The sequence below is a fragment of the Lissotriton helveticus genome, chromosome 11, assembly GCF_964261635.1.
Source record: "Lissotriton helveticus chromosome 11, aLisHel1.1, whole genome shotgun sequence".
Lineage (NCBI taxonomy): Eukaryota > Metazoa > Chordata > Amphibia > Caudata > Salamandridae > Lissotriton > Lissotriton helveticus.
In genome coordinates this window covers 215,576,804-216,730,236 of record NC_136072.1, presented here as the reverse complement: position 1 = coordinate 216,730,236, position 1,153,433 = coordinate 215,576,804, and the positions used below count along the sequence as shown (strand labels likewise).

At 44.9% G+C, this 1,153,433-nt stretch overlaps 2 protein-coding genes across 2 annotated transcripts; one reads left to right on the top strand and one right to left on the bottom strand.

The window, feature by feature from the left end:
- The first annotated feature begins 364,902 nt into the window (after positions 1-364,902).
- On the top strand, positions 364,903-1,000,180 carry LEKR1 (leucine, glutamate and lysine rich 1). Its single transcript, XM_078665467.1, has 14 exons — positions 364,903-365,296; positions 403,396-403,506; positions 498,116-498,330; positions 683,419-683,538; positions 692,276-692,451; positions 712,953-713,138; positions 843,556-843,637; positions 867,339-867,416; positions 877,401-877,604; positions 892,112-892,205; positions 907,266-907,430; positions 971,861-972,160; positions 972,911-973,210; positions 996,361-1,000,180. The coding sequence occupies exons 2-14, from the start codon at positions 403,459-403,461 to the stop codon at positions 996,760-996,762; spliced, it is 2,370 nt and encodes a 789-aa protein (XP_078521593.1). The 5' UTR covers positions 364,903-365,296; positions 403,396-403,458; the 3' UTR covers positions 996,763-1,000,180.
- Positions 1,000,181-1,073,201: 73,021 nt separating this feature from the next.
- On the bottom strand, positions 1,073,202-1,152,870 carry LOC144792503 (arylacetamide deacetylase-like). The gene is made up of 5 exons (XM_078667553.1): positions 1,152,620-1,152,870; positions 1,109,874-1,110,096; positions 1,099,611-1,099,680; positions 1,098,832-1,099,003; positions 1,073,202-1,075,096 (listed from the first exon to the last, which is right to left on the bottom strand). The coding sequence occupies exons 1-5, from the start codon at positions 1,152,758-1,152,760 to the stop codon at positions 1,074,488-1,074,490; spliced, it is 1,215 nt and encodes a 404-aa protein (XP_078523679.1). The 5' UTR covers positions 1,152,761-1,152,870; the 3' UTR covers positions 1,073,202-1,074,487.
- Between the last annotated feature and the right edge of the window lie 563 nt (positions 1,152,871-1,153,433).

Sequence of the window (1,153,433 nt, the reverse complement as noted above, 5' to 3'; positions counted from 1 at the left end):
AGGAATGAATCGGTCCGCGACGTGGGCACAAATTTTACTGATATTGGTCTATGGTCCTTCTTCTGCACATGCCCTGTGTCTCCAGTCTACTTATGTACATCGAATAAACCAAACCCTATCATAGCAGTATGACATGTTTCCAGATGTCACACATGCATGTCCCAGATGTAAGGCTGATGAGCTCACTTTTTTCCTACAGTTTTGGCATATTCACTAACTCAAGCCCTCTATGGCAAGACCACTGACCAAGTATGGGATCTTAACAAACTGGCATAATGCCTGCTGGGACGCATGCCAACACCAAAAATCATGAAAATCAAATTGCAAATTCATAGATTTGGCCATGGCGCTAACAAAAAGAGTGATAGCTATTAGTTAGTAGTCCGCAAGTGCTTCACACATAAAAGCATGGAAATTGGAGACATACATATGAGTGTGAGGTGAAGAACAAACAAGCTGACTCTTCGGCTGCAGGGGAGGGACGGACACTGGCAGGGTGGATTGGGACTCAGTACTACTAGCTCTTGCCCAAAGTCTGATGACAAACTACCATAGAGATAAAGCTTTACTATATATGCAGGCGCAGAAGGGAACAACAATCAAAGACAACCTAAGCGCAAACAGAAGAAATTTTGGCGCAAGTAAGCACTGAGGTTACAGAACGTCTGCAAAAACTGTCATTAATTTAACAGACTTTGTCCTGAACAAAGCTGAGGAACTATTGTTATCATTGGGACTTTCATATTGTCCCAAAAGTTCGTTCAACTATGCGGCGACCAGGGTAGATATTTACAAGAGTGTGCGCAAATTAAAACTCCAGAAATACTTTTCTCAATCAAAGGCAGGAGAAACATCTAAGACGCCAAGCCTGATGGTCAACACTAACACACAACTGAGTGCTAGTGGCACATTATTCAACCGCGAGACTACCAATGATAATGAAAATGAAAATGTATTGGAAACTGTGCTGGAGGCACTCCTGGATGAAGGGGATATCTCTTCGGTAGTTCATAATACACCCTTGTCGCCTGAAAACATCCAAACCAGGGCTTACACTTCGTTCAAATCGCCATCTACTTTCTATCCGATCATGCTAAAGGACACTATGGATAGCTTTCAAGATCAAGTAACGAAGGATTTGAAAGCATTGAATAGAAAAACTCAAAGCGCAAATGCCTGTGAGACGAAGAAAAACAGAAAGAAAAAACTAAGGAGCTCCAATACCATCTACTAATGACCAAACTGAGTAAGGAGCACTGACAAAGGCGGCAATGTCGTTCTATGGAAACGAGAAGATTATGTCCGCGAGACGATGCACCATCTGAATGATTTGGAATGCTATAACCGTAGTTGTAAGCAGAATTTAGCGACAACATATGGATGTTATAACTTGAAATTATCGGCCTGGAGGAGTACTGGATTGCTTTACATGGAGGAATATAAATATTTGAAAAACAATCATCCGAAGACTCCAATTTTATATTTCATTCCCAAAATACATAAGGATGTGACCAACCCTCCAGGTAGGTCAATAATATCCTCACGGAATAGCATTTTCGAACAAACTTCAATTTATATAGACTTCTTTCTTCAATCTTATGTACAATCTTTGAAATCTTATATTCGTGACACAGGTGATTTTTTAGACAAAATGTTGGATTTTGAATGGTGTGAGGATTATTTGTTGATTACCTTAGACGTGACATCTCTTTATACGACTATTAGGCACAAAGATGGCCTTAGAGCAATAAAATATTCCTTGTCACGTTGAGGCCCTGAACACAATGAGCATACAAACATGTTTTTGACTATGATAGAGAGTTGTCTGACCAACAACATCTTTATGTTTCAGAACAACTACTATCAGCAGGCAAGAGGTGTTGCCACGGCAGCCAGCTTCTCCCCCAGCTATGCATCTTTGCATATGGGCTGGTGAGAGGAGCTGGTTCTCATGGTTAAACACATAGTCACTATGACCAATCATGTCAGGGCCTGGTGGAGGTTTATTGACGATTTATTCGTAGTCTGGAGAGGCACTACAAGTGAGGCTAAAACATTTATTGATGAGATTAACGTGAATGACCTCAATTAAAATTTTAGTGCCGACATCAGTAACCAACAGGTCAATTTTCTAGACATGGAAATTTTCATTGAACAGGGCAAGCTTGAAACGCGCCTGCATCGAAAACCTACAGCAGGCAATTCTGTTCTACATGCTACCAGCGCCCACCCGGGTCATCTAATCCATAGTATCCCCTATGGGGAACTTTTACATTTGAAGCGCATTTGTAGCAATGAACAAGACTTAGTGACAGCTCAAGGACAGAGTATAAAAAGATTCAAGGAAAGTGGCTATAGTAAAAAGTGTCTAGATGAGGCCCTAAGAAAAAATAATTTAGTAACCAGGGATGCACTAGTAAAAACTAAACACAATGTCCCCACCAAAGTACAGTCTAATGATAAATTCAGATTTATTCCAAGATTCAACCAGCATGAAGGTGCAGTCAGGAAGATTAACAAGAAAAATTGGCACCTCATCAAACAGGACCCGATTATCGGCAAAACAGTCTCCAAACAACTGGCAACAACATATCGCCGGGGGAAGTCTATGAAGGATACTTTGTTAAAAAATGATCCGTTTGGGCCAGTGACAAAGGGCATATGGTTATCCCAACAAAAAGGCTTCCTTAAATGCAAGACATGCAAGGCCTGTCAACACGGGGTGTCCATGACCAAATACAATACCCCTTTCAGTGAAAAGAAGTGGGTCTTAGAAAAGGCCTTGAATTGCAAATCCGATTATGTAATGTATATACTGGAATGTCCTTGCAAACTAAAATATGTCGGGAGTACTGTTTTACAAGGCCACAAAAGAGTGTTACAGCATATTAGAGCCATTAAAAATGATGATTCCTCATACCCAGTGGCACATCATTTTAATGAAAAACACAATGGGGATCCGAAGGAACTTAAACATTATCTGGTAGATTCGGTCCCGATCTCGAAAAGAAGAGGTGACCGGACCAAGGCCCTTCGGTAAATTAGAGATGCTGTACATTCTTAATTTTGATACCAAATACCCGGGAGGCCTCAATGCAACCGAGGAACTTTGGTCAAGCCTTCTCTGATAACAATTGTAAATAAAAGGGAGACCAGCAGTTGAAAGAATAAAATACCTATCAATCCACATTTGGGGCAAGATTAAATGGGTGCAATATGTGCATAGGTGGTAGGTTTTAGACATTTATTTGGTTGTAATCTATAAAATGTATATATATATGTATATATTTATATTTTTGTATGTTTATAGTGATTAAGTAGATTTTAGCTAATTTATATGTATACTAACGCACAGTTTACACAGGCTCTCATTTTTTCCTTTATGTCCCCATGTAAAATCGCCCATTTTAGAAGTTGATCAATCCCATAGTTAAGGATATTAGATAGCCAGTAATGAAGTTAAATACAACTCTTCATAATATTGACATATGAGTTATATAATCTCAACATTTATAAGGCTATTTTTGTTCTCCATCCATTTCTCTCCCTCCAGAATTATCAACAGTTATTGAACTCAAAGATCGCCAGGACAGCTGCTACCTGCTTCTCATTTTTTTATTGGGTTTTGCACAGTTGACACATCAACTTAAACACTTGCACTACTTGTGAATATTATCAATTCCCGAACTATGAACTGCAAAATGTAATTATACTGAGAGTATTCAAAGTATTATAGGAGTAAGATTATTTTGGAATGTACTATGAGCTGATTGAGGATAAAATCAGACCGTTTGTATGTATAGAACTTCGAAAGGGGCTCAGTAACTATGGCATTCAGTATGGTTCATAAAATTGGAAAACATGCTGTTATGAAATGTTAATAATGACAACCATTCATTGTAAGAGACATCACTATACATAGTTACTGTTTTAACTTTACTGCCTCTCGATAATGTTTGCACATATTTATCTATTTATATATTTATGTATTTACATTTTTATGTACAGAGCACTATACTGTATGATTAATTGGGTCTGCATATTTAAGCATTTAAGCATCAATTTTTGTCATGATCTCTCAATACGGCAGAATATTGTTCAGAGATATATGTATATACGGCATTTTGCACTTTTTATTTTCATGCACTGACACTTTAATACCTCAGTCACATGGTTTGTGTAGAAAAAAAGTTTTAAAGTATTTAAACCAATTGTACTACCATGAGCGCGTTATCTGATCAAGTCCCCTTGGAGGGACGAAACGTGTCATGGCTGCTGTTGCACCTCCGATGGAAATAAATTAACTTGAAGATAACCAGCTAACGTTGTCCGCGCTCTATTCTTTCTCGTGCTATGAGGAAATGGCAAAGGAGTTACCTGTAAAAAAAAATATATATATATATATATATATATATATATATATATATATATATATATATATATATATATATATATATATATATTCACTGAAAAAACCATAGGTTTCACACCAGTTATAGTTAGCTGGAAATTTTACTCGCATAAAACCATTGAAACGTTATAGTTAGTTGGACTCACTATAACTTGCGCGTGCAATGCACTGCTGATGACGTCACATATTACATCACTCATGACATGGTCAGTGACATCACTCATGACATCACTGATGACACCATCCAGTGAATGTGTGTCTTTCTGAAAAATAATTATGTTTTATATATGTATATGTAAAAGTTGATGGAAGAATAAATGTTTAAAAAAGTGTCTAAGTGGATGTTTAAAAAAAAAAAAATTTGATTGGTTAACTGGCTTATTAAGTGTACCTTAGTGAATACATATATTAGTGAGTAATGTATAAATATTTAAATAAATATATGTATTAGTGTTTCACTTTGTGTATAAGTGGCTGCATGGGTTGGTGAGTAGCTACATGTGTATGTATATGGGTTATTAGATGTTTTTCTTAGTATCAGTATGGTTTGGTGGGGGTATTACTTAGCACATAGATGCATGAATGACTGACTCTCTCTTTGTATGTGTTTTGAAGACAGCATAGTCTAGTATATTGTGAATATTGATGTATATAAGTGAGTATATGTGAGAGTGAGGGATTGTAAGAGTTCCTGTTTAAATAAGTATGTGTTTCTATAAGTGATTGTTTAAAAGAGTTTCCTTACAAGTAAGGTGGTAGTGTGTGTATAGCTGTATATGGAAATAAATGGATGTTCAATAGTTTATTTGCATGTGTGAGTATGTGTGAGAGTATCTTTTGGATGACTGTCGGTGTGTAACAGGATGTATAGGTGTATCAGTACATATGATGAGTGAGTATATGTATATGTGACTATATAGAACTGTTGGTGAATGAGTGGCTGTGTATATAGATGGTGGAATTATTGAATTGGTTGTTGTAACTGGTATGGGTATCTCCATTTTTTTTGAAAATGTTAGTTTCTATTATTGAATATGTGTTTCAAGGGTTACATTACAGTGAAAGGAGGTCTGTCACTCTGTCACAAGGATGGTGTCATCAGTGATGTCATGAGTGATGTCACTGACCATGTCATGAGTGATGTAATATGTGACGTCATCAGCAGTGCATTGCACGCGCCAGTTATAGTGAGTCCAACTAACTATAACGTGGGAATTTCAATGGTTTTATGCGAGTAAAATTTCCACCTAACTATAACTGGTGTGAAACCTATGGTTTTTTCAGTGAATGTAATAGGTTTTTTAAATGCTAATTCCTAACTATAACTGGTGTGAAACCTATGGTTTTTTGCAGTGAATTTCATAGGTTTTTTAAATGCTAATTCCTAACTATAACTGGTGTAAAACCTATGGTTTTTTCAGTGAATTTCACAGGTTTTGTAAATGCTAATTCCTAACTATATATAGGGCCTCAAGCCTATGTTTATTTCAGTGAATTTCATAGGTTTTTTAATAGCTAATTTCTATAGCTATGAAATATAATATTTTTTATAATAAGTCCTATATTGTATATTTATGTAATACTATTTTTTATGTATATTTTTCCCTTTTTTTTTTCTTTTTTTGCCTTGGTGCGCTCCCGGTGCGCGTACCGGTGAACGCACGGGTAAGCGCAGTGTTATTGCGCGCCCCGGTGCGCGTACCGGTGAGCGTCCCGTTAGCGCCATTGCCGCGAACGAAAACATCATCGTGACGTATCGCGTAGCCGCGTGATGCGTCTTATGACGCACGGCGTAAGCGCACCCGGAAGCACCCGAGCGCATATGATCGCGCAACGTAAGCGCCACCGGGCGCGCACCGGGGTGCGCACCGGGGCGCGTAGCGTAAGCGTGTCGGGTCATGTGACCTGAAAATAACACTTTTCATTGGTTCAGAACACTTTTGGTTTCCAAATGATGAAAGCCCGGGTCATGTGACCTGAAAATAACACGTTTCATTGGTGCAGAACAGTTTTGTTTTCCAAATGATGAAAGCCCCCACCTTTTTTCCTCATTCTCACTTTGTTCTTTGAGTGAGGAAGACCTGCTTTTTTCATAAAGATATGGCTACAGTACTGTCAGCAGCTGGAGCATCTGTACCACCACCACCACCACCACAAGCACCACCACAACACCACATTGGTGGTGAAGAAGAAGAGGAGGAGGAGGAGGAAGAGGAGGAAGAGAGAAGGCAGTTCCTGCCTGAAGACAATCCCTCATACAAACCTAGGGAGCACTTCATATGGGAGTTTTATAAAATCCCAAGGGGTTCCAAAAAAGTACACAGTTAATCAACAGGGAGGGATGAGGATTGCGAAGTGTCCGTTTCTATCCCCGAAAATAGTCAATTGTAAATCAACAAAAAAGGACACTAGTTACACTGCTTGACTTTTGGTTCTGTGCAAATTAGGAGACCCTCAGAGAAGTCAATGTATGCTTGAAGGTTGCGGTATATTGGTTTCATCCGCCCCACATTGACATTCATGCAGTTATCATCGGGTTATTCCTGTTAGTGGGTACTGCTAGCCTCATCCAGAGGCACCTCCAGTCTCGAGTGCAGTGTCCAGAGACAAAAGGACTTCCCAAAAAAGGTTAAAAATGAAAAATTGATGCCCTGAAAAACTTTATTATTGGGCAAGCTTTCATTTAGATAAAATAGTGAAATACTCGATTGTTGGCCGAGTTACTAGGCCATTTAGTATTATTTAATTGAGGTTGTCGACATGTTTCAGCTCTATTGGGCCAGGCGGTCTGTAGAGCTTTCGTCAGGACTTACAAAAAAAAAGAAATTTAAACAAACAATATAAACATATACACAATAATACTACTCACACGAGTTGTGCGGTAATTCCAGAAACTCATGGCATTTGCATGGGTATTGTACTCTTTACGATCTGACGTGAGTGTAAACTCTGCTTCCTCGGGGGATGCCTTTTAGTCGCTGCAGAGCCGCATGTGGACCGCACTCCGGCCTTGTGCTGACTCTGCCCCCGGAGATTGTTGATTTACAATTGTTCCAAAAAAGTAAACGCTGCAAAGGTGACCTGTCTCATCTGTGGCGCTGTACTATCCAGGGGGAACTCTGCCAAAAAATATTCATTTGGCAATCACACAATGATTCGCCACATGCAATGATTGCACCCCAATAACTATTCTGCAGCAGAGGTGAGAGAACTGTGCAGAAACCTTCCCCAATCGTCTTCCAGAACCTCAACAAGCAAAGAACCCACTCCATCGGGTCCATAGGCAAGGGAGATGGTCCCAAACATACAAACCAAGTTTGCTGGATACAAAATCGTTTGTATATTTTGTGGAAAACCAATTGCATATGGTGAGCAAAGTATTAATCTCATCAACCTTGCTGGTGACAACCACAAGTGCCCAAAGAAGCCTTAATTTTTTCTTGGTTTTTTTGCTCCAGTTGAGCCGTTTACAATTCCCTGTTTTTTGTTTGTCCCCATAAAAAATACAAAAAAAATATAAAATTCTTCATAAAAGCCAAAAAAGTAAAAAATGTTCAAAAAAACAATAAAAAATATAAAACAACAAAAAGAATAAAAAAACAGTTCTTTTTAGAATTACCTCTAATTTCTAAAAAAATGCTACATTTAAAAAAAACTCTGTCATTCTTTTTTCTCCAGGGTACGCGTACCGGTACACGCACCGGTACGCATACCAAAAAAAAAAAAAAAAAGGAGTAAGCATGAGGGAAGGACACAGAGAGAGTGATGTTAAGAGAAAGAGAGGTAGAGGGAGCAACACAGAGGGACTGTTTATTACATAGTAAAACAGAGAGAAGGTGTAATAGGGTGTAACTAAGAAAAGAAAAATGAATAAGGTAGCGAAGGAAGGGAAGAGAGAGGAAGAAAACTAAAGCAGAGGTACTGGGAGAATGTGAGTGGGTGTTGAAAGTAAAAGGAAGGACAGTAAAGGATGGGGAATGAGGGGTAGTGACGGAACCGGAGTAAAGGAACAACGGTGAGGGAGGGTGAGAAAAGAGCAGTGAGTATAAATAAAGAGGGGTGAAAGAGGGTGGATAAAATTGAATAAGGCTAAGACATAGGGAGTGACAGAGAGAAAGGACAGAGAGAGTAAAGGAAAGAGAGACTGAAAGGGTCAGAGTGAAGCAGCAAAGAAAGGTAAGTGAGGGAGTGTGGGTGAGTTGTAGGGAGTGAGCATGACGAAAGAGTAGTGACAGAGTGAGGGGACAGAGACAGCGACGGTAAGAGAGACAGAGTGAGGGAACGGAAGTGAGGAACTGTGAGGACAGATGGACTGAGAGAAGGAGTGAGAGGAGTGAAGTAAATGAGTAAGGGAATGAGTGAGGGAGCGAAGGAAGGGAACAGAACATAAGGGAAGTAAAGCAAGGGGGACTAAAAGAAGTTGAATGTGGTAGGAGAGTAAGGGAAAGAGGAGTAAACATAGAGGATAAGAATAAGTGAGGGAAGCAGAGTAAGGAAACAGGAGTGAGGTAGGGTGAGAAAATAGTAGTGAGGTTAAAGCAAAGGGTGATGACAAACTACATTTTTTTAGTCATGCAGACACTATTTATTCCTTCTCAAAAATGTAAAAGCCATTCATTTGCCCCAAAATCGTTTTTTAAATAACATTTTGGAAACAGAGCGCAAGTCCTATGTACAAGCATTCAATTTCACTACTGAAACCTCACTATTTCACAAAATACAAATCCTCTATCTTGCAAATGTTGATACCAAGCATTATCAAAAAGCATGACACAAACCAACAAGAAAGAAGCTCAATGTGCTTCCTAATCTGAGATAACACAGGTGACATCATTGTGAAAGGTTCAAATATATTTCTTTAATCATGTAGACACTATTTATTCCTTCTCAAAAATGTAAACGCCATTCATTTTTCCCAAAATCTTTTTTCACATCACATTTAAGAAACACAGCACATGTCCTATGTACAAGCGTCCAATGTCACTACCGAAACTTCACAATTTTACAAAATCCAATTCCTCTATGCAGCAACAACTTTTTACCAAGCATTATCAAAAAACATGACACAAAGCAACATTTAAAAAACACAATTTGCTTCCAAATCTTCTCCATAGAGTATACAAGTCTCTATCTATATTAAATGAATCATTACTCACCTTTACAAATGCTTTGGGAGATTGAGAACAGTGTCAGACACACACACCAATATTTCTTTAGCAGAGCAAAAGGTATGTACTCCAGGCACTGCAACCATGAATGGCACAGAAAACCTCTAATTCTACACACATATCCCTCATGTTAACCAATTAAAACTCTTCCCTCTCTATTTTCAAACCAACACCCTTCCCCCCCTCAGCCCTTTCTACCTGTTACCATAGCAACTCCCTCCTCACTGACCTCTCAGGTTTAAAAGTTTATTCTACAATGTTGCAAATGAACTAAGCAAGGATGTTTGACCTCTCAATAAGCCAGCTTATCCTGTGCAATGTTTCTTTAAATGACTTTTTCTTAACCATTCAAATTACTTCTTTCACAGAACAGAACCATGCACCCTAACTTTCAGTTATCAACTATCTGAATCCACCAATCATTGCTTGTGATTCAAGAGCACTGAAACTCCACAGTTTTATTTTTGCAAACTCCTACTGTTCCAACTGCCATTTCATTCCCACACTTCATCTGACTGCACCAGAACCTCCTCTCACCATGTATTCTGTCTGGATTATTGGACATAGCTTCATCCACTGGGCTCAAAGGTATGCAGCTATCAGAAATTTTCACAACCTTGATTCACCAAATGTGCACATCAAGTGGATTGGCCAAAGAGGATTGAGATGTCATCAATTGATACCATTGGTGAAAACCTTTTACCATCTGCCACACCCTGACCTCATAATTTTGCACTGTGGTGGAAATGACCTAGGCACTTTGACTGGGGTAGGTCTGGAAATGCTTTTAAAGGACACCTTTGGGCAACTGATGACACTTTTTCCACAAACTGCCTTGGTATATTCCAATATATGCCGAAGACAGAAATGGAAGTGGTCCAACCAATTTTGTCCACAATTTGAGAAAGCACGGAAACATGTGAATAAGTCTGTTTCTGCTTACATGAGAGACTATGGAATGGGTTCAATATACAACAATAACTTGCGTTATAACATGCAAGATATCTACAGAGGAGATGGTGTGCACTTCTCAGATGAGGGGAATAGAATATTCCTCCTGAATTTAAGACTGTGCATTGGAACCTACTTGTAGGTACCTAAATCAGCCACAGAACCCAAAAGCTCTTTTCAGGACTACCCTACCTCTCATCACTCAAAATGATTACTTTACTCTAACTTTTTTCACTGTTTTTCACTAAAGTATGCTCCCAGGTACGCTCCCCGGGTGCTCCCCTGGCCTATATGAGCCTCCTAAGCCCCCCTCAGAAAACCTAGGGGGTCAGGAGGTGTCTACCGTGCCCCCTTTTACCCATTCCCAACGTTGTTTGTCCTCCATCTTGTGTCTCAAATCTACCAAAACACAAGATGGAGGACTCCCGTAGCGCTGCCGGTACGCGTACCGGGGCGCGCACCGGTAAGCGCTCCCAAAAACTTTTAAAAGTTAATTTACATAAAAACCACCGGAGAGACTTTCACCAAATATAGAATAGGCCCTACTACATACCAGTCCCTACCATTTTCCCAAATTTGGTGGAATACCATTGAGCCATTTGGGCTGTAGCCCTGTCTAAATATCCTGAGGTAAATTACATGACAAAAACACATATGAAGTGTTAGAATTTACAACCAATTAAAATGTTACTTTCATTTTCTACTTTTATTTCCTGACATTCGATTGGTTATGTATATGAATATAAATGAAAAATGAGAGGGAAACACGGCCATTTTGACTACAACTACCTGAGGTACATCTTTAAAGGATTTTCTCATTTATCTTCATCACCTTTCTATAAGGTAAGTTGTTAATTTGTAAGGGGCACTTTAAGTTAATTTGTAAAAACGTTTTCTGACAGTTATTTACTGTCCCTCTGTTATAGTTATAGATTAAAAAGGCTTCTCTGTTATTGTTATAGATTGAGTTAGGCTTCTCTTGTATAATTATGAATTTACTTAGGCTTCTTCACATATACTTTTTTATATTTCTAATTCCTGCCTGATACCATACACTGCCGAAAGATAACTTCACTGTTAAAAACTCAGAAGTACCTCTCTGAACTTAAACCCAACAGTGCCCTAACTCTACTGATATAGTTATTTTTTATGCAATTTACAGCAAGAAAATGGAAGGAGAACAAGAAAACATCAATATTTCTTTCGAAATTACCGATGAGGAGATTCTTCTGACGAGGATTTTATGGATGAGTCTCTGGACCAACAATTTATTGACTGTTTACAAAATATTAAATCATGCAATTTTGAGGAGATTCCAGATCATCTGATGCTGGAAGTTTTATTAAACTATGAAAATTCTAACCAATACATTTTTATTTAATAATTAAAAATTGTTTGAGACATTATTGTTTTTTATATGTAATTCATGAAGTAGTACCAAAATGATTATAATATAAAGTGAGACTTACAGTATACTGTGCAATTTTAAAACATCATAAGGGAGCAGGGTAGACTACCCATGATCCCCTAGGCCTTCTCAGGGAGTGCTTAAAGGATCTGTTTCTGCTTTCCTGACAGACTATGGTATGGATTCCATATACCACAATAACTTCTCTAACAACATGCAAGATATCTACAGAAAAGAAGGTGTGCATTGAATTTAAGACTCTGCATTGATACCTACATGTTGGTACTTAAATCACCCACACAACACAACAACTCATTTTACTGTTTCACTTGGTTTTCCCCATGGTACTCTCCCCGGTACGCTCCCCGGTGCGCCTACCGGGCGCTCCCCCCGCGAAAATCAAACCTACCCCCTTTTAGTCATTTCCCCCTTTGTTTTTGCCACCTCTTGTGTCTCGATCCTACCGAGACACAAGATGGCGGCCGCTCCGGACTGTTTGGAATGTTGACAGACACCCGAGAGCCAATCAGCTTTCCGCTCGCGAACTCGCGTAGCGCGCTGGTGCGCGCCCCGGTGCGCATACTGGGGCGCGCTTATAGATATATATATTTATTTTAACCTAAATTACTCAAAATCCACTGGAGCACATATCTTGAGACATAGCAAAGGCACATCAGGCTACCAGTCCCTACAATTTTGCCAAGTTTTGTGGAAATCCATTCAGCCGTTCGGGCTAAAAGTGAGTCCAACCGCCCTATCGAAATTAACATGGGGAAAACACGTTTTGGGACCTCCCAAATATCTCGGCCCCCGCTTGACGAATCCCCCCCAAACTTTCAGGGAAGGAGCAGACCAGAGCGGGCCATCTTCTTTGAGAAATTCGCGAATAATTCGTCTACCGGCGCCAAAGTTATTCCCAAAAGAATGTTGCGGATTTCCTATGGAAAACAATCCTAACTATAACTACCTACTGGCGACCGCCAGTATGTAATATATATATATATATATATATATATCCTGTACACCGTTTGTCTCCAAACTCGCGCGTTCGTGCAACACAGCAAGCAGACTCCGGACACGGACCTCGAGGTGTATAAAAAGGTTTTATTCAGCAGAAAGAGTCACCGACGTTTCGGCTCAGCGGAGCCTTGATCACATGACAGCGTTTACTTGGTTAGGTACACCTTTTAAAGTGAAAGCGAGTGGTTAACTAAAATCACCTGTGCAAACTCCGTGATAAACATAGAAAACATACTTTGCATCGCATTCAACATTGTATTGCATTTATATGTTTCTTAATAAATGTAAAATACATTCATAACCATATCATATTTACAAGGTTAACAATAGATTAAATAAATTGAATGACTAGAAAAAAAGGGGGGGGGGGTATTATTGTAAAATACACATATCAATTGTTCAAACCCGTTTTAAAAGCCCTATTTACAAATAAATATATATATATTGAACCCCTAATCATTGTATATACATATTTGTAAACATAGTTTTCGATTTTGCCTCCTACTTCAGGAGCCTCGGTACAATAGTTCAATCCCTATAAAGTGCTACGTGCTTTCTTTTTAAAGTGCAAATAGTGCTTCAAAAAGTGCATCAATATGTGCAAAATTAGCATAGTGCAAATACGCATAATACAGAATACCAAGTTCCTGATCCAGTTCACTTATATGCAGTATATGTTTACCAATAAAACAATTGCTCAAGAGGGGAGAAGTAATTACATTTTTTCTTACAATATTCATTGCATACTGTCTTATTAGGGCTTCTAATACTTTGCGGGTAAGTTTTCATTTACAAAAGTCAAACAATTCCATGTTAAAAACTTCCTGAGTGAATGCAACTTGTTACTATGTTTTAAAAAATAATTTTTCTCAAGTGCTGGAACGAGTTAAAATAAATAAGTCAGACCCACAAAGGGCCTGAAACCCAAAACCCAAACTAATCCAAAAGTACAAATAAACAAACAACCTAATGGAAGAGAACCTATACATTTCATTATAATTCAATGGTTCTTAACCTGGCTGCAAAAAAACGTGCACAGTGAGAAATAATATTAAATGGACAAGCATTGTATTCACATAGCAGCATTAATTCTTTCAGTGATGGTTCATAAGGGCTGTGACTGCTCGCAGCCCCCACGGGATCCGTCCCGGCCATCTCCCAGCCGGGTGAGTGCCGTGGACATTATCCACGTGGGGGAGAGCACACAGTCCTAATACCTTGAGTCTACTAGAGCAAGCATGTGTGGAGATCCTCAGTCACATTCAACCCATTAGGCACCTTAGTATTGAGCAGGAGGATGTATTTTGTCTCAAGCTTTCTAAGCCTGGTCTCCCTGTCTCCGCCTCTTTTTGTGTTGATGACAGAATCAATAACCCAGTACTTTAGATCACTGTTATTGCTTTGGTGGTGGTCCTTGAAATGGCGCGCAACAGGATACGTGCTGTCCATATTCGTAATCGCTCGCAAATGTTGCAAAATGCGTTTATGGACAGCATTCCTGGTGCTGCCCACATACTGCAGGCCACAGGGACAGCGCAAAACATATATAGCGTATTCTGTCTTGCACGTTAGTACTTGGGTTATTACATGTTCCTTCCCTGTGAATCCATCCCTATAGGTTTTGGTGTTTTCACCATGAGTACACGCTTTACAGATTTTACAGTTATAGAACCCCTTATTCCTTTGCCACCACTCGGTTCTTGTAAAGGGATCCGGGTCGGTTTGGACTATATGGTCCCTTAAAGAGGGGGCTTTGCTGTAGGTCAAAGAGATTGTCTTTGGTAGGCTCTCGCCTATAACATTGTCCCTCAGCACAATGGGCCAATGTTTATTCACTATTTTCTTTATTTGCTGGTGTTGTCTAGTGAATCCTGTTATTAATCTGAAGCATTCAGGCTCAACTGTATCTGATTTGGTTTTGGCCTGACTGGACAGCTCTCTATCCGCTTTTCTGATTAGGAGCTCCTCTCTACTCATTGATAAGGATTTCTGCACAGCTCTGTCTATCACTTTTGCGGAGTATCCTCTTTCAAGGAATCTCTCCCTGCTTTCCTTTTGTGCCTGTTCTAGTTCCACGGGGTTGCTGCATATGCGTCTTAACCGCAGCATTTCCCCGTATGGGATACTGGAAATGAGGTGAGCCGGGTGCGCGCTAGCAGCATGTAAAATGCTGTTGCCCGCTGTCTTCTTCCTATAAACCCTAGATTCCAAACGGCACCCATTGACGTAGAGCTCAGCATCTAAAAAAGTGATTGCTTCCTGACTGAGTGTTGCAGTGAATCTGAGGTTCAGGGGGTTATCATTGATATCCTCAATGAATTTGAGGGCCTCTTCCTGGCTCCCTCTCCAAATGACGAACAAGTCGTCAATGAAGCGGAACCATGCTACCAGGTTGTTCCTAATGATGTGTTGGAAACCAAGCCCCAGGACCAGTTCCTCCCAAGCCCCCATGTGCAAACATGCGTAACTTGGAGAGAAACTGGCCCCCATTGCCACCCCCTGTTTTTGGCGGTACAACTGAAAGTTGAACAGAAACACATTGTTCGACAAACAGAAATCCAACATGTCTAACAACATTTTGCTGTGTTTTTCATTGCCTGGTTCTCTTCTTGCTAGGTAATACCGTATTGCCTCAAGACCATCACTATGCGTTATACTAGTATATAAGGCTGTCACATCTAGGGCTATCAGCCAATCCCCTTCCTGAATCTGTACATCCTTGATTTTAACTAGGAAGTCCCCTGTGTCACGTATGTAGGACCCCAATTTTTGAACATAACCTTGTATAAAATGATCTATATAAATTGAGGTATGTTCAAGAAGGCTCCCCCTTGCTGATATTATTGGCCTTCCTGGTGGATGGATGGGGTCTTTATGTATTTTAGGTAAAAAATACAATATCGGTGTTACAGGGTGCTCAACCTTCAGATAATCAAATTCATTGTCAGTAATGAGTTTGGCTGACCGCCACTTACATAGTCTTCGATGATATTCTTCCTTGATGGTCAGGAGCTCACGGTTGTTGATTTTCTCATAACAATCACAATCATTAAGTTGGCTGTAGGCCTCTTTATCATAGTTAGCTTTAGTCATGAGGACCACGTTACCCCCTTTGTCACTGCTCCTGATTACCACATTTTTTTCCTTGTTGAGTTTCTCAGTCAATGCTTTATATTGTTGTTGCTGGGCTGAATATCTGCATTTTTTGCTCCCAATTTTTGCCTGCAACTTTTTCAGATCCATAACCACATTTTCTTGGAAAATATCTATGTTGTCTCGTAGAAGGATGGGATAGAAGGTAGATGGTGCTCTAAAATCTGTAATTGTCGATATTCTATTTCCGCTCTCATCCATCCCTTTGTTAGCTCCATTGGAACTGTGGGTTGCTTCATAACCCATTCCTTCTGTTTCCCAAAGTTCACTTATAATGCGTGTTCCTTGTGATGCCTCAGGTTGCTGAGTTTCCACATCTAATGTCGTTCCGTCTTTGTTTTTTAAGGCATAGAATTTGCGCAATTTCAATTTTCTAACTGCCTTGTAGACGTTACATCTGGTATTGGTGTAATCAAAGTCGCAGGGGGGTGCATATGACAAGCCAAGTTTAAGTATGTTCTCCTCCTTTTCTGTAAGTTTTAATTCAGTAAGGTTAACAATAGTGCGATTGGAGGCTGGTTTTACTCCAGTTGTGGGGCATTGTTCCTTCCGGATCCCCCACCTCTTTTCTTTTGTGTTCCTCTTTTTTGCCATCCGCGACCTCTGGCGGCGCCTGTAATTTGCCCTGCATTTTCTTGACTGTTTTTTGTGTAGGATCTCAGGGTATTCCGCCTGTCCTGGCCTAAAAAAATCATCTCCTGGCCAGGCGTAAGCTTCGGTAGTGTTGCTGCTTCCGCCTGTCTACGGCGGTCTGCTTCCAAATCAGAGTCTGGATCTGAACTAACTGTGGCATTGGATGAATCGCTTGCTTCACCTACTCCTTTCCTTGCGGGGTTGAGGTGGCTCGGGGGGTTCCTTTTATTAGATTGTTGTTGCTGTTTGGCACCACCCCTGCGAAGAGTGTCGAATTTCCGCGCAAAAGTAAAAATCTGGCCCAACTCGTAGTCATTCCTGTCCCTTTGGAATTTGTACGATTTCCTTGCCACGATTTTTGCCTCCTCTTTCTTCAGACGTTCTTGCATGATTTTTAAAAGTCTGTTCTTTTCCTCCTCTTCCCCCAGGCCATCAATTTCTTCATACAAAGTGGCTATTTCTGTGAGGAGTTTGGCTCTGTCAATATCTGCATATTTGATAAGCACCTGTACTTGGCGTCGCAATGCTTCTAGATTTATTTCTGCCCACTCCTTCATCAACTCGGCGTTTGGGTTTTCATAAGTGGGGGCTGTTAATATTCTCAAGCCCCGTGGGATGCGGTTTACCTCAATATAACGTTGTAGTGACTTAGACTCCCACCATTTAGCTTGTTCCTGAAATGACTTTTTTTCTAATGATTTAAATAATTCCTTAATTTTGGTTGTGTTGCTGCTGCCACTGGCTTCTGCATTCTTCCTCCCTTGTATATTATCAGGGATAGGGGTGTCATCGGAAAACGTCGTTGCAGCTAATGTTTCCCGCGCCCTTACGCTGTCACCCGACATCTTTCTGCAATGTTCTTTGATATTATACCGGTACCGTTTAGGCTGGCCGTTTTCCAAATTACCGGCAAACAAACCGAGGTTCCGGGCTTGCCCTCTTCCCTCTCCCAGCTGTAGCACTTGCAGGTGAGCTTACTTGATTGAGCGTCCTCGCCTTGCCAGACTGTATTCTTCCGTCAGACTCGAGCCCGAGCCGCATACAGTCCAGGACGCCCAAATCCTTCGCTCAGTATTCCGGTCAATTACCGGAAGCCCGGGGTCAGACGCCGTACTCCTACCGGAGCTTGTAACTTCCCTGAACGCCGTTCAGAGAAAGAATTCGATTCCTGAGCGTCGACCAATTTTCAAGGGGGGTCCTGTGTAAAGCCAGGACGAATCCCACTGGCTATATCTCCTGTACACCGTTTGTCTCCAAACTCGCGCGTTCGTGCAACACAGCAAGCAGACTCCGGACATGGACCTCGAGGTGTATAAAAAGGTTTTATTCAGCAGAAAGAGTCACCGACGTTTCGGCTCAGCGGAGCCTTGATCACATGACAGCGTTTACTTGGTTAGGTACACCTTTTAAAGTGAAAGCGAGTGGTTAACTAAAATCACCTGTGCAAACTCCGTGATAAACATAGAAAACATACTTTGCATTGCATTCAACATTGTATTGCATTTATATGTTTCTTAATAAATGTAAAATACATTCATAACCATATCATATTTACAAGGTTAACAATAGATTAAATAAATTGAATGACTAGAAAAAAAGGGGGGGTATTATTGTAAAATACACATATCAATTGTTCAAACCCGTTTTAAAAGCCCTATTTACAAATAAATATATATATATTGAACCCCTAATCATTGTATATACATATTTGTAAACATAGTTTTCGATTTTGCCTCCTACTTCAGGAGCCTCGGTACGGTATATATATATACTGTTTATATACCGTGAACCCTGGTTGTAGGTACAAGTGATCCATTCCCCATTGATATTGACTATTTACTAGGAAGCTGAATGGATCACAGCTCCTTCTGCCTCCCCATCCTTGATTTCAAGACAAACTACTATAGACATAAAGCTTTTCTTATATATATACTGTTTTAAAAATATATATTTTACGCTGTCTCATGAACCAGAAAAGAAATGTTGTACACAAGCAATTGAGACTTCTGGTTAACATCATCATGGCTGTAAACATACTAACTATGATATATGTGTCTTGCACTGTCAAATCCAAATTAAGTTGTTCCTCTTTTTAAAAACTGCTCATTAGCTTTATGACCAGCAATATCTTAATAAAACATTTTGTAAATTTTGTTTAATCTATAACTATGCTTTTGAATGTTTTTTAGATTCGAACTTGGTGACCTAAGCTAAAAAAAATAGCATACCATCCATACAGACGCTTCAGAATTGTCAAACAGGACTCAACGTGTCTTATGCTTCACTGATAATGTGAACACTTCAGTCTTGTATCAAAAGGAGGGCCGTAAAGCTGAGGGCTTTCAGGAGAACAGAAATAGCTAGGTATGTGACTCTTTGCACTTTACCAGTGCTAACAAGTGCTAAACTGCTTGGCCTCTCTTCCTAAAATATAATAATATGATTGGCATACACCCGTTTGGCATATTTAATCTATATTTATGTCTCTTGTAGAGTGGAATATCATATATCCAGCACGTGTTAATTAAAAGCTACCAGTGGTCTATAGCACTCATTGTGCCACCCACTTAAGTAGCACCCTGAAACATGCCTCAGGCCTGCCACTGCAGCCTGAATGCAGTGTTACACTGCCAAGTCAACTTGGCATTTAAAACCCCTTGCCAAGCCTTAAACTCCCCTTTTATTACATAGGCGTCACTCCTAAGAAGGCCCTAGTTAGCCCATGGGGCAGGGTGCTGTGTAAATAAAAGGTAGGACATGTTCTTTTAAGGTTTAAATGTCCTAGTAGCCAAAAACTACCAAATTAATTTTTCACTACTGTGAGGCCTAGCCCTCCCATAAGTTCATATTGGGCGGTTGCTTATTACATGTAATAAGCTTTATTTCCCAATTGGAATGAGGAAGCTCTGTCATGTTTAATACTTACGGAATTGTAATGATAGCTCCATTTTAATGGTAGAATCCAATTTATCATTACCATTTTGTAAATGCCCCTTTTAGAAAGTTGGCATTTTTCTGCTTTTAGCTTTGTGTGCTTACAGCCTGGTTCTGATCAGCCTGGGGTGGGTGACAGCTAGACGTTATGTATTCCCTCTAAACAGGCACACAGAGAGGGAACTTAGGTGTGACTTGGTGGTCTTTCTTCCTGGCAAGATGTAAGGGATGACCTGGGCACAGCCTCACACTTACATCTGAACAGATTGTGTCCTGTCCACACACAAAGGGCTACATACCTCCTGTAGTGAGTCTGGGACCAGGGCAGGAAAAGTGGACCTCTGTGAATTTCAAAGCCCTTCTTTGAAGACTCCCCCACTTTGAAGATACCACTGGGTATAGGATCTGGACTTCTGACCCTCCCACTTCATTAAACTTCTGGACCTGTGAAGGATCTGCCAGGAGGATGGACTGTTGTGCTGCAAAAGGTCTGCCACTCTGCTGGACTGCTGCTCTAGAAATACTGCTTTTCTGCTGTTCTCCCCTGCTTCCTGCTACCCTCTGGCCTGACTGAGAAGGACTGGACATTCATCACTTGAACGTAGATTGACTACAAGGGCTTGCTGACTTACCCCCTGTTGAAAGTCTCAAAGACATCAAAGACTTCAACTCACCCTGCTACAGCACCTGGACTTTGCTTGCTGGAAGTCTTGCCCTGCCAAGTGGTGCCAACCCAGTCCTGGACCCTTGGAAGTGGGTATAAAGTCCTGCTTCAGCAAAAATCAACTCATTAAGACCGTTGTGTCTCTCTGAACGAGCCATCCCCATCGACGAGGCATCCCTGTGGCTGCGAGGATCGAGTGGATCGCTTTGATGACTGCACGGTGCATCGCCTCCATTTTCAATGCATCTGCGACTTTGAGCTGCTCAATACCAACACATTGCCTCCATTGTAAGGAATGACAATGACGCATCGACTCCTCTGTTTTCTGCATTGTCCTTGATGTTGACGCATTGAAGGTACTTTTTCAGCAGGCAAAGGCTGGTCTCTGTAGCCAACTCAAGCTGCATCGTGGTCAGCCTGAACTTTCGGATTTGACCCAGTTTAGTGCATTGCAGGTAAGCCCAGTGGGCGCTTTGTGCTTTTAAGTACGATATTTTTGTGTATTCTCTAAAAATTCATAACTCCAGTTCTGCATATTGGATTTTTGTTGTTTTAGTCGTTTATTCATGAAAATATAACTTATTTTTCTAAACAGGTGTAGTCTTTTGTGGTGTTTTCCCTGTGTGACTGCTTGAAGTGGTGCACAAATACTTCACACATTGCCTCCTAAGTTAAACCCGACTGCTTTATGCAAAGCTGCCACATGGTGATGACAGGCTAATTTAGGGTGAGAATTTGTCTTACACTGACTAGGATTGTGGCTCCTGGTTGGACAGGGGGCATATCTCTGCTAGCCAGAAAGCCAAGTTCAAACACCAGCCAGTCCCAGTTTTCTTGAAAGAGGTGAACATGATGGGGGGGGGGGCAGCTTTGGACACTTTACATTGGCTCCCAATCCACACGCGCATACTTTTTAAAATCTTGACCATCACTTACAGAGCCTTTTACCATCATGGCCCACTGTACCTGCGCAAATATTTTAATCAATACCACCCGTCAAGATCACTTAGGTCCTCTACTGCTAACCTACTCCACGTCCCCAGGTTCAAAAGGTCAACTAGGGGAGGAAATTCTATTTCAGTCATCGGCGCAAAAGCCTGGAATAAACTTCCCTCTTTCCTGCGCCAAGCTACCACTGAACCAATTTTCAGAAAGCTTTTAAAAACATGGATCTACGCCCTGCCAAATGCCGAATGTATGGGACTTATATGATGTGCCCTATAGTCAGGTAGTCTCCTTTCATCTACTACATGCGGTTTTGTTTTCTGGAATCCAAGCGCCAAGATACTCCTTGGAGTGGTAGCGCGCTATATAAGTACCTCCTCACATCACATCACATAACATCACACAACACATTTAACAAGAGATTTAGAGTCAGAAATAAATGGGTTAGCATGAGTAAATCCGAGACTTTTTTCATGATGGAAGTGAGTAGGAGAGATATTTGTGCACACCCACATTGTGCGTTTCAGGGCACTAACTTTCAGGGCGCTATAGCCTTGAATTATCCATTCCCAGTCTATTCAGTAGGAGTAGGTTTATTCACATGAAAATTAGTGTGAGCATAAATCCTCCTATAAGCGCAAACGTAGTGTTTGTGAATTCAAAGTGGTTTTAAACTCGTAAATAAAGCAAAGCTAAAGTTACAAGGGCAAATTAATGAATGAATTACAGATTTCCAAAGCACACAGTTAGTCCGACGAGTGTCTCAGCGCTAGCAGAAGAGCCCAGGTGCACAGACCATAGCGGAAGAACTATTTCCCCCAAATAGCTTTGTCAATATTATCAACAAAATCTATAAATTCCAAAATGGCAAAGCTAAAGGCAAAGCCATGTAGATAAATGGTAATCGTCCCATTTGCATCTCCAACAGGGAGAAGATTTGCTTTTTTCTAAACCAATTGCAAAACATATTGCTGAAGTGTTTTTATAACAAGCCAGTACAAGCACTCCCTACAAATCCCTCTCGATTTCTGATCACCTGGAGGTGCATGAGGGGCATGGACATTTCTTTGATGCATCATACTGGTTTGTAAAGTAGATTATTTCCTATTTACTGACGCCAGAGACAAACCATTGGAATTTCTGTGTCTAATTTCTGTTGTCACTCTAAGACAGAGAAAGTCAGTGGCCCCAAGGATTTACTACAATCTGGAAATTGGATTGATAGAATGGATCTCAAGGATACCCAATGGTCCTTCCCTATACACTGTGACCACAGAAACGTCCTTGAGTTACTGTGAAAAGAAACACTATCCACTTTTCATACCTATCCTTCGGCATCTCTTGTTTCCTAGTGGTTTGCAAAACTATCCATCTATTACCACAATTTGCGAGGTCAAGAGACTATGCATGTTAATCTATCTGGACAACTTATTCAGGAATCAAGATCCAGTGGTGCTGACCAATCAGGTTCAATCAGACACAGTCCTTCTTAACAATTTATGATTTGTTCTTCGACAGGGATTGCACTGGAAGAACAGTGGGTAATAGACCTAAGAAACTGGGTCATTGTGGCAAGAATTATATGGCAGGAGAACAAAGCAGTGTGCTTTCCCTACCAGGTGTGTGGTATGAATAGCTGGGAACCCTGAATGAAGAGTCAGACTTCACCCACACTAATTTATTGCCTGTAGATTTTGAATAAAGCTCGTCCCTTGTAATAAACTACGAATCTGTGCCTCAACATACTCAGTATTATGACTCATTCTGCTGTTCTGCTAAGTGGGTGTACAACATGCCATTTGGTTTCACATACATTATCATGCAACTCGTATCCTACAGTACATTCTGTTCATTTATACAACATTGCACATTGTTTTCCTCAAGTTGCTCTATGTATTTAAAATGTAATATGGGTAGTAGTGGTGTATAAACATATTTCGAAATAATCTAGAAATCTCAACAAAAGCGGCTCTGAAATCATCAAGGAAAACGAAGTTTTTGAGTTTCTATGTGGATTATTTTAAATATATTTTCTTACTATTTTGTTTATAAAACAAATATGCAGTGAGCAGCTGTTGATTAATTCAGATTAGCATATACGCGCCTCGATTGGCTCAACAAAGTGAAACCAAGGGAAGTTGTAAACAGTTCACTGCAGTACAAAGTAGCTATCAGTGATAAAACAAAAATACTATAAACATTTACAATTGCATGTGAATAACACATATTTGGTACCACAGCACACAAAAGTCTGTAAATCTATCAGCTTCTGTATACACAGTTTGATTGAGTACTACTTCAATTGCTTACAGAGGTCTGAGGTTGGATTCATGATCTTTGGCCTAATTATATTCATCTAGAACATCCAAACCTTGCATTGCCACATCCAGGGTTCCTAGGTAGATGTTAAGAAGTCCATCTTCCACTTCTAGAATCCATAATTATTCTAATAAATAATTGAAGAATCGAGGTTTTTTCAACATCATAACTTATTATGGAACTATGTTTGATCAGTTGGCATCATCAATGTACTCTGTCTCTCTAGGTTATTGGCAACTGAAGATACCCCACCTCATCTTAGAAAAAGTCTTTCCTATTTAGACATGGTTTCTGTAGCATCGAAATCAAGGACACAGAAGGTCTAGTGTCAGAGACAACAGCACACATGAAACAGAAATGGTTCTTTAGGCTTTTGCTGTATCTCCTCTTAGAGGTTATTTTCACAAACATGTTTGTTGCAATATAGGTAACCTGACCAGGGCCGGACTGGAAACGAAAACTGGCCCTGGCAAAGTACTCGGCCGGCCCCCCAGGGAGGGGGGTTGGGGTGCGACCAAGTTTTTTGCCAGGGCCGATTTTGTTAGAGGGGCGATTTTGAAGCTATGCTGCAAAAATCGCCCTGGAACAAAAACGGCCCCCAGTGGCCCAAAACCGGCCCCACCCTTGCGGCCCACCGGGGGATTTCCCGGTGCCCGCAATGGCCCGTCCGGCCCTGAACCTGACTCTTTGAATATAGTTAATATATGGCTTACCTCATGGCCAAGAGGTGATTCTGTAATTTATAGTTATGGCTGGTGCAATGGACTTCTAGAAACTGTGCGGCAGTCCCCAAGAAGTGTGTTTATCGATTGGCTAGCACATGTGTGTTTGGATTGTTTCCGTGCATGTACAGTACAGATTGGAGACGTAGGGGCTCATAGAGATTTAAAATGAGCAGCATTTGTATCAGCAGTTACTTTGTTGCTGATAAAGACGCACTCATTTACCTTGGCGAGTGTAAACAGCATGGTAAAGTATGCCTAAAGGAGGCTTTTTGGAGAGGAGGATTCCTCTTTTGGCTCCTTTTGTCCTCCCAATAGGACTTTCAAAAGGAAGGAGGATAAAGAAAGAATTAGATAGTTCTGGAAACTATGACTAATTTCCACGCACCTTTAAAACTTTTTAATCAGCAGGATTCTTCTTCCTGTGACACTGGATGTGCGGAGGAAGTAATTAAACCTGCAATGGAACAAAAGGGGAAATATATGGATAAGTAAGGTTTGCCTAAAATCCTGGCTAGGATCAGGCATAGCTTGGGGCGTTCAGTGAAAGAGGTTTCTTACGTATCTTTGGACACCCTTTAGCAACAATTGGTAAAAAAACAAACTTCTCTGGACTTTCCATTCAGCAACATGTAATGGACGACTTATTGAGAGAATGGAAACATCCAGATACAATCTTTGATCTGAGATCCATGTGTCAACTCTATGTGGTTGAAAAAATGGAGATGAAGTTTCCTGAGTTGATCAAAATTGATTCTATGGTGGCCAGCTTGGTGGGACACACATCCATAACTGAAGAAAGTATATTCAAAAACATTTAGCCATGAGAGCAAAGATATACGAAGTTACACAAGTCAGGACCTCATTACAGACATCATAGAATTATTCATGGCAATCCTGGAGGGCTCTGAATGTTTCAATCTGCTTGAAGCTGTAGAAAACCATGCAAAACGTCTCTTGGATATCACTTTTGATGTTGTTCGTGCATTGTCCAAAAGAGCTCTCACCGCAAGAAGGAATGTTTAACTTAAAGAATGGTGTATAGATTCATCTCTGAAATCAGCTGCTATACACTTATCCTTCGAGGCAATGCGACTATTTGGGGGTAAACTTGAAGATAAACTACATCAGTTATTCACAAAACAGAAGTCTTCTTCTTCTTGTTGAAGCAATTCTCAACTGCACCCTCATCTTCTTTGCAAGCTTCATGGAAGACCTCTTTTCAAAAGTGCTACAGAAAATCTCAACAATACCACAGACTCTCTAGAAGACATTAGAATAACGGCTTCAAGAATCTGTCTGACTAGAAGTCTTAACTGGCTGGACCCAATAAACATCAGTGCTCCGAACTAGGCTGCCAGTTGTTGGTCATTTAAAGCTGTTCAGGACAGCGTGGGAAAAATCTACTTCTGACCCCTGGGTGTTGGAGGTAATCAAGAACAGAAACCAGATAGACTTTAACTCTTCCTTCAAAAACTGGGACCATACCTAATCCATGGCCTTCTAAACTTATCTAGAAGAAAGTCATGTTGCAAGTAGTAAAGTTGTTACTGCTAAATAGAGCATTAATTCCTGGTGCCAGGGAGTTGGCAACAAGGGTGTTATTCCATTTTGTTCCTGGTTCTAAAACCCTTAGGGACATACCAAAATTATCAGTAATCTCAGTTTAGTCTAAAAATGAATAAGAAAAATTCCATTCAAGTTGGAGACTCTCCTGAACACAATTCCTCTTTGATCAAAGAAGGGTTTCTAGATTTCTTTTTTTTAATAATAACTTTTTATTGAAAAATTTGGCATGTTAAACAGCAGGAATCCAACGTTTCACAGGCATATAATAGTATAAGATGCAATAAAACATTAGAGTCTCCTTTATCACACTGCAGCATAAAAGCATTAGGGAATGGCACATTACCCAACATAATCTACCCCCTTCTCCCGACCCCCCGGTGGCTCACATATCCCCCCCGGAACGTATTCCAAGGCCCCCAAATTTGAGACCACTTCCTTGGGCATCCCCTGGAAACATAAATAGGTATTTTCATCACCATACACCAGTCCATGTATTTGGCCCATTCCACAATGCTTGATGATGTCGGAGCCTTCCACAGTCTTGTAATATTTCGCTTTGCCACCATGAAACCCAAAGTGACTCATATCCTCTCTTTAGCCGTAAGATCAGTGGGGTCCCATACATTTAACAAAATCAATTTAATATTGCATGGTATTTGTTGCCCCAATACTTCCCCCATCATTGTCACTACTCCTTCGCAGAATTTCTGAATCGTCTCACATTCTCAGAGTGTATGGATAAAGATACCCTCCTGCCCGCAGCATCGAGTACAGCCACTATCTTGGGTATATCCCATATGAACCAATGTGGGACCTGACAGGTACGTCCTAAGGAGGATTTTTAGCTGAACCAGTCGGAGTCTGGAGGAGATGGCAACATCCCGGGGTGAAGCCACTGCTGCTCGCTGCCACTCATCATCAAAGCCTGCAACATCATGGCCACATTTACCTCTCAGCCTTAATAGGGGATCGGACATATTATTGATAAGTTTCTTATAGATGAGAGATATGGCCTTTTCAGGCAGGTCGCCATCTATAATCCTGTCCTCGAGAGGGGAGGATTCTGGGAGGTCTGTTCCTTTAGGGAGAGCCGAGAGTAATGCATGCCTGATTTGAAGATACCGGAACTGTTCAGAGTTGGCCATTTCAAACTCGTGATGTAATTGGGAGAATGGTACAACATTCCCGGACTTCCAAAGGTCCCCAATTCTGGATACCAATAGTGTCCCATTTGTCGAACCCCAGGGAGCGCGATAGCCGACATAACCAATCACAGTGCCAGAGTGGCGTTGCTTGGGTGAGTTTGCCCTCCCAGCCCAGGCTTCTGGTAGCAACCTTCCATATTTGCATGGTGTGCTTAGTCGAGCCGGACCAGACATTTTGAAGAGATTTAGTGTAGTCCCTCAAACCCACCCCCGTGGAGGAGCCAACGATCAATCAGAAATGCTGGGTCTTCGTACTGCCTATAGGTGCATTGGTTAATGGCAGCGAGGCCCAATAATATCTTTTCATGTCGGAGAGTCCTATGCCCCCGTCAAACCATCCCAATGTGTGTGTGTGTGGCGATGCGGGGTGGCCTACCCTCCCATAGTAGATCTCGCACTGTGCCCTCCAGTTCTTTAAAGAATGACGCCGCGATCGGAAGGGGAGCATTTTGCAAAACATACAGAAGACGGGGGAGGGAAATCATTTTAAATAGGGCAGCACGTCCCAGGAGGGTCAAGGAGAACGATTTCCAGTGTTGGACATCAGATTCAAGGCGCGTTAGTGGTGGCCGGAGATTGGTGTCATAAAATCGCGCCAGATCCCTGGATACCCAAATTCCCAGATACTTGAAGCTGTCGCCGGTCTCCTTCAGCAGGCAATTTCGGGGAAGTCGGGGTCGTTGCCCATTAAGAATGTAAAGCACCCACTTGGACCAATTGATCAGACAACTTGCAAACCTCCCAAAGACATGGAATATACCCATCACCACGTTAAGAGACGCTGCCGGGGAAGCGAGATAAAGCAGAATATCGTCCGCATACAACGGTATGCAGTCCTCCCATCCATATGTCCATTTGAGGCTCTGAATAACAGGGTCCTGCAGGATCCACGCTGCGAGAGGATCCAGGGCCAAGGCAAAGAGGAGCGGCGATAGGGGCAACCCTGCCTTGTACCCCTACTGAGAGAGGAGACAGGAGAATTTTGATTATTTAAGTCCACTCGCGCCAACGGTTGACAATATAGGAGACACACCCTTTTGATAAATTTCGGACCGAAGCCTGGCTTGCGAAGCACCACGAACATGTAGGGCCACTCAATAGTATCAAATGCCGAAGCAGCGTCAGGAGATACCACCACAGCCTCTTCCCTGATCGTATACGCCCTACAGAGCACTGTGTGCAATCGACGGAGGTTAAGAGACGTGTTCCTTGCTGGCATAAACCCGGACTGGTCCGGGTGTACCAAATTAGGGAGAACTTGTAATAGATGGGTGGCAAGGACTTTTGCAAGGATTTTGACCTCGCAGTTGAGAAGCGATATGGGCCTGTATGAGGAACACTGGACGGCGGGCTTACCTGCTTTGTGGATAACAATAATGTTGGCCAGTCTGTGATCCTCAGGAGGAATTCCTAGTTCTTTGCTTTCTCTAGTTTCTAGTTGCTTTTTCTGGCAGTGATAAAAGGCGCGGTAATGCCGGCTGTCAACTTATATAATTCTATAGCGATCCCGTTTGGGCCCACCGCTTCCCCCCCAACCCCGCAGATCATGGATGGCCTTCTCTACTTCGGTCACCGTGATGTAACGATCTAGCTCGAGCCCCGCCTCCACCGTAATAACCGGCATCCGTATATCTCGGAGAAAGGAAGAGGCCTCTTCCTCAGTATAAGAGTACAGGGATTGGTAATATTCACCAAATGCATCTGCAATATCCCGCAGAGCTGTGATACGGGTGTTAGAATCAGTAACAAGTTCGACCACAACACGCCGCACCCCATCCCTATGATCCAGCCAGGCAAACAATTTGCCCGCCTTATCACCTACGTCATAGACCCTACTAAGGGTAGCCCGATAGTGCGCCTTTGCCGCGTCTGTGGCCAGGTCCAGGAGCTACTTAGTTTTTATGCAGAGTTGTTGGCACGCTACTTCCGAGTCCTGCGATCGAGCTGCGCATTCCAGTTCTAGGATCTCATCCTCTATACGCATGGGTTTCTAGATTTAAGTGGATCAAGAAGATGCTTATCTCCATATACCTACACATGTCAACCATCAAACATTCCTGAGATTCTGTCTTAGGGGCCAGCGCTTCTAGTTCCAGGTTTTACCATTCACAGTAAATTCAGCCCAAAGAGTGTTCACCAGTATGATGACTCCGTTGGTGGCTCTTTTACATCTGAAAAGCCTCAGAGTTAACCCTACCTTGATGACTAGTTACTAAAAACAACATAGGAGGAAGTGCTTCTTGGATGGGAAGCAATTCAGAAGTGTCTACAAATCCACTGACTTTTGATGAATCTGAAAAAATGTCAGGTAAGTCCGGCACAGGACACAATATTCATCGTAGCCTATTTCCGAACTGATTTGGGAAAGTTTTTTCTACCAACACAGAGGGTGGAGAGACAAACAGCTAGATGCATCAAACAAAAATCTGCTCGCAAAGGGGCAGATTCTCAGAATCTGCCCCTTTGCGACCGGTATTTTTGCATTTGGGATGCATCATCCCAAATGCAAAAATCTCAAATTGAGAAATCGCTAAATTGCGATTATTTGCATTTAAGGTATCTCAAATTGAGATTCCTTAAGTGCAATGCATTAAAGTTTTAAAAATAGTGAATTCGCTAATAGGGCACGCAAATTACCATGAAGTACAACTTCATGGTAATTTGCAAAAACTTTGAAAAATGCACTAAAGTGCATTTTTCAAAGTTTCATGTTGTGCACACACATGCCCTAAGGGCATGTGTGTGCGCAACATATGTGCACAGATCAATTTCAGGGGTGCAACAGGGTGTCCTTTGGACACCCCTGCAACCTTGAAATCGCAATCTCAATTTGCGATTCGCTAATTGCGATTCGCAAAATGAGATTGTCTTCCCATTCATTCTTATGGGCCTATAGGCCCATTGGAATGAATGGGGAGGTATTCCTTAATTGCGACTCGCAATTTGCGAGTCGCAATTAAGGAATTTTAAGAAATCGCTATTTTTTTAGTGATTTCCTGATGCATTCCATTTTGCTATTCCTTAATAGCGAATCGGTATTTTTTGCTATTAAGGAATCACAAAATGGGTTGTTGATGCATCTGGGGGTAAGACTCATAGTGGCACATGCAAGATTATGGGCCAAGGACACATTGCATCTTGTGCATTCCTCATCCTAAGACTACCACTGAAGCCTATAGTCATGCATCTCTTGAAGTACTGGAGACCAGCTGCTATGTGTCTAGATAAATTAATTCTTGTGACTTCCTAGATCAAGACAGGCCCGCTGTGGCTGTTGATTCAAGACTTGTTGGGAAAAGGATTCCCATTACAACAGGATTACAACAGGATCCAGTCATAGCAATCAGAAAGGATGTGGTCTAAAATGGTATGATTGTATAAATCATAGCATTAACATGATAAAAGAAAATGAACATGTACCTGAAATAAAGACCTGTTGAGGGAACTGTGCTAATACTAACATTAGCGAATGTATGCGTTGATTTCAAAATGGTTGGTGCTGTCTGCAACTATTCTGTGAGCATGTAATTATTTTTGTCTCTCACTCAGCACACAGAGTATTCATGCACAAGCAACTTTGTCAACACTGCTTCGAGATGTAATGTCACTTTCCCAGGTACATAATGAGTTTTCTTTACAGTTCTCTAAACTACTCTTTTATTGAGAGTGAATGTTCCCAAAACCTCACCTATAGGGACCACGGTGGTTTCTCAGGAGAACTTATCCTTGCATATTAAATAATGACATTGGTATTAATAATTTGGGTGTCTGAAGAGCACCAGGGATGGGAACTGCATTATGTGAACCTGTATCAGGTTAAAGCATAATATGAGTTCAGAAACTGAAATCACATTTGTCTTTAATTTGATTGCTTCAAACTGTCTCTTGCACAAATTTACTGTATATAATACTCTAATTGTATTTGCATTATAAAAGATGCCCTTGCCCGGGGTGCTGTGCTTACTCTACCTTTATCTTTAGGTGGCAACAGCATGTCAGGCTGACCTCTGATTATTGCCTTATTTTATTTGAGATGAACTATACTTTGTTCTGCTATATTATTATTTGCACTTTATCCTGAGCTACATGCTATCTCTTGATCTGAAAATAATGAATTTATTCTAAACATTTATTCGCCTTCTGTAAATATTGTAAACGTTTAGTAAGCCTTCATGATTTTATGTTTATATTTTCTCATTTTCATTGTAAATAATAGTGAGCTTTACTATTTAAATCGTAACTTAAATTGAAAGTTTTTGATCAGGTCCAGTAAGGGACAAGTATAATCCTTAGGGGATTAACACCACTCCTGGTCAATCAGAAGAGCTTTAAATTTGACCTTAGTAGAAAAAGCACGATCAAATACCAGGCAGGAGGGCCAGAGAGCAGAATGTGCTCATCAATTGATCTGGAACAGGTGGTCATTTTTGCAAATAGACAAATCTTCAAACTGAAGAGAATTGGTGGCAATCTATCAGGCTAGTCTTGGGTTACAGGACAGAATACAACAACAACATGGGCCTATAAGGACAGACAATATAATGGCCAGGTCATAAGTGAACAGGCAGGGTGGAACGAAATCTGCAGCCCTGTTGTTAAAGATGAATCATCTTTAACAACAAGATGATTGGTTGTTGTGCAGAGAGCCATCTTCTGTCCTTCAAGGCTGTACATCTAAAGGATAAGGACAATGCAGAGGCGGATTGCTTCAAAATGATGTTTCTGTCCTTTCAGGAACTATCTTTCACTCCAAGAGCTTTTGCTTTGATTTGTCAAAAGGTCAGAACTATAGTTTTGGACTTGTTTGCATCCCCAGAGAACAAACAAGTACACAAAGTTTACTTGTACGTCCCAACTCCAGGATCTTTGAGACTGAATGACTTGTGTCATGGCCTCAACAACTTCTTTTTGCCTTTTTTCTGATTTCTCTAATACCACCTTGCTTCAGAAGCTGAAAAGAGAGAAAGTAGAAGTAATAATGGTGACACCATTTTGGCATTACAGATCTTGTTTTCCTTGGGTGAAAACGATGGAGTGGACCTTACTAGAAAATTCCACTAACAACTGACACTGTCAGAGCACTGGTTTTCCTTCCTCTATGTTACCTGAGCCTGTGTTATATGGTTACTTGGGCCCCAGGCAAGAACACCACCATTACACATGCTCACTTTTAATGCTGAAATCATTATTGAACGCTGACACTTGCCAAACATTTGCTTTCATGCCTGTATGGGATAATATTCAATAAAATTGCTTTGCTGACATTTCATTTCTTCGTAGGCATCTAGTTGGAGCCTTGGACATTCTGCGCGAAATGTTGATGTTTCATATTGTCCACTTGATGACAGTTCTGCAAAGACAGAATCAATAATGGTGGCCTGACTTGGTGTATTATACAAATGACATCACTCCTTTGTTTTTTAGCTCTTAGCTGTTTTTTAGCTGCCAGTTGGAGTCGCCCCATGCTAGAATTCCAGCCCAGCTCAATTCTGTTTATCTCCTGATAGAGACGGTGCCCAACACTACACCAAGACAGGCTCCCTGATTAAACCTAACCACACATAAAAGGGAGTTAGATCACCCTGAGGGTTTCTGGCAGAATCATCCACCACCTTTGGTTTTTCTTTGTTCGCCCTAAGTTGGCAGGGTATGCTCAGACATGAGTCCCTTGCTCACTTTGCCACTGGAGTCAAGCAAGCCCGGCTACAGACGGCTGTAATGCCAGAAACCGGTCCTGGGAAGCTTGATTCCGGTCCAGGGAAAACATGGCTTGGCAGTTCGGGCTGGACTGTTCCCATGAGCCACAGGCTCAGACTGATTTGCATATGGCCCTGTCTGAACTGGGGTGGCGGAGTGAGCTAAAGAACGGGGATGGATTAAACCCAGATCAGTTGACTGGGGGTGAGTGTTTGTATTATCAACGCTCCGTCCATCACCACCTTTGGTTTTTCTTTGTTCGCCCTAAGTTGGCAGGGTATGCTCAGACGTGGGTCCCTTGCTCACTTTGCCACTGGAGTCAAGCAAGCCCGGCTGAAGACGGCTGTAATGCCAGAAACCGGTCCTGGGAAGCTTGATTCCGGTCCAGGGAAGACATGGCTTGGCAGTTCGGGCTGGACTGTTCCCATGAGGCACAGGGTCAGACTGATTTGCATATGGCCATGTCTGAACTGGGGTGGCGGAGTGAGCTAAAGAACGGTGATGGATTAAACCCAGATCAGTTGACTGGGGGTGAGTGTTTGTATTGTCAACGCTCCGTCCATCACCACCTTTGTTTTTTTTTTGTTCTCCCTAAATTGGCAGGGTATGCTCAGACGTGAGTCCCTTGCTCACTTTGCAACTGGAGTCAAGCAAGCCTGGCTGAAGACGGCTGTAATGCCAGAAACCGGTCCTGGGAAGCTTGACTCCGGTCAAGGGAAGACATGGCTTGGCAGTTCGGGCTGGACTGTTCCCATGAGGCACAGGGTCAGACTGATTTGCATATGGCCATGTCTGAACTGGGGTGGCGGAGTGAGCTAAAGAACGGTGATGGATTAAACCCAGATCAGTTGACTGGGGGTGAGTGTTTGTATTGTCAACGCTCCGTCCATCACCACCTTTGGTTTTTCTTTGTTCGCCCTAAGTTGGCAGTGTATGCTCAGACGTGAGTCCCTTGCTCACTTTGCCACTGGAGTCAAGCAAGCCTGGCTGAAGACGGCTGTAATGCCAGAAACCGATCCTGTGAAGCTTGATTCCGGTCAAGGGAAGACATGGCTTGGCAGTTCGGGCTGGACTGTTCCCATGAGGCACAGGGTCAGACTGATTTGCAGATGGCCATGTCTGAACTGGGATGGCGGAGTGAGCTAAAGAACGGTGATGGATTAAAGCCAGATCAGTTGACTGGGGGTGAGTGTTTGTATTGTCAACGCTCCGTCCATCACCACCTTTGGTTTTTCTTTGTTCGCCCTAAGTTGGCAGGGTATGCTCAGACGTGAGTCCCTTGCTCACTTTGCCACTGGAGTCAAGCAAGCTCGGCTGAAGACGGCTGTAATGCCAGAAACCGGTCCTGGGAAGCTTGATTCCGGTCCAGGGAAGACATGGCTTGGCAGTTCGGTCTGGACTGTTCCCATGAGGCACAGGGTCAGACTGATTTGCATATGGCCATGTCTGAACTGGGGTGGCGGAGTGAGCTAAAGAACGGTGATGGATTAAACCCAGATCAGTTGACTGGGGGTGAGTGTTTGTATTGTCAACGCTCCGTCCATCACCACCTTTGTTTTTTTTTTGTTCTCCCTAAATTGGCAGGGTATGCTCAGACGTGAGTCCCTTGCTCACTTTGCAACTGGAGACAAGCAAGCCTGGCTGAAGACGGCTGTAATGCCAGAAACCGGTCCTGGGAAGCTTGACTCCGGTCAAGGGAAGACATGGCTTGGCAGTTCGGGCTGGACTGTTCCCATGAGGCACAGGGTCAGACTGATTTGCATATGGCCATGTCTGAACTGGGGTGGCGGAGTGAGCTAAAGAACGGTGATGGATTAAACCCAGATCAGTTGACTGGGGGTGAGTGTTTGTATTGTCAACGCTCCGTCCATCACCACCTTTGGTTTTTCTTTGTTCGCCCTAAGTTGGCAGTGTATGCTCAGACGTGAGTCCCTTGCTCACTTTGCCAATGGAGTCAAGCAAGCCTGGCTGAAGACGGCTGTAATGCCAGAAACCGATCCTGGGAAGCTTGATTCCGGTCAAGGAAAGACATGGCTTGGCAGTTCGGGCTGGACTGTTCCCATGAGGCACAGGGTCAGACTGATTTGCATATGGCCATGTCTGAACTGGGATGGCGGAGTGAGCTAAAGAACGGTGATGGATTAAACCCAGATCAGTTGACTGGGGGTGAGTGTTTGTATTGTCAACGCTCCGTCCATCACCACCTTTGGTTTTTCTTTGTTCGCCCTAAGTTGGCAGGGTATGCTCAGACGTGAGTCCCTTGCTCACTTTGCCACTGGAGTCAAGCAAGCCCGGCTGAAGACGGCTGTAATGCCAGAAACCGGTCCTGGAAAGCTTGATTCCAGTCCAGGGAAGACATGGCTTGGCAGTTCGGGCTGGACTGATCCCATGAGGCACAGGGTCAGACTGATTTGCATATGGCCATGTCTGAACTGGGGTGGCGGAGTGAGCTAAAGAACGGTGATGGATTAAACCCAGATCAGTTGACTGGGGGTGAGTGTTTGTATTGTCAACGCTCCGTCCATCACCACCTTTGGTTTTTTTTTTGTTCTCCCTAAATTGGCAGGGTATGCTCAGACGTGAGTCCCTTGCTCACTTTGCCACTGGAGTCAAGCAAGCCTGGCTGAAGACGGCTGTAATGCCAGAAACCGATCCTGGGAAACTTGATTCCGGTCAAGGGAAGACATGGCTTGGCAGTTCGGGCTGGACTGTTCCCATGAGGCACAGGGTCAGACTGATTTGCATATGGCCATGTCTGAACTGGGATGGCGGAGTGAGCTAAAGAACGGTGATGGATTAAACACAGATCAGTTGACTGGGGGTGAGTGTTTGTATTGTCAACGCTCCGTCCATCACCACCTTTGGTTTTTCTTTGTTCGCCATAAGTTGGCAGGGTATGCTCAGACGTGAGTCCCTTGCTCACTTTGCCACTGGAGTCAAGCAAGCCCGGCTGAAGACGGCTGTAATGCCAGAAACCGGTCCTGGGAAGCTTGATTTCGGTCCAGGGAAGACATGGCTTGGCAGTTCGGGCTGGACTGTTCCCATGAGGCACAGGGTCAGACTGATTTGCATATGGCCATGTCTGAACTGGGGTGGCGGAGTGAGCTAAAGAACGGTGATGGATTAAACCCAGATCAGTTGACTGGGGGTGAGTGTTTGTATTGTCAACGCTCCGTCCATCACCACCTTTGTTTTTTTTTTTGTTCTCCCTAAATTGGCAGGGTATGCTCAGACGTGAGTCCCTTGCTCACTTTGCAACTGGAGTCAAGCAAGCCTGGCTGAAGACGGCTGTAATGCCAGAAACCGGTCCTGGGAAGCTTGATTCCGGTCAAGGGAAGACATGGCTTGGCAGTTCGGGCTGGACTGTTCCCATGAGGCACAGGGTCAGACTGATTTGCATATGGCCATGTCTGAATTGGTGTGGCGGAGTGAGCTAAAGAACGGTGATGGATTAAACCCAGATCAGTTGACTGGGGGTGAGTGTTTGTATTGTCAACGCTCCGTCCATCACCACCTTTGGTTTTTCTTTGTTCGCCCTAAGTTGGCAGTGTATGCTCAGACGTGAGTCCCTTGCTCACTTTGCCACTGGAGTCAAGCAAGCCTGGCTGAAGACGGCTGTAATGCCAGAAACCGATCCTAGGAAGCTTGATTCCGGTCAAGGGAAGACATGGCTTGGCAGTTCGGGCTGGACTGTTCCCATGAGGCACAGGGTCAGACTGATTTGCAGATGGCCATGTCTGAACTGGGATGGCGGAGTGAGCTAAAGAACGGTGATGGATTAAACCCAGATCAGTTGACTGGGGGTGAGTGTTTGTATTGTCAACGCTCCGTCCATCACCACCTTTGGTTTTTCTTTGTTCGCCCTAAGTTGGCAGGGTATGCTCAGACGTGAGTCCCTTGCTCACTTTGCCACTGGAGTCAAGCAAGCTCGGCTGAAGACGGCTGTAATGCCAGAAACCGGTCCTGGGAAGCTTGATTCCGGTCCAGGGAAGACATGGCTTGGCAGTTCGGTCTGGACTGTTCCCATGAGGCACAGGGTCAGACTGATTTGCATATGGCCATGTCTGAACTGGGATGGCGGAGTGAGCTAAAGAACGGTGATGGATTAAACCCAGATCAGTTGACTGGGGGTGAGTGTTTGTATTGTCAACGCTCCGTCCATCACCACCTTTGGTTTTTCTTTGTTCGCCCTAAGTTGGCAGGGTATGCTCAGACGTGAGTCCCTTGCTCACTTTGCAACTGGAGTCAAGCAAGCCTGGCTGAAGACGGCTGTAATGCCAGAAACCGGTCCTGGGAAGCTTGATTCCGGTCAAGGGAAGACATGGCTTGGCAGTTCGGGCTGGACTGTTCCCATGAGGCACAGGGTCAGACTGATTTGCATATGGCCATGTCTGAATTGGTGTGGCGGAGTGAGCTAAAGAACGGTGATGGATTAAACCCAGATCAGTTGACTGGGGGTGAGTGTTTGTATTGTCAACGCTCCGTCCATCACCACCTTTGGTTTTTCTTTGTTCGCCCTAAGTTGGCAGTGTATGCTCAGACGTGAGTCCCTTGCTCACTTTGCCACTGGAGTCAAGCAAGCCTGGCTGAAGACGGCTGTAATGCCAGAAACCGATCCTAGGAAGCTTGATTCCGGTCAAGGGAAGACATGGCTTGGCAGTTCGGGCTGGACTGTTCCCATGAGGCACAGGGTCAGACTGATTTGCAGATGGCCATGTCTGAACTGGGATGGCGGAGTGAGCTAAAGAACGGTGATGGATTAAACCCAGATCAGTTGACTGGGGGTGAGTGTTTGTATTGTCAACGCTCCGTCCATCACCACCTTTGGTTTTTCTTTGTTCGCCCTAAGTTGGCAGGGTATGCTCAGACGTGAGTCCCTTGCTCACTTTGCCACTGGAGTCAAGCAAGCTCGGCTGAAGACGGCTGTAATGCCAGAAACCGGTCCTGGGAAGCTTGATTCCGGTCCAGGGAAGACATGGCTTGGCAGTTCGGTCTGGACTGTTCCCATGAGGCACAGGGTCAGACTGATTTGCATATGGCCATGTCTGAACTGGGATGGCGGAGTGAGCTAAAGAACGGTGATGGATTAAACCCAGATCAGTTGACTGGGGGTGAGTGTTTGTATTGTCAACGCTCCGTCCATCACCACCTTTGGTTTTTCTTTGTTCGCCCTAAGTTGGCAGGGTATGCTCAGACGTGAGTCCCTTGCTCACTTTGCCACTGGAGTCAAGCAAGCCCGGCTGAAGACGGCTGTAATGCCAGAAACCGGTCCTGGGAAGCTTGATTCCGGTCCAGGGAAGACATGGCTTGGCAGTTCGGGCTGGACTGTTCCCATGAGGCACAGGGTCAGACTGATTTGCATATGGCCATGTCTGAATTGGGGTGGCGGAGTGAGCTAAAGAACGGTGATGGATTAAACCCAGATCAGTTGACTGGGGGTGAGTGTTTGTATTGTCAACGCTCCGTCCATCACCACCTTTGGTTTTTCTTTGTTCGCCCTAAGTTGGCAGTGTATGCTCAGACGTGAGTCCCTTGCTCACTTTGCCACTGGAGTCAAGCAAGCCTGGCTGAAGACGGCTGTAATGCCAGAAACCGATCCTAGGAAGCTTGATTCCGGTCAAGGGAAGACATGGCTTGGCAGTTCGGGCTGGACTGTTCCCATGAGGCACAGGGTCAGACTGATTTGCATATGGCCATGTCTGAACTGGGATGGCGGAGTGAGCTAAAGAACGGTGATGGATTAAACCAAGATCAGTTGACTGGGGGTGAGTGTTTGTATTGTCAACGCTCCTTCCATCACCACCTTTGGTTTTTCTTTGTTCGCCCTAAGTTGGCAGGGTATGCTCAGACGTGAGTCCCTTGCTCACTTTGCCACTGGAGTCAAGCAAGCTCGGCTGAAGACGGCTGTAATGCCAGAAACCGGTCCTGGGAAGCTTGATTCCGGTCCAGGGAAGACATGGCTTTGCAGTTCGGTCTGGACTGTTCCCATGAGGCACAGGGTCAGACTGATTTGCATATGCCGATGTCTGAACTGGGGTGGCAGAGTGAGCTAAAGAACGGTGATGGATTAAACCCAGATCAGTTGACTGGGGGGTGAGTGTTTGTATTGTCAACGCTCCGTCCATCACCACCTTTGGTTTTTTTTTTGTTCTCCCTAAATTGGCAGGGTATGCTCAGACGTGAGTCCCTTGCTCACTTTGCCACTGGAGTCAAGCAAGCCTGGCTGAAGACGGCTGTAATGCCAGAAACCAATCCTGGGAAGCTTGATTCCGGTCAAGGGAAGACATGGCTTGGCAGTTCGGGCTGGACTGTTCCCATGAGGCACAGGGTCAGACTGATTTGCATATGGCCATGTCTGAACTGGGATGGCGGAGTGAGCTAAAGAACGGTGATGGATTAAACACAGATCAGTTGACTGGGGGTGAGTGTTTGTATTGTCAACGCTCCGTCCATCACCACCTTTGGTTTTTCTTTGTTCGCCATAAGTTGGCAGGGTATGCTCAGACGTGAGTCCCTTGCTCACTTTGCCACTGGAGTCAAGCAAGCCCAGCTGAAGACGGCTGTAATGCCAGAAACCGGTCCTGGGAAGCTTGATTTCGGTCCAGGGAAGACATGGCTTGGCAGTTTGGGCTGGACTGTTCCCATGAGGCACAGGGTCAGACTGATTTGCATATGGCCATGTCTGAACTGGGGTGGCGGAGTGAGCTAAAGAACGGTGCTGGATTAAACCCAGATCAGTTGACTGGGGGTGAGTGGTTGTATTGTCAACGCTCCGTCCATCACCACCTTTGTTTTTTCTTTGTTCGCCCTAAGTTGGCAGGGTATGCTCAGACGTGAGTCCCTTGCTCACTTTGCCACTGGAGTCAAGCAAGCCCGGCTGAAGACGGCTGTAATGCCAGAAACCGGTCCTGGGAAGCTTGATTCCGGTCCAGGGAAGACATGGCTTGGCAGTTCGGGCTGGACTGTTCCCATGAGGCACAGGGTCAGACTGATTTGCATATGGCCATGTCTGAATTGGGGTGGCGGAGTGAGCTAAAGAACGGTGATGGATTAAACCCAGATCAGTTGACTGGGGGTGAGTGTTTGTATTGTCAACGCTCCGTCCATCACCACCTTTAGTTTTTCTTTGTTCGCCCTAAGTTGGCAGTGTATGCTCAGACGTGAGTCCCTTGCTCACTTTGCCACTGGAGTCAAGCAAGCCTGGCTGAAGACGGCTGTAATGCCAGAAACCGATCCTAGGAAGCTTGATTCCGGTCAAGGGAAGACATGGCTTGGCAGTTCGGGCTGGACTGTTCCCATGAGGCACAGGGTCAGACTGATTTGCATATGGCCATGTCTGAACTGGGATGCCGGAGTGAGCTAAAGAACGGTGATGGATTAAACCCAGATCAGTTGACTGGGGGTGAGTGTTTGTATTGTCAACGCTCCGTCCATCACCACCTTTGGTTTTTCTTTGTTCGCCCTAAGTTGGCAGGGTATGCTCAGACGTGAGTCCCTTGCTCACTTTGCCACTGGAGTCAAGCAAGCTTGGCTGAAGACGGCTGTAATGCCAGAAACCGGTCCTGGGAAGCTTGATTCCGGTCCAGGGAAGACATGGCTTGGCAGTTCGGTCTGGACTGTTCCCATGAGGCACAGGGTCAGACTGATTTGCATATGGCCATGTCTGAACTGGGGTGGCAGAGTGAGCTAAAGAACGGTGATGGATTAAACCCAGATCAGTTGACTGGGGGTGAGTGTTTGTATTGTCAACGCTCCGTCCATCACCACCTTTGTTTTTTTTTTTGTTCTCCCTAAATTGGCAGGGTATGCTCAGACGTGAGTCCCTTGCTCACTTTGCCACTGGAGTCAAGCAAGCCTGGCTGAAGACGGCTGTAATGCCAGAAATCAATCCTGGGAAGCTTGATTCCGGTCAAGGGAAGACATGGCTTGGCAGTTCGGGCTGGACTGTTCCCATGAGGCACAGGGTCAGACTGATTTGCATATGGCCATGTCTGAACTGGGATGGCGGAGTGAGCTAAAGAACGGTGATGGATTAAACACAGATCAGTTGACTGGGGGTGAGTGTTTGTATTGTCAACGCTCCGTCCATCACCACCTTTGGTTTTTCTTTGTTCGCCATAAGTTGGCAGGGTATGCTCAGACGTGAGTCCCTTGCTCACTTTGCCACTGGAGTCAAGCAAGCCCAGCTGAAGACGGCTGTAATGCCAGAAACCGGTCCTGGGAAGCTTGATTTCGGTCCAGGGAAGACATGGCTTGGCAGTTCGGGCTGGACTGTTCCCAAGAGGCACAGGGTCAGACTGATTTGCATATGGCCATGTCTGAACTGGGGTGGCGGAGTGAGCTAAAGAACGGTGATGGATTAAACCCAGATCAGTTGACTGGGGGTGAGTGTTTGTATTGTCAACGCTCCGTCCATCACCACCTTTGGTTTTTCTTTGTTCGCCCTAAGTTGGCAGGGTATGCTCAGACGTGAGTCCCTTGCTCACTTTGCCACTGGAGTCAAGCAAGCCCGGCTGAAGACGGCTGTAATGCCAGAAACCAGTCCTGGGAAGCTTGATTCCGGTCCAGGGAAGACATGGCTTGGCAGTTCGGGCTGGACTGTTCCCACGAGGCACAGGGTCAGACTGATTTGCATATGGCCATGTCTGAACTGGGGTGGCGAAGTGAGCTAAAGAACGGTCATGGATTAAACCCAGATCAGTTGACTGGGGGTGAGTGTTTGTATTGTCAATGCTCCGTCCATCACCACCTTTGGTTTTTCCTCGATTATTTGCTGGTCCTCTTCATTACTTTTAGTCCTACTCATCCTTGTCACAGTCACTACATTTTGAGGAGACTCCACCTTAGAGACAGGAAAAGAATGCAGGAGAATTCTAAAATGAAGCCCCACACACCGTTATGGGTGCTATATCTAGGCAAGGATTCCCATAATCTTCCTGTTATTTCTAAGCTTATGTCCAAGACTAACGAAGGAGGTTAGGAAGGATTTTAATGACTGTGACAAGGATGAGTAGGACTAAGAATAATGAAGATTACTGGTAAGTAATCAGGGCACTACCCCTATATCCTCGTCCCAGGCATTACATTTTGAGATATACCAAAGAAACAGGACCTTGGACTATAGAAAAATAACACTTCCCATATATTCTCATAATGCACACCAATATATATATAAATTTATATATATACATAAATCCAAAAAGAGCAGGTTAGCGCGCTCTCAGGCAAGTAGACACAGTACATATCAAACACTGTTTGATGTGTACCGTGTCTACTTGCCTGAGAGCGTGCTAACCTGCTCTTTTTGGATTTATTGAAATTGCCGGTTTTCTCCGCTGGCGTGCGCGCCACTTTCCACGGGTCCATAGGGGTCCAGAAGGAGACACTGGGCGTTTCGATATATCTTTCGGTGAAGGAGGGTTCTGCACATTCATTCGCGCAGTTCCAGTACTGCGCTCAAGAGGCCCCTGCAGCATCAAGTCGGCCCTGGTTTTGCTGGACACTGCTTCGGCGGATTTCTGTTTGTATCCAGGTTGCTGGAATCGCTATGGCCCACCTCCAGGCACGGGAGGAAATGGGGCGGTGATGTGGTCAGCGACTGCACGCTGGGCGAGGTGTTATTACACACTTGCCCCCGCCGAAAGGATCCCTGTTTTCTGGGGGTTGCTGCAGTTTTGGGGACTGGAGGAGAAAGCAGAGTTCGGGGACACACTGACTTTGGAGTTTCGTGGTTAAATACGAGCTGATCCACCCCTGCAATACCAACTCATAAAGTATCAAGCATTCTGGGACTTGTAGGCGCCATCCACCGGGCTGCCTACGTAAGGTATAGGCACATGGTACTTACCTTAGGGGAGGAGCAGCTTAACACCAACCAGGATGGGGCAGGGAAAATTTAAACCTGTGAGATGCACCTACATCCTGACTACACTCCTGGCGCTGAAGAAGGCTATGATGCCGAAATGCATCCGCCATTCTGTGTGATCGCCAAATAAAGCTGACTTCAACTTGTCCCCTGTGTGGCCTCTTCTCTTTCGGTGAAGGAGGGTTCTGCACATTCATTCGCGCAGTTCCAGTACTGCGCTCAAGAGGCCCCTGCAGCATCAAGTCGGCCCTGGTTTTGCTGGACACTGCTTCGGCGGATTTCTGTTTGTATCCAGGTTGCTGGAATCGCCATGGCCCACCTCCAGGCACGGGAGGAAATGGGGCGGTGATGTGGTCAGCGACTGCACGCTGGGCGAGGTGTTATTACACACTTGCCCCCGCCGAAAGGATCCCTGTGCTCTGGGGGTTGCTGCAGTTTTGGGGACTGGAGGAGAAAGCAGAGTTCGGGGACACACTGACTTTGGAGTTTCGTGGTTAAATACGAGCTGATCCACCCCTGCAATACCAACTCATAAAGAATCAAGCATTCTGGGACTTGTAGGCGCCATGCACTGGGCTGCCTACGTAAGGTATAGGCACATGGTACTTACCTTAGGGGAGGAGCAGCTTAACACCAACCAGGATGGGGCAGGGAAAATTTAAACCCGTGAGATGCGCCTACATCCTGACTACACTCCTGGCGCTGAAGAAGGCTATGAGGCTGAAATGCATCCGCCATTCTGTGTGATCGCCAAATAAAGCTGACTTCAACTCGTCCCCTGTGTGGCCTCTTTTCTTTCGGTGAAGGAGGGTTCTGCACATATATATATATATATATATCCACAAAGTTAATAACTCCTTCTGGATCTCCGCGACCCGGGAAAGGCGGCGTGCACGCCGGCGGAGTAATGCCGACAAAATGATGCTCTCTTGTGTCCAAACTCCATAAAACACGCTCTCGGGACAAAACGAGGTAGTCACCAACTCCAAACAGTGCTGTTTATTTCACAACGCGTTTCGCCGAAAAACGGCTTGATCACGTGAAAAAATGCTGAGAAAACATTGGCTTATAACATAGTGTATACATGGACATAAACAGAGGACTGACGTATTGTGGTAAGTTACTCCACAAAAATCTGACTGTAGATGCAAAGTTGCATGTTGTCCCAAATTTTCATGAACACTCCTAATGTAAACAATAAATTGTAAATCATAAACTTTGTCTCTGTTACAAAAATAACATAGAACAAACTCATATCCAAAACATTCTTGTAAATATATGTCTCAAAATGAACGAAATCAGTTCCACATTGCGGAACCGGGATCGATTTCTCAACTACGTAATACTAATAATCGATATGTTGTGATTAGCATGGTGTCACTAAACACTTTTAGATAATGCACACGCACTAACATTGCAATATTTCCTTTAGTTAACCACACATGATGTTACGCTATTAGCACGCCATATTATGGCCCTGCTGGAAGCCTCGCCTTTACAGGCCCGTTTATTCCCTGCACCCAAAATCTTCCCCGGTGAAACGAGCCAACTGTTGCTAAAACTGCTGTTTCAGCTCGTTAGAGCCGCCAAGGTCGTAGGTAGCAGAAGAGGGGCCGATAAGCACATTCCGGGAGGGGTGCGGGGTGGACTGTCTCCGAGACGGCAGAAGGGAGGCACCCGTTCGACCTTGCTAAATCTAGGATGAGCGAAACCAGGAGCCCATTGTGTGCCATATATGGGCTTTCCCTTTTGACTGTGCCAGTCTGTACCAATTTGTACTTTTCCATGTTGGGTTATGCTGATGCCAATGTAACAGTATATATGTGATGCACTGACAGGGTGCCAGCAGTCTTCTTTGGCAGACCTCGTTGGGTGAGGCTGCAGGAAGCTCCTCTGGCAGAGTTTGTTTGTCGTAATAAACGCTTGAACCTTCTACACTGCCAACCGCCTGATTATTGGTAATGGGAATGGGATTGTGTATGTTGTAACTATAATTGGGAGGTGGTAGAATAATTTTTCGGTACTTCAGTTGGCGACTCCGCCGGGACTCCGCGTTGGGGCCGTCCCTGTGTAAACACAGACGACGTACAAAGGGGTGCTTTCGATCGGGGGGGTTGCAGACTAGACCAGCGAAAATTCGGGGTTTGCTCCGCCCTCCCGATTCAGAGGACCTCAGCTGCTAGTAGCCCCACGCCGGAGTCCTTCGGGTGTGACCCGAGAACCAGCAACGTTGATTCTAGCAAGAGTTGGCAGTGGAGAACGTTCCAGCAGACCTGCGTGCACCAGGTGAGTGTTGTGTCTCGTTGTGTGTTGGACTACGTATGCAGATCCGGATATTGGTACTTAGCATTTGGTGGCCTGTGGTCACGGAAAAACTCTGAAATTGGCATCTGGTGGTTTGTGGTCACAAAGAGACTCTGGATAGGGGGTCCGATGGGGCAGTATTGAGACTGCTCGTGCGGACGCTCCTGGTGTCTTTTGTGTAAGGAATACTGGAGATAAGGATTGCACGCCTCAGGGGAACTGCGGTTCTCGCTCGGCCGGACTGTTCTCGGTAAAGCCGATGGTTGAGATTGGGTAGCACCCGGACAAATCTGGAGCGACGCTTAAAGGCGGACTCAGCCAGAATAGTTCGGGAGGTGAACCATGAATACTGTCGGATGGCCTGTAGGCCGGTCTGTGGTTTAAAACCTGTGTAACTATCTCCAGGCAGTCTGAGGACGAGACTGTTGTTGGAAATGTTCTTTGCAGTTTTTGAATAAGTAGCAGAAAGAGTTCTCCGCAGGTGGGAGTTGACGGGCTCCACCTTTTGATTGCATCTTGGTTGTTGTACGTTTCGTATTCGTGTGTTATGTCATCTTAAAACTGTACAAGTACAAGACGTGAGCGGGTTCTGAATGTAAACATGGCCATGTGAATGAGAGCGCTGTGATTGAGTGACATTTGGTTCTGTTATTTTTGCATTTACGCTTAATTCCTTTTCAGCTGAAATAAAACAAAGGAAAGGGACATGCCGTGCCTTAGCAAGTTGTGTTTCGGTTGTGTTCGCAGCGATGATGTAAGGCTATACGAGAGTCAGCCAGCTCCCCCGGAAGGGACGCCCAGCCACGATATGTATTGCAAGCACGGTATTGGCCCACTGATTTTTAATTCCTTATGGAACAAATACACTAAGGATAACGTAGAATTGCAGTGGCCGAAAACTGGGTCTTTTGATGAAAAGAAACTTCAGTATTTACAAGAGCGCCTCTTTGTTAAGCGTAGTCGACAGTCCATGTTTGACACTCTTAACAAATGGCAGAAAGAGGCAAAGAGAAGGCGCATTCGTTCAGAAAAACTCCTCAAGGTTGAGCAAGGACAGACTATAACCCAGAAAGCTATCGCGCATGATAAAAATAAAATAGAAAAGAATATCGAAATTGCAGATAGACAATTTAGACTACAAGTGGACCAATGCTACGTAACTCGAGGGGGAACAGAGGACGAGATAGAGGAACTGCTCGATGCTAGACCTCCCCCGCCATATGCCCCACAGCGCGTATATCCCGCGATACCTGTCCAGCCCGAAGCTAGGTCACGGGCATCCGCCCCGGAGGAACGGGGCCCTGTTACCTCCATGCGAGAAATCGGTGTACCTTCTCCTCTGGGAGGGGGCCTGGCTACGCTTGTCCCCGATACCACGCCGGCACTAGCACTCCCTCCTGTACAACTATGTTCCCCAACTCCCGAGAGGATTTCTCCCTCGGTCTGTGTCGCCCCCGGTGAGCCGGAACGGACTCCGAGGGGGGCCACTGGGGGAATGGACGCCAAGCAACTTTTCACTAGATCGTCCATAGGATATGGTGAGAAAGAGGTGTTAGAAGATCAGGCTGTTAGATGGATAAGGAGCGATGCGTATACGGTGACTGATATATGGAGTACTGTCAAGGATTTAGAACCGGTCATGCAGCAACACGTGATATTCCAAATGTCGAATTCACTCATTTGGTCTTGGGAAGTCAGCTTCAGGGACGGGACTGCCCCTCAGATATTGTATAATATTCGGGATTGGTCCCATAAATTTAGTCTAACCCCGAATGAGGTATTCAAGAATATCGACACCCTGGTTCAATACCGAGGGAGATTATTCTTGAAGAGTCCGCAGTGGACCACCCAGCATCCTATGCGAGAAGTCCATCCCATTTACCATCCCGAGGTCCCCGAACAACGAGACGATAATCAGGCAATCACCCGGGCAGGGATAGCGGCTAGGTTCCAGGAACAATGGGTTTACACCCCTTGGAAAAGAAGTGAGGTCCTAGCCCTGAAATCCCAACTACCCGACCCCCGAAAGAATCCTACCGCCTACTACAAAGAATTGACTGAGGCGGCTGCCTCTGTTGTAATGACATTAGCTGATATCGATTTGTTCTTTGGGTTACTTGTACCCGTTGACATATGGCGACAGGTGCACGACTCTAATCATGCTGAACTGGGGGGGACATGGGAGGAGTTGAAGGGTTGGGATCAGGATCGAAAACCAGGGGACAAACCTAGGGCTGAAATAACGTCTCTACCAGCAAAAATAATAGCCTTTATGCACACTCTGATTCCGCCCAGAAAGGTTGATTGGGATAAATTGTCCGCTTGTAGGCAGAAGAAGGATGAAAGTGTGTCCGATTTCTTCACAAAGTTCGAGGAGGTTTTCATTGACTTTAGTGGGCAAGATTTGGCAACTGAAGGTGGAACTAGGTTGTTTGTTAACAGATTTGTTACAAATATGGCCCCAGAGATTTCCGCGCGATTAGAGATACAGCGGAAAGTACATGGACTACCTCTACCCCGTCTGTGATACTAAGCATGGCCCAGTACTATGAGCATAGAGAGAACGAAAATAAAGATAAAGTGGAAAAGAAAAATAAGGACCTGAAGACTCGAATATTGTTGCAGCAAGTAGTGCGAGGACAAGGAGGGGGGAGAGGAGGTCGAGGAATTATGTCTAGATGGGCGGTACCAGGCAGGGGTACGGGAGGAGCCCAGCCAATAGGTTTGAACCAGTGTTCTTATTGTAGGGAGGAGGGACACTGGAAAGCACAGTGTCTGTTCTTGCTTGCCCAGAGCGGAGCGGTCCGAGGGCGAGGGCGAGGACGAGGCGGCCCCGACCGAAGTGACATGACCAAAGAAGAAAGACCAGGCAAGTCGGAAAAGAACCATTTTGATTGTCCCCAAGGCAGACAGTACTACCATGAAGCTTATGAGTATGAGGATCAAGACACATACACGACAGCATAGGACAGCCAGGGACAGAGTGGGGGCCAAGTGTCTATTCCGGTCAATCAAATGGGACCTTATGTGAAGGGGGAAGTGTTGGGGACCTCTGAGAATTTCCTAATTGACACAGGAGCAATGAATAGTTCCGTTGCTCGATCATTGGTTCCAGGGGCGACTCTGTCCGGGCAAAATAATGTTTCAGTGGGATTCTCGGGAGTCCCAGTTGTAAGTCCCATCTCTAAACCTCTCCCTTTCACGATCGGTCCTGCCACCATTGACACTCCTCTACTACTGACTTCGCATTGTGGGGAAAATCTGTTGGGATTGGATATGCTGAAGAAATTGAATGCAACAATTCATTGTTCTGCAGATGGGGTCTATTTGACGATTAGACCCTCTGTTGGTCCCGTGAAACAATGTTTCGCGAAAAATGAACGCCTTCCGTCTGAATTTGATGGCATCCCTGCCTCACTTTGGGCAATGGGGGATGCGGATGTGGGTAAACTGGATATCCCTCCAGTCCACATTACCTTAAAACAAGGCACGAAACTGCCGCGCATCCCGCAGTACAAGATAGCGCCGGCAGGAGAGCAGGCTTTGCTACGCATTATTCAGGACCTGGTTGATAAAGGAGTAGTGGAAAAGACAAATGCTAATATTTGCAATAGCCCGATTCTCCCGATTTTGAAAAGAAATTCTGATGTTGGTGAGCAGGGTGATGCTTACCGTTTTGTGATTGATTTACGAGCTGTTAATAAGATAGTGGCGCCACAATACCCTGTGGTGACGGACATCACCACTATCCTCACAATGATCCCGCCAACTGCCAAGTATTTTTTGGTCATTGACCTGAAAAATGCTTTCTTCAGCATTCCCATTCATCCTGATAGCAGGCAGATTTTCGGATTCTCGTTATCTGGACGAAGCTTCCGCTTCTGTCGCGCACCTCAAGGCTATACTGAGAGCCCGAGCATATATAGCCAAGCCCTTAAAGCTTTACTGGATGATCTGGAACTACCGAGGGGCAATGTACTGTTGCAATATGTGGATGATTTGCTCATTGCCTCTGACACGGAAGAAGGCTGTAAGGAGGCCACGGTTAAATTATTGCATCACTTGGCCGCTAAAGGAAACAAGGTCTCCCTATCGAAATTCCAATACTGTCGACAGGAGGTGACCTACCTCGGTCATCTACTATCGAAGGAGGGTAGACGACTAACACCTGAACGCATTACTACCATTTCTAACATGTCTGTTCCTTGCACGCAGCGTGAAGTTCGCGCTTTTCTTGGCATCACCTCTTACTGTCGCCAATGGATACCTAATGTTTCCCTCCTTGCTAAACCTTTGTTGCACTTGACTACGAAAGATGTGCATGAACCCCTACCCTGGACGGATGAATGTCAGCATTCCTTTGACTCTCTAAAAACAGCTTTGTGTTCTGCTCCTGTCTTGGGCACTCCTGACTATCGTAAACCTTTTGTACTATATGTACACGAGGTCGACGGTTGTTCATTGTCAGTGTTAACGCAGGACTTTGGTGGTAAGCAAAGACCGTGCGCTTATTTGTCAGCCACATTGGATAATGTTGCAAGAGCACTTCCTAGCTGTCTGAGGGCCACAGCGGCTGTTGCAGTGGCAATCCGGCAGTCGGAAGGACTCGTTCTGAATTCTAATTTGACCGTGATGGTACCGCATGCTGTAGACACATTGCTAAACAAAACCAAAACGCAACACCTTACAAGTGCACGTCTCACTGGATATGAATTGACATTGTTTGCACCACATATTACGATTACTCGATGTGCAACATTGAACCCTGCCACGTTGTTACCACTCCCTACGAGTGAGCATAATACTGACCCCCATGACTGTATTTATCGTACCGAAGAAGAAACTAAAGGCAGAATTGACCTTACTGACACCCCTCTAGATGACCCTCAAGGGGAGTTATTTGTGGATGGGTCTTGTTTTAAACTAGCAGATGGCACAACAACAGCTGCGTATGCAATCACAACTTTGAAAACAATAGTTGAAACGTTGCGAGTACCCCACCGGTCAGCTCAGGCTGCTGAACTAATGGCCTTGTTGCGAGCCTGTGAGTTGAGTGAGGGATTGGAAGTCAACATTTACACGGACAACCAATACGCTTTTGGCGTGGCCCATAGCTTTGGGCGGCTGTGGAGGGAGCGGGGTTTCCTTACTTCCCATGGCCAGAAAATTCAGAATGGTCCCTTGGTGGTGCGACTGTTGCATGCCCTCACCTTGCCAAAAAGAGTAGCCATCATTAAGTGTAGTGCACACAAAGCAATAGTGGATGAAGTGGGAGAGGGAAATGCTTTCGCAGACCAAGTGGCCAAACAAACAGCACAGAACCATATGTCCGCCATGTTCGTAAATACTTCTGCAAGATTGGTAGAGGACTCTGAACTGTTTGATAATACTATGGAAAGTGTGAGAGTGTTGCAGAAGGAAGCTACTCCTGCAGAATTAGAGAGATGGGAAAAAGAGGTAGGAAGGTTAGATGAAAAAAACTGCTGGATTGATTTAACAGAAAGACGGCGATGGCTATTGCCTAATGCACTAGTACAGGCTGTCGTGACCATGGCTCACGGACCGGCACACACAGGAGCGAAAGGTATCTGTGGGCTCTTGGACCCAGTTTGGAACAACCCTAATATTCAAAGGACGGCTGTCCGGTTGGTCCAATACTGTATGGTCTGTTTGCAACATAATCCAGGAAAAGGGGAGAGCGTCTTGAGCGGGAATTTTGCACCTCCCACATTGCCTTTTGAAGTGCTCCAAATGGATTATATCCATATGGAGCGCGTCAATAATTTGAAATACATTCTGGTGGTGGTGTGTGCTTTTAGCAAATGGGTTGAAGCCTACCCCACCAAGGAAAATACCGCAATGGCCACAGCTAAAGCCCTCCTGAAAGAGTTTTTGCCCCGCTTCGGATTGCCCCGTTTGATCTGGTCGGACAACGGGGGGCATTTCCATGGGGCCCTTGTCAAACATATTTGCGAGGGTCTACACATCAAGCAGAAGTTCCACGCTGCCCGACATCCACAATCAGCAGGGCTGGTGGAAAAATATAATGGCATCCTTAAGCTAAAGATGGCCAAAATACAGGAAAGCACTGGGTTAAAATGGCCTGACACCCTGCCTTTAGCTCTTATGTCACTGCGTGTTACCCCACATTCTCGTTCTGGTCTCTCCCCGTATGAGATAATATTTGGTAGGCCTGCTAATGTATGGTGGGTACCCAGACCACGTTCCTTTGCGGATATTGAATACCCTATGTTGATTGACTACCTTTATGCTTTAACTAAAGACCTTCGTCCTGTTCATCAGCAGGTAACTTCTGTACTGCAGCCGCTGCCAGAGGGCCCCGGTCATCGACTGCAACCCGGCCAATGGGTATTGGTGAAGAAATTTGAACGCGATACCAGTCTGGCTCCAAGGTGGTCCGAGCCACGACAAATACTCTTGGCCACAAGGACGGCGGTTAAAGTAGATGGGAGGAAGCATTGGATCCATGTCTCCCATCTAAAGAAGCTGCCTCTTCCGCTTCCCTTTGATCAGCAACACACAGGGGGAATTCTGACGCAGGAAACAGAGAGAGCTGCTGCACTTGTACCCTTTTCAGATGCCTGCGAGATTGAACCGAGGCTAGAGGAGGAAAAGGCGAGACCAGATGACTTGGTCCCTACTAAATTTGCAAAAGCTTTGAATCCTGCTATCAGTACCCCGGCAAGTGAAAGTTCTCATGTGCATAAAGTACCTGGCATCCTTTTTCCAGATCAGGAAGTGCCGGGTAATGTGCGATACAACCGTCCTGTTCCCAACAGAAGCGGTCGCTCCCCTCAGCTCCTCACCTCCGGTATCGTGCTCATTGCGCCTGCCTGCCTCATTATTGATTATTGAGATTGTCTGCCTCTTTTCTGTATTTCAGCTATCTGCTTTTGATTTTGTGTAGCGCTTTGAAGCACTCGCCACTGCTGGGCATTACTCTGCATTTTGATTAGTTTAATTGTATGTGTAACTGTGCTTGCCTGCTGCCGAGCGCCTAGCGCTTTTCCACTGCTGCCTTGTGAATCATTTTCCACATAGCGCTCCATTGCCAAAATAATTCCTTCACCCTCGCAGTATTTGTTGTTGTTACTGCCATTTTGTTTTGCTTGTTGGCCCGTCCCAGTCCCTTCTCCACCTCGCTCCCGCCTCCCAGCTGCCCCTCCCACGCTCCGCCCCACTCCACTCCATTTATGACTGATGGACTTACGCGCAGCGTCCACGCGCAGCGGTCGTGCCGAAGGTGCGCCAAAGGTAAGCCCGTCTACGCCCGTCCGCGCCTGGACCGCGCCCAGCGCCAGACCCCCTGGCCCTAGCAAAACCCACTACACCCGCATTACGTATGACGCCGCCACCCTCCTAGCCCTTAACCCCGGACGCACACCACAATGCTACGAAGCTGCCCCAGGACGTACCCACGGTCCCTTCGCCTGCCACTCCTGCACGTTCGCCTGCATCAAGACCCGCACCAAATCCACGACCTCCAAACACAGCTCCGACTCTAACCACCTAAAATGCATCCTGCTAAACACCCGCTCGATCCACAAACACGCCACAGAACTCTGGGACCTACTCGACACTACTTCACCGGACATCGCCTTCCTTACAGAAACCTGGATGAACGCATCATCAGCACCCGACATCGCCTTAGCCATCCCGGACGCGTACAAGATCATCCGAAAAGACCGCACCAACCAAAGAGGAGGTGGCATCGCCATCGTTCATAAGAACACCATCAAAATCACGACCAGCTTCGACGACTACCTTGCAACCGCCGAACACCTCCACTTCCAGATCCACACCGACCCCAGGACCACACTTAGAGGCACCCTCATCTACAGACCTCCAGGAACCCGTAAACAATTCTGCGAAGACATCACTGACTTCATCAGCCCACATTCCCTCCCCTCCGAGAACTACATTCTACTGGGAGACTTCAACTTCCACCTGGAAAAGAAAAACGACTGCAACACCACCACCCTTCTGGACAACCTGGCCAATCTCGGACTCAAACAACTTGTTGACACCCCCACCCACTTAGCCGGACACACGCTCGACCCTATCTTCACCTCCAGCAAACACATCTCCTTCAATCATACCACTGCTCTCCATTGTACGGACCACAGCTGTGTTCACTTCAGCTACACAACTACCACAACTCACAACCCCCCACAACCTATTCCTCGAAGAAACTGGAACAAAATCACCACCGACCAACTCCTCACATCGCTCAACCAAAACCCTCCCGCCCTCTCATCAGACCCAAACGAAGCTGCCACCAAACTCAAACAATGGATCACTCACAGCGCTGACGAACTAGCATCTCTGAAAAACCACCAGATCAAACAAGGTAGCAAAAAGGCCCCCTGGTTCAACGATGACCTTAAGATTTCCAAGAAACTATGCCGTACTCTCGAAAAAACATGGAGAAAAAACCCAACAACTGACAACCTGACCACCTTCAAGGTAGCCACCCGCAAACACCACCAATTGATCCGCGCCACCAAGAAATCAGCATTCAAGGATCGACTAAACAACAACGCCCATAACAGCAAGGAACTATTCAACATCGTCAAAGAATTTACCAACCCCACCGCAGCCTCAAACGACATCACCAAACCGCTCTCTAACAACCTTAACGCCTGGAACCCAATCACCACCGAAGACACCATCCGCCTAATGAACTCCATCCATTCAGGTTCGCCAACCGACCCCTGTCCCCACCACATCTTCAACAAAGCAGACTCCATCATCGCACCCCATCTCCGTGATGTCATCAACTGCTCCTTCAACTCCGCTACCTTCCCAGAAAGCTGGAAACACGCCGAACTCACTGCCCTCCTGAAGAAGCCCACAGCTGACCCCTCTGAACTTAAGAACTACCGCCCCATTTCCCTCCTCCCTTTCCCGGCCAAAGTCATTGAGAAAGCCGTCAATAGCCAGCTCGCCGCCTTCCTTGAATCCAACAACTCCCTCGACCCCTCACAGTCCGGCTTTTGAGCCAAACACAGCACCGAAACCGCCCTCATTACAGCGACAGATGACATCCGAATGCTACTAGACAACGGAGAAACAGCTGCCCTCATCCTACTCGACCTCTCCGCCGCCTTCGACACAGTCTGTCATAGCACCCTCATACAACGCCTCAGCAACATCGGAATACAAGGAAAAGCATTAGATTGGATCATCTCGTTCCTCGCCGGGAGAACCCAGAGAGTCCGACTCCCCCCTTTCAAATCAGAGGCCACCGAAGTCATCTGCGGAGTCCCACAAGGATCATCACTCAGTCCCACCCTCTTCAACGTGTTCATGAGCCCCCTAGCATCCATCGCACGACAACACAACCTCAACATCATCTCCTACGCTGACGACACCCAGCTGATCCTCTCCCTCACTAAAGACCCTAACACCGCCAAAACCAATCTTCATGAAGGCATGAAAGAAGTAGCCGAATGGATGAAAAACAGCCGCCTAAAACTCAACTCAGACAAAACGGAAGTCCTCATCTTAGGATCATCCCCCTCTGCCTGGGACGACTCTTGGTGGCCATCGGCCCTGGGCACAGCACCCATACCCACAGACCACGCACGCAACCTGGGCTTCATCCTAGACTCCTCCCTCTCGATGACCAGACAAGTTAACGCCGTCTCATCCTCTTGCTTCAACGTACTCCGTATGCTCAAAAAAATCTTCCGTTGGATCCCCACCGAAACAAAAAAGACGGTCACCCACGCACTGGTCACTAGCCGACTGGACTATGGAAACACCCTTTACGCCGGAACCACAGCCAAATTACAGAAAAAACTCCAACGCATCCAAAATGCATCGGCCAGACTCATATTGGACATCCCTCGCCAAGCTCACATTACCGGCCACCTAAAAGACCTCCACTGGCTTCCCGTCAACAAGAGAATAATGTTCCGTCTCCTCACCCACGCTCACAAGGCCTTCTACAAACTAGGACCCGAATGCCTCAACACACGACTGTCCTTCTACACACCCACCCGCCAACTAAGATCCTCCAACCAAGCGCTTGCTGCAGTTCCGCGCATCCACAGATCCACCATGGGAGGCAGATCCTTCTCCTACCTGGCAGCCAAGACCTGGAACTCTCTCCCCACTCAACTCCGCCTCACACAGAACCACATTTCCTTCAGAAAGGAACTGAAAACCTGGCTTTTCGATAAATAATGCTGCCCCTCCCACAAGCGCCTTGAGACCCTACGGGTGAGTAGTGCGCTATACAAATTTCTGAACTTGAACTTGAACAACCTACGGCCAAGGAAGCCTAAACACGGCACCTCAGACCCCATCTTCAGGAGATAGGGAAGGACTTCATTGCATAAGACAGGGCTTGCAAGGTCTTTTGGTCTGAGGGGCTGAGCGAGACACTGGACTGAACTCGTCGAGAGCTGGAACTTTGATCTTTGTACTCTGTTCAGAAAGAAGATTTGAATCCACATAAACGGCCTAGGTTGTGCAACGGAGGTGGACTGGAGCACTACTGGTTGATTTTATTTGGGATATACGATAGGAGCCTGCCTGTGAGGCTCTGACGGACGCAGGGAGAAGAACCCTCTGGCAGGACGGACTGCTAGGCCTACTTTGGACTTTTAGCTAGGAATGTACCCTTTTGGTCGTATTGTTTTAGAAGAAGAATTCCCGATTGCCCCACAATACATACCCTTTTATGAGCCAATGTTTTCCACCTGGACCACGAAGGTCAAGGTAGCATTTCTAGTGGTTATAGCCGTTATTGTGGCAGTGTTTATGGGTTTGTTTGTATATTTAGAACATGTCTATCCGTTACAGAAGCTTTTGCCATCCACTGCTGCGCCCTCTGAACATTTTCTGTTTACGTTGGCACCCCACAAAGAAAGGCATCGCCAGAAATATGCTAAAAATTTATTTGTTGAAATGCTTCATCAAACACACAGTGTCACCAACACTACTGACTGCTGGGTTTGTGGGCTCCTGCCATCTGTGGTGCATAACCATGATCTGTTTCTTTCACGTCCTTTATCCTACTTGGGTAGCTGTGAGGCTTGGTACAAACTGTTTTTAGCAATATACCGACACTGGGGCGAACAACGCAGGGATTTCGATGTTAATGAACACAGTATCATTCTAGACTATGTTCGTGCGCACTATGGTTTCAATCAAACTGGAAATGGGGGACGGGGAGCTATAGACCCACAAGCATGTATACAACTGTATTTGGTATCAATGAATAAGACATGGTTGCAGGATGAACTTTCTGATTTTAGAGATTTTAATGCTTCACAATATTTCCAGCTGTTCCTTGAACGTAATGTTACTAGAGATCGTACTGTACCCATTCCTATTTTAAATGTATCAGCTGCATTCTGTGTGCAAGGGGTGGGTCGGATACAGATGGGAGATAGTATCTGCAATTATACCTTTCGTCTGAAGAAACGCATTAGCCCTCCCTTGATAACGCCCCCAAACGTGTACTTTGTTTGTGGGGAACATGCATACACCTGGTTGCCACGCAATTGGGCAGGTCGGTGTTACTTGTCTTTCCTTTTCCCGCCAGTATACATAGCACCATCCGATTATCATAAGACGCATCAACTACATCCAGCACGCTCATTCCCTGTAGGTACCACTCCAACTGCATTCCTCGACAGGCGGCGCAGGCAACTCGATATGACTGAAGTTGATCAAACGGACACTTCTTTGCAGCAATTCACGGATTTCAGCAAGGGTTTAACACCCTTTTGGGGTCCCATATTCAATAGCAGGGAAATAAGGAGATTGTCCAGGATAGTGGAAAATGTCATTAACATAACAACTGACATCCTCACGAACCTCACTGCAGAGCTTCAGGCGACGAGACTCGTTGCGCTCCAGAACCGTATGGTTCTAGACGTTATCTTAGCTGATCGAGGTGGAGCATGCCGTGTGATTGGCAGCTATTGCTGTGTTTACATTCCTGACTCCGCCCCCTCAGTCCATTTGGCCATCCAGAAATTGCACCGCATCGCCTCAAAGATGCACACTGAAACTGGGTCCTGGTCACTGTCGAGTTGGTTTTGGGGACTCTTGTCGACCTGGGGATGGAAACTGCTGTTGATCCTGGACGGGGCTGCTGGCATCATCTTTACCTGCTGTGTCTTGATACAGTGTGGTCCAGCTTGCTGCTCTTACTGTGCTTCCCGTATCACTGCGTTGTGTGTACCCAATCCTGCCCCTACTAAACACCAAATGTTGCAGAAAGAGATACATGAAATGATGGCCATAGATGAAGAAGTATTCGAGGACTAGATGCTTGTCTTTTTATTTAGCTACACCATGCTAAAAGGAGGGTTTGAGGAACCGGGATCGATTTCTCAACTACGTAATACTAATAATCGATATGTTGTGATTAGCATGGTGTCACTAAAGACTTTTAGATAATGCACACGCACTAACATTGCAATATTTCCTTTAGTTAACCACACATCACGTTACGCTATTAGCACGCCATATTATGGCCCTGCTGGAAGCCTCGCCTTTACAGGCCCGTTTGTTCCCGGCACCCAAAATCTTCCCCGGTGAAACGAACCAACTGTTGCTAAAACTGCTGTTTCAGCTCGTTAGAGCCGCCAAGGTCGTAGGTAGCAGAAGAGGGGCCGATAAGCAAATTCCGGGAGGGGTGCGGGGTGGACTGTCTCCGAGACGGCAGAAGGGAGGCACCCGTTCGACCTTGCTAAATCTAGGATGAGCGAAACCAGGAGCCCATTGTGTGCCATATATGGGCTTTCCCTTTTGACTGTGCCAGTCTGTACCAATTTGTACTTTTCCATGTTGGGTTATGCTGATGCCAATGTAACAGTATATATGTGATGCACTGACAGGGTGCCAGCAGTCTTCTTTGGCAGACCTCGTTGGGTGAGGCTGCAGGAAGCTCCTCTGGCAGAGTTTGTTTGTCGTAATAAATGCTTGAACCTTCTACACTGCCAACCGCCTGATTATTGGTAATGGGAATGGGATTGTGTATGTTGTAACTATAATTGGGAGGTGGTAGAATAATTTTTCGGTACTTCAACATGGCATTATGTGAGACTCGTTACATATAATCCAAATACATTTTCATGGTGCATGTCGTTCAATCCGAACCTACTTGCCAAACATGCCGTAGCTCCTCCCCTTCTCACACTAAATGCGTGTGGACCGGCTTGTAAGCTCACAATGTCAATAAAATAAAATCACGGTAAACAACCCAGATTGCGGGTAGAGAGTTCTTGTTGGCAAGTGCCCAAGAGTTCCAAACTAGTCCATAGCCACAGAGACACCCACACTCCTTTCTTTATGTGTCTCTGTGGCTATGGACTAGTTTGGAACTATTGGGCACTTGCCAACAAGAATTCTCTACCCGCAATCTGGGTTGTTTACCGTGATTTGATTTTATTGACATTGTGAGCTTACAAGCCGGTCCACACGCATTTAGTGTGAGAAGGGGAGGAGCTACGGCATGTTTGGCAAGTAGGTTCGGATTGAACGACATGCACCATGAAAATGTATTTGGATTATATGTAACGAGTCTCACATAATGCCATGTGGAATTGATTTTGTTCATTTCGAGACATTTATTTACAAGAATGTTTTGGATATGAGTTTGTTCTATGTTATTTTTGTAACAGAGACAAAGTTTATGATATACAATTTATTGTTTACATTAGGAGTGTTCATGAAAATATGGGACAACATGCAACTTTGCATCTACAGTCAGATTTTTGTGGAGTAACTTACCACAATACGTCAGTCCTCTGTTTATGTCCATGTATACACTATGTTATAAGCCAATGTTTTCTCAGCATTTTTTCACGTGATCAAGCCGTTGTTCGGCGAAACGCGTTGTGAAATAAACAGCACTGTTTGGAGTTGGTGACTACCTCGTTTTGTCCTGAGAGCGTGTTTTATGGAGTTTGGACACAAGATAGCATATATATATATATATATATATATATATATATATATACACACACACACACACAAACACAATGCATATTTAATGTGAAAAAGAAATCAATACAAACTCTGTGTTACATGTGAAAAGCATGTTAACGCAGAACTGATTTCATAACCCCCCCACTAAAATCTGATTGTACAACAGCTTATTCAATCTATAATGCTTAACAAAGCATTGTCAGATCAGCAAGTTGCTGCACTACATATCTCTTGAGCAAAGACTCCTTGTAACTCTTCCCTGGATACCCCTCGGGGTGATTAGCTCGCTCTACAAATATTGATTGATTGATTCCCAAGACTCTGCCATACCACTTGTAGATCTGTCCAGTGCCACATTGGGGTCACAAGTAGCCAGATTCGCCTGGATGATTGTGGATTTGATCCACCTGCCTAAAGTATTTTTTGTAGCTTTCCTTCCTCTTCCTGCTTGACTGAAAGCAACAAGATGATCAGACTTTCTGAACTCTCAAGATCTGTTAAGATAAACAGATAGAGCTCTCTTAGCATCCAAAGTATGCAAAAACATGTCTTCCTTTGTAGAAGGACAGAGAAAGAAAGCTGCCAGAATCACCTCTTGTGCAGTGTGAAAGGAAGAGTGAACGTTTGGAATAAAAGAAGGATCCAGTTTCAGCTTTAGCCCATCCTCAAAAAAATCCTTAGAAAAGGAGGACAACAGAGCAAAGCTGAAAGATCCCCACTTCTACAAGCTGGTGTAATAGCCACCAGAAAGCAGACTTTGAGCGAAAGAAACTTCAGGTCTTAAGATCTTACAGATTTAAATGGGGAAAACTGAAATGCGCTAACAACAGCACTAAAATCCCATGAAGGTGAACAGAGCTGAAGGACAGGTTTAGAAATAGAGAAACTCCTAACGGTTCTGTAAACTAAGGCATCTATTTCTTTCTGGGATTCTTGAAACTTTCTAAATACCTTAATTGCAATCCACTGAAATTTCAAGGTTGAAATAGAGATATTAATTTGAAAGCCTTCCACTAGAAATTCCAAAGCAGAAGAAATAGGAGAAGATGATGGTGAAAGGTTATGCAATGAACCCCATTCATAAAATGTAGCCCAGTGCTTTGAGTAAGTCTTAATGGTAGAGGGTCTCCTGTAGCTCTGAATAATGTTTACCAGATTTTCCGACAGACACTTCTTTAAGAGATTTGACCTCTCAACATCTAAATGTATATTTAGGGGAAGATGGGGGTCCTAAGAGGAGAAGGAAATAGAGGAGGCATCCTGGAGATGATCACAACATTGGGAACCATGACCGGCAAGGCCAGAAAGGAACCACTAGAATCACATCTGCTTCTTCCCGTTGCATCTTGGTCAAAAATATTGAGATTAGAGGAAATGGTTGAAAAGCATAAAGTAACTTCTTGGGGCACTTCATCAGCAAAGTGCAATTCCTCAAGCTTCCTTGAACTGAGAAAACAGAGCAATATCTGTGAAACATGGCATTGTTGTTTGATGCAAAGAGGTTAAACAAAGGGGTTCCAAACTGCTTGAATATCCTACTGATTACAGTCCAGGATAATGAGAAGTTCTTGGAAGAAGCAAAGTCTTTGCTCAACCAACCCCCAACCGCTGTCTACTCCTATGATATGAGCCGCTGACTGACTTAGAGGTTTTCTCCCTGCCCATGAACTCAAAGCACTTGACACCTGATTGATAGACTTGAAGTGAGTGCCTCTCCCTATTCTAGTTCCTGGCTCGCTTCCAGCTCTAGGAAATTATGCAGTCTGGATAATCTCTGCTCTTGAGTTTCTAATGAGCTCCTCTGATTGAAGCTTGAAGTCATTGATATCACTACTGTTTCTCTGAATCCGTAAGAATTGACCATATGGTAGATTCTGAACATAGTGGTCGAGGGTGGAAACGGATGCATCGGTGTTTTAATCCTTGAAATACAGATTCCGGATAGAAGCCACAGGAGCACCATTTGCTAAGCCGTAGATCTTAAAACATCAAAAGATACATCTGAGAGCATCTCCAATTGGCATTTCATTACCTCCAATAACTCCAAACGCTCAGTGCTGTTCTGCATACCTTTAAATAAAGTCTTGAAGTCTAAGATTAAGGATTACGTTGTGTAGGATCCATAAACACCAGCTCTCATGGCCACATCTGAACCGACAAAAACCTTCTTAAAAGAGAAATTCACTTTCTTATGGGAAGAATCCTTCAAAATACTTTCCTCCGCCAGCCATAGATGATCTGCCAACCAGACCAGCAACTACAGAATCAACATGAATGTTATCTGGTAACAAGGAGTCCATGTTCTTTATAGGATAAAGTGTAGACATAAATCTTGGCAGGGCCATACTTTCTGGATCTTTCCATTCTTGCTTTAATACTTTCACAACAAACTGATGAATAGGAAGATCAGCAATAATGGGCTTCTGGAACTGGCGTAGGACTGACTCTTGAGACGTAGAAGGTCTATAAACAGGATCAAAACCCATATTCTCTCTGATGGGGGCCAAAAGTTCAGGCATCGGCTCCTTAGAAATATACTTCTGCTCTGGAACGGGGCAAGAATTCTCTGAGTTAGAAGAGACATCACACGCCGACATTTCATCAGATAACGACTTTACAGTAGCATTAGAATTGTCCTTCCGGAATTCCTTTTTTATGTTATGTTATGTTATGTTAAGCTGTTTTATAGCGCGCACAATTACTGCCGGAGTATCCTGGCGCGAAAGAAGGAAAAAAAAAAAAAAGGAAGAATAGCAGCCAAGCACTGAAGTAACATAACAATTTACACAGCTAATCTGAACAAATGGGTTTTTAGTGCTTTCTTAAAAACCGTGAAGTCCACCGTGCTGCGCAGAGAGACTGGGAGCGCATTCCATGCTCGCGCAGCTCTCACTGTCACAGAGTGCCCACCCAACCGGATGCGCCGGAAACGCGGTACTTGCAAGAGGTGTTGAGATGCTGAGCGCAGATCTCGATTGGGAGTGTACCGCAGGAATCGTTTCATCAGATAGACGGGGCCGCGTCCATTGATGGCTTTGTGGGCCAAAGTCAGGATTTTGAAGGTAATTCGATGCTGCACCGGGAGCCAATGCAAGCTCTCCAGGTAAGTCCTAACGCTGATCCGCTTGGAGATATTCCCCAACAATCTAGCAGTGGCGTTCTGAATAACCTGGAGCCGCCCTATCAAATAAGCCGGAGAGCCACTAAACAGAGCGTTCGCGTAGTCCAGGCGCGAGAGAATTAAAGCTCTCGCGACTGACTCGCGGGCAGAGGCCGGCAGCAGCGGAAAAAACCTTCTAAGAGACTTCAGGGTCCCAAAGCAACTTCCAGTGAGCCTCTTAATGTGCCCCTCAAAGCGGAGGTCCTCCCCAAACCAGACCCCGAGGTTCTTAGCCAAGGTGTTTGAGGTACCCGGAATGGGGAAGCCAACTGGCCACAATAGTGACCTAAAGTCAGGGGGAAACTGGCCATAGAGCAAGATTTCCGTCTTGTCCTCATTGCACTTCAATTGAGATGACGCTAGCCAATTGAAGACTGAGGACAGACAATTTTGGATCTGCTTTGTATCCAGTGCCTCCCCTGGCCAGGTGAACAACAACTGCGTGTCGTCCGCGTATGCAATAATTTTGGCTCCCCAATATTCGGCTACATCAATCAGGGGGGTCAGATATATATTAAAGAGCAAACGGCTCAATGTCGAGCCCTGCGGGACCCCTGTACGGAGTGGTCTAGCCGAAGATGAAAACGGAGGGAGCCAAACCTGTTGAGATCTAGCCAACAGAAATGAGCTCAGCCAGTCTAAGGCAAGATCACAAATACCGATGTCGGCAAGCCTGGACAGGAGGCGTTGGTGGGGAACCGTGTCAAACGCGGCAGAGAGGTCCAATAAAATTAGAGCCGCTCTGCCGCCCCCATCCAAACATTCCCTGACCGCCTCAGAGATTTCCACCAGGGCCGACTCCGTACTGTGGGCAGTGCGGAACCCGGATTGAGCCTCGTGCAGAGCTCCAGATCCTTCCACAAACTCATTAAGCTGTTGGAAGGCCAACCTCTCACCGATTTTAGCCAAGGCAGGAAGCAGCGATATAGGCCGATAGTTGGTCAGTACCGCCGGATCAGCGCCGGCCTTTTTCAGCAGAGGTAGGAGCTTAGCTTGTTTCCACTCTGCAGGCAGACTGGCAGTTTTGAAGGAGAGGCAACTAAGTGCGTCACCTCCTCAATCACCACATCAGCAGCAGCGGCCAGCACTCTAGCAGGACAGGGGTCAGAAGGAGACCCCGATTTTAAAGACTTGATCACGGCAAGAGTGTCAGTGATAGAAGGTGGAACAAACTCCGACAGCTTGGTCGAGGGAACCTTCCGAGGAAGAGGAAAGTCCTGCGGGTTAACAAACGGGCTAGAAGCAGCAAAGTTTGACTGGATAGCCGCTATTTTGTCAACAAAAAACCGAGACAGGCTCTCACACCACTCCTTAGAGTATCCTCCTCCATTTCATCTATACCCTTGTGCCATATCTTGGTTGAAGGAGAGGTGCTTGAGTAGTACGAAGACACTGGAGAACCAGATGGTGGGGAAATGTGCCTCTTCTTTGTAGAATGCTTCCCCATTACACCATATTCCAGAAGTAATCCAGAAGCACAACTGACAGATCCCTCAAAATACTGCAAATAATCAGCAAATTTACACTTTATAACACTTACCTGCACTTTCTCTTGTTTAAATAATAGCCGCAAATGAGAGGCATACAGTCATACTCTGAACACGAAATATTAGGTAAGCGTGGACCCCCTATGCAAGAGAATAGGCCACTTCTTTCAGCATCCTGAAACTGAAAAGGAAGGATTCCTAGTAAGCCAATGTTGCCACTGCTTCTACACACTGTAAATGTATGCCTCCCATGAAGCAGGAGAAATCCCCCGTAAGTTCAGCAGACACGGGATTCCCTCCCGAATGCAACGCAACCAAAGAATCCGCGCCTCCATACTCCTGCGTTTTCATTCCTATCAGGAGACATGGAAGGAAAAAACAGGAGGACTCCGGGAATGGTAGCCTAGATATAGCAGCCATGAGGGTGGGTGAGGCTTCATTTCAGAATTCTGCATTCTTTTCCTGTCTCGGAGATGGATCCACCTCAAAATGTAATGACTGGGATGAGAACAAGAGAGGTAAAGGTAATCACTGTCATGAAGACGTAAAAGAGTAAGGATAATGTTAGACTTGACTGTGATCTCATTTGTCAAGCTATGCTATGCTTGTGGATGTCATTCATTCATTTCATTTCAAAAACTTTATTTCGATTTCGCATAGAAACCATAAAAGTAAACATAGCAAAAAAAATGTTAAAAGACAAATAAAATTAATCAAACATTTTACATATTTTACATACTTTTCTGAAAAACCAATTGCCATCAGTATCTGTTCCTAATCACCAGAGCTGATCTGATAAAACTTAGGACAGAATTACAAATATGTACAGTTGATAGGCCCCGGGGGAAGTAAGGTTGAAGACCAATCTTCTCCCGGGTTTTTCGTGTAAGGCAGGAAGGACATGGTATTCTGGGCTCAGGAGGTTGGGCTGCCATTTTACATATTTTACATACTTTTCTGAAAAACCAATTGCCATCAGTATCTGTTCCTAATCACCAGAGCTGATCTGATAAAACTTAGGACAGAATTACAAATATGTACAGTTGATAGGGACAACAAACAATCATACGCTTCTTTATAATAACGTGTATGAAATGATGCCAATAAAGGTTTAAGAAAAACATTTCTTGGGACTTTATACAGAGTACAAAAAAACAGAAGATGGAGAGTATTTTGCGACACCTTATTGTTACAAGGGCAGTTGGGTAGCTTTTCCCACCATCCCCCCTGGAAATTTGTGGATGTCATGTGATGACATTTCCTGTGATTACATAATTAGGGTAAAGTTCATATAATGCCGTTTTCAGGCAGACCCATCATTCCTGTAACGCAGATCTCCACGTTGCAATAAAAAATGCTGTCACAAAATAATCCGGAACACGGAATGAATTGCTTGGCTGATCACGTTGTCTGGTACAAGGAAACACGCAAAGGAAGCTATTAAAAGGCACGAATGAAGTAGCGTAGGCGGGAAGGGAGAATGGCCTTTTCTTTTATTACTGACGGCGATATTTTGCGCGTACGCGTGTTAAAGTTTCTGAAGTGTTTTTTGTTTTTTTATTCCTCATTCTATATGACCGGAATATTCTTCACATAAGGAGATGCGCCGTTGCCTCCCACAGATGGATGCCAGTTTGGGAAATCACGTTTTCCTCTGCAATGTGAAAAGGAAAGTGCGGGCGGGGGCATGAATCAACCTTCCCGGAGAACCACTGTGTCACCGCCAGAGCGTTACGTTTGCGGGGAGGGGCGCTGCGAGCGGCAGTTGTGTGAATGGCACGTTGTCACGAGAGGCGGAGAGCGCGCTGGAGGCAGAGAAAGGTCGTGACGCCGCACGTTCGCCGACCAGATCGAAAAAGAACCCGGCGTCAAGCGGCGGTTATTATTCAAAGGATCTCCTCCGCTGGCGTCACGACACAGCACCACCCCCATCCACCTGGCGCTGGCGTTCTGTTGCTCAGCTGTGTAGCGTGAGACGCTCGCATGCGAGGAAGGAGCTCACGCAGCCCCCGGCTCTCACGAAACATATGTTCAAAGGGAGAGATTCCCTTTTTCAGCGCACTAACGAGTCAGTTCCCTCTCTATTTTTAGCTGCATACATTGCCATTTTCACACTTGAACAGATGCAAGGAGGTGGTGATCGTTGGTGGCGGTTCTTGAAAGGCGAAGGCGAGTTTCTAAATTAACTGCTAGAGTAAATATGGGTTTATTTTTGTGATTGGGTATTTTCCTTTAATTTATAGCGCCGAATGAGGCCCCGGGGGAAGTAAGGTTGAAGACCAATCTTCTCCCGGGTTTTTCGTGTAAGGCAGGAAGGACATGGTATTCTGGGCTCAGGAGGTTGGGCTGGGGGGTGGGGATATGGGCCAGGGAAGGAGACTCGTCCTCTTCCTGCGCCACCACTGGGGAGGGGAGTTAATATTGGACGGTGTACGAAAGACGATCTTGGGGAGTAGGGATAGCTGCCGGTCGGCCGATTGGCAAGGGAATTTTTTCTCAGGTGGTAGTGGGGTTCTATAATTACAGGAGGTAACTGCAGGATCCAGCGATGGCGGTTCGGAACGCAGAGGCCGGCCGCGCTGCACTTCGTGTGCTGGGCCAGGCAGGCCGGGAGGATCTGCTGAAGCCCGGCATGCTCCAACAGGCGTGGGTCGGAATGGCCGCTGACGTCGCTGCGGCGGTGGCGACTGGTATGGAGAAGCCAGCACTGGGGAAAAAGACAACGGCAGATAGGGGTGGGGATCCCCAAGTGGGAGGCTGGGAAGCATGGGGGCAGGCGCAGAGCCTGCCTGCGCGTCTGTGTGAGTACGTAAGCCTCTGTGAATTGATGCCGGGGGAGGGGTCAGAGGAGCTGTACGCGCGGCAGCGCAGTAAGCAGAGTGAAGGCCCTGGCCTTGTTTGCGGCGGGGTAGGGGGGCAAGGAATGCCAGAGACGGCCCGGCTGGAGGCCGGGGACGGCAGGGGGATTGATGAGGCTGCGGGAGGGCCTGGGAGGGTTTCACAAGAATGGGAGGAGCAGGTTTTGAACCTATCAGTGCGTGGAGAGGGGCAGGCAGACAGTGATTGGCAATGGGAGGATTCCCCCCTGGGCCTGTCAGAGTGGTCAAGGCATCCCCAGTCTAATGTTGGGGTGGGGGCTTACAGAGGTGGGGTGGTGCACCCCCAGTGGGATGGAGGCCTGGGGGCCTCTGGGGACAGTGGGGGCAGACTAGGGGGACCGAGGGCAGGGTGTGGTAGAAAGAAGAACCCTCCTCCCCTGCTACCCAGGTGGGAAAGGATGTCCCTAGAAGAAAAGATAGAGAATCAGTGCAGGCTGATCCAAGAAACAGAGCAGAGGTGGGGGGAGCTCTGTGCCGGTAGGGGGATCAGAGATATAGACCTTTGGGAGTGGCGACCACCCATCCCCACGTCAGAGGAGGAGGCAGCGGCAGCGCTGAAAGAAAGTTTTCACTGACCCAAGGGGGGGGTCTGTGGCGGCCCACCCGCCACTGAGGGAGCGGGCGAAGGTGGTGGAGGTGTTTAGTGATGTGCCTGAAAAGAGTGGGAAAGGACAGAAGAGAGCGGTTCGTGAAGTGATGTGGACACCTGAAGAGAGTGAGGCTGAGTTGCAGTTAGACTATAGGGATGAGAGTGAGGAGTTGGAGGAAGGCGAAGTGAGAGACGATGAGGGTGAAGATGTGGCAAATGTGGTGGGGGACGGACTGGGAGCGCCATCGAAGAAAGTTGGTGTTTTACAGGAGGCAAGTGCGGCTAAAATCAAGACAAAGGCGGCAAGCCAGAAAAAGATGTACCCCAAAGGATTGGTCTGGGAGACACAGATGACTTTGTCAGGTGAGGGTGACTGGTGGGCGGCTTGGGACGGGGGTACTAAGGGGGGGCAGACAAAAGCCTGCCGGTTGGTGGGTGAGGGGGTCTGTGAGGGACATGGGAGCGGCAGCAAGCGCAGCGGTGGCTCCTGCGGCAAAGGAAGCAGGTACTGGGTCCAAGCTTGTGACGGTGGCCAGTGTCCAGACGGCTAAATTGGAGGGTGTAGCTGGGAAAGACGAGACAAAAGAGGACAAAGACCAGAAGAAGCTCCCATATATGGGCTTGGCTATGTCGTTAAGGTCCCACTCTTCAGATAAAACAAGAAACAGAATTTGGAGACATGAATACGTGGATGTTTTCAAACTGTTACTTAGGGAAATGCAGGCAAAAGAGGGGTCGAACGAGGAAGAATGGGAACTGACCAAGAGGCCCAGGGTTCCCGTAAACATGGAGAACTGGACTTCCGCTTTTCTGATATATGCAAGTATTTACTGCGAAAAACACCATGAGAGGGCTATAGCTTTATTAAAGTACATGCATATTATTAGGAAGGCACATGGTTGAGTTATGATGAGGGGTTTAGGGCCCGTACTAGTGTTAATCCCGACAAAGCCTGGGGGGAGGTGGACCAGGAATTGTGGATGTCATCCAAGCAGGCGTCAGCCTCCACATACACAGCAAGTGGCGTGCTGGTGACGTATTGGGCTTTTCCGATGCGTCCCGCCCAGGCCGGGCGGGGGGTAGTGCAGTTCCAACGGGAGCCACAGGAAATGCACCCAAGCTGGGAGGGGACACAGAAGCATGTTTGAACCATAACAAGATATACTGTGTTAGATACCCCTGCAAATTCAAGCACGAGTGTTCCAGGTGTGGGGGACGGCATGTACTCACGCAGTGCTTTACATTGGTCACGCCGTCTGAGCAATGAAGGGCCACTAAGGGCAGAGGACAGGCTGGGCCAAAGGGCGCCTACCCCAGTTAGGTTCGAGGCCATGGGCCGGTGTCTCGCAGTATCCGGACAGAGAAGCTGTGTTGAGGATTTCAATGGGGGTTTGCTGAGGGTTTCCGGGTGGGTTACCAGGGTCCTAGAGCAAGAAGGTGGGCGGAGAATTTAAAGTTGACCTAGGAATTACCTGATGTAGTGGCAACGAAACTGAGAAAAGAGGTTGATGAGGGCAGGATAGCAGGTCTGTTTGTCGACTGGCCTGTAGTTGGCTTGATTATTTCACCTCTAGGGGTGGTCCCTAAGAAGGAACCAGGCGAGTACAGAATGATTCATCACTTATCCTGGCCAGAAGGGGGGTCAGTTAACGACTTCATCGCAGAGGAGGATTCAAGGTTGCTGCATGCCTCGGTGGACGACGCAATCTGCCTAGTACGGATGTGTGGGCAGGGAGCGGAGCTGGCTAAATGTGATGTGAAATCGGCTTTCCGGCTCCTGCTCATACACCTGGCAGATTCTTCGTTGCTGGGGATGCAGATGGATGGGGCCATCTATGTGGATAAGGTCCTGCCAATGGGATGTGAAATCTCTTGGGTTTTGTTTGAAATGTTCAGCACTTTTCTGCAGTGGGCTTTCACAAAGATGAGCGGGCATAGGGCTGTGTCACACTACTTGGATGATTTCTTGTTTGTTGGCAGAGGACGATCAGGAGAGTGTGGAAGGGCCTTGTGACAGTTTCAGGCGATGGTGGCTCTTTTTGGGGTTCCTTTGGCACCGGAAAAACACCTGGGCCCAGCTGTAGATTGGTTTTTCTGGGCATCGAACTGGACTCAGTCCTGTGGTTGGCCAGGTTGCTCGACGGAATTGTGCTGGAAATGCAGACTTTCTTGTTGAGGGTGATTGGGGAAAAGAAGAGCGACTTGAGGACGGTGCAACAGCTCCTGGGTTTCTTGAATTTTGCTTGTCAGGTGGTGAGAGCTGGGAGGACTTAATGCCGGCGCCATGTTCGGGGCGGTGTTACCGCATCACAGAGTCAGGGTCTCAATGGCGTCAGAGCGGACTTGAGCGTGTGGCAGACATTTTTGACGGACTTCAACGGTGTGTCGGAAGACAGGATGATCTGGCAGGTTCAAATCTTTTCTGACGCGGCAGGGGCTTCTGGATTTGGTGTTATTTGGGATGGCCGGTGGTGTGCTGAGGAATGGCCAAGTCATTGGTTGAAACAGGGAAGGAGTATATATTTCTTGGAGTTTTTACTGTTGCTGGTGGCTCTGGCTTTGTGGGGCACGGATTTCCGGAATAGGTCAGTGTTGTTCCATGTAGAGAACATGACGGTAGTGGAGCTCGTGAACAAGTAGAAAGCAAGGGACTTGAGGGTCTTGTGGCTGCTGCGTCGTTTCATGCTGCGAAGCCTGCAGTTGAATGTGGTTTTTCGGGCAAAGCATGTCCCAGGGGCAAGTAATGATATAGTGGATGTTTTGTCTAGTTCGCCGTGGCGGCAATTTCGACGATTGGCTCCTGGAGCGGATGCATGTAAAACAGAGCTGCCGGACACCATTTGGGCCTGGGGGGAGTGAGAGTGATGTGCCTGGTTGAGAAGTCGATTGCAGAATCCACGAGGCGTAGCTACAGACTGGCGTGGACCAAATTTGGATCTTTTCTGGGCTGGTCCGAGGAGACATGGAACACGTCCAGAAGGGACACTGAGCAGGGGGTTAACAGTTTTGTTCTCAGTTGTATTGAAAAAGGTTTGTCACCCACAACGATAGCTGGGAAACTGCCTGGGATTTCTTTCTACTGTAAGTTGTTTGCAGGTTTTGACCCAGCCAAATATGAGATACTGAGTAAGATGTTAAAATGTTAGGGTAGGGAGGGGGGGGGTGTGTGCCCAGGGAGGCTATCACGTTTGTCCTGTTACAGCAGTTGTTGGGGTTTTTTGCCCATTTGTTATGATGCATTAGAGGTTTCCGTGTTTTGGCTGTGTATGCTGTGGATATTTTTGGGGCGTGTCGGGTGTCAGATTTGTTAGCCGCAAGAGGTCTGATGGGCAGAACATACGGATGAGGGACGACTGGGGATCTGGCTGGGACAGTCGAAAACTGACCAGGCAGGATGAGGTGAATGGGTCTGGTTGAATGAGTCGGGCTGCGTGGGGGCGTGTCCAGTGCAAGAATGGAAGACATTTTTGAAGGGAGCAAGGGCGGCGTGGGGTGAGATTTTTTGTTATGCATCAGGGGTGAGAGTGACAGTGTTTCAGTTGTTGGCGGTACTGCACATGGCGTTACGGAGAGTGGGCAAGGATCCTGCAGGGTATGGTACAGTCTCCTTTCGCATTGCAGCGGCTACGGCGGCAGCACGGCTGGACTGGTCATGGGACAGGATCTGTCATATTGAGAGGTGGAGGTCCTGGTGCTGCAAGAAGTATGTGCGCAAATAATGGGGGAAATGTTTCCAGAAAGGGAGGGCGCGACATCTGGGGGACAACTGATGCAATGGTGAGGTCTAACATATTTTTCGTACCACAGAAAGTGTGGAGAGGGGCAGTGTAACCGGCGGCTGTTGAGAAAGCTTGCAGGAATCTCAACAGAGCTATGAGGGTTTTGTTGTGCATCTAAAGACATCAATGTTATTGGTCATGCTGGATTGGGATTGGAGGAAACTTTACTTTTCAGGGACGATGGTATGCACCTTTCGTATTTGGGGAATGCATATTATATGATGGAGATGCGGGATGCGATCAGCAAATTGTGGAATGAATCTATCTGGTGTCGGAGGGACGGTCACAAGTGAGGGCGAAAGGTGCACGGAAGAGTGTTGGGGCAGGTAACCGCCTTATGGGGATTACCTAGTTGGCACTATTTTGGAGAAGTGTGGAGTCATGGATGGGCGCACCCACCCTTCTGGGGGGGGGAAGAAACAGGTGAATGATGGGGGGACATGATGCCAGAGTGCGGTGGCAGGAGATACAACAGATTAAGTTGAAAGACAAGCGAGGGAGTAAATGGAGATTTTGGAAGAGGTTGCAGTAGGGAATGGGAAGTGTGCAGAAGAAGTGAGGGGAATGGAGGAAGAATGAAGCATCTGGGGAGGGGATTATTTAAGGTTTAAAGTTGAGGTTTTGTTTGAAGTATTTACAACATGTCCTAATAAATGGCCTTTTATGCTTCAAAAACAGTGTGAAGTGTAATTATTGCGCGATGCCTTCGGATGCATGAAGCTCCGTGTTGTATTAGTGCATGTTAACAGGCCAGGCTTTATGTGGAATGAATATACTGGGGGGTGTCTCTCAGAATGTTGTGGCCTATGTATCAAGGGCGTGGCTTAAACACATAAGCAGATCCGCCAACTCCCAACAAAAATCTCACCGTGTGAGGCGGGGCGGGGCTTCGTGCTGAGAAGTACCTAAAAGGCACTTTTACCCCCACCCTTCCCCCCAAGCCCCCTCCTCCAAAAACACTTGCTGAGGTTGCTGTCGATTGTAATGGGGTGTTTTTACACCCCTTACTCAGTGATTGAAATGCAAAAACAGAAGTGCACGTACTCTCACTCAAAATAAGAAAGTGCTGGTACCCAGTACCGGACAGTGCCAGCCCATTTAAAACACTGCCCTTACTGGGCGTTCTATTACAAAAATAGGGCAACCCAATAATCCCTGAGGAACTGGGTATAATCAATAACCGCATACAAACGTCCCTAGAGGAATCATTTATCTATAACTTCATAATTCACTCATGCCCTGCAAAACTTGTTCATACAGTGTCCATTTACACAACTAATAGAAAACATAACCATAACTTAAATATGTTACATCCTCTGAGTAGAATTCAATGCAGAAGATCTATAAAGATTTCAATACTACAGCTGATTTGTAAGTATCACGCTTTGAGGTTAATACCAGATACGTTATTTGTGGTTTAACGAGCAGTGATTTGATTGCTTTTCAGAATTGGAGACTATTGATTATAAAGGTAAGAGGAATTTCCTGTCATGAGTTTAATGGAGTGGGTGCACTTTGATTATTTTGATGATTGGATCAGTGTTTTTATTGATTTCTTGGTAATTGTAGGTTGCAGAACCTCTAAAAAGAGTTCCAACAAGTAAGATTATGTGTCACTTGATGGTGTGGTGTAGGTCACCTTGATTCACTATTGGGCTGGGAATGACTGTTGGTTAAATAGGATTGTTAGTGGTTAGTTTGGCACCTTTATGCACTTTAACAATGAACATGGTTTATAGTTGGCACTTTGAGTTTGTCCATATAAGCACGTAATGGGGACTAGATTTCCATTTGTTTTTTGAGTTATGAGCAAACAATACTGTTGAACTTAGAGTTTTCCATATATGTTGATTATGAATGTTTCTATTGTACTAGATTCATGGTGCAACATTACCGTCCTGAAGATGGTCTTGTGGATCTTATAGACCGTTAGAGAGACCGAAACGTCGACGCTATCACACCTTTTTGTTTTCATTTAAGTTTTCTGATGCATAATGAAAGTAATGTGAAATACCTGATTGATTCCAATATATGGTTGATTCTATATTACCCATATGGTGTTTGCTACTACTGTCAACTGTATGTAGTAAGACAGTAGTATATCGGTAGCCGTACATGATAAATTGAATGTTTTTCTGATAAAATTAGATCAAATTAAATATTTATAAAATACTACTTTATGAGAAATTCCCTGTTTGTTTAATATTTTGTTCACATATGTGACGGTTTGAAATATGAAGTTATAGATCTGTGATTTCTCTAGGGACGTTTGCATTCTTTAACTGGACGTTGGCAGTTCAAAGCCACAGAAAGCAAGCTGAAAGTCCAATATTAACAGTAGTTTTCTGTTAGTTTTTTCTGCCGCCGTGTGATGTCGGCTTCTCACTGGGAGACCATGTGATGGTAGCCGATATCATGTGTCACACGATGGCACCGTGTGAGTTAGCAGGTCTGCATAAGCTAAAAACCTGTGCTTACCATAGTGTGCCACCGACTGACATTTTGCTGCCTCTTTCCATTATTGCATTCAGATACAACAACTGACATTACACCTGAAACAAGCTAAGACTATTGTCTTTGTCAGTGGTTGTTAGCTACGTAAGATAAATGAGTAACAACAATGCCTGTTGTAAATAATATTGAAAATGCTTCAAGACTGAAATAATGAAACTGTGAAATAACTATAACGCTCAACCAAGAATGTTGAATCAAACTCTGTAAAATATTTACTTTTATTTATTGTGTGCTTGAAAAATGCTTAGAAACTAAGCATGGGCGAAATCTGCGAAAGCGAATTCGCGATCCGCAGAATTCGTGCGAAATTGCGAATTTTTTGTTTTTTGCGTGTTCGTGGGGCTTTTTGCGTGTTTTTATGGGCCGCTTGCGGTCGTGTATGGGCACAGCACCCTCTGGTTCATCACTGCCACCCTCTGGTTCATCACTGCCACCCTCTGGTTCATCACAGCACCCTCTGGTTCACCACTGACACCCTCTGGTTCACCACTGACACCCTCTGGTTCATCACTGCCACCCTCTGGTTCATCACTGCCACCCTCTGGTTCACCCCTGCCACCCTCAGGTTCAGCACTCACTACTGCCACCCTCTGGTTCATCACAGCACCCTCTGGGTCACCCCTGCTGCCACCCTCTGGTTCATCACAGCACCCTCTGGTTCACCACTGTCACCCTCTGGTTCACCACTACCACCCTCTTGTTCACCACTGCCACCCTCTCATTCATCACTGCCACCCTCTGTTTCATTACTGCCACCCTCTGGTTCGCCACTGCCACCCTCAGGATCATCACTGCCACCCTCTGGTTCATCACTGCTACCCTCTGGTTCACCACTGCCACCCTCTGGTTCACCACTGCCACCCTCTGGTTCATCACAGCACCCTCTGGTTCACCACTGTCACCCTCTGGTTCACCACTACCACCCTCTTGTTTACCACTGCCACCCTCTGGTTCACCACTGCCACCCTCTGGTTCATCACAGCACCCTCTGGTTCACCACTGTCACCTTCTGGTTCACCACTACCACCCTCTTGTTCACCACTGCCACCCTCTGGTTCATCACTGCCACCCTCTGGTTCATTACTGCCACCCTCTGGTTCGCCACTGCCACCCTCAGGATCATCACTACCACCCTCTGGTTCATCACTGCCACCCTGCAGTTCACCACTGCCACCCTGCAGTTCACCACTGCCACCCTCTGGTTCACCACTGCCACCCTCTGGTTCATCACAGCACCCTCTGGTTCCCCACTGACACCCTCTGGTTCACCCCTGCCACCCTCAGGTTCAGCACTCACCACTGCCACCGTCTGATTCATCACAGCACCCTCTGGTTCACCCCTGCTGCCACCCTCTGGTTCATCACAGCACCCTCTGGATCACCACTGCCACCCTCTGGATCATCACTGTCCCCCTCTGGTTCATCACTGCCACTCTCTGGTTCATCACATCACCCTCTGGTTCACCAGTGCCACCCTCTGGTTCACCACTACCACCCTCTTGTTCACCACTGTAGATTATGGGGGGGTGGAAAACACCCTATGCCCAGCCTCAACTGAGATTAATTAATTTGGGGCTGGTTAATGTGTCACTGAATTTGTGCTTCAAGTCTGGCACCTGCTTCCCTAGCTGTAAGTGCTTCCTGTTGCAGTTATTTTTTTTACAGGAGCATTGTGCCATACTTGTAACTATTCTCTGACCCTGCTTTGAGGGTCAGAGCAGGGTCAGAGAATAGTTGCAAGTAGGCAACTGAACTCGGGAGGGGCCCCTCAGGAAGCACTACAGGGAATGGTTACAAATTAGCTTGAACTTTTGCACCTGCTAAGTGCTTTCAGTTTTTCAAAATTCGTTTTTCTGCCATTTTGCGAGATTCGCGGGGCGCGAATTCGTGCGAAATTGAACTTGCAATCCGCAAATTCGTGCGAATTTGCTGATTTCTTTTTTTTGCATGTTCGCGCGTTTTTTTGCTTATTCGCGGACCGCTTGCAGCGCACCGGCCCCGAGGTTGCCCATGCGGTCGTGTATGGGCGCGGCCATCTTGTTTGCGTGACGTGGACAAGATAAATAGGACATTGTTGATGATAGGTGCAGTTCGACTTTCGACATACCTCAGTCCGAACAGAAGTTGAACCCCCAATCCCCTGACCGACTATCTAGAATGTCTGACCAATGATTTTATGACCCAGAAGAAGACTACCTCCGAGTCCCGGCCTATCTGAGTCACTGAAACATGACTGCCAAGTGCAGTAGTTCAAACCTTTCCGCTCACTCACTCGTAAACAAAAACCACACAGTGTTTGTTAGTTTTAAAGTTTTATTTTCAATTAAGGAATGAAAACATTATTTCTTTATTTTTAATAGCTTAGTATTCTGATGGATGAAGATGACGTTAAAGTTTAAACATTCCCATGAATGAAATTAGTATGACTCAAACTTAATAATAGTTAACAGACACATGAAATTATTAGAATAACTGTGCGGGAGCCCCCACCTTCTTTAAAGTACTTAAAGTACTGCTGGTGATGACTTAGTAGTAGTTGGTGAATCGTCTGGCAGAAGGGCAATGGAATCTTCTTTCTGTAATGAGAAAAATGGTGCACGTTAAGCAAGCATTCATCAGTTGTCATAAGAAGAAGTGTAGCATTTAATGGAATAAGCATATAAAAGGTTAACACCCTCCCCAAAACCGTTACTTTTTTTCAATCCCAGTAATAAAAAATGTGTTATGTAACATTTTCTTCCATTACGAGACAAAATAGGGGGTTGTGTATGGCATCTGAAAATATGACATGTTTTTCCTAGACGTCACAACATCTGATGCGGCACAGATGACGACCAGTGCCGGGGCCAGCAGTGCGGAGGGGTCCACTCTGGATGCGGCGGCGCCAACAGGAGGAGCTGGGGGGAAAACTCAGCGGCGGCGGACGGTGGTAAGTTATTATACTCCTTACTTATTGAATTTTTTTTTGAGTAGGCTCGCAAAGGAGTGTATGATGTACTGTACAGTAGTACACAGTACACTAGTATAAGTACACTGTACTGTCAAGAACATTTACTAATTAAGAACTACTTTTTGGGCTATTACGGAGAAGAGAGTCAACCTTGACTTTTAATAGCATTAGCGGCGGTACTTCTCTGGTAATCAATGGCCCCCTCTATTTCACTTCAACTCAGCGGGCAAATTTTTATTGTGAAGCCAAGTCATATCAGATGTAGTTTAGGGATGTGAAGAACGAAAAGTTAAAGAAGGGTGAAACGAAGGACGAGCGAGTCTTAATATTTATGACTGTAAAGAATGGTTTTGTTGAATGCAATTGAACATAAGAAGACGGTGGTTTCCAAAATATAATGAAAAGGATGTTAGTTGGTTGTTGACAAAAAGAAATGTTGGTACATTTGAGACATTAAGAAGAATCATAGACCTGGGAGCCATTCATGCAGTGGTAGCGAGAGCGTGCAGATTCCCCCGCCTCTGGGCACTCGCCTGCAGGAGAGGTCTCTGATGATATGGGTTGAACATCTCTGGTACTGTACTTCGGACCTCGTGTTGGGGTGCGACCTGCGTATGACTGTACTCCATGGGTGTAAGTTGAGACTGACGTTGCCCTGATTGAGCCTTTATGCCGATGTATCTCCATATTTTGCAGTATCCCTCCCCTAGCCAGGTGATCCCTTGTGTGTGTCTGCTCCCCCCCTCCTCCCTCAAACAGTTGTGTACTGCCTGTCTGATGTGTTCCCTGCTGCTGTCTGCACATCCGCAATATGGCGTCTTGCCCGGATGCACAGATCCTTCCACACTAGTACCGATATGCCCGTTTGATACTCTGCCTCTGCACCTGAGTTGGGTTTGTTGTTGTTGTTAGGGGGGGGAGAGAAAAGGGTCTGTAGATCTCGACTGATCCGCACTGATGGATTTCTAAACCACAATGCCTGTATACATGCACTGTTGCCTTGCTACTACTTCTCTTTCGATGGCACGCTATATGTCTATTGACCCCAAAAATGTAAGACAAGTTGCTTTGCTACTGTTACATATGTTTGCGACAAGCTGAGCACCGCCATACATGAGGATGCTGCATTGTACATAGAGCGGTTTGCCACTTTGCTCATGATACAACTCATTCTAATAGCGGCCAGCCCCCGGGTTGTTGGCGTGACGCTGTGTAACTTTACCAATCTCTAATAAACGTCTTACACAAAAAAAAAAAAAAGAAGAATCATAGACGTACTTTGGAAGCCTGGATGTTATCTTCTTTATCCTCCTCGTCGATAGCAGAGTTGTATGATGTAGTAGAGCGGACGCTGAGTGGATGAAGTATGGCCAGTGGCAGTGCCACCCCTATAGAAAAGTAAGACATTCCTATCCCCACCTGCATGTACTGCTTAAAGTACTGCGAGTCTGCATCATCATGGCCTGTGTCTATATTTCTTGGGTGAAAGCTGAGTGAGCTGCCATTATGGCGGCTACCACAAGTTCACGTACCAGTAATTTCTTTTGTAAAACAAGAGAAAAAAAGTAAAAAAGGCCTTTTTTTAGTACTCTCTGACTATGTATGTAGTAGTGAGTCCACCTATAGTGCTGCTAGTGGAATTCCTGAAACTCACAGTGTCACAGGCTTACAAAGACGGCGGAAAGATACATGCCAAAATGTTATACTGTGTTTGCTACTTGCTGGTGTTACTGAGTGTCAACCTTCCGTTGAATTATTTTGACTTTATGTTAAAGACTATTGGCTACAGTATTTTTCTTTCTTTCTTCATAGATGCTATTCCCAAAAAGCTCACCCGTAAGGAGATGGCTGTCCGGGCCAGGGCCCGTAAGCTGGAGGCTATTTGTGCCGAGTATCGGCGGTTGTGGGCTCGGGAGCATGAGGAGACATCAACATCTACATCCTCCTCCACTGCCCCCGGGTCCACCAGCCAGAAGCCTCCAGCCAAACGGAGCCGTGGCCCGACAGCCTCCCGCCGCCGCCGCACAGCAGCAACAACATCAGCGCCCCCCCCACCCCCCAGATCCTGGATGGTTCGTGTGCGCCGACTACGCAAAAGAGTGGACTACCTAGAGCGGTTGGCCGAAAAACATCAGCGCCAGCTCCGGGACCTCCGCAAAGAGCAGCGGGACATGAAGCAACAGCTTGCCAAACTACGCCACCGGAGGAAGTGACTGTCCCTTGCCCCTTTTTTAAAGACTGTTGGGGGGGTGGGAATTGGGTGTTTGGGAAAGGGGACTTTTGGACTTTTGGACATTGGTTGGGGTTAGGCAGGGGGGTGAGTTGGGTTAATTTTTTTTTTTTTTGACTACCTCAATATATTTCTTAATAATTATTTTTCATACCAAAACATAGTATACGCGTTCATATTATTTTGTGTGGGGGTGGGCGGTGGTTACTGGACGTTTGGTTTCTTCCAACTTACCAGCATGAATGAAACATCTAGTCCTGAAATGTACCAAAGTGCCAGTAACCGAGTTAGTGAATTCAGTAGCCCTACTCGTACTTTACTAGTAGTACTGGCAATCTCTGCTCTCCTCCCAGTTCTAGCCCATTATTCTACCTCTCCAAAATGTTTATCTTACCTGTGATTCGTGTTTGAGAATCGGGGTAGCCCCAGGGCTGGCTGCATTGCAAATGGTGATTAAGGTTGGTTGTTGACTTGAATCCTCGACGGATGCAATATCATTGTTGTGCTGGTAGCAGTAGTGGTACACACTTGCAGTATCACCATATGAAAAAAAGAGGAAATTAAACATTGAGTGGCCTGAGCGTAGCATTAGAAACAGTACAATAGATAGTACGGTACAGAACAGTGCCCTAAATTGTGGCCTAAGCAGTGCCAACGTAAGGTAAGCATTAAGCATTACATTGTTCACATCGTGTAGGAGGAGGATGTTCTTATCAATCCACAATGGCGCACATGAACTTCTGGTTGCTTTGACCTTATCCTCCCCAGCAAGTGTGTGGAATTTATTGTTATCAGTCACACCTCAATGAAATACCACACAGCCCGGGGGAAGAGGGTTAGGGTTTGAAAATTGGATGGAAATGGGGGGTTTTGGGAAAGTTTGGTAGAGAGGAAAAAAACAGCATGGACAGTCAAACAACAAATGAAGAGAAACAAATCTTTGGATTTGAAGATATTGATAAATCTTTAAAGGGACATAAAGGAAGTGTACTACTGAATGCCAGAAGTTGTTTACTAAATGGATGGTTAGCTTACTGAAAAGTAGTACTACTACTTACTGCAACTTACTAGTAACTACGAAGAAACAAGTTGACGGTACAGGGCTGCAGTCATTACCTAATTTCACTTGCCTCTCTGCCCTCATCGAGAATAAATACTTAGAACATTAAATTAGTGTTAAACATAGCAAAGACGTATCAAATAGCTGGAGGCATGAATTTGAAGCAGAGATCAAACAAACGCACAGTCACACTCGTAGAAGTAAGTTCAAGTTCACAAGAATATCATTTAAAAGATAAGGAGAATTTTGGATACTGTTACTGTTTTTTGTAGTTGTCCCGTTGAATTTGTGAAGTTGATGCATCCAGCCATTCCTCTTATTCGCGGTACTCCTTCATTCCATCGGATGCTCCGTCGATCAATCTTGGTGACCAGACACACTGTCCACTGCCTGCCTGATGCGGATTTGCGGATCGCTAATTGTAAGCCTGAGTAGTACATCGATGGCACAGGGTAAAAGCCTGCCTGGAATTGATGATGGAAAAACACAACAGTAAGTGTTAAAGACACCTCGGAGAAAAAAATATATAAGGCACGCTGTGTAGTGCAAAAATTATACTGTCACTTTCAGAGATGACAATCCCCAAAATCTAGAACACCCCACATTACCCTCCTAAAAACGTGCAGAATACTGCTGCTACCTCGCAGAGGCCTAATTTCAAATCGCGCCAAAACGCACTCAGAAAGGGTGCCCAAAACCCCCCTTTCCCACCATGGATTTTCTTTAAACCACTTGCAATCAAAATTAGACATTCCAACAAGTGTTCCAAGACCCCACCCAGTCGTAAAAATCTAGAACCCCGCCCAAACACATGCAATACAATACTGCTAACCCTAACGAGCCCTAAGTTAAGAATAGTGGCAAACGCTTTCTTTAACTAGGCCAAATCCCCCCTTTCCTACCATGGATTTTCTTCAAACCACTTGCAACCACAATTACATATTCCCACGAGTGCTCTAAGACCCCAGAACCCACTTGCAAAAATCTAGAACACCCCCAAACACATGCAATACTTCTGCTAACCCTAACGAGCCCCAAGTTAAAATAGTGCCAAAACGCTTTTCAGCATGGATTTTCTCCAAACCACTTTTATCCGGTATTAGACCTTCCCAGCAATGCCCCAAGACCCGCCAACCCACCCGCAAAAAAGCAGAACACCCCCAAACAGGCAAAAAGCAAAAATGGAAAATCTCATACTTAGAATATTTTCGGCCTTCGTTCAATTCTGTCCAAACGTGCTGTGCAGCTAGGCCATAACTCCCGTTTTCCACCATGGATTTCCTGAAAAACAAATGCAATCAAAATTAGACTGTGCCAGCAGTGCTCCCAGACCCCAAAACCCACCCCCAAACACCAGGAACCCCCCCCCAAACAGCACACCAAAGACTAGCAAGTGAGCAAAAACGCAAATACTTTTTCACCTCCGATTTTCTCCAAAACACTTATCCGGTATTAGACATTCCCAGCAAAGCCCTCAGACCCGTCAACCCAGGCCGAAACAAGTAGAAGACCCCCAAACAGCCAAAAAGCAAAAATACAAAAATGGGAACTTAGAAATTTTTAGGCAAATTTCCAAAATCACTCCACGCGCGCTCTGCAGCTAGGCCCTAACTCCCCTTTGCCACCATGGATTTGCTTCAAACCTCTTGCAATCAAAAGTATCCATACCCAGCAGTGCTCCAAGACCCCCCAAACCCCACCCAAACACCAGGAACCCCCCAAACAGGCCCCCCAAAACACAAAAGTGAGCAAAAACTCTGCAAAGTAAAAAACATTTTCACCACGTATTTTATCCAAACCACTTTTATCCGGTATTAGACCTTCCCAGCAATGACCCCAGACCCGTCAACCCAGGCGGAAAAAAGTAGAAGACCCCCAAACAGGCAAAAAACAAAACCGGAAAAACTCACAGTTAGAAATATTTAGGCCTCATTCCAAATTCACTCCACGCGCGCTGTGCAGCTAGGCCATAACTCCCGTTTTCCACCATGGATTTCCTGAAAAACAAATGCAATCTAAATCAGACTGTGCCAGCAGTGCTCCTAGACCCCAAAACCCACCCACAGAAACCTAGAAGCCCCCCAAACAGCCCCCCAAAAACATGCAATACTGGTATATTCAAAACATGGCAAATTGCGCTGTTCACAAAACAGTGCTGTTTTCAGCACTTCCACTACTTAGATCCTCTTGAAACTCACCTGGACAGTCACTTGTTCCAGCAATTCACAAGAATCTCAGCAAGGCAGAACAAAATTGAACCACTGCGCTCTTTGAAGAAGAAGAAGAAGAAGAAGAAGGTCTACGACTAGTTTTCACTTAGTTTTCACCCAAACACACACGCCCGCAAAACACCCAAAGAGGCCACAATTCTGCCAATTCTGGACCAAAGAACACCAAAACCCCCTAAAACATTGCCAAAATCATTACGAAAGAGCCTGCATCGGCCCCGAGCCCTAGAATCAGCATGAACCATACCAACTTAATCCCAAAAACCCTAGTAAATCGCACTGACTGAACCCTTAACCGTAGATATGCTTTGTCTGTCTGTGTCAAAGAGCCTAGGTATGCTACATCAGGAGGATGCTTCACTCAGTGGTGCCTGCCTTGACCGTCTGCATGGCCCTGCCGCAAGCATGTCCCAAACATCCGTTCCGCTCAAGAATATGCGATTTTTCGATACTTTCACGAGATTTGCGAAATACCAAAAAACAGCAAAATTTGCAAACATAACGGATGTTTGGCCCAAGCTTGAGGTAGTGCCATGCAGAGGGTCAAGGCAGGCACCACTGAGTGAAGCAACCTGATGTAGCATACCTAGGCTCCTTGTCAGACAGACAAAGCATATCTAATTGTATGCAGCAAGCCACATAGCCCCAATTTTACATGAACTGCTGTCTGGAGTGGACTCTGCCTGGCATAACAACAACAGTACACTGCCTCGCCATCGACCAATACATACCACGAATAGACAGACATGTAGTCTTGCTGTAGTAGTTGTTGTACACTGGTTTACCTGTTTGCCACTCAAGAATTGGCCATTGTTCTTCCGTAAATCGACGCTGATGATCCATCCATCCCAGTGAGTGATTGTAAAGAAAAAAGATATATTATTTATTCAATCATCATGGTATATTGGCAAGTGAGTCCGCTCCAAGGTCATTTTACATATGTTGTGAAATGCAATATAGTGGCCCCTGAATTTGAAGTACAATTTTAATCAAACAAGGTAAAAAAAACAGAGTTGTTGCCATGAGGTACAATTACTGTGTGAAAGTTTAAATAATAACTAAGACAAGACATATGAATCATCATTTCATGCACAAAAAACAAACAGCAATTGGTTTCATCAGAGCCAGACAGCCATTGCTGTCCACTGCATGCCATCTTCTCAATTATTCATTACCTGTTCTACTTTTTGTCCGCATCTTCTTCGGAAAGTGAGGGCCCACAGGGAAGCCTCTCCTGTCAATATCAGAAGTAACTCTGTCAGCAATCAGCAAGCATGATAGTCAGTAATTTCAGTCCCACTTGAGGGGACTTGTCGTAATCCATCCATCTGCCTTGAGGGAAATGGATGGGTGGAGTCTGGAGGAGGAGTATAAAGGAGCATGATTGAGTTGTGAACTTGTGAACCTCAGGAATGCAGACTGAGGCACCTTCAAATCAATAAGGAATATAAGATGAAGACAGTGCTGCTGATGGACTTGTTGTGATTAGGTGATTAGAGTTTTGTTGTGGTAAAAGTTGCAAAACAAAGAAAGACACAGGAATAAAAGTGAATAAGGACGAAAAAAAGGAAGTAATTTTCAGGGCTCGGTGTCAGGGAAGTAGAGCTTGTCCTCAAACTCCATGAATTGAGACAGGAGTAGGTCAAGTAACCGAGAAGAACCTCCGTCACCTAAGTCGGTGTCCTCTTGTTCCTGCGTGCATTCACGTACTTTGTAATCTGGTGGTATCAAGTGCTGATTCATCTTGATCAGTGTTAACCTCTCCACATTTTTGGCCGAGAGGCGGGTCCTTTTTGAAGTTACAATGGCACCAGCAGCACTGAAAACACGTTCAGAAGACACGCTTGCGAGTGGGCAAGACAAATAATTTATAGCCAGGTTGGCGATCAGTGGCCATAGATCCATTTTCCTGTACCAATACAGCAATGGGTTTGTATTAGCAAAGACCTGTGTTGGCTCATCCAGATAGGCCTGCACCATCAACTCAAGGTTCTCCACGGTTGCTCCACTTTGCGTACCATCTGTGGCCTTCTCAGCACTGGAACAAAGAAACCCTTTACGAGTTAGCCAATACGCTTCCGACAATATTATGGCTGGGCCTGGTGCAGGTGAGGATGATGATACGGTTGCTGCTGGTGTCGTTAACGGCTGTGAGGGAAAGTAACTCCCTTCGCCCACAGTTTCAGAAGTGGAACTTGACGCTGGATGGCCTGCTGATTCAGTTGGACTTCTGACGGCTCCTTGAGTTTTCTGCCGATCTTTTTCGAACCGACTGGCTGACACAGCTAGCCAATGTTTGTACTTTGAAACATCTGCTTCATCAAAAGGAATGAATCCTTTGCTGGCCACTGCCTTTTTGTACCGTGGATCCAGAATAGTGGCACAAATGTAATGTTGTTCTGTATGTATGTTTTGAAGCCTTTCATTGGCAACTAGGCAGCTTAATAGGTTCTCGACAACCGATATGCATCTTGCTTTCCAACATCATCTCTGAACGTTGAAGACACGTCCTTCAGTTGGTGCTCTAGCATGACCAACAATGGGATAGCTTTGCTCAAAGAACAGTCCTCCCTGCTGACTTCACGCGTGAAGACATCAAAAGGACGAAGCATGTCTGTCAGGCTTTTAACTAGCTTCCATTCCTCCAACTCTAGCCTCTTGTCTTTATGATCAGAACCTAGTTTAAAGACATAGTCATTGATTACCATGCACTGCTCAGACAGACGCTCAAGCATATAAAAGGTTGAGTCCCAACGTGTTGCCACCTCCTGGATGAGTCCTTTGAATGGCACTTTACGTTCATGTTGAATGCTCCTCAGCTCCTTCCTGGCCTTAAAAGAATGGCTGAAATGTGTGCAGATTTTTCGGCAGGTGGTCAGTAACTTTTTGACTGTGTTTTCAGTTTTCAAGAAATCTTGCACAACCAGGTTTATACAGTGCGCCAAACACGGCACTCTGAAATATTACCCTCCATGGCCTTAACTATATTACTGCCATTATCCGTGGAAACATAACCAACTATGCGATTTCTTGGTTGCAGCCATTCAGAGACCTTACTGTTAAACACCTCCAAAATGTTTTTTGCAGTATGAGTTTTCTCCATGGCAAACATGGCTAATGTTGCATGTTTCCGAGTAGCTTGAAAAACTGTGTCCAGGTCAACAACTTCACTTGACTTGTCTCTAACCCCTGCCAAAGACCCTGCAAAAGAGACCCAGTGTGCAGTGATGCACATGTAATCAAGGGCTTGGCAACTGGTCCACTTGTCTGTTGTCAAGTGGATAGTGTGAACAGCACTCTTCTGCAAAGCTGCCCCAATCACCTCCAGCACATCTTGATGTAGTGCTGGAACCGCAACTCTGGCAAAATAGGACCGGCCAGGAACCTTCCATTTAGGGCAGACTGTTGCCACTAATTCTAGAAACCCCACCCCTTCCACGAAAGAAAAAGGGAGAAGGTCCAGCGCTAGCATTTTAGCCAGCTTTGCGTTATACAGACGTACCGTTGGGTGGTTGCGTTCAAATGGCGCCTCCGACCACAACATTTGGCGAATGGTGGGCTGGATCATTTTACGTGATGATGATGATGATGACGTCTTCAAACCAGTTAGGCCCATTGATGTAGTTTTTCGCATAGGTGTCTCACCCACACTCTTAGTGTGCCTCATAGATGTTGCAGGGGTAGAGGGTGTGGGCGATACCACTGCAGTGCTGCTGCCAGGATAACTGGGTGTACCAGAAAAAATGTCTGTCGCTTCTTGACTTACCCCCTGCACAATCAGCCCCTCGTCAGCATCAGATACAATGTGAATGGACACATTTGGAGCAGTTCTTCTTTGGTCTTCCCGGATTTTCCTTAGGTGCGCATCCCACTGGATAGTGTGGTGTTTTTGGAGATGACCTCTCTGGCCTCTGGTACCATAGTTGGTACCAAGCTTACCCCGACTAAGTAATACTTTACAAATCGAACAAACAACCATGTTTTCCGCCCTATGGCTAACAGTAAAGAAGTCCCAAACTGGGGACTGGTGATGTCTGCTGAAGGTGGAGGTGCTACTTTGACTTTCAATGCCAGATGAAGTGGACGATGGGCGTGGCTGAATTCGTTTCTGTTGTTCACTTACAGCACCACTACTTGAGGTCGAGCTGGATGGAGGTCCCTGCCGGCCAAAAAATATGGCAGCTGTAGGTCGTTTTGGTGTTGTAGTTAACTGCGTTGGTGGTGGTACCAGTGCCACGCAGCCCACATCACGCTCAGCAGCCATTCGGGATAGGGTGAAAATGTCAGTCTGCTGCATGCCCGCTGGGGCTGGAGTGACGTCTGTGATGACTTGGTTGTCGTCAGACTGTTCATCAGCAGCAGAAGACACCACTTCTTGTTCGTCGTCATCACCCATAACTCGAAGCCTTGCGGGAACCTTCCTTTTAGGTTTAGCTACCTTTGTCGGCTCATGGCGTGACTCACTCTCAGACTGCATGGCTGGGTTCCAATCACGATCAAGGTCATCAGAATGAAGGGGGCTTGAAGAAGAACTTGTAGTAGTAGTAGTATCCCTCCTTGACCTTTTTCTTGCTGGGGATCTGGAAGACAATGGATAATCATCATCAGGAGCAGTGGCTTCCTCGGATGATACCTCCTCTTGAATATCAATTTCCTGATGTGCCCCTACTTCTGGAGGAACAAGCGTTGTAGGCAGTTGTGCCGCTCCATGAACCTCTAGTTGCACCTCTCCATGCACCTGTCCATGCGCCTCTCCTTGCGGCTCTACTTCCACCTCTCCTTGCGGCTCTACTTGCGCCTCTCCTTGCGCCTCTCCTTGCCCATGTACTTGCGCTTGTACTAGTTGCACGTGTGGTTGTCGTTGCGGCTGTGGTTGTTGAACACTCATCAGCTGAGTTACACCCGCCGTTGATTGGATGGTACTTTCTTGTTATGAGCCAACATCACTGGTAGATGGTGATTGAACAACCAAAGTGGCTGCCGCAGCAGCACTCATGGTCTTGGACCTAAGTTTGCGTGGTGGCACTGAGCCCAATGGAGGGGCGGTGCTGCTTCCAGCTTGGTCCCCGGCGGACACCGCTGCTACTGCAGGCTTATTTTTTTTCCCAAAAAAGGTGTCGGTGGGCCCACCAGTCTCCTTGGTAGGTGGTGCCACTTGCTTCTTCTGCTCCTTTTTACTGGCAGTGGCACTGGAAACTTTTTTCGCTGATGCGCTACGGCCAACTTTCTTTGGGGCCATCTTCTTGAGATGTCAGAACAGCAGGCCGCAGTTGCACGAGTTGCAGAGTTGCATAGTTGTCTTGTCAGTGGCCACACGTGGCGTCACGTGACGTTGTGCTGCACACACCGCTGCAGGACTTCTTCCTGGCACTGGTGGTTCTCTTGTGCACCTAAAAGCAATGGAAGCCAGAGGAACATCAGTTATACACCCCAAAAAATCGAAAAACACATAAAAATCACCCCAATCCAATGCCATCCATGCCCTCAATGATGTTTACATTCAAGACACCCCACAGAAAGACTTGGCCCATGCACCACTGAGTAACCCTGGGCATAATGGATGAAAGCAAGACAAAATGGGTGCAGGCCTGAGCACACTGCCTGCCTTCAAAATGGCCCCTTGACCCCCACCACATGGCCAGGCCCTGCCTGTACCAGCCCTCAAAATGGCCCCCACCCACATGGCCATGCCCCATCAACACCCCAAAAAATCGAAAAACACATAAAAATCACCCCAATCCAATGCCATCCATGCCCTCAATGATGTTTACATTCAAGACACCCCACAGAAAGACTTGGTCCATGCACCACTCACTACCCCTGGGCCTACTGGCTAGTGAGGCTTTACAGACACTCCAAAATTAAAAAAACAACAACATATAACAGTGAGCCAAAATTCCATGACATAAATGAGAATTAAGTTAAAAAAAATCACAGAAACAGTTGTATCATGCACCCATGACTAACCCTGGGCCTGCTGGATACTGTGGCTACCCACCACAATATATATTTTGTTAAAGTTGTGAAAAAAGTTTGAGAACTGGAGTTGCCTCAACTGCAATGCCCCAAACAAACAACACCAACTTACTTGTAAAATCTCAAGTCCAAAAGTGATCCAAACTCCAAAGTCCAAAAAGTCCTCAAATACAAATATCCAGCAGCAGCAGCCACAAAAAGTAATCCTTCCAGCTCCACAGCCAAATGAAAAGTGAACAGGACATGGACAAAGCACTGGGAGGAGCCTGCTGGACAGGAACAGGAAGTTGGAGACTCTGGGGCACTTTCTTCCTCCCACCCCACCCCATAAAATTGACTCCTGCACCAAAAAGTGCAGCCAAATGTCAATCTGAGGAGTTATTCTGATCAAAACATCATTTCCACAAGGTTTATGCTTCCTGCGGTGGATTTCTTGTGCAGAATTGCAATTTGTGCAATTTCGGGAACGCAAGCTGTTCAAACCTCCCACCAGAAGTCAGCTGCGTGCCGTCGCAGGCCTTTATGACATACTCGCGTTGTCAAACTCTCGCCGTGCAAGATGGCAAGCCGCGATAACCTAATTGCGTTCGAAAAACTCTCGCGCGATCACGCAGCAAGATCGAAAATGGCGCAGCACACGCAAAACCGGGAGAAAAACAACTCGGCAGGCTCAGAGGCAACGCCGCGCACGCAATATTGTATTTTTCAAGCGCGACCAAGCAAAATAATTCGTAGCTTGCTAATTTGCGGATTATTGGGTAAATTCGCGCAATTTGCGGATCGCGAAATCGTCAAAAATCAGCAAATTTGCCCACGAAACGGATTTTACGCCCACGCTTATTAGAAACTGCTAAGACTAGGCAGCAAGAACCCATGCAACGGCTTTAACGCTTGAGACCTGCTCCATTGAAAGCCTAAGCGCTGCTATTCACACTTTCTGCCCCACTGCGGATTCCATGGCTTGCGCTTTCTGATCACTATCAGGTGATCATACCTTCCAAATAGCTGTGGATTCTAGCAGCATGCTTAACAAAGGAGTCTCTTCACAGTTACATGTAAGGCCAGTGATGAGTACTATTGCCGCTGAGTTAAGATTTTTTTTCCCAAGGTGCAGGTAAGGGTAAAAATTGAGAGCCTCAATAGGGACCCGCCTCAGCACCTGATTTTTAAAACTGCCGGTGCTGAACGCTAGCTGGACCCGGTCCACTTAAAGCCCTAGTAACAGTGCATTTATGGCTTGCCACAGCAACAATAATTTGCATCTCCACCACGAAAACCATAATTAATGACCTATTGGACTGCTCATGGATACATAATATTTGTCATAATATATAAAGAACCTGATTGTACAAGAACACCAACCCTTTTAAAGATACCCGGGCCAGCTTAACGTCTCTGTCCAAAGGCTGGCTTCATACACAATGCCAGACATATCCAGATTTGAGTGTTCAATTTTAACTGTTTGTCAATCCACCAAATGGCAATTCCTCTTGTGAGTGCGATCAAGATGGAAAAATGTGTGAAAGGTGAGAAAGTATTTCACGTAAGCATCACCAGGGGAGCTGCTGGTTGGTACTCACCAGTTTGCTCATGCTTTCGTCTTTGGTGACTTTCATGACCGTGAAGAAAGAAAAATAGTGTCCTCATTTTTAGAGGTTAAGAAAAAGAAGTAACGTACGACAATGCACAGTAAGTGCTTGTGTCATTCTATGCCAACTGGATCCCGTAGTGAGGAAAGAAAAAAAGAAAAAATGCTTCTCCAAGCTAAAATGAGTTGTGACTCACTCGCAAATATACATAAGTATAGCCAGGTGGTTGCTATCAGTGTTCATACCAGCAACACACCACTGGGGGAGTGCTCACAACTTTTTTAGCCATGCATCCCCTGTAGGTAAACACAGTAGCCTCCCGTCAACCGAGTTAAGGGACGTCTCTGGCTTGCATTAATTCCCATGATGCAAGCCAGAGACGTCCCTTCACACGCTTAAAAAAGTGTGAGCATTTTACCGAGTCTCATTAATACGTTTCACTCTTCACTGTTAACAGCAAAAAGACAGCATGTTTTTATTGTTGCTAATTATTATTAAAAACCTGTATTTTTGCTCATGAAAGGGCCAGGTAAATTCTATATGCCTATATTTCTTATACTAAATCATATTTTGCAGGTAATAGGCATTTAGAAGAGTAATGTGGTTAAAACATGTTAACGCCTGGATGCGGGTACTTTTTCACATGGAAATTGGCAATTTACTGAAGCAGGCAAGGTTTATAAAGTTGATGGTAGTTACCCTCCATCACCCATCCCACTGATAAATCTTCAGATTAGCTGATTTGCAACCTTGTTGTTCTTATGAGTGAGGCCCCTTAGGAGGGGCTCCACATTATTTTACCCATTATAAAGTTTGTATATATTTGTAATTTTGTGCATAGTGTTTAGCTGTGTGTACTTTAAAGTACTTCTCATTTTTAAGGCAAAACAGTAGCTGGACACTGATTCATTAATTGTTATTGGTGTCGGTTGTTGAGTTCTGAGGTTCTAGACCACAGGAGCTGCATGAGTCAGCCTAACAGCTCTTCCTCATTTTTCTGAGTCAAGTGATAAAAGGGGAACTTGGTCATCATTTTGTGAATATGCGGTATGAAGGATTCTAGACACGTGAGGTAAATGTCCCCCACTGATTGAATTGATGCCCTGCAACTTATGATTGTCATCCGACTTCCCAAACTTGCCTTCTCTCACATATCATAGGCGTATCTGTCTTGTATTGTTTTTAGATGCTCATACCACAGATCATCTTGTTGGACTGGACATGCCACAGCCCTACTGAAACAAAGTTCAATACGTGGTAAGTTCAACACGTATTTATTAGTTTTACATATCACCAGGAGGGAGCTGCCAGCCAGCTCCGCAACTGTCCTCTCTACCGCCCCAACTCCCTTCGCATTCCAACCCTCACATTCCGTGGACCCATAGATAATAATAATCCACATTTGTAAAGCGCACAATCACCCGTAAGGGTCTCTAGGCGCTAGGGGCCGTCGGGAAGATTAATCAAGGTATTGCCCCCAAACACCTTTCTCTGAAAACTGTGGAAAACCACTGACAAAACAACACAACAATCCCTTGCACATGCTATGGAGTAAACACAACAAGTTAATAATGCTGTAAGAACAATCTTGGTCCATTGCTTAATCATGTAACACAATTTGTATCCTTCTTGTGATCAAACGTAAACAAAGCCTTAGCCAACACTTAGCTGACAGAAAATTAATTGTGATTCCGCCTCAAATGGGATAGTGCGGGATGTGATGAAAGCCTTCATCAGAGCGAGAATTACTAATGTACTTACCTATAGGAATAGGTAAGTGAGTAAGTAAGTAAGTAAGTAAGTTTATTGTGCAGTTAATTAATTAAAACCATTACAAAAATAGGAATAGGCAATATAGAGAAGAGCTCAGTAATTTGAAAGCGGAAATAGGAAAGATAGAGTCAGATAAGTTTATGACCCCTGGCAGTAACACCCAGAGGGAAGAGAGACTGACATCACTTAAAAATCAAGTGGAAGAAACTCTACAAAATGGGATCAAGAAAAGATGGGATGCAAGCAAGTTAGACCACTTGGAGTATGGGGAGGGAGCAGGGAAGCTAATAGCCTGGAAAATTAAGTCTGACCAAAATAAAAACAATATCAAGGGAATTAAGCTGGGGCTGTCTAGCACAATGTTAACAAAGGTCCCCGAAGTGGAAGAGGCTTTCTTTGAGTACTTCCGGGACTTGTACTCCGAAGAGGATGAGGTCTCGGAGGAGAGGGTAGTAGCCTGGTTAGCAGAGACTGTGAAGCCTTTGGAACAGGTCTAAAAAGAGAGCCTTAATCAAGATGTAACAGAGGAAGAAGTGAAGAAGGCCATACAAACATCCAAGGGTGGTAGAGCCGCCGGTCCCAATGGGATACCAGTGGAATTGTACAAGACCCTGGGGAAGTCCTAATTCCCTTTTTGACAGAGGTAATTAAAGAGATCTTGGACAATGGAATACAACCTCCAAGATCTTGGAATGAAGCGACGATCTCTCTTATCCTAAAACCCGCACAAGGACCCCACCAACCGCAAATCATATAGGCCTATATCCCTATTGAATGCGGACTATAACATCTTTACTTCTATACTGGCGGGGAGATTAAGCAAGGTTGCTGGAGGGATAATTCATAACGATCAGAAGGGATTTATCAGAGGAAGGCACATCCATGAACTAACATATGGGCTTATTGGAGCAGTTGATGTGGCTACAGCCCATTCTATCCCCCTTGTGGTTATTATGTTAGACGCCGCAAGGCCTTCGATAGGGTTAGGTGGTCCTATCTGTTTGTGGTTTTGAAGAGACTAAAATTAGGGGAGAAATTCTGTAGGACTGTACAGTTAATATATCAAAACCCCACGGCGAGAGTTCTAGTTGATTGCAATCTAACCACCCCCTTCAAAGTCACAATAGGCACAAGACAGGGATGCCTTTTATCTCCCCTGTTATTTAATTTTTATATAGTCTTTTGCCCAGAAATTGAGGATGACAACAAACATCCCCGCCTTCCGTTGGGGGTCTTGGGAGAAAAAAGTTGCTCTATATGCAGATGATTTAGTTATCTTTACTCCTGACCTTGAGGCCACATTGTCACCTGCCCTTCAGTTAGCTGTAAGTTTTGGTAAAATTTCAGGGTACCAGATAAACGAGTCCAAACTGAGATCATGGTCTGAAATCAGAGGGTAGATAACCCTTTGATTAAAAAAGATGTGAAATACTTTGGGATTAAAATAGTGGAGGATATCAATAAAATCCCGAATAATTACCTATCAAAAATCTTTAAAGGAATAGTGCAATTATTGAAGAACTGGGTATACCTTCCCCTTACGATCTTTGGACGAGTTAACCTGGTTAAGATGGTGATCCTGTCAAAAATCACATACTATTTAACACCATTCCCCTACATTTTGAGAAATCAACGATAGATAAAATTCAGCAGGCTATACGTTCTTTCATCTGGGCATACAAAGGGGTTCAGATAACCTGGAAAAAGTTGTGGAGACGAATAGAGAAAGGGTGGCTGTCACTACCTGATATCTAGGCTATCTGATATCTTGGGCTTTTCAAATCTCTAACTCTAGAATGCTTTTTAGAACCCCTGACAACACGGATATAGGATCTATGTTTTCTGCAATGATAAAGGAGAGAGGGACACAGTGGTTTCCTCTTTAAGTTCGGGGATCCAAACGTATTCAAGAAAGTTAAGCTAAAAGTGCTACAAGCTCTTACTAGAATGTGGTACTTGATATGTAGGCAGCTTAGAGTAGATTACTACTCCTTCTACACACCAATTTGGGAATCTCCAGGAACTCCTGAATGCCTTAAGGATAAACTGGCTCGGTCAATGAGGGAGACAGGTGTACTGGTGTGGGGTGAGATTACGCAGGATGGACAGTTATTATCATGAGTGAGATGAAGGATCTTATGGAGGACAAAATATCCTTTTTCAAATATATACCTTAAGAGCTGGGCGCAGGCACGAAAAATACCATTGGGTGAAGCCAATGAACTTTAGGAGCAGCTGGCCAGTAAATCTCCAGGCGTGAAAGAAGTTTCCCTATGGTATTGGGGTCTGCAGGATAACATCGACTGAGCATTCACCTTGATACAATCCCCTGATTGATTGAATGATACGGTAGGGAGACAAAATTTCGAAATTAAAATATCGATATACAATAATATCGATGTTTTACTTTCGATGGTATAGAATATCGATGTGCAATAATATCGATGGACAGAATATCGATTTTAAGGTATGTATGTTACTAATATCGAAATTTTGTTTATTGTTATGTATTTTATTATGTATTTTATATGTTTGTTAAACATGTTTTTAATGTATGTTTAGAAATTAGTAATTTTGTTTAAATTTTGCGTTTTAGTATCAGAGCGGGTTCTGGGTTTATAGGGGAATAGGGTGGGAAGTAATTTAATTATAATGAATTAATTATTTTGTTTTTTAATATTTTTGATTAATTATTAATTGTTAATTAATAATTTATTGGTAATTAATTATTATTAGTTAATTAAATATTTAGAGTTAATGTAGTCATATTTTTTTATTTTTTGGTATTGTTAATTAATAATTAATTGGTAATCAATTATTATTAAGTGATTAAATGATAATTACATTTTTATGTGATTTATTTATGTGTAGTGGGCTGTGTGTTTATAGGGGAATAGGGTGTGAAATAATTAAATTAAATTAATTAAAAAGATTTTTATTTATTGGTATTTATTATTAATTAATTGTTAATTAATTAATTGGTAATTCGTTTTTTAAAATTATTATATAATATTAATTACAAATAAGTTATTAATACATTTTGTTTATTTTTGTAAATATCTTGTTAATTAATTATTAATTGTTAATTAATTATTAATTGGTAATTAATATTTGTCAATTAGTTAGTTTATAATTACATCAATGTAATAATATTAATTGTTATTAATTGATTAATTGGTATTTATATTAATTGTGGGTTTTTTGTATCTGGAGTGTGTTGTGTGTTAAAGGGGGAGTAGCGTGGGAAGTAATTTTTTGGTATTTAAGTAAATATTAATTATAAATATTTGGTATTTAGTAATATATTTTTGTAAATAAAATATTATCTTTTTTTGTTAAAAAAAATATTTAATTGATAAGTATGTTAATATAACGCTTACGCTATTCTGCGCTTTTGCTACTGTTTCACCCTCTGGAGTGGGAATAGTAATTTTTACCCCTACGCTATCCAACGCTTTCCCTACTGTTGCACCATCTGGAGTGGGATTAGTAATTTTTACACTTACGCTATCCAAAGCTTTCCCTACTGTTGCACCCTTTGGAGTGGGAATAGTAATTTTTTCCCCTATGCTATCCAACACTTTCCCTACTGTTGCTCCCTATGGAGTGGGAATAGTAATTTTTACCCCTATGCTATCCAGCGCTTTCCCTACTGTTGCACCCTTTGGAGTTGGAATAGTATTTTTTTCCCCTACGCTATCCAATGCTTTCCCTATTGTTGCACCCTCTGGAGTGGGAATAGTAATTTTTACCCCTACGCTATCCAGCGCTTTCACTACTGGTGCAATACGTAGAGTAAGTATTTATATTAATTTATATGTAGAGTTTTTAATTTATTTTAAATGTATATTTATTCGTTATTATTTTTAAATATGTTTTAATGTTTATATCTATAATTTGTTAAATTATATGTATTTTTAAATTATTTTTACATTATTAATACATTTAAAAAAGCAATATTTTTTACTTCTATATTTTTGTACTACGATATATTTTTTTTGATTTTTTTGTACTTACCTTTATGTAGATAGAACTTTGATATTTTTGATGTCGATATTTTTGCTTCGAAATTTTTGTATGTCTATATTCTGTCTGTCGATATTATGTCATAGATTCGAATGATACACCTTGGAATTCCTTCACACCCTCAAGATAGACCAACAACTCTATGAGCTTGTTACCATAAGCTATCAGTTTAATATCTGAAAAATTAAAAAGAGGAGAGTCAAGGCTAAAGGTTCCGCACCAGTCAGCAATACCCTATCTAGGCCTGGTCTATTGTTGCATTTTAAGGTGCACAGGGGCCTGGAATACAACCTCCATATGTTGAAAAAAAAGTGACCCAAATGCCACTTGAACAGTTTAAACAAGGGATGGCACAGCACTCAGCTAATAAATCATGTAAATGGAACTTGTTAATACTCCACAGGTGTTGAGACTCAACAATCAAATAATATATTAAGATCTTCCCGAAAAGTAAAGAAACACTGATGGATTTTTATTGCAGTTATGAAAATCTTTACTCTTTCTTCAATTCCTTAAAATTCATAATCGCCAACGCGTTTCGTCCTCATACGGAATTCTTCAGGGCTAAAATGTATACAAAAATTAACATTATTTCCTAGTTGTGATTATAAATCACGTGTGCACATACATGAACCAGACAGAAGTGTGGGTGGGCTGATTTGTTGGCGGGACAGTTTATTTTGGAGGCCGGGGAACTTCCGCCTGAATCAGCAGGGCACAATGGCCAAAGTATTGACTCCATGCAGCAGACGAATGGAACTTTGCACCACTGTCCATTCTTCAACAGGATCAAAACATATCACGGATACTTTGGCCATTGTGCCCTGCTGATTCAGGCTGAGGTTCCCCGGCCTCCAAAATAAACTGTCCCGCCAACAAATCAGCCCACCCACACTTCTGTCTTGAGAAAGATCCGCCGTGTCCACCCATTGGGGCACCTAAGGGTCGAAACATCGACGCTTGTCATAGGTCCAGTACCACCAGGATTCCAATAGGAATCTTTGGCTTCAAATCAGTATCTGGCCATTCGAAACACCTGTATATATTTGTATATAGGAAATTGTTCGCACTGTATATATTTTTCACCTGTTGAGCACCTTGCACAAATGTCACTCAATTGCACTTCAACATTGATTCCGACAGTCTACACATGCAATGTATGTTAACACTGAATGAGGTAATTCTATTATAAATACATAGTACAACCATTTGATTTCATGACTTATTTGTTAAGTACTAATCTCTAGAGCTGTGAATATTGGAGAGCGTTAGTCTTGGATTGCATTAATAGCATCGCCAAATCACTTTTGTCTTACCCAACAGAACCACTCTTTTGTTTAACCGGTATACTATTTGGGGCTTGGGGGTGTGGAGTAACCAAAAGAAAGGAGCAATCGCTTGCTGTCTATTTTCTTAAGCTCCCTTATTTTATAGATTCAGATTGTCCCCCCCCCCCCTTCAGACCCTGTACCCATTCCCATCCCCTGCACGTTCTTTCAGTCCCCTCCCCCTTTCCAATAGCCTCGCAGACACCCACGCACCTGGGAAAGCCACATCCCTCCGGGGCTGTGGCAGGGTGTCTCCGCGTTCTTCTGTGCTGCTTGGTCTCTCGTCCTTGTGGTCTTGTCTCCACCATCCGGTTCAGGACCGCTGCACGTCAAAGACTGCAGGGAAGCTGTACAAAAACACTTCTGGTCTCTCCATGATGCTGGCTCTCTCAGACATATGGCATTGCACTTGTTGCCCTGCACACTTATTAAAAGCACTTCAATTTTCTGGCCAAAAAGCCCTTGAGATAGTCCATTGATGACTTTTACACTAGCCTGAGGGAATTTGTGAGCACCTGCATGCTCTATAGTGAAGTAGACCAACGTTCAGGTTCAGGGTGCTATTCCACCAAGCTGGGGCACCTCATCATAAGCACAAAAGATATCTTCATCCAGAACATCTTGACCCTTGGTAACTTTTCACAGGCTATCTAATGTCCATGTCCTTATGGAAGCTGCACTCACCAATGTGAACATCAAATCTGAATACATAGATCAAGTTTGGAAGCCAACGCCTGCTGCTGTAACCCCTGCAAGAACACTTCAAGAACTTTCTGTGGTCTCTTGGGTAGTAGTTTCACATACCCAAATGACTCTCCAATGAAATATAAAAAGTGTGCAGCATGTCGCAAGATCAACCATTTTGCCAGAGTTTGGATGCTCAGTAGCACCTATCAGCCTTGCCTGATGGCCATCAACACTACACGCCATGGCTGGCTAGTCGGTCTGTATGAAACCACCATTTTAACTGATGACATGGACAAGCACGTCGGAGAGTGCATCCATGTGATCTATGCCACTGATGCTTGCCCTTCACGCAGCAGGACACAAAGGGCAAAGGTCTTAAGGTAGATGCCACCTAAAGTCAGTTTCTGAATTAATACGTTTCCTGGGCATGGTAACCCAATTGTAGGAAGTTCATCTGGAACCTGATGTCATTCACTGGTGTACACGTCGTAACCTCCTCAAGTCTTCTAGATGAGGAAGGGATGTGTGAAACATATGCATGATCCACATCCATTAAAGAGGCATTTTATGCCAGTAATACCGTACAGTAATATGAAAAAAGCTAAGGAAAATGAGTTAGTTGGCAGTGGACACAAGCTCTACAACACTTACAACCACAGGGCTGTATTGAATTTCCACCCATGGCTTTTAACAGCTGCTATGTCACTGTGACTGAGCAGCTGTATTCTTACTTCAAGAAGGAAGTAATCACCATCTTGTGGGGTGTCACCACTTCTGCTTATACCAAAACAAATATGAATTCAAAGTGGCTTTGGAGTGAGCACAAGTCTCAAATTCCATTCCTGGGATCTTTATTGAAACCACACAGATGATCACAAAATGTTACTGCTGCAGCAAGGGTCTTCTTTCCACTTGGTGTACAAGCCTGGCTAATAGTGAAGCTGTTGTATGTGTACACCTAAAAAGACCATTCACATAGCCTATGGCAATAGAGTGATTGTTTCAAGGGCCATCAAATAATTTCTGAGGGAGTACCAGACACTCCGCATGTGGAAACGTTTTGTTTTGGGTGCTTGCTTAAATGAACATATGGTATCACTTAATAGTCAATTTCAACAGTAGCACAATAAATTACGGGGAGTTAAGAAAATAGACCAAGGAGATAAAACTCAATTCAACAAACAGTCATATATTTGTTATTGTTACCATCATATAGTTAGAAACGTATAAGAGCTGCACTGTTTTGCATTAATCTGCACGTAACCTGTGGGATACTGTGCACAAGTGCTTGTGAAATGGTGATGGCGCAAGTGACACGTGAGAAAGTATTTACTGCGACAGTGGAAGGTCTAGTCACTTGAATAATCTTTATTTCCTTTTGTCATCCTAGGCAAACACCCTCAAATATGTGAGTTCAGTATTCCTGCTGCATAAAAAACAATTTGGCTTGATTTAATAGATTAAACTTTGCTCCATGCATAATAAGAATCTAGCACACATAGGAGTACACATGACCCCTGATTTGCCTCTTAGTTCACCAATAGCATTGTAGAATTGCCATCCGGGCAGGGGCAGGAATGTTTCTCAGTTCATCTTTAAAATCTCACTTTTAATAGATATATTACTAAAGCATGAGCTGAAAGTGCACTGTCATTTACAGATAGCAAATTTTCCATTGAATTGGCAAAAACTATTCCCACTAACATACAGTTTTATTTATAAAATATACATCTGTCTGTGGATTCCTTACCTTTTAGATTTCCTCAATGCGCAGCATTCCACAGACATTTTTCTCCTCAGCTCTCCCACGTCAATGAGGACGACACAATGAAACGGCTCTGCATGTGACTCAGCGTGACGTCCTCGGAGCCATACAAGACCTAGTCGGCGTGCTGACGTCAGTTCCCTTTTTTCCCATGCCGTCGACGCCTATTGTTTTTTCCCCAGGCTCTCCTTTTCTGGGAATTTTCATTGTTACTGTTGCTGCAACTTTGTAGCCGTTGAAGAAGTCAATCACTGACCCGCATGAAGATTGTTTGTGGTGTTTGTCCTCGTATCACGACGTCGGGACATGCACTTCGTGTAAGCGGATGAATCCAAAGGCCCTGAAGTAGAGGGAGGCCAAGTTATTCATGGCCAAAGCCAAAAGACAGATGAGGGGTCACAGGAGATCTCAGACTAGATCGAATTCACAGATGCCTCATACTTCGATATCCTCCAAGAAGCATAAGAAGAAGCGGTGCCATGGTTCTCAGTGTCATTCATCGAAAGATGTGAATCCAAAGTCGGTGTGTCTGAGTCCTAGGAGTCATCGCAAGGATGAGATTTCTCATGCTCCTTCACCAGGGGTATCTCCGTATCTGACACCAAAGGCTGTTACCCCTTCGACTCCGAGGAATCTTACTCCTCCGGCGCCGAGGTCTCTTACTCCAACTCCGGCGCCAAGAACATTGCCGGAGCTGAATTTGGTGCCTCCGTGTACGGCTCCAGAGCCCTTTGTTCCAGATCCAGCATATCTGGCATCCCCGACTCCGGGACTGGATCCGTCACATTTTTTAAATGCCATGATTAGCATTTTCACAAGGACTGCAAATCCTACTGGTGCACCAGCAGGCCCCAGGTCCGTTAGCTTACTCTCTGGGAGGGTTTCCCCCTCTTTTTCCCTGGGCGCCATTCATGCCTGTGGCACCAGGAAGGTGGCCTCGACGCACTGCGAGGTTTCTGACGGCCTTACATTTTCCAAAGGGTTGTGTTCCTTTTGATGGTTTGACGAATCATAAAATAACATAAAGACTATACTTACCAATAGCCCAATACCAATTACCAAATAGCCAGTCAGTTGGCAGTGTAGAAAGTTCAATCGTTTATTATACAAAATACTCTATAGAGGAGCCTCTCCCATCCTCACCCCTCACGGTGCGTGGAGAAGACTGCTGACTTACACTCAAAACGATACATATATACTTTAGGCTGGTACATGGACTCACCGTACATGGAAAAACACTACTTGGCTCTTGGCCCTCGGAAAGGACCATATATGGCACACATGATTAGTACAAAGCTCTGCTTTAGTTATTATTGGGAAGGTTAGGAGGAGTGACTCCCTTTCGTCTCGGTGCCTAGGAGTGCAGGCACGGGGCCTTCAGGAATGCGCTTATCGCACCCAAAGCCAGATGCGACCTTGAGTCCAAGCACAGGGGGAGAATAGCGTGTATTCAGCTGTCTCCAGCAAATCAACTAAGCTAAGGCCTGACAACCATTGGAAGGTAACACGTGATCACTGTTCGTGTCTAACGCAGAGAAGAAAAGATGGCGTCTGTACAGTTTTCGGCCTACTTGATGCAAGCAGAACACATGAACAGCATGTACCCTTACTAACTAGCAAAATAAGTTATAGATTAAGCACTATGCATACCTCTATACTAGGAATATATAGATACATCCTGCTAACACGATATATATGTACCACCTATACCACTATCATAAGGGAAATCAGCTTTTTATCCCTCAGGTTCTCTCTGGTGCCGGTTCGACCTCAGCCGATGTCAAACCCTGTTCCTTTGTGTTCTCCTACAACGCTAGTTCCATAGTCACCGGCGCCCCATCTTGCACAGCCGACGCCGGCACCGAAAATTAGATTTCAAAGAGAGGCTAAAAGGCTGTTGGATGAAGAGGATTATCAAGAGGAGCATGAAGGGGCTGAAGAAGAGGAGATAGTGGACCTCTAGTTTGAGGTATTACAAGGGGCTAGTGGTCTCGATACCTCCCCTGAGTGGGAATTGGCATTACCTAAGGGCTTGCCACCTCCTGAGGTGACTTCATGTTATGCTGTAATTCGAAAAGCTGTGGACCTTTTAGAGTTGCCGATTCCCATAGCTGAATTGAAATCTAAGATTATTACAAAGGTTCTCCATTCATCGACTTCTGTTGCATCAGAACCATTACTGCCCTTCAATAAGGCTTTAACAGAACCTATTTTGGATGTTTTTGGAGAATTCAATGTCCTCCCCTGCAGTTTCCAGGACAGTGGCTAGAAGGTACAAGGTAGCTCCTGGGGATCCAGCTTTTCTGTCCTCCCATCCTTCACTGAAAAGCCTAGTGGTCCAGGCTTCTTGTCCTTCTAAGTGATCAGCAGGGTTTTTCCATCCACGCCAGCTGGTAGGGCATCAAAATGAATGGAGCGGTCACACAAAAAGGTTTTTTCGTGCGGTAGTATGGCCTTAAAATCTACGAATGCCATATGTCTCCTGGGGCTTTACATTCATGCCCTCATGGATACAGCTAAGGAGGTCATTCCAAATTTGCCTGCCTGGGAGAAACTGTTCCTGTACTTTGTGTAACATATCTGCTTCAAATGCAGCCAATATCTAGCCCAGCTAGCCAACGATCTGCCCACTGCAGATTGTAAGGCTCAGAATTTGGCACCCCAGTCCACCGCACTTGGCGGGTAATGGTAGTTTCAAAAGAGTGACTCAGGGTCTACCAATATAGATCTATAATGGGCAGTCTTGTGAAACAGTAAAGTAGCGTCAAGAGCATCACCATTTTGCACAGCACAACCCGACCTTGTACGGTAAGGGTAAGCACCTTCCAGAAAGCAACTCAGGGCCAAGTGCGGCGATTGCTCTCATTAAGTTGCCCTCAAGTAGGTCGGGACAGAGTGATATATATTATGCAAAGTTCCAGGGGCATTTTTCTCAATTGCTGATAGATGCTCAGGCTGCTGCACATCAAGCAATACGTTTTGGGATGGACACTGTGTACTCTGTAGCCAGAGCAATAGGGACGTCTGAGGCAACGAGAAGGCATGCCTGGTTACGGGGTTCAGGTTATTCGCCTGTTGTTTAAGCTACGTTGTTGGACTTACCTTTTGATGGGACTCGCATATTGGGAGCTAAGGCGGATTGTGCGCTGCAGCACTTTAAGGATAGCAAGGACAACAGAAGGTCCTTTGGGCTTCAGACCCAGCCCAGGGACTATAGACAGTTCTGCAGGTTTCGGGGCTTTGCAAAGAACTTGTCCTTTCGTGGCAGACAACAACCACAGCAGCAGCAGCAGACTAATCCTCTGTACAGGTCATACAGGAGAAAGGGCAAAGATCGTCTGCAGGTTCTGCCCAACAAGTCTCCTCCTCCTCCACTTCCTCCAGTTCTGCCTCTCCAACCATTGTGGTAGGGTAGCAGCTCTAGCTCCACCATCTTAGAGCATGCTTTTCCCGTGGGAGAATGGATGGCCTATTTTCTTCTTCATTGGAGGTCTGTCACTACAGACATCTGGGCTTTAAACATCATAGAAAATGGGTATGTCCTACCCTTCCGGGAGTTTCTCCCTCATTTCCCTCCCCGCCAGGGCCTTTGCTTGGAAGAGCATCTTTGGCTTCTCCAGCAGGAGGTACGGCCATTGCTGCAAAAGGGTGTAATAGAAAATAATCCAGAGCAGGAAAAGTTTCAGGTGTGCTACTCCCATGACATCCTGATTCCCAAAAAGGATGATTGTTTACGACCCATTCTTGACCTCAGGATTTTGAATTTTTTACGTCAAGGAGGAGACGGTCAAAATGTTGACCCTGGCACAATTTCTTCTCGTGCTGGAGAAGGAAGACTGGTGTCGATCTATTTACAGGATGCGTATTTTCACATTCCCATTCTGAAGTCACATCGGAAGTATCTCTTATTTACGGTGGGGTCTCAACATAACCAATTTGCAGTCCTTCTGTTCGCCCTTACTTCCACACCTCAGGTCTTCACAAAGGTGATAGTAGTGGTGGCAGCACATTTCAGAAGGTCCGGGTTTCCTGTTTTTCCCTATTTGGATGGCTGGCTGCTAAATAAATGTGCCCAAATCTCCATGGCCAGACTGAGAAGCCAAACCAGCCCTGGCAAATTTGTCAGACCATCCCCGGGGAGGAGGTAGGTGCAAGTGTGAAGCACTGCTGGCTTTGTTACTGGGGCCAATATTGCAGTAGTGCTGCAAATCTGGCCCCCAGAAACAAAACCGGCCCCCACCTTTCCAGCCTCCCAGGGAAACGTTCATTGCCCACTATGGCAAGTCTGGCTTTACAAATCTTACCTGGTGCCCTCTAAGCGCAACCTGTTCATAGGGGCAGTACTGACCACCACTGTGAGTCGTGCCTTCAGGCCTCCACAAAGGATTCAAGACATCCAGGCTATGAATTCACAGAATGAAGCATCTGTTCCAGTCCTGAAGGTCTTGCACCTGCTCAGTCTGTTTGCTTCCTGCATTCTGTTGGTCAACCATGCACGCTGGCATATGAGGGCCCCCCTCAGTGGTGCCTCAGCAGGCAATGGTTTCAACACAAAAGAGATCTTGAGGCGTTGGTCAGAATCCCGAGAGACACTGCAGCAATTCTGCAATGTTGGAGTGTTCTAGGCAACAACAACACAATGATCAGATTGGGGACCCAAGGGAATATTTAAAGACCTAGGCTCTGGGAACATTCCCTAACAGTATACAACAACACGAGAGTATCAGAGGGTCTATAGGTAGAGTGAGTTAATGGTGCAAGTCACCACAAGGCACAAAAGCTTCCTAATTAACTAAGAATGGTGGTAAACTATGACACCTTGGTAGATGGTCAAAGATACCCATCAGTCACCACTCGGAACCGCCCATCATCATTTGGGATTCCTTTGAGACCATATACCCAGATGTACTATTCTCAGGGAAAAGGTAACCAAGATGGTGAATGGTCCTTTTAGCTGAAATAGAAGGTAGTATGGTCTTCCCACTCCCCTGCAAAGGTAAGTGGTAGAAGCGTGAGGTGACCAAGGAAGTGCAGTGCAAAAGAGAAAATGAATACAAAAAAATGGAAAAGTGCATTTAAAATTGGATAAGTGAGTAATGAACAATTTTATTCAGGTGATACTCGCTCTGCCAATATTACAAATTTGTCAAGACAGTTTGAAAATTAGCTGTCTAGATATGGTACCAGGTCGACATGTTTCAGCAATGACGGACGTAGTTGTCCTTGCTTTCTTCAGGACCCAACAACAAGAACCTCTTTTGCACTGCACTTCCTTGGTCACCTCACGCTTCTACGACTTACTTTTGTAGGGGAGTGAGAAGACCATACTACCATCTATTACAGCTAAAAGGACCATTCACCATCTTGGTTACCTTTTTCCTTGAGAATAGTACATCTGGGTATATGGTCTCAAAGGAATCCCAAATGATGAAGGGCGGTTCCGAGTGGTGACTGATGGGTATCTTTGACCATCTGCCAAGGTGTCATAGTTTACCACCATTCTTAGTTTGTTAGGAAGCTTTTGTGCCTTGTGGTGACTTGCACCATTAACTCACTCTACCTATAGACCCTCTGGTACTCTCATGTTGTTGTATACTGTTAGGGAATGTTCCCAGAGCCTAGGTCTTTAAATATTCCCTTGGGTCCCCAATCTGATCGTTGTGTTGTTGTTGTTTCCTGAGCAGTTTTTTGACTGCGGACCCTCTATATGTGCGACGCATATTGTAACACTGTGTATGTGTGCCACCACTAGGGGTGGTGAGCCTTCTGCTCTTCCCCTTTGTAGATAGATCCCTCACTAGACGCTTCCCCACCCTTTCCTTTCTTCCTTCCCCTCTTATGATGGCCGAGAATCATGGCCTCTCCTCCAATGATGATGACTTACATTTAGCATTAGCAGAACATCCTGATTTGCTTGACACCACACCAGCTATTATATCTGTCAATGAGGATGAATGGGGCAAATTACTTGGCCTTAAGAAATCCTAGACACGAACAGCACTACATGGCGCAATAATGGCGCAATACTTACGTAACAATTGTGCACCGACGGGTCTGATTGTGACCAATGCCCCAAGGCTATTCCTCAAAGATAAGGAATCACATCCATCGCAACCTTCAAAAAGGAAGCAAAATCATTCTATATGAGCAAATTTCTCCCATAGGACTGATTGGACGACAGCTTGTCTATAATTTGATCACTTATATATTAATTGCTCACTTGCATTCAGTGCTCCGCTATCCAATGTTGGTACAAAGATGATCCTGTTATTTGGATGTGCCTTGGTCACTCAAACATTGACTGTATATATGTTGATATGCTATACTGAAGTGTGATTCTGTAATTGACTGGTTTTGTCCTCGTATGTTCTGGTTTTTCCACTAATGTACTCTTTTGATGATACGCTACTGTAAAGCGCTCTGATACCCTACACTGGGTCATGTTCGCGCTATAGAAAACATTAAATAAATAAATAAATAAATAAATAAATAAGGAGTTCTTGAGGAGCTGGTCACTTATAGCGTGGCGGTGTAGCAGGGACTGGTTAATTTTAATTATCCAGACCTCTAAACGTATAGCAGATACAATACTCATTGAAATTCAGGTCATGGAATCCAAGATCAGAGCCACCCTTTCTGCCAAAGCTTTTCAGAAAAACCAGGACGAAACTAATAAAAACAATAGGGAATACAAAGAATACACACTATCTGTCAAAATGGAGAAGTTCAGGAAAGATCTTGACAAATTCAAATTTGACAAAGGATATCCCTATACTAGTGAGTCTTATGTCCCTCCCGACTTTAACTCAAATGGTCGCAAAATGGGTTCGGCTTATGGCACTTCTAGCTCTGATGACAGCACATCTGGTAGTGACACTGGTAACAGTAATCAGAATGCACGCGGCAGAGGTTGCGGCAAAAAGAACTTACACAATAGCTGGAGAGGGAATCATCAGAATCAGCAACAACAGTGGTGGTCACCGAATCCTTGGCAATTCGGTGGTGCTCCATTTTTTCCTCCACAACAACCAGGTCCTTATCACCAACCTATGGGCCCTTGTCCGCCAAATTTCCCGCCTAATTTCCCGCCAAACTTTCAAGGCAACTTTGCATGCCAGCCTTTTTAGGGTATGGCCGCGGCAGGTCCCGAGGCAGGAGGAGAGGGCCGTCCCAACCCCAGGTGCACTACAGTCCACCGTCAACCTCAACTGTAACGAGGAATCTGAGGAGCACGACTGCCAAGAACAAAGAGCAAGCGCAGAGCAGTGTGGATCCGGACTAGTGATCAACCTTAGCAAACATGTTTTGACTCCAGCGGAAGAAAAGGCGCTCAATAAGGGACTTGGATTCGTCCCCACACACCAGAATGACCATTTGGAGACTCACCTTGAGCTGGCTAAGTTTCTTAGAACGGTCAGATTGCATTTCTTTTTTGCTGACAAGGAAGAACCTTCACGAGATGGGAGGGACACTAACACTGGGCTTAAATGTAAGTCCACCTTTAATCCGCCTACCCATTTGATGCCACCTCAGGTTCTTGCCTTTGAACAAGCCATTGAGAAGTAGGTCGAGAGCTTTTTTGGAGAAAACAGCAGAGTGTTCTGCAATCTGCCAAAAGTTGAACATCTGGCACTGAAATCATTATCAGCCGATAAAGAATTGACTATCAAACCTGCTGACAAAGGCGGAGCCATTGTCCTTCTCGACACTAGCACATACCGGGCCGAATGCCTACGGCAACTAAGTGACAGGAGATCTTATCACCCCCTTGAACACGACCCCACAGAAAATCTAAAGAGGACTATCCAGATGATGATTGAAGAAGCCTCTTCGGAGGGCTGGATTACTCAAACTGAGACCGCCTTCTTATATATCGAACACCCAGTAATGCCCTATTTCTATGCCTTGCCTAAGGTACATAAAAAACAAAGGCCGCCGCCTGGCCGCCCAATAATCTCAGGCATAGGGTCTGTTCTGGAGCCTCTATCAACCTTTGTTGATCATTTTTTACGTCCTATGGTACAGGAAATGCCCACCTACCTGAAAGATACCACCGACGTATTACGCCTACTACCAGACATCGAATTTGATACCACCACAGATCTCCTTGTCTCATTTGATGTTGAGGCATTATACACCTCCATACCACAAGATGAAACATTGGAAGTCATTCATTCATTGCTAGACGCCAGAAACTTGGACAGTATCACACCAGTCCATTTTATTATGGCATGTGCCACACTAGCGATGAAATAGAATTTTTTTAAGATTCGTGGAAACTATATATTTGCAGGTATCTGGTACCAGCATGGGGAGCGTTTATGCCCCCAGCCTAGCGAATCTATACGTTCATTCTTTTGAGCAAGAACACATCCTCACTGACAGTAACCCCTACATTGGGAATCTTAAGACCTGGAAGAGATACATCGATGATGTGTTGGTTGTGTGGCGAGGCTCAATTGAGAGATGTCTGGAGTTTCTCCATTGCCTGAACAGCAGGAACGCCTTTCCACGGTTTACTATTGAAATAGGGGGCGATAGTCTGGCCTTTCTTGACTTGAAAATTGTGGCCACTTCTGATGGCTTACAGTCTGAACTGTACAGAAAATCTATGTCAAGGAACTCATTACTGATGTTTGACAGCCACCACCCTAGATCTCTAAGGGAAAACCTGCCCTTTGGACAGTTTCTTCGGGTGCAAAGGAATTGCTCCACTGCTCAAACTTTCAAAAAGCATTTTACCACACTATGCAACTAATTGATCTCACGGAAATATCCACCAAAACTGGTACGACGTTCAATGAAACGAGCCAGTAATAACAACCAACTGGCATTACTCGAACCATCAACACCAAAACATCGACTAGAAAGGCTCACATTTGTGCACACTTTTGGGACTTTGTCCAATAAGATCCAGAAATTGGTCAAAAGACATTGGCCCATCCTCAACTCTGGGCATACATCTATCCAGACCCCTGTCTTTTCTTTTAAGAGAGGTCCTAATTTGAGAGACCGGATGGTCCATACAAGACCCCGAGAGGAGCAACCCAGGATCCTGGGCTCCCTCTGGGACCTTCCCCCAGTTACCGGACACCACCCATGTGGTTCGTGCCAGGCGTGCCCGCAGACTAAGAAGACAGTAGAGATCGATATAGGCACGTCTAGACCCTGGAGGTAGACTAAATTCACAAACTGCAATAGCGAAAGACTGGTGTACTTAATAACATGTCCCTGCGGGCTGAAATACGTGGAGATGACCACCCGCAAAATAAGAGTGAGGATATCTGAACACAAGAGCACAATTAGGTGTAAGAGACAGGCCACTAAGCTAACTACACATTTTTTAGAGGCTAGAGGCACGCCATCCCTCCACTGCGTTCCAGTGGAGTGTTCTGGAACAACCATTCATCCCTGCACACATAACAGATGTGACAAAATTTCTCTTACTGAAAGAGCAAAAATGGATCCTGAAGCTTGATACTCACCACAGGGGGCTAAATGATGAGATTCCCTGGTCTTCTCTTTAAACCTACACTCCTCTTTCTCCCCAGACCTCTGTAGTTCATTTAAGGCACTCTACAGATGTGTGTTATGAGGAAGATGATTCACTTCATCTGCACTGTTTTTCACCTCTTGCTATGTTGTGTCTTACAACACGCAGGTTTTGTGACAAAGTAATTGTTAGACCTGGCTGCCCTTTGAGTAGCCCTTCTGTTAATTATTTATTTTGTCCCCTTTTTGCCCCTCAAAACCTTTTCAATCTTTTTGAGTCCACTGGATTTTTGTGGTGTTGGCAGGGGTTAGATGCTCTTTTGCCCTCATAGTTTTTACCTGAGGCCTAGGTGCCTTTTCTGACTAGAGAGTATGGGACCCACAAAATGGTCGCCCTTAACTGCCATAACGGTCATTTCTAGACAGGACCCATAGACTAGAATAGGGACCTTTCAGAACATTCTGGTTCCTTCTGGACCTTCTGAGGCCAGCCTATAAAAGGTCAGCTGCGGAGCAGCCATTTTGTCTTACCAGAGAGAGTCAGCTGGAGTACAGGCTGTAGCACAAGGTGGGGGTAGGATATCCAGAGGGTTGATCTCCCAGTGTAGGGACGCTTCCTTACTGCTTCACCACCCCTCTCCCCTTGTAGTTACTGACTTGACCCTGCCACGAGGTATTCCTGGAGACCCTGGGCGCCTGACCGATCCATAGCCTAGACGAAAGGGTTAGGAGTGGTTGAAGGTGACTGGACTACTGAGGAGCTCAGTCCATTGCCCAGTAGGAAAGCCCTCGCTAAGATTCTGGAAGTGTGATACCAGGAAGAAGGAAAGTTTGAGACTGAGGAGTTAATTCCTGAGACCTTCCCTTTTCGGACCTCCACGTGGTAATTGATTGCCCCCCCCCCCCTTTTCCAACTTTCCAACCGGACCCCCCCTGTACCTGTGATAACGGACTGCCGTAGTAAGAGTAGCAGCACACCAGGAGGGAAGGTAGGGTCCGAGTGTCTGGGACAGGGCTCACAGGTGAAGTGGCCGTGTGGAGAAGGCAGCCTTATTCTTCCTTGGGCCGGCGAGGACGATCGTGGGCTTGTGAGGGAAAGCCTCTCTCCAATCTGCGCAGGCCCGGTAGAGTGAACACTGGCCTAGGAGCGAGGGCGGAGCAAAGGAAGAAGTATTGCCGTAGCTGAGCGGGCTCGGTCTTGGAGCCGCTAATCCCTCGCGCCTGCTCAGTCGGGCCTTTTCCCTCAGGAAAGGCGGAGTCAGCGTCCAACGAGGAAGCGGGCGTGAGGCGAGCATCGGCTCCCTTCAGCCCGTGTGGCCCTCTTCACCCCGCGCCAGCTCTGTCCTCGAGCGGCTGGTTTGGCAGGTGAGGCGGGTGAGGTGAGAATCGGCTCCCGTCAGCCCGTGTGGCCCACTTCATCCAGCACAAGCTCTGTCCTCAAGCGGCTGGTCTGGCTGGTGAGGCGAGAGGAACAGCGGGCAGATACTGACAGAGACCACTGGTGTGGTCTTTCCCTCCCCCGGCGTTCCGAGACTATGGCCCCGAGGGCCCATCTCTAAAAGGTAAGGAGTGTGTGTTGGGGGAAATCTAAAGATCGGAGTACTACCGACCAAGGGGCTGAAGAGCGGTTTCTTTCTATGGGTCTAAGTAAGAGTGGCTAATTCAAGCCAGAAGCCTTCAAGACTTCCACTAGTGACCTGATCACCCTAATGCAGATATTGGAAGCTGATTATTGATGTGTTGGTAAATAATCCTCTTTGTTCAGGATTAGAGGAGAGCTTTCATGGAACAGTGAGGTGGGGGTTAGTAGCCATTGTCCCTTGGTGCTGCAGGGGAATAGTCAGTAGTCCCCACTCGTGGAAACCAAAGGTTACCTGAATTCACAAAGTGAACCGCACTGATACTCACTTAGAGACCTTGTATTGAACTCTTTTGCTTGTAAAATGGAGTTGTGAGAACTCATCTCCAACATTTAGTAAATTATAGAAACAATGTTGAAATGTGTATTTCTGTACTGACAAAGGTTATATAGTGAAAAGAGAGCAAAATATTATTTTTATAAAGCAGCACGTATTTTTCCACAAATTTTGGTGTAGTGTCGGTTTTGTGTGGAAGTACATTGAGTTACTGCTGGGTGGAGCGCAACCTTTACACTTGTGCTTCTAGGAACTGACTGTCTTACCTTAGGCCGGGCTACCCTATGTGACTTGGTAACACTAGGTCCAACATGATTGGTGTCTAGCGGTGGGATGAGAACTGTGGTTGCGACTACTCTGCGGTAACTAAGTGTAATCCACTGACCTACACCAGGAGTTTTCTCCTGGCGGACTTCCTAATTTCTACTTTTGTTTTTTCTAAATTCATTCCTGGTGGTGGGTGGAGGTAGCTTCAAATTGTCCCATGTGAATCTATTCTTTTGGTGTGCTTGTCCCTACCTTGCTTTTCAGCAAAATGGAATTTGCTTTGGAAGAACTGGACACTTATTCTGCAGCCCAGCTTAGGGACTTTTGTCAAAAGATGGGAGTGTTTTTTAAGCGTGGTGCCAAGAAGGGGGAACTCCAGACCAGTTTAAGGGCTTGGGTGGCAGCACATGGAGAAGGGAAAGAAGAAGAAGAGGGGACGGACCGGGACACAGTCATAGGGGTAGAGGGATTGTTCCATCCAGAGATGGGAAATCTACTTCCAGGACCAATGACCTACTCAAGGAGGGGCAGTAGTGTCTCCGGAGGAAGCTTGACCGAAGCTGAGCTAACAGACAGGAGGGAAAAAAGGAAGCTGAAGTGGGAGTTAGCCAGGTTAGAACAGGAGAGGGAGGAACAGAGGATGACTCATGAGCTTAAACTAAGAGAGCTAGAACTCAAGGCCCTACAGTTAGGACCCTCCAATTCTCCGAATGGTGGCAGCGAAACCAGAGAACCAACCAGGGAATCCAGACCCTACCTACCCAAAGACATAGTTGCCAGCTATAGCCAAGGGGATGACATAGCCAAATGGCTGGCTGCCTATGAGGTCTCCTTAAGAGCCCATGGGATCCAGGAGCAACACTGGGGGGGTGGTTTATATAAGTATATGCCTCCCACGGGTCGGGACACCTTATTGGCCCTAGAACAAGAGGAGCAGACCCACTACCCCACCATGAAGGTAGCGCTAATCAAAAAGTTTGGGCTAACCCCGGAAAAGTATCGCCAAAAGTTCAGGGGGAGCCACAAGTTAAGCACCCAAAACTGGGTGGATTTCCTGGACTATGAGAGGAAGGCATTGGAGGGCTGGGTACAGGGCAGCGAGGTGAAGGACTATGAGGGGTTATATGACCTTTTTCTTAAAGAGCATTTACTCGAGAAATGTTTTCCCGAGCCGCGCCAACATCTGGTGGACAGCAAGCTGACCAACCCCCGGAAGCTTACAGAGGAGGAGGACATCTGGGCAAGTACCCGGGTGTCCACAAAGGGGACTGGAGGGGATTCCCAAAGGGCCGGACAGGGCGCCCCTCAGAAGAAGGAGGGGGGAGATAAAAAGCGGGAGTTCTCCAATGGTCCCCAAAACAGTTTCCAGGGAAAGGGAACAGGTTTCACCCCTAAGGCTAACCTGCCCAGAAACCCTCATCCTGGCCAAAGCCAGCAGCCAAGGGTTGTCCACTGCTTCGAGTGTGGTGGTGTTGGACATTATAAGGGAGATGTCAAATGCCCAAAGAGACCACCCCCTCCCACTGGAGGAAAAGCCCCAGGAGTAGCTAGTGTAGCGCTCGGGAGGAGTTGCCCTTAGATAAGGGGGGTGAGTGGGCGGGTGTCACCTTAGTGTCCCTGGGAGATCTGGAGATGGTTCCTAAGATCCAGGTGCCCCCAAATACTACTAAGTATGGGCAATGGATCACCATCAATGGCTAGAGAGGGGAGGCTCTGAGGGATACAGGAGCCAGTATGACTATGGTAAGGAGTCAACTGGTGTCTCCAGAGCAGGTGATTCCCAATGTACTCCACCCTGCCGCGATGGCTGATGGCAGAATGGGCCACTACCCTGTGGCCGAGGTTCCCTTTGAGTGGGAAGGGGTTGCAGGTTCACTTCGAGTTGCCGTAAGCCCTGCCGTACCAGTCGATTGCCTGCTGGGGAATGACATGGAGCACAATGCTTGGAGAGAGGTGGAATACCGGACGCATTCAGAGATGCTGGGTACACCTGACTGGGCCTGTGTAAGCACAAGGTCTGCGACTGCCCGGAGAGGGAGTTCGCCCGGGTTGGAGCCTGGAACAATGGCCCGGCCCGCTGCCAAAAAGGGACAGACCCAAAGACAGGAGAAGCCTGCTTCGGTTTCCACGCCCCATGGGACAGATCGACCACCTGTGGTGGTGAACCAGGAGTCCGTGGAGGGGGAAGTAGTCTTCCTGGAGGACCTACCCATCCCTGCTGAGTGGCATGTGGAGGGAGGGCCTACCAGGGAGGAGTTCTGTAAGGGCCAGAAGGAGTGACCTACCTTTGAGGGACTGAGGCGACAGGCCAAAGCCCAGGCAGCAGGGAACGTTGCGGGACACTACCACATTTACTGGGAGGACGGACTCCTCTACAGTGAACCCAAGGTACCCTTACCTGGTTCATCAAGGGCCTTGGTAGTCCCACAACGATACCGAGCCTTTCTGTTAGAATTGGCTCATGAAATACCCTTGGCAGGACACTTAGGTCAGGACAAGACCTTTGCTCGGCTTGTCCCCCACTTTTACTGGCCTCAGATGAAAGTGGCGTCTGATACCTACTCGTCGGACATGTGTATCCTGTCAAGCCAGTGGGAAAACAGCGGTGAAGCTGAAAGCTCCCCTGGAACCCCTACCTGTCGTTAGCACCCCCTATGAAAGGGTGGGCATCGACATTGTGGGGCCATTGGATCCACCCACTACAGCTGGTCACAGGTTTATCCTGGTTCTGGTGGATCACGCCACACGGTACCCAGAGGCAATTCCTCTGAGGACTGTCACTGCACCTGTAGTGGCTAGGGCCCTGATGGGGATCTTCACCCGAGTGGGTTTCCCCAAGGAAGTTGTGTCTGACAGGGGGACCAACTTCATGTCAGCATATATGCGGGCAACGTGGAAGTAGTGTGGAGTGACCTACCGGTTCACCACACCCTATCACCCCCAGTCAAATGGACTGGTAAAAAGGTTTAACAAAACCTTGAAGGGCATGATCAGAAGTCTGCCTGAAAGGCTGCGGAGGAAATGGGACGTCCTCCTACCCTGTTTGCTATTTTCCTACAGGGAAGTGCCACAGAAGGGAGTGGGCTTCAGCCCCTTTGAGCTTCTGTATGGGCACCCTGTACGCGGACCTCTCAGCCTGGTGAAGGATGGATGGGAAAAGTCTCCCAGGAAGCCTCCCCAGGATGTGGTGAGCTACATGCTGGCCTTCAGGAGCCAAATGGCGAAGTTGTGGAAGCAAGCTTCTGACAACTTGGAGGCCAGTCAAGCTCTAATGAAGGAGTGGTATGAACACAACGCTCACCCGGTGGAGTTGGAGCCTGGCCAGAAAGTGTGGGTGATGGAGCCTGGAGAGCTAAGTGCCCTCCAGGATCGCTGGACAGGCCCCTTTGAGGTGTTAGAGAAGAAGGGTAAGGCCACATACCTGGTGGACCTTAAGTCCCCTCGACAGCCCTTACGGGTGCTACATGCTAATCGCCTCAAACCCCACCATGAGAGGCCAGAGGTCATCTTAATGATGGTGACTGATGGAGGAGAGGAAGCGGAAAGCGAGCCTCTCCCGGACTTGTTTTCGTCTCAGGAAAAGGATGGGTCGGTGGAGGGTGTGATTCTCTCCCCATTCCTAACTCCTGAACAGCGGGAGGACTGCCGCCATATACTGGAGCAGTACTCTACGTTGTTCTCCCTTGTCCCGGGACCCACCTGTGTACCCATGATGTGGACACAGGAGACAGCCCACCAGTGAAGTCAAAGACCTACCGGCTGTCAGACAAGGTGAAGGCCAGCATCCACGGTGAGGTTACCAAGATGCTGGAGCTGGGAGTTATAGAACCTTCCAGTAGCCCCTGGTCCAGTCCGGTGGTTCTAGTGCCAAAAGCAGCTCCACCAGGCACCACTCCAGAACTGAGGTTCTGTGTGGATTACCGGGGACTGAACTCAGTTACCAATACTGATGCTCATCCGATCCCTAGGGCGGATGAATTAATTGACCGGCTAGGAGCTGCCCAATACTTGAGTACCTTTGGCCTCACTTCAGGGTACTGGCAGATCTCCCTGACTGATGGAGCAAAGGAAAGGTCAGCCTTCTCCACGCCTGAGGGACACTTCCAATTCTGTGTGATGCCCTTTGGGCTCAAGAACGCCCCTGCCACTTTTCAGCGGCTGGTGAATCAGGTCCTCTCCGGAATGGAGGGTTTTTCCGCTGCTTACCTGGATGACATTGCTGTCTTCAGCAGCAGTTGGGAGGACCATTTGCAACATTTGCAAGCAGTTCTCCAGGCCCTGAAGCAAGCTGGCTTGACAATCAAGGCCAGCAAATGTCAGATTGGGCAGGGGTCGGTTGTGTACCTAGGCCATTTGGTGGGTAGGGGAACAGTGCAGCCCCTCCAGGCAAAGATAGAGGCAATCATGGCCTGGGAACCCCCCAAGACCCAGACTGAGGTCCGAGCTTTCCTGGGCCTCACAGGTTACTACCGACGCTTTGTGAAGGGGTATGGCACTATTGTAGCACCCCTCACAGAGCTTACTTCAAAGAAACAACCTCGACGGGTAGTCTGGACAGAGGCTTGTCAGCAAGCCTTTGAGAAATTGAAGCAGGCAATGTGTGCAGCACCGGTCCTGAGGGCCCCAGACTTCTCTAAGGAGTTCATTGTCCAGACAGACGCATCCGAACATGGCATTGGGGCAGTGTTATCGCAACTCAATGAAGAGGGTCTGGATCAGCCTGTGGTTTTCCTATCCAGGAGACTGCTTCCCCGGGAACAGAAGTGGAGTGCAATTGAGCGGGAAGCTTTTGCGGTGGTGTGGGCTCTGAAGAAGTTGCGGCCATGCCTGTTTGGCTCGCACTTCCTGGTTCAGAGTGACCACCGACCCTTCGTTGGCTGATGCAAATGAAGGGGGAAAATCCCAAGTTGTTGAGATGGTCCATCTCCCTACAGGGAATGGACTTCCAGGTGGAACATCGGCCTGGAGTGGACCATGCCAATGCAGACGGTCTCTCTAGGTATTTCCGCCTTAGTGATGAGGACTCCCAAGAGGTTGGGTAGCTCTCCCCACTTTCAGCTGGGGGCGACGCGTGTTAGACCTGTCTGCCCTTTGAGTAGCCCTTCTGTTGATTATTTATTTTGTCCCCTTTTTGCCCCTCAAAACCTTTTCAATCTTTTTGTGTCCACTGGATTTTTGTGGTGTTGGCAGGGGTTAGATGCTCTTTTGCCCTCATAGTTTTTACCTGAGGCCTAGGTGCCTTTTCTGACTAGAGAGTATGGGACCCACAAAATGGTCGCCCTTAACTGCCATAACGGTCATCCCTAGACAGGACCCATAGACTAGAATAGGGACCTTCCAGAACCTTCTGGTTCCTTCTGGACCTTCTGAGGCCAGCCTATAAAAGGTCAGCTGCGGAGCAGCCATTTTGTCTTACCAGAGAGAGTCAGCTGGAGTACAGGCTGTAGCACAAGGTGGGGGTAGGATATCCAGAGGGTTGATCTCCCAGTGTAGGGACGCTTCCTTGCTGCTTCACCACCCCTCTCCCCTTGTAGTTACTGACTTGACCCTGCCACGAGGTATTCCTGGAGACCCTGGGCGCCTGACCGAGCCATAGCCTAGACGAAAGGGTTAGGAGTGGTTGAGGGTGACTGGACTACTGAGGAGCTCAGTCCATTGCCCAGTAGGAAAGCCCTCGCTAAGATTCTGGAAGTGTGATACCAGGAAGAAGGAAAGTTTGAGACTGAGGAGTTAATTCCTGAGACCTTCCCTTTTCGGACCTCCACGTGAGCTGGGTAATTGATTGCCCCCCCCCTTTTCCAACTTTCCAACCGGACCCCCCCTGTACCTGTGATAACGGACTGCCGTAGTAAGAGTAGCAGCACACCAGGAGGGAAGGTAGGGTCCGAGAGTCTGGGACAGGACTCACAGGTGAAGTGGCCGTGTGGAGAAGGCAGCCTTATTATTCTTCCTTGGGCCGGCGAGGACGATCGGAGGCTTGTGAGGGAAAGCCTCTCTCCAATCTGCGCAGGCCCGGTAGAGTGAACACTGGCCTAGGAGCGAGGGCGGAGCAAAGGAAGAAGTATTGCCATAGCTGAGCGGGCTCGGTCTTGGAGCCGCTAATCCCTCGCGCCTGCTCAGTCGGGCCGTTTCCCTCAGGAAAGGCGGAGTCAGCGTCCAACGAGGAAGCGGGCGTGAGGCAAGCATCGGCTCCCTTCAGCCCGTGTGGCCCTCTTCACCCCACGCCAGCTCTGTCCTCGAGCGGCTGGTTTGGCGGGTGAGGCGGGTGAGGTGAGAATCGGCTCCCGTCAGCCCGTGTGGCCCTCTTCACCCCGCTCCAGCTCTGTCCTCAAGCGGCTGGTCTGGCGGGTGAGGCGAGACGAACAGCGGGCAGATACTGACAGAGACCACTGGTGTGGTCTTTCCCTCCCCCGGCGTTCCGAGACTATGGCCCGAGGGCCCATCTCTAAAAAGTAAGGAGTGTGTGTTGAGGGAAATCTAAAGATCGGAGTACTACCGACCAAGGGGCTGAAGAGCGGTTTCTTTCTATGGGTCTAAGTAAGATTGGCTAATTCAAGCCAGAAGCCTTCAAGACTTCCACTAGTGACCTGATCACCCTAATGCAGATATTGGAAGCTGATTATTGATGTGTTGGTAAATAATCCTCTTTGTTCAGGATTAGAGGAGAACTTTCATGGAACAGTGAGGTGGGGGTTAGTAGCCATTGTCCCTTGGTGCTGCAGGGGAATAGTCAGTAGTCCCCACTCGTGGAAACCAAAGGTTACCTGAATTCACAAAGTGAACCACTGATACTCACTTAGAGACCTTGTATTGAACTCTTTTGCTTGTAAAATGGAGTTGTGAGAACTCATCTCCAACATTTAGTAAATTATAGAAACAATGTTGAAATGTGTATTTCTGTACTGACAAAGGTTATATAGTGAAAAGAGAGCAAAGTATTATTTTTATAAAGCAGCACATATTTTTCCACAAATTTTGGTGTAGTGTAGGTTTTGTGTGGAAGTACATTGAGTTACTGCTGGGTGGAGCGCAACCTTTACACTTGTGCTTCTAGGAACTGACTGTCTTACCTTAGGCCGGGCTACCCTATGTGACTTGGTAACACTAGGTCCAACAGTAATCATATAAAAAAAATGTATAAAAATGTTTTCATTTAATTTTTCATTAAAGATCTTTTTTCTAGATCAATGCATGTAGACTTTTACTATCTAGTCTTGCGTTTATGTCTTTTCGAGTTCATATAGTTACCACCTCAGTGGCAAACATGAGCTCGATCGTGTCCCTTTTTTACAACCAGGCTGCTCCGGTGTTTAGAAACGAGCAACCACCAATGGCCGCTGCCAATACACTCTACAGCTCGGGCGACCAATCAGGAACTAGACAGGCGGGTCACATGGCCCGGTCATCCAGTCAGGGGAAGCTTCTTAAACAACTGCGGCTTGAGACGCCGGTACCTCCCCAGTCGGTTCAGATGCCGGCTTAGAAGTACCGACGGAGAGGTAAGCCCGCTATGGTTTTGTTTGTACTTTATCCATATAGTAACAAACTGGTCCTCTTTGGTGTATTTGCTAATCTGCTCTTCATTTTAGAGTAGTTCTAACGTCCACATTAGAAACCTGCCCTGTTCGATCTCTCTAATCAACAGCACATCGTGTGCTTCTTGAAACAGAGCCAACAAAATGTGCCCCCTCACTCAATCACTTCAAAACTATTTCAAGACCAAATAAACATATCCATTAGATCTGGTCTGGTATCTTTATTTATACCTTGTCTGACTGATTTTTTTCAAAAATTATTATTTCATATGGCAACAGTAGAATACAACATAAACAAATATTTACAAAATAACACAATACTTAATTGACATGATACTACTACCCCACTTATGTGAACGTTATTTACAAGTGACATTCCAATAACAATACAATACTCGAATCATAACCATTATCACAAAAAAAGTTTCAAAACACCAAAAGAAATTCAAATTAAGTGACACATATATAGAGAGCCAATTCAAAAACAAGAGAAGAGCGTGAAGCACGTATAATTCGTAATGCTCAATGAATGTATATCATTAACCCTTGCTGGACCAGCAAGGGTTAATGATATACATTCATTGAGCATTACGAATTATAAGTGCTTCACGCTCTTCTCTTGTTTTTGAATTGGCTCTCTATATATGTGTCACTTAATTTGAATTTCTTTTGGTGTTTTGAAACTTTTTTTGTGATAATGGTTATGATTCGAGTATTGTATTGTTATTGGAATGTCACTTGTAAATAACGTTCACATAAGTGGGGTAGTAGTATCATGTCAATTAAGTATTGTGTTATTTTGTAAATATTTGTTTATGTTGTATTCTACTGTTGCCATATGAAATAATAATTTTTGAAAAAAATCAGTCAGACAAGGTATAAATAAAGATACCAGACCAGATCTAATGGATATGTTTATTTGGTCTTGAAATAGTTTTGAAGTGATTGAGTGAGGGGGCACATTTTGTTGGCTCACAATATATAGGGTCCAGCCCTCCCTCAGCCCCGCTACGGACCTAACTCCTCTTTGTTTGCTCTTGAAACAGAGCGGCAAACTTACTTGATATTCCGAGCTTAGATCCTTGCTCGTACGCTGCTGAGATGAATGCAAACCAGACACTATCCTTAAACAGTGGTTGAGCACCCATGAGGCATCACCCTGTATAGGAGTTTGTAGCAATCAAACAATGCATTTTTCCGTTTTTTCAAAACAGAGATGTGAGCAGATGATTGATTAACACATGCCAATTTACGTAACACCTGGCGTGTTTTGTTCAACTTTCTATGAAGGGAAGGAGAGTCATTTTTTATTGGTTCTGGTTGGGAATGTGTCACACTGTGAATGTGGGTTTGCTACAAAGAGGGGTATGTTTTCATTCTTGTCTACTTGCCCCAATATAGAGCGGTGCTTCACTCTACTCCTGAGCCACTGCCAGGTGGGGTGAGGTCTTCACTTCTTACAAGTTCGGTAAGATTTATATATATTTTTCTTCATGTGGAATATAATAATATATCCCTGAATGTCAAAACGGGACACTACTTCAATGAGTGACAATGTCAGCATGATGGCTTGGCTACACTAAGGTTTATGTGCAACAACCTAGTGATGTTTGTGTGTTGATGTGTGTTTTAGAAACCTTTTGGCACTTAACTTCTTTTTTCTGACTCTTTTCAGTGAAATACATGACCTGTAAGAATAGACAAGACTCAACACCTAGAACCCTCAGGTGATCTCTGTGCTTGTCTTTATATCTGGTCTCTTACTTTCACTTTTCACTTATATCTTACTTTGTTTTGCAGTAGCAATATTTGATGTTGGGTCCTGAAGAAAGCAAGGACAACTACGCCCGTCATTGCTGAAACATGTCGACCTGGTACCATATCTAGACAGCTAAATTCAAACTGTCTTGACAAATTTTTAATATTGGCAGAGCGAGTATCACCTGAATAAAATTGTTCATTACTCCCTCATCCAATTTTAAATGCACTTTTCCATTTTTTTGTATTCATTTTGCACTGCACTTCCTTGGTCACCTCACACTTCTACCACTTACCTTTGCAGGGGAGTGGGAAGACCATACTACCTTCTATTTCAGCTAAAAAGACCATTCACCATCTTGGTTACCTTTTTCCCTGAGAATAGTACATCTGGGTATATGGTCTCAAAGGAATCCCAAATGATGAAGGGCGGTTCCGAGTGGTGACTGATGGGTATCTTTGACCATCTGCCAAGGTGTCATAGTTTACCACCATTCTTAGTTAGTTAGGAAGCTTTTGTGCCTTGTGGTGACTTGCACCATTAACTCACTCTACCTATAGACCCTCTGGTACGCTCATGTTGTTGTATACAGTGGAGTGTTCCAGGCAACCTGTCACCAGGGAAGCAGTTTCACCCCCCTCTAGGTGGTCACAGTGATGCCTCCTCTCTAGGATAGGGAGCTCATCTGGGGGACCTGGAGGACAAAGATCTTTGGTCTCCAGAGGAAAGATTGTTTCACATCAATCTTTTGGAATTGCAGGTGATGTGTTTGGCTCTCAGGGCCTTCCTTCCTTCCCTTTGGGTCAGTCGGTTGAGGTCTTAACAGACAATACTACTGCGATGTCGTACATCAATAAACAGGAAGGAGTAGGGTTGTATCTTCTCTGCGGAGAGGCTTTGCGACTCTGGTCTTGGGCTCAGGATCATCAGATCTGGTTGGTCGCAAATCACTTGGCAAGAGTGTTGAATGTGCGTGCAGACAGTCTAAGTCGGCAATATTCGGCCGATCAAGAGTGGTGTCTCTATCTGAAGGTGCTTCTTCACATTTTCAGGATGTGAGGGTTTCCTCAGTTGGACCTGTTTGCCACTCTAGAGAATGCGCACTGCCCATCATTCTGCAGTCTTCAGTATCCGATGCAGGGAGCATTGGGGGACGCGTTTCAGTTTGATTGGGGCTCACAGCTTCTTAATGTGTTTCGCCCATACCCTGGATTCCTCGAGTTCTGAGGATGATTCACCAAGACCAGGCCCAAGTCATATTGATCGCCCCGGATTGGCTGTGAAAGGTCTGGTACCTTTACCTCTTAGTACACCCACCACTATGTCTCCCTCTCAGGGCAGACCTCCTTTCGCAGTAGCAGGGGCAGGCTCTACACCCCCACCCCTAGAGCCTGCACCTTCATGTCTGGAGATTGACTGTGGCAACCTGAGTTCTTTCTTTCTCCCACCGGATGTGGTGGGTGTTATTTTATCGGCCAGAAGACACTTCACCAAATCAGTCAATGCTGGTAGGTGGGCTAAAGTTGTAAAATGGTGTGGAGAGAAGTAACTGGATCCCTTAAACGCTTATTCATCTGATGTTATGAGTTTTTTTCTTGCACTGGCGCAACAGGGTTGTGCAGTGGCAACTGTTTAAGATTGTTTATCTGCCTTGTCAGCTTTTCTTTGTTTGCCGGATCAACCCTCGTTGTTTAAATCTCCTATTGTTATGAGATTCATTAAGGGTCTCACTAATAGGTTTCCTCCCACTCATTTTAATATGCCTCAGTGGGATTTGAATGTATTCTCACATTTTTGATGGGTTCGCCCTTTGAACCGTTGCATAGCATTTAAAACTATATTTTAGTGGCAATCACATTGGCTAGGAGGGTTAGTGAATAGCAGGATCTTAGTTCCATACTTCCTTTTACTTCTTTACATGTGGATATGATGTTTTTTAAGACTAGAGCTGCTTTCCTACCTAAGGTGGTCACTCCATTCCACTTGGGGCAGCCCATCACTTTACCGATTTTCTACCCTCCCCCTCACCCTTCTATGGAGGAGAGACTTCATCGCCTGGACCCCAAGAGGGCAGTGAGCTTCTACTTCTACAGAACCAAGGACTTCAGGCTGGATGATCAACTCTTCATAGGATATGTGGGCAAGATGAAAGGCTAGGCTGTCCACAAAAGAACGCTGTCTAGAATAATCCTGTGCATCAAGATCTGCTACGCTTTGGCCAAGAAGGAGCCTCCTGAAGGTATTCCTTCTCATTGTACCAGAGCTAAGTCTTCTTCTTCGGCTTTGGCTAGAGCTGTCCCTGTGGTTAACATATGCAAAGCGGCAACTTGGGCCTCCCTCCACACTTTTGCAAAGAACTATTGCTTGGATTCGGAGGTGAGGAAGGACAGCCATTTTGCTTGTTCCGTGTTGCAGGATTTTTTGGTGTAGGCAGGCAGGCACCCTCCTCCAAGAGCAGGACTGCTTGCGGATTCAATTCAAAATGTGAGAAATCCACAGGCAGATGTATCCATCAGAAGAACAAGTTACTTGCCTTCGGAAATGCTTTTTCTTTTTTTTTTTTTTTTGAAATGTTTTTATTGTTGCATTGTAGTAATCACATTTATAGTTATCAACTGTTGTCATTGTAGCTTCAACATTCGGCCACAATCAACCAGTGTCACAACTTACATTTTCTGTTTTTATAACTATTAACTAACAACGTCACTGATTGGATATTTGGCATTGATTATAACAATCCTCATTACATTGTTCATGAGCTAAGCAGTAGTATAGGCTGAACATTCTATGTATTGTATAGTCCGTAGCCCCGCCCGGTGATCTTATAGTGTTGTAACTTTCCCATTTTCTGCACCATTCCCTCTCCCCTTCAACCCGTATTCCTCGTCGTCATCCTCCCTCAAACTATCCATGTCTTCTTCCTCCGGCAGAGGTTCGCATAGATCCCCCCTATATGTATTCCAGGGTAGCCATATTTTATTCCATTTACGTGGATTAGCCCTTTGTTTATACACCGCCCTCTCCGTTACCATTGTTATGTCCATGTTCTTGCACCATTGGGCCAGGGTAGGCGTGTCTGCTGCACCCCATTTTTGCGCTATGTCACACTTTGCCAACATCATGCCGATCACCGCCCATCGCCTCCCATAGGTCGTCAGATCATTCGGGCCCCATATATTTAATAAGCAAACCTTGGGGTCAGGTGTAATGGGTAGTTGTAAAGTTTGAGCCATAGTGCGTGTTATTCTCCGCCAGTAAACCATGATGTTAGGGCATTCCCAAAGAGTATGGAACAGTGTCCCCTGTGCTCCGCATTGTCGCAGGCAGTGCGGGTTGTCAGCTCTATGTATTTTGTGAAGCAAGGTACGTGTGTAGTAGACTCGGTGCAGTATTTTAACCTGCACCAGTCTAAATCTCGCCGATATGCCGGCCTCCCTGGGCGATGCCAGTGCGGCATTCCAACCCTCCTCATCGAACTCCCCAAGCTCCTCCTCCCAAATGTTTTTTAGTTTCTGTAATGGGTCAGGCAGGTTATTTATTAGTTTACGGTAAGTGAGAGACGTTGCCTTGTCCTCCATGTAGTCTGTCAATAAGCGGTCCTCCAGGGGAGCCGACTCCGGGACCGTAGCATCAGGTTCTAATGCGGTCATTAACGCGTGTCGAATCTGTATATATCGATATGTTTCAGTCACCCTCAGCTCGTATTGTTCCTTGAGTGTTTCAAATGGCACTACTCTGCCCCCCATCCATAGATCCCCCACCGTAGAGATCCCTATGGTGTCCCAGTGATCAAAGCCCTTGCTGTGTCTTAGATTACCCAGGATCTTGGAGTCCCATAACGGCGTCATACGTGTGATCACACCCTCCCATTTCAGTCGTGTCTGGGCTTTATGCCACAGCACTACAGTGTGTCTAGTGGGCCCTGTCAGCTTCCCAATTATGCCTTTGTTATAGAGCGGGGCCAAAAGGGTGGCAGTGCCTAGTTGCTGTCTATCTGCCATCAACGCTGGGTCATCCTGCGGCCCATGTAACCATCGGTTGATCACCTTGAGGTGTGCTGCCCAATAGTACAGTTCCAGGTTAGGGAGTGCTATCCCTCCACTATACCAGTCCCTGACCAATTTCAAATGCGCCACTCTCGCTGGTTTGTTCCCCCATAACAAGCCCGAAAGTTGAGTAGAAACTTGTCTGAAGAATCGCGCTGGGACGATCGCTGGTGTATTTTCCAGGACATAGAGGAAACGGGGCAGCGCCATCATCTTGAATAGCACTGCCCTGCCTAGTAATGTCAAGGGGAGGGTCTTCCAGTGTCGCACGTCTGATTTCAGTCTCTCGAGCAGCGGTCGCAGATTCAGGTCCTGGAAGGTATCATGTTCTCGTGTAATATGGATCCCCAAATATCTGAAGGAGACGTCCTCCATTATCAATGGACAGTCTGTGCTCAGAACCGGCGGAGTGCCGTGTAGCATGTAGAGCACCGATTTGGTCCAGTTTATTTTATAACCCGACGCCGTCCCATGCCTCTCACACAGTGCCAGTAGTGTTGGTATACCCACCTGTAAATCCATCAGGTAGATTAACATGTCATCCGCATACAATGACACCCTGTCTTCCCATCCGGCACTCCACTGCACTCCTCGTAGTAGTCGGGTAGTCCTAATAACAGTAGCCAAGGGTTCCAGGACCAAGGCGAATAGCAGCGGCGAGAGCGGGCAGCCTTGTCTCGTGCCTCTCTTCAATGATATTTCTCTGGAGAGACGGCCATTGGTCGTCACTCGCGCCACCGGGTTTTGGTACAGTAGTTTGACCCATGCTATAAATTTCGGGCCGAAGCCCATGTGTTCCAGTACTGCAAATAAATAGCGCCATTCTACCAGGTCAAACGCCATCCTAGCGTCCAGTGAGAGGACCGCCGCCGGTTCCGTTAACAGTGGCGCCCGTGCCATCACCCCATGCAGCCGCCTGAGGTTCATCGCCGTGCTTCTACGCGGCATAAACCCTGACTGGTCAGGGTGTATTAGAAGCCCCAGATGTGGCAGTAGTCTATTGGCCAGTAATTTTGCCAGGATTTTGTTCTCAACGTTTAGTAGGGAAATTGGGCGGTATGAGCCGCAATCCTCAGGCGGTTTGCCTGGCTTCGGTATCGTCACTATAGTTGCCGCTCGTTGGTCAGGCGGTAGTTGTCCCCGTTCCCGACTATCCTGAAACATATCGAGTAGGGGTGTGGAGAGCGTTTCGGACATTATCTTATACCATTCTATCGGTATACCATTGGGACCTAAAGCTTTCCCTGAGTGCAAGGCTGCTATAGCCACCTGATTCTCCTCGGTGGTCAAATCTACTTCTAGTTCATCTACTTTGGCCTGTGATAGGGTGCCGGTGGGTATCCCTACGAGAGACGTCTCCGCCATCTCCCGAGTAACCTCGGTTTCAGGGGTGTAAACTGCCTGAAAGTGGTCCGCCAGAAGTTCGACTATCAGAGAAGGGTGGGTCTGTAATGTACCCGTGCGATCCTTCAATTGTAGTATGGCCCTTTGTCCGTCTCTCTTCTTTTCTAACCAGGCGAGGAGTCTGCCTGCCTTGTCGCCCACATCGTATACCCTCTGTTTTGTGGTCGTTAAGTTATCCATCACCCTGCTGCGCAGATGGTCAGTGTGACGCCGCTGGCACAAATGGAGTGTGTGTCGTGTGTCTGCTGTCGGGTCGGCCTCATGGTCGGTATTGGCCTTGTCCAGTTCGTTCTCTAGATCTAAAAGTTCTTGTTGTTGTGTACGTTTGTGTTTCGTGATCACAGAGATGGCCTGCCCCCGAAGAACCATTTTATAGGCCTCCCATAAAGTGGTGGGAGACTCCACTGACCCCTCGTTTTCGGTAAAGTAGGACCTCGTACCCTCCCTTAGTGTTTTGGCTATCAGTGGGACTTTAAGATACCCTGAGTATATTGGGAAAACTCGTGTTCTGGTCTGTTCGGGGTTTGAGATAGTCAGTGTTAACGGTGAATGGTCTGACACTCCCCTAGGTCTAATTTGCACATCATTAATAGTGAGGAGGCCGTGTCCTAGTGTTAGAAAACAGTCAATTTGTGACAGGCTGTCATGGACCGCCGAGTGATATGTATACTGTTGCACCTCCGGATGAAAGTGCCTCCAAAGGTCCACCAGACCTTGTGCCTCCAGGAAGCCATGCAGGCGGGAAGGCCCAGGGTTGTGCGTTCGTATCGGGAACCTATCATGTGTGTTGTAAGCCACAGCGTTAAAGTCCCCTCCCAAGACCAGATCTCCCTCAGGCAGCTCTAACAGAAATTTCTGATAGATACATCTGCCGTGTGGATTCCTCACCTTGTGAATACCCCCTTGCGTCAGCAACATTCGGAAATTCTTTTTTCGTAGCCTCGCGCCGACGTGGACTCCTGACGTCATAGAGACACGACCTCGCTCGCGACTCCGCTGACGTCACCGACGCCTATAATAGGCCCACGCCGGCGTGATGACATCAGTTCCGCCCTTTTTTCCGTGCCATCGAGGCACACGGACGGACCAATGACAGTAGAAATATACAAGTATACACAGTACACAGTACTCAAGGCAAAACACACAGTGTTAAGCAAAAGCAGGAAAGCAACTGAAACATTTCCTTGACAATAAAATATATATATATATTACACTACAGTAACTCTGGCATAGAAGAGTGGACAACGGGGAGGCGGGTGGGTCGGTGAGGAATCCACAGGCAGATATAGTATCTACCAGAAAAAGCGTTACCGAAGGTAAGTAACTTGTTCTTCTGATAGATACATCTGCCGTGTGGATTCCTCACCTTGTGAATAGAGTCCCACAGCAGTCCCCACTCCCGGAGGAGGGTGTCCACTCTTCTAAACCAGGAAATCCTGAAGGACAGAGCGCGCAAAATGGCCGTCCCTCCTCACTTCGGAATCCAAGCAGTAATGCTTCGCGAAAGTGTGGAGGGAAGACCAAGTCGCCGCCCTACAAATATCCTCCACAGGCACACCTCTAGCCAATGCTGAGGTTGAAGACTTAGCTCTAGTTGAATGAGCCCTTATACCCTCTGGTGGTTCCTTACCGGCCAAAGAGTAGCAGATCTTTATGCAGAGGACGATCCATCTCGATAAAGTCCTTTTATGGACCGCCCTTCCTTTCTTGCAGCCAGCAAATCCAACGAAGAGCTGGTCCTCCAAGCGAAAGTCCTTGGATCTGTCCAAGTAAAAGGACACCGCCCTCTTAGGGTCCAGACGGTGCAGTCTCTCCTCCTCCTTGGAAGGGTGAGGGGGAGGATAGAAGGTAGGTAGGGTAATGGACTGTCCTAGATGGAAGGGAGTTACCACCTTAGGCAGAAAAGCAGCCCTGGTCCTAAGAACCATTCTATCAACATGAATGGTCAGGAATGGGGGCTTGGAGCTAAGAGCTTGAAGCTCACTAACCCTCCTTGCCGAGGTTATTGCAACCAAGAAGACTGTCTTAAGGGTAAGAAGCCTCATGGGACATTTGTGGAGAGGCTCAAAGGGAGCCCCCATCAAAAAGGTCAATACAAGATTTAAATCCCACTGAGGCACAATGAAAGGTGAAGGAGGGAACATATTAGTAAGACCCTTCAAAAACCTTAAGACCACAGGAGACTTAAAAAGAGAGGGCTGGTCAGGCAAGCAGAGAAAAGCCGACAGCGCCGACAGGTAACCCTTTACCGTGGCAACCGCCAGACCCTGCCGCGCCAAAGAAAGAGCAAATTGTAGAACATTAGACAAATGGGCCCTCAAAGGATCAACAGACCTTTCCCCACACCACGTGACAAATTTCGCCCATCTATAAGAATAGATGGACTTAGTGGAGTCACGCCTGGCTGACAAGATGACATCCACAACGTCAGGCGGGAGGGAAAAGGAATTCAGGTTGCCCCGCTCAATCTCCAGGCATGAAGGTGCAATGTCTGGAGGTGGGGGTGTAAAACCTGCCCCTCCATCAGAGAGAGGAGGTCTGCCCTGAGAGGGAGACGGAGCGGCGGGTGAGAGGAGAGGTGGAGTAGATCTGTATACCACACCCTTCTTGGCCAATCCGGAGCGACCAATATGACTTGGGCCCGGTCTTGGCGAATCTTCCTCAGAACCCGAGGAATCAAGGGTATGGGGGGAAACGCGTAAAGGAGTTGATCTTTCCAACTCAACTGAAACGCGTCCCCCAAGGCTCCTTGCATCGGATACTGGAGACTGCAGAACGACAGGCAGTGCGCATTCTCGCGAGTGGCAAACAGGTCCACCCGAGGAGTCCCCCACATCTGAAAGATGTCGTGAACCACCTCCGGGTGCAGCCTCCACTCGTGGTCGGCAGAGAACTGCCGACTGAGACTGTCTGCACGAACGTTCAGAACACCGGCCAGATGATTTGCCATCAGACAAATCTGATGGTCCTGAACCCAGGACCAGAGACGCAGAGCCTCTCTGCAGAGACACTGCGACCCTACTCCTCCCTGCTTGTTGATGTACCACATCGCAGTCGTGTTGTCCGTCAGGACTTGAACAGACTGACTGCGAAGGGAAGGGAGGAAGGCCTTGAGCGCCAAACGTATCGCCCGCAATTCTAGAAGGTTGATGTGAAGCAACCTTTCCTCTGGAGACCAAAGGCCTTTGACCTCCAGATCCCCCAGATGAGCACCCCACCCGAGAGTGGATGCATCCGTTATCACCGTGGCCACCGGTGGGGGAAGTTGAAAAGGCTTTCCTTGGGACAGATTGCCTTCCACGCCCCACCAAGACAGATCCGCTGCAGCTTCTCTGGAGATCCTCACTGACTCCCTGAGGTCTCCGCTGTGCTGATACCACTGCCTGCGGAGACACCACTGGAGCGCCCTCATGTGCCAGCGTGCATGGTTGACCAACAGAATGCATGAAGCCATCAGACCGAGCAGGCGAAGGACCTTCAGGACTGGAACGACCGCTCCATTGTAAAACAAAGGAATCATCTCCCGTATGTCGCGAATCCTTTGAGGGGGAGGGAATGCACGACATACGGTTGTGTCCAGTACCGCACCTATGAACAGGTTGCGCTGGGAGGGCACCAGGTGAGACTTGGGTACATTAATTGAAAAACCCAACCTGTACAACAACTGGGTTGTCTCCCGCAAATGATGGAGCACTCTCACTGACGACTCCGCTTTGATCAGCCAGTCGTCTAAATAAGGGAATACCGGAATCCCTGACCTTCTGAGATGTGCCGCCACCACTGCCATCACCTTGGTGAAGACTCGAGGCGCAGTAGTAAGTCCAAACGGAAGGACCGCAAACTGGTAGTGCTGCGATCCCACCGTAAAACGGAGATACCTCCTGTGCGACTTCAGGATTGGGATGTGAAAGTAAGCATCCTGCAAGTCGAGTGACACCATCCAGTCTTCTTCTTGCAGCGCTTGAAGAACCTGAGCAAGGGTGAGCATCTTGAATTTCTCCTGTTTCAGATAGAGATTCAAGATCCTGAGATCCAGGATTGGACGAAGCCTGCCATCCTTCTTCGGAATCAGGAAATACCGGGAGTAGCATCCCTGACCCCTTTCCTGCTCTGGGACCACCTCTATCGCACCCTTTCTTATCAGAGTTAAAACTTCCTCTTGCAGAAGAGACAGATGCTCCTCGGAGCAATACCCTTGGCAAGGAGGGAAATTGGGAGGGAATTCCCGAAAGGGAAGGGCATACCCATTTTCTACAAGATTGAGAACCCAAAGATCTGACGTAACCGATTCCCAATCCTGTAGAAAATGGGTAAGCCGGCCCCCAACCGGACCCACATGATCCTGAATGTCGGATCTAGGGCTGCTTCTCAGGGGCAGGAGGGTTGGAGGAAGTGGAGGAGGAAGAGACCTGACGTCCACGAGGACGCACTCTTTGCTTTCCCCTGTAGGACCTGTATAAGGAGTTTTGCTGCTGCTGTTGTTGCTGCTGCTGCTGTTGGCCTTGCCGGGAATTCCGAAAGGCAGGACGGCCAAAACCTCTGAATCTTCTGCCAGTTGAAGAACCTCTCATTTGGAGACCCAGGGATTTAGCAGTCGCCTTGCAATCTTTAAACCTCTCAAGGGCCGCATCAGCCTTCTTCCCAAAAAGGCCTGAACCATCGAAAGGAAGATCTAATAATGTCGCCTGAACATCAGCCGAAAAGTCAGAGGATTTCAACCAGGCAGACCTCCTAGTAGCGACAGCAGTGCCCATAATGCGCGCCACAGAGTCTACAGTATCCAAACCGCTCTGAATGACCTGGCGAGCCGCTGCCTGAGCGTCAGAGATGACTTCCTCAAAATCCTTCCTGCTGTCATCAGGAACTTTTGGAACCAGAACATGTAAAGAGTCCATCAGAGCGTGTAAATATCTCCCCATCAAGCAAGTGGCATTTGATGACTTCAATGCCATACTGGCAGAGGAGAAGGACTTCTTTGCCACCTGATCCTGCTTCTTTGCTTCCTTCTCAAAAGGAACCTGAGGGAAAGCACTAATGTTCTTTTTGGAGCATGCAGCCTGAATGATCAAACTCTCCGGTGAAGGGTGAGAGGTTAAAAAGGCAGGATCATCAGGGGCAACCCTGTATCTTCTGGCTACACTTTTAGAGACAGCTGGAGCAGACAAAGGTTTTTTCCACACCTCCAGAATGGGCTCTGTTAGAGCCTCATTGAAAGGAAGAAGAGGTTCCACCACTGAACTCGGAGAATGGAGTACTTCAGTCAGAATATTAGATTTGAATTCTGCTGTAGGCAAAGTCAACTTAAGCAGACTGGCAGCCTTTCTCATAATCAAATGATAGGGTTGAATGTCCTTAGAAGGAGTACTAGAACCTGATGGTAACTCCCACTCTGGAGAGAAATCCAGGCTTCCTGCTTCTGCCAAATCTTCAAAAGTATCTTCATCCAACTCACCCTCCTCGAGATCAGATTGTGAGTCCAAAAACCTCCTTTCCTCCAGAAGGCGCTGAGCCTCTCTTCTGGATCTCATCTTGACCCGTTTTGCCCTCGGATCCACCATCGGCTCCGACGGATTCGGAATCGACGTCGGGATCGAATCCGCAGGTTCAGAGGGATGTGTTCTAGGTCGACCCGGAGCTGGTGAAGCCGGAACCGGCGTCGACGGCTTCGGTGGAGCCGGAAAATGCCACGGCGGCGTCGGAGCCGGCATGTAAGGCATAAACGGAGCCGGAGGGTAGGAGTGAGGGACTCCTAAGTTAAACGCCAAAGGACCCATGGGACCCGAAGGTGCACCAGAGGGGTACCATGACCTCGAAAAGACTCCATACATCGCGTTGAGAAACGCAGAAGGGTCCTGGCCTGGGGCAGGAAATGGTGGATGAAAACCTTCAGGCCTGTCTCGAGGAGCGTTCGGATTCGGCTCACTTAAGGGCTCGGAACCCTCATCCTCATGAGGCTCCTCCTCATCTCGGACCGGGGACGGCGCCGGAGATGGATTCGGAGCCGGATTCGGAGTCGGAGACGGAGCCGGAGACGGCGCCCGTGACTCAGAAGGGGAAGCCTCACCTTCAGGTTCTGGATCCGAAACTTCAATGGTCACCACCTTCGAACGAACCTTCGGTGACCTCGACCTCGACCCCGACTCCTTACCAGAACGACGTCGGGACTCATGTCTCCTCTTCTTATGTTTCCTCTTCTTCGAAACATGGTCCGAAGCCGACTTCGAAGACGACCTTCCTCTAGATCTAGACCTGGACCTCGATCTCGACTTCGACCTCGCCCTTCGAGAACGAGACTTCGACGATTTTCCTTTTCCAGCTTTCATTTTAGCCACCAGGAGCTTCGCCTCTCTCTCCCTCAGGGCCTTCGGGTTCATTTTCTTACACGAAGAGCAGTCCTCCACATCATGGTCCGAGCTCAAGCACCAGATGCAGTCGCTGTGTGGGTCGGTAATGGACATCATTTTGCCGCATTCTCTGCAGGGCTTGAAGCCGGTCTTTTTTGAAGACATTGTCGAAAAGACAGGATACAGAGACGCAGAAAATGTTAATAATAAAGACAACAAAGTATCCGTTGGCTACAGAGATTCCCGATAACCGTTAGCGTCGACGACGCGGAAAAAAGGGAACTGATGTCATCACGCCGGCGTGGGCCTATTATAGGTGTCGGTGACGTCAGCGGAGTCGCGAGCGAGGTCGTGTCTCTATGACGTCAGGAGTGAATAATAATAACGGTGAATGGTCTGACACTCCCCTAGGTCTAATTTGCACATCATTAATAGTGAGGAGGCCGTGTCCTAGTGTTAGAAAACAGTCAATTTGTGACAGGCTGTCATGGACCGCCGAGTGATATGTATACTGTTGCACCTCCGGATGAAAGTGCCTCCAAAGGTCCACCAGACCTTGTGCCTCCAGGAAGCCATGCAGGCGGGAAGGCCCAGGGTTGTGCGTTCGTATCGGGAACCTATCATGTGTGTTGTGAGCCACAGCGTTAAAGTCCCCTCCCAAGACCAGATCTCCCTCAGGCAGCTCTAACAGAAATTTTCCCAATTCAGGGAGAGCAACTGCGTGCAGTGCCGGTGGAATATAGACCGAGACAACATTCAGCGGCCTCCCTTCCCATTGACCATGTGCGGCCGCGAAACGACCCTGTGTGTCTGTTTTTGTGGATCGAACAATGAACCCCGAGGAACGGTGCATGAGGATTCCAGTACCACGGGATCCCCTAGTGAACTCTGCGTGGGTGATCATACGGTAGCCTTTCCTGTCTAGGGCTCTTGTAGCTGTGCCCGTTAGGTGTGTTTCTTGCAATAGAACCAAGGCTGGACTAAGGCGTCGTATACTCTGTAGTACCAATCCCCGCTTGACTTTGTCCCCCAATCCCCGTACGTTCCATGACATGATGCCTAACTGAGATATTCGCCTCGATCCCGTGTCCTCCCTCTCATGCTCAACTCGTGTCATTCCTGCCATGGGCTCCGTGTGTGGGTGCATCATCGTGTCGCCCCGACTGAGCTCGATTGTTTTGCCTATTATCTGCTATGTGATATGAGTATGCCATGTAGTTCCAATCCCCATCAGTGTAACCGTCTTGAAAACATAAACCCCCCCCCCAACTACCCCCCACCCTGCCCCCCTGCTCAACGGACTTAGAACTGCCCGCCCCCCCAACTCAGCAGAGTGCCTGATCCCTTCCCAAAACATAGTACTTGCACGCTGGGGTGAAGGACCCTCCGGAGTCAGCGGCCCCCTTCCTCAGTCCCGGAGGTCCTCCGCCCAGTGTCCATGGCGGCACGCCCGGTCAGCGGTGCAGTCGGTCTGCAACTGTAGTCGTGAGAAGTCATTGTTCTTCCATGTCTTCTGTTTCCGGAATGTCGTGCAGAGGTGAGCGGTGGTCCGTTTCTCCTCCGGATGCTTGGGAGCTCGGACGTGAGTCCCCGTTGTTGTGCATACTTGTCCTGTTAGAACGGCGCGGGCGGGTCGTCGATCTCCATCCCTCCAGGCAATCCTGTGCTGTCTCTGGTGAGTCAAAGAACCATGTTTTATTGTCCGCTACTATCCTGAGCTTAGCTGGGAAGAGCATCGAATAAGGAATTTCTCTGGCCCTGAGTTCTTTCTTTACTTCGAAAAAGGTTCTCCTCCTTCGTGCAACTTCCGCCGTATAATCCGGGAAAAATGCCAGCGTAGAGTTGAGAATTCGAACTGGTGGGGAGGTCCTAGTCGCTTGCAGGATCGCATCTCTGTCTCTAAAATTGAAGAGGCGAGCGATGATCGGCCTTGGGGTAGCTCCCTGTTTCGGGCGGCCTCTGGGAACCCGGTGCGCCCTTTCTACCGTGAAAAAGGCAGAGAGTCCTTTTGGTCGCAGGTGTTGCTTGATGAGTTCTTCTACGTACAGGTCCATAGCTCTTGTGCCCTCCGATTCCGGAACCCCGATTATACGTATGTTATTTCGTCTTGAGCGCCCTTCTTGATCATCCAGCTTGTCGCGCAGGGCCTTATTCTCCTTTGTGATCCGTTCCATGCTTATTTGTAGTTCCGAGACATCCTCCACCAATGATTTGGTTACTACTTCCATTGATTGCACTTTCGCTGACATTTTATGGAAGTCCGCCTGTATGAGTGTGATTTCAGTCGATATTGATCCCACCGTTACCTGCACCTGAGCGAGGGCCTTCATGACATCATCTATGGTCGCCTTTTTGCCTCCCGCCGCCTCCATTGTCTTGCCCGGTGGTGTTTTTGGATCTTGTGAAGAGGAGGGAGCTCTGTCATAGGCATATTTTTCCAGCCGGCCTTGTGTGGCTCCGCCTTTTGTGCCTTTACCAGCCATCCCGGTGTTTACTCTCGACTTGGTATTCAAGGGTGTGGTTTTTCCCCCACGTGCAAAGTCGCTGATGGTGCAGTGGCCAAAGGGAAGTTACCTCTGTGTCGACCCCTCCGGAGTCGTGTGGGTCGATTTCGTATTGCCGCTGCCTCGTTGAACCAGTGGTGTGCGCGATCCTCGCTCCTCGCTGCTTGCTGGCAGTATGGGGGGTATGCTGTGGATAGCGGATTAACTGCGCTCTGAGATCCGTTGTGCCCTTCCAGCCTCAGTCCCCCGTTGTGTGCACTCCGAGTCGGCACTGTCTTCTCTGTCCCCCAATGGCGGGTGTTGCCAGAGGCACGATCTGTTTGGGCGCTAGTGTCGCGTTTGTTATAACGGCGATGCCACCATGAGGCCAGCCAGGTGAAGCTGCGTGTCGTTCCTTCCCTATGCCGCGTTGAGGTGCAGCCGTGTGCACACCCTTGTCCCGGTGTTCAAACCGTGTTTCCACGGTGACCCCCCGCAGCCGACGGGACACGGGGCTCCGTGGTGCCAGGTCCGCACCCAGGAGATAGTGCGTTTCGTGTAGTGCTTGGGGTGTGTCAATCGCCGGTTCTACTGTTCTAGCGTTAGCGTCTTAGTCGTCTGCTAGACGCGCCTACTTCAACCCCTTTCCCCACCGGGGAGGCTGTTGTCCATGTGGTGGTTCTCTTTGCTCTTGGGGGCGGCGGGGATGCACAAAGGCCCGCGCTGCTGGTAGTCTGTCCAAGTCCTCGGACCTCACCGTGTTCGGTGCACAAGATGGTGTCCTTGGCTCCTGCGTCCTCCTAGGTGTCTCCGCCTCGATCGCCTGGTCGGGTGAGCTGTGCGAGGCTCGGAATCTCGTCGAGTCTCTGCCTGCGTCCCCCGTACCTCTACACTCGGGAAACTCTGATCTGGTGTCGGTTCCGCCTCGCCGTCTCCGCTATCTTCCCAGTCTCGTCTCCGAGCGGGCACTTCCGGCGGCGCCTCTCCCCAGTTGATGTACTTCCTGCCCGATCTCTACTGCAATTGACGCCCCGGCTCCAGCCTGTATCAACGGCCCGGACTGGTCATGTTGGGAACTGCCCTTCTCACCGTCGGATTTAGGATCCGCTGGTCTCCGCTTGTGCCGTCCGGTCCTGGGCTTCAGTACCTTTCCAGAGTCGATGTGTGTTGTACAGATTACTAGTCGGATTTCTAAGGAGGCCGCTTCAACCACGGAGCTCGCCTTCTACGCTGCCGCCATCATTGGCTGCTGGCCACTCCCCCCCGGAAATGCTTTTTCTGGTGGATACAGTATCTGCCTGTAGATTCCTCACTGACCCACCCACCTCTCCATTGCCTCTCTGCTTATACCAAAAACGTATTAATGTTTTATATGATTTATTGCTTTATTCATGACGTTGTTTCAATTTGGAAACATCTGTGATGTAGTGTTTCCATATTTGTTGTGTTTTGTATAGTATGTAAACTTGTGAGAAGGTTGTTGGTTCACCCATTTCGCCTCGAAGGCATAGCATAAATGGGTAGAACCAGCTTCAGCAGGCTGACGAGGTCTTCTTATGGCTCCGATGATGTCACGTGGAGTCGCGTATGTAGCCGCTCCATTGTGACGTCCTCGCCGGCGTGGGAGACCTGAGGACAACCGTTTCTGTGGAATGCTGCACATTGGAGTAATTTGAAAGGAGAGGAATCCACAGGCAGATACTGTATCCACCATAAAAAGCATTACTGAAGGTAAGTAACTTGTTCATCTGAAACCAGAACAAAACAACAAAAATCCAACATACACAAATCAAGATATGAATTTTGCAAGATTAAATCAAAATGCAGTGCTTAGAAATCAATAGCTTCAACTGGAGCTATCTGGTCACGCTTGACTGGGGCAAACCCAGAAGTTACCTTCGACTGAGATGGAGCGCAGACCCGCTGACAGTTCCTCGGAGGTGTCGATACTCTGGGATGATGCTTTGAAAAACAGAGGGGATGCATCACTGTTGAAGGTGATGCTTCGGTTGCTAAGACAGTCAAAGTGGCTGATGCATTGATGTCAAGTTGGTTCCAAGGTGTCGATGTCAAACCACTGGGCTATAGGCAATGTGTTGGTGTGAAGCCGGGAATGCATCGGAGTTGGGAACAGTGCATCGCAAATGTCAATAATGCAGTGTCCGAGACTCACACAGCAGCGGTGATTCAGACTTGCTGTGCCGGCTAAGTCGGGGCTACTTTGTAAGTAGAGGTGGTTGCGTCGCGCACTCAGCGAGCAGTGTTTACGACTTTAGTGCATGCAGCGGCGATACATCAATTTCACAGGGAATGCACCGGTTCTGAGCAGTACTTTGGTGTTGATGCGTTGGTTTCTTGGATTGCTGCACCACTCACTTCCAAGGGCTCAGGACTCGATTTGGCACAACTTGGTAGAGCAGGACTCACAGCAGACGAGCCCAGGTGCTGGTAGTAATGAGGTGAAGTGTTTGATATCCCTGAGACTTCAAAAACAGGAGGAAAGCCCAACAGGCCCATGGGGAACCTTTAAAGATGCAGGATGTAGAAAGTTAAGTCCACTCCTCTCAATCCCAGGCAAGAAACTGCAAGAAAATGCAGCAAAGCAAGCAGCAATGTGGAAGTCCTTCCTGGCAGCACCATAGCTCTTCTTCCTGGTAGGAATCCTCAGTTCCAGAAGTGTTCTGAGTAAATGGTGTCAGAGGTCCAGTACTTATACCCATTTTAGCCTTTTAAATGGGAAGAATTCTGTGGTGCAGAAGACCCTGCCCTTCTTTGCCCTGGCTGCAGACACACTGTAGGGGGGGTATGCATCTCTTTGTGTGGGGACAGGCACAGTCATATTTAAGGTGCAAGTGTCAGCTCCTTCCTCTCACTCTAGCTCAGGAAGACCCATCAACCTGCTTATGGGCCTTCAGGATATGCAGGCCACATCTCAGCTCCATTTGTGTGTGACTGTCTAGAGGGAATGCTCAAAGCCCAGCTGTCACCCAACCCAGATGTGTATTCCAGGGACAGGCAGAAGCACTGAATGGTTGAAGTAAGAAAATGCCAACTTTCTAAAAGAAGTATTTTCAGACTTGCAATTTAAAAACAAACTTCACTAAAATATGTGGTTTTTAAATTGTATGTCCATATACATCAAACTTACTCTTCCTATCTTTTCTCAATTGGAAGTTACACTTGTAGTTGTTACAATGTAGTTCCAATACTAACCTATGGGAGAGATAGACCTTGCTGTAGTGAACATCGAATTTAGCTGTTCTTTACTACCAGGACATGTAAAACTCAAAAGGACATGCCCTACCTTTTAAATACACTGCACCCTGCCTAACGGGCTGCCTAGGGTCTACCTTAGGGGTAACTTATATGTAATAAAAGGAAAAGTTTGGTCTTGGCAAGTGGGTGCAGTTGCCAGGTTGAAATAGCAGTTTAAAACTGCATGCACAGGCATTGCATTGGCAGGTCTGGGACATGTTTTAAAGGGCTACTCATGTGGGTTGCACAATCAGTGCTGCAGACCCACTAGTAGCACTTGACGTACAGGTCCTGGGCACATGTAGTGCACTGTACTAGGGACATATCAGTAAGTCAAAAATGCCCAAAATGACCAAATTCCATTACATTTTAGACAGGGAGCACATGCCCTTTTGCACTGGTCAGTAGGCCTAAAGTTAGCAAAAATGAAGTTTTTGCACACAGTCAAAAACAGGAGGTCAGAAGGCAAACCACACCAAAAGATGCCAGGCTTAATACGCGCTTATCCAGAAATAGCACTAGATCAGTGAAATGGATATCACCACACCTGGCGTTTCTCTTCTATAAAGACCCAGGACACAACTGCCCATATTAGGGATGTCCTGTTGACTTGTGACATGCAATAGTACATTGCAAACCTCGCCCCAGAAGATGTGTACCATTGACAATCCCAGAATACATGGATGTTCGTGGTCAGAGGAGCATGACAGCGAGGGTAAGTGGGCAATGCCATATAGTATATTCTATGGATCCTAGGTTGTGTCAGACAGACTCTATGTAACATATTATGCAGTATGTATTGGAATTTGGCATTGCGGGAGACTTTACATAGATATATAAGCAATCTTTACAATTCCTTGAGATTAAGGGGTCGCCCCGAAATCTCGCTCCCACTGCTGGTTTAAGGCAGCCAAAGGATCAACTGTTGTATCTGGAAAGACGTACGATCCAGGAAATGAGCTGTCTTTCACTCTCAAATATGAATAGTATTTGTATGAGTGGGTGAGTGGGGAGTTTGGTGGTCAAAATATCCCATAGACGTTCAAGCTGACAGACCAGGCACAAGTGCGTGAGGCAGTGTCCCATCGGGAGGTCCATCTGCTCCAATATGAGGTAGGTCGAAGGGAATCAAGTTGCCTTCCTGAAGTGGGTCCCCTGTTGAGGTCAACCCCAGTGAGTCCCACAGTTCAGCACCCTCTCTGCCCATCGCTGCCCGGAAGGCAGCCAGGGACTGTAGAGAAATGTCTGATGCATAGGGCACCAGTCTAGTCGACAGTCGCAGGGCTCGCCTGTAGATGGTTATTGTTAAACAAAGCAATGCCGACTTAGAGGCCAGTAGAGGTGCTTTTGGGAGAAACTGTTCCTGTACTTTGTGTAACGTATCTGCTTCAAACCCAGCCAATATCTAGCCCAGCTAGTCAACGATACGCCCACTGCAGATTGTATGGCTCAAACGTTGGCAGCTCCAGTCCACCGCACCTGGTGGTTAATTGTAGTTTCAAAAGAGTGACTCAGGGTCTACCAATATAGATCTATAATGGGCAGTCTTGTGAAACAGTAAAGTAGCATCAAGAGCATCACCATTTTGCACAGCACAACCCAACCTTGTACGGTAAGGGTAAGCACCTTCCAGAAAGCAACTCAGGGCTAAGTGCGGCAATTGCTCTCATTAAGTTGCACTCAAGTAGGTCTATATTAATACCCAAATAATGTGTTTCTTCCCACCTAATCTGGTGATCATTTACTGTGAGAGAGCATGGGGGGGTAAGTCCCTTCGTAGCTGGAATATGCTTCTCTTTGTCCAGGTACTCCAGGCCTGAGACTCTTGAATTCTTTCAGCTTGTGAACAATATCCTGTATCTCCTTGCTTATGTCCCAGACCTAAACAAGGACAACAAGGGAATACAGCAACACTACATGTATCTCTCTTCTAATGGGGATACCCCAGTTCCTGCCAGAGGCTTGTTACCGCTGCGCCATAGTTAACAGCAGTGGTGACAGAGGGCAACTGGTGCACAAATTCCCTTGCCCACCGGTAATGGGGCTGATATTAACTGACCTATTTTCACTCTGGCCACAGGATCTGTCTATAGCAGTTTAATGAAAGTGATCAGTCTGTCCCCCATCTGTTGGAGCATGGTGAACATGTAATCCCAGTCCAGCATATCGAAGGCCTTCTCGAGGTCCAAAACCAGACAGACCTAGTGGGACCACTGAGTAGGGGCTTTCTCTCGAATCTTGTGTAGAAGTATCAGATTAAGGGAAGTAGACCTTCTGGGATGAACCCATTTTTATCAGCATGGACTAGTTGTAGCATGCATTCTATGCGAGGATTTTACTAAGGATTTTATGGCAAGACCGGAGGCTAATATTATGCAATATTCCTTTATTGCCACCACCACAGCAGCATATTGAGTGAGTTTCTGCCTTGTTTGGGGAGCGAAACTAAAAGGGCCTCACGCATAGAGTTCCTGTCACCAATGACGGCTATGTCTTTAAAGCCTTTCTTTGGCCTCACTGTTTTTATTGTCTGAAGTCCATTCTAGTTTCCTCCAAGAGACTAAAAAGCATGTTGTTAAGTTCTTTAGGTTGTTCAACACCCCTCATCATCCAGGCTAGCTTTGCTTTGTTCACCTTAAATTGGCGGATGATGGCCAGACGTGGGTCCCATGCTCACCTTGCCACTGGATTCAAGCTAGCCTGGCTGATGAGGGGTGTTACCCCGAAACTGGTCCCAGGATGTTTGTGTCCAGTTCAGGGAAGACCTGGCTTGACAGTTCTGGCTGGACTGTTCCCATGAGGCACAGGGTCAAAACTGATTTGCATATAGCTGGGTCTGAACTGCGGTGGCGAAGTGAGCTAAAGAATGATGATGGATTCAACCCAGGTCTGTGAATGGGTGTGAGTGTCTGAAAAGTTTCAGCACTCTGTCCATCATCTACTTCTGTTTGTTTTGTTGCCCCTAATTTGGCAGGGTATGCCCAGACGTGGGTCCCTTGCTCACTTTGCCACAGTATTCAAGCTAGCTTGGCTGATGAGGGGTGTTTCCCCGAAACTGGTCCCAGGATGCTTGTTTCTGGTTCAGGGAAGACCTGACTTGGCAGTTCGGGCTGGACTATTCCCATGAGGCACAGGGTCAAGACTAATTTGCATTTAGCTGGGTCTGAACTGAGGTGGCGAAGTGAGCTAAAGAACGATGATGGATTCAAGCCAGATCTGTGACTGGGGGGTGAGTGTCTGAAAAGTTTCAGCGTGCTGTCCGTCATCTCCTTGTGCAGTCGCACTTTTGCTGTGGGCCTCTTAGATGCGTAGGTTATTGACAGGTATTTACTCAAAGGCATGTTTTTAGTGTTCTGCATTTTTGGGGCAGAAAGCAGATGGGATAATTATGATGAGCTTGGAGAGGGTGGGGGCTGCTGCATTAATTACATTGAATTTTATAGTAATTTATATAGCGCTTCATACTCCTGATGAATCATTGAAGCGAATTATTGGCTGGATAGCATGTTACACTGTGAGGAAGTGCCTGGTTGCGAAGGTATTCTATTGCAGTGTGTTCTATATGTTCATCACCCCTTGTTCAGCACTGGATACAGTAGTCAGGACAGCTGCTCTGAAGGTCCTGGAGAGGCCAGAGAATGACAAGACACTATAGAGGCCTACATGTGTGAACGACAATAAAGTCATCCATGATGCAAGATGTTTGAGATTGAGCTTCTACTAGAGTGTTCAATGGCTCAGCATCCCGGACTTCAAAGTGGCTCTCATGTAACATGACATTGACAATCAGAAATCCTTTAATGCTGTTGTTGGACTTGCCCCTTTTTGGTGGATCTTCCCAGAACCTTTGGCCTTCCTCCTGTATTTTTTCTGACCTGTTATTGGTGGTTTTATGACTCTGGGCAGTTTATCACTGCTGTGTAGTGCTATTTGTCTGTAATCTCTATGGTAGACTTAGTAAGATTGGTCGACACCTGTTTGGCATCTTTAATTTACCTATCAGTCCCTTTTACAGTGGTATTTCATATACCCAGTGCCAGTAAATTAAATGCTACTGGTGGGCTTGCAGCACTGCTTGCGCCACCCACCAAAGTAGCCTTTCAAACCTGTCTCACGCCTCTGCCACTGTAGGGCCTGCATGCGCAGTTTACTGCCGCTGGGACATAGCACATAAAGGGGTTGCCATGTTTTTGACTCCCGTTTTACTACATATCAGTCGGTGTAGGTAAAAGGTTGGACATGTGGCATGTCCTGGTAGTGACAAACAGCCTATTCAGTTTCTCACCGCTGTGAGGCTGTCCTTTCATAGGGATGTGTTGGACTTGGGCCTTTTTGACTAAAGTTCCCTAAACTTTTTGCTTTCCCCCAGACCTTTTTTCTAACATGGTGTTGCCAACTTAGATGCTTTGGGCACTTTTCCACTGCTGGTCAGTGTCAAAGTGCAAGTTCTCCCTGTGTAAAGTGTAATGGTAATTGGTTGTCCATGATTGGTATGTTTGCCTTACTAGTAAAGTCCCTAGTAAAGTGCATTATGTGTGCCAGGGCTGGTAATGCAAATGCTACTAGCGGGACTACAGCACTAATTGTGCCACCAACACAAGTAGCCCTAAAGAGAGAATCAGGCCTGCCACTGCAGTGCCTGAGCGCAGTTTGTTAAACTGCCTTGTTGTCCTGGCCTTATCCTTCCCTTTTTATGCACATCAGACACCCCTATGGTAGGTCCAGGGTCCCCCCTGGGCAAGGTGCAGTATTTGTGAAAGGTAGGACATGTACCGAGGTGTGTACCGTGTCCTGACAGTGAAATAGTCTCCATTTCGTTTTTCACTGTGGCAAGGGAGAGGTGAAGTTTAGTGAGCCTAAACTCGCAATTTAATAACACATCTTTTTATGAAGGTGGTTTTTGAATTGTGTGTTTCGAAACCACATTTTTAGAAGTGACTGTTTTTTTGTCCTAACAATTCTGTGTGCCTCTGCCTGGCTGTGTATTGACTGTCTGAATTTGGATGTGATGGGGTCTGGAAAGTGTCTTGACCCCGGGGAGGAGTAGGTGAGACAGCAACAGGCTTGCCTGCCTTTGAAGTGGGGGGAGGAGTAATCTCCTGGATGTGTAGAGGTGTGTGCTGTTGCCATAAAAGAATGGCTCCACGTCCTGCAGAGTGTCTGAGGAGCCAGGCCCACACTGTCAAAGGAAGAGGGCGTGCACTTACAGGAGGACACCCAGAACTGGTTTGGACCGGGCTCAGAGCCCCTTAACACAACAACTTTAAGGCTTTGAGGTGTATAAGTAAATAGTCCCATGTGTTTAAAGGGTGGCTGTTGCGGTTGTTGTTCGTTCGACTGGAGGGAATTGCTGCTGGGCCCCAGGAGGGGACCACCACAAGAGACTGCCTCCCTGCTGGAGGGCCCTGTGTGCTGGCCTGCCCAGGCCCAGCTCGCTGAGCTGCACGTCGTTCTGAAGGAATCCCCGGCATAGGGATTCCCCCTAGCTTACATGAGGAGCAGGTGCCCACCCCGTGTTGTGTCGCTGAATTGGCGGGAGCCCAACCCGCACTTGTGGTTATTTGAGGAGCGGGAGCCCACCCCGCATTTTTGAGCCGACGAGAAGTGCTGCCGCAGCCCAACCCCGAAGCCAGGCAGAGTCAGCCTGACTTTGGGCGGGGCCAGGAGACACAAGCAGACGCCAGCTGGAAGTAAGGAGAGGTGCGGCGGCTGGTCGGGGGTCCCCGTGGTAATGGGAGAGAGCCCGGCGTATGCCGAGTTGCTGTCCCGGTGAGTGATGGCGGCGCATGTGGCTGTGTTGCAGCTCCCGGAGGCACTATTAGTGCCAGTGCTGATCTCTGTGTCGGGAGTGGCACCAAAGGAGACCTGAAAAGCCCAGGAGAACCTTGTAGGCTCACCAGACGACAAGGAGCGGAGCCCACGAAGGAGCCCCGGTTGGTGGGGCTCTTTGATGCATGGTGGGGCTCCCAGAGGCACCTTGCCGGTGCCTGGGGCCGCGTTGGTGCGCCCTGGGGCACCGTGGGTCCCATGCTGATTTCCTTTGGGGGCAGATTAGTTCCCAGAAGTGGAACTGGAGAGGCTCAGTTGTGAACTTGGTGTAGGGGGGTGTGTCGGGGCATATTGTTGGTGCCCGTCCCCCCTGTGGTTGCTCTTAGGGCCCGTAGGTGCTGGGCTGTTTTCACAGCTGCCCCGCCTGACAGTGTGCAGCTGCAACGAGGGGGACATTTGGGAGGTCCCCTTTACGTCCTGACTTTCTGGACAGAGAGCATTTGAGCCCCAGTGAAAGATCAGTTATCCTGGGGTCATCTGTGTGATGGTGGAAGTGTGCAAGGCCCTAAGGTGATGTATGCACCTTGTGGCAGTGTTACTGGGGTGCACTACTGAGTTTATGCTTCTGTGTTTTAGGATGATGAGAATGATGCATAATGTGATTATGCCTACTGCTTATGCCTAATGAGATTCATGCAAAGTGTCTGTGACAGTAATTACTGGTTGTGTTTTACATTTGCTTCTTGTGCTTTTGGGATGGTTCTGACAGTGGCCCGATTGGCCCTGTCTTGTATATAATCCCCAGTGAATATTGGCTAGTGCCAGTTGGCACAGTGTATATCGTGTGATTACTATTCTAATGTGATACTGAATGGTAACCAACAGGCAAACGGGCGCTCTACAGTCAGTCGGGAAAAAAATCTTTTAGAATAACTCAGTAACCCAGGTACTACTAAGGGGGAAGGTGTGGTTACCAAAAAACACCCACCTTGATTCACCAAAGCGAATACTAAACATACCCAGTTCTCCCTGAGCACTCAATTGTATATTTACACTATCTGTCAAAATTAAATTAAAAAAACACTCAAGATAATCAAGATGACACAGTCACTGAAATCCAAGGTCCATATATTGATCCAATGTGCCGGATCTTCTTGTTTTTATTTCCTCAGTTCACATCCAAAGAAAATGCAGCCTTTGTCTTTTCAATTTCAAATCCATATACAGCAGCCAACACGTGTTTCGTTGTGCTGGGTAGAGCACATTGACTTTGTCAGGGCTGTTATTATTCTCTCAATATTCCAACCAATGTCCATTCATCGGATATATCCAGTAAAAACCTAAGTGTAAATCAAATCCAGTGTTGTATTCCTATATTCCAAAAATTCCACAATCACCATTCAAATATCGTACATTGACGGTAACTCCCCAAATCTTCAAATAGAGAGAGCACCAAATTCCCTTTATTTTCAAAATCGGTCCAATCTCAATCCTATTAGCAAACCATATGTTCACAGGGTCTTGCATATCGACAGTTCCCCACGGTTGTGTTTTACATTTGCTACTTGTGCTTTTGGGATGGATCTGACAGTGGCCCGATTGGCCCCGTCTTGTATATAATCCCCTGTGAATATTGTCTAGTGCCAGTTGGCACAGTGTATATCGTGTGATTACTATTCTAATATGTTTTGGATAATACAAAAGCTATTTTGATATATTTTGATATACAACCTTGTGTGGAGATTCTTTTGTGGTGTGCCTAGCGTGTCACTGCTGTGTGTGTGTGTTGCGCAAACGCTTTATACATTGCCTCTGGGATAAGCCGGACTGCTCATGCCAAGCTACCAAGTGGGTGATCAGGGGTTATCTTCAGCGGGTAGCTCCCTTGCCCTGACTAGAGTGATGGTTTCTGCCTGGCTTAGGCGTATACCCTAGCCAACTAGAGACCCCAGTTCTAACAGAATGCATTGGTGATTCCCTAATATGTGCTTCATTGGTAATTCCTGGCATTAGAGGGGTAGCGTTATTAAGTTTGGTATGTTTCAAATAGGGGTGATAAATGCTGCGTATTGGTGTTCGCGGATTTAATATTACTATTTTAGAAATGCCACTTTTAGAAGTGAACAAAGTATCTAGTTGCCACAATTTATCATTTACTTAAAGCAAAGGTACCAATGTTCTGATTTCATTAGTCCTTGTGATTTATTCCACTTGTTTTTCTTTTTTCAAAAAGTTTTTTTGCATTGTTACATGTCACTGTGAAGGGAAACACTTAATTATGAAACACAAAGTAAAAAACACAATTGTTTACACATAAATATACAAAAAACATATAATGCCAAACTAAAAGGTTCATCTATGTGACAAGACACAGAATGAGTGACCTTTCTTTGACCAGTCCTTCGATCCCATAATAACTCTAGGCGGAATATTCCCTTTCAAGTATGGATAATATGTCCTGCCAGTGTGAGCTGCCTCGGGCCGCTGACTCTAAATGTTAACAGGGAGAGAGTTGCTACATTCTAAATCTCTCTCATACACTTTCAATTTGAAAGAAAATGTTCTTTCCCCAATGGCAAAGATCACCGCGTTTCAAACCTTTTGCAGTTTCAGGGGTTCTCCTCAGGACCTGGACTCTGTCATTTCTGTGAAAGGTAAAAGAGTGATGATTCTAATATTTTCTTAATTTTCTCCACTCTTTTATCTAATATCATAGCATACCTCTATTCTTACTGTGTTGAATCTTCCAATGTTAATTGTAACCCAATTTGATGCTTGTAGGAAAGTCGATTCCTGTAAAAGGAATGTGCAAAGTATTAATCCAATTTCAGTGTGGGTTTTTTTTAGGTAAAGATACACTAATTTTGACTTTGACCATGTATCGCAACAACCTATGTGGGGGGTTCCCGTTGTTATTTTACAATAGTTTCACTCACCTTGAGTTCGGAGTTAAATGTTCTTCCTCCAAATCAGCTTCGTTGCATTCCACACCTGTAAGATAAGGACCGTTTGTTAGGAGCGTGTGGGCTACATATACTTGTATTTAAGTTCACACGGCATATCGTTTCTCCACTTCTGTGATTATTTTTTGAAAATCCACATTTCGGTTAACACTTGCCTTAAATTGTCCGTGTAAGGCTCTTCAATGGTTCAGCAATCCTGCTTCTACTCCACGGCTGCTCAGTTGCGAGTTGCTCTTCCGGCAGGGAAGTTAACAAGGAACTTGGAATCAACTACCGATATAGACTTGTAAGGATCGGTGAGTTTGTTACAAGGTCCGAGAATTGCATGATGGATGTTGTAGTCCCAAGCTTTTTTGTAAAATGAATATTAATGTCTAGATGGGAAACATTATGGTTATTTGATCTCTTTTTAAAGTCTGCTGATTTCCGTCATTTCATTTAATCCCTTTGTTACTGTGTTGAACTTCATAATTAAATAAGCCTCTTTCCTAACTAGCAACGTTTCTGGGTCTCCACCTCTTGGGCTCAGCTTAATGGCACTGAGTATGGTCCACTTGAAGTCTCTTTCTGTGTGACCCTTCTCAACTAAGTGGTTGACCATAGGAGCTGCAGAGATTTTGTTCTTCAACCTTGAGCGATATTGCACCATTCTTTGCTTTACCTCCTGGTTTATCTTGCCTATATATATTTCTGGCAGTGGCAAATTATTGCGTAGACTGCATTTATTGTTTTACAATTTGTGAACTCATTGTGCCCTCCATTGTATTTGACCATCCGTAAAGGTAGAAGCCTCGATTGTAGAATTGCACACATACAGTTTCCACATTTGTAGTGACCCTGGATGGGTTTCAAGTTCAAAAGGGCCCATAGATTGTCCGGGCTCTTAGCCTGAACATCACATGCACAGATTATTTTTTGTCCTATGCTAGTGTTCCTTTTCAAAGCAAATAGGGGTGACCCTATTCCTTGAACTGTTCCTTCAATGAGAGGTCAATTCTTGCTTACAATTTTCTTAAATGAGTTGCTGTGTGGCCCATATGTTGATACACAAACCAGACATTCCATGGATTGTTTGCACTTTTTAGTTAGTAAATGCTATCTTGGTGTAAACCATGCCCTCTTCATAGAATGTTTCAGCAGTTGTTTTGGATAACCTCTTTTCTTCACTTTATCAATTAATGTATGGGCATGTAGCTCATAATCTTCCCTGCGGGTGCAGTTACGCCTAATTCTCAAAAATTCGCTGTACGGCAAATTGTCTTTCAAATTCCTAGGATGTGAACTGCTATAATATAGAGCACTGTTCTTGGCTGTCACTTTGGTATGCAGAGTAGTAATTAATTCAGTGTGGGGTGCTCTAACCTCCACATCCAAGAATGCAAGACTTGTGCTGTGAGACAAACTGAATTTGATATCCGGGTTCTGATTGTTAAGCCATGAATGGAATTCCATAAGGGATGCCACATTCCCCTTCCAAATACACCAGACATCCTCTATGTATCTGTACCACTGTGCTATGTGGTCAATAAAGGGGTAAAACATTGCGAATTTCTGGGGCGAAGGAACAAACCATTGCAGTCCTCTTTGTTTTGTAGTAAAAAATCCTCTTCAAATTAAAAAAATATATTTTTAAGAGACAATGCGGCCCGACGCAAGATAACCTGAGTCGGTACTTGATGCGGTCTTAGTCTTTGCTCGAGATAAAGCTCAATGGCCTCCAAGGCTTCATCCTGGGGAATTTGTGCATAAAGGGAAGTGACAGCGGGTGTTACGAAGATGTTCTGTGCAGGATCAGAATCATACCCCTCCACTCTGTTAATAAACTCCATTGTATCGCATAGGTATGAGGGAACGTCATTTAGGAAAGGCTTTAAAAACATTTCCACATATTTTGAGAGGGGCGCCAGGATGGATTCACAGGTGGATATAATAGGTCTACCTGGGAGATGCATGGCATCTTTATGGACTTTCAGTAAATAATCCATTACAGGGATTCTTGGATATTTCTTAATGAGAAAATCAAACTCTTTTGTCCTAGGATGCCAGTGTCTAGTCCACAGCTTTCCAAACTGTGTGGGGCGACACATTACTGTGTCGCGCCCCAGCCGTAGGTGTGTCGCGGGATGAGATGAGATGACTTCTGCCGGCAATCGGCAGAGTCGAGCTGCAGGGTCTCTTAGAAGGGGTGAAACAACAACAAAGCCCCATTAACATGCACAAGGTCTTTAACGACCTGTGAAGTGCTCGGGTGCGGCTGTGAGCGGGCTCGGGATGCCACACACGAGGGGGGGAGCGGGGGGGAGCGTGAAGGATAAATAAAGATTGCACTGAGCCAAAAAACATATTACAGTTGTAAACCATTATGAAATATTAAAACAGCAGGCTACTTTACAAACCAAAAAGCCTGTTTTCCATAAACACTAGAGGCATTTCATTAAAACCCCAGAACTCTGCTTACCAAATAAGTGAAGACATTTCCAACGCGCATCACTCCCAGGCTGATAACCAGCTCTCTTGCAGTGTGAACATTCAAGCTTTTGTTTTATAGCAAGCCGAGGTAGCCATGCGCTGTGTTCACCTCATGCTCGCCGAGTGTTTAAGAGGAGATGGGTTTGATTATTTTTGGAAGCTGACGAGGTTTTGGTCTTCCCTGTTCTGAATGCCCTTTCCATCTTCATGGGTGAAAGTTAGCAGCAGGGTCCTGGGTGGACCGCCAGGCTCTTAGTACTCAGTGTGATAGTTGTGTTTAGCGTTGTGAAGCTACATTTGTGTCCATACTTGCCCTGTGTTTTGTGATCGGAACTTCTTGCCATACTCCAAAGAGGCAGCAGAGTAAAAATTGATTGAAGAAGAGGCATTTTGTCTTCTGTACACTCTTTATGCCCTCTCATCTTCCATCATTTTTTTGCTGATAACTCATTTTTCACAGCATCAATCATCCATGCGGCATGGTCTTCCAGGAACAACAGCAAAGTCTAATGCCGGGACAGCAGAATACACCTTAGCCACAGTATTTCTCCTGCCATTACTGCTCCTACTCCTTGTCCTCCTTCCCCCTGCATTAGTTGAATAAGCCTATGAAACACCCATCAATCAATCAGTAATCATATAGCGCAACTACTTACCCGTGAGGGTCTCAAAGGTGCTAAGGGAGGGGGGTCTGCGGTTTAGTCGAAGTTCCAGATCCAATCTCCAGGGTAGCCTGAGAAGATGTCTTTACCACTTAAATTAACAACCGTTGCCCAGGACCAGATTGTGTTAGACAAGTAAACCAGCATAACAAACACATAGCAGCCCTAATCTCCATCAGGACAGACGGGCACAACAGGTGCTTTTTTGTACCAGGTCCTTTATCACCCTACCTAGAGGGTGGGAGCTGCTTATGTGTTTTTTATGTGGTAAGAATGAAAATGACAATTTGGCAGCCGGGCCTATATTTTGGGAGGCGTTTTCACTTAAAACCAGTAAAGACTGGAACATGGAGGTGTATCATACAAGCTCCACCATGGTTGCACTTTTGATAGATCTAGCACATTGAAGCTGCTTTGCTTGGTTAAACACTCTTCAGGAGCTAATGAGCACTGACACAATTAATTAAAGTTAGGGATTTAATGGTTAATATTCAATGAATATAATTTGAGTGGTGGATATGTTAGTCAGTTATTTGGAATGCGAAGGATAGTGGGGGGATAGAAGAGGAAAAAGGTTTGCATTTATATAACGCTTGCTACCCCTGATGGGGTGTTGATGCGCTTTTTCGGCGAGTAGCACACTACTCCGGAACCCATAAAGGATTAGTGTTGAATTAGTATATAAACATGAAAGTAATTTGCGTGGTGGATATGTTAGTCAGTTGTTTGGATTGAGAAGGGTAGCGGGGGGATAGAAGAGGGAAGGATTCAGACTTTTTTGGGGGAAAAAAATTGGAAGGTAAAAGCACATCACATTAAAACAATTACAAAATGCTGTATTACAGTAGCGTAACACCATAACATAAAGAAGCAGAATACAACATCACAAAACACAGAAACACAACGAAACACAGCAAAGCAACACAATTCAACAAAATAGCACAACAGAGCAGATTCAAATAACCCAACAGCACATCACAATACATCACAATATAAAACACTATAACACGACAATCCATAATATACCATACCAAAGTTCTACAACTTCAAAAAATCAACTGCAAAACAACACAATCCAACAACTCAACAAACAAACAGAGCAACAAATTAAGAACACAATCGTATAACAGTACCATTATGTTATATTTTGGTGTTGTTTTGCAGGGTACTGTGGTGTATGTTGTTACATTCTTGTATTGTTGAATTATTTAGTCTCTTTTCTAGACTTCAGCAGAAGTTACATTTCCAGTGAAAGATGCATAATCTATTATCGGCCAGTGCAATATAAACAATTAGCACTGCAAGCAATTGCTTATATATCACCCCCTCAGCTCTGCATCTGTGCATGATCACAGGCAGCAATTCTGTCCTCCTCAGTGCCAGAAAGATTCTTCCTTAGGAGTGGATCAAACATTTTTTATGGTAATCAGTGACCCGCTAATGATGATGCCTATTCAATTTGATTTAAGATTCCCAGGCATCTCACTCCTACCTTTTAAGTGGTGTGTGTGTGGGGGGGGGGGTGGGGGTGTGGGGTGTGTGTGGGGTTGTGTGTGTGGGTGTGTGTGTGTGGGGTGGTGTGTCTGTGGGGTGGTGTGTGTTGGGTTGTGTGTGGGGTGTGTGTGGGGGGGGATTGTGTGGGGTGTGTGTGGGTGGGGTGTGGGGTTGTGTGTGTGTGTGTGTGGGTGTGTGTGTGTGGGGTGGTGTGTCTGTGGGGTGGTGTGTGTTGGGTTGTGTGTGGGGGGGTTGGGTGGGGTGTGTGTGGGTGGGTGGGGTGTGGGGGGGTGTGGGGTGTGTGTGTGGGGTGTGTGTGGGTGTGTGTGTGTGTGTGGGGTGTGTGTGGGGTGTGTGTGTGGGTGTGGGTGTGTGTGGGGTGGTGTGTCTGTGGGGTGGTGTGTGGGGTGGGTGTGGGTGGGTGTGTGTGTGTGGGGTGTGTGGGGTTGTGTGTGGGTGTGTGTGTGGGGTGTGTGGGGGGCTGTGGGGGGTGGGCTGTGTGTGGGGTTGTATGTGTGGTTGTGTGTGTGGGGTGGTGTGTCTGTGGGGTGGTGTGTGTTGGGTTGTGTGTGGGGTATGTGTGGGGGGTTGTGTGGGATGTGTGTGGGGGGGTGTGGGGTGTGTGTGGGGTGTGTGGGGTGGTGTGTCTGTGGGGGGTTGTGTGTGGGGTTGTGTGTGGAGTGTGTGTGGGGTGGGGTATGTGTGTGTGGGGTGTGGGGCCCGAACCCACCATAGGTGGTTCGGGCTCACTCGCTGTGCTTCCTCACGTTACCGTGTCCCTGAATTTTTTTTTCACAAAAAGGTGTGTCACCAACATGAAAAGTTTGGAAAGCTGTGGTCTAGTCCTTCATCTACAATCTTCTTGATGTCATTCTGAATTTCTTTTCATCATAAGGAACACGTCGATACCACATTGGATTCAGCACATGGTTTCTCCCTTCCGACAGATATGACTCTTTGAAACACATGACAATGGCCCCCCTTTGTCGGCCGGCTTGATGACAATGGACGTATCTTCTTTAAGTGACTGAATGGCCAATCTTTGTTCTCGTGTTATGTTATTCTTCATGAACACTTTTTTGTTCTCAAGATTGTTCAGAGCTGACAACACAGCTTGCTCAAATGCTATCACCTCTTTGGGGATGCTATAAATCGGTGGATAGAAATTTGACTTGTTGCGAAGACCCGAAGGTTCTATTCCAGAGACATTTGAAGCCATGGGCAAATTGGGCTCTGGCCCAGGGTTCCAGTCATTCAGCCCCCCCCCCAGATAGAGCCAGCTCTGTTCTGCTGAGAGTTGTGCCCTGATGATCTTTAATCATTTTTAAACAGATTTTTTAAAATACTGTTTTCATTTAATTTACCTTTATTGTGGGTGATGTCTGAGAGTCTATCACAGACATTTTACAGTGAAATGTTCTGTTTACATTTTATGCAACATCCATAAAAAAGTGTATTTTCTTTAAAAATGGGAGGGTGTCACCGAAATTATTTGTAGTAATAATAGTGAGCTGATGCTGTGTTACAATTATCGTCTTACCAAATAACCAATCAGTTGGCAGTGAAGAAAAGTCAATCGTTTATTAGACAATCATTACTCTATAGAGGAGCCCGTCCGACGTCACCCAGCCAGTGCATGGAGAAGACCGACGATTCACACTCAATACATGGCATATATACTTTCATTGCGTTACATGAGATCACCGTACATGGAAAAGTACTGGTAGGCACAGTAGCTTAAAGGAAAGACCATATATGGCACACAAAGCTCGTTTATTGTGGAGAGGTGTGGCTCACTGGTTAGAGGCGGCAGAACTGTAAGCAGAGAACGGCCCTGGACCAGGGTTCAATTCCCGACGCGGCAGGGTGTTGGACCAGGGTCAACGGACTCGATAATTCTCGCCTCAGTGCCTACTCTAACCAGGGAACACACTCGGTAACTCTGGGCATTAAGCTTGCCTCATCCCTACAACGGCCCCCACAGACGCCGGGGATGCCTGGTTTCACCCTGGAGATACCCAGAAAGGGACCATCTCGCAGGGAAAGCCAGGACGGGTTCCCCAGTGGTCTACAGCGCCAGGACACTCGGGTAGAGTAACAGTGCGCTTTACAAGTATCCCACATTTACATTTACATTTAGAAGTCGGCTTCTGCTATTATTGGGGAGGGTGTGGAGGGGTGACTCCCTTTCATCTCGGTGCCTGGGAGTACGGGTACGGCGCCTCCAGGAATTCACTTATCACCTCTGAAACCAGATGCGACCTAGGGTCTCAGAACAAGAAAGAATAGTATGAATTCAGCTGTCTGTATAACTCAACTTAACAGGGCCTACTCGACTGCTGGATGGTGGCACGTGACCACTGTCCGAGTCTAATACATGTACAACAAAATGGAGTCTGTTTGGTTCTTAGTCTGCGTACAAAGATACATAATGCAAGAGCAGCAAAGGAGTTTCTGTATTGGCATAACTAATTGATCTAAACTATGATAGTATGACTATAGACACATATGAATATAGATACATCATGCTAACACAATAGATTACGAGAAATGCAGAGAATCGATTTCATCCCTCAACAATATTCCAAACACATCAGTATCCCTGAATATTAGATCTAAACACATTTTGAATTTGGAGGAATTTGCCTGAGCATTGTCAGTGATCTGGCCAAAGAGGGCATGAAAGAGCTGAAACCGGATCAAAAAATCAAAGCTGTTCTGAACAGGGGCCCCCAAGCTGCATTTGGCCCAGGGCCCCCAAAATCCTTAAGATGGCCCTGTTCTATTCTTGTTGTATCTGATTTGCCTGTAAAAAATTATCTTAACCGTATCTTCTGAAAAAGTTCCATGGCTTCCATTTTCAATTTAACCAAGTCTGAGTGTACCCAGGGAACAAATATTAATCCTAGTTCTAAAACAGATGTCTGTTCTTTGGTAAGGATAATGTTAGACAGATATATTATAGAAGATTTTTTCAAGTCTTGTAATATTGATATCTTGTTCGCATCTCCCATGGCGGTGGTTTGTAACGCTCTTTGTTCTTTTGCTGGCCTCCGACTAAAAAAAGAGGACTTTCTTTGTTGATTCTGATTGGATGTCCCTTCCCCTAAGTCAGAGTCACCTGTTTATTCTGATGACGATGTTTCTAAAAAAGTTAAGAATCTTTTTTTGGAGCGTCCTTGATACTCAGACAAAAATCTCCTGGAGTCCGATCTGGTGTAGAAATCTTCTTTCAGATACAGATACACTGTTTCTATGGTAAAAGTTTTTTTGTCTTCTCAAATTTATTCGATTTGAAATTTATGGTATTGTCCTTGAAGTTAGAAATTTCTTTTTCTATCTTTTAAAGTAGGGTTTTTGCTTCTGTAACTGTATGGTTATCTTTGATAGCTTGTATCTGTTCCTCAATTTCTTCTGCCTCTTTCTTGAAAATCCTATCGAGTGGACCATTAAGTCATGCCTGAATTTCGTGCTAATGTAACTGAATCCATTCTTGTACTCTGGATCTTCCGTGAATATCAACTGAACTGCTCAGCCCCCTACAATTGGTGAGCGGTACGGAGCTTGTGGTGTATTTCAGGCAGGGCCGCGGGCTCACATGCCACCACCTTTGTTGAGAGGAGAGGTCCCCTGCCCAAGTGGGTGGATGGGGAGCCGCTACTCCCTACCTTCGGGTCACTGTCTTTACGGAGCCCCCTGCTCCTCAGTTTGAAATAGGAGCATTGTGGCTCTGATCCAGAGCGGTAATTGGTGTTTTCCTGGTATTAGCTGGGCAGATGGCCTAGTAACTTGCGAGGCCCGGAGCACCGTATACAGCATAACAGGAGTGCAGGGGCTGCTCCTTGTGGTTGCCTGACCTGTTGTCGTGATCCCCACTCTAAGAGGGATATATGATTTGCATGTGGCTATGGTGGGCATGAGGTGTTCACAATCCGTGTATTGTGGCAAGTGTGTACGAAGGTGCACTGATGATCATATGTATGCATAACGTGTTGTGCTGTGTGGAATATTACCAGTAGTACTTGTTGTCCTAACTATAATGTGTCTATGACAAAGTGATTTATGGTCTATGTGAGTGACAATGGCCCGATGGGCCAAATGGTATATGTAATCCCTGTGAAGTCATGATAAATGCCTAGTGCCACAGTGATATATGCGATTATGTTCTAATGTGTTTTTTTATGGATAATACAAAGGCTATTGTTAAAAATCCTTGTGTGGAGTTTCTTTTGTGGTGCGCCTAGTGTGTCGCTGCTCTGTGAGTGTGTTGTGCAAATGCTTACACATTGCCTCTGGGATAAGTTTGACTGCTCTGCCAAGCTACCAAGGGGGTGAGCAGGAGATCTTCAGCATGTAACTCCCTTTCCCTGACTAGAGTGGTAGTTTCTACCTGGCATAGGCGCATGCCCTAGCCAACCAGAAACCCCATTTCTAACAGGTGTGCATCAAAATATCATTTAATAGGTAGTCTTGGGCTTTCCTGTTCCTCGTACTTTCAGGCAGTTTATCACAATTCAATTTAAAAAATAACTTTATGTTTCATATCTCTCTCCTTATGCCAGCTCAACTACTTTTCACACTTCTCTCTTTACCCCTCTTGTACTCTACCTTTCACAACATTGCCATGTAGCCAGCCACTCTCCCTCCACACCAATGTCTACTTATCCTCTCTCAATATACCTCTCCATTCCATTTCTCACTCATGATCTCTCCTCTATCTCTGTTACTCTCTGTGTGCCAACCCCTCTCTCCCTATCTCTTGACTCCTTCTCTACTGCCCTCTCTATCTGCAGCTCTGATTCCATTTCCACTCCCTGCAAGTCAAAACAATATAGATGCAAGATCAAAAAGAAATATATTTAACAATAGTTGTTTTAGCTTTGCTTTAGTACTTTTGCTCAGATATGAATTTACCTTACAGAAATGAAAAGACAAGAGGCATTTGCCAAAAGAGGAACACGTTTTTTTAATTAAATGCAGAGGCCGGGACAGTATTGACAGAGTTGCATCTGAAGAAAGTCTCTCGCTGTAAAGAGTTTCGTCCCACAATACATACATCTCGTGAGGTACAATAAACCAACTCTGCATTTTTGGAAAAGCATCTTAGTTGTAAATAAGAAGTACAGTCATCTGTACAGGTGGCACTCGACCTCAGGGAGAGCTAGAGTGGACCAGTGTGTATGTGTGCAGATGTTTAGTGTGGGGAGCGAGTGATCACTAATTGTGGTGTGCATGTTGTGTCCTAATTGGCTGAGTGTTCCTAACTTCATGTTGCATCTAGCTTTGCAGGATTTTGGGGAATGCGTGCCTTTTGCCAAATGTGTTTTAATGAGGCCAGTTTCCTCTGGCCTGTTTTTGGTGCAACTGTCTATCTGTGGGAACGATCAGGGTTTTCCCTGGGTGCGCGTTTGTCTATGGGCTAAGTGAGACCCCACCTGTGACCATTCTCTCTGAAGGCGTAGGTTGGGGTTGCAGGGCCGTCTGACCACGTATCTCCTACTTGGGGTTGATGGGGAGGCCACCTTGGATGAATCTGACAGCAATGATACAACTTTGTTAGAAGTTCTATAAATATTGTGGCAGTCATTGATATAAATTTTACTGACATCCTCAGTATTGTGCGTACCGTTGCCTTTACTAATATTGACATTGTTATGTGTGCCTAGATCATTGCGTACATTGACATTGTTTCTACTGGTATCAACATTGTTATGCATGCATAGATTATGGCATACACAGACATTGTTTCTGTTATCGAAACTGTTATGCGGGTATAGTTTATGTTATACATTGACATTGCATTTATTGATATTGCCTCCGTCGGGCCTGCATTTATCATGGTATACACCCATTCCAACATTACTACTTGGCTGCCAGAGGCTGGACAGCTAGAGCTTTTTGTTGTTATGCCTCAACCTGTTTCTGAAAATGTACCGTATAATTCAGTATTGGTCAGCACCACAAGGGATAGAATTAGCTGAAAATGGGGAAAACATTGAACGTTATACCAAAAATTGGTACCCAAAATAAGAAGCCCAGTTGGAATGAATGGATAGCAGATCTCTATGAGCACTGGATGAACGTCCTCATTGTAATGAGTGGAATTAAAGCAGAAGTGGTGAGGGTGGCTACACGACTATAGGGGTATATCCCATCACTTATCCTCATTATGGGATGCTATGATTTTAATGTTTTACTGGACAGTCCTTGGGAACAGAAAAGTAACCATTGTTTTGCACTAGGTACAAGTAGCCAGGATAAATATCTTATCAGGAGAAGTAGGCCTTTTCTATATCATGCATGGATTACAGTAAACCAAAGGGGTACACTATTTAATTCTTTTTTGTGTAAAACGAGCTATCCGATGAGTTTACAGTCTCTTCAGATTGTACTAGGATTACCCTCCCTATCAGTTGCCATCCTTAAAGGTTCTGACTAATTTGTCATTGCCTGCGGTAAATTATTTTTAAAAACAGCTTTATGAATGGGATTAAGTGCTTCCCTGGATTTTAAATTCCCTGGCTATCTTCAAGATTCTTATATGAGGAAACAACAGTTCTATCTGCATTCCAGCTTGTCTCTAAAGAATTTTTTTTTATTCACGCTGCAGAATATTTTACATTTCAGTTTATCAGTTTGAAGGTTCTTAGTGGAAATCAAGGTAAAAATTGAAATTATGCCATTGATTACATTTTTCATCTCAACTAATCAGCATATACCAAAATCTACTCCATTTGAGAAGAAATCTACTTCGTCCGATAGTCCATGAGACTACAATGATGACAATTTCTGAAGCTGCTTCTGGTTTGTAACTCAAACATAAATAGACATGTATGCCGTTTATATACTTTCTTAGACAAGCGTAAATTCATTGATTAAAGCTATTTGCTTTTTACCTATGTTTGAGTCACATAATACCAATTGGACAAAGCAAAGGATGGACATGTTAATAAATCAGACGGAACTTTTTCATGCAGCCCGCCATTTCTTATTCCGTCACCAATTGGTAAACAGCGTTTCTAGTTTCTGGGCAAGAAGCAGGAGACAACAGATTGGCTAAGCTAATTTACTCCACAAACTAGAGTTAGTAACCACCTCTCTCTCGTCTGCCACTTCCTTTTTTCCCCATAGCACAGACAAAATTTAAAGCCCCTCTACTCCTGCTTGCAAGACCTGCAAAGTGCTTTGTCTCCCCTTTCATTAATTAAACACACCGACAAGGGCTGTGCTGCCCAAACATTCATTAGTATTGCTCTTGATAACATTAGCTGTTTGGAAATGCGAAATTCCAACAGTTAAACTGTATTAATTGTTCTCTTTTACGTAGGACAATTTAGGCCTTGCCGTCCATCTTGTTGTGATATCACCGTCTAAAATGTGACTTAAGCTACTGTTTATTATGTGTTATAATAAAGACCAGTGGATTCAAATTGTTGAGAAAATGATTGCCTCTAGCTGCCTGAGCAGAGTGTACTTTCTCAAGAACAGAGAAACTGACCCAGACTGAATAACTTACTATGTAACATTTAATATGCTGAGAACATATGTTGGGAACACTAGAACTTCATGTGAGAAAATCCTCTAATATATTTGGGGAACTGTTGCTCATTGCTTAATTTCTGTTGGTTCTGAGCATGTGAACCATGTACTAATGTAGTAAATGTGTGAAGCCTTTGTGTAAAACCATATAAAAATGGGATTCCTCCATGATAGGAGGGAGACCCTTTCTTACCCCATTCTTAGAAGGGGAATGTTTGCTAGATATTTAGTTGAACTTTATTGAGTTCTTGCTGTATTCTTTAAGATTTGTATGCTTTTTGATATAGGTTTGATGGCCCAACCTGCATATTTCTATATTTTAACTAATTGAACAAATCTTAAAACAAAGAACCTTGTATGTCGTTCCTTACCAGGAATGTTTTATTTTTGCCTTCTTCGCATTCCCTACCTAGCTTACTAAGAGAGACTGGTCCAGCGGGGTGCAGCAAAGTCCATCAGGGACTACACTGCTCCTGATCTGGTGGCAGAGCACTGAAGAGGAAACTTAATGTATGAGTTTGCGTGTTGACACTCTCAGCACATCACAGCTGTAATAAGAAATCTCTGACATGGAAGTGCTTGCGTTGTCCAGGTTATATTTTCCATTGGAATTTGCTGAACTTAATATCTAGCCAGTGACATAGTAGAGTGAGCGAAATTCTAACAAGATATCACTTTTGAACCTTGGCAGGGAACCCTAGCTTTTTATCATTCTATCAATCAATCAATCAGTCAGGGGAATTGTAAGCGAACTACTCACCTGTGAGGGTCTCAAGGCGCTGAGGGGGGTCCCCAGATCTGTTTAGCCGAAGAGCCAAGTCTTGATGATCTTCCTGAAGGTGTTCAAGGAGGGGTCACATCTGATGTCTGCCGGTTGTTCGCTCCAGGTCTTGGCTGCAATGTGAGAGAAGGATCTTCCACCTGCTCTGGCTCTGTGGATGTGCGGGGTTTCGGCCAGTGCGAGGTTGGACGATCAGAGTTTTCTTTTGGGTACGTGGAAGTTGATTCTGTTGTTGAGGTATTTGGGTCTGTTGTTGTGTAGGCATTTGTAGGTGTGAGTGAGGATCTTGAAGGTGACTCTTTTCTCCATGGGGAGCCAGTGGAGTCTTCGTAGGTGTTGGCTGATGTGTTCGTGCCGGGGAATGCCGAGGAGGAGTCTAGCGGTGGTGTTCTGTATTGTCTGGAGTTTGCAGAGTAGGGACTTGTTGATGCCGGCGTATAGTGCGTTTCCATAGTCCAGTCTGCTGGTGGTGAGTGCGTGGGTGACTGTCTTCGTTGACTCAGGCGGGATCAATTTGAAGGTCTTGCGGAGGATGCAGAGGGTGTTGAAGCAGCTGGACTTGACGGAGTTGACCTGCTGGTTCATGGTGAGTATTGAGTCAAGCACGATGCTGAGGTTTTTGGCGTGGTCTGAGGGGGTAGGTGGGCTTCCGAGGGCGGTCGGCCACCAGGTGTTATCCCATGCTGAAGGGGTGGCTCCAAGGATGAGAACTTCTGTCTTCTCTGCGTTGAGCTTCAGGCAGCTGTTGGTCATCCAGAATGTGGCGTCTTGCATTCCTTTCTGGAAGTTGAGTTTGGCGGTGGTGGGGTCTTTGGTGAGGGAGATGATGAGCTGGGTGTCGTCAGCGTAGGAGACGATGTTGAGACCATGTTGTTGGATGATGGCTGCGAGGGGGGCCATGTAGATGTTAAAGAGGGTCGGGCTCAGTGATGACCCCTCTGGGACTCCGCAGGTGATTTTCGTGGGATCAAAGAGGTAGGGTGGCAGTCTGACCCTTTGGCTTCTTCCGGTGAGGAATAATTGGATCCAGGCCAGTGCTGTTCCTTGTATGCTGGTGGCATGTAGTCTGGCGACTAGTGTGCGGTGGGAGACGGTGTCGAAGGCCGCTGAGAGGTCGAGTAGGATAAGGGCTGCAGAGTGGCCTTAGTCCAGGAGGGTGTGGATGTCATCTGTGGCGGCAAGTAGGGCGATCTCTCGGTGCTGTGGTTGCCTCGGAATCCGGATTGGGACGGATCGAGGATGGCGTTGTCTTCAATGAATCACGTCAGTTCCCTGTTGACTGTTTTCTCTGCAACTTTAGCTGCGAAGAGGAGGAGCGAGATGGGATGGTAGTTCTTGAGGTTGGTTGGGTAAGCTGAGGGCTTCTTTATCATGGGCCTGACTTCTGCGTGCTTCCAGTCGTCTGGGAAGGTGCCTGTTTTGAAGGTGGTGTTGATGGTGTGTTGTAGCACGGGTGCGATGGCGGCGGTGGCTCTGTGGTAGATGTGAGGAGGGCAGGGGTTGGTCGGAGCCCCCGAGGGGAGGCCTTTTTGATCTTGAGGAGGAAGTAGGTTACAAGCTTATTGCAGAGGTCTTGGGATGGGGTGATGTCTGTGGCTTCACTGCGTGGGTTGGTGAATTCCTGAATGACACTGAAGAGTTCCTTGCAGTTGGTGGAGTTGGCGAGGATTTTGTTGTGGATGAAGTTCCTCTTGGTGGTTCTGATTTGGTTGTGGTAGTCCGTCATGGCGTAATTGTAGGTGGTGTCGTTTTCGGTTGTCTTGGTATTTCTCCAGTTCTTTTCCAGTCGTCTGCAGGTGCGTTTGGCTTCTTGGAGAGTGGTGGTAAACCAGGCAGCTTTCCTTGGGCACTGTTTGTCATGGTTGGGTGGCAAGGCAGCTCGTCTGCACAGTTGGAGATCCAGGTGTGGAGTTCTCTGGCGCCGGCGTTAGCGTCGATGTGCATGTGTAGTTGTCTCCGGTGAGGGTGGAGATGAGTTGCTCATCAGTAACTTTTTTTTTTTAGACTTTATTTTTTACATTTTCAACATAGAACATAGAGAGAGTTTGGCGAAGCGATACAGAGCGGTAATACCAGAGGCATACAGTTCAGCTAGTGCATGTGTACACAGCGATATAATATGGCAGGAGAAAAGTAATAGGTCAGGCACGAAGCATGGTAAATAAGAACATCAGTCAGCATTCACAGTACAATACAGGGGTACCCTAGGACAGTATGTTCGAGAGTAACCAATTAGTCTGCGGCTAGGTCACAGCACAGTGAGGAATTAAACAAAAGCGATACATGAGAGATAGTCAACTATACATTTACATGAGGAGGTTGCGTTCAGAAGTGTTGTCCCTTGACAGTAATACACATGTGTTGAGTCAAGCGATGCCTACTTGTACATCATCCCCATTTCGTGCCTCTTGGTCATTCGGCACGGTATCATCTGCTCCCCGGGCCAGTAGATATGTGACTAGGGGGCCCCAGATGTCCTTAGGTCTGCTGGAGGTCGGGAGTGTCTCAGCAAAGATGGCAGACTGTTCCTGACAATGGGTCATATCCGCGAGCCAGTCCTTGAACTTTGGGGCCCTGCCACGACCCCATCTACAAGCTACGCGGCGTTTCGCAAGAAGCAGCGCAATGTCAAGGAGTTTCCTACAGGACTTAGGGATGTGTGGTGTATGCCCCAGTAGCATCAGCAAAGGGTCTGGGTTTATCGATATCCCGGTCAAGGATTCGAGGGCAGCATGCACTTGTTGCCAGTATGCATAGACCGGGGGGCATTCCCAGGACAGGTGAAAGAATCCAGCATGTTCTGCGCGACAGCGGTCGCATCTATCATCGCTAGACAGACGGAATCTAAATTTCCTCACCGGGGTGTAGTACAGCCGTTGTAGGAACTTGCAATGGATTATCTTGAGTCGACAACTGGCGGATATCCTAGCCGTGAGATCACAGCAGTAAAGCCACTGTTCATCAGTAATCTCTGCTGCCAGGTCAGTAGCCCAGTGTAAGCGGGCCGGGTTTGCCAGCCCAGGGCTGGATGCACTGACGAGGCGATACAGGCCTGATACCAAATGCGAGCCATACTGTGAGCATAGCATGAAGTGCAAAGGAGGAAAGCTCTCAGGCTCACTGGGAAAGTCAGGGAAAATCTCCCTCATCCCTTGACGTAATCACATATAGTAAAAAGAGTTGAGTGGAGAAGGCGTATAAGATTTGAAGAAGAGGGCTGCAGAGTTGAACTGACCATTGGTGAAGAGGTCACCCAGCAAGTGACTTGCAGGCGCTGACAGAGCGTTTGGAAACCCCGCTCCTGAGGAGTATCAATTTGGGGTGCTACGCCAATGGCATCCGAGGAGAGTATGGGAAGATGCACCCTAGTAACCTCGCCATGCGACGCCAGGTGTCTATGGTACATGTGACAATGGCGAACGGCGTTTCTATGGACAGTACTGGACAATGTATGAGCCCATTCAGTAGGAGAGGGTTCGCAACCCAATCCTCGACCGCCAGTTGGGGCATGTAGGATGTGGGGGTCATCCAGTGGTAGGCATAGTGCGCCTGCGCGCATATGTAATACGTTTCAAAATCAGGAATATCAAAGCCCCCTTTATCATATGGCTGAGTCAGCAGCGACCACCGCAGCCGGGGTTGTTTACCCCCCCAGAGCAGCCGGCACAGTTCAGCCTTCAATGTTTTAAAGAAAAAAGCACCCGGGTGATAAGGAATATTAAGAAAAAGGTACAAAAAACGGGGTAGCACCACCCTTTTAATAAGGGATGCTCTCCCAGCCATGGACAGGGGGAGGGATATCCAGCGATCTACCGATGTGATGAGTTTCGTGATCGCGACCCCGTAATTCAGGCTCAATGTTTTGTCTTTATCGCGAGAGATTTGGATCCCAAGGTAGCGGAGGTCCGATCGGCACCACTCTAAGGGGAAGTCGAGTGGGAAGTCAGCCACTGCATCCGTAAGAGGGTAGAATTGCGACTTAGCCCAATTGATACATACACCGGAAAGCCTTCCGCAGACAACGAATTCCCTTAACAACGGATTCAAGTTGTGCAACGGGTCTTTGACATATAATGTCATGTCATCTGCGTACAGTGACACATCAATCTGTCACCAAAAACAGCGAAAGGCGCCCTTCCGGTGCAACTGGCGGAGTCTACAGACTAACGGCTCAACAGCTATCGCAAAAAGGAGAGGGGACAGCGGGCAACCCTGTCTGGTGCCTCTCGTGATTGTGACTGAGGGAGAGAGACACCCATTGATCAGTACCTTCGCTGATGGTTGCGTGTATAGTAATTGGACCCAGGAGATGAACAACCCAGGGAATCCCATACGGGTCAGGACGGCGAATAGTTATGGCAATTCTACCGAATTGAAGGCTTTAGTAGCGTCCAAAAAAAACGCCGACACGGGGAGATCAGGGTGCACAGTGCCAATCAGGGAGAAGCGCGTGCGTAAATTATGGAAGGTGGAGCGATTAGGGACGAATCCAGATTGGTCGGGCAGTACGATGCGGGTCATAAGGAGGGATAGCCGGGTAGCCAGTACCTTTGCCAGTATCTTAACATCGCAGTTCAACAAAGAGAGCGGTCGCTAAGAATCACAAGTGTTAGGACTCTTGCCAGGTTTCAAAAGTGACGTGATTACAACCTTTCTCATGGAGCGGGGGAGCACCCCATCAGCCAACGACTCCTCAAAGACCTCTTTAAGGGCCATTATGTCTATATACGCTTTATGGAACTCAGAAGGTATCCCATCGAGGACAGGCGCTTTGCCATTTTTAAGTGACATGATGACATCCCTGATTTCGTCTATTTCAAAAGGGGCAGCTAAAAAGGCCCTATCCGCGTCGCTAATCCAACACAGAGCAACATCACCGAGGAAGTCATCGAAAGACATGTCTGGGGTCGCAGCAGTGGTATAGAGTGCATGATAATGAGACGTGAAAACTGCCAATATATCGTCCGAGTCCCTAACTGGTTGGCTCTGTGTGTCCAGAACTTCGAGAATCGTATTGTGAGTGTGAGGAGGGCACGTTAACAGTGCCAGGGCCCTACCAGGTTTATCTCCTTTGCAGTATTTTCTCGCCTGCCTGTATTTTCCCTTGAACTTAGTTTCCCTGGCCGCCTCTTCTTCGTACTTCGTCAGCTTTTCCATAAATTCCGCATGTACATCGGCACGATCTCCCGACGCCATACGAGTCTCTAGATCCTTCAGATCCCGGTCAAGGGTGCGCAACGTACGCTGTATATCGCGTAGCACCCCAAAGCTTTTCGATATGCAGTAGCCCCTGACCGCAACCTTGAATGCCTCCCAAATGCTTTCGACAGAGTCGACAGATCCCTTGTTGCGAGGGGAGAAAGCCGCTATCTCCTCGCCGAGTTCGGTGCGGAACACCGCGTCTAGAAGGGCCGCAGGCTGCAGCCTCCAATGTGGGCGGGGGCTATCCCAGCCAGGCACCTGGAGGAGCATTAAAACCGGGCTGTGGTCGGAGTATGTCCTGGGTAGGTGAGCTACTCTAGTTACCCCAGCACTCATCTCTCTAGACAAGAGCAGGTAGTCCAGGCGCGCCCACGTGCCAGTCAGTGATGTGAAGTGTGTGCCTTCTTTCCGTAGGTGGTGTATGCATCGCCAAGCATCTACCAAATCGCTGTCAGTGATCACACCCAGAAGGGCCTCCCTGGAGCGAGGCTTGTAGTGTGCGATTCCGTCTGCCCTATCCAGGTGAGGCACCAATGACACGTTAAAGTCACCTCCCCAGATAACATGGCGAGACCCCACGTCTAGGATCCTACCCCACAGTGTGGTGAAAAAGTGTGGCAGATCTGTATTAGGCGCATAGTAGTTTACCAAGGTGATGGTGTCTCGGCCCAGGCGACCCCATAACATAGCAAAGCGGCCATCCACATCTGAGAGCTCGCCACATACCTGGAACGGCACATTACGTCTAATCAGTATAGCTACCCCCCTCGCATAAGTGGAGTAAGATGAGAAGATGAGGGTGCCAGCCCATTTGCCTGCAAAGGAAGCGCGTGTCTGCGACGACAGATGCGTTTCCTGCAACATGGCGATCTGGACCATATGACGATCCAAGTAAGCAATCACATTCCGACATTTTTTGGCATTATTGAGGCCCCTGACATTCCATGACGTACAGGTCAATTGCGCTTTGGGCTCAGTACCCGCTATAAGATAAAGGTCATGGTAGTATTATAACATAACAATGCACCATTCAATGAACTACCTCCTCCCAGGTGAAGCCCGGCATCCCACAAACCAAACAGCTGTATCCCCCCCTGCAAAAAGAAACCCCGCCTTCAACAGTACCCTGCCCCCCTCCCACTACTGCATCCCAATCATGCCAGCAGCCGCCATCTCCCACCCCCTCCCACCCTCCTACCCCCCTCAACAACCCCAACTTATCAAGAAGATGCCCCAAACACCCACCCACTCTCCTTCCCTCAAGGTTCAGTCTCAACCGAAAAACAAAACCTATATGTGGGGTGTACCCATAGGGGGAACAGCACAGAAAGCGCGCAACCACTGCACCCCCCTCGAGCCCCGCAACGAATACCGCCCTTGGGTGGGACTGAGGAGGGGCAGTGGACCCTGGAGTACATTACCACTGGATGCAGGTCGCAACTCCGAGCCCAAATGACCTGGCATGTCTATCAAAGAGAGGAAGTGCTGTCTCAGTAGACCCAGAGTATCACATTCAGTCCGGACAATGCTGCATCAGGGACATGTCAGGCGTCTGCTTCCGAGTCTGGATGAATGTCGTTGTGTGCTGCACCACGGTCTCACGGCCCATTCCACGCTTTCTTGATCACTTTTAAGTAGTCCTCCACCTGTTGCGGATTGGTAAAGAACCGCTGCTTCCCTTGATGTGTGATCTGGAGCTTTGCAGGATATAATAAGGCATAGTCCAGTTGTGCAGCACGTAGTTTTTTCTTCACCTCGATAAACTTGCGTCTCTGTTCCACTGGAGTGAAATCGGGATAAATGGAGAAGTTAATGCCATCATAGGACAGGGACTGCCTGGCGCGCGCCGCTCTCAACGCAGTATCGCGATCGCGATAGTTCAATAGTCGAGCTACAATGGGCCTCGGCGGCGTGCCTGGTTTGGGCACTGGGCCTAGAGATCTGTGCGCACGATCGACTATGAACTGCGATGAGAAGGCCTAGGCTCCGATGGACGTCTGAAGAAGCTTTTCCACATATAATTCCATCCTGCCCGTGGCTGTGGACTCCGGTATGCCCGTAACGCGAATGTTGTTGCGTCCGCTGTGGGCCTCCAAATCCTCTTTCTTCGCAGCGATGACCCGCAGCAAATTGTCCATTCGGGCAAGCTGGGTGGTGTGGGAAGCCGCTGCATCATCAACTTCGGAGATGCGCTGTTCAGTGGCTGTGATCCGCTCCTCGTGTCGATCGACTTTGTGCACAAGGGCGTCCATCCTCGATGATATTCTGTCCACCTTGTCCACCACTGTAGCGAAACCCTGTCGGATGTCTTGCAGGATTTGTTGCATGTCCTGGGCTTCAGGGGGGCAGCAGTGCTGGATGATCCCGCGCCACTCATACCAGATCCCTCGCTTGGCGCTTTTTTAACCTTCTTAGCGGCCTCAAAAGAGAGTTTCTGTTGGCGGGTATCCTGCCGAACCATCGCGCCACTGCACGGTGCCCAGTCGGTGCGCTCCAGTCCAGGAAGTGATAGGGCTTCTAAAATCACTTAGACGGTGGACCGGTCACCCAGGCGTGTCCCAGGCCCACAGTAGCAAGTAGCACACGATGCTGGTGGCACCAGAGTTCGCCTCTGTCCCTGGAGGAGGTAAGGCGATATGGTGATAGGGGGGTTTATAAGCAGAGGGAGTGCCACTCACAATGCAGCCTCTCAGCAGGGTAATCCATGGGGTGTAACACCACAACAGCACATCAGGTAAGGCTCATGCAGTGGTGCCAGCAAAGGACACAGTCAGGTAGCATAAGGCGGCCCGCCAGATCACCAAGGCCCAGCGCGCAGTACACACGCCAGGCGCCCCCAGCGATGTGAGCCCCAGCCATGTAACACCGCACCTAGTTCCTCCTCAATGTTCGTGCTCGGCAATGCAGGATAATAAGGGGAAGATGCCAGCCAGTTCCCGTAGTATTCACGAGCTGCACTCCGCTCGCTTGAACCCATCGTGGAGCAGTCTCGATCGGGTATTTCAGAGGGACTCCAGGCCTGCAGAGTGTGGAAGCGCGGGAAAACAGCGCTAGGCAATGGCGTCCGCCCCTCCTAATAACGCCGCGCCAGGCCGCCCATCCAGGTCGGTCACCTCCACAGAGCCCAATGCCACAGCTAGATACCTGGGGGCGCAGATCAAGAGCCGTGGGCGCCTCGCGCCGGGGCCACGGGTAGATCGCAGCAGTCACCTCGATCCAGTCTCCAGCAGTGAGAGGCCGTAGTCGCCTCCGATCCACACCAGCGCCGATCCGGCCCGGGGATAATGGTGTCAGTTCAGGGGCCGTGAGTGAAGTCGATGGGCGCAGCAGTGAGCCCGCAGCTCACCAGGAGGGATCTAGCGAGAGGTCCGCAGGAGAGAGGGCCGAGGCCGACAGTATCCCGAGATGAGGTCCTCCGTCTAGGCCTACTGCCCCGTGGCGATCCCCGGCCTTTCCTGACCCCTAGGACCCATTCCCGGCCGCACAGCTGCTCCAGCGGCGGCTCCGGAGGAGGCAAGCAAGTCTCAGTGCTCCGGCAGTGCTGCACAGATTCGCCTCAAACTTGGATCGAGTCAGGGGGATTGGTGCTGGAGCAGGATGAGTGGGTTGCGGAGCTGCTCGGACACCAGTAAGTAAGGATTAGCAGAGGATGTTTGCTCCAGGGTACAGGAGCCTCACCATTAGGCGGCCATTCCGTGTGCGCGTCCTCTAGCGCCCCCGCTCATCAGTAACCTTGCTCCAGTTCCTTCGTGGTTGGCGTGGGGGTGTTTTGGGTGCCCTGGGTTTGTCGACGGCGAAGTGTACGCAGTGGTGGTTGGTCCATGGTGGTTGCGTTGTGTGGCTGAAGTGAACGCTGTTTCCTGCAGCGAAGATGGGGTCGAGGGTGTGTCCTGCTCTGCTGTGATTGAAACTGTGATTGACTCTGATTCTGAGATTGAAAATCTGAGAAAAATTGAACTGAGTAATAGTAACACCTCCTATTTATAGAGCAATAAAACTGTACCACTGTAGTTTCAGGTGCAACACAAAACAGCCTTTTAAAGCTAAATGTTGATAATAACATGGAAAGCAAGGCAACGCAATTCTTTCGAAAATCACATGTTGTTTATGTGCACAATTCAAATTAACTACTTAGTCTGTGTACTGACACAGCTTTCCAGTCATGTACTGCCTCTACAGCATAGACATGCTATTTAAAATCCCCTTAAAAAAAATCATTCATTGCATTTACATTGCAGATTCCACAAACCCGATGGTTTTTAGGTACTAGAATAGAGGTCAGATTACTTGTATCTTCTTTAATCCGCTTCTTTCTTACTCAGTCCAGTACTTATTTAATGAGTGAATGTACCTGTTCACTGCATACTGCTGAGCTACTTCCCAAGTTGTTTTCTGTTTCGATCCCTAGTATGGGGATTTACTTATAAATCCTCTTCCTCCTCCCAATAGTACCTGTTCTCGACCAAGCCCCTTAAAGGCAGGTGAAGTAAGCAGGGTGTGAGAAAGGATTTTAAGTACTGGGACAAATAAGGAAAAATTGGAGTAATCAAGATTAACGGTAAGTAATCCGACCATTACCTCTGCTTCCCTTATTTAATTAGGTATGCCCAAATTAACAAATACCTTTAACAGCCAAGGGAGCACACAAAAAAAGAAATCTGAAGCTAAGAATTTGTATTCTACATTGAACCCATACTCCTGAAGTATTCACTTTATTTACACTGAATCAAGAAACACATATACACCTGAAGTAATACCTCCAAAACAGAAAAAAGAAAGAGGAAATAATGTCTTTAAGCCCACATGGAACCCAAAATAAGCTTCAATCAATCCATCAGGGATTTATAGAGCATGGCATATCACCCATGAAGGTCTGAAGGTGCTGGCTTGATAGCTGCTTTGTGGTGATCTGTTCCTTCAAACAGCCAGGTCTTGAGTTCTTTCCTGAATTGTTCAAGCGATGAGGCTGTTCTGAGGAGCAGGGGAAGGTTGTTCCATGCTTTGGCCACCATGTGTGAGAAGAAGCATCATCCGCTGTTGCTTTGACAGATCGGGGCAGTATCTTAGAGGAAGAGGAGGTGGATGATATGTGTCTGGACGGTTGGTGGAAGGTCAGGCGTTTGTTGATGTATGCTGGTCCTTCGTTGTGCAGACCTTTGTATGCACAGGGCAACATCTTGAACTGGCATCTCTTCTGGATCAGGATCCAGTGTAGCTTCTTGAAGTGGGTTGTGATGTGGGACCATCTGGGGAGATTGAGGATGAGTCTTGCTGCTGAGTTTTATATAGTCTGTTCAGGAGGCATGCGCTGATTCCTACGTAGAGTGTGTTCCCATATTCTAGCCTACTGGTGAGAAGTGCCTGCGTGATAGCCCTTCTGTTGCTGATTGAGAGCCACCTGGTGATCTTGCAGAGCATGCATAGGGTTTGGAAGCAAGTGGATGAGACTGTGTTTACCTGTTTCATCATATATAACTTATTGACCAATATGATGCAGAGGATGTGCGTGTGGTCTGTTGGGTGGGGGATGGACCAAGCTCAGCAGGCAAGAATGTGTCGTTACGTAGTGATGTGTTGCTCCCAAAGATTAGGACTTCCATCTTGTCAAAGTTGAGCTTGAGACAGTTGTTCGTCATCCAGTTGGAGACGTTCATCATGCAACTGTGGAAGTTGGCTCTAGTGGTGTAGGGGTCTTCTGACAGCGAGAGGATGAGTTGGGTGTCATCAGCTTTGCTCTAAAGGTTAACTTAGAGTCCGGAGTTATATTTAATCTCTAATGTAAAATAAACATAGAAGGATAGGTTTGTGTTGCAGCTTTACAGATCTTTTTGATGGAAACCCCCGCCCATTCAGCTAAAAAAAGCTGCCATTTCTCTGGTGAATTGAGATCTTATTGTCTCTGGAAATTTTCTTCCACAGTCCTGATCGGCATGAAAGATTATTTAATTTAACCACATTTCCAGAGTGGAAGAATGTTTCTCCCACCTTTTGACCGGGCTGAAATAAACAAACCAGGTGTCTGAAAACTCTATTCATTGCTGACATCTTAAGGTAGATTTGAACTGCCCTTGTCACATCAAGCAGATGTACTAAATGGTTTTCTCTGGTGCTTTCTATAGTTAATGGGGGAATACTCTCTTGATTACTATGAAGTCAGTATTCATCTTCAGAAACAATTTGGGAGCTAGTTATAGGACCACACAATCCTCAAAAACCCTAAGGTATGGGTGGCAACACACCAAAGCACCTAAAAACCAAGCTGAGGTGATAGCAACTAGACAGATGGCCTTAAGAGTAAGGAGCTTCTCAGATGATGATGCCAGAGATTTGAACAGCACCCTCTGAGATAAGGATAAGACTAAGGAAAGATCCCAGGCTGAAACGGAGTTACAGATCTTAGGTCTTAAGAGATCAAATCCCTTAGTCTTGACACTAGGGTGTCGATTCCGATCCGGTAAAAAAATCCGGCGTACGATTCGTATTCGTAGCCGATTCCGTACGAATGGGAAACTACCGTCCGACCAGCGAATTCCGATCCGTTACCGTTGATTTCCGTACGATTTGCTACGATCCGTACGATTGATATTCGTATACCCGTACGAATAAGCCTCGGGCAGACCACCGTACGATTCGTAATCAGTCCGTACAAACTCACTATTCCAATTCGAAACGAAATGCCTGAGCGAGATACGTACGGGCCAAAGTATTCACGCTTCAACATTGATTCGTATGGGACATTCGCCTCACTGCAAGCTCCACCAATACATACTACACGCACACCCCTCGGCCAAGCCTACGCGAACACCCCCACCCACCAACGGTCCGTACTACTCACTCGCACGCACAAGTACGACATGCACACCCCCCCCAACAAGCCTACGCGAACACCCCCACCCGCCAACGGCCCGTACCGCTCACTCGCACGCACAAGTACGACACGCACACCCCCCCCAACAAGCCTACGCGAACACCCCCACCCGCCAACGGCCCGTACCGCTCACTCGCACGCACAAGTACGACACGCACACCCCTCGGCCAAGCCTACGCGAACACCCCCACCCTCCAACGGTCCGTACTACTCACTCGCACGCACAAGTACGACACGCACCCCCCCCCAACAAGCCTACGCGAACACCCACACCCGCCAACGGTCCGTACTACTCACTCGCACGCACAAGTACGACACGCACCCCCCCCAACAAGCCTACGCGAACACCCCCACCCGCCAACGGTCCGTACTACTCACTCGCACGCACAAGTACGACACGCACCCCCCCCCAACAAGCCTACGCGAACACCCCCACCCGCCAACGGTCCGTACTGCTCACTCGCACGCACAAGTACGACACGCACACCCCTCGGCCAAGCCTACGCGAACACCCCCACCCGCCAACGGTCAATACTGCTCACTCGCACGCACAAGTACGACACGCACACCCCCCCAACAAGCCTACGCGAACACCCCCACCCGCCAACGGTCCGTACTACTCACTCGCACGCACAAGTACGACACGCACCCCCCCCCCAACAAGCCTACGCGAACACCCCCACCCGCCAACGGTCCGTACTACTCACTCGCACGCACAAGTACGACACGCACCCCCCCAACAAGCCTACGCGAACACCCCCACCCGCCAACGGTCCGTACTGCTCACTCGCACGCACAAGTACGACACGCACACCCCTCGGCCAAGCCTACGCGAACACCCCCACCCGCCAACGGTCCGTACTGCTCACTCGCACGCACAAGTACGACACGCACACCCCTCGGTCAAGCCTACGCGAACACCCCCACCCGCCAACGGTCCGTACTGCTCACTCGCACGCACAAGTACGACACGCACCCCCCCCCAACAAGCCTACGCGAACACCCCCACCCGCCAACGGTCCGTACTGCTCACTCGCACGCACAAGTACGACACGCACACCCCCCCAACAAGCCTACGCGAACACCCCCACCCGCCAACGGTCCATACTGCTCACTCGCACGCACAAGTATGACACGCACCCCCCCCCAACAAGCCTACGCGAACACCCCCACCCGCCAACGGTCCGTACTACTCACTCGCACGCACAAGTACCACACGCACCCCCCCCCAACAAGCCTACGCGAACACCCCCACCCGCCAACGGTCCGTACTGCTCACTCGCACGCACAAGTACGACACGCACACCCCTCGGCCAAGCCTATTCGAACACCCCCACCCGCCAACGGTCCGTACTGCTCACTCGCACGCACAAGTACGACACGCACACCCCTCGGCCAAGCCTACGCGAACACCCCCACCCGCCAACGGTCCGTACTGCTCACTCGCACGCACAAGTACGACACGCACCCCCCCCCCAACAAGTCTACGCGAACACCCCCACCCGCCAACGGTCCGTACTGCTCACTCGCACGCACAAGTACGACACGCACACCCCTCGGCCAAGCCTACGCGAACACCCCCACCCGCCAACGGTCCGTACTGCTCACTCGCACGCACAAGTACGACACGCACACCCCTCGGCCAAGCCTACGCGAACACCCCCACCCGCCAACGGTCCGTACTACTCACTCGCACGCACAAGTACGACACGCACCCCCCCCAACAAGCCTACGCGAACACCCCCACCCGCCAACGGTCCGTACTACTCACTCGCACACACAAGTACGACACGCACACCCCCCCAACAAGCCTACGCGAACACCCCCACCCGCCAACGGTCCGTACTGCTCACTCGCACGCACAAGTACGACACGCACCCCCCCCAACAAGCCTACGCAAACACCCCCACCCGCCAACGGTCCGTACTACTCACTCGCACGCACAAGTACCGCAAGCACACATAACGCCAACACCAAAACGACCACAAGGACCTTGCTAACGAGTCGCACTACCACACTGAACATGTCTCCTGTGTACACACCTTTGACAATCAATGTCCTGGTCACAGCCAAGCAGCCAAACAGAGGACAACACCAACACCCACCCCATATAACACCCACACCTACAATTCTAATTAAGCCACACCCACCATTTGACCAATAAAAGGGACCACACATACAACCCATCATCCTTTGCAACATACCCATGCTTGCGAGGAAACAGAGAGCACACCAACAATTGCAGCCACATACCTTCACACATACACCCTATCACATCTACACCAACACCACCTCCTTCACTATCACAAACACACACCCTCATCCATACACACCATCACACCCTCAATCACATACACCTCACACCATGACCACACCCAAGAATCCAAAATTCACCAACCCGGAGATGGAGATACTTACTGATGAAGTCATCAGAGTCGAGCCGCAGCTGTTTGGCGCATTGGTCAGACAGACCAGCCTGGCAGAAAGAACACGCCTGTGGGAGAGGATTGTAGACCGGGTCAATGCTGTTGCACCCATCAGACGCACCAGGGATGATTGCCAGTCCGGGTGGTACGATCTGCGGAGGATGGTGAAGAAAAAGATGGCACAGGATTACGCCAATGCACACCACACTGGAGGCGGTGGTCCCCGCAGACCTCCTGTATACCAGCCCTGGGAGGAGAAGGTCATGGTCCTACTGCCAGCGGTGGGAGTACATGGAATAGAAGGAGCCATTGAGTCTGGTGAGTGTACAAAAAACACAACTTACATGGGTAGACTAACAACAGTGCCCAGCAGCATGGGGTGGGTGGCCATGACTCCAAGCAGTACACAACCAAATGGTGGTAGTTGCAAGGGGGAGGCACATAGGGTGCAATGTGTAGGGTAAGACGCTGCTCTCATGCCATATGTCCCAGGGACACACACAAGCATAATGCCCAATGCACAGGGATAGGTAAAGATCACACAAGATACTAGACCACAGCTGCTAAATATTAACATTTTGCTGACACACCTTTCAGAGATGCATCATTTTGTGACAAAGTAAGGCAGTGTAGCAAGAGAGCAAGCACAATCTACCTGTCTCCATCCCTGTCTCGCCCTCTGTCTCTGTCGCCCTCTGTCGCCCTCTCCCTCTTCCTCTCCCTCTGTCTCCCTCTCCCTCTGTCTCCCTCTCCCTCTGTCTCCCTCTGTCTCCCTCTGTCGCCCTCTCCCTCTGTCTCCCTCTCCCTCTGTCTCCATCAGTCAGTGTTTGTCCCTCGGTCACCTCAACGCACATCCCTGGGGCACACACACAGTTGCACACAAGCACTGCACAGGCCTCACAAACTCCATAGAGCTGAATGTTAAGGGATGTCTCACAAGTACCAGCAAGCATCTGCTATGTGCCTGTAAGTCACCCACCATTTGCTGTCAACACTGTACTGTGTCAGGACACACATCTCAGAAAGCTCTATAGTACACAATGGGCACAGGTGTAGGCAGCACAAGTCCCTCCTGTGCTCATTGCCAACACAAACATCAGGACAAGGTCACACATCCTGTGCACCAACACAAATCCAACATAATGGCAGCATACCACATGAGGGGACAGCCAAAACATGAACAATGGACGCTTGCAATTCGCAAACAAAGTAATAGCATGGCCTGTTGTACACACCCCTTACAGAAACTCATCCCCGGGGGACAGGCGTTGTATTGCAACACTGTCCCAATTGCCATGTACCACAACAAAACACGTACTCATATGAATATGCATACAACTCTTACATGCACATAACAGAAGCTCCAGTCCATTGTGCCCCTCTAAAAAAGCTAGTGCCCCATCTCATTACCTTTGTGGATGTACATTAGTACCAACATGGACATGGGTATTGACAAGGTGATGCGTCTCAGAGAAGTGCCAAGTTCTAAAGCCATGATCTCCAAGTGGGTGTACAGGTCCAGCGGTGTTGGCATTGTTTGGCCAGCATGGAACAGCAAAAGACATCCAAAGTAGTCGCTGACATGCTAAATAATGATGCTCTGTCTCTTACATCAACATGCTGCATCTAAACTCTGTGCATGCTTGACGCACACATAAGAATTTTCACCACATCCAGGATGTTGCGTGAAACTTACAAATGCTTTACACGTGTGGTGCCGGCAACACAAGACACAGCAATGGCTGTGTCAGTCATTGTCAAGAGATTGGAAGAATGTATATACCCCATCGTACTATTGTTTTTTCTACCACTAAATACACAACTGTACAATGTCAACTATGTATAGCTTGTGGAACAGTGATGCTGATAATGGATAACCAAACCACATGTCACTTGATATAGCCCTAACAGTGTCTCTCTCTCCCACACACAGGGCAACGTGCGGATCTCCCCCCCAGCCAGGGGGGCCAAGGATCCCAGTCCCAGGCTCAGCAGGACCCAGACCCCACCGCCAGCGCCGTCCCTCAACGCACTGTGGATGACCCCAGCCAACCTGGCTCCTCTGGATCCCAAACCCCTGCAGCAACTATACCAGCTACATCTCTGCCAACCACCGGACCTATTCCCACCACATCCCAGCAGACAGGTCAGAGCCCTGCCCATGATTCACAATCGAGCCAGTCTGAAAATGAGGGACACCCTTTGTCGGGCGCCCCTGAGGTTGGTGACAACCTCCACCCTCCCAGCACTCGGGGGCCCGTCGATCGGATGTGCCCACAAGCGCAGGCCGTGCTCATGTGGGTCAGGGTGGTGGGAGTGGCGCAAGGCGGAGGCGAGAATCTGGGCAGTCAGCTGCAGGGACCGGTATGGCTGAACTCGGTAACATCCTTGAGGCATACCGGCGGGACACCAGTGAGGTAAGCCAGCTTGCGGAGACCCTCAACCAGCTCAAAGAACAGCAGGCAGAGCAAATAGCCAGGCAAGACCTGCATTATGGACGGGTGGAGGCACACCAGGCTCAGCTCTTGATGGTGCATAGGGACATTGTCCATGTGCTACGTCAGATGGCTGCCAACATGCAGCCCCCTCCCTGTGTCACAAGGCCAGCAACATCACGGCAAAGTGCAACACCAGCCACAGGGAGGGAGGAGAGGGAGGAGGATGAACCCTCTGACGTAGCGTCCCATGCATCGTCCATGCCTGCACATGAGGGTTCCCCAAGGAAGGTGGGTCGTCCACGCCGAAGACGTTGAGGGCCTGTGGCCCATGGACTTCTCCCAGGACACTGGACCTGGCATATAGCCCCTGGGTGCAACAGCATCCCCTATGAGACTCTCCCACATGGACTTGCTGGTCCCAGTCTGCCCAATGATGTCAGGCACTGTGGGCTGGACTCTGTTGACTGAAACAGTAAGGCATCTCATCTCCAGCAGTGAATTTTGGATTCCCCCCCTTTCTGTACAGCACCTATTCACGTTTCATGCACTAGAGCACCCAATAAATAATTTATACATCATACGCATTTGGTGAGTAATCTTTGAAACAGCATACATGTATATGTGTCAGCAAATGTCATAAATGCAAGGTATACAACAAACAGCAGTCATCCACACACTTAGATCAGAATCTGAGTGAGGACACACATTGGCTAGAAATTTCCACAAACTACATACATGGATGGTAAGACACACCTGTGTGGGACAGTCAATGCTGGAGGGGGGATTGAATCCCAATACTGCTAGCACAGGCAGGCCCAGGAGAGTCACTTTGAGGAGTACACGTCAGTGTCACAAAAGTAGTAGTCCATGTAGGGAGTACCTACAACTGTGTCCTCAGGTATGTGAGCTACCATCAGCATGATGCGTTACTGTGTATGTGATTAATGCCGCACAGGATTACGGTGGCAGGACAGACTGTGGGCAATGGGCTGGAGCACTCTACACAAGCACACCTGATTAGGTGACCTACCCCTATGGAGCTACAAGTACTATACTACTGTAATGGGAGCAACGCATACAGAAAAACGACACACATCAGACAAATACCAACCCCGGAACGGCCAAATCACACCACACCCAAGAGACAGGGTCATGGTGTATGTCCCATGTGCCAACTTGACTGACTGTGACAGCAATGTTGAAGTGGTGTGAGCATGTTGTGTTCTGGCACGTGACTGTAAGCTAACAGTTTTCGGATCTAGTGGTGTTGACAAGCTAACACTGTACAATATTGTGCCTATGTAAGGTGTGTGTGTGTTGGACACGCCACATGACCTGGTGGTACGTAGACCCAATGTCATGTGAATCTGCATAGTTGTGCCAGTATGTGTTGCACACACACGCATAGCAGCAGCTATGGCTGAGTACACAGCATTTTCATAGCACGAGGGTGAATGTCTGGTGTTGTCTGTGTGTAGGGTGGCCGGAGCATGCTCTATTAATGGATGGAAGGAGGGTCATCCTGTAGGTGTCTGTGTTCCTGGATAGTGTGCGCTGCATGTTGGCTGTGTATGCAGCTGCAGCAATGAGTGAATACATGATGGCAGGAGGGGTGTGACTAATTGCTAAACAAACACATAACACAAGGGCAGCCGCAATGCACAAAGTGACATGTGGATGTGAAGGCAGGAGTGTCTGCCTCACTCAGGATCACTGACAACTAAATGGCACAGTAATCACCACACATCACAGTCAGTGGATCAGGGCCCTTACGGTCAAGTGGGGCACAAGACACACAGCGTCTGCAGGTGTATACAAGAGCTAGTATGTTCAAAGGAAAACTGCACCAACAAAGACATGTACCTCACACACAACATAGTATTCTAGCCTTCACCCACCCCATGCGTGTGGTCAATATACAGTTACACACCTAACAAGCATGAGGTAACTACGTTCAAAATAGTATATGTGCACGTAAGACGGACATGTGTGTAGAGCCACAAGCAGGCACTATATTCTGTAGGAGTCAGACGTCATGCACAACATGATAATCTACATTGTGAGCCCATGGAGCTTTCACAATCATACATGTGCATTGTCAATAAGTCCAATTTACACTAATCATGATGTCACCTGTAATGCCGCTTTATGAATACCTACAAGGCTGTCAACGACTGGCCGTACCTTTCTTCATCAGACTGGTGTGATGCTCTAAGGGTTCCACCTCCAAATAGCCCATTGGTCTGAGTACAAACAACAGACACAAAAGGGTGATCAGGCGAGGGAAGGTGAGGATGGGAACTGCTGGGAGGGAGACCTGAAACAGAGGCAATTAAGCATTAGGACAACATTCTCATGTCACAGACACTTCAAAAACCTCATTAGCTACACTGTACCAGTCACACCTGTGAAGTGTACTGTCTGGTGACAAATAATGATGATTAATCATGCCATCACATCAGATTCGATGCTGTGACACAGACACATAAAAACTGGGACAGTCTGTCATCCATTAGAGTCATGTGTAACGCTCACAAGTGAGCACCCATGCAAAAAGATCTATGTAGTATAAACACATTCCCAGGCACAGATGAGGTAGACCTCAGTAACAAATGGAAACATATGGAAATCCAACTACCGCTAACTCTAAAGTCTGTATGTGATATTGGTTAGCCATAAGGGCCCTGTAGGCTAACTTGAGCAAATCCACTACAGCTGTTAGTATCACATATGATGAGGAAGCTAATGATCGACATGCAATGAAGGCACTCTGTAGCCAGTCTTCTGGCGTGTCAAGTATGCATCACAATGCTAAACATGATATGCATGTACAAAAAATATTACGTGCAAGTGATGTCCATCCAAGCTACATAATCAGACCCTACCATAGCACAGTCATGGTGCCGGCGACCAGAGATTCATGTGAATGACCGCACTCCACTGGTGCTACACAGAAATTCACATATGCATCTTTCACACTTTTTACTTTGTCATGCTAAACATACATGGCATCATGTGCATCTAAACATCACGGCTACTCACTGTGAAGGCTGGCGTAGCAGTATTCTCAACCTGCACTGAGGTAACGACATGACAGTGACATGATATACTGCTGCAAGGGGCAATGCATCCATGTTAACTGATTCACAGGACAGTTGTCTTAAGATGTGGAACATACACTGGGCAACACCAACACCACATGGTTTCATGGTAATCACACTGGACTGGCCCACAAGCTGGAGGTGAGGATCCAGTCACATTCTAATGCACACAGTGAGGCTGCAATCCCCCACAGAGTCCGTGGTTGTGACCTCTGACACAATGTCATGCCATGGTATGTGCAATGTTGCTGTGGCAATGTCTACACACATTGATGCATTCACCAGAGTATCAAAGTACAACAGATGACAGAAGGGGTGACTATCCTGTCATGGGAGTGGCCATACATGTCATGAGGTACATAATGGAGTAGCATGTATGCAAGATGACACCACATGCACATGAACATATACCACACATTTCTACACATACCAACGCTAAACAGCCTCATATGAGTCCTTACCCAAATTGACTTCTCCACATGTTCAAGCATGCTCCGTTGATGTGGCTGACGTTGCAATCATAATGAGCAGTAGCAGGATGACCACGATGTACCCCAACGGACAACAGGCAGGGCGAGCTGTGGATGAGAGTGGCACACAAGGGGTCACGTTTGGTATAATGTCATTTTGTCAATGTCTGCTGAATAGCCAGATGTAGTATGACACCTGTACATTCCGAGTGCACTCATAGCACGTATGTGTGTAGCATTACAACTGAACATGTGACACAGCACAACACACATCCAAGTGATCTTGCTTACAGTCTGTTGCATACACAGCATGCTACCCATGCTACTCTATAGTCCATCTTTTACTTAAAAGATGAAAGGACTCACCATCATGAAAAGAAGTTGCGGATGAGGTGACCGCGGATATCATCTTCACCCTCCTCATCACTGGCATCCTGGCCAAGGCCTTCATCCTCAACGGGCAGATGTTCCAGCTCATCAGGATCCAGGTAGAGTGGCACAGCCTTCTCCACTGCCATGTTGTGTAGCATGCAGCACACGGTGAAGATGTCACACACCTTGCGTGGGCTGTATTGGAGGGCTCCGCCTGTCTTGTCCAGGCACCTGAAGCGGCTCTTCAGGAGTCCAAAGGTCCGTTCGATCACCTGCCTGGTCTTCACATGTGCATTGTTGTAACGCTGGTCTGCAGCTGTCCTGGGGTTGCGTAGCGGAGTCATTAGCCACGGCATGTTTGGATATCCAGCGTCTCCTGCAATTTGACATCATGTACAAGAGTGAATCATATGATGCAGATCATGAAGTTGTGACATACTGACATACAGAGCTCACAGTGTATACTCACCAACTAGACATGCCCGGTGGTTGTGCAGCTGCAGCATCATCTGTGGTACCCTGCTACGCCTCATGATGAAAGCATCGTGGCATGATCCTGGATAACGTGCACAAACATGTGAGATAATCATGTTGGCAAGACACACCACCAGGGCATTTATCGAGTGGTAGTGTTTCCTGTTGCGATACGCTTGCTCCTGAGCCTGTGGTGGGACAAGAGTAACATGTGTACCATCAATTGCACCAATTACATGTGGCATACGGCCCAGGGCATAGAATTCCCCCTTGACATCTGTCAACTCTTCTGGAGTAGGGAATGTAATGAATTCATCAAGGTGGAGCAACATTGCTCCCAAAACATCACCCAATACCCGGCTAAACATGGTCTGAGACATCCCTCCCACTTCAGCTATGGTAAATTGGAAGGTACCTGTGGCAAAGAAATGGAGGGCTGCCATCACCTTTACCTTGGGTGTCAGTGCACCTGGATACCTGTGGCGTGGTTGTAGGTGAGCCTCAAGCCTGCCCGTCAGGTCCTTGATCAACTGTCGGCCGAAGCGATATCGACGGATGCAGTTGCGCTCCCTCATGGCTTCCAAGTCAGGCAACGGCCTTTCCAGAGGGGGTGCCCTGCAAGACACAATTTTAAGGATATGTCTACAACTGTCTGACTAAGACTATAACAATGTACATGGCACAAGCATCACTTCTTCAAATAATGTAGACAATTTGGAGTGTGGTGTGGGATACACACAGATGCCAGCTCCCACACACTCCTCCGTGGCGAAGGAAAATACCTGTAGTGTGTGGAATGGATGTGACATGCATACAAGCCTTCAGATGTAAAGGTCTTAGTGACCATGACAATGTATCATGTCAGTGAGACACGTCATGTCAATGTCAGTAGGAGGTTGTCTGCACACCCAGAGGGCAGACTGCAATACACACACACACCACATGTGCAATCATTTGCACTGTTCAGCCTTAGTCATGTCGCGGTGTGTACTTTCAGTGACAATTACATGACCATCATCATACAACATGATAATTACATTTGTCACTGACGGTCTGTGATGCCATCACACATGTGAACGGGTCATTAACACACGTGGCATGGTGTGTGTACATTAGTCACCCTGCCATCACAGCAAGGACACAACATAGATGCTCCTACAGCAGATGCACAGTACTTTCAAGGACTAGTTACTTACCTTTTGTAAACCAATATCTGTAAGGAACAGTAGGCAGTAGCAAAGTGTCACGTTTCAATACATACATAGCTTTGGACTAATTAGCCTCCCTGGGTGTCATCGATCTGACCAGTGAGTGGTGGCTATCCAGGCCACACTGGAACAAAACTAGTGTTGTTGATTGGCATCCGACAAGGGCGTGGCCACGTTTTGGCCGTACCTACAACGCATACACTGGCAGCTGTTACACAAACATATCCCACAGAGAGTGTGGGTAGCAGGCAAAGATGCATGTCAAGTAGCTAAACATCACTCCCAGAGTCAGGGAGGATGATGACATCTTTGCGTAGTGCCTGTACCTCTTGGATACCCTCTACAGCGTAGGTAACGGGAATGTGTTCTGTGGTTTTGAGGGCTGCATGCAGATGCTTCCTGGGATGGGGTGGTAGGACAGGGAACATGGTCAGTCCGGGTAGGGCAGTGGGGGTCTGACAACGTGCCTATGTACAGACAAACATGCTGCGTGGCTGTACATGCTTGCAAATATACATACAGTACTCTCATCAAGATAGGCCTGCAGAGGCTCAGCGTAGCGTTAGTGTAGTTGAAGGACCTGAGTGACAAGTTGGTCCTCACCGCAGCAACAGGGAGATGAAGGGCCATGGTTCCAACCGCCCACATAAACACTACACTGAACGTTGCCCAATCATCCAAATACATCTTTTGAGTTGAGACATCACCTGTGTCTGGCTAGGTGTCCACAACACTCGCATCCCCCAGTCCACCTGTCCTGTGGTGTTGGGACTGACACTCACGTGCCAGTGGGTCTTCTTGACCCTCCCAATACTCATTAGTGCCTATTGTAATGAGGTGTGGCCAGCTCATTGATGTTTACATTCCCATGCAGCATTAAGAGCGGTGTTCTGCCACACAGTTACCACGGCGGAGCCGTACAGTGTGTGGTATCGGGGCCAGCACCACCCCAGAATGGCGCCCCGGCTGACACCTGGGGGAGATCTGGCAGTGAGGTTGTGAGTTGAACCAGCGGGGACCAGGATGAACATTCCGATCATGTCTGTCACAGCGGTTCTGGGACGTATGCACTGCCTGCGTCCGTCACTCAGCGAATGATGGCGTCAGGGGCATATCAACAGAGGCGCAACTGCCCCCTGGCGGGTACGGTGGGCCAGAAGCTGATGCGGAGTCAGTGGGCGGGGTGAGGGACATCATGGACATGAGGAAGTGCACTTACTCCTCCTGTGTCACATGCAGGGCTGGGACCGTAGGTCGTGGTGCTGGCTACGATGGCTGCTATTCTGATGGAGCCGTGTGGTCGCCGTCACCCTAATCCCATGCAGCATTGCACTTGCATCGTGGTTATTTGTCAATGCAATTACACATCTCTGACTTTTGTTGTTTACCTGACGAGTTTGCCCTGGGGAATGATGTTCTAATGAGGGGCTCACATGTCTCCACACCCACACACATGCACTGGTCCTACATCCCAACCAAGAGCTATTGTGGTGCTGTGCCAACTGCTGGAGTCTAAGTGGCTTGTGGGACATATCACACCTGGATTCATATGTCAGGTCCCCGCAATTGGAGCAGTTCTTGTTGTTGTGCCTGACGTGAAAACCGTGGAGACACAGACGGTGAGGGTCACTCACCAACATGAGGCCTTTTCATTCCTCACAGGCTTTGTAAGTGACATCCCTATTGGCACGGTCTTGAGTATGACAATAAAAGATAAATGTTCTGAAGTGTTAGTACAATGATTTAGGGTACAAAATGTGTAAGCTTTAACTTAGACCGGACCTGCGTTGGTGTTGAGAAACAAACAGAGGACCTGACGTGTGGACGCAGAGGTGACAAATGACTACTCAGATAACGTCATCAGGGCAGACACAACGCCAAGGATACTTGCAGAGCCAGAGGATTTACACACCAACACACAAGTGTACGGTATTACGGAAATTGCCATGTCCAGGATGACATGTGGAGATTTTCTGAGGTGAGTAATACTTTACTGACCTGTTCATGGCATATGCTAACAGCATGCACAATGTAGCACATGGCACACACATGACGTGGTCACACAGGGTCATGCTGTGCGGCTATGACACCTCTGTGACAGTGGGCATGTTCCTGTCATCATGTGCCAGTTCCCTGTACTGAATTGTGGCCCATTCGAGTGTTCATGTGCCTCGCTACATGTTGCAGACGTTAATCGTGTTGAAATTGTTGAATGCATGTGATGCACATGTGCATCATGAATGATGACATGTTGTGCAAGCTATTCACACATCAACTGAGGCACAGGGTCACAATCCCTGTGCTTCTTCAATGTCTGCCAAACCTGGCACATACTGATGTATGTGTGCCATGCTGATGTATGCATCCACATGGTCGACATGAGTGTAGACTACATCCCTGCTGTGTGATTTCCTAGTGTGACTCTGCCAATCGTGACATGAAGGTGGACAGGGACGCAGCCTACACAATCGTTCACTTGACCATGTCTGACACAATGTACCCCAATGGTACGTGCCTGTGTATGCATCGTTTCCCTATCGCCTTTAGGCTCTGCGCGAGCTGAGCGTACCCCAATGGTACGTGCCTGTGTACGCATCGTTTCCCTATCGCCTTTAGGCTCTGCGCGAGCTGAGCGTACCCCAATGGTACGTGCCTGTGTACGCATCGTTTCCCTATCGCCTTTAGGCTCTGCGCGAGCTGAGCGTACCCCAATGGTACGTGCCTGTGTACGCATCGTTTCCCTATCGCCTTTAGGCTCTGCGCGAGCTGAGCGTACCCCAATGGTACGTGCCTGTGTACGCATCGTTTCCCTATCGCCTTTAGGCTCTGCGCGAGCTGAGCGTACCCCAATGGTACGTGCCTGTGTACGCATCGTTTCCCTATCGCATTTCGGCTGTACGCGAGCTAAGCATACCCCAATGGTACGTGCGTCGGCCTCGTTTCCCTATCGCATTTCGGCTGTACGCGAGCTAAGCGTACCCCAATGGTACGTGCGTCGGCCTAGTTTCCCTGTCGCATTTGGGCTCTACGCGAGCTAAGCGTACCCCAATGGTACGTGCGTGTGTACGCATCGTGACACCATTCAATGTGTAGCATTGGCAATGGCAATGTCACCGTACTTGGGTGTGAATTTTAAAAAATGCATAGGGAACTACTAGGGGAACAGTGTACTGTTCAAAATGCAACCAGGTTGTCATGGATACGGAGTTTTTTTACACTCCTACAGGTGTCCTGGAAGAATCAGTTTGGAAAAAGTATACAATGTTGCGAAAGTTGTTGTTCAGCTCTGGCTCTATTTTCAAACCATGCATATGTGTGTCATGGGCTTAGGTGTGATGTGATTGGATGGAACATAGGATGCAAATTATGGTGGCCTATCACACATTACTCCTTGGACTCACAGACCCTCTGCAGCACAGATATAAGGCAGCATGTGGCTGTGGGAGAGCACTTGCCTGCACAACATTGGTGTGCTAACCACAGCTGCTGTCTCTGAATCCTCTGGCCCTGATTAGCTGAACATGGAGAGGGTACCTGCATTCACTGATGGTGAGAACAAGGCCCTTCTGGATGCCCTCCTGCCAAACTTCAGCAAGCTGTATGGGAGACCAGAGGATCAGGTGAGTGATGTGTGCAATACCTTTGAGTGTGCACCTGTTGTGTGTGTGACATCATAGCCACTGTGTAGTAATAGTGGATAGATGCAATGTTGTTGTGAGTGAGTGCCAGGGTGCACAGTGTTGTTAGAAGAGAGTTATTTGTTGTAGTGTGGTGTGTGACAGCATGTCACGTGCTGCATTGCACCCAGACATAGCATATCTTGTTCAGTGAGTGTCATGCTCAAAGAGTGTTTTACAGCCCTCATGTAATCTGTAGATTTTCAATGTCATGCTAAGCAGTTGTGTTAGCACACAGGCCACATACTCCTGGACAATGATGCTAATGTGTGTGCCATACGTTGCCCTATTGTCATCATGTATTTTGTGGACATATGGGTGTCTTGGGAACATGCACCAGGTATACTGATGTTCTGTAACTTTACATTTGTGACAGGTATCTGCCTATGAGAAGGGTGAAATCTGGGTGGACATCGCCAGGGCTGTCCGGAGAGAGGGGGGGCCTCGCAGGAGGCTTCGAAACATAAAGAAGAGGTGGCAGGACATCCGGTGCTGGAGCCGCCGCATCGCCCGAGTCCAGCTGAAGCTGGAAGCTCCACGCCGGCATGGCGGCAGCCGCCAACTCACCCCCAACATGCTCCGGGTCCTGGAAGTGGTGTTCCCAGACCTCCATAGGCAGTTGCAGGAGGGACAGCAGCACGAAGGGGGTAGGTACATGTCTGTTTGTAGTCATGTGTGTGAGAAATGGTACCTGAAGAGCTCTAAGGCATGATCACACTCCCATAGTTTGAGTGGTGTGGTCAGACAGGCAGTTCATGCATTGGAATTCGATTGTCCCTCTGTCAGCAGCTGCTTCTTTACATGCCTTGCCCTACTCCACAGTAGAGGTTTGCTTTGGCTAATGCTTGTTTTTGACATGTACTCCTATGGTGCAGTGTCTCAAGTTGCATCTTCCTTTGCACATCTTCATGTTGTAGGGGGGTATGTGACACCTGTTCGTACCTTAGATGTAGCACCACATGTGCACTATGTCTGCCCTTCTTCATATTGTGGCACTGTTCTTGAGTCTCAACAAGTGTTTTGTGCACAAGTCAGCCTCAGTGGCCTTTGTCCATGGTACACTTTCTAATTATCTTGTGTTAGCTGCAGGTGCACAATGTACATGTGCTATTTTTTGGACTTCTGCATACTCACACTGGGCAGTGCGTGTGTGCATATTCTCAACATCTGTGGCATGTTCTTTGTACATAGTATTGATGGTTTGCCACACAATGTGACTTTGGATGTACAAAGCGGTGATGGCAGTGTGAGGTGATGGAAGACTTGTTTCAGGTCCCAGGATGGCATCACATGGCAGTTTGCCCAGGACTTTTCTAATGTGGCACAGAGTCAAAGCGAATCAAACATGGACAGGTCTTCATTTGGGTGGCAGGGTTGGCTAATGAACTGTTATGCATCATCAGCTATCCTGTTGTCAGGCAGTGGATCATGATTGTGTCTCTCATACAAGTATTTTCCTTGCCTATACCTTGTCTCCTACCTTACATTGAGCTTTGTGTCTCTGACATTTCTCCACAAGTAGAATTGTCTTTATGAAGAGTTATGTGTCATGTGACTCATGATGCATGCCATGTTGACGAAAGAGGCCATATGATTTGCAGCTGATATGTCTGATGTGTACAGGTGACTGATATGTTTTCATTCTTCTCCTTGCTCACAGCATCATCATCTGAATCTGGAGGAGACAGAGGCGCGGACCAGGCGGAGGGACACACCGACAGTGCCACCTGCTGGGAGGTGTCAGAGGGAGGCAGTGGCACAGAGTGGGAGGAGAGTCTACAGGCCGCACGACATGTGACTGACACATCGTACCATGCCGACGAATCCGAGACAGACTCTCAGGAGGGGGGGGAATATGCAGCAATGGTCACTCATACATCTTTGGCTGCCCTCCCCTCCTCCAGTCCCATCTCCAACCTCCCACTCCTTGGTGTGCCTAGGGTCCGTGCTAGCCCCCGTGTCTCCTTTGTTCCCGGCACCGCAGCCCCTGCCCCTGTGTCCCCTGCTGCCCTCAGTGCTGAGACAGTGGACCTACTCCGGCAGATTGCAGTAGGTCAGGCATCCATGCTGTCTGTCCTCCATGGACATACACAACTGATTACACAGGTGGTGTCGTTCATGGAGGGCATGTCATCAGCCATGTCTGATCTGCGTCGGAGTGTGGCTGCCATTGAATCAACACTGACGGCAGCTATGTACACCCAGCAGCATCTGTCCCCCCCCATCCTTCAGAGCCATCCACCTCTGCCTCTCACATACCTACACAGCATACACGCACACGCCACAGGTCAGACACACCCAGCGCACACACACAGCATAAGAAGCTCAAAGCTCCACGCACACAGTCTCAAGGGCAAGTAGGCACACCCACAGGGAGAGGGGAGACACCTCACACACGCATCCACACACCCAGTAGGACTGACTCACAGCCCTGTACCTCCACCCCCAATGTGTCCCCGGGTTCAGGTGGTAGTTTTTCCGCCCTGGCTGAGGTGTGCAGCCAGGTTTTTGAATCTACTTTCTGCGATGCCCCAACCAGTGTGGATGAATCTACTACACCTGCACCCACTCCACCTGTCCTTCCCTCTCCTGTCCATGCGGTGCCGGAGGATTCAACAGATGGTGCCCCCGTAGTCAGCACAGCTGATTAAACGCCATGTGCAGGCAGGTTTGGGTGAGATGACACCCATGGAGGCACAAACTATTGCTGAGACTCTATTGGACTGGCCATTGGCCTTTAATGAGCGAGGACTCTCATTTGCTTTTATTTTGTGATTCCGCTGAATAAAGCTAATTTTTGCTTTTCAGATTTGTAGTTTGTGTGATGATGTCTGTGACTGCTGGGTGCCTGGGAGCTGGTGTGATGTTCACATTTAGGTATACTAAAATGTGTCTATCTCCTGAGGGTAATGAGGTTGACAATGGTATGTTTTTGATGTACGAGCTGGGCAGTGGTGGGCACTCTGATGCTGGGCAGTGGGGGGCACTCTGATGCTGGGCACTCTGATGCTGGGCAGTGGTGGGCACTCTGATGCTGGGCACTCTGATGCTGGGCAGTGGTGGGCACTCTGATGCTGGGCACTCTGATGCTGGGCAGTGGTGGGCACTCTGATGCTGGGCAGTGGTGGGCACTCTGATGCTGGGCACTCTGATGCTGGGCAGTGGGGGGCACTCTGATGCTGGGCACTCTGATGCTGGGCAGTGGTGGGCACTCTGATGCTGGGCAGTGGTGGGCACTCTGATGCTGGGCACTCTGATGCTGGGCAGTGGTGGGCACTCTGATGCTGGGCACTCTGATGCTGGGCAGTGGTGGGCACTCTGATGCGGGGCACTCTGATGCTGGGCAGTTGTGGGGACTCTGATGCTGGGCACTCTGATGCTGGGCAGTGGTGGGCACTCTGATGCTGGGCAGTGGTGGGCACTCTGATGCTGGGCACTCTGATGCTGGGCAGTGGGGGGCACTCTGATGCTGGGCACTCTGATGCTGGGCAGTGGTGGGCACTCTGATGCTGGGCAGTGGTGGGCACTCTGATGCTGGGCAGTGGTGGGCACTCTGATGCTGGGCAGTGGTGGGCACTCTGATGCTGGGCACTCTGATGCTGGGCAGTGGTGGGCACTCTGATGCTGGGCACTCTGATGCTGGGCAGTGGTGGGCACTCTGATGCTGGGCAGTGGTGGGCACTCTGATGCTGGGCAGTGGTGGGCACTCTGATGCTGGGCACTCTGATGCTGGGCAGTGGTGGGCACTCTGATGCTGGGCAGTGGTGGGCACTCTGATGCTGGGCAGTGGTGGGCACTCTGATGCTGGGCAGTGGTGGGCACTCTGATGCTGGGCAGTGGTGGGCACTCTGATGCTGGGCACTCTGATGCTGGGCAGTGGTGGGCACTCTGATGCTGGGCAGTGGTGGGCACTCTGATGCTGGGCACTCTGATGCTGGGCAGTGGGGGGCACTCTGATGCGGGGCACTCTGATGCTGGGCAGTTGTGGGGACTCTGATGCTGGGCACTCTGATGCTGGGCAGTGGTGGGCACTCTGATGCTGGGCACTCTGATGCTGGGCAGTGGGGGGCACTCTGATGCTGGGCACTCTGATGCTGGGCAGTGGTGGGCACTCTGATGCTGGGCAGTGGTGGGCACTCTGATGCTGGGCACTCTGATGCTGGGCAGTGGGGGGCACTCTGATGCTGGGCACTCTGATGCTGGGCAGTGGGGGGCAGTGGGGGGGGTTAGCCATGCACACACTCTGATGCTGGGCACAGGTGGCCAGGGGGGGGGTCTCAGACACACACTCTCATACTTACACATACAATTACTTAGCAGACGTATGTCCCACACGTCTATTGCACTGGTGTTGTGCGGTGAGCTGGATGACATACATCGAGCTGGATGACGTACATGCGGCACGTATGACACTGGTGGAGTGCGGTGACGTACCGTACCCCGAAGTCGATGACGTAGGTGCGGTACGTCTCCGTATTACACTGGTGTTGTGCGGTGACGTACCGTACCCCGGGCTGGATGACGTACATGCGGCACGTATAACACTGGTGGAGTGCGGTGACGTACCGTACCCCGAAGTCGATGACGTAGGTGCGGTACGTCTCCGTATTACACTGGTGTTGTGCGGTGACGTACCGTACCCCGGGCTGGATGACGTACATGCGGCACGTATAACACTGGTGGAGTGCGGTGACGTACCGTACCCCGAAGTCGATGACGTAGGTGCGGTACGTCTCCGTATTACACTGGTGTTGTGCGGTGACGCACCGTACCCCGGGCTGGATGACGTACATGCGGCACGTATAACACTGGTGGAGTGCGGTGACGTACCGTACCCCGAAGTCGATGACGTAGGTGCGGTACGTCTCCGTATTACACTGGTGTTGTGCGGTGACGTACCGTACCCCGGGCTGGATGACGTACATGCGGCACGTATAACACTGGTGGAGTGCGGTGACGTACCGTACCCCGAAGTCGATGACGTAGGTGCGGTACGTCTCCGTATTACACTGGTGTTGTGCGGTGACGTACCGTACCCCGGGCTGGATTACGTACATGCGGCACGTATAACACTGGTGGAGTGCGGTGACGTTCCGTACCCCGTGGTCGATGACGTAGGTGCGGTACGTCTCCGTATTACACTAGTGATGTGCGGTGACGTACCGTACCCCGTGGTCAATGACGTTGGTGCGGCCTCTATCCGTATTACACTAGTGATGTGCGGGAGTGTGTGGTGCAACGTACCCAGACATGACAGTCGTGCAATGGAGATGTGCCCGAGTGGCAACACGTACAGGTATGTTGGAGTTCGTTGTACTCACCTTCTGCGCCGTCGTCGGTTTCTATATACGAGGTGGTGGGCGTACAGGATAGGGATGACACAGACGATGGCGTTCATGTCTTGCTTGTCGTGTACCGGGTGCCGGGTTTGCCGGAGTGTGGGTTTACGGTAGTTTAGAGCTCTCGTAGCAAAAGAGCCGTACGGTGTGTGTTCGACACGGATCGTACTTCCTGGGTCGGAAGGCGCGGTCTATTTACGTACGGACGCTGCGTGGTGCGTCAGCCGACTGCAATTCGTATGGATTTTCGATTTGTACGGTGTTTTTCACGAGTCGTACGGAGTCACGCATAAATTTGTGATCGTACTTGCTGAATCGTACGGGGACGCCTACGGGTGCGATTCGTACGGGGAAAAACGCTCCGAACTGCAATTCGGAGCGCTTTTTACCGGATCGGAATCGGCCCCTAGGTGTTTAATTGAGGCTAATGTCTCCCATGGGAATTTGAATGCCTTTATTACAGACTATTAAAGTCGACGGGTGAAATTCGCTAGCCCCTCATCAAAGCCCTCCTGCTGAAACTAGATAATATCAGGACTGAGGTATTTCTGAACTGGAAAAAAGACCTCTCTTTGCACCAAGATTCAAAGGAAAAGCAATGGTAGCCTGTCATATATTTGCCCCTAAGGTAAGTCCTCTACCTCCTACGCTTTTTACCCAGATGAGGTTGAGACACTAGGTTTTGGTATGAGTAAGTTCTTTATTTTGTTTGTTTAACAACACAGAATCTCCAGAAATCGCTGGTGAGGAAAGAACAAAACAAATCCAATGAAATCAAGGTCTTTCTCTCCATAACTCAAACATCTGGGCTTTCTCTGGGGTTCTTTTCTCCTTATGTCGGGGTCCCAATCTGTGTCTTCTGTGGCTGGTGCCTCCGAATGAAGGGACAGGGTAAGGAAAGCCAAAAAATAGAACCAAAACTGCTTTAATTCAGCTATTCTTTTTCCAATACTAAGAGGGGGGGTGGTTGTGTTCCACCACCGGTGTCCTTAAAGTGCGGTGCCTACGTGAGGGAGATTTAATATGCTGGTCTCTGTGTGGCCCTCAGACATGCCCACCACCCCCTTATAGAAAATGAACATGTGGCTGTAACTTGCCTGGTGCCACGACCCTCCAGGGCCGTGGTGTAGGGAGAACCCGCCTCCATGTCCCTTCCAGAAGAGCCGGTCCAATGGGCGTTATGCGCGTCCTCACCTCCTCCTTCCACTGATCGGCCAGGTTGGGGGTCGTTTTTTTCGGTGTCCCTTGTTGTTCCCTCAGTTCTGCTGGACTCGGGCCGCCTTCCTCGTCTTCTTCCTTCTCTCCAGCTTTCTGGGACTTGCCCGATTCTCGTTCTTCCATCTCTGCCTTTTGTCCCTCCTCCAGGTTCCTGCTCCCGGCGCTGAGGAGGAGAAACTCTAGACCGTCACCACTACTTCCTGTCAGTGGTACACCGGCAGCCATGTTGGAGTTCTCAGACGTCTCTGGCGGTGGGATAGAGTCGGTGTCCTCACCACACTGCCTTCGTCCCCCCCGGAATGGACGTGTGGGCCATTCGGCCATGGGGCATCTGGAGAGGACGTCAACATATCTTGTAGTTTACCGGGGACGTGGAGGGTGTCAAATGAAAAGGGCTGCAAGGCAAGAAACCACCGAAGAACTTTAGGGTTTGTATCTTTATGAAGGGACAATCAGGTAAGGGGTGCATGGTCAGTGACCAATATGAAATGTCGGCCTAAAAGGTAGCACTGAAGGGCCTCTATCGCCCATTTTATGGCAAGGCATTCTTTCTCAATGGTGGCGTAGCCTCACTCCCGAGGGAAGAGTTTAGGGCTAAGAAACAAGATGGTGTGGAGGTCACCTAGGGTGTCGGGTTGTGACAGGACGGCTCCTATACCCCTACCAGATGCATTGGTCTGTAAGACGAAAGTGGAGTTGAAGTTTGGGCAGGCAAGTACTGGATTGTGGCAAAGAGAATTTTTGAGTAAGCAGAAGCTCCGCTCTTGTGCCTCGGTCCACTGAAACTTGCAGTTGGATTGTGCCTTGGTGAGGAGGTCTGTAAGAAGACTGGTTATTTCTCAGAAACCCTGAATAAACCGCCTAATATACCCGACTAGCTCAAGGAAGGACCATTTCTCCTTCCTAGAAGTGGGTCGTGGCACTTTGGCGATGGCTTCTACCTTGTTTACTTGAGGTCTTATCTCTCCAGACCTGATGTTATACTCAAGATAATCAATATGGTCTGCCCCAAGGGTTGTCTTTTTAGGATTGATTGTGAGACCTGCATTTTGTAATGTTTTCAAAATACTTTCGAGATGAGTTGAATGGGTATCCCAATCCGGGCTGTAAATCACAATGTCATCTAGATATGCCATAGCATACGTCTGGTGTGGAGAGAGAATCGTGTCCATAAGCTTCTGAAAGGTGGCCGGGGCCCCATGGAGACCAAAGGGAAGAACTTTAAACTGAAACAAGCCGAAAGGTGTAGAAAAGGCGGTCTTGTCTCTGATGTTAGGTGTTAGTGGAATCTGTCAATAACCTTTTGTGAGGTCTATAGTGGACATTATTTTGGCATCTCCGAGTTTTTATATAAGCTCGTCCACCCGGGGCGTGGGATATGCATCAAATTTTGACACTGCATTGAGATTGCGAAAGTCGATGCAGAAACGTATGCTCCCATTGGGTTTTGGAACTAACACAATCAGAGAGGACCATGCGCTAAGTGAAGGTCTGATTACATCCGCTTCTAACATTGCTTTTATCTCTTGTTCTACCGCCTCTCGTCTAGCTACGGGAATACGATAGGGCCGTTGCTTGATTGGTTGTGAGGTGGTGGTAATTGTGTCATGTTCTACCAGGGATGTCCTTTGGGGTATACCGGATAGGACAGATGGGTAAGACACTCACAGAGCCTTCAGTTGGTTTTTTGTTTGTTTGTGGTTTGGGGTCCCCAATTGTGCTGAGGTTGGTCTGTTGTTTTTGGGGACATCAGGGATACCTCTAGGGGTTTGTTTAGGGTAACATGGCACACACAGGCACTAGCACATGGAGATACTTGGTTTGGTCCCTCCAACGCCTTCAGCAGGTTGACGTGATACTTGACTGGTTTTGTTTCGATGTGGGATGGCTACCCGGTAGGTAACTGGGGTGACCTTGCTTACAATAGGAAAGGGACCCTACCAGGTGGCTAACAGCTTTTATTCGGTAGTGGGTAGTAAGACCAGAACCTGGTCTCCTACTGCGAATTCCCTCAGCTTGGCGTTTCGGTCACAATACCGTTTCTGTTGATTTTGGGCCTTCTCCATATTCGTGTGTACCTCTTCCCATAATGATGACAAAGTATCTCTAAGGGATGCACTATACTGTAACAGAGGTTTTGTCTCATCTTCTTCTTCCGTCCATTGCTCTACGGCTATGTCCAGAAGTGTACGGGGCCTCCGTCCAAACAATAACTCAAACGGTGAGAACCCCGTAGACTTCTGTTCATGCGCACATATGGCAAAAAGGACTAGGGGTAGTTATTGGTCCTAATCCCTTCCAGCCCGATTGATGCTTTTCTTCAACATCGTTTTGATGGTTTAGTTGTACCGTTTTACAGTGGCCGTCCGTTTGGGGATGATATGCTGCCATTCTTATCTGTTTGCACCCTAACAAGGCGCACACCTGTTTCATCAATTGGGACATGAAGGGAGTTCCTTGATCTGTAAGCAGTGTGTGTGGTAACCCAACACGTGAAAACAAGGTAATCATGGCTTGTGCCACTGCCTTTGTGGTGGTAGTAGTCAGGGGGAACACTTCCGGATACCGGGTGGCGTAGTCCACAAAGACAAGTATAAATCGGTGGCCTCGGGCAGAAGGAATCAAGGGTCCCACCAAGTCCATCCCTACCCTCCTGAATGGGATATCAATAATCGGAAGGGGTTGGAGTGGAGCATGGGGTAGTACAGGGTTAAGTAGTTGGCATCTTACACATGAGGCAAAGAACCTAGCCACTTCCTGATATACCCCAGGCCAGTAGAATCTTCCCAGTAAATATTTGAGGGTATTTTTCTTTCTGTAATGACCTCCCCCTACTTGGCTGTGAGCTAGGGATAATACTTGTTCGCAAAACGCTTTGGGGACCAGTAACTGTTCTTTCCCTTGGTTATTCTCACATGTACCCCTATAGAGAAGGCACTTTTTGACAAAGAAATAGGGACCTACCTTTCCTGGCTGTTCGTCTCGGACTTGTCCCCAGGCATTTTGCAAGGTGGAGTCATTCCTCTGGGCCTGAAGAAAATCTGAGGAGGGTCTTGGGTTGCCTCTGAAGAAGTAAGGATAGGTACAGATAGGACGTTTTTAGACAGGTTGTATAACGCTGTCTCCTTTCTTTTTTCACTGTGTGTTAGAGATAGTTTTGTAGCAACAGGAGCCCCTATGTCACTGTTAGAAAATGGAGCGCTTTCTAACCATTCTGCTGATGGGGAAGGGGGACCCAGTAATTGTAAATATTCATGGAACCTGGGCAAGTAAGTTCCTAAGAGAGCCAACTCGGGCAGTTTAGGTATGACCCCCACCTTCCTCAGTTGGAGTTCCCCATTAATCTCCATTACCACTTCGGCCAATGGATATAATTTCTTCTCCCCATGGACACATGTAACCTGAACAAACTCCCCTGTTACTATTTGTGTCTTGGGAACAAGTTCCTGAGAGACCACTGTATAATGGCAGCCAGTATCAAGGAAGGCTGTTACAGCCTTCCATTTATGTGTATTTTCATCTGGTAATGGATGGGTTCTCTTTCTGTGACCAATACCCGTCCGCGGGTGTATCCTACCTCCATGGGTTAAGGGGCGGGTGTACGTGTAGGACAGTGCCGGGCTATATGCCCCCACTCCACACAGTGGAAGCATTGGGGTCCCTGTGTCGGTGTTGTGACCAGGGAAGATCTTAGGGGACCTTTTGAAAAAGGAGTTTTGGGATCTATCTGCGATAGGGCTGTTTTACTCAGGCTTTTTGGTGAAGACATAGGGGGTCGATGTGTTGGGTTTTTGAAATCGGGGGAGCAATGCTAGACACAGGCCAGGTCTACTGTCAGAGTCACAGAAAGGTTGGGGTGTTGTTTGATCCATACTCAAGTGTTATATGGGAGAGCGTCCAGATATTGCTCCAGGTATATTTTTTCTGCCATCTAATCTGGGGTTGCTACTGTGGGTGGCAACCAAAGGTATCCCGGATCCGAAAATATAGCGCTCGAGGGTTATCCTCGACAGTCCACTTTTCCTTCCTGACTCAGCTATGGTAATACTCTTAATCACACCAAAGCATCTCCAGTATAGCCTTTTTGATATCGGGATAGCTGATTGTTCCTGCCAGGTTGGCTGCCTCATAGGCTGCTTGCAGCTCTCCTGAGAGCAGGGGTGCTATATATTGACCCCATCTTTCCTGAGGCCAGGAGGCGGTGGTTGCGACACGTTCAAAGTGTGCAAAGAAATAATCAGGATCGCCCCCACTTTGGAATTTTTGTAGTACAGACCCAGGCACGTTGGGATGTACCCTAGCGCTTGATATAGCGCCTGTGAGTCACAGGATGGCTGTATCTTGTACCTGCTGGTTATTTGTTAAGAGCATAGCCTGGTCTTTGAGGGCTGCCTGGAAGTCCTCCCGGTCCTTTTTTGCCTGTTTGGACTGTTGTTCCATGACCAACTGCAGATGGCGTTGTCCCTTTGCTAACTGAGTTATGATTGCCTCCATAGTTATGGGTTGGGTCATTGTGTCAGGACCACAAATCCTACTTCTAACACCACTGTCTTATATTTGCCCCTAAGGTAAGTCCTCTACCTCCTACACTTTTTACCCAGAGGAGGATGAGACAATAGGTTTTGGTATGAGTAAGTTCTTTATTTTGTTTGTTTAACAACACAGAATCTCATCTCCAGAAATCACAGGTGAGGAAGGGACAAAACAAATCCAATTAAATCAAGGTCTTTCCCTCCATAACTCAAACATCTGGGCTTTCACTGGAGTTCTTTTCTCCTTATGTCAGGGTCCCGATCTGTTTCCTCTGTGGCTGGTGCCTCCGAATGAAGGGACAGAGTAAGGAAAGCTAAAAAAAGAAACAAAACTGCTTTAATTCCAATACTAAGGGGGTGGGGGTTGTGTTCCACCACCGGTGTCCTTAAAGTGCGGTGACTACGTGAGGGAGATTTAACGTGCTGGTCTCTGTGTGGCCCTCAGACCCGCCCACCACCCCCTTATAGAAAATGGACGTGTGGCTGTAACTTGCCTGGTGCCATGACCCCCCAGGGCCGTGGTGTAGGGAGAACCCGTCCCTGTGTCCCTTCCAGGAGAGCCGGTCCGGTGGGCGTTACTCGGGTCCTTGCCTCCTCCTTCCACCGATCGGCCATTTTGGGGATCTTCTTCGGTATCCCTTGTTGTTCCCTCAGTTCTGCTGGACTGGGGCCGCCTTCTTCGTCTTCTTCCTTCTCTCCAGCTTCCTGCGACTTGCCCTATTCTCGTTCCTCCATCTCTGCCTTTTGTCCCTCCTCCAGGTTCCTGCTTCCGGCGCTGAGGGGAAGAAAGTCTAGACCGGCACCACTACTTCCTGTCAGTGGTACACCGGCGGCCATGTAGAAGTTCTCTGACATCTCGGGCAGTGGGATAGAGTCGGTGTCCTCACCACAAGGCCATAAACCTCACTTGTGGAATCCCTTCTGGAAGCCTGTAATGATCTATACACCTAGAGAGACCTCAGCCTCCAGACCAATAGCCTTAGGCGGGCCAAGGCATCTAGAAGATGGGGATGCAATAGGGGAGACAATGTAACAATCCATTCCTGTTACGATGCTATAAGTCACAGGAGCGGAAATCACCCCCCCCCACCAGTTCAGAAGAGAAGCACTACAATAATCTTCACTGGCTCTCTCTATCTCTCTCTGGAGTCTTGCCAAGATCATTGGTGTTATTGGAATGCAGAAAGGCAAACAGATGCCTTTCCGACCAAGGATTAGTCAGGGTGCATATCCCTGCGGCTCTCTGATCCTGGAAACTTGACAGAAATTGTGAGAGCTGAGAATTTTGATAGGTGGCAAACAAGTCTATTATAGGAACTCCCCATCACCTGCATATCTCCTGGAATATTACAGGACTGAGGACTAGGTCCTGGGAGCTTGGAAAATGCCTGTTTAGACAGCCTGTCTGAATATTCTGGAATTCATTGATGTAAATATCTCTGAAGTTCAGCAGATCGCGTTCAGCCCAAGTGCAAATCAGCTAAATAATCTGATTGAGCGAGGTGGAGGACACTCTGAACTGACGATTCAGGTAAGACATTGTTACCATATTATCGGTGTGTATAGTACTAAAGTCACTGCTTTCACCACTTGTGAGGAAACTTTAATTTTTCTCCAGACTGACATTGGTTCCAGTGGGAGGATCTCTCTCATTCTGTCCCCTCTCCATGACCCTGAGTTATCTGTGCTGCTAGTTCTGCTCCTGCCCCTGGAGTTCGGGTAAGCAAAGAGGGTGGTCCCTCTGTCCAAAGGTGAGGGAGTCCTCCCGTGCAAGATGATGAGACAAATGATCTTACTGTGACCTTTTAGGTTGAATACAACTTTTATTCTGGAAAAAGTCTGTTCTTCTCTTCTTACTGGTAAGATGACTTCTTGCTACCACACCAAGATTTCTATTTCTGGTGAAATGGATGTGTATGCTTTTGGCTGTGAATAGATGGATCACTGCCATAATATAGAATGACAAAATATAGACTTACCAAAATATAGTCACCAAAATATAGAATGCCAAAATATCGAATTCCTATCTACAAACAGGTAAGTACAAAAATATTGAATCCAAAATATAGTCTGTAAAAAATATAGTCAGTCAAAATATCAATTTTTTTTAAATGTCTTAAAAGTAATTTAAAATTAATGAAATAATAAATATAATTAACTAAAGCATACTTAAAAATACTGAAATAACCTTAAAATTAAGATATAATTAATTTAAGTTATTAATAAAAAATGTACAATAGTTTACCGTAGGATAGCAGGAGGGTAGCATTTAATATTACCACTCCAGTGAGTGCAACAGTAGGGAAAGTGTTGGATAGCGTAGGGGTAAAAAATACTATTCCCACTCCAGAGAGTGCAACAGTAGGCAAAGCTTTGGATAGCGTAAGGGTAAAAATTACTATTCCCACTCCAGAGAGTGCAACAGTAGGGAAAGCGTTGGATAGCGTAGGGGTAAGAAATACTATTCCCACTCCAGTGAGTGCAACAGTAGGGAAAGCGTTGGATAGCGTAAGGGTAAAACTTACTATTCCCACTCCAGAGAGTGCAACAGTAGGGAAAGCGTTGGATAGCGGGAGGGTAAAAAATACTATTCCCACTCCAGTGAGTGCAACAGTAGGGAAAGCGTTGGATAGCGTAGGGGTAAAAAATACTATTCCCACTCCAGAGAGTGCAACAGTAGGGAAAGCGTTGGATAGCATAGGGGTAAAAATTACTATTCCCACTCCAGAGAGTGCAACAGTAGGGAAAGTGTTGGATAGTGTAGGGGTAAAAAATACTATTCCCACTCCAGTGAGTGCAAAAGTAGGGAAAGCGTTGGATAGCATAAGGGTAAAAATTACTATTCCCACTCCAGAGAGTGCAACAGTAGGGAAAGCGTTGGATAGCGGGAGGGTAAAAATTACTATTCCAACTCCAGAGCGTCCAACAGTAGGGAAAGCGTTGGATAGCGTAGGGGTAAAAATTACTATTCCCACTCCAGAGAGTGCAACAGTAGGGAAAGCGTTGGATATTGGAAGGGTAAAAATTACGATTTCCACTCCAGAGAGTACAACAGTAGGGAAAGCATTGGATAGCGTAGGGGTAAGAATTACTATTCCCTCTCCAGAGAGTGCAACAGTAGGGAAAGCGTTGGATAGCGTAGGGGTAAAAAATACTATTCCCACTCCAGAGAGTGCAACAGTAGGGAAAGCGTTGGATAGCGGGAGTGTGAAAATTACTATTTCCACTCCAGATAGTGCAACACTAGGGAAAGTTTGGATAGCCTAGGGGTACAAATTACTATTCCCACTCCAGAGAGTGCAACAGTAGGGAAAGCGTTGGATAGCGTAGGGGTAAAAAATACTATTCCCACTCCAGAGAGTGCAACAGTAGGGAAAGCGTTGGATAGCGGGAGGGTGAAAATTACTATTCCCACTCCAGTGAGTTTAACAGTAGCGAAAGTAATGATTTAATATATTATTAAAAATAAATTAAATATCAATACCAATAAAACATTAATTGAAATTAGTAACCAATTTAATATTATGTAATAATTAATTAGAAATACAACTACATATTAGTTATTAAAAATTAATAACCTATTCATAATTATTTAACAACTAATTAATTTTCAATAACAAAAACTAATTAATAATAAAAATTAATACCAATTAACAATTAACAGTAAATTAATTATCAATACACAAAAAGTATTTTTAATATGTAATTAATTACAATTACATTACTTCCCACCCTATTCCCCTATAAACCCACATCCCACTACAGAAAATACATTAATACAATTATCATAATTATCAAATATTTAATTAATACAAAATAATTACCAATTAATAAAAATTATTTGCCAATTAATAGAAATTAATTACCAATTAAAAATTAATTAACAATAAATTTAAAATCAATACCAATAAATGAAAAAAAGTATTTACTTAATTACAATTAAATTACTTCCCACCCTATTCCCCTATAAACCCACAACCCGCTACAGAAAATAAATTTAGAAAATTAACATAATTAACAATTAATCAATCAATACAAATTAATTGGCAATTAATAAAAATGAATTACCAATTAAAAAATAACAATACATTCAAAATGAATACCAATAAATAAATAAAAATATTTAATTAATTACAATTAAATTACTTCCCACCCTATTCCCCTATAAACCCACAACCCGCTACAGAACTAGATTGCAAAATTTAATAAAAAATTATTTATAATTGCTAAAAATTTATATTTAATTTAATATAATTAAATTACTTCCCACCCTATTCCCCTATAAACCCACAACCCGCTACAGAATTAAATTACGCAAAAATTAAATAACATAAAATTCATTACTTAAAATACATTAAACATACATTACAAAAATTAATATACACTTTTCACACATATACTAACACACAAAACACTTTAAAAAAATTGATATTATTAAAAATCGATATATTTAATGCCTATATTGTATACTTCGATATTTTGACTTCTATATTTTGAAAATCGATATTACTTACCTTAAATTCGATATTTTTAACCACTATATTGTGTCTATTCGATATTTTGTCCATTCTATATTTTTACTTTGATATTATGTCCATTCTATATTTTGGAATCGATATTATGACTGTTTACCGAATAGATTCACGCAAAATCCCCTCCAACTGCTCCTTGAAGAACTTTGAGCCAGAAAGGGCATTCACAATAGACAGTTCTTCTTGGTGGCATCCACTTTCCAGTTACTTACGTGTAAATGGTGTCTGGTAGCAGCCACACCAGCTGAAGCCATTGCCAATGCCTTTGGATTTTCAAAAATAGTATTGAATAAAAATTGGGCTTAGATCTCCATTCTTCTAAAATGCACATGGCTGTAGGCGAGTTCCTCAAACATGATAAAGTTAGATGCCACATGAAGTTAGGAACACTCAGCCAATCAGGACACAGCACATACTACAAACACAGTGAGTAGCCACTCCCCATGCGGAAATCTGGACACGTTACCCTCTGGTGCTCATTGTGTCCACGCAAGGTGAAGACCTACCTGCTTTTGTCATCAGGTGGGTCATTTATATTTTCATGAGAAGATCCACATTCCACTCTTAACACAGGATCTATGAATTTATTTATGATGCTTTAAGAAATGTATTAAAAGACATTCAGCACAATTGTACTTTGAGTCATTTCTATATGCTGCACTCCCATCTGCAGTATTTGATTATGTTATGTTATGTTATGTTGTCTTGTAAAGCGCATGGCTACCCCAGCAATGGGGCGTCCCAGCGCTGTAGACCACTGGGGAACCCGTCCTGGCTTTCCCTGTGAGATGATCCCTGCTGGGTATCTCCAAGGTGAAACCAGGCATCCCCGGTATATGTGGGGGGCCGTTGTGGAGATGAGGCAAGCTAATGCCCAGAGTTGCCGAGTGTGATCCCTGGTTAGAGTAGGCACCGAAGCGAGAATTATCGAGTCCGCTGACCCTGGTCCACGACCCTGCCGCGTCGGGAATTGAACCCTGGTCCCGGGCCGTCCTCTGCTTCCGGGTCTGCCGCCTCTAACCAGTGAGCCACACCACTCCTTAAACCAACTATTGTTGTTTTGCCAAACACCTCTTGTCTATACATATATGCCTGAACTCTTGCATTAACAAATTCTATCTCTCACAAGCAATCCTTATACATTTAACTATTTACCCAAAATGTCCAGGCGAATGCCCCTCTCTTAATTAAATCAAGAATTGACTCTTGATTTGACTTCTTTCTGACAAGTCTTTCTTTGCTTGACCTTTGTCTTCTTTCAGTGTGTACTTTGAAGTTTTGTTCTATTTGTGTCTTGTAATTAAACACTATTCTGATCTACACATTGCAGAGCTCTGTCTAATGTACACACAAATTCCCTTCTCTTAATGTTCTTGTTTTGTACTCATGTCTCCTGACTTGCAGCGATCTTAAATTTTGCCTTGATGATCGATTGAGCGTCTTACCCTCTGTCAGTTGTGAAGACTCAATTTGACTGCCAACAGTTCATGTACTTACAAGTACCTCAGTTGTCTTCTTTTTTCACAAAGACTTCAAGCAGCTTTAAAGAAACTCTCCGTAGACTCCTCCTCTGAAATTTTGAAAACAATGGAGGCTGAGATACTGCTCTTCAAAACTTCTTCCAAACTCAGATTTCTCTCGGAAGAGAGAACATTAATTGGCAACTTTTTCTAAAACCGGAGCTCACTGAACAAAATGCTGCGCCACCGAAAATTCCAGTTGAAGTGCACAGTTCGTTTTCAATTCACAAGCAGTTGCACACATACAACAACTAGAGCGCTGCCCTAGAAATTTCCAAGATGGCGGCCTTCATCCCAAAACTGCAGAATACCGCAACCTCTGCAAGCCTGCAAGAAAAGTTTGAAAAGAAAACAAGAGACTCTTCTAAGTCTCTTCCACTGTGGATACCTACAAGCCCTTTCCAATCTAAGGTTTCTCTTTTTACGATGTACACAGGCCACTCCATTCCCGACAGTATCCCCCTCCAAAGGGAGCCCTCCCAGTCTGGGTTTCATTGGAAATGTTTCATGAAATTTTCTTACCAATCTGGAAGCATGACTATGATGAAGAGGTTCCCAAGATCTTTCTTCAGGACCAAATCCTTTCCAGTCAACCAAATAAAATTAAAGTCCCTTTTTTAAACTTTGAATCTAAGATTCTAGTTTTCTCATACTCCTCATCTGAATCTACCTTAAAAGGCCTGGAGCTTTATGCAATCCTAATTTTGATGGGCTTCTCTTTAAAAGGGATACATGAAAAGTCGGATGGATTTTAATACGAGATGGAAGTTGTAATTTAACTGTCACAGGATTTAACATTCTTTCCACACTAAAAGGACCAATATACCTAGGTTGGAATGTACGGTTCCCGTTTAAATGCAAATGTTTAGTAGATAACCAAACCTTGTCTCCTTTACTAAAGGGTAAACCTGCGTTTCTCTTTTTATCATCATACTTTTTATTACTTGCCTTAGCCCTTAACAAATTCTTTTTTGCTTATTGATAAGCTATTTGTAAAGCTTTTAATATTTCCTCAACTGCCGGAACCGAATTCTCAGATCTTCCTACAATCATATTAGGATGTCTACCAGAGTTTAAGTAAAAAGGTAAATATCCAGTTGAACTATGCACAGCATTGTTATAAGCAAACTCTGCCGTCCACAACAAATCTGGCCACTCACCCTCTTGATCCATAAGAGTCAAGCGCAAATACTGCTCTAACTCCTAATTCACGCTCTCAGATTGACCGTATGTTTCAGGGTAATAACTGGAAGAGACTCTTGCTTCTACTCCCAAACTTTTCATAAAAGCCCTCCAAAATCTAGAAACAAATTGAGATCAGAAATCACCACCCTTGAAATCCCATGAGCTTTTACAACATGTTGGGTAAAAACTTGTGCTAGCTGAGAAGCTGTAGGATTAGTCTTTAACGGAATACATTGACTCATCTTAGAAAAGGTATCCACTAAGGTCAAAATTGAATTGAAACCATGACTAGAAGGAAGATCTACAATTAAATCTAGAGTAACTGTATGCCAAGGGTAATGAGCTACTGGCAATGGTTGTAAAAGGCCTCGTGGAACGTGTCGATCTGACTTTCCTTTGATACTGTTCTCACAAATTTAAATGTACTGTCTCACTTGAGTGCCCATGCTCGGCCACCAAAAATGCCTCTTCACTATTTCCAAAGTTTTCTTCCCACCTTTGTGCCCAGCTAATTTATTGTCATGACAGATTTCCATAGCTAACTCTTGTAATTTCTTACTTAGAAAATATAGGGCTTCTTTGTAAAATTGGGAGTTCATTCAGAATTTTCCTATCTAAGTCTTCTTTCGCCCAATCGTCTAAATCTTTCGTAGATAAAGTATCCTTGATTTCATTTGCAAAACAGCATACTGAGTTGCACACACAAATTTTTGAATCTGAATAATTCTTTCCTTCTGCAATATTTTAGATTCTCCTTCAGTATTTAGGCGAGAGAAAGCATCTGCCTTTCCATTAGAAGCTTCAGACTTGTAAGTAATCACATAATTGAAATCAGCTAAATAAAAAGACCACCTTAATTGTCTAGGAGTGAGCGTTCGAGCAGACTTCAGAAACGGAAGGTTCCTATGGTCAATAAGAACTGTAACAACTTGTTTTGCTCCAAGAAGGTAATCTCTCCAATCCTGAAACGCATCTTTGACAGCTAACAATTCCTTATCCGCAATGGAATAATTGATTTCTGCTGCTGGTAACTTTCTGGAACGAAAAGCTACAAGATGCAACTGTCCAGTGAACTTATTACGCTGAGAGAGTATTCCCCCTGTAGCTAAATCTGAAGCAACGGTCTCTACATAAAAAGCCTCTTCAGGATCCAAATGTAACAAAATAGGAGCGATGGTAAAAACTTTCTTTAAAAAAATAAAAGCATATTCAGCCTCTCCTGACCACAAAAATGTAACTCCTTTCTTTAACAGCTGAGTAATAGGACTAACCTTTGAGAAAAATTGTTAATAAATCTCCGATAAAAATTTGAAAAACTATAAAGCTTTGAATTTCCTTTACATTTCTTGGAGCTGGCCAATCACAAATTGCTTTTACATTATTTAGATCCATTGATACTCTATTCGGAGAAAGAACGAAACCCAAAAATTCCACCTGCTCAGCATGAAAAGTAAATTTTTCCAGTTTTACGTACAAATGATTTTCCATCAACTTTTCTAAAATCTTCCTTACATGCTGTACATGCTCTTCGTGGCTGTTGGAAAATATCAATATATCATCGATATATACCACAGCAAACCTATCCAAAAATGCTCTTAGAATGTCATTTACAAAATGTTGAAAGGCTGCTGGAGCGTTACATATGTCAAAAGGCATCACTTGATATTCATAGAGTCCATATCTAGTTCTAAAAGCTGTCTTCCACTCATCTCCCTTAGCTACTCTCACAAGATGATTAGCCCCTCTGAAATCCAACTTAGTATACATTTTTGTTCCATTCACTTGATCTAAAAGTTCCGAAATCAAAGGTAAAGGATATCTATTTTTAATTGTCACTTGATTTAACGCTCTATAGGTAATGCAAGTCCTCAGACCGCCATCCTTCTTAGGAATAAAAAACAAAGGAGAGGATACAGGAGACTGAGAGGGACGAATAAAGCATTTTCTAAAAATACCTCAAAATATTCTTTTAAATATTGGTTTTCGGATTCTGTTAGTGCATCAATGCGACTACACAATAGATTTGCTCCTGGTGCCAACTCTATATTGCAATCGTAATCCCTGTGAGGGGGCAACTCTTCCGCTTTTACTTTATCAAAAACTGTAGCCAGATCTTGATATTCTTTGGGATCTCCGTCATTTCCACCACACAAACCATGCTAGGATGATGAAGATGCTTAGTAACAGGTGAGCTTTTAGGCTACTCCCATGAGTCAAGAAAACAATGTTCTTTTCATTAATATGAAGCCATTTCCACAGTAGGTTGACTCCAATCTATTCTTGTATTGTGTTCCATTAACCATGGAAATCCCAAAATCAATTAGAATTTCGGAGCATCTATTAGATTGAACCTTAAACTTTTCCGATGCCCCTTAAAACCCAACAACTCAATGGTTTTAGTTTCCTTAGTGATAGGACCTGACGTAAGATTTGTCCCATCAACTGCTCTGACCACTTCAAATCTTTTTTTCAGAAGAAATTGTAATTCAATCTTCTGTGCGTATTTTATATCACAAACATTTCCGGTGGCTCCCGAATCTATCATAACGGAGACATTCTTTATTTCTAAATTTCTAAACCTTACAGTGAAAGTTACTACTAGATGTGGAGCAGCTGACTGGAAAGTATTTGCCACTAATTGATCTTCTGAAGTTGTCTCAACACTCACTCCCATCAGGGCAACCCAATTCACTGATGGAGGCTGTCTTCTCCCAAAGAATTAATCTTCGGCTTCTTCGGACAATCTCTAACAAAATGCCCAGAATTCCCACAGTACAGATACACATTTTTAGATCTTCTTCTCTCCTTTTTTTCCTTGGAAATTGGACCCTTTATAGAACCAATTTGCATGGGTTCCTCAGACGACGTTCATTCACTCTTGGCGACTTCAACCTTGACCCTGTCAAAACATGGTGGAATAGGCCTAAAATCCCTTCTTTTCTCTGATTTCTTCTGACTTAACCGATGGTCAATCTGCAAAACTAAATATATTAACTCCGAAATCTTTTGCGGTCTCTTAGGAATCTGTGAGAGAGCGTCCTTTAATTCACCCTTGAGGCCTCCATAACAAAATAGCAGCTAATTTACTTTCAGGCCAATTTGTTTCTACTATTAATTTATTAGATTGTACCAAATATGAAATGAGATCTCAGTGTTCCTGTCGTAGCTCCAACAATTCATTGTCAGTTGCTTGTGAAGCACTACGCCTATCAAAAATTCGAAGAAATTCTGCTTTAACACCTTCCAAATCGTTAAGAATAGAATGATTACATGAAACTAAAGGCATTGACCACGTCGCAGCATCACCACTCAAATAAGACAGAACGAATGCTACCTTGGACTGATCTTCAGAAAATATTACAGGTCTACAGAGAAAGTGCAAGGAGCATTGAGTCAAAAATATTTGTGCCTTATTTGGATCTCCCTTAAACCGTGCTGGTGGCGCTAAAGGAATGATAGAAAAAATGCCTTTGAATTCTCAATAACTCGAGGTATAGAAGAAGCTCCAGTCATAAACTCATCCATCTTTTGTGACATTACATGTGTTTCTTGTTGGAATCTTTTTACCTCATCCTTTAAAGTCCTATTCACCTCTATTGTTTGACTTAATTGGTTCTGCATGGAATTCAAAATTCCTGCCAACTCCAACCCCTCCGCCATCTTCTACTCAGGTGGAACGTATATATTTTGGCACTTCAATCTGTCAGAGAACCTTTTCCTACGCAATTCCTCAGGAGCAGAAGATGGACCCAACGCCCCCTTACCAGTGCCAAAGCCGAAGATGTGCTTATCTTCTGGCCTTAACAACAGTTTGGGGGAAAGGGGAAGTGGATAAGAAAAGAGAGACTGCCTTTTGGGTTCTCCTGCCTCAACAGTTCAATGTTCTACTCTTCTTTGTGAAATCTTCTATAGAACCTTTGTATCAGACAGAACCTGCAGTGGGAACAAGGTTTACAAGATATATACATATATGCCAGAACTCTTGCATTAACAAATTCTATCTCTCACCAGCAATCCTTATATATGTAACGATTTATTCAAAATGTCCAGGCAAATGCTCCTCTCTTAATTAAATCAAGAATTGACTCTTGAATTGCCTTCTTTCTGACAAGTCTTTCTTTGCTTGACCTTTGTCTTCTTTCAGTATGAACTTTGAAGTTTTGTTCTATTTATGTCTTGTCTTGTAATTAAACACTATTCTGTACTATATTTTGCAGAGCTCTGCCTAATGTACATATACATTGCCTTTTCTTAATGTTCTTGTTTTGCCTTGATAATCGATCAAGCGCCTTACTGTATGTCAGTTGTGAAGAATCGATTTCACTGCCAACAGTTCATGTACTTACAAGTACCTGAGTTTCTTCTTATTTCACAAAGACTTCAAGCGGCTTTAAATAAACTCTCCATAGACTCCTCCTCTGAACTTTTTAGCATGCGCAAGGCTGAGAAGCTGCTCTTCAAAACTTCCTCCAAACTCAGATTTCTCTCGGAAGAGAGAACATTGATTGGCAACTTTGTCTAAAAACGGAGCTCATTGAACAAACTGCTGCGCCTCAGAAAATTACAGTTGAAGTGCACAGTTCGTTTTCAATTCACGAGTGTTATGCAGGTTGACAACTGCACGCGCTACAACAACTGGAGCGCTGCCCTTGAAATTTCCAAGATTGCGGCCACCATCCCGAAACCGCAGAATACCGCAACCTCTGCAAGCCTGCAAGAAAAGTTTCAAAAGAAAACAAGAGACTCTTCTAAGTCTCTTCCACTGTGGATACCTACAAGCCCTTTCCAATCTAAGGTTTCTCTTTTTACGATGTACACTGGCCACTACATTTCTGACAACACCAACATATTTGAACATACGAGACCACACATTTGGACCAGATGTGTAGGACAAAAGAAGACCAGGAGAGAGCCACTACTAAAACTATGGGCCATCTTTAAGGCTGCCTAGACTGACAATCCTATTCTAGACTCCTGCAAGCAAGACATCTGCATAGGAATGGAGGTGCTCTCTCTCATGCCTGCCATCCCAGCATTACGTTATACCAATCTACATGTCGAGGGAGCCGGGGGGGCCCCACTGAACAACAAACTACCAGATCTGGACGAGGGGGGCCAACAGACCCCCAGACTCAAGCAATCCCAGCATCACACCAGCCCAGTGCCTGGAAGCTCAAACCTCATTCCGTCGCACTTGATTCATCGAACCCCAATGACATGGAAGATATGCACTTCCACTCTCCTCAGTGAACGCACTTGGGGGAGAAGTCCCCAAGAATCAGATGATGAGGGGGGAGCTGCAGGGTATGCTCAGGCAGCTGAAGGGACAACAGAAAGCAAGTTTGAGAGCAAATTTCTTTTTTTTGATAAACACATTTTTATTGATTTCACAGAAAGTACCAGCAAATCAACAAGATACCATGATAGCAAAGGATTATTTACATTAATCTGGTCAACCCAAAGGCCAAAGACATACAAATGCAAAAGGAGAGAGCAACTTTCTTACCAGAAAAACAGCACCTAGCTCAGAACGAAGGAGACAACTCAGGTGGGAGTTAGAGGAGAGGCTTGAATTAAGGATGGAGAGAGCGCTCTCACCCTAGGAACTCAACAAGAGAACAGAGCAGTGCGCCCTCCATCTGAGGAGGGTGGGATAGATTTAGAATATCCCTTGGGAAGGAAGGCTTCTGCCTGGAGCCTGAGCCTCACCAGATCATCAAAGTAGTAGAGGGGCCGAACAGGTGATGAGGGGTCAAGGTAACCTGACACAGACTCAATTAAGAAGTAGGATAAGCAACATGGAACAATTATGTGCGCATTAGGAAATCTGCAACAAAGACACCCACTGCTCCTCCCAAATGCACCATCTAGACAAACTGACCCCATGGGAGATCGAGACCAGAACTTCTGCACTGGTTGCCTGTACGAAACCGCATACGTTTTAAGGTACTTTGCTTGATGCATAAGAACATGTACCTAAAAGGCCCAGCTTTCTGGGGAAAAAAACTAACCTGGTATCACCCTGGTAGAACTTTGAGATCCAGCAATCAAGCGCTCCTTGTGTCTCCCAGAGTATGCACCACTACTGGTGAAGGGCGTTCTTTCTCCTTCCTTGCTCCGTCTTTCTGGAATAAATTACCTTTACACCTACGCACCATAAGTGATCACAATTGTTTTCGTAGGAATCTAAAGACATGGTTGTATGACCTCTAGCTGCATCAAAGTCTTATCCTCTCAGAGACATCCACCAGCGCCATGAGACTCTCGAGTGATATGCGCGCTCAATAAATGTTTGTGATTTGATTTAGAGAAGAAGGGGAGACCATCTGCTAGCCCGCTGGACCGCAAGGGAGTGCTAGTATGATAAGCCCTGACAGAAGGAAGTATCCTGCGAACCAGAGGACTTGGCTATTGTGGAAGAGTGTATCTGGCATGGAGGGGGGAGATCTTATGTGGAACTTCCCCTATGTGCAGGATTGCTTAAGGAAATGGGAGCACTACATAAGAGAGAGACTTGCAGCGCTGCCCGAAGACAAAATCTGTCTGCTTCTGCAGAAGGGCACATCAAGGACCATCTATGTGTCTTGGCCCCAGATGGATAAGGAAGGGCTCAGAACCAAACTTCCATCATTGATGGATGGGGCAGGGAAGTGAATCTCATGTAACATGAAGAACACCGCGGGGTTAAACCTAGCAATAGTTGTTGTCAAAAGTATGTTAAGCAGTCTCATTGGAGAGCAGACTAAAATGATGTTCACCCGAGCCCACATCCCAGCAGTCATGCTAATAAACATTGAGCATGACGGGGCTGCATTCAACTTATAAAGACACCCAATATGGTTGGCCCTGAGGGAAATATTCCCAGATGCAGGAGGATTGATGGCAGAAAGTATAAAGCCTAGGGAGACCATAGAGAACTTGCCAGACAGAATGAAGGAACGATGGGGTCAAGAGACAGGCCAGCCTTGGACCGATACGGGCCCCTTTGCATTTTTCTACAACATCCTCAAAAGGGGCTACCCACCAAAATACAAAGCAAATTCACCAGCGTAGAAGGGTTAGACACCACAACCTGGCAGGAAATAGAGGCCCACATATTACACTATGATAAAAAAAAGGAAAAGGACAGGGAAAAGCAGGCGTAAGCCCAGAGACACACCACCAGATTAGTCCAACAAAAATTGACAAAGACCGCCCTCGTGGGGGGCCACATGTGCCACTACCATTCAAATGGCACGAGTCTTGAAGCGGGCTCCACCGCAAAACCCCAGAGTGTTTCAACCCTGTTATAACGGCAGAGGCCTGGGAAGTTAGCAGCAGCCGAACTTCGGAAAATGTTATTATTGCCACCTTATGGACCACATGGCTGAGAGATGCTGCTTAAAAGCTTATCATGAAAAGGGATTGATAAATTGGGGTCAGTCTCTGCAGAATCCCATCCTCAAAACCATGCCCAAGGTAATCCGAATGCACCATACTTTCAGTTACAAGGTCAGACAGCTTCGCACCTCTGCAACAGGGAAAAGGCGGTTGGTCAAACGCGAGGCAACAGCAACAACAGACAGGGAACCCAGCCCAACAAGTACCACAGCAGGGGGGGGGCTAACTGAATTAGGAGGCAATGCCTTTGCACAATCACAAAACCCACCTATACAGTAGATTACAACCCCCACTGCAGACCATTCGCATCACGCACACCTTAACACGCATTTAAAAATTAAAGACTAGTAAGACAACAATAGGAATTCCAAACCTTTACTTGTGTTCGGGAAACTCAGGGCTGCTGTACGTTGTTTCAATCTGGAATCTACACTAGACTCCACAATTCGGGTGCTTGCAGAAGCCTGGACCCTACTGTGCTGCTGATCCCCCAGGGCGGGGTTGGCTGGTCATGCTCTGGGTGAGGGCAGTCTGACGAGGGGAATAGGCGGCTCCCCATCCAGTACATAAAGAGCAGGCACCCCGGTCCCCTCACCCAAGTCCAACTGGGATAGGTTCCTATGACCAGATCAAAGGGATCCCATTCTCAGGCCTCTGACCTGGGACCCAAATTCCTTCATGGAATGTGTGGTCCCAACCACAGCCAATAGCCTCCAGGCCAATGGAGGCCGCATTTCAGTTACAAAACAAGGCAATGTTCCAGAGTTGGGAGCCAGGTCTCCTGCACACTTGGGATGATGAAGACCCCATAACATCCATAGCACCCACAAAACTCCGACCATTCACAAACCGATGCATGGTGCCAAGTCAGTAGGGAGTCCACCAGAACATTCGATCATCCCAGTCTGTTAACAGCATCGGGCAAAATTTGATGAGTTTTAGCATCGCATCGGACTCTGTACTGAGCAACATTCTGCCCCCTCCTTTCCCTCAAAGTTCTCCAATCACCCAAAGCCTGCCTGTCAGGTCACGTCATGTCCCTGCAAAGCATCAAAGGTAACGTGTCACCAGTTGGAAGTCTCTGACCACAGCTAGGGACAGCAGGCCCAAAACGCTTGGTTAGGACGTAGTCTAAGGGAAAGGGGGTGCAGTGAAAAGGAGTCTGCAAAAAAACATCACAGCTCTCTGCAAAGTACTCAGAAATAGGCTCCCCACTGTATCTGACCTAGCAATCAAGCTGACAAAACACAAGACCATACACATGCCAACTAGTGAAGCAAATAAGCCCAATCTCGGACACCGCCACATCAGAAACACATGAGAGCCACGGGACAGCTCTTTAACCCCCTCTGGTAAAGGACAATGAAAATAACCAAATCACATGACAACCTAAGGAAACACCCAAGATGCACGCAAAAAGAAGCCCAAAACTAGCCCAAAAAGAACCCTCTAGAAAAAGGACGTAGTCAAGACACCTGGTGCTGTTTGGAAGGGTCTTACTGCACACCACATGCTGGGACTAGATGAGTATACACCAGACTCCAGAGCACGCTGCAATTACCCACAACACCTAAATCCGGCACGCCCCAGTTTACACATCACCCAATGCACATGTAGGTGAAAAGGCAGGCCATGCACTCCCTCACTAGGGAAGGTAGGATATTAGCCATCCAGGGACACTCGTAAAATGTTAGTTATAGAACACAGACCATCCATAGGCTCACGAAAACCTCCCGTAGCAAAATATATCCTTTCCTATGATAGTGAGGGGGGAGAGCCGACGACCCATATTCAAGAATTAAAGCGACCCATGAATAAACACCCTTTGTCTCCAAAAAGTGGACCCCCTGATCAGGGCCACCTTCCGGTGACCACCAAAAACAAGATAAACAAAGTTAACAACACACATCTAATAAAGGCACAGGAATCCACAAGAATGACTGACGATGGATGCAAATACATAAGGATGCAAATGTGTTCTAAAGCTTAACCAACAAACAGCTCTTATTCAACTGGCCAGTAATCGAGCCATGAAAGTGCACCACAATTACAGCAGCCCACCCTGTCTTCGGCAATCACTTTCCTAACCCTAACAAAAGACCCAAGCGTGCAAGTCCAAGACTTCAAACTTTTATCAAACTGTTGGATACGGGACACTTTCACTCTTTCAAACTTTTCCAAAGTAAAGAAATCTCCCAATCATCAGAGGACCACAGACATCTTTCCTGGATCCATCCACAAGATCTGCAACATTTAACAAGTTATGTATTGTACAATTGTATACCCTCTGTTTACTGTTGGTGTGAGACAAAACCAATATCTTTGAACTTTATCAAGACATTATTACATTCTTCCGAAAGATTAGGCTTAAGAAATTCTTTATGGATAGAGATAGTTCTTGTAAAAACACTTAATCTTTCAGGCATGTCAAACCATTCAGTATTTACGCCGGCCCTAGACCAACTTGGTCCTAAGGTTACGGTGTTCGAACATACTGTCCTTAATTGTCTAGACAGAGCGACCAAATTTGTGCCCAAACCTCTGTATATCCTGAATAGAGAAAAATTCCATTCTCTTCAGAAAATATCAAATGAAAAAGCAATAACCATCAAAAGTTGCGATAAAGGAGTTTGAATTGTGGTAATTGACTCTTTCGCATATGAACAAAAAATGAAATCGGTCCTTAATTACATCAATTTTTATACTCTGATACCCGAGATCCCACACTCAAAGTGAAATCTAAGATACAACACCTGACTAAACATGCACTAGAAAATGGACTCATTTGCACTAAGGAATTCGACTATCTGAATCAATTGGAACCAACAATGCCTTTCATTTATGGTATTCCAAAAATCCACAAAGGTGCATTAGATCCTCCCTGTCGCCCGATAGTTTCCACCATAGGCTCCATTTCAGAACCTCTTTCTAAATATTCGGACAAACTGTTGAGACCATACATACCTAAAATACCTTCATATGTTATGGATACTATTTGATATTTGATATTTATTGGGATTTGTATAGCGCAGCTATCGCTCCGGAAGGAGCATCTTGGCGCTGAGCATACAGAAGAACCAGCTTGGTGAAGCATAGATCAGATGGCTGCGAGAACCGATAGATCGGACAGTGGGAATATCCAGGTCTTCAGGAGTTTCCTGAAAAGGCTTTCTGTGGGAGCGTGCCTGAGGTTAAAGGGAAGGCCGTTCCATGCCTTAGCCGCCAGGAATGAAAAGGTTTTTCCACCTTTCGTTTTTAGCTTGATTCTGGGAACATTAACCAGATTGGCTCCTGATGACCTCAAGTCGCGCGATGGAGTGTAGCGCAAAAAGCGCTTAGCCAGGTAAAAAGGGCCAGTATTCCTGGTGGCTTTGAAAACCGTGACAAGGAGTTTGAAGAGGATTCTTTTGTGGAGGGGCAGCCAATGAAGAGTGTTAAGGGCTGCAGAGGCCGAGGACCTTCTTGGAAGTTTAAGTACGAGCCTGGCCGCCGCGTGTTGAACGCTTTGTAGTTTCTTAAGGGTAGACTTCTTTGTTCCTGCCAAGAGGCCATTACAATAATCCAGCCGGGAAAGGATTAGAGCCACCGCGACTGATTTCCTTGCTGAGATGGGGAGAAAGTCAAAGAATTTCTTCAGCTGTCTGATGAGACTGAAACAGCACCCCGCAGTGATGCGCACATGATCGTCGAAACTGAGAGACGAATCAAATTGGACACCCAGATTGCGGGCCGAGGAAACCGCACTCGGTGGAGCTTCCGAGTTTTGGGGCCACCAATCTTTTGGGGAAAAAAGGATGTCCTTACCTAGAGGAATAATTTCAGTTTTGGCACTATTGCACTTGAGGTGGTTATTGTTAAGCCAAGAAAAAACTTTGGAGAGACAGTTCTGGAATCTGAGGGTGGCATCAGGGTGTTTTTTATCTATGGTGACGACAAGCTGGGTGTCGTCAGCATAAGATGTTACGAGGATACCGTGGGATTCAATCAGTGTGAGCAGGGGGGCCATATAGATATTAAAAAAGAGTGGACTGAGTATGGATCCCTGGGGCACACCTGATGAAATGGGTTTTTCGCCAGAGAGGAAGGGACCTAGTGAAACTGTTTGAGATCTGTTGGATAGGAATGATGTTATCCATGTTAATGCAGTACCCGTTACACCAATCTCGCGCATTCTGTTAATGAGGATGGCATGTGAGATGGTGTCGAATGCTGCGGTTAGGTCGAGCAGGATGAGTACAGCTTGTCTCCCCTCATCCTGCAGGAACTTAATGGTGTCCGATAGCTCAATCAATGCAGTTTCAGTGGAATGGCCAGGGCGAAAACCTGATTGCTGTGGGTGCAGGATATGATTGTTTTCCACAAAGGCTTTTAACTCCTCGTGTACTAGCTGCTCTGTAATTTTGCCTAGTGCCGGAAGTAAGGAGATAGGGCGCATATTGGATAGGTCTGTCGGGGATTTGTTTTGTTTTTTCATTAGGGGCTTGACAGTGGCCTTCTTCCATTCAGCGGGGACAATGCCTGAGCTGAGGGATTCATTGACAATGGTATTGATTAAGGGGTTAACGGCCTCGATGAGGTGATGGAGGATAATCGGGGGCAGGAGTCCGTGGGGGCTCCCGATCTACAGGTCATGATAGCCTTCTGTGTTTGCAACAGGGAAACTGTTGCGAAGTTACCCAAAGAGGGTAAATTGGTGACAGCATCTTGTGTAGGAATTGAGGGGGGGGGAAAGTCCTTATGAATGTTGTTGATTTTCTCAATGAAAAAGTCAGCTATTTGATCGCAAAGGGTTTGGGATGGAGGAATTTCAAGTGCAAGGGCCTTGGGGTGGGTGAAGGATTTGACTATATTAAAAATAGTATATTGTTTCTGCTTAGCTTCCTCTATGGCTGTGGTGAAAAACTCCTTTTTAGCTTTTTTAATGTTGGAGAGGTATTGTTTCCTCTGTTGGATGTATAGGGTTCTGGAAGTGTGATCGTAAGTCTTCCTCCACTTTCTTTCAAGAACCCTGCACATAAGATGGCTTTCAGTAAGAGCCTGAGTATACCAGGGGGCATTGGGCTTTCTTTTGCGATGGACTGATTTTTGATTGTTTAGGTTGGAATTAGCCAAGACCACTTTATCGATCCACTCATGGAAGTTTTTAGAGTCTTGCGATACGTCTCCAACGATAATGGGAGGAGAGGTAAGAGGCTGGGGGTTCAACTCAATGCGCTCGGCCACTTTCTTCCAGTTGGTCGAGAAGGGGGTGGGGGAACACTTAATGTTCGGTTGCGATAAAGATTTTGCCTTGATGGAAAAAGGGATGAAGCAATGATCAGTCCATATTTGTGGGATCGGGGGAGATACAACTAGAGTATCTAAGTTTGTACAGATGCCGTCAAGCGTGTGGCCGGCCTGGTGCGTAGGGGGTGTGACCAATTGGGAGAGGCCAAAAATATCGAGTGATTGTTGGAAGTTTGAAGTGTGGGGGTCTGCGCAGGATTCCAAATGAAGATTAAAATCACCGACGAGAGTAAAGGTAGGATAGTGGGTCATAAGTGATCCAAGAGTCTCGTCAAGGGAATCCAAAAATGTCGTGGCATTTCCGGGTGGGCGATAGACAAGTCCTCCTGAAAAGGAGGTGGAGGAGGTGATTTGAACCACAAAGCCTATGCCCTCACAGTCCTTGAGAAAGGCTAGATCAAATGTGTGGCACATAAAGGGTTTCTTGATGATGATAGCTATCCCCCCTCCCCTACCACAGGGTCTATCCCGCCTATGGATGGTAAAGTCGAGAGGGAGGGCAGTTGCCAAGTCAGGGTTGGACGCATCGTTTAGCCAGGTTTCGGTGATGAAAAGGGCATCCAGGTCATAAGAAAGTATGAGGTCATGAGTATCTTGTCCATGACATGCTAAGGATCTAGCATTGATAAGTCCGCATTTAAAGGTGATAAGCTTGTGTATTGGTGAGGGGAGTGAGTTGGAGATTACGCCAGTAAATCCCAGGGATGACCATCTACAACAGCGGCATGAAAATGGGCCCCAGAGATGATCAATGGGGCGGTGTCCCTGACAGCAATAGCTGGCCATTTTCTGGCGTACTGAGAGAAGCTCGTTAGAGTCATACCTGATAGCTGGATGGTTTTGAACAGTATGGCCCGCGCCCGGCGCAGTCCTGGCGCGGACGGGCGCAGACGGGCTTGGCTTAGGCGCGGCTTCGGCGCGCGACCGGCGCGCCCGCTGCGCCAGCCCGCTGCGCCGTCTGGCCGGCTTGCACATTTATAGGAAGAAAGGAGGGCGGGAGGACGGCGCGACTAGAGCGCTGACCTCACCTGCCTCGCTCAAGATGGCGCCCACCGCCGCCGAATGTTGGTAGAAAACGGCTGGGCTAAAGGGAGAGGAATAGTAGGTGTGAAGAGTGTCAGTGTACCTAAAGTACAATTCCCCTTAGGCTCACAGCCCCCAAAGGTAAAAATACGGCGGTTTTAAAAACAGTTAAGAAACGCTCCAAATATAATGCTTGTAATGCTGAGATCGAATAGCCTAAAATCGCTATTTCTATAAGTCTTCAGCAGCTCGCAGCCCCAGTTCCCCTCACCAGGGAGAGCTTCTGAAAGGCGCGGAGCGCTGAGAAGGGCACACCTAAATACAACAGGAGGGCGGGAGGACGGCGCGACTATAGCGCTGACCTCACCTGCCTCGCTCAAGATGGCGCCCACCGCCGCCGAATGTTGGTAGAAAACGGCTGGGCTAAAGGGAGAGGAATAGTAGGTGTGAAGAGTGTCAGTGTACCTAAAGTACAATTCCCCTTATGCTCACAGCCCCCAAAGGTAAAAGTACGGCGGTTTTAAAAACAGTTAAGAAACGCTCCAAATATAATGCTTGTAATGCTGAGATCGAATAGCCTAAAATCGCTATTTCTATAAGTCTTCAGCAGCTCGCAGCCCCAGTTCCCCTCACCAGGGAGAGCTACTACAGCTATCATTAAAAAAGTGGAACATCTTCCATTTGACCAGGCTAATAATATGCTATTTATGCTAGATATAGAATCTCTATATAGTAAAATCCCCTGAGATAAAGCTATGCTAGCCACTTCCTGGGTCATTGATAAGTACAACGTTGTATGTCCCAAAATATTTCTTCTTCAATGCCTGGAGATAGTTCTGATCGAGAATACCTTTGAGTTTGGCAACAATTTATTTAAACAAACAAAAGGCGTAAGTATGGGGGCCTCTTTTGCCCCATCAGTGGCCAACATCAGTATGGCCTACTTTGAAATGATACATATACACAATGAAGTAGCCCCTTTTTTCGAGTCTGTCTCGAATTGGTCACGTTATATCGATAACATTTATTTCATTTGGACTGATATGGAAGACAAACTTTCTGAATTCCTTGAGTGGCTTAATGCATGTGATAGCAATCTCCGATTCACGTCATACACCAGCAAAGTTCAAGTGGAATTTCTTGATCTTCTTATTAGACATGACCAGGGATTTCTAAAAGTGGATTTGTTTGTAAAACCCACGGCACGCAACACGCTACTACATTTTGACAGCTACTACCCTCGTGCCCAGAAACAGAGTATACCCTTCAGTCATTTCCTCCATCTAGGGAGGAATTGTTCTAACATTCATGATTTTGATATCCAGGCAGATACGTTAAAAACCAAATTCCTTGACCGTGGTTATCCTCACAGACTTATTCGAGAGTCCTTTAAACGAGCGCGGTTTTACGATCGAGATTGTCTCCTGCACCTCAAAACATCTACTACCAATAATCAATTGGTATGTATTACTAAACATTCTACCATGAATAATAAAGTCCGGCAAATTATCAATTCCCATTGGCACATCCTTAACAGTAATCAGGAAGATAAGGAAAAAATACCCAAACCGCTTTTTGCTCATCAAAGAAATAAAAATATGAAAGACCTTATTACTAGGTCTAGATTTACAGAAGGGACCCCATTTGTTCAGAAGACTATTGATGGTACAGCTCCTGTCACAGGCACGTATAAATGTCCAAAATGTAAAGCTTGCGACACTGCCATAGATCAAGGATACACCATTCGTCCACACAAATTTTCAAACTGCAAGATCAAAAATATAATGTATCTCCTTGTATGTCCATGTGGTTTGGAATATGTGGGTGAGACCTTAATATCTTTTTGCCCACGCCTCACTGAACATCATTCTGCCATCCACACATTCAAAATAAATGCTTTCTTAGTTCAGCATTATCTTGAATGTCAACACAAACCAACAGATATTTGTTGGTTCATAATCGAAAATCTGGATTCAGGAAGCAGTGCCAAAACTGATGAGATTCGTAAAAAACGCGAAGTTTTCTGGATTTTCACCTTAGCCTCAAATAAAAAGGGTTTGAATAATGATATTCCTTGGGAAAATGCAATAAAATACAATTCCATGTGCTGGGTGCCTTCCCTCCGTTTCAGAATCTAGGCTAGTTATAAGCTTTTGAATAATGGATGGTCCCTCACTTTTAATGTATTTCACACTAATGTAGTCTTTGTTTATCTGGAATTGTTTTCATAGCTCTAAGTATGCTTTACTTTACCAGGAATTCCTTTCTGTTTCCTTTATATCCATGCAGTGGTATTTTATCGTCGATTCCCAATTTCTTTACACAGTGAGGGTTAGCGGTCTAGTGTTCAAGACGCTCTCTCACACGTGTACCATAGAGATTCCAAAGTACAGTTCAAGCGGGCTCTATGGTTACGTTATCCGGAATCATCGAGTCGTAAGGATTGGTGCGCTTAATTTGCCTACTTAAGGATTCTTGCAGTTGAAAACTTTTTGCTCACTGTTGAATGTTGGGTGGGCTTTTATCGTCGTTGCAACGCGTAAGTACTCTGTGTGCTTTGAGGACTACTTAATAGTGTGTTTAGCATTTTGGTTCGAGTTATTATAGCTCTAACCACTTGTTAATGATGCGGGCACGTCTATACATTTTAGTATATTCGGCGTAATTCTCAGCTTGAAACGCGGACAGAGCGGTTCATGGCATAATTAACTTCTTCATGTTTCTTGCTGTAAGGTGCATGCCATTATACTGGAGCACACTCTTGAGATTAGAGTTGCTTCTTTTACAGAACTGCGATCGAGTCTCTAGCTCTACATGCCTGCATTTCATAGGACTTTCACGTTGAGCAGCGGACGTTCTATCACAGGGGCGGTGGGTGACATTTGAAAGTGGTGGTCGCAAAGTGATTTGCATACTGCACCGTAGCGAGCGAGCCCGAACCCCAAAAGGGGGGTTCGGGGGATAACCCCCCCAAGAAAATTTGGAAAAAAAAGAAGAAAAATCGTGCATTTTCAAGCAAATTTGAGAAAGCAGGAAGGTTAATAAAGCAATTGTGAAAGTGCAGTTATTACATTAATAGATGGCATAACATAGGTAGCTGCTTATTCAGTATAACCACAGAGCTTCATACATTCCGTCCTATTACGCTCAGGTGCTGAATTCAGACTATAAGACTTTCATGAAAATCTCAGCTCTAAGAGTAGAAGAAGTTGCACAGTAGTTGGGAAACAGCCTTCACAAAGCATTGGGAACCACGCCTTACCTTCACCAGCACATTCTTTGCAACGATAAAAAGTGTTTTCTTGAAATATATATTGGGGGGAGAGACAGCGAGAGCAGCAAACTAGGTGCTTGCCGGCCAAAGCAAAAGGGAGGCCTTGCCCTACCCCACTCACATCTATTACATTGTATCCCGACTCCAGGTCCTAGAAGACTTGAGTGCCCTGGAGTCTGCAAAACTATGGCTTCATATGGGCAGAGCTGTAGCAGTCCATAGTTGTGGATTCTCATCTGTCGATCAAAAGCCCAGAGACCCCCAAACATCTACTGAGCACCCCAACAAATACCACACTACATGTCTGGGTCGAGCTCAATCATAAACTAGCTTAAACCACAAATACCTTCCCTTATACACCCATCCATTTCAGCCAGTCCTTCACACCAGCATTTAGTCCTGGGCCCTTTGAGGCCTGGAGGAAGGGCGACTCTCTTATGGTGAGTGACCTATATAGTAATGGGAAATGTCAAGATGTGTAATAATTGCAAACAGAACTTTACCTTGCAGACACAGAAAGGTTCCACTATGCACAGCTTAGGCTTTGGGTATTGCCCTCAACTATCAAGGACGCGGTCTCCAGAGACCTGACATCTGTAGAGAAATGTATTAGGCAAGCTAAAGACCAAAAGGGATTATCTCCAAACTATACCAGTTACTACTAGTAGAGACACTATCAAACTAATACCCATACACAAATAGATAGAATGCATTGTTAGGGGAGGCGCCTACAGATCAACAATATTCCCACCTAAGGTGGGACCAAACGAGGCACTCCACACTTTTCTGACAAAGAAACACATTTTAAATTACTGTAGGACTGGTATATACATCTGGTGAAACTCCACAAATAATACCCTAGTGCTAGTGCGCATCGCTGCGCTGGTGAGATTCTGATAACATAGGTGATCTACTTCATATGTCGTGGCCTTGTCCCAAAAATAAGAATTTTTTGTGGGGAGGTACGAGCAGGAATACGCTCCAGGCATTAATCAATAGCATGCTCAACTATGGATGCTTACGAGAAACTCTGAGGCAGGGAGTGTGTGCACCTCTAAATTGACATTTAAATAACTGCCCTCGTATACTGTGCCCTCACTTCTCATGGTCGAGAACTAAACGCCCCTCTTCAGTGCCGGACTGGCCATTCCCCTACAATAGCCACGATCTCACCTCTCACAGAGAGCTGCACTCACACGCACAGTGCTATCGTGCACTCATCCCACAAACAGCGTGGACTCACCTGCTCAGAATATCCCTGCACTGACCTCCCGCAGGAACATGCTCCGTCCTCCTTCAGTGAGCGCGCACTCAGTGTTCCTCACACTAACCAGGTTTCCATCCTCAGAGTATGCTGCTATTACTGCCACAGGTCCAATAGATTTGTGGACAATTGTCCCTAGTGTCCCATATCCGACAGACATTCATTTGCATACTGGTTGAGTTGGGGCACCCTGAAGTGATTGTGGATCCCTGAAAGGTTGGGGCCACATCTATGATTCAGGGGTCTGCGTCATGCCCATGGAAGTTGGGATCCCTCACTCTCATGGACACTGCTATTTTAATGATAGGCGTACCTGTACCCAGGTTTTCTAAGTTACTCCTTCTACCTGTCTTTCCTCCCCCCATTGTCTAGTATTCCTTTCTACGTTTCTCTTTTCTTTATCACTCCCTTCCCCTCTTCTGTATCCTACCTGCGCTTAACACCCTTCTCTTGCTGACATCTTTATGCCACATTTCTCGTGTGCCCCCACGGTAGTCCTTATCTATTTTCTCTACCCTCGTTCTCCAGTTCTGTTATTTTTTTCCTTCCTTCAATTCACTCCCACCCTTTTTTTCGATTCCACCCTCTTCCAAACTTCTCATCTTTCCTCCACTCCTCTATAACCACGAGCCCTCGCCAAAGCCTACACTTTTCCCAAAATGTTGTACCACTGTTGTGAGGGCAAGTTAGTTTCATGAAAAGTATCCCATTAACAATGCAGTCGCATAGAAAACATTACTATATGCAGATTTGTAAAGCACATTTAAGAGTGGATAAAAACACAGTGATTCGGGAATAAACCGAGGCACATGAAAAAAACGTGTGTACACAGTGCAGCGTCATTCTATCTATTATTTAAAGAAACAACTGCCTTTTACTATGTACCGCCGTGGGGCACATCAAAACAATGTCCACAATAACCATCCTCACTCAGCCTGCAGCAGACACAGTCGCCCGATTGCACCCCCAGATCGAGCGCGTGCCGCATAAAAAACTAGGATTTCCAATGTAATCCTATACATCGCCGAGACACATGATTTACAATCTAATGCCAAGGCCGCTGGGAAGAAAACACGGATTTACAGTGTGCAGCTCAAGGTAATAAAAGCTTACGGCCGGACACATGAAACGCATCGGTTTGAATGCAGCTCCACCTGGCAGATTACAAACACAGGTATATGTAATCCAGTGGGGCTCATTAAAAAGCCATTTATGTTGCAATCTTATTAGTCACACGGGTGCAACTGCAACTACTGGGATGCTATGCAGAGGCCATCAAACGGATAAACTCGTGAAGAGAAATATAGCGCTTACCTGCCCCAGGGAGCTAGCTGGGTGCCTGTTCCGGGCTGGGCCAAGCCGATGGGTGGCGTGTTGAGCTTCCTGGGTGCTCTCTGGGGTATCCTTGCGCCAGGCTGGTCTGGCCTGTGCGACGAGGTCACTTACCCGAAAACTCTCGTACTTTCTCTGCAGTACACGGTCGTCACGAGCTGAGCAGCGCGTAAACGAACGCATCCCCCCGGTGAAATGGCCAATCACTGCATGGCTTCACTGTGTGAAGCCATGCAGTGATTCAGTGATTGGCCATTAAGTTGTGGCTGAGGCAGTGTGTGCCAGCCCCATGCGCGGCATCCAATGATGGATGCTGCGCGGTGGACCAGCCACCAGGATTGGCTAGGGGGGCACATTTGCTGCTCGCCCTGTCGCCCCTTGTAAACCCGGGCTACGGCAGGCTAAGAAGTAAGTTCCCCAGCGGGACCCAGGGGTACAGTGCGCATGCTTGGGAAAGTTGGAACCCAAATTGCACTTGCGCACTACGGTCTGTCTGCTGCAGCCTGAGTGTACTGTCACTCAAGCTGCAGCAGGCCACCCCCCTGTGCATTCCGAAATCGCCGGGTGTGTCCCGGTGGCTGACTTGTAGTGTACACACTTCACTTGTACAAGTACACAGAGTAATTTTATTGTAGCGGCCGCGATGCGGGTCCATGTGGCTGGTGGGGCTATGCCCCTACGCCCCAATGGACGCACCGCGGCTGTTCTATCATCAGATTTAAAGATGCTCCGTAAAGTTCCACATCAGTATAAGTTTCTTTAAGCAGCATACTGATGCAATGTTGGCGCGATATAAGCATTATGTCTTTTTCTCTAGAGACGCGTCATGTAGCCTCATATTAGCAGACATTTCTTTAAGCAATATTTCAATGTATATGTGGCTCTAAAAAGCATTATATACTTATTACAGAGTAACGCCCCGCACCGTCTCTTTGTCTCCTAACACCATTACGTGCCCCGGCTATCCTGTGCTATCATGATAGGACTTATAGCCTGCAGACAATAGGTATTTCCATGTTTATTATGACATTGATACTTACCGCATTGCGTTAATTATGGAATCGAGGTTGTGCTAAGATATATGTAAAAGGGGTCGGCTATTTTCATCACCCCCAAAGTACTTTCAATCAGATGTCTTGGGCTCAAGCGTCATTTCAGTATTTCTGTTTGTATTATCAGAGATCGTTATAATTATTTTCCAGGTGAATTTCTGTTTTTCAGTCCTCGAACTAACTCCTTAGAATTTATCTTTACATATCATTTGTAATACATGGTTATATTCTCTTTAGATCCTTTCTTGAAATTTTCACCATTCAACATTTTAAATAAAGCATAGATTTGGCGGATCGAGGGCTCTCAACAGCTTTATTCGTTTTCTAAAGAGTTATTGCTATTACCTGGTTTCTACTTGGTTTTTAGGTAAGCTGCATCTAGATTATAAGGTCCACGTATAGTATGTAGTAATTCTTTTCTTCTTCCTTTTTTCACATCATAAGTCTTGCTTTAGTATCACTTTACTGGGATTCACCATTCCTTCTCTTTTTCCTTTTTTTCACATTTTACGTTTTGCTATTGTTGCACTCCATTAGGTGTAGAACTTCTGAGTATTCTTTTTCCTACTTTCTTATATACCTGAAGCACTGTACACAATTTTTGTTTTCTTCAGGCTAATTCTTTTGTATATATGGAGTCTACCGCATGTATGTATTGTGTACAGCCTTTGGGCTCGATGTAGGTAATTAGTATTTACCGATTCGTAAATACCGGATTTTACCGATTCGGTATTTACAAATTGGTAAATGCTATATAGGTATTTTTACCGAATAAATTAACGAATCGGTAATATTCGGTAATTACCGAATCGGTATTTACCGATTCGGTAATTGCCATTGATTCCTATGGGCCTTGAGGCCCATAGGAACCAATGGCAATTACCGACTCAGTAAATACCGATTCGGTACAATTACCGAATTGACAAGTGGGACAGGGTGTCACTTTTACACCTTGTTGCACCCCTGATTCAGGCTTGTGTGCCATGTGACACACATACATGCCCTTAGGGCATGTATGTGAGCTACATGGCACAGGTGTACATGCACAGATGTGCATGTACACAGGAATTCGTTATTTACCATCAAACAGTATTTGACGGTAAATAACAAATTCTTAAGGGCCTACATCTAGATTTACCGATTCGGTAAATTTACCGATTCGGTATTTTACCGAATCTGTAAATTTACCGAATCGGTACATTTTAGGCCCCCTACATGTCACAAACCAAATACTGGTCGGTAACGGCCGAAATTTAAGTGGCTTCTCCTGAAGAAGGTGTGTGTCATGCAGAAACGTGCGTAGAGAATACTATCTACATCTACAAAGCTTAGCCCCCTATGGTCTATACCACCCTAAAATGAATGTGTGTCTTATATGTTGTTGAGCTCTTTGCTCTATAAATGTATCTGAATTCATTTTTTATATGTATTGGTAAATTGTTTCTGATGTTATCGTTTTGTCATTATGGATGTTAATGTCAGAATTTTAAAATGTGTATGAATGAAATGAACTGTTTTTAACTGTTTAATGGTAGTACACTGAGCCTGTGTTTATCATTCATTATGTATAGGACCTGATTTTCGCCTGGTCTTTAGTTGCCTAGGAATGTTACTATAATAAGTACTTTTGGTGTGGCCGCATCCACATGTTGCCAAAGAGCTGCCTAGTCAAATGAAATCCACCCTGACATTTGCACAGCGCTTGCATAAGGACCTCTCCCATGTTACCTATAATTACACTGAGCACAGCACTAGTATTCCACACACATTACACAGTGCACTCTTAACCAACACACGTTATCAGCACATGATTGCCGTGGGCACCCTGACAGCGTCCGGGTCATGCTTTGTTTGTTCGCAGATACCACATGCAGTAGGCACAGACAGGCTTTACGTGTCCCAAGAGATAGAAGCCTCGGCGCAAGGCTACTGATTAACAAAACACAGGTGGGGTGTCATGTAAGCAGCAGGACAAACGTGTGAACAGGAAAAACCCAGATTAGTCCCACAGAAAGGCAGCAACCGCACAATGGGCCTGGGAGATTGGCCCCAATAAAACGCACATGGCCAAGGAGAGCGCGTTCCCAAAACTCCATAAAGTTAGATGCCACATGGAGTTAGGAACACTCAGCCCAACAGGACACAGTGCACACTACACATGCAGTGATTATGTGCTCTCCATGCTGGACGTCATTACATGAGAGACCCACCTGCATTTGTCATCGGGTGGGAGTAATTTATGGCTTCATGACAAGATCTACATTCCACTTCCAAAACAGGATCTATGAATTGTTTTATGTTGCTTCAAGAAGTGTATAAAAAGACATCCAAAACGATTGTCGTTTGAGTCAGTCCTCTGACCCGTTTCTGTATGCTGCACTCCAGTCGTAGTAATTGATTAAACCAGCTTTTTCTGTTTTGCCAAACGCCTCTTGTCTTTGTTTTTCAAGGTAAATTCATATTTAAGCAACATAAGTATTTCTCCAAGAATGGTGAACTCCTAGTGTGTTTCTCCATGTTAACAGCAAGCAGTTGCAATTCAAGGAATCACAACTCCAAACAAACTGGAACTTCCTCAAGTATGCACCTGGGTCCTCTGCTTTTGAAGCCCCCCAATTACTAGACCAAAAACCCCAGGATCAGGCATAAACACAAATAAAATGTATTTTAAAAGTGACTGTCCACATAGCCTCTGTAAGGTCCCAGGCGGAGGGGCTTTCTCAGTGGAGTGCGGCCAACAATAGTGCTGAAAAACAGTAGTTCCCTTTTACACCAGCTAACACCAGGTGAGCAACTAGCACAGACTCTGATTTTTACCCTTGAATGTGATAAAATACTTGAAAAAAATAACAATTTATGAAAAAAGCATGGTGCTCCTGGAGCTTCTAAGAAAAAATCAGTAATCTATTAGCCATAATCCAATATCTGAAATTGTTAACAAGCGGGGCCTGCTGAAACATCGGTGCAGAAAACAGCCACGGTCATAGCTGAAGTATAAATGGCACCAGCAAACCAAGCACCATTTCACTTACCAAGAGGCCATGTTTTACAAATATATACAGTCAGTGCCAGCTGCAGCCACTCAGGCCGCTTGATACTGCTTTGCTTAGCAGGCATATCAAGCAGCATTGTTTTACAATATGCAAGCAGGCGGCACCAGTCATAACCGTGCAGACCACTTGATGTAAACATGGAAAGTGGCTCAGAAATAGTGTTGATCAGGCTTACAATCTAAGCAAAGGCCACAGTGCCAATGCAGCCTCGCCTGGTTTTATTTCCAAACGGCATCACCCGCAGCCCCCAGAGACTGAAAAACATAACATAGGCATAATTTAAAATAAACAGCATGCTAGAAAATTAAGCAGAACAGGAGTCCTCTATACCCATTAGAAAACCTGAACCATAACAAACCAGAGGAAACTCCTACCGTAACCTATGGCTGTTTAATTTAGTTGGCCCCAGCACCCTTAGAAGTAAGGAAGTTGCCACAGGACACTCCCAGCCGCTCTCAGGAAGTCACAAGGGCACACACAAAAACAATAGGCAGAGATTGGGAAGATAGAGGTAATATATATGGGTAAATCCCCATGCTAGGGAAAGAAATAAAAAACAGCTTGGGAAGTCGTGAGCAGTATGTAGTGAATGGTCACATCCACACATAAATGATGAATCTGCTAGGAATGGAAAAAGGAGGGATTGGGTTTTAGCATTATGTAAGTGAAATCTGCTCATTTTATGGCCTTCGGGTTGATAAAGTGAGTATCATTGTGAGGCTGAGTGAACAGAAGGCTGAAGGGCAGGGCATTCAGCTAACAGCACTGATGAATTTGACTGGATGTTAGGTTAAGAGACAGTGATAGATAACATGAACATGTACTGTTGCAATGATAAAAAGTTCAATAACACTTCAAATAAAAAAGGAGTCAAAGCATTGTTACTTCTTGAGATAAAGCTCTGCCTTTGGAACTGAGAGCTCATGACCAGCGCAAGGAAGCATCCTTTCTAGCCCTCATTTCTAAAGGCCTCTGTGCTTACCACTGTGCCTTTGTCTAATGTCCAGCATTTGATGTGTGTCTCCTCTCCAATTTGCAATGCTGAAAGCTACACAGTTAATGACTAATGTCCTGTCCACAACGACAAGGGCTGATGTTCTGCCTCTAGAGGAATTCAGTCTTCCACCTCACGGGCTGCTGTTAAGCCTGCTAAGGACTCATACCCCCCTGGTGTGCCACGGTGTTGGCTTCAGTCTGCACCGCTGGTCCCTGCTGAAGAACACAATGTTGGCTCTTGTACAGCATATAATTATTTTGGGCATGTGCATTGATACAGACTCCCGTCCACGCTGCAGCACATTAGAACTCCTATTTAGCTAGATGATTACTGGTGTTGATCTTACATGACAATTTGATTTGTACCCTACTCAGAGATCCTGTTCCGACTTTTGATTGCCCCCGTTCAGTTCCAATGTTGATGGCCCATGCACATCTGTCCTGTCTTCCAACTATCTAGGGTGACAAAGGAAAGGGCATGCCTTGTGTCAGATTCCTGCGTGTGGGCTGCAGGCAGGGTCTTTAGTAGTATAATCAGGGTGGACAGCTCCTCCCCAGCCATCCTGCCAGGAAGACCATCTCCCCTTACACCTTGGCCTCTTTTGTCTAAGTGTTTGGAAGGAACATACAACTGTCAACAGAAAAGCCATTCAGTCATGTGACCCAGAACACTGGCAGAAAGGCAGAGTTGGTTTGGGCAGAAAAATGCCAACTTTCTAAAAGTGTAATTTTTTAGAATTGTTACTTAAAATATGACTTTACCATTAAGAAGACTTTAAATTACATTTAATTTGAATGTAAACAGTATATCTCTATGTGGACCCAAACTGAAGGTAGCACTTTTTAAGTGTAATAAGGTAAGCCAGTGTTAGTCTCTGTGTGAGATAGACCTCACAACATTGAAAAACTACTTTAAGCTGTTTTCACTGTCACGACATTGAAAACTTAAACACACATGTCCCACTTTGTAAATATCATGCACTCTGCCCTGTGAGCCCTTAGGGCCTTCCTTAGGGGTGGTCACTAGGTATTAAAAAAAAATGATGGTTTAGGTCTGGAGGAAGGTTTATTTCGCCAGGCCGTAATGGCAGCTTAAAAATTCACTACAGACCACATTGGCAGGCCTGAGACATGTTTTACAGAGTCATTAATAGGTGACAATTTGAGTGACGATGTCCTCTATTAGCATTAACTTTATGGGCCCTGGGTACAGGTAGTACCAGTTACTAGAGGCTAATAAGCAAATTCAATGTGCCAATTGGGCGTAGTCCAGTTTAACCAGTTAAATGATCCCTGCCCACTAAGTGCTCCAGCCATGCCACAAGGGCTCATGTCCATCCCATGTACTGTTCATAGCATCTTGAAAAACATACTTACCAATCTGGTTTCTTAAATAGCAATTTTGGATGTGTTTGTCTAACGACAGATCCTGGCTCTGTACACAGTATGAACTCTGTGGAATTTAGGGTAATAATATCCATTTAGAGTATTTGAATCTTCTATGGTTAGATTTTGAAGAAAATCCTCTATGATGTCAATGCAGATGCTTGCAAAGCTCAAAGGGCATACATCACTTCTCCCACCCCCCAACATTTCCGAGTATTGACTTCACTGCTCCAAAAAGATCTTCCATGAGGAGCAGTTAAAAAGGGAGAAGAGGAGTGGGTATGAGCTGCGAGGAAGGCATGGGGGATATGAGAGGATATAGTAGAAACTGAGAGGGATGGAGAGAAGGTATCTATATTTTTTATTACACATTGTTATATAGCATGGGCTTAGCCACACGGACATTGGGGTGCTTCACAAGTAACAAGAAAAAACAATCAGACAGGAGAACAATAATAACAAGGAAAGGCTGGAGTAAGATGGGGAAGTGGGAGGGAGGATGGAAACGAGCAAAGACAAACAGAGCGGTGTGAATAGCCCCGTGTGACCAGACCACCCATATACATGGGATGTACAGGCCCAGGAGGTTTATGTTCAGTTCAACTGCAAAATATAAGAAGTCCAGTTCTTTCACACAAGCAAAGCTGCCTTGTGAGTAGTGTCAGTTCTGAAGCAATGAACAATATTGTGATGGGTGGCCTACCTGAATTAATCTCAAACACTGGCTATTGCTCGGACCACATTCCAGTTCTTTTTTAGTTCCCCCTACCATGCCACTCTAGACAAAAGCCAGCCTTAAGCAAATCAGTACCGACCCTGCATCTCATGGGAACGGCCCAACTGACAGGCGAAATCCCCTACAGTAGGGACCTCAAGCACCCCAGTCCGGTTTCCACCTACATTGGTCTCATCAGTGATGTATAGCTGGAGTTCTATGGCACGCTGAGCATGGGATGCACTTTAGGAAATGTTGTGACCCAAAGTAAAACAGATTGGCTCTCATTCTCAGTGAGACTCTAATTCCATTTCTGGTGCACATAGGGCTTGACATCTGAAAGGGAGTCCAAATTGAATGATAATTGTGCCCTGTCTGGGCGTTTGCCATGAATTGGCCAAGCTAAACTTGGCACAAATCAAATGAGGAAATAGCAAAAATGTTGTTTTTGCGCACTTTGGTATGGGAAAAAGCTTTCGGTATTATCATGTAACCCTTTTGTGTATTAAACCATGGGCTACTGGTAAAGCGGTCATCCAGCAAATGCAAAACCCCTGCTATATATTTTTACTGGGTGAATGAACTAAACGCGAAATTGGGCTCGACCAAGAATGTGGTATTACTTCCCTGTAGGCAGGGCTTTAAGTGGGATGAAAAAACTGGGGGTCTTTCAAAGGGGTGTGGCCAATTTAATTAAGGGTGTGGCTTAAAACACGTAAGCTAAAAATCTGTGCTTTGCATAGTGTGCCGTCCGACTTGTATTTTGCTGTTTTTGGTCATTGCATTCAGATATATGATACAACAAGTAGCATTATACCTACAACAGTCAGGACTATTGGCTTTGTCAATGGTTGTTAGTTGCGTAAGATAAATAAGCAGCAACTATGGCTTGTATATAATATTGAAAAAGCTTCCACTTAAAGCCCTAGTGACACCACTACAATGTTGCTGCTCCTGAGTTTCAAAAAGAGAGGGAAATCCAGATAGAAAATGACTCTCTTTAAAGGATTTCCCTTCCTCTACAACGCTCACCTGGCATGATGTCATGCCGTAACTTCTCCAAAAGTGAGAAGTGAGCAGTGTGAGAAGGCGCACATCCATGTCTGCTCTCACTGCAGTCCGGAAAAAAACAGACCGCCTGTGCCAGGGCACAAAACAGAGCACGATAGATACCCGTTTTGAGGCCCCCTTATAAAAAAATGCTGGTGCTCATGACTGGTGAGACCCAGCCCACTTAAAGTCCGGCTTGTAGGCGTTTCGTACTTCGACAAGATTTTAGCTGTGAGTGCCGAGAAGTGGTTTAGAGCCACAATGTGATGTTCCCTTTAATGCACAAGGTAATGCGACTTAACACTCCGAAGTTGTCTGTGTAACCACTGCGGGTGATCTAATAATGAGGCTCTTTCTCGGCAAGATAATGTACAATAAAGACTATGCAACAGTCATGACTCAGCATGAAGGGTGGGGTCTGCCTCCTTCACAACGGCCTATGAGCTCTACCTGAAGCCACTGGCACTGCAATAGCAGTACGTTCGAAATAATCACTGGTTTTGATTTGCGCAGGTTGGACAGTGTCGTTCCAGGGACATCTTAAGGATTTTAGGAGCCCTAGGCAAAAACTATTTTGGGGCCCCTGTTCAGAACAGGTTTGAATTTATGATTCAATTTCAGATCTTTCATGCCATCATTGGCCAGGTAACTGACAGTGCAGGGCCAAAATGGTCCAAATTCTAAATATGTTTACATCTAATATTCAGGGATAGTGATGTGTGTTTTTAATGTTGTAACAGAGCAGTAGATTACTAATATTACTCAAATAATCTCTGTGGGGCCTTCCCATTTCTCATAGTTGCGGTCCTATTGTGATCTAAAAGAAACCTTTCTTTATGGATGTGGCATGAAACAAACATTTCTCTGCAAACTGTCTGAAATAGAATTTCACACATCACCCACATTAAAAATAAATTAAAGGAAAACGGTATCTGTTTAAGAACTATTCAAGGTCATCAGGACATGGCTCTCTGCAGCACAAAGCTAGCTCTATCTGGGGGTCCCCTGAATTGCCGGAGCCCCTGGCCAGAGCCCACTTTGCCCATGCCTTAAAACGCCTCTGTGTCTTTCGCAACGTTTATGCAGCGTAAACCGAAATCCATCTTGGTCGAACCATCATGGAGCAATGCAGAGAGCATATGTATTTTCCGTTAATACAAACAGGGCGGTGTGCCATCGCGCCACGCTAGCTTTATCTGACACCACCGCGTCCCTAGCTTTGCCGCTGTTCCCTCTCATGCCTCCGGGCAGGAGAGTAGAGTCCCTGGGGTACGGGGACGGGAGGCGATCTAAGAAAGGTGCACACTATTAATATGAGCTGCGTCACAGTGCCTCTCGGCGGGCCCCTTCTTAATTTATATATAGAAACCATTTATCTTCAGTCATGCCTCTAAAAAGAGGGCAGGGATCGCCTGCAGCGAGGTGACGCAAGGCAGCAGCGGGCGACCCTAAAGCCTTTAATTCACCAGACCGGACGGGCGAATTAGCTCAATAAGGTGTCCACGTTACCCTCACCCTCCGGCTTTTCAACAATGCGTGCACTGGCCCGCTAAGTCTTCCCTCGAGCCCCATCATATGAGTCCTCTTCCTCTTTCACAACGTTCTAACACGCCTTCCCGCGCGCTGGCGGACGCTCGGGTACTGTCCTGCTAGGGCGTCGCGTGCGGGCCGAATCTCCCGGGCTGCCTCGCGCACGCATTGCGTGCGGATGAGCTGCCGCCCTTTAAGCCTCTTCCTGCCGGGGAAGGGCACAGGTGCAGCTCACATGAGAGCCCTCGGGTTCGCGGTCCCAGCCCGGGGGGGAAGGAGTCACGCTAGCGCCGGGGCAGATGGGACACGGGGTTCTCTAATAACCAGCTGCTGCCGTGCCACCGAGAGATAGGGTCAGTTCAGTGCGCCCGGCAGTGCGTGCGCCGCTAACAATCACTTACTGTTTCCAAGTGTTTTGAACATTACTGAAACAAACCGGAGCTCTGGGACAGCGCATGAAGAAAACACAGTGTGTGCGAACACACTGAAGCAGCCAACAAACTGTGGGGCTAAGGAGGTTCTGGGCAAGGTGTCAATCTGTGGGGTCATCCGGGGGTCAGTGGGTGCGTGATGTTACTTCTGCTGTCCGTGTATGGTGTCATCCGGGGGTCAGTGGGTGCGTGATGTTACTTCTGCTGCCTGTGCATGGCATCATCAGTGGGTGCGTGATGTTACTTCTGCTGCCTGTGCATGGCATCATCAGGGAGTGCGTGATGTTTATTCTGCTTCCCGTGGCATTCTGGGAGTTGTTATCCATGGTACATCTACTGGGTGAAAAAACAGAATAAAGGAAGAGAAAGCGAGCCTTAATTCAGGTGTCCAAATCGTTGATACGATGAGAAGGTTATGCCCTTCAAGTTGTAGACAAGTTGGGTTTGAATAAAACCAGTTGCACTGGTTTATCACATTTCTGATTCATTTCTTACTCTTTGAAAGTAACCCAGATTGTCAATATACTAGCCTTGGGTAGAACCATTAATCGACAGCGCCTCCCGCCACCCACTTGCACTGTGTGTGGATCTAGGAATAGATAGCTTATTTATGTGTGCAAATACAAAGAACATACCAACCAGCCTGTTTGGCTTTCAAAGGACAGTGAGGCCAGGTCTTTAAGAAGATTCCACCAAAGTGAATGGAAAAAAACATTTTGGAGGGATTGGAAACAGGGTGACCTCACGGATTAGTTGATTTTTTCGGGAATATGACTCTCCTTTAACAAGCATTGGCAAAGCCAATATGTCTCACCTATGCAAGAGCTATTGGAAATATGTTTTAGCCATGTTGTACACCAGCTGGTCAGCATGGCTAAAAAAGTTCATGGTATAAAGGAGAGTGGCGTGGAGTGGAGTGGTATGGAGTGGTGTAGAGAGTCATGGAGTGGTGTAGAGTGGAGCGAAGTGAAGAGTGTCATGGAGTGGCATAGTGTTATAGAGTATTGTGGAGGGAGTAGAGTGTCGTAGAGTGGAAGGAAGTAGAGTGGAGGAGAGTCTTGTTGAGTGGTTAGAGTGGAGTATAGGTAAGTGGCATAGAGTGTTGTGGAGTGGTGTAGAGCAGAGTGGAATGACGTAGAGGGTTGTAGAGTAGAGAGGAGTAGATTGTCGTAGAGTAGAGTAGAGGGGAGGAGTGGAGTGGCGTAGAGTGGACTAATGTGTTGTAGAATATAGTGCAGTAAAGCTTCATGGAGTCGCGTAGCGGGCCTTTCGTACAGCGTCACAGAGTGGAGTAGTGTCATATAGTAGAGTAGAGTTTAATGGATAAGATTGGAATGTTGAAGATTTGAGAAGAGTGGCCTAGAGTGAAGTGGCATAAAGTACAGTGGTGCAGAGTAGATCTGCGTGGAGTGTGTGGCTTAGAGTGCATTGGTTTTGAGTACAGTGGTGTAGAGTGCATTGGCATAGAGTAGAGTGGCGCAGAGTAGATTGGAGTGGTGCAGTGTAGACTGCAGTGGCGTAGATTGAAGTGACTCAGAGTGGAGTTGAGTGGCGTGGATTGCAGTGGTGTACAGTAAATTGTTTCAGAGTAGAGATAAGTGTTGCAGGGTAAAGTGGAGTGGTAGAGTGGAGTGGCGTAGATTGGAGTGGTGTAGAGTGCATTGGCATAGAGATGAGTGATGCGGAGTAGAGTATAGTGGTGCAGAGTAGAGTAGAGTTCAGTGGCGGAGAGTGCAGTCTGGCAGAGTAAAATGTCTTAGGGTGCAGTAGTGTAGTGGCATGGTGTTTGAGAGCAGAGTGCTGCTGTAGAGAGCAGTGCCATACAGCACAGGGGTGCAGAGTAGAATAGAGCTGCATAGAGTGCGGTGACTTAGAGTGCAATGGTTTAGAGCTGCATAGAGCGCATTGGCGAAGAGTTTTGTGACAGACCCCCACATGCATCAAAGGTTTTTGGAATCGCAAACGGTGCGAATCGGAAAATTCGGCCGTTTGCGATTCCAAAATCACTTTTTGCTATGCATGAAACTTTTAGGAATTTTTTGCACTTCTAAAAAATGCGTTTGCATTTAAGGAATCGCATGTGTGCGATTCCTTAAATGCAATGCATGATTTAAAAAAAAAAAAAGCGAATTCTAAAATAGGAGGTGCAAATTAACACGAGGTTGACCCTCGTGTTAATTTGCGAAAATTTTAAAAAAAGCAAAAAAATGCATTTTTTAAACATGCATGTTACAGACACACATGTCCTTAGGACATGTGTGTGTGAAACATGCACTTGAAAATACATTTCAGGGGTGCAGGGGGGGGGTCCTTTTGACCCCCCTCTGCACCCTTGCAATGCATCAACAAATTGCGAGTGCAAAAAAAAAAAATGCAAAACGGCATTGATTCCTATGGGCCTCTAGGCCCATAGGAATCAATGTAATGCCATTCCTTAATTGCGATTCGCAATTAAGGAATCGCAATTTCCGAAAATTAAGAAATCCTAAAAACTTTTAGGATTTCTTGATGCATAGGATTTTGCATTTCCTAAATAGCGATTCCTTAATTTTCGCTATTTAAGAAATGCAAAATCCTAGATTGATGCATGTGGGGGAGAGAGTGCAGTCTTGCAGAGTAGAGTGTCTTATAGTGCAATGTTGAAGAGTGCATTGGCAAAGACTACAGTGGCGTAGAGTAGAGTGCTGTAGAGAGCATTGGCATACAGTGCTGTAGTGCAGAGTAGAATAGAGGGGCATAGGGCGCAGTGACATAGAGCACAATGGTGTAGAGTGTCTTAGAGTACAGTGGCATTGAGTGTTGTAGATTACAGTGGTGCAGAGTGCAGTGGTGCAGAGTAGTTCGCCTAGATAGCATTGGTTTTGAGTAAAGTGGTGTAGAGTACATTGTATAGAGTGCAGTGGTTTAGAGTAGAGTGGCATGGGGTAGAGTGGCGCAGCATAGAGTAGAGTTGCATAGAGTGCTGTGGTGTAGAGTAGATTGTTTTAGAGTAGAGTGAAGTGGCGTAAAGTAAAGTGCTGCAGGGTAGAGTGGAGTGGTGCAGAGTGTAGTGGAATGGCCTAGACTGTAGTGGTGTAGAGTGCAGTGGTGCATAGTAAAGCAGAGTGTCTTGGCATAGAGAAGAGTGGTGCAGAGTAGAGTACAGAGGTGTAGAGTGTTGTGGAGTGTCGTGGAGGGAGTAGAGTTGTAGCGTGGAGTAGAGTGTCGTTGAGTTGAGTGGTATTGAGTATTGTGTAGTGGTGTGGAGGGTGTTGCACAGAGAGGAGTATAGTGTTTTAGAGTGGTGTAGAGTAGAGTAGATTTTCATGGAGTGGTGTAGAGCAGAGTAAATTGTCGTAAAGTGGAGTGGTATCGAGTGGAGGAGTGTCGAGTGGAATGGAGTAGAGTGGCATGAGTGGAGTAGCGTATAGTGGAGTACTTAGTGGCAGAGAGCGGGGGAGTAGAGTAGAGTAGTGGGTCATAGAGTAGAGTGAAGTAAAAAGGCAGGAGTGGTGTAGAGGGAGTTGCGTGGAGCATCATAGAGTGTAGTAGTATTGGAGAGCGGCATAGAGTGGAGTACAGTTTAATGGATTAGAGTGTCATAGAGTGGAGTAGAGTGGCCTAGAATATAGTGTTGATGGATTAGATCGTCATAGAGTGGAGTAGAGTGGCCTATAGTATAGTGTTGCAGAGTAGATTGGCATAAAGTGCAGTGGCTTAGATTGCATTGGTTTTGAGTAAAGTGGCGTAGAGTGCAATGGCATAGTTGAATTGGAGCAGAGTAAAATAGAGCAGAGTAGAGTGGCGTAGAGTGGAGTGGTGTGGCATAGATTGCAGTGGCGTAGACTGTAATGTCATAGAATGGAGTGGCGCGGGGAGGAGTAGATTGGCGCAGAGTAGATTGTTTCAGGATAAAGTGAGGTGGTGCAGGATAGAGTGCATTCATTAGAGTGTAGTGGTGCAGAGTGCATTGGCGTCAAGTGAGTGGCGCAGAATAGAGTGCAGTGGTGCAAATTAGCGTAGAGTTCAGTAGCAGAGAGTGCAGTCTTGCACAGTAGAGTGGCATTGAGTGCAGAGGCCTAGTGTAAAGTTGCAGAGTAGAGTGTTGTACAGAGCAGTGGCATACAGTGGTGCAGAGTTGCATAGAGTGACGTAGAGTACAGTGGTGCAGAGTGGCGTAGCAGACTGTGGTGTAGTGGTTTGGTTTTGAATAAAGTGGTATCGATTACATTGGGTAGAGTGCATTGGTTTAGAGTAGAGTGGCGTAAAGCACAGTGGCATAGGGTAGAGTGCCGCAGCATAGTGTATAGTGCCAGAGACTGCTGTGGTGTAAAGTACATTGTTTCAGACTAGAGTGAAGTGGCATAGAGTGGAGTGCTGCAGGGTAGAGTGGAGTGACAGAGCACACTGGCATTTAGTGGAGTGGTGCAGAGTGTAGGGAGTGGCCTAGACTGGTGTGGTGTAATGTAGTTGTACATAGTAAAGTAGAGTGCATTGGCATAGAGTAGAGTGGTGCAGAGTTGAGTACAAAGGTGTAGAGTGTAGTGGCATGGAGTGCAGTGGTGCACAGAACATTAGAGTAGGGTAGAGCGCATTGGCATAGAGTAGAGTGGTGCAGTAACATACAGTGCAATGGCAGAGAGTGCAATGGTCTAGAGTGGTGTAGCGTACAGTGGTATAGAGCACAGTGGTGCAGAGTAAAGTGGCATAGACATCAGTGGTGAAGAGTATCGTGGTGCAGAGAAGAATAGAGTGACTTAGAGTGAAGCGGCGTAGAGTGCAGTATCATAGAGGAGAGTGCAGTGGTGCAGAGTAGATTAAATGGATTTAGAGTGGATTAGCGTAGAGTTGAGCGGTGCAGAGTACAGTGGTGTAGAGTGCATTGGGATAGAGAGGTGTAGAGAAAAGTGGTGCAGAGTAGAGTACATTGGCATGGAGTTCAGTAGCAAAGTGCTGTGTTGCAGAGTAGACATTTGTAGCGTGCAATGGTGTATAATAGAGTGCATTGGTGTTAAGTGCAGTCGAGCAGAGTGGTGCAGAGTTGAATGGCATAAAGAGAAGTGGTGCAGAGTAGAACAGAGTGGCATAGAGTACAATTGTGTAGAGTGCAGTGGCATAGAGTGTACTGGCTAAGAGTGTAGTGGTGCAGAGTAGATTGGTGTAGCGTGCAGTGATTAGAGTAGAGTGCAGTGGTGTAGAGTGGCACAGAGTGGAGTGGTGCAGCATAGATTGCAGTGGTGTAGAGTGGAATGGCGCAGAGTAGATTGTTTCAGAGTAGAGTGAAGTGGAATATAGAGGAATAGTGCATGGAGGAGTGAAGTGGTGCAGTGGCATAGTGTGCAATGGTGCAGAGTAGATTAGAGTGGTGTAGAGTGGATGGCATAGAGTGCAGTGTTGCAGAATAGAGTGACATAGAAAGGAGTGGTGTAGAGTGCAGCGGTGCATAGTAGAGGAAAGTGTTGTAGATTGCAATGGGGAAGACTGAGGTGACATAGATATTAAAATAGGGTCAGAGTAGAGTTTAGTGACAGTGTGGAGTGGTTTAGAGAGGAGTGACGTAATGTGAGAGGTGCAGAGTAGAGTGGTGTGGGATAAAGTGGAGTAAGCTTGGTGTGAAAGCAAATTGCTATTACAGACAGAACATCTTCAGTTAAAATGACCAGTGCATTTGCATAGACATACAGTTTTAGTAATAAAATGATACAGTGCACAAACCATAATGTGTTGAAATGTTATCACCTAGTGTATTGATTTGATGGTATTAAAATATTTGTTTCCACCACACTTCAGAATAACCTCCAGTAGCCAGCAGGACTGTCACATACATTCTCTCGTTTTGAATTCAGAGAAAGAAACTGAAATACCAAGCTCCCTGGAAGACCGGGCCTGACATCTGACCTCTGTCTTGGAATGTAAAGAAAACATGACAAGGTGAGAACGAGAGGCCTGTTTACAGAAAGTGAGCACTCTTTTAAAACAAAGGCAGCAAATAGAAAGCAAGAAATGTAAGTTTCAAACCAAAAGCCAGTGGAAACCAACAGGGGAAATGAACGGATTCCAAGTCAAGCATTCCAAATGTCCTCGAGATGTCCTTAGTAAATAGTAGACTTCGACGTAAAAAGGGGAGTGGGACACCCGCCAGCTATGACTGAATTACCAAGGGACCCTCTCTCTTCCGCCCCACTACATGTGCGGAAGTTTCATATGACTGCGTCACGAGGGAGCGCCGCGTGACACCTTGGCTCTTGTACAGCCCTGAATAAATGTTTCACTAATCTTTCCCTGGAAGCCGCGACAGATGTTCTTTGATATGTTATCTGGAGCACCGGCAGTTCAGCGGCGTGATTTCTCCGGCTTGCTGGCAAAGTCGTTCAGCAGTTTATGAATGGCAGTTAAGCTGCATGGTTTCCTTTAAACAGTTAATAACATGTTTATGATTTTTAATTGTTTTGGTAATTAAGTTGAGTGCTTGCAACGTCAGCAGTAACGATCATTTCGTAAGCAGGCAATAAAAAAAAGAATGTAGTTAGAAGTCACAACCCACTATTAGGCAGTAATTCCTTTAAAATTATCTAACGATATGTTGAACGTGAGCACCTAAACTCGCCACTGGGGGGCACTGCAATCGATCGCTGGAATGTCTTCCGATTAGAAAGTTGCTTTCTCATTGATAAGCAGCATTTCCAGGTAGCCAACGCCTGCTGATTCACGCTCGTTGGTGGGAACGTTCCTCAGCATTTTCAAAAGAAATCCAGACTAAGAAAAAATATATATTTGTTTCACACACGTGAATGGACCTCGCTCTTACCATCAGCTACGGGCCCTCGGCTCTCTCTAGAGTGAATTTTCCTCGGAATCCCCACCATCCTCTCGCGTCTGTATAGGAAAACCCGCAGAAGACCACCATACATCAAGTGGTCGGGTCAGAGGATGATGCGGGCTCCGGTTAGCTAACAATATCAGATTTGCCACCAGGGCATTAAGAGGGATGAAAAAAAACCTATGTGTGTGTGTGTGGGGGGGGGGGGTGGTGGTGGAGTGGGGGGAGGAGGGTGTGTGTCGAGGAGTCTCCCAGATGGGCGTGATCAATTGGTCAATGGTCAATGGCTTAAACACATAAGCTAACAAGCATTGGCATAGACAGAACACAGCAGCTATTTTTTTTATTTTGTTGATGTGTGTTGGCGGTGTCTCTTGCTTTAGGCATTGAATGGAACAGTATGAGGCCTGTCCATCCACTTTGGTTGTAGGGAGAGAGGAAGAGCTATGAATTCTTGCATTATCTTCAAAGCTCCAAAGTGTGGAACTGGACAGGGCACCAAGCTGCTATGCTGGCTTTTTCACAAGCGAGGGCACCCCTGACTAGCGGCTGGCATGTAGACCCCTTGTTCGCCTGATACTGAACTGCTTCAAAATTTTAAAAGGGTCTAACTGGTCATCAGTGAGTGATACCATATGTATGAAAGTCATTATAGGCTGGGCCTGATGACTACTGGAATGTTGCACCCACCGACCCTGTTTAGTGGTAGCTTAAGCCTCAAGCTTATCTCTTTCCCTGCTTGTGGGCAGATAGGTCAATTGGGGAAATGTCTTGTACAGATTTGGGGTGATCTGCAACCCAGTCTGCATTCCTTTCAGAGTAAACGTTCCACTCTTTTCCAACCCCAACCCTTGATCCAGCTGATTTCCAAGTTACTCCAGCAACTTTCAGCAGCCGTAAAGTATCCTTTGGGCAAGCTCATAGAACCTTTCTTGAGGAGTGGACCTGCTCCCCCACTAGTGACTTTCCTCACTTGCTCAGTGATTCTCAATGGAATGATTCCATTCAGGGGTTCATACACAGGTAGATTTATCAGACAGCCCTCTTTCCCTGCACTTCTGGAAGGAGAGCATTCTGCGAAAGAGGTTGGTGTGATATTTTATGCAAAGGAGATCCTGCACCCTTGCCGCTCTTATTGCGTTCCCATTTCTGTACAGTGGGATTGGTGAACACAGACGCTTTGGAAATGTTTACAATGAAAGGCGTACATAAACATTCGCTTGTTGCGAATTAATCCCTTACTCTCTCTTTGTTTAACTATACAATGAAAGGCGCACAGTCAAGTAAGGGGACAGTGTACCAGACTCAGAGCAAACGTAGTGCAGTTAGTCTCCTGACTTTGTAATTTTATGTACAATTGCTCAAGGGGTCCTAAGAGGAAGCCTGGGGTGCAAGCTCGGACATGTTGCTGGTAGTGTTGGAGTACCTTACCAAGATCATGGATTTAGTGGAAGGAGCTAAGTTAACTGGTGACATTTATTTACAGATTCTAACTCCAAGGGTATTTATACAATTAAAAAAATAAATAAATTGCGCCCTAGAAGTGATTGCTGTAACACACAGCGCAACATTGGAGCCAACTTACCTGATAGCACAAACAACAGGTTTACCAGTTGCCAGGGATGCTGTTCAGTCGTTTTTCAGGAGTTGTCGCCCTATTCACATTATTTATTATCATTTTATTATCACTTTATTATCACTATTGACTGACTTCGGGACAGCAGAAAGCAAAATGATTTGATCCCATTGCTACGTAATGACAAAGGAGAACTAGGGAAACCTGTCCTTAAAATGATGGGGAAAAAATGTAAGAAATCTTGGGAGAACTGTACACGCATGCTAATGGAAGTCCTTTTGAACACAGGTGTAAGAGACTGTCACAGCAGGCTTAAAAAACAAGTTATAGATATTCAAATAAAGACATTTGATGTGTATCACAAGACACTTTGCTTTTAAATGATGTTAACTGATGGCTATGGACACAATGTGGGGTTGCGACAAGATCTGATGACTTTTGAACATGCTACTAGATTAGAGTCTCGGCGTCAGCCAACATCCTGTGATTCTGGTCAAATCAATTAATCTCCACGTGCCTTAAAAAACATGAGTGAAACTAGTACTGCTATACCGTGCTCCAATACCTCCGGATCGAGGCCGCACTATATAAAACTGCAAGAAAATGTGGGCTGCTGGACTGCTAATGCAGAAGAGCAAGCTCCTCCTTAAATTCCACCACATTTTTTTCCTTCATTGCAAGTCTGCTGTAGCTCGGGGCAGTTGCTGTGCTGCTTGTGACCTTTGATTTATTGATAAAGACCCATTTCCAGCTGATGTAATGTACAGCAGCACTGTTGTGCTAAGAAAAAAAGACCATCAGGGGTTTCAGGATAGGGGCTTTGAGGTCAGGCTCATCACAGCACCACAGGGCTGGGAAGGTAGTACCTTTCAACATATTCATCGAATTAGAACAGACCACACAGTCCATATTTTGTATCAAGAACTTCATGGAGACAAAAGCAATAAAAGGCCTCGGTAGCTTAGCCCTTGCAAACAAGCAAAACTTGTGTCAAGAGAAAGACACAGCGCCTTAAACTCGCCATGATTAGATTAAAAAAAATGTTCAGAAGAGAAAAAACATGTTCAGATAATTATGAAATACTGAGAGGTTGAAGCTCTTCAGAAAGCCCGAACATTAAACTGCAGCACAAGTTTCATTTCTACTAAAAAAGCAGAGAGGTGTGAAGAAGAGAGAGGGATAGCGAAGATGTTTTCTGCTTATTGGTCCAGTTAAAAAATCAAAAATATAATGTCAACACCCTCAGTGACCACCCTCAGAACAATACCTTGGAGGCTTTCTTATCCAGAAAGTAAAAAAAGTTAAACACATACAGTCAGGCGAAATGTATGCAGGCAACAACACGGCGTGTATCTTACAGTTCACCTATTAGGGCAACCCGCACAAGAAGGTGAGGGGGAACAGCAGCGCCAGGTGGACTGAGGGGGGGAAAGAGCCAGCTATGCAGGAGGGAGGTGGAGGCAGCTGCAGCTCGAGGAGAGGGAGCGAGCGTTCGCATATGTGAAGAACTGGACCCATGCCAGAAACACCCCCGATCCCCAACGAGAAGTGAATGAATGTTTCTAAAGCATTTCTGCACGTGCTTACAGTAACAACAAGCATTTACAATGCAATGGTCACAGCATTCTTAAAGTTAGAGCTATTGGCATTGCTCATGACATTTTTATTTATGTTTTTGTTTTTAAAACATATAAATAAATGGCATTATCATTTACAATGCCAATAGCTTAATCGCTCGCAAATGCGAGACCTATTGCATTTGCACCCACACACAGAGCCACACACACAAAGCCACCCACACACACATACAGAGCCGCGCACACACACACAGACAGAGCCACACGTGCACACATAGACAGAGCCACGCGTGCGCACACAGACAGAGCCACGCGCACACACACAGACAGAGCCACGCGCGCGCACACAGACAGAGCCACACGCGCGCACACAGACAGAGCCACAACCGCACACACAGACAGAGCCACACAGACAGAGCCACGCGCGCACACAGACAGAGCTACGCGCGCACACAGACAGAGCCACGCACACAGACAGAGCCGCGCACACAGACAGAGTCACGCACACAGACAGAGCCACGCACACAGACAGAGCCACAGAAAAACCGGGATGCCAAGCAGGGAACAGAGGCACAGAAAAACCGGGGGAACAGAGGCACAGAAAAACCGGGATGCCAAGTAGGGAACAGAGGCACAGAAAAACCGGGGGAACAGAGGCACAGAAAAAACGGGGGATCAGAGGCACAGAAAAACCGGGGGAACAGAGGCACATAAAAACCGGGATGACAGAGGCACAGAAAAACCGGGATGACAGAGGCACAGAAAAACCGGGATGACAAGCAGGGAACACAGACAAGCAGGGAACAGAGGCACAGGAAAACCGGGATGACAAGCAGGGAACAGAGGCACAGAAAAACCGGGATGACAGCGGCACAGAAAACCCGTGATGACAGCGGCACAGAAAAACCGGGATGACAGAGGCACAGAAAAACCGCGATGACAAGCAGGGAACAGAGACAAGCAGGGAACAGAGGCACAGAAAAACCGGGGGAACAGAGGCACAGAAAAACCGGGATGACAAGCAGGGAACAGAGGCACAGAAAACCGGGGGAACAGAGGCACAGAAAAACCGGGTGAACAGAGGCACAGAAAAACCGGGGGAACAGAGCCACAGAGAAACCGGGGAAACAGAGGCACAGAAAAACCGGGATGACAAGCAGGGAACACAGGCACAGAAAAAACGGGATGACAAGCAGGGAACAGAGGCACAGAAAAACCGGGGGAACAGAGGCACAGAAAAACCGGGATAACAAGCAGGGAACAGAGGCACAGAAAAAATGGGGGAACAGAGGCACAGAAAAACCGGGATGACAAGCAGGGAACAGAGGCACAGAAAAACCGGGATGACAAGCAGGGAACAGAGGCACAGAAAAACCGGGATGACAAGCAGGGAACAGAGGCACAGAAAAACCGGGGGAACAGAGGCACAGAAAAACCGGGGGAACAGAGGCACAGAAAAACCGGGGGAACAGAGGCACAGAAAAACCAGAATGACAAGCAGGGAACAGAGGCACAGAAAAACCAGGGGAACAGAATGACATCACAGGAAAACTTAGCCCACCGGTGACGGAACACAGGTCCCACAGCAGGTGTAAAGCAAAAAAAAAGAAACAATTTGTTAAGGGTCCGAGACAAATCTAAGGGATCAGAGCCCTGTAAGAGCAGGGACAGAGCTGGAGACCAGCGCATTAAATCTTTGGACCGAACTGTGGTGTGCTGGAGTGCACCAGGGTGTGCTGGGTGCACTTTGGTATGCTTGAGTACACCAGGGTGTACTGCATGCACTGCGGTATGCTGGAGTGCACACGGGTTAACTGGGTGCTCTGTGGTGTGCACCAGGGTGTGCTGGGTGGACTGCGGTATGCTGGAGTGCACTAGGGTGTGCTGGAGTGCACATAGGTAAACTGCGTGCTGGGTGCACTGTGGTATGCTGGAGTGCACATGGGTGATCTGGGTGCACTGTGGTATGCTGGAGTGCACATGGGTGTGCTGGAGTGCACTAGGGTGTGCTGGAGTGCACTGCGGTATGCTGGAGTGCACACGGGTGAACTGCGAGCTGGGTGCACTGCAGTATGCTGGAGTGCACATGGGTGAGCTGGGTGCACTGCGGTATGCTGGAGTGCACATGGGAGTGCGGGAGTGCACTAGGGTGTGCTGAGTGCACTGCGGTATGCTGGAGTGCACATGGGTGAACTGCGTGCTGGGTGCACTGCGGTATGCTGGTGTGCACATGGGTGTGCTGGGTGCACTGCAGTATGCTGGGTGCACTGCAGCATGCTGGAGTGCACATGGGTGTGCTGAGTGCACCAGGGTGTGCTGGGTGGCCTGCGGTATGCTGAAGTGCACCGGGGTGTGCTGGAGCGCTGCGAGCTCCGCTGGGAGGTGAGCTGGGATGCAATGGGGGTCGGCGCCGGCACCGAGATTGGCTGGTGCCGCAGGTTTTACACACAGAGCACTGAGAGCAGTATATGTGCACTGGATCCGGCTGGATGTTGCCAGAGTGAACAGAATTCCTTTCAGGCCCCCCTCTGCTTGGATGCCTCCGCGGGGGTCGGGTCTCTTGGCTGCATCTCTTTGCATAAGAGTTTTAACAGGGAATACAGGCTGCATGGGCTTCCCTTTTGGTTACTTGTGTGATAAGGAAAGTTTGGGGGGGGGCGTCCAGAAGGGGTGGAAGTTCACTGATCTCCCTGGCTCCTGGGGTGCGGGCCCCTTCACCTGGCCTGCTGCTCACAGCTGCTCGTCGGGGGGGAGCATGCAGAGCCCTCTGAACCAGTAAGGGGGCTCTTCACACCCAACAGGGAGGGGACATCTCTGGAGCAAGACTCGTTTCTCCCCTCCACCCCTGGGGTGAGGGCCCGCCTCTGTCACCATCAGGACAATGTCCCCTTATCATCCCCGTGGATAGCGGCTGATTGCAAAACCCCCACACCCAGCCCATTGTTGGATGTCTGGCTCCGCCTCACATTCAGGCGCCTGAAGACAACAACAAGGCGCTGGCGAGGCTCTGCTCTTTATTTTATTTGTTTAGCCGCGGTTTTCTATAGCGCGGACTTGGCTCATGGGCTTTAGAGTGCTTTACAACAGAGCAAGATATGTGTCCAGGGTATCAAACAAGGTACAACTGCAAATTAGTAACAGGAAAATAAAGTGTAGCCTCTGACCTTGCAAAGAGAAAGACATTGGAAAGTTTGCGTTAAATATACGATAGTTTTAAAATAAAAAAAGTCGTTGTGCTCTGTAATGTGTATCACTTTACAATACTATCTTCCGCGTGGCAGTGAGGCCCCCGGCCCCCCTGCTCTCTGGAAGTCTTGAGGTGTAAGATGGCTCCGTGCTCTCCCGGTGCTGGTGACCCACCTTCACACGACACTGCTCTGGCCTGGAGCACGAGAGCAGACAGCGAAGGCACACTAAACCATACACAGCTCGAAGCCTTAGCACCTAGAAGAGGTTCTGCTCCCTGTGTGCGCTACACGAAAGGTGTACTCTGGTGTGTGCCCTTCATGCGGGGCTGAGCAGTGTACCCATGGCAAGGACAGAAAAATTAACGAGAGTGGCTGAATACAGGCCCCTCTCCACACTGAGTGCAGACATGCCCGTAACCAGGCCGCACTGTTTCCGCAGTGGGCCGCACTCCACAATCTCCTCATATCTCCAGCCTACCAGAGAAGCGCTGTATAGCATTTAAGTCTCCCCCTCCCCCTACACTCGCACGCGCAGCAGCAGCTTAATACACCTCTCTCGAAGGGCAGTGTCTTCCGTAGAGACTTAACCTAACACCACCTCTGCTTCACTGGAACTCTTCACCACAGCAGCATTTATGACTGCTACGGGCTCAGTTTGCGCTACAGAAATCCTAATGTAAATAGGGGGCAGGACGAGAAACAGGGGGGTGGGGGGCAGAGCAGCGAGCGGAACGAGGAACAGGGATGGCAGAAAGGCAAGCACTCACCGGCTGGGGCGAGGACTCGGCGACTTCTTGCGGCGGCGGTCGGGGCAAAATGGCATAACAAAGCGCTGCCATTTTCGGATTCAGAGGCGTGGTTTTGCAGTTGAGTGACGGATGACGTCACATAGTTAAAAACTGCAAAAAACACGCCCCAGAAACTGAAAAAGACGGGGCTTGAACTGAGTGACGCCCCAATCCTCCAATGGTTGGCCAGCATTTACGAGGCCAGCCAATGGGGAAGAGGGGCGGGTTCAAGCCCCACTGTAGGAAAACATAAAATCTCGGGCTCCGCCCACACTGCTTAAGCAGTTTGACGCTAGGCCCGAGACCTAAAAAGGAAAGCTTATCATGACCACGAGTTTCTTTCCTACCTAAAGAAAACAATAAAGAAACCTTCTCCCTCATGCACCAACAACTTAATTTACCTTATGCTTCTGCAATATAATTTAAAAGCACATATCGAGATGTGGGAGTGAGCGTTCACATATCAAAATTAATAAGGGGAGGGGAGATCAGCAGCACTGCATGTGCTGCAGGGAAGAAAATAACCTGACAAGCAGGTGGGAGGTGGGGGCAGCTGCAGCCCGAGGAGAGGGAGCGAGCGTTCGCATATGTGAAGAGCAGGTCCAAAAAAAAAGGTTCCTGAGCCTAAAATAAAAAAGGACAAGTGGAAGAGAACAAGTCTTGGGGGCGATCCATGGGAGTTAACGATGGAGAAAAAGGGTGGGACAATCAGGAACCATTATCCAATTAGAAGCATTGTTTTTTAAAGGACACAGACAAACGCCAATCAGAAGCTGGAGGCAGACTGTAATCCCATAGACTAAATACAGCATTTCGAGAGCCAACTAAAAATCTGTGCTTAGAGTACTGTTCCCCCCGACTGGTGTTTTGCTGCCTCTTTCTGTTATTCGTTCCAGATATATAATACAACAACTGACATTACACCTAACACATGCCAGTACTATTGGCTTTGTCAATGGTTGTTATTTGCATGAGATAAATGAGTAGTAACAATTACTTTCTTGTTTATAATATTGAAAATGCTTCAATTCTGAAATGATGAGACTGCGAAATAACTATGAGTCTCTTTGAAGTTACATCAAAGGGAGGTGAAGGGTGGTATTGCTGCAGAGTAAAGATTGTTATTTAGCTCTGATGGTGACGGCAAAAATGTAGAGCCCGACAGGGACCCATCTCAGCACCTGGTTTTTAGGTCGCAGCATACCAGACAGTGCAGCTGTCCGGTTTGCTACAGACATCTTGAGGACATTCAGAAAGTTGCTCTAGGAATACATTACACCTGTTGCTTTCCACTGGCTTTGTAGTCTGTAGCTCACATTTTCTGGCCTGCTAGTTGCTGGCTTTATTTACTTTAAGCTGTCCGGATTATTTTTCTAGTACACAGCTAAATGTAAATGTTTGTAAATGAACTGTGCTGATGATTAAATCAATACATTGGGTGATGACATTTCCACACAATATTGCATACTTTCATTAGTTAAACTGTATGTGAGTGCAAATGTAACAGTCATTTCAACTGAAGATGTGTTGTCTGTAATAGCAGTGCGCTATCATACCATGCACACTCCCAGTAGCGGCTGGCAGGAATCAAAAATGGAGGAGTGAGGGGAAGTGGTGGGGGGAAGGGTACACAATAAAAACATAACACTCACCACGTCTCGAGTTCATAGTCATCCCTCCTTCACCGTCCCCCCTCGTCTCTCTGTGGCCAGAACCAGGAAGCACACATCCTCCATCCCTTAAGCCAATCACAACGCTGCAATGCAGTGTTGTGATTGGTCTCAGCACCGTGGGTTGGCGCTCAGGCAGGGATTGGGAGGCTGGGCATGTTCTTGACCAGGTTGTGTAATGCAGCCTGGTGGGAAACATGCAAAGTGCGCATGATTGTTTAGCCACAGTCATGGGCACTTTGAAGTGCAGAAGCCACTCCTCCTCGCGCACGTCACGGTAGCCCAGGACCGCCTGATACTAAAAATAAAATTGATAATAACTGAAATAACTTCTGTTATTATCATTATACTATATCACAGAGTACTCTACTATGCACCACTGCACTCTTCACCACTACACTCCACACTACTTCAGACCAGTCCACCCTATGCCACCCTACTCTGCAATACTGGACTCTTGCCACTGCACTCTATGCCAATGCACTTTACTCTGTACCACTCCATTGTATGCCAGTGCACTTTATGTCAATCCCTTCTACGCCTCTCTAATCTACTCAGCACGGTACTCTAAAACAATCTACGCCTGCACTCGGCACCACTGCACTCAGCACCACTCCACTCTAGTCTGCACCACTCTTTGCCATTGCACTCAATGCCAATGCACACTACACCACTTCACTCAACACCAATGCACTCTACCCCAATCTACTCTGCACCACTGCAATCTACGCCGCTATACTTTACCCCATTGTCCTCTATGGCACTCTATTCTAATGTACGCCAATATACTCTACCCAATGCCCTCTACAACACTCCAGTCTATTCTACTCTGTGCCACTGCACTCCATACACATACACTCCATGCCGCTTTACTATACAACACTGCACTCTACAAAGGTATACTCTGCAAAACTCTGGCAATTTATTTTATGCCACTCTACAGCACTGAACTCTATGTCACTGAACTCTGCATCACTCCACGCCACTGAACTCTACGCCAATCCACTCAGTCACTCTAATCTAGTGTGCACCACTGCACTCTACTCTATACCACTGTACTCTATGCCACTTCACTCTACTATGAAACAATCAACTCTATGCCACTGCAGTCTATGCCACTCTATTCTACACCACACACTCCACACCGTGCCATTGCACTCTACTCAACTGCACTCTATGCCACAGCACTCTGCGTCACTGCACTCTGTGCCAATGCACTTTACACCACTTTATTGAAAAATGATACACTCTACGCCACTGCACTCTATGCCAGTCTACTCTGCACTGTACACCAATATACTTACACCACTATCCTTTACACCATTCTACTCTATACATTGCTCTCTACATCACTTTATTCTGCACCACTGCACTCTATGCCACTCTACTCTGCAGCACTACACCCTCTGCCACTGAAATCTATGCCACTTTACTCTGCACCGCTGAATGCAATGCCACTGCACTCTATGCTACTCTACTTCAATGCACTCTCTGCCACCCTAATATATTGTGCACCACTTCACTCTCTACTCTGCACCACTACACTCTATGCCAGAGAACCCTAATCCACTCTACTATGTCCTATTGCACTCTAAACCACACCTGTCTAGGCCACTCCACTCTGCACCACTCCACTCTGAAACACTGCACTCTACGCCATTGCACTCTACGCCACTACACTATATCACTCCACTCTTCCCTGCACCTCTCCACTCTACGCCACTTCACTGTACTCTGAAACAATCTATCCTACACCACTGCACTCTATGCACTGCACTTTAAGCCACTCTACTCCACTATGAACCACTCCACCCCACTGCAATCGGTGCTGCACCACTTTACTCTATGCCACTCCACACTACGTCACTCTGCTCCAGACCGCTGCACTCTGCCACTGCACTCTACACCAATGCTGTCTACACCATTTTACTCAAGAAAGTGCACTTTACGACACTGCACTCTATGCCAACCTACTCTACACCACTGTACTGTACACCACTATACTCTACACAACTGCATTCTACGCCACTCTACACCACTGTACTACGTCAATGTCCTTTGCAGCACTCTACACCACTCCACTCTACACCAATGCACTCTACAACACGCTGCTCTGCAGCACTGCACTCTCTGTCACTAAACTCTATGCCACTCTACTCTATGCCACTTTACTGTATGCCACTCTACTCTGCACCTCTCCCCCATGTCACTGTAATTAACGCTGCACCACTCTATTCTACACCACCATACTCTATGCCACTGTGCTTTACCCTGCACCACTGTAATCTAACCTGCTACACTCCACTCTACTCTCTTTGCCACAGCACTCTACGCCACTCTACTCCACTCTATGCCACAGGATTCTACGCTGCACCCCTCTATGCCCCTTCAGTCTATGCCATTGTTCTCTTAACCACTGCACTCTATGCCAATGCACTCTACACCACTTTATTCAAAACCAGTGTACCCTACACAACTGCACCTACACCACACCAACTACTTTGCCCCACTGAAGAGGGTTATGGGCAGTATTTATGTTAGCATTTCTTCCCGACGTGATATTTTGTCACTTTTAGTGTACACCAACAAAATGATGCACCTCTTTAGATATTATTTACAAACACCAGTCCTGTTTTTTAACCCCTGGCGTGCTCCCATCGGCTACCTCTTGGCCGACGGAGCCAGGCCCACCCTTTAGAACGCCCGTTAAGGCGTTAAAGTGGAAATCATGCATACATTTAATTGTATGATTACTATGCCATGCACACAACTACAATGAAAATTGACCAGTTATGCGGAGGGATCATGCAATACACAAACTAGGCAGAACAAAAACCTCTAAATCTCCAGTGAGGGTGAAGTCAGACTCTTTTTGGTGCATGATCCCAATTGGATTAATAAAGCAAAGTCAAAGTTTACAAGGTAGGTGAATACCGTGAACTCTGCAGAACTACAAGGCACATGGCACCCACCAACGAAGGGTAACTTGTGAGATGGAGTTAGTAACACGTCTCTTCCTTGTTGGTACACACTTGTGATATTCCTTTATTTATGTGGAGTTAGTACTGATGAAAGCGCATTTACTGTGTTGTTAACTAAACTGTAGGTCCCAATTACTGTTAAATGCTGCCAGCCATGATTGGTGTCATTTTTCTACTGTCTTGCACTCTCCTTATATACTGGTCTGTCAGTCAGTGTGTTTTAAACCATTTTGGATCATTTGATTACATAAAATATGTAAGACCAATTATGTGAGCTAGACTGACCGGTTTCAATACCCTTATGCACAAAATAAGGCATGACCACTCTCGACACACCCCAGTCCTTGCCTAATTTCACTATCAAGGTACTCGGATAGCTCAATATTGCCCTTTTAGAATACAATTCGTTTTTAGCAAATGTAAGTGACAACTGCTCTGCGGAATGCTCCATTTGGCAACATTTTCAAAAGTTTTTCACAGTGAAGAATCTTCAGTCTCTCAAGTCCCCTTTGAAGATCAATTGGGCTTGGGGGGGGGGGGGGGCGCCAGTGATGGAAGCAGCTGGCAGCAGGGGGACAACTTGGTGCTACCATCCATGGAACAATGTTGGGCACCTGCCTTTATTTTTTGTTCACAAATTAAGCACTTCATTTTTCTATTACTGCAATGTTGTAGATTATTGTATTATTCACTATTATTTTTATTAAAAAAATGGAGCACCAGGAAGTAGAACAAGACATTTGCTGACAGCTGAGGTGAGTAAATGATTTTAAACATAATTAGTGTTCATGCTTGCTGGTGAGTGTGCTTCAGTGAGAGAGAACTTAAGTACGTGAGAGCATGTCTATATGCGAACTTTTAGAGAGTCAGTGAGTGACATTGAATTGTCAGTGTGCGAGAATGTGTGAGTTTGGGTAAGAGTGACTGCAAGTGAGAGATTTGGTGACTGCGAATGTATAAGTGTGAGGAGTGTTCGGAAGTGTGAGTGAAAATGAGCATGAGCAGCAGTGAGCGAATGTAGGAGTGAGAATGAATGAGTTAGAGTGCATGTAAGTAAGAATAAGTAAGAATGACTGCAAGTAAGTGAGAAAGTGTGAATGAGTCAGACTAATTGTGACTGTGATTAAAAGCGAGTGTAAATGAATGAGTTAGTGAAAATAAGGGTTTGAAAATGAGTGAGTGCAAGTAGGTGTGAATGAAAAAGTATGGGTAGATCGAAATGGGAATGTGTAAGAGTGAACGAGTGCAAATAAGTGAGAATGAGTGAAAGTAAGAGTGAGTGCTAGAGCGCGTGAGAACGAACTAGTGAGTGTGAGGGAGTGAAAATTGATGGGTGAGACTAAGGGGCCCATTAGGATGTCGGGTTGATTGCCCCCGCCAGGCTGGCGGTAGCCACCGCAGGCCTGGCGGGGGCAATCCGCCTGATATCCACTCCCAAATACCCCCGCCATATTAGTATGGCGGGGGGACCGCGGCGGACGGAAAGACCGTCCGCCGCTTTTCCGCCCCGGTCGCCTTGCGGCAGAAAAGGATTAATATGGTGGCGGTGTCTAATAGACACCGCCAGCCATATTATGATGGGCCAAATCGGATGTCTTTTCGTGGCGGCGATGCCGCCACAGAAAGGCATGCGGTCTTCACTCTGGGGGCCCCCTGCGGGCCCCCAGAGTGAAAGAGGGGTGGGGGGGTGCACAAGGGGGGTACCTGTGGTACCCCCCAGCATTTGCATAAACAAAGCGGCAGGCACCGCACGGTGCCTTTCGCTTTGTTTATGCAAATGCCCGCATACATTTTTAACATTGTGGCGGGCGGTGCAGTGAGCACCGCCCGCCACAATGTTAAAAATGGGGGATACGCCCGCGACTGTGGTGGACGGAAAGACCGTCCGCCGCTTTTCCGCCCCGGTCGCCTTGCAGCAGAAAAGGATTAATATGGTGGCGGTGTCTAATAGACACCGCCAGCCATATTATGATGGGCCAAATCGGATGCCTTTCCGTGGCGGCGATGCCGCCACAGAAAGGCATGCGGTCTTCACTCTGGGGGCCCCCTGCGGGCCCCGGAGTGAAAGAGGGGTGCACACGGGGGGTACCTGTGGTACCCCCAGCATTTGCATAAACAAAGCGGCAGGCACCGCGCGGTGCCTGCCGCTTTGTTTATGCAAATGCCCACATACATTTTTAGCATTGTGGCGGGCGGTGCAGTGAGCACCGCCCACCACAATGTTTAAAATGGGGGATACGCCCGCCACTGTGGCGGGCGCATCCTAATGCACACATCGGGACCCCCGCCCTTAAGGCGGACGGTCCCGCTTTCGGCAAGGGTGGCGGGCGGGCAAAGCCTGCCTGCCATTTTAATGGGGGGGCCTAAGTGTGAGTAAATGAGAATGAGTATGAGTGAGTGAATGTAAGTTATCATGAGTGAGAATGTGGTTCTATTCTGTGAGTCTGCCATTGGCCTTGGCATATGGAAGGTAATCCTTCTCTTATAGCGGCATCCATTGTAAAAAGAAAACTGGCATACTGGAGGCAATGCTTAGTTTGACAGGCACCTCTGAGAAAATACTGCCACTGGCATAGTGGAGTTATTTATGGGCATAATAAACATCCATCCTAAAATACTGGTACTTGAATGCCAGATGTAATTCCGTTCTGGGAAGGACATGGCTTTTGTAGTTCGGACTGGACTGTTCCCATGGGGCACAGGGTCAGCGCTGATTTGCATATCGCCATTGTCTAACCCAGGGTGGTGTGGAGTGGAAAAACGATGGATTTGGGCCCAGATCTTTTGACTGGGGTGAATGTGTGACATTGATCCACATTCTGTCCATCATTGTTGTTTTTGCAGTAACCATTCTTGGCATATGGCCACCCTTAGAAAATACTGGCACTACCACATTGGAGGTAATTATTGCTATAGGAGAGGGCAACCATGGCATTTGGACAGAGACAGCAATGACAAAATGCTGTCCCTAATTTAGTATAGGTAACATGTTGACAAATGGATCACTCATGATATAGGGATGGCCTTAATGGGGGCGTGGCTTGGAAGCCGATGCGGGCGGCAGCGTGAGCGCCGAGCTCCGCTAGGGAACCCCGGAAACATCCTGTAATACTGATCTCCTGACCCCCCCTGGCAACAACCGGGACGGGACGGCAGAGGGGAGCTGTGCCGGGGCATTCTCGCCTCAAAAGACGGCCTAACCTAGAGCTCAGAGGAGGTTCTCTGGGCTGCGCTGGTTGTTGGCAGAGTCCCCAAGATGGCGGCGCTGAGCTAACGGGAGGCTCCCGAGCTGCGCTGCTGGAACTGTGGGCTGTCGTCTTGGGCTGTGCTGCGAGGCGGGTTGCCGCTGGGCAGGGAGCGATACTGGCGGCAAGAAGAGATAGACGGCTTCCTGTGAAGCCTCCGCAGCAGGTGCGCCCTCCCCGACCGGTGGTGGCGCGCCTGTTGCATTTCAGGGATAGAGACTTGCTTCTTCAGAAGGCCCATACAGATTGCCCATTCCAGGTCGGAAATAGTAAGGTCACTCTGTTCCCAGACTATACCTTCGAGACGCAGCGGCGCCGCCATCCTTTCGGTCAGTCAAAAAAGAACTGCGGGCAGAGGGGATCCAGTACTCTTTGATATTTCCGGCCAGACTGCGCATAATTTTGGATGGGAAGACTTGCTTCCAAGACACACCAGAGGATGCATGGACATGGTTGGAATCTTACAGAGCTGGTAAAGATGGTCTAGAACGGGAAGCACGGGAACTTGCCAGAAGCCCTCAGGCCCGAAAGTCACAACGGATAAGGCGCAGGCAGCGAGGATTGAGGAAACCGTCAACTTCGCAAACAGAGTTAGAAAGCAAAGGGGTGCTGGAAACGGTGTCGGCGATATCTGGTGATTTGTTAGTGACCTCGCCGAGAGACTCAGATCTGGAGCTGGACAAGGAGCAGTCAGATGTGGAATCTTCGGCATCGGATAGTGTGCATTTGCCACTGATCACACCGGGAACGGCGGATGGACTGCTAGATGAGTAGTATCTGTATTATAATAGGGAGTGAGGGGTTTGTTGCGACTAGATATGGAAAGGTGGATATTGCTGTTGGCTCAATATGACGCTACCTAGTAGCACAGAGGGGTGGGGCCCCGGGCCTGGCTCTCTAATGACACAACTGAATGCTGGCCGGGTAGCTATGGAGTATGGAATTCAAAATGGGGGGAACTGGGAATGTTATGTTTCTCTGGGGTTCCCGGGACGGTAACTGGGTGCTGACTTGAATACTTGCAGGTTAATTGCTAGGCTCTATCCAGCCCCCACCGGATGGATGGCCTTAATGGCAGAATTCTAGCACGGGCATATTGTACATAATATTTTGTATGGTGTCACCAATGACAATATGCTGCTATATGCCAAAAAATGCCTTCACTGTGCCAGGCGTTTTTTGGCATATAGTGGCACCCATAGGACATTTTGAAACAAAACAGGTGTCAAAAAATGGGGAGTATCAGATTTCATTCACTGTGCACACCACTGAATATTTAATTAGTGTCCCATTCAGTGCCTAAGCCTTTCAGCAAATTTATGTTAGAATTATACTTTAAAATACATTATGTGCCTCATTTCTAAGAAAGTTTAAACATGGGGAAACCTCAAACCCCCATAGAAAAGGTTGGGTTCCCTTGTTTCCCTTGCTCACTATAGATCAGGGCAGAATTTCATTCCACCACTTTCAAAGATCATATTAGCACCCTAATATTGGTGATATTGAAAAGAGACATTTGTATGTGTTGTTATATTAATCATACCATTCTTATGGTACTTCAACGATGTCAATTATTGACATGCCATTAGGATCAAGGTCATGTGACCTCACTTCCTGGGAATATTAAGGGTTAAAGGTCATATGATGTCACCCCCTATGATGCTGTTAATGTCAAAGGATGTGTGATGTCACTTCTGCTACCCCTGTCATGTTGGTGAATTGACCTCCATGGAGGGATCAGTATTTAAGTCTAGAGAGCATGGACCCTAACAGATTGAGAACATTATGGGGCCCATTACGATGTCGGGCGGATTGCCTCCGCCAGGCTGGCGATAGCCACCGCCGGCCTGGTGGAGGCAATCCGCCCGACATCCACACTAGTTTTCCCCCCGCCATATTAGTATGGCGGGGGGGGGGCCACGGGTGACGGAAAGACCGTCCGCCGTTTTTCCGCCTCGGTCGCCTTGCGGCCGGGGCGGATAAGGAATAATATGGTGGCGGTGTCTATCAGACACCGCCAGCCATATTATGATGTGCATTTTTCAATGCCTTTCCGTGGTGGCAATGTCGCCACGGAAAGGCATGCGCAGAATCCCTGCGGGGGCCCGTTGCGGGCCCCCAGGGACTCCGGGTGGGTGGGGGTGCACATGGGGGGTACCTATGGTACCCCCCAGCAGTTTCATGCACAGCATGGCAGGCACCGCGTGGTGCCTGCCATGCTGTACATGGAAGTGCACAGCATGCTTTCCTGCAATTGTGGCGGGCGGTGCAGAGTGCACCGCCCGCCACAATGGTAGGAATGTGGGATGCTGGTGATGGGACCCCCGCCCTTACGGTGGCCAGTCCCTATTACCACGAGGATGGCGGGCGGGCAAAGTCGGCCCGCCATCCTAATGACTCCCAAAGAATCCATGTTTCTAAACTTCTCAGCTGCATTATAACCCCAAAGGCATACATTTGAAAGCTGCTTGTGTTGGCTGGAGGCGAGCAACACAGGAGTCAACATCAAGCCACATACTACCAAGCCCACAATGCCAAGAGGAGAAGACTCATCCGCAGAGAAATCAAAAGGAAGAAGTAGATGTTCATTTGGTAAGATGAAGAAAGAACAAGATGTAGTTGCTTTAGTGGAAGACTTGGAAAATACACAGACTGCAGGGGTCAACCCAAAACCTAGACTCAAACTCATTGGGTGGCAAAGAATCAGAAGCAGCAGGAGACGAGGAACAGGATAGGCTTGATGTTATCACTGAATGTCCAACTATGTTATAGGGTGATGCAGAGAAGTCTGTACGGCAGAACAATTAAGGAGGTATTTGAAACTATACTGCAACTATCTGTGATTCCTCCACAATGAGGGGTAATGTTAAATCGGAAAAGTAGCATATATATAAGTTCTGGAGCACAGAGGGAGATAGGGTAACTCCCTTGGTAGCCTTTTAGTGCTAGTGGTGTGGAACAAAACAAGGGGGATGAATGGTAGAAAGACAGGGCAGTTACATGTTCATTTTGTTTTTGCCTATGGGAAAGCAAAGTAGTTAATATTAGTTATTTAGGGTTGGGCTGTAGTAGTTCTAAACTAGGCTCTGGGGAGAATTAGTCATAATGCATGTTTCTTTATGTTTGACAGTTAAGGGGGGGCGGTTTTGGAACGAGGGGAAGAGGTGGTAGAGTTGTTCAGATGAATGGTATGAATATGTTTAAACTCATGAAGTGAAATATTAGAGGTGGCCAAAAGACATAAGGGGGCCGATTCCGATCCGGTAAAAAGCGCTCCGAATTGCAGTTCGGAGCGTTTTTCCCTGTACGAATCGCACCCGTAGGCGTCCCCGTACGATTCAGCAAGTACGATCACAAATTAATGCGTGACTCCGTACGACTCGTAAAAAACACCGTACAAATCGAAAATCCATACGAATTGCAGTCGGCTGACGCACCACGCAGCGTCCGTACGTAAATAGACCGCGCCTTCCGACCCAGGAAGTACGATCCGTGTCGAACACACACCGTACGGCTCTTTTGCTACGAGAGCTCTAAACTACCGTAAACCCACACTCCGGCAAACCCGGCACCCGGTACACGACAAGCAAGACATGAACGCCATCGTCCGTGTCATCCCTATCCTGTACGCCCACCACCTCGTATATAGAAACCGACGACGGCGCAGAAGATGAGTACAACGAACTCCAACATACCTGTACGTGTTGCCACTCGGGCACATCTCCATTGCACGACTGTCATGTCTGGGTACGTTGCACCACACACTCCCGCACATCACTAGTGTAATACGGATAGAGGCCGCACCAACGTCATTGACCACGGGGTACGTTACGTCACCGCACATCACTAGTGTAATACGGAGACGTACCGCACCTACGTCATCGACCACGGGGTACGGAACGTCACCGCACATCACTAGTGTAATACGGAGACGTACCGCACCTACGTCATCGACTTCGGGGTACGGTACGTCACCGCACTCCACCGGTGTTATACGTGCCGCATGTACGTCATCCAGCCCGGGGTACGGTACGTCACCGCACAACACCAGTGTAATACGGAGACGTACCGCACCTACGTCATCGACTTCGGGGTACGGTACGTCACCGCACTCCACCAGTGTTATACTTGCCGCATGTACGTCATCCAGCTCGGGGTACGGTACGTCACCGCACAACACCAGTGTAATACGGAGACGTACCGCACCTACGTCATCGACTTCGGGGTACGGTACGTCACCGCACTCCACCAGTGTTATACGTGCTGCATGTACGTCATCCAGCCCGGGGTACGATACGTCACCGCACAACACCAGTGTAATACAGAGACGTACCGCACCTACGTCATCGACTTCGGGGTACGGTACGTCACCGCACTCCACCAGTGTTATACGTGCCGCATGTACGTCATCCAGCTCGGGGTACGGTACGTCACCGCACAACACCAGTGTAATACGGAGACGTACCGCACCTACGTCATCGACTTCGGGGTACGGTACGTCACCGCACTCCACCAGTGTCATACGTGCCGCATGTACGTCATCCAGCTCGATGTATGTCATCCAGCTCACCGCACAACACCAGTGCAATAGACGTGTGGGACATACGTCTGCTAAGTAATTGTATGTGTAAGTATGAGAGTGTGTGTCTGAGACCCCCCCCCCCTGGCCACCTGTGCCCAGCATCAGAGTGTGTGTATGGCTAAACCCCCCCCCCCACTGCCCACCACTGCCCAGCATCAGAGTCCCCACCACTGCCCTGCATCAGAGTGCCCAGCATCAGAGTGCCCACCACTGCCCAGCATCAGAGTGCCCAGCATCAGAGTGCCCAGCATCAGAGTGCCCAGCATCAGAGTGCCCCCCACTGGCCACCACTGCCCAGCATCAGAGTGCCCACCACTGCCCACAACTGCCCAGCATCAGAGTGCCCCGCATCAGAGTGCCCACCACTGCCCAGCATCAGAGTGCCCACCACTGCCCAGCATCAGAGTGCCCACCACTGCCCAGCATCAGAGTGCCCAGCATCAGAGTCCCCACCACTGCCCACCACTGCCCAGCATCAGAGTGCCCACCACTGCCCACCACTGCCCAGCATCAGAGTCCCCACCACTGCCCTGCATCAGAGTGCCCAGCATCAGAGTGCCCACCACTGCCCAGCATCAGAGTGCCCCGCATCAGAGTGCCCACCACTGCCCAGCATCAGAGTGCCCACCACTGCCCAGCATCAGAGTGCCCACCACTGCCCAGCATCAGAGTGCCCAGCATCAGAGTCCCCACCACTGCCCACCACTGCCCAGCATCAGAGTGCCCACCACTGCCCACCACTGCCCAGCATCAGAGTGCCCAGCATCAGAGTGCCCCGCATCAGAGTGCCCACCACTGCCCAGCATCAGAGTCCCCACCACTGCCCTGCATCAGAGTGCCCAGCATCAGAGTGCCCACCACTGCCCACCACTGCCCAGCATCAGAGTGCCCAGCATCAGAGTGCCCAGCATCAGAGTGCCCAGCATCAGAGTGCCCCCCACTGGCCACCACTGCCCAGCATCAGAGTGCCCACCACTGCCCACAACTGCCCCGCATCAGAGTGCCCACCACTGCCCAGCATCAGAGTCCCCACCACTGCCCTGCATCAGAGTGCCCAGCATCAGAGTGCCCACCACTGCCCAGCATCAGAGTGCCCACCACTGCCCACCACTGCCCAGCATCAGAGTGCCCAGCATCAGAGTGCCCACCACTGCCCAGCATCAGAGTGCCCACCACTGCCCACCACTGCCCAGCATCAGAGTGCCCCGCATCAGAGTGCCCACCACTGCCCAGCATCAGAGTCCCCACCACTGCCCTGCATCAGAGTGCCCAGCATCAGAGTGCCCACCACTGCCCAGCATCAGAGTGCCCACCACTGCCCAGCATCAGAGTGCCCACCACTGCCCACCACTGCCCTGCATCAGAGTGCCCCGCATCAGAGTGCCCACCACTGCCCAGCATCAGAGTCCCCACCACTGCCCTGCATCAGAGTGCCCAGCATCAGAGTGCCCACCACTGCCCAGCATCAGAATGCCCACCACTGCCCACCACTGCCCAGCATCAGAGTGCCCAGCATCAGAGTGCCCACCACTGCCCAGCATCAGAGTGCCCACCACTGCCCACCACTGCCCAGCATCAGAGTGCCCCGCATCAGAGTGCCCACCACTGCCCAGCATCAGAGTGCCCACCACTGCCCAGCATCAGAGTGCCCACCACTGCCCAGCATCAGAGTGCCCACCACTGCCCAGCATCAGAGTGCCCACCACTGCCCAGCATCAGAGTGCCCAGCATCAGAGTGCCCACCACTGCCCAGCATCAGAGTGCCCACCACTGCCCACCACTGCCCAGCATCAGAGTGCCCACCACTGCCCAGCATCAGAGTGCCCAGAATCAGAGTGCCCACCACTGCCCAGCATCAGAGTGCCCAGCATCAGAGTGCCCACCACTGCCCAGCTCGTACATCATAAACATACCATTGTCAACCTCATTACCCTCAGGAGATAGACACATTTTAGTATACCTAAATGTGAACATCACACCAGCTCCCAGGCACCCAGCAGTCACAGACATCATCACACAAACTACAAATCTGAAAAGCAAAAATTAGCTTTATTCAGCGGAATCACAAAATAAAAGCAAATGAGAGTCCTCGCTCATTAAAGGCCAATGGCCAGTCCAATAGAGTCCCAGCAATAGTTTGTGCCTCCATGGGTGTCATCTCACCCAAACCTGCCTGCACATGGCGTTTAATCAGCTGTGCTGACTACGGGGGCACCATCTGTGGAATCCTCCGGCACCGCATGGACAGGAGAGGGAAGGACAGGTGGAGTGGGTGCAGGTGTAGTGGATTCATCCACACTGGTTGGGGCATCGCAGAAAGTAGATTCACAAAACCTGGCTGCACACCTCAGCCAGGGCGGAAAAACTACCACCTGAACCCGGGGACACATTGGGGGTGGAGGTACAGGGCTGTGAGTCAGTCCTACTGGGTGTGTGGATGCGTGTGTGAGGTGTCTCCCCTCTCCCTGTGGGTGTGCCTACTTGCCCTTGAGACTGTGTGCGTGGAGCTTTGAGCTTCTTATGCTGTGTGTGTGCGCTGGGTGTGTCTGACCTGTGGCGTGTGCGTGTATGCTGTGTAGGTATGTGAGAGGCAGAGGTGGATGGCTCTGAAGGATGGGGGGGACAGATGCTGCTGGGTGTACATAGCTGCCGTCAGTGTTGATTCAATGGCAGCCACACTCCGACGCAGATCAGACATGGCTGATGACATGCCCTCCATGAACGACACCACCTGTGTAATCAGTTGTGTATGTCCATGGAGGACAGACAGCATGGACGCCTGACCTACTGCAATCTGCCGGAGTAGGTCCACTGTCTCAGCACTGAGGGCAGCAGGGGACACAGGGGCAGGGGCTGCGGTGCCGGGAACAAAGGAGACACGGGGGCTAGCACGGACCCTAGGCACACCAAGGAGTGGGAGGTTGGAGATGGGACTGGAGGAGGGGAGGGCAGCCAAAGATGTATGAGTGACCATTGCTGCATATTCCCCCCCCTCCTGAGAGTCTGTCTCGGATTCGTCGGCATGGTACGATGTGTCAGTCACATGTCGTGCGGCCTGTAGACTCTCCTCCCACTCTGTGCCACTGCCTCCCTCTGACACCTCCCAGCAGGTGGCACTGTCGGTGTGTCCCTCCGCCTGGTCCGCGCCTCTGTCTCCTCCAGATTCAGATGATGATGCTGTGAGCAAGGAGAAGAATGAAAACATATCAGTCACCTGTACACATCAGACATATCAGCTGCAAATCATATGGCCTCTTTCGTCAACATGGCATGCATCATGAGTCACATGACACATAACTCTTCATAATGACAATTCTACTTGTGGAGAAATGTCAGAGACACAAAGCTCAATGTAAGGTAGGAGACAAGGTATAGGCAAGGAAAATACTTCTATGAGAGACACAATCATGATCCACTGCCTGACAACAGGATAGCTGATGATGCATAACAGTTCATTAGCCAACCCTGCCACCCAAATGAAGACCTGTCCATGTTTGATTCGCTTTGACTCTGTGCCACATTAGAAAAGTCCTGGGCAAACTGCCATGTGATGCCATCCTGGGACCTGAAACAAGTCTTCCATCACCTCACACTGCCATCACCGCTTTGTACATCCAAAGTCACATTGTGTGGCAAACCATCAATACTATGTACAAAGAACATGCCACAGATGTTGAGAATATGCACACACGCACTGCCCAGTGTGAGTATGCAGAAGTCCAAAAAATAGCACATGTACATTGTGCACCTGCAGCTAACACAAGATAATTAGAAAGTGTACCATGGACAAAGGCCACTGAGGCTGACTTGTGCACAAAACACTTGTTGAGACTCAAGAACAGTGCCACAATATGAAGAAGGGCAGACATAGTGCACATGTGGTGCTACATCTAAGGTACGAACAGGTGTCACATACCCCCCTACAACATGAAGATGTGCAAAGGAAGATGCAACTTGAGACACTGCACCATAGGAGTACATGTCAAAAACAAGCATTAGCCAAAGCAAACCTCTACTGTGGAGTAGGGCAAGGCATGTAAAGAAGCAGCTGCTGACAGAGGGACAATCGAATTCCAATGCATGAACTGCCTGTCTGACCACACCACTCAAACTATGGGAGTGTGACCATGCCTTAGAGCTCTTCAGGTACCATTTCTCACACACATGACTACAAACAGACATGTACCTACCCCCTTCGTGCTGCTGTCCCTCCTGCAACTGCCTATGGAGGTCTGGGAACACCACTTCCAGGACCCGGAGCATGTTGGGGGTGAGTTGGCGGCTGCCGCCATGCCGGCGTGGAGCTTCCAGCTTCAGCTGGACTCGGGCGATGCGGCGGCTCCAGCACCGGATGTCCTGCCACCTCTTCTTTATGTTTCGAAGCCTCCTGCGAGGCCCCCCCTCTCTCCGGACAGCCCTGGCGATGTCCACCCAGATTTCACCCTTCTCATAGGCAGATACCTGTCACAAATGTAAAGTTACAGAACATCAGTATACCTGGTGCATGTTCCCAAGACACCCATATGTCCACAAAATACATGATGACAATAGGGCAACGTATGGCACACACATTAGCATCATTGTCCAGGAGTATGTGGCCTGTGTGCTAACACAACTGCTTAGCATGACATTGAAAATCTACAGATTACATGAGGGCTGTAAAACACTCTTTGAGCATGACACTCACTGAACAAGATATGCTATGTCTGGGTGCAATGCAGCACGTGACATGCTGTCACACACCACACTACAACAAATAACTCTCTTCTAACAACACTGTGCACCCTGGCACTCACTCACAACAACATTGCATCTATCCACTATTACTACACAGTGGCTATGATGTCACACACACAACAGGTGCACACTCCAAGTTATTGCACACATCACTCACCTGATCCTCTGGTCTCCCATACAGCTTGCTGAAGTTTGGCAGGAGGGCATCCAGAAGGGCCTTGTTCTCACCATCAGTGAATGCAGGTGCCCTCTCCATGTTCAGCTAATCAGGGCCAGAGGATTCAGAGACAGCAGCTGTGGTTAGCACACCAATGTTGTGCAGGCAAGTGCCCTCCCACAGCCACATGCTGCCTTATATCTGTGCTGCAGAGGGTCTGTGAGTCCAAGGAGTAGTGTGTGATAGGCCACCATAATTTGCATCCTATGTTCCATCCAATCACATCACACCTAAGCCCATGACACACATATGCATGGTTTGAAAATAGAGCCAGAGCTGAACAACAACTTTCGCAACATTGTATACTTTTTCCTAACTGATTCTTCCAGGACACCTGTAGGAGTGTAAAAAAACTCCGTATCCATGACAACCTGGTTGCATTTTGAACAGTACACTGTTCCCCTAGTTGTTCCCTATGCATATTTTAAAATCCACACACAAGTACGGTGACATTGCCATTGCCAATGCTACACATTGAATGGTGTAACGATGCGTACACAGGCACGTACCATTGGGGTACGCTCAGCTCGCGCAGAGCCTAAAGGCGATAGGGAAACGATGCGTACACACGCCCGTACCATTGGGGTAGGCTCAGCTCGCGCAGAGCCTAAAGGCGATAGGGAAACGATGCGTACACACGCCCGTACCATTGGGGTACGCTCAGCTCGCGCAGAGCCTAAAGGCGATAGGGAAACGATGCGTACACAGGCACGTACCATTGGGGTACGCTCAGCTCGCGCAGAGCCTAAAGGCGATAGGGAAACGATGCGTACACATTCCCGTACCATTGGGGTACGCTCAGCTCGCGCAGAGCCTAAAGGCGATAGGGAAACGATGCGTACACACGCCCGTACCATTGGGGTACGCTCAGCTCGCGCAGAGCCTAAAGGCGATAGGGAAACGATGCGTACACAGGCACGTACCATTGGGGTACGCTCAGCTCGCGCAGAGCCTAAAGGCGATAGGGAAACGATGCGTTCACAGGCACGTACCATTGGGGTACGCTCAGCTCGCACAGAGCCTAAAGGCGATAGGGAAACGATGCGTACACAGGCACGTACCATTGGGGTACGCTCAGCTCGCGCAGAGCCTAAAGGCGATAGGGAAACGATGCGTACACACGCCCGTACCATTGGGGTACGCTCAGCTCGCGCAGAGCCTAAAGGCGATAGGGAAACGATGCGTACACAGGCACGTACCATTGGGGTACGCTCAGCTCGCGCAGAGCCTAAAGGCGATAGGGAAACGATGCGTACACACGCCCGTACCATTGGGGTACGCTCAGCTCGCGCAGAGCCTAAAGGCGATAGGGAAACGATGGGTACACAGGCACGTACCATTGGGGTACGCTCAGCTCGCGTAGAGCCTAAAGGCGATAGGGAAACGATGCATACACAGGCACGTACCATTGGGGTACATTGTGTCAGACATGGTCAAGTGAACGATTGTGTAGGCTGTGTCCCTGTCCACCTTCATGTCACCATTGGCAGAGTCACACTAGGAAATCACACAGCAGGGATGTAGTCTACACTCATGTCGACCATGTGGATGCATACATCAGCATGGCACACATACATCAGTACGTGCCAGGTTTGGCAGACATTGAAGAAGCACAGGGATTGTGACCCTGTGCCTCAGTTGATGTGTGAATAGCTTGCACAACATGTCATCATTCATGATGCACATGTGCATCACATGCATTCAACAACTTCAACAAGATTAACGTCTGCAACATGTAGCGAGGCACATGAACACTCAAATGGGCCACAATTCAGTACAGGGAACTGGCACATGATGACAGGAACATGCCCACTGTCACAGAGGTGTCATAGTCGCACAGCATGACCCTGTGTGACCACGTCATGTGTGTGCCATGTGCTACATTGTACATGCTGTTAGCATATGCCATGAACAGGTCAGTAAAGTATTACTCACCTCAGAATATCCCCACATGTCATCCTGGACATGGCAATTTCCGTAATACCGTACACTTGTGTGTTGGTGTGTAAATCCTCTGGCTCTGCAAGTATCCTTGGCGTTGTGTCTGCCCTGATGACGTTATCTGAGTAGTCATATGTCACCTCTGCGTCCACACGTCAGGTCCTCTGTTTGTTTCTCAACACCAACGCAGGTCCGGTCTAAGTTAAAGCTTACACATTTTGTACCCTAAATCATTGTACTAACACTTCAGAACATTTATCTTTTATTGTCATACTCAAGACCGTGCCAATAGGGATGTCACTTACAAAGCCTGTGAGGAATGAAAAGGCCTCATGTTGGTGAGTGACCCTCACCGTCTGTGTCTCCACGGTTTTCACGTCAGGCACAACAACAAGAGCTGCTCCAATTGCCGGGACCTGACATATGAATCCAGGTGTGATATGTCCCACAAGCCACTTAGACTCCAGCAGTTGGCACAGCACCACAATAGCTCATGGTTGGGATGTAGGACCAGTGCATGTGTGTGGGTGTGGAGACATGTGAGCCCCTCATTAGTACATCATTCCCCAGGGCAAACTCGTCAGGTAAACAACAAAAGTCAGAGATGTGTAATTGCATTGACAAATAACCACGATGCAAGTGCAATGCTGCATGGGATTAGGGTGACGGCGACCACACGGCTCCATCAGAATAGCAGCCATCGTAGCCAGCACCACGACCTACGGTCCCAGCCCTGCATGTGACACAGGAGGAGTAAGTGCACTTCCTCATGTCCATGATGTCCCTCACCCCGCCCACTGACTACGCATCAGCTTCTGGCCCACCGTACCCGTCAGGGGGCAGTTGCGCCTCTGTTGATATGCCCCTGACGCCATCATTCGCTGAGTGACGGACGCAGGCGGTGCATACGTCCCAGAACCGCTGTGACAGACATGATCGGAATGTTCATCCTGGTCCCCGCTGGTTCAACTCACAACCTCACTGCCAGATCTCCCCCAGGTGTCAGCCGTGGCGCCATTCTGGGGTGGTGCTGGCCCCGATACCACACACTGTATGGCTCCGCCGTGGTAACTGTGTGGCAGAACACCGCTCTTAATGCTGCATGGGAATGTAAACATCAATGAGCTGGCCACACCTCATTACAATAGGCGCTAATGAGTATTGGGAGGGTCAAGAAGACCCACTGGCACGTGAGTGTCAGTCCCAACACCACAGGACAGGTGGACTGGGGGGTGCGAGTGTTGTGGACACCTAGCCAGACACAGGTGATGTCTCAACTCAAAAGATGTATTTGGATGATTGGGCAACGTTCAGTGTAGTGTTTATGTGGGCGGTTGGAACCATGGCCCTTCATCTCCCTGTTGCTGCGGTGAGGACCAACTTGTCACTCAGGTCCTTCAACTACACTAACTGAGCCTCTGCAGGCCTATCTTGATGAGAGTACTGTATGTATATTTGCAAGCATGTACAGCCACGCAGCATGTTTGTCTGTACATAGGCACGTTGTCAGACCCCCACTGCCCTACCCGGACTGACCATGTTCCCTGTCCTACCACCCCATCCCAGGAAGCATCTGCATGCAGCCCTCAAAACCACAGAACACATTCCCGTTACCTACGCTGTAGAGGGTATCCAAGAGGTACAGGCACTACGCAAAGATGTCATCATCCTCCCTGACTCTGGGAGTGATGTTTAGCTACTTGACATGCATCTTTGCCTGCTACCCACACTCTCTGTGGGATATGTTTGTGTAACAGCTGCCAGTGTATGCGTTGTAGGTACGGCCAAAACGTGGCCACGCCCTTGTCGGATGCCAATCAACAACACTAGTTTTGTTCCAGTGTGGCCTGGATAGCCACCACTCACTGGTCAGATCGATGACACCCAGGGAGGCTAATTAGTCCAAAGCTATGTATGTATTGAAACGTGACACTTTGCTACTGCCTACTGTTCCTTACAGATATTGGTTTACAAAAGGTAAGTAACTAGTCCTTGAAAGTACTGTGCATCTGCTGTAGGAGCATCTATGTTGTGTCCTTGCTGTGATGGCAGGGTGACTAATGTACACACACCATGCCATGTGTGTTAATGACCCGTTCACATGTGTGATGGCATCACAGACCGTCAGTGACAAATGTAATTATCATGCTGTATGATGATGGTCATGTAATTGTCACTGAAAGTACACACCGCGACATGACTAAGGCTGAACAGTGCAAATGATTGCACATGTGGTGTGTGTGTGTATTGCAGTCTGCCCTCTGGGTGTGCAGACAACCTCCTACTGACATTGACATGACGTGTCTCACTGACATGATACATTGTCATGGTCACTAAGACCTTTACATCTGAAGGCTTGTATGCATGTCACATCCATTCCACACACTACAGGTATTTTCCTTCGCCACGGAGGAGTGTGTGGGAGCTGGCATCTGTGTGTATCCCACACCACACTCCAAATTGTCTACATTATTTGAAGAAGTGTTGCTTGTGCCATGTACATTGTTATAGTCTTAGTCAGACAGTTGTAGACATATCCTTAAAATTGTGTCTTGCAGGGCACCCCCTCTGGAAAGGCCGTTGCCTGACTTGGAAGCCATGAGGGAGCGCAACTGCATCCGTCGATATCGCTTCGGCCGACAGTTGATCAAGGACCTGACGGGCAGGCTTGAGGCTCACCTACAACCACGCCACAGGTATCCAAGTGCACTGACACCCAAGGTAAAGGTGATGGCAGCCCTCCATTTCTTTGCCACAGGTACCTTCCAATTTACCATAGCTGATGTGGGAGGGATGTCTCAGACCATGTTTAGCCGGGTATTGGGTGATGTTTTGGGAGCAATGTTGCTCCACCTTGATGAATTCATTACATTCCCTACTCCAGAAGAGTTGACAGATGTCAAGGGGGAATTCTATGCCCTGGGCCGTATGCCACATGTAATTGGTGCAATTGATGGTACACATGTTACTCTTGTCCCACCACAGGCTCAGGAGCAAGCGTATCGCAACAGGAAACACTACCACTCGATAAATGCCCTGGTGGTGTGTCTTGCCAACATGATTATCTCACATGTTTGTGCACGTTATCCAGGATCGTGCCACGATGCTTTCATCATGAGGCGTAGCAGGGTACCACAGATGATGCTGCAGCTGCACAACCACCGGGCATGTCTAGTTGGTGAGTATACACTGTGAGCTCTGTATGTCAGTATGTCACAACTTCATGATCTGCATCATATGATTCACTCTTGTACATGATGTCAAATTGCAGGAGACGCTGGATATCCAAACATGCCGTGGCTAATGACTCCGCTACGCAACCCCAGGACAGCTGCAGACCAGCGTTACAACAATGCACATGTGAAGACCAGGCAGGTGATCGAACGGACCTTTGGACTCCTGAAGAGCCGCTTCAGGTGCCTGGACAAGACAGGCGGAGCCCTCCAATACAGCCCACGCAAGGTGTGTGACATCTTCACCGTGTGCTGCATGCTACACAACATGGCAGTGGAGAAGGCTGTGCCACTCTACCTGGTTCCTGATGAGCTGGAACATCCGCCCGTTGAGGATGAAGGCCTTGGCCAGGATGCCAGTGATGAGGAGGGTGAAGATGATATCCGCGGTCACCTCATCCGCAACTTCTTTTCATGATGGTGAGTCCTTTCATCTTTTAAGTAAAAGATGGACTATAGAGTAGCATGGGTAGCATGCTGTGTATGCAACAGACTGTAAGCAAGATCACTTGGATGTGTGTTGTGCTGTGTCACATGTTCAGTTGTAATGCTACACACATACGTGCTATGAGTGCACTCGGAATGTACAGGTGTCATACTACATCTGGCTATTCAACAGACACTGACAAAATGACATTATACCGAACGTGACCCCTTGTGTGCCACTCTCATCCACAGCTCGCCCTGCCTGTTGTCCGTTGGGGTACATCGTGGTCATCCTGCTACTGCTCATTATGATTGCAACGTCAGCCACATCAACGGAGCATGCTTGAACATGTGGAGAAGTCAATTTGGGTAAGGACTCATATGAGGCTGTTTAGCGTTGGTATGTGTAGAAATGTGTGGTACATGTTCATGTGCATGTGGTGTCATCTTGCATACATGCTACTCCATTATGTACCTCATGACATGTATGGCCACTCCCATGACAGGATAGTCACCCCTTCTGTCATCTGTTGTACTTTGATACTCTGGTGAATGCATCAATGTGTGTAGACATTGCCACAGCAACATTGCACATACCATGGCATGACATTGTGTCAGAGGTCACAACCACGGACTCTGTGGGGGATTGCAGCCTCACTGTGTGCATTAGAATGTGACTGGATCCTCACCTCCAGCTTGTGGGCCAGTCCAGTGTGATTACCATGAAACCATGTGGTGTTGGTGTTGCCCAGTGTATGTTCCAGATCTTAAGACAACTGTCCTGTGAATCAGTTAACATGGATGCATTGCCCCTTGCAGCAGTATATCATGTCACTGTCATGTCGTTACCTCAGTGCAGGTTGAGAATACTGCTACGCCAGCCTTCACAGTGAGTAGCCGTGATGTTTAGATGCACATGATGCCATGTATGTTTAGCATGACAAAGTAAAAAGTGTGAAAGATGCATATGTGAATTTCTGTGTAGCACCAGTGGAGTGCGGTCATTCACATGAATCTCTGGTCGCCGGCACCATGACTGTGCTATGGTAGGGTCTGATTATGTAGCTTGGATGGACATCACTTGCACGTAATATTTTTTGTACATGCATATCATGTTTAGCATTGTGATGCATACTTGACACGCCAGAAGACTGGCTACAGAGTGCCTTCATTGCATGTCGATCATTAGCTTCCTCATCATATGTGATATTAACAGCTGTAGTGGATTTGCTGAAGTTAGCCTACAGGGCCCTTATGGCTAACCAATATCACATACAGACTTTAGAGTTAGCGGTAGTTGGATTTCCATATGTTTCCATTTGTTACTGAGGTCTACCTCATCTGTGCCTGGGAATGTGTTTATACTACATAGATCTTTTTGCATGGGTGCTCACTTGTGAGCGTTACACATGACTCTAATGGATGACAGACTGTCCCAGTTTTTATGTGTCTGTGTCACAGCATCGAATCTGATGTGATGGCATGATTAATCATCATTATTTGTCACCAGACAGTACACTTCACAAGTGTGACTGGTACAGTGTAGCTAATGAGGTTTTTGAAGTGTCTGTGACATGAGAATGTTGTCCTAATGCTTAATTGCCTCTGTTTCAGGTCTCCCTCCCAGCAGTTCCCATCCTCTCCTTCCCTCGCCTGATCACCCTTTTGTGTCTGTTGTTTGTACTCAGACCAATGGGCTATTTGGAGGTGGAACCCTTAGAGCATCACACCAGTCTGATGAAGAAAGGTACGGCCAGTCGTTGACAGCCTTGTAGGTATTTGTAAAGCGGCATTACAGGTGACATCATGATTAGTGTAAATTGGACTTATTGACAATGCACATGTATGATTGTGAAAGCTCCATGGGCTCACAATGTAGATTATCATGTTGTGCATGACGTCTGACTCCTACAGAATATAGTGCCTGCTTGTGGCTCTACACACATGTCCGTCTAACGTGCACATATACTATTTTGAACGTAGTTACCTCATGCTTGTTAGGTGTGTAACTGTATATTGACCACACGCATGGGGTGGGTGAAGGCTAGAATACTATGTTGTGTGTGAGGTACATGTCTTTGTTGGTGCAGTTTTCCTTTGAACATGCTAGCTCTTGTATACACCTGCAGACGCTGTGTGTCTTGTGCCCCACTTGACCGTAAGGGCCCTGATCCACTGACTGTGATGTGTGGTGATTACTGTGCCATTTAGTTGTCAGTGATCCTGAGTGAGGCAGACACTCCTGCCTTCACATCCACATGTCACTTTGTGCATTGCGGCTGCCCTTGTGTTATGTGTTTGTTTAGCAATTAGTCACACCCTCCTGCCGTCATGTATTCACTCATTGCTGCAGCTGCATACACAGCCAACATGCAGCGCACACTATCCAGGAACACAGACACCTACAGGATGACCCTCCTTCCATCCATTAATAGAGCATGCTCCGGCCACCCTACACACAGACAACACCAGACATTCACCCTCGTGCTATGAAAATGCTGCGTACTCAGCCATAGCTGCTGCTATGCGTGTGTGTGCAACACATACTGGCACAACTATGCAGATTCACATGACATTGAGTGTACGTACCACCAGGTCATGTGGCGTGTCCAACACACACACACCTTACATAGGCACAATATTGTACAGTGTTAGCTTGTCAACACCACTAGATCCGAAAACTGTTAGCTTACAGTCACGTGCCAGAACACAACATGCTCACACCACTTCAACATTGCTGTCACAGTCAGTCAAGTTGGCACATGGGACACACACCATGACCCTGTCTCTTGGGTGTGGTGTGATTTGGCCGTTCCGGGGTTGGTATTTGTCTGATGTGTATCGTTTTTCTGTATGCGTTGCTCCCATTACAGTAGTATAGTACTTGTAGCTCCATAGGGGTAGGTCACCTAATCAGGTGTGCTTGTGTAGAGTGCTCCAGCCCATTGCCCACAGTCTGTCCTGCCACCGTAATCCTGTGCGGCATTAATCACATACACAGTAATGCATCATGCTGATGGTAGCTCACATACCTGAGGACACAGTTGTAGGTACTCCCTACATGGACTACTACTTTTGTGACACTGACATGTACTCCTCAAAGTGACTCTCCTGGGCCTGCCTGTGCTAGCAGTATTGGGATTCAATCCCCCCTCCAGCATTGACTGTCCCACACAGGTGTGTCTTACCATCCATGTATGTAGTTTGTTGAAATTTCTGACCAATGTGTGTCCTCACTCAGATTCTGATCCAAGTGTGTGGATGACTGCTGTTTGTTGTATACCTTGCATTTATGACATTTGCTGACACATATACATGTATGCTGTTTCAAAGATTACTCACCAAATGCGTATGATGTATAAATTATTTATTGGGTGCTCTAGTGCATGAAACGTGAATAGGTGCTGTACAGAAAGGGGGGGAATCCAAAATTCACTGCTGGAGATGAGATGCCTTACTGTTTCAGTCAACAGAGTCCAGCCCACAGTGCCTGACATCATTGGGCAGACTGGGACCAGCAAGTCCATGTGGGAGAGTCTCATAGGGGATGCTGTTGCACCCAGGGGCTATATGCCAGGTCCAGTGTCCTGGGAGAAGTCCATGGGCCACAGGCCCTCAACGTCTTCGGCGTGGACGACCCACCTTCCTTGGGGGACCCTCATGTGCAGGCATGGACGATGCATGGGACGCTACGTCAGAGGGTTCATCCTCCTCCCTCTCCTCCCTCCCTGTGGCTGGTGTTGCACTTTGCCGTGATGTTGCTGGCCTTGTGACACAGGGAGGGGGCTGCATGTTGGCAGCCATCTGACGTAGCACATGGACAATGTCCCTATGCACCATCAAGAGCTGAGCTGGTGTGCCTCCACCCGTCCATAATGCAGGTCTTGCCTGGCTATTTGCTCTGCCTGCTGTTCTTTGAGCTGGTTGAGGGTCTCCGCAAGCTGGCTTACCTCACTGGTGTCCCGCCGGTATGCCTCAAGGATGTTACCGAGTTCAGCCATACCGGTCCCTGCAGCTGACTGCCCAGATTCTCGCCTCCGCCTTGCGCCACTCCCACCACCCTGACCCACATGAGCACGGCCTGCGCTTGTGGGCACATCCGATCGACGGGCCCCCCGAGTGCTGGGAGGGTGGAGGTTGTCACCAACCTCAGGGGCGCCCGACAAAGGGTGTCCCTCATTTTCAGACTGGCTCGATTGTGAATCATGGGCAGGGCTCTGACCTGTCTGCTGGGATGTGGTGGGAATAGGTCCGGTGGTTGGCAGAGATGTAGCTGGTATAGTTGCTGCAGGGGTTTGGGATCCAGAGGAGCCAGGTTGGCTGGGGTCATCCACAGTGCGTTGAGGGACGGCGCTGGCGGTGGGGTCTGGGTCCTGCTGAGCCTGGGACTGGGATCCTTGGCCCCCCTGGCTGGGGGGGAGATCCGCACGTTGCCCTGTGTGTGGGAGAGAGAGAGACACTGTTAGGGCTATATCAAGTGACATGTGGTTTGGTTATCCATTATCAGCATCACTGTTCCACAAGCTATACATAGTTGACATTGTACAGTTGTGTATTTAGTGGTAGAAAAAACAATAGTACGATGGGGTATATACATTCTTCCAATCTCTTGACAATGACTGACACAGCCATTGCTGTGTCTTGTGTTGCCGGCACCACACGTGTAAAGCATTTGTAAGTTTCACGCAACATCCTGGATGTGGTGAAAATTCTTATGTGTGCGTCAAGCATGCACAGAGTTTAGATGCAGCATGTTGATGTAAAAAACAGAGCATCATTATTTAGCATGTCAGCGACTACTTTGGATGTCTTTTGCTGTTTCATGCTGGCCAAACAATGCCAACACCGCTGGACCTGTACACCCACTTGGAGATCATGGCTTTAGAACTTGGCACTTCTCTGAGTCGCATCACCTTGTCAATACCCATGTCCATGTTGGTACTTATGTACATCCACAAAGGTAATGAGATGGGGCACTAGCTTTTTTAGAGGGGCACAATGGACTGGAGCTTCTGTTATGTGCATGTAAGAGTTGTATGCATATTCATATGAGTACGTGTTTTGTTGTGGTACATGGCAATTGGGACAGTGTTGCAATACAACGCCTGTCCCCCGGGGATGAGTTTCTGTAAGGGGTGTGTACAACAGGCCATGCTATTACTTTGTTTGCGAATTGCAAGCGTCCATTGTTCATGTTTTGGCTGTCCCCTCATGTGGTATGCTGCCATTATGTTGGATTTGTGTTGGTGCACAGGATGTGTGACCTTGTCCTGATGTTTGTGTTGGCAATGAGCACAGGAGGGACTTGTGCTGCCTACACCTGTGCCCATTGTGTACTATAGAGCTTTCTGAGATGTGTGTCCTGACACAGTACAGTGTTGACAGCAAATGGTGGGTGACTTACAGGCACATAGCAGATGCTTGCTGGTACTTGTGAGACATCCCTTAACATTCAGCTCTATGGAGTTTGTGAGGCCTGTGCAGTGCTTGTGTGCAACTGTGTGTGTGCCCCAGGGATGTGCGTTGAGGTGACCGAGGGACAAACACTGACTGATGGAGACAGAGGGAGAGGGAGACAGAGGGAGACAAAGGGAGAGGGAGACAGAGGGAGAGGGCGACAGAGGGAGAGGGAGACAGTGGGAGAGGGAGACAGAGGGAGACAGAGGGAGACAGAGGGAGAGGGAGACAGAGGGAGAGGGAGACAGAGGGAGAGGGAGACAGAGGGAGAGGGCGACAGAGGGAGAGGGCGACAGAGGGAGAGGGAGACAGAGGGAGAGGGCGACAGAGGGAGAGGGCGACAGAGGGAGAGGGCGACAGAGGGAGACAGAGGGAGAGGGAGGGAGAGGGAGACAGAGGGAGAGGGAGACAGAGGGAGAGGGAGAGGGAGAGGGCGACAGAGGGCGACAGAGACAGAGGGCGAGACAGGGATGGAGACAGGTAGATTGTGCTTGCTCTCTTGCTACACTGCCTTACTTTGTCACAAAATGATGCATCTCTGAAAGGTGTGTCAGCAAAATGTTAATATTTAGCAGCTGTGGTCTAGTATCTTGTGTGATCTTTACCTATCCCTGTGCATTGGGCATTATGCTTGTGTGTGTCCCTGGGACATATGGCATGAGAGCAGCCTCTTACCCTACACATTGCACCCTATGTGCCTCCCCCTTGCAACTACCACCATTGGTTGTGTACTGCTTGGAGTCATGGCCACCCACCCCATGCTGCTGGGCACTGTTGTTAGTCTACCCATGTAAGTTGTGTTTTTTGTACACTCACCAGACTCAATGGCTCCTTCTATTCCATGTACTCCCACCGCTGGCAGTAGGACCATGACCTTCTCCTCCCAGGGCTGGTATACAGGAGGTCTGCGGGGACCACCGCCTCCAGTGTGGTGTGCATTGGCGTAATCCTGTGCCATCTTTTTCTTCACCATCCTCCGCAGATCGTACCACCTGGACTGGCAATCATCCCTGGTGCGTCTGATGGGTGCAACAGCATTGACCCGGTCTACAATCCTCTCCCACAGGCGTGTTCTTTCTGCCAGGCTGGTCTGTCTGACCAATGCGCCAAACAGCTGCGGCTCGACTCTGATGACTTCATCAGTAAGTATCTCCATCTCCGGGTTGGTGAATTTTGGATTCTTGGGTGTGGTCATGGTGTGAGGTGTATGTGATTGAGGGTGTGATGGTGTGTATGGATGAGGGTGTGTGTTTGTGATAGTGAAGGAGGTGGTGTTGGTGTAGATGTGATAGGGTGTATGTGTGAAGGTATGTGGCTGCAATTGTTGGTGTGCTCTCTGTTTTCTCGCAAGCATGGGTATGTTGCAAAGGATGATGGGTTGTATGTGTGGTCCCTTTTATTGGTCAAATGGTGGGTGTGGCTTAATTTGATTTGTAGGTGTGGGTGTTATATGGGGTGGGTGTTGGTGTTGTCCTCTGTTTGGCTGCTTGGCTGTGACCAGGACATTGATTGTCAAAGGTGTGTACACAGGAGACATGTTCAGTGTGGTAGTGCGACTCGTTAGCAAGGTCCTTGTGGTCGTTTTGGTGTTGGCGTTATGTGTGCTTGCGGTACTTGTGCGTGCGAGTGAGTAGTACGGACCGTTGGCGGGTGGGGGTGTTCGCGTAGGCTTGTTGGGGGGGTGTGCGTGTCGTACTTGTGCGTGCGAGTGAGTAGTACGGACCATTGGCGGGTGGGGGTGTTCGCGTAGGCTTGGCCGAGGGGTGTGCGTGTCGTACTTGTGCATGCGAGTGAGTAGTACGGACCGTTGGCGGGTGGGGGTGTTCGCGTAGGCTTGTTGGGGGTGTGTGCGTGTCGTACTTGTGCGTGCGAGTGAGTAGTACGGACCGTTGGCGGGTGGGGGTGTTCGCGTAGGCATGGCCGAGGGGTGTGCGTGTCGTACTTGTGCGTGCGAGTGAGTAGTACGGACCGTTGGCGGGTGGGGGTGTTCGCGTAGGCTTGTTGGGGGGTGTGAGTGTCGTACTTGTGCGTGCGAGTGAGTAGTACGGACCGTTGGCGGGTGGGGGTGTTCGCGTAGGCTTGTTGGGGGGGTGTGCGTGTCGTACTTGTGCGTGCGAGTGAGTAGTACGGACCGTTGGCGGGTGGGGGTGTTCGCGTAGGCTTGGCCGAGGGGTGTGCGTGTCGTACTTGTGCGTGCGAGTGAGTAGTACGGACCGTTGGCGGGTGGGGGTGTTCGCGTAGGCTTGTTGGGGGGGTGTGCGTGTCGTACTTGTGCGTGCGAGTGAGTAGTACGGACCGTTGGCGGGTGGGGGTGTTCGCGTAGGCTTGTTGGGGGGGTGTGCGTGTCGTACTTGTGCGTGCGAGTGAGTAGTACGGACCGTTGGCGGGTGGGGGTGTTCGCGTAGGCTTGTGGGGGGGTGTGCGTGTCGTACTTGTGCGTGCGAGTGAGTAGTACGGACCGTTGGCGGGTGGGGGTGTTCGCGTAGGCTTGTTGGGGGGGGTGTGCGTGTCGTATTTGTGCGTGCGAGTGAGTAGTACGGACCGTTGGCGGGTTGGGGTGTTCGCGTAGGCTTGTTGGGGGGGTGTGCGTGTCGTACTTGTGCGTGCGAGTGAGTAGTACGGACCGTTGGCGGGTGGGGGTGTTCGCGTAGGCTTGGCCGAGGGGTGTGCGTGTAGTATGTATTGGTGGAGCTTGCAGTGAGGCGAATGTCCCATACGAATCAATGTTGAAGCGTGAATACTTTGGCCCGTACGTATCTCGCTCAGGCATTTCGTTCCGAATCGGAATAGTCAGTTTGTACGGACTGATTACGAATCGTACGGTGGTCTGCCCGAGGCTTATTCGTACGGGTATACGAATGTCAATCGTACGGTTCGTAGCAAATCGTACGGAAATCAACGGTAACGGATCGGAATTCGCTGGTCGGACGGTAGTTTCCCATTCGTACGGAATCGGCTACGAATACGAATCGTACGCCGGATTTTTTTACCGGATCGGAATCGACACCAAGGTGTACTCATATGTCCATAGGTGGGGTAGTGATTTTGCATGCCTTCATGAAACATATCTAACAGCCATATAGGGGGCAGGCTTCTGAAAAGATGGTGGAGCTACTCATCTATACTTCCTACTCATCATATGCAAGATTGACGCTTGTTTGGATCAGGCGGGTGTCCCATTTGCTATAAAGAATAGCAACATTTACCCAGAGGGGAGATATGTAATAGTACAAGGTAATTTGGATGGAGCCTCCATTGCATTACAATGTATGGTAAGTTACTAAAATATCGATTTTTTTATATCGATGTGACAAAATATCGATGTTTTAATATCGATAGTAAAATATATCGGAATCTTTAATATCGTTATTAAAAATATCGTTTTTTGTATGTGTATATTTATATCGAAGTAAAAAATATCGAATGTAAAAATGTCGTAGTGTATAAATATCGGTAAAGTGTTGTTTTTAGTTACAATTATTTTATTTATGTGATCATTTTTTTAGTATTTTTTTTATTTAAATGTATTGAATCATTTTAATTTATGTTAGTTAAAAATTTATATATAGTTTTAGGAGCGGGATGTTGGGTTTATAGGGGATAAGGGTGGGAAGTGTTTTAAAAAAGTTAATTTTAAATGTATTTTTTTAATACATTTTTTTAAAATGTATAATTTTAAATATATTTATTTTTAAATTATTTAGGAGCGGGATGTTGGATTTATAGGGGATAAGGGTGGGGCTTGTTTTAAAAATTTTGATTTTAAATATTTTTTTTATTAAATTTAAAAGATTGAAAAATAAAAATTTTATATTTTTATTTTTATTTTCTTTTAATTTTAAATATATATATTTTTTAATTATTTAGGAGCAGGATGTTGGGTTTATAGGGGATAAGGGTGGGTACTGTTTTACAAATTTAGATTACAAATTTAAATTTAAATAAAACAATTAAAAATTAAAATTAAAATTAAAAATGTAAAAAAAATTAGGAGTTATTTTTGGTGTTTATAGGGAATAAGGGAGGAATAATTAGAAAAAATGAGTTTTTAAATAATTTTATAAAAATGTAAAACATTTTTGCTGATATTTCGATTTTTTTCAACGTTTTTACCTTTTGATTGCTTTTTAAAAAAATTTTTTAAATTATTTGATAAATGCAATTGAAAATATTGAAATTTTTGAAAATGTAAAAAAAAATAGTAATTAAAAAATTTGAACAAATAAACTATTATATAGATGTTATTTAAAAATGTGTTGTAGTAGGATGTGTTGGTTATAGGTCATAAGGGCGGGATTTTTTTAAACTAACAAATTTAAAATTAAAATTAAAATTTGTTTTAAAATGTAAAAACAAAATATTTTGAGTAAGAATTTGAGCTTATAAGGGATAAGTGTGTGGACCTATAGTAGTATAATTTTTAAGAGTTATATTTTTAATATTTTGTTATAACATTTGATTATTTCTTAAAAATGTAAATATTTATATTTAAATTATATTAGTGTCCAGCACCTATCCCAATTTGATATAGACTGGAGTGGGAATAGTGAATTATTTTTAATTAGTGTCCAGCACCTACCCTAATTTAATGTAGACTGGAGTGGGAATAGTAAAATATTTTTAATTAGTGTCCCGCATCTACCCCAATTTATTGTAGACTGGAGTGGAAATAGTACATTATTTTTAATTAGTGTCCAGCACCTACCTCAAGTTTTATGTAGACTGGAGTGGGAATAGTACATTATTTGTAATTAGTGTCCAGCACCTACCCCACTTTTAATGTAGACTGGAGTGGGAATAGTAAATTCTTTTTAATTCGTGTCCAGCACCTACCCCAATTTTATGTAGACTGGAGTGGGAAGAGTACATTATTTTTAATTAGTGTCCAGCACCTACCCCACTTTTAATGTAGACTGGAGTGGGAAAAGTAAATTATTTTTAATTAGTGTCCAGCACCTACCCACATTTAATGTAGACTGGAGTGGGATTAGTACATCATTTTTAATTAGTGTCCAGCACCTACCCCAATTTAATGTAGACTGGAGTGGGAATAGTAAATTATTTTTAATTAGTGTCCAGCACCTACCCCAATTTAATGTAGACTGGAGTGGGAATAGTATGTTATTTTTAATTAGTGTCCAGCACCTACCCCAATTCAGGGGTCGATTCCGATTCGGGAAAAAATGCTCCGAATAGCCGCTCGGAGCGTTTTTCCCATACGAATCGTACCCTGCAACTTCCCGCGTACGTACGTCGAAGTACGATTCGTACCAGGAGCCGGACTCCATACGAATCGTACAGAGACCGTACGACTCGAATCCCCGTTCGAGTCTCCGTCGGAACCCGCTGTACAGCTCGCGGCAGGTTTATACGACCCAGCAAGTACGATACGTGTCGGGTATGCACTGTACAACCCTTTTTTTTACGGGAGCTGAAAACAGCCATAAAAGCAGAGTTCGCACCGAAACAGGTACGGAACGCCCCCCCCGCCCCCGGGTACGGTGCATACCCCCCATGATCGCAGGGGTACGCCCTGTGATCATGGGGGTACACTTCGTACCTCATGTACGATGGGTGTACGGGGCATACCCCTGCGATCATGGGTGGGTACGCACCATACGGTGTGTATGTGATTGTGCGCTTTTCCGTACAAATTGCCCTTACCTGACGTGGACCGTACGGATCGCGTCCTAATGCCCCGGTCTTGATCGTACTCGTCGGGTCGTACGGCGTGTGTACGAGTTGTACGGAGAGGGCTCCGGATACGATTCGTACGGACGTTTTTTTTACCGGATCGGAATCGACCCCTTAATGTAGACTGGAGTGGGAATAGTAAATTATTTTTGATTAGTGTCCAGCACCTACCCCAATTTAATGTAGACTAGAGTGGGAATAGTAAATTATTTTTAATTAGTGTCCAGCACCTATCTCAATTTTTTGTAGACTGGAGTGGGAATAGTAAAATAATTTGTATTAATTAAAGGAAGTAAAAAAATAGATTTATTTCAATTTTGTCTTACAGTTGTAACATTTTTTTTTAACATGAGTAAAATGAAACATAGAACATTTTTATTATATTTTTATTTCATACAAATATATTAATGCATATATTTGGACATATTTGTTATGTACATTTTACATTTTTTGTAACATTTTTTTAAAGTGTTTTTTATTTGGTAAGAAATTGCACATTTTTTTTTAACAAATTATATTTAATACAATACTACATTTTGTATGAAGTTATAAAAAGAAAGTACAATTTTTCACATACAATATACAATTTTAGCACTGCAATATATGTTGGGTATATATAGTTTTTTTTAAATTAATATTACAAATATTAATATTAATATATAAAATTTGAAAAACATTTGTACAGTTTTTGTACATTTCTTATAATTGTTTTAATTATAATAATACATATTATTTTTTTCATAATATTTATTTTTATAATTTTACAATATATGTATATTTTGTTATATATTTTTAAACAAGGGAAAAAAATAAAATAATTGACATAGTATTGAATATTTTCATGTGTAAAGTAATATTTAAATTTTTAACATTATACATTTGTAATGTTAACCTTTTTGTTTTGTTTTGGGTCCTTTATTTTGTAACCGGTCTAGGTCGTTTTGTGTCATTTGGATTGAAGAGAAGCTCGCGGTTGGGAGACACTTCACATCGCTAAAGGTAAGGTTAAATGTGTTGTTTAATAATTTAGGTACTAGTTGAATGCTATTTTGTGTAGTTAGAAGTTAGTTTGTTGTATTAGGTGTTGTGATATGTTGTATTTATGTGTGGTAGTTTTACGTATTTTCAGCGTTGTAAAGGCTTTTTTATAGAGTTAGTGTTTCGATGTTTAAAGTATATTTAGGTGAAATATAAGGTTAGTATTATGAATATTTTCATGTGTAAAGTAATATTTACATTTTTAACATTATACATTTGTAATGTTAACCTTTTTGTTTTGTTTTGGGTCCTTTATTTTTGTAACCGGTCCAGGTCGTTTTGTGTCATTTGGATTGAAGAGAAGCTCGTGGTTGGGAGACACTTCACGTCGCTAAAGGTAAGGTTAAATGTGTTGTTCAATAATTTAGGTACTAGTTGAATGCTATTTTGTGTAGCTAGAAGTTAGTTTGTTGTATTAGGTGTTGTGATATGTTGTATTTACGTTTGGTAGTTTTACGTATTTTCAGCGTTGTAAAGGCTTTTTTATAGAGTTAGTGTTTCGATGTTTAAAGTATATTTAGGTGAAATATAACGTTAGTATTATTGTTAGTAGGTGTTTATGTGTTGTTTTATGTGGGTGGGAATGTTTGTTACTTGTTTTACGTATTTTTATTTCAGGAGTTTTTACTATCAGGAGGAGTAGTTTTTTTAAAGAAGTGTTTGTTAGTTTTATTGACTGATGTCTTTTTAACACTTCTTTCAATTTTTCGGTTTTCCTGGAGCGTTTCTTTTTTATTTTCATATATTTTCGTTTTTTGATGGCTATTTGAAGGACCCTCTTTACATCGAGTCTTCAGTTTTCGTACAGTTGTATTTTTAATTTTTTTTTGGGCAACCTTTATTTATAAGTGGATTATGTGGGTGAAAATGGATTCTACAGTCTTTGGAATATGCATGGTAAGTTTCTTCATTTTATTTATTGTGGGTCGGTAATGTTTTTATCATGATTGTTATGTTTTATTTTATTACAAATATTATTAATGTGTGTATATATATTTTATAAAATATTAGAAATATATTGGACACATTAATTATTTTTGTGATAAAATATATTATTGTTATTTGCATTTTATTGTTACTGATTTGTGGGTGGTAGTAATTTAGAGGAGTGTTTTGGCTATTATGTTGAGATATTCAATGTCTTTTGTGCTAGGGTACAACTTTACTTGTTGTTCTAGGTATTTATGCATTTGTTTGGTTTGTTTAGATGTTTTGGGAGTTAATTCAGTAATGGACTGTTCCATTCTGAATTCTTGATAGCTTTGTTCTTTTTGTAGGCATTTAATACATTTTTCTAAACTTGGTTTAGTTCTGCCTGTTGATTGAAGGAAGGCATTGTGCTATCCTTCAACAGCGTTGTTTGTTTTTGATTCTCCATTTATTGTACTTCTGTAGACGTTCCACCAAGGTATTAAGAATTTAGAATTTCTTCTGTGGCCAGATCTATGGAGTCTACCCACCCATGTATCCTCAAAATAGTCTAATAGTGGACTTAGTTTACTTTCATTTTGTTTATAAAAGTTGCTGTAGATTAAAATGTTGTAGTGTTCTGCAACATTTGTTTCTGGGACATAAGCAAGTGCTGTTAGTTTTTTTATTTGATATGCAAAAGATGCATTTGTTGCATATTCTATGCTTAGCGTTGTCTTTTGTAAGTTTCTCCATAGGCACTGGTTAAAGTGATAATAAAAGCCTTGGATACAGGTATGGGGATGTATTTTTAGGATAGCTGAAAGCATAGATTGTTCATAATCTAGTATTATTTTTTCAGGGGAATAGTCATTCATTTTTTGTTTTATTGTTTGTAATAATTCCAAGTAGTGGTATGTTGCAGTTTTAATACAGGCCATGGATTGTGTATAATTGGAAAAAAGGTTTGGGACAGATATTAAAAGTCCCAGCCATCATCCAATGGTGTCTTTCCTGTAGTTTTATGAGGTTATTAGCAGTGCCAAATATTATTAGCTTTTTGTCATTGTTTTGGTTATCATAAATGACAAATGGTTGTTTGTTTAAACTTATGATTTGGTCAGGATTTAAAAGTATTTCGCTATATGTTCTGGGAGGTGGAGTGGTAGTGGTAGTAGTTTTTTGGTACGTGCAATTGTTCTTTTTAGGCAAGCTATATTTGGCATTTGTGTGGTGGCTGTTTTAGGGATTAGGGGAATGTGTTCTTTTAAAATGACGCTTGTTGGTTTTTGGGAACCGGTACTAGCTTCTTTTATATTTTTTAATGCTGTTCCTACTTCAATTTCTGTTACGTTTGGTGGGTGGTTGTGTTCCCTAGTATAAAGTACTAACTATAACGTGCCTGAAACCTATGTTTTTTTCAGTGAATTTCAATGTTTTTTTAAATGCTAATTTCTACTATAACGTTCCTGAAACCCATGTTTTTTAGTCAGTGAATTTCAAAGGGTTTTCAAATGCTCGTTTCTAACTCAGCCTACAGAGGTAGGACATGTGAAGAAAGAAGAAAAACGCACAGAAAGAAGGAAAAGAAATGCAGAAAGAAGCAACAGAAGTCCACAAAGACGAAGAAAAGTGCAGGAAGAAGCAAGACATGTGCAGAAAGAACCAACAGAGGAGGAGAAAGAGGCCTTGTTGCAAAATTATCCTGTGCCCACAACTTTTTCAGACGGGTACTGGTGGTAACTGACTCTGACTAACCAGGCCTAGAGCCAGTGCTATGGTAAAAACACTTAAAATACAGTGGAAACACCTATGTACACTAGGGAACACTATGCGTTGGGGTACCCCTATGATTAGCATGACCTCCTCTGTAAGGCCCTAGTACATAATAGGGCAGGGGGATTAAAACTACCTCTTAAAACATGCTACAGGGTGTGCTTGAATCCTGGCGTCTCTGTGGTCCAACTAGCCAACAATGTGCCTCCAGTAAGCGCCACAGTTTTGCGTTTCAGAGAGGTGTAAAAAGGGGCATGACCTAGACCACCGTTCTGCAAAAAGTGGCACTTACTGGAAGCACCTGTTGGGCTAGTTGGCCCCCAGGGGCCCTCAGGATTGAAATTAATTTGGGGGATTAAGTCCTCTTGAATCCTGAGGGTCCCTGGGGTCCAAGTAGCCCAACAGGTACCTCCAGTAAGCGCTACAGAGCTGTATTGCAGAGAGGTGTAAAACAGGGCGTGGCCTGGACCACCTCTCTGCACGCAGGCCTCTGGTGCTTTTTGGAGGTACCTGATGGGCTAGTTGGCCCCCAGGGGCCCTCAGGATTGAAGGGGAATTCATTCCCCAACTTAAAACGTGCCATAGGGCCTGTTTGCACACATGTCACATCAGGCCCTGTCCCTCCCTTCACCACTGTGCAACCATGCCCTGTGGCATGTTTCAGTTGGGGGATTAAGTCCCCTTAAATACTGAGGGTTCCTGGGGTCCAAATAGCCCAACAGGTACATCCAGTAAGTGCCATAGTGCTGTGTTGCAGAGAGGTGTAAAAAGGGATTTGACCTGGACCACCTCTCCGCATTGCAGGCCTCTGGCAGTGTTTTGAGGTACATGATGGGGTAGTTGGCCCCCAGGCGCCCTCAGGATTGAAGGGGAATTCATTCCCCAACTTAAAACACGCCACAGGGCGTGTTTGCACACATGTCACCTCAGGCCCCGCCCCCTCTCTTAACCACTGTGCAAACGCGCCCCGTGGTGAGTTTTAAGTTGGGGGATTAAGTCCCCTTGAATCCTGATGGTCCCTGGGGTCCAACTAGCCCACCAGGGTCCTCCAGTAAGCGCCACAGAGCTGTATTGCAGAGAGGTGTAAAAAGGGGCATGTCCTGGACCACCTCACTACAACGCAGCCGTGTGGCACTTACTGGAGGTACATGGTGGGCTAGTTGGCCCCCTGGAACCCCAGTATTGAAGGGGAATTAATTCCCCATTGTAAAACGCTCCACAGGGCACATTTGCAGAGTGCTGCTGTAAGGGGGAGGGGCCTCTGGCACAATCCCGTTTTTTTTTTTGGAAGGGGTGCTGTGTGGCCCCCCTTCTTTTTACTTTTTTTGGCCCTGGGATCCCATTTCCCAGGGCCTTACCCATATATATATATATTTTAAATTGAACGGGAAGGGGGCTGCTTGGGCCCCCTCCCATGGCCAGTTCCAGCCCGGGGGGCCCCATCCCCTGGGGCATTGGCCCGGGGACCCCATCCCCCAGGGCCGGACTTTATTCATTTTTAAAGAAAGTTTGAGGAGGGGGCTGCATGGCCCCCCTCCCAGGCCACTTCTAGCCCCGGGGACCCCTTCCCCCGGGGCTGGCCCTCTACGTTGGGGACCGTAGGGGGAGTCCCAATGCACCCCGCGTCCTGAGGGATCTGGCATTGCTTTTCCACATGGGGAGCTACTGACATGCAGCTCCCCGTGTGGAAAAGCAATCTGGTTTACATTTTGGAAGAGAGAGCAGGTTTACTGCTCTCTCTTCCAAAATCCAAACCAAGAGGCCTATTAGGATGGCAGACGGACCTGTGTCTTTCCGCCACCCCCGAGGTGGAGGGACCGTCCGCAGGGGCAACGGCGGTCCCTCCCTACCAATTAAGATGTGACCGCCACCCTGGCGGTCACATCCCATATCTTTAACCTTGCGGCGGGTGCTGTTTGAAGCAGCACCCACCGCAAGGTTAAAAATGCATGCTTTGCATTTACATGCACAAAGCGGCAGGCACCGCGCGGTGCCTGACGCTTTGTGCATGTAAATGCTGGGGGGTACCATATGTACCCCCCATGTGCACCCCCCACCCCCGACACCCTGGGGGCCCGCAACGGGCCCCCAAACACAAAAGACCACATGCTTTTCCACGGCGGAAAAGCCTCCGTGGAAAAGCATGTTTCAGCCTGCATCCTAATATGGCTGGCGGTGTCTGCCGCCACCATATTTGCCTGCATACACCGCGAATCAGCGGCAGATGGACTTGCCGTCCGCTGCTGATCCCACCGCCATCCTAATGTGGCGGTGCGTGTTTCCAATGTCCGCGGCGGTGAATCCGCATCCTCCAGGCCGGCGGTGGCTTCCGCCGGCCGGGAGGATGCAAATTCACCGCCATCCTAATCGGCCCCCAAGTTTGCTATGATGGCTCCAGCCCTGTCATAGCAAACTGTGGTGTCCCGGGGGTGGGCACACCGGGACACTGCAGGAGCCGGCCCTAGGGGGTGGCTGTCCCCAGGGCCATCACAGGCTCCAGGAGGAGGGTCCCCCGCCCAACATCTAACCAGATGGTGGTCCCCGGGGCTCGGGGGTCAGTGCCCCGGGACATGTGGGGGGCTCAAGACCCCCAACACAGGTTGTTTATTTAAAAAAGAAAAAAAGTCCGGGGGGGTGGCGGTCCCCGGAGCTGCGGAGGGGCCATGTGTCCCCCGCAAATATTTTTAAAAAGCCCCGGGGGTTGGCAGTTCCCGGGGCTTGGGGGTGCCTTGGAGGCCCCCCATAGATTTAAAAAGAAGCCCCAGGGGGTGGCGGTCCCAGGGGTTGTGGGGGCTGCTTGCCCCCCCACAACTCAATAATTTTGCCTCTGGGAGGTGGCTGTCCCCGGGGCAGTGTAGGAGGGTTTGGGACCCCCCCACACTTTTTTTATTCACTGCCCCCTAGACCTTGTCCACCCAGGGGCTAAATATTAGCTAAGCACTGGAGACAGCGCTTCGTTTTTTTTATTTTCTCAGCCGGATCCATGGATCCTCCGTGGAGATTGCAGATTTTTGTGGGACCCCCTGGGCAGGCCTAGGGGTCAGGGTGTTTCTACCCTGCCCCCTTTTCATGTTGTGTGTTTCTTTTTCTCTTTTCTTTTGCCTTGGTTCTACCAAGGCCCAAGATGGCTGCCAACACTTCCTGGTTTGAAGTGTTGACAGCCAATTAGAATACAGCTCGTGATCGGCAGGGTGCGCAGATTCTCCGTGCCTCCATATATCGATATTTTTATTTTTTGATTTTCTCAGCAACTACTGAACGGATTTACACCATTTCCGAGGCAAGGGCTACCTTTATGCCAAATTTGCTGTAATTCCGTTCAGCAGTTTGAGCTGTAGCCATGTCTAAAGTTTGCTATGGGAAATGCATTTTTTACCTCATTTTTTTTTATTTCTCAGGAACTTCTGAACAGATTTACACCATTTAACAAAAAGGACTCTTTCTGAACCAAGGGCTACCTTTTAGCCAAATTTAGGTGTAATTCCGTTCAGCAGTTCGAGCTGTAGCTGTGTCTAAAGTTTCCTATGGGAATTAACATGGAGAAAACACGCTTTGGGGCCCCCCTTTTCTCTCAGCCCCCGCTTACCGAATTACCCCGAAAGTTTCAACATAGGAGCGGACCGGAACGCCCCACTAGTTTTGATAATTTCACGAAGATTCATCAACCGGCACCAAAGTTATTAGGAAAAGAAAAAAGGCTTTTCCTATGGAAACTAGGTCCTAACTATAACTACCTACTGGCGACTGCCAGTAGGTAATATATATATATATATACATATATATATATATATATATTCACTGAAAAAACAATAGGTTATAGACCATATATAGTTAGGAATTAGCATTTACAAAACCTTGAAAATTCACTGAAAAAACCATAGGTTATAGACCATATATAGTTAGGAATTAGCATTTAAAAAACCTTATTTTACTCACACAAAACCATTGAAATTCCATATATAGTTAGTTGCACTAACTATATATCGCGCACCCGCAATCCACTGCTGATCATGTCACATATTACATCATTCATGACATGGTCAGTGACATCACTGATGACATCACTGATGACATCTCAAATGACATCACTGATGACATCACTGATGACAACATCCAGTGACTATGTTTCTGTAAAGTTAAAATATGTCTTACATATTGAAGAATGAGTGGATGTATAAGTGTCTGGATGAAGGATTTAGTAGGTGCATGCCTGACTGTATGAGTGAGTGATTAAATGTGTCTCACTGAGTGCATGGGTTAGTGACTAAACTGTCTTAATTTGTGCATCATTATGTCTGTTGTTCTGTAAACTGCTGCATGTGTTGATCAGTAGCTATATGAGTAACTATATGGGTTATTGATTGGTTGCCCAAGTATTTGTATGGGAGACTGAGTGTGTGTGTGGGTGGCTGGGAGGTGTATGACTCTGTGCATAGATGTGTGAGCAGTTGATTCACTAGATGTATGGGTTCAAAAGTGCATGTGGAAACAGCTGTATGGGCGGTTGACTGTGTGCATGAGTGTATTGGTGAGTGAATGGATATCTCAGTGCTGCATGTCAAAGTAAGTACATATGTAAAACACAGTACATGTGAGAGTTGACATATATAAATAACTGTGCATAAGAGCCAGTGAATGTGTGAGTGGCTGTATGGATCACTGTGAACTTGTATCAGGGATTGTATAATAGAGTAAATATGTGTTAGTATATGTTTGAATAAGTAAGGTGTGTATAACTGTATAGTTGAGGAAATGGAGGTGTGATTGATTCTTTGCATGACTGACTAGGTGTGTGAGTAACTCCATGGATGAGTGACAGTCTGTGAGTGTCTGTTTACACTGAGTGTATCTAAGGTTATATTAGAGTCTGAAGAGGTTCATCGTATTATCACATGAATGATGTCATCAGTGATGTGATCAGTAATGTCAAATGAGATGTCATCAGTGATGTCATCAGTGATGTCATTTGAGATGTCATCAGTGATGTCATCAGTGATGTCATTTGAGATGTCATCAGTGATGTCATCAGTGATGTCATTTGAGATGTCATCAGTGATGTCATCAGTGATGTCACTGACCATGTCATGAATGATGTAATATGTGACATGATCAGCAGTGGATTGCGGGTGCGCGATATATAGTTAGTGCAACTAACTATATATGGAATTTCAATGGTTTTGTGTGAGTAAAATAAGGTTTTTTAAATGCTAATTCCTAACTATATATGGTCTATAACCTATGGTTTTTTCAGTGAATTTTCAAGGTTTTGTAAATGCTAATTCCTAACTATATATGGTCTATAACCTATGGTTTTTTCAGTGAATTTCAATGGTTTTTTAATAGCAAATATCATAAGCTGTCGAATGTCAAGTACGTGGTAAGTGAAAACATTTTCGTGTTTATGCACACTGATCTGCTTTGAATGGTGCCCCCCCCCCTCATTTCTATTAGGAGTACTCTCTCTTTGCAGATAGTGAAAGGTAGTTAACGCAGGCCTTTGCCCCCGTTGTAATCCGTCGTGCCTGCTTCTCTCTCCATTTGATTGATTGTTATCCAAGTATTTACTGTTTTAGAATTAGTTCTCTTTGGTTCATTCTCTATTTACAAACAAACACAGAGTCGCAATACTCTGTTTAGTCTTTGCAGATAACGAAAAATCGTTAAAAAAAAAAAGAAAAGGAATCGAGTAAAATCAGTAGGCCACTAATGGGATCTCTTTTTGACCTCGCTAAAATAGAAACATTAGGAACAACCCCTCATGACAAATACAAAACTAGTGAGATGAACTGAACTCCACACAATGATGGCTGCAAAACAGCTCGGCTCTGCCACCCAACCCGCCCAAAATAACGATAAAGAGCGGCTGCCATGATTGGTTGCGGAATGGCCACAACGGAGCTACGAAATGGTGCTGCTCTCATGCTAACCCCAGCTTCAGTCTGAAACATCCAGAAACACTGTAAACTACCAATTCGATCAGTTCCGGTAGCGCCCCAATGTAACCCGGTAGAGAAGAACTAGCCCTCCCCTCTTTGACTGATGGTTCTTGTTGCCTGTCCCTTCTGTTGTCATTTAACAGAACTATTTAGCCTGCTGAAAGGGGTTGTGTTCCGACCGCTGGTTGGTGGAGACATTTTGACTATATTCTGGACCTGCGTTGTCGCGTAATGCGTCATATGACGCGCCGCGTTAGCGCATCCGGAAGTCATCCGGGGCGCGCAGCGCGTAACGTAAGCATAACAAGTCATGTGACTTGTTAATAAAACTTTTCATTGGTTCATTTTACTTTTCTTATTGTAATGATGAAAGGCTTGGTCATATCACCTAAAAATTACGCTTTTCATTACTTCCGAACATTATTTTTTCTTAAATATATGTTATAATGTTCCAGGCTAATGTACTTTCCCGGAAATTTTACAACTGTCCTGCAAGTAAAATATATTCTTTTTTCGAGAAAAAGAGCGTTTCTTCGTCCCATGACGGAGCCGTTGAGCAAAAGAGGGTCGACCTGCTGTCTTAGTCGCCGATACGCCTGAATATGAGATTCTTATCGATCACTTTATGTTGCAGGAATAGAAAACACAACAGCCCTTGACCATTTATCTTTACTGCGTTCCTTCGTATTATACCTTTTACCCTTCATGTAATTGGTCTGCTTTATTTCACTTGCCTTTTAATGATTCTAAAACAGTGACTATTATTAAAAACTTTACCAATGTATATACTACTACCATTTTTTCTTTTAAAAACCTTTATTGTGAAAATTTTATTATACAAATACGAGCCTATAACCACGTGGGCCTGCCACGGAGCAAACTGTAATCGTATATGATGAATAGACATTTACACTGTAGAGGAACGTAACGGGCGGGCCATTAGGTTGCAAGAACTAAGGTGTCTAACAGTTACGGAATCGGTGGACGTACATTTTATAATTAAAATACGACAGGGCCAGTTACAATAAAATTATCTAGATATACATTTGCGGGCAAGTACCATGGGTGACGTTAATTCGAACTTTCAACAGTACAGTAATCAATAACACATCAGAACTTAATATCAATAGGGATGTCGAAATATTCAATCAATTCTCGTCCCCGCCCGCCATGTGCTTCAAAACTGCATACGTATCTCGTGATTTCAAGGTTCTGCAACCAGTACACAACAAGGAGTTACGAGTCCCATTTATTCCGGCGCCATTTTGGGCGAGGACGGGCAGGTCCAGGATATAGTCAAAATGTCTCTACCAACCATCGACTATGATGATGTTCATATGCTGTATTTATTAGAGTAACACTCATCTGTCCACATGAAATTAATTTACCACAATCTAAACATGTCATTTTAATCTTTCCAAAGTTCTTCTAAATATTTGGGACCGTTTCCCTTGCCTCTGAAGCTCTCAGTGCCACTTCTTTGATGAATGTACTAGCAGGTCAGGGGTTCTCCTCCAAATCTCTCTTTTATGCAGCACTATAATTAATTGGTGCCACCTCTCCATATGACGATGCATGGTATAGTTACCACAACTATATTTTTTTTCGGTTCCTCTGGAGAGTTCATCGTGGCAGATGAAGCGTGTAACGTACCGGGCATTTACCTTTTTTTGCATGTACAGGAAAGGAAAAAAAAATCGAGCGTCCGAGTTCTAAGGTGTCCCAGGGCCATTTTAGTGGACCAGGCCCAAATCCAAAGAACAGGCCGCCATTTTGAGAGTCCTCTTGCAGCCGCCTGTCGCTGTAGCATCAACAGCAGCCGAAACTCAGCTGAATGGCAACTGAAACGGTAAAGGGGCGCCCCACTACAGCAGACGAGCCTCCACCTAGGAAGGCCCATTCACGCCGGCTCCCCCCCCCCCCCTTCGGGGACCCCACGCCGTTATTCGGAGCAGTATTGTAGGATGGCCACACCAGTGCAGCAACTTGCTAGACATCACCCCGGTGGTAACCGAATCTCAACGCCTTGTGGTGTCTTCTATTCAGAAAACATTGTTATGCTGCCTTCGACCTATTCGCCGCAAGTGCGCACACAACTCAACTGCATAGCTTGCTAGACACCACCTCGGTGCCATCCGGATCTTGGAATGTCAGCGCCTTTTGGTGTCTTCTCTTCAGAAAATATTGTTGCGCTGCCTTTGGCCCCATTCGCACATCGGTCCGCAACTTAGACATCACCTCGGTGCCATCCGGATCTTGGCATCTCAGCGCCTTGTGGTGTCAGTCAGAAAATATTGTTGCGCTGCCTTTGGCCCCATTCGCACATCAGTCCGCTACTGACACCATCTCACAGGCCAACAGGGCGCCCCACGCCGACTTTTACCATTGTAGGATGGCCACACCAGTGCCACAACTTGCTAGACACCACCTCGGTGCCATCTGGAACTTGGCATCTCAGCGCCTTGTGGTGTCTTCAATTCAGAATATATTGTTGCGCTGCCTTTGGCCCCATTCGCACATCGGTCCGCTACTGACGCCATCTCACAGGCCAACGGGGCGCCCCACGCCGACTATCAGCATTAAAGGATAGCCACACCAGTACAGCAACTTGCTAGACATCACCTCGGTGCCATCCGGATCTTGGCATCTCAGCGCCTTGTGGTGTCAGTCAGAAAATATTGTTGCGCTGCCTTTGGCCCCATTCGCACATCAGTCCGCTACTGACACCATCTCACAGGCCAACAGGGCGCCCCACGCCGACTTTTACCATTGTAGGATGGCCACACCAGTGCCACAACTTGCTAGACACCACCTCGGTGCCATCTGGAACTTGGCATCTCAGCGCCTTGTGGTGTCTTCAATTCAGAATATATTGTTGCGCTGCCTTTGGCCCCATTCGCACATCAGTCCGCTACTGACACCATCTCACAGGCCAACAGGGCGCCCCACGCCGACTTTTACCATTGTAGGATGGCCACACCAGTGCCACAACTTGCTAGACACCACCTCGGTGCCATCTGGAACTTGGCATCTCAGCGCCTTGTGGTGTCTTCAATTCAGAATATATTGTTGCGCTGCCTTTGGCCCCATTCGCACATCGGTCCGCTACTGACGCCATCTCACAGGCCAACGGGGCGCCCCACGCCGACTATCAGCATTAAAGGATAGCCACACCAGTACAGCAACTTGCTAGACACCACCTCGGTGCCATCCGGATCTTGGAATGTCAGCGCCTTTTGGTGTCTTCTCTTCAGAAAATATTGTTGCGCTGCCTTTGGCCCCATTCGCACATCGGTCCGCAACTTAGACATCACCTCGGTGCCATCCGGATCTTGGCATCTCAGCGCCTTGTGGTGTCAGTCAGAAAATATTGTTGCGCTGCCTTTGGCCCCATTCGCACATCAGTCCGCTACTGACACCATCTCACAGGCCAACAGGGCGCCCCACGCCGACTTTTACCATTGTAGGATGGCCACACCAGTGCCACAACTTGCTAGACACCACCTCGGTGCCATCTGGAACTTGGCATCTCAGCGCCTTGTGGTGTCTTCAATTCAGAATATATTGTTGCGCTGCCTTTGGCCCCATTCGCACATCGGTCCGCTACTGACGCCATCTCACAGGCCAACGGGGCGCCCCACGCCGACTATCAGCATTAAAGGATAGCCACACCAGTACAGCAACTTGCTAGACATCACCTCGGTGCCATCCGGATCTCGGCGCCCCACTGCAGATGAAGTGCCTCTCAACTATGAAACCACCACGGTGACATCCGGATCTTGGCGCGTTGTGCTGCCTTCGGCCTATTCGCACATCGGTCCGCTACTGACGCCATCTCACAGGCTAATGGGGCGACCCACGCCGAGTTTCAGCATTGTAGGATGGCCACACCAGTGCGGCAACTTACTAGACACCACCTCGGTGCCATCCGGATCTTGGCGCGTTGTGCTGCCTTCGGCCTATTCGCACATCGGTCTGCTACTGACGCAAACTCACAGGCCAACGGGGCGCCCCGCTCCGACTTTCAGCATTGTTGGATGGCCACACCAGTGCGGCAACTTACTAGACACCACCTCGGTGCCATCCGGATCTTGGCGCGTTGTGCTGCCTTCGGCCTATTCGCACATCGGTCCGCTACTGACGCAAACTCACAGGCCAACGGGGCGCCCCACGCCGACTTTCAGCATTGTAGGATGGCCACACCAGTGCACCTTACTAGACACCACCTCGGTGCCATCCGGATCTTGGTGCGTAGTGAAGCTGCAGCAGCTGCAAATAAGCTTCAGACAGTGTTACAACCGCTGCTCAGAACTCTCAACTATGACACCACCTCGGTGCCATCCGGATCTTGGCGCGTTGTATTGCCTTCGGCCTATTCGCACATCGGTCCGCTACTGACGCCGCCTCACGTGCCAACGTATTTTCTCCGCATTTTATACCCTATGCCGCATAACAGGTCATGTGACTTGTTTATAAAACTTTTCATTGGTTCATTTTACTTTTGGTTTCCTAATGATGGAAGGCTTGATCATATGACCTAAAAACAACACTTTTCATTGGATGAAAACTTTTTTTTTTTCCCAAACGATGAAAGCCCCACCTTGTTTCTGGATGTTTCAGACTGAAGCTGGCGTCAGCATGAGAGCACCACCATCTCGTAGCTCAGTCGTGGTCATTCCGCGAGCAATCATGGCAGCCGCTCCCCACCAGAAGCCTGCAGGAGTCGGGGCCCCCAAAACTTTTGATGAATTCTCAAGGCGGAGGGGACGCTTTCGAGAATGGGGTCCAAGACCTAGCAGACAAGCGTCCGATTTCCAAGGTGTCCCAGGGCCATTTCAGTGAACCAGGCCCAAAAAGGAAACAGCCTGCCGCCATTTTGAGAGTCCTGTGACAGCCGCCTATCGCTGCACCGCAAGAGTGGGCGCAACTCAGCTGAATTGCGGCTTTTGACACAGTGGACCAAAAACGGACGGAATGGCAACTGAAACGGTAAAGGGGCGCCCCACTACAACAGATGACACTCCACCTGGAGAGGCCCGTTCACGCCGCCTCCCCCGGGGCGCCCCACGCCGTTATTCGGAGCAGCATTGTAGGATACCAAAACCAGTGCGGCAACTTACTGGACATCACCTTGGTGCCATCGTTCTTCTGCCTTGGAACTATTCGCACAACAGTTTGCTACTGATGACCCACCCCCCGCGACGCCCCACGCCGTTATTTGCTGGGTGGCAACTTACTAGACATCACTTTCGTGTCATCTAGATTTCAGCGCGTTCTGCTGCCTTGGAACTATTCGCACAACAGTTTGCTACTGATGACCCACCCCCCGCGACGCCCCACGCCGGAAATCTGGACGTTGTGCTGCGTTGGGACTATTCGCACAGCCGACCGCTACTTCGTTGTTTTTCCCTAAAAATGTTTATATGTTATTACTATTTTTGTTTTCTTGTATATATTTATAAATTATTAAAGTTTTATAATCTTACTACTTTTTCGGAGTGCTATATATTTTTAATGTGACACATAATTGTAAAAACTTTGATGTACAAAGAGTCATCCCTGGAATCTTCCGCTTCAGGCTCGGTCCCCTCCCCAATCACAATACAGGATGGTTTTCAGATAATAGCAACGCTTCTGCTGTGATGGATCTCATCGAGTGTGGGCCTTGATCTACTATAACTCCTTTGAAGAGGGGTGATTTTTTACAGCTGTGGCCATAAACTACATCTGCAGGGCTAGCTGATACCCTAGGACCAGCCTGGACAATCGGACACAGAGGAAAAGGAGTGTCAGAGGGTGCGGTAGTGAATAGGGCGAAAGGGAGGTGTCGGGCGGGCACAGGGTGTGATTCTCAGGGAAGAGCAGCGCAGATGGGGGGAGGTTTATTACCCATGCATAAGACAGAGAGCGGGGGTGACCACTGCCTGGGGGAGATGCTTGCGAGGGTGGGGAGCCATGCTAAGGATCGACAGCGTGCACAGAGTGGGTCTGGTCAAGGCATCTAAAATGGCTGCCGTGCACGACAAAAGTGTGGCATTTGAAAAAAGACAAGATGGCGCAGACAATGTTTTTCAACACTTCCTGATTTCCTTCGAATCGAACGTTAACAGACGTTGGGGCATATTACCAAAGTTAAGCGATATTTATCCCTAACGATGCTTAGCAACGATTTTTTTACCGTCAGAAATTATCGCAGATAAACCTTGCTATTATCAAGGTTTATCGCAAATACGATAAAAAACGACCGCAATGCATTAATATCGCTGAAAACTCAGCGATATTCATGCATTACCGAGCTAATGCTCTTAGCCATGTTATCCACCTCCCATTGGATAACATGGCTAAGAACTGCTCAGGGCAGGTGGTAGCTTTTGGAGATATTCGCGCTTATCTCGAATATTTCCAAAAGTTGATAATAGGAGATAGCGATGTTAGCGACTGTTTCCAGTCGCTAACATCTTGGCATGCCCACTTTGCATGTCATTAGTGATAAATATCACTCACATGCAAAGTGGGGCCCAAGATGGTCGCTATCTTCTACTAGCCGTCGCTAACTGGTGTTAGCAACAGCTAGGTAATACACATATAATTTTATCTCCGCGAAGCGGAGCGCTGTTACAGATATATATCTTGTTTTTGAACGTTAATTTCTCAAAATCCACTGGAGCACATATATTGAGATCTAGCAAAGGCACATCGGGCTACCAGTCCCTACAATTTTGCCAAGTTTCGTGCAAATCCATTCAGCTGTTCGATTATTATTATTATTTTTTTTTTTGCCCCGCGGGGCCCTTTTAACACCTCCACATCAAACCTAAACGGTCAGGGAGGATCTACTATGCCCCCTTATGGTCATTTGCCCCTTCGGTTTGGCCTCCGCTTGTCTCTCGATCCTACCGAGAGACAAGATGGCGGCCGCTACGGACTGTTTGGAATGTTTACAGACGCCGGAGAACCAATCAGCTTCGCTTCACAAAGCTCCGTTGCGCGAAAAGTACGCGTCCTGGCGCGCTGCCCGGTCCGCTGTTACAGATATATATCTTTTTTTAAACGTTAATTTCTCAAAATCCACTGTAGCACATATATTGAGACCTACAAAAGGCACATCGGGCTACCAGTCCCTACAATTTTGCCAAGTTTCGTGCAAATCCATTCAGCCGTTCGGGCTAAAAGTGAGGACAACCGCCCTATAGAAAACTCAATGTTAAAAACACGTTTTGGGACCCCCCTTTTTTCTCGGCCCCCCCTTGACGAACCCCCCCCCCAAATTTTCAAGGGCTACTCAGAAACAAAATGTGCCATTTTCCTGAAAATTTCAGCCAATTCCGTCCACAAACGCCAAAGTTATTAGACATAGAATTTTCAAAAATCCCATAGAGAAAAAATCCTAACTATATATACCTACTGGCGACCGCCAGTAGGTAATATATATATACATATATTTATATTACTCCAAAAATTGCTTTCACTCAGCAAGTACGCACTCGGAGACAGATTCTTGATGAAAGGTATTTTATTCCCAAATTACGCTACGCGTTTCAACACTATGCAGTGTCTTGATCACACAATGCTTCGATGTATGCAGGCATTTTTGTAACTAAAGGAAACCACTAACAACATAAACAAGGGTGTGCATTTACAACAATCAAGTGATTTGAAATTTATTTATGTCGGCCATCTTTGAGTGGTAACAGACTGTTACTTGACACAGCCTGTACCCTCCAAAATCAAGTTGTATATTAATAGGCTCCATTGAGAGTCGCTATACAGTGAGACAAGTCATTTCCACTTGATGTGGTTCCACATTTATCTGAACCCACTAAATATGCATTCCAAATTATTTCTTTAGAATGATGCTCTTTCAATAATCCTCGCATACCTCACGCGCCTAGGAACATAATTTGTTCGGTTTAGTACCGCTAATGTATCATCATAGGCTTGGTATTGCTCGTTAGGGATTGGCGAGATATCTCCCGGGACTGTCCGCCATTACTGAGTGGTATAATTCTGAATTATAATACAATATACCACCCTTTGTATGACCCCGAACTTATGATATGGTGCTAGGAGTTCATAACAGTGGGAATACGATGCATGCGGTCTAGTGCCCTTATTGTCATCATTTTTTACATGGATATCCATCTCACCAAAGCGACCCACAATCTATAAAAAATTATTATTATACCCCTAGTTCCGTCTGTCTGTGGTGTTGCCATTGCCATAATTATTGCGCAGTCTAGTGCTCAAAAAGTGCAAAATATAAGTGCTTCTGAATTCATAAATTTAAAAGGAAGAGAGAAGTCAAAAGTAGGTAGGAACCCAGTGTAGTGCCTTGGCAGTGAAGGGAAGTTTCTCTCGTGTCCTAAAAAACAATGTGATAAAAGTGAAATTAAAATCTTATTGCACTAAAATATGTACATACAGTGATTTCAGCAGAAAAAAGGCAGTCTACAGGTTAAGTCAATGATTTACATTACATACGTATACTCATATTTGCCTCATCATGTATACAAGTGAGTTGCCAGTTCCTCATCAAGGTTATGGCCACCTGGGAACCTAGTCTCGAGATCCAGAATCCACCTTGATTCCCGTTTTCTGAGTGCTAGCCGCCGATTTCCCCCTCTGTTTCCAATATTTACCTGTTCCACTATATAGTATTTCAATAGGGAATTGTTGGATTGATGGTACTCAGAGAAATGTCTTGCAATGGGGTATTTAATATCTGTATGTGTAATGGCTCTAAGATGTTCCTGCACTCTTTTCTTGGCCATACAAATGGTGCTCCCCACATATTTCTTGTGGCAGGGACATTCCAAAACGTACACTACATATGTAGAGTTACAGGTCAGGAATTGTTTGATCTCTTTAGGTTTTGGATTGCCTGGTATATGTACTTGTTTAACCATTACACTGGCCATGCATGCTCGGCAATGCCCGCAAGGGTAAACCCCCCTTAGACCTTGTACATGTTTCCTTTTCTCAGTAACATCTCCCTTTACCAAGATGTCACGGAGATTCCGTCCTCGCCTGTAGGTGATACTTGGTCTTTTCCCTTATTCGTGGCCCAATGATGTTATCCGATTTAAGGATAGACCAATTGTCTGTAAGTATTTTATGAATCCTCTTGGATTCATTGTTGAATGTGGTAATTATTCTAGTCTGTACCTCCTCTTCCCCTTCGTTCTTTTTAGTTTTGGGTTGAAGAGCATTTGTTCTGTCAATTTCTGAGACTTTTGAAACTGCTTTTTTAAGTACCCACTCGGGATATCCCCTCTCCCGAAATCTTGATATCATGGTATTTTGTTCCGCAATAAATCCCAGTGCAATAAGATTTTAATTTCACTTTTATCACATTGTTTTTTAGGACACGAGAGAAACTTCCCTTCACTGCCAAGGCACTACACTGGGTTCCTACCTACTTTTGACTTCTCTCTTCCTTTTAAATTTATGAATTCAGAAGCACTTATATTTTGCACTTTTTGAGCACTAGACTGCGCAATAATTATGGCAATGGCAACACCACAGACAGACGGAACTAGGGGTATAATAATAATTTTTTATAGATTGTGGGTCGCTTTGGTGAGATGGATATCCATGTAAAAAATGATGACAATAAGGGCACTAGACCGCATGCATCGTATTCCCATTGTTATGAACTCCTAGCACCATATCATAAGTTCGGGGTCATACAAAGGGTGGTATATTGTATTAGAAATTCAGAATTATACCACTCAGTAATGGCGGACAGTCCCGGGAGATATCTCGCCAATCCCTAACGAGCAATACCAAGCCTATGATGATACATTAGCGGTACTAAACCGAACAAATTATGTTCCTAGGCGCGTGAGGTATGCGAGGATTATTGAAAGAGCATCATTCTAAAGAAATAATTTGGAATGCATATTTAGTGGGTTCAGATAAATGTGGAACCACATCAAGTGGAAATGACTTGTCTCACTGTATAGCGACTCTCAATGGAGCCTATTAATATACAACTTGATTTTGGAGGGTACAGGCTGTGTCAAGTAACAGTCTGTTACCACTCAAAGATGGCCGACATAAATACATTTCAAATCACTTGATTGTTGTAAATGCACACCCTTGTTTATGTTGTTAGTGGTTTCCTTTAGTTACAAAAATGCCTGCATACATCGAAGCATTGTGTGATCAAGACACTGCATAGTGTTGAAACGCGTAGCGTAATTTGGGAATAAAATACCTTTCATCAAGAATCTGTCTCCGAGTGCGTACTTGCTGAGTGAAAGCAATTTTTGGAGTAATAAGAAGCAACGGCTCGGGTTCGCCGCCGGTGTACGCCACCTAACGACGGGAGAAATGGTCTCAGAAGAACCCAATTTGTTTGGACATATATATATATATATATATATATATATATATATATATATATATATATATATATATATATATATTACCTACTGGCGGTCGCCAGTAGGTATATATAGTTAGGATTTTTTCTCTATGGGATTTTTGAAAATTCTATGTCTAATAACTTTGGCGTTTGTGGACGGAATTGGCTGAAATTTTCAGGAAAATGGAACATTTTGTTTCTGAGCAGCCCCTGAAAATTTGGGGGGGGTCGTCAAGGGGGGGCCGAGAAAAAAGGGGGGTCCCAAAACGTGTTTTTGCCATGCAATTTTCCATAGGGCGGTTGGCCTCACTTTTAGCTCGAACGGCTGAATGGATTTCCACGAAACTTGGCAAAATTGTAGATATTGTTTGCCCGATGTGCCTTTGCTAGGTCTCAAGATATGTGGTCCTGTGAATTTTGAGTAAATTAGGTTTGAAAAAAGATATATATCTAGAGCCGCGCCCGGTACGCGTACCAGGGAGCGCTCCAGGCGCGCCACGCGACTTGCGCACGGCAAGCTGATTGGTTCTCGGGTGTCTGTAAACATTCGAAACAGTCCGCAGCGGCCGCCATCTTGTGTCTCGGTAGGATTGAGACACAAGAGGTGGCAAGAATCAAAGGGGGGAAATGAGCAAAAGGGGGCAGGGTACACCCCCCTGACCCCCTACTTTTGATGTGGGGGGCCATAAAAGGCTCCCGCGGGTGAAAAAAAATTTTAAAAAAATTTCGATTTTCGCGGGGGGGGGGAGCGCCCGGTACGCGCACCGGGGAGCGTACGGGGGAGCGTACCATGGAGATTAAAAATGACAGACTTTTTTTTTAAAAAAACTTCTTTTTATAAATTGGAGGTAGTTCTGAAAAGAATTTTTTTTTGATTTTGTTGTTTTATATATTTTTTTTTGTTTTTGTTGTTTTATATATTTTTTAGACTTTTTAAAACAATTTTATATTTTTTTTGGATTTTTGTCAAGGGAAATACAAAAACAAGGATTCCAAAACTGCTCAACAGGAGCAAAAAAAATAGAAAATTTAGGGACTGGAAGAGCAGCGGTGTTGCTGTTTCTTTAGGGCAATGAGTTCAACACTCTGCTCCCCATAGCAGAGCAGTTCGTCACACTCCGTGCACAAAAATTTGATGCCTGCAAACACCGGCTAAATGTTAGGGACCATTCTTCCACGGGGTGGTCCCGAAGGTGTTGCTCCACCAGTGGAGGTGCTGCCGCCATCTGTGGGTACATTCCGTGCCAGCTCTCTGACACTCTCCCTGGCAAAGTTGTTAGGGTGTCTTCTTTTCACATGCCTGATCAAATTAGCATTCCCAAAACTATATTTTTTCAGAGGATTGCCTCTGGATAAACTACTCCCACATATTTTGCAGGTTACTTTGGGAGCATTGACTTTTTTCTGTCCTTCAGGGATGTCGTAAAATTTCCAGATGAAATGGTTTTTTTTCTTTTGCTGAGGAGGGTCCTCATCTAAAAATCCATCTGAATCACTGCTGGATGACTCTCTTGCAGCCATTGCTTCAGATCAGAAAAGTAGGAGATAGAGTAGACAGAACAGCTCTTTCTCTCTCCAAGTACAAAGCAATAGTAAGAGAAATGGGTGGGTTTCACACAATTTGGAAAAAAAAAAGTTCTGAACCAATGAAAAGTGTTATTTTAAAGTCACATGGTTTGACGCGCTTACGCTACGCGCCCCGGGGCGCGTCCCGGGCGTGTATCGTAAGCGCATCGGGGCGCTTATGTTGCGCGATCGTATGCGCTTCCGGGTGCGCTTACGCGGTGCGTCATAAGACGCATCTCGCGGCTACGCGATACGTGTCTTATGACGCAAGGCGTGGCGGCTACGTGATACGTCACGATGTTGTTTTCGTTCGCGGCAATAGCGCTTCCGGGACGCGCATCAGTACGCGCCCCGGGGCGCGCCGCAAAATTGCGCTTACCCGTGCGTTCACCTGTCCGCGCCCCGGGAGCGCACCAAAAATAATATAAAAAAAAATCAAAAAATTATAAAATATAAAATTCGATTTAAAATGTATTATTTTTATAAAGATTTGCTATTAAAAAACCTATGAAATTCACTGAAAAAACCATAGGTTATAGACCATATATAGTTAGGAATTAGCATTTACAAAACCTTGAAAATTCACTGAAAAAACCATAGGTTATAGACCATATATAGTTAGGAATTAGCATTTAAAAAACCTTATTTTACTCACACAAAACCATTGAAATTCCATATATAGTTAGTTATACTAACTATATATCGCGCACCCGCAATCCACTGCTGATGATGTCACATATTACATCATTCATGACAGGGTCAGTGACATCACTGATGACATCACTGATGACATCTCAAATGACATCACTGATGACATCACTGATGACATCTCATTTGACATTACTCATGACATCATTCATGTGATGATACGATGAACCTCTTCAGACTCTAATATAACCTTAGATACACTCAGTGTAAACAGACACTCACAGACTGTCACTCATCCATGGAGTTACTCACACACCTAATCAGTCTTGCAAAGAATCAATCACACCTCCATTTCCTCAACTATATAGTTAAACACACCTTACTTATTGAAACATATAATAACACATATTTACTCTGTTATACAATCCCTGATACAAGTTCACAATAATCCATACAGCCACTCACACATTCACTGGCTCTTATGCACAGTTATTTATATATGTCAACTACCACATGTACTGTGTTTTACATATGTACTTACTTTGACATGTAGCACTGAGATATCCATTCACTCACCAATACACTCATGCACACAGTAAACCGCCCATACAGCTGTTTCCACATGCACTTTTGAACCCATACATCTAGTGAATCAACTGCTCACACATCTATGCACAGAGTCATACACCTCCCAGACACCCACACACACACTCAGTCTCCCATACAAATACTTGGCCAACTAATCAATAACCCATATAGTTAGTCATATAGCTAATGATCAACACATGAATCAGATTACAAAACAACAGACACAATGGTGCACAATTTAAAACAGTTTAGTCACTAACCCATGCACTCAGTGAGACACATTTAATCACTCACTTATACAGTCAGTCATGCACCTACTAAATACATCATCCAGACACTTATACATCCACTCATTCTTCAATATATAAGACATATTTTAACTTTACAGAAACATACAGTCACTGGATGTTGTCATCAGTGATGTCATCAGTGATGTCATTTGAGATGTCATCAGTGATATCATCAGTGATGTCACTGACCATGTCATGAATGATGTAATATGTGACATCATCAGCAGTGGATTGCGGGTGCGCGATATATAGTTAGTATAACTAACTATATATGGAATTTCAATGGTTTTGTGTGAGTAAAATAAGGTTTTTTAAATGCTAATTCCTAACTATATATGGTCTATAACCTATGGTTTTTTCAGTGAATTTTCAAGGTTTTGTAAATGCTAATTCCTAACTATATATGGTCTATAACCTATGGTTTTTTCAGTGAATATATATATAGATAGATAGATAGATAGATAGATAGAGATATATATATATATATATATATATATATATATATATATATATATATATATATATATATATATATATATATATATATATATATATATGCCACACGATCACCTTCACACAAGGAAACCCAGGGACACAGCGGGGTACAGATGGGAAGCCTTTAATCACCAAAAACAACCAGCATGATGCATTTCGGCCATTACGCCTTCTTCGGATGCTGAAAAGTTCACAGGCATCTCCTCCTCCATTGTAATTGCCAGGGCACTCCCATCGGTCGGAGCTTAGCCTATCCAGCCGTCTGGGACTGCTGCAGTGTTGTAGACAACTACAGCTCCCAACATGCACAGGAAACTGTCCTTTCGGCAGCTGGATCCAAGATGTATCACAAATACGCCACGCAAAGGAGGGGCCGTGTAGCGGCTGGTGACCCCGTTTCCAATATTGGTGTACAAGGCTCCCTTGTGTCCCCAACGTCCAAAGCCCCAAAAGAATGGAACACAGCTGGGCCGTGACGCGGGAGTGAATCAACCCGTCTCCCTGTACAGTTACAGACTGCCACTGACAGCGGCCACTTGCTCGGCCCGTTCCTGAGGCGGTCCTGGGATTATATCACTACCGTGATGAAAAACCAAATTGTCAACAAAGATCCAGGACACTTGCTTGGACGGGTCCCTGTATCGCGCTGCTGGCAAGCGTGAAAATATGCCACACGATCACCTTCACACAAGGAAACCCAGGGACACAGCGAGGTACAGATGGGAAGCCTTTAATCACCAAAAACAACCAGCATGATGCAGTTCGGCCATTGCGCCTTCTTCGGATGCTGAAAAGTTCACAGGTATCTCCTCCTCCCTCCTTTGTAATTGCCAGGGCACTCCCATTGGTCGGAGCTCAGCCTATCCAGCTGCCTGGGAATGCTGCAATGTTGTAGACAACTACAGCTCCCAACATGCACAGGAAACTATATATATATATACTAGTTTGCAAGTAATTTCAGCTGCTTTCTGGAAAGTTTTGGGGTGATTCTTTAAGTGGGGCCGAGAAACAGAGGGGTCCCAAAACATGTATTCCCCAAGCAATTTCCCACAGGGATTTTAGACACGACTACAGCCTGAACCGAGGTTCAGAATTACACCAACTTTGACAGAAAGCTAGAACTTGGTCCAGAAAGAGTGCTTTTTGTAATGTGGTGTAAATCTGTTTAGGGGTTATTAAATTATAAACATTATGTATATCTAGAGATGTTGATCCACCTAGATCCACCATGGTGGTTCTGCGGATCCACACACCAACAGCAATGCCATGATTGACTGAACGCACCCTGAGAGAAAAGTTGCAGCCACCGTTTTGTCACTCAGACCACAGTTCCTGGCGAGGGAAATAACATAGAATTAGGATATAAGGGGTCAGGATAGAGGTATCCTGATCCCATAGTACTGAGGGGGGTTGTGAGGGACCCCATCAATGGGGGAGGAATTGTGCATGTGCGAGGATCCATGGATTCACAGCAGGACTCAGTGCGGCCCCAGTTTGAATCTGCAGTGGACCTGCAGATCCAGGCCCATTTAAAAAAACACATACACCCACTCAAGGACCCACTCACACATCCACTCAAACATCCATACACCCATTCACTCACTCACACAGTCACTCACATACCCTCTCACACACTCATACAGTCACTGATACATAAACTCACAGATCCAGAGAACCACTCACACACCCACTCACAGACCCACTCACGCACCCACTCCCACAGCCATGTATATACCCAAACAACCACTTACAAACCCACTCACAGACACACACAGCCACTTAAACACCCACTCTCACACCCATACTTAAAACCACAGAGTCACACACTCACACACCAGAGACCAACATGGCCACTTCTACACCTGCTCATACTACCATAGAGTCACTGATACATCCACTCAGAAAACCACTGACACACCCATACAGATACTCACACACCCAGCCACATACCCATACACTCGCACACCCATACAGTCACTGATACATCTACTCAGACACTCAGAGAACCACTCACACACCCAATCACAAACACACACAGGCACTCACACACCCATTTACACACTCATACAGCCACTCACACACCCAGTCACACATTAATAGAGCCACCCAAAACCCCATACCCAAACAGCCACTTATACATCCACTCACATACCAAGAGAATCACTCACACACCATTCACAGATGCACACAGGCACTCACACACCCATTCACACACTGACATACCCACATGACCACCTACACGCCAATGCTGCCATTCACATATCCACTCAGAGACCCAGAAAACCACACACACACCCATTAAACAGCCACCCACACACCGAGCCAGAAACCACTCACACACTCATACAGCCATTTACACTTCCACTCACGGACCCAAAGAACCACTCATACATCTACTTTCAGACCTAGAGAACCAGTCACACACCAATCACAGACCCACACAGGGACTGGCAAACCTATTTAGGCACCCACCACACACTCACACATACTTAATCAACTCACACACCCATACAGCCAGTCACACACCCATTCAGAGAACCAAAAAACCACTTGCACACCCAATCACACACCAATACAGCCACTCACTCACTCATGTACAGCCCCAAATAATCCCTCCCACACCCATTAATAGACCCACACCATGCAATAACACACTCACTCACATAACCACCACACTCACACATTCAGTTATACACCCACACAGCTACTCACACACCCCATACAGCCCCTTACAAACCCACACAGCCAGTCACACTACGACACAGGCACTAGACAGCTACTCATACACCCACACAGTCACTCTCAGACCCAGTTGCACAGCCAGTAACATACCCACTCACATATAGCACCTCACACACCCACACAGTTACTTATACAGCTACTCATACACAGACACACAGACACACAGACAGTTATATAAACTGTAGTAGGATATGTTTGTATGAAATGTGTTGATTTTTTGTATTGAATGTGTGCTTTTGGTTGGGATGGATTCACGGATCCATCGCAAATCCGCCTGCAATATAGCCAACAGACCCTTTATTTGGTTGAGAATCTGCGGATCTGAGTGAGAAATTAGAAAAAAGAATTTGAAATAAAAGAACCAGTGTTTGCCAAAAGGGTTGGCTCTGAAAAGAGCCTTTGTTTTTATGGTGTAAAGATGATAATTACACATAGGACAGCATGCAGTCTTTTAGGTTGTTAAAGAACACTCTGTTGCCTGTGTTTGGAAAATGGAATCCGTTTTTTCGATATATTCCATCCATGTCAAAGTGTAAGTTGTTATGGTACATAGAGCTCATGTTGTGGTCTTGGAGAAATGCAGGAACAACTTTATTGATATGTTTCCAGGTTTCCTCTATCTGCTGACAAAATTGGTAAATGTTGGAGAACACCAAGGCAGTATGTGGATAAAGTAACATTAATTTAGCAAAGGTTTCCTTTATTTGGATTTCCGGTCCAAGCCCAGTGAGGGTGCATAGGTCATTGCCACCACAGTGCACAATCATGAGGTCTGGATATTGGCAATCCACAATGCTTTCAACCAAAGGCAGCAATTGATGCCACTTTAACCTCTCTGGCCAACCCAAGTATGGTCTACATTAGGTAAACCTAAGTTCCTGTCAATGCCACACCTTCTAGTGCTCTCTCTGGTCCAAAACACAAAACTATGGCCCAGAAACCAGACTCTAATCAATTTGGGGACCTGCAGGAGTAGCTCACAGAAAAAGGTTGCAGCAGAATAGGGGACTTGAAGATGAATGGCAGTTACAATGGAGAACAACAAGTAAAATATAAAGTAACATATTTGATTGGATGGTGGAGATAAACAGGAAACAAAAATTAGGTAGTGACTTTAAGAAAAAAAGTAACCACCTCTGTGATTGGCTTTGAAAAACAGAAGTTATGTTGTTTGAAATATGCTTGGAATTGCAAACAGTCAACCATACCTGCTACAGCTAATGTGATGTTAGTATGCTGTTGTGGGAAAGTCTTGTAAACATTTGACCTACTGGTAGGCAGAGACTTTTGGAAGCATGGTTACTATGGGAACTGAGCTTAAAAAGTAGATGGGAGGAAGGAAACAAAACAGATTGTATTGTGAAACTAAAAAGCAGACTAGTGTACAAAAAATGATCGGTGGGAATGTATGTCTCGAAATTTACAATATTTTCGAAAAAAAACAAAACATTAATGAAAAGCATTAACTGCATATTGTTGATAACCCTGGGCGTAGTACTTCGCTACGCCCACGGAGTGGGCGTAGTGTTGCCTACTTCACCATTTGCGAAGTAGGCGTAGCAGGCAACACTACGCCCACTCCGTGGGTGTAGCGAAGTTGCCCGCCACCCGCCTCCCTCCCGCCCTCCCTAAATACTTAAATAATGGTTTTAAAAAGAATAAACAGCACTTACCTTGTCGGCTGCGTCTCCGGGGCTCCCTCTGGTAACCGCGCCGCCGTGTTGGATACTAATGCGCATGCGCGGCCGCCCGCGCATGCGCATTTCACGTGAGAAATGCGCATGTGCGGGCGGCCGCGCATGCGCATTTGTATCCAGCATGGCGCGGCGGTTACCAGAGGGAGCCCCGGAGACGCAGCCGACAAGGTAAGTGCTGTTTATTCTTTTTAAAACCATTATTTAAGTATTTAGCGAGGGCAGGAGGGAGGCGGGTGGCGCGTAGTGGGGCTACGCGAAGTGCGTAGGTGGACGTAGTTTCTGGTCCACTTTGCATAGCTTCGCGTAGCCCCACTACGCCTACTACGCCCAGGGTTAATTGTTGAATGCTTTTAAGGGCTTTCGTGTGGATCGCAGATTCCCCTTGGATTCACATGGGAGGCCGCGCTGATCCCCACTGTGGATCTGCGGATCCAGGAAAAACCTACCAAATTGGGTTTCTTCAGAGGGAACATGGAAGTGGTAAAAGAAAATAGTAACCATTTAGAAATGGCAGAGCAAAAATAGAAGATGAAAGGAAGTGTGTGTTTTGCTCAGCACATGAGTATGAGTGAAGACACAGTGGGAATGGTAGCCATTAGTGGTACTTTTGTACTGAGAGCGGAGGAGGATTGCTATATTTCTGACTTGAGATTTGCAGTGAAAAACAGATATTAAGAGGTATTAAAATTAAAGTTGTTAAATTAGTTTGTACTATAAAAAAGTGTATGTTTTAAAAAACAAAAACCTATAAGTCTTTAAAAGATGAAAGAAAATGTGGAGCTTCTAGACACTACAGTAAAAGGCAAAATAGAAGTAAGGTTCGATGAGAACATTAGCTAAAAATATATGGAGCAGCAAAGGAGGAAGCTATACTGAAAATATAAGTTTTGTATTAAGCCGATATAAATGAATGAGTTTGAAATTAGATATGGGTGCTTGCTTATAGCATGTGATTTAATAGTATGTAATAGTATGTCATTTCCACCTACTCACACAGACAGACAGACACTTACGCACCCTGTTACACTTCCTCAATAGCACTTATGTACCTACCACTCACATAGCCAGTGACTGAGACACTCAGTCACACACCCATAAAAGCATTTACATATCGATTTATTAATCTATACATCTAAAATCTATTACATAGCCATTCACATACCCACGCAGGCATCGTCACACCCACTAAAACACTTATTCAGCCATTCATGTACCCAACACTCAGACAGTCAGTTACACACACACACACTTATACACCCATACGCCCTGTTATACACCTAGTCACCCACCCATACTGTCACTCACATTTATATTTATAAAACCATACAACGACTCACACACCTAGTCAGAAAATGACAGAGGCATTTATACATCCGCTCACACACCCAGACAGCACTTATGTATCCACCACTAACTGAGCCACTTGCAAACCTAGTTACACACCCAAACACCCAGTTACACAGGCAGTTATCAATCCATATAGTCACTTACATATCCATTTAGAAACCCATACAACCACTAACATGCCCAGTAACATACACACACAGCTACTTACACATCCAATGACGGATACACTGATACACTCACTCATATATCCACTCAACCACTCACCCACCCTGTCACCCACCTGTACAGTCACTCATGCACCAATGTATTCACCCATACTCTGAAACGTACACAGACTCTTACACACTGACATGCCCACTTATGTAGCTTCTCACTTGCTTATAGCTTGTAATCTAATAGTATAGAAGGTAAAGTTAGATGTATTCTATATTTGCTTTTCAGATATCTACTGTGTTTAAAGAGGAATGGAAGGTAGAAGGGTGAGTTGCAAAACAAACAACAATAATTCTTGTTGAGAGCATGCATAAAATGGACAACAGATGACATTTTTAGTGCAACAGGCATATTGCTGCAATGAGGCCCTATGTCTTGCAGTTTTGGTCAAACATAAGGGGTAGGCAACCATCCGGTCTGGTGGTAAGGATCCTAAAGATGGTCCAGCTGCTGATGATAATGCACCACCTTCTCTCTCTCATCATCTTGTCATATGTCCTTGCATGTATGATTTTCAGATGTTTCCACATAGAGGATGTGCGATGTGAATACTTCCCTGTACCGCTTGACAGTTTTTTGCTGCATATACTGCATTGAACAGCTTTTGCAACAACTTTCATTTCTCCTGAAAGGATGGAAATATATTATCAAATTTTAGAGGACTTCTATGGCAATGGGAAGTCTTCTTCTTCACTCTGCTCTTCGCCTTCTCCTCTATCCTCAGCAGAAGACATCCTGATTTTAAAACTCTATACTTTTGAAGGAAAGCCAAAAAAAGGATGGTGCAGTGGTTTTCAGTCTGCCTCCAGAGAGATGTGAAACCCAAATAACTGATTTAGGATGTGGTTTTCAATGTAAATGGACAGAGACTTACCGTTACCAATGAGAAGTTGAGGTTTGGATGTGTTCCTGGAACTGTGGCAGATCCGTGGTAACTTCGCTGTGGATCTCCAGATTCACCACGCTCATAAAATAAATATGTTGTGAAACGCAGATAGTTTCTAAATATTAATGTATGGATAAGGTTTCTCTGATGTAAATGTTAAAATTTGTAGTACCTGTATGCAATGTTTATATTTTTTTAACATTTGATCAAATTTGCAGATCCACCACTATTTCATCATACTAACCATAGAGTACTCATATGGGCTACCTTCTCTAGTTTGCAGTCGCTCTGCGGATCCATAAAATGAAAAAAAGGGATGAACTTGGTATGGTGCCATATACAGAAAGAATACACTACATAAGTTGCCTTACCTTGATTTGTATATTAAGAATACATGTGTGAATAAAATGTATTTATACACTTGTAAAATGTATATTACTCAATTGAATTTACAAGTGAAATTGTAGTACAATTCATATTAAAAGAAAAAGTGTAAAATTCACTAAAAACCAAAGGTTACAAATAATCACTCAACTGGTAAGCACTAATCAACATGGCTTTATACCACAAAGGGGCACTACATTACACGTCAGGAAGATGATAACACTTTTTGATGCTCAGGAAGTAGAGGGGAACCCTATGGCAGCCATGTTATTGGACGCAGAAAAAGCCTTTGACAGGGTGGCGTGGGAGTATCTGTGGGCAGTTTTAAGAAGGGGGGGAGTAGGTGAAGTATTTGTAAGAGTTATACAATCACTTTATACAAATCCCACTGCTTGTGTTAGGGTAAATTCAGGCCGCACTAGACCTCTGGTTATTACTAGGGGAACGCGGCAAGGATGCCTTTGCTCACCCCTCTTGTTTGCTATGTACATTGACCCCTTGATACGAAGATTTGAGCGGAATGAACAAATTACTCCGCTAACTACCAGGATGGGAGACATTAAAGTCCTAGCATATGCAGATGACATTGCGGTCATCACACCTAGCCCAATAGATGCAATAAGAGAAATAGAACAGGAGGCAGATCAGTTTGGTCGAATAGCGGGGTATGCTCTGAATAAAAGTAATTATTTACAACAAGGGGTGGTGATGGACAGAGTCTCTGAATTAAGCAGAGTACTCTCACCCAGTCAAGAGATCAGGGCTAGATCCAACACCGTTTTTTAGCTCATTGCACCATCCCAGTTTCAGAACCTGGCTGTATGCAAATTAGTCTGTCCCTGGCCCAGTGCATCATGGGAACAGGGCAGACCAGACTACAAAAGCCAATTCTTACACTGGGAAGGAAACAAGCTTCCGGGGACCGGTTTCTGCCATTTCAGGCGTCTTCGGCCCGGCTTGCTTGAATCCTGATGGTGCAATGAGCAAGGGACTCACATCTGAGTATACCCTTCCACGCTTAGGGTGGACAAAATTATTTACAACAAGGGGTGGTGATGAACAGAGTCTCTGAATTAAGCAGAGTACTCTCACCCAGTCAAGAGATCAGGGCTAGATCCAACACCGTTTTTTAGCTCATTGCACCATCCCAGTTTCAGAACCTGGCTGTATGCAAATTAGTCTGTCCCTGGCCCAGTGCATCATGGGAACAGGGCAGACCAGACTACAAAAGCCAATTCTTACACTGGGAAGGAAACAAGCTTCCGGGGACCGGTTTCTGCCATTTCAGGCGTCTTCGGCCCGGCTTGCTTGAATCCTGATGGTGCAATGAGCAAGGGACTCACATCTGAGTATACCCTTCCACGCTTAGGGTGGACAAAATTATTTACAACAAGGGGTGGTGATGGACAGAGTCTCTGAATTAAGCAGAGTACTCTCACCCAGTCAAGAGATCAGGGCTAGATCCAACACCGTTTTTTAGCTCATTGCACCATCCCAGTTTCAGAACCTGGCTGTATGCAAATTAGTCTGTCCCTGGCCCAGTGCATCATGGGAACAGGGCAGACCAGACTACAAAAGCCAATTCTTACACTGGGAAGGAAACAAGCTTCCGGGGACCGGTTTCTGCCATTTCAGGCGTCTTCGGCCCGGCTTGCTTGAATCCTGATGGTGCAATGAGCAAGGGACTCACATCTGAGTATACCCTTCCACGCTTAGGGTGGACAAAATTATTTACAACAAGGGGTGGTGATGGACAGAGTCTCTGAATTAAGCAGAGTACTCTCACCCAGTCAAGAGATCAGGGCTAGATCCAACACCGTTTTTTAGCTCATTGCACCATCCCAGTTTCAGAACCTGGCTGTATGCAAATTAGTCTGTCCCTGGCCCAGTGCATCATGGGAACAGGGCAGACCAGACTACAAAAGCCAATTCTTACACTGGGAAGGAAACAAGCTTCCGGGGACCGGTTTCTGCCATTTCAGGCGTCTTCGGCCCGGCTTGCTTGAATCCTGATGGTGCAATGAGCAAGGGACTCACATCTGAGTATACCCTTCCACGCTTAGGGTGGACAAAATTATTTACAACAAGGGGTGGTGATGGACTGGGCCAGGGACAGACTAATTTTCATATAGCCAGGTTCTGAGCTGGGATGGGGCAGTGAGATAAATAACGGTGATGGATCAAGCCCTGATCTTTGGACTGGGTAAGAGTGGTCTGCTTAATTCAGACACTCTGTTCATCACCACCCCCTTTTCTGTATCGTTTTTGGCCACTATAGGTGTGGCAGGGTATACTCAGACATGAGTCCCTTTCTCACTGCTCCATCAGGATTCAAGCAAGCCGGGCCGAAGAGGCTGAAATGCCAGAAACCGGTCCCCGGTAGCTTGTCTCCTTTCTGGTGAAGAATTGGCTTGGTAGTTTGGTCTGCCCTGTTCCCATGATGCACTGGGCCAGGGACAGACTAATTTTCATATAGCCAGGTTCTGAGCTGGGATGGGGCAGTGAGATAAATAACGGTGATGGATCAAGCCCTGATCTTTGGACTGGGTAAGAGTGGTCTGCTTAATTCAGACACTCTGTTCATCACCACCCCCTTTTCTGTATCGTTTTTGGCCACTATAGGTGTGGCAGGGTATACTCAGACATGAGTCCCTTTCTCACTGCTCCATCAGGATTCAAGCAAGCCGGGCCGAAGAGGCTGAAATGCCAGAAACCGGTCCCCGGTAGCTTGTCTCCTTTCTGGTGAAGAATTGGCTTGGTAGTTTGGTCTGCCCTGTTCCCATGATGCACTGGGCCAGGGACAGACTAATTTTCATATAGCCAGGTTCTGAGCTGGGATGGGGCAGTGAGATAAATAACGGTGATGGATCAAGCCCTGATCTTTGGACTGGGTAAGAGTGGTCTGCTTAATTCAGACACTCTGTTCATCACCACCCCCTTTTCTGTATCGTTTTTGGCCACTATAGGTGTGGCAGGGTATACTCAGACATGAGTCCCTTTCTCACTGCTCCATCAGGATTCAAGCAAGCCGGGCCGAAGAGGCTGAAATGCCAGAAACCGGTCCCCGGTAGCTTGTCTCCTTTCTGGTGAAGAATTGGCTTGGTAGTTTGGTCTGCCCTGTTCCCATGATGCACTGGGCCAGGGACAGACTAATTTTCATATAGCCAGGTTCTGAGCTGGGATGGGGCAGTGAGATAAATAACGGTGATGGATCAAGCCCTGATCTTTGGACTGGGTAAGAGTGGTCTGCTTAATTCAGACACTCTGTTCATCACCACCCCCTTTTCTGTATCGTTTTTGGCCACTATAGGTGTGGCAGGGTATACTCAGACATGAGTCCCTTTCTCACTGCTCCATCAGGATTCAAGCAAGCCGGGCCGAAGAGGCTGAAATGCCAGAAACCGGTCCCCGGTAGCTTGTCTCCTTTCTGGTGAAGAATTGGCTTGGTAGTTTGGTCTGCCCTGTTCCCATGATGCACTGGGCCAGGGACAGACTAATTTTCATATAGCCAGGTTCTGAGCTGGGATGGGGCAGTGAGATAAATAACGGTGATGGATCAAGCCCTGATCTTTGGACTGGGTAAGAGTGGTCTGCTTAATTCAGACACTCTGTTCATCACCACCCCCTTTTCTGTATCGTTTTTGGCCACTATAGGTGTGGCAGGGTATACTCAGACATGAGTCCCTTTCTCACTGCTCCATCAGGATTCAAGCAAGCCGGGCCGAAGAGGCTGAAATGCCAGAAACCGGTCCCCGGTAGCTTGTCTCCTTTCTGGTGAAGAATTGGCTTGGTAGTTTGGTCTGCCCTGTTCCCATGATGCACTGGGCCAGGGACAGACTAATTTTCATATAGCCAGGTTCTGAGCTGGGATGGGGCAGTGAGATAAATAACGGTGATGGATCAAGCCCTGATCTTTGGACTGGGTAAGAGTGGTCTGCTTAATTCAGACACTCTGTTCATCACCACCCCCTTTTCTGTATCGTTTTTGGCCACTATAGGTGTGGCAGGGTATACTCAGACATGAGTCCCTTTCTCACTGCTCCATCAGGATTCAAGCAAGCCGGGCCGAAGAGGCTGAAATGCCAGAAACCGGTCCCCGGTAGCTTGTCTCCTTTCTGGTGAAGAATTGGCTTGGTAGTTTGGTCTGCCCTGTTCCCATGATGCACTGGGCCAGGGACAGACTAATTTTCATATAGCCAGGTTCTGAGCTGGGATGGGGCAGTGAGATAAATAACGGTGATGGATCAAGCCCTGATCTTTGGACTGGGTAAGAGTGGTCTGCTTAATTCAGACACTCTGTTCATCACCACCCCCTTTTCTGTATCGTTTTTGGCCACTATAGGTGTGGCAGGGTATACTCAGACATGAGTCCCTTTCTCACTGCTCCATCAGGATTCAAGCAAGCCGGGCCGAAGAGGCTGAAATGCCAGAAACCGGTCCCCGGTAGCTTGTCTCCTTTCTGGTGAAGAATTGGCTTGGTAGTTTGGTCTGCCCTGTTCCCATGATGCACTGGGCCAGGGACAGACTAATTTTCATATAGCCAGGTTCTGAGCTGGGATGGGGCAGTGAGATAAATAACGGTGATGGATCAAGCCCTGATCTTTGGACTGGGTAAGAGTGGTCTGCTTAATTCAGACACTCTGTTCATCACCACCCCCTTTTCTGTATCGTTTTTGGCCACTATAGGTGTGGCAGGGTATACTCAGACATGAGTCCCTTTCTCACTGCTCCATCAGGATTCAAGCAAGCCGGGCCGAAGAGGCTGAAATGCCAGAAACCGGTCCCCGGTAGCTTGTCTCCTTTCTGGTGAAGAATTGGCTTGGTAGTTTGGTCTGCCCTGTTCCCATGATGCACTGGGCCAGGGACAGACTAATTTTCATATAGCCAGGTTCTGAGCTGGGATGGGGCAGTGAGATAAATAACGGTGATGGATCAAGCCCTGATCTTTGGACTGGGTAAGAGTGGTCTGCTTAATTCAGACACTCTGTTCATCACCACCCCCTTTTCTGTATCGTTTTTGGCCACTATAGGTGTGGCAGGGTATACTCAGACATGAGTCCCTTTCTCACTGCTCCATCAGGATTCAAGCAAGCCGGGCCGAAGAGGCTGAAATGCCAGAAACCGGTCCCCGGTAGCTTGTCTCCTTTCTGGTGAAGAATTGGCTTGGTAGTTTGGTCTGCCCTGTTCCCATGATGCACTGGGCCAGGGACAGACTAATTTTCATATAGCCAGGTTCTGAGCTGGGATGGGGCAGTGAGATAAATAACGGTGATGGATCAAGCCCTGATCTTTGGACTGGGTAAGAGTGGTCTGCTTAATTCAGACACTCTGTTCATCACCACCCCCTTTTCTGTATCGTTTTTGGCCACTATAGGTGTGGCAGGGTATACTCAGACATGAGTCCCTTTCTCACTGCTCCATCAGGATTCAAGCAAGCCGGGCCGAAGAGGCTGAAATGCCAGAAACCGGTCCCCGGTAGCTTGTCTCCTTTCTGGTGAAGAATTGGCTTGGTAGTTTGGTCTGCCCTGTTCCCATGATGCACTGGGCCAGGGACAGACTAATTTTCATATAGCCAGGTTCTGAGCTGGGATGGGGCAGTGAGATAAATAACGGTGATGGATCAAGCCCTGATCTTTGGACTGGGTAAGAGTGGTCTGCTTAATTCAGACACTCTGTTCATCACCACCCCCTTTTCTGTATCACCTGAATAAAAGTAAGTCACAAATTATAAAGAACGCTTACACAATATGTACAGATGCACGGGTGGTTGATGAGGGGGTGTACTTGGGTATTAAGATCACGGCAGAACTAGGAAAATTGGTGGAAATTAATAATAAGCCTATTATTACGAGAGTAAAAAAGGACCTGGACAGGGTAAATAATTTACATATGTCCATAGTAGGTAGAGTAAACTACGTAAAAATGAATCTGCTGCCGAAATTTTTGTATTTATTTAGAACTATTCCGCTGTTTTTTAGTATGATTTGGTTTAATAAGGTGGAGAACATGGTAAACCGATTTGTTTGGTCCCAGGGGAAGACAAGAAGAGCCCTGAAATATATGTCTTTACCACGGGACAGGGGGGGATGGGCATTACCAGATCTTAAAATGTATTATTGGGCGGCAGCATTGCAGCAAATGACTGGGTTGTTGGGAGGAGCTGAGAGGGAAACTGAAAATCCTACAGGGTCAACAGAGGTGTACGGGATAATTCTCGGCGATGAGACAAACAACGCCCTCCTTAGATACTCGGAGCCAAGCTATTTTAAGCGAACCAGGTTTAAGACATTAGAAGCGGCAGACAAAATATGGAAATCGTTTAAGAAAAGTTTTGACTTAGGGAGGTTTCATGCATATACTAGAATAATAGAGGATCCTATGCTGCCACCAGAAATATTTGCCGATACCATATTTAGGGAATGGGCTCGTTCAGGAATTAAAAATATGGGGGACTTAATAGGGGAATCAGGGGTACGGCAATTCACAGAAATCCAACAAGAATTTGGGGTCAGCAGTAGGAGTTTTTTTAAATATTTGCAAATAAGAAGCTTTCTAGGTAATAAACGGGATGGACCGATGGGCTTTAAAGGAAATTCGATCCTGCAAATGATTGAGGGGGCAGAACCCTGTACAATTAAAAGATTATATGCAGAACTTATAGAGCATCGAGGGGATGATCTGGAGAAATACGAGACTAAATGGAGGGAAGCCCTAGGAGTACCAGAGGGAGTATTCTTAAAGTCATTAAGGTTAGGAATAGAAACCCTTTGCTCGGCTGCGTTGCAGGCACAACACTATAAGACGCTATACAAATTGTATTATACCCCAGCCAGAATCGCCCAGTGGGGAGGTACACAGGGGATTAAATGCCCAAGGTGCGACAGCATGGAGGCAGATATACTGCATATGTTTGCGGGGTGTCCAAACCTCTCTCCATTGATAGAAAGTATTGAATCATTCTTTGATAAATCGTTGGCATATAAATTGAAGCTGATACCAGAAGTAATACTATTAGAAGTAGAAGGGAGCAATTCGCAATATCAAGATGAGGGCTTTATATTTGTGGCTATGGCTGTTCTACGCCTATGTATAGCAACTGCATGGAAAGATAAGACACCACCCCCGTTCCAGCACTGGCTGGCTAGGTTATTGTGCATCCACAACTTAGAGAAAGCTATTTATGCCAGAAGGGGGAAAAAGGGCAGAGAACTTGGTTTACAGTTGTGGAAGCCTATTGCAGATTGGAAAAGAAGGATGGCAAATGTTTAGGGGGGCGAATAGCTAGAGGTGTCCATTTGTACTCATGTTTTGTACTCATGTTTCTTGTTTTTGCCTCTTCGGTGGTTTAACCTGTCCTCTTGCTTTTGACGATTTATGTTTTTGATTCTTGTTCCCCTTCTGTATCTTGATTATCGTGCTTTTGAGCTCCTTTCTTTATTAATTTGTGTCTCACTGGCTTTATTATATTGATTCCTTCTCATGTATTTTCTTCTAAATCTGTTTTTCTACAAGACGTATAAATTGTGGAAGTATGTAATGGAATCCCTTTTATTATGTGATTATTTAGAAGTATACCTGCTGTTAAAGGATATTGTCTGGTGCGGGGGGGGGGGGGGGGTAAAATGTGCTGTAAAAATTGTCAATAAAAACATTTTTTTTAAAAACCAAAGGTTACAGAGACGTTATAGTTATGAAATATCATTAAAAAAAATAAAATTCACAGAAAACAACCTAAGGCCAAGTGGCACTGCCACATCCCGGGGCAAAGGTTTAGAATGGTGTGGGGACATGGTGTTGCCATTTATGGCCCTAGGGACCTACACAAATCAGGGCCAGATCCTGCTATCTCCTAAGGTACACACCCTAGGGAGGTATCTGTTTGCTTTTCCTTGAAGGGAGCTGATAGCTCCCCGCAAGCAAAAGCAAACATATCTGCACTGTCAAACAGTTCGGGTTTGCAGAAAGTGGAGTTTTCATCTATTTCCCTGCACGCAGATATGTGTGCAGGGAAAGAAATAAAAACATTGCTCTCACAAAGAGGGAATTGCTATTTCAAGTAGCTCCCTGCTTGCAAAATCAATGCCGGCTCCTGCAAGAGTTGGTAGCCGGCTGGAACCCCGGAGGCCTTGAGGCTCCCCTGTAGTTCTGGGGGTAAAGGAGAATGAGGAAAAATAAAGGTCAGGAATGAGCAGAAAGAGGCAGAATAAAGGCCAGATGGGAGCAGAAAGAGTGAGAAGAAAGGTCAGCAGTGACCAGAAAGAGGCAAGATAAAGGTGAGAAACAAGCAGAAAGAGGCAGAATAAAGGTCAGAAGGGAGCAGAAAGAGTCAGACTAAAGGTCAGCAACGAGCAGAAAGAGGCAAAATAAAGGTCAAGAACGAGCAAGAAGAGGCAAAATAAAGGTCAGAAATGAGCAACAAGAGGCAGACTAAAGGTCACAAACAAGCAGAAAGAGGCAGAATATAGGTCAGAAATTAGTAGAAAGAGGCAAAACAGAGGTCAGAAATGAGCAGCAAGAGGCAGAATAAAGGTCAGCAACAAGAAGACAGAGGCAAGATAAAGTTCAACAACTAGCAGAAAAAGACAAGATAAAGGTCAGAAATGAGCAGAAAGAGGCAGAATAAAGGTCAGAGATGAGCAGGTGAAGGCAAAATAGAGTCCAGCAATGAGCAGAAAGAGTCAAAATAGAGACCAGTGACGAGGAGAAAGAGGCAAAATAGATAACAGCAAGGAGAAGAAATAGGCAAAATTAAGGTCAGAAATGAGCAGCAAGAGGCAGAATAAAGGTCAGCAATGACCAGAAAGAGGCAAAATAAAGGTCAGCAACGATCAGAAAGAGGCAAAATGAAGGTAAGAAATGAGCAGAAAGAGGCAAACTAGAGGCCAGCAATGAGCAGAAGGAGTTAAAACAGAGATCAGCGACGAGCAGAAAGAGGCAAAATAATGGCCAGCAACGAGCAGAAAGAGGCAAAACAGAGATAAGAAATGAGCAGAAAGAGGCAAACTAGAGGGCATAAACGAGCAGAAAGTGAGAAAATACAGGGCAGAAGAAAGCAGAAAGAGGCTAACTAAAGGTCAGAAACAAGCAGAAATAGGCAAACTACAGGTCTGAATTGAGCACAAAAGGCGGAAAACAAGCAGAGAATGAACAGAACTCACTCAGGCACTCATGCACCCACTCACAGAACAACGCAGACACTCTCATATTCACTCACAGACCCACTTACAGAATTACTCATACTCTCTCTCACCCACTCACAGACTCATGCACCCACTCAGACACTCATACAGACTGACTGACATGCTTATGGAGGAGCTTGCAAACCCACTCAGATACTTACACCCACTCACAGACCCATTCAGACACTCACAGATCCACTCAGAGCCTCACACACCCACTCACACACCCACTCAGACACTCATGCACCTACTCATATACACAGTGACACATTCACACACTCACTCATAGACCCATTTAGACACTAATGCACTCACAGAGTGACTCACACATACCTGGAGGCACTCGCAAACCCACTCAGACACTCTTACACTGACTCGCAGACCTACTCAGACACTCATGCACTCACTTACACACTCACTCTGAAAGGTTAGAGGTTACAGTTAGGAAATAAAATTTAAAAACTTACGAAACTCACTTAAAAAACCAAAGGTTACAAGGACGTTATAGTTAGGAAATAGAATGAAATAAACCTCAGAAATTCACTGAAAAATACAAAGGGTGTAGGAACTGTTAGATTTGGGGGTCTTTAGTTGGCACAGGTAGGTACTTGTGACAAATGGGACCCTTGCCTCTAGTCTGGATAAGGGGATTATACTCCTAAAATAAACCCTGCTCACCCCCTTGGTAGTTTGGCACGAACAGACGGGTTTATATCAGAGGCAGTGTGTAAAGCATTTGTGACCACATACAGTAACCCAGTGACAACACTACAGATGGGCACCACACAAGGTTTTTATAGCAAAAATAAGTATACTTTATATAGATTTACCACAAGTCCATAAACGACAAAAATACACAATACTGTTACTTTAAGATGGTAGATTTAAGTTAGTTAAGTTCAGTTCTTAAGATGCAACACTTTGCGTGAATGTACCTTACGATGCATTGCGCTTCCACGACAAGCAATGTTGCAGCGAGGTAAATGCGGCACAGTTCAGGTGCAATGATATAAAGACGTGCAGATCTTTCCAGATGCGGCACGCTTCTCCGGGGATGCGAGAAGTTCTCGGTTCGATGCGTGGACTGCAGCAGCGACACCCTTTTTCAGCGATGCGACGGCAACAGCTCCAGCTGCGACACTCTTCTCCCATGATGCGTGAAGCTTCCGCAAAATGCGACACTACAGCGCCAACATTCATGATGCGATGGCAGCAGCTCCAACGGCGGTGTGCTTCTCGGGGATGCGAGGCGCTTTTCTTCGATGCGGTGCAATGCGACAGTTCTAGCGGCGACACCCTTGCTCAGAAGTGCGACGGCAGACACAGCGATGGCAACAAGCTCTGACCTTGTTGCGAGACTCTTCTCTCGATGCGGTGCAGTGCGACAACTCCAGCGGCGACACCCTTGTTCAGAAGTGCGATGGCAGGCAGTAGCGACGGCGACACACTTCCTCTTCGTTGCGGCAAGCTTCTCTTGATGTGGTGCAGTGCGACAACTCCAGCGGCGACACTCTTGTTCAGAAGTGCAACGGCAGCAGCAGCGACGGCGACACGCTTCGATCTGGTTGCGTCGCGCTTTCAGCTCCTTGTGACACGCAGTTCCTCAGAAGTCCCAAAACAGCAGCAGGCCCTTCCACAAGAACTCTGGGGAGCTAGGGGGTGAAGTCTGTTGTCCCTGAGACTTCAGCAGGAGGCAAGCTCTTTTCCAAGCCCTTGGAGATCCTTCACAAATTGAAAGCAAAGTACACAAAGTCCCTTTCTCCTTCATTTGGCAGTAAGGCAACCACTGCAGGGCAATCCCCTAAGCAACACTTCAGCTTAGGAATAGTCTCTCCTCAGTTTCTTCAAGTTACTCTTCTCAGTAAAGGTTTCTTCTTGTAGTCAAAAAGTGATCCAATTTCATGGGATCAGGTTCCAATACTTATACCCCAAAATCCTTTGTTCTCTGAGGGGAGAGGGGCCTTTGCCCAGTCTAAGCCAGTTCTGAAGCACTCTGTTTACCAGACTTCTCCTTTCCTTTCACAGTGCAGGGCAGAAACAGCGCCCCACAGGAGGTGGAGCCAGCATTGTGGAAGGCAAGTACAGTGCTGGAGCCCTTTGGTTACAGGACTCCTTCTCTTCTTTCAGTGTGCAGGGCAGAGACATCAGCCACACCCCAGGAGGTGGAGCCATCATTGTGGAAGGCAGGCAAAGCCTTATTTAAGGTTCAGGTGCAACTCCTCCCTCCCATCTAGATGCAGATCTCTCTATTCACCACTGGGCTGACTCATTCTGTCTCTTGGAATCCCCCAGCCCTGTCACTCACAAACTCCAGACAAGGAATACACAACCTAGCAGAGGCAGGTTTGAAAGGTTAGGCAAGCAAATGCCTACTTTCTATAAGAGGTATTTGCAAACACAGAATGTTAAAACCAACTTCACTAAAAGATGCATTCTATCATTCTGAGTCTAGGCATACTAAACTCGAATTTCTACCATGTTCTCTGAGTCAGTTAGGATTATAAAATTTAATAATTCTAACAGCCCATTCTGGCCTATGGAGAACAGGTGTCCTTGCAATAGTGAAAAACGAAAATGGTTGTAATTCACTATTAGGACATGCCACACACTTTAGGGCTTGTCCTACCTTATGCTTACAATGCACCCTGCCCTTAGGCCTACCATGGGGTAACTGATATGAAGAAAAGGTTTAGGGACTGGCAAGTGGGTGCACTTGCCCATCAGCATGACAGTACCAGACTGCACCCAGGCTCTGCAATGGCAGACCTTGGACACATTTTACAAGGCTGCTTCTGTGGGTGGCACCATCAGTGCTGCAGGCAGACCAGCAGCAATTGGATTTACACGCCCTGGGCACACTCAGTGCACTAGAGTAGGGACTGACAAGTAAACCAAATAGCCAAACATGGCACCACTGATTAATATATCAATTTACAATAGGGAGCGCATATGCACTTTAGCACTGGTCAGCAGTGGTAAAGTGCCCAGAGTCATTAAATAGCCAACAACAGGTCAGAATAAATAGAGGAGGAAGGCAAAAAGTTCAGGGATGACCCTGCAAAAAGGGCCAAGTCCAACAGGAACGTTATGGTTAGGCTCAGATTTGACTCATATAAAACCAGTGAAATCCAGCAGTTATTGCTACCTGAGCTAGCTATAACTTATACCGCTGCTATGCATTGCTTATGATCTCACATATTACATCACTCATGGCATGGTAGTGACATCACTGGTGACATCATCCACAGAAGCATTCACACACACAGTCATACACCCATAGAACCTCTCATATACCCACTCCCTCTGTCACATACCCTCTCACATACCCATTCACAGACTCATACCAGTAGTCAGACAACCAATCACTCATTTGTAGAGCCACTCACACATCCATTCACTCATACAGCCACCCACATACCTACTAACTCGTTTCGTTTAGAAAACTTTATTTCGATTCATAAGACAGAATCATAAAAGTATGACATCACAATATTACACAATTTAAAATTTAAAAGAATCATGCAATTTATACCTAAACGTTATTATTATATTGACATTACATGATTTACAAGTAGATTTTAAAAGAGAAACATATATTTTAAAAAAGCAGTTTTACAGTAGCAATACAATATATGTGAGTACCCAACTCTAAACTATTTACATATGTAGGAAACAACAGTCCACAACAATAATCAATATCTGTTTCTGATACCGAGTGCTACTCTATTAAAACTAAGCACAGCATTACATATTGCTGGGGTTGATAATGAGAGTAAATGTTCATATCCCTCTTTATAATAACGAGATCCAAAAGTTAACAGAATTGGTCTAATAAATCTACTTCTTGGATCTTTGTACAGGGAACAAAAAAGTACAAGATGAACAGTATTTTGGGAGACTTTGTTGTTACAAGCACACAAGGGTAAACTCTCACAACAGCCCACTTGCTTTGGAAAAGCAAATAAAAAATGCAGTGTGTTAAGGCGAAATCTAGTTAAATAAAAGCGCCATTGTGTCTGCCCTATATATGAAAGATAAGGTTGGTGCTGCAACTTTCCCCTATGATAGATCGCCCTCTCATTATTTCTCAGTACACCTAAATTGGTGCAATAAGCCTCTTTAATTAAGGACTTGGGGCCAGATGTAGGTAATTAATATTTACCGACTCTTAAATACCGAATTTTACCGATTCGGTATTTAAGAGTCGGTAAATACGAAGGGGGGAGATGTAGGTATTACAGAATCTGTAAATACTGAATCTTTAAGATTCGGTATTTACAGATTCTGTAAATACCGAATCGGTGTTGCCCATTGATTCCTATGGGCCTTGAAGCCCATAGGAATCAATGGGCAATACCGATTCTGTAATTACAGGATCAGTAAATACCGATTTTAGCAAGGGTGCAGGGGGTGTCACTTTGACACCCTCTAGCACCCCAAAGACGGGCATGTGAGCCATGTGGCACTCAGACATGCCCTAAGGCCATGTCTGTCTGTCACATGGCTAGGGTGTGCATGCACACACATATGCATGCACACCTGGATTCGGTATTTTACCACACAATTGGATTGTGTGGTAAAATACCGAATCTGTAAGGCCTGTGGCACTCTCAGGAGTGCCACCTACATTTGGATATACCGAATCGGTAAAAAATACCGATTCGGTATTTTACAGAATCGGTAAATTTACCGAATCGGTAAATTTACCGATTCTGTAAAAATATGCCCCTACATACCAATTCATACATACCGGTCGGTAACGGCCGAAAATACCGATTTTCGGCCGTTACCGACCGACCTACATCTGGCCCTTAGTCTCAGTTCCAATAGTTTCAACATTCGAGAAAATATGGCCCAAGCCTATCTTGGAAAGGGTATCCCTGACATATAATAGCCATGGGATCTTATCAAAATGTTCAAGCTTGAGGCAGTCTTGTAATATTTCCTTAGTGAGTTTCAGATCATCAAAACACCAAACCTTGCTCCAAAGCAACAAAGGGGAGACATGGATGGTGTCACTCACATATTCTTGACCCGCCTCTGCATGGCAAAGGATGTTAGAAGTACCTGTTGGGACACATAAAAGGCGTTTTATAAACTTGTTCTCCATAATTAGAATTTTGTTACAGGAATGAGTACCCCACACACCCACGCCGTATGTTGCAACTGGGATACATTTGGCTTTGTATAGGGATTTTAAGTCTGCAACCGGCTTCTGACCCAGTTTGCTAGAAAAACGGAAGATGGCCTCAACCGTTTGGGTAGCCTTTTGCACACGGGCTGATATTAGGGGATCCCAGCTCAAAGTTTTGTTAAATAAATTCCCCAGATAATTAAAGCTATCAACTTTCTCGATGATTGAATCCTTTACCACAAGCCTGCAAGATTTGACCCCTTTTGGGCCGCAGACCATAGCGAAGTACTTTGAGAAATTGACCCTTAGATCTAACCCCTGCATGAAGGTTTCAAAAGCATTTAGGCAAATTTGCATGCTATTTGCAGTTAGGGTCATTAAAACCGTGTCATCCGCATAGGATAACATCGGTATACGTTTACCATTTTCCTTGCGAAAATCAGTACAACTTTCTAACAGGAAGGCTTCCAAACCATTGGTATACACCAGGAACAGGAAGGGGGCCAGTATGCACCCCTGGCGGACCACCTCAGTCGATGGTATGGACTTTGTTTTCTCCCCTGCAGGCCCAAATCTGATCCTTACTGTTGTGGCAGCGTGGAGTCTACGAAGTAGTGTGACCAACGCCTCCTCAAACCCCATAGACTCCATTATTTGCCAAAGTTTATTTCTACAAACAGTGTCGAAGGCACTAGATAAGTCCATGAAAGCCAAGTGGACACAGCCACGCTTGGCTCTCATGTACTTACCCGTGATTAGTGCCAAATTTAGGCACTGCTCAGTGGTGCCTTTTCCCCGCCTAAACCCGTATTGGGATTCAACAATAATACCATTCGATTCTGCCCATGTTTCTAAACGAGCCAGGATTACCCTGCCCATTAGTTTACAGGATCTATTAGTGATATTGGTCTGTAACAACAGGGGTCACGTTTGTTACCCTTTTTGAAAATCGGGACCACTACAGCCTCTTGCCATGATGTCGGAATGTGACCTACCACAACTGCTTTAAACAAAAGTAATAAAAGTGGAGCCCACACAGCTGTGTTATATTTAAAAAAAAGTCCAAAGGCACCGAGTCCGGCCCTGGGGCCTTCAATGGAATGCCCTTACTGAGTGCAGCCTCTACCTCAAGGAGAGTCAGTGAAAGGCTAAGCGTGTTTGCTGACTCCCTCTTTGTTTCACAGAGCCCCTCGGTGCTAGTTACGAGCTGAGTCCCTTTTGGGTTAAAGATAAGCTCATAGTGTGCCTCCCATATATCCCCTGGGATGTCCACCTGTAAAGTGTCCTTTTCATCACTTTTTAGGAAAGGACGATTTATAACCTCCCCAAAAAGTCGGCTATCCTTTAATTCTGAGGCTTTACCCAAATCATCCCATGCCTGTCTTTTTAAGTCAGTTTTACGCTTAAAGATGGCATCTCTATAAACCTACCTACTAACTCACCCATACAGCCATTCATGTACCCACTCACCAATACAGCCCCTTACACATTCAGTCATACAGACATACAGACACTTACACTCTTCCAATCACTCAAACAGCCATACAGGTACTCACATACTCATCCATGCTGCCACACACACTGCCACACACTAAACAATACAGCTACTCACACACCTACTCACTTACCTGTACAGCCACTGACACAGCCACTCACTCGCGAACAGAACCACTTACATACCCATTTGCACATGCAACCACTCCCACACCCCCTTACTCACCCTTACAATCACTCACACAGACATTGACTCTTCAATACAGCCGCTCACATCTATTCACTTACCTATACACATACTCAAACAGCTACACACTCACTAATACAGCCACTCACACACCTCTACAAAAACTCACATTTTTTCCAGTGAATGCAGATCTTTGTGAAGCACCAGGTCCATTCTGCTAAAACCACAGCTTTTCCACAAAAAGAAATCCTGCAACAGAGCCTTCTCGGGTATCGCGCCCAAAAATGTGGAACTCTCTGCCTCTGGAAATCCGTCTGATTCCGTCTATCACCGCCTTCAAAATAGAAGTGAAAACTATTTTGATGAACACATTTTTGCATTTGCTAACACCTTTGTCTCTTGATCTCACCACTGACTATTCGTCATTTGTTGCTCATGACTACTATCTTGATGATTCCCTATGGAGGCTTAGTTCCTCAACTTGTTAATGTTCTCTGACTGTACCTCTCTTGTATATGCAACTGTTATCTTGTCTCCTACTTGTCTCTTACTTAACCCACCTGTACAGTGCTCTCTGATACCCTCACGTGTAATGTTTGCATATATATATATGTAAGGGCTTCCTACTAACGTACAGTGAACGCGGCACTACAGAGTCCATCATGCCTGGCGAGTCATCACATTAAGGATGTCCACTAGAGGGCCGGCAACGATTAAATTCAAGCTTCTCTGTGGCTTGCAAACAGTTCCTGCCTTCCATGAATGACCTTTGATAAAGTTCAGAAATTATACGAAACGCGTCAGGACTATTGCCTAAATCGGTCTGAATAAATTCTTGCTGCATTGGTGTTCCGTGTGCAGCTCAACTTCTTTCCAGGAATGGTGAGAAAATGCTGTTATATTAAGCGACGTGGTCCTGTCGCAGAGCAACGCACCGCCAGCTAGAGTGCCGAAGATTACCCGCCCTTGGACCACCTTGAGATACCCGGTAAAACGAACATGGGTATCAGGCTGCCGCCAGACACCGGAGTTTGGTATGGTTCCACCCGGCCTCAAACATAGGACTGCGAATGGAGTTACACTTCTGGAAACCTCATTTCCAGACAGACATTGATAAATAAAATTTAGGCATAAACCCAGTGGAAGGGCTTCCTACTAACGAACTGTGAACGCGGCACTACAGAGTCCATCATGCCTGGCGAGTCATCACACTAAAGATGTCCACTAGACGGCCGGCAACGATTAAATTCAACCTTCTCTGTGGCTCGCGAACAGTTCCTGCCTTCCATGGATGACCTTTGATAAAGTTCAGAGATTGAACGAAATGTGTCAGGACTATTGCCTAAATCGGTCTGAATAAATGCTTGCTGCATTGGTGTTCCGTGTGTGGCTCAACTTTTTCCCAGGAATGATGAGAAAATGCTGTCATATTAAGTGACGTGGCCCTGTCGCAGAGCAACGCACCGCCAGTTAGAGCGCCGAAGATTACCCACCCTTGGACCACCTTGCGAGACTCGGTAAAACGAACATGGGTAACAGGCTGCCGCCAGACACCGGAGTTTGGTATGGTTCCACGCGGCCTCAAACATAGTACTGCGAATGGAGTTACACTTCTGGAAACCTCAATTCCAGACAGACATTGATAAATTAAATTTAGGCATAAACCCAGTGGAAGGGATTCCTACTAACGAACTGTGAACGCGGCACTACAGAGTCCATCATGCCTGGCTAGTCATCACACTAAGGATGTCCACTCGAGGGCCGGCAACGATTAAATTCAACCTTCTCTGTGGCTCGCGAACAGTTCCTGCCTTCCATGGATGACCTTTGATAAAGTTCAGAGATTGAACGAAACGCGTCAGGACTATTGCCTAAATCGGTCTGAATAAATGCTTGCTGCATTGGTGTTCCGTGTGCGGCTCAACTTCTTCCCAGGAATGGTGAGAAAATGCTGTTATACTAAGCGACGTGGTCCTGTCGCAGAGCAACGCACCGCCAGCTAGAGCGCCGAAGATTACCCGCCCTTGGACCACCTTGAGAGACTCGGTAAAACGAACATGGGTAACAGGCTGCCGCCAGACACCGGAGTTTGGTATGGTTCCACGCGGCCTCAAACATAGGACTGCGAATGGAGTTACACTTCTGGAAACCTCAATTCCAGACAGACATTGATAAATAAAATTTAGGCATAAACCCAGTGGAAGGGCCTCCTACTAACGAACTGTGAACGCGGCACTACAGAGTCCATCATGCCTGGTGGGTCATCACACTAAGGATGTCCACTAGAGGGCCGGCAACGATTAAATTCAACATTCTCTGTGGCTCGCGAACAGTTCCTGCCTTCCATGGATGACCTTTGATAAAGTTCAGAGATTGAACGAAACCCGTCAGGACTATTGCCTAAATCGGTCTGAATAAATGCTTGCTGCATTGGTGTTCCGTGTGCGGCTCAACTTCTTCCCAGGAATGGTGAGAAAATGCTGTTTTATTAAGCGACATGGTCCTGTCGCAGAGCAACGCACCGCCAGCTAGAGCGCCTAAGATTACCCGCCCTTGGACCACCTTGAGAGACTCGGTAAAACGAACATGGGTAACAGGCTGCCGCCAGACACCGGAGTTTGGTATGGTTCCACGCGGCCTCAAACATAGGACTGCGAAGGAGCTTAGCGGGTATTCGTGATGGCCGCGTGAGCACAGCGCTCTCCGGACCCCCGCCACTCCCGGCATAATATCCTGAAAATATCCTGAATTCTCAAATGGATTATTGAAGAGGAACCTGGGCTGCACTCAATACCGGTTTCGGATTTTGAATTGGACCAGGGGCACCGAAGATACGTCGACTCGACCTTCCCGAGGCCCGCCTTGGGACACACCCGGGACTTGGCGAGGCTCTGATGCCGTGTCTGAGTTGAACAACAGCGGCAGTGGGATTCGACTTCTGAGTCCCCCCCTTAACTTTCGGTTTCGTTTCTCACTCTGACTACGTCTCTCTACCGATGTGTCTGGCCGGTGGCTGATCCAACAACGAAGAAGTGTAAGGGAGCCTTTCGCTCGATTTGGATTTGTCCGGGCCGTCTCCCACCTTGACTTGCCCCCGCTGGTGATTTTTGGACGGTGGCACCCTGTTTTTCAGCGGCCATTTTCACCAGTTCGCGAGGGTCCCTCGGGGGCTCATTCTCCACCATGTCTGGCAGAGGGGACCAAGAGAGACGGAAGACCAAGACTCCCCTTCGTGGGGGACCGGTCCAGACTAACGTCATGGACCGGTATACCCAGTCTAAATTGTCCCCGGGTGCCGTCATACCTACCCCGAGTGCAATGGGGGACCCGATGGCTGCTTCGGCGGAGCTATCCCTACAGGACGTCATGGGCGCCATCTCTAACATGAAGGAGACTATCGGCCAGCAGTACGAAGCCTTGGCTCACAAAATCGACACTGTGGCCATTGATGTGAATCTGATTCGGGCCGATCTGTCTAAGACCAATGAGAAGGTGAAGTCATTGGACCTCAAGACAACTAGTCTCACGACCGATGTCTCGGAGCTTCAGACGGAGATTGGCAATCTTAGAACGGCGAACGATTTTATGTCCCATCGTCTGGAGGATTTTGAGAACAGGGCACGTCGCTGTAACGTGCGTGTCATTGGCGTTCCGGAAAATCCTGAGGCTCACTCCGTTGATCTCCTTGTTGAAGACCTGGTTCAGAACTACCTTGCTCCGTCTGGGTTGAGCAAATTCTTTGCGGTGGAACGTGCCCATCGTGTTCCGGGTGGAAAGGGCAAGCCGGGCGCCCCGCCGAGGCCCATTGTCGCCAAGCTTTTTCACTACAGGGACCGAGACGCTATCCTGCAGGCCTCGAGAGTGAAGGGCCCGGTGGCCTTTGAGAATGCCACTGTGAATTTCTACCCAGACTTTTCTCAGCTTGTCCAGAGACAGCGAATGGGCTTCCGTGGAGTCAAGAAGCGTCTCCGAGACTTGGGACTGAAATACGCCATGCTTTTCCCAACCAGGCTGCGAGTTGAGCACAATGAGCGAACATTTTTCTTTGATCGACCTGAGATCGTGAGTGACTGGCTGGATTCCTTACCGGACCGGACTAATCTGACTGATTCCACCGAACACCCGGGTGGAGCCGAGGGTGGCGTGGAGAGCTGAAAGCAATATCTCGGCCCCTGCCTCCGTAACAGGACACTTTTTACTGGGGTTCCGTAGTTGTGTGGTTTATGTTTTCTGTGTATTCCCCTCCTCTTCCTCCCTCGGGGTGGCGGGTGGGACAAGGGCCCTTTCCTCCTCCGGGGTCTTTCTGTAGAATGGGGTTGTTTGGGCGACAGGCACACTGCATGTTGGGGTGGCTTTTTAGTCTCCTGCAGGGGTGCAGGGTGGGGGGTGTTGTGTTGGGTGTTGGGGGGTGGGTTGGTGGGGTGTTTGTGGTTGTGTTCTGTTCTTTTCAAGGCGATGTAATGTTTGCAATTTTGTTTTCAGTGCCTGGCTCTCTGTGGGGTGGCTCCTGCGTCACATGTTGGGATGGGGGGGTAATGGGTTGAGGTTCGTTTCGTGGAATGTCAATGGTTTGGGGGATCGTATAAAACGGGGGGTGGTGTTGCGATATCTGCGACGACTGTCTCCTGATATTGTGTTCTTGCAAGAGACACACCTAGTGGGTAATACTTGTCATGCGATGAATAGGTGGGGCTATCGTCTTGTTGCACACTCGGGGTTTACTACGGGTTCCAGAGGGGTAGGCATTCTTGTCCGGTCTTCCCTTCCCCTTGAGATAGATGAGTTACTCCTGGATGTTAGGGGGCGCTATGCCGCCCTCGTGGGAAGGTATGAGGGCAGGACCCTTTCCCTGTTTACCGTTTATGTACCCCCTGGCCTGCAGACCTCCACCTATTCAGATGTTGGCCGAGTGCTGTTGGGACTTCCTGATGGTGCTCTTTTCATGGCTGGTGATTTCAACTCTGTTCTCTCGGGTTTGATTGATCGTCACCCCCCCAGGGATACTCCTTCGGCCCAAGCGTAGCTGGGTGGTTTCCTGGATACCTTTGGTTTGGTGGACTGCTGGAGACTTATGCACCCCACCCAGCTCCAATATACTTTCCACTCCGGGGCTCATGGGAGCTTGTCCCGCCTTGATTACTTCCTCATGCCAGCTGCGCAGGCTTCCTCGGTCCGGGAGATTAGACACCTGGCCCGGGGCATCTCTGACCACTCCCCGCTCTGGCTCTGTTTTGAAATGGGTATAGAAGCAGTGGGGCGGGTGGCACCTATCAATCCTTGGTACTTGAGCTCTCCTGGGACACGTGATCAACTAATCAAGTCCTTAGACCACTACTTTCTGGACAACGAAGGGTCCGTCTCCTCTGCAGTGTCCCTATGGGAGGCCTTTAAGACGGTGATTCGTGGGCAGGCCCTATCTCTTATCGCTGCAACTAAGAAGGCAAGGAATCGGGAGGTGGTGGTTCTGGAGACGGAAATACTTGGGTTGGAGGCTGACCTGGAGTTGGGTGTTACTCGTGACAAACTCCATGCCCTTGGTCTGAAGCAATTTGACTACAAGTCCCTGGTCACGGACGCTGCCAAGAAGATGTACAGGGAACAACAGGGCCGACTTTATGATGTCGGGGATAAGGCGGGTAAATTGCTTGCCTGGTTGGACAAGAAGGAAAGAGCGAATCGTGTTGTACCTGTGATTCAGACTTTGGATGGTGTGAGAGTGACTGACCCGGTTGAGATAGTGGAACGTTTTGCGGATTATTTCTGTACTGTTTACTCCCCGGTGTCGGCTAGGGACGAAGATGACTCCCACTTCTTGTTGCGTGACATAGATCTGCCTTGCCTTTCCGAGGTGGAGCGGGTATCTATGGAGGCCCCGTTCTCTACGGACGAAATAGCGGCGGCAATTCGATCTCTCCGTTCGGGCAAGGCTATGGGCCCGAACGGCCTGCCGATTGAGTTATACAAACTACGGCCTGATAGGATTGCGCCCTATCTTCGAGCGATGTTTCGGGAATCCCGTGATCTAGGCACACTCCCCTATGACCAGCGCCTGGCCACGATAGTGGTTATTCCTAAAGAAGGTAAACCCCGAGACCTTTGTGCGTCATATAGGCCCATCTCCCTGTTAAACACTGAGCCTAAGGTTCTAGCCAAGGTTCTTGCCACTCGTCTGCTAGTGGTCATCGGTGACTTGATTCATCCGGACCAATCCGGATTTATCCCGCACCGGAACACAGCCCTTAACCTGCGGCGCCTTCATGGAGTCCTCGCGAGAGCGGGGTCACTGACGGAACCGGCCATCTTGGCTTCATTGGACGCCTCGATGGCCTTCGACACGATAGAGTGGCCCTACCTTTGGGCTGCCCTCGTGAAGGTTGGTTTCGGCCCGGAGTTTATCGGATGGGTGAAACTGTTGTATACCAACCCCCTGGCACAGGTCGTTGTTAACGGTCGAGTGTCGGTACCCTTCTCCCTTGGTAGGGGGACTAGGCAGGGATGTCCCTTGTCTCCGCTGCTTTTCGCTCTCGCATTGGAGCCGCTAGCTGCGTGGCTCCGATGGGAGCCGTCTATCAAAGGTATACGGTGGTCCCCCGACTTTGAGGATCGTGTTTCGCTTTACGCCGATGACATTCTTCTCTATCTCACCTCCCCGCGTAAATCTCTAAATGTCCTCTTTGACGTCCTTACCTCGTTCGGCAAGAACTCTGGCTTGATTATAAACTGGGCTAAATCCTGTGTGTATGTTATTTTTGGCGGCTTGCCTCCGCTACCACGTAGATTTCCCATCCAGGTTACTCAATCGGGCTTTAAATATTTGGGGATTTTTATTACACTGGACTCGTCGCTCCGCTTCGAACGCAATCTCCTTCCCCCACTTTGTAGACTGAGGCTGGACGTGGCCCGGTGGCGTAAATTACCTTTGTCGCCGCTGGGCAGGGCCGCCCTCTTCAAGATGATGTCCCTACCGCGATTCCTTTATGCACTCCAGAATTCTTTTGATGACATCCCTACTAGTTATTTCCGGGAGGTGGAGGGTTTACAGCGCCAGCTGATTTGGGACGGGCGTCCACGCATTGCCCTTCCGAAACTCACCATCCCTTGGTATGATGGGGGTATGGCACTTCCTGACATCAGAAGATATTATTGGGTCTCCCAGTTGTCCGCCATCAACCATTCGGTATACTCACCCGGCCCGAATCCGGCTTTTGAAATGGACAAATTCCAATTGCCGGGTGGAGACTTCAATAGAGTGCTTTATTCCAGGGCGGCTGGGCTTCACCTTACGGGACCGACTAGGATTGCAGTTAGTGTGTGGCGAGCTGCGAATGTGAGCATGGGCTGGGTTGATCGGGTCACGCTGGCGACTCCACTTTATGCGTCTGAACGTTTGGGATGTCTCTGGACTACGAAGGGGTTTGAACGCTGGGACATGATTGGTATCTGTAGAGTGGGTGACCTTTGGGTGAACGGAGCAGTGAAGTCCTTCGAGGCCCTTCGGAATGAATATGAATTGAGTGACAGAGAGTTTTTTAGATACTTGCAGGTCCGTCATGCTCTGACTTCGGTTCTGGTTTCCGGTGCCGCCATCCCTGAATCCTCCCCCCTTGAAGATCGTATACTTGACTGTCATCTCCCTGATAGCACTATCTCTTTGATCTATAAGAAGTTGATCAACAATCGAGCGGATCTGCTCGGCCGGCTTAGAGAAGTGTGGACTGGTGACGGGCTGGAATTGGACGACGAAGATTGGCAATCGGCTCTGTCTTCCCCGAAAGAGGTCGCCATTCCTGCCCGTCTCCATCTCGTCCAGCTTAAGATATTACACCGGGTATACGTTACTGGTCCTCGTTTGGTTGCAATGGGTTTCTCCCCGGATGGGCTGTGCAAGCGTGGGTGCGGGATGAGTGCTACGTTTCTCCATATCCTTTGGGAGTGTTCGGAGGTGGCTGATTATTGGACTAAAGTGCTTGCAGTGATGGCTGATGTTACTGGGATTACACTGTTGCCTGAGGCCCGGAGGTGTTTGCTGAACGTGTGGGAACCCAACGATTACACAGTGGCCCAGACGAGATGGGCGACCCTGGGGTACATGGTTGCAAAACGAGATATAGCGCAGCTTTGGGGCTCGCACAGACCCCCTACCGTGTCCGTGTGGGAAGAAAATATGGACTGGTCTATGTTCAGGGAAAAGACGGTATACACAGCTAGGGGCAGACCAAGGGCATGGACGAAGATCTGGTGTCAGTGGAACGCCTATCGTGGGAACATTTGTACTCCTCCCCTGATGGAGACCCCTGATGTCCCCTTGTCCCCCTGAATTGGCATTCCCATAAGTTCGTTCATTATTCATATGGCTTGCTTGACCTCCCCTCTGTCCCCCCACCCTGACTCGTTCCATTGATTGCAATTTTGTATCTCCCGTTAGTGAGCTTCCCCCCTCATGGGCTGATTCTGTCCGTTACGCTATTCGCCTTTGTTTTTGTGTTTGTTTCCTTTTAGTTCTTTCTAAAATAAGAAACGTTTTCTATCCTGCTTTACACTCTGTGCGGCATTTTGTATCCTGTTCTCACCTGACCGCTGGGGTTTCGACCACTGATTTTCTTATACTGCACCATTCCTTGCTGTTAGCGGCCGGCCCGTGTGGTTGTAGGCCCGTGTTTGTAAATATGATTTCTGCTGCTCAATAAAAGTTTTTAATCAAAAAAAGAAAAAACATAGGACTGCGAATGGAGTTACACTTCTGGAAACCTCAATTCCAGACAGACATTGATAAATAAAATTTAGGCATAAACCCAGTGGAAGGGCTTCCTCCTAACGAACTGTGAACGCGGCACTACAGAGTCCATCAGGCCTGGCGAGTCATCACACTAAGGATGTCCACTAGAGGGCCGGCAACGATTAAATTCAACCTTCTCTGTGGCTCGCGAACAGTTCCTGCCTTCCATGGATGACCTTTGATAAAGTTCAGAGATTGAACGAAACGCGTCAGGACTATTGCCTAAATCGGTCTGAGAAATGCTTGCAATTGGTGTTCCGTGTGCGGCTCAACTTCTTCCCAGGAATGGTGAGAAAATGCTGTTATATTAAGCGACGTGGTCCTGTCACAGAGCAATGCACCGCCAGCTAGAGCGCCAAAGATTACCCACCCTTGGACCACCTTGAGAGACTCGGTAAAACGAACATGGGTAACAGGTTGCCGCCAGACACCAGAGTTTGGTATGGTTCCACGCAGCCTCAAACATAGGACTGCGAATGGAGTTACACTTCTGGAAACCTAATTTCCAGACAGACATTGATAAATAAAATTTAGGCATAAACCCAGTGGAAGGGCTTCCTACTAACGAACTGTGAACGCGGCACTACAGAGTCCATCATGCCTGGTGAGTCATCACACTAAGGATGTCCACTAGAGGGCCGGCAACGATTAAACTCAACCTTCTCTGTGGCTACCGAACAGTTCCTGCCTTCCATGGATGACCTTTGATAAAGTTCAGAGATTGAACAAAACGCGTCAGGACTATTGCCTAAATCGGTTTGAATAAATGCTTGTTGCATTGGTGTTCCGTGTGCGGCTCAACTTCTTCCCAGGAATGGGGAGAAAATGCTGTTATATTAAGCGACGTGGTCCTGTCGCAGAGCAACGCACCGCCAGCTAGAGCGCTGAAGATTACCCGCCCTTGGACCACCTTGAGAGACTCGGTAAAACGAACCAGGGTAACAGGCTGCCGCCAGACACCGGAGTTTGGCATGGTTCCACGGGGCCTCAAACATAGGACTGCGCGTGGAGTTACACTTCTGGAAACCTCATTTCCAGAAAGACATTGATAAATAAAATTTAGGCATAAACCCAGTGGAAGGGCTTCCTACTAACGAACTGTGAACGCGGCACTACAGAGTCCATCATGCCTGGCGAGTCATCACACTAAGGATGTCCAGAAGAGGGCCGGCAACGATTAAATTCAACCTTCTCTGTGGCTCGCGAACAGTTCCTGCCTTCCATGGATGACCTTTGATAAAGTTCAGAGATTGAACGAAACGCGTCAGGACTATTGCCTAAATCGGTCTGAGAAATGCTTGCAATTGGTGTTTCGTGTGCCGCTCAACTTCTTCCCAGGAATGGTGAGAAAATGCTGTTATATTAAGCGACGTGGTCCTGTCGCAGAGCAACGCACCGCCAGCTAGAGCGCTGAAGATTACCTGCCCTTGGACCACCTTGAGAGACTCGGTAAAACGAACATGGGTAACAGGCTGCCGCCAGACACCGGAGTTTGGTATGGTTCCACGCGGCCTCAAACATAGGACTGCGAATGGAGTTACACTTCTGGAAACCTAATTTCCAGACAGACATTGATAAATAAAATTTAGGCATAAACCCAGTGGAAGGGCTTCCTACTAACGAACTGTGAACGCGGCACTACAGAGTCCATCATGCCTGGTGAGTCATCACACTAAGGATGTCCACTAGAGGGCCGGCAACGATTAAACTCAACCTTCTCTGTGGCTACCGAACAGTTCCTGCCTTCCATGGATGACCTTTGATAAAGTTCAGAGATTGAACAAAACGCGTCAGGACTATTGCCTAAATCGGTTTGAATAAATGCTTGTTGCATTGGTGTTCCGTGTGCGGCTCAACTTCTTCCCAGGAATGGGGAGAAAATGCTGTTATATTAAGCGACGTGGTCCTGTCGCAGAGCAACGCACCGCCAGCTAGAGCGCTGAAGATTACCCGCCTTTGGACCACCTTGAGAGACTCGGTAAAACGAACCAGGGTAACAGGCTGCCGCCAGACACCGGAGTTTGGCATGGTTCCACGGGGCCTCAAACATAGGACTGCGCATGGAGTTACACTTCTGGAAACCTCATTTCCAGAAAGACATTGATAAATAAAATTTAGGCATAAACCCAGTGGAAGGGCTTCCTACTAACGAACTGTGAACGCGGCACTACAGAGTCCATCATGCCTGGCGAGTCATCACACTAAGGATGTCCAGAAGAGGGCCGGCAACGATTAAATTCAACCTTCTCTGTGGCTCGCGAACAGTTCCTGCCTTCCATGGATGACCTTTGATAAAGTTCAGAGATTGAACGAAACGCGTCAGGACTATTGCCTAAATCGGTCTGAGAAATGCTTGCAATTGGTGTTCCGTGTGCGGCTCAACTTCTTCCCAGGAATGGTGAGAAAATGCTGTTATATTAAGCGACGTGGTCCTGTCACAGAGCAATGCACCGCCAGCTAGAGCGCCAAAGATTACCCACCCTTGGACCACCTTGAGAGACTCGGTAAAACGAACATGGGTAACAGGTTGCCGCCAGACACCAGAGTTTGGTATGGTTCCACGCAGCCTCAAACATAGGACTGCGAATGGAGTTACACTTCTGGAAACCTAATTTCCAGACAGACATTGATAAATAAAATTTAGGCATAAACCCAGTGGAAGGGCTTCCTACTAACGAACTGTGAACGCAGCACTACAGAGTCCATCATGCCTGGCGAGTCATCACACTAAGGATGTCCAGAAGAGGGCCGGCAACGATTAAATTCAACCTTCTCTGTGGCTCGCGAACAGTTCCTGCCTTCCATGGATGACCTTTGATAAAGTTCAGAGATTGAACGAAACGCGTCAGGACTATTGCCTAAATCGGTCTGAGAAATGCTTGCAATTGGTGTTTCGTGTGCCGCTCAACTTCTTCCCAGGAATGGTGAGAAAATGCTGTTATATTAAGCGACGTGGTCCTGTCGCAGAGCAACGCACCGCCAGCTAGAGCGCTGAAGATTACCTGCCCTTGGACCACCTTGAGAGACTCGGTAAAACGAACATGGGTAACAGGCTGCCGCCAGACACCGGAGTTTGGTATGGTTCCACGCGGCCTCAAACATAGGACTGCGAATGGAGTTACACTTCTGGAAACCTAATTTCCAGACAGACATTGATAAATAAAATTTAGGCATAAACCCAGTGGAAGGGCTTCCTACTAACGAACTGTGAACGCGGCACTACAGAGTCCATCATGCCTGGTGAGTCATCACACTAAGGATGTCCACTAGAGGGCCGGCAACGATTAAACTCAACCTTCTCTGTGGCTACCGAACAGTTCCTGCCTTCCATGGATGACCTTTGATAAAGTTCAGAGATTGAACAAAACGCGTCAGGACTATTGCCTAAATCGGTTTGAATAAATGCTTGTTGCATTGGTGTTCCGTGTGCAGCTCAACTTCTTCCCAGGAATGGGGAGAAAATGCTGTTATATTAAGCGACGTGGTCCTGTCGCAGAGCAACGCACCGCCAGCTAGAGCGCTGAAGATTACCCGCCCTTGGACCACCTTGAGAGACTCGGTAAAACGAACCAGGGTAACAGGCTGCCGCCAGACACCGGAGTTTGGCATGGTTCCACGGGGCCTCAAACATAGGACTGCGCATGGAGTTACACTTCTGGAAACCTCATTTCCAGAAAGACATTGATAAATAAAATTTAGGCATAAACCCAGTGGAAGGGCTTCCTACTAACGAACTGTGAACGCGGCACTACAGAGTCCATCATGCCTGGCGAGTCATCACACTAAGGATGTCCAGAAGAGGGCCGGCAACGATTAAATTCAACCTTCTCTGTGGCTCGCGAACAGTTCCTGCCTTCCATGGATGACCTTTGATAAAGTTCAGAGATTGAACGAAACGCGTCAGAAGTATTGCCTAAATCGGTCTGAGAAATGCTTGCAATTGGTGTTCCGTGTGCGGCTCAACTTCTTCCCAGGAATGGTGAGAAAATGCTGTTATATTAAGCGACGTGGTCCTGTCGCAGAGCAACGCACCGCCAGCTAGAGCGCCGAAGATTACCCGCCCTTGGACCACCTTGAGAGACTCGGTAAAACGAACATTTGTAACAGGCTGCCGCCAGACACCGGAGTTTGGTATGGTTCCACGCGGCCTTAAACATAGGACTGCAAATGGAGTTACACTTCTGGAAACCTCAATTCCAGACAGACATTGATAAATAAAATTTAGGCATAAACCCAGTGGAAGGGCTTCCTAATAACGAACTGTGAACGCGGCACTACAGAGTCCATCATGCCTGGCGAGTCATCACACTAAGGATGTCCACTAGAGGGACGGCAACGATTAAATTCAACCTTCTCTGTGGCTCGTGAACAGTTCCTGTCTTCCATTGATGACCTTTGATAAAGTTTAGAGATTGAACGAAACGCGTCAGGACTATTGCCTAAATCGGTCAGAGAAATGCTTGCAATTGGTGTTCCGTGTGCGGCTCAACTTCTTCCCAGGAATGGTGAGAAAATACTGTTATATCAAGCGACGTGGTCCTGTCGCAGAGCAACGCACCGCCAGCTAGAGCGCCGAAGATTACCCGCCCTTGGACCACCTTGAGAGACTCGGTAAAACGAACATGGGTAACAGGCTGCCGCCAGACACCGGAGTTTGGTATGGTTCCACGCGGCCTCAAACATAGTACTGCGAATGGAGTTACACTTCTGGAAACCTCAATTCTAGACAGACATTGATAAATTAAATTTAGGCATAAACCCAGTGGAAGGGCTTCCTACTAACGAACTGTGAACGCGGCACTACAGAGTCCATCATGCCTGGCAATTCATCACACTAAGGATGTCCACTAGAGGGCCAGCAACGATTAAATTCAACCTTCTCTGTGGTTGGCGAACAATTCCTGCCTTTCATGGATGACCTTTGATAAAGTTCAGAGATTGAACGAAACGTGTCAGGACTATTGCCTAAATCGGTCTGAATAAATGCTTGTTGCATTGGTGTACCGTGTGCGGCTCAACTTCTTCCCAGGAATGGTGAGAAAATGCTGTTATACTATGCGACGTGGTCCTGTCGCAGAGCAACGCACCGCAGCTAGAGCGCCGAAGATTACCTGCCCTTGGACCACCTTGAGAGACTCGGTAAATCGAACATGGTTAACAGGCTGCCGCCAGACACCGGAGTTTGGTATGGTTCCACGCGGCCTCAAACATAGGACTGCGAATGGAGTTACACTTCTGGAAACCTCAATTCCAGAGAGACATTGATAAATAAAATTTAGGCATAAACCCAGTGGAAGGGCTTCCTATTAACGAACTGTGAATGCGGCACTACAGAGTCCATCATGCCTGGTGAGTCATCTCACTAAGGATGTCCACTAGAGGGCCGGCAACGATTAAATTCAACATTCTCTGTGGCTCGCGAACAGTTTCTGCCTTTCATGGATGACCTTTGATAAAGTTCAGAGATTGAACGAAACGCGTCAGGACTATTGCCTAAATCGGTCTGAATAAATGCTTGCTGCATTGGTGTTCCGTGTGCGGCTCAACTTCTTCCCAGGAATGGTGAGAAAATGCTGTTTTATTAAGCGACGTGGTCCTGTCGCAGAGCAACGCACCGCCAGCTAGAGCGCCAAAGATTACCCGCCCTTGGACCACCTTGAGAGACTCGGTAAAACGAACATGGGTAACAGGCTGCCGCCAGACACCGACGTTTGTATGGTTCCACGTGACCTCAAGCATAGGACTGCGAATGGAGTTACACTTCTGGAAACCTCAATTCCAGACAGACATTGATAAATAAAATTTAGGCATAAACCCAGTGGAAGGGCTTCCTACTAACGAACTATGAACGCGGCACTACAGAGTCCATCATGCCTGGCAATTCCTCACACTAAGGATGTCCACTAGAGGGCCAGCAACGATTAAATTCAACCTTCTCTGTGGTTGGCGAACATTTCCTGCCTTCCATGGATGACCTTTGATAAAGTTCAGAGATTGAACGAAACGCGTCAGGACTATTGCCTAAATCAGTCTGAATAAATGCTTGTTGCATTGGTGTACCGTGTGCGGCTCAACTTCTTCCCAGGAATGGTGAGAAAATGCTGTTATACTAAGCGACGTGGTCCTGTCGCAGAGCAACGCACCGCAGCTAGAGCGCCGAAGATTACCTGCCCTTGGACCACCTTGAGAGACTCGGTAAATCGAACATGGTTAACAGGCTGCCGTCAGACACCGGAGTTTGGTATGGTTCCACGCGGCCTAAAACATAGGACTGCGAATGGAGTTACACTTCTGGAAACCTCAATTCCAGACAGACATTGATAAATAAAATTTAGGCATAAACCCAGTGGAAGGGCTTCCTACTAACGAACTGTGAACGCGGCACTACAGAGTCCATCATGCCTGGTGAGTCATCTCACTAAGGATGTCCACTAGAGGGCCGGCAACGATTAAATTCAACATTCTCTGTGGCTCGCGAACAGTTCCTGCCTTTCATGGATGACCTTTGATAAAGTTCAGAGATTGAACGAAACGCGTCAGGACTATTGCCTAAATCGGTCTGAATAAATGCTTGCTGCATTGGTGTTCCGTGTGCGGCTCAACTTCTTCCCAGGAATGGTGAGAAAATGCTGTTTTATTAAGCGACGTGGTCCTGTCGCAGAGCAACGCACCGCCAGCTAGAGCGCCAAAGATTACCCGCCCTTGGACCACCTTGAGAGACTCGGTAAAACGAACATGGGTAACAGGCTGCCGCCAGACACCGACGTTTGTATGGTTCCATGCGACCTCAAGCATAGGACTGCGAATGGAGTTACACTTCTGGAAACCTCAATTCCAGACAGACATTGATAAATAAAATTTAGGCATAAACCCAGTGGAAGGGCTTCCTAATAACTAACTGTGAACGCGGCTCTACAGAGTCCATCATGCCTGGCGACTCATCACACTAAGAATGTCCACTAGAGGGCCGGCAACGATTAAATTCAACCTTCTCTGTGGCTCGCGAACAGTTCCTGCCTTCCATGGATGACCTTTGATAAAGTTCAGAGATTGAACGAAACGCGTCAGGACTATTGCCTAAATCGGTCTGAGAAATGCTTGCAATTGGTGTTCCATGTGCGGCTCAACTTCTTCCCAGGAATGGTGAGAACATGCTGTTATATTAAGCGACGTGGTCCTGTCGCAGAGCAACGCACCGCCAGCTAGAGCGCCGAAGATTACCCGCCCTTGGACCACCTTGAGAGACTCGGTAAAACTAACATGGGTAACAGGCTGCCGCCAGACACCGGAGTTTGGTATGGTTCCACGCGGCCTCAAACATAGGACTGCGAATGGAGTTACACTTCTGGAAACCTCTTTTCCAGACAGACATTGATAAATAAAATTTAGGCATAAACCCAGTGGAAGGCCTTCCTACTAACGAACTGTGAACGCGGCACTACAGAGTCCATCATGCCTGGCAATTCATCACACTAAGGATGTCCACTAGAGGGCCGGTAACGATTAAATTCAACCTTCTCTGTGGCTCGCGAACAGTTCCTGCCTTCCATGGATGACCTTGGATAAAGTTCAGAGATTGAACGAAACGCGTTAGGACTATTGCCTAAATCGGTCTGAATAAATGCTTGCTGCATTGCTGTTCCGTGTGCGACTCAACGTCTTCCCAGGAATGGTGAGAAAATGCTGTTTTATATATATACATATATATATATATATATATATATATATATATATATATATATATATAGATATATAGATATATAGATATATATATATATATATTACCTACTGGCGATAGCCAGTAGGTATATATAGTTAGGATTGTTTTCCGTAGGGAAATCGCAACATTCTATTGGGAATAACTTTGGCGCCCGTTGAGGAATCAGCCTGAATTCTTCAGCAACTTTGCCTCGCGGCGCTCCGGTCCTTCCCTGAAAGTTTGGGGGGGATCCGTCAAGCGGGGGCCGAGATAAGAGGGGGGTCCCAAAACATGTTTTCCCCATGTTAATTTCCATAGGGCGGTCTGTCGCACTTTTAGCTCGAACGGCTGAATGGATTTTCACCAATCTTGGCAAAATTGTAGGGACTGGTAGCCCGATGTGCCTTTGCTATGTCTCAAGATATGTGCTCCAGTGGATTTTGAGTAATTTAAGTTCAATTTTTTTTATATATCTATAGCAGCTTACCCGTGAGCTTACCGGTACGCTTACGGTACGCGTACGTGCGCGTATGGTACGCGTACCTCTAGAGCGCAAGCTGAATTCTGATTGGCTGCCAATGTCTGTCAACACTCCAAAACAGAAACTGTTGGCAGCCATCTTGTGCCTCGGTAGACTGAGGCACAGGAAAGCAGAAAAACAAACGTTTAGAACTCAAAAAATCGCGGGGTACGCGTACCGTACGCGTACCGTGCGCACGGTACGCGTACCCCGACATTTACAAAAAAAATTTTGCCTTTGGGGTCTTTGTGGGACCCCCTGAGCAGGCCTAGGGGGTCAGGGTGATTCTACTCTGGCCCCTTTGCGAGTTTCACACCTTTGTTTCACTGCTTTCTTGTGCCTTGGTTCCAACAAGGCACAAGATGGCTGCCAACACTTCCTGGTTCTGAGTGTTGACAGACAGACAGTGGCAGCCAATCAGCATGCCTTCCCGAGAAAGCTGCATGGTCATTGGCTGTCAACACTTCTAACCAGGATGTGTTGGCATCTATCTTGTGCTAGTGTTGACAGACAGTGACAGCCAATCATCATGCCTTCCCGAGAAAGCTGCATGCTCATTGGCTGTCAACACTTCTAACCAGGAAGTGTTGGCATCCATCTTGGGTCTTAATAGACTGAGGCACAAAAAAGCAGAAAAACAAACGTGTAGAACACAAAAAGGGGGCAGGGTAGAAACACCCTGACCCCTTAGGGTGCTCAGGTGGTCCCACTAGGATATTAATATATTTAAACGTTATCCGCTAATAGAATTAGCATTTAAAAAACCTTTGAAATTCATTGAAAAAACCATAGGTTTCAGGCCATATATAGTTAGGAATTAGCATTTAAAAACCCTTTGAAATTCACAGAAAAAAACATAGGTTTCAGGCCTTATATAGTTAGGAATTAGCATTTAAAAAAACTTGCAAATTCACTGAAAAAACCATAGGTTTCAGGCCTTATATAGTTAGGAATTAGCATTTAAAAAACCTTTGAAATTCACTGAAAAAACATAGGTTTCAGGCCTGATATAGTTAGGAATTAGCATAAAAAAACGTCTGAATATATAAAAACGTTATCCGCTAATAGAATTAGCATTTAAAAAACCTTGCAAATTCACTGAAAAAAACATAGGTTTCAGGCCATATATAGTAAGGAATAAGGCACAAGAAAGCAGAAAAACAAACGTGTAGAACACAAAAAGGGGGCAGGGTAGAAACACCCTGACCCCTTAGGGCTGCTCAGGTGGTCCCACTAGGATATTAATATATTTAAACGTTATCCGCTAATAGAATTAGCATTTAAAAAACCTTTGAAATTCACTGAAAAAAACATAGGTTTCAGGCCATATATAGTTAGGAATTAGCATTTAAAAAACCTTGCAAATTCACTGAAAAAACCATAGGTTTCAGGTCATATATAGTTAGGTATTAGCATTTAAAAAACCTTGGAAATTCACTGAAAAAACCATAGGTTTCAGGTCATATATAGTTAGGTATTAGCATTTAAAAAACCATTGAAATTCACTCAAAAAACTATAAGTTTTAGTGGTGTTATAGTTAGCTGGACATTTTACTCATACAAAACCATTGAAATTGCTCATATATAGTTAGTTGGACTATATATATAACTATATATTTCGCGCACCCGCAATCCACTGCTGATGATGTCACATATTACATCATTCATGACATGGTCAGTGACATCACTGATGACATCACTGATGACATCTCAAATGACATAACACCATCCATTTACTTGCATATACAGCTATACACCCACCACTACACTTACTTCTACAGAATCGTACACATACTTACTCTCTTAAACAATCACTTATAGAAACACATACTTATTTATACAGGAACTCTTACACTCTCTCGCTCTCACATATACTCACTTATATACATCACTTATCTACATCAATACTCACATATATTAGTTTAAAACATATGTAGTTAATCATAAAGATACTATTGAGACAGTGATTCACTCACTAACACACCCATACACACACTCATCCACCCATACAGTCCTGCACACATGTTGTCTTCAAAACACATACAAACAGTGAGTCGCACATTCATGCATCTATGCGGTAAGTAATACCCCCCACCAAACCATACAGACACTCATACTGATACTCTAAAAACCAACCAATAACACATATCGACACTCATGTAGCTAGTCACCAACCCATGCAGCCACTTATACATAAAGTGAGACACTGATACAGATATTTACATATTTAAACATTACTCGCTAACCCATGTATTCACTAAGATACACTTAATAAGTCAGTTATACAATCATTTTTACAAAAAAAACTGTCCATTTAGACACTTATTTACACATTTATTCTTCCATCGACCTTTAGATATACATATATAAAACATATTTATTTTTCAGAAAGACAAACATTCACTGGATGATGTCATCAGTGATGTCATCAGTGATGTCATTTGAGATGTCCTCAGTGATGTCATTAGTGATGTCACTGACCATGTCATGAGTGATGTAATATGTGACGTCATCAGCAGTGCATTGCGGGAGCACAAGTTATAGTTAACTATAACGGGGGAATTTCAATGGTTTTGTATAAGTGAAATGTCCAGCTAACTATAACATGTGTGAAACCTATGGTTTTTCAGTGAATTTCTAAGGTTTTTTAAATGCTAATTTTTAACTATAATGTGTGTGAAACCTATGGTTTTTTCAGTGAATATATATATATATATATATATATATATATATATATATATATATATATATATATATATATATTTATTTATATATATATATATATATATATATATATATCCCGGGGCTCAGACCAGAGCCCCTTTCTTGGCCTATGCTCCCTACAGAACAAGCCTCCTTCCTACCCCCTCACCTGAAGAATCGACCGCTCTGGGGCAGCGCACTTCTCGGCTGCAGTTCTAAGCTCCTACAGTAGTTCCTTTGGCCTCAGCTCTCTCTATGCATTCTTCATCTCTGCGCCTGCTCAGATACTCCAGTTCCTCAGCTACTTCCTGAGTCAAGACCTCAAGACCTTCTTCCAACTTAGGACAAGCTGAAGTATTAGTCTAACTTCTTCATATCCGGTTACTGCGCTGATAGAAATGGGGGCCTCTAGTTGGCAATGGTTTGCACCTTTGTCCAAGTAGGGACCCTTCTTCCTAGTCAAGGTAAGGAGTATACAATTCTACAATAACCCCTGCTCACCCCGTGGTAGCTAAGCACGAGCAGACAGGCTTCTCTCAGAGGCAGTGTGTAAAACATTTGTGCACACATACAGTAATACAGTGAAAACACTACGAATCGACACCCCAGCAGTTTAGAAAAATAAGTAATCTTTATCTAAACCAAGCAAGACCAAAATGAAAAAAAAACACAATTGTCCAAAGCAGACCAGGCCCATTAAGGTATAAAGACAATCTCATCCCCCTACTCTAAATGCAGCCCAGGTCTATTCAGCCCAGCCCTGACTCATTCAGGAAAAACAGGGCACACATCAAACTCCCCCCGTGGCTGTCTGCGAGAATGCACATCCCCAGCCCGTGTCACTCCAAAGCCGGAAGGTCAACACAAACCAGCAGAGGCACACAGGATGGTAAGCAAGAAAATACCCACTTTCTAAAAGTGGTATTTTCCAACACAAAATATAAAAATCATATTTCCTAAAAGATGGAGTTTTATATTCTGAATTAAGGCATACTAAACTCCAACTTTCTATCTTGTCCCATTGGGAAGTTATATTTATAAGATGTTACAAATAAACTCCCATTCCATCCTACGGGAGAAATAGCCTTTCAATAGTGAAAAAGTGGATGTAGTTCACTACCTGGACATGTTACACACTTCAAAACATGTTCTACCTTTCACAGACACTGCACCCTGCCCACAGGGGCACCTTGGGCCTACCTTACGGGTGACTCCCATGTAAGAAAAGGGCAGTTTAGGGCCTGACAAGTGGGTGCACTTGCCAGGTTGACATGTCAGTACAAAACTATGCACAGACACTGCAGTGGCAGGTCTGTGTTATCTTTGAAAGGCTGCTTGTGTGGGTGGCACAATCAGGGCTGCAGGCCCACTAGCAGCATTTGATTTACAGGCCCGGGAACACAGTGCATTGTACTAGGGACTTAGTAGTTAATAAAATAACCATTATGGAAACATCAATCCATCATAACAATTTTTAGGGAAAACATATGCACTTTAGCACTGATCAGCAGTGGTAAAGTGCCCAGAGTGATAAAACCAACAAACATAGGTCAGAAACAGAAGGCCAAAAAGCTAAAAGTTTGGGGATAAACCCGCTGGACAAGCCAGGTCTAACAAGCGCACTATCCTTTTATAGCAGTAAGTAGGCTGGAGTATCAGGGTCTTCAAGACTATAGACTTGTCTTCAAGTTTCCTCTCAGTGACTTCCCTCCAGTTCCTTGATTGCACTTGCTCCGGACCCTTCCTGCAATGTAGGCCTTTGAACTGTTTTTATACAAGGGCTTGAGACTTTTCTCTGTGTTTCTCTGATGAACAATTGTGCCAAGAGATTCTCATCAGAGCGTTTAACTCATTTGGGATCTTTGTACTGAGATCAATGTTCTTAGTATACCTTGGGAGTGTCATACCCCAACTTGTGTTACTAGTGTACCTTGGGAGTGTCATGACTTCAATCTGTGTTCCTAGTATACCTTGGGAGTGTAATAACTCCAATCTGTGTTCCTAGTATACCTTGGGAGTGCTGTTAACAACACCTTGAGTTCCTAGTTACCCTGGGAGGGCCAGAAACGCCAACCTGTGTTTTGAATGTAACCATGAGTGTGCCAGAAACTCCAGCCCATGTTTCGGGTGTAACCAGGGAAGTGCCAGAAACTCTGATCCATGTTTTGAGTGTAACCTTGGGAGTGCCAGTAACTCCAACCCATGATCTGAATGTTATCCTGGGAGTGTCAGAGTCTCCAATAAGTATTTTGAGTTCATCCTCGAGGGTCTCAGAGAAGTCCACTCTACGGTCCTGGTTATCCCACTTTCATGCTGTATTGTAGGAGAAGTATGTAAGTGAATGCCACTAAAGTAAATGCAATGCCAATGTGTAAGAATGTCTGCTAGTGTACTGGTAGCAATTGCCTTTTCTAGTTGTTTCCAGTGTATTGCATTTTCACAGAATCGAACATCCCTACCTTCGCAAACACAGAAGGTCTCTGGAGCGACATATCCTGTTAATCAGTGTACATTGGCACAGAGCAGATCCATTAACACAAATCTCTCTTTTCTTATTTTGTCCCTACCCCCTTCCCCTTCGGGACAATGTGTGATTTAGTGGTCTCGTCCCTGGATCTCATGTTTTCTTGAGAGGGGTAGGAGGTCCAGCATCGACTCCAGTGTCGTCTGCATGGTTGGGACCAGGCGAATGCATGACAGACGGCTTCCTGCTCTTGCAGGAGCTGGCATGTTTTTGTTGAAAGTGGTGTGACCTGGGGCATGCCTCAACTAGTCTATTTTTTTAAAAGTGTAGTGTATTGGTGCCTACCTGATGTACCCCACAGTCCTTCCCTCATTGGGGGCTGTGGGTGGAAGCCAAGATTTAGCATTGGTCTTAGTTAAGCAAGCAATAGCGATGCAGTGGAAGCAAAATATCCCCCCACGGTTGAAGAGTTGTTAGAAACATTTGACTACATGGGGAATGCAGAGGATACAATCATAGCAGTAGGAGCCATGAGCGAAAAGGTGTTGGCTTGAGTAGCTCACTGAGACCAAATGGATCAGACTCTACAGACTAAAGATGATGTGAGATCATGATGAGATGGAGAAACTAAAAGACATATGCTTGAGAGAAAAAAATGGTCACTAGGAAAGGATGTGTGAATGGAAATCATTAAACAAACAGGCTTGTGGCTTCCTCCCCCTTTTGTCAGTTTGTCCTTCCTTTGTCTCTTGTCAATTGTCACTAAGTGACTCTGAGGGCAGGGTGATATGTAAGTAAAAGGTAAGACATGTACCTTTATATTTTGCATGTCCTGGAAGGGACAAACAGACAATTTTGTTTTTCACTACTGTGAGGCCTACTTTTCTCATACACTAGCATTCATGTTTCATATGTTTGGAATGGTGCTGATAAATCCTCCTTACTGGTAAAGTTGAATTTAACCGTATTGTTTTAGGAATGGACATTTCTCTGCACTTGCTACTCTGTATGCCTGACAGCCTGTCTCCAATACATGTCAGGGTTGGGTGACAGTTACACTTTGTGCATTCCTTCTGGACAGCCACAACACAGGAAGGATAGGTATGTCTGAGTACCAGCTACATACATCTGCATTCTGATGGCCTTGCCTGGGGAGGTTGAGAAGGGTGGGGCTAGCACTTCACTTGAATAGGCTGTGTCCTGTCCCCACACAAAGGACAGATTACCCCCACAGATCATCTGTCAGACCGGACTGGGTTGAAAGGGATACCTGTGCACTCCAGAGAGCTGCTTTGAATTCACCCCCACATCAAAGGCACTTTTGATATAAGCACTGGGTCTCTGACCCCCTAAAAAACAGACGCTACTGCACTTGGAACTGAAACTCTGCAAGAAAAACTGCTGTGCTGCTTAAAGGACTCACCTAGGCTGCTGATCTGGGAGGCCTTTTTTTCTGTTTGTTACCCTACTGCCTGCTGCTCTCTGACTCTGCTGAATGAGAGCTGGACCCTGCCTTCACTCCAAGTGATCTCCAAGGGCTTGTTGACTTGCCTCCTGTTGCTTAAGACTCAGGAATATCAAACTCTCTACCCCTGCTCCTGGGTCACTGGACATTGCCCAGATACTTGCAAGATGGACTTTGACACATCTGTCTGCGTTTAGCAGAACTGGACATCGGCCTGGTTGCGGGAGTAAAATTGGTGTATCGCATCGAAACCAGCGATTTGCCTCCAGAGATCGACACATCGGAGAGCGTATCGCTGCCGCTGCAGCTTGGTGAGATCAGCGCATCCCCTTGACTGCGTTGCAGAATCTGGCGCATCACTTGACGGCTGTCGACACCGGCACCTGTCTTCGGTACTGACGCATTGCCTTCACTGTGTAGAAAAGATTGACGCAACTTGTTGTTTGTGACTAGGAAACGCACTTTGTTCACCAGGGCCTGCGTGGGTTCTGTAACCAATTGATGCTCCATTGCTGTCGGCCCCATCTTTGACCAATCTAAACCTGTGTGGAATCTTGTTGTGGTCTCTTTATTGTGTTACTGTGTGTGTATGTGTGTTGCACAAATACTATACACATTGCTTCTTTCGATAAGCTTGACTGCTCTGTGCCAAGCTACCAGATGGGGAGCACAGGTTATCCTTTAGTGTGTATCTAGCTTACCCTGGCTCGAGTGGTGGTTCCTGCCTGGGTCCATACCTTAGGAATACCATTTGTACGAGTATGTATGTGGTACTTATGTAGTGCGAACTCAGCCCAAAGGTAGCACAAAAGATGCACAGTCAAAGAAAAAGATACAGTCAACATATGATAGGGAGAATAGCTGGTTTAGAAGATGGTGTGGCTGGCAAGCGGGGACAGTCATTTTTCCGCAGGGTGGGGGTGGCATGGCGATATTTCTACAAGCCATTAATGAAGCATGCAAAAGCATGGAGGATACCATAAGGGTGCAATTAGTTGGGAGTCTGATAGAAAGGACATTGCTGGCATCAAGATTCGAGAGTGCAATGACTTGAACCATAGTTCTAAATCAACTTGCTACCAAGAACGTTTACATTTTGTTAAATATAGGAACCAGCATAGGACACTGTCTTAATTTTGTTGGAACTGTGTTCCTTGAGGGTAAGATTGGTGACCAGAGTGAATATTTGTGACTTGGCATTGGGCGAAAGTTAAGATTCAAATCCTACCAAGTTCATATTGTTGAGCCAGGTTAGCCTACGTCTTGCTTTTTGTTCTTGCAAATATTAGGAACTTAGTTTTGGTTGTGTTAGGCTTCAGGTTGGTGTTGAACAGCCAGGTCTCAATTAGGTGCAGACAGTGTTTGATGCACCTAAAGCTTGAAGCAGAAAAGGCTTTCAAATATAGTCCTGTGTTATTGGCATAATGGTGAATTTTGTTGTGGTCTGTGAGAAGAAGCCGAAGGGGCGTTGTGTGGATGTTGAAGATGACGTGGCACAAGATGGAACCCTGGGGAACTCCACAGTTAATTGGGATTTCCTGGGACCAGGAGGCAGCCATATGAACAAACTGTTGCTAGTTGGATAAGTAGGAGGAGAACCAAAGGAGGATGTTTCCAGTGAATCCCAATTGAGACTTCAGGGCGCGGTATAAGGTGGGATGGTCGGATAAAACCCGAATGCAGGGATCTATCTGTTTTCAAAAGAGCATTGTGCACGACTTGTAAGGTAGCTACCTCCGTGTTATAGCATGTGTTGAAGGCAGATTGACAGTTGCGCAGGACACGGTTGGTGTTGATTTGATCATGAAGTTGCATATATACTTCTTTTTGATCATCTTGCCAGGATAGGGAGGACCTGTCCTGTCAGCTTCAAGAAAGATGCCTTGAATAAGGGAGGCATTGACAATTGTCAGTAGGGTTTACGTTGTTGAAAGATGAAGCAAAGATATCTTCTTCATAGGTGATGGGCTTGAAGGAGTTGAGGATCTCAGTGAGGTCCCTGAGAGAAAAGGTTTCATGGATGAACATTGTGGGATGCAGTGGTGAGTATAGTTGTCAAAGAAGAAAGTTTGGTATTGTCAATGCGCTGTTGGATCTTCTGTAGATTTAATTAAAGAAGTGGTTTATGGGATTGTGCATCACTTGTTGCTTTTCTCAGGAGTTGCTCTACATGGAACAGGTATGCCCAGATGTAGGTACCATAGGCCATTGTGGAAGGAGAAACTAACTGTACCTCACCAAGTCATACCTTAGCTTGCCTGCTCCTTTGTGTAGGTAGACGAGTGGCATCTGTTCCAAAGGGGAAAAACTTGTTGTGGAAACAGTTTTGGAGGAGGAAAAGGTTCATTATATTAGACAAACTTGAAGAGTGAGCCCATATCTATCACCCAAGGAATAAGCATCCCAACATCTTGGATTTAGGCAGAGAGATACACTGTGGGATTGTTTAAATCCAATGCCCCAGGAAATGATGTAATAATGGGTAAGATTGCCATGTCTGAATTTTGCCCCAATAATTAGGGAGTCCTCCTCACCCACAAACTCAAAGGGGGCATTAAAGTGGCACCCCTGGCCTCTAGCCTTAGAACACTGCTGGGCATGGAAAGAACAGACGAAGGACTGCACCTGAAGAAATTGTGGACCTCAGAAAAAAGACTACCCCAAGAAAAACTGCACCTGCTGAACAAAGAGAGGACTTCAGAAAGAAAGGATTGCACTTGCTGTTGAACCTGTGGTGAGAGACCAAAAGGGCTGGACCTGCTCCCACTTGTGCCACGGACTAGTGAGTGGACTCCAAATGCTAGTTGGCTTGCCTCCTGTTAAGCTTCAGGGACACAGACACTGAAAAAGCTATATGCACTGGTACAGTGCCCAGCTGACCAGTTGTCACTGGACTTGCATGGACTCTGCTAGTGTAGCCTTGAGATTGAGTCCTAGTCCTCAAGAGGTGTGTCTCAGGTCCTGGACCCTTGGCTGATGCTAGAGTGTACTCTCTCTCCCAACAGAACTGCAACTTGTTGGACACAGAGACAGAAGCTCATATATTACAGCTACTTTCCGGTTTGTAAGTACCCTCGAACTCCATTTAGAACGAAGGCTTCCACCAGTCACTGGACTTTGCTTGTCCATCAACGTCAAACCCAACATCGGGCTCAAAAAGCAGAAGATCCAGCCTGCATGCACGTCATCAAGAAAAAAAAAACTAGAAAAGTTTCTAAGTGTGATAGTAAAAGTTTGACCTGGACCAACCCGCCCTCTGCATCCTACCCGCTCTCCATCGTGGTTGGCCTGAAACTTTGACTTTGCCTTCCACCCTTGCGTTAGAGGCTTATATACTAGCCCTAAGAGTGAGAAGCAGTTTTTTATAAAACTTTTTGGAGTGAATAGCACTGATTTATGGAAACCTTGTAAAAATCATAACTCCTGTACCCTTTACCTATTTTTTGTGGTTTTGGTGTCTAGTTAAAGATAAAAATATGTACTATTTTTATAAATCCGAGTAGGGTTTTTATTTTTTGTGTTATTTACTTATTACGTCTTTGGGAAACAACAAATGTTTTGCACTTGTTTTACTTTGAGTTAAACATGACTGCTCTGTGCCACATACCCAGGGCCGAGCTAAGGTGTGATTTAAAGAAAACAAACTGGTCCTTAATACTGAATATAGTGCCAATATCAGCCCCCACCCAGACCTTTATTCAATACAACACACTCTTTCCCCATTAAACCGACACAACACAAGTTGATGGAGAAAGTTGTTGCAGTTTTATTAGCATAACCTTATGCCAACATGTTGGGTTATCTTACGGGCAATCCAGAGCAGGCCGCCCCTCGCGACCCGCCCACCTGATGAGTCATAACCCCCGCGGTGTTACCCGTGGGGGCGTTGTCAGTTTCTGGGGGGAAGGTCTAACCCCTCCCCCGGCGAACCCCTCGTTCGCCCATTACTCAGGCCCCCCCGAGCGTTGGCAACCCCCGGTTGCTCAGGTGCACAACCGCCCGAAGGACTAACGGGGCGCCGTCGGTCCTCCAGGATCTGCCGTGGATCTCCCTGGGGAATAATTCGCTCACGCACCCTTCCGGTGCTCCTGTAGAGGGTACCCTTCAGTACCTTCCTGTATTGGATCGCCCTGTAACTCCGCCTGCAACACAAAGACAAGTCATTAGTACAACAAACAACCCCCCCAAACTGCCCAAGAGCAGGGTAAGCGGATGGGAGGGAAAACGCTGGGCAGTTCTCCGTCCCGTGATTCCGGGTCAGCCTGGGGGTCGGGGGGCGAGGGTCAACTCGCCGCTGCACAAGAACACAGAGGGCGCTTGACCCTCGCCCCCTGGGCTATATAGCCCATCCCCTCCCCCTCCTAACAGGAAGTGACATCACGGGGGGACCACTGGTCCCCCTCAACCACTAGACTGCTCAGGGTGGTTGCCATCCTTGGCACTAAGGTTGGCCGCCCTCGTAGGTGGCCACCTTTGGTGTCCCGGGGCAGCCTGGCATAGTGCCAATATTGGCCCCCACCCAGACCTTTATTCAATACAACACACTCTTTCCCCAATAACCGACACAACACAAGTTGATGGAGAAAGTTGTTGCAGTTTTATTAGCATAACCTTATGCCAACATGTTGGGTTATCTTACGGGCGATCCAGAGCAGGCGGCCCCTCGCGACCCGCCCACCTGATGAGTCATAACCCCTGCGGTGTTACCCGTGGGGGCGTTGTCAGTTTCTGGGGGGAAGGTCTAACCCCTCCCCCGGCGAACCCCTCGTTCGCCCATTACTCAGGCCCCCCCCTCGGGGGCGGAGCGTTGGCAACCCCCGGTTGCTCAGGTGCGCAACCGCCCGAAGGACTAACGGGGCGCCGTCGGTCCTCCAGGATCCGCCGTGGATCTCCCTGGGGGATAATTCGCTCACGCACCCTTCCGGTGCTCCTGTAGAGGGTACCCTTCAGTACCTTCCTGTATTGGATCGCCCTGTAACTCCGCCAAGGCTCTGGGTGCGGCAGCCGCCGTCCCAGAGTCCCCCCACACCCTGTTTCTCCTCTACCTACAACCCGCTGCTCCCATTGCTTCTGATAGGTCATGCAGGAAGATGGCCATCCCTACTTCAGATAGATGAACTCCGTCCTCATCGAAGCAGCCAGTGCATTTGGTGTGTAACAGTCTGTGCCTTATGAAACCGAATCCCCTTTGCTCCGTGAACTTGCGCATGGCTCTGTTCACACGCCTGCGGGAAGTCTCAACACCCACCCTTGATCTAGCGTCTTTCCAATGCAGTCTTGGAGTAATTTCGGACCCCAATAATTCACAAGGCCCCAAAAGGTTGCTCAAATCGCACAGCGTGCCCCTCATTGTTTGTAGCAGGACCCTGCGCTCCATGTGGACCAACTCCTCGCCCCCAAGATGTAAAATCAACACGTCTGGAGGAGATTCACCCCCCTCCAATAACTGCTGAAATACGCGCTTCACACTACTCCAGTGTAAGTCAGCCGACACTATCCACCTGATCTTTGCAATTGAGAAACCATGCTTCCATTTTCCGCTGTCAGCCCACCGGGCTATGTTTAGGATTCTGACATTTCCTGCCACCCAGACAGATTTACCTACCAAATAAAAGATGCAGATGCTTAAAACCATGTTTATTAAAATCACTCCAAATTAAACACTGCAAACACTGCAATCAAATACACTGACTGAAAGTCACACATTTATTATTTACAATAAATTACAATCCAGAAAATACACTGTGCCACCACTCAAGTGCGGATGTATCTTCTATAACAGTTAGACTCCCAGCGCCCCACCTGTTTTATATTTTCCACTGGCAAACCTGCCTGAAATGCTGTGGTTGCAGCTCCTATCCTAAAAGAGTGGGTACAAAACCTTATCCCTTGCTTTTTGTTGCCAGATAAGTCTAAACAAGTGTCCATAATGCGCTGTAGTTGGTACTTGGTCAGTGGTGTTTCATCTGCATGGATCAGCAGGTAGCCTTCCACAGGGGGCCGCTGTGCAAGGTAAGTCTCGACCAGCCGCACGGGGCAGTACCTGGCAATTTCCAACCTGTTCAGCACTATTAGCCTGCCCGCCCCTCCTTGGTCTGTCTTGGATTGTCTCAACCTTATAGACAAACAGTCCCCCCTTAAAGTGGCATCCTGTCTACACAAGGCTGTGCCTGATTTGTCATTCTTCGAGGTGGCCACAATCTCCCCTATTCTGAACGCGCCAAAGAAGGCTAGTGCAAATGTTGCAGAAAAAAGAGCTGCCTCAAATGCTGAACTGGTGGCCCTATCTGTGTAATCCAGCATGCCTTTCAAAGTTGCAAAATCAATCGCTGCCCTATTATCAGGAATGCGGGGCTCGCTTCTAGACCAACCCTTCAGCGCTGACTTTATTAAAAAGGAGTTGGTTGGGTCAGGCTGTCCCCCTAGTCTAGCGCGGTGACTAATGGCCGACAAATGCCCCGCCACCCAAGATTGTGACTTGCCCTCATCCTTCGCCCACAAGATAAAATCATGAGTCCTGGACTCTAAGGAAGGCTGCTCTTGTTCCCACTCCCCGGTGACAGCACAGAATTTCTGCACTCCTGCCCGGTAACGCTTGACTGTTCGAGGAGCCAACGCCAGCTCGCCTAGACATCTCAATCGCTTCTCAGATTCAGAATGAACCACAGGTGCTCTGGGAATCTTGTCATTTCTTCCTTTGCTCTCGGTCACGCCTCCCGAAACCTGTGCCACTGGAAGCGAGAAAGAGCGTCAGCAGCTGTGTTTTGAATCCCTTGTATAGGCCGCGCTCTACATTCTACATTGCAAACCAGACACACCCTCATCAACTCTCTGAGTAGGCAAAGAACTAAAGGGCAAGAAGCAGACTGCGAATTGATGGCCTGTACTACAGCCAGATTATCTGACCACATCAAGACCCTACGCGCCGCTAGCTTCGCTGGCCAAAGGTGGAAAGCTACCACGATAGGAAACAATTCTAGCACAGTGATGTTAGAAGTCACCCTCTTTTTCCTCCACACATTAGGCCATTTTTGGGCGCACCAGTCAGTGTCAAGGATAACACCGAATCCTTCCCTACCGGATGCATCTGTTAACATAGCCAGATCCGGGGATCCTGCCCAAGGTGCCCTCCAAACTACAGAGCCGTTGAAATCTGCCAGGAAAGTTGCCCACATCTTAAGATCCTCTTTCATGCCTTTACTAAGTCTCACCAAATGATAACTCTTCCGTACTTTCGCGGTTGCCCTCGCCAACCTGCGCGCAAAGACCCTTCCAGCCGGGATGATTCTGGCGGCAAAGTTGAGTTTCCCCAGCAGACCTTGCAAGAAACCTAGAGTCACCTTGTCCTGGCCAAGAGCCAACACGATAGACTGCGCCAGGTCCCGAACCTTGTCTGCTGGTAATCTGCACTCCCCCTTCACCGTGTCAATCTCAATCCCTAGAAAGGTCAAAACCTGCGCAGGGCCCACCGTTTCACCAGGCGCTAAAGGGACCCCTAAAGTGGTGGTGAGTTCTTGAAAATTCTGCAGAGACTCGCTACACTCCATAGTTCCATGTCTCCCTACAAAAAGGAAGTCATCAAGGTAATGAGATACTCCGCTGGTCCCATAGCTGAACTGCAACGCCCATTGGAGGAAGCTGCTGAATGCTTCAAAGTATGCGCAAGACACTGAGCAACCCATCGGCATGCAGCGATCGTAATAATACTCTCCATCCACTTTGAAACCAAGCAGGTGCTGACTACTGGGATGCACCGGCAACAACCTAAAGGCTGAATCTATGTCGGCCTTGGCCAACCAAGCACCTGCACCTGCTCTTCTCACCAAATCCAAAGCCACATCCAGCGTGCAGTATGAAACAGAGCAAGACCCTTCCTCCAACCCATCGTTAACAGACGCTCCTGCAGGGTGAGAGAGATTGTGAATCAGCCTGAAGGCCCCTGGCTCCTTCTTAGGGACAACCCCCAGTGGTGATACCACAAAATTTTCTAAAGGTGGGCTGGAAAAGGGGCCAGCTACTCTACCTAGCAGTCTCTCCTTAGCTACTTTTGACTTGAGCACAAGTGGCAACTCTCTTGCAGATCTTAAATTCTCGGCCTCTCTGGGGGCTTCACAGCCCACATAGGGTAACTTGAAGCCTTCGCTAAAACCCTCTAGCAGCAGTCGCCTGTCACGTGAGTGCGGATATTCTTTCAGGAGGGGTAACATCCTATTCAAGATCACGGGCGAGGGCCCCTTAGTAACGCTTGCTGTAAGGCCTGCAACTACGCCAGGGAGCAACTCGGGGGGGGGTGGGTAAAGGGAGGCTGGATTGGGAAGATGTTATTGCTTGCTGCCTGAATCTTTTGAGGGCTTGGAAGCTCCCCCTGACTGATTGGTGCAAGATCCTGCTGCATGGGAGCCCCCACACTTGTTGCAGGAATGGGCAAATTTGCAATTCTTCCCCCAGGGGCAATGACCGGAGTTAAAGGAGCGGCAAATCGCTGAGGAAGACCTCTTGAAAGACCCTCTGTTGCCCCCTCTATTCCTGTAACCCCCCCGAAAGGACTGTTTATCCTGCTGCTGGTCACTACGCTGCGTGGAGTTGCTGAAGTCCTTACTACCATGTTTTTTGTCCAAGGCCCCCCCATTGCGAAGCAGATTAGAACCCATGTGGTCTAGCCACAGCTGGACCTCTTTCTGGTCCCATCTCATTTCAGGACACAAGGACATCCTTCTCCGGAACTCTAAGTCGTATGACACCCAGCCCTGACCGCCCCAACGTGCGGCTTCTTTTCTTATCAGAGTACTGTACTGGACGAGCGCCTTCGCCTGTTCTGGGTGTTTCTCTAATATCACCCCCTGTAGGATAGAAAATGCATCAAGCCAATTTTCTATGGTCTTTTCCGGCCACTGCTGGTATTTGGTCTTTTTATCCTCCTCCTTCACCCCCGCCTTCCTGACATCAGTCCCATCCTGACCTAACATCAGTAGCGAGAATATATCAATCAATTCCCGCCTCCATATCATTTCTTTGGCCGCTAAAGGGACTTGCCATGCCAAGTCGCAGTGACCTGACAACAGGGGTGCAGCCTTCACTATGGGCTCAAGGATGGGAGGTGATGCTGCCAAGGCGCCTAAGCCAGCAGCGCTTCCTGCAGATGAATAGTTATTATATGCCAAAGATGCTACTACCGCCCCACTATCCAATGCTTGAGCCACGGACGTACCAGAGTTCTGAGCGGGAGTGACCACCCCCGTGACCACGGGGATAGCCGTCACGCTGGCGATGGCTGGCGCCGGATGTGCAGGAAGAGCAGGCGCCTGAAGAAGGGAGGACGACACCAAGCTTCCGCTCGACAGCGGCGTAGGAGGGCTCGCACGACAGCCGGGGTGTTGTGTCCTTGTAGGAGCGATGAAGTGGAAGGCAGGGAAACCGCTGGCGAAGCGCCCCAGACTGCAGCCGCTGCCTTTGCTCCCCCACCATTGTCCTCAGGTATACATGCCGACCTGGCGGTCGGGGCAGGAGGGACCTTGGCTCCAATGAGCTCTCTCATGAATTCTTTCAGGGAATCTGACAAAGAACCAAGGTCCTCCCGGGTGGCATATACGGGCGGGGCCGGGACAAGGTCCACTGTAGCGGGAGATGACACAAAAGGCAAAGTGTGTCTGGGCGGGGGCTCGATTTGGGCGATCACTGTTCTGCTGTTGGCTGATGGAGCGACAGGTGACACACAAGGCAAAGCGTGTGAAGGCGGGGGCTCAATGTGTGCGGTCGCCGTTTTGCTCTTGACTGCTTGCGGGACCGGTGGGAACTCTTTGGACGTTTGCTTCTTCGCCCTCTTGGACGATCTAGTCGGGCAAACCTCCTGCAAGTCAGACTCGGACAGAGGAGCGTCGCAGATGACCCCAGATTCGACCCCTTCGACCTCGTTCATCAGCCCATTAGCCCAGGACAGACCCTTCCCCTTGGCCATCCGCATGAAGGCCGCCCACTGTGCTGCTTGGCTCGCATCGGGCAGCGAGTCATCCACCTGCGACATCTGGGAGAATAGCGATGGGGATCCCTGGCTTTCCATAATCGATGGCGGATCGGTTCCAAATCTAAGGGCGGGAAGGAAGAGAAAATGAGAACACGAGCAAGCACTAGGGTGGCACGGTCGGACTTCCTGAGGCCCAACAACGACCCAGACCCTAGACCCGCCTACTTACTCCATTCAAGGCACTTAGGCTTGAGGCACCCCGGACCCGCCAAACTCCACTCCTGCACTGCTGTCCTCACGCTTGTTCGCGTGCTCCTTCAGAGAGTATGTTTTCCGGGACTTCTCTCTGAAATTAGAAAATTAAAATTAGACCTGCCCCACCATGGTTAACCTCCTAGGCCGCCTACTGACCACAGTAAGCCAAGCCTGCTTACCCATGCTCCGTCCTTAATGTCCCATTCGTCCATTCTCTCTCGGATGTGACCTGAATCAAAAGATCAAGACCATTAATTCTTCACCCCCCCTCTACCCCCATCCGCCGAGCCCCGAAAAACCTACCCAATCCCACAGGTTGGCCTAAACTCCTTCCTAGATACTTCCCCCATGCGAGAAAACAGCCCCCTGAAGGCCCCTTATACCTGATCCACTTGTGCGTGAAAGATGTTGACCGAACGAGTGTAAGGGGGTCTCCTGCAAAAGAGAAAACAACACATCCGTCCCCCCCCCCTCTCATAACCCACCCACTGCTCCCCTCCCTATGGCACTAGGTCATCCTGAACAAGAAGCGTGTCTAAAAAGACAGTCACTGCCGAAAGTTTAAAGAAATGCACACAATTACACGAAGAATAAAAGAACTAAAACCACCCCCCCCCTGCATCCCACTTATGGGCCCCCCACTAATCTCCTCCTTGAGCCAAAACATCCCGCAAAGGTGCGTAAAACACCATGCACATCGTTTCCAAATTTGTGACAAAACATATCATTTTTTTTTTTAATTCAGCTGTACATTGCCCCCCCCCACCCCCGAGACGCAGAGGGCGAGGGGGGGGGAGGGAGTTCAGCGAGTCGCGCATGAGGCGGGAAGCGCATGCGCGACTCAGAGGAGCAGATGCGGCGAGGGGCGTGTCCAAACGGGGCCCAGGGCGAGTGAGGGGTGTGGGGCAGGCCAGGCGATAGAGAGCCTGCATCGAGGGCGCATGCGCAAGCCGCTACCGCGGCGGCGGCCAGGCATCCCGAGGAGGGAGTGACGGGGGCTCACCAGCAACGAGCGTGGCTCGGCCCTGGGGACGTGGCCCTGGAAGGAGGACACCCGGAGGAGCCTGGCCCTTGGGAAGGGAGTCCGCTCCCCAGGACCTGGCACGAGGACGGGCGCAGGGAAGGGCCCACACCAGGAGGGAACCGGGGCAGGCTGCGTGGGCTCCCACCGCAGGCGGGACCGACTGGGGCCTCCCCACACAGGAAGGCCGTCGCCCCTACCCCCGCCCTGCACCGGGACAGCGAGGGCAATGGCGGCCGGGGAGCGGCACCGGGCGCACATGAGAAGGTAAGGAACCCTTCCCCCTCCGCCTCACGCGATCGAGCCCGCAGCGGTGACAAAGGGACCAGGCTGAGCGGAAACAAGAGGAGGGGGGGGGAGGCATGCAGGCAACCAGTTAGCGACCCCCCCCGCAACAGGGCGTCCCTCTGCCTCCGGAGCTACCCGTCCATCCCACACACTGGGAAAAGGGGGACCCACCCGAGGCATCCTGAGGCAACCCCGAACCAGTGACCCAATTCGCCGAAACTAAACCCCCACCCCATCCTTCCCGGGCGGGCACGAGGTGAGCACCAGGCCCCGACCACACGCCCTGACCCGGGGACCCCCAGCCTCGGGACCACACCTAAGGAGGGGGACAGCAGAACACGCCCGAGAAGTGGGCAAGCAGGGGGCACTCACCTTCAAAGAAAACGCTGGGCAATTCTCCGTCCCGCGATTCCGGGTGAGCCTGGGGGTCGGGGGGCGAGGGTCAACTCGCCGCTGCACAAGAACAAAGAGGGCGCTTGACCCTCGCCCCCTGGGCTATATAGCCCATCCCCTCCCCCTCCTAACAGGAAGTGACATCACGGGGGGACCACTGGTCCCCCTCAACCACTAGACTGCTCAGGGTGGTTGCCATCCTTGGCACTAAGGTTGGCCGCCCTCGTAGGTGGCCACCTTTGGTGTCCCGGGGCAGCCTGGCAGTTACATTGTTAATTGGTGAGGTTTCACAACCATCCAACTAATAATCCATTTTCTCACAATCAGAATATCAAATCACTTGGCAGATCTACAGAATGTAAACCCCGCCGGTCCATTGCTTGGGGGTTTCAGAAGAAAATAAATTACTGGAAATATCCATTTACTAACAAAAATAAGATTGGGTGTCGATCTGCAGTTTTCGATTATATTAACCTTCCAAGTAAATAACTAAATCAAATCCCTTCGTTTCCATGTCTGAGTGAGATACTTGACTCTGCAGGGGGATACTTTATAATATGTTCACGTGAAACTGATCAAGTTTTAAGTGTAACTCCTTTATCGATCTCAAATCTCCTAAAATTTTGGCGTGAACGGGATGGATACTCTGACTCGCAGCTTAAATGATCACTTTCTGTTTTAAGTCAAATTTAGGACAATGACTACCAATTTAGAGGAATGTACCTTTTTGTAGCTGTACCAACAGCGTCCCATTTCGAGGAATCATTTCAAATTCAGGATTACTTTCTAAAAGTGTTTAATAACCAACACAACACTGTCCCTTTAAGACAGAGTTGCTCTTCCGGGTTTCCGAGGGTGATGCTCCACGCCTTCTCCCACGCGGTTGCCAAGGGAACCTGAAAAGACATAGGCGCCTGTTTCGCTTATTGCGAAGTTTCACTTTTTCAGTTCTAGTTTAGCATTAAAATCCTGAATCTTTGCCGTTTTACTGAGTCTACGTCAACATATACACGAGATGATTACGACGATTCCTGTGCCGTTTTAGAAGTCTCTAATGATTTACAGGCAAATATTGTACTGTTCTCTCTCTTTTGAAGCGTACATCTCGTTTCTTAGTAGTCAGCATTGCTAAACAATTTATATATATAGCTTTTGAGCGTTCCTGGTTAAAAATGTACTTTTCCATTACAATCCCGGACTTTGGTTCAGCAATTGCTGTCCAACAGCTTGTTGTGTTTTGGGTCTGAGGGAGGGAACCTTCCAACCAGAGGCAGCCAAAACTGATGAGGTAAGTGACGGAACATGTATTTTAAAAGGTAATGCAGATTATGTGCTTATTTTCTAAAATGAGGAAATATTAATTTCCTCCAATGCATTTTGTGAAGTAGTGTTTAATTTAGCAATGATACTGTGCACACAAAGTCATTTACCAAGGAGCACCCGTTGACTCCATGTCCATATTCCAGCTCTGGGCTTTCCTTTAACAACTTAATGCATTCTAGGATTTCTAGTATTGGCTATTTTTAACTGAACCTATGTTACTGGCACACCTGCAAATAATGATTTGTAAGAGAAAAGTATTAATGTTGTGGCCCTGATGACATGAAGTTATCTTGTAATTGTAACGTTATGTTTCTGACACCCATCCCTTTGAGTGTATGCAGAATATTGACATTGTTATTGATTTTACATACTCCTTCTCTTACTGACATCATACACTTTAAACAAGGGTGTCTTCACTAAATACCTACCTACCTCTTGCACAGTGGTCGAAGTGCATTAAAAAAGTTTGATGCCGGATGCTGTGCGTAAATGGGGGCGGGGTGAATGAGCTTTTGGGTGGGGTGAAAGGCGTGGCTAAAACACACAAAATATTCTGTAACTTTTATTGGTCGTTGACCGTCAGGTAACTACATATAATATAATGCACAGCTTAAATGAAAAAATAAATGCAAGTTAAGTTAATCAGTAGGAAATGTAATATAGTACATTATGAACCTTCTCTTAGTTAATGTGCTGCAGAGGTCTGTGTCTGTAACCAGAGAGCCATAGAATTAAACCCTGGTTGATGCAGTGGAAAACACTGACATGTATCGTTAGTGCTGAGAGGTTCTAGTCTGTAACATAAAGCACAGTGAATATATGTAATTATTTTAACTTGTAGTGTACACAGTAGGAGATAAGTTTCTATGAAATGCACAAAAAGGTTTAAGATAAATACGAGCTTCAAAAATATAGATTTCAGTAATACCCAGACTTTACTTAGTGTACTTTTTAGGCTGAGCCTAGGCAGTGCATGGGCTTCCTCTCGAAATGCTGTTTTCAGTCTAGCTTCTGACTCGCTATTATTGGTGCCCTTTAAAAATGTTTGCTTCTAATTGGCTAATGGTTCCTACTTGTCCCACCTTTTTTCTCAATTGTTGACTCCCATGGATCACCCCAAGACTTGTCCTCTTCTCTTTCCACTATTGTATGTCCTGTCTTTGGACCTTTTTTCTTTTACATTGACGCCAAGCACTTCCCTTACGACCCCTGATTCACAGCCGCCACACTTCAGTGTAATCCAGCTGTTCGACCTTCACTGCTTGTGTTTACTTTGACAGTGCTTGTTTTATTTAGCTTTTGTTTGGCCCTAGCTGCTTGTTTTAAAATATTTTCAGCTTAGGGTAGCGCCTGCGTTTCGCCTTCCCATCTTCTTCACAGTGCTTAGAAACCCAGGGTAGAGACAGGGGTCGTCTCGCCGGAGGAGTCCTGTGTGAGCCAATGCTCAGAGTCCCGTTCGGCCCTTGCAGTTCATGTTTACTTTGACAGTGTTTAGTTGTGCATTACTTTAACTCTAACTACTTACCGAGGACATCATACGCAATAGAAATATAGCAAAGTTTCCAATAGACAATGGCAGTAAAATATCAATACTTCCCCAGTAACAATAAAAAATTAAAAACATCTTTACATAAACAGTGATTCCCCAAAAATCTCACTGCAAACCCAAAGTTAAAATGAAAAGTGCCCTATTCCCTTACTGCTGCTGTCATGTTGGCACATCCAACCCTTGGTCCTGAAGCATCCCAGATGTGGTATTCAGTGAGCAAGATTCTTAGGGGCAGCTCCTCCGTTTGAGCAGAGAAGCGTCGCCCCACAAAAAAAGACCCAGGCCAGAGCTAAAAAATAAAATGATAATAAAGTTTATTTATTGCCATTTTTTTTCAGCAACTGATCCATCCTGACCTGAGTGACAGGACAGGGCGGGCCAGTGCTGCAGAGTGGCAGCAGGGAGCTGTGCGCTTTAAAATGCACATGTCTCTCTGGCAACGGCCAGCCAGACATGCGCATTTTAAACTTCTCTAACCTAGCTGTTTTAGACAGCAGGATTAGAGAAAGCGCTGGCCTCCAGTGCTTTTGAGAGTGCTGAATAAGGCTGCTTCCTCCAATCCCGGCGCTGCACTCATGCTGGTGAGAGCAGCACCAGCATTGATTAGGGAAGTTGCAGCCTCAGCTCAGCAGCAATTCCCCACCAAGGCTGCACTACTTCAGCATTAGTGCAGCACCACCTGAGCTTCAGCACAGCATCACCTCAGCACAACACCAACTCAACATCACTCAGCACCACCTGAGCACCAGTGTAGTACCGCCATCTCAGCATGACTCAGCACCACCTCATCCTCACTCAGTACCACCTCATCCTCACTCAGTACCACCTCAGCATCACCTCTGCACCAGCACACTACCACCTCAGCACCACCTCATCACTCAGCACCACCTGAGCTTAACCTCCTCACCAGCACACCACCACCTCAGCATCACTCTGCACCACCTCAGTCTGCCCTCCAAATCTGGCATCTGTTGATTCTTCCCTAGTGTCCGTCTGCTGCTCGTGTTGCCATTCAGATGATATTTCCCAACCTCCACCCTCCTGTTGCTTATGTCGTCACCCCTCCCCACCGTTACCAAAAGAAAAGCAAAAGAAGGAAAAGCATTATAACAGGCAGGAAGAAGTTGACATCATTGCAAGGCCAAAAAAACTAGAAGACATTTTTTATGTTAATTCTTTTTTTAATAGGATCGTTCCATTGTACATGATTTTTTCTTGGTTAGGTAGGTAACACAAATACTTATAACACTTTTTTATTATAACTTTTCAACATGCTTCACAGCAGCCACAATATTCTAGAATATAACTTACAGACATTGGGAAAGCCAATAGCTCTGGCTAAACACTTATACGGTCTCAAAGGTGAGACCTATTGGCTATGACAATGCTTGTTTTATAACTGTTCTTTATAAGCACACACTTCACAGCTCAGCTGGTAACTCCATTGCAATACCACTCAAAAAGAATAGATCCGTATTATCAGGAAGCTTCAAGTGATTCCATCAATTAAAGCAAATACTGACTTCCAAGCACCCTTTACAATTTCAAATTCATCAGCTGTGCACATTTGCATTTCTTCCAGGCAAGCAGGCACCTGGCAAGAGGGCTTGTTTAGCTGTCTGCCTCTTTCTTGGTTTATCAGCACAGGAGACCCCCGCTCTTACCCTTCAGCTGAAGTATTTCAACTGTCTGAATTAACTATCCTGGGACCGTTGCTTATCCATAAAAAAAGTAACAGGACTGTTTTTTTATTAAATTAAAAAAAGCATGGGCATGTTGTACCCCTTAGATCTTGCCCGCTTTCACCACTACTCTTGCCTTTAAAATGCAGGTTAAGTCAGGTGTGATTCCATTAGGGTCATTGGGGAATGAACATTTTTTTGGGCATTTGATATAGATTTGTAAAGTGAGCAACACAATTAAAGTCAATGAATACAGTTGTTTGTCAGGTGTGTGAATAGAACTAAACAGTGAGTGGCACCTGCCAACTTTGGATGAGTACATGCATAGTGGCCTATTATCTATCCTTCTGTGATGTCCTCCAACGTTGACCGTCCGTATATCAAGATCACAGTGCTATCAGAGTTGCATAGTGACAATAAATATAGTGCTGCTTTCCACATGGGTACTTTTTGGACTCTGACACACTTTGATGTGAGTCTTAGAACTGAGTTCCTAATGGGTCTAGTGGATCAAAAATTGTTGAGATGTACATCGCTGCAGATGTATTGAAGAGTAAGTCATGAGAGTATTGCTGATGTATTGAGTGTGACCTGCCTCTGAGCTCATCGCCTTTGAATCACTTAAAATTGACTTATGCTGGTCTCAAGGATAGCAGATGGACATTCTGATTCAGAGGATTGTGGATTTTAGATCATGCACATTCCATTCAACTCACTAGAAAGCACATGAGACAAGTGATGTATATTTGAAACATCTGTGAGCTTGTGTAGAGAGTTGGAAGTTTCAGAAATATGACAAAGCAAATACATTCTAAAAATTGCTGTTTCAGCATCGTCCTCTTTCAGAAGGATGCAGAGTTTGGGAAATGTTTAAATGTCCATGAACCATCAAGCTCCGACTGCAGATCTCAAAACCAAGGTGCTGCATCAGTTCATGAGTACTGTAATCATTGTGAGCTCTGGTACGTGTGAGACTTGCACTCTAAGAAACAAAGCCTTGGCAAGGTTGGACCCACGTGGGGTTTTAGGACTCGACACTCCGGTGACAGCCCGGCCCTCGCTAAATATTGTGATGAGTTGTGGTGGTGGGCCACTTCTGGAAAATGTGCCGGACCAAGAAAGATGCCAAAATGTCCCGCTGTCCTGCATCACCACCTATTCACTGAGAGTTGTGATGAAGGTGGCAACGCAGGGAGCCACATCACAATACCACACCATAAAAATCAATGAAAACCATAAATCTGCAATCAATCCTCCGGCTGTTGGCGTACCTCACCTCATGACTTGTACTCAATCCTAAGAGCTGTATGAACTGAGAATAATGTACTTACTGAACTTGCGCTGTACCTAATACAAACATTCCATTGCCTGTTGACTATGGAGCTGCCATAAAGTTCATGAAGGATGCTTATTTCAGAAAACGTCCCAGAAATGGGCTAATGTATCAGTCAATCAATCAATCAGAGTTTGCAAAGTGTGGCTACTTACACATGAGGGTCTCAAGGCGCTGTGGTGTCGCAGAGGATCAGGCTATGTAAGCTAAGCTACAAATCTAAACATTTATACCAATAACTATAATGCACTCCTTTTACCTGCGAAGGATGTTATTGCACGTCACTCTCCCACAAAGTGTATTATGGTGATTTTGATAACTGCATTATTGATGCTGAAGCTGGCAGATTGCCTGTTATGCTTTCGCTCATAGATCAAGCTCACCCTGCTGCAAGCACTCTTTCAACTCAGTGTGAGAGTGGAGGCTGCTTTGATCCTTGACATTTAAACTATTCTATGAGCCAATATATTGGCTCAGAAAACTGAAAAGCAGACTGCAACAGCTGCACCTTACCAATGCATGAAGCCAGTTTCTCAACACTACAGATGCATCGAGTTCAACATTCAGAAACAGGTGGAACCTGAAATCAAGAACCTGCTGCAATAAGACTTGTTCAAATAAGCTGGCGGGCCAACTCCATGGGTATTCTGAAAGGTGCAATGCTCGCTAGTCAGACCAGGCAACACATCTGTATATGTATTGACATTAGATAGCCTACCTAAGCAATACGGAGTTTCTCACATTGGGCTTCCCACACCCAGGACATGATACACCAAGTCAAAGGGGTTCAACTATTCCTAAGAACTGGATTTCAATAAGGGCTATCATCAGCTTGCACAGAAAGAGCCATTACTATACATTAGCACTTCTGAAACTCCATGGGCCTCTTCAGATACAAGTGTCTCAGCTATGGTATCTCATCAGAAGTGGAAATGCTTAAAGACTAGATACTCTGGGTGATTTAAGGCATCCACATCTGCCTCAACTTTAGCGAAACAATTCTAATATTTGTCAAAAGTCAACAAGCGCTAATAACATGCTGGTGAAAGTATGAAAATGTTACTTATCAGCCTCAAATCTACCCATACTATTTTAGTATTTGGCTAAACTCAACAAGTGCTGGTATCACACTGGTGAAAGTATGAAAATGTGACTTCTTTCAACTAGCACTGATGAGCTATGAACATGTATTCATTCCTGCACAACCAACCACTGTTTCCCCTATCCGCTGCTGGTTGCTGCTGACCTGTGCTGACTGAGAAATAGTGGCCACATGGATGAGTGGTTCTTACAAAGCTCAAAAGCACAGCTTCAGGATAGGAAGAGGAGGTAATGTGCACGGATTGGCATTAGTGGGTGGCAGGACCCACCTAGTGAGGGTTGGTGGCTCGACACTAGGTATTTTGCTTTATATTTGCACATGGACACGAAAAATGATCGGAAAGGTGGTGGGCGTTTGTTGGCTGGCAGGGCAACAGGCTATTTTTTAAATTTAAAGGCGTGGAGCCTAATGCTAAAGTGGTGGTGGGGTGGGTGGCAGGCTCCTCGATTTCTTCTCTGACACTGCCCGCCTAAAGAGGGGAAGAGGCTGTGGTGCTAAACAAACCATAAGAACATTGTGCATGGGTAACTGTAAATAAAGGGGATGTTTTTCATCTCCGCGTTCTTAGTTGTATCATAGCTCCCTCAGTGTTTGCTCTCCTTGTCTATTTGATCTCACTAGCACTTCAAGTGTGCAAAACATATGTTGTTTCGCTGCCCATGTATAATTCTGTATGTTAATATTTCTAAACATAAAAATAAAACTACGGAGCCCACTGGCAGATGGAGTCTTACATTACTGTCTGCCATTACCCATAGACCTTTCCCTCTCCCCGTTTGTGACCTATAATTTTTTTATTTTGGATACCTTTTTATCGAGGTTTTTGCGACATTTGAGTAATATTCACAGGCTTGGTAAGGAAACAGTGAACATGTGATCGATGTTGTTCAGTGGTTCAACTGTTACATTCTACATGTTATACCTGGGTCAACATTCGAGGCATGCACTACTCACGCAGCAACCAGCTCATGTACGATGTGTCTATAACCCCATGCGCCTCGAAACCCTGTGCATCTCGAACCCCCGTGCTTGACAAATAAAATGTGTGAACCTCTAAAAGATAAGGGGGAGAAGAAAGAAACATGGAATCTGCTAAGAAGGGAAACAATTAAACATCACCAAGTGCAAGAGGTAACAGTGACCACTGGGGGACCATGAATGGGGACCTCTCTTAGTGGTAGCGCTTGTGGGACCAGTTCGATTCTCCGGTTTTGTTGCCTGTGGTTCAGCAGGGAGATGACACAGCAACACAGTGTTGGTGTGTGAACTGGAGTGGAGGTCTAGTGTGTAGCAGAGTATAAATTAAGCCAAATGGCTTATGTGGGGGCGGGGGGGGTGGGGGCTTTCACATATCCATTCCCAGAACTGGTGAGCATTGTGTACCAGGCCACTGCTATGACCGTTTACGTAGGTGGCAGGCTTCTTCATAATGCAGGGTGGTACTCTATGCTTCCTCACAACGAAGGAGCCATATTCCACTGTGGGATCTGGCTGTGATCTGTCATATCCAAGCCTCAACCCTAAGGGGCGATTATGATTTCGGTCGTAAACTCTTCCAACCGAATCAGTTTCGGAATCGTTTCTGACCGAATCAGGTTCTGCGAGTCTGACCGACCGATTATGATTCTTCCCAACATCGTTCGGTCGGACTCGCATTGACTTCAATGGGAGCCAGTGTTCCGAACGAGAACACAGGCTTCCGTCGAAAAAAGGGGTGGTTGGGGAAAACCTTACAACCTCTGGTGGGCACCTCATGGTGCCTGCCACACTGTGCATGGTTGGAAAGAGGGGTCCCATGGGTTCCCCCATGAGCCCTATGCGGAGGGCGCCGGGTGAAGGAGGCCTGCTACGGGCCCCCAAAGTCAGATTCCGACAGCCGTTTTGTGTCGAGCAGACCGATTCGTAACAGCTGTCAGAATTGGCCATTGTAATCGCTCGGTTGGAAACCGTGTCCAAAGAGCTGTACGATTCAGCACCAAACGAGTCGGGCTGTCCGAATCCCGCTCGAAATCCCGTTTGGAGCCTTTCAAACAACATCGTAATCGCCCCTTACTTGAACGAGTCCAGAGTGGTGTAGGACGCAAAGACTCTCAGTAATGAAGATTACTGGTAAGTAATCAGTATATTAACCAATTGCATTGCTTATTTGCCACAGTCTTTTCCACCTGAAAATATACCAAGCAAAACACAGTTTACCCTGCAAGATAACCAGAAAACAGCAATCAGGAACCTAATGAGTTTTCCCAAAATATTCCAATTCCACCATCTAAACACTCAGTAATTTTAAATAAGCTACACGGAAGGGGGTAATTGTAACAGCAATTATAAATTATTCAAGTTGACCTCAAAGAAGACTCGCATATTTCAGTCACATCTGCTCAAGACGCCAGGAATAGAAATTCAAGTACACAAATATTAGGCATCCTTTTCTCCAAAGCTTCTGCAATGGCTTCTAGTCAGAGCATTGTACTAAATAAACTTTGTTGCAAGTCTGTTGTAGTTCCTTTTCAGTTACTTTAATCCTGTTGGTTATTGCCTGTGCCAACTTCTCTAGTGTGGTCACAGCAACCTCCACCAGGACACTCTGTCTTCTATTGTCACCATTCGTGACTCTACGGTTGATACTGTTTTCTTATCCTTGTCCACATTTTACATAATCATGTCATGCACTTCATCATCTCCTTTTCATTCTTTAACACATTATCATAGGAGTCATTTCGTAGTGCATCTCCTGGCAGTAACTAGACCCCTGCTATTCAGTCTGTGGAAATTTCCCCATAAACACCTTGATGGCTACATACTAGCTATATACTGGTTCACACTTTGACTGTGATGGATATCCCAGAGACAAACCAAGCAACAGATCGATCTGTCTCAGAATGGCATTCTGTCTCACTACCGCCAAGTGTTGCCACTTCGCTCCTCTAGTTCCAAGTGGCAGTCCTTTCACTGATCACCGCTCCATCTCCAAGGGTATCATCTGCATCTAGCATGTTAGTCTCTTTGATTTTTGGAGAAGTGAACTTTCCTCCACCTAATGCAGGAGACCAATGGGCCTGCAGTCTCAAGGGCCGTATCTACCACTGTACCATCAGTTGCCCACCATCACAGTACTTATCACAACTCTTTGAATGCATAATGCTTGACAAGTGGGTGAAAAAGCTTGCTTGTCTGTGAAGCAGTGAAAATGTAATGGTCTTTCATGCTGCCAGGCTTTTCCTTCTCATGCAGTGTTGTTAAGTAGATATGGAAAGAGCAATCAAATGTGTAGAGCAAAAGAGATTTCTCAGAGTACATCTCCGACATGCTAGGCAAACAATAAGGTTGAATAAAGTTATTTTGAGAGCCCCAGGTCTACAAATTTCCAGATGAGAGATCACTTGGATTTTGCCCATGAGTTCAATACCCTCTTCCTCTGGTAGAGCAAGCCTGAATGCCTGCGGAACAAAACAGCTGCTAACTCGTATTATTCACAACAGCAGACTTGATTGAGTGTCCAGAGTTGGTAGAAGTTGGTTTTTACCCTTTGCATCGTATCAAAAGGCAAAAGAAAGTGACTCAGAAGAACTGAAAGAGCAATTTCTTTGCAAATAGAGTAGAATAGCTCTTTGCACATCCAACAAGTAAAGGCCCACTTGTAATGTAGTTCCTATATTCCCAATAGGCTCTGCGCATTGGAATAACATAAACGATAGTTTAGACGTAGGACTTAGGTCGACTAGGTCTCTACTGAATATGTTAGACTTAATTATGAATGCCAGCTAGCTCAGAGGTCACTAGAAACTTTCTCGAGTGAACAGGAAGGAGTTAACCTTCCTGAATAGACAAGAAGGGATTAGTTTCTGACAACCGCATAAACATGACAACTTTGCTCCCTACAGAATAAGGAGTATATCTCCAGAGTCGCGGAAACAATAGATAGCTATTTCACTCAGTCAATCGTGCATGCTTAATTTCACCAGGAGTGCAGAGAAATAGAGAGACGGGCGTTTTCAATAAAAGTGGTTATTTATTGAGCAGTCTTCTTTCTCATGCAAGAGAAGTGAATTGCCACAATTGCAATACTTGTCATAAAGTAAAGTGTGTACAGTAAAAGGAGTATTATGAAATAATATGGTAAAAGCATTGATATGGTTTCTAAGCCATAAGATACTTAAAACGGATAAAATACATACAATGATAAAAGTTGACTAAACGTACTCAACTGGTGTTTCTAAAATACGCCTACCCCGGTGTACCTAACCTAAGCCTAGTACGTGGGAAGGAGTAAGTGAGATGTAGTCTGAGGTAATCTGAATCAAGAATTCTCTGACGGTCTAATCAGCTCCGTACCTTGGTTCATAGAATGAAGGAGGTCTTGTATCTCTCTCTCAGGACTCGATCTCCAAGCAACCCACAAGGGTGACTGGAAAAACTGGAGCTGGATTGCTCGGCAGGAGAAAAGACAGCATCTCTCTCAGTGCGTCAATGGGAGGGTCGGCTTCCTTCGGCACTTGTTACAGCAGGGCATCGGGTAAGTAGATAGCCGATCTGCTCCATACCACTGTGTGTTTGCTAAGGCAGATGCTGGTATATTTATACCTGGAAGGTGCCGAGTTTGACGTAAGGTTGGACATAAGACGTCACTAAGAACTCGCAGTTCTTTCAGGACTCCAGGAGTTCTTGGACAAATCAAAACAGAAGCAGGGGGAATTCCCGGGCTGCTGGAGGCTTGGTTTGTTTTAAGAATGCGTTGTACTTTCTAGGAATCTATGGGAGTAGCCTTACCGTGTTTGGACTGCATTGGCTATGACTAAATATGGATATAATTCTTATGCCTTTATAAGGATATGATTTGTTATAACCACATAAGGGCATAAATCGGGAATATTTAAATAGGGTCCTAGATACGTTTACAACACCCACTCCACGTATAATGTCCATCATTACTAAATACTAAGCAATACTAAACATATAACGATGCATGTGTTTTCCAACCCACCCCAAAATACATAAAATGCATTTGAAATGGTATATACACGAAAAATGAGTATTATACTGTACGTTTTCAAGCAGTGTTATCATTCAGATAATGCATATATAGTACATTTAAAATATTTGCTGAATGAATTTGCAAAAATTACATTAATGAAATGGCTCTTAATACAGAAGAGAAGGTCGAGACCACTTCATCACATATTTATACAAGACTGTACATGTGCTAGAGGCTAAGTCAAAATATTGTCTCTAGAGTTTCTTAAAAATAGAAATTCTGTTCTCTAAGAATAGTTCTACTTCAAGCAGAGTATCATGTGCCAAAAAAGTAAATATTTTGGGAACGGAAAAAATAATTTCGCTTTCAGGGGAAGAGAGAAAAAAAATAGTTCCAATGTTTTCAGAAGTGTTGTTTATCAAAAACTGAAGGCCGAATTCAGATTTCAGGGAACGCTGTGTGCTCATGTTTTGTTTTAAAAGTTATTCTCGTTGTTAGGAGAGAACATAAGTTCAGATAGGCTGGCAAAGAATTCGTCTACAACAGTAGGTGAAAGTTGGACCAAGTCCGAAAAAGTAGAAATAGTGCAAATGTGAGAGGCATTGCCGTCATCGGTGTCTAGATCAGCAATGGTCACAGAAGGTTGTACCTGTGTGCCGCTTCATCTCGTACCTCACCGCCACCTAATCGTAATGGTGAGGTCTCAACGAATGCCGTCATCAGAATAGGTAGCCGCTGGGGACAACACGTTGCATGAGCCGTTACCGAACCAAGCAAAGTATCGATATCCATAGGTACTGCTGATGGTAGTGTAAGACAGACGTCCAACACGCATTCTTCTCCGCAAAGCAGGCATCGTAGAACAGGTAAGATACAATCTTGCCAGATTGGTCTGAATGAAAGAAACCAGGTAGTATTCAGATCTCTTAGCCGAGCCAAGCCGAGGACCTTAGTAATCCGTTCTCGGTATCGCATTGCTAGGATCGTGTCTTCCATTGTTGCCTGGGTTTTGGCTGTGACTTGACTTGCCATATCGGAGCAGAAGGAACAAAAATAAGATTCCTGCTACGAGTCCCAAGAGGAGAGGCAGGCCGCCGAACACAGAGTGCACAAATTCGGGAAGATGCTCAGGACTACTTCAAAGGATGCTAAAAGTCCCCAAAAAACTGTCTTAAATACATGTGCGATGCCACTAGTATCTGACATGTTTAAGAATTGGCTTAGCATTTCTACGAAATGCACGGGGCAATTTGTCGATAATAGTGTATGTATCCCTGCCGCTGTCCTTGCAACTTGCAGATCATACGTCTCTTTGGACGAGGTTAAAGGCACAGTTGTCTGTAAAAGAATAGACTTTATTCTGCTTAAAGTATCAATTCGAATAGTAGAGATATTCAGAGAAGGCCATATTGCTGCCTCCTTGTCTGGTTTGCAGTTTGGATACAATACTTACATACAGCAAATGACCCTGGAAGTAACGCTCACGAGATAGGCTATTCCTGGCACCATGCCACAACAGCTGGAGTCACTTATTATAACGTGGCTGCCGTTGGAAAGCTGTCTGAAAAAAGGCTCTATCTGTGTTGCAGGGGTGCCGTGCAGGTGACATGAAAGGTTATTTGATGAACCTTCGCAGGCTCCATGCAAGTTAATACCTTGACACAAAAGTGTACCGCTTAGTGAACTTTTACAGTTGTTACCACTAAGAAATACCTCTTTTTTCCCTTCACTATAACATCTATGTGTTTTAGGTAAATTCCAGGTTGACTTGATGTATCCTTTACCCAACCTTTCAAACAGGCCTGCTGGTATATACTTTTGGCAATATTGAAACTGAAAAGTCGTTATCGGAATTGTAATTATACCATGTATTATCCATTCAATGACAGTTTGTTCTGACATTGTCAATGGTAATTTTTCTAGTTTTTCAATGCTCAGCACCGTATAGTCTGCTCCTTTTTGTGCCAAAGAGATTTGTTTATCTGTAAGGTTAAAGATAGAAAATAATGACGTTGTGTTGATTAGATGCCATGGCACGTAGCCTGAACGGAGGTTTTGTAACGTCCAGCCTAACTGTACAATAGAACGTAATTGGGACTGGCCATGTTGTAACATTAGCATATCCTGTTCTATTATATCAATAGCAGATGATACAATGCTGTCCAGTGAATAAATTCTGGAGGACAGAGTCGTTAACCCATTGTCCACTACAGACAGTGATTTTTCCAAATTAATACGATCAATTTCTCGTATTTTTTCAGCAGTTTCAATTTGCGTTACTTTCCAAGCTTCGTTGTAAGCAGCGTATATACCGGCGTATATGAAAAGTTTTTGACGCTGTTTACGAGGTCCCATTATGAAATCTCGCAAGTCAGCACGTTCTTTAAGTAAAGTCAAGTGTTGCTTAATTTCAGGTAGTGTGGATTTCTGTAGCCACTCGAGGCATAGTTTTCCTACACTGTATGTTGTAATTATCCCTGGATGTTGTCTCTGGGAATATCTTGGGTCTGGCCTGTTCTGTTTGCACCCCTGTGTTTTGTTCAGGAATCTATCTTGACAGTTATTAGTGTCTGTGGGCCAGATAAACCATTTTTTCTAATCAGGATTAGTTCTGTTTTGGTGTAAAATATGGGATACGTCTATCTCCACATCTGTATTACTATCAGGTATGGGTTTTGGAATAGACGGTTTGTTTAAGTCTTTTATCTTGGCTAGGCCAAGACAGGTTGTTTGTTGAATGGTGTCATTCAGGAATGTTATCTGTTCTGGGATCATGCAGGCTCTGAATAATGATTTTAAACCTTGTACCTGCCAGTCTTTTGTACCCCAGATAGTTTTTGTCTCAATGTTGTTTTTCTAAAATTCAAAACCAAATGTAGACATTTTTTCATAACATTTTTCAGAATAAATCAATTTAGTATTTGGCAACATGTTTTTCATTCCTGTCTTATTCATAATCTTAAAATAAAACGTTTCTGGATCAGTGTTGTTATACCCTGAGAAGTATGGGAATTTCTCATAAAATGTTTTTGAACTGCCTTTTGGCGGTGTTGGACAATGTTCCCATTGATTATAAGTAAAAACATTTCTATGTTTAGCAGATTTATGCAAATAGTGATGCCCTTAATGGTTAAAGCAATACATTTCTTCATAATTTGATGAACCTTGTAAATAATCATGTTCTGTAAATTTTGCTGACATTTCTAAATCTGACATCATATTATTAATATTTTCAAAGCCCCAATCATCAGAGAAAGTACTAGGTGATACAAAGTCACTTAAGGAAACCTTGAACTGATGTGGATATTTGAAGAGCTCAATCGGGCCATAGATTTCGTAATCCGTTGTGGCCCATGATACACCACCGGGTATAGGATTGGCTGTGATGTTCACTGATGACAGTTCTCTTTTTTCGATGTGAGACGATCTGTGTGGCTTTAAAACCAAGTTGATGTCTGACGTCCATTGTACTATATTTTCCATCAATAAATCTTCCCAAGCTTAAAACAAAAATGAGCCAAAGTAGGAGGAAGGTACACCTAACACAATCCACAACTCAATCCATGGTGAAATCAGGTATGTTTCTTTGAGTTGATGAAAGAGTTCAGTAATTTTTTCTTTGAAAGTTTTGTTTGCTGGCTGGTCCTCATGTTCCCTTGGATCATCAGAAAAGTCATCGAAATTGATGAAGTAGCCAGGTGCAGTTCTGTCAATTGTTGGAATTGCTTTCGGATTTTCATTTATTTTTGGATATGTATGTTCAGAGGCTATATCATTGTAGACCGGTGTTTCTTGATGAACTGTTGTAATTTGGGTTTCGAAAGGCATAAGTTCGATGGCTTTGTTGCATAGTCCTTCTTTATTCACTGTAGGTTTATCAAAGGTAATTAGTCTCTCAGTTTAAACCTCTTGGATTGTAGCAAGGTTTGGTCTTCTGCTACTTCTTGGGAGTCCACTGGGCCTACTACTTATTATTGGCCACATGATTGTGGTTTTACCAGGTCGATCGATACAACTCTGTTTTCCTTTTTACCAGCAAGGGGCGGTAGTCCTACTGATCTTGTTCCGCCGACAGCTAAGATAGGTACTGCTTTTCTGTAAGAAGGCCCAAATTCCTTCTTCCCCGCGATCTTTTCTCTGACCAGATCCCCAATCTGTGGAATCCAGACAGGTCTTGCTGGGACAGGTGTTTTTTCTTCAGTGGCCGTTGGCTTTAGCTTTGTGTTACTTAGACTTCTTCTTGTTTCATTTAAGTCCTGTAAAACAGCCAAACGATCTTTGACATCAAAAGTTTTTTGTTTCACCACTGAAGTCTGACAATCGAGGTCATGAATGATCATTCTAGTACCAAACAAAAGTTCGTACGGAGTGATACCTCCCAGAGAATTTCTTGGCAGATTATTAAGACTACGTTGGACACTTATTAGATGTTGGACCCACCCGTCACCCGAACCTAATACCCTCGCTGTTATAGATTGCTTTATGTCACGTTTTTTTCTCTCCACTACCGCATTTCCCTTGGGATGGAATGGACTAGAGTACCGCAATGCAATGCCCATGCTGGCCATGGCCTCTTTGTAAGCTCGAGAGCTAAACGCAGGACCCTGGTCAGAATGTAGCATGCCAATTGCGTATGTGCCGATAAAGACTCGCAAATCTTTTATAACAGTTTTGGTGTCAGCCGAGCGCTGGGGCCACATCTAAATGAATCTCGTCTTAATAATCATGGGATCGCATTTTTCCGTCTGGATGTCTGCGTATAGATGGCCTAATGCTGTCTAATAGAGGTGTCCGGGCAGGTGTCTGGTCCGGTTCACAACTGCGATCTCTATTGCAGTTTTGACAATTCATTGCAAAGTTATAAATTTGCACGCTCATTCCCGGCCACCAGTATTGTGATTGTAATTCTATTAGAGATTTCAAGATCTCTTGGTGCCTGAGACCCATTCCCATGTGTGCTTCTTGAATCAAGTAAGCCCTCCGGTTCGTGTTTGGAATTACTCTATCCCCCACTCCAGGGATTTGAGCAAAAGGAACGGAGTTCGCATCAATTATGTATGTATTATTGAGTGGATAGTTGAGAGGTAATGCTGCATAGTCGCCTTTTAATGAGGCTTTTACTGCCAGCATGGTTTCTCCATCTATTTGATTTTTTGAACGCTTTTTTGTAGCTACGGAAGCCGATTGAACAGCTGCCGCTGTGGCTCTGTTAGCCAATGAATTCCCTGCAACGTGAACGCCATCACGTCGATGACTCAGTGTATGTATCACGTGAGTCTTTCGTAGTTCTTTCTGTAAAATAACTACTTGTTCCCAGAGCTTTTTATGCTTTATTGTGGCACCTGTCTCCTCTTTTTAACCATTTTTAATCCAGGTCTGCATGGAATTATTGTAAGACTGGACGCAGTAATGCGAATCGCACACTATTAGTTCGTCTGAATTTACCTATGCGCCAGCGACCTTTAACAATCGCGCATGCTGCATTGTAAGATTTTTTATCCACAATGTAGTGTTGTGCAAATCTATCTGTGTAGATTACACAGGAGTATTTTTCTAGAGGCAGAATTTCGATCGGCAGAGGACATTCATGTTCGTATTCTAGATCTTCTAGCTTTTTCATTTTGGGATCAAATGCGTGTTTCACGTCTGTTGCAGCAAGATAATTTTCCCATTGTATCCATTTTGGATCTAAAGCTGTAGCATTTGGAATGCTTTGTCTTGTTACTGCCTCAAGGGCTGATACTGCTGTTAAAACAGATATGCTTTTCCCTTGGGTTAGGGCTCTTTCTTTTGCTACAGCAGTTTGAACCGCAGTCAGAATTTTTTCAGTAGAACTGAATTTTATTTCAGCTTGTGTGTACAAGTGTGATTTATAAGCTATTGGTACCGTTTCTCCCTCATTAGAGGTCAGGTATGTGAATCCGCATCTTCCTGGAATGACTCGGATTACAAGGTTGCGTTCGTTTGCGCGTGTTTGCAGTTTTGTTTTAGTTAACATGTCTGTTTGTAATGATCGTAAAATTTCTGTGTGTTTCTGAGTCCAATTATTTGGTTTGTAATCAGGTTTTATTAATTCGTAGAGAGGTTTAACCCTCTCTGCATAATTTAGAATGTAAGTTCTACCGAAATTCAGGAAACCTAGAATTGATTGTAAGTTTTTCAGTGTTTTTGGAGCTTGGAGTACTGCACACTTCTCTAGGAAGTTGTCTGCTAGGCTTTTGCCTTCATTTGACAACTCTTATCCTAAAAATAGGACAGTGAGGTGGGCAATTCGTGACTTTTTAAAGTTGAATTTGTACCCTTCAGCTGGGAACCCAAGTATTATGGTGTTCACTCTTTTCAAGTTCGTCTCCAGGTCATCGTCTGTAAGATAGATGTCATCGACATAAGATAATGCCTCATCATCATACATTTGTAGTAACTCTGTTACACTGGCTTAAAATAATCCTGGGCTGTTCTTGAATCCCTGTAGGAGACGACAACATTGCTTTTGGGCCCCCATACTGGAGAAAGCGGTTAAATACCTGCTTTCTGGTGCAATGTTTTGACAGAAGAATCCATTTGAAATATCTAATGTCGTTTTATATTTTTTGCGCACAATATTATTCATTAGTGTTGCACTGTGTGAGTTTTGTACTGCAAATGTATTGCAACAAGAGTTTAGGTGTCTGTAGTCCAAAACTAGATGATATGAATTGTCTGGTTTGGAGACAGGAAACAAAGGATTGTTCATTTGTGAGGTGCATGTTTCAATCACCCCTTGATATTCAAGTTGATCTAAGATCTCCCTGACTTGTTTTTTAGCTTGTTGCTTAACAGGATACTGCCTCTGTGCAGTAGGTTGATTTTTTAACGGAATTTTGTGGTGAGGAGAATCCTCATCCCATCCTACTTGATTTTTATATAATGCAGGGGCTTGAGCCACTGCCCATTTTCTAGCAAATGTGTATTTTTATGAATTGGAATGTGATTTGAGAAGGCAGGCATAATCATTTCTTTGCCATGTGGGCACTCCCTGACAAACTCTGGTGGCCAGTCTTTCTCTGCTAGAAGGATATCATAGCCTTTAGATAAGTTATCCCAAAAGAGACCCCTTATTTTCCTAGTTTTGTCCCCCTCTATACGTACTGTTATTTCATATAATTTATGGGGCATGCTAACTCTGGTGTAAGCAGTTTCCACTTGAATGTATTCGTGTCCACTGTCTCCAGAAGATTCATCAGGATCTTGCGAGCTATGGTCACTTCTGCTGCGTTGTCTAGCATTGTCTGGGCCCATTATCCATTTTTCAGTTGTGTCCTCAAAATCCTCGGCATGTTTTATTTTAATACTAGCTACCTTCTTTTTTGGAAATTGTAATTTTTTACTTTGATGAGCAGGTTCCTTGACTTTGGACTTGACGCGCTCTTCTTTGTGTTCTGACCGTCCTCTTCTTTCCGATTTCTGTGAGGAAGTCTGAAAAGATAGAGCGAGACGTGTATCAATATCTTGATATCTGTCAGGTTTTCTTAAATTGTCCCTATTTCTAAGGTTGTATCTTTTTTCAGAGGGCTCCCTATGTGGAGACTTGCCTCCTCGTTCTGGAGATCTATCTCTCCGTTGAGGACTGAAAGTGTTTTTATCTGGGAGTGGTTTGTTTATTACCCTCCCACCTCTTTTTTGGAGTATTCAGATTATTCTTGATAAAGGTTTTTTCAGGATTTTCAGTTAGTTGTGGTTTTAGTGGTTTCCCACCCAAACTATCTCTACCTAATTCTTCATAGGATTTTTCAATTATTCTGGCAAGTTCAAAAGGTTGTTCTGCTATATCTATTTCTTTCAATTTTTGGCGGATCGCCACAGATGCTGCTTCTCCTTTTATGTTGGCTAGTAGTATAGCCGAGACTTGCTTAAAGTCTTTCAGTAATTTCATACCTAGAGTTAAAGCAGGTTCTGGACCGTATTCATTTTGAATCTGTCTTAGTATGTCTGGTATGACCGCCATAGACGGAACACCATGTGTTTTTGTGTATATTGAAGCAAAGACTGTTCCCCAAGTGTCACGGTCCTCCACATGTGGTGCGATCCCCATTGGAATACAGATAGTCAGAATTCTGTGTTTGTCATGAGGTGTAGTATCAGGAAATACTGCCTCTATCGGAGTGATTTTTTGAGCTAACCAGAATGGAATTTGTTCCTGTTTTGTGTGTAATTTGCCAATGACTGATTGTATAGTCTGTGGTGTAATTTTATTTGTGTTCCCCTGGTGAGGGGTGTGCTGTGGAATTCTTATTGCTGGTTGGACTGTTAAAGTCCGCATGACATATTGGACCAATTGTCTATGTATTTTAACTAATTGTTTTAGCTGAACTAAAAGTTCTCTGTCTGACATTTCTTCAATGTCGGGATGTGGTGTGTAGCCGGCTAGAACTGGCCATGTGGCTCCTGGTCTACCTAGTGGACCGAGCCTGGTAATGTGATTTTGATGTTTTAGGGCGCCATGAAACCAGAGCTGATGCTCTTGGTAAGTTAGTGGAATTTCAATGTCCTCGAAAGGAATGTTTTCTGTTGGAGATTCATCTATTTTGTAGTAGTGAAAATCGCGTGTCACGGCAGTTGCTGCCGGAAAATGTATCCAGGAATAGAATACCTCTGTCTGCCGATATTCATGAGCCTATACCACAAATATGACTGTACCACCTCTTGATGATACCCCATTATTTATACGTTTGTTAGTTACACTCTTCCTTACATTGACTGGGATGATTATAGCACCCGGGTCATCATTTTGGAGAGTTGTGTCATCCGCTAACAGTTGAGTTGCTATTCTAGCTCTCTCCCTTTCGTCGTCACTTTCTGTCATTTTGCTGACTGAAAGTTTGCAGAGTAAGTTTCAAGGAAACAAAGGTTAGGTGCACAATATTTTGAACACTGTATCCTTCAACGTTGACTAAACCAAAAACGAATACATAGGATTCTCATCCTACTAAGTTCTGGCGGATATTAACCTTTTACCCACTCCAGACGTCTATTGGAGTTTTTACGGGAAAAAGGGGTCTGTGTGAAAAGCAGGACTGAGTTACTCTGGTATCTAGCGTTAAATTATCGCCTTACCAAACTTTGGGCGCCATGTAGTGTAGTTCCTATATTCCCAATAGGCTCTTTGCATTGGAATAACATAAACGATAGTTTAGACGTAGGACTGAGGTCGACTAGGTCTCTACTGAATATGCTAGACTTAATTATGAATGCCAGCTAGCTCAGAGGTCACTAGAAACTTTCTCGAGTGAACAGGAAGGAGTTAACCTTCCTGAATTGATAAGAAGGGATTCGTTTCTGACGACCACATAAACATGACAACTTTGCTCCCTCCAGAATAAGGAGTATTTCTCCAGAGTCGCGGAAACAATAGATAGCTATTTCACTCAGTCAATCGTGCATGCTTAGTTTCACCAGGAGTGCAGAGAAATAGAGAGACAGGCGTTTTCAATAAAAGTGGTTATTTATTGAGCAGTCTTCTTTCTCATGCAAGAGAAGTGAATTGCCACAATTGCAATACTTGTCATAAAGTAAAGTGTGTACAGTAAAAGGAGTATTATGAAATAATACGGTAAAAGCATTGATATGGTTTCTAAGCCATAAGATACTTAAAACGGATAAAATACATACAATGATAAAAGTTGACTAAACATACTCAACTGGTGTTTCTAAAATACGCCTACCCCGGTGTACCTAACCTAAGCCTAGTACCTGGGAAGGAGTAAGTGAGATGTAGTCTGAGTTAAGATAGTTTTTACCAAGAATCTGAATCAAGAATTCTCTGAGGGTCTAATCAGCTCCGTACCTTGGTTCATAGAATGAAGGAGGTCTTGTATCTCTCTCTCAGGACTCGATCTCCCAGCATCCCGCAAGGGTGACTGGAAACACTGGAGCTGGATTTCTCGGCAGGAGAAAAGACAGCGTCTCTCTCAGTGCGTCAATGGGAGGGTCGGCTTCCTTCGGCACTTGTTACAGCAGGGCGTCGGGTAAGTAGATAGCCGATCTGCTCCATACCACTGTGTGTTTGCTAAGGCAGATGCTGGTATATTTATACCTGGAAGGTGCCGAGTTTGACGTAAGGTTGGACATAAGACGTCACTAAGAACTCGCATTTCTTTCAGGACTCCAGGAGTTCTTGGACAAATCAAAACAGAAGCAGGGGGAATTCCCGGGCTGCTGGAGGCTTGGTTTGTTTTAAGAACGCGTTGTACTTTCTAGGAGTCTATGGGAGTAGCCTTGCCGTATTTGGACTGCATTGGCTATGACTACATATGGATATGATTCTTATGCTTTATAAGGATATGATTTGTTATAACCACATAAGGGCATAAATCGGGAATATTTAAATAGGGTCCTAGATACATTCACAACACACTCATTATCTGACTAAGTATCAAGACAAAAACAGATGAACACATTTTCATTGCACCTGGGTCTTTGGCCCAGCCTTGGTAGGAACAGGTGGACCTGGTCTCTAAGCTGCCTTAGCTTAAGAAATCTTCTGACTACAAAAGGTTTTAATTTACTGTGACCAAATTGAAAGTGGATCTCTCCAGTGGCTCAAAAAGGGTTGTCTTCAGCACTGAATGTAAATCTCAGCAAGGCACTGATGGATTAAAGACATAATACATGTTATGGAAAATATGCAGGACTCACAGAGCTCAATGTTTGATTTCAGCCCTGGACACCATTCTGTTATCTCAAAGACCAGTTACCTGTCAAATTGCAACAGAAGGGTGGGTTGGCTACTCCTTTCTCAAAAAACGCTTTGAGAATATTAAGGTCTGGAGATCCAGGCACTGCTGGCAATTGAGATATTTGTTACTAAACCAGGAGAGGAAAGGTCCCATTCTTATTGTAATTTGCTCTTATTGAAGGTTTTCGTGCATTCTGAAAGTAAGTAGTTATATCTCCTCAACAGTCTTTAACAGCAGCCCCTGCCCCTAAACTTCCAAGGCATAAATCTGATATGCAGTTAGGATTGATGAGGGAGAGTTTGGCTGAGGAGTTGGGAAAGGAGATATTTGTTGACAAAAACAACTAGAATCAGAATGACTGGCTTCTCATTCATCATTTTCAGCACAGGGGATAAATCAAACAGTCATTCACTCACAGAGCACTCACTAGGGCATATTTACTCAGCAGTAAATCTAGGCATGTAGCTTTTTCTCTAACACTTTTGAGTAACTTTGCTACTTTAGGCTATTCATCATTTACTAGTGTAAAGTTAAGGAAAGGCCTACATGTCCCTTCTCCCTGAATTCAGAGGGGGGGGGCAAGAATAATTTATGAGTGTAAAGTTACTACTTGCAACTTCTCACACATAGGCAGTGCTCTCTGGCACCGGGGCAGAGGTCTCCCTATGGTAGAGTATACAGCACAGTTTAAGAGTTCATTACACTTTTAAAAAAGAGATAACGTTTTTTGTGTTGCATATTTATGTTAATTATTTGTATATAGGTATTTTAAATGTAAAATAATATAAAAGTTTCAACATTATTACATTAATTTTGGATGAAAAAATAATATTTTGAATATTTTACATTAAAAAAAACTATTTTTCAGAAATTTAATAAAACAAAATCCTACCTAAAATAAACGAATTGTGATGTATTTGTAGTTATTGCAAGTGATGGAAAGAATTAACAGAAATGTCATTATTTTTAACAAATATAAATGATACCTTAACGTTAAGTTTTTTACACAATGTTTTAAAAAATAAGAATGAAAATTATTCCTAACCATTGTATAGGAAAGTTTCAATTCTTTTAAGGACACGGAGGCAAGGATTATGTTGAACTCTCTTTGCTTTTTATTACAGCAGCTATTTTTCAAAGCACATCTCTTTCATTGAAAAAAGCAAAGAAACTAACAGTCCCATGATTCCCTGGGAGTGTAATCAAATAACAACCAATCACATAACAATGGAAGTTCATTATAAGATCCAATCAGACTTTTCTCATGTCTGTAACAGTCCTTTCTTTCTGTTGAGCTCACTCTTTCATCGGGCGAGTCAGGCCTCAAGACCTTCTTTACTGGTCCTGCTTGCCGCCATCTGAAGCTACGACCAAAGAAAAAGAAAAAACAGTATGGAATTCTTTTTTACGCAGAAAATGAAAAACAGCAGTTCAGAAAAACATTACTACTAAGATTGTTTATCACCAGAGAACTAAACAGTATAATTGTCTTGGAAGTGCTTACTTACTCCCTAGGGAGGGATCTCTGTTGAGAAGAGACTTTATCACCTGGTCGGATAATCCTCGCCTCTGTGTCCTTAATAGAATTGAAACTTTACTTAGTTAGGATTCATTTTCATTCTATGTCAGGACTAGATGTGAGGATTATGCTGGTTCAAAGCTTGCTCACGACCAACTGAGCCATATCCAGCAACGCTTGAAGTAGAATCTTTTAAAAGTAGAGTCTGAGGATCAGTCCACTGCATTCATAATGTCCTCCAATCTCGCCCCAAGTGAAAATGCCTTGGAAGCCATGGCTCCTCTAGTGGAATGCGCCCCAAAAGCGGACAGAGCTATACCTACCTCCTGCATCACCGAGCGCACTCATGGTGCGATGGTGGGAGAAGACACTGCCTTATACGGTTTCTTGATAGCAATACGAAGTTGCCCTGCTCTTGGGGTCTGAACTCTTCAGACATCTCTTTGTAAGCCTTTAGGCATTGCACAACGTACAACTTGAAGAGTCTGGAAAGGCTGGGTACAGGATGGTCCTGGTATTGGACTTTGATCGTCTACAAACGGCGAAGGACACCCCCGTGAGGAATGATATCCAGCCTGTGATATCCAGAGCCCTATATTTTGTAAAATGCCAGAATTGAGCTACGAGCGTTGTCTGTTTGAAAACATTAAGAGAAAGCAGACTGCGACGAACGCCCCAAGAACTCAGACTACCCCAAGGATGAGCATCCATCTCGGGTCAAGTATGAATTGGGAACATTTTAAATTCTGCAGTGCTGCTCCGTTATAGAGATTAACATATACTCTAGGTTAAAAGGACTCAAATGAGAAATAGGTATTTTAAAAAACCCAATACATTTCTTTTTAGTTAAAAAGCTTTTGTAGGCTGAGCATGAGAATGTGTTTTATCTTTATCGAAATTTGTGGAGAGGTAGAGTGAGAGTGACTGTGGACAGGTGGAGTGCAGGTTGGTGTTCAGAGGTACAGCGAGGTGAGGGGTGGCTGTGGACAGGTGGAGTGGAGGTTGGTGTTCAGAGGTACAGCGAGAGGTGACTGTGGACAGGTGGAGTGCAGCTTGGTGTTCAGAGGTACAGCGAGGGGTGGCTGTGGACAGGTGGAGTGCAGGTTGATGTTCAGAGGTACAGGGAGGGGTGGCTGTGGACAGGTGGAGTGCAGGTTGGTGTGTGGTGCTGTTCTGGGTTTGTGGTAGCACAGTGCTTGAAGGTGTAAGGCAGCGCAATGCAGGGTAATGATACTGCAGTGCTGAATGGTATCAGTGTGATGCTAGCATTGCCGGAAGTGGTTGTGTGGCATTCCAGTGACAAAGGTGTACACGCGATGAGGAAGCAGTGGGAGGGCACTGAATATATCACAGAAGCCCATGGCCCTGTACCCCAGCATGAAACTAGTGTTAAACATTTTAATTAAATTGTGATGGTGTGCATTCCACGAATCAAAACAGTGCGCACACGCATCTTCAAACTTGATTATGACAAAAACTGATAGATTCGCCTAAGAATGTTTAGGGGGAAAAACTTAACTGCTGGAAACAAACGCCTCACAACGTCGAACACAGAAGCACTGTGAATTATCAGCATGAGGGCAAACCAATAAGCGGATTGCTGAATATTTAGGAGAAGCGGGCAGACGGCTAACCAGTACAACATGCTTGTTAAGAGAGTAATGTTGGTTGCAAAGGTGGGTCGCTAACGCGGATAAAGCAGAAAGCACTGCTAAACCCAGATGTTTTGGCGCTTACCCCACTAACCAGACTCCGGTTTCTCTCTCTACTCCCTCATCCAAAGCAAGAGGCACGCTGCCGGCTTCCCTCAAGCATGCCTGCTCGCAAATGAGGAGAAGTCTAATCCACTAAAGTGAATGAAACATAAATCAGGTAAGGAGGTGGTGCAGGTTTGCAAAGAGCATGAAACCGTAATGGAGAGTCAACAAGAGAGCGAGTGAGTGGGCGAGGAGAGAGGCACATGAAAGTGAAAGTGCATCGATCGTGGGCTGTAAGGGTGCCCGTGAGCGATGCACTTACGAGGAGGGAGGGGGAGAAGGGAGGGGGTAGTGAGAGCAGAGAACAGGGGTTGGAGGAGCATGAGGGTTGTAAGGCTTAATGAGCCATGACAGAAAGCCAGATGGTGGCTGTGCGCGTGCACGCGCGTGTAACTGCAAGCTTGAGGCTAGCAAAAGAGTGTGGTAGGACTTTTAAAAGCCCACTTACTAAATGTCTCTCAGAGCAGCGCATGCGCTGCCTCAGGCCTAAAAAACAACTTTTCTTGTGTCTGTGAGCAGCGAAGAAAGAGGGGTCTCAAAAGAAAGATAGGAAGGACTGTTACAGACATCAGGAGATCCTGATTGAATCTTATAATGGACTTCCATTGTTATGTGAGTTGTTGTTAATTCATACCACTCCCAGGGTCTTTCAATGAAAGAGATGTGTTTTGAAAAATGCCTTCTGTAATAAAAAGTAAAAAGAGTTCAGCATAATCTTCGCCTCCGGTCCTGACATAGAATTATGTTTTATTTTTAGATTTGTTAAACATTAAATATCATTTATTTGAACAGTTTAAATAATTTAATTAATTTTAACATTAGCTCCTATTGGTTTAATTTTAAGTCCTTACCTTTAGATTATCTCTTCGAGGGTGCTTCAGTACTGTGAGTGGCCATGAGTTGTTTTAGGCTTACGCCAGCTCTGAACTTAAGTACATTTACAACTGTTTTTGGTAATTTTGGCTGTAGTAACTGTGGAAGGGAAGTTTGTTCATAAGAAGGGACTTTCACTTTTGTTGGCTGGTGCATGTTTCTGCCTAAACCCCTTCCTAACCCCTCCTTACTCCCACTTAGTTCCTCCCATTTAGTAATACATACTAGTGATTTTCCAACCATTCCCCTATGCCCCTTCCACAATTACTACTAAAATGTATACTTATGCGCGCAGAGATCTCTACAGTCATGACAGAGATCACCGCACATAGGTATGTCAGTAGCATTTTGTAGTATTTGTGTGGTAATATTATAGTGCTACTAATTATCTGCTATCAAATGCAGTTTGAGAATAGACCTCATTTTTATAGAAAGGAGTGCATCCTTTGTCCAGGCCAACTCCATCACATCTTTAGTCCTAAAATGAGGGACCAGTTTGTCTACTGCGGCATGTGATTGAATCCAGCCACTGGGACCTGCAGACCTACTTGATGAGTTGAAACAGAATGAATGTATGACAGTGCTAAAGAGGGATAATCCTGCTGAGTTGATCTGCTTTTCTTTTTATCGAGAAGATAAACTATTGAGCACAAAAGGAGATTCATTACAGCAATAGATGGAGCTGTTGGGAGATGGAATTCAAGACAGCACCCAGGGTGGCTCTCTGTTCACGCAAGCTTGTGCCACCACTTTGTCCTAATTCAGTAGCACTGAGTGGCACCAAATTATCGGGTATGGCTTACAGAATTTGGTGAAGGTCTGAAATTTTTAACCAGTTAGGAGACTGTTGACACTCAACAAGAGACCATTTCTCATGAACTGAATCGATCCCCGATGGCTTTCCACCATATGCGACTGGCATCCAATGTGACGATGAGGGGCAGAATTAGACAAAGGGAGATCCCTTTCTCATATGACAGAGCTCTAGCCGCACCTGTGTTTTAATTGCAAAAACTGCAATAATGTGATTACTGGTAATGTTTTATTACATCCTCGAACAGGAGAGAAGATCTTGCTGAGGCATTCTACAAATTGTGATTCGGAACATGTTGTTTACTCAATCAAATGCCCATGCGAGCTACTTTACATCGGTAAAACTGATAGAAAGATGAAGTTGAGACTCAGTGAACACAAAAGCCGAATACGCAATAAAAGTTTAACGTCGCCTCTTACACAGCACTGGATCGAAAAAAATCACAATATTGCCCAGTTACGTTTTCAGATCATTGAGTTGGTGCCACAGAGATTAGGTATGGACAACGTTAAGATACTTCTGCAACGAGAAGCGTTCTGGATTCGGAAATTACAAACAATGGTTCCGTCAGGATTGAATGATAAAATGGAGATGTCGTGCTTTCTTTAATCTGACTTGAGCAATATTTGTATATACAGAGCCACACACAGAAATTCTTTCACTACATTAAATATAGTTCACACAATAGAAATCATATAAAATACTTATGGGATTGTCAAGGTAGACTTTCATGGTGTCTAGTAGATTAATATTATGTACTCATAGATTGTAAATAGGCAGGGAAACAGCAAATGTCCATAACGTGTATTTATGTAGCAGCATTATATATGTGTTTCATCTATATGCTTACATGTATTTTCATATGGATTATATAATGTGTTCAAAGTGATGCATTGATTTGTGGTAAAACTCAAGATTTGGGTATAATTTACATTACAAGAACCAACCACACGAACATGCGGGGTAGTTTCAACCATTTCTCTAAATATTCATTTTTTTGAAAAAGCTTTATTAAGCACGAACACCATCAACATCTTACGTTGTATTTCAGAAAACAGCATAGTCGAATGTTTTCTTTATCGTCGTTAGAATTCTGTAGACGGCATCACATTTAACTATTATTATTTTTTCATTTTATTCATTTTTTTGCACTTTTGGATTCTCAATTTCTTTCACTGGAAGAGTATGAATTTGATATAGAGGCGCGTCTTCAATACAACACTCGATGCGATCCTAGTAGTCTGTCGGTTATGTCTATTGGTTAACCCACACGAAGGTTAAAAGTAAGATAGGACTTCTATGTCCGTTAGAGGTTCCACTTGACAAACGGGATAGCGGAGGAACGGCTTTATACTGAACTTGTTTTTCAGTGGACGGTGAGTTTCCATCTAAAATAAGGCATAGACACAATATTTCTTGGAATTCGGTTATATTCGCGAAATTACGATAGATTTCTAATTATTATCATTATCATTTTTCACAGCATACACGTGAAAAAAGCAGCGAGATCGAAACCAACGCGTTTAGACTCGCAGGTAAATAAATCTTGGATGTGCATCATTTTAAAAGCGCAAGCTTATGCATATACACGTGTTTTGACGCTAGTCGCTTGTTCGCCACAGGTTTTTTCTACGTGTTCGCAAGCTCCACATTAAATGCAGGTGAGCTTCACTTTGTTATATATGTTTTTGAAAAAATGCATATGCATTTTATTTTTCGATAATGTAGTCATTTGGGTTTCTTCTCTATTATTTCCCCATATCACAGAACGATTACCAACCACGTTGTTCGCAGGTAAAAAACTTCATGGTCGTGAGGTTGTTTGAATAACTTTTAACGCAATAGGTTAACATTGCTAACATGATTGGATATGTTTACACACCCTAGTTTTTGGTTTTTTCGCAGATATTTGTCTGAAATGCTCACATCAAGTAAACACAGGGTACAGATTACCTTTTAGGATTTAGGTAAGCTTTCAAAGCGCAATGTTGCTGACATAAAAGATTGAAACAATGTTTAATTTGTATGATTAATATTCTCCTTGTTTGTATCCTCCTTTTTTCACAGACCCCTGACGAAGGGGCATTGTCGCCCCGAAATGCATTGGGTTTTCCTTTTTATTTAAAAATTTTGTGTTTACCTGTGTTTGAAGTATGTTACGTATAATTTAATGACAGTGTAAAAAATTATTTCATCGTAGAATTGATTACACTGATAAATATGGTTGAGAATTATAAATAAATTGCATTGGACAAAATGTGCATAATGGTTTAAAGGAATATTTCATTTCATGTAGTGCGTACCAGAGTCCCAGTGGGTCTTAGCACTGGGCCATATACATAGCACCTGTAATACCAGCATAATTCCCTGTTTAACTGTCACTAGGAATCCACATTTACACTCATGGGGTCCCAGATCGCTACAGGTTAGTTTTCCAAAGGTTGTAGGTGTAATTAAGCTCACATCAGTACTGCTGTCATCATCACCAACATCCCTGCATATGTACCCTTATCTGACTGATGCTATTTGTTTCTGAAGCAGGATGCCAAGTGTTTGTTGCAGCATCCATTCTGATGGGATAAACACCACGTGTCACACAAAAGAGAGACCCAATAAAGTGAGGGTATTCAGAAGGTCCTAATTCACCAGGAAACTGAAAGTTTGAAGTAGCTCAATGCTCTTCTGACTGATGACTTAATACATCACAAAACACTTGGATATCATCTTAAAAAGTTAAGATAGCCATCCTTTGTAAATATTTGTGGTGAGGAAACACCATTTAAATCCTCTCTCTTGAAGGAAACTAATCTAACCATTTACTAAGCATTTTGCATGGAAAAGATAGAAAAATTCATAAATATTCTTTTCACAAGAGTATCCAATAGAATTTCCCAGCAAGCCAAGATTGTATCACGCAGATCGGTGGGGCTGAGAAAATGGTAGATGTATGCCAGTTCTCTGTGTCGATGTTCATTTTATCCTCGTCAATGCACAACTTTTAATGTCCACCAAGCACATGGGGTGAATACACAACCTACTGTGGTTATGGGCATAAGTAGACTTTAAAAATTTGAACCAACAAGAAATCTCCCACTTGTATCTATGCGACTGCAATTAATGAAGCAACATAATTGGTTTAGCCTTTAGTTCTTTTACATTTTCTAGACAATTATGTTCCATTCAGATACATCTATTTATGCAACAAAAGCGTAGTCATGCAGAAATGAACTCTCGATGAAAACATTTTCTAGTACAACTACCGCTTTCTCAAGACCTCCTCCTCCAGTTGTATCCTACCCCTTTGATTTCACCCACAGATATTGTTTTCACTGAAGATTAGTCTGTCTCCTATCAGTGTTTGGTTTCTAATCAGTACCTTTTAGCTTGCTGACAAGAATTGGAGACCCGAAATATATGTTTCCTCATTGTTTGCTGTAAAATAAACAGGAGTAGGAGACGCCAGTCTTTTTTATTATTTGAATGCGAACTATGACACTTGTGGGGTAGCTGTTTTGTGAGTGTAGTCTGCCATGACACATTGCCTCATAGTTACCCGCTCCATTAGTATAAGCTTTCCAGTTTTTATGCTGCCATTGAAACCCATTAGTAGAAAAATTTATACCTTTCGGCAATAGTTCGGCTTTATTGATCCATCTGTGCCCAGATGAAGTCAGTAGAGTAGGTCAACACTGAACAAAGGGAGAGGGCATGCTTCAGTAGTACTTGCCTGATGGTCAGCTGGCTGGAAGTATAGGATGCGGAAGAACGAAGTTTAGTAGCCCGAGATCCTCAAGCTCTTGCCAAAGCAGGTGGGTTGTGCAGCTGGCAGCTGGAGGTTTTTTCAGGCCTTTTAAATCTAGTTTGCAAATGGGCAGAACCAGGCAAGTTAAATGTCTACTGTGTGCCACACGTCTCTATAACTCTTACTAACAGAAGGCACAATGTTTCAAGAAGCCACGCTTTCTGATACTGCAGTCTCTGCAGTCCACAGCTAACACTTGCGCTTGGGGTCCAAAAACAGGCAACAGAAAGTGGACAACTCCTTTGGGCTAACATGTGTTTTGTGAAGTTGGCTTCTCCGACCCATGTAGGCAAATACGGGCCAATGGGAACAGTGGTGTAACAGAGAAAAGCTCTTCTCTTCTGTGTGTTCAAGTAATCTGCAAAGGTTTTGAAATCTAGGATTGCTACCAAGGCAGTTCTTGTCAAGCTGGCACTATATAGGACAAGATTAATTTCTTATGTTGCAGTTTGTAATCCTTAGGTGTGGCAATGTTAAGCTTTCTCCAGCTCCGCATTAAAAAATATTTCCATGTAATCCTACCAGTAGGTATTAATTCTTGGCATCCCTTTGCTTGGCAAAGTCGAGTGTTGTGCAGAGAGGAGCACTTGGAGAGAAATTACATTTCTTGCCAACCTACTTTTAAAGTAACACAAATGTTCACTTTCAATGAAAAGTGTGTGCTTCTTTTCCCGCTATCTAGCTTGACTGACAGCAGACCCCTATAAGTGTGTGAATGCACAAGATAGAATAATACCGTTCAACAATGGACCGTAGAAGACGAGACAAAAAAAGAATGCATACCTCAGCCATCAATGAAAGTCAATATCAAGCACCAGGAAGGAAAACAAAATCTTGAGACGCGCATCCATAGAGCTAACCCAAACCGTCTCTAACTGACTTTCCACATCTGCATTCCTTCTGTGGAAAACAGCTGTAGTCATTGATGTTCAGCAACAATGTTCATGGTAAAAATAATTGCATCCATAAATGGTCAGAGCTCTAGCATTCTCTGCCCCCTAACCCCCCACACAATAATCATATCTGGAGCCTCAGCCGGAATGGCTGCATTGGTAATAATAGCCTCCGGGAGCTGTTCCAACCGTTGTGTGTCAGAATCACAGTAGACTCAAGCAGGATAAAGTATTTTCTAAGCGACCAGAGGTTTCACTAGTCACCACTCAAATGCCTCCATCAACTATTCTCTCCCAACCCCCATCTTCAACATTTTAAAGACCGCACGCCGGGATTCCACTTGCACATGAACACAAGGAAGGAGGAACGGGTAAAGGAAGACTGAGAAGAGTGATAAGAAGGGGAGATGGCAAGTCATCAAAATGAATAAAGTTAATATACAACAACACTTGACAATATAACATCTTCTCCCTCTCTCAGAGGTAGTTAGTTTAGTACATAGTTTTTTAATCTAGCAGGCATGACTTTTTTATGTGCGGTTCTTCCAACTGATACACTTAGTTTTCAGTTATTAACATTACATGTAGATTCAACAGGCCCCCCAGGCATGCCCCAAGAGAAGGTGATTGTACGATGACTGAGGGTCAGTTAATAGAAGAGGTACTGTCCATGTCAAATCTCACAACCCCACTATTTCTAACAGTAGAACAAGGTTCAGGGGACTACAATGGGGATCTACTAGTGCAGCATGTGAAACATTCCCCCAGCTCCCATTCTCCAACATTATAGCTAACCCAGAGGATCTAACTATTCACATGGGACCACTAAACTTGTCACCACCATACATTTGGATACATCCCACACAGATGCTAGGAGTTCACATTCTACAACAGAGTACTCAATTTCAGGTTCCCTTAACTTCTGTGAAGCAAAGGCTACCAATTGTTCGCTGTCGGGTCCTTCTGGCTCAGCACAGTTCCCATATCCTTTTTACTTACGCCAACAGTAATTACAGAATAGAGAGATTCATCAAATGTACGCAACAACAGGGCACTCTGTAGTTCTTCCTTAAGTTTCTGTATCAGTTCCTGTTACTACTTGTCCCATGTAAATTCAACATCTTTCTTTGTCAAAGTTGCATGGTTTCAACCTTTTTCGAATAGTTTTGAATGAATTTTGAGTAAAATTGGGATAAACAGAGGAAAGACATTACTTCAACTTTGTTGGAAGGCTGTGGCGCATTGAGGATTGCAGAGATTTAAGTTCGGCTTGTGCTTAACTTCGCCCGGACCAATCATATTCCACCTTTTTATTTGAAAAACCTTTTTAGGATTGAACTGCTTGCTTGGATACCGTTAATTACTTCCTTAACGAAGTTCTCAATGGCCTTCCTAATCTTCAGAGAATACCATTGCATTGTCGTGGAAGGCTCCTACACCTGCCATGCCTTCGAAAATTGTATTCATAACTTTCTGAAATACAGCTGAAGCTGCATTTAGGCCAAAAGGCATGCAGCCAAATCTAAATGAAATCTTTGGAGTGATGAAGGAATCTTGTGAATCCTTTTGCAACATGATCAGATGATAAGTGGCTGTAAATTTGAGTGTAGGAAATACTTTTGCATTGCCCAAGGTGGCTACTAATTCATGCAAATGGGGTAACGGTTAACTTTCTACAACCACCTGTCGATTTTTCTGGCGTTAGTCAATGCATAGTCAAATCTTGCCTTTAAACATGAAGATGCTAATATGGGTTCTCTTATTCCGTCTACCAGCCAATTGTTCGATACATTGCCTACTTCCTTGCAAGCTGAAAAAGTACATTGCACACTTTCTGTTTGACTGGTAAAAATTTTTATTTTCATTTAATGAAATGTTGGAAAGCCTTTAGTTTTCGTAGTTTCTCAGTGCAGACAGAACCAAGTTCTAGTAGAATATCTTCAGGATCTGCTTGGGCAAGAGTAAACACTTATGGTGCCTTGCACTAACACGGAGATTTTGTTCTTTAGACCAACCTAATATGGAGATTCCAAAGTTGACTCCATAATCTCTGGCCTTGCCAGTTCTGTAATTAAAAAAGAGACGTGCGTTGAAGACACCTTCATGGTAGATTTTATTCTTGACATGTGCACCTGGTGTAACAAAGCTTGGTTGAAGTGCCTCTTAAGATTGCAGAATTTCATATACTTCCTTTGATATTATTGCAATGTGTGATCCAGTATCAACAAGAAATTCCTCAACTTGCTGATTGACACAGAATACTTTGTTTGCTCATTTGCCTTGTACTTATCCAAAACTGCTACCATCAAAATGAGTTCTCCAAGATGTTAATTGATTTCATTCACCTTAATATCTCCTTCTTGGGTCACAAATACCTTCCTTAGATGACCAATTGCACAACATGCTTTGGCTAATGATCTTTTCTTCCACACTTGTGACACTTTTTGCAAAAAGCACGACAATTTCTGTAATAGGCTTTATGGTTACTGCATTTGCAAAAATAGATTTCATTCTTGCAATCATCTTCATGTTTAAACTTTGGCTGGACGTTTTTCCTTTTAATCTTTGAAATTTCATACTTGGACATTGGTGTATAGCAGGTTTATGTCATCAGATGGCTCACCTGGCTTATTAAGCATTCTGATGCTTTTGGTTTATCGTTCGCAACTTTTAGCAGTGCTGATCACTTTTTCAAGACGTGGTCCTTGTAGCATAATAACTTTCCTTGTGCTTTTACACAAGTGGTATACATAACCATCTGGCATGTATCATTTTGTCTGCGTTGTAGAAAAACAAATAGAGATGCCAATATGCGTAATGTTGTTGCATATGCTTCTATGGATTGACCCTGCGCCTAGTACCTATAATAGAAGTTATGACGTTCCATGATAACACAAGGTTATGTTAACATATTCTTCCATTCATGAGGAAACAGCATGCACTAAGTTGGTCAACATCACGTTGAAGAGTGTAGTGATGTCAGAGGCAGAGTAGCCAAGTTTCAGGCCTACTCATTTCAGACAGTAGCAGCAGAAGAACAGCAGGCATGACACGATCACGCACTCGTCGCCAAATGAGCCCTGCAGGAATCACAGGAGCGTCAAATAGTTTAAAGCATTTATTAAGCCTCCACACACATTGCTAGTCAATACTGAAATGCCTCCCAGAACTTTTCTGTCCCAACCGCCACAATCAACATTCTAAAGACTAAAGGTTTCATGCACAGAGAAACACAAGGAAAGAGGAACAGTAAAGGAAAGACTGATAAGGGTGATAATAAGTGGAGATGGCAAATCACCAATATGAAAAAAGTTAATACACAACAGCACTTGCTCATATAACATAGTGATCGCCCAGGACGTTCAGAAAACTGAAAGGTAAAGCACTGATTCAGTGCTTTAATACAGCCATATTATCTTTGTTTGATTCTTTTATCTGCAAAGCCTTGGTAGGTAGGTAACAGGTGGTACTACCAATTCCTCAGAGGATGAACCCTTTGTCAGTCAACCCTGTGCTTCTTTCTGCCTAGTGTATTGGCGTAAGCAAGTCTAACCCCCCACTCTCCATCTCTAGAAGAAGAAGGGTACTTGGCTCTGAGGTTCCAGGATCTCTGGGATAAGATTTCATATGATGGGGGCCAACTGACCAGGGTTATTCCAGGTCTTGCTGGAAAAAGTTCTATTTACCCTCTACCACACAACACCTGAGTGATAAATTGAACATTGGTCCAGGGCCATTGTTTCTGGATTGTTCTGCTACTATAATGCTGTTCAATGGCTAGTTGTCCTGAAATTTTATTTTGGATGGCATTTACATTTGTGACCTTGAAAACAAGGAGAGGGGATCCCCTACTCAAAAGGGGAAGGGCCCCAAACAGACTGAATAGTCAAAAATTAGTTATCCATTTAGAGACACTAGATCAACCACAGCATCACATACAGACATAGGATGTCCAAACACTTATGTGCTCATTTAATAAACATTCCAACAATTTTTCAATAAAAAACTTACAATAAAATACTCCATGGTACATTCAATATGTCATTCAATATGTCATAGATAAAAACATGATATATTCCAAATTCATCAATAGTTTAAATAAAAACAACCCCCAAGAAAAGAATATGATAAGACACTCAAATTTGTCATTAAGTTGTCAATTTGAGACTATAGACAGCACACCGCAAGAGAATAAATTCTCTGTCCCCATATGTTTCTGTCTTTTACAAAATTAACTTAAACTCCAGCGTCAACACATTTCGGTGGATTAACCTGATATAACCACCTTCATGAGCACATATGTGTTTTGAAATCCTGAGTTAGTGTGTTCCCTTGGTGAGGTGTTGTTGACTGTGACCATTAGTAGGGTGTATCTGTATGTGAATATGTGGTTGATCTAGTGTCTCTAAAGCGATAACTAATTTTTGACTATTTACATTTGTGAGACATTCTGGCCACTGGGGACTAACTAGCAAATCTAGATCTCAAAAGCTCAAACTGTACGATTCCTTTTCCTATCTTCTATCCACATCATAGGTTTCTTCTTCAGGTTTTGGCATTTCCAAGCCTCCTGTTGAGACTGCAGTCTGCTTCCTGGCACAACGCTAAGATTTTCAAGACAGAAGGGGGAGCTCAGTGAGCCAGAAGAAACCCAGATTTGCTTAGACTACATGATCTTCTTATCTCAAGACAAGGCATTGTTGATAACTCGTTGCAAATGTAACACAAGAGTACACTTGTTTTTGTTCACTTAGCTTTAAGATTGTCTTTGTGACACATTTCTTAGAGAAGTGGACATCTGCCACATTCCTGAAGCATATACCTCACTTTCAATGAAATCCCCAAAGAATTGTGATTTCGTCCCAATACGACAATCATGACATTGCGGTTCCTTGATCTTCGTTTGCATCTTACCTTTTTCCAAACTTCTTTGTCATTTTTGGGGTATTAGAGGGGTGTGGTTACCGTGCCCTATTCATATATTTTTACAGACTCACACTTGCAGTCAGCCAAAATATTCTACTTAAAGTCCTCTAATTGTTACATCCCACATCGCTTACTACTGTGTGCTCAGCTCCTCCCTCTTTATATCCACGACAGTAACATGCCTGGAACCCTGTAATGCTTTGACAGCTCACTCCCTGGTCTTGCTCTACCCCTCCAGTTTTCTCACATGTCTCTGTTTGTGCAGTCACCTTAAGTCCCACTTTGGTGTACTAACCTTTGTGACCTGTCTCTATGATGCCCCTTCTATCTCATACTGTGTTGAAATGTTGTCGCCTCTCTTGCCTATCTGTGTTTCTTGGAGATAGCTTGGATTTCCCATTTCCCAGTGTATTCATATACCTGGTTTATGAAATGCAATGTAAGGAGTACTTATATAGCACAGCTGCCACCCAACGGGTATCCTGGCGTTTAGTAGAGTCAAATTAAGACTATAATTCCATTATGCTTTACATTGACAAATTACTGCTCAGGACTGGAAGCAAGTTGCTCTCTCCACATTATGCAAGGAAGGTACAGCTACCGGAATACCCCGCTGTCCCTGAAAAACACATCAGAAACTTAAACAAAGTTCGTGACTACCTTCCCTCCTAAATCAAACTCAGGTCATAAATGCAGAAAACTTTGGATAACTTACGTCCAATCACTTCCAGCTATTCCAGAAGGTCTCCAAAATCCCACCTAACTGTACTGCAATTACCCTGTGTAAAACTACTGATGTGCCTGTCGACCCAAATCTTTTAAACAATATTCTCGTGATGACTGAGTAATATTTAATCTTGCTTCCATTACACACCGTGGCCTTCTCGTCATCAAGAACCCTGCTTTTCTAGCAGCCATATTCTTCACATTCTCTAAAACTCCAGCACTATGTCATCAATTTGCCAATCTGCTTAGATTCTAAAAAGGACACATAATCGGACATTCTCGATTTCTCCAGCACATACCCATCTAGCATTAATATCTGAGTACCAGAGATAGAGCTCTCTCCTAACAGCACAAACTGATTCAACATCACTGTGGTTCATCCAAGTTTCTAGCATGCATCCTGTCAGTTCTATAAATTATCTTGATCTCAGTATCTTCCTGTACTGACCTAACCTTGCTAAAGCCCTCCGCAGGGGAATGGTGCTCACACCATAAGTAACACAATCCCTTACCTTCTCTTTGACAGATGGTGGCAGTAGCCTTCGCCTAGAAATGTTTAACTTCTGTGGCATGGCTATCAATTAAATGGTGAGGGCAACGGCAGGGATGCTACCAATCATATGGTGAGAACCCAGCATCCATTCCCTACAGCAGCCCACCCAATACCCACTGGGTTAAAATCTGATGGCAGTGCTTGCTGCAAAATGTTTAAGATGGTAAGCAGGGAGGAACAATGGTTGTGAGGTAGAAGTGGGACCTGCCAGCTTTGAGCTGGTTGTAGCCCTCTGTTGTTCCCTTCTGTGGGTCTTGGGGAGTGCTTGGCTATTGACATCTTTCTTGCAGTGCATAAACAGGGGGAAATGCCCTCAGAATTCACTGAGGTCTGGCAAGTGAAGATGGTTCCCTTCGCCCCTGCACATGTACTGACTGGTGATTTTAGGAATGTGTATCCTGTGGTGCTTTAATACTTGATAATCTTGCTTTGTAATCTTAAGGATTGCCTTGCTTCTGTTGATCCCAAGGGTCACCCATAACCCAGGGATCTCTTCCCGTTACGGATCATAAGTGGTGGCCCTTCAGTGGCCACCAGACCAGCACGAGTCACCATTCTTAGGCCATGGCTCATCATATTATTTAGTGGCCTTGGTGAGGATAAAGCTGAGGGACGCCTGGGTATAGTCCTGGATTGAGGTAGAGCTAAATAGGTCACGTCGTATCAGCAAGTAAATGTCCAATATTTTTCAAAAATATGTGAATTGTGTTAGGTACTGTAACTGTATTTATTTCAGTGTGAAGGATCTTATAAAATGAGTAGTACTGAAAAATGACAGTAGAAAGAAACAAATACCAATCCTCGATCAACGCTTTCGCTGTATAAAATCTAGTCTATTTTTTTAACAGTTTATGATCTCCAACTCGTTTTTGTGCTAACACCTGAACAAAGTACCTACATCTCAGAGCATCATGGACCAACATATTCCAATGCACCCCTTACCAGAAGAAATACAGAAGGTATGCTATTTGCTTCAATTCTGTCTGTGCTCTTGAAAACATGTATAATATGTAAGTTATTTGAGGAAACGACTATTAGACTAAATTGTAATCATGCTAATTTGAATATTTGTTTGCAGTCTTTCCACATTGAATATTCCCTCCATGAGCAGGAACAAAGGTCATATTTGTAGTGTTTTATTACAATTTAGCTGACAAAATACTGTTGTTTCTTTTCATTCGGCATGTTAATGAGGTCATGCTAAGTTGCACTGGTTGTTTGTGTAGCATTTTATTCTTTTCTATTACAGTTACATTCATACATAGTACTTCATACCCATGACAAAGCACCAAAGTGCATTCCTAGGAAAGATAGCACCCTGCTCCATGAGAGTGCTTTGGATGGAAGAATCTGGGTGTGACGCGTGTCCCACATCATGGGCAGTGTTTTGATGTTGTGCATGAGGATCAGAGTGCTCCCATCATATTTTGTTGCTGTACCTCGTGTAAATTGAATCAAGAATGAGTGTGAGACGGACTTCTTAAGCATTAGGTGTTGGTGAACTAACAGATAGACTGTGAGCAGTGTGGTGGCTTATGTGGGAAAAGTTTTGGCATCGCATGTATGTGTGTTTGTGTGGCAGAGACTTCACAAGCCATTTTTCAACATGCATTTAACAGTACATAAACATGGGTTTAGGAGAAACGTGTGAAACTAGAAACACTTCCTTATGCCACTACCTACCACCTCTGGAATAGTCTGTATCAGACAATTTTAACCACGCTCAATGTGAAGAGCAGAGTTCCCAGAGATAGATGGTGCTACCCTATGAAGGTGTGCTCTTCCATTAGCAATAGTAGGTTTTCTGTAGTCGACACAGGGTCGTCAGAAACACAGCTGATAGGAGGAATAGGCAGTATGGAGTCATCTATTGGATGTGCTCTGATGAGTCCATCCAGGAGCGGTAGGTAGCAACTCATCGGAATAGGTATTTTTCAACCAGTCCTGTCAGTGCACTGAGGGTTACATGCAAGAGCTGCAGATAAACAACGCGTGGCAACCTACAATGGTAAATGCCCTGAGGAGTCCACCGTGGTACGAAAGGGGGGCAAACATTATATGGCCAGCCATAGGGTATGCCTGAGGTGTCCAATCATGAGTGGGAGAGAAGCAATTGAAAGAAATGGCCATTATACAACCAACCATGGTGCACTTCTGGGGAGTTATTAGGTAGTGGCAGGGGGCAACCCACAAGAGATAACATTACACAAGCAGCCCACAGGAATGGGCATTATATAACCAGCCACGGTGTGTGCCTGTGGAGTGCACTTAGTACTGGCAGGGAGCAACCAGTAGCAGTTGGCATTCTACATCCAGCCATGGAATTGGTATTGTAGGATCACTGACAAAATATCGACCTACAGAATTATCGAAGCTGGAATATCGAAGGTAAAAATATCGACATCCTATCTACAACATGGTAAGTACAAAAATATCGAAACAAAAATATCGATGTTAAAAATATCGTAGTTAAAAATATCGTTTTTTTCTGCTACAAAAAAATGTAAAATAAAGTAAATAATACTAATAAATAAAATAAACATAGTTAAACATATCTAATAATGTTTAAAATCAATAAATAATACATATATAATAATATATTAATTAAACATATACATAAAATATATAATATATACTTAACAATAAGTTTTAATAATTATTTAAATAATTTATAAATTAATACAAAATATTATAAAGTATAAATACATTTACAAACATAAAACAAAAACATAAATAAAAAGTAAATAATTATGTTTAATAAATTTTAAAAAGTATATACTTTTAATATTTTTTTAATTAATTATATACTACATTATCTAAAATAAGACAAAAAATATTAAATAGCTAAATAAATAAAACTACTATTCAAAGTCCAAAACCAAAAAAAACTACAGTAATAAAAACGTTCGATAGCGTTGAACTTAAAATTACTATGTCCACTCCAGAGAGTGCAACAGTAGGGAAAGCGTTGGATAGCGTAGGGGTAGGGGTAAAAATTAGTATTCCAACTCCAGAGAGTGCAACAGTAGGGAAAGCGTTGCATAGCGTAGGGGTAAAAATTACTATTCCAACTCCAGAGAGTGCAACAGTAGGGAAAGCGTTAGATAGCGTAGGGGTGAAAATTACTATTCCAACTCCAGAGAGTGAAACAGTAGGGAAAGCGTTAGATAGCGTAGGGGTAACAATTACTATTCCCACTCCAGAGTGCAACAGTAGGGAAAGTGTTGGATAGCGTAGGGGTAAAAATTACCATTCCCACTCCAGAGAGTACAACAGTAGGGAAAGCGTTGGATAGCGTAGGGGAGACAATTAATATTTCCCACTCCAGAGAGTGCAACAGTAGGGAAAGCGTTGGATACCGTAGGGGTAAAAATTACTATTCCAACTCCAGAGAGTGCAACAGTAGGGAAAGCATTGGATAGTGTAGGGGTAAAAATTACTATTCCAACTCCAGAGAGTGCAACAGTAGGGAAAGCGTTGGATAGCGTAGGGGTACAAATTACTATTCCCACTCCTCTCCGTTGGAGGTGGTGAGTGCAAAGAGTCAGTACTTTGGATGACATATTGTCTTCTGGACTTGCAACAATGGAGCATCACACCAGGGGTTTCCTCTTTTTATTACTGCTCTTTCGTCTACTTGCCTGCATTTCTGAAGAAAGTGAAGTGTTAACCAAATTACGGCTGGCGCAAATACTGCTAGTTACAATGTTAGTACCTGAGCTGGTAGTGTGCCCTTTTATAATCTTGTTTACCCCATTTGCCTTGATTAGCTGTTCCACATTAACATGAAATTTGTGTTCAATAGACCCCAAGGCGCAAGTAATTAAGCTAGCAATAGAATTGGGCATATCCCGATCCTTCTCCCCGTTATGCTGACGGCTTTCATACACCACTATGATATGAAGCCAAGATGGAGCCTAAAACCAGGGCCAATAATGGTAGCCAGGGCCCAGCCCAGACCCTACCTACACAGACCTCTGCTGGTCTTCAGTCTGATCATTAATGGCTCTCTCTTGGTCTCTAGCACCACAGAGGAGAGTGCTCTGTGTGCTGGGGACAATCCAGCAAGTCTTCCTTAATACCAAGGACTCACACTAAACACTGATCTCTAGACTCTATAGTCTAGCCCAGCCCATTCCAGCCCAACCCAGGCCAACCGCTCAACAGCTATGATTAGGTGTCCTACTGCATAATCCCAGGGCCCTAATGCTGGAGTGGGCTTGCAGCCGCAGAGTACACAGTGCATTATGCACTAAACATGAGTGCTCAGCCATATGTAGCTGTGGCCTTACGATCTTGTTACACCTTATAACGGCATATAGCCCCCCAAATCAGCAGATCAGGGCCGCAGTAAAATGAGGGCAAATGGCAGAATAAGCAAGTTTTATAACAGGATGTTAATGGTACTCACGGCGTTGTCACCAGCTAGGGCAGATGTCAGTAGTCCAATCTCACAGCTTAACCCATCTCTCCCTCACTTTCTGAGGCTGATTAGAGAATCAGCTGGACGTAGAGGCCTAGGTGCCAAGAACCAGGAACACCAAAACCGCTCTGAAGAGTGAGAAGTGAGGGAACCGCTAGGAAGCTCAGGCAAGCAAGCTGAATCGGTACTCCGAGAGCTTCCACTACTGGACTGTGTGACCCGCCCAAGCCAGGCACCTGGTATTTAATGATTATGATGGAGTGTCTGCTTCATTAACAAAGACTTTTTTTATGCCAGAAGTATTATTATGATTTTATTATTTTGCCTCAGCTTGAGGGAAGCACTGCAATTGACTCACTCGAATTATTTGGAAGCACAAGCAGGTTCAAATTCTTAGCCTGACATATGTTCAACTCTCACAAGGTACTGACCCAGTACCAGTTTTTGTTTAACATTATGTTGAATGCTTATCTTCTGCCTAGAGCCGTCTGACCAGAAGATACATACGTCTGCGGTCATAGCAAGTGTCTCATAATCCAGAATCCGTCTTTTGCATTGTAAATCCTGTAATAATTTATTTAGGCTACATATTTGGAAATCACATTTGGAGGTAGTGCTATCAAATCTGAAATGCAATTCTGATGAGGTTGCAGAAAGCATTTATTTTCATTGTATCCCTTAGTGCATTGAAGCTGTACTATGTAATTACTGATTGTTTCACTAACTGGCTGATGGATATTCTATTGCATACAGTAAAGATGACTGCATGCATCTAAGTTAACCCAAACTTGTGTGTGTGTGTGTGTCGAAGACTAACCATTACTTGGATTGGTATTTACTTCTTACCAAGGGGAGGGTACCAGTCCAGATCCACCACAGTCCAAGTCTCAGTGCAACTGGCACTCTTCATTTTCCCCCATTTTGCTTTCAAGGAAGAGGGCAACCAACCCTAACTTCCAGAAAAGCGACCCTACATTATATGCTTTTGCCAGACAGACACACAGGCCGCAGTTAATGGTGAGCATAGCCTGGCTACTCTTAACCTTTTATCACACCTTTTCATGATCTCCCAATTCAAATCAGTCTGCTTGTATGAAGATCTCTGTACATGCAAACATTTCTATTCTCTTACTGAGTCTTAAAGACTTTCTTTCTCCCTTTTCCGTTCTTTTGGGCCATTCTTGCTCACATACTTTGCGAATACCATTATGTCTCTGTTCACTTTGCCTCTGAGCATCTCTGAGTCTCTAGCGGCTGTTGGAGTTGCACCTTTGGCAGCCTCCTTCCTAAGATACTTCTCTCTCACCTGTGAATGACAGTGGGTTGCCTGTGTGATTTTAAAGTTGTACGTGAGGGGCTTTAGGCCAATATTGTCGGGAGGCTGGTGCTTTTCCTAGCTAGACTTTGAGTCCTGTGAAAAGTTACAGTAACTATCTCTCAAACTTCCTTCAATCCTGATGCCTCTTGTCCCTCATTCCAGAGGGTGTGGGAGCAGTCAGGAAGAAGACGTACATTCATGACTCTGAAATAGGTTCTACATAGGGCGTATTTTAAAAGTCCATCTGCATGGCTAATCATAGCACAGCCCCATCCTGATGAGCTGAGCTTAGAACACAGGCGCCCTGCCCTGTTGGATCTGGTAAGGGAGTGAGATGGATGGGAGTAGGGGAGCGACTGTGCACTGCACATCCGCAGAGATGCACCTATGAGAGTGTGTCCTGGCGGGAGTCTGCAAGGCAGGAGTTCCTAATTTAGGGACTCATTACGATGCTGGTTGGACCGAATGCGGGAGTCCGGTTCCGGCCACTAAGGCCGGGAAAATCCTCCCACCGTATGACGATGCACCCGCTGGTACCGCGGCGGTCTCATCTAGGGCGGTGCACAAATCCCCAAATATGTTGCAGCTAGTGCATACAAACTAACAGAAAACACGTGATATATACACACATGCATGACATATGTGGGGATATGCCTTGTGCTGCATGTGACCCATTGCTGGAGTGTGGCAATCCATGCATAGTCCAGTCATTGGGGATAGATACCACCTACAGACTTACCTTCATTCTGGCGCCCACAGAGTTGTGTAGGGGGGCCTGGGGAAAGGGATTCATGCCAGAGACTGTCAGGGAGAAGCTGATTTGGTCGAGTATACACCCCAAATCCTTCATTTCCCACGGGTCGAGGCAGCCAGTTGGATCACCACAGCCGGCTCGTTGGTAATGCACATCGTAATCTAGACAGCGGTCGGAACTCTCAGTACAGCTCTATGGCTGCTGCTTTTCTCTGACAACTGAGAGGCTGTCAGAGTCTGCGGTCTTCAGCGGTCAGTCAGAGTACAATGCATGCATCATAATCCGATGGTCAGACCGATGATTCTGACGAGACCGTGGTGGTCTGACTGCCTTCGACAGGACCACAGAAGCTGATCAGATCGGCATTGTGATGAGGCCCTTAGTTTCAGTCATTAGGGATTGTTGAGGGATGTATACTCATGGATTGATGTGGCCAGGAATGATTTTTTAGTTGCTACCGGTCCTAGGTGGGAGCCAGCGCAGAGCTATATTTTTCCATAGGGTCAGTTGGGAGAAAGATCTGTTAATTCATTCAGGAGGGATAAAGAGAGTGTGGAGGGGGATGATGGTTTGGATCACGTGCAGTTGAGCTCCTGCCTTCTTGTGTTGGGCGTGGCCGCCCAGTCCACTCCTAGTCTGGTTCATCTCCTGTTGTGTGGGTGGTACACAGGGGCCCAGGCAAGCCAGCCCATGGAAACTGAAACAGCTGTAGTGGGAGCCTCTGGTCATGATGCTCTTCCGTCCACCTTCTGCACTGCCCTGGCCTTGGTGTCTCTGTATACCCTGTTGATATGCTGTTTTGCCTCCTAGAAATGTTTTCGTTTTGGTTGGTTACATGCTCCTGCTACAATCAACAAACAATTATTTAAGGGTTCCAGGGAAGTATTTAGAGACCCGGGCACAGTTATAACCCCCCACACAAGTACTAAGAAACAACAAATAACTGTGGGTCTAATGATACGTTCAAGACATGCTATGTATAGCTGGCTATGTGTCTGCTACTACTGTTTATGTAGAGGACAGACTGGACAATCAACCACTGTGAAAAATGTCCATCAGTTACTCATTTTCGGGCTCCCAGTACATCATTTGGTCTACTCCACAGTAGTATGACCACCACTCTATCCCCATAGATATATATCGGAGAAATATAGTGGTGGATGAATGTCTGGTAAGTTTTTTTTCATTTGTGAGTAACGGAAAGCAGTGCATAAAAAATAAGTGCAAAGGGAAAAATATAAGTATAAGATTGGATAGTGCCTACAATCATTACTTTATTCTAAGGTCATGCACCTCCAATGTTAAAAACAACAATAGTGCAAAAAAGTCAGGTGGTTCAAACAAATACCTTCTGACTGGGCTATCTGGTCGACATGTTTCTGCGGGTAATGGTCATATATTATACCAACCGCTTCCTCAGGACCCATAAACTTAATTGCTACTGCATAACGTGATAATGTGTAAAAAAACAACAGGACATTTGTGAACAGAAAAAAGTGTCACCTGTACACTTCCATTTTCCTCCTGTGAAAGTCCGGTTGAAATAAAGCCAGCATGTCAACATGTAATGAAATATAAACAATAATAACACCTTCATTAGTAAGGGCTATACAAGCGATATTGCTATAATCATATCAGTACTGTATCTGGGTCAAATGACCCTAGTATGAATCACATTGTATCTAAAATCAATGCCACACCTTAATTTGTAAGGGGAAATGCCTCACCTCACCTGGCAAACAGCTCAGGAAAATGAAGCCCCGCTCTAAAAATGCAGAAAATGTATACAAAGATCAATATTAAAAAACCTGTGTCGGGTCAAGGCAGAGACAAACCTGTGGGATGCTCAGACAGCAAGCCACTGGGGGTCAATTGTCTCATCATTCCAAAGTCTTATTCCAAAATAATGGGCCACATGGTTAATTACAATGGTGTCAGGCATCAGATGTTAAGAGTAGCCAGTAATTAAATCCTGCTATTATTTCTTAATATCTGCCCTTTGCCTGTAGAGCCATTTTGACAGATAGCTAAAGCGCATCCATGCATAGCTTGTGTGCATTAAGATCTGCCGTGTGCGGCCAGAAGATAGAAATATATACTTTACTGAGCGCGCGCTGTGAGTCACAGGGCGCGTTCAGGCGCTGCATCTCACCGCGCTCAGTAGAAAACCGCTCGTCACAGTCTATGCCTAAGTATAACATGCAGAAGCACTTACGCTCGGATTAGATAAAGAGCGTCTAGTCCATACCAGTAAAGAGTTAAACATAGCCCCTCCTGCGCCCTTACCTCTCCGTCGGTACTTCAAACAGTCAGCCGAGCTGTTTGGGGAGGTGCCGACGGGGGGGAGCGAACATTACCTTATTGGTTCTGGGCCAGCGTCGTATGTCACGTGGACGGCGCCAGAAACTACCCGAGTTGCTGGGAGATGTAGTCATTAAGCCTCACGCATGCGTGCTCTAGCGCGCAGCAGAAGAAACTACACATGCACATGGGAAATGTAGTTTTTTGTAAGACAACCACTCGCAATGTGATTATAGAACTACAAAAAGATGGTAAATGTAGTTCAGGACCGCCGCGAATACGCGGGTCAGTGTATTTACTAATGTTTTAGCGCGTGTGGAATATATAAGCGCTCAAGGGGATGTTGAAACTGCCCAAAACCATGCCAGAACTACCAAAGTAGCTGGAAGATGTAGTCCAGAAGCCTCACCCATGTGTGTTCTGGCGCGCAGCAGTTGAAAACTACACAAACCGAAGGGGAATGTAGTTTATTGCAAAACCACCAAACGCAATATGATTATAGAACTACAAAAAGTCGGGAAATGTAGTTCGGGACCACCGCGAATACGCGGGTCAGTGTATATAATATAATCCCAAATGTTTTAGCAGCGCGTATCAAATATATAAGCGCTCAAGATGATGCTGATCATAAAGGGAACGTCATGGAGGAATGTTATCAGTAATTCCTTAGGGGTAGACTATAGTGTCCCAAGTCTCACTGCGAGCACCCTCAGGAGTCAGGTAACTGAATGACCCTGTCCCAGTGGGATGGAGTCGGTGCGCAGATGATATAGATTCATAGCTGTGGGCAACCTTCTAGTTATACCTCAGGATTCCAGCAGGAGGCCAGTCAGTCAAATGCCTTCACAGTCAAACCAGTATTCATGTGGTAATGTTAAGGGAGCATTCCTACAGTGTCATCCATGGGATGTCTTCATTAAGCCCGCCTTTGTCGCAGTTGAGCTTATACACCCATTTCTGCTCGATCTTGAACAAGTATCTTGATATATCTACAATATGCATGGGAATATTGGGTTGTTCCAGAACGGTCCATTCGAAGTCCGTATGCTTGTGCCCCACTTGGATGAAATGATTCGTCAGTCTGGTCGATTGTTTCTTACATCTTATCGTACTCTTATGTTCAGAGATCCTAGTTCTGATCTTCCGAGTAGTCATGCCGACATATCTCAGTGAGCACGGACAAGTAATAAGGTAGATGAGATTACTACTATTGCAGTTTGTGAACCGCTTTTGTTCCCACTCACGGTTCGTTCCTATGTCAATCGTGGAAGTGTGTCTTGTCTGTGGGCACGCGGCACAGTTGCCACACGGGTGATGTCCTGTCACAGGCGGCAGATCCCAGATTGTCCCAACTTGGTGGATTTCTTTAGGTGGAGGTCTGGTGTGTACCAGCTTGTCTCTTAAACTAGCTGCTCTTTTAAAAGCAAATAGTGGTTGAGGTAACGAGTCTTTCCCAGTGTTCAAGATCCTCCAATGCTTTTGTACTATCCGTTGGATTGCATTAGATCTTGTACTGAAAGTATTTACAAAAGTCATCCTTTCGTTCTTGACCTTGGGAACCGGTGGTTCGAGTAGTGCTTCTCTGTTATTATTAGCCGCTCTCTTCATCGAGCGTTTGATCAGTCTCTTAGGGTAACTACGTGCAGCCAGCTTCAGCGCCAGGTCAGCTGAATGTTTTGTGGAATCCTCTTTAGTTGTACAGTTCCGCTGTACTCGCAGAAACTGTCCGTAAGGTAGATTATCGCGTAGCGATTTCGGATGGCAACTGGTATATTGCAGTAAGGAATTGCGAGCCATCGGCTTTCTATATAATTCCGATTTCAAACCCTGTGGTGTTGCAGTGATCAACAGGTCTAAAAACGCCAATGAATGTTGGCTGCTTTCCAATGTGAAGCGTAGATATCTGTTCTGGTCATTCAGCCACCTGTGGAACGCGTGGAGTGAGGACTCATCTCCTCGCCAAATCACCAAGATGTCGTCAATATATCTCTTCCACGAACATATTGATGTTGAAAAAGGGTTCTCATTGTTCAAGACACAGTCTTGTTCGAACTTGTGCACATAGAGATTCGCCAGGGACGGAGCAAAAACGCTGCCCATACTTGTCCCGGACGTCTGTAGGTAGCACTGGCCCTCAAATTCAAAAAAGTTCTCCTTCATGGCTATTGTAGCCAAATCCATGATCAGGGAGATGGGTGTCATTGAATCCCACGTTTGTTCACCCAGTAGCATCTCAATCGCCTCTAGTGTTTCATTCTGAGGGATAGAGGTATAGAGTGACTCGACGTCAAAGGATACCAGGTGGTCTGTCAAATTGTTGAATTCGAGGTCTGATAGCAGTCTGAGTAGGTCCTTAGTATCTTGAAGGTAGGTGGGCATCAACTTCACCATGGGCCTCAGAAATACATCCACAAAGGTAGACAGGGGTTCTAATATAGACCCAATTCCTGAAATGATGGGCCTTCCTGGTGGTGGTCTCCTAGCCTTATGTATCTTTGGCAGGATATAGAAGTACGGTTTGACCGGATGTTGAATCGTCAAGTAGGCCGCTTCTTTGGTTGTTATCCAGCCTTCTGCCAGCGCCTCTTCAACAATGTGCCCAATGGTTATCTTTAGTCTTGGTGTAGGGTCTTCAGTCAGTAGCTGGTATGAACTTGTGTCTCCCAATTGGCGTAGACACTCCTCCCTATAAGTGGTTGTGTCCAGGAGGACTGTGGCCCCACCCTTATCGGCTGATTTAATCGTGATTGAGCGATCATTAGCCAGGTCTTTAAGGGCGTGCTGTTCCAATTTGGAGATGTTCATAAATGGACTGTGCGGCTGTTTGAAGAGTTCTTGTACATCATGCTGTACGGCTTCCTCAAAGGTGACTACTTTAGCTGGAACCATTGCTGTTTGGGGGCTAAAGGTCGATGGATTTTTAAGTCCCGTATTTACAGGGACAATCTCTGTTTCTTCATCCTTAGAGGAAAAGAAGAAGTGTAGTCTAACCTTCCGAAAAAATTTTGACATCTCAATTTGAGTCAAAAAGGGGTCACCTGCATTAGTACCCACAAAGCCAAGTCCTCGATTTAGTACTTTCTCTTCTAGTGGGGTTAGGTTGCGCGAGCTGAGATTCACTACGAGGCTGGTCCCGTGCTCTGACCCGCTTGTTCTTGGGGGATCTGCTTGCCGCTCCGGAGTCCCATTGCCTGTTGAGGGACATTCCATTGGACCTGACCTTGTCCTTGTCCTTGTGCTGTCCGGCGTCTTCCGCGGGACCTCCCCCTGCCAAACCCTAAAAAAGGCATGTTCTGGCCTGGATAGTATGGTACGGGTCCAAAAGGTCCCATCTGTTGCGGGACCTGAGGGGGCCCTTGCATCCAAGGATTAGGTGGCCACCAAGGGTTGAACTGGCCCTGATTGTAATTCTGTCCCCCTCTTTGTTTCCACTGACCTCTCCCTCTTGGTTTAGTTGCTGAGTTACTTTGATTGGAAGAGTCAGAATCAGTTGAATTGTCAGATGAAGATGTCCCATATGTGGAGCCTCCTGTTCTCCCATTACGATTGAATGGTGTCGGAACGTAGTTGGCACTGGTATAAGGATAAACTTTCTCCTTAGAGAACTTCTCTAGATCCTTCTTGCATTTCTCTAATTTGGAAAATAAGATGTTGTCTTTGAAATCCTTATTAGATTTATTGTTTTCATCCAGTTGTTTGGTGAAAAGTTTCCCAGTTATGGTTGTTTTGATTTGGCCTTCTAGCAGTTGGATCTCGATCATTATTTTATCTGCAGCTTTTTTTGCAGTCTTGATTATTAGGACCAGCCAGTCCCTCGTGCATTTCCATGCAATAAGGTACCAGTCTCTAAGAAAGTCGGGATCATCTAGAAAAAGCCTCGGTGAATTTACAACAATGAGGCCCGTTGGTGCTCCGTTCCCTCTGAGATACTCAGCCATGGTGATACCATGAATACATATGCGGGAATGACTTTTCTTCAGAGACAAAATCTTAGGCCAGCCGTCCTGACTAGCATCCTGAGGTTTGGATATATTATCCAGCATACTGGGGTTGTCGTCTAATATCGACTGTATTTCCGCTTCATCGAACGCTAGGCCCAAAATGGATGCCATTGTTCTCGACAAAATGGAAGGATAAGAACAAAAGTGCTCCACCTAAACCGTGACACAGATAATCAACAAAGACTAAGTCGCCTCAACCTCACACTGGAGGTGGGCAGTGATATATTTATTTATCACCTAAAAACATGAACCCGCAGCCTCAGCTGCTCTGGAACTACAATCAACAAACAATTATTTAAGGGTTCCAGGGAAGTATTTAGAGACCCGGGCACAGTTATAACCCCCCACACAAGTACTAAGAAACAACAAATAACTGTGGGTCTAATGATACGTTCAAGACATGCTATGTATAGCTGGCTATGTGTCTGCTACTACTGTTTATGTAGAGGACAGACTGGACAATCAACCACTGTGAAAAATGTCCATCAGTTACTCATTTTCGGGCTCCCAGTACATCATTTGGTCTACTCCACAGTAGTATGACCACCACTCTATCCCCATAGATATATATCGGAGAAATATAGTGGTGGATGAATGTCTGGTAAGTTTTTTTTCATTTGTGAGTAACGGAAAGCAGTGCATAAAAAATAAGTGCAAAGGGAAAAATATAAGTATAAGATTGGATAGTGCCTACAATCATTACTTTATTCTAAGGTCATGCACCTCCAATGTTAAAAACAACAATAGTGCAAAAAAGTCAGGTGGTTCAAACAAATATCTACTGAGCGCGGTGAGATGCAGCGCCTGAACGCGCCCTGTGACTCACAGCGCGCGCTCAGTAAAGTATATATTTCTATCTTCTGGCCGCACACGGCAGATCTTAATGCACACAAGCTATGCATGGATGCGCTTTAGCTATCTGTCAAAATGGCTCTACAGGCAAAGGGCAGATATTAAGAAATAATAGCAGGATTTAATTACTGGCTACTCTTAACATCTGATGCCTGACACCATTGTAATTAACCATGTGGCCCATTATTTTGGAATAAGACTTTGGAATGATGAGACAATTGACCCCCAGTGGCTTGCTGTCTGAGCATCCCACAGGTTTGTCTCTGCCTTGACCCGACACAGGTTTTTTAATATTGATCTTTGTATACATTTTCTGCATTTTTAGAGCGGGGCTTCATTTTCCTGAGCTGTTTGCCAGGTGAGGTGAGGCATTTCCCCTTACAAATTAAGGTGAGGCATTGATTTTAGATACAATGTGATTCATACTAGGGTCATTTGACCCAGATACAGTACTGATATGATTATAGCAATATCGCTTGTATAGCCCTTACTAATGAAGGTGTTATTATTGTTTATATTTCATTACATGTTGACATGCTGGCTTTATTTCAACCGGACTTTCACAGGAGGAAAATGGAAGTGTACAGGTGACACTTTTTTCTGTTCACAAATGTCCTGTTGTTTTTTTACACATTATCACGTTATGCAGTAGCAATTAAGTTTATGGGTCCTGAGGAAGCGGTTGGTATAATATATGACCATTACCCGCAGAAACATGTCGACCAGATAGCCCAGTCAGAAGGTATTTGTTTGAACCACCTGACTTTTTTGCACTATTGTTGTTTTTAACATTGGAGGTGCATGACCTTAGAATAAAGTAATGATTGTAGGCACTATCCAATCTTATACTTATATTTTTCCCTTTGCACTTATTTTTTATGCACTGCTTTCCGTTACTCACAAATGAAAAAAAACTTACCAGACATTCATCCACCACTATATTTCTCCGATATATATCTATGGGGATAGAGTGGTGGTCATACTACTGTGGAGTAGACCAAATGATGTACTGGGAGCCCGAAAATGAGTAACTGATGGACATTTTTCACAGTGGTTGATTGTCCAGTCTGTCCTCTACATAAACAGTAGTAGCAGACACATAGCCAGCTATACATAGCATGTCTTGAACGTATCATTAGACCCACAGTTATTTGTTGTTTCTTAGTACATGCTCCTGCTGCCTGAATGGGGAGCTTGGTTGCCATTATCATGTTTGGGTTCACCTGATGGACAACCCTCTTGCGGGAATCTTATGGTTTTCCATTGGATCAGTGGCCTCTCATGACCGATTACCTTCTGCCAACAGAGTAGTGAAATACTTCTCCTGAGAAGTGTATTAGATATTCAGATGAAGATTAATACAAGCTGTTTCATTATTTCTTTATTAGGTAGTTAGCCATAGTTTGTTTCATTACATAGATTAAATACACAGGTATAACACTTCCACCTATATATTTTTCCTTGTGTTCACGTTGTTAACACATCTCCTTGCCCAGTCGGGCCTTTTGGGTTGTTTTGAGCAAGACAACTGATAAAAAAGGAACTTTATGAGTAATAAAATAATAATACAAGTACAGTCAACAACCTGCATCTTATTGCTTTTTTCAGTGAAAATTTTCTTCAAAAGACCTTACATTTACGTCCTAATCATGTTTATCTGCTGAAGGTGCATTTTTTACTACTAACGACAATCATATCAACCTATCTATACCACATAACACGTGCAAGAATCCAATATTACATTCCAATGAAAAACAAAAAACAATCAGCATTGTCTTAAAGGAGACTTACATTTGATTTGGCCTCTATTTTCTCCAAATATTTGTTCCACAGGTCACAGCGCCTCCCCTTCTTGCCTGCTGTGTACAGTTTGGATAACTTATCGATTTTGGCATATGTCCATTTCTTCAGCTGTCTGAGCCAATCACATATTTATCGTGTACAAGAAGCCTGCCATGCAATGGCTATGTACCACTCTGCCAGTACGGGTGCTAATCCAGAAAGCCACATACATGTTTTGTCTTTTTTTTGTGCAGATCAAAAGGCCAGGTAGAAAGAGTGTTGCCTCTTTTGTATTCAACCTATCAGTTAAATCAGTTGGACAACCCAGGACCTCTCACAAAATCAGGATATTTAAAGGGCATTGTGAGACCATATGGCAGAAGTCCGCTTTAGTATCGGGGCATCTTGGGCATGCCTTTGAGGTACCACAGTACATGTATATTTTGTGGTTAAATAAGTATGATGGATATAATTGAATTGAATGCATTTGAGGTTGATGTTTTTTGAGATCGACCTAATACTACCCCAAGCATCTTAACCATTTATCGGCCAATATTTCTGTATGTAAATGAATCCCCTGTCATTCTTTAAACTGTCTAATGTGGGTATCCCTCTGTCATTAGCAGGGCACCATAATGATTAGTGATTGCCCTTTGTGCATACCCATGTGTCAAGAGTAGCTCTAGAACTAATAAATTGTTGCCTGCCTCGTGTAGCATCCCAGTACCGAATCATCTGCCGCATGAGTGCATTATAAAGTAGGAAATTGTCAGGGCCCAGATCGTATCTCTTCCTCTAGTCCTCAAACGAGTTTAGCATCCTTTTTCGAAAGAGGTCAGTCAATACGATCATCTTCTCTTTAATCCACTGATAAACATCATGGAAAGCTTTTAACTGGCCACAACCAGGCAGCGACTACTGGGGAAGTTCCGGGGTGAAGGAAGTCGAGCCAGACCTAGGTTGTACATATGACTTCCAACACCATTTTGCCACCCTCATAAGCACTCGTTCTGAGCTAGACACACCAGACAGCCAGCGCATTGGCCATTGGGGCTAGGCTAGCGCATAATGAACTTATAATTCGGCTCACCCAATCCTTCAACCCCAGCCCACAAACGGGGGATATGTCTTCGCAATAGCCACCCTGCGTCTTCCGATGCCCCATATCGGTGATATAAGCAACCATCTTAAATCGTAAAAAAATGCCTTTTTGACCACTACTGGCGATGCAGCTAAAAAGATCAGCAACCTGGGAAGGACCAGCATTTTCGAAATTGCAAGCTGGTCCAAGAGAGACAGAGGAATATTGAATCAGTCTTACTGTCTGCAGTGCCCAACCCTGATTACCTTCTAGTAGGTTGAGTTAGGTCGATGCAATCCCAAATATTTAATTGCATCGCATCGCCATTGAAACTCAACCCTAGATAATTGAGATTGTTCAACTGAGAGTCTAATCAGGGGGACTACGCAAGATTACATTCCTGTTTATCTTTAATCCTGCACCCTTCCAAACTCATCCAAGGAGTCTATCATTGACTGTAAGATATGACTATCAGTGTGTTATCCGCATATAAGGATATTTAGACCTGGCGTGGTTTCCCCAGACTTTTTGCCTCTACCTCCTGTATTTGTGACTGTGTGCTGGATTTATTTTTGCTCGTTTAGGTACTCTGGGCACTTTGCCACTGCTGATCAGTGCCAAAGTGTAATTGCTCCCTGTGTAAATGATTTGTTAACCATGATTGGCATATTTCATTTGCTGGTAAGTCCCTAGTAAAGTGCATTGTGAGTGTCGGGAGGGGAACCCATAAGTGCTTTACATGTAATAAGGAGAGTCGCATGAGAGGGGATCCCAAGTTTCTCAAGGACACACCAGCACCCACTGGTGCACTGTCACGTGGGTTGGTTGGTGTAGTGCTAGGGGAGAAGTTGGTTCCATGTGAAGGGTGAGAGCCAGCTGAGATGACCCTTGTCTCACTAGGAAACAGTGAGCTGGTCCAGAGAACCCTTGCGCCTGATAACACTAAAAAATACAGGCAGTGGGTGACCATCAATGGACAGAGGGTGTAAGCTCTGAGAGATACTGGAGCCAGTGTGACATCTGTCAGGTGTCAGCTGGTTTCTGAGGAGCAGGTGGTCCCTAATGCACTTCATCCTGTAGTTACAGCAGATACCTCTGAGTGCTTGTGTAAGGTGGTGCAGGTTCTCTTTGAATGGGGGGGTCTCGGGTACCTTAAGAGTAGTTGTGAGTCCAAACATGCCTGTTCATTGTCTGATTGGCAATGAACTGAAGAGCTCCCCTTGGGAGAAGGTGGAAAAACGGTCTCATCTGGCGATGTTGGATCTGCCTGAGTGGGCATGTGTGACCACTCTGCCAATGGCAGCCAGTAGGGGAGATCAAGTGGACCTGGAGCCTTAAAGAGTGGCCCAGGTGCCTGCCCAAAAGAGCAAGTGCATGGGGTGCAAGAATAACAATCCTGAAGTTCCCATGGTCCAGGAGGAGGCATCACTTGAGGGGGATGCCATGGAGTCTACAGGGGAGCAAGTGGCAGAACTGGGACACCTACCTGAGCTGACCCATTGGCAGCAGGAGGGGGGTCCCACCAGAGAGGAATTCTGCAAAGAGCAGATGGAGTGCCCTACTCTTGGTCTGCTGCATCAGGCTGTAGACCAGGCAGCTGGTGATCAGTCTGGATCACATTGGATCTACTGGGAGAACGATCTCCTGTACAGTGAGCCTAAAATTGCTGAGCCAGGGTTAGCCTGTGTGCTGGTGGTGCTCCTGCGCTTCAGAACCTTCCTATTGGGTCTGGCTCATGATGTGTGTTTGGCAGGACATTTGGGACAGGACAAGACCTTTGACATGCTTGTCACCCACTTTTTTGGCCCTAAATGCGAAGGCGCCCTGATGCACATTGTAGGTCTTGCCAAACTTGCCAGGCTTGTTGTAAGAGAGGGAGGAAAGTGAAGGATTCTTTCCAACCTTTTTGTGTGGTGATCAACCCGTTTGAGCGGGTGGGAATTGATATTGTGGGGCCCCTGGACCCCAAGACAGCAATAGGTAACAGGTACTTGCTGGTGTTGGTGCCACGCGGTACCCTGAGGCTATCCCTCCGAGAACAATGACAGTGCCCGTGGCGGGCTGGGCATTAATAGAGATCTTTTCCTGTGTGAGTTTCCCCAAAGAGGTGGTATCTGACCGGGGTAACTACTTCATATCCAAGTATATGATGTCTCTGTAAATGTAAATGTAAATGTAGTTGAGCTTATATAGCGCACAGCTACCCGCAGTGGGTTTCCCGGCGCTTGCTTAGGGAACCCTTCCTGGTATTCCCCTGTGAGATAGCAGGGTATCCACAAGGTGAAAGTCAGGCATCCCGCCGCGAGGGGCCGTTGTGGAGATTAAGCAAGCTATCGCCCAGAGTCGCAGAGTGTGAACCCGTGAGTCGAGGAGGCACCGGGGCGAGAATTATCGAGTCCGTGGAATTTTTAGCCCAAGACCCCGCCGAGGCGGGGAATTGAACCCTGGTCCAGGACCGATCTCAGCTTCCGGGTCTGCTGCCTCTAACCCCTGAGCCACACTTCTCCACTGTGGGAGGAGTGTGGTGTAACCTCTAAGTTCACTACTCTTTACCACCCCCAAAGTAATGGTTTGGTTGAGAGATTCAACTTAACCTTGAAAGGCTTGGTTGAGGATATTGCAGAACCCATGAGGTGTAAGTGGAATGTCATCTTGCCATGCCTTCAGTTTGCTTACAGAGGGGTACCACAAAAATCCTTTGGGTTCAGCCCCTTTAAATTTCTGTATGGGCTTCGTGTAAGAGGACCTCTTAGTCTGGTGAAAGAAGGCTGGGAGAAAGCTCCCAGTAAACTTCCCCAGGATGTATTTAGCTACATGCTGTCCTTCAAAAAACCAAACTGCTTGCTTCAGGAAGCTCACTCAGGAGAACCTGGAAACAAGCCAGGAAGAGATGAAATGATGGTACGACCAGAAAGCCACACTGGTTGAGTTTCAGACTGGCCAGAAAGTGTGGGTCATGGCCCCAGTAGAGCCTTGCCCTCTCCTGGACAAGTGGACTGGGCCTTTTGAGGTGGCGGAGCGCAAGAGTGATGTCACCTAGCTGGTGAACTTGCAAGCTCCAAGGAACCCTTTGAAGCTCCTACATGTGAACAGCCTCAAGCCTCACTTTGAGAAGCCTGAAGTGAAAATGCTCTTGGCTACAGATGATGGGGTGGAAGAGTAAAGTGAACCTCGTCCTGACCTCCTGTCTGCCAAGGAGCAAGATGGGTCAGTGGAAGTTGTGAACCTCTCCCTCTGCACAGACCTCTGAACAGCAGAGTGACTGTTACCAGCTGTTGGGACGGTTTGCCACTCTGTTTTCTCTGACCCCAGGTGTCACCCACTGGTGCAGCCATGATGTAGACACTGGGGGCCCACCCTCCTGTAAAACACACAATTTAGAGGCTCACTCACTGGGTCAAGGCCAGCATCAAAACGTAGTCTCTAAGATACAAATGGGGTTGGGGTCGCACACTACTCACACACCGGCGGTGTCGCCCCTAAGGACTCTGGTCAATGTAGTAAAGTGTTCGCGATGCATCATCTTTCGATCTTCTGCTATCTTCGCTGTCTTCGCCATCCCTGGACACGTGTTTCGGGGTATCACCCCTCGTCAGCAGGGATAGGCCGTGTACTGGGGTTGCCGATGGCTGCCAATATCTGCCAGGTATAGTACCACTCAGGTGCGTAGGTGCGGGATCCCGGGCTCGTCAGCCCACTGCTCACGGCAGCTTTAAAGTTACAAATGGGGGTGGGGTCGCACACTACTCACACACCGGCGGTGTCGCCCCTAAGGACTCTGGTCAATGTAGTAAAGTGTTCGCGATGCATCATCTTTCGATCTTCTGCTATCTTCGCTGTCTTCGCCATCCCTGGACACGTCTTTCGGGGTATCACCCCTCGTCAGCAGGGATAGGCCGTGTACTGGGGTTGCCGATGGCTGCCAATATCTGCCAGGTATAGTACCACTCAGGCGCGTAGGTGGGGGATCCCGGGCTCGTCAGCCCACTGCTCACGGGAGCTTTAAAGTTACAAATGGGGGTGGGGTCGCACACTACTCACACACCGGCGGTGTCGCCCCTAAGGACTCTGGTCAATGTAGTAAAGTGTTCGCGATGCATCATCTTTCGATCTTCTGCTATCTTCGCTGTCTTCGCCATCTCTGGACACGTGTTTCGGGGTATCACCCCTCGTCAGCAGGGATAGGCCGTGTACTGGGGTTGCCGATGGCTGCCAATATCTGCCAGGTATCGTACCACTCAGGCGCGTAGGTGCGGGATCCCGGGCTCGTCAGCCCACTGCTCACGGGAGCTTTAAAGTTACAAATGGGGGTGGGGTCGCACACTACTCACACACCGGCGGTGTCGCCCCTAAGGACTCTGGTCAATGTAGTAAAGTGTTCGCGATGCATCATCTTTCGATCTTCTGCTATCTTCGCTGTCTTCGCCATCCCTGGACACGTGTTTCGGGGTATCACCCCTCGTCAGCAGGGATAGGCCGTGTACTGGGGTTGCCGATGGCTGCCAATATCTGCCAGGTATAGTACCACTCAGGCGCGTAGGTGCGGGATCCCGGGCTCGTCAGCCCACTGCTCACGGGAGCTTTAAAGTTACAAATGGGGGTGGGGTCGCACACTACTCACACACCGGCGGTGTCGCCCCTAAGGACTCTGGTCAATGTAGTAAAGTGGCCTAATCCCTGCTGATGAGGGGTAAATACCCCGAAACACGTGTCCAGGGATGGCGAAGATAGCGAAGATAGCAGAGAATCGAAAGAAGATGCATCGCGGAACACGACCTACACTTACCACAGTCCTTAGGGGCGACCCCGCTCGTGTGTGAGTAGTGTGCGACCCCACCCCCATTGTAGTCTCTAAGATGTTGGGGTTAGGGGTGATTGAGCCCTTCAACAGTCATTGGGCCAGCCCAGTGGTCTTGGTCCCAAAGGCTGCCGCACCCAGCGCCATCTATGAACTTCGGTTCTGCGTGGACTACCGTGGCCTCAATTCCATCACCAGGACTGACAGACACGCCATCCCCAGAGCTGATGAGCTCATAGATCGGTTGGGAGCTGCCAAGTTCCTCAGCATGTTTGATTCAAGGTCTAGGTACTAGCAGATTGCCTTGACTGATGGGGCCAAGGATAGGTCTGCATTCTCAACACCAAAGGGCCACTACCAATTCCAGGTCATGCCCTTTGGGTTGAAGAATGCCCCTGCTACCTTTCACAGGTTGTTCAACCAGGTGTGGATGGACTGGAGGATTTCAGTGCTGCATACCTGGATGACCTTGCAGTGTTCAGTTTCAGCTGGGTAGATCACTTGCAGAACCTCTGGGAAGTGTTGAAGGCTCTGCAGAAGGCAGGCCTCACTATCAAGGCCAGTAAGTGCCAGATAGGGCAGGGGTCTATGGAGTGCTTATGGCACTGGGTAGAGCAGCCAGGTGGCACCCCTACAACCTAAGATTGACACCATTCTGGCTTGGGAGCCCCCTAAGACCCAGGCTGAGGTGAGAGCCTTTTTAGTTCTCACCTGCTATTACAGGAGGTTTGTCAAGGGATATGGCACCATTGTTGCCCCCTTGACTGGGCTGACTTCCAGTAAGCAGCCAAGGAAAGTGATCTGAACTGATGCCTGTCAGACCACTTTTGGTGCCCTGAAATCAGCCATTTGCATGGTGTCCGTGCTCAGGCACCCAACTTCCCTCAAGAATTGGTTGTGCAGACAGATGCTTCAGTGCCTGGTGTGGGAGTGGTACTCTCACAACTGAAAAATGAGGGCCTGGACCAACCTGTAGCCTTCAATAGAAGGAGGTTACTTCCCAGGGAACAGAGGTGGAGTGCAATTGAGCAAGAAGCTTTTGCTGTGGTCTGGACGCGGAAGAAGTTAAGACCCTACTTGTCTGGAACTCACTTCTGGGTTCAGACAGACCACATGCCCCTCAGATGGTTGATGCAAATGATGGGTGAGAACCCAAAACTGTTGAGGTGCTCCATTTCCCTACAGGGGATGGACTTTATGGTGGAACACCACTATGGTACAGAACATGCCAGTGCAGATGGTCTGTCCATATTCTTCCACCTTAGTGATGAGAACTCCCAGGAGGGTAGGTGGTTCTCCCCACTTTTCAGCTGGAGGGGACACGTGTTAGACCTGGCATCCTTGGCGTGGTTTCCCCTGACTTTTTGCCTCAGCCTCATGTATTTTTGACTGTATGCTGGATTTGTTTTTGCTGTATTAGGTACCCTGGGCACGTTGTTACTGCTTCTCAGTGCCAAATTGCAAGTGCTCCCTGTGTATATTATGAATATGGCTGGTTATCCATGATTGACATATTTGATTTACTGGTAAGTCTATAGTAAAGTGCACTGTAAGTGCCCAGTGCCTGCCAATCAAATGCTACTAGTGGGCATTCAGCACTGATTGTACCACCCACACCAGGAACCTTTCATATGTGTTGCAGACCTCCCACTGCAGTAGCTGTGCGTGCAGTTTTTAACTGCCATGTCAATCTGGCAAGTGCACCCACTTGCTAGGCCCTAACCTTTCCTTTTCTTACATGTACGTCACCACTAAGGTAGGCCCAAGGTACCCCCAATGGCAGGGTGCAGTGTATGTTAAAGGTAGGACATATACTGGTGTGTTCTACGTGTTCCAATAGTGAAATAGTTTGTATTTCGTATTTCTCTATTGCATGGACTAGCTCTCCCATAGGCTATAATTGGAGCTGCTTTGTAACATTTTACAAGTGTAACTTTCCACTGGGAACAACTAGAGATTTGGAGTTTAGGCTCTCTGAACTCAGAATTTAATAACACACCATTTAGTAAAGGTAGTTTTTAAATTGTGTGTTTGAAAACGCCTCTTTTAGAAAATGGGCATTTTCTTATTTAACCATCCAGTGTGTCTCTGCCTACTTGTGGATTCACCGTTTGGTTTTAGACTGATTAGAGCTGTTTGTGCATTCACTCCAGACACTCCCACAAAGGGAGCTGAGGTGTCCCCTGCATATGCTGATGGGCCATCCTGGGCTAGAGTGGTAGGAGGAGGTGTCACTGAGACCTAAATAGGCTGTGGCTGCCCTTCACAATGCTGTCTCCACCTCCTGTAGTGAAACTGGACCAGGGAGGACAAAACTGGTTTTGCTGAGCAAAAGAGACTTTCTGAACAAAGACTTCAAAGGGAAAAAGAGGTGTAAGTATTAGATCTAAAATCCCAGAATTTTAGACTACTTCTGGAATCAAGAGGAACCTCTGCCAAGGAGAAGAGTTGAAGTGCTGTAAGGGGGAGTACTTCCACTTTGCTCTGTGTTGGTTTGCTGGGTTGACCTGCAATTGGTGCTTTTTCCAAGGAGAGGAAAAAGATGGACTTTGCTGCTTTCCTGCTTGTGATGTTTCTCCTAGGGCTTGTGTATGTTTGCCTCCTGTTTTGAAGTCTCGGGGACACAAAGACTTCACCTGCATCATCTTTGAACTCCACTGCTAGTAGTTCTGACCTTCCTTGTGGTGCCAAATCCAGTCTGGGTCCTTGAAGGATGTTCCTGCTGCAAAGATCTACACAGATCTGAAGAAATCTGCAAAATCGATGCTTTGATTTTCTTGCAGCTAAATGTTCTGACGCAGCACCGCAGTGCTGGAGAAATTCCCGATGCACAGCCCAGTGCGGTTGAAAAAATTGTCACCGTGCCTGCCAGAGGCCTAACAGTTGCCGCAGACCAAATTCAAAGCACAGTTGTGAGAAGACTAAGTCCTCCGCACTCAACCTGGAGCAGGCCCTGCTGTGTAGCTAAAAGAATCGACGTATCACCCGTTTGCAGCTACAAAAATCGACGCAACGCCTGGATCACCACCGCATCGACCTTTAGCGCCTGATTTTTCTCACGCTGTGCACGCGAGCGTCAAATCTTTCTGACGCAACACCCGCAGACCAGAACAGAATCTCCTTGAAAATCGACGCCTCACTTCCTCCTACTCACCATATTTGATGCTTCACTTCTCCTGTGTGCAGCAGAACTGTAGCCTCGCCTTCCCAAGGAATCAGAAACTAACACCTTGCTGTGTTTTCCAACGCTTCCCTTCTCTGCAGCTGTTTTACCTTGTGGAATTTGAGCCATTTGAGGTACTTTGAGTCAAAATCACGTATCCATAAATTTCTATGGACAGAATAGCTGGGAACCTTTTAAAAGTCATATTTTGAGTCGGGTATGCTGGAGTTTTTGCCGTTTTGTCCTTGTTTGGTTTAGATAAAGATAGTTTATTTTTCTAAAATGGTGTCCATTTGTAGTGTTTTCATGTGTTGCTGTGTGTGTTGTGTACAAATATTTTACACATTGCCTCTGAGATAAGCCTGTCTGCTCATGCCAAGCTACTGAGGAAATGAGTAGGAGTTATCTAGGTGAGTAGCTCCCTTATCCTGACAAGAAGTAAGGGTCCCTACTTGGACAAGGTGCATACCACTGCCAACTAGAGACCCCTTATTCCTAACAAAGATATAATCAGGGCCACAGAAATTATGTGATTGTGCGGCTGCAGCGATTTTCGCATAATTCTAGATTTGTTTTTTCTGCCACATAATCCTTCATCTGTCATATAATGTATAAAAATATGTTTGTTTCTTGCTCAAATGGTAAAAAAATGTGACGACACGTGTTACAGCACAGTGGAAGCTCTTTTGCAAAGCTGGACTGACTACCATTCTGTTGCTCTATTGCTACATTTGGATGCTAAACTGGTACTAATGAGGTATAACCAATGCCTACAGAGTGTTACTAAGTTTAAAAATGATGTAAAATGAGAAATACTATGCAAAATGAGCTGCTATATGCTGCATAATTTGCCTTTTCTTGCTACATAATTTTCTCAACCCTGCCGCTTAATTTACCCGTCTTATGCTGCATAATTTCAGTGGCACTGGATATAATGTGCCATGTTTTTGTGGACCATATCCCCCAATATGAGTGCTTAGTATGCAACAAGTATGCCTTTAGTTCCATGGCAAGTCAAAAAATAATAGGCCAAAGTACTCAACCTTGCCTAGTGCCCCTCCCTGTTGGAAAAATCTTGGAGATCACTTTTCGTGTGTGAACCCTTGCCATTGGTTCATTATAGAATACCAAAATCCATCCCAGAATCTCAGGGCCCTATTCCCATTCTGCCCAACACTTCTAAAAAATAGGGCCAGCCAAAAGTGTTGAAGGCCTCCTCAATGTTCAGGGAGGTCACCTAGTGTCTATCTCATTCAAACCTAGCCCAGACCATGATTATGAATAGCCTCCTCAACGTGTTCCTGCCAGGGTTGAAGCCTGTCTGATCGGGCTTCACTATTGTTTGAGCTATGGGTATCATGCGATTGGCCAGAATCTTTCCCAACACCTTGTGGTTTAAATTGAGCAAAGATAGAGGACGGTATGAACCAACATTCAGCAGATCCCTTTCCTGTTTTCGAAGAACCACCAACAATTCCTCCCTCATTGATACAGGCAATTTGTCTTTATCTTTGGACACCTCGAATAGAGTTAAGAGGCGAGAAGCCGAATGCGTACCATGCTCAATATAAAATTCAGCAGGTAATCTGTCTACTTTATTCCCTCCCATGCTCATGACGAGCTCAGCTCGTCATGAGCCACGGTGGCCGTGTGTTCATGACGAGCTGAGCTCGTCATAACGGCCTCAACGCTCGCACGCGGGGCTAATTCCCCCGCTGAGCACACGGCCACCATGGCTGAGCACCGGGGCGCTGTGCGCGCCCCCCAGTGCAGCGGGGGAATTACTCCCGCGGCCAAGGGGTTAAAGTCATTCACTATCAGTAATCATCCTGATGTCCCTGTTTCTGGGTGTAGTAACCTGATATTTGAACCGCAGCCAGACTTGAGGTCTTGCTAAGAGCCCGACTTTAGTTTAGATTTTTCTATGTATAGCAAGACCGCTCATCTTTGCAAACATTCAGTAGAAACAGTTGTGCAGATGGAATACTTCTTTATTGTGTTCTCTGACATAATATATTGTTGTGGTGTGCTCTAGTTTAATCTGAGGGATCTGAATTTGGGTAAGGGTCTCCCAGTTAAATTAACTTTCAGCTTAGGCTTTTCCTGCATTAATAAAATGTCCAAATAAAATAAATTAAATTATGGTTTTTCAGTAGGAAAGCATGGTTGTAGAGCAAACTGAGAAAGATGGGTAAGATGCAAATCTGTCCATTTAGCACATTGTGACGACTTTTCCTTGGAAAAAAATGCTTCTGCCAGAGTTATCCATTCACAACGGGAAACATCCTTTACATCTCTGCGATGCAGTTGCAACGCAGCCGTTACAACGCAAGTCTTACATCGACTTGCGCTGGATGGCGCTATAACCTAAGGAATAGTAAGATTTACTATTCCAACACCTTCCCTACTGTACGTAGACTGGTGTTGGAATAGTAAATCTTACTATTCCTAAGTCCAGCGCCCTCCAGCGCTAGTCGTTGTAACGACTTGCGTTGTAAAGACTGCGATGTAACATACCGCGATCATTTTGATCGCGTTGTTACATCACATATTCATTGACAACCATGTGGTGCAACACCTGATAAACTCAGCCCACTTGTCATTGACTTTTCCCCACAGCATGTGGCCATACCAAAACCTCCCAGCTCTGATGCAGTGCTTAATTTGAGCAGGTGCTTTCAGGTGCTCAGCACCAGCACTTCTTTCACAGGGCCGGGGGTACAATTTCTGACCCTGCAAGTGGTGGTCTCAATGTTAATTGTTCAAATTCAAAATAAAAAGAATAACTTACATTGCATGGTGACTGGCTGGTAAATGTTCATAGACAGGACAGCATACGCCTGTCCAGGCAGGCATGATTGTGTATCACCACGTTAGTGATTATGTCATCATGCCGATCACAAATCCAAGAAGTCATCGACAAACTATGGCTTGTATTCTATTCCCTGAAGCCTGCTGCACCCTGCCACTGCCTGAGCCTCAGACTCCCATTGGATAATTGTAGCTGGGGGCTGGCTCATGACAGAGTTGAGGCAAGGAAGCTGCGAGAGCGCATTTGGAACTTGGGAGTGAGGGCTCTTGAGGAAGAATAAACTAAAGTAAATGTGGACTTTCCACTTGCTGCGTAGCCAGAGTAGCATATCCTGGAGCCCTGCATTTCTGCTATCCTCAACTTGCTCGATGCGGCTGTGGACCAACACAACTTTTGTGCGGTATGGCGTCACCTGTAGAATCTGTGCGCTGCACCGCAGCATGGTAATTGCTGAGCGTGCATGAGTCCAGTAGGCACCACATCCATACTTTCCGGCATTGGCAACATTACGGCTGGGGACAATGCCTTTGCTGTAGCAGGCAGGGTCACAGCAAGCTGAGCACTGGATGCCGATGCCGTCGCCCTCCTTGGACCGACTAATTACAGACAGTACTAGCAGTGACATCACCTGCTGTGCTCAAGCAGCCGTTTGTTCTGCTATAAATCCAGTCATACCGCACTGATTAATATATGCAAAAAAAGCATTTTCATTTGGTGTACGTTTTGTTTTTGCACTCTGTGTAGGTAAGAAAGTAAAACACGCCATCTTCCACTTCTTTAGGAATGACAACAGGAAAACGCAGAGTTCAAAATAGCAGGGACATGTACAGGCTGACGACATGCATCACAGGGAGCAGCAGTGTTATAGATGAGAGCGAGAGCGGGAGTAAAGAGGAGAAAGAAACAACAGGAGAGGAGAGAGATAAGACGGAGCTAAGTAGAAGAAAAGGAGAGCAAATCATATACAAAGAGAAAGCAGCCATGATGTGAAGAAGAGAGAATTAAGAAGAGAGAAGATAGAATGGAAGGATGTAGAGGACAGGACAGAGGAAAAAAAGCAGACAAATGATAAAACGGAGACACAGCTAATCACTGCTAGAAGAGTGATAGTAAAGACCCAAAGTCGAGGGGAGGGAGAGCAGAGCATGGATAAAAGTGACGAGGAAAAAGGGCAGGGCTAGAATGAATAGAGGGCAAATCAGAAATACAGGGAATAAGGTAACACGCCAGGTGTGACAAAGATGATAGAAAACAATTAGAGAGGTGAGAGGATAGACTCTTAGAGCAAAGATTTAGGATACAGACAACAGATTGAGGTTAGAAGATAGAGACTGAGGCAGTGAGAGTGTGGAATGTGGGGCTCACCGGAGGAAGAAGTGAGCGGTGGCCTCCTTGGCAAAATTTTCAGCACCTGCACTTCTTTTTTTTTTACAAATTAAGCCCTGCTCTGATGTGGCCTTTGGAAAAAGAAACAGCAAAAAAAGATGGATGGAAAAGCTTGAATGAGTCTTACCCACTGGAAATTTCACATGGTTTTATAGCTTGTTGTCTTATCCACACCATTCTACACAAATTAGTCTTGGCTTCGCACCGCCTTTATCCAAAAGCAGCTGTTCAACCTGAGCAGCTAGGCCACATAGACCACCTATAAATGGAATACAATGAGGTCTGAACAACATCGTGTTTCTATTACAAGACTAACTAAATTGTTCAAGCCAATTATAAGAAACAAAGGGAGATAAATTGAATTCTGGCTGTTCAAATCTGGGACGCATTGAGGCCATACCGCAGGAATATTTCGAATCTGCCAGTACTGAATACTTAAGAAGTTAATACAAGTCTCTTCAAAGAGGCATTCCTATTCTTTCACAAAAAATCCGAGGGTAACTCCTCTTCATCAGTGAATAGGGAACAGAAGACTACATAGAAATCTGAAATGAATTCCATAACTATCAGGTGCCCCTAGTCCCACCATAGTCATTGTTTATATTCTTTTATGGAAGAAGAAAAGATTACTCCAGCACTCTGTACACAACCGCTCCTCCAGGGACTCTCATCACAAGGCAGTTATTTAAAATGTTTGTAAATGTTATAAATGCACAAAAAAGAAATTCATTTTACCGGTGATGATTTCAGAATCACAAAACATTTAAAAAGGAAACTTTTTTTTTACCTATGCAGACTTGAGGTAGCTAGATTTTTACACGTAGCTTCGTTCCAATATCGACAAATAATTCTGCATTCAGCTTTTTTCTGCCTTGTACAGCAACTATCCTAAGTGACCTTTAACCCCTTCGCTGCTGGCCCGTTTCCGCCGCTGTGCGGTAAACAAAAGAACAGGGCGGGCCGTGACGAACCCCAGCCGTCATCAGCACACGAGCACCGCGGAGCGTGACAGCTGGGGTTCGTCACCAGCATGCAAGGGGTTAATTTATCTTAAATATTTGAAGCAGCTACACAAAAAGACCAGTTAGGCCTTTTGTAAATATTACTTTCTGGAAGCAAACTACAGACCAGGGGCCCTAATATGTATAGGGCGCACTTTCCATGTTTGTGCCCTGGCGTAAGTACCCATAAAACAGGTGTGCTAGGTGCAAACAGGGAAAGTGTGCCCTATTACATTGAATGCGCTGCTCCCAGGTCAGAGCGTTCAAGTGAAATAGGGAGCAGCTTTAAAGCAGCCGCTATGTGTTTCACAGTGCAGGTGGCAATCCGCCTTCACTTTTAAAGGGGATTAGGGATCCTCTTGCAGGCGGGTGCAGTCAGTGACTGCACCCTCCTGCAAGGGGATGTTTGGTCCTCCCTCCAGACGGCTACTCTCAAGGGGCGCCCTGGCAGTGGGCCACCTTTTTCAGTAATGCACTGTCAGTGTGCCTCCTGAGGGCTTTTTTGCCTCTGCGCCCGCATCGGTAATCCAGCGCGGGCGCAGAGTCAAATGATTCCCTCATTTGCATGGGCCACACCCCCATGTAAATGAGGCACTGCCCTCTTGAGGAAGTGCTGGCGTTGTATGTGCGCCAGCGCTTTCAGTATTACAGAAGGGGATGCACTGTAATACTAAAGTGCCCCGGTGGCTCGCAAAGCGGGCGCAAATGCCTTTTGCACCCCGAGGCACCTTGTGTAATACAGCCCCTGGTGTTCAAATCAGTCACTCCTAAATGTGTCAAATAATTTCCTAGGTGAACGTATCCAATTTGGAAAACTTACATTTTATAGCTGGGAGTTTCTTTCCTGGTATTTGATGATAATATTTTACACTGCTCTTGTTTCAACTCCGTAACTTTGCTAGCTGGATGGGAACAATTGGACCATATTCACTTGAAAAGATTATAGTCCTCTGCAGAGATGTTTAAAACGTGCACTCAGTTGCTATATGTATGTAAAGCTTTTATCATAGGGTCCGACTCCACTCCTTGTACATCTTCTTCAGGTCTCTCAATCGATATTTTCTTGTGAGAAGGGAAATGCATTTGTCTAATATGATTACCTTTTTTAACAAATTCTGCATTGGGAGATATTACATATACAACCACTAGCAACAAATCAGCAGGTATAATTAGAACATTAGAATGTGATGACAGTACTGTGGACAGGAGCTAATAATTACTCTTATAGGCCTTCTTTTCCAACATTTCAATATTTGTCGATTTTTTTACCGTTTAAGATAGAATATTCTACCCTCAATCGATGGAAAGTTCAAATAGCATCATATGTATGCTTCTTCAGTATACATCAGTTGTTATAAGTCTTCTCAATTATTATAACCTCTTGCTAGTTGCTCAGTCATGTAACTCAGTAACAAAAAGTATAGACCACTGCAATCGCCTATACTGCTTTATTAGTATATTGGAATGTTTACTGCTCAGTTGTATAACCGGCTGCTGAAAACATTGCAATGCCCAAATATACAGCATTAGACTTTATCTGTTCTCTACATCTCCTAGTTATGTGTGCATTGCACAGGGTAATGGAGACGGGCAAAGTCAATGGGGGAGGGCATGAGCAAATCTTGCCCCTTCCTGCTCATGTGCTCCATTGTATCACTGGAGTTGTGGGAGGAGGGAGTGCAGAATTTTCCTTAGCTCATGCTTCCCTTGGCTCTGCCAAATGAAGAAAAGCAGTTTGGCAGAGCCCATGGAGAATTAGGGGCCTACTGGTGCCCACTTTCCCATCTTGTGCCGTCCATGTGTGACAATTACTGGAGTGGCCATGCACTGGCGGCCACTGTTAGATTAACCCAACATAGGCTGTGAAAGGCTTAAAGTATTGAGCCACAGAGTTTTTAGTCCCTGGGCTCTTGGGGGGCTGATCTTTCTAATTAGCACATTCTCATTCCATCCTCATGTGGCAGAATATTCTAATAATCCTATTGCCAGCCATAGCTGGCCACACCAGTCATTAAAATCCTGATCCCTATAATGCGGATATAAACCTTTAACCCTTTGGGTGCTCATGACGGCTCCACGCAGTCATTAGTCATGGGCGGCGTGTGCTCATTATGGCGTGGAGCTGTCATGCCGCTGCCGCTCCGCCAATGCGGCACTAATTCCCCACCTGTGCGGGTGAATTAATGAGTGGGCGGGGTCTGAGCACACGCCGCCCGTGACTTATGACGGCGTGGAGCCGTCATAAGTACAGGAGCGCCACCCCCACCCCCTAGCCCCACCTTTGCCGTGGCCGAATTCGCAGGGAAGGGGTTATTGACCGGTGGTGCTCCCTATGGCAGGCCATAAGGCAATATTACAACAAGCATTTACAATGCAATGGTTTTGCCTTTGATAAAGTTAGAGCTATTGGCATTGCTCTTGACATTATTTTGATTTAGTTTTTTTTTTTTAACATAAATAAATGGCATTGTCATTTACAATGGCACTAGCTTTATCTCTCGCAAATTACACACACAAACACCCACACAGAGCCCCCCCACACACACACACAAAGCCCCCCCCACACACACCCACACAGAGCCCCCACACACACACAGAGCCCCCCACACACTGCGAGCCCCCCTCCCACACACTGCGAGCCCCACATACTGCGAGCCCCCCCGCAGGCAACAGAGGCACGAAAACAGGGTCACAAGCAGGCAACAGAGGCACGAAAACAGGGTCACAAGCAAGCAACAGGGTCACAAGCAAGCAACAGAGGCACGAAAACAGGGTCCCAAGCAGGCAACAGAGTCACAAGCAGGCAACAGAGGCACGAAAACAGGGTCAAAAGCAGGCAACAGAGGCACGAAAACAGGGTCACAAGCAGGCAACAGAGGCACGTAAAGAGGGCCACAAGCAGGCAACAGAGGCACGAAAACAGGGTCCCAAGCAGGCAACAGAGTCACAAGCAGGCAACAGAGGCACGAAAACAGGGTCACAAGCAGGCAACAGAGGCACGAAAACAGGGTCACAAGCAGGCAACAGTCACAAGCAGGCAACAGAGGCACGAAAACAGGTTCACAAGCAGGCAACAGAGGCACGTAAAGAGGGCCACAAGCATGCAACAGAGGCACGTAAACAGGGTCACAAGCAGGCAACCGAGGCACGAAAACAGGATCACAAGCAGGCAACAGAGGCACGAAAACAGGGTCACAAGCAGGCAACAGGCGCATCACTCATGACAAACCAACTCTCCCCTTTTTTCCCAGAACTATCCACCACTTCTTGTTCTACGCTATTTCAGGCCCCTCATTCTCACGGTCTCTGAACCCCACACTTTTTCCAGTGTTGAGTTGAACATTTCTTCCTCCCATGTACTGCAGAGAGAGATAGCGACACAGGGAGGGGGAGCAGATTAGGGGAGATAGTGACACAAGGAGGGAGAGTAGCACAGGGGGAGATAATGGCACAGGGAGGGAGAGTAGTGCAGCAGGAGATAGCGACACAGGGAGGAATAGCAGCGCAGGAGGAGATAGTGACACAGGGAGGGAGAGCAGCGCAAGGGGAGATAGCGACAGGGAGGGAGAGTAGCACAGGGGGAGATAGTAGACGTGGCCTGGTGATGGCAGACATACCACTTCGGACTCCAGCAGCCAGGTGCCAACCAGTGCCTCAGCGCCACACCCTGCGAATCACTTACTGCCTCCCCGTGCATTAAAGCAATGCGCAGTACAACGCTCTAATATAAATGCCCAAATAAAACATAAAATAAAAAAAGGCATCATATTTTAAAGATTAAAACACCCACAACTCACGTGAACAGACGAGTCTCTCAGACAACCCACGCACAGCACAAGCAGGGCACAGGCATACACAACACAGTACCCACAGGCCCACACGACTCTCAAACACACAGAGACAGTGCAACACTCGCAGAACATAGACAGACACCACAAAGAACAGCACACCCCACAGACCCACATACAGGACCATCAATATATTACACCACCTGGTGACACATAGGAAACAGGACATAGACAACAAACAGCACAAAACACACAGACAACCCATCCGATTTAGAGGTAGCATATACAGACACAACACAACGAGATGCACACTAGACACACAAATCAGCAACATGATGCAGACCCCTGGTGTACAATTCAGATTTACACAAAACAGAACACACGTAATGCAAAACGCTGGGTGGCACAAGGCTGGTTTCCACAGACACCACTGATGCTGAGACCCCGTCCCCACCCCTTCCCCACCTGGCAGCCTCTATGGTAGGTTCCAGCAGTGCTGGGTGGCACGTGGCTTGTTCTCACAGTCACCGTTGGTGCTGACAGAAGCCCCCCGCCCGCCTCATGTGGTAGGTTCCACCAGTGCTTGGTGGCACGAGGCTTGCTACCACAGACACCGCTGCTGCTCAGAGAAGCCCCCCCCACCTACCTCATGTGGTAGGTTCCAACAGTGCTGTGTGGCACCAGGCTTGCTACAACAGACACGCTGCTGCTCAGAAAGCACCATTCCCCCCCCCCCAACGCGCAGCCTCGGGTGGTAGGTTCCAGCAGTGATGGGTGTCACAAGGCTGGCTACTACAGACACTTAACAAGTGGCTGTATCACAGTGTCAGACATCACTGCCCCATGCACAGGTGATGGTGGCTACAGACGCGCCCTGCGCTGTCATAACAAGAAGCGGAATCTACGTCAGTCACTCGGCTGTGGTACCACGATGCCCAAGGTCACACGGTGGATCGTCGTAAGTGGCAGCTCACTGGGACAGTGAGGGGTGGGCCAAACCGACCCCACCACCGCGGCTAGTGAAGGGGCGAACTGGGCCGGATTTTACCCCTTCTCATAACCACCCCCGGGACGAGAGTTCCGCACATGGTAACCCCGCTTTTATGGGGTTCTGGACGATTTGACGGAAATGGTCCGTGGTCGCTCCTCATCTGCATGGCAGCGGAAGCAGTCACAGCGCAGTGAACTTCCCTAATGGTTGAGGTGAAAGTGCTGTGTCCACTTCCTGTTAGAATGTTCCAGACACTCTTTACAGTAATGCTGCTACACCCCGAGGCTCGAACATTGGCCGAAGATGGGCCGAATCTATTTTGCGGCTAATTCAGCGTTTACCAGGGGGGTTCCCGTGAGCGCGTCCTCCTCCCTGGCAGGCGTAGCATGCACCCCCCTCTTGAATTCCCACCCCTACCCGACTCGGGGGATGGGATATGGTCCTCCTCGGTCGTGGTTAACCGGGGGAAGGGAGGGAGTAGCGCTCTTACCTGGCATGGCCGGCCGGACGGCTAGCTGTGCTGGGTGGGCATGATCTTGAGCCCGTTAGCGCTGGGTCGGTCAGCGCCATTTTGCGCTCGATAGTCAGGCGCTCTTCGGCCATCTTGGGTACCTGGTGTGGCCATGATCCACGCGGGGGACCGGGCGGTGGACATGGTGTACCTTTTCTCCACGCTTGGTGCAGCTCCGCGTTCCTCTCCTGACCGAGGCGCCGCTGCCTGGAGCTTTTGAGAGCCCCGCCCCCTCCCTCGGGCTGGTTTGTGCCTCGCTGTGCTGGGGTTTAGTGGTGCACGCTTCATTGCGAGCAATCGGGTGGGGGGGGTGGGGGGGAGCGGGAACAGACACACACGGACAGGCACGGAGAGCGGGAAGACATAAGGCAAGAACAAGAAACAAGAAAAAACAAATCAGGTCCCGGGCCGTGCTATGATTGGCTGACGTCACGGGGGTGTCCTGGGCCGGCAGCCAATCACAGCGCGGCCCCGGAAATGACGTCACTGGGGTGTCCCGGGCCTGCAGCCAATCACAGCGCAGCCCGGGACACACGGCAACAAGGGGCGGGGCTTAAAAAAAGCCCGAGAAACGCCCCCGAATTGCGTTTTCCCCGAGAAAGCGTGATTGACAGCCTCTGTCTCCCAATGGCTAGCCTCCATTTATGGAGCTAGCCAATGAGAGACAGAGGCGGGTCATCGATCCCACATACAACTCAAAAGGTTTTTTAGCGCATGCGCACTACGTGCGCACTTGCAGGCAAAACCTAAAAATGGAATGTGGGACGATCTAATAAAGACAAGATTGTGTCAAAGGGTGAATAATGGCTAGTAAAGGCTTTCTTCTCCAACATTCCAATATTCCTCTTTCTGTTTCTCTCCATTTAATGTAGGACATTCTGTCTATTCTCTCCAGGGCTATGCTGCTTTTAAAGTGAGCTGTCTTGAATTACGGACGTCTATAATAGCATTATACAATAATATAAATATTCACTAGACAGATTCAAATATGCATGCTAATATATATCTACACAGAAGGTTAAAAGAAAAGTTTAGGCCAGATTGTTACTCTGTGCTTATGCAAGTGCAGCAAACCGAGCTGCACAGAAACACAGGGTGGAAGTGCTGCTGTCTACTGCACCTCTGAGATAACTTGTGATTTGGGTGGGATGACACAGCCGCATATGGCTCCAACATGTTTGTGGGAACAGCTTCTTTAATCAAGGAGATGCGCATTACAATCAATAGCCCTTGCCATGTAGCCTTACAAACGAAATATACCTCACTCAACATGCATTTATCCTACCCCCACTTACCCCATCCATAAATATTACCACAAACATCCCCAACTCTACTGTATGTCTCATCACCATTTCCCTGCAACCTGAACTCTATTTAGCTTCCTAACTGTGTTGATGATCCTGTGTACAGAACTGTCAAGTTCTTAAACGCCCCTTCACACTGACCCAAATTGCACCCCAAACTGGAAGGCAACTCCTTCTAACCACCAGAAATCATGTAAAAGCATGCACCTGCCCATCAGTGTCAAAAACAAAAACATAAGCAGCATAGCTAACCACTGAGCACCTAAATCATTGTTGCATGTGCCTCCTGTCCATAATGAGCTCCTCCTAACCCTTTAAACAAGATGGAGCTGGGCATTGCCTGAAAACCCCCGTCTGTGAGAAATGGGGGTCTCTCGTTGTCAGGTGTGTACCCTGTCTAAAGAAGGACCCTTCCTTCTAGTCAGGATAATGAAGTTACATGTGTTGCTGAAGCGCTGTTATTAGCAGACACAAGGATGCAATGCGCATTGGGGCAATGCTTCGTGTGGTGCCCATAGGCCGTGGTCAAGCAGCGGCATCGGTTGACTAGGCTGGAGTCGATGGTGCTGATGTTGGTGGCCCAGGGCAGCGGTGTGGGATGGGTGATTCTTCATGTACCTCACAAGCGGTGTCCACAGGCTGTGGTGCTGGCAGAAGCGTCGATGTCAGCATGGAGCGTCGGCATCGTTGAGGGCAGGTGGCGATATGAGGTGATGCAGGGTGCGGTGCCCACAGGTCATGGTGCAAGCAGCAGCGTTGTATGGCGGCGTTGGTGAAACCAGGGTTGCTTTGTAAGCAGAGCGATGATCTGGGCAGTGCCTTCATGTCACAGAGCCGGCAGCAGCATCATTCACGGCATTGTAGTTGTTTTTTATCTGTTATAGTACAAAACACACAGTTCCCAGTGTTGTTGGCAGATGAACTTGAATTCTGTGATGTTCCTGGGACTTCCAACAGGAGGCAAGCTCTACTTCACGCCCTTGAAGAAACTCAGGAAATAAGTTGCAGAAAGTTTAGTCCAGTCCTTTAACTGCCCAAGACAGAAGCAGCAGGCCAACACAGAAAAGCACGCAGCAAAGTGTAAGTCTCTCTTGACATCTTCTCCAGCTCTTCTTCTTGGCAGGTTCCTTCCTCCAAAAGAGTTCGCTTGAAGTCTTTGATCTTCCTGAGACTTCCAACAGGAGGCAAGCTCTACTTCAAGCCCTTGGAGATACTTAGACAGCAGGGTGATAGGAGTACAGTCCAGTCCTCTCACTACCCAAGACAGATGCAGCAAGCAGTAGGCCAACACAGCAAAGCACACAGCAAAGTGGAAGTCCCTCCTGCCAGCTTCTCCAGCTCTTCTTCTTGGCCGGCTCCTTAATCCAAAAGAGTTCTCTTGAAGTCTTTGATGTTCCTGGGACTTCCGACAAGAGGCAAGCTCTACTTCAAGCCCTTGGAGATACTTGGACAGCAGGAATATAAGAGTACAGGCCAGTCCTCTCACTGTCCAAGACAGAAGCAGCAAGCAGCCGGCCAACACAGCAAAGCATTCAACAAAGTGGCAGTTCCTCCTGACAGCTTTTCTAGCCATTCTTCCTGGCTGGTTCCTTAGTCCAGCAGTAATCTATAGTTCTGAGGTAAGAGCCCCACTACTTTATCTAATTTCTGCCTTTGAAGTATGCAGGCTTCAAATAAAGTCTCTCTTGCTTAGTAGAACCAGTTCTGTCCTCCTGGGTTCAGCCACACTACAGGGGGTGGAGACAGCATTATGAAAGGCAGGCCCATCCCTATTCAGGTGTCAGTGACAACTCCTCCCACCACTCTTTGCCCCGGAAGACCCATTAGCCTGGTATTGGGCCATCAGGATATGCAGGACACACCTTAGCTCTCTTTTGTGTTACTGTCTAGAGTGAATGCACAAAAAAGCCCCTGTCAGTCTAAACCAGACGTGGATTCCACAGACAGGCACAGAATGGTTTAAGCAAGAACATGGCCACTTTCTAAAAGTGACATTTTCAAATACGCAATTTACAAACCATCTTTACTGAAAGGTTTATTTTTAAATTGTGAATACAGACATCCCAAACTCCTAACTTTCTGTCATATTCCAATAAGAATCTGCAATGGAAAAGTGTTTTCAGCCAGGCCCCATGTTAACCTATGGAAGAGATAGCCTTGCAAAAGTGAAAAACGCAATGCACAGTATGTCACTATCAGGACATGTAAAACACGCCACTACATGTCCTACCTTTTAAGTACACTGTACCCTGACATTGGGGCTGCCTTAGAGGTGACATATATGTAATAAAATGGAAGGCATAGGCCTGGCAAGTGGGTGAACTTGCCAAGTCGACATGGCAGTTTAAAACTGCGGTGCAGACACTGCAGTGGCAGGTCTGAGACACATTGGAAGAGCGACTTGTGTGGGAGGCACTCTCAGTGCTGACGATCCATTAGAAGCATTTGATTTACAGGCCCTGGGCACACCTGTGCACATTACTATGGACTTACTAGTAATTCAAATATGTAGTAATTCAAATATGCCAATCATGGATGCATCAATCAGTAACACAATTTACATGGAGAGCATATGCTCTTTAGCACTGAATAGCAGTGGTAAAGTGCCCAGAGTCCTAAAACCAGCAACAAATTGGTCAAAAACAGGAGGCTGAAAAGCAAAATGTCTCGGGTTAAACCCACTAAAATGCCAGGTGTAATTCTGTCGTACTGCGTAACCTCTGTGTCACCTTCGAAGGATGAGTAGTTTTCCCCCTCACCACTTAATATAACATGTGTATCACCTACCCCTAATCAGCCAGTTGACTCCCTTCAGTCTCCTGGAATGTACCACACACCCAAAATGCCACGGCGGTACAGCTCCGGAGACGGGCTACCCCCGAGCCCCTATTAGGCAGGATGGCGCCGACACAATGAACGAGCAACATATGTGTGTGAAAAAGGCTGCTTTAATGAAGCAGGTGTACATTAGAATCAATAACCCTTGGCTTGTAGTCGTGCAGACTAAATACACTTCATGGAACAATGCATGTAGCCTACACCCAGTGATGGTAGGCGACATTTAAAAGTAGTGTGGCATAATCTTTGGATCGAATTCTAGTGAGTGAGTCTGATTTCTCGGTGAGTACGGAGGGGGGTGCTCACTCCCCCATCCCACTCTGACTCACTCACTTTCATTGTGACTCACTCACTGTCTCATTCTCACTCTGGCTCATTCAGTTAGTCTCACTCATTCTCACTCAATCGCATTACTTCTCAGCTCCACTCATTCTGACTCAGTCAATCTCATTCTGACTCGTATATCACTCAAATTCACCTAACTTTTCTAGTCTCACCCAGTCTCACTCATTTCCACTTGGTCCCACTCATTCCAACTCACTCATTCACTGTCTCCCTCAGACTGTGACCTACTTGGTGTCACTCATTCTCAGTCGGTTTCATTTAGTCCCACTCATTTTCATTCATTCTCAATCAATCAATCTAACTCGGACTCAATCACACTGACTCTCTTAGTCTTGATCATTCTCACTCACTCCTACCGAGTCGCACTCATTCAGACTCAGTCTGATAAAGTCAGTCTCATGGATTCTCACTCTGTCTCACTCATTCTGACTCACTCAGACTGCGACTTTGCCTTACATACTCAGTGTCATTCTCCCTCACAATAACACACACTGTTATTCTCCCTCACAGTTACACTCACTGTCCTCACAGTTACACTGTCATTCTCCCTCACAATTAGAGTCCGTCATTCTCCCTCCCAGTAAGACTCAGGCATTCTCTCTCACAGTAACACTTGCTGTAATTCTACCTCACTCGCTTTCATGCATTCACACTCATACACACTCTTCCTATCACTCATTGTCATTCACTGACTCCCTCCACTGATATACACAAGCACACACACACACACACACACACACACACACCCACACACACACACACACACCCATATCCACATCTAAAAGCTTTTTTTTCTTTTACTTACTCTGTTGCGGGTCCTGTTTGTACAGTTGTTCGTTTCAGCCTCTGGTGGTGAAGCATGAAACTGTAACCTTGAACCTGAGTAGTCGCAGATTTGAGGTTTTAGTCTCTGCTCTTTCACCCTACCGATCTCTGTGACAAGTTGGAGAAGGGTGGGGTTGTCAGGCGGATTGGCATGTAGCCAGTGGAACATTTAACTGTGATGCTTAGCTCGTCACAAATTAGAGAGGCATGCAGGGCCCCAAGGCAAGGGATGGAGTTTCTTCAATCCTGATGATCTCTCTGAAGGTCGATGCAGGTGCCTTTGTGCACTTGTGCCAGCCATCAGACAGAGAGTGTTGCTGGTCCTGAAGGAGCCATTTCTATTACACCATTAGTGAATAATAGATTATTATTCAATCCTGGTATAATAAAAACAAACCAGCCAGAAAACAAGTGGTGTAGAGTTCACGAGGCCCATAAAGAGGAGCCTCCACTGCCTACTCCACACCTACCAGCAACCCTAAATATCACCCACAGTTCTACTGGATGCAGGGCCGGACTGGGAACCAAAACCGGCCCTGGAAAAGTGCTTGGCCGCACTCCCCCCACCCCCCAATCGGGGGTTGTGGGTGCTGCCGAGCTCTTTGCCAGGGCCGGTTTTCGGCCAATTATTTTACGGGGCCGATTTTGCATGCTGCAAAAACGGCCCTGTAACAAAAACGGCCCACAGGGGCCCCAAACCGGCCCCCCACCCGTGCGGCGCACCGGGGGATTGCCCGGTGCCCGCTACGGCCAGTCCGACTGTATGTTTCATCACCTTTTCCCTGCAACCTGAACTGTGTTTAGCTTCCTAACTGTGCAAACTTTGATCTTCCTGTCTACTGAACTGTCAAGGTCTTCAACGCCCTCCCCCCCCAACCTGGAATGCCACTCTTTTTGACCGTTCCACATCCTATAAAAACCTACTACCAAAGAAAAAAAGACTTTCTTTTTATTTAGCCCTGTCTAACGTCCTTTCCACATCTCAACAGCCAGCACTCCCACCCGTGCTGACCACACAGTAAGTGGTTTGTCCGCGGTTTATCAGCTCTTTCAGGCTTGTCCCACCAAAAAAGCAATGGGGACTATGGGCAGGAGTCAGGCATAGCAGGATGGCCCTTACTGGGTCTTTGACAGTTTTGTAGCAAGGAGTTTTGGAAATTCAGGCACAAGTGCTCCAAATCTGGTACACAGCACCCGCTTATGCAATGCTAACAAAAATACAAGGGATGGTGACACATTACTTGGACGATCTATTTTTTCATGGTTAGGTCAATTCAACAGACTGCCAGAGGATGCGGGATAATTTCAATGGTCTGATGGTGTATGTGGGAGTTTCGTTGGCAGTGGAAAAGACAGCAGGGCCGGACACGGTCTTACCCTTACTGGGGGTTGAAATACATGTTCTTAAGATGTAGGCCAGGTTGCCAGGGGACAAGAAAAGAACAACGAACAAAGATTGAAATGCTTGAGAAGCCGTTGGCAAAGTCAATGTCACAGTTTTGGGATGTTCAGGTGTTGCTTGCCCATTTAAATTTAACATGCCAAGTGGTGAGAGCAGCAAGGGCATTCTGTAAGTAGTTGGCTTCGGAGCAGTCTGGTTCAGCACTTCCCCATCACCGGTGAGATGATCAGCAGGTCAGCAGACCAATTTGAGGATGTATAAGTGTTTTTATCTAACAGTTATATTATCACCTGCATAACTCCTTGTTCAAAGACGTCTAACATGTCAAAACTGGCCCGTATTACAAATGTTTATTTACGACAGAGGATTTCTGCCCCCGTGATAAATCCAGTAATCTCAAATTATTTTTAGACTCATCTTCCAAGAGATTGATTGATCAGACTTGAGGTGAAAGAGCAATGTAAGAATTGCAGTTTCCAATCGTAGTTTGGTAATGTCTGTGCTTCTATTTGTTTCTATGATTGCAAGTTCTTCCATGTGGTGTTGCTGTATTAGCTACTGTTCACTCATATAGTAGTTGTAATTACCATTTAGAATATCAACCAACATCAGACTTACTGTTTTTTGAAGAACTAAGCCTTTTTTAAGTGGAGCCTATCAGACAGCACGCGATGTCCAGTTAGAAAAGGCCTACTGTGGGCTTATCAAGAATTTAGTGGGTTTACAACTCTCCCACTTTTTACAATTGGTTGGCTTTATTGCCACTCTCATTTGAATGCTTCCTATTCGATTACTTTCCTTGTCCATCTTTTTAGGTTTCGCTGGAGCACGGAGCTTAGCTCCGCCTCCAGAGAAATCTGTAGTCTTCAGTATCAGGGACACTTGAATCCGCCCTCTCCGCCCTCTGTTTCATTGGCTAGCTCCATAAATGGAGGCTAGCCATTGGAACAGAGATCTGTCCGTCATTCACGGACCAGATTCGGGGGCGTTCCCGCGATTTTTTCCCTGGGCGTTCCCTCTGTGTAGTCATGCGGCGGTGGGCGGAGTTTCGTTTTTTTTTTGGGTGTTTGTGTCCGTCATTATGCCGACCACGGCCGCCGGAAGAAGTCCAGGTGAGTGCGTTCCTTTCCCGCCCCCCCCCTCCCGCTGTCCATGCGCCGTTCCCCCCCCCTCCCGCTGTCCGTACCCGCCCCCCCTCCCCGTGTGCCCGTAGGTGCTTGTTTTCTTATCATGCTGGTTCATGTCTCGCCTCCCTCCCCTTGCACTCGGTAGCCCCCTCCGCCCGGCGCAGGAGCTGATGCCTGTCTCGCAGCCCTACCTGTTGGCTGACAGCACTCTCCCTCCTGGGTGAGGGGAGGTAGGGTTTCTTTAAAAGGCTCCGGGAGGTGCAGTGAGGCAGTGACTGTAGGAAGGAGGGCGCTTTGAGGTCACTCAGCAGATGGAGCCAGGACCCTGGAGGCCCCCCTACCCCTGGCACCCTGCCCCACTCCAGGAGAGGTGCCGGCCCCCTGCAGCGCTGTCCAAGCTCACCATCCAGGTCCGAATACCCTTTAAGGGCAAAAGTTGATCCCTGGAGAACTGTCGCCCCGAGAGACCCCGGACGAGCTCGGGGACGCGGGAATTTCCCAGAAGGGACATTAAAAGAGGGGCAGGAGAGACATACACAGGGGGCCGGAGGGACTGCCTACGAGAGACGTTCAAAGAAGTTGCGCCTCCTACCTGCCGAATCTTACCTCTGCCACTATCTGATACTTTGGACGGTGTATGCGCCTAGAGTCAAAGCCCGACGAAGTCGAGGAGCATCAACAGCGCACTCAGAGGACAAGTAAGCAGACGAGGTATAATAATCGTAAATAAGTCCAGTAGCCGAGGTGTAGATAGATGATGAAGGCTTAGTGATGATGTTCTGATACCACATTGGGTGTGTGTGTATGGGGGGGGAGAATTGTAGGTGAGCCTAGGGGTAGGTTTATTGTGGGGGCAAACCTACTTCCAGGGTTCGTCGTCTTCGCTCGCTTAACTGTAAATCTTGTAATTGTTTTTTTTAGCAACTCTAGCGCTCGCATGCTTTCCAGATTGCCTCTCAGCGCTAGGGACATACCAATCACTGCCAAGGGACAACTGAAGAAGCGTTTTTGCCAATTTAGGTTGAATTTATAAAATTCACACCCCCTCCCGCTCTAAATTTTAGAGCGTGAGGACCACAGGGATGGTGCGGCTGTCTTGCAACAAATTATACGGCATGGAAAAACAAATTATGTAGCATGCAATGCGATTAAAGGCAAATTATACAACATTGCCTGGGACGGTGTTCTGAAGCTATTTACAGTTTTTTTCACACACAGCTACAAAAGAGATCTCCGTGCCCCCCAAAAAACCTGCCGATTTCTTTAGAAAGAAAGGTACACATTATTCAAAATATCACTCACACCTACATTTAACTTTGTCGTGCATGGAAGGGAAGGGCAAAATTCCATTAACAGCCCCGCAGCACAGTACTGTACGTCAAATATTTGTTCTGTATGGGCCTGATTTTGAGTTCGACGGATGCGTCACTTCGTCACAAATGTGACGGCTATCCCGTCCGTCGTGCATTGTGTTCTGTGGTACTTGTAAATACGAGGGACAGAATAAACATCACGTTTGTGCCCCGGGCCCGGAGTAACGCATGCGCTGAATCATGCACCGGTGTGTTTTACTAGAAGGCACTTTAGGATTCAAGACATTGAACTTTAAAAGAGATTAATCACATACTTTCTGAAATGCCTTCTGCTTTGAGAACTTCGTTTATTATGTAAAAATGAATTTGCGTGAATACTGAAACTAGGCATTTTCATGACAAAAATGAATTCATATTTTGCCCCTGTTTGAATGACATTTAAGCATTTGATATTTGGTTTCCTGCTCAATCAAAAAAAGTTCCATCTGATCACCGCATGAGGGCTTTACACTATGTGTGACTTCTTTAAATGACAGAATACTGAGTCTGCAGCTGTGGGAACCTGTTTGGTAGTCCTAGGGCAGAGAGGGGACACAGGGCTCAAATGTGTGATCCAGAGCCTTTTACCACTGGTGTCCCGAGGCTTAACCTTAGAATTGAACGCAAACTGAGTGCTTTAAGTGAGCCGGGGCGGGTCCTGCTGGATCCAAGACCAAACAGTAATTAAAACAGACTTTTGAAACGGGTCCCTTTCGGGCTCTACATTACTGTCCTTAACTTTTCCGACCAAAGACTACGGTTTCTCAAAAATGACTGTAAATACCCTTAATTACCCCAAAGTGACTGTAAATACCTTCTTAACACCATTTCACTGATGCAATCCCTGTTTATATTTCACATTTTATTTCATCCTGCATTGCCTGTTTTTGAAGATTCGGTGTTTCTGCATTTGTTTTTTGCAACTTATGATCCTTGCATAGTGCATATTTTGAAATGAGCAGCTGCCAGGCGTGAGTGACTCAAGATTGAGGGCTTCAGCTTATGAAGGCGAACAATTGAGAGCTTTGAAGTTGAGGCTAAAGGCAATGCGAGTTTCTCCCAGTGCCTGTCAGTGTGTCATAAAGGAGTGCACATCCAATCCTGGGCCTCTCTGTAGAGCGCACAGTGTGATAGTTGCATATATGCCAATGGCAGTTGTGGGAAAGAGTGGGATAGGCAGATGGAGGTTTTCAGAAAGATATAGAGTGAAAAAGGACCTAAGTGTCTAACAGAGAGACTGTAGAGGAAAGTGGTATGAAAGGAGAGTGCGAGTGTCTGCAACCCTCTGAAGGCCACTACCCCTTCCACGGACCTTAGTAATGTATACGTTTTTATTAATTTATCCCACACAGCTAACAAGCAGTGGCAAAGCCAATAGGGCTGGCTTGTTTTAGGGATATATATTTATTGTTGTGTGACATGTCTGCGTCTAATAACAGAAAACTCACAGAGAGGCACTATAATATTGTGCAGCCTGCACACTGTGAAGCACAGAATGTCGTATACCGCGCCCCTCAATACATTGGCCTTGCCTGTGGGAAAGGATTCCTAGTTTCACTTTTTTGGCCACACCCCTTTTAGAGAACCCCCTTCTCCCCACAGTTTTTTCATCCTACTTAAAGTACTGGCAAACCTAAGCAGTAAATGCGCCCCTTGAGCACTTGATTCTCAGAGTAGCAAAGTCAAGCAGTCCAAAGCTTACTCAGGCAGGTGGTGCGGGGCTAGAGACTCCGAAGTTAACAAGTCAACTAACGCAAGTTAATGACTGAAAGCCCAGCCAGAGTTTAGTCTTTTGAAAGGAAAACACAATTTACCTTAAGTTTACACACAATGTAATACTGTGCATAAATATTTCAGGAACAATAAATTACAGTAGGCTTACTCAGGCTTTCATACTACCATCCAGTGTTCACGTGGGTGGTCGCCTAGGCTACTCCTGTGATTCAACCTCATAGGGCGCGATTTGACCTACAATTTCCCCCCTTGTAATCTTAGGGCTTATACAAAATCAAGGGGGTAGCAATGCCAGAGCTCAGCATCGGCTTAATCCTCTCCAGCGATAAAAATGAAAAGTGGTCCTAGACGTATACTTTACACTGGTGCAGCTGGTGGGGGTGCTGCCTGGGGCTCCTGCAGGGTGCAATGGCTGGTGCACTAGTGCACAGACGGGGTGTCGTGCATATGAAGAACACTGGTGCAGCTGTTGGGGGTGCTGGGGCTCCTGCAGGGTGGGATGGCTGGTGCACTAGTGCACAGACGGGGTGTCGTGCAGTGGAAGAACACTGGTGCATAGCTGGGGGGTGCTGACTGGGGCTCCTTCAGGGTGCCATGGCTGGTGCAGTTGTCTATGGTGCTTTGTAACACTTTAATGGTGACAAAGCTGCACGTGTGTTGTAGTGCTGGATAGATGTGTAGTGGGGTCTGATGCAGCTGCAATAGGTCTCGCATTTGTGAGATTAAGCTATTGGCATTGTAAATGACAATGCCATTTATTTATCTGCTTTCAAAAGCAACACATAAATACAAAATTTGTCATTTACAATGCCAATAGCTCTAACTTCTCCAAAGGCGAAACCGTTGCATTGTAAATGCTTGTTTCATCTTGTGTTTGTTCCTTCCTGGGAGTATACCCTTTTTACCATCCTTTGACTTGGCTGACTTTTTATTTTTCCACTGCTCACTTATAAGGAACTACTTTTTTCTTTTCACTTACGCACTCCAGGAGCATGGGTATATTACCAACCCTCGTGCTACTCACCTGCCAAACATCCACCTCCCTGCTCTATGTTGTTGTCTCCCTTGTGTTGCAGTCTGTCTTTTGTGTGATTCTCTCCAACATGCTCCCCCATGCTCCGTGCTGCTTTCAAGCTAGTGTGCTTCTCCCCGCTCCCTTGTTGGTATCCCTCATGTTCTGCTTTTTCTCTCATCTACCCACACCCTGTTGCTTCCACCCACTCCCACAGACTTTTTGTTTATTAAATATTTCATTTTTTTTATTTTACAATTTCTGCCAGCTTCTTCGCTTTTAATAAAGCGCTTTTGCAGGACTTTCGTTTTATTTCCGAAAAAAGTTACCTGCATCATTGTGTAGGCATGTGTTTGTGTAATGTCGCCCCCACTTACACACGCATCTTACATGCACACACTTTCTTTTCTCCATGCTAAACTTCAATGTCCTGAAAAGCATTGCCAAAGACATAGGTAAGAGCTATTGGCTTTGCCAGTACTTGTTCCATGAGCCACCACAAGCAACTGTCTTTCATTCCACAAAAGGAGTTTTGGCTCAAAAAGTCTCTGATTGACAAAATCACTGAGTCTACGACCACAAAATATATTTTTGTAATGTACGAATTTCACGCATAAAAGGGGCTATGCAACTCATTTTGAATCACAATCGTTGTTGTGGTTAGCTGAGGAGTAGTAGAGTCCATGAAAAGGATGTCCATTCCTATTTGAGATTTGCAAGGACGTGTATCTTTGTTTTGTGACTGCAATTGTGTGTGCACATTTTGGACCAGATACTGACATTCTAGTTGGTGCAGTGTCTCATAATGCAAAGGGGAAGTTGATCTTATTATAGATTAACTTGATGCCTCATTTGACCAAGAAACAAGCTAGGACCAGCGTAAGTTCAAAGGTCCTGACCTTTCAACCTCCAAACTGATTAAGACAGTTAGGTGGTTTACGAAAGACTGGACGATACCAGGGGAGTTATCAATTCTTCTGCTGCTGACAAGAGATGCATTTGGGGGAAACTATGATATGCTTGGCCAATGGGGTAAAACTAGAACACGTCTGCCCAATCCCTCTGAATGTCTCTAGGCTTTAACAAATGAGGGGTATCTGGGCATATAGGAGAGACCTTGTTCAGGTATATAGCAGGGCAGTACATCATTCTAGAGGATCTAGGAACTTTGAGAAAAACTGTGGCAGAATGGTATTGTCATGATTTGCACTTTGGGACTCTGAATCAATGATACATATTTCGACAGTCAAGAACTCTGAGTGAGAACTCCAGTACATACAGTAATTCAAGACTCGGATGATGCTACCCGACATTGTCTATCCCCTGCATGTGAGCTGCTTGATTGGCAAGAGATTCATCTCTGCCCATGAGCGAATAGGAAAGTGAGATGATTCAGTGCTCTGGACTCTGTTCTGAATTGATGGCTCTCGAAATGCCTTCTTTACAATATTATCTGTATGAGCAACTACTGCGGCACCTTTGAGACTATCTGAAAAATATTGAAGGGCTAAACAAACTGCTATCATTTCCTTCCATTTGGAAGAATGAGTTAATTTTTACCAAGACCAGCAGCCCTAAAATAAGTCGGATATCAGGGTTGTTCTTGCTCCAGCAAGCTAGCATCAGTTTTATAATAATTAGGTGTGACAAGGAGAGCGTCATTCCTGTATTAAGTGTTGAAGGGAGTATCGACTACTGGAGGTAGTTCCATATATTCTGAGAAACTGAGATTACAATGAGTTTTTGTCAAATTCAAATTCAAATTTCAAAGCTTTATTCGATTATTTATAAACAATCATAAAAGCATACAGCGGTAAAAGTTACAAGATAAAATACACAACAAAAACATAGGTCACAATAAATGGGACAACTCAATTAGAGACAAATATTCGACCATACAGAGGAATTTTTACAAATAGGTCAGACATAAAAAAACAGACTTTTCCTATGGGACACAGCTTTTAGAATAAAAGTAGCGGTAAAAAAGCAGATATCCAAAGTGTCAAGTGCAAATAGTAAATTCATGGCATGGGCAGTAGTGGACACATAATATTTCTTTAAAAAAAACAGGTTTAAGATAACATAGTCGGATGTGCAAGTATAATGGGCAGATTAGCATAAAGTGCAATGTGCTTTGCTTAGTGGTACCATCACACGGGCAAGGGCTTGAACTATGTATTTTCATCCGTGGGAATGCCACCAAGTTATGGACAATGCCTAATCTCAGCCTGGTGAGAACAAACTGATGGGCTTGTTTGGTGATTTCTTTTAAATACATAGGCATTGTCTAAAAAAGAGGCTCTGTGCTGAAGAATAAGGGAAACTGTCAGTCCCAGGTGCATCTGTGCCCTGTGAATCACAAACAGGGTTGCTGCCTGGAATAAACCAGAAATAAACAGGGGAGATTTTAATATCCACCTTTACAAAAACCTGGAGAAAACAAGTCCTGCTAACTTGAAAACGCATAAATCTCTCTGGTTTCAAAGTTCATGGTCCAGATGACGCTCTATATGTTGATAGTAATTGCTGCCAGTGATGTAATAACCAAATCCTTCTTGACTCTGGAAGGAAGACCTTGGCCATGTAGTCCTGAAATTAGATTTCAATTAATTTATCAGAAGCTTCAAATCTTGAAGAATCGGCACTACAATTCCCGATTCCTTTAGCTTCTGGGAAAATGATGAAGTCTGAATCAGGATATCTTCTATTTATGGATGACTTCAATAGCTATACTGTGAAGGAGAGCTATAACTTGTGTAAGAACATTTGTATAAACTCTTGGTGATCACTTGCAGTAAACAAAGATGTCCTCTGAACTGCCAGTGGAGATTCCTTACTGCAGACCTGAGAAACCTCAGATGTGAATTGGGAGATGATGGAGTCACTGGGCTAGCTGCAGCTGGGTTTCTCTGCAGGTCTTCACAATTCAGTATAAAGGATTTTGGAGTATGAAGGAGTTACAGATATAGCTTGAAAAAATCAGCCCAATAGAGTGCTGAAGGCAGCAGTGTAGTGGCAAGGACCAGGGAGATATGTTTTTGTACTCATGAAAACAACATTGGAACAAAGGAGAGACACTTTCCGTGTGTGCAGAGAATGGCTGTATGGATGCATGTTTGTCATGGCGTAATCGTGCGGTGAAGATAATAGCTATCCATTTACCTGCCAGGAAGGAGCCGTGTGTTGGGGAGCACTCCACAGTACATTCGAAGGTTGGACTACTTTGAAGTCGGAACTAGGGGGTTTGGGTTCCTAAAGCTTCTAAGGCTGTTTGAGCTATTTCAATGGGTGTGTCGCTGGCTAGGATAAGTCTGCGTTCTAGTTGCTGAACGCTAGACAAAGATGATGACCTCTCGTGGCAGTAGCCAAGCTGCTTGTTGTCTTACAGAAGGATCTAGCCCTCACAAAAAATCTTTGCTGAGGTAATGCCCTTTCATACTGCAATTGTTTAAAAAGGGGGGGGGTGCTCCTCAATCCATTATATGCCTAAAATAGTAAAATGACACAGCCGCAAACAGTATAGGAAACTCAAATGTAGTGTTTTGGAAGATTAGGATTAAAGTCAATAAGAGTATACTAATGATATCTTGAAATTACTTTAATCTTCCTAATATGTGTCCAGATCAAATGATGAACCCTGAGAATTTTACATTTCGTACTCTTAAAACGTGCACTATCGCAAAGACCATTAAAATGCTTTGTAATCATCTCCAATCCTTTATATTCAGAAAAAACTGCCACCAAGAGGCCTCTCTAGCCCGCCCATGTCGGTATATAATTGAAAAGTGGAGGCTGCCAGGCATTATACCCATAAAGATGAGTTTTTAGAATGCATTTGTTCACCAACTTGAGATCTCACACTATCTTTTATTCCCCAGAAGACTTTCCTATTACAAAGACAGCTGAGTTCCACACAGAACCCCTCTCCTGAGGAGGAACAGGAAGAATGCCTTTTTTCAAAACAATAATCAGCCATATATATCTTTGTTCCAGTGACACAGTGTGCACGGGCTTCACGTGTGGGCATATCTGTCCCACTTAAGGTGACACACTAAAGTGTAGAAAAAAGTGATGGATGGAATGCTTCAATTAATCTCAGCCACTGTTAATCACTTGGGGCCCCATCCCAGTCCACAGTTATTTTGCACAAAATTGCCCCCTCAGTTTGGACCCAGCTATGCGCAACTCAGACTTGATCCTGCTTCAGTCAGAACAATCCAGACCAAACTGCAAGCCCAGGTCCTCCCTGAACCAGAACATAAGCAACTTAAGAGGACCGGTTTCTCGCATTGATTTGATCCATTGATCCTGAAACAGGGCCAAGCACCCCCCTACCGGTCCAGCGTGAACTTCTATTCGGAATAATCAGCAATGTTGTCGCTAGTTTCCTTGTTTCCTGAAGCAGTCTAAGAAGCAATATTATTCTGTAGATTTTTTAGGTTGGAAGTAAGACCTATGTAAAGAAAACTCTGGTTTCCTATGTCGTCTTCCCTCAAACGATTTCCTGTTCCTCTCAAAAGATTTGGGGCCATATGTATGAAGGCAATTTTGCGATTGCAAATGCCGAAATTCGCCAAATTTCTGCATTTGTGATCGCAAAATTGCTAAGTGGTATGTATGTAAGCAAAACAGCCTCGCAAAATAAGACATCGCAAATTTGCGATTCCCTATTTTGCGATTGCATTTAAGGAATCGCAAATTGCGTTTCCTTAAATGCTATGTATGAGGCCCAGAAAAAGTGCAATTTGGCCATAAGGAATCGCAAATTACCACCAACTCCAAGTTGGTGGTAATTTGCGATTTCTTTGAAAAATACACTTTTTTGCATTTTTTAAGGTGCCCTGTGGCACACATACATGCCACATGGGCACTCATGCACATTTCAGGGGTGCAACAGGGTGTCCTTTTGATACCCTGGCACCCTTGAAATTGCATTCTCAATTATTGTTTTCTGCTACAGGTGCATGCATTCTGTGCAGTGATCTTCACAACAGCAAAAACAGCTTTCCCTTTGAAGATCACTTTCTTCCACCTGACCAGTGTAGAGGAGCAAACATTTTTAAGAGTAGCTGAATTTTTTATTTATCAGTACCATTGTACAAGATGAGGCACAAAGAAAGAGGAGGGGTAGAGATAAATTACAAGAAAGACTGCGCAATGAAGGTAAAGCAAGGTGAAGAGAGAAAACGAGAGAAGCTAAATAATAGCTCTAGAAAGAAGCAACGGAGAAACAACAAGCATTAGCAAAGCCAATAGGTCTGGCCTTATCAGTCAAAGAAGTTCTTCTGTGACGCTTGTATTTTTTTTTCCTTGTGACCATATGACAGATAAATCAAAAGAATACGAGTTTTAAAAAAGAATGAAAATTGATGCTGGTGAAAAGTGGTGGCTATCTGCTTACAGAAAAGTTATTAAAAATATAACTAAACAATGCACCTGAGTTTTTCACTGCTCGTTTAGGGAGTGGTTACGTTCTTTATAGAAACCTACTAAATACCAATAAATATCAATAAAGCAACAATGATGCACCACAGCCGCTTACAGGTACCTGATGTAAGGCACTGTGGAATGTTCACTCCCCATGCAATAACTTTACATATTGGTTGTTTTTACTCAGAAATAGACCAGCTTTGTTTGCAGTTTTTACATTGTTTCTGTTACAGGTCTATTGCACGTGCTTCAAGATAAAAGAAAGACGTTGCTATATTTCTTTCCAGCAATGGGAATTTGAAACAAGCATTTACAATGCAACGGTTTTGCCTTTGTAAAAGTTAGAGCTATTGGCATTGTAAATGACAAATTTTGTATTTATGTGTTGGCTTTGAAAACAGATAAATAAATGGCATTGTCATTTACAATGCCAATAGCTTAATCTCTCACAAATGCGAGACCTATTGCATTTGAACTAACACAAATTCCTAGGCACACAACATATCAATTCATTCGTATTTTGAACAGTAATCCAATAGATCGAGTCCTAGAAAATAATATTTTGCTTCTTCTGTTTGAGCAATTGTAGTTCTTTATTGCCCAAAAGACCTTACGCCAGCCGACACGTGTTTCGTCAGAGTACAGATTGCTCTGACTCTTCAGGGCTTTCTTGAAATGATGGCGTATAATGTAAAACCACTTGACCGGTGATAATTCCAACCCGGTAAGGGTATATTGCACGTTCAATTGATGAAGCTCATTCAATATATCTTCAATGACTAGAAAAAGGGGTTCGTGTAACATCAAAGGTGGCCGTATCCGTGGTGCATAGAAAAATGCAGTAGATCGGTATAATCCAATCGTTAGTATATATATATAGATGCTCCACGGTTGGTAAGATAGTTTATCTCGAAAAAACCCTATTCGTCGAATCACGATAGAAGGTCCGTATGTCCCTGGACCTTGATGTGCACCAAGCCGTACTCGTGCAGGCAGAACGCCGGATTCGCGGCTTGGTCAGAGCCTGGTCTGTGTAACACCGGCTATAAAATATAACTGGAGCCTGCCTGGTTCCCTGATGGCCTCCTTGGGAAGGCTTTAGTTCACTTCCGGGTGTACGGGTCACCCAAAGTGGCCCAGCACTGCCTGGCATCACAGGTGCTTAAAGATCACAAGCGCCCGTGTGCACTCTCATTTATATAGATGAGTAGTGGTCATTCTCGCCTGGTCTGTGCTTTGCATAAACCTACATTCTCTCATGTGCACAACTGCCTCTCAGAGCAGAAAAGGATTCTTTTGATTTTAAAACAATGGCATCGTGTTTTTGAAATATACACCATGAAATTGAGAAAACAGAGAGGTTACAATGTCATTGAATACAGTCAGGATTGTACCAACATTTTGCATTTGACTATAAGTGTAGAGCGTATCCTGGTCAAAAACCAAAAAGCCGTAGGAGTGTATTCTTGTAGTGCTACTCAAAAAGGCATATGTGGGCGCAGAAAGAGAGAGAGGAGGAGGGGAGAAGATAGAGAGGGAAAAAAGAGGAGGGAGGCGCGGGTTCAAGTCCTCCGGCGGGCAGGAGACGCAGCAACGCCGGTGACCCTCCTGCGGGCAGATCTGCGAGGGTAGAGGCGGTGGCACCTCACAGGGAGAGGACCCTCCGGATGAGCTGTGGGCAGGAGCCCTGGGAGCGCAGACGCTATGAAGACACAAGCGCCGCCTCGAAGCCTCCCTCGCACTGCTGCAGCGCTCACTCCACGCGCTCCCTCCCAGCTGCGAGCGAGACTCCTGAAAAAAAAAAAAGAGAACAAGCACCTACGAGCACACAAGAGCGGGAGGGGGGTGCGGGAAAGGAAAGAGAACAAGCACCTACGAGCACACAAGAGCGGGAGGGGGGTGCGGGAAAGGAAAGAGAACAAGCACCTACGAGCACACAAGAGCGGGAGGGGGGTGCGGGAAAGGAAAGAGAACAAGCACCTACGAGCACACAAGAGCGGGAGGGGGGTGCGGTAAAGGAACGAACAGCGGGAGGGGGGGTGGGAAACACGAATAAAATATGCCGCTTACCTGATGCCAGGCAGACGTCCCTCGTTGCGCGCCTTCCAGGAGAAATGAGCAAAACAAACCTCCCCCTCCCCCCCCCCCCCAAAAAAAAAGCACCGCCCACAGCCGCATGACGTGGCCAAAAGGGAAAAATTCTCGGGAACGCCCCCGAATCTGGTCCGGCCTTGACGGACAGATCCGGCTCCCAATGGCTAGCCTCCATTTATGGAGCTAGCCAATGGGAGGAGGGGGCGAGGAGGGGGCGGATACCCGACGCCACAGAGAAACATAAGGATTTTGCTAGCGCATTCGTACTTCGTACGCATTGCCAAGCAAAACCTAAAAAAGGGTTGAGTTCTTTCTGTTGTCCAAGAAGGAGTTCATCCACTTTAATTCCAAACCTAATGGAATGTAGCCGAGTCAACAGTCTTTGGTGGGGACTGTATTGAAGGCCACTAATAGATCCAATATAATCAGAACAGCCTTGTCCCCATTATCAAGCTTGTCTTTAGTGTAGTCTGTTACGTCTAACAGAGCTGTTACAGTACTGCAATTGACTCTAAAGCCCGATTGACTACGATGAGGAAGAGTGTTACTTTCAAGGTACCCTGAAATTAGGTAATTCACATGTTTTTCCAACTCTTTTGAAAAAGCCGAAGGAAGAGAGATTGGTCTGTAGTTGGCAAGGCCTTATAGTAGGCGGGCGGCTTTTTGAGTAGCAGTAGGATTTTAGCATGTTTCAATTGGGAAGGCACCCTTCCAGAAGTTAGTGACACATTTAAGACTCTATTTACAACAGGGTTAATAGCCTGGGCCACTTAAGCACAAAGCCTGGGTAGACAAGGATCGACTGGGGACCCAGCCTTCAAACACTTAATGCCCAATAGGGATTTGTCCATGGAAATGGATGGAAAATTGAGAATGGTGGGCGCCTCAAGGGAAGATGTGCTAGGAATGGGCACCTCACTAACACGGTCAGCTGTCTGAGACAATTTCGACAGAATGCCCTCAGAAATGACAAAATGCCCAGAACGGGTACAGCTACATGAAACGACAGAGGGGAAGGCCAGACGTTTTTGGAATGTGCTCAGTTATGTCGATAATAGTTTAGAAATATAAAGGGACCATCTAGTGAAAGATACCAGAAAAAGTTCAGAGACACAAACCACCACTATGAAACAAAGTGGTGTTCTGGAATCCTTATTGTTGGTTGTATCAGCACTCAGTGCTCTAAGATGGCTATAAAGCCATGTTCAGCTGTAGGAGGATGGGGGTGGAAAGAGTTATGCCACAAGGGGCAGGCAAGGCTATTCCACTGTCAGTTGCTGTAGATTGAATCTTGAATGCATGAGAAGGGGTTAAATAAACCTACATGCAGGCTGCAATTTGTGTAAGTAAAACAAAAGAAGCAAATGTTGGACATAGGGAAGTCTAATTTATTTGTGGTCATGGAGCCCAGTGTGATGAATCGGTACTTTGTGATACAAGGGGAGATGTGGAACTTGTTTTCTTTGAAAGCCGTGAGCAGTGAAAGGATTTACCAGCTCATGCCAGGAAGATTGGCAGTGGCAGGCACTTCATCTATGGGGGAGAGCTGATGGCGCATCAGTTTGATTTCTGCGTCTCTTAAGCTCTAACTTAAGGGCTTCCTTACATGTGATTGAGCTTCAGCGCTATGAAAATGTTTCAGAAATCAATGCTGTCAAATTCTGAAAGTCAAACCCAAAATGTGATAAAACATGTTAAACACAAATACAGAAAGGTTTCCTTAATTGATATGAGACAGAACACTGTTTTCAGTAAAGCCCAGCTGCTTGGGGCTTGTTTTTGAGCCATGAAATTAACTTAACTTAAATTAGAACATTGGAATGTTTGTAGTGCCATTGAAAACAATGGAGTGCTCCGGGCTTATAATGACTGGTATAAGCCCGGAGCTCCAACTTTCCAATGTTTCCTTGTTCACAGTTCTGGCTGTGAACAAAGGCTTCAGGGAGCCTGAGGGCATTTCAATCCCCTCGCGCTCCCTGAAGGCATTGTTTTTTTGTTAGAACATTCTGCCTTCTAGTGGCAGAATGTTATAAAAGCTTTATAGCCCTTCGTAGCAAGGCTATACTGGCTTTTAAAGACCCTCTTCTTTCGGCTCGGGCCTTTAACGGTGCAGCGGGCCTTTAACAGCCAGTATAGCGCGCTACGGCGGGCTATAATAATGTCTAAAAATCGTATAATAATGCAGCTTTTAAGAAGAAAAAAACGTTCATGCTATCTATTCTAGAGTAACACATCTCAGTGAGGCAAGCATGAAAGGAAAGTACAGGGAGGATATAATCGCTGTGTTTAGCACAGCTGTCCTTTCAGAAAGTGCAAGGTTAATTGGGGATCTGCTTACCATCCGTGATTCTTAGAAAAACGCAGAAGGTAATAAAATGTTTTAGGAAAAGCTAACTTTAAACGGGATGAACATTAAGAGCCTGATTTGGAGGTCAGTGGACCGGTTACTCTGTCACAATAGAGACGTATATCCTATGGGATTTATATTTCGGCAGGTGGGATATCCGTCACCCGAGATCTAAATGAATGATCCTCACCACTGTAGTACTTTACTTTTTAAGCAGATGTGTGTGTGATGAGACAAAATGCCCTCATTCACAATTCCAGAGAGCGAACGGCTGAAGTAGGCTGATCCATTGCTCCAGCGCGTATGCTGTGGTGAGTGGAACAAAATGTGGATGACACATTAATAGTCCAATGGATGAAGAGGATTGACTCAAATCCCCTCTATGTGTGTGTGTAGTATATATAGTATTTTTTCTTTCATAAGGCAGATGAGGAAGCTAAAGTTGTCTCTAGGCCAGACCTAAAAATTTAGATACTAATACATGAAAAGAAACTGCAGAAATGGGGACAGGAAAGAGAGAATATGAACGAACCTAGGATTAGTATAAAAATGGCAGAAAACTCAAAGTTTGTCAGAAGAAATACAGTGTCGGAGAAAGAGAATGAGATGAAGCTATAAAATGACAAGGAAAAAGGATAATTATGGACAGATGTAGAAGACTGACATAAATAAAATTACGTAGGGAAGACAGGTATAAAGCAATAATGCAGGCATAAAACAATTAAGGCTCAAAGACATGAACAGAAAAGGAGGAAAACACAAGGGAAAAAAATCAAAAGATGAGTCATCGGAGTGCATGTTTCGTGGGAAATTAAAAAGAAGCACCTCACTGCTTTAATATGTCCATGGAAGAGAGCTATGTGTATCTTGCATTTCACCAGTTCTAGCCATAGCGAGCGGTAGATGAGTAAGTTAAAGTACCTACTGCAAAGGTATGTGTATATAGCCTGCCGGTCACAGGTTTAAATCTCAGTCACAAAGCTCAGTCACAAAGCTCAGTGGGTTGGTCTCCATGTTGCGGAGATCGCTGTGCAAACTGCAGATCAAACTGTATCATGGGGACATCAACCTTGGACTTTATTCGTACCACAACATCCTACTTTTGACTTCCACACAATCGTTTTTTTTCTTTTTCTTCCTGGATGGTGGAAATTTATATAAGAAATTGGTGTGATCACCTCTTGATCACGAGGATACTTTTTTTTTGCTTCTTGCATGAAGCCAGGAGCTGGAGGAGTATTTTTGAGAGAGAAGGGGTACCTCTCAAATCTAAAGAGCAATCAGCTCCACTATAAATATGCAATTAAAAAAGAAAATTCGGAGAAAAAATATTTGGCATATATGATTAAGTTATAAAAGATATATTTAAACCATAGATATAGTTCTCAATCTTGTAATCAAATAACATAAAATTGGAGAAAGTGCTCAGCACTCATGCGTGGTACAACCTGTGATAAAGTAATTCCACTGCATAACACAAAGTGGTTTTCAGAACGACCATACATAAAGCAAACAAATGAATCAACATTTCATGGGAGGTATCAACAGGGTTGTCTCCAACAATTTTGCCAAAACTGGTGCTGTAATGCATATAGCAATAGGTAAGTGGTACAAAGGTTTTGATCAAGAAATCTATGTACCTTCAAATAATTTTCGAAATGGAGCTACACCTAGAAATTATAGGTCTGTCTGGAGAGGAGTCAGTATTCTTATGAAGTTTAAAAAATGTACAAATGACTGGTGTTCTAGGGGTTTTAACATAAAGAAATCGAAATTCATTATAGCTCAAAAAGCTTTCCTCCTTGGCATGGGTGGTGAGTTGGAAGATCTGTTTTTTTATAGTTTTGGGAGGGCTCTCTTGTAACCTACACCAGTGTTCAGTCTTGCTAAGTTGTCTCAGAATCTCCTTTCTATATTTGTCAATGTCCTGTAGAGTGGTTCTCAAACGTTTTAGAACCACAACCTAGATTTTTAGAACAACAAACTTTTGTGAACCACCTACCTTTAATGGACATGAGGCGAGGCTTTTTGTAATGCAACTAGAGCATTGTATGATAGTGCATTGTCATTTACAGACAACACATTTTCCACTGAAATGGCCATTAAATTTGAAGACGTACATTTTTACTGATAAAACTATATATTACTCAGTATTCTGTAATCCCTGTATAAACAGCAGTCTGTAATTTCTTTCTTATCGGCGACTGGGTTTTCTTTATAATCAGCGACTTGTGACACACCCAGTCGCTGATTATAGAGAAAAGATGTCAGAACTGGCCAATGATAAGTTAGAACAGTTGAGTTCTTATGTCACAATGCCTGCTTTCAGAGCCAGCAGCTGAGGTAAAAGGCAGGTCAGGCCAAGGAGCATAATTGAAGCATCTGTTTAAAGCAACGAAAACGAAGCATTGCGTTTCTTTCTACTGCTGTCTTTTAATAGCTTACAATGACAAGCAGAGAGAATATGTTTTTTGCACTCATTAGAGAAAAGCTAGAATCTTTCTGCATGCTTCTACACATTACGAGCTACTGCAGATTTTCTTTATTTTTTTAGACTGACTTGTATTGACCTGTTTACAATATCTGTCGGCAACAAATATTTATGTATATGACATCGCCAGAACGGCTCTCTGTGACCGAGCGCTCGTAATCTTGGGGGCATTACAGACAAGTAAAAGTGCCCGGAATATGGTCGATGCATGCCATGGGTCGATGGGTGGAGGTCGTAGCAAGATAAGCAACAGCCGCACTCGGTGTTTAGTGCGTTGGGAGATTTACGTTCCGTTCGATGTCCAACATAAGTTTCAGCCCACGGTAAAGCAGGTGTCACGAATAAGGTGGGAGATTCTGAAACCATAGCAAGGAAATGGATACATATGGGTGATCAGGCCCCAGTCGTGGCGCAACACACAGGGTTGTAAAGGGTGAGTGAGGCAGAGACGTACTATATGTACATTACAGGTTTTGCAGTAGTACAAACTAACCCCTGGGGTATGCAATCGAAGTCTGAAAAGAAGTTGAGCTCCACACAACAAGGTAAGTTGGAGGATACTTTATTCCAACCAGACACAGGAACTCCCCGGCAGCAACTGCCAATGTGAGAACATTCCCCACAGTATGTTCCACGCAGGGAACGCTCAAGCACAAAGGTTCCCAGATCAGATGAACCAGATCCCAACACATCTCCCCTCCTTCAATAGAAAGACAAAACAGAACAAATAAGGAAAAAGAATAAGAGAACAGGAGAGAAGAAAAGAAAGATGTGAAACAAGATAGACAAAGTAGAGAAACAAGAAAAAGAATCACAACCACAAACATCAGCAAGAGAACATGACCAGAAAGAACAAATGCCATAAGAAAGACAGCAATGGCAAAACCACAGACTACTGCATATTATAATCATGAAATTTGGCAGGTAAGCGCTTTGTCCTGGAAGGCCTGGATGACACACAGAAAGGAGGAGCATGTCCAGAAAGAACAACATCATCCCTACCAAGAACATCAGAGGACACTTCAACGGAAGGGGAATGTGTACCCAATCTTCTGTTGACCTCACCAACCATAGTTTTAGGAACAATGGAAATGCAAGACTTATTCCACACTCTACCATCCATCAGTACCACCACCCGTTCTTTTACCTCAGACGCCCTTTTAGGGGATGAAAACCGAGATTCACCTTTGCGGAGAAAACCAGGTTTTCTGAATCTCACCCAATCGTCCACCTTAACATCCAGGGGATAACTTGCACCAGGCCTGGTATCATACTTTACTTGTACAGCAGCTCTGACATCCATTACACCAGACAATTTACTAGAATCAACCATTCTTCTAGACATCCACTCTTTATTTAATTTGGAACCAGCCACCTTTCCACGAAGCAAAGTGAACGGGGCAACACCAGTACTAATATGAGGAGTAGTTCTCACAGCCCACAACATATCACAAAGAGCTTTACGCCAATGCAACCCATTCACCAAAGCAAGTTGCACCTGTTCCTTGACAAACCGGTTGAAGCGTTCAATCAAACCATTACTACGTGGGTGATAAAGTGATGTACAAACATGCTTAATACCCACATCCTTAAAAAATCCCTGCATCTCGAAAGAGGTTAACTGAGTGCCGTTATCAGAGACCAGCTCCTCCGGAAAACCCTCCCTAAGAAAAACATCAAGAAAGAAACCAATGATGGATGACGAGTTGGCATTATCAACAAACCTCACCTCAGGCCACTTAGACATGTAATCAATAAGAACAAGGGCATACTTGGGAGAACAACCAATGAGACCAAAAGGACCAGCAATATCAAAAGCCAATTTTGACCAAGGTAAATTCTTTACCACAATAGGTTCAACAGGAGAAGGTCTTGTCACTTGAGACTTGTCACTAGTGACACATGTATAACAATCACGCACAAAATGTTCCACATCTTTATCCAGTGCTGGCCACCAAAAATCTCGTCTAACCCTACGCTTCATAGCACGAATGCCAGGATGGCCTTCGTGAGCCAAATCAAGAATTCTGTTCCGAATGGAAAAAGGAACCACAAGTAAACCACCTCTACGTAATATGCCATCCACAACAGACAACTCATCTTTGACCCTTTTAAAAGGAACCAATTCAGAAGGACAATCCTTATCACACGGCCACACACCAGATAAACAGTCAATTACCTTCAAAACCACGTTATCTTCAGTTACTCCATCCAACCACTCTCGCTCAGAAAGAGCACAACCAACAGTGTCATATAAAGAACACACAGCACACACCATTTCCAAATCATCGCACTCAAGAATATCATTCTCAGAACAAAGGGGCAAACAATCAGCAACATGATTTTTAACACCGGGCACGTACTCAAGTCTATAGCGGAACTCTTGCAACCTGAACTGCCATTTGGCAACTCGCGGTGTAGCCCTACCACCCCCTTGGTAGTGAATAAGTCAACTAAAGGTTTGTGGTGGGTCCTCAAAATGAATTCATTTCCCCATAAAAAGTTTTTGAAGTGCTGCACACCCCACCACAAACCCAAAGCTTCCTTCTCAATAGTTGAATAAGTGCCTTCAGCACCCCTCAGTGTTCTAGAAGTGAAAGCGATTGTTTCTTCACGACCTTCACTTCTTTTTTGAAGAAGGACTGCACCTAGACCCACATTGCTAGCATTGGTTGAAATAATGCATAAGTCATTAATATTGAACAATTTAAGTGGACTCGCTTGTACAATTTCATTCTTAATCGACACAAAATTATTCTGACAATCCTCATCCCATACAAATTTGACATTTTTGTAAGCAAATTGCGCATAGAAGCAGTTTTAGTGGAAAAGTTGTTGACAAATTTAGAATAATATTCCACTAACCCCAAATATGACCGAAGCTGATCCCTATTCGTAGGCATGGGTGCGTTTTGAATCGCATTCATAATCTTAAATTTAGGTTCGATGCCTTTGTGAGAAATGTGGTGACCTAAATAATCAACGCCATCTTGCAAAAATTTGTCAGCCCTCAATGTTAAACCACTAGACTTAATTATACTCAAAACATGTTTAACCCTCTCATCATGCTCAAGTTTAGTTTTCCCATGTATGAGAATATCATCCTGAAAGAATACAACTCCAGGAATATCCTTAAATAAGTTTTTCATCAAACGTTGAAAAACAGCCGAAGCTGAGGCAAGGCCGAAGGGCATACAAATGTAACGGTAAGCACCTTCAGGAGTAACAAAAGAGGTCAAATGCCTAGACTCTTTACTAAGCTCAATCTGATGGTACACAGAAGAAATATCGAGGGAAGTAAAAAATCTAGCGCTGTCTAAAGTGGTCAACAATTCATTGATATTAGGGAGGGGTTGATGGTCGACCCAGATGTTGGCGTTAAGGTCGCGTAAATCAACACACATTCTCAGACAATTGTCCAATTTGCGTGCCAAAACAATTGGTGCGAGCCACTCAGAACCCTCAATGTGCTCAATTACCCCGGCCGCACACAACCGTTCCAGTTCTTTTTTGAGTTCAGGGCGAAGACTCAAAGGTACCTTATGAACTTTATGCGCAACAGCCTTAGCATTGTTCTTGAGAACAATCTGGTGTTGGAAACCTATAAGTTTTCCAAGCTTCCTGTCGAAAACTTCAGGAAACATACGTTCCCACTTGACACCAGAGAGTTGAGTCACGATATGAGAAGAAGAAACAGGAACAGAATTATAAAATTTGCTATGAGAAATCACCATATCAGGATGGTTGGGATCCAAGACAATGTTTAAATTACCCTGATCATCCCACCCTAAAATATTGGCTCCCTCCTTGACCACAAATATAGTGCCAGAAGCAAGATCAGAATGAAATTTGAGATTAGCAACAAATTTCCATAAAACTTCAACCCGTTTACCACCATACGCAAAGATTTTTATGCAAGATTCCCCAAGTTGCACATTATTTAACATGTCATAATCCACAGCATTAATTAAGGTAAAAGGAGAACCAGAATCAGCCAGAAAAGTCAGACAGGTATCATTTACAGAAACATTGCAGGAAGGTGATTTTCTTATGTGAACACCCCCCAAAGCAGCTAATTCTACCACACCATCACCAAGAAATGCAGATGGGGACAGCATAAGCAGTTCATAGCACTCCTCGTCAGAGTCATCAGTGATGGTTTTCACAATTTGATCCTGATTCCTCTTGGTGGAGGCGACTTTGCACATTCTAGAATAATGGCCCTTCTTTCCACAGTTATAACAAGTCTGATTAAGTGCAAAACAAAACTTGGCATTGCCAAGATGAGTGGTACTACCACAACGGAAACATATTACATCCTTAGGTATAGTCTTGGCTTGGTTGGAAGTCACAACAGAGGAATGTGGAACTCCAAAAACAGGCTTAATAACAGACGGCAATTTGGTGGGTTTGGAAGTAGATTTTAAATGTTTAACCTCGGCAGAAGAGGAAGGATTGCTCATCTTTCACACAAAACTGAGAATGTTCAATAGATCTGGCAAGAGTAAGCGCAGTTTCTAAGTCAGGATCATCAGACGATAGCAGCTTCTCCTGAATTTTTTTGTTGGAGGTCTTCTCAATCAATTGATCCCGGATGATTTCATCCCTAAATTCCCTGTAATTACAATTTACCGCAAGAATTCTGAGCGCAGCCACAAAATCATCAATCGATTCACCAGGAATTTGCGCTCGCTGAAGAAATTTGTGTCGTTCAAGAACAATGTTCCTTTTTGGACTAAAACGTTTGTCCAGGGTTTTGACGACTGTGGCATACTCATCCACCAACAATGAATCACCACTGTCCCCACCAGTCACTAAAGTGCTCACAGTTTCCATGGGTAGGGTTTTTAAAACACTCCTGGCTTCAGCCCCAAGATTATAAATCAATAAAGCTTTCTTTTTTTAGAAGTAAAAGTCTCACCGTCAATTGCTTCCAAATAAGCCTCAAATGTGTCTTTCCAATCATCCCATTTTACAGGAGGTGTACCTGCAGATTGTAAAAAGGATGGAGGTGCTATAACGTGATCCATATTGGCACGTCGGTGAGTTGCTGCCCCACAAGGATTCTCAATATTAGGAACAAACAGAACTGCAAGGAAAACAATGCAAAAACAAAACAATAAGGTGGTTGAGCCAGTTATCATGAATTGTGCACATCAGGTACGTGGAAGATATACAAGAATGCTTTGAAAGAAAAATGTGCACATCAGTGAAGTGATGAAAATTGGGTGCAACACAGCAATGTAACCAAATTACAGCGTAGAAAAACATGAGATATGCACTTGTAATTGCATTTGCGCTAAAAATGCTGTGCACATCAGCGGTGAAAGTAGAAAATAAAAATAGAGGCTGAAACTGCGAGTAGAAAGTAATGTCTTTCTTTTTTTTTATAAACAAAGTTAGCTTGCTAGATGACTAGAGTTATTCCATAGGAATTCCACTTCCTGTGTAACTAAGCACAAGTGAAATCGCTCATTAATGATGGTGACATGGAGATTAAATGACATTCCGAAGGAGCAATTCGAACTTATTTCCAATTTCTTTACACGTCAAACTTGAAAATAAAGCGCGTATGTGAACACGCTAGAAGAATGCGAAATTGATTGCTGATCGCGCTGAAAACAAAGTTGTGCGCGTCAGCGAGGTAGCTATGGTGATCTATCAATCAACGTGCTAAAAACAAAGCTGAGCGCGTGAGCAAGGTTGCTATGGCAATGGAGCAACAAAATGGCCACACGCAGGCGTGCGCAAGGATCAGGCAGGACGTCTGGGACAGAGTCAGGCGCACACGCGCTGACGCGAGAGCAGGACGGCTCAATTGCGAAGAAAGCGAAAACACAGAGTACCTTGAAATGCTGATCACGAAGACTCCTAGTAGGTTAGGACATCACCAAAACTACCAGGACAACCGGAAAAGAGGCAGACATTGCTGGAGGAGGAGCAAACAAAACAAGGAATCCGGCGGTCCAACGAAGGCACTCACGCGAAGATAGCTGACCACAGCAGCTGAAACAATGATGGGGAGGCTGGATCTGGCATCAATCGTCGCCAGTGAAAAGAAGTTGAGCTCCACACAACAAGGTAAGTTGGAGGATAGTTTATTCCAACCAGACACAGGAACTCCCCGGCAGCAACTGCCAATGTGAGAACATTCCCCACAGTATGTTTCACACAGGGAACGCTCAAGCAAAAAGGTTCCCAGATCAGATGAACCAGATCCCAACAAAGTCCCAGTTCAAATAAAGAGCCCAGGTAAAAATCCCAGTTAAAAAGACCGGTGGGTCATGAAGGGAACGCCGCTATGTTTGAGAGGATGTAGTCTGGGTATTAGAGAAGATGTAGACGTCGGTATGACACGGTTAAAAAAAACGTGTGCGATTTACTCACCATCCTGTTCAGTTGGACACCCCTTTGCCCTTCCAGGAGGCAGAAATGGCAGCAGAAATGGGAGCTACTTACCATTAGTAGTGCATAATGACCTGTGTCTTGACTTCTTCCTGGTTAGGGCACGAGGGCTGATGGGATCGGTAGTCTTCTGGTCCCGAGCCAGTAGGCGGCGTGAGGTCAACCCCACGGGATATGACGTGAATGGGAGTCCCACTTGGAACCCAGAGAATATGTCAATCAGATGTTTTGACCAACGTCAGGCAAATGTTTTAAATAAAGCCTGCTCATTGTGGTTTGTTGAAAAGAAAAAAGGCACCCATAAGGTGTATTTGAAGGTCGATCACAATTACTTTCCTAACTAGTAATGGTCACACACCCTCGATGGGTATAGATTGTGCATGAAAAAATGAGTAAATAGTTTAGGCAATTCTTGATAGCAGGTAGACAGTCACTCCGAAGCAGAATTACAGAATTGCAGAGTGATGTTTGTGATGGTATGTTTATATAGCATGATCGCCAGGCGTGTTTGAAAGATGAAGTTTGGAGAAGTAGGTATGGAGAAGTATGAGGCAATCACAAGTACTTTCTTAATTGGTGATGGTTCTACACCCTTGACACATATTAGGAGGAGTCTTTTTAACTGTCACACACCTTGCAACTGCCCAACGTGCCTGAATGTTGAATGGTGATTGCATCGACCCCACCTCTCCAACCAATTTGCCCTTTGGGCTTGCTTTGGTCAAGCTCTGAGCATTTCTTGATACCTGTGTAATAGTCTTTCCATATTGGACACCTTGCAACTTCCCTACGTGCCTGAACGTTGCATGGTGGTTGCAGCGACCTCTCCACCGATTTGTCTTTTGGCTTGCTTTGGCCAAGTTCCGGGCATTTTTGGCTTGGGTGACCCCAGGATTATGAATGCTCTGTCTCCAGTGCGCCTCTCTTTTGTAGTGTGTTGTTCACATCCAGTATATGCTATCGAAGGTGATATACCGTTACCATGGGCATAGTACTAATGTACCCACACAGATTTGACTTATCTAGGGTACACCCTGATAGATACCAACCAGTTTACTGTACCTTGCCATCCTGTTCGGTTTGACCAGATTTGCTCTGCTATGGTCTACACATCTGTTCCGACTTCCAATTTATATTGACCAAACAGATCTATTCAGACTAACCTTTACATCTGAGACATTAATTCCCTCATCTGTAGTAGCTTTTGCACAGTAAAAGAGCCTTCTGTTTTCCACTTGAGACACCTTTAACATCTAATGGTTCCTGTCGCACCTCTTATTCTCTTTGCTGTTTTTAATCCTAGCACAATGCAGCCAGAACAAAAGGATGTGGTAAAACGTGTAGCTAGTTAAAATTCACTTTCATTAGCACTGCACCCATCACAACACTATACTAGCTCACATTGGGTCTTAGTGATAACCCCTCTGAAAACAAAACCTCCCTGAGCTCCTCCCTCACAGCGAGGGGGCCGCTGCCCGCACCATGACTAGGCTTCATGGTGCGAGAAGGATTCACTATGATGAAGCATGCAACCTCTGGTGGGTGAGGCAAACCGTCGTTTAAAGGGACGCCTTCTTTGTAGTCAGCCTCTTTTGCCTTTCTTTCTCTCTTGAAAGACCCGGCTCTCGTGTATTTTGTGATTACAATTTGGAAGTTCCCCTCGCTGGTCTTTTAAATCTCCTCACCCCCCCCCCCCCCTTCTCTGTATGTATATGCAGCAAATATTTAACAGGCTTTTGATGTGTTTAATTTTGCACTGGAAGTATTATTTGTATTTTTCATGTTTGTAAACATGCTCGATCTTTCATATGAAAGAGCTACATACCAATGTTCTAAGTGGTCTGTGGGAGTGGTGATGATGGAACCATGTATTGTATGGGATAAAGTACTCCCTTGTGTACATGATGAGGATGTTGCAAATCACCTCTGATTTCCATGACCTTAGAAAAGACACTGGCCTTCAGCCTTGTTCCTCTGTATGGTTGTAGAACTCCTCAGTCACTTGCAATATATATCCTTTTAGTATACAGCAGGGGGTACTTTATCCCTTATATAGCACACAAATGATAATGTGTGGAAATTGGGTTTCTATGCATAGTTATGATTTGTGCATCAACGAGTAAGTGTCTTGATTTTTTTTGCTCCTATTAAAATCTATGTTTCCAGCATACTTCAGAATTATTTAAAAAAGTGCTTATTTTTTGCTTTCCTAACTGTAGGATGCATACAGTTAATATACAGGCATTTACATTTTGTTGTGCATTGCAAAAAACATCACACATTGTCACATAATTCACTTTAAAAACTCTTCTCACTTTGCAGTCAGAGAAGGAAACGAAAACAAGCTGCCTGACATTGGAACTCTGTCTTTGAGTCACAGACAAGTGTGACAAGTTAAACACAGAATTTAAAAGCATCTTTATTTATTGCTTTGACTTTCATGACCCACCAAAAATCAGCTCAGTTGCATAACAATCCCTCACACTGTGTCTGCTGGTTTAATTACCACATCAGGCGTGTTTTTAAGTTGTTCAAGTCTGAAAACATTGAAAGTGATGAAATATTGTCTCTGTTGTTGTATAGATACTTGTTTCAAAATTATTGTTTTTCAAATGATGCCATTAACTGCAGGAGATCACTTGAGTCTGTGTGTTCCCTGAAAACAAGCCCTGTATTCTCTGACCACTGAGCATGTCTAGAGGCTATGTCCACAAGGCTTTAGGAGAAGATGCACATAAGTATATTGTAGGTTACTATGTGGCTATAGGTTTAATTAGATATGTAGATGTAGGTGCATTTTGTTTTGGGCTTTGCACATGGCAAGAAAGTGCTATATAAATACCAATGCAATATGACAGTTCAGGGGGCGTGGGGGAGGATGCAGATGGCTGACAACTTCTCAGGTAGTTTTCCTAAAAAGAACCTGGGATGGTTGAGTGGGATAGGCCAGTGCTATTGTACAAGTAATGGCACTGTCCGTTTAAATCACCTACTGCTTAGATTTGTATGTAAACTATTGGCCACATATTCCAACCTTAGTGCAATCTCTACATTGTTACAGTGAGCTAACAGTGCAAGAGAGAATTTAAAAAAAAAAAGGAAACAAATTGTAGCTAGCATGTACCCCTTATTTCACCATTATTGCCCTCCAGACGACCCCAAGCACTCAAACTCCTCCTTTTCTCCACCCTACCGTCACTCTTGACCTTGCCTATAGGGCTCTTTGCATTGAATCTGCCACATGGACCTTGCCACAGTCCTTTCAAACAAAGTCTATGAAACCACCTCCTGTGACATTTACAGAGGTGCAACCTACATGGATGTTGTGGGTTGAGACACCTGGGATCATCTGAGCCCCACTGATTTACTAGACAATACAGTCGCCCTGAGGTAAGTCTATTTTTGTTCCTAGGGGCTATTACGCCGGGGCAATTTTACCACCCAATTCCAAGTATGTGAGTGAGTTCAGAATGGACAGTACCATGCAATTGAGGTTTTACCACAAACAGGCCCTCATTATAAGTTGTGGTATTTTTCCAAGAGCAATAACGCTGGGTGAAATTCTGCTTCCATCATTATGAGGAAATCATTTTGAGCCATGAGTTCCTGGGCCTGTTTGTACTGCTTCAAGTGCAGGGACTGTGAGCAGCATCACAGACCAGCTACACCTGATCTACACAGCAGTACTGACGGAGCACACAGTGCCTTCCTTGACAGTCAAAAGCCTGCCTACACCCGCTCCACAACCCCATACACTGTGCCGCTTACATTTTGCACCTCCGCAGAGGCAAGAAATGTCAGTGGTGTTCCCCCCAGAAAAAGGAAAATCTTCCTGAAAAAGAACCCAGTATTAAAAGATCTGGGCACATTTTGGTGGACAACAAAAACTCGTGGTTACTGGAATTTGGGGCAGGGATACTGTCCAGATTCATAAATTCTAACCACCTTGTGTTTCTGCACAATAGTCTGTGATACCGTTGATGAGGGCTATTGTGTCTACACATTTCCCCCCACTCCTGACCACTTTTCCCTGTGCACATTCCTCGGGTATACACCTGTGAATTGGTGTTGGGACAAACCTTGAACTGTGACATCACTGAGCGACTCATGCTGGGAAATCAGGTGGAAACTCAGTTTGTGGCTAACGCTTGATTTCCTCGCCTCTTGGAATGAGGGCCACAGTGCCAAAGGCCACAGTTGATGTTTGCCTCCCTTGCTGCTGAATGCATGGCAGTGTGCATCTGGTTCTCTCCAGGACTTTTTTGGGCTCTGAAATTGATCAAAACAGACTGTAGCAGAGGAAAAAGGCAGGTCCAATGATGTGGGGCAGACACCGCCAACACAAGGGTTTTTTCTTGGATTCCCTATGGAAGGGCCTTTCTAACCTGTGAAACCTAAGATTCACAACAGTTGACAGGGGGCGTCTAGCCTTCAGCCCTGTATGGGGGCGTCTAGCCTTCAACCCTGCATAGGGGCAGAGTACGGAACCGATGCCACTAAATTTCACTAAGATTATTCTGATAAATTCTCCATTTTAAACACGTATACCTTTATTACTAGCTAGGCCGCTGGTGTGTTTGCTGAATTATTTCATCATGTGCGCTATGTGCACATATATATATATATATTTATTTTTTTTAGAAAACAGGAGCTTTAGCAATTAACCATCCAGGGAACGAACTGTGCTCGCCTCTTGTCCGTTTAGGTAATTTCAATATGTTCATTTTCACATTTCTGAACACTTTCCCCCAGTGAAAAGGAAGTCGTTTCTACAAAACTACACAACGAATCTAATATTTTGAAGCAATTATTCTCTCTAATCAAGAACAAAGACAGTTCTCTATCAGTACTTGTTTCAGCTCAGTGGAAGGGACACTCAGTGCTCGAACACGAAGTTCAGCAGAAGGATCCATAATTATTTATTTTGATCAGAGAAGTGATGGGGCATGAACACACACTGTGCTAACACCCCCATTACAGATCGAGTTGTCCTCTTCCTCCCAATAAAGGCCACGCAGCTCTGTTCTGAACCTCACGATATCAATCCTCTGTGGATTTTATATCCAACCTCCGGGCACACGTTGTAACTGCCAAGTAAAACAGAGCTGGGTTTCAGATTCAGGGTCATAGGTAAGGTCACGGTTTACGGTGCGGGCGGAAAGAGGTAAATGTAATTACTGCCATGGCATCCAGCATTGGATCAAGGGATTATATAGAACTGTAAACCCATTGTGGGCCCAAAGCTGTTCTCATGCTTTAAATAAAACACATTTATTTTTTAATGAACAAGGCTAGTCGATGATTAAAAATAAATAAAAATAAGATGCGTGCGAGCCTCCTACCCAGTCACGGTTAAGTAATAGGGTGCAATCCAGAGTTACCCGTTTTTCACCAGGAAAAAAGCTAGTGAACTGTCAGCAGGGAAAACTTTTCAAAAAGGCGGAGAATCTACATTTTGAGCCATATGTAGTAAAAATGTGGTTGCAAAAAGCTGCTAAAATCTGCCTGCCGACATTCTGTGCCCCCTATATTTTTTTTGCGAACCGACTTTTGTGTAAAAAGATCCAGTCACAAAATAAGGAATCGGGGTGTGTCACAATTTACAAAAAAAACTAGAATGATACAGTAATAATACACCTAGTTAGATACCGCTCTATGTAGTGTTGGTGGTATTAACCAGGGGTCGTCCTACTGCTCAGAATTATTGGCTAAACCCAGAATAGTCCAGTGGATTGTGTCAGATATAAGATTTCCCAAACCCTTCCTTCTAGATATTTTGAGAGATACGTGAAGGAATGTGGCCCGACGCTTAATCACACTGTTGAGCTATGCAATAGCTCGTGTCATCAATATTTCCCCACTTGATTATTAACTATGCCATAAATCCAGAGATGCTAACTGGCAAGGAACTGGATTTTTAGAATTACTAGAGCTGTTTTCTTGTAGCCTACAACCAGACCATCAACTTGAAATTCCTCTCAAATTGAAATCGGATAGCATTTTTTTAAAATGGATGTCTATATTTGTTTGTTATTTTTGTGCTCACTTGCTGTACAAGAGAATTGTCATTGAACAGGTATGCCGCAGGCGGTGGAATGACAAAATTCCCCACAATGTTATGCCAGTATACCTTGCTGCTCTGTTGTTGAGTGGCCCCAGGCAGTAAAGCGGCGAATGCTAAAAGCTCATACTTAAGATTTTCACCAAGCAGGTGAGACTGAATAAAATAATTATGCTGTTAAAGTTTGGTGGGAAGACGTGGTAAGGTCCTCCACCAAACTCCCATCTCTTCTTGCCTCTTGATTTGGAAGTGGCCACAGAGTCTGCCACCTCGTTTTTAAGTCATACGGCAGGTTGGCTGGACTATGATAGGGGGTATTATGAGATATGTGTGTATGTGTACTACTGGATGATGGTGTGTGGTGCTGTTATATGTAGATGCTGTTATGACCATGCTGTTATCAACGTACATGTCTTGGTTGTGTGCCAGGTGTTCTAATATTTTGTGTTGGAAGTTTGTGTGTGTTGTTTATCAATGGTAAGTGTTGTCCTCACATTGACACCCAGCTATAAAGCACAACCCATTTGTGTTGGACAGATTTGTGTCCATTGTTTGCTCTATGAGTTTATGTTTATGTTCAGTGCTTTGGGCGCCAGGTGGTATTGCTGTGTTCTGTGCATACTGTTTGATGAATCTATGGAACACTGCTAGGGCACATGCTGACCATCTAAGCAGCACAAGCTGAACATAGGTAATGGGAATCCTATATATTAAATAGCAGATTTGAAAGATAGAGATGGCAAGCAAACTTGATATTTGGAAACAACCAGACAGGCAGAATACACGAGGGCTCTGTCCTCTGCTGGGCCACCTCTCTGAAGCTCGATGTCTTCCTTTTCTTGTACAGCATGGGTGGCTACCCAGGGTGGCTATTGGTTTAAGGAAGGTACAAACAAATGCCCTCCCCTGTGGCATCCCTTAATTTGTCTGTTCTTTTCCCCCTTTCTTCTGCAGTCCCCGTCAGGACATCACTGGTCCTTTTCAGAAGATACCTTCAATCACCCTTCCCTCCTGTGAACTTAAACCCCCTTGCCTAGGCTCTTCCAATAAGGCTGTACCAGGAAGTATCTTCACCATCCCTCCTGGTCACTCCACATGCCCAACATGTAATTCAAAGGCAGCCTGCCATCTGACGCTATCCTTGCAGTGGCCATCATTGTTCGGATGAAACGTGCTCATGAGTTGGGTTATCTCTGTTTAGTCCAGGGTACACTATTAGAGTGATGTTAGGGAATCTTTAGAGGGATCTTAAACGAAAGGAGAGGAAGATTAGAATGACATTGTCAGAAGGTCTTCTAAGGGGGCATGGTGAAGATGATGATGATGCATGTTGTTCTAGGGCAGAGGATAAGAGTAAATAAGTGGAAAGAGCAATAAGTTCGAAGAAGAAAACATGTTTCCAGAGATAAAGGCTGTGCACGGGGCGGGGGAGCTTAGTCTGAAGGGTTCCGCGCATTAGGTTATGAATGTATGTTTATGTATACATAGCTCTTATCTCTTGATAGGAGTCTCCATGCACCTCCACCTCCACCTCCTGGTGTGACAGATTTCCCTCCAAAAAATGAATGTTTGCACACCGGTTGTTGCCCTGCCTGACTACCCACTGTCCACTGAATGCTGGTCAACAGTCATTCAGTGGACAACTTAGTCCAACAGTGCTTCATCATTCTATAGGTTCTCCCTCCCCATTCTAAGATGGAAGGCAAGTACCTTTTCAGACATTAAACCACACAGGAGTCCTCATCTACCGAGATCTAGCTGCTCCTGCCTCGAATCTTCCCTCATAAAGACAAATCTTGGCAAAGCCAATAGATCACACCTTGTTTGGAAAGCTGTTAGCTGAGCTTTTGGCTAGCCCAGTGCTCTTTGCTAATATTCAATAGCATTGTCAAAACAAGTAAATAGCGCTTGGACTAGAGCGATGATGTCACCATGCCTTTACTTGTAGACATCATGTTGCTGTAGGGTGATGACATGTACACATGCATGCAACCCACAGGCTGTGGGAGCAAGTCGGCACCTGTGGCCACAGGCGGTGAGCTGGGTGTGGTAGTGGAGCAATGGAGGAGTTGAGTTGTTAAAAAAAATAGCAAAGCAGAATGAGAAGGTTTGGGGAAGCAATAGAAGAGCAAGTGAGCACCACCGAGAGCTAATGGGTGATGTGAAGTGGAAAGCACACTTAGGCAAGAGGGAAAGCAAGAACATGTATGCACTCCGATGGTAAAGAAGCTACGTTCCAGGATAGCGACTAATCCAAGAAGAAGCAGCAAAGCCATCTAATAAGAATAAGCAGATGAGACTGACATGAAGTTCAACCAATTATAGGCAGTAGGTTGACTGAAACCTCGCTGTCAGTTTTGATAGTGTACTTAATAGGTCTTTCGACAGCACACAGAACACAGCAAAAGCAGGCAAGAACTAATAAAAAGGTCAAAAAATAAAACTGTCCAATAAATGGAAAAACGTTCATTATGGGTTATAAAAAAGGCTTTCAAAACTGACTAAGTCGGGCTCAAAGAACAGAATGCAAGAACATGGAGTCAAAAACGAGCCTACAAAACAAAGCTGACTAAAATAGAGAGCAACACATTTTCAAAGGAAAAATGTCCACAATTACAGGAACACAACATTGGGCTTCACTCTCACCATCCTTAGGATCACACAACAGCTTGGTTGTGGTGTACAACGTAATGCTGCCCCATCAGCGTTCATTTCTGTGTCAACGATGCCTGGAATACTTTGTTAGAAGATTTCTTCCTTTTTTTTTAGAATTTTAAATAGGGCGGCCTACACCCGTAGATAGCAGCGCCCATTACATGAGCGCCGGTTTCGTTATAGGAGGTCACACTCATTTTTTGTTAGGCACAGGGAGATTAAGTGATTTGCCCAGTATTACACGATGTTGAGCGTCGATGCCGAGACGTGAACCCGGTTTTGCAGCTTTGGAGTCGACCACTCTAGCCTTCATGCTACATTCTCTCCCCTTCCTTAATGCGACATTTTGCTTGATTTAGTTACCGTAAAAAATATTCGGGCATGTGGCGTTTTGGGTGTTCCAAGGAAAACTTTGCAAGTATAATGTAAGTGAAGACATACAACTTCACCAAGCCCTTGCCCTCAACCTTTTTAAAAAGGTATTTTACCTTTTATAAGAAAACAACACACCTTCAACAAGGGTGCTTTTGTTTATTTTATTTTTTTACATTTTAACTGAGGTGAAAACTGAATTGCTCTTTTATATTTTTACTTCTATGTAGCTGGTTTTACTCTTTCAGTTCATTTCATTATCACCCAATCCAAAGTTTTGTAACTCACAATGATTGTGGACCACCCTCAATGTAAGGGCCCTCATTGCGAGTGGCCTGGGTAATTCCAATCTCTGTGTACATTCTGATTTGTGCAAGGATCAGAATTACAAGTGATGTGAAGATTATCACATTCGCTAATTACTGGGTGCGAAAAAGTTCGCATCAATTGTTCAATTTCGGCAGGACAACCCTGCTGGAACTAAACAGGGTAAAAATACCTGGTAATGACCGAGACACGCAGATTTTGGTGAGCTAAGCACCAAAGTCCTCGCGTTATTCCCCACTAATGCGAAACATCGTGTAATGAGTGCTATGTACACATCAATTCATTGGGCCACTCATAATGACGGGCAGAGTCTGCTAAATGTAGGCCCAGAAGAGAATTTCTCAGGATGCAATAAATATAACTTTTATTGTTTTCAATTGATGAATTTGCTTACTCTTTTCGTTTGTGTATGTAGACTCAAGGAACAGAGTGCCGCAATAAAACATTGCTACACATGACCATGGAGAACAGAACACTATAACACTGAGAAATAAAAGATAGTGGAGTGATTAGACCGTATGTTGCAATTTTCAATGGCGGATAAAAGGAGGTGCATTTAGGTGGGGGCAGCGTTTCATGGTAGAGAGGGGGGGGGGGTGGCAGATAAAATGGGATAAGGAGCAATAAACTGATTTAAAAAACAAAATGGAGTGCAGAGTTTGGGGTGAGCCCACTAAGAGGCCTACTGTCTGTTGGAGTGAAACACGTAAAAAAATGTCGGCCTACAGACGAATACCCATTGCCTAGACAGACTTTTTATCCAGTTTGTAGGAGGGAACCAAACCCTCCTTGTTATGGTTACAATGTTGTTTAGGAGTCAGTAACGATCTAGGTTACCTGTTGAAGTAATGTGTTACCCTGTACAGCCATAAACTATTGTTCTTAACAACTAGGTTTCATTAGCTGATCATGAATATTGTATAAAGGAAAAGTTGCACGAAGCTGTAATCACATGACAACATGATAAGGTGTCTTCTCATTGCAGAATTGAGTAATACATTTCCAATGTTTGCACCATTTTGTTCTTTTGTGAAATCTGGCAGCATGTCATTATTCTGTTGCTGATGTGTGGAGGTGTAATAACACATTGCCAAGACAGTACAAATAGTGTGTTTGCAAACCCTGCAGTTAATATTAGTGTCTCCGATACTAACCTTATATCTTGTCTTGTCATTTTATGTACAAAAATCCGTCACAGAAAATATTCTTCGTTTAGGATCTATACTTTAACATTTTATATTTCCATACACATATGCAGTGCTTTAAATGGAAAACAAATAAGTGCAGGTACACATTAAATTTGGTTGGGGCGTGGATTAGAGGCGGGAAGAGACATGATGATAGAAACACATCTATTGATTATTCATTTAGTATTCATTTTGCCCATGTATTGCCCTTGACAGTTGTCTCAAACGTTCAATATGGGCAGATTAACAGGTACATATGCTAATAAAGGGTGGTGTGAAGTACTTCTGGGAGCAATGTAAGGAGCTTCTAAACCCTGAATGCAGCCAAGCCATTAACATTACTATTAGCCCTTCCAGGCTAAGAATCAATGTGCATCAGGACGAGAGAGACTGGCATGGCATCATTAATAAGAAGTGTTGGACCTGGCCCTTTTGGCAGGTTCACCCCGAGAATTTTTTGCTTTTTCCTAGCCTGTTTCTGGAACCTGGTGTTGGTGATTTTAGGCCTCTGCGCACTTTTTCACTGTGGTACAGTGTAAAGTGCGTGAGCTCTCTGTGTATGTGTGGTGAGTGACCTGCCCTCCCATAGGAATGAATTAGGAATATGTATGCCCATGGTAGTTCCTGATGTGTGGGGAGTGCAGGGTCGAGTTTGATATGTGCGAACTCGTGAGATTGAATGCTGCGTAATGGTATATGCGGCATGATTGTGTCTAGTCTAGAAGGGCCACTTTTAGAAGTTGGCATATTTGTGTAGTCTGTGGCTGGCGTGTGATTGGCTGGTGAGCCTGGCCCAGGAGTGCCTAGGCCTGCTTGTTGATTGACTGTCTGGTTTGAGGATGACAGGGGCTGGGGAGCCCCCAGGAGGTAGTCTGAGTCAGCCCGTGGATGAAAGGCTGCATCTGCTGCCATGGAAGTGGGAGGAGATAGCACCTGGGAGTGAATGAGGCTGTGCCTGCCTGCCACAATGCTGGCTCCACCTCCCCGCTGGGCGACTGTCACCTCTGTCCCTGACACTGAAAAGAGTTCCCTATAACCAGTTCTAGCTGGTTCTCACACTGCCTGCACAAAGACTTCAAAGACTTTTCTCTGGATAAGAAGGGGCTGTGTCCCCTTCCAAAATTGTTCTTGTTTTTGGACTTGAATCTGCATGGGGCGTGCTGCTGCTTGGGCCCAGGGGAATCCCTGGGCCCTGCCCAGCCCCTGGACACCTGATGGACTTTCCTGGATGCCTGGAGGACTCCTGGGGGACCCCTCTGCCTTGCTTGGGCTGATGGGGGGGACTTGGCTTTGCCCCCTGGGAATCTCTGGGACCTTTGCAGCATGGAGAGGCTGCATTTTCCTGCAGGGAGCGCTTGATTTGTATTTCTAGCGCCGGGAAGTGCTGTGCTTCCCCCTGAGCGCCTGGGAGCGCTCTGCCTGTTTTCTAGCGCTTTGGAGCGCTTTATTTCCTCCAAGCGCTTGAGAGTGCTTTATTTGTACTTACAGCGTTAGGAGCGCTGTACTTTGCTCCAAGCGTTTAATAGCGCTTTTATTTTTATATATATTATCGAGGGAGCCCACCCCTCGGTTAATTGTCCCCCAGCCTACGAGTGCCTGAAACGGGCCGCCGCGCTGCCCGCGACGACCCGGAAGTGTTGGGCCGGCCGGCCCATCCTAGCGCTGCCCCGGAGAATGACCGGAAGTCCCGCTCTCGGGCCCGCGGCATGAAGGAGGAAGGCTGCTGGTGCTTGCGGGGCTCCCGTGTGCTGAGGGAGCCCCGGGGAAAGAAGGAAGCGCCGGCGAAGGAGAGCCGCCGCCCAGCAGAGAAGCCGCCGCCCGGAGGAGCCCCGCACAGGAGACAGCCCGGTGAGTCGGAAGGGCTGGGGGGGGGGCTCCGTACGGCTGCTGTTGTTGCCGGAGAGCGGCACATGGGGCGAGAGTGGAGGTAGGGCGGCCCCAGCTGGCAGTGGGCCGCCCCAACGTTTCAACAGAGCCTGAGGCTCCAATGCCCACATTTGCGTGTACGAGTCCTGAGAGGGCTCCGGGGGCATTTCTGTGTTTATGAGTCCAGGAGGGACTCCAACGACGGCCGCATTTTGTGCACGAGTCCCGAGAGACTCGAGGGGCCAGTTCTTTGTTTTAGGGCCCAGAGAGGCTCCTGGACAGTTAATGATTTTGAGTCCCCAGAGGGGGGACTCCAACCATGGGGCATGTTTTGTTTGAGACTGCGTGGCTCTACCCTGGCCATTTGTTTTAAAGTCCCACGGAGGACTTGGGGGCATGTGTATTTATAGAGCCAGATGGCTCCAACGCCCCCCAAAAGTTTCAGAGCCTGTGTGGCTCCAACGTGCGCAGAGTTTAAGAGCCTGTGAGCCTCCAACAGTTGGCGCAGTTCTGTTCTAGGGTCAGTGAGGACCCTGTCGCAGTTTGTCTCCAGATGCCCAGCAATTAGTGGGCAGCTGCACCGTTTAGGCGCAAGATGGAGAGTGAGTCCCTGAGAGGGACAGAGATGGCACAGAGGTGCCCGGCCAGTCACAGCTGCGCAGCACTTAGTGCCAGCTGCAGCGTTTAGGCCCTTGTGGGGGTTCCCAGGTGCCCAGCAAGTAGTGGGCACCTGCCCCGTTTAGGCCCCTGACTTTTGGACTACAGGGCGTCCTAGCCCCAACAAGGCCAGTTGGCCTAGGGACTGCCACAGGTAGTGGCTTATGTAAGGTTTTGCGCAATTGTGTGGTTTTTCCTTGCACCTCTGAATGTTTTAGGCATCATGTGTTTTTGCGCTATTGAGTTGTGTTTTCTTTCCTGGCACCTCTGAATGTTTTTAACGCATCATGTGTCTTCCTGGATTTTACACCTCTGAATGTTTTATGCATCATGTGTTTTCTTTCCTTACACCTCTGAATGTTTTATGCATCATGTGTTTACCTTTTTCCCTACACCGCTGAATGTGTTCTTGATGCATCATGTGTAATGTGTTCTTGCTTCTACCCCTAAATGTATTTTATTCTTAGGTGGTTGTGTTTTGCCTAGTATAGTTTATACTAGAGAGGTTATGTGTCCATGCGTGATCTAGGCCTATGGTTATTAGTATTGCGCAGTGTGTACTTACCTGTTCCCAGTAGTTACTGGATGTGATTTATAACTGTTATTTTGTGATATCCTGTATTCTAGTTTCTGACAGTATTTCTATTTCTAAAAGTGTTGATTCTGACAGTGGCCCAAGTGGCCCTGTCCTGTAAATAATCCCTTATGAATATTGCCCGTGCCAGTTGGCACAATGTGCATGTGTGATTTCTATCCGATGTGATTTTGACAATACAGAAGTTATTGTCATATAACCTTGTGTGGAGTTCCTTTTATGGTGTGCCTAGGATGTTGTTGCTGTTGTGTGCTGGTGCAAATGCTTTACACATTGCCTCCGAGTTTAGCCTTACTGCTCGTGCCAAGCTACCAAGGGGGTGAGCAGGGGTTATCTTGGCGTGTGACTCCCTTGCCCTGACTAGAACTGTGGTTTCTGCCTGGCTTTGGCGTCAGCCTCAGCCTACCAGAAATAGCCAGTTCTAACATTTGTTTATTAGTATTAGACGCATTTCTTTTCAAATACCTCCTGGGTGTGCTGACTCTCTTCCTCTCTGATTAGTTTCTCTGTCACACACAAACATACACAAAATCAGGCAAACATACACAAACAAGCAGACAAATACTCTCTATCAATCTTCACGTCTCTAACTCTCGATCCCTCCCCCACTCACTTATCTCCCATTTGTATCAATTTTTCTTGCTGCCCCACTCTCTTTACCCCTAAGGTAGCCTATAATCCCCTACTATTACTCTTCCTATTCGGCCATCTCCGTGTCTCTGATGCTCTTTCCATAGCCGTCTCAAACTCTTCCCCATCTTTGTCTGTACTTACCCCTTCTGTCTCTATTTTTACCTCCTTTTAACTCTCCTCTGCTCCTTCTATCTCTGCCCCCTCACTCTTTACCTTCCTTCACCCAATTCTCCTTCCTCTTCCCTCGACAGAAGGCCACATGGCCGGAGAGCCTGCAGTGGCAGGCAGTGAGCACTGCAGTCAGTACACCTCCTCCCACCTCACCTGGGCTCCAGGCAGGCTGCGTAGGCAGACACTCTCCACCAACTCATCCCTGTCAATGTCCCAGCAGGTGGATAGAGGTGGGTGCGGAATTGCAGGAGCAAGTGAGTCAGGCCTCAGTGGGAGGCCAAACGTTTAATGGCATGGTCACTTATGCAGGCTCTCTTCCCTCCCACCCATTCAGGCTGCATACAGCACTGTGCCCCTGGCAGCCGATGTCCAATCCACTAACAAGACGACCCAGCATGGAGGCCCGGCAGGGTGCGGTTGAGGACAATGAGAGCTTCGGGAGCAGAGGCCCACTTACCCCTGCAGCAGGCCTCCAGCAGGCGCCAAAATGGCAAACATGCTGTAAAATAAACGTGCCACAGCTGGCCCTTAGGCATCTGCCCAGTGCCCCTCTGATCAACCCGAGCACCGGTACTCTCCTTGGCACTGGAAAAGTGCTGGTACTCAGCTTGATTAAAACAAGAAGTGCCGGTACTCAGTACCGGCCCATTTAAAGCACTGCACATACATCCTTAATCTCCACCCCCTTCCACCTTAGTTGCTCTGTCATTGTGTGGGAAGTTTGTTCTAAAGTGGAAGGAATGTGAGTGCTGTGACAAAACACAGCCAGGCGTCTTAACCAGGAAGAGCTTAGTTACCATTGGCGCTGCCAGTGTACTGCCACAGCCACCTAGAGGTAGGCGCCCCCCTCTGCACTAGCTGCACATTGTAAGTGTGTGCAAGCTTTACAGCAGAGCTGGACTCTGTGCCTTAGTGCTGCTCCCTTTCCAGCAGGCACCTGCCTCTCTTGCTCTTTCCCTCTCAGAGGGACAGTGCAAGCCCTAATCAATGTAATTGCCTTTTAGCATGTGAAAGTGGACACAAATGCAGTTTGGGCATCCCCGGTCTCTCAGTGCACTGCCAGCGAGGCCCTTAGCCAAACGCTATTCAGCTAACTGTGTCACATAAGTGGAGAAGTGTGGCTCACTGGTTAGAGGAGGTAGAACCTGAAGCTGAGGTCAGACCCGGGACCAGGGTTCAATTCCCGACGCGGCAGGGTCTTGAGCCCAAATAGCCACGGACTCGATAATTCTCATTTCGGTGCCTACTCTAATCACGGGTTCACACTCTGCAGCTCTGGGCATCAGCCTGCTTAATCTCCACTACGGCCCCCCCTGAGGTGGGATGCCTGGCTTCCACCTTGGAGATGCCCAGTACGGGTATCTCACAGGGAAAAAAGCCAGGACGGGTTCCCAAGGCAAGCGCCGAGATGCCTACGGGTAATCGAGCGCTATATAAGAACTCATAATAATAATAATAATAATAATAACATACAGAAGAGCACTGTGATTGGCTACAGCCTCTATGTCATGCAGCTAAAAGTGCACAGGTGGCCCCACTGACAGTCACTGTCTAATATATTTGGACAGCCTTCCTCAGAGCTCAATGTTTCAGGTGGTATTTACAAGGGGTTATTATCCAGGCATATTTATCTTTATATATTCACTGAAAAAAACAAAGGTTTCAGGGACGTTATAGTTAGGAAATAGAGTTTAAGAAAACCTTAGAAATTCACTGAAAAAACAAAGGTTACAGGGACATTATAGTTGGGTTCACATTTTACACACACACAAACCATAGAAATTCAGCACTAATGGTTACCTGAGCTAACTATAACTGATGCCCCCGCATAGCACTGCTAATGACCTCACACATTACATCACTCATGACCTGGTTATTGACATCACTGATAAAATCTCAAATTACATATCTGATGACAAAATTTGTGCGAACACGGTGCATTTATTTATTTATTTTATTTTAGCGATTTCTAAAGCGCCTGGTGACCCAAGGGCATCCCCGCGCTATGTAACTTGAATCCCATTGAGAGGGTAGGTAGCCGAGGGGTATTATTTGGGGAACAGATGGGTCTTTAGTTTTTTTCGGAACGCAAGGAAGTTGGATTCCAGTCTGAGGGCGCGAGGGAGTGCGTTCCAGCCCTTGGCCGCCTGAACTGAGAATTGACGACCTCCTGTTCGGGCTTTTTTGAATCTGGGGATGCGGACAAGATTCTCATTTTGAGATTGTAGCGATCTGGTTGCTGTATAAGGAGTGATCATTTCACTAAGGATCGCAGGGCCAGATCCGTTGTAGAGCTTGTGTGTGATACACATTGCTTTAAAGTGCACCCTTTGGCGCACAGGCAGCCAATGCAGGGCTTTAAGGGCTGGCTTGGCGGATAATCTGGAGGGGGTATTGGTAATCATGCGTGCTGCCGCATTCTGTGTCCGCTGGAGTTTCGTGAAGGTAGCCTCTGGGGCTCCCAAATAGACCAGATTGCTGTAGTCCAGACGGGACAACACTAGGCCCTGGATGAGGAGCTTTCTGGACATGGGTGGGAGTAAGGGCAGAATTTTACGGGTTTTACGCATTAGCCCAAAGCAAGTGCCCGAAGTTTTGGTTGCCTGGGTCTTCATTGTAAGCTGTGGCTGTAGCCATACCCCGAGTGTCTTGATTTCCGATTTGGGGGGGGGGATTTCACCGAATACATCGGGCCATATCGTGGGAGGGATGGTTGTCCATTGTTTGCCGAGTAACATTACCTCTGTCTTAGTCCCGTTCAGTTTCAATGATGATTCGTTCATCCAGTTGTGGATGTTTATGAGGCAGTTGGTAAGATTTTCAGGATGGTCAATCAGCTGGGACAGGGAGACGACTAGTTGGGTGTCGTCAGCGTAACTCACCATTTTGATGTTAAAAGGTGTTACCACGTCCTCGAGGGGGGCCATATAGACGTTAAAAAGCGTCGGGCTTAGGGAGGAGCCCTGGGGGACGCCGCTAGTGAGTGGGAGGGTGGATGAGTGGTGGCTGTCATCCCATACTTGAAAGGTGCGTCCTGTAAGATAGGATTCGATCCATTTGATAGCTGTCCCAGTAAGTCCTGCATTTGTCAATCTACTCAGAAGGACACGGTGGTTGACCGTGTCGAAGGCTGCACTTAGATCCAGGAGGATCACTGCCACTGATCCCCCTGAATCTAGTAAGCCCCTTGCCTCTTCGATCACTGCAAGGAGTGCGGTGTCAGTTCCATGGCCTGGACGAAAACCGGTTTGGGATTGTCGAAGCAGTTTATTTGTTTCGAGGAACTGGGATAATTGGATGTTTACCAATTTCTCGGTGACTTTGCCAATGCCTGGGAGTAGGGATATTGGCCTATAGTTGGACAGGTCTGATGGATCTAGCTGGGGTTTTTTTAAGAGTGCTTTAACCACAGCACTCTTCCAGCTGTCGGGGACGGTTCCATGGGAGAAGGAACAGTTGATAAGGTCCGTAATGGTGGGGACGATTACTGAGGCTACGGTCTTGAGGAACCTGATAGGGGCTGGGTCTAAAGGGGAACCACTTTTCATTTTAACTAAGGTTCGCTCAACCTCTGCGTGGGTGACAGGTCGGAAAGTCTGAAGCGTAGAATGACAGATGCTTTTAGTCGGTTCGGGGGAAGTGCTACTTTCCGTGAGGTTGGGGGAGCAGGGGGGAGGGAGGGAAGCCAGGATCCGGGTGATTTTCTCGTTGAAAAAGTTGGCTAGTTCGTTGCTTCTGTCAACTTTAGGGGTGATGGAGGAGGAGGTGGAGGGGACTTTGGTCAGCTCTTTGACGATCAGAAAAGATTCTCGGGCTGAATTGGATGCTTCTTGTATACGTGTGTTGTAGTAGGAAGCTTTGGCTGATTTGATAGCCTCTTTGTAAATTTTGACCGCATGGTAGAGTGGTAAGTAATAGTTAGTGATGTCTGGTTAGCGAACTGAAAAGAGTGTGTAACAGATTCGCAACTTACCTTAGGTTGAGGATGCTGGATATATTGCAAATGAAAGTTAAGAATGTGTAAAGTTTGTGTAGTTTAAACTTGGTTTGTATAGGGAAAATACGTTTTCCTAACTATTACCAAGCTTCAACCTTTTTTTTTTAATTGAAAAATATACATATATATGTGGCGTTCTCCGTCCTAATTTCGCCACTCTCCATGCAGCTGGTGCCACAGTTCTCGAGGACAGATTCGCGTCACTATTTCAAATATGGTCCAAGTACGATACTGGGCACTCACGGGCATTTAAATTAAGATTTATTAATAATAAGTGCGACCACTACTGACAAACACGCTTCGGCCACTGGGCCTTCGTCAATGTCAGTGTTCCTTCTTGTTAAATCCCCTTTTAACATCACAATGTCCCTGGACCATATTTGAAATATATATATATATATATCTCCCAAGCTGTTCCAAACACCGTTACGGCAGCGCTCAATCCGGGTGCGGTCCCCTGCAGCTGAACCACACTGCTGTAAATTTTCACACAACCCCTCTTGCCAGAGGGACAAAACGCGTCGCACTCCCCTGGTCACTGTTTCAATTTTTCTTTATTTTCCTTACATTTCTTAATGCAGCAAAGGGCAGTTAAGAATCTTCGCGTTTCAATATAACATATACCTTGCTCACGATCAACTTTACGCTTGATTCAAACTATCCAATATAGGCAGTTTACATGTTACATCACTTCCTGTCAGATGATACAAGCGCCTTAATGCATTTTGGGAGATGGAGTTTTTTACTGTTTTTAGTTTTTTTCTTTTTTTCAATTAAAACTTTATTTGCCTTTTTTGTTCCATTCTATTTAAGCCTCTAATGTTATGGCATTCCTTCAGCGAATGGGAATACAATCTTTCAATCCCTCTAGTGGGGTTTCATCACACATCCTCCCATTATTTCTCGAACAATATCTCCTTATTACCCTCTAGTGGGTACATGACATCATTGTTATCTTAAAGAAATTCTACCTACATTCGGATGACAAACATCTTAGGGCAATTTCTTACAATAGTCCCAGAGAAGCTTTTACAAATGAATATATTATTCCTCCGATTGGTTTAACCCATACGGGGTCATTGTTCGTAAATTCAGAATGTGGCGGGATTCTTTCTGTCTCAACAGTTTTTCTCTGTCTCCACCTCTCTCATTCTTCGCCGCTGTCTCCATTCCAAAGAATTTAAGCTGTTTCCAGTCGTTTTTGTGACACTGTTCCATGTGTTTCACCGCAGAATTTGTTCTGTCCTGATGCACCGTAGCACGGATGTGCTCCAATATTCGCCTTTTGAGTTCACATACAGTACTTCCCACATACCTCAACGGGCATGGGCATTCCACCACATATATCACATATTGTGTTTTACAAGTGATTAGTTGTCAAATTTCCCATTTCTTTTCATTTGCCAATTCCACTTCTTTCATTGGCTTTGAAATTTGGCACGCTTTGCATGCATAACATTTCATGAATCCCGTAGTTTTGAGCCATGTTTCCTCTTTTTTGTTTTTCTAAAGTGACTATGGATTAATTGACCTTTCAGATTTTTGGCCCTTCTATATGTTATTGTTGGATGTTTTCCCATGATTTTCTTAGTTGTCCCATCCAACTGTAAGATTTTCCAATTTCGTTTCAAAATGTTTGCGATTTCCTTGCTTTCTTTGGAGTAATCCATTATTAATCTGACTGGTTCTGATTCTTTTGTTGATTCTTTCTGTTTCTTTGTCAGACATTCATCTCTTGTCTTCTCATTTGCTTGATTCCAACATTTCATTATTGTGCCATTATTGTATCTTCTCCTCTTCTAAATCTAAATCTTTCCGAAGTAGCAACGCTATGTTTTAACCATTCATTTTCTTCGCTGCAAATTCGTCGGATTCCATATATATATATATATATCTCAAGAACAAAGGGTGTCCCCAAAGGAAAGGTCGCACACAGAAGGGTTTCCACACACCATTGCAGGCAGCTGCCACCACCACGAGCCTTCGCAGCGTTCATTATTGCAGTGTGCCAAACGTTTCAAGCAGTAGCCCTTGATCACCGGCCTGCAATAAACACAAAGAGGCATCCACTTGAAATCGGAACCTTTATTGGATGCTAACAGTCCCGCCCCAGTGGGCGTAGGCAGGCATGGTATCTTGGTAAATGTAGTCTATCTGCTAAGACTGCTGTTCTGTGTATACACCAGTGGATTGGATGCCTCACAGTGTCACAATATATACCCAAGTGGGCGAGCACTTGCATCAAGCCCGTAGTGTACCTCACCAATAAAATCCTGAAATGAAGCCCCTTCCGTTCGAAGTGCATGCTCAGAGTAGCGAGCACCAGGATCTGCCAGAGTTCAGCAGCGGGACCCCTCCGCAGCCGGACGAGCCGCCAAACATCAAGAACAAAGGGTGTCCCCAAAGGAAAGGTCGCACACAGAAGGGTTTCCACACACCATTGCAGCCTGCTGCCACCACCACGAGCCTTCGCAGCGTTCATTATTGCAGTGTGCCAAACGTTTCAAGCCGTAGCCCTTGATCACCGGCCTGCAATAAACACTTGAAATCGGAACCTTTATTGGATACTAACAGTCCCGCCCCAGTGGGCGTAGGGAGGCATGGCATCTTGGTAAATGTAGTCCATCTGCTAAGACTGCTGTTCCGTGTATACCCCAGTGGATTGGATGCCTCACAGTGTCACAATATATACCCAAATGGGGGTGGGGTCGCACACTACTCACACACCGGCGGTGTCGCCCCTAAGGACTCTGGTCAATTTAGTAACGTGTTCGCGATGCATAATCTTTCGATCTTCTGCTATCCTCGCTGTCTTCACCATCCCTGGACACGTGTTTCGGGGTATCACCCCTCGTCAGCAGGGATAGGCCGTGTTCTGGGGTTGCCGATGGCTGCCAATATCTGCCAGGTATAGTACCACTCCGGCGCGTAGGTGCGGGATCCCAGGCTCGTCAGCCCGCTGCTCAAGGGAGCTTTAAAGTTACAAATGGGGGTGGGGTCGCACACTACTCACACACCGGCGGTGTCGCCCCTAAGGACTCTGGTCAATGTAGTAACGTGTTCGCGAGGCATAATCTTTCGATCTTCTGCTATCCTCGCTGTCTTCACCATTCCTGGACACGTGTCTAATCCCTGCTGATGAGGGGTAAATACCCCGAAACACGTGTCCAGGGATGGCGAAGATAGCGAAGATAGCAGAGAATCGAAAGAAGATGCATCGCGTAACACAAACTACACTTACCACAGTCCTTAGGGGCGATCCCGCTGGTGTGTGAGTAGTGTGCGACCCCACCCCCATTTGTAATGTTAAAGCTCCCTCTAGCAGTTGGCTGACGAGCCTGGGATCCCGCACCTGCGCGCCTGAGTGGTACTAAACCTGGTAATATTTGGCAGCCACCGGCAACCCCAGAACACGGCCTAATCCCTGCTGATGAGGGGTAAATACCCCGAAACACGTGTCCAGGGATGGTGAAGATAGCGAAGATAGCAGAGAATCGAAAGAAAATGCATCGCGGAACACGAACTACACCTACCACAGTCCTTAGGGGCGATCCCGCTGGTGTGTGAGTAGTGTGCCACCCCACCCGCATTTGTAATGTTAAAGCTCCGTCAAGCAGTTGGCTGACGAGCCTGGGATCCCGCACCTGCGCGCCTGAGTGGTACTATACCTGGCAATATTTGGCAGCCACCGGCAACCCCAGAACCCGCCTTGGTGGAAGAAAAAATGGAGCAGTTGCGGTACTTACCTCTCCTAGGCTAAACTGCAGTCCGCGTTATGCCCCTGCCTACTTGATTTCTAACACCGACGGCTGTGGCATACAGGGGACTCGAGGAGAGACCTGTTTCTTGGACATTCAGCGAAATGCACCACCGTCCCTGTCAACTTTCAGTGGCACAGCATCAGTGAACTTTCAACAAACCCCCGTAATTTTCACTAACCTGCATGTCTACTACATAGCATTGTGGGTATTGCAGTCCAAGAATCATGACGGGCTGCATTGGTGAACATTATCTTTGTCAGCGGAGGAGATGCAGAAACCACGTGATTTACACTCTTAAGGCAGCTGGAACAGATCAGACGGTGATGCATGGGTCCGGTGCTTGGGCGCTGAAGAAGGGAATGACCGAAATGCATTCGCCGCCACCGGAACAGAGGTCTGAGAAATAAATCTCTTCAACCTTTCCCCTTGGGTTCCTGATATATCAAGGCTATCTTTAGCCGAAACGCGTCATGGCGGACTGGTGCTGGGCTAAATTTCAATAAAAACATTTGCACCTTCTCTGGGTCTCGCTGTTCCTGTTTGCTGCCTGACAGTTTTGCTGTTTTGTTCATTGCGTAGCAGGAGCTTCACGTACCTCATATATATATATATATATATATATATATATATATATATATATATATATACATATAGATATAGATATATATATATATATATAAATATATATACATATAGATATAGATATATATATATATGTATGTACAAAAAAGGTTGCGTCTAATGGAGATGCACTCCCAGGTAGGTTTCACTTCTTTAATAGAGTCTGTAGCTTAGCCATAGCAGGCCTTAAATCATTTAAACTCATTGCTGTCACCTAATTTACATTTAAATACCAGTTCTTCCCACTGTGGGCCTTCCTGTAAGTGCAAAGCATTATGCTAATGGTAGTACTGCATACATTTCACCCCAGTGGGTTTGTCGTTGCTCCAAAAATAAATAACATTTACACCCTATGGCTTGTTCAGACTGTCCCACTCCTGAAATGGCTGCGCATAGAGCATCTTCCATCAAAACCTGCCATCCCGATAATGACTACCAGTTGATGTCATCACAGGTCTGCTTCTTCATGCGGACCTGTGATGACATCAACTGGCAGTCATTATCGGGACGGCATGTTTTAATGTAAGACGTTCTGTGTGCAGCGATCTCAGGAGTGGGACATTCCAATCAACCCACTGGGGTTTAAATGATTTTTATTTTTATTTTTCGAGGTTGTTGGGTTAACAGGGTCCCCACCAAAGTGGGTGTCATGGGAGGCACAGAGTGGCTGTGATGCACAAGATTACTATTACAGGATACTATTACTAACTGTATCCCTGACCGCTGAAACAGGCGGGCGTGATTTGTTTATACACATGGTGGCGTCACATGTGGTCTATACAAATTGTGAGTTGTGGTGGATATTGCTGTGCACAGGACATTACACCCACCCTTGAGGAAGGCAGCTGAACACTAAATTGCCCTTTTGTCTTTGAGTAAGAGGGGGGACCCTAGACTCTCCGGGCACTTACCCAGAAGACCTCACTACCCTTTGACTGGGGTCAAAACCAACCCATCCATGACCTGGGCAGAACTAAAAGGGAGAAGTGTCACTGAAGCAGCTCTGCCTCAGTGAACATTTAATTTTTCTCATATCCTTGGATTAGAAGGGACGCCTGAAAGAGAGGGGGAGGTGGTCAACACAGTTCTCTTTGTCAGCTTGGCAATTGTGGGGAGTAATATTTTTCAACTCCAGGTCCAGTGCCAAGGCCAGTGGATGCTTTTTCACTGTTGTACTACCCACCACTGATTTGGGTGGTGTGGGAGTGATTGACCATTATCTGTTTTTGATTTCTCTCAGCCCGTTATACAGGGCAGTGAGAAATCTGACTAAATGGCAAGGTCAAAGACAGTCTGCTTATGCATAATGCAATGTAAGGTATATGCATGCAGATTTCCATCCAATGCCACAGTGTGCTTTCCTGGAATCACTTTGAAGAATTTCAGGCAATCACGTTGTGTGATTTTCACAAATATTTCAACCGGATATAGGGCCTCATTATGATAGCGGTGAATCCGCATACTCCCGGCCGGCGGAAGCCACCGCCGGCCCGGAGTATGTGGATTCACCGCCGCAGCCAAATAGAACACCCACCGCCAGATTAGGATGGCGGTGGGAGTGCGGTTGGACCAGCGGCGGACGGCAGGTCCGTCCGCCGCTGATCCGCGGGGTGGGGAGAGCTATTTGGTGACGGTGTCTGCAAGACACCGTCAGCCAAATTAGGAATTGCACATGCTCTTCCGCTGCGGCTTTTCCGCCGTGGAAAAGCATGTGGACTTTGGCTTTTGGGGGCCCATTGCGGGCCCCCAAGGTGTCGGGGGGTGGGGGGTGCATATGGGGGGTACCTATGGTACCCCCCAACATTTACATGCACAAAGCGGCAGGCACCGCGCGGTGCCTGCCGCTTTGTGCATGTAAATGTAATACATGCATTTTTAACATTGCGGCGGGTGCTGCTTCAAGCAGCACCCGCCGCAATGTTATTAATACAGGATGTGACCGCCAGGGTGGCGGTCACATCGTAATTTGCATGGAGGGACCGCCGCTGCCCCTGCGGACGGTCCCTCCAACTCTGGGGTGGCGGACGGACGCAGGTCCGTCCGCCATCCTAATCTGCCCCATAATCTTTTAATTAAAAAAAAGTGACAGTGTTTGCGACCATTATCAATGATTTACATAAGTCGCAAATGCTCATTGCCACTTATATTTTTCTTTACTACTTATATACGGTTCCAAAGATATACACCAAAATATATAGGAACCATATTATATTTATCACCACAAGTCTGTGTACTATGGTGTATTTCTGTATAGCACTTTTCCTTTTTTTCATGAAAACATTTCTTATAGGAATTCCAATGTCAGATGTAAAAAAAAATACTTTTGCGGCTATTCACAAAGATAAATTACACTTGTGAGTAGTTTACACGTGTACGTTTACTCATACACTTTTGAGTAACTTTACTACTTTTGTCTAGTCATAAAATATGAGTGCAAAGTTACTAAAAAATGTAGAATTACACATAACCACCCCCTGAAACAACAGGTGGAGCAAACTTTCGGCTGTAAGGTACTACTGCCAAAAAGAATAAGTAGTTAGTCCAGCATTACACATGGCCAACTCCAGATACTGCAAGACCTTTCCATAGAAAATAATGTAAGTAGGGACTTTAAATAGAAGTCCATAGGAAATACTTTGAAATTAAATAAAATTATTTAAAATAGTAAAAAATATAAATACATATCATTTAATTTAAACAATTGAAATATAAAATATTTAAACATTTTGTAATGTAAATATGTATGTTACATACATTATTAGTAAACTATAATTACATCAATTTTATTTAATTCAATACATCACATATAATTATTAATGCAAAATAAAACAATTATATCTTTGTGCTTTAGGTTGTAAATTAATTTATTTTTTAATTTAAACTCCAGAAAAATAATTTAAATGTATTTGTATACATTTCAATGAATTACAAATGTAAGATTTAAGTTCATAGTGCAGTAGCTTTTTTTTATTTTGTTCTACATTTAAAGTAAATATATGACATTTGTTTACATTAATGTTTATCATAAAAATGTTTTACTATTCTTTTATAAAGTTCAATAAACTTTTTATTCAGTTTTCCCTATACTTTACCCAAGGCAGAGATTTCCACCCCGACTGCGGAATCTCCTTATAGTAAAGTATTTGAAAAAATTTATGGGTGCATGGCCCTTCCAAAACCCATCCGTAACTTTTCTGAAACTCCCACTTACTCCGGAAAATCTCTTCCATGTTGCACATAATTATTCCCCATTTTACAGCCACTCCTTGTTGTCCCTACCACATTTCCTTTTAAAACAAAACCGTACGTGCGCATAGACTCCACAGTTGGAGTGGCGATCTCTGCACAGAAAAACGTAGGAGAGGCAGGCTGAACCCACCTTACATGCAAGTTTGTGAATTGCATTTTGTAGTACGTTAGTAGTACTAGTGTAGCACTAGTTAATGCAGATTGTGAATGGAATCTTTTGTTTGAGTCCCCCCTTTGGAATTCAGCACCCTTTTAATCGATTTGAACTAAATTTGACACAATAAATATTGTGCAATGTGTCTTCCATTATTTGTGGAAATTGGTTGAGGAGACAAAAGTTACTAATTAAGGATGTGCATTGAATGTTACATTTCTTATTGAATGTTACATTAATGAGCAGCATGCACACATCTGTATTTGAGATTGAGAACTTTGCTACAAAAGACAGGCACTTTTTTGGTAGCTGGATTGCAAATAAGTTTGAACCTGATTGGTAGTGTTAACTAATCTTTCAATAAGAATTGTTAAATAAACAAGGGGGTCATATTGCAGAACATGGTGCAGATTGCTCTTGGGGCGAAATTAACATTAATTCTGGATGTCGTTCTGTAAGTATACTTTCCTATTCAAGCTCCCTTAGGAACTTTCTTTGAACAGCTGTCAAATGGTTGAATAGCAGCTCTCTACATTTGTTAGGCAGATCATAACTGCTTTATTCTTTGCCATTTTCTGGTTTAGTAAATGTACAGCAGTTGTTGACAACAACACAACAGTAGCTGTAAAAGCCAAATGAGCTCAAGATAGATATATTGCTTGTTAATTGATGATAAGCAAGCATGAGAACTTTTGTTTTTCAAACAGTGGCTTTGGTACTCTTACCTCAATACTCTTTCTGTTTATCACTTTGTGGGCTTATTGCCTCCAGAATCTACGTTTGTAGCTGTTTAAACATTGCCCAAAGGCCGGAGCACACATGTATGCATCAATCTAGGTATGCTGTCATCCCTGTATTCATGAACCTGTTTGCCAGCTCCTTTCATAAAAAAAGCCGTAGGGGGTATAGTCCCATGCTGGACCAGTAATACCTCTTTTTTGAGAGCTCCATGACCCAATGAGTTCATGAGGAACTTACAAAGAGCCTGTAGAATTGCACTATATCAGGGGTTTCCATCCTTTAGTGTTATAAGAGCTACTTATTTTAAAAGAAATTAATCTAGAGCTATTAATACTATTAGTGCTGTAAAAGTGACCACATCAGAAAAATGTTTGTTAGTTTCTATCATATGCAAGATTACAAGCAGTGAGGGCCTCAGTGCATCAGGCAGGGTTGACGGCAGAAATGTAAAAACGTCTCTGTCACTTTGGAATGTCTTAACAGTTAATGCACAACAGCCATAGTTTAAGCCTCGTGGCACCAAGATACATTGCTAATAATAACAATAAGTCTCACCAATGTCACATCATTTATAACTCAAAATATCTGTTTCAAAAAATATTTTAGAAATTCTATATTTTTTCTTCAAACATCAGTTTATGAGTTCTGACAACACATTTTCGTCTCTAATAAATAGTTTTCAATTTTCGTATAAATGTTTTAATTCAATCAAGCAAAAGCTACTGAGAGAGCTACCAGTAGCTCACGAGCTATAGATCGTGACATGGTTACCAACCTTATGTAGGAGACAGGCAGTCCCAGAGGCTTTTGATAACACCTTGGTGTAACCGTATCATAGACCAGTAAATGAACCTGAGGGACTCTGGAGGTGACAGGTATATTGTTGGAATTGAAGGGGCCCATTTGAGCTAACTGGTGTTGATTGGATAAGTAATAGGGTAACCAGTGAAGGATGTTGCTAGTCAATCCATTGGTGATTTCAGGGTGTGGATGAGGGTAGGATGGTCATAATGATCAAACATGTTTTAGAGGGTGAGTAGTATGAAGAGGCAAGGTTCATCTCCACCTGTAGTCTGGAGGGCATATTATATGTTGTGTATGGTGGCTGTGTCTGTGTTAAAGGGTGATCTGAAGTCAGATTAGTAGTTGTAAGAAAAATGGTTATGGTTGCTGGTGATTTGATTTTGGAGTTGAACATAGCCTGTTTTTTAAATGACCTTCCCAATAAATGGTATGTGGGTAATGGGCCAGTAATTGGTGAGGTCCTGAAGGTGTAGTTTGGTTTTCTTCAGGAGTGGAAGGATCTTGCCTGGATTGATGGCTTTTGCAAATATGCCTTGAATGAGGAATACATTGAAAATGGTACGTTTAGGTGACAGCTTGTTCAGAGTGGGGTGTGATGAAGGACAATGGTAAGACATCATCTTCAAATGAGATGACTTTGAGGGACTTGAGTATATTGGTGAAATTTGTGAGAGCTGGGGCTTTAACTGATGACTTGCAGGATGCTATAAGAAGGGGTGCGGCTAAGAGGAAAAGCAGGTTTGATGTTGTTGATGTGCAGTCAGGTTTGAAAAAGAGGCTGATGACATTGCATTTGTCTGTGTAGAGTAGGAAGGGAGGTTCACGTAAGGTGATGGCACAGTGTTTGATTGTTTTGAAGAATTAGCATCTTGAACTTCTGCCAGAGGTGTAACTGGTTTAAATCACAGAAGTCTAATGCAGGTTGAAGATCCTTTCTTGTTCCTTACAAATAAATAGTGTGTGCAATATAATTGCTTCATTTAGGCACACAATGTACTCAATTCCACATAGATGGAAGTTCCCCACTACTGCCAGCGTAATTCTTAGAATGCTGACTGAGGTAGATATGGTCTGGATAAAGGGGCCATTGAATTTTTAAGGCAGAGCCATTTTTCACAGCAGAGACGCCCAGGTTATCTGTATATACTTGGATTTGATCTTCCATGAATAATTTTCTGAAACAAAGAAAGGACTACCCTGGAGGACTCTATACTAGTTGTCAAGGTTTTTCAGATGACAAGTAAAGAAAAAGGCTACCTCCATATTGTCTGAGCCTGCTTGAAATCCTGTTGTGCAATAGTTAGTGCTTGCTTCAGTGGAGGAGGCACAGCTTCCACCAACACATAGATGCTCTCATTTGCTGGTGTGGGTATTGGGTTTTCAATGGACAGCACCAATCAGAGTAATTTACAAGACATCATGTTTGTATCTGGTTGGAAGCAGGTCCTTGAACTAACCTATAACATTCTGTGATTTAGTGTCATTTTCCAGTAACTAGCATTACTGTTGAGTATGGGAGACTGGGGCAATGGGCCTGTCCTCTGGTGCAACAGCTGTACCAACTTTGACCAGTGCCGCACGGGGATGTAGGGCTGTGGACCACAAAGACTCCCCAACCTTGAGCTTCACAGTCAGGCATCCAAGGAGGAGTCTGAGGATATGGACAGCTTGGAGGCAAAATCTGCAGTCATGCTAAACAGGGAGGGTTTTGAGGGCCCGGCCGTTTGCATTACCTCTCCCATAAAAGGAATTATTTTCCATCTATAAAAAACACAGCTTTTTGAGAATATTTTGTGTAGTCACCTGAACATACAATTTGTTTAAAGGGTGAAATGAAAGTATTATGTACTTTCATTACTAATATTTCATTGTTATTGTATGCTGTTGTTTTTACTCTATTTTATTTATGTACAGTTCCATGTGGGCGATCTAGGTGGCAAGATTAATCCTATGTAAATATTTAAAATAAAGCAAATGAAAACTGCTCCAAAATGTATTAGTATATTGTATTTTGTCATTTATCAGTTTTACTTTTCTTCTTTTTTCTAGATGGCTAGGGATGAAACAGTCTGTAAATATTGTGGGGTTAGTTATTTGATTCTTCACGAGTACAAATTAATGGAAGAAAAAGTAAAAGCAATAGAAAAGGAAATGCAGTTTTACAGAGGAAGTGTAGAACGCGAAAAAATACTTCAAGCTGAACTTCATTCTCTAAGTCTGCAGTTTGAACAGAGCAAGACTGACAATGCTTTCCAAAGTGAAAGGTAGGAACTCAACATACTTTGTAACTATCATGCTTTTTTTTGGGCCGTGTAACATAGAGGTTGACAAGTTAATGCTATGGATGTATGACATTACAACGCATGCTTTTACCACGCATGCCTTTACAACGCAGTTTTTCCAACGTATGCTGTTACAACGCATAGCGCTTAGGGGTCCTGGATAGTGAATAGTTTAATTTACTATTCCAACTCCAGTCCCCGTGGATAGTAGGGAAGGTGTTGGATAGTAAATTAAATCTATTCCCTATCCTAGAGCGCCCCCCAGCGCAATGCGTTGTAATGACATGCATTGTAATAGTTGCGTCGTAAAGGCACTGCGTGGTAAAAGTTGCTTTGTTAAGGATGTTTCCCTAATGCTATACCTCTTATAATACATGTAAATTGCAAAGATGAACATCATCTAAAACATCATCATCATCTAAAACATCATCTAAAAGTTAGAAACTCAGGCACACTGCCTGAGTTTCTAACTTTTAGATGACAACTTTATTGACTGGTATTGTTTCGAATTTACGAAACCTTGTTTGTCATAATAAAAAACATGGGCGAAGCATATTGAAAGGCCCTTAAACTGAACTAAACTGTCAAAACAAATTGACTGTGAATTGACAAACTATGATGTGTGTATATATATATCTATATCTATATCTATATCTATATCTATATATATATATATATTACCTACTGGCGGTCGCCAGTAGGTATATATAGTTAGGATTTTTTCTCTATGGGATTTTTGAAAATTCTATGTCTAATAACTTTGGCGTTTGTGGACGGAATTGGCTGAAATTTACAGGAAAATGGCACATTTTGTTTCTGAGCAGCCCCTGAAAATTGGGGGGGGGGGTTCGTCCAGGGGGGGTCGAGAAAAAAGGGGGGTCCCAAAACGTGTTTTTAACATTGAGTTTTCCATAGGGCGGTTGGCCTCACTTTTAGCCCGAATGGCTGAATGGATTTGCACGAAACTTGGCAAAATTGTAGGGACTGGTAGCCCGATGTGCCTTTTGTAGGTCTCAATATATGTGCTCCAGTGGATTTTGAGAAATTAACGTTTAAAAAAAGATATATATCTGTAACAGCGGACCGGGCAGCGCTCCGGTTCGCGTACTTTTCGCGCAACGGAGCTTTGTGAAGCGAAGCTGATTGGTTCTCCGGCGTCTGTAAACATTCCAAACAGTCCGTAGCGGCCGCCATCTTGTCTCTCGGTAGGATCGAGAGACAAGAGGAGGCCAAAGCGAAGGGGCAAATGACCATAAGGGGGCATAGTAGATCCTCCCTGACCTCTTAGGTTTGATGTACCATTTTGCCAAGTTTGGTGTAATTCCGTTCAGCCATTCAGGCTGTAGACGTATCTAAATGTCAATAATCGAACGGCTGAATGGATTTGCACGAAACTTGGCAAAATATTAGGGACTGGTAGCCCGATGTGCCTTTGCTAGGTCTCAATATATGTGCTCCAGTGGATTTTGAGAAATTAACGTTCAAAAAAAGATATATATCTGTAACAGCGCTCCGCTTCGCGTACTTTTCGCGTTACGGAGCTTTGCGAAGCTGATTGGTTCTCCGGCGTCTGTCAACATTACAAACAGTCCGTAGCGGCCGCCATCTTGTCTCTCGGTAGGATCGAGAGACAAGAGGAGGCCAAAGCGAAGGGGCAAATGACCATAAGGGGGCATAGTAGATCCTTCCTGACCTCTTAGGTTTGATGTACCATTTTGCCAAGTTTGGTGTAATTCCGTTCAGCCATTCAGGCTGTAGACGTATGTAAATGTCCTATGGAAAATTGCATGGGGAAAACACATTTGAAAGTGTTGAAATTTAGAACCAATTAAAATGTTACTTTGGTTTTGTATTTGTGTGTGATGAAAGTTAATTGGTTATGTATATATCTCAAATGAGAGGAAACCACAGCCATTTTGTGATACTACTGTCTGAGGTACATTTGTGAGGAATTTTTAGTGGTGAATTTCTGGTGTTTGATTTACACAGTACTAACACTTCTCCTACTTTTAAAAAGGTGAGTTGTTAATTTGTAAGGGGAACTATGTTGTACACTTGAAGATAATTTGAAAAATGTTTTCTGTTATTTATTTGCAGTCCTTCTGTTATACTAAATACTTGATAAAGTTAGTTTTATATTATGTATTACTAAAAACGATAAATGAAAGTGATTATTTTTTTCTGCAATTTACAGCAAGCAATTTCAAAATAAAATGGCTCACAATGAAGAGACCGTGGCAATTTCTTTTGCATTGTCCACTACATTGATTGAAATTGAGAGCACCAATAATGAAATATTGTCACAAGGAGGAGATGACTTGTATGATTTCATTAGATTGGTTGAAATTGACAGCACCAATAATGAAATATTGTCACAAGGAGGAGATGACTTGAATGATTCCACTACATTGATTGAAATTGAGAGCACCAATAATGAAATATTGTCACGAGGAGATGACTTGAATGATTCCACTACATTGATTGAAATTGACAGCACCAATAATGAAATATTGTCACAAGGAGGAGATGACTTGAATGATTTTTTTGATCAATCTGTTGATGGCGAATTTATCGAATGTTTGGAGACCATAGAGTTACAAGAATCATCATTGCAGACTTTTAATGAGGAGATTCCAGATGAGATGATTGAAGAGGAAATTGCTGATGAGGACATGTTACTAGTTCTTTCAAATTTAGAAAATTCTGAAGAATAAATTTATATTTAGAAATCAAAAATTGTTTGAGACATTATTCATTTTTATTTTTAATTTATGAGGTTGTAGCGAAGTGATTGTAGTATAAAATGAGACTTATAGTATAGAGTGCAACATTTTTATGTTACATGGTAAGTTTACTCATATTTACTTCCCTTCTCCCACTATATTATCTCCAATGTGTATTTGACATCTCTTCTTCATCTCCGGCCTCCTTTCTCTCACTGTGTGTCTCTGATGCATCTTATCGCTGCTATTTTGTGTAATTACAGAAGAGAGTAAAATAAAATAGTTTGGAACGTGAAAAGGGGGCAAAGTAGAGTACCCCTCACCCCCTAGGCCTTCTCAGGCGGTCCCAAAAGGATCAGTTTCTGCTTTCCTGAGAGATTATGGTATGAGTTCCATATACCACAATAATTTGCATTACAACATGCAAGATATATATCTCCTATTACCAACTTTTGGAGATATTCGCGCTAAGCGCGAATATCTCCAAAAAGTAACACCTGCCCTGAGCAGTTCTTAGCCATGTTATCCAATGGGAGGTGGATAACATGGCTAAGAGCATTAGCTCGGTAATGCATGAATATCGCTGACTTTTTAGCGATATTCATGCATTGCGGCCGTTTTTTATCGCATTTGCGATAAACCTTGATAATAGCAAGGTTTATCTTCGATAATTTCTGACGATGCTTAGCGGTAAAAAATTCGTTGGTAAGCATCGTTAGCGATAAATATCGCTTAACTTTGGTAATATGCACCAACGTCTGTTAACGTTCGATTCGAAGGAAATGAGGAAGTGTTGAAAAACATTGTTTGCGCCATCTTGCCTTTTTTGAAATGCCACACTTTTGTCGTGCACGGCAGCCATTTTAGATGCCTTGACCAGACCCACTCTCTGCACGCTGTCGATTCGTAGCATGGCTCCCCACCCTCGCAAGCATCTTCCCCAGGCACTGGTCACCCCCGCTCTCTGTCTTATGCATGGGCAATAAACCTCCCCCCATCTGCGCTGCTCTTCCCTGAGAATCACACTCTGTGCCCGCCCGACACCTCCCTTTCGCCCTATTCACTACCGCACCCTCTGACACTCCTCTTCCTCTGTGTCCGATTGTCCAGGCTATCAGCTAGCCCTGCAGATGTAGTTTATGGCTCCAGCTGTAAAGAATCACCCCTCTTCAAAGGAGTTATAGTAGATCAAGGCCCACACCCGATGAGATCCGTCACACCACACGTGTTCCTACTATCTGAAAACCATCCTGTATTGTGATTGGGGAGGGGACCGAGCCTGAAGCGGAAGATTCTAGGAATGACTCTTTGTACATCAAATTTTTTACAATTATGTGTCACATTAAAAATATATAGCACTCCAACAAAGTAGTAGGAATATAAAACTTTAATAACATATAAATATATACAACAAAACAAAAACAGTAAAAACATTTAAACAACGAAGAGACCGTGGCAATTTCTTTTGAATTCCTGATGAGGACATGTTACTAGTTCTTTCAAATTATGAAAATTCAGAAGATGTTGCCTGGGGGTGGGTCGTCAGTAGCAGTCTGTTGTGCGAATAGTTCCAAGGCAGCAGAACGCGCTGAAATCTAGATGGCACGAAAGTGATGTCTAGTAAGTTGCCGCCCAGCAAATAACGGCGTGGGGCGCCGCGGGGGTGAGTGAGTCCAGTAGGCACCACAGCTATTCTTACCGGCATTGCAGAATTACTGCTGGGGACAATGCCTGTGCTGTAGCAGGGTCACAGCAGAAACAAAAAGGATTCTGTTGAAGATGTTGTTGGTTTTCAATTTGAAAACAGTTCTGGTGTCAACTGCTATGGTAATGTAGTGGTTAATGTTTTGTTTTCTCTAGAAAATGTAAAAGAGGGGGAGGCAGTCCAAAGTTCCGTTAAAAGGGCAAAGGAAAGGATCGGTGGTTTGAACTACCACTTCAAAAGGGGAGGGGGTGCAACAATTTTTCCTACCGGGTCACACTGTGCTTTCACCGGAACTGAGGTCTGCAGGATTCTAGTAATTCAAAGTGAGGCTGGCGCCAGCATGGGAGCGCCGACGTCCCGCGGATACAGTTTCGTCACTCCACGGGCGATCATGGCAGTCATTCCCCATCGGGGGTCGGAGACTCCCGCGGCTCCTGTAGAATCTTCAAGGTCGTGGAGGACTACGGTGGTGGAGTCAACCAGTGACCGGGCCATTTCTTCATGCTGGGCCCGCTCTTGCCAGGTCGATCGCCATTTTGAGAGTTCGGCAGCTACCGGCGATCGCGGGGTCACATGAGCGGACGGGCTCCACCCTGCCGGGCGAGACGTTGCAGCATCGCCACAGTGGACGAACCCTTTTCGGGGCGCCTGGAGCGCTGAGGGTGCAGCTGGGAAGCCTTCACCTGAGGAGGCGGGAGAGGCCTGTTCGCACCGTCTCTCCCTCCCAGTGCACCCCACGGCGCCCCGCTTGACATTTGTTATGGCCGGTGGCGATGAGGACGGGGGGGGGGTCGGAGGCATGTGCAAGACATCCCCCCCAGTGTTGTCAAAGCCATTTTTGAAGAAAGAAGTGGTGCCTGGCGTGTTGCCGCTGCTATTACGAAGGAGAAAAGAAAAAATGTCCCGTCCGTCTTTGGGCCGGGCTTCCGGTGGATGTCGGCCGGACGCCCCTGGCTCTGGCCCCATGAACGGGTTCCTTGGTTTATCGGCTGCAGCCGGATCCCGTCGGCCTCGGCCCCCCGACCGTTGGTGGCCGGACCGGAAGAGCATGTGGCGGGACTACCTGAAACTCTCAAGGGCCACCGCGGCCGGACTGGGAGAGAGAGGGGAGGGTCGAGGAGACATTCCCCCCCCTGCAACTCTTCAGCGTTGTAAAGGCAATCCCCTGGCCGGGTCCCGCTGGCCTCGGCCTCTCCTCCGGCTACACCCTACGTTAGGATCTCCTGGCCGAGGCGTGGCAGCAGGACCCGCCTTATATGGGCTGCTCCCGGCTGGGCGTAGCCGCAACCCTGCCCCACCTTGGAAGTTTCCAGAGTGGGGGCGGATGTTCTACTGACTTGCATTTTCCCTAGTCTATCGATTTTTTTGGCGTGGCAGGCGGTGGGACAGCGAGGGGTGATTTGGTTTCTCTTACTGTTTTTCTGGTCTCTCACCACTGGCATATTTCTAACGTTTTCTTGTTTCTAGGACATTAATAGGTTTTATCATTACGTTATGTTATCGTTTCTTTGTTCGTTGTTTAATAAAAGTTCATGTTCATCAGTGGCCTACTGATTTTCGTTTTCCTATTCTTTTCTTTCCAGGTTGTTTCATGCTAAAGTTTCTGTTAACAGGATACAGTGATCACTTCGTTATTATTGCATATGTCCTTTTCACTAGGGGTGCTCTCTGGTCGGGCCAGATGACGTATCTCTAGTAAATGGTCCGGGTGAAACAGGTGCATCAATCAGTGGGGAGTAGATAGGCATGACAGATTACAACGGGGGAGAAAGGTCCGCATTACGTACCCTTTCACTATTTGCAAAGATTTTCCTACGTATATTTGCAAACAGGGAATACCTCCAAAAAGAACCAATTCCCAAACAGTCAATGTTTGGGGAAACAATCAATCAATGAGGAACGAAATAGGCACGACGTGTTAAAGGTTTGCATTACCTACCCTTCACTATCTGCAAAGGGAGAGAGAATATTCCTATTCTTCCTCGTTTGCAGGCAGAGAAGATTCTTAAGAGAACCAACTTCGAACAATTCAATGGTCGATTCAAACAATCAACAAGGGGTACTGTGAACACAAATGAACGCCGCTTCTGTACATACACATTGGTATTATCAACAGGTTGTTCCTAATGTTTCTATTTTAGGGAGGTCAAAAAGAGATCCCATTAGTGGCCTACTGATTTTGCTCGATTCCTTTTGTTTTTTTTACACGATTTTTCGCTATCTGCAAAGACTAAACAGAGTATTGCGACTCTGTGCTTGTTTGTAAATAGAGAATGAACCAAAGAGAACAATCAATCAAATGGAGAGAGAAGCAGGCACGACGGATTACAACGGGGGCAAAGGCCTGCGTTAACTACCCTTCACTATCTGCAAAGAGAGAGTACTCCTAATAGAAATGAGGGGTGGGGGGCAGCATTCAAAGCAGATCAGTGTGCATAAACACGAAAATGTTTTTACTTACCACGTACTTGACATTCGACAGCTTATGATATTTGCTATTAAAAAACCATTGAAATTCACTGAAAAAACCATAGGTTATAGACCATATATAGTTAGGAATTAGCATTTACAAAACCTTGAAAATTCACTGAAAAAACCATAGGTTATAGACCATATATAGTTAGGAATTAGCATTTAAAAAACCTTATTTTACTCACACAAAACCATTGAAATTCCATATATAGTTAGTTGCACTAACTATATATCGCGCACCCGCAATCCACTGCTGATCATGTCACATATTACATCATTCATGACATGGTCAGTGACATCACTGATGACATCACTGATGACATCTCAAATGACATCACTGATGACGTCTCATTTGACATCATTCTTGTGCTAATACGATAAACCTCTTCAGACTCTAATATAACCTTAGATACACTCAGTGTATACAGACACTCACAGACTGTCACTCATCCATGGAGTTACTCAGACACCTAGTCAGTCATGCAAAGAATCAATCACACCTCCATTTTCTCAACTATACAGTTATACACACCTTACTTATTCAAACATATACTAAAACATATTTACTCTCTTATACAATCCTGGATACAAGTTCACAATGATGCATACAGCCACTCACACATTCACTGGCTCCTATGCACAGTTATTTATATATGTCAACTCTCACATGTACTGTATTTTACATATGTACTTACTTTGACATGTAGCACTGAGATATCCATTCACTCACCAATACACTCATGCACACAGTCAACCGCCCATATAGCTGTTTCCACATGCACTTTTGAACCCATACATCTAGTGAATCAACTGCTCACACATATATGCAGAGTCATACACCTCCCAGCCACCCACACACACACTCAGTCTCCCATACAAATGCTTGGGCAACCAATCAATAACCCATATAGTTACTCATATAGCTACTGATCAACACATGCAGCAGTTTACAGAACAACAGACATAATGATGCACAAATTAAGACAGTTTAGTCACTAACCCATGCATTCAGTGAGACACATTTAATCACTCACTCATACAGTCAGTCACGCACCTACTAAATCCTTCATCCAGACACTTCTACATCTACTCATTCTTCAATATGTAAAACATATTTAAACTTTACAGAAACACACAGTCACTGGATGATGTCATCAGTGATGTCATCAGTGATGTCATTTGAGATGTCATCAGTGATGTCATCAGTGATGTCATTTGAGATGTCATCAGTGATGTCATCAGTGATGTCATCAGTGATGTCATTTGAGATGTCATCAGTGATGTCATCAGTGATGTCACTGACCATGTCAAGAATGATGTAATATGTGACATGATCAGCAGTGGATTGCGGGTGCGCGATATATAGTTAGTGCAACTAACTATATATGGAATTTCAATGGTTTTGTGTGAGTAAAATAAGGTTTTGTAAATGCTAATTCCTAACTATATATGGTCTATAACCTATGGTTTTTTCAGTGAATATATATATATATATATATATATATATATATATATATATATATATATATATATATATGTATATATATATGTATATATATATATGTATATTACCTACTGGCGATAGCCAGTAGGTATATATAGTTAGGATTGTTTTCCATAGGGAAATCGCAACATTCTATTGGGAATAACTTTGGCGCCGGTTGAGGAATCTTCCTTAAATTTTCCTTAACTTTGCCCCGCGGCGCTCCGGTCCTTCCCTGAAAGTTTGGGGGGGATTCGTCAAGCGGGGGCCGAGATAAAAGGGGGGGTCCCAAAACGTGTTTTCCCCATGTTAATTTCCATAGGGCGGTTGGACTCACTTTTAGGCCGAACGGCTGAATGGTTTCCCACCAAACTTGGCAAAATTGTAGGGACTGGTAGCCCGATGTGCCTTTGCTATGTCTCAAGATATGTGCTCCAGTGGTTTTTACGAAAATTTACTTTGAAAAAATATATATTGGGCTACATTGGGCTATATATATGTTAGAGCCCAAATGTAGCCCAATATAGCCCAATGTGGCCCAATGTAGCCCAAAGATGGCCACCAGAGACCAAAAAAAACAAATGTAGCCCAAATATCAGCCAGATGTAGCCCAACTATAGCCCAATGACAGAATGTCCCAGAGTGTTCTAAAGAACAACTAGCGCGCTAACAGTCTTACTTATGACAAAAGTATGGCACACCTGAAGTCATCTTGATTGGAATAAAGTGTTAACACTTAAAACATTTAATTTGCAAAGGAAGAAAATGAGGGGGTTCATTTTGCCATAGAAATTATGATTAGTGCTGAAGAAAGAAAAATTAGGGCACATTTTGAGTGACTTCTCAAATCCTCTTATATTTCATTACAAAAATTCTGATATGCATTCTCCCAAGATGGCCACCAGAGACAAAAGAGCCTGTGCTTATCTGTTAGCAAAGCAGGCATTTGAGATTTAAAAAACGTTTTAATATATAAAAACGTTATCCGCTAATAGAATTAGCAGTTAAAAAACCTTGCAAATTCAATGAAAAAACCATAGGTTTCAGGCCTTACATAGTTAGGAATTAGCATTTTGAAAAACCTCGCGAATTCACTGAAAAAACCATAGGTTTGAGGCCTTATATAGTTGGGAATTAGCATTTAAAAAAACCTTGCAAATTCACTGAAAAAACCATAGGTTTCAGGCCTTATATAGTTAGGAATTAGCATTTAAAAAACCTTTGAAATTCACTGAAAAAACCATAGGTTTCAGGCCTTATATAGTTAGGAATTAGCATTTAAAAAACCTTGCAAATTCACTGAAAAAAACATAGGTTTCAGGCCTTATATAGTTAGGAATTAGAATTTAAAAAACCTTTGAAATTCACTGAAAAAACTATAGGTTTCAGGAGTTATATAGTTAGGATTAGCTTTTAAAAAACCTTTGAAATTCACTCAAAAAACTATAAGTTTTAGTGGTGTTATAGTTAGCTGGACATTTTACTCATACAAAACCATTGAAATTGCTCCTATATAGTTAGTTGTACTAACTATATTTCGCGCACCCGCAATCCACTGCTGATGATGTCACATGTTAGATCGTTCATGACTTGGTCAGTGACATCACTGATGACATCTCAAATGACATCACTGATGACATCATCCACGTGACAATCCATACACCTTTTCATACACTATTACAATTTTTCATCACTCTTTGTAAAATACAGAGTATCATATTTAAATCCATTGTCACAGCAATACAAGTATCTAAAAATCCACTCAGTGATTCATAGATGTATACACACATCTAATCACTTACCTATGGATTCACTCATACATGCTGTCAATGAACAATAGAACACTATCAAAAATACTTATACATCTATATCGACATTAAACAACAGCACGCATCCTATTCACATTTGAAGTCATCCTACTCACTTATGCAAACAATGGATCATACTTACATATTTACTTAGCAAAACACTTATACAAACACCACTTCTTCTATTCATTTAGATAGTAAGTCATACTTAGTGAATTATAAAATCATTATTACAAGTATACAGTTATCCATACAGTCACTCACACAATCATTGTGTCTTATGTATACTTATTTATATACAACAACTGACACATACACTGCCTTTTATTTTTCTAGTTTGTTGGACCTGTACCATTGAGAAATATATTTGCTCATCACCACACCCATAAAGATATTCACTCACCCAAACAACTGTTAGAACATGTAGTTTTAACTTCATATATCTACTGAATCAACTATTCACACATCTTTGGACAGTCACACACCCCCCACGAACCACACACACTTTCACACTCCCATACAAATACTCAGTTAACTAATCAATAACTAATATAGACTTTCACATAGCTAGTAACCAATTGTAGAATCAGTTTACACAACAACTGACAAAGTGATACAGATATTCACACAGTTTAGTCACTATCCACTATAGTTAGTGAGACATTATAAATTGGTCAAGTAAACAGTCAATTACACTGCTACTAAATCCTCCATCCAAATATTTATTTATATATATCCACTTATTCTTCAATGCAAATTGCTATATATATAATGCATATTTAAATAACGAAGGAAACCACATTCACTGGATGATGTCATCAGTGATGTCATCAGTGATGTCATTTGTGATGTCATCAGTGATGTCACTGACCATGTCATGAATGATCTAATATGTGACATCATCAGCAGTGGATTGCGGGTGCGCAAAATATAGTTAGTACAACTAACTATATAGGAGCAATTTCAATGGTTTTGTATGAGTAAAATGTCCAGCTAACTATAACACCACTAAAACTTATAGTTTTTTGAGTGAATTTCAACGGTTATTTAAAAGCTAATTCCTAACTATATAACTCCTGAAACCTATGGTTTTTTCAGTGAATTTCAAAGGTTTTTTAAATGCTAATTCCTAACTATATAAGGCCTGAAACCTATGATTTTTTCAGTGAATTTGCAAGGTTTTTTAAATGCTAATTCCTAACTATATAAGGCCTGAAACCTATGGTTTTTTCAGTGAATTTCAAAGGTTTTTTAAATGCTAATTCCTAACTATATAAGGCCTGAAACCTATGTTTTTTTCAGTGAATTTGCAAGGTTTTTTTAAAATGCTAATTCCTAACTATATAAGTCCTGAAACCTATGTTTTTTTCAGTGAATTTCAAAGGTTTTTTAAATGCTAATTCCTAACTATATAAGGCCTGAAACCTATGGTTTTTTCAGTGAATTCGCAAGGTTTTTTAAATGCTAATTCCTAACTATATAAGGCCTGAAACCTATGGTTTTTTCATTGAATTCGCAAGGTTTTTTAAATGCTAATTCTATTAGCGGATAACGTTTTTATATATTAAAACGTTTTTTAAATCTCAAATGCCTGCTTTGCTAACAGAGTTTTTAAGCACAGGCTCTTTTGTCTCTGGTGGCCATCTTGGGAGACTGCATATCAGAATTTGTTTAATGAAATATAAGAGGATTTGAGAAGTCACTCAAAATGTGCCCTAATTTTTCTTTCTTCAGCACTAATCATAATTTCTATGGCAAAATTAACCCCCTCATTTTGTTCCTTTGCAAATTAAATGTTTTAAGTGTTAACACTTTATTCCAATCAAGATGACTTCAGGTGTGCCATACTTTTGTCATAAGTAAGACTGTTAGCGCTCTAGTTGTTCTTTTGAACACTCTGGGACATTCTGTCATTGGGCTATAGTTGGGCTACATCTGGCTGATATTTGGGCTACATTTGTTTTTTTTGCCTCTGGTGGCCATCTTTGGGCTACATTGGGCTACATTGGGCTACGTTTGGGCTCTAACATATATATAGCCCAATGTAGCCCAATATATATTTTTTCAAAGTTAATTTTTGTAAAAACCACTGGAGCACATATCTTGAGACATAGAAAAGGCACATCGGGCTACCAGTCCCTACAATTTTGCCAAGTTTGGTGGAAAACCATTCAGCCGTTCGGGCTAAAAGTGAGTCCAACCGCCCTATGGAAATTAACATGGGGAAAACACGTTTTGGGACCCCCCTTTTATCTCAGCCCCCGCTTGACGAATCCCCCCCAAACTTTAAGGGAAGGACCGGAGCGCCGCGAGTCAAAGTTAAGGAAAATTTCAGGAAGATTCCTCAACCGGCGCCAAAGTTATTCCCAATAGAATGTTACGATTTCCCTATGGAAAACAATCCTAACTATATATACCTACTGGCTATCGCCAGCAGGTAATATATTACCTACCGGCAGTCGCCAGTAGGTAGTTACAGTTAGGACCTTATTTCTATTCAAAAAGCATTTTTTCTTTTGCCAATATCCTTGGCGCTGTTTGATGAATTTTTGTGAAATTTTCAAAACTAATGGGGTTCTCCGGTCAGCTCCTACCTTGAAAGTTTTGGGGTGATTTATATATATTTATATATATATATATGTGTGTGTGTATATATGTATGTGTGTGCATGTGTATATATATATATAAATATATATATATATATATATTACCTACTGGCGGTCGCCAGTAGGTAGTTATAGTTAGGATCGATTTCCATAGGGAAATCGCTACATTCTATTTAGAATAACTTTGGCGCCGGTTGAGGAATCAGCCTGAATTTTTCAGCAACTTTGCCTCGCGGCGCTCCGCTCCTTCCCTGAAAGTTCGGGGGGCATTCGTCAAGCGGGGGCCGAGATAAAAGGGGGGTCCCAAAACGTGTTTTCCCCATGCTAATTTCCATAGGGCGGTCTGTCGCACTTTTAGCTCGAACGGCTGAATGGATTTTCACCAAACTTGGCAAAATTGTAGGGACTGGTAACACTCTGCTCCCCATAGCAGAGCAGTTCGTCACACTGCGTGCACAGAAATTTGATGCCTGCAAACACCGGCTGTATGTTAGGAACCATTCTTCCACGGGGTGGTCCCGAAGGTGTTGCTCCACCAGTGGAGGTGCTGCCGCCATCTGTGGGTAAATTCCGTGCCAGCTACCTGACACTCTCCCTGGCAAAGTTGTTTGGGTGTCTTCTTTTGACATGCCTGATTAAATTGGCATTTCCGAAGCTATATTTTTTTAGAGGATTGCCTCTGGATAAAGTACTGCCACATATTTTGCAGGTTACTTTTGCAGCATTGACTTTTTTTTGTCCTTCAGGGATGTCATAGAATTTCCAGATGAAATGGTCCTTTTTCTTCTGGTGAGGAGGGTCCTCATGCAATAATTTGTCGGAATCACTGCTGGATGACTCCCTTGCAGCCATTGCTGTAGATCAGGAAAGTAGGAGATGAAGACAGTACACAGAACAGCTCTTGCTCTCTCCAAGTACAAAGCAATAGTGAGAGAAATGGGTGGGTTTCTCACAATTTGGAAAAAAAAAAGTTCTGAACCAATGAAAAGTGTTATTTTAAAGTCACATGGCTTGACGTGCTTACACTATGCGCCCTGGGGCGCGTCCCGGGGCGTGTATCGTAAGCGCATCGGGGCGCTTACGTTGCGCGATCGTATGCGCTTCCGGGTGCGCTTACGCAGTGCGTCATAAGACGCATCTCGCGGCTACGAGATACGTGTCTTATGATGCAAGGCGTGGTGGCTACGCGATACGTCACGATGTTGTTTTCGTTCGCGGCAATAGCGCTATCAGGACGCTCACCTGTACGCGCCCCGGGGCGCGCCGTAACATTGCGCTTACCCGTGCGTTCACCGGTAGGCGCCCCGGGAGCGACCCGGGGTGAAAAAAAAAAAAATGACATAATTATACAATATAAAAATCGCTTTACAATTTATTATTTTGTATAACTATAAAGATTTGCTATTAAAAAACCATTGAAATTCACTGAAAAAACCATAGGTTTCACACCAGTTATAGTTAGGAATTAGCATTTAAAAAACCTATGAAATTCACTGAAAAAACCATAGGTTTCACACCAGTTATAGTTAGGAATTAGCATTAAAAAAAACTATGAAATTCACTGAAAAAACCATAGGTTTCACACCAGTTATAGTTAGGAATTAGCATTTAAAAAACCTATTAAATTCACTGAAAAAACCATAGGTTTTACACCAGTTATAGTTAGCTGGAAGTTTTACTCACAAAAAACCATTGAAATTCCCACGTTATAGTTAGTTGGACTCACTATAACTTGCGCGTGCAATGCACTGCTGATGACGTCACATATTACATCACTCATGACATGGTCAGTGACATCACTCATGACATCACTGATGACACCATCCTTGCGACAGAGTGACAGACCTCCTTTCACTGTAATGTAACCCTTGAAACAAATATTCAAAAATAGAAACTAAAATTTACAAAAAAATGGAGATAGCCATACCACTTACAACAACCAATTCAATTATTCCACCATCTATATACACATGCACTCATTCACCAACAGTTCAATATAATCACTCATACATATACTGACTCATCATATGTAGTGATACACCTATACATCCTGTTACACACCGACAGTCATCCAAAAGTTACTCAAACACATACTCACACATGCAAATTAACTATTCAACATCCATTTATTTGCATATACAGCTATACACAAACTACCACTTTACTTCTAAGGAAACTTACACATACTTACTCTCTTAAACAATCACTTATAGAAACACATACTAATTTAAACAAGAACTCTTAGAATCCCTCACTCTCACATATACTCACTTATATTCATCAATATTCACATATATTAGATTAAAACATATGTAGGTACTGATAAAGATGCTAGTGAGACAGTCATTCACTCAGTAACACACACATATACACACTCATCCACCCATACAGTCCTGCACATATGCTGTCTTCAAAACACATACAAACAGAGAGTCAGTCATTCATGCATCTATGTGCTAAGTAATACCCCCACCAAACCATACAAACACTCATACTGATACTAAGAAAAACATCTAATAACCCATATACATACATATGTAGCTACTCACCAACCCATGCAGCCACAAAGTGAAACACTAATACATATATTTAAATATTTAAACATTACTCACTAATATATGTATTTACTAAGATACACTTAATAAGCCAGTTAACCAATCAAATTTTTTTTTAAAAACATCCATTTAAACACTTATTTAAACATTTATTCTTCCATCAACTTTTACATATACATATATAAAACATATTTAATTTTCAGAAAGACACACATTCACTGGATGGTGTCATCAGTGATGTCATGAGTGATGTCACTGACCATGTCATGAGTGATGTAATATGTGACGTCCTCAGCAGTGCATTGCACGCGCAAGTTATAGTGAGTCCAACTAACTATAACGTGGGAATTTCAATGGTTTTATGCGGGTAAAACTTCCAGCTAACTATAACTGGTGTAAAACCTATGGTTTTTTCAGTGAATATATATATATATATATATACAATTTAAAGTATATTAATATTACAATAACACATGTTGCCACATTTTTTGATTGAATAGTTAATTGTTCCGATTTAGCCACTAAATATAGTTAAGTGACAAAAAGAACGTGTGAAATTCCCCCGTTCCTCCCAAAGGGAAACAAATGTATCAAGTATGCAAAAAATCACGTAAGATAATGCAAGCACTTTTCTTGAAGAGATAAAAATTTATGGAATATTCGATCACAAATATTTTGTCGCCTTTGTCATCATTCTGTTTATTTTTTATTGTTTATTTTGCTGAATATCATCTGATAATTTGAAGTTACACAAGTCCATCCTCAAATATGACCATTGTATTGTGCTTTGTGTTGATATGTGCACACCTGGAAGAAATGCTTGTATTTTTATCAGCCGCTGGCATTTTCTCAGTGTCACATTCCAGTTCATAATTTTTCTCCCAGACTTGACAGTCATAAGCAAACCAGTCTTGTGACTCCACTTTTAGAAGCAGTCCACTCTGAAACGCCAAGTTCTCCTTCAGAATTTAACATTAGCAGTTTCAGAGTGGTTTCAGACTTCTTGAGCTTCATCCCTGAGATACAGTTGAGCTCTAAGGCACAGTTTGCATTAAAGCCAGGTCCGGGCATACCTGCTCTACCTAGGGTGTCTACTGCAAAAAAAACAACAACAAAAAAGCAAAGTGATGGAACAAATTCTTTAATTAACCTCGGCCACTAACGATCACTTTAGGATGCATTCCACACCATTGTTTTTCACCCACTGTGCCACTCTGAATAGAGACCAGCCATATTCAAATTATTCTTGGTTCTGCCCACAGAGGGATAGTTCATTCCCAACTGTAAGGTGAAGTCCGCTTCAAATGGGAACAAAAGTGATTCCAAGATGATACAGGTCTATTAGGGCCTTATTAGTGAGGAGCAGCTTGAGGTCTATGTGATGGTGAAAACGGGACGTACGTCTAAACATATATATTGCACTTAAGACATTTGCTGCTACGAAGTAATGTAAGGAGTCATTGAATTAATCTCAGAAATAGGTGATCCCTTGTGCTGCATTCCAGTTTTTTATGATTGTGCCTCTCTAGACCAGCCATATGCAAGCCAGTCTTGCACCTCCCCGAATTTGAATAATCCAGCCTGAACTGCCATGTCCCCTTGTGATGCCAATGCGATCAACCCCAGAGCAGTTTTGGTCTACTTAGGCCTCATCAGTAAGTTTCAGCTTGAGTTCTGTCTCACTGTAATCACAGGACTAATGTCCTGGCTTATCCCTTGCAGATAGGTTATCTACTGCAACTGAGGCCCTATTAGGCCCCACCAGACAAATGGCAAATTGGTTAAGGGAAAATTTATCTGGTATGCAAACCAGTACCTGCAGTTCTCTGGAAATCCTTAGCACAGCTTTCCATCAAATTATGATCTGAAGATGCACAACTGACGAAAAAGATCTGCATCACAGCAAAAGTTTCATTCAATAAAGAAAAGTTAGAATTGCAAGTTATTTCTACCCTAATATCAATGAAACTTAAGCACTTGATTTATTTCACCTCAAACCAGGATATGTGCCCACCCCCTATAACGCAAAAGGGTTATCATTTTACTCATTGTAGAATTAGCTCGTAAGACAAGTGGATCAAATTATGAGCAACTATGCCATAACCCAGGCAAGACTCAAACTATTATTAAGGACGTGTTTCTTAAAAGAACATTTAAGGGTAGACCATCCAAACTAACAGATTTTAATTTAATTCCATTAAGGCAAGGTTCCTCTTCAGAATTGCACTGTTACTTTAGTTCTGTCAGGCAAAAAATTTAAAGTTTTCTTTTTATAAAGGTCTGCATTTCAATTTTTGCGAATGCAAGATCAAATCAGCCATTAACTAATATAAAGTAAAAAAAAAATATTTGTTAACATGAAAGAGTAGGCAACCAAGAGCCATGTTGTCAGTAACATGTAACCAAACTATCTGCATCAAAATAGCCAACAGTATGACTTTAATAACTAAGACAATTAAAAGAAATTGTAGAAACAGCAGCTGTATTGGAGCATCAATATTACAGCAAGCCTTGTAGGCTGATCTCATGGATCAGTAATGCCACTGCCCCGATAGCCACACCCCATCAATAGATGTGCTAGAAACTTCAAAACCTCAATTGATAGAGCAGGCCAATTACCTTGTATTCACCCTCAATTCAAACCTCTCACTTAAAGTATAAATTGACAGAAAATAGCCTGATTCCAAATCTGTCTCCCAAAAAAATAAACCTTTTTCTCCATGAAAAAGACTTTAGAACAGCAGTTCAAGCCCTAGCCCTTACACACCTAAATGGAGGCCTAACCATGCTCAATGACATCTCAGAGACCATCCTCAGTCTCATAAAAAGCATTGTTTGAGCAGCAATGTCTCATAAAGTAGCTAAAGTCATCCAACCACATCACCCTCACACTAAGGATCTACATTGGCTCCCCCTGCAAGCCTGAATCATGTTTAGGATTTGTTGAATTACTTACAAGGCCCTCTACACCAAGCACCCATCTATCTAGCTAACAAATTAAGACTATCTGGAGGTCAGCGCCAAAAGAGGAGCTCCAACATTGCTAGATTAGAGACTAAACACCACAAGAAGAAAACAGGCCTTCTCAGAACTCCAAGATCTAGAACTCCTCCTCCTCCTCCTCCAACTTCACATCACCACCAAACCTTCTAGAATTCAGAAATAAACTGAAAACTCGCCTCTTGAAGGGACTGTAGCTTAGGCTGACTTCTCACCCCTTTCATTAGTTCTACCTTCTGCTTCTGGTCTCTGCCCTATTAATCCCCACTGGGCCTTTCACCCTGCCAAGCGAACCGCTGCTAGCCCGCTAGTTTTACCATAATATACATACATGCAAAGATGCATGTGCTCTCGTTGATCTGAGGGCCAGCTAATATCAATCTGATGACTACTCACATAGAGGCTAGATAAGGAGAGATTTCTAACCTCTGGTGTTAATTTATTCTACCCTTCAAGACTAATTATCACGTCAAATAAACGTATTCAGTGTAGCTGGCTAGGATAAGCTGTAAGTTGCTGGAGAGATTTGTTTTCAGTTCGATTTCCTATCCAGCCATCTGTTCCTTGAAAGGACTGTGTGGTCAACATACAAGTTTATTAAATACTGCAGGGTCTTTAGAATGCCAAGTAAATACTGGACAGATTTTCTCTAGTTATCACAAACATCTTGAACTGAACTTTTCATCATACAATCTGCTGTCTCCATAAAGAGAAACTCTACACTAATGCAGTAGTTCTGGAGGAAGATCTTATTTCAGTGATGCCGTTTTATCGGAAATGAGCTACTGACACAAAAGGTTGTTATAGTTGTAGCCAATGATGTATAATTGTGGCTTTAACCGGTAATGTTCTATTGTCCTCCTGGTTATTATACATCGCTACACAAGTTGTTGGATACTCATAATTTGCAAAGATGAAATTAAATATATCTTGATAACTGTAGGAGACTTCAACCATGCACAGTTGATTTCTTTCTTTTATCCTAGATTTTCATACAGTTTCTAATATATTGGACTAAGGTGGTGACAACATGGTTGGATATATTTTAACCAGTCAAGCTTCCTCTTGGCCTACACTGGCAATTCAGTTGGGCAATGTGCAAGATTTGAAACCTTAATAGATTGCTACTTCACTGGGGAATAGCCCAGACTATCTTAGCAACTGTGCAGAAACAGAATAGTACTGAGAATGTGTTGAACAAACTATAGTGAATGGGAATTTCTTTTAGTGCCAGAAATAATAAATGTATGTTTTATTGGTTCTACTCTTCACCTTATTTTTGCTATCATGCATTGCTTTGTGAATGAGAAATGAAAACATAATAAGGAAAATTGGATGCTACGGTCACAAAATGTTATCAATTATTAGTAATTGTTGTGCCCATTAATTACCCTGTAAACATACTGAATTGGGAACGTGAGAATTTATGATCATGAAAATTGCACTTGTGGTGTAGGGCAGATAAACTATGAAAATATGTCAATATACCGGACAGAGATTGATGCTGCCTAGTTGGGCTATGTCCTTCTAATTTCTGGATATGCATCATGGATGGTAGTACTAGAATCTGACCTGAAACCTAATTAACTACACATTGACTATTTTTGTGATGTTGATCACAACGAGAGTCTTGAAGAAGTCACTTGTGTGGCGAAACATGTTGACTGTGCTTCATGACATCACTTACCTTGTGTTGTTGAAGATTTCAACTTGCATACAATAAGCAAAATTGGATTTAATGTATTCGAATCCTTACGTATTGGACTGCTAGATTGCTCATTTAACTCAACACAGTAGACTGTTTATCAGACTGTATTCTGAGTGCTGTGATATCTTTTGTTTGAATTTATTGTTCAGTGGTCCTCAGACATTTTGCCTTTGGATACCTTTGGTAGTAGGGTGCATAGATATCAAGGTATAGCACCATGACATTACGTTTGTATAATATTAACTAATCCACTGAATTGTGTTGTATCAGGAGTTGTGATTCCTTTACCACTACTACTGCCCCATATCTACAATTGTGTTTGAAAAAGGGAATTGACTAATGCTTATTTCGTGTAAGGTTGTAATTTTTCTAAAAGGACAACAATGCCAACAGTACTGCATATGTTAGTATGTGTGGAGATGAAAGTAAAACAAGCATTAGCAATGCCAATGATCGTGCCTATAGCTGTAAGTGCATCTTCATCTACTAATGAGTTTAGGCACTCAATAAGTTATTGTATATGCATTCTGTCACTAATCCTTGCACACGTACATCTATTTATCCATTCACAGGCTCATTCTTGCTTTTACTCAGTTAAAAATCCACAACAAAAGACACACAAACAAAACAAGCATATGGAACATTAATTAAAAGAATAAAAGTCAAAAAATAGATAGCGAGTCCCACGTTAATGTGGCAGACATATAATTGCAATAAAAACAAAATTAAATATAGCAGCGGGCAGCTGACTGTCAATGGTATTATAAATAGTCTAGTGTTGTCTTGAAGTTCCAACATAGGAGCAATGCTTAGAAGCAATATCTTGACCACTATGGAGAGGTAAAATGTATGATACAGTCTGCACAATATCATTCCAAGATGGCTGCTCACTAAATATTGCATTGGGCTACCATCTTCGAATGTTAAAGTTTATGGTTGTTGTATTGATCCAAGGTGGCCTATAAAATGCTTCTAAATATGGTGGTTATCTTAGAATAGCTGGACAGTGATACATTATGGACAATACCATTCCATCATGGCTGGCTAGGTTAAACATAGCTCACAAACAGGATGCAGCACACTACAGATGAAAAGAATAAGAAGCAAGGGGCATGATAGATTCTCTGGAGAGTCACAGGATGCACATTAAAAAAAAGAAAAGAAAAAAGGGAAGTATGAAAGGAAAAACTAGGAAACTAAAGGATTGGCAGCTAACCTGGACACTAAAGTACACTACGTTTCAAGTAAATGTGCACATGTGATCAGGCAACTACTGTTACTCACAGGTAAATTTAGCCAGAAATAGATTTGGGCTAATCCATTGCCTCATCCCCTCCACTATCATGGGGATAAGCAAAATATGAAAGGCAGGTTTAGACAACTACACATACAATGCCAACACACTAGAGGATATAGCAAAGAATATCATATTGCCTATATTTTACCTCCGAGTTGATGAAATAAAGTAATTAAAACAAAAATCCGTGCTTTATACAGTAATCAGTGAGGTTCCATGTAACAAAATGCTGTCTACAGGCATCAACACAATGCAATATCAACCCAACTGTTAGAAATGGGGTCTCTAGTAGGCAGTGGTTGGCACCCTGTCCAACTAGGGACCCTCACTCTAGTCAGGGTAAGTTACACACCTAAGATAACCGCTGCTCACTCCCTTGGTAGCTTGGCATAGAACAGTCAGGCTTATCCCAGAGGCAATATGTAAAGTATTTGTACACAGTAACACAGTGAAAACACTACAAATGGACTCCACACCAGTTTAGAACAATAGCCGATATTTACCTAAATAAAACAAGACCAAAACAACAAAGATCCAACACACAGAAGTCAAGATATGAATTTTCAAAGATTAAATAAAGTTCAGTTCTTAAAAATCCACGGTTGCACTTGATGAGGAGAAAGTACCTCATCAAAAATCAAAGATGTTGCGGAGCGCAGGGGAGGTGAGGTGTCGAAAAAGCAGGTGAAACGCCTGTTCCTTACTGCTACAGGGGAAGTGATGCGTTGGTTCCTTACTGCTAGACAGGGGAGGTGATGTGTCAGTTCCTTACTGTTGCTGGGGAGGTGACGTGTCATTTTGGGGCATCCAGCCTCAGCCACTTACTGTGGTGCAGTGTCAAGGAAGAAATTGGGGCCCAGGGACAATGCGTCAAAAGTCAAGTCACGCTGCATCGATTCTGAAGTGATGAAGCAGGAACTGCTTTGGGGTCAGAGAGGGACATCATGGACTTCAATGATGCAGTGCTCGAAACTCACATAGCTGTGGAGCTTCTGACATGCTGCAACAGTAAGCTGGGGCCTGCGTTGTAAGCCGCAATCATTGCCGCAAGCGGGGACCATGCTCTGGTGCAGGCAGTGGGGATGCGATGAGTTTTGCAGAGATGCGCCGGTTTGGAAAGATGCTGGGAATCAAAGCGTAGATTTTTCTTCTTGTTGCACCAGATCTCACTTCCAAGGCCCCAGAAACTGGATTTAGCACCACTTGGCAAGACAGGGTCTCAACAAGAGAGCCCAGGTGCGGGTAGGTGAGGTGTTTGATGGCTCGGAGACTTCTTAACAGGAGGTAAGCTCAGCTCAAGCCCCTGGAAAACCTTGGAAGGTGGATGTAAAAAGCAAAGTCCAGTCCTTTCACTCGCCGGACAAAAGCAACAGCACCAGACCAGCACAGCAAAGTGGCAGTCTCTCTTGACATCAATCCAGCTCTTCTTCTTGGCAGAATGTCCTCAACCCAGAAGCGTTCAGAGTATATGGTGTTAGAGGTCCAGTACTTACACCCATTTCAGCAATTGAAGTAGGCAAACTTCAAAAGAAAGTCTTTGCAGTGCACAAAACCCTGCCTTGGCTCTATGCACATTACAGGAGGTTGGAGACTGCTTTATGAGAAGACAGGCACAGCTCTATTCAGGTGTCCGTGTCAACTCCTCCCACCACTTCAGTGCAGGAAGGCCCATCAGCCTGGTGATGGGCCATTAGGATATGCAGGGCACACCTCATCTTACTTTGTGGGGTGTATGTCTCCACAACGCATGCCATTACATCGCATGGCTTTACAACCCGGTTGTAACAACGCAAGTGTTGTTACAACACGTTACCATTACAACGCAAACTTTAACCACACATATACCTTTACAATGCATGCCTTTACAACAAATTTTGTTGTAAAAGCATGTTTTGTAAAACCATATGTGTGGTTAAAGTTGTGAATGAAAATATAAGTTTTTTACAGGTAAATGTAAATGCTATTTATGTATAAATTATAGCTTCATATTTCCTTGTAAAATACTTATGATTTCTTAGTAATGGCATGCGAGGTAATGCATAAAAATACATGTAAAGCAAAACTAATTAACTTACTTTTATTTATGTTTTATATATTCCTTACACAATATCTGTTGAAATATATAACACCATATACATAAATCCAACAACCCCTCAAACCCTACCCACCCTAAAATCATACTTACCATCCAAAATTCCCTACCCACCCCCCGAAAATTATACTTTCCACCCAAAAACCCCTAGCCACCCTAAACCCTAAAATTACCCATGCCACCCCAAAACCCTACCCACCCTAAACCCTAAAATTACCCATGCCACCCCAAATCCCATAGCCACCCTAACCCCTAAAATTACCCTTGCCACCCAAAAACTCATACCCACCCTAAACCCTAAAATTACCCTTGCTACCCAAAAACCCATTCCCACCCTAAACCCTAAAATTACACATGCTACCCTAAAACCCATACCCACCCTAAACCCTAAAATTACCCATACCACCCCAAAACCCATACCCACCCTAAAATTACCCTCGCCACCCCAAAACCACTACCCACCCTAAACCCTTCAATTACCCTTTGCAACCCCTACCCACCCTAAACCCTAATATTACCCTTGCCAGCCCAAAACTCATAACAACCCTAAACCCTAAAGTTACCATTGCAACCCCAAGCCCTCTACCCACTCTAAACCCTAAAATGACCCTAGCCTTACATGTAGAAAAAGGGAAGGATTGGGCCTGGCAAGCAGGCGCACTTGCCAGGTCGAAATGGCAGTTTAGAACTGCACCCACAGACGCTGCAGTGGCAGGTTTGTGGCTGTTTGCAAGGGTACCCATGCGGGTGACTCAATCTGTGCTGCAGGCCCACTAGTAGCATTTGATTTGCAGGCCCTGGGCACACATGGTGCACTTCACTAGGGACGTACTAGCAAATCAAATAGGCCAATCATGGAGAAGGCAAATACCATTAAATTTTAGTTAGGGAGAACTTGCACTTTAGCACAGGTCAGCAGTAGTAAATTGCCTAGAGGCCTAACACCATCAAAAACAAAATGCAGCACACAGTCAAAAACAGGAAGTCAGATGTAAAAAGACAGGGGAAGGGGAAACCATGCCAAAATATGCCAGTTCTAACACCACCCGTAAAGACGTATTGTCTATAACATATGATTTTCTTAATAAATACGTCAGAATTACTGTCTTTGTTGCAATGTTCACACTAAACAAATCGGACCAATGACACCTGCAATAACGTTTCCTAATCAACCAATCAGGCTTGTACCTTGCATTAAGTGGCTCATCCCCATAACAAGGAAAGGCCTAGTATAATAAACATACACTTTTCCATAAGGTAGCCATCAATTATACAGTCATGAAGTTAGAAATATGTACAAAAATAGACTTGGAAAATCAATATGCACTCCCTCCTAATAGGGCCTGACATGGATTCTCGAAATGCAGATATTCTACCCCATGGGTATGGCAGAGTGGTAACCAATACCAGACACCTTGCCTACCATTGTAATCTGTAAGAACGCACATAACACAATAACCTGTTAACAGGTCATTCCAATCCACCTTTTAAAGTCTATTGGCTTTAACGTACGGTTTTCACAATATACACATTACACCTACTGTTTTTTTCATAACCTTTCATAATAACTGATCAGATATATAACATCTGCAATACATTCACACAATGAACCACTTAGGCTTTTATATTTGGCCTGTGACCAAACAACATCTGGCCTACGATATTGAGCATACGCTTCCCTACTAGGTAAGCATCACGTATACAGACGTATATTTATAACTATGGACACAATTAGAGCTTGTAAAAAAATACAGCCCCTCCTAAGTCTGCATAACAAGGATTCTGAAAGAACAAATCTACCCTCATGGTTTGTCACTGGTGGTAAGCAACACCAAAGGCCTGGTCTACTTAAGTAATATTTGAGATTCCATGTAATAAAATACCTGTCTATACTGTTTTAACTCAGTGTAAAGACAATTCACCCTTAAAGATCTATTGGCTTTGACATATGCTGTTCACAATAAATATATCAGATCTACTGCCTTTGACAACACTTTTCATATAAAAACAAATTGGGCATCTAGCCTTGATCAATGGCTTATAAATACACCCAACTCAGTGATGCTGTAATAAACATACATTTTTCCACACGGCAGAACAGCTCTCTTTGTGAGCAGAAGCACATAACTCCGCCTTAAACAAACCCTTCACAGAAGAGAATCAATAGTTAGGTGGAGCCATAGCTCCTCAGTCAGTAGTCAATACATTACAAGTACAATATTACCCTAGGCAAAAGTATACAGAAGCCTTCCTAAAGTGGCACCACAGCTATTCTCAAAGTGCTAATCTTCCACCATGAGAGTTTGTTACTGGGGTAACCAGCACCAAAACCCATGCCTACTCTGCAAATCTGCGAGATTTCCTGTTAAACAAATAGCCGACTGCAGTGTAAATACAATCCACCGTTAAACGCCTATTGGCTTTAGCATTTTCTTTTCCCAGTTTTTCGTAATTGGCAGATCATACCTATAGTCTTGTTCAGTGTTTTAACCATAAATACCTCAATCCTGCTATGTTGTTTCTTTCCCACAGGACAAAAAGAGCACCACCAGCACTCTTTTGCATCAGAAGCAAATAACTTCAGCCTAACCAAAATTTGTACCACCAATTTAATCATACGCCATGGAATATATACAAATTAAAACTTGGCAAGACATAAAAGTAAAGGAGGGTATTGTACTCCGAAAACTGGTAAACGTGTCTCATTCGGTGCCAGTTCTAGCTCTCCGCCTTGAGTTATCTTTAGTGGGAATTTTTGCCCGTATAATCTCTAATATCATAAGGTGGGCGTATAATCTCCTACATGCAGAACCAAATACATTAAGACACTTATTAAAATTGGAAACATTTAGAGAGGAATCATTTGGGTATACTTTTAATAGGAATTTGAAAAAAGCTTTTGAGATTTCACAGTGCACGATATCAATGTTACAGGAGTGGTCACGAGCGCACCTGAAGCTCTTTTTAAAACATCTGGTCCCAAGAATCAGTTTTGTAAAGGACAAGGAATATTGCAGCCAGTTAAAACATTACAAACTGTTCGCAGAAAATATAGAATTTAAAACCCAAGCTCCCTATCTAGGATTTCAATTAGAACATGGGGTAAGGCGCTGTATCCTACTCTTACGTATGGGATACTCCCGTTAGCAACTGTCTTAGCTAGTTGGTACGGTACAAATAACCCTAAAGGCATATGTGAACTGTGCCATGGTGGACGACAAGACTTGCTCCACGTTTTATTATTTTGTCCTAATCCAAGTATGGTAGAGGCTCGACGTCGATATATAACTCCAATTCAATTAAAGTATAATGCTATTCTATCAAATGAATTAATCTTGCTGTGTAATTCTCCAGTTGATGAATTTGTATGTTATAACTTGTTTAAGTTTTTTACTTTTTTAAAGCAGTTTTAAAGGTAAAATGCATAATTTTAATATACTTATACAATCAAATGCTGTATAAGCAGACTGCACCATATCGTCATTTTGCCATCTTAGAAAGAGTTTTAAAATGTTAGCTTAATTCACTAATAATGAATTTACGTTGTATTTGTTGATCTCAGTCGAGGTCTGAATCAAATAAAATTGAATTGAATTGAATTGTACTCTAGATTTCAACATTTCGACAAAGCCCCTCTCTCTCTGTAGTGCTTTTTAAAGGTCTTACTATCATACATGGTAGTGCAAAAACGCTTCAAATTAACTGTTATGATACCTCCCCACAACTGTGCTTTAGTATTAAATCTCTTTATTGACATTTCAGGATGTATACATGAACAACAATGGCCCAGGCCCCGCATTACTTTATAGAATTGAAAGCTCAGGCAGTAAAGCAAACAGAGCCGTGGCGCGCTATAGAGCCAATTCCAAGAATGGGCACATTAGATGCTAACAGTTTTTACCAATGACAAAGAAAACCAAAAACACCCAACACCCCCCCCACGCCCACCCAATCCCCCCTTGACCCACCCACCACCCAAGTTCCAAGTCCACTACCCCCCTTTATCAGAGGCTCTGCCCCCTTAACCGTTTCCCGGCTGGTCCACATCTGACAGACGCAATAATCGCAGATAGCGAGGACACGTAACTTCTCGGAACTCCGAGGCTAGCAAGGACAAGAAGGATTGCCACAGCTCAGAGTATTTAGCATAATGCAAAGTAATTATTCAATGCATGTGGTTTGTAACTGCAAAATGGTGTTTTGTCATGTATTAAACCCATTATACAATTAATTAAATTCTTCCACTATCACAAAATAGCTGTAAAAACCTCTGTAAAATTGCAAATAGGTCAGGCTGTGAAAGGGACGTCAACTCCTATGTTTGATTTGCAATGAGAAGTATCAGTAGTTTGTGACTTCATTTGCGGTGGCAAACCATTGAAATGTTACTTATTCCTCAGAGGAGGTGGAAACAGCATGCACTGGTGCCACACTGATTGAAATGGAAAGTAGTTGGCGCAATTAGGCATTGTCTTCTTTCACTTTAATTTGCGCTCAGGGGGCATATATCTACTTCGAGCACTGATTAATGCACGAGAGGTACATTTTTAAAGGGGACAGTATCCCCTTTCAAACTGTACCATTCCCTAGGAGATCCTTGCTTTGGGATAACTGCAGAAGGGTGATCCCCAAGCAGGGATTCACCCACTGGACACCAGGGATGGTGCCAGTTGCCCCCAGGCATGGGCTAGTGCTCTCAACCCAAAATTATATTTTAATGCCTCTCCTCTCTGGTTAGTGCTATTTGGTGTTTACCTCCAATATGCCTTCAGTGGGACAGGAATCCCACTAGTGCCAGGGACGTTTATTTTAAATTTAAACAATGGGCATTGGCTCATGCCATCAACCCCTAAATAGCCCTGCAGTCTTTCTTCCCCACCATGGGGGCCAATTGGGTAGTTTACCCCAATCTGCCTTCATGAGAGGCTGGGTAAAGCTGGCTGGAAGCTCACTAGACATTTCTTTAAAAACATGGTGTGGGGGCAGCTTGCCAAAGCATGGAGCCTTACTCAAACGTTAGAGGGCCCAACCTTCTTTCTGCCACATTGGTAGGCAGATTGCATGGTTTATTCCCAATGTGCTCAGCCCACTGGACCAGGCAATATTTTTCAATTAGAGAAATGGGTTGGAGAAACCTATCTAGGAATTGTGCCGAGCTTCAAACCCTAAAAAAACCCACAGTCATTTTTCCCTCCTCGGGATGACAGAAAGCCAAATACCCATGAAGGGATTATTTAAAGACAAAGAGTGGGGTGGGGGCGACCGACCAAGGCTTTGGGCTTTTTCTCCACCCCCTAAATGGTCCACCAGTCTTTCGGATGCCTCCTCATTGAAATGTAAGGAAAATGTGTGTTTTCCGCGCTCAGTCCATCATCTCCTTGTGTTTGCTTTGTTTGCCATTAGTTGGCAGGGTATGCCCAGACGTGGGTCCCTTGCTCACTTTGCCACTGGTTTCAAGCTAGCCTGGCTGATGAGGGCTGTTAGCCCGAAAATGGCCCCAGGATGCTTGTTTCCGGTCCAGGGAAGACATGGCTTGGCGGTTCGGGCTGGACTGTTCCCATGAGGCACAGGGTCAAGACTGATTTGCATATAGCAGTGTCTGAACTGGGGTGGCAAAGTGAGCTAAAGAACAATGATGGATTCAACCCAGATCTGTGACGGGGGTGAGTGTCTGAAAAGTTTAATTGCACCGTCCATCATTTCCTTGTGTTTGCTTTGTTCGCACTAAGTTGGCAGGGCATGCCCAGACATGGGTCCCTTGCTCACTTTGCCACTGGATTCATGGTAGCCTGGCTGATGACTGCTGTTAGCCCGAAACCGGTCTCAGAATGCTTGTTCCGGTACAGGGAAGACATGGCTTGGCAGTTCGGGCTGGACTGTTCCCATGAGGCACAGGGTCAAGACTGATTTGCGTATAGCTGTGTCTGAACTGGGGTGGCAAAGTGAGCTAAAGAAAGATGATGGATTCAACCCAGATCTGTGACTGAGGGTGAGTGTCTGAAAAGTTTCAGCGCTCCGTCCATCTTCTTGTGTTTGCTTTGTTCACACTAAGTTGACAGGGTATGCCCAGACATGGGTGCCTTGCTCACTTTGCCACTGAATTCAAGCTAGCCTGGCTGATGAGAGCTGTTAGCCCAAAACTAGTCCTACGATGTTTGTTTCCGGTCCAGGGAAGACCTGGCCTGGCAGGTCTGGTTGGACTGTTCCCATGAGGCATAGGGTCAAGACTGATTTGCAAATATCTGTGTCTAAATTGGGGTGGCGAAGTGAGCTAAAGAACGATCATGGATTCAACCCAGATCTGTGACTGGGGGTGAGTGTCTGAAAAGTTTCAGCGCTCCGTCCATCATATCCTTGTGTTTGCTTTGATTTTAGCAAAAGCCTGATTTTTGCAGGGTATTCTTTGCAAGAAATCCTAGTGGGATCCAGGCAGGTCAACCCACCCTGGAATCCCATAAGTATCTCGTTTTATTAAATGTCTGTATTTGGTAAGTTTACCTGTGTGGCAGCTGTGCCTGGGCCCAAATACCACAGCTACCTACATCACCAAAATGTGTTACTTTTCATGCTGAAAATGTGATGTGTCTTGAGATGCAGCCATGACATGGGCGATTTCCTGCATACAGTGTGGGACTGTGATGGTCTGGTGAGATTTTGGGCCGGGTGTGGGACTGTCTGTCGGAGGTGCTGGGATGGGACCTCCCTCGTACCCCGAAATTAGGCCTACTCCATGTTCTCGAAGGGGTAGGAGGTAACATCTACAAGAGGCACTGTTGGAAATGGGGGTTGCCCAAATCTCCAAGGGGGTAGCATGGCATCAAGCGGGCAGGCCAAACTTCGAGGACATGTGAAGCATTCACGCAGTACCCACAGACGACACACCAATCACACTACAAAAGAGTCACGACACCACCTTTGGTTGGAAAAAGAATACATTTAGTGATATCTCCAACCTGCAAGGTAAAAAGGAAAAATACACTGGTAATCACAACAAGGCGCCAACTAGCGCCAGAGCCAAATACATCATGGGGAATTATTTACATGGGACAAAAGGGATGAGTCCATAAGTCCATGCTGCAAGGAAAAAGGATGGTTAACTTAACACTAGACCTGGGGCCAATCTGGCGGGGCCAACTCAGGCTCTCATCCTACAGGGAAGGCTGTAATTGCAAAAGTTCTACATTAGCATAGTTAACCATCATGCACATTAACACCAACCCAACCCCTGTTAGGGAAAGAAAACATTAGGGCATCACGGCATAACATGGGCAGGAACACCTGCAATAAATCAGCCTATCTGGCCCATCAATCGGGTACATAAACAAGGGCCTGGATTAACACATCAGGCCAATCCTTTGACCAACCTAGGCGGAACATACATCGCCCAGCATAGATATCAGGTAGGGACCCTCCTCATAGATCAGGAACACCTGTAAGGAAATAGCTAGGTTCCCCCTACCAACAACCTTGGGGTATCAACAACAGGGTGTACACAACAGCCCACCCTTATTACTTCTAGACTCCCTTAGACATTTCCTTGCCCAGACTTCCTCTCTAACTGGGGACCCCAGGACAACCCATAAGGTAGGTACCTAAATTTGCAATGAGGGGGAATAAGACTCTCTCTACCCCAGAATATGCAATAAGGGCAACCGGCTTGCTCCTGAGTTGTCTTTTAGGGCAGTTTGTGGCAGGAAAGTTAGGGCAGTTCAACAAATCTGGAGCCCAAGTCACAGGTGCCTTCCGCAAAACGGGGCGCCTGTCAAGGCAACACGGTCCCAGGGGCGGGCACCGGCAATGTACCCCGTTGCCCCCCCTTCCACCAACTTAAGACAAGCCCCACTCACCAGGCTCTCCTCGATGGCTTCTGTGGGGCTCAGTGGGTCCTGCGGGGCGTCCTTTGGGGTCTCCTCTGCAGGGGGGGACCAGGCACCGACAATGTGCCTCGAGTCGCAGGATTTCCCCAGTGTTCTACGCTGGTCACTTGGCCCACAAGGCCTCACTCAGGCCTCAGTATCGCAACCGGGGCTCCCTCTTCACTATGGGGGGGGGCCCCGCTACACAACTCCTGCTGGCTTCACTCCTCTCTCAGGGACCCGGGCTCTCCTCATCAGGACACAGGGCTCCTTTCCAAAGGATGGGGGCAGGCGCTGGCAATGTGCCTCGAGGCCCTTCCTCCCTGCGGCATCACTCGGGCCCCTCCTCCTCTCGGGGGCCACTATACTTCTGGGCAGCCGCACTCGCCTCACCCGGGCCTCCTTCCCTCACAGGGGCCCGGCGTTCCAATACAACCTCAGTGAGGCCTCAGGGGACACACGCAGTGTCTCGGCACATGTGGGGGGAAGCCTGCCTGGCTTTCCTCCCACCTCGCACGGCTCCCGCAGTACTCTCTGGGCTCCCTTCTCCGGCCGCCTCTGGTCGGGAGGCGGGCTGGCACCGACAGTGTGCCTCGGCCCCGCCTTCTTCACCGGCCCCTCGCGTGGGGCACAGACCAGCGGGGTGGCCTCCCGCTCCGGTCGCTTCTCTCGGGGCTCCCTTAAAGGCGCGGGGGCCCCGCAACGGAGCTTCACCCGGGTCCCCCTCCTACCTCACGGGGACCCGGGGCTTCGATTCCCCTACTCCTGGCCTTCCCGGCCGTCCGCCAATCCCTGCGCGGCCTTCCAAGGTCACGGCCGCGCAGGCCAATCAGTGCGCGGCGGGGGCGGGCCGATGACGCGGCCGAGCCCCCGTCATGTGATGGGGGAACCTGACGGCCTCAGGGCCTAACGCAGCCCTTCCTTCACTTCGGCGGCCCTCTCCTGGTACCGGGGGCCGCCGCGACGATAACCACCCCAGTGGGGGGGTCCCCACAACAGCGCCGGGCCGCGGCGGTGATTTCTGGCGGCAACAAGGGGTAGGCTCCCTTTTTAATTAATTATTTATATCGGCCAAAGCGCGCCTCCACAACAGCGCTATTCACAGGCTGCCAGTCTCCTCAGAAAACAGCGAAAACGGCGCTATTCACAGCGCACTGCTCCTCCCTCTGCCCACAACCTCAGCTCCTTCCTCAGACTACGCAGAGGGGGCAGGAATCTAGCACTTCCTCAGCGCTTCGCAGTTATAGCGCTTGTCAGATAGGCTTTACAGCACTAGGGGGCCACAACAGTCCCAGGGCCCAGCGCTTTTACAGGGCCTCACAGCACCTCAGCCAGCAGCATTTCTTTTGGGGGCACGATCTTCCCCATGGTGCTTCAAAGGGGCAGACAGTCCCACAGCAGGTCCTCAGGGGCACACTCCTCACCTCCTGGGCGCTTCTTCACACAGCGCTGGCGTGATACCCGGTCAAACAGCGTCAGTGACCTGGATAGGGGCCCTCCCTTGTCAGGGGCCCATGGGGACAGCAGAGGGGGGGGTTCTAGGGGTGCAGGGCCCAGCTCACAGGCCCATGTGGCGGTAGCACCTCACAGCATGTCCCCTCCCTTCCTTGTCCCAGCGCTGACTGACTCTCTGGTGACACTTCTCCCTATTTATACCCTCCTCCCAGGCAGTGCCAGGACCTTCTAGAATGTTGGCACATCTAGCCTAAACTGGTTCTAGGGGAGGGGGTGAGCACCCTGGGTGCCAGGCTTTCCCTCCAAAAGCTAGGGGTAGCTGGGTAATATTATCTAGACCGCTGACCTACGGCAGTCCAGTGGCAAAACCCAGGGCCATGGCATCCATTTTAAAAACAATACATTTCAATCAGGAGCAGTTTTAAAATGGGGGATTTTACAAGTGCTCATATTATTACATGTAATTACATTTACACAAAGGTGTCTCACACCACTCATGGCCTATACAGGTTTAATCCCATGGGGGAGACAGTCTAGATAAGGGGGTCAAAAGCGAAAAATTTGGGGGGAAAAGGCCAAGTCCAACACAACTCCCCCCCAGCCAAAAGCCAGGGTAGACATATCAATGCCTTGATGGGCTTCCCTGCTTGGGGCGGAAAAAGGTGGACGCAGGCCTGCAACTACAGGAGCACCTGCAGTCTCTCCTCCACTCTGGAACCCAATGGTTCTCTCTCGCAACCCTCCCTTCACCAACAAAACCACCCCACTGGTGTTCCCTAGTGGGATGTTTTTCCTTCCTAGAGTGGGAGGCTCTAGCCTCAGGCTTGTAATTCTCCTGGACCACTCTTCTCTCTCCAAATTGCCACTGGTCCACCCACCTGGGGTCTACACCCTCAGACTGACCAGCCCTTAGGGGCGAGGCTCTCCTCCCCCTACTTCTCCTCCTAGGGTTCCTCCATCTCCTACGCCTGGGGACACCCTCACACAACTCTCTCCCCAACCTGGAGTCAAAACCCACAGGCTGAACTGGTGACAGGGGCGAGTCCTCCCTCTCCCTGCACCCCCTCCCAGAGTTCCGCACCCTCCTACCCGGAGAAGTACCCCTGGGAGTCACTTCCGGGGGGACTCTGGTTACAGAGGTCCCTCCCACCAGGGCAGGCAACCCCTGTCCCTGGCCACCCAACCCAGGATCTGCGCCCTGTGGCTGAGCTGGTGACAGAGAAGAGACCTTCCTCCCTCTGCACCCCCTCCCAGAGTTCCGCACCCTCCCACTGGGAGTAGTACCCCTGGGAGTCAATTTGGTAGGGACTTGAATTACAGGTACCCCACCCTCCAGGTCAGGCAACCCCTTAACCTGGAACCCCAGTCCAGGATCTAAACCCTGTGACTGGTCAGACCCCCGAACCACTGGAGCTCCGATTATTGATGCTCCGGGTCCTCCTGACATGAGGGGATCCCTTCCTCTGGATGACACATCGGGACAGCCTAGTCTCCCAACCTGGGGTTCTCTTAAAGAACACTCCAGGCCCGGTGACCACAGCTGGGGCACCTCGGGACACCCCCGGTCTCACTCCCTTCAGGATCACTCCCCTCAGCCTTCCCAGACGCTCTGGCACTTACCCAGAGGTCTGCCTCCCGTGCAAGTTCCCTGGGGTCTGAGAACCCGCACCGCAACAGATGGTGACGCAGTCTTGGGAAACAACTCCTCAGCATGTGCTCCCGGATAACGGCATGGCACAGCCCTTCCCAATCCTCCACTGCTCTCCTCACCACCCAATCCTCCAGTACAGTCCAACACTCCTCCTCGAACTCTCCCCAGGACTGATGGAACAGCTTTCCCCTGCCCCTAAATACTAACCCGTCCTCCTCTTCCGGGGAATCAGGCACAGTCTCTTGGGTTTCGGGAGTGGGACTCCTTGCACTGGACCTACACTCGCTGCCACCACTGGATCCCACCCTCTTCGGTGAATCCAGACTCCTAAAACCACTCTCAGGGGACAACTTACCCACCTGAGCTGATCTCTCTCTGGCGAAGGCCCTCCCCGCCTCCGCCATCCTCTCCTGCGCTAGGACTTTTTCAGTCTCTAGTCGCTGCTCTTCCACCCTCAGCTGCGCTAAGCCCTCGGCATGCCTGAGCTTTGCCAGCGCCAGCTGATACTCCCTTACTTCTCTCCTATCTACCCACTCTTCTGGGGACAGGGAAAGGGATGGGGCAGTGCCCCCGGGACTGGACCCAGTGCGAGACTCCCTATCTTCGGTGTCCTCCACAGCTACTGGCGTCTCTGCCCTGCTAAACTCTTCCTCCTCCTCATCGGAGTAATTTCCTCCCAGGGTTCTGGATGGGGAGCCCTCTCTCTGGTCTCTAACCCACTGACCCTTCAAAACCTCGGGAGGGTAGTCAGATAAGTCCCCACCAATCTCCAAGGGCTCTCCCCTCTTGAGGGCCTCATAGAGAAACAAATTCCTCCTAATGTTCCCTACTGGGGGTATCCCTCTCTCCAGGAGGAAGTCTATCACCTCCTGTTCGGTGTACTCCATCAGTTCCACTTCCTGGTAAATCAACCCCATCGTGGCGAGGTACACCCGGGACACACCCTCCCAGTGGAACAGGGGGACAGTTCAGAACACTCTTCAGGAGGAAGCAATTTAGCAAACAACAATAATCCCCACAACAAGGCTCGGATTACATCCAAAGCTCTATTTGCAGTGTAACCCGTGGCCGCTGTGGTACTGCGCAAACACAAGTCCTATCCCACCGCTCACCACCAAATGTTGGAAATGGGGGTTGCCCAAATCTCCAAGGGGGTAGCATGGCATCAAGCGGGCAGGCCAAACTTCGAGGACATGTGAAGCATTCACGCAGTACCCACAGACGACACACCAATCACACTACAAAAGAGTCACGACACCACCTTTGGTTGGAAAAAGAATAAATTTAGTGATATCTCCAACCTGCAAGGTAAAAAGGAAAAATACACTGGTAATCACAACAAGGCGCCAACTAGCGCCAGAGCCAAATACATCATGGGGAATTATTTACATGGGACAAAAGGGATGAGTCCATAAGTCCATGCTGCAAGGAAAAAGGATGGTTAACTTAACACTAGACCTGGGGCCAATCTGGCGGGGCCAACTCAGGCTCTCATCCTACAGGGAAGGCTGTAATTGCAAAAGTTCTACATTAGCATAGTTAACCATCATGCACATTAACACCAACCCAACCCCTGTTAGGGAAAGAAAACATTAGGGCATCACGGCATAACATGGGCAGGAACACCTGCAATAAATCAGCCTATCTGGCCCATCAATCGGGTACATAAACAAGGGCCTGGATTAACACATCAGGCCAATCCTTTGACCAACCTAGGCGGAACATACATCGCCCAGCATAGATATCAGGTAGGGACCCTCCTCATAGATCAGGAACACCTGTAAGGAAATAGCTAGGTTCCCCCTACCAACAACCTTGGGGTATCAACAACAGGGTGTACACAACAGCCCACCCTTATTACTTCTAGACTCCCTTAGACATTTCCTTGCCCAGACTTCCTCTCTAACTGGGGACCCCAGGACAACCCATAAGGTAGGTACCTAAATTTGCAATGAGGGGGAATAAGACTCTCTCTACCCCAGAATATGCAATAAGGGCAACCGGCTTGCTCCTGAGTTGTCTTTTAGGGCAGTTTGTGGCAGGAAAGTTAGGGCAGTTCAACAAATCTGGAGCCCAAGTCACAGGTGCCTTCCGCAAAACGGGGCGCCTGTCAAGGCAACACGGTCCCAGGGGCGGGCACCGGCAATGTACCCCGTTGCCCCCCCTTCCACCAACTTAAGACAAGCCCCACTCACCAGGCTCTCCTCGATGGCTTCTGTGGGGCTCAGTAGGTCCTGCGCGGCGTCCTTTGGGGTCTCCTCTGCAGGGGGGGACCAGGCACCGACAATGTGCCTAGAGTTGCAGGATTTCCCCAGTGTTCTACGCTGGTCACTTGGCCCACAAGGCCTCACTCAGGCCTCAGTATCGCAACCGGGGCTCCCTCTTCACTATGGGGGAGGGCCCCGCTACACAACTCCTGCTGGCTTCACTCCTCTCTCAGGGACCCGGGCTCTCCTGATCAGGACACAGGGCTCCTTTCCAAAGGATGGGGGCAGGCGCTGGCAATGTGCCTCGAGGCCCCTCCTCCCTGCGGCATCACTCGGGCCCCTCCTCCTCTCGGGGGCCACTATACTTCTGGGCAGCTGCACTCGCCTCACCCGGGCCTCCTTCCCTCACAGGGGCCCGGCGTTCCAATACAACCTCAGAGAGGCCTCAGGGGACACACGCAGTGTCTCGGCACATGTGGGGGGAAGCCTGCCTGGCTTTCCTCCCACCTCGCACGGCTCCCGCAGTACTCTCTGGGCTCCCTTCTCCGGCCGCCTCTGGTCGGGAGGCGGGCTGGCACCGACAGTGTGCCCCGGCCCCGCCTTCTTCACCGGCCCCTCGCGTGGGGCACAGACCGGCGGGGTGGCCTCCCGCTCCGGTCGCTTCTCTCGGGGCTCCCTTAAAGGCGCGGGGGCCCCGCAACGGAGCTTCACCCGGGTCCCCCTCCTACCTCACGGGGACCCGGGGCTTCGATTCCCCTACTCCTGGCCTTCCCGGCCGTCCGCCAATCCCTGCGTGGCCTTCCAAGGTCACGGCCGTGCAGGCCAATCAGTGCGCGGCGGGGGCGGGCCGATGACGCGGCCGAGCCCCCGTCATGTGATGGGGGAACCTGACGGCCTCAGGGCCTAACGCAGCCCTTCCTTCACTTCGGCGGCCCTCTCCTGGTACCGGGGGCCGCCGCGACGATAACCACCCCAGTGGGGGGGTCCCCACAACAGCGCCGGGCCGCGGCAGTGATTTCTGGCGGCAACAAGGGGTAGGCTCCCTTTTTAATTAATTATTTATATCGGCCAAAGCGCGCATCCACAACAGCGCTATTCACAGGCTGCCAGTCTCCTCAGAAAACAGCGAAAACGGCGCTATTCACAGCGCACTGCTCCTCCCTCTGCCCACAACCTCAGCTCCTTCCTCAGACTACGCAGAGGGGGCAGGAATCTAGCACTTCCTCAGCGCTTCGCAGTTATAGCGCTTGTCAGATAGGCTTTACAGCACTAGGGGGCCACAACAGTCCCAGGGCCCAGCGCTTTTACAGGGCCTCACAGCACCTCAGCCAGCAGCATTTCTTTTGGGGGCACGATCTTCCCCATGGTGCTTCAAAGGGGCAGACTGTCCCACAGCAGGTCCTCAGGGGCACACTCCTCACCTCCTGGGCGCTTCTTCACACAGCGCTGGCGTGATACCCGGTCAAACAGCGTCAGTGACCTGGATAGGGGCCCTCCCTTGTCAGGGGCCCATGGGGACAGCAGAGGGGGGGGTTCTAGGGGTGCAGGGCCCAGCTCACAGGCCCATGTGGCGGTAGCACCTCACAGCATGTCCCCTCCCTTCCTTGTCCCAGCGCTGACTGACTCTCTGGTGACACTTCTCCCTATTTATACCCTCCTCCCAGGCAGTGCCAGGACCTTCTAGAATGTTGGCACATCTAGCCTAAACTGGTTCTAGGGGAGGGGGTGAGCACCCTGGGTGCCAGGCTTTCCCTCCAAAAGCTAGGGGTAGCTGGGTAATATTATCTAGACCGCTGACCTATGGCAGTCCAGTGGCAAAACCCAGGGCCATGGCATCCATTTTAAAAACAATACATTTCAATCAGGAGCAGTTTTAAAATGGGGGATTTTACAAGTGCTCATATTATTACATGTAATTACATTTACACAAAGGTGTCTCACACCACTCATGGCCTATACAGGTTTAATCCCATGGGGGAGACAGTCTAGATAAGGGGGTCAAAAGCGAAAAATTTGGGGGGAAAAGGCCAAGTCCAACAGGCACCTACTCCTACTAGGCCTCACAGTAGCAAAAAGGGATGTGGCTCGGGCATGGAAGGACCCCAGAGCTCCTAAAGTGGTAGTGTGGAAAAAAGGCCTGGATTTTTGCATGGGATTGGAGCGGCCAATATTCGAAGCCAGAGGCTGTCCCAAGAAGCCCTCTAAAATATGGAAACGATGGGCGGACTACAGGGGTCTGTGGCTGGAACCTACGGCACAGTTAAGAAATATGGAGGGGCGGGAGTTATGGGAGCATGGGGGCGATGTTACACACACTGCCATATACATGAACAACTTCTGTTGTACCGGAGAGACACTGTGCAGGGGGTGGGAAGGGAGGGGGTGGGCCGGGGGGGGTGGGAACAGGGGGTGGGGGGTTGGAGGGTATGTTCTCTAATGTTAACTGAATCGCTGCTTATGATGTACTGTACTTGCAGCAGTTCCTCCGGGGTACGGAGTGCTGTGTCTTTTATGCGATTTGTCAATAAAAAGAGTTGTTAAAAAAAAAAATGTGATGTGTCCACTCTTGATTTTGGGACATTCCTGTTGCAGGCACTAGATCCTGCCACACACATGGGTTACTGTCTTCATAGGGAAGAATGTGGGAATGTTGCATGGTAGGAATGTAGTGGCTAAACACAAATTCCGAAGCATTTCCTCATAAAATGTGAGGAAAAATGCATGATTTTAATCAGAGTTTGACATTTTTAGGGTACTCTGGGTAAAAAAGTATCGTGATCCACGGAAATCAGACCACCCTTAAATCCCCTGGGTATCTAGTTTTCAGAAACTTCTGGATAGGTAGGTTTACTGGGGTGGCGGCCTAGCACAGACCCAAATAACTCTGCTACCTATTTGGTCAAATATGCTCAGTTTCCAAAGCAAACACTTGACAAGTCCACCTAGCGCTTTAGAGCCGTTCTTGTCGCTTTGCCCAGCCACACAAGTTGGATACTTTTTTTTATCAGGACAAATGAGGAAACTCTGGGTGATGGGAATCTCAAGAATCCCCACAGACACCAGAACTTTCCCTCTCAAAGGTTTATGTTTGCAGGGTATTCTGGGTAAGGAAACATAGTGGGATATATGCAAGTCAAACCACCCTGGAGTTCTCTGAGTCTCTACGTTTCTGAAATTATTTGAGTTAGTAGGTTTCGATGGATGGCGGCGAAGCCTGGCTCATATATTGTAGTTACCAAAATTGGGTCCGTTTTTAAGGTTAAAACCTAATTTCTTTACGTTGCATTTTGGGTCTTTTCCCCTTGCAGGTTACAGGACCAGCCAAGCCATTGGGATACCATTTCTTTCAGAAGAAGTGTGGAAACACAAATAGTAGAACGTTTGGTATTATCCCTTTAATTTCTCTCCATTTTTGGCTTTCAAATGAAGAGCTAATGTACAAAAAAAAACATATTTTGAAAATACACTCTAAATCACACAATACTATAAGCAACTGCAATTTCAGTGTTGTACAGTTAACCACTATTTCTAAGCTCAGTATCTTGGACAAATTTTTAAAAATGCATAGGTTTCCTGCATAACCAGTTTTTACTCAATAGATGTTACCATATGAATAGATGCATTGCTGGTACATTTCCCCAAATGAGAGTGCAACACCTCCCAATTCCTCGAGATCCCCTGGCACTGCCACACTAAATGTTAGAACCCTGTTGGCTTGGTCCCACACTGTTAACAGCGTGGAGACTTAGTGGGGTTAATTGTATATGAAAAACAGTGGTACAATACAGCCTGTGTAAAAACTTAAATTGTATGTGCCTGTAATTGTTGGAAATAAGGTTAGCTTGAGCACAGCAGTAGTTCCAAAAGTCCAGTGGCATTGGTTCGCCAATATATACCTCCCATTTTTGCTGTAGTTCAAAGGACTACTGTCTCAAAAAAGTAAGTGGATATTTGATATAGTTAGAGATCGACCCATTTTGTCAGAACATCTTTCAGAAGGCCACAGAGCAATCTGGCGTCACTAGGCCCAGCTATGAGAGTTGAGGCGTTTCACTCCTACTGTCCTGGTGCCCATCTTACTATGGATTCTGAGCACCTGGGCTAATTTCGCCTTCAGCATTTGATTTCAGGTTTAGGATGATCCGAGCAGTCTAATGCTCCATCGTGGGGAAGTGTGGATACAGGGTAGTGAATATAGGATTACAACCCAACATATAATTAGCAGCAATAAACCATGTACAGCCAAATACTCACTTTTATTTAAAAAAAAAAAAAAAAAAGAGAAGTATGTTATTTCTACAGTTACTAACATGAAGGGAAAATATGACATGCACAAGCAATTACACAAGACCCCTGAGGTCAGGACTCTAGTGTTGCCTTTGTGGTTCTCTGTCCCACTTCCTCCTTACTTTAGCAAAAGTAGGTATTCCACATTCACTATTGGCAACGCCCAGGGTGTGACCCACTTAAGTCCAAGTCTCAAGAATCCACTGTGACTCTGTTTTTAAGGTCAAGAGGGTTTTAGCACCACAGCGCCAATTTAACAGCAAGTTACGGCCGGGCAGACTGGCCTAAATCAGTCTTATCTGCACCTCGCGGGATCTGAGTGGCCAAAGTTCCTGAGCATTCCCCTTTGACGGTTGATAGAGCTGCAGCTGTTGGTTCATGTGAGCTCTCTGCACGGGGCCAAAGAGGGAAGCATTCAGTGAATGGAGAGTTTTCATGTGCGGTCATGCCTCAGCAGCGACAGGAGGTTCTCGAAGGCTGCTCTTCACAGGGTAAGTCATTGGTTCCTCCTGGGGGGTATGGATGCATAGCTCCTGGTGCAAATCCTTCATCCCTGGTAGGTGTGCAGGGTCCTCCGTGACCTCACTCCTCATGGTGACAACTGCAACCAGGTCACACAACTTGCTTGATCCGGTGACCCCCTCAGGCATACTGGGTCACCATATCCTCACAGTACATGGGCTCCATCCGGATCGGCACAGGGAAATCTTTGCCAGCTGCCCCTCCTGGCATACGGAGTGCGGCTCACTACTGCACACAGGCTACAGCCCTTACCACACGGCAGTCTTCTCACGCCGACCCCCTCCTTGCACATGGGATCACCGCTTTTCCACAATGCCTGATTGGCGCAGTGATGTACATGGATCGATTTTTGGCTGCCCATTTCTGGCACATGAGAGTCGCCGGCTTCGTTCTGCACATGGACAATGACCCGATCTGTGCAACAGCCGTCTCCTCACACCTCACGGAGGTAGTCCACTCGCAGGACTCCCCACTGAACCTCACTCCATCCAATGTTCTCCTCTTCCTCACAGGGCGCACTGTTCTTGGCAGGTGCTGGTGCTCCAGGGCAGGTTGTTTTGGATTCCCTGGGTGATGTCCTCTCACCCAGTAGGGATACTAGCAGCCCTTGGCCCCCGGTCCGAGTCAAAAGCAGAAGTCTTGCAGAGATTTCCCTCCTCATTCAGGTCATCTGGCTGCTTGTCAGAGGACAATTTGGGTTCTCAAGCTCTCCTTATAGTCCATTTCTAGATATCAAATGTAATTTACGGTCTGAGTCATTGAAGTTTATGTTGAGGATCTGCGTTTTTAAGTTCCCACTCCTCTGCTCTATTCCTCTTCTTGAAAGCAGCCTTTCAGAGCATGAGCAACTCCAAACCTGATAGCCACAGAACACAGGGCTTGTGAAGTTACTAGAGTTCGCACCTGGTTGTCGGGCACAGTGATATGTGTATCAAAGAGTTAGCCCAGGGCCCCAGACCTACTCTTTATGCTCTCTTATCAGCCACATGTGCCTAGGTCACTTCCGTGGGACCTGCACCCTATGAAGTATGCAGGGGAAGTCTGGCTCTCCCCTCTGCAGTGCATATCCCGCCTAGCTTACAGGAATACAGCAATACACACATCTGTTTGGGGGCATTTATCTACCTCCTTTCCATGTTTCACCTTGCAGGCCTGGATCTCCAAACATTTAACCCAGGGCCCTTCATGTATTGTACCATCCACATGCACACATACACCCAGTGCATGTATACATGTATAGTTCAGACACACCAATCCTGCATTACGCTGCACTTCAAAACAAATCGATATAGGACAAGGGTGAGTTAAGCACACGACAGCAGAACTTTAAAAAGGAATGAGTCGGTAGGCCTCACTCCAGTGACACGTTAAAAAGGACCTGTTCACTTCTACTGATCAGTAGAAACATAGCTGCCAAGGTTTCAGATTGCCATTTTCATAATTTCACTGTTATTATGAGTGACATTTCAGCGACTACAAGTGACACTTACTCGCAAGCAAAAATCAAGCAGTGAAGACGAGGGAAACGTATACATATCAGAAACAACACCCATTTGAGCAATAAAAAAGTCTACGATTATAGTAAAACTGCTGCATAGCAACAGAAATGGTAGGGTACAAACCTAGTAAACTTGTAACCTGACTGTACTGTTAAACAAATGTGTAACCATGATATTAAAAAGTCTTTTCCTCCATTGTATTGGGTCCACTTCTTAACACTGTGCATAATACATTTCTGTAAATTTATGCACACCACAATCCTGTTTTCTGTTCCTGGGGGTCAAGGTACGGTTGTTACCTTGCTCAGTCGCACCAAAGTACACTTCCAGCCCTAGGATTTCTTACGACAAATGAATGTATTTTGGAGGTTGTAATATTGGTTTGCTGCCATTGATCCAGCATATTGGATTATAATGATTTGTACCATAAAAGCTCAGGACTGGAATGGCAGTGGCACAGAAGGAGGTAGTAGAAGTGGTAATGGTAGGTCTGCTCACAGACAAACATAGCGTAGTCACAACATGAGCAAACAAAAGTCCGAGTGTGATACTTCCTTTTACGTAGAACCTGATGCCACAGTAAGAGATTAGAGGAATAGGAAGATGGGCGAGAAGGATGAAGATTGATTGGCATTATTCTTTGGGTTGCGTAGGTAGTGGCACAGCATTGAGTATTGCATCTATGATACGGAAAACGTTTGTGGTTCAGCTTGTCAGTATTTTTATTGAGCTAATAATATTCTGAGGCCATGAACATAATTCAATTTTGCAGAAAAGTGTTGGTGTATGACATGAGTTTACCTTCAGAGCTGTCAATGAGCCATCCACCCTTCACCCATCCACTCAAAACAGGTGGTAACCTTACTGGTGAGTGCCTCGGAAATATTGAAACTGATCTGTCATAAGTGTCTTGTGGTGGCGTTTTAGAAGGTACTTACAGAATATAGTTTTTTTTTGTGAACACATTTTATTGACTTTTATAATAGCAGACCCAGATTACCTGGGCGACTTGAGACATACACTTCATCTGTAGGATATATCCGAAAATACCTTTAGTCCCCACTACATGAACATTCTGGCTGGAAAGTGTGGAAACATAATACAATAACACAGGTATCAACTGATATCTAACTATGCTCCATATCATGATACATTACTGTCTTGGTCTCTCGCGTCCCGGGTATAGACAATTTAATATTCATGCTCATAAGTTAATATCTCTTTTTCTGTTTGACAGTCCGTTGTATTGTGTGACTCCAGGGGTATATTGTAGGAGGCCCACCTATCATATTTTATTGTGTTTTTGTGCGCATCCACGTGTGAAAAAGGCAGGGAGTTTTAATTTCATAATAAAGTCCATGCATTTCTTCCAAAGAATTATACGGGGTGGGGTATCTGCCTTCCATTGTCTGGCAATGTCTTGTTTTGCTAGTGTGATGCCTAAAAATAGTAGGTGCCTTTTGTATCTGTTTCACCCTATTCCTTCTGCGCAGTGTAGGAGTGTATGTTTTGGGGCTCTAGATAGGTCTCTTGCTAGCACCACTGTCCGGCAATTTAACACTCCAATTTAGAAGTGATCTAGGGCAGGACATAAAGCGTGTGCATGAATGGGCCCACTTCTCACTGACACCGTAGGCATTGCGGAGAAGCGATTTACCCTCCATCCATAATCTATGTCTGGTGTAATATACCCTGTGTAGATATTTGAATGTATGAGATGGAGTCGGGTAGAGATTACCGCTTCTCGTGGTGATTGGAGTGCCTCAGCCCAGTCATCGTCATCTATCGGTCCCACATAAGTATTCCATGTTGCTCTTAGGGTAGCTAAGGTAGTGGGCTTATTCGTAAACAAGGTTTGGTAAATTTTCGATATTTTGTGATCACCTAAGTCCCCCATCAGGAGCTTGCCTTCTAGTGGGCTGAATTCTGGAAGATTAGTTAGGTCTTTAACATAGGTGTGAAGGGCATGCCTTAATTTGAAGTATTTGTAGAATTGTGTGTGGGCATGGAGATTCCTTTTTGGAGGTCTAGGAAGGGTTTAAGGATATGCCCCTTCATAACGTCGCCTAGGGTTGAGATTCCGAATCGATCCCAGCCACAGAATTCTAGAAGGTCCGCTACTTGCGAAAGTAGGTGATTTCACCACAACGGGGTCTCTCTTGTAATTGTAATTACTTTACGTACAATAACCAATTCACTATCTCTGATATTTTTGAAAGAATACACCTTACTGCATAGCTAACTGCTTTTAACTTTTATACCATCCATCGGGAATGCCGAGTCGCTCGCCTTTACGCTCAGACTGTCCCCTGGTCAGGCCCTGAAGGGGTTGCTGGTCTATAGACCACCAGGCCCTGTGGGTTCCTTTTTGGAGGATCTGCAGACAGCCGTCTCGGAGTTGGCGCTGACCTCACAGCACTGTATTGTGGCCGGTGATTTCAATTTCCACCTTGATGTGGCGGACGACCCTGATGCGGCCAAATTGCTGGATGTTACATCTCCGCTTGGTCTTATACCGTGCGTGTCAGGGCCAACACATGAGAAGGGGCATACCCTGGATCAGGTGTTTTCATCTGTGCCACTCACGGAGGTTGACACCCTGCAGATGCTCTGGACTGACCACTGGTTGATCAGTTTTTCGGTGTTGGAATGTGCACGCCCGGATCACAGAGCGCCTACCGTGCTCAGACCGGCCTCGAGAGCGCTGCATAGAGTGACACCCGATATGCTAGAGCAGGCGCTGCTGGATCACCCCTGTCATCTTTCGGGTGATTTGGACAGCGACACGGAGACTCTGCAGCGATGGCTCACCGATAGGCTTGACGATCTTGCCCCTAAGGCAGCCCCCCGGTCCACGGTGGCACGGCAATCTGCACCGTGGTTTACGGAGGCGCTTCGTGCGGCTCGGAGCCAGTGCAAGGTGGCCGAGAGGGCCTGGCGCCTTTTGTATGATGGGGAGGCCAAACTCGCCTATAAGGCGGTGGTGAAGGCCTACCATCGGGACATCCTTGGTGCCAAGAGGGACTATCTGGCTAGGAGGATCGAGGCATCTGCAAACTCCTGTAAGGAGATCTTTAATATTGTGAGGGAGTTTACGATCCCCAGCTCCCATCCGCCCCCACCAGCTTCGGCGGATGCTTGGGCTTGTGATCTTGCTGGTTTCTTCACAAATAAGATCAAGGCTATTCAGGCCACCTTTGTGGAGGGACCGGACGGAAGCAGCACTGTGAGGGCGGACTGCAGACTACCGCATATATCTGCGGCGGTGCTCTCCGATTTCCCTGCTGTTTCCAGTGATGCCTCCCGGACGCTGCTGGCCAATCTTAAATCTGGCTCGCCACTTGACCCCTGCCCCGCCAAATTCTTGGCCGGGATGGCGGAAGTGGTGAATCCACTGGTCAACTCCATCCTCAATGCCTCCCTGAGGGAGGGAAGGGTCCCCAGTTCTTGGAAAAGAGCGATGGTGATCCCCCTCCTAAAAAAACCGGGTCTCGACACCGAGGCTTTGGCGAATTACAGGCCAATCTCGCTTCTACCAGCGCTGGCGAAGATAACGGAAAAACATGCCCACGGTGTTCTGTCAAGCTTTCTGGAAGCTAATAATCTGCTCCATCCATCTCAATCGGGTTTCCGCCCTAACTTCAGTACGGAAACGGCTCTGTTGGAGGTTACTGAGATCATCAGGGAGACCCTGGATGTCGGCGGTAGGGCCATGCTGGTCATGTTAGACCTTTCGGCGGCTTTCGACACCGTCCCCCACAAGGCGCTTTTAGCCAGGCTTTATGACATCGGCCTTAGGGGGACGGTGCTCAGGTGGTTTACTTCTTTCCTTGAAAGCCGCCGCCAGACGGTCTGGGTCTCCCAGAGTTCCGCCGAGATGCCGCCATTGGGAGTTGGGGTTCCACAGGGCTCTGTGTTGAGCCCCACGTTATTTAACATCTTTATGTCCCCTTTGGCGGCCTTGGTGGAGGCTTACGGGGCCCAGATCGTCTCTTATGCCGACGACACGCAACTCCTCTTCACATGCGGGAAAGACCAAGAGTTTGATGGAGAGAGAATCCGGGACTGCCTCGCACTGGTCTTCGACTGGTTCCAGCGGAACAGTCTGAGGGCCAACTCGGGCAAGTCTGAGATTTTATTTTTTGGTTGCGTTGTCGATCCGGAGTGGCAGCATTGGTGGCCGTCCGACATGAACCCTCCAGCACAGTCTTCCTTGGTGGCCAAAAATTTGGGCGTCAAGCTTGACAACCAGCTGTCGCTACGAATTCACATTCTCGGCTTGGCCGGCACCTGCTACGGAATCCTGAAAATGCTCCGCAAATTTTTGCCCTTGCTGTCTGAGGAGCACAGGAGGATTACTGTGCAGGCTCTTGTCGGCTCAAGGCTAGACTATGCCAATGCCCTCTTTCTTGGCCTCCCTGATTACCTGGTCCAGCGCCTTCAGGTGGTGCAGAACTCTGCTGCCCGGGCGATTTTTGGCCTAGGCAGACGAGCTCGAGCTTCCGGGCTGCTTCAGACGCTTCACTGGCTCCCCATCAGGAAGCGGATCCAGTTCAAATCCCTGACCCTGATGCATAAAGCTCTGCATGGATCAGGGGCTGGATATTTGCAGCGGAGACTGACTTTTTATCGTCCAGTCCGCTCTCTCCGCTCGGAATCCCTCTTTAAAGCTGTGGTTCCGCGGGTGAGGAAGGCCCGTGCTGGAGGGCGGTCTTTCAGTTGCAGAGCTCCCCAGCTTTGGAATCTGCTTCCACTTCCACTCCGCAGCACTGCCAATTTGCTCCAGTTTAGGAAGGGCCTGAAGACCTGGCTTTTTAATTCTTAGTTTGTTGTTACTGCCTATTGCTTTTATTATTTTTCTCTGATGTCCTCTGTTTTTAGCTGTGTTGTGTTATTTGACTCTGAGCTGCTGGTGGAAAGCGTCGGGACACTCTTGCTGAGTAGCCGTACGCTATATAAAAGCGACATAACATAACATAACATAACATAACATACCAGTATGACTTAATTTATGCAGATGATGCGGACCACCACACTGAAATGTGTTAGTCTAACGCCTGATGCGTGGTACTTGGCAGGGCTGTACATGGTATGCTGCCACCACTACGGTTGTCCTGTTTTAATCCTGGTGAAGGTAGAAGCTTCGCACCACTATGAGGGTTGCTCTTTGGGTGCCCCTCCCAGTTCAACAAAATTGCAAACCGTGACAGACGTTTGTCATGGAGCACACACATGATCCGTGTTTGCCTACAACAACAAAAATCAGCATTAGGGATCCAAGCATCAGTACAGCTGGGCACTCAGGGCAGGGGTAACATCCATTATCCTGCAGAGAAATGTTCTGCAGCAACAGTACACTGTGAGTTATCATTATAACCTGCAGATAAGTTATTTGCTGTTATATGCTTTTGGAAACCAACAAATGCTGTATAAACCGGAGACCAGAAGGGTCTGACGGAGTTAACTGTATATTATTTTTTTTAAGTGGCATTTGGGGCAAATATTACAGATTATGTTGTCACATTTTTTCTCTTTCCTCCTACTTATTTTCATTATTTTTCTTATTTCAGCAATTAGTTCCTTTGGGAAAACCCTGAGCGATCTACAGGCATGACCCTTTGCTGAATTCCCAATGTTCTCTATTTTCCAGTAATGTATTGCTGTACCACATTTATCCTTTAAACCTGTTTCCACCACAGGCTACAAGTTTCTATAAACCACAGGAAAACTACAAAACAATTACTACTTCGAAAAATGCACACACAAAAAATATTTATCCAAAAATAAATGATTGTTTTAGCAACTGCTGAAAGCTGAGAAAAGGGTGATCTTGGCAGAGCAAACCATTTGATGTTGTCATATTTATAAACAAACATATATATCTTGCACAACAGTTTTCCCACATCCCCCCCCCCCCCCAATTTTTTCCCCAAAATATATTCTGGTTATTTCCTCGGTTTCCTCCAGAGGTACCTATGAACCCTGGGTGCCTCAAAGTGTGGGGTAAAAAGATGCAGGTTTTGCCTGGATACTTTTTGTGTAAAAGAAAGTAGTGAACACATAAATGTTACGTTCCCCATACATAAAACAGGCTCATCACTGGTGTGGGGTTCGTCAGTGGTTAGGGGGAGCCTCAGCGGTTAAGTGGTTAAGGAACACAGAATACAAAAAAAAAGACATTTTCTAATGTGGGAATGGAAATACATGGATAGGGATCTGCTGTTCCTTGTAGGCTACCATCCATGTACCCAATCACAGGAGGTTGTAAAAATGAATGGTTCAAATTATTCATATTCTTAATATTCATTAGGCAGTGCTTGCTGTACCCCCTGGGATTGTAGATTTAGCGACACTACCTAAAGTTGAAAAGTAAATAGTAGTACAGTTCCAATGGTCTAAAGTTAACTTTCCTTTCTAGAGAAACTCCCTTTCACTAACTTACAACTTCTCTCTATCTCTTCCTCTCCTCTGGCTTTTTCTCTAATCGTCAGCACCATGGGAAGCCAACTTATCTCTTTCATATCTGAAGATATTCCAGACATTGTCCTTATAGAAGTTTCAAGCGCACTGCCTTTATATGACATAAAGTTTTTGATACTTGCATTAGCATTAATCTTATAAATAGTTCTATAGTGTGAGGAGTATTTTTCTAATTTTAAAAGGTGTGCTCTATGCCTTTCGGTAGCAGGCCTTTGACGTGGTCCAAGCTATCAGTTCTATTATGAAATTGAAACTATCGAGCTATATTGATTTGCATCAGTCCATGTGCAGCTGGTACACAATAGACCCCTAACCCAGCCACATCAAAATGCGCTATGCCCCTCCACCTTACTACATGACATGAAGAACAGAGAACACACAACTAAAGGGCCTGCTTTTGTTTTGAGCGCAAGATCCATTAACAAAAAGTGCTTTAACATCTTTGACTAATGGCCTGATTACGAGTTTGACAGTCTATAGAACCGCCAAACCCACTGTTGCGCCCCACCGAAGGCACTACTGCTCAATTTTGAGTTTGGCGGTCGTACTGCCAGAGGCCCACTGCAACCGCTGGGGAACCGCCGATATAAGACCGAATCTCACCTTCATTACAGAAACATGGCGAAGCAAAGATTCTGCACCCACCTGCCATGAACCTATCCCTCCTGATTTTTACATCATTAAAAAAACATATTTGCAAAATTGGAGAAGGCCTTGCTGTCATCCATAAAAAAATAACAGTACAAATAACAATAATTTAAAAACTCACCATGGGTGGCTTTGAATCATTCACAATAAAATGTCACCTCACCTCAACTATTACTTATTCCGTTGTCTTAATAAATAGACCATCATGCAGCAATGCCAACTTTAAAGCTATCCAATTTGATACAGTAATTGACACCCATCTGGACCATCCACACCTATACATTCTAGGAGAACTCAACATATGGTTTGACAAGAAGAATCTAACTACAAACATAGCTATCATAACCAACCTTGAAGCCATAAAACTACAAACAATCATTTCTGGCACAAGACACATGCTAGGTGTCATATTTGCACCCATAGGACAAGCCACAGTTACAGACATCTACCTCATAAGGTGAAGCGGCCACATCATCACCATTTTCAGGCTCAACACTCCTATCAATAATTACAATATGAAGACAACAAAACCTAACAACTGCTCGTACAGACCATTGGATAAAATAGACATTCAGCAGCCACCCACCTTGAAAGAACCTCAATAAACATGCAGCCGAAAGAAATACACACCTTTTACAAATGGACCTCAACTGCACTGGACAGACAGGCACCACCAAAAATCACATCCATAGTCGACCACAAAAAGAAGAAATTACAACATTAAAAGAATAAAAACACAGTTCAAAATACTGCAATGCAAATGGAGGAAATCAGAAGATGGAACAGACAAAAGCACACTATGCCGCTATAGCAGAGCATACAAAAGAACCATCAGAACCATAGAATGACACCACTCCTCAATGTTCATAACTGAAGCAGTCTGCCTTTCTAAAGAACTTCTTAAAATTCGAACAGAATTCCACAATCCAGACTGCCTAAACCCAGAAACACCAAAGAGACAATATCTCCCAAAAATTCATGCTGTTGGTCACCAAGACAGAGTGCACAGTTAACGAGCTGCAACCTGTGGTTGTGGACCTTGAAAGTTAGGTTTTATCATTGGTGACCAAGGTGTGGAAGTTGGAGGACAGGGGAGAAGGCGTCGAGGGATGCTCTTGTTGCAACAACCTCCGGGTTATTGGTTTTCCTGAGGGGGCAGAGGGCCAAGATCCTGTCTCCTTCGAACGCTGGCTGGCACAGGTCCTTGACCCAGTGACTCTTTCTGCCTACTACCAGGTGGAGCGAGCGCACAAGGTTCTGGTGAGAAATCCGTCTCTGGGATCGTCTCCTAGACTGGTGGTGATCCGCCTCCTGAACCTTCGGAACAAAGAGACCACCCTAAGGGCTGCACGCAATGTAGATCCCCTACAATAAGACAGTGCACTTATCTTCCTTTTCCCGAATTACACACTGATGGTGCAATGTCAGAGGGCTTCTTTCTTGAGAATTAGTAGCCCCTGAGGCAGGTAGGCCTCGCCTACTCTTAGTTGTACCCAGCGAAGCTTAACCAGACCAGTTACTTTTTCACAGACCCTGCTGACTGCTGGGACTGGGTGGAACAACGCCACTATGAATCATCAACTCTGGACACTCTGGTACGGGCGACTCGCGCAAAGGGACAACGGCAATTGAGAAGCCGGTGGAGCCTAGTCGATGCAGTGCCGCGTGTGGAAGGGCTTCCTTCCCAACACAGGCAAAGTTCTAGCAGCAACACACACTGGCGGCTGTGTCACATCTGGCGGTGTTGCGTTCCTCCCCTCTCCGCTACGGTTCCCTGAAGATTCGCAGTCAAACGCTAGCTCCATCGTTTCGTTGAGCAGTAACTCTTCAATGATCCTACTGAATGTCACCCCGCAAACTGCAAAATTGTTAGCTTAGATACTTTGTTTGTTAATGAAGCATGTATGTTTGAGTGAATGAGGCCTCCCTTTTGCTCCACTATTGTACCGCTCTGCTAGTCACCTACCCTGCCACTGAAGCTGGCACACACTTCAACTGTCCATTTATTTTTACAACACTGGGTGGGGCAAGCCTGGAGGAGTAAGTTCACCTAGTGTTCTTTACCACTACTCTCCCATATTAGGAGACTGGCCTACGTTCCTGGTTGCTCCAGCCCCCCTTTAGACAATTTTTTCTTTTTTAGCTGGAGACCCTTATGAGGTCTTCTAATAGAGTTCCCATGCTATGGGTCTGTTTGTTCACTGCTTGGGGTACTCACCTTTTTGCGTTTATCATTCGAGGGGAATTGGGGATTATGTTAATCTTACAGTTTGCTTTTGTGCAGGTCATACACCACACATCTTCTCGGCACTGGGTTGCGCATCTTCCCCACTCCTTTAATGCACCATGACTAAACTACAGGTACTTACTTGGAACATGCAGGGAATGGGGACAGCCCATAAGCGATACTTAGTTCAACAATACATATGGCAGCGCAGCACTCACATCTCATTTCTCCAGGAAACACACATGGATTAGATTAGATTAGATTAAAAGCTTGTAAAGTGCCTGGTTACTCCAACGGAGTGTCCACATGCTAAGAATTCCTCCGGTCAGTATAGTGGGGCCCTATCCAAAAAACAGAAAATTAGCCCCAATCCTCCGGAAGTGACCAAAAGGACCAAGTTTGAGTTTTCTATGGACCAGCACTTCTGAGGGCAGCATCCTCAGCTTCAACGGCAGTTCATGCCAGGCTTTAGCTGCTAAAAAGCTAAAGGACCCGCCTTTTGAATTTTAGGCACTGTCAACTTTGCAGTGCCTGCAGACCTGAGATTCCGGATAGGTCTGTAGGGGGTGAGTAAGGGCCGAAGATAGCTAGGTCCTTTCTCATTCAGAATCCTATGGTAGAAGCACAGAGCTTTGAAAGTTACTCTGTTCTGTATCGGTAGCCAGTGTAGTTCCCTCAGGCCCGCTCCCACCAGGGTTTGCCTTGGAATGCTCAATAACATCCGGGCTGCAGCATTCTGGACTTTCTGCAACATTCTCATGTTACTTTTAGTGACCCCTTAGTAGAGAATGTTGCAGTAATCCAATCAAGATGTAATCAGAGCCTGAATAATGGTCGTTAAATTAGGTTGGGCTAAGGGCTGAACCCTGCGGCAGCCCTTGTAACCAGGGCACGATCTCCAACTTAAAGGGCTGTTGCAGGACTTGAAAGGATCTGTCTTGTAGGAAATGGTTGAGCCTTTCCTATGAGCTGCCTCTGATACCGGCATCCCATTACCGTTCCAAAAGAAGGCCGTGGGATACCGTATCAAAAGCCACACTTAAATCCAACAGGCTCGGTGCTGCTGTCCTACCTTCATCTGCTGCTATTTTTAGCGCCTGAGAGGCCAGGAGTAAAGCAGATTCAGTGCTATATAAGGCCCTTAAACCCGACTAAGTTTCATGAAGTACCTGGTTTTCTTCCATAGACTTCGTCAGTTGGGAGTTGAGACATTTCTCTGCAATTTTAACGAAGAAAGGTAACAGAGAAACTGGTCTCTGATTTTCCTGGGAGCGCAGGATCTAAGGGCGGTTTCTTCAATAACGGAACCATCATTGTGTGTTTCCAATTATTAGGAACTTGCCCCGAGCTGATAGATGAGTTCAGCAGGTTTGTAAGCACTGGTGCAATGGCTTCCTTCCCACGTGATAGCATATTTGGGGGGATAATATCCATGGGAGAGCCTGATTTTACAACTGACAGAAGCGGTAGTATATCTTTTTCGACTGGTTGTTGGAAGGCAAAAATTCCCTCTTGAAAAGTTTCACTCCTTGGGGGAATGAAAGTAAAGTTCCTACTAGTTCCTGGGAAGGTGGCATATATCTTCTCTATTTTTTCCAAAAGAAACTAGCTACTTTATTGCAGTACTCTGTAGATGTCGGGAACACTGCTGTAACTGGCTCCAAGGAGGTAAGTTCTTTAACAACACGAAAGATGTCTTTAGGGGCGTTCTTAGCAGATTCAATTTTATGGGTATAGAAATCCCTATGTGTTCTCCTGATTTGTTTATGGTAGTGTTTTAGCGCTTTGACATATTTCAACTTGGTCTCTGGCAGATAATTCATCATCCAGCAACATTCAAGACATTTACATTCTTTTTTAGACATTGCTAACTCCTCTGAGAACCATTCTGCTGAAGGATTTGAGTGGAAACTATTGCAGAGTTTCAGAGGTTTTAAGGAGTCTACTGCCTCTTTAATCCAAGAAGACGTTTCTTTATCAGCTGTCTGGGTGGAGGCCTCCAGTTCCGGTGTGCTCAAGGCCAGTTTGGCCGTGAAAGAGTCAGGGGTTAGCAGGGAGCATATCTGGGTCCAGTTAGACTCCGAAGGCTGTTTCAGTTGGCCAGAGAACGTCCTAGGATTCTTAATCTTAAAAGAAAGAATCGAATGATCAGACCCTATAACAGGCCCAGGTGGCAGAGCTTCCACCTAAGCGCTATTAGAGAAAATATTATCTAGTGTATGGCCCCTAATATGCGTAGGGAAATGGACCATACTTGGCGGGAGTGAAAATGTCTGGTTACACAAACGGTGAAGAAGGACTTGTTATTGCACTACCTACTCTTGGTTAGCCTGAGGGGCGTTGGTTTGGATACGTCCCGCTGTTCCTTTTAAATGCCTTGCCACGGAAATTGACCCTGAGGGAAGATACGTATTTGTGGCGGGCCAGCTTGATGGCCATCCGCTCCTACTGAGCAGCATGTATGCACCAAATGTAGCCCAGCGGGCCTTCCTGGCTCGTCTCACGGTTATGCTTACGAAGTGGAAACACATGCTGTCGCTCCTTGGTGGAGACTTGGACAGTGTGCTTGACCCTGTCCATGATCGTTCACACCCCACGCTACCGACCTCCCCTGTAGTGGTGAGTGCCGTGAGACTCACGCAGTAGCTCGCCTATTGGTCTCTCCTGTAAAGCTGGCGTACATTATACGCAGATGCGAAGGTCTATTCCTACTACTCCCCATCCCATGACTTGCATGTACATTTAGACCATGCGAAGAGAGTGACTGGAGAAAACCTTGGTCAGGCCGTCTCTGATCATAACCCGCTACAGTTACACTTAGACTGGGGAGCTGCCCATGCCCTCTTGATGGTTTTAACCAGCCCGTTTGGAGAACAGTGTGCTCTGGGAAGCAACCCGGGAGGAGCTGACTCAAAACATGGCAAAGTATTGAGGCACAGCAACGTCCAGACCCATAGAATGGGAGATACTGAAAGTAATGTTCCAGGGCGCTGCGTTAATGCCATGGAGGGAGTGTGGGCCGACTTGTACAGAGAAATAAAGGACCTGGAACAGTCCCTCTGCACATTGGAGGTGGCATCCCGCAAAACCCTTGCGGATCGCCACCTTTTTGTGGATGCCAATGAGCAACATACCCAACTTGTGGCCCAACTGAAATGCTTTGATTTCCGGGCCTATCAGGCTAAGATGCAAGCTGAGGGAGATAAGTCTGGTGGACTATTGGCCTGACTGCACCGAAGTGTTAGCCAAAGTACGCCTATCACTATGATTTGCCAACCCTGATCTATACCGTCGCATGCCAGTTGGACATTCACACCACTTTCAGCACATACGACCTCGGGCCACTGACCGGATGGCTAGCATTCAGGTCTTATTAGAGAATCTTGTGTTGCCCACTGTAGATGAATTGGCTGGAGAAGACCTGCAGCTCCTGGTCTGGACAACCTTCCAGTTTAAGGCTTATGAAGGTGACCTAGTCCCTAAATTACTAGGACTGTATCAGGCAGCCTTGGAGAAGGGAAGATTACCCCTAACACTTTGTAAATCCATTATAATTTCACTGCTGAAACCTGACAAAAACCCATTAGAGGTGCCCCTGTTATGCACAGATTATAAGATGCTCAATAAGGTAATTGCTGGCCATGTCCTGGATCAAAAGCCCCGGCTGGTACACACTGACCAAAACGGCTTCATCCCTAGCTGTTCCACTACCCTTGATGTCCGCAAACTCCATAGAGTATCGGAGCAGGCCCCGTCCAACTGGCCATATGCCGCTTGCCTAGTGATTGACTTGGAGCGGGCGTTTGATACTGTTGACTGGGCCTACATGTTTGCAATTCCGGTTCGTTTGTTGTGCCTCAATCGCTTGTTTTACATGGCTCCCATTGCCCAAGTTAAGAAAGGCCAACTCATTTCGACCCCGATGGAGGTCAGCCAGGGACCCCCACTATCATTGTTCTTATTTGCGCTTGCAGTGGAACATTGGCCCAGCATCTGCGATGCGCTGGGGGGGACTGAGAAATTTGTTTGGGGGGATGAGTTGCACGCAGTCTCTCTCTCTATGCGGACTATGTCCTCATTTATACCTGCAACATTAGGCAGGGACTTAGGAGAGTCCAAACGGCCATGGCTGAATTTCAGGAAGTTTTTGGATTGGGTGTGAACTCGGCGAAGACGTGCCTGTTACCTGTCAGCCTAGATTGCCCACCCCATCATTTAATGGTGGGACCACACCTAGTGAGATGGGAGCCTCACACATTCCAATATCTTGGTATTCGTATATACCATGAACCCTCGTGATTTAATAAATGGTAACCTGACCCGGGCCATTGCCTCCCTGAAACCTTAAATAACATTCTGGAGCATGCTTCCCCTTATGGTACAGGGCCGGGTCTCGTTATCCAAAATGGTAATGCTCCCACGTCTCCTTTATTATTTTCATAATCTACCGGTTCACATACCAAAATTCACCTTTCGCACATTACATGCTATGCTGGAGACCTCCATATGGACAAGGGGCGTCAGCATGATGCCCACTGGAAGCTCCAACTGCCCTTTGATAGAGGGGGCCTAGGGGATCCTAATTTTGGGCATTATTATCTGACAGCGCAGCTACAGTGGCCCTCACAGTGGCTGGGGGGCCAGCACTTGACAGTGCTGGGCTTCTCCCCACCAGGCCATGCAACCCATATGATCCATGAGATGTTTCTGCTCTAGGGAAATTCCCTTCACAATACACTAAACTCCTGACCATCGTGTTTACCAGCTACATCAGAAGCCTCTGGCTCACCCCGACTCTGACACCGTATTCACCAGAGATACGCATTAGTCCCATTCGTCCCTTATGAGTTCTTGGGAGGGAGGGGATAGAGCTATGGGAGACAGAGTGAGTGTATACCTTAGGAGCGTTGTTCCAAAATTCTGCTTTAGTACTGTTTGAACATCTCAGTTTTTATCATAATTTGCCCTTGTGACTCTTTTTAGCCTATCGAATTCTGGTGGTTGCGCTGCAGCGCAATTGGCAGATTATGGATACATGGCACGACACACAGTCCCTAGTTGATGCGGTCCACATAATGGGTAATGGATGGCGCTTAATCACATGGTTCACAGGCTTGTAGAACAGTCGTCATGATGTGGAAAGATACTCACCCCCCTAAACTGTCATATTGGTTTGCAGCTGCGCTGAAGTGGGACAAGGATGAGTCTGTAGCCTTCTGTAGAGAGAAGGCTAGGGCCTTGTGCAGAGCCCCAATTGCACTAGAGTGGGACACATTGCTGCATGGGTTACAGGTGCTTTCTGAAGAAATCCGAGATCCCATGTTGGATAAGGGTCTGTGACCGATTTTTACTTTGTATGACATTCTGTGGCACATGTTGAATAATCCCTTTGTTCCTTTATTACGCTCTCCCTTTTCTTGTTTTTCCACCTTAATGCTTGCCTCCCAGAGTATTGCAACCTACCGGGCAATTTGAGTTGTGTGATTACCGCGTGAACTGCTGCTGCCTGCGCTCTGTTTTTAAAACTGTCTTTTTAACTGTTAGGACTTGTGTTTTTTAAAATTGAAACCAGTCTCGGCCTCCTTGCAATAGCGGGCGGACCCCTTACGCTCTGCTCAGTGCAACCCCTCGGCATTGGTCAATCTCGCCAGGAGGGGGAAGAGTCAGAGGTGGGCCAGGGTACAAATGCACGCCGCAGCGTGGGAGCGCAGCGGGCCCACCGGCGGTGCGCCAAAAGCAAGCCCGTCTGTGCCTGTCCGCTGCCTGACCGGCCCAGGGGCCATGGGCAATTTTTGTAATACTCCTCTTTTACTACTCCTCTGAGGAAGTGAGATCAATGGCCCAGCCGGCCTTCCCCCTTGATCCCCCTACCCGCAAGTGCATCAGATTCAACGCCATCTCTCAACCACGGAGATCCCGTGTAGATCTACCATCTCCCCCACTAACACTGTCCTACGTATTTTCTATCTCAATACCCGCTCCATGGTTAAACACCAGCTGGACATGTTTTGTTACTTATGTCAGAAAAACCAGACGTTTTTCTGGTCACGGAAACCGCTACCTCAGGACTATTACATGCTACATGCAAATCGGCCTCCAGGTAAAAAACGGATGGCGGAGTAGCCGCCATCATCCATAAAGACCCCAATTTCACTACCATCACCCCCTTAGTCTCCTGGTGGTGGAGAATATTGCCATTAAAATGGAATCCAATTCTGGACCTCTCATCTGTGTTCTTGTCTACAGGCCCCCACAGCACATGCCCTCATTCCCTTCCTCTCTGAGTGAACAAATGGCTAATCTTGCCATGAACTACGCTAACATACTACTTATAGGCGATATGAACTACTGGTGTAACAACGCCCTTGGTGGCCAGCACGCCGCAGAATTATCTGATTTACTTTCCAACCTTAACTTTACTCAGCACACATCCTCTGTCACTCATATCAAAGGGCACACTCTGGACCAAATCTGGTCCACCAATCTAACTCTATCGGTGCCCATGATCTTACCATGCATATGGTCAGATCAACATTTAATACAATTCACAGCAATGCTTCCCCTCAACATTAAGACCCCCAAGGCGGAGGGTGGCATGATAAGAAAGTGGAGGGCTCTCAATAAACAGGAATTCATTGACACCTTGGCCAGCTCAGTGCCCGCCATTAACCCCGATATTAACTCCACGGAAGAGGACATTTCTGCCTGGCTATTAGCGGCCTGTAACACACATGCCACGCTTTCGAAAATCAACCGTGCCTGCCGAGCCGACGCCCAGAAATGGTTCTCTGTTGAGCTAAAAAAGCAAAAACTAGCGCTCTGCCAAAAAGAAAGGAGATGGAGACTTAGATACTCCCTCGAAGAAAAACTTCAGTACTCAAAGGCTAGCAAAGAGTATAAAAACGCCATAACGGCAGCCAAGGCCGCCTACTTCTCTTCCAGAATCCTGAGCTCCCATAACAAGGTCAAAGGAAATTTTCACGATAGTCAACGACCTATGTAATGCTGAGAGAATCCTCCCTAAACAGATGCCTACCCAAGATTTATGAAGCTCCCTGAATTACTATTTTGTGGAGAAAATCTCTGACATTAAAGCCAGCATCCCCACTCCTGGACACACGGAGCCTCCCCCCTGACACCACGATAACTAATACAGCCACCTTAGACCACTTCCCTGCTATATGCCTACAGGACTTCCTAGATTTGCTGTCCTCAGTCACATCTGGCTCCCCCAGAGACTACTGCCCCCTCACATTCTAAAGGATACCTCCTCTGCCCAGCCACATACCGTGCTGCCCTTCCTAAATGAGTCTCTTTTGCAGGGCAGGGTTCTCAACGCATTCAAGAATGCGATAGTGGGCCCTCTACTAAAGAAACCAAGGGCCAACCCCCTGAACCTATCTAACTATCGCCCTATCTCCCTGCTTCCCTTCTTGGCCAAGATCTTGGAGGCTCATGTCGCTAGGTGTCTATCCTATTTCATTGATCATTCCGAACACCTACCTTACCAAGCAGGCTTCCGCCCCGCTCACTCCACTTAGTCAGTAATTCTCGCTGTATTAAACGCCTTACGAGCAAATGCAGGCAAGGGCATCCCTCAGGTCTTAGTGCTCCTGGATCTGTCGGCTGCTTTTGACACGGTGGACCATAAAATCCTGATTGACCGTGTCAGACAGGCCGGCATACAGGGATCAGCCTTCAACTGGCTCAAGTCCTTTCTCGAGGGCCGCACCCAAGCAGTATGCCTTGCCCCTTTTTCTGCCCCCTAAATTGCTACTATGTGCGGGGTCCCACAGGGATCGTCGCTGTCTCCCCATCTGCTCAATCTCTACCTCCTGCCCTTGATTCACTCTCTAAGGAACAGGAAGGTAACCACATTTAATTACGCTGATGCCCTTCAGCTTGTTTTTACGATCGACAACTCCCCTGACTCAATCCAGGAATTTCAAACCACCAAGCTTCATATCCAGCGTTGGATGGACCTCAACCATCTCAAACTTAATGGCAAGACCGAACTAGTCCTGCCCGGGAAAGGTCAGATCTTCTGGGGCCCACATCACTGGCCGACTGAACTGGGACCTCCCCCCGCCCCGTCCTCCTCTGTAAAAAGCCTGGGGGTCACCATAAATGCTGATCACTCCCTCAGAGCCCAAGTTGGGCCGTGGTCTCGACCTGATTTTTCCAGTTGCGCAAAATCAGGAAGATCAGCCACCCGCTCACTCACACAGCTCTCACACAGGTAGTGATTGCCCTGGTACTCTCTCATCTTGACTTTTCTAATTCTATCTACCTCGGCTTGCCACTGTTTCTACTTAACGTCTCCAGCTGGTACAGAACCAAGCTGCGAGACTAATCCACAAACAACTAAGATGGCAATCTGCCAGACCCTTATTATTAAAACTTCACTGGCTCCCTATCGCCCAACGCGCGGCCTTCAAAACAGGGTGCCTGATCTTTAAGGCCCTGCACTGACGGAGCCCTAAATTCATCAGCTGCATGATATCGAGGCATGTACCCCCCCCCCCCACCCCCCCGCAACTTGCGCTCAGCTCACCTCCAGCTGCTAACTACCCCTGCCTTCAAGCTCTGACGCCAGGGAGGGTGTAGGTTCGCCTATCTGGCCCCTAACTATGGAACTCCCTACCACCAGTAATCCGGTCCTGTAACGACCTCCTGGGGTTCAGAAAAATGCTCAAGACATGGTTGTTTGAGCAGGCTCATGCGTAAATCCGTCTCTGCCTTGACACTACCCAAAGCAAGCACCATGAAACCTCTCGGTGTACGTGCGCTATAGAAATCCTTGTTAACATAACATACCTATATGATGCTGGAAACTTCTCTCCCTCTGGTGTGGGGATTGCACTATTCTATCCACAAACCGCTCGCAGTTGCTCTTCTTGGCGCTCTTTACTAGTGCCTAACTACCTACTCGCACTTCGCACAGGGTTTTTGACTGTAAGTGTCTGTTATGACCTGCTTATTGCCTTTCTTTCATTAGTGTATGTTAATAAGGTACGAACTGAACCAATGTCCCCTGTTGTGACAACTACCTGTTGCTTAGAATATGTAGACCCACGGGTACCTTATACATTTCTGCTAATTTCATTTATGTATTGTCATGGCTATAATGTGCTCTGTGTCATCAGAAAATCAATACAAATTGTTTAAAAATAAATAAATAAATAAACACATGCAAAATACAACTCATCCAAAATGCTACCTCAAAGCTTCTTTACCACCTTCACCCAAGACAACTCATGGCTCCAGTTCTGTATTCGCTTCACTGGCTACCTGTAGCTAGAATGGCAATGTTCAAGGCACTCTACATTATCCACGAAGTCTCCCAAGGAGCAGGACCTCTATACCTTCAAGTTAAATTCAGCAATACAAACAGAACACTGTAATCCATGGTTGCACTGCCTGGGACAACACCTGGTGACCCTCTGCCCCTGGTAGCCCACTCACCCCTGCCGACCATGCACGGAACCACAGCATCATCCTCGACTCATCCCTCACTATGACACGCCAGATAAACTCCGTCGCCTCCACCAGTTTCAACTGCCTTCGCACCCTTCGCAAGACCTTCAAATGGATTCCCCAGGAGGACTGTCACCCACGCGCTCATCACCAGCAGGCTGGACTACGGCAATGCCCTCTACACCCGAATCAAAAGAACAAGATGGTTTGGAGCTACACAAGCTCCAAACCATCCAGAACACCGCAGCCAGACTCGTCCTCGGGACACCAAGACACAAACACATGACCCAACACCTGTGAGACCTCCACCTGCTCCCCGTCGGGAAGAGTCACCTTCAAACTGCTACCCACACCTACAAATCGCTCCATAACATCGGTCCCAAATACCTCAACAAGAGAGTCTACTTCCACGTACCCAAGAGGAACCTCCGCTCAGCCGACCTCGCCCTGGCAGAGACCCCCCGCATCCGCAGAAGCCGAGCAGGCGGGAGAACATTCTCCTACATCGCAGCCAAAACCTGGATCACGGGTGAGTAGTGCGCTTTAAAAAAACCCTGATTGATTGATTAATCATCATGCCACCTACACCTTAAGAAATCCAATATGAGGCACTACTATCTCAGTACAAGCTGCCAAGCTCTGGAACTCACTACCAGCCAACATTAGAAGCACCCAGGAGCACATACATTTCTGAGGACGTTTGAAAAAATGGTTACTTGCTAGATAGCTGTCCCATCCACATCCTGGCAACACAACCCAGAAAACAGTAGCACCCTCAAGTGCATTTCTCTGCTTACAACCTGTGAAGTTCAAACAGCTCAACCAACAAATTGCTTTCAATATGCAGGTAAACTAGGAACGGCTGACCTACTATTCGTTGTAACTTTATATAGTTATGATCTTACATATATAACAGTTATGTCTAACAATAATACTAAAACCATGATGTGCAGCTGTCAGCAACAAAATATAACTTCCACTTCTTAAATTCACAAAAGCATATCTGCTATGAGGTTTGCCCATCACCAGCACTGTTCAGCCAAAATAGATAGCCATCACCAAGCAAACAGGCCTAGAATAACTGAAGAGATCTGTCACATATTGCTAGACAATTCCGGGGACTCTCAATATAGTCCAGCACTGCAGGTCCTAAATATCTATACAATCTGACCCCTTCTTTACGTCTCACAAATTCACTCAGATATGGGATGATAATAAAAATGTCTATCCGCAGATCTCTGCACTTCTCTTTCGCTCCAGCAAAGCCAGCTCAATACCACAACTACACACAAATTCTCAGATTGGACAATCCAGTGCAGTAACGACCTAATCTACCATAACATACAATTAAGGGGCCTGAAGAGATGTTTAAAACGACCAGAAGATTTAAAACGATAAAGCTGTGTGTCTGTCTCTAACACTTCATCATCCAAGATACTGCTATGCGCTGCGGCCATAACACGATAACCTGGATGTATGTCGTTACAACGCATGCTTTTTCCATGCATGCCTTTACAACGCAGGTTTTACAACGCAAGTCGTTACAACGACTTGCGTTGGGGGGCGCTGGAAGGTGAATAGTTTAATTTACTATTCCAACTCCAGTCCCCGTGGATAGTAGGGAAGGTGTTGGATGGTAATTTAAACTATTACCTATCCTACAGCGCCCCCAGCGCAATTCGTTGTAACGAATTGCGTTGTAAAAGTTGCGTGGTAAAAGTTGCGTGGTGAAGGTAGTGCGTGGTAAAAGTTGCGTTGTAAACGCTGTTTACCCGATAACCTTGGTGGTCATCACTCATGACATGAAAACACTTCCTATAGGAACAAAACAATGACAATGTACCACGTCCCTACGCTACGTACGCTACGTAGTTTACTGCTTACATAGTCAAGCACTTCAGCGCCCCACATAAGGACAGTAAGCGCTATATACACCGCGGGCCCGTGCAGGTAAGAGCGGTGAGGCCGTGTGGGTGGTATTTCGACGGAAGATGACGAGGAAAATTGATTATTTTTTTAATTTCTGTCGTCATTGTCTGTCGAAATAACCCCCACACGTCCCCACCGCTCTCACATGGATGGGCCACGGCTGGCTATATAAATGCTGCAGAACAATACAATACACAGCCCCCTTATTTATTTAAATGTCGCGTTTCAACTCTAGAATGGATGTGTAATGAAGATATGTTTTTTTTTGTCTAGTGATGAAAATAAAGAAGTACACCGAAAGCTGTTTTAAATTGGTAGTTTGCAAAATAATAAACAGAGAGTTGGATTTGATTTATTTTCTGAGAATTCTTGTTTACATATCGGAGACATGGTATTACTGGGTGACCCTCAAGTGACCTTTTACCACTTGTCGATTGTGCCACTTTTGGGTCAATCTGTTCTTCAAACATTCACCTGATGCGTTGTTTTCTCTCTGCTCCTACAAACAGCTTCCTTGTGATTGGCAATTTACTGGCAACAACTGTATGCTACAGCATGAACTGGAAATTAGTTATTCTGTTTCAACGCTACTGTGATACGTTCTGATGGGAGACTTGTAAGCTCTCTTGCGACCCCTAGCGCCCTCTACGTTTACTCCAGCACATTCCTCTCGCGGTTCCAAATTTCAGTCCACTCTGCTCTTATTATGGAACTGTGCTCTGCAGAGTGTGATTTTCTATATTTTAGCCTGGTATGTTTAAATTGATTACTTCCGGGAAGCGGTGATACGTGTGGTAATGTAAGCCCGCTTTTTTGTATGGTTCATACGTCACCAGGTACTTGGGCTCTGGGCGCTTTGGTGCAGAGCTTGTCTGTAGGCTTATCAACAGTGCAGGGTTGTGTGGCTGTGCCAGGGCCCCTATAGGGAGATGGACCTTACAGCCTGCTCTTCAGACCCATGTGAAGTTGATGATATATGTCTGGGTTGTCTGCAGGAAGCAGGTGGCTGTAGTGTGACCAACTGGCATGGGTACAAAATCAGGAAGGTGAGTCTAAAAATTCAGGACAAAGGGTCCAAATTCAGGACAAAAATTCAGGACAGAAGGTCAAAATTCAGGACAAAAATTTGAGATAAAAGGTAGGATTTACAGACACATCAGAGGAGTTCGCTCAATAGTATATAAGTACATAAATAGACAACCAACATAAGTACAAGTCAAAATAAGTTCATATTAAGTTGTACTAATCGTGGACTTCATGGTTTACTCTGTATGCATGCAGCTTTGAGCATCTGTGCAGGTATTTTTATGGTATTTCATATGATCATAATTTATTTATATGGTTACTGCACTGGGTTGTTCATTTTGATATTTTGTTTACAGTTCATGGACCTGAGCAGGCATGTTTGGTGAGAGAACTGGTCGGGAAGATCTGCACGGATGGACTTTGTTACTAGCATGTCATAGTTGAGTGCCATTGTGAGATGTAAAGCTGCACGCATAGGATGTAGCTAATTGAGACCTGCAGTGCTGGACAAGAGTGCAGTTCTCCGAGTGGCCAGCTTTATGTGTCAGACAGCTTAAGGTATTCCATGTCTGTTTAGCTGGTGATGACTGGTTAGGGTGTAATGGCCTGAGCTGCCGACTTCGGAGCTGGTGAGACCCAGGTTTGAGTCTTGGCGGCGATGGCAATATCCTGTAATTTAGGGAAATCACGTAATCTCCCCATGCCTATAATGCAGCGCCTTGAGACTCTCATAGGTGATCTGCTGTGCTTTACACATCATGGATTATGGGGCTGGTACAGTACTGAGTGATGGATAAGATCCATAGCGGACACGTCTTGTGTCTTTGACTAGTACGTTTTGCTTCAGCCCAGTGGAGTTATCACCTCTCACCTAACGCTACTGGCTAGTTAGGTGTATCCTTCCACCTCCACTTGCGTGCTTGCACTGAAATTCATGAGGGATCTCGCTCTAATATGCTAATGCTGCAATCAATAAACGCATTGAACCTGGACCTTTTGTCTTTACCAATACTTGTTTGAAATTCGATAGCTACCTTCTACTTTGTGCTGATCGGCTGGGATGTATGACGTTACACTGCATACTTTTACAACGCATGCCTTTACAACGCATTTTTTACAATGCAACATCCTTTACAGCGCATCCATTATAACAAATGCCATTACAACGAATTGTCTAAAAACTACCTTTACAACGCATTCCATTACAACGCATACTACCTTTACAACGCATACCACCTTTACAACGCATACCAATACAACGCATACCATTACATTGCATGTATGTTAAGTATTGGACAGTATAGGGATAAAAATTACTATTCTAACTCCAGGGGGTGCAACAGTAGGGTAAGTGTTGGATAGTGTAGGGGTAAAAATTACTATTGTAACTCCAGGGGGTGCAACAGTAGGGTAAGTTTTGGATAGTGTAAGGGTACTATGCGGTGTGATGGTATGCGTTGTAATGGTATGCGTTGTAATGACTGCGTTGTAATGACATGCGTTGTAATGGTATGCGTTGTAGTGTCATGCGATGTAATGGGTGCGTTGTAATGGCATGCGATGTAATGGATCTTGCGTTGTAAAAGTTTAATTGTAATGGTAGTGCGTTGTAAAAGTTGCGTTGTAAAGGTTGTTTCCCGGTCGGCTGCTTTCTCACTATTCAAGTCAGGCCTTACCTGTCTCTGCTTTTTTCTGGACTGAAGCAAGGGGAAAATCTGCGTTTATTCATTAGAGAGAGGTGCGTGGTGTCCCCACATGTCCTTCTAGGATTGCCAACTAGCTAAAGATGAGAATGCAGATGGGAAAACATTGGCATAAAGGAACTGTGGATAACTGCCTTTGTGAAAAGGGGATCGACTTGGGTGCATGTAGAAACGAATTTAGAGAATGAAAGGAGTCTGAGAAGTGACTGGTTGTACATTTTTTTCACTTGCAGGATGACTAGTCACCTGTTCCAGTCAGATTACACAGTAAGGTTCCAACCAGGAAGTTGGCTGCTGCTGGCTGGCAGGAAGGACCTTTATCTTCCTTGTATGATGATAAACTAATACAACTTTTGCATGCCACTACTTCAATTTGGCAGTGAGCGCCGCCAGCACCAAGGTGAAGAGATAGAGGAAACCACTCCACACCTTGCTAATGAGGAAATGAGTCGACCTATTGTTGCGTCTAAACTAAGTACGGCACTTCAAATTTTTGGCATAGTGGTTCTGAAAGAAACAGATGTGCGGATTTTTAATAATTGACTGAGCACCTGTTTATGTTTATTTTTGATCAGGCAATCATGTGCAACTAACACACTGCACAGAACTCACCATATAAAACTGTAACATTGCTAAGCAACCAGTGTGACTGTTTGTCCCTGTGCCTTGCTTAGGGCACACCCGCAACCTTTCATCACTGCCATCAATGTGCACATGTCTCACACAAGTGCACAAGTGTGACTCGATCAGTTCCATACTGAATGAAGTTCTTCCTGCTTGGCAAATCTGGAAGCAACGTGTTCCCTGCTTGGTGCACATGCGTGACTTCACACTAGCATCACTAGTGTGTATGATGACCCCTTGTAATTCCTTTTGTTTATTAAACCTGGAAGTAAACACTTGACTAAAACCACTCATTGCATTGCCATTGTGTGTTTCGTCTATAAACTGCAGAAAAATGTACTTGACATTCTGCAGAAGAGACTATGGGCGTAAAAAACTATTATAATTGAAAGACGCTATAGCAATTGGGAATACTGTTGAAGAATTAAGTGCCTGCATGAAGGAATTGGAAATAAAAGAAGTTTCTAAGATTGAGGCAGACTGACTTTTATGTAGGATGGGGATAATTTTAGGCTTTGAGTACTCGATTATGTCTGATTACACACCTGAATCTCGGATGTCAGTAAGCAAATACTGAGGGTTAGGCTTGAGATTAGACTTGGCTTGTCACCATCTTGAATTTCAAGTCTAAGGGCCTGATTACGAGTGTGGCGGACAGGGTTACTAGGTCACAAATGTGATGGATATCCCTTCTGCCAAATAACAATTCCATCATATCCTTTGGAACTTGTTATATAGCGGACGGAGTATCCCATCCTCCAAGTTCGTAAGCAGCCCTAAGTCCTTTTCCTAACCCTCTTTAGACAAATAATACCTCCCCACCTAGTTTTCTTCTTGTAAACTCACTTGCATGTTTGTCATGTAGCATATAATGCACTTGTGCAAACTTGTGCACTGATGCAACGGAGTTTCTTATGATTTTGAATATAATCTGCTTACAGGAAACATGGGCCTGTGACGTAATTGAACTTCTTGAGCTCCAAGCTCTATCAAGAATTGCAGAAAGTGTTAGAAAATGGCGCCTAGAGAGGCTTAATGCTTGCTGCTTCAACCGGCTTACATAGTTCTGTTAATTCACATGCTTTCAAATCCATAAAGCAAAATTGTCCATATATATTAAAGAAATAAGCTAAAAATGTAAACTTTCCTATATAGTCTTTCAATCCTGCCAAGTGATACTTGCCCAGTATGCTTGAAAACATTTACCACTAATTGCACAATAGCCCTTGGGGAAGGATCCCCAACCCCCTGAGCTCTTCACAAGGAGAGGGCGATTGGAATTATTTGACCTTGGACCCACTCATGTCGAGGTCTGACTCTCCTGTTACAACCTGTTTTGAAATAATAAAAAAACAAATAAATAATATAACAAGGCCCCTCCTATTCCCTCTTACTGCAGATACCACAACAACTCTAAGTGATACGAAATTCTGTGTTTTCACTTTCCCTAGAGTACTTGTCATCCAAATTACGAGCTGCTTCTTGTATGACAACCTTAAAGGCTGTCCCAAATGTACCATACAAACCATGGTGGGTTTTGGCCCCAGCCCTACCCAAGCTTCTGACATGCTTGCCAACTCCTTGTAAACTCCTCCATCCAAGCTTCCAGCAATATTGTCTTTTATTGCTTGTATCCATTTAAGAGGATGTTATACAGCCAACTAATTTTACGGCAAATATTTTGTATTCAAATCAAAATGGGACTCGGTATGGTGTTTGTAATACAGGTATCGCAAGACTTTCTAAAAGGACTGGTAACCTGATTAACAGCTCTGAAGCCAGAGCCGATAAGACCTTCCCAACCTGATGGGTTACTCTCGGAGCCTGTTAAATGTGCACCCAGAAGGATGGATTCCCTCTGTGAACCTTGCACCAGAAATAGATCTGAGTAACCTGATAGGTTTCTTGCTGTCTAGTGCTTAAACGTCTGTGATTTGTCTAGTCTTGCTGATACATGTTATGCCTGGTTAGTCACTTTCCTGGTTTATGATTAAACCTAGTTATTCGCTGACCTGGTGTATGACTGATGGAAGCAGCTTGAGTCTCACCTCAGCCTCTCCACTCTGCTAACTCCACTGACTAAGATACAAACACATGTTGGCAGGTGAGTGTGGGAGGTGGAAGGGGGTGTTTTACGGTTCACAAATGCAATTGATGGTTCACACTAAACAGGCACTTCAAGAAGGAACACACATACACTACTAATGCCCTGTACAATACGCTTAATTGGACCTGTTTTATAAGCAGATAAGCATTTGTAAGCGTATACATGACGGGTAAACTCCAGTTGAATCACTTATTGGACGGGATGTTACAAAGCTGCAGTTTTTGTAGTCACTGTTGTTTTGTTTTAGGGCACTGCTGCAAGTTCTAAGCCGATGCATTGATGTTGCTAGAATGCACCTTTGCACTGTAACATTTTACAGTGTGACCATGCACTTGCTTTACTATCTGCTGTCAGGTGGTGATTTTTGGCACTGCTGATGTTATCAAGTGCCACAGCGCCTTTGCACTTGTCAGATCTGCTGAGATACCGTTGCACCATTAGGGAGGCTTGTTCAGACATTTTGTTAGTGCTCAATTGTACTGCTGTTGTGTGGTCCGAGTGTAAATGGAAAACGGATAGTGAGGGGGGCATTAGGATGGCAGGCGGACTTTGTCCGCCAGCCATCCTATCGGACAACGGGGCGGGGGTCCTGTGGGGGGGAATTAGGATGCTAAAAGTAACAAAAACGGGGAGTGAGAGAGAGTTTATTGGATTCGTTCTCCCTATCCGTATATACATAAACAGTAAGAATCCAACTATGAATAGAGAGTGTTCCCTACAGTGGTGGGGAGCCCACAGTGTGTGTAAAATACCCCTCACACACCAAAAGGACCCTTGGTGTGATGCTTCATCATTGGGGTCTTCGCACCCCTCTACGGGATGCGGCGTGCTGCGACCTACGGCTACGCGGGAGCACTTACTTTTGTATCTAAGTGTGGTGCATGTGAGGGTTTCAAAAAATTATAATGTGCGTGAGTGGTGGGGTTATCAAGTGAGTGATAGTAAAGACTAAAAAGGACCTGGCTCGTGGGGTGGACAAAAAAGAATGTTTAATGGGCCCCCGGGCTGGTACTACTAAAAATGGGAAGTTAGAGGTATTTATGCAATATAATGTGCATTACCTCCTGTGTGCGTCGACATGTTTCGGAGTGTGAACTCCTTCTTCAGGACTGGGTGCACCCCCCACCCCCCTGGAGTCCATGGGGGCCTGCAACAGGATCCCACATGTGGACTCCGCATGCCTTTCCGTGGCGGCAATGCCACCACGGAAAGGCATTGACAAATGCCCATTGTAATATGGCTGGCGGTGTCTGATAGACACCGCCACCATATACAACCCTTTTCCGTAAGTTTAGGATTTTGTCTTAAGTTAGTTCTGTGAATCGAGCCCTAAGTATGGTAAGGTTCCACTCAGAGCTGCTGTGAGTTGGGATATCAGCCAAGGGATATGGGAGAATGAGTAATGAGGTGGAGATTGGAGGTAGTATCAAACGACCTTTAACCACATGGACCTGACCCAACTGCCGGTGAGTTTGATGTCAGATCTGACTCCCCCTTCTACCCCCAAACAGCAAGGCCAATCCATTACGCCTCCCGGCTCATCACCTTCATGTTCAATACTGAATTCTATGGCAGCATCCCATCTGTAACATCTTAGCTGTTATTTCAGTCAAAATGCGTAGGTAAAATTAGATAGCACATGAAAGTTTCAAGAAACTCCTGCCATCAAAATAGCAGAAGATGAGGCACAAGTCAGACCTGCAGCTGGCGGCCATCTTGAAATCAAGGTAATGGGGAACCCATGACCACTTTGATCTGCACATATCTTTTTTTATGCTTCCAGTGTACTACATTAATAATGCCAATATGCTTAGAGGTTTGCTCCATTTTAAATTCAGAACTGTAAGTGCCAGATTACATAGAAGAAACTGTGGCTTGGATGTGAGCATTCTTGCAAGGAATCAGTGGGACGCAGGGTTTTGTACAGCAGAAGGACATAGCCATAGGGTGATGTGCAGTGGCGGAGCATAGGCTGATTTATGTCTGGGGAGCAGAAGTTGATCTGCACCGAAAGAGCACCCGTCATTCCCCAGGGGATCATAAGGAATAAACCTCAAGTGAGCTGAGGGTGGCTCGTACCAGAGAAGCCCTGGGAAATGTGCATCAGGGGAGCACTGAGCGGTGCGCCACAGGATGGCAATGGGTACAGCACCTCAATGGGAAATGTGCCTCAGGGGAGCAGGGAGTGGTGCGCCACAGGATGGCAATGGGTAAAGCACCACAGGGAGCACTGAGTGTTGTGTATCAGGGAAGACTGAGTGGTGCGCTACAGAAGGGCAATGGGTAAATTACCTCAGGGAGCACCGGGTATTGTGCACCATGGGAGCACTGAGTCCTGCGCCACGAGAGGGTAATGGGTAAACCACCATAGTGAGCACTGGGAAATGTGCATCAGGGGAGCACTGAGCCGTGCGCCAAAGGAGGGCAATGGGTAAACCACCTCAGGGAGCACTGGGAAATGTGCATCAGGGGAGCACTGAGCGGTGCGCCACAGGATGGCAATGGGTAAAGCACCTCAGGGAGCAATGGGAAATGTGCCTCAGGGGAGCAGTGAGTGGTGTGCCACAGGATGGCAATGGGTAAAGCACCTCAGGGAGCAATGGGAAATGTGCCTCAGGGGAGCAGTGAGTGGTGTGCCACAGGATGGCAATGGGTAAAGCACCACAGGGAGCACTGAGTGTTATGGATCAGGGAAGACTGAGTGGTGCGCTACAGGAGGGCAATGGGTAAATTACCTCAGGGAGCACCGGGTATTGTGCACCATGGGAGGGTAATGGGTAAACCACCACAGTGAGTACTGGGAAATGTGCATCAGGGGAGTACTGAGCCGTGCGCCACAGGAGGGCAATGGGTAAACCACCTCAGGGAGCACTGGGAAAAGTGCATCAGGGGAGCACTGAGTGGTATGCCACAGGAGGGCAATAGGTAAAGCACCTCAGGGAGCACTGAGAAATGTGCTTCAGGGGAGCACTGAGCGGTGCGCCACAGGAGGGCAATGGGTTAAGCACCTCAGGGAGCACTGGGAAATGCATATGAAGGGAGCACTGAGCGGTGCGCCACAGGAGGGCAATGGGTAAAGCATCTCAGGGATCACTGGGAAATGTGCATCAGGGGAGCACTGAGCGTTGTGCCACAGGAGGGCACTGGCTAAAGCATCTCAGGGAGCACTGTGAAATGTGTATCAGGGGAGCACTGAGCGGTGCGCCACAGGAGGGCAATCGGTAAAGCATCTCAGGGAGCACTGTGAAATGTGCATCAGAGGAGCACTGAGCGGTGCGCCACAGGAGGGCAGTGGGTAAAGCACCTCAGGGAGCACTGGGAAATGTGTATCAGGGGAGCACTGAGTGGTGCGCCACAGGAGGGCAATGGGTTAAGCACCTCAGGGAGCACTTAGTGTTGTGTATCAGGGAGCACTGAGTGGTGTGCTACAGGAAGGCAATGGGTAAAGTAACTCAGGGAGCACTGGGTATTGTGCATCAGGGGAGCAGTGTGCGGTGCGCCACAGGAGGGCAATGGGTTAAGCACCTCAGGGAGCACTTAGTGTTGTGTATCATGGAGCAGTGAGTGGTGCTCTACAGGAGGGAAATGGGTAAAGTAACCCAGGGAGCACTGGGCAATGTGCATCAGGGGAGCACTGAGAGGTGCGCCACAGGATGGCAATGGGTAAAGCACCACAGGGAGCACTGAGTGTTGTGTATCAGGGAAGACTGAGTGTTGCGCTACAGGAGGGCAATGGGTAAAGTAACTCAGGGAGCACCGGGTATTGTGCACCATGAGAGCACTGAGTCCTGCGCCACAGGAGGGTAATGGATAAACCACCACAGTGAGCACTGGGAAAATGCATCTGCGGAGCACTGAGCCATGCACCACAGGAGGGCAATGGGTAAAGTACCTCAGGGAGCACTGGAAATGTGCATCAGGGGAGCACTGAGTGGTGCGCCACAGGAGGACAATTGGTAAAGCACCACAGGGAGCACTGGGAAATGTGCATCAGGGAGCACTGAGCGGTGCACCACAGGAGGGCAATGGGTTAAGCACCTCAGGGAGCAATGGGAAATGTGCATCAGGGGAACACTGAGGGGTGCGCCACAGGAGGGCAATGGGTTAAGCACCTCAGGGAGCACTGGGAAATGTGCATCAGGGGAGCACTGAGAGGTGCCCCAAAGGAGGGCAATGGGTAAAGCACCACAGGGAGCACTGGGAAATGTGCATCAGGGGAGCACTGAGCGGTATGCCACAGGAGGGCAATAGGTAAAGCACCTCAGGGAGCACTGAGAAATGTGCATCAGGGGAACACTGAGCAGTGCGCCACAGGAGGACAATGGGTTAAGCACCTCAGTGAGCACTGGGAAATGTGCATCAGGGGAGCACTGAGCGGTGCGCCACAGGAAGGCAATGGGTAAAGCATCTCAGGGAGCACTGGGAAATGTGCATCAGGGGAGCAATAAGCGGTGCACCACAGGAGGGCAGTGGGTAAAGCACCTCAGGGAGCACTGGGAAATGTGCATCAGGGGAGCAATAAGCGGTGCGCCACAGGAGGGCAATGGGTTAAGCACCTCAGGGAGCACTTAGTGTTGTGTATCAGGGAGCACTGAGTGGTGCGCTACAGGAGGGCAATGGGTAACGTAACTCAGGGAGCACTGGGTATTTTGCATCAGGGGAGCACTGAGCGGTGCGCCACAGGAGGGCAATGGGTAAAGCACCTCAGGGAGCACTGGGAAATGTGCAACAGGGAACACTAATCAGTGCACTACAGGAGGGCAGTGGGTAAAGCACCTCAGGGAGCACTGGGAAATGTGCACCAGGGGATCGCTAAGCGGTGCGCCATAGGAGGGCAATAGGTAAAGCACCTCAGGGAGCACTGGGAAATGTGCATCAGGGAGCACTAATCAGTGCACTACAGGAGGGCAGTGGGTAAAGCACCTCAGGGAGCACTGGGAAATGTGCATCAAGGGAGTACTGAGCGGTACACCACAGGAGGGCAATGGGTTAAGCACCTCAGGGAGCAATGGGAAATGTGCATCAGGGGAACACTGAGGGGTGCGCCACAGGAGGGCAATGGGTTAAGCACCTCAGGGAGCACTGGGAAATGTGCATCAGGGGAGCACTGAGCGGTGCGCCATAGGAGGGCAATGGGTAAAGCACCTCAGGGATCAATGGGAAATGTGCATCAGGGGAACACTGAGGGGTGCGCCACAGGAGGGCAATGGGTTCAGCACCTCAGGGAGCAATGAGAAATGTGCATCACGGGAGCACTGAGAAGAGCGCCACAGGAGGGCATGGGAAAAGCACCTCAGGGAGCACTGGGAAATGTGCATCAGGGAGCACTAATCAGTGCACTACAGGAGGGCAGTGGGTAAAGCACCTCAGGGAGCACTGGGAAATGTGCATCAGGGGAGCACTGAGCGGTGCGCCACAGGAGGGCAATGGGTTAAGCACCTCAGGGAGCAATGGGAAATGTGCATCAGGGGAACACTGAGGGGTGTGCCACAGGAGGGCAATGGGTTAAGCACCTCAGGGAGCACTGGGAAATGTGCATCAGGGGAGCACTGAGAGGTGCCCCAAAGGAGAGCAATGGGTAAAGCACCTCAGGGAGCAATGGGAAATGTGCATCAGGGGAACACTGAGGGGTGCGCCACAGGAGGGCAATGGGTTAAGCACCTCAGGAAGCAATGGGAAATGTGCATCAGGGGAGCACTGAGAAGTGCCCCAAAGGAGGGCAATGGGTAAAGCACCTCAGGGAGCAATGGGAAATGTGCATCAGGGGAACACTGAGGGGTGCGCCACAGGAGGACAATGGGTTAAGCACCTCAGGGAGCACTGGGAAATGTGCATCAGGGGAGCACTGAGAGGTGCCCCAAATGAGAGCAATGGGTAAAGCACCTCAGGGAGCAATGGGAAATGTGCATCAGGGGAACACTGAGGGGTGCGCCACAGGAGGGCAATGGGTTAAGCACCTCAGGAAGCAATGGGAAATGTGCATCAGGGGAACACTGAGGGGTGCGCCACAGGAGGGCAATGGGTTAAGCACCTCAGGGAGCACTGGGAAATGTGCATCAGGGGAACACTGAGGGGTGCGCCACAGAAGGGCAATGGGGAAAGCACCTCAGGGAGCAATGGGAAATGTGCATCAGGGGAACACTGAGGGGTGCGCCACAGGAGGGCAATGGGTAAAGCACGTCAGGGAGCTATGGGAAATGTGCATCAGGGAGCACTAATCAGTGCACTACAGGAGGGCAGTGGGTAAAGCACCTCAGGGAGCACTGGGAAATGTGCATCAGGGGAGCACTGAGCGGTGCGCCACAGGAGGGCAATGGGTTAAGCACCTCAGGGAGCAATGGGAAATGTGCATCAGGGGAACACTGACGGGTGTGCCACAGGAGGGCAATGGTTTAAGCACCTCAGGGAGCACTGGGAAAATGTGCATCAGGGGAACACTGAGGGGTGCGCCACAGGAGGGCAATGGGTTAAGCACCTCAGGAAGCAATGGGAAATGTGCATCAGGGGAACACTGAGGGGTGCGCCACAGGAGGGCAATGGGTTAAGCACCTCAGGGAGCACTGGGAAATGTGCATCAGGGGAGCACTGAGAGGTGCCCCAAAGGAGGGCAATGGGTAAAGCACCTCAGGGAGCAATGGGAAATGTGCATCAGGGGAACACTGAGGGGTGCGTCACAGGAGGGCAATGGGTAAAGCACCTCAGGGAGCAATGGGAAATGTGCATCAGGGGAACACTGAGGGGTGCGCCACAGTAGGGCAATGGGTTAAGCACCTCAGGAAGCAATGGGAAATGTGCATCAGGGGAACACTGAGGGGTGCGCCACAGAAGGGCAATGGGGAAAGCACCTCAGGGAGCAATGGGAAATGTGCATCAGGGGAACACTGAGGGGTGCACCACAGGAGGGCAATGGGTAAAGCACGTCAGGGAGCTATGGGAAATGTGCATCAGGGGAACACTGAGGGGTGCGCCACAGAAGGGCAATGGGGAAAGCACCTCAGGGAGCAATGGGAAATGTGCATCAGGGGAACACTGAGGGCTGCGCCACAGGAGGGCAATGGGTAAAGTGCCTCAGGGATCAATGGGTACTGTGCATCAGGGGAACACTAAGGGGTGCGCCATAGGAGGGCAATGGGTAAAGCACCTCAGGGAGCAATGGGAAATGTGCATCAGGGGAGCACTGAGAGGTGCGCCACAGGAGGGCAGTGGATAAAGAACCTCAGGGAGCTCTGTGTGTTGTGCCCTCTGTGGGCGCTGTGCGATGTGCCTCCTAACCACTTTGCCATACACCTTGGGGGTATAGCGCATGAGTTGAACACTGGCTGTTGTTTATCAGGGAGCAACGAGTGATATACAGCTCGTTTGCACATAGCTTTATGGATTATGAGGAACAGGGTGACTTGCAGCAAGTCAGTGTCTAACAATAGACAGAAACTGATGGGTAGTAGCTGGGCACAGGGTAATATCTGAAAGTTGTGCCATGCCAGATGAGAGCTGATGATCCAGTCATGGTTCAGTCTGCCTTACAGCCATTGTTAGCCGTCTGGCTGGCTATTGAAATCACAAAAAATAATACATAACAATATATTACCTATACCTTTGGGTCAGCACTCTTTAGCTTTTTTCACTTGCTATGTCATGCACAAGTTGGACCAGCCCACAGAGAAACATACACAGAATGGGGCAGTGAGTCAGCCCCTCTCTGCCATTTCTCTGATGGCAGCGTCTTTCGTATTTCCATCGGGCCACTCAACAAGCGTTCCTTATTTTCAGTGTAAGACTTGTAGATTGACCGAATTTTGCTGCTTTCATCTGAGTCCGAGTTATTAAGTATTGAGAAGCAATGATGTTGAAGAGAAGTTCATTCACCTGCTCCGCCATACTTCTGGTATACTGGCCCTTCATGGAGATGTAAAACTACTTGGAGGCGGTATCCTGGCCCTCCATGGAGATGTAAGACCACTTTGAGGTGGTATCCTGGCCCTTCATGGAGATGTAAGACTACTTGGAGGGGGTTTCCTGGCCCTTCGTGGAGATGTAAGACTACTTGGAGGCGGTATCCTGGCCCTTCATGGAGATGTAAGACTACTTGGAGGTGGTTTCCTGGCCCTTCGTGGAGATGTAAGACTACTTTGAGGCAGTATCCTGGCCCTTCATTGAGATGTAAGACTACTTGGAGGCGGTATCCTGGCCCTTCATGGAGATGTAAGACTACTTTAAGGCGGTATCCTGGCCCTTCATGGAGATGTAAGACCACTTTGAGGTGGTATCCTGGCCCTTCATGGAGATGTAAGACTACTTGGAGGGGGTTTCCTGGCCCTTCGTGGAGATGTAAGACTACTTCGAGGCGGTATCCCAGCCCTTCATGGAGATGTAAGACTACTTGGAGGCGGTATCCTGGCCCTTCATGGAGATGTGTAAGACTACTTTGAGGTGGTATCCCAGCCCTTCATGGAGATGTAAGACTACTTGAGGGCAGTATCCTGGCCCTTCATGGAGATGTAAGACTACTTTGAGGTGGTATCCCAGCCCTTCATGGAGATGTAAGACTACTTTGAGGTGGTATCCCGGCCCTTCATGGAGATGTAAGACTACTTGGAGGCGCTATCCTGGCCCTTCATTGAGATGTAAGCCTACTTGGAGGCGGTATCCTGGCCCTTCATGGAGATGTAAGACTACTTGGAGGCGCTATCCTGCCCTTCATGGAGATGTAAGACTACTTGGAGGCGGTATCCTGGCCCTCCATGGAGATGTAAGACCACTTTGAGGTGGTATCCTGGCCCTTCATGGAGATGTAAGACTACTTGGAGGTGGTTTCCTGGCCCTTCATGGAGATGTAAGACTACTTTGAGGTGGTATCCCAGCCCTTCATGGAGATGTAAGACTACTTGAGGGCAGTATCCTGGCCCTTCATGGAGATGTAAGACTACTTGGAGGCGGTATCCTGGCCCTTCATGGAGATGTAAGACTACTTGGAGGCGGTATCCCGGCCCTTCATGGAGATGTAAGACTACTTGGAGGCGGTATCCTGGCCCTTCATTGAGATGTAAGCCTACTTGGAGGCGGTATCCTGGCCCTTCATGGAGATGTAAGACTACTTGGAGGCGCTATCCTGCCCTTCATGGAGATGTAAGACTACTTGGAGGCGGTATCCTGGCCCTCCATGGAGATGTAAGACCACTTTGAGGTGGTATCCTGGCCCTTCATGGAGATGTAAGACTACTTGGAGGTGGTTTCCTGGCCCTTCATGGAGATGTAAGACTACTTTGAGGTGGTATCCCAGCCCTTCATGGAGATGTAAGACTACTTGAGGGCAGTATCCTGGCCCTTCATGGAGATGTAAGACTACTTGGAGGCGGTATCCTGGCCCTTCATGGAGATGTAAGACTACTTGGAGGCGGTATCCTGGCCCTTCATGGAGATGTAAGACTACTTGGAGGCGGTATCCTGGCCCTTCATGGAGATGTAAGACTACTTGGAGGTGGTTTCCTGGCCCTTCGTGGAGATGTAAGACTACTTTGAGGCAGTATCCTGGCCCTTCATTGAGATGTAAGACTACTTGGAGGCGGTATCCTGGCCCTTCATGGAGATGTAAGACTACTTTAAGGCGGTATCCTGGCCCTTCATGGAGATGTAAGACTACTTTGAGGTGGTATCCTGGCCCTTCATGGAAATGTAAGACTACTTGAAGGCGCTATCCTGGCCCTTCATTGAGATGTAAGCCTACTTGGAGGCGGTATCCTGGCCCTTCATGGAGATGTGAGACTACTTGGAGGCGCTATCCTGCCCTTCGTGGAGATGTAAGACTACTTTGAGGTGGTATCCTGGCCCTTCATGGAGATGTAAGACTACTTGGAGGCGGTATCCTGGCCCTTCATTGAGATGTAAGCCTACTTGGAGGCGGTATCCTGGCCCTTCATGGAGATGTAAAACTACTTGGAGGCGGTATCCTGGCCCTTCATGGAGATGTAAGACTACTGGAAGGCAGTATCCTGGCCCTTCATGGAGATGTAAGACTAGTTGGAGGTGGTTTCCTGGCCCTTCGTGGAGATGTAAGACTACTTTGAGGTGGTATCCTGGCCCTTCATGGAGATGTAAGACTAATTGGAGGCGGTATCCTGGCCCTTCATTGAGATGTAAGCCTACTTGGAGGCGGTATCCTGGCCTTTCATGGAGATGTAAGACTACTTTGAGGCGGTATCCCAGCCCTTCATGGAGATGTAAGACTACTTGGAGGCGCTATCCTGGCCCTTCATTGAGATGTAAGACTACTTGGAGGCGGTATCCCAGCCCTTCATGGAGATGTAAGACTACTTGGAGGCGGTGTCCTGGCCCTTCATGGAGATGTAAGACTACTTGGAGGCGCTATCCTGCCCTTCATGGAGATGTAAGACTACTTGGAGGCGGTATCCCGGCCCTTCATGGAGATGCAAGACTACTTGGAGGTGGTATCCTGGCCCTTCATGGAGATGTAAGACTACTTGAAGGCAGTATCCTGGCCCTTCATGGAGATGTAAGACTACTTGGAGGACGCCATACTGATCAACCTGCACTAGAAAAACCTATCCCTGCTGCTCCTGAAGACACTGCTAACCTTCGGCACCATAGGATGTGGAACTCCATTCTTTGTGCATTGCCTCGATGTGAGGAGCACAAGGCAGCTCAAGATCTCTCACTGTGCTCCATTGACTACAGCGACCAATGCCACTTTCAGCCCTGGCGCCATTTTAACTGCTACTTACAGCCTTGGTTCCAGTTTAGTGGACAACATGCTTGCACTGAGTGCCCATCCACCTCAGAGACTCTGTCCTCATGATAGGGTGACTACCTGACTCCAGTTCATTATAGACACTGAATACAGGTCTTAGTCCCCCCCCTACTATTCATGAATTTCAGAATATTAGTCTACTTTGCACAATGGAAGCAAAACAAGTCTTCAACACCCAGAATGTATTAGGTTATCACACAAAAGTGCAGGACTGGTAACCGTGTGGGTTATGACCTGGAGGAAGATGGTCACCCTACGTCATGAGTGCTTACATCACCACGCCCGATCCGTCAGAGCTTGCGTTGTCCTCAGCATAAGTGTCATTGCCATGGCATTAAGGTGTCTGACGAGTCCTATGGGTTCAGCAGTACTTAGGTGCCAGGGCAGTGGGTACTCAGACTTCAGGTGCTAACATCGTCAAGTGGCTTCAACCAGGGTGTAGATGGCCTATGTATGTAGGTCTGACCACAGGAAGCAAAAGCTGCTGTGTAACAAGGGCGGTCTGCAACATTTGTCGCATGTCTGTATGTTTGATGCAATAAACGCTGACCTCATGCAGTCATTGATGATGTCCACATGTATATGCACCTCTACTTGCAGTGAATATCTCTATTGGCATTGCAGCACATATTCTCTAGAGTTCGACTAATTCTCACACTCCATGATAGCGCCTGCCTATCCATGCTTTTCATTGCTAGTGTTGCATCGGTCTAGAGTTTTCTCAAGTACAGTGACAATGTTCAAAACCATGCATGCTTTTTCGCTCCTCTTGATTTTTTGAGTGGACAAATAGACAATTGCCATCCAGTAGGTAACAGTTATTATTTAGTACTGACAGCCATAGTCTTGGGCTTTATAGCGCGAGAAATAGCAGATTTGATGTTATTCCTGCTTGTGACTAGGACACCTGGTTTAAAATCTTCTGCTTTCATTTAACAATGTACTGCATTCTGGGAGTTGTACTCTAGATTCACATTTGGTGCACCATTGGCCTCTTGTACTTGATTCCATTGGTTTCTACAAGGAGAAGCCATGACTTGGAATGCTGCGCTAGGATATATGTGGTCCTTTGGTAACCTAGAAGAGTTGTGTAGCTCCCTGGGAGTCCTTTTTGACTTACAAAGGATAAAAGATGCAGGAACAATTATCTAACCCACTGCATAGTTGTATTTTAGACCTCATCATGGATGTGCCACTATCCCCATGGTCTCAGGCACTCCTGTGTGCCTTTCCTCAGACGCTATCGCGACACCAGCATATCGACTCACAAAGCATGTGGTTTGAGAATCCTAGACCTGCTCCAGGTCCTTCTCAGAAAGACCGAACTGGTGACAAAGCCCCTGGAAAACATACATTGAGAGGTAATAGTCCTCTAAGGACAAAAAACGAAGTCAATAATGCTGTGATGACGTGAAAACAACGTCCCTAATCATAAGTGGCTCACTGTTTGGGCCAATATTTATTGCAACCGATAAAATCTGACTCCACTGAATCGGAATTAATCAGGCCCGATAAATAACTCCCAATTGGGCATTTCTGCCCCCAATAGGGGCACAATTTGGGGATTTTGGTGCTTAATCCATCAAAATCTGCATGCCCTAATAATTAGCAGACATTATTCAACTGATGATTTTCACCTGAAATGTATCAGAGGAAGACTGCAGGAGTGCAGTGTTGGCCACCAAACTCCTAATTGTCATATACGTGGGAAGAGGAGTTACTGTACATATCGCAATTGACCTGGCCACTAGTAATGAGGACCTGTAAATGATGAGGATAATCCAACAGTAAAATCAACCTTTTTTTAATTTCTATGCAGTTATAATGTATTAACTGCTATAGTATCTTTGTAACAAAGGAAATCTTCTACAAAATTGAAAGAGGTGAAGTGTGGGAAGGGAGGGTGATGGCGGACACCTGTACTTAGTGCCCAAGTTGTACATAGAGCACCTTACTCCAATCTATTGGGTCCCTCCCTTCAAACTAGACCATCACGCAATGCGGAAAATGTATTAATTGAACCTCCCACTTTCAAAAATGAAAGATCGATGGCCCAATCCTTTTCAGGCAACGCGGTGAGAATCTGGAACTCACTTCCGCCTCAGCTCCGGACCAGCACCTCTTCCCGGTCCTTCGAAGCTGACCTCAGAGTTCTCCTCCTTCAAAGACACTTCCAAATCTAATTCACGCCCTCTCTATTCCCTGAAGGAAGTTCTTCCACTTTAAGATATTCTGTTATCCGTGCCTATAGAAGTGCCTTCCCAGTGTGTTATTGTGTTTTGAGTGTCTGCCATTTGTTGCAGTTGTGTACCTCTACTTGTATTCTGTACGCTTATGTAATCTGCACACATGTCACTTATTTTTATTTTTCCTCTTGTAACGTATCGTTTGCTACCTCTTCTTGGGCCTCATTTATGAGAAATGACGCATCGCTGGGTGAAAGCAGCGATGCGTCACTTCTCAGTGCACACTCCTTGCGACATTCCTGATGCGTCATATTTAATGTATGACGCATCATGTGGCAAGGAGTTACAGATACGTCAGTATTTCTGACGTATCTGTAAGCGCAAAAGTGACGCATTGCTGGAGTGTGTCACAAAAGTGACGCAACTCCAGCAATGTGTCCTTTCACATGGGGCAAGCCCCATGTGAAAGGGCCTGCGTCAGTCTTACGCCTGCTGTGAGGCAGGTGTAAGATATTGACGCATTTGCGTCCTAAAAGTGACGCAGTGAAAACTCATAGATTTCACTGCGTCACTTCTACGACCCTTCCTTGCGTCAATACGCCCCCTTGCATACATTATACCTGCCGCAGGTATAATGTAGCGCAGGGGTTTACAAAGTGACGCATCTACCTAGATGCGTCACTTAGTAAATATGGCGCAACAAGGCCCATTTTTTACGCCACTGGTGCGTCACAAAAAGTGACGCACCGGCGGCGTAAAAGTGACGCACGGCCTCATAAATGAGGCCCCTTGTATTTTGTTTGCTTTTGATACATGCACAATTGTCACCTTTGCCTCATGTAATGTAACGTTTGCTTTTGTATCATGCCCACTTGTAATGTTCTCCTCTTGTAACGCTACTGTTCATATTGTGAAGCGCTCTGACACCTTCGGGTAAAGTCCGCGCTATATAAAAACGCATAAAATTAAAAAAAAAATGTTTTTTTTTTTTTTTTTCGTTCTTTAAAAGGTGAGAGAGCTTGGCAGGTTTGCAGTCGGAGGATTCAAGCTTCCCAGTGAGCCTGTGCGGGCTGAGACATTCACAGCCTCCACTGAAAAAAAAAACCCACAGGGATTTACATCATCTCTCCTCCTTATTTATGCCTGTCGGTGGTTCCTCCCCTGGCATGCATACTTCCAGGGTTTCTGGAATCCCAGGCCCATGTCTTGCAAAGCTTTCTTCCGCTGTCAGGGTCAGCCCTGGCCTAAGGGCGTCACAGCGCATTCCACCAGAGCAAAGGAAGCTTCTCGAAAACGTAGCCCTGTGAGGGAACTCTACGGGGCAACACCTGGGCTACGGGCGTGCATCAGCACACTATACTCAGAGCTGTTTTTCATGTTGATAACTTCCTCTGAGGAGATGACGTGGCATTTGCACATACAGTACTCTTAGTGTTTATTTTACAGACACCACTATACCCTTCCCTTCCGGCCTAGAAGCTCATTACGAGTGGCCGATCTCCTGGGCGATAACACCTGCCACTGAGGTGTTCGGAGTTTATCGGGTGCGTATTTACGACCTATAACACGTTTTGCCTGTAAAATTAGGCGCAGCTTGTAAGTTAGTGCTTATCGTACCAAGATCCGCATATCCCTGCATTTTCCGGACATTTTCCGCCTGTAGTTCGCAATCTGCGTGCTTTAATACTTCATGTATGAGCTACTGTTTCAGGTAAGATCTCTTCCCCCGGTGAGCGAATTGTTGTGCCTCGGCTGCATTGTCTCTTGCTACTAAGAGCATCCTCGTGCTGAGCATGATGACGTCACTACCGCTGAAGCTCTAACCTGGTGCCAGCAATCAGTTTCCACTCGACATTAAATGAGGAGCAACCAAGATATTTCAGCAAAAAAAGAGGCCCTGGAAGAGTTAGTTTCGGAATATTAAGAGTACGCTAAGTTAAGATCTGAGGTTCACAAAATGGCCTTTGAGGTACATTTCCACCATGTTATAATGCCCTCTAACTCAGGAGTACCTAGAAACCGTATTCTTCTGTTTCCTTCTTTTGTTTTTTTCTCGCTAATTGTTTTGATAACTCCTGATAGTTTACCTTCCTAGTGAATATAAGTATTTACTATAGCTTTACACGTCCATACCCAACAGGATAATTGACACTTCACTTCCAGGGAATCCTCATCAGTAGTCATATGCATTGAATGTTCCCGCACATGGGCGGGCATATTCAATGCTTATGACTTTGATGAGGATTCCCCTGGAAGAGAACTAGGATTATGTAAGTAACTTACTCTTTCCACTCTTCTTATATAACAGAATCTGTCTTCACATATAATGACATGAAGAACTGTGCACGGGCGACCTGACAAATATTTCCAGTTATGGTATCCGCTGTGCCTGGCAGCGTTACTAAGAGAGTGAAGCATCCAATTAACTAAAATAGATTAACTAACATTGCATGAGAAAAATACTCCAACTAGCATGACACTGAATGGAAACATCCTGGTTAACCTTATCAATTGTGCCTCACTAAATCATTAACTCTGGGGTCTCATGGAGTAGTGTGCTACTCATTCGCAAAGTGCTTCAGCACCTCCTCGAAGGTAGTGGTATATAAATAGAATACCATACAAATTCTGCAACATATTCAGTCGTGCATGCTTCAGGATGGAAATGGCCGGAATGGCACAGGTTGGCAGCTGCCAGGCTACTTTACACCCCACACAACCTGCAGAGAACTCAATGTGATAAGTGTTGAGGTTAATTTAGATTTTTCACAGCCTGCTGGGCAGAAAATCTGGATTTTATTAAGGACACGGAGGCTAATACTATGCAAAACTCCTTTATTGCCACGCTCAGCAGCAACAATTGAAGAGAACATAGAATTCAATGTTGAGGTTAATCTCCTGTGCTTTCTTAGCTCAAAAGGGTTGCCCTTAAATGTCCCTTTCATTGCCAGGTCTCCATGCATCATTTTCAAACCTTTCAAGCACCCTTTCTCTGAGCACATCCAAATACCTTAATCAAAACCTCAACATTTCAGGCAGCTGCAGAAAGCTACGTGGGTAGAGCGAACACTCACTTGTACCACCAGATGTGCTAAATCTTGTACCCTATCCCACTTATTTTCAGGATTTGAGCCCAGAGTATGCCATAGTACAACCAAAAGATTAGATGCCACCCATCTTTCCTTTCCTTAAAGACCACACTGATGCGACACCGGCTTCAGGTCCTCTACTTCATCGCTTTCGCCGCTGAGGATCTCCCGCTTATCCATGTCTCTCCATCTCCTCTCCCTGGTCACCTCTTCTATCTTCAGTCTCACCACTTGGGCTCTCATTGCCAGTGGGCCAGTATTTCCTCACCTTCTGAGTTACAGCTACTTGGGGTACTGGTAACTCCTGAGGAAGGCAAAATCCAGCCCAACACAAATTGGAGTCTCAGGTTCTACTATCGAATTTGGAACTACAGGGGTACAGGTAATTCTGGTTTCATGTCCCGTTTTAGTTCCACATTTTGACCTAGTTTTTCACCCGGAACTTTCCGTTGCTCTCAGCAACCGAAAACTCCAGGTAAAATGAAACATTTCATAATTTCGATAGGACTAGTAATTGCTGTTGCCAGCCCATTGGAATTAAGTGGCCTCTTATACCGAGGGCCTTGTGCACAACATTGTCTGAACGGCCCGATCACTAAATTAGAATAAATGTTATGATGATGTTGTGTGCCAGCTCTCGCCGCTGCTGATGTCTCGAATGTAGCACCTGACCAAAATGGTGACTACAATTGCGATACTTTTTGTAATTTGTGAAAAGATTTTCCTTGTACAAAGATCTTGATGCTACAAATCTCTCTGCCTTTAGAAACTATGCACCTGGGTTAGAGTTTGTCGGGCAGGGTTCTCCGCTGCAAACATGATGGATCAACTTCCTTTCCCACCAAACTATGAGTCCACCTCCTCATTTAGAGATGGGTTGACCATAAGCACTCCTCCGAAGACCCGACGGAGTCTGAGCCATCGGTGGAAGGCAGTGGTGTAGCTAGGCACTCCACCAGCCTGTGGCGGTCCCTGCCTTTGTCGCCCGTGGCCGCCCTGAAGAATGTGGGGGGGGGCTGTAGCCGCCGTACTCAAAACTTGTGCCACCCGAGGCGGACCGCCCCTCTGCACCCCCACCTTGCTACGCCACTGGTGGAAGGATATTACACTGTCCACCATTTTTAGGGTTTAATGTCATTTTTCTGTCTCTCACTGACAGGAAATAAACTTGGCAGTGAAGGACAGGAAAAAAATCAGTAACGACCACCATTTCCTGGGGGAAAGCTCCCAGGGGGTGTGGTCATTATTTTTTGCTTTTCGCAAACTCCCCCTTTGGGAAAAACAAAAACATTTTGAAAAGTTTGGCAGTGGCTATCAAGGTTGACTTCTGCCAAACTTTCCCTACATTTATAGGTGGTTCCCGTCAATGTAGGGAGAAGTCTGTGAGGCCAGCGGAAGTCTCTACATTTAGTGGACAGGATGTGCATCAGGGTGATGGAGTAAAGCACTATATCACCCTGACAGGCCTTACTCCATCTGCCAAACTCTAAATCAGGCCCTATACTTGCATTGTAGAAAACACTGATTAAATAAACTTAAAGGGCACAGAGTGGGTTGGCAATTGGTTCGTCTGGTGAGTGGAGTGCACTTCTCAGAAATTCACTGAACCCCTCAGAAATAGAGCATGTGAGAAAAGCAGGCGCCAATATGTGGTTCAGTATGTGATAACTGTACCAAACTGGTGAGCTCAGTGTCACATTGCCTTTGGCACTTTATCCACAGGTTACCACAGCCCTTGGTCTGTAGATTGTTCTGTTATTCCAGCCTGCCCACTCTCAAATGTTCACAGGGTAACACCCACATTCTGAAAAGATGAGGGTTTCTCCTGTTTAAACCACACTTGTCGCAGCTCTTCTACCCTCGGCTTTATTCCTGTAAGAGCGTGCTCGCCTGTTTTCTATCAGTTTCTGTTCTCAGAGAACGTACATTATGCAAACAATATGATCTTGTTTGTGGTTCCTTTTAACACGCAGTACATGAAGTGTGGAAATTGTATTCAACCTCAGCGTGACAGGCTGTTACAGGAAGTAATTGCTTTCATCTGAATAAGTCCGCGTAGTTCTATTTTCAGAGATGTGGAGGAAAATGTAACCTATTGATTGGAAGCTTAAATGTCGGAGCTTCAGCAAAGGTTATTGGGCTGTAGTAGAAAAAGGGACGGAAATTAAAAGCATTCGTGACATTCCCCTAAAGCAGAGCAGAACACTCATCCTCTTATTCCACCACAGCTCATCGTCAGATCGCATTCTGCCACAGCAGAAGATTCGTCCTCTGAGTCCACCACCGCTCATCATCATCTCCACCAATGTAGAACAGAACACTCGTCCTCTTATTCCACCACAGCTCATCATCAGATCGCATTCTGCCACAGCAGAACATTCGTCCTCTGAGTCCACCAACGCTCATCATCATCTCCACCAATGTAGAACAGAACACTCGTCCTCTTATTCCACCACAGCTCATCATCAGATCGCATTCTGCCACAGCAGAACATTCGTCCTCTGAGTCCACCACCGCTCATCATCACATTCTGCCACAGCAGAACATTCGTCCTCGGATTCCACCACCGCTCATTATCACATTCTGCCACAGCAGAAATTTCATCCTCTGATTTCACCACAGCTCAAAATCACATTCTGTCACAGCAGAACATTCGTCATCTGAGTCCACCACCGCTCATCATCAAATTCTGCCACAGCAGAACATTCGTCCTTGGATTCCACCACCGCTCATTATCACATTCTGCCACAGCAGAACATTCATCCTCTGATTTCACCACAGCTCATCACATTCTGTCACAGCAGAACAGAACACTCATCCCCTGATTCCACCAGCGCTCATCATCACGTTCCACCAATGTAGAACAGAACACTCGTCCTCTGATTCCACCAGCGCTCATCATCACATTCTGCCACAGCAGAAAAGAACACTCGTCCTCTGATTCCACCACAGCTCATCATCACATTCCGCCTCAGCAGAACAGAACATTCGTCCTCTGATTCCACCACGGCTCATCGTCACATTCTGCCACAGCAGAACGACGCACATCATCAGATTCTAACACAGCTCATCATCACATTCCGTGTCAGCAGAAGAGAACATTTGTCCTTTGATTCCACCACAGCTCATCATCACATTCCGCCCCAGCAGAACAGAACATTCGTCCTCTAATTCCACCACAGTTCATCATCACATTCCGCCTCAGCAGAACAGAACATTTGTCTTCTGATTCCACAACAGCTCATCATCACATTCCGCCTCAGCAGAACAGAACATTCGTCCTCTAATTCCACCACAGCTCATCATCACATTCCACCCCAGCAGAACAGAACATTTGTCCTCTGATTCCACCGCAGCTCATCATCACATTCCGCCACAGCAGAACAGAACATTCGTCCTCTGGTTCCACCACGGCTCATCGTCACATTCTGCCACAGCAGAATGACGCACATCATCAGATTCTAACATAGCTCATCATCACATTCCACCAAAGTAGAACAGTACACTTGTCCTCCGATTACTGATTCTACCGCAGCTGATCACATTCCTCCAAAGCAGAACAGAACACTGGTCCTCTGATTCCACCACTGCTCAGCATAACATTCTGCCACAGCAGAACAGAACACTCGTCCTCTGATTCCACCACAGCTCGTCATCACATTCTGCCACAGCAGAACAGAACCCTCATCCTCTGATTCCACCACGGCTCATCGTCACATTCTGCCACAGCAGAACGACGCACATCATCAGATTCTAACACAGCTCATCATCACATTCCACCAAAGTAGAACAGAACACTCGTCCTCTGATTCCACCACAGCTTAGCATCACATTACCCCAAAGCAGGACAATGCACATCAAAAGATTCTACCACAGCTGGTCATCACATTCCACCAAAGTAGAACAGAACACTCGTCCTCTGATTCCATCACAGATCATCATCACTTTCTGCCACAGCAAATCCTCTGCTTCCACCACAACTCATCATCACATTCCGTCCACAGCAGAATGAAGTACATCATCTGATTCTACCACAGCTCATCATCACATTACACCAAAGCAGAACAGAATACTCGTCCTCTGATTCCATCACAACTCATCATCACTTTCTGCCACAGCAAATCCTCTGCTTCCACCACAACTCATCATCACATTCCGTCCACAGCAGAATGAAGTACATCATCAGATTCTACCACAGCTCATCATCACATTCCAAAAGAGCTGAACAGAACACTCATCCTCTGATTCCACCACAGATCATTATTGCATTCTGCCACAGCAGAACAGAACATTCGTCCTCTGATTCCACCATATCTCATCATCACATTCCGCCACAGCAGAGCAGAACACTTCGGCTCCGATTCCACCACAGCTCATCATCACATTTGCCAAAGCAGAACGACGGACATCATCAGATTCTACCATAGCTCATCATCACATTACACCAAAGCAGAACAGGATACTCGTCCTCTGATTCCATCACAGCTCATCATCACTTTCTGCCACAGCAATACATCCTCTGATTCCACCACAACTCATCATCAAATTCCGTCCACAGCAGATTGAAGCACATCATTAGATTCTACCACAGCACATCATCACATCCCAAAAGAGCTGAACAGAACACTCATCCTCGGATTCCACCACAGCTCATCATTGCATTCCGCCACAGCAGAACAGAACATTCGTCCTCATCCACCACAGCTCATCATCACATTCCACCACAGTAAAACAGAGCACTCGTCCTCTGATTCCACCACAGCTCATCATTGTATTCCGCCACAGCAGAAAAGAACATTTGTCCTCTGATTCAACCCCAGCTTATCATCACATTCCGCAACAGCAGAATGACGCACATCATCAGATTCTACCAAAGCTCATCATCACATTACACCATAGCAGAACAGTACACTCGTCCTCTGATTCCACCACACCACATGATCACATTCGGCTACTGCAGAACGAGGCACATCATGAATGTTCTTAATCTCTTTGTTCTGTTCAAAGAGACAACCAATCTTTGTATTTTACCTAACAATGTGCCTTTTTTTACTTGAACATATGACTTTATTGATTTTCCATTTCAATACAGCCCCACTGTGAGGACTACAGATTTGCGTATACATGAGAAAAGACTAGGATCTAACACAGGCATAACTAAGGCAGAAAAGGAGTAAAGGAAGGCAAAAAAATAGGAAAACCCAAAAGGGTTAAGGTAAATAATATATGCACCACAGACAGTCAATAAATCTCCCATATAGTCCACGACACAACTAAATCATAACTCACCCTACTGATGACATTACAACAGTGACTAAAACAGAAATCGCTTGTAATCTGGGTGACATAAACTGTAAGTAAAATTGCCCAAAATTCACCTGCCGACCCCATCCCCATAATATGATGCAAGCACACCCTCCACCCGTGACAAACATTGATAAGGCAAGTCTTCCTTCACAGTTAGAATATCCACGCCCGCTCCCTCTGTTCCTGAACATTCTCCCGGTCAAGTGTGTGAGAGATCTCCAGTGTGTGCCATGCTTATCCCAGTCCCACCCAAAACGCCTATCCAGATGTTTAGCGCAGTCCTTCCTTACCACGTCCATATCCAGAGCCCGTGAGTACAATAGAAGGGGGAGTGCGCCACTCAAGACCCACTCTAAGGTTCCCAGAGGTGTGTAAAGAGGCCTCAAACATTATCAAAGAAGCACATTTGACCTTGGATCTTCTATGTATACCTTTTTTAAATGGCCAGTCTATGAAGTTCAGTAAGCCACTTCCTGTTTGTTGGTGTCGCCGTGATCACCAATGCCTTAATGTGCAGATCTTTGCAACCATGAGGGCCGTGGACATTCATCTCCGCCAATGTGAGGTGGCATCCGCTAACATCCGAGGAATCATGTCACATGGTGAGCTTGGCAGTCCACAAAATGGACAGAGCTAATGGCATGTAATGTACACCATATATATCACATCAGTGAGGAGCCAGACGTGGACGAGACCATATTGCATGGTAAAGATCGCAACCCTCGCTGGCACACCTCCAGCATGCATCATTGAGCGTCAATCTGGCTCTGTGCATGGACCAATAGCAATTGTTGCGGATCATAAAATAGGAGTACTTCAACTGGGCTTCCTGTAGGATGCGATCATGCTAAGACAGGAGTTTGGTCCACTCTCATCCGAGGAGTCCACAACTAACGTAACACTGCAGTAATTTTGCATCTCCAGCCATGTACCCAGTGCTTTAAATGGGCCGGTACTCACCGGTACGGAGTACCGGCACTTCTTATTTTTATCCCTTTAAGTACCTTTACTTCTCCCTCCGCCCAGGAGAGTACTGGTACTCATGTCTGATATACGGTCAATTGCAAATTCTGCGGAGCCCTGTGCTGAGCCCCTGCCGAACCGTTTAACAGCGTGTGGGTGTTAAAAATGCCATCTTCACACTGCGCTTGACAGAGCAGTGTCTGTACCATTCAGGCACTGCTCTGTCAATCACATTTACACTATGGTGTGCATTGGTGCACACCCCGGAATCCAGGCGACCCACTGAGAGCAGCAATGAAGGAAGCCATGGGAGGTAAGGAGTTGAAAGTGACCTTTATCCTGCGTGACCATTTTGTGTGAGTGTTTGACTAATTGTAAGTGTTTAACGACTTGTGTGCATGTTTATGTGTAAAGGAAAGAGGAAGAGAGAGAACGTGGATACTATACAAAGGTGTTTTAAAAAAAGTGTGCGGACTGCTTTGTATGGGTGCTCGGGCCTGTGTGAGTTACTTGAGCCCAATGCAAATCAATGATAAAAATCAGGGTCATTGTAATTATGCGGCAGGTTTGATAAAAGTATGCAGCAACAAAAGGCAAAGTATGCGGTGTAATGCAGAACATTTGCTGATTGTTTTAATTATTTTGTCATTTTTATACTTGTTACTACTGTCCGGGCATACGTTACATTTCAGTTTAATACTAAAACATAGCAATAAGCAACAGAAAGGTGAGCAGTGAACCTTTGTAAAGGACCTTCACTACACAGTAGCATGTGTTGCCACTATTTTTATAATTGTTTTACTGTTTGGGGTAGAAACAATTGCTTTTTGTTAAAATCTTCAGATTATGCAGCAGATATTGTGGCAAATGTGGCAGATCCATTATTTATGTGAAATGGAATCACATAATTCCACTTCCCTGACAATAATAGTGTGGCATCAAGAAGCTGCACTAGATAAACTAGTATTGGCAAAGCCATTAGGTGTAGCCTTGGTAACGCTGTTGCAATCATTAATTCAAAAAAGAATATTGCACTAATATGTCACAAAAAAAATACCTCCTATATGTGGAGAGCCTAAGCATGCAAAAATGAATTTAAATAAAAAAGGATTCACCATTGCATATAATTTAACAGTATGAATACACAACAGATGGAAGTAGTACCATTGTATCATGTCCCATCTCTAGCCCCGCCCGCTAGCTGCACCTCTAACTCCATTTGATGAGTACCTGCACTTATTTTTTTCCATTTAAAGCACTGCATGTACCTTAGGAGTACAAGTCAGAATAAGGATCCACTATAGGTTGTAAACAGTGCCTCTGGGGGTTCCCTGTTTTCTCATATAGCCCACAAAGGGGACTCAGGAAAAAGGATAGGGTTCCTGCACAGTTTACCCCTCAGACAGTACCGCAATCGCCAGTACTTCCAGAGTTTGTGATTGACTCGCGCCTGATTCAAGCCAGAGTCTGCGCCCGTCAGCGCTAAGGAGGTGGGAAAGGCGGGAGACTCTGATTGACCCCTATGGTTTCCCTTCACTCTCGCTCCGACATGTCTAGAGAATCCTTGGTATCATATACTGGCTCTCAAGCCCACTGTAAAGATGTTCTACTCCCCCATAGCTGGCATGGCCCTGTATCATGCACTTATTGTCGCAGGACTTTAATTCCGGAGCCCCCTATGGAAACACCATCTGAGCTTAGTATTATACGGGGCGGGTTAATCAATGCACGATCCTTATCCAAAAATGCCCAGAACATCCATGACCTTATTGTCGACCTTCATTTGGACTGGCTCTTAGTCACAGAGACATGGCTTAAGCCTTGGTGTAATCCGGACTTAGCCATAGCCCTCCCACATAATTATCTTATCCAACGTTTGGACAGATTTGAACAACGTGGAGGGGGTCTGGCAATCATCTACCATAACACTATTAAGTGTTCATCCCAAGAACTGTCGGAGATTAAAGAAGCAGAAGCCTTGGCATTCTCATTGGAGATCCATGACACCTTTGTCTTCTCTGGGGCCCTCATTTACCGTCCTCCGGGCCCATCTTCGAAATTCTTGGAATCAGTAGGTGATGCTCTGAGTGAATTAGCACTCAGATTTTCCCATTTTGCAGTATTGGGCGATTTAAATCTGCACCTAGAGTCTCCTAATGACCCCGGAGTAGGCTGCTTTATGGAAATCATGGAAGTACTAGGACTTTCACTTCTGAATCATGAGCCCACCCACCAGGCAGGACACCTATTGGACTGCATATGTTCCAATTCTCCCAATCTGAGAGTTAAACCTCCCAGTCCTCAGACATGGACAGATCATTATTTTATTCCTTTTAATATTGTATGGAATTTGAAATCCATCACTAACCCTACAATTCGGATAAATAAAGTCCAAACTACATCTACCCCTGATTGGAAATCTTTGACCAATAGATCTGATGTAATGAATAAACTTAAAGACAATCTACCAGTTCTAACTGACTCTACCTCAGGAGATAATCAGAGCTTTTGTGATTGGATTACTAGAGCAGGACTCCTGTTAAGTCCGCTTAGAAATAATAATTCTAAAACCAGCAGGATTAAAAAGAGTGCCCCTTGGTTCTCAATGACTCTGAAACTTGAACTGGGTAAGGTCAGAGTATTAGAACGAAGATGGCGTCGAAATTACGACACCACCGCACGTAATATCTACACAATAGCAAGACGAAAATATCATGCAGAAATAAAATCCGCAAAAAAAACCTACTATTTACAGGCTTTGTCCACAGCAGGTCAGGAACAAAAAGCAATCTTTAAGATTGTCAAGGATTTTATGAATCCTTCAGCTTTATCGCAGGAGATTCCACCATCTCAGGATCTCTGTAATGCGATATCCGATTATTTCGACAACAAGATTCTTATCATTGTAAACACCTTTCCATCAGGAGAAATGACAACTGTGGAAACTGAGCAAGGTAGTGAAATGACGACCTCCCCCTGCTTTGAGGAGTTTGCCCTAGTGTCCCTTGAGGATACCTCTAAAGCTATCCTGGCCTGCAAATCGGGTTCCCCTTTTGATCCTTGTCCCCCCCCGGTGTTGCATACTTTGGTCGAGCTGGTTAATCCTATAATTAACAGGATTATCAATTCCTCTCTAGCCACGGCAAACATCCCCAATGACTGGAAGCTGGCAGCTGTCAAGCCACTCCAAAAAAAAGCACTGGCCGACCCCTCTACCCTGTCTAACCTGCGACCTATTTCCTTACTACCTGTCCTGTTTAAACTGACCGAAAAATTTGTCAATAACCAACTGACTAATTTCTTGGAGAAGAATAACATTCTCCACCCTCATCAATCAGGATTCCGGTCAGAACACTCCACTCTACTTTACACCGCAGAAACCTTCCGGGCAGCAATGGACCAAGGAAAAAAGGCCGCCCTTATCCTACTTGACCTGTCGGCGCCTTCGATACGGTTTCACATAACATCTTAGTGAACCGGTTGGCTGCCGCAGGAGTAGGAGGCCAGGTCTTGGCATGGCTCAGGAACTTCCTCAGCAACAGACGCCAAGTGACAGTATTAGGCCAATACCAGTCTGAAGCCAAAAACGTCAGCTCAGGGGTTCCACAGGGCTCAGGATTGAGCCCTCTTCTCTTCAACTTGTACATGGTACCCCTTGTGAAACTGATCGCGTCATTCCAGATCAGTTCCATCTCATATGCTAACGACACTCAGCTCATTCTGGTTTTGGACAGAGAACGACCAGGTGCAGAAGAAAATCTTAAGGAGTGTTTGACAGCCACATTCAGATGGATGACAAACAACCACCTAAAATGCAACACCGCAAAAACTGAAATTCTTCCTGTTGGGAACCATGGGCTAGATGTAGGTAAAGCATATTTACCGACCCTTAAATACCGAATTTTACCGATTCGGTATTTAAAAGTCGGTAAATATGAAGGGGGGAGATGTAGGGAAATCCAGATGTTTATTTACCGAATCGGTAAAAGTCGGTATTTACCGATTCGGTAAATACCGACCTGTAATGCTCCATTCATTCCTATGGGCTATGAAGCCCATAGGAATGAATGGGGCATTACAGGTCGGTATTTACCGATCGGTAAATACAGATTTTTGGCAAGGGTGCAGGGGGTGTCACTTTGACACCCTCTAGCACCCCCAAAAAAGGTTCGGGGGCCATATGGCAGGCATACCTGCCCTAAGGGCAGGTCTGCCTGTCATATGGCACAGGTGTGCATGCGCACATTTGCATGCACACCTGAATCGGTATTTCACCATCAAATTGAATTTGATGGTAAAATACCGATTTCTAAGGCCTTGTGGGACTCATAAGAGTCCCACCTACATATCGATTTTACAGATTCTGTAAATATACCGGTCAGTAAATTTACCGACCGGTATATTTACAGATTCTGTAAAATTACCTATCGGTAAATTTACAGAACGGTAAATTTACCGATTCTGCCCCCTACATCTCAAATGCCTTTTACCGGTCGGTAACGGCCGAATTCGGCCGTTACCGACCGGTAAAAGCCTACCTACATCTGGCCCCATAACTTGTTTTCACCAAAAATGTGCTGGCCAACTGAGGCAGAAGCTCCCCCCAACACAATTGTATCTGCCCGCAACCTGGGCATTAAATTTGACAATCAACTATCCTTTAAGCCCCAGGCTATAGCAGTGGCAGGTATGTGCTTCCAAATCATCAAAGCACTGAGGAAGTTTTTCGATCTGCTCCCACTGTCAGCGAGGAAAACAGTCGCAGTGGCCTTAATAAGTTCTAGGCTAGACTACTGTAACAGAGTATATGCTGGAGCCAACAAAAGCGTTCTCCATAGGTTACAAATGGTCCAAAATGCGGCAGCCCGCCTCGTACTGCGTTGGCCACGGAGGTCGTCAGCTTCAGCAGCACTTAATACCCTCCACTGGCTGCCGGTAAGCAAAAGAATTTTGTTTAAGATTCTTTTCATTACCTTTAGGGCATTCCACCAGCGTGGTCCAAAATACCTACTTTATGGGTTCAAAAGATACCATCCGACGCGCTGCTTGAGATCTGCCAGTCAGAACCTACTCACTCTTCCTCGGTTCAAGCTGGCCACAAAAGGGGGCAAATCCCTTTTTGTACTGGGCACTAAGGCCTGGAACAAGCTTCCCTTATCTTTACGTACCTTCTCTTCATAGCTGCCAAGGTTTCAGATTGCTGTGTGTGACATGTTCTTAATTTCAGTGTAATTATGAGTGACATTTCAAGGACTATGAGTGACAATTTCTCGCAGGCAAACTCAAGCAGTGAAGACGAGAGATACATATCAGAAATTACACCCATGTGAGCAACAAGGAACTCTAAGACTAATCACATCATAAATCACAAGCTGTATTACTGAGCGGTGCACCCTGGTCCTGAATGGCCCCATCACACCAGTTGCAGCCTGTCACACAGAGCTACCCGGCAGGCTCTTCTTATTCTGTGTTGCTTTGCGCGCTGAAAAGTTACTTTGACAAGCACCACAGTGGTTCCGACAGTCACCTGACCCAAAACAGATTAGTGCAAGCGACTACTAACACAGTTTACGGTCAGTGAGAAGACAGAAAGCTATGTAATTTACAGTTCTCAGCTGTTGCAGGGCAGACAGGCGGCAGCTCAGAAGAAGATCATTACTCCCAAAGCTGAAACCTGCACTCCATGCTCTGCTGTGGCCATGAAAACTTCTGAGGAAATATCTGCTCAACGAGTCCCTAGGAGGTCTCTGCAACACGTTATGAGATTACTTGCATTTCTAACATAACGTGATGTGAAACAGAGCCCGCACGCTGCCCAGATGAACAGAGGCCCCTGCACACATTTGTTTTCCGATATATAATGGGCTCTATCCCCTCTCCAACCGTCTGGTTCACCTTTGTCTTCAGAAGGGCAGTTTGAACCCTTTATCAGTGCTGCACCCTCCCGCATTATTACGTTTCATTTACACCTGTGCTTAGTCCCTTTACAACGGATTACATGGCTGAAAGAGAAATGTCCATTACAGAAAAGTCCACTATTCTGTGAACTTCAGGAACTGTACATTCTGTTTCGGATCGATCATCGGCAGTAAGGTCAATGCTTTCTGCTGGCTGACTTCAACAACCCCTGCTCAATGCCGACCTTCTTGCCCTCTATGCTGCATTCTGGAGGCAGAGGGCGAACGTTCACTCTTGCAGAGCCGCCCCATCACGTCAACTGATCATCGGGCACGGCCTAGTTTTTCCTAAACTTGATCTATTGCTACATGCAGTTATCCACGCCGAATCATAGTAAAACGCAGGTAGTCAGACCAGCTGCAATGCGGCACGCTATTAAGAACACATTTTGCAGCATCGAAAGAGAGAAACATCACGAGGCACTAGACTACTTACTCTAACTTTGAGACACGATTCTTCATACCAAAACGACTCCCGCCGCAGTAAACATCAACGGCCTGGTGGCTCAGCATCTCCAACGGCTGTCGCTTTCTGTGCGGTGGTCAACTGAGCCGCCGGCGGGTCCGTCTGTAGCCTGTTTGGTAAATACCAGTTGCACAACTTGGCCATGCTGCGAGCAGCGCTGCCATTGCCTGCTGCAGCCTGCCACTAGTCAATTTGAACAGTAGCTGCCTGCTCACCCCTCGCGCTGCAGCGTCATGACTCATGCTGCGGTGCGGGTTGGTGAATTCTGTTAGTGTAGCAGCTTATAGCTCAGCTGCAGACTCGCCGAGGCCCCCAAGCCTGCTGAAAACAGCGCACATGGCACACGCACCACTCCAATCGAGACCAGCTTTAGTTTTTCAGTATTTGATGGTGGTCTGACTGTGAGACAGTGCGCAGCGCACTGACACTCGTTATGCGGACGGACATGGACAGGACACAAGTGACTGGCAGCGCCCGGGCCGGCAAGTCTGCGGGGAGCAGATGAGCCGGCGCAGGTAACATGCGCGCGCTCTAACAGCTTGGCTATGCCAATTATTTCAGTGCTGGTACAAGAGTCAGTGGCCTTAAAATGCGTGACAACGCATTTCAGTGCGGTGATGCGGAACACCACACTGAAATGCGTTAGCGTCACACCTGATGCGTGATACTTGGCAGGCTTGTCTCTTTAGAAGCCCCTTTTAGGAAAGCATTAAAAACCTGGATCTTTTCTCTGCCCGATGCTACATGTAGAACTCTGGTGTAACTGTGGTGTATAACGCAGAACATCCTTTCCCTCCAACTCTTCCATCTGAGTTGTGTGTGCGCCAAGATACTCCTTGGAGTGAAAGTGCGCGGTAGAAATGTCTCTTACATTACATTACATTACATGCAACACAAAGTCTGACCTAAGTGTCTCAATGGACCCAAAGATATCCCCAGGGGGTGAACCACCAGTTTTTCTAAACCCCCCCTCCTCCCACAGTGGCCACCTAACCATTGCACGACCTATTTTGATATGCAATGCGCCTTTAAAATTCATGGACTTTCATGCAGATGCACGTGCAATTTGCCATGGCAACTGGAGGCTGGGGGCAGTCGTATGAAGAAAGTGCTAAGTTACGATCTGCCGCAGGAGCGCTCAGTAGTAGGGTGCCATGATCATCCACGGGTATTTATTTACCTGTATGTTTTATAAGCGCTGCAAGGCACCGAAGTAACTGCAGAGCGCTATTGATTTAGGTTCAGGTCACGATGATCCTAAACAGTGATCTCATGTATGGGCTGTGCGAGGAGGAGGAGGATGACTCAGTGAAGACTGTGTAAGCCAACAAAGAAAAGTGTTCCGTCACATGTCGAGAGCGCTGCTGAAACACACGAGATTGGCCTTCATTGCGGATGTTGGGCTGTGGGCGAGGAACACGGTGCACGTGTACAACAGGACACAAAAGGATCCGAGTGCAGAATGACACAGCATCGCCTTATTTAAAAGGGTGTCAGCCAGCCAGCGTAGATAGGTATATTATGCAAAAATTGATTCTGCAGCATGACCAGAGGATCAGTCATAACTATCTTATTTTCTCGGAAACTCTAGCAACAAGTAAATGTACCAAATGTATAGGCCACTCTTGATAAGCATGCCCTGTCGTCATTTCTCCTCTTCGCTGCTGCTGCAGATTATGATTATTTTTTTCTCTCTGTATTGTCAGCAGCTCGTTGTTGTTTCTTTTAACACGTACCTATTTCCGGCGTGTTAGTGTTTCCTGTCTACTACTTTGGCTCCTTTGTTTTGTTATACGGGCCGCAACCTTTCTGTCCCTCGCCGGAGCAGCCATTATGGCTCGCGCACATTACTTGCATGCAGTGGGGCTGGCTGTGGTATGGGTTTCGGGCTCCGTTAGAGGGACACAGCTGTTTAGAAATCGCAGAGTTTACATTTTTTCTGACCGTTCACTTACGCTTTTTACAAATGGACACACTTTTTTGACACCGTTGTAATTGTGTTTATCGCAGTAAATGTGAGTTGACAGTGCCCCTGCTGCTGCTCTAACCACTGTTGGTTGCGCGGCATTTTTTCTGGGATTTGAGAACATGCAGCAAAAAGATGTAGGGTGACCAGAATTTTAAAACCAAACAAGCATTTGCAATGCAATAGGTTTCGCATTAGGAACATTTGATCTATTGGTATTGTAAATGACAAATATTTTATTTATGTGTTGGTTTTGAAAATAGCGTAATTAATAGCTTTGTCATCATTTACAATGCCAATATTTTTAACTTTTGCAAACGTGACACCTCTAGCATTTGTAAAGCAATATGTTTTGTATTTACATGACTTAGATGTATTAATGTTACAAATAACAATGGCTTATTTTTTTTAATAATTAATACTTAAATAAAAGTTATTGTAATTTATAATGGCAATAGCTTACATTTTTGTAAATAACTTTTGGGAAGATTATGTTCATTGTATTTTATTGTGATGAAAATCCAAGAACAGCAGTGAAATATTAATAAAGCTTGAAACATTGAGAGAACATATTGGAACTAGTTGCTGTTGAATGGTTGCACAGAGTGATGATGTGGCGTTCAGTGGTGCTGAGTGATGCTGTGGCCTTCAGTGGTGCTGAGTGATGCTGTGGCCTTCAGTGATGCTGTGGCCTTCAGTGGTGCTGAGTGATGCTGTGGCTTTCAGTGGTGCTGAATGATGCTGTGGCATTCAGTGGTGCTGTGGCGTTGAGTGGTGCTGAGTGATGCTGTGGCGTTCAGTGATGCTGTGGCATTGAGTGATGCTGTGGCATTGAGTGATGCTGTGGCGTTGAGTAATGCTGTGACGTTGAGTGATGCTGTGACGTTGAGTGATGCTGTGATGTTGAGTGATGCTGTGATGTTGAGTGATGCTGTGGCGTTGAGGGATGCTGTGCGCTGAAAGGTGCTGTGGCATTGAGTGGTGCTGTGGCATTGAGTGGTGCTGTGGTGTTGAGGGGTGCTGTGGCGTTGAGGGGTGCTGTGGCGTTGAGGGGTGCTGTGGCATTCAGTGGTGATGAGTGATTCTGTGGTGCTGAGTGATGCTGCGGCATTAAGTGGTGCTGTGGCATTGAGTGGTGCTGTGGCGTTGAGTGGTGCTGAGTGATGCTGTGGCATTGAGTAATGCTGTGGCGTTGAGTGATGCTGTGCGCTGAGTGGTGCTGTGGCATTGAGTGGTGCTGTGGCATTAAGTGGTGCTGTGGCGTTGAAGGATGCTGTGGCGCTGAAGGGTGCTGTGGTGTTGAGGGGTGCTGTGGCATTCAGTGGTGCTGAGTGATTCTGTTGCACTGAGTGGTGCTGTGGTGTTGAGTGGTGCTGTGGTGTTGAGTGGTGCTGTGGTGTTGAGTGGTGCTGTGGCGTTGAGTGGTGCTGTGGCATTGAGTGGTGCTGAGTGATGCTGTGGCGTTTAGAGATGCTGTGGCATTGAGTGATGCTGTGGCATTGAGTGATGCTGTGGCGTTGAGTAATGCTGTGACGTTGAGTGATGCTGTGATGTTAAGTGATGCTGTGGCATTGAGGGATGCTGTGTGCTGAGTGGTGCTGTGGCCATGAGTGGTGCTGTGGCATTGAGGGGTGCTGTGGCGTTGAGGGGTGCTTTGGCATTCAGTGGTGCTGAGTGATTCTGTGGCGCTGAGTTATGCTGTAGCGTTGAGTGGTGCTGTGGTGTTGAGTGGTGCTGTAGTGTTGAGTGGTGCTGTGGCATTGAGTGGTGCTGTGGCGTTGAGTGGTGCTGAGTGATGCTGTGGCGTTGAGAGATGCTGTGCGCTGAGTGGTGCTGTGACATTGAGTGGTGCTGTGGTGTTGAGTGGTGCTGTGGTGTTGAGGGGTGGTGAGGCGTTGACTGAGGTACTGGGTTTTTAAGAACCGGCACAGAACCGGCAACCCAGCGGTGCCAGGGAATCAACACCCAGAGACCTCGGGTTCTTCCTGATCCAGAACTACAGAAACTTCAGAGTCTTCTAGGTGAAATCAAAGATTAGTTTATTGGCTGCAACCAAGGTAACAGGTGTCCTAGAAGTACAATACGGGTATGTTCTCAGGAGACTGCACACTTTCATGAAATCAGGCTTCTCTTCTTATACACAGTTTTGGGCCTTGGGCAAAAACATTCTTGGTTGTAAAGTAAATAGTTAACATATTTCCAGTACAAAGAAAAAGCAGAGTCATGATGACATGTCCATATTTCACTTCGTGCTGCCTACAACAAATCATTTGGCAAGGCCCAACATTTCATCAGATAACACTGGACCCCTAATAAAAACGGGCACCTCCCCACCATAAAGTAAGTGAAGCACAGGAGTGGAGAAAGATGTGAGCGAGATAGGGCAGGTGTGCGCGCTGTAATGGTTTTATGGTTTGTTGAGCCTAGATGCTATCTTGCTCGGCCACTGGGAGGGAACTGACCTAACGAGTCCGGCCTGGGGCAATGGTTCCAACTTGTACTGAGGTCAGGGAAAAGTCGATTAAGGAGTATGTGTCCTTGTGGAATCAAATTCAACTGGATTAAGGCCTATGTAAAGGGCAACATATAAATGGGAGCTAAGGGTTCAGGATGTAAATGACGATTATGAGGTGAAATCGTCACTCGAACACGCCGAAAATGCATGTACATGATGTACTCGTCATTCTCGGTCTTTTGATACCAAATTCGCCATATTTCGACAAAGTTTTTATTCTTGAAAAGAGTACTATCATATGAATCCATATTTTCAGAACCACAAACCCTCCTTTTGCCCTTACATAGGCAATTAATCTATCCTCATGTTAGTCTGAGTCCGGATCTATATTCCTAAAGTCATTGAGATGTTGCTGTAACATCATTTTAGTACTTAGTTCATCTCTTGACACAGGCTTCCTTACACATGATGTAGCACAGAGGCCACATATTGCAGGAGCACACTGTATGCATAGACAGAACAGGAAAAGAATGGCTAAGATCATCCCAATGACCATCAGAATTTTCCATCCCCAGGCAGATATCAGTTCCCAGAGCCATCCTATTAACGACCAATCTCCTTTATCCACATGGATAGATTCAGAAATCTTATGTAATTTGGAGATGGCCCTGTACACGGTTGGAGCATTATCTGGGATGAAAATGCAACAACTAGACTGGATCAATTTGCATACTCCACCTCGGTCCGCAAGTATTACATCCAAAGCGACCCGGTTCTGAAGGGTCATAAGTCGATCCGACTGGAGCTCAGCAGTCAGGTTACTAAGGGCACCAGCAGTTTCAATCACGGTGGATTCAACTACCCTTGTTAATTGTCTTATGTTTCTACTGTTAGCCATGGATCCCCAGAACGGCAGAAAACCCTTTGCAAAGTCCCCAAATTCTTGACCTGCAGTGTCTTCTTTACTCAAGACACCTCTAACTACCCTTGTCCGGTGGTAATCCGCCGCTGCTGTGTAGGTGGGAGGTAACAGAAATGAAACAAAACATGAGCCCGAGAAGTCAGGGGGCAACCATGTGTAGGCTCTATCATGGCAGATGAAATAAGTACCCTTAGCAGCTAAAAACGCAGGGGAAGTCTGAGATCCAAAAACATACGTTTCTGTACAGACACTCTTCCCTAGCTGAGCTCTGGGATTCTTGCCAATACCTTGCAGACACAGGTGACCTTGATGGGGTACGATCCAGATAGGGGACGATCTTTTGGCTTGCTGTTTCTCACTTAATGTAGTGCCATATCCGGTCACGTTCCAACATACATATGCAAGTATCTCATCATCCGGAGTATCTTCATAAGAAGTTACTTCCTTGATCATGTCAACTATACCTTTGACTAGGGCACTAGTCTTGAGGTTGTCTTTTACAGAACGTAGGGGTTGGATTTCTCGTGCATATATGAACATTGTCCTATATGCCCATACTGAACCATTGTGACTAAATGGCAGGACCAAATAGGGGATACCTTTATCCGTTGTGTGAGGCATGAGACCACACACCCAACAGTTAGTCGTGTTCATTACAAGTTGGTGTTGGTGTAATAACTGAACGAAGGAGTTATTAATGAATTCCAACCTTCTATTGGATTCGTGGTCAGGCAGAGGGTGGAAAGAATGAGAGGAAACAGTAGGAGGAGGCATGGGTGATGCGGTGGGCGCAAATGTTACATGGAAATAAAATAAAACATAACTTATCAAAAATATCATTACGCTTGATAGCATGAAAATACACAATATTATAAAACTTTTCTTTGTTATCGTGTTACACAGTCTCTGCTTAAAGTTCATTTGTTTGGCAGGTCTCTCCACATCAGGAAACTCCATCCTCTCTAAAGTGCTGCCCGCGGTGGTAGGTTGCCTCTGCTAAATGATGCTTCCGTCAGTCTAGGGCAACTCCCTTGGACCAACCAGAACTACCGACCTAACGTCGTCAGCTGCACCCAAAAGACTTTAATCAACCGCGGCCCTAGCAGCGGAACCCGGATGGCGGTTCGAAAAACAAAAATAAGCAAGTTACCTAGATGGGAGATCTACACTTTCAAAAATAGTACTTGGGGAGAAAAAGAAACCACTTTATTTGTCCATGGATCTTAGTCTCAAATCATAAAAGGAATCACTTTATTGGTCTGTTTTTCTCGGTCTTAGATTGTAGCGTCTTTTTCCTGGTACTGTCTGGTCCTGAAACAGCAGTTCAGGCTCCAAAAAGTTCAATTGTTCTGGTGGTGGCACAGTTCTTTGAAAAATGTTCTCGCTTTCACAATCAGGGTTAGTTTCTTTTACACGGTCATTGCTGATAGGTATGACACGTGGCACAGCGGCAGGCTCTGAGTCAGTGCCACCTTTCTGGATCCATTGGTCATAGGGCAGAGGGAAGGGTATTTTTTTACAATGGATCCCGTGGACCCAGTTGGCCTTCCCCTCCACCCGGACGGCTGACCTCGTGGACAGAAGGACAAGGTGAGGCCCGGTCCACCTGGGCTGGTCGTTTCTTGTTCTTTGAAAGTTGCGGACGAGAACCCAGGAACCGGGGTCAATGGCGTGGCCCGGAGTCTCAGAGACCGGAGGCAGGGTGTTGTGGACCTGTTGATGCAAAACACGCAATTTAGCTGTCAATTCATACAAGTAATCAAGCAAAATAGGGTGTTGCAGCTCGCTGAATTTCGTGGGCCTAGGCACTCCCCATATGTTGGCTGGCCGACCAAAGACAATCTCATAAGGGCTGAGTTTCACTCGCGAATGCACAGTCATTCTGGTGGATAGGAGTGCTAAGGGTAGAGCTTCAGGCCATTTAAGACCTGTGCTCGCTTGGATTTTGGCCAATTTAAGTTTTAGCGTGCCATTGTAACATTCTACTAATCCAGCTGATTGGGGGTGATTTGCAGCATGGAACTTCTGCCTAATGCCTAGCCCTTCACACACTCTTTTCATCACACGACCCACAAATTCACTCCCGTTGTCAGACGAGACTATTCTAGGCATTCCGAACCTGGGGAAGTACTCTTTTACAAGGGCTTTTGCTGTGGACAAGGCAGTATTGTCTTTTTGAGGATAGGCTTCTACCCATCTTGAGAAGGCACAAACAACCACGAGCACGTATTTTAAGTTGTTGCACCTCTCCATGTGTATAAAATCTAGCTGCAAAACCTCGAACGGATACGTAGGAGGTGCAAAATGACCAGCTGGAGTTGGGGTTCCCCTACCAGGATTGTGCTTCAGACATACCATGCAATTCTTGACAACATTCTCTGCACACTTGGGAATCCCTGAATTCTTCCACACTGGGGCCAACAACTCGCAAATCCCTTTCACGCTGATGTGAGCCATTCCATGAGCCATTGTAACCACTGCAAGCACATATGCATCGGGTAGCAACCATCTCTGATGCTCTGTCAATTCAGTCCAACAACCATTTGCATCCATTCTTCCCGAACTCTCTCTCCACGTGCTCAAATCTTTCTCTGTGGCCTCAGCTTGGATGGACTTCACACTTTCTATCGTGTCCTCACATATTCCAACATCACCAGTCCATCTTTCTGGGCCTGCAACATGAACCATGTGGTATTCGCGCAGTTTCAACGACTGTGTGCAAAGTTGTGACAGCATATGCTGTAGTCACGTTACCATTTGGGAGCTTAAAGCATGAACCATCCACCCATAACGTACCATCACTTTCAGCAAGAGGAGTGTCAAATAGATCCACTCTCCCTTTTGTCTCTTCCTCTGTTGTGAGAAAACAATCGTGCTGTTCTAAAGCATCTGATTCCTCTGCAATTGGTAACAACGTGGCTAGATTCGAGGTACCGCACCTTTTTATATGCACATGGCTCGCTAGCAGCGTCAATTCATAGCTGGACAGTCGAGCACTAGTTAAGTGCTGTGTCTTGGTCCTATTTAACAATGTGTCTACTGCATGCGGGACCATCACGATTAGTGTATTATTCATTACTAGACCAGCAGACTGTCGAATAGAAACAGCTGCTGCTGCTGTGGCCCTTAAACAACTCGGCAATGCTTGTGCTACCGGATCCAAAGTAGATGAAAAATAGGCGCATGGCCGCTGTCTATCTCCGAATAACTGAGTCAGCACAGACAATGCACAACCCTCCTTCTCGTGAACATACAATGTGAAAGGTTTACTGTAGTTGGGGGTACCTAACACAGGGGCCGAACATAATGCTGTGCGTAATTCGAGAAAACTTTTCTGACAATCTTCAGACCAAGGAATGGGATTGGGTGTATTTTTGCACGTTAATGCCACCAAGGGTTTGGCCAATAACGAAAAATTTGGAATCCACTGTCTTCAGTACGATGTAATGCCCAAGAAAGCACGCACTTCTCTCTGTGTTCTTGGCACACTCAATTTCGCTATTGCCTGAATTCTTTCTGGGGTCAGTTTCCTTCCCTCCTTCGATAAGAGGTGACCTAAGTAGGTTACTTCTTGTCGGCAATATTGAAGCTTGGAAAGTGACACTTTGTGATGCAGATCACACAGATGACGCAATAATGTCAATGTGGCCTTTTTAAAAATGTTCTCAGTATCTGCAGCGATGAGCAAATCGTCCACATACTGTACAAGAGTGGCACCTTTAGGCAAAATAATCGTGTCAAGCTGTGTTTTCGGGGTTTGACTGTATATTGATGGGCTTTCACAGTAGCCTTGAGGAGCGCGTTTAAAGCGGAAGCTTCGACCTCCTAAACTGAAGGAAAAAATGTCCCTGCTCTCTTCAGCAATTGGGATGCTGAAGAAAGCATTCTTTAGGTCAATCACTGAAAACCACGAAGCAGAAGCTGGAATCATAGTCAATAATGTGGTAATGTCGGGGACAACTGGGAATTGTGGCACAACTATCTTATTTACTTCTCGAAGATCAATCACGAATCTGTACACAGGTGGCTGAGAAGGGTCAGTTCGTTTTAAGACAGGCAGAACAGGACTATTGCAAACATTGCCTCGTGTTTCTTCAATCACATCCTTTTCAATCAATTCGTAAACAATCGCCAGCAAAGCTTTTTTGCCCTCATTAGATATTCTGTATTGGGGAATTCGTGGCATTTTGACATTTGACTTCAATGTTACAACATATGGTGGAATTTCTAAAAGACCTACATCATTAGGACCAGTAGCCCAAAGAATATCTGGGAGAAGTGACAATTCCGCTGGAAGTGCATCTCTCGACAAATACATGGGAGAAACCACTTTCTTACCTAAAGTAAGTTGTACTCCTGAAGGAGAACAGTACAAAGTCGCATACAATCTTTTTAGCAAATCTAATCCTAGCAAATTTTCACCACAACCTGTTGTCAGAATGAGGGGTGCTTCGAATTCACAAGGACCAACAGAAAGAGATAAAGGGTCAGAAATTGGATTTCTAACTGGGGCGCCAGAAAAACCTACAGAAACGTTCATTTCGCCAGACAAAGGTGCGCCAGGGAGTTTGGAGTGCATAATAGAACTCTTCGTAGCACCAGTATCCAACAGAAAAGGTTCTGACACACCTGATGTAATCACCTCAACGTAAGGTCCACTCTGATCTACTGGAACTGAAACAACTCCCTCTCTTTGTCTATGGCTGTCCTAGCAATCATCATTCTCCCACTGCTCATTTTCTGTGTAATATTCATCAACATAGTATTGAGCGGTCCTGTCAGATACGTTATTTTGCTGATCAAACCTGTTCATAGAGTTTTGTGGTGGAAGGGGACGTGTGTCCTGAGGGGCGTTTCCACGCCCTCTACCTCTAGGTGCTTGCTGACTGCCACGACCTCTAACACCAGAAACTCCATGTGCACGTTGTGATAGGGCTGGGCAATTATACTTGTAATGACCCTCTTGTTTGCAATATAAACACTGGTTGGGGCCTACACGGGGTTGAGTGTAATCAAATCTTTGCGAGTTTCTCTGATATTGTTGAGGCTGCTGAAAAGTATTTTGATACTGATTCTGACCATTATTATTTTGATTACCACTACCACGTGGCGGATAGGCTTGCTGTAGCAAAACCTTCGTTTTGAGTTCTCTAGTTTTCTTTTCTACTTTATCTTTCTCATCTTTGTCTCTATTTTCGTAATATTGTGCAGTAGCCAATATCTGGGCTGAAGATGAGACTGCCCAAGAACTTTCTGAATCTTTAAATTTTTTACACAATTCTGGAAGCAGATTGTGCACGAATTTATCGACAAACAATCTCTGACCACCTTCTGTGGTCATATCTTGACCGCTGTGGTCAACGAATGTTTCTTCAAATCTGGTGAAGAAATCTGAAACAGTTTCTTCTTTCTTTTGCTTGCATGCAGACAACTTATCCCAATTCACGCGTATTGCAGGCATTATCGTTTTTATGTAATCTACTATTTTACCAGGGAGTTCTGCTATCAAAGGCTCAGGCTTGGCACCCCCAACTTGTCGGGCATCTGCAGCAGTAATATTAGCCCACGTGTCACCTAATTCCTGGTCATGATCCACATGACGAATTTTACCCCATAAAGGCTGTGGAACAACATTCCCAAATAACATGTCGATATCGGCTAAATTCATTATACATGACCCAGCAGTTTGTGACAATTCTTTATAGTACCCTGCAGGATTTTTACGCGGATCTGGTAATGTTTGTTTGAGTGCTAAAACTTCAGCTCGCTTCCATGGGACATGTACCCATACCCGCTGGAAGTGTGGCAGAATAGGTGGGTTAGCGTTTGTGTCACCCTCCCTCCATTGTGGGGGAACTTCTTTCATAGGGTATTGTCGCGCCTTTTTCCTACTGGATGTATTAGATTCAGATGGTGACCCAGAACTGCTTCCCTTACTCCGATATGATAATAACATTTCAACTGCTTTTTCCACATCTGGACCTACAATCATACCCTCTCCAAACTTAAACCGTACACGACACATCTCTTGTGGGATGCAGTCTTGATCATTATCCTCTAAATCCTCGCCAAGAAAAACACACATCTGTTCGAAAACATATCTCTGTGTTGCTGCTTCCCATTGATGGAAGACTTCCATGACTGACTGTATATCATATTTTGCAGTGTCCATGACCCATTTCCGAGCTAAACTATTCAGTGAATCTCTCTCTTGATAATCAGGCAGTTGACTTCGCAACTGTCTTCTTCCTATGTTAGGGGTCGTGGTAGGCGACCCGAAAAGAGGTAAAAGAAGGTTAGTAACAGTACTGGCCATTTTCTGCCGAATGGAAGGTGAAACTGAAGGACAAACAGATGGAAAAACAGGGTGAGATAAGGCAGGGGTAGAGATAGTAGAAGAGGTATCAGGGGAAATGGAGGGGGCACTAGGCAAAATCGTAGAGGGAGCATTAGGAGACGTAAAAAGTACAGTAGGCAAAATTGTCGAAAACACAGGTGAAACAGAAGTGGTCGGTGGGCCTGGAGGAGGCTGCACCGAAGAAGTAGGAGCCAGCTGAAGAACAGCTGGTGAGTGCTGTGGAAGAGCAGGAGGCGTAGTTTGCGCAACTAAAGGTTGCGGGGGTGCTGTGGCATTCTGTGCATAGGGGGGTGGTGAATTTAGCAAATGTGACATCAATGGGTCTTTTTCACGCTCTTTTGCTGCCTCTTGCTGAAGAGACGGCAAAACTGGATAACACTTATCTATTACCAATTTACGTTGCCTGTGCAACTGCTCATTCATCTGCTCTTCTTCGTTATCTTTAAACTGCACAGCAGCTTGCATTACTGAAAGTCCCCCTTCTCTCTTATTTTTCTTAGCTAATTTTTTTTTTTTTGTTTGGTTTCTTTACGCCATAAGCGGAAAGAGTCAAACATCGCCAGCCGGGCTTTCTTTTTGAAGAGTTTAACTTCAAGGTTGTATAAGATTTCAGAATCAAAGCTACCATATTGGGGCCATTTTAAAACACCATCTTTCCTGGTGTATTTAATCCATACTTCATTGTTGGTGATGGGGCCTACCCCATGTTTTACGTACAGTTCGTAAGTCGGAGTTCCAACTGGAGGAACCGGACATGAGTCCTCCAGTCGGGAGTCCCTATTATTACCAAGACAAAACAAATTCCCAAGTCTAAGACTAGGCATCCTCGCTCTCTAGTCTAGTTCCAAACTTCAAAGGATTATCGATTACGATATTTCTCGTGAATACACGAGTCCTTCGGTTATGGTGCTTGCAAGTACCAATACAAAACCTTTTGTATCCCAAAGATACCACAAAGTAAGTCCAACTAAGGACTGGGAGACGCTCCACTTATACTTAACTGAAAATATCGATGACGTCACCAGAAGACTCGTCTCAGTGTTTCGCTCTACCAAAAACTTCAAGGGTCCAAATCAGGGCGATAGCCAGGGCAGCAGTCCTTGTAGCCGTCGGGAAGCGGGGAACCTCGCAGCAAAGACCTTCGGACCACGTCGACATGCAGGGGTCGTTGAGGTGGTTGGCCGTCCTCCGGAATTTTCACACGAAGCTCCTCACGATCTTCAGGCTGACTGGTACCACTGGAATCGCCCCACGTTGGGCGCCAACTGAGGTACTGGGTTTTTAAGAACCGGCACAGAACCGGCAACCCAGCGGTGCCAGGGAATCAACACCCAGAGACCTCGGGTTCTTCCTGATCCAGACCTACAGAAACTTCAGAGTCTTCTAGGTGAAGTCAAAGATTAGTTTATTGGCTGCAACCAAGGTAACAGGTGTCCTAGAAGTACAATATGGGTATGTTCTCAGGAGACTGCACACTTTCATGAAATCAGGCTTCTCTTCTTATACACAGTTTTGGGCCTTGGGCAAAAACATTCTTGGTTGTAAAGTAAATAGTTAACATATTTCCAGTACAAAGAAAAAGCAGAGTCATGATGACATGTCCATATTTCACTTCGTGCTGCCTACAACAAATCATTTGGCAAGGCCCAACATTTCATCAGATAACACTGGACCCCTAATAAAAACGGGCACCTCCCCACCATAAAGTAAGTGAAGCACAGGAGTGGAGAAAGATGTGAGCGAGATAGGGCGGGTGTGCGCGCTGTAATGGTTTTATGGTTTGTTGAGCCTAGATGCTATCTTGCTCGGCCACTGGGAGGGAACTGACCTAACGAGTCCGGCCTGGGGCAATGGTTCCAACTTGTACTGAGGTCAGGGAAAAGTCGATTAAGGAGTATGTGTCCTTGTGGAATCAAATTCAACTGGATTAAGGCCTATGTAAAGGGCAACATATAAATGGGAGCTAAGGGTTCAGGATGTAAATGACGATTTTGAGGTGAAATCGTCACTCGAACACGCCGAAAATACATGTACATGATGTACTCGTCATTCTCGGTCTTTTGATACCAAATTCGCCATATTTCGACGAAGTTTTTATTCTTGAAAAGAGTACTATCATATGAATCCAGATTTCAGAACCACATGACGGGTGGTGTGGCATTGAGGGGTGCTGTGCATTCAATGGTGCTGAGTTATTCTGTGGCGCTGAGTGGTGCTGTGGCCATGAGTGATGCTGTGGCATTGAGGGGTGCTGTGGCGTTGAGGGGTGCTTTGGCATTCAGTGGTGCTGAGTGATTCTGTGGCGCTGAGTGATGCTGTGGCGTTGAGTGGTGCTGTGGTGTTGAGTGGTGCTGTAGTGTTGAGTGGTGCTGTGGCATTGAGTGGTGCTGTGGCGTTGAGTGGTGCTGAGTGATGCTGTGGCGTTGAGAGATGCTGTGCGCTGGGTGGTGCTGTGACATTGAGTGGTGCTGTGGTGTTGAGTGGTGCTGTGGTGTTGAGGGGTGGTGAGGCGTTGACTGAGGTACTGGGTTTTTAAGAACCGGCACAGAACCGGCAACCCAGCGGTGCCAGGGAATCAACACCCAGAGACCTCGGGTTCTTCCTGATCCAGACCTACAGAAACTTCAGAGTCTTCTAGGTGAAATCAAAGATTAGTTTATTGGCTGCAACCAAGGTAACAGGTGTCCTAGAAGTACAATACGGGTATGTTCTCAGGAGACTGCACACTTTCATGAAATCAGGCTTCTCTTCTTATACACAGTTTTGGGCCTTGGGCAAAAACATTCTTGGTTGTAAAGTAAATAGTTAACATATTTCCAGTACAAAGAAAAAGCAGAGTCATGATGACATGTCCATATTTCACTTCGTGCTGCCTACAACAAATCATTTGGCAAGGCCCAACATTTCATCAGATAACACTGGACCCCTAATAAAAACGGGCACCTCCCCACCATAAAGTAAGTGAAGCACAGGAGTGGAGAAAGATGTGAGCGAGATAGGGCAGGTGTGCGCGCTGTAATGGTTTTATGGTTTGTTGAGCCTAGATGCTATCTTGCTCGGCCACTGGGAGGGAACTGACCTAACGAGTCCGGCCTGGGGCAATGGTTCCAACTTGTACTGAGGTCAGGGAAAAGTCGATTAAGGAGTATGTGTCCTTGTGGAATCAAATTCAACTGGATTAAGGCCTATGTAAAGGGCAACATATAAATGGGAGCTAAGGGTTCAGGATGTAAATGACGATTATGAGGTGAAATCGTCACTCGAGCACGCCGAAAATGCATGTACATGATGTACTCGTCATTCTCGGTCTTTTGATACCAAATTCGCCATATTTCGACAAAGTTTTTATTCTTGAAAAGAGTACTATCATATGAATCCATATTTTCAGAACCACAAACCCTCCTTTTGCCCTTACATAGGCAATTAATCTATCCTCATGTTAGTCTGAGTCCGGATCTATATTCCTAAAGTCATTGAGATGTTGCTGTAACATCATTTTAGTACTTAGTTCATCTCTTGACACAGGCTTCCTTACACATGATGTAGCACAGAGGCCACATATTGCAGGAGCACACTGTATGCATAGACAGAACAGGAAAAGAATGGCTAAGATCATCCCAATGACCATCAGAATTTTCCATCCCCAGGCAGATATCAGTTCCCAGAGCCATCCTATTAACGACCAATCTCCTTTATCCACATGGATAGATTCAGAAATCTTATGTAATTTGGAGATGGCCCTGTACACGGTTGGAGCATTATCTGGGATGAAAATGCAACAACTAGACTGGATCAATTTGCATACTCCACCTCGGTCCGCAAGTATTACATCCAAAGCGACCCGGTTCTGAAGGGTCATAAGTCGATCCGACTGGAGCTCAGCAGTCAGGTTACTAAGGGCACCAGCAGTTTCAATCACGGTGGATTCAACTACCCTTGTTAATTGTCTTATGTTTCTACTGTTAGCCATGGATCCCCAGAACGGCAGAAAACCCTTTGCAAAGTCCCCAAATTCTTGACCTGCAGTGTCTTCTTTACTCAAGACACCTCTAACTACCCTTGTCCGGTGGTAATCCGCCGCTGCTGTGTAGGTGGGAGGTAACAGAAATGAAACAAAACATGAGCCCGAGAAGTCAGGGGGCAACCATGTGTAGGCTCTATCATGGCAGATGAAATAAGTACCCTTAGCAGCTAAAAACGCAGGGGAAGTCTGAGATCCAAAAACATACGTTTCTGTACAGACACTCTTCCCTAGCTGAGCTCTGGGATTCTTGCCAATACCTTGCAGACACAGGTGACCTTGATGGGGTACGATCCAGATAGGGGACGATCTTTTGGCTTGCTGTTTCTCACTTAATGTAGTGCCATATCCGGTCACGTTCCAACCTACATATGCAAGTATCTCATCATCCGGAGTATCTTCATAAGAAGTTACTTCCTTGATCATGTCAACTATACCTTTGACTAGGGCACTAGTCTTGAGGTTGTCTTTTACAGAACGTAGGGGTTGGATTTCTCGTGCATATATGAACATTGTCCTATATGCCCATACTGAACCATTGTGACTAAATGGCAGGACCAAATAGGGGATACCTTTATCCGTTGTGTGAGGCATGAGACCACACACCCAACAGTTAGTCGTGTTCATTACAAGTTGGTGTTGGTGTAATAACTGAACGAAGGAGTTATTAATGAATTCCAACCTTCTATTGGATTCGTGGTCAGGCAGAGGGTGGAAAGAATGAGAGGAAACAGTAGGAGGAGGCATGGGTGATGCGGTGGGCGCAAATGTTACATGGAAATAAAATAAAACATAACTTATCAAAAATATCATTACGCTTGATAGCATGAAAATACACAATATTATAAAACTTTTCTTTGTTATTGTGTTACACAGTCTCTGCTTAAAGTTCATTTGTTTGGCAGGTCTCTCCACATCAGGAAACTCCATCCTCTCTAAAGTGCTGCCCGCGGTGGTAGGTTGCCTCTGCTAAATGATGCTTCCGTCAGTCTAGGGCAACTCCCTTGGACCAACCAGAACTACCGACCTAACGTCGTCAGCTGCACCCAAAAGACTTTAATCAACCGCGGCCCTAGCAGCGGAACCCGGATGGCGGTTCGAAAAACAAAAATAAGCAAGTTACCTAGATGGGAGATCTACACTTTCAAAAATAGTACTTGGGGAGAAAAAGAAACCACTTTATTTGTCCATGGATCTTAGTCTCAAATCATAAAAGGAATCACTTTATTGGTCTGTTTTTCTCGGTCTTAGATTGTAGCGTCTTTTTCCTGGTACTGTCTGGTCCTGAAACAGCAGTTCAGGCTCCAAAAAGTTCAATTGTTCTGGTGGTGGCACAGTTCTTTGAAAAATGTTCTCGCTTTCACAATCAGGGTTAGTTTCTTTTACACGGTCATTGCTGATAGGTATGACACGTGGCACAGCGGCAGGCTCTGAGTCAGTGCCACCTTTCTGGATCCATTGGTCATAGGGCAGAGGGAAGGGTATTTTTTTACAATGGATCCCGTGGACCCAGTTGGCCTTCCCCTCCACCCGGACGGCTGACCTCGTGGACAGAAGGACAAGGTGAGGCCCGGTCCACCTGGGCTGGTCGTTTCTTGTTCTTTGAAAGTTGCGGACGAGAACCCAGGAACCGGGGTCAAATGCGTGGCCCGGAGTCTCAGAGACCGGAGGCAGGGTGTTGTGGACCTGTTGATGCAAAACACGCAATTTAGCCGTCAATTCATACAAGTAATCAAGCAAAATAGGGTGTTGCAGCTCGCTGAATTTCGTGGGCCTAGGCACTCCCCATATGTTGGCTGGCCGACCAAAGACAATCTCATAAGGGCTGAGTTTCACTCGCGAATGCACAGTCATTCTGGTGGATAGGAGTGCTAAGGGTAGAGCTTCAGGCCATTTAAGACCTGTGCTCGCTTGGATTTTGGCCAATTTAAGTTTTAGCGTGCCATTGTAACATTCTACTAATCCAGCTGATTGGGGGTGATTTGCAGCATGGAACTTCTGCCTAATGCCTAGCCCTTCACACACTCTTTTCATCACACGACCCACAAATTCACTCCCGTTGTCAGACCAGACTATTCTAGGCATTCCGAACCTGGGGAAGTACTCTTTTACAAGGGCTTTTGCTGTGGACAAGGCAGTATTGTCTTTTTGGGGATAGGCTTCTACCCATCTTGAGAAGGCACAAACAACCACGAGCACATATTTTAAGTTGTTGCACCTCTCCATGTGTATAAAATCTAGCTGCAAAACCTCGAACGGATACGTAGGAGGTGCAAAATGACCAGCTGGAGTTGGGGTTCCCCTACCAGGATTGTGCTTCAGACATACCATGCAATTCTTGACAACATTCTCTGCACACTTGGGAATCCCTGAATTCTTCCACACTGGGGCCAACAACTCGCAAATCCCTTTCACGCTGATGTGAGCCATTCCATGAGCCATTGTAACCACTGCAAGCACATATGCATCGGGTAGCAACCATCTCTGATGCTCTGTCAATTCAGTCCAACAACCATTTGCATCCATTCCACCCGAACTCTCTCTCCACGTGCTCAAATCTTTCTCTGTGGCCTCAGCTTGGATGGACTTCACACTTTCTATCGTGTCCTCACATATTCCAACATCACCAGTCCATCTTTCTGGGCCTGCAACATGAACCATGTGGTATTCGCGCAGTTTCAACGACTGTGTGCAAAGTTGTGACAGCATATGCTGTAGTCACGTTACCATTTGGGAGCTTAAAGCATGAACCATCCACCCATAACGTACCATCACTTTCAGCAAGAGGAGTGTCAAATAGATCCACTCTCCCTTTTGTCTCTTCCTCTGTTGTGAGAAAACAATCGTGCTGTTCTAAAGCATCTGATTCCTCTGCAATTGGTAACAACGTGGCTAGATTCGAGGTACCGCACCTTTTTATATGCACATGGCTCGCTAGCAGCGTCAATTCATAGCTGGACAGTCGAGCACTAGTTAAGTGCTGTGTCTTGGTCCTATTTAACAATGTGTCTACTGCATGCGGGACCATCACGATTAGTGTATTATTCATTACTAGACCAGCAGACTGTCGAATAGAAACAGCTGCTGCTGCTGTGGCCCTTAAACAACTCGGCAATGCTTGTGCTACCGGATCCAAAGTAGATGAAAAATAGGCGCATGGCCGCTGTCTATCTCCGAATAACTGAGTCAGCACAGACAATGCACAACCCTCCTTCTCGTGAACATACAATGTGAAAGGTTTACTGTAGTTGGGGGTACCTAACACAGGGGCCGAACATAATGCTGTGCGTAATTCGAGAAAACTTTTCTGACAATCTTCAGACCAAGGAATGGGATTGGGTGTATTTTTGCACGTTAATGCCACCAAGGGTTTGGCCAATAACGAAAAATTTGGAATCCACTGTCTTCAGTACGATGTAATGCCCAAGAAAGCACGCACTTCTCTCTGTGTTCTTGGCACACGCAATTTCGCTATTGCCTGAATTCTTTCTGGGGTCAGTTTCCTTCCCTCCTTCGATAAGAGGTGACCTAAGTAGGTTACTTCTTGTCGGCAATATTGAAGCTTGGAAAGTGACACTTTGTGATGCAGATCACACAGATGACGCAATAATGTCAATGTGGCCTTTTTAAAAATTTTCTCAGTATCTGCAGCGATGAGCAAATCGTCCACATACTGTACAAGAGTGGCACCTTTAGGCAAAATAATCGTGTCAAGCTGTGTTTTCAGGGTTTGACTGTATATTGATGGGCTTTCACAGTAGCCTTGAGGAGCGCGTTTAAAGCGGAAGCTTCGACCTCCTAAACTGAAGGAAAAAATGTCCCTGCTCTCTTCAGCAATTGGGATGCTGAAGAAAGCATTCTTTAGGTCAATCACTGAAAACCACGAAGCAGAAGCTGGAATCATAGTCAATAATGTGGTAATGTCGGGGACAACTGGGAATTGTGGCACAACTATCTTATTTACTTCTCGAAGATCAATCACGAATTTGTACACAGGTGGCTGAGAAGGGTCAGTTCGTTTTAAGACAGGCAGAACAGGACTATTGCAAACATTGCCTCGTGTTTCTTCAATCACATCCTTTTCAATCAATTCGTAAACAATCGCCAGCAAAGCTTTTTTGCCCTCATTAGATATTCTGTATTGGGGAATTCGTGGCATTTTGACATTTGACTTCAATGTTACAACATATGGTGGAATTTCTAAAAGACCTACATCATTAGGACCAGTAGCCCAAAGAATATCTGGGAGAAGTGACAATTCCGCTGGAAGTGCATCTCTCGACAAATACATGGGAGAAACCACTTTCTTACCTAAAGTAAGTTGTACTCCTGAAGGAGAACAGTACAAAGTCGCATACAATCTTTTTAGCAAATCTAATCCTAGCAAATTTTCACCACAACCTGTTGTCAGAATGAGGGGTGCTTCGAATTCACAAGGACCAACAGAAAGAGATAAAGGGTCAGAAATTGGATTTCTAACTGGGGCGCCAGAAAAACCTACAGAAACGTTCATTTCGCCAGACAAAGGTGCGCCAGGGAGTTTGGAGTGCATAATAGAACTCTTCGTAGCACCAGTATCCAACAGAAAAGGTTCTGACACACCTGATGTAATCACCTCAACGTAAGGTCCACTCTGATCTACTGGAACTGAAACAACTCCCTCTCTTTGTCTATGGCTGTCCTAGCAATCATCATTCTCCCACTGCTCATTTTCTGTGTAATATTCATCAACATATAGTATTGAGCGGTCCTGTCAGATACGTTATTTTGCTGATCAAACCTGTTCATAGAGTTTTGTGGTGGAAGGGGACGTGTGTCCTGAGGGGCGTTTCCACGCCCTCTACCTCTAGGTGCTTGCTGACTGCCACGACCTCTAACACCAGAAACTCCATGTGCACGTTGTGATAGGGCTGGGCAATTATACTTGTAATGACCCTCTTGTTTGCAATATAAACACTGGTTGGGGCCTACACGGGGTTGAGTGTAATCAAATCTTTGCGAGTTTCTCTGATATTGTTGAGGCTGCTGAAAAGTATTTTGATACTGATTCTGACCATTATTATTTTGATTACCACTACCACGTGGCGGATAGGCTTGCTGTAGCAAAACCTTCGTTTTGAGTTCTCTAGTTTTCTTTTCTACTTTATCTTTCTCATCTTTGTCTCTATTTTCGTAATATTGTGCAGTAGCCAATATCTGGGCTGAAGATGAGACTGCCCAAGAACTTTCTGAATCTTTAAATTTTTTACACAATTCTGGAAGCAGATTGTGCACGAATTTATCGACAAACAATCTCTGACCACCTTTTGTGGTCATATCTTGACCGCTGTGGTCAACGAATGTTTCTTCAAATCTGGTGAAGAAATCTGAAACAGTTTCTTCTTTCTTTTGCTTGCATGCAGACAACTTATCCCAATTCACGCATATTGCAGGCATTATCGTTTTTATGTAATCTACTATTTTACCAGGGAGTTCTGCTATCAAAGGCTCAGGCTTGGCACCCCCAACTTGTCGGGCATCTGCAGCAGTAATATTAGCCCACGTGTCACCTAATTCCTGGTCATGATCCACATGACGAATTTTACCCCATAAAGGCTGTGGAACAACATTCCCAAATAACATGTCGATATCGGCTAAATTCATTATACATGACCCAGCAGTTTGTGACAATTCTTTATAGTACCCTGCAGGATTTTTACGCGGATCTGGTAATGTTTGTTTGAGTGCTAAAACTTCAGCTCGCTTCCATGGGACATGTACCCATACCCGCTGGAAGTGTGGCAGAATAGGTGGGTTAGCGTTTGTGTCACCCTCCCTCCATTGTGGGGGAACTTCTCTCATAGGGTATTGTCGCGCCTTTTTCCTACTGGATGTATTAGATTCAGATGGTGACCCAGAACTGCTTCCCTTACTCCGATATGATAATAACATTTCAACTGCTTTTTCCACATCTGGACCTACAATCATACCCTCTCCAAACTTAAACCGTACACGACACATCTCTTGTGGGATGCAGTCTTGATCATTATCCTCTAAATCCTCGCCAAGAAAAACACACATCTGTTCGAAAACATATCTCTGTGTTGCTGCTTCCCATTGATGGAAGACTTCCATGACTGACTGTATATCATATTTTGCAGTGTCCATGACCCATTTCCGAGCTAAACTATTCAGTGAATCTCTCTCTTGATAATCAGGCAGTTGACTTCGCAACTGTCTTCTTCCTATGTTAGGGGTCGTGGTAGGCGACCCGAAAAGAGGTAAAAGAAGGTTAGTAACAGTACTGGCCATTTTCTGCCGAATGGAAGGTGAAACTGAAGGACAAACAGATGGAAAAACAGGGTGAGATAAGGCAGGGGTAGAGATAGTAGAAGAGGTATCAGGGGAAATGGAGGGGGCACTAGGCAAAATCGTAGAGGGAGCATTAGGAGACGTAAAAAGTACAGTAGGCAAAATTGTCGAAAACACAGGTGAAACAGAAGTGGTCGGTGGGCCTGGAGGAGGCTGCACCGAAGACGTAGGAGCCAGCTGAAGAACAGCTGGTGAGTGCTGTGGAAGAGCAGGAGGCGTAGTTTGCGCAACTAAAGGTTGCGGGGGTGCTGTGGCATTCTGTGCATAGGGGGGTGGTGAATTTAGCAAATGTGACATCAATGGGTCTTTTTCACGCTCTTTTGCTGCCTCTTGCTGAAGAGACGGCAAAACTGGATAACACTTATCTATTGCCAATTTACGTTGCCTGTGCAACTGCTCATTCATCTGCTCTTCTTCGTTATCTTTAAACTGCACAGCAGCTTGCATTACTGAAAGTCCCCCTTCTCTCTTATTTTTCTTAGCTAATTTAATTTTTTTTTGTTTGGTTTCTTTACGCCATAAGCGGAAAGAGTCAAACATCGCCAGCCGGGCTTTCTTTTTGAAGAGTTTAACTTCAAGGTTGTATAAGATTTCAGAATCAAAGCTACCATATTGGGGCCATTTTAAAACACCATCTTTCCTGGTGTATTTAATCCATACTTCGTTGTAGGTGATGGGGCCTACCCCATGTTTTACGTACAGTTCGTAAGTCGGAGTTCCAACTGGAGGAACCGGACATGAGTCCTCCAGTCGGGAGTCCCTATTATTACCAAGACAAAACAAATTCCCAAGTCTAAGACTAGGCATCCTCGCTCTCTAGTCTAGTTCCAAACTTCAAAGGATTATCGATTACGATATTTCTCGTGAATACACGAGTCCTTCGGTTATGGTGCTTGCAAGTACCAATACAAAACCTTTTGTATCCCAAAGATACCACAAAGTAAGTCCAACTAAGGACTGGGAGACGCTCCACTTATACTTAACTGAAAATATCGAATACGTCACCAGAAGACTCGTCTCAGTGTTTCGCTCTACCAAAAACTTCAAGGGTCCAAATCAGGGCGATAGCCAGGGCAGCAGTCCTTGTAGCCGTCGGGAAGCGGGGAACCTCGCAGCAAAGACCTTCGGACCACGTCGACATGCAGGGGTCGTTGAGGTGGTTGGCCGTCCTCCGGAATTTTCACACGAAACTCCTCACGATCTTCAGGCTGACTGGTACCACTGGAATCGCCCCACGTTGGGCGCCAACTGAGGTACTGGGTTTTTAAGAACCGGCACAGAACCGGCAACCCAGCGGTGCCAGGGAATCAACACCCAGAGACCTCGGGTTCTTCCTGATCCAGACCTACAGAAACTTCAGAGTCTTCTAGGTGAAGTCAAAGATTAGTTTATTGGCTGCAACCAAGGTAACAGGTGTCCTAGAAGTACAATACGGGTATGTTCTCAGGAGACTGCACACTTTCATGAAATCAGGCTTCTCTTCTTATACACAGTTTTGGGCCTTGGGCAAAAACATTCTTGGTTGTAAAGTAAATAGTTAACATATTTCCAGTACAAAGAAAAAGCAGAGTCATGATGACATGTCCATATTTCACTTCGTGCTGCCTACAACAAATCATTTGGCAAGGCCCAACATTTCATCAGATAACACTGGACCCCTAATAAAAACGGGCACCTCCACACCATAAAGTAAGTGAAGCACAGGAGTGGAGAAAGATGTGAGCGAGATAGGGCAGGTGTGCGCGCTGTAATGGTTTTATGGTTTGTTGAGCCTAGATGCTATCTTGCTCGGCCACTGGGAGGGAACTGACCTAACGAGTCCGGCCTGGGGCAATGGTTCCAACTTGTACTGAGGTCAGGGAAAAGTCGATTAAGGAGTATGTGTCCTTGTGGAATCAAATTCAACTGGATTAAGGCCTATGTAAAGGGCAACATATAAATGGGAGCTAAGGGTTCAGGATGTAAATGACGATTTTGAGGTGAAATCGTCACTCGAACACGCCGAAAATACATGTACATGATGTACTCGTCATTCTCGGTCTTTTGATACCAAATTCGCCATATTTCGACAAAGTTTTTATTCTTGAAAAGAGTACTATCATATGAATCCAGATTTCAGAACCACATGACGGGTGGTGTGGCATTGAGGGGTGCTGTGCATTCAATGGTGCTGAGTTATTCTGTGGCGCTGAGTGGTGCTGTGGCGTTGAGTGGTGCTGTGGCGTTGAGTGGTGCTGTGGCGTTGAGTGGTGCTGTGGTGTTGAGTGGTGCTGTGACGTTGAGTGGTGCTGTGGCATTGAGTGCTGCTGTGGCGTTGAGTTGTGCTGTGGCGTTGAGTGGTGCTGAGTGATGCTGTGGCGTTGAGAGATGCTGTGGCATTGAGTGATGCTGTGGCATTGAGTAATGCTGTTGCGTTGAGGGATGCTGTGCGCTGAGTGGTGCTGTGGCGTTGAGTGGTGCTGTGGCATTGAGTGGTGCTGTGGCATTGAGTGGTGCTGTGGCATTGAAGGGTGCTGAGACGTTGAGGGGTGTTGTGGCATTCAGTGGTGCTGAGTGATGCTGTGGCGTTGAGAGATGCTGTGGCATTGAGTGATGCTGTGGCATTGAGTAATGCTGTGGCATTGAGTGATGATGTGCTCTGAGTGGTGCTGTGGCATTGAGTGGTGCTGTGGCGTTGAGGGGTGCTGAGGGATGCTGTGGCATTGAGAGATGCTGTGGCATTGAGTAATGCTGTGGCATTGAGTGATGATGTGCTCTGAGTGGTGCTGTGGCATTGAGTGGTGCTGTGGCGTTGAGGGGTGCTGTGGCGTTGGGTGCTGTTGCTTTGAGGGGTGCTGTGGCATTCAGTGGTGCTGAGTGATTCTGTGGCGCTGAGTGGTGCTGTGGCGTTGAGTGGTGCTGTGGTGTAGAGTGGTGCTGTGGTGTTGAGTGGTGCTGTGACGTTCAGTGGTGCTGTAGCATTGAGTGGTGCTGTGGCGTTGAGTGGTGCTGTGGCGTTGAGAGGTGCTGAGTGATGCTGTGGCGTTGAGAGATGCTCTGGCATTGAGTGATGCTGTGGCGTTGAGTAATGCTGTGGCGTTGAGTGATGCTGTGGCGTTGAGGGATGCTGTGCGCTGAGTGGTGCTCTGGCGTTGAGTGGTGCTGTGGCGTTGAGTGGTGTTGTGGCATTGAGTGGTGCTGTGGCATTGAGTGGTGCTGTGGTGTTGAGTGGTGCTGTGGTGTTGAGTGGTGCTGTGGCATTTAGTGGTGCTGTGGCGTTGAGTGGTGCTGAGTGATGCTGTGGCGTTGAGAGATGCTGTGGCTTTGAGTAATGCTGTGGCATTGAGTGATGCTGTGCTCTGAGTGGTGCTGTGGCATTGAGTGGTGCTGTGGCGTTGAGGGGCACTGTGGCATTGGGTGCTGTTGCGTTGAGGGGTGCTGTGGCATTCAGTGGTGCTGAGTGATTCTGTGGCGCTGAGTGGTGCTGTGGGGTTGAGTGGTGCTGTGGTGTTGAGTGGTGCTGTGACGTTGAGTGGTGCTATAGCGTTGAGTGGTGCTGTGGCGTTGAGTGATGCTGTGGCGTTGAGTGATGCTGTGGCGTTGAGGGATACTGTGCGCTGAGCGGTGCTGTGGCGTTGAGTGGTGTTGTGGCATTGAGTGGCGCTGTGGCATTGAGTGGTGCTGTGGCGTTGAGTGGTGCTGTGGCATTGAGCGGTGCTGTGGTGTTGAGGGGTGCTGTGGCATTCAGTGGTGCTGAGTGAATCTGTGGCGCTGAGTGATGCTGTCGCGTTGAGTGATGCTGTGGCGTTGAGTGGTGCTGTTGCATTGAGTGGTGCTGTGGTGTTGAGTGGTGATGTGGTGTTGAGTGGTGCTGTGGTGTTGAGTGGTGCTGTGTCGTTGAGTGGTGCTGTGGCATTGAGTGGTGCTGAGTGATGCTGTGGCATTGAGAGATGCTGTGGCATTGAGTGATGCTGTGGCATTGAGTGATGCTGTGGCGTTGAGTAATGCTGTGGCATTGAGTGATGCTGTGGCATTGAGGGATGCTGTGCGCTGAGTGGTGCTGTGGCATTGAATGGTGTTGTGACATTGAGTGGTGCTGTCGCATTGAGTGGTGCTGTGGCGTTGAGGGGTGCAACACCAGCAATTCTACCAGCATAGAGCAGCAAGATTAATGCAATACAAACCAAAAGAAATAACAAAATCTACCCTACAGATTCAGATACACCACCAAGCAGGCTTGCAAACGGAACACTGAGCGTGTTCAGGTTAAGTACCGGCTTCAAGGCCAGAAACGTGCACATGGTACGTTCGGCGGACATCCGCTAAATGCTGTTCTCGCTTGACTAGGTAAGTTAATGGACACAGCGGGGGAGCCCTGCGTTGTCCGGAGAAGTAAATCGAGCTGCCTTTGAAGTGCGGCTCGACCGTGAGGAGGCATAAAAGGTTGAATGTAGTAAATAAAAGCCTTGCAGATAATGTAGCCCAAGCCTGAATTGCTGTGCAGTTAAGCAGAGCCCATGAGGAATGTGAATGAGTACTACGTAAAGTAAACTGCAAATGACATTTTGCAAATAACAATTCGCAAGAATGAATGTTTATGCGCTCTGGTGACACGAGAACATACATTTACACATAAAATGTATGATGAGTTCATTATGGCTGCAGATTAAGCTCGCATGCGTCGTAAAACAATGAGGTAACATGAGGAATTGTAGAAGTGCGGCTCGGCCGTGAGGAGACATACAAGGTTGATTAAAAACGAACGTTAGCAAGAAAAGTGCACACAATGCTCGTAAAAGGATTGTGTGAAACGCACAGTAGTTGGATACGAAGCTATAATGAAATGAGACACCTAATAAAGGTAGGAAAGAGATACGAACTTGTAGTGTGATGGGGGACATAGCAAAGTGGCTTAATAAGAGGACAGCAGCTGCAAACTAATAACGCTAGTTTTGTGAATAGTGATACTACGTACATAATGGACCCTAAAGTTGTAGTGAAATGTTTGTTAAAATATTTTATAAGAGGCTTAGAATGGTGGAGCAGTCATCACGAGAACTTAGGATGGGGGTGGAGGGGCAGGGGAGTGAGCGAGTGGGAGGGAACGAGCATGGGTGTCCAGCTGGCATGTGGCAGACCCGTGAATCTTATATCCTTGGGGCTATAATAGCTCGACCTAAAAAGGATCAAATGGGCATCCAAAATATCAGGCCCCAGAACACAAAGTGGTCCTCAAATTTAGAGCAGAGAGTTGTCGATAACTCCCGAAATTGCTTTCTGAAAGTAAGAAAACATTGGTTTTGATAATACATTGTGAGCATATAGTCTCACTATTGCCGCTATGGATAAGGTGCATACCAGACATTATGTCAGTCCCCAGAAGTCACCACGGGATTTCAACTCTCGGGAGTGATAGGGCTGAACACGCTAGCGGCAAATGGTGACCTGCAGAGCGCGTGAAAAACAATCACTTCAGAGCAGCAAATTGCTTTGAAGTCTCATGGCGGGGGGGCGGGGGAGCAGCTTGGGAGGCAAACGAGCATATGGTGATGGGGCGTGAGGCCAAGCACGCCCCTGGCGAAGCGTCATGCTTTAGTAGACAACATGCATTGGGAGGAATCCGCTTGTTCAAGAGTGTTGTTTCCCCTGCAATAGTTCAGAGCTATAAATAGCTCGACCTAAAAAACCGGCACATTTCACAAAAATAGAAGAAGGACTACCATTTTACTTCAAGCGATGGGAGCGCTCCTCAGCAGAGAATTACAGAACAGGCAGTAAGAACATACATAAAATGCTATTTTTAAGCCCTGTAACTTGCAATTGCTTTTTTGAAACAACTGCTAACTATCCCTGCTTTGTAAAACATAAAAAACACCTCCCAACGTTTTCAGTCGACCCTCTCTAAAAACTGGGAATGTGAGCTAAATTTCTTGAAATTTGCTGGGACAGCTGGTTAAAAACAGGGGCCGTCCTAGCAAAACGGGGACCCGTGGTCACCCTACAAAGATGGCCGGTCTTACTCTGCCACATGCTGCACGTTTTTGTGTTTTCCTCGTGCTACTCAGTTTTTCCATCTTCATAGTGCAAGGCCTAATTTTCTAAAATATCAGCCGGTTTTCTCTTTGGTTTGGAGTTGGTGTAGTGAATTTAAAAAAAACTGAAATAGGGGCAGCATGAGTCTGTAGTAAATAACTTCAGTAGTCAAATACATTTCTAAGACCTTGTGAGTTTGTTTGTGAAAACAAAAAGTAAATGATGACTAGGCCAAGAAATAATGATACCCACTCGGCAGCCAGCTCTGCTGAAAGAGATTTGGCCGCACCATATTAGTATTCCAGTTTAAGGTATCACTTCTTCCATTTTCTTTACCGCCCTGTTAATTTCTTTTTCCCCTACGTTCCTATGTCCTTGACTAAAATGTCCTCTTCTCTTAAACATGTTGCATATTTTGTACAAAACCTATAATTTAAAAAATGCATAATACTTCATCTATACACATTATTATCTTATTTCTATATTTAAATTACCTTTTTTTCTCTCAATTTTGACAGTCCAACTTCCTTTCCATACTGTATTTTTTTCAAAAAAATGTTGTCTATAATTGTATGCACATGTGCTCGGCGTAGGCATTAAGACATTAAAAAGGTTGAGAAATTCCCAGTGGACTCGTTTTTCAATCTTTTTTTAATGTATTTTTTATTTTTCTCAGAGTAGGGGACTAGGCCATGCAGTATGGGGACCCCATTACACATAAGATGCAGAATAGTGGTGTAATAGTTCAGTTATGATAATTTCACTACACTTACATAGTTAGATATACACTTTCATACTATATAGGTCTTCCTGCGTGAATAGGAAAGTGCCAGTTAAGCTGAAATGAGCCGGTTGGTAAGCACTAGCCAACAGATATTGGTGGTTGCTTCCGTGAGGCACTTTCTATTTGTTAAGAATATTTTTTCTCAATAAGTGGGTCTGTCCCTTTACACCATATATTCTTTAATACAATATATATACACACCCCTTGTTTGACTGACTTTGAGTATAACCAGAGCTTGAACAGGTCCACACAGCTAGCTAAGGTCAGAAGAGCCGGATCACATTTACTTTTTTTGTTGGGGTTCTGCATAATGGGTTCTTTTGTCTCTGAGTCTATATGAGTGGAGGGTGCCCCATTGTCTCGATTTGCCCATCAAGCTCCCTTTTCTTTCTGCTTTACTTTTGTATTATAAGCCAACCAACACAGAATATATCCAAACTAATCGTGGCAAATATCACAGCTGCCACTACCAAAAATAAAACCTTACAACAAACATGATATTAGATTATTGGAATGTTGAGCACTCCATTGTAGACAATGGAGCACTCTGGGCTTCTGCTGGCTAGTAGAAGCCCAAGAGCAACATTCCAATGCATTTTTCCTTTCACAGCTGTTGCTATGAACAAAGGCCTCTCGGAGTTCGAGGGAATTTAAACGCCCTTGGGCTCTAAGAGGCCGTTGTTTTTACTAATTAGAACATTCTAACCTCTGGGGCGGAATGTTGTAATAGCCTTAAAGCCTTTCTAGCGGGCTCTACCGGCCATTAAAGACCTGTTCCCTTGTTAAAGGCCCTTGCCTTCGGGTCAGACCTTTAATGCTGGAGCGGGCCTTTAATGTCCGGTAGAGCCTGCTAGGTCAGACTCTAAGGCTATATTAGAACATTCAATGTCGTGAGCTCCATTGAAGAAAATGGAGCAGCAGCGGCCTATATGAATTGGTATAGGCCCGCTGCTCTCAACATTTTAATGTCCTAATACACAGCCTCTGCCTTGCTCTTTCCTTGCCTCTCCAAAATATATAAATTAAGCCATGGTAAAAGAAAGGCAGAGGCCATAGAGAACGTCACACGCAGCCTTTCCCCTTCCCTCCTCCTGTAACTCAGTCACACTAGGGCTTCAGATGGAGGGAGGGGTGAATACTGATCAGCTCCTGGGTCTCCCTGGCTTGGCTGAACTGCTTTGAAACAGGGGCTGACTTCAGCCCCCTTTCACACCTCTTGCTGTGAATGTTCAAAAGCTAACAGCCATGCCCTGCGTGCCTCTGTTAGCTGTAGAAGATTCACAGCAAGAGCTGTGAACAAAGGCCTCTCTGAGCCCGAGGGTATTTCACCCCCACAGGCTCCGTGAGGCCTTTGTTTTACGAATTGGAACATTCTGGCCTGATGGGACTGAATGTTCTAATAGCTTTATAGTCCACCGTAGCTGTGCTATACAGGCCATTAAAGGCAATGTCCACTTCAGCTCGGCTTTTAACTTTAGAGCGGGCCTTTAATGGCTGTATAGCCCAGTACAGCTGGCTATAAAGATATATCAGTGGGTGTTTCTTTCTCTTAGAAAAGAGTATACCAAGATGGCCATGTATCCACAAAATGACAGTTACCACAAGGTTCAGCCCTAGGCAATGCCACAGCTTCTTGGCCATCACATTTCTAGCATCAGTGCCACTGTTGCCAGTGATCACATTTCAACCAAGGTAGGGCCATCTAGGCCTAGCACTGTTAAGGAAATGTGTCCATCATTCATACTGTCCCTGACGCAGATCTGTCCCCACCTTTACAGCTGATTTGGGAGTAAAAAGCTATAGTACTTTCAATTGAAATTATCCAGTTTGTTGTTGACCAGCTCAGTGACTTGGCTTTGTCTATCAGACAGTTTAACCAACAAGAAGAGAACCAGATTTAATACTTCAAGAATAGCACTGTTCAGTGTCAATGGAGTGGATCAGTTCTGATCAGTCACTGCCCATAAGCCTGATGATCACAGATGATACAGGGGCCACAGGGAATATTTGCACTTCTCCTATTGGAGTTTTGTCGGTTTTATGACAGTATAACGCGGGCTATTACCACGCGTGCCATTACAACGCTGTTTTTACAATGCAGGTCGTTACAACGACTTGCGCTGTAAGCGCTGGATCGTGGAATAGTTTAATTTTCTCTTCCAACTCCAGCCCACGCTACAGTAGGGAAGGGTTTGGAATAGAAAATTAAACTATTCCTTGTCCAACAGCGCCCTCCAGCGCAAGTCGTTGAAACGACTTGCGTTTTAAAAGCAGCGTAGTAATGGCAGCGCGTGGTAATGCCCGCGTTGTAAAGGCTGTTCCCCGTTTTGTCAGGTTGAAGTTATGAGTAACATAGCCATCTTCGGTTCCCTCCTCCTGGGACTCTCTAGAAGTGACATTGTGGGAGGACTTCATCATGGACATCAACAAAGGTAACTGCACTAATTTGTAGAGAAGTAGTCTGGTTACAAGATGGATTTCCAGAGTTTGATGTTGCAGCTTCCATAATAGACCACCTTAAGCCATTCACATTACCCTCCTTGTGTCGGTGCAGTCCTCTGCCTTAATGCCTTTAACCCCTCTTTACCTTACCTCCACCCATTACTGACGAGAAAAGGCCAAAATGACAAGGTGGCCAAACAGTGGAGGAGGAAGGGGATATAGGGAGAAGTATCACATTTCAGGCTTCTATCCATTTGACTGCAATGCCCCACAGATACAGGCAGAGAATAGTCAGTACAATCTTCACACTTATCTTAAATCTTCACACTGTCTCCTGTTTAGAGCCAACCCCATTTGCCCACAGTTCCACCCCAGGTCCAGAAAAGGTGTGGAAACAACTACACTCTCAAACACAAAAGACAGCTAAAATCCCCTCAAAATATATTCATGTTTTCAGGGTCTCTGCATACCTTAAAAGACAATAGCAATCATCATTTGGATCACTTCATCTTATAAAGCAACAGCAATCAGCATTTTGATCAGCACTCATCAATCCACATCCGTCAAGGCTAGCCACCATTGTAAATCCCAATTTGTGAAGTGGCCCCTACAAGCTGCATCAGCTGCTGCTTTCCTCTTGCATGCGACTCACCACCTGCTAATTTTGCTACTTTTGCACACAGCCCGTGCTTAATTTGTGCCGGTGATTTCCGGTGCCCGGAACCGGCACTTAATTGTCAAGAGTGGAACATATGACAGTCTGTCACATTGTGGCGCTGTTTGTCTAATTTAGAGATAAGCACCACAAGAGTTGTTTATTAATTCAATATACATGAAAATTTCGGTACCTGCCACCCAAGCTTTGGGGGCCTGGAATAGCCTGAATTGTCACACATGTGGGATTGTGATAGTTAGTTGGGTGGGTACTGTCATTGGCTGCACTGCAGGGGCAATAGGTAGTGCAAGCTGAGATGGCCTCCTGATGAGGGCCCTGGCACTTGTGTTTTTTACAAATTAAGAACCACACACAACCAGACATCTGGCTCTCCAACATCACGACCAGAGCGAAATGAGCAGAGCCACAACAGTGTGCAGGAATGTCATCAGTGGAAAAAGCACAATTGGCCTTATGTGGCCAGGCGCCAGCAGAAGATACATGAGAATAGAAGAAACTTGCATGTTGAGTTTCTTCATGAAGTTTACATCTTTAACTATTAATCACTATGCTAAGAGGTTTCAGACATGCCATTCAGGCACCAGTAGCTCCTGTGGCATGTTCCCCCATATCAAATGCCATGCAAGAGTATTCACATCCTCCAAACCGCCAGCTCCATTGGTTCTTCCCTTTGTGTATCTTAACATGGATACTTCCTCATTCACGTTAGATTCTTTATCTGTCCGACTGCAGACATTAACTACTCCCAAGCTCTTCAGCTTTCAGGATTTAAAAACACACCCTTCATTCAGGCAATGATTCCCGCAGCACTGCAACTTACCTCTCACCCCTTTCTCAAAAACTATGAATCTCAACCCTATCAACCAATCACATTAAAGCCCCAACTATAGCATATTTTCCTTTCCACTCTAATTCATTGCCTCATACGCTGATGTAATACAACCTACTTTTTCCAGTTCTGCCTCGACTCCATCCTGTTCATAACACCCAGTTCCTCAATTTTTATTTCTTTTTTGCTATTTATTTTGAGGGACTTTTTGTGTAACTGACTCTGTCCCAAAACACATCTAAGGACTGGCATTTTACATCCTAATACACTCAAATACAAATCACAGTTATGTACAGAATGGAGTTTTGTACAAATACCAGGGCATTAAAATGCTTTAATTTACAGTTTCATATAACATTTAAAGAGTATATTGAATAGCATAATCAATGCTGGTACTTATATGAGAAATGGGAAAAGGTACTGGAATGAGAGAGGCAGCATATTTATAAATGTGATATAGTGTCTTCAAGCAATAGAATATATGGCGAGTCAGCAGCACAGGATTCATTTTCAGTTTTGAGAAAGGGTTTTGAGATGTAACATAATTACAATATTAAGTGAAAATGAATATCGCCAAGAAGATTGTTCCCTACACTTTAGCTTAGTAACATCTGGATCTCATTGATATATAGTAAGAGGTGAATTGACTTTCAAGAAGGTTAATAATTTTCACTGTTAATCAGGATATTATCGAAAGGAGGCAAGAGGAATGAGCAGAGTACTTCGAAGAGGTGGCAGGAACCTAGTCAGTCAGTGTATTGAATGAGCAGGACAACCGGGTGGATGAGTGCAAGAAGGGTCAGGGGAAGACGAGACGTCTAAAAATAATACGTTGGGTATGTAGTTGAGTAGGAAATGTTTGGGGCGGGTTGTTGGGAGTGTGGAAAGGTTAGCATCTCCTCCGATGAATAGTCTTGTTGGGTAAATCTCATCTACATGCTACTAGGTGGATGGTGTGATCAGAGGAAATGAGTTGCTTAAGAGCAGTGCTTTAAATGGAAAAAAATAAGTGCAGGTACTCACCAAATTGAGATGTGGACATGAGGGTGGGGCTTGGGGTGGGGTTAGGGGGCGGGGCTATCGGAAGCACAAAGGTATCCGGCCAGGGGCACCATTTAAGCATTCATGCATGCAGACAGGACATTCAGTACATGTATTTTAGAAATGCGTACACTAGTTGTTGCCCTCTTTACTAAACTTTGCTCTCACACCTACAGTGCTATGGACTACAAAGAGCCTGAGTGGACACTGCGTCAAGCATCACAGTGAGGGTCTGGCCCCTCCCAAACTTCCTGCCAACTCTGAATGAATGCCTACAGGCTGCGGCTCAATTAGCACATTGAAAGGGGAGATTAGCATTCGATCAGAGTGCTTCAGGGAAATGGACCCACTCGTTGTCAGCTGTGTTGCGCTTTTTTGTAAATGGCAATTTCACTGAGATTGGCTTACATCCCGATGAGAACCGGTACTCTCTTTGGACAAAGAGTAGTTCCAGTACTCAAGCGCCGAAAATGTAGAAGTGCCGGTACTCAGTACCGGTGAGTACCGGCCCATTTTTAAGCACTGTTTAAGAGGTATAGTGAGGACAGTCTAACAACTAACCACTAAACTTTGGTTTCCTGGAATGTTTACAGCTCTGCCACAACCAGGTGTCGGAGTACTTGTGTTCTTCGACCACAGAGTACGGTGCAACTGGATACTTGCCATCGTGGGTATCCTGGGGTTCTATTGGAGCATTCTCACAATTTTTGTGGCTCTTTGCCAGAACACAACTATATATGGTCAAATAGACCGCATTTAACTTCCTGATAGCTGAAGGCATGGCAGTCTGTTGGGAGACTGAGTCATCGGTCAAGCTCAGTGCCGCTCCATCACCCATATGTTGGCACATAGTAGCTATTCATAGCCGTCGTATTCATTTGTTACTCTGTATTCAAGTGCATTAGGATACCGATTTGGTACTTTTGGACGTAGAGGCTTTCACGTACCATGAGCAGCATTGGATGGGCCCGAACCTTATTGGTGGTATTTGAATCCTGTTTTGCCAGTGACATGACACAGTAGGTTAAACTGCCTACAGTAGAAAGTGTACAGACCTGAGGGTCAAAGGTTCAAGATACCCTAAGGCAGGCTCAGCCATTCATCCTTCTGAGGTAAAAAAATGTTGAGAACTTTTGTAGTAAGTAATATGAACTGATTATAACACAACAAAAAACTGAAAACTGCAAATCTCCTCAATAAGAAACACATACCTACAGATCACCAATTTTACAAACTTAACATTGCACCCGTTTTGACACGCTTACCCTTTTTAAAAAAGATTATAGTCCAAATAACTAACATATCCACTACTAAATATACTTTCATATTTCACTATACTAATTCACCCCTAATCCTTTATTTGTTCTGGAGTACCGTGCTACTCTCCCGAAATGTGCTTCGACTCTTCGTCAGGGGTAGAAAGTCCTATATAAATGCAATTACAATACAATAGTCCTGTGTCCTCCTGGTCGTTCTTCCAGCCAACCAACTCAGAAGATTTCAAAATACAAAGGCTTGATGTAGGTTCTTTAATCATATATGCATTTCTGGGGTGTCTTAATGTAATAGAACATATTTACCATGATTTGTGACCAACGAAACGCAGCCTAGCCCTACTTACTTTGTGTTTGAGATGTATTTTAGACATCCAGTGGTTTGTATTTATCAAGTATAGGAAGACTCACAATGGATTTATTTATTGTAAATGCATGCTTGAGGATTGCAAATAGTGAAACAAACTGGCAGCCACAGTAGATTGTTCGCACTGTGGTCTACCCTCAGTATTTATAGAATGATATACTGCAAAGTTCGATTGTACGTTTTTAGCCGCACACTTGAGTTGCAAACAGGCGCATAACACAAGATTGACACCGCACGATGTAACACATTCGAAGGTCGGTGATACTGCGGATTGTATAAATAGCTTTGCTTCCAGTAAGATTTGCTGCCAAGTAGAGACCACGTTGAAAAACAGAATGACGTACTGCTTGTCTCAACTGTTGACTAATATAGATTTTCACAAGTCAATGTGCAGCAGTGGCGTAGGAAGGGGAGTGCAGTGGGTGCGGGCTGCCCCGGGTGTCATCACTGAGGGGAGTGACAAAATGGCAAAAATATGTGTTTTAAACACATATTTCTTACCTATTTTTGCCATTTTGTCAAGCCGGGGCTGACAAGTGTCATCACTGAGGGGGGTGACAAAATGGCAAACATATGTGTTTTAAACCCATATTTTGTCAAGCCAGGGGTGATAAGGAATTTCCCGCACCAGGTACCACCTGACCTTGCTACACCACTGAGTGTGCGGTAAAGTACAGTCAGTCAAGAAGAGCAGTTTGTGTAGGACGCACTGGTGTGATCACGCCACTGCTACCATATCTGTGTGGAGGTACTGAATGAACCCTGAATGGAATAGACATAGCGAAGCCCCCGCTATGCCACCTTAAACGAGGGTGACTGAGACCGTTTAGATTTATTTACGACCCTTCTTAACTGTATCTCTGGCTACCAGGTCGTTGCAAGTCAGAAAGAAAGATCTATACTTTCTGAAATAATAAATAAGCACAACTGTGGGATGGAGAATTGGTGGAGTTAAAAAAAAAAGGTTAAAATGGTGACAGAATAGAAGAGAAATGTTTTGCTTATCAAAGAAAAAATAAGTCATAGGCAAATACAACGAAATAGCTTGAAGGAAGGAAAGAAGAATGCAAATAAGAAAAGAAAGAAGGAAAGTTAAAAGCAAGCAGGCTGGATTGTTGGAAAGAATAATTTTCCAGTAACCAAAATGTTGCCACACGAAGCCTCTGATGAAGAAGCTTCATTGGCTCCCAGTGGAGCAGCGCTCCATGTTTAAAACAGTGTGCATTATTTTTAAAGGGATCCGTAGCAAAGGCCCCAAATACTTATCCACAAGGATCCATAGATATTCCCTGAAACGCAATCTCAGATCTGCTCAAATTAATTTACTGGTGGTCCTGAGATATAGGCGCAAAAGGATGGGAGGGACATGGTTCTCCACGCTAGGCTCCAAACTTTGGAACTCTTTGCCCATCGCAATCAGACAAGCAACAACCTACATGTGCTTTAGAAAGATTCTGAAAACATGGATATTTACTCAAGCCTATAGCTAGGTGTGGGTTCAGACGACGGCAGCTAACTAGCTCACCGCCAAGAGACCTGTTGGTGTATGTGCGCTCTATAAATTTCCCTTAACATAAAATAACATAACATAACATAACAATGTGGGCGCAAAACAAGAATGGAAAGAAGGAGAGAGAAACTGAAATAGAAATGGAAGGAGAGAAAGAAAGAAAGGAAAGCAAAACAGAGAAGACATTATGCAAAGTAGAAATGAGAGACTGGTGATAGGTTGGTGAAATGAAAGAAAATAATGAATTAGCAAATGAATGGAATTCAAGAAGAAAGATGGATGAGCGAAGGGGCGAAGCGAGGATAGGATTATAAGAAGAAAGAAAGAAACAAGAATGTGAGAATAGGACGAAGGCAAGGAAAGATGGAAAGCAGGAAGGAAAATTACTCATGAATATAAAGAAGGGCAGAAAGCTCAAGACACCTGAAAGAATAATGGACAGAACAAAAGAAAGACAGAACAATTTGAATGAGAGGAGAATGACAAGGGAATAAAGAAATAAATAAAATGTGGTAAAGAAAGATGGAGAGAAAAAAGGAAAGAATAAATGAAAGAAAGGAGTCAATGCTAGTAAATGTGCGTTCTTTGCAAATTATTCTGTAAAATGCATAATTCTGAAGCTTTTTCCTCTGAGGAACAATGCCCACTAGCTCTTTAATAGAAAGGGTCGGGTTCGTTCACTTTGCTAGGACATTTCATTCCTGTAACTCACAGTGGGGGGTAGTTAATTTTTCGGGCCACTCCCTGCTGTGACACTCGTATTAGTCCCCCGATAAAAACACACAGAGAATGGCCACTAGAATCCATTTTAATCACGCGTCACATGGTAGGGTTGCTGTTTCCGTGCCAAGTTCAATATTTGCCAGTTGGAATGTATTTGATATGATTTCTGCGGTGCTAGCCACCTGACTTGCCTTTTATCTAAATGTTTCTCTCAGATTTTTTTGAAGCTGGCCATTTCTATACTTCACATGTAAGTACAGCCTTCTCTTCACGACCACGTAGCTGTTCCCCCTTAGCGCGATACAACATGCAATCGTGACAGTGTGGGAGCTGCCGAGGTGCCTTTGGAACTTTGGGCCTTTGGCCTTTTGGATTTCCTGGCTCTTGTTTGCTTTACTTCTTTTTCTGACTTTTCAAGACCCCAGAAACCCTCAAAAATTGATACACTCAATCTCAACTGACCTCGACGTTCCAAAGTTTTGGGTATCGCTACGTACTTTTAAGTATTTTGATTTGGTTTGGGGATTCAGCAGCTAGGGCCACTTTGGGACTCTTTTGACCTCCTAATTTCTGTGCTCCTGTAACTTTGGTTTCTTTGCTCTATGTAGTCCTGCCTGTAGGTAGTGGGATTCTCCCAAGTATCTTGGTGTTATCTTGATGCTCTTAAACTGTGCCTTACAGAAGGAGCTGTGTAAGACCATGTGAGGAGGAAAGGGCATAGAAGCAGAACCAAACAGATCAAAGGAGCTTTGGTATTTAGGGCACTTAAAGATTTTTATTCTTGTATAATACATTATGAGCAGGGCAAGGGCCCTGTTACCAGGCAATAAGCAGCAGCCTAGTACACTGATTGAAAGCTTTCTTGAGTGATCAGGTGGGCAGTTAACAACAACATTTTGGAGACAGAAAGTCATATTAGTGCTGTGCAAATCACTAATAGTTGGATACAGTGCTCGGTTAATGGTATGTTATCGCATGTGTAAAGCGCCGTGTTTACTGCAACGGAGTGTCCTCACGCTAAAATACAACACTTTACCAGTGAACAGAGAAGAGCTCCTGGATGATGAAGATATTTCGGTTGTCTGAAGAATCAAGTCTTTAGTTTTTTCCGGAAGATAGTTTTGGACCTTTCTAGCTTTAGCTCATCATGGAGTGAGTTCCACAGTTTTGCGACTCGATAGCCTCAAAACTGTGGAACTCTCTCCACTGTGGCCCCACTAGTTTTAATACTGTGGAGGGTCAAAATAGATATATTCTTGTGAATTCTAATATTGTAGTAGAAGTTGATGTGCATAAGGCGCCTCTGATGAGATAGAACCTGCTATGCCCCCCCAAGTCTGGAAGTATATGTTACGGCACCGGCTTCTCGCCTCCAGTACCTCCAACATCTATTTCTGAGCATTGTACACCTGCTTTACCAAGAAAACAGAGTTCTGCTAGTGGCTGTGGCTTAAAATCTAGTTCACCACCTGTACAAATTGATTATCGTGTTCTTATGGCCAGACTCTTGACTTTTGTACAGTGCTTTTTTAATAAACTTGAGGAAAGATTGCAATTTAATCCACATTTTATTCTGGTGGGAACCCTATTCAGTGTTCAGTACCACCCTCTTAAAGTCCAGTTGTGTATAAAGAACATGCAACCAAGACTCTTACGACCTCATCTCAAAAACATCTGCTGTTTCTGGCAATAATAACAACCATTTCCTGCACAAGAAGGGTCTCTGCGTCCTTGGAGAACAAGGATTTAGAGTTGGGCTATTCGTTATGATACTCTACCTTTTATTCAATTACCCCAGCCAACACCCTATGTAATGATTTTGGTTGGTGTACACCCTCTTAGGAGTTATCAGAAGGAATATTATGTGCAACTGAAAAACAAAACTAAATATTGGTTGCAGCCTATTGCTGGAGGAACTCGATTTGTGTTTGGAAATGTCAAGATGGTCAGATGAGTATCATGGATTGGAAATACTAGAACATCTTTGTCTGGTGATTGTATAGTGGTCAATGTTGGCAGTTCCCTTCTGTTGAAAAGAACGTTTAGCCACATTCACAGTGGAAGGATTTTACTCATAGGCTTAATGCAGTTCCTTTTCCTTTTTTCTTTAGAACCTGTCATTGCCCATCCCCGTTAAAACTAACCAGCCTGGACGCTGTAATGCTTGCATCAACCATTTTCATCTCAGTCTCCACTGTGAAATAGATTTTCTCCTCTGTCTTCCATTGACTTGTATGATTGACTAGTCATCCTTCATGGCTCTGCCCAAAGATGTAGAAAGGACTTCTTTATAGAATGAAAAGGCACATCGAAGACAGGGTGCATTTTTACTATCTTCAACAAACAGATACATTGCCAGAGGACCTCGTCTATTCTCACCTTTGAAGCCAGAAGCCTTTCAAGTATTATAGGCTAGATTTGTGTATTTGGCAGCCTATTGTGAAAAGTATGTAATTGCTCTGTAATTCCTTTATCATTTAGTGATCATAACCCATTAACACTGGGATTCTGCCCGTTTTCCAGATCTTTTCCTTGTTATGAAATTGCTGCAGATTGCCGACTTAGCATATGATTCTGTTTGGTTGACCTTAATACAATTTTAGAGAAATTGATAAAGACCACATATTAGGAGTTTGATATTAAAAACAGATGGCAGAAAACATGACTAGTGCAATAAAACAGCTGACCTTTATTACCATTTCATGAATGTATGTGCCTGCTGTGCTGGCAGCAGGTGGGATAACGCTCCTCCGCCATAATGTAGGAGCTGCCACTGTCCTCAGGGACGCCCACCCTCTGGTGTTCCCTCACTATTCGAAATAGAGAAAACAGGCAAGCACAGAGACGCGCCATGTTGATCTCTAACAGGGACTTTAATTCAAACAGTGGTGCTGGAATAATTGTTTGAATGGAGGTGCTGTCTAATAATATCACTACACTAAATGCCTAGGGGATATTTTACCGTGTTTATTTTAAAACACAAAAGGACTGTCAGAAGAAAAATCTTTGAAGGGCCCAATTATTGTTCATTTTCCATCTAAACTCTTTCAAGTTTTATGGGGAGTGATGTAGCACCCTGCGCATCCCTAATCCCAGCATCACTGAGTTCAATGCATACATTCTTGAGTGCCTGCACTGATACCAGGCAAGAGTATTGAAAGAGGAGAAGCCTTTTGCAAGCCCTCTCAGTTGGCACTAAAAAGGAAATCTTTATTCGCTAGAGTGTGCCCTCCTTTCCCGAAGTCTCCGAATCCACAAGCGCGTCATACAGCAACACTTGTCTTTTAACAATGAATATAAAAGATGCCAGGCTGATGGCAGGAGGTGTGCTCAGCCAACAATCCTACTACTCACCAGAAGGTCCGAGAAGAAAGATTAAAACTCATCTACAGTGCCCAGCAGCCTAAGATCTTACCTAGGTTTACCACAGGCCTTAAATCTGGATCTCTAAGCCTGAACCCATAGGGTCACCTGATGTCTGTACACAGGAAGTAAACAAAAGAAACAGGAAGTGTCGTGGGCCTTGTCGGTATTATTTGCACAGTTAAAGGAAGGCGGAGGGCAGGGGGTCACATTTTAGAAGTATTTTCTATGCTGTCTCTTGTGGTAACTCGGCAGGAATTGAAGCACCTTGAAAAAGTTCTGGTACGACAAAAGGGCTGGGGAGGCAATTGTTGACATTGTCACTGTTTGGTCAAGATTCCAGTATTAATTCAGGATTATTCGATATGAATGAGGTTTGGATTTATTTGTGGGTTCTAAAGTAGGATTTTGAAGTTGTAACAATCCCCAGTGACTTTGGTGCAAGACCCATGATTATAGTACGGCCTAAAACACTTGTCAAGTTCGCTTTGTATTTGTAAAAGAAGAGTGTACCTAAATTCTTTATGGATGAATTGGAATGTAAAACTGTTATAATAAGAAGGAATGTAGAAATCTTTTTTCTAAAAATGTCTCCGGCACCTTGCTTAAAGATTATTTACATTTTAGATTATAAAATTCATCAAGATAGAAGGTGTTATAGTAAAAATATGTGCTCAGGAGCAGTAGGGTCAGCAGACATTTCTTTTTTGACATATAACCAAGGTGCAAAAATAGGGCAGCACTACTTTGTAACATACTTTGCATGGCTGTCTAAGTTTGGCATGGGACAGCATTTTCTGTCTCCCAAGGCTTATACCAGAAGTTAAAAAAAACATGGATAGAGGGCCCTTTAGCCATTGGTAGTTGTAAGTGTGTGAGAGCCCATGAGGCACTTTGGTCAGAGTCATGCCTCGACTCCCCATTCTCAAGGGTGATGGGAGCACATCCATGGTGTTCTTCAGTTTCAAGAGCCATCCAGGTTGAAATGCTGTCACCATCTTGTGTCAACAACTTTACTTGTCCTCCTTTTGCCTGTCCTGATATTCACCGACCCTGACTAAGGGGGGATGATGAGTGCTGAAATTCAAAGTTCTGTTCTCCCTGCACTACTATTGCTGCATGGGCTGATGCTCTCAACCTCAGCCCTGACTAGGGGGAGGGAGCAGTCCTGTTCTCCCTGCCCAACTAATGCAGCATGGGCTGAGGCTCTCAAACCCTCTGGTGCTGTTGGCATTGGAATTTGTTGGACCGGGGCAACTGCCAAGTGGGGCTTGTAGGGTGCCATAACCTCAGCCACGTATAAACTTGGGCGGAGTTCTGTTATGCGGAACTCCGTGAAGGGACCAAAAAACTGTGCCGCTATGCAGAGTTCCGCAAAGGCGGAGTGCATTAGGTTGCACTATTAACGCTTATTGTTAGTACCGGGTGTTTGTTCTGGGCTGGAAAATCAGCACGAATGACACCATGCGCAGCGCAAGGGGGCGCTGCGTCTTTCTGCCACGCAGTAGATGTTACACTCGAGTGGCAGCTTCCTCAACGCGAACAGATGGTTTCTCAATGCAAGTGGTGGTGACCATTCACAAACGCCCATTTTGAGAAAACTCGCTGGGGGTGGTCTAGTGTTGGATTTTCCTCACTTGCGCTCTGCAATTTAATGTTGACAAGCATAAGCGATGAAAAAACTCAGCGAACGGAGCAGAGTTCACTTCCCAGTCGCATACTATTCTAGCCTAAAAAGGTCTTTCACCTCTCTTAGCACAAAGTCTACTGGATTGCACTTATGCTTGCATAACTGTTGTAGAAGCCCATGCATTAACACATACACTTGCCTGTTTCGTATGCTCCGTTCAACTATTTTCACAGTGAAATATTTTTCTGCACTGTTAGGGGACATGTTAAGCTTGACATCTTAAATGTCCACACATATATGTTAGCTTTAGACATTTGCAAATTCATTAGCAGTTCTGCTAGAGGCTGGCAGAGAGCACCAAAATGGATAATCATGCATCTAGTGGTTGTGCAGATCTTTGGTAGAAAACTTTGGTAATATAAGTGATCACAATGCATGTTTTGAAATTAATTTTCACCACTGAAAACCTTGATTATACTTTTCCCCAACTACCAGCACCAAATCAGTTCTCTCTTTTATCAAAGTGCAAATTCATGGAAAAACAGGGTCATTCTCTACTCTAATAGTGCCCTAAGTGAAACAGACATTGTGCCCCTTTGGGTCCATTACACCAACGTGTTAGTAGTAAAAGTAGTTCAAACTCAACTCAAGTCCATTGTTGAACCAGAGACAACCGCGATTTGAGTGGGAAACTCACTTTTGTGGGTTTTACACAGGTAATCCACACCAGCTATTTACCTGCTGGTGATTATTTGAACAAAGATGCAAAAAGGATAACAGCTACCCACAAATGTACTGTTATTTACAATTTTAACACGCATGTTTAGAGTGCAAATTAGCATTTTTACTCCACCGTGAATCAATCCATCTGTATATCTCACACCTTCTCTAGTAGCATTTTGCCAGCCTAGGTTGCTGCTGCCTAATGATTGCTGTCTTGTAGCCTCATCCTCATGTCTAAGCCCTGTCCAAGGTTGGGTCCAATTTAGAGTGATTAAAACCCTATTGGGAGACTTTACATCATTCACCTTTGAGGCGTTCACAGGACAGACAGGTGACTCCTTTTTTGGTTATTGTAGTAATTGTTGTTTCCATTTCTCTATCTGTCTCTCTTGTTTGGCACCCTCACTTTGCTCGCCATGTTTTATTTGGTCCCCTCATTTTGATCGCCATGTTTTGTTTGGCACCCTCACTTTGATCGCCATGTTTTGTCTGGCACCCTCATTTTGATCGCCATGTTTTGTTTGGCACCCTCACTTTGCTCGCCATGTTTTGTTAGGCACCCTCGCTTTGATTGCCATGTTTTGATTTGATTGCCAATCTCTGGTGATTAGACTGAAGAAAAAGATCGTTATGGGATTCCTCACGACTTGCAGTTAGAAAATATGCATAATTTTAAATACCAGTTTACCCACAAATCAAATAAGCGACCAAGATTGCCAAAAATTGCACGGCAGCTCCTTTTTGTTCCTGTTTCACTAACTTCCTCCACACCTCCTCGTGACTCTCAGAAGAGAAGCTGCTTTCCAGTCAGAGATGCTAATGTGAACAGTCCATTGCCAGTAACACAGTCATTTTTCCACACACCCGCAGTTGCAAAAGTACAGAAAGTGTTGACTGGAACAGTTTGAGGATAGTCGATGATTCCTTGTCTTCATTTTTAAAGTAGTTCCATTTTTTGTTATAGTTAAGCAAGTGCATCTGCATGAACTTCTCAGCAGCAAAATGTTGCTGACTCGCCTTTCAGATCCAGGAAGACACATTTTATATCAGAACACAGACATGATAGAGTGACACACAAACACAGAGTGTGTTTGCAGATGCACAGATTATAATATGCTATTATGTGTGTATGGTGTGGGAAGGGGCCATGACCCAGAAGTGAAGCCTTAAGTGCTCATGCTGCTTCCTGCCACAATCATAGCAGTGAATAGTTTATTCCTATCTGCGTGAATTGTTGATGTCATGCTGGTGTTTCACATTCATCAGTTAAAACAGCGGGTAGTAAGCAAAACCCAGGTACAATCTCATTGCGTAGGCCCACCATGTGAGCAGGTAGAGTTCTGAGAGGGAAACAATGATTCTGTAGCTCAGGTTGGCTTGGATAGCATGATACTATTCCAGAGCTGTAATACTCAACCTGGGATGGTAACATTTCTTTGTCAGCTCACTGTGGAGAGCAGTAGCAAATCCTGTGCTTACAGATTTTCCTGCGAAAATAGCAAAAGGCTTTGTTGCTTTTCTAGTGCAGCGTGGATAGCATTGTTGTGATCCAGTGCTTACAATTTCTGTTAGAAAAACGGACTTTTAAGGTGGGCCAGACTTGGGGGTTGCAGCATGTACACCATGTTTAGCGGTCACAAACAGAGAATCGGGCCATTTGCGACTGCTAAAACGGCTTGTGCAATGTACCAAACCCTCTTTTGTGAGTCGGTAACCTATTACCAGCACGCAAAATATAATTTGTGAGTCACTATTAGGAAGGGGCATGCCAAGGATATCTCTTTCTAATAGCAAGTCACAAGGGCATGTACGATTGTTTTGCAACTGCAATGCGGTCGCAAAACAATAAAAGTTTACCGCCTACTTCAAGTAGGTGGTAAGCAAGTCGCAAATGTGATGGGATCCCCAGGGTAGCCCTTCCCTTTTGTGACAGGAGGCAAAACTGTTTTTTAAGAGCAAGCAATGGTCCCATGGACCACTGCCTTCTCTTAAAAAATGAACCGAAACGTTTAATTTTTCTTTTTGAAACGCTTACTGTTTTCCTTTAAGGAAAACAGGCTGATTAAAAAAAAAGTTGCTTTATTTAAAAGCAAACAAAGACATGGTGGTCTGCTGTCCCCAGCAGACCACCATCCCTGTGTTATTGCCCAGCCCATTCCCAATGGGTCGCAAATTTCGACCATCCTCATGAATATTGATGAGGCAGGTCTATTGTGACTCCATTGGGAATCGCTAATGTGTCTGAGACACATTAGTACTTTTCATTTTGCGAGTCTCTAATTGCGAATCGCAAAAAATCAAAATTTGAGACTCACAAAATGAAACGGTCATACATGTGGCCCTTAGAATGTTGGTTTTGAGAAATCTAAATGTAAAGTATTAGAACGAAAATAGAGAAGGGATTACGCGCCTGATCTCAAAGATGCCTATAAAAGGCTAAAAAAATTTACCATAACCTCTGCAATACTGCTAGGGCCAGTTTTGTTTCCAAAACCATTACTGATGCCACTAACTATTCAAAAACACTTTTCGGTCTAGTAAAAATGCTTGCTGGATCAGAAACTATAGGAAACCCTCCGCCATTAAACAAAAATCAGTGTGAAGATCTTGCCCAAGTCTTTACACATAAAATAGACAAGATCTACCTTGAAATTGCCAACTCTCCTTTGAACAGGCCCTTGCAACCATATCCTATAACCACTAACCTTATACTACCTTCTCCTAGTTTGACTGCTGTCACATCACATTCAGAACTCGTCACAGAGCTCTACACTACCCTCCCCTTCTATAATCCTGGCCCCTTCTTAATTTGGACTCCCTTATTATTATTTTAGACAAAGTAAAGTCCGGCTCTCCTAATGACCCACTACCAATTTCAATTCTTAAGCAACTTGATCCTTCCCATATGCAGGTCATTTTGAATGTTTTGAACTCTTCTATACTTGAGTCCAAAGTTCCCTCACATTGGAAACACGCTATGGTGACTCCTCTTTTAAAGAAACCCACTGCTGACCCAACTATCCCTGCAAATTACCAACCAATTTCCCTTTTGCCTGTTTTTTCCAAAATCCTTGAAAGGCACATCCATCTTCATCTTTCCCAGTTTATTGAGACTAGCAAAATCCTCCATCCTTCTCAATCTGGGTTTAGAACCGGGTTCTCCTCCACAGAAACCACTTTGCTGGGGGTTACAGAGAGGCTCCGCCATCATCTGGATGTTGGAGACACCATCTCGCTCATACTGTTAGACCTCAGTGCGGCGTTCGACACCATCTCCCACCCCATACTAGTCAACACGCTGAGGTCCTTCGGCATTTGTGGCTCTGCCTTGGACTGGATTGTCTCTTTTCTAGATGGCCGTACATTTCAGATTTTCTCTGCTACGGATAGTTCTAATATCCATCCATCACCCTATGGGGTACCCGAGGGCTCCATACTGAACCCCACGCTCTTTTACGTGTATATCAGGCCTTTAGCTGACCTTTCCTAATAGGCCGTTCTGACCCTTTTTACCTACGCTGAAGACTCTCAGATCATCTTCTCACTCTCACGGTCTGACCCCTGCGCCACATCCTGCCTTCAGTAGGGTCTCAAGCGAATTGCAACATGGATGAACCAGAACTATCTGAAACTAAATGGTGATAAAACCGAGGTCTTAAACCTTGGTAAAGAGAAAGATCTTTGGGGCCCGCTACACTGGCTTGCCGAGATGGGTGCTGTTCCGCAGCCTTCCAGCCATGTCCGTAACCTGGGCGTTCATATTGATGACTTTTTGACCATGTATCATCAAGCAGTCAAGGTCACAGCCATTTGTTTTACCATCTTAAAATGCCATTAGGAAGATCCTTTGGATTCTCCCTAATACCACCAAGAAAACACTTGTCCATGCCCTTATCACCTCAAGCCTGGATTACGGGAATTTTCTTTTTCTGGGTGCAAACAAGGATGTGACCCGCAGATTGCAGCTGGTTCAGAACTCTGTAGCAAGACTTCTTTGCAGAGTTCCCAGAATTACTCTCATCTCTGGCTATCTCTGTGACCTACATTGGCTCAGGTTTGAAAATCGTATAAAATCGAAAGCCCTGAGCTACATGTGTAAGATCAAACGGGGTTCAGCACCACAATATGTGCATTCTCTTGTTTTCCCTTATGTCCCTACCCGTCATCTTCATTCCGCTACTCTAGAAAAATTCACGGTGCCCAGGTTCAAACTTGCTAGGATGGGTGGTCGGTCTTTTTCATCTCTTGGCCCTATCCTTTGGAATACTCTCCCTATCCATAAAGAAACGGTTTATACCTGTTTCCGCAGATCTTTGAAGACCTGGTTATTTAATCAGTAAATTCTTTCCACCTACCCTCCTCTGCTTCCAGTTCCGTCCAGGCGCCGGGAAACCCTTTTTGGGTAGCTGTTGCGGCATATAAATTCAACAAACAAATAAATAAACTATATTACTCCATTGAAGGAGCGGACCAGCGGTTGTCTGTGACTCTAAAGGATGAATAAACACTGCATCACATTTTGAATGCATGTCTTCTGAACTTTATTGTGGATGGTGGTACGTGAAGTGACTGGTGACTTTCACCCATTAATGTACATCCTGCCCTTCAGGGCATACCACGTCTAAGCCAGCATTGTGGAAGTTAATATAGAGATATTGTTAAATACATGTTTAGGTTCTTTTACAGCACCAGATTCAGTTTTATAAAATAACATAATGTTTTCAAGATATGACTGGTTTGCGCCTTAAGTATATATGTCGATTCCTGGGGAAAATGAATCCCAAAGTACAATACTGGGTTTGAATATCGTTTTCTTGTATTTGTTTGTTGTCATAAATACAAAAGAGCAATCTAAGAGGCGAAGTCGGGAACTCCTTTTGCCTGCAGAGACCATCTTGCCTCCATCCATACCTTTGGATGGTGCGTCTTCTCACGGACATTACTGTCTTCATTTTCACCTCGCATTTCAAGACTGTTTCTATGCCTTAAAGATAACTTGCCTTGGGAAACCTTTGGCCTGCCGGCCACAAGGACGAAATACATGTCGGCTTTTCGATTGCTCTCTTGTATTTATGACAAATAAATAAATACAAAAAAACAATATTCCAAAACAGTATTGGACTTGGGAATTCATTTTTCCCAGGAATCCACATATATACTTAAGGCGCAAACCAGTCATATCTTGAAAACAGTGCATTACGTTTGGTGGTCCACTTGAGAGGTTAGTGCCACACAAAGAATTGGGTCATGTACAATTGTGCGTGAACCTTGGCAGTACTCACCCACTCCATCAAACAAAATTATGAAATAACACATTTTTGTTATTGTTATTGTTATTGTTATTGTTATTTTTGATTTGTATCGCGCCCAATTACCTGCAGGTCTCTAGGCGCTCTCATGGGATCCTCTGAACACTGTTGGATTTAGTGCTGCTGGCACCCAATGCGGCAATCTTTAGTGGCTCTCCCCTGTGACTTCCTTTGCCACTGATTCCCTCTCTACCACTTTCCAACAGTGCACTCATCTCTCCATAGCCCCTCTCTTGCATGCATTTAATTTGTTTTTATAATGCTACTCATACCAGTGTAGGGTACAAGAGCACTTTACATCACACACACATTATACCGAGACAATGAATCGTACGTGAATAAATCAGACTGTATGAATGTTACATAAGACAATGGGGGGTTACAAGGTGTAGGAATTGCAAATCATCCATACTAATAGGCAGTATATTTTAAATGTGTTTGGTCTGGTGAAGCACATACTTTATTTAATATTTACCACAGCAGTTGGGTTTGCTTTGCTAATAAGAATGTATTTCTACACAAGCAAAACCTTTTTTAGCAACATTAGGATAACAGTTCATTGGTCACTATGCTGTGTTAGGATTGTAATTTATTAACTGCAAGTAACAAAAGCATCTCTGTGATAAAAGCTGTAACTCACTGAGACATCCACACGTTCTTTGCCCTCTGCACTACTTTATGATGTTTTAAACTGCCACTACACAAAACTCCGATCTCTCTCCAGCAGGTACATTAAATCACCAGTGTTATCTTTACATTCTTATTGCTACTGAAAACAGCTGGACACACAAGGAACCCTGCAGCGGATGCTTTTAAACCCAGAGGTTAATTCTAAACACAGCACCCCACAAACTCAGCGCCAGGTGCGGCTACACCAGTCGCATTGCCCGAAAGCCAGCCTGCCTATGAAATATGGAAAACTCCACAATCCCATGTGAAGTATAAGTTTCATTAGCATAATGACATCTCTTTAACCACCAGAGGGTTTCCACCATCACGCAATAAGGTTATGCAACTGGGGAGAACCAAATTTTGTGGTAGGATTGCCTAAAATAAATGGCAATAAAAGGCAAACTATGCAACATTTAATAGTACCTTCTCTTGCAATATAACTTTGTTTGCTTAGAGATTGAGATAGAAATGTATATGTCTGGCTTATTCTTGCTGGCCACAATACTGGCAAAAGTGTGATAATGAACTGAAGCAAGTTGTAAACAATAAAACTTCCTTGATGTCTTCCAGTCCGGTTTCAGAGCTGGATCAGCATTGAAACCGACATTCTACAGCTTATTGAGTATGTCCTGTATATTCTGGATAAAGGAGATTCTTGCCTTTTCACACTACTGGACTTGTTTACAGCTTCTGACAGGATATCCTCTTTTGTACCTTAAAGTTGTGCATGTGTTTTGAAGATAAGGCCCTTGATTGTTCCAACCATACCAATCAGATTGCTCTCAAGTGATTGCATTCAACAACTCATTTGCCAGCTCTACGTCTGTACTTTAAAAAGTCCTTCAGGGGTGAGTTCTAGCCCAGGACTTTTCAGTGTTTACCTCGAACTTCTGAATGAAGTTATCAGGCAGCCTGGGATTTCGTATCACTAGTACCTAGACAACATTCTGCTCCCCCAGAGGGTTACCTCACCTAAATATATCTACCTGATGGCTTCCACTCTTGATGAGGTTAAATGCTAGGTGACTTCCATCACCTCACATTTAATGTCTATAAAACTGCACTTCTCATATCATCTCAATCCAGTCACTTCCTGTTCCAGCAAGTGACTTGAATTACATCCCTGGCTGCTCTCTGTCCATTAATGACAATGTGAAATTGCCCGACCTCTGTAAACTACTTGAACAATATTGCTAGTAATGCCAACCACCAGCCTCTGTTGTTTCAACGAATGAGGACGTTTCTTCAAGAACATGATCTCAGACATGACGGAAGTTTGGTACTATCCAGACTTGATTACTATTCTCATTCGAATTAAAAATAACCTTGGCCCACTCAAAGCCTCTGTGGATGCTGCCGCACCTTAATCTCAGGGACTGACTGGCTCTGATCATACCACCACAATATTACATTTATTATGCTGGCTCCCTCTGAACAGTAGCTCAGTATGAGGACTATCTTGCTTGGTTCTCAAAATTTCACTCTCTGATCACTCACTATCTGGATCAGAAGTTGAAGATCTCAGGGCGGCTGTCAGCAACTTCATCGCTTAGATTTTCTCTTACTGGAAACCCCTGTCTTCAACAAAAACCTAAATTGAGACAGTTGTTTTCTGTTTGTGATTCCAAAGTTTGGAATGCCATCACGTCATCCATAAACACTACCACCTTTCCCTCTACTTTTAAATAAGAACTTAAGCAATTTCTTGTCAATCACTACTAATATCCAGACAGTTATTACCCTCAGTCTTTGAGCTGTTTCAGTTTTCTCGATCCAATGCAGAACCTAATGGTTGGGTCTCTTTTACTATGATAGGACATTGCTATATCTTTCTTTTTGCAATTTGTGTGCAGCTCTGTTAAGTCAAGTGTCAATAAATGAGGGAGGAGCAGTCCAAAAGTTACATTTTATATTCGACCTCCCATAGTATTCTTTGCTCCTGGATACCCAAAGGAAACAGCTAAACAGAATTGCTCCAAACTTGGCATTTAAGTAGAACTTCACTTTAGCAAGTGTCTTTCTTTGCTTGGTTTGGTGTAATATTAAAACTGTTCAGTAGTTTTCCGGAAATTAGCATTTACATTTTTTTTGCGGTCTGCTTACACTTTAGAAATATCTTGACAATTGGGGAGGTGCATTTTTCTTTTGCACACAGCATTAGTGCTCTCTGATGATTTTGCACATTATTTGACGGATCATTAGCATGTTTTGCAGAATGGAATTTCTTAATTTTAATAAGGTGTTCAGTTGCTAATTACGATGGCATAATTTTGCGAATCTACATACATTTTACAGAAACTGTGCTTGTTTAATCTTCTTTTGGTATGGCAGTTTTCATAAAGGTCCATCAGGGGTCAACATGATTTTATATGCTAATAATTTTGGTGCTCTGTAATGAATCTGCATGCAATTTGGCAGGCTGTCAGCACATTAAGCCAAGTGCAGGAATCTTGCGGTTCATAACGCCCCAAGAATGGGAAGCAAAGTGAAATGTGGACAGCAAGAGCTAGCAGTCTGTGGCAGGTTGGCACCTTTTCATCAATTGTACACTTCATTTCCCTAGAGGTGTGCCCACTGTTGATGGAATAATATGACACGCCATATAAAGTGTGAGCTAAACAGGGTAGGCATCAGCTAAATTTAATTCTGGTCTCACAACAGCCATGAAAACCATAACTCGTACACCGAATGCAAAAAATGCTCATCACCTCACATTAGTTCTACAACTAGCAACACATAACGCAAAATGTATATTAAACATCAAAACGTAATCAAGGCAATACATGATTCTACATTCAAAGTTGTCTCTGTGAAAGTTGTGAGATCATTTACATTTGTAATTACATCCATATCATTAAGGATGAGATCATCAGCAGTGCATTTGGTGGGCGAGTTATGGTTCGCATTACGAGCCCTGCAACATGTTAGCCATTTTTTTTTGCAGACTTTTATATAGCGCGAACTAGACCCAAACCGAATCAGGTATTAGAGCGCTTTACATAGCACCAGTTACGTTACATGAGGACGGACACACATTCATTTTATATGGAAAACAACAGTGGTCCCTGACAACAAGACAATTAATTACAAATAAATATAGACTCAGTCAGTTCTATATTGTAGAAGACATGCCCAGCCGGGCAGAGGTCCTCAAAATATGTATTTAAATCAGAAAATGTTTTCAAAACACAATAACACCTTCAACAATTCACGTGCGTGGGGCACAACCTGTACCCAGCCGCAACATTACACGAACAACATACAGAAAGGGCTTGTAAGGCAAAATCAACAACCTCTGAAAAGTTGAAATTTAGACAGAGAATATCTTATAGGTACCATTACACATTTTTGTAACTAATAGTATCACAGGTATATGGTACACACTAGGTCGACGACGTTTCGGACCCCTTGCTAAATGATGGGGTCCATCATCAGGACAAAGCAATGGTTGCCTTTTGAGTTTAAAAAGCCTCTTTTGCCAGAGGGGTAAAGGTACTGGAGCTCAGTTAGACCCGGGATCCCTTTAATTAAAAGTGGTAATCCGCTAGAACTGGTATATCAATGCTACAGATTATAGGTTATTGAATCAAGAGCTCGCGCTGAGAAGGCCCAAAACGGGAGATATTATCCACTGGGTCGTGTCATCCATGGATCAAATACGCTAGCTTGAGGGTCCGGAGGTTAAGAAGTCTTGAATCCACATGTACCTTGTAAGCCGGGCAATACCGGGAGCGCCGCGTCGCGCTGGGATCCTGGAACCAGGGGGCCGGATCAGTCGGCAGCCGCGATTTCCTGAACCAGGAAATCGCGGCTGCCGACTGATCCGGCCCCCTGGTTCCAGGATCCCAACGCGACGCGGCGCTCCCGGTATTGCCCGGCTTACAAGGTACATGTGGATTCAAGACTTCTTAACCTCCGGACCCTCAAGCTAGCGTATTTGATCCATGGATGACACGACCCAGTGGATAATATCTCCCGTTTTGGGCCTTCTCAGCGCGAGCTCTTGATTCAATAACCTATAATCTGTAGCATTGATATACCAGTTCTAGCGGATTACCACTTTTAATTAAAGGGATCCCGGGTCTAACTGAGCTCCAGTACCTTTACCCCTCTGGCAAAAGAGGCTTTTTAAACTCAAAAGGCAACCATTGCTTTGTCCTGATGATGGACCCCATCATTTAGCAAGGGGTCCGAAACGTCGTCGACCTAGTGTGTACCATATACCTGTGATACTATTAGTTACAAAAATGTGTAATGGTACCTATAAGATATTCTCTGTCTAAATTTCAACTTTTCAGAGGTTGTTGATTTTGCCTTACAAGCCCTTTCTGTATGTTGTTCGTGTAATGTTGCGGCTGGGTACAGGTTGTGCCCCACGCACGTGAATTGTTGAAGGTGTTATTGTGTTTTGAAAACATTTTCTGATTTAAATACATATTTTGAGGACCTCTGCCCGGCTGGGCATGTCTTCTACAATATAGAACTGACTGAGTCTATATTTATTTGTAATTAATTGTCTTGTTGTCAGGGACCACTGTTGTTTTCCATATAACTTAGCTCCCCGAGGTCCCTCGCTGATACTAATTGGGGTCCCCTTGTTGTTTGAAATACACATTCATTTTAGGCACGGGGAGATTAAGTGATTTGCCCAGAATCACAGTAGGTTTTTGGCGTTGTTACCGAGACCCAGATCCCCAGGTCCGAGGGTCGAGCGCCCAAGCCGTTAGGCCAGCTCCTCTCCCATATGGTTTGCATGCACAGAGTGTAGCAGGGGTTGGCACAGAGTGTAGCAGGGGTTGACTGCACATGACGGGTGGGGCGTAAGGCCTGGCCATTGGTCATGCCTTCCTGCCAACTCCTGCTTAACATGGTTAAAGGCCATGCACTGCACGGGTTGGCTTGCCCACAGCCCGTCCCTACTTTACACAGCTGAACTCCATGCGCAGTGATGGTTAGCCATAAAAAGGTGCGGTCCAAGAAACAGTTCCATGTGGAATACGATAAAAAAATTGAAAATCACAAAGGTTAAAGTGAAGTTATGGTCTGCTTTGCTTGTAAACTGTGATGTAAAAAAAAAAACTCCTCTGAAATTCACTGAAAAAACACAGTTATAGTGCACTTATGGTTACTAAAGAAAACCTAAAAACCATTGAATTTCACCATATATGGTCTGGCAAACTTGCCATACCTTGCGCATACGACATGCGCTGTTTATACCCTCAAAAGTAAGTGAGTAAGGTTTTTTTAGAGCGTGCAAATGCTGAAGCATCTTAGAGCTAGCATGCTGAAATTGAGCTGGCAAAGACAGAGGACAAAGAGCTATGTCTTCAAAGATTTCCTAAAGAGAACACTATTTGTTTGGGATCTCAAAGAGAAGGTCATAGAATTCCATAGCTTGATGGCTAGATAGGAGAAGCTTCTGCAAACCCAATTAGCCTTTTTATTTTAGGAATGACCACCAAGTAGCAGCCGATTATCTTAGGTCACATTGAAGGACATGTCATGCAAAGATTTTCTAAAAGTAGAACGGGCCAATTCCATGCAGTGCTTTGTGTACTATAAACAAGGCCTTAAGTTTCACCCATGCACCAACAGGCAGCCAGTAGAGGGTTTGAATACTTTTTGAAATGGAACTAACTAAATTTTGGGATTTTTACAAGCATACAGGCTGCCGCACTCTGCAGAGACTGTAGCTTTGATTGGAGACATTTGGGAATTCCGAAATAGAGAGCGTTGCTATAGGCTATCTTAGACACAACCAGGGCAACCATTATACTTTTTTGCATGTCTGATGGACTAAATGGCAAGACCTTTTTAAGCTTCTTCAATAGAAAGAAACATGAAGATGTAATCGGATCGATCTGTTCAGAGAAACAGAGTTGGCCCTCAAATATTATCCCAAGGATTTTCACTTTCCAAACTGGATATGGAGGCAGACCCGAGTTAACAGGCTACCAAGAATTATTCCAAAAAGAGATGTAATTCCTAAAGAATATCATCTCTCCCTACTCTGTATGTAGCTTAAGACAGTTTTCCTTGCATCTAGATTGTGATATGTGCCAGACAGCTGTTAAATTCTTTGGCTACAACGTTAACATCAGATGTAATTGATATGACTATCTGCATATCCTCAATATAGGATGTTGCAGAAAAACCATGTGATCAGATAAGTTTTGCAAGGGACTGATATAGATGGTAAATAGCATTAGGGATATCGATGATCCCTGAGGCACCTCACAAGGAAGACAAAAGGAATTAGAGGTGTGCCCACAGAGCGCAACAGTCAGTTCTCTGTTTAATAGCAAGGACAGGTAGGAGCTTCTCTGTTGATCCCACCCTCTCTAGTCGGTTGATGAGCACTTGATGGTTAACCATGTCGAACACAGCTGAAAGGTCCAGCAAGATCAGTGCAGCCCTCCCTCCCTTGACCAATATTTAATCATTCATGACATTCGAAATTACATTATTGATTCCCACTGATGACCTCTCAGGTGACATCATTTATGACAGTGACGGGTGAAATGTTTGAATTGAGCTCTCTGGGATGCATTCCAGCCACTCGTTTATTCGCTCATTCTGCCACTACTGACAGGGCTCAGCCATATGTCGATCGGACTTGGTCTTGTCCCAAACCAAGTAGTTCAACTCAAACTGTAGTCATGGACCACTCAGCCGCAGAACATGACCCATACTTGTTTAGGTCTTATTGGACCTAATCAGTGAAGGTGCAGTTAGTTGAACTATGGCTTTGTTTGCATTATCAGTCATTAGTGAATTTATGTAGCAGGTGAAATAGGTGCTGCGGTTTACTAATTCCAGCTCTGAGTTCATCTTCTGCAGGTCATGCTACAGTCATGGTGTCTGGGGTGTTGTTTATGTGTTTCAGACTTGAGCTTCAATTTTACAGTGCTCTTTACATTTTCAAATGTTTCAAAGTGGATGTTGGTGGAGAGCACATGCTTGAGGTGAGCTGAAGTTATCTGTCTGTGTTGGGTTGGGTCTGTGTAGTTTAAGTAAAGTTGAAGCAGCAGGTACACAGTGTTTAGCTACATTCATTAATGAAACATCTGTTATGCTAGCTGTCCTTAGTTTATATCTGATCAAGAGTGAAAGCCTTTGGAAGCATAAAAACTTTCTATTTAACAGGATTTAATTAACAAATATCAACTTAATTTAGAATTTTCACTAGATTACCTTAAAAATCATAAGTTTTCTTTTGATAATGTAATTTGCATTAACATATGTTTTAGGCAAGGATGGAAGCTATGTGACTATGAAATCTTCCTTGTTTCCTTGTTCCCGCTTAGCAATAATAAAAATAATATTGGTATCAATAGCTATCCGATTTGTGAGCTTGATCCTAGTGTCAGAAGACTGCTGCCTTTGATGTGGTTGGGACAAAGTCCACAAATCTATATTATTAATATTTAATATATAAATGTTTCCTATTCATTCTTATTTTTAACTACTGTGCAGATTGTGATGTCCAGCAGTCCGCACTGTTTGTTCTTCTACGAATAATTGCATCTCACTGCCTCCTTCGAAGAATTCATCTAGAGGTCAGAATTCAATCTGTTCTTCCTGTTGAAGCACTGTAGCAGCAGAACCACTATTCCCGCGCCTCACTGTTGCACCTATGAACCAGCGACTCTATATATTTAGCTCAGTAGTTTTTTTGTAAATTTTTTTTATCTTGTTTTTAACATTTCGTTAGAAATAATATTATAGTCACCACAAGATCACACAATAACTTTTACCAGAGACAAGAAGCAATTCGTCTTGCTATGTGAACTTCTGTTTAATGTAGTCTGTGCCGCTACAGCCAGGTACTGTTATACTGGTTTAAGTCTTAGCAGCTTCCAATATGAGTTAGTTCAGCCCTCTGTAGTGCCAGCATGATTGCCATATTTGTTTCTACTTTTTTGACTTCCTCTTCCCTCTCTCACTTGCTTTTCGGTCAGCAGACACCAATTCATATCCTGGGTACTCGCTCCAAATTTTCTGGTAATCTTCCTCTCGCCACGTTTAGGCCAAGGCATCCTAGTGGCAGTTAGACCCTCCTCCCATTTGTCCTCCTCTAGTCACTTCTTAACGTCTCCAAGGGATTTAGGGAGTTGTTAACTCTTTTTGTAGCTCAACGAGACAGCCTTTTTGTGGAGAGGTTTACCGAGGATCCTATCCAACGGGGAAGAATTCTCTGTGATCGAGCCCACTGCAGTATGAGTTGGTTCATGTCTAACTTAAATGAATCTATAAGCTTCCATGTATGCCAGTTGGCAATCTTGCTGAAGTGAATCCAGTGGCACAGGTGCTCCACCCTACCAGATGTTGCCTAGTTTGCTTAATTCTTATTTGATATCGCTAAGGAAATATTTCAACTTTCCAACCTCTGTAAGAACATCACTGTTCACAGTGGCATTTCATTCCCCATGACTCACTCATATCCTACTATGTTGTAAGCATACAGATTTTGTGTGTGTACGTAATTCTTTAATTGTTTTGGCTCTATAAAGTGTAGTGTGTTTATCTAGGTACCTGAATCGATATTCCTATTCTTTGCCCTTATGCGGTTATAAATCAATAATATCCCTACAACGGCATAGAAACCCTTTTCATAATTCAGTCATAGCGCATGCTGTTACATTAAGCAAGCCTATTCCTCCAGCCCCCTAGAAAGCACACCGAGTTCTTAAACAAATACAAACCTCCAGCAACCTGGGAAATCCCCGCTGCTTTGTTTTGATTTCATCCCAGAACTCCTGTGAAGCACTGTAAGAACGATCCGTTCTTAGTGACATCTTTATTGACGTCTTATGTCCAGCCTTACGTCAAACCCGGCACCTTTCAGGTATAAATATACCAACGTTGCCTTAAGCAAACACACGGTGGTAATCCTGGAGCAGAGCAGCTATCTACTTCCGAAGAGCCCAGCTGATGCGAGAGCCCACGGACGCTGCCCCTCCTCCCTGACGCGCTGAGAAAGACGCTGTCTTTTCTCCTGCCGAGAAATCCAGCCTCCGGCGTTTCCAGCATACCTTTGCGGGTGACTGGGATACCGAGTCCTGAGAGAGAGATACCAGACCTCCTGCCTTCTAATACCCAGGTACTGAACTGACTAAACCCTTACAGAGAATTCTTGAGTCAGATTCTTGGCAAAACAAACTTAACTTAAACTGCTACTTACTTACTCCTTCCCAAGTATTAGGCTTAGGTCAGGTACACCGGGGTAGGCATAGTTAGAAGCACCAGTTGAGTACGATTAGTCAATGTATATATGTATGTATCTATTTTATCCATTTTAAAGTATCATATGGCTAAGAAACCATATCAATGCTTTTACAGTATTATTTCATAATCCTGCTTTTACTGGATGCACTTTACTTAACTATAAGTATTGCAATTGTAGCAATTAATTTCTCTTGTATGAAGAAAGAGACTGCTCAATAAATAACACCTTTTATTGAAAACGCCTGTCTCTCTTTTTCTCTGCAATCTGGTGAAACTAAGTACGCACCTTTGACCGAGTGAAATAGCTGTCTTTTGTTTTCACACGACTCTAGAGATACACTCTTATTCAGGGAGAGCAAAGTTGTCATGTTTTATGGTTGTCAGAAACTAAATCCCTTCTTGTCTATCCAGGGAGGTTAAACTCCTCCTCACTTATTCGAGAGGGTTTCTAGTGAACTCTGAGCTAGCTGGCACAAAACTTAAGTCTAATATAGTCAGTAGAGACCTAGTTAACCTCAGTCCTACGTCTACACTACTGATGATATTATTCCAATGCGCAGAGCCTATTGGGACTATAGGAACTATACCACATGGCGCCCAACGTTTGGTAAGGCGATAAATCTAACGCAAGACAGAGTAACTCAGTCGTGCTTTTTCACACAGACCCTTTCTCCCGTAAATACTCCAAAGACGTCTGGAGTGGGTCAAAGGTTAAAATCCGCCGAAACTTAGTAGGAAGAGATTTCTATGTATAGTTTTTGGTTTATTCAACGTTGAAGGATACAGTGTTCCAAAATATTGTGCACCTAATCTTTGTTTCCTTGAAACCAGATCTGCAACAAAAACCTTCCTGTCAGTAAAATGCCAGACGGTGAAGAAGAAAGGGAGACAGCTAGAATAGCAGCTTGTCTCCTAGAGGATGACAATAGTCTCCTGCAGACTGACCCGGATGCAATACTCATCCCGGTCAACATAAGAAAAACTATAACTATTAAACTTATAGAAAAGGGACTAACATCGAGAGGTGGTACAGTCATATTCGTAATTGAGGCACATGAATATCGGCAGACAGAGGTATTCTATTCATGGATAAACTTTCCAGCAGCAAACGCTGTCACACATGAATTCCACTATTACAAAATAGAGGAACCACCGGATGAGTACACCCCTTTCGAGGAGGTGGAAATCCCATTAAAATACCAAGAGCACCTGCTCTGGTTTAAAGGCGCCCTAAAACATAATGATCACATCACCAGGCTCGGTCCACTAGGTAGACCAGGAGCAACGTGGCCGGTTCTAGCCAGCTACACACCACATCCCGACATTGAAAAAATGTCAATACCAGAACTTTTAGCACAGCTAAAACAACTGATTAAAATACATAGACAATTAGTCCAATATGTAATGCGGACTTCAACAGTCCAACCAGCTATTAACATTCCACAGCTGACCCCTCATCAGGGGAATACAAATAAAATAACACCACAGAACATACAATCATGTCTGGGTAAAGTACCCATAAAACGGGAACAAATTCCATTCTGGTTAGCACAAAAAATAACTCCAATAGAGGCAGTGTTTCCTGATACTACCCCTACTGAGAAACACAGAATTCTGACTATCTGCCTTCCAATGGGGATCGCACCACATGTGGAGGACTGTGACACTTGGGGCACAGTCTTTGCTTCCATTTACACAAAAACACATGGTGTTCCGTCCATGGTGGTAATACCAGATGTGCTAAGACAGATTCAGAACGAATACGGTCCAGAACCTGCTTTAACTCTAGGTATGAAATTACTGAAAGACTTCAAGCAGGTCTCAGCATTATTATTATCTAACATAAAAGGAGAAGCAGCATCTGTGGCGATCCGTCAGAAATTGAAAGAAACAGATATAGCAGAGCAACCATTTGAACTTGCCAGAATCATAGAAAAATCCTATGAAGAACTAGGAAGAGATAGTTTGGGTGGGAAACCAGTAAAACCCCAACTAACTGAAAATCCTGAAAAGGTATTTATTAAAAATAATCTAAACACTCCAAAAAAGAGCTGGGATGGAAATAAACAATCCACTCCCAAAGAAAAAAGATTCCAGTCCAGAGGAAGGTCTTCTCGGCGGAGAGAAAGATCTCCGGACCAAGGACACAAGTCTCCCCAGAGGGAGCCCTCTGAGAAAAGATACAACCTTAGAAATAGGGATAATTTAAAGAAACCTGATAGATATCAAGATATTGATACACGTCCCTCTCGCTCTTTTCAGACTTCCTCGCAGAAATCGGAAAGAAGAGGACGGTCAGAACACAGGGAAGAGCACGTCAAGTCCAAAGACAAAGAACCTGCTCATCAAAGTAAAAAATTACAATTTCCAAAAAAGAAGGTAGCCAGTATTAAAATAATCAAACATGCCGAGGATCCTGAGGACACAGCTGAAAAACGGAGAGTGGGCTCAGACAATGCTAGACAGCGCAGCAGAAGTGAGCGTAGCTCGCAAGATCCTGATGAATCATCTGGAGACAGTGGACACAAATGAATACATTCAGGTGGAAACTGCAGATACCAGAGTTAGCAAACCTCATAAAATATACGAAATAACATTACGTATAGAGGGAGATAAGACTAGGAAAATAAGGGGTCTATTTTGGGATAACCTCTCAAAAGGCTATGACATCCTTTTAGCTGAAAAAGACTGGCCACCGGAGTTTGTCAGGGAGTGCCCTCATGGCGAAGAAATGATTATGCCTGCCTTCTCAAATCACATTCCAAGTCATAAATAATATACACTTGCAAGAAAGTGGGCAGTAGCCCAAGCTCCTGCATTGTATAAAAATCATGTAGGATGGGATGAGTACTCCCTTCCTCACAAAATCCAGTTAAAATGTCAACCAACTGCACAAAGGCAGTACCCAATTAAGCAAGAAGCTAAAAAACAGGTTAGGGAGATCTTAGATCAACTTGAATACCAGGGGGTGATTGAAACATGCACCTCACAAATGAACAATCCTTTGTTTCCTGTCTCCAAACCAGACGATTCATATTGTCTAGTTTTGGACTACAGACATTTAAACTCATGTTGCAAAACTTTTTGCAGTACAAAACTCACATATTGCAGCACTAATGAATAACATCGTGCGCCAAAAATACAAAACAACATTAGACATCTCTAATGGATTCTTTTGTCAAAACATAGCACCTGGAAGCAGGTATTTGACCGCTTTCTCAATAATGGGCTCGCAGAAAAAATTCTGTCGACTCCCACAGGGGTTCAAGAACAGCCCAGGATTATTCTCAGCAATAGTAACAGAGTTACTACAAATGTATGATGATGAGGCATTATCTTGTGTCGATGACATCTATCTAACAGATGATGACTTGGATACTCACTTGAAAAGAGTGAACACCATAATACTTGGGTTCGCAGCAGAGGGTTACAAATTCAACTTTAAAAAGTCACGAATTGCCCATCTAACAGTCCTGTTTTTAGGATATGAATTATCAAGTGAAGGCAAAAGCCTGGCAGACAATTTCTTAGAGAAATGTGCTGTAATCCAAGCACCAAGAACGCTGAAAAAGTTACAATCAATTCTAGGTTTCCTGAATTTCGGAAGAACTTACATTCTAAATTATGCAGAGAGGGTTAAACCTCTCTATGAACTAATAAAACCAGATTTTAAAACAATCAATTGGACTCAAAAACACACAGAAATTTTGAGATCATTGCAAACAGACATGTTAGCTAAAACAAAATTGCAAACACGCGACAATACACGCAACCTTTTAATCCGAGTCATCCCAGGAAGATGCGGATTCACATACCTAACCTCTAATGAGGGAGAAACGGTACCAATAGCATACAAATCACATTTGTACACAGAAGCTGAAAAAACATTCAGTATTAAGGAAAACATTGTACATACGGTTCAAACAGCTGTAGCAAAAGAAAGAGACCAAGCCGAAGGCAGACGGATTACTGTTAGAACAGCAGAATCAGCCTTTGAGGCATTAACAAGCCCATGTAATTTACCTACTGTGGCATTAAATCCAAAATGGATACAATGGGAAAATTCTCTTGCTACAGACAAAGTGAAATACTATTTTGACCCGGAAATGAAAAAATTAAAAAATCTAGAATATGAAAGAGAATATCCTCTGCCACAGTACGCCTGTGTAATATATACAGACGGATATGCACAACCCTCAGTTTGGGGAAAACAAGCCTATAACGCCACATGCGAGATTGCTAAGTACGTGTGGCGCGGAGGTAAATTGAGACCTCAGGTAACAAAAACACACTCTGTAGAAAACAATTCAGATAAACAAACTGAAGTAATAGCGTTAAAAATGGCGCTAGATAATGCGTATCGCGAATTCCCGACACTAATAGTGTGCGATTCATATTACTGCGTCAAATCATACAATAACGACTTGCAGAACTGGGTTCAAAACGGTTACAAAGATGACACAGGTGCCACAATAAAGCATAAATCGTTTTGGGAACCAGTAGTTCTTTTACAAAAAGAACTACCAAAGACTCACGTGATACATTCATTGAGTCACGAACGTGATGGCGTTCACGTTTCAGGGAATTCATTGGCTGAGACAGCCACAGCGGAAGCAACTAAGCCGGCTTCCGTAGCTACAAGAAAGCGTTCAGGAAAATACGTAGACGGGGAAACGATGCTGGCGGTAAAAACGTCAACAAAAGGCGACTGTTCAGCGCTACCCGTCAACTATCCACTCAATTATACATACATAATTGATGCAAACTCCGTTCCTTTTGCTCAAATCCCTGGAGTGGGGGATAGGGTAATTCCAAACACGAACAGGAGAAACTTATTAATAGCAGACACACATATGGGTGAGGGTCTAAGACACCTTAGGATTAAGGAATCTTTGAAAGAATTACAATCAATATACTGGTGGCCGGGAATGAGCCTGCAAAACTACAAATGTGCATTTTACTGTCAAAACTGCAACAAAGATCGCAGTGGCGAACTGCCCGGAGCATTACCAATGCCCTTCTTTTAGATATCATAAGAATATCAATACAAGATACCCAGAAAAAATGCGTCCCTTTATTAATCATTTAAGACTAGTGCCACTTAAAATGTAGACCCCAGCTCTCGGCTGACGTCTGAACTGTTATAAAAAGATTTGCGAGTCTATAGCGGCATAGACGCAATTGGCATGCTACACTTTGACCAGGGTCCTGCTTTTAGCTCTCGAGCTTATGAGGAGGACATGACCGGAATGGGCATTGCATTGCGGGAATCTTATCACTTCCTTCCTGAGGGAAATGGGATGGTCGAAAGAGAAAACGGAGACATAAAGCAATCTATAACGGCAAAGGTATTAGGTTCGGGGGTTGGGTGGGTCAAACATTTAATAAGTGTCCAACGTAGTCTTAACAATCTGCCAAGAAATTCTCTAAAAGGTTTCAGTCCGTACGAACTATTGTTCGGGACTAGAATGCATATCCAGGACCTCGATAGTCAGACTTCAGTGGTAGAAGGAAAATGCTTTGATATCAAAGATCATTTGGCTATTTTACAGGACTTAAATGAAACAAGAAAAGACCTGAGCAACATAAAGTTGAAACAACAGCCAACAGCCACTGAAGAGAAACCACCTGTCCCAGCAAGGCCTGTCTGGATTCCAAAGATTGGGGATCTGGTCAGAGAAAAAATCGCGGTGAAGAAGGAATTTGGGCCTTCTTACAGAAAAGCAGTACCTGTCTTAGCTGTCAACGGAACAAGATCAGTTGTACTACCGCCCCTTGCTGGTAAAAAGGAGAACCGAGTTGTATCCATCGACCTGGTTAAACCACAATCATGTGGCCAATAATAAGTAGTAGGCCAAGTGGACTCCCAAGAAATAGCAGAACACCAAAGTTTGCTACAAATCAAGAGGTTCAAACTGAGAGACTAATCACATTTGAAAAACCTACAGTGAATCAACAAGGACTATGCAACAAAGCCATGGAACTTCTGCCTCTTGAAACCCAAATTGCAACAGTTAGTCAAGAAACACCTGTCTACAACGATGTAGCCACAGACTATGCTCATGTAACAAAGAAAAATGCAGAAGCAATTCCAACAATTGACAGAACTGCATCAGGCTACTTCATTGATTTTGATAACTTTTCTGAGGATCTGAGCGAACCTGAGGAACAGCTAAAAACAACAAAATCTTTTAACGACAAAACTAAAGAACTCTTTCATCAACTACAAGAAACCTATCTGATTTCCCCATGGATTGAATTTTGGGTGGTGCTAGGTGTACTTTTCCTCCTGCTTTGGCTCATCATGGTGCTATGCTTGGGACACTTCATTGAGGGAAAATATGTTACAATGGACACAGCAAGCCAGAATATCAACCTGGTCCTAAAGCCACACAAGTCTTCACACATCGAGAAAAGAGAACTTTCTTCAGTAAACTTTACAGCCAATCCGATACCCGGTGGGGTAGCATGGGACAAAACAGATTACGATATATATGGCCCGGTCGAGCTCTTAAAGTATCCTCATCAATTTAAGGTTTCATTAAGTGACTTTGTAAAACCGAGTACATTCTCTGATGATTGGGATTTTGAAAGTATTAATGATATGATGTCAGATTTAGTTATGTCAGCAAAATTTACAGAACATGATTATTTACAAGGTTCATCAAATTATGATCAAATGTACTGCTACAACCACTATTGTAACCATTATTTGCATAAATCTGCTCAACCTAGAAATGTTTTAAATTATAATCAATGGGAACATTGTGCAACTCCTCCAAAGGGTAGTTCAAAAACATTCTATGAGAAATTCCCATACTTCTCAGGGTTTAACACAAGTGACGCAGAAACATTTTATTTCAAACTGCTGAATAAGACAGGAATGAAAACAATGCTGACAAATACAAAATTAATCTATTCAGAAACATTTTTTAGAAAAATGAATACATTTGGTTTTGATTTTTGGAACAATAACATTGAGACAAAAACGATCTGGGGTACTAAAGATTGGCAAGTGCAAGGTATAGATTCATTGTTCAGAGCCTGCATGATCCCAGAACAAATTATATTTTTGAATGACACAATTCAACAAACAACCTGTCTTGGCCTAGCCAAAATTAAAGACTTAAACAAACCGTCTATTCCAAAGCCAACTCCTGACAGTAATAGCACTACAGATGTTGAGATAGACGTATCCCATATTTTAAACCAAAACAGAACACATCCTGATTGGAAAAAATGGTTGATCTGGCCCACAGACACAAATAACTGTCAAGATAGATTCCTGAACAAAATACAGGGGTTCAAATTGACCAGGCCAGACCCTAGATACTCCCAGCGACAACATCCAGGGATAGTAACAACATACAGTGTAGGTAAACTATGCCTTGAATGGCTACATACATCCACACTGGCAGAAATTAAGCAACACTTAACTTTACTTAAAGAAGGTGCTGACTTGCGTGATTTCATTATGGGACCACGCAAACAGCGTCAAAAACGTTTCATAGCGGCCTCTATATATGCAGCTTATAACGAAGCTTGGAAAGAAACTCAAATTGAAGCAGCAGAGAAAATACGAGAAATTGACCGTATTAATTTGGAGAAATCACTTTCTGTTGTGGACAATGGGTTAATGACTCTGTCTTCCAGAATATATTCACTGGACAGTATTGTATCATCTGCAATCGATAAAATAGAACAAGACTTACTAATGTTACAACATGGTCAGTCCCAATTGCGTTCTATTGTACAGCTTGGCTGGACGTTACAAAATCTGCGTTCAGGCTACATGCCTTGGCGTTTAATCAACACAACGTCACTGTTCTCTATCTTTAACCTTACTGATATACAAATCAGCTTGGCACAAAAAGGAGCAGGATATACAATTCTGAGCATTGAAAAACTTGAGAGATTACCATTGACAATGTCAGAACGACCTGTCATTGAATGGATAATACACGGGATAATAACTATTCCGATAACGACTTTCCAATTTCGATACTGCCAAAAGTATATACAGGCAGGCCAGTATGAAAGGTTGGGTAAAGGATACATTAAGTCATCATGGGAATTACCTTACACACACATGTGTTATAGTGAAAAAGGACAGAATGTATTTCTTAGTGGTAATAATTGTGAAAAATCACTAAGTGGTATACTTCTGTGTCAGGGTATAAATCTACATGGGGCCTGTGAGGGGACTTCAAATAACCTTTCATGTCACCAGCTTGGCACACCTGCAACTCGAATAGAGCCATTCTTTAGGCGGCTTTCGAACGGGAGCTATATTCTAATAGTGGACCACAGATGTTGTGGCTTGGTGCCAGGAAAAGCTTATCTGGTAAGCGTTTCGTCCAGGGTCACTTGCTCTTTGCAAGTATTGTATCCGAACGACACTCCAGACAGGGAGGGAAAAATTTGGCCTAGTTTGAAAATCTCTTCTATTCGAATTGATACTTTAAGCAGAATGAAGTCTATTCTTCTACAGACACCAGTGCCCTTGACGTCATCAAAAGAAACATATGATCTCCAAGTTGCAAGGACAACGGCAGAGATACATAAACTTTTATCAACAAATTGCCCCTTACACTTCGCAGAAATGCTAAACAAAATCTTAAACATTTCTGATACGAATGGTGTCGCGAGTGTATTTAAGACAATTTTTTCGGGACTGTTGACACCTTTCAAAGCAGTCCTGGGCATCTTTCCTAATTTTGTCCATTCAATCTTTGGCGGCCTTCCACTCCTGTTGGGACTCGTAGCAGGCATTTTATTTTTGCTACTCCTGCTTCGTTATGGCAAGCCACGTCACAGACAAGACTCCAGCAACAATGGAAGAAACGATCCTAGCTATACGCTATCGGGACCGCATAACTAAAGTCCTTGGATTAGCCCAGCTAAGAGATCTGAATATGACCTGGTTTCTTTCATTCAGACCCATCTGGCAGAACTGTATCTTACCTGTGTTAAGATGTATGCTGTGCGGAGAGGAATGCGTGTTAGACGTCTGTCTCACACTACAATCAGAAGTACCAATGGATACAGATACTTTGCTAAGTCCAGTAAAGGCTCATGCATCGTGTTGTCCCCAGCGGTTACCCATCCTGATGACGGCATTCGTGGAAACTTCACCACTGCGATTAAAGGGTAGTGAAGTACAAGATGAGAGCAGCATCAACCAGGTACGACCTTCTGTGAGCAATGCTGATCAATACATCGATGATAGCAATCATTCTCACGACTGCACAGTTGTGGCATTTTCCCACTTGGTCGAACTTTCACCTGAAGCGGTAGACTGCTTTTTTGAAAGTCTGTCTGAAATGATGTTCTCCCCCGAACAGAAAGAATAAACTTTTAAGCAAACAAGCACTCAGCGTTCCCTGAACTCTGAATTTGGCCTTCAGCTTTGAAAAATAAAAGCTACTGAGAATATTTGGAACTGTTTTGACTTCTTCCCTTGAAAAACGATTTTTTTTTTTTCCCCGATTCCAAAATATTTACTTTTTTTGGCACTCATCCTCTGCTTAAAGTAGAACTATTCTTAGAGAACAGAGCTTCTATTTTTAGGAACTCTAGAGACAATATATTACCTCAGCCTCTAGCATATTTACAATTAACTGTATTTATATGTGATGGAATGGTCTCGCACTTTTCTTTTCTGTATTAAGAGCCATTTCATGTGTAATTTTCGCAAATCATTCATGCTGATATATACATGCATCCTTTTTAATGAATGATTCCACTGCTTGAAAGCGTACAGTACCTATACTCATTTTTCGTGTATTTCGCATATGCCATTTCAGATGCAAAATAATGTATTTTGGGGTGGATTGGTATACACATGCTTACTATTGCTTAGTTTTAGTAATTATGGACATGAATTCATGGAGTGGGTGTAGTGTGTTTATCTAGGTACCTGAATCGATATTCCTATTCTTTGCCCTTATGCGGTTATAAATCAATAATATCCCTACAACGGCATAGAAACCCTTTTCATAATTCAGTCATAGCGCATGCTGTCACATTAAGCAAGCCTATTCCTCCAGCCCCCTAGAAAGCACACCGAGTTCTTAAACAAATACAAACCTCCAGCAACCTGGGAAATCCCCGCTGCTTTGTTTTGATTTCATCCGAGAACTCCTGTGAAGCACTGTAAGAACGACCAGTTCTTAGTGACATCTTTATTGACGTCTTATGTCCAGCCTTATGTCAAACCCGGCACCTTTCAGGTATAAATATACCAACGTTGCCTTAAGCAAACACACAGTGGTAATCCTGGAGCAGAGCAGCTATCTACTTCCGAAGAGCCCAGCTGATGCGAGAGCCCACGGACGCTGCCCCTCCTCCCTGACGCGCTGAGAAAGACGCTGTCTTTTCTCCTGCCGAGAAATCCAGCCTCCGGCGTTTCCAGCATACCTTTGCGGGTGACTGGGATACCGAGTCCTGAGAGAGAGATACCAGACCTCCTGCCTTCTAATACCCAGGTACTGAACTGACTAAACCCTTACAGAGAATTCTTGAGTCAGATTCTTGGCAAAACAAACTTAACTTAAACTGCTACTTACTTACTCCTTCCCACGTATTAGGCTTAGGTCAGGTACACCGGGGTAGGCGTAGTTAGAAGCACCAGTTGAGTACGATTAGTCAATGTATATATGTATGTATCTATTTTATCCATTTTAAAGTATCATATGGCTAAGAAACCATATCAATGCTTTTACAGTATTATTTCATGATCCTGCTTTTACTGTATGCACTTTACTTAACTATAAGTATTGCAATTGTAGCAATTCATTTCTCTTGTATGAGGAAAGAGACTGCTCAATAAATAACACCTTTTATTGAAAACGCCCGTCTCTCTTTTTCTCTGCAATGTGGTGAAACTAAGTACGCACCTTTGACCGAGTGAAATAGCTGTCTTTTGTTTTCACACGACTCTAGAGATACACTCTTATTCAGGGAGAGCAAAGTTGTCATGTTTTATGGTTGTCAGAAACTAAATCCCTTCTTGTCTATCCAGGGAGGTTAAACTCCTCCTCACTTATTCGAGAAAGTTTCTAGTGAACTCTGAGCTAGCTGGCACAAAACTTAAGTCTAATATAGTCAGTAGAGACCTAGTTAACCTCAGTCCTACGTCTACACTACTGATGATATTATTCCAATGCGCAGAGCCTATTGGGACTATAGGAACTACACTACAAAAGGGCTGCAGGATAGCCTTTGGTTTCCTTACTAAGTCTATTGACCCTTAAGTCTTTATCACCCTTTGTGGAGAACACCCACTCATTAACCGTTACAAGCTGGACCGCCAATAGTACTTCCTTATGTCTGGGAGCGTGACCCGGCCCCCCATTGTAGACCCCTTTCATCAGTTTATTGAAGTTTATGTGTGGTGCCTTCCATTCAAAAGCAGCAGCCTGTCCTCTCTCCCCAGCTTCCCGAAAAATTCTGTGGAGTCCATGTAGGGCGTATTTTGCATTATCTAAAGGAACTTAGGTGGAGAATCATCTTGAACGTAGCTGCCAGACACAATAGCAACAGTGGTTGTGACCTCCAATGCCTCATTTCGCTGCTGAATTTAGCTAATGATATGTATAGATTGTTTTGAAGGAATTCCTCTGAATCATGAGTTATATACACTCCCGAATACTTGAAACTCCATGGGGTTACAGGCACTCATAGGTGAGGACCATCCAGCCAGATGAAACAGGAAGGACTTTTCCCAGTTGATTTTGTATCCAGAGTATTTGCCAAAGGTCTTCAAGATCTTTAGAAGTCTGTTGATTGTCATCTTTGGGTGTGTACATATGAATGCACATCATTCTCGTAGAGTGAGATTCTCTCACGCTATGCATCCTCCCACCCAAGTCCTTCACCAGGGTATCCTCCTGTTTCCAGCATACCAGGGGCTCCATAACAAGCACAACAATCATGGGAACAGGTAGCACCCTTGTCTGTTTCCAGATGAAATGAATTCAAACGGGTGCTGTATCGGGGACAAGTTTCCATCCTCTCTAAGCTCCCAAACACGTGGGTCCATTTAATTACTCGAATGCCTTGGTAGCATCAAGTGACAACATCACTTTCTGTCTACTACATTCATCCATACTGCTGCTTCAGGTTCAGTCTGGTACTTCTGTCTTATGGAATGTCGATTTGCACAGCGCACAAAACACCCAATAAGGTATCCAGGAGCTTAAGCAGATGTATAGGCGTGTGGTCCCGGTAGAGTTATTTGAAGAGCCAGGTCCTCAGCTTCTTGCAAAACTCCAGATGTGAGGAGGCATGAGGAAGTGAGGTGGAGGCCCATCTGGTCATGATGCACATGGGTAGCAACCACCCTCTTCAATCACATTGCCAATACCTTTGCCAGAATTGTAACCCCTGCATTGAATAAGAATAAGAGCCTGTATGAGGTACAAAATCGTGAAGCTGCTTCCCCTCTTTTAATATTGCTAATTTGATGGCAGCAGGGCCTACTTGCAGGCCTCTGAGAACATTCTCAGTGGAGAATTTGCTGCCCATTTCTTTTTAGAACTCCTTTTTTGGGTTCTGGCGTCTTGACTGGTTGTAGATCTGTAATTGCTTACTCTTATGTCTGATTCTAGGTGAAGCCTGTCTTCTTTTGGGAATCTGGTTGCTGTAATATCCTTTGGGAAGTCTTGTATCTCTGCTGCAGACTTAGTGCTATTGTACCTGTGCAGTGTTTGAGAATATTTGGTATATCCTCTTTTCTCTAGAGACTTACTTTTGATTACCGTAAAGAATGTAGCAAGACAACATCTGCCAATGATTTTTGAGATATTGGGAGTCTACCTCTTTTATTCTGCTGCCCAGCCCATTGAGATTACAGGACAAAACATTCAGGTGAGAGCACCCCATGTCATATGGCTGTTCTAAGTTGACTCTTGACCCCCGCCTGGTCTCCCTTCCTCTCTCGCTGCCTCACGGTGCGTTCCCCTACAACAATCAAAGCACCTGATTTTCCATTTGTGCCGTGAATTAGCAAGCCACAAACACATTCCCCAGTCACTCCCCCAAGTCACCCCTCCCCCCTGCTGCATTGTGTTGAGGACTTCAAGCTTCAAGCTTTCTGCTAATGCTATTTATCATTTTAACTAGTTAGTCCCTTATTGACTTGTTCCTTCCGGGAAACATCCTTTACGACGCAACTTTTACCACGCAGTGCCTTTACAACGCAGGTTTTTCAACGCAAGTCATTACAACAAATTGCGCTGGGGGCGCTCTAGGATAGGTAATAGTTTAATTTACTATCCAACACCTTCCCTACTATCCACGGGGACTGGAGTTGGAATAGTGAATTAAACTATTCACTATCCAGGCCCCCCCAACGCAAGTCGTTGTAACGACTTGCGTTGAAAAACCTGCGTTGTAAAGGCATGCGTAGTACAAGCATGCGTTGTAACAACGTACATCCGTTCCTTCCTCATTTTGCATTTCCCCGATTTAGTCAATCTCTGTATGCACTTTCAAAAGCTCTCGATTCGTTTGTGTTGTCTTGCTTCATACGTTTTGCATGGGTTGTCGCTGGCTTTCCTGATCGTCATTTCACATCACAGTCTGTTGGCAGCCAAACATTCCTTCCACTCAAATTCTTTACATGTGTAGCTCCCATCTCGAGGATTCACCAGGGAGGCGAACATTACTTTCTTTCTGACATCCTATCCCCAGGTGCAGCACTTCTGTTGTTCTGTCTCTTAGTTGCTTGTCTCCCCCCAGCTGGCCCACTTCGCTGTATCAATTTCCAGGCTTCTTTAGGCATTGTGAAGTTCCATGCTTGCCCTCTGCTATATTATGCAATCTTGCAGAGAACAGCATCATGTATTTAATGTTTTTTTCTTGCAACACTCAACCTCGCCATAACTATGCCTTAGTCTTTGGACTGTTAACATAATGTTCAGCAAAATCCTTTTTTCCTCATTTTTGTATTGCAGCTGTTCCTGTCGCCTAGCCACGAGGTGGTGGGGACAATTCTTCTCTCCATTGGTATTACTGTTCGGAGACTCTCATTTCTTGGTCTGAATTTGGGAGCGCAGCAGCAGGCCCTCACTCATCCTACGATGGCTGGTCCTCATTTCAACGCTGAGCCAGTACACTCGTTTTATCTCACCATGTTCTCCTCCACTTAATAAGGGACACTCAATTCATCTATACTCAGACATGGGGTCAGTGATGGTAATCTTTCTATTTGGCTGTTTCACTAAAGATGGAGAACCATTTATTTTCATGAAGGTAATCCTTGAACTGAAAATGGTGAAGAATTGATCCACTAAATCCAGATCTATGACAGATTTTAAGGATAACTATTGAATAAGTAAATTATTCACACTTAGATCTGTTCCATGTTAATGTAGTCATTATGAATATCCTTATAATCTAGCATGGGTGCCACTGGTGAACCATCCGTGGAGTCCCCTCTTTAACTTAATTACACAAGGTAAGATTCCACAATCCTTGCTCTTACATTTAAATACATGTTAATGAAACAAATTTAATAATACACCTTTAACTTTATTTAATTTAAGTTTTAGTTAATATGTAATTTTCACTTTGCCTTCTTGTTTGCTTATGAGTTTTCTGTAAAACACAAAAAATGCAAAACACAGTGAAGTATACATGTCATGCATTGTACATGGGATATACAACGGGTTTCAATTATTCAATCAGTGTTTTTGTCAAGTGCGACTACTTGCACGTAAGGGTCCGAAGGTGCTGGGGGAGTGTGTGTATGTGTGTGTGGGGGTGGGGGGGGTGGGTAGAGCCAGGTCTTGAGGTCCTTCCTGAACTTAGGCAGAGATGGAGCTTGCCTGAGATGCAGAGGTAGGGAGTTCCAGGTCTTTGCAATGAGTTAGCAGAAGGATCTTCCTCCAGCAGTGGTCCTGCGGATCAGTGGGATGGTGGCCAGGGCCTGATGGGCAGAGCAGAGATGTCTGGTGGGAGTGTGGAAGGAGAGGCGGTGGTTGAGGTATGTGGGTCCGGCGTTGTGGAGAGCTTTTTAGGCGTGAGTTTGTAGGTGATACTTTTGTTGACCGGAAGACAGTGAAGGTCTCTCAGGTGGCCGGCGATATGGCTGTGGCTAGGTATGTTCAGGATATGTCTGGCAGAGGCATTTTGTACATTTTGCAGCTTCTTTCTGAGTTTTTGCATGGTGCCGGCGTAGAGTGTGTTGTTGTAGTCGAGTCTGGTGATGACTAGTGCATGGGAGACCATTTTCCTGGACTCTGTTGGGATTCACTTGATGAAATTCCGGAGCAGGTCGGAGTGTGTGGAAGCAGGAGGATGAGACGGCATTGATCTGGCAATTAATTGAGAGCTAGTAGTCCAGGATGATGCTGAGGTTTTGTGTGTGGTCCGTGGATGTTGTGGGGTTCCAAGCACTGGGGGCCACCAGGAGTCTTCCCAAGCGGAGGGTTATGGGGCCCAGGATGAGGACTTTGGTCTTGTTTGTGGTGAGCTTAAGGTAGCTGTCCTTCATTCAGGTTGCAACTGACTTAATTCCACGGTGGAAGTTGTTCTTGGCGGCTGTAGGTTCGTCGGTGAGGGAGAGAATCAGCTTGTTTTGTTTCTAGATTGGGTTTTAGTCTCTAGAGTTTACCATCTAAATATGTGCTTCAAAATAAATTTCAGACTTCTGATCTTGACAAATTACTTATGAATCAAATTAGTGGTATTAGTACAGGTTGTATACAGTGTCCTGAACTGCAACATCGTGATTGCAAGCACTTTGTGAAACAGGAGTTATTGAGAATGTTGACCAGAATTTGATGTTTTTTTCTGAAAATCTGGCAAGCTAGTACAAATTCATTTTTTTTATGAACCTCAGAAATCTCAGACGCAACGTTTCAGGAGCCACTAAAGTTTGAAAAAGGAAAAACTGAAAAATTCGCTCATTTTTTCAAAAAGTGAATGATTTTCTAAGTACATTTATAAAGAACTCCCGGAGGAACATGCAGAGTCTTGAAACTAGGCATCATGCCCAGCTGAACCCCCAACTGACTGATCTTTTGGGACGAGATGGATTGTTGGAAGTTTCCTAGAGAAAATACCACTTGTTTTCAGTCTTATTTTTCCAGAGGATTTGTTTTGCTAACTAAAAACCTAAAGACAAATTGGTTATGGTTGGAGGGGGGTCTATCATCTTGATGATTATGTGTGCATTACGCATTCATTGAAAAAGATGGTCTTCTGTTTTTTTTCCAGATATGAAGAAGATTGACAATTTGGGTGGTGAGGGATTTCCAGATCACAGAAGTGTAATAGAATGCGTGGCATCTTGTCTTCTCCTTTCTATATTTTCTTGCCTTGAGCCTAATATACTGCACTGCATGTTAAGTTTTCTTTCCAAGATCTTACTTGTTGGGTAGGGTGTATAGATAAGTGATTCTCCAGGTTTTTAAAGTAATTGGCAATGGTTGCAGTTTTTTTTAGGGTAGATGAGATTCTGTTGAACCTTGTTACTTCCCTGGTAAGTACAGCTGTGGCATTAAGGACCCTTTTCAGATGGGTCAAGTCAAATTTGTTGACACAGACGAGTACGATGTGGCCTCCATTGAGTTGGAGTTGATGTGGGACCAAGGCTCTTATAACTGCTGTGCAGTCTTCCTCCAGTGCTATTTGCTTTAGCAGCCTTTTTGGCAAGCAAAGAACTTCAAAATTCAATCAGACCTCAGCAGGAAGCGAATAACTTGATCAAGTTTCTCCTGATTGAGAATTATATGGACAGCCGAGATGTGCACTTTCTGATAGGCTGCAAAATGGCTTCTTTCCAAACTGCCAAGACTTCAGAGTCAGGGTCTATTTTTGAGTAATGCTTCAAGCACAGATTGGTAATGAGTTTGTAAAACAATTTTAGGCATTAAAGAATGAGGCCGTGCACGAAAAATTCTACTTTGTAAAAATATTCAAGATCAAAAACGCACAAGACGGTGTTGGATTGGGGCACTGAGAGCTGGTTCCCATTGTAAACCTCCAGTGTCAGTCAAATGCAGTGTTGAGCTCAGAGTCATTGTTCTAATTAATATGGGTCCCAATGAGTGTGCTTCTGAGCTTCTTCTGAACATGCAGTACTTAACATTGGCTGCCTGCCCAGGACTTCTTTTCAGTGAATTGAATCACAGTTTTCATGGCGCAGATGCAATGAATAGGTTATGTTCACTCAACAGAATGCTTCCAATCCCATTGTTTTATAAATTGTGTTCTGAGAATGTTACCGGTGGGAGAAATACTTTTGGACAAAGGACAGTTAACGGATCATGCATCATTTCATGCAGTTCACAGGGTTGTTGCTGGATCGTGTAAGCTGGGCCTGGGCGATCCAGGAGAAATGATAGATGAGAAACAAAGAGTGAAGAGCAAACTGCACTTTCAGTCTATTTCTTCCCAGTGAAGCCCCCAGGCCAAGGACAGAAGCAGATGTCCTCCACAGGAATGTTAATGGAGCAAGATGTTCCCCTCTATTGAAAGTTAGCATTCTCTTCGTATTAAACTGATTTTAAAGTTCTGGATGCGCCAAATGGTTTGATTTTGTTTCTTGGAAGATTTAGGGATTGATTTAGAGTTCTGGGGGTTACATCACTGCTGGTCGTGAAAGCCATATTTAAAGATGCCCTCGATGGTGGCGCCTGACATGGTGGAATTTTGGCACCACATGTAGGCACTGGTGATGTACCCTCAAATTGGGGATACATTCCTAATCCCTCATTTCAAGTTACCCTGACATGTTTGGAGATTGCATTCCAGGGACATTTTATTGCCCAGTTTGTGAAAGAACATGGTGGACTGCATGCCGTTCTTTCACAATGTTGATGCTGGCAGAAGCGATCGCAGCACGCCACATCAGAGTTGGCAGCTTGTCCTCCATCATTTCAGGCAGCATCTGCTCCAACGCATAGCTCCTCCAGCTCCAGCATGAGAGAGCTGGAGGAGCTATGCCTTCAGATCATCCATCTTCACCTTTCTCACCAGAGTGTGATAGAACCTGGGGAGGGCCAGTGGATCTTAGGCCGATGTCGGGCAGAAGTCCCACTACTCTCTTTCTTTAAATCTGCCTCTTGCCCTATTGTACAAGAATAAAGGACCTACCTTATCTCTGTTTCGGATAAGCTTTGTTCTGTTTGAAAGCAAGTGCCGGATGGTTTTCAGAAGATCCTTGTGAATCTCATTTGTTGTGAAGAGGCTTAAATGTTTGTCTAATATGATGCCTGGCCATGAGCTTAAAGGCAGTGTGCAGTAAGAGTATTTCATGTGTGCAGCCTCATATAGAAAGAAAGTACAAGCTTTACTGTCATATACAGTTGATAATAATGTATGATTAATTGGATGATAGAAAGTTTACTAAATAGATGACTTTGATGACGTTTTAGGTCTCGGCCTATGTAGGCTGCGCTTGCGCAGTCTCGCCAGCAAGATCTTATGTTTCTCTGTGTGGGGCTTGAACCCGCCCCTCTTCTCCATTGGCTGGCTTCCTAAACGAAGGCCAGCCATTGGAGGAGAGGGGCGTCTGTCCATTTAAGCCCCGTCTTCTTGGGATTCGGGGGTGTGTTTTTTACTTTCTTTCTCTCCTCTTCCCATTGGCTGGAATTTTACATTCCAGCCAATGGGAAGAGGAGAGAAAGAAAAACACGCCCCCCCCCCAGTCAGAAAATGACAGCGCCTTTCTCCGAGGCATTTCTGCTTGACCTCGGAGAAAGATGGTGTTCACGGCAACAGGCTTTTGTTTTTTTTTATGTATTCTTGCGGTAGTCGCTTCTATACAGTGTCTCTTACCCCATGGAGGGTTTCTGAAGCCCTTGTACTCGCAATCCTGAATGATCCTACAACGAATGCAGGGCTGGAAGTACCAGAAAGAAAAGGGCAGACCGTAGGATGTGTTCGCTAGGTTTGGGATCACGGTTTCAGAGGCCTGTGTAGATATTATTTCACATCCCACAAAAAGCACTTACCAACTGCGCCAAACGGTGGCATGTCATATGAGCTGTAATCAGTCACTCCTGTGTTTTGGTGATAGAATGTTGCATTCTGGGACTTGTCATTTTGTTTTCAACATAATTGCGGGCCCAAATCCCAGATATCAGCGCAGTCCTCTCAAAATGAAATTCCAGCAGTGTGTGTCAAGCATGACATACGGGTCACTCAGCAGCCACTGCAAAGGGTCTCGTTTAAAACGTCATGGTGCCTCGAGAGTAAGTGAACATCTCCAGTGATCAGATTACCGCACCCTTCCAGGCTCTCTAAGGATAGTTGTACCGGGTGCCGTCCCAGGGGCGGGAAAGCAGAAAGGTGAGCCGGGCCCTCCACACATCCCTCTTGAGGCTTTAGAGGAGCGCAGGGTGTGGTGGAAAGGATCGCGTTCCTAAAGCTGGCCGCGGATCAATTACTCGCGCGCAGGACATCGAAAGAGGAGCTTTATCACCGTGCGCGAGGCCGCGTCAGATGGCATTAAAGAGCGATGCCGGAGAAGGTGCTCAGCCGGTTGGGGCACCTGCGCTCAGCGTGCTGCGTTCCTGACATGTCACTAGTTACAGTCCTGACGAGGTGACCCGGGTGTGACGAGTCGCCACGAGTCACTTGGTATACGATCACTAAATACTGGCATGTGCACTCTGGGACAAGCAGTTTCATTTGCATTCTCCAGGATTACAAATGATGTGGGCTCAGAAACCACACAACGGGCCTGCTGCTAGGTCAAGAGTCAGCGCGTTGCACGTGACGTGGTGTCACTTGGAGGCTTCCCTTTCATCCTTCAAGGGTCGACTCAATAACCACCAGTGAGCAGAGCTGCCGCCTGGGCTTATGTGACGTCACCTGGCAACTCCTTTGACCAGCCCTGAATTTACCTGGCACAGAACTGCATTCTGGGACTTGTAGGTTTATTTTTAAATGTGTACGTATTCACTCAAACATCCCAGTATATAAAAGGCTGTTGACTAAAACAACAGGACTAGCTGAAGGTGCCGACTAGACACCTACAAGTGAGGTCGGCATCGGAGGCACCTTTTCAACACAGTAATACAAGCTTATTCCTCATTGTCACTATTGTGAGGCCTTTTCACAGCTGCCAAGTTTCCCAAATCCATGTGTGACTAGATGGGTCGGTCCTGGGCTATTTCCTGGAATTGTGGGACTTGCAGTCATCTTAAACGCAGCGTCAAACCAGGATTACAAGTCACAGAATTCTAAGAAGAAAACGGGACTGGACTAACTGCTAACTCATGGGACCTAAGAAACTCGGCTGCTATGCCAGGGTCATAACATGACTTGCATCAAATATTGGCTTTCAATTTACAGCATTTGCAGGCTGAGATATGCAGTGTCACGATTTTCATAGTAAATACAGGCCTATGGGTTCCAGCACACTCATTGCTAGTTGGCTACAAAGTATGGACTGCCAAAAGCCACTTTCCTGAGGGGGCACATTTCAGCTATACCTTCAGACCAGCAGCAACCAGGCCTTATTTAACCAAGAGTTCTCAGCACAATGAATTTATGAGCCCATATTGCTAAACTTGAAACTACGAGTCCCAAAACACAATGTGTTGTCAGCATAAAAAGCCAAGCCTGGTTGAAGGTATCGCATGACGTGACGCCGCTTGGGAACTATGACGATGTCCCGGCCCAACCAATCACAAGAAGGTTTAGGATTCTTGCTGGGGCGGGCAGCACCTGCTCCCACTCCACACCTGATGTCTAGCACTACAGGGGATGAACACACTCTCCTGCAGCTGCTCGAGTTGGACATCCGTGGGGCCTTCTTCTGATACAAATGTCATGCTCCCCTCCACTGATTTTTTTCTCTTATTCTATCTCCAATTCTGTCTATCACTCAGACAACACTCGGCCGTCTTTGACGAAAATGTGGCTTTTGAGAGGTTAGACTTAGAGGTCAGTAGCTTTATGGCTACAACAGTCTAGGAGATTAGAAACATTACATGTTTATGATAGGCATCTGTGTGTGTGTGGTTCTGTGTGTGTGTGTGTGTGTGTGTGTGTCTCTGTGTGTGTCTGTGTGTGTGTGTGTGTGTGTCTGTGTGTTTGTGTGTGTCTCTGTGTGTGTGTGTGTGGCTGTGTGTGTGTGGCTCTGTGTGTGTGGGGGGGGCTCTGTGTGTGTGTGTGTGGGGGGGGTCTCTTTGTGTGTGTTGGGCTCTGTATGTGTGTGTGTGGGGATATGTGTGTGTGTGTGGCTCTGTGTGTGTGTGTTGGGCTGTGTGTGTGTGTTGGGCTGTGTGTGTGTGTTGGGCTCTGTGTGTGTTGGCTCTGTGTGTGTGTTGGGCTCTGTGTGTATGTGTTGGGCTCTGTGTGTGTGTTGGGCTCTCTGTGTGTGTGGGGGGGCTCTGTGTGTGTGGGGGGCTCTGTGTGTGTGTGGGGGGGGCTCTGTGTCTGGGGCTCTGTGTCTGCTAATACACTCTATTAAAAAAAAATAATGAAAAAAATGCCATTTGCAATGCCAATAGCTCTAACTTTAACAAAGACGAGACCATTGCATTGTAAATGCTTGTTTAAAGTTGCAGGCACTCCGGAGCAGCCTTGTCAGTGTTAGTAACCGCTTTATAAATGCCAGTACCATTCCTTTCCATAGTTGTGCGACTGACCAAACTTATGGCTTGATAGGAAAGGTCAGTTTTACTGTTTGGTGGCTTAGAGTTAACATTTGCAACAGGCAGAGTCATACGTAGTGACACCAGAAAGGGCACATATGACTAGGATTTCAGAGTCCCACGATCAGGTCCTTCTGGGGCCCGGGCACCAGAGTAAAAGGGCTGTTTTGAACTTGTAAAGACGTGCTATATAGATGCTTTGCAAAGTATGAGAGATTGCATCCATTTATGCTTGCTGCACTAAATTTTTGAGATAATTAGCAAAATCAATAGTGAAAACAAGCCCATCAGACCATATACAGGCCCACAAAAAAAACCCACATACTGATATGCCAGATTCGCCATTCTGGCACTGCCAGATTGCTGCATAGGCCAGTCCAACCCTGGGTCCTTCTGAGTCTTGCGATCCTCACCTTGTACAGGAGACTCCTGCACATAGCAGCAACAGAAAGTAAAAGCGATTTGGATGCTCTGGTGCATGCAAGTCTCTTGCTGCACCTAACTCTGCCCACCAGTATGCCTTTTGGTGTCGCCAAATTCAGAACTTTTACCCCTGCCTTAAGTGATGCTGCTGATCTGTCAAATTTTGTTTTTGTTTACCTAGATTTTATTTCCCCAGCCAGTTTTATTGTAGCCTTTCCATTCACCAGCTTTTGCTACAGGATCATGGATTCAAAGAATACCAGTTCTCCAGTTTGGAATCCGTACTCATTGGCTATTCCTGAACTGTGCCGTACCTAATGATATTAGTCAGCAATCCAGTATTAAGATGTAAAAGGTGAACCAGTGATTGAAGTGGTCGAGTCTCCTAGAAGAACCATTGTTTTATGTTAGTGGATCCACAATGCCAAAGAATCAGAAGAAGTGTGCAGAGGGTTCTATGAGGATCAAAAATGGAAGTTGAGGTTCTACTGCATAGCAAATTATAAGTTATGAGACATTGGTGAGAGCAGTGTCAGTTGAGTGTCAGCTAAAGGTAGGTTGGCATACAGGTACAGTGAGAAGAAACACGGTTTAAGATTAGCCCCATGAGTACTGTGGAGAAGAGGGAAGGGAACTCATGTTTCCCTAACTTGGAAAGGGCTCTTGTAGTTGTTTGGTGGACCACTAGGGTGGGTTTCCTACTGGGAGTGACTTTACAGTCTCAACTGTACCTAACAATCGAGCTTTAAGCTTCAAGAAACCTTGATATTACAGTCTACTGGAATCTGTGCAGAGGATAGTACCAAGATTATCTGGGCTTACAAGGAAAAGAAGTGTTCCACTCGCTCTCCATGAACATATTACCACACACCGCACTCAAACTGCTGCAGAGTATCCTTGCTGCCTCAGTCGTACCAGCAGGTCTGCTCTCGCAGTGACCCTGAGGGATTTTCCTCTAGTCACATGGAGGGCAGAGAGCAAAGGACGGCAGTGAAATTCTAGAATTTTATGTTGTGCAGGATGTCAAAATTAGAATTCTTCATAGTTAAAAGAATGCCTTGAATTCCTGGGTTAGATGAGAAACGGATCTTCTAAATACGCTTTTTCAATATGATGATCTGTCCATTTGATGATATCTTTCTGAGTCTCCAAATCCCAGATGTTGAGGAGTCTATTCCTGTGAAGTCAGTTTCTGTTTATAGCATATATAAGTGAGGTTTTATGAAAGGCATTTCTTTTTTAATAGCTCTGGCCTTGATCCTGGCCTTTCTGAGGCCAGGCAGTAGACCAGATCCTTGTTGACCCTTCGAAACAACAGAACCATTTTTTGGTGCTCTGTATCTACTTGGTTTTGCAGACCCCTTTTCCAAAGTTATCGAGACAAGTAGGTGGCGAATCTTTTTGATTATTTGTTTGCTATTTTCACCCCTGGGTTGGCTGAAGATTTTTGAGCACTCCTTTTCCAGGCTGACTCTATATTTCCCAGGATTCTTACTTTCTCTGTATATTGCAGATTCTTCAATGTAAAAGGTGGAAGACATGCATGTTGTAGGCCATGAGGATTCAGGTTTTCAATTTCCTCTATCCAAAATGAGTTAGCTTTTCTATTCCTGCACCTCCTCCTGCTTAGTCCCCGTTGCCTTCTAATTGGTGCCTCTTTTCCCTTCAATTTTGCAGTGCTTAGACCAGATTCTTCTTCACCCTTGTGACTCTTTTTAAAGACATGTTTTCCAGTTGCTACTTTCTGTATCCTGCCAACTTGCTAAAGCCCATACCTGCCCAGAGCACCAGTTACTTTAAAACTGTTTCCTTAGCTGCAGGAATCATGTACTTAAAGGATCCCTGTACAACTTCATATTTCAATGCTTAAATCACCCAATGAAGAAATATTTCACCTTGAAATGGTCCCAGAACATGGAATTCTCTCTAATCATGTATTCAACTTGTTAACTGTGAGGGATTTCAAAAGAGGACTAAAGAGTTACATTTTTACTTTGCACTACTGAGCCTAACAATCAGTAGCTTACAAAGGATCTCCCGTAGGAACATTTTGGTTATTTTTGATGTGTCCTTCCTCAGTGATGCATCTCCTGTGTATTTTGCTTCAGGTACTCCTGTCCTTAGTTCATTCATAATATGCTGTTTGCCTTTTTTTATGCAAAGCACACTAGTACCCTTGCAGAGGCCTGGGCCGCGGAGGAGGGGAGGGGCATGGGGGGGAGGATGAGTCTCTAACATGTATGTTTTTGTTGAAAAAAGATTCCAATATGGCTGCCACGTGTAGTGTCTTGTATATATTTGGATAGTGGGACCCTTCTAGTCCCCGAAGGACTCTGTAGGAATGACGTAAGTGTTGGCGTTTGTTTAGGTGTGGTTAAATAAAGTTTAAAGTTTAAGTTTAAAGTTTAACGTTTAGGTGGCTATCTTGGTGTGGTTTAAAAAAGAAAAAAGGCAATCCACATTAGCAAAATCAGTAGGTATGCACTCTGTGTCACCTGTGAGACCTACTAACTTTGCCATTGTTTGTTTCCAGTTGTCTTAGGGTAAAGCCATTTAACATACTTTCTCAGGACCTGGCCTGTTTGACACTTTGTAAAATAGAATTGAAAATGTTAATGAATGTCCCTCCTTAACTGCCTGTAAAACCTATGTTGTTTCAGTCAACCGATTTGAAAAGTTAGATAAAAAATGCACTACTTACAATTTTGGGGGAAGAATCCCTTCGTATCACCTACAGGGAAGTTGAAATGGCTTACGTTGCTCACGTACTGAGTTCAAACGGACCGTTTGTGCCTGTCCACTTTCAAAGTACCTAACCTTCATGCACTCCCACACACGTATGCCCAACTTGAAAGATCACCACTATGGCGACTTGGATCATAAATCTTGCCTTTTTTCAGCCTGGTCCTCATCAACTACAAAAGCTCTGCTGTACCTGCTGTAAAATGTATCTTAAGTTGCTAAAATATAATTGGTTAATAGATTTCTCATTGCTGCAAATTTTTAACTATTGTAGGCACCCCAACGAGCTGAGCCCTAAAACCCAACAGAATGAGAAATATGTTTTACGTCATACACTGTATACTTGTGGACATGTAAATTACGGAGTATAGGAAATGTATTATAGGTATTCCGTGTGTGTGGGGCTTTTAAGCATGGAGGTACATGTGCATGTATGTGTGTGTAAGCCTTGTCTATGGGCCTTAGTATGAGTTTGGCAGTCCGATGGACCGCCAATCTCATGGTGGCGGTGCAGCTACCGGCGCATCAGTGGTCCGACTGCCCTATTACAAGTAGAGTGGTCGGGCTGCCATGGGACACTACTGCCGACAGGGATCTGCAAAGTTCGTAAAACCACCTTAAGTATTCAAAAAGTAGTGATTAATGATGAGGAAGGCGTTCATGTTTTAAAAAATACTAAGGATAATAACATTTCATTCATGTAACAGACTTTAAATTAAAAAAAAGACTTGCATTTTGTGAAATTTCACAATTTGAATTTATTTTCTGTGCCTTTTTGCCACCTAAAAGTAATCATAGATAAAGTCTCAAAATAAATCTACTGTGCAAAGCGACTCTGACCATCTCACTTGAGTCCTTGGTTGAAAGTAAAGGTGGGTGCCTAGTGGTAACTGCATAACGGGGGGAAGCAAAATGAATTTTGACTTTCTAACTAACAGAAACTTAGCCTCAGGCTACAGAGAAATGCTTGTGAAGGGACTGATGAGCCCCAACAGATCTTGTAAAAAACCATCAACACATATAAAGTTCCACCTGTTTACAGAATAAGTTGGACTCAATACCCCATTCCCCACACATATTGAAGCCATCTAATCCTGGGGCTTTACAGTCAAGTTAACTCCATTTCTATGCACAGTTTACTATGCCGCTGAAGGTGGCTGGATACTACAATTAAGAAGCATTAATCCCAGTTTTTGTATAGCGTAACCAAAGCCCAAATGTAGCAGAGCAAAAGGATCAAAGGCATACAACAAGTGAACGTGTCTCATTCTGAACTTGACAATATGGACCTTCCTGATTCACCAGGACCTTGTGCTGGTGGTGCCCACCCTTGTGAAACAGTGAAGCAGTCAGGCCCTGCTTTAGAGTTCAGCTGGAGCAGTTTCTGTCCACTATTGCAGTAGGCTTCTCTACTCCACTCAGGCGACGGAGAAAAGCCTGCCAGACTTAGTGTTTCTCATTAGATTAGAGGCAGTTTCTCTGCTCAAGTAGCCTTCAAATGAAGACCCTAGGAATGTGCTGGAGGTAGTGTACATTGTTAGCAAGTGTTCATAGATTGTTTCCTGGAATTGCTGAAGTGTACTTGCCAGCGTGTCAGAGACATTCAGCTTACCTTGGTGTAAAAATCTGCCCGCTTCTCCAGCAGCATTTCTGCTCCACCTGGTGGTGGATCAGTGACTCTATATCAGTTGGTTTATCCTCTAACATCAAGATGTGTTTTAGACTCACAGCTTGGCGGGCCACTGGCATGATGCTTGCCATTTTGAAAACACTAAGTAGGAAATACATCACTTATGGTGCGGGCTGGAATTCCACTAGTGGCATGGCGGAATTCCAATTCTTGCTCTCCTCTAAGTCAAACCATTAGAAACCTCACTATTTTTCCATGCTTTTAGTTGTCCACTTATTTTAAAGAAATGTCTTTTACTAATATTTATTTTTACATTGGGGATGTTTGATTTACCAGTGATTTTCAGTGTTAAGCGTTCGCCATACATTTTTGTAGTGATTTGTATGTACTTTTTGATTTTCACTGAAGTTTCATTCAATGCTTCTTAACATTGATTTGAGTAAGTGAAGTTTTGTATTATTATGGTTTTCTACTAATTTTGAATGTAACTTATTTTTTCCTTCTCTCTAAGAATGTTGAGACACTTCTTCTGGTCATATTTTTCATTTTACTCGAACTGACAGGTGTCCTACCGAAAGAACCACTAAAGGAGGACAAAGCAAGGCCATACAACTCTCTAGATGGACTGGTGACAGTAGAAACACTGCTTGTCCCAAATGAGAACCTCAGACAATGATAGGGTTACAAAGACATTGAAGCTGAAACCTTGACGTTTCAGTAAAAGGAAGTATGTCAGGGCAAGGCAATATAATATCACTCGGATAAAAGTGAGCTGGGTATATTGAATACATTGCAAAAACACTACACATGCATTATGACACTTAAAGAAAAGACCAAGAGTCCTTTATATACTCTGTGATCCTTACCTTCTATGATGATCTAGACTCGTCAGGCATTCAACAATCAGTTCCCATCTTGGCTTTGGCATGGCTGCTACTTTGGATGTGGCAAATGGTAGCATGATTGCGCGCCCTAGGACACCCAGAGAGGCTGAGTTGCTAAACTCCTCGCCTGTTGCAAAACTGGCTGCTGCAGACCTCGAGATCCTATAGCATGGGTGAAAGAGGTGAGGAGGAGACAGCCTAGTGCCACCCAGCCCTAGGTACCACACATCAAAAGTTTATTGGTATTCCTTTGTTCTGCTATTTCCTTTGCCGTCTTCTCCTGTTTTTGTTTTCTTTTTTATTATATTTTAATATTTTGATAAAACATGCCTTAGTCATTTTTTTTTTACTGAAATTTGCCTCACCTCACACGGCTAATAAATAAAAACGAGCAAAGATTACTTAGTCATCTGTTTACCTTTGTTTACCTCTGTGGACTGTTCACTTGACTGTGGGTCGTTGTCCAGCAACCCAATTTGCTGGTGTATTTCTTACTCAACTTAGATCATGCGTGTCACTTCTAATGATGCATGTATTTTTTTTGTTGTTACTAGAATGGCCTTTGGATGACAAGTTATTTTGATATCTGGTATATGTTTTTAAAATGATGCAACCAGCCACATTGTATATGTTGGACCTTTTAGCAAGCATACTTACTTCTGCTATTTTGGTTTTATAGTTATTTAGCATGGAGTACAAAAACGAATGTTATTGTGTTATTTAGGAGATAAATATTTTCCAATATTTTACGTTCCTTTGAATATCTTGAGTAGCTATTCATCTCTTAGCAGTGATGTTTTTAGCTCAATTGTATTTTGTCTTAATAAGTGACTTTCATATACTCCATATTGTTTTTCAAAACTATTTGAGACATTTAGCTTTGGGATACATAATGTGTCTCTACATTGGCTAGGATAACGTACCCTGATCTTGAATGACCAGCTGATGTTCAGCATGGTATTTGATGAAGTAATTTATGTAGGCTAAATAATATTAAAGTTATGTCAAATATAATAAAACATGGGTCTACCCTTAATTATAAATCGAGCTGAATGGTTTTGTACTGTTGTCAATATATATCCTGTGAAGACAGCTGAGCACCATTTTAACATGTGATCATGGGTATGATGTGAGCGCAGGTCACTGTTAAGGAAGTGTGTGCTCATAAATACACTCAGACAACCAGTTGCCTCTTTGTGAAGATCATAGACTTATACATCTTTTTGTTCCGCTTGTAGAATTCAGAATTTAAAGGTACAACTGGAAAAACAACAGAATGACTTGCGAAGTGTGTATGATGCTCAGCAATGTCTTGAAGAACAGTTAAAAGAAGCACACAGTCAGTCACAGCTGTTCAGGTGAGGATTTTGAGCTTCCTTGATTGAGCAAGAATTGTCAACGTTTTGACTTCCAGCCCTTTGGCTTTGCCAGTGCTTGTTTTGCGGTGTCATAGTTTTTGTAAAACTTTATTTTTAGGGAATCTGCTGGTCCCTTGTAAATCTAAAGAAAAACGTTGTCTAAAAGCAAAAATATTGTTTGGTCTCAAAAAACAAAGTTCCATAGTAGTCTATGCCCTTTGGGGAGCTACTTTGTATGTGATGTGCTCTTTGTAACAGAGCAGAATGCCATCCCTCGCAGTGAAGTCATCCAGCGGGTAAAGTGGGCTTGACCAACTGTCCCATGCTATATGCTCTAGTGGACAGAAGAATAAATGTGAATAAATAGATAAAGAAGTCTGGCTGAAAGCCCCTATAAGCAAGTATATTGAAAATCTAATGTTGGTGGAAAGAAAAGATGGTGGGTAACGCTAGACTTAAAAATCCCATCCTATGTAAATGTCTTGCATGATAGATTTTTGCTTCATTGCTTGGTCGGATAAGGGACCTTCGTCAGGAAGAAGCTAACAGCTGTGAAACAACTGCTGGGAGCCTTAATTAGATTTTTTTGTATTGTGTCACACAGCATGGGGAACAAAGCTGTCATAAGTACAAGTGGACTACTGCAGAAATGTGTATTATTAATCTCACTTTAATAAGATCATACGAGGTTCATATCGAGTGCACTGCATGCAGTGGGAATAAGATTTAATCCAACCAATATATTTTCGCGACTCAAAGGATACGTGCATTGAGTGGTAACTAGCTGTGTAGAGGAGGATAAAATACATCCCTTTGTGAGCTCGACAATTTCATGTGCCCTGACTGTTGCAGATACTTAACCAGCCCTTTTTCCACTTCCCAATCTGTTTTTTTTCCCAAATTCATTTATAAGAAGGCACCTTTGGTCAGGCGTGTCCAGTTTAAGGCCTGATTCACAAGGGCAGACCACGTGGCCATGGGCGTCTGCAGGGGAGGGTTATGGGGGGGTGGGGTGCTTACCCTTCTCTGGATTTTTCACTTGCCCATTAATGACTGTGCCTAATGACTGTGCCCATGCCCTTTGAAATTGTCAAAAAGGGTCTGAGGATGGATGACATGAAGATTATGCCACCCCTGAAAATATTTCTGTGGACGCCCATGCAAGTGGCTGCCCTCCAGCAATAAAGTGAGATGTATGTGACAGCTACATTTCCTGGTGGCAGACAAGGATCGTGTCTACTACACATTATCACAGTACAAGAGACAGTGGAGTTATCCACACACAAATGCTGCACTAACAGCGCTTAACTTAAGTCAGTTTTTTCCGGTACTCTGCACCGGCACTTATTTGGCATCACTGGCGCTTATAGTGCACATACGACCCAAAGATATTGGAGCGCTTTACGTGAGCACTAGTTTAAGGACACATTCCTTTTTTGTAGGCACGGGGAGATGAAGTGTTTTGTCCAGCAACTGACGATGTTAAGCCGACGCCGAGATTCAAGCCTGGTTGGCAGCTCTGCCCATTACTCCACATCCTCTCCACTAATAGCAGTAATGGGCTGGCGCAAGCTGCCTCCTGACGAGAGCCCCGGCACGTATTTCTTCACAAATTAAGCACTGTGCACTGCCACCCTGATAAGGCCATATAGGTAAAATAACATGCAGCACGCTCTTCCCTGTCCACCGGCCCATGCCCCTTTCTGCCATAGAATTCTCTTTGTTTCCCAGTCCCCCTGCCCACTCTCCCACTTGTCTCTCTCTCTCATTGTTCTCTCTCTCTTCCTTGTTTCTACTGCCACTGGTCTCCTCTACCCTAATCTTCTCCCCTTAGTGGGATGGGCATGCCTAAATGTGGGTCTCTTGCTCGCTGTCCCACTGGATTTAAGCTAGCCTGGCTGATGAGGGGTGATACCCCGAAACCGGACCCAGGATGCTGGTTCGGGTTCCGGGTGAACCCAACTCAACAGTTCGGACTGGACTGTTCCCATGAGGAGGAGGGTCAAGTCTGATTTGCAAATGGCTGGGCTCAAACTGGGGTGGCGTAGTGAGCAAAGAGCGATAGATTTAACCCAGATGTCTTGACTGGGGTGAATGTTTGATTCTTTCAGGATTCCGTCCCTCATTTGTTGCCACAGCACTTTTAGAAAGTTTGCATTTTCCTGCCCTAAGCTATGTGGTGCCTGCAGCCTTGGTCAAATGACTGGGTGTATTTGGCAGTTGAAGTTTGTTTATTTCTACCAGACAGCCACACAATAGAATGGTTAGGGGGCCTGGATGGACCATCAACTGGCAGGATGGAGAGTGATGGAGCTGGACAGAGTCCCACCTGCAACAGAATAGGGTGTGCGCTGCCTTCACACAAAGGGCTTCATGCCCCTGCATTGTTCTTGCAGTCAGCTTGGAGTCAGGGCAGGGAAGTCATGAAACTTCAAGCACTTCAAAGGGAATCCTGTAGAAATTTCTCCTACTTCAAACAAGGCACCATGTATAAAAAGGTGACCCTCAGACCCACTCTTCAGTTCACTTTCTGGACCCGCAGAAGGTTTCTTAGGGCTGCCTGCTGCTGTATCCTGCTGGGTACTCCACTAGACTGTTTTGCTGCACTTGTAAGGACTGCTTTGCTGCCTGGAGTCTGCCTTGAACCCCTTGGAGGCCTGCCCTCCTGCTTGAGCCCTGTTTCATTAGTTGACCCAGGGCTACCAGATTAACTCCAAGGGCTAAGTGGCTAGCTCCTGATCAGAGTCTTAGGGACAGAACAGGCTCCAACCATCTTGAATCCACACCTGGACGCAGCCTGAGTGAGTCCTAACCCACCAAGTAGTTCCCTACCAGTCATAGACCCTTCGTGGTGGTGCTGAAGGTGCCCAGATAGCCAAATTTAAAAACTGCTCTGAGAACTGAGAGAATACTAGGTCCAACCTACTCATCTATCCGCCCAAGGAACTGGTCAGCATGATTTCACGACACCTCCCGCTACTTTCTGATCCATAGCAGCAAATGTTATTCAGCGGTCCGTTGCCAAATGGATATCCAGCCTCGTGGGACTGTCATTGTCTACAACCTCCTGCCTTGTTCCGAGAGACATTTTCAACTTCTAAAAAAGAGCCTAAGTCAGAATGTAGAAATCTTCACTGTGACTTCGTCCAGCAGCTCCCCGACAGCAAGGCTTCTTCCTCAGACACCGCCTGCATCCTTGGCCTGCTAAACTTTACCCTCTTAGAACAAAGTGCCATTCAGGCACAATCCACTTTATGTATCCGACTTGTCCTCCAACACGATTGGCCATATTTTTCGACTTTGACCCGGTCTCAAAAACTAGATGTCCGCGTTAGGCACTTTAATCTATTAGGCCATATTTTTCATTTTACATTTTCAAAATTCCTAACTCCAGTTCTACTGATTGGATTCTTTTAATTTTGGTATAAAATAATTTATGAACATTTACTCTATTTCTATACATTGATGTGGAATTTTTCCTGTTGTGTTATCATTTTATTGCGTTTTATGTACTGCATGAATGCTTTGCTCATTACTCTAAGTTGACCCCAGCTGCCTTTAATTTAATCTACCAGAGTGTGAAGCACAGGTTATTTAGTGACTTTTTTTTGTTCATCCTGACAGGGATTGTGGCTGTTGCTTGACATGGAATTATATAGTTTGCGTTTGCCCTGACTGTTAAGAGCTGGCCTTTTGGCTGGTAATGTAGTCTCTCTTCACTTTACTCCAAGATAAGACCTTTTGCTCTATTCTGTCTGTTCAAACTACAGATGGAATTAGAAACATTAGAATCTAAACAAACTATAGAGTTAACTGTTAATAACCAAAAGAAAAATTCTTAGTAGATTAAAAGAAAAACTCTGGAGGCAGTCAAGAAGCATGAGAGCCCAAGCCAGAATCAGGAACAGAAGGAGATGTGATATCAAACAACGATGGAAGAAGTGTTCAGAACAAGCAACAAAGGATCAATGTTGCAATGCACTGAAACAGTCACCAGTGCTAGCTTTGTAGTCAAAGTCACAAGAAACAACGAATTCATCCGGATTAAATAACCAGCATCGTGAATTGGGAAGACATACTAACTTTATGGTACCATTTTCAGTTTTGCCCCAAAAAAGCAAGGACTGGAGTATAGGGTAACAAAAGGTAAGGATTTATATTCAAGATCTGCACATGATCATAGCCTGAGGACAGCGAAGTAGATGATTGTGGCATTGTCGACCACAACAGCATTACCCCCTAAACTCGGCAGCAAGTGCTGTTGACCCCATCCTCAAAGCTCTGAGCTTGGCCACAAGCGTTGTTGAACGTGTGCATGTTGACTTGCATATGTTGGCTCTGGAAGAACATTTGCAGTTCGCTGTCAGAAACCAAGTCTCTGATCAGATACCAAATGCAAGATAGGTGGTTAGAACTTAACACTAACACACCATTAATGAGTACAGTACTTGAAACTAGCCATCACATTTTAACTTAATACTCTTAGGCCATGAGCTTTATCAAGAGTAAAGCGTTTCATATCTACAGCACACACATAAAAGTTACACCAACAATCCTATACATCAAGGCCAAAATAAGTTTTGTAAAAAATGTTTTAAGATAGATAACCAGCTGATTACAGCTCAAACACCATGTGCGCTGAAAAACGTGTGAACCTCTAATGTGCATATGGAAATGGAGCCGTGAAAGTTAAGTGCAAATATAATTCTATTAAATTGTAACTATATTTGTGAACTGATAAAACGAGGTGAGCAAAATTCTAATTTCTAAGCAAGGCGTAAATCCTTCTAAGATACCGTGTTGCTTAGAAGCCTTAACTTAGATAGCTAACCTCAACATTTAAGCTGTAACCGTAATACAATAAATTGAGTGGGATTTAGGTCAGCCCCCTGCTTATGATTGCATGTCCTTTTAGTCTATCTCAGTTTTCTGTCCCTTATTCAATGCTTATCATCCCTTTTTTGTGTTTGTCCCATCCCTGCAACATTGCAGCTTTAAATTGATTTTGGTTGCAAGAGTTTCTCCCTCTACTGCTCAGGTTCTCTTTTTTTATCTTTCATCACTTTATAGCAATGCCTCTTTCCTTGTTTTCATCCCCATCCAGGTGTTGTCCCACATATCCCCACACTGTGTCCTCTTTCTGCTTTCTCCCGACTCATTTGTTGTGTCTGACAGCTATAACCCTATACTTTATATCCAACATGAGCTATGCACTGTTCTACCCCTCACTACAACCACTATTTTTTCATATGGTGTAATATGTTAGACATGTACTAGAAACATGGAAAGGGGAATGGATTTAGAGAGAAAACAAACACTGGATATACCTCTTCTGCTAGGTCATAGTGTCTTCTGTTTGGAATGGATATTGAAAGGCAAATAATAGATATTTAGTAATCTTCCATGTATGTTGAGCATCTAACTTTCTCACAGTGTTATACCTCTAGCTATCTCTTTTTAACCATATCTCTGTGATCTTGATATAAAGCTTTTTTCATATATCTGAAATATAGTGACACATTATTGATTACAGAAATGCTTAATGACCTACCTCCCAAACGGCAAGATAACTACCCCTAATTTCAAGTGTACACGCATGCAGATATTTTCAAAAATAGAATTCTTCTGTTAATTCACAAGAATACGAATTCAGCAGTTCAGAAATGCAAAGTTAAAAAAGGAATGCAGATGCCCAAATCTTTGATCAAATAAGTCTAAGTTAAAAAATATTTCAAATTAGTTTTGCCTCAGCTTGATTTCCAGAATAAAGAATGCCCCATTACAAACTCCCAAGAAAGAAGGCTGTTTCTCCAACACAAATCCACAAAAAAGCAATCCTGGCTCCAGAAACATTGTTCAATTGCCAGCAAAGATGCTGTTAAACACGAGGACAGTTGTAATCATCAATCCATGATGCTTATGTCATTATCTCCAGCTGTCATGAGAGTTCAGGGGCCCCTGGTAAGTGTTGTCCATTCTCTGTTAGTGATATGTAGTATATACCACCACCTGTCTGCTCACCAAATGTGTTCATATATGTGTTCATAATATGTCCTGATAGTGAAATACTGCCAATTTAGTTTTTCACTATTGAAAGGCTATCTTCCCCTTAGGATAACATGGGGAATGCTGTGTAGCATTTTTACCTGCTCATCTTCCTATAGCGGCAAGATAAATAGTTGGAATCTGGTATCCCTGAACTCAGAATTTAATAACACATCTTTTAGTGAAGATGGTTTTTAAATTCTAAGTTTGGAAATAGCACTTTTAGAAAGTTGTTATTTTCTTGTTGAACCTTTCTGTGTGCCTCTGCCTGTTTGTGGATTAACTGTCTGGTTTGTGAGTGACAGGGGCTGGGGTGGCTCCAGGAGGCTGGGTGAGTCAGCACTAGGCTGAATAGACCTATCTGCATGAGGAAGAGGACTAAGGGACTTTCTGCTGTGTGCTGTGTCCCCCTTGCTTGAAGAGGAGCTGTGCTGTGTGCTTTGCCCCCTCTGAAGTATACCTGTCTCCAAGGGCCTGAGAAGAGCTGGCCTCCTGTTGAAACTCAGGGATATAAAAGTTTGCCAAGGACCTCTAAAACTCTCCTTACATCGTGCTCCGCTGTCTCTGCTGTCTCGGGCTGTCTGTGTGTCCAAGAACGTCGTTTTGTGCCACTGTGCAGGCAGACTTGCTGGCACACTGGTCTGCTCTCCCCAAGTACCGAGAGCGCAACGTGCATCACCGTCGTCGGCCTGTGATCAGGACAGACACCGAGGGCCAGTATCTCTTCCTCAGAGGCCCCCGATTGCCAGAGTTGTTGTTTGTGTGCTTAATATTTACTGCCGCATCTCGGGCTGTGTGCCGGAGGCCGGGTCCGCTGAGGAGAAGAGCCGCAAAAACATCCTGCCAAGATTCACCGTAGCGGGCCCAGAGTCCGTGACTCGTCACTGCCGAGCCACGCTGGGATTGGTCCCAGCATAGAGGGTTTCCCTAGCAACGAGGAGGCTCGTCCCGGCAGAGCCTCGTCAAGGGAAGTGCAGCGCGAGGCATCCCCTAGCAACTGGGGCTTCCTCACGCTCGTCATCGAGGGCGGAGCCGTACCGGAAGCCAGGGAGCACCACCAAGGAGAGAGCTGCCCCTCCGGAGATTAGCGTGGACTGACCAGCCCACCGTTCCGCTCGCAAGGTAATCAGCTGCATCAGGGTGTGTAAAACATCGTTGGGACTGGCGCGCACTCATGCATTGAGAGGAGGTGATTTTAAGCAGTGCAACGGAGCAAGCTAACATAGTACTTTCTGTGCTTAAGCCAGCGAGGGCAATTGATGTTAAGAGCATCATTCTTTTGGTGACTGGCGTGCGCCCGCGCATGTGAAAGGGAGCAATATTCCTCATTTAAAGCTGGGCAAACAAGTGTAGCACATCCCGTGCTGCAGCAGGGGCATTTTGTTAAGGGCACCATTTTAAGGAGCCTTCCACACGCTAACAACAAGGGGTCGCAGCCATACTGAGCCTACAAGTGTCTTTTATTCTCACAAGTACGTTTTTACAAAGAGAACATTGCTAAAGTTAACTTTTTCTACAAAAGGACATTGCTAAAGTGATCCTTTTCTACAAAAAACACTGCTACTGTGAACCTTTTATTAGCAAACCATTATTGGAAGAGAGTCTATTTTTTTGTTGGATTTATGTCGTTTTGACTCTGCCTATTCAAGATAAAGTGATTTATATTTTTTTAAATAACTTGTGTGGCGTCCATTTATGGTGTTCCACTATATTGCTGTGAGTGTTGGTACCAATACTTTACACATTTCCTTGGGGATAAGCCTGTCTGCTCGTGCCAAGCTAACAAGGGGGTGAGCAGGGGTTATTAACAGTGTGTATCCCCCTTACCCTGACTAGAAGTAAGGGTCCCTATTTGGACAAAGGTACTTACCTCTTCCAACTAGAGACTCCCAGATCTGACAGGTACCAATTGAAATATTCCTCCGACATTTGCTCTCGTTGTCTTTATAGCCATTACTTTAGCAAGATTATGTATTGCACAGGATTGGATTTGCCCCACAGCTGCAAATATGGAAAAAAGGTGAAATCTGTGTTTTGCACTGGTTAGAACTCTGGATCGCTACTACTTTTAATAAAGGCTGTGTCTGCAGTCGGAGATTCTTTCCACAGTGAGGCTCGCTCAATCTAATATCCAGATAACTGGTATACTCTCAATTTTTTCTATTGATTGCTACTTAATTATTCGATTTTTTCAGGGCCACTTTATTTTTCAAGTTTTTTCAGCATATACTGTAATGTATTTAAATCAAATCTTTAGTTATACATGCATTGTGAGCTATGAGAGATTTGTAAAATAGCAATTATTTTTGTGTTTCTAGGCCCCTTTTCTCTATAAAAATACCCCAAAGTTCCAGCACCGTCCATGCCGGAACTTTTTTGCCATTCCCATTGCGGTGCCTGTTCTCTAAGCACCGCCATTGGAAAGGCGAAGGTCTGTCCGCCGTACACGAGTTCAACTCGTAATATAGCAGCCAGTCCTTGCGAGGGTTTGGGGCAGCTGTGCCGGCAGAGAGCTGGCGCAACAAAGTAATACTCCAATAATTGATGTCAGAGCCATGCAGGTGCTGTAATGGATCAATCGCTGGAAGAATCGTCATTCTAGTAGAGTTGTAAAATAGAACTGTAAAAAGATCTGTTGGGCCAACTAACTTGAAGATTAATTAATATTTTGAGCTTCTTTATTGCTTTCCAGAGAGAGAATAACCCAACAGCATGTAGCCCTGAACAAGATAGTGCCACTACTTTGCTTTGCCAAATCAGAGCTGATAGCAGTCAGAAAAGAGGTGCTTTACATTTTCGAAAATTGGGCAATAATGAAGAGGAAACTTGGTGTTGAAGTTGAAGATGCAGCCAAAACAGCTTTGACAGGTGGGTCATCAAGCTGTTTCTAGAGTGATGCAATCCTATTTTTGTTTTTTACCTTACTTTTAATTTTGATCCAAACTCATACCCCTCTCATTCTTTGCAATCTTCTTCTTCCGCCATTTCACAGACCTGTACATTTGTTTTTGTCCAAAGCAGCAGATACTGTGACATACTCCTCCACTGAAACCTCTTCTACACCCCATAGACACTTTTATCTGCAGGTCTTATTAACAAAGCACATTTTGAAAGCATAGCCTATTTTAGGATATGAGGATTACTTTACTGACCTCATAATCCCAAATGTTCTCGCTAGCTTTGGTTCATGAATCCTGCTTCCTTACCATGCACTCTTCTTCTGTCTTCTGGCGTGGTTTATGCTTCTATTGTGCCCCACTGCTCATTTCATCTAATAACAACACCCAAAAAAAAAAAAGTAAACTCTCCTTTTTAAACGCAGACTGGCTTCCTTGCTGCAGGAAAGGGGCTACATTTAAAGGAATCCGGACTACATTTAAAAAAGTTAACTGTATTGAAATACGATCACAGGTGCGGTGGCCGCTGACCCCAGCAGGCCACCATCCGTGTGATGGCATTCAGTCATACCGAGTCACAATTTGAGACCTGCCTCATCCATATTCATGAGGTAGTTCGAATCCCGGCCCACTATAATTCGAAGTTTTAAGAATCAACCTATTAGTGCATAGGTTGGATGGTAAGAATCTTTACTGTAATTTACACAAAAAGTATCTAGGAGTCAAAAGTAAACTCTAATCACAAACAACCATTGACATGACAGAAAGGGGGATTGTGAGTTGAATTATTCAGTGACACCACGGGGATACTATATAGTCACATTCACGTGAGACACATACCCAAGGTGAGAATTTTCCCATCAGTTGTCTATCTGTTCCGCCACTTTTACATCATATGGGTTCTCCTTACCCAGGAGTTAGTGCAAACACAGTCACACAAGTTGGAAAGAGGACTATGAGAGTAAGAAGACCCTGCGTTTTTGTCTAGTGAGCGGTGTCAGTGTAATGCGACAACTGAAAAAAGCAGTGCAAGTGAGTGATTGGTGAAAGGATAAAATTAGGTGAGACTGAGTAGAAGTGGAATTTTTAATGTTTTCTCTCAGCTCCCCAACCATAAAAGCAATGGTGAAATAACAGATTTAACAAAATATCTGCTCAGCGAGTGGTCAACATGTTTCTGCATAAAAGGAAAGTGCCTATGCATTCATCAGGACCTAGATGTTGCTACTGCTGTCGAATATAGTGAGAAAAATAAAAAGGAATCATATCACCTGTTTGTCAGGTTCAGATGCTCCACCACAATCTAAAAAATAGAATCATGTCAACAAGAAAAGCGCTGCGAGGCCCTAGGGAAGCGCTGCGAGGCCCTAGGGCAGTTATGCGCTATACAAATGCAATTTTTCATTTCATTTCATTTCAAATGAAGGTGAAAAGAGACAGACTATTTTAAAAAAAATACACTCATCAGTATTGTTATTTTTGTAATCATGTCAATTCATATATCTAGACATGTTCTCACTCACCCAATTCGTGTGGGGATCGCGCCTCACCTCACCTGGCTGCAGCTCAGGTAAATGAGGAGCACCGCTCTGTTATGAAAAAACATATATATACATAAGCATTCCACCGTTTATCCCATAAGTAAGTAAAATCAACATTACTGACCAGAGTCAAAGACGCTAAGAATAGTATATAGTGTCTTGTTGCACATCATGATCGTTTCAACAATCATAAAGACACTGCCCTATTGCCCAGGTCAATTGTTATACATGATCTCTGCATTTCATTCACTCCGTCCTTAAGACGATATTATGATGTTAGAGCTCAATGGCGATTCGCTATTAAATTATTTCAACATAGGGAGGTGGCCGTGTGCGGATGTTATCTCCCTGTTGGCAATTAATAGCTCCCTCGGTCCAAGGTAATTGACTCTTCACGTAGAATGCGCGCGAAGGACAGTAACACACACGGGAAGCCAGAACCATTACTGGACTCGCCAAACCGGCTTAAACATAACGAAAGAGAGAGCGGATATCGTCTCTCTGTTGAAAAATAATAATTTCCCTCGAAGCGAGAACACACTCTGACTTGCCGCGCACCGCGCGTGAGAGAGGGGCAATCACACTAAAACGAACTGTTACAGCACTCACCTATCCGTCGGTGTCTCCAGGCGTTCCTCTGCGCTGAACATGGGGAGGCACCGAACGGATAGGGCGCTGTCTATTTGATTGTTCGTCTGTGATGCGCGCACGTGATCGCGCATGGAATGCTGGATCTTGTAGTTCGTAAAAAAAGAAAATACATATTACAATTACGTTTTCACTCTGTATCAGAAAACGTATTGCTAGGGAAATATCTAGAAACAAACCAAGCGCTCTATTGGCGGTATATTGCAATGGTCTGACTATTTAGATCATAGCCTGAAATGATCTCTCGCGCATTCGCGCCACAGGTACTAATGGGTATATATACCTTGTAGTAGAGACTAGAATCAGAGAATAACGTTGTTGTTGAATGCAGTGATCTGACTGTAGCACAACTTGGAGCAATCTATTATGCTTTCATACAATAGAAGATAAAGAATACTGTGAAAGGAGTTAAAAGGAATTGAGACCGCTGTTGTTGGATAAAGCCTTTTAAAGCTGTTATTATTCTATCACTGTGACAGTAGGTCAAATGTCACTAGAAAGTGACAAGTGTGTATAATGAAATTTGTAAAGCACCCCTCTAGGCAGCTTGGATGATAGGAATTAATGTAATTCTCCTAGCAATATGTATGTGTGTGGAAGGCTATCAATATAAATATATACAGCCAAAGGTTTCGATGACTGATAATGTGTTGGTATTGCCATCAGTAACAGGAGTACATATGGCTCAAAATTGTGATAACCTGTTCCTTTGATAGCCGTCAACATAAGTACATTATTTCATCATAGCGACATCCAGGGTATCGGTTCATTCAGGCCTTCCTTGTCGCTGTTAAGCTTATAGACCCATTTCTGTTCCTTTTTAAACAGAAATGTGCTTATATTAGGACAATGGTCTGGGATAGTTGGCTGTTTCAATACATTAATTCTAAGAAGTGGGCTGTTAGACGTGTCGCTTGTTTACGGCACCGGACTGTGCTTTTATGTTCACATATGCGAGTTCTTATTTTTCTTGTCGTCATGCCCACATATCTTTTCGGGCATGGACAAGTGATGAGATAGATGGTATTCTCACTGTTGCAATTTGTGAATTTATACTGTTGCCACGGTCGGCCTGTCCCTATATCAACCATGGTGGACTTGGTTGTCTGTGGACAGACAGAGCAGTTTCCACAGGGATGATGTCCTTGTACAGGTGGGAGATCCCATAGGGTCCCCACCTGTCTAGTCATTCTGTTTTTAGGTCTGGTGTGTACCAGCTGGTCCTTTATATTTTGACCTCTCTTAAAAGCAAAGAGTGGTAGGGGTAATGTATCCCCACTGGTATTGAGAATAGACCAGTGTTTTTTATGATCTTTTGGACCTGATTAGATTTTGTGTGGAAAGTGTTCACAAAAGTCATCCTGTCAGACTTCTCTTTGGGGGCCGTTATGTCTAGAAGGGCATCCCGGTTGTTATTGGATGCCCTTTTCTTGGATTGGCGTATAATTTTATTTGGGTAATTTTTCTCCCGCAGTTGTTCTGACAGTTTGGCCGAATGGACCTCAAACGCCTCTTTGGTAGAACAATTCCGTTTAAGCCTAAGAAACTGGCCAAAGGGCAGGTTGTTTCTAAGTGCTCTTGGATGACAACTCTCATAGTTGAGGAGCGCATTCCTTGCCATGGGCTTCCTGTATAATTCTGAGATTAGACCTTCTGTAGTGGCCAATATCATTAGGTCTAGGAAGGGTAGGTGGGTTTTACTAAATTCAACTGTAAATTTCAAATAGATATTACAGGAATTCAGCCATTGGTGAAAATCCATAAGATCTGACTCTGAACCTCTCCAAACCACAAAGATGTCATCTATGTATCGCTTCCAGACTCGGAGCGATACATATTAAGGGTTGTTGTGGTTGAGCACCTTGGTCTGTTCAAATACATGGACATAAAGGTTCGCTAAACTAGGTGCGAAGACACTACCCATGCTCGTGCCAGATGTTTGGAGGTAGGTAGTGTCTTCGAATTTGAAATAATTTTCTTTCATTGCTAGTTCAGCTAAGTCCATGATAAAAGAGACCGGTGTTCAAGATTGTAGGTCCCTCTCTTGTAGAATTGTATCAATGACCTCCAAAGTCTCTGTCTGGGGAATTGATGTATAAAGCGATTCTACATCAAATGAAACGAGGAGATCAGTTGAGATGTGAAAGTCAATGTCCGGAAGGAGCCGCTGGACGTCCTTAGTATCCTTCAGGTACGTAGGCATTTCTCTTACAATTGGGTTCAAGAAGTGGTCCACAAATGTGGATAAAGGTTCTAAAACTGAACCAATTCCGGAAATTATAGGTCTCCCAAGAGGTGGTCTCTGTTGTTTATGGACCTTTGGGAGACAGTAAAAGTATGGAATAGATGGATGGAAAGTGCACAGATATTGGCCTTCCTGGGGAGTGATCCATCCTTCCGATGTAGCCTTTTCTACCAATTGACAGATTTTGTTTTTCAATTTCTCAGTGGGATCGTCTTTTAGCGGAAGGTACGATTTTCGATCCTGAAGTTGCCTTAGACATTCTGTTCTATAAGTTTCTGTGTCCAAGATAACAATCGCACCGCCTTTGTCCGCGGGCCTTATTGTGATTGTTTCATTAGATGTTAAAGAACCTAAGGCTAGTTTTTCCCTGTTCGGTAAATTCACATAAGGACTAGGTGTTTTGGTCTTAAAGAGTGTGTTAATGTCATTTTCAACTGCCTCTTCAAAAGCCTGGACTCTTGCTGGTAACCCAATAGCTGTAGGATTGAAGGTCGATGAATGCATAGGCACTTTCCTTTTATGCAGAAACATGTTGACCACTCGCTGAGCAGATATTTTGTTAAATCTGTTATTTCACCATTGCTTTTATGGTTGGGGAGCTGAGAGAAAACATTAAAAGTTCCACTTCTACTCAGTCTCACCTAATTTTATCCTTTCACCAATCACTCACTTGCACTGCTTTTTTCAGTTGTCGCATTACACTGACACCGCTCACTAGACAAAAACGCAGGGTCTTCTTACTCTCATAGTCCTCTTTCCAACTTGTGTGACTGTATTTGCACTAACTCCTGGGTAAGGAGAACCCATATGATGTAAAAGTGGCGGAACAGATAGACAACTGATGGGGAAATTCTCACCTTGGGTATGTGTCTCACGTGAATGTGACTATATAGTATCACCCCGTGGTGTCACTGAATAATTCAACTCACAATCCCCCTTTCTGTCATGTCAATGGTTGTTTGTGATTAGAGTTTACTTTTGACTCCTAGATACTTTTTGTGTAAATTAGGTTATTGTTGGGGGCACGTATCTAGTATGGAGTCGTTAAACTAGCCCTCGGACCCTCTTCTATGTAGTGTGTTACTTGTGTTAAGAATCTTTACTGGCCCCAAAAATACTGGTAACAGTTTGCTACCAGTATTTTGCAACCAGATATTCATACATCTTACCCTAGGTGCAATAGTCTGCATTAAAGACTTTTTATGAGAAGAGAAATAATCCAGCTCATTGCAACAGTGATTACAACCTTTTATGAAGAAACTGATAGTGAAACACAGTAGTCTTAAAAGCTCATACTTTTTTACTGCCTCTCTTGGGCTTGTCACTCAGGTTGAGAACTTTGTACCGAAGATTGGCTGTGGCTCGAACTGATGGCAGATAGACAATGTATACATGAGAAAAATATATTTTTGGTTGAGAAAGAAAATAATAAAAGTATTTTCCTTCGAGGAAAAAAGGTAAAAAAGCATGCCAATCAATCAGGGTTCTTGTAGAGTGCGACCAATCACCTGCAAGGGTCTCAAGGCGCTGGGGGGTGGGGTGTGGGGTTTTACAGTTCAGTCAAAGAGTTAGGTCTTGTTGTCCTTCCTGAAGTGAGGCAGTGATGGTGATTGCCTGAGATGCAGAGGTAGCGTGTTCCAGGTCTTCGCAGTGATGTAGGCGAAGGATCTTCCTCCAACCGAAGTCTTGCGGATCCGTGGGATAGTGGCCCGGCCCAGATGGGCGGAGAGGAGATGTCTGGTCAGTTTGTAGAAGGAGAGGTGGTGGTTGGATCCTGTGTTATGGAGGGCTTTGTAGGCATGCGTGAGGAGCTTGAAAGTGATTCTTTTGTTGATCGGAAGCCAGTGTAGGTCACTCAGGTGACTGGCATTGTGGCTTTTGCAGGGGATGTTCAGGATAAGTCTGGCAGATGCGTTTTGAATGTGTTGCAATTTATTTTCGAGTTTTTGGTTCTTGCTCATGAATTTCTCTTGGGTTTGCATCTCTGCTTTTAAGATTGTTATGTACAGGGTCTTTTATTTAAAGATTAGTTAGAAATCCAAATTAATGTAATACATCCGTAAGCATCCGAACTTGCTCTTCAGCCTTTTATTCCAAGTCTATTAGTGAAATCAGACTTTATCCTGAAAAAAATCACTTGCTCCAATTTATGACCTCTTTAGTTTGTACTACTCTCCCTAGTACGAACTCAGATTGATTGGGATCAACACCATTGGGAGGAACTCGCTGGTGCACTTGCCACCAGGGATTCGCGTAAATTTTGGCGGGCAGTTAATACTGGATCAGAAGATCTTCCGTCGGCCATAGAACCAAACATTGCCCCGAGTGTATGGCAAGCACCTTATCAGTCCGTATATGCAGCAGAGGAGGAGGATCTGAGTTCCAACCCCCGTTTTTCAAATAATGAGGCAGAGTGTGAGCCCTTTACAGAAAAAGAAGTACGGGCAGCTATTGCAGGGCTGTCAACAGGCAAAGCCCCGGGGTTGGATGGGCTCCCTGGCGACCTATTCAAACAAGAGCCAGGTGTGTGGTCACCCTACCTTTTGATAATTTTCAATGCTGTCCTCAAGGGCATGGAGATTCCCGGGACTTGGCTGGTCGCAGAGGTGGTCCCCATATTTAAAAAAGGCTCGCCTCTGCTCCCAGCCAACTACCGACCAATTAGTCTCATTGACGTGTCACAGAAGCTTTTTGGTAGGCTAATATTAGACCGGCTACAGAACTGGCTCGAGGAAACGGTACCCTGAGCCCATTCCAGGCGGGATTTAGAAGGGGGGTGTCCACAACCGACCAGATATTCCGCTTAAACCTCATTTATTGGAGGACTGCACGGATCGAGGGCGGCACCTTATACACGGTTTTCGTGGACTTGCGTGCCGCTTTCGATTTGGTGCCAAGATCTAAGCTATGGAGTGTGTTGGCTGAGTTAGGTGTTCCTCGAGACATCGTTTCCATCCTGATAAAATTACATCAGAACAATTTTGCTCGTGTCAGATGTGGGAGAAGTGGTAACTTAACGGAAAGATTCCCCGTTCGCAGAGGGGTGAGACAGGGTTGCGTGCTCGCACCGACCCTGTTCTGCCTCTTTGTGAACGGGGTAATCGCTCACCTGACAAGGATCGCCAATATTGAAGCTCCTAAATTGAACGGCAGCAGGGTGCCCGCTATAATGTTTGCGGACGACACCCTGCTGCTGTCCAAATCCCCTATGGGAAAACAGCGGGTACTGGACGGGTTTTTTGAATTCTGCACCGAAAGGGGTCTAGAGATCAATCCACAGAAAACAAAATTTATGATCCTAAACCCCACACCTTCTAAACGCCCCAATCCCTTGCTAGGTTCTGTGCGGTTGGAGAGGGTCTTCACGTTTGAGTATTTGGGGGTAACCCTAAACCAAAACATGACGTGGGGAGCACACCGGACTAAAGCCAATATGAAATTAGTCCAGATAGCGGGTGGCATTTCCGGGATTGCGAGTAAATCATCATATCGACCACTTGGCCCTGCCATCCAAATATACAAATCCCAGGCGCGGGGTGCAGTCACCTATGGGGGGGGGAGCTGTGGGGGCACATCTCATCCCAAGATTTGATGATAACAGAAAATAAATTTATCAGGCAGCTGGTAGCTCTCCCATCTAGCACCCCGCTCCTGCCCCTGAGACTGGACCTAGGTTTGAGGCCAATAGCAGAAGAACTCGGCCTCAAACCACTAACTTTTTGGCGACGACTCTGGAGTAGCCAAGATCTGACTACCTACAGATCTGAGCTACAGGAATTTATATCCCTACCAAATGCCACCAACGTGCCCTGGTTAAGCTATATAAAGAGAACCTGTGAGAGCCTGGGACTACCCGAATTATGGACTGACCCGGAAGGAGCAAGTCGCAGGATCCCACGAAAAGTGTTGTCCAAAGTTTATTATGACTATATGCTTTTTCTTGCCCTGGACACCACCCGTGATGGATCCCTAACAAATATTTTTATCAAAAATAAAGACTTATAACCTGGAATGCTTTTTGGATGGCATGACTCCTGTTTTAGTGGAAAAAACTACCTAGGCAGTAATTATAAAATAATAACACAGTAATACAAGGACCAACACTGAGAATGAACAGTTTCCAAATAGTTACACAAGTTTATTGCATTCACATAAACAATAGCTAAAAAATATACATTTCATGAGAATTGAGTATATATTAATCATAACATAAAAATTCTTAAACATAAAAGAGTAAGTTGTGTGTCGACGCGTTTCGGCGACCAGCGCCTTTCTCAAGACAGATTACAACTTTCCCAGGTAAAAATGAATTTGACACATAGGTCAGGAATACGACGCTAGTGAAGTTCCATCTACTTCTTTGAACCGGAGTTCACGTTTCTGATTATAAAATTGATTCCGTGATAATGCTTTAAATGGCGTTGCCTCCACACTTTGTTTATTTTGTAATCACTTATAGAAATCTAGCTTCCCAGCGATATCGGGCTGCTCACAAAATAACGGACGTATGTAGCGAACTCCTTTACCACGAACCACGGAACCACGTCCGAGTCAGACGTTCGCCTCCACGCGGTTGCTATCTACTAATCTAAGGAAATTGACAAGCTGCGGAAACGTAAATTATTCGTGTGGACTCCATTGCGCCATATCACGGGAAAGTAAAGGAGTTCGCTACATAGTTTAGCTACGCACACGGCCATCAAGAGCCTATCAAGTGTCAATCTGTTATCAATTTCCAATCACCGACGTCCGTTATTTTGTGAGCAGCCCGATATCGCTGGGAAGCTAGATTTCTATAAGTGATTACAAAATAAACAAAGTGTGGAGGCAACGCCATTTAAAGCATTATCACGGAATCAATTTTATAATCAGAAACGTGAACTCCGGTTCAAAGAAGTAGATGGAACTTCACTAGCGTCGTATTCCTGACCTATGTGTCAAATTCATTTTTACCTGGGAAAGTTGTAATCTGTCTTGAGAAAGGCGCTGGTCGCCGAAACGCGTCGACACACAACTTACTCTTTTATGTTTAAGAATTTTTATGTTATGATTAATATATACTCAATTCTCATGAAATGTATATTTTTTAGCTATTGTTTATGTGAATGCAATAAACTTGTGTAACTATTTGGAAACTGTTCATTCTCAGTGTTGGTCCTTGTATTACTGTGTTATTATTTTATAATTACTGCCTAGGTAGTTTTTTCCACTGATTTATTCCCTGACCTAGGGGTTGACTGTTATATTTTTGCATACAGGGAACCCTTGTTGTTTACAAGTATGACTCCTGTTTTAACAAGGAAGTTATTTCTACAGTGGAGGTATGGGACACTTCCTCTCAGGTCATTCACTAAATCATGGTCCCGTAGGTCCTCTGCAGAGGAATGCCCAGCTTGAGCCTATCACAAGGAGAATGATCTGCACGTGGTTCTTTTCTGTGAAGCCTATCGGAACATTAGAAAATACTGGCTTGTCCCCCTTCTTAAAAATTTGGGATTTAGACGGTTTTCTCCAGCGTACAGACTTTTAAAGACTGAACTATCTCCGCCGATTGTTTTTGCCATGGCAAAATACCTAACAGTAATGTGGCACGTTCGCACCCGCCTGTTGCAGGTGGCTGGAGATACTTAATAACTGTTCATTTTACTGTTGGCTAGATCTATCTTAGAAATGAATCTATTTTTTAATAATAATGTAACTTTTTAGACTAATGTTGCAGTATTACTTCAATCTTTTTTTAATTGGATTATTAATTGTTGTACATCTTTTATGATCGTGTAGATCGAAATAAAGATTGACGAAAGATTAGGATATCACACTGCTGACAGGTGTCACCAGACTTCACCTGGCACCATTGAAGGCTGTTGTTCATGCAGCTGTGGTTAGTCTCAGAAACTCTGGGTCTTCCTCCTATGCCAGTACCCTAATTCAGGAATTTAGGGGTGATTTTTTTATTCTAACCTTTCACTGACCAGATCAACATATTGACCTCATCTTGCTTTTTTCTGCTGAAAACTTTGAAGAAAGTTCTGCCTTTTGTTCTTTTTGACTTACAGAAATCAGTCATCAGTGCCTTGGTGTTACGAGGTAGGATTGCTGCATTGCCCTTTACTTGAGCATACATCAACATTCTCTAAATAAACTTCAGATACTGCAGAATGCAGCTGCCAGTCTCCTTAAGAAAATACCGAAGTTTAAATCAGTCTTGGGTGCCTTATTAGAGCTCCGCTGGCATGCAGTAATAAAGAGAATGGTCTTTAAGGCACTCTGCTTGGTGCACAAAGCACTTCATGATTCTGGATCTGAGTACCTGAAAAATAAAATCGTATGGTACGCACTAAATAGATTGTTGAGCTCTGCAGCTTTTAAAACTGTTATTGTTCCAAAGTCAAAAAAATCGCTCGGGGTGGTAGGAGCTTTGTTCATTCCACCTGTCGACTTTGGATTCAACTGCCCTGGCATATCTAATGTAAATCGAACATGACATGCTTTAGGAAACGTCTAAAATCCTTGTTGTTTTAATTTCTTCTGTAATTCATTGTCTCCCCGCGTTGCCTCACCATAGTAAATTGCAGACGTTAGCGCAAAGACACCCTAGGGAATTTGTGTGCTCTATAAATCATAAATCAAATCAAGGTAACCCAATGTTATCATATGGGAGCGGGAGGATTGCAGTAGTGAAAAACAAATTTAAGAGTTTTTCACTACTAGGACATGCAACTTTTTTAATATATTGCACCCTGCCCTCGTGGCTTTCCGGGGACTATTTTAGGGATGACATATGTATTAAAATGGAATGCTTGGCCCTGGCAAAAGGTTTATTTGCCAGGACGGAATGGCAGTTTAAAATTGAACCCATATGCTGCAATGGCAGCCCTGAGACATGTTTAAAACAGCTACTTAAGTGGGTGGCACAATAAGTGTTGCTACCCACTAGTAGCATTTAATGTACAGGCCCTGGGTACATGCAGTACCATTTTACTAGGGACTTACAAGCAATTGAAATGTTTCAATTTGGTGTAAACCAGTTCTACCATCCTAGGGGGAAACAGAATTTTAGCACTGGTTAGCGGTGATAAAGTGCATAGACAACAAAAACGTGATCAGCAAAAATATGAGGAGTGAAGGTAAAAAGCAAAACGTTTGGGAGAAGGCCACCCTAAAGCTGATGGTCTAACACTTATGGTACAGTTTAAAAACACCTGGGAACACATAGGCAGGATTTGAAGGTCACTCAGGGCAGTACATAGGGTTCTCCTTTCGTACTCCCCTTTGGACGCAGACTCTACATCTCCAACAACGAAAGTATTATATGGGTGTTGGAGGATTGTATTTATGGAAGTGTCAATCTTTCAGTTTAGCCACATCTTAAACCACTACAATTCTAGGAACACATGCTGGCTCTACTGCAACACAGGTGTCTATTACAGACTGCTGAAGCTGTACAAAATGCATCTTGGAATCTGGAGAACCATCTTTGAAAATAATATAAGCAGCGAAGGGAGTCAAATGAAACAAATGAACTGGCAACATCTTGTACCAAATGTATGACTTTCGAGCAGCCTTGTAAGGCTCCAATCTTTGCTCTCCTCTATTTATACCTCCCATGTACTTGTTGTAGTGTAGAATGCACACAGGTTTGTGCACTTCTGCTGCCGAACTCCAAACAGTCACAGGTGAAGTATTTATATTGTCAATAGTTGGGAGCATGTGGACATCTCTTCTGCCTGTACATTTCAAAGCAATTAGTTAATTGCTATGCAAGACATTGCTCTGTCACATTTAAAGTTTCTTACACACAAGCTCTTTAGGGTAAGCTTTCAGACCAGAGCGGATTGTGCCACATGCCACAGTGCCCACTTTGAGCAACTCTTTAAATAATTGCACTCCTTTGTACAAATTGTCAACATATAAATGGTGACCTTTTTGAGAAAGTGTTCTGACAAGCTCCCACACAATTACACTGACTCCAGGACAACCAGGGGGCTCAATTGAAGAATCCTATTAGTGTACACCCTGAAATTATACTCATATCCAGTGACACTTTCACACAACATATACAGCTTAATACCATAATGTCCTGTCTTGCTGGGTATGCACTGTCTGACAACCGAACAGCCCTTGAAACGTGACTTGCTATAGATATAGGTTGATGTTTAACATAGGTCTCTGAAAAATGATCAACTAAATGGTCAAGGACAGGCAGAATTTTTAAGAGACCATCACCATCAGGGTGATATTGTGGCAACGCTGTAGTATTATCCACAAAATTAAGCATCTTCTACAGAAGGGAATACCAATTTCAGAGGAGTTCAGAGGAGTTGGCCTAACGGCTAGGGCGCTCGACCTCGGACCTGGGGATCTGGGTTCGAGTCTCGGTAACGAAGCCAAAAAACCCAAAAAAAACCTCCTGTGATTCTGGGCAAATCACTTAATCTCCCCGTGCCTAAAAAATGAATGTGTGTCTGTCCTCATGTAACGTAACTGGTGCTATGTTAAGCGCTCTGATACCTGATTCGGTTCGGGTCTAGTTCGCGCTATATAAAACTCTGAAAAAAAAAAAAAACATGGTTGCTGGAAAAAAAGCAGTTTCCATCAAGGGTCTAGCAGACCTATATCAAGACAATTATAGCTTTCTTAGCATTCTCATCAAAAAACATTAAACCTCAGAACTGCTGGAACGGGCATGGAGCCGGGACTATGAACCTATCCTGAAAACACAATATCGTGCCGCTATTAAGAACTACCATACAGTCATCCAGAAGGAAAGAGCTGCTCATTATGCCAATGAGATCAGACTTAGCAGCAATCCTGCCAAACGTGTCTTTTCTTTGCTCAAGGACCTTAAATCCTCACGGCAACCTCAAGCCACCCGGCCTCCCTTCTTCCAATCAGCAGTGCAAGAGCCTCGCGGCCTTCTTTATCAAGAAGGTCGAGGACATTTATAAAACTTGTCCCCACACTGAGATTAGGGTCAGCCCCTCCCTGCGGTGCCCAGTCACTCTCTGTTTTCCCGGCGCTCGCTCAAGAAGTGACGTGCACGATTTTGTAATAAATTGAAATTAGGATCCCCTGAAGTCCCTTCCAAGCAGGATCTATTCTCCCAGAAATTTTTACCTCAACTTCTCTCCCCCTTTTGTAAACTCATCAATCTATCTCTGTCTTCTGCGGTGGTTCCCACTTCATGGAAACATGCCAAGGTGGTCCCTCTGTTAAAGAAGCCCACGCTGGATGCCTCTAAACCAGAGAGCTTCCGCCCTGTCTCCCTCCTCCCACTGGTCTCCAAGATCACCGAATCCCACATCAGTGCCACCCTTACAAAGTTTTTAGAAGACAATCTGCGTGACCAATCCCAGAACGGTTTCCTGCCACGTCATAGCACTGAGTCTGCCCTTCTGGCTGTAGCGGAACATCTGAGGGGCACCTCAGCTTAAATTTTATTGGATCTCAGTGCTGCGTTCGACACTGTGTCCCACCGGATTCTGCTGCAGTGCTTGGAGGACATCGGTGTTGGTGGTTCTGCCCTGGGCTGGCTCATTTCTTTCCTAGCAGGGCATACCTTTCAAGTGTCTGTCCCTTCCTTCTGCTCCCAGGTACATGCTGTCCACCAAGGGGTTCCGCAGGGTTCAGTTTTAAGCCCAACCCTTTTTAACATCTATATCCAACCTCAGGCAGCAGTGGCCAGGAACAAAGGATTAGTTGTGGTATTTTGTGCAGATGACACACAGCTGGTGGTGGCACTATCTGACGACTCTGGGCAGAGTGCACTCAAGTTTAAGGAAGATCTAACAGCCATCACAAATTGGATGACGACTAATTGTCTCCAACTCAATGCCAACAAATTGGAGATCTTGGTGGTGGTCAAAGACATCCATCTGTGCAGAGACCTCTGGTGGCCTGCCTCTCTGGGCCCTCCGCCGGCTCCTAAACCGGCAGTAAAAAATCCAGGAGTCTGGATAGACTCAGCTCTTTTTTTTAAAACCCAGACTAAGGTAGTAGCCGGGGTATGTTTCGAGCTCCTACGTATGCTCAAACCTTTGCTGGGTTTCTTCGACCCTAGTACCCATCAGGTGATCATTCAGGCCACAGTTCTTTCTAGACTGGACTATGTGAGCTCCCTATAGATCGGGGCCAATAAGAAAATGCGGCAGCCCGGGCTCTCCTTTGTCTGCCGAGAATCTGTTCCATCGCTAGTTTCATCCGCAAACTACATTGGCTGCCGGTGGAGAAATGTATTCAATTTAAGACTCTCTGTATCGCTCACAGAATTATGTTTTTCCAATCTCCAGCTATTCTGGCTAACCTCTTGGTGCCCTACCGAACCCACCCGCCAGTTACGCTCCATGGACCAGCACCTGGCTGTTGTTCCCCGGTTTAAGAGAGTACGGGCCGGAGGATCCTCCTTTCGCGTTTGTGCTCCTAAGCTTTGGAACTCCCTCCTCGCGTATATCAGAAACATGCAAAATCATTCTCTCTTCCATAAAGCCATTAAAACTTACCTCTTACCCGCATAACTGCCTTCTGTGCGTTTTTGGCTTGTTCATGACGGTTGCATTATAGCGGTGGGACGCCACGCTGCTGTGGCAGCTGCTCGCTCTATAAAACCCTGTAACATAACATAACATTTCATGGAGATTTGTAGGAGTTCACTGGGTGGTCCTAGAGTGGGTCTTAAGCTTTGCACTGTTGTCTCTCAACACAGTTGTGTTTACAAATTGGTCGGCTCAACAGTATCATCCAAAACACATTATCAATAAAAAGCTGGAAGAAATGTATAGGCAAAAGGTTCTCCGTATTAACTCTACACCCTGCAACAGCGCTAGAAGTGTGCAAGATAGACTGCACCATGTATGGGGCAGTCCAGGCTTCTGCCCTTCCAACAGGAAGCCCACCAGGCCCTGGCTGCAGTCACCTTGCTCATGGTGCTTTACAGGCACATCAAAGTCCTTGTCTAAATGAGGCACTTCATCAGCGCTAGTAGTGGATTCATTAACAGATGATTCTTCTCGGAAAGAAAATTTACAGCCAGAATCTTGCACTTGGTCCCCGGCCTCAGATGCAGACAGTCTCAAGGCTACGTTCAGAGGCAGAGTCAAAAATCGAACCCAAAACCTGCTGTTTGGTCAGGCTATGAGCAGCCATAATGCATACTAATAAAACTGTCACTAAAAAACAGACAACTATAAAACAATTATAACTCAACACACTGTGGCTGCATCAAACAGTAACGGCAAATATTGAAATCTCACGATCTGGAAAGAAACTATCAATACAAAACACACAATTAACTTTCTATGACAAAAATATACCTAGATACCTCTTACTTGCAGCGAACACCTAGAATGAGGATCAACTGTACCTACTCTGCACAGACACAGCAAGCATCAATGATATCCCACTAGAAAGGAATAACAAAAACACAAGACAACACATAGAACTTTCACAAATCCAAATGTGAATTTGAAAGACAATGAACCGTAAGCAGAATATGCTAAAATTATTACAACAGAAAAAAAACATACATTCAAGCATTGCAATGATACACATTTAAAGTTAAGATTACAAAAACAAGGTTGTGTACCACACACATGAGTTTACAACATTACAATGAAAAAACGCTAGTAGGAGAATATGCCCCAAATAAAGCAAAAGCTTTGCACTATCATAAAAAGTAAAACATCGTTAAGGGCACAAATGCACATGATAACAAATGAAACATTTAAAATAAGGGCAATTTTGAATCAATAAAGACTGATCTACACCTAAGGAGGCACAAAGCAAAGGGAAGAATTTGGCACCCTAGAATGGAACCAACCCTTACCCTGGGGCAGCTCTGCCCATACACAGCAACTTATTCCCTGGTGTCTAGTGGGTTGTGTAGCAGCAGAAGCTCTTCCCCTACCATCCATCCTGAAAGCATGTTGGGGGAGAGGCATGCTAGGGGAGGGGGGGTGTCAGCAATTCCCCCCAGTTGGGTGCCTGGACGTTGTGGGAATCATCCTTAGCATCCGAGCACAGGCGCTATGGACATCTCTAGCACGCCCATAGCACTGAAGGAGTTAATTACTTAGCTATAATGTCTACTGATACAGTTTCCGAGTCACCCACATTTTTATTGCACTTGTACACACATAATCCTTTTTGTTGTTATCCTCTGTTTCCTATTCATTGATGCTATTTCTATTTGCTGAATGTATATTGTTTGCACTCAGTATAACCTACATCTTTTGTACCTCGGTAAAGTGCTCTGTTATCTGGGGCAGTTGATAGTGGGGCAGTTATAACACATGGCATTTACCAATAACCACGTATGACAAAAGCCTACCGAGTTTTAAACAGGAAAAGGACGCATAAACATATAGCTTCTGGTTTTAACACACCAAGTTCCAAGTTTTGCAATTTCCCCATGTAAATTAAACCACGTTTAACCTGCCACAATCTCTCAGGGAAAAACTGCAGCATCAACTTGTAATGTCATTCCCTGTGCTCTTGTTTGTGCAGAGGTCCTAATTTTTAAGATATTTAGTAAGAGAAATGCTCACACATTCCCTCCACTTGACTCACTCTCTATGAACTTTCCATCAGATATTCTCACAGTCTTGTAGTCCCTATAAGGATTAGGATAAAGTAACAATGGCCATAAACATGTCAAAACCAGACTGAGTAAAAAGCTGATATTTCCGCTTCCTTTCTAGATGTGTTTTAAACTGGACATCACGATCCCACTTCCCTAAGCAATCATATTCATTTTATTTATAGAAATATAGTTAATAATGAAATAAAGTGAGATGTGAAATGGGATCCGCCTTAGCAATAATGCACAATTATCGCTCAGCTCGGATGAAAATCCTGATCTCATCAGGCTGAGGTGAAAGCTTTGTGTCCAAACATGAGCTGCAAAATGTAATTATGGTCTGCTTGCTTTTCATCAATAGTCATCAGTCACTAGATGCAGTTTGTTTGAGTTTGGTTCAGGAAAACAGATAAGCACCCTGTGGGGCCTTTTCTGGGGCCAGGTGGCAGTATTGTCGTTTACCTCTTTAGGCCCAGGGACCCAATATTAAAGCACTTCAGTTAAATAGCCAAGTTACTCCCTTTGGGTCCTCCTTGTAGGCACAACTTTCTTTTAGCACCCTAGATGCAGTATGACACAGACATTATTAGTCAGTTCTTTAATTTGAAGAGTACAATTACTTTGTATTAACATGTAGGTAAATAGATCACTACATGAAAGGACACATACTGAAAACCAGGAAATAAAGGATTTTGGGACCTAAGTAAGACTCCAAACGTTAATGTAGCTCCTATAAGCTCAGACTACATTTGTCATATCATTAGCATTATGTCCATTGTTATCGTAGGTGTCTCTTTTTCGGTCGATTAAGCCAGATGGTGGGTCTGCAGCTGAGATTCCAGTACCCAAGACAACAATAAAAGCGGTCACCTCCACATATGTAGTATCCTAAAAGAGTACCAGTTCCCAAAATATAGGGATCTCATCACAGTAGCTGACATTGGTGCTTGCCTTGCAGATGCTCGTAGAGGCCACTGGTGACCTAGGCTCCTGTCCAAGGTTTTCAGTTAAGGAAAGAGTTAAAATGACAGTAGTTCGACAGCTAGTTTAGGATGGAATGGGTGTGGGGGGGCGGGGGGTTACCCACTGAGAGTCCTTACAAATAGCTCTGGATTTACCAGTTGCAGTCCTCTGGATTAACATACATTGAAATCCACCCATAGTTTGAATGAATGTATGACATTACAATGAAAACTATTAAAAAGCATACCTTTGCAACGTGGTCAATACAACACAGCTTTCATTACAGCGCATACCATAACAGTGTAAGCCATTACAACACATATTCCATTACAACGAAAATTACTATTCTAACACCGCCGGGTGCTTACTTCCGGGAAGGTGCTGATCAGTGAGGGACATGCGTTGTAATGGCATGCGTTGTAATGGATCCTGCGTTGTACAGACCGCGGTATAAAGGCATTGCGTTGTAATGCCTGTGTTGTAATGGATGTTTCCCACTTTTAATACAAAGAAAAATTAGACGTCTACAAACAAGTTGAAGAACTGCAATTATTGCCTGGAAACTGTATGCAAAATAAAAACGTACATGCTTGCCTGGATACAGGTAAAATCACATCATTAAGGAAAAAAACAATCTTGAGTAAGTTTAAAATGCAGAAGCTTTTCAAAAACATTGTACAAGCTGTGTGCATAAGAAGGACTCAAAGACTTTGTGTAAAATATTGTCATTGGGCACTACAACAATGAAATTAACCCTCATTTATGCCATTGCATCAGGATATGGATCAAACATTTCAAGGAAATTTCGCACCCTTTAAATATCAGATAAATTACATCATACTTCCCCATTATCTAAGAAAAGTCTCTTTAGGAGAAGCTAAAACAATTGGTGTGAAAGGGTAGTCCTCCATTCAGGTTAAATAGACAACCGGGAAACCCTTCTTTTATTTATATTTATTAGAAGCTATGTTTGCCTGTGCGTTATACATACTGTGGGTGCCCATGGTCTAACCATGTCCTTTGCAGAGCATTTGACCAAGTAGATGAGAATGCCATGTTTTCTACCTTTTTCCTGATGACTTCTTTATAATGGTCATTTCCTAATGGCCAGGCCCGGACTGGCCGTTGTGGGCACCGGGCAATCCCCCGGTCGGCTGCAAGGGTGGGGGCCGGTTTTGGGCCCTGGGGGCCGTGTTTGTTGCAGAGCCGTTTTTGCAGCATAGCTGCAAAATCGGCCCTGTAACAAAATAGGCTGAAAAGCGGCCCTGGCAAAGCGCTCGCCCCCCTCCCGCCCAGGGGGGCGGGGGGGCCGGCCGAGCACTTTGCCAGGGCCGGTTTTGGTTCCCAGTCCGTAAAAAACGTTCTCACTGTGCGCTCAGGAAGCAAGATTCCCTGAATCTTGGTACTACACCACTCTAATGCTGACATCGAAAATGAAAGTAAAGAATGCCATTGTTTTCATCCACCTGATGGTACATTTCTTTTGGCTATGTCCTGGTGAAAGAAGACGATATTAGTGTTGTAGAGTTGGAAGTAGAATGAAGAAGAGGCCAGTGGAAGCTGCTGGGAAGGTGAGGAGGGACCTAGCAGTACTTGTGGCCCGCTGGACGTGCTCCGGGGGATTGCTGCATGGGCTGCTATGTGACGTGGAGCAGCTGACTAAGCCTGTGGGTGCTGAAGACTGCCTCCCCCACGTTGGTGATGGCTGTTTGTACGGCCCGGTGGGGAGAGGGCATCATCGCTGTTCTCAGGGGCCACGAGAACGTGGTGGTGAAGATGGTGCACATAATAGACTACACAGGATGTGCTTGGTTGTGTGGGAGTTTGGAGCTGCTCTTTGGCTTGCACTTTCTGTTGATCTGGGGGCCACCATTTTATGCCGAGGTTGCTGTGACTCTTATCTGGGCCCACCATCTTGTTGGCCTCAATCGTTTCCTGCGTGTACAACTATCCTTCTTTCATTAGTCTGTCCAAACCTGCCATTGTTTGCCATCAATGCTGCGGCAGTCCTGGAGAAATGTGTCATGGAAGTGCTTTTGTGTGTGCGTCAGTGCGTGTATGAGGAGGTGTTACAGACGCATGTGTGTGTGTGTGCGCCTGTGCGTGTATGAAAGACTATGTTCACATTTCTGTGTGCTTCTGCATGTCTGTGCGTGTGATGGTGTGGACATGTATTTGGGTGTTTTTGTATTAGAGCATGAATCTTTCCCCCTGCCTGCTTTTCCCCTTACGTATTTGTGCTTATTGTTTATCTCGACCATACAAGTAACTATGTTGCCATGCTCTAATAACTGTGTAACATTTGTAACAATGTAACCTGTAAATATGATCTGATGCTCATGTAAAGTGCTCTGATACCTCCGGGTCTAGCCAGCGCTATATACAACCTTTAAAATAAATAAATAAATAAAAAAGAAATTGTGTGTTTATTAAATATATTGAGACAGGGGTGTGAATAGGTTTATCGATTCTGTGTAATAATCTAATATTTTTTTTCTCAGAACTTGGAAAACTACGTGGAAGCCTGGCAGAATCCCAAAATGAAAATGTATGCCTACGTGATGAGGTGAAAGAATTACAACTGGTGTCTGAGTCACTTGTATCAAAAGCACAAGAGCTGCAGAAATCACTCAAAAATGAAAATGAGTTTCAAAATCGATGTCAAAACCTGGAAAACAAAACATTAGGTGAGAATCTATGGTGGGTATTGCAGTGGGTTACCATCTTCCCTTTAATATTGTCTGGGGGTTTGTATACGACCAGCAGTGTTGGTCTGGCCTTTTGGGCAGTGTGTTTGTCTGCCACTGCCAGATAGACCAGCTTGAAAGGGAGAGTGAGTGGTCCATTTGTTTGGTCCCAGTGGCTGTGTAGATACAAAAAAAAGAGCCCACACACTTGCTCTTTCAAGTTGGTAAATCTGGCAATTCCAGACTGCCTGAAAGGCCAGTCCAACACTGAAGGTTAGAACCACAATGAAGGCCTTCTTCCTAAGTATTAACTACCCCTTTTTGTATAAATTGGGGGTGGGACGAGCATATATATATATATATATTGTTACATGCTGGCAGTCGCAAGTAGATAGTTAGCTCAAGTCAGCTCCTGTCTTGAAAGTTCTGGGGTGATTCATCAAGCAGGTGCTGAGATAAAAGGGGGTACCCAAAACTTGTTTTCTCCATGTTAATTTCCATAGAGAACTTTTGTCGCAGCTACAGCCCGAACTGCTGAACGGAATGACACCAAATTAGGCAGAAAGATAGCTCTTGGTCCAGAGTGCACTACTTGCTTTAAATGGTGTAAACCCGTTCAGTAGTTCCTTAGAAATTCATATATAAAAAAATATTTGTATCTGGTGATCACAATGGATCCGCGAACCCTCCCGATCGCGAGCTTGATCCTGATTGGCTCCCAACACTTCAAATTAGGAAGTGTTGGCAGCCATCTTGTGACTTGGTTGAACCGAGTCACAAGCAAACTGGTAAAAAAATATTTAAAAAACAAGAAAAGGGGGCAGGGTAGAAAAACCCTGACCCCCTAGGCCTGCTCAGTGGGTGCCACAGGGATCCCCAGGGCCCCAAAAAGCATTTTAAAAAAAAATATTTTCAGTGGAATTTGCGTAGGGTGTGCTAATCCCGCCGAAACCCCCCCAAAAAACTGAAGCGCTGTCTCTCGCGCTCTGATTACAATAACACCCGGGTGGGCAAGGTCCCAGGGGCAATGTTTAAAATACATGCGGGCTGTGTGGGCCCCCGCAGCCCGGGCACCGCCACCTCCGGGGCTTTTTAATGATGAAAACGCTTGGGTGGGCTCCTGCCCCCTACACTGTACCTGGGACCACCACCTCCCCAGGACATTCCTTTATTAGGGTTCCTCATGGGCCCTGCCAAGCCCCGGGGACTGCTCCCTCACCGGGGCTTTAAGGTTGAAATGCAGTGGGAGCCTTGCACCCCCCGCAACCCCCGGGACCGCCACCTCCCGGGGATTCAATCTTTTAAATTAAGTTTGGGGGGCTCCACCCCCCCACACACTACCCCGGGGATCTCCACCTCCCCGGGAATTTAAAGGTGTTGGGAAGGGGGTCGTGCGGCCCTAGTCCAGGAACCCTCCTTGGCCCTGGGGATCGCCACCCCCAGGGCAGGCTCCAGCAATGGCCCGGGGTGCTCACCCCCGGGACATTGCAGTTTGCTATGGCAGGGCGGGAGCAGTCATAGCAAACTTCTGCTTTGCTTCATGAAGCTAGAGCAGGAAAACTGCTCTATCGTCCATGAAGCGAAGCAGAATTACTTTTGGGCAAAGGGAGCTGCATGTTAGCAGGTCCCTCCGCCGAGAAGCAATGCCAGCTCCCGCAGGAGGCCTGGAGCCGGCAGGGACCGTGGGGGCATTGGTGCTCAACACTCGGCCCCCACATCATGACCATGCCCCTGTAGATGGGGTCTTAGGGGCCGAAAGTGGCCTAGGAGGGGGGACACTCAGCCCCCCTCCCTCATGAGGCAAAGCTCCGGGGGATGGGGTCCCCGTGGCCGAAAAATGGCTTCTGTAGGGGGGCCACATGGCCCCCTCCTTTAAATATAGTTTTGTTTGTTAAAATAGAAGTGGCCATGCCCAGGAGGATGGGGTCCCCGGGGCCGAAAACGGCCTTGAGAGGGGAGCCGCACAGCCTTCTTCCCGTTTACAAAAAAAATTGGGATGGGGTCCCCAGGGCCTAAAAAGTATTAATGGAAGAAGGCAGAAAAGAGAAGCCGGCATCCAACTGGAGGCCCCGAGCTACTGTGCAAAAGCGCCTCCTGGCGCACTCTGGGTTCGGGGAGGAAATCCCCATTGCTACTGAAGGTTCATAGGGGCCAACTAGCCCACCAGGTACCTCCAGTAAGCCCCACACAGTGGGATTGCTGAGAGGTGTTGCAGGCCACACCCCTTTTCACACCACTCTGCAAATGCGCCTCTTGGCGCAGTGCTGGTGGGGCAATGAGATCCCCTTATGTCCTGAGGACTTCAGGACTAAAGTGGCCTTCATCCCTCAAGTAGCATCCTCAAGGGTGTGTGCCTCTGACCACTCTCAGCAATCCAGCTGTGTGTGGCTTACTAGAAGTAGTAGGAGGGCTAGTTGGCCCCCAGAGACCATCAGTAAGGCAAGGGGACTTCATCTCCAAACAAGAGCACGCCAGGTGTTGTGTTTGCAGAGTAGTGAAGAAAGGGGGCATGCCCTGTGTCCACCTTTGAGCAATCCCACTGTTTGGGGCTTACTGGAGGTAACAGGTAGGTTAGTTGGCCCCTAAGGAACCCCACAAGCGAAGGGGACTTCAATCCCTATCCATGAGCGCACCAGGGAGCGTGTTTGCAGCGTGGTGGGCAAAGGGGACATAGCCTGCTATGAGAACGTATTAATTCTGCTGTGTGGAACTTACTGGAAGTAATAGGAGGGCTAGTTGGCCCCCATGTTCCTAGGGGCCAACTACCTCTCCTGTTACCTCCAGTAAGTCCCACCCAGTGGGATTGCTAAGCGGTCTTCGGAGGCCACGTCCCCCTTTCTCCACAATTCTGCAAACACGCCTCCGGGCAAACTACTGGTTTGGAGATGAAGTCCACTTTACTCCTGAGGGACTTTGGGGGCCAAAAAGCCCTCCTGGTACGTCCTGTAAGTCATACGCAGCGGAATTCCTGAGCGCTGGTCGGAGGCCCAACTCTGCAAATGCGACTACTAGTTAAAGAAGCATTTGCAATGTAATAGGTCTTGCGTTTGCTAGAGTTAGAGCTATTGATTTTGTAAATGTAAACTTTTTTTACTAATGTGTTCTGGAGTGGAGTGGATATACGTTGTATGTAGTGGAATTATATGGTATGTTGTGCAGTGAAATTATGTGGATAGAAAGTATGTGGTATTTAGTGTATAGGAATTATGCAGAGTGGGATTAAGTGTTAAGGAGAGTAATTATGTGGGATGGTGGACTGTGTTGTGGAGTGGTAACCTCAGGTTTAGTCTTCCTCATTTCCATTGAAGCTAAATTAAATACTCAATGAGACAAAATAAATGAAGGAACCACTGAGGAACACTTCTGGACCTAGTCAGAGGTATGAGCAGGGCTACTGGAATTATGCTACTGTTTGGCTGTACCGACTTTCGCACAGTTATACAATTTCTGCATTTACCACATAATCCATCATCTGCTGCATAATATGTAGATTTCTTTCTGTGCCTCTCTTGCCTCTTTCTGCATTTCTCTTCTTTCGGCACCTTTTTCCTTTTTATGCACTTCTCTTGCCTCTTTCTGCATATCTCTTCCGCTTTCTGCATCTCCCTTCTTTCTGCATCTGTAGTATGTGTATGTAGTATACTTGTAAAGCGCACAGCTGCCCCAGCAACGGGGCGTCCCGGCGCTGTATAACTCTGGGGAACCCGTCCTGGCTTTCCCTGTGGGATGGTCCCTTGCTGGGAGTCCCCAAGGTGGAGCCAGGCATCCCCGGAATTGGTGGGGCCGTTGTGGAGATTAGGCAAGCTAATGCCCAGAGTTGCCGAGTGGAACCCCTGATTAGAGTAAGCACCGAAGCGAGAATTATCGAGTCCGCTGACCAAGTTCCACAACCCTGCCGCGTCGGGAATTGAACCCTGGTCCCAGGCTGACTTCTGCTCTCAGGCCTGCCGCCTCTAACCAGTGAGCCACACTACTCCACTGCCTCCTCCTCCTGCCTCTTTCTGCACCTCTCTTGCCTCTTTCTGCACCTCTCTTGCCTCTTTCTGCACTTCTCTTGCCTCTTTCTGCACCTCTCTTGCTGCTTTCTGCACCCCTCTTCTCTCTTGCTGCACCTCTCTTGCTTCTTTCTTTTGCAACTCTCTTACCTCTTTCTGCACTTCTGTTGATTCTTTCTGCACTTCTCTTGCCTCTTTCTGCTCCTCTGTTGCCCCTTTCTGCACTTTCCTTGCCTCTTTCTGGATTTCTGTTGCTTCTTTCTGTACCCCTCTTGTCTGTTTCTGTACCTCACTTGACTCTTTCCGAACTTCTGCCTATTTCTGCACCTCACTTGCCTCTTTCTGCACTTCACTTGCCTCTTTCTGCACTTCTCTTGCTTTTTTCTGCACCTCTCTTGTTTCTTTCTGCAACTCTTTTGGCTCTTTCATCACTTCTCTTGCGTCTTTCTACACCTCTGTTGCTTCTTTCAGCACTTCTCTTGCTTCTTTCTGCACTTTTCTTGCATGTTTTGCACCTCATCTGTCTGATCCTGTACCTCACTTGCCTCTTTCTGCACCTCTCTTGCCTCTTTCTGCACCTCACTTGCCTCTTTCTGCACTTCTCTTACTTTTTTCTGAACCTCTCTTGTTTCTTTCTGCCAACTCTTTTGTCTCTTTCATCACTTCTCTAGCTTCTTTCTGCACCTCCGTATCTTCTTTTAGCACTTCTCCTGCCTCTTTCTACACTTCTCTTGCCAGTTTTTGCACCTCTCTTGCATGTTTCTGCACCTCCGTTGCCTCTTTCTGCACCTCACTTGCTTTTTTCTGCACCTCACTTACTTCTTTCTGCACCCCTCTTGCCTCTTTCTGTACCCTTCTTCCCTCTTTCTGTACCTCTCTTGCTTCTTTCTACACCTCTGTTGCCTCTTTCAGCACTTCTCTTCCCTCTTTCTGCAATACTCTTGCCTGTTTGCCCCTCTACTGCCTATTTCTGTACCTCCTTTGCCTCTTTCTGCACTTCTCTTGCCTCTTTCTCAATTTCTGTTGCTTCTTTCTGTATTTCTCTTGCCTCTTTATGCACCCATTTTGCCTCTTTTTGCACCTCTGTTGCTTCTTTATGCACTTCTCTTTCTTTTTTCTGGACCTCTCGTTCTTTTTTCTGCACCCCTCTTGCCTCTTTCTGTACCCTTCTTCCCTCTTTGTGCTCCTCTCTTGCCTCTTTCTGCACTTCTCGGGCCTCTTTCTGCACCCATCTTTTCTATTTCTGCCCCTCTGTTGCTTCTTTCTGCACTGCTCTTGCGCCTTTGTGTGCCTCTTTTGCATATTTTTGCGCCCCTATTGCTTCTTTCTGCACCCCTCTTCCCTCTTTCTGCACCTCTTTTGCCTGTTTCTGCAACTCTGATGCCTCTTTCTGCAGTTCTCTTTACTCCTGCTGCACCTCTGTTGCTTCTTTCTTCAGTTCTCTTGCCTCTTTCGGCACCGCTCTAGCCTCTTTCTGCACTCTTATTGCTTCTTTCTGTACTTCTCTTGCTTCTTTCTGCACCTCTCTTGCCTCTTCCTACATCTCTCTTGTCTCTCCCTGCATCTCTCTTGCCTCTTTCTGCACTTCTCTTGCCTCTTTCTGCACCCCTGTTGCCTCTTTCTGCACTAGTCTTCCCTTTTTCTATACCTCTCATGCCTCCTTCTGCACCCCTCTTGTCTCTTTCTGTACTTCTCTTGCTTCTTTCTTTACCTCTTGCTTTCCTCTGCACCCCCTTCCCGCACCCCACTGTTGCCTGTTTCTGCATCTCTGTTGTCTGTTTCTGCACTTCTCTTGCCTCTTTCACCACCCCTCTTGCCTGTTTCGGCACATCACTTGTCTCTTTCTGTACCTCTCTTGCCAAGTCAAGTCAAGTCAAGTCAATAATCTTTATTCGGATATTTCATTATCCATAAAAGTACACACATCCATAATCACGTACATGGTCAGGATGATAAAAATAACATTAAAAATAGAATAAAATAAAAACATTGTTATGTGTTCCATTTCATTAACAACAGCAGCAATACTTGCATGGCAGTGTGCAACAATGCGTTATTTCCCAAGACATCACCGACTTTCAAATATATTACTATGTAGCAGCATCTAGTAAAGTGCCTAGGTGCAAAAATCTAATTTAAGATGGCAGCAAAACATACAAAATACATGAATACTCATAGCAGCAGTTACAGAAGCAGATTACTAGGGCAATTAGCAGCATTGTTTAAAGTGCGAGTAGTGTAAAGTGCATAGTTCCTATTTAAAATACCGTTAAGATAAAATGCAAGGTTTCCCATAGCAACAGCAGAGAGGGCAGATTACTAAGACTCATGAGTTACAATTAGCAACATTAAGTAAAGTGCGGCTGTGCGATGGTACAAAAATCGAAAAAGTGCAAAACCTCTAAATACATATAATGCATCCTAGCCTAACAGACATTAGTTCATAGAGGAACGAGAACGGATAGCCATTTTTAAAAAAGTGCACACACGATATATAATGTCATCATCTTTAAGCTGGAAAATAATTTTATAGGCAACTTTAAAATCCTTTATACCCTTAGCTTTAAAAAACGGTATCAACAGCTGCTTACTATATTTTTGGTAAAAGGAACAAAAGATCAGAAAGTGAAGTATGGATTGTTTCCCTGGATTCCGACATGGGCAAGCCAAGTTCTCAATGTTAGGTTGATAGCCTATAGGAAAACAAAATAAGTATTGTATAGAACCTGTTCTTAATCGAAAGAGAAGGCTGCGCTCCCAGCGTGTAATGTCTTTGAGGAGATAGCCAGCAGGTAAACACGAGATGGGTTCAACATCACCTTTCATTTGGATGTACTGTTTCACAGAGGTTTTGACCGATTCTTGTTTATGTCTAACTTCCCCATAATGTTTATATAGGATATTACGAATCGTCTTCCCGTCAATCCCATCTAATTCATTGGGATTATCAAAGATGTGCTTGAGATTGACTGCTGTCAGGCTCGCCCGTACTTGGGCCAGCCAGGGAATTCTAATCCCCTGGTCACATTTTAGGCAGGATTTCCCTACCTCTCTTGCCTTTTCCTACACCTCTCTTGCCTCTCTGTAGTTCACATGCCTTTCTGCACGTCTTTTGCTTTATTCTGCATGTCTCTTGTTTCTTTCTGTAACTCTTGTTTGTTTCATCACTTCTCTTTCTTCTTTCTACACCTCTGTTGCTTCTTTCAGCACTTCTGTTGCTTCTTTCTGCACTTCTCATGCCTGTTTCTGCACCTCTCTTGCCTGTTTCTGCACCTCTCTTGCTTATTTCTGCACCCCCTTGCCTCTTTCTGCAACCTTCTTTGCCTGTTTCTGCAACTCTCTTGTCTCTGTAGTTCTCTTGCATCATTCTGCAATTCTCTTGCCTCTTTCTACACATTTCTTACTCTTTCTGCGCCTCTCTTGTTTTTTTCTACAATTCTCTTGTTTCTTTCTGTATTTCTCCCACCTGTTTCTAAATTCAAATGGGAAGTGCAAGCTGTCAAGATTAAAGGTCTGCGTGCTAGCATGACTGAGGTATATGTCTACTTGTACATGTATTTTCACATGTGTTATGCATCTGAAGATGGTAGTTGAAAAGCGGATAGCTTCTCTTATAGATGGTCAAATCTTCTTAGTTCTGCTCTGTCATTTGGTTGCACAGGCCGACATGTCTTATGTATATAGGTGATATAGAGCCCCTCAAATATACTATTGAATACCCATGTGCCCTGTATTATGAGCAGAAAGAAATACATACATCTGTTTATACTCAAATTTACAGAGTATGCTATTTGAAACACAGGTATTCAAGTATTTCTATGTTTATTTTTATGTAAAAGGTCAATAGGTAAAAGCACAGACACACGCATGCATACCTTCACAAACTTGGTCAGACTTACAACTGTGATATGGTTAGGATTGTTGTTTTACATTTGGTAGGCCTAACATTCTGAGCAGTTGATGAATAGTGTACCTTCAAGAGAAAAGTGAAGTTTAATACATCTTGGGAGAAGGATTAGTGATTAGGCTACTTTGTATGAGTCTGTGGTAAGGTACAGTTGAAATAGGCCTCTTTCTGCACCCCTGTTGCTTCTGACTGCACTTCTCTTGCATTTTCTTTCCACCTTTCTTCTTCTTTCAGGACTCCAGTTGCCTCTTTATGCATTTTCTTGCTTCTTTCTGCATCTCTTTTTTCCCTCTTTCTGCATTTCTCTTGCTTCCTTCTGTGCCTTTCTTCCTCTTTCTGTACATGTTCTACCAATGTAGGCATAGTTAGAAATTAGCAATTAAATAACAGTAGAAATTCACTGGAAAAATACACAGGTTTCAGGGACGTTATAGTTAGGGATTAGCTTTTAAAAAACCTTAGAAATGTAGTGAAAAAACCACAGGCTTCAGGCAAGTTATAGTTAGGCTGACATTTCATTCGTACAAAACCAGAGAAATTTAGATGTTATAGTTAGCTGAGCTAACTATAACTCGACGTCACATATTAGATCACTCATGACATGGTCAGCACATCACTGATGACATCACTGATGACATCTCAAATGACATTACTGATGACATCACTGATTACATCATCCACGTAATATCTGATGCACCTCCTCACACCCAAATATAACCTTTCATACACAAACTCTAAAATACAGACTATCATCCTTGAAACTATAGACATGCCAATACCAGTTAGTACATACCCAGTCACTGATTCATAGGTCTATACACTCATCCACTCACTCACCCATACAGTCACTCATTCACGCAGGCACTCATCAATACAGCCACTGATTTATGCACTCATATAACCATACAGACACTCACACACCGTCACTCACCCATAGTTACTCACACATCTAGTCAGTCACCCAAAGAATCACTCACACTGCCATTTACTTACCTATACAGTTATACAAACACCACCTCACTTATTCAAACAGATACTTACACATACTTACTCGCTTATACAATCACTCTAAACAAGCACACACTCATCCATACAGCCACTCTCACAGCCACTCACTCTCACATATAGTCACTTATATACTCCAACACTCACATATACTGCCTTTCACATATGTAGTTACTCACACATATACCTGTGAGACAACCATTCACTCACCAACACAGCAATACGCACACTCCCTCAACCATACAGCCCCTCGCAGACACAATCATGAACCCATACACCCAGTGAATCACCCCCTTACACACCCATGCATGGAGTCACTACACACAGTCATGCAGCCATAGAAGTATTCGGACACCCAATCATTAACCCATATGGACACTCATGTTGCTACTCACCAACCCAGACAGCCATCTGAAAGACTGATACAGACTTTCACCATTCACACAGATTAGTCATTCACCCATGGATTCCCTAAGACATGTTTATTCACCCACTTAAACAGTCAGTGACGCACCATCTAATTCATCCATTCAGACACTCATACACCCACTCAATCTTCAATACATCTTGGCGTGTGTGTATATATATATATATATATATATATATATATATATATATATATATATATATATATATATATATATATTTGTGAGGCTCGTCACTTAGAAGACAGAGAACTGCCGAATCCGTAGCGACAAACAGTCGACCCAAAGGAGTCCTGGTGCAAAGGTGGTTTATTAAAATAAAGCCAGCGCTGCCGCCATGACGCGTTTCGCCTTCGGAAAGGCTTGATCACATGACAAACTGCTCGTCATTGAGCGGGGCATTTAAAGTGACAGTGCATCAGAATGATTCATAAAAATGGTAAAAATACTATACAAAATAACGCTGTAGTTGTGCAATCAATGAAAGAAAGCTTTTAGGAAACATGTAATTTTCCCCAAATATTTTACATTCAATAAAACCAATGATTTAGTTAATAAATAAACAAGCATATTTACACAACACGAACCAATAGAAATTGTATCAAAACATGACAAATAATTATGTCTATGTAAAAGAGTGTCGACCCAATGTCTACTTGTAAACAATCCAAATATCCATGTTATGAAAAAAATCAAGTAATATGCTCAAGTGCAGTGCAACAGCGTTAGTCCAATTTTATGAAACAAAAGTAAATTGATCTGAATAGAGCCCAAGTGGGCCTGTCACGATGCCTGCTAGAAACATGACAAGTGCAAAGGTGATTGTGCAAAATTAGCAATGTAAAGTGCAACTATAACAACAGATAATTTCTGGAATAAATCAGAAAAAGTTTTTCTAAAAAATCTTATTTTCATGATTATAAAAATATATACAACAGAGTCACCACAATGTCAAGGAGCTTGTGGTATAAAAAGTGACATTGCTGGGATGAAAATATTTTTGAATCCGGACAGGTCTTACGGGCATACTAATAAATCCTAAATGCAGGTGTAAAGGTCTTCCCTGTCATTTAATCCATTAGGATTTTTTGTATTGAGCTCCAAAATGTACCTCGTCTCAAGGAGACGGAGTTTGGCCTCACGGTCCCCTCCTCTCCTTGAAACTTCTACACAATCAATCAGAAAGAATTGGAGCTTGTCAGGTATGCCTAGATGTTTCTCCTGAAAATGCCTGGCAACCGGATAGTTTTGATCGTGCCCGGAAATTGCACGTATGTGTTGGAGTATCCGTTTGTGGGCGGGCAGTTTAGTACTGCCCACATACTGAAGTCATTTACAACAAGGGGTGGTGATGGACAGAGTCTCTGAATTAAGCAGAGTACTCACACCCAGTCAAGAGATCAGGGCTAGATCCAACACCGTTTTTTAGCTCATTGCACCATCCCAGTTTCAGAACCTGGCTGTATGCAAATTAGTCTGTCCCTGGCCCAGTGCATCATGGGAACAGGGCAGACCAGACTACAAAAGCCAATTCTTACACTGGGAAGGAAACAAGCTTCCGGGGACCGGTTTCTGCCATTTCAGGCGTCTTCGGGATGGTGCAGTGAGCTAAAAAACGGTGTTGGATCTAGCCCTGATCTCTTGACAGGGTGAGAGTATTCTGCTTAATTCAGAGACTCTGTCCCTCACCACCCCTTGTTGTAAACACATACTGAAGTCCACACGGACACTCCAACACATAGATGGCATATTCAGTCTTGCAGGTAAGCCACTTGGAGAGGGCAATTGGATGTTCACGAAATGGGCTCTTAAAGTGGGTCCTATTGCTGCCGAACCGGCAGGCTTTACATTGCGGACATGCCTTAAAGCCCTTCTTAAGTGTCGTCCAAGTGGTGGAGGCTCTTGGCTCCAAGGTGTTACTGACTAAAGCCTTCGACATAGAAGGAGATCTTCGGAAGGTGAGCTCTGGTTTGTTGTCTACTTTGTGTCCAATCACTGGATCACTTTGAACCAGGTTCCAGTTTTTGTACAAAATTTTCCGAAGGGCCCCATGTTCTCGGTTAAACGTCAGAATAACTCGTGGGGAACTTATTTTAACCTCCCCTACCAAGGAGACATCCGTGTGGATGTTTCTTGCTTTAGGAATTAGAGCCTCCTGTCTGCTGACTCAATTTGAACGCTTGATCGCTTTAGTGAGATTGTCATTTGAATATCCCCTGGCTAGGAAACGTAATCTGCATGCCTCTTGTGCAGCCAGCCGCACATTCGACATCAGTGCTGCAGATTCTTTTGATCCGGAGCATTTCCCCAAAAGGAATGCTCCGAATCAAGTGAGCCGGATGTTGGCTATTGGAGTGTAATATAGTGTTCCCTGCACTGGGCTTTCTGTACAATCTTGTATTCAAGGTGTTACCTTCTACAAAAACCTCAACATCCAAAAAACAGATAGATTTAGAACTCATATTTGAAGTCAAATTAAGATTAATGGTGTTTATATTAATCAAATCTACAAACGCTTTGCCACTATCAACACTGCCCTTCCAAATAAGAAAAACATCATCAATATAACGCAAATACAAAATAATGTTATTGGAAATAAAGTTGTGGTGTTGGCCGACTAGGACCTGTTCCTCCCATAGCCCGATGTGTAAACACGCGTAGCTAGGTGAGAAACAGGCCCCCATCGCCACACCTCTAACCTGATGGTAAATTACGCCATTGAAGATGAAAAAGTTCTGTTCGAGGCACATTTTGGTCATATCCAGTAACATTTTGTTATGTGCCATCGAATGTGGGGGGCCTTTGTTTAAGTAGTAATCCAAAGCTTTGAGTCCATCACAGCAGGGCTTAATTTGAGCCGGAGCTTGCCGGTGCTTAGCACCGGCACCTAATTATGAGGGCCGGGTCTATTACGCGGCATAAAATGCACCTGTCCTGCCTTCGAATTTGAATTTTTAAAGTCGTGACTCGTGCGCACTGGCACACACAGAGTGTGTGTGCTGCGCCTGCTGTGGTACTGCTGTCAGTGTTGTGGTGCCAAATTTGTTGACTCACTGACTCGATGATGCATCTGCAGCAAAAAACAGTACTTACTGCTGTCGGTGACGTGACGTCATGTGCTTGCCCTGCTCCCAGTGATTTCCTCTCTCTCAAGACTTCACTGCCGCGGATCAGTCAGGGCCCCAGTGGGCGGGACACTAGTTAGTGAGTAGTGTTGTTGCAGGGTACTGGGCAGGGCTTTGCTGCAAGGGTTGGGGCTATGCGAGGCAGAGGGGGAGCGACGCGTGCGCAGATTATGCATGCAATTAAATGCACGAGCATTTTCGCTGCCCGAGACCCGCCCCAGCATACCCGCACCTCTCCTCTCCTCTCCTCTCCCCTCACCGAGTATCTAGAAGGGTACTCGCCGCCTTATTCAAAGTTGCTGGAGTTGGGACCAGGCCAGCTCTGCTTAGCAGGTGAGGGCGAGGCGCGAGCGAGGCAGGGCCTGGCGCTGCTTAATTTACTGGTGGTCAGGTTTTTAAAATCATTCTGATTGGTCTACCAGCAGCGACTGGACAAAATGGCCTGGGGGAAGGCCGGCGCCTGCGGCGGCCGAAATAATCATCATGAGCTGCGCAGGCAGGTGAGGCAGAGCAGGGCCTGGGGGCCGCAGGCGCAGGATTACGTTTTTTTAAAATTATAATTGTTGATTGATGGCCTGGGAATCGATAGGCGGCGTAGGCCGCAGACATATAATGAATTAAAATAAATCTGTGCAGGTGAGGCCTACAGATTTACTTTTTTATGTTCATGGTCACGGCTCTGCTTGTTGTTTCTGATCCCCAGTTTGATCATCACGATGCACGATCATGTTTTGTTGCCAGCCAGCAGTGTGCACTGCAGTGGGCAGTAGTGGCTATTTGTTGTGCAGTTGCGGGTCGGACTGCCTGGAGTCAGTAGTATGCAGGGCAGGAGGATTCCGATTCGTTTTCAGGGCAGGCCGGGCGCGCTCATAAAATCTGTGGGGGGTTGGGGCTGTGCCCTGCCAGGCAAGCAGCGTGGGCAAATGTTCTCACATTTAAATGCGCGCGCATTCACTGCTTTGCCTCCACACCCCACTGATAAGGACGGTCAGTCAGTTGCGCCACCATCTAAAGACTAAGTACTCTAATGGATTTCTACAGAGGGAAGGCCAATATTCACCTCTGCATGATTCTAGCTGATTTGTGATGTTTAGTCTCTGATAACGTATTAACCCTTCTGACAACTGGGACAAAGCTGCTTTTTGTGAGTTCTATTTTCAGCCTCTAGAACTGCTATTTTAAATATACGTGAATTTTGCCTATTTCCCTAAATCTGGGATCCTTTTCAAATGTGTCTAACAATTTAACTATTGCTCGAAAGCATCAGCCCTGGGCTGTCAAGGGAGGAGGCTGCCATCTGCAAAGAGTCAGGCTTTACTATGATTGTCCCTAAAGGAGCTACCTCAAATCTAATTGCAGCCTCTAATACTGATAAGTGTTTGAGGCACTAGTGAGGCTTGCTTTACAAACAAGGTGCCAAGTTCAAGAAGTAACTGACCGAGCCAGTGGACCGAGCTCTCCATTGTGTGAGGTAGAATTCTCCAGAGGTGAGAGGGAGATTGAGGCATAGAAGTCGAGATCAGGGGCGATTGAGGCTGAGATGAGAGGAAAAAAAGTGAGGCAGAGATGAGAGGGAGAATGAGATAGAGGTATGAGGCACTTATGCGCTATGTGATTGATGAAGAAGGAAGTGAATCTACATAAAAGAGAAGTGAGGCAGCAGCATACGCTTTGTGAATGTGAAGGGTGGTGCAGTGGTGAGGGGTAGGAAGGGACGAGACAAAGGTACGATGGGGTGAGGTGTGTAACACAGAGCCGTCAGCGAAGATCTGTTTCATTCTTTCATGTAGCAGTAGCACTACGGGGTGGGCTGGGGTAGGGGGGTCAGTTTGCCAGTATATTCTTGTTTTAAAAGTAGCTGGTGCCGAGTTCCTGGGCTCCAGTAATACTCAGGCAAAAAGTAAAATGTCAAGATAACTCTGGTGATTAATCATCTACCTGGAGAGAGCCAGCCAGGAGCTTTGTCTAGGGGAAGCTGTGACTGCTTGAAAGGTAGTACAGGCCAGGGAGGGTTATATACCAGGCTGCTGCAAATAACATTTACCATGCAGATCAAAAAGTGGATATAATGTAAAATAGATCAGTGTGTTACTGCTTCTGTCGGAGAGATCCTTTTGTTACTTGCAGTTTGTAAGTTAAAATGCTATCATAGAACAGCAAGCTATTAACTAGTGTGTCTGTCATCAAGGAGCTGCATGCAAACCGCAAGTTATATATTACAGCTATATGTTTTTTGGGCTAATCTTTCATTATCCTAATCTTGCAAAAAGGGTCTAATGTGGGAACTCAATTCTTATTGAAGAGAACCCCTAACAATGCTGGTATGTTTTGAATTCTGCATTTGCGCTTTTTCAGACTTTGAACTCCTAAACTATATTGCCTACAATGACAATCATGGATGACATGTGACTCCTATACCTTGTAGTCCTGTCTGATGTAACATTCCCTCTATACTGAGTCACGTAGGATCAGCCAGATATATATTACCTCTGACTTAGCAGTGCCAGTTGAAAATGTGGGTGGAGCTAATATAGTAAGTGGGTGGAGCCAGTGGATGAAGCGGGTGGAGCCAGATAAAAGTAGGTGTGGCCTCCGACAAACATTTGAGCCCCTGCACTTCATATTTTACAAATTAAGCACTGCATCACAGTGTTTTATTGAGGTGTAAAGGGATGAAACATCCAGAGTCATTAGTATCATATCCTCTTTCCAAACAAAGTGCTCAATTTTGCTTAGGAAGTCAAAGGAGTCCTTGACATACGAGTAGAGAGTCTTAACATAGTCTTGCAAAAAAAAGTCTATATATTTGGAAACATGTTCCAAGGAGCTATCAATAGCCGAAATGATGGGTCGGCCCGGTGGAGTGTCAATGTCTTTGTGAATCTTTGGGATCAAATAAAATGAGGGGATAACCGGATGATCCTTTCTTAGATGTCTGAACTCCTCATGTGTAAGAAGTCCAGCACTTCTCCAGGCTTGTAATTTTTGATGTTGTTCAACCCACATGGTTTTTACAACCTGGATATTGCTCCTGCGATAACAAAAAATGTCATTGAGTTGTAGTTCCGCCTCTTTGAGATACATATCTTTGGGCCAAAGGACTACGTTTCCGCCCTTATCGGCCTGTTTTACAATGATGTTGTGATCTTTCTGGAGTTTTGTGATTAGTTGTTTATAACACCAGTTCTGTTTGGATATGTGAAACTTCTTTTTGTTTGTGGCGGTATAAAGTTTTTTTATGTCCTGTACCACACTCTCCTGAAACGTATCCAAGTTGTCATGGACCATGATGGGTTGAAAGGTGGATTTGGCCTTGAAAGGAGTGATCTGTTGCCCTCTTGCGTTATGTGGCATTTCAATTGTATTGCCAATGATTGGCTCATTTTGTAGATCCCATATGGTATCAAAAGTGGCCTGACTCTGGCTGCTGGTCATGTTGGGACTTGATGTCGCCTCGAGGGGAATATTCTTATTCGGATTTTGTTCGACAAACTTTTTTAGTTTTAATTTCGGTGTAAATCTATATATGTCCATGCGGGTATCAGCATAGTTCATATTACACGGCGGACAATATGACAGCCCCAAATTGAGCACGGCTGTTTCCGCAGATGTTAATTTTAGACTTGAGAGGCTGACTACTGACTTGGCTGTGTTTTCCTTGTTTTCCTTTGGTAGCGTTTCCAGTGACCCTGTTTGGTCGGATTGTTGCCGCTTGAGGTTCCGGGCGCGGCATTTCCTACGCTGCCAGCGTTTGTAGTTTCCCCGCTGTTTTTTGGTGCGCGGGTCTTGTGTGATCTCAGGGTTTCGCGTCGGTCCTGGCACAGACAGTCGACTTCTTGAGCCAGGGAAAGTTTGGTAAACCCCAAGTTAGCCTCACGAGTTGGATCCAATTCTGGATCGCTTTCCACAGCAGAGCTTAAACTGGAGAATGAGGTTGCTGGCAGTAGCGTGTCTTCTCTTGCCTGTTGAGTCGTTATGTTAGAACGTGCTTTCGCTTTCACAGCCTCATATCTTTTCGCGAAAGAAAAAAATTGACCATTCAAATAGTCAATACAGTCCCTCTCAAATTTATAAGCTTTTCTTTTTTTAATAGTTTCCTCCTCTTTGGTTAGGCGGGTCATCATGTCAGCTCTCAGTTTGACAATTTGATCAGTGACTTCTATTTTGGATATTTCTTCCTCCAAAGTGTCAATCTCTGTTTGTAGTTTAATACGATCACTGTCAGCGTATTTTACCAATATGCGCAAATATACACTAGGGGAATTGAGATTTGCTTCTGCCCATTCCGCTAACATAGCCGGATCCGGGTTTTCATAGCTTGGAGCGATGGTACTTCTCAACCCCCTTGGCACTCGTCCCACCTCTAAGTAACGGGAAAGAGATCGATGTTCCCACCACTTTGATTGTTCTGTGCACATGGTGCGCTCTAATTTCTTGAATAAGTCTTTAGTGGTTGTAGTTCCCGTTTCCTGAATAGAGGGTGTGGTGCTCGATGATCCCCCAACCGGGGAATCCAAAAACATGGAATCTGCTGCCTCAGCTCGACTGCGCAGTGTGTCGGCGGCCATAATTATAAGCGCTTAAGTGTTGTGGCTAGTATTTGTAATGCACTTGAAAGCGACCAACTGGTAAATCGGAATAAATGTCCTACCAGATGTCGTGCACACTTCCCACTGCCGTTTCCAAAGCGTCTTCCGGGGTTCAAAACTCAGATACCAGCTCCGTGATGCCGAAGACAAAAGGCTCTGGTTGCCGTCCCACAAAAGCACATTGACGGTAAAGCAGGGGCTTTGCGGCTTTCTCCTCGCCGGAGATTATAAACATTGGTCCCGAACAAGTTCCGGAACAACAGCTTCCTGCTGCGTTGCCCTTAGTTGGGAAGGGGTCCTACTCGTACCTGGAGAGCATTGGTACTTTAGTATTTGTGAGGCTCGTCACTTAGAAGACAGAGAACTGCCGAATCCGTAGCGACAAAGAGTCGACCCAAAGGAGTGCTTGTGCAAAGGTGGTTTATTAAAATAAAGCCAGCGCTGCCGCCATGACGCGTTTCGCCTTCGGAAAGGCTTGATCACATGACAAACTGCTTGTCATTGAGCGGGGCATTTAAAGTGACAGTGCATCAGAATGATTCATAAAAATGGTAAAAATACTATACAAAAGTACGCTGTAGTTGTGCAATCAATGAAAGAAAGCTTTTAGGAAACATGTAATTTTCCCCAAATATTTTACATTCAATAAAACCAGTGATTTAGTTAATAAATATACAAGCATATTTACACAACACGAACCAATAGAAATTGTATCAAAACATGACAAATAATTATGTCTATGTAAAAGAGTGTCGACCCAATGTCTACTTGTAAACAATCCAAATATCCATGTTATGAAAAAAATCAAGTAATATGCTCAAGTGCAGTGCAACAGCGTTAGTCCAATTTTATGAAACAAAAGTAAATTGATCTTAATAGAGCCCATATATATATCCAGCTCCGAGGGGTTTGTCCAACGATTAAGCCGCACTCCGACAACGAACAGCTTTTCCCCAAAAGAAGCTTTATTCTGGTACAGACAGACACGCTTGCCAACAATTAAGCATCGGACTCCGGCGCTTCCATCTATGGCTGAAATAATTAACTACATCTCCCATAAAGCAACGCTTCACTCATTCAGAGTTATCCAATCATGGAAGGCGATATGGCTAAATAAGGAGGGTGTGGTGAACCAAGCGCTTTTGGACTTCATTTCCCTTTGGAAAGAGGTGACTCGAAACGCGTCAGGGCCGGAGTCCGATGCTTAATTGTTGGCAAGCGTGTCTATCTGTACCAGAATAAAGCTTCTTTTGGGGAAAAGCTGTTCGTTGTCGGAGTGCGGCTTAATCGTTGGACAAACCGCTCGGAGCTGCATATAATAGCGGCTGTCCTGCCGCTGAGCTGCACCGACGCAGAGCAGCGTACCATGGAGCTCGTCATCCAGAGGGCTCCATATGTGGGACATCGAACATGGATTGAGGACAGACACTCTTACCGGGGCTCATGCCGAGCCTTAATCTGCATACATTGAAAGCGCTTCCATCTATGGCTGAAATAATTAACTACATCTCCCAAAAAGCAACGCTTCACTCATTCAGGTTATCCAATCATGGAAGGCGATATGGCTAAATAAGGAGGGTGTGGTGAACAAAGCGCTTTTGGACTTCATTTCCCTTTGAGATAGAGGTGACTCGAAACGCGTCAGGTCCGGAGTCCGATGCTTAATTGTTGGCACGCGTGTCTGTCTGTACCAGAATAAAGCTTCTTTTGGGGAAAAGCTGTTCGTTGTCGGAGTGCGGCTTAATCGTTGGACAAACCCCTCGGAGCTGGATATAATAGCGGCTGTCCTGGCGCTGAGCCGCACCGACGCAGAGCAGCGTACCATGGAGCTCGTCATCCAGAGGGCTCCGTATGTGGGACATCGAACATGGATTGAGGACAGACATTCTTACCGGGGCTCATGCAGAGCCTTAATCTGCATACATTGAAAGCGCTTCCATCTATGGCTGAAATAGTTATCTACATCTCCCATAAATCAACTATTCACTCATTCAGAGTTATGCAATCATGGAAGGCGATATGGCTAAATAAGGAGGGTGTGGTGAACTAAGCGCTTTTGGACTTCATTTCCCTTTGAGAAAGAGGTGACTCGAAACGCGCAAGGGCCGGAGTCTGATGCCTAATTGTTGGCAAGCGTGTCTGTCTGTACCAGAATAAACCTTCTTTTGGGGAAAAGCTGTTCGTTGTCGGAGTGCGGCTTAATCGTTGACCAAACCCCTCGGAGCTGGATATAATAGCGGCTGTCCTGCCGCTGAGCCGCACCGACGCAGAGCAGCGTACCATGGAGCTCGTCATCCAGAGGGCTCCGTATGTGGGACATCGAACATGGATTGAGGACAGACACTCTTACCGGGGCTCATGCCGAGCCTTAATCTGCATACATTGAAAGCGCTTCCATCTATGGCTGAAATAATTAACTACATCTCCCATAAAGCAACGCTTCACTCATTCAGAGTTATCCAATCATGGAAGGCGATATGGCTAAATAAGTAGGGTGTGGTGAACCAAGTGCTTTTGGACTTCATTTCCCTTTGAGAAAGAGGTGACTCGAAACGCGTCAGGGCCGGAGTCCGATGCTTAATTGTTTGCAAGCGTGTCTGTCTGTACCAGAATAAAGGGTCCGAGGCATGTGGGCTGCTGAATTCACATCTTGTGCATAGATCGCCGCCTAGTGTTGGGTCCGGATGATTGCACATTGTTGTCCTGGACGAGTCTTCGAAGTATCACGAGATAGGTGGCTCCTCCCCTGGACTACAGTGCGCATGGGCATCCTATCCATCCTCAGATTGTTTTTTTCCGCCATTGGGTTCGGATGTACTTTTCTTTACTCCAGTTCGGAAACTTTCTATAGGCCAAAAGGCCTTCGGGTTCGTTGGTATTGTTTCGATCGGTGCCGAGTTCTTGTTCCAGTTTTCTTGAGCAGGACGTTGAGAAGTGCCACTTGGCCTTTTCGACACCGGAGGCCTGATTGTCGATGGAACGGAGCCCGTTCAAACGATGCCCCCTTTGTAACTCTAAGTACCCGCACATCGATGTACACCCGGTGTGCAACAAGTGCTTATCACCGGAGGACGACGAGAACAACTGTCTATCCTGTGCTCGATTCATGTCGAAGAAGACGCTTAGACTCCGACGTGCAGCGAGGCAAACGATGTCGAAGCCGGCGCCCGACCCAGTGAACATATTCGACGAAGACGACAATGAGATCGTTTACGCGGAGGATCCAGAACAGCAGTCGGATCCCGGTTCGGAGCATGGCTCCGACTATTATGATGAAGAAGACAACGTCGAATTAGAAAACGTCGTCGAGGTAAGGGACGACGTATCCCCCATCGGAGCCGTTGATGACGACTCAAGTGATGAACCAGGCCCAACAGTGGGTACTGGGCACCAAACAGACACTCAAGGACTTTCCACGGCTCAGGTCGAGGCCTTAGCCAAGATCGTGAAGACCATTCTATAGCCCCGCGACAAGGCCCGGCTAAGAAAACACTACATGAGCCATCGGTTCCATTACTCAAACCGAAACCGAAAGCTATCGAGAACATAGCAAAACCGAAAGTCCTAAAAGCAGGCCTCGGGTCGAAAGCCTCCACCCCATTGGAGTCGACAAAGAAATCAGGTGTCGACGCCCCTATGGGGTCAAAAGTGAAGATTGTCGAACCGAAGATCGGGGCGCTCAAGTCCGCCATTAAATCTAAAAGCGTCGAACCGAAGACGTCGACGTCAATGGACAGCGATATCAACAAAGGACTCGACTCTCAAAGAAGTCTCGATCCGAAGCGTCAGGTCGATAGACCCCAGCTTGTCAAGGGCCTCGAGTCGAAAGAAAAAAGCGCCTCAAAGGACCACGTCGAGTCAAGGCAAAAAAGTGTGCCTTCGACGCCGCAAGCACCGAAAACGGCGCACACCCAAAAGACTGCTAGCGACAAGGCAAAGTCGGTCGGCCCTACATCGACGCCAGCGCCGAAAAAGGTCGCCCTATCTAAGGAAGCACCGATAAAATTCGGACTACCACCTACTGCACGTCCCAAGGCGCTCGACCCGACACCTAGAGTCGAAACCTCTAAACCAGTGTCTTTCAGAAAACGGAGCCAACCTTCTGAAGAGGAAGTTGTGTACCAGGAGCCATCTTATGATGACCAGTCCAAGTTACATATAGACTCCGAATCTGGTAAACTCACTATTTATCAGAGGAAAATCAGATCTGACAATACTTTGGAATCTTAGAAAATTCCACTAAAAAAGAAAAGGGATTCAGCAACCTCACCTGTTCTTTTTGAGACTGTGCGGTACTATAGCCAAGACTATAGCCAAGACACTTCGGCATACTCACCCACACCCGCTACAGAGGATATTGTTTATGATGATGAGGAACAATATCATTATCCTATAGACACTGATCAGGATGACCAAACTCAAACATGGGCAGACCCTGCTGACCAGGGAGAATCACAAACTATTCCTGATACTCCCTCTTATCCAATCAAAACTTCACCAACGGAGGATACAGCTGCGTTCAACGCTTTAATTGAAAGGGCAGCCCTGAATCATGATGTGGACATGCCTGTTGGGGAGGATTTCCTGTTTGACACTTTCTCCTCTTCAGAAAAATCAGTTAAAACGTTGCCAATGTTAAAGGGTATCCTTAAACATGCTGGGGACATCTTCAAAGAAACCACTAGAGCTAGGGTTATTAACCCCAGGATTGAACGGAAATACAGACCGGCGCCTGTGGACCCTACATATATTAAGGGACAGCTGCCGTTAGACTCCTTGGTGGTCTCCAATGCCCGTAAGCGCGCCAATTCACAGACTACGGGTGATGCTCCTCCTCTAGAGAAGAATCTAAAGTGCTAGAAGCCTCTGGAAAAAGGGTGGCTGCTCAAGCAGCTAATATCTGGAGGATCTCAAATACACAGGCCCTATTAGCCAGATATGATAGGGCACATTATGACACTCTGGAGCAACTGCTACAACATTTGCCAGAGCCTTACAAGGAGGGAGCAGAGACACTAATACAGGAGGGTAAACTCATTAGCAACGCATCCATTGAGTGTGCACTAGACTTAGCAGACACTGCAGCAAGGGCCATCAACACAAGCGTCATGCTCAGGAGGCATGCTTGGTTGTGCATCTCGGGGTTCAAACCTGAGATCCAGACGACATTACTGAACCAGCCTGTGAACCCAGATTTTCTTTTTGGTCCTGATGTGGACACAATATTAGAAAAAATTAAAAAAGACACAGACACAGCCAAATCCATGGGTGCCCTCCAGTCCCAACAATTTAGAGGTGGTTCCTTTCGTTGCTCCAGTAACAGAGGAGCTACACGAGGCCAGGCATCACAACAGTCCACGTACAATAAAAGCAGCACGCAAACCACCTACAATAAAAATAATAGAGGTGGCTACCGTGGAAACAGCAGCAAAGGCAGAGGATGGGGGAATAATAACACCAGATCCTCCGCCAATAATAAACAGTGACGCCTTGTCACTGCCCCCAGACCATATAACACCGGTCGGGGGGCGATTACAAGAGTTCCTGCCAGTCTGGGAGAGCATTACCGCAGGCAGGTGAGTGAGACAACTTATTCAGTATGGCTATTGTCTAGAGCTAACCTCCACTCCACCCAACATACCCCCAAAACACCGTCCTATGTCAGCAGAGCACATAGACTTACTGCAGCAAGAGGTCATCAGCATGCTGCAAAAAGGGGCCATAGAACTCGTCCCTATACAGGAACAAGGTATAGGGGTGTACTCGCTGTACTTCTTAATCCCCAAAAAGGACGGGTCTCTCAGGCCAATTCTGGACCTCAGGCCCCTAAACCAATACTTCTTGTCAGAACACTTTCACATGCTTACTTTACAGCAGGTTCTACCATTGCTCAGTCAGGGAGATCTCCTCGCAACGCTAGACCTAAAGGACGCATACTTCCGGATACCCATACATCCTGCACACAGGAAGTATCTCAGGTTCACCATACAAAACAAGCACTATCAGTTCAAGGTCCTACCCTTTGGGGTAACAACTGCACCCAGGGTTTTTACCGAGTGCTTGGCAACAGTGGCGGCGCACCTCAGACGAAACCATATCCACGTCTACCCCTATCTGGACGACTGGCTCGTTCAGGCAAAGTCAGCCCAGCAGTGTGCAAGCCACATGTCGCGCACTATTCACCTCCTACACAGCCTCGGTTTCTCACTAAACTACACAAAGTCTCATCTCCAACCCGCTTATGTACAACAGTACCTGGGGGCGACTATAAACACTCTGGTAGCAAAAGCACAGCCAAACTTAACCAGAATCAACAGTATTCAGTCGTTAATTCAGAAGTTCAGGCCCCAACACTCGCTCCCAGCACGAGTGTTTATGCAGTTGATAGGCATGATGGCCTCCTGCATCTTCATAGTCCCTCACGCAAGGCTACACATGCGTCCGCTTCAGGAATGCTTAGCACGGCAGTGGAACCGGGCTCAGGGACAGTTGAAAGACCTAGTGTTGGTGACCGGTCGCGCATACAACTCTCTGCATTGGTGGAACACACAAAACCTTTGCAGGGGACGACCGTTCCAGGAGCCTGTACCACAGATAGTGCTGACGACGGACGCATCTCTCCTGGGCTGGGGAGCGCATGTCCTCCATTACACTGTGCAGGGACTATGGACAACACAGCAAAGAAAGATGCATATCAACCTGCTGGAACTGATGGCAATCTTCATGGCAATAGAAGCCTTCAAAGTACACCTGTGCAACAAAGTCGTGTTGATCCGGACGGACAACATGACTGCCATGTACTACATTCAGAAGCAGGGGGGGACACACTCTCCACAATTGTCACATCTGGCGCAAAGCATGTGGAAGTGGGCCATTCAGAGGAACATCTTCCTCATGGCGGAACACCTCCCGGGCAGAAACAACCAGATGGCGGATCTGCTCAGCAGACACAGCCACCAGATGCACAAGTGGGAAATTCATCCCTCGGTGCTGCACCCATACTCCCAGCAATGGGGTCACCAAGAGATAGACCTGTTCGCCACAAGGGAAAACGCAAAATGCCAAAGCTTCGCCGCCAGGTTCCCACATCCGCAGTCTCAGGGCAATGCGATATGGATGAACTGGTCAGGCAGGTTTGCGTACGCCTTTCCCCCAGCCCCGCTCATACCAATAGTGGCACGCAAACTGCGACAACACTCATGACACTAATCGTAGTTGCTCCAACGTGGGCGAGGCAACCATGGTACACCACGTTCCTGGAACTTTCCGTGGTGCCTCATCAAAGGCTGCGGTTAACACCCAGTCATTTAAAGCAGAGCCATGGCGACATTCAGCACCCAGGTCCGCAACAGTTGAACCTTGCGATCTGGCTCCTGAAGTCATAGAGTTTTGTTACCTAAACCTGCCTCCTGACTGTATGAATATAATCAAAGAGGCAAGAAGACCTACAACCAGAGCGTGCTATGCGGCAAAATGGAAACGATTTGTCATCTATTGCAAAAATAATTACATAAATCCACTGGATGCATCTACTCAAAACATCATATGTTACTTGTTACATTTACACAGATGCAATCTGGCTTACAGTTCCATCCGTATACATTTGGCTGCGGTGGCTGCTTATCTTCAAAACAGACAGCACTTGTCACTTTTCAGAGTTCCTGCTATTAAAGCTTTCCTAGAGGGACTCAAACGAGTCATTTCTCCAAGACACCCACCTTCGCCTGTCTGGAACCTCAACGTGGTTCTCACCAGACTAATGGGGCCACCCTTTGAACCTCTACACTCGTGTGAGATACAACTCCTAACGTGGAAGGTGGCTTTTCTAGTAGCAATTACATCGCTTAGAAGAGTTAGTGAGCTGCAGGCCCTAACTATTCAGGAACCATTCATACAAATTCATCAGAATAGGGTAGTGCTGCAAACAAACCCTAAATTTCTGCCTGAGGTGGTATCCCAGTTTCATATCAATCAAGCTATAGAACTGCCAGTGTTCTTCCCAAATCCAGATTCAGTGGCAGAACGAGCTCTGCATACCCTAGACGTTAAACGAGCTCTCCTGTACTATATAGACAGGACAAAACCTTTCAGAAAAACTGAACAACTGTTTGTTGCCTTTTCACCACAGCACAAAGGTAACCCCATTTTCAAATCAGGGATAGCCAGATGGATTGTTAAGTGCATACAAATCTGTTATCAAAAGGCTAAACGCACATTAACAGTTCCCCCAAAAGCGCATTCCACACGCAAGTTAGGGGCATCCATGGCTTTCCTAGGAAACATTCCTTTAGAAGACATATGTAGGGCAGCCACATGGACTACCATACATACATTCACAAAACACTACTGTGTAGATGTACACTCCAAACAGCAAGCAGCTGTAGGGCAGGCTGTACTCAAAACACTTTTTCAGACTGCTGCAGCTGGCACGGGCAACCGCCGCTAGGGGAAGACTGCTATACATTCTATGCACAAGATGTGAATTCAGCAGCCCACATGCCTCGAACGGAATATGCTACTTACCAGTATGCATCTGTTCTTGGCATGTAGGGCTGCTGATATTCACATCGCCCTCCCTCCTCCCCGGTGCCTGTCGCAGCTGTAGCACTCAAAATTAATCTCTAGCATGGACATCACTTACTGTATCATTCTCCATCCCTGCCACAATGGCTAAAAACAATCTGAGGATGGATAGGATGCCCATGCGCACTGTAGTCCAGGGGAGGAGCCACCAATCTCGTGATACTTCGAAGACTCTTTCAGGACAACAATGTGCAATCATCCAGACCCAACACTAGGCGGCGATCTATGCACAAGATGTGAATATCAGCAGCCCTACATGCCAAGAACAGATGCATACTGGTAAGTAGCATATTCCTTCTTTTGGGGAAAAGCTGTTCGTTGTCGGAGTGCGGCTTAATCGTTGGACAAACCCCTCGGAGCTGGGTATATATATATATATATATATATATATATATATAAACCATTCTTAAACTTTTTAGAAACACTCAGTCCTTGACCATGTCATGAGTGATGTAACATGTGATGTCATCAACAGTGCATTACGGGGTCGCGTGTTCTAGTTATCTCAGCTAACTAAAACGGCTGAATTTCTCTGGATTTGTATGAGTGAAATGTCAGCCTAACTAAAACGTCCCTGAAACCTGTGTTTTTTTCATTGAATATATATATATATATATATATATATATATATATATATATATATATATATATATATATATATACATACATACATACATAGAGCAAAACAAAAGAGAAGGGTCCTACTCTGTCAAAGGGACAGGACACCAGGTAGACTGCAGTCTTAAGAAATTACTCATTTTGGGACATAATCATACCACATATATCGATTAACAAACCGTTGACTCTTACCACACCACACATTCACACAATGGCCAATTAATCCAAAAGTATAAATGTTTATTTTTTAATATTTCATGAAGCTTTTTTAAAAAACAGATACAAGCAATTTAGCTCTTAATAAAAACACAAAATATCAATGCACTGTTTCACAATCTTCTCCTCCACGTTATTCCAAATACTGTCTTTTAAAAAAAAAAACATTTCATAACATAATACTGTGCAACAGGAACATATCATCATGGGCAAACATTTTTATCAAAAATCATATTTATACAAGAATAAACATAAAAACATCAAGTATATTGTTCAATATAAAAATGACCAAGAAGAGACGCGTTTCGGTGGATTTGAAGGTCCAATCACCTTCTTCAGGCACACTAATACTCATTTTAAACAAGCATTTGCAATGCAATAGGTCTCCCAGTAATTAAGTTTGAGCTTTTGGCATTGCCGAAATATTGCAACACTAATTGCAATAAAAGTCAATAAATTGTAGGCCATAAAAAAGTTTATTTATTTTTGTAGCAATGGTGGCATGCTGCACTTTAGATGAATATGTTTAAAAGTAAAGTGTGCCATACTGCGATTGTTGCAACAGACTGAAAGAAGAACCGACAGACACGCATAGATGGGCGGATGAATAGATGTATGGAAGGACAACGGACTGACAAAGACAAATAAATAACATTAAACTTATAGACAGAAGGGAGAGATAACTGGATTGACATATCAATGTACCAAAACATGGACAACGGACAGCCACTAGACTGATAAATGAGAGAAAGGAATGGGTGGATAGAGGAATTGTATAGAGAAGTACACAGAGAGGCATATCTACAGTAAAACATAACTAGGCCCTGCCCAGCCCCTGGCTGCCTGGATGCCTACTGGACTGGGAGGCTGGAGGACTTTTCCTTGCTCTCACAGCTGTTATTATTCACACAGCTCTACACAGCTCTGATGATGCACCTCACGCACGGGGCTGACGCAGGTATTATTTACACAGCTCTGATGATGCACCTCAGGCACGGGCTCACAGCTGTTATTATTCACACAGCTCTGATGATGCACCTCATGCACGGGGCTGACACAGTTATTATTCACACAGCTCTGATGATGCACCTTAGTCACGGGCTCACAGCTGTTATTATTCACACAGCTCTGATGATGCACATCTGGCACAGGCTTACAGCTATTATTCACACAACTCTGATGATGCACCTCAGCACGGGGCTCACAGCTGTTATTATTCACACAGCTCTGATGATGCACCTCATGCACGGCCTCACAGCGGTTATTATTCACACACAGTGATGACCCCGGGGGCAGCCTGCACCTTCCTACGCTACTGTCTCTGCATATCACAATAAGTCTGGTAATGGGCAAACTGTCTTGATTGGCATGACATGAGGAAGTCTGGTAATGGGCAAACTGTCCTGATTGGCATGACATGAGTAGGGAAATTTGAAGGAAAAAAAGGCAAAATTCATTTTCACAACCTCTTCCTTGAACTTTGCCAAGCCAACTATTTTAAAAAGACCCATGAAGACGTCCGCCTGATTTTTCCACTATGTGCTAGCAACATATGGGGGAAAGGCTTAAACGAAGGGCCACAGCTAAAGTGCACTCATTGGATTCAAAACAGAGTTGGTAGGATCCTGGCATCTGACACATTTACACTTCTTAAAACGGCACCAGGGACACAAACATCCAACAATATCCAGTTTGCTGTGAGAATAAGCCATCATTTTCCCTTCAAATATTAAGCAATTTAAATGTTATTGCATGCAAAATGATGGGGGAAAATACATGTACTGTATGCAGCCTATGCAGTAAAATCAGAAACATTGACGTAGTAATTCCCACTAATTCCCCCACAGGGAGTTATCAGATGCTTTCATTACAAATCCAGATTGCACTTTAACTTCATTTTAAAACACATCAGCACTGCAATATGGTGGCTCGTGAACAGGTAGGTGTACAGTAGGCTTCCAGGAGTTGTGCTTTAAGGGGTAACGTTGGCGCCTCCTGGATCCAGCGGTCACTGGACGGTGATGCGGGCCCTACAGTCATGTCAGAGGCACTGCAGGAGCAGATGGTTATTACATGAGGTCTGGGTAGCTGAGGTGACAAGCATGCCGCCTCTTGCACCACCGCGGCCTGCCTCGTCCTCTCAGAGGTCACCCGGGAAGCGGCCGAGCAGTCAAGAAAGACATCAGGTAAAGCTTTTGTTTCCGTTTGTTGTCACAGCAGAAGAAAATAAAGCGGTACACAAAAATATGGCAAATGGAGTCTGAACCTCGGCTACATTCAGTACCCCCTAGTATTGCAGTCATTATGATATTTTCTCTACTCGAGGTGAGCAAGTGGCAGGCACACTGCGCAGGTTTTCTAACTGACCCTACTACAATAACTGACTTTGCTGACATTTGCAGAAATGTTCTTTTTTTGCAGTGGTGCAGCGTGGACTTTCAATGAGAGGGGTGCACATCGGAGTCCTCGTTTCTTATTAACAGTACGATCAGTTTAGGAGGGCAGGAGGGCTTCAGGTTGCAGATATGTATGACTTCCCAGACTTTATTGCTTGATTTTGCTTCCGAAAAAGTATCACTCATAGCCGCTGAAATGTCACTCATAATTACACAAAAATTATGAAAACGTCTCACATAGCAATCTGAAACTTTGGCAGCTATGAAAGTCTACGTGCTCTTTCGAGACAGTTAACCACTTTCAACAACACCCCATCTCTCCCAGCCTCACCCCAAGCCGGGCCCCCTGTGCATGTTAACGGTGCGGCCTTACCTTGCTGTAGAGCTCAGAGGCGGAAATCGCGGCGCCTCGTGCCCCCTCCGTGCACCGGATGGACGGGACTGGAAGCGTCTAGGCCCGACTCCTCGCAGGTGGGCCTGTCCTGTACCCTAGTAAGGCCTCCCCCAAGCCCGGCTCCCCGCACTTCAGCCCACCCGAGCCCGGCACCCCGCCTGGCCTCGCTTTGGCGCTGCACGTTGCTCGGGCCTGGCCTGGATGCGCCGGACACCTGCGGGCAATCCGTGATTAACAGGGGCCGCTCGGGGAAACAAGCAGGCAAAATTCATTAACAGGAAAAAACACATGCCCGCCCCAAATAGTGAAGAGCAACGAGGCACAAACGTCCACCGGACACGTCACGAGCGGGACCTCCTGCTCAGCGCACGAAACTGAAAGCGCTGTGAGAGCGAGACGACGGGAGCCTGCTCAATAGAGCGCGCGTTCACGTGCGCGTGGCCCGCTCCATTCCCCAGCGCGCGGCCAGCTCCTGTCCCCTCTCCTGGGAGCAAGAGTCACTCAGTATAGGTCTCTGGCGAGTCCGCGCTTTGGCGCGGTTCAACGCCAGGAGACCTAAAAAGGTCCCAGCACTTTGGATCTATTCATAAAAAAATAATAAACAGATACATATCAGATTGTTGGCCATACATTCTCTCAATCATTAGCACAACCCAAGCCTTACATCCTTCTTTCACAGAAATATATACAAACTTGTATGTATATATCTATGTGGAACCACTCACAAGAACCAGTCGACCGGGCGGAAAAGCGATGGACTGTCTTCCGGTCCGCCGCGATACCCCCCGCCATCATAATATGGGGTGGGGGGGGGGAAATGGGAGGCGGTCGGGAGACTCTGTCGGGTGGATCTGCCCGACATTGTAATAGACCCCTTAATCTCCCTGTGCCTAAAAAAACATTGATCTGACATTGTGTAATGTAACTGGTGCTAATATAAAGTGTTCAAGTATCTTTGGGCTGAATCCACACAATATTAAACTCCAACAATAAAAGGAAACAAGCATTGGCAAAGCCAGTAGGCTTCGCTTATGCAAGATCTATTGGCTGTGTTGAATTTTAGATACACAAAAAAGGGGCTAGAGGAGGTCTAAAGACCACCCAGGGCATGCTCTCCGTGCTCATATATTTAAACACAAATGTGCCTCCGGTTGAATGCTCATGCCACCATTCACAGACCCACTCGCACACTTATGAATCCATTCTCTTACCCACAGTGATTCATGCACCCACTCAGAGACTCACACACCCACACACAGGCCCACTCGGATACTCATACACCCACTCACACACCCACTCAGACTCATGTACCCACTCACATACCCACTCAGAGACTCACACACTCACTCACAGACCCACTCATATTCTCATGCACCCACTCACAGACCCACTCTGGAACTCATGCACCCACTCAGTCATGCACCCACTCTCTCACCCTCTCAGAGGCTAATGCATCCACTCACAGACCCACTCAGGCACTCATGCACCCACAGACCCAGTCAGACACTCATACACCCACTCACACACGCACTCACTCACACAGTCAAATGCTCATACACCCACTCGCAGACCCAGTCAGACACATGCATCTGCTCACAGACCCTGTCAGAGACTGAGCCACTCACTGAGACACCCACTCACAGTGACTCATGCACCCAGTCACACACCCACTCAGAGACAGATGCCCCCACTGACAGACCTACTCAGAGATTCATGTACACACCCACAGACTCAGACACTCATAGATCCACTAAGAGATTCACACAGCCACTCACAGACCCATTTAGACTGACACATCCACTCACAGATCCACTCAAACTCTCATGCACTCACTCAGAGACCCACTCATATTCTCATACAGTCACACAGAGACCGATGCGGACACTTGCACATTCACTCACAGACCCATTAATATTCTCATGCAGTCACTCACGCCCACTGACAGACTCATTCAGAGACTCATGCATCCACTCACAGGCCCACTCACAGACTCATGCACCCATTCACAGACCTATAGCAGCATTCAGTCTCAGTCATAGATCAACAAAGACACTCACACACTGACTCACAGACCCACTCAGCCACTGACACACCCACTCACCAACCCATAGCACCACTCACAGATCCACAAACAGACCCATAAAGCCACTCACACCCACTCACAGAGTCATACAGCTACTCAGTAAACACAACAAAATTGTTTTTGTGTCAGTGATAGAACAAGAAAAAAGGGTGTATCTGAAACATCAGAGCATGGGCTCTGGTGCAAGTATGCCTGATTTGGAGCTAACTTATGGGAAGTCATCCTTAATGGAAGAGGAAATCTCACACACTTATTAGTGTCATGCTTCATCATGGGAATCCTCTCCCCACCCTGGTAGGACAATGCTACCTGGGCGGAGGAAAATACCTTAGAGTTCCCAGGGGAATATTACCTTTATTCATGGAACGCTAGGTAAGATTAAAAACGAAAAAACATTTGGGTCATGGAGTACTATGTCTCACCCCCAAATTATTGCCAACATGTTTGTGCCCACAATCATTGACCTAGACAGTCTGGGGCATTCGTCAGGGCAATGTAACCCTATAACAATTACCTTTACTAGGTTCCAATTGGAACTCATTAGATAGAGGTATGGTGGATTACTAAGTAAGTCCTACCATAATGACCTGCCTGTAGTTGGAACACTTGTTCTTGTTACCTACAATAAATGAAGAACAATAGAGTACAAAGTACATTAGTTATTCACAAAACTTAACCATACATCTAGCAGTTTGTATCTAGTTAGGCTCAGGACATCTAAGGTTTGTGTGGTGCCCGTGATCATTTCCACTGAAAGGCCATACGTAGATTCTGTCAAACGTGGTTTCAAAAAGAAGGATGAATCCTTCGTGCTCTATAGTGTTAAGGCCGCTAGCCTATGTGTCACTACTTCTAGGATTCTATTGTCATTACTATCACTAGTTTAAAAAGCATACGTCCCTTACCCTATAGTCAGGGTGCTACTATCCTCCAGGTCACAGAGAGGGCGGGATCCTTTATAGTCAAACACTGACATAGAAGAAAAGGAACCTTTATTGCATTTAAAGGAAATTAAGACACAAGTGCTGCCATTGTGTGCATACTTCCAAACTGCTATTCATGAAGCCCTTACTATTCAGTAGCCAGGCACATACAGGTACATGCATCATTGTTGCCGTTTGCGATTCCTTAATTGCGAAAATTAAGGAATCGCAATTAAGGAATCGCAAACGGCAATGCATCAAAAAATCGCAATTTATTTAGCGATTCCTTATTTTTCCTTAATTGTGATTCACAATTTGCGAATCGCAATTAAGGAATCCCTTCCCATTGATTCCTATGGGCCAAAAGGCCCATAGGAATGAATGGGAAGACAATCTCAATTTGCGATTCACAATTAGCTAATCGCAACTTGAGATTGCGATTTCAAGGGTGCAGGGGTGTCCAAAGGACACCCTGTTGCACCCCTGAAATCAATCTATGCACATATGTTGTGCACACACATGCCGTAAGGGCATGTGTGTGCACAACATGCCAGCTGAAAAAATGCACAAAATTGAATTTTTTAGATTTTTCGCAAATTACCATGAGGTCCAACCTCATGGTAATTTTTTCCTCCTAATTGCGAATTCGCAATTTTTTTAGGTGTCATGCATTGCATTTAAGGAATCGCAAATTGCGATTCCTTAAATGCAATCGCATTTTCAGAAATCGCAAAAAATTGCGATTTCTTGTAGTTTTTGATTGATGCATCCCAAATAGTGATTTAGGAATCGCAAACGGCCGAATTTTGCGATTCGCACCGTTTGCGACTCCTAAATCACTTGATAGTTACACCCATATTTTTGCTTGTTCTAATGATAGTGCCTATAGCCACAGGGCTCACATTTTTTCAAATACGCCAAGTATTAACTGCCTGCTAAAAATGCTGATTATATACGAGCTGATTATCTTAAGAATGCCCTGTTGTGTCACATGTCCATTACATCTTATTATTGCTAGCATGCAGCAGCAAATGAAACAATTGCTGTTGAAATTGCCTGTTATACCACAGAGAGTGATCCTCTCATTGTTACTCTTCATTCCGTTCCCACATTTGCACGGGTATGTAATGGTTGTTACAAAGTTGTCTCCCCACATATAAGGGGACCTGTGCAACCACGCATTACAAAAACACCAAGTCTAGCGAGGTGACGCACTTATAGCCGCTCATGATTATCTAGTTTAAATTGCCAGTTGTGTAACCACCTCTTGCGTTCACTTTGCCAAATCTTATCCATGGGGGGTGGGTGGTGAGACGAGTTGTTTGGTGTTCAGAAGAATAATTCACACACACACTTGGACAACACTCACTTGAATCCCCTCTGCATGGCAGGCCCCCACTTACTTCATCAAAAGGCACCCTCCCGCCATTGTACCTATCTCTCTCCCGCTCTGCGCCGAAATGCAAGTTGGTGGTATGGTGGGCTGCGACTTAAAGAGCCTCTTCGGATCACGTTTCATCATCACCTGGCCCAACCTTGACATCACACCGGCATCTTGGGGAAAACTCACTGATTTTGGGAATTGTAGTCGTGTTGGGCGGATACGCCGCACCGTGTAATTTATGACAAGGAAAGGAATTGTACGAACAGGTTCCTTCCGTCATATGCTTGTCTGCTTTTTTTGTCATAATTAATAGTGACTGTGCTAATTGTGTTCACTGTATCTTAGTTCATGTGAACTTGCCCTGACGAATGCCCCAGACCGTCTAGGCTAATGATAGTGGGCAGAGACATGTTGGCAATAATTTGGGGGTGAGACATAGAACTGCATGACCCAAATGTTTTTTCGTTTTTAATCTTAACTAGCCTTCCATGAATAAAGGTAATATTCCCCTGGGAACTCTAAGGTATTTTTAAAGTTTTCATCTGGATCCCCTGTTCTATGGAGTTGTCCAGTAAGATTTATACAAGGACTCCCTCCTAACTAGTCAGTCTTCGAGGAGGTTGAGTCTACCGGGTGGCATTACCCTACCAGGATGGGGAGAGGATTCCTATGATGAAGCATGACACTAATAAGTGTGTGAGGTTTCCTCTTCCATTAAGGATGACTCCCCCATAAGTTAGGAATCTGAGGTCTCAGCTCCAAAGCGTGCATACTTGCCCTGATGCTCTGATGCTCTGGATACACCCTTTATTCTTGGTTTATCACTGACACCGTACAATTTTGTTGTGTTTACTGTCCATAAAGGGAAGTACGGTGTGTTACCCTTGTCCTCTCTCAATTGTGTTTTAACCATACGGCTACTCATACACCCTGCCACTGACCTATGCACCACTCACACACCCATTCTCAAATTTCAGAGATTACAAATTGGGGAAATAATAAAAAATGAAGAAATTAACTGAAAAAACAATGGCTACAGGGACGTTATAGTTAGGAAATAGAATTTGAAAAAAAACGTACTAATTAACTGAAAAAACTGAAGGTTACAGGGACATTATAGATGGGAAATAAAAATGTGTTAAAAAAAAGAAATTCATTGAAAACATCAAAGGTCACAGGACGTTATAATTAGGCTCAGATTTCACTTATACAAAACAGATAATTCGTAAGCCTGTACCAGTGCCCTAATGCTAACCAAGTACCAAGAAGCACTTTCTAAACCATGAAACCATGCAAACACTTTGCTGTGTCTTCTACCACCTAGGATTTTCAAAGAAGCTGCAAACTACCACCACCCTTGTCATTTCTCATCTACAGTGTGCCAACACTCTTCATAATCTAAAGAATGTTTAGCATCCAGAATGCTGTAGCAAGAAATGCCCTACACCTTTTGGTGATGTGACCTCAATACATCATCTCTACAAAAACTTCAGTGGCTACTGTTGGTCAGATGCTTTTCAAGGCCCTCAAATTGCTCACTTTGCTGTCTTGGGCAACAGACCAACTTCCCTTCAAGTGAAAGTGCAAAGGTTTTCACAGAACTTTCCTCTCTTGAATGGCACCCAGACTGATGGTGCTGCTCTACAAAAAGGACTCAGCAGTTGAACCACCATCTCAAAAGGGAGGTAAAATGATAGAACTCACTCTCGGCTCAGACAGAAAAAGCACCTAAGGTTAACAAGATTTCAGAATGGCAGTAAAGATCTGGTTCTTCCCCAACATATAATGTGAACTGCACCTAACAACATATAGAACCAGTCACATCAAAGGAAGGTATGGGTGGCACTGGACTCAGAATCCTAATCTAATCTCTCACAAGGTGTGTTGGAATGACCCTATGTGCTGCCATCTTTTACTCTACTTCACTCAATTCCGTGCATAAGAGCAGGGGCATGGTTTTACCAACACAATAGGAGTAGCTACTGCCAAACATGCATCATTCAGAACACAAAAACATCTCACATAGCCAAATTGCAAACCCATGCCCTTCCAATCAGATACAACTCCTTATAAGCCTAATTATCTTTAATCTTCGCTTGTTTACACTCCACCACAGACCCAAATGCAGTGATGTATCTCAATAAGAGCAAAAATCTGGTCATCACTGATGATTATGAAACAACTCCCGCATAGGCCACACTTGCAACTCACATGCATCCAACCAGACATAACATTAGGAAGCATAAGCATTCTATCCCTCACCCCTCGTTGATTCACTACATGCTCAAGCACGTAGCATGACAAGACACAAGCATCATTCTGGTTATCAATCATAACACAGAAAAAACACATGGGCCACACTACAATCCTGCACCCTTGCAACCGTGCACATCCTACGGAGTGACATGTTTACCTGCCTGACAAATGCTTTGTGGCCTCTTCTGAGGAATGAAGCTGGATGTAAATGCAGTTGCAGTTCAATGCAATCAGTAATCCTGGCATTTTGAAGGTGTCTTTGAGGGATTCTGCCCAAGAGAATTTGTCTTATAGCCTGGTGGAGCATTTTAAGGTACTACATAGCTGCTAAAAATATAGAGTTGTAAAGGGGAGAAAGCAAGACTTCATAGGAACATTTTCGACAGCATTGCAGTTAATTATTATACATTTGCATGCTTCATTTGGACATTTATTTGACCAGATCAAAGATAATAATCTTTAAAAATAAAAAGTAGATTTTTGTTAAAATAAAAATATTTACAAACTCACGGATTGTAGCAGGAAATGTATTGACTCCCAGAATGTTATTCCTTGGAAAATAATGTCCTTAAACTTGTCACTAACGCTTTTCTGTACACAAACTGTATAATGCTACCTATCTTTTTTACTTCACCCAGCATGGGACCTTGAGAATTAGGGATAGGATGAGGTCATGAGGGCTAGTTGTTCAGTTACAGACTTAGCAAAAGAAGACCTGTTTAGAATTCTTGCTTCTCCAATTGATCAATTTGTGGAGGAACTTGGGTACCAGACGGCATATGGAGGCCCTTAGGATCCTGTGTTGATGTCTCTAAAGGGTGGTTTTCTCCATGACCGAATTTCTGTTCTCAGTATGGATTAGACGTTACAAGTGTATACAAATCAGTGACAGTTGTCGAGTCCATGACCTTAGCAAAGTGGGCACTGGGGACTATTGTGTGTTTAAAAAATATTAGCCAGTGAACACAGTGTTAAGAGTCCCTTACTGAGTCGAGTTGTGGACCTCTTCATTTTTATTTTAGCTTATACAGCATAACTTGAGCTTTTATTGACTGCTCTACGCTTCTTGTAACTGGTTAACAATTGTGCAGCACTTTATATTGATCATGCACTTTGGCATTCATTGCATGTTGGCACTTTTATAGAAGGGAGAGAAGCTGCTAGAATCCTATGTCTCCTAGAACCTATGTATTAACACATGTGTTTTTAATACACCAAGGTATGCATAGTGTGGTCCTTGTTGTCATAACATTGGCTGTTTTAAATGATGTTTGAATTTTGAGTTTTGCATTTTCCAACGAAGAGGGTTGGCAGATGGCGTACAAAAAGTATGTTTGCTCCTTCATGTGTTGACCAAATGGCCCATCATTAGGAGATTCTACATCAAATTAATGTCTAACCATGGCTGTTTTAAAAACTATGTTTGTATTTGAGTGTTTTTGCGCTTTTTGTAATTTCTAAAAAAGGGAGTAGGCTAACTATGAACCACTGTTTTGGTATTTACAAGATAGCATGCTCTTATTAGTGCAGACCAAATGGCTTATTAATAGAAGCCTGCATACTAACTCGTATATGTCTACTTGGATATTGGCCCTTTGCCGTACTCTATTGTGCATTTATTGTGTCTACCCTTAGCACACACCTATAAAAAAGTACAAGTATATAACTCCTATTCAACTAATAGATCTTAATTCTTTTTTTAATACTTTTTAATGTTCTTAACTATCTAATGGTTTATCTAAATGAAATCATCCATGGATTTGTTGCCCTTTATCAGGTTTTTTGTACCAGCTCTAGCATACCAATAAGCATCTTTGTGGGGGGCTCTTTGGTTCAAGACTAATTGTTGCTTAGGTTTTTATTTGCTCCCCTTCTATGCTGCATTGTATCCCATTATGCTGGATTTATGTATGGTCAAGTTTCATGGTCTAGTTGATCGAAATAAAGCTATTTTGATGATATATATGTCTCCCAGTGGCTTAGTAGTTATAATTAGGATCGTATTTCCCAACAATACATTTCTTTTCATTTGCTTATAACTTTGGTGCCATTTGACGAATCTTCACTAAACATTTCAAACAAAGTTCTTCCATTTCAGCTCCTTCCTGGAAGGTTTTGTGGTGATCCAACTAGTGGGGGCCAAGAAAAAGTGGGGGTCCCAAAACGTGTTTTCCCCATTCTTTTTTCCATAGGAATTTTAGACAAATCTACAGCCCAATCAGCTGAACCAATTTACATCAAATTTGGCAGAAAGCTAGATCTTGGTCTAGAGAGAGTACTTTTTGTGATTTGGTGTAGTTCTTGAGCAATCAAGGCTCAAAAACGTTGTATATTTCACTCCTCTGAGGATCCTCCGGGATGACAGATCTCATGGTGAGATCTGTTTGGCTTCCCTGACATCAAAAAGAATGTCGCAAAAGCAATCTTAGGACTCAGGACTCAGTCCGATTCCCAAAGAAAGGTTACAAAAGAGACATAGGTGGCAGGGTATGCATTCCCTGAACCCCTAGGCTTGTCAAAACCATTTTTTTTTACATTTTGCTGTGAATCCATGGAGGATCTGTGAAATCTGCATCAGAACTTGAAAAAAGCATCTGCTCCCACACTACAGTAGAAGATGGTGGGCCAGAACTTGAGGATGCGGCGCAAAACATTGGATTTCGGAGAGGAGGCATGTGTCCCCTATCATTTATAAGCCTCTGGTGCGCCATCCCCTGAAACTGAATGTCTTATAAAAGGGGAGGGAGCCACATGGCCCTCTCCCTGAGCCGTAATAGGCCCCGGGGAACCTATCCCTTGTGGCCGAAGTGAACTTCACAGGGAAGGGACTGCGTGCCCCCCTCCCTGAGCCTGTAAAGGCCTTGGGGACACCATCCCCTAGGGCTGGCTGAATTACTGTGTGCCAGAGAGCCCAGCCCCGGGACACAGTAGTTTCCCTGCCTTAGCGTGGGAGGGAGATATGTTTGCTCCCATCCGCTGGGTGGGAGAAGACATGACATCCCCACAAGAATTCGGGCTGGGAAGGCATGTCTGCCCTCACTCGGTTGGAGCTTTAAAAACGCAAGGAAACATTCATTGCTCTCACCTGGCAGGAACAAGAACAAACATCTGCTCCTGCAGGAGCAATGCCAGCACCTGCAGCAGTCCTGGTTTGGACGGAGGCCACGGGGACCCCAACTTGCTGTTTGGTGGGTGTCAAGGGTGGGCACCGGGGCACCCTTCTAAAAGAAAGACAGGCCCGGGGATGGGGTTCCCAGGGCCATAATAGGTTTGGGGTGTGGCGCACACATCCTCTTCAAGTTAAGTGCAAACCCAGGAGATGGGGTCCCAGGGGCCCATTAAGGCTAAGGGACGGTGGTTGCACACCTTTCGCCCCTTAACGTATAAGTTTTGTCCCTAAGGGATGGGGTCCCCAGGGCCACTATTGGCTTGGCTAAGGCGCAATCCACCTCCACCACTTAATTAAAAAAAATGTCCCAGGGGATGGGGGCCCTGAGGCTTCGGGAGGGGAGCTGCCCACGAGGGAAGGCCGTTTGTGGCATGGGGTTGGCCACGATGCGGGCCATGCGTGGCAAGGGGCTGGCTTTATGTACGGTAATAAAATATGACTTTATGTTTAAAAAACACTAAAAAAACATCAAAGGTTAAATTACCATTTTAGGTAGTGAGAATTTCAGTGACAAATAACTATGGCCCATATGTACAAAAGCTTTTTGGCCTGATTCACTGAATTGGGCCATTTGCGACCGTAAAAAGGCTTTTTCATGTGCAGAAAACACATATTGTGATTTAATCGTAATTTGGATTTGCAATTTGGTATTTGGAAGGGACGTGTTTAGGGTGTCCATTCCAAATACTGAATTGCAGTGGCATGTATGAATATTTTGCGACTGAATTAGGGTTGAAAAATATTCATTTTTTATTGACACCAAAAGGGTGGTGGTAACCATTTGCAAATTGAAAGATGTCCCCATGGGACCCCTTCCCCTTGTGAATGATGTAATAAATATTTTTTAAGAGGAGACTGCGGTCCTAGAGACCACTGCCTACTCTTATAAAATGAAACTTAAACATTTTGTTTTATTTTTTGAAACACATCCCATTTTCGGGCTGCATTAAAAAACACACAAAAAGGCAGCTTTCTTAAAAAGCAATCACAGATATGGTGGTCTCTGACCCCAACACATCACCATCCCTGTGATGGCCGTGATTCCTAATGGGTCGACACATTGTGACCTACCTCATTAATATCCATGAGGTAGGTCGATTGCGACCCATTAGAAATCACTAAATGAAAGTCAATGGGTTTCATATATTAGGAATTGCGATTTCCTAATTGAAATTCTCAAAGAATCGCAATTAGGAAATCGAAATCCCTAAAAGTTTTACATATGGTCCTATAACCCTTGCCCTGATATAACTATAACACGCGCCCTCACCGTCCACAGCTAATTGCCCCACATATTAAATCACTCATAATATGTTCTATAACATAGTTGATTACATCACTACAACATTTGAAATATTATTATTTATGCCAAGATTGTGCATGGCGGCGCCACAAGTTATAACTACTTGTAATAGTCATAGGTGGTGATTTTCAGGCAGTTGTATGTTTCAAACGTTACTCACTGATATTTTCCCCTAACTTTAGCATTACTTTAACCTTTGTTTTTTCAGTGAAATTGATATATATATATATATATATATATATATATATATATATATATATATAGAGAGAGAGAGAGAGAGAGAGAGAGAGAGAGAAAGAGAGAGAGAGAGAGAGAGAGAGAGAGAAGGTTGAAAGACATTGTTTTATGTCATGACTGTTGCTTGTCTAGTAAGTTTACAGTGACCCACAGGATATTTAAGAGGCTCACGCAGGCAGACAAATGCTGAGTTACCGCCAATATTGTGACCCCTACACTTAGTATAAATAAGGAACTGTGTGGCACCCGCTGAAATGTTTTCACAATGCTGATTTGCCGCATTCGGCAGGACAGAAAGACTGCATATTAGGTTCCCACAGGACGGGTTGTACCTCAGCACACAAAAAGCTCTATCACAACAAATACACCGTGTAATACTCCCGCAGCAAAAAGAACACTCACGCCTTTCATGTACTTTACCGCGATTGTTTGCAGCACAGGGCAGAAGATGGAGCGTTTCTGAAAAATGACAGCGAACAATGCCCTGCATGCCAAGCACTATTCAACCATAAATGCCAGTTTCATCAGCTCGGCCCAGCTTACAGGTCCCCAGGTTGAGGCGGATTTTTTTTCTTTTTGATCCAATGTATTCCTTTATAATGTGTGGGGTCAGTCAGACCCAGGCATCAGTAATGACAAGGGACAAAGAGGTTTTTATGGTTGTTTTATCATTAGACGCTATCACTATCTTAGTGTTAAACCTATGCACCAGCTTCTAGCTAGTATTAACTATCTGCACAAAAAGTAAAAAAAAGAAATGGGTACTAAAATGTGCAAAAGAAGTGCATACGTCATTGGAGTGTGTTCCTACCCATTTGTAACCACCAAAGTGCAAATCGGATGCTAAGCACATCTGATTCCCAGTGCAAATGTTATTTGTGATTGTATTTGCATTTATATAGCGTCGACTACCCCAGACAAGGCGTTGAAGCACTTTACGCTGGGCAGCACGCTGCTCCAGAACCCAAGGGTAGTGGTTTGTCCAGTGCAATTGGTTATTGTTAGTTATCGAAATGGGTCTTGTCTGCTCAGCAAACCATGCCGTGCATCATCCATTCTAGTTTCTTTGTGATTACACTAATATGAGTTAGGTGTGATCATTAGTAAGGGGTTAGGTGGATTCATGCATATGGCTGATGGGGTGAGTAGATGCGTTTGAAGAGATTAAATATTGTTATTTTATGGGGGTATGACTTTCATCATTGAGGAGGTTGTGATCTTCCATTTGAGTTGTGTGCAGTTTTTTGAAACACAATCATAGAGATTAAGGTAGACATGCATGTGACTTTGAGGAGGTTGAGCTCAGAGAGAAGAGACATTCAGAAAATGAAATTATAAGGCAGTGTCATTTGAAAGAGGAGAGGCGACAATCAAAATAGTTTGAGTAAAAATCAGTTTGTTAGCCGGATTTGGAAATATTGAGGTCGATTTTGAGACTGCATGCAATTCGAGACTGTAGAAAGTATTCGTATAATTTGAATGCAAAGATAGGAATTTATGATGGACTTCAGATAGACTCTAGAATGCACCAGGCTGTCTTTCTCATGGGTGTACCACCAGGGTCAAAAGACCACTCAATCGAACGTTGGAGCAACTCTTACAATGTATTTATAGGATGTTACACTTCGAGCCTCATTTCAGTGGTAGGAGTAGAGCCAATTCAGGTGCAAACAGGAAGTTGTACTACTGAATACACACAGCAACAATATAGAGATAGGAAAGTATTGAGAAGAGAATATTGTGGGACAAAATATCAGATGGTAAGAGCATATAGTGTAGTATAGATTTACTATTCCTAATTCGACATCTATGTACCTTAAAGACATGTGTACAGCTTAGACACATATATGTGGAGTGAGGTATACAAATTCTAGATTTATTTACCTGTCTCTACAGCTTAGACACATATATGTGGAGTGAGGTATACAAATTCTAGATTTATTTACCTGTCTCTATTTTTTTTTTAAATGTTGTCCTTAATATTGTGGCCCATCGATATTCATGGTGCACACCAAGCAGGAGTTTGCTTAAATGAGGATTACAATTTGTACTATAATAGCAAATGTTTTTCCTGCACAATACTTCACTATGTGAGATCGCCAGAATGTGTGAAGTGAAAATACACCACATTCAGAGTTTAGCAGCTCATGAACATGGGAAACTACTGTGTTATTCTCTAATCTGATGTGTGGAACTTGAAATGCACCGAGCGGGATCGGTATTTACTGGGTGTGGTATTACCTTGTGGGATACTGGGGTGCTCAGATGTTCCCTGGGCAGTGCTTAATTTGAGTCGGTGGTTTCCGGTGCTCAGCACGGGCACTTAATAAATTGCCTGAACCTGTACGTATGACAGCTGCCACATGGTGGCGCTATTTGTGCAATTTAAAGATAAGCAGAGAAACATTTGTTTGTTAATTTAAAATACATTAACAATTCACATCTGCCACCCTAGCCATTCTTAAAGCGGCCTCTAACAGTCTGAATTGTCACACTTCAACGTGATGGTTAAGTATTTGTGGAAGGTACAGTGGCAATGTGTTCTGCAAACTGCAGTGGCCTCTTGATGAGAGCCCCTTACAAATTAACCACTGGCCCTGGGTGTCAGCGTTTTCATGCCATGTGTGGAACGATCCTTTTTGGATGAGCCCTACAAATGGAGCAGGTGATCTGACAATGTCTGAAGCCCTTGGAGTCGATGGGATCTTTGAAATGACTAATGTTGTATAGCAGATAGCTGAGCCAGCTAATTATCAGCAGCTGGTCTCCTGGCCCAGGGGTCCCTCAGCTCCATTTTGTTTTACTCAGCTAAACTCATGTGTTCCTCGGTTAATGCTTATAAAGCAAGTCAGGCTTTGCTTCTGTAACACTGGATTGCTACCATGTGTTTGACTTACATCTGCTGAGTGTTTGAAGCACTTCTATCCACATCCACTTCCTCCCTCTGGGCGCAGACATTAGTTTGTGTTACTATCCCAAAGTATTCCGAATTATAAAACAATAGAGTTAAAGCATGTTTCTCTTTCCAGGAAGGCATTCCCTGAGATGACCTATTAGATCGTGCCTTGTAGTGGTATATACCGCCTTTAATTTTTAGAGGTTGCTTTGACTAAAATATATACACCTACATTTCCAGATGCTCATGGGGGAAAATATCAAATAATGGTTAAATGCAAATGGCCCCCACCTGGATTTTTTTGGCCGGCAGGGAAGTCCGTCTGTATGTAATTGTAGCATTCACAAAACATGTCTATTTTTAAAGGACGTATGTAATCCCTAACAGCATACTCAAATTGGGAAAAATATAAAAAAAACACTGTGCATTGTATGAAACATGAATATGTCTTGTGCGTTTTTCAGTGTGTTTCCTGCCCTGCGATGCATTTCTCCCCATGTGATTGGACCCTAAAGCCACATAGCTGCGCCACGAGGCTTTTTGTGACTCTCCCTGCAGTAGGATGATTAGTCTGAACAGGAGCGGCTTGTGCAGGTAAGAGAGATGGCGCGGGATGAGGGGGGACTCGACGGACGACAAGAGAAAATATAATATTTATTTAATTTTTCCTCGTCGTCGTCTGCCGAGTCCCCTCCACCCCGCCTCACCACTCTTACCTGCATGGGCCGCTCCTGAGTCTGAAACATGTACTACACTCCTTTAAGCATCCACGTTGTTTCTTGTGTAGTGTTGGGCAGTGTGCCCATTGCAGGTTTTGTCAGTATTTTGGATGCAATTATCTGTTGTGATCTGGTAGGTGTGTGCCTGGCTTAAGGTTAGAGCTGGAGGAACGGTTTCCAGGAGTCTCCTTTGACCTTAAGCCATAAGTTTTAACCTTTAGCATGGCTGTGTGCTTATCTGCTTCCTTGTTCTATGTTTTATTATGGATTTTACCCCTATTCATCTGTTGCTTTCAAGTACCTATTAGAAACAGCGGTGTAGCAAGGGGGAGTGGGGGGAGGGGGTGCGGTCCACCCTGGGCAGCACAAGTTTTAGGAGGGTGGTGGCCTGCCCCGCCCCGCTCTTACCTGCAGCCGTCGCGGGCGGCAAAGGCAGGAGTCACCAGCACCCCACCACTCTTATATTCGGCCTCTACGGACGGCAAATGTAGGGGCCTCCAAGGTGGCATAAGGTCTAGCTACGCCACTGATTAGAAATGGGGTCTCTAGTTGGCAGAGGTATGCACCCTGTCCAAGTAGGGACCCACTCTGTAGTCAGGGTTAGTGTAGTACATACGAAATGTTTACCTGGGCACCCCCTTGGGTAGCTTGGCACAGAGCAGTCAGGCTAAACTAAAGAGGCAATGTGTAAAGGATTTGTACACACACACACACAGTAACACAGTGAAAACACTAAAGAAGTACTGCACACCAGTTTAGAAAATTACCCAATATTTTTCTGGGTAAAACAAGGCAAAAATCCAATATACTCAAGTCAAGATATGAACTTTTTAAAGATTAAAACAAAGTACAGTGCTTAGAAGGATGTAGGTTCAACTGGGGCTATTTGGTCGTGCTTGACCGGGACAAACCCAAAAGTTCAGTCCGACCATAATGGAGCACAGGTCAGATACAGGGGTCACACTGACCCCCTAACAGGTCCTTGGATGCATCAGAAATCAAAGAAGATGTGTTACGCAGAGGAGGTGAGGCGTCGCAGATGCAGGTGATGTGTCAGTTCCTTAAGACGGTGCAGGGTTGTTCGAGCTTTGCAGCTCCGGAACAATGTGTTGTGCAGAGGAGGTGATCTGCTGGTTATGGTTGCGAGGCCTCATTCCTGAAGGTGACACGGCATTGATTGTGCGTTGATGTCACCTGTGCAATGTGTTGACTCTACGGCGTTGAAGTCGAACTGATGGGCTGAAGGTGATGCGTCAGTTGAAAGGCACATAGGGCTGGAACTGCGTTGGAGTCGGAGCGGTGCGTCACGGACTAGTGAAGTGGTGCTGGAGACTCAAGCAGTGCCACTTCTTCTTCGGAGCTACGGCAAAGTAGGGCTGCATTGAAAGTAGAGGTCGGTGTATTGCGCACTTGGCCAGCGGTGTACATGGTTTCGTTGCAGGCAGCGTCGATGCGTTGATTTCACAAGGATGCGCCATTTCCAAACTGACGCTTTGGAGCTGATGCTCCTGGTACCAGTCTTCCAGACCCGGACAGCAAGCTAGGGCTGCTGCCGGCCAGGGACACATTTCTGCCCCCTTGTTGCTGACCCAAGCTCTGGCAGGGGAAGGCAGAACAATAGGTATCCTATCGCAGGGAGGTGTGACCACCTCCCAGACAAGGTTTAGTGTATTGGGGCAAGTTGGGGCGCTTGCCAGCACCACATAGTCTGCGTGCAGGGCACACTTGGTGCCCTCCATGCATACTCCAGCTCGAACGAGTTCAGGAAGCCATTTGCTCTGGCTCTGGTGCAAAACTAGACAAAGAACAGGGGAGTATCCTTCCCCTTGCCCAGCCCCTCCTTAGAGAGGGACCCCTGAATCGTCCCAACCCTTTAATTAGGTTATTTAAGGGCTTACCTGAGGGTGGGTTGCTAGATTCCTCGTGGGACAAGATTAATTTCAAACACCACTTCTTCTTCAACCATCGGGCACTCTGGACTTCGCTGGACTTCGCTCTGGGCATCAAGGTTGCAAATAGGAAGACTCCAGCTGCGCCTGATCTGGTTGCCCTGCTTGTCTGCTGCAGCGTCTGTGCCTGTGCACCATACAGGAACTTTCCAAGGCCTGTGGGCATCAAAGACATCAGAAGGAATCGCCGTTGAAGTGAAAGAGTCACTTCCCTGCATCTGCAGCACCGCAACTAAGATGACCGGTCTGCTGTTCCTGGGCTCCCACAGACTCCGAAAGGCTCACAAACAAAGGTGGTGGTTCTTCACATCCCTCGAGGCCTGCCTGGTCCTGTCACCAAGTTTGAAGCCAGTATCCCTCGGAGCTGCAGGAACCAAACCCCTGTGCACCGTGTCGACTTGTGGTTGCAAAGGCTTGTTGGCTAACTTCCACCAAGATCATTGGGCTCCAAGTAGCCCCAACCTCAAGCATCTCCACTTACCAAGATCTTCGTCCTCAGCACATCACTTGCATCGTGCGCTTGCATCTTTGGTGAGCTGCTTGAAGTCCTTTTTCGACTCCAGCGCCTCCGGGCTGTGGGTCCTATTGAGGGTCATCTTTGAATTCTTTTGGGCTACCCTGATTTCTTGGGGACTGTCCTGACTCCCCTGTTGTTGGTGAGTCTCCTGGACCTTGCTGGTCCCGATATTGTACCTTCTTCAACTTCCATGTTGGTTGCAGTTGCCAAGGCTTGTTGGTGCTTCCGACGTACACCGGCACCTCAACTCTTGACATTCGACGTGAGACAGCTCGTACCTGGCTCCTGGTCATCTCAGCATTGCTTGGTCTGCACAGCTGCAGTTTGAAAGTCCTCATCAGCTTCCCTATAACACTCGACATCAGTGGGCACTCGTCTTCTGTGCCTCCTGGTCACTCCTGAGTGGCATAGACTGTATCCCCTCTGCCTGCAGGTACTTCTCTTCCTGAATCCACTTTTGGGTTCCACCAACACTTTCAACTTCTTCAGCAGCTGCATCTTCCTGAAGTCCTCCATTGGGTTGGATTGTGGTTTCCTACGCCACTGCACACCTATGCACCCGGCTTCCCTAGTGTAGGTATCCTAGTTCCTAGGGTATCCACGGGTGGGGTGGCTCTCCAACCTTCTGTCTTCCATGATGTTTCTTCAAGGTCCACTAGGAGGAGTCTTTCTTCTTTAAAAGTGAAACTGCAACTTACCCATTGACTTGCATTGATCCAGTAGTCGTGTTCCCACTCTGCACACAGCCTCCGTGCTGCTCCTGGTTACTTACCTTGGGTGGCTCCATGGGTCCCTGGCCCTTCTACGTCTTGACTCAAGTCGGGGTTTGCATGCCACTATTTTAGTATATGGTTTGGTCTCCCCTGGTGACCACTGTGTATTACGTTCTACTTCCCTATTTCCATTGAAAGTATTGTGTGCATTGTGTATATCTCCAGCTAGGAGATATCTGTATGTGTTAGTAAGTGTCTTATAATATAAGCATATTTTTATAACTACACTGTGTGGTTCGTTTTCACTTAATCTATACCTATAAGATAATGTTCTGGTAAAACAAGCTGCTTTACTCTCCTTCTGGACTAAGCCTGAAGGCTGCCTCCAAAGCTAACACAGAGAGCTTTTTAACATTGTCTAAGGCCCCTAAATCACCAAAAGGGTTGTCTGGCTTGGTGCAAGGTGCCCACATTACATAAGTGTACACCATATACCAAGCCAGCTTCTCACACAGGGGAAACCATGCCAAAAGTGCCAGGTCTAACAGCAAGTATGCACTCTTTCAGGTAGGGATCCTCGGGGCAGTGGAACTTCAAGTGGTATCCATCTCTTATATGGTCTGCGTTGCTGTCAACCCTAGTCATTGTCACTGTGAACTAGAAGGGTTTGCTAAAGAGCGCTTTCTTCATATGAAAATTGTCCTAACATCTGCTTACACCGAAGCTGGTGCTTCATTTTCCTGTATTGGAGAACTAAAGAACACTGATTCCTGCAACTGTGTTTGCAGTTTGGTGCCTTGTTTCCTTTGCCTCCCTTGTGTAGCATTTTACATGGTGTTAGCTGCCTTGCCTCTCACTCTCCATTGATTTCCATTGTTTCTTTCCTTTCCTTTCCCTTCCCTTTCTGCCTTGCATCCTGCCTTCTTGCTGGGCTTTAGCGTCCAAGTAGTTGCTGCATTACTAGCAGTTCTTTAGATTTTGCTTCTTTTTCGATCATTGTTGCTTACCTTCGCCCTCTTGTCTAACGATATTTCATTGAGTGAGAAGCAGCCCAGTTTTCTCTTGAGCGCAGTTAGTTTATTCTGTCCATGTGTCGCTCTTCACGTTTCCATGTTCTAGCAGCGCCTTCCATGGGCCCGTGGCCACGTAGGTGCAGCCTGCTGGATTAATGTTCATGATTTCCACTCTTTATATATTTAAGGAGTATTTTGTGCAGCTCTTTTTCTTAGTCTCCCTCTCCTACTTCTTGCCTAGTTTCTGCCTGGCACTCCTGATCTTTTGAATTCTGTAATCGCATTATTCTTTCAACACTTGTTTCTATCACACCTTCCATACATTTACTAAGTTGATCCCTGCATTAGAGTCCTTTCCTATATGAAAGGTTAAAGGCTCTCAATCCAAGTCTTAACTTACTCCTGTGTGCATATTTGTTTGTCGTTTGCACCGATGTGCCCCTCCCTCTTTATCAGATGCCCATTGCTGAAAACGTTGTTGACAAATTGTTCGTTATTCACTGTAACCTGCTGTTTGGGGTAGTGTTGTACTATGGCTGAAAGAGAGGCCATTTTCCAAGCCTCTTGCATGGCGCATGGGACCAACATGAACAACAAAGCATAAGCGGCTGTTCGCAGTGCTTTTGTGTTTTTGCAGTTTTTTTTACATGAAATGCATCCTCGCCTCCAGAGTGGATTCATGCACTCATTTTGTCTAAAATACAGCTCCAAATGCAAGTTTGGAGTTTTACTTACTTATAGGCATTGCCTTGTAATATAGCTGTGATTTCGCATAATAATTGCATACAATCAAATCAACTGAAATCTGCACACCCTTGCATTTCACATTGTACTATTTCCATAGTATAAGGTGATGTCATCACTGACTAACTGTTAATCATGCAGGTAACATTTCTGTCTGTAGTATATTTCTGAGACAAAAACTGAAACAAATTATGACTCTAGCAAATAGGTCCCTTGTGTGATTATTTTACATGAATGAATTGCATATTGTTACCTAAGAAGGGGTTGGTTGGGATGCGTGCCCTGGTTATTGTTGTTCCAGCCCTTATTGCGGCATCCTGTCTGGGGTGATGGGTTCTCTTCATCAGCTGATTACACGTCAGTTAGCTCAATGGGAAGGCTTTTTCGAGTTGAAGTATTTCGAAGCTTTGCAAACAGACTATCATTTTGACTGATGTGCCTGGGGCATTATGCATGGCCCCTCTGCTCTTGCAAAGGTAGCTGAATCTGCTCTTCAGCATCCCAAATGTATGCTCTACTAGGGCCAAAGGACATCTCACCACCTGTAACTTCAATTAGCTATGACGTAAGGCGCCAGAGTCTTATGACACATGCAATGAATGAAGTATGCTCTTATGCTCATGGTTGTGTCTGTTGGAATGTCTGTTGTGGATTAATCTCTTAAGAAAGGTACTTTTTCCGCTATAATGTTGTCCCCAAAATCTCGCCTTGCTGAACAATTGTAATTACCAGTGTCTGAATATTTAGGGCCTTATTTATGAGGCCTTGCGTCATTTTTACACCGCTGGTGCGTCACTTTTTGTGACTCACCAGTTGTGGAACAAATGAGCCATGTTGCGTCATATTTACAAAGTGACGCATCTAGATAGATGCGTCACTTTGTAAACCCCTGCTCCACATTATACCTGCGGCAGGTATAATGTATGCAGGTGGGGCGTTCCAATGCAAGAAAGGGTCGTAGAAGGGGCGCAGTGAAATCAATGAGATTTCACTGAGCCACTTTTAGGACTCAAATGCGTCAATATCTTACGCCTGCCTCATGGCAGGCGTAAGACTGACACAGGCACATTGAACATGAGACTTGCTCATGTGTAATGACCCATTGCTGGAGTTGCGTCATTTTTGTGACACATTCCAGCAATGCGTCATTTTGGCGCCTACAGATACGTCAGAAATACTGACGTATCTGTAACTCCTTGCGCCATGATGCGTCATACTGTAAATACGACATTGGTGTCGCAAGGAGGGCGCTATGAAAAGTGACGCATCGCTGTTCTCACGCAGCGATGCGTCACTTTTCATAAATGAGGCACTTAGAAATTACGTGTATTCTCAGGGTACCAATGCTATGCCATACAGTCTGTAATAATGCACTCAGCGGTGCAGACCACCTGTTAGTGTTGATTTCTACAGATTTATAGGAATTTAACTGCTGAGGGTGGATAGAGGACTCCACGTGCCCTATCTATGCAACTTATCCGAAAATCTTTCTAAACCCATTAGAAAAAAAGAAAACAAAAGCGTCATGTGCGGCCAGCGCTGGCCGCGCCATGAAGCTTCTTTAAAAAAAAAAACTTTTAGCCATGCTGCACAGCAGTCACGCTAGTCTACAGCATAACTAAAAGATATTAACAAAGCCAATTGCTCCAGGATATTGTTTACATCCCTTCTCCTTACCATTCCTCAGCCTCCTGCCAAATACAGAGGCAATCCCTTTTGTTGCCCCCCGCCCCCCTACCTTTTCAGTCGGGCAGGCATCCATATCGGTACAGCAAGCAGAGGATTATATCCGCTGACAGTACAAGATGTTGGCACTCATTAAATACAGCAGCCAGGAGCTAATTGTAAAATGACAGTTTACTGCGTGCACAGGGCGCCTCGGTATTTGTGGTGTCAAAGCATTACAGACAATGCTCCCTTCCAAGCACCCGGACAAATGGTGCTGAGAAACAGCGAATGCAGGCGAGCGATAAGAAGTCGTTTTGCAGTCTTCTGGGTGCAGCTTGCGAATCGAGTCTGCTGTCGGCTTTCCCCATATTCCTGCCAAAGCGTAATGTGTTGTCCTCTGTGTCCTTTTTTATTTCCGAGAATGCAAATAAACAGTTCATTGTGTGCGCACGCCTCGGAACACACCCAAAGCTCTCAGCTAAGATGACCGCGTTCCATGATGTGCAGAGGATCACAGAAAGTGGGGATGCCGGGATTTGAAGTTAGCTGTCTTGATGTGACAGGCGACGAACTAAGTAGTAGTCAGAGAAAGGGGGGCAATGGGTCCAGATCCTTAGCAATTCTGCGTTAAAAGAGCATATATGGTGCAGGTTACTTGTTCTTGACAATGGGAAACCCTTTCCCCATTTCTGGAACAGAACTTTAGGATCTGCTAGAACAAGTCAATGTAGTCACTCTTTTTGTGGAAAAATTCAAATGTATTGCTTCCTTGGTGGCGTTATGATACTTGACTCATTGGAAGATTCTGAGTCATGCAAAGCAGAGGCGGATCAAAAGAGCCCCAAGACAAAGAGAAAGAACATTTAACAGTCAACACGTGTTTCGCCCCCTCACATTGGCCTTCTGGCCTGGGGCTTCCTCAGGGAGTAGTGTGTGCTTAAAACACAGTAGTTAGTAGACATATAGAGAATATCCTTTCTCCATAGTTGCACAACTAAAAAGTCTTCGGAGTCTCGTATGTCAGCGTGCGTTGTCAGCATGCACGTTGTTTGGATCAATCTGCAAGGGCCTTGCTGATTGATCCGCCTCTGCTTTGCATGACTCAAAATCTTCCAATGAGCCAAGTATCATAATACCACTAAGGAAGCAATAAATTGGAATTGTTTCCACAAAAAGAATGACTACATTGACTTGTTCTGGCACATCCTAAAGAATGAAGTAGTAGGCCACACGAGTGGCTTTCTTGTTCTTACCCCTCTCCCACTTGAAGAGGCACAACGCAACCATTACAACAAATGTGCCATTACAGCGCATGCTATTACAATGCATGCCAATACAACAAAATTTAGTTCATTTTTTAAAATTATTATATGTGCACTTTTTACATAGGATAATTATTATTTGTGGTACTGTTATTCAATGTATTGGTATGCGTTATAATGGTTGGCATTGTAATGGTCATTTTAATGTATGTCAATAAACGTCCTTTGTAATAACCTGCGTTGTAAAAATATGCATTGAAATGGTATTACCGTTGTAAAAACCTCATTGTAAAAGAATGCATTGTAATGGTTTGCGTTGTAACGTCATATATTTGAATATAACATTTATATAGCACACTTCTATAAGGAACTGATGACCTAGGCATCTTAAACATAAAAGGGAAGGAGAGATGGATGAGCCCAGCAACTCGGTGACTGTGTGGGCATTTTTAAATACTGATAATATCAGGAAGCTATCGATTTCATTCATTGACTAGGAGGCTGAGAAGAAACAGGCAGGACGTTTAAAATGGCATTTGCATTAAAGCGCCCAACTCAGCTCCCTGAAGTTTTCTTCAGTTCTCACAGCTTTTAGTGGGCTGATCACTTTCACTGAGCACCTCATCCGTGCCGGGCTCTGAGGTATAGTCACTGAGACATAAAATCAGACAAATATCAAATGTGACTGAAATGGCTGCGAGGACCTCCAAGGACAATGGGCCATATGTATCAAAGCGAAATGGGTTCGCAAACGCGGAAATTCGCAGAATTCCGGCGTTTGCGAACCCATTTTCGCTAAATGGTATGTATGAAACATTTTTGGTGCAAAATAAGGAATCGCTAAATTTGCCATTCCTTATTTTGCGATTGCATTTAAGGAATTGCAAATTTTGCGATTCCTTAAATGCAATGTATCAAGGAAAAAAACATTCCAAAATGCCATTAAGGAATCACAAATTACCACCAACTTCTAGTTGGTGGTAAGTTGCGAATTCTTTTAAAAAAGCATTTTTTTAAACATCAAAAGGTGCCATGTGACGCTAATACATGCCCTTAGGGCATGTATGTGCGCCATATGCGCACACATGTCATTTTCAGGGGTGCAGCAGGGTGTTCTTGAGACACCCCTGCACCCTTGAAAATATTCACAATTTGCGATTAGCAAATTGCGAATCGCAAATTTCCCCTTCATTCCTATGGGCCTTCTGGCCCATGGAAATGAATGGGAAATTATTCCTTAATTGCTATTAGCAATTTGCTAATCGCAATTAAGGAATTTTAAGGAATCGCTAAAAAGAAGCGATTTCCTACATACATACCATTTTGCGATTTCTAAATAGCGATTCCTTAAAAATCGCTATTTAGGAATCGCAAAACGGAATGTTGATACATATGGCCCAATATATCCAGCCGTGCATTGCTTCCCGAGGGAGGATTACCCTAGGGCATCCAGCTCAAAATAAGTGTAAATGAATCGGATTAGGACACTAATATACAGAACTGCGCCGCCATTTTGGAAGAGTCCACCTTTCCAAATTAATTTCCATTCTTTAGAGGCCGTCCAAAGCACATATCCCTTTCCAGAAAACAGCCAAGAAAAGCTAACTTCATGTATGATGTGCAGGGCAGGAGGCTAAATGAAAAAGTATGGTTTCCTTATTGTTGGACCTTGCCCCTTTTGCAGGGTCACCGCCCAATTTTTGCCTTCTGTTGCTAAAATTGTTTTTGTTGGCATTAGGACTCTTCACTTTTTCCCTGCTAACCAGGAGTAAAGTACCTTTGCTTGCTCCCTAAAACATGGTACAATTGGAATACACCTGATTGGCACATTTAATTTACTTGCAAGTCCCTTGTGTATGGCACTGTGTGTACCGACGGCCTGTAAATTAAATGCTACCAGTGGGCAGGTGCACTCATCCTGCTACCCACTAAAAGTAGACTCAAGCCTGCCACTGCAGTCTGTAGTGTTGTCCTTTTGAGAAAAAAAAATGAAAATTGTATTCCATTATTTGTCTTATACAACAAATTGAGAAGTGCCAGACCTGTATCAGTAAGTAGCACAACATTTTGGCTAAATATTTCACAGCCATTTTCAGTCCAGGCCATAATGATGCAACCATTTTCCCCATCCCTTTTAATGTTTCTTCTGACACCCTTTATACTCATTAATTGGCTCCTAGAGTTTGGCGTACCAGTCCATCGTCTTCAGCTCGCAAGTGTCGCAGGCACTGGAGGAGCAGCAACACCTGCCGATGGAACGCTTGACTAGAATTGTCCCAATGCCCAGGAGTGTGCAGTCCCCCCTCAATAAAGCATAGTGCTCCGTAGTACCAAGTAGGGGTATTCTTGCAAAGGGTTCTACATCCTCTCCAAGTACCACTGCGATCTCCGCAAACACTCTTCGCCAGTATCTCAGAATAACGGGATATTCCCATGTGCCAAGATAGAACTGGTCCTCTGCATGTTGACATCGAGTACATAAGTGTGCAGCCAGCTTGTGGGCCCACCAGAGACGCAGGGGTCTGGCGGGGATCTCCAGCACTCTTGTGGACCTGTATCCATCTCTCCAGGTCGGCTCATCGAGGGGACTCACCCATTGCTCCCACTTGGTTTTCAGGTCCTGCAGAGTACCAGGGGAGTTATTAATTAGGGATCTCTATATCCCAGAGCTACCTCCCTTGCCACAGGGCCCATAAGAATTTGTGCCTCAAGGGGGCTGCATTCTGGTGTGCATTGCAGGAGTGTGTTTTGCAGCTGAAAGGCATGTTGCATCTGCAAGTATCGGTAGAAATGGTATTTGTGCAGGGAATATACACTTTGGAGCAACGTGAATGGTTTTAAATGGGAGCTCTACCATACATCATCTACTTTAGAGATCAAAACGAGGTCCCACTTCCTAAACCTTAAATACGAGGAGTATAGTGTAGCCATGTTCCTGCTCATAAAGGGGTTTTGAAGGGAGTTTCCGGTTCCAGCATATCCATTTAAGGGCTGAGTGCCCGGACCCAAGGACCACTCTGGTAATGTTTGGGAGATTTTGGGGGACCAGGCCTCCATAGAGCAAGTTGAGTATTTGAACCTAACCCTTTCGAGCCACCTCAAGACGAAACACCGGATCCTGTCCTACTCCACTCAGGCAGTCATTCTCATTCAGGAGCTGCAGTGCCCAATAGTGTAGACGAAGCTCTGTATGCCTAGTCCCCCCATCATATGTGGATCTTATGCAGGTACCATATGCTACTCTGGCTGGCTTGTTCTGTCAGAGGAAGGAGCAGATTTTGTTGTTGTTTTCCCGAAACCAATCCCGGGGAATCGGATAGGGGAAGTTTTGGAGCGTGCACAAAATTTGCAAAAGCAGAACGATTTTGAATAATGCCATGAGAGATGGTCGCACAAAAAACAGGAGGGCATCTTCTGCGTAGAGAACTATGTGGTCCTCCACAACCAGCCCCCAGTCAAAGCCCCATACCTGGGTGTTGCATTGGTCCCTTATTGTCAGTGGCTCCATAATCAGAGTGAATAAGAAAGGGTAGAGTGGACATCCCTGTCGGGTGCAACACACAATTGGGAAGGGATACAAGAGAGTGCCATTGATGTGGACATGTGCCAGAGGATCTTGACATATGAACAGAACCTCAGGCCAAGGCCCTGTCATATTAGGACATCCTCCATGAAGAGCCAGTCAACAGAATCACAAGCCTTTTCAAAGTCTAGCAACAGTAGGGTGGCAAGGCCCTTTTATCGTTGATAAATGAACCAGAGCCAGCTGCACCCTGTGAAAGTAATGTCTGGTGATCCGATGCAGCATAAAACTGCTTTGGTGGGAGTGAACCAGGTGGGACAGCAAAGAGAGAAGCCTATTGGACAGTGCCTTGGAGTAAATTTTAAGTTCAGTATGAATGGTAGGATTAGCATTGGTTTGTGGGGTTGCCAGGCTTGTGTAGTACTACTGTGGTGGCCAAATCAAATTCTGGAGGAAAATATCCCCTGTTAATTGCTTCTTGATGCATATCAAGGAGGAGGGGCAGGAGAGGTGTCGCAAATCAACAGTAGTATTCAACCGGGTAGTCATCATGGCCTGGTATTTTCCCACTGTTTATTCCCTGGATAGCCTGCTGAATTTCCTCAGCATATTGTGGCTGCTTAAGTTCCCGACGGTTGGATGATGGTAGGTGTGGCATGGGTAAGTCTTCCATTAGCGAGTGGGTCGTTTCTCTGTAGGTTCGTGGATGAGCGGTGTAGAGCCTGCCAAAATATGTCACGAATGTTGCCGCTATATCCACCACTTTTACTGATTGTTTCTGTGGCCATTGATTCCCCGCCCTACCATGCGAGGGGAGGTGTCCCTCGGAGCCAGTCAGTACAACAACCTCCTCAATTTATTGCACCATTTGTATACCAACTTGGTTGAAGCCACCCAGCATCTCTGGGCCTTGTCACGTGCCAATTGTGAGATGGACGCCCTGACCATCTTTGGATGGTAGTTTTCTATTTGGACAGCCATTTCTGATAGTAGTATTTTAGCTGTATCACTTCCTTCTCTAGGTCGGCTACGCATTGGCACACATCCCGTTGCCTACCCCAAGTTATGCCCTCTCCATGCCTCATATGGTAGCCTTCCCCGAAGCCCACACAGTGCCAGGGGAGGAGGCAGAGTTTTTATTAGTTGTGAAAAATTCAAAATTTCCTGTGATAGCTATTTCGTAAAGGGAGGGTGTTGGACTTGGCCCTTTTGGCAGGTTCACCCCTGAACTTTTTGCCTTAAAGCTCTGACATAGTGGTAGTGATTTTAGGCCTCTGGGCACTTGAGCACTGTGGCCCAGTGTAAAGAGCGTGCGTGCTCTGAGCGCGTGTGGTGAGATTGGCCTGCCCTCCCATAGGAATGCATGGGGGATATGTGTGTCCAAAGTAATTCCTGGTATGAGAGGAGTGCAGGGGCGAGTTTAGTATGTATGAACCCGTGAAGATAAATGCTGCGCAATGGTGTGCGCAGATTTATGGTGACTGGTGGAAAAATGCCACTTTTAGAAGTTGGCGTGTCTGTGTACTGTGTGTCTGCCTGCCTGATGCGAACTGCATGTCTGGCTTGTGATTGACAGGAGCTGAGAGGTGTCGGTGGCTCCAGGAGACGGGGAGTCTGCCCAGTGGTGAATAGAGAGATCGGCCTGCAGATGGGAGGGAGGAGTTGCACCTGGGACCTGAATAGGGCTGTACCTTCCCTCCATAATGCTGGTTCCGCCCCCTGTGGTGCGTCTGATCCCTGAGCCCCCACCTGACAAAGGAGAGAGGAGCTGAGCAAAACAAAGTGTTCCAAAGCTCCCCTGAAACAGTTGCATCTGGTTCCCCCATGCCCTGCACCATAACACAAAGGGAGTTGGTAATAAAAATAAAGGGGCTGTGTCCCCATGAAAATGTTCAGTTCTGCAGAGTAAAGAGGAGCAACTCCCCAGACCAGTCCGGTGAGTGGGGGCTCCAGGGGCGCATTGTTGGTGCCGATTTCTGCACCATGACTGTAGAAGTAGAGTCAGAGCGGCCCCGGATGGCAGCGGGCCGCTCCAACGTTGGGGGCAAGTTCTTTTTGTTGGCGCATGTTTATTTTTAGAGCCTGTGCCTGGCTCCATCTTGGACATGTTTAGTTTTAAGTGCCAGTGCGCTCCACGTTTTAGGGGCATTCTTCTTGTTTAAGGACCCAGAGGGGCTCCTGCTTTCCCGCTTTGCGATGACTTCAGCTGCCCCACTTGCAGGGGGCAAATGCACTGATGGGGTAATTTTATTGAAAGGGCCCCCGTGGGGGTCCCCAGGCACAGTGGTGCCAGTTCTTTATTTGCTTCACAGCGGCGCCGCAGTTGCGGGCCGCTGCAACGCGGGGGCTATTCTATTTTAGCAGTCCCTGAGTGGGACAGGCAGCATATTTAGAGCCCTGGACTTCATTTGGTCCTCCCAGCTGTGCAGCAATTAGTGCCAGCTGCAATGTTTAGGCCCACGTTTTAGGGGCATTCTTCTTGTTCAAGGGTCCAGAGGGGCTCCTGCTTCCCCGCTTTGCGATGACTTCAGCTGCCCCACTTGCAGGGGGCAAATGCACTGATGGGGTAATTTTATTGAAAGGGCCCCCGTGGGGGTCCCCAGGCACAGTGGTGCCAGTTCTTTATTTGCTTCACAGCGGCGCCGCAGTTGCGGGCCGCTGCAACGCGGGGGCTATTCTATTTTAGCAGTCCCTGAGTGGGACAGGCAGCATATTTAGAGCCCAGGACTTCATTTGGTCCTCCCAGCTGTGCAGCAATTAGTGCCAGCTGCAATGTTTAGGCCCTCGTGTGATATTCCCAGCTGCCCAGCAAGTAGTGGGCAGCTGCAATGTTTAGGCCTGCGCAGATTGCGCACCCTTGACCTCCGGTGCCTTGGCAGCGTGCCCTGACTCTTGGGACATAGGGCATTTGAGCCCCTTTTGTGATGGCCAGTTGGCCAGGGGGACTGGGAGGTTTGTAGGGCGCTAGGCCCTAATGTGATTATGTGGTGCTAGGAAATGTAATGTATGTAGTACGATTGACACACACTGTTCTATACCTCTAAATCTGTTCTTACAATTATGAGGATGTTTTGCATATTATGGTTTATACTAGTGAGATTATGTTCCACTGTGATTTACGCCCCTAATGTGAGTTATGCTTAGGAGTTTAGGGTCTAATGTGTTTAGACTTATGAGAAGATTGCATAATGTGGTTATGCTGGTGAGGTTGGCGCAGAATGTAATTCGCGCCTGATGTGATACTGTGCATAATGTAGTTTATGTTACAGGCTGATGTTAAGTACAGTGATTACCAGTGGTTGCTGGTTGTACGTTTATGATCTGTTTTACTTTTACTAAGTTCGCTATGTGATGGTTCTGACAGTGGCCCAGTGGACCCTGTCAGGTGTATATAATCCCTTGTAGATATGTTCCAGTGCCAGGTGACACCATGTATATTATGTGTTTACTATTCTAATGTGTTATGAGAATACAAAGGCTATTTTTGATATAACCCTGTGTGGAGTTCCTTTTGTAGTGTGCCTGGGATGTTGTTGCTGTGTGCGTGTGCAAATGCTTTACACATGCCTCCGGGATAAGCCTGACTGCTCATGCCAAGCTACTAAGGGGGTGAGCAGGGGTTATCTTTGGTGTGTAACTCCCTTGCCCTGACTAGAGAGGTGGTCTCTGCCTGGCTTTGGCGCAAGCCTTAACCAACCAGAGATCCCATTTCTAACAGCGTGTTAATGAGATTCTATGCACTGAGGCTGAGTGCCAGAACAGGTGGGTGCCTCTCTCGGGGAGGCAAAGTGCAGTGTTGCAAGACAGTTGTTTGAAATACCCAGGGCAGAATATGGGCCTCCATTGTGAGTAGCAGGTCAAGGCCTGGGAGTATTATAAGATCGATCGATGATAGGGTTTTGTGAGCGCCCAATGAATGTCTGATGGGGGTTCCATGCCTTCCAGTTTTCACAGTGTCCTGTTCTTGCTATCCAACCCCACTGACTCCCCCCATACTTGTTCACAGAACTCAGAGGACCTGTGGAGTCCATCCCTGGGTCTACCAGATCATTAAAGTTTCCGCCTATAACGTTAATTCCTGGTGACAGTCCTAATACCAGGACTTGGAGTTACACTAATGTGCCCTTACTCAGAAGTAGGGGGGTGTATACACTCAGGATAGAGGCAGGGCACCCCTCTAGTGTTCCCTCGAACACCACTTATCTGCCCCAAGAATCATGGGACACATGGGAGACTCCGTAGGGGAATGTTTTGTGTAGAAGGATTTCTGACCCTCCAGAGCTCCTTGTGTGTTCCGCATGAAATACCCCATCATACCCATACCAGATTACGAGAGGACAACTGGTTTCCAGCCTGCTGGGTCTCCTGTAAAAGTAAGACTTCAGGTCCACCATTCGTTAAATACGATTGGAATTTTAAAGACTAAGGACCCTTCCCAGTGGACTTTGAAGAAACCTCATGGAAGATAGAAGGTTGGAGAGCCACCCCACCTGTGACTACCAAAGTACCTAGTTACCTATCCCAGGGGAGCTAGGTGCATAGGTGTGAAGTGTCGTTGGAAACCGCTGTCGAACCCAGTGGAGCACTTTCAGAAAGTGCTGCTGCAGGAAGAGGAGAAAGTGTCAGTTAGAATCGAAACGTGGATTCTTGTTGAAGAGAACCTGAAAGCAGAGGTGACAGAGTCAGGGTCACTTGAGAGTGACCAGTGGCTCGGTAGACGAATGCCCACCGATGTTGAGTGCTTCAGGATAGTTGACGGTGATCTTGACTCTGCAGCTGCGGGGCCCAGGTGATGTGGAGGATGACCAGGAGCCACATACGAGCTGTCCCACAAAGCATGTCGAGTGCTGAGGGGTCGGTGTCCGGAAGGAGGAAGCCTTGGCAAAAGCAACCAACGTAGGAAGTCAAGGAAGTGTACGGTTCGGACCAGCAAGGTCCTGGAGACTCACCACAATCAGGGGAGTCAGGGCAAGCCCAGAGCAATCAGGGGAACCCAAGGAAAACAAAGATGACCCTCAATTGGACTCACAGGCCGGAGGCACAGGAGTCGCAAGAGGACCTCAAGCAACTTCACAAATTAACAGGCCACGGAGCAAGCACACGGTGCGAGGTGGTTGAAGATCTTTGTGGGAAAAGTCGCCAGAGGTTGGGGCTACTTGGAGCCCAATGCACTTATCTCAGAATTGTCAACAAGCACATGCACTTGCAAAAGTATGTAGTACACAGGAGTTCGGGTAATGCAGCCCCCATGAGGGATACTGTCCTCCAACTCAGTAAGAGGGCAGCTCGGGCCTCGAGGGACGTAGGAACCCACCTCCAGTGTTGTTGAACCCTTCGGAGTCCGTAGGAGCTCAGGATCAGCAGACCGTTCAGCAGTGTTGCGGTGGCTGCTAATACAGGGGAGTGACTCCTTCACTCCAAAGGAGATTATCTTCTGGTGTCTTGGATGCTCAACTGGTCTTGTACGGATCTTATACGGTGAACAGGCAAAGACGATGCAGCAGACTGAGAGGGAGACCAAGTCAGGCCCAAACGAAGTCCAGAGTGCCCAGACGGTCGAAGTGCAGTGGTTTTAGTTCTGAATCTTGTCAATGACGAATCTAAAGTCCTACAGCCAGGTAAGCCCTTAAGTACCCTAAGGAAAGGGGTGGGAAGATTCAGGCGACCCTCCCAGGAGAGGGCCTGGACAGGGGGAGGTTACTCCCATGTCCTTTGTACAGTTTCACACCAGAGCGAGAGCCAGCGGCTCCCAGGACTGGTTTGAACTGGACTATGCACAGGGACACCAAATGTGCCCCTCATGCAGACTTTCAGGCGCTGGCAAGCCCACCCACCTGGCTCTAATACACAAAATCCTGTCTGGGGGGTGGTCACACCTCCCTGTGACAGGATGCCTATTGTCCTGCCTTCCCCTGCTCGAGAGCAGGAGGGTAGAATGGTGTTTCTGGTCATCAGCAACCATTTTGTGCTGTCCGGGACTAGAAGGCTGGCCCTGGGAACACCGGGAGTCCCACAAAGGGTGCTTCTGACAGGTGGAATCATACCACCCACACCCGTTACCGGTGTGGGGGTAGGATTCCAACATGTTTGACACCAAACACGATAGGGTTTGTTGCAGCCGTTTTCGAGATGCTCATCACTCTGTCGCGTAATGCCCCTCTATAGTAGTATATGACTGCTGCAGTGAAAACCCGGAAGAATGGACTCCGAAGGCTGCAGGGGTGTCCTGTTCATGCAGGGGTACCCTCTCACTTTGAACCAAGCATCCTGCCTTCAGGATTGTCAAGGCCTGCTATACGTGTGACTGATAGGTTTTAAGTGCAGTGACCCTTAGATATAGTAAGTAAGTGGTGCGTGCACCAACTTACAGAGGCTGCAATAGCAGGCCTGTAGTTCCATTTTGAATGGTCACTCATGGGTGGCATAATACATGCTGCAGCCCATGGGAGACCTCTGGGGTACCTATGCCCTGTTTACATGGGTACCATATACTAGGAACTGATAAGGGTACCCCAGTATGCAATCTGGGATTGTACATAGGTACAAAAATAACAGTTTAGGGAGAAAGCATATAGACTGGGGTCCTGATTAGCAGGATCTCAATCAGACTAGTCCATAACAGCATCACATCAAGCAAAAAGTATGGGTAACCATAAGAAGCAGATCCTACTTTCCTACAGCATGCTAATGTCTTAATTTACATCTGCGAATTAGCAAGCATACCATCCAGTGGCAGCTCCTCCGCTATGGCAGAGGAGCGCCATCCCACTGCTTTTAAGCAGTGCCAAGTAGTAACATCAAATTATAACTTAGAGTTATTATCATTTTATGTTTTGTGTCCTGCTGCTTTGCGGGCGGGTGGGTGGGGGGGATTGCTCTGCTTATGGAGCAGGGGTGTAATGGTTTGCCCACTTCGAAGTGGGCAATGACCGTTCTCCATGTAAGCTGCATTACAGCCTGCATGGAGAACATGACCACCCCTCCTGCCCCTGGCTGAGCGCTGTGTTACAGCGCTCAGACCAATCACAATGCTGCATTGCAGCGTTGTGATTGGCTTAAGGGAGGGGGCCTGATGCCTGCTTCCTGTTCCTGGAGTCGGAGGCAGGACCAATCAATCAATCAATCAGTGACACTTATAAAGCGCGCTACATACCCGTAGGGTCTCAAGGCGCTGGGGGGGGGGTTGGGGTGCCGCTACTGCTCGAACAGCCAGGTCTTCAGCTTCTTCCTGAAGGAGAGGTGGTCTTGGGTCAGGCGCAGGTCGGTCGGGAGGGAGTTCCAGGTCTTGGCGGCCAGGTAGGAGAAGGACCTTCCTCCTGTAGTCGTTCTTCGGATGCGGGGGACGGCGGCGAGGGCGTGGTTGGCTGATCGGAGGTGGCGTTTGGGAGCGTAGAAGTTGACTCGGCTGTTGAGGTAGCTCGGGCCTTGGTCGTGTAGGGCTTTGTGTGCGTGGGTGAGGAGGCGGAAGGTGATTCTTTTGTTGACGGGGAGCCAGTGAAGGTCTCTCAGATGTCCGGAGATGTGGCTGGTTCGTGGGATGTCGAGGATGAGTCTGGCTGAGGCGTTCTGGATCCGCTGGAGTCTCTTCTGGAGCTTGGCCGTGGTACCGGCGTAGAGGGCGTTGCCGTAGTCCAGTCGGCTGGTGACGAGGGCCTGGGTGACGGTCTTCCTGGTCTCGGTGGGGATCCACCAGAAGATCTTCCGTAGCATGCGTAGGATGTTGAAGCACGCCGAGGAGACGTTGTTGACTTGCCTGGTCATGGAGAGGGAGGAGTCCAGGATGACGCCCAGGTTGCGTGCATGGTCTGTCGGTTTGGGTGCGGTGCCCAGGGCGGGAGGCCACCAGGAGTCGTCCCAGGCGGAGGGTGAGGAGCCCAGGATGAGGACCTCCGTCTTGTCCGAGTTCAGTTTCAGGCGGCTGGTCGTCATCCACTCGGCTACCTCTTTCATCCCTTCATGCAGGTTGGCTCTGGCGGCGGCGGGGTCGTTGGTCAGGGAGAGGATCAGCTGGGTGTCGTCGGCGTAGGAGATTATGCTGAGGTTGTGTTTGCGTACGATGGCCGCGAGGGGGCTCATGTAGACGTTGAAGAGGGTGGGGCTCAGAGAGGATCCTTGGGGGACGCCGCAGATGACTTCGGTGGCCTCTGACTTGTACGGTGGTAGGCGGACTCTCTGTGTTCTTCCGTCGAGGAAGGAGATGATCCATTCCAGTGCCTTCCCCTGGATTCCGGCGTTGTTGAGGCGCTGCACTAGGGTGCGGTGGCAGACCGTGTCGAAAGCCGCGGAGAGGTCTAGGAGGATGAGGGCCGCTGTTTCTCCATTGTCCATCAGGGCTCGGATGTCATCGGTGGCGGCGATGAGGGCGGTCTCGGTGCTGTGATTGGCTCGGAAGCCGGACTGTGAGGGGTCGAGGGATCCGTTCGTCTCGAGGAAGGCGGCCATCTGCTTGTTGACGGTCTTCTCGATGACTTTGGCTGGAAACGGGAGGAGCGAGATGGGGCGGTAATTCTTGAGGTCGGTGGGGTCCGCTGTTGGTTTCTTGAGTAGAGCGCTGAGTTCGGCGTGCTTCCAGCTCTCCGGGAAGATGGTGGTGTCGAAGGATGTGTTGATGATGTCTCGCAGGTGGGGTGCGATGACAGCGTCGGCCTTGTTGAAGACGTGGTGAGGGCAGGGGTCGGTCGGTGATCCGGAGTGGATGGAGTTCATCGTGCGGATGGTGTCTTCGGTGCTGATCGGGGTCCAGGCGTGGAGGGTGGTGGTGGGGGGTGGTTGTTCGGTCATGGTGTGCGTTGGTTGGTTGTTGAAGCTGTTGTGTATGTCCGCGATCTTGTTGTGGAAGTATGAAGCGAGGGAGTTGCAGAGGTCTTGCGATGGGGTGATGTCGTTGTTTCCTGCGCTGGGGTTGGAAAGCTCTTTCACGATGTTGAAGAGTTCCTTGCAGTTGTGTGCGTTGTTGTCCAACCGGTCCTTGAATGCTGTTTTCTTGGCGGCGCGGATCAGCTGGTGGTGTTTCCGGGTGGCGAGTTTGAAGGAGGTCCTGTTGTCCGGTGTCGGTTCCCTTTTCCAGACTTTCTCGAGGGCTCGGCAGTTCTTCTTGGAGCTCTTGAGTTCGTCGGTGAAAGATGTGGGACCCGGCTTCAAGATACGTTTTTAAAAATTTTTTATCATTACACCCCCTGCAACTTCCTCCGTGCCGGCACCCGAGAGCCATGCCGGCTGCCACTGATACCATCGCTAAGTAGGGGTCCATCTGCCTTGGCTTCATGAACCTGTCTAGCACCTTTGACGGTATGGTTAGATCTAAGCTGTGGGCTTTGCTGAGTGATCTGAGGGTTAACCCGGGGCTTGTCCAATTTTTGTGAGCCTTACACTTCGATCTATCAGCGTCTGTTAGGTAGGGTCCTGCAGGCGAATGCACCTCCAGCTTTCCATTGGAGAAGGGCCTTCACCATGGGTGCGAATTGGCCCCAATCCTCTTTCTGTTGTATATCAACGGTCTTGAGGAGACCTTGTCTGCCTGTGCTGCAGATGTCCTCATGGTAAACAGAAAAAAAGTCCCCACGTTACTTTACATAGATGGCGCTGTTTTAATTGGGAGAACACATAAGAGCCTAAACACCCTTTTTCAGAAATTTGTTGGTTTCATGGGGTGTTTGGGCCTAACCACTAATCACTCGAAAACCTACACCATGCTATGTGGGCCCAAATCTATGAAACCAAGAAGCAATAGTGGCTGCTGTTTGCTTGGAGTGGTGGGGTGCGGGTGAGGGGGGGCAGCTGGTGAGCAGCCACTCAGCCAGGGCACAAGATGTAGGTCGTTTTTCAGCGGGAATCTCTTAGATGTTCTCTGAGTTCATTTTTCATTAAATTCCACATTGGCATCATGTGCTGAGAAGTGTTATATCAAACTTCCCAGTTTTCAGTAAAGCACTTACGGGACTGTGGAGTTCGTAATGACATACTCCAAGACCATATTCTTTTTATGGCATTACTGCACTTACAATGTCTAAGAATTGACTTAGACACTGTAGGGGTACAAGGCTCATGCACCTGTACCCTCACCACTGGTATAGTGCACCCAGCTAGAGAGGTGACTTATCTACTCCAGGGTAGTGGTTTGTAGGCTTGGCATACAGGGAAGTTTGCCATGTCGACTCTTCACTTAGTTCTGCATCAAAACACGCAGCATGCAATGGCAGTATGTGTGTGCAAAGGTACAGGGCCTCTCAGAGTGGCACAATAAGTTCTGCAGTCCTTAGAAGCCTTCCTAGGTCACAGTGCCCTTGGTACCTAGGGTACCTTTTGCTAGGGGCTTACATATGGCCAGAGAGTTGCCTATTGGTTTTTCCAATAGTACAGTTTTAGGGAAAGAACATAGGCCTGGGTACTTGGATGGCAGGGACCCAGGGCACCCTCAGTCAAAGTACAACATTAGGCAAAATGTGGGGGTAACCATGCAAAAAAGGGCTCTTTCCTATACAACCTTTCCCCCCCAAATGAAAGAGGATGAGACTATCCTTTCCCTAGAGAGCCTTCATTGCCTAAGTGGAAGAACCTGGAAATTCCTTCTGCATTGGCATGGGCAGTGCCAGCTCTATGTTCCTCTGTAAAATCCGTTCCCTGTAGGGAGGTGGACCACCTCAAAAGTTTAGGGTTCTTACCTTTGATTTGCCTTAGCCATTTGAGAAGTCTGTGGTCAGTTTGAACCGTTAAGTGAGTACCTAACAAGTATGGTCTCAACGTCTTCAGGACCACACCACAGCAAAGGCCTCCCTCTCACTGTCACTCCAAAGCTGCTTCCTGGGGAGTAACCTCCTGCTTTTAAAAGCAACAGGCTGGCCTTGGCCTTCTTCATTGGTCTGGGATAGGACTGCTCTTACCCCTAACTCAGAGGCATCAGTCTGCACAATGAACTTCTTAGCATAATCTAGAGCTCTGATAATTGGTCTTGAGCACAGCTTTTGACAGCTAATTGTCCAGTTTACCTTTTTGGGCATCTTCTTGGTGGTCCGTTCTGTGAGGGGTGTCATAATAGATCCATACCCTTTCACAAACCTCCTGTAGTACCCAGTCAAGCCAAGGAGTGCCCTGACTCGAGTCTGGGTTGTTGGAGCTTCCCAGTCAATGAAGGCCTGGATTTTGGGTTGTAAAGGTTGTACTTGGCCTCCACCAACAAGTTGGCCCAAGTATACAACTGTTCCCTGCCCTATCTGTCATTTGGATGCCTTGATAGTTAGGCCTGCAGTCAGCAAGGCCTGTTGAACCTTCCCCAGGTCGACCAGGTAATCCTGCCAGGTGGAGCTAAAGACAGCAATATCATCAAGATATGCTGCACCTAAAGGCCTCCTATTCAGCAAGGACTTGGTTCACCAACCTTTGGAAGGTGGCGGGCATTCTTTAAACCAAAGGGCATAACAGTAAACTGATAATGCCCATCAGGTATGGAGAATGCTGTTTTCTCTTTGGCTCCAGGTGCCATGCCAATCTGCAAGTACCCTGCAGTTAAGCCGAAGGTACTTAGACATTTGGCTGCACCCTTTTTATCTATCAATTCATCAGCTCTTGGGATAGGGTGGGCATCTGTCTTGGTGACAGAGGTGAGTCCTCTATAGTCCACACAGAACCTCATTTCTCTCTTTCTACCCTGTAGATGAGGTTTGGGGACTAGAACCACTGGGATCGCCCAGGGGCTCACTGAGGATTCAATAACCCTTAACTCCAGCATCTTGCTGACTTCAGCTTTGATGCTCTCCTTAACTTGATCGGACTGTTGATAGATTTTGTTCTTGACTTGTACATTGTCCCCAGTGTCCACCTCATGGGTACACCAGTTTGCCTGACCAGGGGTCAAGGAGAAGAGCTTAGCATACTGCTGTATGACGTGCTTACAGTCAGCCTGCTGTTGGGCAGTGACGATGTATGAATAGACAACTCCATCTATCTTATCTTTAGGGCTGTAAGAGAGGAGGTCAGGAAGAGGTTCACTCTCTGTGTCCTGATCCTCAAAAGTAACCATCAGCATGGTTATGTTAGTCCTGTCATGGAAAAGCTTTAGGTGGTTCCCATGGGTCATCTTTTGGGGGGGGGGGGTCCTGCTGGTGCCCAGGTCTACCAAGTAGGTGACCTCACTTTTCTTTTCCAAGATAGGGTAAGGGCCACTCCATTTGTCTTGGAGAGCCCTTGGTGCCACAAGCTCCAAAAGCCCGCACCTTTGGCCCTAGTTCGAATTCCACCAGTGCAGCTTATTGGTCATACCAGTGTTTCTGGAGCTCTGGGCTGGCCTCAAGATTTCTGAAAGCTTTTTCCATGTACTCTGCCATTTGGGACCTTAGGCCTAGTACATAGTTCACAATATCCTTTTTCGGTTCTTGGAGAAGCTTCTCCCAACCCTGTTTAACAAGACAGAGTGGTCCCCTAACAGGATGGCCAAATAGAAGTTCAAAGGGAGAAATCCCTACTCCTTTCTGAGGCACCTCTCTGTAGATGAAAAGCAAGCAGGACAAGAGGACATCCCATCTCCTTTTGAGGTTTTCAGGGAGCCCCATGATCATGCTCTTCAATATCTTTTTGAACCTTTCAACAAGACCATTGGTTTGTGGGTGATAGGGTGTAGTAAACGTGTACTGCATTCCGCACTCTTTCCACATGTGTTTGAGGTATGCAGACATGAAGTTTGACCCTGTCTGACACCTCCCCCTTAACCCCTTAAATACTGGGCCTCCCCCCCCCCTCCAAGTGCTGAGCCCTTTTTTGGCTATTTGGGGTAGTTCACGCTTAGGCCCTGTAACTTTTTTACCACATAAGGTATCCACACCAAATGTGCATCCTTTTCTTCCAACATCATGTGGACTTCAAAGGTACCCAGGGTTTGTTGATTCCCCTGGAGGGGACCCAGACATTAGCCAAAATACAGCAAAATGTTTATTTTTTATTTTTTTGGAAAAAGGGCTACAGATGAATGCGTCTGTTTTTTTCTCGGCAAATGCTATCAACAAAGGGGTTGTGGTGCTGAAATGACCATCTTCCCAGCTTTCAGGGACAAGCAGACTTTTGTCAGAAAAACAAAATCTTTTACACAGTTTTGGCATTTTTTTGGGACATAGCCTATTTTTGCTATTTTTTGTGGTTTCAACCTCCTTCCAGTTAATGATAAAACATGGGTATGAAAGCAATAATTTATTCTGGAAAGCTACACATTTCTGGAAAGTAGATAACATTTTAAATTCAGCAAGGGGTCATTTGTGTGGATCCTTCAAGGTTTTTGTTTAGAAACTAATAATTGAAAATAGAAAAAATTGGAAATGAGTAAAAAAAACAGCCATTTGTGCCAACGTTTTCACCTGTAACTAAGTATGACAGATGTTTGAAAGCAATATACCGTTATATCCACTGGACACTTCTGATTGTGGGGATATATAGGACTTGTATGTTCACCAAGAACCCGAGGAACCTAGAGCCAATAACTGTCTTGCAATGTTTTTTTATTGTGTACCGGGTTTATAGCAATTCATTTGGGAAAATATAATCAGGGAAAAATCGGTATGAAAGTCCCCTATGTATTTCAGAAATGGGAACAAAATATAGAGTTTAGAAACAGTAGCTATTTGCACATCTCCGAAATTGTGGGTACCCATACCAGCATGTGAATTATAGGTCATTTTTCAAAGTGACTTCTTTTTTACACATTGTCTTGCATTCGGAAGGCAGAAATGCATTGAATGTCAATAGGTAATAACAGTTGGTCTACAATTTTGTATTCCCCTAAGTCTCCTGATAACAATGGTACCTCACTTGTGTGGGTAGGTGTAGTGCCCACAACAGGAAACGGCCCTAAACGCAACATGGACATCACAGTGAAAAAGGACCCTTTTTTGCAGAGTGCCTATCTGTAGATTTTGAACCCTAGCTCTGCCGGCACCTAGGGAAACCTAGCAAACCTATACATTTTTGAAAACTAGACACCCAGGGGAATCCAGGATGGGGTGACTTGTCTGGCTCTCACCAGGTTCTGTTACCCAAGGGTAGGTCGCTCCCCCTGCCTCGTGCAGCGCCACCAGTGCTCTCTGCCATCTGCCGGTCTCTCTCTCTTTTATTCTCTCCTCAGATTCCCCTTCGTTGTGTGACCTCTTTTTGTGCCTCTGTTTTTCCCTCCACAGATTCCCCGTCGTTGTTTGACCGCTTATTTGTGCCTCTGTTTTTCCACAGATTCCCCTTCGTTGTCTGACCTCTTTTTTGTGCCTCTGTTTTTCCCTCCACAGATTCCCCTTCGTTGTGCGACCTCTTTTTGTGCCTCTGTTTTTCCCTCCACAGATTCCCCTTCGTTGTGTGACCTCTTTTTGTGCCTCTGTTTTTCCCTCCACAGATTCCCCTTCGTTGTCTGACCTCTTTTTTTGTGCCTTTGTTTTTCCCTCCACAGATTCCCCTTCGTTGTGCGACCTCTTTTTGTGCCTCTGTTTTTCCCTCCACAGATTCCCCTTCGTTGTGTAACCTCTTTTTGTGCCTCTGTTTTTCCCTCCACAGATTCCCCTTCGTTGTGTGACCTCTTTTTGTGCCTCTGTTTTTCCCTCCACAGATTCCCCTTCGTTGTGTGACCTCTTTTTGTGCCTCTGTTTTTCCCTCCACAGATTCCCCCTCGTTGTTTGCCATCCTTACAATCCTCTAAAATCTCTCCAAAACTCTCTTCTCTCCCCTCAGATCCCCCCTTCGCTCTCCCTCCGCTCCCCCACTCCCGCCACCCCCTTCCCGCCGTTTTTGCCCGCAAATCGGCCTTCTCCCCGCCCGCCGCCCACCTCCCAGCTGACCCCTCCTCCCCCAGCTACCCCATAAATGGCGGCCGCGCGCAGCGGGCGCGCCGCTGGCGTGCCGAAGGCGCGCCTAAGGCAAGCCCGTCTGCGCCCGTCCGCGCCTGGACCGCACCCAGCGCCAGGACCCCTGGCCCCCACCCTCCCCGCCGGACCTACAACTCCGCCACCCTCACTGCCCTCAACCACGGACACACACCGGATTGCTGCCACGCAACCCCGAAGCGAGCCCACGGACCTTTCTCCTGCCGAAACTGCCGTTTCACCTGCCTACAAACACCCAACACACCCAACAAGAACAACTCCCCCGGAAACAAACTCGAATGCATCCTGATCAACACCCGATCCGTCCACAGGCACGCCATCGAAATATAGAACCTCTTCGACTCCGCGACCCCGGACATCGCCTTCCTCACCGAGACCTGGATGAACCCCTCCTCAGCTCCCGACATCGCCATAGCCATCCCCGACAGCTACAAAATCATCAGGAGAGACCGCACTAACCACACCGGAGGAGGCATCGCCATCGTCCACAAGAGCTCCATCCGCATAACAACCAACACCGACAACACGCTCCCCGACGCCGAACACCTCCTCTTCTCAATCCACAGCGACCCCAAGACCTCCCTCAGAGGCACCCTCATCTACAGACCACCAGGACCTTGCACAAAATTCAGCGAAGACATCGCAGACTTCATCAGCCCACACGCACTCCCCTCCACCAACTACATACACCTAGGGGACCTCAACTTCCACCTAGAGAACCACGCCGACAACAATACCACCACCCTACTGGACAACCTCGCCAACCTCGGACTGAAACAGCTGGTCAACACCCCCACCCACTACGCCGGACACACACTCGACCCGATCTTTTCCTCCAGCAAACACATCTCCTTCAGCCACACCACCAAACTATCCTGGACGGACCTCAGCTGTGTCCACTTCAGCTTAAAAAAAAACACCGTACACCACCACGCCCAACAACCACCAAGAAGACAATGGAAGCGAGTCACCACCAAACAACTCACCACAGCCCTCTCCCAGAACCCACCCACCAGCACCGCAGACCCCAACGAAGCGGCCACCAACCTCACGAACTGGATCTCAGACTGCGCCAACCTCCTGGCCCCCCTGAAGACCCAGGTATACAAAGACAACCACAAGAAAAACTCCTGGTTCACCCCCACCCTCAAGGACTCCAAAAAAGAATGTCGCACCCACGAAAAAACCTGGCGCCTCAATTAGACCGACGAGAACATGTCTGCTCTCAAGAACGCCACCAGCTAACACCACCAACTCCTCCGCGCAGCAAGAAAATCATCCTTCAAAGACAGGCTCGAAAACAACGCCCACAATAGCAAGGAACTATTCAGCATCGTCAGGGAACTCTCTAACCCCGATGCTGAAAACAACGCCATCCCCCCTCTCAGGATCTCTGCGACTCCCTCGCGGCTTTCTTTCACCACAAGGTCACCGATATTTACAACAGCCTCTCCACATCCAACACAAACCCACCTCCGGAAACCGACACTGACAACACCACCATCCACACCTGGAACCCAACCACCACCGAGGAAATCACCCGCATCATGAACTCCATCCACTCAGGATCCCCATCCGACCCATGCCCGCACCACATATTCAACAAAGCCAACAACATCATCGCACCCCACCTACGAGACGTCATCAACGCATCACTCACCTCCGCCACTTTCCCCGAAAACTGGAAACACGCCGAACTCAACGCCCTCCTAAAGAAACCTACAGCAGACCCCACCGAACTCAAAAACATCCGGCCCATCTCGCTCCTCCCATTCCCCGCAAAAGTGATTGAAAAGATCATCAACACTCAACTCACCACCGCCCTAGAATCCAACAACTCACTCGACCCCTCACAGTTCGGTTTCAGAACTAACCACAGCACCGAGACCGCCCTCATCGCAGCCACAGACGACATCAGATCCCTGACAGACAAAGGAGAGACCGTGGCACTCATACTCCTGGACCTCTCCGCAGCCTTCGACACGGTATGCCACCATACTCTAATACGGCGCCTCAACAACGCCGGCATCCGAGGCAAGGCCCTGGAATGGATCACCTCCTTCCTCTCCGGAAGAACACAAAGAGTCCGTCTCCCCCCCTTCAGATCTACAGCCACTGAAGTCATCTGCGGCGTCCCACAAGGATCCTCCCTCAGCCCCACCCTCTTCAACATTTACATGACCCCCCTGACAAACATCGCACGCAAACACGGACTCAACATCATATCCTACGCCGACGACACTCAGCTCATCCTCTCCCTCACCAACAACCCCACCTCAGCAAGAACCAGACTACACGAAGGCATGAAGGAAGTAGCGGACTGGATGACAGACAGTCGGCTTAAACTCAACACCGATAAGACGGAGGTCCTAATCCTCGGCCCTACTCCCACCGCCTGGGACGAATCCTGGTGGCCCCCCGCCCTGGGCAGCACTCCCCAACCCACCGACCACGCTCGCAACCTCGGCTTCATCCTGGACTCGTCCCTCTCCATGAACAGACAGGTCAATGCGGTGACATCGGCATGCTTCAACACCCTCCGCATGCTCCGCAAAATCTTCCGCTGGATCCCCACCGACACCAGGAAGACCATCACCCACGCCTTCGTCACCAGCCGCATGGACTATGGGAACACTCTGTACGCCGGCATCACTACCAAACTACAGAAGAAACTTCAACGAATCCAGAACGCAGCCGCACGACTCATCCTGAACATCCCCCGCCACCACCACATCTCCGGACACCTGAAGAAACTTCACTGGCTCCCAGTCAGCAAGAGGATCACCTTCAGGCTCCTCACCCACGCACACAAAGCCCTTCACAACCTCGGACCAAAACTCATCAACCACCGCCTCTCCTTCTACTGCCCCCCTCGCACCCTACGCTCGACAGGACAAGCCGCCGTGCCCCGCATCTGCAGGGCCACCGCCGGGGGCAGGTCCTTCTCCTACCTGGCAGCAAAGACCTTGAACTCTCTTCCCAGCCACCTGCGCGCCACACAGGACCACCTCTCCTTCAGAAGGCAGCTCAAGACCTGGCTTTTTGAGCACTGACCCCCCCCCCCCAGTGCCTTGAGACCACCACGGGTGAGTAGCGCGCTTTACAAATGCAAATGATTGGTTACCCAGAATCCTTGCAAACGTCAACGTCAAATTTTGTAAAAAAACAACACATTTTCCTCACATTTCTGTGATGGAAAGTTCTGGAATCTGTGTGGATCCACAAAATTCTACCCACCCTGCATTTCCCAAAGTCTTCATAGAAAAATGGTACCTCACTTGTTTGGGTAGGCCTAGGGCTCGCGACAGGAAATGGCCCAAAACGGAACGTGGGCACATCACATTTTCTCAGTGAAAACTGACCCTTTTTTTGCAAAGTGCCTAGCTGTAGATTTTGAACCCTAGCTCTGCCGGCACCCAGGGAAACCTAGCAACCTATACATTTTCAAAAACTAGACACCCAGGGTAATCCAGGATGGGGTGCATGTCAGGCTCTCACCAGGTTATGTTACCCAGAATCCTTGCAAACCTCAAACTTTGTCAAAAAACACACATTTTCCTCACATTTCTGTGGTGGAAAGTTCTGGAATCTGTGTGGATCCACACAATTCCACCAACTCGCATTCCCCAAAGGCTTCCGAGAAAAAGGGTACCTGACTTGTGTGGGTAGGCCTAGCGCCCGCGACAGGAAACGCCCCAAAACGCAACGTGGACACACCACATTTTCACAGTGAAAACTGACCCTTTTTTGCTAAGTGCCTAGCTGTAGATTTCGAACACTAGCTCTGCTGGCACCTAGGGAAACCTAGCAAACCTATAAATTTTTTAAAACTAGAGCCCCAGGGCAATCCAGGATGGGGTGACTTGTCTACGACTCACCAGGGTCTGTTACCCAGTATCCCTTGCAAACCTCAAATTTTGTCAAAAAAACAAATTTTCTTCACATTTCTTTAGTGGAAAGTTCTGGAATCTGCGTGGATCCACAAAATTCTACTCAGCCCGCATTCCCCAAAGTGTTCAGAGAAAAATGGTACCTCACTTGTGTGAGCGGGTCAAGTACCCAAAACAGGCAAGGGCTCAAAACGTATTGAGGAGACATCATAATTATCTATCACAAAAACAACCTGGTTTTGCAAGGGGGTCCCATGAGTTTTTGGCCCCAGGTTCAGTGGCCATCTTGGGAAACCTGCCAAACTCACACATTTCTGAAAACTAGACACTCGGGAGATTCCAGCACGGTATGGCTTGTGTTGAACTCCCAATGTTTTCCTACCGCTTTCCTTTGAGTCCCCTGCAAACCTCAAATTTAGCTGAAAAAAAAATCAAACTTTTCACATATTTTTGTGTGGAATCACCGTGCCGGCACAAATGTCCTACTCCACAGTAACTCTTGCCACCTCTAGGATACCCATATATGGTAGGTAGTGACCCTGACCCAGGGTAAAGCTTTCACAGGCTTGCTCGTACGTTATAAACGTTTTACTCGGGTAGAGGTCCGCGAGAACTTCACATCCGCCCTTATTCCACGACTGGAAGGACATGTCGGCTCCCATATTTCTCATTGGGTCCTACTCCACAGTAACTCTTGCCTCCTCTAGGATACCCATATATGGTGGGTGTGACCCTGACCCGGGGTAAAGCTTTCACAGGCTTGCTCGTACGTTATAAACGTTTTACTCGGGTAGAGGTCCGCGAGGACTTCACATCCGCCCTTTCTCCACGACTGGAAGGACATGTCGGCTCCCATATCTCTCATTGGGTCTAAAATCCATGTAGGAAGCTCTCTGTGAAACGGAGCGTGGCGCAGTACAGTTTCCATGAAATGCTGCCATATGTTCACGATGTGGCGCACTATATATGGGAGATCCCGCCTAGCACTACTCCCTCGCTTCAGTGCTACTGGGAGTGCCTCTGGGTCTACTCGGCCTGCTAGGAGTGCCTCTGGGTCTACTCGGCCTGCTAGGATTCGCTTTTCCCAATTGCTCCGTTCCTCCAGCCATCCTGCAGCTGGGTTGCAAAATAATATAAGTCAAAACGTGTGGCCTCCAGTCCCCACTCTTCATATCTGCGAGTCAAGGAATTAAGGGCCACTCTGCTCTGCCTACCCACTCATAATAAAGAGATGAGGATAGTGTTCAACAGCGTAACAGTTTGTGTCAGGATCGGGCAGGGTGAATTCTGGAGCACGTAGAAGCATCTAGGTAGCATCACCATTTTGGACACCGCTAGTCTGCTCATTAAGAAAAGCAACAAAGTGTTCCAGAAGGTCACAGACCGTCTCAGCAGATCCAAGTCAGGGCCTTCCTTGACCTGATTGGGTACTACAGGAGGTTTGTGAAGGGATATGGACCCATTGTGACTCCCCTAACTGACCCCACCTCCAAGAAGATGCCCAAAAAGGTAAACTGGACAGTTAGCTGTTAAAAGGCTTTTGAATCCCTGAAAGAGGCAATGTGCTCAGCACCAATTATCAAAGCTCCAGACTATGCCAAGCAGTTCATTGTGCATACTGATGCCTTTGAGCTAGGGTTTGGAGCGGTCCTATTCCAGCCCAGTGATGAAGTCCAAGACCAACCTGTTGCTTTCATAAGCGTAAGGCATCTCCCCAGGGAACATCGTTGGAGTGCCATTGAGAGGGAGGCCTTTGCTGTGGTTTTGTACTGAAGAAGCTGAGACCATACTTGTTTGGTATTCACTTTCTAGTTCAAACTGATCACAGACCTCTCAAGTGGCTATTGCAGATAAAAGTTGAAAATCCCAAACTGTTGAGGTGGTCCATCTCCCAACAGGGAATGGACTTTGTGGTGGAACACGGACCCGGGACTGCCCATGCCAATGCAGATGGACTTTCAAGGTTCTTCCAATTTGAAAATGCAGACATTGTAGGGGATTTTTTTGGGGGGGGGGTTGTGTGAGAAAGTGCCCTCTTTCTGCATTGTTCCCCCTACTTTTTGCTGAACTGCTGATGTACTTTGACTGAGTTTGCCCTGGGCTCCTGCCAATCAGGTACCCAGTATTGTAGAGATGAACAGTGGTGCTATAAAGGGTAACCAGGGGCTCGGTAGACAAATGCCCATCGATGTCAGGTGCTTCAGGTGAGAAGAGGTGAAGCTTGACTCTGCAGCCACGGGGACCAGGAGACATCGAGGATGACCACGTCTGGAGGTGAGATGTCCCATAAAGGAAGTCAAGTGCTGGGGGGGTCAATGTCCGGATTGAACACCAACAAGCCTTGGCAACTGCAACCCACACCGTCAGAGGAAAGATGCTTCTGTGAGGACCAGCAAGGTCCTGGAGACTCCCCAAGTGATGGAGAGTCAGGGCACTTCTGGATGAACCAGAAAATCCCATTGAAAATTTAAGTTGCCTTCACAGGGACCCACAGGCCAACGGACCAGGGGTCGCGACGGGAACTCTAGAGGAATCATAAAATACCAGCCCACGGAAAACTCGTGGAGTATAGGCCGGTAATCTTCGGTGGAAACACTGCTCGGGTCAGGACTACAAGTAGCCCAAAGCACAGCCTCAGGGATCGATGAAAAGCATATGCTGCTGCAAATGGACACAGTGTCCAGGGGTATGGGTTGCAGGGTCCCCACGAGGGCTGCGGGTCTCAGGTTTGCTGAGAGCACTAGTCGATCTCAGGGACACTTGGAAACCCACCTCCTGTGTTGCAGTAATCTTTGGAATCCTCAGGAGTTCGGGAGATGCAAACTGGTCATATGCGTTTGAGGTGCCTGCTTAGCAGGGGAGTAACTCCTTTACTCCAAGGGAGATTCTTCAGCCATCCAGCATAGTGTAGATAGTTGAAGTACTGGGTTTCTGTATCAGAGTTTCGTCCAGGTAAATCTAAAGTCCTGTAGTCAGGGTTTCCTACTTTAAACCCAAGGAAGGGGAGGGACAAACTCTGGGGACCCACCTATGGGAGGGTCAGGACAGAGGGGTCGTTACACCCATGTCCTTTGTCCAGTTTTCGTGCCAGAGCAGAAGCCAAAGGCTTCTGCAACTAATTTGAACTGGACTATGCACAGGGACACCAAGTGTGCCCCCAGTGCAGACATTAAAGCACTCTCAAAGTGCACCCACCCAGCCCCAATATACTAAAGTCTGTCTGCGATGTGGTTACACCTCCCTGTGAATGGAAGCCTATTGTCAAGCCTTCCCCTGCTCGAGCACCGCTCAGCAGCAGGAGGGCAGACTTGTGTCTGTGGCTGGCAGCATCCATTTTGTGATGCCAGGTTCTGTTAAGCTGGTACCGGGTGTACCGGTGTAGTCATATTTCTCCCTCTAGGAGGGTGTAATGTGGAGGTATGATTCCAAGGTGTTTGACACCAAACACGACATGTTTCTGAGCAGTCGTTTTAATGTTAGCATTTATCGCGAGGTTATAATGCACTTGTATGGTTGGCTGCATCACAGAACAACCCCGGAGAATAGATTCCTAAGGCTGCAGAGGGGCTCTTCTCATGCGTGGGCACCCTCTCACATAAAACCCAGCCCCTGCCTTCAGGCTTGATAAGGCCTGCCATAGGGGTGACTGATGAGGTTTATATGTGCAGTGATATAAAGCAGATATAGTGAACCTATATCTAAGTAATGGGTGCATGCACCACCTTACACAGGTTGCAGTAGCAGACCTGTGGTGTCAATTTGAGTGGTCTTAGGGGTGGCACAATACATCCTGCTGCCCCTAGGAGGCTTCTGGGGTACCTATGCCCTAGGTACTTAGTATACCATATCCTAGGGACCTATAAGGGTACCCCTGAATCCAATCTGAAGTGTACCTAAAGTACATGCAATCAATTTAGAGGAGAAAGCAGCTAGGCTGGGGTCTTGGATAGCAGGATTCCAGCCAGTCTAAGTCGAAAACAGTGAAACATCAGCAAAAAGTGGGGGTAACTATAAGAAGCAGATCCTACTCTCCTACAGTGCAGAACTAAGTGAAGAGTCGACATGGCACACATCCCTGTGTGCCACGCCTACAACCCACTAACCTGGCATAGATCAGTCAACCCTCTGTGTGCACTATACCAGTTTTGAGGGTACAAGGTGCATGAGCCCTGTACCCCTACAGTGTCTAATTCAATTCTTAGACATTGTAAGTGCAGTTCTGCCATTAAGAGTATATGATGCTGGAAGTTTGTCATTGCGAACTCCACAGTACCATAATGGCTGCACTGAAAACTGAGAAGTTTGATATCAAACTTCTCAGCACATTAAACCCACAGTGATGCCAGTATGGGATTTATTGAAAAATGCACACAGAGGGCATCTTAGAGATGCCCCCTGAAAAACAACCTACCAATAGTGTCCAGGCTGAGTGGCTGCTTTCAGCTGCATATAAAATAGAAGATCCACGGGTCTATAGAGCTCAAAACAGAGGTCTAGAGCACCATCAGAACAAGCTTATGCCTCCTGCTCAAACATAAAGGGAGTCCTATTAAAAGGACGGAGTCCCATCACCCAGCAAGGTGGCATGCTTCATCATCTGGGATCTTCTCTTGGTCACAAAACCTAGTGCAACAAAGGGCTACAACCCCCTCACTCTGAGGGAGGAGCACCGGTATGTTTTTCTGATCAATTGATTGGAACTCCTAAAATCCGTTTGATGCGAAGCATAAAGATGTAAAGGGTGATGGTTGCAGTGCAAATAGTGGTGAAGTGATAAGTGATGTAAAATTGGCTACCAAGAGAAAAAGGAATTTTTTTAATTGAATTAACTCTTCGTGTCAAGGTTAAAAAACAGTGCAAACGCAGTCAGATTTTCTTTTTTTGACTGCGATGATCTAAACAACAGGTCTACATGTTTTAGCCATAGTGATCAATATTTGATTGTGGCATTCCTCAGGACCTATATAGTGATTGCTACTGCATACTCTATCTGACAAATTTAGAAAACGATGCGGTATTCAAAGATACACCCTATAGAACCTGTGTTCTCATTTTTGTAGAATCCACAGGACTTCTGTTGTCACCTGTGGGGAAAAAAGAACACAATGGGAGGAAAAATACATAATAAAGTGGCAAAAAAAAATTAAAAACAAGTTTGTACTGACAAAAGTGCTCAATGTGGATCATTATCCTTTTCATAATACCTTACGTGTATGTAATTTTTTAGAAAAATGTTTTAATTAATTGTATCCTTACCCGTAGGTGCACGGGTGGACCTCTCGCCTCACATGGCAACAGCTCAGGACATGACGCACCGCTCTGTTTAAAAGGAAAGACTGTTATTATAGAGACTGCAGATATTCCATAACCCAGTTAACCAAATGATTTTACTTGTCAACTCAGTTGTCTCATGTAGAACACCCATTTATGAAATTAGGACCAAATTCTATGGCCTTTGTTGGATCTAGACGCATTGTCCCAAGATACATATTAAAGCGTGATCTGGAAAGCATGCTAAAAAGACCTGTGAACTCTTTGTCCATAGAATGCTTTATGAGTAGAGAAAGAGAATGACAAAAATCACATTCTCAACTCTACTCTGTATGTGTTAAAAGCTAGTGTCTGAGTTGCAGATTAAGCAAAATAGAAGAGTAAAGCAAGGGGATCCTCCCATAAACTGGATCGTGTTGAAGCCATTATGATCAATGAATAGCAAATTAATCAACCTCTTGTTTATAGGTTGCTGCGTGATCTTATCAAGAGTTAAAGATGGCATATACAGAACATTGTATGCCCAAAAACTAACATCTCTATAATTAAAAAGTCCCTTCTTGACTAATCCTTAAGGCGCTTAACCTCCCCAAACTTGCATGTAACAAAACAGGACGCGCTGCACTCACCTCTCCGTGGGTACCTGTAGTAATCTCACTTAATGCAGGAACTTCAATAGATGCTTTATTTAAGAAGCCAGGTACAAATGCATGCAGTTCAGTAGAGGACAGCTGGAGAATGAATCATAACATTCTCGTATACACCGTTGTGTCAAGACATTCTTATGACATACCCCTATTCTGATTCCAACCCACCTTAAAGAGATATGCCTGTTACTACACATCTCCCTTCTTAATAAAAATAAAAATAAATAAAAATAAAATAACACATGAAGAAATGTCAAAAGCGAACAAAGTCCTCAAATTTCTTTGGGGTTATAATACGTCTTCCAAATTTGCTGGATTTGTTTTCCACTCTGTTCTCTTTAGTCACAACTTCATTCTGCAAACCAGGTTCCCCAATATTCACATGATTAACAGATCCAATCCCTTCGGAATTATTCCCCAGCTCACCTCCACTACTACATCTCTCCTGAGGAACTTCAAAACTCACTCCACCGTCTGATCTTGGCGTAACCCGTGCAACATCCAACAAATGAGAAGTAGAATCCTGAACTCCAGAAAGGAAACCAGACTCTGAAAAAATAGAATTCTTAATTACATCTTCTCCCTTTTCAATAGAAGGCAAAACGTCCTTCCACCTATAATCCTTTTTCCTTTCCATAACACGCGTCTTCTTTCTAACAATAGAATCATCTGAAATGGAAATACGACTCATGTGATGTACACTACCATCATCCAGTTCTCAACCGTGTTTCGCATGACTTTAGTCACAGTCCTTGGATCAGAAAACCTAGACTGTAACTTCCCCGAATTATTTCCACATTTAACCCTGACACTTTGTCCAACCTTTATACAAACTTCTTTAGAACCATGTTTAGCATCAAAATAAAGTTTATTTTTGCATTGAGAGTTAATTATGGATTCCTTTACCTGTTCACAATCCGAGTCGTACTTTTTACTTCTACCCATCCATCCGGGATTAATTTTGCAATGAGGAAACCTTCAACGCATTAATCCTAAAGGACTCTTCTCAACTGTATCATGGACAGTAATTCTGTATGACCAAATCAGCTTGTTGAGTTCATCATCCCAATTCTTGTTACCTTTGTTTGCTAACTGTAAGACACCTTTCAATACTCTATTAACTATCTCAACAACCAAATTACCCCTGGGAATGATACAAGGCAGTACATTTCTGTTCAATACCAGTATTATCCATGAACTTTTTCATCAAATCTGATTTAAATTGAACTCCATTGTCGGTTAATATGGAAGACGGAAAACCCTCTCTTAAAAAACATTTTTCTAAGAAACGAAAACACTCTCAGTGTTTACCTTCTTAACGACATCAACCTCAAGCCACTTTGAAAAAAGGTCAATCAATACTAAAATATACTTGGTAACTCCATCTTGCCAAACCATGGGTCCCATGATATCTAAGGCGATGTTTTCCCATGGTAAATTGGGACAAGCAAGTGAAGACATAGGAGGGTTCAGTGCCTTTTGTGTTTTGTCTGAACCTTCACCGCTTACACAAGCACTTACAAATCTTTCGATGTCTAAATCAATTCTTGGCCACCAATACAATGCCTTAATGATTCTCTTAGTACGAAATACACCTGGACGTCCCTCATGACCGATCGAGATAAATCCTTGCCCGCATGCCTTTAGGCGGTACAATTTTTTCTCCTCTACAAATAAATTCACCATCTATACCCAATTCATCACGTACCTCCCAGAATGCTCTTAACTCCAAATTGAGTTTGCACTTGTTAGACCACCCGTTCGTGATCCTGTTTTTGGCATCGAACAAAATATCATCCTTCTTATATTCTTCTTCCCAATCACTCTTACGTAAACCAGTAGTGTCGGTAAACACTCCAGCAACACAAAAATCACACCAGGGATCCGGGTCAATTTCCTTCAGAGGTAAAGACAGTCTACTGAGAAAATCGGCAAGAACATTTTCTGCTCTAGGCACATATTGCACTTTGTACACAAAATCTTGAAGTCTCATTGACATTCTAGCAATTCTTGCCGAGGCTCTAGAAAGACCCTCAGTAGTGAGCAGTTTAGTCAACGGTATATGATCAGAGGGTAATATAAATTTCTTCGTGGGTTTGCATCCCATCCTCATCACCAAATTAAGTATAGTAATCACACTTAATGCAGGAACTTCAATAGATGCTTTATTTAAGAAGCCAGGTACAAATGCATGCAGCTCAGTAGAGGACAGCAGGAGAATGAATCATAACATTCTCGTATACACCGTTGTGTCAAGACATTCTTATGACATACCCCTATTCTGATTCCAACCCACCTTAAAGAGATATGCCTGTTACTACAGTACACTGGACCTACAACAGGCTGCCACCGGAGGTATCTGAGGGTAGGGGAGTGTGTCTTTTTATACCTCTTTGGAGTGGTTAATTGGAACCTTCTGTGTCTCTTTTAGGTCGGCAGTATGTTGCATGCTGATTACATCGTAAATCAGTAGGACTACAAAAATGGACCAGTAATCATGGGTAATGTAGTCAATGAAGGATTGACACTGGCCAGACTACAAAAGCAGGCCGATAGTCATGGGATATGTAGTCTTTATAAGAAGCCAAAACGTTGCCAAACTACCCAGCGCTCAAGAAAGCTGGGAAATGTATTTCGCAGGCAGCGCATGTTCACTTTCTATATCTAATGTGTCTCGTTAGACTGGCATATGTTGCGTGCTTATTACATCATGCATTATGAAGACTACAAAAACGGGCCAATAATCATGGGTATTGTAGTCAGTAAAGGGTTGACACTTATAAGACTACAAAAACGGGCCGATTATCATGGCAAGTGTAGTCTTAATAAGAAGCAAGACGTTTGTCAAACTACACAGTGCTCAAGACAGCTGGGAAATGTAGTTTTCAGGCAGTGCATATTCATTTTATATATCTGATGAAAAAGAAGGAACTCTGTTAAGTGTATTATGAGCCCTCTTGGCCTATTATCAATTATATGTTGTTTGTCAACACCATATACTGAACAAATGACTTCAGGTTCGATTTATAAATAGGGGTTCATCTTTATATTTCCTCCGACTAGAAGTTCGAAAAAAAAAAAACGTACACATGATGGCAATTTGTATTGATGAGGAAATAGGGAACAATTATAAACTTGTGCAATGCGGCTGTTCATACAGAACATGTCAATTTAAAGGGATAAGGAATTGCAAAGCCATTCTGAACAACTGACTCATAGCATTGAGGATGTCATTTGTGGAGTTAAGATGCAATGGATTATTGACATATATCAAAATGATGAGTTCCTTTCCAGTTTTTGACAGGCAAAGAAGGACTATAGCAAAGTCCACAGAATGTCGCATTCAGTCCCAGGGTATTACTTCTTAATTTAAAGGCCCATCTTTGTTCCTTCTGGAACAGAAATTTTGTTCTGTCTGTAACATGAGGGGGACTAAAGGGTTGTTCGAGAACAGTCCTTGTTATCTCTTCAACTTTGTGTTTCATGGTAAAGAAGTGATTAATAAGTGTTGTGGACTGTTTATTACAACAGATAGTGCTTTTATGTTCACGTATCCATTGTTTCACCTTCCGGGTGGTCAGTCCGACGTATTTGAGATGGCAAGGGCATGTTAACAGATAAATGACCTTCTCACTGTTGCAATTTGTGTGTTTTATCCGACTCTATGGTCTAGCGGTACCTATATCCACTGTTGTTGTATGTTTGGTTTGAGGAAAAGCTGCACAAGAGCCACCACCAGACGTGTTTCTGGGTCAAGAGACTGCTGCTCTCAGGGGCCTGAAACAATGCACATCCTGGGACGAGGTACTAAGCCTCCTCCCCCAGGATGGGCAGGGTCCACGATGGGAAAGCCTAAAAGGCCTGCCGCCTTTGTGAGCTTCCCCAGGCCTGTTTTCTGCTTTCAGGAACTGGCCCCCACCGGTTCTCACCCCCACTTTGGGTGGGAGAATCAGCGGAAAAACCAAGTGAGGTGTGCCTACCTTTGCCAACACCATCCCTCAGGTGGGGGAGGTGAGGTGAAGCACAACTCTAAGTCCCCGCAATCTTGCAGATGTGTCTATTGTGTTTAATAAAAACGTGAATACTCAGTTTCACCTGAGTGAGGCCTACTTGTCTTTTCAGATAGTACATTTTAATGCATGTGGTTTCTAGCAATTGACAAACTCATCCTCGCCCTCCCTGTCTATGCACCGTGGACCTTCATTTGAGACCTTCTCTGTTTATTTAATAATACAAGATTTATGGCCTGATTTAGAGTTGAGCAGATGGGTTACCCTGTAACAGGATTTTCCGTTGGACGCATTACAAGTTCATTTTATCCAATGACACTTGTAATATGGCGGATGGGATATCCGTCATGTTTGTGATGGAATAAACGTCCGCTGAGCTCTAAATCAGGCCGTGAGTTAGTTCTATGGTCGAGCTCGCACTGTAACGTTTATAAAATGCAATGTTTTGTGTTTCCGATATTCCCGGACAGGAATGATTTTACAAATGTATACAAATTGAAGCAACTTCCTTAGCCAAATGGAGTCAGTGTTTATATTTTGAATGTGGTATTGTTTTCTGTGTAAAGCATAGTACAGCAGATTCATTATATTTAGGCCAAATGTCAATATTACCATGTGATGGGCTTTCCACTTACCTATAGGTTGTTAAAGGTATCTTTTTCTGTCAGACAATAGTGACAGCGCGGTTTCTCTGTCTAGAAAGGTATACAACCCCATCTTTTGTGAAACAAGCCAGGTCTTTCTCTGACCCCCTAAGAAAATAGACTCCATGCTACTTAGTTTTCACTGCCAACGGTATTTCACATTTATTTGCATTTCAAGCATTTTTATGTGATTTGACTAGTGCTTTTTACCTTCCCTATCGTTTCTTAATTTTTAATAATCCTTCATGGTTTGTTCTTTGAATCCTTCCTCCTGTGGTTCTGAGTGCAAATTCTTTATCCTCCTGGTAAATATTCGGCTAATTGTAGGGCACAAGTCTGAAATAGACACATAACCCCAATACTTCAATAGGCGCTTTTCAGTGCTAAAAAAGCGCTGACACATATATTAATCCTTTAAGAGTTATTGACAGACGGGATTTCAAGGAGCATTGCCTTTTATTAAATTCAGCTAATCTCTATCACATAGGCTTTGTTCCCTGATTTGGTGTATATTTTGTGCTTTGAAGCCAACTAGGCCCTCACTAGAGTGATGAGGACAGTAAAAGAAGATCCATAATGTTTCCATGGATCTGTTTATTTTTACATGGAGCTGTCAGCTGAGGAAAGCAGCGAAAATCTCAGTGTCAAAATCTGGGGGCAAAATGACGAAATACCATGGAAATGGGACCTGCAATTACCGAGGCTACACACTTGCTGCCGCGCGGTCCTCTTAGTTTGTTGCAATTAAAAAGTGGGGAATTTTACTGTGTTAGAATTCTGTGTTTTTAACCAAATACTACTCACCGAATCGCGTGGGGCACTAGAATCGATCTGGCACACTGCCTGACACCCTCCCAGCATCTTCAGCCAATCGGCCAGAGCAGGGTGGATCTTAGAGGCGGGGCCAGACCTTAAAAGCGGAAACAAGCGAGGGGCCAGCTGCTACACACTTGCTGCCGCGCGGTCCTCTTAGTTGTTGCAATTAAAAAGTGGGGAATTTTACTGTGTTAGAATTCTGTGTTTTTAACCAAATACTACTCACCGAATTGCGTGGGGCACTAGAATCGATCTGGCACACTGCCTGACACCCTCCCAGCATCTTCAGCCAATCGGCCAGAGCAGGGCGGAGCTTAGAGGCGGGGCCAGACCTTTAAAAACGGAAACAACGCGAGGGGCCAGCTGCTACACACTTGCTGCCTCGCGGTCCTCTTAGTTTGTTGCAATTAAAAAGTGGGGAATTCTACTGTGTTAGAATTCTGTGTTTTTAACCAAACACTACTCACCGAATCACGTGGGGCACTAGAATCGATCTGGCACACTGCCTGACACCCTCCCAGCATCTTCAGCCAATCGGCCAGAGCAGGGCGGAGCTTAGAGGCGGGGCCAGACCTTTAAAAGTGGAAACAACGCGAGGGGCCAGCTGCTACACACTTGCTGCCGCGCGGTCCTCTTAGTTGTTGAAATTAAAAAGTGGGGAATTTTACTGTGTTAGATTTCTGTGTTTTTTTAACCAAATACTACTCATCGAATTGCGCGGGGCACTAGAATCGATCTGGCACACTGCCTGACACCCTCCCAGCATCTTCAGCCAATCGGCCAGAGCAGGGCGAAGCTTAGCGACAGGGCCTGGGTACATACGTGCATAAGTATGCGGAAGCGCAGCGGACGCGCGCGCCAAAGGCAAGCCCGTCTGCGCCCGTCCGCGCCTGTCCGGGCCCAGGGGCCACAAACCCTGGACAAATTATGGCTTACTCTTCTACTGACCTGAGATTACTGGAGCAATATAAATCAAGGCTACAGCCGGAAGCCATGGACCGGATTAGGGACTATGGCATCTCTCACGATCTAGTAGATTATCCTGCTCCCTCGCCAGAGGTGTACCTGAAGGCACTCATGGAGCCTCTAACTGAATCTAACTCGATTTCCCTTCGGGTTATATACCTCAACACCCGCTCATTGGTGAAGCACCAACTCAATATTTTTATACTGTTGGCATCTGCTAAACAGGATGTTCTGTTGCTCACTGAGACTTGGCTTACTCCCGACTCTTCCCCTGACATTCTAGCTGCACTCCCCTCCGAGTATTACATCTGATCAGTTAATAGGCCTGCAGGGAAGATGGGAGGGGGAGTTGCCGCTATTATAAATAAACGCCACAAGTTTAATAAACTGCCCTCTCTGATTCTTCCAGAGGTCGAGAATATGGTCATTAACTTTGACACAAACTCTGGCTCTCTGGCATTGGTGCTTATCTATCACCCGCCCCAGCCTATGCCCTCATTTCCTCTTTCTCTTAGCGAACAGATGGCAAATCTCGCTATGAACCATGCTAGAGTCATGCTCATTGGGGATTTGAATTATTGGTTCAAAGACAAGGAGGAGGGGCCTCAGTCGGCAGAACTGACTGAGATGCTCTCAAATAATAACTTGGTCCAACATATTTCGGCCCCCACGCATATAAAAGGCCACATTTTGGATCAATTATGGTCGCACAATATAGAACTGTCGCCACCTCTCATCTCCCCATGTATCTGGTTGGATCATCAATCAATCGAATTTATAGTTACTTTTAAAGGAAGGGTCAAGTGTTTGAAGGCAGTGGGAGGCATGACTAGAAAGTGGAGAACACTTGATACTCAGGAATTTATGGCTACTCTGGCCAGTTCCCTTCCTCCTGTCGATACGAACGCTAATGTCGACTTAATGGAAAAAGGTATTTCTAACTGGTTATTGGCGGCCAGTGACATCCATGTCCCACTCACTAAATTCTCCCGGGCTAGACAGGCCAAAGCCCACAAATGGTTCACTACTGATCTGAAATCACAAAAATTACTTTTACGTCAGGTTGAAAGGAAGTGGAGGCACAGCTACGCCAGAGAGGAAAGACAATCTTTCCTGTCAGCTCGCAGGGCCTGTAAGAAAGCCTTTTTGGCTGCTAAGACCCTCTACTTCTCCACAAAGGTGCTCGCTGCTCCTAATAAATCTAAAGAAATCTTTAGGATTGAAAACGATCTTAGTAGCGATGACAGAATCTTACCTTTCTTGGCCCCTACCCAAGAGCAATGTAACACTTTGAACAGCTTCTTCGTGGAAAAACTCGCAATTATCAGGGCGAGTATCCCCTCGGCAGTGCCTGAGGAACCCTTTGGGGTTAACCCTGATAATCCCTTTATCATGGATCAATTCACAAAGATTGGCCCCGATACCCTACTTGAACTAATGCCTCGAGTTAAGTCGGGCTCCCCCAATGACTGCTGTCCTCCCTCTATCTTGAGGGAAATATCACAGCCTTACCGCACAGCCTCCTTCCCTTTCTTAACGAATCCCTGAATAAAGGGGAAGTACCCACCGCTTTCAAAAAGGCTGTCTTAGTTCCCCTGCTTAAGAAATCAGGCGCAGACCCCTCGGTCTCATCCAACTACCGCCCGATCTCGCTTCTCCCCTATCTCTCTAAATTACTGGAGGCCCATGTGGCCAGTTGCCTCTCCAAGTTTATTGAACACTCCAACTACTTGGAACCAAACCAAGCCGGTTTCCGGCCTGCCCATTCTACAGAGTCGGTTATCCTGGCGGTGATGGACACCTTAAGGGCCAATGCTGACAATGGGACTCCACAGGCTCTTGTGCTTTTAGATCTGTCGGGCGCGTTCGACACGGTCGACCATAACATCTTACTGCACCGTGTCGAACAAGCAGGGATGCGGGGAACAGCACGTGGATGGATAAAATCTTTTTTAACGGGTAGAACCCACGCAGTGCGTCTTGGGAGCTATACGGCTCCAAACCTGACAACCTCATGTGGAGTTCCTCAGGGCTCATCCCTGTCCCCACTGTTATTCAACCTGTATATCCGCCCCCTGACTCACTCACTCAAGACCAGGAACACAACAGTATTTAACTATGCGGACGATCTACAGTTGGTTTTTAAATTGGATCTCCAAAACGCAGCTGCTGAATTTCAAGCCACAATGCTACATATCCAATGTTGGATGGATCAGAACCAACTGAAGCTCAATCCCGGGAAAAACGAATTGGTGCTCCCTGGGAAGAGCCTCATTTGTTGGGGACCTCATTTCTGGCCGGGCGAACTAGGCCCTCCTCCCGTTCCGTCCTCCTCGGTGAAAAGTCTCGGGGTGACCATAGATTCTGATCTCTCTTTGAGGGGTCATGTGGGCACAGTGGTCTCTTCTTCTTCGTTCCAACTACGCAAAATAAGAAAGATCGCTTACCTGCTGTCTCATCAAGCTCTGATCCAGGTGGTGATAGCGCTGGTGTTCTCCCGTCTCGATTTCTCCAATACGGCCTCCCTTTGGGCCTGGTCAATCGCCTTCAAATAATTCGAAACCAGGCGGCGAGATTGATTTACAGGCATCCGAGATGGCAGTCTGCCAGGATGCTATTGAGCAGCCTACATTGGCTACCTGTAGCGCAACGTACTGCCTGGGACCGGTCCCAGGACCTGGAGGGGGAGGGGGGAGGTGGGGGGGCTAGCAAAAAGCACTGCTCCCGCTTTAGTTACAGGGGGCCGATAGTGCAGCACTGCTGCAAAGCCAGTACCCAGTGACAAATCCGGCCCCATGGGCACAAAACCAGCCCCCAACCCTCTGGTCCACCAGGGAAATGCCTGGTGCCCGCTACAGCCAGTCCGGCCCTGGCAGGAAGGATGCAGCATGAATACATAAAATGTATTTATAAATATGTAACTATATTTCATATTAATTTCTAATGAGCAATGCAAAGGTTTTTAGGTCTGCTGAAGACAGGATGCTTGTTGCTCAGGTGCTGGGAGAAGTCACAATGGTTAAGGCTGGTTGAGCTGGCTTAATTTAGTCATGTGTTACGTTAATCTTTTCATAAAGGAACAGTATGATATTTTCATTCAGTCTTACAGACTGGCACATTGTGGAAATGAGCAGTATGGTGAGATCCTGATTTCCCAGGAACAATTTCTTCATAGGAGCCACTACAGATAAGAAATATGGGAGATGGAGTTTTAGTTTTTACCCTCTTGATCATATCTCGCTGGGCTGGAGCTTCATTCTACATGGAAATTTCTCGTCCGAATGGCAGAAAAGTCTGTTTTCTTTGCACGCCATAATTAACAACTGAGAAGATCTGTGGCTTGTGTAGTTTGTGGTTTCCACTTTTTCCTAAAAGTGCAGACTGCACTAAAGTAAAAAAATTGATCACCTGTAAAACGTGTTCACAGATGGCATTTATAGTGAAACACTTTGAATTTTTACTGTACTCTAGCCATAAGGCACAATCCTGCAAACCAATACCACCAGCCTCATGTGACTAGGAAATGCCAGGCAATTTGCCCGATTTTGGAAATGCTCATACTGAATTAAGCTAAAAAATAAATAAATCAACCAAAGAGCTATACAATGGCAGGAGTCAATAAAGAGTAAACCCGTGCCACTAAAAATGCTTATGTTTAAATGGCCAGGTGATTGTTAGTTCTATGTTCCTGGCCGGCTAAAATTAGTTTTCTTGTGTTTTGTTGTAAGCACTACGATTATAATTGTTCCAATAAAAGAAATTAGAACATAATCATTTGAATGTTAACAATGTCTGATTTATTTTTCACAGGGAAAAGAGAACTATGTTTGAACATGTTTTGAGACTGCTGCCCTCCCCTTTCTTTGACCCATAAATCTGATTATTTGCAGTGTAAATAGGTTAATAATAATACAAGAATGTAGTCAGTAGCTGGTGCCGAGGAAATACTGTCTAGAGGAAAGAGTTCCAACCTGGGCAGAGCCTCTGAATGATAACACCCTAAGGCAAGTCATCTGGCTCCGTGCGGCCCAGCTAAACTCATCTTTAACTTGGCGAATACCTCCTGTCATGAGATGCAGTGCCTCAAGGTTGGAATCTGCTGCACTTTGGCAAACACTGTTCATTTCAGTCAGAAAAAAAATGATAAATAGTTCTTTGGAAATTACATATAGAAAACAAACGTTAAAGTGATGTTATAGTTAGGTGTTGAAATAACACAAACACTAATGTTTAAAAATAAAAAAAAGCTGAAATTTGCTAGTTATGATTAACTGAGCAAACTATGACTTGCACACCAGTCATGCACTGATTATGACCTAAAAAAATGGCATCACTCGTGACATATTAAATGACATATTTGATGACATCACAGATTACATCACTGATCACATCTCAAATTACATAATTGATGACATCGCTGATAACACAATAGTCGTACATGCGTGATTCCATAGCGGGAAACAGTGTAAGCCTTGTAGACAATTGAAATTGTGCATGTTGCAAGTTATATTGTGCCCCATTTACAGATCACTAATGTTTGGAGTGAAAGTATTACACCATATTGAACAATTTGTAGACCGAGTGTACCTGATGTAGGTTTCAGAGGTGTGCTTCAAAATAGGTTGTGGTTTAAAACCAAAGCCTGTTGCAGTCTGCTCTAAATAACTGCTTGCAACTCTTTCCTAACAAAATGTTGATGTTTTTAGCAGAACAATAGATAAGGAGCACAGAGAATGGTAGGGGTTGCCCAGAATACTGCCTACTCCTCCGCAAACCATTATTCTTTTTTACAATTCACAAACAGGTTGAGATTCTAAGGGGACCACCTTCTTTCAGTTGTCTATAAAATATCAATGTTTTGCAACTAAATTTCAGTCGCAAAACATTGATACATAAAATGGTACTTCCTGGGGAACATCGTTTACAACGAAACTTTTACCACACACTACCATTACAACGCAGGAATTACAACGAAAGTCGTTACAACAACTTTCGCTGGAGGGCGCTGTTCGGTAGGGAATAGTTTAATTTTCTATCCAACACCTTCCCTACTATCCACGGGGACTGGAGTTGGAATAGACAATTAAACTATTCCACTATTCAGCGCCCCCCATCGCAAGTCGTTGTAACGACTTGCGTTGTAATACCTGTGTTGTAAAGGCATGCGTGGTAAAAGCATGCGTTGAAACGTCATACATCCGTAATTCCGTATTTGGATGGGACACATTTAGCTCGCTTTTACAGATACCAAATCCGTATCCATTTGGAATCTCATTTATCCCATTTTAGGAGTTGGAGAATGTTTTCCGGCACTTAAAATAATTAGTACATAGGAGAAATCATTTTATTGGTCACAAATGCATATTAAGAGCATTTGTGACAAATGAAATACTTAGTCCATCTGGGTCATTGTTCATATGGAGGTAGACACTGCTGCTATAATGTATTGTGGATGAGATTTAAGCATAGAATTAGCCATAGCTCAATATGGGCATGAATGGACACATAAATCCATATGTTCCCCATTCAGTTTGTGAAAGGTACATCCCAGCCATCATCCTCACTTACCGTTTAGGCAATCATGTGTGTATGCTTGTTTGACAAAATTTCACTATCCAACTAAAAGTATTGTAGAACCAATTACTTATGAAGATGAAATAATAGTGCACATTTCATGGACATATCACAACTATGCTCTTGTGAAAATGAGGGATTGGCCAGTAGGGAAAGTAAAAGAAATCACTGCGTAATAATTTGTTTTATCAAGACACCGGATGAAATTTCTAGCAGGTATTCAAGATTAAGGATGACAAAGAGGATCTAGGTTACAAAAGACATAGTATGCGAGGCACATAAAGTCATTATGATTGGTCCTATGGTGGAAACCAGAGCTACTGAGTAAAGACTGTGGAGTCTGGTAGAACATAGGATTGGTGGGAAATGGAGGAGACATTGATAGGATTAGGAATAGCATCAAGTTAACTGCATATAACTCTTAGTAAGAGAAAATATCTGTTTACTAAAACAGAAATATGATGAGAAAGGGGGTAGATTGCTAAAATGCAGGCTTCCAAAGATATAACAAGATAGAATAGATGGATGTTGGAGGAAAGAGTAGACACTGGTTACAGATCACAAATGGTTTGCAGTACACTTTGCCAAATTTGACAGGGATATTCATACTTTAGAAACTCTGGCAGCACAGGTCAAAACATGGATTATTTGAGCAACATAAAGCTGTTTAAGTTAATAACTGAGGAAAGATTTGCAAAAGAAAGAAAATCTCAAAGGGAGAAAATTAAGAAAGCATGCGTGTGCAAGCTGGTAAATTACTACATGGTGGTTGACAGTCAGTAAACTGGTATTAAGTCAGCAGGGGTCTGCTCAGATTTTGGTAAATGCCTTTTATTTGGTTCTGCAGCATTGTAGACTGCCTCTTACTGGGTTAACTGTTCAGCCAGCAGGTCATTTTTGCCCTCTTCAGTAAGTTAACAACACTCAACTTTACCTTATAGTGTCATTGGCGAGTAACATCCATAAGCTCAGGTCATGCCTGGGCATTATCCATACATGGATGTCTGCTGCTTACATTAAACTTAGTCTTGCCAAGACTCTATTTATCATCTATAATAATGTGACATTCACAAGTCCAGGTCTGGCTCACCAGCATGAAACTGGGAGGTTTCTGAACCTTCACCTAGGCCTGTGCAAACTCCCTCAGCCTAATTTTGATTCAAACATTTTTCAAAGATCTTAAGAAAAGAGCCCACACAGCCTGGTTCTAATTCATGCTACTGGACAAATCCAAGACTTTTCCCCCACAAACCCCTTCTGCTCCATTGTCCATAACCTTGATCTAGCTCACATTGAATTCCCTAGTCTCCATAACAAGCATCACATTGCTATCACTAAAGATTATACTACATGCAGGACTCCACTATATCAACAACCAAAGACAGTGTTTTCACCCACCTCAAAACAACTACATTATAATATCCTGCTTTCTCCTTGTGTCCATTATAAATTATGATTCTAGTCAGTCCTCTTGTGTTATCTATAGATCGTGCACACCTGTATATACTGAATGGGAGAGGAGGTGCACTCCTCTGATCTTCCTCTGTGCATGGATCTTTAACAGTAGAAGAGGTCAGTATTACATGCAACCTGTGAGAGTTGATTGGTGTGAGGCTTCATGCCTGCAACACACACACTACATGAAAAATACAGATGGATCAAGACAGACTACAAGCTCCAAGGTGCCACTAGATTTTTACAAAACTTGCAAACGTGGTGGCCATCTTAGACTCCTGTTCTTCGTGTTTCAGAACATTCTTTGTTTGACAATCAAGAAACCGATGTGTTATTTAAAGTTTGATGGCTATGGGTACTCGGCCACAAATGTTGGGGTTTACCCTGTCCACCAAACTGATGGTCTATCTGGTTTATTTAGAATTGGGCAGACCATCATGTTTCCACTGGCAATGCCCCGCTGGTTCGTCCGGAATACATTTTAGACCCATGGGCCAACAGTCTTCAGACTATCAGTCTACATACCTCAGACCGTCTGCCCTATTTAGGCGGACCTTCTGATGTATTTTCTTATTCTTTTTGGGACATGTCAAGGTATTAGTTGTGCTACTTCTGTGTAAAGTGTTACATTACCATCATTCTGAGAGCAGACTTGATTTACCAATCACAGAAAGTAGTTATCAATATAGAAATAAGGGTTTCAATTCTGGTATTTCCTTGCATCTGTTATAGAGTTTCATTAGTATTTCATCTCTAGAAAGTCCCACTGCCTATAGAAAGTCAGAAATACAGATATTGTCAGAAGGTATATTACAGTCCATATTCGGAATAGTAACTTGGCCTTTCAATAATGAAATACTAAAATAGTTGTCTGTTGTTTTAGATATCAGCACATCTTCAGAGTAGGGTGAGCCCAACTGCAAGAATAGGCAGAGTGAAAATATATAGTGTACCTTTTTCTATCTCATTCCATTTCCCTTTCTTGGGTTTTCTGCTGACAAGCATAGTATCCCTTGCATATTTGTCTGTAGGTTCAGGGAAGCAAGGTGATTAAAATCGCTCATGTTGGACCCGGATTGTCATGTTAGTGCACATTTAACATCCTCTATTAAATGGACTCCCTACCAAATAACCTCAAAGTCTCAGGAGGCAACCAGGAACACAAAGATCCATGCTGGCCAGACTTGAAATCCAAAAATCGCAGAAGGGCCACACCAGCAACCAAATCTTTTTTTAGTATGCTCCTAGACTATGAAATCAACTTTCCCCTCCACTAAGGCCTGTCTTCTCCTTAAAGAGACACTTGTCTGTATTATTTTCAATATTTTATGACGGAAGTTAAGGGCTTGATTCAGTGTTTGGCGGATGGATTCTCTGCTACAACCACGACGGACATCCTGTCCGCCGTATTACTATAATATATATATATGCCATAATATAAAATACACTTTTAATAATGCGTATGGGATATCATTCATGTGTGGGATGGCAGTAGCCTGTCTGCTACACTCTAGATTTCAACATATTTTTATTGATTTTTTTAACACATATAGTCAACAACATTTTGTTGTTACAGGGTGGCAGCCCAAACTGGCTGTGATTGTCGAGGATACAGTTCTACCGTATATATGTTTGGCTGTCCCCCTATCAACTGTCCCGCTAAGAGAATAAGAGTGGGAGAAAAGGGAAAGGATAGAGAATAAGGGAGAGAACGAAGGCATAGTATACAAGAAGTTTACTTCATTCTTGTTTGTGTTCTGATCTTGTGGGGGTGTGGATTATGGCCTTTTGGGCCCTTTTTCTAGATCTGCTCACGGGGGTTTAAAGGGGTCCAGGAAGTCGTCCAGAGAAGCCCACATTCCCCTGGAGGTTTGTTTCCATGGTGAGTTCTGCAGGGCAGTGCTGTCGGAGTCTCTGAGGTACGTCACCCAGTTGAGCTACCCCTTAAAAGTTGCCTTGGCTGTATCTTTACATTTGGTGAGAACTATATTCACTGCCGCTGTCGGAAGGAGATCTAGTAGGTCTCTGTCGTGTTGTGAGTTTAGATCTGTAGTCATGAATGCGGTGGTAAGGGTAGAGAAGTTTGGTTTTAGTGTGCACCCCAACGCTTTATTTATGAAGGTGAATATTTTCTCCCAGAATCTTTTAACTTTATGACAATAATAGATCAAATGTGCCAGGTTCCCCTTTCAGGCCCTAAATAACTAGCTCTCAGCAAGTTGTAGTTTCGAGAATGTACTTGGGAAATGATGGCCTGTAGTATTGATCAAACTATAGTATCCTTGTGTGCCAAAGATCTATATGTTTTAGAGTTATAACCAAAAGGTTTGAAGAACTGGTAGGCGGTTAAAGGCTGGGGAGAGATGACCCACTCCAAGAAGTCAAGGTGGGAATGCTGATGTTTTGGGAGGGGCATGATCGGTGCTACGCTGGAGTGTACAGTGGAGCAGATAGTGGACCTAACCATAAAAGAAGTTTGATTTGTTGTGCTTTTGTGTTGTTACAGACACTCTTAGCAAGAAGAGCCTTCATCTGTGATCAATGGTCTGGTGCTGTGGATAATGGATCATAGATTTGAGTGTAGAATAGCTAACACAAGTGGTAGTGATTGTGCTGTATATTCATGATCTGTATGTTAATGCCAGTCTCTTAAAGAAAGTTTTTTTCTGTAGTGTTTCCAATAGAAATAGAGTGTAAAAAGAAACAACTGTGTATTTCGTTGATGCAGGTCCTTCGTCACTGTGGTGTATAGAAAACTGTACTTTCTGGCATGAAAACACATTAGTACAGTGGGATATATCTTGGCTTTTAAGGGACAATTACCTGTTTTTATTTTTTCTCTGAAGTATTTAAATGTCCTCTTAACTGTTCTGCATTCTTCCCATGAGCTGCCTATGGTCTATTGACATGGGAATGAAATGTTCACTTGGTTACAAATGTGCGCCCACATTGTGCTAGAAATTAGGTGTGTACAAAGTTTTTCATCTGTAAAGTTGTGCCAAGTTTCTAAATTCCACCCTTGGTGTTGCTTGCACATTGTCCCTGTTTCCATTGGACTGTGCCAGTGCCAAGTTATTTCTTTGTATAGCGAAATAGATTGTCATGCTATATGTGACCAGCCAAGCTGAACAGGACCCACAAAGTGTAATATACAGTACTTGCATACTTGCAGTATATTTCGTTTGGAAAATGTGTCCATAATTCTTCTCAGAAAAGTTTAGATTATGCAAAGCTTTATTATGCACAGTAGCATTGTGAAGAAAGCTAGAGGTCTAAATATTGGATTTTTAATCTCAGATACTCTGCCTGGAGAAATTTGTTAAGGGAAGAACTATACAACTTTGCAATACTTGTAATTCTCATTCTAACATTCTTACTCTGAGACAATCTCTTCCAATGTATATCTGCAGCCGAGCCATTTCTCAGCTTTTAACAAATATATGCGAGACATAAATGGATGCTAAATCATTGTTTACACGCAGATCTTCCAAGTATAAAAACATGCGCTTTTCACACCCAAAATACAAATGTAGAAACTACACATGACAATTTTACAGAAGCATAAATCCTGATGTATGTCACATAAACACACATACACATTCTATGGTAGCGTCAAATTAACACTATATAAATGTACATGTAATCATCAGTAATTTTCTTTCTGTGTACCAAAACAACAAAAATACAACTTAAAAATATATACATGAAAATATCATTCTTATTTATGTTACATCCATTGAGTATAAACAATCTGTATGTAACAGACATAAAATAATTACTAATATTTATATTATTCATAATACATAAACTAATCACAATATTTCACATCCCATTCTATGATTCATGCTTGCCCAATAATGCATACAGATTTAATCATAAAGAGGATTACAAGACTATCCAAACTAATCATAAAATTATTTTCCAAGACTGTTGTCGACACATCATTTCTGTTGTTTCTTAGTTCATCCCACCTTCATCAGGAAATACACACTGATATATATGTTTTATTTTAAATACAACATAACTATGTATCCCTGGTTAACTGGGGACCCTGGACCGACTTGATTGTTTCAAATTCTTTTCACCAGAGACTTGCTATCATCTCCAGGTTGGATCTTGTATTTTCTCAGTGTGCGCAATCAATCCTTAACTGCAGATGGTGAATCAGTACTTAAGTACAGGATACTCCACCACCCATTAAAACCATGCATATATATACAACCTGCAGGCTGCTAGCAGTAGCCACATTTTTTTCCATATTGATACCCATTGTAACACAGAACAAATGTTCATTAAATCCTCAAGACAGGCGACCTCCCAGTCTTTATAGTAGACCTTAGTAGAGCATACACGTCTTTATCTACAGAATGCAGCAGATTTTTATCCATTTCAACTCCACATAAATTGTTATTTCCAAATTGCAGACTGCTTGTGCAGGAGGTGGATATGGCCCCATTGTATCAAGCCAGATGGAGGAGAAAGGAAGTGTAGTTGCTGGATCTTTGCCAATAATATATATTGTCTGAGAGGCATTGAGCTTTAGAACATTTTTGTCCATCCAGTGTTGACTAATAAGTAGGATGCAGGGCCGGACTGGACGTAGCGAGCATCGGGTGATTCCCCAGGAGGCTGGAAGGATGGGGGCTGGTTTTATAGCGGTGGGGCCGGTTTTGGTAGTCGGGGCAGTTCTGCAACAGTACTGCAATATTGGCAATCATTAACAAAAGCAGCTAGCAGTGCTTCACACTTGCACAACTCCTCCCCCTGTGAAGGGGGGAGGCTGGTCTGACAAAATTGCCAGGGCTGCTTTGGAATCCCATTCCAGCCCTGGTAGGATGGGGGTTCAAATTGTCACAGATGTAATACTATTGAAACTTGAATTCCACGGCAGACGCAGATCAAAAATGATCTGCATATCCTATGCATACATGTAGAATTTTACTCCATTTTCCCAAGCAACCCAGCTAGAGAAGACACGTCCATATTAAGCAGCCGGCGGTATAAAAAGGACCCTTGCGGGAGCCCATATTTCATGGTTTTAGGTTGTGCATAATGCTATACAGGCTCTGGCACGCGCTGTACCCCAGCACGTGACCAGCCTTAGGGTAACAGCAAGAATGCTCATTGTTTTATGCCAGGTTTATAAAAATATGTATACAAAAGTTGTACCTGGAATCCTCTTTATTTAATTAAATAAACCCCAATCACAAAAAGTATATAGTGTGATTGTTTATTGTATAAAAAGAGGATTCCAGGTAAAACGTTTGTATACATATTGTCAAATGGCCCTACCTGGGTCCTATCCATTGGGCCTCACCCCCTTCTAGGTTTATAAAAATAAGCATGCATGTGCATGAATGAACACCATGCATGCTAATCAGCTGACATGACCTTGATGCCACACATCACCAGTTAATGTGTCTTTTTTGGGGGCCACAGTGATTGTTTTACTTCAGAGTGTCAGATCGGTGGTCCTTTGCCCATGGGATGCTTCACCCATGTCCATGCTCCATTAGATGTTGTGGTTGAGGTGTGGTGGTGGAGGCCAGGAGCTTGTCGTCTCTTTGCTTTCATGATTATGGCTGTGTGTAGCTGTTCACTATCTTCCACTGAGTGAGTCCTTCCCTTGCTTATTGCCTTCACTCAGCAAAACAGTCTTCGTGGTAGCCATTGTAAACATTTACTATGCTGTCTCTTCTGGCCAGAAATTCTGCAGAATTTATTTTTGATCTCATTCCAATTTCACTTCCTTCTTGGTACGTTTTCACTATTGCTGTTCTACATGAGAAATTCTGTAGAAAACCTTCTAAGTACAAACAGAGAGCAAACTCGCTGCACGATGGTTTTACTCTTTACATTCCAAGACTTTTCTTTCACTTTTCAAAAGTGAAATAAGGGCTTGTGTTTGAGTCAAAATCCGGTAGTTCTACTTTTTAACTACTTAAATAGAATAAATGGGACAAAATCAGTTTGCTTTTTTAACGACGGTGTTCTTCATGAATCAGGATTTGTTAATTAAAACCCCATGGATTAAACTATTTTTGAAATGGTTGCATATATGGTATGAAATAGATCAGTGAGTTAAATGCTCGCTTTGGACATCTTGCCTGATCTCTGGGTCCAGACCTTCAAATCTTCGGGCATCAGTAAATGGAGCACGAGTACTATTAAACTGGAAGGCTGGGGGCATATGTACAAGAAACTGTGCGGTGTTAGGCCAAAATTGGTAACACCATGCTCCGTCAGTTTCAAAACACAGGGATGCGCCCTATTTACAAAGATACGGCACACTCCTGTGTTTCCTCTATCGCTGACACTAAACAAGCTGCCTAGCGTCAGCGCAGGTACCCTGGTGCCATTTTGCAAGGGTGCCTGTGTTGCAGGGGCGATTGTTTATGTGCAGGAAAGGACACCTTAATCTGAAAAGGCAATATGCTCTGTCCATGTGTGCTACAGAAAGCAGCACACTCGGAAAGAGCAATATACGGGGAGAAATATCCTTGTAACGCCTGTTTAAGACTAAGTATTTCCTGGTCTTATTTTTGGCACAGCTCCATACCTTGTACATATGGGTCAGCGTCAAAAAAGCAATTTGTGTTGTAGTGGAATGCCCACTGCAACACCCATTGCCTGCGTCTTTCACGATAAGTGCTGTGTGAATAGGGGCATTATTTACAAGGCAGCATTAAGCCATATTAGAAGGCAAAGGACATAAAGTCACCAGAACTTCGCGGAAAAGTGATTTTCTGGTGGTGTTAACTCCTTATAAATATGCCCCTGGGTCTACAGACGTATATTATACAGTGGCGGTACCTACGCTAAGGAGGAGGAGCGTCACCGCACTGTGCTAAAAGGAAAAACAAAAAGACAATAATGTAATGTTATTACCATTTTATTTTTCCTAATGCATGCAGTCCGTGGCCTTGTTCAATGTGAGGAGGTGCTGGCCAGAGCAGGGGAGGAGTAGTTTGCACTCCCTAAGTGAGCATTAACTATTTGGCCACCCCTCTTGGGCTGGACAAACAGTTCATACTCACTTTAACTGCTCCCCACCAGGCTGTAATGAATATGACTCATTATTTCGCCTGCAATTAGTTTGCATGCCATTACTACGTATTTTTTTCTGAGCATTAATCGTTACTACGCAGGTTTTTAGTTTGCATACCATTACATTGAAAGTGTTACTGTCCTCACCGACTTGCGCGTGCAGCAGACCCTCTTCCTGAAAATAGACACCCCCTCACCGACTACGCATGCGTTGTAACAACGCATGCAAGGTAACAACTTGCGTACTAAAGGCTACGCGGTGTTACATCGCATACGTTGGCATCCTTACGTAGTAATGGTACTCGTACTAATGTCTGCGTACTAATGGGTGCTAACGGGCTGTATAGGCAGCAGCCTGGTGGGGAACATACACAGGCTCCCTCATGCCGCTCTGACCAACATAACGCTGCTTAGCAGCTTTGTGATTGGCTCAGGGGAGCCGGTGTGCCCTGGTGCTTCCTGCTGCCAGCCAGACTGGAGAAAGGAAGAAGGAAGAGGACGCAGGAGAGGCGGCGGTCGTTCGTTCCAAGGTAAGTGTTTTTTTTCTTAATCCCCCCGACCACTCACTCACCCACCCCGACCCCCCTCGCCCAATCGCATGCCCCCCTCCCTCGCTCACCCCCCACCCCCACTCCCACACTCTCCCAACCACCTCTGTCTGGTAGCAGCCGCTGGTATTATAAAAGGCTATGTGAGAAAAAATCTTTGGCCTAGTGTTAGATTATTATAATTACATTATAATCCACTTTCTCAGTGCCTGCTCTAGTGCAAATAACTTTCTGTGATTTGGAGTGGAGCAAAATCGTTTTGCTCATACCTTACTTCACAAGCAGCAAAATGGTGCAAATGGGCATGTCTTTTTTTACGTTGCAATGTTTATCTGATATGCCCCATATTCTCTGTCCTCTCTTTCATAAGGTTAAATCGCAGATGAAAATTGAAAAACAGTAATCCATGAAACGTTTGCTTCTGTCAAAACAGTAACAAAATGCCCGAATGTTATTGTTTATTGAAAACGTAACAGGTCATATTCATTTTGACATACTTTAAAAATCCTGTCGAGTTGACATAATCTGGTGCACTCTTTCTTCAGTAAATTCAATAAACAACATTTTGCTTGAGTGGGACTAATGTGCAATAAATGTGTTTTAGAAAGGCGGTATAAAACGTGATACGATTGCACTTTAATATAAAATTGCATTGCACACTGTACTATATCAAATGACCATATATAATAATCCATCATCACAATTCAGATTCACGACATAATCGATTCTTTTCAACAGCAAAGTAAAGACTGCTAATATTTTATTTATTTATCTTTGCAGTGTTTAGACTATCCTGAGAGAAAAAAGTATACTTCAGCTTTCAGGTTTCTCCATTTCTATACACTAGGGAACACTGCCACCTGGTGGATAGTTCGTGAAACAGTCCAAAATCAAAGAGATGGGTTGAAGTTCCAGGGGCGGAACCTAGTCCACCTTTGCTGGGAGCCATCTTTATGCCTCTCTCATTGTTTTTCACTGCTACATACACTGGAGCTGTGCTGCTGTTAAAGTTCTAAATCGGGTCTACTTTTTAATGTATTTTATTAAGGTTTCTAATGTTGTGGCCTGCCCTATATCATGTAGTCCAGGTCTCCCTGGATGTCCACGATGCCAACTCGCTTGGTGCTACTTGGTACATTAAATAATATTAACAGATTAAAAAGGTGTGTATGAAAAAAAAGCTAAACGTAAGACTGACAATTTTAGAACATTCTGCAAAAGTGAAGGAATTTGAAATTAGAGGCTAAAAACTAAGTTCTATATCCTTAGATTGATTTATGGGAGCAGTGCAAACACATCAAACAGGATGTATTAGGAGGTCTAGTGGCTTCAATTAATTTATTTAGGGTTTTATAGAGTGCAAATGTGACCTGTTAGGGTATCAAAGCGCTTTACAGGGATAACACGTTATATACAAGTTTGACATAGGCAATAAACATGGATAGGGATAAACTGAAGTGACTACATTCGGGCATAACAGGGTATATACAATATTCAGAGCAGAGAATTGTGAGCAATATGCAGAGATAACCAGCAATTACACTTGAGGGAGTAATACATCAGAACAAAGACAAGAGCAACCAAGCAGACTAGAATTTTGCAGAAAACAAAAAGCAATGCCGCAGGGCGGTGTGCACAGTGAATTAGATTTATGGGAGGTACTTGCTCATTAGGAAGGTTTTAGCGTCCTTTTTAAAAATTGACAGAGAAAGTATTCTTCTGATGCGGGATGGCAGCAAGTTCCAGATTCTGGCTTCAAAAGGAAGCCAGTTCAGCGCCTTTAGATGCGGTGAGATGTTGATTTTATTTGAGCCTGTTAAGAGTCATGCTGCTGCGTTGAGGCAAGCTTTTAGTGGGGCCATGGAGATCTTGGGTAGGCCAGATAGGGTTGAGCAACTATATTCAATTCTGGAGATAACTAACGCCTGAACTGCGTTTTTTAGGTCCACAGCATCAAGGAAAGGTTTTAGTTTCCTCAAGTAGCTCAGGTGAAACCTGGCCGTTTTGGCCATCGTGTTGATGAGGTCACACATATTCAGGTTGCTGTCCAGGGTTATACCGAGAGATTTGGCAGATTCCACTATAGTCGGTGTACAGTTTAGTGCTGTGATCGAGTTAGTCCATTCCAGGATGCCAGTAGTGTTTTTAGGGGGGAGGAGATGAGAAGGAACTCAGTTTTTTGTGTATTTAGTTTGAGCTGGTTGCTGGCGAGTCATTGAACAGTCAACTTCCTAGCCGCTTTACAACATTTGATCTCCTCTAGTGAAGAGATTTTGATGCACATTCGAGTATCATCAGTAACTGGATTTAAGTAATGCTCCAACCTTCCCATTGAAATTAAAATGTTTTTTTCTTCATATTTTTGAATTAAGTACATGATTACATATTTTATGTTTTAGTTTGATGAATGATTTATTTTGCATTTTGTGTGTTTTGTTTTGTGGTCCAAATCATTAAAAAAGCTTTGGCCAGGGTCGCCTGCTTCCAGTAATGACTCAGTGGGGGGGGTCCCCGGATTCCAATAATGAGTTAGTGGGGGTCCTGGGTATCCAGTAATGGTTAAGTGGGTGTTCACAGTAGTCAAAAGGTTAAGAACCACTGTTCTACATTTCTTTTTTGCTCCAAGACCCTTGCATCTTTTTTCAGTGCCTTCTCTCTGCTTCTGGCCATGTGCCCTTTGGGATTTGGATCTCAGTATCAGGCCCTCACTGAGTTTGAGTCTCTTGTCATGGATAACTGAACCCTGTTTCAGCTTTATGTAATTGTCGTGAGTGAAAGGTCGAACTGAGAGGACTTTAAACTAGGTAGCAGCTGATTGGAAGACTCCAGCCATTCTGCCAATTCATTCTGGTATTGTACAGTAAATATATACCAAGCAGCAAAAGTGTTAAATGGTAGTTTTTATACTGGAAGGGTATAAAAACTATTCCTTAAGTAACGCACACACCCTTGCACTGTGGCAAATGTGTGTGTGCTGGAGCACCACTGCTCTCTCCTTTTTAGGTTTCGACCTGGCGAAAAGCTGCGCAAGCAGCGTTTCGCGCAAGGCGAAATCTTTTGTTTAGAGTATGTGGCTTGGGAATCCGCCCTCTGTTCCATTGGCTAGCTCCATAAATGAAGGCTAGCCATTGGAACAGAGATCTGTCCGTCAATTGCGGAGCAGATTCGGGGGCGTTCCGGCCTTTTTTACTCATCCTGCCCCTTTTGTCACGTCAGTGCGGCGGTGGGCGGGGTTTATTTTTTTGCTCGTCGAGGTTTCATTTGGTAATTCCTCGGCCGACCGCCGCCGGAGGAAGTCCAGGTCAGTGTCTTTCTTGCCGTTTCCTCCCCCCTCCCGCTGTCCGTTCCTTTCCCGCCCCCCTCCCGCTGTCCGTTCCTTTCCCGCCCCCCTCCCGCTGTCCGTTCCTTTCCCGCCCCCCCCTCCTGCTGTCCGTTCCTTTCCCGCCCCCCCTCCCGCAGTCCGTTCCTTTCCCGCCCCCCTCCCGCTGTCTGTTCCTTTCCCGCCCCCCTCCCGCTGTCCGTGCCTTTCCTCCCCACCCTCCCGCTGTCCGTGCCAACACTTTATTTCACACAGTTTACCTCTCAAGTTGATTTTCGGTGCTGATTGGTCGCGTAGGCTGTGCTGAAGAAGTCCATCTGCTCAGTGCGATAAAACATGAGGGGACAATCTTCGCATTACCATTACAAATTGCTAAAAGTGAGGATGCACGGTTGTGACCTACAGAGCCAGGCATTGAGGCGGGGAGTGTTTCCTCTAGCACCCTCCTTTCCCCCCAACAGGAAATAAAAGGAGCAGTGTTGATAAAAACAAGCAAAGGCAACAGGTTTCGCCTACGCAACATATATTGGCTTTGTCGGTGTTTATTTAGGCATGTTGGTAGCAGCGCGGGCTGCTGTGCATACTACCTTAAAATAAAGTAAAATAAAGCGCTAAGACCCGCCCACAGTGGAGTATGTTACAGCGCTTTGTTTTTGTTTGCGACATCCTGCGTTGCTGTGCACAAATAAACATTGACAAAGCCAAATCGCGTATGGGGGAGGAGCAGCAACACAACGAACAGTCTTGTAGCCATGACGGTCCTATACAGAGAGGGAGGTTTGTAGGAGTATAGACAGGCATCCTTCCGTTGTCTCGTTTAAAACCATTCATTTCAGAAGGGTGCGCTCGCGATGCCTTCGTGTCCGGCGTCCAACACTCTGCCCTTGGCCAAAGATGAGAATGAAAAGTGAGGGTGTGACGCTGGTGCTGGGAAAACCGCTTCAATTTTCGGCGTCGGCTTAACATCCCGTGATTCTGTGCAAAAGCCCTTAATCGACCCTTGCATTACAAACCCGTAACATGACCTTGTGTACTGCAACAGTTGCTTCTGTAAAAGCGCTCCAAGGCCGTCGGGGCGATTGGTGGGAGGTGTTCGCTTGTCCTAGTTGGCTTTCCCAGAAATATTCCCATCCGTGTGAGAAAACCATCTGACATGATTGATCTGTTAATGAAGCGTAAATGTTCACGAGCAGTCTGCTGGTGATTCTACAGCATTCTACCATCGCTTCACACCGACAGAGTGCTAAAGTACAACTAGAGTACTGACCTTCTGTTTCATGGCAAGCGTGGGACCTGTCTGGATGCCTCGTTGCTAGGATACCAACTTTTAATTTTAATGTACTTCCTTTGAAGTGAAGTGTATGACTATAAGATTTATTGTTAATACCAGTGATTCATTTGAGCTGGTTGTCCAGTGCTCGGCACCGGCACTTAATTGTCAGCACCAGCACTTAATTGTTAACACCTGCACTTATGACAGCTGCCATATGATGGCGCTGTTTGGGTAATGTAGTGGTGACAATACAGCAGTTGTTTATTCATTAAAACAAGTAATACATGCTGTCAAGCTATTCATATAGCCTTGGGGACCTCAAACAATCTTTATTGTCACGCTTGTAAGTATGTGATGGTGAGTAGCTGTGTTGTTATTGTCATTGGCTGCAGGAGTGGGTGGTGTAAGCTGCAGTGGCCTCCTGACAGGGCCCTGGCACTTATTTATGTTTTTTAACAAAGTAAGTTAGCACTGGAATGCAGAGTTATAACCAAATGTTAAAGAAATTACAGAACAAAGCGATTTTAGTGATATTTGGCACAAGTTTTAAGACACTAAAATTGTTTCCATTATTTTCTTTATTTCGTTTTCATACCACATATGAATTACAAGTGAGGCTTTATATAGGTATATTAATACCAAACCAGACTGCAACGTATAAAACGCTTGATACAAAAAAGGTGTTCAAGAATAGCCAGAAACAACAAGTGATGCACATAGGCTGTCAGCTCTCCTCTCTAGCGGGATCACTCAAGAGACCTGAACTTCAGTGATGGTTTGGGCTTGTCGAGTTCCTAAAACTGAGAGAAGGGAATCTGCTTGACCCAGAACGGATACATCAGCTAGGGCACACTGTCACAGTGAAAAGCTTAAGAATGGCTTAGGCCAAACTTTCAAAAGAGAAAAGTTGGAAAAATAGAAACATAGGAATAGAAACATAATGCAAATGGTAAATCTATCAATGAAACAGGTGGCCATGCTACAAACCAACCATGGTAAGCTAGCTTTAAACTAGCATTAAACATGGCTAGCTAACCACCGTATACCCAGCTAATTTTTATCTTATTTGCAGCCTTGGCTGGCTCTGTGTGTGTGTGTGTGGCTGGCTCTGTGTGTGTGTGTGCGGCTGGCTCTGTGTGTGTGTGCGGCTGGCTCTGTGTGTGCGGCTGGCTCTGTGTGTGTGTGTGCGGCTGGCTCTGTGTGTGTGTGTGCGTGCGGCTGGCTCTGTGTGTGTGCGGCTGGCTCTGTGTGTGTGTGTGTGTGTGTGAGTGTGTGCGGCTGGCTGTGTGTGTGTGTGCGGCTGGCTGTGTGTGTGTTCGGCTGGCTCTGTGTGCGCGGCTGGCTGTGTGTGTGTGTGTGCCTTTGTGTGTGTGTGTGCGGCTGGCTCTGTGTGTATGTGTGGATGCAAATGCAATAGGTCTCACATTTGCGAGAGATTAAGCTAATGGCAATGTAAATGACAATGCCATTTATTTATCTGTTTTCAAAACCAACACATAAATACAAATTTTGTCATTTACAATGCCAATAGCTCTAACTTTTCCAAAGGCGAAACCATTGCATTGTAAATGCTTGTTTATTCAGGGCAGTGTACCAGCAGCAATTGTTGTTGCTGTGCTGCGTTGCAGGCATTTTTCGTAAATCTGGCCTCTGTCTATAAAGGTCAGCTGGGTGAAGTGAAAAGCCTCAAACAGAAAAATTGATACCCACGCCTGGGCACATCTCACTTAGAAATCAAAACATTTTCTTTCCAGTTTGAGTCCCTGGTAATTGATCCGAGCATATTTCCGTCTATTGTTTTAGCTATTCAATGACTTCACAGCGTGAAGCAAGCCATACATAAATATAGGTCTGCCCTAGAAGGTTGCATCCCATATGCGGAAACGTAGCACTGGATGGATTTTGGCGTGGGTTGTAGCAGGACCAGACTGGCTACCAGGCGTTTTGGTGTGCTGCCAAGCTGGGGGCTGATTTAGTTGATGGTGACCTGTGTGTGCTGAACGAAATTCATTTTGCTTTGTTTATTTGGAAGCACACACAGGTCCCAATCAACAAAATTACCCCCCACCGCAGTGACATCAGCCCCAGCTCGGCAGCATGCCAAAACGCCCGGTAGCCAGTCCAGCCCTGGGTTGTAGGCCACTTAAGTGATGTCTCTTGCTTTTAGTGCTGTTCAAGCACATGATGCTTTCCTCCATCCAGTGTGGGCTGTGGAAAAAAGCAAGTGCACAATATGTGTAAAGATAAGGAGCATAGCAGGGCCCAGGGCAATCCTCTCCTATAATAGGGTGATTTATGAGTACTTTCGATTTTGGGGGGGATTTAGCCACAGCCAAATCAAGTTTTTAAAAGTCAGTAAAAATGGTACTCCCGATCAAGCCCAAGTAAATAGGAAAAAGTAGATTGATGGGGCAAATAATCAGTAGAACTTTATTAATATAATTTGAGGGATCTTTTAAACTTAGGGAAAGGAGAGGAGCAGTCAACCAAACTATGACCACATGTTCATGGGAATGTTATGTTATGTTACCAAAACTTGATATAATATGACGAATCACCCCCAAAGGGGGTCCTCGATGCTGAAGGACAGACCCAAAGCAAAGCGAAAGAAAAGAAATGCTATCAAAAGAGCCAGGTTTTAAGTACCCTTTTGAAGCGGACAAAATCAGAACAAACATGAATGTGAAGCAGGAGTCTGTTCCAGTGAAAAGGACCCAGATATGAAAACGATTAGCCGCCATATCTGACTGTACGAATACGGCGTGGGCGGAAGGACTGTGGCTGATGACTACTTACCTTGACAAAAGAGAAAATGGGCTATCCTGTCCAAACACCAGTAACCCCTTATAATACATAAACAAAAGCACATTGTGGCACAAAAATTGCAAGCAACTACAAAATCACCAGCACTTGAAGGTATTACTATATTCAGAAGAACAACCATTGATTACAGAATACAGCACTCATAATACAGACTCTAATATAGTGCAAGGGAAAAAAGTGCTAGTCACAGCCAAGAGCATACACAAGAGTGTGTTATACCGAGGAGAACAGATTATGAACATGGACTGGTCACACTAAACACAAGGGCTCAGTACACTGAGTTTAATCATTCGACCAGTACATCCCCCCTCCCTTTTTCCCCCCAGCGCCTTGAGACCCTCACGGGAAAGTAGTGCACTCTACAAATTCTTGATTGATATAATAAAGCCAGAGAGTAGTTTTAACAGCGGTCCAAGTGTAAGGATAGGATTCTACAGATGAAGCAGTTCTGTATTGTTTGCCTTCTCATTGTTTTGAATAGTGTGTTCTACCTCAACTTCTGCCTCTTAAAATCCTTAGAAGATGTCCCAAGCAATCATTTTTATTTTGTAAAATGTAATTTGTATTCTCGACGCTATGCTTCTGAGACTGTGAATTCGGCAAAATGTGGAAGGAGACTCAGCCACCTACAGTGACCGAAATTGCTTTTTTTCTGTTCAGAGTTGTTTTATTGATTTGTGTTGACAAGATGTGCAAACACAATTAAAATAAAAGTCACAAATGTATTCTGAAGCCATAACTGGAGCTACACATAAAGAAAATTCCTGTTCTTCATTAAAACGGTGCTTAAGAACCTAGGGGCCAGATGTAGGTAGCCCTTTACCTGTCGGAATCGGCCGAAAATACCGATTTTCGGCCGTTTCCGACCGGTAAAGGGCTATGGAGATGTAGGGGCACAAAAAACGGACATTTTCGGTAATTTTACTGAATCGGTAATTTTACCGATTCGGTAAAATTACAGAATCGGTAAATTTACCGATTCTGTAAATTTTACAGATTCGGTAAATTTACCATTCGGTAAAAATACCGAAAATTTATTTTGTGATATAGGTAGCACTTCTAACAGTGCTACAGGGCCTTTAGAATTCGGTATTTACCATGCAATACAATTGCATGGTAAATTACGAATTCTTGTGTACATGCACATCTGTAAATCGGTAAATACCGAATCTTACCGATTCGGTAAAAAATACCGAATTTTTACCTACATCTCATTTACAGATTCATAAATACCGAATCGGTAAAATTCGGTATTTATGAATCGGTAAATGAGATTTACCTACATCTGGCCCCTAGAGTATACCTAGGGAGGCAAGTTGGATAAAGATGGTGCCCTCTGTTTTTTATACTTGGAGAGGACAACAACTGTCATTTACCTATTACAGATATTGGTCTCAAAGCTACATTTTGGAGACCAATTCTATGCTCTTTCAAGAACAAAATCCCTTACACCCGAAAATAGATCTCCCGTGCAGTGGACCACTACCTGCTGGATCCAGGATCTCTCTCAATCTAAAGCTGTGATTATTGTTGATCTTTAAAACATTTTAAAAACCTGCAAACCATCTACATAACTACACCAATAACTGAATACTGCTTCAGCACTCTTCCAGCTCCACATTGCCAAGCTATGCTATGGTAAGGCAACTTCTCACCTGCCATCAAAGTTCATCTAGTCCTACACCAACTCAAGAAAAATCTTAACAATTCGAATCTGTTAAATTTGAGAAAAGTTACAAATGGCGCTTCGTGGGAGAATTACAGAGGAAAGTGTTGCATAGGAACATGTAAAATTCATCAACTTAAACAATCACCTTCACTCATTAATCAGGCTGCGCACAATAGTGTATCACTGAGATAGCAGGAAAAGTCACCTTAAGGATTTCCAGGCCATCCTGTATGCAGAGAGTTCTTTGGGAAAGGCCTTTGGATTCTTTTTTGTCCTTCTCTTCAGGAGGAGCCCAATGTATTCAAATAGAGATCTACCACTCTCACCTATGTGTCCTTCCCTGAGCACTGTTTCAGGGCCTGGATTATATATTTCTTGCTGTTCAACATTTACATGGAACCTCCAGGCGTCTTATTGTCTGATCTGGAAATCTCAACATTTCAGCATGTAGATGTCAGCACAATCTAACTGCTGATCCCTCCAGTGACCGGAAACTGTGCTCTACATTTCAAATTTTTCAGAATTCAACACTACCTTCTTTGAGGCGTAGAATATACCAGTGGAGGCTGCCACAATACTTCCCACCCAATCCCGGCGCTGCTCTCCTGAAATGAGACCAGCACCGGGACTGGTCTGAGCAGGGTCGTTTGATGCTCAGACAGTGCCTAGGCGCCTGTGACGTTTATCCAATCCGGCTGTGCAACACCGGGTTGGAGAAACCTAAATGCGTGTGTCTGTTTGGCCGGCCTAAGACAGCCGGCCAAACAGACATGCACACGTACAGTGCGCCTACCACTCCTCCCTGCTATGTCCAGCCTCGCCCCTCCCATACACTGCTCTTCTTCCGGCTCAATCAGTCAGCGGTCTATTTTTATTTTTCGCTAGTCTGCTGACTGACTGACCAGTGGGGTGACGCTCCTCCACCATTACGGAGGTGCTGCCCTTGGATTGTATTAATTATGCAACTAAATGCATCGATAAGCAGTATGCAACAGAACAATTTTAATGTGAACTGCTACCGCAATGCACAACATTTCATGTGTAAAACACATTGCATGATAGATTCTGACATCAATATGAGTTTGTCCAATTATATCATTTTTTTCATTCAACCTGCTCTATTTGAACCACAGAAAATAATCAAACCACCACCAATGTTTCTGCGCACTCTCTAATCTCACCTTCCTATGTTGCAAACATTAAATAGTTTAGACATACATTTTTTTTTATGGGCCCCTTATTTTTGTTTTACATTTGTTACACGAAATTTATTAAATTATAACATTACGTCACACAGCAACATGGGATCAACACAAATTACAATAACATCAGCAAGTGTTGTTCACAGCAATTATGTTTTAGCTATATTTTTAGTGTGAAATACATCCATTTTGCACTAAAATACAGTGCTAAGTGCCATTTGTAAATTACGTGTAATTCTGAGTAATTTATGTGGAATATTTACATAAAAGCAAATTATATTTAGGGGGCCTTTACAGAGTTTTTTATGGTTAGAGCTGTGGTATTATTTATTGCCCTTATGTGTGAGCTGAAAAATGTCTGTGTCACAGTCATAAAAAACCTGGTAGTATGGAGATGTCTACGTGAAGTTTTCGAGGCCCTATGTAAGAATTTTTTACTTTTTAAGCTTGTGAGAGGCTGGCCTGGTGATATGGTGTCCACTAATGTAAGTGGGCACCTTGCACCTGTCCAGACAACGCTTATGGTGATTTAAGAGGTTTCAGACAACCTTAGAAAGCTATCCAAGTGGTAACTGTGGAGAGTAGCCTTCAGGCTTAGTCTTGAAAGAGTGTAAAGTAGCTTGTTTACCAGAATGCAATCTTATAGTATAGATTACATGAAAGTGAACCACACAAGGTATTTATAAAAATATGTATTTATTATATAATGCTCTCGGTTATGTTCCAATATCTCTCACACAGAGATATATACACAAAGGACACAATCATATAGCAAAGAAATCACAGTAAATAGCACTAATACAGAGCTGGCCATGGGGGGGGGGGGTGCAAACCATATACTAAAAAAGTGGTATAAGAACCACGACTCGAGTCAGGACAATATCGAGAGGATGTAGACTTTTTGGGACTCCAAGGAACCACACAAGGTGAATAGATAGGGACATCATGGAGAGTGTGTGCAGTGTGAGTACACAACCGCGTGCTCCGTACAAGTCTATGTGCAAGTCACGGTTGAATTTTTAAAGATTAAGGACCCTTCCTAGTGGACCCTGGAGAAACCCTGTGGAAGACAGAAGGTTGGAGAACCACCCCACCTGTGGATACCATGGTACCCAAGTTACCTATCCCAGGGAAGCCGGGTGAATAGGTGTGAAGTAAGGTTGGAAACCGCAGTCGAACCCCATGGAAGACTTCAGGAAAGTGCCGCTGCTGGAAGAGGAGAAAGTGCCCGTGGGAATCTAAATGTGGGTACTTGGTGAAGAGTACCTGAAAGCACACGGGACAGAGTCTGGGTACCTTGAGAGTGACCAGGGGCTCGGTAGACGAATGCCCACCATTTTCGGTGCTTCAGGATAGGTGTTGATGACCTTGACTCTGCAGCTGTGGGGACCAGTCGATGCTGAGGAAAACCAGGAGCTGGATAGAGCTGTCCCACAAAGGATGTCGAGTGCTGAGGGGTCAGTGTCTGGAAGGAGCACCAAAAAGCCTTGGCAAAAGCAACCCACGCAGGAAGTCAAGAAGTTGCAGGAAGAGGCCCAGCAAGGTCCTGGGGACTTACCACATGCAGTGGAGTCAGGGCAAGCCCAGAGCAATCAGGGGAGCCCAAAGAAGACATAGTTGACCATCCACAGGACCCACAAGTCGAAGACACTGGAGTCGCAGGATTACCTCGGGCAGCTTTACAAAACAACAGGCCACGGAGCACACAGTGCGATGTGATTGAAGATCTTTGAAGCAGAAGTTGTCAGAGGTTGGGGCTACTTGGAGCACAATGTGCTTGCAGCAGAATTGTCAACAAACATTTGCACTTGCAAAAGTATGCAGTGCACAGGGGTTCGGGTATTACAGCCCCCACGAGGGATTCTGACCTCAAACTGGGTGAGAGGGGAGCTTGGGCCTCAAGGGACATAGAAACACACCTCCTGTGCTGTTGAACCCTTCGGAGTCCATAGGAGCTCGGGATTAGCAGACCGGTCAGCAGTGTTGCAGTACCTGCAAATGCAGGGGAGTGACTCCTTCACTCCAAGGGAGATTATCTTCAGGTGTCTTGGATGCTTCCTAGGCCCTACACGGATCCTCTATGGTGCACAGGTACAGACGAGGCAGCAGATTGAGAGGAAGACGAAGTCAGGCCCAAACGAAGTCCAGCGCAGTCCAGCGACGCCCAAAATGCCCAGACGGTCGAGGTGCAGTGGTTTCAGTTCTGAATCTTGTCCATGATGAATCTAGGGACCTACACTCAGGTAAGCCCTTAAGTACCCTACGGAAAGGGTTGAGAAGATTCAGTGGACCCTCCCAGGGGAGGGTCTGGACAGGGGGAGGTTTCTACCATGTCCTTTGTCCAGTTTCACACCAGAGCGGGAGCCAACGGCTCCCTGGACTGGTTTGAACTGGACTATGTACAGGGACACCAAATGTGCCTCTCATGCAGATTTTCAGGCGCTGGCAAACACATCCACCCAGCTCAAACACACTAAATCTTGTCTAGGAGGTGGTCACATTTCCCTGTGACAGGATGCCTATTGCCCTGCCTTCCCCTGCTTGAGCTTGGCTCAGCAGCAGGAGGGCAGAAATGTGTCTCTGGTCAGCAACAACCATTTTGTGCTGTTCGGAACTAGAAGGATGGTACCAGGAACACTGAGAGCTTAACGGAGGGCTCTCCCGGTGGGTGGAATCCTACTACTCACATGGGTTACCGGTGTGTGGGTATGATTGACACCAAACACGATAGGATGTGTTACAGCCATTTTCGAGATGATCAGCTCGAGGGCATGTAATGCCCCTCTGTATTAGTATATGGCTGCTTCACTGGCAACCCGGGAGAACAGACTCCATAGGCTGCAGGTCTCCTGATCATGAAGGAGCACCCTCTCACTTAGAACCAAGCACCCTGCCCCCAGGATTGTAAAGGCATGCTAGAGGGGTGACTTATAGGTTTTAAGTCCATTGACCCTTAGATATAGTAAACCTATATCTTAAGTAAGTGGTGCATACACCAACGTACACAGGCTGCAATGGCAGGCCTGTAGGTCCATTTTAAATGGTCTCTCATGGGTGGCACATTACATGCTGCAGCCCATGTGAGATCTCCCTGGTACCTATGCCCTGGGTATATGGATACCATATGTTAGGGACTGATAAGGGTACACCAGTATCAAATCTGGGATTGCACCTAGATACTAACACAACAGTTTAGTTAGAAAGCAGATAGACTGGGGTCCTGATTAGCAGGATCCTAGTCAGACTAGTCAAAAACAGCATTAGATCCAGAAAAAATGGGGTAACCATAAGAAGCAGCCCAATTTTCCTACAAAGCTGGTATATATCTCCTGCTTTTTTAAGCTGGTATATATCTCCTGTTTAGCTCAGCTGGCAATGGCAAATTGGGAAGCAGGCACGAAAAATAAAAGTAAATTGCTTATTGGGTGCGTTTACTGTTTCTGGCATTGGAGGCTTGGGCTACTAGAAGGTCTAAGAAAATATTGACTAACATTGATTGGCGTCCGGACCAAAATGTCTTATAGTGATAAAGTTTGTAATTAAATAGGAGCAGACAGAATGGGAGCAAGAAATTGAGGCCCATGTATTTATTCCACCATCCAGTGCTTAATTTGTAAAACAATAAGTGCCAGGGCCCTGACCAGGAGGCCACTGCAGCTTGCACCACCCATCGCTTCTGTCATCACTGTCAAAACAACTACTAACCATCTCTCTTACCTGCAAGAGTGACAGATCAGATTTTTCCAGGTCCCCAAAGCTAAAGGAATTGCTGGGGAGGCAGGTATTAGCATTTTTTTAAATCTATATTGTATTTATAAACAGCCGTTGTTCTGCTCACCTCTAAATTAGATGAGCAGCGCCATCATGTGGCAGACTGTGCTTAGAGCGGTGTTGAAGTCCTGGTGCCGAGCACCGTAAACCAATTACGTGCCGCTGCTGAGCACCAAATTAAGCACTGCCTCCGTCTCTGACTTGTGGAAATTACAAAGGAAAAAAACATAGCTCTGCATGTCCTTTTATGGTGCTAGGAAAGTTTCTAACATGCTACAGTTGTTGCTCTGGTCATCAGCCTGAATTTGTTATGGTAGTCCAGTCAAACGTTTAAAGACAAATCCACGCTGTAGGCCTAGCTGGATTAGTTAAGTATGTGTTATGAAAAAACCTGTGTCATAGAGCATGAAGTGAAATGCTTCTGAAATATCTCTGGGGCTGTTACAAGACATGACCAGAGCAGAAATAATCCTATCTTATAGGAGGTCTCCTGGTTTAATATAAGGTGGACATCATTGAGGATGAATACAATCTGGGCTTAAATTCTTCAGATTTAGCTTTAAAATAAATAATATAGTTTTAGCAGAATAAACATGGAATTAGAAAAGTATCATGAAAGGGGAACCTGCTAAGCTTTGATTAATAATTACTGTACATACATTTGACCACGTTTATTGAATAACCAAGAGCCAGGCAGGAATATATGATTCCCTGTGGAGTAGAATGCTGTAGTTATTACTTGACCCTTGGCCTGCATGTGGTAGAGCAGCGTAGGATAGTAGTAAAACCTGTGTCCGAAGCCAAGTAGCACTGCAAGGAATAAGGTGCAAACCAGTAGAACATAGTAGGATGTCAAGAAATTGCAATTGTAGAAAGTTGGTGTTTACTCAGTGGTACTTTCATGCTCCATATGTGGGAGATCCTTTGGTATAGTTCTAGGATTGGTTAAGCACAAGTTAACGTATGGTCAGAATTTCTCATGATTTGTACTATCACCAGGTTTTTTTAATTCTATTTAGGTTTTTTTTAGTTGTAGACCTACTTGCATGCAAAATATTAGTGATCTGGTCACAAAATGCAATCATTTGATGTCATGAAAGCAATGATTTTCATCCTTGTGTGCAGGCTATGCACAGAACTTTTTTTTTTACCATCATTGAATATATGACCGTATTCATTTGCTGCTGTAAATTTGCTATAAACAAATTAAATGCCATTGCTGATTTTTTCGTATTTGAACACCTGTGCTTATTGCTTTGATGTTGTTGAAGCACGGTGCTCCTTCGCTTTTTAGGTCTTCCTTAGGCAGTGCATATGCTGTCTCATCAAGACTTTGGGCCTCATTACGATGTCGGTCGGAATGGCTCCGAACGGAATTTGGATTTTCCTAACCTGTGTCGGTACTCATGTTTCCGACCGACCGATTGCGATAAAAGTTAACCGTTCAGTATTTTCGACTCGGTTCCAACCGGCATTCGGAGACTCAGAGTCAGTCGGAGCCGAATCATACAGCACTATTGACCTTGTTTCTGACCGACGTATTATGATGTCTGATTCATACACCCTTTCCTAATCAGTCTGTCTGACATGGAACAGCTGTCGGAAACTGACTTTGGGGGCCCATAACTGGACCCCCTTCACACGGAGGCCTCCCATTTACTCTTTACAACCATGCACCGTGTGGTAGGCACTTTAGGGGGCCCGCCATAGGGTGCAAGGTTTTCCGCAACTACCCCGTTTTTCAATAGGAGCCTGTGTTGTCGGTCAGAACACAGGCCCCCTATTGAAGTCAACGGGAGTCTGACTGAACGGTGTTCGGAATCATCGTGATCGGTTGATCGGGCTCACCAAACCCGAGTCTGTAGGAAACAATTCCGACAAGGAGTCGGTCAGATTGCTTTCCGATTGACATTGTAATGAGGCCCTTTGTGTTTTCTATCAGTGGGCTTGGAGACTGCCCACTTCTTACCATCTGTTGGCTTCATTGTCACTCTCACTACTTGCTTCTTATAGGTCATCTGGCGTAGTCTCCCTTCCTCTACATGTATTTGTACCTCCCCTGGATCATGGCTGCATTACTTGAGGAAAAGTGCTTCTTTAAAGGAGCTCGCTAATTACCACCAACTTCAAGTTGGTAATAATTAGCGATTCCTTAAGGCTAAAGTGCACTTTCTTTTGTGCTACTCACATTGCATTTAAGTAAACCGCAATTTGCAATTCCTTAAATGTAGTCGCAAAATAGGGAATCACAAGTTTGCGATTCCTTATTTGGCGAGTAGGTTTAATCTCAAATTGCCAAATTGCAATCGCAAAGGCTGCTATTCTACGAATTTTGGCGTTTGCAGTCGCTATTTGGCTTCCTCCATCTGGCCCAAAGTGTTTTGCCCAGAATCATAGGATGTTGAGCCTATGCCGAGACTTGAGCTTGGTGCCCCAGCTCCAAAGTAGGCAGCTCTGGCCTTTATTCCACATCCTCTCCCCACTTTCATGGTTAGTAGTGGGTTCTGTTTTAGGCAGCGCTAACAGGAGAAATGTGCTGCTGCAAGCTGCCTCCTGACGAGAGCCCCGGCACTTATTTTTTTTTACAAATTAATCACTGAATAGAAAAGAAGCATTAAATGAAAAACTAGTCTGCAGTAAGTCATAATATTACTGTATGGCCTCCCTCCTTCCGACGAGTCTATGTTATTAAAAATGTTCAAAATAAGCAATCAGATCAAATTGTGCATCCACAGTGAACACTGAATGAAGTCTTTAACACCATCAATGCTGCAGAGATCCCTCCTCCATGCTGATGATCTATGAATCCCATTGTTCATGACGAGCTCAGCTCATCATGAGCACACAAGCAGTGTACTGCATGACGAGCTGAGCTTGTCATGAGCATGGAAGGGGTTAACAAGAAAGACGAAGAGAGTGCCAAGGGGAGAGGGAAAAGGAGGAGAAGAAAGGAATGGAAATGACTCGTCCTTCCTCAAGTTCTCATGTTCATCCTAGATTCAGAAAGGGATGAATGCCTTAGAGACAAAAAAGGACTTATGCTTTTGAACGGGGGAGTTTATCCAGAAGGCAGAAAATTATTTGTTCTTGTGAGGCAGACCCCACCATATCTTTCATTCAATATACAAATACTAGCAGTGGGGGCCATTCAATGTTGCACTAGTATAAACTTTTAGTCAATATTTCAATTCTCTATGCTCTGCTTTTCGTGACCCCACTGCTTAGACAGCCCCATTCCGATGCGGACCAGATTTTCAGCTTCCATCTGCTAGCGCGGCATCGTGGGGATTTTGACTGTGATAGGGATTTGGCCCCCTTTTTGGAAGGATTGCATTCCTCTCCACATTTTGTAAACTAAGGCCCCTTGGAGATATATACAAAGAATTATCTGATGAGTTGACTGTATAACAGCGACAACTGAGCTACTTACCCTGCAGTATAACATTTTTGGAGGCATCATAAGGGGCCCCTTCTCTCCTGTCGTGGAGACTACCCTTTCAGCTTTTCCACAAATAAAGAACTATCCGACTTGGACAACATATAGATTATGGTTATGTCCAGGCCCACATAACGGTTGTCCTTCTGTCCTGATGAAGAACCGCATGCGGTGGTAGAAATAACCCCTATCACGGAAGACTGGTCGAAACGTCGACATTCTCTTTCTTTGGCCTGCATTACTATTTTTTTGACCCTGCCGCAATATCCAGAGGCCTTCCAAGGGATAGGAAAGTGGATTGATATTGTATATAGTCCTAGCATTTGTTCAGTTGACTAAATCACCTATTCCAAACAGTGTTGTATATAATAAATAGGATATCTCTGCTCTTTTTTTTCCGGATTGTTCTTAAGTACGGTTTTTTGTAAAGACGATATAAAAATGAGATTTGTTTCATATAAACATTGATGTCTTTGGTCTTTCTCTCTCTGACTATAATCTAATTATGGAATAACTCTCTGTATGACCGTTTGAATTGATTTTTCCAGCCCTGTGCATTTCAGGTGGACTGGAAGAATAAGTCTGGACCAAGTGTTGCTTATACTATATAGATTCCCAGGTCCTTGACTTTCACTGTGAGAACCCCATTAGTATTTAATGGTACCCACTGCTTAGAAGTCACAGAAAATCCAAACACTGATGAACAAAAATGAAAAAAAGCTTACAATTTCTTAATATGTACAACTTGATTCAAAGTACAATAGGACACAACAACCAATCACATCCAATGATATTAATCGGTAGTCTTATTCGTCTATTACAAATCCGCTTTATTGCAGTGTATTACATATGCACATCAGCCCAGCCAACACGTTTCGTCCATGCAGACTTCATCAGAGTTGGATTATTCTTCAAAAAAGCAATGTCTCTTCATGTGGGAGAAATTTAAGGTGAACGATGTCCAATAAGTGTTCCAATTTCAATGTGTAGCGTGGTGTAGTACCCATCTTTCATTCAGTCAGTACGAGAGGGGAGCGTCACTTGTTTCCAAGGGCAGAGGATGACCATTGAGGCCACATCAAGCACTATGTCAATCCATCATTTCGTATGATTATTACAATTTGCCACTTTCCATGTCTCATGGGTAAACATCAATTCCAAAAAGGGATGTAAAGACAAATCATTGCATGAGTTCAATGTATTTTAGATTTGCTGCCAGTATGTCTGCATAAAGGGACAGGTGGAGTACATTATATTCAAAATGTCACCATCTGGATGATTGCATCTCCAAAACACTGCTGTAGGAGTCCAATTAGCCGTTTTTAGATGGTGCGGCGACCAATAACGGTCTTGCTACAGTTTGAAAAAATAAAACTTGAATCGTGCTTCAGATTAAATTTTGCCTGTTTGACCTTGCCATTTGCCTCATAGTATGCGTCGGAGATGAGTAGAGTTGAATTTATCTATTAGTACTTTAAGTAAGCCAGAGATAAGTCCAGTGAAGGAGCTCCACTTTCATAGGTGATCATGTATCACTGATTCAGGATGCGCTGCCTTCAAGGGAATTTTAGTTAAAAATAAAGGGTACACCCAAATAAGTCACTGGGACCTGTGTATGAAGCAGTACATTGAGAAAAGGTCCCAGTGTGCAATCACTAGAGACAATGAAAATTTCAACCAAATAAAACAACATAACTCTAATGAAGTACAGATTATTATGTTCAATGTTATTTAATCACATTGAACAATCCTCAGTGCTGGTCAGTCAGCATACGATTAAAAAATATTTACACAAGTGCCCCACAGTAGTGGGAGGAAAGAAAGGGAAGGTAAAAGTGCATTAAGTGGGGGTTGTAAAGGTGTAAGGGAAAGGTGGTGACATCGTTATCATCACAAAATTAATTACAGCGAAGTGGCTTGTATTTGCCACAAGATATCGGGATCATTTTTAAGATTGCTATGCTTGAAAGTATATACAATATCACATTTGTAAATCACTGTTGGTAGTGGCTGGCATAGAACTGAAACACAGTCGGCGTTTCAACCCCAATATAGTATAGGCTGTTGTGATCCTTACAGCGGGGTCTTCCTCAGGACTAGGAAAAAGGGGCACCTGGGGAAAATGTAAAAAGGAGTATTGAGTCTAAATAGTGCGATCCATAGTTTAAAAATGAAAGGGGAGGGTAAAATACCACTAAGCAATTACCATGTGCCACCCTTGGCATCCAGTGGTTAAATTACAGTCAGGCCCGTAGGCTTACTTGGACAAAGAGCAGAGGGTAGGCACCTAAAATGAGAACTTGATGCCATCAGAATAAATCAAAAAAATTAGATTCATGGAGATACCAGGGACGTGAAAAGAAATCAAGACCTACTAGAATGAGGTGGAAACTGCAAAAGATTCTTCAATTTACAAAAGGCATGGACCCAAAGGTTCACATACTCAATTCGATAAATCTGAAACAAAAAAGAAGAAAGAGGACCCAGTGTCTCAACATGGCCCATATTGGAAAGTGTAGGGCCATAATTATCAGAGCAAAAGCAACGCATACCAGATATGAAATCAGATTGCCTCTCAAATAGGCCCACGCGTTCTTGAAACCTGTGAAAGAAAAGAGGCCGGTCTTAACTGAAGAGGCTTGGAAACATATTGGGAATGCAGGGTTATCAAAGGGAGGGCTGGTGGCGCTATATCCACAGACAGTCTAGTAAAGATTGCAGCGTTAATGTGAGCCCTTGGGAAGGAAAAATCAAAGCGCTTTCACTGGAAGGAAAGTGTTAAAGTAACTGGAGTGAAGTGTGGGACGCGTTCACTACAGCACGTGCATGTCACTATTAATCAGCAAACAGCTTTGCCAGTGTAAGAATAAGCCGAGTATCTGAAGGAAAGCAGGTTAAACAGAGAAAAATGTTAAAAACGTTCTCTGTGGGCAACGCAAGCAGCTTCCTACCTTCAAACTGTCAGGACAGTCCATCTCCGTGTGTGGAGCTCCGAGACTAACGGCCACATGCATCATCCCGGCCGTTTGCGAATTCCAAATTGCGAAAAATAGCGAATCGCAATTTGGAATTCGCAAAACGGGATGCATGAATTTTTTCTAATAATATTAGCGATTCGGTAAAATTCGCATTTTTTACCGATTCGCTAATATTATGCGAATTCTAATTTGCTAATTCGCATTTCCCATTGATTCCTATGGGCCAAAAGGCCCATAGGAATCAATGGGAATTGCGAATTTGCAAATTAGGATTCGCATAATGTTGATGATGCATTCCATGGGTGCAGGGGGGGGGTCCAAAGGACCCCCCCCCTGCACCCCTGAAATGTATTTTTAAGTGGATGTTTCACACACACATGTCCTAAGGACATGTGTGTCTGTAACATGCAAGTTAAAAACATTCATTTTTTTGTTTTTGTAAAAATTTTCGCAAATTAACACGAGGGTCAACCTCGTGTTAATTTGCACTTCCAATTTCCATTTTCGCAATTTTTAAAAAAATGATGCATTCCATTTAAGGAATCGCACAAATGCGATTCCTTAAATGCATTCGCATTTTTTAGAAATGCTAAAAAATGCGAATTGTGCAAACAAGTTTGATGCATCCCACACATGGTTTTTGCATTCGCAAACGGCCGATTTTACCGATTCGCACCGTTTGCGAATGCAAAAACCAATGATGCATGTGCCCGCAAATGACTCCGGTTATGTACTAAAGATAACATAGGTTGCGTGCACGCGCTGGACCGCGTTACAGCTGGGGAACGTCATAGTGACTCATAAAATTGGTAATGGTGAAAAGACTCCATGTGAGCAAAATAGCGTGTGACGGTGAATGGATCACGGACATCAGTAAAGAAAGGAAGATTTATACAGTCCTCTTAATTGGATCGGCATACATAGAAATACTTGATGGGCGTAGTGATGTAATGAAAGCTGTTGGGTAGAGCGGCAAGGCGTCTTTTCAAGTATAAAGCATAATCTTTGCATACATAAACATTAAAGGAGACGATAGAGCCCATACCGACAGATACAGGGGAGCAACGAAAATAACCAAAGGATTGTTACATATTCTTCGATTTAAATGTACATAAACTCGGTAAACCTAGACCGGTAGGGAAAAGCAGATGAACTGTACATTGTAACACATCAATTTTTGTTAGAAACAAATAATGGGGAGCAAACAGATTACCTAAAGGATGGTTGCACGTGTGAATAAATAAACATGTGCACAGACTTAATGTAAAAGCAAAAAAAATGCGCATTGGATCACAAACTTAACAAATTGCGCGGAGGCTGATGGTTTTTTGGGAAATATAGGACCAAACGGGCCATAACACATAAGCATGTATAATATATTTTGAGGTTAGACATGACAGCCTGGCTAGTTTCAAGTTCATTGTGGCCCCCATTGATGGAATCCAAGCGGTACATCCATTTACATTCTCTTACATTGAAGATCGTCTCTATACTGCCCCCTCTGATACCTAGTTCTGCCTGCTCCAAGACGAGCCATTTGAGGTCTTCGGGTCCATGGTTTGCATTTTTGAAATGTTCTACCAGGGGTGCACCTTGCACTTTGCACCGTATCCTTCTACAATGCTGTAGTATGCGAGCCTTCACCTTTTGCTGCGTCAGACCAATAAAGATTTTGTCACAAGGGCAAATGATTCTGTAGATGACTTTAGAAATGTTACAATTGGTGAAAGACTTGAGATCAATTGTATGTTGCTTAAAAATGAGTTGTTTAGTCTGAATTGTCATGTTACAGGCCTTACAGTGCCCACACTTGTAGTGGCCACGGGTGGGGGGTAAGCTCCATAGCGACTGAAGGGATGGTTCCCCCAGTGGATGTAAGAGTGAACGTACAACATGATATTTCACGTTATTTGCTTTTTTAAAGGAATGCATGGGTAGGTCTGATTGTTGCAAGTCGTCAGCTATCAAATTCCAATGTTTATTGACCACCTTCTTGATCGCATTGCTATGAGTAGAAAAAGTGGTGACACAGATCAACCTCTGTGTGGAGTTGCGTTCACGTGTCAAGAGTGTTTCCTTGGGGCAGAACCATGCTCTCTAGCATGCTCTCTTGACCAGTCATTTAGGGTAGCCTCTTTTCATGAGCCGTGTATATAGTTCTTCTGATTCTGCCATGAAGTCCTCCTTCCGTGAGCAGTTCCGACAGATCCGCAAGAACTGCCCAAAGGGTAAGTTGTCCCCTAGGCTACATGGGTGGTGACTAGTGTAACAGAGCAAGGAATTCCGTTCAGCTTGTTTCCGGTACAGTGTGATAAATAGTGTATTGTTCTCATTTTTAATAATGATGTCCAGGAAATCGATTTCTCCAGAGTCTGAGTGTACGGTGAACTGCATGTCATTACTCCTCTGGTTCAGCCATTCATGAAAAAGGGTTAGTTCTGCTATATCTCCAGTCCAAATCATCAGGACGTCGTCTATATATCTCCTTCATAGTGTGACCCTGCTGTTGAAAGGATTAGCGTCACTGAAGATAAACGAGTTTTCGAAATGGTCCATGAAGATAATTGCCAGGTCAGGGGCAAAGGCCTCGCCCATCGCTTCGCCCTTGATTTGTAAGTAGTAGGGGCCTTGGAAGTAAAAGAAGTTCTTCATCATGGCAATTTGGAGTAATCTGATGATGGATTCAGCGGGTACTGCCATTCGTGCTGGTCTTTGATCCAATACCAATCGTATCACTTCCAACCCTGAACCTTGCGGTATGCTCTTGTAGAGAGACACAATATCAAAGGTTTCTAACAGTTGTTTCGTAGGATCAAAGGGTTGCTGGTCCACCAGATTGATTGTCTCCATCGTGTCTCGCAGGTATGCCCTTGTTGTTTCTGCAATGGGTTTAAAAAAGAAGTCTATGTATCTGCTTATGGTTCCAGTAGGGATCAGCACCCCGAGACAATTGGCCATCCAGGGGGATTCTGCATATCTTTGTGAATATTTGGCAGCGTGTAGATGGTAGGAGTGCGTGGCTGCTTTTGGTTACGGTAAAGAAATTCCAGATTTGATAGGAAACCTTGTTCAAGCCCATCCTCAATGATTTTCAAGATCTCTTTTTCAAGATCCTTTGTTGGGTCTGCTCGTAGTCTTCTGTAGCTGGTCCCATCTGTTAGCTGATTGAGGATCTCAGTCTTGTATTTAGTCGTATCCTGAATAACAATAGCCTCACCCTTGTCCGCAGGTTTAATGACGATTTCCTTATTTGGTTTCAAAGAAATGAGGGCTTCAAGTTCCAGGTGGGTGACATTTTGCTTGACGTATTTCTTGACTTTGAGAATGTTGGTGACTTCCTTCATGACCACACTCTCATAAGCAAGGATCTTGTTTATCATTGCGTGGGCCGGTGGGTAGAAGGTCAATGGTACCCTTAGTCCTGTCAGTGAGGTGGTATGGAAGGCCTGGGATTGCATGAAGAAATATTGTAGGCGGACCTTCCTAAAGAAGCGATGAAGCTCCGTCCTAATGGTAAAGTGATTGGGGTAAGCAGTCGGCACAAATGCTAGGCCCTTGCTGAGCACCTTACTTTCCTCTTCTTTCAGAGTGTAGGAAGAAATATTTACCATGGGGTTATCTGGTCGTTTTACCACCTGTAGGTTTTTCGACTGGTATGGATTTCTCTGTGGTTCTCAGGCTGAAAACAGACTTGTTTTTGGGCTCGTCCCTGTTCCCAGTTCCCGCTGTACTGTGTCTGTCTCCGTGTGGGCCTCTGTTGCCAATATCCTCTCTGTCCTCTGGGTGGTCACCATTGTATCTCACCTAAAAAAGGAGGGGGTCCTTGGGGCGGGTACCAATTGTCGTGTGGTCTGTAGTCGAAGCTGAGTCCCGGTTGTTCGTTATCACTGTCAGTGCTGTTTGATCCAGAAGATTCACAAAACCTTGTGTAATTCCTGCGCCCCCGGTATCCTCCTCGCCCTCTATTTGAAAACCGGCCTTGGTTGTCTTGTTTGAAATAATCCTCTTGGAGGTATGGGTAGGTGTTCTTCTTGTTGTAATACTGGATATTTTTCGCTAGTTTTTCCAGATTCTTATTCTGGGTCTTGGTTTCAAAGTCTATTAAAGTTTTATGTAGACGTTCTAAGGCTTCCTTAGCATTTGTCAAAGTTGAGTCTCCAGAAATTTTGCAGTATTCTCTCTCAAGAGGACCTGTCCTTGTTCAGCCGCGGTTTCCGCTCACAGCACCATCCAGTGCCCGGGAGCAGTTGTTGGCAACAGAGCTTAAACCTTCCTTACATTTGGGTAGGTCCACAAAGATTCCTCACTTGTAGACTGACTGGGATTATATTGGCCTGAAGATATTTGGTCAGAAGGTGACCATATAAACGGGTCCGTACCAGTTTCTTTCCTAAGTGCTCCAGAAGTGCTACCTTGTCGTTCAGTGTGAAATCAATAGAAGGGGTTGTGGACGAAAGAAAATTATTTGAAGGGTCCTGCAATAGTTGATTAATATAGTCCTCAGAGTAAGACAAAGTCTCACTCTCTGTCATGAATGTGTGGGCCTATTCGAGAGGCAATCTGATTTCATATCTGGTATGCACTACTTTTGCTCTGATAATTACGGCCCTACACTTTCTAATTAGGACCAGGTTGTGACACTGGGTCCTCTTTCCTCTTTTTTCTTTCAGATTTATTGAATTGAGTACGTGAACCTTTGGGTCTATGCCTTTTGTAAATTGAAGAATCTTTTGCAGCTTCCACCTAATTCTAGTAGGTTTTGATTTTTTTTTCATGTCCCCGGTATCTCCATGAATCTAATTTGTTTGATTTATTCTGATGGCATCCAATTCTCATTTTAGGTGCCTAGCCTCTGCTCTTTGTCCTAGTAAGCCTACGGGCCTGATCGCACTTTAACCACCTCATGCCAAGGGTGGCACATGGTAATTGCTTAGTGTTATTTTACCCTCCCCTTTCATTTTTAAACTATGGATCGCACAATTTAGACTCAGTACTCTTTTTTTCATTTTCCCCAGGTGCCCCTTTTTCCTAGTCCTGAGGAAGACCCCTTTGTAAGGATCACAACAACCTACACTATATTGAGAGCCGAAACGTCGACTGTGTTTCTGTTCTATGCCAGCCACTACCAACAGTGATTTACAACTGTGATATTGTATATACTTTCAAGCATGGCAATGTTAAAAATGATCACGATATTTTGTGACAAATATAAGCCTCTTCCGTTGTAATTAATTTTGTGATGATAACGATGTCACCACCTTTCCCTTACACCTTTACAACCCCCACTTAGTGCACTTTTACCTTCCCTTTCTTTTCTCCCACTGCTGTGGGGCACTTGTGTAAATATTTTTGAATCGTATGCTGACTGACCAGCACTGAGGATTGTTCAAGGGTATCTTAGCACATTGTAGTCAGTGTTTGAGTTGTAGATATTTCCACAGTTGCCTAGATCGAATTACTCCTGTAGATCTCGAAAGGACTTATGACCCTCCACAAGCCAAAGTTGATCCATAGTGTGAATACCACGGTCTGCTCCGTCCTTCCACTTTATCATTGACCATCAATGTGGATCAATTTGTTTTTCCAGAGCAGGGCTTTGACGTAGGCATGGACCTTAAGAAGCTGATCTGTGGTTTCCCATACTTGGATCAACTCAGTTAGCTCAGTATTTATTTTACCCTCAGCCGTGGGTGTAGCATTGTAAGGAGCAGTGTGGGCATTCATCCCTATGAGGAGAGTGCATGCTAGTTGCACTTTTCAGGCCTTTGGAGTAGTGATAAGCCAGTTGGTGCACTTCATAGTCGAGTGACATATCTGGCAGGCGGAGACCTCCTGTTCCTGTGACGGCCTGTAGCTTACTTATTTTAAGTGTGAGTTTCCATTGGTTCCACACGTAGTGTTAGAAGAGGTTGTCAAGTTTGTGACTCATGTATGCTGGGATGGCGGTTGGAGTAATTTCAAAGAGATAGTTAAAGAAAGATGCAGTCACCATCTTCACTGTTTGAATTTGACCCTACTTCGACAGCCGTAGAGTAGACATTTCTTGTTGAGATCTGTAAGTAGGACTTCTGTGCTTTCCTGTGCTATCTACGTCAAGTTATTGCCAATCATCATGCTTAGGTATCTGATTATAATAGTGGACCATCTGCAAGGTAGCACTGCCAGAACTGTTGCTGATGTCATTAGATTTAGAGGTTGAGCCTCACTTTTATTCATTTAATTTGATAGCCAGATTAGTGTCCAACTTTGTTGAGAAAGTCTAGGAGAAATGGAATAGTGAGGTCTGGGTAGTCGAGTAGAAGTAAGATGTCATCCACATATAGAATTTTCACTTCGCCCTCCGCTGTATGGATGCCTGGGAATAGTATTGAATGCTTGAAGTTTAGCAGCCAAAGGTTCATGTGCCAACAGAAAAAGAACCTGGGAGAGGGGGCAGCCATGACTGGTTTTCTGTGCAACGGCAATGGTTTGCATTGAAATCTGTACAACTGATGGTCACCATTGGGGAATGGTATAGAAGATTTACCTTGGGGATGAAGCGATCTTTGAATCCCGCTCTCAGTAAGACTCGTAATAAATAAGAACATTCAACCCTATTGAATGCCTTCTTAGCTTCTAAGGAAATCGCCACTTTATTGCCATGATCATTGTAGGCCAGCCAAATGAAGTGCAACAGGAGGCTGAAGACTAGCGTCTTGGAGCAAAACCCACTTGGGATCTATTAACCGAAGATGGGATGAATTTCTTTAAGCAGGTGGCCAATACATTACCCAGTATTTTTAAGTCTGTATTTATAAGAGAGATGGGGTGATAGTATTCACATTGAAGAGGGTCTTTATTCGGCTTGGGAAGGAATACAATGTTAGCTCTATTTAACTCCAGATGTATAGTATCTGAATCATACGTCTTTTTAAAACATAGTCAATAATGGCAGCACAGTCTGTTCCTTTATCTTATAGTATTCGATAGGGAGTCCAACCTCTGATTTCCCCTCTGAAATTGAGTCTTCATCTTCTGAGGAATGAAGGTCCTTATAAAAAAGACGCAACTTCTTCTGAGATCTGGATAAGGTTAATGATAAAGCCTCCTTGTGTTTTGAGAGCTGGAATGGAGTGATGGGCCTCCTCCTGCTTCAGCTGTTGAGCGAGAAGGCATCCAGCCTTTGCTCCGAACTCATGGTGCTGATGTTCAATCTGAACAAATACTTTTTCCACCTGGGAGGTGAACATCGAATTAAGGTGCATTTTGGCACTCATCAGGCTGCAAAGGGTGGCTGTTGTTGGATTGCGTCAATAATAAGCCGACCACTGCTTACCCCATTTGATGCAAAATGTAGGCTAAGGTCAGGAACCAGAGGAGGAAAGAGAGCAGAGGACTGAGGTAGCTGAGGCGATTACTGGATAAGGGAACATGATGGTAAATTAGGATGTATGACGTTACAACGCATACTTTTACCACGCATACCTTTACAACGCGGTTTTTACCACGCATACCATTACAACGCATAGCGCTTAGAGGTGCTGGATAGTGGTAAGTATAATTTTCTATTCCAACTCCAGTCCCCGTGGACACTAGGGAAGGTGTTGGATAGAAAATTAAACGTATTCCCTACCCTAGAGCGCCCCCCGGCGCAATGCGTTGTAATGGTATTCATGGTAATGCCTGCGTTGTAATGGTAGTGCGTTGTAAAAATTTCGTTGTAAACATTACATACCGGTAAATTAGAATTAGGATATAGAGGAACTAGCTTGGAAGAGATGCAAGAGAGTAGTGACTGGAGAAGGGGGAGAGGTGGAGAAACTAGGCTGTAGTTCCATGAAATAGGGAGTGTGAGAGGAATTGAGGAGGACTGAATTGAGAAGGGTGTAAGGCAAAGAAGGCGTACTTTGATGGAAGAGACTGGAGGAGGAAACACAAACTAACGTAGTCATGACTGATGGAGTTGACTGATACTGTCACTGGAATATGAAGTGAGATGAGAAACAGGTGAAGGGTAGCAAATACAAGAAAGGAGGAGAACATTAGAAGGCATGGAAGAAAGAGATTATATCTGAAAGCGGAAGTAAGGCAAATAAGTATGACTGCCCAGACATGGAAAGGGAAGTTGGGGTGTAGTAATATTGGATTTGCTCTTATTGTTATGCACAGTTTGGACATTTGACCCAATGTCTTTGATACTTAGAGGGCAGATATTTTCCTAAGTATTCTAAAGCTGAAAATAGGCTTCATACACCACTGAAACTCTATATGTTGTTTGAACTTAAAGTTGAAACAGTTTAGATATGAAATTCATCTGTTAAAATAGTTATGCACACTTTCAGTAACAAATTCTACTAAAATGTCTGCAAAAATGATTTTACAACAAATCAATTAAAAAAACTCTTCGTGATTACAGAAACATTCTTAACACTTTCAAATTTGTGAAAGCAAGAAGCCCTGCAGTTGCACATGAAATACATATAATTATTTTAAATTATACAGTGCTGCAAATTCTCCATTTATGTCTGTGTGTTGGTCTTTTTGCAAAAGGCACCTCAGAATTAATGAATATGCTGGTATCTAAATTGTGTCAGTGTCATGCTCAATTGGTCATTCATCGAGAGTAATTTTCTTTCTACAGATTTCCAGAACCAACTGAAGACAGCTGAATTCAATCTTCAAAAAGTGACTAGTGAAATGCAGCACTACAAAGATATGCTTCTGTGAGTTATTTGAATGTTTTGCTTATAAAAATATTTATACGTGGGATATTGTATTCTTCAAGTAATGCTGTCCATTGTTTTGCTGTGTTGCCCATATTTTTATCACTGGGAGTGTCTGATGTTTTTGAAAGTCATCAAGCACAAAAGTCCTATTTCGTAGGACAGCCGTTTTTGGTCTAAAGGTGCAACATCTCCCTCTTTGGGAAATCAACTGCACGTGCGCAATATTTTACACTGTGTTACAAAGTTCAGATAGAGAGATTCAGAGAGAAGGGTAAGCTTTTCCACTTGGCCCCTTACAAAGAAAGATGTGTTTTCAGAAGTGCATGTTTTCTGCTCTAGGTGCAGTAGAATATATATATATATATATATATATATATATATATATATATATATATATATATATATATATATATATATATATATATATATATATATATAATATAGACATTAACTTTATTTGAGTAACTTCTGGTAGGAATAGTACTGTCAAAATCGATCCAAATACTGAGTGGATGGGTAGACTAGTATTAAAAGATAAATGCATTTACATTTTCAATTCCTATAATGCTTAGTTCAGTTCGAAAATGTAAAATATAACCTGCTTAAGCCTCCTTAACGAAGGGGAATTCACATTCCAGGCTGGCGTCCTGTTCTTTACCGGTCTCTTCATGCCTTTGGCTGGGAAGCCAGCAGCTGCTACTTTAACCCTTTTGCTGCGGCGGCAAATCCGCCGCAGCGCTAGGGGGGAGGGGGGCCGCGCGGCGCTCCCATGCTCGTGACGGAACCGCTCCGTCACGTGCCTCGGGCGCGCTGTGCTTGTGACGGAGCGGTTCCGTCATGGCCCCGCCCGCTCAACAGAACGCGCCGCGCAGGCGCGAAATCAGCGCCGTGCAGTCGTGCCGAGCGGGCCGTGACGGAACCGCTCCATCACCAGCACAGCGCGACCGAGGCTCGTGACGGAGCAGTTCCGTCACAAGCATGGGAGGGGTTAAATGACAGCCACACTTCAGGGCAAGATGGATTGATACATGCAGGGCCGGCTTTAGAGCAGTGCTACTGGTGCAGCCGCACTGGGTGCTGACCTGTGGAGGGGGCGTTGAGCTCAGGGGGGCGCTGTGTTCAGCAATATCTTATGATTGGAGAGATGAGGAACACTTTTGCCCGGTGGTAGTGAGAGAATCCGAGATGGCGATCATTGGGCGTGGGGGGCACCAAAAGTGATTGTCGCACCTGGCGCCACCAGTGCTAAAGCTGGACCTGGATACATGAGTGTCCAGGCCATCCAAGTCACATCTGCCTGTGAATAACCCATGTAACTAACTCTTCTCCTGGGTCTGGGGAATGAGCTGAGCATCCGAGCCAAACGCCATATGGGAGCTTGAATGAGTGATGGTTGGAAGTTGATATCTCCTCTGTTGTTTGGGAGGAGTAAATGGGCAGGCTTAGGTAGTGGTTTTGTGACTGGGAGAACTTCAGCACAAGAAAGGAAAACATTAACTATAACAGTTTCTGTTATATCAGTATCATTTAAAAAAAGATCACCCCACTGGAGTTAATCAATATCAACCCTCAATGGGACGATATTTTTAGGACACAGTGTAAATGTTGCAAAATTTCCATTTCTATATAGGATAATCTGACACATTACCGATTAAGATCAATATGTGATGTCCAACGTGGCCAACCTTGTCAGCACAGTACATGTTTGTGATCCAATATGTCAATCCAACCGTTTCAAAAGAAGATACATTCAATATTACCTCGATATGATCTGAAAGTGTAACTATCCTCAAGCCAAAATAAATGTAAAACTATATCTGAGTTGATAGTCATCTGTCACTTTTCCTGAAAAAAAAGTATGAACATTTAAGGACTGCAATTGTACGTGTACTATATTAAATAGGAGAGTTAGGATAAAAAACACTTAATTTGGAGCCCAAGAGTGGTTCTCTGATCAGGAAGCCCCGAGAACTAGTGTTCTCATCAGGGAGCCATAGGAACTGTTCTCTGATCAGCAGGTGCAAAACAATCTGAAGATCAGCAAAAGGGGTAGAGGGCAGGGAAGAACGACCCCAGCAGAGATTTAAATATATAGCTAGAAATTGATTGAAAGTATGAAAAAGTAAAATGGGGATAAGCATTTGTCTATAGAATGTTGAGGAACAGTCTTTGCTTGATCTAATCACTATACATAAAAAATGTTACCCAAAAGTTATGATACCCAGTTGGTTGACTTCTAAAGGCTAGAAGGCAAACTTGGTCTTGCTGAGATTTAAATCCATGACCTGCAGGTTTCAGAAGATGTCAGTGGTGAGTGTATAACTCACTGACCTGCCTTGCCTTCAGCTCGAAATGTTTTTGAGCCCAAATTTCATTGATTTACATTTAGCTTACAGCACCGAGATTATGCAAGCTATGTACAGTACGGAAGTCGAGATCACAAAAAGTGTTTGATTTCAAGCAGCACTACTTACTATATATGCAGGAAGTGGTACATTGGGTCCCTATGAAGAATAAAAGGTAAAGCCTATGCTGACGTATGTAAGACGAATATGAGTCGTTACAACGCGAGTTATCACAACACGTGCCATTACAACGCGGTCGTTACAACGACCGCGTTGTTACCACGCAAAACCATTACTGCGCAAGTCATTACATAGACTTGCAGTAGATGGCGCACTAACATTAGAAATGTATAATTTACTATTCTAACTCCAGCCTACGTAACAGTAGGGAAGGTGTTAGAATAGTAAACTATACTATATATAATGTTAGCACGCCATCTACTGCAAGTCGATGTAATTACTTGCGCAGTAATGGCATTGCGTGGTAGCAACATGGTTGTTGTAATGACCGCGTTGTAATGGCATCACGATGTGATGCCCGTGTTGTTAAGGTTGTTTCCCATGTAAGACATAAGTCTAGGAACGATCCAACTTTCAAAGCATATTCTACCTTTGAATGGTTCCGTTGAAGGCAAGAAGGTTACCTTAAGGTTCAAAATATATTGGCAAAGTGTGATTTGCCAAACACGTATCATTTGTGATGAACGTGGCCAGGGTAAGAAGCTGTTTGTGGATGTCAGGATTCAATAATTAGCAAATCTCAAACATAAGTCATGTCTTATGGCAGGCAGCTTGTCTGGGAATCTGGTCTGTTATGTTCCCATCTCTTAAGTTTAACCTGGAAAACTTCAGACTCCACACAAAGAGAAGGAGACTCAGTATCTATGTCAGAAAGTTTTCATCAAGATAATACAAATCATGAGAATTTATGTATGTACTGTTCTAGAAATGAAACTGTCCAATGAAAACGACTTGGAAAACAAATGACAATAATTGTGCAGCCCATATTTGCATGTTAAGATTGGAACAATAGTAATTCTGTGACAGATCTCTCACTGGTTACCCATGTTACTAAATAAACAAGGGTTTCACAAAGGGGAGGAAATCTGTTATGCAATATTGAAAATTACTGTCAAGTTACCCCTCAGTCCCAGTCATATTTTAAAATCTGCCATTATTTAAATACCAGTGAGTTAGGAATTAATTTTGGGAGTTTAGCCATTTACCAAATACATAAAGGGCATACACAACCACAGGGTGGTGTAAACATCATACATTTAGTTGGTCCTCTCTTTATATGATGGTGTCCTCCATTGCAGGCTCCCAAGCTATTTTTGAGGGTAAATGTATTTAATTGCAGAATTGCTTCAGACCATTTTTAGGGCTCGCGCCTGTGTTGCACTGCACAGCAGTGCTCGCGCAGCGCGAGTTCTTTAGTAGGTGAAAAACGGGGTTTGGAAGCTGCCCTAGGAATCGCACACGCTTGTGCGTGGGCTTTTCCTTTTGTGGGCAGCTATTGGCCTTTGCGTGCGTCTTTTTATAAAAGACTGCACGCAATTGGCCAAAGGCGAGAGCATTGCTCCACCCATGGCCTATTGGTGTCTATTAAGTACTTGGTGCGCGTAATAAACACCAATAGGCCATGGCTCGCAGTGGCACGCGCGCGCACCACTCGCAAGCCTGTTTTTTTCTTTGGATCCATTTCACTTTGAAGCAACCCGCAGGAGCCGGCTCCCGAGGCAGCCTTCAGCAAGGCGCAGAAATGGATCGAGGTGAGTGTCGGGCTGAGCGGGCACATTTGGTGTACTGTACCTAGTATATAGACACACCAGTTGTATTGGGTCCTGTTTTGGTGCCGTCATAAGGAGTATTGCAATATAAGCCTGTACTAAAGCACACCTTTCCTTAATGAACTTCAATTGGATCTTTAGTACTGCCTCGGTGTTTGGCGGTGATTTTATTTATTTTAAACTTACTTGTATTCCTGAAAATCTTTGGACAACCAGGGCCGTGTTACACATGCTGCCTCGGTGGAAGCAACACATGTTGTGGCACTCGAGCACTTTGGCGGTTCACGAGGGGTGGCAGCCACTGTTTGGCTCCATCTTTCATAAGGATTAGTTTGGCGCATGTCTTATGGAAAAGGGTCGCCTTTGCCGCTGTGCCATGCTGTGTTAAAGATGCTGGGACACGAGGAAGCAAGCAGATAGGAAACCCACTGATTGTGAGACACGTGTGGTGACACAATCAGAGTACCCCTGGAGGACGATGCATGGGAGGTGCATGTGGGTGCTAGGAACTTCTTGGTATCCTTTCCTATCTTTACAATGGGTAGCAAGCTTCGAGAGAGTCACCGCACTCACCGCACAAGATAAGAGTTTTTAACGCAACATAACAAAAAAAAAACACAACACTGCCTCTCTTTAAAATGAGTCCGGCTCCACAGATAGTGCTAGACAGAGGCGTAGATTCCAACCTCAGATCTGTCTTTCACTGATCCCCTCCCCTTCCTGTGCAGATGCAAACTGTCAGAGTTCACACCTGTGCTTGGGAGGGAGGGAACGTTTTTCACCATACCTGGCACACTGTCCTTTTCTGCACCGGGTGAACAGAAAACAACACGGACGCGGACAGTGAGCAGAATATCAAATATGGCACAATGTGTCCTTTTTCAGGAGCTCGTTCAACATGTTTCCTACATTTCTGTTAGTCTTTGATTACAGTGATGGCAAGCATCTTTACAATCTCCTTTTGCTCTCCAGGGTCTTGTGTCTAGTGCTGGAGCCTGGATCCCGGTTATTGTGCTTTCATCTGAAGGCCACCTTTGGAGTATTGGGTCCGGTTCTAAGGGATGCATCTACAGTGTCCTTTCTTCTGATGTACACATCTTGAATAGTGTGTCCAGTTTTGGGAGCTAGGTCTGGAGTATTGCGTCCAGTTCTAAGAGATGCATCTACAGTGTCCTGTCCACTTCTGATGTCCACCTCTGGAATATTGTGTCCATTTTTGGAATCCAAATCAGGAGTATTGTGTTCAGCTCTGAAGGCCACCTCAAAAGTATTAGGCCCACGTCTGAGGGCTGCATCTGCATTATTTTATTTTGTTTTGGACGCTGCGTATGGAGTATCATGTCCAGTACTAAAGGATGTATCTACATTATTGTGTCCAGTTTTGAAGATCACATCATTAGTATTATCTGAAGCAATAAACCCCCGAATTGTTGTAAAAGTGAAACAGTAGGGCTGTATATGTAGGAATGTTATTTCTTGAAATGACCTAGCTAAATCTAAAAAGAAACAAACAAAAACAAAGTGTGGTGAAATTAAAGATAGCAATTAAAACAAATTAATGCAGGGCAAACTCCCAAATTGACAAGAAACCATGACATGTTATTAAGTGGAAGATAAAAACTGAGCCAAAAAATACTACAGATTGTTTAAGGGACAAGTTTATGCGTGTCTGCAATGGTCTGTGTAGTAACAGATGGGGGCAGTAGTGCGAACCCCCAATGACTGAAGTCCTCATGCAGCTTCCATTGTGGGGCAGTTGTCGCCTGTTCTATACCTTGAGAGATGCTGTTAACCAATGCCCGGCTAACTCCAGGGCCTTGGCGTTGAGGACCATAATGGATGCCGGTGCTGTCCAAATTAAGTAAAAGACAAATTATGCAGCACATTTTTTGGTAGTATTATTTAATTACTGTCATTTTTAAAATGATTAACACTGTTTGGATGCAGGTTTCATCTCATTAGTACCAGTATAACATCCAGATGCATTCATAACAAGCATTCACAATGCAATGATCTCGGCATTATTAAAGGTAGAGCTATTGGCATTGCTCGTGACATTTTTTTTTTTAAATCATAAATAAATGACATTGTCATTTACATTGCCAATAGCTTAATCATTTGCATATGCGAGACCTATTGCATTAGCACCCACACACTGGGAGCAGGGGCAGGAGAGCAAGCAAAACGAACGAGGGGGCAGGGGCAGGAGAGCAAGCACAAGCAACGAGGGGGCAGGAGAGCAAGCACAGCCAGGGGGCAGGAGAGCAAGCACAACCAGGGGGCGGGAGAGCAAGCACAACCAGGGGGCAGGGGAGCAAGCACAAGAAACACGCGGTAGTAACACTGAGCACGTAGGAGGGTATTTGAGAGAGAAACATCATAATAAAAGGGAAGGTGCACTCTTGTCTAGTTCTTAAAGAAAATAGAAATTCTCCGAAAGTGAGTAGTCGACAAGTTATTCAACCACAAAATAATTAAAGAATGATAAAGAGCTCCAGGGAGGTTCAAATACAAGACATGCAATCAAAGCCATCACATAAGAAAGATAACAAGAGTGACAAGAAAATTAACCAAAAGTAAGCAATGAGCTAACTCTAAACCCATTGAGTTTCTGGTATAGTCCACAAAAGTCATTTCGCCATCTGTAGCTGAGAATTAAAATAAACAGACATACAAATAGCAACATGTGAGCAAAGAACGCATGTATGAATGAGCCAGGCGCAGATATTGTATATACATACTGAATGTGCATACAAAATAAGCACCCTGTGAACACGACATGTTTCTGCAACAACGAACCATGAACACAGTACGCACATGTGCGTGATCGACATAACGGCATGTACATACAAAACACAGAGCCGTGAGCACGGAACAGCTCAGCAGGAGCTATGTTGGAAAAAGTTTGCATTCAATAAACAAGGTGACTCCATAACCAGGAAATAAATTGGAGCGTTTTACGCAAGCACTGACAGATTACTTGACATCACTGATTACGCTACAGCGGCCTACTCTCCTTAAGCCGGCTGCGCTTTCATCTATCTGCGCTCACAAGTTTTCAGCTCACAAGTTTTTTAACTGCAGTAGACGCCTCCGCTGCTCCCGCGCTGCTCACAGCGCTCCACTCTACCGATAATCCCCTAACAAAAGCAACGGCCTTGTTCACTCACCTTGGTACCAGCTATGGTGGTTCCGGGGAGGGCCCCAGCCTGGAAGCAGAGCTCCGAGGTTTTCTTTTCCAGGGTGACGGGGAGTGTAAAGTCTGGGAGGCAGTCTCAGAGGTTGGGAAATCTCGAAGGGCATGAGTCTGCAGGGATTAGGTGTGGACTGTGGGAGGGGCTTTGATGACGAGAGGGCGCGGGAGAATGCACGGAACAGCTCAGCAGGAGCTATGTTGGAAAAAGTTTACATTCAATAAACGAGGTGACTCCATAGCCAGGAAATAAATTGGAGCGCTTTACGCAAGCACTGACAGATTACCTGACATAACTGATTGCACTACAGCGGCCTACTCTCCTTAAGCCGGCTGCGCTTTCATCCATCTGCGCTCACAAGTTTTCAGCTCACAAGTTTTTTAACTGCAGTAGACACCTCCGCTGCTCCCGCGCTGCTCACAGCCGGCCCGCTCCACTCTGCCGATAATCCCTTAACAAAAGCAACGGCCTTGTTCACTCACCTTGGTACCAGCTATGGTGGTTCCGGGGAGGGCCCCAGCCTGGAAGCAGAGCTCCGAAGTTTTCTTTTCCAGGGTGACGGGGAGTGTAAAGTCTGGGAGGCAAGCGCCGCCATTTTCGCATTCGGGGCGTGTTTTTTGTTGAGTGACGGATGACGTCACGGTGAGAAAGAACACAAAAAACACGCCCCCGAATCCAAAAAAGGCGGGGCTTAAAGGGAGTGACGCCCCTCTCCTCCAATGGCTGGCCAGCATTTACGAGGCCAGCCAATGGAGAAGAGGGGCGGGTTCAAGCCCCCTAACTAAAAAACATTATATCTTCGGACCGAACTGCGCAAGCGCAGCCTACGGTCCTCGACCTAATAAACAGAAAGGTAACCAATCAACCTTTGCGAAGGTACTTTCACTGCACAACAAAACATGTTGCTGCATATTTGGTAACTTTTGCAGATTATGCAGCAGATGATGGCTTATATAGCAAATGCGGTAAATTACTATGTATATGCGGAAAATGCAGCAGCTGCATATTCACATAATTCCTGTGGCCATTCTTATATTTGTATCTTTCACTTCTGTGTTAGTGAGAGTATGGCATTGTTTGTTCTAAATCTCGCTAGCAACTCTATTTCTTTCTATTGCCCTGCATTGACAGTTCCGACCGAACAGTCGCATTATTAAAGTTTGAGCTATTGGTGTTGCATTATTTAGCAATGCCAATAGCTCAAACTTTAATAATGCGAGCCCTATTGCATTGCAAATGCTTGTTTGATTGGTTAGAGTGTAAGCTCCCGAATTTGTCTATACTTAGTCCTCCTCTCCGCTAAGTGTGTCAGTGAAAATGCAAAGGGGTTCAAAATTGCCATTAAAATCCCAGGCCACAATTCTAAATACACCAGCTGGGGGAGATGAAAGATGCATATTGATTATATCTACAGCAGTTAAACCAACCATGTTACCTTCGTGCCAACAATAAGCATTGTACAACCATAATGTAAGCCCATGAGGGAGTTGCAAGAGTACACATAGCACATCAGTGGACCCAAGATCTATAACTTTAGAAATACAAGCCACAGTAGTTCTTACCCAAATTGCAAGGCCCCCGATTGTCTGCCCTTCCCTGAGGAGTGATCAGGTCAGTCAAAACTGACACAACCAGTCTGAAACTGTAGTGTAATAGCTCATGTTTCCTGGGACAAACATAGATCGTATCGGTCCATTATGCTACACTACTCTGGACATGGCAATTTATTTTTAATGCCAGCAAGGTTCCAGGAAACCAGCTTGGTAGGGAGGAGTGCCAGGGCTTACCATACAAAGACTGTCAAACCCAATCACTACTTTTAACTTTAGTTGAACGTTAATTGAATAGGGGCTGCTCTCTAAAAATCAGTGGAGGAGCTGGAGCTACAAATATTGCAAACGCCACAGCGACAACAGTTTCACACTGGAACCTCTGCCTTGGGCTCTGGTTGTTTTTCCTCATTTCTCATCACTTTTTGGACACCTAATTTTTGAGCTTTTACTGTGGGAGAGCCTCATATGCTGGAACTCACACACCATGAACTCATAATAAAAATCATAATATCATATGCTCTCGTATAGCGCCTTATCACCGTAAGGCCTCAAGGCGCTTGCTTTGGGAACCCGTCCTGGTCTTTCCCTGCGAGATTACCCCTACTGGGCATCCCCAAGGTGAAGACCAGGCATCCCATCGCGGTGGGGCCGTAGTGGAGATTAAGCAAGCTATTGCCCAGAGTTGCAGAGTGTGAACCCACGATTCGAGTAGGCACCGAGGCGAGAATTATCTAGTCCGTGGACATTATGAGCTCAAGACCCTGCCGCGTCGGGAATTGAACCCTGGTCCCCGGGTCTGACCTCTGCATCAGGGTCTGCCTCCTCTAACCGGTGAGCCACACTTCTCCACTATAATGAAATAAACTGCATGTGGATTTCACCGGTGTCCGCCTTGTGAAAGAATGCCGCTGCGCTGCAGCCAGGTTAAGGGGCACCAGCCTGGTTACATGTGGACAAATGTGCACACGTGTGTGCACCAGTGTAAGGGCTGTACGGGGGAGATTCCTGTCGTGCGCAGCCCAGTATCAGGTACAGATTGAATAGTGTGGCAGGTATTATGCAGAGTTGGGTGGTGACATGGAATATGCTTTGTGGGGAGACGCATGTAAGGGAAAGTCAGTGTTCTTTACTGTTTCACTGTAGGAACACTCCATTACTATCCTATGGAGACCCAGATCACATGGGGTTGTTTCAGTTACCTAGGGCCTACAAATTTCAGACATGCACCAAAGTACACTGTAAGTTGTGTAAAAAGAAGTATTCTGCTGAGTCCAACGCCATATCTGTTCTGTTTATGGGTCATCCAGAATTGTCATATTCCTCGGACTCAGCTCGTAACCAGAGCCTGGCCGGGTGTGACCCTGCCAGGCTGGATTAATTAACTTCCTTCCAAAACTGTAGCATCAGAGTCCTAGCCCCTCACTGGAAGCATTTCAGGGCCCTGGCCATGAAGTCAGCAGGTGGCTTTTCAGAGACCATGTGGTATGAGATCCTGGATGTCGCCATTTTGAAGTATTCCAGAGGCCTGTGCAGGAAAGAAGGAGCAGGGGTAGAGAGATGATGTGTCGCTGCTCTATAGGGCAGATGTGCCTTCCTGCCAGCCCCCTCCAATTTCTTTTAAAAGGTCTGACACAGGAAGAGGAGCTCTCTCTGCAGTGTGGTCTTCCTGAAGAAGACTGGTGCTGGAGCCTGGCGCCATGGGCAGTTGGAAGGAGGAAGGAGGAACCCCCTGACTGTCCCAGGCCTCTGGCCTGCACCTTTGAGGGATTCCGAGGCCAGTGAGGAGAAGCCTTGGCCTTTGCACAAGGAGAAGAGAGGCCCAGAAGGAGAGCCAGAAGAAAGGCTGGTGCAGGGAGCTAGTGAAGACAGCTCCTTGCATAGTCACCCTCTTGTAGGCAAGGAGGGTGGTGAAAAGTGCTCCAGGTGGCTAGGGCTAGCCCCAGCAGCAGCAAGAGGCCAATATTGTAAAAACTGGTCTCCTGGGGGCTGAGAAATGCCCCCCAAGAAGGTAGGTGATCTTTGACCTTTGATCACACTGACAACGATGTGCATGGGGTTCCACCTCCAGTCTTGGATGTGCCCCGGGGGTGGGTCAGTTCCCATGGGCTACCCCCAGAAGAAAGTGAAGCCAGGGAGCGCTGTTGCGCCCCCCATGAAGGTACCGCAGGGCCCAGGCTCTCCACCCTGGGCCTCCCTTGGAGTAAAGTCGGAAAGTGAAATGGCACCCCTCGGGGTGTCAGGAGCCCACACTGGCTCCCAACGAGAACGGAGGTGGGGGAGCGCCGTTGCGCCCTACGTGAAGGTACCGCAGGGCCCAGGCTCTCCACCCTGGGCCTTCTTCGAAGTAAAGTCGGAGAGTGAAAAAGCACCCCCGAGGGTGCCAGGAGCCCACCCTGGCCCGCAACGAGAACGGAGGTGTGGGAGCACCATCGCGCCCCCCTGGAAATTGGGCGAGGGGCCCGCGACCCCCAACTCCAGGCCCTGCAGAAGTCGGGGTGCGCCGTCATGCCTCTCATGAAGAAGAAAGTCGGGGAGCGCCATCGTGCTCCTCGTGAAGGAATTCCTGGGGCCCGAGACCCACAACTCCAGGCCCGCCGAAACAGAAGCCGGGGAGCGCCGTCGCGCCCCCTGAAGGAATTCCCTGTGGGCCTGGGATCCCCAACTCTGGACTCTGGTGTGAGCGGAGAGGAGGGGGAGTGCCACCGCACTCCCCTGTAGTGAGAGGAAGGAGTGCTACTGCACTCCCCCGAGGCATGCCCGACCGGCAGCACACGAGGGTGCTGGCCAGTCGGGAAGCTGGCGGTAACAGCCGGGGGTGGGCTCCCCGAGCTGCTCCCTCACATACCTGAAGGTGGGGTGCCCGGGTGGCACCCGGCCCCCAAAGCGTTGGGAAGGCAGCGTGAGGCTGCCTACTGAGGCAGCGCGGCTCTCCCCGGAGCAGCGGGAGAGCCACTGCTAGGATATTCACGCAAAGTTTGAAAGAGCCCCATAATGCCATGCTAGGCATACGAAGCCTGCAGGGAAACCTGTTTGTTTCGACCTGTGGTGGCGCCAGGAGGATGGGACCACCGGCATTTGTGTGCAAAGGTACAGGGGGAGCTGCAGGAGCAATGCAGACTCCCCCAGCACAAGAGAGGAAAGTCCGCCCTTAAGTCTCTAGGGACTTAAAGGAAACAACCACTCAAGGGTTCAGCCATGCTTCAAAGCCAGCCTTTTGCTAGAACGTTTTTACTGTAGCTGGGCGCGGGTGTTTAGGACTGCACCAAGGTGTGCAGGGCTGAACTTGGGATGTCTTTTGAGAGACATCCCCTAGAGATGAAGAGGTGCAATTGCAGATTCTAGACTGCTCCTTGCCTGTAGTGTGGTCAAGTTTTTAAGTCATGCTTGGTTTATAGGACGAAAGATCCAGGCAGGAACACAGTAGTACCTTGCAGCATGAGATATGTACAAAGCTGTTAGAGAGCTCTTAGGATGCAAAACTATGTTTTATCTATACATTTTTGTTTGTGCACTTTACTGTTTTTAGCCTACCCATAATTCTCATATGAGGGGTGATTGTAAACCGGGCACATTTGTGGATGCATGTTAGATCTGGGGGTCTCTAGTTGGCAATGGTATTCACCTTTGTACAAATAGGGACCCTTACTTATAAGTCAGGATAAGGGGATTACACTCCTTAATAACCCCTGCTCACCCCCTTGGGAGCTTGGCACGAGCAGACAGGCTTATCTCAGAGGCAGTGTAAATATACACAGTAATACAGTGAAAACACTACAGATGGACAACACAGGTTTTGTAAAAAAATAAGTATTCTTTATATAGACTTAACACAAGACCACAAACGACAAAAATCCACAATACTACATTTAAGATTACTTAAAAGATGATTAAAGTCTCTTAGTTCAAGTTGATGATAAATGCGACAAATTTCTCAACAAAGTACCTGGATGCGTAACGCAAAGTGAACAAAAGGCTCGCAAAAGGGGAGATGCGTTGGTTCCGTGACACGGGGGAACGGTTGCGTCCTTCCTCAATGCTTGCGCAGAATAGGGGACTTGTCGTGAGCCTTACTGGTGCGGAGGTGATGCGTAGATTCTCGGCCTGCGGGCCCATTGCAGTGCGCAAGATGGCGCCTTGATGTGATGCGACGATCCGGTTGCGATGCGAAAAGATGGCGCCTTGATGCGGCAATGCGATGGCGCCCTGGCAGCCTTGCGACGTCGCTGTACTTTGGAGCCGTGACAGGCCCTGCGACACGCTTCTCCGGTGATGCGATGGCGACTGTCACAATGGTGTCACGCTTCTCCGGTGATGCGACAGCAGACAGCTTCGATGAACACACGCTTCCAGGGAGATGGTACGAAGGCTCGCTTCTCCGGCGTTGCGATGATTTCAGCGGTGGCAGCGAAACGCTTCTTCTCGATGCGTCTCGCTTCCAGCTCCCAGCGGCATGCAAGTTTCTGGAGTCAGAATTCCCAGCAAGGAAATTCAGGAGGGAGCTGGAGGTGAAGTCTTTTGTCCCTGAGGCTTCAGCAGGAGGCAAGCACAGTTCAAGCCCTTGGAGAATATTCTGTAGATGAAAGTCCTTACAAAGTTCCTTCTCCTTTCCCTTGACAAACAGCACACTGGCAGAGGGGCAGTACAACTCCTGCAGCTTCCTTGGTTCTTCTCCTTGGCAAAAAGGTTTCTTGTTCCAGAAGTGATCTAATTTCTTGGGATCAGGGTCCCAATATTTATACCCCAAAATTATTTGTTCTCTGAAGGCAGAGAGGCCTCTGCCTAGTCCAAACCGGTTCCTGAGCACTTTGTTTACATGACTCTTCTTCCTTTCAAGTCAAGTCAAGTCAAGTCAGAATTTGTATAGCGCACTACATACCCATAGGGTCTCAAGGCGCTTGAGGAAGGGGGGGGAGGTTTACTCGAATATCCATGTTTTAAGTTGTTTTCTGAAGGCTAGGTGGTTTTGAGTAAGACGGAGGTGGATGGGAAGGGAATTCCAGGTCTTGGCCGCTAAGTAGGAGAAGGATCTTCCTCCCATGGTGGCTTTGCGGATGCGCGGAACAGCAGCGAGGGCTTGGTTGGACGAACGCAGCTGGCGGGTGGGGGTGTAAAAGGAAAGGCGCGTGTTGAGACAATCAGGTCCAAGTTCGTATAGGGCTTTGTGTGCGTGGGTGAGGAGACGGAACGTTATTCTCTTGTTGACGGGGAGCCAGTGAAGGTCTTTCAGGTGAGCAGAAATGTGGTCTGTGCGGGGGATGTCTAGTATGAGTCTGGCTGAAGCATTTTGGATGCGTTGTAGTTTTTTCTGTAGTTTCGCGGTGGAACCGGCGTAAAGGGTGTTTCCGTAGTCCAGACGGCTTGTAACCAGTGCGTGGGTGACCGTTTTTCTTGTTTCGGTGGGGATCCAGCGAAATGTTTTTTTGAGCATGCGTAGAATGTTGAAGCATGAAGAAGAGACGGCGTTGACTTGTCTGGTCATCGAGAGTGAGGAGTCCAGGATGATGCCTAGGTTCCGTGCGTGGTCCGTTGGTATGGGGGCTTTTCCTAGGGCCGTTGGCCACCAAGAGTCGTCCCAGGCGGAAGGGGATGAGCCAAGGATGAGGACTTCCGTTTTGTCCGAGTTCAGTTTTAGACGGCTGTGCTTCATCCACTCGGCTACTTCTTTCATCCCTTCGTGTAGGTTGTTTTTGGCGATGGTTGGGTCTTTGGTGAGTGAGAGGATCAGCTGAGTGTCATCAGCGTAGGAGATGATGTTGAGGTTGTGTTGACGTGCGATGGTTGCGAGGGGGCTCATGTAGACGTTGAAGAGGGTGGGGCTGAGTGATGATCCTTGCGGGACGCCGCAGATGACTTCGGAGGCCTCTGACTTAAAAGGGGGAGGCGGACTCTCTGAGTTCTTCCAGCGAGGAATGAAATGATCCAGTCCAATGCTTTTCCTTGAATTCCGATGTTTCTGAGGCGTTGTATAAGGGTGCTATGGAAGACTGTGTTGAAGGCCGCGGAGAGGTCAAGGAGGATAAGGGCGACTGTGTCTCCGTTGTCCAGTAGTGTTCGAATGTCGTCTGTTGCTGCGATGAGGGCGGTCTCGGTGCTGTGCTTGGCTCGGAAGCCAGACTGTGAGGAGTCGAGTGATTTGTTAGTTTCGAGGAAGGTGGCGAGCTGATTGTTAATGGCTTTCTCAATGACTTTGGCAGGGAATGGGAGGAGCGAGATGGGGCGGTAGTTTTTCAGTTCGTTGGGGTCAGCTGTGGGTTTCTTCAGAAGGGCGCTGAGTTCGGCGTGTTTCCAGCTATCTGGGAATGTGGTGGAGTTAAGGGAGTAGTTGATGACATCTCGGAGATGGGGCGCGAAAATGGAGTCTGCTTTGTTGAAGATGTGATGGGGACATGGGTCTGTAGGGGATCCTGAGTGGATGGAGTTCATCAGGCGAATGGTCTCTTCTGTGGTGATTGGGTTCCATTCGAGAAGGATATTCGGAGGGGGTAACGGTTCGGAGGTGAGTGGGGTGGATTGGTTTACAGGTGTGTTATCAAAGCTGTTATGGATGTCGGCGATTTTGTTATGAAAGAATGAGGCAAGGGAGTCGCAGAGGGCTTGAGAGGGGGTGATGTCGTTAGAGCTGGCGGTGGGGTTGGTGAATTCTTTGATGATGTTGAAAAGTTCCTTGCTGTTGTGGGCGTTGTTGTCTAGTCGGTCTTTGAGTGCTGATTTCTTGGCTGTCCGTATTAGTTGGTGGTGTTTGCGGGTGGCGTTTTTGAAGGCGGCTTGGGTGATAGTGTTTGGGTCTGTTTTCCAAGTTTTCTCAATGGAACGACAGAGCTTCTTGGATTTCTTAAGTTCGTCGTTGAACCAGGGGGCGTTCTTGCTACCTTGCTTGGTTTGATGTTTTTTCAAGGGTGCTAATTTGTCGGCGGTTTGGGTTAACCAATGTGTAAGGTTGATGGCGGCTTGGTTAGGGTTCGTTGAATAGGCAGGGGGTTTTTGAAGAAGCGATGTGGAGATCTGGTCGATGGTGATTTTGTTCCAATTTCTTCGCAGAGTTGGTTGAGGGTGGTTGTGGGTCGAGGTCTTATTGTAGATAAAGTGGATACAGCTGTGGTCCGTCCAGTGGAGGGGTGTGGTATGAGTGAAGGAGATATGCTTGCTGGAAGTGAAGATAGGGTCGAGTGTGTGTCCTGCATAGTGTGCAGGGCAGAGACATCAGCCGCCCCACAGGAGGTGGGAAGGTTCAGCTCTGGAGCACTCTGTTGACATGAGTCCTTCTCTCCTTTCACAGTGCAGGCAGAGACATCAGACGCGCCACAGGAGGTGGAGCCAGCATTGTAGAGGGAAGGCCCAGCCCTATTCAGGTCCCAGGTGCAACTCCTCCCTCCCATCTAGATGCAGATCTCTCTATTCACCACTGGGCTGCCCCAGCCGGTCTCCTGGAATCCCCCTGCCCTGTCACACACAAACCCAGACAAGGAATACACAACCCAGCAGAGGCAGGCTCAATGGTTAAGCAAGCAAATACCTGCTTTCTAAAAGTGGTATTTGCAAACACAGAATATTAAAATAAACTTTACTAAAAGATGTATTTTATTATTCTGATTTCAGGCATACTAAATTCCAATTTCCACCATGTTCCCTGAGTCAGTTAGGATTATAAGAATGTAATAATCTAACGCCCATTCTGGCCTATGAGAACAGGTAGCCTTCAATAGTGAAAAACGAAAATGACTGTAATTCACTATTAGAATATGCTACACACATCAGAGCATGTCCTACCTCATACTTACAATGCACCCTGCCCTTGGGCCTACCATAGGGGTGTCTAATATGAAGCAAAGGGAAGGGTTAGGGACCGGCAAGTGGGTGCACTTGACCAAGTCGACATGGCAGTGCTAGACTGCACACAGGCCTTGCAATGGCACACCTGAGACACACTTTACAAGCTGCTTCTGTGGGTGGCACAACCAGTGCTGCAAGCCCACCAGCAGCATTTGATTTACAAGCCCTGGGCACACATGGTGCACTGTACTAGGGGCTGACAGAGAAATCAAATAACCCAATCATGGAATCCAATTAGTATATCAATTTAACATAGGGAGCAATTGCACTGTGGCACTGATTAGCAGTGGCACAGTACCTAAAGCATAAATCCAGCAAAATCATATCAAAACAGAGGAGGCAATCCGTCAAAAATAGAAGGGAGACTCACGCCAATGATGCCAGGTCTAACAATGCACTTTAATAGTAGCACTTTAGCATTTATGCTGCCCTTATTTTAAAATGTATTTTATGTATGTTCTTACCTCCTCATGTTGTATGCTCATGATACTGATAGCTTTATTTATTGGGCAGCATATTGCACATTGGCTGCAGTAGGGTATTCGGACGGATTGGTTGTATATACTTGTCTACAATATGCCACTTCATCAAATGAACTTTTTTTATATATATCTTTTTTAACTTATTTAAAATGTTTTTTTATAGCTTTTGTGATGTGAACTGTCAAAATAAAGCTTATACAACAACAACAGCAATTGTACAAATGGTGCATTTACAGGATGTTGTTCCTAATGGGGACTGGAAGTCACATGTAAAATGTGAAATGATAAGTAATTTGGAAATGTGGTGCTAGACATTCCTGCCAGCTTGCCTGGTTGTAATTGCATAATTCTGTGATTATAAATGTGATGCCTTTTAGGAGCTGTGATTGACTTGCATTATACATGTTACCAGATATAATAAGTACTGCCATTCTAAGTGATGCCAGCTATGTATTCTTGCTACTGCATTAGTTGAACAACCCAACTGTCAGCCACTGTGATTTAAGTGGCTATACTGTAGGGTCAGTATGAGATGCTCAGTCAGGGTTATGTCTCACTATGGCAGCAGTTCCCACTATAAATGCTTGTTAAGATGATGGGGTGGGCCGCCACTGGGATGGTCCCAGTGGGCAGGGCCCTCGCTCCAGGTTATGGTCTACCCGCTGCATTTGGGGGCAAGATGATTTACATACATGGAAGTGGTGGTACTAGACCCCCAACCCCCTTTGGGAGCGGTGGGGATGTTATGCAATGTCAAAAAGTATTTCCAACAGCTTATCTATATTTGCAAATTGATGCATAGTATTGAGTAGTGAGTGTGAGTAATAAATGTACTCTTCCTTTTTTTATAAAGCAAAGTACAGACTGGACAATCAATTATGGAGTGTTATATCTGCGCACATGTAAATGGTGATTACTAGCCCACGGTTAACATCCTTTACAACGCAACTTTTACCACGCAGTGCCTTTACGACGCAACTTTTACAACGCAAACCATTACAACGCATTGCGCTGGGGGGCGCTCTAGGACAGGGAATAGATTTAATTTACTATCCAACACCTCCCCTACCATCCACGGGGACTGGAGTTGGAATAGTAAATTAAACTATTCACTATCCAGCGCCCCAAAGCACTATGCGTTGTAAAGGTATTCGTTGTAAATACCGCGTTGTAAAGGCATGCGTGCTAAAAGTATGTGTTGTAACGTCATACATTCTAGCCCACACCACCTCCCTTGAGTAAGCCTTAGACTGCTCTGCAACGCTACCCTCTGAGAGTCAAGCGCTACAATGGGGTGTTAGGTTCCCAGTAAAGGACAAATGTAGACATATTGTTTGTGCAGACCTCACAAATAATGCCTCGATTTATAACAGGCCACGATCAAGTGAGTTTTCCAGTCGATCCCAGGACAGCTTGTAAAAGTTATTTCAGGAATATGTTGCATATTTATGCGGTAAGAAGTGATCAGTTGCACAACCCCTAGTGTTTGGCACTACTGAAATCCCTTTTTAGGACATCATGCATCCATTGCACTGAAGATTGTAAAAGTACAAAATATAGTCAGGGTGCCTGAAAAAATGTCATAAGTCATGTGAAGAAGACTCAACTGTGTGACAGAGTTCTTTGCTAAGAACAGTACAATATATTTAAAAAAATTAAAGCACATAAAAACTTCAGGATTGAGGATGGCTCCTGAGGAAAATATATATTTGAGTCAGAGTGACAGTTTCTGTGGCAAATTATTAGCCAACAGGCAGGTCAGAAATCTGTGAGGCGAAGATTATCAGACCTTGTCTTTGCTTGGCAGTAATCTCCACTTCACCATGGAGCTGCCACCAGCCAGAGCAAGTTCCCCTTATACCAATGCCAAAAGTAAGGTATTACCAACACCGCCACATCAAAGCAGATCTAGCCCAACAGTGACAAATCATAATACTATTTTTCAGTATTAGGATTTTCTTGTTGAACTGAGTTGAAAAAGTAGTAGTGGTAGACTGGTGGGCAGCCATATTTTCTTCCTAGATGGCTTCCACCATTCTGTAATAGCAAACTTGTTTTATTTTATTTTGAAAGGTGGTGATCTAGCTGTTTAAAAACCCTAAAGGGTCAGCCTCAACATGAGAGACCTTGATGGCTACCTTCACAGAGTTCTACCCCAAAAGAACACAAAAAAGGAGCGCAACCACCCCTTCACAGTGGTGGATCATCCCTCTACTCCTTCTCTTCTCCCGTTGCGCAGGGAGTTCCATAGCACATCTCTGATAGCACCAAAACCCAGAAGGGACCACAACCGTGAGGGAATGGCTACTGAGGGAGCACTTCAGCCCCCACATTCAAGCTTCATTGCCCAGCGCAGGACCAAAACTCTAATGCTATGCACCAGATCCCAGGTCCCTGCCAAACTCTATGGGCATTGCCCTGATGCTGCACCTCGGGCCAGCATGAAACGAACAGCATCACATCCAACTGCTTAAGCATACCCTGCCCATCCAGAGTTAATGCCGACTCCAGGAACCAATGGCATCTGAGGTATGGTGAGCAGTATCTTGATGGAGGAAAAAGGGGCAAAGTGACGATACCAGAGCTCAAGGTATTTACCCCCTTAGAGCTCCATGTGGGAGCGCCTGCTCCACCATCGTTATCCTAATTTTTAGCCATGGCAATGGGGACTCAAACTTCCATTCTGCCAACCCAGTTTGGATAATTGAGTCCTTACGAATTGTTTAATAGTATATCCACAATAGCCCTTGCGTTTAAGTGGCAGACAGTGTTATATCAAAATAGAATTACTATTTTTGGCGTTGGAGTGTGTTTTGTGTGAAACGTAGGGGCTGTGAAATAGTAGCTCAAACACTTTGAAATATTTGTCAAAGAGACGTTTTCACATGTTATTACATAGATCCAACATCCAACGGATTGAAATAACTATTTTTTAATAAGACTTTAAATTCGTGCTTTAAACCTTGTCCGACACATATAGTTCCTTGTGTCTCAATTTAGTCCTCGGTTACACCAAACCATCAGATTGATAAACAATGATGCATTCGGGAGATGAATTGTGTATCTGAGAGCAAATGCTCTCTATAAGCACTACACAGCCTCTGATCTGGGCTGGATGTTGCACTGATTGTGAGTGTCGTCACATGGTGTGACAGATAGCTCCGTGGGTTACTGCATTTGCTGTTTCACTGGGTCACACTTTTGAATCACAAATGCTGTTTCATTCTTTTAAAGTTGATACCATAAGTTGTTCTGTGATGCTTATACCAACATCTTGTTCTGTTCAGCACTATGAAGACTCATTGGGGCACATGCGTCAAGCATTTTTGCCTTCGTAAATGGGCCGATCCGACGATTACGAACGCAATAAATGCTTTTCAGATGCATCAAACCCTATTTTGGGATTGTTACTGAATCGCAAAATGGGTTTGCGAATCGTTAATAGGAAGGGACATGTTTAGGTCGTCCCTTCCTAATACCAAAATGCATTGGTATGTAGTATTGTTTTGTGACCGAAATTCGGTCGCAAAGCATTTGCATTTTACCACCTAACCCATTTGTAAATGGGAAAGGGTTCCCAAGGGACTCCTTCCTCTTTGTGAATGTTTTTTACTGTGTTTTTTAAGAGCAGGCAGTGGTCCCATGGGCCACTGCCATATCTTAAAAAATGAAAAGAAAACTTTTAATTTTACTTTTTTTAAACATCTTGTTTTCCTTTGAGGAAAACGGGCTGCTTTACAAAAAAACAAAGCTTGCTTTATTTAAAAGCAATCACGGACATGGTGGTCTGCTGTCTTCAGCAGTCCACCATCCCCGGGGTTTTTGCGATTCCTAGGGGCTTGGAAATTTCGATCTACCTCTTTAACATTAAGGAGGTAGAGCAATTTGCAAACCCCTAGGAATCGCTATCTGAGACTCTTTGAGTTTCATACATTGTAAATTGCGATTGCCTAATTGCGATCCTCAGGAATTCGCAATTAGGTGTTCACAATTTACAATTTTGATGCACGTAGCCCCTTCTTTTTGTACCGCTGCATCTATTTTCTTTTGAATAAACAACGCAATGCAAAGAACTGAAGCTCAGTAGTGCATATATTTCTCACAAATCTGTCTTCCTAAAGCTACTTTATCTCTACACCCCCCTTTACAGGACTGACTCTAACTGGTCCCTCAAAAGTCAGACAAGTGGCGATGCACATGGTGCTTTGAGCAATACTTAAGGTTAAACCATTTTAACTGTTTGACATTTTGATTGATTGGAGTAGTACGTTCATGGCATATGAATACAAGTGTTCCTTTGGTGTACTTGTCTTATCATACTATTGGCAATTTTTTTTTTTTAGAAGAATGTGTACTACTTTTCCTTTTTCCTCTAATTAGCGTGCTGGTTAGGTTAACTTTGTTTATAACGATTAAACTGGCCTATGTGTGCACTCTGCTGTTGTGACTTTTTTTTATATTCTAATATTTTAAATAAAAAAAAGTGTAAACTACTAAAAATGTAAGCTCTCGTACGATGCACATAAAATAGAATAGGATAATCACAGACACTTTGAAACACCTGTATTACCTATCATCACTGTTTGCGCCCGGCGCAACTTTCAAACGGTGCGCTGGGCGCAAACATTGATAATGCACCCCATATGGTGTATACGCTGCCACCAGGGCAGCCGCGAATTCGGGCTGCCCTCGGGCAGCCGCGGCCGGTGGTGGGAGTACCTACCGGGCAGTGCATAACCAAATGCGATACAGTGCGCGCAACAAATTTCGTTTTATTTATTTATATGTTTACTTACCCGTTAAACTCTGTAATCCATACATTACTATCGCCCACCCTGCCCCTCCCCCTCCCCATGTCACCGCCTGCAGGTACTCCCACCACCGGCCTTGGCTGCCCTCGGGGCAGCACATTCCTGTGAAAACGCAGAGCAGCCGATCCGTGTTTTAACAGTGCAGGCAGCACCCGCCTGCACTTTCAAAGGAGATTAGAGATTCCCTTGCAGGCGGGTGCAGTCACTGCACCCGCCTGCAAGGGGATGTCTGGGGTGCCCATGGGTCACCCTTTACCCCCTGAAGAGGGCTGCTGTCCGTTTTAAATGGCGTACTGACAGTGCGCTTCCTGAGGGCATCTTTGACTTTGTGCCCGCATCTGTAATATGGCACGGGCGCAGAGGCAAATTAATTTCCTCATTTGCATAGGGAGCGCCCCTATGCAAATGAGGGACCACCCTCTGTTGATAGCGATGGCGCTTTTAGTGTGCCAGCGCTATTGGTATTATAGATGTGGACGAACGAACATCTGCGTCCCCTTCTATAATAGCAGAGTGCCCTGGGGGCACCATCTGTAATACGGCCCCTAGTAGGCTTTCTGAATTTATTGCTGAATACTGGAGGAAATACTCTCACATTGAGGGGAAATTGTTGGGGATGAATTACGATTAAATTTGTGAGAGGCAAGGAAGATGCTTTTACAAATGCATTTGGCAGTGGACATGCCAGGATATTAACGATGTAGTGTTGGGGTATTGGGGATGCAGAATAGAGCGCTATCATAGGGGTGGCCTTAGGCATGTGCAAGCTGTACACCTGCACAGGGCCACCAAACCCCAGGGGCCACCACGCCAATATATATCCTTAATATAATAATCCTCTGAGAATGGATACATATTTGCGTGGCAGCCCCTGACAGGGATTTGGCGGCCTCCGTCTCTGTTCCACTTCCAAACACCATGACCCCCGCTCTTGACTGGCCTCCGTGCTCCGCCCCGCCCTGACCCCCTCTTCCGGGGCCCCATACCTACGCTCCCTGCCCAGGGCCGCCATGAGCCTAGAGCCGCCCCTGGCTATCAATTGAGTGGTGATAGGATGTGAATTAGCTTGACAGGAGCACAACAATCAAAGCCCAGGGGATGGCAATTAGGCCCTTAAAAACTTCAGAGAACTGCACACAATATGTGTGGCTTCTGTTAATTACATTCTATGGATAAGTAGAATTACATCTATAAATAATGGTCTGGGCCGCAAAAATGAACATATAAATGTCATACAAAGGGTTTATAGCTCACTGGTGATGACTTTCTAGGGAACAGGAATAGTCTTTTCGTAGAAAATTGAGACAATTTCAGAGAGCTATTCTGCAGCAAAGAGTGACGCACTGGAGGTGAAATACTGAGTCACCGGAGAATAAATGCAGTGATTTTGAGAACGAAATGCTAAATTTCTTGGAATAACATAATTGGACCACCGGGGATGTACAGACTGTATGTATTCTGAAGCAAATACTGACATGTAATTTAGTGCTGGGAATGCTGGGGGGAGGGGCGGGGATTCCAGCACCCTCAGGATGAAATGATGAATCACATGGAGTGAACAAAACACTAGGGATTATATGTTTAATCTGCCCAGGATGTGCTATTTTTATATGAGAACTGAAACAGATGATCCACTTTGCTTTCACCTGTTTAATAGAAGTCAAACGTTGTGCTTTATTTTGCAATGGACCAGGATGAAATCAAAGGACACGGACGAATACCAGGCAAAACTTGAAGGACTGGAGCGTGATGCCGAAGATGCCAAATCACGGTACATTTTTGTTTATGTCTTCTGTCGGTCAAAGTGCTATTGGTTATCATACATAAATACCGTTTTTCTCTAAATCTAGGAGTTTAAAACTTTCAAATATTAGTTGATGAAATAATATTTGCAGCTGTAAGCTTTGCATTGGCTCGTCTATACTATGAGATACTTGTGCTGAATGGAGCAGGCAAACAGGGTAAACTCTTTTGTATTTATACATCATACAACGTTTATTCATGAATGGCCTTTCCGACCCCTTCCAGGTTATATAAAGTGGATAAGATTCTTTGCTCTGTTGTAGAGCTTTGACCAACATTTCAATAATAATGGTAACCTTACTAGGATAACGGACAGCCTATCGTTCGGTGCCTTCTTTCTGGCACTTCTTCTTGCCAAAGTAAACACAAGGAGATGATGGACGGAGCGCTGAAACTTTTCCGACGCTCCCCCCCAGTCACTATTCATCATCATCATCATCATCATCATCATTATTTCGGCATCATGTGCCATAAAAGGTACGTAAAACATTAAAACAGTAAATGTTAAGATATATACAAGCATTAAAACATATAGAAACATTATACAAATACAAGGAACAGCCTTTTGACATTCTCAGAATATCTAACTCAGGGTTTATCATTTTAACATTTTTCATAGGTCCCCATTTAAAAGATGTCTCCTCTTATACCACACGGACCCCAAATATTTGGCTAAAACAAAGACAATATGCCCAGAAAGATCCGTCTTTAGGACCCTGTATGCTTGCAGGCAATGGGAGAAGCCCAGATTTTTACATAGTGGGACAATCCATTTTCTTAGCGCCTGCACATACGCATTACAGAAAAACAATATGTGCAAATCAGTTTCTTGTTCAGATTTGCATCCTGGGCAATGAGACGGGGATGGCTCGGCCCATTTACTAGTAAGGGCCCGTAATGGTAGGCTACCATACCTCCATTGGAGATACAGTTTTCTGATTAATATTGGGGCTATGGTATCTAAAACAGTTTCGAACCTGTAGCTGTCCTTGATTATTAAGAATGATGACGTTAGGGTGCCAGGGGCAGTTCCTTGCATGTGGGTAGCCAATTTACTCTCCTGATACTGGATGATAAGCTGCCTCCGCGTAACCCCGGGACAAGATGTAAGCGGGTCAGACCATAAGGTAGGGATCCCTAATTTCCTTAATTCTTTCTTAATAAAATTTAGCCATGGAATTTTCCCAATGTTTGGGAGAGTAAGGATTTCTTGCAGTTCTAACCTATAGTTAGCTAACTCAGGTACTGACCAAATCCTGCGCCAAAATAACAGGGGCCGCAGGCCCATGTCTTCGTCCAGGGGTCTCAGGGCCAGATCAAGTCTAATAGGCAGCAGAGGTGTGCTAGAGGGAAGTGATAGGAGCTGTCTGATAAAATTGTTCTCGATTACTACCAGATCGCGGTTGCACGTGTGGCCCCAGAGTTCACTTCCATACATAACTGCTCCCCTAGCTTGTGCTCTGTAAATCCCTAGGGCGGAACCCACCGGCTTAAAGGTAGATTTATTCTTGGCAATTAGTTTGGTAATTCCGCCTGCTATTTGAGCCAGCTTTAATTGCGCTTTCTCCCGTTGATGTACCCACGACATTTTTTCATTTAGGGTGATCCCTAAGTAATCAAAGGTTCGGACCCTCTCTAGCGTATTAGATCCAATAGAGGGATTAGAGCGAGCTCGAGATGGAGGGTTGAAGACCATATATTTGGTCTTTGAAGCATTGATCTCGAGACCATGGTCTTTACAAAATGCCTCAAAGCCATTGAGAACTCGCTGAATCCCCATTGGAGACTTGGAGAGGAGCAGGGTGTCATCCGCAAACATAATTGCGGGCACCCTGCTGCCTCCAAGTTTGGGAGCATCAGTATTCTCAACCCCTTTCAAATGCTCTATTACCCCGTTGACAAAGAGGCAGAACAGAGTCGGTGCAAGCACACAGCCCTGCCTAACCCCCCTGTCAACGGGAAATTTGTTGGACAATATCCCTTCCCTGCCGCATCTTACCTGGGCGTAATTATCAGTGTGTAATCTGACAATCATAGTTAATAGGTGTAGTGGCACCCCCAGACCAGAGAGCACGGACCAGAGTTTCCTACGCGGTACCAGTTCGAAGGCCGCTCTTAGGTCAACAAATACAGTGTAGAGGCTGCCACCCTCCAGCTGTACCGTTTTCCAAAATATCATGGAAAGTCGAAAGACTTGATCTACAGTGGACACTTTAGTCCTGAACCCCGCCTGATATGGGCTCAGGACTGAGTGATCTTGGGTCCATTCTAATAGACGGTCCAAGATCAACCTAGCAAAAATCTTTTGGGGGACGTCTATTAAACTAATAGGCCTGTAGTTGGCTGGGTGTAGAGAAGAACCCTTCTGGAAGATGGGAACAATCTCTGCCCCCAGCCAAGTAGCAGGCACCGGCATCCCCTCTAGGATTGCATTAAATAGAACCCGTAGATATGGGACCCAAATCATAGGTTCACTTTTAAATAGGTCACCAGGGAGTTTGTCCAACCCGGGGACTTTTTCAGTAGCAAGTCTAGCAATAGCTGCTCCTACTTCTGCCAGACTAAATTTGTCTGTGTCCAGGAGTGGCGTAGGGGTCGAGCCTGTCGTCGGATCAACTTGAGGCTGATTAGGGTCCATGTCAGCCTCAGTGTATAGAGATCTGAAATGATCCTCCCACACACTGGATGCAATATTGGCCTCCACTGCCAGGGTAGGGTCAGCCGAGCCATTTTTGACAATCAGCCAAAATTTCCTAGCATCTTGGAGTTTGAGCGCATCAGTCATGTCTGCCCAATTAGCATAGTCCCATTCAGTCTTGGCATTGGCAATGAGGGATTTGTACTCCCTTCTCTTAGATCTTACCAAGGAGATATTATGCTGCTGCTTCATGGCCGCTAGTAGATCAGTTTTAGCTTTTCCACATGCGGCGTTAAACCATGGGGCACAGGTCCCCCTTCTTTTGCCTTTGCGTTGCCTCTGCTCCGGGTTCATAACATCAGCTAAAGTGCTACACATCTCTAAGTGGAGTACACCAAGTTCTCTATGAGTCTCCTCAGGCAAGAGAGAATGGTGTATAAGGTTGTCAACTTTTTGCAAGACCGGAGCAACCTTAGCGTATAGCCTCTGGATGTCCTGGGAATTTCCTACAATTTTGGACCAGCGAACTCTACGCCGGTTCGTAGATAGAATCAATCTCAGGTCCACACAGTCGCCATCGCCCTGTTTTTGGGTGGTGAGACCCGGGAGTGAAATTTTTTAAATGTCCCATTCGGAGATTTCCACCAATATATAATCCAGTCTGGAATTATGCCCCAGTTTATTAAAAGTCTGTTTAGGTGGAATATCACCGCTCACCCGACCATTGCAAGCCCTTAAAGAATTCGCTAGGGTTAGGCAAGTGATTTGCATTGCCAATGGCGACCAGGACTTCACTGATGGGCCAGCCAGTTTTGGGATTCCCCATTGTTTATCTTCCTCATTGGATGTACCTTCTAGGAATGATGGAAGGGGCTCAAATTGACAGTTAAAATCTCCCCCGACCACATACTGAGTGCCCTTGGGGAGTGTGCTCAGAAACAGCACTAGTTCCTCGATAGTACTAGACACTTTTGTTATGCCCATTGGTCTTGAATAGACATTTATCAATGCCAATTTTGTTACATCAGACCATTCCAAGAGTACGCATTGAACGTCTAAGGAATTAGTTGATAAAACCCTTGCTTTACAGCCCAGGTGGGAAGCCACCCAAATAAGTAGTCCCCCTGACGGGCGACCCTTCCCCTTCCAATTCGCCCCGATTGCAAATGTATCGAATCCTACACGCCGATGGTCCTCTCTTGCCCATGTCTCTTGAAAGAGGCATACGTCCTGTAAATCTATAAATGCCCCCCACTCAGGAGAGTCCAGTTTATTAGCCAAACCAGCCAAATTCCATGAGAGGAGGGAGATGAAACCCTATCGCTATGGTCTGCCTTAGGACGATTGGACATCCCATTTGCTACTGCAACACCCGGGCCGGGCATAGGATACACAGTATTTTGGTTGCATGGGATGAGACTTCTCTTATTGATATGGGGGCAAAGTTTCTTACTCACCCTGGGAATAATAGGCTCACAATGCCCTTCTGCTGCCTCCCTGGTAGCTTCATGGTCCAACCCCCCCCCCCCCCCCACTGAAGGATTACTGAAATTTGGCTGTCAGTCCACCATCTCTAGGCAACTATACCTGTTGGCGGTCGGGAAGCCGCCTCAATTTCCCCTGTGTACTTGTTCCCTAAAACTCTGTACACCCCATGTACCCCAATTTTCATTCCTGGAGGGACGCCCTACTGTGTGCCAGTTACTATCATTGTTCCAGTTGCGTGTTAATCCGCTCCTGATTTTTCCAGGTACATATATAGTCAACGGTATGGGGTTCCGCAAAGTTAACCAATATGCAATCACCCTGTACCGTTTTTCTTTCATATCCCACCCATGCTACCCTTCGCACTTTCAGGATCTTGCTAGTAAGGTTCGGGGGTAGGGGCCTGTTTGTATTTAGCCAATATTGGACTTTATTGTTTAGAGACCAATTAGGTTCCTCCTCATTCTCACTCAGTTCAGGGACCCCCGTCATGACCACCACATAGGGGCTTGCCTCAGGAGGCAAGTTCACCGGTCGTCTCCTATGTGGGCCGCCGCCATTGCTGTTCTTATTTGGCTGCGTCATGTGGTCCTTAAGAAGAGTAGTAGTAGTGGGTCCCTCTTTCAATGGGGTGGCACAGGTTCTTGTTTTAGGTACTGTTAGCTTCGTGGTGAGGGAATCAGACATAGATTTTATATTAGTCACAGTTGCTAATGCTTTCTTGGTAGCAGTGGCAGTGGGTTTGGCTTGGTTTGTGCTTTAATTAGTTCCCCCTACTTGATTAGACCCGCTTGGGTTTACTTTTTTTGGGGCATCGCACAGGTCAGCTATTTGTTTTTCAATGCAAGCTAATCTTGTCTCGATGGGGGTGAGGTAAAGTTTAAAAAGTTCAGCAATCCTAGGTAGGAGTGAAATGTTTACCTCGTCATCCCTAACGCTGATCCTGTCTAAGATGTCCGAATCTTCTGCGTTCACACTAGAGGTTACTTCATTTGTAGGGGCAGTACCAGGGGGATCGGTGCCTATAGACAAATTTTGGGCAGAGGACAGAGGGGCCTTACTCAGTTTTTTGCCCCTGAACCTTTCATTTTTGGGGTTAGGTTTTTTGGGAATGGCTCCCTCCCTCCTGGCCTTCAACTGGGTATCACTCAAATCAGTAGGGAGGGTAATATCAACTAGATCTGGGGTTTTATTCAGGTCCGCACTTGATTGAGGGTCTAATGAAAGATGGGAAACTGAGAGGTCTACCGTTGCAGGTAGGCTCTGTCTATGGGCGTGAATAGCTGCATTAGTTATTGTAGGGGTTTCTAAAATAGGCCATGCCTTGGGTTGGTCGGGAGTTTTGGCTGTAGCAAACTGACCCATAGAGGATCTTTTTTTTGCCATCACTAGATCTTGGGATACTCTTCTTTCCAAAGAAGTATTTTCCTGATCTATAAAGGAATTAGCCCTTAGAAGGAAATTATCTAATGTGCCTGATTGTGGCAAACCCCCGCAGCGGTTTTACTTCTAGACCCTCTCGTACACATCACTATTGGGATGAGTAACTAACCCACAAGACTGAATGTTCCCTATTACAAACAGTACGTATAAAACTAATATAGAACAAACACCTGCATGTTGGTCCAATTGAAAGTCAAGCGTTAGGGGGGTGGCCCAGCCCGGCCTTACACGGACTCTAATTGGCTACAACGGCCCGCCCTTGTCCCGGGCTTCTCCCGGGACGCTCCCGCGCAGCGGTAGTAGGTCTTGATCTTATTGGATAGGGTCCGCTCAGGGGGCGGGGCTAGCAGGGAGGTCGGGCCAGGTGTTTCGAATTGGCCAAGCAGGGACTCCTGAGAGATGGAGTCCCCGCGCTGTCGCTCGCAGCCCTGCGCTGCCCCATGGCTCCTGGTAGTCTCAGCAAGTCCCACACAGACCTCCTCCACGACGCGGGACCCGCGAAGCGGGATCCGCTTGTTGTTGGCGTACAATAGACAGAGCAGCCCAGCAGGATAATCCACGGCACAAACACGGTGCAAAGAATCCCACTGCTCGGCAATCTGGGAGAGTTTTTCAGGTGTCCGGTGCTCAGGGGGCGGGGCTAGCAGGGAGAGCGGGCCAGGTGTTTCGAATTGGCCAAGCAGGGACTCCTGGGAGATGGAGTCCCTGCGCTGTCGCTCGCAGCCCTGTGCTGCCCCTAGGCTCCTGGTAGTCTCAGCAAGACCCACACAGACCTCCTCCACGACGCGGGACCCGCGAAGCGGGTTCCGCTAGTTGTTGGCGTACAATAGACAGAGCAGCCCATCAGGATAATCCACGGCACAAACACGGTGCAAAGAATCCCACCGCTCGGCAATCTGGGAGAGTTTTTCAGGTGTCCGGTGCTCAGGGGGCTGGGCTAGCAGGGAGAACGGGCCAGGTGTTTCGAATTGGCCAAGCAGGGACTCCTGGGAGATGGAGTCCCCGCACTGTCGCTCGCAGCCCTGCGCTGCCCCTAGGCTCCTGGTAGTCTCAGCAAGTCCCACTCAGACCTCCTCCACGACGCGGGACCCGCGAAGCGGGTTCCGCTAGTTGTTGGCGTACAACTAGTTGTTGCTGTACAATAGACAGAGCAGCCCAGCAGGATAATCCACGGCACAAACACGGTGCAAAGAATCCCACTGCTCGGCAATCTGGGAGAGTTTTTCAGGTGTCCGGTGCTCAGGGGGCGGGGCTAGCAGGGAGAGCGGGCCAGGTGTTTCGAATTGGCCAAGCAGGGACTCCTGGGAGATGGAGTCCCTGCGCTGTCGCTCGCAGCCCTGTGCTGCCCCTAGGCTCCTGGTAGTCTCAGCAAGTCCCACACAGACCTCCTCCACGACGCGGGACCCGCGAAGCGGGTTCCGCTAGTTGTTGGCGTACAATAGACAGAGCAGCCCATCAGGATAATCCACGGCACAAACACGGTGCAAAGAATCCCACCGCTCGGCAATCTGGGAGAGTTTTTCAGGTGTCCGGTGCTCAGGGGGCTGGGCTAGCAGGGAGAACGGGCCAGGTGTTTCGAATTGGCCAAGCAGGGACTCCTGGGAGATGGAGTCCCCGCACTGTCGCTCGCAGCCCTGCGCTGCCCCTAGGGTCCTGGTAGTCTCAGCAAGACCCACACAGACCTCCTCCACGACGCGGGACCCGCGAAGCGGGTTCCGCTAGTTGTTGGCGTACAACTAGTTGTTGCTGTACAATAGACAGAGCAGCCCAGCAGGATAATCCACGGCACAAACACGGTGCAAAGAATCCCTATTTCACTATTAGTCACTATTAGATCTGGGTTGAATCCATCATCGTTCTTTAGCTCACTTCGCCAATACAGTTCAGACCTAGCTATATGCATATCAGTCTTGAGCCTGTTCCTCATGTGAACAGTCCAGCCTGAACTGCCAAGCCAGATATTCCTTGGACCAGAAACGAGCATCCTGGGACTGGTTTTGGGGTAACACCCATCATCAGCCAGTCTAGCTGGAATCCAGTGGCAAAGGGAGCAAGGGACCCACATCTGGACATACCCTGCCAACTTAGTGCGAATAAAGCAAACACAAGGAGATGATGAACAGAGCGCTGAAACTTTTCAGACGCTCACCCCCAGTCACTATTAGATCTGGGTTTAATCCATCATCATTCTTTAGCTCATTGCGCCACCCCAGTTTAGATCTAACCATATGCAAATCTGTCTCTACCCCGTTCCTCATGGGAACAGTCCAGCCCCAACTGCCAAGTCAGGTCTTCCCTGGACAAGAACCAAGCATCCTGGTACTGGTTTCGGGGTAACACCCCTCATCAGTCAGGCACCTTGAATCCAGTGACAAAGTGAGCAAGGGACCCACATCTAGGCGTACCCTGCCAATTTAGGATGAACAAAGCAAACACAAAGAGATGATGGATTGAGAGCTGAAAAGTTTCAGGCACTCACCCCCAGACACTATTAGATCTGGGTTACAACACAGTAAAGAGATCTTCCCACTGGCCAAGAGTGCTCTCGATTTTCTCATTTCACTTTTAGTGACAGAGAGCGCTAGTCACGATCTTGGTGAGACCCAGCCTACATTTTCTCACTCACCTCAATTTCCCACCCACCTCTAATAGTGAAGAGTCTTTCTCGTGATAGCTTCCCATTTGTGCGGGTTTTCTCCTCCTCCACTATAGTTATCAGCCCTCCATGGTCAGAATTAGGGCACTCTCTCTCCATCCCTATCCATTAGTGTAAGATCTATCTAGTTTTTCTCCTTAGTTTAACAAAGGGTCTCCCACTCCCTTTCTAGTTTGGTGTATTGACTCTTTATCAACACATGCAGTGCATGTTTTGATTGGTCTAAGGGCATGAGGGAAGAAGTTATTGCACACTTCACAGTTTCTGCCTGTAAAAGAGCAGATATTTGCTAGAGTATCTCATAGAAACAATATCATCAATTTAAAGTATGTTATGAAGCTTGTTGTAACTAGAAGCTGTTTCATTCATCTAATAAACTATACATTGGTTTTGTAAAAAGAAGGTAAATTTCCTTTAGATGTGCAACCTTAACTTGCCCAAAATACAGTATGGATGATATTGCATGTGACAATTTATATGACAACGCCAAGGTAATCTGTAATTCCTTAACTGGTGAAGCTGCTTTAATGTTACCAAATGGAGTTCTAAACCTTCTTCAAGAGTAGGCCAAGACTTTTCAACCAACAAGTATTACATTTACTAATTAGCAACACTAATAAAATAGATTTCAGTCAAGACAAAATCAACCATACCCACAGATTGTAGTCGATTTACAGTACATGCTTGAGCACAGTTTTAATACAGACTACATCACTCTTCATAACATGAAAGAACTATGGTTCAGATGTACTAAGCGTTTCACCAGTCGTAGACCCAAAGATGGTTTGCAACCAGTGCAAGAGCTGTTTCTAATGTACTAAACACATTTTACAATACAGAATTATTTTTATGAATGGCAAAATGGATTTAGAAATTATTATTGATTTACTATTTGGAAGAGGTGCGTTTTAGGAGTCTATTCAAAATGCCAAATCTGAACCCTATGTATCGATGGTTTGTCGCCGTAATTCCGGTCTCGTACCATTGATCAGTTAACCAGCAAAGCTAACTGAAGTTTTTTTAAATGTAAAAAGTTATTTTTTTTAAAGCAACCCTGGTTTCTTCAAACAAATCATGCTGCTTTAAAATAGCACATTTTTATTTTTATTTTGAGATGCTTAATTAATATTTACTAGGCAGGTCGGACAACCCCCTACTATTCCTTATTTTTCAAACCGACCTTTTACTACAAAGGTTGGTTCACAAAGCAAGAAGTTGGTCACAAAAAAATGGGTCACAATTTAATACCATATTGTGAAACACATATCTATGTACATTTGGTCTTATATTCTTTCATGATTGCCTGCTTTCACAGCTCCCACAATTTTCTCACTAAACAAGCAGTTTTACAATTTATTTATCAGGTTTGCTTCATTACACTTAGCACGACCACTGCAATCCTATCATTTTAGGTGCGTAGCCTCTGCAGTTGTAAAGGTACTACTAGTAAAATACCTTTATGAAGAGCAAACACTTGTAAACTTACTCAGAGGTGTAAGTTTACCTTTGGGAATCAGGCCCTTTGTGTTTATATCCTAGGATCAAGCAATGCAATAGGTTACTTTAACTGTGTGTGAAGATGCAGGGCAAGCAAATCATCTGATTGAATGCTAAATATTGTCACATGTGTTCAGAGAATGCCATATTGAAGTTGCTATAGTAAAACACCAGCAGGCACTTTGTGATAGAATTAAATTAAATGTTTGTGTTTGCATCACCCTCTTCCTTAGGTTTGCTGCCGATCTACGAGAAAAAGAAATGTTTTTAATGGATTACCAGAAAAAGTACAAACATGTATTAGAAGAGTTGTCTGAAAAGAAAAGAAATGAGGAAAATATAATTAGAAGAGCCTCACACTCAGATAATGAACTGGCAGTGATGAAAACTATTGCAAGGCAGGCAGAAGAAGAAGTAGCAATGCTGAAACAAGAAAGGTAAATGAGACAAAGTTTGACATTTTACTTTGCACGTTTGTATATGACTGGATGTCCGTTTTAAAAAAAATCTTTGAGTGCTTGTAGAATGTACATCCTTTAATGTCCTTTGAGACTATTCGCAAAGTGAAATTCCGCATGTAGAGCGATTTCTACTTATGAAGACAACTCCACCTTGATGATATTCACCAATTCCGGTTAGAAATATCCTCCTAGTAGTAGAATTTATGAGTTTCACCCCCTAATATGAGGTGTTGAGCATGCTACCATAGAGAGCAATTACAAGCTTGTAGTATATTTATATAGACATCTTCTCTATGCCTATTTTAGGAATTTTCCACCTCAGTGGTGGAGATTTCCAATGCAGGGGCTGAGAACTTTGATTGGAAGGGAATGGGTAAATAGCATACACATGATCGAATACACAAACACCATACACACAGTACCTCTCCAAACATATAAATAGAACATGCACACCAATCTCTTCCTTCTCCCGCTTGGACTTCCTGACTAACAGAAGGCCACATAACACCTACATATTCCAAGATGCAGACAGCAGCAGCAACATCACTGAGAAGGAGACATTCATTATGTCTACCATTGTTGTGGGTCATTACAAGGAACTACATGGTCTGCCAGACAGTAGCAGAGATCAGCCACATGGTAGGGACTGAGGGTGACCTTAGAAAATAGCAAAAAGAGGAGATGGGTGAAGGAGAACTTTTCGAGGATATAGGCAGCACATGTGCTTCCTTGAGGTGGACCTATATTCTGTATCCAACATATTGCTCTCTTATGTGGACAGACTGTGTATGAGTGGTTGTTGTTGTAATTAGTTTCTCCTGTTTATGGATGCGAGTATTGACTGTTCACCTCCATGTTCACAGTGTTTCCTGTGTGTTACATGTTTTTGATTCCCTGTTTTAAATAGTGATTTATGTTACTTGCACTTAAAATAGTTCTTGACATTTTCAGATCACGTTGAAAAAAACAATGAATGTCAAATTATAAAACTAATATTTTTAGAAGTTCAGTGTTATTTGTTGCTTGTCTTGATTTCCATGATAGTGTTTTGCTGTGCCAGTGACTGGCCATGTGTGGTGCTTTACATACTCCTATGCTTGGCTGAAGTAAATGTAAGCCTGTTTTATCAATAGTACAATTGTAAAAGATTTAGATTAGACTTTTGGAAAAAGCATTTTTTTGGAAAAAGCATTTTTTTTTATTTCTTTGTGGGTGTGTTTTATTATTTAGATCTCCCTCCCTAATCCCTTCCCATTTTGTAGCAAACAGTCCTTATTTTCCTGTCACTCCCTCTAGTCCATCCCACATTTACTACAGAAACGGAGACTTTTTTGTGTGAAGATTTCTACACTCATGGCAGAGATCTCTAAAGACAAGTGATTGGTAAGGCAAAGGAGGAGACCTCCAGCTGGAGGTCTGTGAATGGCATTTGTGAGTATGTGAAGTAGGACTTCTAGAGTACTACTTCCTGTGCTAAGTAGCTATGGCTCTCGATTTCGATATCAGGTCAGCCTTGTCTAGGCCTGGTCGCCCCCACGCTCCTCCTGCTTGCTGCTACCAGATCCTGCAGGCGACCCAGCCGCCGCTGAGCCGCCCGCCTGCCCGCACTCGACTTTCCCGCCGCTGCCTCCCTGCGGCCCCGCCCCCGCCAGCCGATTGGTCCCCCCGCTCCCGCCACCCAGCGGACCCTCCCTCCCGGCTCCCTTCTTATGACGCCTCCACGCACGCGCAGCGGCCACGCGCAGCGGGCGCGCCGATTGTGCGCCGAAGGGAAGCCCGTCTGCGCCCGTCCGCGCCTGGACCGCGCCCAGCGCCAGAACCCCTGGCCCCCGAGGTTGCCAGCCCACCCGCCGGGCCTACGACGCCGCTACACTCAACGCACTCAACATCGGCAGAATCCCCGGATGCTACCGAGCCACCCCGCGACGCACCCACGGACCCTTCCGCTGCCGATCCTGCAACTTCTCCTGCATCCGGACCTGCACCGCACCCGCCAAACCAAGCACCAGCAGCAACCACCTCAAGTGCATCCTGCTCAACACCCGCTCCATCCACAGACACGCCGTGGAACTCTGGAACCTCCTTGACACAACATCACCAGACATCGCCTTCCTCACGGAAACCTGGATGAACGCCTCCTCAGCCCCCGACATCACCATCGCCATCCCGGACGGGTACAAGATCATCAGGAGGGACCGCGTCAACCAGACCGGAGGAGGCATCGCCATCGTCCACAAGAACACCATCCGCATCACGACCGACTCCAACGACACCTTCGCCGCCGCCGAGCACCTCCACTTCCAGATACACACCGACCCAAAGACGACCCTCAGAGGCACCCTCGTCTACAGACCCCCGGGACCACGCACACAATTCAGTGAAGACATCACGGACTTCATCAGCCCGCACGCCCTCCCCTCCGCCGACTACATCCTCCTACGAGACCTCAACTTCCACCTGGAGAACAACAAGGACCGCAACACCGCCGCCCTTCTGGACAACCTCGCCAACCTCGGACTCAAGCAACTGGTCAACACCCCCACCCACTACGCCGGCCACATGCTTGATCCCATCTTCTCATCCAGCAAGCACATCACCTTCAGCCACTCCACCGGACTCCACTGGACCGACCACAGCTGTGTCCACTTCAACTTCAGAAGAACCACGACCCACCACCACCCGCAACAGGTTCCTCACAGGAGCTGGAGCAAGATCACCGCTGACCAACTCACCACCTCCCTCAGCCAGAACCCACCCGCCAGCACTACGGACCCCAACGAAGCAGCCTGCAACTTCACGCAGTGGCTGACCGCCTGCGCCGACGACCTCGCACCACTGAAGAACCCTCCCAGCAGACCCAGAAGCAAGAAGGCCTCCTGGTTCACCGACGAAATCAAGGACTCCAAGAAGACCTGCCGCACCCTCGAGAAAGCCTGGCTCCTCGACCAGACCGCTGACAACATGACCGTCCTCAAACACGCCACCCGCAAGCACCAACAGCTTATTCGCCCCACCAAGAAGAAATCACTGAAGGAACGACTGGACAACAACGCCCACGACAGCAAGGAACTCTTCAGCATCGTCAAGGAGTTCTCCAACCCCAGCACCGGCAACAACGACATCACTCCATCACAAGATCTCTGCGACTCTCTCGCCTCGTTCTTCCACCGCAAGATCGCCGACATCCACAACAGCTTTGGCGCACCATCCACGCACCCAGCCGTCGAACCAACGCCCCCCACCGCCACCCTCCGCACCTGGACCACGGTGACGACCAAAGACACAGCCCGCACGATGAACACCATCCACTCTGGATCTCTGACCGACCGCTGCCCCCACCACGTCTTCAACAAGGCCGACTCCACCATCGCACCCCAACTCCGGAACATCATCAACACCTCCTTCAACACCGCCACCTTCCCGGAAAGCTGGAAGCATGCCGAGCTCAGCGCCCTACTGAAGAAACCAACAGCGGACCCCACCGACCTCAAGAACTTCCGCCCCATCTCGCTCCTCCCTTTTCCTGCTAAAGTCATCGAGAAGATCGTCAACAGACAGCTGGCCGCCTTCCTCGAGACGAACGGATCCCTCGACCCCTCGCAGTCCGGTTTCCGAGCCAACCACAGCACCGAGACCGCCCTCATCGCAGCCACCGACGACATCCGAGCCCTGCTCGACAACGGGGAAACAGAGGCACTCATCCTCCTGGACCTCTCTGCAGCCTTCGACACTATCTGCCACCGCACCCTAATTCAACGCCTCAGCAACATCGGCATCCAAGAGAAGGCACTGGAATGGATCATATATGTGAACAAGAATTCCCAGGCATGCACATTAGTAACTAGCGTGTACAAATGCAGATACGGGTATCTACAAGAACATTGGACAACTGCTTTCGCTGATAAACTTAGTTTTAATTTCTTTTAGGTTTACATAAAATATCATACGGTAAAAATGTATTACAATGTTCAGGGAAATGCAAACTTCATTGTAAATATACATAATTTCTCATGTTTAAAATTTCATTAAACAATATAAAAAGAGATGGTTTCCTGTCTTCTCATTCCTCGCCGGAAGAACACAGAGAGTCCGCCTTCCCCGTTTCGATCCGAGGCCACCGAAGTCATCTGCGGCGTTCCACAAGGATCATCACTCAGCCCCACCCTCTTCAACATCTACATGAGACCTCTTAGGGATGAAACACGTCGCCGAGTGGATGAAGAACAGCCGCCTGAAACTGAACTCAGACAAGACGGAAGTCCTCATCCTGGGACCATCGCCCTCCTCCTGGGACGACTCCTGGTGGCCCCCTGCCCTGGGCACCGCTCCCAAGCCAATGGACCACGCACGCAACCTGGGCTTCATCTTGGACTCCTCCCTCTCGATGACCAGACAAGTCAACGCCGTCTCGTCATCAAGTTTCAACACCCTGCGTATGCTTCGAAAGATCTTCAGATGGATCCCGACCGAAACCAGGAAGACGGTCACCCAGGCACTCGTCACCAGCCGACTGGACTACGGAAACACCCTCTACGCCGGAACCACAGCCAAGCTACAGAAAAGACTCCAACGCATCCAGAACGCCTCCGCCCGACTCATCCTGGACATCCCCCGACGAAGCCACATCTCCGGCCACCTGAAGGACCTGCACTGGCTCCCCGTCAACAAGAGGATCATGTTCAGGCTCCTCACCCACGCACACAAGTCTCTCCACGACCTGGGCCCCAAGTACCTCAACGACCGCCTGACCTTCTACACGCCCACCCGCCAGCTACGATCTACTAGCCTCGCCCTCGCCGCCGTACCACGCATCCGAAGAGCCACCACCGGAGGCAGATCCTTCTCCTACCTGGCGGCCAAGACATGGAACTCCCTCCCCACCCACCTTCGGCTGACCCAGGACCATCTCGCCTTCAGGAGACAACTCAAGACCTGGCTGTTCGAGCAGTAGCGGACCCCTTCTCCCAAGCGCCTTGAGACCCTCCCGGGTGAGTCGTGCGCTATACAAGTATTATGATTGATTGGCGGACAAGAAAGTCATAAATTACGTTGTCAAAGGTAAGTAAAAGAGACACGTTTTCTGTAAATTTCAGTAGAAAAGGGAGAGTAGATGGAATGTCTTACCATGGAAATCCTGCTAGAGGTATGAAATGGGTTTTCCCAGGAACGGAGTGGAGTTGCCTCTACACATAAGAGATTGGAGAGGCAGAGGAGCAACTCTCTATTCACTGTGGAGTTGCCTTTAAGGAGGCACCTAATAATAAGAAAGCTGTAACAGCGTGATTATTCCAATACCGTCTGCATGTATTTGTTTTCGTCCCAATTACTTGTGTAAAAGTACACTAAAAAGCAGAAGAATGCAAATGGAGTGTAAGCGTTCCCCAAACATATTCATATGTTAGGGTAAGTAGTTGAGAAAGGACAGTTTGCCGCTCTCAAAAATATTTTCCTGCACAGAAAAAATAAAAAGAATTTGATGTGCTAATCCACATTAGTGTGCTGTATTGCCCATCAAAGCAGTAATTGTAAGGCATAAGGAGTGTTTGTGTAAATCTACAATTGTGATAGCTTAAATTAGCACTTCTGAAGATTTTTAGGAAATCCCAAAAAGCAAGCAATATACTCAAATCGTAGTATGAAACCTACTAGGAATAAAGCTCCCACCTTTAAAAATCGATTTGTGAAGTGCCCCTTTTATGCCTTGTCCGTTGCATTTAACTTTTCCTCTAATGAAAAAAAGATTTTGGTGGGCATTTAGACCCTGCTACCTATGCTTCATTCTTCCAGTGCAGCCGAATGATGGACTTCGCTGCCCAAATGGACATTCAGATTACCATATTTAGAGGTTGCAAACTGACTGGTGGAGGTCTCTATACCTTCTGAGCAGACACCGCCTAGCAGCTCAGCTGAAGACAGTGAAATTTCGGTGAACAGAAGCCATGTGTTGTGTCAACAATATGAAATAAATGGGGAAATACCAATTCTTATTCACAACTGGTTTTATTGTAATAAACGAGCCTGTGGGGACAGCAAGAGACAGCGCGGCTGCGCAGAGCCGATCTCTGTCAGCTGGACCCACCACGTCACTTAAGTAGTTCACAACATTCCAATGCACGTCACAGCAGCTGGCCAATGACAACGGAGTGACACAAACGATGCTGATATAAACTAGACCTACAACATCTCCCTTTTTTTTCACAACAAAGAAAAGATTATCACATTACATAGTCTTTAAATGACTCGGTTAACTTGGAGATCCTGCCATACCGGGTGCAAGTACCTTCCCACCCTCCATGACACACCTCAACTTCACTACTAGCTGTAGCTGATGTGGATGGTAATAGCCTTTGACACTCATATTCATTTTCTTGGCAACCTCTCATATTGTCATAAGATTCCATATTTTCCTCATCAATTATGTTATCACAATTTTCATCTCTTTCTCCACAGTCATTCGGAGCATTAACATCGCTACCTCTGTACAATGACACTTCACTCCCATTTTCGCCTGAGTAGGTATCGAGCCACGAGAACTCCCCTCCACTAATGGACCTGTTCTTCTTGCTTTTGAACCATAACCCAACTTGATCTTCATTTATTTTTACAGCATCACTTTTGCTGTGCCAACCAAGATTCCTTAAACAAATAGAGCTGTCAGAAACTTCCACAATTTCATCTGGGTCAAAATATTTAGTTTCACCTTTGATCTGATGGTTAGGTTTTCTCACAATGGCCCACTCACCCTTACGGAAAACCTTCCTAACTGCTCTATGCACCTTGTCGTGGTAATCCTTGGCTCTCATCTGACATTCCACTATACTCTTTTTGACCTGCAACTGATCATCTTCAATAGATACTGCATTGGGTAGGTAATTTTCCAAACAAGTTAGCTTTGGAACAATGTCATTGTCACACCTTCTTCCTCTTAACAAAAAGAACGGAGAAAAACCAGTTACACTGTTTGGAGTAGTGTTGTAAGAAAATACTCTGTCTTGGATTAACTTTTTGACAGGAAACCCTGAAGCCAAGGACAATTGGATGCCATCCTTGAGAAAGCGATTCACTCTTTCAATTTGGCCATTTGACTTCGGTGAATATAAGGGCGTCTTCTCCTGACGGATACCATGTTTGTTTAAAAAGTCAGTCATCTTCTGAGATGTTAGTTGTTTTCCGTTGTCAGAGACAATGATGCGCGGAAATCCCTCGATGGTAAAACAAGTTTCCAAAAAGTCAATAACAGTGTCTGAGTCAATTGTACATACAAACTTGTGATATATCCACTTGCTGTAGTAATCACTGATGGCAATCACAAATCTTGCCTTCTGCTCTAAAACCTGAAAGGGACCGGCCATATCTATTGCAATTTTAAACCATGAGGAATTAGGGATTGAAACTAGCTGCTTCTCCTGAACTCTAGGTTTCCAATGCTTATCCGCTTTGACACAATTTTCACACCTGTTTACAAATAGATTAACATCCATATCTAGGCCTGGCCACCAGTACTGTTCTTTCAATATTTTCTTGGTCATAGTGGACCCTAAATGTGAACTGTGTGCTGTAGAAATAAGCTGATCTCTCACCTTAGATGGAGGAATCAGTAAATCTCCTCTCAACAGAAAACCATCAACAATATTTAATTTGTCTAACACTTGCAAAAAGTTCCTTAAATCTGACGCTAAGTTACGTGTTGGAGGCCATGAAGTAGACATGAATTGCTTGACTTTTGACAAAATAGGATCGGATTTCATGGCCTTTATCCAATCTTTTTCTAACATAACATTTTGTGAATTTTGCATATTCTCAATATTAGATACAACACATTCAGTTTCGTCTTCAATAGGTGATTCATTATCCCCTGCAGGTAAACGGGATAAAAATCAGCTCTTATATTACTTTTACCTGCGATATGCCTGATGGTGAAGTTGTATTCTTGTAGTTTTGCCAGCAAACATACTAATCTGGCTGAAGCCTTGCCGTTACCTCTGCCATAACCATCAAACATAAAAGTAAGAGGCTTGTGGTCTGTGATAAGCTCGAAATTCTTTCCCCATAAGTACATTTTTAGCTTATCTACAGCCCACACGCAAGCTAGAGCTTCCCGCTCAATGGTGCTATAGTTTTTTCTGCCTCAGACAACCTCCTTGAAATGAAGGCAACGGTGTGCTCGTGCGTAAATACAGCTCCGATGCCGAATGAACTGGCATCAACTGTGATTATATTTGACCCCTTGGCATCAAAAGGATTAAGTGTTGGTGCATCTAGAATGGCTTTTTTAATTTCTGAAAATGACTGGTCATGTTGACCGTCCCACACAAAATGTTGACCTTTGCGTAACAGAACTCGCAAGGGTTCAACAATATCAGAATAATTCTATAAAGCGTGAATAATATTTGCTGAGACCTAAAAATGATCTCAGCGAGTCTCTTCCTTCAGGTTTGGGAGCATCAGTAATGGCTCTAACTAAATCCATCTTTGGTTTTATGCCATCAAAACTCAGGATGTGACCTAAATATTCAAGTTCAGTTTCGAGAAACTTACATTTGTTTTTGGAAACCGTCATACCCTTCATCTGCAACTTACCCAGAACTGAATCCAATATGGCATTGTGCTCTTCTATGGTACTTGCGTGAATGAGGATGTCATCCTGGAATTTTTGGACGCCCGACATTCCACCAAATATGTTTTCTATCAGTTTCTGGTAGACACTAGCTGAGGATGCAAGTCCGAAAGGTAATCTGACATATCTAAAAGCGCCTAGAGGAGTGATGAACGTGGTCAACTTTTTTGACTCATCATCTAACTTAACCTGATGGTACGCTGACTTTAGATCAATAAGTGAAAAGTATCTAGAACCAGCTGTGGCGGCTAAAATTTCTTGTATCTTGAGTAACGGGAAACAATCTACAAGTATGTTTCTATTCAACGATCCTAAATCAGGGCACAAACGAAACTCACCATTCTTCTTCTTAATGAGTACAATCCCAGAAATCCACTCAGCTGAATCAGCTGGTTCAATAACCCCCTCCTTAATGAGTTTGTCTAATAGATTTTGTAACTCTTCTCTTACTGACAATGGTAAGGACCTGACTTTGTGTCTAATTGGGTGGCTTGTTTTTTTAGTACAATTTTATGAACAAAACCTTTTACACAACCTATTCTATCCTCAAACAAAGCTTCATAGTTACTCAGAATTGAACAGACTTCTTCATTCTTGGATGCGGATGTGGTAAAACTTACACTTGCTACAAAACCCTCATCTAGTACTATGGGGTCATCAGCTCCTGGTTTCAGAATTATCTTTAGTTTGGCTAAGTCCCTCCAACCAACTAAATCCCTTCCACGTTCAGCCACATAAATTTTTGTTTTTACACATCTTCCTTTTATGTTAAAAATTTCTTCAAAATATCCCAACATATTAATATCAAATTCCCCAAAAGCTTTTGGGTTGACATCCGATGGTAACAAATCAACTTGTGGCCAATGCTGAACATATTTCTTATCAGAAATGATCATAATAGGCGAACCTGAGTCAGCCATTATATGCAACTGCACCTTACCAACATGTGCTACTCCTAGCGGACCTTTGATATTTTTATATTCATCTTCTATTGTCAACACTATATTTGAGCACATATTTTCATCAAATTCCTCTACAGTACTCACTTTGGTTGGTGTAAACTTCTTTTGACCAAATGTGCCGCAAACACCTGCAAAATGTCCTACCTTCTGACATCTTGTGCATTTTTTTCCCATCGCTGGACAGCCCACATAGTCTGCTTTGTGATTCCGTGAACCACATCTAAAACATACAAATTGAGATGAATTAGCACTGTAATTTGTTTTGAATTTGTTACTTGGAAAATATTCTCTTTTCTTTTTGTCGTTCAACAAACACACATTTGAGCTAGTACTTGATGCTTTAGATAACTCTTTTGATCCTTCAAGTGAACGCTCTATGCCCTTTGCTATGTCAATAGCCTCAGATAATGTAGGTCGTTTGCATGCTAATAACCGTTCCTGAATTTTGCGTTCATAACAGTGAAAAACAAATTGAGCTCTAATATATTCATCAACTCTGTCTTGAAAATCACATTTTGTTGCTAACACCCTTAAACTAGCAATATATTCTTCCACACTTTCACTATCAGTTTGCTTCCTCATAGCAAATTTATGCCTGCCCACCATAATGTTTTCCTCGTCATCAAATTGCTTTTCAAGTCTTTTGACAGCTTCTTGAAACTCATCAAGAGGAATGAATTGACCAGGGGCAGGCTTGTATTCTGGCAAACTGTCAAAAATTTCTTGTCCAGCCGATCCTAAAATACCAAATAATATAGCCTTCTTTCTTTCTGAGTCAAACTTCTTTCTATTAATTGCTATTAAATAATTTTCAAAGGCTCTATACCAGTTCCTCCATTTCATGACTGGTCTTCCTGGTTCATTGAGATACATAGCAGGCGTACTGAAAGTGCTTTCACTGGCCATGACTTCAGGTTTACAGTCTGTACCTTTGTTCTTAACAAAGTAATCAATTGTGAAAGATTAAGTTGCTGTATATATATGCTTTGAATATATATAGATATCTATGTATTTAAGAAAACAACCTTTAAGCATTAGGACCTAAACAAAATCTGTTTTACACCCAAATGTAATATTATATCTTGTCTGAATCGTCACAATATATCTACTACTAAACTTAACTGTAATACTCTGATCACCGTTTATATCTTGCCACAGATTACTACATTGTTGGTAAAATCCTTTAAAATTGCCTGAACATAACACTTTAACTTTCGTTCACTATCCTTTTGTGAGCCACGAAGAATATGCCAGCAATGCTGAAGAACACAATGGCTACGCGAACGAGTTAACGTTGAAAACGCCTCATAAGTACTTGGAAATTAATAAATACCTTCCGGCTGTTATCCGGTGTCAGTCACGAAGCATTTCACCTCACTTAATAACGCTCGGTTTCACAAAATGGCGTCACGTTACTTACATCAATGACGCGATGACGCTAACGCGCAAGCTCGCTGGCAATGACAGCTGTAACTGACAGATGACATTTACGGATGACGTCTTGCAACTGTCATGGTGTTACAGTTGAGATGAAATAACTGTCACCAACGATTTTTTGCTTACTGCGTGGCGCCGCACTCTACGTTCTGTCACCTTCCTCCTTAAATTTTCTCAGACAGAACTGTTGAAAAGATATGCGGACACAATTACCAAATTGAATAACCGATATCCCAACCAGAATCCGTAACTTGCCTGAAAATTATCTTGCGTAGGTTTTGAACCTGTCAATTCGGCTTTGGAACCATCACCAGATGAACTGTCACAGGAAATCGGCAGCTCTCAGAAAACAACGAAAGAAATGTGTTATTATTTTACACATCCCTACGAACGAAATAAGTATCTAACACTTGCCTTGAAATTCGGTGTTAGATGCTCGAAGATATTTCCTCCACAAGCCCGTCCTGAAGAAATCTGATCCCGTACTTCGTCGCCAATTTATGTTGTGTCAACAATATGAAATAAATGGGGAAATACCGATTCTTATTCACAACTGGTTTTATTGTAAGGACAGCAAGGGACAGCGCGGCTGCGCAGAGCCGATCTCTGTCAGCTGGACCCACCACGTCACTTAAGTAGTTCACAACATTCCAATGCACGTCACAGCAGCTGGCCAATGACAAAGGAATGACACAAACGATGCTGATATAAACTAGACCTACAACACCATGTTTTATGCACCTGCTCAGAAACTCTTTTTTTCATAATAACAAACTTCCAAAGGGGGAGTTTGTTTTTGAAAAAGCAAATTACTCTGAATACCTAGATGTATGTTCAAGCGGGTTGGCGTTATTGCTTTCTGTTCATGGTTGTGAGTGTTATCCGGGTGGTTCCTGAACAGAAGCAAAGTACATCAGAATGTCCATCCTCAATAAGATGGATGGTCTGATGTACTTAAATCAACTGCCCAAAGTCCATTGAGCTGTCGGTGTGAGGCTTCTGCCAGCAAAAGCATCATGCTCTGCTCGACTCTAAATAGAGTGGTCGGACAGTCAGTTTGGCAAAATGACCTCTCCCCCATGTTTGTGGTGTGGTACTTTGTCCGCCAAACTCTAAGCAAGACCATTAGATGGTACGCTAGAGTTTGGCTCACAAGGAGAACTGTAAATTGACAGTTCTCCATCCCTGCATACTCATCTAAAGGTGGGAGAACCGCTGATTGACTAATCTTAGAGCTACAACCAACGTGGACAGCCATTTACCACAGGGCAGTAGCCTTTCATGCACTATGATGTGCTTCCTATTTGGGGCTCATGCATCATTCCCCTGCATGGGTCCCAGGCTGGAAATACAGACAATGGGCGCAACATGCAGGGAGAAAAGTCCCTGCCTGTTGTGATGTCGATAAAATTCTATACTATTTTTATATAATGGTCTTGGATTTATTCTTGAGTGTGTGTCTCATTTATTGCTCTGTAAGTACAATGAATGCTTAGCACTACACACTGATAAGCCTAACTGCTTGCTCACACTATCGCAAACGGAACATTAGAATTATCTGCTTTTACATCTGTATACCAATTGGAGATCCACTGGGCTCTCTACACAGTGTTCTTCATTTTAGTACACTATATAGAGAGACATCTTCCTACATGTGGTTATTGTCATTAGCGTTTCGGAAGTAAACTCCTTTGTGTATTTGTTTCTAAAAATCTTAATTGAATGCTGGGTGGGCTTCACCAATATGCATCTCTCTCAACATTCTGCTTTTCGTAAAAAGCATCCCCCACACCAACTGGTGCATTTTCAGCAAAGAGATCCCTGCCTGCTTGGCAGGTTGTTCTCTAAGCAGGGTTGGGGCGGAGGAAAATGTCTCTGCTGACCCAGAGCTGGCTTACGGCCTACCAAAGAATAGATTACACCAATAGCCAATCACTAATGAGACTGCAGTGTTTGCCGGTTAAAATGTGAATTACATTCAAAGAAATGTGCACCACTATAGATTGGTCCTATCGTGCTTCACTACCAGATTTCAGTTCCTGATCCTAAACACTGCATAAAATGAACGCAAGGGGGGTGGAATGCTTTTTTATCATGAGTTTATTCATTTAACACTTTTCCACAGCTGCTGTAAAATCCCCACAATTCCAGTAAATGTAGGAAAATGTCACTTCAACTTTGTCAAAAAAGCTACATGTAATCTGCTGATAGAGCCACTATCTGCTACGTTCTCTTATATATCTTCCCACCTGTTTTGCACCAGTCTGTGAGCAGTATCAAGGTTATTTCAAGCAACTATAACTCTCTCCCCTGCCATGCACAGGATTGTCGGTAATGATGTCAGTTCAGCTGTCATCAGTAATGTCATCAATGATGTCATGGAACGTATCATGAATGATGTAATATGTGAGGTCACAAGGAGTGCAAGGCGAGGACGTGAATAATAGTTACTTGATATACCTAGAACTGTTGAATTTAAGTGCATTTTTTAGTTTAAAACATTATTTTAAACTGACAGTAAACATCACTTCAATCTTTGTTTTTTGTCAGTGAATTTCTGAGTTGGTTCTATCAAGGCACAGTAAGATAATATCACCACACCTAACTATAATGTCAGTTTAACCTTTGATTTTTTTCAGTGAATTACTAGGGTTTTTTCAAATTAAAGTAATATTTTATTACAATATGTAAGGCCCGTGAGTCCCCACGTCCTGAAATGGCTACTGCAACATTTCTGTTCATGTTGCGTCAAGCAACTCTCAGCGTAAGGTCTGTGAGAGTTTGCAGGAGCTTTTTGTTCCCTTAGGAGTAATGTGACTGATGGGGAAAGAAGCCCCCCTCAGCCAATCAGATTGTTTCTATGGCCAGAAGTCCAGCAAAGGTACTAGTCTGCAGTATCTTAGTCGCAGTTATGACAACTTTAATTTCGAAAAGCCTTTCTACCACTAAACACCATGAAGTCTTTACACTGCAAACATATAAATCTAGTGGCTTTCTCAAGGCCTCTTAAAAACTGTTGTCCCTTGCCCATTTTCGAGGAAAGGGTTATCTATTAGTGTCTGCAGTATTAATTAAATCTGTTGCACCACCACAAAGCTTGAAGAAAATAGTTTGGGCATTGACAATGTGAGAAATCCCCATTGAATAGATTCTGTATATGTTAGTTCCCAGGCCTCTTTTGTTCTGCTGCAGCTCGAATATGCCATTCATCGTATAATCACAAAAAGCACTCATGAACTAGAATTTATGAAAATAATCATTTAAATGTCCGAATCTTCTGTAAGCATAGAGAAACAAGCCCAAAGATTCGTTTATAGGTAGCATTTGCATAGATTTGCTTAAATTTCAGCTCAGGCACTAGAGAAAAAGGAATACCATTAAAATTGCTTGGAACTGACAGTGTAGTTAGAGGTCTTTTGTTTAGTGTTGTTATTTTCTGCATTCTCAGCGCTTGTATTTTTTTCCAGAGAATCGATGATGATGTCTCATCAGAACAGGATCGAGCAGCTCCAAGAAGGCTTCAGGCAGAAGATGCTGAATGATGATTCCTGGAGAGCAAAGGTAATCACGGGTTCTGATCAGAGCAGTGGTGTAGTTTTTTCTGGTGTTGGAAATGGCCCTTTTTGCAGGGTTATCCCCAAACCTTTTGCTTCTTCCTCCTATTTGATCCTGACCTGTGTTTGTTGGCTATAGGACTCTGGGCACTTTACCACTGTAAACTGCCATGTCGACTTGGCAAGTGCACCCACTTGCCAGGCCCTAATCTTCCCTTTTCTTACATATAGGGCACCCCTATGGTAGGCCCTAGGTAGTTCCATTGGCAATGTGCAGTGTACGTGAACGGTAGGACATGTACTGGTGTGTGTAACATGTCCTGATAATGAAATACTGCCAATTTTGTTTTTCACTATTGAAAGACTATCTTGCCCTTTGGACAGAATGGGGAATGCTTTGTAACATTTTACAAGCATATCTTCTCATAGGGATAAGATTGAAAAATTGAGTTTGGGATCCCTGAACTCAGGATTTAATAATACATCTTTTAGTAAAGATGTTTTTTAAATTGTGTGTTTGAAAATACCACTTTTAAAAAGTGGCTATTTTCTTGTCAGCCATCCTGTGTGCCTCTGCCTGTCTGTGGATTGACTGTCTGGCTTGGGAGGTGCAGTGGCTCCGGGAGTCTGGATGAGTTAGCACTAGGCTGAATAGGCCTGATATGCATTTGGAGTGGTGGAAGGAGTAGCACCTGTACCTGAATAGGGCTATGCCTGCCTTCCACAATGCTGGCTCCGCCTCCCTGTGGTGTGTCTGGAGCCTAGGCTCATGCTGACAATGTATGTTGTTGTGCACTTGCAGAGTGCCCCCCAGAACTGCTTTGAACTGGGCTCAGAGCCCATTGCACAAAGAGAACAAAGACATTTTGGGGTATAAGTATTAGACATAAAACCCCTGGACTTTAGATAATTCCTGGAACTCAAGAGGAGCCTTTGCCAAGGAGAAGAGCTGGAGAGACTGAGGAGAAGTACTGCCCTTGCTGTGTGTCTGGAGTTGACCTACAGTTGCTGTTTCTGCCAAGACAATGAGAAGGACCTTGCTGTGTGCTGTGTCCCCTGCTAAAGGAGATCTCCAAGGGCCTTAAATGTGCTGGCCTCCTGTTCTGAAGTCTCAGGGACACAAAGACTTCACCCACAGCTCCCCAGAAATCTGCTGCAAGAAGATTTTCCATGTATCACGTGCCCCTGCGAAAACCGTTGCACTGCCTGTCGCCGCTGCAAGAATCAACACATCGAGTGATCGCGGCTGAAGAGGACCAACGCAGCGTTGCTCGATGCCGCCGTATCGATCGCCGATGCATCCCGGAATTCCACGCTTTGTACCTGTGCGGGATTGCTTTCCCGAATCATCACCTGTGTACCGGAACCTTCACGAAGAATCAACGCATCACTCCCCATACAGACCGGATTCAACGCAACTCATCCTGTGCGTGTTGCAGAACTGTCGTATCACCTCCCCAAGGTCTCAGGAGTGTTGTATTCCTTTGTTTTCCGATTATGCAGCTGTTTGGCTTTGGAACTTTGACGCATCTACAGGTACTTTGGTGAAAAGTCATGCATTTATCGTTTTCCATAGTACAAGTTCTTGAAACCTTTTGAAAGTCATATTTTTAAATGTGTATGTTGGATTTTTGTAGTTTTTGTTTTGTTTAGTTTAGATAAAGGGATTTTATTTTCTAAACTGGTGTGGTGTCCATTTGTGGTGTTTTCACTGTGTTACTGTGATTGTTGGTACAAATACTTTACACATTGCCTTTGAGATAAGCTTGTCTGCTCTTGCCAAGCTACCAAGGGGATTAGCAGGGATTATCTAAAGTGTGTATCCCCTTACTCTGACTAGAAGCAAGGGTCCCTATTTGGACAAAGGTACCTACCTCTGCCAATTAGAGACACCCATTTGTAACATCTAATAACTGGTTCTTTTTTTCTTTTTTATAACAAATTTTATTTGTTTTGAGATTGTAATATTCAACATGGCCCATATGACCTACAAATAACAATAAAGTGATAGAGAAGAAAAACACGGACAACAAAAGTTCCCTGCTTTTTAGGTTTCGCCTGCGTTGCAGCGCACAAGCGCTGCTTCTCCTTGGCGAGATCTATTGTCATTGCTTTTGTGTCCGGCTTCTCTGGAAGCGGCGTTGGTGTCCGCCCTGTCGGCATTAGGCCCCGCCCACCTGGACTGGAGATTTCGCTCGTGCACGCTCGTGAACGGCATCTCTTACAGACACGCATGTTTGTATATGCATCGCGCTTTCACTTAAGGTGAAAGCGCGATGCATATATAACACAAGCGGCAGACGCGCGATGATGTGCGCGCGCACGGCGTCTGTTGTGCACGGCGTCATGAGAGATGCACAACAACAAGCTACACCTCTGTGGGTGGCGCTATCAGGGTGGGAGGTGGCACTCTGTGACGTCGTCGACTCCCAGACAGGAGGCAGCTAACTTGAGTTAAGGCTCTCCCTGCTTTAGCTGCATCTCGTTTGTGAGTGCCACCGCTTAAAAATACGGTAACTTCTCCGGCATAAACACGAAAAACAAACAGCGGATCTCATCACCTCTACAGGAGTCGCGCTGCACACTCTGCTGGGGCAGCGGTTGGAGCTGCGCTCTGCCTCAACTGGCTCGAGTTGTGTTGACTGTTGAAAGGCAGCGCACGTGCACTCTGCCGTTTGGAAGGATGGTGCTCGCAATATGCTGCAGGCTGACGGTGCTGCTGCTGCTTCCCGTGCTGACTGCCACCCACCGCCAGGGCAGAGACCTGCTTTCCAGTATTCCTTTGTTTTCCGATTATGCAGCTGTTTGGCTTTGGAACTTTGATGCATCTACAGGTACTTTGGTGAAAAGTCATGCATTTATCGTTTTCCATAGTACAAGTTCTTGAAACCTTTTGAAAGTCATATTTTTAAATGTGTATGTTGGATTTTTGTCATTTTTGTTTTGTTTAGTTTAGATAAAGGGATTTTATTTTCTAAACTGGTGTGGTGTCCATTTGTGGTGTTTTCACTGTGTTACTGTGATTGTTGGTACAAATACTTCACACATTGCCTTTGAGATAAGCTTGTCTGCTCTTGCCAAACTACCAAGGGGGTTAGCAGGGATTATCTAAAGTGTGTATCCCCTTACTCTGACTAGAAGCAAGGGTCCCTATTTGGACAAAGGTACCTACCTCTGCCAATTAGAGACCCCCATTTGTAACATCTAATAACTGGTTCTTTTTTTCTTTTTTATAACAAATTTTATTTGTTTTGAGATTGTAATATTCAACATGGCCCATATGACCTACAAATAACAATAAAGTGATAGAGAAGAAAAACACGGACAACAAAAGTTCCCTGCTTTTTAGGTTTCGCCTGCGTTGCAGCGCACAAGCGCTGCTTCTCCTTGGCGAGATCTATTGTCGTTGCTTTTGTGTCCGGCTTCTCTGGAAGCGGCGTTGGTGTCCGCCCTGTCGGCATTAGGCCCCGCCCACCTGGACTGGAGATTTCGCTCGTGCACGCTCGTGCACGGCATCTCTTACAGATACGCATGTTTGTATATGCATCGCGCTTTCACTTAAGGTGAAAGCGCGATGCATATATAACACAAGCGGCAGACGCGCGATGATGTGCGCGCGCACGGCGTCTGTTGTGCACGGCGTCATGAGAGATGCACAACAACAAGCTACACCTCTGTGGGCGGCGCTATCAGGGTGGGAGGTGGCACTCTGCGACGTCGTCGACTCCCAGACAGGAGGCAGCTAACTTGAGTTAAGGCTCTCCCTGCTTTAGCTGCATCTCGTTTGTGAGTGCCACCGCTTAAAAATACGGTAACTTCTCCGGCATAAACACGAAAAACAAACAGCGGATCTCATCACCTCTACAGGAGTCGCGCTGCACACTCTGCTGGGGCAGCGGTTGGAGCTGCGCTCTGCCTCAACTGGCTCGAGTTTTGTTGACTGTTGAAAGGCAGCGCGCGTGCACTCTGCCGTTTGGAAGGATGGTGCTCGCAATATGCTGCAGGCTGACGGTGCTGCTGCTGTTTCCCGTGCTGACTGCCACCCACCGCCAGGGCAGAGACCTGCTTTCCAGAGAAACACTTCCTGGCCCCTTCCCCTACAGTCTCGCCGGTTGCTCGTCCAGGCTCTGGTGTAATGCAGAGGACAACCATCTATGTACATAAGCAGCTGTTTGTTTACGTTTAGTGTGTGTATTTCATTCTTTCAAAGGGGGAAAGGACTGTGAGAAAGTCTGCCGTAACGCGCAGTCAGCCTGGGAGGTCTTTAGGGGCTTTTGAACTGAACACACACCACCAGTCTGACCCTTCTAATAAGGGTGCGTTAAGCACCAAACCACTTCAAGGAGAATGAATGGTTTGTCCAGCATTGCATTTATTTTGTAGGCATTGCCGACATCCCAGCTGGTTTCCAGCTTGGCAGCTTGCAACGTGACCTTGTTTGACTTCCTGGAAGCGAAGCTGCTGCAGGTAATGTCTGTTTTGCAAAGCACTGTGGGAGCACCAGCATTCCTGTGCACGTACACACGTCCTTACTAACGCCACAATTGTATCCGTGTGGTTGCATTGTTTTAAAACAATGCTGAACTTTGCTTTAGTTACCTAGAAGGTAGGGCAAGAGCATGGAATGTTACAAGACTCCATCCACAAAAATGTCAGCTAGAGACCCTCATCCAAGGTGAACTACTGTCCCTGTTCCCCTCTTTAGCCAAGTCTAGACAAGCATTTGCAATGCAATAGGTCTTGCTGTTACACAAGTTAAAGCTATTGGCATTGTAAATGACAATGCCATTTATTTATGTTTTTAAAACAATAACAAAAATAAAAGGCATTGGTTTTTGCAATGTCAATAGCTCATACTTACATAAGTGCGAGACCTATTGCATTGCAAATGCTTGTTTTATCCCTCTCTTCCCTCCTCCCTCATATCCTCCAGTTGTTTGACGGAATATCGAAGCCAAAAATGTTGTGGGGCCAAAATATTGTGCAAAAATATCAAGGACCAAAATGTCGAGAAGGTAAGTGCAAATAGATAAGTCAGTGGTGTAGATAGACCTACTGCCACCCGGGGTGACCCTAAGTGTTACGCCTGGTGCGGGAGTGACAGCTAACAGACGCATTGTTCCATTGTTCGAGGGGGGGTGGCGTCTGGCAGCCAGCAGACGACTTGTTCACGGGAGCATGATGGTAGTCGACAGACACGACTTGCTTACCCTGCCCCCCTCCCAGCTACGCCACAGAGGTAAGTATAGATTTACTATCCTTCACTGCACATCCATGTACCTTGAATATCTATGTGTCATCCAGGTACATAGCTGTAGAGTTAAATATAATAAACCAGTGCTAACCTACGTACACCTACGTTCAGGATATTCAGGTCCTCGATATTTTTGGCACAATATTTTGGCCACATAATATTTTGTCGTCGATATTCTGGTGGAGTACCTTTTTAACGAAGTACTGCAAAGAGAATCATTTAGAATCCCAAAGTGAGCTACACAGTGCCCAGTTTGGCCACAACAACCTGTACCAGTTTCAGCAATAAAAAGAAGGTTGTGCCTTTCTGAGAGAGCTATGAAGCTTGTCTGGTAAACGTCTAGATTGGAAAGTGGAGAAGAGTGAGGTAAAAGGTAAGCCCTTGTTTAGAAAGAGCTTTGCATTTGTGTGGCTGATTGAGCTCGAGTCAGGTCAACCAAATCTATCCCTGATTTAAGTCTGGTAGACATGGTTTCCTGAGCTGGGCTGCCCTTGGGAAGGCATTCATATCCCAAAAAGGCAAAACCTAACTTCTGCCTCTGTGGGTGACTGGAAATAAATGGAGCCTGAGCGTCCATTCCTGTAGGTAGAGATGGTCCTCCCAAAGGTAGGTTAGTGTGAAAATGCAGCATAGATTATGTTTGTGCCGCTTTTCTCTTTACCGTACCTGATTTTTTAGAAAAACAAAGATCTTACGTTTTAGTGAATTGCTCATTCAGCACAGCTAACGTGCTGCAGTGTAATCTCAGATGTTCCCCTTTCATGGGTATTAAGTTGACTACCATTCAGTTGGGTAACAATTTTGCTTATTATTTGCAGTACTGAGAAACACAGGCAGTGCAGTAGCAAGCATGATATAAATACAACATAATAGCTGTATCATGATCACAATGTATATTATGCACTATTATAATAGGCATATTTCTTTATTGCATTTAAACTGCTGTCCTGAAGCATACGAAGGTATAAGCTATGCCGAGATATAGTGGAAGCAGAAGAGCTTCCTGGGCGGGATAAAAAGACCCGCTACACTGAATGTCAGCCCATACATGGCCCTTGGAACACACAGGCATGCCCACCTTCATACATAAGCAGACTGTTGCACAGCATGTTAGCATAGACATTGGGCCAGCAGGTGACTGTGCCCCGCTGCAGACCCATCCACACGCTCTCCACCGCAAATGCATCACCTGCACACATTCTCGAGTACTCACAAATAAAATAAATTAATTTAAATTAAATTGAGTTCACTTCATTCTGTTTAATGCATTATGACAGTATGGGAGGAGGGCGAAATCTGACAATTTGCAAATAATATAGAGGTAGATGGTAAATAAAAGAGTAAGAGAGAGAGGGAGAGAGAGAGAGAAAGGAGGAGACTAAAATGAATGGCATAGTAATGTGAAAAGGGCAGTGGAGAGTAGCATCACTCTAGCACCAGTGGAGCCTGTGGTATCAGACATAATTATTAGAGCACTCATGAAGCACAAGCATGGCCTCACACCAATATAAAAAAACAACAGTTGATGGACAGAATGCAGATGAATGTCATACATTCACCCCAGTACAGAGATCTGGGCCTAAATCCATCGTTTTTTTGCACTCCACACCACCCCAGTTCAGACATGGCTATATGCAAATCAGCCTTGACCCTGTACCTCATGGGAACAGTCCAGCCCGAACTGCCAAGCCATGTCTTTCCTGGACCGAAATCAAGCATTCTAGGGCCGATTTCTGGCTACCAGCCATCTTCAGCCAGGATAGCTTGACTCCAGTGGTGTGGAGAGCATGGGACTCACGTCTGAGCATACCCATCCCACTCGGGGTGTCAAATGCAAAAACAACAGTTGATGGACAGAATGCAGATCAATGTCATACATTCACCCCAGTACAGAGATCTGGGCCTAAATCCATCGGTTTTTTTGCACTCCACACCACCCCAGTTCAGACATGGCCATATGCAAATCAGCCTTGACCCTGTGCCTCATGGGAACAGTCACACCAATATAGCCGTAAGCACATTAAGAGGACATACAACCAACACGTTATACTCAGCGCCATCCCAGCGAGATCATTGAGTGGCAGGATGCACCATATACCTTGGCAGTTGGAAGTGAAATGGGCATGCACTCACATGGCTGGTGTCTTCATAGTCTGGGTATGTTGCACCTCTGCAGCGCCAGTCATCACATGCACTAAAGCGCCAAACGTGCACACCAGAAATGCATGTGGTCCTACAAGCCCTCTAGTCACTTGTACACTTACTACTGTGGGCGGTGTGTTTCTTGGGAACTGGACATAACTACACAGTACAAAATACGTTTGATGGAAATAGCAACTAGATCACCATGTTGCAATTATATGATAATACCATCTTCCTTACCCCAAATGGACCAATTAGTTTAGGGGTATTTCTCTTATGGTGGCCATCTCATCCTGTATGAAGCAGATAAATTGATGAACTTGTGATTTGGAGCCAAATTAACTTTGCTCCGTCATTTGTATATTTTTGGAAATGTCCACCATCAGGTAAATCTTTATCGGTGCTGAATGTTCTGACCTAATTCAGATTGCTATGTAATTTTTTTGTAGTTGGGATGTAGGATTCCGAATTTTACAGGGATATGAACACTGCTTTTGAATTGACTTCCTCTCACTGTCTGGGACTGAAGAAACAATCATTCTTTTAACCGGTTCCATATTCAGTTACTCACAGCTCTATGATGTCTCCTCTATTGGGGAAGGTGTGTGTGAGGTATCAAAAAGACAGTTGAAGCATATACTACTCTCCCAACAGTATTCAGATGTCACATTTTTCACGATTTGATCCTTGGCCTGAATTTTCGTGACTCTGGAAGTGCGCCTGAGTGAATCATTTGAATGCTTCCAAGCTTCCTGAGGCTAAGTGTAACTAGACCTAAGCAGACAAGTGTTGCCTGCATGTGGGGAGCAACATTTGGGAAGCTGCTTTTGACCACCTTGTCAATCAGTGGGGGCTCACCAAATTCCTGTTTTCTTTTAATTATTTGTTGACACCAGCCTCAGCATATGTAAACATATTGTGACTGGTTATATGTAATTAACCCAGCAACACGAATATTAAGAACCACTGTATATGCTTCTGTCTTCAGTGTATATGGTATACATAGATGAGTGAGTGTTCACAATAATTAATGCCTTTCAGGATCTAATCAACCATTAGGTAGTGGACGTGTGCCCTTATACAAATGGCGTTTTAGTAATTTCCAAAATTGGATGTTGTGGGCCAGAGAAGTAGATGGAAGCCATTCCAGCATCTTGTCCCTAACTTACAAAAATCTTCTCCCATGAGAGAAAAAATATAAGTTTGGTGCTTGTTAGTTGCTTCTCTTACTAAAGTTTAGCCCTCTTCCATGTACATACTGCTTTAAGATAACGTTGTGTGTATCACCCTGAATAGATGTGTGTGTCAGGCACATAATCTCAGAGGTAACCTTGCCGTTGAAAAGTAACTATTTTGCTTGCATAAAGAAAGTGATTGATGTTCACACTTAATAGCGTACCGCTTTAGTACATGTACGTTAATGGGCAAAATGAAGTGGGATATGGGCCTGGGGATTGCAAAATCGTTAGTTTCCCTCCCCAGGGCATTCATTGGTCTATTTTGTAATAACATGGGCTCCCTCGCAAAGAGACAATTTATTGTATGCTGCTACCGATCTCTTTGGATTTTAGGAACTCTGCTTGCAAGGCAAGCGTCCCCTTAACGAATGTGTTGGAGAGATGAAAGGTTTCACTGTGGGCCTGAGCTATTTTATTATATCTCTTCCTGTGGTCTATGACGTATTTATGATGCAATTACTCGCGCCCTTTATGCTGAGATCATTTTTAATGTATGTTTTTATTGCTAATTGAACAATGACCTGGGGATTTCGAAACTTTTTTTGTCTCCTCCCCAACTCATTGACTGAAACAAGCTGTAACTGCATCGGTCACTTTCTATTGGTTCGATTTAATTTATGTTGCTTTGGTGTCTCAGGGATCTTATATACAGTTTGTTTGTGCGCCATGTGTTATTGACCCATTCAAACTGTAATTGCACTGAGCTCTTTATACTGAAAATTGTCTAAGGGATGTTGCCATTTTCTGAATGGCTTGTATTACTGACAGGGCCGGTCAGATGTGACCATCATTTTTGGCGCCCCCACCCCATGACCGCCTCCTCTGATTCTCTCACTTCCACAGGCACAAGTGCCTTTCCTCTCTACAATCATAAGTTATTGCTAAATAAAGCACCCTCCCCTGAGATCAGGGTCCCCTCCACAGCCTAGGGCCCGGTGCAGCCGCACCAGTTGCACTGCCCTAAAGCCAGCCCTGGTTACTGATTGATACATGTGGTTATGGTACGGGACACTTTATACCGAGACAACTTAATGTATAATGCCACTGCTATCCACGAACCTAATGTATATTTTGATTCAAAGGTGTGTGTTCTTTTTAATTCGTGTGCTGGATAAATTTATGGAATAGGACGGGACAGCACATTTTCATCATATTTTCTTCTGTTGCTAATGCGAATTCATTTGTATCTCAAGTGCGGTTGCCTGCGAGGTCCCTATGCTTGTTGCATATGTTTCTACGACCCATTGCTATAATGTTTTATGTATTTTCATATGAAATATCTATTTGTGATGTACTTTTATGATCTTGGTGATCTAAATAAAGTTTATGATGATGATGATGCTTACATACATTTTTTTTATTGTATTTTCCATACGACTCAGCCAAACATACTCCAAAGTTCTGTACTCTCAAGGCCTTTTAATCTACTATCATAGGAACCCCACTGCAGAGATCTTTGTTTATTAGTCAGTCTGATAATTAATCAAGATACCTACTACATTTTGCCATTTATTTCTGCAAATTAGTGGAATTTGCGAGATAGTTGTATTTAAGAATAGGATGGACCATTCCTGAATCAATTTTGTCTTTTGGAAATCATCCTCCGAGGGGTATCAGCGTCTGAGGGAGGGACTTCCTGGGTTAGCTCAATTACAATACTTTTGTACTTAAGTGGGGAAATCCTTCATCATTTTTCCCAAACATTTACCCCCAGATTCATCATTGTCCTCTTTTGCGAGTCCTTAATAGCAATTATTAGGAATCGCTATTAAAGACTCGCAAAACGGGATGCATGTAGAAATCGCAATTTATTTTGCGATTTCTACTGCTTCCTTATTTGCGATTCGCTAATTGCAAATCACAAATAAGGAATGGCTTTCCCATTCATTCCTACGGGCCTCAAGGCCCATAGGAATGAATGGGGAGTCATTCCTTATTTGCGATTAGCAATTAGCAAATCGCAAATAAGGAAGCGATTTCAAGGGTGCCGGGGTATCCAAAGGACACCCTGTAGCACCCCTGAAATGCAAATGTACACTGGTGTTGCGCACACACATGTCCAAAGGACATGTGTGTGTGTAACATTATCATACAACTTAGAAAAATGCACTAAAGTGCATTTTTCTAAGTTTTCGCTATTTACCACGAAGTTACACTTTGCGGTAAATAGCGGCCCCATATTCCGAATTCGCAATTTTAAAAAGGTTCATGAATAGCATTTAAAGATTCTCTAATTGAGATTCCTTAAATGCAATTCTTCGCAATATAGCGATTTCCAGTATAGCGATTTTTGCATTTGGATGATGAATCCCAAATGCAAAAATAGCGCTCGCAAAGGGCCAGATTCTCAGAATCTGGCCCTTTGCGAGACGATTTTAGTATGATGAATCTGGCCGTTTGTGCTGTATTACATACTACTGAAAAGGCCCATGATTCTACACCCTCACTTGATTGAGAAGGTACACATTTAGTTTGAGTAAATGTAAGTGTACATTCTTACTACTGATGCTTCTACAAACAAGCCTTTCACCAAATGATAATCCCAGAGCAGTATATTTTGAATTGTGGAATTGGTTAAAAGTAAAGAAATTAGCGATAAAACGTCCTATATATTCTGTATAGTGGGATGTACTCGTCTGCTCTATTTCAAGTCCGTCTGCAAACATAAGATGGGAAATACCAGCTATTTTTTGAAGATACTGTTTTTTCAATTGAATAAGCATGACATGGGGACCCTGTTATCATGGTCCATGCATGCCCATCCATGGTTCCTGTAGCAAATTGAAATCAACATCAATCCGCTATCGAATGTCTGTTATATGAATGCCTTGAATCCTCTTGAGTTCTTGCAGTTTTCTTGTAGACCTGAGATGATCTTTGGCATTTGCTGACCTGGATCCATACACATTTTGGCATGAAGTGTTTTTAGAGCCATGGTATGAGAGTGTGTCCACTACTGAGGAAGCTGGATGTTGTGTCTACGTGGTGTACCAGCCCATCTAGTCAAGGGGTGGAGTGGGGAGGGGGGAGGGGGTTACAGAGGTCAACACATGAGCCTTTGTTGTAAGAATGTTTACAAATCTCATTAGCTTTATGTGTCTTGTTCTCACCTGTGCAGGTGCAAGAACAACTCTAGTACGGGATTTTGTCATTTTGTAACTTTGAATTCACTTTTGCCATCTAGCAGGTGCCTAATGCACTCCTTCATTTCAATCATCTGGAGGCAGGTTGGCCCGGTGATTGTATTTCCCTGACACCAGGAAACAAAACTATGAGAATCCACTTTACACTACAGTGGGCCCTTAAAATAGATCTTAATTTAACATTTGTTCTAAGGTCCTGTTGATTACCTCCATTTCTAGCCCTGTTGGGATATAGTTTTACCACTGTCTAGTCAGTGGTGTTAAGTGTATGACTTCACTAAATTGTCCTGGCTGCACCTCTTCAGAATGGAATAGTTATACTACTGAAGTAAAATGGGGATTCATTAAAATTAGAAAAGGTAGTAAGCATTTTAATTGTTTATAAATATGTTAGTATTGATTTATTTTTGTTTACTTTTTTTAAGACATTACACTGTATCCCCAAAAATCCTTTGATCAGTAGATATTCAGTGACAGCATTTTTCTGTAAACCCCGCCCACAAAACTTCCACGTATTTTGGTATTCTGAATTTTAGAAGATTTACACCATTATCATGGATTGGATTTACCTTCATTTAGTTGGAAAATTGGAAGTTACCTTGTCTGTTTTAATGTAACTGGTTTAGTTCATGATTTAGAGGGTGTGCTTTAGACTTGGCATCTTTTGGCATGTTTCCCCTGAGTTTTTGCTCTCTGACCTCTCGGTTATGACTATGTTTTTGCTGGCATAGTGGTTCTGCGCACCTTTCTCACTGCTGATCAGTGGTAAAGTGCAAGTGCTCCTGTGGTAAATTGTGTTATCGATTGGTGTTTCCATGATTGTATATTTGATTTACTTGTTAGTCCCTAGGAAAGTGCACTGAGTGTGTCCGGGCCTGTGAATCAAATGCTACTAGGGGGCCTGCAGCACTGATTGTACCACCCACGTGAGTAGCCCTGAAAAGGTAACTCAGACCCGCCATTGTGGAGTCTGCGCGCAGTTTGTAACTGCCATGTTGACTTGGCCAGTGCACACACTTGCCAGTCCCTCACCTTCTCTTTTCTTACATGTCAGCCACCCCTAAGGTAGGCCCAAGGTACCCCTGTTGGCCGGGTGCAGTCTGTGTGAAAGGTAGGACATGCCCTGGTGAGTGTGGCAATTCCTGATAGTGAATTATGGCCAATGTCGTTTTTTGCTATTGCAAGGCTACCTGTTCCCCACAGGACAGAATGGGGAGTTTGTTTATAACATCTTATAAACATAACTGGCCTGGGTAATTAGGTAGGAAAATAAAGTTTAGTATGCCTGAACTCAGAATCCAAAGATGCATATTTTAGTGAAGGTAATTTTTACATTCTGTGTTTGAAAATACTGCTTTTAGAAAGTAGGTATTTTCTTGATCAGTCATCCCGTGTGCCTCTGCTGGAATGTGGATTGCCTGTCTGGGTTTTGGATGACAGAAGGCTGGGGAGCCTGAGTGGCTCCAGATTGTCTAGGTGGGTCAGGAAAGGCTTGAATAGACCTGGGCTACAATTGGGGAAGGGGGAGGAGATTTCCTTGCACCTCAAAGGGCCTTGTCTGCCTCTGACCACGCCGTCTCCACCTCCTGCCAGGAAGTCACACCAGAGAAGGCAGAACTGGTTCTGGCTGGACACAGACACTCTCTGCCTAAGAGATCAAAGGATTTTTGGATATCAATATTGGGGCCTAGACCCCTGAATTTTAGAACTCTTGTGGACCAAGAAGACTGCCAAGAAGAACAGCTGGAGAAGCTGTGGGTAGGGACTACCACTTTACTGTGTTGGCCAGCAGTGGCTGCTTATGTCTTGGGCAGTGAAAGGACTGGACTGAACTTTCTGCAATCTACTTTTGTGAGTTTCTCCAAGTGTTTGAGGTAGAGCTTGCCCCCTGTTCAAGAAGTCTCAGGATTAGCAAAGACTTCAAGTTCTTCTGCCCTCAGCACTGGGGACTGTGTGTTTTGTGCTGCAACAGAAGAAAAAGCAACCCAACGCCATCTACAATGCCACTGCCAACACCGCTGCCGACTACGTGTCCTGAAGGCACCACAGAGGGCCCACCACAAGGCCTCACCGCGACCCTGGTCTCACCGATGCCGCCTGCTGATGCCGCCACTGAGCCGCTGTTTGCACCGCGACTTGTGGGCACTGCACTCCGCACCGCCTCACTTCACGACGACACCTTGGTATCCCCAACATCGCCGCTCCACGCCAAAAACTATGCCGCTGCTTGCACCATGGTTGGAGGGCATCGCTCGTAAAGTTACACGACGCAACGCCCTCATCCCGTACTGCAGCCTTGGCGTACCGGCGCCATCGACTCCAGTTCATCAGCCGCCTTCAGCGCTTCAGCAACGATGACGCCGCTGCTTGCACCGCAACCTGCCATCACTGCGACGAGCACCACATTCCCTATGCAGCATGACCCTGGTCTCACGAACGACGCCATCTGAGGCCGCCACCGAGCCGCTGCTCACAACGCGACCTGAGGGTCGCACTACTGCACTTCGCACCGTAGCACCCAACGCTTGTCGACATCAGCCCTCCTGACTTCAACAGAGAGGAGTTCGATCTGCAACGCGTGTGACTTCGAGGGCCCGATGACTCCTGAGCAGACGCCTGCCGATGTCGTGCTTGCGGAAGCTCAATGGCAGATCACTGATGCCCTGCATTTCTAAAAGGTACTGTTTGCGGGTCTTCCCTACACCGTAGCTGGCCCACGACCCCGCAGTCAGCCAGAACTGTTTAGATTTGTTTGCTCACAACGCCGTGATAGCCCCAGGAAGAGCTATCAACATCAAGGAACTGTTTTTCAAGCATATTTTGATAACCGAAGATTTCTACGTACTGTATTGTGGATTTTTATCATTTTTGGTCTTGTCTGTATATAATAATATTGGATATTTTTCTAAACTGGTGTGGTGTCCTTTTGTAGTACTTACTCTGTATTACTGTTGGTTAGGTGCAAATGCTTTACACACTACGTCTAAAATAAGCCAAGCTACCAAGGGGGTGAGCAGGGGTTATTTTAGGAGTTTAACTCCCTTATCCTGACTAGAGTGGTGGTTTCTGCCCAGCTTTGGAACATGCCCTAGCCTACCAAAAATCCCATTTCTAACAGTGTGTAAAGTATTACTTATTATGTTTATATCGCTTTTATTTATCTAATTAGGGTATTTATTGAGACTGGCACCATGGAGTTACAACATAGTCCACTAAGACTTGGAGTAGGTGGAATATTTCAATATCATGCACATGGAAATATTGTGTTTGTCTTATCTTTTATCTAACAGATGGAATCTGAACTCAATAAACAACGAGCAGCACATTCCTCGGAAATTGCTGAGCTCACCTCTCGACTGAAAGAAGAGGCAATGATTGAATTAGACATTGAGAAACAAAAGCATCAGGAATTAATACGGATGTACCAAAAAGATCGGGAGGAAATGCAGAAGAAGGTGTGTGTGAAACTGAGGAACATTGGTAATAGCAGTAGGGATTGTAAGAAGTCAGAACTTTACTATGGAAACATTTCTTTACAGTTTATAATAATGCTGGTAACTCAGTGAAAGAACAATGAGGCGTCAATCCTTTTCACAAAATGTATGCAAAACACGATTGACTAAGCAGTGTAATTCTTCAATGTGTGTATTGGTCTGGTTTGTATTTGATCATGGTTCAACACAATACACACTGTTTTCTTTGAAGTTGCCTACTTTTACTTTCGCTACATTTCTTCACACAGTACATTCTTTTCTCTCCCTAAATTCCTGGTGTGGTTTACCACTTTAAGAAATGCTAATTGTTTGCAACTTAATTTTTCTATTCAAGTAAACACAATTGGACCTATTCACAAAGATGTACGCAAATGTGCACAGTGACTGATGTCGCAAAAGGTGTCTTATATTCTGAAAGGGCCAGCTAAACAGGTCATTTGACAATTAATTGCGAGAGTCCCATCTTGTCAAGGACTAAAATTCAGAGGAGGAGCTATTAAAATGCACTTTCTGTATATTTCCAAACTAATCATTGGAGTTGGAGGGCACCTGGTCTCAGCAATAATACATGCTTTTGGAGTTTGATATTTTAGCTAACTGGAACACTTTGCGGTGACGTTTCTGCTGGCTGCTGAATAGATCCGTACATTATTTGAAGTAATACCTCCCCTAACCTTGCCCTGATTGGTGGCATGGGGCAAGGATCCGTCAATCAGTAAGGGGAAAATGTGGGGTTAGTACCTCTTTTCCATACGTAATAGATGTTGGAATCCGGAGCTTGCCAAGCCATTGCTCTGTATTTTATTTTATTGTATTTTATTTTATTCCAATCATGCACATGAAGTTTCAAACCAGCAACATTTCCTTATCTACCAGCTTCATATTTTCATGAAATCAGGAGATACATTTCTGTTTCTAACTGAAATGAATAAGTAGGTGGTATCTAGGCCCACGTGATGCAGGTGCCTGTAACCTTTGTGGTGTCATACAGTAAGAAGGAGTCAAACCATTTTGTGGCTGTTCATAAGCACTGGTCTAAGTCTCAGGGCCCAATTTAAATGTTATAAGTCAGCCTGCCGTTCCACCATGGCGACTGAGTAAATGACTCCATCCCCATGTTGGACGAGAAGCTTGTTAAATTTATAGATGACCAACAAGCGGGGAGTCATTGATAACGCAGTGGGAGGAACTGCAGCAACAGTGGATCCTGTGAATGCATATCACTGTTTGTTGCAAGGCTGTGGCACCAAACAGTTTTCACATTTTTATTTTGAGAAAGAAATTCCCAAAGCATGATATTTTTTAGAAAATAAAAAAGTAAGTTTCCCCTCATCATGGGAGACATCTCCCATGGCAAGAGGGGCATTATTTGCTTTTTAATGTCCCTCACCACCAAGGTTTGACTGGTGTGCGGACAGTAAAAAAAAAAAAGACTATTTGTCATCTTATTCTGATTGGATGGGCTGACATTTAGCCATTTTTCCAACGGCGCTTGCTCTGTCAGAGAAGTTTGGCCACAGTTGATGCGGAGTGGCCAAACTTAAGGTCTTCTGCCAATTACATTTGGCGGGTGGATCTCTATACTGGCAGGGAGGGAACTCCCTCGATGTTGCAACAAACTACTGTTAGACATGTCAACCTTACGGTGGTCTTCCCCCAAACGTTTTCCCTTACTCCTTCAGTGCTAAAATGCGTGTGTTCACTCCCCAAAACATTAGCACAATTAATTTACCTGTATGTTCCTAGCAAATTGGTACTACATGTACCCAGGGTCTATAAATTAAATGTAGGCTTTCATGAATCAGAATCAAACAGCAGCACAAAAAAAAACAATGAGTATGTTTGAGAATACTCTAACTAAACTGTCTCCAAACAAGAATCATTTCCATTATATGAAGGCTTGTGGCAGGTATCAACCGCCATGTGCGATTCCAAACTTTGTTTTCCAATTACATTTACATTTTTCAGTTTCTATTTTTGGTAAATTCTGGTAGGGTTTTTTCAGTGTTTTTAAGTGATTTTAAAACCTTAAAAAAACAGTGCATATCAGTGGGTACTCATTTTCGCGCCGTAAAAAACAACAGAAAGTGTTTTTCCGGTGTTTCTGGAACATTTTGTTTTTATTATTGCATACACTTTAGCAAATCAAACTTATTGCAGTACACCATACAATACTTCTTCAGTGAGTCTTTGGTCATGTCCGCTCGCTTTTTCCGTCCCATGTAAACTTTTTTCTTTGAAAAGGCCCTCATAACATTGGCACTTGAGTCGGGCAACACCAAAACAGCCAGTACACAATTTGCTAACTCTAGCCACTGACAAAGCTTTCCAAGCCAATACTGGTGCACTTGAAGATTGTCTGGGCAGGTTCTGCATCATATGCGTTGAACTGGGCGCTTATACTCTCAGAATTGTTGAAGCGGTCAAATATGAAGCAGCACTTTTGAAACTATGGCGAAAATTCCCCTTTACGGAAGGGATCTAGAACATGTACAGAGTACCACAGTGAGGTTTCATTGACTTCAAATGCCATGGTTGGTGAAGGGACATTTCTATGCTTCATTGCAAGCCATTTCTCATACATTATAAAATAAAAGTTCCTGAATTGCTCTTCAGCATTGCTATGATTACCATGTGGCAAGCACTCTAACATGGAACATGTTGCAGTGCCAAACTCACTAAAGGTGTCGCCCAACCTACCCTCAAGGAGATGTTTCACATCTACACCAATTATGCTGAACACTTGGCAGACAAGGGTATTGGCAGACTCCATTTTTTTAAATTATGTCCACTACAGCAGCTATGTTTTCTTTTAAAAATCTAAGCATGCAGTAGAGTGTACCTTTTTCACATCACTATCAATATGCGTCCAAAGATCCTTACATTTCTTGCCTTTGGTGTCATCACTCAGCAAAATTCTGTAAATGGTTGCCACTTGGTTAATATAGTATTCACAGCCCCTTGTACTGAGAACCATCAGCTAAGTGACAAAGTTGAGATGACTCTTTCTTTTGATGCCACACAAAGCACAAAATGAGAAATATTTGCGTTTAAGTTCCCGCGCATAACAAAACAGTGTACCAGAATGGACTAAAAGTCAATAGCATTCTTCATTAACTCTGAAGACTGTAAAGATGCTTTCAGCATAACATCTAACAAGTTGCAAGGATCTCTTACAGGGAAGCACTTCAGCTCAGGTATCGATTTTGACAGGTCATCACACAACATTTTCATATACATAGCTGAATCACTGCAAATACAAACAATATTCTTTGTTGAACTTGGAAAGAACCTTTTTGCAGCAGCATTCCAAATGACACTGTGTTCTATGTTCCATCCTGTCATGTTTTCACCAGTATCCCAGATGCTTTTAATATCACTCTTTTTACATATACTTGTCACTATACCTTGCATTGAATGTTTAAAGCCAAATGTGGCAATTCACTTACTATCAATACTGGCTCACTAGAAACTGGGGGCTGATGTATCAAGGGTTTTACCCATTGTCTGTCGGTAAATGTGATGGCGCATATTGAGAAAGATTCGCGTGAAACCAGCCATTTTACCTATCAGTGAAAGAATCAAAAGCAGGCAAAATATCAAATATAATTTTGATATTTCCTGGTCCTCTACTGTTTATAAAATAATTAAACAAGACCTAAAACATGCTTCTAAACCCTGCATCTTTAGACCAAAGACCACAAAACTGAAAAAAGCACAAGGAAGAAAAAACAATATTTTGGTGACATCCCTAAAAAACAAAACTCAAGCAGAATAATGTTAGCCCAGTCTTTCTTGCTGCTAGCTTTTTAATATTTGAACTTTTAAATTTGTTTTTCACTACTGCGAGGCCTGCCTGTCCCATAGGATAACACTGGGTTATAAGTGATAACCTTCAATTGGCAGTAGGTAGGAATGTTGAGGTTGGTGTCTGAAGTATTGTAATTTTAAACCCTCTTTAATGGTAAAGTTGGATTTTGATTCACAGTTCTGAAAATTACACTTTTAGAAAGTTGGCATCTTCTTGTACCAACACAGGGCACTTGAAAGTGGGACTAAAGGTGCTCTACAAGCCAAGCTGTGGTCCAAGTAGAACCGACACAGCGTGATGCATTGCCTCACAGCTTCGCATCAGAACAGCCACTGCTGAACGCATCCCAGATGCAGGACCTCACAGCTCTTTGAAACCGCTGCATCCTCAACGCACGACCTTGCATCACAGCCCGCAGCTACTCTGAACCGCCACTGTGCGACACATCAACGTAGGACCAGTCTTACCACTCCTCGGAGCCGCCGCTGTGCTATCTATCCTCGAAAAAGGACCTCACATTACCGCCCTCCAGCTTCTCGGAACTGCTGCTGCATAATGCATTCTCGCCTCAGGATCTTGCATCGCAGCTCCGCAGTTCATCAGAACCGCCGTTGCGGGAGGCACCCTCGATGCAGGACCTTGACATCGCAGCCCTGAACCGCTCCTGCATGATGCATTCCGGGTGCAGGACCTTACAACACTCCGCAACCAGGATCTAAGATAATTTGTTCAGCTGGCCTAACTTGGTCTCAGTATCCAGTCCCGTGCAACCAGATAACCACAGTTGGAGCTTTGTACTTTTAGGTGCTATTTTTACTAAAAGTTTTAAAACTGGATATCTTCATTGATACTGGTTGGATTTTGATTTCGTTTTGGTGTCAAATAATTTGTATATTTTAGTGCATTTTTCAAAATTGGTGTGGGAATTTTCTGTCTTGTGTTTTCACTTTATTGCTGTTTGAATTGCTGCATAAATACTTTACACATTGCCACTAAGTTACGGCTGACTGCTTTTGTGCCAAGCTACAAAAGTTTTAAGTACAGATTTGGAGTTTGCTTGTGTCTTCACCCTGACAGGAATTGTGGTTACTGCTTGAGTATCACCATCTCAACCAGTAATCCAATTCCCCACAAGTACCCTGTCTGCCAATATATAAATCAGGCCCTCAGTTCCTTCCCAAGGCCAATTACTCTTTCTTTTATCTGTTCACACAGGGAAGAGTGAAGATGCCATTCTCAATGACAAAAGCACAAGAAACCGAAACACTCCCCTTCCTCCTAAAAATTGGAGTTTGTGCAATGAGGGAAGACTTCAACATAAAAAAGACAGACACACAAAGTCCTGTCTGATTTTTCTTCACATCCCATTCCATATCTTTAAAATTAACCAACTGAGTAAGTTCATTTTGTGCCTGTTTCTTCTAAGCCTAAGCAGACTCAGGCCTTTAGTAGGGCATTGACGAATAACGATAATTCTCAAGCGAGATTGGCTATCGCACTGTGTTCTGTGGGTTTATCACTCCTTGCTAGGTATCGTCTCTAGACAGCGTGCATGCCCTCTCTCGAACCGAGAAATGCAGTATCTACTTCTGGCCTTACAGCCCCGCCCATCGGCTTGCCATTTGCTGACACCAGTATTACCCCATTTTTAATCCTACCAATTTGTGAAGGCCATGCATAAGTCCTGCCTCTTCCAGTGTTTAGCCCTCCCCTAGCGCACCACCCAACTACTTTTTAAGCATACGCAGTTGCCATTGTCATCTATTTCTGGACTACTTTGTAATTTTTGTTACGTGGGTGACCGGTCCAGCACACATTAGGGGTTGTATGATTAAACAACCACCCTATGAAATCACGAGTGCCTAAACCACGAAGGCTAAACACTGAAACAACCCCCAAATGCTAACCACTAAGTACTGAACCACAACTTAACTGAACTACGAAAAAATGTCTATTGACATACAAACCGAATCTACCCATATTTTATAACTGGTGGAAATGAAAACCTTCTATCTTTGAAAATGCCACTCTTACAGTGTTTTTCTTTTCTAACTATACTAATATTTACACGTAGACACTTACCTCAGATTTCAATTACATTTTCTACAATGCTACTAACTGTTAATATCCAGCCTTGAATTAAAGACAAATATTGCTGGTATTGATGTTTGATCAAGGAAAATCTATATTCACTTTGCGAACTGGGCCACGTTGTTTTAAGATGTTGTCATCAAACATGAAAATACCCATAGCGGAGCCCATCCTAGAGCTACAGAAATAATGGTTGAAAAGAGTGAAGAATAGGGGAAAAGAAAGTAATGAAACCTGCGAAAAGGGCGAATGTTAGTGATGAAAAAAAACCTGCTAGAATCAAATTAAAAAAAAGCGTTAGTGCCGGGTGGTCTGTTCTTAAAATGATAATATATATTCCATTAGCTGCTTGATGCAGCAGGCCACATCAACTTACTTTATTTTTGAGCACTGAGTAATAGATTCTGAATAAAACGTGCAAAATTCCAGAGATCACACAGAATGACACTGTGAAGAAGGGGTGTGAAAGTGGTCATAATTAGAATGCTAACTTAATTGGCGCCATATCAAACGGAAAAGAAAACCAAATGCACTATTTAAACTAGCGATTAAAAAAACACATCAGCATAAAAACATCCTTTGAAAACAATCCTACAGTGCCATCTACTGGACTCACAAGGTAAATTAAAACTATCTAGTTTTCATTCGAAGTGTTCTTTACATTTATTAAAGTTTGTGTGTGTTAAAAGTCGTTGTTCAGGCCCTCATAGTTTAATGAAGTAGTTGTTGAGGAGGTCGTGGTTCAGTTGCAGGCCGTTGTTTATGAATCGTTGTTAAGGCCACGACTCGTTGTTAAACAAATCCTTATTCAGGCTGTTTACCCACATTAGGAGCACTGGGGTGTTTCTTGAGGCAGGGTTTTCGAACTAGGTCGATTCTCAACCACATTTGTGCTTAAGTGAAGGAGCAAGTGAATAAGCCGGTGAACGTTGAGATTGAATGTCATCCACAACAGCTCTGTTGTTTATTTGACACCCCATCTTGTCCTCGCATTAATATATGGTGTAGGAATAAGCATGCTGCACTGAAAGACTGGGTTAGGCTGAGCCTGACAGCATGTTTGTATTCGGTGCTAATTTCAAATACCGTTGTATGGCTCGGCATTCTCTGTCGGGCAATGGTTGTAAACAGAAATGGGCAGATTACATCGTTTTTTAAGAACGCAGGCTTTTAGCTGATGTAACAGTTACAGTACTGAAGTCAAGGGAGATGAACTGTATAAGATCACACACGGTTGGGGGGAACGTAGAGGAAAAGCCAGGATTAGAACTTAACTACTGTTCGTAACATTCAAATATGAGATTTAAAGGCAGGAAGTCGACAAGTGCGCAGATTACTTACTGGTGACCTTCATTACTTCAGTTACCCAACCTTGTCCCAGAACTTAACACATTTGAGGTGGATCCACCCAATCCACAAATTACGTAGTTTTAAAAAATGTCTTCCACTTGCCACTGCCCTCCCTCTCAGGCCCGCCTTAATCGGCCTTTCGTTTCATTCTGTGCTTGTAAACAAATGATGGACGGAATGCAGAATTAATCATACATTCACTCCCAGTCAAGAGATCTGGGTTAAATCCATCATTCTTTTGCTCACCATACCACCCCAGTTTAGACCCAGCTGTATGCAAATCAGTCTTGACCCTGTGCTTCATTGGAACAGCCCAGACCGAACTGCCAATCCAGGTCCTCCTTGGACCGGAAACAAGCATCCTGGGCAGGGCCGGACTGAGAAACAAAACCGGACCTGCAAAGTGCTCAGCCGGACCCCCTCCCCCCGGGGGGTTGTGGGTGCCTCCGAGCGCTTTGCCAGGGCCGGTTTTCGGCCGATTTTGTTACAGGGCATATTTTGCAGCTATGCTGCAAAACGGCCCTGTAACAAAAACTGCCCCAGGGGCCCCAAACCGCCCCACCCGTGCGGCGCACTGAGGGATTGCCCGGTGCCCGCTACGGCCAGTCCGGCCCTGATCCTGGGACCAGTTTCTGGGTATTACCCTTCATCAACCAGGCTAGCTGGAATCCAGTGCAAAGTGAGCAAGGGACCTACGTCTGGGCATACCCATCCCACTTAGGGCAAAAAAGTGCTACACAACAAGTGATGGACGGAATGCTGAACAAATCATACATTCACCCCAGTCAAGAGATCTGGGTTAAATCCATCATTCTTTTGCTCACCATACCACCCCAGTTTAGACCCAGCTGTATGCAAATCAGTCTTGACCCTGTGCTTCATTGGAACAGCCCAGACCGAACTGCCAATCCAGGTCCTCCTTGGACCGGAAACAAGCATCCTGGGCAGGGCCGGACTGAGAAACAAAACCGGACCTGCAAAGTGCTCAGCCGGACCCCCTCCCCCCGGGGGGTTGTGGGTGCCTCCGAGCGCTTTGCCAGGGCCGGTTTTCGGCCGATTTTGTTACAGGGCATATTTTGCAGCTATGCTGCAAAACGGCCCTGTAACAAAAACTGCCCCAGGGGCCCCAAACCGCCCCACCCGTGCGGCGCACTGAGGGATTGCCCGGTGCCCGCTACGGCCAGTCCGGCCCTGATCCTGGGACCAGTTTCTGGGTATTACCCTTCATCAACCAGGCTAGCTGGAATCCAGTGCAAAGTGAGCAAGGGACCTACGTCTGGGCATACCCATCCCACTTAGGGCAAAAAAGTGCTACACAACAAGTGATGGACGGAATGCTGAACAAATCATACATTCACCCCAGTCAAGAGATCTGGGTTAAATCCATCATTCTTTTGCTCACCATACCACCCCAGTTTAGACCCAGCCATATTTCATTCTTAGCCAAGCGTAGAGATGCCTATAGTGTGTAACCAGGATGTTACAAGTGGCAATATCAGTTATGTATCTCATCGGTTCACCCATTTCCTGCACAGGTTGCAGGTTTACTCCATCCAGGGCAGGTCCACACTTTCACCCTTGTGGTGTACATAATGGGAGAACTGAAGGACACGCCAGTTTCTAGTGCACACTGTGTAAAGGCCTGTCATTAGTTCCACTGCTACGACTCAGATGCTCCCTCATTGGTTGGTAGCGCTTGCTTCTAAGCTGTGCCTCTTGCCGCCCGCCTGGGAGACCTGGGAGAGGGTTGTTCACTGTGTGTGCAACCTGTCCCTGTGTGGAGAGGCTACCCCTGTCCCCTGCGTCAGCCTGTGCCAGTATACAGTGTGATGCGCACTGTGTGTGTTTTGCGTGCACTGGTTTTGCATGCCGACATCCCCCTGCCACCAGTGGATCTGCAGTTCTTAGGCCCCACTCCGTCTGTGGATATGCTGCTCTGGGCAATATTCTTGAAACACATGCTATTACTTACAGCCCCTGGTAACCTGGTTGGCTTGTGGCATGGTTGGCCTGGCTCTCGGTGCAGGCTTTGCTGCATTCTGTCATGTGAGCTGCCTCCTTGCCAGTGGAAAGGGCCTCTTTGCACAAACAGTGGCTGCTGGGGAGCAAGAAGGCCCTAGTCTGGAATCCAGGACTACAAGGGCCCACCATGCATGTTCCAGGTGAGAAGAAGGCCCAACAGAAGGCTGCGCCCCCTGACCCATCCCATGTGGCTAAACCGGTACATCGGCTTCAGGTGCATCCTTGGGGTGTTTTGTTGTGGTTTCTGCATCCTCCTCACCACGAGGGTTCCTCTTCCTCTCTGTTGCACTGTGAGATCTCATTGTAACCCCTAACTGAGTGCTGGGATCTCCTCTGACCCTGTTAGGCACTCTGCAGGCTCTTTAATGGGCTCTCCTCGTCCTGAAGGCACCTCTGGGTATCTACTGCACCTTGGCATCCTGCAGTTGTAAGTGCATCCTGGTAACATCCTGATGCCTTAGGTCAGTGGTTCCCAAACTTTTTTGACCCGTGGCTCCCTTGACCTAATTGGCAGTTGGCCGTGGCTCCCCACCATTTTTTTACCGGTGGGCGGGTGGGGGAGGATGTAAGCCCGACCTCGGGAGTACTTCCTGTTGTCTTCCTTAAATTAATTGGGATGCAATGAAGGTATAATAATCATATTTGTAACAAAATAAGTTTTATATGTCTCTGGCTAGACCCAGAGGTATCAGAGCGCTTTACATGAGAAAGGACATTGTTTCAGAACATTGTTACATAGTTACATCAGTTACAGTTACCAGTATATGCTTAGGAGAAAAAACGTGCGCTTACACAATAATATAAGATAATTAGCACGTAGGCCAGACTAATGACTAACAAAAGCTTGATTGCTATGTCAAATTGTCAGTGTAAGCATTATCACAGATGAGCACCCCATGGTTTTTGGTGTCAATTCTTACTTACATGCAATAGTTTACGTGACAGTTTTCCACAAATGGCAATCTAGGTTGGAAGGCCCAAGTGATGCTGCTCTAGGTCATCAGACCTGGGCCCGCTTGAATCCTCTCCTTTCTAACCCGGACTTAAGCACTCTCCCTTTATGCCAGCCATTTGATTGTCTGACTAGTGACAAGCAGAGAGGAGTATCATTCGTCCGGTTTCAGTCAGCCTTGCCCTGGAGTTTGATGCATTTTAGCTAGAAGCAACTCTGAGTAATAAACGAATCCCAAATACAAATAAACAATGAAGGGTGCACTAGGAGGCATTAGGGTCCCTGCATGCAATCACTGTTGCAGTGCAATCTAGTGAAAATAAATGTTCTTTATCCGAGTTTTATGCAATGTTGTGCCTGTTTTGTAGGACTCTAGTTTCCTCTCTTAATTTACAACCCTTGAATGAGTTTTCTCTGCACGTTCGGGACAAATCTATTTGGGTTGGCTCCACAGAGGTTGCTCTCAATGCAGATAAGCTTAGAAGGCCCAGTCGCGGTTACTCAAGGTCATACGATTTAGCTCCCACAAAACCCTTCAACTATCTTCTGTGTCTGTAGCTACATACATATGCCGGATGGGCCTCATATTGGTCATTGTTCCACGCTCTATCAGGAAAAATCTCAAATGCATCCGCCTGCATACTGTTCCCATTAGTATTCAGTTACATGTCTGAAAACATGCTCACATCCTATTGCTTGGCCCCCATCTGCTGAATGCTGCACCTTAAGAAAGATGATGTCTGCTCACTATATATACACACAATATCTGAGACCTCAGAGATGTCAGCTCTATTAAACCAGACGTAAGTACCATGTCTGGGCATATTGTCACAGCTCCAGAACTATATCCATTGAGGTCATGTCTACATGAATTACCACAGTGCTATGCATTGTCCTTCATATGGCTGCACTGTAGGAAAATACTGCCAGCTATTTCCACTGTAGGAAGTGCTGAGGTTTAGAGATCGCCTGTTGTAAAAACGGACACGTTACAAATCAACACCAACTGCCTTTTTAACTTGCCTTACGTGGGAAGAGGGTCCTACGGCAGAAGACTGCAAGCTGCAGAAGACTGCAAGCTGCAGAGGACGGCAAGCTGCAGAGGACGGCAAGCTGCAGAGGACGGCGAGCACAGGAGACGGCGGGCGGCAGAAGACGGCACAAGTAACTTCCCCTCCAACGGCCAGAGCTGCGTATGGCAATCGTATGCCAGTAATGGAGACTACCTCCGATGCCTGTAAAACGCATGTACGACGCGTATAGGTACGCACGTATGGCGGCAATGGCGGCAGTGCGTCCTTGGGACAAACCATGTCCCCGTTTTTTTCAAGTGGGACGGATTTTGGCGGAGGCTGCTTCACTTTTCCCCACCGTGGTCGCGGCTCCACTGGCTCCTCATTAAGGCGCACCGGGGTGCCGCAGCGCACAGTTTGGGAACCACGGGATTAGGGAAAAAACATGAGTGTAATAAACAAAAGCACTTCCTAAGGTGACCTTTTCCACCCTGGACAGAAGACAAGAAAAATACACAACTGTGTGCCAAACAGACGGGATTTATTAACATGCAGTATGGAAGTATAATAGCTATTTATTCATTTTGTATGTACTTAGTTGGGCATGGGCAGTCTATGTTTTTAATAACTATTCTGGATGATGGTCAGTTTCAAGATGCAGGCACTGTGCTGTACTTCTACACCACTCCAATGGAGATTCTGTGTGAAGGAGCGGGCATTCGTTATCTGTGCACTCGTATTATTTTTCAAAAACAAAGGTAAGTGAAGTTGCAGAAACAACATGCACTTGCACTGGCTTCTGAGGCCACAAGAAATACATCATACAGGAAGCTTAACTCAGTTATAAAATGTCTTCATATATGAGGATAAGTTATATAAACAACTTACTGCCACAGAACACTAAGAAAGTTTTTATTTTTCCAAAAACGTTCACTAAACAAGGCCCGCCATTGCAGCACTACTGATCGGGATAGTTTGAGACAGGGCTCCAAGCTGTATTAAAATGTACCAATATGCCATTGACAGGGCTTTAAGTGGGATGAAAAAACTGGGGGGTCTCTCAAATGGGCGTGGTCAATGTAATTAAGGGCGTGGCTTAAAAACACGTAAGCTAAGTGTGCCGCCCGACTTGTATTTTGCTGTTTTCTGTCATTGCATCCAAATATGATACAACAAGTCACATCATACCTACAAGTCACTACTAGTTGCATAAGATAAATAAGCAGCAACTATGGCTTGTTTATAATATTGATAAAACTTCCACATAATGCCCTGGTGACACCACGATGATGGTACTGCTCCTCAGTTAAAAAAAGAGAAGGGAAATCCAGAGAGAAAATTACTCTCTAAAGGATTTCCCTTCCTCTGCAATGCTCACCACACGCACATCGAGGTGGCTGCTATCACTGCAATCTGGGGGAAAAACGGACCGTTGGTGCCAGGGCACAAAACAGAGCCCGATAGAGACCTGTTTCAAGGCCCCCTTAAAAAAACTGCCGGTGCTCCGACCCCTTGAGACCCGGCCCACTATTAAAGAGCCATTTTTCCAGGCTGCAAGCTGCAGAGGACGGCGGGCACAGAAGACGGCGGGCGGCAGAAAACGGCACAAGTAACTTCCCCTCCAACTGCCAGAGCTACGTATGGCATTCGTGTGCCAATAATGGAGACTACCTCCGGCGCCTGTAAAACGCACGTACGACACGTATACGTACGCACGTATGGCGGCAATGGCCGCAGTGCGTCCTTGAGACAAACCATGACCCCGGTTTTTGCAGGTGGGACGTATTTTGGCGGAGGCTGCTTCAATTTTCCCCACTGTGGTCGCGGCGCCCCTGACTCCTCATTACGGCGCACCGGTGTGCCACGGCGCACAGTTTGGGAACCACGGCCTTAGGTCATGATTGCCTTCTGAAGGCACTTTTATCACCAGGGCACTTAGGTGCCTCTCCTGGGCCCTGAGAGCTTCTTGCTGCCCCTTCGGAGTCCCATGTGCCCTTTATTCTTTGAGCGATCTGAGGGCAGCTTAATATCCCCTGCGTGTCCTAAGGTCTCGTTGGTTGTTCCACAGGCTCATGTGTTTTCCCCCTCCTTTTCCAGTGGTTACCTTGATGTCTCTTTTGTATCCTCCGGGTGCCTTGCTAACCCGCTTTGCACCCCTGAGACACCTTGGTGAAACCTGGCACAATGCAGATGCCAGGCATCTGCATTGTGCCAGACTAAGTCAGTGCTGCCGTCAGAGGGCAGTAGGCAGCTAGCCCATAAGCATAGACTAGACAGTCATCCAAATGTTCTTGCTGCTCATCTTAAAGTCAGCCAAGTAATAAGGATTCTCTGTATTTAATGCAGCGTGATGGTGGTGTCAAAGAGGCTCGCAGGTCCACGAGGAAATGTCTCTACTGGCCCTACTAACAATGCCTTTAAATCACCATGGGGCAGAGGCGGAATCAGTCACTTATCAAGGCGCCTTAGCATTTTATACGATTAAGAAGCCAAGAAAATGTGTACCTTTGACTAACTGCACCAGGGCCGTTTCTAGGTGTTTTGCCACCCTAGGTCACAATTGAAAAATGCTGCCCCTTTCTTTTACTACGATCACTCTCTCCCCCTGTCATCCAGGCTAGAAGAATTAATGCATTAGATATTCCCAAACTCATGTTTTTTGCCGCCCTCCCCCTTTTGCCGTCCTAAGCGGCCGCCTAGTCTTGCCTAATGGTAGACACGGCCCTGAACTGCACTTGAAAATCACTCACTGTCCAACTGTGCCGCTTGGCATGGGTGTTACAAGGCCTACCAAGACAAACACCACATTGAGTGAGTGTGAGTTTTTCCTGTTCTATATATGAATTAAGTTGCTGAGGGGGGACATATGGCTATATGTCTGCCATCAACACAGCCTATGGCATTGGGGAACTGTGCTACCCGGTAGAAAATTAATTTAACCTGTTGCAATAGTTGGGAGGGGGGTTTGGAAATATATGTATTGGTTAACTTTGCTAACCATGATGTCCAGATACCTACGAAACAACCTGGAAAAGGTGGTTTGTGACACCCCCTGCCACTGCTATGACCCCCTGGTAACTACCAGAAGCTAAGAGACAACACTATACCTGTACATGTGGTTAGGTTGCATTTCTCCTGAGTGTTTGGGTAGGAAGCAAAGGTTGTAATTCAGAAGGTATGTATAGGGTTACCTAACTACTGAGTCTGTACTTCTCAGAAATCTCTTCCTCTCTCTGTTTAAACAGGGCGACTCTCACACTAAATATCCTGTCCCGTCTCCTTGTTATCTGCCAGCAAAGTCCTCGTACTCCTCATCAAAACATAGAGGGATGCCATTCTGAAAGAGCCAGATGCAGTTTGTGTGCGTTTTTATAGTTTGCACCTGGTTATCACCTGATCCAGATTAATGGTAGTTGTATTTCCTAAAAGGCCATTGTGTGACTATTCACAATTAGGAACCCCTTTGTACATGTGATTGGCGATTCACTATTTGGAAATCCCTATTAGCAATTTCCTCTTTAGCGATTTCCAAAATGCGATTTCTACTTGATAGAAAATGCATTTAGTACATACCAAAATGGCATTTTGCATGTCCTAATGGCCCAAAACTGTGATTCGCACCTTTTTGGGAATGCAAAAAGCCTTGGTACATATACCCCCAAATGCCTTCCCATAGGTTCTGCCAGATTGAGATTCAGAGAATCTTTGAGGCCTGGTTTTAATTTGGTTGCAATGATTAAGTCTTTCATTCCTGATTGGAATTTTGAAATCAGAAGAAAATCCATTGATGTTAATTTCTTCAACGTAGAAAAAGGATTGTAGAGTGAATTCCACTAGTATATAGTTCTCCAGTATTGGTTCTTTCATAGATTCACATGCTTCAAACATTCCCCATCATCAAGGTGGGAGTCCCACGGTCCATTTAAAGCCCTAAGTAATGACTGTAACATTGAAGTAAATGGAGAAAAAACATTTACTTTAATAGCTCATTCTAGTCATTAGAAATGGTCTAAAGTCCAGCCAATCAGGCAACAGCACCCATTAAAACCCTCACCATAGAGGCTCCAGGCTTTTAGATTTTCTACTGAACGTCATGTGAAGGGAGTCTCCCTGTGCTCTGCTCAGTACTATTTTTTCTGGCCTACTTGACAGAAATCTTTCTTCTAAACAACATATCTACAACTAAAAGATCTCTGTTTAGGCACCATGATGCATGTGGAAAGGCGAGGCTGCATTCAGACAATCCTCCCAAGAAGTGCATTTACTGTCATCACCCTGATCACCAGATCAGAAGACTTTGAGAGCTAGCGAGGGAAGGTTTCTTCTGTGGCTGCAGAAGTTAAAAACCAAGGATAACCCCCTGTCCGATGAAGACAGCTATACCTCCCTCAAAACTATTGCCTCAAAAAAGAGAGCAGGTGATGTAGAAATCATCTCTTCTAAGGCTTATAAGATCATAAAGAAGCAGCACCATTCGTTGAAGGCTGAGGATCAGCCTACCACCTCCAGGAAGGAGTGCACCTCTCAAAAGGGACATTATTTACCCTTGATGCCTTCTACAACCTCCGCTAAGGTCAAAATGACTTTAAAATCTCTACCGGACACAATTTTATCACCTCTGAAGTTGAATATAGGTTTACCGTTGACGTAAATGTCTTCAACGCCCTTGTCGGTGACCGCATCGGTCGTCACTACTGCTCCAACAACATCGACCGCTTAATATCCACAGTCTAAACTTATCATGTCCTCTTCTACATCTCTGTTAACAATAGTGTTTGTGGAGGTGAAACCTTCTACGTCAACAGCAACATCGTCTACGAAAACATCGATGAAGATCCACAAAACTTCATCGTTTTCGGATGCGGCCTCATCAGAAAAAGGAGCGTTGTCGAAAGATTTGTGGATGGTTCTCTCATCATTGCTGCAGTGTCCACGAACCTCAAACACAAAAATCTTTTGCCAACGGCGACTGCCTCAAGGATGGCTTCGTCAGCGGACCCAAATAATTTGACTACAGACTTGCAATGACGGACATCAATGAAGTCCAAGATATCGATGGAAGAATCATCGGCGACTGCTCTGTCGACGGGGCCCCGTTGACGGTTGTCTTTTGGCTGCGACTATTCCATCGTCGGATACTTCGTTGACAGTTCCTTCATCAACGATTTTGTCTACTACACAGAAAAATATATCTAAGTTTACGTCGACGAATGTACAAACAGTTAAGGCGCTTACATCTGCATTATCCTAGCCTAAACTAAGATCTTCACATCAAACATTTTTACCTGTGCATACCTCTCCTAGTAAGGTACCCCTAGCCCTCCGGAAGAAATTTTTGTGGTTTAAATCTGTTAATATTTTTAAGAATGCAAAAGTAACAGTAGCCGCCACCTACATCCACTGGCTGGTGGGGAACGATAAATCAATGCTTATTTTTCGTAGATGCTGTGAAAGGAGATAGAAAGAAAAAGGGGAAAGTCATAGGGTAGAGGAGACCGGATAGCTGAGGGTGATCTGTACTCCAGTGATAGTAAACGTAGAAACGTGGCTAGGTTACACCTTGCGCAAAACCAATATTTAAGTAGAAATATGACCAAAATTCTCTTGTGATTGCTCCAGGGAACCAAATGGAAACAGCCACCCACGTTTCAAAAATTCTCTGTAACTAAATGTCCACAGCGGATAAGCAGTCAACAAAATATCGCTCCCGAGCAGAAAGCAAATTAACATTCAGAGTTGAAACATATTGAATAATCAGTCCAATAAAGTTGTCCAGATTCAAAATATTCCCAAATGATATTCTTCTCTTTATTTTCTTGTTTTCTGTTGTCCTTAAACGTAGAAGTATAATACATATATTCATAGTGGATAAGTTGATGTAAATGACATCACCAAATGTAGCAAATAGCTGACACGTGTTTCGTCTCAGGGAGAATCACCCGACGAGTTCCTCAGGGCAAGAACAAATCTCTGTAGATAAATTCACCACATTACACATTACAGAACTTGGGTGTGGGCCCATATAATATGGGTCTAATAAGAATATATACAGTACATATCCTTCAGTAATCTGACGAGTTTTGTCAAATAGATATCTTGATCGGACATAAAATCTGGTCCGGATTATTATATGTAGGGTAAATTCAAAAGGAGGAGAGTACTCCCGCCGTCATCATGGGTTCACACATCAATGAAAAGACCCATATTATATCTTGTCTGTTCCACATTTAGACAGCAACACCAGCTTAGCGGCGCCCACCGCTAAAGTGATCACTCTCCCTTGACAAGACTTAAGGTGGTAGGTAAGGGAATTAGGGAGTCCCAATAAGGTCTAGCTTGGGAATCTGTTTTTCTGTGTGATAGATGGTGTCTATGTCCAGCATGATTGAGTCCCAATAAGTTTGTATCTTCGGGCATTGACAGAGAACATGTGTGAGATTGCCGATCTGCCTGCAGTGGCACAGGCAACAATTGTCCCCTCAAGGCTTCCATCGCACGATTTTGGCTTGGGTGTAGTACCAGTAATGTGCTATTTTGAGGAACAATTCCTTCCCAGCAGTGTTACAGGAGGAAGTCCTGGCCCTATGGATAATATCAAGCCATTCTCAGGGGCAGAACCCACGTTCAAGTTCGGGCTCCCACTGATGCTGCGCAGGGGATTTAGTACTATGTTTAGGCATTTTCAAGAAGGTATGTATATCTGAGAGCAGGGGCTTATCTGAACTTCAGGTTACGTACCATTTTTCAAACTTGGTTAGTGTGTGGCTAGCATGGGGGTGCACCTGTGCTTGAGTGTCCCAGTGTCGCAAAGCAAGATATTGCCAGTACGCATCTCTGAGTGCTCCAAAGTCCAAGATGAGTTGGGAAAATTCCATTACCCCCTTCTCGTCAAAAAGATCACCAATTCTTTTGTAGTTGTCCTTCATTCGAGATAGCTATTCCCCTCTCTAGCCGGGGGAAAGTCCGGGTTTCCTATGAAGGGGGTCAATGGTGAAATGGGGGTTGAGAGTCCACAGTACTCCTGCACCCTGTCCCATGCCCTGATGGTGGACCACAAAACTGGGGAGATAAGAAGTCAGGGAACCTTCCAAATATGCATGCCTGCGATTCAACGGTCGATAAAGCACCAGTGTTTCTCTGACGCAGATTTAAACCATTTGATCATATATTGCAATTGTGCCACTTGAAAGTATCTTTCCAAGTACAGAACAGTGAGTCCCACGTCCTCCTGTCTCAGATATTTTTGGTGACGTGACATTTGAGCTCTCCTCCCTCCCCTGATAAAGTCACCAGATAAGGTGTTGTAGTTGGGCCACCAGCCACGATGGGGGCTGTAGTGGGAGAGTCTGCATCACATACAGGATGCATGGCAAGAAAGTCATTTTAATAGTAGCTAGCCTGCCTAACCATGACATTGTGTGTTTCCTCCAAGTCAGGAGCTCCTCTCGAGTCTCAGATAAGAGCGTTGTATAGTTCACCTGGGCCGTTTTTTCGACTGTAGGGAATATGTGCAGCGTCAGGTAAGGAAAACCCCCAAAGCCCACATAAATGAGAACTGTGCCGCCAGCTTGTTTTGGTCAGCTTTGGCGATGGTTAAGCTGAAGGCTTGCATTTTCTGAATGTTAATTTTAAAGCTGGAGGCTTGGTTAAAGGCTTCTATTTCTCCTAGGAGGGGAGGTAAGTAGGCAAATGGCTGCGTGAGGAAGAGCACCACATTGTGCGCCTAAAGCGAGACTTTGTTTTCCATATCTCCCATCTGAATCCCGGTGATAGTGGGTAGTGGTGGACTCTTTTGGCAAAAGGCTCCATATTAGAGGCGATAGCTGGTACCCCTGACGGGTACCACTCACAATCCGGAAGTGCAAAGATGCAACCCTGTTAACCTTGATCCGCGCTTCTGGTCTACTGTATATACAGTCCACCCACCTCAAGAACTGTTTGCCTATACCAAATCTAGATAGCACCTGGTTCAAGTATGGCCAGTGATCCCTATCGAAAGCCTTCTCTGCATCCACGGACAGGAGCAGAGCGGGTTGCTGTGTGCGCTTAATTTTATCAGGAGATGGCCATGTCTCATCACTACAGCTGCGCTCGGGGATAAAGCCAGATTGGTCCAGGTCCAAGAGACCTTGCACATAGGGAGCCAGACGAGTTGCAAGAATGCTAGTGAAATTGTTCAAATCCACGTTTAATAAGTATATGGGGTGGTATGAAGCACAATCTAATGGGTCTTTACCCATTTAGGTATCGCCTCTACCTCCGCCATAAAAATGGTAGGGTAAGGGCCCACCGCCCTAAATGAGTTAAAAAGACAGGTGAACAACGGGGTGAGGTTGGAGGCAACAACTTTATAAACATCAGCCGAAAAACCATCTTCCCCTGGTGCTTTCCCTGATGTGAGTCCCTGAATAGCCGTAAGACTTCATTCGGGTGGATATCCACATCGATTTTATTTGTGTTTGAGTTCGGGAGAGAAGCCACTAGTGCCAGGCTCACATATGTCTCGGTTGTCGCTGGGTCTAAGTGATCTGCCAAGTAGAAAGTAGTATAAAATGACACAAATTCAGCAGCAATGGCGCTATCTGATCAGAGAACCTAGCCTTGGGAGCTTTTGATCTCTGCAGTGCGGTGCACGTTTGTCTGAGAGTGAAGCTGGTGTGCCAAAAGTTTCCTGGCCTTGTTTCCACCTTTATGGTAGCGCTGTTTAGTTCGCAAGAGGGCATGCTCAGCTCGGTCACAATCCAGGGCCCACAGTTGCTTTCGCATAGTGTTGCGTTGGCGCCTGGCTTTGGCCTATCCTGTCCAGCGATGTACCCCTTCCAAATCCCTGATCTGTGACTCCAGTTGGTCCTTTTGTCTCTCCTATCCTTGTTCAGGCTAGCTGCTACAGCTAAACACTGTCCTCTTATAACTGCCTTCAGTGTGTCCAATACCAGGGAAATGGAAGCCGAACCACCATCGTTAGTTGTTAAGTACGTTTGTATGGCTTCTCGGATTTCTTAAATATTTGTGGTTTAATCTCCATTTTTTCTGATGTATGTGTTCCTCAGCTAGCTATAACTCAAAGGAAATTGGGGAGGGGTCCGACAGTGCAGCTGTACCTATCTAGACCTCCCACGTGTCCCTCTAGACTTGTGGGCAAGTCATGAAGAGACTATGCGTACATAGGTTTGGTGGGCGACAGAGAAGAAAGTGTATTCCAGAGTAGTGGTATAGCGGTGTCTCCAGGCATCCGCCAATCCAACATCTCTCAGCGTCTGTTTCATAGAGTCCGAAAGGGACCCTGAGTGTCCCACCCATTGTACAGACCTATCCATTTGGGAGTCAGATACTTAATTAAAATCTCCGCCCAGTATTAGGTCCTTGTCCGGGGTTTCGAGGATGTTAGTCAGTGTTTCCCCGAGAAATGCTTCTTGGGGTTTATTTGGGCTGTATATGGAGGCGATAGTGTAGGTGTGACCCATATCGATAACATCCTATCTGGCGTTTCTGCATGCAAGCTTAGCACTGTTCCCAGAAAGTGTGTTGCCAGGAGGATGGCCACTCCCCGCCACAGAAGAAAAATGTTGTCAGTTAAACCATTTTGACCGGAGGCATTTCTAGTCAGTGCGCATAAGGTGAGACTCCTGCAGTAGGCAGATGTCATAGTGTGTATGTCTAAGCAGTGCAAGGAGCGTGCACCTATTGAGAGGTGAGTTTAGGCCCCGGACATTAGTGCTCAGTATCACAATCTTAAGGGGTCCCATGGGGGTAGTTCAAGGGAAAGCCAAGGGGTGTATTGGGGATAGACTTATAGAGGGCTCTGTGGTCTCCCCCTCAACCGGCACCAGTGGGGGAGAGCGGTGGTTAGCAGTGACCTGAAAGTGAGAATCTTCTTCCAACCCAACCCCACTCGCTGTCCAAGGAAGATAGATTCAACGGTCCTGGTGCTGATGCCCCATGTGGAGGACCCCCTGGTAAGACCTTCCATGATTTAGTGCCCTTGAAGATCCCAAGCAGAACATCCCCAGAAGGAGGCCCCCATGTTTGTCGGAGACTACCCCAGTGGTTCTGTGGTCTTTTCAGACATGGTGCTCCCTGTGTCACCGGCTTGTCAAGCTGGTACCCAGTCCCTAACTGTGGGGGCAATATCTTCAAACAACGCTGAGGGAAGAAAAGAGAGCAAAGGTTGAGAAGAGAGCGGAACAAGAAAAACACATATAACAAGAGAATAGCCCTCCAGTGGGCATTGATATCACTGTTGTGTATGGGTCCATATGACCGGCAGTCGGTAGTCATCTTGATGGGAGCAAACTCCATCCACCCAGGCCGATTTCGTTTTCCACCCGGGACTCACCGGCGGCCTTTGTTTGCTCATGAACAGAGGAAGGATACATTGCCTTTCTTTCATTCGTTAAAGGTCTCTCCAGTGCCATCTGAATTCTGCAATTTGCGAAGCAGGGCTTCTCTTTCTTGCTGTCTTTCAAACTCAGAGGGTCGTGTGCGCTTCTCCCTCCCGGTCCCACGCCACTGACCTGGTTTTGGTGGCCCCAAGGTTGCCGTGTCCTCTTTCTGAGGCTCCAGAACTCTCCCCTCCTCTGAGGTGATGCCAAGTACTTCCTGCGCTTCTCTTAGTGACTGTACTGCCTGCATCTCCTTGTTCCACACCAAGTTCCGTTTGAAGGGATGCCCCCATCGATAGCGGATTCCTTTGTCCTGTAGGAAAGCAGTAACCGGTTTCAAGGTTTTGCGCCGCTGCAGAGTGAGAGGCGAGGGGTCCTGATAGATTCCGACTTGAATTCCCTTGAATGAGATGTCCACTTTGTCTCGGGTCACGTTCATAATGACTTCTTTCTGCTTGTATGAATGAGGACATGTAGGAATGTCCTGTTGTTGGCCTGGGCTTGAGGCGGGTCTTCCAGCGCGGTGAGTACGATCCAGGGTTATCTCCTTGTCCCCAATCGCTGGTGTGATGTGTCGGAAAAAGCAAATCACCCACTCCTCCAGCTTCTCGCCGTCTGCCTGGAGTGGCACTCCTTTGATGCAGATGTTGGACCATCTCCACCAGATTTCAAGGTCTTCTAGGCGGAGGCAGAGTTCTTCCTTGTGATCTCTGAGTTCCAGCAGGTCCAGGCATGGTCAGAGAGCCTCTCTTCTCTGCAGTAGTCGGACCTCTCGAGTGAGTCCATGCGGTGGTCCAGTTCCTGGATCTCTGTTCTGATCTGCTTAATGTCAGACGCCACATCCTGCCTTAGGCCCGCAAAGTCTTCCCTGAGGGTGCCAAAGAGTTGTTCCAGGAAGCTACGAGTGATCAGTTCCTCTGTGTGCTCACACGCAGGGTCCATGTCCTTCTCTTGGAAGTTAGTCGGCGACTGATCATGGGCACATCCGTCTGCCTTTTTAGAACTGTGTTTCTGCAAAAGATCTTTGATTGTGGTCTCCTTTCTTGCCTGTTGTGATGTCATCTCGATAGGGTTACCCCGCAGGGGCATAAGGGACCCTCCCTGAGTAAGCCAGGTAAATCCAGGTCTGCAGTGAGTCAGCGGGGTGCAACTGTGCTTCCTCTATCCAGCACTAGTGTGGAGCGGTCTCAGATCCTTCCCCCCCTGGTGTCAGGGGCGCACCGTAAGCTGTCCTTGGTTCCGCCTAGGGAGTGGGCACCCCCTATTTTGGCCCTTCATTCGAGACCTGTCTGTGGTTCATCAAGGTAGAGAGTCCAGGTGTCATTTTTAAGGGCCCTTCAAGGGGTAGTGCTCCTACTGCCCCCTCGCATGTTTGTGGCCCCTCAGCCCCACTACAGGTCTCTAAGCCACCCTGCAGAAAGTCCTGCCTACCTTTGGACTGGCCCTCATTGTTGTTGCTGGTAGCCTGCACTCTTCAGGCCTTCCTCGCAGACCCACCGAGGGGCTCGGGACGCCTCCCAGGAACCCAGACGGCCCCCGGAGTCTGCCAGGCCGGATCGCTCTCTAGGCAGCTGAATCCCACAATTGGGCTCCCAGGGTTCCCCCGGCCCACCTTCTAAAATGGCAGCAGAGCATTTGCAGCAGTTCTGGCCTGCGTCTGGAACTCCTGTCGTTGCACGGGTCCTCCCCCGCTGTCCAGGCTTCCCACGGCGTTGTCGGTTGCAATAAAGCTCAACACCGAACCGCTGACTCCTCAACTTATGCGGCCGTCTCCATGAGCGGTATCGCAGCACAGCCTGCCCGCGTCCCAGACCTGCCCATGCACTAGGAGCGCAGCCCGATACCAGCTGCTGTTGCTCCGGGCCACGGACCCCTCCTCCCCGGAGTGCTGGGTCCCGGGGAGAATATCAGCTCTGGCAAGTGGAGCTCCTTGGAGTCGATGTTACTCCACCATCTTGGCCACGTCCCTTCCAGAAGAACTTTTTGAGTATCTGATGAGGATTCTGATGAGGAGGGCATGTGTGGTGTGGCACACAGCCCTTCAGAACTTCGTATTAAATACCAAGAGGAAGACAACAAGTATTACTACTATTCTCATGACCCTAACCACCAAAATAGACAGAGAGAGATGATTCAAATGCCTGCTCCCCTAGTTTCAAATCTACAACATATGGTGGAAGATTACTACCACAGATTACCACCATCAGATGTGGCTACCTCAATACCTCAAACTCTGATTCCTAGTTCATCTCCAATTCCAACATCTCCTACCATTACTCTACCGCCTGCAACCCCACAACCTCAGGTGGAGGATCATCGCACTACTGACAAGGAAAGAGAGGAAGGAGAACTGGATGATTACCAAATACAAACACCATCTCCATCAACTCCACCTCTAGTAGACAGACAAGGTTTTCATACTCTAATGGAAAGAGCGGCAAAGAGATTTCAGCTCCCCATGGTCACCAAACAGTCTGATTGTTTCCTATACGATTTTGAAAAACAGACTAAGCGGCAAGTTAGTTCAATCTCCATAGTGGATTTCATATGGGAGGAAGGCCCAAAAGTAATACGAACACCAGCTCCCATACCAGCTATTTTACCTAAGCTGGAAAAGCTTAGGTAAAATAACCTTCCAGCCTGCCTCATTGGTCAGCCAAGCCGGATTCTGTAATTTCCCAGCCAGCTTAAAGTTTTGACAGAAATCCCTCTTCACCTCTGTCTGCCCCTCCAGACATGGACGGGAGATGTCTTGACACCATTGGTAAAAAATTCTACACTATGGCAGCGACCACAGTTAGGGCAGCAAACTGGTCGGACATTTCAATGTTTATTGATATTTTGCCTGAGGAGTCAATAGCAGAAGCAAGGAAGATCCTTCAGGAAGGGGAGAGGACCTCAGTGGAAATAATTGATTGTGCAATAGATATATCATCGACAGGCTTCCATCAGTTGTCTGGGGCGGTAGTATTAAGATGACAGGGATGGCTGAGAGTCACTTCTTTTCGCCAGGAGGTGCAAACTAAGGTCATCGATATACCTTATGATAGCAAATCCATGTTTGGTCAACACATTGATGAGGCTCTATAAGCAATCAAAAAGGATGCAGGCACAGCGAAGGTGCTAGGCACCCTGCAATTTAAAAAGAGCCCTTTCTTGGAGCATGAGGCCATGGCACTTCTTCCTTTTCGGTAGGTTACAACCAGTGAAAACAGTTTCAGCCGTAACAGGGACAATCCTGATAATCCACTGCACAATAGCATCAACATTCTTACAAACAGCCACCTGCATCCAAGCAGTCTATAAATCTCTAGTGTCGGTCACAAATCACACCTCTTTCCTAGAGGTTGGTAGAAAAATGCCATTTTTTCTCTCTCTCTTCCAAATTTTCCACCTCAGGCCCTCCTACTTCCCATCTAACAAAATTGCTGCCTCAGATAGACATCATGTTGCACAAGGTAACAATCGAAGTGGAACCAAGGGCCATATGTAGGTACATAACATTTACCGATTCTAAAATACAGAAATTTACCGATTCGGTATTTTAGAATGGGTAAATGGTATGTATGTATTAATTCGGTAATTTTTACCGAATCTGTAAAATTCGGTAAATACCGATTCGGTATTTACCGAATCGGTATTCCCCATTCATTCCAGGCCCATAGGAATGAATGGGGAATACCGATTCGGTAAATACCGAATCGGTAAGGGGAAGACCTACAAGGGTGGCAGGGTGTCACATTGATACCGTGTTGCACCCCTGAATAGTGCATGGGTGCACATGTGGCACACATGCATGCCCTAAGGGCATGCATGTCTGCCACATGGCACTGTTAAAAAAGCACAACATTGCTTTTTTAACGGTTTTTGTTATTTACCACCAACTTGTAGTTGGTGGTAAATAATGAATCCTTACAGGTGAAAAGCGCACACTTGAGTGCTTCCTACATTTCAGATTCTGTAATTTACCGAATTCTTAAATACCGATTCGGTAAATTACCGAATCTGAAATGTAGCCACCTACATCCCAAATGCCTAATACCGGCGGTAACGGCCGAAATTCGGTCATTTCGTCCGTTACCGACCGGTATTAGGGATCCTACATATGGCCCCAAGTGCGTAAAGAGGGACAGGATTTTATTCAAGACTTCATAAGGTGAAAAATCAGTGTAATTGTGCCCCATTTTGGACCTTCGCCACCACAACAAATTTCTAAAGTAGCAAACATTTCGGAGTACTCTTCAGGAAGTTCTACAATTCTTGAATCAAAGAGATCACATCACGGGCTACTCGACTCAAAGGCAATATCTTTGACATACAAGAAGCTGAATAATAACCTGCCAGACGATTTCTCGAAGCTTAGGGAGCGGTGGCAAAGCGACATAGGACCTATAGAGAATGAAGACTGGCAGTTGGCGCTAATGTCCCCATGCGCTGAAGCAATCACCCAGAGATTTAGACTGATTCAGCTTAGAATACTCCACCGATCATACATGGCAGGGACTGTTCTAGCTAGGATAGGTTCTAGGCCCGATGATCGCTGTCTAAGAGGTTGTGACCAGAAAGCTACATACTACCACACGTTGTGGTCCTGCCTCATGGTACATCCCTTGTGGGAGGGAGCCACAACTCGTATGTGCACAGCCCTGGGAAAAGCTATTGTACTGACCCCACAGTTGGGAATATTAAATATCTAGGAGGCCTCGGACCTGACTGAAGTCGAGCAACTATTCACTACGCTGGGATACACGCTAGCAAAGAGAGAATTGGCTAAGGGATGGGGGAGTGTAAATCCGCCTCGTACCACCATGTGGGTTACAGAAATGTATAGATGTATGCTGGCAGAGACAGAGGTATATAAGGCTCGCGGATGCCCCAAGAAATGGGACATGAAGTCGTCAAAGTGGAATAAATAGAGGGGAGATCTTTGGTGTCACCTACTGTTGAAATGGAGATGCATAGACAGGAGAGACTTGTGGAGGATGTGTAAGGTTCACCCATGATTAATGTTTTGTAGGATCAATTGGTTGCGAATATGTACTATGTCGTCCAATCATGTACTGTATGACTATGATTTAAATCGATCATATGACGACCTTGGATTTTCTAGGCCCCTATTTCCATATTCCCATTCATCCCAAACACAGGAAAGTGTTATAGCTACAGAGTGGCCGGCGCGAATTATCAGTTCCGAGTCTTGCCTTTTGGCCTTCGTTTAGCACCTCTAGTGTTTACCAACGTGTTAGCCCCAGTGGCTCTTCTATGACAAGCAGTGATTCAAACATTCCCATACCTCGAAGATTGCCTTATAAAAGTAATCTCCTCATCAGTGGAAAACAGAGATACACAAGAGTGCCTATCTCTATTCCAGTCTTTAGGGCTGTCCATCAACGTTCAAAAGTCTCAACTAATACCCTAGCATGTCAGAACATTATTAGGAGCAACTATCGACACCCTGCAGGAAAAGGTCTAATCCTCACAGAAGAGGCAGGAAAAGATACACAGTCTGGCAGCTCTACTCCTCGTAAAAAATGTCATTACGAAGGAACAAGTTGCTACCCGGAATGCTTTCTTCCTGCATTCCTCTCATTCCCAACTGCCGTACACACCTGAGGCCTCTACAGGAAGAACTGGACAGTCATTGGTTACAGACCTCAGGCACCTTAGAGGATATCTTTCGAATAACACCACAGATGAAAGATGCACTTCAATGGTGGGCGCACGTCCCCAATGTATCCAGAGGCCTCTCATTCTTGATCGACTGACTGCAAAATGTAATTACAAGAGACGCCTCCCTCGAAGGTTAGAGGAGCACACCTACAGGGTTTGACAGTCAAGGGCAAATGGGACATCGAACAACCTTCCCTACATATTAAACTGTTGGAACTCAAGGCTATTTTCCTGGCTCTAAAGTCTTTCCTTACAAAAATCTCAGGAGCATTGATGTTACTTCGAACAGACTCTACTACAACTATGCACTATCTAAACAAACAGGGCAGAACATGATCGACTGCACTGTCTCTTCAACCTCAGCAAATATGGAACTGGGCAATTCAACACAATATAAACTTAACAGCAGAACACGTTCCAGGTGTGCCCAATGTTCTTGCAGATTCCCTGAGCAGGGCAAGCTCTGTCAGCCACGAGTGGGAACTGCACCAACCAATTCTAGACCACCTCTTTCTCTTGTGGAGTAAACCAAGTTTGGATCTGTTTGCGACCAGCAAGAACCTCAAAGGCCTGTACTTCACCAGTTGGCAAACCCAACAGAGATTATGGGGGAATGCGTTTTTGATTGACTGGTCAGATATATGCCTACACTTTACTTCTGATTCCTTTAAACCCAAGGTTGCTCCGGAAAATGAAGAAAGAACTGTGTTGGATCCTGCTCATAGGACCCAGGTGGCCCTACCAGTTCTGGTTAATGGAATACCTTCTTCTCTCGGAGTGAAAACCCATTCAGTTACGACCAATACTGAACCTGTTGACGATGAATCAAGGCCAGGTCCATCATCCAGATCTGACAACTCTTCGATTATTGGCTTGGCTCCTGAACACTATGAGTTTGCCGGTTTAGCCACCCTTTGGATTCCCGAGAAGTCCTCGCTAATGCTAGGGCACAGTCCACTAGTAGAACATAAAAACTCAAGTAGAAAAGATTTTGTCACTGGTGCTCAAACTCCACCCGACCAAAAACTTCTGTATCACCTTCATTGGCAGGATCCGGTCTCTCTCATTCTTCCATAAAAGTCCCCTTTGCCACAATATGCAGATTTCGAAAACATAATCGTTCACAATTACTTTGCTCTTCAAGAATCATAAAACAGTTTCTAAAGGGATTATTTAGGATGTTTCCACCAATAAAGCGGCCACCACCACCTTGGCTTCTCAACATTGTGTTAGCTCACCTAATGAAAAGGCCGAGCTAAAGTATATCTTGTGGAAGCCATCTCTTCTGCTAGCGCTTACATCAGCTACACGATTAAGCGAGATACAAGCTTTCACTACTAGACATCCTTTCGTTCAGTTCACAAAGGAGTGTGTAATCCTTCGTACTAATCCAACTTTCATCCCTAAAAACCCGTCGGGTTTTCATATAAATGAGACAGTTTTCTTAACCGCATGCGTGCGGAATTCCGCTCGTACGCGGAGTTTTGCGAAAGCGCATTTTACGTGACGAGCTGGGCTCGTCATCAGCGTAGCAGGAGGCTACCTCATGACGAGCCCAGCTCGTCATCAGCGTGGAAGGGGTTAAAGACTTTTTTCCCAAATCCGCAAACACCAGCAGAAATATCCCTACATTCCCTGGATCTCAAAAGATGTATTAAACTCTATTTTCCGAAGACTGTCAGCATATAGAAAGCAGACCAAATGTTTGTGGCATATGGAAATGTCAGAAATAGACTATAGCATGATGGATATCATCAGCCATACAGTTTTGCCATCAACAAGCAGGCAAACCACTATATTCTATAGTGAAATCCCACTCAACCAGAGCTGTCGCCTTATCAACAGCCCTCTTTGCCGGTGTGCCCATACAACAGATTTGCAGAGCAGCAATGTGGTCCAGCAGGCACACTTTTACTCGCCATTACTTTCTGGATGCAGCAGACAACTCTGATGCAGCTGTGAGACAAGCAGTTCTCAGTAATCTCTTTCACTAAGGTGAGCTTCTTTTACTTCCCACTTTCCTTAATGGTTTTATTATACTTGTTATTTCAAACAGAGTTACGATTTAATAGATATTTGACAGGAGTATATCTATGCTGATGTATCTATATCTATATTCACTGAAAAAACCATAGGTTATAGACCATATATAGTTAGGAATTAGCATTTACAAAACCATTGAAATTCACTGAAAAAACCATAGGTTATAGACCATATATAGTTAGGAATTAGCATTTACAAAACCTTATTTTACTCACACAAAACCATTGAAATTCCATATATAGTTAGTTGCACTAACTATATATCACGCACCCGCAATCCACTGCTGATCATGTCACATATTACATCATTCATGACATGGTCAGTGACATCACTGATGACATCACTGATGACATCTCAAATGACATCACTGATGACATCACTGATGACAACATTCATGTGATAATACGATGAACCTCTTCAGACTCTAATATAACCTTAGATACACTCAGTGTAAACAGACATTCACAGACTGTCACTCATCCATGGAGTTACTCACACACCTAGTCAGTCATGCAAAGAATCAATCACACCTCCATTTCCTCAACTATACAGTTATACACACCTTACTTATTCAAACATATACTAACACATATTTACTCTCTTATACAATCCCTGATACAAGTTCACAATGATCCATACAGCTACTCACACATTCACTGGCTCTTATGCACAGTTATTTATATATGTCAACTGTCACATAAACTGTGTTTTACATATGTACTTACTTTGACATGTAGCACTGAGATATCCATTCACTCACCAATACACTCATGCACACAGTCAACCGCCCATACAGCTGTTTCCACATGCACTTTTGAACCCATATATCTAGTGAATCAACTGCTCACACATCTTTACACAGAGTCATACACCCCCCAGCCACCCACACACACACTCAGTCTCCCATACAAATACTTGGGCAACCAATCAATAACCCATATAGTTACTCATATAGCTACTGATCAACACATGCAGCAGTTTACAGAACAACAGACATAATGATGCACAAATTATAACAGTTTAGTCACTAACCCATGCACTCTGTGAGACACATTTAATCCCTCACTCATACAGTCAGTCATGCACCTACTAAATCCTTCATCCAGACACTTATAAATCTACTCATTCTTCAATATGTAAGACATATTTTAACTTTAGAGAAACATACAGTCACTGGATGTAGTCATCAGTGATGTCATCAGTGATGTCATTTGAGATGTCATCAGTGATGTCATCAGTGATGTCATTTGAGATGTCATCAGTGATGTCATCAGTGATGTCACTGACCATGTCATGAATGATGTAATATGTGACATGATCAGCAGTGGATTGCGGGTGCGTGATATATAGTTAGTGCAACTAACTATATATGGAATTTCAATGGTTTTGTGTGAGTAAAATAAGGTTTTGTAAATGCTAATTCCTAACTATATATGGTCTATAACCTATGGTTTTTTCAGTGAATTTCAATGGTTTTGTAAATGCTAATTCCTAACTATATATGGTCTATAACCTATGGTTTTTTCAGTGAATTTCATAGGTTTTTTAGTAGCAAATATCTATATGTATGAAAGTAATAATTTTTATTAGAAATTTTAAAATGTGTAAATATATTTTTTTTAATTATCTGCCCAGGTACGCGCCCCGGGGCGCTCCCGGGGCACGTACCGGTGAACGTACCGGGGAGCGTTCCGTGAGCGCTGCTCCCGCGAACGAAAACAACATGATGACGTTTAGCGTAGTCGCGTGATGTAGTAGCTGCAGCTAGTGCACCCCCACCACCACCACCACCACCCAGAAAGGAAAGTCCACCACCACAGATCCTTCCAGGAGTTGAAGAAGAGGAGGAAGAAGATGATGAGGACCAACAAACCATAACATACTTGCCTGAAGAACCAAGACAAAGCCATGTCAAAGTTCATTACATATGGCAGTATTTTTCCATTCCTGCTGGGCAAAAAAAAGTGAATGCCCCGAAGGCAACATGCTTAATTTGCAAAGATGTCCTGTCCAGGGGCAACCCAAATAAAAAATATTCATTTGGGAACTACACAATGATCCGCCACATGCAGAGGTGGCACCCTAACAATCTGGCACAAGCTGAGGTACGGGATCTGGCTCAGAAAAAAAGAGACCATCAGGCCAGCACCTCATCAGGTGAATCTTCATTTGCAGCACCAGAAGGGCGCGAAACAGTACCAAATATACAAGATAAATTTGGTGTAATAAAAATGGTCTGCATTTTTTGCGGAAAGACCCTCTGCTACGGGAACTAAGCATTCACCTTATTAATGCTTCCATCGACAACCACAACTGCAGCAAGAGAAGAAAGCAGTAGTTTTTTATTTTTATTTTTTCTCCTCTCGAGCCACTGTTAATTCCCAGTTTTTTGTTTCTTGTTTTTTGTTGAGCCCTTTATAATGGCTGTTTTTCGTTGTTTCCCCCCCAAAAAACCAAAAAAAACATAAAATTGTTCAAAAAATACAAAAAAAACAAAAAATGTTCAGAAAAATAAAAAAAAATATAAAACAACAAAAACATAAAAAAAAGTTATTTTCAGAACTACCTCCCATTTTTAAAAATATACTAAAATTTTAAGCACTCTTAACTTCATTTTTCTCATTGGGGCGCTTCCCGGTGCGCGCACCGGAGAGCGCCCCGTTAGCGCAATAAAAAAAATAACAACAAAAAAAAACAAGAGAAGGAGAGCAAAATAAGAAGAAAAATAGTAAAGGATGTGGAATGAGAGGTAGGGATAGAACCGGACTAAAAGAACAATCCTGAGGGAAAGTGTTAAGAAAACAGTGAGCAAAAGTAAATAGGAATAAAACGAGATGTATGATAGTGACTAAGGTTAAAACATGAGGAATAACAGAGAGAAAAAACAGAATGCAGAAAAGAAGAAGTAACAGAAAAGGAATGATTGAAACAGCAAAGAAATGTAAATAACATAGGGGCATATTATCAACATAGGCGATAAAGGTTTTGCTGCTTTTATCGGCAGAAATCTGCCGCTAAAGCCGCTTTTGCGGCAGAAAACTGCCGCTAAAGCCACTTTTGCAGCAGTTTTCTGCCAATAAAAGCAGCGATAATTTTATCACCTGTGTTGATAATATGCCCCTTAGTGTGTTTGAACTACAGGGAAAAAGCATAATGAACAAGTAGTGAAAGAGTGATGAGTCAGAGATAGTGAGAGTAATAGAGACGGAGTGAGTGAACAGGAGTGAGGAACTATGAGAAGAGAGGGACTAAGAAAAAGAGTGGAAGGAGTAGAGTAATTAAGTAATAGAGAAAGGAATGAGGGAAGTAGCAAAGGCAGGAAAGTGAGCATTAAAGAAATGAAGCAGTGGAACTAATAGAAGTTAAATGTGATAGAAATGTAACGAAAAGAGTACAAAACATTTACCTTATAATTGTCGTTAACTTAGTCACTTGTTATTTTTATACTTTCAATCTGTGAAAGAGAGAACAAACATTTGAAAAATATTAAAACATGTATTTAAAAATTAGAAAAGACAAGGGAAAAGATTGAAGGAAAAACAGTTTTTCAACAACTTTGACACTTACAGAAGCCTCTGCTTCTCCAGGCCCCTTACACAGTCCTAAAAATATACATTTTAAACTAACAGTATCTTGATGCAGATGAAGGCCTATCTTGCAACATGGTGCATCTTTTGCACTGCTACTGTCTCACAAAAGTGATGCAACGGCAGCGCAAAAGAGGTGCACAGCCATCATAAAACTGTCCCTAACATTTTAAATGATTGGTTCAGGATGACGATAAGGTGTGGCCTATCCACACATATTTGTTTGAGGTGAGGCCTACTCAGGGTTGCAGATGAAATTTAGAGTTGTTGAAGAATACAGAGGAGATAATACATTTGCAGGCCTACCAATGAAGTGAGTCATGTCCACTGCACTCTTGAACAAAGGCCAGACCTCCTCTGTTTCCCTGGACAGGCCTAAACTTGATCTGCACAATGTGATGTGTAATGTTAGGAAACACAGGTGATGTAATTGAAAAACGTGCAATTTCTTTTGCTCATTTCACAATCACATCACTTGTGTTTCTTTTGCTTAGGTATCTCATTGTGCAGATGTAGTCCAGCATATGAAAGAGTACCCAGAAGTACAGCACTGCATGCAACAACTTTGACACTTACTGAAGCCTCAGCTTCTGCATGCCCCCTACACAGTCCTAATTATATACATTTTAAACTGACGGTATCTTGCTGGAGATGAACTGAGGCCTATCTTGCAACATGGTGCATCTTTTACACTGCTGCTGCGTCACAAAAGTGACGGAACAGCGGCGCAAAAGAGGCGTATGGCCATCATAAATCTGCACTTAACATTTTAAATGATTGTTTCTAGATGCTGATAAGGTGTGGCCTATCCAGAGATTTGTTTCAGGTAAGTCCTACTCAGTGCCGCAGATGAAATTTAGGCTTGTTGAAGAGTATAGAGGAGATAATACATGTGCAGGCCTACTAACGAAGTGAGTCATGTCCACTGCACTCTTGAACAAATGTGAGACCTCCTCTGTCTCCTGGAACAAGCCTAAACCTCATCTACACAATGTGATGTGTAATGTTAGGAAACACAGGTAATTTAATTGAAAAACGTGCAATTTTTTTTGCTCATTCCACAATCACATTACCTGTGTTTCCTTTGCTTACGTATCTCATTGTGCAGATGTAGTCTATCATATGAAAGACTACATAGAATGTGAGCACTGTATGCAACAACTTTGACACTTATAGAAGCCTCAGCTTCTCCATGCCTACTACACAGTTCTAAATGTATATCATAAATACAAAAAGTACCGAATTAATTATACATGTTAAATGGTTTATTTTTGCTGTTCTCAGAATTTATCAAATTTCACTAAAAATAGTGACTTGAAGGTATTCATCATATAACAGCGGGGAAAAAAAAACACAATCAAAATGATGGTGTTTAAAAAACCCATATAACATAACCAATCAGAAATCAGAACTCCTGAAAAGTAACTTACTTTCCATGACGTCGAAGGATATCCTATGAACAGCTTACACTCTGTTGTGCTGCTATTATTTTCAGCCCGCAACTTTCTGAAAGAAAAGCTCCATCGTTTTGACAAATATGTTACATACAATAAATGACTTCTCGCTCTCTACCGCACTTTTCCACAAGGCCAAATCGTGTAAGAGCCATTTATAACTCTTGGAATTCTTCTAAGCAAATCCCGTCATTTTGTATTTCCGCAACTTTCATAAAGAAAATGTTCAAGATCACTTTCACAATCCTGTACTAGTAATATCTCACCCTTCTTGCTCACTCATGTTCCACATTTCCTATGACATTGATACTGCTTACTATAAAGCAGACTTACACTACCTCTATGACTACTACAATTATTTAATTCTCTACATCACTTTTAATCACAAAGCAATATAAAACAGTAGATAAAATTATATCAACCCCTAGAATCATTATACGCCAGTTACCTACCCTAAATTCTCTTTTCTGAAAACAGAAAGTAAGAATATTTTTAAGTAAAAAGGCAACATTGTATCGTAGTCAAATGGCAATATTTTCCGAAACAGCAATTTTTTTTACATAAGCTGTGTAATAAGCGGATCTTGTCAAATGACCATCCAGCCATATAATAGCTGCAGTTACAAATGTTCTTCCTAAAATCAATGACTGTGTAGCCACAACATTTGTAATTAAAGTTGAAGACTTACTTTCATCAGGTTTATATAGTTGGATTTTTAAAATGACATTATAATCAAAAGTTTGGACCAATAATCTAGACAGCATTGCAGACTTACATTCCCTCTACTCCATGTTTTGATTGGCTGCTTGAATTAGCTTATAAAAAGAAACAGTTTTTCTGAACTCATTCAAAGTGCAGTTATTTTTCCATGACGTCAAGTGTTATGGTAAGAAGACCGTTTGCTTTGGGAAATACTCTGTTGTCCTTCAACTAATCTGTGCCCACCACTTTCTGTAAGAAAATCTTTTTTTCCAGGAACTATTTAATACTCAAAAATAACTTATGTCTCTGTACTACACTTATCCTCAAGACCAAATCGTGTAGGAGCCATTAGAACCTCTTGAAATTCCTCAGAGCACATCCCGAGATTCTTTCCCTAAAATTTTGGTTTTAAAAACACCAGGTAAGAATTTTTAAGGTCATACGGCAATTTTTTTTTGAAAGTTAAAACAGAATCGTTGCAGAATGACCAGCCGTTTCTAGACTTTAAATAAGCTGTGTAATGTCCTGATGTTATTGAAGGACCGTCATGATATATAATTGCTGAAGTTACAAAAGTCCTTCCTGATATTGACAACTGCGAAGCTACAACATTTTTAATTAAAGTTGTCAATTTTGTTCCATCAGGCCTACATCGTTGGAACATTAAAATGACATACTGGCCATATGTTCGTATAAATAATGTTGACATCATTTCAGATTTACATTGGCTACACTCAATGTTGTGATCAGCTGCTTTTACTAGCTTATTAAAGGACACTGATTTACTGTCTGGCAAAGTTAAATATATCAATCTTTCTGAGTCTACACTAGTAGTACTTGATACCCTACAGTTCTTGCAGTCATGCTGCCATTGATAAGAAAGCCCAAACAGGTGATCTACATCTACACCTTCAGCATGCAATACATCAAGCATATACATTAAAAACTCCTGACAATCTTGCTGAATATTTTGAGAGAATTGTGTTTGACCTGAACATCTGTCTAACAGATTTCGAATTTCAGACACACTTTCTATTTTTGTTCTATCAGTGCTACATTTCTCTAACACAGAATTTAACAAACTGCAAAATCTGTGTTCCGAATTGACCACAATCTCTTCTTTTACATTTTCTAAAGAAAACAAAACATTAACCACTACATTAGCATAGCAGTTGACACCAGAACTGTTTTCAAATTGAAAACCAACAACATCTTCAACAGAATCCTTTTTCTTTCTGCTTATAATTTCAGGTTCATCGACTTTTCGTCTTTTTGCTACAACCTCCCTAGTATTGGTCACATTTCTTCGTTTCCGGCCTACCACACGTTTCTCAAACAAAGGATATTGAGGCAAATGTGGCGCATGCTCTCTTCTTAACCTATTGTATTCCTTAACACAATCTAGATCCGCACAAATGTTTGTGACATCACACTCAATCAAGTACAATCCCGATAAAGTTCTAACTCGTGACAATGCCACATATGCCATACCCTCCTTGAACACAGAACTGCCAATATTCACCAATGCACTGTCTACACTTAAACCTTGTGATTTATGGATTGTCACCGCATATGCCAAGCAAACAGGAAACTGCTTACGGCGAACATATAAGTCTTTTACAAGCAAAAATCTAGCAGAACAACGACCAATTAGCTGTACTCCCTCAATGCCATCAAATTTAATTTTTAAAAATTCAATTCCATCTCTATTTCTGTATTTCACAAAATCAACAACATTACCCATTGATCCATTTACCAGACCTCTTTCAACATGTAAATTCCTTCTTAAAATTATACGGCAATTTAAGCACACATTCAGAGTCTTTTCAAAACCTGCAGTTTTAGATATAGTCTTCTCTAATGAATCCAATTTTGTTTTCAAATTCTCAGACAAAATAATTGTTGATCCCATATGCTCTACTCTGTCAATAGCTTCCAGTTTCACAATCTCTTGGTTTTCTAAATGCAACATTTTGTTGTTGAAGATGGCACATTCTGCAAGAGTTGGCATCAAACATATTCCAGATTTCTTCTCAGTAATTTTCTGAAAAATATTCTCAGGCACAACGTCTTGTTCTGGATATAAATTTGACAGTAATCGTGCATGTAAAGCTTCTTTCCCATGCTCGGTCACTTTTCCAATTCTAACATCTTGTAGAATATTCTTGTAAATTCATCCTTCGCCTGACGCATATTTTCATGCAGTTCAGCATAATTGAAGTTTAACCATATATTGACGTTGCCAATGCTCCCTAGGCACTTCCTGGTATCTTCATGCGTGAGCATTTTGAACACAGGTTGTCCTTTCACTGGTGTCAGCTGCAGAAGATCTCCGAAAACAATGATGTGTTTGCCACCAAATAACACATCATACTCTGTTTTAAGAACTTCTTGCATTCTCAAATGCGCAAAGGCAAGCATGACATTGGAAACCATGCTTACTTCGTCAATGATAAGAAGTTTCATTTTCCTCAAGACTCTTGAAACTTCACAACAAGCATCTCCAGATAACTTGTGGTATTGTAATTTGTTATCATGCTCCACTGGCAGCATCAGTAGACGATGCAAAGTAATACCTTTAATGTTATGTGCTGCCAGTCTAGTTGGAGCGGTGACAACACAAGACAGCGATGACTCAGTCCTTTCCTTCAAATAACATGAAATTGCTTTAATGAGGAAACTCTTTCCAGTTCCCGCTTCTCCACTCACGTGCAGTCGGACAGGCTTCAACGACGTACATGAGCACTCTTTCTTCTCATGACTTAATCCATGATCAATTTGCTTGGTAACTTCGTCATATATTTTCCTCTGCTCAACGTTGAGTTGTCTTTCCAAGTCTTCTAAGTTAACCGCATCCTCCTGAGCATGTGCCATGGCTCTTTCCACTTCATTCATGGCAGTGGCAGCTTCATTTTCGATAACAGGTCCTCCTAGTGGATCCTGACTCAATGAAACAGAACTCTGACTGTCCTGAGAACTGTCTCTGGCAATCTCGGCTGCAATCGTTGCTTCCTGCTCGATTTCCGCATTCAACATTTCTACATATTTGGGAAAAGCAGGACATTCTATGGTCTCCTTGGCGGCAGTGAAAGAGTCTTCATAACAGAGGAAATCTCCAAGCAGTTCCTCTTCTGCACGCCAAGGCTTGAAAAGTTGCAAAAGTGCTAAATAGAAAAACTCCTTTTTTTCAGGAGATTCGCCACTCAATTTTCGATGGTTTACCAAGTGGCATTTTCTTTGCTTGACCAGACATCCCTCACTTCCAATTACAGCATACACTCCTTTATCAATATCTTCTTTGATGTTCCTCTTGAATATGTAATTTTGTAGAACCTCATACAGACAAACATTCTCGAGGTGACTGCTTCGATTTGGATAATATGTATCCAACATGTTGGTCTTCAAAATGTCGGTACTGTTTGGCTCCTTTTCCGCCAAATACTCAATTTCCCGCACAGGTTTCAGAACTCGATTACGCGTTGCAGCAAGACCAAGACTCGCCCAAACGATACTCCTAGATTTGGCATAGAGACTTGCTGAAGACAACCGGTCAGAACATTCGTAAGCTCCGATTTCTCGATGCAACAACATCTTCAGACTGAAACTGTACAACTTCTTACTGAGGCTCTTTTCATGGGAAATGTCCTCCCACATATCCTTCAATTCTGTCTTTTCCTTTTTGGTGATGTAAGAGGTCACATACCGAGCCACAGCCATACAGTTATCAGCCACAAACTGTATATCCATGTTAGCATTCCACATGGACAAAATCACTGGGTTGTAGTCGTTGATGTACTTGGACTCTTCGTTCCTTTTCAAATTGTATTTGTTTTTAGGTGATTTCTTCATCACATTATGTCGCAGCGAAGACATCAAACTGTTCACTCTTCCTTTAGAAATCACCGGTCGTGGAAAGGCGAAACGACATTTGGTGTAGAACTTGTCCTTGTTTCTGAATTTACGACGAAAGTACTTTCCGCAACGATGGCTTTGGAAGCGTAGAACTTGTTCTCTTAGGCTTTTGTCCTCCTTTGCGTTTGGAACAGCACATGTAGAATACTGTTCTATGAAACTCATCACTAAGTCTTCTGGATCTGTTCCAAATTTAGGTGCATCCTTGATCCACAGCAGCATATGTATATGAGGAGCACCTCTTGCTTGGTACTCCTTTCTCCAGAAGAAATCCAACACCTCTCCAAGAGGTGGATTCTTCTTATTCATGATGAAAGACATCATAGCTTCAAATCTATGATTGAAGTACCTGCATACATTCACTGGATCCAAAGAGCACAGTTCTCCGGGTGTCTTGAATTCGATGTTTTCGATGTTTCCATTTGCCTCTCGTAGAAATTCAAGTAAGTCTTCCCAGCCATACTCGGCACAGCTCAGAGTGAGGAACCATGTGGGAGTTCCTAAGTTCCTCAGCATACATTTTAAATCACCATGACGACGGTACCAGTACTCATTAGTACCACGCTGACACGCCATGAGATTAATCAGGTGACAATCCAAAATACTGTCTTGGACATTGACTTTATCCATAAAGTCACTTGCCGAGATGTTTTGCATCTGTATACCACTTTTCAAGATGTGGTTCACTGCATATGACAGTCCAGACAGATCGCTTTCAAACAGGAGATGAAACAAATAGGGAATGCATTGTCGAAACCTAGCATCTTCTGCATACAATCGTAAAGTCCGGTATTCAGAAGCAGGAATTTGATGAGGTCGCTCATCATATCTTCCTCCTTAACCTGTTGGAAATAGCTGTGGGAAACACCGAGCTTCCAAACTTTCCTCCCAGACACTAATGGGACTCCCTTTGGCTTGTTTCATTTGAAACAACTCAATAGCATTCCCCATGACTTCCTTGGAATGCAAAGGATGAACACTATAATGTTCATATATTTCTTCACTTTTAGAGGGTTCTACTTTCTCAATTTGACCAGCACACAAATCGCTATCCTCTTCCTTACTTACTTCCTCTTCTGCAACATATACATTCTTATAGTACTTATTATTTTTTTTCAAATACAATGTTGCCTTTTTGACTTTCCTAACATCCACTAAATCTTGCCATATTTTTTTATTCTTTGTCGGAACCCCATTAACTAAGATAACCAGAGGTTCCTCTTCCACTTTTTCTACTCCAATTGTGTTAATGTTTTTCTTCAAATCTAGAGGCAAATAAACAACTCTTCCCTTTAATCCTCTCTGTAAATCTGATGGAGGCAATTTCCCTGTCTTTGGCTCCATTCTTACAATAGCCTGAAAGGGATGGATACTTTAAATCAAAATAGATTCATAAGTATTTAAATCCTTCAATTCAGAAGGAATCTCAACCAATTCCAGATTATTATGAACCGCTCTAGCAGGCATCTGGTTTTGATTTAATTTATTACAACAATAAGTACACATACGTTGATCCGATCCCAAATCAAAACAATTTTCTACCATCAAGTATGTAGCGAAATCCTTCCATTCACTATTATTTTCCCTTTCACTTTTTGCATATAAATCCACTAACTTAGTCTGATTCTTATAATAAGTGCGTCGACAACACACACAAGTGAAATTAGGCCTCTCACTTGATTTCACCTGAAACGTCGCAATTTCCTTCTGAAAATTATCTGTACTGGAAACCTGTACACTATCTTCCACATTACCCTCTTCTTCTGGGTCAATTTCAACATTCTCCTCTTTACTTCCAAAGTAACAAAACTCAATTTCTTCACACATATTCTTCACATCTATTTCAGAACCATGCAAAAGAGCAGCGCATAATTGTTTAAGCATAACTGCTGGACTCTTAGCATAATACAACATTCTAACTAATTTCCTCACTTTATTATGATGCACTGCTAGCATCCTGAAATGATGAAAAACACTCTGGCATACTCTCCTGGAAAGACAAGCCAGTGAATGACCATGCAAACCTGTCACTTCTCTCACTCTGCAAGGATCTAATTCTTGCAACAACTTCATTTTCTGCTTCAAACTTTTCTTATTAAATGTCCGTACAAAATCACAAAGCAAATTGATGGAATCCTGTCGCACACTGCAAATACTACTACACTTCCATGTGTACACAGGTCCCTTAGGACGTCTTCCTAAAACCTCTTTACCTAACATCTCTTCTGCCTCTGTTGTCACAAGTTTTTCTTTTTCAACTGGACAACCATCTTTCACCTCATAAGCTCGACCGCTGGTGTCAACTGCATGCACCAAATCATTATCCTGGAAATAACTCTCCTCATTGAAAAATGCCTCACAACTTGAACTATGCATCCATTCTCCGGAAAAAACTTCACAAAAATTACTACGATTAACTATTCTCTTCCATCTACTATTTCTTTTGAAATCATAAATTGCCTTGTTTAGCTTCCTAATTCTATTGATTATCAAAATAAATAACTTTCGTTTAATTTCAAATGCCTGATCAATAACTTTCTCAACTTTTTTTTTTCTCTTATAAAAAACCACTTTCTGTTGACCTTTCTTAATATTTTTTAACAAATTGCCAATTATCCTGTTGCGGAACATTAGTTTACGAATGTCCCTAAACTGTTGTTTCCTTCTACTATCATGCACAGAGTTATCTCTTGCTCTAGCAGTAACATTTTTGATTGGCCTTTCCTTTCCGTTTAAATTGCTTCTCTTTTTCTGGACTAAAACATTTTCTGTAGTACTACTTTTTTTTCTAGAAATGTTTCTTATGAATGTTTTCGTGGTCTTACCCGGTGCTTTCTTGGTGACTTGACGATTTTTTATTGTAGAGGACTGCTGCACTAACTGATGGACCTGCTGTCTTTGACGTTTTGTAGCCTTTCTCATTCTATCCTTAGTTGGCATTCTCAAAATTTGAAATGATCTGCAGTTGAATCTGTGGTAAAATATAATAAAAAATGTTATTAACCACTATTACCAAACAGTAAATCAATAACAGTCATCAAAAACTTAACACACTACTTGACATTTTTACATAGAATATTTTTTAGTGCTTTGGCAAATTTAGAATACACAAATATCAGAAAACAAATGGAATTCTTCTTCATTTTACCTGTCCTGTTTTATATGTGAATCTGATCTAATTTTATTAACATATTTTAATATTTTATTGAAGACACTACACATAACCTGTTTTTGAAGGTGTGTTTAATTTTAAATGAAACGGTTTACATTTTTACTTTTCATTTATTGTAAATTTTAAAAATAAATGTTTATAGTTCCATAGGCTCAACCAGGTCAGCTTCCCACCCTATGTCATACAATTCTGACAAATCGGCATCCTCATCATGTTCTTCATCATCCTCAGGATTTAAATCATCCAAGGGATCTACTTCCACTGACGTTTCAATTACAAGTTCAATGATGAGGTCGAGATCAACTGATTGCTGATTGTCACTCATGGTTGATGTTGTCGTTCTCTTTAAAGAAAGAGAACAACAATGAGATGTTGCAGAGTAAGAGACAAATCTCAGATATTATAATAGTAAAATTGTTTAACAAGAGTAACATTTTGCAGCTATTATTTAGCCATGTCCAGCGATGCTGAGGAGGTGAGGCCTATGTCCAAGTTTTCAGTGAACAGGACTCATCTCTTCTTAACCTTGGATAAGCCTCACCGACTCTGTGTCCCCTGCTTATACTTAAATGTACAGGGGCAGATTTATGCTAAGTGGCGCATCCCCACGGATGCACCAGTTAATGTGCACCGCTGCTCTGCCACCCATAGTGTGCCGCATTTACAATGTGGAGCACCATTGAGCAAAAACAGCACAGATGCGTCACGCATCTGTGCCGCAAAAGCAGCACATTGCAGGAATCACGTCATAAGCGCGACATGTCTACTGCAATGCACAGGAGGAAGCCTCACATTGCATGGTGCATCACTTCTTATGCCTGTTTCAAACAGGCGTAAGGATTTAATTCAGCAATGCTATAAAGCTGACTCAGTGAAATTTTCTAAATTTCACTGTGTTAGTTTTACAGGGCTTTCATGCAAATTAATGCATACCTTGCAACAAAACACCTATATGAAAACTGACGCAGGTTTCATGTGCACAGGACTTTACAGCATGACACATCTGCCTAGATGCATCAAGTTGTAAATATGTCGCCACATAGCAAATCTTTTGCACCGCCGCTGCGTCACAAAAGTGACGCAAAAGAGACATACACCTATCATAAATCTGTCCCTAACATTTTAAATGATTGATTCAAGATTACGATAAAGTGTGGCCTATCCAGAGGTTTGTTTGAGGTGAGGCCTACTCAGGGTTGCAGATGAAATTTACGCTTGTTGAAGAGTACAGAGGAGATAATACATGTGAAGGCCTACCAATGAAGTAAGTCATATCTACTTCACTCTTGAACAAAGGCCAGACCTTTTCTGTGTCCGTGGACAGACCTAAACTTCATCTGCACAATGTCATTCGTAAACTTAGGAAACACAGGTGATGTAATTGAAAAATGTGGAGTTTCTTTTCCTCATTTCACAATCACATCACCTGTGTTTCCTTTGCTTAGGTATCTCATAGTGCAGATGGACTCTAGCATATCAAAGGGTACACATAAGTTGAGCAGTGTATACAACAATTTTGACATTTACAGAAGATTCAGCTTCTTATCTTGTTGGAGATAAAATGAGGCCTGTCTTGCAACATGGTGCATCTTTTGCATCACTGCTGCATCGGTTTCATGTGGCACGGGACTTTACAGCATGACACATCTGCCTAGATGCATCAAGTTGTAAATATGTCACCACATACCAAATCTTTTGCACCGCCGCTGCGTCACAAAAGTGACGCACAGTGACGCAAAAGAGGCATACACCTATCATAAATCTGTCCCTAATATTTTAAATGATTGATTCAGGATGACGATAAGGTGTGGCCTATCCAGAGGTTTGTTTAAGGTGAGGCCTACTCAGGGTTGCAGATGAAATTTACGCTTGTTGAAGAGTACAGAGGAGATAATACATGTGAAAGCCTACCAATAAAGTAAGTCATGTCCACTTCACTCTTGAACAAAGGCCAGACCTTTTCTGTGTCCGTGGACAGACCTAAACCTCATCTGCACAATGTCATTCGTAAACTTAGGAAACACAGGTGATGTAATTGAAAAATGTGGAGTTTCTTTTCCTCATTTCACAATCACATCACCTGTGTTTCCTTTGCTTAGGTATCTCATAGTGCAGATGGACTCTAGCATATCAAAGAGTACACATAAGTTGAGCAGTGAATACAACAATTTTGACATTTACAGAAGATTCAGCTTCTTATCTTGTTGGAGATGAAATGAGGCCTGTCTTGCAACATGGTGCATCTTTTGCATCACTGCTGCATCGGTTTCATGTGGCACGGGACTTTACAGCATGACACATCTGCCTAGATGCATCAAGTTGTAAATATGTCACCACATAGCAAATCTTTTGCACCGCCGCTGCGTCACAAAAGTGACGCACAGTGACGCAAAAGAGGCATACACCTATCATAAATCTGTCCCTAATATTTTAAATGATTGATTCAGGATGACGATAAGGTGTGGCCTATCCAGAGGTTTGTTTAAGGTGAGGCCTACTCAGGGTTGCAGATGAAATTTACGCTTGTTGAAGAGTACAGAGGAGATAATACATGTGAAAGCCTACCAATGAAGTAAGTCATGTCCACTTCACTCTTGAACAAAGGCCAGACCTCTTCTGTGTCCGTGGACAGGCCTAAACCTCATCTGCACAATGTCATTCGTAAACTTAGGAAACACAGGTGATGTAATTGAAAAATGTGGAGTTTCTTTTCCTCATTTCACAATCACATCACCTGTGTTTCCTTTGCTTAGGTATCTCATAGTGCAGATGGACTCTACCATATCAAAGAGTACATATAAGTTGAGCAGTGTATACAACAATTTTCACATTTACAGAAGATTCAGCTTCTTATCTTGTTGGAGATGAAATGAGGCCTGTCTTGCAACATGGTGCATCTTTTGCATCACTGCTGCATCGGTTTCATGTGGTACGGGACTTTACATCATGACACATCTGCCTAGATGCATCAAGTTGTAAATATGTCGCCACATAGCAAATCTTTTGCACCGCCGCTGCGTCACAAAAGTCACGCTCAGTGACGCAAAATAAGCTTACACCTATCATAAATCTGTCCCTAACATTTTAAATGATTGATTCAGGATGACGATAAAGTGTGGCCTATCCAGAGGTTTGTTTAAAGTGAGGCCTACTCAGGGTTGCAGATGAAATTTACGCTTGTTGAAGAGTACAGAGGAGATAATACATGTGAAGGCCTACGAATGAAGTAAGTCATGTCCACTTCACTCTTGAACAAAGGCCAGACCTCTTCTGTGTCCGTGGACAGGCCTAAACCTCATCTGCACAATGTCATTCGTAAACTTAGGAAACACAGGTGATGTAATTGAAAAATGTGGAGTTTCTTTTCCTCATTTCACAATCACATCACCTGTGTTTCCTTTGCTTAGGTATCTCATAGTGCAGATGGACTCTACCATATCAAAGAGTACACATAAGTTGAGCAGTGTATACAACAATTTTCACATTTACAGAAGATTCAGCTTCTTATCTTGTTGGATATGAAATGAGGCCTGTCTTGCAACATGGTGCATCTTTTGCATCACTGCTGCATCGGTTTCATGTGGCACGGGACTTTACAGCATGACACATCTGCCTAGATGCATCAAGTTGTAAATATGTCGCCACATAACAAATCTTTTGCACCGCCGCTGCGTCACAAAAGTCACGCACAGTGACGCAAAATAAGCTTACACCTATCATAAATCTGTCCCTAACATTTTAAATGATTGATTCAGGATGACGATAAAGTGTGGCCTATCCAGAGGTTTGTTTGAGGTGAGGCCTACTCAGGGTTGCAGATGAAATTTACGCTTTTTGAAGAGTACAGAGGAGATAATACATGTGAAGGCCTACCTATGAAGTAAGTCATGTCCACTTCACTCTTGAACAAAGGCCAGACCTTTTCTGTGTCCGTGGACAGACCTAAACCTCATCTGCACAATGTCATTCGTAAACTTAGGAAACACATGTGATGTAATTGAAAAATGTGGAGTTTCTTTTCCTCATTTCACAATCACATCACCTGTGTTTCCTTTGCTTAGGTATCTCATAGTGCAGATGGAGTCTAGCATATCAAAGACTACGCAGAAGGTTAGAACTGTATGGAACATGGCTATGTAAGTCAAATAATCAAAATCTAAATTTGCCAAGCACACATGGGGGCGTATTTACAAGGACTTTGCACCACAGGGAAAGGTCTTAAATTAAAATGGGAAAAATAACATCAGAGAGACTCAAAGGCCTTATAAATATGCCCCAAGCAACCTATGAAGCTCTAGCATTACATATCAAGAAACCTAATTGATTTCAAAAATCGTTTTTAAACACATCATCTAAATAAATTATATACCTACATTCATCGGGAAGTGACTTAAAATGCCCTAAGACACATGAAAGCATTTTTTTTAAGCCCTTGCTCCATTTTTAGATCACTTTTAACATGGCTATGTAAGTCAAATAATCAAGATCTAAATTTGCCAAGCACAGATGGGGGCGTATTTACAAGGACCTTGCACCACAGGGAAAGGTCTTAAATTAAAATGGGAAAAATAACATCAGAGAGACTCAAAGGCCTTATAAATATGCCCCAAGCAACCTAGGAACCTCTAGCATTACATATCAAGAAACCTAATTGATTTCAAAAAACGTTTTTAAACACAACTTGTAAAGCAATTATATTCATACATTCATGGGGAAGTTACTTAAAATACCCTAACACACATGAAAGTGTTTTTTTTAAGCCCTTGCTCCATTTTTAGATCACTTTTAACATGGCTATGTAAGTCAAATAATCAAGATCTAAATTTGCCAAGCACAGATGGGGGCGTATTTACAAGGACCTTGCACCACAGGGAATGGTCTTAAATTAAAATGGGAAAAATAACATCAGAGAGACACAAAGGCCTTATAAATATGCCCCAAGCAACCTATGAAGCTCTAGCAGTACATATCAAGAAACCTAATTGTTTTCATAAATCGTTTTTAAACACATCAACTAAATCAATTAGATACCTACATTCAAGGGGAAATTACTTAAAATACCCTAACACACATGAAAGCGTTTTTTTTAAGCCCTTGCTCCATTTTTAGATCACTTTTAACATGGCTATGTTAATCAAAGAATTAAAATCTAAATTTGCCAAGCACAGATGGGGGCATATTTACAAGGACCTTGCACCACAGGGAAAGGTCTTAAATTAAAATGGGAAAAATTACATCAAAGGAAGTCAAAAGCCTTGAAAATATGCCCCAAGCAACCTATGAAACTCTAGCAGTACATATCAAGAAACCTAATTGATTTCAAAAAACGTTTTTAAACACATCTGGTAAAGCAATTATATTCATACATTCATGGGGAAGTGAGTTAAAATACCCTAAGACACATGAATGCATTTTTGTAAGACCCTTGCACTTTTTTTGCATCACTTTTAACATGGCTATGTAACACAAAGAAACAAAATCTATTTGTAAAACACTTGACACAAAGCAACATTTTAAATACACAACTTTCTTCATAATTTTCTCCCTAAACCATACTATTCTCTACCTAAATTAAATGAATCTTTTCTCACCTTAGCAAATACTTTATGAGTTTCAAAACAGTCTCAGAAACACACCAAATTGTCTTTAGCAGAGCAAAAGGTATGCAATCCAGAGTCTGCAGCTATGAAAAGCACAGAAATGCTGTAACTCATCACACATATCTCTCATGTCACCCAATCAAAACTCTTCCCTCACTTTTTCCAAATCAACACCCTTCCCCCCTCTGGCCTTTCTGCCTTTTTTGCATAGCAACCACCTCCTGAAAGACCTCTCATGTTTGCAAGTTCACACAACAATGTTTCAATTGAACTCTGAACTCTCAGTGCACCTGCGTATCCAGTGCAATCTTTCATTAAATGATTTTTTCTTGACCATTCAAATTACATCTTTCAAACAACACATCCATGCACCCTAACTTTCTGTTTTCAGCAATCAAAATCATCCACCAATCACTGCTACTGCTTCCTTAACACAGAAACTCCACAGTTTTTTTCATTTTAAACTCTTATTTTTCCAACTTCCATTTCATTGCCACACTTCATCTGACTGCAGCAGAACCTTCTCTCACCATGTTTTCTGTCTGGATTGTTGGACATAGTTACATCTACTGGGCTCAAAGGTATGCTGAGAACAGAAATTTACCTAACCTCAATTTACAAGATGTGGAAATTAAGTGGTTTGGCCACAGAGGATTAAAATGTCACCAATTGATACCATTGGTGAAAACCTTTATGCATTTGCCTAAACCTGACCTGTTAATTTTGCACTGTGGAGGTAATGACTTGGGCACTTTGACTGGTGTAGGTCTGGAAATGCTTTTAAAGGACACCTTTGAGCAATTGATGGCACTTTTTCCTCAAACTGCCTTGGTATATTCAAATATATGCCAAAGACAGAAATGGAGGTGGTCGAACCAATTTTGTCCACAAATTGAGAAGTCGAGGAAGCATGTAAACAAATCTGTTTCAGCTTACATGAGAGACCATGGAATGGGCTCCATGTACAACAATAACTTGCGTTACTACATGCAAGATATCTACAGAGGAGATGGAGTTCACTTCTCAGATGAGGGCAACAGAGTTTTCATTTTGAATTTAAGACTGTGCATTGGTACCTACTTATAAGTACCTAAATGTACCATAAACCCAAAAGCTCTTCTCAGAGCTACCCTACATCTGATCACTCACAATTATTATTTTACTCTAACTTTTTTCACAAATTTTCACCATAGTACGCTCCCCGAAGCGCTACCCGGTACGCGCACCGGACGCTAACCGCGCGAAAATTTGAAAACAAATGTTTTTTTTCCGCACATATGGGCCTCCTCAGCCACCCTCAGAAAACCTAGGGGGTCAGGATACGTCTACCGTGCCCCCTTCTACCCATTCTGAACATTATTTGCCCTCCATCTTGTATTTTAATTCGACCGAAACACAAAATGGTGGGCTCCCGTAACGCTGCAGGTTCGCGTACCGGGACGCTCACTGGGAAGCGCTCCATCAAAAAAGGTGGGAAAGTAATTTACAGAAGAAACCCTGGAGACACTTTCACCAAATATAGATTTGCTCATACTACATACCAATCCCTACCATTTTCACAAATTTGGTTGGAATTCCATTTAGCCATTTAGCCTGTAGACCTCTCTAAATACCCTGAGGTAAATTACTTCACAAAACACATCTGAAGTGTTGGAATTGACAACCAATTAAAATGTTACTTTCATTTTCTATTTTTTTTTACCTGACATTTGATTGGTATGTACCTGAATATATATAAAGGAAGAGAAGGAAACACAGCCATTTTGACTACTACTTCCTGGTGTACATTTCAATAGGATTTTCACTAATAACTTCAACTTCTTTTTAAAGGTAAGTTGTTATTTTAAAAACTGAAGTATATTGTGCACTTTAAGTTAATATGGTAAACTTTTTCTGATAGTTATATACTATCCCTCTGTAGTAGTTATAGATTTAGATAGACTTCTCTGTTATAGTTATGGATGGAGTTAGGCTTCTCTTGTATAATTATGAATTTACTTACGTTAAATCACATACACTTTCTTATATTCCTACTTCCACTCTGATACTATACACTGCCCAAAGATAAATTCACTGTTAAAAACTGCCTATCTAAAATGAATCCCAACAGTGCCCTATCTCTACTAATATATATTTTTTTAATGCAAATTTCAGACAAAATGGAAGGCGAACAGAAAGTTTCATTTGAAATTGTCCTTGCAGAGACCAACCAAGAAATCATTGATCCAAATGACATTGAATTTATGGATGAAACTTGGGACCAAGAACTACTGCAATGTGTGCAATCAGTAGATGTCCTCCTTGAAAATGAGGACATTTTACACACTCAAACATTACAAGCTATGTTCAATGAAAATAACGACATTTCAGACAGTGAAATATTAGACATTTTATTAAATTTTAAAACACAATGACAATAATAAATAATTGCTTAAAAAAATAAAGAAATAAAAAAAAATCAACAAAAAAACAATCAATTAACATACAATATTTGAAAAGTCTATCATTCTTTTTTCCTTATAGTACTCTCCCCAGAGCGCTTCCCGGTGCGCCTACCGGGCGCTCCCCATGCAAAAAAAACAAACAATTTTTCCCCCGCGGGGCCCTTTTAAAGCCTCCACATCAAACCTAGGGGGTCAGGGAGGATCTACTATGCCCCCTTATGGTAATTTCCCCCTTTGTTTTGGCCTCCTCTTGTCTCTCGATCCTACCGAGAGACAAGATGGCGGCCGCTCCGGACTGTTTAGAATGTTGACAGACACCAGAGAGCCAATCAGCTTCGCTACGCGAAGTTCCGTTACGCGTCAAGTACGCGAACCGGAGCGCTACCCGGAACGCGCTTACAGATATATATCTTTTTTTGAACGTTAATTTCTCAAAATCCACTGGATCACATATATTGAGACCTAGCAAAGGCACATCGGGCTACCAGTCCCTACAATTTTGCCAAGTTTCGTGCAAATCCATTCAGCCGTTCGGGCTAAAAGTGAGGCCAACCGCCCTATGGAAATTAACATGGGAAAAACACGTTTTGGGACCCCCCTTTTTTCTCAGCCCCCCCTTGACAACCCCCCCCCAAATTTTCAGTGGCTGCTCAGAAACAACGGGGAATGATTCAAGCATGTGAATTTATGAAAGATACCAATACTGAAGAACCAGAGTTACAGGTAAGTAACTCATTTTCTTCTCTAATGTTAACACATTAACTAGTAATCAGAGGATATTTAATTTCTACCAAACTCAAAATTGGATCCTTGAACTAATTTCAGCAAGGTGTTTGTGCAAGAGAGACGGGCTTATAGAGATTGCAATACTTTGTACCTCGTGGACTTTGGGAGATGGTTTGATGCATAAAGATTAGAATCAAATATTAGCTGGACACTGTGACAGGCACTAGAGTTGTACTACGTGCTTTCTCTTGGATACACCAGATGAGCTTCTCCAGAAATGTATGGGCCAGGCTCATAGAGATGCAGCCCAAGCAGTCATTCCATTTTCTTGATGTCCGTGCAAATCGTTAATTTACACTGACTGTTACCTAGATGGTAGTTGTCCCCAAACGAACCTAGGCATAGCTCAAATGACAATTAACTCCTCACGGTGACAGTGACTGCACATTCAACTAGAAGCATGTGCACTACAGCGGTGCTGTATGTCAGAATACCGCTCTATGACATTGCTAAACCTTTACCTGGAAGATCTGACACACATTTACCTTAAATACTACTGCCTGGACATTAATGCTGCAGCATATTCTTAAAGGATATTGTGCTTGACCCATTTCTTTAAAGAAAAACCTATTTACCATTTCATTACGCTCTACTATGTTTACTGCTTGCTATTCTGATTTAGGCATTTGATTCTATGAAAGATCCAGAGAAAAATTAAGGTGACTCCATTTATACTGTGGTAGCCTCTAAGTGGAGTGGAGCTCTGAGCATACTCACTTCAATGGCTGAGGTTCAAGCTGTGTCAAATGTGTTACTAGACAAATATGAGTGCTCATGCCTATGACTAATTTAATGCTGTCTTAAAATACTGGGGAATCCGAAGTATATGGAATGACTCAAGCATGTGAATATGTGAAGATACCAGCACTGAAGAACTGAAATTAAGTAACTGAGGGCTAGATGTACGACCCATTTTTGCATGCGCAAACAGGTTTGCGAACCCGTTTGCGCATGCAAAAACAACATGGGCCATGTACAAAGCCTATTTAGTGAGTCGCACTTTATTTGCGACTCACTAAATAGGTTTTGAGACTCACTATTTGGAAGGGGCGTTGCCTTCCAAATAGCGAGTCTCCAACCCATGTACCAATGTTTTGCGACCGCAATTGCGGTCACAAAACACTCACAATTACCACCTACTTCAAGTAGGTGGTAATGCATTCGCAAATGGGAAGGAGTCCCCAGGTGACGCCCTTCCCCTTTGAAAATGCATGTGGAATTATTTTTTAAGGGCAGGCAGTGGTCCCAGGGACCACTGCTTGCCCTTAAAAAATGAGACAAAACATTTCATTTATTTGCATCCCATTTTCCTTTATTTAAAAGCAGTCCCAGGCATGGTGGTCTGCTGAGCCTAGCAGGCCACCATCCCTGGGTGGGCCTGTCATTCCCAATGGGCTCGCAAATAGCGAGAGGCTCATTAATATTAATGATCCTCGCATTTTGCGACGCCATTGAGAATCACAAACAGTGTTAAACACCCTGTTTTACATTTGATTTTGCGCCATGCAATTTGCGACTATCAATTTGTCACAAATGGCGAGGCGCACAATTAAATGGTTGTACATCTGGCCCTATATAATTCCAAGCAAGCCATATAATGAAGTCTACCTAGCAAAAAATGTTTTGTTTACTCTTTTAATTCATATTGTTGTATTGAATTTTAAGTTCCAACAACAAAGAAAGAACAAAATAATTAGACATTTCTCCATGCATATAATACATGATTCAATGACTATGAAGGAAAACCATGCTGGATGAAAATAAAAATACTGTTTACTTTATATCATTACTAGGCACATCAGTGTGTAGCTAAATCAAAAGGGAATAGTGAGTATTATGATATTGGAGGCGGTATACCTCCCACACATTATAACTTCACGTTAGACAATTTAAAGATTCTGCCCATCATTAGGAGAATGTGTTCTCGTATTGATAATATATTGAATGTTGACCTATTTTTGGAGAAAGTTGATGACTGAGCACTCACTCGAGCCAAATAGGAGCACCCATATGAATACATCAGTTTCACTAAGGGTAACCTTTGCTCCTTTTGGTTGGTGTCTATACCAGCAAGGGGAACATCAGAGGAAATACTTAAAAAGTTGTGTGTTACAATCAACCAAACAACAAAACATTAGAAAATGAAGAATATAGAAAATCCATGCTGAGAAAAATGTGTAAAAGAAATTAAGAAAAGTGGATTTTTGATCAAAAGTTATGAAAAAATGAAAAGCAAACCCATAGGGCACAATGTGGGGAGGAATCTATATTAAATGCCAATTGTAAAAATAGAGAAAATTCTAAGGGTCCTCATTAGAGTTGCCCAAACCTAACCAACCCTTGTGGTCCTTTGAGTCACACATAAGATCGGGGATTTTTGGTTTATAGGATTCTAACATACACATATTAAAACAGTAGAGCAAACAATTCTTTAGCCAGTCCAGTCTTGAAGCTGTAATAGATAAGTGATCTGCAAGGTCAGCTTAACCCCGAGCAGCATAGATTGCAAATGCCTAAAATCTCCAAGTGGTATATAGCACTTGCTTTGACAAACGTCTAATGCACGTCCTGACTTTTTCGATATTAATCCATCTTCTGGCTTGACTATGGAGGACCCTGATTTACAAAAGTACTGGTAGTCTTACAGAACATGCATACATCCTCAGGAATTCTTTATGGACAGTCTCTATTGCCCCATGCCCTTGATGTACATTTTTGCAAGAATTCACTTGCTACAACTCAGTTTTTACATGTTCGCCCAACTCACCACTCTGATTCTCAGCTCATGATTAAGCCCACATCATGTTCCAGTAGTCCACAGCTGATCAGCTCTCCATATACATTTGCATCTAACCCATTCTTGAGTGCAGTTTTTCCTCTTAACTAGGAATCCTCTCCCATGCAGCAGCTCCCTTTTGATTTATATGACCTTTTTCAATGAAACAGTTTACAGAGAGCTTGTTCTCCAACATGTCCGGCATCAGCCCACGGCAGACTAGGGCCCAGTTGTCCTTCAATGCTTCGTTATAAAACTAGACTTCCCCAGTTACGGACTAAATCCTTGAAGCAGGAATACAAGGAAGATGTTGGAACAACTCAAATGGAAGATATATGGATTCTCCATAGAAAGAGCTAGGAGAGTCTTCTTTCTATTCTAGTTCAAATTGTGATATTAAAAAGTGTTGGACTTGGGCCTTCTGGCAGGGTCACCCCTGAACTTTTTGCCTTGAAATTATAGTGATTTCTGGTCTTTGCGCACTTTGACACTGTGGCGCAGTGTAAAGTGCGTGCTCTCCCTGAGTGCGTGTGTGAGATTGGCCTGCCCTCCCATAGGAATGCATGGGGAATGTCTGTGTCCCTGGTAGTTCCTGGTGCGTGAGGTGTGCATGGTCAAGTTTGGTATGTGTGAACTCGGGGGAGTGAATGCTGCGAGATGGTGTATGCAGCATGTATGTGTCTAGTAGGGAAGCGCCATTTCTAGACATGGCTGTACGTGTGCTGTGAGGGTGCTAGCGTGTGATTGGCTGGAGCTGGCTGGGATGCCAGGCTCCAGGAAGTCTGTGTGGGTCTGCCCCGGTGGTGAGTGGGAGATTAGCATGAGTGATATGTGGGAGGAGTGTACCTGTGTCCTGGATGGGCTGGGTTTTCCCCACACAATGCTGGCTCCGCCCCCCTGTGGTGTGACTGATGACCCAAGCCCTGCCAGTGAATAGAATGGGTGGTTGGGCCATCAAGAGTGCTCCAGAACCAGCTGCGACTGGTTCTGCCCCCACCCTGCACCTAAAGACAAAGGGAAAAGGTGTATAAAAGAGGGGCTGTGACCCCATGAAAAGGTTCTTGTTTGCTGCTTGAATCTTGCCAGGGGCGTGCTGCTGCTTGGGCTCAGGGATGGCTTGCCTCCCTGAGCCCTGCCCAGCCCCTGGACTTCTGATGACCACCTCCTGAAGGACTTTGTGGCTTTTTGTGCCTTCATAGCGCTGGGAGCGCTATATTTTCCTTCCTAGCGCTTGGGAGCGCTCTCCTTTGACCCCTGGTGCATGAGAGCTTTATTCTGTGTGCCTAGCGCTGGGCGAGCGCTTTATTTGCCTTATAGCGCTTGAAAGCGCTGTGTTGTTCCTTAGCGCTCGGAGCGCTTTATTTTGACTTTTGCCCCGATTTTCGTTACATTCATTCACGGGTGCCACCCCGCTATCAGTGCCTCGCGGGTGCTCACCCCGCTATCCACGTTGTATTTCGAGGGTGCCTACCCCTCTCTGTGCCCCGAGATTCACCGCCGCAAACCGCGGGCAAAACCAGGAAGTCAGGCAGCATCGCGCCTGACTGTAGGCGGGACTTCCGGTTTGCCGGAGGAAGTCCCGCCTGCCGCCGCGCTGTGATTGGCCAGCGCGCCCGGAAGAGGAGTTTGGCCCGGAGCCTTGCAGCTCCCCCTTGAGCCCCGGTCCCGAGATGGGGGACCGGGTGAAGATGAAGAGAGAGCGGGCGGGACTCCCATGAGGTGAGGGAGAGCCCCGCTCGCTGCCAGAGGATGTCCGCCGAGGCCCCCGTGAGCGAGGGAGAGCCCCGGCAGACTGCTGCCAGGAGACTGCGTCCCCCTCCGCCTCCGGAGAGCAGCCGGTGAGTAGGGCTGCCCCGGGGGGGGGTGGCGAGAGTGCGCGAGGGATCTCCCTCGCAACGCTGAGCGGCCCCGCTTGGCAGAGGGCCGCTCCAACGGCCCCCAGTAGTTGTTCTTTGAGCCTAGAGGGCTGGGTGGGGGCATAACGTTTTCTTCGGGGTCCGTGCGCCCCACAAGGTGAGAGGTGCCTTCAGGGCGGCCCCGGATGGTAGAGGGCCGCCCCAACGTTTCCTAATGATTCCCCAGGGCACAGTATCAAATTAAAGGGCCCGAGGAGCCGTGTTGAGCCCCGTGGCTCCAACGTGTTGGGACATGGTATGTACTGCCAAGCCTGAGGGCCCCCACGCTGGGCAGTAGTGTTTCTTGAGCCTAGATGGCTCCCACCCGGGGTATATTTGTTTGTAGAGCCAGAGGGCTCAGTTGGGCGCAGTCCTTGTCCTGAGGGGCCAGTGAGGGCCCCTGTCGCAGATTTGTTCCCCAGCTGCCCAGCAATTAGTGGGCAGCTGCACCGTGTAGGTCTTTTCTTTTCTAGGGACATGTTCTGGACTTTGGGAGTGAGGCGCACTCCTTCATCCCTGGCCTTTCCCCATCTGCGCAGCACTTAGTGCCAGCTGCAGCGTTTAGGCCCCCTGTCCTGTCCCTCAGCTGCCCAGCAAGTAGTGGGCAGCTGCTACGTTTAGGTCTTGGCGCAGTGGCGCAACCTGGACTTTGTGAGTTCTACGCTAAAGGTTTAGATGCTGTTATGATCTATGTCCTATTGCTTTTGGGTGTTAGGAAATGTACAATGTGTAGTATGTTTTGCGCACCCTGTGTTCTGCACCTCTGAATGTGTTGTTGATACATTATGTGCCCTGTTCCTTACACCGCTGAATGTAGGTTCTGCATCATGTGTTTTGTCCCCAGGTCTATGCCCCTACTTGTATTGTGATACTGAGGTGGTTGTTCTTGCTAGTGCAGGTGGTGCTAGTAAGGTCCTGGTTCCCTGCGTGACCTGTTCCTAGGGTGGTTAGGATTGCGTAGGGGGGACTTACCAGTGGGTACTGGTTTTGTGCTTTATGTCCTATTTTGTGTTACAGTGATCTTCTGTTATAAGTGATCCCAAGGGCTTGATACTAAGCTTGCCCCCTGACCAGAGTCCCAGGACCAGTGGACTCTATGGTGCCTTCCCTGCCAAATTGCTGGGACTTGTCTGATCTCCCTTGGCCCCTGGGGCCTCGCTGAAGTGTGCCTCGCTCGTTCCCCTCGGCAGCTCGTGCCGGCAGCCCGTCCAAGCCTCGAGCAGCGCCGCTCTCCCCTGAGCCGCGCCGCTTCGCTGGGTCGCCCGCATCCTGCCTCCCCCTCCTCTTCTGAGCCGCACACATTGGTCGCCCCAGAGAAACGCTTGTACTGTGCCGGCAGCCCGTCCAAGCCTCGAGCAGCGCCGCTCTACCCTGAGCCGCGCCGCTTCGCTGGGTCGCCCGCTCAAGCTTACTAAGGAGGTCACTCGCATTATCCCGTGCAACCAGGACGGAAGGTACTGTCTGATAGGCTATGTTCTAAGTTCTAGGCCTACAAGTATTGTATTGTTACTCCTAAAAGTGCTGATTCCTGACAGTGGTCCAGGTGGCCCTGTCTTGTAAATAATCCCTTGTAAATTCTGCCCGTGCCTCTGGCACATTGTAAAGTGTGTTTTATCTAATGTGTTTTGGTGTAATACAAAGGCTATTTTTATATAACCTTGTGTGGAGTTTCCTTTGTGGTGGGCCTTTGGGTGTTGTTGCTGGGGTGCGTGCGCAAATACTTAACTTACATCGCCTCCAAGTTTAGCCTTGCTGCTCGCGCCACGTTACCTAGAGGGTGAGTAGGGGTTATCTTGGCGTGTAACTCCCTTGCCCTGACTTGGGGGTGGTGGTCTCTGACTGACTTTGGCGAAAGCCCTGGCCAGCCAGGGATCCCATTTCCAACATTGGCGGCAAGCGGTGGGATAAGGATTTGTGTTTGCGTTGTACCTTAGTAGCAGCTGGCTGCACCACAAAACTCTGCATTTTAGATAAAAACATTTTGGGGATTATTGTATGGAGTTTGCTGAAAATGTCATTTCTGTGGAAATGTGTTTCTTGTGCACTTTGAGTTAGGTGTCCCTAGCTCGGGAGGGTAGATCATCCCCCTAAGTGCAGTGTGTTTTCTGGATTCACCAGAAGGGTGGGATCCAGTGGTGGCAGCATAAGTGTGTCCAGTGCATGTGTCCCCCGTCCCTGCCCTGGAGTAATGGTACCTGTGTCAAGTGTGGTCAGGTTGAGAAGTCAGGGGTGGTAGAAACTGCCTTACCAGTCTGGGGAGGGGTGTGTGTGGATGAATGGTGTGTGGCACTGGACGTGTTTGTAAGTTCTCTGGATGGGGAGCTTGCTGAATGCTAGTTTGGTTCAGATACCTAAGTCCTGTGTGTTGAACTTTTCCCAAGAACGTCTGCAGATAGTGGAGCCTGCTTTTTGATTTCTGTGGTCTGTTGAGAGACAGAATTTTGGAGTTGGTAATGTTCTGGGAGGAGAGAGGCATAGGGGATGGAGTGATTCCAAAAGGAGTGTCTGAGGTGTCTTCCAGCCCAGCGTGGTGGAAGAGGTTCAGTGTAGCCCAGCTAGGTCTCGGTGTAGGGGCTCACGTCCTGTCTCAAGAGGAGAAGGAGTGGGTGGGACTGCATGTCTCCAGGTGCCCGAAACCCAGTGTCAGGGCCTGGAGTGTTTCTGAAGGGAACATCAGGTCGGGGGCCTAGGCTGTACCAATAGGTCATTTGAGGAGGATCTTCCAGAGTGTCTGGAGAACGTGGAACCTCTGTAACCAGGGTTCCAGTAGTTCTGGTGTCTGGCAGTACCGCTCCAGTTGGGAGGGTGCAGAAGTCCAGATGGAGGGGTGCGAGGGGGATAGGTTCCCCAGTGGAAGAACCAGTGGGTCAGGGGCCAACCAGAAGGGTTGTGTCGCCAGGGAGTGACCATGGTGATGCCACTTCTGTCCTGAGTGTCAGGCAGACTTGTACACGACACATTAGTTGTGTCACCCTCAAGGAAGTCCTGGTGCGCCAGGCATCTGACCAAAGGGTACGTCCCTCGGTTGGGGAGCCAGTAGCCGGTGTTTCCGGATCTGGACGTCAGGGCAACTGTATGTAGTGTCCTGAAGTTACAAGAGGGAACTCCAGCCTGAAGAGAAGGAACCGGGTAAGCTGTATGGGGTATTGACCTGCAGTGGTTGCCTTGCTGCTGAAGGAGGAGAGAAAGTCTTAGATTTTTGTTTTCAACTTGTAGAAGTCCTGGTGCGCCAGGCATCTAACCAAAGGGTAGCGTCCCTAGGTTAGGGAGCCAGGTTCAGGTGGTTGCCTGTCCTGGACGGCAGGGCGACTGTAGCCAGTGTCCTGGCCGGTTTGTCTTCTAGGGGTACCCCTGTGAACACAGGTGGGGCTCATCTTAAGTGAAGAGACCCTGTGTTTCCCAGAAGGGGTGGTACAGGCCTAGCAGGGATCTTTAGGGTTCTTGGCTGAGTGTTGTGGTACTACCCTGAGAGCAGGTGGGGCCTACCTTAAGTGGAGGGACCCTGTTCTACAGTGGGAGGGTGCAGAACTCTGGAAGGGGGTCAGAGGGAGCCTGACCCCGGTGCATCCGGTGAATGGGGACTCCCGGTGGGAGAGTTGTGTTCTGGAGGGTGCTTCAGAAGTAGAGGTAGGGTGGGGCAATCTTGCCCGTGACCTCTGGTCAGCCTGAGGGTGCGGACCCTAGGTTGAATGATCAGTGGTAGTTTGGAACTACACTGAGAGGGAGTGGAGAATGGCTAGTGCAGGCCAGGGGTTACTACCCCCCACTCTGTGGATGGGCATGGACCAGTGGTATCTGGGTGGCCTAGGGCCTGGTCCTAGCCGTGGACAGCTAAGGAGTACCAGTGGGGTAGCCTAGTTGGGCCTGTGTTTTTTTTAAGGATGTGCTTGTCTTATGGATCAACTTGGCGTAGAACCGGAGGGTGTCCCTGCAGTGCGGGCCCGCGTCCGTGTTCTATCGCCCCAAGCAGGGAAGTCCATCACGGTGGTGATTGGCCTACCCTGCGTTTTGGCTGGAAGGGGGTCGTGTTGGACTTGGGCCTTCTGGCAGGGTCACCCCTGAACTTTTTGCCTTGAAATTATAGTGATTTCTGGTCTTTGCGCACTTTGACACTGTGGCGCAGTGTAAAGTGCGTGCTCTCCCTGAGTGCGTGTGTGAGATTGGCCTGCCCTCCCGTAGGAATGCATGGGGAATGTCTGTGTCCCTGGTAGTTCCTGGTGCGTGAGGTGTGCATGGTCAAGTTTGGTATGTGTGAACTCGGGGGAGTGAATGCTGCGAGATGGTGTATGCAGCATGTATGTGTCTAGTAGGGAAGCGCCATTTCTAGACATGGCTGTACGTGTGCTGTGAGGGTGCTAGCGTGTGATTGGCTGGAGCTGGCTGGGATGCCAGGCTCCAGGAAGTCTGTGTGGGTCTGCCCCGGTGGTGAGTGGGAGATTAGCATGAGTGATATGTGGGAGGAGTGTACCTGTGTCCTGGATGGGCTGGGTTTTCCCCACACAATGCTGGCTCCGCCCCCCTGTGGTGTGACTGATGACCCAAGCCCTGCCAGTGAATAGAATGGGTGGTTGGGCCATCAAGAGTGCTCCAGAACCAGCTGCGACTGGTTCTGCCCCCACCCTGCACCTAAAGACAAAGGGAAAAGGTGTATAAAAGAGGGGCTGTGACCCCATGAAAAGGTTCTTGTTTGCTGCTTGAATCTTGCCAGGGGCGTGCTGCTGCTTGGGCTCAGGGATGGCTTGCCTCCCTGAGCCCTGCCCAGCCCCTGGACTTCTGATGACCACCTCCTGAAGGACTTTGTGGCTTTTTGTGCCTTCATAGCGCTGGGAGCGCTATATTTTCCTTCCTAGCGCTTGGGAGCGCTCTCCTTTGACCCCTGGTGCATGAGAGCTTTATTCTGTGTGCCTAGCGCTGGGCGAGCGCTTTATTTGCCTTATAGCGCTTGAAAGCGCTGTGTTGTTCCTTAGCGCTCGGAGCGCTTTATTTTGACTTTTGCCCCGATTTTCGTTACATTCATTCACGGGTGCCACCCCGCTATCAGTGCCTCGCGGGTGCTCACCCCGCTATCCACGTTGTATTTCGAGGGTGCCTACCCCTCTCTGTGCCCCGAGATTCACCGCCGCAAACCGCGGGCAAAACCAGGAAGTCAGGCAGCATCGCGCCTGACTGTAGGCGGGACTTCCGGTTTGCCGGAGGAAGTCCCGCCCGCCGCCGCGCTTTGATTGGCCAGCGCGCCCGGAAGAGGAGTTTGGCCCGGAGCCTTGCAGCTCCCCCTTGAGCCCCGGTCCCGAGATGGGGGACCGGGTGAAGATGAAGAGAGAGCGGGCGGGACTCCCATGAGGTGAGGGAGAGCCCCGCTCGCTGCCAGAGGATGTCCGCCGAGGCCCCCGTGAGCGAGGGAGAGCCCCGGCAGACTGCTGCCAGGAGACTGCGTCCCCCTCCGCCTCCGGAGAGCAGCCGGTGAGTAGGGCTGCCCCGGGGGGGGGGGGTGGCGAGAGTGCGCGAGGGATCTCCCTCGCAACGCTGAGCGGCCCCGCTTGGCAGAGGGCCGCTCCAACGGACCCCAGTAGTTGTTCTTTGAGCCTAGAGGGCTCGGTGGGGGCATAACGTTTTCTTCGGGGTCCGTGCGCCCCACAAGGTGAGAGGTGCCTTCAGGGCGGCCCCGGATGGTAGAGGGCCGCCCCAACGTTTCCTAATGATTCCCCAGGGCACAGTATCAAATTAAAGGGCCCGAGGAGCCGTGTTGAGCCCCGTGGCTCCAACGTGTTGGGACATGGTATGTACTGCCAAGCCTGAGGGCCCCCACACTGGGCAGTAGTGTTTCTTGAGCCTAGATGGCTCCCACCCGGGGTATATTTGTTTGTAGAGCCAGAGGGCTCAGTTGGGCGCAGTCCTTGTCCTGAGGGGCCAGTGAGGGCCCCTGTCGCAGATTTGTTCCCCAGCTGCCCAGCAATTAGTGGGCAGCTGCACCGTGTAGGTCTTTTCTTTTCTAGGGACATGTTCTGGACTTTGGGAGTGAGGCGCACTCCTTCATCCCTGGCCTTTCCCCAGCTGCGCAGCACTTAGTGCCAGCTGCAGCGTTTAGGCCCCCTGTCCTGTCCCTCAGCTGCCCAGCAAGTAGTGGGCAGCTGCTACGTTTAGGTCTTGGCGCAGTGGCGCAACCTGGACTTTGTGAGTTCTACGCTAAAGGTTTAGATGCTGTTATGATCTATGTCCTATTGCTTTTGGGTGTTAGGAAATGTACAATGTGTAGTATGTTTTGCGCACCCTGTGTTCTGCACCTCTGAATGTGTTGTTGATACATTATGTGCCCTGTTCCTTACACCGCTGAATGTAGGTTCTGCATCATGTGTTTTGTCCCCAGGTCTATGCCCCTACTTGTATTGTGATACTGAGGTGGTTGTTCTTGCTAGTGCAGGTGGTGCTAGTAAGGTCCTGGTTCCCTGCGTGACCTGTTCCTAGGGTGGTTAGGATTGCGTAGGGGGGACTTACCAGTGGGTACTGGTTTTGTGCTTTATGTCCTATTTTGTGTTACAGTGATCTTCTGTTATAAGTGATCCCAAGGGCTTGATACTAAGCTTGCCCCCTGACCAGAGTCCCAGGACCAGTGGACTCTATGGTGCCTTCCCTGCCAAATTGCTGGGACTTGTCTGATCTCCCTTGGCCCCTGGGGCCTCGCTGAAGTGTGCCTCGCTCGTTCCCCTCGGCAGCTCGTGCCGGCAGCCCGTCCAAGCCTCGAGCAGCGCCGCTCTCCCCTGAGCCACGCCGCTTCGCTGGGTCGCCCGCATCCTGCCTCCCCCTCCTCTTCTGAGCCGCACACATTGGTCGCCCCAGAGAAACGCTTGTACTGTGCCGGCAGCCCGTCCAAGCCTCGAGCAGCGCCGCTCTACCCTGAGCCGCGCCGCTTCGCTGGGTCGCCCGCTCAAGCTTACTAAGGAGGTCACTCGCATTATCCCGTGCAACCAGGACGGAAGGTACTGTCTGATAGGCTATGTTCTAAGTTCTAGGCCTACAAGTATTGTATTGTTACTCCTAAAAGTGCTGATTCCTGACAGTGGTCCAGGTGGCCCTGTCTTGTAAATAATCCCTTGTAAATTCTGCCCGTGCCTCTGGCACATTGTAAAGTGTGTTTTATCTAATGTGTTTTGGTGTAATACAAAGGCTATTTTTATATAACCTTGTGTGGAGTTTCCTTTGTGGTGGGCCTTTGGGTGTTGTTGCTGGGGTGCGTGCGCAAATACTTAACTTACATCGCCTCCAAGTTTAGCCTTGCTGCTCGCGCCACGTTACCTAGAGGGTGAGTAGGGGTTATCTTGGCGTGTAACTCCCTTGCCCTGACTTGGGGGTGGTGGTCTCTGACTGACTTTGGCGAAAGCCCTGGCCAGCCAGGGATCCCATTTCCAACAAAAAGTGTCTGAGTTGCATTTTTTTATAGAGACATTTCACTCTGTTTTACAACAGTTGCCACACTGTCCACCTACCTTAGTAGCAGCTGATCTCTAAACATGCCATGCAAAGCGAAAATTCCATATAGAGGATTTTCCTGAGTGAGGCTGAGACCTCTCATAATCCAGAATCTTCTACTTTTACTTCCTGGTGAAACTTAATCAGCTGTTTTAAGAGAATGTACCATTGTCCACGTCCCTGTGAAACCAATAGGTAGAACTCCCATAAGGAACTATTTCTAGTGTGGGTTGGATGGGCCTCCTCCATGAGACCTTGACCGACACCCATTCTAGGGTTCCAGGAAAAAAGCAAGTTAATCTTGATGAACTTTCTTGTTCAGAGAAACTCCTGTCATTGAAAATGTTCATAATTATTAGCATAACTTTATTGGTTTGGATACTTTTGTATGACATACAGCACCAATTGCGATTTTAAAAAAAGCTGCAGATTTATGACTTATACTAATTTAAGACCTCCTTAATATTCCTGTTGTCTTTTCTTTTTTAAAGAAGAGCGCAAATGAAGAGCTTCCAAGGAAGTTCTCAGAATGATGTCAACTGGGTAACATTGAGTACATGGTATTCAATTTGCCTTGAATTACACGTTTAAGGTCTTTCCTAAATGGACTTTTAGGTAGCTGTATTTAGTATTATATATTCTTTCCTTTGAGATACTAAAGTTGGATAATTGGGAAGATTTGGTGGTAGCTGAAATCAGAGCATATTGAAGCATTACTGCTTCTCTTCATAAAAAATATAGATAATATGCCTTTAAAAAATAGGTATCATGCATTTAAAGTTTGTTTTATTGAGTAGGCCAGCATGCAGCTGCTCAATTGGTGGACCTGGAGAGAAGAGATAATGGCCAACAGGATATCAAAGTTGTCATGCTCAATAGTGTGTACCTCTTATGCTATTCCTCCCAGTGTGGTTCTGCTGGAAACTTTTTCTTGATGGCGGAGTCAGCGATGGCTCCAACATAGGCAAAACATTTTTCCTGTCATCTGAATGAGGTTAGTAAACTGAGACGAAGGGTTGACAGGCACTGGTTTGGAGATGTTCCTTTACTGCTCTCTAAAGAAGGCTCTGTGTGGTAAAAGATGCAACAGCTTTTCATGTAATCCATGGGTGTAAATGTATCAGTCTTATGATTATATTGTTTGGGCAATTGAGTATTTATTCATTAGGGTGACAAGGCATGCATTGTTTGATGTAGTAAAGATGTGATCAATTATAAAAATCAAAAGTCCTACAGTAATATTCGTTTTCAAAATCATCTTTCAGATTCCGGTTTTGATCAGCAATGCCAGACATGACCAGCAAATGGAAATTGATTTACTAGTGGGGAAGCTTCAGGAGGCCCAAAGTAAACTTATGCAGAAAGAGGACGCTAAAGAAAAAGAAATGCAGAGCCTCAAAAATATGATCATTGAACTTGAGTTGCGATTGAAACATGAACAGAACAATGGGTATTCCTTTTCTGAAGAAACTAAAAAAGAATTGGACCAAAAATCTGATGAATTAAAAAGGCTTATACAAGAACATAATAAACTATTGCACAATCACAGTCTAGTGCAAGAAGAGGTAAGAGATGTTCAACATAAATACATTCAGTGAAGAAAAAAGTAGGCAGCGTAAAGATACATTGAAATCTGTGTTATATGTGTGCGTTATGTAAAATCCAGCTACTATAATGAGAAAACATCAGATAATTCAGTTCAGCTCCCCCTGACTGAAGTGTGCCAGACAAACCATACCATGCCTTTTTTAATGTTATTAGAGTTCTTCACTGAAATAGCTTCCTATTTCTTGTCACCGATCCTATAGGGAGTCTATGTCCAAAACTGCGTTTTTTGATAAAGAATAAGACATTTTAAAATTTGAAAAAAAAATATAGTTTGTTTTTTTGAAGTGGCAAATATAAATCCCCAAAAGTCATGCTCAATAGTGTGTACCTCTTATGCTATTCCTCCCAGTGTGGTTCTGCTGGAAACTTTTTCTTGATGGCGGAGTCAGCGATGGCTCCAACATAGGCAAAACATTTTTCCTGTCATCTGAATGAGGTTAGTAAACTGAGACGAAGGGTTGACAGGCACTGGTTTGGAGATGTTCCTTTACTGCTCTCTAAAGAAGGCTCTGTGTGGTAAAAGATGCAACAGCTTTTCATGTAATCCATGGGTGTAAATGTATCAGTCTTATGATTATATTGTTTGGGCAATTGAGTATTTATTCATTAGGGTGACAAGGCATGCATTGTTTGATGTAGTAAAGATGTGATCAATTATAAAAATCAAAAGTCCTACAGTAATATTCGTTTTCAAAATCATCTTTCAGATTCCGGTTTTGATCAGCAATGCCAGACATGACCAGCAAATGGAAATTGATTTACTAGTGGGGAAGCTTCAGGAGGCCCAAAGTAAACTTATGCAGAAAGAGGACGCTAAAGAAAAAGAAATGCAGAGCCTCAAAAATATGATCATTGAACTTGAGTTGCGATTGAAACATGAACAGAACAATGGGTATTCCTTTTCTGAAGAAACTAAAAAAGAATTGGACCAAAAATCTGATGAATTAAAAAGGCTTATACAAGAACATAATAAACTATTGCACAATCACAGTCTAGTGCAAGAAGAGGTAAGAGATGTTCAACATAAATACATTCAGTGAAGAAAAAAGTAGGCAGCGTAAAGATACATTGAAATCTGTGTTATATGTGTGCGTTATGTAAAATCCAGCTACTATAATGAGAAAACATCAGATAATTCAGTTCAGCTCCCCCTGACTGAAGTGTGCCAGACAAACCATACCATGCCTTTTTTAATGTTATTAGAGTTCTTCACTGAAATAGCTTCCTATTTCTTGTCACCGATCCTATAGGGAGTCTATGTCCAAAACTGCGTTTTTTGATAAAGAATAAGACATTTTAAAATTTGAAAAAAAAATATAGTTTGTTTTTTTGAAGTGGCAAATATAAATCCCCAAAAGACAGGGCCTGATTATGAGTCTGGCCGTCTGAGGACCGCCAGACTCGTTGTGATGCGGCAGTGGCGGTCCAGCCTTGGTATCTCTAAGGAGAGCTCTTAAAAAAAAGAACAATATCTCTATCTACTCCAATGGCCAGCATGATCTTCCAGAGTTTAGTTCTGTGAACACGATCGAACACGGAAAAATGATCCATAAAGGCCAAGTGAATGGAGCCGGATGGACAATAATATATTTGTTGAGGATCATGTAAAGATTCAAGCACTGATCAACCTTTGACTGTCCTGTGCGTAAGTCGCATTGAACTTTTAATAAAATGTTGTTTTCATCTGCCCCATCCAGAAAGCCTGTCTAACAGAATGTGTTCAGCCGCCTTTACCACCGAGTCGAGCAGGGAGATTGGCCTATAACAATGGCTACTATTTCTCTTCCTTTTTAAAAACAGGGACGATAGTGGAGGTCGTCCAGGTACCCAGGGGGGCAGTTACAACTGCTGCATTAATATTAGTAGTAAGAGCTGGTAACCAGATGTCTATATTAGTGATGTAAAGGTCAAGTTGAATCCCGTGTGGACCTGGGGCCTTATTTTTGGACAGCCCCATTATGCCCTTACTTCCTCAGCAGAAAAGAGAACACGATAGCGGATTTCCCTTCACCCAAGCCCTGACCTTCACTCATTTTTTTTTTTTTTTTTTATGTTTTAAAGACCTTTATTGTCCAGCATGTACAGTACACAGCATTTCGCTTATAACCCAGCCGGGCCAGCTGCAATTAATGAATGTTGTAACAAGTGTGGAAAAGGGACACAGCTTTGAGGCCGACAACCCTGGGGTTCGGCAGCGTATATCAACGTGTCATTACAGCGTACAATCATATAAGCATGCAATGTGTTGAAAGTGGAGGTCTATGGGGTTTTTCTCATTTTATCCGCGAACTCAGAATTACAGCGTTAGGTTGGCACTCATCAGCGTCTGCAGTTGAGGCAAAGTCTATGATGACACTGGTGTATCGTCAGGAAGGGTATCAAACGAGTTTGACCTGCAGCCGGGTACTGTGTTTCAGTAATGTCGGATGAGGCCGCTCAGCGTCCAAGTGTGTTGGCGAGCGCGTATCTACTTAGTTCATCCACCTTGACGAGAGTGACTGATGTATGTGTTGTTACTCAGGTGTGACAACTAGGTCATAACTGCCATTCCCAAAGACCTCATAGCTCATGAAATGCAATACTATCTGCAAGGGTGTGGTCTAAAAGGAAATAAGACCAAAGTAACAACAAACCATGAAACCGTAACACAGGTAATACATGGGAAAGGTAGGGGTGGATGGGGCAAGAGATAGCCATGTGCTCGGATAGGGAAATGTGATGTTAGTGCGTCAGTCATGGTCTAGGGAGTGGGGAGGTGGGAGACCCAGGGAGGGCAGTTATCTCGTATGGCAAGTGTGCAAAAGAGGGGGGGGGGTGGAAGCCCTGACCTTCACTCATGATGGGGGAAGACTGAAACATTTCCTCAAAATGAGTTACCCCGTTGTCCTCAGTAATATGTGCATCCTGTTAATTGGCAGAATTTGCCGTCAGAAAGGGACTATTTACAATACACCACAAACTGCAATTGTAATGTACTGTTACAAAAGAAATGTTTTAATTAGTAAGCCCAGCACCACAAATGGCCAACCACTGGTACTGTGGATATAAAAATTAAACCCATCAGGAAATAATATTAAATTAAATTATTTAGAATCTTAAAAATTATAAATATATATAATTTAATCTTAAAAATATATAAAAATAGTACATAGTTATTGTTCTGATGGATACTTCTCCCTGTGGATTCCTCACCTTTTGCATTACCCCATGTGCAGTATTCCTCAGAAACTTTTCTCTATAGCTCTCCCACATCGACGAGGACTTCACAATGGTACGGCTCCACACACGACTTAGTATGATGTCATCAGAGCCATAAGAAGACCTCGTCGGCGTGCTGACTCAGTTCCCTTTTTTCTGCAACATCAACGCGTAACAGTTTTTCCATAGTTCTCCATTTCAGGGAGCTTCTTTGTTGCAAGTACTTTGTGTAACTGTAGCAGTGATCATCGCTACCCAGAGAAAGTCTGGTTTTAAGCCATACAGGGAATGTGGGGGTCAGATGTCAATTATTGCCCCTCATGAAGATTGTTTATGGTGCCTCTTGTCGGATGACGGGCAGTGTTTGTCGTGCAGGTGAATGAACCCCGAAGGAGGCCAAGCTGCTTACGTCTAAGGCAAAAAAAACAGAAAGGAGGTAGAAGGAGGTCGAAGGAGGTCGAGTGAGGTTGAGGTTTCAGTCCAAGCCACTGACTCCGCATACCTCGAAGTCGTCGAGGAAACATAAAAAGCAGCAGTGCCATTAATTTCAATGTCGTTCATCAAAGGATGGAACACCAAAGTCGGGGTCTCCGGTCCTCTGACATCACCACAAGGACGAAGTCTCTCCTTCTCTGTCTCCTCAGGTGACTCCAGCCCAGTCTCCATCTCCGAGAGCTTCATTGGCGCCCAGAGAAACAACACCTCCACTGCCAGGCACGCCACCCCCGGCTCCAGAGTCTCAGTCGCAGGAGCCAGAGCCAAGTAGGTTGCCTCCTCGAGCGGTCTCAGAACCCAAAGTACCAGATCCAGAGTATCCAGCCTTCCCAACCAACTCCAGGATGAGATGTTTGCCAGAGCGGCTAACCCTGCTGGTGCGCCGGTTGGCCCCATGGGTCCGCTGGTATACTCGCTGGGAGGCTTGCCACCTCACTTCCCTCAAGCGCCTCTCATGCCTTTTATGTCAGTGGCTCAGGGGAGTTGGCCTCTCCCGACGCCAAGGCTCTCGATGCCGGTGCAGTCCCTGGAGGGAAGAGTGCAGTTGAACGGATCCTCTCCAATGCCGTCTGGCTCCGGTCTGGCACCGACATGACCTCGTGTGGCGTCTTCTACTATCCTGGTGAAACTTCCATCGACACCGGTCCTGAAGTCACGGGTGACATGTCTGGTGCCACCGACACTGGTCCCAAGAATGAGGTCCAGAAGGGAATCACAAAGGCTGATGGAAGAGGAGGAGTATCAAGAGCAGCAGGAGGAGGCTGAAGAGGGTGAGATTGTTGAATCTGTGCAAGAGTTTGAGGGCCTACAGGAGGCTAGTGGCCTGGATAAAACTCCTGAATGGGAGTTCCCCTCACCAAAAGGCCTTCCAAAGAAAGAGGTGTCTTCATATCATTCTGTAATTAGGAAGGCAGTGGATCCGCTAGATTTGCCAGTGCCAGAAATTAATGACTGATCCTGTGGTGTTCAGGTCTGTGGCAAGGAGGTATAAGGTGGCTCCGGGAGATCCTGCTTTCCTTTCTACCCACTCGTCACCAGAGAGTTTGGTAGTCCAGGCGTCATGCTCCTCTGAACAGTCTGCAGGCTTGTTCCCATCTACGCCTGCAGATAGAGAATCCAAACGAATGGAGCAATCTGCAAAGAAAGTTTTTTCTTTGGCCAGTATGGCTCTTAAGTTGATGAATTCGACATGCCTGTTGAGTCGCTATACCCATGCTCTGATGGACTCGATGAGGGAGGTGCTCCTAAAGCTTCCGGAAGATATTTGGGGCTATTTTTCTGAGGTACTTTCTGGCACTCAAGCTGCAGACCGTCAGGTCATTCAATCATGTCTGGACACTGGTAACTCTGTTGCCAGGGTAATGGGTTCCTCGGTTGCAACCAGGAGGCACGCTTGGCTACAGGGGTCTGGGTTTTCACCGGATATCCAGGCTACCCTATTGGACTTGCCTTTTGACGTCTTTTTGGTGATGTGAGAAGCTGGCTTTCTATATGGTGCACACTTATGTAAGTGGGAACCCTGCACCAATCCAGACAACTCTTATGGTGCTTTTACTGGTCTTAGACAACCTTAGAAAGCTCTCTAAGTACTAGCTGTTAGGTGCAAGCCGTCAAGCTTAGTCCAGAAGGAGTTTAAAGCAGCTCATTTTACAGGAACATAATCTTATAGGTATAGATGAAGTGAAAAAGAACCACACAGTGTAGTTATAAAAATATGTATTTATTATAAGACACTCACTAACACACACAAATACCTTCATCCCGGAAAAATACACAGTGCACATAATACTTTGCAGAGAAAGCAGGTAATTAGCCCGAAATACACAGGGGTCGTCAGGGGGAGACAAAGCCATATACTAAAATAGTGGCATGTGAATGATGCCTCAAGTCAAGACTATACCCAGAAGACGTAGAAGTGCCATGGACCCAAGGAACCACTCAAGGTAAGTAACCAGGAACCCCACGGAAGCGGTGTGGAGAGTGGGAACACTACCGCAGGCTCAATACAAGTCAGTGGGTAAGTCGCGGTTGCAATGTTAAAGAAGAAGGACCCTTCCTAGTGAACCCTTAAGAAACCCCATGGAAGACAGAAGGTTGGAGAGCCACCCCATCCGTGGATACTCCAGGAACCAGGATACCTACACCAGGGAAGCCGGGTGCAGAGGTGTGAAGTGGCATCAGAAACCGTCATTGAACCCAATGCAGGACTTCAGGAAGGTGCAGCTGCAGGAGAAGGTGAAAGTGTCCGGTGGAATCCAAAGGAAGATTCAGGAGGAGAAGTACCTGCAAACAGAGGGGACAGAGTCTATGCCACTCAGGAGTGACCAGGAGGCATGGAGGACAAATGCCCACCAAGTTGGGTGTTGCAGGAGAGCTGACCGTGACCTTGGAGCTGCAGCTGTGCAGAACAGGTGATGCTGTGGAAGACCAGGAGCCATGCCCGAGCTGTCCCACGTTGGATGTCGAAAGTTGAGGGGTCTGTCGGGAGCACCAACAAGTCTTGTCAACTGCAATCAACGTGGAAAGTGAAGAAGGTACGGTGTTGGGACCAGCAAGGTCAGGGTGACTCACCACAAGCGGGAGAGTCAGGGCAGGCCCGAGCAATCAGGGGAGCCCACTGAAGTTAAAGGAGACCCTCAAGAGTACCCACAGTCCAGAGGAACTGAAGTCACAAGAGGGCCTTGAACAGATCATCAAAGATGCAAACCCACATGCAAGTGTTGCGGTGAGGATGAAGATCTTAGTCACTGGAGATGCTTGAGGTTGGGGCTACTTGGAGCACAAAGATCTTGGGGGAATGAGGCCAACAAGTCTTAGCAACAGCAAGTTGATGCAGTGCACTGGGTTTCGGTTCCTGCGGCTCCGACGAGGGATACTGGCCTCAAACTTGGTGAGAAGACTGGGCAGGCTTCGTGGGATGTGAAGAACTACCACCTGTGGTGCTGAGCCTTTTGGAGTCTCTTGGAGCCCAGGATCAACAGACTGGTCAGCTGAGATGCGGTGCCTGCAGATGCAGGGACTCCTTCACTTCAAGGAAGATTCCTTCAGGTGTCTTGGATGTCCACATGCCTTGGAAGGTTCCTGTATGGAGCACAGGCATGGAATTTACAGCAGACGAGCTGGGCAATGAGACCAGGAGCAGCTGGAGTCTTCCTAGTTGCTGATTTGATGCCCAGAGCGAAGTCCAGCAAAGTCCAGAGTGCCCAGGCAGTCGAAGAAGAAGTGGTGTCTTGAAATGAATCTTGTCCCAAGACGAATCAAGAGACTCACCCTCAGGTAAGAACTTAAGTACCCTAAGGAAAGGGTTGGGACGCTTCAGTGTTCCCTCCCAGGGAAGGCGTCGGACAGTGGGTAGGATACTCCAATGTCCTTTGTCCAGTTTTGTGTCCGAGCGGGAACCAACAGCTCTCTGAGCTCTCTGAGTGGAGAAGTGTGGCTCACTGGTTAGAAGCGGCAGACCCTGAAGCAGAGATCGGCCCGGGACCAGGGTTCAATTCCCGACGCGGCAGGGTCTTGGGTCAATGTCCGCGGACTCGATAATTCTCGCCAAGGTGCCTACGCTAACCATGGGTCCCACTCTGCAACTCTGGGCAATAGCTTGCTTAATCTCCACAACGGCCCCATCAGCGCCGGGGATGCCTGGATTCACCTTGGAGGTGCCCAGGAGGGACCATCTCACAGGGAATGCCAGGACGGGTTCCCCAGCGGTATACAGCGCCAGGACACTCCGAGATGGAGTAACAGTGCGCTTTACAAGTATACTTACCTTACCTTACCTTACCGTTTGAACTGGACTGTGGAAGGAGGGCACCAAATGAGACTGAGTGGCACTGGCAAACGCTCCCACCCAGCCCCAATAAACTAAACTCTGTCTGGGCGGTGGTCACACCTCAATGTGACACGATACCTACCTATTGTTCTGCCTTCCCCTGCTCGAGCTTGGCTCAGCAGCAGGAGAGCAGAATCGTGTCTCTGGTTGGCAGCAGCAGTGTTGTGCTGTCTGGGTCTCGAAGACTGGTGCCATGAGCACTGATGGTCTCCCAGAGGAGTTTTATAGTGCACGGAATGTGGGGGGTATGAGTCTAACATGACAGGGTTCGTTACAGCCATTTTAGAGATGGTTGTCGCTTAATGACCTATTTTCGCTCTATGCATCATAATGGCTGATGCTCTTACAAGCCAGGAGAATGGACTCCGAAGGTTGTAGGGGTGTCCTGCTCATGCAGGGGCGCCCTCACACTTAGAACCGAGGGCCCGCCTTCAGGATTGAAAGGCCTGCTGTAGGGGTGACTTATAGGTTTTAAGTGCAGTGACCTAAGATATAGGGAAACCTATATCATTCGTAAGTGGTGCTAGCACCAGCTTACACAGACTGTAATGGCAGGCCTGTGGTTACAGTTTCAGTAGTCCCCCATGGGTGGACCACTCAAACTGTACCATATACTAGCGACTGATATGGGTACACCAGTGTCCAGTCTGGGACTTACCTAAGTACTTACCATACCAATTTAGGGGAGAAGGCACAGAGACTGGGTCCTGGCTAGCAGGTTCCCAGTCTGACTAGTCAGAAACTGCATAGCACCAGGGAAAACGTGGGGGTAACCATAAAAGCAGATCCTAGTTTCCTACAGGTGCCAAAGCAGACTCGACGCTACAACGCTTTAAAGATAGCAAAACCCCAGCAAGATCACTGGGTCTCCAGTCTCAGTCCAGGGGTTGTGGATACTTCAGGCTTCGCAGTTTTGGCAGGACTTTATCCTTTCAAGCCGCAACAGCATTAACAGGCAAACTCCCTGTACAGGTCATACAGGGGAAATGGTAGAGGTTGTTTGCGAGGTATGGCTCAGCAGAAAGTCTCCTCCTCTTCCTCTCCTGCCCCTCCAACTGGTGCGGCAGGAAAGCAGCTCTAGCTCCTCCATCCTAGAGCATGTTAGTCCCATGGGAGGACGGGTGTCCCATTTTCTACGGAATTGGAGGTCTGTTAGGTCAGATCTCTGGGTGTTGAACCTTGTGAACAATGAATATGCCCTACCCTTCCGAGTGTTCCCCCTCCTTTCCCACCAATCAGGATTGATGCTCACAAGAGGTGGTTCCGGAGCAGGAAATGGGTCAGGATGCTACTCCTGGTACTTCCTGATTCCCACAAAGGACGGTCGATTGAGGCCGATCCTAGACCTCAGGGTCTTGAATTTTTATCTCAAACAGGAGAAGTTCAAGATTTTGACCCTGACTCAGGCTCTTCTGGCGTTGCAGGAGGATGACTGGATGGGGTTGATCAAATTGCAGGATGCGTGTTTTCACTTTCCCATCCTGAAGTCGCATCGGAAGTATCTCCATTTTACAGTGGTGTTTCATCACTACCAGTGTGCAGTCCTTCCATTCGGTCTTACTTCCACACCTTGGGTCTGCACAAAAGTGATGTCGGTGGTAGCAGCACATCTCAGAAGGTTGGGGATTCCTGTTTTGCCCTATCTGGAGGACTGGCTGCTCACAGCAAAGTGCCCAGAGATGGTTTTGCATTTTTGCAAATATCAATGCGCCTGTTGTTCGACTTGGGTTTTTCAGTAGACGTACACAAATCTCACCTGGTGCCCTCTCAGCACAATCTGTTCATAGGGGCAGTACTGGACACTACTGTGAGCCATTTTTACTAGAAAAGCACTACTAATGGAGGACTGTGATGGCCGCACTTTGCTCTTTCGTTTCCTTATTTTAGTATAGCAATGATTAGTGCACAAACACCCCTGCACCCGCTGTCGTTAGGTGCAGCTGCAGATGCAGAACAACACAAAAGAATCAATGGAGTGGTGCACCATAGACAATACCCAAACTCGCTACTGTCCAAATAATGAGTCCAGCCAAGTGTCCAATTCAGTCATCAGCTTTATTTAGGTGGTACAAACAGAGCATCATCCAGCCAACGCGTTTCGATCAGATCGGTTGATTATATATTATTTAAAATATTTTATAATTAAATGACAACAATATATATATTGACTTAAAACACACAGGTTAAATGGACATTATGGTTAAGTTCAGATTTTACACACACAAACCAAGAGATTTTTAAGTGTTATGGTTAGCTGAACTAACTATAACTTATTTATGTATTTATTTATTTATTTTCTTATATAGCGCAGGAATTCGACCCCCGAAGGGGTATCTCCGCGCTTGTGTTCTTACCAAAAACCAGGAACCAGAGGTCAATAAACAAACAAAAAATGCAGATATTAGATAGCCAGGAACAGATGCGTCTTTACAAGTTTCCTGAAAGCTCCAAGATTGGGATTTTGTCTCAGGGGAAGGGGTAAGGTGTTCCAAAGAGTTGGACCCCTATAGGAGAGTGCTCTACCACCCTGCCTTTCCCTTTTAATCCGCGGGACATATGTACCCACAATGCACTGATATGACCTCACACATTACATCACTTCAGAGAGCAGGAGTCCAAGTTATTTTTGGCTAAGGCCTGCAGGGAGACTTCTAAGCAGCCTCCATCTCGCAAAGGTAAGTCCCTTCTAGGTAATATCGTCCTAAGAGTTCTTCTCACAAAAAACATAAAAAGGGCCTTATGAAAAAGGGGTCTTTTACTTCCCTGGGAAAGTGGTCCCCCTGGACTCCTCCTTGATGTTGGATGCCCCTACCCAATAAAAGGATGAAACCAGAGTTGTCCAGTGCTTCAACCCACCCCACACAGGTTGAGGCTTTCTGGTTGGATCTTTTCAGGTCCACAACCCACTGAGCCTTTTCCTAGGGGCGTTGTTTCTGCAGATTTGGTGGCTCTGACCCCACTGGTGCACCTCTATAGCCATGGTGCCTATAGTGAAGTAAACAAAACTGGCTATGGTTCTTTCCCTCGTTTGCTCAAGCCTTTAAGGGCATCAATTTCAAATCTTATCGCAACAATCGACAATGGAGCAAACTCTGGTGTGTGCCATAGAGTTGATGAGAGGAAGTGTCTTTCGTATTATAAAGGAAAAGGTCAAGGCTAATTGAAACAATGAACTCCATTATGAACACCTCTCCAAGGGCAAAAGGTTTGGCTGTGTCGAGGAGATTTTTAGTTCATATTCAAAAGCCTGGCTTTACCTTTTTTTTCCCAACAGTGAGGCTTTCATAGGCCCTGTAATGATAGCATGGGTAAACCGCTTTGTGACCTGGGAGTCCACAGGCACATCCCCAAATGCCATAGGCACACAATGGGTGATCTGCACCTTTTACCCTTCCACTCGTTTCTGGAGTGTCTGGTGGTTCAAGCATTTTTTCCATGAAGAACCCTAACACCTTTCCTTTGACACCCACAGACAGGGGAATCAACAATCTTGACACCTTGAGCTACAAATTGTAGGCGTCCATCAGCTTGGCTCTCCACACGGCTAAGGCGACCCACCTTTTGGACTAATATGACTATGCTTTACAGGAAATGGAGAAACAAGAGATCGTCAGCCTGTTAGATGATTAGAAGATGCCATTCTCTGACCTGGTGAATGATGTCCCAGATGTATCAAAACAGATCCTGAAGTTTTGTTTTGCCTCTGTGGGCACTGTCACTCTGTCTTTGGGCATGACTGTCATGCTGCGTCAGCTTCCTTGAATAGTTTCCTCTGAATTTTCAAGCGATATCAAGGCTATGCATTTGGGAATATCAGTCATTTGATGGGTTTTGATGGTGGGCAGTTATTCAGAGAGAAGCCTGACTTCTCCATAACATGTTTAAAGAAGAGCAAGAGCTTGACTTTCCCAGCATAACCGTTTCACCACAGTATCAGAAATGTCATGGTTATTCTAGGGCAGTCCAGTCCTGACAACTGCAGCTACCTCACCCCATCCAGTTGCTGCAGCAACTATGTTGCTACTTTTGAGACATGGGAGGTTCTAGAGGCTGTCACCAGTAGCACTGGATCTAGTCCTTCATGTTGAGAGAGTCTCCCAATTTGTCAATTGGATGGAGTTGATCACGATAAACCCTTCGGTGCTCCAAGTGATTTGCTGGGGTTATGTCCCTTGCTTGCATATATTTTGTTTCTACCACGTCTGCCTGTAGCTCATGCAAAATATGGGTGAGGGTGTCAGTTCAATTCTCTGAAAATGTCGGCGTCAGCAAATCATTCAAGGGTATTACCCACTTCAAGGTGGGCACCGTGTGCCAAGATTTAGAAATCCCATAAAGACTTATAATTTTTTGGGTTGATTTGGAGACTGCTGGGTGCCACATTTCTTGCAAAAATTCTGGTGCTTTTTGCTTTCCCTCCCTGGATAACTTGTATCACAGAAAAATCACACCAAGTATAACAATCATTGCATTTCTACAGTTTGTTTTGTATAAAGTATTGGCTAGAATACTCACTTTTCTATTCACCATTTCCAAAAGTTAATTTAGATAATTGTTTGTAAAATAAATGTCATCCATATCTAAAGGTATGACGGGATCCTCCTCTTAGGAGTTCCAATATTCTCATTGAGAACTGCCAGAGCTGTTCTTATTAGGGGTGGGAGGAACTCTCAGAGTTTCAGTCTGCGGAGTTACCTAAAACCGCCACAAAATTTGGCGGAGTCCCGTAATTGGGCGGAATTTTTTAGCACCAGGTGCTTGTTCCATGCTGCAAAATCAGCACAAATTACTCCATGCCTGCTTCTTTGCTGCTGTTTGAGTACATTTTCTTGAGTGTCAGCTTTCTTACCACAAATGGTTGTGACTACCCATGACTTCCCACATTGAGAAAATCTCACAGGGTAGCGTCCTAGCACCCAAAAAGGACGCCAGGGCAGCTGCAGGTCTCAGATGCCTAAGTCTCTAACAAACAGGTAATGTCTGACCATCCTCTTAACAATTTGTTCCAAGATTTGGGGGGCCTATCAAACTATGTATGGCACCCTAGCCACATTGAGAAAATCTCACAGGGTAGCATCCTAGCACCCAAAAAGGACGCTAGGGCATGCCAATTCTCACTCATAGAAACCAACCTAATGTTGCTCTGCCGCCCGTGAGAAAAAACTCCACCAGGGGCTATCAGGGGGAGTTTTGTCGGTACTCCACATTACAAGTGTAATGCCAAGAGGGTTAAACTTCACGAACACCACCCGCAGCGCAGAATTTATTGCCCTCCCCTAGCCAATATACCCCTGGAGTAATCACATGTATGCATATTGCATACGGCAAATCTGATGGCAATTAAATTGTGTGATTCAGGCTCTATATTTTTTTTTAAAAATCCTGCTAGGTATATCATGTCATTTTTTTTAACTTCTTTATTTATGTGTATTCCAAAACAGTCAATAACAGTCCTGTTGTGCTCATGCGGTTGTTTTGCCATGCATTTAGTACAGTTGAATGCCTTATAATAAATCCTATAGTGCTGCACATCTGGCCTCCCCTCCCCTTGCTCCCCACCACCCTCACTCACCTCTCTAAACTGCTGAGCATATGAACATCTCCAATCATCAACATTATCCTCGCCCAGAATTCCCAATCAGTGCAGATACCATGAGTAATCTGCCCTATGTGTGGTGCAGACGTCCCATGTACACCTTCCCTACATCCCAATCGTGCTGGACGCGTAGTTGCTATCTTGATTGTCTGCTTGTTCCCCCAGTACTTTCCCTGTCAATGAGGTGGTCTATGATGTTGCCCCAGGTTGTCAAGTCATCCTGACTTACTGGTTAGTTTTATTTGGGTCTCTTCCCGTGGGGTCCTCTCTGTCGTATCCCGTATCCATAGCTCAGTGCTGGGACTGCGCGTGCTCAACCACCCAGTGGCAGTCCATTGCCTCGCTAGTAGCAGGGCCAATTGAAGAAATATATATTGCATTTTTGCCCCTTTGGCCATTCCACAAGGCCCAGTAACATTTAACGAGGCTCTCCGTGTTTAAAAAGAGGTTCAAAACATGGCTCTTCTCTCAAGGCTAAGTTGCCTTTACTTGTGAGCTTAGCACTGGAACACTCCCAGGAGTAGCTGCACACCTTCCACACCTCTCTCACAGTTCCAGTTAGTTTAGCATACTGCAGAAATTGCCTGCGTGAACCCCTAAGGTATCCTGTGCCTTCTAAACCTATCCCTAGGGTATAAATCTCCAAGTAGTTGGCATCCCCCACTCACCATCAAGCTACAGCCATTTCTTTGCTAATCTGATGAAAGGGCAGCTGCAGGTCTCAGATGCCTAAGTCTCTCACAAACAGGTAATGTCTGACCATCCTCTTAACAATTTGTTCCAAGATTTGGGTGGCCTATCAAACTATGTATGGCACCCTAGCCCATTGGTTGCCCCATCTCATCAACCGTACACGGAAGGATCCCCACATTTACTTTATCTTCCAGTTATCTTTCTCGTCCAACCACTTAGCACTATGCTGAATATGGTCTGCTTAATAGTACAGTTCCAGTTTCGGTGGTCCCAGGCCTCCAAGCTCCTGGTCCAGATGAGGGGTTGTCCGTGCCGCCCTAGAATGCCCACCCGCCTACACCTGTGAAACCAAGATCCTGTTCATCTGCTTAAATATTTCTAGTTTGAGTGGACAGAGAGTGTTTTCTAGATATAAACAACGTGGTAACAGTACCATCTTGGCTACTGCCACCTTTTCCATGATGGATAGTGGAAGCCTTCACCAAAAGTGCCCCAAAGCCCCTCTATTACCCGCCCCATGATATAGGCATATTGCTCGTCTGCCGTTACTGAAGCTTGAACTTCCAGACACCGGAAAGCATGCATCTTAGTCTCAGGTCAGGGAGTCTCTCCATTTACAGCCCAGCTAAACCCCCCCAGGGGAAACAGTAGGCTCTTGTGTTGATTGACTTGGTGTCCAGAGAACCCCCGCCCAAATTCCTCCAGTAGTTACATCAAATGGGGCAGTGAATTTCAAGGTTCCTTAAGACAGAAAGTGTGTCATCAGCATACAAGAACACCAGAGGTGTTGACTCTCCAATCTCTATCACTTAGTCATAGAGATCCTTTTAATCTTAAGTGCCAGTGGTTCTATTATCAGGACAAATAGAAGAGGAGACAGCGGACAGCCGTGTCTCATACCCCGCCCCATGGTCCAAGTTTCCAACAACACTCCGCCCAATTGTACTCTCACCATATATAGTTTGTAGAGCAGTTTCACCCAGCCACAAAAATTACATGCAAACCCCAAAAGTGCTTCCATCAGGTTAGCCCAACCCAAGGTATCAAATGTCTTCACTAAATTAATTGGTAAACATCCTTCACAATGCGGTCAAAACACCGCGGTGCCATTACGACGCGTCTTTTACAACGCAAGTCGTTACCATGACTTGTGCTGGAGGGCGCTCTAGACCAAGGAATAGTAGATTTACTATTCCAACACCTTCCTTACTGTACGTAGGCTGGAGTTGGAATAGTAAATCTTACTATTCCTAAGTCCAGCACCCTACAGATGCGTTGTGATGTACCGCGATCATTTTGATCGCGTTGTAACATCATACATCCATGGCCATACTATTGTCCAGTTTAAACGCACGCTGTTCCTCATGTAGCAGCTGCACTATCACCTGTTGCAATTTATTTACTAATACCTTGCTAAGGACTTTGGTGTCTGTATTTATGATAGTGAGGGGTGTCTATAGGAGGCTGGATTCATCAACTCTCCTCCTGGTTTGGGATCAAACAAATTATGCCATCCCGCATAGTTGGTGGGAGGGAGCCCACTCTGCCTGCCTCATTATGCACCTTTAAAAGCCTTTCTGAGAATACAGACAGAAAGGCCTGGTAGAACTCTGCCGGATAGCCATCACCTCTCAGTGTTTTTTCCTTGGACATCAAGCTCATGCCCTTCCTAAGGTCCTCAAGGTGAGGTCAGCCTCAATGCCTTCCGAGAATGCTTCCGGTACCCTAGTCACCCCCACAGCTGCCATATAGCTTCGGACAGCATCAGGTGTTCAAGCAGGCACCTCCTCATCCAGCCCCTTTACATGTCATGTGAAAACATAATTTATGCCCCACTGTGTGACCGCAGTTATGCCATGGGCTTTCCAGGCAGCACACTGCGTATCTCCATCTCCTTCTGCAACACACAGGCAAGAAGGTGGCTGGGCTTGTCTCCCACTCTATGTTGGGCCTCAGGGAACGTTTTAAATGTGTATTTGTCTAACTTGTCCATATGTCACCAACGTGACACCGTAAGTCTAGAAGTTTCCTTTGGGCATCCAGAGTCTGCCCCCCTACTCTGTGTGTCTGATAGCCCTCCCTCCCAGTGTAGCAAGTCCAAGTCCTTTTGAAGTTGTTTCTTCACCCTATGTACCTTACTTAGTCACATCCCCCATGCCGCCACATTCACTGCTTCTCATTCATTCACTCTTGTGCTTGCCAAGCCCAATTGCCTGCCGTGCATTTGTCATTTGCCTTCGAAACGTCAGGCAGAAGTCTCCAGGTCAGGTGGGCCCCTCGACCCCCCAAGTGTGGTTTACCATCATTGGGTGTGATCAGAGAGAAATCTACCCAGATATCATGTGGTTATTATTCTAGTCATGCTCAGTCCAGCAACCAGGACACGGTCAAGTCAGCCGTATGTGTTGTGAGTAGGAAAGTAACAGGATTACTCCCTGGAAATCATGTGCAAGTCCTTCCAGGCATTCATAAAACCTGAATGTGTCATAACATCAGTCAGTGCCGCTATTATGCCTGGTTTAGTGCACTATCTAGGCAGTGTCCTATCCATTTCACCATCCAGGACACAGTCAAAGTCCCCACCCTAGAGTGTGGGTATCCCCACATACTCCATCAGAAGAGCCTGCACTTTGTAGTAGTAGCTGACATATACAAATCTCCTTCCCATCTAGTGGACAAAATACTAGGACATATCGTACTTAAATGTCCACATTAAATTAGAGTTGGCTAAAGAGGATACCAAGGGTTATCCATACTGATGCCCCCATGGCATATCCAGAGTACGTGGCTAAGTACATCTGACTCCTTCAATTTTTGAAGGTTTCTGGGAGTCCATTGCTGTTAGATGAGTCTCCTGCAGTAATGCTATTGCAACCCTGTTGCGCTTCAAGAACGTTAGGACTCTATCCCTCTTTGTGCCCCCACTGAGTCCTTGGAGACTTCAGGTGATAATGTTGTAGCTTTTGCTAGCAGCTTCATGTATGCTATGGAGAGTCTAGGCGCCCAAGACACACTAGTCTCCCTGAAACGGACCCAAAGCATTTAGTCCAGCGAAGAACTCACGGGAGCAACAACAGGCAGCAAACTAATAAAAGCAAAACCATTTAAGCTTTTCACACCAAAGATATTCCCTCCCTACAGTCCCACCCCAGAGAGACATGGATTAAACCAAGAAATGTGTGTCTTCCCACATTAAACCTGGCCAATCTAACAACTTTGCCCAACTCCACAATCAGAATATGCAGTTTTCCCAACACCATAACAGTTTCACCTTCAATTCCTGTAATCAAAGTTTATTCAAGCTATAGCAGGAGCTGGTGTGCCCCCCCCCCACCCCAAGATCCAGGACATCTAGGACACAGCAGTGGGCCTCCCTCACATAGGCCTTAGCCCAGCAGGATCTCCCTCCTCTCCATAGGTCAGCCTCCAGCACCGTGCCAGTCAGGGACACCCCAGCAGCCTCAGCAGCCAGACACCAGTACCACCACCACCAGTGCAACAAATGTCAACTTCCAACTTGATAGTCACCTTGCTGGAGCTGATCACTAGTCAAAATAATAAGGGAAAATAAAGGCAACCAGCTATAACAAGTTAGGGGTCCATCTCACCAAGAGCTTCTGCGTTTAGATCAGCCTTTGCCGGTGTTTTAACTACTGGTCTTCTCTTGTCACTCAAGAGAGTGAGACTCTCCATTGATTATGACACCTCCTCATGTCATGTGGTACCATCCTCTTGCACCAGGAAATGTGGGGTCCTGTGTATGCTAACTCCAGCAACACCCAACTGTCCACGTAGTCAAGCCGCAAGTTCTCGTTTCACTGAGAATATCACAAAGAGGCCATGTGGTCTCAAAGTCTAACAGGACGAATCCTCAAGAAAGCGCTCTGCAGCGGGCATCTCTGCTCCTTCCCCCGCATCCTAAGCCCTAGCCTCCAACATTTTCTTCCCAGTCTCCATCTTCGCCATCAGTTCCCTCAGGGCTGTGACCTCCATTTTGGGTTCAGTGATGGATTCCTTCTCTACATGAACTTGATCGGATAATTTCCTTGAGTAAATTGTCGTCAAAACCCACTGTTTTAATTTTTCCCTCTAGGGCCACTCTCTGGTCCTATACAGCTGCCAGCAGTTCTGCTCTTTTCGGGTCCCCCTGCGGTAGGTCAGTTCCTTGATCAGGCGGGGGACAGTCTCATCCCACAGTTCCTGAGGCTGGGTTGGGGCAACCATGTACTGCATGATGGTGGTGCCCTTCTGGGGTCCAGTTGTCCTGAGTTTAGAATTCCATGACCTCACTGGAATCACTAGTTGTCCAATACAGTGGGGCCTCCCTTATATTTTTGCCTCTTCAAGCGTGCACAAACAGTCTAGTAGGGGCACTATGGTCTCCCAGGCATGCCCCTTGAAACCTCCCTGCAGGTCACAGCTTTTAAAGAACCAACATACCCCAAGGCAAGTCCCAAGTGAAGGCCCCACTCATCTAGGTGCCCTCTTAGCAGTTGTATAGGGAGTACCACTGCAGGTCTCCCCGCCTCATCCCGTAGCACCAAAGAATATGCCCCACACTCCCTGAGGGCCAGTAAGTCAGCCAAGTCCTTATGTATGTGGAGCCCCAGCAGTTTTAACCAGCAGGCAGTTCACTTCCCACATACAGGGTTTGCTCTAGTACCAATCCAATCCCCACGGCAGCCGCTCCTCACCTCCTCTTGGCAGCTCTCATAAAATGACAATTGCTCGGTGGCTCCCCGGGCACCTCCAGCACGGTGCCAAAGCTGCTCCTTCCAGCGCGTTCCTCAGACCACCTCCTCAAAGGCTCCACTACTCCTCATGGAGCAGAGGCTGGCAGGCATCACCTCTCCTAGGCCCCACGCCTCCATCAATTTTCATAACGCTGTGCTCCCTCACAGCTGCCAACAAGGCCGGACTGGCAACAGCGGGCATCGGGCATTTTCCCATGAGGTTGGAAGGGTGGGGGCTGTATTTTCAGCTGCGGGTACTGGTTTTGTTACTGGCGACGGGTTTTGCAGTGGCACTGAAATATCGGCCCCCGATAACAAAAGCAGCAGTGCACACTTGCGCATCCCCCCACCCCTGTGGCTGGTCCACCAACTGCCAGGGCTGCTTTAGATATCCAGTCTGACCGTGGCTGGCAGCCATTTCAGCCGACCTCCTCCCTTGCAGTCTCCGTAGTGCCAACAGGTGCAGGCGTCTGGGCTCTCCAATGCAATCTTGTGGCCGGCAGATCCTGGGCCACCATGGGAGAGCCACTCCCAAGCCCCACGCAGATCAGCCTGAGGTCTCCAGCTACGCCACTTAGTCACCACCACACTCGTCAGGCACTCAATTCTTTCAGATATGGGGCACATCAACAGGAGAATCAATTAGAGTGGTAAAATGCGTTATGGTAGAGGAGGATTATGCAGGATTTTACCTGGGACATTGGAGTTTCTCAGAAACACTTCCTGGCCACCAACTTGCTTGGCCACACCCCTGTAATTTTTTATTTTTTACATCTTAAATAAGACTGGACCTTAGGTATTCTGCAGGAGTGTGCAGGTGTGAGAGTTCAAATTCTTATAGTCCAAAACTAGATAATTTAAGTTTTCTGGCTTCATTTGCTGGAAACAGGCTGCTGTTCAGGGTTACGTGACAGGGCACTATCACTCCTTGATATTGAAGGTCTGTCAAGATAGGTTTTATATCACTCCTGGCATCTTTGCTTTAATACATATTGCACTTCACCCTGTAGTTAACTCTGGAGAGGAATCATAAGGAGTGTCAAGTCCTTGCAACACCCTGTTTGATTCTTATACAATGCAGGGGCTTCCTTTATAGCCTATTCGTATGCATATTTTCTCTAGAATCCTCAGATAACTGTGGAAGAAAATGGCTCAAGTATTACTTCCTCCCCGCGTGTGGATTACTATCAAAGGGTAGAGGTTAAACGCCATTGGATAGGATGAAGTCATTGGCCTTCAATAAAAGATACCAGAACACCACCCTTATGTTGCACGATGTGCCACCCTCCAATTGAATTTCTACTTCATGTACTTTGTCAGGGGGATTACCTTTTCTATACAGTGTGTTTATCTGAATTTATTAATAAGTTGCTCTCATGATGGCCCCGGAGAATCTGATAAACTATTGTGATCACAGGCATGCTGCCTGAGAGAGCCCCTGTCTCCCATACCATGACTCAATTTTTTTTGGTACATGCGGTTTCTTTTTGTGGTCGCTCCTGTCACTTTCTTTTTTAAGTGATCTGTTTGATCCAAAACTTTTTTTCCTTTTACCACTATTTTCGATGTCTGAAAGAGTTTACTGAAGAAAAAAAAACAGTCTGTGAATCAGTGAGTCAACTGACATCACTGGAGAGACAAGTTTGACTAGCTAGGCTAATCTCAAAATTATACCATAACACACACAAGTTTCTTGTTGTGGTCAAAGATATAATTCTCACAGAGCATACAAGCAGGTGCCTGGGAGAATAACCTTCACTAATAGCAAAAATATAAACGGCTATCAGACGAGCTAGCACACACTTATTTTATGCCTCAAAGGCCAAAATGCAAGGCAATTTAGCGTCAGAGATCGGCACTTCCTGTGGCCAGTGTTAGCCTGAGTAGGAAAACATGGCAGAAGCAGGTTACAGTCACATTAATATGAGAACATGAGCTTAATTTTCTCTAAGGCATTGGCCATGCGCTTAGAGACCTTTCTCCCTCAACTTCTCGGTGCGGAACAGTCTGGATTTGTAAAAGGTCGCATACTTTCAGATAACACCAGCATATTCTTTTATATCCTTTCTAAATCCCCTCATTAATTGCAGTCATTAGCATCTATGGCCTTAGATGCAGAGAAAGCTTTCGATAGGGTCAATTGGTCGTATCTTTTTCAAACACTCAAATTGTTTGGTTTTAGCCCAAAGATCATCTCTTTGATTTCAATGTTATACTCTAATCCCCGAGCTGCAGTTTTTGTAAACGGTAATACGTTTCCTTATTTTGACTTAAATAGAGGAGTTTGCCAAGTTTTCCCCCTATCCCCGTTTCTTTTCAATTTAGCCTTTTTTGGAATTTCCAACATATTAAATATCTGGGTCTCTCTTTTACCCCTTGGTTATCAACTACAGTTTCTTTGTGTTTGGAAACGTGCGTACAAAAAATCTCCACACTGACATCTAGATGGCATCCCTTATATCTATTGTGGTGGGGCCGCTTAGACACTATTAAAATGATGCTTCCCCTATCATTTTATTTACTCTCTCTAATATTCCAGTTCCAATTCCCCTAAATTTTTTCAAAAAGATAAACTTTATCCTATCATCATTCTTGTGGAATAACAAAAAACCTTGAATTTCACTGTTCAGATTAATAAAAACTAAATCAGAAGGTGGAGTTAGTTATCCTGACTTTCTCAACTATCATAGATCTTTTTTACTCCGTCAAGCCTCCAGATGGCTGGATGAAACACTGTCAGATTGTCCTTTGTGGGTAGACCTCGAACGCTCATTCCTCTCTCCCTTTTCCTTTAAAGAATACCTGTGTTTTCCCTGTAAACCACAATCTTTATCTACCCCCATCCTCAAGCACACTTGTAAACTTCCAGACTCTACTTCACCCCCACCTCCTAATGATCCAGCCTCATTCTTTAACTCTCCTCTATAGCATAACAAAGGCATTCTAATTCATGGGAAACCTATATATTGGAAATCTTGGAGCCAGAAGGGTTTAATTTGGATACACTAACTTTTCTCTCAAAAGATAGTTATTTCTTTTTCCAAAGCTCGGCAGCTTTTTGATTTACCTCTGTCTTTTCTCTCTAAATATAAGTGTGGCTCACTGGTTAGAGGCGGCAGGCCTGAGAGCAGAAGTCAGCCTGGGACCAGGGTTCAATTCCCGACGCGGCAGGGTCGTGGACCTTGGTCAGCGGACTCGATAATTCTCGCTTCGGTGCTTACTCTAATCAGGGGTTCCACTCGGCAACTCTGGGCATTAGCTTGCCTAATCTCCACAACGGCCCCACCAATTCCGGGGATGCCTGGCTCCACCTTGGGGACTCCCAGCAAGGGACCATCCCACAGGGAAAGCCAGGACGGGTTCCCCAGAGTTATAAAGCGCCGGGACGCCCCGTTGCTGGGGCAGCTGTGTGCTTTACAAGTATACTACATTTACATTTACATTTACATAACCTTTTTAAGCAAGCTCTATCTGCTTGCTTAAAAAGCAAGCTCAAACTCTCCTCTCATACTCCTCCCATTCATTTCTCTGTCAATAAATTACATACTCTCCTATATTCCTTCCCCAAAGCCTCAGCCATATAGGCTCATATATGTATGGCTCATCCAGATAGAGAAAAAACTAAGGTGGAACTTGCTTGGGAGGAAGACCTCGGAGTGGATTGGTCTACTTTATTATGGAATAAATTTAGACTAAGATCAGGAAATCCTCCAGGGCTGCTAACACAACCGAAACACTGTTTTTTATATACAATAGACTTTTATTTCATCCGGTCCTTTTACATAAAAGACACCTCGACTTACCTGACATTTGCTGGTCTTGCTCCTCCCCATCCGCTGATTTGAAAAATCGTCTCTTTATATGCCCACCCTTACATGCCTTTTGGAGACTTGTCTGGGCCCAGATTAACTACATTTTTGTTTCTAATTTCCCTTTCTCTATTTCTCACCTATTCAGTTCATAACACACAGATTCTAGATGTTTTGTTAGCCGTTGCATTTCAACAAATCACCAAAAATTGGAAAGACTTACATAAATTATCGTTTCAAGCATGGTGGTATGCTGTTTTTTATAACCATAGGCTTGACACAGCTTTTGTTCACCCTGTTCACTTAGCTACAAAACTTTTAAATCTATGGTTACCAATTACATTGTTCATTGACACTAGCACTATGCGTTCTTTACTCTGACCCCATTCAAAAAGGCGTTGTCCAGCCTCCATGACATTCCTTTTCTGATATCATACTGTCGTATTTTGGTTTAAATTAATGTCATATGCTTTGTCTAATGTACTATCCTGCTGCTTATGTTGTTTTTTGATTGTATTACCATTCTGTCATAACCATGCCTGTATGATACTCTTTTTCTCCGTTGTACCTATTTCTCCTTTTCCTTTCCTTTTTTTTTGTTGTTGATATATTTGTATGATGTTTCCTATTTTCTATTTTTATTCCCCTTTCTTCAATAAACTTACTTTCCAAACTGAAAGAACATGCACTTAATGTTTTTCACATCGGCATCCAGAGAGCAGTTCTGAACATCTTGTATAGAAAATCTCTCTCGATCAGGAAAGCTCCTACTCTAAAGACTTTTTTAAACTGGACTCAAAACCTTACTGAGCACGGGAGTCTTAAACTATAAATATTAAGAAAGCAAATCCCTTCATATGACAATTCCCTATAAAATCATCCACTATAAAACCTTCACTGTGCCAGTTATGAGACGATGAATCAAATCTGTTTGTGACTTTTGTTCCAGAAACCTGCAAAAAATCCTTTTGTTTTGGGTTCTTTCTAATTCTACAATAAAATAAATGTTTACATTTTGTATTCTGTGTGGGCTTAGTTGGTTATCATCAGTGCCTGATATTGAAATATTTTTCTACCTATTATTTCCCATGTTCCTTGAAGTTTTTTTGTTTTTTTTAATCAATGCTTCTCTCCTCAAAGCATAACCATCTCTACCTTGTTGTCCATTGCTCCGAAACTCTGAAAGCTAGTTCATGTTGACAATACCCTACACACATATATAATAATAAATACAAAAATGACAAAGTTTCCTTAATTCTGATGCCTCTGTTCAATCGTAGTTCTGTAGGGGCTTGTGTTAAGAGACTAGTAAAGTGACTGTATAGCTTCCAGTCCTAAATTTGCTTTTAGTCATCTGTCCTGATGGCTAAGGAATTGACCTTTTGATTCTCTGGAAGAGTTTCGGTGCTAGAATGATCATCCTTATCTCCTGTCAACTCCTGCGGCTTTCAGAGGCCTCTACTCCATCACTCTGCTAACCATGTCACCGCTCCCATTGTATTCCTTCGTCTAACTTGGATCACACATCTTGTCTTACTACTCTAGCAAGCAGAATTATCTATTCAACTTTTGCAATAACCATCCTAGACAGCATGTTGTGGTTTGTTCACTTCCACCTTCTTCCTTCTCCCTTACCGCATAACTTTCTATTTTCTTTGTTGTTTGGTTTGTTCTTCTCTTTTACATTTTTTATCTACCTCTACTTATGCACAACTCGGTAAAAAAAATGTTTTAGCATTAGAAGACCATAAAATATATTACTTGCCCCTGTACATTAAAACACACATCTTCTTTATATCCGCAGAACACATTTCTTCAGGAAACAGTGCGAAGAGAATGTGAAGAGAGGTTTGAGTTGACCGAGGCTTTGACACTAGCGAGAGAACAACTTCTGGAATTAAAGAAAATTGGTGAAAAGTTTCCCTCTCACCACGTTTCAACCAGTCAAACCCTGCCCTCTGGATTAGTCAAAAGTAATCAACAGAAGATCTTCACGAGCCCAACCGCTGGTAAAGAACCAAAACTCATTGGACGTCATGGAGATTTAGGACCTGTTAGTGCCTCTGCTCCTACGAAGCACAGGAGTATTGACAGAATAGGGTTTTCTGCCTTACCTTCGCCACACCCTCCACGGGAAAGAGCATCTTCTGTAGGTGAAGCAAGGAAAAGGATTACTGCAATTCTAAGGCAGTCAAGTCAGCGATAACTTCTAGAATCCATTACAACATCCTATGCATACAAGGTGAGATGAAGCTGTGACCACCAGCAGTTGAATTCACCATTCAACCTAAAATTTTCTTCGTGTTTTGATTCTAGCTTTTTTCAGCAATACACCCATGACGCTCTAAAAACATTATCCTGCAAACATTTTTGCCAAGTTTTCTGCTCTGTTTTAATTTGAGCTGAGGTCTCGGTATAACACTGACCATCAACAACCAGGCAGCTAAGTTCACATACAAACGAAACTCTCTTCTGATTCTACCAAAAGGCATGGTACAACATTTTTTTGGTTTGTGGAAAGACCTTGTAGTGGCAATGTAACAAAAATGTCCATTAGATATTTCAGGGGAATATGTCAAAAATGTTAAACAAAATAATTCAATAGATGATTGTTTCTAAAGATTTGTGATACTTTTGACTTATGAAAACATCTGAGAAAATGCTGTAAGTGAGCACCTGTGAACTCTACAACCAGAGATGGACATATTGCCTCCCCATCTCCTTTGTCGTCTCATTTCTTTTTCAAATAGGGAGAGGCCCGCTCTACCCACACGAATACCCTATAAAGGCCCTGTTGACAAAACTTTGCTTCCAGTAATCTGCCCTTTACCCTACTATTAAGTCACACTTGCTTCATGGGCTTAAATGGTGTTGAAGACAACCACACTTCCTGTTTTTTCTTCTGCATGTCATTAAATTGGGGCCTTAGTCTCTGGTGGGTTTGAAGCTCTCTCTTCTGAGGGTGTGACAGTACCAATGCAGGGGCGTGTGCTTCATCACTACCTCTCTTTCTGGGTGTGGCTGTGAAACTTACCATCTGTTTGTGTCCTTTGAGGTGCAATCAGTCACAGAAGCAGATGATGCCCATTTGGATGGATAGCAGTAAATGGGAGCAGCAGTTGATTGGTCCACCCCCTTATGCTCATATATTGCAGCTATTGTGGTGTGTTGGCGCAGTGCTTGGACTCACACACCCACTGCATCTGCTGACTGGCTTGATGTCACCTGCAGCATGGTTCAAATTGGCCATGTTCAGGTCGTACTGTTTGCCGTGCTACACTTGACCATACGTGTTTCTGTTGTGCTTGCCATCATTAATCTCAGACATGTTTTGTGTTTACCTTTTGTTGCAGGGCTCCTTGGGGCTCTCATTTGGGGAAGCTGTCTAACCCTAAGCTGTGTGACTGCCTTGTGCTACTGTGACAAAGATTGGTGCGCATTTCTAAAAAAAACTGCATTATACTTCACCTTCTCTTGGGCACAGACAAGATGACAGACTGCAGGATGAGTGGGTACTTGTTTTGAGATGCCCCATATCGTCTGTTTCAGGACCTGTTGCCAATTTGTCTGAGGTGCCTAGCATAGCTTATGGCAAAAACCGAAGAGTTGCGCAAGGCATGGCCTCCCTCTCTGACCTATTCAATGTCCTCCTACATTATAATATTGTCTCCCTACTCAGCTCCCTGCTCTTGGTTCCCCCAGAGTATGATGATGAGGGTGATTAGCCCTTGAAGGCAGGCTCAGTTACACTGGGCAAATGTGTGCCAAAGACCTATTTTGAAGAGGTGAGAATTCCCTCTTTTCAAATTGCAGTTGCCTCTAGGCTTGGTGAAGCCCGGCCCCAGTGGAGATTGATTCTGTCTGGATCATAGGCCAGTAATACCTCAACTCCTTGTGAATATAAACAGAGCGGTTCCAGACCTCCTGGTGCTGATGTGGGAATTGGAGGATCTAGATTGGGGCCAAGACTTGCAGTTCCTGGGTCATCGGTGTCCACCAATTCAAAAGGGCACACAAGAAAAAGACATAAGTTGAAGTTTTGAAGCTACTGTTTTTCTTGTAGTAAACAATGCAACAATGTGTTCTCATAGAAGAGTAGGTCGCAGGTTACCTAAACTCTCAAAACATTCACTGCCATGATACAATCATTAACTATAGCCACTAAGATCGATTTCTTAAAAACACAGATTATTGCATTCTATTGGTAAAGTTTTGTATTCTGAATAATGACTGCCTGGTGAAGCATTTTGTGTTTTGATTGGAAACCTGTTTGTGAGCTCCCATTGATCCTCCAGATTATATTTGTTCAGAGAATGCCTGACTTTGACACCCAATTACTCAAACGATTAGATGTATCTGCCGATAAAAGCGGAACAAACTTTTTCAAGTGTTTCTTAACCCACATTTTTTTAAAAAGTTTTTTGGGTAATTTTGCAAATTTGTTTCAATGCTAATTTGTAGATTTCATTAATGCCATTCATGACATTGTTTGATGCATTGGTAATACAAATGACTGTATAGATTTGTAATACAAATCATAAATTGAACGGTGCATTTTGTGTGTTTGATTTCCATATTTATATTACGACCGTTATATATCACACACATATGATTTTGACAAAGGCAGCATTTGTGTCTCTGAAGTTGGATTTGGCACAACACTCAATAGGAACACTCTTTTTTTTGTTTCATTTGTGCATTCCCCTTTCTCCCATTACTAATGAGTACTGAATTTTGCAAGGAACCGGTAAAAAATGCAGGCTCTAACCTTTCCCACTTTAATCCATATTGGTCATGTTGGGGAAAAGGTAGAAGTGAGGTGGACCTCAAAATAAATGTTTTTAACATGAATATTTCCCTGGCAACTTTATGCATGAAAGACTAAAAAATAGAGGAGCGAATGAAAGTACACAGCATATGATACTAGCTTATTTTGGTGACTTATGTTGATTTAGTGTTTCTGTTCAGCTGTTTTTCAGTTACAAGCAAAACCTAAAAAGCCTGTTTAGAGTTTGACAGAAGGGTTACTCCGTCACAAATGTGATTGATATCCCGCCCACCTTATTGCAAGTGCATTGGCTATATCGCACTTGTAATAAGGTGGAGGGAATATCTGTCATTTATGTGACGGTTTGCCCATCCACCAAACTAAATCTGGCCAGAAGTGTCGATTGAGTATAAAAATCATGAATTGAAGTGTGTTGTTCTATCTATTTGTTTTCCATATTTATATTGCGACAGTTATATGCATCTCTCTTTTGCTCTCTCTCACATCACAAATACACACACATACACACACACATGCACTTGCAACAATTCTGTCAAGGCGGACACAACACTTCATAGTATACCTCTTTTTTGCACCAGAAATACAGTCCCTGTCCTACACCTTGACATTGAGGGACCTACAGAGTAAAGTTTAATTCCTGAATATTGCAGCACAAGTTATGGGTTTGCTCTGTGGTCTGCACATCTTGGGACATTCTAAGTCTATATATGCAATATTGAATTCAATTGGTAGGAGGTGCTCAAAAAATGGTGTTTACATACCCACCCATCAGAGTAGCAATAATTCTGGAGACCAAAGATGGCCCAGAGCACAAAATTGATAAAGCTACACCAGAGCACACTCTATCACTATATCTGTAATCCAAACCACAACTAAGGTTATTTAAAGAACAGAGATCACTGTGGGGCAGTCTCCCATCAGTGTACTTCCAACAGTTGATTGTTCCAGTATTCCAGATTCAAGGCTCCAAAATCACAGTTCCAACAATCAGGGCTTTTTTGCAACTTTCCACTTTATTTTCAGAATATACAGCAGCAGCCGACGCGCATTTCGCCCGCAGGCCTTTTTCAAGGCTCAAAGAATGTTTATATTCCGTTTGGGGCTGAAAAATGTGTTTATCGAAAAGCAAACGTGTTGTTGTAAAATCTTTTGTGGTTATAGTATAAAACCAAATTTTCAGATCATTGGGCATATAGTGTTGCACCAAACTTAATAATTAAAAACATCAGGGATAACGAGTCCGTGTACGTTGTCTTACAATAAGTGACAACTCCAAAAACGCTGCTTGTAACAGCACCCGGTGCTGCTACGTGGACCTTGATACGTCCATTCACCTGTCTCTCTGTGTTACCGCTTCCCAAGTGCCAATTTCAAAGAACCGCGTCTGGTGGGTCCAGACCCAACCCAACACGTTTGCTTTTCGATAAACATATTTTTCAGCCCCAAACAGAATATAAACATTCTTTGAGCCTTGAAAAAGCCCTGCAGGCAAAACGCGCATCTGCTGCTGCTGTATATTCTGAAAATAAAATGGAAAGTTGCAAAAAAAGACCTGATTGTTGGAACTGTGATTTTGGAGCCTTGAATCTTGAATACTGGAACAATCAACTGTTGGAAGTACACAGATGGGAGACTGCCCCACAGTGCCTCTCTGTCCGTTAAATAACCTTAGTTGTGGTTTGGATTACAGATATAGTGATAGAGTGTGCTCTGGTGTAGCTTTATCAATGAAGTTTAATTCCTGTTACACACGGTCCTACCACCTTTGTCCTGATGAAGACCCTGTCATAATTAGCATAGTTGTCGAAACATCAACACGCTTACCTGCTGAGTGGTATTCATGGTAGTATGTGAAAACTGTAATCTAAGTCTGAGCTATTTATTAAAAAATGGTACTATTAACCAGTCTACAGTGTTTCTAATTTTCCTTTGTAAATAGCGTTACTTCACTGTTATTTACCCCTATCACTATTCACGGTCAGTACGTTTTCTAGTGCACCTACCTCTTGATTATACATATGGAGAAGCAATTTACAGAAAATAAATATAACTGTATAAACATTTATGTATGTTCATAACATTTTTGATATAAAGGAAGCATAGCCTTCTTGTCCTCTTCTAGGGGAACAGTTGTTGTTTTACATTACTAATTACCCAGGTTTGCAGGTTTACCAGGTTACCCTTCTATCTAATGTAGGGAAAATGAGTGCCATTAATTCTCATGGACATTTCTAACCACAGATTCCTCACCTTTTGATGATTTCCTCCAGGTGCCAGACTCAATCCAAAAACATTTTTAGCAATTGCTTCTGTGTGCTGGTAGGTGGCTTCTTTGAACCATGGCGCAACTTTAGTAGAAGGGCTTGTCGACCTTCAAATCATGGGTCTGTTCCCACTTCAGTCCTGATCCAGGTCTCCTTATTTGAGTAAGTCTACAGCGAAGTCTGAGGACAAGTCTGGGCACAAACACAATAGGTCCCTCCACTTTAGGGAGGGTTTGCGCAGTTGGCACTCAAAAGCACAGACTCTGGGCCAGCAATCCAATTCTATCTCCATTCTGCAGTTGGAGTCAGTGTGTCCCAGGTATCATGGGCCATCTGCAGCTTCTCAGCAGGGAGAGGCGTCCAGTAAGCAATGCTTCACTCTTCCTGGTGATTCAGGGTTTCCCAAGAGCACCTTCGATCAACAAGACTCCCAAGTTGGATTTTCACCAGAGGATCTTCCTTACACTAAATGATGCCTTAAGGCCCCTGCCACAGACATCAGCCTGTGCCTCCACTCCCATACTGAAGGTCATGTCAGTCCCAACCAAGCCGACCCTGACCCAATTGCAAATACATTTTACAACTCCTCGGAGAGGTGGCAGGTAAGATCTCACTTGCCATGTCCAGAGTACATACCTGTATCTGTCTAGCAGGCATACTACATTTGAAGAGCCTAAAGCTTTGCTGGTGGAGGAGAATGCCCTCTTGTGAAGTGCTTTCAGATTCTCTATGAGGTGGAATAGTGGGAAAGGTATTGGGATTCACTCTGCTGTCCAAAGCCTGCACTACAAGGCTTTCCAGTGAAGGGTTAAAAAACAAAAAGACTTGATCACCTGAAGCAAGCCTGTGACACTTAGCAAGGGGGCAGCTTACTGACAATGCCAAAGCTTGTGTCTTTAGCTTAGACAACATGTATTTTCCTGTGACCGTCTTGAGGGCCAAAGACATTTCCTCTGACTTGTATAAGGGACACTTTCAATTCTCTGTTATTCTCATCAGGCTCACTTCGGACCCCATGTTTTCACAATGGTGATGGCAATGTTAATGGCCCATCTTGGAAGGTCAGGAGTGCATGGCTCCCTGTATGTCAACAACTGGCTGTTGAAGGAGGGCTCGTCACAGATGGTCGTGGGCCACCTATGAACAAACATCTCACTACATTTGTCTATGGGCTCTCCACCCAAGAGCTGAAACCAAACATCTGGCTGTTGCAAAGAGTTCTCTTTTTAGGGGCCTTTCTGGACACATGATTCAAGCTTGGTACTGGATTCCAACTCACATGGTTCTGAGGTTTCTTAGTCTCCTGGCCTTGTGTAGCCTTCTGGTGCCTTATCTCCATTGGCACATGCAAGATTTGCAGTGGAACCCCCACTTGAAATTGGATCAACACTTGGAATGTCTCATGAACAACATTTAGGTGTCAGACAAAGTGATCCGGGACTTTCAATAGTGAATGAATGACAGCAACCTCAGGTCCAGCAGGCCGTCTCCCTACCCTACCCAGAGCTCATCCCAGTGACAGATGCATTAGCTCTGGACTGGGGAGGTCACCAGGACTCGGTGGATTCAGAGGCCTCTGATCTCAGTTGGAGCATAGGCCCCATATCAACCTTCTGGAGCGGTGTGCCATCCAGCTGGCTCTCCAAGTCTTTCTGCCTTCCCTCAAGGGCAGTCTTGTGCAAACTCTGATGGGCAACATGACCACCATTGACTCCAACAAGCAGGGCGGTGTGGGATCATGTGTGCTGTAACAAGAAACACTGAGACTGGGGCACTGGCTGGACCTTCAGGGGATCTCGCTGACTGTTGACTATCTAGCACAATCCCTGAAGAAGAAGTGGCAGATGAGCTCAGCAGGCCCCATCTAGCTGACCAGAAGTGGTGTCTGCACCTGGAGGTAGTTTAATGCATCTTTGCCCAGTGAGGTATGCCTTGGGTAGATCATTTCAATACTGCCAAGAATGCTCGCTATTGAGACCTTTGCACTCTGAGGTTTTCTCCTTTATGGCTCCCTTAGAGACATGCCCTGTCTTCTGTTAGACTCCTGCCTTTTCTACGTGTTCTACCTCTGCTAATACTTCCCTGGGATCTAAAAAAGTTCAGGATCATTGTGATAGCCCTGGAGCGGGCTCAGAGTTTGGTACAACACAGGGTATGGGAGCTGAAGAAGTAGAGGCTGTACATGGACATCCATGGTAACTCAATGGCACCCTTATGCCTCCACCATTATGCTACTGATCTGAGTAGGAGAAGGGAATCTGTGTGATCCATATCCAACTTAAAATTGTAGAAGGGTAGATCCACCAAGGCTTTCCAAATGACATCACTGACTGCTCAATTCTCCTCCTTGTTGTCTATCTGATGTCACTTGGAATCCCACGGTGGAAAACAACCCTTAATTGAGAGCTAACCGACTGTGGTTGGAAATATGTTTTAAGTGTTTAGCTGCGTTTTTCGTGTAAAGCAAATCTTGCACAACATGGAAATCTAAACTTTCTCATTCTTAAGGCGCATGTAAATGTTTCCATTAGTTAGAATTAATCACGGCGTCCTTTTCAAACTCTATTCATCATCTGTGCTAACTTTCATGTTTAGAAAACACTCTGCCATTTTTTTTGTGAGCTATTTTTGCAGATAGCTGATGGAAAGAATATGCAGAACATTAGCTTACAGCCAAATGTCAGGTGTCGTCTTGCACCCAAGAGACAGAATGCATGATCGCTATGGGAATGGGTGTTACTAGTCAGGCAATAAAAATGCACACGTGCCATGCAGCCTACACCTGGTTTCCAAACTCATCTCAAGTATTTTAAGACACCCGCACCTACAAATGTTTATTTTTTTTGTTTTTGAAATAATAAATCTTTAGCACTACCAGCAAACAGAACAAACAATGTAACTACTTTTTAATATGTTTTCTTAATAAAAAAAAATGTGGGTCCTAGTTTGTGTTTCTGGCGTCATTTAACATAAAAAAGTAACGTTTAACTTTTTTGTCCTCCAGTTCGACCATAATATCTCGTCTTCCTATTTAACGCATCAAGGTCTGTGTAAATGCTTGGACCCCAGCAGCGTAAGGGGTGGGGTGGTCAGAAATTACCTGTCAGTACCAAATCAATCCACTGAAGGACATTACCAGTTTAGTAATGTTGTAACCAGAGGCAGCAGCAGCAACCCGTGTTCAACTATTGTTGCTAAACGAGTATGTGAGGCTTTGCCAATGAACAGTTTAGAAACACCTGCCTATCCATGTTAGTCAAATCGTTCTGTGTCAACCTACGCAGATTCCATTGGGTGCCATCGATCACTCAAGCATTGCAAACCGAGTGATTTGTTTTTGCTACTTGCCAACGGAAGTCATTTTACACAGTTCATGGACAGGTCAAAGCCCCTTACTTTTCCATTTAGAGGCCTATTCACAAAGGTAAATTTACATGCTTAAATGTACTCATGTGAACTGACTACTGCTCCAAATAGTAACTTTGCACATTTTTGCAAGTCACCATTTCCAAGTGTAAATTTACCATAAGGTGCAGACCTGCATGTATTCACCTGCTCAAAACAGGGGTTTGAGCCTCCTAGAATAGGATTTAGGAGTGTAAAGTTACTACTAAAACTTTCCCTGTGTAAGCGGAGTTGTCCTCCTTCAGGGTGGAGATCTCCTTATGGTACAGTATGGGGAAAAATAAAGTTTAGTAATTATTAAAGAAATATCAAAATAGTGTAATTGAAACTAAAAATGTAAAGTAACTTAAAATAATGATCTTTAACGTATAACTAACAAAATGATTACACCACATTAACACATCAAATTACATGTTTTATAAATAATTACATGAATACAATATATTAATTACGTTCATATTAACTATTATTTAAAATATTTTGAAAGAATTCCACCCTCACTATCATTTTTACATTTAAGTATTATTTTGCACATTTTATTGAAACTTATTTATTATTTAAATAACCTTAACTTCGTTCTGAAGTCGGCACCCTGAAGTGAGAATTTTAGAAAGTAGTAGTCGTCTCTCGTTGGTGAGCAAAGTAATATCGAGCAAAGGCCTTCTTACATTCTTCTCCTGAAAAAGCATGGAGCCTGCTCTTTAGCACCTATTTTTAGGGAAGTGTTTCATTACGTGTTCAGGTTCACTTGCATTGGGGAAAAAGTGTATACATTTAGCATCAATATGTATATATTTTAGCATTACATGCCCCAACTGTTCCATGGCGAAACTCTGGCCTTCCTGTTCATTAGGAAATTGCTTTGCTTGTTTTTGAATCCTTGTTATCTAGTTTTGCATTAAACGCATGTTATACCTCTGTGCTTCATTCATGAGTCTCTGTTTTCTTTTACATCATTAGGGGCCAGATGTAGGTAGCCAAATACCGGTCGGTAACAGCCAAAAATACCGAATTTCGTCCGTTACCGACCGGTATTTGGTTTTTTGAGATGTAGGAGGCTAAAATTTACCGATTCGGTAAATAAGAGTCGGTAATTTACGGAATCGGAATTTACCGAATTCTTATTTACTGATTTCTTATTTACCGAATTGGTATTTAAGAAATGGTAAAAAATGAGTTTTGAGATTTAGGAAACCTCAAAAATACAGAATTTCTTGAAATTCGGTATTTAAGAGTCGGTATTTACCATGGAGTGAAAGCAGGTGGTAACCAGGTACAGGCGAAAAAAGGCCCCAAAATGCAACAGTGTGACCAGAATGGCGGAATTCTACGTCATTGCAAGGCGGCTGTGGCTATAGGCAGCAGGAGAGAGGGTCTGGAGAAGGGATGAGCAATTCAACAGGCAGAGGATTATGCTCTTCCAACTCACTGAGCCAGAGATATTGCAAAGGTACAGGCTACACCCCCAAACCATCCAGGACTTGATCATGGTCCTGCACCCACTCCTGGAGCTCCCAACACCAAGGGCGCACGCCATCCCACCCCATGTGCAGGTGCTCTGTAGCCTACAGCTGCTTGCATCTGGGAGTTACCAGAGTGTGATTGCTGCGGTAGGTGGTGTGTCCCAGAGCTGCCTGTCCCGTTTCTTCAGGAAGTTCCTGTAGGCCATGATGATGAGAATGCTTCATTACATCAGCTTCCCTGACATACATACAGAACTGCTGAAGACCAAAACTGAGTTTTATCAACTGGCACACTTCCCTCACGTCATAGGCTGTATAGATGGCACCCACATCCCAATCAACCCACCTGCAGCCACAGAACACATATACAGGAACCGAAAGTCAACCCACTCTATCAATGTGCAGGTGATATGCAACGCTGGCAACCTTATAACAGACATAGTGGCCAAATTCCCTGGGAGCACCCACGACTCATACATATTCCAGAACAGTGGGAGCTACACATGCCTTGCTGCTGGAGATTTTGGTGAAGGATACCTGCTAGGTAAATAACTGGGACACACCCTGATAGTTACTGCAGGTGAATGTATTTTGAGTATGTAACTAATGGCACCCTCTTTTCCACCTAGGCGATAGTGCTTATGCTCTGCGGTCCTCTGTTCTCACCCCCTACCTGAATCCATCTACCAGGAGTGAGAGGCGTTATAATGTGGCACACAGAGCAACACACAAAGTTGTTGAACGCACATTTGGACTTCTAAAAAGCAGGTTCTGCTGCCTCCACAAGAGCAGAGGTGCACGGCAGTACACTCCTATCACCTTCTGTAAAATCATTGCGACCTGTGCCATGCTGCACAACCTTGCCACCAAGAAAGGCACAGAAGTTGAAATACCACATCATGAGGACATTGACGATGGAACAGAGATCACACGCAGCTATTTCTAAGTAAGTAACAAGACACAGCCAGGCATTGGATATGAATGGTGTAGTTTAATGGGCACTACGGTAAATAAGTAAAGGCACACCATGGTACTCCAATGTCTTACAACCTCGCTGGGCGGTCACAGGTTACTTCACCCTGACATGTTCTGTGGAGTGTGGGCAGCATTATTGTTTGCGCCCACGCACAACAGTGCAGGATGCCCGAGGATGTGTTACAACAGTGGCTGTCGATTCAGGGTCAGCAGATTGGCGCCTGCTGCTTCTTCTAATGTCTGGTATCGGTGTGCTAGTGCTGCTCCTGCTGGTGGTGTCTTCAGTGTCCACCACACCTAGGTCCCCAGCGTTGGCTGACTGGTTTGTCAGTAGCAGCTCCATGGCAGATGTCACTCTACCCATCCCCCTAGACACATCTGTGCAGCAGTGCACAAGGCCTTCTTGCATGGCAACAGAGCGCCGACATAGTAGGGAGGTGGCTGTTGCAAGTCGGTTCATTGCCTCCAGTGGAGCCGTTTGGGTGTCACCTTCCCTTTCATCTTCTTCGGACGACTCAAAGATTCTGAGAGGGAGCACATCATGCCTCCTTGGCCTTACCAGTTCAGAGGAGTCTGTACCTGGTGTGGGAGAGACTGCTGCTGGGTCCTGCTGTGGTGAATCGTACAACAGAGGAGAACATGGCTGTGCTGTGGTGGGTCGCTCTGGTGTTGAGGCTGCTTGTGCTGGGGGTGCGGGTGGCGGCCCTGTGCTTTGCCCTGTACTTGTGCCTGCATCCTCATCAGTTCCGTTTGGGGTCCTCTCTTCTCCCTTTCCAGCGCTGTCTTGCGCGATGACTCTCCTGTGGACAGATATGGACATTGGCTCAGTGGTGCTGTGCACCTGTGTGTCATCATTAAATCACATTCCTGTCACACACTTGTAAAGTCCTCAACTGCTTATGGATGTAGTGTTTGGCATGCCTTGCTGTTTTCTGTGATGAATGTAGTGATGTATGTTACTATGACTACGTCTCCCATGATGCATTGCAGCTAAATTCTAAAACCTGTACTGGAGTGTGACACACACAACCACATCGGGGAAGGGGGACAGGGAAGGGGGGAGGGTTGAAGTCCATGCAGCTTACCTTGTTTTGATGCAGCTCTGGCTGAGCTGTCGGCATCCCCTATCCCATGGACACTCTCTGGCTCCAGGGTGGACTCCACCATTTGCTGCAGCTCTGTTAGTGCAGGTGCCCTGCTCCTCCTTCTCCCGGTGACACTGGCTTCTTTTTTCTGAGCTGCAAGTTTTTTTTTGGTAAGGATCCTAAGATCATACCACCATTTTTTGAGGTCATCAATTTCCCTTGATGTGACCCCGATGGCATTCACCCATGACTGGATCCCCAGCCAGGTGTTTCTTTTCACAGACTCTGCAACCTGCAGAGACTGCTTACCAAATAACTGGGTGTGGTGTCTCACAACCTCCTCCACCAGCACCTGCAGTTCAGCTGTGCTGAATTTCAGTTTTCTCTTGCGCTCTGCTCCTACCCCCTGTGACTCCTGGGAATCCATTGTGCACTTCAGGTAAGCTCAGGGCAGCCAGTTGCTCTGTGTCTCACAGCTCTCCAGAATGATCAGTTACTCAGCACCTGCATGGATGTGGCCACTTCCTGGTTGTGGGATGTGGTAGATGCATTTGATTGGTTGAATCCTCTGTTGCTTAGTTGTGGGATGTGGTGGATGAACCTGATTGGTTGAGGAGCTCAATTGGTTGTTTTTTGTATTTCCGATTCGGTATTTACCGATTCAGTATTTACCGAATCTGTAAATACCGAATCGGTAATACCCATTCATCCCTATGGGCCTGGAGGCCCATAGGGATGAATGGGTATTACCGATTCGGTAAATTTTACCCAAAAATTACATACATCCCATTTTCCGAATCTAAAATACCGAATGGGTAAAATTCGGTATTTTAGAATCGGTAAAATAGGATTACCTACATCTGGCCCTAGATGTGAAGCAGATATTAGGTAGTGTATTTGTCAGTCGTACAGCCTCTAAACAGAAGAGGCCCTGCTGGACTACTTTGCCTGCAGAGGGGGGAGCTTAGTAGCCCCCCCCCGCATCGGCCTGTACGACCTTTCAGTGCTGCAGCTTCAGGGCACAGTATGTATTACCCAGCTGCATCCAGAGCCGGAGGTAAAAACAAAATTGTTATCATTTACTGCTATCAATGTCACCTTCTCGAAACTGCAATGCAAGAGACTCCAATTAATACAGCTAATGCCACTTCTTTCTTGTAGAATGAGTGCAAAATGAAAGAGGAGGTGTGACTTCTTATGCTATAATCTCTCCAGCTGCCACAGACTTCCATATCCCCATAGGGAAAGGATTCCTTTGGACCATGCAGCTGAAGACCCAGCCTTCAGTCGCCATATTTGCTGTGGGATAGGTACATAAATTATGGTCAGGGACCTGTCAGGGGTTTTAATTTCTGTTTTCTACATTTGTCAATGTTATCCATCTTCTTCCCCCTTCTTTCTCACTTTTTAGGTCGAAGCCCACCAGACAACACAGCTGTCTGCGTATGCTAAAGACATCATGGGGACTTTCAGAAAGTTAACCTAGGAATGCATTCCACCCATTGCTTACTATTGACGTTGTGGTTTGTGACTCACGTTTTATTGCTTACCATTTGCTGTCTTTATTTGCTTTTGACTGTCCAGGTCCAGTTTCTTCCTCTCGTTGCCTAATCCATACTTTCGGTACTCTTCCAAAAAATGTTGTCTCCAAGTAGGCCTTTAAATCTTGCTCTAATCCTGTCTCGTTTGCTGGGCATTCAAAGACCAAGGTCAAATATCAGGCCCTTGACAACAGAGGGCGCTTGTTTATTTAGTCTCTGACTTCAAAGTGAGAGGATTTATGTGACCATCTTGCTGGATACTGAAGGTAGGTAGGGAAGTGTTTTTCTAGCACACAACAACATTTAAATGAACTGTGTAACTATTGCAGAATATATCAGAATTAGAAACACAAATGAAGCACATTTTTTGTTATTCCTGAAGTGAGGAAGAAACAAATTGTTTAATATGATCAAAACAAATCATTGGACTAATTTGATGAAATTTCCACAAATTGTTGTCTGTGCACTGTATAGTTTTATTAGAAATAGTGTATATCTGTTCAAATTAAAATGTGTTGTCTGTAATGGCAGTGTGCTGCCTCACCATGCATACTCCCCTCTACTCCACTCTACTCTACACCACTCCACTTTACATGACCCCACTTCACTCTACACCACTCTTCACCACTGCGCTCTACACTACTGGACTCTACTCTGCACCACTTTACTTTACACCATTCCATGCCATTGCACTTGGTACCACTCCACTCTATGCCACTTCAAGCTACTCTCCCCTTTACGACTCTACACTAATGCACTTTTCTCTACTCTATGCAAATGCACTTTTCTCCACTCTACTTTACACCACTGCAATATTTACCCCTGCACTCTACACCACTCAGTGTGGGCCAAACCAATCTACTCACACAACTCCACTTTACTCCTCGCAACACTTCACTCTGCGCCACTGCACTCTATGCCAATACACTTTACTCCAATGCACTTTACTCTATAACATTCAACTCTATGCTCTTACCAATCCATTGTACCCCACTCTAATCTACTCTGCACCACTGCACTCTGCCATTGCTATCCACACCACTTTACTCTATGCCATTACACTTCTATGCCACGCTATGCACCTGAACTCTACCATGCACCACGCTACTGTTAGAAATGGGGGTCTCTAGTTGGCAGTGGTATGCACCCTGTCCAAGTATGGACCATTGCTTCTAGTCAGGGTAAGGGGATTACACAACCTTCAACAGCCCCTTGGTAGCTTGGCATGAGCAGTCTATCTCAGAGACAATGTGTTAAGTATTCGTACATAATACACATAGTAACACAGTGAAAACACAACAAATGGATACCACACCAGTTTAGAAAAATAAAGTATCTTTATCTAAACCAAACACAACCAATCAATCAATCAATCAATCAGGGGTTTGTGCAGCGCGCTACTCACCCGTGAGGGTCTCAATGTGCTGGGGGCTGGGGGGAGAGCAGCTCCAGATCAGTTGAAGAGCCAGGTCTTGAGTTCCTTCCTGAACGTCTACAGGGTCGGGGAGCATTTGATGTTCACAGGGAGCTCGTTCCAGGTCTTGGCTGTGATGTAGGAGAAAGCTCTCCCGCCTGCTCTGTTTCTGCGGATGCGGGAGACCTCTGACAGGGCGAGGTTGGCAGGGTGGAGGTTACTCTTGGGTACGTGGAAGGAGACTCTTTCATTGAGGTATTTGTGTCTGATATTGTTGAGGGATTTGTAGGCGTGGGTGAGGAGTTTGAAGGGGACCCTCTTCTCGATGGGGAGCCAGTCGAGTTCTCGTAGGTGTTGGATCATGTGTTTGTGATGTGGTGTCCCGAGTACGAGTCTCGCTGCGGCGTTCTCAATGGTTTGGAGCGTGTGTAGAAGAGTTCTGTTGATTCCGGCATATAGGGCATTAGCGTAGTCCAGTCTGCTGGTTATGAGCGCGTGGGTGACGGTCCTTCTGCAGTCGGGGGGATCCATTTGAAGGTCTTGTGAAGGATGCACAGGCAGTTGAAACTGGTGGAAGTGACAACGTTAATCTGGCGGTTCATGGAGAGGGAGGAGTTGAGGATGATGCCGAGGTTTTGGGCGTGGTCTGTAGGGGTGGGTGGGTTTCCGAGGGCAGAGGGCCACCAGGTGTCCCAGGCGGAGGTGCAAGGTTTGAGGATGAGGACCTCGGTCTTCTGTGAGTTGAGCTTCAAACAGCTGTCTTTCATCCAGACTGCGACGTTCTTCATTCTTTCATGGAAGCAGAGTCTGGTGTCTTCAGGATTCTTCTTGAGTGAGAGGATGATTTGGGTGTCGTCGGTATAGTATACTATGCTGAGTCCATGCTGTTTGACGATGGCGGTGAGGGGGGCCATGTAGATGTTGAATAGCGTGGAGCTGAGCAAGGATCCTTAGGGCACTCCGCAGTTGATATCGGTGGGTTCGGGGAGAAATGGAGGGAGTCTGATCCTCTGGGTTCTGCCGGAGAGAAAGCATTGGATCCAGTCGAAGGGCGGCTTCTTGTATCCCTGCGTCGTAAAGTCTATCTGCGAGCGCGGGATGAGAAACGGTGTTGAAGGATGTGTAGACGTCTAGAAGGATGAGGGCCACAGTGTGTCCCTGGTCGAGTAACATGCAGATGTCATCAGTGGAGGCGAGGAGGCCGGTCTTGGTGCTGTGGGTGCTGAGGAATCCAGACTGGGAGGCATCTAGGATAGAGTTCTCTTCGATGAAGGCGGTCAGCTGAGCATTTACGAGTCTCTTTGTGACATTGGCTGTGAAGGGGAGGAGAGTGATGGGCAGGTAGTTCTTCAAGTCCGTAGGGTCAGCCGTAAGTTACTTGAGGAGTAGTTTAACCTCCGCCTGCTTCCAGTCGCCACTAAAATCCAGTTAAAATAGCTCAGTCCATATGAAAATATGGATGCAACACTTTTTGTACAAAGTACCTGAGATGCTTCAAAATCACAATATGAAAACAAGTGCAGGTGAGGTGAGGACCCGAAAGCACGGCGATGCATCAGTAGCTTACACGCAGAGAAGGTGATGCGTTGGTTCCTTACTCGCAGGTAAGGTTATGCATCAGTTCCTTGCTCTAGGGGCGTTGATGCTTCGATTCCTTACTGCCACGCAGCGGAGGTTATGCATCAGTTCCTTACTGAGTGAGTAGGTGATGCATCAGTTTCTTACTGCAAGGGGAAGTGATGTGTCCGTTCTCCAGACACAGGACCTCAGTTCCCAACTAAAGCCTAGCGTCGATGTAGACTTGGCGCAAAGGTGTGATGTGTGGAGGTCAATGCAGCGCTGGCAAACAGACTCAGCGTCTTTTTAATCAGCCATGGTCCAACGATATGTAGAACTTTTCAGTCACACAGCAGGGCCTTCGTCAGAGTCAGTGAGCCGGTCTCAGACTTTGGAGACATGATGCGCTGACCTTGGGTTGCAGCAGTTTCTTCTGCCTTAGGCAGCCTCTGCGTCAATTCTTTCGGCATCATGACAGGAGTGTGTTGAACCTATCCCCACACAGTGGTGCTGCGTCGGGAAAACAGGTGCTGGAAGGGCGATGTGTTGTTTTATGAGTCTTTTGCAGCTTTCTGTAACAGGAATCACCTCCAAGGGCCCAGAACAGGAATTGGCACCACTTGGCAGGTCATAACTCCCAGCAGTAGAGTTCAGGGATGCTGCATTTGAAGTTTTGGCCCTGGGACTTCTTAACAGGAGGTCAGCACACACAGGCCCATGGAGAAACTTCACAAGCAGGATACACAGCACACCTTTTCCTCTCCAAAGCAGAAGCAGAAATTTCAGGCCAACCCAGCAAAGCATCACACAGCAAAGGGGCAGTACTCCTCCTTCCAGCTCTTCGGTTCTTCTCCTTGGCTGAGTCTCCGCCTGATCCAGAAGTGTTCTAAAAGTCTTGGGCTTTAGGTCCAATACTTATACCCCTTTTGGCATTTGATGTAGGAATTCCTACCCTCTTCTGCCTAGTCCTGGCTCCAGGCACACTCCAGGGGGGTGGAGACAACATTTTGAGAGGCCAGGCACAGCCATACTCAGGTGTATGTGTCAACCCCTCCCACTACTCTAGCTCAGGAAGGCTCATCAGCCTCATAATGGGCCATCAGGATATGCAGGGGTCACCTGTCAGATCCAGGGCAGTGCGCAGTCTAGGGCCAACCCAATGCATCTCTGTGGTACATACCTGTGTATCATTACTTCATGTGCTAAGCCTTGATGTGGGACGTACATGAGACGGTTCATACTGCCAATTGGTGGTCTGTGTGCTTCTACAGAGATTAAGACATTGTATAGGTAGCATTGCTTGTTTTCCTATCTATGACTATGTATTAAAACCTGATATCAATATAATCATGGTGATGGTCCTTGTGGGCGTCATGCCTCTATGCATGAATACCTCTGTGTTACATTTTGTGAGGACTCATGGTGTTTTTTTCTATCTTATAGGTCCTTATAATCACTTTAGACTACATATCCCAAAATTCTTTTTGGCAGCCATCTTGGGTGTGGCAGACCGCTTAAAGCCAGCCACACCCTTAGCTCACCGCTCACTAGTCCATCGGAGCACTTTGGGTGCAAAGCCCTTCCTTCTCTGTCTTGGTTCAGGCATCTGCGAGCGGTTTCCATTGATTGGGGCGTTGTATTATGCTGCAGGCTCCCGCAACAGGTCTCGCTGCTGGCTCCCGCAACAGGTCAAGCAGCCAGCTTCCACAGTTAGTGACAAATTCGATCTTTTCCGCATTGCGAACCCGAAACGTGAACGCAATCTGAGGAGGCCGTACTCGGTACGGTAAGAAGAGAGAGAGTGAGGAATCTGAATGAGGCTTACAACATATTAATGTCATTTGTATGGTATTTGGACAATTCAGACATATATGTGTGATTAGCCTTGTTGTGTATTAGCGTAAAATACGAAATAGTAGGTTATTTGATGTGTACTATTGACGATAAAGTTCATTATGATGGAGCAATAATGAAACATAAGAGAGAAAAGTAATCAAGGCATATGTGGTTTAAATTCAAGGTTTAATCTATTCCACAACACTCATTGCATATCTAATCCATTGCTGGATATTTGGAAGTCAAGATTACCAAGAGTTCATTGCTGTCACTACTCAGTGTAAAGTGAGTCTCAGCCAAATGATCATTTGCTTAGTGTGTTATTAAACTTTTCAACAAGATGTTTAGAAGGGTATCTCTGGGGCATGCTTGCCTTCGCTTCCGTTAACTTGTGTGTCACGAACTATAGAGCCCATTTTCGATTTCCTGTGACAATAGTTTTGGATGTAGTGGAAACTCAACTACAAGTTTTGTTAGATTCAGGAGCTACTGGAAATTTTCTTGATTTGGAAACAGCTCAACGGTTACAGATTCCATGTGCTAAGAAAGACATACCAGAAATAGTGCAAGCAGTGGATGGAAACATTTTATCAGGAGGTCCTGTGACTATGCAAACCATTCAAATTCACAGGACTTGCAGAGATGCCACAGAGCAAATCCATTCAGAAGCACTACAATTCAATGTTATTCAAGCACCACATTATGGGTTTTTACTTGGCATGCCTTGGCTTTGTTTGCATAATCCATCTATTGATTGGCAAAAACAAGTACATCCAAGTTACATCGACAGAAGAGATAAGTACCACGAAGCAGGCACTAATGAGAACCCTCCAATGGCTAACAATCAACCACTTGAAGCTAAACCCTCAGAAAACCGAACTCCTGTGGATTACGCCCCAGAAAAGCACATCAAATATAGTGGAATGGACCAACCTAATCACAGCTTTAATGTGTACTCCGAAGATTGTTGACTCTACTAAATCTTTGGGAATTATTGCGGACAAAAATCTGAACATGTTGGCACATATCAACACGATAGCAAAAAATGCCCGGTTCCATTTAAGTTACCTTAGAAAACTAAAACCATTCTTAAATAAGACAGCTCTCAAAGCAGCAGTTCAGGCATTGGTCATATCAAGGATAGAATATGGATGCACAACTCTGGCCGGGCTCCCCAAGATCTCAACAGCCCTACTGAAAGCTTGTCTTAATGCAGCCACAAGACTAATATCTGGATCCCAAAAATGTGACCATATCTCCCCTCATTTGAAAGCACTCAACTGGTTGCCCTTCAAAGCAAGAGTTCAATTCAAGTTGGCATGCATCACTCACAAAGCGATACATTACAAAACACCAGGTTACCTATCCCAGAAACTCACTATATCGGGAGGGTGCCAGTTCTCCAGGAGCCACGCAGACCTACTACTGAAACCGGCTCGCTTTTGTAAGAAAAGAACTTATGACCGAGTGTTCTCCGGTGCAGCTCCTAGAATCTGGAACGCTCTCCCGCCTAACATTAGAAGAATCCCATCCATCGCGGCATTCAAAAAGGTAGCAAAATCGTTCTATATGAGGAAATATCTCCCTTAATTTTCAACAGTCTAGCTATTTTCTACGGACCTGTCATGACCGTATTCCTGCTACCTCTCATCGTACAGCAACCCTTTGTGGGTTTGTATATATGTATATTAAGCTTAATGTTTAGTTCTAATCATGGTACAATAACTGATGACTTGGAAACATAAATGGTTTTGGTTTTAGATATGCAATTGTAAAGCGCTCTGATACCCTACGCAGGGTCATGTTCGCGCTATAGAAAACACCAAATAAATAAATAAGAACTTTGTTTTCAATCAGTACCCTGTCTAAAACATTGTGTTACGCAAGCTAGAACTACGAACCATAATCAAGTGCAAGGCCAGATAGCCACAGCAGCGAAAAAGATATAGCATTGCCTCCACAATATTCTGACTTTGTTGATGTCTTAAGTGAATCAAAAGCGGCCATGCTACCACCGCCCAGGGCATATGATTGTCAAATAGACTTGGTACCTGGATCTAGCGTCTCAAACTGCCGTATGTATACTCAGTCAGAAATGGAAAATCAACACCTGAGACAATATCTTGATCAGTATGTGGAGAATGGCTGTATACGTCCTTCGTACTCTTCAGCAGCATCTCCTCTTAAATACTTAGTTACACCTTAGAGGTGCATATCATTTGGTCCGAATAGGGGATGGAGATGAATGGAAGACTGAATATCCTGTAGTGCCCTTTGGTCTTTGTAACACTCCTGCGATGTTCCAGTTCTTAAACAACGTGCTGCGAGAATATCTGGACATTTTTTGTCATTGTGTACATCAATGACATTTTGATTTATTCAGAAAGTATACAAATCCATGAAGTCCATGTAAAAAAGGTGTCGAGTTCCTTACGAGAACATCAACACTACTGCAAGTTAAGTAAATGTGACTTCCATGTTACACAAGTTGAGTTTCTGGAAGTTATCCTGACCCCTTCTGGAATGCGGCTGACCAAAAACAAAATTCAAGCAGTGTCCACTTGGCCCTTTCTTAAATCAGTACGAGACGTTCAATGCTTTCTTCGCTTTGCCAATTTTTATCAGCAGTTCATTGACCATTTCATTCTGTTGGTATCCCCCATTACAAGGTTATTGCGTAAAAAGGTTAAATTTGAATGGTCACTGGAAACTCATAGGGCCTTTCAACTATTAAAAACGCATTCACTGCTGTACCTATCATAGCCCATCCAGATCTCAGTGAACCTTTTCTTGTGAAAGCCGATGGTTCTGAGATTGCAATAAGAGCCATATTGTCACAGAGAAATTACAATACCGGCCAACTCCATCCAGTGGCCTATATGTCACAGAAATTGAACAGTGCAGAACAAAACTACACTATTGCAGAAAAAGAGTTGTTAGCCATTCGCAACATTACCTTTTACGAGCAACGTTCATGGTCACAGTTTACACAGACCATGGGAACCTTCAGTTTAGGAGTTCTGCTCGAGTTTTGACACCTCATCAGCTTCGTTGGATGATGTTCCTTGAAGAATATGATTTCATTGTTACATACAGATCAGGGCTCAAGAATAAAATGGCTGATTCTCTGTCCAGAATAAATTCCTCCTTACACAGTTCCACAAGTGAAGTGCATTCCATCATTGCTCCTATTAGAGTTTTATGTGTTTTATCTGCAGAACAATTTTTGGATAGCATCCGTGAACACTTTCCTCTTACTTCCTGGCCAGAATGGATCAATAAATACAGTAAACATACTGTAGCTCAAGGATTACCATTACATGGGAAACTAGGCTATCTTTCTACAGTAGAATTTTAAAAAAAACTATTTTATACTGGTTGCATTCTGTTCCAATGTCTGGACACCCGGGGCCTAAGAAAATTCTTGACAATATGCAAAGACACTTTTGGTGGCCAACCATGACTAAAGATATTATGTAACTGACCCAAGATTGTAAAACATGCGCACAAAGTAAAGCAGATCATAGTAAACCTAAAGGATTGTTACAACGTCTGCCACCTCCTTCTCCTTGGGAACGCATTTAATTAGATTTTATAACAGGTTTACCTAATGTGTAACAACACCTAGTCATTCTGGTGATTGTGGACAGTTTCACCATATATGCGCATTTCATTGCATGTAAACAATTACCCACTTAGTTAATTAGCAAAACTATTCCTTCAACAAATAGTACATCTTCATGGGTTACCTACAGTGATTGTATCCGATCGAGGTTCTCCGTTTTTGTCCAAGTTTTGGCAAACATGGTGTCAAATATTGCATAATTCATCTCAAACCACTCCACTTTACATGACCCCACTTCACTCTACACCACTCTTCACCACTGCGCTCTACACTACTGGACTCTACTCTGCACCACCTTACTTTACACCATTCCATGCCACTGCACTTGGTACCACTCCACTCTATGCCACTTCAAGCTACTGTACCCTTTACGACTCTACGTTAATGCACTTTTCTCTACTCTATGCCAATGCACTTTTCTCCACTCTACTTTACACCACTTAAACTGACAGACAAATTGAGCATCTGGATCAGACTTTAAAACAATATTTACGTTGCTATGCAACAGGTGCTGCCGATTCATGGGTTGATTTACTTTGGATGGCTTAGCTGGCGTACAATACTTCTTATCACTCTTCCACCGGTACGTTCCCTTTGGCTGGATTATATGCCTATCATCCTCACACATTACCAGTCACCTTACCGTAGTCACTGTCCAATACACCAGCAGTACAGGAGACAGTTATGCTTCTGCATCGTGTGCATAACAATTAAAACAGCACCTCAATGACGCAAAAAGGAGATACAAACATCAATATGATAAACGTCACATGCCAGGTCCCATATATCATCCTGGAGATAAAGTATGGCTTTCTACAAAAAACATCACTTTTCAGACAAAAATAACTTTTTCATCCCAAATACATAGGGCCATATGAAGTAATACATCAAGTGAACCCTGTCACATATAAGTTAACACATTGATCCTGTATTTTATACCTGTCTACTAAAGGCAGCAGGCGCTCTGTGTCCGGAACGTCCTGCACCTCTTAATTTTTGGACAATGGGAGTATGATGTACGAGACATTATGGATTCAATCTCCTTTATGGTATTTGGTGTCATGGAAAAGGTATGGACCGGAAAATGACTCCTGGGAACCTGCTTGGTTCCGACACCTGTGTTTGGTATCCGTTGATCGGACTTTGTTTCCCGATTCTCGCTGGATCCTTCGTTTGTGCATTACACTGCCAGCTCCTGCAACAGATCACGCAGCCAGCTCCAGCAACAGGTCAAGCAGCCAGCTCCCACAGTTGGTGAGAATTTCCTTCTCTTCCACATTGTGAACCTGCATCGCAAACGCAATCTGAGTACGCCGTACTCAGTATGGTAAGAAGAGAGAGAGATTGAGGAATCTGAATGAGGCTTATGACATGTTAATGTCGGGTGTATGGTATTTGGACAATTCAGACATATATGTGTGATTAACCTTAGTGTGTATTCAAGTCAAATACGAAACGGTATGTTATTTGATGTGTACAATTACATTAGAGTCAAATATGAAAGGGTATGTTATTTGTGTTCTATTTATGATAATGTTCATTATGTTGGAGCAATAATGAAAAGCATGAGAGAAAAGTAATCGAGGCATATGTGGTTCAAATTCAAGGTTTGATCTAGTCCACAACACTCATTACATATCTAATACATTATTGGATATTTGGAAGTCAAGATTACCAAGAGTTCATTGGTGTCACTACTCAGTGTATAGTGAGTCTCAGCCAAATGATCATTTGCTTAGGTTGTTATTACATTTTTCTTTTATTGGTCTCCTTCCCTGCTGTTCCCTTCCTAATTCCTTTCCCCCCACTTCACCACTCTTAGACTCTGTGGTTGTATGCCATTCAGAGTTGGAGGTGTCGAGAGGTGGGCCCATTGTACCATCACGTGCAGACTCGGAGGGAGAAAGGATGCTCTTACAACACCTCAACTCACTTTGTGTGACTGTCTAGAGTGAATGCCCAAACAGGCCCCTGTCCATCAAAACAAGCCATTTATTCCATAGGAAGGCAGAGGCACAGGATGGTTAAACAAGAAAATGCCAAAACTTTCTAAAAGTAGCATTTTCAAACACACAATTTAAAAGCCACCTTCACTAAAAGATGTGCTATTGAAATCTGAGGTCAAGGAGCCCAAACTCCAAATCTCTAGCTCTTCCCAATTGAAAGTTACACTTATAAAACAAGGCAGCCCCAATGATAGCCTATGTAAAAGCTAGTCTTTGCAAGAATGAAAAACAAAATTGGTAGTATTGCAGGGCATTTAAAACACATGAGTACATGTCCTATCTTTTACATACACTGCACCCTGCCCAGGGGTACCTTTGGCCTACCTTAGGAGTGACTTACATGTAGCAAAAGGGAAGGTTAGGGCCTGGCAAGTGGGGGCACTTGCCCGGTCGACATAGCAGTTTAAAGCTGCAGACACTGCAATGGCAGACCTGAGGCATGTTTACAGGGCTACTCATGTGGGTGGCACAATCACTGCTTCATTTGATTTACAGGCCCCAGGCACACACAGTGCAGCTTACTAAGGACTTACCAGCAAGTCAAATATGCCAATTATGGGTAACCAATTAGAATTGCAATTTACACAGGGAGCACTGGCTCTTTAGCACTGATCAGCAGTGGTAAAGTGGTAAGAGTACATAAGCCAGCAAAAATGAAGTAAGAAATACAGGAGGTAGAGACAAAAAGACAGGGGAAACAACACCAAGGATTTCAGGTCTAACAGCCACTATACACCACTTCACTCTACTCTCAAACTATCTACTCTACACCACTGCACTCTACTCCACTCCACTCTGCCCCAATCCACTCTATATCACTGCACTCTATGCCACTTCACTATAGTCTGCATCGCTTTACTCTATGCCACTCTACTCTACTCTATAGCTCTGCACTCTGACACTCTACTCTGCAACACTGCACTTTCCACCACTGAACTCTGTACCACTCTACTGTACTCCTCTCTTTGGTACTTGTCTATGCCACTACACTCTATGCCATTCAAATCTACTCTGTGCCACTGCCCTCTGCATCACTCCACACTGCGCCACTCTACTGTGCACCACTCTATTCTGTGCCACTCCACTGTACTCTAATATGTACCACCCTAATCTGCGCAACTGCATTCTACAATGCTGCATTGTACACCGATGAATTCAATGCCACTTCACTCTGCAACATTCTATGACAATGCACTCTACACCATTCCACTGCACTGTATGCCACTCTGCTGTACACCACTCTCCGGAACTCCATACTATGCTAATCCAATATACAACACTCTCTGCCACTCCACTCTACAACACTCTACTGCACTCTTCGCCATTCCACTCTATGACACTGAACATCAGACAAGCTGGTGTACAACATGACTAAAACTCATTGGCAAAGCTAAAAGCTCTTGTATAGGTGCATCCTATTGGCTTTGCCAATGCTTGTTTGCCTTCCGTTCTTTGCTTTGGGTCTAAATACAATGAGGAGAAATAAGTCTTACTCAACAAAAATGAGTGCCAATGCCAATCACCTGCAACCATAAGCACGAATTGACCACTGATCATCTCTCGACTACACTTACCTATCCACTCTAACCTGTTAGTAGGTTTGTACCTGAGATGATGTATGTCACAGTATTTATTTTTATTTATTTATTTATTTATATCATTTATAGAGCGTGCTGCAACCCTGCGGGCATCCTGGCGCTAAGAAAGGGACAACAAAAAAACAATCAGTCTAGAGAGCATGAGGAGGGTGTCTCGACAAGGTCTATCACTGTAACCCCCGGGGGTTTATACCCTTGGAAAGAGCCAGGTCTTGATTTTTTTACGGAACAGCAGTAACTTGCTGATTTTCCTGATTTCAATTGGAAGGCCATTCCAAAGACGGGCTGCTGCTACACTAAACGCTCAGTCACCCTGGGTCGCTTTTCTTATCCTAGGTATTCTAACAAGGTTTGTGGAGGAGGAGCGGAGGGCCCGTGTGGGCTCGTACCACTGGAACTTGTCCTGGAGTGGCTTAGGGCCCTGACCATGCACTGCTTTGAAAACGGTGCATAGGGACTTGAAGAGGATCCTGTGAGGCACTGGGAGCCAGTGCAAGTCAGCCAGCGCTTGAGTTGTTGAGGATCGGCGGGTTCATGAGAGTGCCAGCTTAGCTGCTGCCGCCTGGATACTCTGTAGTCTGGTAATCAGATAGCCAGGTGATTCCAGTAGCAAGGCGTTGCAGTAGTCCAGGCGACTAAGAATGGTACTCCTGACTACAGTTGTTCTTGCCTGTACTGGTAGCAAAGGTAGCAGCTTCCGGAGACCTCGCATTAGAGTGAAGCAACTGCCCACCAGTTTGTTGACGTGGGTCTCCAGATTTAAGTTTTCATTAAAGCTGACCCCCAGATTCTGTACCGTATTCACTGCTATCAGTGGTCCATCTGAGACTAAAGGCCAAAAGTCTGCAGGCAGGCTTCTGGAAATCCTCCCCACCTTGCATTGTAGGATCTCTCTTTTTCCTCTGTTGAACTGAAGTGAGTTTCCCTTCAGCCATGTTGCCATATCGTGCACACAGGCATGGAAACTGTCTAATGAATCCGCCTGAGCACCATTAAGGGAGATCATAAGCTGTGTGTCATCAGCGTAGTTAATCACGCTGGTGTCATAAGCCTTAATGATGCCCAACAGGGGTTGCATGTAGGCATTAAACAGGATGGGACTGATGGATGATCCCTGCGGAACCCCGTGTGGAACTTTGGCAAATTCGGATTGATATGGAGGAATGCCACTGCCTGCCACCTGTTGGACAGATACGAGCATAGCCAGTTAAGCGCCATTCCTTTTATTCCAAAGGTCTCCAACCTTGTCAGCAGAATGTCATGGTTCACTTTATTGAATGCGGCGGACAGGTCCAGCAGGATTAGAATTGCTGACTCGCCCCTGTCCGCCCTCATTCGTAAATTGTCCAATACCATCACCAATGCTGTCTCAGTCCCATGGGCTGGTCTAAACCCAAACTGTTCCTCCTCTAGAATGGTATTTGTCTCCAGAAATAGGGACAGGGACCTGCTAACAAGGCGTTCCGTGATCTTAATTGGGTAAGGCAGGAGCGAAATTAGTCGATAGTTCTTGTAGCAGCTAGGGTCAAGAGTTGGTTTCTTCAGAAGAGGTGTGATAATGGCCTGCTTCCATTTAACCGGTACAGTGCCTGTACTGAGGGATTGACCACATAACTGCCGAAGAATAGGAAAGAATTTGAACCCGAATTCCTTCACAATTTTGTGGGGCAGAGGATCCAAAGGTGAGCCCGAGGAGATGCTAAGGGCTACTTGAGCAAATTCTTTCTCAGAGGGAATTGCAAAATTGTCAAGAGAAGCCCTGGAGGGTGGATACTTGGTCGTTCCATCTTCACCCTTACTACTTGTCCCTGTGCTCTGATGTAGTGGTATGAGCGGAGGAGAATCCTCCATACTCTCCACTAGTTTATTTATTTTGTCCTGGAAAAAGGAGGCAAGTCCATCACACAGCTCCTGCGAGGGTTTGATGTTACTACTAGTGCAGTCAGGGTGCATTATTTCTCTCACTATTTTAAAGATGTCTCTTGGTTTGTTGGCGCTATTCAGTATGATGGCTGCTAAATGTTCTGCTTTAGCCGTCGCTATTTCCTTTTTGTATTTTATTATTGCAAGTCTCCAAAGTAATCTATTCTGCTCCGCGTAGTCCCTCCTCCATTGTCTTTCGGCCGTTTTACAGGAGATCTTAAGATTTCTCAAGCTTTCTGTGTACTAAGGTGCAGACGGGCTGCCACGTTTCCTGGTCACTTTCAGCGGGGCAATTTGCTCAAGTTTCTCGGTTAAGTGTTCACAGAGAATGCAAAAGTTCTCAGTGATGTTACTCTCTGGGTTAAAGAGGGCTTCTATCTGAAACAGGGACTCCCCTGTTTTCCCTTTTTTAATTGCCCTTTCCAGTCTCGACTGAGGAAGGTTCTGATTTGTTTGACCACAGGCCTTGCGTTGTTCAGGGTTTGGGCATTAAATGTAACTAAATGGTGGTCCGACCATCCCACTGGTAGGATTTCTCCCATGATCATGGCATCCTCTTCTGCGAAGATTAAATCTAAAATGTGGCCTTCCCTATGTGTTGGTTTGGTTACCCATTGTTTTAGTCCCAGATTGGCACATGATTGTGTAATATTGTGGAAGGCTGTATCTAATTTGCCATTAGACCACAAGATAAAGTCCCCCAGCACTAGTAGTCTGGTGTGTGTGAGTGTCATATTGTTGATAACGCCTATCAGTTCCTGCTGTTGCATAGCATTGATGGCCCATGGTGGTCTGTAACACACCATGCCTGTTAGGCCGTGTCCTGATTCATTTTTTATCGAGAATCCAAGGAACTCTGCACAAGAAGTTTCATCTATGTCCAGCATAATGATATTCAGTTCTTCCCTGAAGATAATTCCAGTTCCTCCCCCCGTCCCCTGAGCCTGGGGTTGTGGTGAGCCTTATAGCCCACAGGGCAGGCTGGTCCCAGCTCTGACTCCAACCCAGCCACCGTCCATGTTTCTGTCAAAAACAGGACATCCAGGTTGTTGGACTCGATCAGTAGCTGTGTCTCAGTTGCATGCTTGGGAAGAGATCTAACGTTGAGCAAGCCACAACTTAAGCAGCTCTTTTTCCTTATATCATGTGCTGGCTCAAATGTGTTGTCCGGCAGGATATGGCTGCATTGATCTTCCCTATGTGTTACAGCTGCCTTATTTCGTGGTGACTTGTTCTTTAACTGGTCAGCTCGTGACAGTGATCTTATTGGAAGAGGGTTGAGCAGTTTGGACAACACAATTCAACACAATAAAATCAATATTGAATCCGAGCTATATCGTACCAAATTAGTGATCTTCTTTACAATTGACAAAGGGAAGATGGATAAAATAAGACTCTCCAAACGAAACCAGCTGATACTAGCTTCACACGGGGTTGAGATAAACCACTAAATGATATTGTAGCACATGTGCACGAAGACACTATGATAGAGTTAACACAAAATACTATTCTATTAGAAATGTTATCCTATGACGAGGTTTTGGGACACTATGGCAGATTTCAAATCAAATGAGGTATTTTAAATTGGTGAGTTACGCTGTAGCTCAAAGGTCTATGATTGCTATGCTCTTTTTTCTATTTTTACTGTAGCCCTGGGTACAAGGTAGGTCACTTGTTAAGTGCAGGCTATTATTGAAGAACAGCCATCAAACCAAACAACTTTCTTTCTAATGAATAAATAATAAAAGATATAACTCTCTATATATTGTTATAATTGAGTATATTTACTTGTGTCATTCAGTATTTAAGTTCCAAATTCTGTACCACCTCTTGGAGTAAGTCTTGACTGCCAATCATTACTACTTCTGGACAGTCAAATGTACAAAGGAAGTAAATTGGGTACACAAGTGCAGTATGATAGTTTGTAGAACCCAGTGACACCACTGGTAAACAACAGCATCCACAAAGGATATTGCAGTTTAACTCTAGCTAATTAGACACTAAAATCACCTACCTTTTAAAGGTGTGCAATTTTGTACTTACACTACAGTAGCCTATTTATGGACACCATGATAGGGTCTCGAACTAACATTAGTATTGAGGAATGTTGCATTCTTTTAAGTGGTCATCTGTATACTTTCAGATGGCAATTCTGAATGAATTAAATTTACCCGGTTTGTAGCTTGAGAATTTAAGACTAGCCTTGAACCCTGAAACATATGTTAGTTGTTGGAATGATTGATGTTACACCAATGGATGTGGAGGAACTCTGTTTTTTTAAACTGAATTAAACACAGCAGGAAGAAGAATTTTGTGCATTCATTCAAGGGCCTCCATATGTTGGCGATGTGAAGGAAAATGTTTTATGCATAATATAGCACATTCAAGCACAACTATATGTATATTAGTTAGGGCCCAAAATGTTACCGTGGTGACTTTTGAAATCAGAGAGAGGAATTACTGTGTGTTTAACTGCACTCCTCTTCCTAATATACTTCAATGACTTAGAGGCAGATCTCTATGGAGTGGCTCGAACCTCTGCTAGAACTGTATTACAGTTTATTCCAATTCTTGTCTGAGCGTATGATGTCGTTCCGCAGTGGTGGATGGCATCTATGGGGAGTAGTGGGGCGGGCAAATGGGTGGTGGGTAAAAAATCCAATAAAAACCACGTATCTGCAACACTTCCTCCTCCTCACTGCACTTCTTCCTTCTGCAGTCCGGTGTTCAGCGTGGACCCCATCAAAGTGCTTTAACCAATCCTGGTGCTGCTCTCATGCTGCATGACAATTTAATGACAATCCGAATAAATTAGCTTTATTACCATTTTATCTTTCATCTGTGGCACTTAGGGGGCATTTGATTAATGGGGGCGACGCTCCTCCACTCTCACTGAGGTGCTGCCCCTGCCCTTCCCAAATCAAGAGCTACAAATACGTTCCAACACAAAATAAACAACTCCATGTCTTAAATGGATTTTTTTTACCTCTGTTCCAACTAAGAAAATTTCATGTTTTAGATCCAAGAATTATTAAAATCATTTAGCAAATCATACCAATAATTAATTGTGCTGTTAAAAGCTTCTATCAGCCCATATCACCCAATAAAAATGTCTGCAGGCCCAGGGTGTTTTCTTTTATGGATATATCATGTTTACAAACTAAACGTAGAGTGAAATACAAAAATAACTGTTATGTTTTCTCCTGTGATGGAATCGTGTGGCTCTAGCTGAACCCTGTACAAGTGATTAATATGCACCCAAAACTTATTTGCATTCTTTGTTTTTGTTCTGATTTCCAAACGATTGGCTGTAGCCTCTATTGTGGTCACATTTTTTTAAGTCTTGGCGCTCTGCATTGTATATTTGATGACAATACAGTCATAGGAGTATCAGGAAGAGGTTCATGGATGCAAGACATCCAAGTGCTAAATGTCCTATTGTGCCAATTTTGTGGTTCTTCAACCTCGTTTAAAGTTGGGACCCTGCAGAGTTTCTGATGGTACAACTGTAGCTGTATCCACAGTCAGAAATACTTACACCATGGCCCATCGACCAGAGGGCTGCTGTCGTCACATTTATGAATGCTCATCTATATTGAGACTGGCCTCCAGAAGTTGTTTGTTAGAAATAAGGTTTCAGGTTGGCTATGGTAGGCACCTAAGCCAGACAAAATCCACCACTCTAGTCCGGGCAAGTCAATTACACACCAAAATTAACCTGTGCTCACCCTCTGGTAGCTTTACATACAAACAAAATCAGTATATTGGGTGAATGAATTCTTACAAATGTAGTTTGCACCATAAAAAAGTAAATTACTCACTAGTGATGTATTTGATTATACAAAGCATAATGTATTTAGTCTTTTTTCTGACCAATATAATCTTCACTCCAGGTACCGGTACATGAGGTGTGCATAGTAAACGAATTTTGACAATATAATTTTACATACATAACATAAAATTAAGGAAAAATGAAAAATATTGGGCAGTACAAATTACAGAAGAGTAACTAGTTACAATTCATGTAACAACTAGGAACTTTCTACAGTCTTCCAGTTGTTCTTGCAGAATATGGATGTGTTCCTTATTTATTGCAGAGTTCATAAAGGAGGTTGTCTGCAACATGTGCACGCATGGCGGACAAATTTGTCTGTGTCCCAGTGTGTGTCCAAACTTATATTTTTAGACAGTTTTAAGATTAGGAAAAGACGTCTCCAACTTGTGGTGTTGACACGTTTTGGACCTATATGATTCAGAGCTTCTTCAGGACAGATCAAGAATGAACACACAGTTGTGAATACTTCATAAACCAATTATGCAGGGAAAGCACCTAGAGTGGTGCAGTGCCCTCTGCGCGGTCATCAATAGTGCACCAGCCAATGATGCAGGGGACACACCGCAAGTGGTGCAGTACCCTCTTCCGTCCCCTGAGTAAATCCTGCAGTGTCTCGGAAGAGAGAGCCGGCTATGTCGGTGGTGTGTGTGTAGTTCCACACGCGTTCTCAAAGAGTGTCTCACCCTCAGTGTAAGGAGTTTGTACAACACACATACATAACACAATTAATATACCTCAAAAGAGACTCCACAGAGGGGCATACAAAATAGGTTTTCTATGTTATAACCACATCAAGGTCAAAACAACATAAATATATATTTTTCCAAATCTACATCTCTTCAGATAGTACATTTTATCCTGATCAAATCATGACCAACACCATAACAATTATATGTATACCCATAGAGATATGTTAAGTTTCAACAATATCACTTTACATGTATATAGTACACATAAGGACTTTTCAAGTTGTGCAATTTAATCATTATCACATTAAATGTCTAAAGTAGCCATCGGGTATAGAAGCACCTGCGCTTCTATTAGCATCATTATGGTATATTCCAGGTGTCGGCTGGAGTCCTTAAGCAACTAGGTCTCTGCTCACTAGAGCGGCTCTGTTCTACGCCACTCGTGGGGTCCTCTACTGAAGTTCTGCCCCAAAACACAGAGGAAAGAACAATGCCCCCGAATTCGATAGGTAGAAGAAGGGGGTACACACTTAAAGTAAGTGCGAGAGACCTACAATGTCCATAAATCCAGCTGGCCACAAGAGTGTGGTGCAGCTACAGGTTCACAGTATCTTGTTGAGGGGGTTTAGGCACCACAGGAGTGATGTCCTTTGGAGCTTGGGTCCGTTCACAGAGGCCTCCTCTGCCAGAGATGTGCCGCCAGACTCACGGGGTTAACCACGTTGAAACACATTGTTCTCTCAACTGACACACTGGCCGCTGATCATCCCCTGAGCTCTAGCAACACGATGGCGGGGATTCCTCCTGAGGTCGTGCGCCTCTTTAGCAACAACCAGTGGTGTACTGGGAGCCTGGGCATGCATGCAGTGAACAGTCCAAAATCGAGGTGCATGTCCAGGAACACAGGTTAAGGAGGGACAAGCCGATCCCTGTGTAATGAAGTGCTCACCACGCCTTTGGTTGGAAAAACAAGGAGCAATGAATTGCAGCTCATTTTCAGAGCACAATGCTGCCAAACTCAGTGGGAGAAGATCTCTTAGTAGAGGTGGGTGGGGCAATCTTTGGTAGTCCTGAGATTGTGATATGGGGTATTCAAGCCAACAAGCCCTTGGAGAACACTTGGACGGACAAAGAGAGCAGCAGGAAGGTCAGCACAAATATCCAGTTGCAAAGTGACAGTCCCTCCAGCAGCCTAGTAGGCAGCAGGCCAGCACAACAAAGCAGGTAGTCCAAATGACGATTACTCCTGGCGGCACAGCAGTCTTCTGGCAATGTGCAGATTGTAGAGCTAGCAGGATCTGGTTACAAGTCCCACGCAATGTCTAAAAACATGGGGACAGAGCACTAGTACTTACACTCAAAAATGTCTTTGAAGAAGGGGTGACTTCAAAGGAACCCTTAGAGGTGCGCAACAACCCCTTTCAGCCCCGCCTTAGCTCCACACGATCGGTAGAGGGTAAATCAGCCCTTTGTGTGAGGGCAACACACAGCCTATTCAAATGTAAGTGTGAACCACCTGTCCCAGCCCAGGAGGACTATCAGTATGTGGATGAATGCAGATTTATCACTTGTCACACCCAGCCCTTCCTTTATTGTGACTCTCTAGAAAGTATGCACTAAGTGTAGGTGTCACCCACCCAGACATTTATTGCAGTCATACTGCAAAGCACAAAGAGGCATATTTACAAAGATTTAACACTGCCACAGCGTACATTTTTTGACTCTGCCATGTTTAAATTAGCGCCATATTTACAAAGTAATGCTAGAGTCCTTTAATGTAATTTTTCGACTGCTAGCGCCTATTTTTAAATGCCAGTTCGGCTAGCGGCATTTTTTATGAAAATGATATGCAAGGTTGGCATTCCCTCAGAAAAGCTCTAACAAAACTGACTGTCATCTGTATGAGAATTTTCCAAACTGCCGCTAATTTTCAAAAACTGCTGCTAGGTCCCAATAGCGACAGTTTTTTACCAGTAGGAAAAAGCTGGTCTGAAACTTGGTTCTAGCACACTGGTACAAAAGCAGTACAGGACAAAATCAATTTGGCAAGCTCAACTATGCCATGGATCTACTTCTATTGCATATGGGAGCATCAAGGAGACCAGTACCACAAACACCATAGAGGCAGCTCAGGAGAAGGGAGCGGACATGATTTTTTGGTATGTACAAAAACGTATTCCAAATGTCATTTGTATCACGCCTCATGTTGAATAGACACTTTTTAAGGCCCAAATTTGAGCATGAAAATGACTCTAATCACATTTATTTTAGTTACAAAAGTGATCATTCACAGCCAAAAGTCATATACAGTCAGAAGATAAAGTTTTCGAAAAACTGGAAGATTAAACATGAAAAAAAGTGTAATTTCTGACCATTTTGAGACAGTTCCTAAGGTCTGAGGTCCTCAATTTTCATGAAAAAGTAGATTTTTTTGACATGCACAAAAATTGATTCCACATTTTATTTGTACGACACCTTGTGTTGAATAACCACTTTTTAAAGCCTCATAGTGACCAAATAAGCCATTGTTATATACTTTTCCTCCTACTTAGAAGCTTGTGTTTTGACTGAATTTGAGCATGAAAATGACTCTAAACACACTTATTTTTGTTCCAAAAGTGATGATTCATATCCAACAGGACTATCTGGAGAAAGTTCGTAAGGTCCGGGGTCATCGTTTTTCATCAGAAAATGTATTTTTTGGACAGTATAAAAAATTATTCAAAATGTCAATTTGATCATGCCTTACTTTTTAAAGCCTCACCATGACCAAAATTGCCATTTTTACAGACTTTTTCTTCCATTCAGAAGCTTCTATTTTGACCAATTTCGGGCAGGAAGATGACTCTAAACACACTTATTTTCGTTTGAAAGTCATTTATAGTAAAAAAATGAAACATTCAAAAATCACCATTACTGAGCATCTGGAGAAAGTCTGTAAGGTCCGGGGTCATCGTTTTTCATCTGAAAATTGATTTTTTTGACATACAACAAATGATTCAAAATTTCAATTGGATCGTGCCTCATGTTGGATAACCACTTTTTCTTTTAATAACAGGTTTTATTAGCATACATTCGATGACTGAGATCTTGATCGTGTTTACATACTTATTTTGAGAACGTACACATAGGTTATTGATGCGAATGTCTATTACAAATAGAACTTTCAAATAAAACATATCCAATGCCATCATATGGGTATTTTGTATTTGTAAAAGATAGATATATATGTCATAATTTTATTCATCCTTCCTACAAGGCATGTGTCTTCCCTGTGCGCCATGCAATCTAATTGAACAGTCAATTGTGTCTGTCTCTGTCTCTAGCCTTGGCAGGACCAACCCCATGTAATCTGCCCATCTCTGCCATATTTTTTTGATGTTTCTGTAGACATCCACGACCCCGAAAGACTGGAATCTCGAGACCCATGCAAACGTCCATTCCATTTCACCGAGCCCTGATAGCGGGGGGTGCATCTAATTTCCATGCTCTGGCGATATCCCATTTGTCAATGGTAAGGCACAACCAGAGGAGATGTTGCTTATATTTATTCAAGCCTATTGTGTCTGTTATGTGTAATAGTATCAAATTGAGGGACCTAGGTAAATCCCATCCAAGAACCTCGGCTAGGCATGCCAGCACCCCCGTCCAAAATCTAGTGCTGTACATTCCCACACTGTATGTATGAAGGACCCCTCGTCACTCTAACAGCGTAGGCATATAGGAGATTCTATTAGGCCTGCTCTCCATAACCTGTAGAGTGTTTAGTAGGCCCTATGCAGGCACTTGAATTGAATGAGTCCTAGTCGAGAGGATATGGCAGCCCCTCTGGGGGACTCATGGGCTTCAGTCTAATCGTAGGCGTCTAGAGGGCCGATGTCTGCTTGCCAGGCATCTAAGTTTCTCAAGAGTGGTGGCGCTATGCGTGATGAGAGATTTATATATTTTGGAAATCTTGTACTCCCCTAGATCCCTCATGAGAAGTTTGGCCTCGAATGAGTTAACATCTGGGATTGATAAGATTTTATCTGTGTGAGGGGTGATAGCGTGTCCCAACTGCAGGTATTTGCAAAACTGATATTTCTGAAGGGAAAATTCATCCTTAAGGGCCTGAAACGATTTGAGGATAGTACCCTGGAAGATGTCACCAATGGTCAATATACCGATATAGTCCCATTTGCAAAACCCCTTGAGTCCCAGCAAGTGGGACAAGAACTGGTTATGCCAGAGAGGTGTTTCACGAGTGATGCGACCCCACCACCCCATTCGTCGGAAGGATTGTCACCAAGAGAGAATAACTACCTTGTTGGCAGGTAGCAACATGTGATGGTCTGAATTACTATATAGATGGGAGGTAAGGGTCAGGCCATTGAGGATCCAGCATTCTATCACATATGCTGGGTAATCTCTAGGTCCATAGTGCCAGTCATTAATCACCAGTAGATGTGATGTGGTGTAGTAGACTTGCATGTCTGCGGCTCCAATGACCCGACAGTACAAGGATTGCAAGCATATACGGAGCACTACTCAGGATGTCCCACCACCCCATAGGAATTGTCCCAGCAAGGCATTTATATGCCTAAACCAAGAAGGCTGAATCAGGAATGGGTGGTTCTGTAAATGATAAAGCAGCTGTGACTTGGAGACAATTTTATAATAGTGGATCTTCCATGAAAAGATAGGGACAGCCCCGCCCAAAGCTTGATGCTGGAGCACACCTTTCCTTCAACGGTGCAAAGGTTTCTATCCCACAAGAGCTGGGGAGACTTGGACAGGAACACCCCAGATACAGCAGTCTATCCTTGCCCACTTGCCTTGACCCAGGGTGCCTGTCAGTGTTCATATTGTGGTTTTCTGGGGATTCAGATACAAGACTGACGTCGCGCTGAAGATTTGCATAATCTGTAATATTCCGTGCCCGGAGTTGTTTGGGCCTGTGAGGAAGAAGCGCACATCATCTGCAAATAATGCAATGGGATCAGATATGTCCATTGTCCAGTTAAAACCCCGGATTAGTGCTTCTTTCCTAATCCATATGGCCAGCAGCTCGATGGCCAGAGCAAAGAGGAGAGGGTAAAGAGGATATCCCTGCTGTGTTCCCTATCCCACTGGAAAGGGGGGTGAGGTGCAGTTGGCGACTCGTATTGTAGCAGTCAAATCAGTGCACAGGAGCTTGATGTCTTTAATAAATAGTGGACCAAAATTATAACGGGCAGGAGTGTGAATAGATATGTCAAGCTAATAGAATCAAAGGCTTTGTCCATATCAGCCAGTAGTAATGCTGCTGGCTGATAGGTGTTCTCGGCGGTCACGCAAAGCTGCGGGATGGATTTAATTCCCCCCCATCCCCGCAAACCACGTCACTGCCTCACGGTCTTTATGGACCTCCGACAGCATCCGACCTCCGACAGATGACATGTCACTGCAACCTCCAATCGAGCCCCATCTGGGTGGCCAGAGCAGGAGTTTCAGGTAGCCAGCCGACTCGTAATATGACGGATTTTGATGTTGGGCTGGCGGAGCCGCTCTAGCTTGCATCCACCATGATGGCCTGCCTGGCCATGCCCCCGAATAACCACTTTTTAAAGATTCAGAGTGACCAAAATTGCCATTTTGACAGACTTTTCCTTCTTTTCAGAAAATTCTATTTTGACCGATTTCGTCATCCTCAGTCAAAAGATTAACATTAAAAAAATCACCATTACTGACCATCTGGAGAAAGTCCGACAGGTCTGGGGTCATTGTTTTTCATTAGAAAATTGATTTTTTGGACTGTACAAACAATGATTGTAAATGTCAATTGGATCGTGCCTCATGTTGAATAACAACTTTCTAAAGCCTCACAGTGCCAAAATTGCCATTTTTACAGACTTTTCCTTCTACTCAGAAAATTCTATTTTGACCGATTTCAGGCAGGAAAATGACTCTAAGCATACTTATTTTAGTTCTAAAAGTGACAATTCACATCCAGCAGTAATTTATCGTCAAAAGATTAAACATTAAAAATGACCATTACTGACCATCTGGAAAAGTTTGACAGATCCAGGGTCATCGTTTTTAATCAGAAAATTGATTTTTATGTACTGTACAATCAATGATTCAAAATGTCAATTGGATCGAGCCTCATGCTGAATAACCACTTTTTTAGGCCTCACAGAGAACAAAATTGCCATTTTATTAGACTTCTACCCCTTTTCAGAAGCTTGTATTTTGCATGATTTCAGCCAAGAAAATGACTCTAAATACACTTATTTTATTTCCAAAAGTGAAAATTCACATCCAAAAGTCACAGTCAAAAGATTGAACATTAAAAAAATAACTATTACTTACCATGTGGAGAAAGCTTGTAAGCTCCGTGGTCATAGTTTTTCATCAGAAAATTGATTTTTGGACTGTATAAACACTATTCAAAATGTCAATTCCAAAATTGCCATTTTTCTAGACATTTCCTCCTATTCAAAAGCATGTATTTTGCCTGATTTCATGCAGGGAAATGACTCTAAACATACTTATTTTAGTTCCAAAAGTTATAATTCACATCCAAGAGTTATTTACAGTCAAAAGAGTACATATTCAAAAAATCACTATTACTGATCATCTGGAGAAAGTTTGTTAGGTCCGGGGTCATCGTTTTTCATCAGGAAATGTAAGTTTTAGACTGTATAAAAAATGTCTCACAATGTCGATTGGATCTCACCTCATGTTGAATGTACACTTTTTTAGGCCTCACGCTGACCAACATTGTCATTTTTATAGACTTTTCCTTCTATTTAGAATCTTGTATTTTGCCTGATTGCAAGCAGAAAAATGGCTCTAAATACACAGTCATTTACAGTCAACAGAATAAACATTTAAAAATTCACTAGTACTGACCATCTGCATAAAGTTCGAAAGGTCATAGTTTTTCATCGGAAAATTGATTTTTTTTGGCTGCATATAACATTTTTCAAAATGTCAATTGGATCATGCTTCATGCTGAATAAGCACTTTTTAAAGCCTCACAATGACCAACATTGCCATTTTAACAGACTTTTCCTCCTACTTAGTAGCTTTCATTTTCACGAATTTCGGGCAGGAAAATGAGTCTGAACACACTTATTTTAGTTCCAAAAGCGCTAATTCACATGCAAGTCATTTACAGTCAAAGGCTAACCATTCAAAAATCAGCATTTCTGACCATCTAGAGAAAGTTCGACAGGTTTGGAGTCATTGTTATTGATCAGAAAATTGGTTTTTGGAACTGTACAATCAATGATTCATAACATCAATTGGATAGTGCCTCAAGTTGAATAATCAATTTTTAGACCTTAGAGTAAACACAAATAATTTTTTTATAGACTTTTCCTCCCACTCAGACACCTGTATTTTTTCTGATTTCGAGCATAAAAATGACTCTAAACACACTAATTTTAGTTCTATAAGTGATGATTCACATCTGGCAGTCAGTTACAGTCAGAAGATTTAAAATTAATGACCATTTGGAGAAGGTTCCTCAGGTCCGGGGTCATCGTTTTTCATCAGAAAATTGATTTTTTCAGCAGTACAAATAATGATTAAAAAAGTAAATGTTATCTCGCCTAATGTTAAATTACCACTTTTTAAGGCCTCTCCGTGACCAAAATTGCAATTTTGAAAAAAACTTTTCCTCCTACTCAAAAGCTTGTACTCTTCCTGATTTTGAGCCTGAAAATGGCTCTAAACACACTTATTTAAGTTCTAAATGTAATGATTCACATCTGATAATCATTTATGGTAAAACAATTGAACAATCAAAAAATCACCATTACTGACCATTTTAAGATGGTTCCTCAGGTACAGGGTCATTGTTTTTCATCAAAAAATTCAATTTTAGGACTGAACATAAAATGATTCAAAATGTCAATTGCATCATGCCTCATGTTGAGTTACCTCTTTTTAAGAACTCCAAGCAGCCAAAATTGCCATTTTTCTGGACTTTTCCTGCTACTCATAAGGTTCTATTTTGACCGATTTCGATCATGAAAATTACCCTAAACACACTTAAATTAGTAACACAAGTGAAGATTCACATCTGACAGTCATTTACAGTAGAAAGATTAAACATAAAACAAATTACCATTACTGACCATTTGGAGAAGTTTCATAAGGTCTAGAAATATCGATTTTCATCCAAAAACTTTTTGGGCTGTACAAAAAATGAATCAAAATGTCAATTTTGTCGCGCCTCATGTTGAATAACCGCTTTTTAAGCCCTCCCAGTGACCAAAATTGCCTTTCTTAAAGACTTTTCCTCCTACTCAGAAGCCTGTAGTTTGCCAGATTTCAATCATGAAAATGGCTCTCAACACACTCATGTTAGTTACAAAAGTGATGATTTACACCTGACAATCATTTACAGTCAAAAGATTAAACATAAAAAAAACACCATTACTGACCATTCGGAGAACGTTCCTCAGTTCCAGGTTTGTAGATTTTCATCAGAAAGTAGATTTTTTGGACTGTACAAAAATGTATCCAAAATATCAATTGTATCGCGCCTTATGTCGAATGACTACTTTTTAAAGGGCTCCCAGTGACCAAAATTGCCATTTTTATTCATACTCTTTTTCTCCTAATTAGAAGCCTATATTTTGGGTGATTTCGAGCATGAAAATGACTCTAAACACAGTTATTTCAGTTCCAAATGTAATGATTAACATCTGACAGTCATTTACAGTCAACAGATAAAACATTAAAAAAATCTGCATTAATGACCATTTGGAGATGGTGCCTCAGGTCCGGGGTCATTGTTTTTCATCAGAATATTCATTTTTGGAACTTACAAAAAATTATTCAAAATGTCAACGGTATCATGCTTCTTGTTGGATAACCTTTGTAAGGCCTCCAAGTGACCAAAATTGCCATTTATGGACTTTTGCTCCTACTCATACGCCTGTATTTTGCCTGATTTTGAACATGAAAATTACTCAAATTACAGACATTTTAGTTCCAAAAGTGATGATTCAAATCTGACAGTTTTTTTACAATCAACAGATTAAACATTTAAAAAAATCACCATTACTGACCACCTGGAGATGGTTCCTCATGTCCAGTGTCATTGTCTTTCATGATAAAAAATTTTTGGGGGGTCTGTACAAAAATGTTTTCAGAATGTCAATTGTATGGTGCCTCATGTTTAATAACCACTTTATAAGGCCTCCTAGTTACCAAAATGGAAATTGTTATGGACTTTTCCTCCTACTCTGAAGCTTGTATTTTGCCAGCTTGCGAGCATGATTCACATCTTCTATTCATTTACAGTCAAACGATTAAGCATTCGAAAAATCAACATTACCGAACATTTGGAGAAGGTTCCTCAGTTCTGGGGTCCTTGTTTTTTATTTGAAAATGTATTTTTTTGTACTATATAAACAATGATTATAATGCCAATCTTATCATGACTCGTGTTGAATAACCACTTTATAAGGCCTCACAGTGACCAAAAGTGCCATTTTTATGGACCTTTCCTACACAGAATCTTGTATTTTGCCAGATTTCAATCATGAAAATGACTCTAAACACACTTAAATTAGTAACAAAAGTGACGATTCACACCCGACAGTCATTTACAGGCAAAACATTAAACATCCCAAACATCTCCTTACTGACCATTTGGAGAAGGTTCCTCAGGTGTGGGGTCATTGTTTTTCATCTCAAAATTGATTTTTTGGACTGTACAAACAATGATACAAAATGCCAATTGTATCACGCCTGAATAGCCACTTTTTAAGGCCTCACAGTGACCAAAATGACATTATTTAGGACTTTTCTTCCTACTCAGAATCTTGAATTTTGTCCAATTTCGAGCATGAAAATGACTCTAAGGACCCTCATTTTAGTTCCAAAAGTAATGATTCACAAGATTTACAGTCAAAAGATCAAAGATTAGAAAAATCACCTTTACTGACCATTTGGAGAAAGCTCCCAAGGTACATGGTCATCGTTTTTTCATCAGAAAATGATTTTTTGGACTGTACATATAAATATTCAAAATGCCAATTGTGTTGCCCCTTATTTTGAATAACCACTTTCTATGGCCTCCCAGTGACCAAAATCGCCATTTTCATTGACTTCTCCTCCTGCTCAGAAGCTTGCATTTTGCCTTATTACGTGCATACAAATGACTCTAAACATACTTACTTTAGTTCCAAAAGTGATGATTCATATCCAACCACCATACAGTCAAAAGATTAAACATTAAACAAATCATCATTACTAACCATTTGGAGGAAGCTTCTAAGGTCCCGGTCATCGTTTTTAATCAGAAAATTAATTTTTTGTCAACTCTACAAAAAAAAATTCAAAGTATCAATTGTACCACGCCTCGTTATGAATAACCACTTTTAAATGCCTCACACTCACCAGAATTGCCATTTTTGTAGACTTTTCTTCCTATTCATTAGCTTGTATTTTGTCCAATTTCGAGCATGAAAAGGACTCTATTCACACTTCTTTTAATTCCGATAGTGATGATTCACATCCGACAGTCTTTTACAGTCAAAATATTAAACATTAAAAAAATCACCATTACTGACTATTTGAAGAAAGTTGCTAAGGTCCAGGGTCATAGTTTTTTGACTTGTGGTCTTACGTGACCTTCCTCTGAACCTATGGTCCTGTTAATGACTGATTTAATGTGTGAGACGACTATCTACGCTGGATTTTAACTAAAGATTCTGTTGGACTAATATGACTCTATCCTGAGTGTATGACTGTATTTGCTTGATTCATTTTTTTAGTGCCCTGATGAAGTCTATGGCTTACAGCTGTATAGACGAAACACGTGTTAAGATGGGTTGTGGCTTGGACAAGTGTTAAGAAGATTATAATATGGATGTATGAGAACCTGGGAATAAAGCAAGAAGACAAGATTGAGGACTGAGGCTTGGACTTTATTTGTGCTTTTTACCTTTGTGTTTTTGCTCAGGGTGTTGACTGTTAACTATTATACTACCTGTGGACCTAGATCTACATATTTAAGTCACAAGGTGGTCGCTGTACGATAACCTTTGAGCAACTGTACACATTGGAATATCTGAATTTCAGAAACTTGTGCACTTCACTGCGCAGACTTCCCCTACTGCATTTCCCTGTTAAAAAAAACAATGGATTAAACCCAGATCCTTGTTACTGCGGGTGCATTGTTCAGCTTTCCGTCCATCATTTGTTCCTTTTGCATTTGTCGCCCTTAGTGGGAAGGGTATGCCCCGACGTGAGTCCCATACTCACTGCACCACTGGATTTAAGCTAGCCTGGCCAAAAACCGGTCCCATGATGCTTGTTTCCGGTCAGGGTGGACGTGTCTTGGTAGTTCAGGCTGGACTGTTCCCTTGAGGAGCAGGGTCAAGACTGATTTGCATATGGTTAGGTCCAAACTGGTGTGGCGTGGTGAGCAAATGAACAATGGATTAAACCAGGATTCTTCTGACTGGGGGGTGAATGTTTGCATTGTTCAGCTTTCCGTCCATCATTTGTTCATTTTGCACAGGATCCAAGGGGAAGCATAATTGTAATTCAATAAGTAATGCATATTTCTGATTTTAAAAAACAGCTTCCAATCATAATCCTGTAAGAGCAATAAACTGATTAATAAAATATATAAAGATATTAACGATTGCATTTCCCATTCTCTAAAATACATCACATCCCTTTTACATTGCTGGATGTACACCACTATATCCGTACTCATTTAATGCTCTATTGCTTCTTTTTATCTTCTTACCTCTAATGTAGCCTTTTCTTGCTATATAATTGGTAGCTTTGCTAGTACAGTTTAATGTAAATTAATCCTAAATACCTGAAATGAATAAAATCTCCATTACTTTATGAGCTTATTTTATCAACCCCCCCCCTTAAAATGGCTGGGGTATATATTTTTTTGTTTTTAAATACTTGGAAATGTTACTGTATTTCCGAATCTATAATATAATAACAACCTTAAAATATACATATCTGTATGACATTTATTTTAATAACATTTAACCTTGCCACAAGTGAATATTTTAGTTTCATTCAAATTCAAATTCAAATTCAAAATTTACTTTATTCGGTTTTCATTTTTTGCAAAACCATAAAAGTACAGTATGATTAAAATTCCATTTATCGTTACAGAGGAAGAAATTTCATGATTTTTAAAAGAACATTAATTGGATAAAATGTTTCATTAAAAAATTCAATATGAATATTAAGAAGAGGTAAGTTAAAAAGGCACAGGTTAGTTGATAACAGTACAGTACAGTTATTTGTTATCCCGGGCAATGGGATGTTTACTGTGCGGTTGGTTTTGTATCCTAAGCAGGTGAGTTGTACTCTATTCCAAGTTTAGTCTGTGTCGTACAGTAAATTTTAAATATTTAATTACAATCATTATTACCCATTCCTCCTCCAGAAACTGTTAGAATAAAATTGCAGGTCGGCATCTTCTGAATCCCATGTGTTTTAGTACCGGAATAATCCAGGTCTTTCTCGGTTCACTATAAAATTTGCAAGATAAAATGGTGTGTATAGTGGTTTGGGTGGAGAGGCCATTGCATGGGCAAGGTGGTAGGACTGTTGACCAGTCGTTTCTTTTCGGGAAAGTGACCAGTCGATGGAAAAAGTTTAGTCTGAACCGGATCAGCAAAAATCTTTCATAACTGGTGGTGTTGATGGTTAGGGAGGGTTGGATTACAAAAAGTGGTCTGAATGGCCAAACTGTGCGCAGTTGATGGTTTAATAACTTCTTTGGCCAGCCGCAGGTCACCTAGGTGTGTTAGACACTGTTTCTGGAATGCTTTTCTTGATGACTCACAAATTAGGGTCGGAGTGTTGTAGTATTTCTCCAGCCCAATGTCATACAAGAAGGCTTTGATATAGCGTAACCAACCTATAATTTTTGCATGTTCCAGCAAGATACAGTCCATAATAAACCCCTGGGATAATGTAGTTCGATCAGAGGTCCATATGCGATGCCACAGTACGATTGGTTGTATTTTTATAATAGCTTCCAGATAGGATAGGCCTAATTCCAAGTGGCATGAGAACGTCGGGCTACTCCGAGGAAGGGCCAAAAGGTACCTCAGGAATCTGTTCTCAACTAGTTGTAGGGCAGCAATATTTTCATAGCCTCACACACCAGCCCCTTATGTCGCCACAGTTATACATTTGGCTTTATATATTGTTATTAATTCTAACGGGTGGCCTTCTACCCAACCTTCTGGCAAAATTTACCAGTGCGGAAGTGGCTCTCATAAAGAGAAGCTTTCTGGTCTCTATGGCTGGTTTCCAGCTGATTTTATGGTCAATAATGATCCCTAAATATGGATATTTTTCTGTATGGTCGAGTTTTTCATTTTTCAGGAATATAGCTTTTATTCCTTTCTTTCTAGTCCCTGAGGACATGACAAAAGTCTTTTTGATATTGATGTTTAGATTCAAGTTGGCAATAAAAGAGGCATATCTGTCAAGGGCTATTTGCAATTCTATGGGGGTGCGGGCGAGTATCACCGTATCGACGGCGTAGAGCAGGGCCGGGATCGGGCGGCCGTTGATGTGCGGAATGTCCCGGCACCCTTTAACCATGGCCCGCTCTAAGCCTTTGGTATAAAGGGAGAAGAGGAAGGGTGCCAGGACGCAACACTGTCTCACCCCCCGCTCCAAGCTGAACGGTGCGGTAAGCTCGCCGTTTTTCCCGTACCGCACTCTAGCTGTGGCATTTGAATATAGTTCACGCAAGAAATTTACATGCCTCTGCTCTACCCCCATTTCTGCAAGGGCTGACCAGAGCTTGGCATGACTCACGCAATCAAAGGCAGCAGACAAGTCAACATATGCCATGTAAAGTGCCCCGCCTTTTGCGCTAACGTATTTGCCTATCAGCAGGGTATGGTTAAGTGCCTGTTCGGTAGTCCCTAGCCCCTCTCGAAAACCAAGTTGTAAGTCAGATAAGGTCCCGCTATCGTCCGCCCACTGCTGGAGGCGTTCGAGGTTAACTCGACCCGCATCTTTACCAAAGGAGTCCAGCAGCGAGATTGGGCGATAGCACGATGTTTGTTGATGATCCCCTTTTTTAACAATGGGTACTAGGATCGACTTTGACCATGATTCCAGGAGCCCTTCGGAACAAGAGGCCTGGAGGACCCTAGTTAATATTGGAGCCCAAAGATCTAAATTGGATTTAAAGAAGTCGATTGGTACCCCATCCGGGCCTGGGGCCTTCCCATTTTTACTGGCTTTTAATGCCCGGACTACTTCCTCATGTGTAATATCTAAAAGTATTGGGTATACACACGTATGTTTCTCGGAAGGTGTTTCTCCCTGACCATGCCCTGAGACCTTGTCCTTTGCAAATGTCTTACTAAAATACTCAACCCAGGCTTTTTCATCTATGGCTATGTCAATTTTAGGGGAGTCTTTCTCATCGATGAGGAAGGGAGATTTAAGGATGGCCCAGAAGGCAGCACTGTTTTTTAGGGTGCTACTTTTACGGAGTTGATTCCAAAGATCCCGTTTGAGTTCTATTTTTCTATCCTTTATGGCCAAGTGATATTCCTTTCTAGCTGTTTTAATTTCTTGAAGGTCTCTTACTGGCGTTTGTAGTGCCTTTTTCAGAGTTGAATAACTCCTTATGCATCTTTTGTTGAACCAGCCTTTCTTATTTGACCTAGATTTATTAAATTTGATAAAAAGTGATTCCTTTATTGATTTTGTGATCACCGTGAAGTTTTTCAGGACTTCCACATTAGATAAGGCTAAGTCCAGGCACTTTCCTATGGCCGAGTGAGATGTTTTTACTACTATTGAACTTATGGCTAGTGGATCAGCTTTCTCCCATTTAAGTGCATAGCCATTTATTCTGTTCAGGGTTAACCTGTTTTTGTCTAAAATACTCTCTGTGATTTGGTTAGAGTGTTTCTGGAGTAGAATCAAGGTGATACTACTTGGGTAATGATCGCTTATTGCGATGTCATGCGTTGCCGAATTGATAATGCGTTTTTCAGCTGTGCATGAAATCAAAATAAAATTTATCGTACTTGAACTTCCTCTCCCATTAAAAGTGGGGGCGATAGGGGTTAAGGGATTTTTCATTTTGTGTGCCAGGCCCAGATCTAACTCAAAAAGAGCATTATTTAGGGCGTTCCCTATTGCTGAGTGGGAGAAATGGTTTATCGGGAGATCGTTTTCATCTAATATGCCACAGATATTTTGGTCGCTATGTTTACATAGACGTTGGTTGAAGTCGCCACCCCATATTGTTGTGACCTCTACTGGTGCACGCTGTATTAAAAGATGAATCTCCCGCATTGTGGCCTGAAGTTCTCCCTCGGGGATATTATTATAGAAATTTACTATGAGGAGTGTGTCGGCCTTATTCAAGCGAAGGCTTAGTATTTGGTAGTTGCGTTCGGATCTTATAATGCTAATTTCAGATGTCACTATCAAATTGGATACGTAAATGGATAACCCGCCCTTAGCTCTACCAGAGGGCGAAGGTTGTGCAGGAGAGAAGTAGGTTTTATACCCTTCTATGTGGGTTTCTATGGTAGTCCAAGTCTCCTGGAAACATAGGACATTGAAATTTTGAATAAAATCAAGCCAGATGTCATTGTTTGCCTTCAAAGACAGTCGGCGATGTTCCAATAAAGTATGGCTATTTTTGTTTAATCTTTGGCTACTTGTAAGGGGGTTAGTTGGGTGGTGATATGTATTTGATCATTAAGTTTCGAAATACCCATGTGGTTAGGCATCCCACCTTGCTTTCCCCATGATTTCAATGGGGAGCTTTCTTGGTAGGGTGGAGGTGACTGTGAGTCGCGGCCACTAGTATTTGGAGTTGTGGGTTGTTCTATGGGGATAATGGAGAGTTCACCCAGGATGAACGGAGTGAGTCAATCGAGTTCGTCTAGACCCGAAAAAATCTCAAATCTGTTTCTTATAGGTATGCTGGGTGGATATTATTGGTTTAAGGGTTCTCTAGCCTTCCCCGATACTCCCATGACCCCCTTTACCGGGGTAGAAAAAACCTAGTGGGAGAATGTTTATTTCATCACTAGAAATACCCCTTGTTCCACTCTGTTGCAGCACTCTATTTACCAGGTGGGGGGAACGGAAGATCAGGACAATTGAGTCACCTGTGAATGTGTCTCCTTGAGACCCCACGCTTTTGACCCTTCTGGCCATTTTGAATTCTCTGAACAGATGGCCTGTTAGGCCTGTTTTCTTACCCGGCCAATTTAGGGATTTATTTCTCAATGTTTGCCAACCTTCCCTTGCCAGAGGTTCTATCTTTAGAACGTTTGCCAGTACTATAATATGTGGTGTAGCAGCTGGGGGGAGGTCAAGATGTTCATTTGGGACCAAGATTGTCCTACCCACAGTGGCATTTTTATCAGAATATTTCGCCGGGTTGGGGGGTAAGTTAAGTTAGGTCAAAGCTACTGAGTCTGTTAAACTTATTGTGGGTAACAAATCACCTCTTCTGGATAAACGATTTTCATGAACAGCAGTAGGCGGGTTAGGAACATGTCTATTCTTCTCATTTGGTACGTGGTTGGAGATCTGAGGGGGGTTGGGACGAGTGCGTGTGTTAGTGATGAAGCTGTGGTTGGTTGATTTTTAACCTTGCCTAGGTGTTCTTCAATAGATATCAATCTTTGATCCATCTGGTCTAGCCTGACTCTTAGATATAGGTCGAGCCTCTCTATTAGTAGTACTAAGTTCTTTGGTTCGGTACGCTGTGTATCAGATGGTTTCCTGGCCCTTGTCCTCTCTTTTATATGGGTTTTCATTGGCCTTCTTTTTTTCTTGATGTAATGGGTGGAATTGGTTTTCAATGGGGAGGTTTTCAGACAAATTATGACTTCAGTCTGTGACGCGTTTATATCAATGACGGGATCTTTTGAGGTTATAGGGGGCCCTTGTTTCTTTCGAAGGGACTGGGATGGTTGGTCAGACTCGATTGGGTCGATGTTATAATTACTGTGTTGGACACACCCGTTAGCTGACTTTTTTTGTGTGGAGATCTGTCCTAAAACGGATGAGATCTCCAAGTGAGTCACATCTTCATTGGATCTGGATGAGGTTGCCTCTAGGGATTCCACTACTGAGCTTATTTGCTTATCTAACGCCCCCATTGCTCCAGTTAAATAGCTTAGCAATGTTTGTTGGGTCTCAATATGGGGCCTTTTTCCACTACTTGGGTTTGGGCTTGGTAGTTTTCTCTTCCCCATACCAATTTCAAATGATAGTAGTATTTGGGAAAATTGATACAGGTATTTTAATCAATCAATGATAACAAAGAGAACTCACTTAGCAGTAAAGTTGGCAGTAATTAACCTTTTTTTAAAGGTATAGCTAGTTAACAAACCTGTCTGTAGGAACCTAGGGGTGAAGGATCATAGATTAGCTATGCGTATTTTTTTAACAGATGTTTCTTCAATGTATATGGTCTGTGGGGTGGCTAAATATGTGGCGAATGCTTGGCTCATTAGGTCAAAACTCGTACCTATTGTCTGAATTGTTTTATGATTTGTTTTATGTACAGTTTATTATGGATTTAGTATGGATACTGTATATGTACTTTTATGAAATTTTGTTTCGAATAAAGTATTTTCAAGAGTTAACAATTTCATAGAGAGTGTTCTATTACCAGGTAGTTCAAAGGGAGGGTGAAACCCTTTTACGTTTAACAAACACAACAGTCTACAACTGTAGTAATAATTGTCCAATCGTCCCAAGTATGTATCTAAAGTACCTTATTTGCAAACGAAGACTAAGAGAAAGGGAAAGCCCTCCTCTGGCCTCGGACGGCCACAGACGGCCCCGCCCTTGTCCCGGGCTTCTCCCGGCGTGCGCCGCGCGCGTTCCGTGCAGCGGGTGCCGCGAGGAGTTATGTAGGGCTGTGGGCGGGCCTCGTGCACAGGTGGGGCAGGCACAGGGTCTTGGGACTTGAAGTCCTATGGCAGCTGATCCAGCGGGCTATAGAAAATATATCATAAACTACGCTACCCAATTTCATAACCTATAAACAAAATTCTAAACTAAATATGGACCCATTTATGAACCTGATATATTTTGGGCCTACTGAATCAGGTGGTCAGAATAAATCTATATACACATTATCTACAAACTATATACATGTTTATACAATTGCAGAAAGAATATTGTCATTAGAATAAAACCCAACCATTTAATTGACCACCATAGGCGACGTGATCTAGCTAATGGTAACCTATACTTCTAAATAATCAAGACCAGCTTGTTTGTCAAAAGTAAGATTTTATTTTCTAAATTATGGTATATAAGTTGAAAGTTTTATAAATGAAATTTATTTGCAATAAAGCAAACATGAAGGTAAGAAATATGAGAAAAATACAATTTAAGCAATTGAATCAAATTTAAAGAAATTATATAAAGTTTAGCATCTCTAAAACCTATTTCCCTAACTGAGCTAAATAGACAGAAATTAAAGTAAAGATCTTTGAGGATTCTTACGTGCTCCACGCAAAGTCCAGCAGCACATCACCCTCATCGGAAAGTCAGAAAGCAGCAGCCAGCCCAACCCTAAGGGCATGACTTTTTATACCTTTCTACTCTAACTAAACTAGCAAAGGAAAGTTTTCAGAAATCCTCGACGTCCCATTGGCTGAGAGTGACAAGTGACATGTCACCCGATTCTTAAAAAGTTCCACAAAATCATGTCTTACAAAGACCATTGTCTCTTCCACGTGAAGCCAGAAGCTTCCTGCGATTGCAACTTTGTATTAAGTCATCCTCGCAGCTTCCATAGTCTTTCAGTACAATTTCCGCGGATGCCAAGTTAAGGACTGACAAAAAGTTCACTTTCGACCTTGGCCATGTCCGACAGAATGATGTCAGCTCATCAGTTTTTTGCTTTGTGAATGCAGCTTCAATAAACGTTTTAATTCAGAATGGGCGTCTCGTGACTTTCTGCAGAATTATAGATCAGCTCTTTTTCTGCGGCTTCAAATAACTAGGCCCAAAAGCAGGCAACTTATGTTTTCTAGTATAAAACAAACACAAGAAAAGTATTAATGTAAGAAATAAAGTATATTCTGTATCCACCCTATGGTTTACTAATTAATTAACCCACCCGATTAATCAAAATGTTACCTAGCTAATGCAAACAAATAAAGCAGCGTTTATATTTACCAGTCTCCGTTTTTCTATGAGACCCATATGCACCTAGAATAGTAGAAATGACATCACACAGACAAGGAAAAGCAAAACAAGCACATGCTTCTTTTAAGTTTGCAGCAGTTAGTAATGACAAAAAACGAAAACAATAAATTATTTTATTATTTTGCACGAACAAAAAGATGCAACAAATATGCACGTTTATGAGCACATATGTTAGTCCCCCCACGTGTAAAGTTTAATCTAAGTTGTATTAGTACGACATATCACAAATCATTAATAATTTTATTCATGTTATGGAAATGTGACTTTGCGAGTTTAAACAAAATTTTGTTTTCTATCTCGCTCCATCAACTCCCTCATCTGGTGATTAACAAATCACCACACCAGCACTCAAAATTTTGGTAAATTAAAATTTTAAGAAATCGATTCAAATTCAATTGTATTAGTAAACCTAAAAGTCTGTTTCAGCATAATCTTTGCAATTAACATGACACTCTCTATGTAACTCCTGTAACTCGATCTCCCTTTCCTCTTCTTTTCTGAGTTTATAGATTCTCTTCTTTTCCTTCAACTGTTTCTTTCTTTTATGTAACAAACAACCTACTTTAGTCAAAATAAAAATGAATACTATTATAATCAAAGGTGCCAAAATCTTGCCAAGAATTGAACTTCCGATATTATGAAACCAGTTTTTAATTGCTTGAAACCTTTTTGAAAGTTCCCTGTAAAATCTTCTTCTTCTAAAGGAATTATCTCTGAATGCATTTGTGTAATATTCTTAATATACATTTCAATATTCTTACTTTCATCAGGAATATATGTACAGCAATGTTGGACATGTAAAATGCCACAGACTCCTCCCTCTTTTGCTAAGAGTATGTCTAAAGCAAGACGATCTTGAATTACCATGGATCTAATAGCAATAACTTCAACATTCACTAATTGAAACCCATCAGCAGTGTCAGTTGATAATCTATCAACTATAGTGGACAGTTTTCTGATTCTCCCTGCATTTAGGGTTATACCAACAAAAGGTATTACAGCTTGGAAAATATCTCCCAGAACTTCAGTAAAAGTTTCTCTTTTAGCTCTATTTACATAATTATGAATTTTAAACAATCCTTCTGAATCTCTGTCAACATGAAACACTTTAGGAAAAACAATTCCCACATAACAAGTTCCATACCAATGGTCTGGAAGGTTGTAGTAGGCTTTGTCACCACAAACAAAATAAATTCCAGGGAAGATAGGATCTTTTCCACCTTTAAATCCCCAACCTCCCATAATCTGATAAGTATCTTCACAGTTGCTTGCACCTACAAAATAATTATCAAAAAGTGTATTATCTCTTCTAATGCAAAGCTTTCCACTAACAGGTTTGTCTATGTGAATTGCAATATTTTCAAGCATTTTGCCATTTAATTTCTCATCCTCTTTTTGCCAGAAGGATGACTTAGTCTGCTTGACTAATTCATTTCTCTTATAAATTGCTCTTCTCTCCTCAACCATATTCAAAAATTTCTTTCCTTCAGCACTTAATTTACATGTTAGATTATTCTTGTAAGCATACTCGTAAGTGAGTTCGTTAGTAACAAGGAAATATTCTCTCATTTGTTTTGCTTTCTTATGCTTATTTAAAGCATTATCAATCTTAACATTAGCAAAAATCTCATCATAATTTGAATAGTAATATTCTAAACGTCCAGTTTGATAAAATAAACTAGTTAATACACTACATGTTACAGCATAAGTGAGAGGAAGCATATTATATGTTACTCCCTCAGAAACAGAAGCAGGTAACTTAACACAGACATAACAGTCTTTTGCATCCATTACCTTTACATATTCACTCAAAAGCTTTGTGAATGTATTGCTTGAAAAATCACCTATTGATTTATCTTGATGAATGTTAGGCTGATGATCAATTACTTTTGCAGATGCACTATGTTTAGTTTGACTAACCAGAGCTTTGCTTGTTATGTTAACTTTGTGTAATTCTCTATTCATTTCTAAAGGTATAATCACAGCTAGTATCAACCAGAGCAGAACCAAAATGAGCAGACATACCAGAGTCATCTTACAGCATCTTTTAAAAACAGAACATTTTGAAGTGCTCTCCTTAACGTAAGGCATTTTTAGGTTAGTTTTAGCCTTAAAAATAAAAATAAATTTTAAAATTTATATACACCCCCCTTTTAAAATATTTTTTTCTTTTATAACCCTAAACAAGATTTCTTCGACCTTATGTCATACATAAGTTTTCTTCAACTAAACAGTTTTTCTTCGACCTTTTGTCAACTAACAGGATTTCTTCAGCCTTTTGCCAATTTAATAATTTTGCACTTCAATCATTGTCACTAATTTCTTGGATTTCGTTTTCTTCTTCACTACTATCATATATGTCAATAACAGGTGGAATTACTAAGTAAGTCCACTCAGGAGACTTGTATTTCTGGTTTGGTCTAATTATTCTCTTCCCTTTTCTTGATATCACTTCAATTTTTCTTCCAACTCCAATTTCTTTTCCTGGACTCTTTTGACTACTTATTTCTTCAACTTGTTCTATTGGCTTTTTGATCAATCTGACTCTCAATCTTCCACCAGGCCAGTAGTCTGCTTTTCTCACGTATTTCTTCTTTGGTTCAGAATTATTTGATTCTGACTTCCAAGTCCTTTTCTTTCCGTTTTCACTTCCACCATCCACGTCACTTTCTTCGGTTTCGTAGTCTGAAATTTCAATTGACTCAGGAACTTCTCTATTCGGCAATTTCACTCCTTCAGGAACTTCACTTTGTCTTCCATCACTGGTACTCGGTAATTCGTTCTCCTCTTCTTCTTCAATTACCTCTAGCTTCCCAGATTTCGGATTTCTGTTCCTTACTTCAGAGCTTGTTCTCTGCCTTTCGATACTCTCCTGGTCTGAAACTTCTTTTGGTTCAGCTTCTTTGTCTTCAATAGAGACAACCGAATCCTCAGTTATCTTTCCTTTTAACAGATTCTCTTCACCTTCAGAATCTATTTCAATTATTTCTAAGTCTTTTCTTGTCAGATTTCCATTCACTGGCACAGTTTCCAGATGTCGACTTTCTTGTCGATCTTCAGAATCTGGAATTACTTCACCTTCTGTTCTGTCTTCTGCTTCAGAATCAGAATCATCTGTGGTATCACTTTCAACATCAGAACTCTCAGGAGTTGGTACTGGAATAGTATGACTTGGATGAATCCAGCGCTTCAATCCTCTGCACTTTACAGCATTAGTAGTGATCAAGATTACCTGCCTAGGTTTCTGCCATCTAGGAGATAGACAATTCCTCCTCCGATGCACTTTCGTTCTGACCCAATCGCCAGGTCTCAGATCATGAGTCAAAACTTTTTCATTTGATTGAGCTTCAGTTCCCACCTGATTAGACACAGAAGTTACCATATCAGATAACCTTTTACAGTAATCCAAAATTGCACTGTCATTTATGCTCAACAGTTTACCTACAGGTACAAAAGCTTGCCTCATAACTCTTCCCATTAAAATTTCATGAGGACTCAGACCTGTCTTTTTATCTGGTGTACTTCTTAATGACATCAAAACAAGTGGAAGAGCATCAGTCCACTTAACACCTGTCTCTAGACACATTTTTCCAATTCTGTTTTTGATAGTTCCATTTATTTGTTCAACTACACCTGATGCCTCTGGTCTGTATGCACAGTGTATTTTCTGCTCAATGCTCAAAGCTTCACAAATTAACTTCAACAGTTTGTTATCAAAATGGCTTCCTCCATCACTCTCAATAGTGACTGGAAAACCGTACCTTGGGATGATTTCTCTGAGCATTAGTTTTGCCACTGTAATTGAATCACAATGTCGTGTAGGGAAAGCCTCTACCCATCTTGAGAATAAGCATACAATTACAAGTACATATTTCAAACAGTTGTGTAAGGGCATTTCAATGAAATCTATTTGTAATCTGGTAAAGGGACCACCTTCTCGACCAATTATTCCTGTCCCCACCACTGATTTTCTGTTTGGATTCATTTGTTGGCATGACAAACACCTTTGACAAAAAGATTCTGCAATGGTTCTAAATTTTGTATTGAACCATGTTTCTCTAAAAAGTCTGACCATAGAATCTCTTCCTAAATGTGCAGGACCATGATATAATCTGGCCATGTCAGCAATCAAGCAATTTGGTAAGACTATTCTGCCATCTTTGTAAACCCACACTCCATCTTCTTCACGTGGTCTACAATCTGATCTTAACCATAGGTCTTTTTCTTCATCATCTGCTTCGTTTTGTAAATCTCTAATCTCATGCCATGTTTCTACAACAGTTGTTAGCATTAATGAATTTGAATCAGTTTCTTTACTCCTCTCCCGATTGTATGAATAATTTTTCCTTGCGCAGTACTTTGCTGTTTCGTCTGCGAAGGCATTTCCCTTGGAAATATAATCAGTTCCTCTAGTGTGCGCTGCACACTTGACTATGGCAATTTCTTTTGGCAATTGTATTGCTTCAATTAATCTTCTAATGAAAACTGCATTTTTAATTGGTGATCCTGTTGATGTCATGTATCCTCTCTGTGACCAGAGTTGTCCATAATCATGCACAACTCCGTACCCATACTGACTATCAGTAATGATGGTAACTCTAATATCTTTTGATATTTCACATGCACGAATTAAAGCAATCAATTCAGCCACTTGTGCTGAACGAACTCCTTCAAGACATGATGCTTCTTCAACATCTACAACTGTACAAACTGAGTATGAAGCTTTCAAGACACCTCCTTCGGATCTTAAGCATGAGCCATCTACAAAGTAGACAAAATCCGATTCAGACAAAGGTCTGTCTTTGATGTCTTTTCTGGGTTTAGTGCAGAATTCCATGACATCTAAACATTCATGTTCAGTTTCGATGTCATCAACAATTTCAGAATCAGGCAGTAATGTAGAAGGATTCAGATTCAAACATCTTGAAATCGAAACATTATCTGCTCCCAGTATGATTTTCTCATACTTTGTCAATCTGCTACTTGTTAAATGTTGAGTCTTACCTCTTGTCAGTAATATTTCAACTGAATGAGGCACAAAAACTTTTACAGGAAATCCCATTATGATTCCTTCACTTTGTTCAAGGCTGATACTTGTAGCTGCAACTGCTTTCAAACAACCTGGTAATGCTTTTGCAATTGGATCAAGAACTGCAGAGAAGTATGCAATAGGTTTCTTTAGATTTCCATGTCTCTGAATTAACACAGATAATGCACATCCTTCTCTCTCACTGCAATACAGTTCAAAATCTTTCTCATAATTTGGCATACCCAAAGCAGGAGCTTGGCATAAGCTCTTTTTCAGGTTCTCAAAAGATTCCATCTCAACATCATTGAGAATAATTGGATCTTTTACATCTGATTTGGTCAGTCTTTGTAGTGGTTTTGCAATTACTGAAAATCCGCTTATCCATTGTCGACAGTAACCTACCATTCCCAGGAACATTCTGACCTGTCTTTGTGTTCTTGGCGGTAACATTGCTTGAATCATTTTTATTCTCTCTATTGTTACTTGTCTTTTTCCTTTTGCAATTCTGTGACCAAGATATTTTACTTCTTGTTTGCAAAACTGTAGTTTTGCTGGGGACACTTTATGTCCTTCTTCTGCAAGTCGATTTAACAGAATTATTGTGTCTGTTACACAATTTTCTCTTGTCTTTGCAGCTATTAACAAATCATCAATATACTGCACCAGCGTAGACCTACCTGGTAAGTCTAAATCTTCTAATGATCTTTTTAACAATTCATTAAAGATTGAAGGACTTTCAGTATAGCCCTGAGGGATTCTTGTCCATCCAAGGGTCTTACCTTGGAATCTGAAAGCAAAGATTTCATAACTGTCTGGGTGTAAGGGAACAGTAAAGAATGCATTGCAAAGGTCAATAACTGTGTACCATTCAGCATCATGTGGAATCTGAAATAGAATTACTGCTGGATTTGGAACCACAGGACAACATGGAATGACAATTTGATTAACCTTTCTCAAATCTTGTACGATTCTAAATGTTCCGTTAGACTTTTTAACTCCCATAATTGGTGAATTACAAGAGCTACTCTTCATTTCCTTTAATACACCTTGCTTGATTAACTTTTCAATTATAGGTGTAATACCTTCAATTGTCTCTGTTTTCATTTTATACTGTGGAGTGTTTGGAAATTCTATTCCCTGTTTCAATGCAATTTTAACAGGATCTACGTTTTTCATCAGACCCATCTCATTCCCAGTAAAATCCCATATTTCAGATTTCACTGTTTCCTTTAGCTCTTCAGGTAAATCCTTTTCTTCAAATGCAGGAAACAATTTTGTTTCTTCTGCTTCCATCATCATCATTGTCATTCTGTACAAACCATCTTCCTCCATTGTTTGTAACTCAACTCCTTCAGGAGAACAATATATTCTGCAATTCATTTTACATAGGATGTCTCTACCTAATAGATTTACTGGACTACTGTTACAAACCACAAATCTGTGTTTGTCTCTGTAATTTCCAATTTCAACTGGTACTGGATCAGTTAAGTCTGTTTTAATTTGCTGATTACTTACTCCCACAACTTGGATGGTATCCCCAGAGAGAGGTAGGTTTTCAATTTCCACTGATCTAACAGTAGAACGGGTAGCACCAGTGTCCACTAGAAAAGTGATGTCTACATCATTAACTTTCCCGTTTACATAAGGACCAGACTGGTCAACCTCAAGAGTGGCTCCAACAACACACTCTTCCTCCTCTCTCGGGCACCGTCAGCAATAATCATCAGAATCACTGTCTTGACTTTCTGTTAATAAAAATTGTTGTGAAGCATTTTGCATTTGAACCTTTTGCTGCTTTTGCTGTTTTTGTGGTTTTATTACCTGTTCACATCCCTGAAATCCCACGTTTGGATTATATTTTTGAACTCCCCCACAATTCGGAAAAGGTGGTTGTGGCAACTGGTCTTGACGATTATTCACCTGTTGTTGTTGCTGTTGTTGTAACTGTCGCTGAATATTAAATTCATTTAACCCCTGTTGCATCTGTAGCTGTTGCTGTAGGTTAACACCATTCTGCATCTGTGGATTCAATAAGGGATTCTTTGAGTTTCTAGGAGGATGAGGACACTCGTCCCTCCAATGTCCAATTTCGCCACAATTAAAACAAGGTAATCTTTGTTTCAGCTCTTCTATCTTTGGGCTAAATTTCTTTGGGAAATTATTACCTTTAAACTTTCCTTGTATCTGGTTTGTATTTCCAGTTTGAACAAAATTAGTGTTCTTATTTCCCATGCTGGCAATCTGTTGCTCAGCCACCTTTACCTGAGCCCACATGGCTTTTTCCTTCAGCTTCTTCTGTTTTACTTCTAATTCATCGCTACAATATTTTGCTTTTCTTAGAATATCATCTACAGATAGTGCTTGCCATCCGACAATACTAGTTCTGATCATTTCTCCAATTTCAGGTTTTAATCCATAAACAAATCTATAGATAAAATGACTCATGTCTTTTTCATCTAATTTTTCATAACCACTGTATTGTTTAAAGATTAACAATAGTCTTTCATAAAAAGAATGAACTGATTCTTTTGTTTCCTGTTCTGTTCTTTCTATTTTAACCCAATCAACTTCTTTGGGTGGAATTTTGTTTTTCATCCAAACAATTACTTTCTCATAGAAATCCATTACAAGTGGATTTGGGGCACCTGTTTCTTTGATTCGTTCAGGTTCTGCTTTTGGCCAACTAATAGATATTTTACATTCTGTCCAAAGATCAGATGGAACTACAATGTCAAAAAATCCATCTAAATCAATCCACAGAACTTTTGACACTTTGATAAATCTATCGACTTGCCTGTACCACTCAACTGGTTTCTCCCTCAATTTTGGAAAGTCATTTGTGAATAACAGAATGTCTTGTCTTGACCATGGGACATGAACATATCCTCCACCTGCAACTTCCCTCATTGGAAATTGTTTTGACAATTTTTCCAATCTTTCATCTTCCTTCCTTTTGGTCCATTTCACTCTCCATTTGTTCAGTTCTCCTAGCTTTTTGATATAGACAATCAAATCTTTAATGTGAACTATTCTTCCCATTGAGTTCAAACTCTCAATGTCACTTTCTGAAAAATCTAATCTGTAATGCTTTGCAAAATTCTTTTGTTTACTTACATCGATTTCAAGTTCTGCAGCTAGATCCTCTAATTGATCATATTTATTTTTCGTTTTCCACTGAATACTTTTGCAAATGAATAGTAGTTCATCATCCCGATAGTAATTTAAACTATCTGGGCCAATTGTTCCAATTATTAATTCTTCTATATTCGCTTTTAATTTGGCCACATCAAGTTTTGATGTGGTTACCCTAACTTCAGGACTTCCTACATCTGACATAGCACCCATTGGTGTTTTTGGAGATAAATCCTCATTAAAGGTTAAATCAGGCATTCTCGATTTAGAAGTGTTTAATTCAGTCAAGTCTGAATAAAATTTTTCAGTAGCCTTTTGAGTTTCTGTATTTAAAGGAATAGTTAATCCATTTTTGTTTGTATCTCTTTGATCAAATACAGGTTGAACAGGACCTATTGTTACTGGAACTGTGACAGCTTCCATGCCTTTTGTCATTCTTTTAATTAATTCTTCTTTAGACCTTAAATATTCATTATAATCAACATCCTCAACATTTCTTGTCTCTCTTGCATAATCTTTTGGAGGTTCCCTTGCTCTTGGAGTCATTGAAAAATGTCTACCTTCATTTCGAGCATTCTCGAATTCTGATCTTCTAGGAGTTTCAGTGATTTCACTATTATTTGGATAAAGTTTAGGAGCTTCACTAATTGGAGGTGCACTCGGTGAAGTTTCAGTAGAAACCACCGGAGTAGACCATGATCTAGGAGGTCTCAAAGGCTGATTAGGCTGTTTCTTTCTAGCAGTTGTATATATTTCTTCCATAACTGCATCCTCAGATTCACTTTCCATAGATTTCCCTGTAGGAGAACCCATTACCATTTCATGAATTAAATACAATCCTTCACTCATGTTTCCCTGTCTCCACATTCGTAATCTATCTTCATGAGTTTCTCTTTTCCATGATGGATTTTTAGAAGGTCTTTTAATTCCACTAGCTTCTCTTTGTAACTGATACATCTCGTCTTCCCACTCAACTAAAGCTTCAAATTGAGTTGGTCTCGGTTTTGGAACAAGAGCATTCATTTTCTCTCGTAAATTTCTTAAAACTCTTACATTAAATGAACCATCATCAGGCCAAGCTAAAACACCGTCGTTTTTAGTATAGCGTTTCCAACTGTCGAACCATAAGACAGTATGATATCCGTATTCACCTTCCATGTACGCTGCAGGTGTTTTATACTTATGAAGTAGTTTACCACCTCGCGTTTCGATTTTCTTGTCAGGTGAAAATAAATTCTTAAATTTCTGAAATAATGTTGTCTTTTTCTCAACATGTTTAAAATGATAACTCATTTTTAAAAGTTAAATTTAATTCACAAAATCGTTCGTAAAATATTTCCGGGATGTTCCGCAAAACAACCAATCCGTGCGCGAAACACACCAACAAGCCAATGGCAGTTGAGCTACGTCACTTTTCTGCTCAACCAATAAATTTAGAGTTTTTCCGAACGACCAATCAGGTCACAGGCCGTCAGAGACTCAAGAGCCAATCAGAATACAGCTTGTGACGTAGGTCACCCAATCCCAGCGCGGCTCTGTGACGTACACAGCAGCTGCGGTTTCTCGCTTCTCACTCCTGGCGCTTACCCCTCCTTCACAAAATCTTTTCACAGCGCCATTTTAAGGACACTTTTCAGTGTAAATTAATCCTTAACGATGACTATAAAGACAACATCTGTTCGTTTCACTAATTAGGATAGTTTACATACATTCAAGTATCCACACTTCGGAATAGACGGCGCTATTCACACTAAGGATAATATTCAATTGTCAGTAGAGTAACCTTACCCCACCCTTCTAACACGTATAATTATGAACTCGCTTTGCTCTGAACCCACCGCGAAGTGAAAGTTCTAAGAGTTCCACTTGAACATAAAATACAATTCAAACTCGCACTTTTACACGGAAAATTCCTTAAATTCAAACACACATGAAATCCGTACAGGACTCTCACCTGTTTATAGAATTCATGCACCGTTAGCAAAATAACGACGTTATCCGTACAGGGCTCTCACCTGTTTATAGATATGAAACATGTACCCGTACAGGACTCTTAACCTGTTTATAGATAATCATGTACCGACGTTAATTTTACCCTTCACTCAAGCTTGGATATAACTAATACTCTCATCACAGTGAGTTTTATGGAAGGCGCTTTGTCCCTATTCTCATGCTGCTTTAATTTCTTAGAAAATCCTCACTATACAAGATTCAGACCTAGCCCTAAAACTGTGCTGCTCGGCGACAACACTTTGGTACACGGCGATACCTCTTGTGATACTCGGCGATATCACTACAAACTGAACAGATGGCTTGCGTGACTAATTTCTCGCCACACAATCTATACCGGTATAACTTACAGATAGGCACGAAAAACGAACTAAACATGTGTTAAAACATCGATCCTATTTCATACCATGACGTAACCCTTAGCAACCAACATATTACCTTGGTTACCTCTTAGCAACCATCAATTTCTGCTACCAGAGAATTGATCCAGCGGGCTATAGAAAATATATCATAAACTACGCTACCCAATTTCATAACCTATAAACAAAATTCTAAACTAAATATGGACCCATTTATGAACCTGATATATTTTGGGCCTACTGAATCAGGTGGTCAGAATAAATCTATATACACATTATCTACAAACTATATACATGTTTATACAATTGCAGAAAGAATATTGTCATTAGAATAAAACCCAACCATTTAATTGACCACCATAGGCGACGTGATCTAGCTAATGGTAACCTATACTTCTAAATAATCAAGACCAGCTTGTTTGTCAAAAGTAAGATTTTATTTTCTAAATTATGGTATATAAGTTGAAAGTTTTATAAATGAAATTTATTTGCAATAAAGCAAACATGAAGGTAAGAAATATGAGAAAAATACAATTTAAGCAATTGAATCAAATTTAAAGAAATTATATAAAGTTTAGCATCTCTAAAACCTATTTCCCTAACTGAGCTAAATAGACAGAAATTAAAGTAAAGATCTTTGAGGATTCTTAAGTGCTCCACGCAAAGTCCAGCAGCACATCACCCTCATCGGAAAGTCAGAAAGCAGCAGCCAGCCCAACCCTAAGGGCATGACTTTTTATACCTTTCTACTCTAACTAAACTAGCAAAGGAAAGTTTTCAGAAATCCTCGACGTCCCATTGGCTGAGAGTGACAAGTGACATGTCACCCGATTCTTAAAAAGTTCCACAAAATCATGTCTTACAAAGACCATTGTCTCTTCCACGTGAAGCCAGAAGCTTCCTGCGATTGCAACTTTGTATTAAGTCATCCTCGCAGCTTCCATAGTCTTTCAGTACAATTTCCGCGGATGCCAAGTTAAGGACTGACAAAAAGTTCACTTTCGACCTTGGCCATGTCCGACAGAATGATGTCAGCTCATCAGTTTTTTGCTTTGTGAATGCAGCTTCAATAAACGTTTTAATTCAGAATGGGCGTCTCGTGACTTTCTGCAGAATTATAGATCAGCTCTTTTTCTGCGGCTTCAAATAACTAGGCCCAAAAGCAGGCAACTTATGTTTTCTAGTATAAAACAAACACAAGAAAAGTATTAATGTAAGAAATAAAGTATATTCTGTATCCACCCTATGGTTTACTAATTAATTAACCCACCCGATTAATCAAAATGTTACCTAGCTAATGCAAACAAATAAAGCAGCGTTTATATTTACCAGTCTCCGTTTTTCTATGAGACCCATATGCACCTAGAATAGTAGAAATGACATCACACAGACAAGGAAAAGCAAAACAAGCACATGCTTCTTTTAAGTTTGCAGCAGTTAGTAATGACAAAAAACGAAAACAATAAATTATTTTATTATTTTGCACGAACAAAAAGATGCAACAAATATGCACGTTTATGAGCACATATGTTAGTCCCCCCACGTGTAAAGTTTAATCTAAGTTGTATTAGTACGACATATCACAAATCATTAATAATTTTATTCATGTTATGGAAATGTGACTTTGCGAGTTTAAACAAAATTTTGTTTTCTATCTCGCTCCATCACAGCGTTCTCCTTTCCCCTGCGGCAATTCCAGGTGAGGGCGATGCAATGGACCTCCGGTTGGCGCTCTCTTAGCCCCCTAGGTCTTCCTCGCAACAATCAGCATTCGACAAAAATCCTTAACAGCGAAGCGGCACCCGCGCAGCGCGTGCCGCGAGGAGTTATGTAGGGCTGTGGCGGGCCTCGTGCACAGGTGGGGCAGGCACGGGCTCTTGGGACTTGAAGTCCTATGGCAGCGTTCTCCTTTCCCCCGCGGCAATTCCAGGTGGGGGCGATGCAATGGACCTCCGAGTGGCTCTCTCTTAGTCCCCATGGTCTTCCTCGCAACAATCAGTAGTCGGCAAAAATCCTCAACAGGGAAGAGGCACCCAGTTTCATTCATATCTTAAACTTACAGAACCTTTTTTTCTTTATGACTGGTCAATGGGAATCATTCAAGGTTTGAGCATAATTTAAACCTAGATACCTTATGTATTTTCAAAGCAATATCAAATACCTGTATTTAATGGATGAACATTTACATACAATCGCAATAATTTAAATGTGTCTTCAGTCACTTGACAACCTTAAATATGCTAGCTCCACCATGATTTGAGAAAAAAAACATTCAAAGTTGAAGCATAATGTTACCAGGAGATATCCTATGTCATATCACAACAAAAATTCAAATATCCGTATCTATAGAGTGAAAATGTACACCTCTCCTGAGGCGTGAGCCGGGAGATAAACTAGCGATTTTCTGCTGATTTTTTAACTGCGACTTGTCTATAGCATTTCTCAGCCTTCTTTTGCACACACTTGTTTTTAAACTTTGCCTTTTATTTTCTTACCGTGTTTAGCCTCTGACATGTAAATTGTTTAGAAAATTACTGTGACCCGATTCTAATTGCTCTTTGCACTGCTATTTACCTGTGGCTTGTAGTGGTTCCCGGAGGCCGGTCTTAGCTATGTGGTGCCGATCCGAAATCTTGGGTGAGTCACGGTGAGCAGTCCAGGCTTTTTCCTGCTCTCTCACCTGATTCCCTGCCTTTTTCCTGTATATATTGTGAGTCCAGAGCGAGCGTGCACTGTTACCTCTCCTGAGGCGTGAGCCGGGAGATAGACTGGCGATTTCCTGCTGATTTTTAAACTGTGACTTGTCTATAGCATTTCTCAGCCTTCTTTTGCACACACTTGTTTTTAAACGTTGCCTTTTATTTTCGTACCGTTTTTAGCCTCTGTCATGTAAATTGTTTATAAAATTGCTGTGACCCGATTCTGATTGCTGTTTGCACTGCTATTTACCTGTGGCTTGTAGTGGTCCCCGGAGGCCGGTCTTAGCTTCGTGGTGCCGATCCGCCATCTTGGGTGAGTCAAAGTGAGAAGACCAGGCTTTTTCCTGCTCTCTCACCTGATTCCCGGATGGTACCCTCATTGTATAAATCATGAGGTTGGAGCAAGCACACAGCGGACGCGCGCAAGGCCGTCCACGCTCCGGGAGCGCCCAGCGCCAGCCACGCTGCCCGTCACACCGGTGAGCCCCAGGAGAGTCAGAGGTCCTTCAGTCGTAAGGAACATTTAGCGCTTGATAACACCAAGTGTAAGGGGTGGATCAGTGAGCTGTCCTCCATAGTCTTCACAGGACTTGCCCCACCTGCCAATTCTGTTTTCATATTAAACCGCTAGCTTCCATTACTCGTATTGAGAGGGAGAAATTTAGATGTCCTATTTATAACTGAAACCTGGCTGAACAATCACTGTGCTCCTGTGGTCGAGTTGGCCATCCCCGCGGGCTTCAAAATTGTGAGAGCAGACCGCAGAACTGGGAAGGGGGCGGGACAGCGGTGGTGTTCAGGGACATTTGGGCTTTCTTGAGCGAGCCATCTATGGGGCTAGTGGATGGGGAGGCCCTTGACTTCTCCATTGTTATGTCCCCCCATTACACACTGGGTGGCACTCTAGTTTACCGCCCACCTGGTCCTTCTGGACCTTTCCTGAAATTCCTGGACGATGTGATTGTTCCCCGCGCCCTCCGCTTACCATGTTTCCTTCACCTGGGTGACTTTAATATCCATTTAGATTGCCCGGAGGCCCCCGATTCAAGTGAACTTATGGATCTGTTTGATCTGGCACAGCTGATCCAGTGGATTAAGTCTCCCTCCCACAAGGGTGGCCATACGCTTGATTTAGTGTGTTTCAACTTTGCCCTGTCTGCTACTGACCCCTTTCAGGTCACCTGGTCCGATCATTATCTGATCCGGTTCTCCTGGATCATAGGGAAATCTATGGGCCCGTTAGGTACGGTCCAAAGTAAGCCGGTTCGGAAGATTGACATTCCAGCCCTTTCTAAGGCCCTCTTACTCTCGTGCCCACCGGCAGCCTCGGGTCTTGATGGAGCGGTTGAGAGTTTTACCTCCTGGATCAGCCAAGGGGCTCACTCTGCCTCCAAACTCCGGTCAAACAAACGACCAAGACGACCTCCATCTAAACCCTGGTACTCAAACTCTCTTAGGGTTCTCATATTCGGTTGCAAAAAACTTGAACTTCGCTGGCGTCGGGAGTATTGCCCCCAGGCCAAAACTGCTCTCCGTAAAGCCCAGAGCAACTACTATGCAGCCATTAGGGAGGCGAAGAGTAGCTTTTACGTGGAGCGGATTGCCAAGGCTAACAACAATAGTAAGGAGATTTTCTCCATTGTTAGAAGCTTTCTAACTCCTTGCGCCGAACAATTAGTCCTTCCAGCTTCATCACAATGGTGTGAGGAGCTGTCATCCTTTTTTATTGAAAAAATACAGACGATCCAAGACAGCCCGGGGACGGGACTCCGGGAGCCAAGGGATTCTTTCTCTCTTCTGCCCTTAGTCTCCACCTCTTCAGTACCTCCTCTTACGAAGGTTTTGCCCATAGCTGGATCTGATACACTGGCCATTCTTGGATCTCTCAAGTCGGGTTCCCCAACTGATCCTTGCTAGAGTCTTGGCTGGGGTGGCTGAGGTGGTCTTTCCAGAGGTTACTACGATTATTAATCTTTCTCTACAGACTGCCACTGTACCCCTGACTTGGAAACAGGCTAAGCTTTTGCCACTCTTAAAAAAACCTCCTTGGATCCGCTTAAACCCACCAGTTATCGCCCCATCTCTCTCCTCCCGGCATTGTCCAAGGTGTGCGAAAAGGCAGTCTTTCGACAGCTTAAGGCATATGTGGAAGCATCCGCTGTTCTACACCCGGCGCAATCTGGCTTTAGGGCATCATATAGCACGGAGACTGCACTGGTGGAAATGGCTGAGGCGATAAGGGAATGTCTGGACGCGGGCGGCAGAGCAGCTTGGGCGCTACTCGATCTCTCTACCGCCTTCGATACGGTGCCCCACCAATTACTTCTTACATGGCTCTCAGACATTGGCATCGTGGGCTCGGCCTGGGACTGGCTGAAATCTTTTCTGAAAGAAAGCACACAGCAGGTCTGGATGCCACTTTTTTTTTTTTTTTATATATATTTTTATTAGATTTTTAGCACCTTTTTTCCCCCTAAACCAGGGGTGTGGAGCACATCGCTATTTACAATCAAATTTCCTAAACATCGTATCGTCGAGAAAATTCTCATCAGTCATAATTTTCTACAGAAAATATATACAGAGAAACATATACAATACATACAGGACGAATAAAATAATGTCCAATAAACAGTTAACACTAACCTATAACAAAAAAAAAGAAAACACTTTAACTTGATACAAGCCCAAGAGACCCATCATCATATACCTCTAATCAATCCACCCAATTAGACCCACAAAGTGGCTTATACTTCCTCTTTCCAAATTGATATTGGCTCCCATATTTTCAATCCCAATTTCCTCCCCTTTTTTCCTTTTCTAGCATAAATTGCCTTTTCCAAATTATATGTTTAAGATCCTGGCTAAAAACACACACTGGGGGTCTCTGATAGAGCCTAGTGTGCTCAGGGTTATCGATAAAAACCTTACTAACTGAGTGAGGAGGTTTTTTCTAAAGCTATGTGCTATATAGTTAACCAAAAAATTACCAACCAATAGCCCATGTAAGGGAATTCACTACAAATGTCGAATAGACCCATACAGAGAGAAGATGGATGTCAATCAATATCAGATGTAGATCATATATTCTCATTTGGTCATCCACGTTGGAATGATGTCGTCCCATGATCATTGAGACTAATCACTCTCACACGAATGTCTGGATCACATCTCAAAAATGTAGTGAAGACCTTCTGAGCTGAGAACAAGATGGAGTCATGTGCAGTGCAAAATATAATGTGGTGAGTATAAAAAAGGATAGAAGATCAATACACAATTTTAATATCACTTGATCGCTCCCTTATTAAAACCAAGAACAGTGCAAAGATGCAGCCTAACTATATAACTGCATGTGTACGGCCAACATGTTTCAGCCCATCAGGGAAACAATCCCAGGCTTTCTTCAGGGCCACAGTCCTTAACGTTTGCTACTGCAAAAATGAGTGAAAAAATAAATCAATCAAAGGATACAACTGTGTTGTTCTGAGTCCTCTGTAACGAGCAATACAAGTTGTGTCTATTCGCAAAGGAAAAAGAAAAACAGTATTTACAAAAATTTACTTAACAAAGAATGTGTGAGTCCCAAAACAGAGACTGGTGGTTGGCATTAGTTCCATGTCTAGGTAACTCAAATTTTTATATATATACTGACCTGCATCGTACAGGGAGCAAACCTCACCTCTCCTGGTCCATTGCTCAGGACAAGCTGAGGCCCCGCTCTAAAAAAGGCAAGGAAACAAGGGGGGTGAACAGGAGAAACCACAGGCTAAAGTAGCCTAATCTGTCTCCTAGATTCCTTAATTTACACCCTTGAAATTTCCGAGTCTCCTAGAGCTAAAAGCAAATCTCTGATCTGCTGGAGTTGCCCAACCCCTCCCAAAGCAGACGAGGGACCATACCTAGCCCTGCATCACTATGTTTAAAAACGAGATATACTATACTGTTTAGCTATTCTACTTGTACATTGGTGTATAGGTTTTTGGGGGCACGAATGACAAGTTTAGATAGCTAATCTTACAAGAGTGAAGAGATCTTGTCATGTCTTTTTCAGTATATGGCACACCCAGACAATTAATAGGGCTTGCGCCAGCTTTTTAGAAAAAGGGAGAAACTGCTACCTGTGCCGGCAGTCTCGGCAGGTGTTCTACTCACCTATCCGTCGTTGCCCCTTCGCTCTCATCTGAGCTATGAGGGAGGCAACGAGGGCAGTGTTCCGAATGCTTATAAAAGTGTATAGGGGGCGGGGCTTGCTCGATCGTGTTCGTTTACAGCGCATACTGCAAAACCATCTCTCCCACAACAAAGAGAATAAAAGGCACGTTAAACTTACTTGTGCCGATTTTAAAATCTGAGCAGTACTGTCCCCATCGCGTTCTCAATGATCTCTCTATCGAGCGCGCCGGTCAACAGAAGAAAGAACTACAAGGACGCGTCATCGCGTCAGAACGTGTAGTTCCTAACAAAGATATCGCGGGAGCTGTCGGAAGACTACAAGAACGCGTCAGAGCATCACGAATTTTAGTTCTTGCCGGCTGCGCTCGCCTATATCAAGGGCAGATTCTCGATTAGCAACATAATTGTTATCTGTTATCCAGAGTTTGGGGCATTACTTACAGTATTTCCTTAGCCATATAACGCGAGGCAAGGTAACAATATTGAAGATAGACGCCTCTAGTTGTTATTACATCATGTGTCTCAGGCATTGCTACAAACCTCGTTTCTGTCTACACAACAGATCATGTTTGTGCTAAATAAATTAATAGTGTGATTAAGTGATGAACCGGTATATGTATATGTATAGACAGATATTACAAAATGTACTGTCTTGATGATCTGCGCTCACGTTCCGCCCCCCATTGGCAAGGTCGCAGCACTAGCAGGGTAACTTATTGATGGTATACTGAAACTCATTCGAGCAAGGTCCATGGAATTTCATCGTTTAACCCACTGCTAGCTGTGGTCAATTTGTAAATCCATCTCTGTTCTTTCATGAAGAGGAACCTCGGGATGTCAGCCACGTGTTGGGGAATATGTGGTTTCTCCAAGACTGTCCAGAGAAATTCTGTCTCTAGATGATTGCAGTCTAAGAAGTGTTTGGACAATTTAGATACAGTTTTCTTGCACCTAAAAACACTCTTATGCTCCAAAATTCTGGTACGTATCTTCCTTGTCGTCATCCCTACATACCTCTTTCTGCAAGGACATGTCAGGAGATAGACAAGGTTAGAGCTGTTGCAATTAGTGAAATTGTTTTGTACCCACGGTACAAAACACCTAGACCTATGTCTATCTCATGGGAACGAGTGGTCTGAGGACACACAGAACAAGTGCCACATGGATGATGCCCTATAACCGCTGGAAGATCCCACAGTGTGCCAATGGGTCTACACGGCACATCACTTGGTCGCGTGTGAATCAATTTGTCTCGTAGACTGGTAGACCTCTTAAAGGCAAATAGCGGGGCTTCTATTCTGTTGTTGCCAGCATTTAAGAGCTTCCAATGTCGTCTAACTATTCGTTGTATGGCATTGGACTTGGTACTGAATGTGCTTACAAAGGTAATCCGTTCGGACGGAGGTTTAGGTACAGGGGGATCCAATAAACTCAAACGGTTGTTGTTGGTAGCTCGTTTGAGGGAGCGTTTGATTCTTGGAAGCAGCTTTTTGAAAAGCTTTTGAATCTGTTGCCTCTTACTTGGCAGAAGGTTATTAATGGTGTGTTGTATCGCAGCACCGTGAAAGACTTTTCATGTAATTGCAAATAACTCAAAAGGGGTATCTAGCAACATCGGAGAAACTGCAGATTTGTGAAAGAATTTTCAAGCAGTTGCATCCGACTGGAGAGGATATGTAGAACAATTTGCAGTGCAGCAGTTTTGTGAAAGAGTTTAGAATAAGTAGCATCTGAGTAAAATGAGACATCTATGAATGTCTTGAAAGACTGTAGCTCTGTGAAATAATTCAACCTGTTGCAGCTGACTTGATTGGGACTTGAAATAATGTGTTGCAATACTGAAGATTTGGAAAGACTTTTCAAACAGTTACACCTGCCTCCCACAGTACATCTAGTAACGTGTTGCACTTCTGTATCATTGTGACAGACTTTTCACACAGTTGCATCTCACTCGAGAGGAGTGTCTGGTAATTTCTTGCGGAACTGGAACTTTGTGAAATATTTTGAAACAGTACATCTGATTTGAGAGGGCATTCTTCAGAAAGACTTTTCAAACAGGTGCCTTTCAGCCTAGAGGGACATCTAATAACAGTGGTAGATACTGAACCTTTCTGAATGATTTTTCTACAGATGAATTTGACTTAGTAGAGAATCTTGTAACATACTGTGCTACTGCAGCTTCATGAAATCTTTTTTAAGCAGTTGCATCTCTCTAGAAAGGAACATGTAATTACAGGAGCAGGTACGGCAGCTTTCTGAAAGACTGTATGCAGTTAATTTAGCTTAATAGGGACATATAGTGAAGCTGTCATTTTGTGAAAGACTTTCCAAGCAGTGGCATTTGACTAGAGTGAAATATTTATGAACGTTTTAAGGACTGCAGCTCTGTGAAAGAATTCAAACAGTCTGATTTGAGAGGGTCCTCTATTAATTAGTTGAAATACTGAAGCATTGCGAAAGACATATCAGGCAGTTACATCTGACACAAGACGCACCTCTAGACCCGCCCTCCCGTCCCCCTTCTTAAGGGGATTACCTGGCTGCGCGCGGGAGTGACCACTGTGCCTCTCGAGGCCGGGTCACCCCCTTGCTCCCTCGCCTGCTGACCTGATAGCCAGCCAGCCTCCTTGCCAGCCAGCCTCCTTGCCTGCCTGCCTGCCTGCCGACACCGTCGCCCACCCAGCACCCCCGAGCGGCCCAGCCTCTGCTGAGCCGCCCGCTCGCCGCTCGCCACTTTTTCCCGCCGCTGGCCCCCTGCGGCCCCGCCCACCACCGGCCCATTGGCCCAGCCGATCGCCCAGACCAGAAGACCCGCCCTCCCGTCCCCCTTCTTAAGGGGATTACCTGGCTGCGCGCGGGAGTGACCACTGTGCCTCTCGAGGCCGGGTCACCCCCTTGCTCCCTCGCCTGCTGACCTGATAGCCAGCCAGCCTCCTTGCCAGCCAGCCTCCTTGCCTGCCTGCCTGCCTGCCGACACCGTCGCCCCCCCCAGCACCCCCGAGCGGCCCAGCCTCTGCTGAGCCGCCCGCTCGCCGCTCGCCACTTTTTCCCGCCGCTGGCCCCCTGCGGCCCCGCCCACCACCGGCCCATTGGCCCAGCCGATCGCCCAGACCAGCAGACCCGCCCTCCCGTCCCCCTTCTTAAGGGGATTACCTGGCTGCGCGCGGGAGTGACCACTGTGCCTCTCGAGGCCGGGTCACCCCCTTGCTCCCTCGCCTGCTGACCTGATAGCCAGCCAGCCTCCTTGCCAGCCAGCCTCCTTGCCTGCCTGCCTGCCTGCCGACACCGTCGCCCCCCCAGCACCCCCGAGCGGCCCAGCCTCTGCTGAGCCGCCCGCTCGCCACTTTTTCCCGCCGCTGGCCCCCCTGCGGCCCCGCCCACCACCGGCCCATTGGCCCAGCCGATCGCCCAGACCAGCAGACCCCTCCCCCTTCTTATGACGCCCCCGGAGCGACCGCGCAGCGGATGCGCGCAGCGGGAGCACCGACTGAGCGCCGAAGGTGCGCCAAAGGTAAGCCCGTCTGCGCCCGTCCGTGCCTGGACCGCGCCCAGCGCCAGGACCCCTGGCCCCCACCGACGGAAGCCGACCCTACGGACCTACGATGCCACCGAACTCAACGCACTCAACACCGGCCGAACCCCGGGCTGCTGCCGAGCCACACCGAGACGCACCCACGGACCCTTCAGCTGCCACTCCTGCAACTTCACCTGCAACCGGACCCACGCCACACCAGCACCCACCAAGCCAAACTCCAGCAGCACCCACCTGAGGTGCATCCTGCTCAACACCCGCTCCGTCCACAGACACGCCGTCGAGCTCTGGAACCTGCTCGACACCACAGACCCAGACGTCGCCTTCCTCACGGAAACCTGGATGAACGCCTCCTCAGCGCCCGACATCGCCATCGCCATCCCGGATGGCTACAAGATCATCTGGAGGGACCGCGTCAACCAGACAGGAGGAGGCATCGCCATCATCCACAGGAACACCATCCGCATCACGACCAACACCGACGACAAACTCGCACCCGCCGAACACCTGCACTTCCAGATCCACGTCAACCCCAAGACCACCCTCAGAGGCACCCTCATCTACAGACCCCCGGGACCACGCACACAATTCAGCGAGGACATCGCCGACTTCGTCAGCCCACTCGCCCTCCCCTCCGCCGACTACATCCTCCTCGGGGACCTCAACTTCCACCTGGAGAACAACAACGACCGCAACACCACCACCCTGCTGGACAACCTCGCCAACCTCGGACTCAAGCAACTGGTGACCACCCCCATCCACTACGCCGGACAAAAACTCGACCCGATCTTCTCTTCCAGCAAGGACATCGCCTTCAGCCACGCCACGGGACTCCACTGGACGGACCACAGCTGCGTCCACTTCAGCTTCAGAAGAACCACGCTCCACCATCACCAGCAACAGGTTCCCCGCAGAAGCTGGAACAAGATCACTGCAGACCAGCTCGTTACCTCCCTGAGCAAGAACCCTCCCACCAGCACAACGAACCCCAGCCAAGCGGCCACCAACCTCATGAAATGGATCAGCGACTGCGCAGACGACCTCGCCCCTCTGAAGACCCAGCCGAGCAGACCCGGCAGCAAGAAAGCCCCATGGTTTAATGACGAACTCAAGAGCTCCAAGAAGAACTGCAGAGCACTCGAGAAAACCTGGCGCAGAGACCCAACACCGGACAACATGACTACCCTCAAGCTCGCCACCCGAAAACACCACCAACTGATCCGCGCCACCAAGAAAACCGCATTCAAGGAACCACTGGACAACAACGCACATAACAGCAAGGAACTCTTCAACATCGTGAAAGAGCTCTCCAACCCCAACGCCGGAAACAACGACATCACCCCTTCGCAAGACCTCTGCAACTCCCTCGCCTCCTACTTCCACAACAAGATCGCAGACATACACAACAGCTTCAGCACTCAACCGACGCACGCCACGACCGAACCACCGCCCCCCTCCACCACCCTCCGCGCCTGGACCCCGATCAGCACCGAAGACACCATCCGCACGATGAACTCCATCCACTCCGGATCTCCGACAGACCCCTGCCCTCACCACGTCTTCAACAAGGCCGACGCTGTCATCGCACCCCACCTGCGGGACATCATCAACACCTCCTTCGACATCGCCACCTTCCCGGAGAGCTGGAAGCACGCCGAACTCAGCGCTCTACTCAAGAAACCATCAGCAGACCCTACCGACCTCAAGAACTACCGCCCCATCTCGCTGCTCCCGTTTCCGGCCAAAGTCATCGAGAAGACCGTCAACAAGCAACTGGCCGCCTTCCTCGAGACGAACGGCTCCCTCGACCTCTCGCAGTCTGGCTTCCGGGCCAACCACAGCACCGAGACCGCCCTGATCGCAGCTACAGATGACATCCGAGCCCTGCTCGACAACGGAGAAACAGCGGCCCTCATCCTCCTGGACCTCTCCGCGGCCTTCGACACTGTCTGCCACCGTACCCTAGTACAGCGCCTCAGCAACGTCGGAATCCAGGAGAAGGCACTGGAGTGGATCACCTCCTTCCTCGCCGGAAGGACACAGAGAGTCCACCTCCCCCCGTTCAGATCAGAGGCCACCGAAGTCATCTGCGGCGTTCCTCAAGGCTCCTCGCTCAGCCCAACACTCTTCAACGTCTACATGAGACCCCTCGCAGCCATCGCACGCCAGCACAACCGGAACATCATCTCCTACGCCGACGACACCCAGCTGATCCTCTCCCTCACTAACGACCCCGCCACCGCCAGAGCCAACCTGCATGAAGGGATGACAGACGTTGCCACATGGATGTCGAACAGCCGCCTGAAACTGAACTCGGACAAGACGGAAGTCCTCATCCTGGGATCCTCCCCCTCCGCCTGGGACGACTCCTGGTGGCCCCCCGCCCTGGGCAGCGCACCCAAACCCACAGACCACGCACGCAACCTGGGCTTCATCCTGGACTCCTCCCTCTCCATGACCAGACAAGTCAACGCCGTCTCCTCGTCATGCTTCAACATCCTGTGCATGCTACGTAAGATCTTCCGTTGGATCCCCACCGAGACCAGGAAGACGGTCACCCAGGCCCTCGTCACCAGCCGTCTGGACTACGGCAACTCCCTCTACGCCGGAACCACCGCCAAACTCCAGAAGAGACTCCAGCGGATCCAGAACACCTCAGCACGACTCATCCTGGACATCCCCCGCCGCAGCCACATCTCCGGACACCTGAGAGACCTGCACTGGCTCCCGGTCAACAAGAGAATCACCTTCCGGCTCCTCACCCACGCACACAAAGCCCTACACAACCAAGGACCAGGATACCTCAACAGCCGTCTCAACTTCTACGCTCCCAAACGCAAGCTTCGATCGACCAGCCACGCCCTCGCCGCCGTCCCCCGCATCCGAAGAGCCACCACAGGAGGAAGGTCCTTCTCCTACCTGGCCGCCAAGACTTGGAACTCCCTTCCGACCCACCTCCGCCTCACCCAGGACCACCGCGCCTTCAGGAAGCAGCTCAAGACCTGGCTGTTCGAGCAGTAGCGGACCCCCTCCCCCCAGCGCCTTGAGACCCTCCGGGTGAGTAGTGCGCTATACAAATGCTCTGATTGATTGATTGATTGATTGATTGACATCTTTGTGGAAGACTTTTCAAGCAACTACATCTGACTCCACAGGGACATTTGGTAATGTCCCGTGGAGCTGAAGATTTTTGTAATACTTTTCATGCAGTTGCATCTGCTTCAAGAGGAATGTCTAGTGATGCCTTTTGTCACATAAACAATAGGAAATCTAGTAACGATTTGCAGTTCTGCAGCTGTGTGATAGACATTTCAAACACATTTTACTTGTGGGGTAAATTTTGTAACAGCTTGAGGGACCACACATTCTGAGAGCCTTTGCATCAGTTGCATCTGACTAAAAAAGGGCATCTATTAACATGTTGTGGTACTGCATTATTCTGAACGCCTTTTCAAGAAAATTCATCTCATTACTTATTCAGTGTCCTGTGGCAATGCATCCTTGTGAAAGACCTTTTCTACAGCTGCATCGATCTAGAACATGCCAGGCCTCTGCCAATGCTTGTTACATTCTGACAGGTTTGCAGTCTACAATGGCGCTCATTAATATTGCTGGAATCCAACATTATTGCTAAGGAACTTCATCAGAAAATCAGTTTCTGGAATAGGAAAAATGCAGTCAGCTGCAGAAGGGTGAGAACCTCTCTGCTCACAGCAGAGGATGCTGTGACCCCACCCCTAATTGAAGAAGCAACTGTGGTGTTCGGAAAAATATGGTCCAAATTGATTACTTTGATTTAGAATGAAGACCGTCCTACCCTGTAGGGTGCAAACTAACAACATTGTGGACATCTGCACCTCTAGAGAGTTGAAGATTGAGGTCAGTTGCATTTTGCAAACAACGTTTTCAAGACATTCTTGAAACCCAACAAGGCATTGACAAAAGCTAAGGCAGTGCTCGGCCAGACATTGCAGCCCACCTCCTTACACATAGGTAAATGTCCAGTTTGTTAGTGGCAGAGTTTAATTTAAGCAGCTTTAACAGTGTCAGTGTAGGTGGATAATAAAATAGGGCTCGATTAAATGCCCCATATTGTATGAGATGAATCGCCCAAAAAAAGTAACGGGCATTTAACAACTTGCAAGTCCTATAATTCATATTTGGAAATTGAGGGATTCCAACCATACTTATGCCAGGTAACAAGATCATCACATCGATTTGTTCTCACAAGAATGAGATTAGGCCTCGTCCATCACCTGGTAGCATTCCCTTGTGTAAAAAAGTATCCAGCTTCCCCCTGCCCATGTGATGGACATACAAAACAGAGCACTTTGCACTTTCTCCTTATATGTGGCTTGTATTTGAACCTCCGTACTGCTTTCCTTAAACCCTTGTTTAAAAAATATTGCACTTTAACTACGAATGCTGCTATGAGTCTGTTGTTTACATTGCGAAAGCCAGATATCTGTTTCGACATATATTTTAAGATCAATTGATGTAAGGAAAAGTATGTTGTTTTAAATTGTTTTAATAGTCATGATTGTATACCATTAACTAAATCATTTGTACAGGCTTTTTAATAATGTTTTATATGTGCTTTTATGGTTGTTTTATCATAACCGAATAAAGCTTATGGAATTGATATGAATCAATAGTGCAGTGTGCAGTGTACATCATGGAACTACTTTTGCCCAATCCGATTTACTCTTGTTCACAAGTGACTTTCGATACCTTGAAAGCCACTCCTGTGCTTTGCCATACATAACCTTGCCCTTTTAATGGCTGACAATTTAAAAGAAGAAATTAGCTGCTCTGTCCCGACTGTTACTAAAATGCTGATAGCTCGGAATCCTTTCTTTCTTTGATACAGTCCTCAAATCACCCTGATGACAGTAGCCACAATCACAATGTTTGGAAGTAGATTCACTATAGTGCTGAATTACATTTGTTTCATAAACAAGCTTTTCCCAAGTTCATCGTGCAAGCTTGTAACTGAACGTGCCTCTTTATTAGTTGGTCATTTTTACAACAAAAACCTTCACACACACATAAATGCATGAAGCAATGAAGTGATACTTTCTGTTACAAACCAGAGCTAGAGGCTTTGCTGTTTGCTTTGCCTTTTTATGTCCCATTGATATGCCATGTATCGGCATTAGCGCAAAAACCTGAAAACAGGAAGTGGTGAGTTCCTACATTCATAAACTGCAGATGTCTGTGGTTACTTGTCAAATTTTCTAGTACAAAGAAAATAAATATTTAACTATTGTATTTCTCTGTGTACAATATAATAAACTTGAGGAGGGAGAAAGAAAATATTATAAATATGCATTATCTAAAAAATATGCTATTGCCTAATTTCTAAAATAAGGCATGCCAGTGTTACGTAGTACAAACCCTGCATTGTAATGTCGAAACTATTTTTCCCCAACGGTAACATGATTGTACAAAAGGTCATTAGGCAAAATCATATTTTAGTGTACCAGCTTTCAATACCATGCACATATTTTTCTTAGGCAGTTATCGTAAATCATTTACCACATTGCAATCACCAAGCCCAGCATGTAATGTGAAGCAAAAAGTGAAAAATAATTTGATATTTATACTTTAAGAGATTTAAATTTCAATTGTTTACCTTATTCATAATTTGTAGAAAACTATTTTCAAAATCATTGACAAACCTACTAATACAACCTCTAATCGGATTCCTTCTTCTTCATTCAAATGTCTTTTTTTATTGAAAATTTTCAGTGTGAAAATCGTATTTTCCAAAAAAGCACTTTCCTAATTAATGTTCTTTACAAATTGTCATTCAACCATTTAATGTAGTTATTGACCATCCTCATTCCCAGTGATTGGTGTGTCGGCCAGGTAATGAAGGCCAGCATACCGTGAAATGCATTGTCATAGTGGTCATGCATAACTTGCACACCTGCGTGCTTGAGTCTCGCTGCATACATAAAACCATCATCTCTTAGGACATCATACATACAGGTAAGTATATATGTTAGGGGCAATTTGCTCAATTTTTCATCATCAACCAAAAGCGGCGCTGCCCTTGGATCTGTAATCTGAGGATACTTTTTCAGAAATTCTGATCTTCCATCTTTTGGGCTGTGATAAACATGATCTTTTTTCAGGTCTTCCGGCAAGAGGTTACTCCAGTTTGCAAATTTAATGAGATTGTTTGATTCTGAAGTGATATGTATGTTGGATTCCATGGCTTCAATTAAAGACTTGTCAGTGGCAAAGTATGTACTCCAGAACCTGGCCATGCTTTTCCTCTTAAGAACAGGCATGTCACTATTATCGCGATATGATGGGGTGTCCAGGTCAATGTTCTGCAGTGCAGGGTAGATCAAAGATTGAACTTTAGGCTTAACATCAACTTCACTGTCCTCTTGTAGCTGTAAAGACAATATTTTTGCAATTTGTTTAGAGTCCAGCCTATCTTCATGACAGATAAATCAATGGGTATTAGGATACTAAATGCTTTATTACACAACAATAGTGCTAAAAAGAGATACATGTCTTATGTACAAACATAATTAAAAACAAGTGGTTCATACATTGCTGCACATGTTCTTATCCAACTATTCTCTACCTAAGGCAAACTATTCACTGAAAGCTATAACTCATATTAACATGCTTAAATACAATGAGAGTAATGCCAGGAACTAAGACTGATAGAAAATGGTACTGAGTCTCACCCAAGAGTTTACAAACTATTAGAAATAAATGTAGTGCCTGTGCTGTTGATTTTATTTTCGCCCTTTTAGTGACTCTTTTGCACAATAGACGGGCTCTCCAGTTACTGCAAGTTTTTGTACAAAGATTAGTACTAATATTTGGCCCACACGCACACATCCAACCACATTGAGGAAATTATTTAGCAATAGACATAATTTAAAAAGTAAGAGGGATCCTAATTGTATGTGATCTTGCAACAGGTCTGTTCCACAAAGGATTGAGATCTTAAGGTAATGGGTTGATCTTCTGGAACAAGGAATATTTTTGAAAGAAGAGATGGTGCAATCTGGATTATTTGATAAGGTGAGATGGTCTCTTGTTAAGAGTATTCTGATACTCCTACCTTTCCAAAATGTATGGCGTTTTGATCTGCAAGTAGAGCAGGTGCAGAGAAGATTAAGTAAAAATTAGTTGGAATAGGAATCATTTGGATTGGAATGTTTGTAGGATACCTTGGTGTATATATATAAAGTCAGGTCTCTGTGCGAGAATATGGGTGACAAAATAGATGTACCTTTCCACAAAACTGAATGCAAGATATTAACTTACAGCAATATTGAGTGTGGAATACTAACAACCACTATAAGGTACACATTTACTATGTTTAACTCAACATGTATGTACATTTATAAATGTTTTCCATGCCTATGTACCTTGACAGAAGGGCTGATTCACAAAGGTAACTTCAACATTTGAGTAAGTTTAATACTGTTTGACTACTCACAAATTCTGAGTGTAAAGTTGCTCAAAATGTATCTCACATGTACCACCCCCTAAAAAAAGGATGTAGAGTCATATTTATGAGTGTAGTTGCTACTGCTGCCAAAGTACTAGTAAGTCCAGCGCCACATATGACCACTGGTACTGCAACACCATGCCATAGAAAATAATGATGTAGAGACTCAAAAAAATCCATAGGAAATAATGTTCAATTAAATCAAATTACTTTAAATAGATAACAATATATATACATTTAATATAATGTTAATACAAATACAAATAGTACATGTTTAATATTAAAGTGTAAAATATTTTAACAAGCATTTTTAAAGTGAAAATTAACTTAACTTTATAAAATGTCAACGAATTACAATTATTCTATAATCACTTATAATAGCTATTAAAGCATATTAAAATTTATCGGGTTATTTAAAAAATTAATTTGTAGAATTTTTTTATTGTAATTTTATAAATATAAATTCATTACAGAGTTATTTAAAAACGTTAATAGTGCTGTGGCATTTATCCTTTGTTCTACATTTCAACTAGATATATTTAAATATTTTACCTTAATATGTAATGTAAAATATATTTTGTATTTAAATAACCTTTTTTTCCATACTTTACCTGTTGTAACATCATATGATCAATAGAGACGAAGGGGTTTCTTTTGCTTTTCTTTTTTGTATTTGATTATGTATGTTGTAATTATGCTCAATGATTAGACTATGTCACATGATTTTATATCTTTGTGTAATGTTGATGTTCAATTAGGATTGTGACTGTATTTTAATTTTATCTTTTTTATTGCACTGTATGAGATATTCCTATGTTCAATGTTTTCAGAACAATATTTTTTCAGAAATTTTAAATATAATTTGGTCTCCTATTGCAAAGGAGAATTGTATATGATTTTTAATAAAAAGACTGTAAATGTTACATTTTAGTTTGGGAACTATATTTAACGAGTACCCCATGGGACACACTGAGTGAATTAAGTGTGACCACGTGTAAGTAGAGTGAGTGCAGTTACCTAGGAGTTTGTCCAGGGATATTTTTCTTGACTTTGATTGGACTTATCTTACCACCAAACAGAAACATAGAAAATGTTTAAACTTGAAGACCTCCAGAGTAATGGGACACACCTGTCAAGCTGATCCGCCCAAAGTCTGTTGCAGTTGAGCTAAAAATTCAGGTTTCTCCTGCTTAGAGTGTCTCTGCAGCTCAAATCTGGTTTAGCAGGACCTTGTAGAGAAGATATCCAGCCTCATAGAGCCCTCCTCAGCTAAAATCTGCAGCCATCCTTGTCCTGTTGATGGATTCCGAGGTAAAAAAAAAAAGACTAAGTACAAAAGATGAAATCCTGACCAGGCGAAGGTTCCAAAAGTATCTGGCCAGTAAGAGGACTTCCCTGGGTGTGAAATCCAAATTGTTCAAGCTCTGAGCTTTCTCCACCAAAACCAATGGGTTCACTGGACCACGTCCAATGGTTATCCAAACTCATGGAGCCCTCTTTGGCTACCATCAGCTGCCTTGCCCTGTTTGATTTTTTTAAATTCCATTTTTGAAAAAAAGTGACTGATTTTGATGGCAGTCGGATCAGCGTCCGGCCACCATCCTTTCGGGAATGGGACCGGCCAACTAGCTGTCAGTTGTCCTGCCATCGGGATTAGGATGCAACCACCTTTAAGTTGGTCGCAATCTGTATATTTTGGATTGTGATGTGTGCTGCAGGCTGCATCACACGCCGCAGTCCAAAATAAACCCATTGCACATATCCCTGCATAATGTGGCATGCACCATGTGGTGCCTGCCACGTGGTGCAGGGATATGTAGGCCTCCAGGGCACATATCGGAGGGCCAGGGGGGGAGAGGGGCTCGCTACAGGCCCCCAAGTCACTTTCTGCCTGCCTTTTCATGGCTTGTTAACCACCATGAAACGGCCGTCGGAAAGGAACATTGTAATCCCTACCGCGATGCCTGAGCAGGCACCGCCACTGTTGTAGGGACTGCAGCCTCTTCAATGGACCGACATGCATGGTGGTCAGTCTCTAAACCCACCCTCCATCCTCCTGACATCATCATGCAGCGGGCGGTCATGCAGGGTCCTATGGCGTTAGAACCACCACAGACGGCCTGACGGTGTTATGAGCCCCAATGTACCCCAATATAGACCTAGGTAGCTACACAACCTTTAACCTGCCTTGCTCTACATAACGGTTCTGGCATTGACCTTTTACCTAGTTATGTGCCGAATAAATGATTTGTGGTTTTCTTTGAAAACTAACCTCATTTATTATGCATGAGGATTCTTAGTATCATATGTTAATCCCCTGCCTAGGACATGCAGAGCAGGATTACCATCTTCTGTATAATAACTCTGTACAAAGGTCACCGTGTTAGAATTGGGGGTAGCTAGTTGGCAGAGGAAGGTACCTTTGTCCAAGTAGGGACCCTTCTTCCTTGTCAGGGCAAGGGAGTTACACTCCTAAAATAACCTCGCTCACCCCCTTGGTAGCTTGGCATGAGCAGTCAGACTTATATCAGAGGCAGTGTGTAAAGCATTTGCACATAACCAACAGTAATACAGTGTAAACACTACCGAAGGGACACCACACCAGTTTAGAAAAATATCCAATATTCTTATATATCCAAAACAAGACCAAAACAATAAGAATCTAATGTACAGTACTTAAAAATATATACTTTGCAGAAATGTTAAAATTACTTTTGCGTTGCGGCCGACACTTTAGTGCGAGCTGGTAGTGGAAACCATTGCGGTTGCGATATGAAGTGAAGCAGCGACTGCATTGGTGTGACCAGGGAGGGGAAGTGAAGCGAGGTGTTGCAGAGTGTGGTGCCCACAGGTCACGGTGCAAGCAGCGGTTCGGTGGTGGCGGTCATCATCGTCGATGAGACCAGGGTTGCAGTGCGAGATGCGGCGGTGCCCTCTGCAGTGCCTTCAGGACATGGACTCAGTGATGGAGTCAGTGACAGAGTCAGTTGCATTTCCCTTTTCTGTGGCAACTGAAACAGCAGTTCTAAAAGCGGGACCCAGAGGCTGGTGAAGTCTTTGCAGTCCCTGAGACTTCAGAACAGGAGGCACGCTCTACTTTCAGTCCAGTCCTTTTACTGCCCAAGGCAGAAGCAGCAACTGCAGGCCAAGTCAACAAAGCAAAAACACAGCAAAGGGGCAGTGCTCCTTCCTGTCAGATTTTGCAGGTCATCTTCTTGGCAGGTGCCTCGATTCTGTCAAGTTCTGGGGTCTGGGCCCTATTATTTATACTCAAAATTCCTTTGTTCTCTCAGGCAGATTGTCTGTGCTTAATTCAAACCAGTTTGGTCCTCTCTGGCCCAGCTTCCAAAAGAAGGTGGCGATTGTCCAAGGCAGACATGGCCTAATCAGGTGCAAGTGAAATCTTCTCCCCAACTCTAAATGCAGACCAGGCCTTTTCAGGTGCTAGTGAAAACTCCTCCCACTACTCTGAATGGAGCCCAGGTCTATTCAGCCCAGCCCTGGCTCATTCAGGAAAGGCAGGACGCACATCAACCCCGCCCCCCCCCCTGGTGGCTGTCAGAGAGAATACACATCCCCATCCCCTATCACTCCAAAACTAGACAGTCAATCCACAAACCCAGCAGAGGCATACAGGATGGCTAAGCAAGAAAATACCTACTTTCTAAAAGTGGTATTTTCAAACACAGAGCATAAAAATCATCTTTACTAAAATATGCATTTTTACATTCTGAGTCCAGGCATTCTAAACTCCATTTCCCTATCTTGTTCCAATGGGAAGTTATGCTTATAAGATTTTATAAGTAAAACTCCCATTTCCTATTGGACAGATAGCCTTTCCATAGAGGTAAACACAATGCACTGTAATTCACTAGCAGCACATGCCGCACACACACCAGTACATATTCTAGCTTTAACACACACAGCATCCTGCCCACAAGGGTACCTTGGGCCTACCATTGTGCTGACTTATATGTAAGAAAAGGGAATATTAGGGCCTGGCAAGTGGGTGCACTTGCCAGGTTGATATGGTGTTACAAACTGTGTGCAGACACTGCAGTGGCAGGTCTCAGATACCTTTTCAGGGCTACTCATGTGGGTGGCACCCTCTGCCTCGAGCCCACTAGTAGCATTTGATTTACAGGCCCTGGCACACTCAGTGCAGTATACTAGGGGCTTACCAGTAAATCACATATGCCAATCATGGAAACACCTATCTATAATAACAACTTACAACAGGGGCACTTGCACTTTAACATTGAACAGCAATAAGAAAGTGTGCAGAGACACTAAACGAGCAAAAACAATATAAAAACTGGGTCATCATAAAGAAGAAAGGCAGGGGAAACACACCAACAGATGCCAGGTCTAACATACCACTATTGTCATCCTTGGACTACAGGCCCACAGTACCATTAGGTAGAACTCCTGAGGGTACCTTTCGGTTATAAAAGAACCACATCTTCACTGGGTGACCAGAGGAGAAGCTTCCATGCTGACACAAGATAATGAGAGTCCTGCACACAGAACTTGTAGCTGTTCTAAAGAATAACACATTCTTTTCACAAATTTAAAACGTTATACCTGCAGTTTCCCTTATTTAATTTTTGTCATTTTATTTATTAAAACATACTCTATTTTTCTCATTTGGTTTGAATTCTTATTGTGCTGTATTTAAGACTTTGTTACTCTTTTGGCCTGTCTGCACTGTGCCATAACTATCATAGGTTGAGTTCAGATTTATATAGTGACTTTTGGATTGATATTATTATAGGTCACCACCATTGACTAATTTCCCAATTTCTTACAAGAACTCTGTGTATCTTCTCTATCTCCCTCCATGAGAGGACTGAAGGAATTGTTGCACTAACTGCCAAGCGAGAGATGTAGAAGATTTCAAAATGCCTGTCGGTGGACCCTGCTGAGAAATTAACTGAACTTGAAGGTATTCCTCCTCTACACTATATTTGAGTTTGTAACTTTATTATGATTTTATGAGGAGTGCAAGGCCTCCCCACATCTGCTTGATCAATCACTGTTCTCAAAGACGAAGATTGCACCATTCCCTTTGCATGCGCAAACAACTTTTTTTTCTATTCCTGCTGTTACTGTTCCTTCCATCAACTTAAGTTCAACCTCTCCAACTCACCTGGTTCATAGCCACTTCAGCTGTCACCTCAAATTTAAAGTGACCCTCAGAGATGCTAGTTCACCACCAAAAACACAAAAGTACCAAAATGTATGCTCAAATGTATTTGCATAGTAACAAACGCTAAAGGAACATTATATCCCTCCAAACCTTCAGTGCCTTCAGAGAGGCTGCTGTAACAGTGGCTCCTCAGAAGACACAGATATCTTCTCAGGGCCTGCAGAGATCTCTGAATATGGTGAGTCGTGTTCAAACCAAGGTGGCAGAGGATATACTCTTGACAAACTTGACAGATGGCGGGCCGCCTACCATACTTTAAATTAGCCTAAAAAATCTGCTGCCATAGGTGCTTTGCACTATAGATGTCCTATTTTCTATGTGTTTATACCTCTCAGTACCTAAACCTCCCCTCCATAGTGCCTATGCCTCTCTTTTCTGTGTTTTTTTATTTATCTAATTATCTCTATTGTGTAGGTGTCCCACTACTGTGTTTATTTATTACATTTCTTCATTTCTCTGTGCTCCTCATTTTTAATTTCCCATATTGACACCCTTCAGTAGCAGAGTGCATTTCAGTCAATGGCCTGTACCTCACATTCTCATCATCTGTATCTCCTAATTTCCATTTGGACCCAAAAAACATACTGCATGGGTCCACAATCAAGAAACTTGACATAATGACAGGAAAGAGGAATTGGAGTTCAATCAGTGGTTCCTCAGATTAAATGTTAGTATAGGAAGCTGGGTTATTAGCAGGTGCAGTTATTCATTCTCAGCTAGTAATAATACTACAATCACTAATAGGTCCAGATAAGCTTCAGTAAAGTAATCCTTGTTCAACCCTTGATAGTTGAGCAAACAAGCAGTCAGGTTTAACTTATGAGACAGGTATGCAGGAAGAATTTAATACCACCAAAACAGTAAATATGTAAAATACACAACACAATAAAAAATCCAACTCCAATTTATAAAAAAATAAAATATTTCAATCTTTCAAACAACACCAAATTGACAAGAATCCAATGTAGGGAACCAGAGATATGAATATTTAAATATGAAATCAAAAGTTTAACTTTTTCTTGGAGCTTTACTCTTGATGACGAGTCTTCAGGTTCCTTGACTCCGGAGTTTGATTGGACAACTGAGGCCTGCTGCATCACAATGCCTCAGTGAACCTTTGAAAACCTTTGCCCTCAACGGCGAGGAGTTAAAGAGCTTTCAGACGGTCAAACCAGCGTGGTCAGGCCGATTCATGAGTCACTAATGGCAGTTTGACTCTTGATGTCGAGCCGGTCTCTTCCTGGAGCTTTTCTGCAAAAGTTTGCAAAAAGTTTCTAAACTTTGAATTCTGGATGCTTCTGGGTTTATTTCGAGAAAATAAGTGCTCATTTGCTCATGCCAAGGGTTCAGAGAATCTGGATTACTTCTTGGGGACTAGAACTCAATTTCCCAGAAAGCACCTGCAAAATTCTGGAAACATCCAGTTGAACTAGTCAGCTAGGGTGATCCTCTCTTTGGCTTGGTAGGTGACTTCTTTCAGCTATGTTGTACCTGTTGCTGATTAGGGAATCCACTCCTTTCCCTTTGAGTCAGCACAGTCCTTTCTTAGTGGAGCCTTGTGAGTGTAGCAGGTGCATTATTTCAGAGTGCAGGCCTTCTATGGTGCAGTTCATGGGTCCAGCAGGTCAGTCCTTCCCCTTCTGTTCTGCTGCTCTGCCACATTTATCCTTCATTCTGTGCTTTGAGGAGGGGGTACACCCCAACCAATGTGAATAAAGCTTCCTCCCCTACTATGACCACGTCCTCTGAAGTGTGGCATATTTTTGACCCAAAATGTGCTACTCTCTCAAAAATAAAATGGAGAAAATCTTTCCTTGGTGTATGTGTCTGTGTAATCCAACCTAGAGATGAGGCAAACACCTGATTACACTCCCCTTCCAGCCCCTCTTCAAATCTAATTAGGGGGTCTCCCATTTGGCTAGTGGGGGTTGTCTGGGTTCTCCGACATCTGTTTTCTGCCAAAGGCTCCTGCTTTGAAGTCCAGCTTAGCTACCCAGTCACCTTCCTCTCCCTGGTTTCTCCAGGAAGCAAACCTCTTCCCACCAAATAGCTGTATTGTTGTAGTCCCAAGCATCTTCAGTCCTACTCATGGAGCAGCTTGGCCCAGGCTGTCAAAATGCTGACCAATCAGAAGAGGCTGCTTCAGGGCTGCTTTAGGTAACTTCTGGATTGTACGTTCTATAACTACTGATTTGATTATTCAATTTATATAGCGCAGCGAATGCCGGAGGGCGTCTTGGCGTGGAACTTTCCTGTTTTTATAATAAAATTAACCATGGCAAGTCATTGGATTTATTGTAACCATACTTTGATACTTCACATGGTATTGTTAGCAAGCTACAATGCAAAGATATACTTTATAAAGTTCAATAAAGTTTAATAAAGCCATTTCATGCCATCCCATGTTAACCTATGGGGCTAGTATCACTATAGTAGAGAAACATGACTTTTAATGTTCTTCCTTACCAGGGCATATAAAACATATTTTATATTGTCCCTGGTTTTTATAAATATGTATCATAGGCACCTAGGGCATAGAGGTGATGTATTAGTCATAAAAAGGTATTTTGGGACTTTAAAAGTATTTTGAATTCCCAAATCAAATTTAGACATAGTTTTATCTTAAAACCAGCCTGCAAGGCAGGCCCGGCTTTAAAACTACATCAGGCATCATAACAGCGCACACTTAAGTGCATCTTGTTCACTGGAATCTCTAAACATACATGTCCTACCATATACTGGGGACTTAAAGGTAGGTTGTCTTTGCCAATTAGAATTACACCAATTGCCATATACCTTTAGAGGTCATAGAACTGACCCTGGGCCTGGTAGGCAAAGTCAAGAGCACTTTCAGAATCAGGAACCACCAGCATCATTAAAAAAAAGGGAATGATCAGGGCAAAAAGGAAGACTTTCCTTGAGATCCTGCTCAGCTTTGTGGGTATGGAAAAAAGGATGAATGAGCAAATTAAGGAGATACATTTTTAACCATCACTCCCAGCTCCTTTTTTGGAGTTTTATAGTAGGTTCATTTAAAATTAGGAGAGTGATCTTCTGTTTATAATGGGTTATGGCAATTACCCAAGATTTTTTCCAGGATAATTTCTACAAATCACTATTAATGAATGATGCATTTTCTTCTCTTGTTGAGCATGGCTGTGGATTTTCTGTTCTGTAAAAGAACACAGATTTGCAGCATCCCTGTTATATTACAGCTAATTTCTGTGCAAGTAATATCGATGTTCTGTACTAGTGTCGAAAATTTATGTAATTGGCTTTTGCGTATTTACAGCAAAATGTCACAAAATTATGGATAATTATATGAAAAGCAAACTGTTTGTTTTTACTAGTAGTAGTATTCTCTTTATTCGATTTTTTTTATCATACACGCACGTCAACATAAAAAACTATCTAAAAAGATCGAATTACCATTCAAGGAATTAGCTGATAAAATCCCAGCACTTAAGTACATTATATACAATTCAGTTACAAGAATCGATTGTCTATTTCGATTTCACTAAGTGTTGGCGTTAACCATAGTTCACATAGTAGCTGCTTTGTAGTGAAGATATCTGCTATCCGCTGTAACAGTAGGGAAAGTGCTAAGTGCAGAATTCTTACATTTGAGTTACTAAGTGAAGATTGAATTGTAGAAATAAGAATAAGTTCATTAGAAACTGGACCAAGCGTGCATGGTTAATGAAATGGTACAACCCACAACACCCACTTGGGATCAATGTAAAAACCACATGTGGCATCAAGAGCATTGCTCATGATGGGCTGTGTAGATTCTGATGTCACGCATGTTCTCATATCGCTAGTATGCTCACACAGTGATCCGTACATTATTCAATCCTTCAATTACTACATACAAGTTTATATTATAAAAAATGGTTTGGTTCTAAAAATAATTAACATCTCATAAAAAACCCAGGACAAATAAGTTAATGCTAGTCCACCGAGCAATGGATCACGATAAAAGAGAAAACACATGTAAAACTTCTAGTTGGTTCACTTATTGCACAACAGTTTCAATATACTGTTGCTCAGTCTCCAGGCCAGTAACAGATATCTAGACACCGTAAAAACTAGAAATTCTGTGTAATCGGTTTGTGGCTAAAATTCGACAGAAAGGGATTAACCAGTTTCTTCTGTGTATACTTGGGGCAGAAGAATAAAAAATGTGCTTCGGTTTCAAATTCAGTCATGCATGCAGGACAGAAGGGGGAGGTTTTAGCACCCTTCCATTTGCTACAGAAGCTGTTAACCGGTAGAATAGTATACCTACATTTCAAATACTGGTATTTAAGTATAGAACGGTGGTTCTATACTTTTTAGGAATTCTTCTTGATACATATTTCCTTTAAAACTGATGAATCTACCTGTCAGCCTTCCTTCCGTAATTTTGTTTAAACAGGTATCATTAACGTGACTCCAGTATCTATTTTTAAGGATGGTCAGAGACCTTTTTTGAATGCTATTGGATTCGACCAAAGGTCGCTCATACCCACTTTGACCATCCAGTTCTTGATGAGATTAAACCACTTGATGCTTCCTTTAGTATCAACGGTTAGTACATGTAGTAGAGATTGTCTTAGAGGTAGCAGGGTGTTTTTTGACCAAATGGGAATCCAAAAGGCAAGGGCCCTAAAAGAAATCACATGAGTGACATTCCTCAGTCCCGTCAAGACACATCTGTGTCAAAGGATCATTCCGGGGAAGCTCCATGGTTGATCTCATGACTTGGTTTTCGATTTTTTTCAATGGGATGTTAATATGGCCCCATAGTAGGGCCCTTAAAGTACCGCCCCAATGCCCTGAGCATGGTAAACTTGGATCAGTGGTGCCTGTGGTTTATATGTTGAGTTCCTCCGTTTTTTTAGTTAGGGCAGTTGCAACATGTTGTAACAAAAGCTGACTTTTTGCAATTTGTAGGGACCATGATTGTGTATTAGACATCCTTACCCCCAGATAGCTGATTTCCTTCACCTCATAAAGTAGGGAAGAGCCCAATATTATGTTCTCCCTGTAGGACCTGTGGCAGTTGACTGCCATGAATTTTGTTTTCGAGGTGTTAATTTCTGAACCAAATTTTTTTTTTTTTTAAGCGCGACAGCTGCCCCAGCAAAGGGGCGTCCCGGCGCTGAGAGAAGTTACAGACCTTACCAGGAAGAGGAAGGGGGAGGGGAATGAAGAGCTAACCGGAAGGAAATAGGAGGGTCTTGATGGCTTTGCGAAAAGTAGGAAGGCTGTCTTGGGAACAGATGTGAAGGGGCAGAGCATTCCATAGCTTGGGTCCCAGGACCCTGAAGGAGCGACCTCCAGTGCGGCAAAGCTTTGCACGGGGAACACTCAAAAGGAGCTGGTTGGAGGAGCGCAGATCACGACCAGGAACGTACGGGCTAATGAGATTTTGTAGAAGAGTGGGACTTCCCTGTTTGAAGATTTTAAAGATCGTAATGAGAGCTTTAAATTGAATTCTAAAGCCAACGGGCAACCAGTGAAGTTTACGGATGGTAGCTCTGGCTGAGCATCTTCGGGGAAGGCCGACCAGCGTTCTCGCCGCCGCGTTTTGCACGCGTTGAAGTCTAGCAATTTCAGTTTTGTTTGCGCCCAAGAGGAGGACATTCGCGTAGTCCAAGCGAGAAAGGATAGTTGCTTGGACAATCAACTGGCGGACCTTCGGATCGAAAAAGCCAAGTATAGAGCTAAGATTTCTCAAAAGACCTATGCAGGTGGCAGCCACCTTTTTGGTGTGTGTCTGGAAGCTGAGTGTGGCGTCCATCCAAATTCCAAGATTTTTTACAAGGGGTTTAGGGAGTGGGATGGAACCAAGGGATGACGGCCACCAGTGTTCGTTCCAAAGGCTGGTGTTTTTGCCAAGGAGAAGCACTTCGGTTTTCCCGGCGTTCAGTTGGAGGTAATTGTCCGTCATCCATTTTGCCACTGCTGCCAGGCCATTTCTGAACCTGGAGGCCGCAATGGAGGGGCTTTCCGTGAGGGTGATGACCAACTGGGTGTCGTCGGCATACGATACCAGCGTCAGCCCCCACTCTTTGGCCACCTCCGCAAGAGGCTGCACGTATAGGTTGAAGAGGGAAGGGCTCAACGCTGAGCCCTGAGGAACTCCCTGTGTTATGGGATGGGGTTTGGAAAGAAAAGGAGGGGCTGACACCCGAAAGGATCTGTCCTTAAGGAAGAAGCGGAACCAGGTCAGAGCGAGGCCAGACACACCGGTCATCTCCAGACGCTTAAGAAGAATGCCATCGGATACCGTGTCGAAGGCTGCGCTGAGATCAAGAAGGATCAGCGCAGCACTTTGACCGGAATCTAAGATCGTTCGGAGGTATTCGGTGGTGGCCAAAAGGGCAGACTCCGTGCTGTGGCCTGGTCTGAAGCCATTTTGGGATGGGTCCAGGATGCCATTCAGGTCCACATGTTTGGAGAGAATGCCATTAACGTGGGCCTCTGCAATTTTGGACAGCCAAGGGAGTAAGGATATTGGTCGGAAGTTTTCCGGTTTCGATGGGTCCAGGGAGGGTTTTTTGATAATGGGTGACACCCATGCCTGTTTCCAGGCTGCCGGAACAGTAGCAGAAGAAAAAGAGAGGTTAAGTATGTCGATCATGGGGGGTAGGAAGAAGTCAAGTGAGTCCATGAAATGGGTAGGGCTCATAGGATCTGCAGGGGAGCCTGACTTCACCTTTCTGCACAGTTTGATTAGGTCATCAGCAGATATATCGGGGATTTGGGTAAGAGGGGTGATATTGGAGGTGAAATTGGTGGGTTTGATGGGGTGGAAAGGGTGCTGGGAAAAGGTTTTGTAGATATTCTGGACTTTCTCTACAAAATATGTAGCGAGTTGTTCACATTGTTCAGCAGATGCAATATTGGGAGAGGGTGACCTAGAGCTCTGAAGTTCTTGAACTAGTTTAAAAATTATTTTAGCCGGATTTGGACTTGAGCTGATTTTGTCAGCATAGAAAGCCGCACGGGCTGTACGGATGGCTTTTTGATATGATTTAAGTTTTGATATATAGTTGATTTTGTCTTGACAGTCAAAGTCTTTTCTCCAAAGACGCTCAGTTCTTTTGCATTCTTTGCGCATGGCTTTGAGAGTGTCAACGTACCAAGGGTTGGACGGTGTGGTACGTCCTTTGGTTAGTTTAGCTGGAATAAGAGTGTCAAGTCCACCCATGATCCAGTCATTAAAGGCGTTATATGTCGTGTCAATGTCTTGGTTGACTTCCCGGTGGAATTCTCCTAGAGTATCATGGAAGACCGCGGTGGATAGTTTGTGCCATGGTCTTTTAAGGCGGCGGGTAGGTTCGACTTTGTGCGGTCGTCCAGAAACTAGGATAGTCAATTTGACAAGATAATGGTCCGTCCAACCCATAGGTATGGGCATTTCAGTAGTGACCTCATGGAGGTTGATAAAGACCGGGTCCAGAGTATGTCCCGCTAGGTGAGTGGGAGCCTGGATGAGGGAATTAAGCTGTAGGGCAGAGAGATCCGTAAGAAGATTTTTAATAGTGTGGTCGTTAGATAGGTCAAAATGAAGGTTGAGGTCGCCCAGGATGGTAAAATTTGCAGATTTGGTCACAAGTGCGGTAGTCAACTCGAGGAGGGCGTCAATAAACCTGGAGGCAGGGCCAGGTGGGCGGTAGATGTACAGACCAGACATTGTGAAGTGTGGGCTAATTGTGATTTTAAATCGGGCGCATTCACAGTCAGGAAGAGCTTCTTTAGTAAATGAGCAGGTGAACTGCTTCTTATAAATTACCGCAATGCCACCGCCTCTTGTATCGCGGTTTATAGTAGACATGTGATAATCGTCTGGAAGCGTGAGATTGGGAATGGCAGACGCGCCATCCCGTAACCAGGTTTCGCAAAGAAAGAAAATGTCATGGTTCTCATCCAATATGAGGGAGTTGATCTCTAGATGGTGTTTGGTGAGTGACCTGACATTGAGTTGAAATATCGTGAGGGGGAAGGTAGTAGGTGTACATCGTTTTCCTTGAATGTGACTTGGGCTGTCAACGGTGAAGTGGCAAGAGTTGCATTGGAGATTCGTGTGGCCAAGGATGCCATTCACGTCAATACATCTCTGACTGTGGTTTAAGGCAAGAAGATTTTCACGGTCGTACCGTAAGGGCATATGAAACATGGTTAGACCAGGGGGACTGGCGAATGGCGATGTCGTGGCGATGACGGGCGCAGACGGGCCTGCCTTAAGCGCGCCTTCGGCGCGCAATCGGCGCGCCCGCTGCGCTCGTCCGCTGCGCTTCCTATGAAGGCACATATTTTATAGGAGAGGGAGGGGTGAAGGGAAGGGGCGTGGCCTGTCCGAGAGGCGTATCTCGTGGCTCACAATGGCGTCGCAAATACCATCAATCAAACAAACGCCCGCATCAGCGATAAATCCGCTGTGCAGGGGGATGAGGCAGCTTAAGTGAGTGGTGCTCAGAGGGTGAGTGAGATTTCTTATTAAAATCAAGAATGTATCACAAAATAAACACAGCAGTTTTTAAAAACAATTCTATCACGCACCTCCCGGCTTCCTCAACGGCCTCACCAAACTGAACCACTAGCCTTTGCAGCCCTGACGGAGTTCTAGATATAAGTAGCCTTTCATCTGCAAAAAATAGTGCTGGCACTCATTGTCCTGCAAGTTTGTGGGGGGGGTCACCTTTGCAGTATATTAAACATTCACTCAGAACATTAATGTGAAGGATGAAGAAAGTAGACGTGAGGACACAACCTTGCTTTACTCCTCTATTCAACCTAACCCGGTCAGTCAACTCACCCTCTAGCCTCCACCTGACAAGGGCATAATTGTCCTTGTGGCGTCTAATGATAGTTTGTAGAAAATTCTTTGGAATCTCCATCTTGTTTAGGACTTCCACAGTTTCTTCTGGGGGACTAAATCGAATGCGGCTCGTAGGTCGACAAACACGACATACAAGTGATCCTTTTTAACTGTCACATATTCCCATAGTATCAATAGGAATCAAAAAAGCTGATCAGTGGTGTTAGTACTACCTCTAAATCCCGCCTGCTGGTGTGACAATATATTCCCATCCTTCAGCCAATCAAGAAGTCTGTTCAGCAATTGCAGACAAAATGTTTTTTGTTAAAAGTCAATGAGGCAGATGGGCCTTAATTTGCCGGATTGGTTTTGTGCCCTATTTTAAAAATGGGCCCTACTTCGGCACCCAGCCAAGAGTTAGGAATGCCTGCCTCTTTTAAAATAGCGGTAAAGGTATAACTTAATATCACACTCCAAATAATAGGTTCAGAGAGAAAAAGGTCCCCGGGGATTTTATCTAGACCTGGTGCTTTGCCCTAGTGCAGAGTGTTAATAGCGTCCTAAGTCTCTTCTATAGTACAAATAAGTGGGTCTATATCAAGGTCTAGTGCTGGATAATCAGTAATACCTCGGTTAACATCCTTTTGACCTGCATACAATCGTCAAAGTGCTCTTCCTAGGTCTGTGGCAGTATGCGGTAGTTTTCTTCTCCAATTATACCTTTAGACCCTTTTGATATTAGGTGCCAACATTGTTTACTATCTTTGACTCATGCTCTGGCTAGCATATCTCTCCAATAACCTTTATGCCAATTCCTATTAGCCTCTGTCTGAGCATTTGTATATGCCTTCCTTTTGTATGGCTACCATGGTTCTTGAGCTTTTCTTGACTGCTTCCAATAAAGTTTGTCTAGCTAGCTTACATGACTCAATCAATGTATTTATTATGTTTTGGCTCTCAACGAGGGCCACATAAAATTCACAATACAAATTACATACAGAAGGGAAAAATTCAATCAACACACACGAGACTAATTGCATCCATTGACAAATAGACAAGAGAGAGCAATGTCAAACCTCTCCTAAACACCTTAATAAATAGCTAAAAAACCTTTAAAGAAATTAAAAATGTGGAAGCAAAACATTTCATTTGGAGGACAGTATAAAAATTGTAGAAAAGTATTCACATTAGAAATACCTAGTCGAAGACATATTGGTTTTAACCATTTAAGCCGCAATTGACATGACTCGTCGAACCAGGTGTTCTTATTTCTGGCTATTGTTTTACCTCTGGTTCCCTTGTAAAAAATCTTTTTGATGTTACTGAGTAGGTTCGTAAATGTGACTACCAGAGGTTGCTTCTCAGATCCCCTAATGCTCATGTTGATTAGAAATTGTACCACTATATGATAAGATTTGTGCCAGTGTCAGCATTGCTAACAATAGTAGGCCACTTAACCCTCCTTCTGTTGTTGCGAAGGACAGTTGGAGTGGGCAGGATTGTAATTGAGGGAGGCCTAAATGTGTTAAGCACATCTGTTAATAGTAAGGTTAAGGCATTGTGGTCGCTGTCGAATCTCTCAGTTACCAATATTTCAACCAGCTTGGGCTAAAGAAGTACATTGAGGACAAAATAATCAATCCTGTTTTGCAGTTAGCTCTTTTGAATGTATGTCCAAGCTTTAAGTCAGAGGTGGAACACCCATTCACAGCCCTCAGCCCAAATTTCAGGGAAAGAGAGGTGACTTAAAATGCTCCCCCCACATTTCCGGCTGGCTTTTCCTGACTCAAGGATGTGATGCTGAATGCGGCATCCTCTTAGTTGGTTACATTTTTGATTACCTCAAGGGGCTCAAAAGTTGTGTTTAGGTTCCCTGCGATGACTATATTATATGATGACCCTTCCCTTTCAAGGCAATAGTCTAGTTCGATTCGGATGGGAAATCTGTTGTAAATATTACCCAGGAGCAATGAGTTTTTTATACTGGTACCTTTGATGTTCAAGGCCAAAATATTACTTGAATCTTTGTAATTCTTTTGTAATGCGTGCCCCCAGATCAATTTTAATCCAGATAATGGGTCTACCTGCAGGGCAGCCCTTCTTTGAAGGTACAGCTTCGGCACTATAATTGGTGAAACCCATTCTAAATATTTGTTCAGTGGCCCAGGTGTCCTAAAATAGACATATGTTGTAGTTATCCACAAATTTCCCCTACTCTTCCTTAATGATTCTAGACCTGATACCTTCTAGGTTCCAAGACAGAAGTCTCAGTTTCTTTGTAGGATCAGGAGTTAATAAGGATTGCCTAACCTCTTGGGGGGCTGCTGTATAAGGGTGAATTGTGGCCTAGTCATTGGAGATAAGGACTGCCTCACCATAACACTATTTGTTACGCCCCCAGTGGCTGGTTTATCTGTGAAGGGGTAACAGAGTGATCGCCTTCCTTTGAAGTGTATGACATAGCGTAATGGGGAGACAGTCCCTGAGCATGTCAGGTATGCTTGACCACTGGTTGTGAGTGGCCACTAGAGTTGTTATTGTTGGAATTAACAGTTCATTTCACAGGCTGTGGATTAGATACCAAGTTCTTGCTGGTTACAAAGTGTTTGAATTGAATAGATGAACTGTTAAGGGGTAAAGTGTGCAGGTCCAGATTGACTAGACCATCAACTAGGTCTCTACTAACCAAATCCAATGTTATATAGTCAATTTATTTGTCTGTGATACAGCGCCCAGCAGCTAATATGTCTGACCTTATAATGGAACTGCATTGCCTCACCTACCTTATCCAATGAGTAACTTTATTATTCAGCGCTTCGCTCAATTCTTCTAAGGCACAACCCACTTTGGGAATGTTTGTCATATCCACTTTATTGCTGGGCCCTCTTAGTGATCCCCAGGGGCTGCCTATGTTTGCCCCTCCATTCCAGGCTTTTCCCTTTTCATCAACAGAGCGCGGTCTCCCAAAAAATGAATTTGGACCAAACACCCCTGGTGGAACAGTTGCAGAGGTAAGTTCTGGCTCTGGGTATATTTCCCCTAACACATCCCCGTCTTTGTAGAGTCTGCCCTGTGACCCCTGATCTATGTGTGGATTGGGAAGTAAGGTAAACCTCCCCGAGTTGGAAAAAGAGGGAATTGGAGTTTGGAAGCGCTGATAGTGCTGATGGTGTGTGTGATTGTTTTCAGGTTTGTTCTGGGGTACAAAAATCATAGTTTGTTTGGAGATCCCTGAGCTCCTGAGTTCCTCTCCCATATCCGCCCAATCTCTACTCTGCATGTTGGTGTTACCCATATTCATCCCTCTATTTGTACTTAAGGCATGCCCTGCTAAGCTGGTCCATGAGAGACCCTGTAGTTTTTCTCAGTGATAGTACCTCCAGAGTTAATTAAGGCTTCTATGTCGTCCACTAAGCAATTAGCTGCAGCACTCGCTGCAGGCCATTTAGCTTGTTTGGGGGCATCTTTACGGCGTCCCTTGGCTTTCTGTTTGCCTATCCTGCTAAAGCAGGTGAGTGACACTGGGACTGTAACAACAGTTGGCCAGGATGGCAGTAACACTTCCCCCTCAAAGGAGCTATGTATTCTCTTGCCAGATCTTCAAAGAAAGAAAAAGGGAAGAACAAGAGCAACTGTACTTGAAAATGCTCTTGGTGACAAGGTCCTCCTCAAGAGCTCTTTGTCCTCTAACAGAAACCAAGGCAGGTGGCCCAGCCCAGCCTCCTCCAGGCTCTGATGGGCGCGGCGGGCCCACCCGGGCGTATCCCGTGCCACAGAACTGCGCTGTCAATTGAATGCACCACCGAGTGCGCAGGCAATCTCGGTAGACCGGGGAGTCTGGGAGGCGTAGTCTTCCCCTGGCCCGCTGTCTCCGGTAAAGTGCAGGAGCAGGCAGGGCTGAGGACACTGGCCGTTGGGCCGCAATGTCAATTTAATGCACCTCCGGGTACGCAGGCAATCTCAGGAGACCGGGGAGTCTGGGAGGCGTAGTCCTCCCCCAGCCCCATGTCTCCAGTAAAGTGCAGGAGCAGGCGGGGTTGAGTATTTTTACAATATTTTTACTATATTTTAGGGCGAAATTCATCCTTGTGTCATTTCTTGGCAGAAAGATGCGTTTCAACAAAAGCACCACAAAGAACACCCTCTCACTCTCTGTTGTTTCAGTGCATTTGCAGTGCTATTTAGCAATTTGTGCTACATTTTTAACAGCAAATGGAGAGTATTTATGTGAAGTGACTTAAGTGAGTTAATGGCATAATTTATGAATTGCGCATCATAGGCGTGGTGCGCAATTCTTAAAATTACTTGAATGACGCTGTTGTAATTAAAATTTCTCCCTGGTCTAATGTTATGTTGAAGGTACATAGGATTCCTCATGAGAGGAGATCTAGAAAAGGATTTTAACTTAAAGATTTATTTTTGAGAGATAAGTCTGATCTGAATATTTTTTCTTTGCCTTTTAGGGAGAAATATTTTGATAACCAAAAAAAGCAACACATGACAAAAGATGAAGTCCCTTTTTTATACCTATATTTATGAAGCACTCCACAAGCTAATGCGGTCAATTAATACATTTTCTTTGAGTTATGGCTGAAAACAATTGGAAAGTAAGCTCAACTAAAAGGTTGGACATCATGGGCAGTATTACAAAAGTATCTCAGTAGAACAGGCATGTGAAAATTCAGGAAATATCCTTGCTGATGGCATCTCATTCCTTCAGATTCAAAAGTCACTCAAGGTACCGGTAGGAGCTTTTGCCGGGAGAACATCTTCTGCAAGACATTTTGTGCTTCAACCAGTAATGTTGGAGGGTTCACTGTTACAATATTAATGTTAAAAATATAGAGGTAAAAAATATGGATGCAAAAATATAGACTGCAAAAATAATGACTCCCTATACTTAAACAGGTAAGTACAACAACATTGAAAAAAATATCAATGTAAAAAACTATAGTTGTACAAAATATCGAATTTTACATATATACATATATATATATAATAAAATAATACATGTTAAATATGTTAAATAATAAAATTAATATAAACAAATTAAGTACATTTAATATAAAATGTTAGAAGTATAATAATATATTTATTTAAAAAAGGTTAAACACACATACCTATTAATTCATATATATTTACTTTAAACCATTTAATAAACTATTAATTTTCATTTCATGTTATCATTTAAACTTATATAAAAATGTACAAATATATATGTATTTACCAATAACATAAAATCGGATTAAAACAACATTATATAATAAATTAAAACATTAAACTATTTGAAGATTTTCAAATTTGAATTTCCCACTCCAGTGAGTGCAACAGTAGGGAAAGTGTTGTATAGTAGAGGGGTAGAAATTACTATTCCCACACAAGTGTGCGCAACAATAGGGCGCAACAATAGGGAAAGTGTTAGATAGAGGAGGGGTAAAAATTACTATTCCCACTCCAGTGAGTGCAACTGTTGGTAAAGTGTTGGATAGCGGGGCGGTAAAAACAGACTATTCCAATTCCAGTGAGTGCAACAGTAGGTAAAGTGCTGAATAACGGAGGGGTAAAAATTACTATTCCCACTCCAGTGAGTGTAAGGTAATTTAACAGTAGGGAAAGTGTTGGATAGCGGAGGGGTAAAAATTTACTATTCCCACTCCAGTGAGTGCAACAGTAGGGAAAGTGTTGAAATGGCGGAGGGGTAAGAATTACTATTTCCACTAGAGTGAGGGCAATGGTTGAGAAAGAGTTGGATAGTGGTAGGATAAAATGTACTATTTCCACTCCAATAATCATAGAAGTAGGGAAGGTGTTGCATAGCGGAGGGGCAAAAATTACTATTCCCACTCCAGTGAGTGCAACAGTAGGGAAAGTGTTGGATTGCAGAGGAGTAACAATTAATATTCTCACTCCAGTCAGTTCAAAATTAAAAACCACAAAATTTTAATAGCAATACAAATATTTTACAACTAAATACATTGAAAAATATATAAATATGTTAAAAATTCGAATACAAATATATTTAATATTAAAAAAAATAAAAAATAAAAAAACACACATTATAATGTTAAATACATATAACAAATACCTACAAATGTTATATGAAAATACATAAAAAATAAGTTCCAAACAAACAAATATTTTCAATTACAAATTATTTAGAATCAAAAACATTAATTATTACATAAATTTACTTTTTTATTTCTTACCCTATACCACCACACAATTCACAACCCACATGTAAATTAAAAATAAATGTACTGCCTCAAGTAACATAATTAAATACACAATTAAAACGTATTTTCAATTAACAAATGGATAGTATTTAACAACTAATTATAAAGTAATTGAAATTAATGTAATCCCCACATTGTACCCCTATGACAATAAAACACACACACAAAACATATAAACAAATATTAAACATAAATTAATTAATTAATATTAGTCAACTAATTTATGATTAATTAAACAAAATGTACTTCCAACCCTTTACCCCTAAAAACCCCACAGCCCACACCTAAAATTAATTACACAAATTCCATATTTAATTTATTTTCAATGTATTAATTAATTTTGATTAAGAACTAATTATCAATTAATTAAAAATAAATTACTTCCCACCATTTAACCCATAAACCCTACAACCAACATGTAAAAATATCACATAATTACCATAAATAATTAACAATTAATTAATGTTAATTAACAACCAATTAATAATGAATTACAAATAAATTACTTTCCACAATTAAGCTATAAAATCTAAATAAAATAAATAAAAAATTATCATTAATTTCTTATAATTAAATTACTTCCCACCCTATTCCGATATAAACCCACAACTCGCTACGGAACAAAAAAATGCAAAAAAAAATTAATTCATAACTGCTAAAAATGTAACACATATATTAAAAACATCAGCAATACTTATACAAAAAACATACATCACATACATTTAAAATATAAACTGAAATACATAACACTAATTAAAAAAACGATATTTCAAACATCTATATTTTTGAAAACAATATTAATGACTTCTATATTTTTTTTAATTATATTTCTTACCTGAAATGTTATATTCTTGACCAGGATATTCTTGCTGTCGATATTTCTGGATCACAATATTTTCTACTCGATATTTGTGTAAGTCGATGTTTCCAACTTGATATTCTATCTCAGCACCATAATGGAGCAAAGAATTAAGTAAAATGTTGCAAAATCTGCATAAACCGAAATTTTTACATTTTGTGTGCATGAAAATCATTTAATTCAGTCTTACTTGTGAACGACACAGGTTGTTTTATCGCTCCTGAAATACATACATAGTACAGAAGGGATGAAAATAGTTGTGCTTTCTCTTCTGCGATACTCTATGTGGAGGAGCAAACGCAGTGATTGTGCATAATAGAGTGGGTGTTTTATAATATATGGATAGTGAACAGACTCATTAAAATGAGGGTCATGTTTGCCCATGCATCTCCTCTATAACAGTAACACAGGTGCCCGGGCACAAAGGTCCTACAGGAAGTATTAAGTGTGTACCACCGAAAAAGTGGGGTACAGAAATTTGACAATCTGGCGACCTTTTCCTGAGAAAGTAAAAATTGTCTAGTAGCCCTCCAGAATTGATCACTCCGCCAGTGATGTGCCTGTGGGTGCAGTTTGTAGCCGCAGCCATCACTACAAGTGTCTTTAGTAAGTGCCTTAAGTACCCAGTTGTCCATAGACTACCTGCTGAATATCACACATTTCTGAGGACACCACCTCTTTGATTCTCTATAGTTCTCTATCCAACACATGTGCAACTCTTAAGGCATCACACGACCTTGGTATCCTTAAAGTCCAATATGAAGGGATTTGGTCAATCTGAGGTGCAGAATTCTTTGTAACTCTGAGCCTCTGTTATGTAATGCTATGTGTTTTTCTGTATAGAGCACAACTCACCCCAGAGGGTATCTTGGTGCTGAAAGCAGGAGTAGCAAAGGCCAAGCCTGGGCCGAGGCCAGTCAAAGAGCCTTATCTTCAGTTTCTTGCAGAAGAACTGAGGAGATGGCTCTGATGTGCAGAGGCAGTTTGTTACAGGCTATGGAAGCAAGGTAGGACAAAAATGTCAGGTGGATGTGGTTCTGCGTATTCAATGGCTTTGTGCAAGTAGTAATCTGACTGAGCTTAGGTGTCTGGTATATTGGAAATGAGAACTGGGAATTACAGTAGAAATTGGGATTGCACTTAAATTCCTACATGCTCTTCTCACTTCCCACTTCTAGTCCTTTTTCCATTGTGAGTATTTCACCAGTTTCGTCCTACTAAGATCTCCACAGGGACGACCCTCAGATGTGCAATATTCCTTCACGCTTGTAAAACTGATTCAGCCACCATTATTATGTTTATGGCCAAATCGTAATCATCACATTTCTTTTAATGAGGACTTTCCCTTTAGTTCAATCAAAGAGTTAACTCATGTCATTGTAGACATCATTGTGCTTCTATTGTTGGGAACAGTTCTAATCTGCACCAGGTACACAAAAGGAGGGTACATACTGTTGTAAACCATGTCAGTTCTTGCAGTGTGTAATTGGCTCGATTACAAAGCCAACATAAGAATACTTTTCGCTGACAAGTGACAATCTCATACCTGTTGTGTCACAGCAGCAGCCAAGTTTCCACCAGCACTGTCCCCTGACACACAAATTCTTTCTGGATCAACATTGTACAGGTGAAGAATTCCTTTTTGTAGGAAATACTTTGTAACAGCATATGCATCTTCAAATGGTGCTGGAAAATGATGAGCGGGTGCTAACCGGTAGCTGCAAGAGAAACAATGTGTTAATTCAATCTCTTTGGTAAACTACCAGATACCACACAGTTCCTTGTGTGGTGATGTAACCCCAAGCTCAAATGATGTAATAGATTACAGAAATTCAGACGGATTTTTTAAATTGATAGTTTTTGTCATTCCTTTCTGAAAAACATGACATCAAATCTAACCTTTTTGTTTTGTAATTATAGTTCAATGTTTGTGAAAATGTGTTAATTAGTCATTTGGAGCATAGACATTGAAAACATTGGTGTTATGTTTTCAGTCCTTTTGTAAAGTCACAATGTGAAAGTACCACCATAAGTTTTCCACATACATTCGAAATCGTCAGTTTTGTAAAAAGGCATGCCGCAATAGGAGGGCGAAATAAAATGTTAATAACATTTTGTTATTCTCATTTTATTTTTTCCTTTCTTTTACTGCTTCAAGGCAGTGGGGCAACGGAGGAGCCACCACTGCAAGTCTTGAACTGGCACATTTTAATGATGGGTGCAGTGCACGAGTCATACGTTTAAGAAACTAATTGGAAAGTCACAGTTTGTATCATAATAAAACACGAGTACACATTTCGAAAACATTAAAAACAAAATACTTACTCAACTGACACTACTACTGCGTTCAGCCTGTGCACAACCCATCTCGCGAGAAGATCGTATGGCTTCATGGCTGCAATTCAATAAGGTAAATCGTAAGAAAAATCTAGAAGGCTTTAAAACAATGATGCACAACTTCGAAACGATGCCTATGTATTATGATTATTTCAATATTGCTATTTAAAGTTATACAGTTAATTGTTATAGTAACATAATTATAGGGTTTTGTAAGGTAAGTGATATATAAACCACTGTTGTTTGTAGTTTCCTTTCCGACTTCCCAGTTTATGGTTTTTATTCTCGTCCATGAAATAGAGAGATGTTTTACGTGTGCATGACATGTTTAGCTTTCTCTTGCTAGTAGTCTGGAACCATGTCTCACCTGTCACCCACAGGCATTTTGAAGTAAAGTTAATATTTGGATTGGATTTGCCTCAAGAGTGATATAAAACAAATTTTAATAGCGCAAACTTAACTTGCGAAATTCCTAATTTTCACACTAAAGTCCAACTGCACTGGAGCTTTTCAACCTTCACGTATGTTTCAGATTTTTTGCAAACTCGTGGGAATAAATGCTGCACAATGGTGTGCGCAGAGTTATGGTGACTGGTGGAGAAATGCCACTTTTAGAAGTTGGCATTTCTGTGTGCTGAGTGTCTGCCTGCCTGATGTGAATTGCATGTCTGGCTTGTGATTGACAGGAGCTGAGAGGTGTGGGTGGCTCCAGGAGACAGGGTGAGCCAGCCCAGTGGTAAATAGAGGGATCTGCATCTAGATGAATAGGGCTGTGCCTTCCCTCCACAATGCTGGCTCCACCCCCTTTGGTGTGTCTGATCACTGAGCCCCCACCTGACAAAGGGGAGAGGAGCTGGGCAAAACAAAGTGCTCCAAATCCCCCCTAAACCAGTTCTGACTGTTATCCCCAAGCCTAGTGCTGTGACACAAAGGGATTTACTGATATGAATATAGGGGCTGTGACCCCATGAAAAGTGTGGAGTCTTGGTGTGCTGTTCCTGCTGGGGCATGCTGCTGCTGGGACCCAGGGCGGCTGCCATGAGGGCTTGGCTCCCTGGGCCCTGCCTTGCCCCTGGACCTGGAAGACCTTTTTGGGACCCTTCTGCTTTGCTTTTTATTCCAGGACCTTACACAGACTTTTGGCAGCACCTTTGCGCCCTGGGAGCCCTGTGCTTTATTTCTTTTATTTTCCCTAATGAAGGAGAATGTGGGGCAGCGCGGTGTTGAGCTGCAGCCCTTGCTGAAGGAATCCCCATCCCTTATGCCTTTTTTGGCGGGTGCCCACCCCGCTTTGATGCTGTGATTATCATTATCTTGGCGGGTGCCCACCCAGCTTATTCTTATTTCAAGCCATGGGTGCCCAACCCACATGGCAGTATTGGATTTATTTACTTTTATGTATGTGGGTGCCCACCCCTCATTTTCCGCCCTAGCGCGTTCCCACCCTGCTTTGTATAATTTAAAGAAGAGGGAGCCTACCCCTCATTGCCGCCAAAGAAACAAGATCTCCACCGCCGTCCATGGCCCGTCTGGTTGTGGGCGGGTGGACGGAAGCGGAACAGGAGATACGGAGGCAGCGTCTGCTCATTAGGGGCTCCCGCGTGCGAAGGGAAGCCCTGTGCGCTGCACAGGAGGGAAGTCGTCCAGAGCCTAGTGGGCTCCTCGGGTGAAGTAAAGTCCTGGGTCGCAAGAGGGGGGTCGGGTGAAGAAGAGGCAGCTGCAGCAGGCCGCGACTGAGCAATAGCCCAGGCGGGGCTCCCGGGGTGAAGATAGAGCCCTGCGGGCCGCCGCAGTGGGTCCAAGTGCAGCCTCCCCCACAGAGCCTGGTAAGTGAGGGCTTGTCCTTTTTGGCTTTCCTGTGTGGTCCAGCCGTTGCAGGCTGCTCCAACGTGGGCAAGTTTATTTATCAGCCTATTTACATTTATAGCTGCCCTGCTTGCTAGAGGGCAGCTGTCACGCTTTGGGGGCATGATGTTTAGAGAGCCCCAATGGGGCCCCGAGGGCACAGTCATGTCAGGGCCCCCTCCCATGACTCACAGCTGGCCGCACCAGCGCAGGCACCTGCAACGTTTGACACGATGTCCCAAGGGCCCAGTGAGAGCCCAGGCCCTTATTTGATCGACACAGCTGCCCAGCAAGTAGTGGGCAGCTGCTATGTTTAGGCCATTCAATCTGAGGGGACATGTCTGAGTTAGGAGTGAGATGTACTCCTTTGCTACATATCTTCACAGCTGCGCAGCACTTAGTGCCAGCTGCTACGTTTAGGTTTACGCAGTGGCACACTCTGGATTCCGCTGCTATGCAGCAGCCATGACATTCTGGACGGAGGACATTTGATCCCCTTTGGAGATGGCCAGTTGGCCAGGGGGACTGGGAGGTTTGTAGGGCGCCAAGCCCTAATGTGATTTATGTCTACTATGGTCTTTATTAGGAGACTATCCCCCAGATGCATCAACAATGCCATTTGAGATTCCTTATTAGCGAAAAATAAGGATTCGCTAATAAGGAATAGCAAAAGGCTATGCATGAAGAAATCGCTAAAAAATTGCGATTTCTTTATATTCCCTAATTGCGACTCGCAATTAAGGAATACCTCCCCAATCATTCCTATGGGCCTAGAGGCCCATTAGAATGAATGGGAAGACATTCTAAATTTGCGAATCGCAATTAGCGAATCGCAAATTGAGAATGCAATTTCAAGGGTGCAGGGGTGTCCAAAGGACACCCTGTTGCACCTCTTAAATTGATCTGTGCACATATGTTGTGCACACACATGCCTTTAGGGCATGTGTGTGCGCAACATGAAACTTTTTCAAAGTTTTTGCAAATTACCATGAAGTTGAACTTCATGGTAATTTGCTACTCCTATTAGCGAAATTGCTAATTTTTTAACTTTGATGCATTGCATTTAAGGAATCTCAATTTGGGATTCCTTAAAGGCAATCGCAATTTAAGGAATCTCAATTTAGAGATTCCTTAAATTGCGATTTTTGCATTTGGGATGATGCATCCCAAATGCAAAAATACCGGTCGTAAAGGGGCAGATTCTGAGAATCTGTCCCTTTGCGAGCGGTTTTTAGCTTCATGCATCTGGGCCTATGTGCTAAATGTGATTTATGTGATGCTAGGAAATGTGATTCATATAGTATGATTTACGACCTCTAACTGTGGCTTTTATGATTATGAGGTTGGTTTGCATATTATGGTTTATGCTAGTAAGATTATGTTCCACTGTGAGATTTATGCCCCTAAAGTTAGTTATGCTTAGGAGGTTAGGGTCTACTGCGTTTAGACTTATGAGATGATTGCATAATGTGGTTATGCTGGTGAGGTAGGCGCAGAATGTAATTCACGCCTAAGGTGATACTGTGCATAATGTAGTTTATGTTACAGGTTGATGCTAAGCACAGTGATCACCAGATGTTACTGGTTGTACCTTATGAGATGTATTACTTTTACTAAGGTCCCTTTGTGGTGGTTCTAACAGTGGTCCAGTGGGCCTTGTCACGTGTAAACAATCCCTTGTAAATATGACCTAGTGCCAGGTGGCACCATGTATATTATGTGTTTACTGTTCTAATGTGTTATGAGAATACAAAGGCTATTTTTGATTTAACCTTGGGTGGAGTTCCTTTTGTGGTGTGCCTGGGATGTTATTGCTGTGTGCGTGCGCAAATGCTTTACACATGACCTCAGGGGAAAGCCTGACTGCTCGTGCCAATCTACCAAGGGGGTGAGCAGGGGTTATCTTTGGTGTGTAACTCCCTTGCCCAGACTACAGTGGTGGTCTCTGCCTGGCTTTGGCACAAGCCTTAGCCAACCAGAGATCCCAATTCTAACACATGTAGTGATACATCACTTTTTACATGCAAAAATGGTCATCAAAATATTTTCTAATTAAATTAAAATATATTTTTGAACATTAAAATATATTTATTTATATTTTTGACTAGTTAATTTAATTTAATGTTATTTCTTATCGGGTTTTATTTTAACTCCGTAACTCCATGTGTGGTGCTGAACTTACTCCAGCTCTGATCTGGAGTCCTGTACTGCTGTTTTAGATCCCTTTTTGGCCAAAGTACCGTTAGAAGGCTCCAATCAGAAACTTCCATCAGAGGAATGGTGCGAGACACTCGCCCTGTTCTTTTGTGAAAAAATAGATATCATTCAGGCTAGTTTTCAACCTCCTAGTGTGGGAAATGACATACCAGATGTTGCTTTAGGGTTGGTAGAAAACCAGGAAGAGCCGGTCCATGACCAAACCATCAGTACTGAAATGAGCTCTCTGAACTCTTTCTCTCCAATCATCTTGGATAACTCTCTGCAAGCCTTAAAATGCCTCAAATCAGGTTCCCCGCTAGATCCGGCCCCCTCCTTATTCTTGCCTTGGGGGCAGAGGCTATTAACCCACTCATGGACCAGATACTGAACACTTACCTCTAGTCAGCCACATTACCTACCAAATGGAAACAAGCGCAGGTAATCCAGCTGCTTAAAAAAGCCCAGGCAGACCCCTCTAACCCATCCAACTTTAGGCCAAACTCCATCCTTCCTGCCTTCTCTAAACTTCTAGAGAAACATGTGAACCAGCAGCTATCATTAAACCTTGAAAGGAACTGCCTACTTTAACCCAGCCAGTCGGGCTTTCACCCTAATTACAGTACCGAAACAGCACTGCTGGAGGTAGTTGATTTCATCCGACTTGGTCTGGAAGTGGGCGCTGTTGGTCCTGTTAGACCTATCCGATGCTTTTGATACAGCCTCACACCAGATCTTCCTGACACGTCTCCACTCGATTGGTATTTGGGGGGTTGGCCTGGAAATGGCTGGCATCTTTCATCGAGGGGAGGGGCAGGAATTATGGTGTCATCCCTACTCAGCCATGTCTCACAAGCTGAAGGTTGGTGTCCTGCAGGGCTCTGCCCTGAGTCTGACTTTGTTCAAAGTGTACCTCACACCTTTGCCTACGTTAGTGGAATCCTTAGGGGCAAAAATGGTGTCTTACGCAAATGACACCCAGCTGCTGTTCATGTAGAAGAACAACGAGCCCTGCCCTGGCAAGTTAATTAGTGCCTGTCTTTCAGCGGTATTTGGGTGGCTGGCCGTGACCCCGCTGAAATGTAATATGGAAAAGATTAAGCTGCTTTTCTTTGGCTTGAATGCAGAAACACAGCTGCAGTCCTTCTGGCCACCAGATGCACCCACCCCGTCATAAAAAATCAGGTGGTGAAAAACGTAGGTTTTGAATTTGATAATCAGCTACTATTTAATACCCATTTAAATTTGGTAGTGGGCACTTGCTTTGCTCTCCTGCGTCTTCTTCCAAAGATATTGTTCCTTCTGTCTGTGGCAGCCAGGCAACAGGTGAATCAAGCCCTGATCAAATCTCGTCTTGATTATGGGAACTGCCTTTACTTGGGCAAGCCCAGGTATCTGATGGACAGGCTTCAGCTGGTTCAGAATGCAGCGGGCCAAACTATCTTTGAGCTCCCCCTTGATGCTCACGTATCAAACCTTCTGAGCAGTCTCCATTGGCTTCCAGTAAGGAAAAGAATAATCTTTAAGACACTACTTGTGACTCAGAAAGCCTTATACAGAATGGGCCCTGGCTACCTAAAACACAAGATCTTGCTTGAAATCCCACAGGAAAATCTCCATTCCTTGAATCTCTTCCTAGCCAGCACTCCACGTATTAAAAAAGCCAGGTTGGGGGGAAAGGCCCTCTCTTTTCTGGGCCTGTCTCTCTGGAACAAACTGCCTTTGACCCTCAGAAGCATTAAGTCTATACCTGTGTTCCGGAAAAAGCTGAAACATGGCTTTTCTCTACCCCATAATGCCCTCTCTTGCCCCACTGTTACCTTTTGGCATTCAGCGCCAGGACACTCCTTGGAGTAGCATTTGCGCTTTATAAATACCCCTACATAGGCAAAGAAGTGACGTTTCTGAATAGGAATGGGCATACTCCCTTGAGGGTGGTTAACCTCCCTTCCTGACCCCCTGCTTACTCCACCCATTCCCCTCCTCTTTAGTCAGAAGTATTCCCCATTTTCAGAAGTGAGCTGCTATGGGCCCCCAAAGTGGTATTCCGACAGCCAATCAGTGTGAGAACAACCGATTTGGAAAGTCTGTCCGAATCCGACATCGTAATACTTTCATCAGAAATGTGCTCTGTGGACCCTTACAAGTCGGCTGCCAATGACCCTGTTACTCCAAATGCAGTTTGGAATCGAGTCGGAAAATCCGAATGATTTCTGACTATCTTAATCGGGCGGGATGAACCCAAATGCCATTTGGATCCTTTCCGACTTACATCGTAATCAGCCCCATAGTATCCGGACAGTACAAGCAGATAAGTTCATATATGATCAGTTCTTTTTATAACTTAGTTGTTCAACAGTCAAATATAGTGGACACTGGAATTTCCAGCCTCCCTTTACTCTTCTAAACTTGGGACCAGACATACTAAGGATTTGTGCAAGGGCTTATGTGACTCTGAGTGAGGCATACAAAACTCCACAAAGAGCAGTGACTAATCAACCTTCTTGTGCAACACATATTTTATATTGACAGTTAACCCTCATACTTCATCATTATCTTGCACTAGAGGGTGTGTCTGGACACAGCCAGAACAAAACCTTAGATTTTAGTAAAACAGACACAAGCAAAGAGCCAAGTGGCATATCATATGATATATGTACATGTAACTTGTGTTGTTTATCCTAAAGCAGACATTTTACATATTTGACTCCTGTGCTGGTCTCCACAGAGCAGATTTGCCTTTTTTGACACAGCTCTGAATGATGCGGAACAGCCGGATTTAGGGTGAGTTCTGCAAGTGACATAATCTACAGGTGACTCTTACTAACGCTGGTGCTGGGCCATATTTCATGCAATGGTCAGTTCCATGAACGAAATGAAATATAAAATATGGACTACCTTGTGGCATCAAGAGAAAAAGACTGATACTTGGGCTTATTAGAGTCTTTGGGTTGTACGACGGTACAACTCAGGTAAAGACATTGCATGCCTTTACCATGCATTTTTTACCACGCATGCTTTTACCACGAACATGTTTTCACAATGCATGTCATTACCATGCATTGTATTTATTTATACAAACCTTGTATTTGTGGAGGAGAACCCCACACCCCCATCTTACCTTAAATCTGTGGTAAAGGCATGCGTTGTAAAGGGATGTACGTGGCAAAAATATGCATGCTAAAAAATGTGTGGTAAAGGCACAACGTGGTAAACACCTCGCTGTAAAGGCTGTTTCCAGAGTCTTTGTCACACCAGCTTTCTTGAAGCCACAATGATCAAAAGATTGCACATAATTTATTGCATCTGAAAATTCAAACATTATGTATAGACTAGCTATGTTCCACAAGATGCAGTTTAGTCATTTGAAGTTTGCCTTTTTCACATGTTTTTGCCTGCTTATGTTTGGCTGCCATTCTCCACAGTGCCTACCAGCCAGGGCCAATTATTTCCTTCCTATGGCCTAAGACACCTCTCTAACTCAGTATATCATGTATCTGCATTTCTCCAAGTCAGAGAATTCAAGTGCCTTAAAAGGGTCCTAAGCAGTGTTTGAAAATGAGCCCATTGCATTTGCATGGTAGTGACTTCTTTTGGCAATTTGCAATGCCTTGAAGACTACTCAGTGAGCTTAAATTACATCCACTAAGTCCTCACTGTCAAAGTGACTAATGTTAGTTCATGCAACCATTTCTGAATGCTACTAATGCAATATTAACACATTTAACATACGTCAGATCCTCAAATTATATTTGAAAGTCAAAGGATAGTATCCTGAATGAATTTAACATGATTACCACTGGACATGTAAATTGTATCCAGTATCACATTCTCTGCATATCCAGCATTTGGAGGGGCAAGCACTTAGATTGATTTCCTTGTCTTTGATTTCCTTGGGCTTCTTACTAGGATTGCTCCATGTCCTCCCATGGGTATTAAGCTTCCTGAGCCTTAAGTGATGGTAAATTAATGATATACTACTCCATGTGGATTTCTTCCACCTGTTCTACTGGTAAATCAGGCATCTGAACAGATGTGAGCCAGTCAGGCAATCCGTTTTACATGATTGAGCCCTTCCAGGGTTGTCCTGTACATACCCAATAGCAACAATCGAGGATTGCCTGGTTATGTTCTGTGGATTATAAGTTGTGGGGGCTTTCCTCAAGGACTTTCAAATGATATTCTCTGTGGCCTCTTTCCCTTACCTACAACATAATTTAAATAAATAGGGGTTTCCACATTTTAATCACCAACATGTTATCCACTAATCTAACCTCTACCGTGATTGACGTGATCTAACCTTGGCTATCCATACCTTCTCTTACAGATTCATCATTATACGTAACAACACCATTTACCTTATTGCTCATGAAAATAAATATACACCTTCATGCTGAACAGGACCCTGAAACATTAAATTGTTTTTATAGTACGTTTTCTTCTCCTCTTCAAATGGCCATATCGGAGCAGTGATGACCAATTGGTGGTGCATCAGGTTTGAAACCATCTACATTCTTATTTATGTTGTTAACAGTTGTGCCCGACAGTTCTTGTAAATTGCCCAAACTATCTAGAATAAGACTGCAGCTCAATACTTCTCAAAAGGGTGTCCACTTTGGAATGGAATACCTTATAAGGTAACTTCTTGAATCTATCATCAAATGATGCAGTTTGCCAGTGTCCCTTTGGAAATCTATCTTTTCCATGTGCCATTTAGAGCATGAGCTATGGCATTGAGTATTGAACGAAGATTTGCATCAACCTTCACCTCTGCAAAAACGGCTCTCTGTATGATCTTTAACATTCATATTTGTGAGCTCATATAATGGCAACGCTGCCTTTCCAGGGCATGTTTGTGCCTAAAAAAATATAGGCAGATAAGGGAGGGGCGGCATAACTAGAGGTTCTTAATGGCCCACATAGATAGGAGTAGAAAGAAGGTCCTGGAGGATCTGGGACATAATTGCGAAATCAGTGGGTCTATCATCTCTTTTTCATGTCTCTCTTCTTGTGTGCTATAGTAGTTGTAACTTGGACATACCTGGCAGATGGTTGACTTTTCACTTGTTTTTTCAATTCTGCCATACTTTTTAAAAGGCAGAGATAGAACCCTAATCCAAACAAATACTTCTACATTTTTGGTGTCCAGTGGATAGTTTTAGACATTATATGAATGACCTTATTCAAACCTGGTGGGAGGATCATTGTTTACTTGCCCACACTGTCATGTAGAGTATCATGAATAGAATAACCCAAGGGAAAAAGTGCTGCCCACTATTCTACTGGCCATATTCCTCAGCCAAACTCTAGACATCTCTACTCAAGGAAACAAGGAAGACGGTATATGGTGGTGATCAATTATAGCCTACGGTAATTACTCACAATGAAACAATTATTGATTTAATGAGAAATTACCTACTAATCAAAACATTTTTGTAGAAATAGCAGCCAATACAAATTTCTACAATTCCTTCTTTTTTGCTTCAGGATCTCTGGACATGAACGTCATGACACAAACAAAAAGTCTTAGGACATAAACAAATAACCACCGTTATAAAACAAACAGCTGCTACAGGTAGAGTTATACAATATCAATCAATGGATTGTCACCCAATGGTTTTCAAGACTATAGGTGTTTATATAATAATTTTAGGTCATAATCCACCTAGAATGTAGTCACACTTGCAAGAAGTCAACTGGAGAAACAGCCACTCATTTTCTTACACCTTGACGAACAGTTGAATTAGTCCAAAATCCATTTTATATAGATAGACTCCTCTGCTTCTAAGACTCTACAAGTTTTGGCTGTATTTGATTCTGACCTTCTAAGGAAAAAAACGAAACAGAAGAAAACACATACTGAAAAAAGCCTCAGTTTTGGGTACATACACGCTGCTTCTTCCTGGATTTATCCATCATGTGAAGGACCAATAAACTTAACGGGGGTGAAGAACGAATGTGAAAACTCTAGGGTCCTCCTCTTTAGCTTTGTCAGTGTTCAACTTTACCTGAAGTCACTGAGCGAGGTTTGGAGAGGAGGTAAATCACAAAGCCAGAGCAACAAGTGCACATTGGAGATGAAATAAATGACAGCAGTCCCTTTCAAATTTCATTCAACTCACTACTTAGAATAAAAAACTAGAAACTAAAAATAAATAAGCATTAATTATCTTATTTCTATAAATGACCTAATTTTACTTTGTGACGTACCGGGACTTCCTATGCACCATCCTCCACCATGGAAATAAATCATTGCTCTCCTTTGAGTATGTGAGGACTCTTTTGGAACATATAAATAAACAGGAACATTATTAAATGTTGTCTTCGTCACTGTGACATTTTCATCTGACGTTGCAGGGACATTGTTAGATGAAACAGCAAGCTTCATAATGTCCATGTAATCTACCATCCCAATCATATCAGTAAACTCTGCCTGCAAAAAATAAAACAATATATTTCAGCATCCTATAATCCATGTAATAAATGTAATTTATATGTCAAACTTGCCAAGCCATATCACATTTTCCCAAAACAAAAACAATGTTACCTATTGAGTTGCATGCAAATGCTTGGTAGTTTTTTAAGTAATTTGGCATTGGTTCAATGGCAATAAAAAGGGTGGAAGTTGAACAAACAAGAAATCAGGTTATAGTCGTGTGTCTTTAGTGATGTCACTCTATATGCTTTCGATGAGTAACAACTGCACAAAATACAGTACCAAGTGTATCTCTCTCCTGGTTGACAAATAATATTCAGCTCCTTGTTAAAACTGAATAGGGGCACCTTATTCCCCTCCAAATCATAGGAAGTACATACACATGACTGCTACTAATGATGAGTCTCTCACAATACACAAAGGACCCCCGGGTTCAGGTTTACAAGAAACTAATGCAGAGCGGTGCCGCAAGTCATTTTGCTGCGCCGCGGTGCGTTTGTTTCGAAGCACAGGGATGTGGCATTTTTCCAACAGTATGACAAATCTCTGTGTTCCCCCCTGAGCTGATGCACAAACTGCTGTCATGCGCCGGTGCAGGAACCCTTGCACCATGGTGCAAGGATACCTGCGTCATTGGATAGAATGTTTTTATGCAGCAAGGGGCACCTTTCTGCACAAAAACAATCAATTCATGTGATTTCCTCTTCCACTGCATGCAGTAGAATGCAGCACACATTGAAAGAGGAAAAAAAAAGAGGAGAAATGAAAACATTTCTCCTCGTTGCACCTTGCTACGCCACCCGTAGCATTCTGATGCATTTCCAGATTTACCATTGCTAGTAAATCTGAAAATGCATCAGTGCACATGGGTGTTGCATGGGAATACCCACAGCAACACCCATGTCACACCCCTAACACACAAAGTGGGATATGTACAATGAAGTGGCGGAGTGTGTCGTTAGCCTCCTGGGCTTCACAACACGCTCCGCGACTTTCTTAAACGGAAGGCTGCACCATATTTACAAGAATGTGGTGCAGCCTTGTGTTGCTCCCTGCGATGGTGCTAAGTTTAACAACTTAGCGCAAATGCAGGCACCCTTGCACCAGAGTGCAAGGGTGTCTGCGTGCAGGGGAGGATTGATTATGTGTAGGAAGGTGTCCTTTCCTGCACATCAACAATCCTAAAATGCCATTCTGTAACTTTCCTGTACATAAACAAACCATTGCATTTTGCTTTTTCCATGTGTGCTGCACAAGGCAGCACACATGGAAAAAGCAAAAACGAGGAGAAATAATAAATTTCTCCTCGTTTCGCCAAGTTAAGACTAGGATTTTCCTGGTCTTAATTTTGCTGCTGCCTCCTATGTACGTCATCCTTGTACATAGGGGGCAGCATCAAATACAATGGGTGTTGCAGTGGAACGCCCATTACAACACCCACTGTACGCCCCTTTCACGCTAACTTAGCGTGAAAGGGTGCCTTATGTACAAGGCAGAGTTAAGCCACGTTAAGTGGCTTAACGCTGCCTTATACATAAGGCAAGGCCCCTATTGCCAGGTGAATGTCACTAAAAGTGACATTCCCATGGCGATAGGGGCTTGTACGTATGCCCAAAGTTTTGCATGGAAATGGGAGATATTTACAAGCACAGGTAAAGTTACGCAGGGTGGCTTTACCTGTGCTTGAAAATATCACTCTGCAGGTTGCCCCACCAGTGTTTCACACAACATAAATCTGCCCCACAGTTACAAAAAATTCACATTCATACTTTTTTTTGTTTATTAAAGTATTCCGCTCATATTCCTTCATTTATTTATATCATACATTCTCATTGTGTTATTATATGTTTTACAAACTGTCCTGTCTTCAGGGGAAATGTAGTTTTCACCTTTAGAATTTAAACATAAAGTAAAGCAAAGTCAGACTCCCTATTTGGATAAAAACAGTTTAACAATAAATAAGCAGACATTACAGCACAGCGCAGCACCTACCATTATTGTCTTTAACTGCATTAAGGTCTACTGGTTCATCATTGTATTCTATAATTATTCATATTACTGGGCCTTATTTATCCGCCGTAACTTCAAGTGAAATGTGAGCTCTAATTCTTTCCTCAAAATACATATTCTTCTCACAGAGATTAAATCAAGTATTTGAGGATCATATATGAAAGTCAAAAACAACTTAACTTTTATTTCTTTTATTTTTGTTGTGTTCATAATAGTATGTTAGTCATCCATTAATCAGTTCTTTAAACAATATTATCCAATTTGATTAACTATAATATGATTAATTAATATAAACTTGTACTGTGTGCAACAGTCATCTAATATATTATTATTAGACTCCATCAATAGCATGCTGTTTACCAATTCTCTCAGCGCCTCCTCATTCACAATTACATTCCAATGTCTCTGCATAATTCGTGCAATCTTGTCACTTTGTCTTGAATAAAGTATAACTATTGCATCAAATCCTCATTATTTTCGCTATTGTTACAAACCCAGGCATGCATTTTGTTAATGCTTGTCATTTTTTAAAGTGTTTTTTCCAAAGTTTCTTTTATGAGAGCCCCTTCTGAAAAAGTTTGTACATATTTCTTTTTCAAGAATTGAATATGTATCTTTGTAAGTCACTATTTATTATAAACTCAATAAATGGATATATCGTAGATTCAAAATAGGTAATTTTGTGAGAAAACTGCAGCACTAGACAGGGTTGCCCTCTTTCTCCTTTATTAATTGCCTTATGTTTAGGACCTTTGGGAGAGAATTCAATTAAACTCATCTATTTCTGGGCTCCAATAAATGTCTTGCCATTTTAGGTTCCCCTAGTGTCATAAAGATTATTGATTACAATTCCTCTGCCTTGAAATCTAAAAATACCAGTTTGTTTAGAATATTGTCTCCCTTGCTTTGGTCCTGGTGGAGGAGACTTGCAACTATCAAATCAAGATTGCCTCTAATATTTTATATGTTCACCCCATATGTTCACCCCATCCTCGCTTTTAAAATTCCAAATTATATTTTGAAACATTTTCTCGCTACACGGCTTGATGCCACGACGCATAAAGGGGGAGCAACCTGTGACTGCAGCGTCGCCATTCAGACCTAACGCTATTCAGACCTAACGCAGTTCACTCTCCCGTTGCTCCCATGGCACCTACTATTTTCCACCTCCTGCACTGCTTGTGGTGAACCTTGGGGGAGTGACTGTACCTGCAACTAAACAGTATGCTCCCCCCCAAAGCAGTACGGAGCCGCGGGGGGCTGCGGGCAGCAAGATGAGACCAACAGTGCAACTTGAGCCAACAGCACAACCTGTTCCCCCTGGTTAGCCCAAGGAGCTCCAAGCCACAATACCGATATAGGCTACTGGGTGAGTTGGCCTCCTCACCCCTGGCCCAATAATATTCTGCATGTCACCAAGGAGTGGGACGCTTTACTGTCCTGTAAGTGTATAGGCATGGCCTGCTGGACAAATCATCAGTAATCGCCCGAGGGTGGCGGCAATAACCATAAAAGCTGGCACTAAGTTGGTCAAAAAGGACAGGGGGGCAAGGGGAAAGAGGGAGAGAGAGGGGAAGAAGGCAGCTGAGCAGCAAAGAGACCCTGGTGCATGGAGGCACCGGTGCTAGGCCAGTATGGCTTCTGCACCAAGAGGAGTCTGTAGGCAAAACAGTTGCACCACCCTCTCTCCCTGTGGCTGGTCCAAACTAAGTCAAGTCAAGCTTAGAATCTGTGGACTGTATCTAGTATTCAGCAGACCCTCGGCATGTCATTTTCATTATTAGAGGCTGGGTGCTCCACTGCTGGGAACCCCATGGAGATATAAGTGGAATATGTGACTGACTTTAGTTCCTGGGAAGCCGTGTGAGGAACGCATTGGAGAGTCTGACACGCCCTGGTGTGAGGTGATCCCAGTGGCAACTCAGGATCGTGCTAAGAGGTGCATTGGTTACAGGCAATGGTTTGGACACTAATGGCACCCTGATTATCCTGCTTTGAGTTCCTGCCACTATTTGAGCATCTAGAGGAGCTCCCTCCTGGAGCCCTCTGTCTGAGTTCCACGGCCAATTTGTAAGGGTCACTGAGCAGTGGTCTAGATGAATGTTGGACTACTAAAGCTACTCTTTGATTGATCCGTGCCGCAACAGTGATTCTACGGGGAGTATAACCCGCTAGAATAGAGGGCCACTCGTGGCTGAGCTATGCTTGCTGCTCCTTGTAGAAGCGCTTTGGCTGTTCCCCCATGTGAGTGGTTTTGTTCGTAGGGCGTTCCAGTATAGTCCTCCATGAGCCATGGGGAAGGACAAGCCAGTGAAGTCGCAAGCAAATAAAATACTCAACAATGCCCAGCCAGTCTCCCATGACCCTGACGAAGCTGGTGAGAACCCAGCAGTGGACTGAAGTACTGCGGAGCCTGGGGCCTAGGAGGCACAGACACTGATGAATGTACTGCATTCCGTCCAGTCCACTAGAGATGAGATGATTCGGAAGATTGATGCAGTGACTATTGACGTTAATCTCCTGCGATGTGACCTTCGGAAGGTTTCAGACAGAGTGAAGGTCATGGAGAAAGATACCGGTGCACTTACAGAAGAAGTCAAAAGCCTTAGCGCCACTGTAGTGGAGTTAAAACGTCAGGTGATCAAGCTGAATGACTGGGCCGAAATTGCTGAAGGACGGTTCCGACGGGGAAATATGTGTTTTGTGGGTTTCCCGGGAAAGGCAGAGGGTCCTGCAGTTGACCTGTTCTTGGAGGATTGGATTACCCGAGAGATGGCCCCTACACAGTTATCGAAGTTCTTCAGTGTGGAGAGAGCGCATCGAACGTTGGTGCCCCACCCCCCCGAGACACGGAGCGACCCCTCGGGCTATCATTGCAAAGTTGTTTCATTTTAGGGTTCGGGGCCTTTTGCTGCAGCGGACGACGATTCTTCTTTAACGTCCACTCTATCTCAGTGTATCCGGATTATACTCAGCATGTTCAAGAGCAGAGGAAGCCCTTCATGGCCATCAAGCGCTGTCTTCGGAATCAGAATTTGAAATACAGTCTTATATTCCCGGTGAAAATTTGGGTGGTGAGTGAAGGCTGTGTCCTGTTTTTTTTCTCTGCAGAGGAGGCAAGAGACTGGTTAGGCGCCGTAGACCCGGAGGGACGACGGTTGGTGCCCTCTACGAGTTCTGGGGAGACTAACTCCTTGCAGTCCACACTGGGAGGTCGTAGACAGTTCACCCATCAGAAACCGAAAAGGAGAACAATGAGCCTAGGCCATGTCACGGTCGGTCGAGTTGGGATCCTACATGCTTCAGATTCGGAGGTGGTTCTGGAATCTGTGGCGCCGATGCCAGATCTTGTGCAGGACGATGGGGCGCCAGGCAGTGGTCATGAATGACCCTCTTCTTGAACTGAGGATAGACAACTGAACTGTGCAGATAAGTTATCCTCAAGTGTCTGATATTTATTGTATACATTTGCACTTTTCCGGGAACTTCCTATTTCAATCAGGGATTGCTAATTTTCCAGCTTGTTGTCTTTAAAACACTGATCGTAAGGTTTGAAGAAATATCACAGTAATTGCTACGGAAAAGACGTATCTAGGCAATGCACTTATAACGTAAATATAAGATCATATGCCGACGGTTCATCACCCGTACTTTAGCTAACAACCCAGGGGTACCATCAATGTTGTTTGGACTTTAAAAAAAATTGCTTATTCCCTAGCTTTAAGATGATAACACTGTTGGATGCATTTTATCTGTGTATGTAATGATATATTTATATCCTTTTTTATTATTTTAAGATTTGTAAAAGATTTTAAGTAATCACATACAATAAACTATGACTTAATTGGTATCTGATATTATGTGGCCTAGGAAGTGCATTGATATACGATGTCTGGGAGGCAGGGGTTTGAACTGTTTCTTTTTTGATCTCCTCTTACTCCCTTTAATATATATATGGGTCAGAAGCCATTCAGGTGTATATCTTGTAATTTAATAAAATGAGTGGCTGCAGGAATGGTGATGCCCCTCTGGAGCCCAGGTCCGCTGAGGTTGCTTGAGAGTAATCTTGCGCCTCAACGTTACCTGTTCTCTTGCACAGCATTTGGTTTAATGTTTATTTTGATATGTTGAATACAGCTGCCCACGGCCTCGGCCCTGGAAAGGTCGTGCAGCCATTACAGGATTGGGGGAAATGGGGAGATGGGGAGGGTTGGGGCGGTGTGGACTGTCTCTAATGCGGATTCTTCATTGAGCATGTGAACTTTTACTACTGTCCGGGGGGGGGGGGGGGGGGAATTGCATTGTTTGACTTTAGGGGGTTGTTTTTTTTTGTTGGGGAAGTTTACTGGTCACAACATATTATGCCATGGTACACGTATTTGGGCCCCATCGAAGAGGTGATTCGCTCAGGGAGGTGGTAGATGCCAGCTGCTTTTTACAACGACAATATGACAGCACAGTCATTGCGATTTCTTAGCTGGAATGTCCGGGGGCTAGCTGCCCCAGATAAGCGCCACAGAATATATGCATTTCTGAACGTAGCAATAGCAGGACTGCCGGAAACACATATCTGGGGAAATTCACTACAGAGTCTTCGTAAACGGTGGAGGGGACAGTTGTACGCCACATCATACTCAGGCTTCGCATGTGGGGCATTCATCTGGGTGGCGCCTGGAGTTCCATTTCACCATATACAGCATGTACTTGACCCAGAGGGGTGATATGTCATTGTGTTTGGTGGATGGGAGAGCGGAGAGCTCTGCATTATTAGTGTTTATATCCCCAACCTAGACTGTGCTGATTACTACCCTTCAGTTTTAAAGGCGGTGACTCTCTTTATCGGGGCTGAAATTCTCCTCTTTGGAGATTTTAATTGTGTGTTTGATGGGACCTTAGACAGAGAGCCCCCGAGGGAACGTACTAAACCCCGCAAGGCAGTGTCCCTAGCTGATATACTCCAGGGTATGCATTTAAGGGACGAATAGAGAGCCCGAAACCCCACTAAGAGAGAGTTTTCCTGCTTTACCCCGGCAGCTAAAACATTCTCCTGAATTGATCACTGTTGTCTTTCCACAGGCCTTTCTGCAGTAATGGAAGGCATTCCTTATTTCCCGCGTTATATATCAGATCACGCTCTGCTGTTATGGATGTGTCGAGAGGACAGGGACGACCGTCCATCCCGCTTTGAAGGCTTCGGACGGAGACCCGCATGGACCCCCCATATGAGGAAACAGTAAAGGAGGCTATTCAACATTATTCGGTGGCAAATTGGGGCTCCAAAGCCACTAGAGCCACTGAATGGTAAGCACTAAAAGTTGTGATCAGGGGAGTCTGCATGAGGACTACCTATGGGGTCTAACACCAACTTACGGCAGATATTGACTCCTTGGAAACACGATTAAAAATCATAGAGTCCACTCTCTATAAGACCCCGGCAAATATGACCTCGTAGGCACGTGTTAAGAGGAGAATTGCTTGAGACTTGGTCTCGTTTGGAGAAGCATAGATATACCATTTATAGACAACGACTATATATGGAGGGTGACAGATCAGGAGCACTCCTAGCGCGATTAATTTGCACTGAACTGAACAGACTCCGGTGCTGCAACTTCATAATGCTAAAGGGGAGATGTTACACACACATGCAGCAATTCTTGCAACATTTGCAGATAACTTACATCAGGCATGCACAGTGCCCCCCCGGCCCACTCACAGGCCCTGTCGGAATATTTAGGCATAGAGACGCTCCCTACCCTGGAGGAGAAGGACGCTGAGACCTTAGGAGCTCCAATTACTAAAGAGTAGATGTTAACTAAAATTAAGAACATGCAATCCGCAAAATGTCCTGGTAATGATGATGGCCTCCCGATCGCATTTTGAAAACAATTTGCCCCACAGTTAGTAGATCATCTCTTGGAGGTGTACAACGAGGCTCTTGAGAGGAGGGCACTCCCTACCACTTTGATGGTGATTCCGGTGGCTATGGTTCCTAAACCAGGAAAGGATCCCTTGTTCCCAACTTCTTGTAGGCCCATATCTCTTTTAAATGTTAATGAGAAGATACTTAGTGGAGTTTTGGCTGGAAGACTTTAGCCCTATATGGTCAGACTGGTCCATCATGACCAGGCCAGGTTCATTCCGCGTCAGAACATTATGTATAACTTAAGACGACTTGCACATATCTGGCATGATCTGCGTTTATTAGGTGAAGATTGGGCCTTATGTCTTATCCTGGCTGATGAGGGTTGAAGCCCCTAAACCGGTCCTAGGATGCTTGTTTCCAGTCCAGGGAGGGCCTGGCTTGGCAGTTCGGGCTGGACAGTTCCCTTAAGGCACAGGGTCAAGGCTGATTTGCATATGGCTGGGTTCAAACTGGAACGGCATGGTGAGCAAAAAAACTATGGATTTAGGCCCAGATCTTTGTACTGGGGTGAATGCATTACATTGTTCTGCATTCTGTCCATCAACTGTTGTTTTTGCATTTGTCACCCTGAGTGGGAAGGGTATGCCCAGATGTGGGTCCCATGCTCTCCATGCCACTGGAATCAAGCTATCCTGGCTGAAGAGGGGTGAAACCCCAAAACCGGTCCTAGGATGCTTGTTTCCAGTCCAGGGAGGACCTGGCTTGGCAGTTCAGGCTGGACTGTTCCCATAAGGCACAGGGTCAAGACTGATTTGCATATAGCCGGGTTCAAACTGGAACGGCATGGTGAGCAAAAAAAGCAATGGATTTAGGCCCGGATCTTTGTACTGGGGTGAATGCATGACATTGTTCTGCCTTCTGTCCATCAACTGTTGTTTTTGCATTTGTCACCCCGAGTGGGAAGGGTATGCCCAGACGTGGGTCCTTTGCTTTCCATGCCACTGGAATCAAGCTATCCTGATTGAAAAGGGGTGAATCCCCAAAACCGGTCCTAGGATGTTGTTTCCAGTCCAGGGAGGACCTGGCTTGGCAGTTTGGGCTGGACTGTTCCCATGAGGCACAGGGTCAAGGCTGATTTGCATATGGCTGGGTTCAAACTGGAACGGCATGGTGAGCAAAAAAACTATGGATTTAGGCCCAGATCTCTGTACTGGGGTGAATGCATGACATTGTTCTGCATTCTGTCCATCAACTTTTGTTTTTGCATTTGTCACCCTGAGTGGGAAGGGTATGCCCAGATGTGGGTCCCGTGCTCTCCATGCCACTGGAATCAAGCTATACTGGCTGAAGAGGGGTGGAACCCCGAAATCGGTCCTAGAATGCTTGTTTCCAGTCCATGGAGGACCTGCCTTGGCAGTTTGGGCTGGACTGTTCCCATAAGGCACAGGGTCAAGACTGATTTGCATATAGCTGAGTTCAAACTGGAACGGCATGGTGAGCGAAAATCCAATGGATTTAGGCCCGGATCTTTGTACTGGGTGAATGCATGACATTGTTCTGCATTCTGTCTATCAACTGTTGTTTTTGCAATTGTCACCTTGAGTGGGAAGGGTATGCCCAGATGTGGGTCCTGTGCTCTCCATGCCACTGGAATCAAGCTATCCTGGTTGAAGAGGGGTGAATCCCCAACACGGGTCCTAGGATGTTGTTTCCAGTACAGGGAGGACCTGGCTTGGCAGTTTGGGATGGACTGTTCCCATGAGGCACAGGGCAAGGCTGATTTGCATATGGCTGGGTTCAAACTGGAACGGCATGGTGAGCAAAAAAACTATGGATTTAAGGCCAAATCTTTGTACTGGGGTGAATGCATGACATTGTTCTGCATTTTGTCCATCAACTGTTGTTTTTGCATTCGTCACCCTGAGAGGGAAGGGTATGCCCAGATGTGGGTCCTGTGCTCTCCATGCCACTGGAATCAAGCTATACTGGCTGGAGAGGGGTGAAACCCTGAAATCGGTCCTGGAATGCTCTTGGCAGTTCGGGCTGGACTGTTCCCATAAGGCACAGGGTCAAGACTGATTTGCATATAGCTGGGTTCAAACTGGAAAGGCATGGTGAGCAAAAAGAACAAAGGGGGAAACATGGCAGCATCAAGCTGAGCTGCTGCGGTGCTCCGTCTAATGCTCCCGTTCTTTCTTAACTCCGGTGCGATGTGCGTTGCTGCGAAGAGCGTTTGACAATATCGGTGTTAGGGGAGAAGAGACACCAGCAGACACGGAGTCTTTACAGGAACCAAGCAAATCTTTTGGAGATCTAGCGGAGCCCACCCTCGAGATTGGGAGTGATGGTGAGGTTGTGGTATTTACTGAAAATAAGATCAACCCAGTGAAAGCTGTGCAGATAGCGACAAAAAAAGAGGTAAGCATGGGGGTAAAAAGAAGGGCTTGAGAGACAAGAGTGCCACGGTGGGACCCGGTGAGAGCGAGGCAGTTCTAACATCGGTTGTACCAGTGATGGAGCAAGAATTTGCACGTTACGCGGCTTGCTCGTACTCATGAACCTCGAATAACATGTAATAGCGTAATTCAACCTGTTCGTCTTACTAATTTCCCTTTATTCTGACATTTGGGGTGTCCTAGTGATGCTTGCATATGTGTTTACTAATTCAATAACGTCTGTATCTAAAATGGCTGCTGCTTGGCGGGTTTCTATCTGCGCATGCGTTAGTCACACTCACGTGACGTGACGCATTTGCAGTTCTGGTGGGAAAACTTTGTGCTTGCGCACTTGCTTCTAAAATGGCTGTCTGTGTACTCACATGGTGAAGCTTGCGGGGATGGTTTTATGTTGTTGTCTGTTTGCACTAATCACTCACGCTATAGATATTATAAAGTAAGGGGGATAGAGTAGCAATTCATGGTATACAGTGAATTCATTTATATTCTATGTTTTAATTTGTTTTCGCTTACTTTTCATGTACCGCGACATTGGGGGTCTGAGGGAGACGCGAACCATCTTGAAAGCCTCTACTGCGCATGTCGTTCAGGCAGAGAGAAGGCAACCTTGAGCAGTGGAACTCAGCCAGCTGGCAGTCACAGTCAAGATGCTCCTGAGAACACGACCTGCGACCCGGCAGGATGGAGTTGACTCTACCGAAATTGTAACATTTGTTATTCTTCCATTGTATTCCAAGGATTGTCTCATGAGAACCCCAAAATCACTAGGCGGTCCCAGAAAATGTAAATTTAGGCTTGTAGAAGTTTGTTCTGATTGGTGTGCTGACCTATCCTACTTGGGGACCAATCGAAATTGGGGATTCTGACACTTGCAACATTTGGGGGGTGGTACACTGACCCGAAAACAGTATAACTAGCCTAGGTTTAGCTAGAGAAATTGTCCGACTTGTCCGAATAGCTGACCTGTCACTGACCCAACGCACTCAATAGGTGAGCACTCTGTCCGAAATATACCATAGACTCGAAAGGTTTTACTAAACCTTAAGTGCTGGCAGAGCACTTTGCTGGGGAGTTCGCTAACCCAATCGGGGTTCTGGCCGATAGCTGCAGAGAGGGTGGAGCGCAGGCGTTGCTTCCAAACTGCGGGTGCTGGTCGTGCCTTGGTGGTCCTGTCCTGATCCTAATCTGGTTTTCCTGTCCTGTCCTGTCCTGGGGTGTCCATTCTGCACCTGCTGTCCCATTGATGACTGTCCTTCCTTGGGGTATTTCCTGTCCTTGACTGATCCGTGGCCAGGGTTGGTCTTCACACCATTCTAGGTAAATATATAGTGCTGAAACTCTATACTGCACTTTCTATTTTTCTGTCTTTGCTTCAATAAAGACATACTTTTTGCGTATAATTGATTTTCCATGCTTTCGCAAAGCTACTGAATGAAAGCTCACACTTTATTGCTGTTTTCTAGCATGTTCCTATGTTACCCTTCCTTTAAGCACAATTCTTCATATCGTTTATGAAATCTAGATGTGGTTTACCTAGAACTATAGCGTGTTCCATTTTTCACCCTTCCTATAGGTATAGGATTTTTCTAAATTCTCGCCCAAACTCTTGAAATATTTCCCCGTAGTGAAATTCTATTATGTGCATAAATTTGCCCATCTGTAGATATACCTTTATTTAGTTTCCATTTCTGAAATCTGCTTAGCATTTCCCATGTCCTTATCTTCCTTTTAGACTCATAAATGGTTGCCCTGATATATTTCCTATATCGTTATGTACTTTTCATTATCTTGATTATCGATTGCCTTTTTGTCGTAAACTGTATGCTTTCCGAATCTTAATTCTAGATAACATCTTTAAAACTTCCCAGTAGTCTGTGGTCATTTAATGAAAATATAAAAGAGTAAATGTTGGTATTTTGTTGTCTGCTTTTCTTTTACAGCTAGCTCCCTGATCCATTGTGGTCATTAGGTACCCGTAACGGTGGAATGGTAAGTCGGGTACAGTAGAAATAAATAGGAAAGGAACCAGGGTTGCTGGTAGTAGAGTGTAAGGTCACCCGATTAATGTATATGATAAATTGAATATGGGCCTGGTACGTGTATGGTGAAATTATTGGCCGGGTGACCTGCGTTCTCTATCAGTAATTTTCTGGTAGCAGAGCTATGGTTAGGGACTAGTTAAAATTAGGTAGGACTAGTTAAGGTAGCTAGGTAGGTCGGATGCTGCTAAATATTTTATTACTGCTAAAACGGTGAACATTTTTGTGAACTGATCACTCACGTGAAATGTTTTGCTGTGAAAAATTATGAAATGTTTTAAATTGTTTTTTCTGCTGATATACTGATATATGTATTAACCCACTCGTTAGTTAACATTACGTGTTTGTCTGGAATCCCCGGGGAATTGAAAAGCGAGTGGTGAAGAGAATCCACTTCGCTTTGAGGTCACTTGCTAGAGGAAAATTAGTGCATGGTTAGGCAGAACTGGAAGCACTAATTAGGGTTTCTGTATGAATAATTGAATAAATGATAGCAACGAGTTCGCTAATGAAACTTCAGTTGTGATATAACCTAGTAAGGGTCACACGAGAGAGGAGTAGTATGTTCATCGGAGCTTGGGTGACAGCAAAGGGGTTCGCTGGTGAAACTTTGGACTTAGTATATATCCCGGAAAGAAGTGGATGAGTCAAAGAAGTAGCAGGTTCCCTAATGCTTAAGTGAAGGGTAGGCAGAAGAGATCGATCCGTAGTGTGTGAAAAGTAAATGGAAGTAGTTTACTTGCAGTGAAACAAATCTTTCCTTTCTAGACACTCGAGTACAGTGGCGAATGTGTTTACGTTGTTAAATAACTAAAACACTTGCACTTTAAAAGAGAAATCAAGTTTCCGTTACCTTGTAAAGGAGAGAGTCAGTTGCGGAGCTGCTCTGACGTCACTCTGTGGGATTGGTCGAAACAGCGGGTGTGTAGCGGAGCTGGAATTGTAAAGGAGGGGTGAGTGCCGAAGCGTGAGAACCTGTCTCGCGAAAGGCCGCGCACCCATTGGTCGAGACTATTTGAACTAGTGCACTCGATTGGTTGCACGAAAAATAAAAGGCGCATTTGGATTGGGAGTGATTTATAAACAAAAGTCACTCGCAGAAATCGTATGTGGCACTCCTATAGACCGCATACTAGACCTGATCTGAGACAGTTAGGGTTTGAAAGGGATCAGTGGAAAGGGCATAACACTAGCATTATGTACGGAAATAAGAGAAAATTATCCCTTGTGAACAAAGTGAAGAATTATTTCAAAAAGGACAAACCGATTAAAACCAGACAAGGTGTTGTCATTCCGCCACCTAATACCCATGCATCATTCATGATGTTTGATAAAGGGTACCACTCATGTGTATGGTTAGAAAATTGGGCGGAATACACCAAGGATGACAGAATTTTGGCTTTTCCGTTAGAAGGTACATTCAATGGCAGAATTTTATTTAATTTGAGAACCCGAATGAATGATTTACATCCCAGACCCAGGTTGACGCAGTACGAAGCATTAGAGGAATGGGAGATAGAGGCTTTTGAGAGAGACAAGCCCCGATTGGACAAAAGGTTAACAAAATTGTATCCGAAATTAAAGCAAGAAACACGAGATAAAAAGATGAAACAGTGGAGACAGAATATGATTGTGGAAGGATTGTTTCCAATGATGCCAATGGGTGGTCCTGGGGGAGAGAAAAAGACAGAAAAATGCAAGCATTGGGTACCCCTTGGGGAGTCGGATGATGAGTTATTAGATGACATGTTTATGAAAAGTCCGCCTCCTTATAATGAAGGACCCAGATCATCTAGTGTAATGGATACCTCCCAACGTACCCTGTGTCAGGAAGGGAGTGGATCTGGAAACCCGAGAGATAGCTGTCAAATACCTCCCTATAACGAGGGCCTAGGACTTATAGGTGCCGGAGACACCTGTCTAATACCACCATTTAGTGGAGAATCAAGATATTCAGGTGAAAGAAATTTTGGTTCAAGACCTCCTTATGAGGGAGGACCGAGAGCTTTAAACACAGGAAGCTGTTTCCCAAAACCTAATTATGGTGAAGGACCTAGTATGACGCATCCAACCGCCCCAACATTAAGTCTGCAAATAGTACCTGAAATAAGCTTGGAAAGAATGTTGCAGGATAAAGAGCGAGAGGCTCTAGCCAAACAGAGAACCAAAATAATCCAGAAACTCTCCCAGTTAAATACAAGCCCCGAAGCTTTGACTATTCCCGTAACTATTGGACCAGTTGTTCCTTTGTATGGGGATAGACAAGGGAGTCCACAAGCCCCAATTATTACCCCGACCGTAGTACAGCCCCGAAGAGAACCCTTAATTGTAGATGATCAGACGAGTGAATGTGAATCTGAAGCCTCTTTAATGGATCTACCAATTAGGAACTCAGGAAGGAGTCTGCAGAAGAGACATAATCCTTTTAATACGAGAGAGATTCAAATGGAATCGACTTCGGGGACAAAGAGTGTCACCTTAGTGACTCCTGAAACGATTGAAAGATGGAGTCGAGAATTAGAAAGACAGACTCCTCAGTCAAAACCCTTAGACATTTATAAATTGAGAATTGAAATGGAAGAACTGACAGCTGGAAATGTGGGGTTAGACAGATTAAATACTTTTTCAGAGGAAGAACTATTGTTTATCTGCAAGAGTTTTACCCGTAATACCCGAGTGCTCCATGAAAAATTAACGGACACTGCAGCTAGTATGGGAATAGACATTTCAAAATCAAAACCATTACAAAAACCCTACAGAGCAGATTTTTCAGACAAAGATTTGGAAAACATGAATGTGTCAGGGAAAAAGGCGCAGATGAAAGAATTATTGACTGTGTTTCAAAAATGGGGAGATGTAGAAAAATGGAAAGCCAGGTGGGCAAAGAAAAAGGATGAGGCTAGATCTAAACAGACGACTTCTGAGTTCGTTCTAAAGGAAGCTGATAAGCCCGAGCAATTATACCCTATGCGTGAAGTGCCAGGTGGAAAGTACGTGCACGTTCTATGGTCCAGACAGGATATTGTATCCTTTACCAATGACTTTCCAAAATTACGAGAAAAGCCTGTGGACTGGTACAGGCAGGTGGAAACGTTTGTAAAGGTGCAAAAATGCCTATGGAAAGACCTGGATGGGTTTTTCGACATAGTGGTTCCTGTGGATTTATGGACCGAATGCAAGGTTGCCGTCGATTGGCCTAATAAAGAATACACAAGGGACCCGGTTACAGGTGCTCCCTCTGATGAGGTGATGAGAAAATACGACCAGGTCATGTTGCACTTAAAGAAAAAGGTGCCCGCAAAAGAAACTGACTGGACCAAGATAGATAGAACCACGCAGGAAAGGGACGAGACTGTGCACTCCTTCTATGAAAGACTGTTACAAGTGTTTAAAACGTACAGTGGTATAGATAACATCGAGATGAAGGACATGACCCACTTCATTTACAGGTTTGTAAACGGTTTAAGACCCGAAATTTGCCAGTGGATCAAAGACAATAACATTTGTTGGCAGTCTAAGAAAATGGATGAGGTCTTACGGTACGCAAAGTACTGTGAAGACGAAATGGCTGATAAGCGAAAGGCTCTGAAGGAAAAAGTTATGTGGGCACAAGTGAAACTAGCGGAACAGCAGGAAAAGCAATTAGGTAAAATAAATAAGAATTCCCAAAATCAAGGTTCTGGGGGAGGAGGGAAGCCCAGAGTAAAAATGAGTCGAGAAGAAGCTAAAAAGAAATTTCCCTGTCACCAGTGCGGAGAGATAGGGCACTGGAGAGACGAGTGTCCATACTTACAGAATAATAACCCCCAAACACCTGATTTAAATCCACAGACGCAGAATGAAAGGCCACGAAAGACCCAGCAACAGGTAAAGGCAAGTCAGTTGCCCCGTGCACCTAAACCAAATTACTAGGGGAAAACACCGCAGGGTGATGACATAGAGATTTGGGGAGGAAACGAGGATAGAAATGCAGCAACTTCGCACTTTTTGTTAAGTGATACTTTTCTCTGTGATGATCAATACTGACGGGGCCTGAGAGGGGAGGACGAGGAGTGCGTGCTTGGGGCCTCCTTGCCGGTAGACCCGTCAGGGCCATACATTGAAGGAAGGATTGATGGCAATGATGTCACCTTTCTGTTGGACACTGGGGCTACCCGTTCTACTGTGAGAACAGCAGACGTTCCAAACCTACCCCTCTCGGGAGAAGCAATCCAAGTAGTGGGTGTATCTAATCAATTGATTAGTACCCCAGTCACTGAGCCCATGGAGATTACAATAGGGAACTTTAAAGAAATGCATAGATTTGTAGTTTGTGATACCAGTCCAGTAAACTTACTGGGACGTGATTTGTTGTGTAAAATGAACTGCACCATCTTTTGCACACCAAAGGGCGTCGAAATTCAGACACCAGACGAAGATGGCATATACAAATTAATGTTAATCAGACCCGACTCAGAAATTAAACAACTGACTATACAAGACTTACCTGAAGAACTCCAAAAGACAGTGAAACCAGAGGTATGGGATTTTACTGGAAAGGATGTAGGTTTAATGGCAAATGTAGACCCAATCAAAATAGCCATGAAAGAAAATGCAGTTTATCCCAATACTAAGCCTTACAAAATAAGTGCAGAAGTAAGAGCAGGAGTTGCCATTGAAATAAAAAGATTGCTAGAAGCGAACATCATACAAGAAGTAATGAGTAGCCCATGTAACTCACCCATAATTGGAATCAAGAAACCTAGTGGTAAGTACAGGGTAGTGCAGGACCTGAGAAAGGTAAACAAGATTGTCGTTCCTTGCTGTCCTATTGTCCCGAACCCAGCAGTGATCCTGTATCAGATCCCCTGGGATGCTGAATGGTTCACTGTGATTGACCTGTGTCATGCATTCCTTTCGATCCCATTGCATCCAGACAGCAAATTTATTTTCTCATTTGCTTTCGACAGTCACGTGTTCGTGTGGAATCGCGTCCCTCAAGGGTATACAGAAAGCCCTTCTATCTTTAATCAGATTCTGAAAAAGTGCCTTGAATCTTTAGTCTTACCTGGAAAGTCAGTTTTGGTGCAATATATAGACGACCTCTTGGTGGCGTCTAAGAGTCAGAGAGATTGTGTTGTTGACACCCTTGCCCTACTGAACCATCTAGGTGAAGGAGGACATAAAGTTTCACCTGACAAATTGCAGTTCTGTACAAAGTCGGTGAAATATCTGGGGCACCAGATAGAAAAAGGTATCAGGAAGGTTACTTCAGAGAGAGTCAGAATAATTCAAAACATGCAGTTACCTCGTACTCGGAAAGAAATCAGAATGTTCCTTGGAGTTGTAGGTTACTGCAGGCAGTGGATTGTGGGATTTGCAGTCCTAGCCAAACCCTTGATCAAAATGACAAAGAAAGGAGCAAAGAACCCAGTGGAGTGGGATGAAGAGAGCCTGACAGCATTCACGAAATTACGAGAATGTCTGTGTACAGCCCCTGCTTTAGGCATGCCTGATTATTCTAAGAAATTTTCATTGTTTTGTGATAAACGAGACAATTGTGCATTGTCGGTCCTAACCCAAGCCCATGGGTTGACTAGACGTCCAGTGGCATATTTTTCTGCTACTCTGGATCCAGTGGCTGCTGGATTACCAGGATGTCTGAAAGCAGTAGCTGCAACTTGCACGAGTCTAGAGCAGAGTGAATCCATTGTTATGGGACATCCTGTAACTGTGTATGTTCCGCATGCAGTTGTAATCCTACTGACCAGAACTAAAACCCAGTATCTCACCCCTAGTCGGCTGACTAAGTACGAGAGGATTCTCGTAGGTGCTCCAAATGTAGTCATTACTCGGTGTAACATCCTGAATCCAGCTACCCTATTACCAGACTCAATAATTGCAGAAGCCAAGGGAGAGGTCGAGCATGATTGCATTGACCTGACAGAATTCAGTACTAAACCACGCCCAGATATCAAGGAAACACCCCTGCCCATAGAAGATAGCGAGCTGTTTGTGGATGGCTCATGTCTGAGACACAAACTTGTAGGCCTAAGTGCTGCTTATGCTGTAGTCATGGTAAAACGCACTGTAGAAGCATCCTGTTTATTTGGAGTGAAGTCTGCACAAGTAGCCGAATTGGTTGCATTAACAAGAGCCTGTAAAATTGGAAAAAATAAAATAATAACAGTATATACTGACAGTCAATACTGTTTTGGGGTTGTGCATGACTTCGGCCAATTGTGGCTGCAAAGAGAGTTTCTGACTTCTTCAGGTACGCCTATCCGAAATGGAAAAATTGTACAAGAATTACTGGACGCAATCCAGTTACCAAAAGAATTGGCAGTGGTCAAGTGTGCTGCTCACAAATCTGGCGACGACCATGTGACAGTAGGAAATCGATATGCTGACGAAGTAGCCCAACATTGTGCCAGACATAGAATGTCTGTAAACATCAAATTGGAGGGATATGGAAACAGCTACCAACTTATGGTGTTTGAAGAGGTGCCTACATGGGAAGAATTGAGAGACTGGCAGCATGCTGCGCCAGCAAAGGAAAAGGAAAAATGGAGAAAGCTTGGTTGTCGACAGAGAAGTGAGGATGGTATCATTGTGGGCCCTGACAGTATGTCTGTGTTGCCTAGACATCTGCTTGCTTCTATGGCCAGATTGATGCATGGAGATGCACACGTTGGCAGGGATGCTATGGTTCGGGTCTTCCAACAAACATGGTATAACCTGAAGTTCAGGAAAGTAGCAGAGTCACTTTGCCAGAGGTGCTTAACATGTCAGCAGTTTAACGCTGGGAAGAAGACAGTAGTCGAATTGGGAAAAATTGGAAAATCAGGGGGTCCCTTTGTAAGGGTACAAATAGACTTCATCACACTGCTCCTTTGTGAAGGAATGAGATACGTCCTTGTCATTGTCTGCCTGTTTTCAAAATGGGTGGAAGCCTACCCAGCCAAAAAGAATGACGCATTGACTGTAGCCAAGTTATTACTGCGAGAACTAATACCTAGGTACGGGGTTCCAGTCACAATTGAATCAGATAGAGGTGGGCATTTCCAGAATGAGGAAATCGATCAGCTCTGTAAAGCATTCAAGATCACACAAAAGCTGCACTGGTCATATCGTCCAGACGCTTCTGGAGTGGTGGAACAGATAAATGGCACTCTCAAGTTGAGACTAGGAAAGATGTGTGAGTCTACTAACATGAACTGGATCGAGGCTTTACCTCTTGTTCTGATGGGAATCCGAAGTATTCCGGACCGAAAAACAGGCCTGAACCCCCATGAAATCCTGATGGGAAGAGTGATGAGACAGGCATGGGTACCAGGATACAAACTGTTAAGCATTTCTGATGATTTGGTACTTGAATACTGCAAGCAACTAGGTGACCAAGTGCGTTCTATCTCTCGCCAGATTGGGGAGGACGCCGTCGCCAATCCAACAACTCCAGTCCATAAATTGGTTCCAGGCGACTGGGTTGTAATCAATAAGCATACTCGTTCAGATTGCCTTGCACCGAAGTGGGGACAACAACGCCAAGTGATACTGGTGACCACGACAGCGGTGAAGTGTGCCGGCGTTCCTAAGTGGATCCATGCCAGCCATACCAAGAAGGTGATCAGAGACGAGAAAACTGACGCTGAAGGTTGTCCAGCTGAGGGGTCTCCCGACGTTGGTCCTGAAGTAGCTGATTACGAAAAACCGAGCACCAGTCAAGATGAGTGGATACCCATAATCGATCTGACTGATGATCCAATCGGAACAAGAAGTCAAACCTACGCAGATAGAGAGTGGAATAGAGAGGAAGAGACAGGACTAGGAGAAGACCCTCAGATTATTGAGATTCACGTCAAGTCTGAGGAAGAAGAAGATCAGACAGGGACAGAGCAAGTAATCGACACACCTCCACAAACTCCTGAGATTGAAAAGGGACAGACAGAAAATAGGGCGAAGGTTCAAGCGGAAGAAGATCAAAGGTTCGAAGTGCTTGAACAGGACCAGATAGAATTAGAAGAACGTGTTCAGGAAACAGAAATTGAAACACACAAAAGTCAAATCCAGTATACACCTGAACAAGGCCAGCTTAGCGACCAGGCAGAAGAAACTGAAGTAAGACCTGGAACTAGACAGACAGGAAGGGAAGAAGCAGAAGTGCCACAAACAAACGAAAATAAAAGAGCGTTAGAAGAAAGCCAAACCACAGTACCAGCTAAAAGACTCAAGAAAAAGAAAAATATCGAACCCAGATATATTAAGAGATTGAGACTGAGACTAAAAACAGTAGAAGAAAAGCTTGAGGAAAGAAGAAAAAGTTCTCGTATAGCAGAGCAAGCTGGAGAAAGCTCCAAAAGAAGAAGTGATCGAATAAAGAGACTGAACGAAAAATATCAGGATCCTGAATGGACTTATTTGATATTGTAGGAATTTGAGGATCTTGATATAACTGACGAAAGTGACGTAGAACAGACAGCTGATCAGTCTGCTGAAGAAGACGAACCAACCTGAAGATTGCTCAGCGTAAGCTACCTGTGCAAAGTTACAAAGAGGGGTTGGCAAACTTCTGTTAAGCAGAAATGTCTGATTCAATTGTGAATGGAAGGCCTAGACGTAGTTGTTGTAAAACATGCTGCAAAGCATGTATATGTAGTGTAGCCATAGTATTAATGTTATGGATAGGACTAACAGTTTTTATTCCTTATATGGTGAGCAAAAATACTAATATTGACCCTACACAGACTGTGACCAAAGACACTGAAGAACTGACTACACGAAGTATAGAAAGACGTGAGAAAACACTTAGCCTCAGGCAAACAAAACCGGACTTAGAAGCACCAGATGAGGGAGGACTACATTATCACGCAATGAAGAACCAGACTCATTTAAATGTATTCGCAAACTTGTTAGTGCGTTATGTAGAAACAATGGAAATAGAAGACTGCTATGTCTGCATGAAGCTACCTACTTCTGTAGCTGAAGGCGTGACTTATCATCACCTGCCCCTGACTTATGGAATTTCCTGTAGTATTTTGGCTAGCTTATTCTACAAAAGAGGACCGTTACAGTACTATTACTCTAACTCAGACGTGATCTTTTCTGAACTTCCTATACGTGGAAACCTGAATCCTGTACATACTAAAAGTGACGTTACACGTAATATGGGAGAATACTTTCTGACTATAGGTACCATAGACTTAAATGACGCACACAGAGATAACTTAACCTGTTCATTACATGAACAAGAGAAAATGTTTCTAAACATGGCAGAGAAAAGAAGGGAGAGTTTCCAAAGAAAGGCAACCAAGATGGATCGCACACCACTAGCCTCTCCTCCGGGTCGCCCCTTAGCACTCTGGTACATGTAGTGCATGTAGATGGACGAGTAAAAAGTAGTTCACCACAGTTGGTGCGAGTAGTTACTCATTATTCCAAAGAAAGGCAAATGATAAAAGTTAGAAAACTCCTAAATGGGCTGAAAACATGGAAAGCACCTCAGATGGTGGGGCTGGTCCTGCTTTGTTGCTGGATTTCAAGAGAAAAGGGAAACTCTGTCTTCACCGTGAGAAGACTAGTTATTATAATAACATTTTCATTGGTTCCAGTCAATGTGAACACAATTACAAGGTTATTGGAGGTTGGGGTTTCAAAAATGGGTCAGAACCTGTGTTTCCCGGAATTTATTATATATGTGGAAACAAGGCTTATTTCAAATTGCCGGATCACTGGTATGGAAGCTGCTATTTTGGCATTGTCTTCCTGAAAATATACCACGTGAATGAAATTGCTGGAAGCAATGAAAACACTAATAGCTTAGTGCGTAGTAAAAGAGAAAGCGAAGGTGAAATAATGGGTAGTATTTTTAGTGCACTGATACCTGGAGTGGGAATGGTTCTGAACACACACAGAATTTGCAAATTGTCAACAATAGTGGATCTGTTGTCTACTGACACAGCTCATGGATTTCTGTTGGTCAATACCGAAATGGTTGCGATCAGATCAATGGTTTTACAGAACAGACTTGCTCTTGACACCCTATTAGCAAAAGAGGGCGGAGTCTGCCGGATGTTGAAAGCGCAACATTGTTGCACTTACATACCGGACAAAAGTGTGCAACTAAAAAGGTATGTAAAGAACATTACAAATTTGGAAAAGGATCTCAAACCACTGGAGGTTGATAGTGCCTGGAAGAGACTTACTGATGGTCTCTCCGCTGTAGGTCATTGGTTTTCTAATTTAGGTAAAGGATTTTTGCTGAAGGTACTGATGCCAATTGGAGTAATAGGTTTCATCATATTCCTCATATTTGTCTGTTGCAAATGTCGCAAACACCAAAAGAAGTACACTGTGAATAAGAGAGGTGTGAAACGGAGTGTGAATGAACTTGAATTAGAGGAACTGAATAATCAGATTTACAAAAGGGTGAAAAATTCCCACATTAACAAAGAGACTAAAGAAAAGCTGAATAGAATGTTGGAAGAAATTGAATTGGGAAAAGTCTGAGAAAAGTTGGCATCTGATTCCATTAGTTTGTGATGATAGTAAATATCATCAAAGAGGGGATTGATGGAGCAAGAATTCGCACGTTACGCGGCTTGCTCGTACTCATGAACCTCGAATAACATGTAATAGCGTAATTCAACCTGTTCGTCTTACTAATTTCCCTTTATTCTGACATTTGGGGTGTCCTAGTGATGCTTGCATATGTGTTTACTAATTCAATAACGTCTGTATCTAAAATGGCTGCTGCTTGGCGGGTTTCTATCTGCGCATGCGTTAGTCACACTCACGTGACGTGACGCATTTGCAGTTCTGGTGGGAAAACTTTGCGCTTGCGCACTTGATTCTAAAATGGCTGTCTGTGTACTCACATGGTGAAGCTTGCACGGATGGTTTTATGTTGTTGTCTGTTTGCACTAATCACTCACGCTATAGATATTATAAAGTAAGGGGGATAGAGTAGCAATTCATGGTATACAGTGAATTCATTTATATTCTATGTTTTAATTTGTTTTCGCTTACTTTTCATGTACCGCGACATTAGGGGTCTGAGGGAGACGCGAACCATCTTGAAAGCCTCTACTGCGCATGTCGTTCAGGCAGAGAGAAGGCAACCTTGAGCAGTGGAACTCAGCCAGCTGGCAGTCACAGTCAAGATGCTCCTGAGAACACGACCTGCGACCCAGCAGGATGGAGTTGACTGTACCGAAATTGTAACATTTGTTATTCTTCCATTGTATTCCAAGGATTGTCTCACGAGAACCCCAAAATCACTAGGCGGTCCCAGAAAATGTAAATTTAGGCTTGTAGAAGTTTGTTCTGATTGGTGTGCTGACCTATCCTACTTGGGGACCAATCGAAATTGGGGATTCTGACACTTGCAACATTTGGGGGGTGGTACACTGACCCGAAAACAGTATAACTAGCCTAGGTTTAGCTAGAGAAATTGTCCGACTTGTCCGAATAGCTGACCTGTCACTGACCCAACGCACTCAATAGGTGACTGAATACAGAGCGCTGCGGAGCACTCTGTCCGAAATATACCATAGACTCGAAAGGTTTTACTAAACCTTAAGTGCTGGCAGAGCACTTTGCTGGGGAGTTCGCTAACCCAATCGGGGTTCTGGCCGATAGCTGTAGAGAGGGTGGAGCGCAGGCGTTGCTTCCAAACTGCGGGTGCTGGTCGTGCCTTGGTGGTCCTGTCCTGATCCTAATCTGGTTTTCCTGTCCTGTCCTGGGGTGTCCATTCTGCACCTGCTGTCCCATTGATGACTGTCCTTCCTTGGGGTATTTCCTGTCCTTGACTGATCCGTGGCCAGGGTTGGTCTTCACACCATTCTAGGTAAATATATAGTGCTGAAACTCTATACTGCACTTTCTATTTTTCTGTCTTTGCTTCAATAAAGACATACTTTTTGCGTATAATTGATTTGCCATGCTTTCGCAAAGCTACTGAATGAAAGCTCACACTTTATTGCTGTTTTCTAGCATGTTCCTATGTTACCCTTCCTTTAAGCACAATTCTTCATATCGTTTATGAAATCTAGATGTGGTTTACCTAGAACTATAGCGTGTTCCATTTTTCACCCTTCCTATAGGTATAGGACTTTTCTAAATTCTCGCCCAAACTCTTGAAATATTTCCCTGTAGTGAAATTCTATTATGTGCATAAATTTGCCCATCTGTAGATATACCTTTATTTAGTTTCCATTTCTGAAATCTGCTTAGCATTTCCCATGTCCTTATCTTCCTTTTAGACTCATAAATGTTTGCCCTGATATATTTCCTATATGGTTATGTACTTTTCATTATCTTGATTATCGATTGCCTTTTTGTCGTAAACTGTATGCTTTCCGAATCTTAATTCTAGATAAAATCTTTAAAACTTCCCAGTAGTCTGTGGTCATTTAATGAAAATATAAAAGAGTAAATGTTGGTATTTTGTTGTCTGCTTTTCTTTTACAGCTAGCTCCCTGATCCATTGTGGTCATTAGGTACCCGTAACGGTGGAATGGTAAGTCGAGTACAGTAGAAATAAATAGGAAAGGAACCAAGGTTGCTGGTAGTAGAGTGTAAGGTCACCCGATTAATGTATATGATAAATTGAATATGGGCCTGGTACGTGTATGGTGAAATTATTGGCCGGGTGACCTGCGATCTCTATCACCAGCACCAATACCAACACCTTCTAAGCCAGTTAAACCAGTACCTGTTGAAACATTTGCTGTGCCTCTTTCTCCAAGCTTAAAAGTTCCAATCAAGAATCCAGATTTGGGTGCAGCTAGACCGAAGAAAACCTCCTCTTATTTATGCACGGAAATTAAAGCAAAGCGGGCAAAAAGCTGCAAGGCATTAAAGGGTTATAATTTACCGATTGGTGCTGGGTCCAAAATTACTCCATCACTGCGTTCTTACTTCGAGGCTATCCCACAAGTGTTGCATCTCACAGAAGATCTAACTTTGGTTCAGCCTGTTGCCTTGGGGGGTCAATTGCTGGATTTAAGCGGGGCTGGTATCATTGCTATGGAGGAACCCCCTTCCTTGGCCCTTGTGGATGGTCCCAGTCTGGACGCAGACATTGACGCTGATATAATCGTAAACACGAACACAGACACAAATGCAGGGGCTGCAGAAAATGTACAGCCCTCCCAAGTTGTAGATACAGCCCCAATATCATTAGGAGAGGGATGTTTGGGCTCAGATGGAATGGCGGCAGAGAAAATTCTGCAGGTGGCTACTGATGCCCCTACACACACCTCCACGACTACCTCCCTGCAGTCTATGTTACTAGCTTTGACCAGTGACATTAAAAATGGTTTTGAAGCGTCTAAAGCAAACCAACTAGCGATGAGAAATGTCTGTGAATCCCTAGACAACAAGATTGATGGCCTTTATGCGAGAACATCAGCCCTGGAAGAGACTGTTGCGGGACTGTCGCTACATTTAGACCAGGCCAAAGTTGATATCACCAAGCTCAAGAAAGAAGATCTCTTAATGGCTGAGAGGTTGGGAACTCTCGAGAATAATTCTAGACGTAGTAACCTACGTATCTTGAATGTCCCAGAGGGTAGCGAAGGGTCCGACATTAAGTTGTATGTGGTCTCTCTTTTAAAACAAGTTCTGAATTTGGTGGAATCATCTGAAGATCTGGCCAAAGACATCCAACGGATTCTTAGAGATCCCTTTAGGAGGAATCCTAACAGAGACAAACCTCGTAAAATTCTTGTGAATTTCCATACGTATACCCTTAAAGAAAATATTCTTACTGCGGCACTGAAGCATAAAGCATTGGCAGGGAAAGGGTTCAATTTTCAAATTAGATCAGACCTTTCAAGGGCCACTCTTGTGAAGCAATGGGAGCTTGGCCGGCGCCTAGACGCATTTAGAAGTGCAGGCGCATCAGCTCAGCTTAAGTTCCCTGCCTCACTGAGACTAATGTACAACAATAAATTGTTTAACATTAGGTCTGTACAAGAGGCAGATGAGCTATTGCTTAGTATTGGAGGATCTAAGGGTGGTGCGAAGGGCTCTTCTGGCTGAGTTTTCTCTATCTATTGTTCCCTTCTAGTACTCTCTAGGGGTTTTTTCCTTCGTTTAAGAAGGCAAGAGGCAGTAATAAGTCTATGGAGACTATAAATAAGGGAAAGAAAACAAAGGGGAAAAAAAAAATAAAAAAAAATTCTTTCCCTATCTTATTTGAAAACAAATAAAAATAAAATTAAAAAAATGTGCTGAGCATATTGGGAATAATGGTTGTCTGAGGAAGGTTAGATCGCAGGGCTAGCTTGTTTTATACTTAGTCTAAGCCAGGCAACCGCTACTCCACGCACAGTTGTCACTTTTGGAGTTTTTAAGTTAATAGTTAGCACAGTGGGAGTATTGGATCGGGGCACTATCTTCTGGACCAGTTCCGGATAGATAGGGCAAGGGTTTCCCTGGGGTGGGTGGTGGGTAGTCTAGGGCACGGGGGGGATGGGGGGGAGGGGGGTGAGAAGTAAAAATAAAATAAAACTCATTTTCCATAGGTTTCTGGAGTGTTGTTGGTTTGAAGTCTTTGGACGTAGTATGGCAATATTCAGTTTAGGGCACAGTTTTTGGCTTACTGCGGTTGTGCGTAGTTGGGGGAGGGCATTGTTGACCCCTTATGAGTAATGTGAAAGTTGTCTCCTGGAACGTGAATGGCCTCCGCACCAGACCTAGGTCGTATAAGATCATGCAGTATTTGCGGGATTCTGATGCGCAGGTCATCATTCTCCAGGAGGCCCATCTGACAGAGGCGGAAGTACTCTCGATGGTGAAGAAAAATAGGTGGATCGACTTTTCTATCTCTACCTCCCAATCTTCTAGCACCAGAGGAGTGACAGTCATCTTTAAAAAACCTCTGCAAGTTAGATTAGTGTCAAAAATAGTGGACCCAGGTGGCAGATGGGTCATCGCTTCAGTGATAATAGCTGGCGCACAAATCACGATAGTGGGCTATTATGTGCCTAATATAGACGGCCCATCCGTACTAAAGTCTATACTTTCGCATTTGTTGTCTTTCCCTGAACCGACGATCCTGGCTGGGGACTTTAATATAGTTCTGGACCCTCGTTTAGATAAAACCCCGAACAGCCGACCTCTGGCTCTTTCAAAGACGGGGGTTTCCTTACTTAGGTCTATGAAGCAGTCTGGGCTTGTTGATATCTGGAGGAACAGGGCTGGAAAGAAGCAGGGGGTTTCTTTTCGTAACCAGAAATACCACCACCAGTCTAGGATCGACTTTGTTCTAATTAACCATCGTTTGGTCGCATGTGTGAAAAATATTATGTATCTTCCATCCCACTTATCGGATCATTTGGCAGTCTTTATGGAACTTGAGGGTTTCCCTAAGATGTCTAGATCTTGGACGTTTGACCGCTCACTTCTATCAGCAGCAGAGGATATATCCTCCCTACTTATTGAAACACAGCTTTTTATAGAGACCAACATTGGGTCAGCTGCCCCGGGGGTAGTTTGGGATGCTCTTAAGGCCTTCTTAAGAGGCCTCATTACAAACAAGGTCTCATTTCGAAGGAAGTGTTATAAAGAGAAGGTAGCGTCCATAGAGGCAGAAATGTTGGAAGCGCAAGAGGAAATGGATCAAGCCCCATCTGGTGTTTCTACTCAAACTCTTGATAGTAAGTTGTTATCTTTGAAAGCGCAATTGGGGTCTGTGCTGAATCAACGGTTGCAGGAGAAATGGGAGGCTAGCAAGATTGCTCACTTCCAATTTGGCGAGGGGGCTGGTAAATTGCTGGCCTGGAAAGCTAGAACCGACCGGGTGCGCAATAATATCGAGTCCATAGTCCATGATAACATACTGTACTCATCAGATGGGGATATCAGGAGAATCTTTAGAGGCTTTTTTCTAAATATCTACCATGAAGATAAAATATTGGGTAAAGAAATTATTGACAACTGGTTGGACAAGGTGTCTCTTCCATCCCTATCTGATGAGCAACGGGCCTTTCTGAATGTTAGCATCACGGAGGGGGAGGTTAGGGCTGCCATCCTTAATAGTGGTAAGGGGAAGGCTGCTGGCCCGGATAGACTCCCAGCTGAGATTTATAGGGTCCTCGAGCAAGCAGTCATTCCCTTTCTAACTAGGTTATTTAACCAAATCTTGCAGGATGGAACATCTCCCCCTGTTTCCTGGGATAGTGCTTCGATAACCCTAATTTTAAAACCAGAGAAATCAGCACTGACCTGCGGGTCATACAGGCCTATATCCATCTTGAACGGGGATTATAAGATTTTTGCCTCGGTTCTTGCGAAGAGGTTGAGTATAGTAGTGCCGGGTGTCTTGCATCAGGACCAAAAGGGGTTCATGAAGGACCGTCAATTGTATGAGCTAACCTATAATTTGATAGGGGCTATAGATATAGCAACAACGCACTCACTCCCTTTGGCCGTCCTGGCACTTGATGCAACCAAGGCCTTCGACAGGGTGAATTGGGCTAACCTGTCGGGGGTCTTGGATAAGTTTAATATTGGGGAGAACTTTGGTCATGCTGTAAGACTTCTATACTCAAAGCCTTCTGCCTGTGTGTTGGTGAATGGCGAACTGTCGGATCCCTTTCCCATTACTAGGGGAACCCGTCAGGGTTGCCCTTTTTCCCCTCTATTGTTCGATCTATACATAGAGCCTTTCCCTCAGCGGTTGAGGGAAGAGGAGACTATTAGTTTTAAATGTGAAGATAGGATCAAACCTCTCTAAATTTAAATATATTCAAATTACCAGCTGGATGCAGCACTATACCTCGCAAATTTTAGTTCGAAGTGGAACTCCAGTCGGGGGTGGCAACCAACTTGAGACTCTACTTTTGGACAAACCATCGGGCAAAAAAGAGGTATCTGTGTGGTATAACTGGATATTGGAGGAGTCAGATGGTGAATTCCAACTACCAGAGGTGCTGTGGGGCTCTGCCCTTGCCTGTCCTAACCTAAACCATCTGTGGTCTATATCATTTCAAGTCCTATGGGATATTGTGAAGCCCGCATGGTTGCGTAAGAACCACCTTTACACGCTTCACAGGGCATATTGCTCACCACAAAGGCTCTCAAAATTTGTCCAAGGTTCCCCGGTGGCCTGTGCTAGATGTGGTCTGTTGGAGGCCACCGATGCACATATGTTTTTTGAATGTCCCTGTATCTTAGCTTTTTGGGATTCCATTAGTAATTTGCTTTCTGATTCTTTGGGTTTCCAAATTTCAATAGACCTACCTCTTGTCATTTTGGGAGTGAGCGATGGAGTTCGAAGCCCCGTGAAAAATCTTATTTTCTACTCCATTTTGCTGGCAAGAAGGGAGATTTGTATAAAGTGGAAGGATCAGTATCCACCTTCGCTACCTGACTGGCGAGCTTCGGTCCTACAAGTGTCTAGACTTGACTTGGCAAGAGCTGGGAACCGCAATAAAAGATCCTTTTGGCATCTGCTGAAATGGAATTAACTGTCCGGGTTTTTTTCTTTTTTTTCCCGGTCCTATGATTATGCTGCTATGGTTTACCTCCCATTGTTTACCTGGTTATATCCTTCCGGTTTGGTTGCAGTATCATCCACGATTACACGGTTTCCAATCACAGGCCTAAGGTACCTCTGTTATGCTGAAGGGTTGCGAAATAGGAACAGTTTATAACCCTTGCCAGTCATGCACTGAGACAGCATATGGTACTCGAACAACCTGTAATATTTGAAACCTGGTGGAATATGAGGACAAAAAAAAAAAACAATGGATTTAGGCCCGGATCTTTGTACTGGGATGAATGCATGACATTGTTCTGCATTTTGTCCATCAACTGTTGTTTTTGCATTTGTCACCCCGAGAGGGATGTGCATGCCCAGACGTGGGTCCCATGCTCTCCATGCCACAGGAATAGTGTCATGTGCTAAGGATGACGTCTTAGCATTACTGATTGGGAAAAACCCTCCCTCTGCATGGAACTAGGTGAAAGGTTTAGTCCATAAAAGGCTTAAATCCTTATAAGGCGTTCTGTCCCTATAAGGCATTCTGCCCTTAATAGGAGTAATGTCCTTATAAGGTTTGTTCATGTGTAATGGAGGGGAGATGATGTAGGGAAAGGATACAATGTTCCCTGGACCTATATTAGAGTACCAATATGAAACATAATACCTGCACGCCATGGACTGCAGCAGTTAATGCCATACAGGTATTGCCTTTGAAGGTCCCATTACGTTGCCTATTTTGTAGGCACCGCCATGGGAATGTTAAAGAACCGCCCACCAGACAGAAGAAAACCCCTGATCTGGCAGAAGGTTCGTATATGGGTTTGGCGGTGTGGAAGCGAGATAGTCCAGCTCCTGCACTGTCAAACACATAGTAGGGCCCTCAGTGTACCTCTGCAGCAGAACTCAACACAACTGCTTTACCATTAGCCGAAGCCTGTACCGGCATTACGCCCCATAGTGATAACCATCAAACCAACTAACAATCTAAAGAGCAAGAACCCACCTGTGGAAGTTGGAAACATGCAATCTCCACTGACAGCAAGCACTTCTTATCTCTACACTGGGAGTGGACTGATAGAGAGCAGATATACATGATTCCTGAGGGGCAGCAATATTGACTATGATGAAGCTCTGGCAACAGAATCAGCTGTACCGACCCCTCAGGCTCTTATTCTGAATGACCACCTCCTACCCCGGCTGCACCTTATAAACAAATAGAAAGGCAGATAATGAGCAAAATTTGCAGCACAATCTCTGTAATGGCCCGGGCTGCCTCACTCCACACAGATAAACTGAACATGCAAGTAGCCTTCCTACAAACAATAGGCTCCCTCCTAATGACAATAGACTGGAAGCTCCAAGAACTAAGCTAACAATGAGGACTCAAGCTTTGCCATATCGAAGGGTGACAACCACAATGCACATGTAGCCCTCTGATAGAAAAGCTTTCTTACCTCCCAGAGTAATGGGGACCCTTATTGAAGACTTTAAAAAAAGGTGTCAATGACAGGGACAAGACAAGAGGCAGTTCATACCTAGGAACTCACAAGTGATCACTAGCCAAGAGCATGTTCTCCTTCAATCCCAAACACTTTGGGGCACGTGCATCAACCTATTTAGGAAGTGCAAACGGTGCGAATCGGTAAATTCGGCCGTTTGCACTTCCTAAATAAGTTTTTGGGATGCATGAAAAATTTTTGAAAATCCGCATTTTTTTGCAATTCCTAAAAATGCGAATGCATTTAAGGAATCGCATTTGTGCAATTCCTTAAATGCAATGCATGAATTCTTTAAAAAATGCGAATTTTGAAATAGGAAGTGCAAATTAACACGAGGTTGACCCTCGTGTTAATTTGCGAAATTCTGAAAAAAAGCACAAAAATGCATTTTGGAAAGTGTCATGTTACACACACACATGTCCTTTGGACATGTGTGTGTGAAACTTGCACTAAAACAAACATTTCAAGGGTGCAGGGGGGGGTCCTTTGGACTCCCCTCAGCACCCTTGCAATGCATCAACACAATGTCATTCGTAAAAGAAAAATTCGCAAAAAGGCATTGATTCCTATGGGCCTCTAGGAATCAATGTAATGCCATTCCTTAATTGCGATTCGCAATTAAGGAATCGCAATTTCCGAAAATTAAGTAATCCTAAAAAATTTTAGGATTTCTTGATGCATAGGATTTTGCAATTCCTAAATTGCGATTCCTAAATTTTCGCAATTTAGGAAGTGCAAAATCCTTCAATGATGCATGTGCCCCTTTGTATAACTTAGCAATAAACAGTGGAAAGGAACCGCTCATGCATTCCAGCACAACCCAGGTACAAACATGACCTGAGGACAAGTCGACTGAAAACCCAGGAATCAACTTTCAGTCAGGAGGTCAAACGCAAGGAGGAAGGGATTAACACTGACAAGGAAAGTCCACCTCCAGAGGCACAACCAATGTCGAGGAAAAATAAGAAAAGGGTAAAGAAGCTTAATAAGTCTAGGAGGTAGCTCAGTAGCACTCTACCCCTATTGGGGGAAAACACGATTACACCAGTCTGCAGTTGGGGAAGAGATAAGGAAGAGAAAACCATTACAAAACTCACATTGAGAAGCTCACTACCAAATACACTAAAAGATGAAAGCTGATCCCAGGAGAATGCAGCAAAGATCCAAGCAGTCGCCCCCAGGGCACATGACAAAATCAAAAAGGCAACATCAAACTACTGAGCCTCACGGGGGAAGACTTGTTGCCTTCTAGTCCACACTCTAGAACACAATTTGAAAAGTTGGAGCGACAGCACGAAGTGGGGGAGACTCCAAATAATTTACTGTGATCTTGAGATCACACAGCAACATCAAGGCTATTAACCATCAAGACCAGCTTCCAAGGATCGACTCCAAACAACCAGTCCTGAAAGCAATCCCCCATGCCCAGATACTGCAGCCATGCAGAGCCTGAGAAATAACCTCATCCGCTCACAAAGTAAAACAAAAATACCATACTATACGAAGAATAAACATCAAAGCGCAAATAGGATCTCTTAAACAAGCTATGCTCAGAACCCAGGCCTGGAAGCAATTAACAAAAGGGACACTGAATCAGTTGCTTTTCTCCAACTGGCTAACAGAGAGGTAAATGCGTGATCAGAAGTTACCTTCATAAGTTTCAAACAGTTCCAAGCACTGAAGGAAAACCAAACGCGTATAGAGCAATGGGGAATAAAAATCTGAAACCCATTACTTCCAAAATACCCGGCTATATTCATGAAACATGCCGTGCAAGGAGAGAGTGCAAGCAAGATTGGATCCACAAGCAGAGAACCAAAACCACAGGATTCAAGACAGCTCGGGGCAAAAAGTGCAATCAAACCTCCACTGGTTCCCAAGGGCGAAAAAATGAGAATACATACAGCCTCTGGGAACAACTGAACATGCAACTCCAGCCAAAAGCAGATCACAAACTGCAAGGTGCCCTAACAAGGAGCCCCCGCGCAAAAGAAAGAAGCAGCCATCCACGTATACTGTATTCTCATGGAAATGCCAGGAATCTTTCAAAATCAAACATCAAAAGTAAAGCAATAGCATCCTTAAGTTTGGCGGATATAATCTCAGTGCATGAAACATTGGCTCTAGATTTTACTCCATGGCTGGAGGACCTCAAGGTGTATGAATCCCCACCAACTGCATCAGCAGCTGGAGCTCCGCCCCGGGGAGCGCCACCATCTGCATGAAGAATGAACTTATGGTATCAGTGTCATCATTGGTAATAGGGAAGGATGACTATATTGTCATGTGCATCACACAGAGCACCACAAGCAATCAACCAAGAGGTCTGCCATTGATTATAGGCAGTATATATCTACATCAAGCAAAGTGCAAATGTGGGAAAGCACTGGCCTCACTACTTCCTGCATTGAAAGACTTCAGAGCTTCACACACAGACTCATTATGGCTCCTAATTGGAGATATTAGTGCAAACTTAACGACCATAGAAGTCAACAACATATGACATAAATCAGAGGATCAAACATGGAACATACCCAAGATCAACTCCAGATTCCAAAGACAGGACAAGCATGTGACGGAAGTCAGCACAGAGCTCAACAATATAGGCTTACGCCTCTTAAATGGCAGGCTCCCCACAGATTCACCAGCTGCCTACATATTTATTTATATTTATTTATTTGTTTATAAAGTGTTATATAGCGCGAACTTGACCCCGAAGGATATTGCATTTGGGTATGCAGTGCGCCCAACGAAATTCGTTTGATTTATTTAAATGTTTACTTACCTGCAAACCTCCATTATCCATACATTACTAACCCCCACCCTGCCCTTCTCCACTTCACCGCCCCGGCAGGTACTCCCCTACCGACCGCGGCTGTACCTCATATTGATTTATTTAAATTAAAAATAAGAAGAAACGAAGGAAGTGTTAGATTACTCGATTTTAAATAATATCATTGATCCATAATAATTTGAAAACGTTATGCACTGTTTACCAAATTCATATTTCAAAATGTTATTCAAATATCTAATTATTATTATATTTCTAAGTACCCTTTTTTTAAAAATACACTGTTTTTACTTTTTGAAGTATTATTCAGCCAGCTCAACCATGTTTCATGAACTCTTGAGTATGACTTAAAAATCATTTTAAAATAAGCATTAAGTCCTTTTATTTCAATAAATGGAGAGATAAAAGTGTTACATAGGCCCATCAACTGTGAAATGAGAATGCTATTTCTACCTTTTAATTTATTTAACACTAATCTGATTTACCTGCATCATTTCTAATTGAGTAGGATCTGCTATGTGACTCTCTTCAACCCGACGAGTACTATTCATAAAGGCAGCTTACATTTGTGAGTGATTTACATTTGTTATTGACTCTTACACTGTTGAGTAACTACATTGCTTTTGGCGAGTCACAAAATCTGTGTAAAGTTACTTAAAAGTGTATACTTGGTACTCTCCACTAATGAAACAGGGGTTGTAGCCAGGGCCGGACTGGGAACCAAAACCGGCCCTGGCAAAGTGTTCGGCCGCCCCCCTACCGCCCTCCACGTGGGGGTTGGGAGTGCCGCCGAGCTCTTTGCCAGGGCCGGTTTTCGGCCGATTTTGTTACAGGGCCGTTTTTGCCCAAAACCGGCCCCCACCGGTGCGGCGCACCGGGGAATTGCCCGGTGCCCGCTACGGCCAGTCCGGGCCTGGTTGTAGCCAAATGTATGAGATGTAAAATACTAGTGACAAAAAAGAAACAGTATGAGTAGTTTAGTTTATTAGTCAACTAGCAGCCCGTCCCAATGTTGTCCGGGTATGAATTGCTGCCGGCCAGTAGTATATTGTTTTGTAGGATTTCGTTTTGATAGCATTTCTTATCTGTGACAGGCCTTTGTAACTCTCCGATTCACAGTGTACTGCTGATGCACTTAAGAGTGAGCGTTCAGTAGTGTGTGAACTTGAGTTTCCCTACTTTATTTTTCCTTGCAATATTATATAGCGCGAACTCGACAACAACAACAAGTGTATGTCGGTGCTGGCCATCAATGAGAGAGACGGGTGGTGAAAAAATATGAGTATGTTGCTGGAGATGTCAGCCGCTGTTCCACCAATGTACTTACCGGGGGAGGGTAAACACCCATTATTCCGCAACTTTCTTTCCGCATACCATCACTCCGCATACTTTCATTACGAAAGTACCATGACTCCGCAATGCCATTATAACACATGGCATTACATTTTATATGCTTTTACCATGCATACATTTACAACGAAATTCGTTGTAAATGCATGAATGGTAAAAGCATGTTTTTTATGTTTAGATAAGGTAAGTATGGGTATAGGGGTATACGTTTTAGGATACTGAGGTATATGTTTTGGGGTGTTTGGGTATTTTAAGTGTTCAGATATAGTTTTGGGTTATGGGGTACAGGGTTAGTTTTAGGGTTTAGAGATAGGTATGGGTTTTGGGGTACAGGGGTATTTTTAAGGTTCAGGGCTAGGTTTGGGTTTTGGGGTACAGGGGTATTTTTAGGGTTCAGGGCTAAGTTTGAGTTTTGAGGTACAGGGGTATTTTTAGAGTTCAGGGCTAGGTTTTGGTATTGGGGTACAGGGGTATTTTAGGGTTCAGGGCTAGGTTTGGGTTTTGGGGTACAGGGGTATTTTTAGGGTTCAGGGGTAGGTTTGGGTTTTGGGGTACAGGGGTATTTTAAGGGTTCAGGGCTAGGTTTCGATTTTGGGGTACAAGGTTATTTTAGGGTTCAGGGGTAGGTTTGGATTTTGGGGTACAGTGGTATTTTTAGGGTTCAGGTTTTGGGGTACAGGGGTATTTTTAGGGTTCAGGGGTAGGTTTGGGTTTTGAGGTACAGGGGTATTTATAGGGTTCAGGGCTAGGTTTGGGTTTTGGGGTACAGGGGTATTTTTAGGGTTTAGGGATAAGTTTGGGTTTTGGGGTACAGGGTATATTTATAGGGTTAAGATGGGTTAGTGTTTAAGGGTGTTGGGGTATTTTAAGGAGTAAGGGTGGGTTATGATTTTGGGGTGCAGGTGTATTTAAAGGGAGCAGGGTGGGATTAGCACACGATATGAGACATGGCATGAAGGGCGAACGTACCACATGCCCCCAGTGTTTGTCACGCCCCCAGCACACGCCCACAGCACAACGCAGACACACCCACAAGGGACTACTTTGCTGGCAAGGTTCTTTTACCTTTTAAATGTATATGGTGGGCGTCTGCATAGCCTATATCCTTCTGCTGCAACTGCCCTTTCCAACACTATATTGGGTGTTGTGATTGGTGCTGTGGTTCCTGAGATTACCCACCTCAAAGGTTTGGGCTCTCTCTTTATTATATCAGTATGGATTAAAACCATAAACGAAATCACACGGTTAAAAAGTACATAACGAATAAAAAGTAAAAAGTAAAATGGATATAAAACAGGTGTGTCATACAGCTATTATAACCACGACTCTTCACGCTACATACCATTTGCTTTCTTCAACTTTCCTTCCTAGAAATTTTAGTCAGGATACCCACACTAATCTATGTTAGAAAAAAATGACTAAAAAAGTGACTAAACAGAAATCATTTGTTACCCTAATGTATAAAAATGCAAGCTTTTTGCACAGATAACTAAAATGTCTCTCAAGTACCATAATATATATAATTAAAATGCCTATAAGCAGTACTAAGAAAGTTATGAATATGGTGCCAGATGGACTAAAAAACCCACTATAAAAAAGAATTATACAAATGTTCACATCATTAAAAATACAGAAATAGATAAAGTAATTATCTGAGTCTAATTGGATAGGGAACTACTAGTTTTAGTCCCTAGCAGCCCGTCCTTCACTGTTACTGTGCGTGCTCGGTTAACATTAAGGGTTTCCGAGTTATCACAATTTAGGATTACATTCAGGGACCACCTCCAGATTACACATCACATATCCTGTCAGCTGATCATTTTCTTAAAACAGATCAATAACTGAGTCAGTCTAATGTTCAGCATGGTGTTGATTGGGTCCATGGACTCCACCAGTGAATGCCTGCAGGACCTAATTCCCCATTCAAGGAACTGCCGTCTTAATAGAACTCTTCGTTGAACCATCAAAGAGGGACAAACACAGACGAAGTGAAGCAGGGATTCAGGCCCATGGTGGCATAGACGGCAAGACTGGTCTTCACTTTGGCCGGACATCCTCCATTTTGGCATGAGGTCTAGCGGGGGTATTTTTCCAAATCTCAGGGCCAGAAACGATTGTTTGATCTTCCGGTGGTAAGGCGCAGCTAGCAAGGCTGATTCCCTAAAAGTGGAATATGATTTCAACACCAGCCACTCGTGGCGACGTTTAGACAGGGTATCTTTGTCTGCCATCCAACTTTGCAATTTTATAGATTTATTTACAAGCTTCTTAAAGATTTGCTTAGAGATATTAGATACAGTAGTAAGTTTAGGAACATACATTGGAAATCATTCCTAAAGAAATAATCATGGTGGTAGATAATTAAAATAAAATTCAGAAGAAATAATGGTAAATTAAATAAAATTTAGTTAAATAAATTAAATTAATTGAAAGTCTTACAAATATAAATGAATCTAATTTAATGTTCAAAAATGTTAAAAATGTTTTGTACAATGTTTCTTGAATTCAGAAATTAAACTGTAATTAAGGTTTACTAAATATAATTGAAATATTTTTAATTATTCCGAGCTCTACTTTGAATCATTATTAATGGATATTACAAAACATGTTTTTTTTTTTTTTGGGTGGAAATTTCTTTTTTTATTTACACTTCTTAAAAAACATTTGTATTTAATTTAATATATTTAAATTGATTACATATGTATTTCAAAATGAAATTATTGTTGCTGTAGCATTTGTGTTCTACCTTTAAAATAAATATATACATTTATATTATTTTAATATTTAACATGAAAATTGTTTTGTATAATAAATGCTTTTAACCTTTCCCTATGCGTTATCTTGGGGAGAGCTACATCCCAAATATAGATTCTCCTGATGGTAAAGATTAGGGAAAAGTAAAAAAAGTTTATCTAACTGAAGAAATATTTTAAATATTTGAATGTACATAGTAATATCAAAAATATGTACAAATATATACATATTAAGGGTTTGATTCGTATTCGGGAAACAAATCCGTACGACGATTCGTATTCGTAGCCGTTTCCGTCCAAATCGTACAGATCCGTCCGAATCGCGTAGTACGATCCGTTGCGAGAAAATACGTCCGAATCATTGCAAACTGTACAAAAATGAAGTGTAAATCTGTACGACATCGACCCACGCAGTGAACCGTATGATTCATAAAAATGCCGTACGACCCGCCAAGTTCGATCCGGACTGGGGAATGAGTACGAGATTTGTACGGTAAAGGTCGCGTATGAGCAATTCGTATGGAGGGCAACACTATCACATACGCACCGTACCCCTAAAATCAAGGGTTGTACGTACGGGGTGTACGCACCGTACACCTACGACCTTGGGGTGTACAAACCATACCCCTACAGTCCGTACACCTACGATCATGGGGTGTACGCACGGGGACATACGCACCATACCCCTGAAATCCAGGGGTGTACGCACCATATCCGGGGGGTCCATTTCATGCGCATTTTGAGGCGAAATCTGCTTTTACGGACGTTTTAAGCTCCCGTAGAAAAAGAGTCGTACGGAGTGTTGTCGATACGATTCGTACTTGCTGGGTCAGAAAATGCAGCTTCGTTCCGTGTGGACATCGCGTACTGCGCGTTCTGAATACGATTCGTATGGATTTGTGAGTTGTACGGTCTTCGGTACGATTCGTACAGAGAACTGCTTTAGGTACACATCGTACTACATCGTCAGTATGGGTACGGTTCTACATATGATTCGTACGGGAAAAAAGCTCCGTACGGCTATTCGGAGGGCATTTTACCGAATCGGAATCGACCCCTAAATGTGGATTTAAAAAAAAAATGCTATACAGAACTATCAACTCAATTTTTAACTAAATATTAAATAACATACATTTATTTGGGGCTGATTATGATGTCGGGTGGACGTAAGTTTGCACAATACTGTTGCGGATTGGAACTGCCCGACCATAGGTCGGCGGTTCCGGCCTCACAATTTGGATGCGACTGCCCTGTGGGTGGTGGGAAACATACATTTTTCAATGGCAGCTTATGCGGCGGGCAGAAAAGGCCCACAGCACTAGCTGCCATTTAAAAATGGATGCTTGTAAACATCCTTGCTATACGGTGCCTGCCACATGGTACAGGGATGTTTATGGGGTATCATAGGTGCCCCCCAGGCCCCATAGCAGAGGCACGGCGAGACAGGAGCCCTGCTAGATGCCCCCAAAGTCACTTTCCAACAGCTTTTCCATGCCGGAAAGGCAGAGATGGAAAGACTGTCGGAAAGTGACATCATAATCCCGACTGTGGGGCCGAGAACTGGCTCCGCAGTCATTATGGGATTGAGGTTTTTCTGATGCTCCTGCTGATGGTCCCTCTGTCCAATGCCTCCGCCAGCTGCATCTTAATGCGGCTGGCAGACCGTGTGGACAGATGTTGGGCTGACTGCAAATGCCGGTCACTTGGTTGGGGTCTGCCCAGCATCATATTCGGCCCCACTGTCTAAAATAACAATTATTTTTCTGAAGCTTTTATTAAAAAATGTATTCCCACCTCTACTAAGAAAATACATGTTGAGAATGTATTTTTAATTAAGAAAAGCTATGTATAGAATTATTTAAAGGAAATGCAATTATACTTAAATAAAAAGCAATTTTATATTAACTAATAACTTAATATATGGTATTCATCAATAATAAATGTTTTATTTTTATGAGTAATTATAAACATTACATTATTTGTATTTGTATTGTTAATTAATGTGATTTATTGAATTTATTTTTAGCATTATTTCCTATGGGATTTAAATTTAAAGACCTTATGAGGAGTTTGACAGTCCGACTACCCGAACACCAACTGCCGTATTATGAGTTACCAGGGTGCCTACAGTGTGGCTGTGGAAATTCTGCTGTGGTAGTGATTAGCTTTCCATATGTATCAATGTCATATGTCACAGCAAAGACCTGGAACAAGATCCCAGTCAACATCAGACCCTCCCCCACTCTGTACACCTTCAGGAAAAGCCTCAAGAACTGGTTCTTCGACTGATCCGGAGCTGCACCCCCGCTACCAGCGCCTTGAGACCTCACGGGTGAGTAGCACGCTTTATAAACCACTGATTGATTGATTGATTGATCGATGCCTGTGTGAGCATTTCGACTGCATATATGTCGGATACGCACATATGCACAATACATGTGGAAAAATACCATCTACACATTGCCGGAATCTGGTCCATATGTGGCCTGTCCAGGCAATCGGTATATGGTATAAAAATAACTCACGTATACATCAACACGAACATGGTCGTAATCCTCGGAGTGAACATGCTGCTGTGAAGGGGGGACCTAAAGAAAGGGATCCATGTTGATCTCTGATGTAAAGAACAAGAAAGGGGTGAGTACACAGCCCAAATCCTGCGCTATACCCACTCCATTTTTGGTGTGTTCGTCTTCATTATTACCCTGGAATTAGGTTTTGCCTTGTCCTTGACTGGAAAAATTCTCCAAACATTTTAATGGTGGAAATTGACCTGTAAAAGCTTTGTGAATACCTACAACTATGTTAGAGAGCATTCATCAAGACCAGCAAGGGGACCCACCTTTAATTGACTACAAACCAGACCCTCTGATCATAAATGTTCATATGGAAATTTCACTAGACAGACATACATTTGAGGGAGAATTTTTCATTGATGAGTAGAAAGTGCTATGATTCCTGATTCTGTGACTCTGGAATTAGATTTTCCAATTGTGAATTATGTTAACTGCGAACCCTAACTTTAATTAGTAGCATAATAAGTTTGTTAATTGGTCCAACTGACAACTATGGGGCTTGTATTATATATAAAAAAAAGGGTCAAAATTCAAAATGCAATAACAAACTTTTAATCGTTCGAGATCTGGTGACTTCCTTTGAGTAATTAAGAACCCTGTGGACAAAAGGGTACACAGTAAGGGTCTGATTACGAGTTCAGCGGTCCATGGGATCACTGAACCTGTGGTGTAGGTGTGGTGGCAGTTGTGGACTGCCGCACCAGTGGTCCGACTGCTGCATTATGGGCGTATCAGTTAGACCATGAGGGGATCACCACAACTGCCGGGGCTCGCAGTCTCATCATTGTAGTCTCATCATTGTAGTAGTACCATAATGTGGGGGCCACATAGATATTGAATAGGGTCAGGTTCAAGCAAGAGCCCTGGGGCACCCCCTTGCTTATCTTCACAGTACATGAGCTAAGGTATCCTCGTATTGGAGACCCCTTCTCATTGGCGAATGGTTACCATCTCTCTTGACCTGGTGGTAAAATATTAATGTTTTGTGACCGGATTACAGTCTCAAAACATTAGTACACAAAGACATGGGTATTTGGAAAGGACCCCTTGGCATACCCTTTGCAAAGACCTATTCGATATTTATTGGCCAAACCCAAACAGCCATTCTGTAATGTGTTACCGAATCACAATTTGAGTTTCGCACATTTAAAAATACCGGGCTCCGATTTGAACTTAGCGACTGCCATATTGCTTTGTAAATGAGGCCGATATTGATTAATAAAATAGTTCTGGCGGATGGTCAGTTTATTCAATGTGAGTGCTTGTCTAATACTTACAGAATCCTTGTTTCCACTTCGCCAACCGCTTCCTGGAGTTATCTAACCTCTGCTGCTAAGCCTTTGCATAAAAATTGCCTCATTAGAGTTCTGTGTGTTCGTTGTTCTATTTAAATTAGGCCTCACACATGTACAGGAAATAGATTCACAACATTGTGAAATAAAGATTAATATATTCTGGCCATGAAGACAATATTCAGTTCATAAACCGATCCATACATTAAAAAACGTATGTAAGTAACCCTTAATAAGCTACATATGATGTACGATACCGAATAATGTATTTAGACATATCATTTTTAGAGGAGGTTTCTTGGGTTTAGTTACATATTTAACATTTTTCCAAATATATATATATATATATATATAGCAGCAAACAGTACTTTCTAGAGTATGTCGTCGCATTAGAGGTCTGAAGATAAAATGTGGAACTTACCACACGTGTAACTGTTCCAAACATCCAACTTAATACAGTCATTTTCCATCTTTCCTCTGTGTTTTCTGGAAGAGGTTTGTAAAAACAATACGCCACAAAAATAGCAGCGATTGTGAAGAACAGTAATTTCGAGGCCATCATAAATTACCCTCTCATTCAGTGCTGCTCGAGGTAAATCTCCTTCTAGCCAGAACAATCACACACGGGGTTTCACTACAGTTGCAGCTTTCATCTGACACCTGGTGGAACTTGGACTCAGGTTCTCTCTGTCCAATAAGAAGGGAGCAGGGGTTTGGCAAACCACAAGCAGTCCATGCTGTGAATTAGTAACAAGGTTTGCACAAGGCAGTTTCAAAAACAGGCGTGCTAGCCTTTGTCTCAATTATTTACAACAAGGGGTGTCTCAAGGCTTTATCTGTGTGACCTGGCAAGAGTGCATGGTTATGCAATACATTCGATGAAAGGACAGAGTTCTGCTTTATGATTTAGCATTTTACAAAATAAGAAATCGTAATGCTCAGCAAAATAGATTGCCAACAATTATTCCGTATGAAAAAATCACTATGGGCCACATGCATCATTGTAGGAATTTGCGATTCCTAAATTGCGAAAATTAAGGAATCGCAAGTAAGGAATTGCAAAATCCAATGCATCAAGATATTTCAAAAGTTTTAGCGATTCCTTAATTTTCTGTATTTGCGATTCCTTGATTGCGAATCGCAATTAAGGAATCGCATTACATTGATTCCTATGGGCCTAGAGGCTCATAGGAATCAATGGCAAGGCATTCTCATTTTGCGAATTCGCAATTAAG

Excerpts from the sequence above, each read along its gene's own strand:
- LOC144792503 (XM_078667553.1), bottom strand. The coding sequence starts at position 1,152,760 with ATGATGGCCTCGAAATTACTGTTCTTCACAATCGCTGCTATTTTTGTG. Across the intron at positions 1,099,681-1,109,873 it reads ATGGTGCATAGGAAGTCCCG|CCATGAAGCCATACGATCTT; the intron begins GTACGTCACAAA and ends ATTGAATTGCAG. Across the intron at positions 1,075,097-1,098,831 it reads CTGCTGCTGTGACACAACAG|CTACAAGAGGACAGTGAAGT; the intron begins GTATGAGATTGT and ends TTGTCTTTACAG.
- LEKR1 (XM_078665467.1), top strand. The coding sequence starts at position 403,459 with ATGGACCAACATATTCCAATGCACCCCTTACCAGAAGAAATACAGAAG. Across the intron at positions 683,539-692,275 it reads AGTCAGTCACAGCTGTTCAG|AGAGAGAATAACCCAACAGC; the intron begins GTGAGGATTTTG and ends ATTGCTTTCCAG. Across the intron at positions 877,605-892,111 it reads GCAATGCTGAAACAAGAAAG|AGAATCGATGATGATGTCTC; the intron begins GTAAATGAGACA and ends ATTTTTTTCCAG.